This window comes from Mauremys mutica, chromosome 1 (assembly GCF_020497125.1).
Source record: "Mauremys mutica isolate MM-2020 ecotype Southern chromosome 1, ASM2049712v1, whole genome shotgun sequence".
NCBI lineage: Eukaryota > Metazoa > Chordata > Testudines > Geoemydidae > Mauremys > Mauremys mutica.
The window spans coordinates 66,594,846-67,702,430 of record NC_059072.1 but is presented as its reverse complement, the minus strand read 5'-3'; the positions used below and the strand labels follow the sequence as shown (position 1 = coordinate 67,702,430).

General features: G+C 41.9%; 9 protein-coding genes, 2 long non-coding RNA genes and 2 other non-coding genes across 35 annotated transcripts; 5 read left to right on the top strand and 8 right to left on the bottom strand.

Moving 5' to 3' along the window:
• The first annotated feature begins 124,603 nt into the window (after positions 1-124,603).
• Positions 124,604-152,599, top strand: TSPAN8 (tetraspanin 8). 2 transcript variants are annotated; one of them, XM_045014811.1, is made up of 8 exons: positions 124,604-124,623; positions 134,414-134,476; positions 137,487-137,615; positions 138,942-139,016; positions 139,109-139,216; positions 145,837-145,986; positions 148,062-148,145; positions 152,305-152,599. In XM_045014811.1, the coding sequence occupies exons 2-8, from the start codon at positions 134,414-134,416 to the stop codon at positions 152,356-152,358; spliced, it is 663 nt and encodes a 220-aa protein (XP_044870746.1). In that variant the 5' UTR covers positions 124,604-124,623; the 3' UTR covers positions 152,359-152,599. The 2 variants fall into 2 exon arrangements, with proteins under 2 accessions (XP_044870746.1, XP_044870736.1); XM_045014801.1 differs by lacking the exon at positions 124,604-124,623 and adding an exon at positions 127,757-127,929.
• Positions 152,600-166,064: 13,465 nt separating this feature from the next.
• Positions 166,065-171,214, bottom strand: LOC123378517 (IgA FC receptor-like). The gene is made up of 2 exons (XM_045032463.1): positions 170,777-171,214; positions 166,065-166,153 (listed from the first exon to the last, which is right to left on the bottom strand). Exons 1-2 carry the CDS (start codon positions 171,212-171,214, stop codon positions 166,121-166,123), a joined length of 471 nt encoding a protein of 156 aa, XP_044888398.1. The 3' UTR covers positions 166,065-166,120.
• An 87,368-nt stretch (positions 171,215-258,582) lies between these two features.
• Positions 258,583-469,163, top strand: PTPRR (protein tyrosine phosphatase receptor type R). 4 transcript variants are annotated; one of them, XM_045010941.1, is made up of 14 exons: positions 258,583-258,718; positions 274,760-275,064; positions 359,401-359,514; positions 369,610-369,765; positions 376,493-376,603; positions 384,327-384,589; positions 432,377-432,563; positions 436,256-436,340; positions 444,268-444,347; positions 446,748-446,885; positions 452,583-452,693; positions 454,294-454,451; positions 458,633-458,746; positions 467,933-469,163. In XM_045010941.1, exons 1-14 carry the CDS (start codon positions 258,583-258,585, stop codon positions 468,024-468,026), a joined length of 2,052 nt encoding a protein of 683 aa, XP_044866876.1. In that variant the 3' UTR covers positions 468,027-469,163. The 4 variants fall into 4 exon arrangements, with proteins under 4 accessions (XP_044866876.1, XP_044868247.1, XP_044867605.1 ...); XM_045012312.1 differs by lacking the exons at positions 258,583-258,718; positions 274,760-275,064 and adding an exon at positions 303,385-303,532; XM_045011670.1 differs by lacking the exons at positions 258,583-258,718; positions 274,760-275,064 and adding an exon at positions 311,828-311,864.
• LOC123369425 lies at positions 340,670-350,141 on the bottom strand. 4 transcript variants are annotated; one of them, XR_006579145.1, is made up of 3 exons: positions 350,094-350,141; positions 347,888-348,016; positions 340,670-340,749 (listed from the first exon to the last, which is right to left on the bottom strand). It is a non-coding gene; the product is annotated as an uncharacterized LOC123369425 (long non-coding RNA). The 4 variants fall into 4 exon arrangements; XR_006579108.1 differs by lacking the exon at positions 350,094-350,141 and adding an exon at positions 348,883-348,916; XR_006579248.1 differs by lacking the exons at positions 340,670-340,749; positions 350,094-350,141 and adding exons at positions 345,925-346,047; positions 348,883-348,916.
• Positions 469,164-469,563: 400 nt separating the features above from the next.
• PTPRB (protein tyrosine phosphatase receptor type B) lies at positions 469,564-555,646 on the top strand. Its single transcript, XM_044978698.1, has 34 exons — positions 469,564-470,059; positions 471,337-471,729; positions 488,980-489,221; positions 495,748-496,024; positions 505,039-505,317; positions 505,696-505,953; positions 506,890-507,153; positions 509,351-509,620; positions 513,029-513,289; positions 516,954-517,220; positions 518,679-518,942; positions 520,327-520,590; positions 521,232-521,495; positions 522,108-522,371; positions 524,784-525,053; positions 525,728-525,991; positions 526,705-526,968; positions 527,305-527,586; positions 530,955-531,233; positions 533,871-534,020; positions 536,162-536,405; positions 538,536-538,642; positions 539,900-539,999; positions 540,932-541,015; positions 541,132-541,149; positions 541,272-541,353; positions 541,816-541,906; positions 544,440-544,516; positions 545,326-545,460; positions 547,126-547,248; positions 547,454-547,617; positions 548,679-548,814; positions 554,262-554,382; positions 555,444-555,646. Exons 1-34 carry the CDS (start codon positions 470,005-470,007, stop codon positions 555,464-555,466), a joined length of 6,636 nt encoding a protein of 2,211 aa, XP_044834633.1. The 5' UTR covers positions 469,564-470,004; the 3' UTR covers positions 555,467-555,646.
• TRNAI-AAU lies at positions 499,921-499,994 on the top strand. Its single transcript has one exon. It is a non-coding gene; the product is annotated as a tRNA-Ile (tRNA).
• On the bottom strand, positions 527,366-612,694 carry KCNMB4 (potassium calcium-activated channel subfamily M regulatory beta subunit 4). Of its 2 annotated transcripts, XR_006572280.1 has the most exons (4): positions 611,637-612,694; positions 595,570-595,697; positions 577,672-580,242; positions 527,366-527,542 (listed from the first exon to the last, which is right to left on the bottom strand). XR_006572280.1 is itself a non-coding variant. In XM_044978711.1 (3 exons), exons 1-3 carry the CDS (start codon positions 611,970-611,972, stop codon positions 580,074-580,076), a joined length of 633 nt encoding a protein of 210 aa, XP_044834646.1. In that variant the 5' UTR covers positions 611,973-612,694; the 3' UTR covers positions 577,517-580,073. The 2 variants fall into 2 exon arrangements, 1 of the variants encoding a protein (XP_044834646.1); XM_044978711.1 differs by lacking the exon at positions 527,366-527,542 and having other exon boundaries at positions 577,517-580,242.
• A 16,759-nt stretch (positions 612,695-629,453) lies between these two features.
• On the bottom strand, positions 629,454-780,983 carry CNOT2 (CCR4-NOT transcription complex subunit 2). 11 transcript variants are annotated; one of them, XM_044980664.1, is made up of 18 exons: positions 780,858-780,923; positions 736,278-736,350; positions 690,458-690,580; positions 680,825-680,881; positions 668,993-669,059; positions 665,623-665,770; positions 664,468-664,650; positions 661,099-661,178; positions 659,434-659,559; positions 657,447-657,571; positions 648,811-648,931; positions 648,546-648,702; positions 640,279-640,340; positions 640,131-640,180; positions 638,708-638,808; positions 637,459-637,603; positions 631,612-631,743; positions 629,454-629,840 (listed from the first exon to the last, which is right to left on the bottom strand). In XM_044980664.1, the coding sequence occupies exons 3-18, from the start codon at positions 690,566-690,568 to the stop codon at positions 629,754-629,756; spliced, it is 1,752 nt and encodes a 583-aa protein (XP_044836599.1). In that variant the 5' UTR covers positions 690,569-690,580; positions 736,278-736,350; positions 780,858-780,923; the 3' UTR covers positions 629,454-629,753. The 11 variants fall into 11 exon arrangements, with proteins under 11 accessions (XP_044836599.1, XP_044836608.1, XP_044836658.1 ...); XM_044980673.1 differs by lacking the exon at positions 780,858-780,923 and adding an exon at positions 754,665-754,692; XM_044980723.1 differs by lacking the exon at positions 736,278-736,350 and having other exon boundaries at positions 780,858-780,983.
• Positions 758,455-758,595, bottom strand: LOC123362322. Its single transcript, XR_006576422.1, has one exon. It is a non-coding gene; the product is annotated as a U4 spliceosomal RNA (small nuclear RNA).
• A 162,896-nt stretch (positions 780,984-943,879) lies between the features above and the next one.
• On the bottom strand, positions 943,880-1,010,444 carry MYRFL (myelin regulatory factor like). Its single transcript, XM_044996683.1, has 25 exons — positions 1,010,399-1,010,444; positions 1,003,438-1,003,528; positions 999,271-999,338; positions 998,922-999,180; positions 997,710-997,792; positions 995,624-995,774; positions 987,037-987,232; positions 985,634-985,710; positions 984,431-984,541; positions 983,484-983,574; positions 978,818-979,018; positions 978,352-978,460; positions 974,946-975,055; positions 964,755-964,918; positions 964,047-964,110; positions 962,279-962,364; positions 961,548-961,619; positions 961,413-961,459; positions 961,146-961,307; positions 955,667-955,756; positions 951,956-952,043; positions 951,608-951,682; positions 949,301-949,409; positions 944,233-944,307; positions 943,880-944,137 (listed from the first exon to the last, which is right to left on the bottom strand). Exons 1-25 carry the CDS (start codon positions 1,010,442-1,010,444, stop codon positions 944,051-944,053), a joined length of 2,712 nt encoding a protein of 903 aa, XP_044852618.1. The 3' UTR covers positions 943,880-944,050.
• Positions 1,010,445-1,014,371: 3,927 nt separating this feature from the next.
• Positions 1,014,372-1,064,567, bottom strand: LOC123345002 (RAB3A interacting protein). 5 transcript variants are annotated; one of them, XM_044981507.1, is made up of 13 exons: positions 1,064,426-1,064,567; positions 1,052,507-1,052,644; positions 1,047,983-1,048,258; positions 1,047,492-1,047,753; positions 1,040,358-1,040,453; positions 1,036,105-1,036,182; positions 1,035,493-1,035,696; positions 1,031,675-1,031,803; positions 1,027,609-1,027,721; positions 1,025,260-1,025,359; positions 1,025,089-1,025,158; positions 1,024,250-1,024,331; positions 1,014,372-1,014,723 (listed from the first exon to the last, which is right to left on the bottom strand). In XM_044981507.1, the coding sequence occupies exons 1-13, from the start codon at positions 1,064,542-1,064,544 to the stop codon at positions 1,014,615-1,014,617; spliced, it is 1,776 nt and encodes a 591-aa protein (XP_044837442.1). In that variant the 5' UTR covers positions 1,064,545-1,064,567; the 3' UTR covers positions 1,014,372-1,014,614. The 5 variants fall into 5 exon arrangements, 4 of the variants coding, with proteins under 4 accessions (XP_044837442.1, XP_044837450.1, XP_044837461.1 ...); XR_006572691.1 differs by lacking the exon at positions 1,024,250-1,024,331 and adding an exon at positions 1,015,549-1,015,615; XM_044981515.1 differs by lacking the exon at positions 1,024,250-1,024,331.
• An 8,746-nt stretch (positions 1,064,568-1,073,313) lies between these two features.
• On the bottom strand, positions 1,073,314-1,088,908 carry LOC123348210. The gene is made up of 4 exons (XR_006573187.1): positions 1,088,736-1,088,908; positions 1,082,202-1,082,315; positions 1,075,722-1,075,841; positions 1,073,314-1,073,776 (listed from the first exon to the last, which is right to left on the bottom strand). It is a non-coding gene; the product is annotated as an uncharacterized LOC123348210 (long non-coding RNA).
• Positions 1,077,028-1,105,033, top strand: BEST3 (bestrophin 3). Its single transcript, XM_044985674.1, has 9 exons — positions 1,077,028-1,077,191; positions 1,079,716-1,079,810; positions 1,080,377-1,080,610; positions 1,089,916-1,090,070; positions 1,090,798-1,090,875; positions 1,091,328-1,091,480; positions 1,099,679-1,099,759; positions 1,101,152-1,101,303; positions 1,104,112-1,105,033. The coding sequence occupies exons 1-9, from the start codon at positions 1,077,040-1,077,042 to the stop codon at positions 1,105,031-1,105,033; spliced, it is 2,022 nt and encodes a 673-aa protein (XP_044841609.1). The 5' UTR covers positions 1,077,028-1,077,039.
• The last annotated feature ends 2,552 nt before the right edge of the window (positions 1,105,034-1,107,585 follow it).

The window sequence follows — 1,107,585 nt, the reverse complement described above, 5'->3', positions numbered from 1 at the left end:
TCGTGTTATATTAGGTCGCGTTATATTGGGGTAGAGATGTATACATAAATACAGAAACATTAAGTGATCCATGTCCAAATCTTCAAAGTTATTTAGGCACCTAACTCCCATTGAAACTGTATGCTGTTTAAATAGCTATCCACTTTTCTCATATATTGTTTTTTATATTAACCCCTTTAGTCCTGGTTTACCATCTGTTATAGGGTATTCTGTCCCTTTAAGGGAAGTGGAATCAGGCCATGCATCTAGCATGGCCCTTTAAGATTCTGGGAGGTCTGGTGTATGCAAGGACCTAGGAAATAGGAGATATTGGAAGAGAGGAAGCCATCCCAGGGAATAAGTAGGGTTTTTTGGGGGTGGGGGGAACTGTTACTATTTCTTTAAGGGCATGGGACTAGGAGCCTGGCAGAGTGGGCAGGGCAAGGCTCCCTTCTCTTCCAGCCAATTGGGTTTGGGAAATGGACCAGCATAAATACTGCCTCCTCCCTCATAGCAAGGGGTTTGCTTGCTGAGCCTTCCAAGCTAAAGGCGGATGGAAGTGAGGGGGGAAGGTCTAGCTGGAGGACAAGCTGGCTGAGGGTCTGCAGCTGGCCTGAATTACAACCAACTCCAGGAGGAGGACTTGGGACTCCTGTCTTAAAGAGAGCAGTAATGATGGAAAATGCATCTCAACTCCACAAGGAGAACTGGGGGCTCCTTCCTTAAGGAGAGAGAAAGTGATTCTCTGAAGTATAACTCAGCACTAGGAGGAGGTCTGGGGACTGCTAAATGTAGGGAAAAGAAAATCGAGCTGGATTCTCATATGGACCCAGAGTGGGTGTGAACTAGAGAGACTAGAAATAGTTTGTACTCAGTAAAAAGAATTAATAAAGCAGACCTCATGAAGAGAGTATTTCTCTGACATAATCTGGTCTAGGTGATTGATTGAAAGAACCTGAGTGGGTACTGAGGGCAATGCACCTGCAGGGCCACAAGGAACGTGCTTGAGAGCAGCGTGGGGTCACATCACCACTTAGCTGCGGTCTTCCCTGATGGTTCTCTTATAATCAGTGTGAAAGGACACAGCTGGAGCATTTGACAAGTGAGTTTTCCTGCATTTACCTGGAATGATCAGCTGCCATCAAGTGGTTTATATATGTAAGCAAGATCAAATGAAGGAAAAGTATCCTTGTTTTAAATCAATGCAAAAAAACCTATTTATTTTCCGTTATCATTTCTCCTGCAGAAAATTATGTCCTAACACTGATGTTGACTCCAATGTAAAAAACACATAGTAGAAGTGGATGAGAGATTTGGTGGAAAAAGTCAGGTTTACACATGCCTGTTCTAATAGTAATGGGGGGGGGGGGTGAGGGGGAGGAAAATTGAAAATATATAAAATACGGTTTTACTGCATATTATTTATTTGTGAGAGAAGGTAGGTTCTGTGAGAGAATGAATGTGGAGAAGCTAATCTCCACAAGAGTTGGTCTGTTTCAAATAAACACCCTGTATTAGAGTGAATACAGTCTATTTAAGCATGAAGATGTAGAAACAAGCAATTCAGGAAGAACTCCCTAATACAGTAAAAGCTTTATCTGGCATGTTGGATGATTCAGAAGGCACTTCAGAATCTTGCAGTGCCTCAGGGTCATCATTATTAACATCAATTATCATTGTAGATGTAGAAGGTGTAGGAGATTGGGCTGAATCTGAAATGACCCTATGACATACCATGGAAGCTGCTTTTCTGAATAAATCCCTGATATCAACTTGCTTACTTGTCTTCTGCCTCTTTTGCATAAAAGTAGAGTGCAGAATATGCAATTGCATAACCTCCTGGGCAGTATACTAGTCCTGGTTAATAGATTGAAGGTTTGTATTGGGAGATATCAGAAATGCTGGTTAATAGAGCTTTCCAGCTGATAAAGTGCCAGATAACACAGCTTTTACTGTAGTAAATTGTAGTGAAAGTGACATCATTTAGGATATTTAAAACTAGACTAGACAAAGCTCTAGTAAAGGTACAATATGCCTTGGACTGACATAGAGATGAACTATATGTTTTTAATTAGTCTTTTCTATCTTTTGCTCTTACTATTCTCTGATCCATCTTAGATCTATACACCCCTCATCATGTGCTCTAATGCACAAAGGACCAGGGGCAAGAACAAGAATATGGATAGGGAAGCAGTGTGCAAAGGTGTACAAAGGACAATGAGGTAGATCAAAATGCTTTGATATCACACTATCTGAATGTCTTTGTCTAGGTATTTATGTTATGCTTTTCATTGTATTTTGTCAACACAGAATGACGGTGACAAAATTAGGGCTGGGTGAGCTAATTTTGCCAGTTCTGAAATATACATAAACATCCTGGGTTCATAGATTCCAAGGCCAGAAAGAATCATCATGATCACCTAGTGTGATCTTCTGTGTAATGCAGGCCTTCATTAGCTCTTTTGGCCATAGCATTGACTGGGAGCTCATGTGCAGACGATTATCCACCATGAGCCCCAAATCTTTGGTTTGATAGTTTTCTTGAACTCAATTGTTACTTGGTTCAAATTCTCCTTAAAGTTAACTGAAAAATGGGCCCAAGAAGGGTCTGAATTTTGGAGGTCTGTACAGAAGTGAAGCACTTGGGCTATTTCAGGACTTGCCGTATGGAACTGGGGCACAGGTGGTCTGGCCTAATGGTCACAGCTGGGCTGAGGTTGCTCACCAGGGACAATAGTTGCTGTGTAGGAGTTGGAGGAATTGCAAGAGCCAGGTTCTGTAAGCAAGAGTCAAGGTCAGAGTCAGGCTGGAGTCAGAGATCAAGTAAAGTCTGGCATTGCTGCAGGCCAAAGTTTGTTGTGATTACCCAGACACCTTCCTCTGGCAAACTCTAGGGTTAAATAGGGTGCTTGGCCAACCAGAGGGCTGCAGGGTATCATCACTCTGGATTTCTTGGTCGACAGGTCCTCTGGCACCTTCTCTTCACAGTGCATGTTAGCTGTCCCCCTGCATGGCCTCCCAGTGGCCCCGTGGGAATACCAGCAGTCTCAGGCTCAGCAGACCTAGCTCATTACCTCTGTACAGTCTGTGTATTGTCCTTCCTTACAGGTATTAATGGGCAATAGTTCTGTGTAGCTGCAGATGAATTATCTTTGCTCTTAAAACTGCATGTTGAAGCCTTCATGATGCTGAGCTCTGTGGTGTATAGGGGGCATGACCCCAGGGAGGCTCTCAAAACGTTGTTCACCTCATGCTGCAGAAGTGCTAACAGGTCCGCTAAAAGCAGAACCCTCCACTTCTGCGATGGAGCCCCCAGAAGTCTCATATATTGCATAGCCCCTTTTAAGCCTTCTATTGATGTCTTGAGAAGAATAGAGGGGGGGCTTCGTGTGGGCCCTTTGTGCTATGATGAATTTCACCCTTTCTGAGATGGGGAGAGGAATTGGCACATAGGGCAGATATGAATAAAAGGACTACTACTTTAGCAGCCTATTAGGAATTATATCTTTTTACTTCCTTCCTTCTCATAATTTTTCCCTGTGACAAACTCATTGGGGTTACTGTAGTTTGTGATGTGTTTGCATGGCCTTTTATAATTGCTTGAAGCATGTGATGTAATACTGAGGTGGTTCTGAGGGGGCTTAGTAATGGCTCTTTTTTTAGTGCAGATGTAATAGGAGAAGATCTTGTTTTAGCAATTTTGGAATCAGTTAGTGTATGAGAGGACGAGGTGTATGATAAGCTAGCAGAAGAAAAGAAAATAATTGTGACAGGCATCATAGTTTAAATAATGTAACATCAGTTTTCCTTTAAACCCCATTATATATAATAAAACTTCTGTTGTGCTAGCACCAAAAAATTGATTTCTGTTGTCTTACAAAGTATGGAAGTCAAGAGCATTTCTTGGTTGAATTGGGCCCTAAAAAGTTGCTAACATCTCTAACATAGTGGGGATATTATTCTTCTATTATGAGTCCTTTTGCTCTTCTTGACCAGGATGTTAGAACAATCAAAGAAGAGAATGCCTCATGGTGACAGAGTAGGTTTTACACTGAACCTAGTGTGTATGGGACTTTGGAAGTTTATTTGTGGATTTTGGGATACCCATACTGGGTAAGTGTGATCAATTTAGCTCATAGTTAGCTACCTAACTATTGTCTCTCAGAAGTTGGTGCAGTGTCTTCTGTCTCTTTGGCTCATCTATTAGGATTGGTAACGCATACTTTGTCCTCAGCCTGTGCTGTTGCACTGTGCTTTCAGTTGGCACCCTTTACTGTTGCTGCCTCTCATCTGAATGCCTGTAGAATCAAATCCACGTGTACTTCTGCAAGACACACCAAGTGGATGGGGAGGAAAAGGCATGGCCATGGACTTCAACACACACATGCATACTGGTCATTGGAGCGACCTGGAGCACTGTAGGAATGCACAGAACCCTCTGAATGGATGCAGAAGCACCAGGGCCAACTCCAGGGTTTTTGCTGCCCTAAGCAGCACAAAGAAAAAAAAAAGTGAAAAAAAAAGCTGCGATCGTGATCTGCAGCTCTGCAGCTTCAGTCTTTGGTGGCAATTCAGCGGCAGGTCCTTCACTCCCAGAGGGACTGAGGGACCCGCCTCCAAATTGCCGCTGAAGACCCGGACGTGCCGCCCCTCACCGTTGGCCGCCCCAAGCAGCTGCTTGCTGGGCTGGTGCCTGGAGCTGGCCCTGAGAAGCACACACATTTCTCTTGCATGCTGGAGAATTCCAGGAGAAAATTGTCTTCTGATGCTTCCTTGGAACAGTGGAGATCCACATTACCCTTAGTGTGGGACTGTGCTTTAATGACAACATAGAGCTGTACTGAATTTGCATTCTTTCAAAGGGCATGATACCCTCCTCCCCCTCTTCTGTATCCTTTTCATGTGGTGTTTACTATTGTGCACTTTTTTGTGCAACTGGGGATAATGAGGCCCTTTGGCTTTAACTTTCTCCCCTAGAGCCACATGCTTATGAGAACTTTCAGTTCACCTACAAGCATATTTTCAAAATCCAGCGACATCTTGCACTGTGCAGTATTAACAATATTCTGCTCAGACAATTTGTTATGTAAGATAACTGAATTTGTAATTAACAGAATCAAGTACACCATGGGTGAAATCTTGGCCCTATTGAAATCAATGAGAATTTTCCAATTGACTTCACTGGGGCTTGTATTTCACTCCATGGCTTTAAAACTGCCATCTGATATTGTACATGCTCCACCATGCACAAATACTGCACCCTTTGGGCTTGATACTGATATGCAATAAACTGATATGTAAGAATCAACATTTTATGAAATGCTTTTGAAAGATATAAAACAGCACACACCTTCAGATCTGATATATGAAGCAGGCTCTTAAAATAGTGCCTAAGATTAATTAGGTTATGCTAATCCATGAAACATTTAAGTGGCATCACATATCTCATTCCCCTCCAGCGTTGGAGAGCTGGCAACAGAACTATTCTAGGGAGTATCTGCCTTAAATGCCAGCAATTCATTTAAAAGTTTTGTAGTTACAAACCGCAGTAGGGTGCTTTGAACATATAATAATATTTTTATAATTCATAATGTTTGCTTGCTTGAGAGAAGACCAGTCATTAGCACTAAAGTATTTCCAAAGATGTAGCTGCCATAGAACCTGTTTTTAAAAACAAAATCAAAGAGATATGAAGATTTATAGTTTATAGACCAGATTCTAATCTCAGTTAAACAGCTGTAAATCCAGAGTAGGTTAATATGTATTTACATTTAACAGATGAGAAGGCCTGATTCTCAATTGGTGTACATCAGAATAGTTCCATGGAAGCCAATGCAGCTACATTAATTTATACCACTTACGAATTTGGTCCTCTGAGAATTTGGCTACATTTCTTTAATACGTAATATGTATCTACTATAGCTACATGAATTACCTCACCACATAAAATAACTATTGGATATCAAATATAATATTTTGCACTACGGTTTCAATAAAGCTACTCTTAGAAAGCTACAGCGTATAGCAGCGGTGAAGAAAGTTTGGCAAACAAGGACTAATCTGAAAACCATAGGTTTATTTTTCTGTTTACATATTAGGTCTGCATGTGGCTCATCTTGCTTAAAGATGAGTTTATATGAGCTCTTGAGATAGATGAAAAAGAGGGTCGCCAGGAAATCATCACTGGTTTAGTGCCACTTGGGATCTGTCAGAAGAAGCAGCAGTGATATTGGAATAAGCACTTGAATTTTTCTATGAAATATTTATGTGAATTAGGCTAATAACAGCTGGGTGTTAGAATATGTTGAAAAGAGAAAGATGGCAAAAGAAGAAAGTGATGTTTTTATTTATTAGGAAAATAGCTAAAGTCATGGTAATTTCAGATAGTTGGTGGGGCACTAAGCAGAGAACTTGCCCTGGAATGAACAGCAGGAACTTCCTGTTTATTTTCATCTTACTAAAGATTGTAAACTCTTCTTTGCAAGGAATCCATCTGTATCTGTATAGTAAAATGCCATGTGTATTTAAGGTACTATAATAAATACTAAGAGTATACATTTTCATAATTCATATTATGGAAAGAAATGAGAAGTTTTGGGCTTCTCAGATCATAAGAATATTGGAATATTAATAATAAAAGTGTCTCATATTTGGATTGGTAATTCAGCAAAGCTAAGATTAATTTTACCTATAGAAGAGTATTTTTTGGCTGTTGTCACTGAACATGTGGCTTGCAATATGGAATTCAGATAGTCAAGGGGGTTAATGTTTTGTCTCCTCATTGAGCTCCACTTCAACTCACTTTTGTGACTCAGAGGGTAATCTGCCCCTCTCTGGGTAATGTTGTTTTAGTATGAGAAATTTATACTGGATATTAAGGTGATGAACTATACTCACCCTTTCACTTAATGAGAATCCCACCCAGAGCTGAATTTAATTCAATATATTAAAGCAAAGTTTCCTCTGTATTAAAGTTCATTTTACACAGAAAGCCTCAAAATTAGACATTTACACTCATTTACAGTCAAATTTTCAAAATGGCCATTGATCCTGGACACCTTAGGTTTTGAGATCTCAATTTGAGACACATTAAGATATTTCAAGATGCGCACCTAAAATAAGTAACCACGTTTGAAAACGTTGGCCATAATACTGTATTATCATGGTGATTGGATGCTTCATAAATAGGAGGAAGATATACCTAATCTAATCTTTAATGCTTAGGTTTTACTTCAGTTTTACAGCTGCCCAGCAGTATATTGCAGAGAGCAGAGGTTCACTTTTTTCCAATGAGTTTCTTCAGAAAGGCCTCCTATTGAAGTAGGAATTCTCAATGGTTATTTCTTGAATATGCATCTAGTAGGCAGAATCAAGTGTGTTCAGTTTTCACTACATTCTTTTTAGATCCAGAAGTTTAGGATGATTTTTATCTTAAAGAGCTACTCAACCTGATGGGTCTTTCCAAGTTCTTCTAGCTTTAATACCGGTATTGCTGTCTGACAACTTACAGCAGAGGATTTGTAACTCAAGGCGTAGGGACTTTTGCAGTGGTTTCATTACATCTGATATGTTAGACCATTAATGAATATTTGTTTCTGGTATCTGGCAGGACTAGTAACTATCAAGTTTGGAATTGTAAACATCCAGAGAAAATTCTGTAAATACCATATCTATAACACTTTTAAAATATCAAACACTTAGTACACTTTACTATTTGTGTCCAATTAAGAGTTACAGGCTTTAATTATTTCAGAACCATTAAAAATCATTTGCAATATATATTAGAAAGATACAAATTATACGGTCAATACTTCTGGCTCTTCCAATTTTACGGTCAATACCTCTGGCTTTTCCAATGAATGGTACAATCTATATATTTCTATATATTTTTTATATATTTCTCTTTATATTTGTGACAAAGTGGGGATTTTCCTTTATCATGTTGTATGTGAGCCTATGTGAGTCTTACTGTTTTTCATGAATGCTGTGTGTGCCTCAGTTTTCCTGTGTATTGCATCAATGTCTAGGTGGTGGGAATAAGCGTGTGTGACTTTTGTGGGGGCTGATCCAGCTGCCTGCATGGATGCCATGGCCGCCCCTTAATAACCTGAAACCCAGGAGGGGAATGGGACCAGGTGACGCTTGGCCTGGGAAATGAGACAAAAGCCGGAGGAGGAGCAACAGGCAGGGCAGGGGTCAGGCAGCTGGAAGCGAGTTCGTCTTGTCTGGCTTGGGGAGCAGGGGGAGGACCAGAGCCCTGACTCTGGGCTTCCATCCCCTCAAGATGGACTTGGCTGAAAGTCACTGATTTCTGTGCTAACAAGTTCTGTTCTAGGCAGGGCCGGCACTAGGCACCAGCAAACCACGCATGTGCTTGGGGTGGCACATTTTCAAGGGTGGCATTCTGGCCAACTTTTTTTTCTTTTTTTGCTTCCGGTGGCAAAAGCCTAGAGCCAGCCCTGGCAGCAGCAGCGCGTCATGCATGGGGGCTCCCTGGGGCCACTGCGGTTTGCGCCATGGGAGAGCAGCACCACACCTTGTGGCTGGGCCGGGCAGGTCCGATCAGGGGACACTCGGGCTGGGGGCTGCCCTGTGGGGTGCACGGAGCTGCTGGCACGTGCTGCAGGGCGGCCGCCCCACAGCGCCGCAGCCGGGGCTGAGCGAAGTTGCCCGAGCCGCCCAGGGACTGCGGCAGGGCAGCCAGAAGCAGCAGCAGCAGTGGGGCCATAGAGGGCGGGGCGCTGCTGTGCGGGGCCTGTGTCCCACTCTCTGGGGCTCTGCTCCCTCTGGGGCAGTCCCCTGGCTCTGCCCTCCCGGGTCCTGGCCGGTCCTGGAGGCGGGAGCCCTGGCTGGAGGGACCCTGGGTTGGTGCACGGCCTGGGAGCCCCACTGCTTACCCTGACCCTGCCAGAGCTGGACCAGCTGGAGGTGGGGGGGAGCGGGCGGAGTTAGCACTGGTGGGGGGGAGCCCAGGGCTGGGGTGGCAGCAGGTGTGGGTTGGGGGGAAGAGAGAGCCCAGCGCTGGGGCGGCAGGGGATGCGGGTAAGGTGGAGAGCCCAGCGCTGGGGCGGCAGGGGATGCGGGTAGGGTGGAGAGCCCAGCGCTGGAGCGGCAGGGGATGCGGGTGGGGTGGAGAGCCCAGGGCTGGGGCGGCAGCAGGTGTGGGTGGGGGGGAAGAGAGAGCCCAGCGCTGGGGCAGCAGGGGATGCGGGTAGGGTGGAGAGCCCAGCGCTGGAGCGGCAGGGGATGCGGGTGGGGTGGAGAGCCCAGGGCTGGGGCGGCAGCAGGTGTGGGTGGGGGGGAAGAGAGAGCCCAGCGCTGGGGCAGCAGGGGATGTGGGTGGGGTGGAGAGCCCAGCGCTGGGGCGGCAGGGGATGCGGGTGGGGTGGAGAGCCCAGGGCTGGGGCGGCAGCAGGTGTGGGTGGGGGGGAAGAGAGAGCCCAGCACTGGGGCAGCAGGGGATGTGGGTGGGGTGGAGAGCCCAGCGCTGGAGCGGCAGGGGATGCGGGTGGGGTGGAGAGCCCAGGGCTGGGGCGGCAGCAGGTGTGGGTGGGGGGGAAGAGAGAGCCCAGCGCTGGGGCAGCAGGGGATGTGGGTGGGGTGGAGAGCCCAGCGCTGGGGCAGCAGGGGATGCGGGTGGGGTGGAGAGCCCAGGGCTGGGGTGGCAGGAGGTGAGAGCCCAAGGCTGGGGTGGCAGGAGGTGCGGGGGGAAGGAAGAGAGAGCCCAGGGCTGGGGTGGCAGGAGGGGAGGGGGGGAGGAAGAGAGAGCCCAGGGCTGGGGTGGCAGGAGGTGCGGGGGGAAGGAAGAGAGAGCCCAGGGTTGGGGTGGCAGGAGGGGAGGGGGGGAGGAAGAGAGAGCCCAGGGCTGGGGTTGCAGGGGGTGAGAGCCCAGGGCTGCGGTGGGGGCAGCCAAATTTTTTTTTGCCTAGGACGGCAAAAAAAACTAGAGCTGGCCCTGGTTTTACCCTGTGTTCCTGTCAACGAATAAACCTTCTGTTTTACCGGCTGGCTGAGAGTCATGTCTGACTGGGGAGTTGCCCGGGCGAACTCACTGAGGGAAGCGCACAGCATGGAAAGGGATGCTGAATGCTCTGAGGTCAGACCCAGGAAGGTGAAAGCTGTGTAAGCTTCTTGCCCTGGAGACAGTATGCTCAGAGAGAGGAGGCATACTCCCCCAGAGTCCTGACCGGTTTCGTATGGAGTAGTTCCAGAGCAACGCCCCAGTGATCCTGTGACAATATTATCCAACTAATATTGAGACTGCTCCCTTGAGCAAAGTCAAGCACATGTGTAAGTGTAGGACTAGAACCTAAAGTTATATGTATCACCTCGAAGCATTATTTTGACTTCTTCAGTGGTTACAGACAAAAAGAAATATGAGGCAATAGGGTAATTTAAAGAGTTCTGGTTGTATCTAAAAGGTGGTCTCAAGCAGAGAAGTTAGACTAATTCCCAAATCATTTTCTCTGATTATCAGTGGTGGGTATGCATTTTGCTTATTGTATTGCCAAAAGCTCCTGAGAGAGATGTGAAGTGTTAAATATATGTTGGAAATTTTTACTTGCATACATAAATACAGAAGCCGATGGGATTTTTTTTAGCACTAATTTTTTACCTTGCCTTTTCCATCTTCATCTTACTGATTTGAATAAGGAAGAAAAGGAGGTAAAGCTAAAAGCATGGGCTCCCTCTGCTGGCTACTAGTGTCCCTCTGTCAAGTGAATTAGCAGGGACTCCAAACAATATTAAGATTGAGAAGACAGGACTGCAGCCTGCTTTTAATGGTAATATCATGGGACAAAATATAATGTGGGTGTTGAAAATAGGTTTAATCTTACTTTTGAAATATTTTTGCTATGTATTGATTTGCTCTTGAAATAGCGGAGATGATGATGTAGTACCATCTTACATGAGTGTTGTTACAGCAGAACAATCATACATGGAAGGAAGATACTAGGCAGGACCAAGTTTTCCCCAACGTTCATCAATCTCTGCAATTTAAGGAAAGTGATACCATCACTTGATCCTAATGCATGATGCATGAGGACAGGATTAAAATTCAAAATGATCTGGACAAACCAGAGAAATGGTCTGAAGTAAATAGGATGAAATTCAATAAGGACAAAATGCAAAGTACTCCATTTAGGAAAACAATCAGTCACACACATACAAAATGGGAAATGACTGCCTAGGAAGGAGTACTGTGGAAAGGGATCTGGGGATCATAGTGGACCACAAGCTAAATATGAGTCAGCAGAGTAACGCTGTTGCAAAAAAAGCAAACATCCTTCTGGGATATATTAGCAGGAGTGTTGTAAGTAAGACATGAGAAGTAATTCTTCCACTCTACTCCGCACTGATTAGGCCTCAACTGGAGTATTGTGTCCAGTTCTGGGTGCTACATTTCAGGAAGGATGTGGACAAATTGGAGAGAGTCCAGAAAAGAGTGACAAAAATGATTAAAGGTCTAGAAAACATGACCTATGACAGAAGATTGAAAAAATGAAAAGTGAGTTCCCCACTCTGGCCACCTCCAAGATCTCTGGGGAAAATGCTATAGGAAAAATTTCCTTCAAGACCCCAATGTGGTAGTTAGTTTCAACTTGTGCATACAAATAAGAATTCGCTCTAATTCAGCATCTTGTCCCATTTATACCCTGAGATACTGTCGATGTCCAATCATACAACGGTGGGTGCATGGATCCATTTCTTCCTTCTCCACACCCAGCAAACCTTTGCAAGGAGAAAAGTATAGGACAGACTAAAGTGTGAGGCTAGCTAGCTCCGTGGCCCCAGTGGAAACAGCCAGAGGCCTAGTCTACTGCACCTGCTAATGTCTGGCAGCAGATGCTTGAGGAAACCGGGCTGGTTTGTTTACCTGCCGTGTCTGCAGGTTTGGCTGATCATGGCTCTCACTGGCCACAGTTTGCTGTTCCAGGCCAATGGGGGCTGCGAGAAACTGCGGCCAGCACATCCCTCGGCCTGCGCTGCTTCCCGCAGCCTCCATTGGCCTGCAACGGTAAACCGTGGCCAGTGGGAGCTGCGGTCGGTCGAACCTGCGGATGCAGCAGGTAAACAAACCGTCCTGGCCCACCAGGGGCCTTACCCTGGCGAGGCACGTGCTGAAGGTTGCTGATCCCTGAATAAAGAGTGCTATGTCCTCCTCAGCACTCAGTGATCAACTGGCAATGCCTTACATGCCTACAGAATGAAGAAAAGGGTGTGTGTGTGTGTAAAGCACTATCCTTGTTCCCACATTACGGGTCACGTTTTCCAGAGGCCACTGCTCTCCCTCCCATGCAGGTGAGAAGGGAATGGTTGGACAGAGGCAGGGAGTGAGTGGAGACATGACTCCATTCCCAGGCTCCCACAGACATTTTCGAGCACATCTAAATAGGCATGAGAGGAGAAGTAAGCTGTACCAGGCTAAAGGTTGATATGGCTTTTTTTCTCACCCTCATCCCCTCCCTACCCAAGAAGGGAGAACTGGGACTCTCTGTTCCTGAACAGATTCTGGATGACACAAACTCAATTCACATTTGAAGAGTTTCAGTGATTAGTGAAAAGAAATGGTATCAAACACATCAGCTTCTCAGTACAACATCCTGGGTCTTGAACCCAGGCCTAGGAGTCCCTAGAAAACTGCTGTATTCTGGTCACCATACAATATCTACTGAAATGTAGTAGGCTGAGAATCTACTAGGACTATAGCCTCAGACAAGGCACAACCCACAGCAGCCTTGATTGGCAGTTCACCTGGCTCCACTGATTAGTCCAGCTATGCTATTTAAACCAGAAGGAGGCACAAGAAGTTTTTCTGAGCAACAAAGTGATTTTCTGTTGTGGCTGTATTGAATTGTGCTTGTGCCTGCCACCTGCATGTAATACTGTTCCTGATTCCTGCTCTACTCCTCCACCCAACACTATTCCTAATTCCTGCCTCAGCTCCTGTTCCCCCTGTGCTCCTCCTCCAGGCTTAATCCTTGCTTCTTCTCCAGTTGCTGCCCTTATGCCTCGCCCCTGATCCTCAGTTACCAGTCCTGGCTCTGACCCCAGCCTCCAATTTATGACTCTGGCTTGACCCTTGTCTCTGGCATTTGGTATCTGACCTTGGCTCTGACTTTCAGCTTCAGTTCCTGGCTCTGGTCTCACCCTTGGCTCTGGTAACTGGTAGTTGACTCTGGTGCTGACCCTTGGCTTTGTTCCCTAACCTGGATGCCTGCTCCACCACTAGACCAGACTCCTGCTCTGACTGCTAGACAAGACCACCTGCATCCTGGTCCATAACACTCATCATCTTGCCACAAATGGATTAATGGAAAGGTTTATCCAGACATCCAAGCAAGCGATTTGCGCTATGGTAGTTCACAGCACAAGGTAGCAATTTTTCTTTTGGCTGTACATGTTACTACATATCAGACATAAGTGATGTTGTTTATGGGATGTAATTTAATGTCAAATCTGGCCTTGTTAAAGCCCAATCTGCAGAGGGATTTTCTTAAGAAACAGTGCAATCAAATGACCACAAATAGTAATTCTTGACTGCACAGTTTTCAAGGGGGGAAAAGTCTTAGTAAGAGATTAGTGGCCCACACTGTCTTCTGTATTTCAAAAGCCACTAGAACCCTGCCAGAGCAGCTGTGTTCATATGTAGCTAGATGTTTCATGTGATACATGTTTAGTAAACATTGTTATTTGGCCCCTATTGTGTCCAGGGGGTTCCTTCATATTACACATGTTGTGTAAAAAGCAAAAGACACAACCCCTGTTATAAAGTGAATTATCATGTACCTCTGCTCAACTCACCTGTACTCTGCTCTCTAAAGCAATAGTGCCCAAACTTTTCCTGTTGCACCCCTTCTTACTAGTAATGGATTCTGTCCATGTCCCCCTCCATTACTGCACAGCCTAGGTTTCCTCAGCAGAGGAGCTTGGGCTGAAGGTAGAGCAAGGGATGTGGGGAGGAGCTGGGGCTAGAGGTAGAGCTGGCCTGGGAGCAGAGAGGGAATGAGGGCAGAGCCAGGCTGGGGCTGGAACTGGAGCCAGAGCTGGGCTTGGGGCAGAGTAGGGCTAGGTGGTGCTCCCCCGCAATGGGAACTGGCCCGGGTCCCACTCTGCACTGTCCCCTTCCTCACCCCGGAATGTTCCTCCGTGCCCCACAGTTAGGGGACTACTGCTCTAAAGGCATTGACACCTGGATGGCTTTTAACTCTCTCTAAACTTCTGAGCAGCTTCAAATCTAAAGTGCAAAAAAACAGAGCAAAACAGCTCACCAGATAAATGTTTGTCTCCTGTGCTCAGATTTGGAATTTTCTTCACCCTCAGTCCTTTACACAGCTTTGAGGAGCAGGATGGATAATATAATTTAAGGTGTAATGTTTCATGATCCTACAGGGCTAGAAACAGGGAGCCAATTTCTCTGCTGCTAAAACTCCACTAACTTGAATTGGGTTCAGATGGATTTCCATGAGCGCACAGGATCTGCCCAGGTGGAACTCACTGTAGGATGAGGCACGTTTTACTGTGTATAACAGAAGGACTTAACACCACTACTATGAGGCCCGATCTTCTAATTCTTACTCTGACCTTATTCATTCAAAATTTGAAATCAATGGGAGTTTTGATTGACTAAGGATTGAAGCCCCAATTTGGCAAAGCACTTAAGCATGTATTTAAATGCTTTGCTGAATATAGATGGTTTGCTGGATCAGGACCTGAGTAAGGAAGAGAGGACTGGGTTCTACATCTGTACATGTTTTATTTCTTTGTACAGCTACAGTCTGTGGCAGAGCAGATTATTCTGCTAATCTGAGTGTCTGAATTTTTAAAAAGTGAGTTAAAAAAATATGCAGAGGATTTCCAGTGCTGTGTGAGTGTTAGCCCATTCGATCCTATCATACAGTAAATAAAATTAAAGTGTTTTCCTTTTTAATCTTCTACATACTTCCTGCAAAAATCTCGTGGGAGCCATATATTTATTAAACATCTCTGTGTATTTTATGAAAGTTAAAAATTGTAATTATTTTTCTTTTCAATGTCTCTCTGTTTTATACAAATTCTAATATTTTTGAAAACAAGTTTGTCATACTAAATATTGTGGGAAAGCGTCTGTGTAAAGATATGGCATCTGAGGTCCGTGACTTGTGCCTTTACATTCATTGTGTAGATCAGTGATACTCAGACTGAGGCTCGAGAGCCACAAGTGGCTCTTTAATGTGTCTCCTGCGGCTCTTTGCAGCCCATGATATTCAAACATGGTGTGATTTTAATTATTAACCACTCTAAGTTATTAACCAATCAGGATACTTTAACTATGTTATTAACCAATTGTAGCTGATAAAATAATAATACTTGGTCAGTCATTTTGCTGTGAGAATAATTATATAGTATATGAAACAATTAATTCACATTACTGTGACTCTTTTGGATAATGTTGATTGCTAATTTGGCTCCTGAACCAGTGAAGTCTGAGTATTCTGATGAAGATTTTCCAAATTGTCAATCTGGAATCTAGCAGGTGGACCAGCATCTTTGGCTTTCTTAGGTTACTTCTGAGAGATCTTTTGAAGAAAAGACTGAAGGATCGGTTTTGGAGCTTGCAAGGGTACATTTTACACGTTGGCCAAGACCAAGGGACAGGCAACCAATATCTGAGACCTCTTGGTCAAATTATTTAAATAGGAAGACAAAGAAAATCTTCTTACACTGTAGCAGTGTGGATAAAGTTACTTATTGGTAAAGGGATTGTATCATTCTTTCCATATGTAAGTTATGAAACACAGAAATGGCAGTTAGCATTTGGGGCCATTAACGAGGAGAATAACTCAAGATTTATTGAGGCTCATAGTACTCACTCAGATGAGAAAGAAAGATTGGGACAGGACAGATAGGGGTTGAGTCAGAGTCTATAATAGATGGGTATAGTGCCAAGACATGCAGCATGAGTAGGATGGTTGACGAAAGTGCCACCTGAAAGTAATAGCATTTGGACTTGGACAGTATGATTAAAAAAGGATCTTTCCTGGGGAAAAAAACAACTATGCCAAATGGGCAGTTATTTTATGCATTTAATAAAATATGGTTGTAATCTGGGTCCCATTAAAGTAAACAGCAAGCTCCCATTGACTTCAGCTGGAGCAGATTCAGGCCATGTAGTCCCAATTAGAGATAAGGATGAAATTACCAAAATAACTTCACTTTCGATCTACATCTGCCTTACAATGAGGTCTCTTGATGCACTGAATGAGGTACGCCACATGTTCCGATAGGCATGTGTGAAAGATGGATCTTGAAAGATCTATTGTGGGGGGGTACTTATCATTGTAGAAGTGGTGATATGTCTACAGATTTTGAAGGTCTTGTTTGAATTGCAGGCTCTGGTCTGTGAGGATCTTGCTTCTGATGATGAATTTGTTGAGATTGGGAGGTTGTTTGAAAGCCAGAAAAGGGGCGGGGGGGGGGTCAGGAAAGATTTGTTTCAGGACATGGTTCCCATCAAGTATGGGTTGTAATTGTTTGATACCCCATAGAGGTGCCAGCAGGTGGTAGGTACAGTCAGTTGGTGTGTGTTTTGTTTTTTCTTTTTCATACTGAAGCAGGTTCTCGGTCCATTCCATGATGCAAACTACTTCCCTGGTGGAGTGTCCTTGTTTGGTGAAGATGGTTTTAAGTGTGTTAAAGTGTGTGTCCCAGACTTTCTCCTCAGAGCATATTCTGAGGTATTTGAGTGCTTGGCTGTGGATAACAGGTTTCTTGGGCCTATGGGGTGGTTACTGGATTTGTGGAGGCAAATGTGCTGATCCTAGGGTTTCTTGTATATAGGTGTCTATAGAGTTTCATTGCTGAAGCTGATTGGTGTGTCCATTGTTGATGCTGGTGTGGGAGTGTTCTAGAGAGAGTTTGATGGAAGAGTGGTGGTTGTTGAAGCTGTGGTTGAAATCTGAGGGAACTTAGGTCACTTGTCTAGAGTCATCAATGTATATTGGTTTCATAGTGAATTTTTCCAGAATCTTTTCCTTGAGGTGGCCCCTGAAGAGGTTAGCATATGGGGGAGCCATCCTAATACCTATGGCTGTTAAATGTAAAGCTATGTGTGAGGATGAAATGGATGAGTCTGATATGTTTGGGATGGATATCTGAGGTGTTGTCCATTGTTTAGATATCTGAGGCACACAATGATGCTATCATGAATGGTGAGGTGAGGCATGTTGGTTTACAGAGAGATGACATCTGTAGTGACAGAAATGGTGTTCTGATGGAGGTTGTTAATGTTGTGGAGTTTTTGGAAGAAGTTAGCTGTGTCCTGAGAGAAATTGTCCCTTTGTCCAGTGAGTGGTTTGAGGATGGTTTTGATGAGTCCTGATATTACATCAGTAAGAGTTCCATGGCTTGGGTCTGCCTGGGTTCCCTTGTTTGTGTATCTTGGGAAGCATGTAGAATAGTGGTTCTCAAACTTTTATACTGGTGACCCCTTTCAAATAGCAAGCCTGAGTATGATCGCCCCCACCCTTATAAATTAAAAACACTTTTATATATTTAACACCATTATAAATGCTGGATGCAAAGTGGGGTTTGGGGTGGAGGCTGACATCTTGTGACCCCTCCCATGTAATAACCTCATGACCCCCTGAGGGGTCCCGACCCCCAGTTTGAGAAACCCTGATGTAGAAGGTCCCTGGGGTGGGTTCATGGGGAATGCAGTTAGTTTCTCTTGGACTTGTTTGGGGAAGAATTTGATATCCTTAAATTCCTGTGTGAATTTGTGGTGTGAGGTCTCTTTTGAGTTCTTTATAGTAGGTGGTGTGATAAAAGACAATGCCCTATCACCCATGGGTGATCATTTTTCCCAAGCTGATCACTCCATATTTGACCTCTTAGTTCTCATCCTCAAAAAAACCCTGCATGACACCTTAAAAAGACAAACCTGGGAAATTAAATTCATAATTCAGTTAGATGCTAAAAAATCACTCAGCAGAGATACTGGTTTTAAGGCTCATAACAACTGGTAACTCTTCTTTGTTCTATAGCTACAGAGGTGTTAATTGCCCACCTCATTTTAAGTGGTTTCCTGCAATATATGTCAACCCCTTAGCAATCTGTCCCACCCTATATTTAGCTGTGACACTGATTCTGTTTTTCTAGACTTGAAGAAGAGCTCTGTGAAGCTTGAAAGCTTGTTTCTTCCACCAACAGAAGTTGGTCCAATAAAAGATATTAACACACCCACCTTTTCTCTCACAATTTTATGGAGTTGTCTTTTGAATATAACTGCCCTATAAGGTACGTCCTACTCCATGTATTCCCTCAGGACACCATCTGCTTGTATCTTGCTAAGCCTCTTTCTCACTAGGGAACATTTCAGGACTGATTCTTCTGTCAAGCTGCACTTAAATCTCCCATTAAGTTCAAAGGAGTGCCACATGTGGAACTGATGAACTAAATGATAAGACCCTCATTAAATGATCTCTACTAAAGTTATCCAGCTCTTAAACTTTGTCCCTTGTTTTTGCACATAAATTTCTATGAAGGCAGATTTTTGTCTGTAAATGGATGCAGTCAAATGGGTAGGTGATGCATATAGTTTACTTAACCAAAGTAAAAGTTTCACAAGCAGAATTTATTTTGGCTTATCTTTATCCTGACAGTATTACTGTCTTAAAAATATTTAAGCAAAAAGCACAATCTGCAGATCACACGAAGACATCAGGAACTTTACCAATACATCACACAAATGGGGAATAAACCAATTAATTCATATTATTTCAACAGCTATAACAGCTACATTAACACAGCTACCCCCGATACTTGTTTTATTAGTCTGTATCCACAAAAACAACTGCATCTGAAAAAGTGAGGTTTTTTACCCACGAAAGCTTATGCCCAAATAAATCTGTTAGTCTTTAAGGTGCCACCAGACTCCTCGTTATTTTTATTAATAAAACAAGCCACTTTACAGACTCTTTATTATATCCTAAATATGGGACCAGATTTTCATAAAATGAGGTCAAAGATCCAGACACACTTGTCTTTGTACCGTTGCAAGTTTGTTTTCTGCAACTGCATACAGAAATTGTTCATAATTTTTATGGAAATAGAAATTTATAAAGTCAATTGAAGCCAATAGAAAGGCTCCCATTGACATCAGCAGTAAGGTATTTATATGATGATGAGCTATCTTCTGTGTTGTATGTGTTTTAAGAAATACCTAATTTGATGGTGTATTTCCTGGTGTAAAAATTAGGCATGTAAAATGTGTGTGGATATCAGTGTTCACCTTTTGTAAATCTGGCAAACAATTCAGAGAAAGAAAAGCAATGAAAGGCATTTTTTAATCTTTGTGATTGAAAGATGACTACACACAATTCATTACTGCATCATGCACTTTTGAGCATACAGTCCTACAAAAGTCATGATTAAAAAGTGCATTGCTGTACTCATAATTCTTTGCATCCATCTTGAAAATGAATCCCAACAGACACTCTGGTCAACCTATAACATAAATATGTAGACTTCGGCTCTCCACTGAACACCTTCAGATGTCAAGTCTAATGATCATAACACTTCTATAAACTGAATTAAATCTTTATGTATGAACAGTTTTTTTTTTTGCTCACATAAACATTGCTTGAGCCAGATTCTTGGCTGGTATAAATAAGTGTAGCTTCATTGAAGTCAAAACTCCTCTGAACTCAGTGGGAAAGCTCCCCACTGCAGTGAGCTCTGGATTTCACCTATTAGCTTTATGCCAATTAATATTAGCTGCAGAACTGACCCTGAGTCTTTATTTTTCCACATGAAATAATTTTTTTTGGCTGACAGAAGTAGACTAACATTGATTGCATATAATTTGATGAATCTTTCATAAAGTATTCAGAAATGAAGTTCTGCCTTAAAGCAGAGATGCTTGGTAAAGGAAATAAGATGACTAGTCCAAACATACTGAATATTTTAAAATATCCAGATAAATCAAATGCTACTCAGATCTCAAGGAATGAGTTTGTTACAAGGACACTGTCTGTCTTTTTATGTAGACAAGGCTCCCTTCCGGAAAGTCAATTTGTTTAAATTGAATTCATAGCTAGAGCTGGGCAGGAAACAGTTTTTCCATACCAGAATTTTTTTTTGAGATTTCAGAAATTTTCCCCATTCCAAATCAGGATGAAAAGTGAAAATCTCAATTTTGTGAACCAACAATCTGGAAAAAAAAATTGGGTCAATCAGAATATTTTGTTTCAGTAACTTTGGAACATTTAGTTTTGATTTTGACCTTTTAAATTTTATAAAAAATGAGGACAGTAATTTTTTTTTAAATTGTTCTGAGCCAAAGCACTAGAATTTTTTGGCTTGAAAATGTTGAATGTTATCAAATAATTTCTTAAGTTATTCAAATATATTTTTGTATAATAGCTGCAGTATCACTGTCACATTGGTTTGAACACTTGGGCCTGAGTCTCCTCTTACTTCCGTTAGTGTAATTAATTCTGATTATTTGAATAGAGTTAACCAGTGTATACCCAGTGTAAATGAGATCAGAAGTGGGTTTCTTCTTATTTACTTCAGAGGAAATTGGCTATAATGCACATAAAGCAGGCTCCAAAGTCTAGAAGAATTTTAGGAGGTAGGGACTTACATGTGATTAATAGGCAATGTGAGCTGCACAAAGAAGAAAAAGTGTATATATCAAAATGGAATATCTTTTATTTTACATTTTCTGAATGAATTCCCTAGAAAACAAAATGCATAACTGAATCAGAAATTATTTATTGCTCATAACCATCTATCTTTCTCAAAATGTTGAACATTGTACTACTTGGAGAAATACTACTCCTCACATTTTCCACACAAAGTTCCATTAAGTAAAACTTTTCTGAAGCTGGGGAAGTTTGTCTTCATTCCTGAACACAGAATAATGGAACTGTGGTATTATATCATTTTGCTATGCTTGGTCCACATCCATCAGATTTTTTTTCTAATATTTTGGGAACATGCAGACATGCAAACCAATGTCTGCCTGGCCCAGCAGGAGATAGTAAAATACTTTTCAAACACCAGATGGGATTTTACAATATTTGTAAAATATAAAATGCTTGACGTGTTCTCTGCAAACCTCAAACCGAACATGTTTAATTTCCTTATATGCCTTTTTAATTCTCTTGGTGAACTTTTATAAATTAAAGGATTGTCAAAAGCCAGAGGTCAGATGCATTTAAAATGTTCCTAAAATTAAACTCTGTAGACTATCTATCTATATATTGATATGATATGTATGATATTAGTATAATCATATATAATTATATTCCTATAAAAACTAGATATCAGGAAATACTAGAATTCTACAGCTTATTTCCAATCTCATTTTAAATAACTAAAACTTTTTTTTTCCACATTTCAACATCCTACAACTTTTTATCACTGCATTACAAGTTATACTCAAACAAAGCAGAACATTTATCCAATATCAGTTTGAAAGTAATGACAATTAATCCCTCAAGGGGCTGTGAATAGAGCTGATGTGCAATTTTTTGAATTATGTAGTTTACTGGAAAACGCTGATTTGTAGAAACCAATACTTCACGGGAAAGGTTCTTGGTTTTAACAAAATTCACATTTTAAATAAGTTTTGAAATTGTGTTTGTAGTAAGCACCTTGGAAAGCCTTTCCTAAGTTCACTGATAATTCAAAGAAAATGTGGGTACATTGCCAAATCAGATACAATAGCGGACAAACATATACGTGTAAATCTTTACTGATCATTTTCCAAGGTGCAATGGTCCTACCATTTTTGTACTAGATGGACTTGTGCTCTCCTTTTCCATAGACACTTGTGTCTATAAGCTAGTAAATGAATGGGAGGCCTCAAGTATTAAATTATAGAACCTCATGCTTCATGCTTTTGGCTATGTTTGTGCTTTTATTTTATCAGAGGACAGATTTCTAGTGGAAGAAGAAATCTTGTTGCTTTCTCTCTTCCTGTATGTTTTGAATCCTCCATTCTAGCATGATTTGAACATTAAGGGACAAATTTCCACCAGTTGAAAGCTCAGAAGTAGGTAGGTGCATGCATTTACATTGTTCCACACATTCTCCTGGTTTCCATAGACAAATTGGTTAATAGGAGCTTGTGAATACATGTTCCCACTTACATGCAAAATTAGCTTTTGTGAAGCACATCCTCCAATTTTTGAAAATTTTTACCCTTGTCACTCCAAACTAGGCTCTAGATGGCTTTTATTGTTGTCATATATTTGTTTACAACTCTAAAGAAGAAAGGGTCATCTAATTTATGCCAATGACATTTGTCTAATAAAGAAAGAGAGTAAAAAAAACAGCATAATGTCCATCTTTTCACTACTTAAAATAATATTTTAACTTGTATTTTCAGGTAAACCCCAATTATTTGAATGCTACAAAGTCACCTGAAACACTGTGATAATCAGAGTTTTGGATAAATGAAATTTGTTTCTGTATATATTTCAATTTGGGGTACAACTTAAAAATTCAGATCACTTGAATGTGATAACTGGAGTTTACATGTAGCAGCAAATGCAGGGGAAACCTATTGGTCTCCCCTACACTCTGGGTTTTTTTCTCTTCTCCTCTAAGCAGCTCTCATAGAAGGATTTATTTGCCTTTTAGTTTCACTTACAAATAATAAAATATGAGTGTTTAATAGGTTTCAATTTCACTTTTCTAAAAGAAGCTACAAGTTAAAAACAACTATACTGGCAGGAAAGTCAATTATAGGCACAGGTATGTGCTGGCCAGGGAGGGAACAACACTGTGGGAGAAACATGTCATCTGGAAATGTGACCAGTGAACCCATTCATTGGTTTTTGCCTTTGATTCTGCTTCAGGTTTGTGCTCAGCAGCACTTTTAGTGACTCTAATAATGATGTTTGTATTGGAAAATCTATAGGGAGAGCCATCAGCTGGCAATCAGGTCCTCTACAGTGATTATCCTTAGTAGTAGGCAGTTGTAGAAATAGAGCTATTCTTATTTTTAAAACTCTCTGCCTAGTAATTAACTCTTCTAGAGGAAGAATTTTAGTCTAAACTTTGACCTCCCTTGTGACTCCTATTGCTTCAAAACTATTTTGTTGAATGATGTATTTCTGGGGGGGAGGGGTATTCATTATCCATTCCATTCCTGTTACCTTCCTCCACAAACAACATATGGTAATACTTACCCTACATCATGTATTTCCATTAGCTCTTTTAGATGTTGTATTTATTTTCATGTTAATTGCTGAAGCCAAATTATATTGTTCAATTTGATTTGGGTTCCAAGGTAGACTAAAGCTATTTCAAGATGGAAGAACACTTGAACTAATGGAGACTGAATGACTGGCCTCAGTGAGATGTATTTATTATTTAATATGTTTGGCTTGCCGTTTGCTTGGAAATTGATTTGACTGTCTCCAAACCTATCATAAGGGCTGTGTGAGCCAGAATGCTGTTTCATGTAGAGCTCAATCCCCGTAGCCATTTCTCTGAATACGATTCTTTTGCACAGTTACTTGTACAATCTATCTAGGAACTTATATGCCCCCTATCACTGAAATATCTGAGAGCTTCCCAAGTAGCTTCAAACCAGAAATAGCAATAACAATATATCTTTCTTTCTTTCTTCCCAGAAGGTAGAAGAAGTAGCTTAATTTATTTTGTGTGTGTTGTGTGTCTGTGAAAAGAGCATAAGAGGGAAAGCTAGGTCAAAAGAAATGAATTTGGGATTTAGTTCTGAAAGTGGTGACGCTTGTGATCATTCTTATCTCTTGCAGGAGTGAGCCCCTTGATTTAGGTCCAGCTATTTAAGGTTAATTCGTTCATGTTGGATTACTTGGATAGAAGGCACTACATAAGTACAACATTATTTTGTAATAGTGTGGGAGAAACACGTCACCTGGAATGTGACCAATGAGCCCATTCATTGGTTTTGCCTTTGATTCTGCTTCAGGTTTGTGCTCAGCAGCACTTTTAGTGACTTTAATAATGATATTTGTATTGGAAAATCTATAGGGAGAGCAATCAGCTGGCAATCAGTACCAATGTTACTAATAATGATTCTTCTTTTACTCTAATTGGCAAAGGACTGGGTTTATAGACCTGATGGACATGGGTACCATACCTGCTTTACTACCAGGCAGCTGTTTGTGGGGAGTAGCTAGTGACTGAAGTCTGTGTGGCCACAGATTATCTGCAGCTTGAGGTCTTCAAACCACAATTTGAGGACTTCAGTAACTCAGACATAGGTTAGGGGTTTGTTATTGAAGTGGATGGGTGAGATTCTGTGGCCTGCATTGTGCAGGAGGTCAGACTAGATGATCGTAATGGTCCCTTCTGACCCTAAAGTCTATGAGTCTATTACATCTTCCTACTGTTGTGTTTCCCAAACTTTTGAAATCTGAGTCCCCTTCAGGAAAATGAAACCAATAAATACCACCCCTTTTTCCCACCTTTCAGCCCTGGTATGTGTGTACATTTTATATTTATACATCTTCTCCATCTTCCTTCAGCTAGTCTGTCACACTTCCCCCTCACCCTCCACTTCAGGAAATGCTGGTATAAATCTTATTGCTCCTTTCTTACATGTTTTGAGCAGTGAAGTAGTTTAAGCTTGCACCTCAGAGCTATAGTTTCTGGCTTTTTGTAAACTCAGACATCTCTCCCTCAGTTGGGCTTAGTCTACAGTACAAAGTTTTGCCAGCTATGTTGGCTAGGAGTGTGAAAAATCAACCCCTCTAGCAAATGTAGGTATACAGGCAAAAGCTCCAATGTAGACACAACTATGGCAACAGCACAGTGTTTGTTAGCAGACCTAATGTTCAGGTAGGTGGTAAAGCTATGCCAGCAAAATAACTCCTATTGGTTTACACTGCTGGGGGACTCTGCAGGCATCACAATACCAGCAAAGGCTCTGTAGTGTAGACAAGGCCTTATGCTCATTTCATGCTCTGAAGGCTTTTTTCAGAGCCATAACATCTAGAGACTTTCTTAGCTTTCATTATTACCAAAAAAAAAAAAAGTTTGTATTGAGAGGTCCATCCTTCATGCCTTCCCGCCCCACAGGGGATGTCCCACACATTTGGAAATATGATCTTACTGTAACAGTGACACGGGAAACAGTGGAAAGCTCTTTTCCTACAAAGGCTATCCATTTTGATGCCGGTCCTTTTTATGTTGATATAAATACTTCAGATTGTGAAGCTGGAGTGCAGATCGGTGCTGAAATTAGCCAATAGTAGGTGCCTAATAATTCAAGCTAGAGTCCCAGACCTCAGTAAACCTAAAGATCCTTTCCGTGTAAAGGCCTTTGTGAATGGAATAATTCTACAGTAGCACAAGGTGTCCTGTATACATTAATGATTCTACAAACATGAACATTTTTTCACTAAATGCTTTAGATATGCTGTATTTTTAATCTATTTTTCATTATGCTTTTAAGTTATGACAAAGTGGGATGTTGATATCTCATTACAGGGGCATGAATTACTGGTCCCTTCTGGTTATATTTCCATGATTCGTGGGAGAAAAGATTATATGCACGTGGCAATCAGTGCACCAGAAGACTTATGTTTCCACAGTAAAATAAGGCTGGCAATAGTAGGATGAGTGGAAGTCCTCCTGTTTGATAGATTTCATTTAATTAGACTTGTAGCTCCAAAGACAGTGTGGTTTTTTTGTTTTTGTTTTTTTGTTATGGGAAGATTAACTAACTAAACAGATGTCCTTAATGACTTTGGTTTGCAAACAGGTTCCAGTTTTATAATTTTGAATGTATTTATAAATATTTCTGTACTATGGCAATTGAATTTGAGTGCCTTGCCTACATTTATGAACACAACACCTTCGTCGGGTAGGTATGTATTGCTATCCCCATTTTACAGATGGGGAAACTGTGGCACAGAGACTCGTCTGTGACTTGCTCAGGGTCACACAGTGATTCTTCTATGGTAGAGCTTGGAAAGACTGTGTCCTGGACATCTTCCTTGCTGATGAGAATTTTATCCTGACTGAATGCAAATTATGGCAACATAGTATGCAGTATCTTTCCACTGCTTTACATCCTTTTACCGAATTCCACTTGTCTGGTCAGCTAATTATGGGGTAAATCTTGAATCCTGCATGCATCTTGAGTAAATGAGCTGTGTTTAGGAACATAAGAACATAAGAACATAAGAAAGGCCATACCGGGTCAGACCAAAGGTCCATCTAGCCCAGTATCTGTCTACCGACAGTGGCCAATGCCAGGTGCCCCAGAGAGAGTGAACCTAACAGGCAACGATCAAGTGATCTCTCTCCTGCCATCCATCTCCATCCTCTGACGAACAGAGGCTAGGGACACCATTCCTTACCCATCCTGGCTAATAGCCATTTATGGACTTAGCCACCATGAATTTATCCAGTCCCCTTTTAAACATTGTTATAGTCCTAGCCTTCACAACCTCCTCAGGTAAGGAGTTCCACAAGTTGACTGTGCGCTGCGTGAAGAAGAACTTCCTTTTATTTGTTTTAAACCTGCTGCCTATTAATTTCATTTGGTGACCCCTAGTTCTTATATTATGTGAATAAGTAAATAACTTTTCCTTATCCACTTTCTCAACATCACTCATGATTTTATATACCTCTATCATGTCCCCCCTTAGTCTTCTCTTTTCCAAACTGAAGAGTCCTAGCCTCTTTAATCTTTCCTCATATGGGACCTTCTCTAAACCCCTAATCATTTTAGTTGCTCTTTTCTGAACCTTTTCTAGTGCTAGAATATCTTTTTTGAGGTGAGGAGACCACATCTGTACACAGTATTCGAGATGTGGGCGTACCATGGATTTATATAAGGGCAATAATATATTCTCAGTCTTATTCTCTATCCCCTTTTTAATGATTCCTAACATCCTGTTTGCTTTTTTGACCGCCTCTGCACACTGCGTGGACATCTTCAGAGAACTATCCACGATAACTCCAAGATCTTTTTCCTGACTCGTTGTAGCTAAATTAGCCCCCATCATGTTGTATGTATAGTTGGGGTTATTTTTTCCAATGTGCATTACTTTACATTTATCCACATTAAATTTCATTTGCCATTTTGTTGCCCAATCACTTAGTTTTGTGAGATCTTTTTGAAGTTCTTCACAATCTGCTTTGGTCTTAACTATCTTGAGCAGTTTAGTATCATCTGCAAACTTTGCCACCTCACTGATTACCCCTTTCTCCAGATCATTTATGAATAAATTGAATAGGATTGGTCCTAGGACTGACCCTTGGGGAACACCACTAGTTACCCCTCTCCATTCTGAGAATTTACCATTAATTCCTACCCTTTGTTCCCTGTCCTTTAACCAGTTCTCAATCCATGAAAGGACCTTTCCTTTTATCCCATGACAGCTTAATTTACGTAAGAGCCTTTGGTGAGGGACCTTGTCAAAGGCTTTCTGGAAATCTAAGTACACTATGTCCACCGGATCCCCCTTGTCCACATGTTTGTTGACCCCTTCAAAGAACTCTAATAGATTAGTAAGACACGATTTCCCTTTACAGAAACCATGTTGACTATTGCTCAAGAGTTTATGTTTTTCTATGTGTCTGACAATTTTATTCTTTACTATTGTTTCAACTAATTTGCCCGGTACCGACGTTAGACTTACCGGTCTGTAATTGCCGGGATCACCCCTAGAGCCCTTTTTAAATATTGGCGTTACATTAGCTAACTTCCAGTCATTGGGTACCGAAGCCGATTTAAAGGACAGGTTACAAACCTTAGTTAATAGTTCCGCAACTTCACATTTGAGTTCTTTCAGAACTCTTGGGTGAATGCCATCTGGTCCCGGTGACTTGTTAATGTTGAGTTTATCAATTAATTCCAAAACCTCCTCTACTGATACTTCAATCTGTGACAGTTCCTCAGATTTGTCACCTACAAACGCCAGCTCAGGTTTGGGAATCTCCCTAACATCCTCAGCCGTGAAGACTGAAGCAAAGAATCCATTTAGTTTCTCCGCAATGACTTTATCATCTTTAAGCGCTCCTTTTGTATTTTCATCATCAAGGGGCCCCACTGGTTGTTTAGCAGGCTTCCTGCTTCTGATGTACTTAAAAAACATTTTGTTATTACCTTTGGAGTTTTTGGCTAGCCGTTCTTCAAACTCCTCTTTGGCTTTTCTTATTACACTCTTGCACTTAAGTTGGCAGCGTTTGTGCTCCTTTCTATTTGCCTCACTAGGATTTGACTTCCACTTTTTAAAGGAAGTCTTTTTATCTTTCACTGCTTCTTTTACATGGTGGTTAAGCCACGGTGGCTCTTTTTTAGTTCTTTTACAGTTTTTCTTAATTTGGGGTATACATTGAAGTTGGGCCTCTATTATGGTGTCTTTAAAAAGGGCCCACGCAACTTGCAGGGATTTCACTTTAGTCAATGTACCTTTTAACTTTTGTCTAACTAACCCCCTCATTTTTGTATAGTTCCCCCTTTTGAAATTAAAGGCCACAGTGGTAGGCAGTTGGGATGTTCTTCCCACCACAGGGATGTTGAATGCTATTGTATTATGGTCACTATTTCCAAGCGGTCCTGCTATAGTTACCTCTTGGACCAGCTCCTGCGCTCCACTCAGGATTAAATCTAGAGTCGCCTCGCCCCTTGTGGGTTCCCGTACCAGCTGCTCCATGAAGCAGTCATTTAAAGTATCGAGAAATTTTATCTCTGCATTTCGTCCTGAAGTGAAATGTTCCCAGTCAATATGGGGATAATTGAAATCCCCCACTATTATTGGGTTCTTAATTTTGATAGCCTCTCTAATTTCCCTTAGCATTTCATCATCACTATTACTGTCCTGGTCAGGTGGTCGATAATAGATCCCTAATGTTATATTTTTACTAGAGCATGAAATTTCTATCCATAGAGACTCTATGGAACCTGTGGATTCGCTTAAGATTTTTACTTCATTTGAATCTACACTTTCTTTAACATATAGTGCCACTCCTCCCCCTGCACGGCCTGTTCTGTCCTTCCGATATATTTTGTACCCCGGAATGATTGTGTCCCATTGATTGCTCTCAGTCCACCAGGTTTCTGTGATGCCTATTATATCAATATCCTCCTTTATCACAAGGCACTCTAGTTCACCCATCTTATTATTTAGACTTCTGGCATTTGTGTACAAGCACTTTAAAAACTTGTCCCTGTTTATTAGCCTGCCTTTTTCTGATGTGCCAGATTCTTTTTTATGTGACTGTTCATCATCTGATCCGGCCCTTACATTATATTTCTCATTCCTCTGCTCCTGACTATAACCTGGAGATTCTCTATCATCAGACTCTCCCCTAAGAGAAGTCTGTGTCCGATCCACACGCTTCTCTGCAGCAGTCGGCTTTCCCCCATCACCTAGTTTAAAAACTGCTCTACAACCTTTTTAATGTTTAGCGCCAGCAGTCTGGTTCCACTTTGGTTTAGGTGGAGCCCATCTCTCCTGTATAGGCTCCTCCCATCCCAGAAGTTTCCCCAGTTCCTAATGAACGTGAACCCCTCCTCTCTACACCATCGTCTCATCCACGCATTGAGACTCTGAAGCTCTGCCTGCCTACCTGGCCCTGCGCGTGGAACTGGGAGCATTTCTGAAAATGCCACCATAGAGGTCCTGGATTTCAGTCTCTTCCCTAGCAGCCTAAATTTGGCTTCCAGGACATCTCTCCTACCCTTCCCTATGTCATTGGTACCTACATGTACCACGACCACCGGCTCCTCCCCAGCACTACACATAAGTCTATCTAGATGCCTCGAGAGATCCGCAACCTTCGCACCAGGCAGGCAAGTCACCATACGGTTCTCCCGGTCATCACAGACCCAGCTATCTACATTTCTAATAATCGAATCTCCCATTACTAACACCTGCCTTTTCCTAGAAACTGGAGTTCCCTCCCCCGGAGAGGCAACCTCAGTGCGAGAGGCAACCCCAGCACCATCTGGAAGGAGGGTCCCAACTACGGGAAGGTTTCCCTCTGCTCCCATTGCCTGCTCTACTTCCCTGGGCCCTTCTTCCTCCTCAACAGCACAGGTGCTGTCTAAGCGGAGGTGGGACAATTCTACAGTGTCCCGGAAAGCCTCATCAACATACCTCTCTGCCTCTCTCAGCTCCTCCAGTTCTGCCACCCTGGCCTCCAAAGTCTGTACATGGTCTCTGAGGGCCAGGAGCTCCTTGCACCGACTGCACACATACGCAACCCGCCCACAGGGCAGGTAATCATACATGCTACACTCAGTGCAATAAACTGGATAGCCCCCACTCTGCTGCTGGGCTTCTGCCTGCATTGTCTCCTAGTTAGTGAAAGGCTGGTTTACAGAAAGTAGTTTTGGAATGTAGTTTGGTTTATAGGTTTTAGGATTTTAGGGGGGGCTACAGGGAAGGGGTTATGGCCGGCGAGGGACTCCCTTGCGAAACTCCCTTGCGAAACTCCCTGTTAGCAGCCCCTGTTAGCAAAGCTCCCTGGTCGCTTGTGCGCGGCTTTATAAAGCCCTGGCCTGGCCTGAGTGAATGCCCCGCCCACTGATTAAGGCTCAGCCAATTACCAGAGGCTTCGAGCTTTCAAACCTGCCTCCAACTGCCAGCCAGAGCACACGGTCCCTCAAACAACCAAACAAACAAACAGACTGACAAACACAAGCTCAGCACACAGCAAGTAACCCCCAAACACAAACAAACACACACTACAGACAGTCACTTACCCCACAGATGCTGGATTAGCTCCTCCTTCATCTGGAGAACTCCCTTGCGAAACTCCCTGTTAGCAGCCCCTGTTCGCAAAGCTCCCTGGTCTAAATACATAAGGGACCAGCTGGGGCCCCTCCCAGCCCTGCGGTTTCCCGCGTGTTATGCTGGAGTTAACGGAAGGACTCTTCCTCTCCCGGACCCCTCTCAATGGCCTTTACTTCCTCTCAGCTGGGTAGTTTCCTCCCCGATGAGTGCAGATCAGTTCATGGGTGGGCTGGTTGGTTGACTTGTGCCCAGAGGGGCTTGGATCTATGCCATACCACAGCCCCATCCTCCAAACGTTCTTATGGCAAAATGAGCCAGCATGCTGAGGATGTATATTCTCTGTGGTACCTCTGGAGGCTCCTATGTCTGCAGAGAGAAGGCAGAATTTCCCCCCATCAGTAACTACAGTACAGATCAGATTTAATTTAACCAATACTTCATTTTCAAGCAGTTGGCTCAATGATATGTTAGACAATGTGAGTGGTGAACATTTTTAAATTGCTTTCACAGAAGTGGTTAACAAGTTGTACCACTAATTATGTGATTACAGGGGAGCTATTTTTCAATTTTCTTTTATTGGGACTATTTATTTTGGATTTACGCTATGAGCTGTGCTGAAACCGAGCCCCTCACAGAAGGAAACTGTTAGTAGTGGCTTGTTTATAGAGTTTTTGTGCCCAACAAAAATACCTCAGAATCATTGAAGGCCAAACAAGAGGTTTTATAAAAGGTCTCCTAACTCCACACACAACGTAAATTAACATTCCCCCCCCCCACCCGGCCAGAGATTCATGAGATTTTTCATCCTTAAATATTTGTCTTTCTTAAATTTGGACTTCATCTCATTAATGCTCTGATAGGTGATGGCATGAACAAGAAGTGTGGGGAGCCATTATGCTCTCGTTCCAAATATTTCTGTCAATGCATCTCACTCCTAACATGCAACAACCCTGCTGTTTGCTTTCTGGATTGTTACTAAGCAAAGATTATCAATTTTGCTGAAATACTCCAGAATGTGCTGGTTTTTGTGATATAGACAGATGTTCACTGGGATAGAGCAATACACCGAATCAGCAGTATTTCATAGCTCTAAAGCAGAGGTCCCCAAACTGTGGAGAGTGCCCCACTGGGGGGTATGGAGGAACAGTCGGGGAGGGGGTGCAGTGGGCCAGGGCCAGCCCTCATGGGGGAGGGAGCCCCCAGCTCTGTTCCTGCCCCACTCACAGCCATGGCCCCAGCTCCTGGCCCTGAGCCTGGCCCAATCCCCAGCCTTGGCATGGCTCGGAATTTGGCCAGGGGTTCAGCTACTGGCCCCCACCATGGCCTGGCTGCAGCTCCACTCCTGGCTCCCAGCCTTGGCCCCTAGCCACGGCTCTGTTCCCGGTCTAGGGCCGAGGCTGGGGGAAGGGATGGGGCTGGGAGTGGAGCCGCACCTGGCCGCTGGGCCCAGCTTTTGGCCCCAGCTGCTGGCCCCCACTGCAGCCCAACTGCAGCTCCACCGCTGCCCCCAGCCTTGGCCCCTGGCCGCAGCTCCTGGTCCCACCCCTACCCCCAGCTGTGGCCCCCTTACTCCATCTGTGTCCCTGCCCCAGGCTGCATCCCTGCTCCCAGCCCTGGTTCTGTGTGTGTGTGAACAGGGGTAAGGGCTAAGGGTGTGACCTTCAAAAGTTTGGGGACCACTGATCTAAAGCATGGTTCTACATAAGGACTTTATACGGCTCTAGATGTGCTGGTAGAACATTATTGGTGCAATAGGGAATTCTGCATAATAGATGAAATATAATTATCTCTACCCCAAGCCTGAGTTGTCAATGGGAAGGGGCTGTTCCCGAGGGTAAGCACTGCTTGGGTGCATAAGAATTTAGAGCACCGTGTGGGAGTATGCAACAAACGTTCCCTCCCTCATTGTGCACCACATGCACAGGCCCATCACAATCCCGCTCTTTGCATCTGGGACAATTATGGGACAGCTCCTTCTGTGCACTCCTGGGAGCACATCTCTTCCCAAAGAAGGCAGAGAGGAGGTAGGACTGTAGCTGCCCCCAGAATCGCACTGGTTTGGGAAGAGTGTTGAGTGCATCAAGAGGGAGCAGGCTGCTAAAAGATGGTACTGTACAGCTTTCAACTGTTCTAAACACTAGGGGTGGGACTGTGCCTCTTGAGTTCCTTCTGGGGAGTGCAAATCCATCTCACTCCAAAGGCAGGGCTGTGCACAAAGTGATGTGTGGTTATTACTGCCCTGATTTTTTTGGGGGGTGATACGCACCTGTAAAAATGAAGCCATGTGTCTGGAAAGAAGTGGGGGTTCTGAGGCTTGAAGAAGGGCACTTGACACACAGGGAATGGAAGGCTGTTCATGAAAAAGGATGAGCAAAAGAACGTACTTGCAGTGCATTACGTTTAGTTTCCTTAAATGCATAATCCAACCTCACCATTTTTAACAAGGCAGCAATCCATTGTAATGTACATTTATGTAAATGTTATATTATCATATTTTTCCTTCATTATTTACTGCTAGTCCGATAGCGCTGAGTTCATATTAGGCAAAAGATTTGGTTTCCATTTATACAGCACATATAAGAGTGTAAATAACTTTTCATAGATCCCTTTTCTTTTAAGGGTATATATTTTATTATAAACACATGCATGCCTAGGAATACCAAAAAAAAAAAAGTGGTGATACTGTGGATGAGGCCAGGGGCTGGCTGCCAGGCACTCCAGGGCTGGGGCCACTCGGGCTGGGGCCGCTCCGCTCAGCACTGTGGGGTTGGGGGCACTTGGCTGATGCTCCGGGACTGGGGAGTGGATCAGCGCTCCAGTGCTTCAGGACTGGGGGCGCTCAGGTGGCCCGGGGCTGGCGGAGGGAAAAGGGGACTCAGGGCTCTGGCAGTGGAGGGGGGGCGGAAAAGGCAAGGGAGAGGTGTGTGTGTGGGGGGGCCTAGCCTCCCTGAATGGACTATTCACACACCGCCCATGCTCTTCTGCCTTCTCCAAAGTTAGTTCTTGGAGAGCCCATACAGAACTAAATAAGGTTAGTTTTAGAGGTGTGTTTTTAAGTGTTGTCCTTATAATCCTTGTAAGCCAAAACTAGTAAATCGATTTTAATATGCATTACTTTAGGTTTCTGCAACCTAATTACCTATTATAATCTAAAATCAGTATATCCAAACCCCTGACTTGTTTTGGCATATATATGTGGGCACTAAGTGCACTGAAAAGAAAGAGTCATGCTAGGGAACTTTTAGTGTGCAGTCGTAGGGTCAATGTGGCCTGTTAGTGTGCATCAGGTTAGTGAGCTGTAGATTTACACCGCGGCTTGCTGCACACTAAGTCTCTGTATAGACAAGCCCTTAGAGGCTGATTCCTTTAGAAGTGTTCTTTTCCTACCCTGTAGAAGTGCACTGCAGCCCAGTGCTGTGTGGTGTGAGTGTGACACTCTGTGGTAAGAAGGGAGAATTTCAACATATTAATCCTATAATTTCATTGTTTTCCCCCCTTCTCCCTGATCATTCTGGAATGTTAGAAAAGAGAACTTAAAGGCAGTGAATCAGTTCAGGACTTGCTTCTCCCCAGCCATTCCAGACCCTATAACAGGGGTTCTCAAACTTCAGTGCACCGTGACCCCCTTCTGAAAACAAAACTTGCTACACATCCCCAGGAAGTGGGACTGAAGCCTAAGCCCACCCGAGCCCTACCGTTCCGGGTGGGGGGCTAAATCCAAAGCCTGAGTCCCGCTGCCCCGGGTGGATGCGGGGGCCTTCAGCCCCAGGCATGGGGCCTGTAACCTGAGCCCCACTGTCCAGGGCCAAAACCAGCGCCTGGCTCCAGCAAATCTAAGCCAGCCCTGGCAACCCCATTAAAACAAGGTCAGGAGCTACTTTGGTGTCCCGACCCACAGTTTGAGAACCTGCTGCCCTATAATCATCCTTACTTCCTGATTTTCTAGTCAATACTATTAATTAGAGTGTTAACAGACTAAAAAAATTAATTGCAATTAATCGCACTGTTAATAATAAACTAGCATTTATTTAAATATTTTTGGATATTTCCTACATTTTCATATATATTGATTTCAATTAAAACACAGAATACAAAGTGTACAGTGCTCACTTTATATTTTTTATTACGAATATTTGCACTGTAAAATAACAAAAATCATATTTTTTCAATTCACCCAATACAAGTACTGTAAATGCAATCTCTTTATCATGAAAATTGAACTTACAAATGTAGAATTATGTACAAAAAACTGCATTCAAAAATAAAACGATGTAAAACTTTAGAGCCTACAAGTCCTCTCAGTCCTATTTTTTGTTCAGCCAATCGCTCAGACAAACAAGTTTGTTTACATTTTCAGGAGATAATACTGCCTGCTTCTTGTTCACAATGTCACCTGAAAGTGAGAATGGTTGTTCTCATGGCACTGTTGTAGCCAGCGTTGCAAGATTTTTTTTTTAACTATGTGATTAAAACTGCAATTAATCGACAGCCCTACTATTAATGGTAACAGAAAATTGTGGTTTTAGGTAAATGCCTGCTCACCAACTAAGTCTTACTAAACTTCACTGACACTAATCTAATTCCTTTGTGGGGATCAGCTATTGCTGCTGTTTCAGTCCATAGAGACAATCTGGAACAGTAGTTTCAGAGCATCTGTGTTGCATCTGTGCTGTTCGAGAGTAAATTCTGTCTTCCACTATGGCATCTTTACTGTGACTTTGAGGAAATTGCTATAATGTAATTCACTTTGGCTTTCTATACCTTTCTACATGAAAATAACCATCCCTAAGTTTTTCTAAACTTTTAATTATTCCCCATTGTCTTATTTATGGACAATTTTAGTTTCTCTCAAATACTGCAAAAATATGTCTCTCTTGATATAAACTGAATGATGTATCAATTTAAAAATCAAAAGATATTCTATTGTTTAGTAGTAATTAGAATAGTAGTAAACTGGTTAAATAACAGGTATCATAGTAATATTTCATTTTAATCTTGCTAGAACTGCAGTTTTAACTGAGTTAGTAAGTTCCTCAACCGTTTTTACCAGGAAAAACTAATGATGCAACTGGGTTTTCATAGAGTAGAAAACTAAATGAATATTCAGAACTGTTTGGGTTCTTAGACTCTAAAGCCACAATTATATGACTATTGTAAATCAAACTTTGATTTTGAAGCAAACCCAAGACAATTTGCAGTATTTTTGAATCTTCTCTTTTTGTTCCGCTTCTATGTAAATAATCAGACTGGGAAAATATACTTGCAAAAATCCAAGAACCAAGAGGTGCAGAAGATGTGTCTGATGTGTATCTGGGATGGGGCTGGGCTGCAAAGCTGGAACTGAACCTTCTCAAAATTTGGGAGTGTTTGGATCTGGGTATTTGGTTTGAGTCAGTCTCTAGTTCTTTGAGACCCTTACATGAAAGATATGGTATAAATGTAAAGGGACAAATCCTACTTTTAGTTACACCAGGTCAGTCACTGATACCAATGTGGTTGCATGCTGTAACTGAGCGGAAAATTTGGCCTAGAGTGTTTGTTATAAGTAGCATTTAAAAAGGGAAAACCTGCTGAAGTGGAGAAATGCAAAATTGTAAATGGTCAGGCAGCTGCCCACCTACCAGCTTTACTTGCCAGACTAATGATTTACTCCTGCATTAACATCTTCTATAGTTAAGCCAAATTCACTATAAAAATATTTTATTGCCACAACCCTACTTCCCCACCCCTTCACTTTTTCCAGGAGATTGTAGGGAACACACAAACTGTTAAATGAACTGAAATAATTTCACTATCTTTGTTCAATATCCCACTGCTTTTCTTTTACTGCACAAAGAACAAAGAAAAACAGCCAAATGTTTTAAGAGGATGGAGAAGTTTTATTCGTGAGTTATCAAGGATTTTTTTTTGGTAGATTTATGGAACCATGCTTCACATTTCTAATAGCAAATAATATAAGTGAAAAAGGAAGGGTTTGATGCATTAATTAGGGGCTGTGGTGCTTGTACTTTGTCTGGTATGGTATGTAAATCAGGCATACCATACCAGCCAAAGTACAAAAAGGTGGAAAGTCAAATAGTCATGTCAAATTAAACCCCTTTTTGTTTAGGTTTTCAAAGTGATTAATTTAGCTGGTTGGCATCGATTCAACTGATAGCTAACAATAGGTCATTTATTTAATGTAGCTTTTATTAGCCCGTAGCCACTCTACTGTATCGGTGCTTATCTTCTGTTCTTCTCTTTGAGCTGTGACGATAGGGCAGGAAACAATAGTAGGTCAGGTGTAAAAGAGGCTGCAGCACGTACAGTGTGAGTGCTTATGTTTTATAAACAATGGAGTTGGGAAGAGTTTACCCTTTTCAAGAACATTTAGAGTGTAGCTAATCTGAAAAATGACTACAAATGGCAAAATGAGGTTTCACATTTGCTGTGTCTCAGCAATTCCAGAACAAAAAGCACAATTTAGAAGAGGGGAAAAAAGGTGTCCTGAGTGCCAGCCCAGTAAAACTCTCTGAGGACAAACAATGGAACTGAGTTCTTTCCTTATATTTTATCACAGTTATAAAGAAACTGCAGTTAGGCCTTTAGTGTATTTTCTTCAATGGGTTTGCAAAGATTAGCAGAGTAAAGCTTAGTAAACAATTCTATCGATCACGCACAAGAAGGAATAGAATCCAGCTCACAAGCACTTAGCAGTATTGGTGCTATTGCCTCTAACAGAAGTAAGATGCAGTAAAAACTTATTTTTGTCAATAAAACCGGCAGATATGTTTCTGAATATACAGAGGAAAATGTTTACTATGCATGTGTGCGGTGATATTCAAGCTATAGTGTTTCATTAGAACATTGTGTGAGTGTTTCATGCTGTTTGGTTAAGGAGGTATGGTACAGGACAGTCACGCAGTGAAAACAAGTATGGTTTATATTTCTCTGGTGTTCTGTAATCAGAAATCATACAGTAAAACTATACATAAAAACATTACAGTTAGGAAAAGACCTGAGCTGCCCAGTCATGGAAATTATAGACTTAAATACACTAGCATATTTTTTAATGGCTGGATAATTATTTGTAGTTAGAATATTAAAATTGTGTTTTTAAAACTTGCTCCTTTCAATATCCCATCCATTTGATTTTACTGCATAGCATCTTACATTAATTCAAATACAATAAAAGCACAAGTAAGCTCCTTTTAAAATGAATCTAGATTAAACCAAATAAGGGGGCCAGTACAAAAAATTGACAGAGACAGGAGAACAGGTTTCATATGCTAGTGCTCTCTACAGCGAAAGCATGGTCACTCTGACAGCTGAGAAGCAAGGGTGGGATCTCTAGAAAGACCACTGGTACCAAAGCAGAGATAACCAGGAGGTATCAAATATAATGATGGCCCACACTAGATTGAGGGCTTTAAAAACCAGCACGGAAAATTTAAAATCAGTCCAGAATTTTAGAGAGAGGTAATGTAAAGAACACAGGGCAGGCATAATATTAGTGTTTTTTCTTAATGTGTTTGTATTGCATCAGCAATGTTGTCCATGCTTTACAGATAGGAATTTTGTTTATATACCTCTGCCAGAAGTTTACAATATAAATACATATGTGGAGAAAAAGAAAAACCACACAGGAAGGGAGGTAACATGATTGTTCGAGCCAGTGCAAAAATGACCTGTTGCATGCTGTGCTGGTAGTGCTGGCATGGGGCTCCCAGGACATAGTATACTGTTGAAATGTATGCTTTGAAAATATAATCCATAGTATACTGTTGAAATGTATGCTTTGAAAATATAATCCATGGAGTAAAATCTAGCAGTGAAATCCTGTCCCCATTGAAGTCAGGGACAGGATTTGTCATTTAATTCAAAGGGACCAGGATTTCACCCAGGCAGATAATTCGGAGAAACTACCAAGAATATATGTCTGGGTAGACTTTCGATTAAGACCCAAAAGACAAGTAATAAAATGTTCACTATGAATTTTCTTGATAATCTGTTTAGCTGGAGATGGGAAGTATTTATAATTTTGGAAGAGGCAGGATCTATTGATTGGATTTCATTTAAGAACAGTTGCCTTACTGTCTGCTGACAGAAGGAGGCAGAGAAAGTGTTGTCAGCTGTGAGACTGAAAGAACTTGTGGGTTTTTTTTTTTAAATGAGGTGTGTGACTGAGGGGTGGAGGAGAGGTCATCATTGCAAGCCAGAGTGTTGGTCCAAAGAATGAGATCACTTCTGAGTAAGAGCTTTAATGGGTCAAGCCCTTATTGGTTTTTTTCCCTCTGTACAAATTGGTGCCTTCAGAGAGGGCCCCCCTGCTTTTTTTGTTTGCTGGGATTAGGGCCTCCTCTACCCTTGGTCTTTCCTCACCTGTGGGCTCCCTCCTGAAGTTTATGCCCAAAACCCTGGGTTTCAAACCCTGCCAAGTCCTTCCCCCTGAGTGAGGTCATTCCAGCTGCCTCAAAGAGTCCCACATTCTGTTGAAGTGCAGGGTCTGCTCTGGCTTCAAGAGCAGATTCAGGAAACTGAGGGAGGACAGGCTGAAGCTGTACCTTATGGAGAGTTCCCTGAGACCTGCAGGGTCAGACTCTCTTCCCCGCATTCATCGGCCTCAGCCTCTCAGAACTCTTCAACTCCTTCAGCTTCAGTTCCATTAAGTAAACACTGAATGCATTGAGGCCTCAACCCATTAAAGATGAAAACGTTAATCCCCTGGCCAAGAGTCTAAACATAAGGAAAAGTTGTTCTAAAGCCCAGGGGACTAAGGGGACATCACATCCCACTGCTGAGGCTCCTCCTGTACCACCAAAAGAGACTTCCAAGCAACCCTGTTCTGGACCATTGTTGGTACCTTCTCAGCCCTAGGTACTTCTCAAAGAAATCACCACTGGTCCCAACTCTGACACCCTCAGAGGGCCACAGATATAAGGAGCATGTGGACTGTTGTATTAATTTAGATGAAACAAATGGGCTAAAGGTATTAACGTAGCTCAGTGACTGTTGAATATTAAACAGTGTTAAAGTCTGGGGCTTGGTATACAGAAAGCTCAGCCTGCTTAGCATTATGGCAAAGATGTCATTAAACATCTTTTTACCCTTTTATTAAAGATGCAGGAAAGAAGGAAAAACAGTTAAAACATTTGAAATGTAAAGCATTAAATAAGGCTGTCATTTTAATCACATCCCTTGTTCCTTTTCTCTTTAGCCGTAGACAATTTTTAGAAGGAAAACCTCGCTGCTGTTTGACAATATCTTAGACGGTACTAAGATGGTAATAACTATGATCCCAGGTGGCATCTGGGATTCAGCTGGAGCTAGTGTGGGTGGCCATGTCATCTGAATTCCTCTCTCTAGCTCATTCTAGTCAGTATCAGAATGATTAAGGCCCAGGGTCCCAGGAAATGGGGGCAGAGGAGAGAGTGTGTGGCAGCCATGACCGTGAAGCTTGCTCCACTAACCTCTGTCTATTCTTTCTGTCTGTTCTTTTTGTTCTTTACTCATCAACATTTGTTGTTATAGGTTGTTGTAAAGTCTTATGAACTTTTATGTACTTTTTACAGTTGAGCTCACAATTTGGGTACATCTGTAGGCCCAATTGTCGCAGTAAGACCACACATCCTGATACTGCATGAGTCACCTCAACTTGAGTACTGCTCTGGATCACCAGAACAGACCACATTCCTCTCTCATGAGGCTCTCTGAGTGATAGTGGCTGCATCCCCATATTGAGACATACAGAGAGTGTTCCTGCTGGTACCAACATACCCACCTGCACCAACTTACCAACCATTGCCACTGCACCCTCCCACAAAAACCTGGTTGCCTGTTTTGATGTGGATGTCAGTGTTCACTTAACTGCTGGTACCAACTCAGCTGCTGGTACTGACACCCTAGCCTTCAACTCAGGAGATGATACATACTTGGAATCAGAGATCTCCATCCAAGATTCAACCACCTTCTCATTAGTTTCCCTCCTCTTATACTAGTTAACACATAACCCACCAACCCTGGCAGGATGCCCTTGGGATCCATTTTCTTTTCTGTACACCCCACCACACTGGGATTTCTAGAACCCTTGGGCCTTCATGAAAGAGGACCCATCAAGAGGAGCAGACACCAGTATGCAAGGATCCTCTTCCCTGGGAAGCCCCTTTTCCCCAGGGAGATCTTCTACCTCCTTCCAATAAATCCTCTTCCTTCCCAGATGAGGAAGTTACAGGGCCTTTGTCATCCTACGTGGATTATTTCAAGGTTTTCCAAGAATTAATGGTAAGGATGGTCAAGACATTACAAATTCCCCTAGAGGAGATACAGGAACCACAGTGCTCCTTGGTTGATATTCTGCATGCTATATCTCAAGGCAAGATAGCCTTGCCTATTAATGATGCCCTCTTGACACCTGCTTTTACCATATGGCAGACATGTGCTACCATCTCACCTATGTGCAATAGGGCTGACAAAAGTATTAGATGCAGGCCCAGGGTTTAGAATACCTTTATCATCCGACCCCTAACTTCCTGGTGGTCAACACAGTTAATGAAAGAAACAGACAACACTGAGATCTACTCCTCATGATAAAGAACTTAAGTGGTTGGGCCTTCTTGGCCACAAGAGCTACTCTTTGCTTGTACTACTATTCAGGGTCACCATCTATCTAGGTGTGTAAAGAATCCTTGCCTTCTATCTTGACAGGATTAAACCCTTCAGAGCCTCCCCTACACTCTTGGTCTCTATTGCAGAGAGAAGGAAGGGAGCTCCTCTTTCTACTCAAAGGTAATCTGAATGGGTTTCAGGAGGCATCTTAGCATGTTGTGAAGCTTCTGAGGTGCACCCTTCACCTAGGGCAGTGGCCCATCCACCAGGGCTCAATCCACCTCTATAGTCTTACTTAAGAACATACCAACTGCAGACATTTCCAAAGCTGCAACCTGATCATCTATGCATCCAATTTTCCAGGCACTGTGCTATACTTCACGCTTCCAGACCTGACACAGCCTTTGGCAAGGCTCTTCTTCAAACTGTTCTGAACCGCTCTGCTCCTCAGCACCCTCCTCCATACTACTCAAGAGTCACCTGAAGTGGAGCACCCATATGCATGATAACTTGGAAAGGTTACTTTTCTGTACAGTAATTGGAGTTTTTCGAGATGTTTTGTCCCTATGGGTCCTCCGCTGCCTACCTTCCTTTCCGCTCTGTTTTGGAGTCCTTGTCTTTCAACATCATGGTTGAGATGGAACTGAAGTGGCAATGGGTCTACCCTCTCTCCATATATCCTCAGTCCAGAGCACAAGGCGGGGTGATGTGCAGGCGCCCACTGACACTGCTGACAAAAAGTTTCCAATCAAAGGTGTATGGGCTCACACAGCTAAAGTGGAGCCCCCGGAGGGACAAAACATCTCGAAGAATTACAGCTACTGCATAGGTAAGTAACCTCTCATTTTTGTATAGCGATAATTAAAAAAAAGATTTTTAACTTTTTATGCATTAGTCACCTGTATAAAAATAAATTATGTATAAGAGTTTGCTGGATCAGGGCCATAGCCACTGAACATTGAAGACCTTCATTCTCAGACTTTACACTGACTTTATACCACTGCCAGTGTAAACAGGTCTTAAAGGAGCATTACTATATATCAGAATCAAGTCCTGTTTATTAGTACCTTCCCAGTACTGTGTTTGTTAAATCTCAAAAAATAGTTTGATATTCAATAGGAACTTAATACAAATAATTACAGCAACTAGAAAGACTTAAAAAGGACCAATTATATGTGAATTGAGCACCAGCAGTATCATGTGTATTGGAGGCTTAATAGCTATGTACCACTTTACTAGTATACTCTTTCTCATTGCCATCAAATAAAGCATGTTCCTTGCCAAATGAGAAGGTTAGACAAGTGTGGTAATATTGGGCAGGACAATGTGGAGATACAATACATAAAGAGATCTAGGCACTTCACTTTTAGCAATGTAATGAACTTTCTCTTTTTTCCTCCAAGAAACCAGTTCCAGAAAAATAGTTTCCTCCTTAGTTTAAATGAAAAACAGACACAATAAAGACTTAACTTCAGAATAATAGGTTCACTGGCATCAGGTACTATAGGAATTATACATTAGGCAGACAACTAAAAAATTGGCTGTGTTAATCAGGTGGTGTCCAAAAATACTCTAGTAGTTTTTTATTTAACATGGACTATAATTTCCAAACAATTTTACTGTTAAGTCATTTAGCATAGACATCCTTCATTTAAATGAAATTCTCTTCAGGGACATATCTGTGGCAAAAATACATGTGAGCTATTCATTTTTGATCATCTCAGTAAAATCAGTGCTACAGGAACACACATGGAACTTTCCGTTGACCTTTGCTTTCCCACCACCTCACTGATCTTTATATGTTGTTATGGCTAATGGTTCTTAGGTAGAGAAACTGGATATAACATTATGGCTGTAATTAGATTATATTGATCACTGGAAATTCTCTTGCTTTTTCTTGCATTGCTTTATTCATCTTCCATTGTCTGAGTTTGCCCTTGGTTTCTGACAGTCTCTATTTCCCATCCTTCCATATACTTTGAAGTTCAGGTTAGGGGTGGAGATTATTTACTATGTGTTTGACAAAATGATCATCGATAATTAATCCTTGCTTTTCATTCAAAAATGTCCTCTTTAACAAAACAGAAGCAACCTGAGATTATTTATAGTGGGCCATATTCTGCCAGCCTAATTCATGAGTAATGCAAGTAATGGTCACCGAATCTGAGCTACTGTAAACTTCTTGGGCCAGGGACTATGTCTTCCTTGATTTCATATGAACTATACTATAATAATGAGTAGCTAGTAATGGTTAATAAAAAGTATTTTTGGTGGATTGCAGCTGTTACCTAACCTTTCCTAAATTAAACTACTTTGTGATTTAAAAGAATTTCACTCTGGCCTCCAAACTTGTGCCTGCAGTTTTGCACATGCAGTTCTTATGTACCAAGCCTTGAGATCCTTACTTGATTTTTCCTTCTGTTTTCAGGCAATCTGATTGAGGATTTCATAGTGTAGCTCTGTTTTTAAACTTCCTGCATATACATATGCATAAATTATACTCTGTATACAATGGAGCAGTTAGACATAACACCATAAACTTCTCATGCACAAATGAAGGTCAGAATGAGATCCATTTGAAAATGTACCTGTAAGCATATTTTATATGACCAATTTTTTCAAAATAGGAACCTATACTTACTCAGTGTCTGAGTGGGCATAAACACAAATGACCAGATTCTTGAGTATGGCAGACGAATACTAAGGGCTTCTGAGGAAAGGGGACTGTGCAAAGCCACTGTCCTTAAACCCCTTTGTGCCTAGTCTTTGGGCCACTCTGGACTGAGAGAGTCTCTCGGCCCAAGTAGTCTCCTCTGCCATTGTTTAACTTTATGAACTATCAAATAAACAAAAAATTTAACACAACTAATTTAGTGAGACAGAGTAAATTACATAGATTTAGTCTATAGATCATATCTGTTAGGAGGAAGCTAATGAGGACCTATTTTATAACATAATTCAAATGCTAAGATAATTCAACTATGGATGTCTACATATTTTTTATTCCTTCTTCATATGGGGCATCTCGAGCACTGGAGGTTCGCAACCATGATAGCCCATTCTATACAATCCTCTGCTAATCTTTTGGTGTATAAATAGTTCTTTTGATCCACCCAGAATACCACATCATCCATCCATGATCATCATCTTTTTTTGCCTTGTGTTCTTCTGCTATCAACTTTTTCTTCCAGTGCCTGTGAACATGCATCACTTGCTGAATCCCTTAAATGGGCCCTGAAAATCACATCTTTCTTTTCATAAGATCTCTGACTAACAGTTGCTGAATTCCAATTATCTCCAATACTTTTTAATGGGTGCACGATATATTTGTGATATTTTCAGAATTCTATAACACCATAACTAGAGTTTCTTTATGGTTTGAATGTCTGTGTTTCACAGCTGTAATTTAACACTTACCAAATGTAAGTATTTAAGAGTTGGAATTTAGCCTTCAGATTTATATCTGCTCTCATCAGATGTTTATTTTTTTACTATCTTTTTAGATAACATCTTCCAATTTATTAACTATATCAAGAAATATTTTGTTCTGGAACTAGCAAGAAGTGTAAAACAATTTCTGTAAATATTTCATTTGCAGCTCTAAGCCAGTTGAATGTAGCCGTATTTGCTTTCTGCAAACATTTATGCAAGTGAGTTTAATCTACATTAATGTTCACAATGCAAATTTTAAAATCAGTGAAGGATAGCAAGTTTTATAGCTTTTTTTCCTGTCAGTATTTATACTAGAAACCTTATGAGTTACTCATGAAATCAGGGAACAAAGATAATACCATGGGACTAACGTATCCAATCACAACTAAGCAACAGAGCAGAATTTCAGTTTTTGAATTTCAGATAACAGACCACAGACTGAATGAAACTTGAAGCAAAATGGCCAACTAATGAAAACATTAGCAAAAACTGATCTATCTAGACAGTCTGTGAACAGAAAGAAGCAAAAATCATCCAATAAATGATATGCTGAATTATTTGCTCAATTCTGATTACTTCCATAGTTTTTTAGTGTTAATTTATGTTTCTCTTATTCCTTACTAACAACATTATAATGGGAAAACCAGGGAATAAAAACCATAGTCCCTCGTGGTCGTCTACTATAATTCTACTTGTAGGCACTCTTCAATTGCTAATAATATCCCCAGCAATCCTAAACAATATATCAAGTTTTCTTTCTGCAGAAATAGAGCTTAGAATATGCACATCCTTCCCTGAGGCAAATTCAACCCTAACCACATGTGCTAAACCATTTATCCTCAACTCTCAACAGCCTCTTCAGCTGAAACAACTGAACTAACCTTTTATTTGCCCAGAACTAACCGCTGGAGCCCCAATTCACTAAAGCACTTAAGTACACACTGAATTTTAAGTACATGAATAATCCTGTCCATGTTTAACAAAGCAGATAAGCCTCATTTCAACACAACACTGAAGCACATGCTTAAGTACTGTGATAAATAGAGATAATTTTGACAGATGGTTAAAATTAAGCACATACTTAAGTATTTGCTATATTAGGACCTTAATCATGTGTTTAAATCCCATTTAAGTCAATGGGACTTAAGTATCTGCTAAAGTGCTCTGATGAACCAGAGCTTTAGGGCTTGACTACACTTGCAGTTGTAGAGTGCTTTGGGTTAAACCAGCCTTCAGAGAGTGCACCAGGGAAAGCACTCCAGTCTGTCCACACTGACAGCTGCAAGCACACTGGTGTGGCCACATTTGCGGCACTTGAAGCGGCATTTGGAGTGCATTATGGGCAGCAGAGCTATCCCACAGAGCACCTCTTCCCATTCTGGCGCTGTGGCTTGTGGGAAGGGGCCATAGGGTGCGGGGCATTCTGGATCCTGTCCCAATGCCCCGTGATGCATCGCTTCACATCCAAGCAATCCCTGTGTTTCCATCCACATTTGGTGCCATCTTTCAATGGTTTCTGTGCAGAGTGCGCTTTGTCTTCCCTTTCGGTCTGTGGGAATGGAGCCCGAACTGCTGCGGAACATGCTGACAAGTCTCGCCAGCACATCTTGTTTGGCAGTCGAGTTACTGCTTAAGATCCAAAGTGACAGTGAGGAGTCCGATGATGATATTGAGTTGCATAACGCATACGGCACGAAATTGCTTGTCTCATTCACGGACATGCTCTCCACCATGGAACACCGCTTTTGGGCTCAGGAAACAAGCACTGAGTAGTGGGATCACATCGTCCTGCAAGTCTGGGATGACGATCAGTGGCTGCAGAACTTTCGGATGAGAAAACCCACTTTCATGGGACTGTGTATTGAGCTTTCCCCCACCCTGTAGCGCAAGGACACGAGATTGAGAGCTGCTTAGCCGGTGGAGAAGTGGGTGGCTATTGCAGTCTGGAAGCTGGGAACTCCAGACAGCTACTGATCGGTTGCTAACCAGTCTGGAGTGGGAAAGTCGACTGTTGGAATTGTGTTGATGCAAGTTTGCAGGGCCATTAATCACATCCTGCTTAGAAGAACTGTGACTCTGGGTAACGAGCATGACATTGTGGCTGGCTTTGAACAAATGGGTTTCCCTAACTGCGGAGGAGCGATAGATGGGATACACATTCCTATTCTGGCACCAGCCCACCTAGCCTCCGAATACGTTAACCGAAAGGAGTATTTCTCCATGGTTCTCCAGGCACTTGTGGATCACTGTGGGCATTTCATTGACATTAACGTAGGCTGGCCCAGAAGGGTGCATGATGCATGCATCTTTCAGAACACTGGCCTGTTAAAGAAGCTGCAAGCTGGGACTTTTTTCCCAGACCAGAGGATCACCGTAGGGAAAGTCAAAATGCCCATTGTGATCCTTAGAGACCCTGCTTATCCTTTAATGCCGTGGCTCATGAAACCCTATACAGGGAGCCTGGACAGCAGCCAGGAACGGTTCAACTACAGGCTGAGTCAGCGCAGAGTGACTGTGGAGTGTGCTTTTGGCCATTTTGAAGGGCTGCTGGCGCTCTCTGTATGGGAAGCTGGACTTGGCCGAAGACAGCATCCCTGCGGTTATATCCGCGTGCTGTACCCTCCATAATATTTGTGAAGGGAAGGGTGAAAGCTTCACTCAGGCATGGGCCTCGGAGGTTCAACACCTAGAGGCTCAATTTGCACAGCCAGAGAGCAGGGCTATTAGAGGGGCCCAGCATGGGGCTGCAAGCATTAGGGATGCCTTGAGGGAGCAATTTGAGGCTGAAAGCCACCGATAATATCTGGTGCTCTGCATGGAAGTTAAGTGCAGTGACTGTGTTTGGTACACTGACTTGCAGTGATTGTTGCTTTCCTGGGCTAAGGTATATTTTGCTTTATGCACTAATAAAGTATGTTTTCAAAGTAAAAAAACTCCATTTATTGAAAAGAAAATTCATTTATTGGAAAAAAACCCCCAAAGTAACCCAGAAATACCAAAAGGGTAAGGGGGTGGGGTGGGGACCAGTTCACTCATAGGCTTGAGTATGTCCTGATTTCATACTCTTGAATCCCGTCTGGAGTGCTGTGCACTGAGTGCTGCACTTCAGGATGGATATAAAGCATGTTGAGGGCGGTTGAGTGCAGTGGATAAGGGTTGTAGTTTTCATAGGTGGGTGGGTGGGTGGTGAAGCTACGGGTGTAGGAGGCAGCTGGGAGCGGTAAGAACCCAGATGTTGGGGAAAGTGGGTTGGAGAGAACATGGGGGCACAAGGGGAAGAGTTTTGGGACAAGGGCTGCAGGCTGTGTGTGAGTGTGGTAGAGTTCTGCCTGCATGGCGACGAGCGCCTGGATAGAGTCTGCTTGGCGCTCCATTATGCTAATCAGCCGTTCTGTGCTTTGCCGCCGGTGCATCACGTTTTCCTGGCGGATCCTTCTTTCATTCTCCCTCCACTTCTGTGCCTTTTGATTCTCGTTTACAGACTGCTGCATGACTTCATGCAGCATGTCTTCTTTACTTTTATGTGGCCTCTTCCAGAGTCTTCTCAGTCTGTCGGCCCGTAATAAGAATGACGGCTGAGATCTCAAGGTTGCACCTAGACAGGCAAAATGCAACTCTTAACAGAGGCAGCATTGTATACACTAGACAGAGCAATGATTCCGCCCCCCACTTAAGGACGGCATTCACAAAAACCATACTTTGCCTGTCCCAAACAAGTGCACATAACCCACGGGAGCCCCAGAAATGGTGAGTAAGCACAGGGTCCATGGGAACTGATTGTTTCATGGCTGTACTGTCCTCTGGGTTTCTGTGCCTTGGGGAGAGCCAACAGCTGCAGGGGGCACCTACCCTGAACACTGTCCCAACATTCTCCACAGGAGTTCATCCTGGAAGATATCTCGCTGCTGAGGGTGACCTGGGAAGCAGGCGAGGGTCTTCTCCTACAATGCGGCTTCCGCCCTGGCCCATAGATGTGCAGGTGAATGAGCCCCTGATGGCATGGCTGATGTGATTCGGTCCTATGATGGTGTCACTTGAATAGATATGTGGACAGAGTTGGTATCGGGCTTTGTTGCAAGGATAGGTTCCTGGGTTAGTGTTTATGTCGTATGGTGTGCGATTGCTGGTGAGTATTTGCTTCAGGTTGGGAGGCTGTCTGTAAGCGAGGACTGGTCTGTCTCCCAAGATCTGTGAGAGTGAGGGGATCATCTTTCAGGATAGGTTGTAGATCTTTGATGATGCGCTGCAGAGGTTTTACTTGGGGGTTGAAGGTGACGGCTAGTGGCGTTCTGTTATTTTCTTTGTTAGGCCTGTCCTGTAGTAGGTGACTTCTGGGTACTCTTCTGGCTTTGTCAATATACAGCAAATCAATCTGTGTGAACATAAATGTAGGCAGAAAATTATATACAGAGGGAAGTGGTGAATGTCCTACCACAGGGCACTATCTCAAATATTGTTCATATATAGTCAGTGTGATGGGTTCTCTGTGGGTTGCCACCTGGAGCTAGGGTACCACTGAGCCCTCTGACCCATCATCCTGAGCTCCCTTTCACACTGTGCTGCTGTGACAAGCTATGGACCTGCTCCCGGTCCTACACTTCCTCCAGCATTCACACAGGTAGGGACACACCCAGCTGCAGTTACATGCAGGCTCTCTGACCAGCCACTGCATGAAACAACAATAGAGAGGCTACATCCAAAATAACCACCAGCTTCCCAGCCTAGGACTCCCCAGTGCTGGAGTATAAACCCAGAATTATACCATCTTGCACTGCACAGGGATTTGTACAGTGTAAGCTCATAGAGTTTGCCCCCTCCCCAATGTGGAGAGGAATATGCAACGGCCTTTGCCCCTTGAGCTATGATTTCCCATGCATGTCACTCAAACTCACTGGTTTAGATAAAACAAAAACAAGTTTATTAGCTATAGAAGATGGAGTTTAAGTGATCATAGGTGATAGCAAACAGATCAAATCAGATTACCTAGTAAATAAACAAAAATGCAAACTAAGTCTATAATACTAGGAAGATAGAATATGAATTAACAAATTTTCACCCTGGCTGATGATACAAGCAGGCTACAGATTCTTAAGACACAGGCTACACTTGCTTTGCAGCTTGGAGTCCCCAGGAAGAATTTAAAAGACTCCTATTAATCACGCAATGTTACATTCATATTAGGAGATGGTTCACTGGTTCAATCTCTTAAGGGGGGAGGACTAGCTCAGTGGTTTGAGCATTGGCCTGCTAAACCCAGGGTTGTGAGTTCAATCCTTGAGAGGGCCACTTAGGGATCTGGGGCAAAATCAGTACTTGGTCCTGCTAGTGAAGGCAGGGGGCTGGACTCAATGACCTTTCAGGGTACCTTCTAGTTCTATGAGATAGGTATATCTCAAATTATTTATAAATTAAATTTATTAAACCTAGATATCAGAATAAACTGAGCACTGGGTCTGACTACATCCTGACAAAGTGGTCACAGTTGTTATTTAAGGTTAATGTGATCAGCACTGTGCAGTGCATAAAAACCAAGTACTATCCCAAAAGGCTTACAATTTAAAATAAAAACACAGGGAAGGTGGGTATTACTGGTAGGGATAGGGCTGAGAACTTGTGTGTTTTCCCTCCTTTCTCCTCTTTATACAAATAACTTCTTAACGGTATAGAGTTTTAAAGGGAATTTGAGTGGCAAGAAGATAGAGGTATGGTAAATTGGGATGGGCAGGAAATTGGAATGGAGGTTAATTAGGAATTAAACTTAAAGACACATCTTTGTTCAAATGCATCTGGCTCAGTTGGTGTAGCTAACTTTATTTGCATATCTATATATATATTATAATTTTAAATTATTGACGACTCAGGGCCAAATCCTGATCATCTTATTCTCCCACTGACTTCAGCAGATGATTTACATTGTTGGTAGAAGAACTCAGATTTGTTCAAATAAATAATACCAATATAGTTTTGAAATTTGCACACTCTGGCCCAAATTCTGCTTGTTTTTCTCATGCTAGTAAAGTCAGTTCATTTACACTGTGGTTGACTTTGGTCCATTCTGTTTTTACAAGAATGCCAAGAGGGTGCAAGATAGCCATATGCAATGCAAACGCCAGTCACATTTTGAAAGGGCTTATTGTGTTCCTTATTCATTCATAACACAATACGTCTCATTCCACAATGGGGCTTGGAATTCACCCACTGCATATACTGACCCCAATTATGCCCTGATTGACACTCCATTCAATCCCAGGGCAGTCAGTGGAGTGGAGAGGGCAGGTAGATTAGAACAGAATTTGGCCCATATTTTAAAAGTTTGCTAAACTTAGTGATTCATGAGCCATTTATCACTGCTGGGTAGATGGTCAGTTCAAAATTGTTCAGCTCTGAGAGGTGCTCAGCACCTGAAGCTCCCTTCAGATGCACTGTGAAATGTGAGCGCTCAGCATCTTTAAGGGTAAGGTTCTTCAAATAGGCTTGTTATATATAGCTCTTTTCTCATGTTCAGAGATCTCAGGGGCTGAACATATCTCCCTACGTGCCTACATTGCTTCAATGACATCTGCATTCAGAATCTAGTCCTATCCGATTGCAAAGCCCTCCGGGGTTTCTAGAAAAGTCCTGTTTGACATGGGCATTAAAGATTACAGTCCTTGTTCTCCATTCTGTCACACCGGTTTTATTCTGGTGTAACTCCATTAGAGTCAGGCATAAAGTGACATAATGGAGTAGAGAATCAGGCCCATATTTAAAAGGTGAACAATAGTGGCCCTGTGGATAGTTACTCCAGCCAAATTTCACTTTTTTAAAATTAGTATTTTCTCTGTTTCTTAAAAATGGAAACAAATCCATTAATAAAGCGCGTGGATGCGAGTCCATGGAAGGTATAGGTCATTTCCATTATGTTTCTCACTCAAAGACCTGATATTGCAATAGCTGTGGCATTGGGAGTTTTACTGAGTTCACAACAGTTGCAGGACTGACCCCATGTCTGTCTGTCTCACTGTTGTAGCAGGAGAGTGGAAAAAAGAAATGCTAGATTGAGTTGTTGTTGCCATCTTGGTAATGAATCCATCATGTACATTCCTTCAAATGTAGCCTCAGTTATACTGCACAACTGTTTCTTCTTACTTGCAGATTGTCACAATTTAGAGCAGCAAGTGTCCAGGAAAATATACTCACTGGAAAGAAGCCATCACAGCCTGTACCTTTCACCATCAGCTGTAGCTTATTTCACTCATCCCAGAAAACTAGCAGTTGAAAATGGAAACTACATGGGTGGCTTACTCGTTACCAGGGGCGGCTCTAGACATTTCGCGGCCCCAAGCAGGGCGGCATGCCACGGGGGGCACTCTGCCGGTCGCCGGGAGGGCGGCAGGCGGCTCCGGTGGACCTCCCACAGGGACGCCTGCGGGAGGTCGACCGGAGCCGCAGGACCAGCGGACCCTCCGCAGGCACGCCTGTGGGAGGTCCACCCGAGCCGCCTGCCGCCCTCCCGGCGACCAGCAGAGCGCCCCCCGTGGCATTCCGCCCCAAGCATGCGCTTGGCGTGCTGGGGCCTGGAGCCGCCCCTGCTCGTTACTCAGCATTAGGCTCAAAGTGCATCATAAGAACCCTCACTGATCCAACCATGCTAGCAAAAGATACTAATAATTTCCCTTCTCCATAGTGTCCTAAATTAGATTCCCCACTGCCTTGCACTTCATTTGCCCCTTTGCAAAGTAAGAGCAAAGTTTGTATAAAATGCTAACACATCAGAATGGTAGTACCTGATTCTTATGTTCACTAAGTCTTCATTATACCATTCTGCCCATTTAAAGAGCCCGTCAAATGGGATAAAATTATATTGAATCTGATTTAAGGTCCCTTTACATGACCAGAGTGGTGTACAGTGGCCTTAGGGTAAATAAGAATCAAATTCATAGTGTTTTACACCTACTTTGCATTCACTGTGCAGAGATATAAATAATGAGACAAGCTGCATTTCAGTTTTCCAAGCGAAATCCTATTTTTTGTTTTTCCATGAAAGGTACCAGCTTGACAGAATTGGAGAATAAAGTACTCTGTCAACCCAACAACCACAAACAGTATTAGCTTCCCCACACTGTCTTGCCAATGCAGCTCAGTATGCTTCAACTCTTACTAGCAGGGATCCTCTTCCAGGAGTGAGAGGATAGTTCAGTCTTTAGACCTATTCAGACCTTGATCACTGTGAAAACTGACATCAAGAGTTTATGGAAACTGCTTAGTCATTGGGAACAAAACCCAGACCATCAAAATCATTTTCACATTGGCCACTAAACAGATGTTAGAAGCTTTTAGCTACTACTGACGTGGGCTGAATTCAAACAGGTGAAGTACCGGTGAAAGCTGTGACAGATCTACTTGAGCACCCCCTGTCGGACACTCACCAGACTTCTGTGAGGAGCTTTATCTACTGAATCTGCATGTATTGTAAGCACACAGAGTCTGAACAGAGTGCACCTGGTTTGGGGACTCTAGGCAGGCATCGGGGCACAGAGCCTCTGTCTAGTACCCCCTTCTGAGAGCTGAGATTTCATGGTCCAGCTACCTGTGTGTCTAGAAATTTTCTCCCTACATCCCTTTTTGAGGTGACATTTACCCAATAAATAAGAAGATAGGTGAAATCCCCCATTATTGTTGCATTTACTGCCTTTGCAGTCTCCTAAATCTCCCTGAACATTGCACAATCACTGTCACCATCCTGATCAGGTGGTCGATACTATATTCTAAATATTCAAGCATGGAATTTCTATCCATAGAGATTCTATGGTACAGTTTGAGTCATTTAAGATATTTACTAAACTCGATTCTATGCTTTCTTTCAAATATAGTGCCACTCCTTCATCAGTGCAACCTACTCTCATTCCTATATATTTAGTACCCTGGTATTGCCATGTCCAAGAACATAAGAACGACCATATTGGGTCAGACCAAAGGTCCATCTAGCCCAGTATCCTGTCTTCCGACAGTGGCCAATGCCAGGTGCCCCAGAGGGAATGAACAGAACAGGTAATCATCAAGTGATCCATCCCCTGTCTCCCATTATCAGCTTTTGGGAAACAGAAGCAAGGGACACCATCCCTGCCCTTCCTGTCCAATTGATTATGCTCATTCCACCAAGTTTCCATGTTGCCCATTATATCAATATCCTCATTTAATGTCAGCATTCTAGTTCACCTGTCTAGCATTTGTATATAAGCACTTGTACATTTTGTCAATATTCAGCTGCTTGCCTTCATGTGTTATATTTAAATAGAACTGTTTGATTATTCCTCACTAGTTCCTACGTGTACTTTGCCGACTTCTTTCCTATCCTCTTTACAAAGATATACAGTTCCCCCTCTAATAAATTCATCCCTAAGGGGTATCTCTGCCTGAACCTTGTGGTCCTCTGCACCTGTCAGCTTTCCCCCAGTCCTTAATTTAAAATATCCTCTACAACCTTTTTAATTTTACATAATAGGAGTCTGGCTCCATTTTGGTTTAGGTGGAGCCCATCCTTCCTGCATAGGTGTCTCCTTTCCCAAAAGGTTCCCTAGTTCCCAATAAACCTAAAACTCTCCTCCCTACACCACCATCTGATCCATGCAGTGAGACCCTGTTGTTCTGCCAGTCTTTCTGCCCTGCATGTAGAACTGGAAGCATTTCAGAAAATGCTACCATGGAGGTTGGGGACTTTAATCTTTTACCTAGCAGCCTATATCTGGCTTCCAGGCTTCTCTCCTACCTTTCCCTTTATCATTGGTACCTCCATGTACCATGGCCATTGGCTTCTCCCCAGTACTGCACATAAATCTGTCTAAATGTCTCATGAGATCTGCAACCTTCACATCTGGCAGGCAATTCACCCTGCTGTTCTCCTGGTCATCTCAAACTCCACTATCTAGATTTCTAATGATCAAATCTCCCATTACTTTTACCTGGCTCTTCTTAGTAACTAGGGTTCCCTCCGCAGAAGAGGTGTCGTCAATGTGAGAGGATACCATGACATCATCTGGAAAGAGGGTCCCAACTATGGAATTGTTTCCCAGTGCTCCAGCGTGATATTTTCCTTCCCCAAGACTTCATCTTCCTTAACAGCACAGAGGCTGTCAGCCTGGGGGTGGGAACTCTCAACTGTGTACCTGAAAGTCTTGTCTGCGTACCTCTATTTCTCCCTTAGCTCTTCCAGTTCAGCCTCAAGACCATACTGTCCCTGTGAGGGCCTTGAGCTGCTTGCACCATATGTGCACATATGCCACCCTGTCCATGAGGCAGATGTTCACACATGCTACATTCAGTTCAATAAGCTAGATAGACCCCACTCTGCTGCTGGACTTCTGCATGCATTAATTTATTCTTGCAGGGTTTTTTTTTTATTATTATCCTAAGTTTACAGTATGTTTGTTAGGTGTATCTGACTCTCTCATTACCTCAAAAAAATTCCTGGTTGCTTGGAGATGGCTTTTTAAACTCCTGTTCTCCCTGAGTTACTTTAGCCCTGTCCCCTTGTCAAGGGATCCTAACCAGGTTAGGGATTAAAAGTATAGCCGGCTAGAACTTGTTAGTAAACTCTCAGGCTATGTTGGGAAGAAACAACAAAAGATAGATTCTTCAAATTGTCATGAAAGAAATTATATCTTACTAGTAGCAGAAAGCCTCTTGAGCTAAGTAATTCACCATCTGTACGGTCTTCCTTATACAACCAATGAATTCGTTAAATGAAAATTAGCTGGAAACTAACGGCAATGATGGTTTGTTACATCTGATATCACAATAGTCGAAAACTCTTGATTGAACCTGGTGAAATTCTAAACAAAAAGCTATGCTTGTAGCTGTTTCTTTTGCTTTACACTGACTCAACAGACATTCCAGGCTTCAGAGCGACACACAGAACAGAGGTGGGCAAACTACAGCCTGAGGGCCACATCCAGCCTGCGGGACATCCTGCCCAGTCCTTGAGCTCCCGGCCAGGGAGGCTAGCCCCTGGCCCGTCCCCAGCAGCCTCAGCTCGCCATGCCACCAGTGCTCAGAATGGCGGGGCTGCGAGGTCCTGCCAGGCAGCATGGCTGCAAGAGCCGCTGGGTGTAGCTTATTAAATTTCTCCCCATAGGAATGTGCTACTTGCGAAGCACCAGAACTGGCAGCCATAAGTAGTACACTGTGAGTAGCACATTCCTACCGGGAGAAATTTAATACACTACACCTGGGTAGGGAAGGCTGTGCCTCCCCAAACAGCCTGGCCCCTGCCCCCATCTGCTCCCTCCCTCTCCCAACCTATCCTACCCCCCCACTCCTTGTCCCCTGACTGCCCCCTCCTGGGACTCCCACTCCAGAGTGCCCCCCAAGAACCTCTGCCCATCTAACTGCCCCTGTTCCCTGTCCTCTGACTGCCCCCCGGGACCTCCTGCCCCTTATCCAACTCCCCTGCTCCCTTACCATGCTGCTCAGGGCACCAGGACTGGCAACTGTAAATAGTACACCATAAGTAGCATGTTCCTATGGGGAGCAATTTAATACAGTTTCGGAACCCCGACGTGGCCCTCAGGCCAAAAAGTTTGCCCACCCCTTGCACAGAGTGACAATCCTGGAATCTTCTTATATAGATAATAATTACAGATTCCTGAGCATTGAGTCCCCTACAGTTATCATTTCTTAATGTTCTGCCTTGTTAATCTGACCTTTTATCTATCATTCTACAAACAAGAGAAGGAGAACCAAAAAAGAAAAAAAAAAGGAAAGCAAGGTTGAAAATCCCTACATGTTAAAAATAAAGGTTGGGAAAACAATGTATCTGATTTTTAGTGAATTTAACTTATTCTAGTAGAATATCTACTTCAGAATGCAGCTACATTGAGTTATACCAGCTGAAGATGAAGTCCCTAAGGTCTAATACAGTTTAAAACTAAACTGTTACATCTGACTGAGTAGAAAAGTTGAATTTTTAAAAACCAATCAGAATATTTTTCTCTTTAAAAAGATTATTTGCCTTATTGTCGCTATGTCTACATATATACCGCACATCACTGGCAGCGGTGAGTAGGGTATGTGTAGCTACATGCCTGAGTGAAAAGAAAGCTGCATCCACACTGTGGTGTGCAGCTACGTGCATCAGTGGAGGGCTCTGGCAGGGAAAAAGCAGCAGGGAAAGTCTCCCATAGCAGGGGTGCCAGATCCTTTCCCTGCTGCCAAAGTCTTTCACTGCACTGAGGCATGACACCAGTATCAGGGAGGTGTGGGAGGCAGTGCTTGGGCATGTAGAGAGCCATGTAGGGTACATACCCACAGGGTTCAGGCATGTGCCTCACCATCCACTGCTATTTATACCCATGCTAGGGAGTAGAGTGCCAGAAGGAGTGTGCCGTAAGTAGTGTACAGTACTATGTAGATGTACCCTAAGTCAAAGGGGCCAGTAAATACAAGAGAAGGAACTATTTAAAAAAATCTGCATAATAAAAACATAGGCAAATAGAGCCCTGACTAGTACCCTGTAGAATCCCTTTGACTTCATTGGAATTATGCAGGTTGTCCTGTAACTCAAATGGCCCACTAACTACTTAGTCCAAAACAAACATTTTAGATGTAGTTGTGTTTTATATTTTTGAATATATCAATGGAAGGAAACTTGTAACTTAAATTAACTGAATGTAGGCTGTCATAGTAAAATAGCCATACTTTTCAGGTGCTGGACATGAGAGGCAGATGTTTACTGAAGTCAATAAAGCTATGACAGTTTACACCAGATGAGCCTGCGCCCCTCAGTTTTCTGTCTTATATCAAACTCACACCACACCTGATTGCTCAGCTCCAGCACTTTGCTTCTATAAATTATTTAAGGCAGGATTGTCACTTGCTGTATGGGCCTGCATAGGGGAGTAAGGGGGTGTAAGGTTCTTTCTTACTCCCCCTGCAAGAAGGCTGTGGTAAGCAGGCTCTCAGGTGTATTTCCTCCCCCACTCTGATGTGTGGGTGGGCATGGGCAAGGAATGGATGGATCTTTGGTTTCACATCCACACTGCTAATATGCTGGTCAGAGGAGATGATATAGGCCAATAGCAGATGACATCACCCCCAGGACAAGGGGAAACAAGGACGGAATTATCATTATCCGAGTCACACATCCTTTCTGGACTTCTCCTGGGGCAGCGCAACTGCTTGTCCTCTGCTATGGTCTAGGAGCAATGTCTCCTTCACATAGTTTTGTTCAGGTGTAGATTTTTTTTTTTAGTTGATAATATGTTTTCACGAGTTTATTTTGCACAGATTTGCAAGCTATCCAATATGATAGGTAGGATAAAAATGTTGTATGCCTTGGGCATGATGCCAACAATAACTTGTAATTCACAGTTGCTATTTCACACCAAATAATTATAACTTTTACTTCCCCAGGGAAAAAATCTTTTACTTATGAAATTAAGAGTGTTTCTTTCAATAACATTTACCTATCCATTACCAAATGGTTATTAAGTTTCCTTGGGGAAGGGAAGGAGCCTAACTGTGCCTTTCTTGTACATTGCAAGCTTCCACTGACCTACTTGAGAATTTTGTCTATGCAAGAAATATAGTATTAGGACCAAGGGCGCTGGAACAGGGAGTTACCAGGGGGCTACGGCCCCCCATTTTTTAAAGTGGGAAAGCTATTCCTGCCTACTTTTTATTGGCTTTAAGGGCAAGCGATGAGGGGAGGGGCAGAGAGAAGTGAGCTGGGGGCGGGGTCTTGGGGGCAAGAGACGATGTAGGAACTAGGCCTTGGGAGAAGGGTCGGTGCAGGGGCAAGGGGTCGTGCAGGGGGTCAGGGCCCCAGGTTGGGCACTGGTGGCCTCCCCACTTTTAGGGACCTTCCTCTGCTCCTGATTAGAACCTAGGTTAGCAAAGTTCACTGCAAAAATCCTGCACCCGTTTCTGATAATACATACAAACACCTGGTGCATTGTGTCTGAATTGTATAGTTTATTTAGATCATAAGAAGGGATAAGATTATGTTACAGAAGTCACAGAACTCATGAATTCCGTGACTTGTGGAAACGTCCATGACATTTTCTACCTCAGCCCCGGGGCAGCAGGACAGAGCTGTCAGACAGCAGGGGCCACGGAGCTCTCAGCCGCTAGACCTGGAGCTCTGAACTGCCGCATTGGTGTGGGGCCTGTAGAGCTATGAACTGGCTTGGGCAGTGGGGACCCTGGACCTGTCAGTCGCCACGGGTAGTGGGGACCCCAGAGCCATCAGCCACCATGGGCAGCAGAGACCCCACAGCTTTGAGTTGCTGGGGCTGCGGTAGGTGTCCTGGAGCCGCCATGGCAACAGGTGCCGGACCCACCCTCTTCCCACAGCGGGGCTCAGGCTTTCTCCCCGCCGCTGCAGGGCTCAGGCTTCAATCATCCCACGTCAACCCCTCCTCCATTATTTTTAGTAAAAGTCACAGACAGAGCATGGGCTTCTATGAATTTCTGTTTATTGCTCATGACCTGTCCATGACTTTTACTAAAAATAACGGAGACAAAATCTTAACCTTAATCATAAGGTCTCTTGAGCATAGCTGTCTCTCTGCTTTGGACTTTCAGGATGCAAACTCTCAAATGACAATTTTACCTAGCCACAGAAAGTTCCTTCGGTTCTTCGAGGGGGAACACCACTTTCAATACACAGCGCTTCTATTCGGCCTCTCTTCCGCCCCCCAAGTTTTTACCAAATGCATGGGCTTTATGGAATATCTCAGGAAGCAGGGAATACACATTTTCCTATACCTCCATGAATGGTTACTGAGGGGCAGAGAGAGAGAGAAAGTTCTTGCTTACATCAGTACCATACTGCACTTGCTTGCCCATCTGGGTCTCATTCTAAACAGCAGAAAGTCAACCTTGGCTCCTACTCAAAAAATTGAGTTCACTGGGGCCCTGTTAGATTCCATGATGTTGAGAGCATTCCTGCAACACCAAGCAACTGAAGTGCTGATCAAAGGGGAGAGCCTCACTGAAGAGCAACCAGCCAGCCTGTGGTGAGACGCATCAAAGTTTGTTAGGGCATTGAAAGTGTTAAGATCAGCTTAAATGCGTTTTGCTTTTCTTTCATTTGACCAATTCTGACTTCTTGTGCTTTGACTTATAATCACTTAAAATCTATCTTTATAGTTAATAAATCTGTTTGTTTATTCTACCTGAAGCAGTGCATTTAGTTTGAAGTGTGTCAGAGACCCCCCCACACCCCTTGGGATAACACGGCTGGTACATATCAATTTCTTTGTTAAATTGATGAATTCATATAAGCTTGCAGCGTCCAGCGGGCATAATTGGACACTGCAAGATGGAGGTTGTGTCTGGGGCCAGAGATATTGGCTAGTGTCATTCAGTTGCAAGTAGCTGGGAGCAGCTTACATGCCAGAGGCTGTGCGTGAACAGCCCAGGAGTGGGGGTTCTCACAGCAGAGCAGGATAAGGCTGACTCCCAGAGTCAAGGATTGGAGTGACCTAGCAGATCACTGGTCTGGAAAACACCAGAGGGGAATGTCACACTCTCCTCTATGCCTTTCCTCCTGTCCCAATCATCCCACAGGTCATCCTCAAGCTCAAGGTGGATCGGGGCAAACTCATTCTCATTTGCCCTGGATTGTCCTGGTATTATCAAGACATCACCAACCTTCTCCTGCTGTCAAATCAGTCTGCCATATTGCTTCCTCTCAATTCCAACCTGCTCCCTCAGAATCACAGCCGCATCTTGCATCTCATGGTGTGGCTGCTGCATGGCTGAATGAAAAGGAAGAGCAGTGTTTGGTGGGTGTCCAACAAGTCCTGCTCAACAGTAGGAAGTCCTCTACCAGAATGGCCTACATGGCGAAATGGAAGAGGTTTTCAGTGTGTTCATTGGCCCCTGCTACACTTTCAGATGTTGAGGCTTGTGCTTAGTTCATTGAGAGGGCATCTGGCAGCAATATTGGCATTTCATCCCCCTGTTCAGGGAAAATCATCTTCTCTAATGCCATGGTGATGAGATTCCCAAAAGGGCTTCTCTGACTACAGCCTCCGGTTCCCGTGTGGGACCTAAACATGCTCCTGGTGGGGGTCCTCCATTTGAGCCCCTAGCATCTTGTCTATTGCCCCTCTTGTGTCAGAAAACCGCTTTCCTGGTAGCTATGATGTCCACAATGATGGTGTGTGAGTTACAGGCTATTCCTGAGGGAATTCTGCACCAAAATATTAAAAATCCTGGGCACAATATTTTAAAATTCTGCAAAATTCTGCATATATTGTTTGTCAAAATAACACAATATAATCAAGTCAGTTTCAATTATTTTGGTAATTTATTTCAAAATACCCATCAACAAGTATGTCTGTAACAATACAGACAACAAAAACATTTAGGAAATGTTTTTTGACAAATAGATTCCTTACTAGGGATATTAATACAGAACTTTGAGTAATGATTCATTTAAACTACAATACAGAAAAGTATTTCCTGCACCCCTCAGAAGAAGTGCAAAGGCTTGGGGGAATCTGGGGGAATGGAGAAGCTAAGGGAGAAGGAAGTAATTGCTGGGAAGGAGCCCGGGTGTAAACTTACGGTTGTTGGGTGTGGGTGGGAGAAGTATGGAATAGGTTATTTTGGGGGGGATTGGTAGGGAGGTGGGGAGCCTTCCCCTTGCAAACCCTGGCTGAGCCCTAGCCTTAGCCTTTCCCATTGTCAGGGACATCTGCCCCGTCCCCATATGTCCCTGACCCCCCATTCAGCTACCCCTCCTCCCAGGTGTCCCTGCACCCCCACTCAGCAAGCCCCCACCCCCAGGCACCCCCTGTCCCCATGTAGCCCTGGACCCCCACTCCCATTCAGTCCCTGCTCCAGTCTTCTCCCCTACTAGCTCTTCTGAACCCAAGTCTATGTGACCCGCCAGCAGACCTGTGTGCCCCACTCTGTCTTTCCCTCCCCATATCCTGTGTCTCCTGATCTGACCCTGTGGCCAGGGTACTGTGAGGAATGCAGCCTTCCTTCCTTCATCCGTAGCTCACTGCTATGGCCAGTGAGCCAGCTACCCTCTGTTCTGGTGACACAGAAGCCACTGGTGGGCAAAAGGCATAACTGCAGTGCAATCTTCAGGGGACATTAAGTCTGTGCATGCGCAGTGGTGCAGAATTCCCTACGGAGTAGGTGGCTGAGCCTCCTTATATGAAATTATCCAAAGACCAGATAACTTTACCACTGCTAAAATATTTGTCTAAAGCAATCTCTCAATTTCATTTGAACCAGGAGGTATATTTACCTGTGGTTTCCCCCCCAAGCTTCATTCATCTCCGGAGAAGTAGCGTGTCCAGGTGCTGTCTAACCTTCTATCTGGAGAGGACTAAATCATTTTGTGCTTGGCCTTGCCTGTTTGTGTCATATTCAGACTACGTGAAAGGTCAAGCGGTCTCTTTGCAGACCATCTCTAAATGGATAACATCCTATATGAAGGCTGCATGTGAGATAGCTTTGGCTACACCCCCTCAGTGGGTATGGGCTCATTCGACAAGAGTGCAATGTCAATAGCATTTCTCAGAGACATTTCCATATTGGATATTTGCAAGGCTGCTAAATGATCATCCCTATGTACATTTACGAACCAGTATGTCATTTCTGCATCTTCCAGAGCAGAAGCAAACTTCGGAAGGGCGGTCCTGAGATTCTTTATTTAGATAGATTCTGAGTCCCACCTCCTTGAAGGGTACTGCTTGTGAGACACCTAGGTGGAATACACAGCTGCAGCTATTCAAAGAAGAAGAAATGGTTACTTACTGTAACTGTGGTTCTTCAAGATGTGATCCAGACATGTATTCCATGATCCATCCTCTCTGCACTGGAGCCTTCTCTCATGGGTGTTTGGTGTGAGGGAACAGAGAGGATTAGGGGTCAGGGTAGGGCTGCCTCATATAGCCAGGGGAGGGACCACAGCTATGAGGCTTGAACACTGCCTCTCTCTGGATACTACTAGGCAATTTCTCTGGCTCCGGTGCACTGGGTGAACACAAAGCTAAGTGGAATACATGTCTGCATCACATCTCAAAGAACCACAGTTACTGTAGGTAATCATTTCTTTAGGCACCAGCCTGTCTTCTCCAAAGTGCTGAGCACCCAGCAGCTCCCAGTGGAGCTACAGGATACTCACTCAGCATTTTGGAAAGTCAGGCGAGTGCCTAAACATAGACTAAGGGTATGTCCACACTGCCGTTTTAAAACTTGTGGCAGTATGTCTGAAAGCCCAGAGCTTGCACTACCGTGCTAAAAACAGCTGTGTAGATGCTTGTGCTTGGGCTGGAGCTCAGGCTCTGAAACCTGGAATTAGAGGGTCGATTTCTGTGCCTGTGCTCCAGCCCAAGCAGCTATGTCTACACTGCTGTTTTTAGCACTGTAGCATGAGCCATGCAAAGCTGCCTCTGCAGCCCCAGACTCTGAGACTAGCTGCCATGGGCTTTAAAATGCAGTGTAGTAGTACCCTTAGAAACCTATCTTTAGATTCTTTTTGAAAATCTTGATCTCTTATTTATTTAACAGTTTATTTACTTTGATTTTATACATCTGTTGGAGAACATCTTGTATGTTCACTGTGCTATATAAATGGGTGTGTGTGGGGAAATACTCCTCCTGCTCCTACTTGCAGTCCTTATCTCTGAGGTAAGGACTGCTAGTCAATGAGTGAGAACACTGGAACTCAGGTCCCAATGTTGTAATATTTTTATCTAATAATTAATACAAATACGTAGCTTTTTTCATCAGGAGGTCAGTATCCTTTATTCCCTTATCATTTATCATTTTACAGATGGGGTAATGAGGCACAGGGTAGTGAAGTAACTTGCCCAAAAGTCACCCAACAGGCAAATGGCCGAGCCAGGAGCACAGCCTAGATCTGCTGGGTCCCAGTCTAGTGTTCTTGTTTGACTTCTGCTGAGGGGCAATATTTAAAAAAATCAGGACTTCCCATGGTACACTGCTTGGGCTAGACCCTCAGCTGTAAATGTCAAAAATCCACTGAATTCAGTGGAGCTACACCAGTTCACACCAGGTGAGAATCTGCCCCTTTGACAGAACTTGCAGTATTCCTGTACTTAAAATGGCTAGTAATGTGGTCCTCTTAAATACCAGTAAAAACTGGTTTAAACTTAAATCCTGATCAATGGTGTGGTTTTTTTTTAAATGATACCCGCTCTAGTACAAAGAATATAGTGGTATCACGTTTTAGAGTCTACATTGTAAATCTCTGTGTAATGAAGATACTTCAACAAAAGTGGATTTATGACCATACAATACTTGAACTTTATATTATGTGATACAGCATGGCCAGAGGGCAGCAGGAGAGGGTTAGAAGGGAGCCTTATTCTCTGTAGAGGGAAGAAAGTTTGCTATAGATCAGGGGTCGGGAACCTTTCAGCAGTGGTGTGCCGAGTCTTCATGTATACACTCTAATTTAAGGCTTCGCGTGCCGGTAATACATTTGAACGTTTTTTAGAAGGTCTCTCTGTAAGTCTATAATATGTAACCAAACTACTGTTACAAGTAAAGTAAACAAGGTTTTCAAAATGTTTCAGAAGCTTTATTTAAAATTAAATTAAAATTCAGATCTTATTAGTTTAGTTTGATCCTTGCCCTTGCTTTTCCTTGCTGAGTTTTCCAATGTCTGGTGGCACCTATTTAGATACTTTAAGCTGCACACAGGCTTCGGAGTTATAAGTTGATAACTGGCTGGCAGGAGGTCAGCGGCTGGAACCCCTGATCCGCAGCTGAGGTGAGTGGAGCTGGCGGCTGGTAGGGCAGAGCAGGGCCGGAAGCCTGGACCCTGTCTGGCAGGGGGCCTGCGCTGGAACTCCAACTGGAAGCAAGGTGAGTGGGGCAGCAGTGGGGACTCCGGCTGGTAAGGGGTTCCTTCCCCGAGGCCAGCAGCGGGTTCCATCCCCCAGGCCAGCAGCTGGGCTGAGTGGGACTGGTGGCAGGACCGCGGCTGGCAGGAGCCAGTGGTGGAAACCCCAGAGCAGCAGCGGGCTGAGCAGCTTAGCCCGCCGCCACTCTGGGGTTTTGGCTACTGGCTTCTGCTAGCTGGTGTCTCAGCCTGCCGCCAGCCTGGGATTCCTTCCCCCAGGCCAGCAGCGGGTGCTGAGTGGGACCGGCGGCAGGACCCCGGCTGGCAAGGAGCCAGCAGCGGGAACCCCAGAGCAGCGGTGGGCTGAGCGGCTCAGCCTGCCCCGTGTGCCATCAAAAATCGGCTCGCATGCCACCTTTAGCACGTATGCCATAGGTTGCCGACCCCTGCTATAGATTAATTAGAGCACCTGAAGCCAACTAGAGCACCTGAAGTCAGTCACCTGATAAAACCCCCCTGCTTCAATCAGACAAGTGGAGGTGTTGGAGCAGAGAGCAGTTTGGAGGAGTTGGAGCAGAGTGGATTGGTGTTGGAGCAGAGAACAGTTTGGAGAGAAGCAGAGGAAAGTTTGGAGAAGTGCTGCGGTGGGCTAAGAAGACCCAGACCCTAGGTAAAGGGACACGTGGCTTGTGCAGAGGGAGAGCAGGAAGCCCCCACAAGCTGAAAGGCAGGAGAGGGAAGTAGCCCAGGGGAAGGAACCACTAGTTCAAGTGGTTTACCGCTATCCCTAGGGCCCCTGGGCTGGGACCCGAAGTAAAGGGTGGGCCCAGGTCCCTCCCTCTCCACTCCCCTCCTCTAGTACACTAGTGGGGCAGTTAATATCCCAGTTCAGAGGCAAGAAATGGTGCCCTGAACCCCTCCTCCCCCCAGAAGAGAAAGCGTAAGACCCATCATAGTAGTGCTGGCAATTTGTTACAATTATTACACAGGGCAGATTCTCTGCTGATTGAAATCACTCTAGCTCTTTGGAAGTCAGTGGAGTTATGCTGATTAACTCCTGCTGAAAATCTGGCTCTGAATCTTCAGATAATTTGTAATTGGGCATTTTTCATCTTTGTTTTCAAACTAACCCTGCAGCGCTAACTCAGGCAAAGCTCCTAGTGAAGTTAACAAGAATTATGTCTGAGTAAAGAGTACAATATTTGGCCCACAGAGCATATTGACTAAGTTTTGTTATTAAATAAGAGCTGTTTTTGAAGAACTGGACCACATATGAGCACAAACACGCGTCTCACACTGGCAAGCCTCCATTTTTTATTCTATTATTTTATCACATCCAAATGGATTTTTATGGCAGTTAGTAAAAACAGAATATACTTCTAAACTACAACCATAGAAGCCAGTTTTTAGACATGAGTGAATTTTTCTGGCTGAGTTTTAAATCTCTGAAAAACAAAAATTTATAACTGAAGCCATTGACAAAGCCTTTAACTATAGAATCATGATAGATGTTAGGAGAGAGGTAATAGCACTTGCATCAGAAAACTTAATAAAGTTGTTGCTACAATCCATGAAAAAGATCTTAAAGAAGAAACAGCCACAGAAAAAATTCCACTCATCACACCAATATGTGTCCTGTGAATGCAGACTTTCAAGCATGAAAACGCTGGATACAGCTAAGGGGCCAAATTTGCAGGCATAGGCATATGCGCTTGTACACAAACAATTGGACATGCCTAAGGTATGCACACAGATACCTTGGGCTAGATTTTTCGGTCTGCTAAGTCCATTTTGCACTGCTCAAGCAGCACCAAGTGGACTTAGACCATTGAGAGATGATCAGCAGAGGGTTTCCCTTGTGTAGGGGAGCTCTCTGGTGGCAGAAAGATGACAGAGGCAGTAGAGCTAGCTCTTGGACCATCAATCTCTCCGTCCTTGATGTAACTGAGGGGGCATACTAGGAGTGGGCTGGGGTGGGGAGGGGTTTGGGGAAGCAGACCTACAGCTGATCCTACACAGTGGTCAGGTCACTGGGGCTCCTTATGCCAGTGCTGCTCCTCAGGCTGGGGCTAATTGCCATGGGGTTATGGAGCTGCAATCAGCTCTGTGCATCCCCCTCTCCATTGCATTCAACTGAATCTCAGGTGGGATGGAAAGTCCAGCCCCTATTATAAACATATTCAGTGCACAAATTGGTAGTTGCACTTATAATGGTAGGCTAAGCATCTCACATGCTGCCTTGGGCCATTTAGGTGCACATGGTCAGTTGAATATCTATTTGTGTGCAGGAATTTGTGCAGGGTCATACACCTAGTTTTAAAATCTTGATCATTTCATATAAATACACACAGACATCCACACTACACCTATACTTTACCTACAACAACACTGAAACCAGGAATGAACCAATTGCAGCTAAAAAAAAGAAGCCTGAAACTCTATAAATTCATCAGGATTCTAAACAAAAATGCCACAAACTGCAAATTAACAAATGGAAATTGTATATTAGATAATCTCAAAATGTATCTGTATTAACTACAAGAAGATTTAGCAAAGTATAGAAAAATCCCTTTTCAATCTTTAGCTTTGTCCCTTTTAAAAATTATTTCTCTAATAATTGTTCGTTATGAATATATCTGACTACATGTACCTTCTTTCCCACTGTGCTAATGGCAAAAAACCATACATTCAGATGGCTGAACAGTTTTGTTGTTATATCATAATTAAAATTACTACCTGAACAATCTTGCCCTTTGCTTGGCACCCACACAGGGTTCTTTCTTAACCAAACAAACAAAGCCAGGATAATAACACGCGGCTGCAAGATGAAAATAAAAATAAACTAAAGATTTGTTTGTTAATCTGTGGTTGTGTTTTCCATCAATGTTTGCTCCATCATTGATATGACACAACTACATTAGAGCAGTTTTAGGGACAAATCCTACAGTCATTTTCTTCTTTCATCTTGCCGCTTTCGTTCTTATAAAATCTACTGCCTCTTTAATCCACTTCACCTGAACTCTTCCCTTCCCCCACCCTAGATTGTAACAAACGTGCCTACAGCATTTATAGAATAAAAAATCAGTGGCACAAAGGAGCAAGATCATACCAGAGAATCTGGTCCTCGACTTTCTATATGAATTTCTATATTGATCTTTGGGAAAAATCAACAAAATAATTATAATTTTTTAAATTGTAGTTCCAGTATCTACATGCGGTAAAGGTAACAATGATCAGAGTCAACACCTCTGTGACACAACTGGAGTAAAATGGCAAGGCAGAATGAGAGCAGGAAGGGTAAATGTCTGCAGAATAAGTGGCCTGATTCTGCAGCAGCAAGAAAGCCGTACAAAGGGGGAGGTTGGTGAGGAGATAAGGTGAGGGCATGGAAAAGTTTGTGAGGATCAGAATAGATATTAAGATCCAACGGGTCCAGTAGCAAACCCTTTCTTTTGTTGAAACAGTTACTGTCTGGAGGTTCTGATCTCTCCCCAAGTCCAAAATATTTAGGCTGTACCAAATCTTCCTGAAAATACTGCAAGCACTTCAGAGATGTCCTCAGGGCTTAGCCACACCTTTTCTGCCTTTGCCCTAAAATCTCTCTTTCCAGTGGTGCAGTCAGTCCAGTGGTTCATCACTCCCTCTTTATCTATTGCGGCATCAGTAAGCAAAAACTTTCCCTTCTCTCTCCCTCCGCTCCCTTAGGGACTGAAATTTCTGGATATCTTTGGATCAGGGGTTTCCGATACTCCATAGTACCTTGTATTTAAACAGCATTTTGATGATAGTATTTAGGGGTGCTTTCATTAAAAAAAATACTTTGAAGCATTAGGGGCTACCCACACCTTGTTGACCAAGTTAGCCAAAAGTAGCTGGGGATGCCAACGCTCATTTTAGTCAGTTCCAGTTGGGTCTCCCACATAAAACAAAAGGGTGGAGAATTCTAGATTTACTGTGATTCAGGATAGCCAAGAGCTCTCCAAGTTTCCATGGAAAATATTTGTTTTTCATCTTTATAAGTCATTCCACAAGAAATAGCCCATCCCCTTTGCCATAAACTCAGGAGAGAGAGAGAGCGAGATGGCCCAACAGCTAGTGGGGAAATTCTGTGCTGGCATCACACTTGATGGGGACCGTATCCTGACATCAATGTTTAAGCAGAAATCTATGCTGATTTCAGTAGGGAGTTCTGCTTAAAATGAATGGCATGATGTGATGCAGAGTGTTTTGTCTGGTTACACTCCTAGCTGTGTGTTAAAATGTAGTAGTAGTATGCAGATTTGCAAGCCTGTTGGACTCTTTTACTGGAGCAGAGTTGAAAAATGAACCTGAACGTAGGTGGCAGGTCTACAGAACACAGTAAATGCCATCTCTTTGCTGAAATTGTGACCTAGTCTGACCTCTATAATGACAGTGAAACATCAAATTAAAGTGCCTCCTTGCTCATTTGTTGACATATGTATGCACAAGAAAGAGCTGCTCACAGATATTGTGTAAAAAGGCAATCACTGTGAGTCACCTTCCTGTCCTGCCTGCACAACAGGCTTTGAGAGTCAAGCACATACCTGAACCTCAGCTCATGGTTGTGTGTATTTGGCAGATATGATCTAAGGCAATTTATGCACCTGCGTTCATACCCTGCCACAACTGGCTTTCCTTATTCGCCTGCAAAAACTCCCTGAGTAAGCCCCAGGACCACTTCATCTTACCAGAGATGTCTTTGTGGGGCATAGCTTAGAACTTCCGGGTTTTTCTGGGAGCATAGAACAAGACTCTATTGGAGGAATCATTGTGAATAGTTCTCTGAAAACATCCACTCAGTGTGCAGCGGCAGTCAAAAAAGTGAACAGAATGTTAGGAATCATTAGGAAAGGGATAGATAATATGACAGAAAATATCATATTGCCTCTATATAAATCCATGGTACGCCCACATCTTGAATACTGTGTGCAGATATGTTGCCCCATCTCAAAAAAGATATATGGTGTCAGGGTTCCCTCCCCACTCTGAACTCTGGGATACAGATGTGGGGACCAGCATGAAACCCCCCCAAGCTTATTTTTACCAGCTTACGGTTAAAACTTCCTCAAGACACAAATTCCTTCCTTGCCCTTGGTATCGCTACAAGCACCAAGTGATTTAAACAAACATTCAGGGAGGGCCACTTGCAGCCCTACCTCCCCCAAAATATCCCCCCAAGTCCCTACACCCCCTTTCCTGGGAAGGCTTGAGAATAATGTCCTAACCAATTGGTTACAAAGTGAGCACAGATCAACCCCCCTGGGTCTTTAGGACACTGAAAAACAATCAGGTTCTTAAAAGAAGTTTATTTAAAAAAAATAAAAGAATCACCTCTGTAAAATCAGGATGGAAGATAACTTTACAGGGTAACAAAAAGATTCAAAACACAGAGGATTTCCCCTCTAGCACAGCGAAAATTCACAAGCTAAAACAAAAGATAATCTAATGCATTTCCTTGCTATTACTTACTATTTCTGTAATATTAGATGCTTAGGTCAGATATGGCTTAGGGAGATGTATTTTCCCTGCCCTGTTTCCTCGCTGATCCAGGGAGAACAAGGGAACACAAAAACAAAAACTTTCCACCACCGATTTGAAAGTATCTTCCCCCCTTATTGGTCCCTTTGGTCAGGTGCCAACCAGGTTATCTGAGCTTCTTAACCCTTTACAGGTAAAGGAGGGATTTTATGCTACCCTTAGCTGTATGTTTATTACATATGGGAATTGTAAAAGGTTCAGATAAGGGCAACAAAAATGGTTAGGGGTGTGGCCATATGAGGAGAGATTGATAAGGCTGGGACTTTTCAGCTTGGAAAAGAGACGACTAAGGGGGGGATATGACAGAGATCTATAAAATCATGACTGGTGTGGTGAAAGTAAATAAAGAAGTGTTATTTACTCCTTCCCATAACACACAAACTAGGGGTCACCAAATGAAATTAATAGGAAGCAGGTTTAAAACAAACAATAGGAAGTGGTTTTTCACACAACTCACAGTCAACCTGTGGAAGTCTTTGCCAGAGGATGTTGTGAAGGCCAAGATTATTTCAGGGTTCATAAAAGAATTAGATAAATTCATGGCGGATAGGTCCATCAATAGCTATTAAGCAGGATGGGCAGGGATGGTGTCCTTAGTGTCTGTTTGCCAGAAGCTGAGAATGGATGACAGTGAGTGGATCACTCAGTGATTACATGTTCTGTTCATTTCCTTTGGGGCACCTGGCATTGGCCACTGTCGGTAGACAGGATACTGGGCTAGATGGACCTTTGGTATGACCCAGTATGGCTGTTCTTATGAGGTAGCAGACTGGGCCGCTTAGGGGTTTGAGTTAATCAGACTCGAACTTCCATGTGGTCCTCTACCTCATTTCTGAACACTGGTAACTATATTGCAGGGTACAGTTTGTGCATACCTTCATGAACTGATCCCTGCAGTGATTGTATAGCCCTGTTGCTGGTCTACTGTGTTCCTAACCAGTTTTGTTAGGACAACAGTTGAGAAAAGATTAGGCAAAAGGAAACCTCTATTTTTATTTTCCATAAATCACTTAGCTTATTAGAGATCAGCTACAGCTGTACATTGGAAAGTGAAACATCCATTTCAGAATTCACTTTAACTTTTAATTGAGAATTATGGTGGGATTATTAATTTAAGGAGGTCAATGGAAGATCATTTTATTACCATAAATAAGAGAATTGAGATCTAGGGTGGGAATCTTTAGCCTGCAAAGAGGGAAAGGGAAAGAAAGATCTTTAATTTTATCTTACAAAACATTACTTTAAGTGGGTTGTGATTCTGTCGCTTGGAAAGAAAGAAATGCAAAGGGAGAACACTATTTTTTAGGTCTGTTGCTTTAAATTCTGCCCCTTCCAATTCAGTGTTGTAACACACCATGCACAGTATAAATATGGATTCTTTCAGCAGTGTGATGACATTTTGTTGGAATACACAGACATGCTTTTTGCAGATTTGTGATCTGCAAGAATTCCATCTGTGCCAGTGCATTGGAGATTGTGCCATGGATCACGGTTCAAACTTGCCAGTACACTCTATTTATTTACCTGGTTTAGTAGAAACAAAAGAATCTGAAACAGCAATTAAACTGAAGTTGGAAAAGGATTTATGAAGCCTTGTCAATTGTGTTATTCAATACAATGCCATTTGTGGAGAAATCAGATTGTTCACTTAGAATATGTTGAAACCATAAATGAAATCACCTTAAAAATATTTTCCTCCTTGAACGGATAACATCTGACAGACGAGAAAACAATATCTTACCAGCTATTAACCATTACCAGGCAAACTGTACAGTTAATTAACATGGCATTACCCATAATACTTGGAAAACTATTACTTTCTGGCTGTCACCCAAAGTTAGTTTAGTGTAAGATCATTACTCCACAAAGCTTGCTCAGTCTTTTTCCCAAAAGAGGAGATAGAATGTGAAAGAACCCCAGTGAGAGTGAAACACGTATTGCCGCTCTAGCCTTGGGAGACCAATTATGATCCCTTTAGCTGGCAGCTGTTGTCATGTCTAGTTAACTGTCCTGGTGTTCTGCATCAGTTTTCAAAACATAACTTTATATGTTAAAAACAACAAAAATCACTATTACTTTTTTGGCAGCCACCTAAACTTAATTAAGAACTAACCCAGACCTGTGCATTTTTTGAGAACACATCACTGGATTGTAATAATCTTGCCAGAGTTATGGAATTGTATAAGGTTGACTGAGGGTTTTATCTCTTTCCTTCTGGGAGTGTGCATTTGAATCTGCATGAATGTATCTGCTTATTTGTAAGCTGATGGACAGTCTTATAATTATTTTTTATTATATATCCATATCTATAGCTTCTTGCAATAAGGCCCTAATCCCTGACTGCAGGTACCATCACAGTAGAAATGGGATAACAATAATTGTATAGAATTGCTCTCCTTTAGGCTATTTTTTAGTGTGTAGCTTTTTTCTATCTTATGCTGTCTTCTAAGTCCTCATTTTTACCCATTCCTTGCCACCCCTACTCCTGTTTCCTTTTCTCCTGACACATGGCTTTTTATCTTGTTATGAATTCTCTAAAAGGATGGTCCAGTAGTAGTGCTCTGCCTAGTTAGGCAGGAGATCTTGGTTTGAACTCTGGACCCTAACCAAATATGCTTCTTGAGATGAAAGAAGCTGGAATTTCTTTGGTAGCAGCACACTCTGCTCCTCAAAAGAGGATGTGCCTTAATCAACAGTGACTTAACGTGATAATGAAGAAGGTGAGTTGGGGCCTTCAGGCATCATTGCTCCCCTGTGAGTAGCCAGTGAGTACATTGCAAAGCACTGAGGTGAGCTCTGGGGTAGGCATATCTCAAGTAAGAACATAAGAAAGGCCGTACCGGGTCAGACCAAAGGTCCATCTAGCCCAGTATCTGTCTGCCGACAGTGGCCAATGCCAGGTGCCCCTGAGGGAGTCAACCTAACAGGCAATGATCAAGTGATCTCTCTCCTGCCATCCATCTCCATCCTCTGACAAACAGAGGCTATGGACACCATTCTTACCCATCCTGGCTAATAGCCATTTATGGACTTAGCCACCATGAATTTATCCAGTCCCCTTTTAAACATTGTTATAGTCCTAGCCTTCACAACCTCCTCAGGTAAGGAGTTCCACAAGTTGACTGTGCGCTGCGTGAAGAAGAACTTCCTTTTATTTGTTTTAAACCTGCTGCCTATTAATTTCATTTGGTGACCCCTAGTTCTTGTATTATGGGAATAAGTAAATAACTTTTCCTTATCCACTTTCTCAACATCACTCATGATTTTATATACCTCTATCATGTCCCCCCTTAGTCTTCTCTTTTCCAAACTGAAGAGTCCTAGCCTCTTTAATCTTTCCTCATATGGGACCCTCTCTAAACCCCTAATCATTTTAGTTGCTCTTTTCTGAACCTTTTCTAGTGCTAGAATATCTTTTTTGAGGTGAGGAGACCACATCTGTACACAGTATTCGAGATGTGGGCGTACCATGGATTTATATAAGGGCAATAATATATTCTCAGTCTTATTCTCTATCCCCTTTTTAATGATTCCTAACATCCTGTTTGCTTTTTTGACAGCCTCTGCACACTGCGTGGACATCTTCAGAGAACTATCCACAATAACTCCAAGATCTTTTTCCTGACTCGTTGTAGCTAAATTAGCCCCCATCATGTTGTATGTATAGTTGGGGTTATTTTTTCCAATGTGCATTACTTTACATTTATCCACATTAAATTTCATTTGCCATTTTGTTGCCCAATCACTTAGTTTTGTGAGATCTTTTTGAAGTTCTTCACAATCTGCTTTGGTCTTAACTATCTTGAGTAGTTTAGTATCATCTGCAAACTTTGCCACCTCACTGTTTACCCCTTTCTCCAGATCATTTATGAATAAATTGAATAGGATTGGTCCTAGGACTGACCCTTGGGGAACACCACTAGTTACCCCTCTCCATTCTGAGAATTTACCATTAATTCCTACCCTTTGTTCCCTGTCCTTTAACCAGTTCTCAATCCATGAAAGGACCTTTCCTTTTATCCCATGACAGCTTAATTTATGTAAGAGCCTTTGGTGAGGGACCTTGTCAAAGGCTTTCTGGAAATCTAAGTACACTATGTCCACCGGATCCCCCTTGTCCACATGTTTGTTGACCCCTTCAAAGAACTCTAATAGATTAGTAAGACACGATTTCCCTTTACAGAAACCATGTTGACTATTGCTCAAGAGTTTATGTTTTTCTATGTGTCTGACAATTTTATTCTTTACTATTGTTTCAACTAATTTGCCCGGTACCGATGTTAGACTTACCGGTCTGTAATTGCTGGGATCACCCCTAGAGCCCTTTTTAAATATTGGCGTTACATTAGCTAACTTCCAGTCATTGGGTACCGAAGCCGATTTAAAGGACAGGTTACAAACCTTAGTTAATAGTTCCGCAACTTCACATTTGAGTTCTTTCAGAACTCTTGTGTGAATGCCATCTGGTCCCGGTGACTTGTTAATGTTGAGTTTATCAATTAATTCCAAAACCTCCTCTAGTGACACTTCAATCTGTGACAGTTCCTCAGATTTGTCACCTACAAAAGCCAGCTCAGGTTTGGGAATCTCCCTAACATCCTCAGCCGTGAAGACTGAAGCAAAGAATCCATTTAGTTTCTCCGCAATGACTTTATCATCTTTAAGCGCTCCTTTTGAATTTTGATCATCAAGGGGCCCCACTGGTTGTTTAGCAGGCTTCCTGCTTCTGATGTACTTAAAAAACATTTTGTTATTACCTTTGGAGTTTTTGGCTAGCCGTTCTTCAAACTCCTCTTTGGCTTTTCTTATTACACTCTTGCACTTAAGTTGGCAGTGTTTGTGCTCCTTTCTATTTGCCTCACTAGGATTTGACTTCCACTTTTTAAAGGAAGTCTTTTTATCTCTCACTGCTTCTTTTACATGGTTGTTAAGCCACGGTGGCTCTTTTTTAGTTCTTTTACTGTTTTTCTTAATTTGGGGTATACATTGAAGTTGGGCCTCTATTATGGTGTCTTTAAAAAGGGCCCACGCAACTTGCAGGGATTTCACTTTAGTCACTGTACCTTTTAACTTTTGTCTAACTAACCCCCTCATTTTTGTATAGTTCCCCCTTTTGAAATTAAAGGCCACAGTGTTGGGCAGTTGAGATGTTCTTCCCACCACAGGGATGTTGAATGCTATTGTATTATGATCACTATTTCCAAGCGGTCCTGCTATAGTTACCTCTTGGACCAGCTCCTGCGCTCCACTCAGGATTAAATCTAGAGTCGCCTCTCCCCTTGTGGGTTCCCGTACCAGCTGCTCCATGAAGCAGTCATTTAAAGTATCGAGAAATTTTATCTCTGCATTTCGTCCTGAAGTGAAATGTTCCCAGTCAATATGGGGATAATTGAAATCCCCCACTATTATTGGGTTCTTAATTTTGATAGCCTCTCTAATTTCCCTTAGCATTTCATCATCACTATTACTGTCCTGGTCAGGTGGTCGATAATAGATCCCTACTGTTATATTTTTACTAGAGCATGAAATTTCTATCCATAGAGACTCTATGGAACCTGTGGATTCGCTTAAGATTTTTACTTCATTTGAATCTACACTTTCTTTAACGTATAGTGCCACTCCTCCCCCTGCACGGCCTGTTCTGTCCTTCCGATATATTTTGTACCCCGGAATGATTGTGTCCCATTGATTGCTCTCAGTCCACCAGGTTTCTGTGATGCCTATTATATCTATATCCTCCTTTATCACAAGGCACTCTAGTTCACCCATCTTATTATTTAGACTTCTGGCATTTGTGTACAAGCACTTTAAAAACTTGTCCCTGTTTATTAGCCTGCCTTTTTCTGATGTGCCAGATTCTTTTTTATGTGACTGTTTATCATCTGATCCGGCCCTTACATTATACTTCTCATTCCTCTGCTCCTGACTATAACCTGGAGATTCTCTATCATCAGATTCTCCCCTAAGAGAAGTCTGTGTCCGATCCACACGCTCCTCTGCAGCAGTCGGCTTTCCCCCATCTCCTAGTTTAAAAACTGCTCTACAACCTTTTTAATGTTTAGTGCCAGCAGTCTGGTTCCACTTTGGTTTAGGTGGAGCCCATCTCTCCTGTATAGGCTCCTCCCATCCCAGAAGTTTCCCCAGTTCCTAATGAACGTGAACCCCTCCTCTCTACACCATCGTCTCATCCACGCATTGAGACTCTGAAGCTCTGCCTGCCTACCTGGCCCTGCGCGTGGAACTGGGAGCATTTCTGAAAATGCCACCATAGAGGTCCTGGATTTCAGTCTCTTCCCTAGCAGCCTAAATTTGGCTTCCAAGACATCTCTCCTACCCTTCTCTATGTCATTGGTACCTACATGTACCACGACCACCGGCTCCTCCCCAGCACTACACATAAGTCTATCTAGATGCCTCGAGAGATCCGCAACCTTCGCACCAGGCAGGCAAGTCACCATACGGTTCTCCCGGTCATCACAGACCCAGCTATCTATATTTCTAATAATCGAATTTCCCATTACTAACACCTGCCTTTTCCTAGAAACTGGAGTTCCCTCCCCCGGAGAGGCAACCTCAGTGCGAGAGGCAACCCCAGCACCATCTGGAAGGAGGGTCCCAACTACGGGAAGGTTTCCCTCTGCTCCCATTGACTGCTCTACTTCCCTGGGCCCTTCTTCCTCCTCAACAGCACAGGAGCTGTCTAAGCGGAGGTGGGACAATTCTACAGTGTCCCGGAAAGCCTCATCAACATACCTCTCTGCCTCTCTCAGCTCCTCCAGTTCCGCCACCCTGGCCTCCAAAGTCCGTACATGGTCTCTGAGGGCCAGGAGCTCCTTGCACCGACTGCACACATACGCCACCCGCCCACAGGGCAGGTAATCATACATGCGACAGTCAGCGCAATAAACTGGATAGCCCCCACTCTGCTGCTGGGCTTCTGCCTGCATTGTCTCCTAGTTAGTGAAAGGGTGGTTTACGGAAAGTAGTTTTGGACTGTGATTCGGTTTATAGGTTTTAGGGGGGGGCCACGGGTAAGGGGTTAGGGCTGGCGAGGGGTTCCCACTCCCCTTCTAAACTCCCTTGCGAAACTCCCTGTTAGCAGCCCCTGTTCGCTTGTGCGCGGCTTTATAAAACCCTGGCCTGAGTGAATGCCCCGCCCACTGAAGTACAGTGGACATTCTCAGATCCTTTAATTCACACAATTTGAGAATAGCCCAATATGTGTAGCAGCACCAGAGCAGTCTAAACTGTAAAGGAAAAGGAGAAAAAGGATCTAAGGGGTTCTCTTCTTTTTAGCCATGTAGTTGGATCATTTTTGATTGATACCAGGCACTTCCTTGTGTTAATCATTGATTTTTTTTTTTTTTTAGTGACAACGCAGGAAAAAAACCAGCAATGCAGGAGGGAGACTGGCTAAGACAGTTAAAAACTGGACAGGTAGCAACCCTAAGCCCAAACTGGGCTGCAGGGCTGGATTTAGGGGCAGGCGACTGCTTGGGATACCAGGCTTGGGAGGGCACTGGGTTTGGGGTGCTGTTTTTGTTGTTAGCGACAAAAGGGAAAATAGAATGTTTGAAGTTACATGTTTCAGGTATTCCATATATGGATTCATTTTTCACTAATCTCCTAGAATGTTCTGGACCTTTGTAGAATCTCATGGAACCTTCCAGACTTTCTGAAAACTACATTTTCCTCAACCTCCCTGTATGTTGTCAGACATGCCCTCGCAGGTATATAAGGGGCCGGGTGTCGCCAGTCAGTCAGTGAGATATAAGAACAAACTGAAGTGAAGTGAGAGCCCAGCTGTGATATGGTGAACCTTGTTTTATTGTGTTATTGTGAAAGTGTACTTGTGTTTTAATACTTGAAAAGTGTAAGTAGCAAATAATAAAGGACATATTTAATGAGATGCCAGAAATATCTATCGAACCCCTATCTACGCTTCTATATAAAAGAAATACTGTTAATTCTTTTGCCATGCTTAACATGTAATGTTTGATGACTTTCTAAGATCACGGAACATAGATTTTTGCTCTCCCTAATACTGTCTGTTTTCCCCCAGAGAAAATAAAAGATGCCCCCGAAGAAGCCTTCCGGAGTTCAGTATAGGAAGCAAAAAGCTCAATTGCAATCTAGTTTGCAGCAAGGGGCAAATTTGATGGGAAAATATCAGAAACAAAAAAACATAGACTGGGCCTTAGGCAGTAGCAATCATCCCAAAACAGAAGAAATTGAGGAGCAAAACATAAATGATGGAAGTCCTATTACTAAATAATTAGCTGATTTACCTGAAGATAAGGAGTGGAAATGTGAGGAAAGAGATGGAGAATTGTCTAGTTTTTCTGATGGCGTAAAGGAGAGTGATGATAAAGAAGAATGTGGCTCACATGAAAAGGGAGAGTAATGACAAAGAAAAATCTGGTTTACATGAAAAGGAGAGAAATGATAAAGAAGAATCAGCCTCACATGATGACAGAAACATCACTGAGAAAAATTGCACCCCACAAATCGATACATCAGATCCTGCATTATGGCCAGCTATCCTAAACTCTGCCATTATTGATCGTACAATTTTGAATAGCCCACACAAAATTGAGGCTCTGACGTTTCCAGTAAATGAGCAGAAGTGACATCTGTCAAAGTCACACTACAAAAGAGGGCTCAAGAATGGCAAGAAACTGAATCAGTGTTGACTGGTTTACTCAAAATCAACTGACAAAATGTTCTGGTTTTGTTGCAGAATACTTGAAAAGAATGCCAAATAGTTGCCTGTGCTTTCTGGGTGCAATTACTGGTATAACTTAGCTGATGCTCTGAAGCAACATGAAAAGTCACCTGGCCATTTTATGGCCTACTCCAAATGGATGTAAGACAAGTCCAGGCTCAAGCTGAATAAATGCATAGACACACAAAATCAGTGCATTATTAATGTGGAAACTGATCACTGGAGGAACATGCTTGAGTGTCTGATCTCAATTACCCTCTTCCTTGCAAAGAATAATTTGACTTTCCGGGGCTCACTGGATAAGTTTTTCACTGAAAATAATGGTAATTTCCTCGGTTTGGTAGAGCTCCTTGGGAAATACAACAATGTCATGCGTGAGTACCTATGTCGAGTAGTTCATACAGAAGCTATGGACCATTACTACAGCAAAACAATTTAAAAAAATGATTGACCTTATGTCAAGGAAGGTGCTTGATAACATATTGAGGCAGCTTGGCAAAGCAAAGTACAAACCCATAATAATGGACTGCACTCCTGACATTAGTCACAGGGAAATGATGTCATTGACAGTAAGATTTGTTGACTACAAGGATGGCTGTATCCAAGGAAAGGAACACTTTATCTGTTTCTGGTCTGTGGACTCTCCTGGAAAAGGCCTAACAGAACTATTTATGAAAATTTTGAATGAGAATAAAATAAAGCTTCAGGGCTGCCACAGCCAAAGCTATGACAATGGCGCTAACATGAAGGGAAGAAACAGTGGTGCCCAGGCAAAGATCCTTGCTCTGAATCCAAGAGCTTTCTTCATACCTTGTGGCTGCCATTTCCTCAACCTAGTTGTGTCACATGTAGTGTCATCTTCAGTGTTCAGAGTACTGCAAAGGATATACGTCCTGTTTTCAACATCAACTATCAGGTGGAAGATCCTCACAGACAACATTACAAATCTGACCATAAAGCTGCTAAGTGACACTAACTGGGAGAGCCGCATTGGCAGTGTGATGCCAGTGAGGTATCAAGTGACTGAGGTTTACAGTGCCTTGATGGAATTGGCACAGTTGAGTAAAGCCCAGGCTGAATCCAGCATGAGGCTCAAAGCCTGGCAAACCAGATCACTGACTTCAGATTTCTGGTCTCAACTGCAGTTTGGCACGATATCTTGTTCCAAGTAAACATTGTAAGAAAGGCATTACAAACTCAGTCGATGGACAGTGCAATCGCTATTTCTTTGATGAGAAGCTGCCTTGATTTCGTTGTGGCCTACAGAGACAACAGATTTGAAGATGCCATCACTGCTGCCAAAGAAATGGCAGAAACTTTAGGAGTTGAGCCTATCTTCCAGGAAACTCATGTTCATCAGAAGAAGAGACAGTTTGGTTATGTGGTGATTGGAAGCTTGGAAGAAAAATTCAAGAGGGAGGTTTTTTTGCTTGCTCATTGACACCACTTGAACATCCATAGAAGAAAGGTTTGAACAAATGAAGCACCATAAAAAGACCAGGGGGGTTTTGTATGACCTTAGTAAGCTGCTGGCAGACAGAAAAACACTCTTGAACAATTGTACAGACCTTCACCGGATGCTGACACATGGGGAATGTTCTGATGTCGATGATAAAGTCCTCTGTGTTGAGTTGGACAACATCCTTTACATTTTGCAAGAGGGGAAGCACTCTCCACTCCAAGTTCTCCAATTCATTCATGATGCTGGCCTGAAGGACACTTTTCCTAATGTGTGGATAGCTTTCAGGATTCTGCTCACGCTGCCGGTCACAAGTGCAAATGGTGAGCGCAGCTTTTTGAAGCTCAGTCTCATTAAAACATCTCTTCGATTGATGATGGCCAACGAGAGACTGACATCACTTGCTATTTTATCATTTGAAAATGCCATTGGTCAGTGTTTGCATAGCTGACGCTGTGCTTAGGTTCACCAGGGCAAAGGCGAGAAAAGTGACCTTTTGAACTAAATCATCAGGGTTAACATTCTAAGGCTGTCACCTACTGTAACACTATTTAATACTGGTCCATCCAGTGTTGGTGCATAGTTCAATTTCTTGATGTTAGTACATTTCAGTTATTCTTAAATTTAAAAAGTGTCTATAAGCTTAGAGGAAACTATTTTCTTTATTTGCTTATATATGGCATGAATAAATATAGATTTACGGATCCTAGTTGCAAATTTATTGTCATACATGACAGGGATAAATTATGCATGCAAATCAGGCATCAAAGTCATGAAATGGGCTACAATTGCAATAAAAATAAGGTATTCAAAAGTTTAACAAATGAAGGGTGGGGAGGTACCAAAGATGCTCCTCATCTGGGACACCATTTAGTCTAGGGCTGGCCCTGCCTGACTGGGTTCCTCTCTGAGATCAGGAGTTGTGTGCAAGGGCACGGAGTGTACATTGGTTAATCTGGGTCTGAAGATTAGGTCCTAAATTCAAACACCTGGGAGAAGAAAGAAGACCATCCCATCCCTATAGTCAAACATCTATCTATCTATCTATACACACACAACCAGTCTGCCCATTGCTCTCAGTTAGTGAGAACTAGAGAAGAGTTGTCTTAATGTTGCTGTTGGGTTAGTCATAAGCTAATTAAAGGGCTAAAACTGCTATTTGTTCAAGGGATTTTATTTTGTTAGTAAATGTAGTTTTCTTATTAATTTTGTTTTACTGAATATGAACAAAATCTGAGATTTGTATAGAGTGCTAGGTCTCTGGTGTGCGAAACGGGTGTTCTGGAACCATTGTTCTCATCATGCAGGTGGCGATGTCATGAACCTGTGGTGTTGGCTCTGGCCAACTTTTTCTTGTAAGTGTTTCCTATTTTCATGAGGCTGTAGTCTTAAGATTCTGAGCTGTGTGCCAGATTCTCTCTCACATTTTTCCTTCCTGTCCTTTATAGGACTAGCCTCAGGCAGCACAGACCTCAGAATATCTGTTAGGAAACGTAACAGTTAAAAGTGGTGCTTCACATCTTTTTTAGACTCAAGTTAATTTCTCCTATTCCCTAACTAGTGAGAACAGAGAACAGAACAAATCAACTTTCAAGGAAAATAAATGAAAATAGTGTTTCCTGGGTGCTTCTCTGGCAGGAGTGGGGGTGAGTGGAGGGGGAATGTAATTTCCCAGTGGCTTCAAAATTAGTATATTTTATGTTAAGTCATGACTTCCGGCATATTTCTCTTCTCCTTGTTCTTTATTCTTTAGTCTCCCAGACATGCCCTATTAGGAATACAATAATTTACAGTGATGGTTAAAATTTTCAGCTCCTTTACATCACACACATTGATCATGGTTCTTTATTGCCCTGGATCCTGCAAATTGAATATAAAATGCTCCAGATCAGAATGGTAGTTTTTTACAGCCTCTTTTGCACTCACTTTCCACAGGTATAAATGACTATGGCCCTGATCCAAAAAGAAGTACTTAGGCACATACTTAACTTTAAGCATCCAGAGGTTTAAATCAAAAGAGGAGGTTCATTGTATTGTGTGGTGTATAAATATAAAATAAAACGCTGCTGTGACGGTGGCAGCCAACTAAAGCCACAGGGCTATTTACTTGTGGTGAATGTCAAAGAAATGTTAAAAGGCCATTGTGTGTTCAAGCCAATTCGCTGTTTAGTATAGATCAAAGGGAAATGTTGATGATACCGTCTTCATTTATCTGTAACTTGTTAATTTACATTATGTGTATCCCGATAGTTAGTTAGCCCTAGATCAAAAGATCAAAAGGGTGTTAGTATTAGGATGAGAATTCACTTAATGTGTAAAATTGCATGAAAACTAATGAAAGGTTGTCTGGATGGCTGTAACTAAATGCATTATGTGTGTCTCTGTAATTACATTTCCTATCAAACAGGATTGAAGCCTTAGAATTGTAAATGAAGAAGCATGCTACCTTCATAGCATGAGTCATTGTGTTCAACAATGGGAAATCTACAGACCTGCGTTGTGATGGGAATACTGGCTATACTGCTTTCTGGGGGAAACAGCTATAAGAATTAACCCTGGGAGCGATGCTGTGTCTCTGGACTGATGGATTCTGACCGGGGAAGGGGGGAGGGAGATTCTGAGCAAGTGGACAGAGATCCCCAAAGTTATTTTGGGTAACCCTGAAAGACTTATGGAAATCTAGGAGATCACTACATCTCTGCTATCATTTTGAACTTACAAACTTTGACTCACCTGTTCATGTATTTTGCCTACTTTAACCTCTCAACAATTCTAATTTATTTTTATTTTTCTTAGCTAATAAACCTTTCATTAGTTTATTAGAGAAATTGGCTCCCAGCATTGTCTTTGGTGTGAGATCCAGGATATCCATTGACCTGGGGTAAGTGACCAGCCCTGTGGGGTTTGGAGTAATCTAATGTGAAGTGATTTTTTTGGTTTTAATAACCTTCCATCAGGGGCGCTGGAAGAATTTGTACAGTGGGGGTGCTGAGAGCCATTGAACCAAACTGCAAACCCTGTATATAATGGAAACTACTTCAAGCCAGGGGGTGCGCCAGCACCCCTAGTTCCAGCACATATGCCCTTCATCACAAAGTCCAGTTTGTCTGGGTGGTAAAGAAGTGCTGCAGAGCCTAAGGGGACTGTCTGTGGCTCCATGGTAAGACTAATATAGTAATCCAAGAGCGCACATGTGTTACTGGCATGGTGAAATCTAATTATAGAATATACCACCAGCATGGGGTGTCTGCCCTCTTTTCTGGCAGTCTGACCTGAGATTGGCACTCTCAGTTGTAAGCCATATCAGACAGCACCTGCACCTAATCTCTTAAAATAAAAATAAATGTAATATAGAGGATCTCATGAAATGTTACGTGAAATTAATGCAAATTATCTGGGATAGGAACACTCACATATTTAAAACTAGCTAAAAGACTATAAATAGCAAGTATATAGTGATGTATTGTGTCGGGGTAAGTGTCTAGTGAGGATTGATGTAAGGTTTGATTTTATTTAACATCTTCATTAATGCTCTGGTAGAGTGAGTAAATAGTATCCTGGCAGAGCCTTTGAAACACTATAGTTAAGATTGAAGCCTAATTTGCACTTAAAGTGGAAATTTGATCTTTTGCTTTCAGTATGAAAAACAGCGTCTCTGTTCCAAATTCTGGGCACATCATCTCAGAGTAAAGCCTGAATTGTCTAGGGAGTTTCAAGAAGTTCTAATCAGTTAAAAATTGTCCCCTCCCCCCCAAAAAAGTTCACATTCTGAGTCTTGCGATTTTTTTTTGAGGGGGAGGGGTTGGCCCCCGTTAGCTTAAAAAACTATAGACTGGATAAAGGCCTCATGAATGAATCTGATTTTCCAGAATGGGGAGAAGTCTGGGAGAAGTCTAATATGTTTGTGGTGATGGGGAGCTTGAGTGGGCACGATACTGGAAGGCTGGCATCCCTACAGGGCAAAGTTAAGATTGTGAAGTGGAGTCTATGATGTATGCTGGTGGTCTCTGGATGGAGGAAATTTGCAAATTATAGTTAATTGGGATCTGTTGTGAACATCAACTAGGAAAATAAAGGCAATCTACTTGGCTTTGATAAAGGAACTCATGAAACTTTACATAGAGTTAATTGAAATTGGCTGGGATAGGAACACTCATATTTAAAGACAAAAAGAAACAACAAAAGGGACTGAAAAATTATGAATACACAGGAAATAACAAAAAAGGTTCAGTTCATAAAAATTCAAGTTAATATATTTAATATGTGGGAGTGGGTGTGTATAAATAACCCCAAACCATGACATACTCAATGGGAGAAAGAAGCCCGGGGAGCAGATATACTGAACATGAACCATGATAGGAACCTTAGGCTATGTCTACAGCAACTAGATACCCACAGCTGGCCCATGCCAGCCGACTTGGGCTCGTGGAGCTTTGGCTGTGGGGCTATTTCATTGCTGTGTAGACTTCCAGGCATAGGCTAGAGCCCGAGCTCTGGGACCTACTCACCTTACAGGGTCCTAGAGACAAGGCTGGGGAGCCTGAGCCTGGAAGTCTACACAGCAATGAAACATCCCCACAGCCCAAGCCCTGCCAACCCAAGTCAGCTGGCATGGGCCAGCTGCAGGTGTCTAGTTGCTGTGTAGACATACTGTTAGAGCACAAGAAACTAGACATACATTTGCAATGCAGTATGACAATAATAAAAGCCAATGAAATTTTGGGCTGCATACACAAAGAGCGTTACATCACAGACTAGTGAGGTAACAATTCCCTATCAGGTTCTAATGGGAATACCCCTGGAATATTTGTTCAGTTTGGGGTACTACATTACATCATAGGTATTGACAACCTGGAGGGAATTCAGAGAAGAGTAACCAATTCCACAACTGGAGGAATCAATTTGTGAGGAAATATTAAAAGAGCTACATATGCGTAGCTTGGCTATAAGGTGACAAAGCATGGACAGGTCCACAGTTTGCAAATATTTGAAAGATGTAACTGTCAGGGTTGGAGAGGAAAGTGTTAGGTGCTATACAGATATGGCACAAAAAAGTAATCCTTGCCCCAAAATGCTCACTGACTAGGTTATGACAAGATGCAGTAGGTGGATGGGACAACCAGCGGGCGACGGGGGAGAGGAGATGGGTAGAGGACGAAGTAACTGTAAAGGGCCCAATTCAATCCCATTAGTCAATAGAAAAATGCCCATTGACTGCAACAGGAGCTGTATCAAGCCCAACATGCACAAGCTATCGTGGTACGCAAAAGTCTCAGCTGATCACTTGCCTAGCCATTGTATTTAGCATAACATATGGGGGTAAAACTAAAAGCAATGGGACTAAGAAAGGAAAAAATGGGTTGAATAGTAGGAAACGTTTCCTGACAATGGGATTCATTAGGCTGTAGAACAGTCTTCCAAGGGAAGAGTAGAAGCTCTGCGACTTAAGATTTTAAAAATAAGATGAGACAAAAGACTACAAAATATACTGTAGGACAGTGGTGCTCAACCTTATTTCACAGGAAGGCCATATAAATCTAAGAACAAGCTTGTGTGGCCAAACAGATTTACATATTTTAATAAGATATAAAGTCACTTATATTGATTTATATTTTAAGTTCAGTTTGTTAGATTTAGATAGGTTGTTTCTATGTACAGTATTGTCTATTTAAAAACAAATAAAGAAATCAGTGCCTAAAACATGTGTCAGAATTATAGCAAACAAGAAAAGTCGGCTGTTAGTATATGGTGTTGAAGTAGGCCATGGGCTTTATGAAATGCTCTGGTTGGCCGTATATGCCCCACGGGCTGTAGGTTGGGTACCCGTGCTGGAGGGAATAATGCTGTCCTGAAAGAGGGATGAAGTGAAGAACTAATAGTGTAGGTCTTTTCCATTGCTAACTTCTGTCATGCTATATTGCTTTGATTAACCTGTTGTGAATTTCCTTACTTTGACTGTAAGAACCCCAGTGCCCTTTTACTATAGTTTTTTTTTCTGAGACCAGTGACACGGTTGTAAACTTGCCAATATTTTCAGAATGTGTAAAGTACATTTTAAATTCACCTTCCCGGACCAGAGACATTATTCTTATCTTGGCTCCCTTCGTGAGTTCAGATGGGGAAATATAACTGAGTTTTGGAGACCCTTTTCATGAGATCCAGCTGTGTTCTGTACACAAAGCCCCCTTCAAAGATAGCATTTGGGGCCAAGTGCTTCATTTTGTAGTCAGGCACAACTCCCATTGACGTCAATGGGAGTTTTGCTTTCGTAAAGATTGGGACTCAGGATTTGGCCCAGAGGTCTTCTTATGTCGGGTCCTCCTAAAACAGTGCCAATATTCTGAAGATCAGTGAGTGAGCAGCAGAACTCTGGAGTTGCAAAGTGATCAACATGTCCTCGTCATGGTGCAAAAGGAAAAGGTGGGAGAACTAACTCACTAGTTCTTTTCAGTACTAAACCGGCACACACTCCAGGGGTAGGTATCTCCACAAAGTTGATTCATGTGGGTAGCAGATATTGTGAGTCTCATTTTCTAGAAATGGACTGTAAATCAGACATCTGGTAACAGCTTGTAAACAATAGAAATGTTCATAAAAGCATAATATTCAAGTGTATCCACAATGTGAAAACCTTACTCCAACTCAAGCCTAGAGAAAGTAAATGTTATCCATTTTCACATACATTTTTTTTGCCAAAATCTTTTAAGCATTTAACTTTACAACTTTCATTTAAAAAGGGCATTTAAAAAGATGAAAAATGTGTTTTGCAATGCATCTGCCACTGATATGAGTGTTCAATTAAATGGACCGTGCAAGAAAGGAGGAAAGATTTGCTACTGGGATGTTGCCAATGATATCCTTTGACACTTCTATAGTCTCATGTGTTCTTGATCAAGCAGCAGAGAGCTCTGGAAAATCCCAAAACAATAAGTCTGAAACCAGAGCAGTCTGCACACACTTGATACGCAGTCAGAAGAGGTTGATTTGACTGGCACTATATTATGGCGTTATATTAAAGCACCCTAAAATAAACCACTTCTGCCCTTTTGCTGAAATAGAACTTCACTAGCTGTATTTATACATTGGCCAGTCAAGTGTTTTTGCTATAGATAATGGAATCAAACTGGATATTCTTAGGGGCAGGCCACAGAACCTCACCCACTTCTGAAATAGACCCCTAACCTCTGTCTGAGGGTATGTCCATACTTACCGCGCAGTTCGACGCAGTGAGTTCGACTTCTCGGAGTTTGAACTATCGCGTCTAATCAAGACGCGATAGTTCGAACTCCCCACGCGCTCCGGTCGACTCTGGAACACCACCGCAAATGGCGGTGGTGGAGTCGACCTTGGAGCCGCGGAGTTTGACCCCGCCACGTCTGGACGGGTAAGTCAGTCGAACTAAGGTAGTTCAACTTCAGCTACGCTATTCGCGTAGCTGAAGTCGCGTACCTTAGTTCGACCCCCCCCCGTAGTGTAGATCAGACCTGAGTTACTTAAGTCCTCAAATCATGGTGTAAAGATTTCAACTGATCTTCAGGCCAGTTGAGTGTTTTTGCTATAGATAATGGAATCAGACTGGACATTCGTAGACCCCTAACCTCTGGCTGAGTTACTGAAGTCCTCAAATCATGGTTTAAAGATTTCAAGTGACAGCGAATCCACCATTTACACTAGTTTAAACCTGCAAGTGAGCCATGCCCCATGCTGCAGAGGACGGCAATTCCTCCCCACCCTGGGGTCTCTGCCAATGTGATCTGGGGGGAAATTCCTTTCCTACATGCTTAGTTAGACCCTGAGCATGTGGGCAAGACCCACCAGGCAGATACCTGGGAAAGAATTCTCTGTAGTAACTCAGAGCCTTCCCCATCTAGTGTCCTGTCTCCAGCAATTGGGGATTTTTGCTACTGGTAGTCATCAATGGGCCACATGCCATCGTAGACAGTCCCATCATACCACCCCCTCCATAAACTTATCAAGCTCAGTCTTGAAGCTAGTTAGGTTTTATTGCCCTCCACTGCTCCCCTTGGAAAGCTGTTCCAGAATTTCACTCCTCTGGTTAGAAATCTTCGCCTAAGTTCAAGCCTAAACTCATTGATTGCCAGTTTATAGCCATTTGTTCCTGTGTCCATATTGACACTTAACTTAAATAATTCCTCTTCTACCCTGGTATTTATTCCTCTGCTGTATTTATAGAGCGCAATCCTATCTCCCCTCAGCCTTCTTTTGTTTAGACTCTCCTTTCATAAGGTAGGTTTTCCATTCCTCACATCATCCTAGTAGCCCATCTCTGCACTTGTTCCAGTTTGAATTCACATGGTAGTCCATTTCATTTTTCTAAAGCTTCTCTTTTGGGCACATTCAATATTCAGACTTCTGTGAAATCTAAATACAAAATGTGATAATTTACCATTGACCTAAAGTCTCCTGAGAAATATGTTGCTGGTTGTCCAGTTCTAATTGCCATGAATTTTGTTCATATCACAAAAGCTTCTTTACTCTTGACACAACTTAGCATTGTTGTTTTCAGTTTAAGGGCCGAATTCACTGGGTGATGCAGAGCAGTTGTAGAGACAAGAGTACCAGCTTTGTCGTTTGGGCCCCTTTGCCTGATGCCTTTCCTTCTATTGGAGAGGAGCTATGTGGCGGCGCTGGGGGCCAGAGGGTGTGTGGTGGAGCCTGGAAGGATATCCACACTTCACTGCTCTGCTCTGCCAACAAAGTTGTGGAGTGTTCAGCAGATAAATGAACACTGACACTCTCAGCATTAACTCAGAGTTTGTCTACAGGGTGCAGGAATGCAACCAGTGGGTTGTGAAGTCTAATGCACACCAATGTGCTGTGCACTAACTGGCCCAAGGCCACTCTGCTGGGTGTGCACTAAAATTTCCTTAGTGCTCTTAATTGTTTGAAATAGTCTTATGTTAACGCACACTGTGGAAATTTTAGTACACAGCAGTAGAGCCTACACAACCTAGTCAGGGTGTAACACATTGGTGTGCATTAGAATTCAAACCCCACTGGTGAGCATTACTGCACCATGTAGACAAACCCTTAGTCACTTTCCTCCTCCATGCTGTGGAACCCCATGAGAAGGGTTCAGGGAGTGGTCCAGGGACGTCCTCTCACAACACAGTGCCTGCAGCAGCTAAGGAGCCCTAAGAAGAGGAGGGAGCTAGTGTGGAGTCGACCTTTCTGCAGACAGCTCATGCTACCCCTGAAAACCTGAGACTGAGAGATCCATTGGGTTGGGAAAATCAACCCTCGTTGATACTTCTCACTGGGACAAATCACACCCTTTCCTGACTCCATGAATAGGAACTTATGAAGTGTTCACCCCCTATTCATGGGATGAGCCCATGTAAGGTAAAACAGAACTTTCTGCAAAGAGGCAGAGAAAGAAAAGGCGCATAGAGAAAAGGACATTGTTTGTCTTAGAGGTAGTCCCTTTGGGTAAGTTTTGAAATACAGCATGAGGATATTTGCACTGCTGCCCCCCAGGCTGTACCTTCTATAAAAAAAGATGGCCTCGCTGGCCTGTATTGTAAATCTGGCAACCTCAAGAAGCATTACATTCACTTTTAAAAAAGGAAAAACAAATAAATGTAGTTCACTGTGTCCAGGGAATACATGAGCTACTAGAAGAAGGATTTGTGCCAAGTCAATACAAAGTAACACAGAGAACATGCCAATCTTCAGGACAAAGAAATCAAGGAAAAATTAGCTCTATACTATCTATCTGATCCATCTGCATTTCTGATGCACCGAGTGTACTACTCTGTAGGCACCAACTACACAATTAAGAATCATACTTATTTTTTGTGTGCAAAGGGTCCTACTCTCCACCACTTCAAGATTCATTTGCTGTCACTTCATGGAGTGATTATTAGTTTTCTTTTCCGTGAGGCAGGAAGTGTCATTTTTAAAATGAAGGACGGTTTGTACAAAGAGATTGGGTGGCACTGCATCCGCAATGAACATGGCTGTCTCAATGGGTGGTGGATGGAGAGGTAGACTTTAAAATAGCCCTAACCCAAATAGGTGTTAAAGACTAGGACTGGCACTGAGTTGGTCTGGAATTGGATGTGAGTGAGTGAAACTCACATATTTCAGTGTGAAATGCTCTCATTGGTCTTTCTGTCTTAAATGGTCATCTTCTGAGTATTGTTCCATGCTTGAAATGAGGAAAGTGACATATCAGTATCCCTATATATAGGTTAACTGAGGATAGAGAAAGATCTGCCAAGCACAGTTTAGTACACCATTTAGCAAATAAACCTGGTTCCTTACAAATGTGAAGAAATATATCTCTAATCTCCCTACTTTCCTTCCATAACTCTGATCCCTTATCTAACTATGAACAATTTACGGCAGCTTCCACAAAATGACCTTAATTGAAATGGAACTGGGACTAATTCCAGTGGAATACTTGCCTTCTGCTAGCCAATGACTTCAATACTATGAGTCATCTTAATTGCATCAGAAGTATCCATAAAATCTTCTCTTTTATTGATCTGTTGGAAAAGCAAGGGGATTCTATGGGTTAAATTCTCTTTGTTTCCTTTCTTGTTAGAATATGTGTTTTTCAGTATGGAATTGTCAAAATCCCTGGGTAGGACAATGCATTGAACATTGATATTCAGAACAAAACATGGAGACTGACAATCACATAGACAGTTCCAAAATAGTGCATCACGATACACAGAATTTACATTAAGATCAGAAAAGAAAACTTTGTATTTTGCATGTCATTATATAAAACACTCATAGAACCTAGAACTTACACATCCCTGTTCAGGTTGAGTGATGTTAATAAAAAAAGAAAGAAAAGAAAGCGAGAAATTAAAAAGAGGGTCTATTAAACAACTATCCATATATGAGACTATTATTTTTTTAATTATTGCTTATTTCTCATCTATTGTCTCACAAATTTCATTAGAGAAACAAATACATAATAATGTAATATAATTTATGTAATTTCATGGTTCTAGTTCCCCCTATTGTGAAATGTATGAAAAATTATTTGGGATCGTGGTTGCAGTGCTTTTTTGGCAAATATTTAATTGTAGAATAGTTTCTTCAACAATTGACTTACCAGCACAGTGAAAACATGGAGAAGCAGGAGGAAGAATTCTCCACTTTTCTTATGATGGAGCATTAACATAAATCATGAAAACGGAATTGTATATTCAGCCGTCCTGTTCAATAGTCAAAACTCAATAGTCTAATCAAAAAGTAGCATTTGCATTTTAATAAGTATATTTTTACATCTGCTGTGGTTTGTTTTTATGTGGATTTGTCTTGACATTTTCCAATTTTGTTAAAGAATGTTGTTGGATAAATAATTTAAAACTGTTACTAGCCTTTGCAAGTACTGGGTTTTAAGATCTCTAGGAGAACCCCAAGGAGGGACTCTACCCAGAGCAGGGCCAAAGTGTAACCTGAAATCATGCTCAGAGAAGAATAGTCTTTTTAGGGAATCACTTTGATGGTTTTGGTTTTGGGGACAAATAATTGAGGTGAAATTCACCCATGTGCAGTAAGCTTGCACAATGCCTGCCTATCACTTAAGTCCCACTTTTGCCCTATTTGACTTAATTGATGCACAGGGGTCAGTTTCCTCTTAAAATGGAGCTACTGTACAGCATTTTGTTTACTTTTCAGTAGAGTTATTGAGAAAACTGCCGCTGAGTAACCAGAATTGGAGGAGGGTGGAAATCCCCATATCCTATAACCACACTCGGAGACTCAAAGACTCTGGGCTAGATCTAAAGCCCATTGAAGTTAATTGGAACCTTTCAGTGAACTTCAGTGGACTTTGGATCCGACTCAGAGAGCAGTGAGGTGCAATGCAGATACATTCTTGTGCTTTTTAAACTGGTTTGAATTCAGTAAGAACAGACCTGAACTCTCACCCAGAACCTGAACTGAACCAAACCTTTTTCTGAGGGCTGGAAAAGTTTGATTAATTGTATAATTTTCACATTCCCCATCATTTCCATTTCCAGCCAGGAGCAAAAGTGTACAAGAAACAATTTTTGTGGTATTTTTACTGGCCTCACTGTAACCAAGAGGTATGAGAGGTAATCTCTTCAAGGAAGTTTGATCTTGCAAGGTTTCCAACTGATTTCCAGAGCCAAGAGATGCAGATATGTTCAGAAAAACTTTGGATAAACATCCCAAAAACAACAGAGTTACTGGACTGCAATGATAATTCATTACTAAAAGTAAGTAGCTGCAAAAATAACCTCAAAATACAACAGAAAGTACATTATGAAAATAGTTCAGCTACACACAAGCTTCAGCCTCATTGGGAAGTACGAATGAGATGGCACAGAAAATAATTAACCTGTCAGAACAGCGATGTTTCAAAAAAGCACAATGGGAGCACAAGATGTTGCCCCGTACACTCAAATAAATCAGAAAGCTGTGAATTGTTTAAAAGATTTATTGATTTAATTACCACACCTAACACAATGTGTTTGTGCTCAGATAATCCTGTAAAAAGGCTAAGCACAATGTATTTATGTGGCTCCTGGACAGAAAAACAGGTTCTTTGAAACTGGTTACTTATACACTCATCCATCTGCTAGGCAAAGCTTCTAGAAAGTTTCTAGAAAGAGTGGCAGCATTGACAGAGAATGTAGACAGTGATTCTACAGGAATATTATAGAAATCCCAATAAAGTTATTTTTGATCTCAGATGAGATGGCTGTTTCCCTCTGTTTTTACTATTTCTCTCTCTATAAAAATGCTGTTATTGAAATCTGCTTAAGCTGCAAAATAGCATGCTGACCAGGAAAATGATTTGAGATTTATTGTGGAAAAATCTTTGAAACTTTCAGGCTTATTCATGGCATCATTTAAAAAACAACAACCCTTCAAACCCTGTATAAATAGAGAGAGTGAGAAAGAGGGAAAGAATACAAAGAAATATAGTCTCATCAGATATTCAAGTATTTGCTTGTGTTTGGATAGAATAAATCAGTTAAGCACATGTTTAATCACTTGCTAGATCGCAGCCTGTGTCTACGCAGCATCTAGCAAACTGTGGGTAATACTGGAACATAAATAAATACTATTACTAATATAATATTGGATAATGAGCAAAAGAACAAATAGACACAAAGAAGTGGAAAAGAAAGAATGAATTTATTGTTATGCCACTTGTCCTTCCCTCAGTGTCGGTGCAATGGTGGTGGTCACATACTTTTGATGGCCCAACATTTGATTGAACTCAGTGAATGTGGTGAAGCATCTGGCACATGGAAAGTAAGTATCATTACCTCCATTTTACAGACAGGGAAGCTCAGAGGTGAAGTGACCTGTCCAAGGTCACCTTATGACAAAATCAAGAGAGAATCCAGGTCTTGAGTCCTAGTCCTGTGCCCTATCTATTGGACCATGATGTGCATCAGCCAAGAAATTAAACACAAACAACTTTTTTGTGCTGAATCAGTTATTCCACACTGTTCACTGGCAAATTAACCTCAAAACAGGCCTTGAATTTAGTCCTGCCTGATTTTTATTGGGCCTGTAGGAATAACAGCTAAAAACATCTAAAATGGTTTAATCTACATCTCCCTCAGAGAAGGAATAAACAGAAATTTTAACAATCTATGAAATTTTATGAGTGACTGAGCTTCAGTCAGCAGTGTTTGATCGGGATTCTTAAAAACATCAAAAGAACACGAATAAAAACATAACACCATTTCACTTCAGTGGCTTGGAGTTAATAAAGTTAAAAACTTCTTCCATACTCCCCTCCAGTTATAATGGGACTCCTGCCAAGAATACACACCAGTGACAGATACAAAGTCATGTATGAACAATAGCTGAAAAGATGTAATTTCATGGAGCCAAATAGCTCAGATAGTCGCTGTTAAAAATGGAAGGTCATTGTAGCCCATGACTATAACAGGCCTCCCCATATTCTGCAAATATATAACAATGAGAGTGGCAATTAATAATCATTAGCTGTCTCACTGCAACCAATACCAAGACATACCAGGCCAACTCTGGTTCCTAAGACCTATTAACTTGGCATCTGGGAGGAATACCTTTACTCAGAAAAACCAGTCAGTCCGGTGCTCGGATCTCTGACCAGACCATTAGCTCAAAGACGGAACATGAGCATGACTAGTGAACCATGGTAGTGGCAAAGTTCATACCCAAAAGGGGCATGAATTGATCCCTTTTCATACATTGTTATTGGACCAAGTGACCTAGAGTCTAGCAAATGACAAGCCATTTGGATCCATGGCATCTGCCAACCCACTTGCTTGTGTGCTCAATGAATTATACCATGGCCATAGACACTGCTATTGTTTGGAGACAACAGGAAGGCATTCTGTGTTCTGCAGAAGAAAATGAAAGGAGAAAACAGAGGTAGAGAACCTAAGGTAGAGAACACTGGAAAAGAGCGGAGAAAGCGCAAGCTAATCTGTCCAGAATTTGGAGAGAACAGCAACTCTGATTCAGGATGTTCCCTGAGATTCAATCTCATTTGGCTGTAGCTATGTATGATTGATGCCTAAAAATAGATACCTAAGTCCATATTGAGGCACTTATTAAAAAATGACTTGATTTGCATGAGTGCAGCCCCCATTGAAACCAATAACAGTTAGTGCTCAGCAGCTCTGAAAATCAGATGGTGATAATGATTATGATTAGTAGTAGCCCCTAGGCACCTCAGTCAAAGATCAGCATCCCAATGTGCTAGGCACTGTGCATTGTACAGGCAAATAAGCGGCCTTGGCTACACTTGCAAATTAGCAGCGCTGTGAAAACACACCCTCTCCAGCGCTGCAAATTGCAGCGCTGCAAAGCGCCAGTGTGGTCAAAGCCCCAGCGCTGGGAGCACGGCTCCCAGCGCTGTACGTTATTCCCCACAGGGAAGTGGAGTACGGACAGCGCTGGGAGAGCTCTCTCCCAGCGCTGGCGCTTTGACTACACTTAGCGCTTCAAAGCACTGCCACGGCAGCGCTGCCGCGGCAGCGCTTTGAAGTGCAAGTGTAGCCATAGAAGACAAATCCTGCCCTGGGATGTAGTGGAAACTTGTTAAAATGACAAGCTATCCCTGTAAGGGTGAGAAGTTTCCTGGTGCTACATGCAGGCAGAGAGTCTCTGTAGGGAAGCATGCAATCTGGGTCTTTTGCAGTCAGTCTGCAGAGTACAAGCCTAAAGTAAGTTGGGGTAATTGTGCCTCTCTGCCTTAGGAAGCAGCCTGCTTTCTCTGTACATTTTGGTCCTTTGCGTTAAGGTTCTGGATTTTAAGAAATTAAAGTTGCAACCGTTCAGAAGAAATATTCTAGTTTTTCTCTAACTTCTCTGTTTTCATGTGACGAACATAACATGCCCAAAGGGCTCACAATCTACTTGTCAGTAGGGACATAATGGATGGATGAAATGAACAAATGGGGTGGAAGGTAAGTTGGGAGGAAAAGGCAAGAATAAAGCAAACATAACAGACAAGCGGAAGTCCCAGTGCAAAATGGGAGTCGATAGATAAGGCAGGGTTAAATGGTGAAGGCCCTAAAGGCAAAAACAGGCTGCTTGTGTTTGATGGTGTCAGTCCGTGGAAGGATTCAAAGAGCAAGGTGATGTGGTCATAGTGATGAGCCAGGAAGATGCTCCTAGCAGCAGTGTTTTGATTGGACTTGAAGGGAGCATTGTGGCTGGCATCAAGGCTAAATAGCAGGTTATAATAAACAAGGTACAAGTTGACGAGGGCCTGAATAAGAGCCTTGACAGGCTGGAGAGACAGAAGAGGCTGAATCTGTGAAATATTATGGAGGACAAAGCCTGGAGGTGAGGGTTTAGTCGAAGATGACTCCCCAGACTGTGGGCTTGATTTAGTGGGAGGATGGTGGTGTTGTCCGCAGTGATGGAAAAATTGTGGATAGGAGAGAAGATCAAAACCTCAGTTTTAGCCATCTTGAGTTTAAGTTGCCAGTTGTACATCCACAAAGAGGTATCACAGAGACAGACTGAGATACCGAGATTGGATAGAGGGAGGCAGGTCTTTAGTGGAAAGATAGGTTAGTAAGTCATTGCATGTAGATGGTGTTTGAACGGGTGCTTTAAGATAAACAGACCTGGAGATAAGTGGTAGAGAGAGAAGAGCAGGGGGCCAAGGCTGAGTCTTGGGGCATGCCCACTGAAAGAGGATGTGAGGAAGAGGAGGAGCTACCAAAGGAGCAATCAGAGTGATACCCAGGAGAGGAGGGTGTGATGCTGGCAGACCAGGGGCCAGGTCATGCCAAAGCCCAGGGCCCCACTGAACACTGACAAATGCATAGCCAGAAACCAGCCTGGCTTTCTTGTGAGGTAGTGTAATTAAAATAGATTATAAGAATGTGTTTAGTGTTTAGACTGTATGGAATGCTTGTAGGATGCTGCATGCATTAGTCCTACTTATAATATCTGTATCCCAGGGGATAAAGTTACATTGAGTGTTTACATTGTAAACCTCTATAATTGTGTAACTCACCAAACAGGAAAAGAAGCATTAATTAAAGTAAAATGCTCATCCTGCCTGCAAGACAGCCCATTGAAGGCAAATGAGGCATTGTGCAGCATCGAAGGACAGAGACCTTGTTGACTGCATTCCTCATTCCCTCCAGGAAGGGCCAGCCTGTGCATGAGCTCATCCCACCAGCTTGGATTCTGGGTTGAAGGGGATAAAAATATCTGACAAGGAGAAACTGGGATCTTTATACTGTCTGGAGTCTGAGGGGCAAAGTTTCCTAAATATAAGCAAGAGATTGCCATGCTGCTTGGCATGGGATAACCCTAAAGGACCTATTTATTATAGATGCTTATATTACCTTTTTATATCTAAGACTGTCACTCGTGTGTGTGTTTCCTGTTTTAACCTATTAAATAACTCTCGTTTCTTTTCTTAGTTAAAAAATCTTTAGTTAGTTTATTACAGGATTGGCTACTGGCATCGTCTTTGATTTGAGATCCGAGTACAATTGACCTGGGGTAAGTGACTGGTCCTTTGGGACTGGGAGTAACCTGAATATTGTTGTGATTTTGTTGTAAAGTGACCATCTATCACATAGTCCATCTTGCCTGGATGGCAAGATAGACTGCAATACCCAAGCGGACTGTCTGTGACTCCATGATAATACTGTTACAATGCTTTGGGAGTTCACACTTGTTATTGGGTTGGTGAAATCTAATTGTAGAACATAGCACCAGTTTGGGGTTTCTGCTCTGCTTTTTGAGAGTCTGCCCTGAGCTAGGCACTCAGAGTCATGAGCCACTCCAGACAACATGACAGAGGGCACCTCAAAAGCCAGTGGAGGACAGGATTTCAAGAAACAGTGAGTGGGTGAGGGCATCAAAAGGCACTGAAAGGTCAAAAAGGATCAGGAGAGTTGATAGGCTCTGGGATTTGGTGAGAGCAGTTTCAGTGAAGGGTAGAGGGAATAAAATAGATTGAAGATAGAACTGGAGGAAAAGAACTCAAGGCAGTGATTGTAGATGGCCCTTTCAGTAAGTCTGGAGGTGAACAGGAGAAGGGAGATGGGACAGTAGTTGGAGAGGCAATTGGGTTAAGGATGGGACATTTCATGATGAGAGAGTTTAAAGCATGTTTGTATTGCCTGGAGAAGGAGCATCAACAGAGAGAGAACCTGAGAAGAAGAAGGGAGGAGAGGTTCATGAGGGAGGAAGGGAGGTTATATCAGATTTTGTCAATTTTCTTTTTGAAAAAGAAAGCAAGATCCTAAGTGGAGGGAATTAGGGGAAATGGGGAGGGCTACAGGGGGGAATCAAAGGTGGCAAATACATGCTGGGGTGGTGACATTGGCATTCAATCATTCTTGTTTAGGTGCATAAATATGGAGTTAGGGGCCTAACTTTAGGCATCCATCTTTGAACATTTTGGCCAGGATATTTAATATACTGTTATAATGAGTTACAGTGATTGTTTTGTTTAAATGCATACTGTACTTAAACCTGCTGGTAATAGGCACCTTAGAAGTACCTAAGACAGACAGGTAAAACTGCAACATTAGTAAATAGGGCTGGCTGGAAAACATCACAAAAAGCTTTGCTTTTCACAAATCAGCATAAAAATTTGAATCTGTCAAAAAAATTCCAGACCAAGGAGGCAGAGCTGGCAGACACTAAGTCCACGCCCTTCCTATCTAAGCCATCTGCTCACCAGCTGAATTGGAATCCGTCGATACAGGACCCTAGGCAAACCATGTCACAGAGACATCCTATAGGCCCACTCCTGCATCCTACCCCTATGCCATGGTTCTGCCCTTGTGGGAGTGATGGTGGCAGGGGCTTCCAGAGAAGCAAGGACAGCAGCATCATGCGGCCCTCTTCTGCTCCCAAGCAGTGGCAACAGGTTCTCCCCACTTCCCTTAGGAGAGCAGAAGCAAGGGGCTTATGCCTTCTATAAAGGCAGGAGTGGTAGCAGGGGGAGTCTGCACAGTACTTACCCCAGTCAGTATCTACCTGGATGGTTCAGCTGGGCGTGCTGCACTCTTCTCCTCCTGCCATACACACAGTTCTCTGGTGGTGCGGGTGGAGAGGTGCTCACTACAACACAAGTCTTGGCGTTAACACCTCATTGGGATGTATGGGCAGTTCTCCTCTCTCTGAGCCCTTGTTTCATGCTGTCTGCAGACTCAGGCAGACATCTCTGCATTGGTTACATTTGGTCACGTTCTGGAGATTTTCTTTGCAACCAGAAGGGAAATTATTGGGATTTTAAAATTAGATTCTGATGTGACCACATAACTCAGGGAGCTGAGACCCCTAGACACAGGCCTATAGTGCCTGTGCCTTAATCCTGTCCTGCTCCCCAGAAGTCAAGGCAGTGCTCAGTCTCAGGGTTCTATCATTGCTTGTGAACACCCAGATAAGAAGAGTTGCTGAAATCCTTTGCCTGGCAAGCAGAGTTGGTGATTGATTTTTGTCATTTTACATACAAGGGTTTCAGGGCAAGAGGCAAGTGACTGTGCTTTATTCTTTCATTCCCTTCACAATAGACTACTGCAGTATTTTTCTACCTGAGACTACATGAGACTAAGGTAGCACAGGAATTGCTGCTGGCCCAGCATGCGATGGCTAGCCTACTGCATGGAACAGACTTCAAAAAGCACAGCATGCTGGTGCTCTGCAGTCTGCAATAGCTTCCTGCTTCACTGCAGATCCCGTTCAGCCTTTCTAAAGTTTTCAAGGAAACTTATCCAGAGTACATTTCCCATCTTGACCTGCCACAGCAGCTGCTAGAGACAGGGTATTTTAATTAGCAGGGGGAAACTCGCACAAGTGGGGCCAGAGCATTCTTGGTAGAAAGTCATAGGCTGTGTCATTCACTGCCACTGGAGGTCAGGGTGAGCCCACATTTTGCTAGGTTCAGAACATGCTGCAAGACCTATGCCCTTACATAGATTTTACTTCAGTAAAGGAGTGGCAGTAATGTCCCAGCAACATTCTCCTGACTAACAGAAGCCAACAAACAAGGAAAGGGCGATGATTTGGACAGATATGTGTGATTCTGTCTTCTTACTAATCCTTGTAACTGGTGCCTAGATAGAACAACAAGGGGTGCATTAGAAGTGCTGATGGTAGGTAATAAATGGAATGTCTTACAGCTCGTTTTAGTATAAGAGAAAAAGAAAAGCAGCAAGTATTTGTATTCTTGAAATTATTAACAGTGTTCATTACAAAGAGACCAAACTTGTTCAGCTTGTTTTACGGTAAACATTTCTGGGGGTCGGGCGGGAGATGGGGAAATCACACACATCCTTTTTGCAATCTGGTTGGAGAGCTGGCTAGAGCATGTGGGAATGAATCAAAACCACACATGTGCACATAAAAGGACATCATCAAGGCGTTTCAGAGCTTTATTGTTCTTTAATCTGCATTATTTTAATCCCCTCTTTAGAAGCTTAAAACCACTATTTATTTTCCTCATTCTCTTTCTACTTGTCAAATGTTTTTGTTTTGCTTTGTTTTGAATGCAGATGAAATTAACATGGCAGTTCTTATTTAAAAACACAAACAACTTCAATTTGTACAGCATGTTCGCAAGCCAGATCTAGGGAGGGGCAGAGATGGATGGGAAATAAAGTGGTCAAATGTTCTTTTCCAGATTTGTAAATTTAGGACAGTAGTGGCATCTGTGAGGCTGGTTTCTGGCATTTCACCATTGCATTTCACTGTTCCCTTTTATGGCCACCTATGCATGAATGGGAAGACAGACACGCATGTAGAGGGTCAGCCACCGTGAAAAATCTGTATACTCATTTGTTGCCTATTCCTGGGTGATGCATGAGAGAAATGATGATTTAAAAAACAACAATGGACCTTATTCTCATTTACACTCAGTCCCCTTTATACCACTCTGACAGAGTAAGGAGCCTGAGTATAAGTGAGAATCAGGCCCAATATTTTTATTCCTTCTTGCTGTGCTGCCCGATGGATATTAACCTGACGTCCTGACACAGCTTATTACAAAAATTCCTCTGTGCCACATGCAGTGCTGTCTTTTCAGTTGGTGAGAGGATGTGGTACATATGTGGTGCAAGGAGCAGGCTCAGCACTGCATTCCAGGTGGATGGACAGTGGGAGAAATTAAAAACTTCTTAAAACAATAGAAGTCTTGCCCTTCTTTAATTTTCTAGACTATACCTGGGGAAGGAGAGGTGTAGAGCAGGATCAGCCAGGAGGAAAGAAGGAGCCAACATTGGGGTTAAGGATCAGCTGGCTCAGTTCTGAAGTTTCTGACTAGAGTATGAGAAGGAGCAGAGTGTATCTGGGGGTGATTATGAGAAGTGGGAGAGCAGAAATTCAGGAGTTTGTTTATTTGTATTACAGTTTTGTTCAGGAGGCTACAGATACTGTTAGGAGATATACCTAGATACCCCTTTCATTTTTGCAATTGTCCTCGAGGAGATTGTCCTATTCCAGCACAATTCAGTTCTGAGGTTCAAGGATCAGATCAGGTGGCTTAGTTCATCCTCGCATGCTTGTCCCCATGCAGAAATTCCTCTTTCCGGTTCCATGTGTGATTTCACCCACATTTTCAGGAAAACAAAGCATTGTTGACTTTGATAACTTTAGTTAACATACCACTAAAACGAAATGGTTCACACCTTTCTTGGTGTTTTCATTCTTTCTTTTGGCAAACTCCACCATGCACCCAGGAAGTGTCCCCAGCATGCAGACTGACTCTTGTAAAAACAGAAAGGAAGAGAAACTCTTTTAATGAAAAACAGATTTGGAGGACTATGGAATAATCTGCTCAGACGTCCTAAATTTGGGGTTTCACTCACGTTTCTGAGAATGTAGAAGATCGATGTCCCTTGGGATGATGAATATTAAAAGGTTAACAAAAGTGTAGCATCCAAAACTAACAATACCCCATGACTATGAAAAAACTGTAAAATAAGGTGAAAGGACACATTCACAGCCAGCCTGGTAGTAGATAAAGTTTAATGTTCTAGGGCTGATTCAGTGTAAACTCCAGAAATATTGGTATCCCAGACACACAATGAAAACAGTTTAAAACAACTAGATGAAAAGATAAAATCACATATAGGTCAGAATTAGCTGCTTCTTCCTTTCAGCCCAGTGCATCTCAGCAATAGCTGAACACCTGTTCTGTTTTGTAATATTATTTCAGCGTTTTCTTCTGCCATCTGTTGCATCGTTGCAGTACTGCGGGTCAATTTAACAGATGAACTATTCTATTGTACACCCGTTTCTTTGCCTCTCAGTAGTGTCTGGGCTCCCACCCAAAGGCAGAAGATTTCATTATAGTCACCCCCTGGGACGTACCTGAAAATCCAACATGTGTCTAATAGTAATTGATATATATTTAAATTACACTCTAAAATGCTCTATAAATAGCCTACAGTTTGCAATCTAACTGAACACATCAAGATAAAGGAGTGGTGACAAAAGCAATACACCACTATTTTCCATGGTCATTTTCACTGTCCGATGTTTTCTTCTTAGTATTTATGTAACACCTCCCCACATCCGAGGCTCTCAATGTGTGTTGTCAAGAAAAGCAATTGTAGCCTCTCAACAGCCCTACAAGGAGGTACACTGAGGAAGGTTACCTCCTCTGAGACACCCAAAATGGTAGACAAACAAGGAAGTGGAATCCTAATGCAGCAACACATACTCCCCAGTGATTGGATTAGGGGGCTCCCTCCCACTTGGGTTGCATTTTGTTCTTCTCCTCCCTGAAGAAGCTGGTGGCATGTAGACCCCTCTCCGACATCAAGGCTGCCTCTGTCTGGTAGGACTATCCTTCTGACAGGGCTGGCCTTCTGGTAGCTCTGACTGCCCACATACTGAAAGCGTCTCCTTCCTATTCACTGATTTTAGGCAGGGCATGTCTTCCATGGCTACTGTAGAAGAGGACAAGTAAATGAATTAATTGCTAGGGTTGTGTGGGTGTCCAGTGGAGTTTAAAAAGAGATACAAAGCACCCTCTCTTTTTGCACCTGAGCAAAGGGTAACTTCAGTCTGTGCCCTAGCACTCTCAGACTGCAAGATGACTGGACTCTAGTGAAAGACACCTCCCCAAAGAGCTGGGGTGATGCCATAGTCAACAGGGTTAGCACTGCGGGAGTGCCCACTGCCCTCTCCCCCCTACAAAGGCTGTCAAAATGTGTTGAAGTGCCTATTCCAGCATACGCTCCCTCTGTGCTCCTGAGGGCTTCTGTCTGAGTCAACCAGAAGGTCCTTTGGTGTTTGTCCCTGGCTCAGAGCACCCCTGCAACCCTGTCACGGCTGGCTCTGGTATAAATATTTGGAAAGACTTTGACTATGCAAAATGCTACAGCTTTTGCATTCATGTAGCAAACTGTCAGCTGTTCTGCACTGAACCATACTTTGCACTGGCATTCTGGTCATTTTTATTTTCTTGTTGGCTAAGAGATCACTTTTTCAGTTCTTCTGAATGGCTCAGCTACAAATTGTATATATGGGAGAGGGCACTCGTTGGCACTTGAAGAAACAATAACAGGCAGGCTACCAATTTTTGTTCCTATTCTTTGGCTTAAGCCAGTGGTTCTCAACCAGGAGTCCGGGGCCCCCTTGAGGGCTGTGAACAGGTTTCAGGGGGTCCAAGTGGGGCCAGTGTTATATTCACTGAGGCCTGGGGCAGAAAGCCGAAGCCCCACCGTGTGGGGCTGAAGCCCAGGTCCCTGAGCCCTGCCATCCGGGGCTGAAGCCAAAGCCTGAGCAATGTAGCTTTGTGGGGGGGCCTGTGGCACAGGGCCCCAGGCAGTTGCCCTGCTTGCTACCCCTTCACGCTGGCGCTGGCTTTTATATGCAGAAAACCAGTTATTGTGGCACAGGTGGGCCGTGGCGTTTTTATAGCATGTTGGGGGGGGAGGGGCTCAGAAAGAGAGAGGTTGAGAACTCCTGGTTTAAGCTATTGTTCTACATGAGGAGGTAGAAGGAGCTCTAGTATTATATGCATTTCATAATAAGTTGGTGTATAGGTTCCCAAACAGCTTTCTTCATCTCCTTTTGGCCCTTTGCGTCGCCTTCCTCTATTTATAAATATTGCATTAGAAACGTGAAAACAAGAGTGGACACCTTGATCACTTCTTGACCTGCTGTGTCTTGTCCCATATAATTCTGTTGTGCTTTCATGGGGATTGCTGCTAGTCATTCTCCTCCACCCCCTTTTGTACATGTTTGTTTCTGCTGCATCACACAGGGAGTAGTAACTCATGTTTTCTGGGCTCCTATTTTCTCTTACCTGCCACTTGTCCTTATTTCTTTTCTTTTTGGGGGGGGGGGGGGGGGGGAGGCAGGAGGAATGAATCCCTTTCTGTTAGGCCTCTCCAGTTAGGCTGCCTTTTACATTTTCAAAACGATAATGACTTTCACTGAGTGCTGCATATTTGTGTCTGATTTTGCAGTGCAAAAGTTCTCCATAAAATTCCTTGAGATTTTACTCTCACCACAAAAATTTAGTTAAGCACAAAACGGACATTTTTTCTAGCGTGGCTAAGGATTATTTTTATGTGTTGTTGTGCATATCTAATCAACATTTTTATTTTGGCAGAACTATTTTTGCAATAAAAGTGGAGACAATAAAAGCTGAATAATCTTTGTCTAGTATCTCAAAATACAGAGGATGTCTTACTAAGAGGTTGTTTATTTTGAATGGAAAAGGATTTTCCCCACTAATACTTTTCAGACATTCTGAACCAGTGAGGTTTGTTTCCTTGCTCAAGAGCACAAAATTTCTCCACACCAATTGTTAGCTGCTATTTCCGTGGCCTAGATTGTCTCTTTAGGCACAGCCCTGAGCCAGGGGTAATATATAAGATGTACCACCCCAGAAGCAGCCGAAGGTAGCAGTGGGCCTCCAAGAAACTCCTCTGGACCACTATTCCTTCCCTGCTTCTGCCTTGTTCTGGTGGGAGGAGGCAGGGGTATTAATTCTGACCTCTTTAGGGCCAGGATTTCACCCCTGATTCTGAACATTAGATAGCCACAGGTGCTGCAAGGCTGTTTGTGCCTCTTTAAGCCTTGTTTTCCCCCCTCACACTTTATCTGTCTAGTCTGTTTACACTGTAGGCTTTTTGGGGGCAAGAATTGTCTCTTACTGTGTTTGTATAACCCCAAGCACAATGGGTCTCTGATGTCAGCTGTGGCCTCTAAGGCCTGATCTACACTGCGGGGGATCTAAGATACACAACTTTAGCTATGAGAATAGTGTAGCTGAAGTCGACATATCTTAGATAGACTTACCTCTCATCCTCACGGCATGGGATCGACGGCCGCGGCTCCCGTATCAACTCTGCTTCTGCCTCTCGCCCTGGTGGAGTTCCGGAGTAGACGGCAGAGCGTTCGGGGATCAATTTATCACATCTAGATGAGATGCAATAAATCGATCCCCGATAGATCGATCACTACCCGCCGATCCGGCGGGTAGTGTGGATATTCCTAAGTGCTACTATAATATAAATACATAAATTAATATTAGTGCTGTTTGGAAAATAGCTGTTTTTTCCTTAGAAAATGTTGACAAAAATAAAAGAAGAGTTTTTCAGCAAAAACTCTTCTCTTTTCAATAAAAAATCAAAACCCACAATAGTTTGGCCACAACCTGAAATATTTCCACTCAGAAATGCTGCCACAATCTCTCATGGAATCATAGTTAAGGAAATTTGGGTGACTCTTGCTCCCATTTTCCTCTAAAAGTCAGGATGCTTGGTCAGAATCTCCCATGATGCAGCAGGGTCTCCTCTCTTAGGGCTAGTCTACACTTACCATCCGGGTCGACGCGGTGAGTTCAACTTCTCGGAGTTCGAACTATCGCGTCTGATCTAGACGCGATAGTTCAAACTCCGGAAGCGCCACAGTCGACTCCGGTACTCCACCACTGCAAAAGGCGGTGGCGGAGTCGACCTTGGAGCCGCGGAGTTCGACCCCGCCGCGTCTGGACGGGTGAGTAGTTCGAATTTGGGTACTTCGAATTCAGCTACGCTATTCACGTAGCTGAATTTGCGTACCCTAATTCGAACCCCCTTTTTAGTGTAGACCAGGCCTTAGTGGCTGACATCATTGCATCATGGGATACCTATAGCTGTAGTGCACCATTGGCGATGAAGTCTGGCTGGGAAGCCCAGCCCATAAAAGAGAATGGGGAGGTGAGAAAACCATGCTATGAGACACTATGATGGCAATTCCAAATTGAAATATTTTGCTTTTAGCTTCAAACTGAAAAGGTTTACATTTTTATGCATTCGTTTTTTAAAAGAAAAATCAAAATTTTCCATGGAAAACAAACTTTACAACTTTTTTTGTTTAATTAAAAACCCAATTTCTGCTGAAAAACAGTTTAGAGGGAAGATTTTTGCCTATACGTAAATAAGGCTGTATCATATATAACATAATGTTATGTAAGTTGTACCTTTGGCTGACTTACATGCTATAGAAATGTTTATGGAGGAATATTGTATCTGCCAGGGTGTTCTTTTTTTCCTCCTTGTTCCTTCATCAAATATAACCAGATTTTTCCTTATCAATAACGAACCAATTACTGAAGGGGACACAGTCACCATACCCACACATGCTTATCAGCTCTCAAGGTGTGTTTGTAGATACAGCTCTCCATCAGAACAAGAATCATACATAGCAATGAATTGTTATCTGAGCAAATTATTTGTTAACAGAGCAAGGTGTGGGGAAGACTGAACATAGTTTCAAACTAGGACTTCCGTTTTTGAACCTTCAGAATGCATTGCCCACACACTAAGAGAGATGTGCATGAGGCCAGGCCTTAGCACATACCTGTTTTAATTAATTGTTCTATTACTAAGTCTGATTTGAGCATTTTCAGCACAGGATACTGTATATTTCTGTTTAGGCTGATGTATAAGAGTACATAACAGAAGGTGATGGGTATGTGGAGACTTGTGTGGGGCAGTATAAAATATGTTTTACATGTTCTGTTGTTGGGGATAGTATGCCAGCCTAGGGGACTCTGGGATATGCTGCTGGATTAGCATACGCTGAGTAGAGAACAGAGTGGGAGTACAGAGGCTTCTGGGAGCTTCAGGATAGAAACCTGAAAGGCCTGGGAGTGACCCAATGAGGAGGCAAATGAATGAACTTGAGACCTTGATTTTGAACATTTTGTTAATTTAATAAACCGGAACCTGAGAAGAGCTGTGACTGGACAAAAGAATTTATGAATGATTGAAGAAGCCCCTTGACTGGTGAAACAAAGGCAAGGACTGCTTGAAGAGTGCCCTGAGGCCATGATGGCATGCGTGGGAGGCAGATACACATTGATGGCATGGAAATATGAATATGTTATTCAGGAATTTTGTTGTTAAATAAATAATAAAAATAAAAATAATTGGAGATATACCAATCTCCTAGAACTGGAAGGGACCTTGAAAGGTCATCGAGTCCAGCCCCCTGCTTTCACTAGCAGGACCAATTTTTGCCCCAGATCCTTAAGTGGCCCCCTCAAGGATTGAACTCACAACTCTGGGTGTAGCAGGCCAATGCTCAAACCACTGAGCTATCCCTCCCCCATGTTAGACATATGTGACTTTTTTGTTAACTTCCATAAACATGTGTCTTTAAGATATAATGGGTGAGAGTCTCAATTCCAGACAAACTCTGCTCAGTGCAGGTCCTGAGGGGACAAAGTTGGTTGTATGTCCCCAGTGACCTTGGGGCTCGACATTCAGTATAGAGCAAGTCAAAGCTGCTCTAATTTGTGCCTCATTGTACAATTCCAGTTGGGGATTGCTGTAGCCCAGCAGCATTCCAGCCACGGTCCCTTTCCATTTCCATTGGCCATGCTATGAGACACTTCCTGTGCCAGAAACTATGATGAAGGTGATGTAGAGGTGGCTATGCCAACTCTACATAACTGGAGGATTTCTCTGTGCAAAGGAGATCTTCAGCTGGCCACTTAAACAAACTTTAAGTTTTCTCAATTGAGCTAGAATGGCACAAAAGATATTTAGCGTGGTCAAGTAACTGGTCCAATGATCTCACATCTCCACAACATCAGAAGACTCATAAGCACATTGTTAACCTATGTGCTATGTTGTCATAATTTGGGAGGTGCATCACTTCATATTTGCACATGAATGGCTAGTTTGATGGTGAAAGAGCTCAACCAGATTTGTGCACCAGTAATCCAAATAATATTGTTGCAACAGCAATTAGTGGAAGGTTGTCTTCATGTAGCTGTTGAGTTTTCAGTTGGAGGCATGTCTGGGAAATGTGCATGGGCACACAGATGCCTGTATTAAATGGCACTTTTCCAAGGCATGGGTCTTGTTGCGATGGAGGATGCTATTTAGATACATTTTTATTTCCCAAAAGGCACTTATCTCTGATGTGTATTTGACATTTTGCAAATGGATGTGAAATGTTACTTATGAAAAATGGGCCAATTATCAGTAACACAGCTTTTGTTTCTTGTACAAATGTACAAGATTGGGGTTTGAGTGAAGGCTTGTGACCTTGATAATCCTCCTCTGTTGCCTTTGTTGACATGCTTTTTGAGGAAATAGTTCACATAGATTCTCTAGGGAGGTTTTAGAGTAAACATCCTACATATATCCATATCTGATGTTTTTCCCCGTGAGTTGTTTTAGGATTGGCTAACGGATCATGGTGTTTTTATACTGCAATATTTAGTCTTTGGGCCAGATGCACCTGTAGTGTAAATCATCATAGCTACACTGAAGTCAATGAAGCTGTGCAAATTTACACCCAATGAGAATTTGGCCCTTTATTGTCTATGATTGGCATTCCCAGACATAGCAAGATGGGCAAATATTTAGCATAGAATACAAAAGGTAGGAAAGCAAGCATTGGACCTACAACTTGGGAAAGTCAAGGGACTCTAATTTTCTTAGTGAATAATGTATATAACACATCAGTTTATTCCTATCAATAAATGCTCTGGAGCACAGATTTTCTCTTACTACTCTTGCTATACACATGAAGTATCAGGTACAATGCCCCCCGCATCTTGACTGGGACATCTGTGTGTCATCATAATATAAATATTAAATAATAATACACTATGGATCATAAATTTTATTTGGGTCCTGTACATTGATGATAGCAGGGATGGATCTAAACAACAACGTTCAAAGCTTATTAGAGATCTGAACTTCCCCAAAAGTCTGGGTTGTGGTCAGATCCGGGATTTTAGTTTGCCTCATTTTAGAGCCAGGGACCAGCCATAAAGGTCACATATTTGTATCTGATTTTCAATATAGATGGAGGGTGTTTGGATCCATAGCTTTTGTTCAGGCTCATCTCTGGATATAGCATATATATGGAAACCCTGACCACAGATATAGATGATCTTGGCACAGTTTTGGGAAGCTGGAATAGTGTGCTTGGGTGGATGTTCCACACTATAGGACACAGTTTCAGGACAAACATTGTTCTTTATTGTTTGTTTCTTTGTCATGAGGAGGTAGTGCCAAAAAAATCATTCACTTTGATGGGACAGTAACAAATGATTTATCATAGAGAGGCACAAAGGTCAACTGCATGCTGATGTGGAGCCTACAGTCTCTTTTTGAAATATTCTCTGTCAAAAAGAATTATTTCTGTTTAGATTTAAGCTATAAATTGATCATCTACATGCTTTACAGTTCCTTCTCCCCGTATGTATTCACTGCGCACACCAGAAGCAGTTTAGATGATTCCTGAAATGTTGACTTTGGTGTGGACAAATGCTTTAGCATGGGGACAGATTTCTAATAGCAGTTCTGGTGACAAAAATATTAACATATCCTTATTTTGGCCTGGCTTATCTCCACTGTCCACAGTAAAGGGCAGAATACTACCTCATGGGACCCTTCCTGCTCCCTGTTTGGGCCAACAGGAACCCCTCTGGAACTCTGGATATTTGCAGGAGCTGGGGGCAGGGAGAAAAGTGTAGACAGCTGGAGGGACAGGTGCACTACACATATTGTCCCATATCAGTTCTTTAGGGAAGGCTTTAAAAAGTGAATATAGCCTCAAGTTGTGTTAACTTTTCAGCAGAGCAGTGAACTGCACACTTTAGTGAAGGTTTCATGTATGGTGGCATCAGGGAGTCCCTATTAGTTGATTGCGAATTGAATTGCACTGCCCAGTCCAGATTGGACCAGGGTGCCCCAGAGCAGTGGAAGAAGCCCATGGTCTCTGAATGGATGACTTGGTCTCCAGGCTGATCTGTGGATTCTGAACCTCCTGTTTCTTCGAGAGAGGTAATCTCCTTCTACCATTTCAACAGAACAATCTACTGGAAACTCTTGCAGGTGAAACGAAGAGAACCACCAGGGTTTTTCTTCCCCTTATCTGTCAGTCTAAGGCACCTATCACTGTGCTACCTAGTCCCCTGTCTACCCATAAGTTTGTCTGTGCAGGTGGGAATGATCCCAAAATATTTGTGGTAAGCTGAAACAGTGATGTTATTTTTATAGTGGAAGTCAAAATACTGGGGCCAATCCTGCCTGGTGCTGAGATCCTTCTGAAAGTTGTTGATCATCCTCTACTCCCATTTAAGTCAGTGGAGGCTGAGGGGGCTTAGCAGCAAGCATGAGCTACTCAGCATCTCACAGGCTCAGACTCTTTATAGAGTCTTTCTTCTATGACTTCAATAGGAAACAAGCTCTCAATACTGATGTGAATTACACATGTGCAATTTAGGCCTGCTCTACACTACAAACTTAGTTTGACGAAAGCCATCTTACGTCAGCCTAATAACGTATGAGTCTACACTACCAGGTCCCTTCTGCTGACCTAACTCATCTGTTACATTGACTTAATTACTCCACCTCTATGAGAGACATAGGGCTTAATTCGATGTTGATGCATCAACAGACAGACAGCATAGACACAGCATTGTGTAAGTCAACTGAACTGGCCTTCAAGAGATGTGACCACTCTGGTGATTGTTTTCAACTTTAACTCCACTGCACAGCCTCCAGGTACACAGGAAACAGCCCCTCCCCTCTTAAAGCCCCGGGAACTTTTGAATTCCCATTTCCTGTTTGATCAGCATGGAGAGCTTGCCAGCCCAACTGATCATGGTGACTCAACGACCCAAACAGACTCCAGCCTGGAGTACACAGGAGGTCATGGGTTGGTCTGTGAGGAGAAGAGTCTGTGCAGACACAGCTTCGATCCAGACCAAGGGCTTGTCTACACTACAGGACTATTTCGAATCTACTTAAGTCGAATTTGTGGATTCGACCTTAATAAGTCGAATTTGTGTATCCATACTAAATACACAAATTCGAACTTCTTAGTCCACATTCACGGGGCCAGCTTCGACTTTGGAAGCGGTGCACTGTGGGAACCTATCCCACAGTTCCCGCACTCCCCGCTGCCCATTTGAATTGTGGGATTTCCCCCCAATGCATGCTGGGGGGAAAAATGTGTCGTCATTGAACCGTCAATCCCGCCCTCCCTGTCTTCCTTGAAAGCGCCGGCGGGAAATCTGTTCGCGCCCTTCTCTGGTCGGTTACAGCGTGGACGCCACAGCACTGCGAGCATGGAGCCCGCTGCGATCATCGCTGCACTTATGGCCGTTGTCAACTCCTCGCACATTATCGTCCACCTCTTCCACAGTCAGATGCTGAGAAACCGGGCGAGGAGGCTCCGGCAGCACGGTGAGGAGAGTGGCGCAGACCTCTCACAAAGCAGGGTACGCCGGGCAGTGGAGATCATGGTGGCAATGGGTCAAGTTCATGGTGTGGAACGGCGATTCTGGGCCCGGGAAACAAGCACAGACTGGTGGGACCGCATAGTGCTGCAGGTCTGGGATGACACAGAGTGGCTGCGAAACTTCAGGATGCGTAAGGGCACTTTCCTTGAACTGTGTGACTTGCTGTCCCCTGCCCTGAAGCGCCAGGACACAAGGATGCGAGCAGCCCTGACTGTGCAGAAGCGAGTGGCCATAGCCCTCTGGAAACTTGCCACGCCAGACAGCTACCGGTCAGTAGCGAACCACTTTGGCGTGGGCAAATCTACCGTGGGGATTGCTGTCATTCAAGTAGCCCACGCAATCGTTGAGCAACTGCTCTCAAAGGTAGTGACTGTCGGAAATGTCCAGGCCATCATAGATGGCTTCGCCGCGATGGGATTCCCAAACTGCGGTGGGGCTATAGATGGGACTCACATCCCTATCCTGGCACCAGCCCACCAGGCCAGCGAGTACATTAACCGAAAGGGCTACTTTTCAATGGTGCTGCAAGCTGTGGTGGACCATAGGGGACGTTTTACCAACATCAACGTCGGGTGGGCGGGCAAGGTTCATGATGCGCGTGTGTTCAGGAACTCTGGTCTGTTTATACGCCTCCAGGCAGGCACTTTCTTCCCGGACCACAAAATAACGGTTGGGGATGTGCAGATGCCTACAGTGATCCTCGGGGACCCGGCCTACCCGCTAATGCCCTGGCTCATGAAGCCCTATACAGGCGCCTTGGACACTGAAAAGGAACTCTTCAACTACCGGCTGAGCAAGTGCAGAATGGTGGTGGAGTGTGCTTTCGGACGTCTCAAGGGGAGATGGCGGACCTTACTGACTCGCTCGGACATCAGCGAAAAGAATATCCCCGTAGTTATTGCTGCTTGCTGTGTGCTCCACAATCTCTGTGAGAGCAAGGGCGAGACCTTTTTGGCCGCTTGGGAGGTTGAGGCAAATCGCCTGGCTGCTGTTTACGATCAGCCAGACACCCGTGCTGAGAGAATATCCCAGCGGGAAGCGATATGCATCAGGGAGGCTTTGAAAGCGAGTTTCCTCGCAGAGCAGGGTAACCTGTGACTGTCCACTTGATTTTAAGAGAGCCTGATCATAAACCAAGTTTTCCCCACTTCCCAAGGACGTTTTAAAACTAAGGACATGTTTTAGTAATTAATAATAAATCTTTCGTTGACTTTGCATTTCTGTTTATTCGTTGAAACATGGAAGCATTCTGTGCTGGTTAAGGTGTGCACTGATGGGTGGGTTTGCAGGAAGGGGCGAGGGGTGCTGTCCTTGGATAGGGGTTACCATGACGGCTGTGGGTTTGGGCGTTGGAAGGGGGGAGGGGTGTGGGGGAAGGGTGAGTATCTGCCCCTGGATGAGGTCTCTTTTTGGGGCTCGTGGCACCGGGGAGGATCGTGACTACGGTCCAAATGCATGTGAAGGGAAGCCTGCCTTTACATTCGGGGATGTCAGGCACCAGGACCCTGCACAAGCATACACATCAAGGAAAGACCCGGGGCAGCATACACCACACAGACTGTCCCTGGTGCCTAGTGACTGCAGTCTGTGTGTGCCCTGCAGTTGACCCTGCAGCCAAGTCTGTAGCATGGCACTGTGGGCTATGCAGTGACATTACAATTCCCCCCCCCCCCACAGAACAACAGAAAGTCTTCTGACACCAGAAACGTGACGGAAACAGTCAGTAACACCAAACCGCTTTTAATAATGTAATACACAGTGGGGGGTTTGAACTTGGAGTTGGGACTGGTTGATGCTGTAAAGAAAGAGCTTGTACAAATTTACAGCGCGACAGTTGTCTCTAACATTATCGGTGTGCTGCGGTGCAGGGACAGTTCTCACGGCCCCTACCGCCCCTCCGTCTTGTCACTTTGGGTGAGGGGGGGACAGGACTTCTTGGCGTTGGAGGGCGGTTGCAGATGCACTGCAGGGGGGCTCTCTCCTCCTGACTGCGGTCTTGCAGAACATCTACAAGGCGCCGGAGCGTCTCCGTTTGCTCCCTCATTAGACCAAGCAGCGTTTGAGTCGCCTGCTGGTCTTCCTGCCGCCACCTATCCTCCCGTTCCAGGTGTGTGCGATGCTGCTGACACAGGCTCTCCCTCGACTGTCTCTGCTCTGCCGCCTCCGCTCTGGAGCTGGCCATCAGTTCCTGGAACATGTCGTCCCTTGTCTTTTTCTTTCGGCGTCTAATCCGAGCCAGCCTCTGCGAGGGGATGGCGGGGCAGTCCGGGAAGGAGCCGAAGCTGTGTGATGTGAAAAAGTAGGTGATTTCCTTGAACACATACATGTTTGCCAACAGTAAACACAGTCTAGTCAGTTTCAGTTAACAAGACCAAAGAGGGAACCAAGTCTCAGGAGATCTCAGAACTAGTCCGAGATTTCGGAATACGCTCTCATTGGCGGCGCCATTGCACTGGAGAGCGCACAAGCGAGGAAAGATAGCTGCATCCCTCTTGCACAAAGTCCTGGTAAGCCTTACAGTACATACTGCTTATCAGTTACTGGTTAGCTGTGCTCTCCTGCTAAAGGCAATGTGCAAAGCAGAAAGGATAAGCCTTTAGCAGCCCCTCCCGCCAGCGCACGGGAACGATCAATGCATGCTTGTTCTCTGTGGACTCTCGCACGTGGCTGTTAGGCGAGGGTCATTGTTATGCAACCTAATTGTAAACCATTAACAATAGTAACACTACACTAATTGCCCTACTTAGATGCAGTATTTGCAGACCGAGATCACCCTGAGGCGGGTCACTCGTGCCCAGAAAGACCGCATGTTACGGGACGCACTGCACAGACCAGGACCATATGCAGCAATGCTAGTAGAGGCGATGGTTCCACTCTATATTCGGATGTCCTGGCGTGGAAGAGTCTGCTTCCACGGAGCGCCCAACAAGCGACCTCTTCCGACGAACCTCATGCGGAGGCTTTGCGAGGAACTGAATGACACCTTCGTAGAAATGTCGCTAGAGGACTATTTTTCTATCCCCATTTGTGTGGACCTTCTCTTTATATAGTTTAATATATATTATAGTTTAATATTTAGAATGTTTTAATTTGTAAATATTTAGAATTTCTTAAAGTCCATTTGTGTGGACCTTCTCTTCATATAATTTAATATATATTATAGTTTAATATTTAGAATTTTGTAAATACTGTTTCTATTTTTTCTATAACAATGTTATAAAAAATAAATGTTTATACGTGTGTTGCACTTACCGCCTGATCCTTCCCCTGATTCCGAGTCCTGGTTAACGGGCGGGGAGGGTTGGTAGGGGATCTCTGTGAGGGTGATGAAGAGATCCTGGCTGTCAGGGAAAGCGGGAGTGGGTTCCATGTCGCCTGCGCCGTCCTCTAAAGACCCTTCCTCATCTTCCCCATCGGCGAACAGGGAGGGGGAACTGTCCCGGTACACTATTCCGTCCTCGGAGTCCACCGTCACTGGTGGGGCACTGGTGGCAGACCCACCTAGAATGGCATGCAGTGCCTCGTAGAAGCGGCATGTCTGGGGCTGGGCTCCGGAGCGTCCGTTTGCCGCTCTGACTTTTTGATACCCTTGTCTTAGGTCCTTCACTTTCACGCGGCACTGCATCGCATCCCGGCTGTATCCTTTGTCTTTCATGGCTTTAGAGACCTTCTCGAAGGTCTTCGCGTTCCGCTTGTTGGAGCGCAGCTCCGAGAGCACAGACTCCTCGCCCCACACAGCGATCAGATCCTGGACTTCCCGGTCAGTCCATGCTGGGGACCTCTTTCTAGTCTGGGATTGCCCGGACTCCTCTGCTGGAGAGCTCTGCATCGTTGCAGGTGCTGCGGAGCTCGCCCCGATGTGCAACCAGAACGTCAGATTCAAACCGCCCAGACAGGAAAATGAATTCAAATTTTCGCGGGTCATTTCCTGTGTGGCTGGCCAGAGAATCCAAGCTCGGACTGCTGTCCAGAGCGTCAACAGAGTGGTGCACTGTGGGATAGCTCCCGGAGCTGCTAAGTTCGATTAGCATCCACACCAAGCCTAATTCGAGCTAGCAAGTGCGAATTTAGCGTTACTCCACCTGCCGGGGTGGAGTACCAAATTCGAACTAAAGAGCCCTCTAGTTCGAATTAAATGGCTTCCTGGTGTGGACGGTTGAGCGGTTAGTTCGAATTAACGCTGATAAATTCGAATTAAAGTCCTAGTGTAGACCAGGCCCAAGAAACATAGACATATATTAAAAGATCATGCAGGGCCTGGGGAAGAAGGACTGCACCAGGTGTGATGCCAGGGAAGGAACCTCTGGTGAGTAAGCAATTCCAATCAAACTGTAGAGGTTACATGCTCTAATACTTTGTTTATTATGAAGAAAAAGTGAGGTGTGGTAGGTATCTGCTTCCCAGTGGCAGCTCCAGATACCCAGAGGGTGCCTCCCTCTTCCCCAGAAAAGACTGTTCATATGCACAGGTATGGCCTGGGAATCCTCCATGAAGATCTCCAGGAAACTTTCACAGAGGTACTCTGCAATTCTTTGCAGAAGGTTTCTGTGGAAGGCTGCCTAATTTCTTCCATCACGGTAGGACACTTTCCTATGCCACTCCAGTATTAACTCTGTTGGCATTATTGCAGCACACAGCATTGCAGCATAAGGACCAGGTCTGTATGCAGACTCTTGCAGCATCTGCTCCCTTGCCGTCTCTGTTACCCTCAGGAGACTGATATCACTTAGGGTCACCTAGAGGAGATAGTGGAAGTTTTCATTACAAGTGCTCGTACTACAGACAATAGACCATGTGATCCTCCACCCATGGTGATTTATGGGTCCCTCAGTCATGGTTTCCCTAACATGCCAGTGGTTTGGGTGGCAGGGATCAGCAATGACCTCAGAATCTGCAAGCCCAGGGTGACGTCTACCAGCAGCATTAAGGGAAGGGGGTGGGTGGCTTTCCTGTGTTATCTCATGGACACAAAACCCCCCTCCCCTGGAGCAATCTCGGACAAAGACTGGACTTGGGGAGGCTTATTGCTGGTCCACAGTCTCCAAGCACCATCCATGTTGCTCACAAGTTGCTACAAGGCCCATCACCCATGCCCCTGGGCCATACTCACCATGGCTAGAACAGCAAACTGGTTCATTGAATAGCTAGGGATACTGATTATGTTCTGGTTTGCACCTGAGTGGAAAAAGGAGAGTGATTTTTAAATAACTTTTGTACTAGACCCAGGGTATGCACTGACAATGGTTGCCTTGTGCTTTGCATGCATTGCAATGGAAAGCTTGGCCTTCAGCGCAGCCTCAACACCTGTGGAGAGGCTCTAGCAGATTAGAAGACGGAAAGAGAGTACTCATGATGACATGTTCAGTGAGATAACAAATGCTTCTTGGACAGCAGACATGGAGCTCAGAGCCTGGAGGATTTCATTGTCTGAAAAACTGGACATGGACATGGAGAGCAGGAGAGCAGCCCACGAGCATGAGCATGCCACGCAGGATGAGCTGCTGCAGATTGTGAGGGACCAATCCGACAGGTTGAGGCATCTGGTTGAGCTTCAAAAAAACAGCTTGAGACTAGACTCCCACAGCAGCCCCTGAAGAACAGCCTGCAAACATCACTGTATTCCCAATCCCCTTCCCCCAAATGTTCCAGGAGGTTGGGGAGAGGGGGAGGAGGAGAAGGTGCAGTATCTCTTCCTCTCAACACCTGGGGTGGGTACAAAGAACAAAACACGGCCATTCCAAGGCCTTTGATGGGCAAGACTTCTGTGCTTACAGACAAGCTGACTTGGTTTCTCCCCTCCCAATTTTATCCCCCAGTTTGCGCAAGGTTAAGTTATTTCTCTGGTCTTTCAGCTTCTTTATGTTTGTGTAATGGTTACTTACAGTCTGTGATCAAATCACCCCTTAACATTCTCCTTGTTATGATGAATAGATGGAGCTCACTGAATCTTTTGGTATAAGGAATGTTTTCCAATCCTTTACTAATTCTCATGGCTTTTCTCTGAACCCTCTCCAGTTTTCCAACATCCTTCTTTATTTGTGGAGGCCAGAATTGGACACCATATTCCAGAAGTGGTTACCTCAGTGCCAAATACAGAAGTAATATTACTTCTCTAGTCCAATTCTACATTATCCTGTTTATATGTCCCAGGATGGCGTTAGCTCTTTTGGCTACAGTGTTGCATTAGGAACTCACATGACCCTCAAGTCTTTTTCAGAGACATTACTTCCCAGGATAGAGTCCCCCACCCTGTAAGTTCGGCCTATATTCTGTGTTCCTGGACTTTACCTTCAGCCACATTGAAATACAGTGTTTGATTGTGCCCAGCGTATGAACTGATCCAGATTGCTCTGTATCAGTGACTTGTCTTAATTATTTACCGCACCCAAATCTTTGTGTCATCTGCAAACTTGATCAGTAACGATTTAATGTTTTCTTCCAGGTCATTTGATAAAAAAAAGTGAAGTAGCATAGGGCTAAGAACTAATACCCGTGGGATCCCATTAGAAACACACCTGCTCAATGAGGTTAGCCAGTTTTTAATCTATTTAATGTGTGCCATGTTAATTTTCTATTGTTCTAGTTTCTTAGAATATTGTGTAGTACCAAGTCAAATGCCTTATGCAGGCCTGCACAACTCGTAAAGCGGTGTGGGCCATATTACTCCAAAGAAAACAGCTGAGGGCCAAAACCCCCCGGCCCTACCGAATCCCTTTCCCAGTGCCGCCCAGCCCCTCTGAAATACTCCCTCCCCCAGAACCGCCCACCCCACAGAAACAAACCCTCCTTCCCCAGTGCTGCCCCACCGAAACAGCAGTATTGAACCTTGGTATTATGTTATAGCGGGCCCCTAAGGTAGTATAATTAAGGTAAAAGAAAAATGTCTTTTTGCTAGAAGTAGAATAAGATCTTCCCCCCACTTTGTAATCAATTGCCCTGTTGAATGAATGAGGTGTGACTGAGGAAGGCATGGAAGGCAGCACCTCCAGACAGCTGCAACCCTTGGAGAGGGGATGGGAGCCAGACCAGATCAGTAGACCAGGTCAGCCACCGACTCCTTGCTCGCCTCCTCAGCTCCCCCACCCCCATGGCTCGCCTCCTCACCCACTGCCACTGCCCACCCACCGCTTGCCTACTCACCCCCCGCGGGCGGCACAGTGAGCCCACGCGGGCCGCATGCCGCCCCTGGGCCGCATGTTGTGCATGCCTGCCTTACAGAGTCAAAAAATATTGCATCAACACTATTACTGTTATCATCCAAACTTATAATCGCATAAAAAAATAGATCTATTTTCCATAAACCCACACTGATTGGCATTATAATACCCTCATTTATTTTTTTATTACAAAAGTCTCATATCAGCCATTCCATTATTTTGCCTGGGGCCCGTTTCAGGCTGACAAGCTTATAATTACCCAGGTCATCCCTTTTACTCTTTCTAAGTATTGCGCAACATTAACTTTCTTCCAGTCTTCTGGAATTTTTCCAGTGATCCAAGAGCTATTGAAAATCAACATTGACCATCCAGGGAGCTCCTCCATTAATTCTTTAAAAATTCTTGGATGCAAGTTATCTGGACCTGCTGATTCAAAAATGTCCAACTTCAGCAGCTGCATTCAACATCCTCCTGAGTTACTGTTTGAATGGAAAGTATTTCATCAGCATCATCTGATATGAATTCACCAGGCTTTTTCCCAAATCCAGACTAGAAATATTTATTGAACATTTCTGCCTTATTGAAAATTCAACCATTCCCATTTCTGTCTAGTAATGGGCTGATACTATTGTTAGGATTCCTGTTCATAATATACTTAAAAACACCTCTTCTTATTCTTATTAACTCTGCTAGCTATAGATAGCTCCTTGTCTTCATTTGTGTCCTTTAACATTGTCTACAATTGCTAGCTCTTAGCTGATAGTCATTCATTTATATAACTACCCCTTTTTCTATTGGTTATATATTTTTTTATTTTTATAGATGATTTTACTTAGCTTCTAAATGAGGTTGTTTTTTAACCAGTATAGCCTTGTTTCTTGATTGTGTGATGGTGGTTTTGGGGAATCTGAGAAAATATTCTTAAATAGTTTCCAATTTTCATTCACATTTTTTCTGTTTAAATTCTTTCTCCCAATTGACTTGGCTCATAGCTGTTTCCAAGTTTGTGAAACTGGTGCTTTTAAACTTCCAAGTATAATATTACAGGTTTGGATTTTATTCTGTTTGCACACAACACGTGATCAATTCATGATCACTTGCAGCAAAGCAACTACTAATTTTTAGTGGTGTGATCAGTTCCTCTTTTTTTGTCAAGGTAAGGTCTGATATAGAATTCTGCCATGTTGGATGCAATGCATTCTCATCTATACTATTTAGAAATTCTGAGGCTTTTGCGGCCTCCAGCATATGTCACTCAGATTGAAGTCCCTGATAATAATGCAGCTTTTCCCCCTACACATTATAGATAGGTGCTTATGGTGCTGGTATCCTGTTTCACAGTGAGATTTGGTGGTCTGTAGCAGACAACAACTAGTACCCCATTTTGGGCTTTATCTGTTATTACATTGTTCCAAAAGCATTAAAGATCATTTTCTTCTGAGTTGTCAGTGACTTTAAAATATGTAGTGCCACTCCTGTTTTGCCTGTTTGGTTCTTCCTAAATAGATTGTAACCATTACTTTAACATTCCAATCATGCAAATCTTCCCACCAGGTTTGAGTAACGCCAACTAGGTCAAATTTATGTTCATAAATGAGCAATTCCAATTTCTCTTGAAAGAGATAGAAAATATCATAATGCTACTATCTAAATCCACAGTGAGCTCACACCTTGAATACCGTGTCCAGTTCTGGTCACCTCATCTCAAAAAGAATATAGTAGAATTGGAAAAGGTTCAGAGAAGAGCAACAAAGATGATCAAGGTTATGGAACAGCTTCTATATGAGGAGAGACTAAAAAGATTACAGGTGTTCATCTTAGAAAAGAGATGACTAAGGGGAGATATGATAAAGGTTTATCAAATTATGAATGGTGTGGAAAGGAAATAAAGAAGTGTTCTTTACCCGATGAAATTAATAGGCAGCAGGTTTAATACAAACCAGAGGAAACACTCTTGCACACAATGCACAACTAACCCATGGAACTCAAGGCCATGGGGTGTTGTGATGGCCAAAAAGTATAACTGGGTTCAAAAAAGACCTAGCTAAATTCACAGAGAATAGGTCCATCAATGTCTATTAGCCAAGATGGTCAGGGATGCAACCCCATGCTTGGGACGATCATAAACCTCTGACTGCCAGAAGCTGGGAGGGGAAGACAAGGATGGATCAGTCCAAAATTGCCTTATTCTGTTCATGGCCGGCTCCAGACCCCAGCGCGCCAAGCGCGCGCTTGGGGCGGCATTTTGCTGGCAGGGCGGCAGCCGGCTCCGGCGGACCTTCCGCAATCATGCCTGCGGGAGGTCCACCGGAGCCACTGGACCAGCGAACCTCCCGCAGGCATGACTGCGGAGGGTCCGCTCATCCCGCGGCTCCAGTCGACCTCTCGCATGCATGACTGCGGATGCTCCACCGGAGCCGCGGACCAGCGAACCCTCCGCAGCTGCGGGAGGTCCACTGGAGCTGCGGGACCAGCGATCCGTCCGCAGTCATGCCTGCGGGAGGTCCGCTGGTCCCGCGCTCCGGTGCACCTCCTGCAGGCATGACTGCTTGGGACGGCCAAATTCCTAGAGCCGCCCCTGATTCTGTTCAATCCCCCTGAAGCTATGGTTCTGGCCACTGCCTGAGACAGGATACTCATCTAGATGGACTATTGTTCTGACCCATTATGGCAATTCTTATGTTCTTATAAACCCAGAATCCTAGCATTGGTGTATAAGAAATTAAAGAATTAGATACATGACTCCACATACTGTTAATCAAAGTTTGGAGTGAGACCAAGTGGGAGAGCTGCCAGGTTGTCTCTTTTTCTTTCTTATCAAGTCCCTTCTCTTTAGTTTCCAACCATTAGGAAGATCAAATAAAAGAAAGAGTGCCTATCAAAGTAGAGTAGCATACTAAGATATGAGTAATATCCACTTTCTCCTTTAACTGTACTCTTTTCAAGTCTCCTCAGTATGACTCCATCTTCCTTTCATTAACTCTTGTCCAAGCCAGACACTGATAACCAAAATAATTCATTATGCATGTGCAGAGAGTAGGAATGTTGAGGGAAGAGTTCTGCTGCTCCTTATTTGTGGAGCCTCAGAGCCATAGACTGAGTTGGAACATCTCCTTATGGGCTTCTCTACACCAGATAACTACGCAGTGTTAATTAACTAACATAGTATGAAACACTCAGGCCTAGATTCTCATTTACGTTATAGCCCCTTTTAAACCATTTTTGCAGTGTAAAGGGACCTAAAGTGGGACATAATGAGATTTACACTCATGAAGACCCTTTACATTGCCAGAATCATATAAAGGATAATCTGACCTTCAGTATAGACAGGGCTTTTGTATTAACATTAAATCAGCTAGTCAGTCTTAGGGTGGATTCTACAGTTTACAACCAGCTAACACTGTATTACACATGGCAGTCCTTATCTACACAAAGAGTTTAACACCATATTAGCAGTATTGCCAACACTAAGCCCTCAAGACTCATGAGTCAGATCAGAAAAAATGACAAGTTTTTTTAAAATGCCAATACATTTTTGTTCTTTTTATTTATCTCCTGGTTTTTGAGCCTTTAAGGAGCATTCATGTCATGTTTTCTAGCTTCCTGCTGCAATCTCGAGGGGTAGAAACATAGTTTATTTTAAAATGAAAGCTGAGATTCTCACATAATCACTCAATTCTAGTAGTTGAGGATAAACTTGTGAGATTTGGCAACACCGTATGTGTTCTAACACAATGTATTTTTCCAGTGAATAAAGACTAAAAAGGGACTGTGGTGGTGTCTCAAATTACAGAGAACTATTCTTCTGGCCATTTTTCTAGTGGCTTCTCCCCTCCCCCAACCATGCTACATTGTGGTGAACAGAAACAACCACCTTGTTCCTCCCCACCACATATCTGAGGCCACATAGTCTAGCGATGCACATTGTCTAGCATGCATCTTTTGCATAGCTGTGCTTTCAAAGGAATGAATGAGTCACAACAGACAGGAAATACCAATACAGTTCTCAGATTTTGAACATGTACATTCAGTAATCAAATAGACGGGAATATATCTGCAATACCAAGCCTATTCTATTATGTAGCTTTAATCATATTGGGCAAAAAGTTCATACTGTATTTCATCCTTTTCACCTTGCCATTGACTTAAAACTGTAGTCCAGTGAGCCTGCATTTGAAATAGCACCTTAACTGGTTCTTGGCTAAAATGACAGTGACTGATTTCCAGTTTAAGTATTATTATTATTACTACTAATAATAATCTAATAATATCTCACATTTGTTTTAGATGGACCCAATCCAAAATCCCAGATCCAACATCCATGAAATATTGTAGGTGATTGAAATCTGAACACAGATCTAAATGTTGCAAATTACTCCATCTTTATAACCAAAATTGTGGATCCAAATTCCCACACACTTTGGGGAGTTTGCAATTCAGATATGGATTTGAAACCCATTTTAATCTATCTTTTATCTTTCTTGATGGACCTCAAAGTGCATTCAGCACTGACTATATACAGGTATCATTTCACCCATACTCAGGGGCGGCTCTAGCCATTTCGCCGCCCCAAGCAGGGCGGCATGCCGTGGGGGGCGCTCTGCCAGTCGCCGGTCCCACCGCTCCAGTGGACCTCCCGTAGGCGTGCCTGCGGATGCTCCACTGAAGCCGCGGGATCAGCGGACCCTCTGCAGCCATGCCTGCAGGAGGTCCACTGGAGCCGTCTGCTGTGCTCCCGGCGACCGGCACAGTGCCCCCTGCGGCATGCCGCCCCAAGCACGCACTTGGCGTGCTGGGGCCTGGAGCCGCCCCTGCCCATACTGATGTGCAGCACACCCTTGGCAACTCTTTAGTTGTGTACAGTAACATTACACAATACTAGGGACAGGAAATGAAGAAGATTGTATCCAACTGAAACCCCAGAACAGGGTAAATACAATTTAATTAACCAAAGCAGAAATAGATGAGAAGGGGTGACTCACACCTTCTGTTGCAAAACAGTTCCCTGGGATCTTTAATCAGGTCTGGTCATCACAATCTCAGGTTTATCGTTCAGTCGAGAGACTCAGCTGCAAGAGTCAGAATAATATCAGAATTTCACCTTTACTTGTATTTAGCTTTTGCCCTACATTAGCATGCTAGCCTCACCCATTTACTGCACCCAAATGAGTGACTGATAACTGCATAAGCTAACCTATTAGGTTTTTCCTTATTTGCAATTTGTATTTTCAACTCCTTTAACTGGAAAAGGATTCCAGGTGATTTGTGGGAAAGCATTTATTTTTGTACACATATATAAGGGCCTAAATGTTGAATAAGCGTCTCCAGGATTGTGGGAGCAATTTGGCATGCACAATTAAATATGGGCACAAAACTGCAGGCAGAATTACCTGTGCCGACAGTTGCATCCATTTAGAACTGCTACCGGCAATTCTGGTTGCACTCGCGAATCAGGTCATTACAGATCTAAATGCAATTGCAACTGCAAATAAATATACAATGATCAAGGATACTCCAAATCTGCAACTGCAAAGAAGAAAGGTGAATATACAACAGAGTTACCATCTTCTGTAGACAACTGTTACTAAAAACTTCTCAATAATGGAAGGCACTCACATACTTTTAATCATACACTGCACATATTTACCTTAGGTACCTTGGCACATAGATATGAAACATTACTGTTATGACAATTCATGTAATACAGGAAGATTACATTATAATTATAATATAATCCACATTATAATATAATCCACATTAATTTTGCCAAATTCCCCTTTTATCAGTCTCAAACAAGGTATAGCAATCAAGTTATATGAAAGTTCACGTTTGTTTTTTCAGAGAGACCAGAAGAAAAAAAATCCTGGTGGTTTTTACTCCTGGATAAATGGTGAACAAAAGAGATACCACTGGTCTTAGGGAAAACTGGAATCCTCCTGGGACTTGCTTGTAATAACTGGTAAGTAGTTCTTTTCTGACAAGAGAATTAAAACCCGAGAGGTTCTGATAAATTACTTCAGCAACTGCAGCCTCCAATTGTACCTGCAATACTGAAAAAATAGGCTGAGACGTGCCTAAAATCTAGATCTTAAACTTTTTAAGTCTTCTAACCGCACTGCAACTGTATACACAATAGCGCCAGATCTGTAACTATACTGGTCTTGTGCCCTGCACAACTGAAAACATAACAGAGGGGGAAACTGGTTCTATTTCTGACACACCTTGGCACAGCCTCTGGCTTGATCATCATCAGAGCGGGGTGAATAACTGTTTTTTTTAATTTAATTTTTTTTTTGGTTAGCTGGCAGTTCAAAAATATTGTTTGGAATCGAACAAAACTTTGTGTTCAACCTGAAACAAATAGATTCATTTCATTTCTGGGCAATTTTAACCTTTAAGTAAAAGCAAAGGGCTAGATTCACAGAATCGCTGGAGGAGGAAGTGGTGCCACCATTTCTCTTAACCTAATAGCCCAGTGTTTGAGGAACTCACCTGGGATATGGGAAATTCAGGCTTAAGTTCCTGCTCTAGGGCAGAGATTATGAACCTGGCTCTCTTCCTTCTCAGAAGCATGTTCTAACCACTGTGATATTGGCCATTCTAGTCTAGGTCTTTCTCAAGTTCTCCTGTTGATGCTGTTCCACTTTGTAACAAAAACAAAGACAGAAAGAAAGACAGACTTCATAGTCGGGTGGTTAGAGCACTCTTTTGGGAATGGAAGATCTGGATTCAAGTCCTTATGCCAATGAATAAAGTAATTGTCCAAAAAAATTTGCCCAGCTTTAGCTCTAAGTTCTTCCCAACTTCAACAGCCTCTAAAGGGGCTATTCCAGTAGCTGGGGATCTTTGGAGTTAGGTAGCCAGTACACCAGCTTTGTGCCTTCTTTGTGCTCCAGAGTGGTGGAAAGAAGATAGGAAGGTGGGGTGGGACCTATAGACTCCCTTTATAACATGCAAAATGTTTGCATACTAACCTCCTAGAGAGGGGCCATTATGTACATGTTTATCCTTGGTTTCTATATCAAAATGCTTCTCAGTTTATCACATTTCCCCCCCAGTGATTTCTTTTCTTTTTGAATGTCTGGTCCAAACATTTCCGATAAAACTATTTAAAAACTTATCAATTGTTAATGGGTATCTACTATACAAGACAGTTCATGACTATGTAATCTCTGGTACAATATAACACTTTTCTTCAGAGCTACTCTGATAATAAACCTGCTCTAAATGCAATTCCATGCTTTAACTTTAAACTTATCTCTTCAAAGCAGATGTCAGCTGTAATTCTTTCATTGCCCTTTAAAGAATCTGTCATATAATTTTATATGGCACTTGAACTATTCTCATGATTCATTTGGAGCTATGTAATTTTTCCATGAAGACATATAAATTTATTTACTTGTTTATTTATCTGGGTCTTTAGATCTAAAACATACTGCTCTGTTGTTTCTCCAAGTTTCTGAGAAATATGCATTTCATAAGCACAATTATTTTTAGGAACATTCTCTGATTCATTTTGGACGTTGTGAAATAAATTAGTCACAAAGCCCTCAGGATTAGTAAAATTGTTACTTCCAAAAAATATGCCATACCTCTGAAATTTGAATATCAATTAGGTTAATTAAACACCAGTCATCAGAATTCAGAGCAGGTGAGTCTTCTTAAATTTAGTTTAATAAAAATTATGGGCTATATTTAGTCAGTGTAACCTAGAGCACATCCCCTTTATAAAGAACAACAAGAAGAACCCATGTTCAGTGCCCAACAAATTTTATTGATCCAACAAAACCCAGGACAAGGTTACATATCCATGTGTGCCATCTTCAGACACCTTGCCTATTAACCATTTACATATGTATGTAATGCTGCCCCACACAAGGGCATGCTGTCAGCAGCGGGCATCAAATCTTGGACCTCTTGAGCTAAATGCATGAGCCAAAAGATGCATCTCTCTTAGCCAAGACTGTAGCAATCTCTAGCTGGCTGAGCCACCACTAGAGGGGGACAGATTGCCACTCCGAGGGGGCAGGGGTTACATTTGCAAATATAGAACACTCCCCAAACCACCTTGCTGTGCACTCAGAATGGAGATCTGGAGGATAACAGTAAACACCTCTGACTAAAGAGGGGGGTTGATCAATGTGACTGGGGCTCAAACTGATTCAGTGTAGCCCATCCCCAGCCTCTACCAGCAAAAGTTCTGTGGGCCCATCTGCAAATTAGAGCTTTCTTTCCATGGAGAACCCAATGTAACGCCTGCCTGACTTTCATCCCCCGGGACTGTTTTGTTGAGTTTCCTCTAGAAAACATAGCGATAGAGAAGGCCAAACAATCTGATATCTATATTCATTTAATAATATCTTTTTGAGGGCAACCAAAGAAAGAAAAGTAAAGTCATTACAATTGTCATTGTCATTTACTCTGGGACAAAATCCTGGCCCCTGCTCTCAGGGCGTAAGGAGTCTCAGAGTGGAACCATTTGACCACTGTGCTAGGGCAGAAAAAAATCTGGGAATCTGCCCAGCGGCTGTATGCTCTGCACTACAGATCCCAGCTCCATGGGATGCTGTCATGGAGGGAAAGCCAGGAGCAATCTGGAGAGGGCATTGAGATTGAAATAATGGTGGCAGATTCCTCTCTCCCACTCCTGTGCAGAGAGAGCCAGCATCCATCCCATTATTTAGGCTGGATGTTTGGAGCAGGATTGAGGGGAGGGCTATGAATTCTGGCAATGTGTAAATAAAGTGATGAAACAGAGCAAATCTTGTAATTGTTAGAAGCATTAGAAGTGCAAGTGTTTAGCATTTAATGTTAGATTTTCTTAAAAGTGACCCTATAAACGTTTTACATTTTTATTTCCTCTCCTCCACTTTTGATATTACGCCTTATCCTATAGTATCTGTTTACTTTTGGGGTATGGAAAATAAGAATGCAAACATAAAAGCTTCCAATCCTGTGGACAGAGCAAGAGAACATGCCTATGCACATATTCAGAGATAACACTTGGTGATGCTTTTGAGTGCTTGGTTAATATTTACCCAGGGCATATGTAATAATTGAACAATTGTAACTGCTTTCCTCCAAGACTTTTGGTATCAGAGCACAGAACACAGCCTCAGAGCTTTTCGAAGAGTTAAAAAAAAAAGAGAGAGAAGAGCTCCTGTAAAAGCTTTCTCTGAAATTTTGGTTTCACTAGCTTTTGAAAATGGCAGGGGTGAGCAGCTGCATGAAATATTCCATGTTCATCTTCAACTTTTTGTTCTGGGTAAGTTGATGTTTAAGTTACTAATAGTGGCATGGGAACCAGAGTCCACTGTATTCAGGGAATATAGCAGCAGCAGTTATAAAGGAAATTAGATATAAATAAAAAACTAGAGTATGATTGGAAATAGGTAGAGCAGAGGGGAGAGAGAATCCATTGAACTTCAGCTTATCAGCAACATTAGCTTAGTCTCTGGTTTTCTTTCGTTTTCAGTGCTAAGTAAATGCCTGTATTTTTTGTACATTCAAAATTAGAGATCTAGTTCTTGTGACGACATATTGCAAGTGCCCTCATTTTGAGGGACATCACTCATTAGAGTCCAAAAGTTGCCTATGTTACATATGAACTATCTCGGTTTTACTGTTGTAAATTATTTACATCGGGGGGTTAGAATCATTTTATAGAAGCATTTTTAAATCTTTTGCAGGAATAATGTTTGTATGTGTCTTATTTTGGCTCTGTCTTGCACTGAGTCTCTTACTTTGGCTCTGGCACGCTGACAGGTTGCAATAGTGCGTATTAGGGGTAGTATGTGAGAGAGTAGAATCCAGGCCTGATGTAAAAGAAGAGCAGTGTGAAGCCTTCTGAGTTTGGTTTGAAACAGATCTCCATACTTGTTGTGTCTTTACTTGTTTGCAGACCTGGAAGTTTTTGAAAGGTTTGAGTTCAAATAAAACCAGTCTTCTCATGGCTGAATCTTGTCAACCCTTAGACAAGAGCTGTGACAGGTTGACAAAGGGAACACTGAAACCAGAAGTGGATTTAGTAGCTACACCAAGGGACTTGCCTCAAGGGATCTTTCCCAGTGAACAGAAGACAAAACTCAAAAGAAACCACAAACAGTAGCTTCTGAAAGTTTGTGGCTAGCCAGATAGAGTTTTCCAGAGCCTTTGATGCCTTGGGGACACAATAAATAAACGTCTAATGAGCCAGTGCTGGTTTGTGAACTCAGACCTAGCCCAGGCTAATTTTGAGTGTGTTTAAAGTTTAAGCTGAACATAGATGTGACCTCAACAGCCATGTAGTCTGGTCCGCTGCACTCAAGGCAGGACTATGTAATAACTAGACCATTCCTGACAGGTGTGTCTAATCTGTTTACATTCATTTGTTTACCTATTTACATTAATTTACCTTTTTACAATTTGTCTAATCTGTTCATCTATTTACATTCATTCTTATGGGGAAATTGGATTCACTTAACATCGTTTCACTTAAAGTAGCATTTTTCAGGAACATAACTACAACTTTAAGCCAGGAGTTACTGTATGCAGTTGATTGTTCTTTCCTAAGTGGAGTACTTTGCATTTGTCCTCATTGAATTTCAGCCTATTTACTTCAGAACATTTCTGCAGCTTGTCCAGATCATTTTGAATTTTAATCCTATCCTCCAAAGCACTTGCAACCTCCGCCAGCTTGGTATTGTCTGCAAACTTTATAAGTGTACTCTCTATGCCATTATCTAAATCATTTATGAAGATGTTGAACAGAACCGGACCCAAGACCTGTCCCTTCAGGACCCCATATACCCTTCCAGCTTTACTTTGAACAACTGATTACTCTGGAAATAGTTTTCCAGCCAGTTATGCACCCACCTTATAGTAGCTCCATCTAGGCTATATTTTCCTTGTTTGTTTATGAAAGGTCATGCTAGATAGTATCAAAAGCCTTACTGAAGTCAAGATATACCACATCTACTGCTTCCCTCCATCTGCAAGGCTTGTTACCCTGTCAAAGAGAGCTATTAGGTTGGTTTGACATGATTTGTTCTTGACAAATCTATGTTAACTGTTACTTATCTTATTATCTTCTAGGTGTTTGCAAACTGATTACTTGATTATTTGCTCCATTATCTTTCTGAGTACTGAAGTTAAGATGACTAGTCTGTAATTCCCCAGGTTGTCCTTTTTCCCATTTTTATAGATTGGCACTATATTTGCCATTTTCCAGTCCTCTGGAATCACTCCCGTCTTCCATGAGTTTTCCAAGATAATTGCTAATGTCTCAGATTTCTCCTCAGTCAGCTCCTTGAGTATTCTAGAATATATTTCATCATGTCCTGCTAACTTGAAGACACCTAACTTGTCAAAGTAATTTTTAACTTGTGCTTTCCCTATTTCAACCTCAGATCCTACCTCATTTTCACTGGCGTTTACTATGTTAGACATCCAATTGCTACTAATCTTTTTGGTGAAAACAGAAACAAAAAAGTCATTTTGCATTTCTCATATGTCCACATTCTGTGAAAGCACTCAGAATTCAGCAGAGAGAACAGTGGGTATTACTATAGCTTTTAGCCAGTGTTCCCCAAGCACACTCATCCTGGCACTGTCCAGAAGTGGGCGGAGCACTGGGTCTATTGGCATTGCCAAAAGTGCCAGCAGTCCAACCAACTTGCACCAGGGGCGGCTGTAGACATTTCGCCTCCCCAAGCAGGGCAGCATGCCACGGGAGGTGCTCTGCCGGTCGCTGGTCCTGCGGCTCCGGTGGACCTCCCGCAGGCACGTCTGCGGGAGGTCCATCAGAGCTGCGGGACCAGCGGACCCTCCGCAGGGATGCCTGCGGAAGGTCCACCAGCTCCCGCTTGCCGCCCTCCCGGCGACCGGCAGAGCGCCCCCCGCTCATGCCGCCCCAAGCATGCGCTTGGCGTGCTGGGGTCTGGAGCTGCCCCTGACTTGCACTGCCCCCTGCTGTGGGGTTGAAAAATCAAGCTTATAATAGGAAGCTAAGGTAGCATCAGCCTCAGAACAGCTATTGCCACTTGAGTACTTTTAGTATATTGAATTTCAACAAAATCAAGGCAGAGCTTTATTCAGGGCTCCTGTAAGGACATAGGACTGGAAGGGATCTCCTGGGTCATCGAGTCCAATCCCTTGCTATCACAGGCAATCCTGTCATACAATCCCATTCATAAATTTATCAAGCTTCATCCTAAAACTAGTTAGGTTGTTTGCCTCTGCAACTCCTATTGGCTGTTCCAGAACCTCCTCTATGGGTTAGAAACTGTCTGATTTCCAGCCTATGCATCCATGCAAAGGAATAAGGGTATGTAAGTCTCCTTCTTGCTTCTTTACCCAGGCTGCCTACAATACATGAAGCAGTGCAGTGAGGAGTGCAATCTCCATGTGATTGCAACTCCCTCACCTACCCATGTGGGTAGGGAGTGGGTGGAGCCCTAGTATTCTAGTCAGACATCACAGTCAGTACATCTGCATCAAGTGTAGGGCTGGCACAGAATTCTGCACTTGCCTTTGAAGGAAGGGGGTGGGGAACCAGGCACCAGACTGTGACTCTGTGAGACACAGTCTGGGCCCTGGTCTGCTCCTGAGGCAGTTCAGCTACATGGGTGGCCCTTGGTCAGGGCTTGTGGCAAAGCCACAATATAGCCTCAGTTATTTGCTTTTACCCATAGAACTGGTTGGAAATTTTCTGATGGCACATTTTTCCATTAAAAATGCTGATTTGTCAAAAATGAAACATTTTGTCGACATGTATTGATTTTGACAAAATTTCATTTGGAAAAAAAACCAAAAAACCAGAATGGAGCATTCCGATAAGGTTGAGACATTGTGTTTTGACCCACTCAGAATGTAATGCTTCATGTTTTTCATTTTGAAACTACTTTTTGTTTCAGATTTTTTAAAAATTGGGTTTTATAGAAGAAAATCTAAATTGGAATGAAATATGTAGACTTTATCAAAGCAAAACATTTTGATTGATCTGAAACTATTTCTGTGTGTGGTGGGGGTGAATTTCAAAATTTTGCAGGAAACTGCAACAATTTTTTGTTCTCTTTTATTTTGGAAAGGAAACATTTTGAAATTGGAGTTTCCCACCAAGTGGAAAATCTAGTTCTGGGCCATATTCATTTTATTATTACTGATATATTTCTCTGGCAGTAATAAAGTCATTAATAATATTGTGGGTCAAATTTTGTTCATGAGTTTAGGCCAGGGGTCGGCAACCTCTGGCACGCGGCTCGCCAGGATAAGCACCCTGGCAGGCTGGGCCAGCTTGTTTACATGCCGTGTTGGCCGGTTTGGCGGACCGTGGCTCTCACTGGCCGCAGTTCACCGTCCCAGGCTAATGGGGGAGGCAGGAAGCGGCGTGGGTCAGGGATGTGCTGGCTGCAGCTTCCTGCTGCCCCCATTGGCCTGGGATGGCGAACCACAGCCAGTGGGAGCCGCGGTCCGCCGAACCTGCCAATGCAGCATGTAAACAAACTGGCCCGGCCCGCCAGAGTGCTTACCCAGGGCCGCGTGCCAGAGGTTGCCGACCCCTGGTTTAGGCCAAATGTACTTTCTCACATGAGAAGTGCCACTGAAGTGAACGTGACTAAAGCCCATAATGTCTGGTACATAACCAAATATTTTACTCAGTGAAATAGACCAATGCCTGAACATGGGGTCATATAATACCATCAGTTTTTAAGCCAAAGTCCCCATTGATTTCAATGGAAGTTCTAGTTAAAATTTGATAACATGAGATAGCTGTAGCAAATAATATTCTCTCTTTTTATTGTTTCCTCTTGTTCATATATAAAAGCCTATAAACAGACTAAATACTAATGTACGTACAGGACTTTTACTTAGAAGCAGAAAAAAATATAGTGTTCAGGTTTGAGTATTGGCCATGTTCCACATTAAATAATCTGCTAAAGTCATTATGGGATCTGAGATTGAGTATTATACCAGCCCTTTTAGTGGGTGATGGTTTTTATTAAGGAAAATTGTCTAAAAACCATAAAAATAACACTTTTACTTCAGAATGCCCAGAAATGGTCACAATCTTACTGAGATGCCTATATCATCATCTCTCTCAAAAATTTAAAGGTCATCTTCTACCACCGTTACTTAAAGTGACCTCTAACGGGATACAGCAAGGTAGCACTGAACTTGTGTAAGCGTGGCAGTCTGTCCTTAAATGATTCTTCTTTCGCCTCTCCCCACATCCCCTCCATTCTTTCAAGCCAGTACATTCTTTGGATCTGGTTCTCCTCTTTCACTAGTATAACTATCTTTATTTCAGTGGTTCTAATCTGAGTTTCATCAGAGTTAATGAGAGGAGAGTCAGGCCCTTTGCCTGCCTACTAAGCCTTCATCCAGTCATTAAGGTCTTCTCTAGGGTGACCAGATGTCCCGATTTTATAGGGACAGTCCTGAATTTTGGGTCTTTTTCCTATTACCCTCCACCCCGGTCCCGATTTTTCACATTTGCTGTCTGCTCACCCTAGTCTTCTCTGGTCTGAGGAGGATATCTGAAAGGCCACAGGATGTATGCTTTCAACTAGCTGGGCATGTCTCCAGTTGGGTCCAGTATACCCCTGCTTGATATGCAATGCTGATATTATTCTTGGAAACCAGGATCTGCACATGGTTGTTTGTGGTCAACCACTGCATCTAATAAAAAACACGGGGTGGGTGGGTCACTCAGGGCCAAATCCTAAAATCCTTCTCAGATTTTACTCAGTCACCAGTCAGACTCCCAGGGACATAATTAAAAAAGAAAACCATGAAATCAGTTCAAGTTTACCTGAATAAAAAGTGAGGGAGGACTTCAATATTTGATACTTGATCATTAATATTAGGCCATATTGGGCCCACGGGAATGTACCTGTCCTGCACCCAGAACTATTTCTCACTTCCTACCAGTCTGTGGAGAGCTGTCTGCAGGGTTGGAACCCATTGGATTGGATCAAGTATTGGCTAAGCTAAGTGGAAAGAGTGGGTGTGCTAAGGGGGGTGGAGGAATGCACACCATCCCTTCTCTGGTCCTGCAGTACTTATCTGGAAAAGGCAATGCAGCTTGGGAAGGCTTTTGGCAGAGGGAGTCCCTGGTAGTGCAGTTTCATTAGAGAAACAGTGCCAGGGAACAAAAGGCTGCTGCGGGTAAGGGGTCTCCATGTGGATGGCCCTGATATGAGAAATTATCTTTTTTTACAACTCTGGTATACACTGTGTTCTCTAACTATTATAACATTGTATATTTATATACACCCTCATCCCATGGGATCACAAAGTGTCTCCCAAACCACATACATAAATCATCACTGAACTGTAGGAACTTCTGGAATTGGAACATCAGGCAGCTGGTGCACAGCACACTGCACCACTCGGGTGAGTGAGGGAAATTCAGCTGCCATTTATGAAGTTTTCTGGCTGTGAAGCTGTATCCTGAGCTGTAGGCTGTTGATCTTTCTTTCGCTTTGCTGTATAGATAATTTCAGTATTTCTGCAGGTATCTGGTGCAGTTGGGGATGTTGAGTGTATGTACAGGGAGGCAGTGTGACCTAATGGGTAGAAACTCAGCTCTGCTACTGAACTGCTGGGCAAACATGGCCAAAGAACTTCCCCACTGTCTGCCTCAGTTTCCCCAACTGTAAAATGGGGATAATGATACTGATCTCCTTTGTAAAGCACTTTGAGTGCTAGTGATGGAAAGTGCTATAGATGAGAGCTAGATATTAATTACTGATGTTTTCTCCCTGCAGATGTGTGGCTGCATTATTCTGGGCGTCTCTATCTGGATGCGTGTAAGCAAAGCTGCTCAGGAGGTAAATGTATTCTGTCCTACAAAAAAACACTTTTTTTCAGCCTAAAATGATAAAGCACTGGGTCAACTAATAAACACACATTCATTTTCTACAGTAATTTCCATGAGCTTGCTAGCCTTTCTGTGAGGTGACTGGTGTGTGTGTGTGTGTGTGTGTGTGTGTGTGTGTGTGTGTGTAGTAACCAAATTATGATCTCTAACATTAAATAAGAGGGATCAGTCAGGTGGTCAGATGTAATGAATGGTACAATTGCAGAGGTATGTGTGCAGTGAGCTTTTCTTTATGGTACTACTACTATATATGTTTACAGTGTTGGTGGCAAAGCTGCTTAGATTTCTATTGTGTGACATGATCCTGATCTTGCTCCCGTTGAAGTCAAAGGGAATTAGGCCATTGATTTCGATGTGGGAGAAAGATCAGTACCCACGTAACAAACAGTTTCCTCAAAAGTCAGTCCAAATTTTTTTAGAAAAAGAAATAAGTATACTCAGGAACCTTTTTGAATTTTCCAGTGAATTTTCTGCTTTCTAACCCTTCCTCAAAAGTGGGATGTCTAATCCCTGAGCAATTTTAGCCTTTCCATGTAGGCAAATATTTTCCCTATGTTTCCAGTTGAACTGTTAAAATATGAGGCCTGATCCTGTAACCCTTTTTACTGCACGAGTAAGGATTTGCAGTACAGGGCCCTAAGGTAGCAAAATCAAGAAGTCCTTATGAAGTCCTTTCCTGCAGAAATCCTGCTGAAGACGAGAGGAGAGGGAAAACTGCCCAAGGTCCCCTTCATGGAGTTTATCTGGATAAGTCCATTGGATTTTCACCTATCACCATCCCTCCTTACAAAATAATCAGGAAGTTCACCTACCATGGTCTAAGGTTCTTGAGGAATCTACCCCAGAGGCCAAGGCCTTCTGTGTGGAGGCCCTTTGCTTCTTCAGTGGTTCTGGGCCCCCCTGCAACCTGCTGTCAATCGTCCCTGACAGCAAAGTTCCATTGGAGTCACACTCTAACAGCAACTCTTCCATCTGCCACTGCTCAGGAATCTCCCTTAGTGGGAGGCTGGTTCGATAGCACAGAGGGGCTTAGCGGACTAGTATGCACTCTGAGCTTTTAAGATTTACTATATTGATGGGGATGGGGTGGGTGAAACATCCAGCTCCAAACTCTTGAGAAACATAACTCTTTTCTTCAGTGCATGAATCTGGGTCAGAGGGAGATAAATGGGTTTGAGACTTTGTGAGTAATTTTTTTCTTAAAATGCTTCTTGACTGATTCCAGAAGTGAAAAAAAAATGGCTATCCATGTTGGAAACAATTTTTTTGACTTCAGGTTGATTTTATAGGGCTGATTAAAGTGCCAAGACATCTGATTGCCAGTCTGTTGCCACACCATGAGCCAGGGCACTTTTCCCATCAATCAAGAACAATATGTCTTTGATCAACATTTTCACATTTACAATTTAAAAAAAAAAAAAGATGTTGGCGTCCTACCTCTGGTGGCTGGCTGTGTTGCAGCCAGTCAATCTCAGAGTGAACTCCCACCTTTGCCAGAGTGTGGACATGAAAGAACACACTGTATATTTGTTATAGAGTCCCCTGGTACAATGAAGTATGGCCATATTTTATATAAAGTCATTGGTGGTGGAGAAGTGGAGAGCTTTGAGCTTCTTTATTACATAAGAGGATAGAAGACAAGTTCCAGTCTCGAATCTTCCAATCTTCTACAGAGGCTCAAGTTGCCACACCTGTCTTATTGACTTTATACAGCACACTTCCCCAAATGGCCTTATATACCTGGGACACCTTAATCACAACAGTGCTCTGCAAGGCCACGAGTCAGGAAAGCATTTCTATTCAGGACAGTATTTAGGTGTGTACCTAAGTGCTTTCCTGAATTGGATCCCTAGTTCTAAATAGATGAACTGCTTCAACTGCTGCCTGCAGAATTAAGAGTTAGAGACCAAATCCTGAAGTCCTTACACATCATTTCCAGTCTTCACTCAGGCAAAGTTTCCATTCAAAGTCAATGTGCATTTTGTCTGACTATTTTACTGAGTAACAATTTCAGGATTTGGCTGTAGATGAATACAGCTCTCTAACAGTAAATAGGTATTTACTGCAGTATTTTCAGCTTGGAAAAGTAAAGCACACTGCATTTTTCATATTATACTAGTCTATATGCACCTTTGCTATTTCCGTCAGAAGATATATGTGACAATTTCCAGACATTGTTACTAATCTTGGCAACAGTGAGGAAAATATTCTTTGAAAGTTTCTCTCAATTTTGGCCTACAGCCCTTCTCATGCCCAATCGGAACTGAATAAATTGATATTTAATTATATTGAATTATAGGAATTGTTTGCTTAAATATCACACACATCAAAATACAGACACCATCCCTTAGAGTAATACTGAGGAAACCGTTTAAAACAAATAGAAGCCTTGGAAAAATGTATCTGACCTTGCCCTCTTGTGTATCCAGTACTATTCTGAATAGTGCTCTCACAGGAAGTGCAACAGAGTAAAAGTGAGTGCATTTCTGGTATTGTCATGAAGAACTTTTTTTCCCACAACACTAGATTAATAACAGAACTTTTCCAGGTAATCATTCTTTTCCACATGTAGTAAAAACAAATATTTATTGGCTGAAAATAGAACAAATCATATTTAAGACAAAGGACCTTTGTTTATTCACTAAAGGTGAAATTCACTCCTGTGCAGAGGGCCAGCACAAAGACAATGGACTGCTAATTGCTACTTAAACTCTCAAAATAGGGCTGAAATGGGTCCATAGGTCTTAGGGGTGTCCTCTACTCATGAGAGAATGTCACGCTGATTGATTAATCCATACATAACAGTTCTCTATCCTCAACTACAAAGTCACCCTCTTTTTGGGGGCGGGGAAGGGGGAGGTGTGGAATGGGGAGGGAGAGGTAGATCAGGTTATCTAACAAATTTCCCTTCTTCTAGAAAGGATTTTCTTACAGCTGAGTTTTTGTTTCTCTCTCTACAGGATCTCAATTTAGATAGTAGCCTGTTTTCAGCTGTTGACCTGATGATAGCAGTGGGCTCCATCATTATGGTCCTTGGTTTCCTGGGGTGCTGTGGTGCAATGAAGGAAAGTCAGTGCATGCTGATCTTGGTAGGGTCACAGAAAGAAAAACCTTTGCCTAAACTTTTCAAACTAAAGTTAGGGCTGGTGGAAAAGTTCCTTGCAAATGAGACTGGTTGTAATCTGGGGCAGTTCTGCTTGATCAAATGATTATTTGTATTAACTGTTTGGAACCATTCCACCCAGTGCATGGTGGGATGCCTCTCACTGTCTGACAAAAGCAACTTCCATAAGCAGGCTCTGGAGGGTTTCCAAAAATATTGGGCCATATTGTGGCTGCTTAGCGGCCTCCCATGATAGCAGTCCTTTCACTCTTGGAACTGCTAACTCCATCAAATCCCAGAAGAAGTTATCCCAAAGGATAGTTTACACAGAGCAGGGCTGGTGTATGGGTATAGCTGCCAAGTATCATGCATCTGGTGTGACACTCAAATCATTTCAGCCCTATTGAGGTGTCATTGGTTCTGACAGCTGTGGGAATGGGCCTGAAGCTGGTCCTGTCTGCCAGGGCACTGTGGGCACTATGCCTCCCCTCGCCCTTCTCCCTCTTCTGGATCCCAGAGGGGAAGGAGCAATTAGTGGCAACCACGTGGGAACAGAAGGTGAGGGGGACCCAGTACTGGGTCCAGAAAGCCCTTAGCCAGCTCCCAGCTTTCTCCCCAACCAACTCCCACTCAGCTTCCCCCTGCCAATCTTCTCCCAGATTCCCACCACTGTCACTCCCCCACCCAGTCACCTCAGATAGCCCCCAGGTCACACCTGATTTCCCCCCACCCGCAGCTTGCCTTACCCAGCACCAAGCCATCTACCCAGCATCCTTAACCACAGCTGCTAAGTACTATGAAGCTATGAAGCTGGGAGGGGAGAGAAGCACCAGTGCAAGTATATTCACCACAATTTGAAGATTATGGGATTGGTTTGTCCAAATATGCAAATTAATGCATTACATCATTTGCATAAAATGTCACACATGGAGCTGCACAAAACATTTGTACTGGGGAAGGCAGCAATCTGTACCATGCCAATGGAGAGAGCACAATATGCAGTCCCCATGTGAACTTAGCAGTCTTCGGATAGATTGTGCCTGCATGAGACATAACAGCTCCCAATGCTCCTCCTGGAACAGTGAAACACTACATCACCCCTTATACTGGTCCAGGGCATTTGTGTACAGAAAAAGGGCAATTTTTGTCTCAAACTGAGTTAGGATGAATACGTTGATCAGCTCTAACCAGGATGTAAATTTACTCTACCAAAGTTTCCATTCATGTAAATAATAATTTGACACCAATCTGGAAGAAATGATCTTTTGCTGGTCAAAAGTATTAACTTTTGCCTTCTTTGTTTTCTTGCTAGTTTTTTATTGGACTGCTTTTGATCCTGATTCTTCAGGTCGTAGCAGGTATTTTGGGAGCAGTGTATAAGTCTCAGGTACTGTATGGTTCAATCACATTTGCTGAATTCTTTGCAATATTTTACATATAGTATGAACTATTGTAATATAATATCGCTTGGATTTCCAGATAGAAACAACACTTAACAAGACTCTTTTCGAGGAGGCAAAGAAGTTGCAAGCTGTCACTCAGGATTCTCAAGTATTTCAAGAGAAGTTTCAGAAGTTTGAGAAAATGGTAATTGAAGGCAGGTTTTATCTGTCTCGTCTGTTGCATCTGATGCAGAGTTAATCCTTGTTTTATCACTATACTGCCACAGAGTTGAGTATCACCCTTCTGAAAAAGCATAAACTGCCCTAAATGCAGCTGAAAAACTGTACAAGGGGATTCTATTCTCTTTGTGTGGCTTGGAGTTCTTTCCTGTGATGATTTCCCTGCAGCAGTGTTTGTGTAAGAATTGAGAGTAGGGGTTTAGCACAGACAACCTGTATCTGCCGATAGTGGGGTGGGGGGGAGCAGAGTGAGGGCAGATGCTTCAGCAGATGCTACTGAGCATGTAAAGTCCATGTGAGCATGCTCAGTACAAGCCAAGCAGCAAATCTGGGGATACACATGACCCCACTTGCCCTGCCCCACATGTTGTCTCTGGTTTAGAATATTTACTGGATCCACCACTATGCAGTTCCTCATGCCCAGTCCCCCATTCCCCCTCTCCCCCCCGCCACTGACTGAGCCACTGACTAGGGGCTTACATATGAGTCATCCTTTAACTTTCTGAAAGTCTCTTTCTAGAGGAACATTTTGAGGAAGTTTGGTATCTCTGTCTTTATCCCATTGACTTTATTGTATTATCTAAGTACCTGCATGTTGTCAGAGCACTAAGCATTTTTGATACATGAGCATTTGAAGAAAAGAGAATGCTTGGTAGTTATCTCACTTCTTTTTTTTAGGAATATCATATCTGCTTGTGTAGAAATTCCAACTTTGTTATATTCATTTGTTTTCTCTCAGAACTACTGAGCTATATTTTAGAAAGTTTTATGGTTGACTCATTTACTACAACTATTTGAACTTCAAAGTTCCATGTAAAGTTTGTAAATCACTTAAGGACCATGTGAGTTTATAAAGTCTGGATATTATGTATCTAAGATCCATAAATTAAATTATCTGGTTCAAAGAACCTAAGTTTGAGCTATATAAACCAAATAACTTTGATTCAAAGATTACAAACTCTGCCCTGTGCCTACAGATACTGTAAATTTCTTCATCCAAACACCCTTACTCAAGAAAATTTGAAGCACCCAGCAGTTCTTGTAAGTAACATAGAAAGCCATGAATAAAAAGCTTTCAAGGTCTTCACATGCTGCCAAGAGAATTTATAAGGTCTGCAGATTCACTTGTTCCTTGAAAGGTCTCCAGCCCCTTCCTGAGGCCCATGTAAGCTCTGCACTCATTATACCACTATGAAGCTTACAAGATCACAGATATTATCTATTGAGTTTAGAAGTTCCAGAGGTATTGTCTCTCTTTTGCAGAGTTTGCATACTCATTCTGTTGATTTTGTAAGCTTTGTTCTTACTGCTATGGAGAGTACAGGGTCTGCAGCCTATAACCAAATACAGACCATTATAGATACCTGAACCAAGCCTCTGAATTTGAGCATATCCAGCCTTTGATTCATAGATTCCAAAGCCAGAAGGGACCATTGTGATTATCAAGTCTCCTGTGTAATACAGGCCATAGAACTTCCCCAAAATAATCCCTAAAGCAATCTTGATTTAAAATTGTCAGTGATGAAGAATCTACCATGACCCTTGGTAAATTGTTCCGATGGTTCACCTTCACTGTCAAAAATGTATATATATTTCCAGTCTTAATTTGTCTAGCTTCAGCTTCCAGCCACTGGATCGTGTTATACCTTTCTCTTCTAGATTGAGGAGCCCATTAGTAAATATTTGTTTCCCATATAGCTTCTTACAAAAGTTATTGTAATCTGGGGATGCATAAACTAGGAATCTCAAATAGAAAGACAGAGGTTATTTTACCTCTGTATTTGGAACTGGTGTGACTACTGCTAGAATACTGTGCTCAGTTCTTGTGCCCACAATTCAAGAAGAGTGTTGATAAAGTGGAGATAGTTCAGAGAGGAGCCACAAGAATGAATAATAGTTTAGAAAACACGCCTTATAGTGACAGACTCAGAGAGCTCAATCTATTTAATTTAACAAAGAGAAGGTTAAGAGGTGACTTGATAACAGTCTAATAGTACCTTGGATTTGGATCCAGGTCTAAAAGTTGTCACTCTGAATAAAGTAATAGACTAAATTCCTAGATTCAAACACTGCTCAAAGGGCTTGGCTACACTTGAGAGTTGCAGCGCTGGTGGAGGCTTTCCAGCGCTGCAATTTAGTAACTGTCCACACCTGCAAGACACATCCAGCGCTGCAACTCCCTGGCTGCAGCGCTGGCTGAACACCTGGTCTGGTTGGGGTGTAACGAGTGCAGCGCTGGTGATGCAGCGCTGCTCGTCAGGTGTGGCCACACACCAGCACTGTTATTGGCCTCCAGGGTATTAGGAGATATCCCAGAATGCTTTTAACTAAATTACTCTCTTTGTTTTGTTATGCTGCCTCTCTTTGTTTTGTTGTGAACTCGGGGCTCTGGGATCCGGGAGCTGCTTATCTAAAAAACAAACACAGCTCCTGTTTGCTGTGATCAATCTGTAACTGACTGTGAACAATCAAATGAGATAACCCCTGTGAATGAGGCAGGCAGGGGGATGAGTGTTTGCTTGACGAGAGAAACAGCTGCTTATCTGGTCTGCAGGCTGTTTGCAGTTAAGAGTAAGGGGTCGGGAAAATGTTCTGATTTTGCAAGGCAGGGAGCTGATACACAGTGTCGGCTCCAAAAATCCACACTCTCTCTCTCCCCCGCTCCCTGTCACACTACACCCCACCCCCCTCTTTTGAAAAGCACGTTGCTGCCACTTGAACGCTGGGATAGCTGCCCATAATGCATCACTCCCAACAGCGCTGCAAATGCGGCCGCACTGTAGCGCTGGTAGCTGTGAGTGTGGCCACACACCAGCGCTTTCCCTACACAGCTCTACGACCAGCGCTGTAACTCCCAGCGCTGCAACTCTCAAGTGTAGCCAAGCCCAAAGTCAGGAAAAGTCAGACAAAGAACCAAACTTTGCATCTTGGAGCTGTCTCTACTGAGCATTCTGAATACCTCATATAATGCTAGGTTTGTTGACTGCTGTGCCGGTGGTCCTTATCGTCTCTGGAGAAAACAGACCTGATTCACAGCTATGGGGACATGAGAGATGCAATTTGAACTCTCTGTGCTCAAATGCAGATTCATCCCTAGGCTAGATTGCGATTCTGTCACCACCCTCTATCTTTAAACTCTACCTTAGAACTTTTATTGGAATTTACCTGCATAAGGACACAGTAACTAATAAAAGACCTTAGAATTTGGCCAGTGCTGGGCATAAAATATAAATAACATTTTCATTTTCTTCTTAAAAATACTAAAGAAATTCTCAGTATAAAAAGTGCCTCACCTGCTCAAAGGCTTTGGTTACTCTCTATAGGTGAAGCACTTATCTGTAGCATCTGCGTTAGTTTAGACTGGCAATGATTGTTCAGTTTCTCACCTAAGTGATGCCTGAAATGTCTCAGTATTTTTCTCTACCTTCAGAAAAACTTCCTTTCCAACACAAACATGATACAGAAGGATGGAATTTAAAGTACTCTGTTTTAGCTAAAATGTTTTTATTTCTTCTAAATACTCAATGAAAGAAGGAACTTGTAAAGGGGTCCTTGGTGAGCCAAGGAGCCTAGTGGTTAGCACTTGCTTGGTCATGCGGCAGTGGTAGGAGAGTCCAGGTCCAACCACTACATTGGGCTCTGACCCAGGGCCCTAGGAGCAGGGATGCTGGAACTAGGGGAGGGGCAAGGGGACCATGGCCTCCCAATTTTTAACATGGGTATAGTTTGGGGGTTGCATTGCACCGCCCCCTAAACTGCAAGCCTTGGGCAGGCACGGAGCGGTGGCAGCAGGGGCTGCGCTTCCTGGTGTGGGGAGCTGATAAGGTGATCATCTCCCCTGCCATCAAGCACAGCCCCTGCCGGAGGGGATGGGGTTGAGGTGGGCCCTAGCACCCCCTTGCCAAGAGGCCCCACCCACTGCTCCTCCTCTCCCCCCTGAGGCCCTGCCCCCTGGCCAGGCCGGAACAGAGCCGGGCCATGATAAGAGCTGCCCAGGGAACCTAAGCTGCTGTGGGGAGCCCCAAACCTTTCAGCTGCCATGGGTGGAGCGCCCGAGAGGGCAGGGACACGGGCTCGGGGCTGCTTTCAGGCACCCTGACCCCATCCCGCAGCAGGTGGAGGGTCTGGGGCTTCTCACAGCAGCCCGGGCTCCCTGGGCAGCTCTTACCACAGCCTGGCTCCAGCTTCTGGCCTGGCCATGGAATCGTGCCTCAGAGGGAAAGAGGAGGAGCAGGGTTGGGCCACACGGGAAGAGGAGGAAAGGGGGGAGGAGCTTGTGGCCTTCTCACTTATACTGAGGTTCTGGCCCTGTTGCCTAGAAGGGTCACTAGCATTGGGCCTCTGGGAGGGGCCCTTCCCTGGGTCTCTTCCTAACACAGTTTCCTTCCCTCAGCTTCTGATCCCAGATAAGGGGAAAAGAAAAAGGAAACCAAAAATGGCCAGCGCTGGCTGGGCTGTGCATACAGCACTGTGCCTTCAGGGAGGCCTCTCCAGCCCCTTTTTTGCAGGAGCCTTCAGGGCAGGTCTGCATTCTTCCTCAGCCTCCCCTTTCTGAGCTGGGTTGCTCCCTTTTCAACCCTGTCTCCCGCTGGAGCATGCTCTGCAGGATTGGTAGGGCAGGGCTACCTGGACCCAATCTAGTCCTTTAACCTCTTCTGTCCCAGTGTGGGGTTTGTATACCCCATCACAGAGCTACATATCACACACCATTTTACCAGTGTTAATTGAAATTTGATATCTTATTTAAAATAAATGATGATGGATCCAAGCGATGCTGGAATGACAACATAATGGGTTTATGGGAGAAAGCAAACGTTGTATAAAGACTTTATTAAGGAGGATTCAAAACAAAGAACAATAACATTATAACAAGCTCTGCTAATTCTAACCCTCCCTTCCTTCCCCAGTCTGAGGTCTTCACTTTACAGGTCTCTAATGAGGCAATAACTCAGAGCTGGCAGACTCCTGCGTCAAGGGAGAGACCACGCCCAGCATTAAAAGGCTTTCTATCTAAGGGAAGTTCTTTCTCTATCTGGCTGCACTCCCCATTCAAACCAGCTATGGCAGCGACCTAGATATGCAATCTGTATAATCTTTTCAGCACTCAAAGAATGACAGACACTATTTTGCCATGACAAATGTCACCCAGTGACAGCACTACCAGTGAGATAAGATGCTTTAAAAGAGGGTGGAGGGCCATTGGTTCCAAGCTGAAGATATTTTGAAGGAAAGTTGTTACTCCAACCGTTACTATTTTAAAATCAGCCACCAGTCTGTAGTGGCAAATTTACTCCTGGGATAAGGGAGCCGGTCAGGGACTATATAAGTCATAAAGAAAAATTAGCATATCTTATGGAACATTCACCATGTGTTGCTTATTTGAAATATTTTCTCCCTTATTAGAAAGTCATGTAATGCTATATTTTATTGTAAAAGAGAAAGAGATAAAACAGGATAAAAAGAGAGGTTCTTTCTGTGGGTTTATGTCCAGGCTCATATCCATGCATGCCTAACACCAAAAGGTGGAATATTCAAGATGCATCTGATTCTGAAAGATGCCTCCTGAGAAGTGCAGAATATTCACAACTCCCATTTGCATCAAGGGACAGGCCATTCACCACAGAGCAGCTAGTGCTCAGAACCATTCATTCTTATTATGCCTGGGTGTGCATTGCCTGGTCCATATGAGCACATGACTTTAGGGGATGAGCTTAAAGACTCTTCTTCTGAACACTGCCAGGGATGCTAGGGGAATGGCAGCCAGACATTTAGACAGCTTGTGCTGCCTGCTCCTATTGCTCACCCAACCCATTGCTTATGATATCATAGACAGCCCCCAGGAGGGGTGAGGAGTCTCTCTGGAAAAAGTAGAGGTAGAGCCATAGTGGCTCTGTTTTTTAGTAAATCATGATTGTTTTATGATGTCCCATGATGTTTGCATGTCTACAAGATGAGTGGTTCCAACTGCCCTTTAAAACAGAGAAGAGCTAAAACCAGAACTTTGTGATGCCCTACCTCCACCCCTGCACTTTGATGGTTTGGATAAAATAGAACCTGAACCAAAACCACACCTTGTTTAGGTTTTTAAACCCAAAACAAATCCCTAGCCTCTCTGGCCCATGGCTAGGTTCATGGGATACCCATCCATTAAGATAGTTATTTTTCTAGCTATCACATTTTTATATGTCTGTATTGTCTTTTTTTTCCAGGTTGGCTTTTTTCACATGTGAAATACTTTGGCTATGTCTAACATACAAATATAAAATACAGGGAAAAAACATAATTCTGAAAACATCCAACATTGTTACATGCTATGTTGTGGCACATGCAGTCATTAATCCAAAGCCATGTTACCGATTCTTTCTTATTGTATATTGGAAATCTGTTCCTTCTTCATCCTCTTTATTTATTGACTACAATTCACCTGCCATTCTGATTATTGATAGAAGACACTGATACATGTACACAAAGGGCCTCTTAGATGTGCAATGTCTTGGTAAGGTTTGCAATCGTGAAACAGATTTATGTGACTTGTTTTCAGTCACCATTCTTCCCTTTCACCCCTCCATTTCTCCTCTTTTACAGAATCAGTGCTGTGGTTTGGTGAAGGGATATGAAGACTGGGGGAGCAATTTTAATTCTCCTTATGGTAATTTTAAGATCTGTGAGTGTGCGCAGAAAGACCAAAATACAGATCTCTGCATCTTTTATTCTAACAGATATATTTATAAAAAGGTAAGTACAATTTTTACATATTGCACTTTCCAAAAAGAGGTTTAGAGTGAGGTTCTGTCTGCTTTGCATGGTCATTAAAGAACCTCTGATACTTTTGAAAAGGAAAAGGGTTTGTCCTGTTTTCTTTAGTTAAATTTTCCTCTCCTCCAGCAGTTGTGAAGTGCAGAATGCTTGTTGGCTGCTGCCTACTCCCCCTGCCATGCCTGCCTTTCTACAGTGCCCTAAGGACCTCTGCAGCCTGTCTGGGTTCCCAGCTTGTGGTCACCAGTGAAGATTCTGAGTGACAGGAGGCCTTAGTGACAGCTCCATATTGCTATGGGGATTACTCACCTCCTCTCTCACCTCAGGCTCCGGATTCCACACAAAAAGATAACTATATTGTCAGACATGTTTGCCCAGGATTTGACCCATAGCTTTTAAAGTACTTAAGAATTTTTCAGGATAAAAGGCTTCAATGTAAGAGATTGTTAATCTCTTTTTAAAAGGTTCACGCTCAGTTATAGAATCCGCTGGAAGGAAATGCTGCATGTTTTCTGACAGCACACTTGAGGGGCCATTTCCCCCAGCTGTACCCCTTGGAAAAGCTTTCGGCATTTAATTATAACAGTAAGACAGGGTGCATGATGACAGGCTGCAAAGAGAGATTCAGACAAAAATTGGAGGGTGGGAGAAGGGAACTCAATTCATCCATTTCAAGATTTATCTGTCTCATTACATGGAAATTAGAACTCTGCAAATCCTGAGAAAAATAGTGAAAACAGCCATAAAATGTCTGCATTTTTAGAAAGTTAGTGGTACAACATGTCTGGTTTTGCCATTATCTACATCTACTATATAGCTGATTTCTATAAATATCAAATTTGGGGGCTAGATTTTTATAAATATTGAAGTTCATTGCCAGATTCTGTCACCCTTATTTATGCTGAGTACTAATTCATTCTTCGAGTAGTGTCACTGAAGGAAAGCTGCTTGTGAATAAGGGTATATTCAGCAGGTGTGTAGGATGGCAGAGTCAAGTCCTAACATTCAGAAATAAGAAATGGTATGTTCCTCTTTGGCCAAAGTTCAGCCAGGGTCTAAATGGACCCAGAGAATACAAGCATGAAAATATAGATGAATTATTGTGGGTGCAAGACAAATTCCCTGTGCAAACCCACCAAATTTTATGGGCAAGAGTGGATATTGGCAGGATTCTTGTGAAACAAACCCACCATTTTGAGACCTGCTGCAATAGTGAGTCAGAACTAAATTTAAAGCCTTTTTGAACGAAAGATAAACATGTTTATCACTGGGGAGAAAATAGGGTGAAAGAAAGTCCATCCACATGTCGGGCAGGAGACAGTGGTGGTGGCGGAGGGTCCCTGTAGTTTTCATGGCTCTGGGCCTCACTTGGTCTTCACCACAGTTTGCAAGAGCAGTTAGTCACCAACTTGAGCAAATGTAGTCATGATAAGAACAGGCATATGTACATTTATAAAAAAATACAGAGAGGCTCCAACTGGAACTCCAGATCTGAATTTCTCACTCCATCCCACTTCCAGCCTGAGCCCCTCGAACATCTGCAGAAGTTTGGATTTAAATGTGTCTCCATGTCCAATCATCCTGCTCTGAGCCTGTAATAAACCTGACCTGGAATAACAAATGCAAATATCAGTGTAATGGGAAATTGACTCACTTCCAGACCCAAACTTCACAGCTTTGGCCCCTCTCTAATAAAAAGGGATTAGACAGAGAAAATAAGAGTAAATTATATTTTTACTTCATTTTGCATGTGGCAGTATCACAAACCCTAGACACAGAAGCAGTGTCTTTTATTCTGAAACTTTACCGTACATGTATATTTGGATACTAGATTCATATTTGGGAAGACAAAGAGCAGATATTCCTCCCAGAGCACAGGATGGTTGCAGGTGGACTCTTTGTCTTTGTAACAAACCAGAGCAAATTGGAACAGCTTCTCTTGCACATGGTGGATTACCTTTTTGGCCAGTGCTATCCCATGCAGCCAACGATTTTAGAGGCTGTACTCCTAATGATCTTCTATTACTCATAATTAATCTTTTCTTTTCTTTCAGCCTTGTAGTGTTGTGGTAATTGATTTCTTCAAACACCATATGGTCATACTCATGGGGATCGCATTTGGACTGGCATTTATTGAGGTATAAATCATTAAAATATTTACTAGATGACAAGCAAAGTGTTGCATTTGAAAGTATGCTGGGACTGGGATTAAAATACCTGGATTGCTCTACTATTAGGCAAGAGTGAATTGGTTTTAACCTCATCCTGAATTGTACTATCATTTAGTATTTAGGTATATTGCAGTAAGGGTCAAGACCTCAGGATCAGGACCCTACGGTGGTGGGTGCTGTACAAACAGGTTGCACATCCCACTTCCTGCAAAGAATTTACAGCCTAAGGGCTAAATTGTAACTTTACAATTGGCCTTGAGCAAGAGCTGGTATGTAGCTGCATAACCCCAGCAGCATATCAGGGAGAGTCACAGTCCTCTCCCTATTCCCCCCACTTGCTGGGAGGAGAATAGTTTACTTAGTGTGCGTCTGGCCAGTTGCTGGTTTCTAACCACGACAGGAGTGAGGTTCTGGAACAGCCTCCCACTAGGGGTATGGGGGCAAACAAGATAGCTTTAAAATGGAGTCTGAATGGGATTATATGACAGGGTTGCCTGCAATAGCAAATAAGTGGACTTGATGAACCAGGAGGTTCCTTCTAGTCCTATGTATGCTGTCTGGCAATGAAGTGGCAGAACGAGAGATTCTCCTGCCACCCCTTCCTTTCCTACCTGCTTGCTCACGGTGGGTGGATCTACAGAGTAGCCCCATCATAGAGTTTTTGGGGGTTTTTTTTATATTTTTCTTTTCTCACTTTCATGTGTGTTTTTATTTTCTGGTTCTTGTCAGCAGCAGAAACAGAGGGGCCAAAAATACCAAAAGAGATGCTATTCTTGTCCTATTTCTGGCCCAACTAGATAGAGGAAATGGTAGAAATTTCACAAGAGAACCCATCCTTATGGGATTTCTAGCTGAGCTGGAAGTTGGTCTGAACTTTGGGGTGCTCATCTGAACCAGGCTGTCACCCTGAGCCTTCTCAATTGCAGCTATTACTACTTGCTGGAACCTGAAATTCAACCTTTTTTAAAAAAAATTGCTTTAATGGGCCCTGATTTGAAGTCTACTGAAGTCAACAGACCTTCCAATGGGCTTTGGATCAGGTCCAAAAAAAGTTATCGACCTTGTCTTTCTAAATACATTGATTTAAGAAAGCTTTGTATTGTCAAGAGTTCAGGCCAGCTACATTAATCTCAATTGTAACTAAATTGCAGCCCTCACATAATAGAGAGATTATGATGTGGAATTATTGTTCTGAGGACACAGTTCCCCCATAGAGGAAATTTAAACAGGTAAAGAGCAGAATATACAATTGGAATGTTTGGGCTACTTATTTCAATTGTTTCTTCATTTACTGAACAATGACACAATACATTTACTCTAAAGGAATGAGGGGGGAAAAGTGATGTTATCTAGTTAACCACCTGACTAATGTTAGGTTCTGTCTATGCCTAAGAAACAGGGGACTTAATTGCTTTGCCTCATTCCATTATTTCACATTTTTTGTATTACTTCTTTGTAGTTTTCCCCCCTGAAATTAGACGCTTGAGGATAAAAAGAGCATTTTGCATGTACTGAATCCATAATTCAGACTGAAAAGGTTTTTAAATTATAGCATTGCTTTGGCAGAGAATTATTCTCTCTGGCCTAATAGTGGGCAGGAGCCCCAACCTAAAAAATCCATGTCCAGGAAAGTAATAGTAAGCAGGAAACATTCAGTACAGCTGAAGTGCTTGATATGACTTGCAACTAACCTCTTACTTTACATTTCACATAAGGCTGTGTACTCACCACGCATAGCACACCTTTGTGTCAGGGTGCGATGCTGCACGGGGTCCTCGTTTCCAGCACTGCCTACTGACCGTCTGCCTCGCACTGGCTCTTCCGTGCCTCAGTCCTCCAGCCAAGTCACATAAAGTTCAAATCCCCTCCAGGGTAACCAAAAGGTCCAAATGAAAATCCAAATATCTGAATAATTCTTCTGCCCTCTTGGGCAACTGAAGTCTTCTGCAGCATGTAGAAACCCTACCTCAGAGCTACTCAACCACAGGACCTACTCTGTGGGTTTGTCTCCATAGGAGAGTCTTCTCTCCTGTATGTATCAGTGGGGTAGCCGTGTTAGTTTGGATCTGTAAAAGCAGCAAAGAGTTCTGTGGCACCTTATAGACTAACATGTTTTGGAGCATGAGCGTTCGTGAGTGAATACCCACTTCGGTACCCATGAAAGCTCATGCTCCAAAACGTCTGTTAGTCTATAAGGTGCCATAGGACTCTTTGCTGCTTCTCTCCTGTATGGTCTCTCCCTGGATCTTGTCCCCTTTCCAGGGCCTGCCCCCCACAGGGATCAATTCTATCACTGTGGCTTTCCTCAGTCTACTTGCCCAAACCCCTTCCCATAGAGAGTGGGAACTCCATACCTCCTCTCTTCTGGACCTTCTCCACTCAGCTCTGTTTAATTAATCCTCTGCAGGATTAACGGGGGTCAGTCACTTTCACTCCATTACATCCAGTTGGTATCACGAATTGCCCCTCCATGGCTAGATCAGGGGCAAGGCTGAGAGTAACTGCTAGGTCAGAAGCCAGCCAACAGTCTGCCACCGTTCTCCATTTGGGCATTGTTCGTTGCTGCTGTCTCTCTTGATCATGAGAGGACTAAAAAACAAACAAACAAAAATCCAAGGGAAAGATCCTCAGCTGGTGCAAATTGTCATCGCTCCATTGACGTCACCGAATCTATGACATTTTATATCCGCTGAAGTTCTGCCATCAAGATGTTAATGTGTTATGACATCTCAAATGATAGCCATTAAAAGGGCACTTGCTTAACCAACCCCCAACCAAACTCAACAAGTGCTCTTCCAAAGCTTCTCCTTGTCTCTTCTTTTTGCTATCGGCATACCGAAACATTTACTCACTGTGATATTTGTATAAATTAGACCATAATCTCCTTGAATTGGGGATGTTGGACCAAAATCAACACAGACACAAGTGAATATGCCTATGTGGCTTATACTAGCCACTAATGAATTTGTCTCCTTGTCTGGCTTTAGATCTGTATATTCTCTATGTTCTCCATTGTAAATTTCTTGAAAAAGTTAAACACTGTTGTTTAGTTGCTTCATAAATGACTATTTGGATCTTTCCTGTTTTTATTCAACACTTCATATAGTGATAAATTAAGGGCATAAGGGATCATCTAATTGGTTCTCAACTTATTTACACAACCTTTGTGTTATGTGGGCTGCATCAAATAGTACCTCTATGGCCCTGAGGATGTCACATCGGCCGCAGCTCTGTGCTGACTGGGCCGCAAGTGGCCTGCAGGATGCAGGTTGAGAACCACTGAATAATCTGCAAAAATAACAGGAGTACTTGTGGCACCTTAGAGACTAACAAATTTATTTTAGCATGACCTTTCATGAGCTACAGCTCACTTCTTCAGATGCATAGAATGGAACACACAGACAGGAGATATTTATACATACAGAGAACATGAAAAGGTGGAAGTATGCATACCAACATAATCTGACCTCCTGCATAACCCCAGCCACAGAATTTCACCCAGTAATTCCTGCAACAAAACTGCACCTTAGTCAGATTTTATTTCAGTCAGCTAGTTCTTTAATAGATGCAACATTTCTGGCTTGATCAGACTATTGGTAAATTTAAAATATTTGTAATGTGACTATTTAGCACCCAAAATGATAGGGGTGTCTGAGTACATATGTATATAATGTGTGTGTATAGATATAATATAAAAGCTAATGAAACACACAAAAGGTAAAAATAGAAAAGATAGAAGATGTCAAAGAAACTAAAATCTTGGTATATTACAGAGTCTGAGAAGTTATTCCAGAAATTTAGAAAATAAAAATGAATCGCTGTATTTAAAAATCCCACATCTAAAGAAGGGTCCCCCATCAACATGGGCCATCATCTTTTTTAAACAAAGTTTAAGTCTTCCATCTTCTCTGCAATCTTACCTGTGGTACATACTGATTTCATTAAAATCCCAATACTCTAGAGTCATGCTTCTAGTGAGAGTCATTGGAAAAAATCTACTCCACCACAGATTTAGTCTGCATGTAAATCCAAGACATTTGCAAACAAAATATTCTCATTGTGTATCAATTCTATGTAGGGATTTCCAGGACTGCTAAGTAATACCATAAATGTCTTTGTTTTCCAGATTGTTGGTTTGGGGTTTTCGATGAGCCTGTACTGTCAGATCCAGAGAAAATGAAACAATGAAAGTGTCAGAACTATGTCCTCAGCCAAATCAAAACTTGTATAGTTAGATAGGTATTTGGCTTGCCACATTTAAATAAATACACACATGTCACAAGCAGCTGTTTTGATAAAAGCAGCAGCCCTGATGAATACAGATTCTTCCTGTAAAACAATCTCCTTAAAATTAATGAGATTAATGATGTGAATGTGGATTTTTATTTGCAATAAATGTCTTTACAACTTTGATGAGCTCATTTTGTGAGTAGATTTCTTTGAGTGATGTTGAAATTTTTAATTTATCAGACAATGTGTCTGCACAGTGTTGCACTAATCACAGCAGAGTCCTCAGAAAAATCTGCAAATGACATGGTAATGGTTTGCTGATGCTGAGAATCACATGATTCCAGGAAGTATTGCTTGTGGGGCAGTGTTTCTTTTATAACTAGTATCACAGGTCAATTTGATGCCATGTAAGGTATTATGGAGAAAGTTTTGTCATTTTGGGGATTCTCAATTTTTTTCTCAAATAGGAAATATATATATCTCCTTAGGGATGTTTAAATTAGCACCTTGGCATGTAACATGGACACTGAGAGGTCTCAGGGATGCTTTCCCAAATGAGAAGTTGGATTTAGGGACAAGTATTTTCCAAGTCTGCATAAAGGGTGATATCCTGGTGCCTATTGAAATCAATGGCAAAACTTGTATTGACTTCAGGTGGCCAGGATTTCATCTACAGTGTCTAAGCAAGGCAGCTAGTTCTGCAGAAGCAGGTTGGCAAGAGAAAAATGGGAAAAGATAAATTCATTCAGACTGAACACATTACGTGAATATACTTGGCATTAAGTGCCAGTTTTATAAGGTTATTTAGGTACTTAGAGATGCTGATAGGCACCTGGTGGGATTTTAAAAAGCACCTTGAAATTAATGGGAGTGCTAGAGATTGGGCCATAGGCAGTCTGGCCTGCTGGTTAAAGAGAGAGTTTTGCCTACCGGTTAGAGCTGGATCCAGGGTGAGCAGAGTCCAGGAACAAGCCCAGGGTCAGGGCTGGAGGGACAGAAGCCAAATGCCAGAGCTGGAGGGCAATCAGAGTCGTGGGTCATCGGCTCTGGAGAGACAGGAACTGAAGGGGAACCAGAGCTGATGCAGGTTAGGAGCAGGGATTGGAAGTCTGCTACAGGGACTGGAATGGCACAATAGACACTGAGCAGGAAGGAAGCTGCTGCTGTGCTTAAAGCCAGCCAGCTGCCCTTCCTACCAGTCAGGTGATGCAATCAGCCAGGTAATGTACTGCAGACCAGCTATGCTTGTTGGATTGCCAGAAGACTGACTCTGCTGCAGCCCTAATCCCGACAGCATCCCACCACTAGAGGCCTTGGGGCCTGGTTTCTTTGGGTAGATGCAGTGAAAAGTGAGCAGGAGGTCAGAGTTATGGATGTGTTCTGTGGGTTCCCACGAGCATTCATCAGGGCCATATCCATTTCAGTCAATTAAGGATTGGCACCTTCCCTGTAGTCAGCGAGCATCCAGAATTTGCTGAACCACATATTCTTCCTGACCCTGAATGGTTATTGGTAGAGGCAGGGGAGTGGTGCCATGTGGGAAGATATTTTTGGTATGTGACTTTAACAGGGAGATCTGGAATATGGGATGGACCTTAAGAGATTCTGGTAACTGTAGTCTGAAGGTTACTATATTAATCTGTTCTGTAATCTGAAAAGCCCCTATGTACTGGTGGACCAGCTTTGCAGATGGGTGAGTAAATCTAAGGTTCTGGGTGGGCAGCCAGACCGTATCCCCTACTGAGAAGCTAGGGGCTGGCCGATGATGCTGATCAGCATATCATTTGTATGTTGCCTTAGCTTCTTCTAACCAGAGTTTAAATTCTTGGGGTATCTGATGGATGCAAGTGATTAGGTCAGCAACGGTGGTCATTGGAGATGTGGTGGGGAACTTGGGGTGAAAGCAAAGATGGAATCCATAAGTAGCAAAAAAGAGGTGGATGGAGATGTATGTGGCATTATTGTAGGCAAATTCTGTGGGAGGTAAGCAACAGCCAATCATCCTGATGGTAATTAAGAAAGCTGCATAGGTCCTGCTCCAGAACCTGACTGACTTGTTTTCTCTGACTATTGGTTTTTGGGTGGTAAGTAGTCGAGGAACAGGTGTTGATTCCCAGAGGGCACAGGAAATTACCACCAGAAATGGGACATGAACTGGCAGGGCTGGCTCTAGACCCCAGCGCGCCAAGCACGCGCTTGGGGCGGCATGCCGCCGGGAGGGCGGCAGGCGGCTCCGGTGGACCTCCCGCAGGCATGCCTGCAGAGGGTCCGCTGGTCCCATGGCTCGGGCGGACCTCCCGCAGGCGTGCCTACGGATGCTCCACCAGAGCCGCGGGACCAGCGGACCCTCCGCAGGCACGTCTGCAGGAGGTCCACTGGAGCCGCGGGACCGGCGACCGCCAGAGCGCCCCCCGCGGCATGCTGCCCTGCTTGGGGTGGCGAAATTCCTAGAGCCGCCCCTGTGAACTGGGATCCCCAGTCAGATTCTATGCTCGTTGGTAACCCCTGGAGGCAATAGATGTTTTCTTCAAAAGGGCAGGCTTGTCTCTTGGGTGATGGGGAGGCCTCAACATGGTATAAATGCACCATTTTAGTAAGAAGGTCCACGACGACTAGAATCATGGTGTGTCCTTGGGAGAATGGCAGTTCCATGATAAAGTCCATGGCTGGGATGGGGTGGGCAAGGGCTGGAGGGGACTCAGTGGTATCATATGGGTCAGGGGGGTCTTCGTCCAGGAATAGAGATTGCGGGATCTCACATAAGCTGCTATGGAAGCGCACAGGGCTGGCCACCAGAAGTGCCTAGACATCAGGTCCTGGGTCTTGAATCATGCAAAGTAGCCTGCCAGAGGAGGGTCATGGCAGATAGTCATAGGATATGGAGCCTGGTAGTGCCCTCAGGCATGTAGATGCTCCCCTTGCAGTAGAGGATTCCATCATGGAGTGTGAACACCAGGTTAGAATGAACATTGATATCTTCTAGGGCCCAATGGATTTTAATCATGAATGGATTTTTGGGCAGCAGAGACTAGATGGATGGTTATGGACTGTGGTACCAGCAATAAAATTCAAAGGTTTCAGGGTCATGCACAGGATTTCCATACCAGGCTCACAATACTTGTCCTTTTGGGATAATGTATTCACCTTCCCATTCCTTATTCTCGAGTGGCAGTGATCACAAAATTGAAGTGTGTAAAGGAGTCCAATGGGCCTGCCACTGGTTCAAATGATGGGCTGTCTTCAGGAGTTCCAGGTTTTTGTGATTGGTAAGAACTTGGACTGGGAATTTAGCACCTTCCAGGAGATGCTGCCACTCCTCAAAAGTCACTCTAATGGCCAATAACTCTTTGTCTAAAATGTCATAATTCTGTTCTAGTGGGATAAGTTTGCAAAAATGGAAGGCAAATGGGTGAAGGTGACCATTGGAGTCAGCCAAATGGGAGAAGATTGCTCCCAGCAAAATGTTTGAAGCATCTTCCCCCACTGCAAATGGTCTGGCTGGGTCTGAGTGGATCAATATGGTGGATGACATGAATGTGATAAAATGCATTCTGTGCTTCTGGAGACCAGACAAACAAGGCTGTCTTCTGTAGGACGTCAGTGTTTGGGGCAACCATACTGGAGAGCCCCTTGATAAATCACCCATAGAAGATGGCAAAGCCCAGAAAGCATTGTATTCAATGGATGTCTTTTGGCGCTGCCCAATCTATGATGGCTGCCACTTCACTTGGGTCCATAGCCAGTCCCTTAGGGGAAATGACTGTGACGGTACCTCCCATAAGGCTTTATGGAAATATACTTAGAATGTGTTTTATGCTACATATGCCATGTAACATATCTACATAAAGGTTATGATCTACTGAATGTATTAATCCTATTTGTATGCATGTATCATTTTTGTATTGAAGTTATGAATGTTGGCTGTGTACTGGCTTGATTTCTAAATAAACTTATTAGAGCATTTGGTCAGTTCCTGGAGAAAGGAATGTTGAAATCAAGTACCTAATCAAGAAACACTTAAAGGACAATGGATCTTGGAATGCTCCAATCCACTTGAGGACATTCAAGGTAGCATGTAAACAATGGATGCTACCTGTAAAAACTGTGAGTCATGCATGGACATGTGACTTGCCCACGTGACTCTTAAACTCCATCTTGGAGCTGGACTTTGCATAGGAGTGAGGAGGGGGTCTCCACCCACAATAGAAAGTCTATTTAAACCCCTGTGAGACACCTCCATTTTGGCTTCAGCTGGCTAAAGAGACAGCCTCTCCACCCCCCGCCTTGCCCCCCCCCAGGATACCTGAAAGAAACTGGAACAAAGGACAGTGTGCAAGGGGGTGAGTGTTTGCTGGACCCAGGCTAAAAGGAGATTAGTCTATAAAAGGGAGCATTCTGGAACTGGTGAGGATCTTATCTGTATTCAGTTTGATTAGACATAGATTTGCACATTTTATTATTTTGCTTGGTGACTTACTTTGTTCTGTCTGTTACTACTTGGAATCACTTAAATCCTAGTTTCTATATTTAATAAAATCACTTTTTACTTATTAATTAACTCAGAGTATGTATTAATACCCGGGGGAGCAAACAACTGTGCATATCTCTCTATCAGTGTTATAGGGGGCGAACAATTTATGAATTTACCCTGTATAAGCTTTACAGGGTAAAATGGATTTATTTGGGTTTAAATCCATTGGGAGTTGGGCACCTGAGTGTTAAAGACAGGAACACTTCTGTTAGCTGCTTTCAGGTAAACCCGGAGCTTTGGGGCAAGTAATTCAGACCTGGGTCTTTGCTGGAGCAGACAGGAGTGTCTGGCTCAGCAAGACAGGATGCTGGGGCCCGGAGCTGGCAGGGAAGGCAGGGGTAGAAGTAGTCTTGGCACATCAGGTGGCAGCTCCCAAGGGGGGTTCTGTGAGCCAACCCGTCACAATGACATAGCCAAGAAAATCCACTGTGTCCTAGGCTGAACTGGCATTTCTCTGGCTTGGCATACAAGTAGTTCATGCGAAGTCTTTCCAAGATGCTATATGGGATCTATAACCTGGTACATGTGTGAGAGGGAGACCCTTCCGCACTCAGTTTGGCCATTTCAAATACATCTTTATGTCAGTCAGCCTGTGCAATGCCCCATTGACCTTCCAGCATTTTATTAATGGCATCTTCCAGGACATGCTGGATCAGTTCATCATTATTTGTTTTTGGAGAAGCAGGTACATTATGACCAGACAGCAAATGTGAAAAATCGGGACAGGGGGTGGAGGGTAATAGGAGTCTATATAAGAAAAAGACCCAAAAATTGGGACTGTTCCTATAAGATCAGGACATCTGGTCACCTTATGCTTCATACATGCTGGTCTATGAGTCTTGAGGAAGTGGCAATTGGAGGTGTGTTGGATGCTGGTTTGTGATTGCTGCTGTCCTGACACTGCATGAGGGAGCCAAGAATTTATAAAGGAGGGAGCAGACTGGTCCAGCACAGGTTCCTTTATCAAGGCTGTGGCCTGAGGGCTTCCTTACCCAAACACCAGCCCAGCCTTTTCCGGACATAATGCTGTGAAGTGTCCAGGTCCCCAACAATATAAGCACAGCGCTGATGCTTAGCTTCTGTAGTTTTCTGCTTCTGGTAGATGCCAGCTGACCTGGTCATATTGCCTGGGTTCCAGGTCCTCAAGTGAACTGCGGAGGTGAAGAGTCACAGTCCAGGGTGTTGGCAGGTTTCAGAGTGCTGAGCCATGCTCATGGCACTGCTCAGTCAGGGGGTATCAATTTGAATGAACAAATCAATTAGGTCATCCAGATTGGATGGAGGTTCAGCTTGTGCCAACTCCTCTTTAGTGTCTTCATTGAATTCTAGCGGGATAAGGTGACACTGTGCCGCCTTGTTCCATTCAGTGTCCACAGACAGAAGGCGGAATTTGGCTGTGTATTGGGCCAGAGTTCGACATCCCTGTCATAGCGCCTGAAGTGTGGTCTTGACAGTTCAGGCGCAGTGAGGGTCAGCAAAGATCACAGACATTGCTCAAATAGACTCCTCCAACTGGCCTAGGAGGGGGCTGGACTGTTCCAAGAGGGGAGATGCCCAAGCCAAGGCTTCCCCAGTCAATAAATTAACAATAAGCCCAACCCGAGCCTGGTCAGTAGGGAACTAGTTGGGACATAACAAGAACAGGAGCTAGCACTGGTTCAGGAAACCTCTGACTGTTTTATTTTGGTCTGGGAAATTAGTGCTCCAGCCCACAACACCATTAGAGATAATTCATTCTTTTATAGTCCTTGCCACATGTTGTAGCCTATACAGATAAAATGTAGTTTGCTGATATAAGAAAATAACTACAAGCCACATACAAAATAACATAGGTATCAATCTCAGCAAGAGGACAGTCTTATGGATACATTCTTAAGTCTTTGAAATGATTAGTTGCTGCATGTCAGTAGTTAAAGATAAATCATATACACCTGACAGATTTTGTATAGTAACTTGGTGGCCAGCTCAAGCTGAGGCCCTAGGCATAAGTGAAGTTAGGGCCAAGTACATGTTCACTTTTTCCATACTAGCCTGCTCTTGATCATACTTATCAGCTGTATCATAGCACTGTCTTCTGCAGTTTGAAAAACAAACTTTCAAGCGCATAGACATTTTGATATTCCCAGGGAACCATTCTTGCATCAGAATAAGAATACACCCTTTACACTCTTTGGATGAAATTCTTGCCCAATTGAAGTCAATTGTTGACTTAATGGGGCCAGGATTTCACCCTTGGAGACAAGAGTAATGGTAACACTGTGTTCAGGGCTAAGGTGAACATCTTCTATTGATTCATGGGAGCTGGCCAAAATTCCTTTCAGGCTATGATGAATATTTACTCATATAATTCATCTGTTGTGATTATATGTTGCTATGATTCTTAATTGGTATGAATCCCCAGATAGCTTTCAATGGATTGTCCATCTGTAGACAAAATGTTAGTGTGATCATCTTTAAAGGCTTGCCAGTTGCCTTTGACCTAAATACTACTACTTCAGTATTTGTAATGCTCCTTATAGCATATATGGGGACGGCTGCAGATACTACTAGGCAGTATCATCTATTTATCAAAGGTGAAACTAGCCAGACATTAAGTGTGACCACTGTAGCATGTGAGAAACAAACAGATCATCCCTACCAGGGTTGGAAGGGACGTCAGGAGGTCATCTAGTCCAAACCCCTGCTCAAAACAGGACCAATCCCCAACTAAATCATCCCAGCCAGGGCTTTGTCAAGCCTGACCTTAAAAACCTCTAAGGAAGGAGATTCCACCACCTTCCTAGGTAACCCATTCCAGTGCTTCACCCCCCTCCTAGTGAAAAAGTTTTTCCTAATATTCAACCTAAACCTCTCCCGCTGCAACTTGAGACCATTACTCCTTGTTCTGTCATCTGCTACCACTGAGAACAGTCTAGATCCATCCTCTTTGGAACCTCCTTTCTGGTAGTTGAAAGCAGCTATCAAATCTCCCTTCATTATTCTCTTCTGTAGACTAAATAATCCCAGTTCCCTCAGCCTCTCCTCGTGAGTCATGTGCTCCAGCCCCCTAATCATTTTTGTTGCCCTCCACTGGACTCTTTCAGTATATGACTGAAGGCACTGAAGTCAATAATAATAGAAAGGTAAGTGAGTAGCTGGACAAGACCATTTCTCAGAGAGACAAGGTGGGTGAGGTAATGTCTTTTATATTATGTCACCCACAATGTCTCTCTCATATCCTGGGACCAACATGGCTACAACACTACAAAAGACCCTGTATATAATACCCTACATGGGGACTCATTAATCCCAGAGTTTGAGGCAAATGTCCCTTTTGCCCAATATTAATTCAGCCCATTAATATAGATGCGCCTCTGACTAGACAGACTGCTTTGATTACATTGTCCATTCTGCAACGTCCCTGGCAGAGCCACTATGTTGTACCAGAGATTTCAGCATCAGCAAAGCAACTAATTTAAATTTCTGCATTAGCAATTAACTCAGTTTTTAAAGCAACCAGAGACCAATTGCTGAGACCACATCCGCTGCTTAATCTTAATGTCTGGAATATCTGAAAATGGAATTTGACAGTAAACCCTCAATGGAACAATAAATCGATGTGATCTTTTGAACAGCAATTACCGGTATATTCAAGGTCATGGTGAACTCTTATGTTGCCCAATACAGTCAAATAGACAGAGGAAAGGTATGAGGCCAAGAACTGAGCCCTTTGGAATAGCAGAAAACATACCTGCAAATCATAATTTTTCAGTTTATAAGGAAAGGAATGGTAAGAGGAAAGACAACAAATCCCTGCCTTTGCCAGAGGAAATAAGTCACAACTAATAGCCATGTCTGTTTAATATAAACTGGTCATTTATCATATCAAAGCCAAAAGAAATATCTAATTGCCACAAACATGATTTTGAGTATGGGTCAGACTATGTCCAAAGCATAATTTGTTATACTAGTTAAAGGGATTCTAGCAGAATATACTGTTCTCATAAGGGATTAACATTTTTTGGGGGGGGAAATACCAAACAAGAAAAAGAAAAGGTTTATAGTTCATGGTAAAATCTGACACAGAAAAGCCTTGTCAGGAATGTTATAAACAAGCAAAGGATAATTAATATGTCCATGACTGGAAAGCCAATCAACTGGCAAGAAAGAATGTAACAACAACGCGACATAAATGCTGACTGTGGAAAAGAAAGGAAAGAAAAATCGGGTAACCAAAAAAGGTCAAGTCCATTAAAAAAAAAAAGTCAAGATATGGGGACCACATCCTCAGCCTTGCCAGCGCTCATCTCAATGTGCGGAAAAGTGGGCTTTAAGCTGCCTTTCTGTTTCTGTGGTCCCTAGAGATGTTTGGCGCCAGTTCAACCCGCAGCCTGAAGGCTGCCCCAGATTCCACTGGCAGCTGGGGATCACAGCAGCACTCCAGTCTTACCCCAACATCACCCTTACACCAGGAGTTGAGAGGGAGGGGGTTATAGAGTCAGCTGTGCCAACTCTACACCATGCTCAGAGATACATGGGGAATCCCCAGGTAGCTGGAACCACTGAGTTTCCGCTGGAAGGGGGACTGAGGATCTGGAACCACTATTGAAAAATGGGATTGAATGAGGAAGCAGACTTTATTTTTAAATTAATATGGAGGATTAGCAGTTTCTGAAATAGGATTGAAACCACAAAATTAAAAGCCAGATCCTTGGCTCTACTTAGGTCCCTTCATGCCACTAAACCTATCCTAAATGTGCAGCCAAGGATTTTCTGGCATGGAGGAAAACTCAGCTGATATAAAGCTAGTGTAGGCTGGATTTCAAACATTCCCAAAGGCTTGGGGGCTGTTTAAATTTGAGTTTTTGGTTCAACCAGTTCTAGAGAAAGTTCCTAATCCAGTTGGGGATTCAGATTTGAAACCTTCCCCTGCAAAAGTTCAGATTCAGAAATCCACCTTGGATCAATTTCTACCTTTGATTTCTTTGGGACTTGGAGGCACTCAGAGATTTGCAGGATTGAACCTTCTATTTGCTCTTGGAAATTGTATACGGAGGGGAAAATCATGCTCTCAGATCCCGGTGCAGACCTCTTCCTCTGGCACAGAGTGGAGACTCAGCGTCCTCCACAAAAGTAGCCTCTGCTCACTTTCCCTGGAGTCTGTGAAGGCCTCTTGACTTGTTCAAAATCTATGCAAGGAGGAGCAGGGAGTGAGCAGGGTGGAATAGGAGGGAAGAGGTGACACTTGGGTGTGGGGAAGGGATGTATATTTTCCCAACCATAACTGCCTGGAGGTCACCTGGAGAAGGTAATAACCTGTAAAGCATATTTCACCTCAGGTGCTCCAGGTTCTTCACCCATGCTAATAAATGAAACCTTCCCACACCTACGTGAGGTAGGGAAGGATTGTTAGATCCTTTTTTCAGATGTGGAAACTGAAGTTAAAAGAGGTAATTAACCTACTAGCCCAAGGTTTTGCAGGAAATCAACAGCAAAGCTAGGAACAGAACCCAGGAGGCCAAATCCTGGACCCAGTGACTTCAATGGAGCCAGGATTTCAACCAACAGTTCTGCTGCTCAGGACCCTGTTTAATTAATTAAGTAACTTAATAAACTAACTCTTTCTCTCTCTCCTCCCCTATCTGCCCCTTTTAATATATTTCCACACTTCCTTTCCAGGAAGTAAATCTCAAACTTAAATCCCATGATTTCATGATGTATAATAAGGGTAATTATCGAAGTGATTTTCAAAGAATGCCATTAAAGGATTGCATCTAAATCATCATTGATTGTTGTTAATATATATAATAGTTTAACAGGTTTTCTATTTAATAAGTGTAATAGTTTCCATTATCCATAGGCTTGTTCACTCTGTGGTTGTCTGGGGCCTGGTACCTGAATGGTTTGTCAGCTAAGAGAGATCCAGGCTGAATCTGTAAATATTGACTTTGTTGTTTCAATGTGTTTTCTTGGCAAAGGTTTTCCATGCATCATACTCCTTTACTGTAAGATAGGTGTTCCTAACGGTCCCTGTTTCATTATAATCATGAATTGCAGCATGGGCTAAATGCTGAAACATCAAAGCCATCAACATTCAACTTATTGGTATGAATTTCTCCATTCCTAAAGCTAAGATAAGTCCAGGAAAAAAAAATCTTCTGTAGATTTAATTCTACAGTTGAATAAACAATGTACTGAATGTATTGAATGAACATCACTTTTTGGCCTATTTGCGAATTGTCTGCAAGCTGTTTGCTGTTTGTTATTTTAAAATATTTGTCAAATAGTTTCTTTAGCTAATTCTTGGTCTGAAGATTGTTTGCTAGTGATTTGTTATGTGTAGTGAAGATCTGAAATTCGCGCTGTTTTGACTGTTCACCTGCATCACATTGTTTATTTCTGCTGCCAGACTGGATTAGGTTTCCCCATGCGCATGCCTCTGTTTACAAGTTCAATATTCATTTTCTGTCAATATTCTGTAGTATCTGCTTAAGTTTCACTGTTTCTATAAATGTATCTGCCAGGAGACTTGTTCACTAGAATAGTCACAGAAAGTGATTATAAAAGCAGAGCACATATCAGTGAAGCACAACTTACACTCTCCTATCAAATAGGAAATGAATTGCAACCACTTTCCCCGCCACTGAAATGAGGAGCTGTTTAGACACCATGTTGATATGTGTCTTTGATATACCATAGACAGACAGAGATTGATGGATTAGACCAAACAACACCACTTCAGAATAGGGAGTGAATATGAATGTCATATCCAATTGCAATTACAAGGGCAAGAATGTAAGTTACTTGAGCTGGAATGTGTCCAGGCAGCAAGATGGAGGATTCAAGACCCAATCTGATGGGAAGTGCTATGGGCCTTGCATGTTGGACAAGGATTTGAATGTTTGTCAGCTGAAACGAGAGATTGCATATGGTTTCACATTGACAATTACAGTACAACAGTGTGCACCGTCTAGGAAATGAGAGCTGTACTATGGTGGTTACATTTTAATCGTTTTGAAATATATCCCTCAGTCAAGGGGTATTTCCCATGTTAAAGACAGGAAATTTTCTCTTGGCTATAGACCTTTTTAAGTGTGACCCCCATACAGAGGGTTCAGATATATTTCTGACACGTTTAGTACGATGGCACAAATTATCACAGTGCATCACCTGCTCCTCATGCCTTACTGCAGTGTTCACCTCTCGTTCCACACATGGAACTCCTGCTGATGCCTATGGGAGGTTAGCCACTGCTGTCCTTGTTTGCATTCAGTGCAATGTCTCAGCCAGTGAGACAAATGAGACCTACAAATAGACATACAGAGGCTTACATTTGTTAAATTGCTGCAACATAAGTTGTTAAATGTATATTTGAAATACAACATATCAGAAAAACCTTTACTCATAACTTTAATATAGTGCATATGCTATACAGATATGCAGAGGAGTTACAAAATTGTGGACAAAAGATTTCACAAGCACTTTCTCAGAGTCAAAATTGGCTCTTTTTCAACTGTTCTTGAAAGGCCAGTTTTTGGATGGAAGTTGATTTTAATAATGATTGCTCTAACTGTAATAACCACAACAATGTTATGGGAAGGAAACGCTTGCCATGGATTTCATGCTGGTATGGAGAACTTTGTGATCAGGTGGAATGTATTTTATATTTTCCAGGAGGGATGTTTGACTTGTTTTTGGTCATATGGCAGCCATTCATGGGTTTTAAAACAATAGGTGATATAAGCTTTCTATGATTATAAATCTGCTGTTTTCATTTATTTTTTAGTCAGTGATGGATATTGCTGTAACTTGCACTGGAAAATAATTGTACTCAAGAGCCAATGGCCATGTAGGCAGAAACCAAAAGTATTTATAGAGCTTTTTAACCAAAATAGAATTTTAAACACTTTCTCAAGATGTTCAAACTACCACGGTGAAAGTTTGTTAGATCTTTCACTAGGGAAAATGGTTCATGTTCTACACTATGTGATTATTGATTTCACAAATGTGTTAGTGCATCAAATATTATAGTACATTTTGCTGTATATTGTTAAATAGCTTCGTTGTTCCATTCTGGACTTCAGTCAAGCCACACACATTTATACTAGATGAGAATCTGGCCTCTGATATCCAGAAGGGAATTTTTCTCCTTCTGTCTATTAACTCTTCTTCTTCTTCTTCTAGCCTTTAACCCTTTATATGGGTCATCTCATTGAGTCCTTCTTCTCCATTCTAGTCTGTCTTGAAGCAGTCCCTTGGAAACGCCACAACTAATCAGATCCTTTTGTATGACCTACAAACCATCCACCTGGTTATGACTCTTACAACCCTTCTCTTACCCTTGACTTATAAGTTTACCTCCCTCTTTCCTATATATCCTTCCAATCTTCTTTTCACATGAACAAACCATCTAAGACTGCCTCAACCTTTTTCTAATTGGTACCATCTTCATTTAATGTGTTCTGAACATGGCCCAAACTTGTAACTCCAGTCATCCATCTTAACATTTTCATTTCACTGTATTCAAGATCTGCTCCTATTGCTTCCTCAGTGCCCTAAATTTGAGCCATACCAAAGCACAAGACTGATTACAGTCTTATAAATCCTTACAATTTGATAGGCATTCTCCTATCACAAATCACACCATTCACTTCTCTCCATTTAGTTCACACCTTCCTGTTCTGGTTATAAATTCATCATTGAGTTCACCTAGGTGCTTGAACGTCTGAACCGACCTTCTGTTTATGAAGTACCTGGATTTTTCAATCAGCTAGTCAGTCTATTTGTTCTTGTTATAAAGGGATCATTGTGCAGAAAAGTTAGAGGAAATCTGAAAAGTTAACTTGTCCTGGCAACAAAACTACTGTGCCAAATTCTGCTTAGTTACACCAAAGTAAATCCAGAGCATGTCCCCTTCCATAAGAGATACTCTATTTTCTTATTAACAGTATACTATGAATCCAATTTGTTCCCCAAGGTGCATGGTTTAAAAATTGGCATTCATAGCAAATAAGGGTATTTATCTTAAATAGTTCCATAAAATGGAACAAACAGAGTTTTAAAAAAATCATATGTAATTTACATGGATTTTAGTATTGATTCTTTCCCTTTATTTGGGATGACTGCAGAGATTTACAGTTGTTGCATGTCGGTAGAGCTGCATTTCTTTGCTTGGAAGCTCTGTGTGAGGGAAAAGCTTCTTTTATGACTTCTTAATTAAGATGAAGGGGTGGATCTGCAAAAGATAAAGGGCTGTGACAGTTAACTCTGTGAACAGGGGACAGGAAGCCGCAACCATGAGAGTTCCTAAAGAACTTTTGAGAGCCAGAAGCACCCAGAACTTGATAAATTCCAAGAAGTGAAGAAAGATACTGTACTTACGGCCCTGTCAGGGAGCCAGCTGCAGAAGGGGCAATCTCTTAGCAACACACTGGACACAGCTGATCCTAATAGGGGCTGCCTGATTGACGGCACTTTCTGATTTGTGGAGGGGCAGAGCTAGCTAGTCTTTGATCCAGCAACAGCCAGCATTTGCTGGCTGCTCAATGCATTCTCTGCCCTCAACTGCCCCCCCCACCCGTCTTGTGCCTACTTCAGCCCCTCCCCTTCTCCATCCTTGACACCCCGGGCTCTGACCCCTAGCTCTACTTCCTGACCAAATCTCTGGCTCATCCACTGACTTTGGCATTTGGCTTCTTATCCCTGGTTCTGAGCATCAGCTCTGCTCTCAGTGACGCCCCCAGTTGTCCCATGGCTCTGATCCTTGATTACAGCTCAGCTCTGCTTTAACCTACAGGCCTGGCTACCCCCATGGCTCTGGCCATTAGGCCTGACTGCCCACATCTTAGTTGTGTCCTTAACAGGCCCTGATTCAACAGTGTACTTAATCATGTGCCTAGTTTTAGCCACATAAGAAGCCCCATAGACTTCATTGGGATTGCTCATATACACAAAGTGAAGCATATTCTTAAGAATTTGTAAAATCGGGGCATATGTTGAGCAGCAACTACTAACATGTAGCTTTTTTGTGGCAAGTAGTATTATAGTATATGTGGAGCAAATTTGAAGTAGATCCCGTGCATGGAAACAGGATTTTGTAATCTCTTACTAATTTGTTATTTTGATTATTCCATATATTTTTACAATCGTTAGGGAACAAAGTTAAAATTTGATATTGAAAGCCAGGTGGGGTGATAGTGGGTGATGTAAGATTACAGAAGAGCAAGGAACTAGTTACATCTCAACTCTTCAGTTCCAGACTTTTTAACTAGGCGTTTTTTAAAAAGGTGTTGAGTTTTTGTAAAGAACGTCATTTCGAGGGGTGTTAGCTGGACTCTATAGAAACACTTTTAACATTTATGCTTTTTTAACAAAGTTTTGTTTGGAAATGTATCTGCTTTTCTAATGAGTGCTTAAAAGTTTAAATTGGTTGGCATATAAGGTACATAGTGATGGCAGTGGGGTCGAGGTGCAGGCATAGTCTGATGGAGCTTATGACTATGTACATCCCTATAGAAGTAACTAGACACAGTTCTTTAGCTGGTTCTGTGTCATGGTACTGTACAATGGTATAATTTCTTTTGCATCTGATTTAGACTAGGATGTTACTGGCCATGAATATTATAAATGAGAAATAAATATATTTAAGAACAGCGGTCTGTAATGAGTCATCTCTGAGCCTGATGAGTACTCTTTGAGCCTGCTTACCTGAGGCCTTGACCTCAATCAACCAAGGCTCAGCTAATCCACAGGTGAAGGTCTAACCAGGTGACTGCAAGGCCAGGGGTATAGGCTTCCAATGAGAGTAGCCATGCCAGTTTCTGACATGGCCCCGCTAAAGATCTCTGAGGCAAGTCCCTATTAACTTCATGCCATTCTATGGAACAGGCATTCACTGGCACTCTATCAAGTAAAAACCTCTCTTCAACCCACAGTAAGATATTGGGCCAGACCCTCAGCTGGTTTAAATCCACATAGCTCCACTGAGATCAATGGAGCTATTGCCCGATCACACCAGCTGAGAAGCTGGCTCATTGGCTTTTATCTCTTAGTTACTGATTTGCCTGACAAGTCGGTTAGGAAGGAAACAGTCTGCAATTTAATTTGTTTCCAAAATTTCATGCAGATTTTTTTTTCCACGTAGTTTTGCACATCCTTAATTTTGCTTTCATGAAAGATGGCCTTTTTTCACAAAATGCATGTAAAGCTGTGATTGTTCATAATTTTAAGGCACAGTCCCAGTTTTTTCAATAACAGACCCATTTCTTTAAAAAAAATACACAAGTCGATTTTCTGTTGCAGAACCCTTCTCTCTTTGTTTAGTTCATCATGTAATGGGGAGAAACTTGAAGTCCAAGTAGTTTTGCACTTTATTAAAAACATTTCACATACTTCTGCTTTAAACACCTTACCTAAATATTTTTGAAAATCCAAGAGAATCATGTCATCTAGGCACTTTCGTTCCTCTTTGAAAGAATTTTTCTAACGGGTTAGAAAGGCATGTTCCTTTTTCTTTTCAGAAGTTACATTAATAAGTGGCCTGGCTTAAATTTACAAAATTCAAAGTTTATCCCTGTTGACTAACAGTTTACAATATTATGTTACATTGTTTTAGAACCTCAGAACAGCAGCTGATCTTACATATCATGTAAACTATGATGCTCCTACATGACAATGCAATTATAAGGATCATCACTTTTCATTATGTACAGCATCAACTCCACTCTACCTCCATTGTTTTGGGAGCTGAGATTTAGAAATTAGTATATTTCTGTCTGGCATGGTTGAGTTTCTTGCCTATCTTGTTTACTGCATACCTCTGCCATTCTCAGTATTCCATTTTTATTAAATGACATGCTAAATAGTTGATTGTATGCTGCTGGTCAGAAGAATATTCTGATTATATTTAACACATTAGGCCTGCACAAGCATGTTGTCACAGGGTGGGATGGCCCCTCTAAGTGAACTGAGCAAAGTCTCACCTATGATTAGCTAGCTGCTTCCTAGGGGAGTGAAGTACAAGCCCAACAAGCAACTCAGTTGATGGGAGACTTGCAGGAGACCCTGGGTTGGGAAAAGGACCTAAAGGTTGAAGGCATTGGCTAGGATTTGGGCTGTGTAGGCAGCAACAGAGAGGCTCTGAGGCAGAGGTTTTAAGAGGAGCCAGAGGACATGGTTGACCTTTTATGATTGATATTGAACTGTGTTAGTATTTGTGATAAATGAAGGGGTGGGTGTAGATACCTTTTATGGACAGCCAGCCAGCCAGCTAGCTATAAAATCCCTGTTCGTAGCTGTTCTCTACTTGCTTTACCTGTAAAGGGTTAAAAAGTCTGACTGCATGCATAGGTAAAGGGAAGTGAGTGGGAACCTGGCCAAAAGAGCCAATGGGAAGGCTAGAACTTTTAAAAATTGAAACAAGACTCCCCTTTTGTCTGTCTGTGGTTGTTCTCCTGGAGAGGAGACATAGAGCAGCTATGCTGTAAGAAGCTTTGAGCCAGGTATGAAAAATCATCAAATCATACCTAGAAACTACTCATTTAAAACCTCAGATGTGTAAGTAGATCAGGAAATGTCTAGGAAGACGCAATTAGGTTTATCTCTTATTTCTTTATGCCTTGTGGACCCCTCTGTGTTAACCCCAGGTACTTTTGTTTTGCTTGTAACCTTTAAGCTGGACCTCAAGAAAGTTATTTTGATGCTTAATCCTTATAAGTGGTTCTTTTTAAAATCTAGCAATAGTCTGAGTTTTTAAATGTATTTTCTTTCTTTTTGTTTTTAATAAAATTTACCTTTTTTAAGAACAATATTGGATTTTTGTGTCCTAAGAGGTTTGTGCATATGTTTTAATTAGCTGGTGGCAACAGCTGATTTTCTTTGTTTTCTTTCTCAGCTCTTCCCCGTAGGGGGGTGAAGGGGCTTGAGGGTACCCCACAGGAAGGAATTCCCAAGTGCTCCTTCCTGGGTTCTCAAAGGAGGGTTTTTTTGCACTTGGGTGGTGGCAGTATCTACCCATCCAAGGTAAGAGAAAAGCTGTTACCTTGGGAGTTTAATACCAGCCTGGAATGGCCGGTATTAATTTTTAGAATCCTTGTGGGCCCCACTTCTGCACTCAAAGTGCCAGAGTGGGGAATCAGCCTTGACAGTGTTTGAACAATAAATGCATCCCAGGGAAAAGGGAAAAAAATACTGAGGCTGGTGTGGGAGTTGGCCTGCTGGCTTCCATGAGAGTGGGGAACCTGAGGCAGAGGCAGGGTCCGATGTCAAGATTGGGGTGATCGTGTTACACATCCCCATTCAAAGCCACTGTACAAGAGTTTGCTGGGGCTCGACCCTCTCCGGGGCGGTGGGGAGCCACACCAGCTCGCTACACCCTGTTGGTTCTGGGGAATTGGCCCGGCCAGGGTGGTCTCTCCTCAGTAGCCCTTGCTGTAGGCAGCTGAACTGCAGTTAGCCTGGCCCAGGCTCAGGGCGGGGCAACACCACGAAGTCTGGGTTCGGGCCCTCAGGCAGGACTGAGCAGTAACAATAGTTAAGCCCGGCCCTAGGTCAGGGCGGGGCAACAAATGCTGAGTCAGGGAGCTCAGGCCCTCTGGCAGGGCTGAGCAGTAACAACAGGCTCCGGCCTCCTCAGGCCAGGGAGGGGGGAGTCTGCCACCCAGGAGTTGGGTGGCAGGGGGGGATGCAGGCCGTCCCACTCCACTGCGTCCCAGCCTGGGGACCTAGCAGTGGCTGAAGATCCGCTACTTAGTCAGTGGAAATCCTGGTCACAACACACCGACATAGGCTGTGGTAGTGCTGCAGCCAGACTGGGGTCGGCTGCCCCCGGGCTACTTCCACACTCCCCCTCGGGCCCTACCTGGGTCCTGGTGTTGGCCTCTGGGGGATCCAAGAGCATGGGTTCTTTGGGGCAGGGGTTGATCGGTAGGCCCAGCAACTCCTCTGGATAACGGGCACAGGGGAGGTCCGGCAACTCCTCCGGATAGCTGGCGCGGGGCAGATCTGGCAACTCCTTCGGATAGCTGGCGCGGGGGAGGCTCGGCCAGTCTGGGCGGCTGCCTCGGGCCACAGGAGCTTCCCAGTCGCGGGCTCCACTGGGGACGTCTGCTCTCTCCAGCGGCTGGGCTCCTACTGGGCTCTGAGGGCCTGCCTTTATAGTTCCGGGTTGCTGCCTGACCCTCTGAGGTGCGGGCTCAGAGCTCCCTAGCTCCACCCACTCCGGCCGCCGGATGGGCTCTTCCTTCTCCGGGGCGGTGGGGAGCCACACTGCCTCACTACAGCCATCAATATGTCCCATTGAGCACACATCACTATGATCCCAGTTCCTCACTAACAATAAACTGTGGTCACTGCAAGACACTTCAGTTGGTTCTTGGGTCCTGGTTGGAGAACTACTTAATTAGGCCACAGGTATGCCTTGCTTGGCTCACTTTGCCACTAATTTTGATTGGCATCATACGTATGAGCAAAGGAGAGGTACATAGCGAGAGTATAATGAATCTCAGGACTTGCCTATGCTGGAAAGGGTTTGTCTCCAGTGGAACTACAGCTTATACCTGCAAAAGAGTTTATACTGGGATAGCTTATACTTGTTCCCTGAGCAAAACAAACTATCCCAGCAAAATTATTTTTTTGACCAGCTTAACTGCATCTACACTAGGACTTTTGTCAGCACAGCTGTGTGAACTATGCTAGCAAAAATGTTAAGTGCAGACTAGGCCTCAGAAATGCACACAATACCTCAACAAAGTGTGTGCCTTTTATTTTCTGAGCAAGTCCTACCAAAATACTGCATGCTTTTTGTATGGGCTCAAGACATAGTCATGTACCCTGAAAAATCGCCCAAAGGAAGGACTTTAAAAACAGCAGGAGGACAGGTTGTGTTGGTGTGCAGTGAAAGTGGCAAGAAAAAAAATCAACCAAATGTTTCAGCATTCCAGTACAGTTTGCTCTGAGTTCTTCACTGTTTCCAAAGGTTTGTGTACTTGTGACAGAACTCTGGTCTGGTTTAATATACAGAAAGAAAGAAAACTGAGTATTAATGTTGATGATAGTGAAGTCGTTGCTCATGCCAGTACTGACAGTCACTGTCTCATTTACAATCTCTAAAAGTATATTGTTTGCTATAAAAACATTACAAGATCCTATTAGAGTTTGCATAGGCTGCTGAGGAGTAGTAAATCTTTTAGAAATTTGATCTATGGGTTCCATTAACTTAATATAAAATCAAAGAAAATTTTAGATATGTAACAGGCATGAGTAGTTTCATACGTTTCAGGCAGTACAGTACAGTTTCACTGATTAAAAATACCTGGGTCTCTTCCAAACTTGTCGTCATATTGGCTATATGGCTGTTACAAGCAGCCTCCCACAAACAGACGGATCTGAGAGTTCAAAGCTTATTTAGGTTGAGTGCACTTATAAAGGGGAAAAAAATGCCATTTGTGTTTGGAATAGTGGCTTGTAACTTTTCCAGCACTATTTTTCATTAATATCACCTGATTCTGATATGTATGCTGTATAGCAGACTTTAAATAGGAAATCTGGTACCTTTTGGCCTATTATTCCCATAGCATCTGGCAAACAGGTACCATACAGTTTTTGTAGTGTGACACACCAAATGAAAAAGTCTGATCTTTTTAAAACCACAATAAATTTCCCAAATGGGTTTGTGTGAAATGTTTAAAAGCAGAAGATAGAGGTTTTGGGTTACATTGCCTTTAATTTGAAAGGGGGAATAAATGGAGCCAGGTGGGCTACTTATAATATGTGTCTGTGTCAGCTTTTTGAATCTGTGAACGTCACACTTGGATACAGCTGGAAATTGGAATCAATAAATGGTTATTATAGAGACTTGATCATCCCATAACACACAGAAGATGGACCATTTGCAAGGACTCTTTGAAAGTAGGATACTTAAATCTACATTGGGGCAGATGTACTGGAGTGGCAACATGCTAGATGTCATATGAAAGGAATGAAACTTCTTAATTTCACTGTGATATACTAGAGCATACTTTCTCAGGCCTTGAACCCAGGCCCAGGAGTGCCCGACAAGTGACTGCATCATGGCCTCTACCCACTAAAAGCTGCTGGGCTGAGAAGCTAGTAGGACTACAGCCTTAGCTAAGGCACTTATCACAGGAGCCTGGATTGGAGGATTGCCCAGCTCCACTGATTGGTCCAACCATGCTATTTAAGGCAGAAGGAGGCATATGAAGTTGGGATTTCCTCCTGTGGCTGTACTAGATCCTGCTCCTGATTGGCGCCTGCCCCACGCTTAATCCTTGCATCCCGTTTCTGCCCTTACGCCTTCCTTCTAAATGTTAGTTCCTTGTTCTGGTTCTGACCCTCAGCTTTGATTCTTGGCTGACTCGGGCTTGATCCCTGGCTCAGGTTGGCAGTTGAGTCTGGGGGTAACCCTTGGCTTTGTTCCCCAACCTGGATGCCTGTTCCACCCACTAGACATGACTACCGGACAAGACTGCCTACATCTCAGTTCATAACAAAAGTATTTTTTTAAAAAGTGTTTGTTTTTTCCTAATACTGTCAGCCTCAGCATTTCTCCCTTTGGTGGAATGAGCCAGTCCTACTGTGGAGGCTTCTAATTCTTCATCCTGGTTTATTTTTACACTATTTGCAAGGTGGGCCTCAGGGTAGGCTCAAGTAGTTCTTTCAAGCAAACAACAAACTCACAACACAAAAAAATCCAGTTCCTTTCCCCCCTTGGAGTGTTGTCTTATGCTGGCTTATGGCTGCCAGCCCTTCCTCAGACTGAAGTAATCTTGATTGTTTCCCCTATAGGAAGGAGAACAGCCTTCCATGTAGGAGAAGCCTTTTCTCCCTGCTGCTGCTCGTTTCTCATTTCTCTCTCTTACCAGAGGAGAAGTTTTAAAAGGACACTTGATGTCCTTAATTGGATTCAGGTGTTTCTAATTAACCTGAGGTAACCTCTTTTTAGCCCCTAGGAACAAGGGCATTCACCATTCTTGGACAGATATGCCTGTCTTTCTCCATTCTCCTATGGCTGTCAGGTCTGACTCTGTGACACTGCCCATTTCCAGCAGTCAGCTGGCCATCAGTCAGAGGTGGGTGTCATGAAAGACAGACCCAAAACAAAGAGGTTGGCGAAGTCCTTCTTCAGATTTCAAATACAAGAGACAGTTCAGGAGACGAAATATCATAGTAACTTCTCACAATTAATCCCCCAGACTCATACACACAGTCTTAGTCATTAAAAAAAAGAAGCAATCTTTTAGGATCTTCTGTGTAACCCAAGTAAGAGAACATATAAACAATTGATGCCTATTCTTTGGGAAAAATTCAGCAAGGTCAGTACAAGGTATTATGCATCATGTAAGTCCCATTTAAGCCCTTGAGGTTTATCTTGAGGTTTTATGGGGTGCATAGGCCTTTGTGCTCTCCCTTAGATCCTAAGTGAATTTCACCCTTGATGAGATGTATTTACTATTCTTTGATTTAGTCCACATTATTTGTGCTGCAGTCTTCTCCTGCCAAACATTTTGCCATTATGATAGCCAAATCAGTTCAGATCATTATGAAACTTCAGACTTTTAAAGGTATTTAGGCACTGAAATCAGTGTTTTAGGTTCTCAAATGTGGGCCTAAGTGACAGTATTTCAATGCTGTGATTCATTGAAAGGACTAAAAAGCAAGTTTGGGGATGGAACAATAAGTCCCCATCCATCCTCTAGTCATATTTTTTTAAAGGTTGGGGGTTGATCAAAACCAGGAGCCGGAGAAGCAGGGCTGCCTTAAAAAACGACCTCAGTCTGCCTCAGAAAAAAACAACAACCCCAAAACAAAATCCCCAAACACCTTCAAAATGTGTGAGAGAGAGCTGCAAATTACCCACTGTAGATTAGGTAAGATCAGATTCTGACACTGTTACAGGGAATAGCAACTTACTCTTCAAGATGTGATATTGACCTCAGTGAATTGTCCTGTGGAATGAGGTGCTATTCTACTCAACGTGAGTAAGGGTTTCAGAAGAAAAAATTAATAATTTTTTTTAAAAACCCACAAGATGTGGATTTGATCTTCTGATTATGAGCTGTAAAATAATATTTTGGCTATTTTATTCATACTGAATTGGTGAAAATGCTGCAATAAGGACAATTTTAGACCTCACTTAGAAAATCCCAGTTTCATAACAGCTGTACAGGTTTGTTCCATTTGGGGCATTAATGCTTTTTACCGGCTTAAATATCAGTCCTAGTTATAAACTAGTAGACAAATGTCTAACAGATGTACAAGTACACATTAGAATGAATACAAAATTCACAGAGGAAAAATTCTCCTACCCTCGGAACTGATCTGCAAAGTGAATATGAGACATAGTATATTTGTGCTTCGTTAATAGTTAACTCCTTTGTACTGTGGAGGACTCCTTGATTCCAGTCTGCTCTTTTTCTCTTTTGTGTTTTATGTAGTTATTTTGTTCTTTGTTCTTTGTCTCACTAGAATTTTTTTAGCTCCTGGTTTTGTAGATAACTTCCTTGAGGAGCTCTCATAATTTCTTGAGTTTCCTCTTCATACAGTACCATTCTATACTGATTACTTTAATGAAATTAAACTCTAATCAAGACAGAGAGGAAGAATGGTCTTGTAATTAACCAGGTTCTCAGGAGATCTAGGTTCAATACCTGCTTCTGCTATACTCTTCCTTTGTGTCCTGGAGCTAGTCTCTGTGAGTATGCCTGCACTGTAATTGAAAGGAGCAATTGCAACCCATGTAGGCATGATCTCTAAAAATGCCATAAAGGGGGTGGCAGCATGACCTAGCTGTGTGAGTATATGCCTGACTGGGACACTGAGTATGTATTTGGGTGGCTAGTCTATGCTGCTGCCATAGATTCACTGCTATTTTTTTACCACTCTAGCTCAGGTATGCCTATGCAGGCTGCAGTCACACCACCAATGGCAGCGCAGACACCCCCTGCCACTCACTGCCCTATCTGCTACATGGGGATAATAATACTTCTTTTCTCACACTCTTTGTCTGCTTTGTAAGCTCTTCAGAGCAGGGATTCTCTCACTATAAGTATACACAGTGCCAGGCACAATGGGGGCCCAATCTCAGCTGGAGATAGTAATATTTACAAATAGTAAATAATAGGAATAATTAAGTAGTGAAAAGAAGAGTAGTGAAATCTGTATTTACAAGGTGAATCAGCTCATTTAGTAAACAAAGATGTTTTTATAATTGCATAAGGTTGGGGAAATATTTCATTCAATTGCCCCAACTGTCACGCTAGGTTGTCATGTTAGTATTATTAATATATAATATTAAAAAACAGGAATACTATCTTCATGCCTTTTTACAGAGATTTCTCATTTATTTCTTTGTGTCCTTATTTTGCCAGGTATTTCTCTGATGCTGTAGTTGTATTTAGCACATATAAACTACTTATGATTGAAGCAGTGAGGTCTCCAACTGGTGCCCAGATCGCAACCAACAGTTCTCTGGAACCACCACAAAAGGGGCTAGCAGCTCTGTGGTCTACCAGAGGCTTCACCCATGAAGCTCCTGCCTGGAGCAGACATCCAGCCCCACCAACTGGCCCAGATGCATTACTTAAGCCAGAAGGAGGCACAAGAAGTTGTCTGAGTGGATTCCTTGTTCACTGCTGTACTGGACCCTGACTCTGGCTTGACCCTTGGCACTGGTCCCTGGTTTCTGACTGACTCCACTCCTGACTGTCACTATGACTCTTGACTCCTGACACTGATTTCAGCTCAATCTTTGGCATGGCTCCTGATCCTAACTCTAGCCCTTACACTCTGATCCTGGCTCTGGCTCTAACTTTCGTTCCTGGCTTCTGACCCTACCTCAGACCATTAGGCCTGACTGCCCACATCCTGGTCCCTAGAGAGGCTTAGTTCCATTTGGATAAATGCTGAAACAGACAGACCTGATCCTTACCTGAATTCTCTACCACTCTGACAAGCCCCATCCCCAGCCCCCAATATCCTACACAGGTCCTTTCACCAATCCCTTCCCTACAGACCTTTCCCTCCCTCTCACCTGAATCCCTGTGGGTTTTTTTCCTCACTACTGTTGCAGGGCACAGCTACAGCAAAAATCACCAGTGGCCGGAGACAGGACACTAGACGGGGAGGGCTTTGAGTTACTACAGAGAATTGTTTCCCAGCTATCTGCCTGGTGGATCTTGCCCACATACTCAGGGTCTAACTGATCACCATATTTGGGGTCAGGAAGGAATTTTCCCCTGGGTCAGATTGGCAGAGACCCTGGTGGGGGGGGGCGTCTTCCTCTGCAGTATGGGGTATGGGTCACCTGCAGGTTTAAACTAGTGTAAATGGTGGATTCTCTGTAACTTGAAGTCTTTTAATCATGATTTGAGGACTTTAGTAACTCAGCCGGAGGTTAGGGGTCTATTTCAGGATTGGTTGGTGAGATTCTGTGGCTTGTGATGCCCAAGAGGTCAGACTAGATGATCACAATGGTCCCTTCTGGCCTTAAAGACTGAGTCTATGAGCTTCTCCACTGTGGCAATAGTATGACTGGAAATCTCCTGATGTCTATCAACACTTTTTTAAACCACTGCAAACATTTAGGTTTTAGTTTGACTTAGGGATGGACAATAGGTAATTGATGGTTTGTTTACCCACCAGGTTCACCCTCCCTTAATTATAACAAAGTTTAAAAGGTGTTCTTATGTACCGTATGTTAGTGAAATAATTCTTGTAGCAATCAGCAATGATGGGATTGGGGGGCGGGAGGAAGAAAATGGCTCTAGAACATGAATATTAGGCCATGTTTGCAGTAGGTTAATTGAGAAATAAATTTGCACCCATTCAGTTACCATAAGTGGGAGCCCGTGACTGGGTGCACAAACCCTGCACCCAGCAGGAAGGGGTTAAAGAACGGTTTGGGGCTCAGGCATCTCACCTCATTGCACCTGTGAGGCCTCTCAGGCTTGGAGGAAGAGCTTTAAAAGGGAGGGAGCCGGCTTTGGGAGATGGGCAGACTTCTCTTTGTTGATGTCCAGAAAGGAGTATGGAGGACAAAGCTGCCTGAGTCTTCCTGTGAACACTGCACTATAGTTTTGAGGCCTCTGAGCTGGGCTGCAGCTCACTAGGTATCTCCTGAAAGGAGGGAGGCCAGAAACATGTCTGGACTATTTTTGTATTTTGTCTTTCCTTTGTTACCTTTCCTCTGAGGCGGGCTGAGGAAGAAAGCCTACATGGGGGGCTGTAGTAGAAAGAAGTTCAGGAAAGAAGCTGGAGGGCTGAAGTTTTAGACCTTTAACACCTGCTACAGGGGCCCTGGGCTGCAACCCAGGGTTGAGGGAAGGACTGGGTTCCCCTATAGGTCATCAGAAAAAAGACTGGTGAAGACTGTGGAGATGAGTTGTAAGGACTAGTTGCGCTACAGACCTGGTAAGACATTGCCAGACTGTTGTTGGACTGGACACTTGTCCTGAAGAGATGGAACCAAGCATGATCTGTCTGGACGGAGCTGAGTTGCCAGACAGAGGGGACACCACCACCAGACCTAAGTGAGTGGCTGGCAAGGTGACAAAAAGAGCAAACTCCAGTGCTGTGTCTGGCCACAAGGGGACATGCTGGCTGGAGAGTCACTTTGGGTATGTCTGCACAGCAGCTGGGAGGTGTAATTCCCCGAATGGGTAGACATACATGTGCTAGCTTTGCTCGAGCAGCATGGCCATGGTGGCACAGGCAGATGCTCAGGGTAGCCACCTAAATACAATCCTGCCTGACCCTCTGGATATATACTTGCTCAGATCCTGAACTGCTGAGGCCATGCTGCTGTTTGGAGCTAGCTCCAGCAGAACTAGCATGTGTTTGTCTACCCATGCTGGGAATTACACCTCCCAGCTGCTGTGTAGGCACATCCTTTGTCACAAAGCCCTACTGCTCAGCTGGCTTCTGACATTTTTATCAATTAGTTTTAATTGACATACTGGTTAAACCACTGGAAGATGACAGAATCTTAGCTACATCATGGCTCTCACTGGGTTAGTGGCACCAGTGGTAGCTCCAATGGGAATTCCCCCCCACCCCCACCCACTCGAGTTCCCTGTTATGGACACAGCCTATGGCTTTAGACTACATTTTCTCCTTTTCAAAAGAAACAGTTAACGTGATGGTAAATCTGCCTGCTACATTCTCGAAGTGTAAAGTTGTATCACATCTGTACTATTTTTTTAAATCATCTATTGGATTTGTTTGTTCAAGTTAATGAAAATGGTGTGCTATTGTTATGCAGTGATGCCAAAACATTTCACCAGAGACTTCATCAATATGTTTGGTGCCTTGCCCAGTTTCATGTGGTTTTACTTTTCTCCCCTCTCATGGAAGAAGGCTACATGGAACACAGTGATCTTCCAGCAGCTCTCATTGGCCTGCAGCAGCGAACCGCGACCAGGAGGAGCTGCGATCGGCCGAACTTGCAGACAGAGCAGGTACACAAACCGGCCCGGCCCACCAGGGGCTTTCCCTGTACAAGGGGTGGAACAAGTTTGGGAACCACTGCCTTAACCAACTGAAAAAGAGATAATAAAGACTGCTGAGGACTACTGGGGTTGGGCTCTTGTCTGTATGGCTAATAGTGAACTCTCATTTTCAAAAGGCCCTGGCTCATGTTGGTGGGTATTTACTCTCCAACTGAAATCAAAGAGACCACTTGTATGGGGAAAAGTGCTCCCCACCATGAGGAAGGCAATCACAATTGAGCCCTTTCAGTTTCTCATCTCCAGAGCATTGTAATTTGATTGTGGTGGCACCCAGAATATGCTAAGTAGCTTCCTCCATTCAAGAGGAGTGGATGGTCTCTTCTCCAAAGGGGTTCACAATTTAAGGACCAAAACAGACAAGTAACTGCAAGGGAAATAAATAAGGAAGTTTTATATAATTCTGCTACAGTCTCTGCACGCAGTGGGATTGCAAAGGAGAAGGGATTAGGTTGGTTAAGAATCTGTCCCACAAAAGATAAATATATTTACCCATTTAAAATTATGGGTTGAATTCTGGTCTATTAACCTTGTGTCCTGCCTTTGTGACTTGGCTGTGTAAGTGCCGGTTGAGTGAAGGGATATGTAATGTGTTTGGTGAGAGGGAGGATTGGCCTAGTGGTTGAGAGGCCTAGGATATAGGATACCTGGGTTTCAAGTCCCTGCTCCACCACAGACATCCTGTGTGACCTTGGGAAAGTCAGCTAGCCTCTGTTCCTCAGTTCCCCAACTGCAAAATGGGCTGAGTCTTGAACAGTCTGTCAGTCTGGATTCCAAAGCCAAGAACTCAGCAAAAGTTGGCTCTATCCCACCTTAGTGTTGGAAACAGCAGATGATGATGATGATAAACTTATGTGGTATTTTGAGCTTCAGAGTAGTAAACTATGTCCTTAGTTACCGCCTGAGTCACCTTCCCCCATCATTGACATTAGTGGCAAAACTCACTGCAGTGCAGGATCAAGCCATTAAGCACTATTTAAGGCCTGAACCTACTCCCATGGCATTAAATGGCAGCAGCTAGCCATAGCCACTCACTAATGAGGTTGTGTTTGAAGTATTTTAGGAAAAGCAATTTAGGAACAATTACCAGCTAGAGTGTCAAGTATCAGAGGGGTAGCTGTGTTAGTCTGGATCTATAAAAGCAGCAAAGAGTCTTGTGGCACCTTATAGACTAACAGACATATTGGAGCATGAGCTTTCATGGGTGAATGCATCCGACGAAGAGGGTATTCACCCATGAAAGCTTATGCTTCTATACGTCTGTTAGTCTATAAGGTGCCACAAGACTCTTTGCTGCTTTTACCAGCTAGAGTTACCCTATAGATAGCAATATGAAGTGCGTAACAGACTAGAAAGGGTGGAAGCACAAGTGGTGTTTAAGATAATTTTATTGAATAAGAACTGTCAATATGAATGAAAAATTGAACGGCTTCCAAAGCAGATCTAATTCAAATAATTGACATTGCAATCCATAATGGCCTTTTCCCAGCGTACCATCTCCTAGCTAAGCCTGAGAGATGTACAGTGGAGTCACATATCTTTTCTTGTCCTCTGCCTCAGCCAAGCTTCTACATATGCAAATTAAGTTAGAATCTAGATTGTTTTCATAGCCAAAGACCTGAATACCTCAACTCTAGAGAGAGAGAGTAATGTGATTCTCCTTGGTAGCTGGACACTAAATTGATCCCTTCTACTCACCTGTTTATTCTCCAATGTCTAGAGCAGGAACCTGCTCACCAAAGTGGTAATAACTATAATAAAGCTCAGTGTATTTAGAAATGGATGAAATTTGTAGAGTTCAGTGTTTTGTGAACCCCTCTAACTGTGTTAGGGGGGAGTTGAAAAACTAGTTCAATATTGCTAACTTTTCCCCCTCTACAATTGACATGCTTGTTTTTTCCCCGCTTCCTTCCCCCCAAGTTTAACAATGAAATCAGAAAAAATGAGCTTGTTTGTTTCCTTTGGAAATCTGTATTACATATTACTTGGTTTAGAAAAGACCCCTGCCCACCTATTGAAATCGAGACGTATGTGCCCTATCAGACCTATTTTAAAATCAGAAGTCCCCACTGATCTCAATAGAGAGTTCTCTTTAAAAAGCAATGGTAGGATATAGAGTTGGCTGAAAAATTTCCAATGGCACAGTTTGCCACTAGAGAATGCCGTTCTGTGGGAAGGTGTAAATTCTGTCAAAAATTCTGATAAAAACCAGGCAGGCGGGTGGGCTGCTCAGGATCCCTGGGTAGCCTTGCTCCAGGCCCAAATTATATGGAAAAATTCTGTTTCCGTTCTTCTGAAATGGAATTCTTCCAAAACGTGTGTTCAGTGGAAAATTTTGCATTTCCAACTCTTTGTTCCAGTTTAGAATGGGTGGGGGGGAGGGAAATGGGAAATGCAAAATTTCTCATGGAATAGAAATACAGTTCCTACACAGCTCTTGCAGGATATGACATGCTGTATTTATTTCGTTTTCCCTTAGGGTTTTTCTTTCTGCCTCTCTGCTCCTTTTATGCAGCCTCTTGCTTTTGCTTTCACTTCCTCTTTTTCTCCATTAATTGTTTTCTTCCTCCCTGCTTTGCAATCTTTTTTAAAAAATTGTCTTTTTTAAGTTAAACATGAGCCCGATAACATCTAAGTTTAATTTACAACCCCACATTGTTTGAGTGGATTTGAAATTTGGCTAGACAGGTTTGACCATACCAAAAACTAAGCTCTCTGCTGAGGCTAATGTTAAAACTTCCTCTTTCTCTATGCTATATATTCTCACTTTTTTATTATCTTAACTTAGTGTTATATGCAAAAACTTTGACTCATGTAACAACAATGTCGTGGATTGCCTGGCCTTCTTCATCCTCTGTAATGAGAGAAGGTTATTTGACACACAAGCCCACAAACTGTGAAATGCCTTGTATATTTGATACTACTACATTACATTACAAGAGTTCCCTTCATACACACTTTTCCCCTTCAGCACAGCAAAAGTCTTAACTACTGTTATTAGTTTCTCTAACAGTCACACAGGTTGTTTTAATATTGCTGCTTGTAACCTACTGTGGACTTACCTGTGTGAAAAGCCCTGTTGTTAGTGGAACACAATAAAAAGAAACAGGCATCTCAGAAGGAAAGGGAGTAAAAGGAAAAAAAACCAAGATTTTTTTACACTAACATTAAAGTTTTATAACACAGCCGTTAAATAGTCCTTAAAAGTGTGTTTAAAACGTCTTTGAGACAAATTCTGAAGTATTTATTCTACATTTATTCAGACCTTACTATGGCACTGAAGCAAATGGAGTTTGCTTGATTGAGAACTAAGGGTAAAATTGTCAAAAGTGTCTAAGTGATTTAGGAGCTGTGGAAGCCAGTAAATAATTAACAAGGATTTGAAGAGATCGTAATGAATGTTAGTTAGCAAGAGTCAGGCCATACTGTAACCTTAATGACGTAAGACTTGTAGGAGCAAAGATAGTGCGAGGTGACAGGACAGGAACTGTGTACAAAGTTATTACGACCTTACAATCACTAACCAAAATGCAGGCTTGCTTTTTCTAGGATTGAGACAAATAAGATAAGCCTTTTTGCTATGTATAAACAAAATGTAGTTGTTGCTTTTTACTGTCTGTATTATTGTTAGAAATTGTCTGTAAAAGGTATAAAGGCTTGCTGTGATTGTTTACCAGTTGAGAGACCTGTCCAGGGCTGGGGTGACCCTGTGTCCTATGGCACTCTCTCCCTCCATGGTAATTACTGGAGAAATTAAAGAATTTGATTTTGCTGCACCCAAACAATAAAAGCGAGAACTTAGTCTTCGACAGAGCCTACATACAATTTTCAAAGGTGACTTAGGCCCAGATATTCAAAGGTATTTCTGGGCCCAAGCCACCTTTAAAACTGAGATTTGGGGTATTTTTTTCAAAAGTGCCTGTAAAAACTGTGGGCTAGATTCTTTCCCCTGGTCCAAGGCATGGGGAGTCCTCAGCTGGCATAGAGCTGATGTAGCCAACTCCCCTGTCATCCTTCCCCCCTTCCAAAAAGTGCCCAGTCAGGGTATATCAGGTAATCTAAAGTATGCAAGAGCCAGCACAGGGCTGGCTGCAGTGTCCGGGTGCCACACTGACTGACACACCTTGCTGTCTCTAACTGATCCTGAGTGCAACAAAAGACTGTGATCCTCTGCCTCTGAATCTGTTCTAATTTAGACTGGCGAGGGCAGAATGAGACCCTGAGTACAGAGCCTCAGTGGCTGCTTTGTGCCTTGAGATCCAAACTCTGAGGAACAAAGGGACTTTCCCTGGACAAGGAAAAAAGCCAATATACAACAATAGTGTGTGGATGCAATAGACCCTCAGCTGGTGTAACTTGGAATATGTAGCTCTATCGACTTCAGGAGAGCTGCCCCAACTTATATCAGCTGAGAATCTGGCTCACTGTATTTATTATTGCTGTGTCAGCAGTTCCATCACTATAATTTTAATCACATTGCATCTAACAAGACTACTGCAGCTGTACCACGGAGATTATTTCCTAAAAGCAGCTTCTCTTCTTGGCCAGAGAGCATCATAACCTTCTGGTATCATTGGGCAGTCTCCAGAAGTTGCAAGTCACTGGAAACAGAGGCCTTGCATGCATCACTTGCAGCGCAAACCATCTATGATGTGTAGATGAAGACATGAGAGGCAGCAACAGGCAGAAACTTTGGGTGAATGATTCTGAAGGGGACCTTCTGTTAATATAAATAATCCAAATCTGTTCCCAGTGAGGCAGCTACTAGCCGCTATACCTCGGTTCTTCACCAGTATCTGTTTAGAATTTCATAAAAGACATGAAAGAAGCAGACATCTTCCATGCCTTTTATGATCCTCCTGACTCTTCTCCCCTCAGAAAGCAGTCATATGCCTTGTCTCATGTAGTCATTCTGTTTGTCTGCCTCCTCCATTTGCAGGAGTCTCAATCTGAGCAGTTGAACAGGAATCTGAGAAATTTCAGAAACATTGTTTGGTAGCTGGGCCTGTGTATTTTGTGGTACCATGGCTGAGATATTTGCAGTGGAATCCACCTCTTACTGCAGACAGGGCTGGCTCCAGGCACCAGCGAACCAAGCAGGTTCTTGGGGCGGCCAATGAAAAGGGGCAGCAGGTCCGGGTCTCAGAGGGAAGGACCCGCCGCTGAATTGACGCCAAAGAATGGAGCTGCCCCCGAAGTGCCGCCTATCGTAGCTGTATCTTTTTTTTTTCTTTTTTTTTCCCACTTCACCACTTGGGGTGGTAAAAAAGCTGGAGCCAGCCCTGGCTGCAAAACTGTGTTCCTGACTCTAAGCTTCCATTTGTTTTTGTTTGTTTTTTTCTAGCTCTCATGGGTATGAAGAAAATCTTGAGAACATGAACAGGTCAGTGTAACTGATTCAGTGTTATCTTCCTAGGTCTACAACAGCCTGAAACAATATCTCAGGGATGTGAACTGCCCCTCCATCTCACTAGGTTATTGACTCTGGATTCTAACGAAGCCAATTTAAATGTTAATGTTTAACTATTTCAGTGTTGAACACTTTAACAGAATGGTCCATCTGATGTGCTAATCCCACAGTTTTAAACTATTTTCCATTCTTCTCTAAATGTGACAAGATCCAACTGTCCCCTATTCAAAAGCAGAAACAGACAGCTTCCCCCAACAACTTCTTTGATGCAGTTGTATGAAGTAATACAAACATACACAGCATATTGAAAACTAAAAGTGAGGATGCAGCATAACAAATTAAACACAAGCCCTACTACACTGATTGTATTGCTGATGTTCCTATTTAATTCATTTAAAACCTCAGTTTTTAAAATTGAACTAATGCTGCTGCTGTATTGCCCATCTGTCATATTCAAGTATAACAGAATCCAGGGAATTTTACACAGAATCTTGTCACCGAATACACGGAGCCTTGGGGATTAGCAGTGGAGGAGTATCTTTAATTTGCTGGTGCTATTTCTGCTAGTAGACCAAGACTGCAAAACTCCCCTTGACTCTGATAGTTGAAGCAGTGGGGCCCTGGTTAGGAAGCAACTAGTTAAAGTTCAGCCAAGAAAAAGGTAGAGGTGTAAGATTATGCTCTGGCATGCTATGAAAACCTACTTGCTTTAGAGCCATCAGCTAAGCATGCCCTGTCTCCTTAGTCTCTCTTGCTATCATTTAGCTGGCACTGCTTGGGCTGTTGGGGAAGCACTGCTCCTTGGCCGCATTGACTGATTGCCATATGTGGTATTCAGGGTGGGTGGAGTCCCAGATTATGCCTCTAAGAGAAGGATAGGGTTCCATAGCTGTGTGGGCGCCTCCCAGCCCACCTCAGAGAGAGGTTTCAGAGTGATAGCCGTGTTAGTCTGTATCAGCAAAAAGAACGAGTACTTGTGGCACCTTAGAGACTAACACATTTATTTGGGCATAAGTTTCATGGGCTAAAACCCACTTCATCGGATGCATGCAGTGGAAAATATAGTAGGAAGATATATATACCCAGAGAACGTGAAAAAAATGGGTGTTGCCATGCCAACTCTAACAAGACTAATCAATTAAGGTGGGCTATTATCAGCAGGAGAAAAAACACGTTTGTAGTGATAATCAGGATGGCCCATTTCAAACAGTTGACAAGAAGGTGTGAGTAACAGTAGGGGAAAAATTAGCAGGGGAAATAGTTTTTACTTTGTGTAATGACCCATCCACTCCCAGTCTTTATTCAAGCCTAATTTAATGGTGTCCCATTTTCAAATTAATTCCAGTTCTGCAGTTTCTCATTGGAGTCTGTTTCTGAAGTTTTTTTATTGGAGAATTGCGACTTTTAGGTCTGTAATTGAGTGACCAGGGAGGTTGAAGTGTTCTCCGCCTGGTTTTTGAATGTTATAATTCTTGACGTCTCATTTGTGTCCATTTATTCTTATGCATAGAGACTGTCCAGTTTGGCCAATGTACATGGCAGAGGGGCATTGCTGGCACATGATGGCGTATATCACATTGATACATGTGCAGGTGAACGAGCCTCTGATGGTGTGGCTGATGTAATTAAGTCCTATGATGATGTCCCTTGAATAGACAGAGTGGAGAGAGTTGGCAATGGGCTTTGTTGCAAGGATAGGTTCCTGGGTTAGTGTTTTTGTTGTGTGGTGTGTGGTTGCTGGTGAGTATTTGCTTCAGGTTGAGAGGCTGTCTGTAAGCAAGGACTGACCTGTCTCCCAAGATCTCTGAGAGTGAAGGATCGTCCTTCAGGATAGGTTGTAGATCCTTGATGATGCGCTGGAGAGGTTTTAGTTGGGGCCTGACGGTGACGGCTATTGGCGTTCTGTTACTTTCTTTGGTGGGCCTGTCCTGGAGTAGGTGACTTCTGGGTATTCTTCTGGCTTTGTCAATCTGTATCTTCACTTCAGCAGGTGGGTATCGTAGTTTTAAGAACACTTGATAGAGATCTTGTAGGTGTTTGTCTGTGTCTGAGGGATTAGAGAAAATGCAGTTGTATCTTAGAGCTTGGCTGTATACAATGCATCATGTGATGTGGTCTGGACGATTTTTTCCCTGCTGTTACTCACACCTTCTTGTCAACTGTTTGAAATGGGCCATCCTGATTATCACTACAAACATGTTTTTTTCTCCTGCTGATAATAGCCCACCTGAATTGACTAGTCTAGTTAGAGTTGGTATGGCAACACCCATTTTTTCATGTTCTGTGTGTATATGTATCTTCCTACTGTATTTCCCACTGCATGCATCCGATGAAGTGGGTTTTAGTCCACGAAAGCTTATGCCCAAATAAATTTGTTAGTCTCTAAGGTGCCACAAGCACTCCTCAGAGAGAGGTAGACGCTCTTTTAGATTCACTCACCCCAATGGCTTTAGGGTACAGACAGGCTGTGGAAATCTTGTAGCTTTGGCTCTTTTGTTACAGAAATAGTTGTGATGGAAGACTTTAAGTAACTATTGTTATATGTCTTGGGAAATCCTTTCCTTTCTGCTATAGTTTGTTTGATTTTGTAGCTCAGCTCAGTTAATCTTTTATTTTTCAAAAAAATCATTTGTGAGCAATTTAAAATAAAAATGGAAAAGTATTTTAAAAGCTATAAACAACCTTTTGGGTTTTGTGGGGGTCTTTTAGTTGGCACCAGTTAAAAGAAAAACTCCTACAGTGCAAGCAGTCAATTTGTTTTGGTTTTATTCTTTGGTTTATTTTATAGTTGCAGATGCTGGGTGGGTGGGGAGCAACTTCATTTTTTCCCTGTTACATCTGTCATTTCACGAGTTTGTTTTTCTTTCAGAAATGGTTGGTGTTGATTTCAGCACTGCTGTCAGTTATTATTCCATGCTGTCCAATCCCTCACCTCAAAAAAACACTAACGTAAATTACGCTTTGAATAAGAGGACTGGACTTTACACTTAAAATATCCACAGTCTATGTGTGCACCAATAGATACCAACATCTTCTGAATAGCAGCATCCCTCTTTCTCTTCCTGCCTGATCCATTCTGATAACCATGAGGGAGATTTTCTTTTACTAATGGGCTCCAAGTTCTTCCTTTTTTCCCCAGCATGAGCCAGCCTGCAAAAATGTCCAATGTCCAGCTGAAACGATGGGCCCACTTCTCTGCCGCATTGAAGTCAACGGAAGAAATCTAGCCTCACTGATTTAATTGGGGCTAGGATTGCATCTAGTAGATCTGTGCCAGTTTACACAACTGGAGAATTTCACTCTATATTTCTCCATCTGCTTGGAGAGGTCACAATTTTACAAAAATGGAGGCTGGAAGCTAGTCCCTTCCCCGTAATTCAGAAGGATGGCTGCCAAGACGTCCAAGTCTAGACTATATCTTCTCTTCCTCTGAGTAATTTTGACCACTGCCTCCCTTCTCTGACCCATCCACCCCCAGAGGATTGGGGCTCCAAGACCACACAGAAGTAAACATGGAGAGGGGGGGAAATAAAGATACTTTGCATTTCCTACAGCCAAGCAACTAGACCAGGGAAGCATGCAGATGGGGACTGTGACAGGAAAAAGAAGGCCTAGCCCATCCTAAGGATGGAACTCTGGTCATAGGCCCTTAAAACAGAGCTAGGGAAAATCCTACTGGCAATGCAGAGACTATCAGTTTCCTCTGACACTGCTACTTTCCCAATGTGTGGGGTCCCTGTTACAAGCGGACATCAACACTATACTTTAATTCAGATAGAGAGTAAAGAATACCACATGCAATGGGAACCTGTGTGTGCTGAACGGGCAAATTCAGACCTAGTATAGCCAGGTGCAGCTCCCGCGGACAACTCTAAGCCAAATGTAATGGTGATTTAAACAGTAGTGTAAGTTCCATGTGGGTGTAAGTGGGTCAGAAAAAGGGTGTAAGAAGGTGGAGTGGAAAAGCAGCATCACGCTGGCATTCAGTGATTATGCAGAAAATTATAAAATGAGGTGGGCAGAAGACTAATAGGTTGGGGAAAGAAAGTGGTAAAGGGGCATGAGCTGAGCCTGTGTATCCCGAGCTGCAAAGTCATTCTAGCATATACTCTCTCACATGCGTATCACACCTGAATGTGACATTTGGAAACATGGCATTAGCCTTACTGGTAGGTGAAGATGTCAGTACAGTCAATGATTCAGTGTGTGCCCCATTTGTGACATCTTGGGATTATGCCCACCTCTTTGCTACAAGATGAATTATCCACGTACATTGGCCAAGACTGCAGGTCGAACAAAAGCTACAGATGTAAACGTAGAAAAGTCACCTTTCAAATAGCAGTTTGTTTTGTATTTGACTAGAGGGAATAAGACCTTGGAGCTTTTATTTTATATTTAAATGGTACTTCATTAAAGTGTATTTAAAAGACTTGATAAAGTATTTTCTCACATTGAGATTAAAATATGGCCCATTAATGTGGTGCTGATTTATGTGTCCACTTTGATGGTGAGGAAGTTTAATTAACAATAGTTGTATTTCTAGAAAAGAATTTTAACAAGGTGTTCCGCATATGAAAAATACAGAAGTCCCTTTGTTCTAAACAACCTCTACAGGGGTATACAAGGAGTTTTATTGCTCACTGTACTTGTTTTGATAAATCAGTAGGTTACTTTGAGCAAGCAACCAGAGCAAGATCATAATGTTACAGAATGTCAGACCTTGACCAACTAAGAGAACAATTTCATCATTATTAAAGGGTTGTCAGATTTTTTCTTACATAGATGTGATACCTTAAACTGACATTTATTTTGGGAGACACTCATTTACTTGTTGGTGGAAATAGCACCTGGAAGCACAGATTTCAGCAGATGTGTCTTTCTTCTGTCTTTGAAACACTAGAAAGCTTCATCCATCTGTATTGGATGTGGACTTTGCCACAGTGGTCCAGCTTTGCTGCTATTCTAGGTTACTCTAATAATCATTCTGTGGGCTCCATGATAACTCAAGGGTCCCTTCCCAGGAGATTTAGTGATCAAGAGCAGGATGAATATTTTGGGAACATTTTCATTAAAATCTGTTCCCTTTTTGATTAATTTCAATTTTTTTTAACTAGTTCTAATTAGTTCTAGTTGGTTACCTGTTCTGTGAGCAGTTACTACTCTAGCTAAAATAAAGGAGACAAACAGTTATCCCAGGCGCTCCTAACCCACACAGCTAGTACTGTACTCTGAACAGACATGTTACAGCAACTTATGAAATATTAATATGCCTTACAGCCTTCTGGGTAACTGCCAAAGTAACTCATGCCAGTACATATTCCCACTCTATGAAATAGGTACTTGTCTTAGAAGAACTAGTAGCATTCCATAATAAATCAGTTGTTAATGAGTATTAAAGTCCTATTGATACCAAAGGATCAAAATAAATTTCTAATATAAAACCACCATATAAAAGCAGGCACAGGAGTCAACAGATACTGACCATGTGACAAGGGTATATAGCCTTTTGGTAATCCTGACCCATGCCATATGACTGATGCCACGGAATAAAGACCAGTCTCTTCCCAGCAAGCCATGTGTCTTCTTTAGTATGCATCCTAATACACTTATCACAATATGAATACAATAAAGCAGTTAGAGAGTTCACATGTTCACAGTCCTTTATCACTTGTCCATAGGCAGTAGTTGCTCTACATGTACTAGTGACACAGTGGGGATACATTACAGCCCAGTCCATCTAGGAGCATGGAATTTCTATTCCTGATATACAACGACTATATAATTCCCATTTCTAAGAATCTAAACTACCCCCTTGGCAGCTTAACCATGATATTTCCTAATCAGATATTTAGGCTTGACAGAATTAGAATTTTATTTTTTTAATAATTTTGACAGATAACATCAATGTTTATCTTTAAGCATTTTAAAAATGTTTTATTGATTTAAACATTCACATTTCACAAAATTATGGGTTTTATTTAAACTAAGTGTTTTTTCAATTTTTATCAGTTTAAATGTTCCCAGTTGTAGGAAATTATGGACGGTCAGACAATAATTATTTAATAACCGTAGATGTTGCGATTCAAAAGTCAAACCATTAAAATACAAATTGTCAACATCACATGTCAAAATATACAAAGTAAATATCCTTAAATCAAACTTTTCAAGCAGCATTTTTCTTACTTTGCACAGCTGTATATTTCATTTATCGATGGCATTTTTTGTTCTTGGTTTGTGCATGTGTAGTGAAATTGACAGTTACCAATAAAATTCTAATCCTTCCAAGGCTACAGCTAATGTATAGGGTGAAGGGCCTTTCTGTTCCACAATCTGAAGCAAATCACTACATTTAGTTTGTCTTTTTACTTGTCTTTTTTTAAACAAATCTATTTTTAAAATATACTTTTAACAAAGGACAAGACTGCAATTCTGGATACTTCAGCATGCCATTGTATGCCAAAGTTATTTTAGTGTTGCCAGCCCTTGCAATTTTATCATAAATCTCATTATATTGCTGTTTTTCTTAAAACCCCAGCTTATGTGATTCTGTGAGAATTTCTGCTTTCACTTTTTGAAATAAGTTTGATTGTGGAAAAAAGCTTGAAAATGCAAACCTTAAAGGTTCAAAAACCAAAAAGTCAAATAAAAAGACCCAAAATGTATATAGTAGTTTTGCCATTGACTTCAACAGGGCCAGGATCTCCCTGTTGTATTCTGTTTTCAGTTCCGCCACTGACCTGCTGTGTGATATTGGGCAAGTCATTTAATCTCTCTGGCCCTCTTTTTCCCCTTCCCCTTGTTTTATCTGTTTTGATTGTAAAATCTTTCGGGCAAAGACTGCCTCTTGCTATGTATTTGTACAGTGCCTGGCACAATAGAACCCTGAACTTGTTTGAGTCTCTGGGCACTACCGTAATACAAATGAAAACAGAGAATGAATGTATTCCTGAATTTACTGGCAAAGATTCTACTGTACACAGTGTGACCCGTGACAGTGGAGACAGAGCTTAAACACGAGTTAATTCTCTTTATGTGTTGAAATCAGTAAAAGGGTTGATTCCAAGAAGAGGGCTACCATTTTTCACAACATGGAACTCAACAGCTATGCAAGTGTAATGCATCACAAAAGCATGAAGAGTGCTTTCTTCATATAAGTCACCAGATGTAGTTCATGGCATGCAAAACTGAACACTGAAAAAAAATGCAGGTAATTAGATTCAATTAGAGCTTGCTGGTTCTGAATCTCTGTGTCTTACCCTGAGTGCAATGAATCAGCTGTGGAATGAAAAAAAAATTAATTCTTTAGGTGGGTTTGGGGAAGAGGCTGGATTTTCCCTTTTAATCTTTAAAGCTAGTCAGAATCAGACAGCAGAATTTGTAAACCCAAAGTTATAATGTTCAGGGACCATCTGAATGAGCAAGAGGGAAGCTGGGTTTCAATACGCACCCCCCCCCTTTTTGTGTGGACTTTCTGTTGAAATGTTTCAGAGTAGCAGCCATGTTAGTCTGTATCAGCCAAAATTTCTCGTCTCTATGGTGCCACAAGGACTCCTCATTCTTTTTGTTGAAATGGCACTGATGTCCTATATGATCATGGTTTTTATTATGTGAACAATTATCCAACCTTCCAATGAGATATAATGGACCAGATTCCCTGGCATACTGCAGGCGCTTTGCACAGAGCCAGCTCCTCCATCATCACTTTTCTTGCCAGAGGTGTGTGGACAAAGCATTATTATACTCAAACTATTTTCAGCCAGCAGATGGCCCTGTGTATTGGGGGAAAAAAACATGAATTCTTCAGTTCTCCTAAGGGTGAAAGTATAATTAAAAATGAGGATCAATTAGTTTTCATTTGTATTGGAAAGAAAAATTGCCAGACAAATGTTAAACTATGCAGGTAAGATCAATTTGGGAGGTAACAAAACCAAATTATTTAGTGTTCTGAGTTAACAGATTAATACTATATTTATGCTAGAATTATGCAGCACATTATGCACTGCCATGTGCAGAAGCCCCATTTCTTCTGGTTTCACAGAAGAACAGTGTTTTGCAGTTTCATGTATTGTTCTTTTAAAGCTACCATAATCTGAAGCATCCTGAATTACTGGGCCAGTTCCAAATCATGGTTACCCTACAGCAGTTTGACTTCTGCCTTTAGACTAAGCAATATGCTTTATTTTTACAACTGAGGACTTCTCTTTATCCACCAAACTGATACAACTTCCCTATCAACTGCATCTATATTGACCCAGCTAAGTCCTGGAGCAGTCATGTGTAACTCTGAGAGAGTAGTTCTGGAGCTTACGTGATTACCCCAGGGCTGGATTTACCCTAGTAAGTCCATTTAAACCTTTGCCCATTTGGATGGTCTTTTCTGTTTTGTGAGTCCTCATTCCCTGGTGACACTGGGTACTACCAATTCACAGCTTATATGAAAATATAAATTACTGTCAAATTGCAACTTTTTGCCTATAGATGAAGGCTCCATTTCCATTGTCCATGTCCTGAGCGATCCAACTTCCTCCAGAAGGACTTTTATTATGATTTTTAGAGAAAGGGTGTTGTCTATAGAAAGACTAAAAATACAGTAATGAGAAGCACATTGTTAACCATTTTTCTTCAGTTCTTGTTAGTTTTCAGCTGAACTTTTTCAGTTTTTGGCTGAAAATGTTAAGTTTTTGGCTGCTGAAAACCAAAATTTTTTCAGTTTTTCAATGAAAAGTCACAAATTTCACAGGAATTTTTTTTCTAACCAGCTTTATTTCATAAGCAGATAAATCTATTAAAATGAGAAAGGCTCATGGAACGCTTATCAGTTTTTTATTTCTGTTGAGATTATTGCTATTCTAATTGATACACACATCTTCCATATTAGGGGCTAGATTGTACAATCCATACACACAATGATGAACAGTTGATAGGGCTGCTGGTGTGAGTCAGTGCGCTCTAATCTACCTCCCAATGAACACTATCAAGTTTGAGACACCAAATCTGCTCAACTGGTTCTAAACCTGTTGCGGGGAGCCCCGGGCCCTTTAAATCACCACTGGAGCCCTACCGCCCGCTCCATCAGCAATTTAAAGGGCCTGGGGCTCACCACAGAGGCTGGAGCCGGATGTCTTTAAATCACCGCCAGAGCTCTGCCACCCCTACCCCAATATAACAGGGTTTCAGCTATAACGCGGTAGGGATTTTTGGCTCCCCACGACCACATTATAGCAGGGTGGAGGTGTATATTCCGGCTTTTGCTAACAATGGAAATAAATTGCATTGGTAGGCACATTTTATAGAAAGATCAAATTTGCATGAGAGGAAATTAATAACTATCTATTTCAATCTGGGATAAACAGTTGAACTAGCAATGCAGTCTGGACTATTGCACTAAACTATTTGCATGCCTGTAATTATTCTAATTCTCCACTGGATGTCAATAGTGCTTAACACAAATATTGGCTCTGAATTCATTGCTAAAGCAGGAAGAAGCCTGTGCTTTTAAAGAATGTGCTTTACTCTGACTGTTTTAACACTATAAGTTACGTAGCGGCAATTGCCACTCTAGGTGAAATTCTGGTCCTCTTGCATTTAATGGGAGTGTTACCATTGACTTCAATAAGGCCAAGATGTTATGCCTGCCACTCCCTACCCAACCACAGTTAAGGTTGCAACTAAAGGTTTGTCTTCACTACAGAGGTAAGTCAACCTATAGTATGCTACTCCAGCTACGTGAATCTACGTGTCGTCACTGCGCTGCATCGAAGGGAGATGCTCTCTGGTCGATTTCCCTTACTCTTCTTGGAGAACTGGAGTACCGGGGTCGACTGGAGAGCTCTCTGCTGTCGATTTAGCAGGCCTTCATTAGACCCACCAAATCAATCCCTGTTGCATCGGTTGCAGCAGCATCAATCTCCCCATAGTCAAGACTAGCCCTAAGTTTCCATTATAACCCTGATTTTTGCCCCTCTCTCTCCAGAATCCACAAACAGAGGAATACCAGCCTCAAAACTAGCAGGTTACATCAGAGATGAAGGTATAATTTTTATGCCAAATTGAAATGAATTAGACAAAGGGCTTTGGAATTATGGCATTCTAAAAACAGAAGTTCCCCAGTGTTCAAAATATCTTCTAATGCTTTTCTCTCTCTTTGTACAGAAAGGCACAGCTCATACTTCATTTACAGGACTCATCTGGCTGTGATACAGTGCACAGGACCAAAGATGAATTGATTAAACTCACATTTCAAGCCGTTAAGATTGTATGGTAAATAGTAACGTTAGAATGGTTCATTGGCTCAGACAAGTTTACTTTAGAGAGTCACATGACTATTAGAAACCTAAACTTTCTTTAAAAAAAAACCCCCAAACACATCTCTGACCCTTTTTCCTGGTTAAGACACACTGCAAATTACTTCCTTGCATCATCCGCTTCTACTACAGATCTCTAACCCTCAGCGGGGAAGTGAGTGTTGCATAGGCACTGATGGAGGAGCCAATGGTAACATTCCTGAAGCAGAAGTGATTCCAGAGGGAAATTAAGACCCTGTAACACAATGGAGGTGGTCAAAGCTCCCATTCCCTGCAAATCTATGAGATTTGAAAGATGTAGCTTGTGGTTCCTCTGAAACCCCTAATGTCTCTTTCACGAAGAGAGCATTGCATCAGTAACTCCATGAGGTGAACATGAGCTCTCTATTGCCTTCCTGTTTGTTTTACCACAGATGGGAACTTTATGAAGAAAGTAGAATATATTAACTTAGGTGATCATGTATGAGTTAACAGAAGATGAGAAAGACAAAGTGGGTGAGGCAATATCTTTTATTGGACCAACTACTGTTGGTGAAAGAGACAAGCTTTCAAGATTGTTGTCTTAGACCAAGAGAAGATATTCCAATAAAATATATTACCTCACTTGATTTGCGTCGCTCATATCCTGGGCTCAACGTGGATACTGCAATGTTGCAATTAACAAATATATTGTTTAAGGGAAGAGAAAAATCCAGTACTTTTGTTGGCAAGTGACTATGAAAGACAACCAGTTAAATATGGAACATTTAACAGTCTAAGGGTTTTTTTAAACTAACATGTATAGGAGATCAGCAGAAAAAAAAATTGTAGCAAACAATATGAACAAAAATGATGTTTCAGTGATTGAACCTCCAAAGCTGAGTTGGTGCCAGTGGCACCCCATGTTTCTCTTATTCTGCCTAACGATGCCTGTGGTATTTAACTTTTATAAGAATTTAATGTTTGACACAGTGACAAGATTTTTTTCAAGCATGCATGAAGTGTTTTTTTTATAAACTTTTTGGCATATTTATTCAAAATGAACTTTATTTAAAGTTGTTGTAATCACATACATACATTGGCTACTAGCCACAGGGTTCTAGCTATTAATCATATGCCAGAATCCATGGCAGATGTAAAAATTAAGTTTTATTTATCAAACTTGCTCATTTGAAATAGCAGACCAAGAAATTTAGTTTGCATCTCAGGGGTTTGATTTTTCTTACATATTGTTGGCAATGGATTCAGGGAATTAGAAAGGTGTAAATCATATTTCTGCTTGTTCCAGACATTGTTGGCACAAAGCTAAAATTATTTTTCCATAAATGCAAAACCCATTGTTTTGATGGCCTCTGTTTTCCCTGCCAAATTATACAACTAATGTTATTTCTTCATTCTAACACTCTTTTCTATTATAATACCATCTTTCAAGTCACAATTGAAATGTATTTCCAGTTACAGTCATCAGACCAAAGGCATGCCAACGCTGGCAGATAATTCAGATCCATAATCTCTTGTGGAATGGACAGGGGATTGTGGTTACTATGCTCCAGAAAGAAACAGACAAAAGGGCATTTACCTGACTTGAGAAAAATAGATTTATAAGGCAGATAATTTTAAAACATTTATTTCTAGTAGGTCTTTGGTTCCCTCTGGTGTTTTATCAAATGGGAAATTATGTATCTGCCCTTTTAATTAAGTGAAATAACTTCCCTTGTGTAACACACCCAAGTCCTAATCTTGAAAAGATTTGTTCATATGTTTAACTTTATGCACTGAGCACAGTGGCACTAAAGTCAATTTAGGCAGATGAGAGATGCCATAGTGAAAGTATTTGCAGGGACCTTGATTTTCATTACTTTGTGTTTTGTTATTCACTAATATATGAAAAACTCCTGCAGTGTGGACTTCCTTGAGTTTTATATTAGAAAAAATTACCCACAATAGAAGAGGGGGAAACAACATTAACAAAAGTAACATGTCAGGGTACAGAAACACTCTCACCATTTGAGGGTTGCAGATTTTTTCTCCTACTTATTTTATTTTTAAGTTGGTTTTGCTTTTTAAAGTAGTATCTCTATATATACACATTATATATGAGTATAAGGACACAACTGATTCCAAATTGTCTTCTGTTTGGAGTGTGTATGTGCAAACCTTACAAAGTTTGGGCTTTATCAGATGTGTATTCAGATTCTAAATGATTTCATCATACTTCTTATTGCTTTTTAGAATTATGAGAGTACTGTCGATCTATAGTTCTATATAGACTCGTATGGCGTAAAAATGAGAGTTCCTTTCTTGAACAGCTTATAAACCTTTCAGCTCAGATACAGAGGATATCAGACACCGGTTCAGATGCAGGAAGATGTGCAAACCCCTTTGGAGAGGAGATTAGCATAAGAGGGCTTCATGAAGGAAGCTGCTGATGAACAGAATAGAAGGCTGTCCCAAACATATAGGGCATCAAGAAAGATTAAGCTTTAAATTAAAATATTAAATGTTCTATCCTGAGAAACAGAAGCAACATATGGGTTAAGGTTAATATCATCAGTATCCCTGGGAGTTGCAGCCTCTCTTATTTATTCCAAATATATAACATGGCAGTGTAGCATAGCTCACTGTGCACAACAGGGTCCTCCTGTGGAACGAATAGCTGTTAATAGACATTCACATTAAAAATTGAAATATGGTTTAAAGGAACAATCTGCCTCCCAGCTGCTAAACAGTTCACCAGGAAAAGGAGAGGTTAAACCCCAAGATTCTCATTTTGTCATGAGGCATAAATCCAGAGAAGCTCCACAGAAGACAATGGAGTTATTCTGGGCTTACAACAGTCAACCTCAGATCGGGAGCTGATCAGTGCACCCCTGCTGTTATCATGTGTTCAGAAATCCTCAGGAGAAGGGTTGAAATCATGCACATTATGCACCAGTATCTTTCAAGGTCTCAAACAGCTGGGATGTATATCACAAGTCAGCTGAGGTACTCAGCTGCACTACTGTATCTATTTGTTGGTGAATGCTTATCACAGGCCTTCTGTCTTAAGTTTCTCAACATTCCTCATGGTTCAGTGTTCTTTTGTTTGCCAACATCCTATTTGTACTTGAAATGGGTAAGCTTTGTTTTCAGAAATGTCAGCATTTCCAGGGGTCCATCTTCTTCCTTTTTCCATCGTAAAAGTACCAGCAGAAGGTTGAGTGGCTTTTTCTGGTTCATGTTTCAAACAACCCCCTCCCCCCAAAAAATAATAATAATGTAACAGAAGCAAAAGCTTTTGCCTGAAAGGTCTTGAAAAGCAGAAATTCAGAGACAAATGAACTCAGAATAGTTCTTATCCATGCCCCTTCTTCATCACCAACTTAATTCTCTTTCACTATCTGGTCACAAGTTTGTAGTGCAGTAACTGACCTTGCAGCATCTTGTACTATTTTCTACTGGAGTTTGTTCTAAACTAAATACCATCCATCTGCTTTTGTCTCAGCTCAGATGAATGTGAGGGCAGGTATATAATAACCAGTGCAAGGACTTCCAGGGTAAAGATTCACATACTTGCCCTGAGCAGAGCCAAAAACCACAGCTGCATGTTGTAAGGTTAGCCTAGAGACTGGGGGATGGGTGGGTAGGCAGAAGAGCTGGATCAGCTGTGAGGAATTAAGCACTTCCCCCACTAGGAGAGGAGTGTAATTCAGAACACTTTTTGTTTGGTTGATAATAAAATGGATATCTGAGATCATCTGAGGCATTCCTAAGACTTAACTTCTAAGGTAGCTTTTTTCTTTGAGAGGGCCCTTGATTCTGGTACTTGACCCTTCTGTTGATTGGCCAGAGCATGAATGTCAGGATTAGTGCACTTCATAAAGTGTATGAAGAGTCTGTAACCGAGGGGAAATGTCAGTTTGTTCACTGCTCTTCTGGTAAATCTCTATCCCCTACTCCAATCTGATTTTATATCCCAAAGGGAAACATGAGAGGCCTGCCCTCCTTTTATCCTAAAGTATTTATACATAGTCCTTCAACTTTCACTGCACTAGCCCTTTAATGGCCTCTGTGACTGAGGTTCTCTCAAATTCCCTGGATTAATGGTAAGGTTTCCCATATGCCCAATGTACCATAGTGCCCTCTTGGCTCCAGAGAATGTTAAAACACCAGTGTAGCGCAAATAACATTCCCAATCAGGAAGATGGATGTTGCAGATGTTTCCACTACAAAGAGGTGGGAGGATAACTAGAAGGCAAGCACAGATCACAAAGATGTGAGAGATTAAAGGAATAAAAACTGGTAGCCTGGTAGGCTTCAGAAGACTGCTGTAGGTAGGTGAGGGAGAAAGCCTGAAATAGCGGGACAGGGTTTCATAGCAGAGGTAGGAGGTGGGGTTCTGCAGGAAGACAAATCCAAGAGCTACTCTAATGGGAAAGGTGCTGTAGTGCTGAGATGTGGGTGGGTAATTTTTGTTCCTGTAGAGATGTGAGACAGGCTGGCACTGAGGTTTCTCAATTCACTGTGCTTCCCTGGATGTTAGGGATCAGGAGGAAAAAATCAGAGCAGGAGGTATGCTAAGGGGTACTGAAGAAGGGAGCTTGTCTTCACTCCTTTTCAGCAGTAGCAGGAGTTATTACTTAATTAAAAGAGATAAAAAATTGCTCTAACAGTCCCAATCCTGCATGTGCTTAACTTCACTATGGTAAATAGCCCCACTGAACTAGTCACTATAAAGTTAAGTATGTGTGTAAGTATTTGCAGGGTTGGGCCCTAAGACTTCAAAAGGCAGAGCTGTTTCATTCTGTCCTGGGACTTCTTGTGTGTGTGGCTGGATGGTGCCTGCACAGATCCCCATTTAATGGTTTTTTGTGAGTGCAATAGTCTAGTCCACCCGAACTTTAGTAACTGCATTTCCTGACTCTTATGGATTTACATTTGCAATTTCAATATTAAAAGAACAAAGGTCAAATTCATTCAACAGTTTCAGATCTGTAGATCCTTGGGGCAGCTGCCTCTCAGTAAGATTTAAAAACAAAAGTCCTGCTGGTATCTGCTACTGACAGGAGGGAAAAAAAATTAGCTCTGGCTTTCTTTCTTTTGAGGGGTGGGGGAAGGGGAGCAGAAGAGGTTATATAAGGAAAATCTTTTCAAAATGATTAGATCAAAGACTTCCATGTGCTGTGCTATAACTATATGAACTATATTTGTGTGATTAATAACCAAATTATTTCAAGAAAGATGGGCCAAGTAGGATTGATTGGAAAAAAATGTATATAGTTATAAAAATTATACATACTGTAAACCTATTTTTATATATATACATATACTGCCACAGCTCTGCTGTATTCCTTTATCTTGTATTTCTGGAATATTATTGTAGGGTTTTTTTACATAAATTGAGAATACAGCCTTTTTTTCCGTTATCTGTTTTTTCTTTTAATGAAAAGTTGATAACTAAAGCCCCAATCCTGCTAATGTGGGACTCTGCAAAGCCCTATTAATTTCATTGAACAGGTTTCAGACCTGGGGCTTTATTTGAATGAATACTTAGACAACCTATAATAGGGACTGATCTAATCACATGAGTAGCTCTATTGATTCCAGCATGTGTGAGTAGGAGGCCCCCCCTGGCTCTTGCACATAGGGGCAGCCAGGGGGCTCCGCACACTGCCCCCACCCCAAGTGCCAGCTTTGCAGCTCCCATTGGCCAGGAACCATGGCCAATGAGAGCTGTGGGGGTGGCGCCTGTGGATGGGGCAATTCGCAGAGCCACCTGGCCATGCCTCTGCATAGGAGCTGAAGGGGACACATGTTGCTGCTGCTTCTGGGAGCTACTTGAGGTAAGCGCTGTCCTGAGCCTCTGCACCCCTGATCCCCTCCCACACCCCAACCCCTGGACCAGCCCTGATTCCCCTTCCACCTTCTGAACCCCTCAATCCCAGCCCAGAGCACCCTCCTGTACCCTAGCCCCACCCCAGAACCTGCACCCCCAGCTGAAGCCATCACCCTCTCACACACCACAACCCCCTGAGCCAGCCCAGTGAAAATGAGCAAGTGAGTGAAGGTGAGGAGAGTGAGTGACCGAGGGAGGGGGATGGAGTGAGCAGGGGCGGGGCCTTGGAGAAGGGGTGGCTCAGGGGTGGGGCCTCAGAGGAGGGGCAGGGCAGGGGGTGAGGCAAGGGTGTTAGGATTTGTGCAAGTAGAAAGTTGGCAACCCTAGAGTGAGCTCATAGTTTGGAAGTACAACTGCATGCATATATATATAACCGTGCAGGTGTTTCTGCTTTTCTGTTCAGATATTCCAAGATTCTCTGTTAGGTGTTGTGAAGCAACATTAGGCATGGTCAGCAGCATGGGAGATTTACAAGGAAACCTGACAAGGGTGCGGGAAGTGTTTTTGATGATTCAATAGGTGTCAGACTTCTAAGTCTGACTGAACCCATACTCTAGCATGTTATAGGAATGCTGTGCTGATGTAGACCGGAAGCACCAAACACTGGTATTCATTCTAGAACCTACAGTAACTTTTTTCTATCACATATCAGAGTATTAGCCCCCATGTCTTGGTCAAATTCTAACCAGGGTTATTGTTTCCTGAATCTAAATTACCTTTCCAACTTCAGTTAGTATGCTTCCTCTCTGAACTGTTGTGAATTGTTATGTACTGTTTAGACAGCTGCTCTGCACCACTCCTGGGAGAGCTGCAATTCTGTTCTGGGTCAAATTGTATATATACACAAGCAGAATTTTGTAAACCTCTTTGGGATCCATCTGGATAAAGGGTGCTATATAAACAAAAGATCATCATAGCCGTATACAGAGACTGATATGAATAATCCCCATTAGCACTGTGAACTCAACAAATGATTGAAAGACTGCATAAATGGAAAACTACTTGAAACTGTGACAAAACATACATACTGTATGTAAGCACGTGGGCATCTTCTCCTGCAAACACTTATACATGTGTTTAACTTCACTATCGTAAATAGTACCATTGATTTCAGTCCATAAGTGTTTGTAGGGCTGGGGCCAATGTGTGCAGTGTAGGTATAGTCTAAAACTTACCCCTTGGTGTTCAACTTTATTTAATTAAATAAACAAATTTCAACCCAGCTTTCTCCTGAGCTGACTCAGAAAGATGCTCCAACTCCTATGGTATCTTGGCCTAGAGATAATATAACTCACCTGCAAACATAACTCAGCAAAAACAATTCTGCATTTTTAAAAAATTGTTTGTATTGCAATAAAGTGTAGAGGTCCAAATCAGCAATCAGGTCCCCATTGTGCCAGGTACTCTACCTGCTTACAATGGGGGGAAAAAAGTGATGCCTCCTGCAAGGACCACAGGCTTCTAGAAATGACATTAGTGTGACACAGCAGAAGAGCTCGGTATTCTTAGAGCCTGTTATGCTGTGCTATAATCAAATCTAGGTGTTCTTTGAAGACTGTTCTATGAACTCTGGGAAGGTGTGTCTGTCATAGACAACTTGTACATTGGAAGTCACTAGAAATTATTCTTTAGAATGTCTAGGGTGACCTAGAAGAAGAGATGTTTCAAATTTGCATCATGGAGTGTTTTGCATCTCTTTAGAGGCTCTGGGGTAAATAGACTGAAAAGTATGGTTTGGCCTAGTGCTATTGTTACTATTATTCCCCTTTTTAACCAGGCATTCTAAAGTCAACCAGGGCAGCCTGTTCCAGCATTGTTGTAGTGCATATATAACTTTAATATGTAAACTATTAAGGCACCAGAACTGTTTAGTAATGGAAAATAACATTCCATACATTATCAAATAAAAATAGATATATTGGGTCTTTATTCAATGCAAAATTTCTGCTGTCTTCTACCCTGGGAAAACTATGGGAAATCAATATTTGGCTTTCATACCTTGCCTTATAATTGACTGAAGTATTGGACTTGGCCACAGAACCTTCTTGCTGCACTTACTTAGAATCCTAGATACTGTTGATGGGAAAAGATCTTCTGGGATTAAGTCCATCTCTCTGTCAATGTAGGATTAATCATTGGTCGTTTATTAGTGCTTTTTCCAGTCCAATATCTCAAATTTCAGGCTTCCCTTAGGAGAATGTTCCTAATGTGGGAACCCTGGCAGGTAGTACTGTCAAATTACAGATGTCACCTGCTTAGTGCAAGATTGCTGACAGGTTGTCTCTTTACACAAGTGGCTCTAAGCATGCTCCATTAATCAGTTGCAGGCCATTTTTCTCATAAGACAGGCCTTCTACATCCTGTAGTCGTGGAATCTGTGCTTTTTGGTAACTCGCTAACAAAAAAAATTGTTTTCTACAGTCTAAACTTTTTTTTTCTGGTCTTCATGATTATGAACATGGTTCATATTTTCTAGTTAAATGTAAACTAATGCCCTGTTGTCTTCGTGAAGCTGCAGATAACTTGAAACAATGGCTCTGATAGCAGACCTGCCTTGTCTATCTGTGAATTGTCTCTGAAATCTATGGAAAACTATTAAAATAACTATTCCACTTAGCTTGTTAGCTCAACCATCTAGCTAATGTACTTATCTCACAAGTCCAAACTACCTCTCTGGCTGCTAAAACACGTGACTGTCCCCTATCCAGCTTCCAAAACCTCCAGATTGCCCCTTACAATTTCTGCAATGCAGTTATGCTTTATTGTTTAAAATATCTACAGCATATTATAAACTGGCAGTATTGGGACTGCCAGAAACACTGTATGTCCAATTTTGTATAACATGGAGCTATTCATTTTAATATGTCACTTAAAAAAAACCCTCCATAGATTTATTTAAATGAAGCTGCTCCAGTACTTCTAGGTTGCTACAGTGGTATTCTACAGAATTTGGGGCTTTGCTGAAGAATTTAGTTTTAGTTGCCCATGGATCCCATAAGGAATTGAGTACAGGAAAGTGTTTTCTAGGAACCCTAGTAAGAGAAACACTACTGGATATATTGTACATTCAGGATTAGCCTTTAGCAGTAGCTGGAGCAAGTGAGCCCTGCAGAGGCTGTACATTTGCCAAATAAAATTCTTTTAAGCAATCATAGAATCATAGAATATCAGGTGTGGAAGGGACCTCAGGAGGTCATTTAGTCCAACCCCCTGCTCAAAGCAGGACCAATCCCCAAGCAATGGGCACTGTTGGCAAAGTGAGACTGAATTAAAAGACAAGATATACGCTGTGTTTTTCTCCAAGTATAAGGATAGCCTTCTAGGGGAAACACTGACCTTTCCCAGGGTGAAAAAAGCAGGACTAAGACCACTTTAGTAATGTAAATGCAAAATAAACTAGCAATTTGATGCTTCCTTGTTTTGTGAGCCATAGGTGGAAATGGTCAAGGATGACAGAGAAATTACCTATTTCCTAAAATAATCTCAAGTGGTTTTTTGCCACTGAAGGCCCTTAGTCTCTGTTACTTCTCCCTGTCAACCCTTCTAAAATCTTTATATCAAAAGCCTGTAAAGAATCTTTATATCAGAATAAATGTTTATTATTATTTGCATTACAATAGTGCCTTAAGGTTCCAACCAGGATCAAGGTGTTATATGAACACGTAGTAAGAAATGATGCCTGACCCAAGGAACTTTGTCTAAAGAGACTGGGAGGGAAGCAGAGACACACATAGGAGCAGTCACTTGCCAAAGATTTGTGGTAGAGCCACAAATAAAACCTTCATCTTATGAAACTGAGCCCTGTGCCTTACCCACTAGTCCATGTTGCTATGATTGAGGAAAGAAGGCTTTGCCAGCTGTTGGGAAATTATTGGTTCTAGTACTAATATCTGGTTACAAGCACATGTGAGTGTTCAGAGAGAGGAGTAAAGATATGAATCTGGGACTAACATCAAATCATGCTACAAACTTATGCCTAATTCATAAGGCTGATGAATGATGAATTGTACACTTAATATAAAACTGGGTGAGGGTTGTAATTCTTCTTGTGCATGGACTCAGGAAAGTCACTCTTGGGAGGACTGTTTGCATTTTTAGACTTATCTCTATTTTTAAACCATCAATAAATTAATAGCAAAAAAGCATCCAAAGAATTGCTAAAAAGCTGGTAAAGACGAGAGCACATGGCTAAAGGAGGCAGTTTGTTAGAATTTAACATAGACCGCTGAGAAAGTAATTAAAGGAAGGGGTGTAAATGTTTTAATGTGAAGGATGCTGTGATACCACCAGAGAGGAGGAGGAATTACTTAAGTTGTGTGTGGAATAATAAGGTGGAAGGGCTGCAAGCTAGAAAAGAGGGAATTTAAAGCAGCGTTCAATAAATATTATTGAATATATTAGACAATGGTACAACTTGCCAAAGGAAGCTCATGGAGGTACCATTACTAGAGGCAGTCAACAATAGAATAGATGCAATCCACACAGTCCATCCCACTCCTATTGAAGTCAATGAAAAAATTGTCACTGATCTCAGAAGCAGGGTTGTGCAGTTATGCATTTAAGGACAAATCTTGCCCCTGCGCTGTAGATGTGCTGAGTCTCCTGACAATAGAACCAGCATGGTTCTACTGTGCAAGGGGGGACAGGATTTGAAGGAGTGGAATTCACAGGGCCTATGCAGTTCTGCGTGGCCTGAGACTCAGATCTATGGCAAATCTCTGTAGGCCAGAGCACAACAAGCAGGAGCTGGGGAAATATGGTGTCGGAGGATCCTCACTGCCCCACAGTAGAGGGGACTGCTTTAGGGCTTAGCATTAGCCGCCTGCTGGGATAATGCCTACTTCTGTCCCTCTGCCTTCATCACCACATGTTTTCATGGAGATACTCTGAGCACAGCCTGAATACATGGTATATTATACATAGGACAATTCTGCCTTACTATAGAGGGAGAGAGAGACGAGATGACCTAGAAAATGCTTTCCAACCCTCTCATTTGAATTATGAGGCTGAACAAGAATATTTTGGTAGGAATCCATGTATATTCATATCTCATAATCTGTCTGGAATCCGATTTACACACTTTTAGTAGCTAATAATCAGCTAATCAGGAACTGAACTGTGGTTCTATTATTCTTGTGCCTTCATTCGTAAATTAGTCTGGCAGAAAAATAGGAAGGTCATAGCTTAGTGCTGCACACAACTGATGCCAAACTCACAATGTTAGTCATAAATCATTCTCAACATGATGAGGCCTATAACTTTAATGTTACCATCTATAGATGAATGTAGAAGTCTGCAAATGCGGACAAGAAGCAGGGGGCATCTATGCTAATTGGCTGGCTGCCTGCACACATTTCTAGGTTTTTGTAGTAAGTAGATTGCCCCTTCCAGCCCTACATTTTCATGCTATAGAATTTAAAATCTTCTAGTCCCCAGGAATCTTCTGCTGGTGTAGGGCTCAGATGTCTGAGCAGGTCTTGAAGAATAAGGATTCCAGGACAGCTTTCTTTCGTCTGTCCTTTCCCTAAATTACCAACATAAACTAAATCAACACAAGCCAGCTGGAAACCAATTTGAGTGCCCACATGAGGAGTTTCCATTGGTTTAAATAGATTTTTTTTTAAATTAGTTAGTTAAGCCAGTGCAACCCTGAGATCTAGACAAGGGTTCGGAATATCTTTTAGTATCTGTTTTGTTTTAATAATGGGTTGGTGCATGTTAAGAGAGTTCTGTAATGGTTTGTAGGAATGGTGACCCATCATGGGCTTCATGAGCATGAATGGAAAGACCTTATGAGGCTTGAACAATACTCGATCAAGAGAAATTCTAAAATACTGCTGGTGTCTCATGTCTATTTAGAGATGCTGTACCTCAGAGAAAGCTAGAAGACTGGTGGACAATTCATAATTCCAGTGTCAATCACAGAGGCTGGAATTCATTGCTTCAAAGATTAGAGGAAACACAAGCAATGGAACACACTGATTGGTGGGATCTCTGATCCCCGGAACAAAACCTTTATTGGAAAGGATGAAGTGTGTGCATGTTGCTAATCTGAGTGATGGCTTTTGCTGACGTTTGATATTTAAAGTAACCCTGATGAGTGTGCAAGTGACTAAAGGCCTTGCATTCGTGGTATAACTGATCAACTAACACTCAAGGACAAGAAGTGTGTCAAGTGGGCTGGCCATAATACTTAGCCTATATATAGTCAGTATATTTGCATAGTTTGTTCAGCAATATCTCATTTGTTCATTAAAATAAACAATACTGGATTCACTGACAATTCCTAACATATTTAATAAATTTAGGGGTATTTTTAGGGAGTGCTGATTTCTCTAAATCACGAGATGATTAATATAGAGCTTTTGAGCTAAAGGTGAGAGAGACACTATATGTTACAAGTTACTATGAGCTTTCCTGGGAACTAATGCCAGGATTATCCCATCAAGGATTGCTCTTGCTCAGCATATTCAAAGAATGTGTAATGGGATCTCACATAAGTGAAAAATGATCATGACACTCTAAAAGGGATATAATTGCATTTTATTACTCATTTGGGCAGCATGAAGCAAAACCTCAGATGTTTTGACCTCCTGGTCTTGGTAAGAGATACCCTTTAGTTTAATAAAATGTAATTATATTCTATTCAAGTTATATTAAAAAGTCATTACTAGAATGGTGTGGAGAAAGGTAATCCCGTTTTGTGGAGGATTTTGATATTTAAAAATTTGTTTTCATTCTGATTTGGAACAAAAACAAACAAAAAATCCTTTGAAATTCTCTGCAAAAGAAAATAGAGTCGTGGTCCCAGGGCAGTCCACCTACTGGACCCTGGAAGGTCTGGGATTTCAGACTCTGAGGCAGTGAGCCAGGTGGGTCTGCCAAGAAGCCAGGTGGAAGAGCTGGCAGGAAACCAAGCAGTGTTCTATTGAACCCCAACCTCACTTTTGGAGGAACTTTATTGAAATCAAAGAGTCTCTGCAGAACTTTTTTTTTTAAATCAAAATCTAAAGTCAGGATTTTCTCACCCAGCTGTAGTCAATACCCATTGAAGTTTGCTGCTCATTACCTTTGCCTGCACTCCAGAGAAGCCCTCATTCTGCAGTCCACCTCTATTTAGCAAAGCACAGTGCTTAACGTTAGGTATGTTTTTAAGTACCATTGACTTCACTGGAATTAAACACATGCTTGAAGTTGAATAGGGATGGATTGAAGCCTGTGCTTGAAGATTTCTTAACCTGGATTCTTGGTGTCTGAAAACCAACCAATCTCTTCTGAGGCTGAATCCCATAAGTATACATGAGAACAAGCTGGGCTGAGCTAATTAGAATTGACCCCTGCTTGAAATAGGCAAATTTCACAACATTCAGTTGGTGCAAACTGACTAGTCCTTGGGCGCTCGTAGGATCAGCACTGGTACAACTACAGTAGAACCTCAGAATTATGAACACAAGAATATTCACCAAATACTGAATGGGGGCTACTCCAAAGTGCAGATAAGGCCCCATACATATACAATTTTGGATAGTGGAGTTGGTGTGGGTGTATGTGGGAGGGACCTAAGGTTCTGCCATGTAGCATCTCCCACTTTCCTTTTTTGAAACCTATATATTTTACCAACTGTGGATGAGTTACTACAGAGAATTCTTTCCTGGGTGCTGGCTGGTGAGTCTTGCCCACATGCTCAGGGTTTAACTGATCGCCATATTTGGGGTCAGGAAGTTTTTTGCCTTCCTCTGCAGCATGGGGCATGGGTCACTTGAAGGATTCTCTGCAGCTTGAGGTCTTCAAACCACCATTTGAGGACTTCAGTAACTCAGACGTAGGTTAGGGGTTTGTTACAGGAGTGGGTAGGTGAGATTCTGTGGCCTGCACTGTGCAGGAGGTCAGACTAGATGATCATAATGGTCCCTTCTGACCTTAAAGTCTATGAGTCTATGAGGTTCTTAAAAAAAAAAAAAAAAAAAGAGAGAGAGAGAAACTCTCAGTATGACCATCTCCCACCAACATTAAACACGCTATCCTTTAATCTGCTTCACCTGCATTGGCTGCATACCAGACAACCTAACCCTTAGCTGGCAGTACACCAGCCACTATTGCACTACCATGTTGGCTCAGTCAAAAGCATTTTTATTAGTAACTAATTTACTGTAAAACATAAGCAGAAGAATGAGCTTTCAAAAACAATATAAATCTTCAAAGATTTATAATCTACAAGAGGCCGCAAAATATGCTTTTGTACATAAACTCTGAATACAAAGAGATTGGGTTTGCCTCAAGATCTACGAATAATCCAGGTGGTCCTGTAGGGTCAGGTTTTTTTCAGCTCTTGATTTTCTAAGTGAACAATGGCACTTAAAGGCAGTTGACTTTTATCTTATTAAAACAAAAAACATATGTGTTGCTTCTCGCAGGTCTTTTATTCTGGTAGAGTAAGGAAGTGTTATTGGCAGGAATTTGCTATGGGGTCATATCAAGTTTTCAAACATTGCTTTTGAATATTTTGGGCACATGAAAGATAAGTAACTCTTACAGATAAGAGGATAAAACATAACACAGAAATGGTGCGATCTTAAGCAAAGAAAAATTTAGGACAAAGAGAGAACTTCCTAAAAGTGAACCAACTGCTTCCAGTCTCTGCATGAGTGTATAAAGCAGAGAGGGAACAAAGAGTCTTCTGTGATGGGCCTGGTAAAAACTGCAGTCCTTACTCTCCTAAGCAGGGCTAGTAAAAAAATATTAATCATTTATCTTTTGAAGTGTCTCCTTTCCAGGATTCTAACCCTCTTTTCCATTTCTCCTCCCCACCCTGATGAGCATATCCACCAGCACAGCTAGTCAATAGTATGGAGGGGAGTGTATATTGTAGCCCCTCAAGGGGTGTAGCATTGGGCATACTTCCTTCCATATGCTTTGTTGCTCCAGGAGGCATTGTTGTACCTGCCTGGGTTGCAGTAGCTCCTGTATCTCACATTGTGAGCCGCTGCACCACCTACACATTGGGCCAATGCCTCAAAAAACAACTGAGTCAATTTTTGTACATTAGATAGCTGAGCAGCTCTGTTGCTTGGCCATTAGAAAGTAGACTTGACAAAGATGTTGAGAATGCAAAGACCATTGCTCTGTTCCCAGGGGGATGAACCAGAAGTCTAAGTTTCAAAAGCTGTATAAGCAGTGTAGCTTAATTTCTCAGCAGCTAGACTAGATTCAGCCAGGGCTAGATATCTTCAGTCCCAACAAAGTAGTGTTTGTTTCGGGGTGGGGAGGGAAGGGGAGGAGTGAGAGAGAGAAATAAATCCTACCCCTGTAACTGTGGAATGCCACTATTCTGGACTCTTATCACATCTAGGAATATATCCTCAAGTAGACAATGATTATTAATATAATAATTAAAAACATTTGTATTACTGTAGTGTCTAGGAGCCCTAGTCATGGAGCAGGACCACACTGTGCTAGGTGCTGTACAAACACAGAATAAAAAGATGGTCCCTGCCCCCAAGGCATTTACAATCTAAATATGGAATTCCAGGAGCCTCAGTAGTTCAGCATTTTCAGATAGGAGCTTTTATTAATGTATTTTCCTAATGACCACCACAGTAGTATATGAATGCTGCAGGAGGAGAATATGGGCTTATCTGAACTTGTCTGTTTTAGGTTACATGTAAAATCAATATACTTTCAGTAAAATAAAACTTCATTTGTATGCTCTGCATACCTTCTCTTCCTTTCTCTTCCTGCACCCCCAGTCTCCAGCTCCACACACAATAATAATAATTAATCATTAATAATACAACAGACTCTACACCCTTGTCTCTGCCTAAGGTGAATCTGTTACTTAGATTTTCAGGATTCATAGGTCTCCTCAGTGAAGTAATTTAATTCCCATATCCCAATAATTTATTTAGCTTTTGAAAGTCTTGAGTTGATGTCCCATTTTACTGGAAATTGTTGGAAGGAAAAAGAGAGATGTGAAAGTAATAATATGACTAAATATGAACTTATATAGCTAGGAACAAAGAACATATGCTGGACTTTCAGGATGGAGTACTCTATCCTGGGAAACAGTGACTTTGAAAAAGGTTTGGGGGTTGTGGAGGATAATCAACTGGACATGAACTCCCAGTGCAATTCTATAGCCAAAAGACCTAATAAGAACATAAGAATGGCCATACTGGGTCAGACCAATGGTCCATCTAGTCCAGTATCCTGTCTTCTGACATTAGCTGGTGCCAGATGCTTCAGACGGAATGAATGATACAGGGCAATTTATTGAGTGATCCATCCATCCCCTGTTGTCCAGTCCCAGCTTCTGGCAGTCAGAGGTTTAGGGAGACCCAGAGCATGGGGTTGTGTACCTAAGCATTTGGCTAATAGCCATTGATAACTTCATGGAGCATAGGTTTATCTATTTTTTTAACTATGTTATGCTTTTGGCTTTGATAGCATCCCCTGGCAATGAGTTCCACAGGCTGACTGTGCATTGTGTGAAGAAGTACTTTCTTATGTGTGTTTTAAACCTGCCGCCTATTAATTTCATTGGGTGACCCCTAGTTCTAGTGTTATGTGATGAGGTAAATAAATATCTCCCCGTTCATTTTCTCCGCCATTCATGATTTTATAGACCTCTATCATATCCCCCCCTTAGTTGTCTCTTTTCTAAACTGAACAGTCCCAGTCTTTGTAATCTCTCCTCATATGGAAGCTGTTTCATACCCCTGATCATTTTTGTTGCCCTTCTCTGTACCTTTTCCAATTCTAATCTTTTTTTGAGGTGGGGCAATCAGAACTGAATGGAATACTCAAGGTCTGGGCATACCATGAATGTATATACTAGTATTATATTTTCTGTCTTATTATCTATCTCTTTCCTAATGGTTCCTAAAATTCTGTTAGCTTTTTGACTGCAGCTGCACATTGGGCAGATGTTTTCAGAGAACTATCCACAATGATTTTGTGACAGAGTACACCCTTCATGCCATTGTAATAATCTTTGTACCTTGTAAGATATAATTTGAAAACTCATAATTTGTTGGTCAGTATTGTCCTGCTAAAATATAAGTAGCAACATTGTTTGTGAAGCTATAAGATTCCCTTGTATGATGTTATTAACACATGATCCAAGCAGGGCCGCCCGGGGGGGGGGGGCAAGAGGGGCAATTTGCCCCAGGCCCCGAGCCCCACGGGGGCCCCCACCAGAGTTTTCAGGGCCCCTGGAGCGGGGTCCCTCACTCGCTCCGGGGTGCCCGGCAAACTCTTGTGCGGCCGGGCGCAGGAGCTTCTGCCGCTCCCGGTCTTCGCTGGCGGCGGGTCCTTCCGCTCTGGGGCGGAAGGACTCCCTGCTGGCGAATTACCACCAAAGACGGAGCGGGACCCACCGCCGAAGTTCAGCCCGGTCTTCGGCGGTAATTCGGCGGCGGGGGGCCCTTCCGTTCCGGGACCCGCCGCCGAAGTGCCCCGAAGACCCGCGGTGGGGCCCCCCTCTGCCGAATTACCGCCGAAGACCGGGCTGCGCTTCGGCGGCGGGTCCCGCTTCGGCGGTAATTCGGCGGCGGGGGGCCCCCCGCCGCGGGTCTTCGGGGCACTTCGGCGGCGGGTCCCGGAACGGAAGGGCCCCCCGCCGCCGAAGACCCCGGGCCCCCGGAATCCTCTGGGCGGCCCTGGTTCCAAGTCCTACCACCCTGCCCAAGCAGAAGTGGAATGTGCCTTAATTTGCATTTAACCCGTAAACAGAGTTGTCAAGCAGGAAGGAAAAATAAAGGAATTTCAAACAGGTGAACAAAACCCGTAGGGAACATCCTTCTACATAGATTCTTTGTCTCCTGGTTCTCAGCTGGAAATGTTTTTTGAAGGGGGCACTGAAACTATTAAAAGGAGGGACAAACACCCCAAGGGACCCTTTTTCTCTTTCCCTGCCCATTGCATTCTCTGCACCTGAGAAGACGAAAGGAAACAGCCATTAGATTCTGCAGGAGGGGTTCTGACCTGAACAGTTAGTAATCTGCTGGAGCATGTGGTGAGAAAGTTTGCTTTGCAACTAAGGTAGTTTCTTAAGTACATATCTGCAAGTGTTTTATCTTTATTTTTCTTGTAACCACTTCTGACTTTTACGCCGCATTATTTATATTCAATTAAAATCTCTCTTTGTAGTTAACAAACTTGTTTTACTGTTTTATCTAATCCAGTGTGTTTAAATTGAAGTGTCTCAGTAACTGTTTAAGGTAATGACATGGCATATTATTCCCTTAATGGAATAACAGACTTAATATATGTGCACTGTACAAGAGAGGGTGGGACAGTACAGGAAATACATTTCTGGGAGAAGATCTAGGACTGGGAGTATGCTGTGGTCACCCTTGGTATAACCAAGGCTGGTGAAAGCCAGGGTATAGTTGGCAGGCTGCAGTTATACAGAGATACTCAGGATGTGGCTGCATGCTGGAAGTCTGCTTTGTAACTCCTAGGTGTTAACTAAGGCCTGGCTTGACAAAGCCCTGGCTGGGATGATTTAGTTGGGGTTGGTCCTGCTTTGAGCAGGGGATTGGACTAGATGACCTCCTGATGTCTATTCCAACCCTAATCTTCTATGATTCTATGATACTACAGCAAGGCATTGTAAGGCACTCAAGGTTGCAGGGCAGGGGTGACACAGCCTTCCACTAGTCTGGATTGTGTCACAGTATGTCACATACTCCAATATTTTTCTTAAGTGTTAACAGTTAACTTAGAGCCCGTCATTTTATATGCATGCAATCCTGGGATGCATAAAGAGGAAAAATTCAATCAGGAGTACAGAGGCCATTTTACCTCTGTATTGGCACTGGCGTGGATGCTGCTGGAATACTGTGTCCAGTTCTGGTATTCACAATTAAAAAAGGATATTGATAAATTGGCGAAGGTTCAGAGAAGAGCCGAGAGAATGATTAAAGGATTAAAAAACATGTCTTATAGTGTTAGATGCTTTTAGCTCAACAAAGAGAAGGTTAGGTCTGTAAGTACCTACATAGAGAACATATATTTGATTATGGTCTTTTCAATCTAGAAGAGAAAGTTATAACATGATCCAGTGACTGCAAGTTGATACTAGAAAAATTCATACTGGAAATAAGACATACATTTTTAACAATGAGAGTTGTTAGCCATGGGAACGATTTACCAGGCATTGGAGTGGATTCTCCATCACTGACAACTTTTTAATTCAAGATTGGATGCTTTTCTAAAAGATCTGCTCTAGGAATTATTTTGGGAATGTTTGATGACCTGTGCTGTACAGGAGGTCAGAGTAGATGGTAAACAGTGATCACTTCTGGCCTTGGAATCTATGACTCTATGAAAATATCAGCCATGCCATTCTTAGAATAATCAATTATTTGAAATTCTGGGAAGCCCTATGTGGCTGAGCTGTGTAGGGAATTAAGCACCAGAGATCTGAATACATTTTGGTGTTGAGCCATCAGGTGTGATCATTGGTCTGACATTTTTTACTGACTGCTGCCCAGCTGCTCCTCTCAACCACAAACTAGCAATGCTTACAATAAATCTGGATTAAGAAAAGGCTGTCATTACAGGCTACTTAGGCCTGTAAAGCCCCAAATATCCTATTCTGTTGTGCAGACCCTGAAATGCTGACGCTGTGCCTGTTTTGGAATTGGTAACCTTGGATGACTGCATTCTGGCACAGACCAATGTGGTGAATACAGGGCTAATAATCTGAGACCCAGACTATTCTACCCATTGAAACAACCTCTGCTACTTGGATAACAGTGCTGTGTGTTCAGTTGCTTAAGGAGACCCTTGGGAGACTTGGCATCTGACTACACAGTAGGTCTGCATATACCACAAGTCTTTCTGCAGTCTGTGTGGTCGCTGGTTGTGTTTGTCACACACCATATAGGAAGCTATACCCCACAAGCAAACAATCAACCAAAATTTTATTTCCAGTCAAAATGACTGTGTGGAATAATGTTTTACTCTGCTGCTTATCCAATCAACTAACAGATCTTCATGGTTTGTGATGTGGATACCACTTTACTTCCTCCTTCTATCAACAAACATTAAAAATTTGGTAGGGCATCAAAGCCACAACCCACCTGCCAAAATCGGGGTCATGGGCATGCTATTCAGCCTGAAACAATAGTGTGCTATTGTCAGAAAAAACATTACCAAAGAATGTTAAACATATTTTATGGTGATTGACCTAGTACTCATTGATTTATGTGAATGAATGCCAAGCATACGGGAGAGGGAAAGCAAACAGGAAATCATTAATAATAAAAACATCTTATTGTAGTCCTCATCCTCCTAGCCTCCCGTACAGTATCTCTAGTCAAGATTGGACATGCCACAGCCATGTTGCTCTTATACACAGTGTGCCAGCAGCTATTTTCCTCAGCACTTTCTGGATCCCCCACCATTGTTATACAGATTAAGTGTTAATCTTTTTTTGGCCTTGTCTTCTGAAGCCTCTGGAAAGGGACAGCGTATGCCAGTAGCCATTCCAGCTTCACTCTGATTAAAAGGAGATGTTTTGCTTTGCCTGTACTAAAGAAGACAGAAGCCATCAGCAGCATTAAATATTCATTCACAGTTAAGCATGTGGTTAACTTAGGTAGAAAATAATGTAACTTGGTCCTACTAACCATAGCTAGCTTTTTGCTTGGTGACCACTTTCAATGGTGTTCTCTAATTGGACTAGGTACACTTCAATTACCGACAATCTCCAGTACTGAAGTTGTTCTAAAGGAGCTGTCCTATTTTTAGCTGATTGTATAAAGTTATATGGGCAAAGGAAATTGTGTTCCCATTGGAGATATAACTATGCATTTCCAAACAGATTGTATATGGTTGACTACATAGTGTTCACTTCATGGTATAATGTTAACACACTGAAATTTAACTCCATAATGGAACTGCTGTGTCCCTTACTGCCATTGGTAGCCACAGAGCTTGTGCTTATGTCTGTGGGTTGTATCTTCTGCAAATGGAAGAGGTGAAGAATGTAGATGACTTAACAGAAATGAGATGCATCAGGATAATATCTCTCACTGATCTGTTTGGAGATAGGGGGTTTTCCACCAACTATGGACCAAGCAATATTTCTACATACATAATTTTCCTTGCAGAGACAGAACTGATTTTTGGAGTTCATATGTAGTGTTGATGTAGCTTTGTCAGCCCCAGGATATTAGAGAGTCAGGCTGGGTGCGGTAATATCTTTATTGGGCCAACATGTATTGGAGTCAGAGACAAGCTTTTGAGCTACACAAAACTGTTCTTCAGGTCTGGGAAAGGTACTCAGGGTATCACAACTAAGTACAAGGTCGAAGAGATAGTGTAGCAGAAGATTGTTGTAATAAGTCGTAAGTCCAGTGTCTTTATTAACACCATGATTTTTGGCGTCTAGCAAAGTTATGAATTTAAGCTCCCAGGCTCATCTTTGAAAGTGTTGTGCAGGTTTTCTTTGAGGATGAGGACTGATAGGTCAGCTATAAAGTGATTGCTCTGCGAAAAGTGCTCACCCACAGGTGAGAGGATGTTTTTGTCTATTATCATTTGAGAGCTTAGTGATTGTCTGCTTTCACCCACATAGTTGTTGTTGGGGCATTTAGTGCTCTGGTTGAGGTACAGCATATGTGATAGGCATGTGTAGGACTCATGGATCTTGAATGATGTGGTGTGTGGGGGGGTATTGATTATTGGGGCAGCGGAGCTATGTCTGCAGGTTTTGCATCTGTTGTCCTGACAGCATCTGGTGTTGCTTCGAGCTGGTGTGTCCTGGTCTGTGGGGACCTTGCTTCTGATGATGAGCTTGGAGAGACTAGGGGGTTGTTTGAAGTCCAAAAGAAGTAGTTCAGGAAAAAATTCTTTCAGGATGGGGTTCCCATCGAATATGTGTTGTAGTTGTTTGATGATACCATATGTCCTACACATGTCTATCACAACATGTGGTGTTCCTCATTCAGTGCACTGAATTTCCCAATAATAACTATGTGAATGAAACCAATCACTATGCTCTCAAATGAACTCACACAGGAAAAAGATAAAAGACAAAAATACATATCACCTGTGAGTGAGCATAGTTTGGCTATAGAGTGATCGCTTTGTGAACAATCAGTCCTCATCCTCAAAGGAAACCTGCACAACACTTTCAAAAGATGAGCTGGGAGCTTAAATTCATAACTTTACTACACACTAAAAATTATGGTCTCAATATAAAGACATTACCTCACCTACCTTGTCTTTAGAGCTCGTGATAGCTAACATCTTTGCTTTGCTCCTTATGGACATGCTACACAACCATGGTAAAATGCAATGAACCTGCAGGCTTCCATTCCTTGTGGGTTTTTGTTTTTAAATCACCAGGAAAACAGAGACTGTGCCATAGGTAGAGTTAGTTGAATTTTTTTTACAAAAAATAGCTCTTTGACTGAGCCCCTGAGGATGGAGAAATAAGTGACTCTACTACAAGAGTAACCCAGGAGGGGTCTGCAGTGGGAACCCACGAAAGGCTAGTTTTGCCGTGCCCATTAGATTTGGCACCTGTGGCACCACAAGTTTATTGTCCCACCTGTTCAGTGACACCCTGAGGGAGTCTTGGTGACAACTGTAAGCCTCAAAAACAGACCCCTTAAGTTCTCATAGAGTTAGCCAAGCAGCCTTTCCACATTGCTAGAAGAAGCCAATGCAGAGGGACAAGTCTGACAAATTCAGTTAAATAATAGGAATTATACACCACTAAATTAATCACCTCTTGTGCCCAAATTACTGCTGCAAGGTCTTGTCAGCTCGGTCCCCATCAGTGGCATATACTGGAGATCTGTGCTGGAAGATGGTTCCACACTTGTAGGGTGTATTCTCATCTTGTTGCATGTTTCACTAGGCTTTCTTGTTGTTGTTAGTCTTACCGCTTTGCCTCTCCATCCTTCAGTTGAAGTTCAATCTCCATTTCTCCAGTGTTGTAGAGCAGCTCCTCCTTTTCTTTCTCCTGCCTTCTTAAAAAAACTCAACAGAACACAATAAACTTTACTTTATCACAATAAAACAATCTGTCCTAAAAGTCCAGTCTTTGACCAGTAGAATAGATGAAGTTCTTCTTGTAAAATTCAGTGATGGGGTTTCACACTTTCTGAGTCTCCATGTGAAACTGGTCCAATGAATAACGTTGAAAGCAACAGAATGTTATGATAAAAAATGTACATAATGTAAAGATCAAAAAGTATACTGTCAGGACAGGTTTAAGTCTTATAAAGAAGTTTAGCTTTATGAACTATAAATAAATTGTATGATAGAAACCATCTAGGCTATTTATTCAGCTGCCAGTATTCCTCAAGGAGAAAAATAAATGGGTCAACAGGCTTTCATGCTTGAATGCCAATCACAAAAAAATCACAGATGTGCAACCAAAGAGCTGAGGCACAACTGTGGTCCCATGAATAATAATATTGTACTTCTGTCTAAATTGCAGCCTGAAATATTTTTGAAATGTAACATGACTTTCTAAAAGCCAAAAGATCTTTCCTTGCCTATCTAAAATGAAGGAATTAAAGTCCTAGACACACAATATATTGTTTCCATAATACTGGAGGTGGAAATTGACAGAATAGATCTGAACACTTCCCTACAAATCTGAGGTGATCAAGAAAATCCCAAACTCTGTTCCTGCTTTAATCAAGGGATCCTTCCTAGTTAGGACATAGAATGGGGCATTCAAGGCTTTGCATAAACTTGTGATTAGATAATTAGTTTGAGAAGCTTGTATAATGAATAGTGTAGACAAAAGTGGAATCCAGTCTCTCATAGGCTATGATTTCAGAAAATGGGAATCTTGCAAATGGAGGAGGAGGGATGGAGGAAAACTGGAGGTTCCCAAAACTAGTGCCTAAAATTGTAAGCAATTTGGGGCAGAGTCTGTCTTTGTTCTGTGTTGGTCAAGTGCCTAGTACAATGAGATCCTGCATTTCTGGGGCTCCTAGCTGCTACAAAATAAAAATAATAATAAACAAGCAAAGGGCATTAAACAAGAACTGTCCACTAAGAAAACAATGAAATGCCCAAAATAAAATAAAAAATGAATAAGCCATGGTGAAAAGTCTTTAGTAGTTAATAGAAAAAGTGTGTAATGGGCAATTTAAAATGATTTTACCGAGGAGGCAGCAAACAATGGGTTGCAACAAATACCTAGTTGGAAGGAGTTATGTTTAAAGTGATGGTAGGAGGGAAGATATAGGGAGACCGCTAGTCAGTTTTTTCTCGATGGAAATATATTTATATTTCTTAAAATAAATAATGTAGCCAATCAACTGCATGAAGAATTTGGGAAAGGGTCTAAAGTCTGGAAAAATGGCTCCCAGAAGGTCAGTAGGCAGTGTCAGTCTCCTTGAAACAACAGGTGAAAACTTTCCTGCACAAAATAAATCTTATGAGCACACAAGCTAAGCTCTTGGATGTCTTTAAATAATATACATGGAAGCTGCAATTTAGCTGGTGAGGAAATAATACCCTTAGTCAAACGTATACCACCAAAATGAGACAGTGGGAGCAGCCACCACTGTTCGAAGATGTTCATGTAATTTAGTAGTGGGTTGAATGCTTAGGGTTTGATCCTATTTCCACAGAGATTTGTGGAAAACTGTATTTATCCCCAGGGTGCAGGATCATCAGTAGAGCACTTAAATGTTGTGTCTTGAGACCTTTTTATACTTCCAATTAGTATAGAGGGGTTGGGTTCCTTACTTCATATTTTAATCTTCTGAATCTCAGTTGGATCTCTAATTAAAATGTTCAGTATGATTAGTTTTCTTAGCAGATGTTTCTGCTCAGGCATCAAGACTATTTGAAACCAATATGTTCTCTACACTAGCTATATTTCTCCTCAAAGACAATTCTGATCGAATTAGGGTGGGTATTAAAGGGATTTCCCATCCTAAGTACACTAATTTCCTCAACTGGTGTGTCTATGGCTAATACATCTCTAAATGTAGAGTATCTTCAGTTACCAATGCCCCAGAGCTTAAATTCTTGTGGCCTTAAAAATCAGGGATCTAAGATACTTTATACAAGTTTTTAAATCTCATTTGAAACATCTGATTTTTGAAGGGACTTGAGGGCACTCAGCACCTCCTATGAAATGCTCAGCATCTTTCAGGATCAGGCCCTGGAAGCATTGTTGCAAGAAAAATATGTAAAAATCGGCATTCTTGATTATTTGGTCACTTAAACTGTCACAGAATTGTCTTAATCTGAGAATTCCTGTGCAATATAACATCTGGAAGCTGTCATATTTCATAGCAGTGGTACCTACCAGACTTAGCGAGGGAAGCTCAGTACACCATATCTTATTTTTTGATGGTAGCCCCACTGGAAAGCAGTGGATATTCATGTAGCCAATCTTTTTTTAAAATGTGGCTTTAGAAGCGGTTTCTATGATGGACCTGGGCATCCCATAAAAAAGTCAAATTGGATTTAGCAAACTAGATAGAGGCTAAAAGAACCAAGAACTGCAGTAAAATTGGGGATTTAACAAGAGGTACTAAGTGGAATATGAAATATTACCTCCACATGTTGGAGAAAACCACATGTCAAACAAAGGGAATGGTAGGATATCAAAGTGGTAACTTAAAATTTGTTGGGTTTGGCAAAGTAACTCAAAATCAGTACAATAAACAGAAATATCATCACTGCTATCGATATTTGTCAGTCCTTTTGACCTAAAAAAAAATTGTTAAAGGATGTTGGTACCTGGCATTAGATAATTCATTTTTATAGAAATTAAACTGCAGTACTGGATTTTTGAAGTTATAACTATTATATGAGAAAGGGTGTATGTGGGCACTAAGTAAAAACAAATACATTATTAAATAAAGCAATGAGCTGCTAATGAAATGAAAGTATGTGTGTATTACCTGGCAATATTACTCTGTATAAAAAATCTTACATTATTTATGAAATAACATGATTCGTTGCAAAACTAGTAGCTGTTTAGTTTTATTCATCTCTTTCAAGTGCTCTTTGTCTTCCACAATGTTTTTTTTCTTCGAATTTTGAACTGCCACAACAACAAACACGTTATCTGGAGTCATGGGTATAATTATTTGCTATTCCATTGTTTTATAGTATATTGAAACAAACATAATTCACTTTTATTGGAGACTTTACAACTGGCAGAACTTAAAGAAAATGCCACCACTATATCTCAGCATTTACCTGAACAGCAAATGACTTCCTCTAATAATTACCATTTGGGTTTAGAGTGAAATCCTACATCTGAGCCAGATAACATCCAGTGGTGCTGGAATAATTTTTGTAGTGGGGGTGCTGAAGGCAGAAACCATGTTTTTGGGTGGTTAATACTTCAAGCCAGGGGGTCTGGCAGCACCCCCCTCACCCCTAGTTCTAGCATCTATGATGACATCTGGCCAACAAGTTGCAATTACTGTGCTCATATGTAGCTAAAATCAACAGCTAGTTGGAAGATCGCATTCTGAGAGAGAACCTGTATTCTGGTTTATGAGGAATGGTGGTCAACAATAGCGCATCTTTAAATATAAATAATGAACTCCCAGCAATCAGTTCTGTATAGATTATTCTGTAGCAAATAGCAGCTACAGTAGAAAATGGGGAAGATGCTGCTTCAGTAGTAAAAGTTTCTGCTGTCTTCTAGTATTGTGTCAGAATTTTTTTGGGGGGGGGGGTGGAAGGGTAGGTGAGGAGGTTAATTTTAGATCTATCTCTGCAGATCAAGACCTATAACAGATTGTTCTTTGAGCGGTGAGAGTTGGAAAGCATCAGGAAGCTGATCCTGTTCCAGTGGAAGAGCATGGCAATTCTGCCATTTACTTCTACTAGAGCAGGACTTGATCCCACACTACTGGTCATGAATGGCTCAGTTACAAAAGGCCAGATCATGTAGCCCTTATTCATGTTGGTGAGCATTTATTCACAGGAGTGCAACTACTCCTGTTTAGTACTCACTGCTGCAACTGAGGGATCCAGCTCATTGTAACTGAGTAAGTGCTGACAAGAGCATAAAATGCCTTCCTAAGACCCAAGCAAATAGCAGCCAGAACAAAATACTGGATCTGCTTGTTAAATAATGAAGTATGGAAACACACCAAATGGTAATTTGAAAATATGGAGCAGTTGCATCCCAAAATGTATACAGAACCATTGTCCTGCAACAGAGGCAGAGCATTTGTGTGTGTGTGTGTTTATATCAGAGATCAAGATATTAGAAGAGAAACCCCCTTTTTGTTAGAGAAAAGAAGGAGGCTATGAAAGAGGTCCAGTGAAATGGTGGGTTAGCTCAGTAGCATTTTATCTGAAAACATGGGTTCATGCATTTGGAAGTCTCTTCTCCACCTTCTCTGGGTCACCAAATCCCCACATATTTTTTTTCAGGCCTATCAGTATTCCTCTGAAGATGTTGTCCGTCTATATTCAGAAGCATGGACAGGGATGTGACTAGAAGCTTGGACTAGCACCTTCCTGTGCAGTAACAGGTTCTAGCACAGTGGTCCCCAACCTTTTCCTCTGGCGGGCGCCAGAGGAAGGCCCACTGCGGCAGTGGAGCACCTGCCAAAATGCCGCCGAATTTCGGCGGCATTTCGGCGGCGACGCCTCTCGATGACACCGCTTGCCGTCGACAAGTGACGTCATCGAGAGGTGTCGCCGCTGAAATTCGGGAGCGACGCCTCTCGATGACGCCGCTTGCCGTCGACAGATGACGTCTTCGAGAGGCTTCGGGGGCGACGCCTCTCGATGACATCACTTGTTGGTGACAACGTCGTCATCGAGAGGCGTCCCCGCCGAAATGCCGCTGAAATTCGGCGGCATGTCGGCGGGTGCTCTCCTGGGGGCCAGAATGCGGGCGCATTAAGATGCCCCCATGGGTGCCACGTTGGGGACCCCTGTTCTAGCAACTGTTTCCAACTCCTTACTTTCACATGCATAAAAATTTGCTACATTTCCCATACTTTGTGGCCAAAGATTTTAGGCAACTTTTACATGAAGTAGACGAATTGCTACTTTCAAAAAACCCAGTTGTTTTTCTGACTCCCTTCTCCATCTAGATCTGGACAGAAGCCAGTGAAAAATGTAGTATTCTCTGCTCTGACTTCCTCTGCACTGACATCCCCCATGGATGGGTCAGCAGACTCTCAGGGAGGAAAAAAATTATCTGAGCTATGTTCCACCCACTGGAATAAGGGGATCTCTTTTGTCATTCATCAGGAGAAAGCAGAGAAAGTGGGAGAGGTCTCATTTAAGAGGTTGGGAGTCATAAGAAGTTTATACTTAATCTCTCATCTTAGAGAGTTTTAAATTGGATGGATGAAAATGTTTGAAAATTAAAACTGACAAGCCCTTAATGAAGACTAATTGCACTGAATATTTTGTGTATTAAAGAATCCGATTTTACCTACAAATATGGGCCAAGATTTTTTTAAAAATCAATTGATTTTCGGTGCCCAATCAAGATACATTTTTAAAGAAGACTGATTTCCTGAGGGTGGATGATCAGTGCAGGTCAGGGTTAAAGAACTTCCCACCACCACCATCACCTCTTCTGTTCTTTCTGCTTTCTATATCAATTAATGGTCTTGTCCTGCTTCAGACACTATAACTCTGTGACTCAGAGGCCCATTGGGAGTTCATTATTCTGTCAGAAACTCCTGCCAGTGCCTGACAAACTACACCTAACACATTGCTGTCATGGTATTTGTCTGTAAAGAAGGTGATATAAGTTATCAAATGAAAGCCTATAGCATACTGGTCATCATAAGCATTGAGTAATGTATGCGTGAGCGTTATTCAAAAAGTTGTATGTATTTACTAAAATATGTTTACGTAGTTTAATCAGGCAGGGTTGATGGACAAGTTTTTCCCAGACAAAGGAATGTTTATTTACCTGTCTACCTAGATCTCTGATGTAAATTAAGCAGGAAACAAGTCAACAGAAGGATGAGAAAGCAGCATAATGTAAGCATACTGGAACACTGGATGTAGCAGGGAAGGAGGATCTTATGAGGAGATACACTTCAAAAGGATACATTTCAAAAGTTTGCTGGAGTATAAGAAGAAGGAAAAAGAACCCCTTCATTATCCCACTGAGGGAGCAAAAGGGACAGTGCTTTTTGCATCCATGAAAGTTGGATCCTGGCCTGGATCTGGCAATGACGAGAGGTTGCTTTAGGTGAGAAACTTATCTTAGATACAGGTCTTAGCCTGTTAAAAGTTGTGATTAGTGTCTTACATAAGAACGGCCGTACCGGGTGAGACCAAAGGTCCATCTAGCCCAGTATCTGCCTCAGAGGGAGTGAACCTAACAGGCAATGATCAAGTGATCTCTCTCCTGCCATCCATCTCCATCCTCTGACAAACAGAGGCTAGGGACACCATTCCTTACCCATCCTGGCTAATAGCCATTTATGGACTTAACCACCATGAATTTATCCAGTTCCCTTTTAAACATTGTTATAGTCCTAGCCTTCACAACCTCCTCAAGTAAGGAGTTCCACAAGTTGACTGTGCATTGCGTGAAGAAGAACTTCCTTTTATTTGTTTTAAACCTGCTGCCTATTAATTTCATTTGGTGACCCCTAGTTCTTGTATTATGGGAATAAGTAAATAACTTTTCCTTATCCACTTTCTCCACATCACTCATGATTTTATATGCCTCTATCATATCCCCCCTTAGTCTCCTCTTTTCCAAGCTGAAGAGTCCTAGTCTCTTTAATCTCTCCTCATATGGGACCCTCTCCAAACCCCTAATCATTTTAGTTGCCCTTTTCTGAATCTTTTCTAGTGCCAGTATATCTTTTTTGAGATGAGGAGACCACATCTGTACACAGTATTCGAGATGTGGGCGTACCATGGATTTATATAAGGGCAATAATATATTCTCAGTCTTATTCTCTATCCCCTTTTTAATGATTCCTAACATCCTGTTTGCTTTTTTGACCACCTCTGCACACTGCGTGGACATCTTCAGAGAACTATCCACGATGACTCCAAGATCTTTTTCCTGACTCGTTGTAGCTACATTAGCCCCCCATCATATTGTATGTATAGTTGTGATTATTTTTTCCAATGTTCATTACTTTACATTTATCCACATTAAATTTCATTTGCCATTTTGTTGCCCAAACACTTAGTTTTGTGAGATCTTTTTGAAGTTCTTCACAGTCTGCTTTGGTCTTAACTATCTTGAGCAGTTTAGTATCATCTGCAAACTTTGCCACCTCACTGTTTACCCCGTTCTCCAGATCATTTATAAATAAATTGAATAGGATTGGTCCTAGGACTGACCCTTGGGGAACACTACTAGTTACTCCTCTCCATTCTGAGAATTTACCATTAATTCCTACCCTTTGTTCCCTGTCTTTTAACCAGTTCTCAGTCCATGAGAGCACCTTCCCTTTTATCTCATGACAGCTTAATTTACGTAAGAGCCTTTGGTGAGGGACCTTGTATTAGAAACATGTTGTACATTTGTAACTTATTGTTTCCATTATTCTTACTCAATACTCATTTGAATCTGTGAGTCACCGTTCACTGTTAATAAATGTAGTCTCCTTTTACTATAATGTCATCTCAGTGCTGTGATATTAAGGAAAGGGTGCCTTCTCCGTTGAGTCAAGTAAGCTAGTCTGTACACTGTCTCTTTGGAGGCAGCAGACTTGGTAATTACAGTGGGTGTCCAGTGACAGGGGTTGAATACTTCAGTATTCCTGAGGGAATTTGGTGCAAAAAAAATTTAATTCTGTACACAATATTTTAAAATTCTGCACAATTCTGCATATTTTATTTGTCAAAATAACACAATATAATCATACCAGTTTAAATTATTTTCAGTAATTTATTTCAAAATACCTGTCAGCAAGTATGTCTGTAACAATACAGACAACAAAAAAGATTCAGGAAATGTTTTTTTTTGACAAATAAATGCCTTACTAGGCATATTAGCACATCTATATGGCTCCACAGTGAGCAAAATGGATTGAGTCTCACATGCATGCTCAGCTCTGTCTCCCACCTGATCCAGGTGTGGGGCAAGCAGGCTTACCCCAGCCACATCCAAAAGTGGAGGTGCTTGGTGTGGGGTGAGAGGATTCTGTGTGGTGCAATCTGGGTGCGGGTGGCTTGGTAGGGGGTCTGGGTGTGGGGAGGATCTGGATGCATAGGCTTGTTGGGGTGTTCTGAGTGCAGAGGGAATGGAATGAGGTGGGGGTCAAGGTGAAGATGGTTGGGGTTCAGCAGGGAGGTCTGGGTGCAGGGGCTTGGTAGGGTTGGGGTCCGGATGCAGCTAGTTGGGGCCAGTGGGGTGGGGGTGCAGGTGCAAGGGGGTTGGCGGGGTGCTCCAGATGCAGGGGATGGTGCGGTTGGGCTTGGTGGGGTGAGGGTTCAAGTTCAAGGGGCTCAGCAGGGGGTGGTCTGGGTGTGGGAGTAGGGATCCAGATGCAGTGGGGTAAGACTCAGAGGGGGGATCTGTGTGGGGCTGGTCTGGATGCATGGAGGTTGGGCAGACGGGTGGGCAGCTCTCTATACAGTGACCTCTCCCCTGCGGCTGGGGAGCAATGGAGGCAGGAAGCAGGGAGGGGGGAGATGTGGAGCTTCCTGCATCTGGTGGAGGTTCCCAGGAGTGGATCTGACCTGGCCCCAGACCTGGGAGTCACTTGTGCAGAGGAAGATGAAGTCCCATCCCTGGCCCCCCCCAGCCCAACTGGGACTATCTGCTGGAGCCCAGCGCATGGTAGGAGCCACTGGTCAGGGCATCCCCAGTCACACCCTTCCCTACTCCAGGTGCACCACAATAATGAGTGAGGACAAAGAGAGCCCATCCCTGCCCCTAAGGCAGTGATTTATGTCTTTCCTGGCAGCTCCCAATTCCCAAAACAGACAGGCAGACACACACCCCAACCACTGCCCTGGAAGAGTGTGTTAATCCATTTTTCTGTGGGAAAAAGAGTAAAATAAGGTAATAATTGGAGATATACCAATCTCCTAGAACTGGAAGGGACCTTGAAAGGTTATTGAGTCCAGCCCCCTACCTTCACTAGCAGGACCAATTTTTGCCCCAGATCCCTAAGTGGCCTCCTCAAGGATGGAACTCACAACCCTGGGTTTAGTAGGCCAATGCTCAAACCACTGAGCTATCCCTCCCCCAATCTGCACAGGACATTAATTCTGCTCTTGTGTTGTGGTGCAGAACCCCCAGAAGAACTCCAGGGAGGTACTCTTGGAAAGTTCAGGAACTGGGGTACACCTGAAAAGCAAAGTAAGGGCTGGCATGGTCCTTAGACATTTGTCTGGGGTGGCTAACAGACAGGGGGCAGGAAGCTCCCACACACTTTGGCACCAACAAATCTTTCTTGCTGAGGTAGGGTGGTAACATGGTGACCACAGTTCTGGATGCCCTATGAAAGTATCACAATCTGGCAGTAGTTTTGCCTGTGGTGGATAATATTGGAGGCCTTTTCTGCTTATTGCATTTATCAGGAAGTTTATGACTGTAGATCTAATTTAAAGGGTATTGGACTTTTCTAATCCCTAAAATGTAATTAGGCCCCAAGGGCCAGATCCTCTGTCTGTACAGGCAGCTTGAAGCCACTCTTCTACTCATTGCTTCTTAGCCTCATTGAGGGCCAAACCAACCCACAGCATTACCTGGAGCAGCCTAAAGGCTACTCTAATTCATGCTTGCTAGAGAGTTCCCCAGAGACCACTCTGCTGGCCATGGATCTCTCCTGCCCCCCCTCCATGTCCAATAGTGAATCCTATGCCTGGGGGCCAGGGATCAGGTAGTATAGAGTTATGCCACCTGGAGTTTTCTCCTACTGGTATGTCAGGGGAATCCCCAGCTATCGTATTAGGACAACTTTCTGCTTCTTTATGTTACTGGAGTGGTGCAAAGAGAATTGACCCTGACCCTGAAAGGTTTGGTTCATTTCAGCTGCACAAGGACCCTGTGATGTTTTGGGGATCACCCAGACCATAAGGGGTCCTGTCACTGCCTGCCTTATAAGTTTGGGTGCCTTACTTCTACACTGCTAAGACTCAGAGCCTTGACACCAGTAGCCATCCTACAAACATTAAAGTCTGACCCTGGCTTCCACCAGCCTAGTTATTCCCTTCTGGTCCCGAGTTTCCCCAAATCCATCTCCCCTGAGTTCTTAGTTACCAGACACTCTCACTTTCCCCCTCTCTTCCATCACCCTCAGAGCAGTGAAACCTGCCACCAGTTATCAGTTCACTTTGGCTCATGTTTCCACACAGATTGCACACCAGAGACCTGTGTGGGGTAAAATAAACAAAAAAGGTTTATTTAATAGAAAAATCACAGACTCAAAGATGAAATAGCAAGGGAAGGAAACCTATACAAGTTACACAGAAAATAAATGCAAAGACACAATTTCATGACAACATTAGATAAATGCCTCTTTCTAATTACCTATTGCCTTTCAACAATTTGCCAGTATGCCCCATGTCATACAAAGAATCCAGCATTTCATGGACAGCACCCTGCCTAGATGTTGAGCCTCAGTTTCTGCATAAAAATCCTCAGCTATAAGCCTGCTTTTAGAAGTTTTTCATCCTTTTCTCTTTCCCCTGGCATAATGACTCATGGCTATTCAAAGTGATGGAAGTTTTCCAGGATTGGGGTTTTCTGTTCAGTTTCACTGTCTTTCCATTAACTTTAATGGTCCACCATGAGCCACTTCTTGTGTAAACATATGGGTTGGGAGGAGTCTTTCCAAATTGTAGAACAGATCACGAGCATAGTATTCTATATAAATAAATAAATAGACTCCTAGCCACAGTCTGTATACATAGCTAATAATGACCATCCAGTCTGGAACATTACAAGCTTCTATAAAACCTTACTTGACATATATTTATAACACCTTAACATTGTATATAGTCAGTTAATCCAGTTGCCTATTTTGGGGGTTCAAACCCCCTCTCCCCATTCTCTACCTGGAGTGTCTGGACACTGTTTGTCCTAGACCCACAAAGCTGGATGCTCATCTGGACTTCTGAGCCAAAGTATGAAACCAAAGGATAAATGAGCATTTAACTTAGAGCTGATGACAAATCGGGTATAGCCTTCAAAGGGGAGCTCTTCCTTACTTTATCTACTGCAGGGTCATAGACTTTGTGTAAGGTTTAAAATGCTGGCTGCTGCTGGCTTTTAGCCAATGCTACTGCTGGCGCCTCAGAGACTCATCATTTTATCAGGTTGCATCTGTTACATGAATGTTTAATTATGTGTGGGATATTTTTAGAAGGCTGAAATGAAAGCACTTTGTGGCATTCCAAATTAATTCATTTGATTTATTTGTTCTCTCTAATAGTACAAAAAGGTTTAGGCTTAATATCTATTTTGAAGGACCTAGTATATGGAGAAATGTTCAGATATCAATTTTTTTTGTTTCATTTAGCTTATCTGGCTGTAGTGGACATAACCAATACACAACTCCAGTCAGACACAGCTGTAAAGCCAGTATAACTGTATTCTTTACAGTGTTCAATAAGATCTGCTTGGGGAATAACATGTTTCTGGGGAAACACTGCTCCTGTTCTATTTTCAGTATTTATAGTTTCCAGAGTGGATGCATTATTCTTATGTCTATAAGAGTAATGCCTAGAGTAATACACCAGCTGAGATCAGGGTTCCATTCTTCTATGTGATGTATGTAGACCTAGTAAGAGACAGTCCATGCTCTGATGATCTTACAATCTGAACAGACAAGACAGAGGATGGGAGAAAAAGAAGCATTATCTCCATTTTATAGGGGGAACTGAGGAACAGAGAGAGAAAGTGAATTGTCCAGGTTACACACAAACAAGTGTCTGGCAACAGCACAAATTTCCTGCCAATCTCCTGATGCCCAGGGCAGTGCTTTAATTACATGACTATTTTTCTTCTCAACATAATAGTCTAATGTAGAGCTCGAGAAATACCGGTAGTTCAAAAACAGGGTATAGTTTTGTCAATTCTTGAGATTTTACTGCAACTCTTGCAATTTGGGAGGAGGGAGGGGTGTTTGATTTGTTTGTTTGAAAGTCCTGTCTCCTAGAATCATGTGATTATGTGGGAATCACAGCTTTCTTTCTTTCTTTCTTTCTTTCTTTCTCAAGTTTCTAACTTTCATGGATATGAATAGAATTGGCTGCATTTTTTTTGACAGAACAGTTTGCAGTCAGAAAATGCTGTTTAATCACAATTGAAATGTATTATAGGAATGTGTCAATTATGACAAAAGTTCTGCCAGAAAAATGTTGAAATAAATTGTTTTAGCTTTCTCATCTAGATAATGTTGAAATGTTTCATTTGGACTTTTATAGTTAACGTTAATATCTAAAATTTATATTTAGTACTATTTTGATGTTATTGAAACAAACCATGTAGATGTTTCCAAATCCAAATGTTTCAGATTTTCTATTCCATGAATAACTCAAATTTTGACTTTTTTTTCTGATTTGGAGCAAAACCAAAATTTGAAATGTTGAAATTTCCTGTGGAAAGTAAATTCCATTTTCTGACCAGCTCTAGTTGTGGAGAAAAGCTGGAGAACATCAAGTTTATAGGCTCAAGAATTATAAGGCAAATAAAAAGAGACTCACATTTATTATTTGTTAATCTTATTATTTTAAAAAAAAGCCAATCTTTTGGTTGTCTGGCTCACAATTTTTTAAACACCAGGGGTTCAAAATGCTGCATTCATTCAAATTTTCTTCATTCAGTACCTTTAGAAAGGTTTATCCATCTTATTAATAGAGAGAGGTCCATGTGTGTTAGTCCAAAATGAACATGTACTACTCACTCTCTCATACTTTAAAGATTGGTGAAGATGAATTTCTTCCTGAAGTTGACAGGTTTCAGAGTGGTAGCCGTGTTAGTCTGTATCAGCAAAAACAACAAGGAGTCCTTGTGGCACCTTAACGACTAACAAATGTATTTGGGCATAAGCTTTTGTGGGCTAAAACCCACTTCATCCGATGCATGGAGTGGAAAATACAGAGGCAGTTATAAGTATACAGCACTTGAAAAGATGGGAGTTGTCTTACCAAGTGTGTGGTGGGGGTCAGTGCTAATGAGCCAATTCAATTAAGGTGGAAGTGGGCGATTCTCAAAAGTTGACAAGAAGGGGTGAATACCAAGGGAGGAAAAATCACTTTTGTAGAGCTAATGAGGCCAATGTAATCAAGGTGGCCCATTTCAAACAGTTGACAAGAAGGTGTGAGTATCAGCAGGGGTTACTACAAAAACTAATTTCCCCCTGCTGATACTCACACCTTTTTGTCAACTGTTTGAAATGGGCCAATGCCCAAATAAATTTTTTAATCTCTAAGGTGCCACAAGGATGAATCCTTGTTTTTCCTGAAGTTGTGATTTCAAAAACACAATGTAAATGGGAATGGAAGGTGTGGGTGTCAGTACAGTATGTATATATCAGATGTAGGAGAACATGTTTTCATTGGTCTATGGCTATTGGACACTCTGATTATGATAAAATCTCCCGAATTTCATCCCATGTTTCTGTTGGGTCTCTGTTCTAGTTGATTTTGGAGTTTGAGTGATACCAGATTTTCCTCTCAATCAAAAAAATCAAAGAAACACTTGCAAAATTATTAGGATAGAGAGAGATTGCCATTAAAATTGTCAGTAGTTGCCAAGAGTAACAACACAGCATTAGCTGTGATTAGAGAACAAACGGTAGTATTTTTAGAGCAGGACATATCTGAAGTTCTGTAGTTCTTAATGGCTTCTTCTGCTTACCCTTTAACTCTTTGATACTAAAAGCCAAATTTTCCAGAGGCAAGCCCATATTTTGTTAGTAGATGTGCTAGTACGAAAATGATTGCACCAATATTTTAGAATTCAAATTAGTTTTATTATATGGTGCAAAACCGTAAGTTGTTGAGCATGTGTCAGCATAAAGCATTGCTAAAATAAAACTAAGCTTCACTCATCTCAAATCGAACAATTTTGGCTAGTGCTCCTTCAGCTCAGAGCTGCTATAATAGCGACTCCTTGCGGTTTTGATGAGACAACAGTTGGAAGTTATTTAAGAAGGGATTCTGCATGCTGTCACTTCTACATTAGGCCTAATCTTGTCAGGTTGTTGGCAAGGTATTTGGCTGGAATTGAGCTGAGATTTAAAATTCACATTTATGATATGGCTGTCTAATGGCTTCCCTGTTCTTCGGATTTAGTTGAGAAGAACAGGTAGGCCCCACTGAAATCTGGACAGTGTTCATTCCACTCTTCAGGGAGACAGCTAGGGCCAGGATCTGACTTCAAATGGTAGGTTTCAACTGGGATCTGGTTAGGGTTTGGAATTTACAAAGGCAACTGCCAACTATCAATTAATTGCAAATCTGAGAGCTTACAAACTGTCATTTTGAAAACAGTCCTCCCACTCCCCTGGACAGTACTCTGCAGTATTCACACCTGCCAGAAAATGTCAGAATGTTTGTTCCAAGAACAAAAATGTGGGCAGTATATTTATTCTAAGAACAAAAATATGGGCACGTCTGCCTCACAAAATAAAAAGTACAGTAGATACATGCTGTACCTTCTCCAGCTCTCTCAGGCTGGAATTAGTCATTCTTTCTGTGAGAAGGCGGCATCAGCTGTTGCCAGAAGGAACATTGGCGAATGAGCTGCTACTGGGAGCAGTGTTTGGGCCAGCAGTTGGTTTAGTTAGACCAATAGGCATGGATGCCTATACAGGAAGATAAAGCCTGAAGTGACCATCAACTGTGAAAGCTGTGGTGTTGTGAAAGCACTGTTTCAAAGGCATCTGGGATTGGGGGAAGAAATTCACAGTATGGAGAAATTGCTGATTTGCCAAACAAATCATCTCTCCGTCAATACCTTCCTTCCATCTCCCCCACCCTCACGCCCTGAGACTCTATGATGAATATTTTCATAATCAAAACAGGGTTTCATTAAATGATCATCTCCTCTAATGGATCATGTCCAGAAATTATGCAATGTGTGTACTGAAAAAGGGAAACCTTTGGTCCATTGTGCAATGGTACCACAATTCTTTCAAAGACAGCAAACACCCCAAAAATACCAGAAGTGATAGTCTCTTCTAGCAACGCCGGCTAACTTAGTCTGTCAAAAGTCTGAAGAGAGAGCTCTGTGTAGCTTGAAAGCTTGTCTCTTTCACCAACTGAAGTTGGTCCAATAAAAGATATTACCTCACCCACCTTGTCTGTCAAATCCGGGCATTTCAAATTACATTAGTCCAAATAAACTGAGCAGCTTTCAGTACCTTCTGTTTAAGTAATATGAGATTAAAACAGAACAAGTCATAAAAACTTTACAGAGGAATATATATTTTTATGGTTAAAGTGCTGTACTGGGACTCAGAAGATCTGGAATAAATTCTGGCCCTGACGTAGACTACTTATGTAACCTTAGGTGAGTCATTTACTCTTTCTGTGCCTCAGTTTCCTATTTGTAAAATGGGGATTATAATACTTGTCTATTTTATAAACTCTTTGGGGAAGACATTGTGTGTCTGCACAGTGCCTGGCATGTTGGGGCCCCTAAGTGTTACTGTAATACAAAAAAACTTGTTAAATAAAATCAGCATAATAGAAATACTGGATGACAAGACTGAAGAGCCATATTGGATTAAAAAATCCTAGTGGGCACAGTGACTATCGAACTGTCATGTATACGGCTATAATAGTAATATATAGGAGAGTTGGCCCAAAACTGTTCCATCAGAATTGGGTTTTGACAGAAATTTGGGAGAGGGGCTTGCTGAGAATATTTTTTGTGGTATGTTTCTGCTTTTCCTTGAAAATTTTGATTTTTTTAAAAATCAAATAAAGAAAATGCCTGAAAACAGAAAAGTGTTTGGTTTTGGCCAAAAGATAAAATATGTCAATTCTCAGATGCTGTTGTAGTTTGGTTACTTCATGTCCCCATTCTCCTCTATGGGCCAGGCTTCCCAGCTAGACTTCACATCCCAGAATGCACTTCAGCCATAGGACTCCTGTAATGCATTGCCTCTTTTGACCCAAAGAAGAGAACATGGTGCATCAAGGCAATTATAGAATGACCAGGGAGCTTGGCCTCCAGAGGAAAATGGAAGCATGAGGCTCCCAAATTACAACTTCCATGAAGCACTGCAGGACCATTTCCAAATAAAAATATTCCAGTTTTCAATTTTTTCTTAAAAAATCAATTTCTTCCACTGGAAAGAACTCATTTTCTGACCAGTGCTAATAAATATTTTTGAAAGTATTTCTTAAGTATACATTTGCTTTCTCCCTTCTCCTTCACCCCTGTTTCTATGGAAGCACCCCCTGCCAGAACTGGAGATATTCATAAAGTTTTAGAACCCAATCCTGCAACTCTTACTCACACAACTATTTTCATTAAGAACAATGGACTGACTATTCACTCAAGTAAGGATTACTCACATGAACAAGGATTGCAAGACTGGACCCTTAATGAAGTCATGTTTACTAAAAGTTACTATAGTTCATAAACATTCTAGTGAGTAATAACTAAAATAATTTCAGGAACTCATAGAAAATGTATGAACACAATGACATTTTTGGTAGACAAGATGGATAAGTCTCAACAGATCAACTATGCTGATGGCCTTAAACTCTTTCAGTGGCCTCTCAAGGGACTGAAATCAAAAGTGTGGAAACAACAATTTTCCCCATAATCCTGCTGAAGTGGTTCCTGTGTCTACAGATCTCATGAAGTAAGGAGTTAGTGGTTTTGGCACACTATAAAACTTTCAAGAGTTGTCCTGTGTGATCTTTTGATAAAAGCAGCATCAGTAACAATCTCTGAACTTCCTGAACTGCACAAGATATGACAAGCTGGAAAAAAAAGTGACAGTCTTTTGCTGCTGAGCTGTAGCTGCTGAACAGCCAAGTCATGCATGCTGCATTAAATCTGCTCATCTTCTGAAAAGAATGTTTTTGTGAGTGTGTATTCAACAAGGCAGAGAATGGTCTGAAAGATGGTGGGGATGCAGGCACTTATAGGGTGCCATGGTATGGCACACAAGGAATTTAGTTGCAGTACTTACATTCTTTTTGTATATTTATTTCTTGCTTTAATGTTACCTTTACCTTATATTTCTATTGTATTCTTTTTGCAATGATATTTTGAATTATTATTAACCATTTTAGCTATCAAAAAGCTCCATATTGTCCCCATATGAACACATTGTTAATACTTAGAAATAAGATCATTCCTGAGAAGTTGAAACAGTGAAACTTTACCCCTGAGTTTAGTAGTCTCTTTTTTTTTGTTCAATAATCCTTTCACAATGGTAGCAAAAGACATAAATCTGATTTCTTATGGGACAGTGAGCTTGATTCTATATCAACTCAGAAGTGAGAAACCAAATCAAGATAAATATTAGTGACTGAATTCCTCTCTGGAGCTGCAGTTGCATATTCAGACTTCAAAGAACAGGAAGGATCCATATTGGGCAGTAAATGGTTATGGTGATATGAAGCAACATCTGACCAAGAGAGGGGGGAACAAACATGAAAGCTTGTAACTTCATGTTTGAATATGTCTGACATGAAAGGCTTCTTGAAATAGTTTTGACAGACTGCACTTGACAGGGCTCAAGAAGAAGCTGCTGCTCAGCACAGCTCATAGGATGATGAAAAACATGAATACCTAGAAGGTATAGTAAATTATTTGGCCTCCTCAACCAGTGAGGTCATCGCGGCATGGCTCTTTTTAAAATACATATAAAGGGAGAGCCTGGAAAATTACAGAAACCAAATAAAAGATTTTCAGTCAGAAAGAGCAAAATTATTTGTCTAAGTCCTTACACAGACCCCATCACTTGCTTCTGAAGGTTTCTTGACCTACTGGGGTAAGTTGACCTAAATTATGCTTCCAGCTATGTGAATAACGTAGCTGGAGTCGACATAGCCTAGGTCAAATTACCGTGGTGTCTTCACTATGCTGCATAGATGGGAGACACTCTCCAATCAACTTCCCTTACTCTTTTTGGGGAGCTGGAGTATGGGGGTCGACTGGAGAGTGCTCTGCTGTTGATTTAGCAGGTCTTCACTAGACCCACTAAATCCACACCCGTGGCATCAATTGCAGCAGCATCAATCTCCCTGGTAGTGAAGACAAGCCCTGATTATTTTGTAGAAGTGTATAACTTGTAGCAAAAAAATGTTATATGTTTCTCCAAATGGATCTCAAATATCCACATGTTTCTGCTGAAGAGACAAGGATGGTGGGTGAAATGAGGTAGATTTGCACAGAGTGAGAGAAAGTAATTTTTAAGTTTTCCAGTTTTGTCCCTACTAATTTTCTGGGATTGGTATTTATATTCACTATAAAAAAAAATCAATGTACAAATCTTCAGAAACATTGTGCCATTGGCACTGAACAAGACTGGATGTCATTCTAAAAGAGATACTCTAGTTCAAGTAGAAGCTACTGGTTTGATGCAAGAATTACTGGGTGAAATTCTATGGTCTGTGTTACACATGAGGTCAGACTAGATCAAAACAGTCCCCTCTGTCCTTAAAATCTATGAAAGCAGGATTTTTGTAACTTGTTTGTAAATTTAGTATTGCATATAGAGCATGTTCTAAATCAGGGATTTTCAATTTCTTCACAATGTGGACCAAACTTTGGGATAATGTCTCATGGATCTCCACTCCTCCCATCCACAGATATGTGGACTGCCTTTCCCCTCTCTGGTAATGGAACAATATCTGAATGGTGAATACAGCAATTTCCTACATGGAAAAAGTAGCGGTAATGCAATTTTGTAGGTGGGAACAAACAGCTGAACCAGCATCATGTGACTAGCCAGCTCTCCACAGACCATTGGTAAGTGCTCCATGGACAACAGCTTGAGAATCGTTGTTCTGAATAAACTTGTACATATCCTAACATCTAATTCAACCAAACCTTTTCCAATGGGACAATTTAAAATAATATAGAAGTGTGGGCTGAATATAATGTCCAGCATATCAAAAATATAGATTCATTTGCTAGCATTACTAATTTGTGTATATGTGTTCCTGAATCCAAAAAAATAGATATCTTGCAAAATCAAACCAAGGGACAGTCGACCTTGGCTTGTCAGTCTAGGCAGATATTTAAAGATAGAAATGTTAGCTTCATCCTCAATAACTTCAATGACATCTTTGAATCTTTAGAAGAAATTCTATATGACAGGAATTTCAGTTCACATAAGATTCCGGATGCCACAGGCTTGATAAAAGACTTAATTTTTCTCTTTCTCCTAGTTGCTTTCAGCAGTGTGATGAATGAATCTGCCATACTATTTGGCACTTTATACTGCAAAAGGCCATCCATGAAACAATCTGATGTGTTAGGAGCAACATACAGTTTCTGGACAAAATGAGAGTAGACAACTATCCGAGTTAAATGGTAATGACTCTGATTATAGCTAAAGCAGATGGTAATCTCCCACCAAAATAAAGCCATTAGTTAAATTTGTTAACATAAATTTGGTATTTAAACATGAAATTGATGTTTTTAATTTCACTTGTATAACTGGAAAACAGATTGATCTTTTAAAATTAAATTTGGCAAGCTGTTAATGAAGATTAATTGCTTTGCCTGATTTAAAAATTGTAGGGCCAGATCCTTGGGGATGTCTAAACTTTGCTTAGATGGGATGAAGGGTGAAAAGGTAGCAGCTCTAAACCACCTTCCTATTCCCATAATCCCTAGCCTGACTGTGAGCCAAACTGCCCCAGGCGTAATTTAGAGCAACCTAAAAGCATAATTTAGAGCAGAGCATTGCACTCCAGGTTCTGTCCTTTCCTGCACCTCAACCATGCTCTCAGACCACCCAGAAACACCCCCGGTACCTGGGGCAGGGCATGTAAATGAGTGACATGGAGACAGCTAAGTCTGCTTTACACTACCCTAGGATTCTCCTTTGCACTGGGTGAATCCCAATCTGCCCTGTTAGGGCAGATCTCCTTCCAGTTTGCACCATCAGAGTTGGTGGCCATGATCTGGCATGCATTTTTTACATGTAGGAGGCTTTTATTATTCAAAAATAATACTGCACATGCAGGGTTTGATAATGTTATACCATTTATTGATTTGATAGACACAAAGAATATGGTGATAAATATGGCAGGTAAGTCTATGTTGTAGCTGTTTATACGCAGTGTTCTTGTAGCCATGTCAGTCTCTGGACAGATGACTTAAACTCCACCACAACTTCAACAGCCACCATGCCTCCATTAAACTCTCTCTGGAACACTCCCACACTAGCATCAACTTCCTGGATACCATGATCAGCTTCAACAATGGAACCTTACAGGTAACTACATACACGAAAACTACAGATCACCACATCTACCTTCATAGATCCAGTAGCCACCTCAAACACACCAAGAAGTCTGTTATCTACAGCCAGGCACTCAGATTCCATGGAATATACTCTGAGGAGAAACTCAAGGATGCACACCTTAATACACTCCAAACCGCCTTCCACCAAACAAGGACACCCTCCAAAGAAGTAGATCACATCCTGGAACTGGCCACCCAAATACCACGGGAGAACCTGCTTCAGTATAGAAATAACCCCCCAGTGACCTCATATCCCTAGTTGTCACCTACCACCCCACACTGGAACCCAAACAGGGTATCATCAAACAACTACAACCCATTCTTGATGGGGCCTCATTCTGAATCTTTCCCACTTCTCACCTTCAAGCAACCCCTCAACCTCTCCAAGCTCATCACAGCACAAGCAAGCTCCCCACAGACCAGGGAACACCCAACTCAAAGTGGCACCAGCCCCTGCCAGAACAACAGATGCAAAATCTGCAGATATATCTCCACTGCTACAACCATAGGCAGTGTGTAACTCTTGCACTTGGGGAGACTGGGGGTGCAAGTGCCAGAAGCTCCCTAGAAGCAGGGAGCACCATTGGTGCCCGGACTGTGGCCCTGCCCCCAGCTCTGCCACACTCAGCTCCTCCCCACAAGATCCTGCACGTGCTCCATCCCTGCTCCACCCCAAAGCCCTGCCCCTGCTTGGCCTCCTCAAAGGCCCCCCCACACACCACCCCGAGCCCCTGCTCCCACTCACCTCTTCCCACCCTTGCTCCACCTCTTCACCTAAGGTTCCCCCACTTCTACTAGCTCCTCTCACCACCCCCTCCCATGAGGCCTCACATGCCCATCGCTCGTGTCTTTCCACCACCTCCCCTGCACTCCCCACCTGCAGCTCATGCCTCTCTGCCCTCTCCCTGAGACCCCCCCTGCCCACCGCTGGTGCCTCTCTTCCCCCTCCCCTGAGGCCCCCCTGCCCATCACTCTCTCCTCTCTGCCCCCTATCACCATCGCTAACCCTTAAGGGGGGGGCTCTGGGAAGGGGGTGAAGAGGAGCAAGCAGAAGGTGGGGGAGGCCTTCTGGGGGGGGGGGAAGCTGAGTGGGAGCCAGTGGCTCCCTCCACTTCTCAGCTGGCATTTCTTACCCCATTTGGGGAGACTTAGCCTCCTCAAGCCTCTGATACCCGCCGCCCATGGCTACAATGATTAACACTCCCCCACCCCACACCTTTTCAAGATCCATGGGTCCTACTTATGCCTATCACAACGTGTGGTATACCTCATCCAAAGCACTAACTGCCCAGTAACAACATTGTGGGTAAAAACAGACAATCGCTGTAATCTTGAATGAACTCACACAAGAAAATAACAGACAAAAACACTATCATCACCTGTGGGTGAACACTTTTCAGAGTGATCACTCTATATCTGACCTATCAGTCCTCATCCTCAAAGGAAATCTGCAAAACACTTTCAAAAGATGAGCCTCAGAGCTTAAATTCATAACTTTGCTAGACACTAAAAATCATGGTCTCATTAAAGACACTGGACTTATCATAGAAGTTAGGACTGGAAGGGACCTCAATAGGTCATCAAGTCCATTCCCCTGCACTCAAGGCAATATTACAAAATAACTAGACCATTCCTGACAGGTGTTTGGCTAACCTGTGCTTAAATGAGTGGCATGTTCTTAAAAACCTCCAGTTGCACAACCTCCCTACACAATTTGTTCCAGTGTTTAACCACCCTGACAGGAAGATTTTACTGATGTTAACCTAAAACCTCCCTTGCTGCAAGTCTTATCCTCAGAGGTCAAGGAGAACAATTTTTCACTCTTCTCCTTGTAACAACCTTTTATGTACTTGAAAACTGTTATCATGTCTCCTTTCGGTCTTCTTTTATCCAGACTAAACAAAACCAATTTTTTCTCATAAGTCATGTTTTCTAGACCTTTAATGATTTTTGTTTCTCTCCTCTGGACTCTGTTCAATTTGTCCACATCTTTCCTGAAATGTGGTGCCCAGAACTGGACACAATACTCCAGTTGAGGCCTTATCAGTGTGGAGTAGAGCGGAAGAATTACTTCTTGTGTCTTGCTTACAACACTCCTGGTAATACATCCTAGAATGGTATTTGCTTTTTTTTTTCCCCAACAGTGCTAAATTGTTGACTCATATTTAGCTTGTGATCCACTAAACCCCCCAGATCCCTTTCTGCAGTACTCCTTCCTAGGCAATCATTTCCCATTTTGTATGTGTGCAATTCCTAATTGGAGTACTTTGCATTTGTCTTCATTGAATTTCATCCTATTTATTTTAGACCATTTCTCCAGTTTGTCCAGATTTTGAATCTTAATCCTATCCTCCAAAGCACTCGCAACCTCTCCAAGCTTGGTATTGTCCAAAATTGTATAAGTGTACTCTCTATGCCATTGTCTAAATCATTGATGAAGATATTGAACAGAATTGGACCCAGGATGGATCCTTGTGGGACCCTATGTGATATGCCGTTCCAGCTTGACTGTGAATCACTGATAACTACTCTCTAGGAATGGTCCCTTAGAGTATGCTAAAGAATATGTTTTATCTTGTATATAACTGTGACACTTTTAGTGTATGTCTATACTGGAATGAAAAACCTGTGGCTGGCCCATGCCAGCTGACTTGGGCTTGCTGGGCTCGAGTTTACGGGGTTGTTTAATTGCAGTACAGACATTGGGGTGCAAGCTAGAAGGTGGGAGAGTCTGAGAGCTTGTGCTGCAGCCCAAGCCCAAACATCGACACTGCAATTAAACAGCCCCATGAGCCCAAGTCAGCTGGCACAGGCCAGCCGCTGGTGTCTAACTGCAGTGTAGAAATACTCTTAGCACCTTCCCAAGACCTGAAGAATTCTGTGTAGTTTGAAAGCTTGTCTCTCTCACCAACAGAAGTTGGTCCCATAAACAATATTATCTGTAGCTTTTTTATAAACATTTAAAATTATGTATGTATTTTTAAACACAGCCTAGTTAAGCATAGATAAAACTTAAATGAAGTATTTCAAGAAGTAGAGATGAAATACTTGAAACTGACAACAGAGATTAGATAAGTGTCTCCAGGGCAAACCCCACATTTCACTTGTTTACAACTAGCATAGCTTCCAAGTTAAAACTGGACACAAAAGGTAGCATCAGCCTGCATTTTTTTTGTATGAAAAATGGGGGAGGAGGGAAAGTATTGCCAGATATTACAGTGTACTGCATTGCTCATTTTCATGTAACCCAATAATTAAAGACCGTCTCATAATGTATGCATATAAGGAGAAAGAGTAAAGACTGTGTTTTTGATTTTGAATATATGGCTCGATTAATCCCTCACCATACACTAGCATCACTCTGCTGCCTTCAGTGTTAAGTAAGAGGAGAATCAAGCAATCAGACTTAATGTTATATTAAAGTAAAGTAAATTATTTGGAGTGAATCACATCTTACGATGAACTATGTGAAACTTCAGACAAGTTCAACCCCTGAAAATGTGAGTTTCTGAACTGCTGTTTTAAAGCTCACCATATTTACAGCCAGAAAAAAGTGAGCACACTTTTATTTCTGTAGAACAGTGACATCTAGTGATCATTCAGGCTAGTAATGAGTATTCCCTAAGGATTTCCTTAAGCTTCACTACCTAGTTCTGAAGTCAGAATTCACTTGTGTCTGAACTGTTCATGCTAATGATTTCTGACAGTGATTGATTTCTGACACCTACTGATATAGGTGGAAAAGTAGATATGATACAGAGTTAAAATACCTGTGGTTGTGGGGAGCTGTGTGAATTGGGGAGAGACATTTTAAATGTGTTTAAATAAGATGTAGAAACAAAGTAATATGCAGACAGATTCACTGCAGCATCTACTTCAGTTTTGATTTTTACAGACCGAGGCAGAGGACCTGTCAGGTCCAGGGTGGAATTTCTGGTTAGAGAGAGACCCGCCCCAGAATAGCAAATAGCCCAGTGGTTAGAGCACTCATCTGAGATGTGAGAGAGTAGCAGAGCAGGGACTTGACACTGGATCTCCAACATCTCAGCTGAGTGGCCTGAGCACTGGCCTATTGGATCACTGACATTTTGATGAGAAATCTCATCCTGGACCTAAGAAACCTTTCCTGATTAAATTCTTTTGTTGTAACTGGTATGTTCCCATGTGAAGTTTTGACAAATTGGCATTTCCCAGTGAAATAAAATTGCAACCAGCTCTTGTGATACTAGAATGTCATGCCATGCCATAGATGAAAAAAGGAGAACTGATGTGGTGCTCAAAAGAAACAACTCTTTAGCACATGATGTCAATGTAAATGATGGGCATGGGGTTCAGAAAAGCTTCTTAGGAATCAAAGACCAGATTTCAATCTGGAAATCTTCTGTACCCCAACAACATACTACAGATGGGCACCTGGTTAGCAGTTACTTTTTTTAAAATGGAGAATTGTGTGTAACCTCATCAGCCCAGCCTTTTCAACCTCATCAGCCCAGGATTTAACAATATATTTGTTATACAAACTATATATATTTTATTAATGTGGTTACAGATACAGGTCCAAAATTCTGTTATTGGATAAAGTGATATAAGTTTGGAGTCAATGGCTGTGCATTTTATTTACAGCAGCGTAACAGACCAGAATGCTTTTGCATGTAAACTACCACAAAAAAAAGAGGGGTTAGAAGACAGAAAAACAGCATTTTCTTCTATCAGATTCAGACAACCTTCAGCTCCTTCACTAATAGCAATGTGAGCTAATGGATTGTAGGGTAAAATTCAAGATAGATACATTAAATGTGGGCACTAGCACCACTTAAGTCCTAAAAACAGGACTTCAGCAGAACTTGTGGTACACAGTGCCCCTTGTGCTAGCCCTCTGAATGGGAGAATGTAACCGTCAGGTAGGTTTTCCCTTGAGGTTTTCCCCAAGGCCAGGGGCTCACTGAAGGACTATCACTGAGAAGCGATCAACTTTGTTTGTCTCTCAGCTGCTGGTCCACCTCACGGAACCATGTTTTTTCTAGACCTGGGCCTGCAGGTGGGGCAAGCATGACTGGGGGAGGGGACTGGAGTGTGTCAGTAAAGCACATGGTACAGAAGATAAAGATTCTACGTGAGCGGGTGCTACTCTATGCAAGGGTTCGACCATCACCACCTGGAAGAAGGACTTGCAAGAGGGACTCCACCCAGCCTGAAATAGTGACAAACCTCAGACTCACAGGAGTGAGTTCAGCCTAGAGGAAGCATGTCTCAGGACTTTTGTTGTTTTCAAATCTGTATCTTTCAAGTGCTTTAAGAATAAATTGTCTGTAGTTAAGAAATTCCTTTGCTAAGCCTGTGTTCCTTGCTTTCCTGCCACATTGTCTCTGAAGAGGTTAAATTAGAGGCCCAGAGAGACCACAGGCTAGGTGGAGCTCTGAGGTAGGGTGACCAGATGTCCCCATTTTATAAGGACAGTCCTGATATTCAGGGCTTTTTCTTATATAGGCGCCTATTACGCCCCACCCCCTGTCCTGATTTTTCACACTTGCTGTCTGGTCACCCTACTCTGAGGAAGTGTCGGTAAGTGACTGGGGATGGGTTGTGGGGTCTCAGACAGTGAGGGGTTGGGAGCAGCATCCCATGTTCCAAGGAAGGGAGTCAGGAAAGAAGCCAGTGCCCAGGACTGTGTCCACAGGCACCAGACCTAGAAACAGTGACTGGACTCAACACAGAACCAGCTGGACTCTGGTGCCTCTACACTGGGACATTGGGCCAGGTTGTAACAAACATAGTTTTTTAAATGTAACTTCCTACATTTCATAAAAAGTAAACTCACATTGGACTCTCCTTGATGCTCATTGGAAGGGTTGGAATCTTTTGATCTACAGAACAGACTTCTACCAGTCAAGTTAACAAGGTAACTGGTAGCAATAGCAGGCTATTTATCCTCTCTATAGATTAGCCACTAGAGTGGAATTAAATGCGTACTTTGTCAATGGATTTAATGGCTGTTTTCTAATAGCAGAGGAACGTTGGGAGTTGGGAATCCTGGTTCTTTTCCAGATTATGTAGGGGAGTGTGCTGTAATGGTTACAGATCCTTCTGTCCCTCTATCTGTTTCCAATTAAGTCAATGACAAAATTCCTCAATGGTCCTGATTAAATTCACTATAGTTAATAGAATATGTGGCTTCTTTAAAGATTTGGGGCCAGATTGTGAAGCCCTTCCTCTCATTGGTGAACAGTTACTCATACTAGTAATTCCATTATATTTAGGTTCTTATACCACCTGTGAGAGAGTGGACTAGGGCCACAGGCCCCCTGTTCTGTCCTACCACACGCTATCCCAGAAAGGAACAGAAGAGAAGTCCTCCAAGCTGCCTAGAGTGGCTGTGGGGGAAGCAGCTAGTTATAGAGAGGCTGCAAGGAGCAGCCAATCAGGGCTCAGCAGCCTCATATAAAAGGAGCTGCAGAAATAGAGACAGTTGCTGCCTAGAGCTGGAGGAGTGTGTTCCTAGTTGGCTGAAGGAGCAGCAAGACCACAAACAGATCAGTTGCTAGCAGGGACCATGGGAGCAAGAGGGAGCTTCTCACTGGCAGCTGGAACTGAGCCCAAGACAATTGCTGGAAGGGATTGGGGGAACAAGAGGGAGTTCCTGGCTGGCTCCTGGGACTGAAGATAGAAGAACATCTGGGACCAGAAAGGGTGAAGAGTCTCCAGAAAGGAAACACTGTTGGGTTGAGGGGCTATTTGAAGGCTAGCCAAGAAGGGCTGCAGGCCTGATTAAGGACTGAGCCCAAGAAGGGCAGTGTCTCCAGGGAGGAAACTCTGGAGGTATGGCCCCATACCAGGCCAGGACTATTTAAATTACTCATGAAAGGGGATTGTATGCTTGTTCCATAATGTCCAAAGTCTTGTAACACTTTTAAGTGTTAAAGAGTTTCTCAGACTAAATGGCCTGCTTCTGCTCACAAACACTCAGTGAAAGTCTCTGAAATATGGAAAATTGTATGCATAGTTGGTGAAATCAGCTCCTGTATACCTCACCTAGTAATCAGTCTCTATTATGGAGCATCAGGGAATGGCAGTATGTGTGGTGATGTGGGGGATGTACTTCTGGCTATGGGTGAAGTTGCATAATTTCTGCTGAACACATAGTATCTGAGCACTCACAAACATTAGTGAATTTATCCTTGTACTACCCCTGAGAGATAGGGAAGTGTTATTATCTAAAGCTGGGCAAATTTTTTGAACAAAACTTTTTTTCAATAAAGGCTGCAGATTCAGCAACACTGAAATGTTACACAAATTTGTGTTGATTTTGTGGAGTTCTTTCTGTCAAAAAGACAAAACAAAACACCCAACGCCCTTTAAAAAAATCAAATGTTTCATTTTGGGTGAGATATCATTCTGACCTTTTCAAAACAAACAATGCTGATTTTTTTTTAATTCAAAATGACTTTTCATTTTAATTTTTTTTAAATGTTAAAATGCTCAAAAGATGTCTTGTTTCTGGTGAAAGTAAGTTTTCTGTTTGACCCAAAATGATTATGTAACTTTTTTAATTTGCCAAAAATATTTTTTATGCAGCCCCAAACAATATTTAGCCAAAAAATTCATTATTTGCCCAGATCTATTATCCCCCATTTAATGATGGGGAAACTGAGGCACATGTTATGGAGAAAGTCATGTGCCCTGGGCTCTGTAGCAGAACCAGAAGTTGAACCCAGCTCTCCTGAGTACCACTCCAAGGCTTTTGGCCACAAGACTATCCTTCCTCCTTGATTGGGTAGCATGCGGGTGACCACTTAATCTGTGAATACTCACTTTGTCAGATGCAAGTATTCACTCACGTCAGATGAGTATTCACCCACGAAAGCTTATGCTCCAATATGTCTATAAGGTGCCACAGGACTCTTTGTTGATTTTTACAGATCCAGATTAACATGGTTAACCCTCTGATACTTGACACTTAATCTGTGTAACCTTGGCTTCTTTGACACCCTTCCCAACTTGTCTCTATCCCATCCCCAGCTTCTGTATTGTTCTGTGTGTGGAGACCCCTTCCACTATGTACAGTGGGTGTGAAGGCACACCTGGCCACTCTGTGCATGGCCCTGCTCACTCCTATGCTATGGCCACTGCCCTCCTTGGCAGGGCGAATTTTGGGTACCAGCCCTCTCTACATTAAACTGTTGATTCACCTGATCTGGATCTGGATGTCAATCACCTTTGTGATGGCAGGGAGCATCTCCTCTCCCCTTCCCTCTGCCTCCAAAAAGGGGTATCCTTTGAGTAGGTACAGAAGTAGATTTAGCATCAAAGAACCTTTTTCTATGTTATACTCTTAAAACTGCTCTGGGGCAATTTTTCCCCTTGACGTATAAATAATTTTTTTTGATTATGAGCCAATTTATTGGCACTTGATAGAATGAACAGTTATCTCAAACATGTCAACAGGGTGTTGTCTAGATATGGAAATATGTGTTTGTCCACACACACACAGAGCTAAACATGAAATGAAAAGCAACAGTACATGGACTTGTAACGCTCCCTGGAGTAGTTGGGTTTCAGAAATCAATTAATGGCTTTCATTGCCCATATATGCATTTTTTGTCATCTGTGGCAGGTGTAAAATGGATCACATTCTTTGTGTTAATAGTTAATCCAAATATAATGTATTGACAAACACATGAATTTCACTGAGATTACATTTTATCCATGAAAGTTCATGCTTTTTCATAACTATTACAGATCATAGGTTTCCAGTCTGTATTAAGGATCTTTACTACCATGCAAAGCAGGGATGGCATACACCTGAGGTGAAACTCTGCATCCATTTAAGGCAAAACTCCCATTTGATTTCAATAGAACAGGATCTCACCTCATGCTACGATCTGAGTCCAGCTCACTTGATGTACATATGTGGCCTCCATGTGGCCTTCAGTTTCTGCAGAATATAAGATTACATTTTTAAAGAATAAGGAGTAAGACTCTATCCCTAACAGTTTTGAAGGAAACCATCCAAATATGAATGGAATGGAATGGTTGCAATGTTGTCTTCCTGAATCTGCAGCCAGCCTGAAATAGTTACCCAAAAAAGTGTGGACTCCCCCATCCCACATTAATTTCACTGATGTATCATAGATTCATAGATTCTAGGACTGGAAGGGACCTCGAGAGGTCATTGACTCCAGTCCCCTGCCCTCATGGCAGGACCAAATACTATCTCGACCATCCCTGATAGACATTTATCTAACCTACTCTTAAATATCTCCAGAGATGGAGATTCCACAACCTCCCTAGGCAATTTATTCCAGTGTTTAACCAACCTGACAGTTAGGAACTTTTTCCTAATGTCCAACCTAAATCTCCCTTGCTGCAGTTTAAGCCCATTGCTTCTTGTTCTATCATTAGAGGCTAAGGTGAACAAGTTTTCTCCCTCCTCTTGATGACACCCTTTTAGATACCTGAAAACTGCTATCATGTCCCCTCTCAGTCTTCTCTTTTCCAGACCAAACAAACCCAGTTCTTTCAGCCTTCCTTCATAGGTCGTGTTCTCAAAACCTTTAATCATTCTTGTTGCTCTTCTCTGGACCCTCTCCAATTTCTCCACATCTTTCTTGAAATGCGGTGCCCAGGACTGGACACAATACTCCAGTTGAGGCCTAACCAGCGCAGAGTAGAGCGGAAGAATGACTTCTCGTGTCTTGCTCACAACGCACCTGTTAATGCATCCTAGAATCACGTTTGCTTTTTTTGCAACAGCATCACACTGTTGATTCATATTTAGTTTGTGGTCCACTATAACCCCTAGATCCCTTTCTGCCATACTCCTTCCTAGACAGTTTCTTCCCATTATGTATGTGTGAAACTGATTGTTCCTTCCTAAGTGGAGCACTTTTATCTCTAAGGCCTATTGATAACACTTGACTCTGAGCACTATTTAATTGCTAATTTTTTTATGGCTGGAATGGGGTGAGAGATTAGGAACTGGGAGTTGCAGCAAGGAAGGAAATACAGAAGAAAGAACAGAGGAGTCACACAAAGACAAGGAAGAGAGAGAACCAGAGAGAGGAAGATGGGGATGGAAAAAAACAAGGGACAGGAATAGCAGTGTCCAAAAAGGGACTATATTTACTCACTGAGTTTGTTACTATATTATAGGATAAGTATAAAATTAAAGAAATATATATATTGTAAAGAAGGCCCCAATCAGCAAGTAAGAGGACTGTCAGAATAATTAGTATTATTTGTAGTGTGGGAAGGATATATGGTTTCAAAAGTAACTAATAAAATAAAGAGCTGCAGTAACAAGACACAAAACAAACATGACACAAAGAAACAAGCCCAAATCTTCCCACTGTTCTGCTAGTAAGCAAAGAGTGGAGGGGAGAAGATAAGAAAGAAAAGGCTTTTGGAAGAAAGAAGGTTGTAAATCCTACATGGATTAATATTGGAAATAAGGGTGAATTGTTTCCAATTGTTTTTAGCTGAGTCAGTAATTGGCAATGACATTGCTTGTTTGTTAAAGGATATAAAAAGTAAACTCTTAAAGGGTTCATTGCTAATACCTTCTTGACCATGTTGGAGCTGACTGATATTGGTCTAAGAACCCCCTAGATTTAGCCTGTTTGTAAATATCTTGATCAAATAGTTGCAACTGTTTTGTTATTGTTTGGATGTAGTAAATTGCTATTATTTAAGCTTTTTAGGGATATTTAGAGCAATTGTATAAATACCATTTGGACTTTGGATATAATAAAGGAATTTAATATTAAATTAATGTTTGGTGGTTTCCAATGTCAATATTAATAATTAATAATTCAAACATATATAAAGACCAGATTCTACCCTGGATCTTTGTACAAACCTCCCATTGACATCACTGCTGTGGACTGAGGGGAATATGGAATCCTAAAGTTATAAATTAGCCCATGGACCATAAATAAAATGGAATTTGGGTCTCTCCACAGGGTGAGTTACTCCTTATGTGGAAGTGTTAAATACTGACACTTCTTGGATGAGCTATTCTGTTTATTCCAATGAAGTGGAATTGTTCCATAAAGTTGTAATCACATTTGTATGACTCTGATGTGCTTACAGGCTTTGGATGCTCACTGTAAAATAGCAAAAAGAGGGAAATGGACCCAGGGTGTATACAAGATACTAATACATATGCTGTTGTTTGTTTCCATATAGAATGTGCCTGAAGAGGATGTTAAGAGTAATACCTTATTCTCTATCTGGAAAGACATTATCTGTGGCATCTTTCTTCTAACTTTGTTCTTTATTTTCAAATAATTTTAGGTGGGAGTTTATTGGATGGGATGTCTGTGTGGATATCCTTGAGACCAGCTTGGATAATGCCATGGAAACTAGTGAGTCCCCAGCTCCAGCCTCCACACCAAAATCCAGCCCTTGAATGCATGCATAGAAAGATTTCCTGTAGGTAAGGTGATGTCACATAGGATGTTATGCCTGATCTAAACTCCCTCTTTTTTTGTAAATTGATGTGAGGATTTAGATGATTGTTAATTTGATCGTTGTCTTTACCATAATTTCACCCTCATGCACCCTTCCCAATTATAATCTACTGCCAGAACTCCAATCTGCAGCCTTTTGCCCTTTGGTATAAAGTTTATAGTTAGTGAATGTTAATCTAGTTGTAACTTTAGCCAGTGAAGAAGTCTATTCTGGGAGCAAGGGAGAATACAGGCCCAACAATTGTCTATCTAGGGCAATTATTTTAAGATAAATGTGAAGGTCTCTACAGTCTATAATGTTTCATATGATTAATCCAATACTAGTCAAATGAAGAAGGAATAATAAAAGAAAGAATAATATTGTTGCTCCCTGAGCCTCTGAATAGTGTCAGGATGAATTTTTAATACACAGTTTTATTTCCTCCTCATATGCTAGAAGCTTCTGCTGCCTGATTTTGGCAATCTAGGAGTTCCTGTCCTTGTTTGCCTTTCATGCAAACCAGTATACTGCAATTTTTGAATGGGAACTTAATGTCTCTGGAACTGTGATTGTCTGTCTCAAATGTATGTTAACTCAATTATTCAAAAGACAAATAGAACATCTCTTTAGAGTGATTTATTTCAGTCAAATCAAGCAAGTTCTCATTATACAGTAAAAAAATTAATGAATGTTAAAAAAATCTCAGAGAGGTGGTCTTTTTAAAATGTCATTTGCTCTTATCTGTTGGATAAAAAAAGAAAAACATCTGCTTTAGAATACATTATATCCCCTATTAGTAAGATCCTGGCCATTTTGATTCATATTTATATTTATTTATAATTTTGTGCTAGACATTCTGGAATATATTTTTAAGTGGTTCGTGGGAGGCTGACACACAAATTAGACATCAGCCTGAGTCACAAAGTTTGTATCTGTAATCTGATCTGAATCCAAACTTCTCTAAATGCTAGCTCTGGATTAGTGGAGGCATTGCTTGGATTTGGTTTGACTCATTGTGAACAGAAGCCCACATCATGAATTTTGGATCCAAAAGTAAAATTCCCCCATCTATGGGAGGTTAGGATCCAGAGTTATGAATGTATTGTGCCTATTTATTTTGAATCTTAACTTTAGCTGTTTAATTTAGAGAAATGCTGCATGGTAGCCATAAGTTAAAATGTAATCTTTAAAAGCACATTTAATATTTTTTTTCTTATGAAAATCCTATAAAATGACCTACCACATTAAATTATCCTGATATAATATAAATGGATGAACAAACATGTATAATTTGAAATATTTGTTCTTCGCTGTACTATTCACTTAAGGTCTTTTAAGAACATTCAGAATCTTCTTATATTTTTCCTAGCTATATTATAACTGCAACAAGCTAATCTGACTTTATAAATTTTACTGCCTCCAGTGGAACATTGCAGAGGAGGAGTTTTTCACTGGCTGCTGGTGTGAACAGCTTAAAGTAGAGAAGAGATTGATCTCAAAGAGAATGCAACAAAGAATAGACTTAATCTAAATCAGTGGTTCTCAATTACTTTTTTCACAGACCACTTGAAAATTGCTGAGGGTCTCGGCAGACCACTTAATGATCTTTCTAAATGTTGTTTGTACTGTAAAGCACTTTGGATAAAACCACTATATAAAACAAAACTTCATAATAATTAACTTTTTTTGTTCTACAAATAAAAGCACACAACTCATATTTTAATATCAGTAGTCTTACCTTTCTAATGTGATGGATGTGCCCTCTCTACACCGACGTGGCAGCCCCTGAGCTGGTGCTGGGAAGGGTGGGGGTCTCTTCCCTCTCTCCTCTGCTGCGGCAGCCCCCAAGCTGGGGCTGCGAAGGAGGGACATCTCTCCCCGGCAGCTGCAGTCCTGGAGCTAGGGAAAATCGCAACTTTCTCTGGCCGCTGCAGCCCTGCACGTCTCAAATTCTTCTCACCCCACTGCCCACTCCCACCTACCCCTTATTCCCCACAAGGCCACCACCTCACCTTACATGTGCGTCTTCTCCAGGGTCCAGGCACCTAATTAGTAGAGCTATGCCTGTGTGGCTCCACTAATTAGGTGAGTAGCCCTTCATTCTCTCATGTGCGGCTGCCCAGGTGCGCACCTTAGAGGGAACTATCTGCGGACAACCTGAATGGAACTCGTGAACCACTGGTGGTCCGCAGACCACAGTTTGAGAACCTCTGATCTAGATGATGAAATGGTAGATAGACTGAAGAAAATCTAAGCCGCTACCTGTGAGTCTGACCCATGCCCATCTTGGCTGGTGTGGTGAAAGATAAAAATACTTGGCCCTCTATTAACATGGATTTGTCAGTGCTTCCCTCCAACAGGGCTGTTTATTAGCCACCTTAAAATGCACAGTTCTGATCTAATATTCAAGAACTACTCTCAATACTCCCAATTGTGCCTCAGGTTCAAAGGCTCCATTTCTCCTCCCTTCTCTTCAACACTTATGACAAGCTCCTGGGAAGATTGTAAGATGCCATAGATTTAAGTTAAGCAAATGATATTCAGTTATATGCCTTCACATCAAATGCTAAGCTATCCCAATGCATGAATGAAACCAGCTCCTGAAAGAAGAGCAATTGAATAAAGTTAAACCCATTTATTTGTTCTCCATCCCCTCACCCTTTGTAGTTACCTGGCTTTCTCCCTGCACCATTCTGAACTCAGTTGTCATCTTGGCAACACCTCTGAGGGATGGACAGTTCTTTGCCTTATGCCTGTGACAGAGTGCTCTGAGTCAGGTACCATGTAATCCATTTCATTCTCCTTTCCTTTCTTTGTCAGATTGGAGTGAATTACTTCCAAACGGTGTTTAGCCAAGTTCATTAGAAAAAATAAAGAAAATCACATCAAATGTTATAGCATAAAATCACATCTTGTGTACATTTGGGTAACAGCCTAGTAATATCAACACATACGTATAGACATGGGTGAGAAAGTCAGAGAATAAAAGAATGTTACATTCTGTCTCTCTCCCATTCTATTGGAGTCTTTGCATGTCTCTTAACATTGCAGCATTTCAGAGGCTCTCGGGCACAGCAGAGGTCACTGAGTAAGTGTTGTTTCCACCAACTCCTATATTAAGGGGTTCTGTTAAATATACATTGGAGAATCTTAGTAGTAACTTAGAAATGTTGTGACTCTTTACTGCCTTACTCAGTTGTATGAGACATTTTCAGTTATTATTCAGCCCCCAGCTATGGAGTCATACTACTGCAGTAGCTGTTCTGTTCTGAGAGGGCAATATATTTGCCTAGGTGCAATCTCTGGGACACAAATTAATCCCTGTCCCTTTCCCTAGAATGGTTGCTTTTCTATGCCATGTTTATTTAAAAAATAACCAAAACCAATCCCAACCTAGAGATATAGTTATTTCTTCAATTCTCATTCGACTCTCCTAGCAACTCAAATGATCCCTTGCCTCCGTGTGTACATTCACCTACTTACTTTCCTCTATAGAAGCTTTCTCTCATTATTCCCACACACTGTTTCTATAACCTACTGAATCTAATCCAAGAAACCATGTAAATATTCCTTGTCCTAGCCAGAAGTGTGATGCTCTCATCTCTGGTTAATATTCTTTTCCATTCATCATCTTGGCCTGGACTGTCTTTCTAGGTCAAGGATCCTTGTTGTCAATAGAAGTCTTGTTTATATACAAAATGATTCCTAGCCAAGAAAGACAATCTTGCTGGGGTGGCAAGTTATAAAAGTAAGATCTTTTCCACATTAGGAGCATACTACCTTTATTCTAATCAATATCAAATATGACTTCTCAGCAGAATGTAACCAATCAGACACATCAGACTACTATGAGGTGATGCTAGTGGGTAGGAGAAATCATTGTGAAGAATTAACCAATACCATAATCTCTACCTCTGTAGCGAGCATTTGTCAAAATAGTACTGTGACACTCTGTACCTCGGGGGAACACCCAGCACCCCCATGTTCATCCTTGTAAAATGATTATGTGGTATCCAATGCAAAGTTTGTCATGTTGGGTGTCTTCGGAAGGCTCATGATGCACTGATCATTGTTGTTATAGTAATCATTGTTATAGTAATGTTATAGGTTGTAATTTCATGTGTATAGTTATGAGGCTGAGAATGTGTCCTGATGGCTTAAAGCAAGCCCAGGCAAAACCTCTCCAAGAGCAGAGGGGCAGTTCACACCTCATCAGTGCATGTATGGGACAAACCCAGCCCAGCCTCACAGGAACAAAGGACACTGGCCTAGGCTACAATAAAGGATCTGTTGGACTCTCGAGTGAGTCACCTCCCTTCCTTTGGTCAGTTTGGAACTGTAATGGGGTAATGCTCACCTGACTCTGAAAGGTGGGGGGGGGCAAAGCCAAGAGGGAAGAAAGAACATGATAAAAGGGAGCAACGTTTGCCAGGCTCTTCCTCTCTCTTCCACCTAAAGATATCCCCACCAAGCGATTGAAGTGCTAGTCAAAGGGGAAAGCCTGGCTGAAGGGCAACTGGCCAGCCTGTGGTAAGAAGCATCTAAGGACTTGGCTACACTTGAGAGTTGCAGCGCTGGTGGAGGCTTTCCAGCACTGCAACTTAGTAACTGTCCACACCTGCAAGGCACATCCAGTGCTGCAACTCCCTGGCTGCAGCGCTGGCTGAACACCTGGTCTGCTTGGCGTGTAGTGAGTGCAGCGCTGGTGATCCAGCACTGCTCATCAAGTGTGGACACACACCAGCGCGGTTATTGGCCTCCAGGGTATTAGCAGATATCCCAAAATGCTTTTACCTAAATTACTCTTTGTTTTGTTATGCAGCCTCTCTTTGTTTTGTTGTGAACTCGGAGCTCCGGAGCTCAGAGCTCCGGTGCTCTGGGAGCTGCTTATCTAAAAAATAAACACAGCTCCTGTTTGCTGTGATCAATCTGTACCTGACTGTGAACAATCAAATGAGATAACCCCTGTGAATGAGGCAGGCAGGGAGTGAGTGTTTGCTTGACAGACAGCGGGGGCAGAGGGGAGAAAGGGAGTCCGTTGGATGCAGGCTGTTTGCAGTTAAGAATTAAGAGTAAGGGGTTGGGAACATTTTCTGATTTTGCAAGGCAGGAAGCTAACACACAGTGTTGGCTCCAAAAATCCACTCTCTCTCTCTCCCCCGCTCCCTGTCACACTACACCCCACCCCACCCCCCTCTTTTGAAAAGCACGTTGCTGCCACTTGAACGCTGGGATAGCTGCCCAAAATGCATCACTCCCAACAGCGCTGCAAATGTGGCCACACACCAGCGCTGGTAGCTGAGAGTGTGGCCACACACCAGCGCTGTTCCTACACAGCTGGATGACCAGCGCTGTAAACTCCCAGCACTGCAACTCTCAAGTGTAGCCAAGCCCTAAGTTTGTAAAGGCATTGAAAGTGTTAAGATCAGCTTAGAATGCATTTTGCTTTTATTTCATTTGACCAAATCCGACTTGTTATGCTTTACATAAGAACATAAGAGAGGCCGTACCGGGTCAGACCAAAGGTCCATCTAGCCCAGTATCTGTCTACCGACAGTGACCAATGCCATGTGCCCCAGAGGGAGTGAATCTAACAGGCAATGATCAAGTGATCTCTCTCCTGCCATCCATCTCCATCCTCTGACAAACAGAGGCTAGGGACACCATTCTTACCCATTCTGGCTAATAGCCATTTATGGACTTAGCCACCATGAATTTATCCAGTCCCCTTTTAAACATTGTTATAGTCCTAGCCTTCACAACCTCCTCAGGTAAGGAGTTCCACAAGTTGACTGTGCGCTGCGTGAAGAAGAACTTCCTTTTATTTGTTTTAAACCTGCTGCCTATTAATTTCATTTGGTGACCCCTAGTTCTTGTATTATGGGAATAAGTAAATAACTTTTCCTTATCCACTTTCTCAACATCACTCATGATTTTATATACCTCTATCATGTCCCCCCTTAGTCTTCTCTTTTCCAAGCTGAAGAGTCCTAGCCTCTTTAATCTTTCCTCGTATGGGACCCTCTCTAAACCCCTAATCATTTTAGTTGCCCTTTTCTGAACCTTTTCTAGTGCTTTTCTTTGACTTATTCTCACTTAAAATCTAGCTTTGCAGTTAATAAAATTGTTTGTTTATTCTACCTGAAGCAGTGCATTTGGCTTGAAGTGTGTCAGAGACTCTTCTTGGGATAACAAGCCTGGTACATATCAATTTCTTTGTTAAATTGATGAACTCATATAAGCTTGCAGTGTCAGTGGGCATAACTGGACACTGCAAGATGGAGGTTCCTAGGGTTGTATCTGGGACTGAAGATATTGGCTAGTGTCATTCAGTTGCAAATAGCTGGGAGCAGCTTACATGCCAGAGGCTGTGCGTGAACAGCCCAGGAGTGGGGGTTCTCACAGGGTAAGGCTGACTCCCAGAGTCAAGGATTGGAGTGACCTAGCAGATCACTGGTCCAGATAACACCAGAGGGGAACGTTACAAGTACTCAGTGAAAGAGTTGTCCTGGAATCCTCAATGATCCTGGATACCCAAATAGTAGAAGCAGAATAACATGCATACTCTCATCTTCAGCTGGGCAAGAGGCTATATACTGTAAGAGACTCTCACACACTTTTCCAGAGCTGATTAGTGTCTGTAGTTTTGCTTCCAAATATAGCATCTGACAGTAACGAACTCAAGCTGATGCTTGATATAGTAGCTCATCTTCTGGCCAGCATAGACCACCAAGAGTCCATCCCTCGAGTCATTCAGCTTCCTATTGAACCTCAGATCAAGTTTGATATCCTGGTATTAAGATGGGCCCATTTCATAAGTGCTTTGAAAATGATTGTGGAGATTTTCTTTCTTTGCTTGACCCATACAATCTGCAACAGCTGCAATCCTTATGAACAATGAAACAGGCAATGCTATGGCCAATACTACTGGGAGATACAGAGAAACCCTTCTTGACCATTGCCCAGTGGCTGTGAAACTGCCTTCCATTCAAGCTAATAATGACCACAATCCTAGTTGTCCATAGAATTTTTTTAGAAATACAAAATATATAAAAATGGGGAACAAAATGAGTAAACAAAATGCATCTCTGGCCTTCTTTATTAGTTAAAGGGAAGCAAAAAAGGAGGTGCAAAATCATTTAGTCCTTCTTTGCCAATCACCTTTAACATTTGAGACTTTTTCTACCATATAAGATGATATAAAGAAAATGAAGGAACTGCCTGATACATGTGTGAACAGCAGTATCGGGGTTACCAAGGAAGCTAAATTAGGATTGGTACATCCACAAAAACAATGGCATCTACAGGAATTCTTCAGTTCTTCTCACTGTTATGTGAGGAAAATCTTTACCAAAAAATGTTGATGCTCAGTTTAAACCAACCAAGGAAAAGTAACACTGGGAATCCTCTTTCACCCATCCCACTTTTCTCAAAGTTGTCCACTGTAGAAACCCTGCAATGTATGGCTTTAATTACAGAACGGATCACAGAAACATACTTTCCCCTATATCAAACGATGGTCAGTGGACAGACCATTTGCAGGGGTGAAGCATCTGCCATTTCTTGTGGGGTTTAGCCTGGTTTAGGAGTCTCACAGTCTCTAAATGCCTTTTTTTTAAATCATTTAAACTGAACTTTTAAATGGGACCTTGCTGTGGGGCTGTTTTATCTTGGGTGTCCTATCATCCTATAGAAGCAGCAAAGAATCCTGTGGCACCTTATAGACTAACAGACGTTTTGCAGCTTGCATCCGAAGAAGTGGGTATTCACCCACGAAAGCTCATCCTGCAAAACGTCTGTTAGTCTATAAGGTGCCACAGGATTCTTTGCTGCTTCTACAGAACCAGACTAACACGGCTACCCCTCTGATACTATCATCCTATGAAAATTAAACTTTTTTTTTCATGTAATAAAATTCTATGGCTTCTTCTGGGAAGGTTTGACATCAATATTGGCAGGTTGGGATGGCCACGAGAAGAGATTTATCTTAATAGGCTCTATTGACAATGTGAACATGTTTGAACTAGTACACAGAGCTGACTGGATTCCAGACAAACGTTGTTTTATTTCCCGTCAGTCATGACCTCTCTCACACACTTGCAACTGTTTATTTTTGGCGGGGTTTTACATAATTTGCAAGGGGGCGTTCGATGTAACTATTCATAAAAATACACATAGTTCGAAGAGCCTGCGGACATGCTAAGTCATGTGAAGCAGCAAACATGTCTATCTGAGGTGAGCGTGTTCGTAGTACTGGGTAGATTTGAACATCTCCGCAGATTTAGACGCAAACGCTGTAGCTTAGCTGCGGGCGGGGGAATCCTCAATGCTGTTAGATTTTGAACTGAAGAAAAAAATCCCCCCCACTTTCTCCTCTCGCTCTTTCCTGTAACAGTGCTACATGGGCGGGATCTTAAGGGCTCTCTCCTTCTTCCTTTATCTCTTCACTTTTGCACCCTCCCCTTATGGACAATTGCTTCTCCCACTCCCACCCAGGGAGAGGAAACCTCCCCGGAGCCCATCCATTTCCCCCCTTCACTCCCTGCTTGTGCTCCCCTTCACTTCCCCCTCCCCCTTTTTTTGCTCCCCATCCTCCTCCCGCTGCCCGGGTTTTGCTCCTCTGCTCCCCTCCCCAGCGTTGCTCCTCCCCCTGCGTTCGCGCCCCTCGCGCTGTTTCTAAGCCCCCGCCACTGTCGCGCCTCGGGAGCCGATTCCAGGGGCAGGTGAGGGCAGCCGCGTGCGCATGCTCCGCTCGGCTCCCAGGCATGCTCAAAACCCGGTGGGGCGGAGACTCTGACCCGGCCGCCGGCTCGCGGCTGCCCCAGCTCCCGGCCAGCACCATGCGGCGGACAGCCGCCTGCGTCCCCGCCGTGTGCCTGCTGCTCCATCTCCAGGCGGCAGGTAAGCGGCCAGGCTGGGCGGTGTCACCCGGGCGGGCAGGCGCGGCAAACGCTGCCGAGCCACCCAGGGGACGGGGCTCTGGGGAGCCTCCCCGAAATCTGTGCGAGGGGAGACCTGCGTGTTCCAAACGAGCACCCGCTAATGGAGCGGATAAAGCACCTGTTGTTGCCGGACAGTGGCAAAGGTCGGGGCTAAATGCGCCCGCCCCACATGTATTGGCTCGCCCGTGTCAGATCCTTGCTGCGGGTAACAGCGATGCTTGCGTTAGTCTAAACGGGGAGTTTCTCCTCCGCGTCCCCTCCTCCCCCCATGCATTAACATGGATGCAGCTTTGCACACACTAAAGCACGTGTGTGGGGGGGAGGGGGAGCAATGGTTAATCTAACGCCTGCCATCATTAGCTACGGCTTCTTCCCTCTTTGGGGCTGGGGGGGCGGGTTTCAAGTGGAAGCTCCACCGATGCCTTTGAGCGGGATGCAAAGGGCCGAACTAATGGCTCTGATCAGGTAGCTTGAGAGATTCCGCTGCCTCTTTGGCCATTTCTCTCCTCCATGAAGTGCCCTCCGCCAATCGAGCAGCGCAGGTTTGGGAGCGAGGGAGGGGGCGGGAGTGTTTCAGCACCGTGTGTGTCTTTCAGCACCATGGTCAGCAACCACCGGCATAAACACAACTGCGAAGCTGGAGCGTTGTTGAGAGGCCAAATGTCACTTTTAGGTGGATTCGGTCGCAGTAGTAGTAGGTATCCTCAACAGTGTTGCTAATAATTAAAAATAAAAGCACAGTTAAATAGCACCGCGTGCAAGCCCTCAGCTGTTGCCACTTCGGGTACTCTAACGCGTACAGATACTACCTATTATTCTCGGTCACTATTGCTCTGGGATTTGGAGCACTAGCCACATAGGTTTCTAAATATTTTGGACTGATGGAAGTTTTTTAAAAAAAACATTTAGCCTCTTTTAAATTTGACCCCTGAATTCAAACGTGGAAACAGGATTTTAGACTGCAAAATTTCAGCTGCGACAGCAGTCATTTGTGCAGTAGTCCTGTAGCTACGTTAGTAAATCCTCTCCCTGCTTAGCTAGCAAAATGTGGGCATCATTCATAAATGTGATTAACGAAAAACTATATTACCCAGAGCTTTTCAGTTCAAGCATCAGTTTCACTTTGATAATCACTTGCTGTATTTGTTCAATAAAAGAAGGATATGGCTTAATCGTGTAAAAAGTGCCCTTTCTCCTGAGTCCTTTTCCTCACTTCCAATTATGTTAACCTAAATTCTCACTCTTTTAGAAAGAAAGTAAATTGGTGCTGAAGGTATAATTAAATGTAGTTTGTAATTAATATAACTGAAGTGTTTCTGTGTTTGCAAAATACTGCTGTATCTCTACTTCTGACACATAAAATGGCTGTTGCACCCTGCTTATAACTTAACATAAGTCCATTATGACCTCCCTTTGTATATATAGCGAAAGGTATAACAAAATACAATGGCTGAAAGTTGAAGCTAGACAAATTCTGTCTGCAAATAAGGCATACATTTTTAACAGTGAGAGTAATTAACCATTGGGACAATTTACCAAGGGTTGTAGTGGTTTTGCCATCATTGACAATTTTTAAATCAATTGGATGTTTTTTCTAAAAGATCTGTTCTAGGAATTATTTTGGGGAAGTTCTATGGCCTGTGTCAGACAGAAGGTCAGACTAGATGATCACAATGGTCCCTTCTGGCCTGGCAATCTATGAATGACTCTATGAATATGTGAGTACATATACAGTCTTTTGCTGCCACAAACCATCTTTTTGGAGAGCATTTCAGTATTCCATTAACTTGAACTGTTTTATTATGGGATGAAAGGTTTTAGAAGCATATCAGGGTTAAGTAATACTACTAGAAATGTAACATGGTAATAAATAATTCATGGGTATCAGGTTATGATAATAGTTGTATACATTATTTAATACACTAGATAAATGGGCATGGCATCATCTTGTTTAATCTAGTCACAAGAAATTGTTACCTTCAGTTATTAGTACTTTACCCTTATGGTACATCAGACTATCTTTGACAAGATTTCAACCATGTCTTATTTCTTTGTATTTATTATTGCTTAGGAGAGTAATGTATTGCTATTTTACACAATGTATGTGACCGAGATTACAGACTAAAGGATAAGGAGCATTTTGAAATCCATTTTATGAAAATCCTTAAGCTGCTTTTAGGTTGTCCTTTTACAAAAACATATATTAAAATGATCATCTGTATAAAATTAGGGTGCAACCTTTATTTGGCATAACATGCCTTCTAAATCTTCATTTATCCACTATTAATTCTAAATTGCACAGACTGCCTTGCTTAGTCTTTTCATCATACTAATGGAAACTGGTTTAACAAACATGTACAATTGCCTTGGTAAGTTTAACTTGTTTTATTAAGTTAATTGGAAAGTTTGTATATGAAAGTTAGCCTTTAATCTGAAAATCTCCAATAATCACAAAAATGGAGAAAACAACACCGACCCCATATTTTACTATCTTGTTTCCCATGCAATTCTGGTGAATAATCACTTTAGAAAAATTAGCATTAAAATCTTAAAAAAGACATATTCAGTCTTATAATGTGCACAGCTCCCATCAAAGATGAGAGTTGTGCCTGCTCCAGCCAGGACTGCATGGAGTTTTCTGTTAGTATTCTTGTGTCATTCAAGACACTACACTCTTGAGCTTCCTGACTTTTACTATCATAGTAAACTTAACCTTAAGCAATTAAGAGCTCTCTCACTTTCACTTGAAGTGAAAGATGAATTAGTCATTTGGCTCATTCTGGAGCTTTCTATGGAGCACAGTCTACAGTTGTGAATTATGAATGGTGATTTTGTGATAAGGGTTCATCTGGTAATATAAAATGTATTTCACTTACCATTACTGATTGGTCATAAGTTATATGTTGTTCTCATTTTGTTTTGCTCTGTGGTGGAAACTACTTGGCTTTTCATATATGGCTTTGTTCCAAAGTTCAAAATACATGAAGCTGACTTCTATGTAGGAGGATGCTAAGATATCCATTGGCAGATACACTAACAATATCTTCCTTAATATCGGTTGATGTTAATAGGTTTTAGAAAAAAATACAATTTTGTATTTGAGATATTACTAAAACAAGATGGTATTGATTCTGTAATGTATTTAATGCAATTCTTTGTAACTGAAAGGTATTATACTGCATATTGGAGAAATGGGTTTGCCATGGAAAGGCTGTTCCATTACCATTGTGCTCCACTATCAGGATATGTTTTTGCAAAGAAGCTGAAATTTTTTTCACCATAAAAGAATCTCAGATTTCTACATTTTTTTTATAAAGATCAATTGAATTCAGTTTAGATGCTGTTGTCAATAAAACATTACAGCTGTGTAGAAAGCAAATTAAATCTAGTTATGCTTTCAGATACACCTCTGCAATTTCCACTGAAGTCAATGTAGAACTAGGCCCTTTATTGCCCCAGTGCTGCATTGGGCACTGTGCAAGAGCAGAAATCTGCTTGCACAGAGCCGTCAGAGCTGGAGTAAGGCCTACATTTGTACTAACTGATTACAAATCACTATGAACCTTTAGTTGCTATTATGCTTTGAAGAAAACTGCAAGATAAAGTAATGGCATACGTCATTTACTAGTAGGTATGATATAGTGCACGTTTTTGCAACAAAAAGTTAGTATCTCTCAAGACTACCAGAAACCATTGTTATTTTGGTGAAAGAATGGTAGGTGGCAGTGAGAACACATAGTGATGCACCAAAATAAGCTTATAATTAGAACTAGTGAACAGTGGTTCTGGACCAATTTTTATAGTGGTGGTGCTGAATGCCATTGAATGAAACTGTAAACCCTAAATATGATGGAAACCACTTCAAGCCAGGGGGTGAGATAGCACCCCCAGCAGCCCTAGTTCCAGCATCTATGCTAGTGAACCATTACTGTTACCTAGGTTACTGAACTAATTAACTATTTAGCGTCATTGTCTTTTCATGAATTCCATGAACAGGCTTAAAATATAAAAACAAAGAATAAAATATACAGTCACTGTAAATGGCCCAAGCAAAACCATCTAGACCTATCCAAATAATAACCTCCATATTAACCATCCATGTCTTTTATCAAAATCTTGAGCGAGAAAGTGATTTTTGCAGAAAGTCCTAAAGGTTAACAAATTCTGGTGCTGGAGACCCAAGGAGTCAAACAATTGTACTCAAGAGTTGGTAGGATTGTCATCATTAAGACCTGGTTTCTTGAGCAAAGGCCTTACAGCATCTTTCTTCAGGGCCACTGTTATTATTCCCTCCCGTGACGGAACACATCTCAAACATGGGACCAATACTTCAACAACCAGGAAAGACAAAGGTCCTACTCTCGGTCTTTTGCCAAAAGAGATCCCAGTGCCTCCAAAAGCTCATCTGAAACTCTAGTAGAGAAGACTGGCATGTATCCTCTTGAGATACTGCTCAGTCCTGATTCAAACAGTTGTAACTGCAAAGTAACATGAAAATCTCTCACAGTAGAATTTTGCAGGTGTGGAGAAACTTAAAGGAAGTGTGCTAGATTGTGTGCAATGCATATGAAAATAGACTTGGAGTGAGCATCTACTCCTCCCTGCTAGTTTGTAATGGAAAGTGTCTTTCAAAATGGAAGTTTGTGTGCAGCATATAAAGTCAAAAATATTGAGGTGTATTCTCCTTTGGAATGCCTTTATAATGCCATGTGTCATATTGAGAACACATAATGTTTAATGTTAAATTTGGAAAACCAGTTCCTGCTAACTGTAACCAACTGTCCATACTTCAGTACTAACCATGTCTCCTGCAAAGGAATGTGTGTATCACATTGAGGTGGTGGGACTGCAAATACACCAGAGACAACATGGGGCACCTTCCATCGGTGCAAATCACTGTAGTTCCAGTGGGAGTTCTAGCCAATAGATTTTTTTTGAAATTCACGTTAGAACTCTCAAATTAAAATCTCTGATAAATTAGAATGTTCTTTTCAAGATGAAATGAGTAAATGTTATAACTCACTCTCTCAAGACTGGGAACATGATTTGAGGAAGGAAATTGGAATGTAAAAATGGTAATTATAGGCTTACTCTAGATATAAGATCAGAGCCAGCCAATTTAAGAATTCACTGAAAACCAGATTGTGAGCAGATTTGTGTGGGTGTGCTGGGATAGAAGGACATGCAAGAAGCCCTCCCCCATCCCTCCACATCATGCTTTCTCTTGCTAGGCTTTAAAAGCCCTTTCTACAGTAACAGTCCCATGCTTAGGGGAAAATAGAGACGCTGCACTCAGGGAGCACGATTTTAAAACCAGGGATGGGGAAGAGGTAGTGACATGGAGTAAGTCTGGTGCATAGAAGTGGGGAGCAATCTGTGCCAGCCTAATGGTTGCGGAAAGGGGCTTAGCCCTGATGTGCACAGAGAAGCCCCCAGAAATATTGTGCCTCAGACATGCCCAGTCTCCCATTGTTGCTTCTGGGCAGGGTTGCCCACGTTGACTTCCTGTCAGGGTCGTGGCATAAATGCCACAACCTAGCGCTGAGTATACTTGTCACTCACAAAGCTGATGGTTGCTGGAAGTATTGTGGCATCAAAGACAATCATGCTTAAATGCTGTGGCAATGGGCCAAAGTCCATCTTTGAAAGGAAGTTTATACTGTGGACCAATGTAGCTGTCCTGACAGGTTTCCAGTACAGCTCTGAATCAAATACTTGGTAAGGCCAGCCAGTTGTGTATCCTAAGAACTCGTGAAAAGCACTCATTTCTCAGAGCCACATTAGCTGCACCAGTACTCCATAGGCTCAAATTCTGCTTTCCATTACAGCAAATACTGATTTCACTGGAGTTACTATGGATTTATCTCTTTGTAATACAGAACAGAATTTGACTCAGTCTTCACTGGGAAAACTGCAATAATGCCAAATAACAAATTAATGTGGCACCTTCTGAAAAACAGGCAAATATGAGACAATATCAATATGTCAATACTATGTGTCTGAATATGTCAGAATACTAAGTGCCTTAGGGACCAGTGCTTCAGCTCTTAACTCACAGGAGTAGACCTACTGAAATCAATGGGCCATAGTAACAGGTTCCATTTTCAATATATCAGGCAACACACCCATAATGTAGAAGATGATGAGATGCAAAGCCTCACTTTCAAAATACTACTGGTGCACTTAATCATATGTTGGGTGCATTCTGACTACTTTGTGTTTTGCTTTGTTGTGCATTTGTTTGATGTTTAATTACAACCCCTATATCTTTGAAAATGTTATGTATAGTGAAATATTTTTCAGATGAAGTTGTTTTTTGCCAGTCCTGGAGTTTCTTACACACTGCCTCATCCACAGACTAGTAAAGCAGCATCCAGATCTTTTTTCTCTTAAATTCAGTCTAATTAACTTAAGAAAATATCTTTTGCAAAGCATGTTCTATTCATTTGATTAACCACAAATCTGTACATTTGTGTCATTATTTTAAAAATCTATCTGGATATATTGGTAATAATTCTTGATTTTAGCTGCTAGAGATAAACATTAGTGTGTGTACAGCTAGAGCTAGGTAACCTACATTAATGAGATTTAGTCTGACTTGACTGACATGCTGTTTTGCTGCCATTTAAGGCATACTGTTAAGTAGACATTACAAATGCGAGGCATTTTGTCTCCAGACAGCTTTTGTTTTCATCTGGTCTTTCGTGATTATATAAAGCATTTTTTCTACCACAAATGTTGAGTACTCTTGATATGTTAAAATGTTTTTGTGTAGAACAAATGAAACGTGGAGAGATGAATCTGGTATTTGTATTTAGAACTCACATTCCTTGTAGTTGTTGTTTTTCTTAAGCTTTAAAATATCAGTGATTTGCTTGGTTTTCTGAGAGGAAAGAGTAATCCAGAGCCAAAATGCTTCTTGAGTAATTGATTAATATATGGGGCTATGCCTTGTGAGGCATGGCCGCACATGGAGAAAGAAGGCCAGGATAAGAGACGAATGGAAGTCATGTTGTGATTGGCGCAATCTATAGGAGGGCTGAAGGACTGATCCATCAAGGTGACCAAGGTGATATGTGGCTACTACCTAGATCTGAAAATGCAAATTGTTTTGATTGTTGAAGTACCAGTGGTAGTGCAAGTTTCCTCAATATGCCTCAACCTTGACCCGAAAGGACCCCCTCTCTGGGTGAGAGTGTAGTGCAATCTCCTTCACCTATTAAGCTCTTGGCCTTTCTCTAGCAATTACCAGCAAAGCTGCCAATGACAAATGTAGCATTAGATATTTGTAATTTGGACTCCTGGGAACTGGACCAAGACTAATAAACTCATATCACAATATAAATATTTTAAAAGAGACTTGAAGGTAATATTCCCCCCACTATAGGCCAGACTCTCCACCTTATGGAGGTATACAGGGGTGCAAGGTATAAGGACTGGTCAGAATTGCATTCCCCATTCTCAGTGGAATGCAGGAATTGTTTTGTCCAAAGGGAACAGGGAGGAAGCAGGCTATGGCCTCAGCCCATTTATGCTTACAGGAACAGAACAATGATCATATGGGAGCAGACCAAAGTCCATCTAGTTCTGTAACCCAGTGGTTCCCAAACTTTTTACTAAAGTGAACCACCAACTGCATTTAGTCTGTTGCGTTTTTTTTGCGACCGACTCTTACATCTGTGCACCCTCACCACAACCCTAATCTGAGCCTTGTGTGGAGGGGAGGCTCCCTGGATTATAGGGTGTTTGGAGAGCGAGCCCACCCCACAATCGCCATGCAGGGGCAGCTCCTGTCCTTCAGGGTTGGGCCTGGCTCTTAGCTCTGGACATTGACACTTGGCATATCTGATTGCAATGCCAGTCAGGTTTGGCCAGGCCACCCCTCCATCATGACGAAGGGTCAGGCCAAATTTGAGTGAGTGGCATTGCGACCCAGGCATCAGATCACAACATCCTGAATGGGGAGCGAGGACCAGCCCTGCAGGAAAGGAGCCACCTGTGTGGGATGACTGCAGGGTGGGCTTGCTCTCCGGAGCCTCAACTGTGCACCAGATTAGAAGAAGTGTATTTTGTCTAACGCCTCGCGACCCATCTAAAATCTTCCTTCAATGCACTCCTGGGTTGAGATACATCATTTGGGAAATACTGCAGTAACCTGGTACTGACAGTGACAAGTACCCACTGCTTCAGAGAAAGGTGCAAGAAGCCTTGCAATAGGCAGTTAAAGAATAATCTGCCCTTGGAGGGTGAAGGTGGGACCAGTGCAGTGGGAAGAATAGGCCTATATGCACTAAAAGGTTGTAATAGCAGGCATGCTCTCTGGGTGTGCTGGAGGAGTTCAGCTTGGCATTCTACCTCCTGGATGCTTTGCAATGCTCCTCAAGGGGCAGTGCAGCTCCATGTTCCCCTTTACTTTGGGCTGCACCTAAGTAGCATGATCAAATCTGTCATACTTTCTTCCCTTAAGTATTGCTAAAAGCAGAGAGAGATCACTAAGAGATCATTTTTAATTTCTCTGGTTTTGTAATTATTAATAATAATATTTATAATGCCATAGCACCTAGGAGCCTTAGTCATGGACATGAACCCCATTGTGCTAGGTGCCATACAAACATTGAACAAAAAAGATTATTTGTGCCCCAAAGAGCTCATGATCTAAGTAAAAAGGCAATTTTCATATTTCCCAAACACATTTTTCATGGAATTTCACTATACCTAACTTCTGACTACATCACACGAAGTATGGGCTCAATACTGCACTCTGGTACGAGTAAGAACTGCTCAATGGGAAGAAAAGGGTGCTGAATTGGTCCCTAACCATATTTGTTGTCACTGTAGGCAATCAAAGAAGCAGAAAGAAGCATTGTTAGGGAGTCTAGTTGGCAGAGAAGATGGGAGGGCTGAAAGGAAAGGGGAACAGTTTGTTTGGTCTTGGTCATACTCTTCCAGGAAGGATTCTCATGCTAGAAGATACAGACTGCTTCTGAAAAATATACCTCTCCTTGTGTAGCATTAGCACAGGAGAAAAACTTTGCCCTGGCTGAGCACACCTGAATCTGAAGAAATTAGTTTTTCAGCATTCTGAACAGAAGCAATAGAGAAGTGACCAATGAACATAAGAATATAAGAACTGCCATACTCGGTCAAATCATGGTCCATCTTGCCCAGTATCCTGTCTCTGATGGTGACACATACCAGAGCTTCAGGGAGAGTGTACAGAACAGGGTTTTTAATCGAGTGATTCATCCCTGATTTCCACTCCTTATATTTCTGGAAGTCAGAGGTTTAGGGTTACCCCAAGCATGTGGTTGCATCCCTGACCATTTTGGCTGATAGTACTTCCTCTTGTTTGTATTAAACCAGCTGCCTGTTAATATAATCGAGTGGCCCCCTGGTTTTTGTATTGTGGGAAAGGGTAAATAACACTTCTCTATTAACTTTTTACACACCGTTCATGATTTTATAAACCTCTATCATTTCCCCATTTAGTCATCTCTTTTCTAAGCTGACCAGCCTTAATCTTTTTTACCTTTTTCTTTCTACACATTGCTGTTTCCTGCTGTCTCTACAACTGTGTTTTCTGCTCCTTCAGTAGCTATAATGAGACACAATAAGCCACTAATGATGTTACCAAAATGTGTACTTTCTGTGGGACATTGAGGTCAGTGGAAGTTAAGGGCCACATTCTGCCATTTGTATTCAAGTTGAGTAGTACCTTACTCCATAAATAAGCCCATTAATGGGCCCTGAAACGACAACTTCAGAAATCACTATTCTGGGGTACAAATTGGCCAGGATTCCTAAAGAAAATGGGATGATTTCATCTTTGGAGAGAAGGCAATGGGGAAAAATTGACTTGGACCAGATACTCCAGTCCACTGTTCTAGCTTCTGTCACGGTTGGTTAGCCAAAGGTCAGTGAGCTGCAATTGGTTCCCTGTGGATGTAGTTCAGATGTAGTGAAAAATCAGGGCCTTTATTCAAGCCCTTCAGAAAATGGGCTTTTTTATCCCTGTGGATAATTTTGATGTTTCATCAAAAAATCCAAAAACCAAAATATTATCTCTGAAAACTGAACTTTTTGATTCACAAATGCTACCATGGTGCATCATGGGAGTTGTAGTTTGGGAAGTTCATTGTCCTCTGTAGGCTGGGATCCCTAGTTGGACCACATCTCTCATGATGCTCTGCAGTCTCCCCATATGGCATTGGGAGGTAGTTGCATCCTGGGAGTCTCTGGCCATTGTGCATGATGGGAGAAGTAATCCTGCTGAGAAGCCTGGCCTATAGAGGAGAGTATGAACATGAAGACACTGAACTATAACTCCCATGAGACACCCAGCTGATATCCAAATCTAAATATTTCTGCTTTGGGGCACTTGGTTTCTGGTAAAAAATTGAAATTTTCTGCAGAAAGCAGACACTTTTCTGAAACATTTCATTTAGTTAAAAATCCTGTTTTCTGTCATAACAGTTTCAATGGAAAAATTGTGACCAGCTCTATCTTTTTCTCCTCTCTCTCTCAAAGCTGTTACTCTTGGGAGAATTCTGTGCCATTGCACAATGCAGAATTTTGCAGAAATTAATGTTGGGCATGCAGAATTTCTGTCCCCTCCCCCAGAACCTAGTGATAGTGGAGAGGGCTCCAGTCCAAAGCCCATTGACGTCAATGAGAGAACTCCTGTTGACTTCATTGGACTTTAAATCAGGATCCAGGTGAGTGTCTAGTGCTGCAGACTGGAAGGCAGATAGTGTGGGGAAATGCTCAGGTTTGAGAGTACTGAGTTTGAGATTGGGAAGAGATGTGAAGATCAGAGAGACACTATTTCTTAAGTAATAAGGTTCAGTTAATCTGTTTTCTGAAAATCACACACATTACTAGGAATAAAATTAAGAAATGAAAGTTAAATTGCAACACATGTAATTTACCTGCAAAAATGCTTTAAATGTCCTTTGAATATATAGAATATATATAAATCACCAGTCAAATTTCTCTGGTTTTTTTCCTTGTGAAATTAACTTCTTCCTGTCCTCATTTCTCCCACTTCTGGCATGTTGGTCAGAAAGTGGAAGACTCTGAAATAAACTAAGACACCCACAGCCATGGAAAAGCTGAGACTTCAAAAAGTGTACCTCAATTAAAAGGTGTAATTTTTAACATGTCTGTGTGTGTATTTTACATAATGTTGGGGTATGGTATAAAGGTTTTATCAGTATGAATTTTGGATGACTGCATTGTTCACAAGTGGTATGATATAGACATATGAGTGCCTTATATGTTCCAGAAAAAACAACTTAGGAATGTTTGAAAGAGCTACTTTACCATGATTCTAACTTCTCTTGGCTCAGAAAGAGAAACAGTTAAAGCTAATTTTAAAATACTTCTGAAAATGACTGGGAATAGCTTTTCTAGACTCACAGATGTAAAACCTTTCAGAATCCATTATCTTGGGTCCTTTCAGCGCTAGAAGTGAGTGTGAGGTCCCATTGGGAATCTTCCTTTTCCAGTGGTAATAAGCTCTGTTTTCCAGGCCTGGGGGATATAAGATAACAGACTTTAAAGTTTGACATTTTAAGTCTTAAAGCTGTTACTGATTCTGAACTGAATCTTGCCTTTCCTGAAAGCTGGGCAAGGTAAAATTTTTGGGGAGAGAAGGATAAAACATTGTTTTAAATAAAATGGCTGCTATTTGAAGCTGCTCAGGGATTTGGAATGGTAAAATACATCCTGGGGAGAAGGATTAGTAAACGGGGCTGCTGACAGTCAAAAGTTCATTTATCACATGGATTTACAATTTATCATATGGTATCTCTGCTACATATGTAGTGATTGTGTGTCAATATGTGTATGTTATATGGACAGATCCATGTGCCAGCTCTGATTTGTGTGATGTGTGAACCTGTCTATTCAGGATTAGTCTTTCATGATGAGGATTTGGGTGGTCTGACTTAATGGTCAGAGCAGGAGTCAGGGGCTAGAGGTCAGGCTGGGTCAGGATGCCAGAACCTGGAAAAAGCCAAAGGGCAGACTGAGAGTCAGGTGCCAGGCCAGAGCAAGAGGTCAGAGTCAGGGAGCAAGTGCAGGGGATGCATCCTAAACCAGGGGAAACCCAGTTGCACAGACAACTTTCTGTTCCTCTGCTTGGTTTAAAGAGAGGCAGAGAATCAATCCAGCCTCCTGGAGTTCAGCCTGTCAGATCACAGGACTGGAGTCTTCTGCCACAGTTAAGCTTGGGTTCTGGCAACTGTTAACAGGGACTGAGTAGTGGATTAGCACATACTGTATCCTAAGCACCTTCTGGACTGAGGTTCAAGACCCATGCTGTGGACATAGACTGAGCTTGTACACATATAAAAGCCATGAGATGGCAGTGAGTTTAGTCACTGTAGCAGGGTGCTGGTGCAAAAGCACCTAATTACCCCTGCTCAGCCAGCTCCAATCAAGGGAAATAGATTGGGGCTGGTGAAATAGACCTGATGCTTGGCCTGGGGATTGGCTCCACCTGTGGGCCTGACAAGCCAGCAGTTATAAGGGCTGGGAGCCAGAAGAAAAGCCAGTCAGGGAAAGGTCAGACTCCTAGCTTTGGGCTGACTGCAGGAAAAGAAGGAACTACCCCTGTAAGCCTTGTATATAGCTCAACATTGGTGGTGGGAGAACTGTGTATGTGTAAATAAAGCCACAGGTGCTGCATAACTGAAAGCCTCTCTGCACTTTATTGAGACAGCCAGTGGGCTCTGGAAGAATGGTGTGACAGAGAACCTGTCACAGTCACTCTTGCTTTGAATTGGATTATTAAAAAGAATTCAGAGGTGACAGGAACTATTTTCTGTTGTGCATTTTCACATAATCTTGTTCCCCTGTCTTTCCCTCTATTTACCAGAGGGGAAAATTCAATGTTGGGGTGGGAAAACACAAATTTCATGTGAATTACACAGCAGAACTGACTTGCATGATTTTCCTGTGCCTTTCAAGCCATGAAATGCTAGTTTACATGGGGAGTAAGTCATTACTCAATTATGCTGTTTACATTAAGCCGGATTGTGGCTGGCCCATGTGCAGGTGTGCAAGGGAATGGACATTGTAAGGCATTTCCATTCCCTGCCCGCATCTGTGTAGCTCCCTGTTTATGTGCCCAGGATGCTAGGCACTACAAATGGGGAGGTGAGGTGTAGGGCCATAGTCTTGCACCCTGCACTGAACAGCAGAGGAGAGGGCATGCTGCAGTCTCCTAAGAAGCGTATCAGTGTGCGTATACTGACTCTGTGCCAGAGAGCTGTGACATTGCCTCCTGGAACACATACCGTAGTCAGTGGCTGATCAACACAACTGAACATTTTTTATTTGCTTGTGAGAAAGGCTAAACTTTTCTCATGTTGCTGGCCAGCCCACCAGTTCTCTTGGCTGAGCAGGAGATATGGGTGGCTTTTTGCTGGTAGGGGTAGCAGTCTGGGTGCCACCAGTAGAATCAAACCCAAAATAGCTTAATGGGACTCATGGAAGTTTAACAGAACCCAACATTCATCTGTCTGGTGGTGCACCCTGATTCTTACTTTTCTTCCTGTGCTCCAAATCCATCTGCCCACAAAAACAAGGCTACTGCACCATACAATCCTAGCTTCTCTACTGAATGACAGGCTCTCAAGGAGAAAGCCAAGCATTCAAGGTGCTAGGTTCCGTGGTGGGTTGGGGAATGATTTTTTGTGTATCTGTCTACTCAAAAGAATAATTTACATTTTATGTAGCATGTTTTATACATCAGGGCCCAAAGTGCTTTACAATTCTGTATTCCTAATTCAGGCACATTTCCCATTGGTTTCAGTCCATATATACTCCTGGGGGAATTCTGCGCCACTGCACAATGCAGAATTTTGCAGAAATTAATGTTGGGCGCACAGAATTTCCTTTTTCCCCCAGAGAAATGAGCTGCACAGATGTCAGCCACCACTACAGGCTACGGACCCGGAAGAGCTCAGCTCACAAATAGAAGACAAAGCCAAGAGTGGGAGGGAACTGGATGGTTCCCAGCAGCTTCACTTTCCCCCACACCCTGAAGTAAGGAGGCGGTGGTGTGCAGGAAACTCCATGCAAGCCCAGGACCCAGCATCAGGCTGTTTCTCCCTCTGGATCCCTGAGCTCTGGGAGGGTAGGGTCTGTGAGTGTCTGGGTTGAGGGGGGCTGCAGCTGGAGGGTAGGGATAGGGGGTGTAAGTGTCTGAGCCGGGGGGGGTGCATGGCTGGGCTGTGGGGAGTAGGTGGTGTGAGTGTCTGGACCAGGGGAGGGAGCTCACAGTTGGCCTCTGGGGGAGCGGGGCTGTGGCTGGCCTCTGGGGAGGAGGGGGTGTGAGTGTCTGGCCCCCTGGCTGGGCTCTCGGGGGGAGGGAGCACAGAAGCAGGAACTGGGTTGTCATAGGGGTTTCTTTAACTCTCTACTCCTAAGGGAATTTTTGTGTGTGTCTGTATTGTTACAGACATACTTGCTGACATGTATTTTGAAATAAGTTATCAAAATAATTGAAATGGGCATGATTATGTAGGGTTATTTTGATAATTAAAATGTGCAGAATTTAAAAACGTGTGCAGAATTCTTATTTTTTTGGTGCAGAATTTTTAATATTTTGGTTCAGAATACCCCCTGGAGTACATATAATATTTCTGCATATACATGAATCTCTTAACCCGCCATTGAACTTCACCCAGTTCCGGGTAGCAGTAACAGTAGACAACAGATAGGATACTGTTCTTGATTTGCAGTCTGGGCTCATTGAAATTTCATGAGGAAATTAGGTCAACAGAATGTAATTACCTAAACTGGAATCTCTGAAGGGCACTGGGATTGACATCTTAACTCTTCTGAAAAGTGCCATGGGATCTTTAGTGACCTCCATCTTCTCACAAACACGATACGGACAGGAAGAGCAGTGATGGTATGATTTCACATGATTCAAAACAAAACACCTGCCAGCTTTGACATTTCATATATCATTCATTGGTCTGAAGTATATCTCTCTTTTTCTATATCCTTACCATTGTTATATGTTGCTTTGAGAATCCCAGATTGTTGTTTTTAAATTGTCCACCAGCATCTGTGTTTATTACACACAAGAAAAAAGTTACCATGAGACAAGATGACCGAGCTGTTCTGATTAAGAACAAAAGTGTTATCTTTACATATAGGTGACATACAAGGAACAAACTGTGTGATCATTTTCAAAGTGGGGAGGGGACAGTGGGATTTTGTCTTCAATGCAGCCACAACTAATATATTGTGAAGAGGAGATTAGAATTATAAATGTAAGCAAGATAGGCTGATAGAAATACAACATATCACAATTTCTTATTTGTAGAGGCCCCAATCAGGGTTCAGTTCTCCATTGTGCTAGGTACGCATTCTAGTGTAGTAATGTGGTTACACCTGTGCAACCTACTTTCTTCCAGCAGAGGAAGGATGATCCAGTAGTTAAGGCATTATCTTGGGATTTGGGATAAGGGTTCAGTTCTCTGCTCTGCCACAAACTTCCTGTGTGACCCTGGGCAAAAAGTCACTTAGTCTCTGCTATTCTTATCCCATTTTCCAGATAAGGAGTTAATATACTTCTCCACCTCCTTGGTGAATTGTCAGAGTAAATAAATTAAAGACTGTAGTGTGCTCAAATAGTGTGGTAATGGGGGCCATATAAGTACCTAAGATAGACAGAATTTGCTTCAGTGTGTGCTTCCTCTGTGTAGTCTTCAAAATGTAAGCATGACCTTTTGCCAGCATGTAAAAGAAAATTTGTCATGAGCACCATGTCAACAATGGAATCTATGTCAATGCAATAGTGTTGATCATCTACAATTGTTGAAATGTGCCCAGCAGGCTTTAAAAGCATCATTCCGTATTCCATAAATAATTCCTCCTAGGATCTATGCAGCTCAGTTCAGCAGATGGCTCTGTAAATCTGAATCGCTGAATGAGACTGTATTTTCATTTAAGTCACTGATGTTCTCTCTTCTTTCAACAGGGTGCTTTTCAGGAGACAACGATCACTTCTTGGCAATTCATCAGCGAAAAAGTGGGAAACCTGTATTTATATATCGCCATGTCCAAAGTGTTGAGAAAAGTTTGGATACAAACAGCCAGAAGATTTATAAACACCATTTCCATTCCTCTTCCCATGCAAAAATAAGCAATCTGCACCCTGCGATAATTGTTAAATCAACATTCCCTAGACCTGCTTATGACCCATCCCTCAATCTATTAGCTATGACTGGTCAAGAGCCGGAAGTGGAAAATCTCCCGATTCCAGCAACCAATGTGATTGTTGTGGTAAGTGTCTTTCTCTCGGTCTTGCTATTGCTTCATGTGCATTTTTATCTGAGGTATTGTAATATGGCAGGCACTCACCGCCACAGCGCTGCCTGCTGGTCAGTCTGGGAATTAGCTCATTCCAGCCTCAGAGCACCTCCTGCTGGCCAGTGTTTCTCCCCGGTTACCGGCCCTCTTGTTTGCACCACCTCTGGCCCCATGTCCCTCCCAGACCCCAGTGCCCTTTACCTTGGGGTACTGCCCCACACACTCTGGGTCTCCCCTCCTCAGGGGAACCCCAACCCCCTCTTTACCCACCTTGCCTCAGTGGCTACTGCTAGTCTTCATCTAGCCCCTTTACTCAGGGGCAAATTGCAGCCTGCAATGACCAATCATCATTGGCTAAGGGGTTAGATCTGCTGCCTTTCCCTGCAGCCCCAGTACCTCCTTAAGCCTTCCTGCCAGGCCTCAGCCTGGAAGGTAGCCAGGCCTGAACTCCCCAGCTCAGCCTGCCCTTTCCCCAGCACTGCTCTGTCAAAGGTACCCTCTCTCTCCCAGGCAGCTAGGTCCTTCTACTCACAGCCCTCTTATCAGGGCCAGCTCTAGCCAGCTACTCAGCCAGCCTCCCTCAGCTGCTCTCACTCCTTTCATCCCAGGAGTGGGGTAACCACTCCATTACAGGTATCCAAAGTTCATATTTCTACTGCATGAGCTATGCCACTTGCAGCCCTCACTTTGGCCTCCTCATTCAAGTAAAACTCCCTGTGACAGAGTAGTAGCAGCAGCACCCTGATCAATGACCTTGCTGCAGCATCAATTAAGCACTTTCTGTTGGGGCATTATAAGCTCCAGAGTGGTAATTACTGGGCTAATGATGTAATTGGGAAGATATAAGTACCGATAGTTACAACAGGAAGCTAGGAGGAGCTCACACCGTTAGCTGTATTGAAGAGGGAGGCTGTGTGGAATGCTCCCACTCTGAGGTGCCTGTGTTACGTTCTGTGAGTAAAAGTGGAGGAACAAAAAATACACCTGGGGAAAGGAGAACATCCTTGGCATAGTAATGACTGTGAGGTGATAGAAACAGGCTAGGCAGCACAACATACCGGGTAGCTGAGAGAGCACTCTGTGACACTCCCATTCAGTAAGTCCTGCCATGATGTGTGTGATTGGCAGATAACCAGACAGGCAGAATTTGGCCCTAGGTAGTTAGGGAACGTGTCTTTGCTTCAGGTGTCTTGAATACCTTTCTCTGTGCTTCTCTCTTTGAATTTGCACTGCCACGCAAAGTAGTAGAACCCCCATTACTGGGTGGGTTTTAAAATTAATGTGAAAAAAGCACTAAAAATGTACTCTAGGGAATAATCCTTCATAGTCAGGGAGATGGATTGATGATCTAACAGGTCTTTTCCATCACTTCTATGATGTGTTGCATAATTCCATAATTGTGGTAAAGCAGCTATTTTAGAACTCTCATGTCTCCTATGTGGCAGTCAGGAACTCCTGAGTAGCATTTAACTGGGATAGTCCTCTGTCCTGTAGATGAAGCAGCATGTACTGCTTAATTGGAGACCCAAGCATGCAACCTATGACAGGCAGCAGCTTTACCAGAAGAGCTAAAAAGAAACTCCTTCCCCTGGCAAGGTAGTAGGAGCTGTGGAAAACTTTTCTCAGTGGCAAATTAGCAATCTTTTTCTCTGGATTACCAAGCCATGTGCTGGGGATTTCCATGGGAGCTAGGCTGGGGAGAAAAAAGCCAGGAACTATTCTTATGCCTGGTCTACACTAGTCTGTTTTGGAATTAGCCAAGTTAATTCGGAAAAAAAAAATAATTCCGTCCACCCGACCAAACCGTTTGTTCGGTTTAAAGGGCTCTTTAATCCGATTTCTGTACTCCACCTCAGCAAGTGGAGTAGCGCTTAAATCGAGATCGCAATCCTGGGTTAAAGGTATTGTGGATGCAATTCAGTGTTATTGGCCTCTGGGAGCTATCCCAGAATGCTCCTTTGTGATCACTCTGGACAACACTCTCAACTCCAATGCACTAGCCAGGTGGGCAGGAAAAGCCCCGGGAACTTTTGAATTTCATTTCCTGTTTGGTCACCATCAGCACAGGTGACCATCAGCACAGTCCACCATCACAGGAGATCACACAGTCCCGGATTTGCAGACGAGCTCCAGCATGGTCCAAACGGGAGGTACTGGTTCTCATCGCATGTTGGGGAGATGTGTCTGTTATGGCAGAACTACATTCCAAAAAAAGGAACGCAAATACATACGCTAAAGTCTCCAGTGCCATGACGGAAGGAGGCTACTCCAGGGACACAGAGCAGTGTCGTACAAAAATCAAGCTCAGGCAAGCGTACCAAAAAGCCAGGGAGGCGAATGAGCGCTGTGGGTCACAGCCCCATACATTCCGCTTCTACCATGAGCTACATGCAATTATGGGGGATGACGCCACCACTACCCCACCGCTGTCCGTGGACACCTGCAAGGGGGGAGTTGCACAGAGCAAGGAGGAAGAGTCATTGGAGGACAAAGAGGAAGAGGAGGAGGAGGACAGAGCACAGGCGGCAAGTGGGGAATCCGTTTTACCCCCTAGCCAGGAACTATTCTTAATGCTAGAGCCAATAGCCTCCCCCAACTCCCAGTGCAGACTCCCGGACCATGACCCCGGAGAAGGTACTTCTGGTGAGTGAGAGCCTGATCGGAGCCACGCGGTGTGGGGCGGTGGGGGGAAACCCAGCCACACTGGGCTGTTCGCGTTTAGTTTAAAGGGCCCATCCTTGCTCAGAGCCTCATGGGAGCCAAGCAGTGGGTGTGGGGGGATGTTGTGTGAAGCGATCATCCCAGAGAGCCCACAGGCCCTCCTTTTATATGGCAAACCCACCAGGCATTGCTTGCTGTGGGAAAGGGGGCCCAGCAGTTTGAAAGCATTGAAATGAATGTAGAAGAAGCAGAACCCCGCATGCCCCTAGGCTGTCTGCAAGCTGAATTCTGTTGCCCGGACGTGTGTGGTGGCTTACTCACACCAAAGTGTCCCCTTTGTTCTCTGAAATTGTATTTTTCTCCTCCCGCAGGTGCAAATGTTTCAACGCGGCCCCTATCTACTCCGTCCCAGAGTCTGGTCCAGATTAGAAGGCGGAAAACATGGACTTGGGACAACATGTTCGCCGAGCTCATGTAGTCCTCCCGCACTGATAGGGCCCAGCTGAATGCGTGGAGGCAAACAATTGCAGAGTCCCGTAAAGCATTACAGGAACACGAAGAGAGGAGGGACGCGTGCAGTGAGAGCAGGCAGGATGCTATGGCAAGCTCATGGGGGAGCAAACAGACATGCTCCACTATATGGTGGATCTAATGCGGGAAAGGCAGCAAGACCACAGACTGCTGCTGCAGCCCCTGTATAACCACCCTGCCTCCTCACCCAGACACCCAAGAACACGAGGAAGGAGGCTACAGGGACCCACACACTCAACCCCAGAGCATCACCCAAGCAGCAGAAAGCTGGCATATGCAAACTTTTGATTTGGTTTCTGGACTTGTTCTTCCCTCCTCCTCCACCTCCCTAACCCAATGCCCCCCTCTCCTCGGGTCTGTCTTCAGATTTTTCCCAATGTGTTGTGCAAGAAATAACAAAGAACAGTTTTTAAACAATTTTGACTTTATTTCCTTTCATATATATTGGCGCAGGTAACTTCAAGAAAAACAAACACAACTGTCACACTGTACCCTGGCCAGTCATGAAAATAGCTTTCAAAGCTTCTCTGATGTGCAGCGCACCCTGCTGCGCTCTTCTAATTGTCCTGTTGTCTGGCTGTGCAAAATTGGCTGCCAGGTGAGTTGCCTCAACCTCCCACCCCGCCATAAACGTCTCCCCCTTACTCTCACATGTATTGTGGAGCACACAACATGCAGCAATTACAATTGGAATATTGGTTGTGCTGAGATCTAATCGAATCAGTAAACTGCGCCAGCGTGCTTTCAAATGTCCAAAAGCACATTCTACCACCATTCTGCACTTGCTCAGCCTATAGTTGAGCTGCTCCTTACTACTGTCCAGGGTGCCTGTGTATGGCTTCATGAGCCATGGCATTAAGGGGTAGGCTGGGTCCCCGAGGATAACTATAGGCATTTCAACATCCCCAACAGTAATTTTCTGGTCTGGGAAGTAAATCCCTTCCTGCAGCTGTTCAGAGTTTCTGAAGATTCGAGCATCATGTACCTTTCCCAGCCATCTCACGCTGATGTCAATGAAACGTCCCTTGTGATCCACCGGTGATTGCAGGACCATGAAAAAGTACCGCTTGCAGTTTATGTACTGGCCGCCCCGGTGTGCCGGGGCCAAGATAGGGATGGGCATTCCATCTATCACCCCGCCTCAGTTAGGGAACCCCAGCGCATTAAAGCCATCCACAATGATCTGCACATTTCCCAAAGTCACTACCCTTTATAGCAGCTGGTCAATGATTGTGTTGGCTACTTGCAGCACAGCAGCTCTTACAGTAGATTTGCCCACTCCAAACTGATTCCCGACTGACTGGTAGCTGTTGGGCGTTGCAAGCTTCCACAGTGCTCTGGCCACTCACTTCTCAACTGTGAGGGCTGCTCTCATTCTGGTGTCTTTGCGCTTCAGGGCAGGGGACAGCAAGTCACAAAGTTCCATGAAAGTGGCCCTACGCATACGAAAGTTTCGCAGCCACTGGGAATCATCCCAGACCTGCAACACTATGCGGTCCCACCAGTCTGTGCTTATTTCCCAGGCCCAGAATCAGCGTTCCACGGCATGAACCTGGCCCAATGCCACTATGATCTTCCAATTGCCACATGCCGTGCTTCTAGGAACATCTGTGTCCATGTCCTCATCAGTATAGTAATTGCACTGTCGTCGCTTCCTCGCCCGGCTTTGCAGGTACTGCACATACTGCTGGATAATGCGCGAGGTATTTAAAATGGTCAAAACTGCAGCGGAGATATGAGCGGGCTCCATGATTGCTGCGCTATGGTGTCTGCACGAGTAATCTTGAAAAAAGGGCATGAAATGTAGGAGGCCTGTTTGGTTCAAGATGGCCGATAAAAGGCGGTAAATGGTTTGTCTTCTGTAGCTTTCATGGAGTTGAGAAGCTCGCTAGAGCTGCAAGAGCGGGAGAGCAGAGTTTGTGGCAGAAGCTGTGAAGCTCAGTTCACGATGGCCGAAAAATGGGGGGAATTGTTGCCATCTGTAGCTTCCGTGGGAGCCCAGGACAAACAACATGGAAAAATTAGCTAGCAATGCAAGAGCGGGAAAGCAGAGTTTGTGGCGGAAGCTGTGCTGCTCGGTTCACGGTAGCCGAAAAAAGGCAGGAAATGGTTAGATAAAAGAGTAGATAGAAAGACAAGAGGACATGCAAGGTGGATTCAGAGTACCAGGAGACAGGCGGTGCACCGTACTGCACCGTCTGCTGTAGCTTTCACGGCGGGAGGAGCGAGTGACGGCACACACCCAGAAACAACCGTGAGAATGTTTGTTTTTGCCCCATCATGCACTGGGAGCTTAACCCACAATTCCAGTGGGTGGCAAGGACTGCGGGAACTATGGGATAACTTCCCACAGTGCACCGCTCCGACATTCAATGCTAACCTCAGTACTGTGGACGCACTCCACCGAATTCACGAGCTTTAGTGGGGACACACAACACCGAATGTATAAAATCGCTTCCAAAAATTCAAATAGAATAAGTTCAAATTAATTTTGTATGGTAGACATACCCTTTGATAGCAAAGTGCCAATGAAACAACTCAGTGACTATCACAGGATGGAATAGTCCCTAAGCTGCTGCTCCTTGCCATACAACCAGTGGAACCATGTAGTCACTGATCCACCAGGTTCACCCCAGTCCTCCCCTCCTGCTCCATATTAGGTGTGGAAATACTCTTTCTGGAGCTGTTCTCCATGGCATACATAGGGGCTGCACACATTGCAGGAGCTACCAGCAGGCAGCAGGAGTTACCACCATTCTGCCCCTCACCCCCTCATACAGTAGAACCGAATGAGACCTAGGACATAGATCCCCCTGTCTGACCAAGGAGGAAGCGACTAGATTTTCTCTTTATTTTCTAATTTACAAAATTCAGCAATTCACAGTGGGTCTCCTGGTCATTAGTGTGAACTAATAAGGTTCAGCTATAACTGTATGACTAATAGTAACAACCAGTATATGACTAATTCTGTAAATTGTTTTGCAATACTCTTTTATGAAAGATTCTAGATTAAAAAACACAAGCATTTTTATAAGTCACCCTGTTGTACAGTATGTTGGCATCTTAGCACAGAGAATGTTTCAAAATGAAGATTCCTGGCTAGGCCTTGGCTATTGGACTCCTGCTAGACATTCCAGGTGCATATGGATTGTTTTGCTGATGCATGTACCAAGTATTTGCACATATTTGGTTGAGGTAAATGGAATGCAGGTAGCTGCTGGAATCACAGAAGATGAAGAAGAGAACCAGAATAGGCTAATCTGGATTTATGAAGAGTTTTAGATTTTTAAACTATCAATTGCTATTAATATATTTCCAGAGAATTAGCATTTAAGGGCCGGATTCTGTGCTGATTTGCATCCTATGCAACTCCAGTTTGGTGCTAGGTGTGTAACATACGCAGTGGACAAGAGTCAGCCTGGGGTTATGCCAGTTGCACATAGAAGTGGGCTTGAGCGGCTCCAAGTGCTGACAACTTCACTTCACTGGAGGAATGTCAGCTGTTAGTGCAGTTCCAATAGGGAGTGGTGCTGGTCAGGTAGGACGAGTAGCCAGGCCTGCTGATGGATACATTGCTTCAGTGTGTCCTCAGCCAGCAGGTTTCCCTTTAAAAAGTCTAGCTGCGAATTAAGGCTTCTCTCCCCCTTCCCCCCAAAGTAGCAGATGCCTGGCAGCACTGCTTGTCATCCTCTGAAGGTGAATCCCCCACATGGATACAGCTGCCCATGCAGGTGTAAGCAAATTAAGCCCCGTATGCATGGTATGTATAGTACCATTCATCTTAAAAGGTGATAGAACCTTATGGGGAGCTTGTATGAATTCTGGGAGACGCACAAGTCTCACATCAGGATGGAGAGACCACACAGAATGATCGGAGGGAACCCTATGCTTTCAAATGGATGGCCTCCTAGTCACTTCAAAACCTGAATAACACAGGTTTTCAGTTGGCAGTTCTTATATAACTGTCCTATTAAATGCACATTAAGAGACCTTAGTCCAGAGCCTTGCTGCTGAATTTGTGCTATGAAGAATCTACCACTGTTCAGAGACCTTCTGTTCTGACCAAGAACCATTTATGCTCTAGGCACAACAAGTGTGATTTGAGCAGCCTTTGCTAAGACAGCCTTCACTAAGCTTTCTGTGGGAGTGTCTGAGACTGTTATTTTAATATTGTCTTTTAGCATGAGGTAGTCAGAACAGTATATCTCTTTCTGTAGAAGTGCTGAGAGATTCAACATCCAAATAAGCTTAATCATACTGTAAGAATTTTCCTGACGGATGCCTTCCACCATTGGGCAGCGCTTCCATTGCAAAGTGCCTGTTGGAATTCAATCAGACATCTGCTATTTGCGGGGTTTTTCACATCTGAGTTTTCTCCTGTGATTTTAATGCTAAATGAATTTCTGCGTTAATGACATTTGAAAAGGATTTGGTTTGTTTTGAATGCATTTATGGCATTCCCTTTCTGTCTATAACCAGCATTTTCTGCTTGTTTTGTCTTTCGGGTTTTGATCATTTAGGGCAAACAGAAACATTTGGTGTATTGCACTTGCTGACCTTTTTTGTTCCAGCCTTTAGCTATGTTGTTGGTTCCTCAACTTGAAAGGGCAATTGCTAGTGTTAATGCTTCCTGTAATCCAGTTACTTGCCTAATGCATGTTGTGATTTAGTAGGAAAGCTTGGAAAGGGGGGTTATTTTTTAACTAAATCCGTACGGTCACAGCTTATTGCAGAGGAGAGAGAACAAAATTCAGTCAAATTTCAGCAGTTTAAATTCCATTTTCTGCATAGTAGGGGCAGAGAAGAAGACTAACTGTACCAGGAATGCAGAATTATTAGAAGGTGAAATTCTATGTTAGAAAAAGACCCTCTAACAAACAACGTTTCACCCACATACAGCTGATTCCTTGAAGCCAAGAATTCTGTGTGCAAAAGAGTTGTTTTGGGACTCCTTCAATAAAGGAGTTGCATTCATGAGTTATCTTTGTAATGAACCTGGGGAAATTGCTGTGCATGTTTATCTGGGGAAGGAAGAGGAGGCATCTATTTTCCAGGGGTAAATGTTATATAACTTGAGGCTTTCTATCACAGGAAAATGCTTGCCTTATCTTATGCTTCTAGTGTTTTTGTTTGTTTTTAAGGAACAATAGGAGCAAAACAAATGCTTTTACAGGGGCTGTGGCTGTTGTATAACTATGCCTCACAGACTCAGTCTATTAGGCCGTATGTTCCTTTAAGCAATACCAGAAAACACATGAGAACAGCTGATTGATGGTTTTATGTAAGGGATTACTTGTTTCTCATAGGACTATATTTTAAGTGCCCTATTCACTAGGGTTTATTTTATAACTGGAAAAGCTATTGATTTATCAAACAAAATGCATATTTTGTGTGAGAGTTTGTTCATTTCACCGTTGCGTCTCCAAATTGAGATGCAATTATTCAGAGTTTTGCATGTGTAAAGTATATGCTCAAGGTGAGTGCCACCAGGGTCAATGCAGTACACAGAAGGCAGAAATAGTACATGGATAAACACTTATTTATTATTAAAGATGCGGCTGTCTGGCACACTTCTGTGTAATTTAAACCCTGTTTTGGGGGAACTTGGAAGAAAAAGTGAAGGACTAATAGCATTGATTAGTCAGGTTAGCGGGGGGCCTACAGGTGTCTTCTAAGAGCTGTGCCAAAGCTTGTTAACTCTAACATTCCCTTTCTGTCTATAACCAGCATTTGCTGCTTGTTGTCTTTTGGGTTTTGATAATTTAGGGCAAACAGGAACATTTGGTGTATTGCACTTGTTGACCTTTTTTGTTCCAGTCTTTAACTATGTTGTTGGTTCCTCAACTTGAAAGAGTAATTGCTTAGTCAGTCCTAAGTCTCTTCAGACTGACTAACAAATGCATTGTGGTGTTTGACTGGTTTTGTGATGCCAATAAATAGTCTCAGCTCAATCTCTAGTGGATATCAGATGTATTTTCACTTGTTTCCTACAAAGATTTTTGCCTTCAGATTTCGGGAGGTGAAAAGCTAATGCATGTGGTCATTGCATTCACTCTTTTCTTTCCTTCTTCATCTCTTGCACACCTTACTCACAAATGCCAAAATCTGTCTGACCCTTAATTTGTACCATGCTCATCATTGTAAAGTCATGTACCTTACAAAATAATAGCTTCAGTGAGCATGAATCTCCTCTTAACTGCATTCATTTTACATCAGTGTAACTAACCTCCACTGACTTTATTGGAGTTATTCCCAATTAACACCAGTGTTAGATAAAAATCAGCCTTCATATCAGTGACTACCTGTAGACTTTAGTTTCCCTTTCTTTTTGTCTTTGCTGGTGTAACGCCGACAGACCCTGGTTGTCGGTGGGCGGGATTGAACCAGGGCCTTTGGAACTTAGTGCCCGAGCCTCTATTGCATGAGCTAAAAGCCAACTGCCTATTAGCTAAGGCTGTAGAGCAGACTCATTTAATTCTCTCTAAGTAGTCTGGGTGCCACTAGCTGGGACAGAATATCACACCCAGAAGGTGTGTGGGTTACATACTTCACCTAGCTGAGGAAGCGCGTCTTGAGCTTGAGAGACTTCCCACTTGAAACGCTGACGGACTCTGGTTGTCGGCAGGCAGGATTGAACCAGGGACTTCTGGAGCATAGAGCATGAGCCTCTACTGCATGAGCTAAAAGCCACCTGGCTGTTAACTAAAGCTGTAGAGCAGACTCATTTAATTCTCTCTAAGGGGGTCTTGGTGCCACTAGATGGGACACAACACCACACCCAGAAGGTGTGTGGGTTACACAGGCGCAGGTAAAATTGCTGGGAATTTCCTTATCTCCTGTTCTCATGCTTCTCTCCCCACTTCCAAGAAAAAGACAGAGCAGTGTGTTTGTGTGTGTATATGTGTCACTTGCATTTTGTAGACTGACAGGCAGCAGCTCAGAGTTCCAATTATGTGTCCAATAGTTCCTTTTGTGTGACTGGACTTAAGTCAGTACAGGAGACTGGAGCACTGTTTGCTTTGTCCTCATCTCTCTGGCTTTAAATTCCATTGCAGGTATGCTTAATCCTCACTGAGGAAAGTCTGCTAACTCTCTGTGGAGTGTGCTGGATACTGGAATAAAATTGAAGGCCATTTGGGTTTGCCAGCTGCTTATAGTCTGGAATAGTTCTACAGCAATATGGCAACCCCTATGACTGGTGAGAGAGGATCTCTGCCCCAAGCCATAGTTTTTGGTGCTGGGCTGAAAGAATTAAACTCCTTGTGCTGTAGCTTTTCCAAGTCATCAAGTGTGTTTTGTCATCAGCAGTTGAGTCTCCTACCTCTTAGGGCATTTGAGAACCAGGAAGAGCTGTGGTCTAGCCAAACTTTTTAGGTGGGTGTGGAAATCTGGACATTCTCTCTCCACAGTGCACAGCTCCTGTAGGTGGGAGGTTTGAGATGGAATCCTTCCATGAAGCTGTGGAGCTGCGCTGTCACCATTACTCCAGCCTCCTCTCACAATTACTGTCACTGCCTCCCCTCTGGTCACCCCAATACCCATGTTGCCCCCGTGTCAATGCATACAAAATTCAGTTGTTGAACTCTACTTTCCTTGCTTGTTGATCTGTCCATACCTCATAAGCACATGCACCCTCTGAATGCTTCTGTTGGTTCCCCATTTCCCACTGCATCAAGCTCAAGCTTCTTGCCCTCACCATCAAGGCCCTTTATAGCTCTGCTGCTCCCTTCTTATATGCTCTTGTGTCTTATTGCATTTCCCCACCACATCCGCTCTGCTAATGTTGCCTGCTTTTCTAATTCTTCATCCCTTCTTCCAAGTCATGCCTTCTACATGGAATGCTCCCTCTGAACTAGTCTATAAGGCTACTACACTCCTTCAAATACCTCATTGAGTCCCACTTTTGCTGGTATACCCGCAGGAAATCAGCCTACCAAACGGGTTAGTCCGGGGGAGCCCAGCAACAATACTTGTCAATGATTTGGACCTGTAATTGTCCCCACCCAGTGGAGATGCAGGAGTGCTGTGGTAACAAGCCTTTGTTCTGATTTACTATGTGTAGAGCTGGCTAAAAACATTTTGTAAAAGCTTTTTATATTTTTTTAAAGGCCTTTTCCCCCCACCCCCTCCGAAACATTTTTTGTGGAAAAAAATTCATTTAGAGTGAACTTTTCCCATTAAAAAAACTCAGATAATTTCTCTGAAATTAAAAAAAGGCTTGTTTTAGTTTGAAATGTTACCAGAAAACACTTACCATTTTCCCCCAAGCAGCTCCAAGTTTGTGGTATTGTGGCAGGTGTACTGTTATCCAAGGGCTAGAATTGCACGTTTCAGCATCTAGTCCCTAACACCTTGATGAGTCCCAGTAAAGTACTCCAATAATGGCTTCTGCCAACAGGCTGCTCCAGCATCTTCTGGCTGTCCTAGACTCTTCCTTCTCCTGTTTGCAGGCTGTTCCCCAGTATTCTCCTGCTACTGTTGGGTCCCTGGCCTCCAGCCTGCAACTGCTTATGAGAAGCAGCATCTGGCTGTCTCTCCCCATCCTAACTCCCTTTGCTACTTCCTTTTGCTGCTCTCTAGGCATTGTAGAGTTCTCTCCTGGCAAGACATTGAACTGGTTAACACAGAGCTGGCCAATCACTTTCCCTCCAGCTGGTTCAGGGATGAGGGAAGGTACCAAATAATGAGCCAGCATGTTTATTACAGAATGTGTGAAAATATGGAGATGGTTACTGACACCCTTCTTCCCCTCTTCCCGCTCCTTGTTTGTCCCATTCCTTTGTCACAGCTCATCCTAAATTAGACTGTAAGCTCTTTAAGGCATTAATAGTGTCTGTGTGTGTGTACAGCACCTAGCACAATGAGATCCTGATTCCAGCTGGGCATTTTGAGTGCAACTGCAATATGCACAGTGTTGCCAACCTGAAGAGATCAAAAATCATGAGTCAGACCCTCAGAAGTTGAGGTCCCCCCCCATCATGATTTTGTAAAAATCAAATTGTTTTTAGTTTCTTTTTACTTTAACTCACCTCTGATCCCCATGCCAATGTGTGTGTGTGCTAATTCCAGGTTGAAAGGTCAACTTTTAATGCACCACCTTCCTCAGACTGCTCAAGTGGAGACTCCATTTATTATCCCCTCACCCCTAGGATAGGGAAAATGCCATCCATTTCCTATTACTGTCTTGAGTCAGCAGCAACATTTCTCTGCCTCCTGCTGCTCTAGGCCTCTCTGCTTGGAACCCAGCAGCACCAATTCCCTTACTCCCTGCCTTCAGCTCCTCCAGGGCCCACTCTCTGCTGTAGGGCCATATGTGAAGGCAGGGCAGGTCTGTGTCCTTAGCCCTGAGGCTCTCACACAGAGCTTTGCCCAACCTTGAAAATCACAGGATCAGAGGAACTTTTTGCATCATTATGACAGCTCCTCTGGCAGGTAGCAAAATCCTTTGGCTCACAATCAAATAATGAGATTTGGCAACAGTACCCCACCCCTCCCCCCAGGCTGGGGAGTTCCCCATATCCTGCACCCCTGTTCAGCAAAGTGCACCAAGTCCACTGGCTCTAAAAACCCTGTAAAGAAGGGGCAGAACTTTCCTCAGAGAGTTAAAACCTATTAATATGTAGAATGAAAAAGAAGGTAAAATGCAATGGTGCCCAGAAGAACTAGTCATCCATAAACTGGCAGCTTGGCCAACTGTGGGGCAAGAAGCTAAGCTTTAGCCTGCGAAGCACGACAGAAAGTCCGATGTCACTTAATATCTGAGTCCTGATATTGCAAGCTTAAGAAAAGTGGCACCATGGAGCGTGAAGGGGTAATAAAATATTGCATCTCAACAATGACTTCTTGAAGAGGCCTTTTGAGGGCTCAAATTTGTGAATGCTGAAAGAAATTAGATGGGTCCGTCTGAGGAAAATGGATCTTTCATTTTTTAGATCATGTTCTTGTTCTTTGTTTGTTTAATGTGTAAGACAAGTATTGCACTGATCCATAGTGAAGTTCTGAGATGGCTTCATTATTACAGTGCTGTATTGCTAATGAACAGTACATGTTAGTCATACAGTAAGAAAGAGGACAATTTTATCAATCACGACCATTCATGTGATTGTAACCACTTTCCTGGTGTGTCTACTTACATCTTTCTGCCTTGGGCCTGAATACTTTCTCTCTCATCAAACCTTCAAAACATTTTGCCCTCAAACTCTAAGTCCACACTCTAATAAAAGATTAATGTTCCCCATTACTTATCCTTTTATTGAGTAATTGTACTAGGCATAACATATCTGCAGCATGCTTTACAAGTAGCCCTTAATAGCCTCCAGCTCCTTTCCAGCTCTGTCTTTCTGGGTTTTATTTGCACAAAGAAGTTTGGAGAGTCTGCATTTGTTGTCCTCATTTGCTTTCTGCTTTCTTCTGTGTGCTTCAGCAGATATAATTGCATGCTGAACCATTATCATGGCATTGTGTTTCCTGTCAGTCTTTGTGGAAGATGTCAGAAATGATTCTGAGGCAGTAATGTGAACTAAAACCTCCGCCAGGCACATTTATTTTTATTTTGTCATGTTTCTTGGAAAATGTTAATAAGAGGCTAGTGGTGGGATAGTCCAGAACACAAAATTCTTCAATTGATTAGCTTAGTGCTGGGAGTCTGAAAAGGGTCACCCATAATAATCTGAGTATAGTTTCTGTTTGTTCTGTGCAAAACTCAATTTGAAACAAAAATGGTAATCTTTCTTTCTAAATGCTCAGCTCGGCATCTTGTGTGAAATTGCCAAGTTCTTCCTCACTTTTCCTTCATTTCTTACTAAGGGAAACTCCCATTGAAGTTACTTGGAGATTTTCATGAATATGAATTAAATGGAAACTGAGTAAGGACTTCAAGATTGGTCCTCTGGTTGTCTTTTGAATTTTGCCTTTTAATTTTTTCTTAAAGGTGAACTGTAAAAAACCACAAACAGATGTTTAGATTGTAATTACTAGCTCTATGTGTATAAATAGTGGGGGCAGGGTGGTCTCAGTCCATAAAGGAAGTGGGCATCATGGACCCACACTGCACTGGGGCTCCCCGTGTGCAACTTTGTATGGGCCAGACAAGGCCAAGGGAAGGGACAGAGGATCTGCTGTTTAGCACTTCAGGGTCTTCTTCCTTAGCACTCATGGCCAGGGCATATAAGTGGTATAGAGAGCCATTTTAGCCATTGGGCTTCAGTAGTCTTTGGGAAGGTAGAGGGGAGTAGATTGCCTTTCATCCTGCACCTGTGCATCTACCTAGTGCCTACCCTAGCTATTTGGGTTGAGGATGAAGATTTGGCTGTAAGAGTAAATACAAGAGGTAGGTCTTCTTGTCCCCTCCCTTGGCATTGTCCGTTCTCTTACAAAGCTATACCTAAGGAGCCCGAGTCTAGTGTGGTCCATGCTTCCGGCCTCCCAAATCCCTTGTGGATTGAAACCACACTGCTTCCCTGTAAAAGAGAATCTTGCATGGCAGTGGAGGCAGATTTTTACCCTTGGTGAATAAATCAAGTGCATATTCCAAATGGTTTTATATCTGCCACGATCTGAGTTCAGTGTTTCTCCTGCAAGAACTGATGACCCCACCACCTCCTAAAACAGAGTAAGGAAGGCAGCATTCTGCTGTCTGAGGTTCCATATTGCTATATCTACACTACAGGTGCTGAACAATCCTAACTCACAAGTGAATGAGATCCCCAAAGGCACTCAGTATAATGAGCACTCCCCCCAAAAAATACCATCGGTCTTGAATAAAAATATACGGCACACTGGTCTACTTGAGGAATGAAGAGTGAGGAAGCACAGATAGAGATTTTTATTCACATCTGTTAGAGCTCTTAGAGAATTGTCTTTGTGAAAACCCAAATTCCCTTACAACACCACTTAAAAGGCAGAGAAAGGGCACTCAGATGACGAGACAACACGTGTTTTCCTATCAGCAAACATTTTCTTGGATCTGGCAGTTGAGCTCTTGCACTATTCCCTTGGTTTCTTCCCTTTAGATAGTTTTCTCTAGGGCCCTCAACAGATGACCGTATGATTGATATATACACACACAGACAAATTAGTCATCTTTTAAAGGTTAATAATGTAACAGTTTTAGCATGGCTTTTTAAAAAAGAAAATACCCCATGTACTCACTTTATTATGAAGCTGTCAACTTACAATATTTTATTTTAAAATAGGATGCTATTTTGAATTGTAGAAGCCAAAGATTAGGAGGTAGAAGAGGATCTTGAGGATGAACCTTTGACTCCTTAAAGATCAAATATTTGTGCAGTTTGGCATAATGGAGAGTGACCAAACTGTATGTGACCAAAGTGTGTTTAAATGACAATACTGGATTCTGAAATTGAGCACAGTTGAGAGGGACAGCTTGAATGAGTTTAAAAGCTATCACGTTGAAACCTTTTTTGAAAGCCCTGCAGGAGTGTAATGGTTGAAGGAATGGTGAGTACCCAAGGGAGGTATGTATAGAGGTACTGAACCTTTTGTCTTTATTTTGTTCCTATAAGTGCTTAAGCACCGTTATTTTACCCTTCTGCTACCCTTCCTTTGAAGGTCATTCATGACTGACAGTCTGTAATGGAGCTAATTCTCATTTGGCTGTGCTCCATAATAAGCTGGCGGAAAATACTTTGGGAGGCTGGGACCAAGTTGATAAAATTCTTCTAGTCCTGTATGTGGTAAAAGCATCATGGAAAATATTGCGGCTACACATGAAGCATTTATAATAATATAAAAGCATTAGAAAGTGTAGGGGCTGGCTGTTATTGTATATTATAGCTGTGTTTGTTTAAATACAAATTGAAACAGACTTTACATTTTCAGCCTTTATCAGCTGTTGAAGAAGAATATTGGAATACCTGCTTTATGCAGCTTTAGCTGAACATGTGCATTTTCTTTGGTAATGGTCATGTAATCACTGCAGGACTGATCATGGACAATATAAAGATTTTAACATTTAAAATCTGCTAAATTCTTTTGTTTGATTTACACAATGTCATTTACTGGATTTCTTTTCACTGATTGCCCATTATCCTGTTTCTGTTAGTATGTGTTGGTGGCTGAAAATAAGGGGTTATCCCTTTGTTGGGGCTAATTACATTAATAATGTTCTTCATTTTAAAACCTGCTTTCACAGAAATAATGAACATTTTTATTATGGTCAGTAGTGCTGTGGTGTTCATACAGTTATGCATTGTTTGGCCAATTTGCTAATAATGTGCCTTATTTTATGCTGTATCTAACATAGTGGCTAAATGAGAACATAGTTCTGAATGCTAATAATTACATGGTAATGATGCTTCAAATTTAGATATTACACAATTTATGTTTATCTGGTGCTCTTAGTTGACAGGCCATCAAAAATATGGGTATTTAGGGCCAGCAGCAGAATCGCCTAAACTACTCCCTCATTTTTTAGGGACCTTTGATTCATCTAGCAAAGTAAGCCTGGAAACAGTATAGAATGGAAAGTCTTTGTCTCAAGGTGAAGGTGATGTGCAAACAGAACACAAAGCATACAGTGTTCTCTCGTACCCTCTCACAGGCTGACTCGGGAATGGTGCTATAAGTAGATGTGAATCTACCTATTTAGTCTCAGTGATGGTCAGTACAGGTGTGGGAAAGAGAAGCAATCGTATTAAATGGCAAATTAATAAATTATTTGACATTTTTTCTTTTTTCCCCCACCTTCTGTGTCCATCTTGCCTATTTAGGTGGTAAGCTATTTGGCTAAGAGCTGTCTCTTACTATATCTTTGTACCATACCTATCACAATAGGGCTGCAATTTTGGTTGGGGTTGCTAGCAATTGCTGTAATATAAATAGTTAGCAAAGGGATGAGCAACATTAGGAACACCTCTTGCCCCTACTATCCCTACATCTGTTTAGGACAAAGAAACATTCACTTGAAAATACAATACACCACTAAGTTTACTTATCTGGTTTTGTTCTTTATTATTTTTTTTTAGATTTATCTTACTACAAAGCACAGACTTTTAATATTACGATACATGATATATTAGAAATCCATATGCTAAATTTAAGTAGTCATTGAATGTTTAGCTTTCAAATGTAATTGCTGAGAAACTCTGAAAATCGATATAACCTTTTATGAAATAACTGCAACGTGAGTCTTTCAATAATGAATGAATTAGAAAACATATGGATGCATAAAGTGGAATAACAAATGTACCCTACATAAAAGTAGGATGTCCATAAATCATTTATGACATCCCTGCTCATCAGTCGATGATTCTTAATTGAAAGCCAGGGTGAATATTAGAAAAAGTGAGTCTGGTAGTCTGATATCAGGCAACTTTCATTTAAGCACTAATTAATTTTAGACGGCTGCGGGTGCAATATACTAAAAATACATGCAAAGCGTTGCTAGTTTAGTTGTGGACTTTCATTTTTATTATTGTCGTTATCTGGTCAATGAAAATTATTCACATTTTACTTATAACAGATATTATAGTATGATATCTGTTTTAGTGAGCAAAATGCTGTGTAACAAAAAAGCTTCCAAATATTTCATGTAGGGTAGTAATTGTTCTTTTTATTATTATTATGATCAGTTTTTCTTTTTAAAATAGATCTGTGGAAGGGTGAAGATAAACACCTGTGTTTATGCAGGAGATCAGGCCCAATCATCAAAATGGTTTCCTGGCCTTAGAATCTATGAAGTACAAATGGATGAATGGTGTGTGTGTGTGTGTGTGTGTGCGCACGCACAAAAGGAAGAAAAGCAAATCTTGTTTTTAGCTTTTAAACGAACTCACTACTTAACTGTTTACTTTCTTTGAATCTCAGTCGATTGGGAGGAATAACCAAAACAGTGAATTTTATGCAAATATTGTAGAATATTCACAAAGCAAACAATGATGAATTTGTAATCACAAATATTTTCCATGGGAAGTCTGATTCTAGACATTTCACTCTACCAATCAGGGATTAGAAACATTATCAGTAGGTTCCTACCAAATTCGCAGCCCTGAAAAATGTGTCCTGGACTGTGAAATCTGGTCTTTTATGTGCTTTTACCCTATACTATACATGTTTCATGGGGGATACCAGTGTTTCTCAAATTGGGGGTCCTGACCCAAAAGACAGTTGCAGTGGGAGTCACAAGGTTATTTGGGGGTGGGGCAGGGCCGTCTCCAGGCACCAGCATTCCAAGCTGGTGCTTGGGGCGGCAATCTGCAAGGGGCGGCAGTCCCTGTTGTTTTGCTCCCAAGCAGCGCGCCGAATTGGCGCCGCGGACAGCGGGGGCAGTCCATGTACCCTTAGGGCAGCAGGCGCGTTTCCGCAGTGGCGGCAATTCAGTGGCAGCTTCTATGTTTAGCTGTCCGCGGCAGCTTCAGCTAAACATAGACGCTGCCGCCGAATTGCCGCCGCCGCAGAAACACGCCTGCTGCCCTAAGGGCACACGGACTGCCCCTGCCGCCCACGGCAGCAATTCGGTGTGCTGCTTGGGGCGGCAAAAACTGTAGAGCCGTCCCTGGGATGGGGTCATGGTATTGCCACCCTTATTTCTGTGCTGCCTTCAGAGCTGCGCGGCTGGAGAGCGATGGCTGTTGGCCGGGCACACAGCTCTGAAGGCAGCGCCTCGCCAGCAGCAGCACAGAAATAAGGGTGGCAATTCCATACCATGCCATCCTTACTTCTGTGCTGCTGCTAGCAGTGGCTCTGCCTTCAGAGCTGGACTCCCGGCCAGCAGCCACCGCTCTCCAGCACCCACTGCTCTCCAGCTGCCCAGCCCTGAAGGCAGCGCAGAAATAAGGGTGGCAATACCATGACCCCCCCCCAATAACCTTGTTATCCCCACCCCAATTCCTTTTGGGTCAGGACCCCTACAATTGCAACACTGTGGAATTTCAGATTTAAATAGCTGAAATAATGAAGTTTATGATTTTTTAAATCCTATGACCATGAAATTGACCAGAATGGACCATGAATTTGGTAGGGCCCTAATTGTTAGACCAGTGGAAACAACTCAAATTTGGAATATTCAAAGCAGTAGCCAAACTAAGTAGTTTATTGAGGTGTTGCCATAAAATATTCAGACAATTTTTGAACAAACAAATTAATTGGTGGATATTGTTATCTGTTTGCAGATAACTTTTAAAAAGATAAAAGGCTAAATTTGCCAAATATATGATTCCATGTGAATAGTATACCCCGCTATAGTTAGGGCTTATTCCAGTAAGACCTTTTATATGTGTAGAAAGCAATGAAATGTTTTTGTTAAATGTAAAATAATGAAAGAGAGGAATCCACAGTACCTCTGGTACTCTGAGTACACAGCTCTTTGATCTTTGGAAAAACTAAATGTTGGAAAAATAGGTATCTGCTACTAATCTTAAAAAGAATATCTAACTCAGGGGTCAGCAACCTTTCGGAAGTGGTGTGCCAAGTCTTCATTTATTCACTCTGATTTAAGGTTTCATGTGCCAGTAATATATTACAGAAAAAGACCTTCTAAAAACGTTATAAGTCTATAATATATAACTAAACTATTTGTTGTATGTAAAGTAAATAAGGTTTTTTAAAATGTTTAAGAAGCTTCATTTAAAATTAAATTAAAATGCAGAGCCTCCCCACAAGACCTGTGGCCAGGACCCGGGCAGTCTGAGTGCCACTGAAAATCAGCTCGTGTGCCACAGGTTGCCTACCTCGATCTAACCTGTCCTGGCCTCAGTAATTTAGTCTGCGTCACCAACCCTAATTACCTTTGGCCAGATATGATTGTCCGAGTTTGGCAAAGATATATTTTTCTCTTTGTCTTTATTTACTTTGTCTTTCATTGCTCTTCTGTTGTAGGGGACTCCATCTTTGACTTCTCATTGTCAGTTTGGCCATATTATTACCACTGCAGTTTCTTCAGTTTTGAAGATGCCCTTAACTCACGGGTGGGCAAACTATGGCCTGTGGGCTGTGTCTGGCCCATCAGACCTTTTAATCTAGGCCTTGAGCTCCCACCAGGGAGTGGGGTCAGGCGCTTGCCCCGTTCTGGCGCTCCAGCTGGAGAGTGGGGTCAGGGGCTTGCCCCGCTCCACACGGCTCCTGGAAGCAGCGGCATGTCCCCCATCCAGCTCCTACACATAGGGGCAGCCAGGGGGCTCTGCACACTGCCCCTGCCCCAACTGCTGGCTCTGCAGCTCTGCAGCCAGGAACGGTGGCCAATGGGAGCTGCACGGGCGTCACCTGTGGACGTAGAAGCCGGAGAGGGGACATGGTGCTTCTTCTGGGAGCTGTGGGGACAGTGCCTGCGGATGGGGCAGCCCGCAGAGCTGCCTGACCGTACCTTCACGTAGGAGCTGGAGGGGGGACATGTTGCTGCTTCCGGGAGCTGCTTGAGGTAAGCGCTGCCCGGAGCCTGCACCCCTGATCTCCTCCTGTGCCCTAAACCCCAGCCCTGATCCCCTTCCTGCCCTCCGAACCCCTCTGTCCCAGCCTGGAGCACCCTCCTGCACCCCAAATCCCTCACCCCAGCCCCCAGCCAGAGCCCTCCCCCCTGTGCACCCCAATCCCCTGCCCCAGACTGGAGCCCCCTCCTGCCCCCGAACTCATTTCTGGCCCTGCATCCCAACCCCCAATTTTGTGAGCATTCATGGCCCGCCATGCAATTTCCATACCAAGATGCGGCCCTCAGGCCAAAGAGTTTGCCCATCTCTGCCTTAACTGAAGGGAGGTTTTAGGGTTTGTCTACACAGGGAGGTAATTTGCTCTGTAGGGGTGTGATTTCTAAAGTACGCCAACATGTTGTGCATTAATTGGTCTGGGGAGACCCTACTGGTGTGCACTATATATTCCCTAGTGCACTCAAACATAGTACAGTTTGAAACAGCACTACATTAAAGTGCACTGGCAGAGTATACACCTGACCATGAGCAATATGTTAGTGCCCTTTAAAAATCACACCCACATACAGCACATTACATCACCATGTAGAGAAGCCCTTGGCTGGTTCTTCTGGCCAGCAGCTTGTTCTCTTGGCTTCTCTTCTTTGCATATATAATCAACATCCAGGACCTCTTAAGACTTTCACCAGGAATAAAATTTACTTCCCTTCTGCTCTGCCCTTGGCTCCTTCTTTCCTCTCCATCTTTATTATCTCTAGAAGATCTCATTGCTAAATTCTCCCTAAAATCATTTTTTGGCAGACTACATGCAACTCTACATTTTCTTTGGTGTTCTCTCATTTCTCTGTTTACCACCTCTCCACGTAGTTTGATTGTCAGTTTCTGAGGGGACCATCATGGGAGTCAGGACTAGAGGGTAGGGCTGGCTAGAAAACAAGAACTGTATTTTATGAAAAGTTTCAAGGCTTCAAAACCTGGTTTTTTTTTGTTTCACGTCAGAGTGAAACCAAGACCTTTTGAAATTTTTCATGAAAAAATGAGAGACAGATACTCACACCAGAATAGTCAATAGTCTTGTGGTTAGGGCACTCACTGGGAATGTGGGAGATCTTGGTTCAGGTCTCTGGTGTGAGTCCCTGCTTGTGCATGTGCTCTGTCTCTGATTTGGACCATAAATGCTGGACCTGAGAAACCTGGCCAGCCTAAGGTAAGGGTCCAGCTACACTCCATGGCATTGTGCTTCCCTAACCCATAGAACTTTATTGGTTAAAATAATACTTTATCTCTCTGTGGTGTGGAAGTCCTCTCCGACCCAGAAGGAATTCTTGTCCTGTACATAGGATTAGCCAACATATAAAATGTATTGTATTGTGCTATATCTAATGAGGCTGGGAAGGGAGAAAGTTACCTACTCAGTAGCTAATACCAGAGTCAGTACATAGGCTGACAGGCAGTGAGTGAAACTGAAGCATGGTGTATCTAGCCCACTCTCATGTTCTCTGTTTGGATAGCTCATTTATTCATCCAAGGAAAATCTTTTTAAAATCCTCCACGTATAATGGGTAGTCATTTTAGTCAAGCATTAATGTCAACCAGACAATAGTTTCAGCCAGACTTGCACTAAATTGCTTCTGCATTGTTAATTCTTTCTTGAATTATACTTTCTACTGGGACTTATGCTATTATACTACTGATGTGAAGTCATGTGAAATTTGAGAATTAAAGTCCTATTTGACATGTCTTATTTTGCCCACTGTAAAAACTGCATTTCTCTATATTTAAGCAGGAGTGTAATACATTCAGAGGAACCTTGACATAACTTTGAAATGCCATTGATTTCCATTCTTTTTCCCCATTGCCACTCACTCGAAGCATTTACCCTAACTCCTGCCACCCTTTCCTCTTTCCCCTCTGCCTCCTCCCACATCCCTGGTAGCTTTGCTAGAATTCCTCACCTCCAGAACTCCCACCCCCAAATCCCTAGTGGTGGATATGTTCCTTTCCCCATTCTTTCCCCCATGAGCGTAGTGACTCTGAATGTTAACTTACCTCCCCACTCCCACCCACACTCCAAGCCTTTGGTGTCCCTGCCCCTTTCCTCACCTGCCTATTGGTTTCTCTGTCCACTTAGTTTGGTGGTTCCAGCATTGCCAACTCTGAGTTCCAACACTTAGTAAGATCCAAAATATAAGAGATTGAAATTTTGAAAAATATTTGTCTTTTTTCCCTCTAACAGGGGAAGTTCCCACCCCCTATTGATGTGTAATATCATTTCAGGTTGAATGGCCTTCCCTACCTGGCTGCTTGGAGTGGGATTCTACTCACTTCTTCCTAACGGCCACATGGTCCCTCTCCCCATCTCTCCTCTAACCACTCAGCTACTCTTCTCACCGTATACTGACCACACTCTTCTCTGTCTCCTCAGAATCCTCCCCACCCCAATCAATTACCCTGGTCTGCCTAGTATCCTTGCTCCCACTCATTCTCCTGCCCCTTCCATTCTCCTTAGTCGCCTGCTCCTCTGCTTGCAGTCTTTCTACCTCCCAGTGTTTCATGTGTCTCAACCTTCTCCTTTCCTGTCCCCCAAATTCCCTTGGTCCTACATGGTCCCTCCCTGATCCCCATCAAAGGTTCCTTCTCTGCCAGCCGCAGTCCCCTGACTCCCACATTTACCCCACCCCTTATCTCATTCTCTTCCTTTCACTATCTCCTCTGTGAGCTACACAGAGTGTATAGAGACAGTCATCCTCACTGAAGGCAGGCTGACTCCAATCCCTCTGAGAACAATGCGACAAGGTAGTCATTTTCTTCTGATTGCATGAGCAGCTTAAACCTACCCCAAATCACAAGACTCACAATAATGTGGTGAGAGATGGCAACTCTGTTATTGGTAAGAAGCTGTTGTCTGCTACTTCTTCCCTGGGCAAGTGGCTGCCCTCCTCCATCCCTGCTGCCTCTCTCTCATTCTGGCACCCCTTCCTCCCCCAGTCCCTCTCAACAAGGCCAGTAAGAGATATGGAAGAGTGCAGGCTCTTCTCTTGTGGCAATAATGGCTGGCTGCTGCAGGCTTCCCTGGATTTGTGGACTTCAAGCAATGCGGGCACTGTTGGTTTCGGATAGACACCCATGGTTTAAAAAAAAAATCTGACATAAAATATGGGCAATGGCTTCTGAAAATACTGTAAAATCAAAACCAAAATGTATCTTAATTTTCAGGATACAAGCTGACATATTTCAATAATGAGTTAAATGAACATATTTTTGCTCAGAAAAACATAGTTTGAGTTACCACTTAATTACTAAGTAAAAGAAACTAGAGGAATGCAAAGAAAAAACTCCTCTCTGCTGAAGCAGGTATTGACATAGGATTAATTTATCAGTTGCTTGTATCTGAGGTCAATTTTGTAATGCTAAAAATTCCCTCTGTAAAGTCTTTTTTAAATTTGAGCTGCTGTGTAGGTTAGAATTTTACACTGGAATTAATTTCAAGAAAGAAACTTTTTTAAAATATATAGGGGGGAAAAAAGTTTAATAATGTCAGTTTCATCCACCAGATGTCCCTGTACTCACAAACGGTATGGTAGTTTTTATGCAATCGCCTCATTGTTTTTTAAAAGGAAATTTACACACCAGCTGTATACTTACAGTACCTGTATTAATCACTACATTCCCAGACCAAACCCTTTGTTAAATATAAGTAAGGCTGTGAATAGATAGGTGAAGGAACAAAATCGACCCTGTGTAGAATCAAGCACATGGGTTTATTATGCACAGCGCTGACAGACTGTCACTTTGTTTATTAGGCTCAGAGACACTGCCAAACAATTGATTATATGGATTTTTCATAGGCAGAGGGAAGTGACGGGGTGGGTGGTCCTGAGCCCCTGGATAAGTCGAGCAGCAAGACAAGAGAAGCACAGTAGCCAGTAGTCAAAAGATTACATAATGTCTCCACCCATGGTTTAAGGTTAACAAGTAACATATCATTAGTACACAGGAAACACTGCTCTAATGGAATACGCACCTCGACCCTGTAGGTGTGGAATACCACCTAGGTGAGGACCGGTAGTGGCAGTCCTATCATTACCAATCCTGGCTCTGGAACAGGGCTTTATTCAGGGCATGACGCACAGTCAGGTGGTTCTACCCTGTCTCTGATAACTCGGTTAATTGTTACCAGTCGTGGACATTCTAATTTGGGCCACTGCTTAACAAAGGTTTGCCATGCCTTGGGGTTACCTCCGTCCATGCTTTAAGTGGTAGGCCCCACCCTGAGTTGGCAGGCCCAACCTCCACAGGTACCATGTCAGTAAAATTGGCATAGGATCTTTTATGAGTGTTTGGTTTCTTTCCCACAAAGTCCCACACAAATTCCAGTATCTAGGTTTATGTGTTTCCTCCCAAGCCATCGTGGCAGTATGCCATGTAATTGTGTTCAAATGGGGGATATCCCAAGATTTTGTAGTCCCCTTCACTAGTAGTATGCAGCTGTCCCCCTTTAAAGGTAATTCGGACACTGGTTGCATTATGTATAGACACTGTCCCTCTGAGAGGGCCACAACATTGTCTAAGCGTGTCACCCTGCTCGAAGGGGTAGCTCATGCACTTCCATGATTCCTTCCAGATGCCTCCATAAAATTCCATAATCTCTGGCACCTGACACCAGCGAATAACAGGGCAGTCAGCTGTTATCAAAATTGTGATGTTAGTAGTCTCCCTGTTATTATGAGCATCAGTGTATGATTTTATTTGGATCTTCTTGTGTTCTACTACGTGCTCATGTCCTAACCATAGTGCCACCTTTACCTCTGGCCAGACCTGTTTATTGGCCACTGAACGTATTCTGCAAAAGCTATGTGTTTCTTTAGTGCGGCAGTTAAAGCGAAGCAAATCCGGAGGAGGGAGGTTAGTGACCCAGTCCCAATCCTCCTTTTCACATGGCACACTACTTGTGTCCTTCCTCATGCACCACAGGAGCCACAGCAAGAACCGCCTCATGGTCACTCTGGTTGTCCTGGTCACCCTTCAATAGGAGCTTCAAATAATATTGTTTTAATGTAAGTTGTAGTTATACGAATACGTTTGGAACTGTGAATTCCCTAAATCAACCTGAACTTTGACCTTGTATCAAATATGTCTCTATCTATTCATTAATCACCTCCTTAAATCAAACTTATTCTAGTATTTTATCCCAGTGGCTCTCAACCTTTCCAGACTACTGTACCCCTTTCAGGAGTTTGATTTGCCTTGTGTACCCTCAAGTTTCACCTCACTTTAAAACTACTTGCTTACAAAATCAGACATAAAATACAAAAGTGTCAGAGCACACTATTACTGAACAATTGCTTCCTTTCTCATTTTTACCATATAATTATAAAATAAATCAATTGGAATATAAATATTGTCCTTACATTTCAGTGTATAGTATATAGAGCAGTATAAGCAAGTCATTATATGTATGAAATTTTAGTTTGTACTGACTTTGCTAGTGCTTTTTATGTAGCCTGTTGTAAAAGTAGGCAAATATCTAGATGAGTTGTACCCCCTGGAAGATCTGTGAGTACCCCCAGGAGTATACGTACCCTTGGTTGAGAACCACTGCTTTATCCAATAGAAACAACACAATTCAACTAGTGCAACTAAAGTAAAATACATAGAGATAGAGAGAGCCAGAGCTACTAGAATTATCACTATTACTGAGTTATGTAATTCTTCATCCTTTCATGATCAACACAAGCCAGAATTACCGTAAACTCTGATTCAAAGCCCACTGAAATCAGTGGAAAGAGGTTCCATTGACTAGGAGGGCATTAGATCAAGCCCATACTCTTGGTACAAAACCACAACCTACATCCTCATTCCCATTTATCACGACCATTTCAGCTGCCTATTAATAGCAAGTACCACCAATATCTCACCTGTTGCTCTCCATACACACTCCTGAAGCAACATTCCACTACAATTTATAGTACCAAATTGATCTCATTCACCCTCTAAAATATATACCAGTTGGAATCCCCCATATGGATCTATAATTGCAAGCACTTGTTCATGTGAGTAGTCCCAAGAGACTCAGTGGAACTATTCATGTATATAAATGTTGTGAGACTCAGGGTAAGTCTACACAACAGTTGAGAGGGTGTTTCCCAGTGCAAGTAGGTAGACAGGTGCTAGCTCATCTTGTAATAAAAATAGGCTATAGTGGCATGGGCAGTGGCTCGGGCTAGCCACCCAAGTACAGTCTCATCCGACCCCTGGGTACATATGCTGAGCTGCCATCAGTGCTGCTGTGGCCACAGTGCTATTTTTAATGCACTAGCTCAAGCAGAGCTAGTGCATATCTGTCTACCCAGGCTAGGGAAGCTCTCTCCCAGCACAGGTGTAGACATATCTTGTATGTCTACATTTGCAACTGTACACAGTTACGTGTGTTGTGCCATAACCCCCCTATTGTCCACATCTGAAGTCCTGTAGCATGTGTATGAAGGGGAGCACATTGCACAAAAGCTAGCACACATGAAGATGGGGGGAGGGATAGTTCAGTGGTTTGAGCACTGGCCTGCTAAACTCAGGGTTGTGAGTTCAATCCTTGAGGGGGCCACTCAGGGATCTGGGGCAAAATCAGTATTTGGTCCTGCTAGTGAAGGCAGGAGGCTGGACTGCAATGGCCTTTCAGGGTCTCTTCCAGCTCTATGAGAATGGCATATATTATTATAAGAGTTGTGTATGTACATGCCTCTGCTCTGGCATGGCCCTGTATCAGTGCTAGTGTGGTGTGGATGGGAGCAAGGGGCATGTACCAGGCCACAAGTATTCATAGTCCTCCAGGGCCATTCCCACAATTCATTGATACATTTACTGCTTAACTTTTACCCAAAGGTATAAAGGTGCCTGATCCCTCATTGCCAGTGGCAATAGCAACCTGCACTGAGTGCTTCAGGTCACTTTTCTCCCATGAACTATACTGATGAGTACAGGCAATCCTGGATCATGTTCCAAAAGCTGCCACCTGGTCTCTGGAGCACACCTGGGTGCTGATCAGGGTGTGGTCAGACTGCACCATCCTCCACGACTTTACTGGGATCGGAAGGAACATACCTGTACCAGAGGGTGGCAAGGAGCTGCAGCCTAATCCTGCCACTCCAGCCCCAATCAGGGCAAATGGGTTGGGGCTGGGCAACTAGCTAGAACTTGCCTGGAAACTGGCCACACCTGCCAGTCTCATTAACAGGGCTTGTGAGGAAGTGAGTCAGGAGGGGAGAGTAGGCTCAGAAGGAGCCTGCCACCCTGTTGCTACTGAGGCCTGTGCTAGGCCAAACCTGTAAATAGTTGGAGCTTGGTAGGGGGGACTGGACACAGGAATAAAAAACATAGGTGTTGCACCAGCTTGAAGTGGTCCTGACTCACTGGGGAATGGGGCCAGGAGGTGGAACCCAGCAGGGTGTGGTGAGCACTCCATTACACAAGACATTTCATGAAGGCTGGGGGAGGCTGTGTTCACTGGACTCCAACCCAGTGCTGGGAGCACATAAAGCACCTCAGCCTCCTGTATCAAAGGCTGAAGGACTCTGGCAATTGCTCCAGGGGGGCACTTAGCACAAGTCCATGATACAGTGAGCTGGACCAGGTGCTTTCAAGGGCTGTGAGTACAGAGCCTGAAGTGACTCTCAATCCCTTCCTCAACCCTGCTAGCCTCCTCATATGATGGGCTGCTGATGGGAAGGGGCAGGGCAAGGAGGCAGCAGCAGGGGTCCCAGAGGAAGAGGAGCCTGTGATTCTGCACCTATGCCAGGTGGGCCCAATTGAGGAAGCCCCCTTTGAGGAGCCTATGGAGGTCCCTGAAATGCTACAGGAACCAGGACATGAGGGTGGTAAGTTACAAAACACCCCCATGCGCCTCAGAAATATCCCCTCTTGCTCCAGTAACACATGCCTGAAGTTGCCCCCACCCCTGGTTCCACCCTGACCGGGTGCCTAAACAATATACCGCTCTAAATCAATTATTGTATTGAAATCCTGTGAACCGCTGTAAAGTGTTCAGTGGAAGCTGTAACAGAATATTAATGAGCAGTTACTGTCTGCATTTCTGAGCCAGAGCTCTGTGAGCAACAGTCCCTGGGCCGCATGGACAGAGAGGAAAGGGCGGGGACAGGTTCTAAAAGGGGGCGGGGGGAGAACAGTTTTATGACACTTGTGCAAAGACCCGACACCACCCGTCTCTGTTTTTCCTTCCCTTTACTAATGGTAGCTACAGGGGTGGAGGTCATTGTGGCTTGTGTGCAGTCAGATCAGATGTTGATCATGAAGGCATGATAAATTACTGCAGGATCTGATTGTTGGCAAACCAGGTGCCAGCTTATTCCTAGGCCTCACTAAACACTGATGAATACATAGTCGAATCCACTCTGGCTCACCTGTATGTTAGTATTGTTAGAGTAGCTATTAGATTTATAAAAATATGTTCAGTGTTTAAACTGTATGAAATGTTTGCAAATTGCCACATGCATTAATTTCACTTATAACATCGGTATCCCATGTTATAAGGTAATATTTAAGTGTTTGCTCCGTAACTATAAACAAGCAGCCAGGAGAGAAAATACTAGTTTGCCGCAGGAGGCATTCTCTCGTGCCCGGTGAAAGAAGGCCCATAAACACCAGACAAACCATTGTGGAACACAGGAGGACAAAAGACTTTCGTGATTGCTCCCCCCACCTATGAATAGGAGACGTGCATGTGAACTCATCCCATCAGCTTGAACTCTGGGGGGAAGGGAATAAAAATCCCTAAGAAGAAGAAAATGTATCTCTATACTGCTTGGACTTTGGGAGGTCAAGATTTCTAAGCATAAGCAATGGATCTCCAGCTGCTTAGTCTGGATTAGCGCTATAGGACATGCATATTGCAGCAGCTTCTATCACCTTTTGGAAAGTAAGAACGTAACACATTTGTGGGTGTGTATGTTAACCAGCTTTAATCTTGTAAATAATTCTGATTTCCTTTTCCTAGCTAATAAATCTTTAGATCCTTTATTATAGGATTGGCTACAAACATCTTTGTGAGATCTCAAGTGCAACTGACCTCAGGTAAGTGACTGGTTCTTTGGGAAAGGGAGTAACCTGAATCTTGCTGTGATCTTTGGAGTAAGGATCCATCTATCACAAAAGTAGGCTTACCTGGATGGCAAAATGTGTTGGAGTATCCAAGGGCACTGCCAGTGAATCCCTGTTAACACTGTTATAGTGGTTGAGGAGTTAATACTTGATGATTGGTTGGTGAAATCTAAGTATAGAACTCACAACAAATTTGGGGTTTGTGCCCTGCTTCTTAGCAGTCTGCCCTGAGGTTGGGTTTTGTGCTTTGGAGCCATTGCAGGACAGCTTGACACCTGCCTAGGTCTAGGACAGGAAAGAGCCATTTGTCTGCCCAAGGAACATCATAGCAGTCCATTCTCCCTTGACCATTTCAAATGTTTATTACTGTTCCCAGTCCCTGGTGTTCAGTCTTTCCCCACAGTGAGCCTCTCTGCAGAAGCCGGGAGAAGAGTGGGCAAGTGAAGCATCAGCTCCAGTGGTTGTACAAACATAATACTGTGTCCCTTAGCAGTGGAAGGGTGACAGGATTGTGGTGTTAATTCAGAATTTCAAGGAAGAAAATAAACTTGCAGTGTGACTTTTTCCCTGTCCTTTCCCATGCTGTTCTTGGACATGGGCTAGACTTTCTGAGGCAAGAGAGACTAGTGGGTGGGTGGACATTCTTTGTGGTTCTCTGTTCCTCTTCCATGGGAACTGGCTGCTAGCTTAGAATTGCCTCCCTGTGCTGGATGCCTCATTCAGCAAACGTTTGACATAGCAGAAACTCAAGCTGGTTCTTCAAATTTAATGGCAGGGCAATGTGCTTTGTAGCTCACCAAGAACCTTCCACTCAGCAATGTGTAGACCGTTAGCAGAAATAGGACTGGAAAGACACCTCTCTTTTGCATTCTGGTACCTTGCTCTCAGCTATGTTCTCCAAACGATGGCCAGCCTTTAAAGAAGAAATAGGTAACTAGAAATGTAATTCCTGAAAGGAACTGAACCCCACCCCAAACAGCCCCTTGATGCACTGTAAAATGTGGAACATTTTAAGAACACTGTTGCAAGTGTCTTACCATTTTTACCTCATGGGCTGCAAAAGTAGCCTGAAGGAAAGAGGCTACAACACCAGCATTCCTGGGATGCTAAAATGTAACAGTATTGTGACCTTTGACAGCTCAATTGCTTTATCTGGGGTGATTTTAGGTTCTTTCCAAGAATAAATTAAATATACGGGGACTATAATAGCACAGCTACACCCCGATAGCTATGTCAACATAATGCTTTGACTTGCCAGAAACTTCCAATGCCAATAGGGAACCCATTCCACCAGGAGGGCAGGAGCAGCACCTCAGAGGCCGATGAAAGACCTGCTTGTCAGCACAGACAAGAGTAAAGAGCAGTTCAAGTTACTTAGGGAAAGGGAGGATCGTGATCTTAGGCAGGAGACACCAATGAACTGGTTCATGAAACGGGACTATGCCCAGAGGGAATGGGACCATGCAGTCATTAGTACAATGGCTGGCTGAACACTTTTGGGGCCCACCCACTACTTCTCTCTGGGAACCAGCAGCACCTCTTGTTCGTCATCCAACTGCTGCTCCTCCTCCAGCTGATACCCAAGCTGCTGTTGAGGCAGTGAATTTCACTCTCACACACACACACCAGGGAGAAGTGTGTTGGATGCCCAGCACAACCTCCCTTCATTGGCACTCCAACTCCTCACAGAGGAAACCCCCACCACCGCCCAGAGTATGCCGAAGGGGAACGATGAGCCGGATCCAGCCCCTGTAGCCGAGCCTGTATTTGACTACAAACCCCTCATGTCCTCATTTGGTCCTCCCCCAATATTCTTCAGCCAATACCCCCTTGTCAGGGCCAGGGGAAGGAGAAAGGCAGGGAAACGTGGCCACAGACAGTACTGTTTGCCCACTTCTCAGGGAATTTGACTGGTTTTTTTGTTCATTTGTTCCTGTTACAATAAACAACAGTTAAAACAGTTTGTATGTCTGGATGTAAAAGCTACTGTTCATGGCACTTGTGTGTGCATCTTGCTTTCCAAGTCAGATCAGCAGGATGTTTCCCACATGTTTGGGATGGGTCAGCAGCATGCACAGTACAACTGTGATTTCTGTAAATGTGGTGCCAAAGAAATGCAATGAGTTTTGTCCCTCCTCCCACCCATGAATTTCCTACTGTTGAGGGGCAAAATAACGGGGTTCATGATAATGATTGAAGCTCTGAAATAATTATTGCTGTCCAAAGCACCAGCATGAGAAACCAAGGAGAAGTTTTGTTAATATTTAAGTGACAATACAGACAAAAGAAATAAAACTAACTTACCAAAGAAGATATCTGACACTGAACAGTGCTTTCTTGACCCTCACCCCCACCAAACAGTCACCACTTGCAACCATAGGAGTACTCATGTACAGTATCCAACAAGTTTTTGTGGACAACAGTGTCAGAAAACACTGTGAAGAAGGAATGTTTGACGTCTGTACCAAAACCTTAAAGAGCTGTTTTTAAATTACCTTTAACTATGCTTAAGTGCTCCCTTAAAAGAACCCTGAAACAGGGCTGCTAACTTGCAACAACAACGTTGCTTAATGATGACATGAAAGTGCATATACACTCTGCTCAGCACAAACCCAAAAGTGTTCACTTTGAGGACCCTTTCAGTTAGTACATTGTCAACTGCAGGTGATCAAAACTCACCATGGCATGTCACAACACAAGTCTTTGACAATGCTCCATTGAGCTTTTCCAGAAGCACAATAGTGTCACAACAGTGTTCCTTTGCACAGTACCAAGTTATCTTCTGGCTCCACACTGATCTGCAATATTGCATCATGAATTTCCTTTGCCTACCAGGAGCAGTATGCACATGGGTGGGATCTGGCTGCCTGTACAAGCTTTGAAAACAAGATCTGTCCTGTGCCTACTCACTCTGGAAGTATTCCTCTTTATCCTCGCATATGTTTTGAAAGGCAAGCATGCCACGATAATGCAAACTCTGTTGGCTATGCTGGCATCCTGACAGGTCCACAGGCATCACCAACGAGCTTTTAGATGCCCAAAGGTACTCTCCATCACCATTCTGCAGCTACCCAGTCGATAGTTGAATTCCCTTTTCCTGGGGAATGCAATGTCAGGGGTACAGCTTTGAGCCATGTGAGGAGTGGGTAGGCGAGGTCCCCTAAAATAACTGTGAGGGACCAAACCATGTCATTTCTTGGGAATAAATACCTCCTCCCCCCTCCCCCCACAATACAATCCTGATCTCCTGAGTGCCCTGGACCTTTCCTGTATGTCCAATGTTGGAGTTCATGAACTGACCACTCTGGTCCACTAAGCTTTGGAGAATGAGCAAATAGTAACCTCTCTGTTTCATGTATTCACTGACCCCTTTCAGTGGGCAAAGTGTTGGGATATGTGTTCTGTTGATGGCCCCTGCATTGTTCAGCAACCCCATCCTCTGAAATCCCACTATAATTTCAAGGACTTGGATTATGGCAACCACTCATGGATAGATTGCAGTACTAATAGCATGGCAAACCTGTACGACCACCACCCCGACTGTTGACTTCCCAACCTGGAACTGGTTTGCATCTGACTGGTAGATGTCAGGTTTAGCCACTTCCAAAGGATAATAACCACCTGCTTCTGTACTGGTAAGAGGTTTTGGAAAACAATTGGTCTGGCACTGAAGGGGTGCTGCAAGCTGCTTCCACAACTCCATAAAGGTCTGCTGCTTCATTTGGAAGTTCTGCAGGCACTGGTCGTCATCCCAGGTTTCCAAGACAATGCGGTCCCACCACACCGTGCAGGTTCTGTGGGACCAGAAGCAATGGTCCACCAATGGGCATAATATTCCCATTTAGCACTCAACATGGGATCCCAGTGGATTTTCATTCACCCTTTCAGTCACCAGTCTTTAGTATGTCACATTTTTCTGGCCCCATTCTGTCCAGTATGCAATGCACTGGTCCCATGAGCAGGAACACAATCCCATCATCATGGACTTGCTCCATGTTTTCAATGCATATTGATAGAAGGGTGAGATGACTGGGAGCTGTCATCACCATATGTGTGAAGGTGTCCTACAGTACCAGCAACACATAACAAAGTGATTCCAAAAGCATCTCCTGAGATGCAAAGGACTCTGGGATGCCATCCCTGAAACAGTAGCACTACTCTTGCATACCGAAAAGGGGCAGCATGGACATAGATATATCTCTGTGCATGGCGTGTACCTATGCCCAGCACAGTATATGTGGACACTCAGTGCGACTATGGGATACACATGCTGACAGTATGTGGACGCGTACTCAGGCAAGCTACAAGCGTATACATAGTCTACATGTAAGTGTGTACAGGAACAGGGCCTACATTTGAATCCTGACAGCCTAATATTAAATTTGTGGACAGAGAGGAGAGATATAGGGTCAAGATTTGGGGATTGTAGAACCCAATTATGAATCAACTGACTTTGAAATGTATGTGTGACATTGCAGTCTGTATGATTTTATGAAAGCATGCTGATGAGTGTGAATATAATGTAACTAAAATATGCTTCATGCAAAAAGTCTCTTGTAAAGTATCATTACAAAGCTTATAATCTACTGAGTGTGGTCATCCATATTTGTGACTGAAACTAGAAATATAAAATATAACTTTGAGGGCCTATTGTAATTATGCAAAGTGTGGGCCATTAATGGTGGTTTGGAATCTTGATGGCTCCCATCAACCAGGACAATTGACTGTGGATGGCTCTGTTTGCAGGCAGGCCTTCCTATGAGTCAAGCTGGGAGGAATGAAGGGTTGGAGTCTTACAGTGACATGTGATCATGTCACCTGAACTGGAATCCATCTTTAACCTGGTGTTTTTCCATTTAGAAGGAGGGGGGAACCCAAAGAGGGACAAAGGATTCCTGCCTTATGCAAAAGGTATATATAAATGGGTGGAACAGAACAAAAGAGGCAGCCATCATGAGAAATCCCCTAGCTACCACCTGAACTGGAACAAGGGCTGTACCGGAGGAAGGATTGTGCCCAGACTAGGAAGGCATCCAGTCTGTGAAAGAAACTTATTGAAACATCTCTCAGGGTGAGATTTTATCTGTATTCAGTTTTATTACTGTATTAGACTTAGATTTGCGTATTTTATTTTACTTGGCAATTCATTTTGTTCTGTCTGTTACTACTTTGGAACCACTTAAATCCTACTTTCTTTGTTTAATAAAATCACTTTTTACTTATTAATTAACCCAGAGTGTGTATTAATACCTGGGGGAGGGGGAAAGGGAACCGCTGTGCATATCTCTCTATCAGTGTTATAGAGGAAGAACAATTTGAGTTTACCTTATTATAAGCTTTATACAGGGTAAAACAGATTTATTTGGGGTTTGGACCTCATTGGGAGTTGGGCATCTGAGTGTTAAAGACAGGAACACTTCTGTAAGTTTCTTTCAGTTTAGTCTGCAGCTTTGGGGCACGTGGTTCAGACCCTGGGTGTGTGTTGGAGCAGACTGGCGTGTCTGGCTCAACAAGACAGGGTGCTGGAGTCTCAAGCTGGCAGGGAAAGCAGGGGCAGAAGTAGTCTTGGCACATCAGTTGGCAGTTCCCAAGGGGGTTTCTGTGATCCAACCCGTCACAGTATGGAGGGGTGGTTACCCTAAATATAAATTTCTAGGCTTTCAAACATTTGGATGTTTTAGTTACAATCTTTAATGTTTTTTGTTTATTGAACTGATGTCTCTTTACGACTGTAGACAAATTGTATTTGTACAACTTAACAAATGTATTGTTAATGAAGATTTTTACTGAGGTATTTCAATTTGTAGAAAACATTTTTATGTAGCATGAGGAAACTTCCTCATGAGACAAATACAATAAACACAAGGTCCAATCTCGCAAGTACTTAACACCTACTAGTAGTGCTTTTGACAAACTTCTGTTGAAAAATCAGACTTTATGATGATGATAATGTGATAATTATCATTGTTTAACATTTATATTGTTAGTGTGTGTCTATGAACCTGATCCTGCAAATGTATGTGAGTAAATTTACTCATCTGAATACATTTTCAGGGTTGGTCCCAAAGATATATATGAATTGATCCTTCAGAAGGTGTTTTTCTGAATAAGATTACAGGATTGTGCTGTATAAGTATTACAGGCTTGATCCAATAAGGTGAAATTAGTGGGGGTTGAGGATGTTGAGTATATTATGAGACTGAGCTCTTGGCAATATTTTTTTTTAATTTTGAACTAATTGTTCTCTTCCAACAAATAAACATCTCTCCTAATTTGCAGAAATTAAAGCACTCTGGAAAACCAGACATATGTATCTTCCTTGGAATATGTGAGCATGCTTACAGTTTATCTGTCGTAGCTTTAGATCTGAACTAAAAAAAAGGATTTTCAATAGCAATCACTGCCTATCTGTCCACTGAGTATGTGTGTTTGTGTGGGGGTGAAATAGTTGCTAAATGTTATGTTGCATGTAAACTTTGATTTTTAACATTTTAGTTGTAAAGTTGTCTTCCTGTATAGGAGACTGCTGGGCAAGAGAGACAGCACTGGGTCATAAAGTGGTGAAAGGAAATGTTAACTGCAAAGGCACAATAGAGGAAGCTGTGAATAATTTTTCAAGGTTTAAATAGTGCATTAGGTGGTGGCCTCCGAGTTCTAGTTCATATAATAATACAAAAGTCATGTAATATTTAAACAAGGTTTTTTGGCACTAAATTTTTTTAAAATGCTAAGGTGGTTTGAATTCATGATATGCGTTAGTATTGATACAAAGGAGCTTTTAAGGAAAGGTAGGGTTTAATGGAGATAAAAGCTTTCACATTGGTTTGTTTTAGCATAATAGTATGAACTAAATTTAATTTCAATCCAGTGAGCTAATTATATATTTTAATCCTGTTATTTTATTTGCAGCTTCCTGGATTATCTCTAGCTCTGTAATCTCATAAAGTGCCATGTTTCTTAAACTGCATGCATGCATCAGGGAAAGCCATTGGCAGGAAAAGAGAGACTGCAAAAATTCATTCACAACTTTCGTAATTTGAAAGTAGTAGTACGCACCAGCTACATATACATCCTGTAATGAAGTGTGATTATGTAAGTACTTGTAATTTTGAATAAGCTTTTTTGTTTAAATATAAAAAGGCATTCTAAGAGCCAAGGAGTTGCTTAGCATTATGTTCAGTTGTATAGAACTAATTCTGCAGTGGGCAGGTTTGGACTGGAATTTGCGGTGTATATAGCATTTTGCACTGAATGCCAAATAGGCAAATATCTCAAAAGGATGCATGGTTAACTGTTCTGTTCTGCAGGTACCTGCAAATACCCATTGTAGCTTGTACTGTTCATGGAGACCCATTAGATTTAGAGAGCAACTAATTACTCCAATAAAAAAATGTGGTCAGTTATGTTGAACTGAAATGTTAAAGTAACTGTTCTCATCTTACACAGTGTATACCATGTAAACACAAATCACCCTCAGTAGATTCAGCAATGGACTTCTTGACAACTTTCTTATATAAATAATCTTTTACAACAGTTAAAAAGTCCAGTGCAGTGACTTACTGATCAGAATTACTTCCAGTGACATTGAGGTTGACACCTGTTTGTTTTTTAATCAAGCAAAGGTTTATGATGAGCACTAACAGTGAGTTCACAGTAAAAGAAAAGAGGAACTAGTTTAAATAATTTACATGCCCATTTATTCAATTATAGTCAGGAAAAATGGATGAATAATTTAATGTCTGAATGTTGGGCTATGCATAGGTTCTATAAGGGGAGGAAATATTCACAAATAATATTTTCAAAGAAAAGGCCAACATTTCTTGGATAAATTATTCACAATGAATAATTTGACCATCTTCACTAATTAATGCTATATGTGCATGCCTATAAATGCTCATGTTAAACAAATAGGAATTAGAGCCTGTGGTATATGAAAAACATTGCCACAAGTCATAGGTCCAATGCTAGGGCATAACATAGTGCAGTTACAAAATCTAGCCAATATCTAGTTTATCTCCATGGGAATCCATTCAGGCACTGGGGGATCATCTGCATGCCTCTGATTGAAAGATTGGGGCCAAAGGGTCGAATCATGCAAACACTCACTCTCAGTGAGTTGTCCTTATGTAAATAGTTCCACAGAAGCGCCCCCCCCAAAAACCAAAACAAAGAAAAAAACATTTTTTTAGCATGATTATAGAAAGAAAGAGAAACTGAAGTCAAAGGTGATTCCAACATGCATCTCGTTGCAGGACTGGGGCCTTAACGTGTATAAAAATGAAAGTTGCAAGCTAGCAAGGCTACAAGTGAATCAGTAATGTAAGATGAAGCCTATCAATAGTTTTTAAATCAGTGTTTCTTGTTTTACTATGACTGTGGTAGCCCACTTCCAATTCTCATCCATGAACACACTACCTTTAAATTTACAGATTTTTGTAAATGAGATTGAGGAAGTTATGTATTTCTAGACAACGGATAGGGCTGTATTTGAAGCACATCATAGGTCGACCTACCTTTCTGCTGGCTAAATGTGGAGCTAACTTCCACAGCCCCCAGATCACTACAGCTGGATAGAACTTGATATTAATAACACCCCTTCATTTGACATATAGCACTATCTTTCTTCCTGTAAGGGTTAACAGCACTGAAGAGATCGTTTTCTGAGGGCAGACCTAACATCTATTGCTTCATGCACACAGAAATGTTAATTTGTTTACATTTGGTATTGCTTCATCAATGACAACCTAGATTAAATCTATTAAATAGCATGGTGGTATTTCAGACCATTTAAGCATTCATTTTACGAATCAGTGGTTGGAAGAAGTTGCTTACAAAATGGGAAAGACTGAGATTATAATTTGGCACATTAGTAGCCTTTTTTGGTAACTTAACATTTGGACAGCAGTCTAGGAGAAAGAGAGGTACTATATGTTTGCAGTAAGCAGAGAACCAGAAGAATCTTTCTTCTATCAATATAGTTGAAATGAACTAATGATATTTTCCTGGTTCTCCCATTATTTTTCTGTTTTGTCTTTTTACATTCTGTGAGTTGTCATGCCATATAGAAAACTCTAAAGAAACCAAATGAAGTGTCTGTGCTTAACCCCTGGAACCCCTTTCTTAGGTTAAACTCCCATATAGTCTGATTGCTCAACAAGTGGGCCCTCTAAGCTACATGCTCCCTACTTCTGCATGTAGTGGAGAAGAGCAAAATGTGGCAGAAGCGTCCACTGAGAACTGTAAAGAGGGGAGCTGTGACTCAGTTGCAGACTTTGCCAATCCCCGGCAGCAAAGGGGCCCCATCTGATTCAGCTCTGTGTAGCTGGAAGGAGTTGGGGAAAGAGTTGTGTTTGGAAGAAGGCAGACCAGAAGAGCAGCTGCTCTCCGGAGCCTGCACCAGATGAACTTTTAAGTACAAATCTCTTCGGAAGTTACAGCTTACAATAAATTACAATCTGTGCAAGTGTGCCTAGAGGGATCACCCTGCTGATGACCATCTGAGCTATGTTGACAGGAAAGGTAGGCTGAATAGACTAGAATGGAGAGGCAGAGATGGGATGAGTGCCTTGAGAATCCAATCCCTTCAAACATCACACCTCCGTACCCTTAGAGGCTGGCCCAAACTCTAGATCCTGAAGAGACAATGTCAATGTCACTAACTTGTGGAATATTGGAGCATACAGCCCACAGGAGGCGGGACTTGTAACCCTATAGCCTGTTCCCTGCAAGCTGTTCTGCATGGTGTGCTGAACCCCATTGGCTTCAGCGAAGTTCCTTGTAGGTGCAGACATAAGAAACAGCTTGCTGTATCAGGGCCAAGGTTTGTAAAGGGCTTTGAAGATGTAACATGATGTCTAAATGCTAAACAGCATTATGTTGTTAAAAATAATGATTATAAAGAGGCAGGTGCATTTTAATTCTCTAAAATTTATTAAACATTAAAAGACAGAACAAAATTCTGTTCACCTAAGTCAGCATAAATGGAAATAAGATGCACAGTGGAAGACGTTTGCATTTGTATGGTTACTGTTTTATAGAGGAGGATTTATTAATTATTAGTTGTGACACTAACATCTGATACAGGCATATATATCATTTATAAAGCATAATCAACAAAAATCTCATGACATCTTGCAAACATATATATACTCAAATGGGTCAGTACACCCTTCCACACACACCCTTGCCGCTGGCAACTATGTTGTTTCATTATCATCATCGTCATTTATAGTTAAAAAGCAGGCTAATAGGTTTAGTGCCTAGACAGGTAAACTTCCTTTTTTTGCAAGGTTGGAATAAACACACAAACATAATGAAGGTAAGAAAGATGGTGCATGAAATCACACATAATCACATATGGTGTGGCAAAGGTCATCTTAAGTAATACTGAGATCAGTATTACACTCTAGACTGGGACTCTGGTGATCTGGGATTGATTATCAGCTCTGGCACAGACTTCCTGTGTTGTCTTAGTCTCTCTGTGTCTCAGCTTCCCATCTATAAGATTGGGATATTGACCCTCCCTCAGAGATGGGGGGCTGATAAGATAAATGTGTTAATGTTAGTGAGATACTCTGATACAATGGTGATGACTGTAGAAAAGCCTGCAAATAAACAAATAACTTATTTTAAAAGGTGCTTGCAAAGTGGTCTTTCTCACATCAGCAGCAAGGGGAATCCATACTCCCAGGATTGTTGCAGACACAAATATATTGATTAACCTATCTGTCTATCTTTCTGTCAGTGCTGTAACAAGGGCGAGGCAAGTGGGGCACTTGCCTCGGGCATGCAAAGTGGAGGGGCGCAGCTCTACCGCGATCGGCGGTGCTTTTGGCAGCAGCTCTACTGCTGCCGCTTCTTCAGCTGTGGGTCCCTGAGCCCCTCTCAGAGGGAAGGACCTGCCGCCGAATTGCCACCGCCGCTGCATTCATTCTTCGGCGGCAATATGGCGGTGGGTCCTTCTCTATGACAGGGACTCAGGGACCCGCTGCCGAACTGCTGCTGAAGAGCCTGGAGCTGGCTCTTGCCTCGGGTGCAAAAATTCCTTGTTACGGCTCTGCTTTCTGGGTTCATACACCACACCCACCATCATGGTGTCTGAGAACTTGATTGCAGATACAGGGCACAATCCATCTTCCATTTAAGTTAAAGGGAGTTTTGGCATTGACTTTCACCTGAGCAAGAGTAAGATCAGATGGCATTTGTCCTCCAAATCCCAAGTTCTAACAGTCCCATTCACTTGAGTGTTAGATGAATCAGTGATACATAAGTGAATCCAGAAGCTTAAAATGGTCTGTTACAGAGTGTGTCCGAAAAGTTTTAACAGTTAAAATAAAAATCACAAATAGGACAGATTGCCATGTACACAGCGTATTAATGTAGTTGGGGTGTGTTGACACAATCCTTTCCTCTTACCCCCAAGACAATAAGCATCTCATCTAGGGCTCACTGATGTCAGTGATCAAAACTCCCAGTTACTTCCCTGGCATTCGATCAGGCGTAACAGTGCTGCTGCACTCTGCCCTATCTGCAGATGATGAATGAGTCTTTTTAGTGCCCCATAACAAGGAACATTATGGTAGTCTAACCTCAAGGAATCTTTCATGGTAAGAGATGCTTTAAGGAACAAATCTACATTTCCCCCCCGCCCCCGACAAATATAAGGAAAACATTTTAAGGAAACTGTTAGTAAAAATCGTGGTAACGAGCCAGTTAATGTAAATATGATTTTTTTAGTCAAAGACTTTATTTGTAATGGAAGTATTGAATTTGGCTACTGCAGGTGAGTGAAAAGCAGGGCATGAAATTACAGCCTGCCACCTGTCTTTAGCTAGCTTATTCTTCAGTACTGTCAGTCAAAATCAAAATTCATCATTTGTGTGGGATGCTCTATTTTGAAGCTTTTGGAATGACAGACAGAATATTCAACTGTACAAGACAAGTCTGACTTGGGAGGGTCAAAGCTTTGCTGTCATAGTCTGCAGGAGGCAAGTGAATTGCTTTGTCAATCTTTCCAGTCTCACTTACAGAAACGTGCTAATATTTCATCTGCAGCATGTGTTCTTGGTAGAAAGAAAGGGAAAAGAGATAACCATCAAGAAAGAGATCAGCAATAGGGCCACAATTACATTATTGTGTGTCTTTGAATATTTTTAGAAGATTGGTGGTTAATTTTGAAGATAATGACTCTGAATATTTGAACTTAGAGAAGCAGTGCAAGGGAGTGGTAGTGTTTATAAACTCCACCTGGTACCTCACAAAGGGTATTGATTATAGATTTGGTTGGAGAGCTGATCAAAAACATTGGGGTTTCTTTCCTCACATAAAATTTCACATGAAATTTTTTAATTTAAATTTTTTTGTTCACATTTTTAAAACTTTTTTGCAGGAATTTTTTTTAATATGTTTCATTTCAGTTTTCAGAAACCAAAAGATTTTCAAAATCTCTGATTTTTTTTTTACTTTTATTTTCCCCCTTTTTCTTTTCTTGTCACTTAATCCAGTAGAATGATTGACATCTAATGTTTCACTTTTCTTTTTTCCTTTTTGCTGTTAAACTTTTCAAAAGTTGGAAAAGTTTTGAAAAGTTAGTGTGTGCGTGGGGAAGGGGAAACCAAAGCCAACTGAACAAAAACAAAAGATGGGAAGCCAAACCAAAAAAAAAAAACCCCACCCCCAAGCCGCAGACATCATTCCATTCAATTCAAAGGCAAAGATGGTGTGGAAAAAGAAGGAAGAATTAAAACCAAAAATTTTGATTTCAGACATGTTTTTTGGTCTTCAAAAACCAAAGCAAAAACTTCAATTTAGAAATAAAAGCAAATTTCTTATGCTGTTTCAAAATTTCCCATCAACTATTTTTAAAAATCAAAAATGAAATTTTCCTGCAAAAAGACTTAATTTTTCTAACATGCCATTGTTTGATAGGAAAAGTTTTCAGTTGAAAAAATCCAGCTCTACTTAGATGACTACCTTTCTGCTTTTCTGGGTTTATAATTATGGTCTGGCACAACTTAGAAACTGCCTGGTGGACAGTGATCCCAGAAGCATTTGTAAAGTGCTTTGGTTACAAACTCCACATAGTACAGCCTAGAGTTCAGGAACTCAACCAGCTAATCAACCTGGGTACAAGGAATATGCAAACTTCATTGACCAAACCACTTGGATTCAAGCTGGTTACAATCTCCAGCAGAACTGACTGCTTCTCTTCCTATAAACTTTTCATCTAGATCTTGAAGGAGATGATCCATTTTTACAAACTCTGCTGGTAACATATTTCATATAAATACTGCTGTACATTGATTTAAGTTTAACTGAATGGCGTATTTTCACAACACGCATAATTACAGAAAAATATAATCTCTCTATTGGAAAAACTGTAACAACCTTTCTGGAAAAACTAAGGAAGTTTCCAGACAAAACACTTTAAAATACAATTCAGGTTGCAGAGAACTCTTAAATTAAAACAGGTCTGAGAAGCAAAATCCTGTAGTTCCTAGAAATCTCTCTTTTTCCCTAGAAATATTATCCTTCTCTCCTGACTGTTCTGCTATGTGATCAATTCCACCTCCAATGGGGGCAATGCATAGGAGAGGAAGTCAGTGTAACATTGCCCTGTCTTGCATATAAAACCCCAATGTGCAGTTTCTACATATGAAGGAGAGCATATGTCCCTATCAGAGCAATGTGCTGGCTGGCAAATCCATGCACGTGGGAATCATTTTGCGAACAGCTTCAAAATGCAATTTCAAATGAATGATACACATGGGTTTATCTCTTGAGTAAAAATCTTTAATGGAAATATGTGTTTGATTCTGGTGAAAAATGTCTGCTACTCAGGCTTTTTAGATTAACAGGTATGGTTATTTTATTTTTGAAGGAGCTTTTATTTTTGGTCTCTTGATCCTCTTGCAGCTTTACTACTGCTATGTTAAAAATTTTAAGCTGGATTCAATTAAAAATGTTTGCGTCTTCCACAGAGAAAAATTCCCTGAAAAATTGAAGTCAATTTATCTTGTCGTGGTAACTGGATAATTTTTATTGGATCAAAGCTCTACTTTTTTATTGATGGGTTCCACAGCCTACCGTGTGTCCAAAATGCATATTTTTTTAATTGCATTGCCTTTAAATTCTATTTTTTTCACTTTGCATTAGAAAATGTTTGCATCATTACTAGATTGGTCCTGCTTTGAGCAGGGGGTTGGACTAGCTGACCTCCTGAGGTCCCTTCCAGCCCTGATATTCTGTGATTCTATGATTCTAGATAGATTACCATCCTTAAAATGTGTCACTCAATTGAAAAAAAAAAAAGTACATTTCTAATGGTGGAGTTACATATGTAAAATTCCCAATGTTTGTGTTCACTTTAATTTCAGTCTCTGATTCTCCTTCTCTCATAATATGCTACTGCTGTGTGTACCCTCCATGATCCCAGCAAATAAAGATAATAAAAGCCCTGGCTGGAATAATTTAGTTGGTGTTGGTCCTGCTTTGAGCAGGGGGTTGGACTAGATGACCTCCTGAGGTCTCTTCCAACCCTAATCTTCTATGATTCTATGAGTGTTTATTTCAGTTGTTTGAGGTTATAATAGCAGTTGTGAACACTGAAATTGAACAGAAAGATAATTACACTCAGAAATTTATTCAGCATTAAACTAATTCTGTATTTTGCATGTGCTTTTTTTTTAACCAGTACAGAATTTATTGCATAGTTAACTATGGAAATTTGTGTATTTCTATATTCTAAGGAATTTCAAGTCATTGTCACCAGTCAACTGCGTGTGTCACCATTCAAATCTCAGTCTAGCATCTGAGAGTTGTTGTGATGATTGTATTCATAATCACAAGTGCTAGATGGTTTGTGATTTTTTTTTTTAATGAAGATCATGATTTAGGTAAATACAGCAAAATCTGCAAGACAGCCCTAAATGTGCAGAATCGATTAATGCTTCTATGCTGTGGTTTTTGACTGACATGTAAAACTAAGCAGTGTTCTTTGTTTATCATATTAAGAACTATGATGTTTTCTTCCCTGGATGCACACATGTAAGTCCCATTAGCATTAGAGTAAGTTACACATAAGCACTGAGGAGATAGAATAGTTCCCCAAGGCCCTTATGTTCTCTTCCGTGCATTAAATCATGTGGAGAGGAACAGAATAATCTGAAAATATGATGGCTTTGAAGTAGGGCTGTTGAACCACAATATTCCCACCACACACATTGCCCAGAGCTGGCAAGAATATAGATAGTAAGGACTGAACATCAGAAAGGAGTGCATAGGTCTTTTGCTGGACCTCCTGGGGTGAATTTCATCCTTTGTGCAGCGAATATTCTGCCCTTGCAGACAGAGCTGTATGAGATAATACATATAATTCCCGGCAGCCCAGAAATCTCTTAAATTTATATAACTATAAAGAAGAAGCTCTGTAGGACTTGACAGAAAGATATTTTGCCATTCTTGCATTTATGGATCTCAAAGCTCTATATAAACATACATAAAGTAGGGCTCTCAACAGACCACCAAGGGAAGGCAAACTCATTAACAAACTTTTCATCTCTAGAGCAGGATGAAACAGAATTTCCATCCCATGGGAAAGTCTGATGCAATAAAATTTGGTTTCATCCTGAATCATGATGAAAAGTTGAAATCTCGAAATTTTTCATAAAACAAAGTGTTCAGAACATATTTTGTTTCAACCTTATCAAAACATTTTGTTTCAGTGAGGTCAGAATGTGTTTAATTTTTACTTGTTTAACTTTTATATTACATGGAAATTTAGAATATAAAAGTTGAAGCATTTTGACTATTATATCATAATATTCAAAATGATCACATAGAAACAAAGTTTTGACCTTATGAGAATTAAATATTTTGATAATTTCCTACAAAAAATTTGGCAGTCAATACATTCCTTTGAATTGTTTCTATTTCATTGAATTAGCATTTTCCAACAGAAAAATGTTCTGGTCAAAAAATTTCTGATGGATCTATTTATCCTCTTCAGGTCACTATTGCTGGTATCCTTAGTGATCAAAGATAAAACAAAATCAAGTGATGTATGGCCAGTTTTGGTGCTGAATAGGTTTGCCAGCTGTGGATCTAATATTTTAGAAATAGTGTCCAGCAGTGAACTTGACCCTGAACAATTTGTAATCAATATTATTCTTTTAAAAGTATGTGTTTCTGATATAAATTAAAAAATATTGCTGGTTAAACAAAGCCAAATGCTTTTTGTGGGAAATTCTAGAAAAATCATTTTTAAAATCTCAGGATAATATTTGGTTTTGCGATTTTTTCCCCCTTTTTCCCATGGAAAAGAAAAAAAGATAGATTTTTTTGTTTGTTTTTTGTTGGAAAAACTTGTCAATTATTTTATCATGAAAATTATTGTTTAGGGGAACAAAAGGTTATTTTCTTTTGAAAAAATCTTTTTGATGCTAATATTTTGATCACAGATACTTAAAATGCACTTAGGATATGTCAGGCAATACCTCTGAATCAAATTTACCACCCATTCAGTAATTTAGTTTTATTAATATATAATCTGTAATATTGTGCCTTCACCTGTTTAAAGGTCACTAGTTTTCCTGGTAGTGATCATTTGTTCTTGTACAGCAATTGCTGCTTGTAAATATTTGTGCACATCAAGCTGGTTGTTACCTTCCTTACCTGCAATAAAATCTTAGATAAACAGCTACAGGCAACATTTGATTGTTTGGCAGGATATGAAATGATGAATCAAAGATATGACTTTTTAAAAAGCTATTTTGAAGAGAGTTGAGCCATCGACCTAGTCTTTCATAATACATTAGGAGGATATTGCTCAGGAGAGTCAAGCTGATCCAAATTAGCAGCAAATGAGTGATGGCTGTAATGTAAAGAGACAGGCAGCAAGAGGTCACACTGAAAATCCATTACTATAAATCTGCCAAAAATGTAGTTTTCCCATTACATGTGTCAGACTACTCTCCAAGAGCCATGTAAGCAAATCTAATTCTTATGAGGCTTAAGCTGAATTCACTGAAGTCAATGGCAAAGCTGGTATTGACTTTAATCATGCAGGATCAGGGCTAACGTCTCTTTGGTATAAACTGTATCTGTAACCCACATGCTCTACACTGCAGCATTTTATGTATTTATTTATTTGGCCCAAGGAAAGGGAGAGAAGCAATGGGGAGGAGACATAAAAGGGCCCAGAAAGATCATAAATAGGGTGTGGCAGTGACTAGACATGCTTAGTAGATGTTTCTGAAGCTATATAGGAAGTTTTAATTGTGTGCAAGCTACTTGGCAGGTCGCACCTGATCACTCTCTGAGATCTGACCCAGTCGGAGAATGTGGGGGGAGGGATCAGGGAAAGGTTATCAGTGTAGAAGCTAAAGCTGGACTCAGCTGTTGATCCATATAGGACCAAGACGTGTCTTCTGTGGGGGCTGGGTCCCACTACCTGTACCACTTTGGATACAGGTGAATGCTATTCCAACTTCACTTACTAGGAAAGACCTGCTTTAGGCTTAATGTTTGTTGAACGACAGCATTGTTTTATGGCCCTAGAAAGAGAGCTGGGAGAAGAGCATTTGTCACCGTTAAAGGCTACGGTGTTAACTGTTTGCATTTAACTGTTAACTAACTGCTTTAACTGGGATGCTGTCTCCATTAAAGAGAGAACAGGGGCAGAGCTGAGTGAGATGATGGTCTGTATATTCTTACCTGAGTTAACTGGGTTTATAAACAGAAGGTAATGCCCTGAAGATGAGCCTTATACAGATCTAAGGAGTGGATGTTTTATACGCTGATCCCAATACCTGTTCCACTTTGGATATAGGCTACAGATTTCTGTTTCACTGGCAATTGAGGACTAGTCAACTATTAGCCCGAGGGCTGGGATGGTGGAGATCCCCAGATTTGCTGACAGGTTTCTGATATGTTTGAAAGGACTAAGGTGCTCTCTTTCTGCTCAAGCTCTGAAGAGTCCAGGTGGCACACATCACATATTTATAGTCACTCTATAAAGACTGAGAAATCATCTCTGAAAGAACGTCAGAGGGGAATGTGTTTGTGTGTGCTAAAGTGTAGAAGAGCAGATTTTATGTTGAAACATTGCATTACATTTAAATATGTAACAGTGATACAAGGCAGAGGTCTGTATAAGGAACACCAGTAGATTTACTGTCTAACAACTTTTGTTTAAAAGTTTTTCCTAGTACTGCAAATTTACAATGTTTTATATATGCATTGAATGGCTGTTTTACTAAGAAACTATGGTATGCTCTCTTCAAAGCTGACTGGGAACTATTAACACCTACCTATCGAGATTTTAAATATAAGATCACATTAGCCTCCTCCCTAATTCATCTGCCAGAAAGGCCTTTATCTTTAAATCCTTTTTTGCCTAACATATGTCTCGACTGTTCTTTTCAAGTTCTTTTACATTATCCAAGACCATGGACGGTATCTGAGTACCTTTCACTAATGGACTAAGCAATGTGACAAGCATCAGTCATGGGAAATTCTTTCCTTCTTTCTCTTCCTTTCATTAGACAGGAGTACGTTGTAATGTTTACATGAATGTAGACCGTCAAGAAGTCATGCATGGGGCATCAAATATGCTTGTTAGAAACAGTCTTTTTTGTCAAGTTCTCTGACTCAGTTCCCCAAGGAGCTACAAAAATGATGCTGCAAAATGGCTTAATTTCTTTTAAACAGCTGAAATGTTAGGGAGTTATTACATGCGGGAGAAAGGAACGAGGGATTGGGCACATAGCATTTGTTGAATAGAATCCTGTATGCTTTAACAGAACAAAATCCATTAACGGCAATTTAAAAAGCTGTCCAGGTTTGGTAGAAGTAAGACCAAATCTTTGTATTTCTTGTAATAGGAGTACTGTCCCTATATTGTTGTTACAGTGTTTCCTGAAAAGGAAAAAAAAACCACACTACTCACAAGAATACCCACTTTCTCAAGTTTAGAAATCTACATTTGGGTATAAAATTCTTGATTTCACAGTACTTTTTGATATATACATGAACTGAGCTGCTCTCTCTCCTGCTGCCTTTAACATGGTATTTTAGACAGAGAGAGGAAAGCACCTTGCTTCTTTGCTCTCATTAATAGTTAATTGTTATTGCATTGTTTCTTACACTGGAGACATATACTGGGCAAACCATTCTTCTTTCCCTACAAGTACTCTGATACTATTATCCAGAATAATAATGCTGTAAATAAATGTGGTCCTTAGAGGAATAAAACCTACTGAGTTTTCTTCCTCTCACAAAACACTTAAGTTAGCCAACAAGCTGTAATGGAGTACATCTGGGAAGAGAAATCAATGGTAATGCTTCATAAGAGAGTTCTCATGTTCTTTAAAAGGCTAGTATTGGCTCTGTCAATGACATTCAGTCTGTGCTGTGGATGATATAGCTACCCATGCTAATGCTTTCTGCATTAGTGAATTAATTCTCTTTTCACTTATTGCAGGACTGAGTCTCTGGGGAGAAACTGAATTCACGATGAGTTTTATATCAGTGTGTCCCAGTGAGACTGGGATGACTCTCTCACCTGCCCTGACAAGAAGTGGATAGTAATAAGAGGAGTGCAGGTGTTGGGGGAGATAAAACTGAAATTTATATTTTCCCCACATCTCAGAAGACAGAGATAGGCCTGCTTCAAGATAAATTCAATGAGCCTTGCATATAGAAAAATTTCAGTAACTAAAGTATTGCAGAGTTTATATATGGATAATGAGAATTTCCACAGTTACATTGGGTAGGATGAAAAAAAGGAAGATGTCTGGAAGGGGCATGAACTCTCATAATTCGGTGCATAATCCACACTGCAACTAAGGGAGTTAGGGAGAAACTCCTTTAGTAGTCAAGTTGTGACACATTCAGACACCTCAGTGTTTGCTGCACCTTCCCTTTGGAGCATCTAGTACTGACCATTATTCCCACTAGACCAGGATAGCCGATTAGATGGAATACTGGTCTGATCCATTATGATCCATTATCCTAGGTTAGAGGCATGGTTAGGGGTTTGGAGAGGGTCCCAGATGAGGAAAGATTAAAGAGGCTAGGACTCTTCAGCTTGGAAAAGAGGAGACTAAGGGGGGATATGATAGAGGTATATAAAGTCATGAGTGATGTGGAGAAAGTGGATAAGGAAAAGTTATTTACTTATTCCCATAATAGAAGAACTAGGGGTCACCAATGAAATTAATGGGCAGCAGGTTTAAAACAAAGAAAAGGAAGTTCTTTTTCACGTAGCGCATAGTCAACTTGTGGAACTCCTTACCTGAGGAGGTTGTGAAGGCTAGGACTGTAACAGTGTTTAAAAGAGAACTGGATAAATTCATGGTGGTTAAGTCCATAAATGGCTATTAGCCAGGATGGGTAAAGAATGGTCCCTAGCCTCTGTTTGTCAGAGGATGGAGATGGATGGCAGGAGAGAGATCACTTGATCATTGCCTGTTAGGTTCACTCCCTCTCGGGCACCTGGCATTGGTCACTGTCGGTAGACAGATACTGGGCTGGATGGACCTTTGGTCTGACCCGGTACAGCCGTTCTTATGTTCTTATGTTCATCAGTAAAGGAGAATGGGGGAATGGAAGACATTTGAGAGGAAAGAACAGGTGGTATGAAGGAAGTACATGATGATCTTGGTTGTATCATGCTGAGTTTGAGATGACTGACATAAAAGATATGTCAATGAGAAATGCTGTTATGATGTGATTGTGGCTTATAGTATCTTCCAGATCTTAGAGAAGCAGTCTGAATGACCACTCCTTGAACAGATGATTGTCATTCTAAGGGTAAATGCTAAATCTGATTTCCATTGAGAACTTGATGAAGGATATACATCTTTTCAGGATCTCAGGAACTTGAATAAGGCAAGAGCTGTGAGAACACACTTTTTAAGCCAATCAGTTTGAACACTGAATCCTTTCTTACATTCACAGGACTATTCATATTTTTAACTTATTTCCCAGTACACTAGACAAACATGAAACACATAACCCACTGATTTTCAGTGACAGCATAGCATTTAAATCATTTTAGAGGACGATATTGTAATGTAACATAACAGTAGTTATCTATCTTTAGTTATTCACATCTGCCGTCCAGAAATACAACTAATCCACTGAGTTTAAAACTGTTAAGATGTTTGTTGGTTTGTTTTTCTCTTAAGAACTAGGGTGACATTTTCTGTACAAATAAATGCACTGCTCTGTTTTACCATTTCTAATAAAGAACAGACACTTCACCAATTTCGAGAGAACTAAGGTGAGGTTCTGTGTACTGGTGTATTTATCACAGCACTTCACCAATGTCACCGCTGTACTTTAAAGATGAGTCTCTGCCTCTTCAATAATGTGCACTGCCCTTTGGAAAAGTAATCACTTAAATCAGATCCTCTTCTAAGTTGACATGACTTGCAGCAATGGAACTGTCACAGTGCATTTCAATTAGGTTTGATTTCCCTACCTAAAAAGGTCTTAAAAGCTAATTGGCTCAGAGTGCTTTTGTCCTCCTAATGTAAGCAAAGACATAATTATGCAGGAGGCTGGGGAGAGGAAGTACACAGGGCAAAGACATTTCTGCTGTCATTAAAATGTTAGTCACATCTGGAGGAGTGGGGATCATAGCAGTTAGAGAAAGGCAAAGGGGAGTGGTTAGATTGCAGACTCTCCCTGTGTAAGGGCAGGATACAGTGTCCCATCAGGCCAGATTAGATATTAATTGATTCTACACAATCTTAGCCAAAAGGCCAAGAAGAAGATATTCTCTGGTATTTTATATCTGAAGAACTTTGTTAAGTCCAGGGTCACAAACAAAATGGGTTTATTGTAAACCTCAGTTTGGTTTCTCCTCGATAATAAACCATTTGAAAGACTACACAGGAAGCACAAAGAAGTAAATTAATTATTGGGCATGAATTATTCCTTTCAAAAATGTTATTTTAATAAAATAAAGTAAACAATGGCTTTTTTTTAACAAATGCCTCCATTTATGTCAGTGGAAGGTAACTACTTAGATGAATCTCTGCTAACTTTTCTGTATATTTATATTCAGGTCTATGGAGAGACATTCCTTTCATGCATTGCCCCTATCATCTAGGGTTGTGGAAAGTGCTAAATAGAATGTGTACTGTATGGCATACTGTGCTAATGTCTCTAGCTATTTCAATACTGCTTCAGCAAAAGAAAACACTTAATCAGCTACCACATTTGTTTATTGTTCCTGAAGATATTTTCTGATTGGAAAAAAAAATCACTGAAAATAGCTGTGGAGTAGATCTTTTGGTTTACAAATATGCCAGATGCTCACCGACTACATGATATGTTGCATGTTCCTAAAATGGAGCCATATTCAATCACACATAATGCGTGAAATTCAAGGCTGGTGTAATGTCATTGACTTCAGTGAAGTTACGCCAGGGATGAGTCTCGGCCAGATGACGTATTTGAAAGGTACAGCTGTATTCACATTGCTGCTGCTAGTGTTTGCCTTTTCATGGCCTCTTTATTGAGCATATTCGATTCCTTTCTGCCCAGAGAAAGCCTCTAATTGAAAAGGCACTATCCTGTTTTTGCTCCCATTCTCTCAAGAGATTCAGCCTGGATGATAGATATCCCATTTACAACAGAGGCACATGTGGAGTTTTAGGGGGAAGCCTGTGATCCAGCAACTATTCTGAGAGTTTCTCATTTATATAGAAACTAGTGCTTTTGTTCCTGTCTGGAAAGACTGTTTTCAATTAGATTGTTCACTAGGGAATTAAAAAGGGGAATCTAGAAATACCCTCCTTGCCATTCCCTCCCAGAAGTTTGTTTATATATCTATTGTGTATCAAACCATCGCATAAATTCCACTGCTATTGGTTTAAATACAGATGCATGACATAAAATTGCTCACCAAAAGGGCCTCACTCATTCAATTACTCCATAGCTCATGAATTTGACAGGTTCATGCAACAGTAACTAAATCCTAACATTATAACAGTCAATAAGCCAAAGTTTCCTCAGGAGTGACCCATAGAGGTGACAAGTTGCAGCGGGGCCTGCATGGCAAAGGAGCAGCCATATGTAGAGCTATTAAGTGAATAGCAAAGGGGAAAGACCCAGTGGGAAGGAAACGACTCCTTACAAGTCACATTTTTGGTGCTATCTTCAAAAAGCAGGGGCAAAGCAATGTTAGTTTTTCAAATCCCATACTACTTCCCATGCTTTCAAATCCCATACAGATAGTCATTACTAGGGCCTTACCAAATTCACGGCCATGAAAAACATGTCACGGACCATGAAATCTGGTGCTCCCGCCTGCCCCCGGTGAAGTCTGGTCTTTTGTGTGCTTTTACTCTGTACTATACAGATTTCACAAGGGAGACCAAATCGGGGGTCCTGACCCAAAAGGGAGTTGCAGGGGTCACAAGGTTATTTTAGGGGGGGCATGGTATTGCCAGTTGCCATCCAGATCCTCAAAGATATATTTAGGCACACATTGATGCTAATGGGAGTTAGGTGCTTAGGCCCCTTTGCAGATCTGGGCCTATGAACCTGGTTCAAAAACCACTGAAGTCAAAGGCAAGGCTCTAATTGACTGTGGTAGGCTTTGGATCAGGCTCTTAAATTGGTGTTTACAGTACCAAGTTTGCCTTGTGTCTCTTTCATTTATCACTCTCAGAAGTGAACCCCTGTATCTCCTGCACTTGCCATCCACCACTGACCTTCAGAATTCTCTTCTGTGTTGTACATTTGACCTTAGCAAACTCAAGTAAAAGATTCTTATTTTGTGTCTTGTGGAGCAGAAAGATTGTAATGGAAATCAATTCTTGGAGCTTATGTGCTTGAACTTGTCATACCCGTCAAATCTTCCCCTCGTTTTTATATCTCCACTTCTCCCCCTTTGCTTCTACTTTTTGCTGAGCCCATATTAATGGATTTGATTATGAAGATGTCTGAAACAAAAATAAAAGAAACCTCCTTCAGTCATTTGACCACCATCCTCCTAAAGCTAGTCAATGGATACAGGAGTGAAAGAGAGAAGCAGAACAATGTTGTCTCTTCTCTAGCTATTGAAATGTTCAGTGTTCCTGCCAATTTTCTCTAAAGATGGCAAAGAGAAGATAGAGGCCAGCTCAAAGCCGGTGTAAATCTGCATAGCTTCTCTTTCAGTTCAGTGAACCTGTATTGATGTATGCCAGCTAAGGATCTGACACAAAGCTATTAGTGTTAAATATTCATATCAGAAGAAACAATTCCAAAAGGAACTAATTTACCCTTTCTTTCTCCTTCAAACTCAATATAGCCAAAGCTCTGTGTACCATGTGCCAAACTTCACTTAACTTACACAGCAAGAGCACAGAATTTTGCAGAACTCCAGCAGAACACATTGAAGATTCTGCAGCAGCTTCTGATACTTTTTTAAAAAGCTTTTTCCTTGAATTAATATAAAAATGAATGATAACTACAGTAACTTCTGTGTTGTTTGGTATTCAGTTCCTTTTTATAAAAAGTCATTGTTCTCTGGATTTATGCAGTGGAAAATGCATGACTTTTATAGAAGTTTGGATGTGGAGGTTTTGCAGTCAACTAGGGGACATATGAGGATTCTGGTACATAATAAAGTGAGTGTGGAAGCTTGGGATTATGGGATAAATACATTAGCAAGACATTAAAATGATCAGTAGTGGTTAAAAATATTGACAAGGAAACGTGCATAATTCATAGTGAATAGCCCATTGAGATAAATATACTAGTTCACACCTCAGAGCTATAGTTTCAGACTGTCTGCAGACTTGGGCAGACAATACAACACTATTTGTAGTCAGTTTATGCTTGAAAAGATTTCTTGTCAATTATAAAAGTTTAGAAATGTACTTTTCTTTAAAACAAAACAAAATACTGTGTCACTGCAAAGGGAGATATTAGTGAATGTAGTTTGAAAATATCCAGAGAGCCAGAACCCAACAATAAAGGATAGCTAATGCCTCTGAGAAGCAAAGATAGAATATTTGCAGGAAGTATTTTAATGCAGGAACATCTGAAGAAACCTTCATAACTCTTACCACTTTTACTGTTTATGAGCCTATCTGCCAAGTTTCCCAGTATTCCTCTGCCTAGTAATGAATATGAGCTAGCCAGTTAAAGGTAGAAGATAAGAGCAGCATACACATAAAAAAGAATGTTTCTTGCTGTGATATTAGCAGAACAGTTAAGTCTGAAGCCCAAATAATAGTGCAGAGCTCAAAATAATTCATGTTCACATTTTAATCACAGGCATCTCATGCTTCTCAGGTTTAACCTTCTGGAAATATGCTAGTTAGTAATAGTTTCTCCAATCTGAGTTGGAAACTCATAGCAAAAGAGCCTGTTTTGAAATGCAAACCTTTCATTTTTAGGGCAAGTTCAGTTGATATTAATTCAAAATATCCTTGCTACAGGATAGAGTATTTAAATAAATGATTGTTACTCCAGCTTAGTAAAGGAAACATGTTTCTCTACCAGTGGATTCCAGAAGGGTTATATTAAAAAGAGCGAGTAATGGATTTGCAAAGTAAAACAAACAGAGAGAAATTTTGTTCCACAAAATGTATCAGACTTTGTATTACTCTCTTTCTTCTGAGTTCTTTAAATATCAGTTGGACAAATGACAACAAATTGGGCAGATAATTAGCTGGTGTAAAAAACTGAGGATCAGGTCCAATGTTTGTGAAGAAATAATCTTTTTTTGGATGGATTTTTTATTAATGTAATGACTTTAAGAACAGATTGGCAGCCGCGTTTGAATCAGGGATGTCTAGCTCCAAACTACAGACCTGTCCCACTTATGCTAAAAGAGTAACATGGTTAGGTGGCATGTGTTATCCTTCACACTTCAGAAAAGAAGGCAGCCACACAATTACTGAGCTCCATCCTATAGAAATCACACAATCTTGTTTTCCGACAGGACACTATTCACTAGAAACACATTTACAGAAACACACATCATTTGTGAAGAAGAGCTCTGTGTAAGCTCAAAATCTTGTCTCTCTCTCACCAACAGAAGTTGGCCCAAAGGTATTACCTAACTCACTGTGTCTAGTATCCTGGGACCAACATAGCTACAACAACACTATGTGCTGTAAACACTGGCATTCTTTACTTCCTGACCTAAATTGGAGTGCGATTTTGCTGTTAGAGTTATCATCTTTCACTGCAGTGGCAGCTGCATCTCAGTGATAGATAGCAATAGTCTATATAATATAATTAATACTGCATATATTCTGTAAATCAGTTTGTATTGTGCTTTGCTATCCTTCTTAAGGAATGGAGCTCATCATTAATTGCGTGAATCAAAAACTCTGCTGTTGTCAGAAGACATAGGAAGAGCTAAAACTGTATGCCACAAATCACTTTCATCCTAGGCCTTGGTGTTTTACAAAACAGAGGCTTCTGTGGAAATCGTATGTTATTTTTTCATATCAGTAAACCAAATCTTTAATGCCTCCTTTTTTTAATAAATTCTCTCTCTTTTTTTCTCATCCTGCATCAATTATATTGACTTAAATAATGGAAGAACTCTACAATTGCTCAATTGCTAAAAAAAAAATTAAAATCATAAACCCTCTCCAATTCATATTTTGTGCCTCAATCAAGAGTCCAAATTAATTAATTGCTAGAATAAATTAATATCAGCTGTGGACACTGGCTATGGATCTTTTTCAAACTTAATTAGTAGCTCAGACATTCATTAGAAACGGGGATTTTTTTTTCCAACAGAAAATAGTTTCTTTGATAGATGTTCTAGCACTCATATACCAAAACCAAAAATGAACCTTTTAAATATATGTTGGGAAATCCGGCTAGGTAGAGATCAGTAGAAACAATTTATTTTATTTGGATACATTTGGATAATCACCTCTTGTGATTTGTGATTCTCCTACATATGCATGTTCTGTATCATACTGCAGGTGGACATATATCAAGTTACATTGTGTTCCCTGAGTTACAGCCTCGTGCAATAAAATATCTTGTTTTCTCTCTCAAGTCAAACAAGGGCAAAATTCTCCTGTTAGACTTTGATGTGTAAGTACTTATCTCTGAAAAGTGAGGAGGTCTGTTCTGGGATGATATATTTGTTTTAGTACAGTGAAACACTATTTCTGGTGGTTGAAAATCCCTCAACTGCAGTCCATTTCAGAACCGCAAGTGTTTTGCACCTTAGGTGAAATGATTCTCCCTCCATGCCCTTCTCTGCTCCGAGTTGGCTGACCACATTTGTTTGAAGGAAATTTATGTTTCAGTGCAAAAGTACAACCAAGATCATCATGTACGTCCTTAATGGATTTTGTTCCATTACAAGAACCTGTGCCCCATATATTCTAACTTCTGTATGTGTTAACCATTTAAAGAGGCACTACCTGTATGATACAGACCAGCACTCAGAAATCTACAATAGCAAACACTCATCATGGATTTACATTTAATTCAAATCTAAAGAAAAATATGTCATCTTCTTGGAAGCAATCAGAGATCGGACACTAGAAATGGACAGGCTTTTCCCAAACACATTATGAATATTAATCTATGAAGAGGATGAAACTGAACAGAAAATACTCACAGGAAGTGTCACAGCAGGCTACAGCATGAAATGGCATATAGGATGACTACTGTTAAAATGGGGAGAATGGCTCACACCTATTTGTGGAATACCAGGAAATGATAGTATTCTGACAATTAGTGGTGGTATAGTCACTGATGTACCGTAGCTGAAAATCAGGCATGCTGCAGTGAAATGCATGCCATGTGACACAACCATGCAGTCCTGGCTACTTTCTTTCTGATTCCTTGGTGAGAGTAAATATGTTTGAATGGAGGAATTAGGACAGAGTTACTAATCACTGCCATGCTTATCACATATGGTATTCTTAGAATCTGTTTTCCAGAACTGTGGCATAATCTTTCAGATTATTTGTTGGGTCCTTGGTCTTTCAGTGAAAATATAAAGGTACTTCAGCAAATGCAGGCTAGAAAGATGTTTGTAGTTTTAGGACTGAAATGAGTAGGAGAGCTCATTTTGTATTTGGATGCTAGAATGAAAGCCTTTGATTAAACAGTCGCTGACCAGAAGTTTCCGAAGTGTGACTCTGTGAATTCTTCATATCCTTGCACAGTGATATTAGCAGATGGAAAAACTCATTTGTGGTTAAAATGAATTTGTTGATAGCTGTTCTGTCTACACCAAGACAGTTGAACAGTAGGAGTTAATGGTCTCAATTTTGTCACAGAGATTTGTGCTAACTATATGCCCTCCTATAGAGGATTGTACACTATACAACCACAACTGAGAAATTCTTCTCCACCTTCTTCATTTGTGTTGAAGAAGCAAAACTAATTTTATCTGATTTTCCTGCCATTATGAAGCCTGTTGATATTGTTCTGAATAATTTGGATTCAATTTTAGAGACTTTGTATTACATTTTGCAAAGGAAATTTAATTTTCAGTATGTTTCTATTGCATTTAAGTAACCCTGGCGCCTTCCTCCAGTGATCAAAATATCACTAATAAATTCCTGTTAACCAAATACGGTGTATTCTAATGGAAAAAGCTTTCATCTTAGGTTTCAGTATTAGTGAATGGAAGTCATTGAATGGTTGGTTTGTTTTTGTTTTTTTAATTATTCATGTATTTTTTCTCTATGTGAAATGGATCACAACATTTTTAGTACTAAGGCTTTGATCCTACATGTAGTTAATGCATGTGCTTAGCTTTACTACTCAGATTCATAAAGTTAAGCACATGCATTAAATCATTGCAGTATTGGGGACTTAATTATTTTTACCATTCAAAAATGTTCTACAGTTAATGAAATAGGTGAGCAGCTCGTTTGCAAGAAGCAAAACAGAGTGGAGCCTATTAGACCTGTTTTTAATTAAATGTTGCATAAAGATATTGAGCTTTGAATCTTCTTACCAATTCTATTCCATTCTTATACTGTGCTCATTGCTACATATCCCAGTATATGCATTCAAGGTGACTTGCAAATGATCTTAAATAAATGGGATTGTGCTTTTTTTAAAATCTACTTGTTTTACCTTAAAAAATACTAAGAATGTCAAGTCCAGTCTGCATTGATTTAGCTGGAGGACCTGCTAGTTCTCTCACAGCATGTTCACTATAGGGTTGTCTACAAGAACGTTTAGTTTGCAACAAGCTGGGATATAAATCTACCCTGCACTCACCTCCCACTCATTGTGTCCATGTGGACCTACTGATATATTCTAATAATTCCTTAGTGCACCTTGATCTACCCCTTTGAAACGGAACTATATTACATCACACCAAGCAAGAGTTTCACACTCCTGAGCAACATAAATTTTACCAACATAAGTGGTAGTGTAGACATGGCCCGAGTTAGTGCACATTGGTAAGGTCCACATGAACTGTTAGTGCATGGCAGGTTAATGGTGGTCCTTCACATTCCAGCTTGCCATGAACAAAATGTTTGTGTAGAAAAGCCCTATGACTTTCATGCCTTAAATGAAAGGGTGGGAGGTTGAATCTCTCTCAAAAGCTTCCTTTGTCTAAAATGTTAATCACGGAAGTTAAACAGGTGTTAACAAAACCCAAAAGTGTGACTAAAATTCCTTTCCCCTCTCATTTGTTTAGTTCCCATTCACTGCACTCTTGAGGGCATCATCACTTCACTAGTTATCCAGTCATCTTAGAGTCTTCCAAGACACACAACCCTGAGGGTATGTGTATACTATGGAGACTTTACAGGCATAGCTATGCCAACATACCCCATAGTGTAGGTGCAGCCTACACCAACAGAAGGATTTTTTCCATCTGTGTAGGAACACCACTTCTCCGAATAACAATAGCTAAATCATGGAAGCATTCTTCTGTCAACGTAGCTAGCTGCATCTACACTCAGGGTTATGTATGACATAATTTCGCTGGTCAGAGGTGTATTTTTTCACACCTCTGACCAATGTAGCTATATTGATATAACTTTCAAGTGTAGACTCAGGCCATGTCTACACTACCACTTATATTGGCAAAATTTATGTTGCTCAGGGGTGTGAAACTCACCCGCAAGCAACATAAGTTTTGCTGGCATAAGTGATAGTGTGAACAGTGCTATGTCGGCAGGAGGGCCGACGGGGTGCGGGGAGAGGAGGGGAAGGGGACCTGCCCCGGGGCCTGGTGACTTAAAAGGGCCTGGGGCTCCTGGCCACTGCTGCGGCAGTAGCCAGAGCCCCGGGTCCTTTAAATCACCGCCGGAGCCCCAGGTGGCGCAGGCTGGGCAGCATGGAAGGTCTGGCTGGGGGAGACTGATCCCCAGCCCCACCCCTTCCGCCCAAGGCCCTACCCTTTCCAGGGGCCTGGAGTTGGGCCCCCGTACCGGTAAGTCTTTTATATTACTTTCACCCCCGGAGCTACCCAACATAGCTACCGTTGCTCATGGAGGTGGTTTTATTATGTTGGCAGAGAGCGGCTACATGAGCGATCTCAGAGCAATGCAGCTACATCAGTACAGCTGTGCTGCTGTAAGTTCACTAGTGTAGACATGACCTCAGTCCAAGTTTCTAGTGTAAAAAACAGGCAGACCCCACCACTCTTTCAAAGAAACAAACCAACAAAATAAACAATTTTCAGGCCTTCTAGATTCATCATAAAGAAATAATGAACAGGAACAAACTCTGTTTTTTCCCCTTTGCTTGTCATCTTTAGGACTTTGTCTGAACTCTGTAGCAAAATATTCTTGGTCTTTGCATTCATGAACCAGAATAGCCTCTTATGGCAAGTTTTCAGCCCTCCCATTGACTTCTATTGCAGATGCAGATGGTCCCCCTTTATTTATGCATACAAATACAGATTTAGGCACTTTAGGAAATCTTAACTTGAAAATGTTTGCCTCATTCTCCTGGCCCTATGTCCTCCACCTTTGATCATGTTGCTTTGAAAGTAGTAAGTATCTTGAAACAGACATTATTAAATTAAAAGAAATGCCCATTGACATACTCAGGGGAAACAAAACAGGTTAAGAGAGAGTCCCCTCCCCAGAGGTTTCCTAGTTGTGAGTTTGCCAACCTAAAGTGGTTGTCCATCTAATCCTAATAGCGTGTGGTTTAACTTGATCAGTTGAATGACTACAGTGGGTGCTTTTCTGGATAGCACATCATCATTTTATGGTTGAATAGTTCTATTTTTAACTCAGATTGTTTTATACATATGAAATGGTTTGGATGCATTTTACATACAGAAGGATTACAACAGATGGTGAGGGGCCACAGAAGAGCAAGCTACAGCTACCAAAATTCCTTTCTGAAAGAAATGCTAGAATGTTGCATCTCCACAGGAAATAATAGATCTCTTTCATGGTACTGTATGTTTTTATTATGTTTAGACATAAACATGAAGGATAAAGGAAAATGTATCAAATGAATCTGTAAATTATTTCAGTGCTGGTCAATTGTTGTGATACTTTAATATAAACCATGCAAAGAAAAATGTGCATGAAATACATTCTACTATGTACCGCATCTAACCCAGAGCATATATTGTAAATAGCATAAATATTGCGTTTTCATGTAATATCTTAATTTTATTTAATGGCAGGTATTTTTAGATTTCATGCTAACTGAAATACAACAAATATTTGGAAAATAATGGGTCCTATAAGTAATATGATGATATGACGTTCATGAAACCATCACATGATAAGAATGAAAAACAATGGAGCAGTGAATACTGATAAATGCAGTCATTATAGATCAAGTATATTTTCTTTTATCTCACTAAGTAAGATGTATAAAGCTTCAAGGGCCCAAATCCAGCAAGGCAGCTATAAGTACATGCATAACCAAATGTGTGTGAGGCGTCCTGTGGAAGTTAATAGGACTACTCGTGCCAAATTGGGACCAGAACTGTCTCTGTTCTGGAAAATGACTGTAAAATGCCACTTACTAGCTTGACAGGTCTGTCCTTATGTACATTCAGAGTCACAGCTGGTAATTTTAGTGGTAAAAGCAAGTCTTAATGTTATTACTGAACAAAACATCACAACTCTGGGAAAGTGACTTCAATTCTTTTCTTTTCTGTGGCGTCATCCACAGAATTGTTAACCAAGTTCCAGAAAGCTCCTTCCTGCAGGTTTTCCCATTGAAGAGGGACAAGGGAAACTCAGTGAGGTTTCCCTTCATGGAATTACTTCCTTCCTTTAGGAGGGAAAGTGGCGGGTTCTGTGTTCCCAAAGCCCTCAGGTCTCAAGGTGTCTTCTGTGGCACAGGGCCACTGTCTCTGGCCAATTATTAATTTCCATGTCATAGCTTGATTTATTTTAAATGTATAATATTTATCCAGACACATGTAAGTGTAATCAGGCATTCATTTTAAGTGTTGTGATTAATCTTTTATAAAATCGATTTTAATGTGTGTGATGTTACAGTAGCAGCGTCCCTCAGTACCCTTGAGGTATTGAGTCAGTGCTCTGAAATCATAATGGACAGATAATAAACAAATGCATGATGTACCTATGTCTCACGGAGTGGTAGGAACATAAAATTAGCTGATGCGTGCATGTAATCTGTGTGCCAATGTGCTGGATGGATGGCTTTGGGCATTACAGCTATAGGGCCAACAGGATGGGTTTCTCTTTTGAGAGTTTATCATTTTCTCTGTGTGATTTTTACAGATTTTGCATCGGTTTTATTTAACTCTGAGCACTAATAAAAGGCAGCAAGCAGTTAGTTCACTTCCAAAATGCTGTGGAGGGCTCTAGTTACAAAAGCTCCATGCAGCATGGTGCAGAGGAGAGCAAAAGTAGGGATGGCAGCTGGAAATAGGGCTCTTCATGGAAGAGAGAAATGTCTGAATAATCAGTCTTCATGTGGCTGAAGTGCAGGGGTGGAGAAAGGGAACTCCATCCCTACACAGTACAGCCCCACCATAGTAACTGCTTCGTCTCCCTCCACACCACTTGCATGCTATGGTAGGGCCATGCAACCTCTGTAAACGTAAATCCTGCCTCTCTTGCCATTCTGCATCCAACCTATGCAGAGTCAATGCAGCGACTCCCTCTTGCACAAGTGATGTAGAATCCTCCCTGAAGTGCCCCTTTCTGCATGCACACACTGCTTGACCAGCCGCAATGGGAGACTAAAGCAATGCAGAAGTCTTCACACTGGCCCTTCTCACCCTTGATTCACTCAGGAAAATGAGTAGGGTTTTGTTAGGTTGGTTGGCTTTTGTTTTTGTTTTTGTTTGGCACCCTAATATTGTTTAGGCAAAATCTTTCTGGGAAACTTTGCTGAGGGGCACGCTTTTTATTAACATCTTATTTCTGTCCACTGCCCCAAAATAGTAGCAGAAAATATCTGTTCATGTGTGGAATTGTTGAGTTTATCTCAGTGACACACAGCATGAAAAATGTTTCCCTTCAATTATTTTTAACAGTGTGAAGCAAATCATAGTTTTTCTCCAAATGTCATTGAGAAAAGAAGGCTGGCTACCTGTTCGGAATTGCCTGTGTTTTCAGTGGGCAGTGTATATGGCATTCAAAACTGATGTTGCTAATTAAATAATACATGCAGGAACCAAGAGTAAACTGTAGTCTGTTCAAATCACCCCTCAGGTGCTGTGTGTCACCTGGTAAGATTCAGCTCATTAGCCGTAATAAAGTCATTATGTGCTTACAAAGTTAGAAGCAGCTGGACTGTAAAAAAAAAAATCACCATATACTGCTGAATCTATGTGTGTGTGTGATTTTAATGAAATAACATTGAATTAAAGCTGTTTTTTGTGTGTGTAATTTGAAATTCAACAGATCAGTTAAATTAACTGTTGGCAATCTCTGAGAACAGCATGCAGATAAAACGTATGGGATATTCACGGATGCATAAAACCAGAAGGGACCATTATGATAATCTAGTCTGACTTCCTATATAGCATAGGCCATAAAACCTCACCTAATTATTTCTGCATCAAGCCCATAACTTCTGTATGAAACATATATTTTTAGAAAGATATGCAGTTTTTATTTAAAGACTTTTAATATACGATCGACCACATCCCTAGTTAAGTTGTTCCAATTGTTAAGTATCCTCACTATACAAAAAAATGTATTCATTATTTCCAGTTTGAATGTGTCTAGCTTCAGCTTCCAAGTATTGGATCGTGTTATGCCTCTTTTGGCTAGAGTAAGGAACCCTATGCTATCAGAAATCTTCTCCTTAGACCATGATCAAGTCACCTCTTAAACTTCTTTTGGATAAACTAAATAGATTGAGTTCTTTAGTCTTTCACTATAAAGCATGATTTCCAAAGCTCAAATCATTCTTGTAGCTCATTTCTGAAGCCTTTCCAATTTGTCAACATCATTTTTGAAGTGGGGACACCAGAACTGGACAGAGTGTTCCACTAATGGTCTTGGTCTTACTGATGCTTTTATGCACCTCTTTTGATAAATTATTTAGATTTCCAGAAAGCTAATTATAATATTTGGAGAATTATGTGCATTATGGAATACTAGCTAAAATAATTAGAATAATCAAGATATGATAATGCAGAATGTGCAGTCAGATATGGTGACAACATCAGCCAGTCATTTGCAGTGAGAATGGAGTAAAGTAAGGATGTATTATGTCCCCACTATTGTTTGCACTAGTCATTGACTATCTCATGAGGAAATTAACCGCAGAAGGCAACTGAGGAATTTTGTGGATGAATGATAAAGCACAATTGGATAATCTCATTTTTGCTAATGAGATTGTCCTGTTTAATGAAAAAGAAGACCCAGCTTTGGCCAGATACAACAAAACAAGTTGGTTTGTTCATCAACAATCAGAAGACAAAATATTTGGCTATAAATGTCCCAAAAGTAACCTTTAGAGTCAGAGAAGAAATGCTAGAAATAGTAAGTCATTTTACCTGTCTAGAGAGTGAAATGTACAATAATGGGGATATTATGCTAGATGTCAAGCAACAAATATCAAAAGCAGCAAACTACTTTCATAAACTTGAAAAGATTTGGAAAAGTAGCATGAGTGGCACTGACACAAAAAACATTTCTTTTAACATTGGCGTCATGTCTGTCCTCCTTTATGGAGCAGAGTCATGGAAATCTAAAACAGAAATTGATAAGAAGATCAACTCCTTCCTAAGTAAAGGCCTGCGAAATATCTTCAGAGTCCTTTGGAAAGAGTTTTTTCCAATATCAGAAATTCTAAGTAGAGAAAACAAATCTAAAATCATCAAGTATGGTAAGAAGATGATCATGGACATGTATAAGACATGGTTTAAGGATGCCACCAACATGCCTTCCATGGCAAGTGATAATTCTGTAAAGAGACAAAAGGACGACCTAGAGAAGTATTAGGCAGAATGACAAAGAAGCCAAATCCATCGCCATAACAGTCAGAATTCTAAACAGACCAGCACAAGAATGAAATAAATGGTGGAAATCGGTGGATACTTTATGTACCTGAGGATGTGGGAGGATAAAGAACAAAGAATAATGCTGTATATAGCGGTGGTTAACACCTCACTCCTACTACTTGATATTCTCCTGTAACCCTTGTACATCTAAGGATTACATTAGCTCTTAGACACTGCATTGCACTGGGAAATCATGCTCAAGTAGTTCTCTACCATGATCCCTATGTTCCATTCAGAGTCATTGCTTTCCAAAACACAGTCCGTCATCCTGTAAGGGTGACCTACAGTCTTTGTTCCTAGATGTATCTGACCTTGTATTTGGCCGCATTACAATATGTTGTTCAAGTGAGCCTAGCTTATTCAGATCACTGTGTAGAACTGATCTGTCCTTATGATTATTTACCACTCCAGCAATTTTGTGTTATATGCAAACTTTATTAGTAATGATTTTATATTTTCTTCAAGATCATTGATCAGAATATTGAATAGAATTGGGCCAAGACCAGATTCCAGAAAGAGACCTTCAGCCAATTCTTGGGTGCAAGTTGTCCGGTCCTGCAGATTTAAAACATTTAACTTTAGTAGCTGCTGTTTAACATCCTGCCTAGTTACTGTTGGGATGGAAAGTATTTCATTATTGCTGTAAAAGATGAATACATCAGCCAGCTTCTTTCCAAATACACAACCGAAATATTTATTGAACCCTTCTACCTTTTCTGCACCATTAGTAGCAATTTTATAATCTCCATCTAGTAACAGAACTATACCATTACTAGTGTTCATTTTCTATGTGATTTTAAAAAAATCTTATTGTCCTTAACCATACTGGCCATAGAGCTTCCTCTTCCCTGATAATATGAAGTCACTAGTTAGATATGTGAAATCCAGGGATAATAATTCTCTGTTGTTATAGAAATGTAGATGGAGTCACAGAATTACAGTCTTTTCAGAGGATCTGCAGTTTTCTTCAGAAGCAAACCCCTTTTTATTAAAAGGAAAACTTTAAATTTTCTAGCCTCTTTGGGAATATTTACACAGCCCATGGAAGCAAGCCTCCTAGCTCAGGTGAACAGACATGGGCTAGTGGGGCTCATACCAGTGCTGTAAAATAGCTGAATAGACAGCACCTTGAAGTTGTGGCGTGGGCTGGAGCTTGGGCTCTGACACCCACCTCCGTCACTAGTCTTGAGAGCTCAAGCTCCAGCCTGAGCTGCAGCTCCAAGGCACTGTCTGCACAGCTATTTTCACAGTGCTAGCCCTGCCACCCTGAGTCTGTCGACCCAGGCTGGGAGGCTGTCTTCCACAGGCTATGTAGACACCCTTTTGATGTAAAGACACTATAGCTTCGACAATATAAATTTCTTTTTGAGGCGGCAGTGAGAAAGAATGAAATAATAGCATCCAAATAGGTGTGAACAACAGCGCCTAAAGTGCAAAATTACCCCATTCATCAACCTGAGTTAGCACATTTTGAATTTAGCAAAAACATGAATGTAAAATTCCCATCAGTGGAAGCAAATTGGATTTATAAATTTAATCCAATTGCCAGTTCTCTGCTTCTGCTCTTCTAATTCTCTAAGCCAGTTCCTGGTTGCTCCTGTATACCATTCCTCTGTTTCTGTCTTCCCAGCCCTTCAGACATAACCCAATCCTGGCACTGTTGCTTCTCTTCTAAAATTCCCAATATGATCCTCCAGCTTCTGCTCTTCCCACCGTCCTACAGTGTGCATCTATATGTTTTGTTCATGGTTAAAACGCTACAAATATTTCTTTGTATATGTATGTGTATATTATGTATAAGAATGTTCTATTAGAGCCAGGCAACACTTTTTTGCACGAACTGGTTTAAAAAAAAACAAACTTGTTTTCAACAGCAATTTTTTTGTGGAAAATTGTCAACTTCATCAACTTTTAAAATATTTTTTACCAAAATTGTTTTCAAAATTCAGGTTTTGGTAAATAACAAATATAAAATGGGATTTTGATAAAAATTTGGTTCAAAACTTTTAACAATCAATTTCATGAAAATGGGAAATGGGTCAATTTTGAACTCTGTAAAATATAAACAAGAAATTTTTGTAATTTTTTGCAAAATTGTTGTCCTGTTTTTGAACAACTCTATGATCTGTTCTCTGTATGTGTATTTTTAGCGTACAAGAAAAGATCGGGTTAATAAAAAGAAGAAGAGAAAAAACAGAATAACACCAATGAAATCTTGGGAACTTAACTTCATTTCAGGATGACAATTTGGAATCTCTAATAACACATTGTACTTTAAAAGACTTATGAGTCATAATGTGTATTCAAACCACATTAAGCAAAAGAATGAAAGTACATGACTTGTCAAGGCCAATTTCTAATCTTTTTCCAGGTCATCAAAACAAATAACATTCTTTAATATTTCATAAGGAAAAATATGTATCTTAGTTAAATCCCATAGACAGTCAATGGGATTTAGACTCCTAAATGTATAAAACACTTCTGAAAATGAGATTTAGGTTCCTTAATCATTAGGTGTTGCAACACCTAAATACTTTTTAAAATCTGGGCCTTGGATATTATGGTGATGGAGGATCATATAAATGCCTAAAAAATAGATCTTAATGTAATCTAACAGGACCTTATGGCTTATGCTAGAGTATGCAAACATAAAAAAGGAACATATGTAGTGAAATAGTTTTAAAAAAAATCCAGTTCCAAAGGTTCTGTCTATCTTCTACACCATCACAAATAAAATATACATGTAATACCTTCTTTCTGTACTTTAGAATGTGTTTACCAGAGGAGTTTTAAATGTAATTATGGCTCAGTATTAATCAAATTTTATACTAAAATATTTTACATACAGTGTAATATGACAAACCAAAAATGTGGAAAGGGAAATATTATGGTTTAGTGGATAGGATGCTGGACTGGATATCTGGAGACCTGGGTTTTATTCACAGCTTTGTCACTGACTTGTTGCATGACTGTAAGCAAGTCACTTCACACTTCTGCTACTTTTTCTCCATTGTAAAATGTTTTGAGACCCATAAATGAAGAGTTCTATATGTGACCTTAGAATTATTATTTATTATTGAAAGGAGCTTCATAGTTTGCAATATTTTGTGACCTATTGAGATACACAGTGAATCAACACTCAGTTTATGATTAAACTTCTTTATTTTGATTACAAAAGCAGTTCTGAAGTTAACAGCCATGGGACCAAATTCTGTTGTCTATTATATTGGTGCTGTAATAGGGAGCAAAATTTGCTCCAGGAAGAAAAATCTATGCAAAGAGGGAGTAAAGGTCACTAGATAGTGTCAATCCAATCAATAATAACACAGGCTGTTGGAAACCTGATGTTGTTTATCATTTGAGATTAATATTTCAATTGGCTAAAATCCCTCTCTGTGTTCAGAGTCAGGTTGCTCCCAGGTAGCTGCACGGTGGAACCTGTAGAAAGAAGCTATTTGTATACAGTAGTTCTATAGGGCTACTCATTCTGGATATGGGATCTTCTTGTTGATACCTGGTGGATGACTAACTTACGTAACGCACCTTCTAGACCTCTCTGTGCAGATTTGCTAATTACTATGAGAAGCATCCTCTCTGTACATTCCAGTTCTGGTAAACTGCAGGAACAGCAAGTAGCTGTGGTGTCCCCCCAGGGAGCACACCTCAGCAGTTCTGGGACCAGTTAGGTCTCTAGCAATAATACCAGGCAGTCACTTTCTAGAGGCTGAATGGGATTAGCTTTTCTTTCTCTGTTGACTTAGAAACCTGCATGATTAGAGCTGATTATTGATGTGAAAATGAGATGCACAGAATTTTGCACATGGATGTGGACACAGCAGCAGCACCTGAACGGCTTTTGGAAAAGTAAGAGACTCTATCAGGTTATTCAGTGTGATATAGGTCTGTTTAATATAGTAAATTGATATAGTGAGTGGATAACACTTATTGTGTGCAGGAAATGTTGGATTGTATGCACTGTAGTATTTTTGGTCTTGTATTTCCTGTATGGTGAACAGAAAACTCTAGCGGAGTCATCCATTTTTCATAGTAACCCAAAAACTGATCTTTGTATTGTTGTCATGGGGCTGTATCTTTAACACAAGGGAGACCTGGGAAATAAACTGCCAACTATGGGCTCATTTGTAGCCATGCAGCTCCATTGAATTTTTCTTAATTATTGCTGCAACAATTTGTGGAAGGTATTATATTTCCAAAGCCTTTTTGTCACAGGGACAGAACACTGCATATTAGCAAAATTTAGAATTCTGATTAACTTAAAAAAATATTTTGCTTGTTCTTGCTGCTTGTTCTGCTCAACAAATGCAAAGATTTTTTTAAAATCTGCATTTTTAATTTAAACTTTTTTTTCCTCATTTTCCCTTTTTCCCCTAAGAGAGGTAATTATTTAAGAATGCAATATCTGTCTGAAGGTTTTCTGCTTGTCAGAAGAGGTCATAAAATCTTAGAAAAAAGACAGGGAAAAGAGCCATTTAGTTCATCAACCCTTTCTCCATACCCACTATAGGGCTGTTCTATTATATTTTTTGACTGCTTTGGTCCCAGTTAAGTCAGCTTCCCCCCATCACTTTAGAAGATTTGCATACAATCTAATGTTTATCATTGTCAGGAAAGTTAGTTCCAGTCTAGGAGACAGGCAGGGAGCAATTAACCCATACATTATTTGGTATAAAGATCAGAGATGTCTACATTTAGCTCACATGTCACCAGTTTTGCCATAGAAGCAGCTTTTATTCATGCAGGTAAACCTGTTGATTTCAATGGGATCATTTGTGTGGATTGGAATGATTCGTGAGTAAGTGTTTGCAGGATTGGACCCTTAACTAAATTGATTTCTGCCTTATCATAGTTACATGCTATTAGGCTCATAAATAATAGGAGCTAATTTGTCAGAATAATTTTAAAATCAATGGCTTCTACTTAGTGTTATGGATTAAAATAAAACAACTACAATATCATATGAAATTCCTTTCTCTGCGTGGTACTGTCATATATAGTATATACATACAATATAATATATAATTTAAAGCACCTTCTCCTGAATTTTTTAAAAACTGTAGTAAATTAAACATGTAGGACCAAACATGTTTGGCAGGGACTGCTATTCTTATCCCATGTAGGACATGTATATGCAGGTGCAGCTCCACTGATGAATTTGGCCCCTGATTTTCAGTTAGATTCCAGTCAAGCACTTAAAAGATAAGAACCTTTTGCTAATGGAAATAACTTCTAACACAGTCTTTCCTTACATGATTGCTGATTTTCCTAGTAATAAGGCGGATGTCATGTGTTTTTCAGAAGTCAATGGGGCTCCATCTAAACACAGCAGCACACCCACATGCAGTCCCCTATGGGATTGGGCCTTAGGTATGGTGAATGTGCCATTTGGGCTTTTCACCCTCCTTTGAGTCATGAATACACCCAGAAGCTATGGACTCTCACAGTGTGGATTTAGAGAGGCAGGGACTGCTATTCTTATCCCTAAAATGGAGCAGTAGCCACAGAACTGTTATGTTGGCTCCTACAAATGCCCAGGTATGTGAACTTCACCCGTAAAGCAAATGAATACATATCTTTTCCAATAGTTTTTGACAACTGAACAGTCACTTTTTCATTGTATAGATTATTATTATTTCTTTGTATTATTCTATGCTTAGGAGTCTTCTCCTTGACATTGTGTGGTATAAGGGAAAGGGAAATGTAAGTGACCACAGGTATGTTTGTCTTGCTGCATCCCTCATCTGAAATTGAATTGCACAGATGCAATTGGCACTGCTCAAGTTTCTTCTTGCTTGTGTTGTTCTGTGGTGGTGTGGAGGGGGAGATGCTGAAGAACTGGAGGTGAGGAGAAACAGAGAAGGAAAAATTCCACAAAAACAAATTGAAAGAGTAACAAACGGAAAAACAAGGGAGGGTACAAAGACTTGATGCCCAATAAAGTTCCTTTCTGACTGTAAATGTGAAAAAAGAGCGGGTATGTTTACACTTTGAGCTGGGGGTTTGATTCCCAGCTTGAGGAGACGTACTTGTGCTAGCTCTCATTGAGCAAGCGAGCTAAACACAGAGCGTAGCTGCAGCAGTGCGAGCTGTGGGACTGGCTGACTACCCGCAGCACATACCCGTCTGAAAACCTAGGCATGTATCTGAGATGGCTTGGGCATCCCGCCACTTGTGACAGCACAGCTACACTCTGTGTTTCACTCCCTAGCTGGATGAGAGCTAGCGCCAGTATTTCTCCATAATCCCATCTTAGAGTGTAGACATATTCAGCAAGACTTGAAGGCCAGACCCAGGGAAATACTGAGGTCATCCACATAAGTATCTTCAGGGAGTGTCATCTCACTTTCCTACCCTGAATCCAATGCAGCAAATGCAATGCAAGCAAAAGGGCAAAGTGTAAGATGAGCAAAGTACAAGTATAAAGCAAGCAGTTAATCAGTTAATATTTGCTCAGTACTTTCAAGACTTAAGCCTTGAACAAGTCCTGACTAGTGTTATATGCTTATTAAGCAGGAAGGGCAAAGAGGATTCACAATGGTAAGTGGTGACAGTGCTGCTGTGATAGTTGAATTTGCAATGCCTGTAATAAAAATAAAACATAAAGAAGTGATAGTGGTAATAAAGTCTATGCATTCCAAATTGCTAAGTATTCCACTTGTTGAGTAAATTCCTTTTGGGAAAGTACAATATTAAAAACACTTACAAATAAAATGTATCCTAAAAATGAAGAGATGTTTAAGGATGGGAAGATGATATAGGAGGACTGTGGGGTTTTTCTTTGCATGATTTATGAGTGTAAACTTTCTTGAATGGCTTGTTTTAACACCTAGAGCCTGGGACAGGCATAGCAAACAAATCTGAATACATAAAGAATAAACTACCCTTTATGTTGCTGTCAATCTCTTTCTAAAATTTATTAGGAAAACTGGGTTATCTGTTTACAAAATGTTAGCTGGGAGGGATGCCCTGACTATTGGAATGGTAGAGACAATGTTATTTCCCCCCCAACCCCTGACCAACACATACACACTGAAGGGCCCTGGCTTCCAATCATTAAAGAGTTGGCGGTAATGTTAAAAAAAAAAAAAAAAGACAATTTCTTGCTCTGACTGTTTGACTTCCCAAATGAAAACCTCATTAAAGAAATATAAATTGGACTGTGGCCTCTTAAAGATTTTTCCACAGTGTTTAGTCAACACATGAAAAGCTTGTCCCCATTTGCAGCATCTGGTGTCCAACATAATTCTCAAGAGTCCAACATGGGCAGTATTAGCGGCCTAGACTGGAGAGGGAGACCTAAAATAGCAAACTGACATTTATGTCTGTGAGAGTCATGCAGTTAAAACCCTGTATGAGTCATAGAATATTAAGTGTTAGTATTTCCGCTTAAATGTAAACTATACTTTTGGTCTTCAGTAGTACATCAGTATCTATCCATTCAGCTGCTCAAGAGAAGAGAAATATGCACCTCAGAGTCTGTATGGATATGATGCATTTGGTATTGCCAGCTCCAAGAGTTCAAAAATCATGAGATTGTCTTTAGTTCATGAGTTTGGTTTTTTAAACAATAATAATACAGCTAGTATTTGATTTTGGAGCCTATAGGTTTCACGTTTTGAAGCAACCATGAGGCTAGAAACGTATTTTTTTATCAAATGAATTCTGAGGTTCTCACCTATTCATGATAAAATCATGAAAGTTGGCAGCACTGGAGAGTTCTATGAAGTATCCGTGGTCCTCAAACTATGGAGATTATTTTTTTCTGCATCAGGCCCAGAATGCAGTTCAGGTGATGCTTCTTAAACTATAGGAGATTAAATGCAATGACAAACATATTTAATATTGGCTGGTTTCGGTTTGTATGGCATTGAAATAGATAGGAAAGTCAATGCTATCAATTTTGTTCCCATATCTTGGTGATTAGAGTTGTATTGGACAAAGCTCAAAAGGTTGACAGGTTCAGTGTAGATCAGCACCTAACAACCAAGGGTCACCTTGAGACATCTTTAAAAGGCCTGGTTTTCAGAAAGTACTGAGCACTCTGGAACACTTGAGGGCAATTGCACCTGTATTTCCCCTTAGTGGGCCAGCAAGGACATTCAGTCTCAGGCCTCCAGATTCCCAGCTGTTGCCTTTCTTGGATGGAGACCCATGTCTCACTCACTTCTGACCAGGTGTGATGGGGTGCAGGTGGCTCTGCAGGGGTTAACTGTGCATTGCAGGCTGAGGAAGCCATGCCCCTTCGCTTCTGCTGGGCATGCTAAGCCTGGAGGCAAGGTATAAAAGGAAACAGCCCAGCTCAGAATGGGCAGGCTGCTGAAGAGAGAGGAAACCAGGTGCAGGTTCTCTCCAGAGAGCTGCTACAGGACCCAACTTCAGAATCAAGGCACACTGAGCCCCAGTTGGATTCCAGGCTGCCTGACAACCCCAAGAGGAGGCCCTGCCATCAGGAGCTACACCACCTGGGGACCCCAGAGACCCATGGGAACCTCACTGGTGAAGACAGAGTAGGAAGCAGCACGGGGACTTAGACTTTGCTCTGGTGGGTGAACTGGGGAACCATCAGCATGTTTTGGGAGGATCCCTGCTGACTCCGTGGCAAGTAGCCCCACCATTGCCAGGGCCCTGGGCTGTGGCTCGGAAGAACAGGGAGGGCCCAAGTTCCCTTACCTGGGGTGTCACACCCTCCTGAGTGGCACCCCACGTCCCCAGTGGGCCAATAGGCCACACAATCTCACACAGGGGTATGACTTTATTGACTCTGTCCATTAGGTCACACTGACCTGACTGTGAGGGTGGCTTTATCAACTCCATCCATTAAGCAATGCTACCCTGACTGTAAGGGGCTTCTGTATTGACTCTGGCCATTAGGCCTTCCATTGCCTGAGTGGAAGGGCTGCTTTATTGACTCAGGCCACTTGGCCGTATTACCAGGTTCCATAGTAAGTGTCATTCACAGAGGACCTAACCAGCTCCAGTACAGCCTCTTCCCTTTCTGGTGACCACATGTGACCAGGCACCCCCATGACCTACCCCCCAACAAATGGGTGGAAAATTAGGGCACTTGCTGAGAAGCCCAGAAGAGAGGGGAATCAGGCAACGAGACCCCTGCACCACCCTGACATGGATACCAAAAAGCTCCTTAAGTGGATCTACACTGCACACTTCTGTCAGCAGTGTGTAAAGCACATACTTGCATAGCCCCCATAGCCTGGGTATAAAGAGCAGTGTAGCTGGTGAGGCACTACTTAGGCAACTGGAGTAAGGACATACCTGAAGGGTGCGGGTATGTACTCAAGTGCATACCCTGCATGCTTTCTACTTGCCCAACCCATACTTCGCCATCCACACTGTTATTTTTAGCAAGGTAGTGGCCTGCTGTCACGCCGCTGTTGGAGTCTTTCCCCTCCACATTGTTGGAGCCCTTCTTTACCACAGGTTAAAACTCCAGCAGCAGGGAAAGGCTCTGCCAGCTCCCCATTGCTGGAGCCCTTCCACATCTCAGAAAAAGACTCCAAGACTGGAAAAGCCTCTGAAATTTCCCTGTTGTTGGACCCTTTCCCCACAGTGAAAGGCTCTGACAGCAGGGAGCTGCTGAAGCCTTTCCCCACTACATCCCCTCTGCCAGAGCCTTTCGCTGGCACATATAGCTACACACCACAGTAGATGCAGCCTGCTTTTTGCTGTGACATGTAGCTACATGTACACTACATGCTGCCACCAGTCGTGTGTAGTGTTGACATAGCCAGCTTAATTGTCAACATTTATAAGTAGCACATCATTCTTTCTATGCAAGCCTACTGTATTCTTAGGGTAAAAACACTACAGAGAAAATATACTTAAAACAATAAAATAACCTGCATGCATGCTAATAACCTTACCAGACACTATCCCCACTTTAACATTGGCTCTGGTAGGAGCAGTCCTTCAACTGCCCACCCCCAGGGTTTCCTTTGTGATCACAAGTTCATCACAGCTTCAGCTCAGAACAAGTGCATGGTCTTAAGGGGCCACAGTACCAGCCTTTCCAACCTTTCTCAAAGGATTGGGGCCCTCTGTGGACCAAGGATCCTGTCCCTTTGCTAGATCAGGAAGAAGGCCCTGAGTCCAGGATATTTATAAAAAAAAATACTTTTTGTATGTTGGTCCCTGGAAAATCCAATTTGAACCAGTATATGTGAACCTCTCCAGGGGGCGGCTTTAAAGGTCTGATAACAGAGGAAGTCCATTAGCATCCCCTCCGTATTGGAGAAAGTGCCACAAAAAGACATACAAAATTACATTTTAATGCACTGTACCCCAGAGGTACTAACCCTAATTCAATAAGGTTTAACTTAATTAAATAGAGTTTATCTTAATTTCACAAGGTTTGTTCAGGACATTACAGGATACTGTCAGTCTGTCACTTACCCCCTTTCTGAAAATCAGGCTCTGTCTGAGAATCTCAGGCTGGTCATCCAAAAATTGAAGCAGCAAAATTACCTGTCACTTCTGAAAATCTTGGCCATGATGTTTGTCTAAACATTCCAGATCTTTTTGTATTGAAGGGAAGTTTGGAAAACCCAAAAAAGAGGCTTTCTCATGAATATCCTGCTTCCAGCTGGCCCAGAAATAGTGCAAGAATACCATTTTTGGTAGTATTTCAGCTCTTCTCCTTCATGTCCCAAGTACAGCTGGGTGAAATTTTTTGAATAATTTATTGACAAAAATGCGATCTTGAGTGACCCAAAACTGTGCATGAATTTGAGACAAATAGTTTTGGCCATTCAAAAAATGGCTGGAGGAAGAGGTGCTGCTGCTGCTGCTGTTTCTGCTTTCCCCCCTTTTTAGAGCACTCACCAAAGACATGGGAGATCTTGCTTCAAATCCCCTAGAACAGACCCAAAACAGACTTTTTTTTTTTGATTCACCAAAATTTCTGAAAACATTCAGATTCAGTTCAACCCAAACTGATTATTTTCAGAACTGCCACAAAACTGAAAAATCAATTATTCCCCCAGCTCTAGTCCTGTGGAGGGACAGGAGGGCATGAAAATAAAAAAGTGTTCTGTGTCTCCCCAAAAAGGTTCCATTTGCGCAAAGGTTCAGGAAAATTTCTAATTTAACCAGAATGTTTTACTCATCTTTAACTATTTGCAAAATTGGCTGTGAAAATAAACATGCAAGTAATATAGCAAGTCAATAGTGTTGGATTCTTACCTTTAAACTTTCTAAACTATGTGACGGGCTTTGGTAGTGTGACTCCTATAAAAGTCAATGAGTGTCTTGTGGTTAAAAGTAAGTTATAGTTTGGTCTTGACCAGTACATCAAAGAAAAAATGATCATCTATTTTCTGTCATGTACTAGTTTATAATTCTATATAAAAATGTCATTGCTCCTCCTGACAGCTTCCTGGAAATGATTTCTATATTCTTTAAGCCATTTCACAAAACTACAAAAGGAATTTAAATTTCAGTAACTGAGGGTAGTTTGAAAAAACTTATAATACATCTTTCACCAAAGAAGCAGGGAAAGACGGTACATGTTCTGTCATGCTTCAAACTTTACACAGACAGTACCTAGAGACCCCATAATCAGAGAGAAAAAAGAATGTATTACAAAGTGCTGTACTGAACATGCTCAAAAGAGCCCATTACTCTGAGTATTATAGGTAAGCTTTGGGAGGTTGAAATGTGATATGATTGCTTCAATCATGCTGGGCATAAAAATTGTACTGTAGATAATAACACCCTTTCATTCTCTTATAATAGAGGGAAGTATTTGGTTTCTGTACATTTAATAAGGACAGTTTGGACAATGTTATGCACTAATCATCACATTTCTTAAAGAATAAGAGGGTTAAAATGGTTCAGCTGAACTCTCTCTCTCTCTCTCCCCATGTTTTCATCTGTCTGTGTATTGTCTTTTGCTCTTGCAGCAGATCATTCCTGTCAACTCTCCGGCATATAACTCAGGAGTAACGAGAGACAAAAGAGTCAGAAAGGGCTGAGAAATCTATCGTTCCAGTGGCTTTGAAATACACCCATACTGATCCTTTTAACAAGCCTGACATCATTTCATTCTCATTTAAAACCCAGGCCTTGGGGAAATGCAGAACCAAATTAAGGAAGGGCAAAAACTAACTTTTCAAGGCAAAGTCAAGGATGGCTCTCAAATGAGTTGTAAACATCTATCTTAGATATGTATATGACCCCCACTACCACAGTATCTGAGCACCTCAGAATCTTTAGTGTATTTAACCTCACAATGTCCCTGTGAGGTCAGGAAGTGCTACTATTACCACTTTACAGATGGCAAAGTGAGGCAGAGACAAGGTCACACTAGAAGTCTATGGTGGAGCAGGAAATTGAACCCAAATCTTCCAAGTCACTCACAGGCTAGCATATTACCCACTTTTCCAGCCTTCCTTTTGTTATTTCCAGGCTATACTTTCTGATAGTACTGAATCAATGGAAAAAATAGGTTTCAACTTAAAATAGATGCAATATCACATTTAAAGGGAGTTATAGATTTCCATGCATGTTTTTTATTCAATGGGTTTCTTCTTTATCACTTATTAAAGTGCCATTGTGTGGTGCAGGAGAAATCTCCCTTCTCCTTATGGAACCCAGAAGATCCTACAATCCTTATGGATTGGCACAGGCCTATTGCATTCCTGCTGCCTCCAGAACCTTTCCTTACACTCCCCCAAGTGGTTTTCATAATACAGAGGGTAACAAAGACTCAGATAATGCTTTCACAATCAGCATTAACTTAATTCCAAGAGTCCTGAAGATCTGTGGAGTACAGTGCCCTGGAGAGTGTACATCCCTCACCCTTCTCCCTGTCCTACCCCTTTAAAACTGTGGAGCCTGAATCCCACTGAGCTCTTATGGTGCAATCCAAAGCCTATTGACTTCAAAAGAGAAACTCCCATTGACTGTAGAGGGCTTTGGATCAGGGCCCTTACAGAGACTCTTATGTGGGGTTATGAGATAGACATAGAATACGGTGAATAGACTAATGAATCTCCATGCTCCCTCCTCCCTCCCCCCCCCAATGACATGTGATAATCAAGGAGAGGTGAATCCAGGCCCAGGTTTGATGGAAAGGAGATGTAGAGCTGAGTTTCATCATCATATTGAAGACAATGCAGCCCAAAATATCTCGCTATATCACCTAGTATCTTCAAATAAGTGCTGAACAGGAGTGACACAAATGTGAGAGCCCTGAGAGAGGAACAAAAAAATGCCTTCTGAGACTTCTCAGAGAAGAAGCAGCAAATCCTCTGAAATATTATTCCGTCCCTTCCCATAAGATCATACTAGTGGTTATCATGTGGTATCTTCATAGACATTTTACTCTTTATCATTGGTAGAAGATCACCAGCAACAGATATTAATGCACAACCTAGACTGATAGGAATCAAAGTATTCTGTGAAAACAAAGTGCAACTAGAGCTGGTCCATCACTATTTTTTCAATAATCTTCCCTGAAAAAGGAAAGTTTGAGATCAGACAATAATTGGTGAGATGGTTAATATTCAGTGTTGGTTTGCCGAGTAACAGTTTAAACGTAGTCAGAGTACGGTTGGAAACTTGGCAAAATCTCAGATGTCCCTGAATGCCCTCTTGAAGAGAGACATTAACAGTTCTCATCGATAATGAGCCAAACATATGTCTACATGTTTTAATAACCATGAAGGGTCCTTTCTATAGATGCCTGACTATAATGCTCCAAGCATAACTAAAACCTCAATGAGTGAATCTAGGTGAAAGCTAGGCACTACAGACAGAGCATTTCTTATTCCTGCTTTGACACTTCCTACAGAAGTGGTCAGCTTTCCCCCAAAAACAGATGATCTTCTTTGCAAACTAAGTTAATATTTTAGTGAAACATACTCTAATTTGTCAAGGGACTGAGGCAGTTGAGGTTAGCCATGCTGAGTACATTCAGAACAACTTTACTGGTCTGAATTTCAAATACCATGGTTGAGGAAAAACTTTCTTTACTTGAATACCTGTTATGGCATAGAATCATCAATAACTCTATGTTGCAATAGTCTCTGAGAAAGCATTTTGCTAGCTACATAGATATATAGGAATTGGTGAATTGGATTAGACTCAAGGTCCCTCAGGTCTGATATCCTGTTTCTGACTGGCCAGTACCAGATGCTTCAGAGGAAATTGTAAGAACCCTTCAGTAGGCAGATAAGAGCTCTGAACCCCACATTAGGTCTCATCCTGGTCTCTCATAGTGAGGAGTTTGCCTTAAGCCCTGAAGCATGATGTTTAATATCACTTCCACAAAATTTGTGTTATCATTAATTATAACAACTCTGGATATTCTTCCTATCCATATAAATGTCTAGTCCCCAGGGGCGGTTCTATGTATTTTGCCGCCCGAAGCACGGCAGTCAGGTGGTTTTCGGTGGCATGCCTGCGGGAGGTCTGCCAATAATGCGGATTCGGCAGCATGCCTGCGGGAGGTCTGCTGGTCCTGCACCTTCGGCGTACCCACCGCCGAAGCTGCGGGACTGGTGGACCTCCTGCAGGCATGACGCCAAAGGTAGCCTGACTGCCGCCCTCATGGCGACCGGCAGGCCGGTCCCTGCGCTTGCCATCCCAGGTACACGCTTGCTGCGCTGGTGCCTGGAGCCGCCCCTGCTTGTCCCTTTTAGCATCTTAAGTTCTTGGTCTGAACAGTGAGTTCTACAGTTTAATTACATACTGCAAAAAAGTATTTCCTTTTATTCATTTTGTATTTCCCACATTTCAATTTCACTCAGTGTCCCCTAGGGGAAAACATGGAGAATGCAGTGTCCACTGTGTCAATTGTCATGCTAACTAATTAGATTATCCCTACACTTCCCACTAGTATTACTTCTAGTCTTGATTTCCTTCTGAGAGCTCATAGTATGTGTGTGTATACATTATTTTTCATTGCACTATATGAATATATCAAGTGCCAGAAATATGTTCTTTATTATCTTACAAATTCATAAAATTAAGAAGCATTAAATTTTTGCCTAAAATTTAGATTTTGCCCCACAGCAAAAATTTCTGTGAATTTGTGCAGTGTGTCCATCTGAATATGTAAAATTTGGTTTTAATGAACGGGGCTGCAGCAATCTAAATGGCAATCCCTACCACTTAACCAATCTGCAATCTGTATGTTGAGTTAATTTCTTGATCACAAAAATATTCTTTGGACAAGTTACCCAAAATGTTCACAGGCTCCAAGTAAATATGAACTATTTGATCTCAGTGCCTACATGTTCGTTCAGCAGTCTCCTCATAGGAAAATTGCATGACTGGAATAGAGGTGTATTCCAGGTCACAATTGAATTATATGGCCAGAGAAGTGTGTTCAGCATTTGCCTATACTTTGTCCAGTTCTAATTACTTCAAACAACATATGTCATCATTTTCTCTGCAATTGCAGGTGATTTTTTTCTATAATTTTTAAGCCTAGGCCCAAGACTCCCCCCCCCCCCAACATTTTCAGTTATTACCTGATGGCTTTGAAAGTGTATAAAGTTTCCAGGAAGTGCTTCTGTTTTGATTTTCACATTGTGTTCCTAGTAGAAAAGTATGTGTGGCAGTTTGCATAAGTAGCTCTGGGTAATTGCTAATACCCAAAGCCATGACATCCCTGATTTGGAGCATTCATTAATCATCAAAAGAGTTGCTTGATATTCAGAAAAATTAATACAAATTGCAGGTAAAATAGAATTGTGGCTCTGCAATTTTGTTATCATAAGCCACAATTAGAATTCAGCATGGACTTTATATTATATTATAAAAATATTGGACTGGTCAAAAACCCAAAATGTTTCCTGTTTTCCCTGTTGGGAAAAATAGAGAAGTTTAAAAAGGGGGGGATCCCCAAAATCTCCAATTCAAAATTTTACTGTTTCCAAATACAACGTTTAAAGTTATAACAAAAAATTGTTTTGAAATGTACATTCAGGAAAAAAAGTTTACAATTTTCCCATTGGAAAATTGTATCAAAATCAATAGGAAAATATTGATTTCAAATAAGCCATATTTTGTGATGGGAAAAGTTAGCTGCCAAAAAATTTCAATCTCTCTCTCTCTCTGCGTGTGAGTTCATTTCTAAACATGGGATACAGTATTATCAGAACGCTGTTGATACACAATTATACACAGAAAATCTCATGAACTGATTCAGGTTTGGACAAGAGCCAGAAAGGCTGACCAATGTATCTGAAGTATTCCAAATAGACACAAAGGCAAGCCTGAGAATGTGGCTGGCTGTGTGGAAAAACCCTCTGGATAAAACCCAAAGAATCCATAATTTCCAGAAACATCTGCGTTGACATCTGCATGCACATGGGAGTCATCAAAGATAATAATACATAAAGACTCCAAATGTTGCACCAATGCTATTTTCGAGAGTTTAGACCTGACATTTTCCATTCAACCTGATGGTATATAAGCCAACAAAATCATAAATCTACATCATGCCTCAGGTGTACAGGAAATGACAGGAGCCAAATAAACTAGTCTTTGTCTCTGGCTACCTCAAGCCTTGCAAGCAGAATGAAAACAATACACTATTCACCCGTCCTCCTTGTTCTGCGAAAAGTTAGAGCATGACTGAGTGCAGAGTTGTGCAGATAAACTCAGTGTACCGACCCAGATCTCTCTGCTTTATGACAGATCCAGATAACACTCAAAAGTGGAATCATGAATGGCATATGTTTATTCATAACAGATCTGTCGCTACCCAACTGAAACTGTAGTCACAATGAATCTTAGTAAGCCATATTGAAATCCTAATAGATACTGCTAACTTTGCTGCCCAAGTCATCCATCCCTTAATCTTCCCATGCGGATCCGTCTTCCATTCACGCAAATAACAAAGACAAAATAGTCACTAGAACACTTGAGAGGGCATTTTCACTCCTCAGTCTTGAATCAAACAAGTGCCACAAAAAATTGTGCCTGTTAAGGGTGTTGTAACTTTTTATTCTTCATTGTGTATGTCATACAGCAACTTTCTGGCATTCACTATAGATCAATTAATATTTGTTAGTCACCTGATAGATATAAGTGGATAGCAATGCAAATAAAGCAATCCATTTATGAGTTTTCTTTTTGCACCTGTTTTATGGTTTTCAATTTTCTGGTCCCTATTTTTTTAGACAAAACAAAAATAAATTGAAAAAGATACTTTTGAAGACTCACATCTTAATCCTTTTTATCCCTGATATATATATTCTGACTACCCAGTGGTAGGTGGTGGGAGAAAAATTGGTAGCAGAAGGTAGGGGCAGGTGGGTGTAGTTACTGAAGTTCCGAAAGGAGGAACCAGAATAATGAAGAGCAGTGGTATGTTTGAGAGGCAGAAGGCAGAGAAATCAGAGCAGCAAAAGGATGATGTTGGGAAGGAGAATAAAGGGGAAAAGAGAGAGGCTTTATTTGACTTTAGCCTAAGTAACAAATCTTGCACTTGACTCAATAAATTGTTATAATAGAGAAAAGATATTACTCCATATTTGAATTAAATCCCATTGTGCACAATTTCATTCCCCCAGGATGAAAATCCATGTACTGAGACGCCTATGGAATCCCAGTTTTAAATGTTTCTTCTTTGGTTTTCTGTTCTGAATTTTCATTTTGGAAATATCTCTTTCCAGGCATTTTATTTATTGCAGGCAAGAACTCTTTCCCCTCAAATCACCTGTTTTGCCTGGAGCATATAAACCTAGAAACTGTCGCTACACTTGCAATAGCCAGATTAATAATTGCTCTGGGAAATGAGGATGGGTAGCAGATTCAAAACTGTATACTCCTTAGAGAGCAGGTGCAATACATGATAAACACTGCTGATCAGCAAAGAGTAAATGATTAATTAGAGTTGTCTAACAGTGGATGTTTCAGTCTTTCCTTTTCCAAAGCAAAAGGAGCAGCAGCAGTAACTGAGTAAGAAATAATTTTAAAATGTATGCTAACATTTTGTTATATTGATCTGCCATATGCTAATACCCACAATGTATATGCTCCATAACGGTACAGTTAGCTTAATAATTTTGTGATTTCCAGCAGATCAGAAAGGTTTGGACTCCAGATATGTTTCTCTTTTATCCCAGTTTATCTAGTCTAGGCAGATTAGACCTATTTAATTCTTCTAATCTAATATGTCTATCCTAATATATGTACTCTAACATATTTACAGGCTACCAGTCACCATAGTATCTAGGCGCCAAGATACAGTAATATCAGAGTGGCATAACGATATTAAAAAGGAGCTCTACTCCCACAAACATTTATTTAGAGATTTGTTTTTGCTCTTTTCCCTTTCCTCTACCTCTCCTATTTTACATATTTCTCTTGGAGCTTTAAATTTTCCTAGTTTATACATAATCAAAAACGATTGCAGGCAAATTTTGTGACTGAAAATCCTGTGTCACCGAGAGGGAGATTTCTTTAAGAAAATAGTTCTTTCTTTATGAAGCACAGTTGCAGTTTGATGTCTTGCCCACTGCTAGTTAATCTTGCTCACATAGGTCTATCTGGGAAGGGGGAAGCCATCCTAGGATACTTAGAGCTGAATGAAAGCTTCTCCCAGATTGACCCTCACACGTACTGGGATCTTGAGCAAGTCACTCAGCCACACTGATTGCTTTAAATAGAAAGGTGAAATTCTTACATGAAAAATCATTTTCATTCAGTTAAATCAACTTGTTCAATTTGGTTTGGGTAGACCTCTTTAAAGGTCTTAGTTCCAGGTTAGCCTCTCCTGTAGAATGCCAGTTAGTGCCACTCAGCGTGACATTTCCTTTCCTCCTTCCTGCCTTCACCTGCACATAGTAGCCACAAAGGCACAAGGGAGGGGTGAAGTGTTATGTGTGCAGCTCTCCCTCACCACCTTCCATCTGTGAAGGGAGAGATCTACATGCACAGGGCCCGTTATATGTGGATTCCTGGGGGATGATCTTTACTTCAATTCTTACTCAGGTAAAATTCCATTGACTTCAAAGGAAGTTTTTCATGGGTAAAGACTTTTTTCAACTGAGAACATTTAACACACTTCCCTTGTACTTTTTCCTTATAAAAAATGCAAATCAATTTCACAGATTATCATCTTGAGGAAAAACAATTAGTAAGATTCATAGAGGTCAATCATTAGTCGAGAACTGTATGTGCTGAGCACAGAACTCATTTGTTTTTGTTTTTCAGGCACTGCAAATGGATGTAAACAAGCTGAATATCACGTTGCTTCGGATATTCCGCCAAGGAGTGGCTGCAGCTTTAGGACTGTTACCACAGCAAATTCATATCAACCGACTCATTGTAAGTACCAAGAATTTTGTATAAGAAAATTACCAGGTAATTTCAGTTAAATTAGCTTTCCTGCCTTTATGGAAAAGTCCAATAGACTCTGATTGAAAAATATCCCCCTTCTATAGTTTTTTAAACCATTCTATAGAGCATAATAGAAAATTGTGTCCCTGTTATCAAATGGTTCAAAAAATGTATGGAAAGGAATTATCTATTAAATTCTAACATCATTCCAGAATTACTTATAGAGTAAATACTATAGAACTCTCTTGGTTTCATCCAAGGGTTTTAAAAGAACTGGCCGAGGAGCTCTCTTGACTGGAAAAGTTGATTTTTTTTTTCAATAAATCTTGTAACACCGGTGACGTCATAGAGGTCTGGAGGAAAGCTAATGTTGCACCAATATTTTAAAAGAGTAAACTGGATGATCCAGATTATAGTTCTGTCAGCCTGACACTGATCCCTGGTAAAATAATGGAATGGCTGATCTGGGACTTGACTAATAAACACTGTAAGGAGAATAATATATTTCATGCCAGTCAGCACGGGTTTATGGAAAATAGATCCATAGTCAAATTAACTTAATATTTCTGATGAGAGTACAAATTGGACTGATAAAGGTTATAGTTTTGATGTAATAGACTTCTGTAAGGCATTAGACTTGGTACTCCACAAAATCTTAATCAATAAACTAGAACAATACAAAATGATCATGGTGCGCATTAAATGAAATGAGAACTGGTTAAATGAGAGATCTCAAAATGTATTATAAATGGGGAGTCATCCTTAAGATGCTGTGTTTCTAGGGGGGTCCCACAGGGATAGGTTCTTTCTTGGCCCTATGCTATTTAACATTTTAATCAATGACTTGGGGTGGGGGTAAGAGAGACATAAAATTATCACTGATAAAGTTTGCAGATGCCACAAAGATTGAGGGAGTGGTAAATAATGAAGAGGACAGTTCACTGATGCAGAGACATCTGGACAGGTTAGTAAACTGGGCACAGGCAAACAATATGCATTTCAATGTAAGGTCATACACCTAGGAGCAAAGGATGAAACCCATAGTTACAGGACAGGGGACTCTATGTTAGGAATCAGTGACTCTCTGGAAAAAACTTGAGGACCATGATGGATAATCAGCTTCATATGAGCTCACAATGTCTCGCTGTGGCTAGCAGGCCTAATGCGATCCATGGTAGAGCCCCGCGCGGATACAAAATTCATATCCGCGAATGCAGATATCTGTGAATATAAATTGGTATCCGTGGAGCTGCAGGGCTCTACCGGGAATCGCAGTGGTGAAAGCAGCAGCATATTGGGCTGCCACTCCCAGGAGCCAGCTCCCTGCACCGGTGGCTCCTCCGGCGTTGCTGTGCCGCCCCCAGCCCCACCCACTGGGGTGGCACCAGGCTCACTGGCAGCTGTCCAGGGTCGTGCCAGTATGTGCAAATGGCTCACATGCTTCTGGACAGGAGTCCCTTCCATGCAGCAGTCTGCATCTCCTGTCTGGGAGTGTGTGAGACGCTTGCACACACTAGCAAGACCAGGGGCAGAGCTGGGGGTGGTATATCCATGTCGGAGGAGCTGCCAATTTATCTGCGGATATCTGTATCTGCCGATATAAATTTTGCATCTGCACAGGGCTCTATCCATGGATGTATAAACACAGGAATATTGAATAGTAGGGAAGTTACATTACCTCTGTATCTGGTACTGGTGTAACCACTACTGGAATATTGTAGTGTCAAGTTCTGTTGTCCACAATCCAAGAAGGATGTTGAAAAATTGGAGAGGGTTAAGAGAAAAACCACAGGTATGATTAAAGGATTGGAAAATCTGCCTTATAGCAGTGGTACCCAAATTTTGAGGGCTGTGCCCACCTTACCCCATCAGCTCCCCTTGCCCACACCTCCCCACCCAAGCCGGGAATGGGGTGCAGCTGGGCGGGGACATAGACAGGAGTAAGGGGGCTGAGGTTGGGGCCACAGGGATGGGACTGGGGACGGGGACCAAGCCGCAGTTGGGGGCGGGGACAGGAGCAAAGTTGCAACCGGGCCCCGGTGGGGGCCAGCAGCCAGGCCCAGCCTGGTGTGGCTCCATTCCTGGCCCCACCCCCAGCCTCGGCCCCAGGTGGGAGCAGAGCCATAGCCAGGCCCCCAGCCAGGTGCGGAGCTGCACCAAGGCTGGGGACGGGGCCAGGCAGAGGGTTGGGAGCCGGGGCCATGGCTGGATGCGGGGCTGTAGCAGAGCTCAGGGCAGGGAGGGGCTGGGTGGCGTTCCCTCCCCACCCTCCATGGGGGCTGGCCTGGACCCGCCACGCCCCCCTATAGGTCTCACAAGCCCCCCTAGGGGGGTGCTCACCACACTTTGGGGACCTCTGCCTTATAATGAGAGACTCCAGGAGCTCCATCTATTCAGCCTGATAAAGATAAAGTTAAGGTGTGACTTGATCACAGTCTTACCTACATGGGGAACAGAAATGTGATAGTAAAGGGCTCTTCAGTCTAGCAGACAAAGTTAAAACAAGATCTAATGGCTGGAAGTTGAAGCTAGAAAAACACAGATTAGAAATAATGTGCACATTTTTAATAGTGAGGGTAATTAACCACTGGAATAATTTACCATGGGTTGTGGTGCATTCTGCATCACTGATAATTTTAAAATTAAGATTGGATGTCTGTCTAAAAGATTTACTTTAGTTCAAGTAGCTATAGGACTTGATGCAGGAATTAATACAGGGAGGTCCTATAGTGTGTGTTATGTGTGAGGTCAGACTAGACCAGGGGTTCTCAAACTGAGGGTTGGGACCCTTCGGGTGGCGAGGTTATTACATGGGGAGTCGTGAGCTGTCAACCTCCACCCCAACCCTGCTTTGCCTTCAGCATTTATAATGGTGTTAAATATATAAAAAAGTATTTTTAATTTATAAGGGGGGGCCACAATCAGAGGCTTGCTGTGTGGAAGGGGTCACCAGTATAAAAGTTTGAGAACCACTGGACTAGATGTTCACAATGGTTCCTTCTGGCCTTAAAATCTATAAATCTGTTAATTTTTAGTCAATTCTATGGTACATTTCCAGAAGGAAGTTTATTCTCATTTTCTTTATACCCCATCCCTTCATTCAAATATACATGTGTTTCTTGCTCAGACTAAAGGTTGGTCTGTCTCTGTTTGTTTATTTCTGATACATTTCTAAGTCATCATCACCATAATATCTGAGTTTTTCAGATAGTAATTTAAATGTCTTGTTATGACATTAATATTCCTGCTTTGATAGTGGGCTTCAGCAGCGTGTGTTCAGGAATGGTCTTGTAGATCCTAAGGTACCATGTTCACAAAAGCTGGTGACATTTTGTTTCTAAGGAGGGAGAATAAGTCATTTAAAAAATAATTTTCAAAATCTGTGATTTTCCATTTAAAACTAGCTAAGATTGTTAATATCTGATGAATGTATAGTATGTAAAGAACTATACTGTACTTGTGATGGGATCCTCAGGGTGCAACCTGGGACTGTGGGAGCACTGTGTCCCCTTAACTCACTAATATAGGTTGTCTCTCACAATGCCTTAGGCCTGGTCTACACTGGGGGTGGAGAGATTGATCTAAGATATGCAACTTCAGCTACGAGAATAGCGTGGCTGAAGTCGACGTATCTTATATTGACTTAGAATCACTTACTTCGCGTCCTCGCAGCACGGGATCGACGGCCGCCAGTCCCCCGTCGACTTTGCTTCCGCTTCTCGCCAAACTGGAGTTCAGCAGTTGACGGGAGAGCTATCGGGGATCGATTTATCGTGTCTACACTACATGGAATAAATCGATCCCTGATAGATCGATCGCTACCCGCCAATCCGGCGGGTAGTGTAGATGTACTCTTACTGATGACAAGCAGCAAACCCTTCCAGGAGCTGTTGCCACTCAGTACAACTGCATGTGGAGCCCAACACCCACCCAGACTGCATCAATGATCCCAGAGTTGCTCACTGATCACACAGAGAAAGGCATCAGTTAATCCCCCCAGCTCCCAGCATTGTACTACCAGAATATATTGTCTTGCACTGCTCAAGACGCTTTCTTGGGCAATGCAAGTTTATGAATTAGTTCACCACTTCATCAATGGGAAGTGAACGTACACCAGCCTTTGTAACCTGAGCAGATTTACCAAGCACTTCAGTCAAAATCACTGGTAAGGATAAACTTTAGAATAAGTGTATTGATTACAAAAGATAGATTTTAAGTGATTATAAGTAAGGCTATGTTTTTAATCACAGGTATTTTTAGTAAAAGTCATGGACAGGTTACGGGCCATAAACAAAAATTAATGACCCATGACCTGACCATGACTTATACTATATACCCGACTAAATCTTGGGTGGGGGGACAGCCCGGGAGTCCTGGGGGTGCTTGTGGGGGGGCAGCCCAGGGGGCACTGTGTTGCTCATGGTGAAATGGCCCGGGGGCACTGTGCATGCTTGGGGGCAGCAGCCCGGGACCCCTGCTAGTGCAGGGGGGCAGGCACCGGTACACAGCCCGGGACCTCTGCTGGTACTGGTGGGAGCTGGGGTTGGCGGGGCTGGCAGACTCCCTACCTGGCTCCCCAGAAGCAGTGACATGTCCCTCCCTCAGCTCCTAGCCCCCTGCGCGTTGCCCCCGCTCCAAATGCCAGCTCCATGGCTCCCATTGGCTGGGAACTGCAGCCAGTGGGTACTGCGGGGGTGGTGTCTGCAGGCAGAGGCAGTGCGCAGAGCTAGGAGCTGAGGGGGGGGACATGTCGCTGCTTCTGGGGATCCCCCCAAGGTAAGCACTGCCCAGAGCCCTCACCCCCTCGTGCCTCAACCCCAAGCCCTAAGGCCCCTCCCACATGCACCCAAACTTCTGCTGCTGCTGCTGGGATGGGGAGAGGGTGGTGGCTCGAGACTGCCTCAGCAGCAGCCGGTGTGGCTGGCCCAGGGGCTGCCCTAGCTCCTCAGGAGGTCCCCGGGCCAGCCGCACCAGCCGCTGCAGAAATCACGGAGGTCCCGGAAAGTCACAGAATCCATGACTTACGTGACCTCCGTGACAAACTCTCAGCCTTAATTATAAGTGATGGGCAAAAGCCAGAGTAGTTACCAAAGGAAAATAAAAGGTCAGCACGCAGTCTAAATTCTTAGTCTTATTAGACTAGGCAATATCTGAACTAAGCAGTTTTTCTCACCCTACTGGATACTACAGGTTGGTTAGTCTTTCATACGCGAGCTCTCCCTGTGAGCCTGGGAACCAGTCTCCTCAGCTCCAGTGTTCTTGTTGCCTTCATAGGCATAGGTGGTGGAAGAGACAGGACAAACCATGTGGCCTCTGTCCTCTGTTTTATATCCTCAGTCATTGTGCTTGGAAGAACAGAAGTCCAGGCATGTCTGATGGGCATTGCTGAGTCCCCAGACTAGGTTGAGCACTTTCCCTGGTGTGGCTTTGTGCAAGTGAGCCATTGAATTGTAACTCCCTTGCTGGACAATAGCAGTTGATGGTTGTTTGACAGCCACTCATGCATTGGTTACCTCCCTTGTTGTTGTCTCTGTGGAGCTAATACCTGGGCAATATCCAAACTCACAGCATATTTTAGTGACAACCATACAACACAATCTCATAATTTCATATGCATTAATGATATACATCTTTAGATAGAATGATGGGTTTCAGCAGATCACAACCTTTCCCGTGATACCTTACATGGCACGATTTATATGCAATATCACAGTTTTACACAAATGATGAATATAGGGGTTACAGGGCACTCCCCCAAGGTATAAAGTGTCACAATACTATAGTATGTAAAGTACTTAAAGGTTAATTTTAATGGCTCACAGTAGGACTCTATAACTGTTGTTTTCCACAGGGCATTTCTGCCATTAAACAGAAAAGCCGTACAATCTGTGTGTTGCTAGCATTCCATTATTGTTCCAAGTGAGGGTGGCTTTTTTCAGGCGAGGTGTGGGCTGAATACCAGTGAAGAGGATTGACAGGTTCGATATAAATGTATTTCCTAGTATGATAGGATTTTATATGCCAAAAGGGATCAAAAATACCTTTCAAATAATGTCTTTGTGAGAGGATCACACAAGCTGTACAAAAGGAAAGATCAATAGCAATGCAATGACATTCTTTTCATTTTCTTTAGGAACGTCATTCATGGCAGGGAGTGCTCAATCTTCTTGTCCCCCACATTAACCAAAATGTTAAAGTTATAAGGCATACACAGTGAAAAGTGCAATTAAAAGAGGAACTTTCCTTATGGGTCCTAAAATACTCTAGCATAACATGTCATGTAGCAGCTCTCCTAATGTGCTCTGAGCAGCCTGGGTAATTGGGAGCATGCTGCATATTGTGTTTTCCCATTGATTCTGTGGTTGTTTATTTTCTCTTTTAATTTGTGGTTTGAGGGTAGACATGTTAACATTTTGCCCTTACACCTAGTCCAAAACACATTAGAAATGTTAATTAATATTAGTCTGCTCAGCTCCCACTGTGTTGGGCGTTTTCTATATGGATAAAATGGGGCACAAAGAGGCTATATGATTTGGCCAAGATCACACAGCAAGTCAGTAGACACAAGCATTAATAGTGTAAGGGTACGTCTACACTACGGGATTATTCCGAATTTACATAAACCGGTTTAACAAAACAGATTGTATAAAATCGAGTGTGCGCGGCCACACTAAACACATTAAATCGGTGGTGTGCGTCCACGGTCCAAGGCTAGCGTCGATTTCTGGAGCATTGCACTGTGGGTAGCTATTCCGTAGCTATCCCATAGTTCCCGCAGCCTCCCCCGCCCCTTTGAATTTCCGGGTTGAGATCCCAGTGCCTGATGCGGCAAAAATCATTGTCGCGGGTGGTTCTGGGTAAATGTCGTCAGTCACTCCTTCCGCTGGGAAAGCAACGGCAGACAAGCATTTCATGCCTTTTTTCCCTGGATTGCCCTGGAAGATGCCATAGCATGGCAATCATGGAGCCTGTTTCGCCTTTTGTGACTGTCACCGTATGTGTACTAGATGCCGCTCACAGAGGCGATTCAGCAGCGCTACACAGCAGCATGCTTTTGCTTTTGCATGATAGCAGAGATGGTTATCAGCCATATTGTACCATCTACCATACCATAAATTGGTAATAAGATGATCGTGGCTACCAGTCCTTTTGCACTGTGCCATTTGCTGCTGTCATAAGTGCCCCTGGCTGCTCTTAGCCAGGGGCGCAAAAGCCAAAATTGGGAATGACTCCCTGAGTCAATCCCTCCTTTTTGGTATCTAAAAATAGAATCAGTCCTGCCTAGAATATGGGCAAGTGTACTAGAGAACCACTGTATCAGAGAACCAGAGAGCACAGCTGCTCTGTGTCAGATCCTGCAGAAATTATGAGCTGTATTCTATTCACAGGGGGTGCTCCTGCAACAACCCCACCTGTTGATTCCGTTCTTCCCTCAGCCTTCCTGGGCTACCATAGCATTGTCCCCCCACTTGTGTGATGAAGTAATAAAGAATGCAGGAATAAGACACAGTGACTTGTTAGTGAGATATGAGTGGAAGGCAGCCTCCAGCTGCTATGATAGTCCAGACAGGACAGTAAGGAGTGTGTAGGAGAGGAGCCCAGCATCCCTCTGCTAGTTCAGGGGCAATTGAATCTTTTCTTTACACATGAAGGGTGGGGGCTGATGGAGCTCAGCCCCCTGTTGCTATGATGACGATGGTTATCAGCCATATTGTACCATCTACCAGGAAAAATTAGGGCCAGGCGCCCTTGATCAACCTAACAGATGCTAGTCAGCATGGTTACCAGTCCTTTTGCACTGCCCCATGTGCCAATAGGCTGATGATGAGGACGGATACCAGTCGTTTTGTACCATCAGCCATCCATAGCGTGGGGGGAGCAAGGATGTTGGTGTTGAGTGCTGCACCATCGCGTCTATCTGCAGCATTCAGTAAAGATAGGGTGACATGTAAAAGAGTGAAGAGATTATTGTTTTCCCTTTCACTTCTGGGGGTGGGTGGGGGTGTGCGTAAATTGCCTAGCTATGCCCTGACCCACCGCGCACACTGTTTTTGACCCTAGAAGCATTTGGAGCTCAGCCAAGAATGCAAATGCTTTTCAGAGACTGCAGGAACTGTGGGATAGCTTGAGTCCTCCAGTCCATGAGCGTCCATTTGATTCTTTGGCTTTCCGTTACGCTTGTCACGCAGCAGTGCGCTGAGTCCCTGCTATGGCATCTGTCTGGAGATATTTAAAAAATGATTTTGAGCGCTGATAGAACAGATTTGCCTGCCCTTACAGCGATCACGTCCGCATCGTCCATGCGGGAGCTCTTTCTTTATTTTGATTTTTAACTGCATCACCACCCGTGCTGATCGGAGCTCCACGCTGGGCAAACAGGAAATATTCAAAAGTTCGCAGGGCTTTTCCTGTCTACCTGGCCACTGCATCCGAGTTCAGATTGCTGTCCAGAGCGGTCAGTGGTGCACTGTGGGATACCGCCCGGAGGCCAATACCGTCGATCTGCGGCCACACTAACCCCAATCCGATATGGTAATACCGATATTAGCACTACTCCTCTCATTAGGGAGGAGTACAGAAACCGGTTTAAAGAGCCCTTTATACCGATATAAAGGGCCTCTTAGTGTGGACGGGTGTGGCGTTAAATCGGTTTTACGCTCCTAAAACCGGTTTAAACGCGTAGTGTAGACCAGGCTTAACTGAAACATCCTTATTCCCATTCTTCTTGCTCTTACAACTAGACAGCAGTTCCCTTGATATGAAGCTGCTTGTGAGCAAAGCCCTATGTTAACAGAAGGTATAAAGTCCTTTCTGTAAGCAAAGGAGAGCCTACCTCAGGGAGGCACTAAAAGGTGGGAAAAGCACCTCCTCAGCAAGCTACCCCTTTCCACAAACCCCATAGAAACCCCTCCATCAGGGCTATAGGGTTCTGACTCTGTGAATGGGACAGGGAAAAGAGGGTGGGAGATCTCCACTGGAATCTCTTGCCCCCCAAAACCACAGAGAGTAATAATCTCTGGTAAATTACACTGGTTCCCCTTCTGCAATCTGGAAACAGCCCTGCTCCAGGAGCATCTGTGGTGGTGGAGCTGCTGGCAACCTGGCTCCTGCAAGAACTGTAGGGTCTGGGGCCTAGTAGAAGATGGGAAAAAATGCATGGCAATATGGAGGCAGGGAATCTCCCTGAATGTGCTCTTTCATCTGGCTAATCCACAAAATCTATGGGTTTGTGGGGACTGAAGTCCTGTCACTTGTGTTCTGGGAGAATGGCGAATTCTGCTTCCAATGAAGAAATCAATGGAAACTATAAAAGTTTATTCTAAGTAGGAGCACAACCCTGTAGACGAAAATGGTAACCTCTGTGTATGTTATGGTATCTATGGAGGTCAAATTTAAACTAATCATCCTTAAAGTATCCCATTAAATCTGATGTCTGTGAAGTTACACTTCTGAATGTAATGGCTCAATACTTTAAATATAGCAAGGCCATATTTGTTTCTTCATAACAATGAAGGTAGTGAAGTCGGATGTGTATACTTCCTGAAAAAAAACCAAGATTATTCCAGTTTTAATTAATTTATCCCCACCCTGTAATAATAAATTGCAAGATGCCAGAAACACAAGCAGGCTTTTCTATGGAGTCAGCACAACTTCCAGGCAGACTTTTAGGGTCCTGTCACATTGCTGTGGCATCTAATAGCATGACATTGCAATGAGAATATTGTGCCTCATCACAAAAAGTTGCAATGTGTTGACATTGGATTGCAAAGTAACAACAAAACAGCAACATGTCATGATGCAAAGCAGTTTTGCTGAAGGACAAACATCTAAAGATGGTGACTTTATGGTGAGGATAATCTAATAAGGAGTGAGAGAGAAAAAACACAGCATATACTATATTTTTTATCATCCATCCTGTGAAGTTTAAATTGCTCAAAATGGAGTGTGAGTAGAGAAAGAGAGCAAGCGAGCAGTTGCAATCCTCCTTATACTATATTTTTCATTTTTAAAAATATGATTAAAATTTGTAGCTGGCAGGAGTGATTCAGAATCAAATATTTTTATATGATTTGTGTTATCTAGGGGAAGAAGAACTGTGTTGAGCTGTTCGTGTCTCCAACAAATCGAAAACCAGGAATTTCTGACGCGCTTCCATCTGAAGAGGTGTTGCGTTCACTTAATATCAATGTTCTGCATCAAAGTTTATCCCAGTTTGGAATTACAGAGGTTTCCCCAGAGGTAGGTTATCATGTGTATAACATATTAGAGTTTACTGTAAATTAGTCAACTCTAAATATAATTATTAAGGGCTGTGTTAGTTCTTGGGCTAAGGTACTGATATTGAGGAGAATGTATGGCTAATAAAAGTTGTTTTTATTATTATTGCAAGGCAATAATAAAAAATATTCCTGTTAAATTATTTAAAGAAAGCTTGAATGGATCATATAATCACTCAGGCTATGACTACACTACAGCTTATGTCGGCATAATTTAAGTTGCTCAGGGGTGTGAAAAAACCACACACCCCGAGCAACATAAGTTACACCAACATAAGCACTCGTGTGCTCAGCACTATGTTGGTGGGAGAGCTTCTCCTACTGACATAGCTTCTGCCACTTGCAGAGATGGTTTTATTATGCTGATAGGAGAGCTCTCTCCTGTCAGCATAGAACATCTTCACCAGATGTGCTGGAGCGGCACAGCTGTATTGGTACAGCTGTGTCACTGCACCGCTGTATGTATAGATATGGCCTAAGAAACTTTGGTCTTTTATATGTGAGTTGTCTGGTCTGAAGACTTCTGTGATGACACAAATAGAATTCAGATTTCATGATAATTCTCCACTTCAAGGTTGTCCAACCTCCTGCTTGGTCCATACAGGGTTAAACTGTGCCTTGAATGGCTTTGGGAGCATTGTATTTGTTTATTTTATCTATTGCTGACTTTGTTTTCTGGTAGAGTGAGAGATTTGAAAGTTTGCCCACTTTATTTTTTTTTACCTGGCCCAAAAAGGAGAGAGCCCTTAAAACGTCTTGTTATTTTTTATTACAACTTTTATTTTTAAAGATAATCTCTTTTGAAACAGGACCAGTGCTGGCTGCCACATCAGTAGTGCTCTGCAGACGTTGCATTTGGACATATGTTTGACTTTGGGTTTACCTCGTGACACCAAAGGAAATAATAATTAAAGAAAAAAGGAAAGGAAGCCATTGAGTTCTCACAAACACATCAGGCTATAATCAAATCACTTTGGATCTTGTCTGGTGCTTGGAAGCCCATAATTACACATAAAGCCCCTTGAACTCTGTGTGAGGTCAATTTCATGAAAAATCTCGAAACAGTTAATCAAAAACAGATTTTCCTGTGCAAATTTCCATTTTGATGAGAGAGCAGTTTTTGGTCAAAAAAACATTCTGAACAGAAAACTTTGACCAGCTCCAGTCCCCCATCCCCAGTCCTGTTGATTCCTATGCCAAGCAAAGGATCAAGGCCTTTATGTCCAGGCCTGTGTGTGAGTCATTGCTGAGTGCATAATGGGTGCTACACTAGCCTACATAGTTGCTGCATGGACATTTTTCTACCTCATTTTAAAGTTCTAATTCAGTGTAAAGTGCTGCAATATATTTTCAGTATGAAAAGTGCAATATAAAAACAAGTTATAATGAGCAAAGTCGCATGTGTTTCCTACAGCAGGTAAACTATGGAAATGAAAGGGTTTTCACGGTGCAGATACTGAGGTTATAGGACATTGAGTTATAGGATCACAAAGTGAAGCTAAGCAGTCCTGTCCTAATGTCAGATCTGTTCATTACACCTCTAATCAGCCACCTGGGCTGCAGCCCTAAAATACTTTCTTTAAATGAAAATTTACTTTAGTGCTGAAGTGTATGAATTTGAGAGATATGATTATCTGTTCCAAATACTTCAATTACAAATAACAATTCAAATAGACATGGGAAGAAAGCATATGTGAATAACTTCTTATGGATGGAGAAATGATTTCAAGCTAGGATAGACTGTCTGAAAAAACAAAGTGCTGACTTTGAAATCTCACTTATGTTACATACAGTAGCAAATTGTCATTCCTCAGTTTCAGTAGTCTAAAACTACTAGGTATTTGAATTCTCTCTCTGTCAATCAGATAAATGTAGCCAATACAAAGTTAAAGGTTTCTTGAAGTTTTCTCTAGAATTCTTCATACAAAATAGCTCATAAAGTCAGGTGGGTTTAATGCTATTGGGAAGACAAGAGCATTATTTGAATGTCTTTATTCCATTTTTAACAGATTACATAAATAAGGCCCTGATCCTGCAATGACTTATGCACACGCTTATCTTTACATGTGTAACTAGTCCCATTGACTTCAGTGGAACGACTCATGTGTCAGTCTTTGTAGAAATCGAGGTCTAAAAGACAGTACATTTAATCTTCACCTCCCAGCCATGTTAACTGACCAATTTTTCATGTATCCCTAAATCCACCCAAAGAACAAATGTTTGCAGGGCAGAGGCAATAAGGGGCTATAACCCAGAGTCACACCAATTTCTGTGGTCTCCAAGCTCTACTCATGCTCCTTACTGACTACAGCCAGTGTGTTGGAAGCAACTTTCTGCCCATGCCTTGCACAGAGTGCTACTGGTCAGGTGCTTCTCCTCTCCCACCTCTCTCCATTACCAGAGGTCAGGCGTTCGTTTCCTTTGTCCCTGAGAATAGTTCACAGGAGGTGCCTTAATAACAGCTTAGGTCCAAAGTTATCGTAGAGAAAAAAAAATTATAAAAAACCAAGGGCTTGTCTGCACACTAGCTTACACCAATTTAGATAAACCAGAACAGACCCCTACATAGACATTCTTAAATCCATTTAGAAATAGTTTATATCAATTTAGCTTAAATTGATTCCATACTAACTTAAGCTATATTGATACAAACTGTTTCTAAACAGACTTGAGTGTCCACAGAGGGTATTGCACCAGTTAAACTAAATTGGTGCAAGTTTGTGTGTAGACAAGCCCTGTGAGAAAATCAAAGCATTACATTATACCTATCTGAGGCTTGGAGAACTGCCACTTAGCTAGTGACATATGTTATAGTTCCAGTTCATTTAATCAGCACACCCTTGCATCTTTAAGTTTCAGTGTCTGTCTCTGCTGACAGGCCTTTTTTTTCTTACCATCTCTGACTTTCTGCTCTCAATAAGGAGGACTCTACCAGCAAAGCTTTTGTCTCTAGGAGCGTAACAACTAAGCTGTTTTAGATTAACTTAATTGTTTATAGCTCCGTCTTATCAGTTTTTCTGGACTTCGGAACAAATAGTCCTGAACAATTGACACCATCTCACAAATTATTTTCTTATCATAGACACGAAGTGACTCAGCTACAATAGTCCAGAACCCCTGCTATCATAATTACAAAAGAGTTTAAGTGAGAGTTCTGCTGTCCTTCCTATTCTTTATTAGAATCAAGGGTACCGACTTCTTTTGTTAGGCTAATATAATATTTCGATGTTCCAAAATGGCATGTCAGTCTGTGTTAGAGCTGTGGTGTGTAATTTTTGCCTTTATATAGACAATTACCTAACGTTTCAAAATGGTTTAGATCTGACTTTGAGAAAAACAAAATCAGGAGAAAATGTGCACTGCATTTGTAATGGAGAAGAATTATAGTAGATTCAACTACTTATAAGTTCTACCATTTAAAAAAAAAACTCTACTGTTCCACTAATGTACTAAAAATAAAGTAACTAAAGTCCCTCAGCCAGTAGTTCAAAAATTATGTCAGCTAGTCAACTCTCTAGTTTATTTGATCTTTAGATGGGGAGGTACAGGGCAGCATTTATTTATGAAAGGGCAGCTCAGCTGATGCTCAATGAGCTCCTGCTTTTAATCCAGTTTTCCACGTGGGATGTCTGAAACACAGGAAGGTTGTCAGGTAACCTCCCCAAGGTCAAACAGTTATTTTATAGCTTATGGGCCAATGCTGCAGCTGCTCTGAACACAGAAGTCCTATGGCTGTCAATGGGAGTTCAAACTGCAGGGCAGCTGCAATGTTGGGCCTTAAGCCAGCATGAAGACTCAGGCCTATCCTGTAAACATTAGATAAAATAACCTCCTTACTGCGTTGAGGTAACTGAATTGCATGAAACACTACAAAACAAATAGTGAAAGCAGTGAACTTGTTGTTTAAATATGGTAAGGAACAATTTCAGCAGAAATAATTGGCCAGTATGCCAAAAACGCTTCCATTTTTTGAGTGGTTCACTGCAAGAAGTGATTTAGAATTCGTTTTCAGCCTGTGGACACGTACAGAGCCATTAGAGCCAGGTTGTGAAACCAAGTGCTCACATTGCTGAGCAGTTTCCCACCCAAGTACTCTCATTGATTTTATCGGGTGTACTGTGTGAGTATCATTTTGCCATCTGGCCTCCAGTGCTGTGACAGACTGGCATCTCAACAAAAGAATATTCTTGTTAAGGAGATTTTCTAATTATAAGTCAATACGTAGTAATTTTTTTAAAAAAATAAGCACCCCTAAATTAACCATCCAATCAAATACTTATCTGTGTGTGCTGTATTCTATAAAGCTACATTCTGTGAATTACACAGACTAGGCACTGAATGGTTCTGCCTCTCTACAACCAGAGGGAAGCAAATCTATGTTGACTCAAAACAGCTGTGGCTGCTCTCAGTTATGTCTCCCTCTATCCCTGCAGTCCATGTTGCTGTCAATGCACACAAACTCCTCTGCTTGAATTCTACCTGAGTAGGGCTTTCCCTGTTTGGGAGGGCTCTAGGTCAAAGGAGTTTGTGCAGGTGTCTAACATTGCTCAGTATTGCAAGGTCCCAGGAGACCTGGCAGATTTCAGAGCATGAATTACCCATGCTTCTGCTAGCATACCCAATGTCAACACAGCTCCAAACCATGCCCAGGGATCAGCATGGAGCAGAAGGACCTCTTGAGTTTGCAGAACACACACCCACCCCCTCTATGAGACTCCTGAACTTTTCCCTCTGTGGTGATCAGGTGACTCCAAGTCTATAAAGTCAACCTCATGGAACATTTGCTTTAGGGATTCCTGTGTCTTCATTAGGGGCACATCTATACTTGCGGCCGTGTGTGGAGTACACACACTGCATGCCCAGCTGGTATGGATATAAATAGCTTTGTAGACGGAGAGGCACTGCTTAGGCAAGTAGAGAAGAAACACACCTGAACCCCTAGAGTATGTACCCTACACAGTTCTCTGTGGGTATGCCTAAACTGCAGTTAAACACCTGTGGCTGGCCCATGTCAGCTGACTCAGGCTCCCAGGGCTCAGGCTAAAGGGTTGTTTAACTCCAGTGCAGACATTTGGGCTTGGACTGGAGCCTGGGTTCTGGGGTTGCAGGATCCCAGAGCCCTAAACATCTGCACCACAGTTAAACAGCCCCTTAGCTCCTGGAGCTTGAGTCAGCTGACACAGGCCAGCCGCACAGCGCTTCCCATCTCTACACTGCTATTTTTAGCAGTGTACTATCCCCCTCCCTCCTAGCAAGGCTGATGCCTTTCCCTGCCTCTGTGAAAGCCTCCAGCAGCAGGGAAAGGCTCTGACAAGAGGGAGGTGGCAGGGAAATGCTCCAGAAGCTTTCTGCTGCCAGAGTCTTTCCCCGCTATCTTCCCCCTGCTGGAGCTTTTCACAGCCACATGTAGCTACACACCACAGTGAGTGTGGATGGAGCTTCCCCTTCACTGCGGTGTGTGGCTACACGTATCCTACATGGTGCACAAGTGTAGACAAGGCCTAGGAAAGAAAGTTTGTTCTTAACTCAAGTTGATTAAATTGAGGAAAATCATAGTGAAGATGAGGCAATTTTTAGTTTTCACATGAATTAGTTCGTTAAGTTACAGCCTAGGCTCCATACAGGGCTTTTCTATGAAAGGGGAGCAGCGAGACTTCGGAAATGCGTATTGAAGACCTGATTTAAATACCTTCTTTTCTCTCAACTTGACAATTTTATTCAAGAAATACAATAAAGAAATAGACTGAGATTAGGAGTGTGACTTTCTGTAGTTATATGTACAACTTAATTTCTTTCAAGTCTATTTATATGTAATCTTTTTCCCTTTGAAACACACAAGTGAAGATTGCATCTGCTGCAAGTATATACATCATATTCTGAATAATGTATTACAATTGGACTGAGGATTCTATTAGAACCAAGTTTCAATTAAGCTTTTTTCCATTTGAAAATGTAGCCAAAATCTTATTATTTGATATTCCAACCAGGCTGTCACTGCAATAAAGACAGAATAAACATTATTTGTTTTTTATTTTATATTCCCCAACAGCTCTGCATTTTTCAGTGTACAGAGCTGCTTTAGAAATGTAATATCATTGGGAGTCCCTAAAGTTAGGAGATTGCTTGAAGTACAATCAGAATTTAATATGTGGGGGAGAGGTTGTTTTGGGTTTTTCTTTAGGTTAGAATGTCAGGGCTTTTCAGCTTATTAATACATCACGGAGATTCTGTTTGCACCTGTTTTCACTTCTGTGTAAGGTGTAGATAGTACGTAGGCTAGTGTGTAGGTGTTGTGGGAGGAGACGCAGCAAAATGAGACAGCAAGAGCAATTTCCTCAGCACACATATGAGTACTACCCTCTTACCTGATGGGCCAGGTAGTTTCCAAGAAAGAATGAGTCTTGTTTACTTAGCTTCAGACCAGTCCATTGCATCTGTGGGAAGATTACTTCAATAGTCACTAAGATCTTAAATCATCTCTGGGTGTGTTAGGATTATTGTGGCAAACACGTATAGTTCAGCCTGTTTGCTTGTTTTAGGTAGATATAGAACTGGCAGCGGTCAGAGCCATATACTACAGAATGTGTACTATAACAAATCTGAAATAATGCATGGTGCCTGATAAGATCTCTTCAATCTGCACATGCTTTTGTAGAATTTCAACCTTTTTTTTTTTTTTTGTAATAAAGAAAAATGTTTTGCAAGGCCAGCATGAAGCGGACAAAATCTGGAGCAAAGAAGGATTTTATGCAGTTGTCATATTTCTCAGCATCTTTGTCATTGTAGCAACATGTTTAATGGTAAGTCTGTTGCTTTACCTTCTTTCTGTTTTCATTTATGTATTGCTTACATCAGTCTGAAAGACAGAATCCTGCCTCCTTTATTTCAAGAGGGTTTTCATAAAATAGTCAGAAGCTCAGCCTTTAAGTAACAGTAAGTAACTCTGATAGTGGTGGGAGGCCAAAGCCTGATGAGTAATAGAAATACTTATTATGTTTAGAATGTTTTATATCTGATATAAAATATCACTAATGGTAAGCTTCAGAACTAATGGACATTTAACCATGCACAATAACCATGCAGTAATTAAATTGAGGGCTTCTAGTAACATGATAAACCATGAGAGTGAAGCCTAAGTGAGTGGTTTAGAGAAGTCACAGGAGCCCTCAATGTCACTACAGATTTCTAGTGTATTTTATTTTTTATATTATGTGGTAATAAAAACCACAACATTGAGATAATACACTTTATACATGATAATATGGTAATATGGTATTAGCACTGTGTAACAATATAATTACAATAAAATATGAATTTGACATTGAAAATATTCATATGACCACTATTCAAAAATGTAGTTAGGAGTAAGTGTGTTATTTATCTGCTCTTTTAACATGACGTCTAACATGTGATGCAGTATATGTCTGGTGGTCAGGTGTCTAGCCACAGAGTGTCCAGTGAACATCCTTGCCAATGAATGAACACTCCAATGAATGAAACTCAACAAAATTTAAAGGACCCTGAGTGCATTTTGACACTGGAGGTATTAAAGGGACACTCTGAAATCTTTTTCAATTTGATTTTTTAATAAAAAAGGAAACTGTCAGTTATAGCTTCAGAATCTGAATCATTCCCACACTGTTAGGGCACGAGGAAGGCTTCACCGTCCCTGCGTCTCCAGGGCCATTCTTTGCATACCCTCAGTGATGTTAAGTTCCATAAGTTTTCTCTCTCTGAGTAGTGTTCAGTGGAGGGATTCTTTTGGTTTGCCCCACTTTCATGTTCCTCCAGCTGCTCAAGAATGTGTTCATTCTTAACACATGTCCCAAATATTTCCATCTTCTTTTCTGGATAACTTTACAGATAAGGAATTGTTGAACTCTGATGAATCTTGGCACTATTCATTCCATTAAATACCTAGTACTTTTCAAACACACTTGCTTTCAAGGGCATTTAGATGTCTGCCTGTATACCTTTGGATTTGCAGATTTTACATCCATATGTTAAAATGGAAATAACATTTCAGATGAAGATTTGTTGTTCAGTCTGTAAATTATAGATCTTTGATGACAAAATCTTACTTAATCTGGTAAAGCCTCTCTGAAGTTGGGGATGGGGGAGTTCTTGTTTTTTTCCCACCTGACAAACATTAATCCTCCCTCTTCCCCTCCTCACCCCTCATTTTTTATGGAGAATAAAACACATCACCTCATCAAAGATGTAACTCTGGAAAAGGATGTGATAACTGTTTCTGTCTCTGCTGCCTAGCTGTTCACTTTGTGGAAGCAGAGTACAACACCTTGGACACCTATTCTGCCTTCCTCCTTTTATCTACATAATATCTGAGTGCATAAGCATAAATTTAACACACATAAAATCACAAATTCTGCAGGCTACAAAATGTTGGGCCTTTACGGGGGTACCCAAAATGGCTATATTGGAATTATACTGCAGCTGTATATTTATCCCTAAATGCTTATTCCTGGAAGTGTCAAAGGTGCTGTTGGCCAAATCTGGATCTAGATTACTTAGTGTCTCTTAAAATGTGAAGTGGAAACTAATTAGATGGGTGCACAATAGTGGTTAGTGCAAGCTAGTTGAATTGTCTATGTTAATCCTTTGTTCTATAGAATTATTATGGAAATTATAAAACTGTACAGCCTTTTCTCTTAATTGGATTTTACAAATCATGATATTTAACTGCACAGTTTTTACACTGACAGAAGATTGTGCGTTAAAAGTCTTTACATATTTTATTTTTAATTTCTCTGGAATTTATTAATGAACTGCAATAAGAAAACTATCAAACCTATATTTGATTATGCAGTGTATTGCTATATACAGTAATACAGTACTACATGAGCTAAATTCAGACCAGTAAATTGTTCCTTCCAGGCCACCCATTTATTTCTGTGACCCCCTCATCACCAGAATAACTATGTTCTTTGTGTCTCAGAAGGGATTCACCACCAGAAGTCCTCTTCTGCAGTCCAGACTATGGACTAATTTCTTCTGGGAGCTCCATACATCATTTATAACCTATTAAGCAACAGACTAATTAACTATTTAACAATGCTATTCTAAGGAGAACAGTTCTGTCTGTGATTTTTATTTTTAATAGATAATGGTTTGTTATTACACTAACCATTTTCATAAATAATACTATATTTGATAGAGCAGGTTGAACTATTCATTTTGAATATTTCTTATGAATTCAGCCCTTTTTTCTTTTGAAATATTTAAAAAATGATCCATATTTCTTAATGTGCTCTTTATTAATAAATAGGTAATTATTAGACTATAGGTTACTTGTAGAGCTGGTTAACAAATGGGATAATTTTTTATTTTTAAAAAAGTGTCCCTTTTTCTTGTCAAAAGTTTTCAAATTCTGAAATTTGAAAAACAGGATGACTTTTTCAAACACAAAAAAGAAAAGACAAAAAAAAGTCACCCTTTTTTGTGTCAGTTGTGAGATTCAACATTTTTTGACTGGCCCTAGTTGTTTATAAAAATGTAAGTTGTCATTCATTATTTTGGCAGGGTGGTTCTTATCAAAATCATGTGGGGTGAGGGGGTTTCTGCCACTTGATTGAATTTTAGAAACACTTTAATCAGGAGAATATTAAATAACAGGAAATTCACTTGTCCTGTAAAAATTTTCACAACTGATCATTTGTTCTGAAGTTTGTGCAGCTTTTAGACTTCACAAAATTTTCAGGATATTCAAAAGCGCTATGATCATAGGAATATGCACAAACAATGTATGACCCCATACATCAAAGAAAACCAAACTTGGCCTTTTTATTCTTGAAAACATGAGATTAATTTTAAAAATACTGCATCATGTTAACATCTTATGTTCAGTGCTTAGTAGAATTGCTGAGGGAATAGTAGGAGATTAACCAAGGATTTCTAGCTAGTCCAAGGGTTAGTTTCTCTTTCTAGGAGGCCTCGTTCAAGTTTTCTTAAGTAAGCTTTATTGAGTGACTTAAGCAAAATCAAAACAATATACTTTTATTCTGAAGTGAGAGTGTCCACACACATTCATGCACTGAAATAACAAAAGATATGAGTTAAAAATCAATTTGCCTATGAAAATTAAGATCTCTTTTGAGGTATTCTGGGCAGAAACAAAAGGTGTGAACTTCAGTGTATGTAGATTAGGCCTACTCATGACTCCATGTGGACCCAAGCAAGGAGGTGACAGGAAGAGGAGTTGCATTCTCATTGAGTTGTGAGTCTACACCAGGGCCCCCATATATGCAAAATTTAAAGATGTCCCACTGTGTCCTAGAAAGCAACTCTTTAAAGATTAGGGATTTTTCTTCATATTTTTCAGTCATCCTGTATCTCTGTGTTAGTGTGTGCCATTTATCCTAGTGTTCTGAGGTGGCTGTAGAGAACTGCCTTTCCTTAGCTCATGTGCTATAACAGGGTCAGACACTTTATGCCATGAAGGCCTTGTCTACACTCAGCCTTGACCTGAGTCTAAGCTTTCTTTAAACATGGCTGTAACTAAATTGGTTACTTGCATAGTTTTGTTGGCTATTGTTGTTAGAGCCAAACTGTTTTTAAAAACCTTTTTTAAAAATCCAGAATGCCTTTTTAAACACGGTTTTGATATGATTTTTCCCCATCCACACTGTTTGGGCAAACCTTGTTAGCAGAAACCATGTCTAAATGAAGACCAAACATGGTTCCTTAACTCATTTCACAGCTTGTTATTGGTGAGATCTAAATTTACTGGGTTTTTTTTTCTATACTCAAATAGCAGAGTATTGGAGAGAGGTAGGAAATTATGCTAGTCTAGATGGACCCCAAAGACCTAACTGACTGTGCCTCCAAATGAGACATCACATTGAAAGAAAGCAATGTAAATATGTGATTTAAAATGTTGTGCCATGAATGGCAGAGTGATATTCCCATAATCAAGTATCTAGGAATTATCAGAAAGCAGAGAAGCCCAAAATGATTTGTAGGAGGAAAGTGGTTAGAATATCTCAAACATCTGTATTTATGTATCCAATATACCTGTTGGGTTTTGTAATACAATTAGGGCTATTTTCCTCCAAATCTTGCTCACTTTACTTATGTGATTTATTCTCTAACTCGATTAAATAAATATAGTGTTTACATATGTTACTGAGGCCTGCCTAATGGGTGAATTGCTTGTAAATGGGACAATTCCAAGCTCACACTGAAATATTAATCTTTGAATATTACCATGAAAATGGATGTACAAGCTATATCCAGTCACACACATAGGGCTAGGCAGTGACAGGCCCTGACAAAGGGGCTTGAGTGAGAGTACTCACGGAGCCTCACTGAGTGGAAGCACCATAAAAGTTCCTGGATTTGTGGCAAAGGGAAGTAGAAGCAACACATTATGTTCCTCAGTTACTCAGGAGCTTGTGGAATCCCCTGTAGACAGGCTGGCTCCAGGCACCAGCTGAGCAAGCAGGTGCTTGGGGCGGCCAAGGGGAAGGGGCAGCATGTCGGGCTCTTCAGCGGCAATTCGGCGGAGGGTCCCTCAGTCCCTCTCGGAGGGAAGGACCTGCCACCAAACTACCGCCAAAGAATAAAGCCACGCGGTGAAGCTGCCGCCGATCGCAATGGCGGCTTGTTGTTTTTTTCCTCGACGCTTGGGGCGGCAAAAACTCTGGAGCCGGCCCTGCCTGTAGATACTGCAGGCCAGAGGGATTTCCTAAGGTCTGGGAGGATGAAAAAGACACTGAGCTGGAGATTGCAAAACTATACTTATTTTGTCTGCTGATACTGGGACTCGCTTTAAATTATTTATACCACCTACATTTTCAAATATATTTATTTAAATTACAACACAGAATACAAAGTGTACAGTGCTCACATATTATTTTTTACAAATATTTGCACTGTAAAAATGATAAATAAGAAATAGTATTTTTCAATTCATCTCATCCAAGTACTGTAAAATGCAATCTCTTTATCATGAAAGTGCAACTTATAAATGTAGATTTTTTTTGTTACATAACTGCATTCAAAAACAAAACAATGCAAAACTTTAGACCCTACAAGTCCACTCAGTCCTATTTCTTGTTCAGTCAATTGTTAAGACAAACAAGTTTGTTTACATTTACGGGAGATAATGCTGCCCATGTCTTATTTACAGTGTCAGCAGAAAGTAAGAACAGGCATTTGCATGGCACTTTTGTAGCTGGCATTGCAAGGTATATACATGCCAGATATGCTAAACATTCGAATGCCCCTTCATGCTTTGGCCACCATTCCAGAGGACGTGCTTCCATTCCATGCTGATGATGCTCGTTAAAAATAACATGTTAATTAAATTTGTGACTCCTTGGGGGAGAATTATATGCCTCTGGCTCTGTTTTACCTGCATTCTGCCATATATTTCATGTTATAGCAGTCTCGGATGATGATCCGGCACATGTGGTTCATTTTAAGAACACATTCACTGCAGATTTGACAAAATGCAAAAAAGGTACCAATATGAGATTTCTAAAGATAGCTACAGCCCTCAACCCAAAGTTTAAGAATCTGAAGTGCCTTCCAAAATCTGAGAGGGGCGGGGTGTGGCGGATGCTTTCACAAGTCTGAAAAGAGCAACACTCCGATGCGGAAACTACAGAACCCAAACCACCAAAAAAGAAAATCAACCTTCTGCTGGTGTCATCTGACTAAGATTATAAAAATGAATATGCATTGGGCTGTGCTGCTTTGGATTGTTATCGAGCACACTTGTCATCAGCATGGACACATGTCCTCTGGAATGGTGGTTGAAGAATGAAGGGACATATGAATCTTTTGCACATCTGGCACGTAAATATCTTGTGACACCAGCTACAACAGTGCCATGCAAATACTTGTCCTCACTTTCAGGTGACATTGTACACAAGAAGCAGGCAGCATTATCTCCTGCTAAGGTAAACAAACTTGTTTGTCTTAGTGATTGGCTGAACAAGAAGTAGGACTGAGTGGACTTGTAGGCTCTAAAGTTTTACATTGTTTTGTTTTTAATGTAGTTATTTTTGTACATAATTCTATATTTGTAAGTTCAACTTTCACGATAAAGAGATTGCACTACAGTACTTGTATTAGGTGAATTGAAAAATATAATTTATTTTGTTTTTTACAATGCAAATATTTGTAATCAAAAATATAAACTGGGCACTGTACATTTTGTATTCTGTGTTGTAATGGAAGTCAAAATATTTGAAAATGTAGAAAACATCCAAAAATATTTCAATAAATGGTATTCTGTTATTGTTTAACAGCATGATTAGGTTTTTTTAAATGCCTTACAGCCCTAGTTGTTACAGAGACATGATAGTGCTTACCTTATTGTAAGTTTCATAGATTTTCTTCTTATTTAAAAAACACTAGAAGAGATCATCTAAAGTGACACAACCGCAGCTCAGAAGAGCTTGTTTCTTCTTCCAAAAGCAGTAACTCCATAGCTGCTAAAGAGACATAGTGTCGGGGTCCTATGCAATGGCAAAAATGTGGCCCTTGTTACCTTCACAGTCACTGCTAAGCCAGTGTATCTTTGACATGGAACTCCACTGAGGTCAGCAGAGCAGAATCCAGAATTAATATGACATTATGAAAAGTAGTTACTACAGATAGCTGATACCCAAGGGGCAATGAGTGGATAGTGGAATCCAGATTAGATGGAATTCTTGGATGTTAACATTTTGGCTATTGTAAAAACACAAGTTTTAAATTTTGAAATGGCACCAGTCCACAATCAGCTGAACCTATTCTGCATATGTTGGGTTTTATTAAGGATCATTCTGTACTTCTTGGTAGAGGAGATTTTAAAAATGTCTCAAGCTACAAGAAATCTACTGTCTACCTTCCCCAAGGAAACAAACAAAAACATGTGACATTTCTGAAACATTTAGAGTCAAAATGAATCCTGGAGTGATTTTTTGAAGTATTATAAACCTGAAGTGCTGAAATAATAGCACAATAGTGTTGCAAAGGTGACCTTGTAAAATTATTCTATTCTGGTAACAGCTCTTTGTACAATGAGTAAACAAGTATTTTGAAACTCTAAAACAAATTTAGGACATTAGTTAGAGAAAGATGAGTCTGGATGTTTCATAAGCATCAGATGATATATTGCACTATTGTATTTTTGGTGTTAATATTTTGTGAAATTTTTCTATAATTACTTTGTTTACCAGTATTTCTTTCTATACAATGATTTTTGTGACAACTATCTCCCATTATGTTTTATTTATCTCTTTAATAATACAACTGCAGTAACTGTATTAAAATAATTATTAGTTTGCAATGAGAACTTCTAAAACCTCCTACTACCTGTGTGCCAGTCATGGTTTATATAATAGAAATATTTACCCTTTTTTTTTGGAAATACTTCAGCCCACAAGTTGTGGAATCCTTCTAGAAATCATTCATATTATATAGATCAATCCTAAGCATTTGTAATTCTTCCTTTACTTTATTTACATAGTAGTTGGGATAAAAATTAATACTCTTTCCTTTCTGTTTCTATAGGTTCTGTACAGATTAAAGGAAAAAATTCAGTTCTCACTGCGACAAGATAAGGAGAAAAACCAGGAGATCCACCTTTCACCCATTCCCCTGCAGACAACTCGGTCCGAGTACAAGACAGCAAACAGAATGGTCCAACCTGAACAGGCTCCTAAAGTTGTTAATGTCATAGTGGACCCCCAAGGCCAATGTGTTCCTGAGATCAAACCTCCACTCTCTGCCAGTCCATCACCTTTCAAAATGAAACCTGTGGGCCTTCAAGAAAGGTAGGATTATGCCCCAGCACACTCAATATTTACTGTCTCATTTTCAGAGCTCATAGCATAGTTTGATGTGCACCTCCTCCTTCAGAGAAGCACTAAAAGGTGCCCATCGAACACACTGAGTGCCTTTGACATACATTTTAAAACACACGAACGTTGGACAATACGAAGTAATAATCGACCAAAGCAGCAACACTTCTTTTCCCTCGCACCCTGTCACACATTTGATCATCAGTCACATGAACTGTTTATCCGTCCCCGATCATACTTCCCACCAGACAGAAATCCCACCCTGAGTTGCCTCAGGATATGTCTACACTGCAATCAAATACCTGCAGCTGGCCTGTGTCAGCTGACTCAGGCTTGGGCTAGCGGGCTGTTTAATTACGATGTTCAGGATTGGGGTGGAGCCTGGGTTCTAGGACCCTCCCCCATCACGGGGTTCCAGAGCCTGATTCCAGCCCAAGCCCAAACCATTTACATTCCAATGAAACAGCCTCGTAGCTAGGTTTGACAACTTTCCAATTGCAGAAAACCAAACACCCTCGGTCACTTTCACCAGGCTGGGCAAGGGATTGGGGTCTAGGAGGGAGTGAGGGCTCTGGGCTGGGGGTGCAGGCTCTGGGGTGAGGCCAGAAATGAGAGGTTCAGGGTGATGGTGGCTCCAGGCTGGGGGGTTCAGAGTGCGAGAGGGGATGTGGGTTCAGGGAGGGTGTTTGGGTGTGGGAAAGAGCTCAGGGCTGTGGCAGGAGGTTGGAGTGCAGGGAGGAGGGGAGAAGGCTCCAGCTGGGGGTGCGGGCTCTAGTGTGGGGCCAGGAATGAGGGGTTTGGGGTCTAGGAGGGAACTCTAGGCTGGGGGGGTTCAGAATGAGGGAGAGGATGCAGACTCTGGGTGGGAGTTTGGGTGCAGAAAGGGGCTCAGGGCTGGGGCAGGGGGGTTGGGGTGTGGGAGGGGTTTCAGGGTGCAAGCGCCAGACAGCACTTACCTTAAGCAGCTCCAAGAAGCAGCTGGCATTTCCCTCCAGCTCCTAGGCAGAGGCTCAGCCAGGCGGCTCTGTGCACCACCCCCATCCTCAGGCACCACCCCTGTAGCTCCCATTGGCTGCGGTTCCTGCCCAATGGGAGCTGCAGAGTTGGTGCTCGAGACAGGGGCAGCACATGGAGCCTCCATAGCCACGCCTTTCCTAGGACCCAGAGGGAAATGCCGGCTGCTTCTGGGAGCTTCACAGAGCCAAGGCAGGCAGAGAGCCTGCCTTAGCCTTGCTGCACCGCCAACCAGAGTTTTAATGGCCAGTTGGCAGTGCAGCACTAGCAGTGCTGACCGGAACCACCAGAATTAGTTTTCGACCAGGTGCTCCAGTCAAAAACTGTACACCTGACAACCCTATCCGTAGACATAGTCTCAGGTCACAATTCCAACCTTTCCTTTGCATCCTGCAAAGTCTTAGTGGGCATTGGCATCTGAGGGCAACTAATACCTTTGGGTCTGCAAACAGGCTAAATCAAAAGCTCAGAGAACTGCCCTGTCGACTCTGAAACCTTTCTACCCCAAACAGACCACAACATGGGGGCAGTGCCATGGCATGGGGGTTGCAACATGGAGGCACCATGTAGGGTGTGCCTAATGCCTTGGCTTTCTTTAGTTTTGCGTTGCACTGCTCTCTGCCATTACCTTGTTCTTCCTCTTTTTGTCTGTTGATTCACTGGCTGCGTATTATTCAAATCCCAGTTTGTGAACTCTCTAGGGTGGGGACTGTCTTCATGGTGTACGAGGAGGCCTTAATCCTTGTCTGTCTGGGTTCCTTAGGCATGACTGCAGTATAACTAATCAACATCATCCAGCCAGGAAGGCTTATTCTGCCCCCATAAGCAGGAATGTCAGGGGTACAATGCCCTCTCCCTTGATGTCACTCATCAAATGGGTGACCCCACTGCCATATTTGGCAGCAAGGGGGGAATCTGTGACTCCACCTCTTGAGGAGGGGATAGAGGTTGGGCAATAGCAGAGGAGCACTATGACTTCTGCCTGCAGGGCTCCCCACTCACCCAGACGTACCACTCTACGGAAAGCTGCTGGGGAATTTTTTGACAAATTGTTTTTGCCCCAAAAATGCCAATTCATCAAAACTAAAACGCCTCATGAAACAGGGTTGGTTTTGGCAGATCTCCCAATTCAGAAGGAGGGGGAGGGAGCTTTGAAATTGGTAACATGGGACATTGTGACATTTTCAAACTAGAAATATGCAGTTTTTTGAGTCAAAGTGACTTTTCGTTTCAAACTTTTAGTAAATTTAGACCAAAAAGGTGAAAAAAAAACCCACTGAAATCAAATGAAACATTTTTGAAATTGAAAAGTTTCCATTGATTAGAACCTTTTATTTATTTACTTGGTTGGTTGGTTGGATTTTTGGTTTGGGAAAATTTTCAAGATTTTGACTTTTTGTCAAGATCTGAGACAGGCAAAACTTTAGAAATCTCAAAAATTCTCACTGAATAGGAAAACCTTTTCCTACCCAGTCTTGACTGGGTGTCCCAGCTGGACTGCAGAGCTGTGCCAGGTCAGGGTTTGGCTATCTAAATCTCTCCTTTTTTAACAAGAATGGAGACATTTGGTACAGAAGTAAACGCTGTTCACAGTTACCACTATTGATGTATCACTGAAACAATTCTGTGGTTTGTCCAGCTTCTTAAAATATATTTTGTTTATGAATGATTCAGTAGATTCTTTGCACATCTTTTGCTGCCTCTTTCTCTAGCAAGAATCTTGCTTATCATTTTATATAATAAAGGGTTTTCTCAATAGGCTACACAGCTAACATTTGCATTTATCAGATGTATTTAATGTCTCTAATAAAATATATGCAACACATACTCTGGGACTGTAATACCATGATTAAGGCAGTTGAGAAAAAGTCTGATTGCCTTCCTGGTACCATTATGATCCCAAATTATTGGTCCATCTGTAGCAGTAGTGGTAAAATAGGGAAGAGAGATGAAATACTTGCATGACTTTAATTTTACGGGAGAGAATAAGGCTTTATTTCCTGCTAACGGAATTTATCAAAATCACACCAAACCTCAGCCTTCATTACCAACTATATATCCTGAAACTACCATTGTTTATTAGGAATCCTTTGTAACAGAGTGTTGTATCAACTAGCAATTTCAACAGGACTTTATTTTTACAGTGGAAACCTCTGTACCAAGCTGCTGCTGCACCCTCTGTAACTCTCACTCAGCCTCCTCAACTCCTCCCCCCTCCTTCCTGTTTCCTGTCCTTTCAGACTCCCAACAGCCAGTGCTCCCAATTCTAATAATTACAAGCACATCTAAACACCACATTCCCTCCTCTCTTAAGAAACTCTCCCAATTAAAATAAACATTGTTGTTCTAACCACAGGAACAAATAGGAAACAAGACACTATACTATTGGCAGAAATATTACATGGGAAAAACTGTAGATACTACATAACATAGTCTCTAGTCCAGACAGGTGGTCATCTGGGTCTGACAGGCCATCTCTCAAGCCCCAGTTCCAATGCAATGTCTTGTTGTGTTGGTTCTATGGTGAAGTCATCCAATGCAGACTGGGTGTTGGCATAATCTCCTCTTGGTGCATAGGCAGGTGCAAGATAAGAAGAATTCCATACCTGCCCATCAGAAAGTCAATAGGTGTAAGTTCCCGTCTTCTCAATGATTTTAAGAGGAGCTGTGAATTTATGGTCCCCTTTGTGTAAAATTCCAGGTTTTTGTATTCTAACGAAGGAACCACACTCAAACTTTGGTTCCTTAGCACCCCGCCACTTGTCTGTGAAAGCCTTATACTTTGCTTGGTTCTGTTCAACTGTTTTTCTCACCTCATCCTCGTTTGGGGCATCAGGTCGTGCCTTTAACAATCCAGTAATATTCAGTTTAGTATTCATCTGTTTCCCATGCAGTAACTCTGCGGTTGATCTTTGCATTGTGGCATGTCGTGTAGCCCGGTATGCTTGCAAGAAATCAGTAGTGAAGGGTATCCACAATTGCCCTTCCAGTTTAGCTGTTGGCAAACTCTCTTTCAAACTTCTGTTAAACTGTTCGATTTCCCCATTGGCTTGAGGGTAATATAGGGATGACCTTCTGTGTAAAATGTTCCTCTCTGCTAGAAAGATTTCAAACTCCAGAGAAGTAAATTGACTACCATTATCGGAAACCAGTTCTTTGGGGTTACCTTCCCTGCTAAAAACTGAAGAGAGGAACTTAATTACTGTAACAGAAGAGATTTGCGATGTAAACACTACCTCAGGCCATTTACTGAAATAGTCTATTAAAGAGATGGCATAATGACAGTCAATTGGAGCAGTACTACAATGTCAATCACCACTTTTTCCCATGCAGATTCAGGAAGAGGAACAGGCTATAATGGAAGGGTACATGTCACTGCTCTCTTATCATGCATTTGGCAAGTGACACAGGATTTTATCAGTGCTTCAGTTTGAGAGTCTATCCCTGGCCACCAATACAGATCCCATAGTCATTGTTTGGTTCTGACAATTCCTTGACGAGTATCGTGTGTCACGTGTATGAGTTTTGACTGTAATTCTTCTGGAACAAGTAGTCGATGTGTTCCTCGTAGCACACAGCCATCGAGCAAAGAAAGTTCATCCCAAACTCTAAAATAAGGCAGCAAAACTGGGTCAAGGTTTTTAGGGTTACTGGGCCATCTCTTTGTCAGAAATTCCCGTAGTTTTTGTTGAATTGGACATGCTGAACAAGCAGCTTGAAATTGTTCTCTTGTAACTGCAGTAAGAGTGCTTGTAATAAGCACAACTTCTACATCATCCTCCTGTGGACCATCTGGTGAAGGCAAAGGCAGGCGAGAAAGGCAATCAGCTACCACATTTTTGTTTCCAGGCTTGTATTCCAGGTCATAATTGAAAGAGAGTAGTCTTGCAGACCATCTAGCAATACGATATCCTGCTCTTCCCAGTCCTTTCGTGGTGAGCTATGTCGTCAAAGGGCTGTGGTCTGTGCACAACTTGAACATGCGGCCCCACAGATAAGTTCTCCATTTTTCAGTAGCCCAGACACAAGCAAGCGCTTCTTTTTCGACTGTAGAATATTTTCTCTCAGCATTACTCAGTGTCCTTGAAGCAAATGCAACAGTCCTCTTTGTGTTGTCCTCATGAAGAGAACGGCCCCAAGTCCATAATCAGAAGCATCAGTAGTTATAATTGTGGACAATGCGGGACTGAATAGTGCAAGTACTGGACTATGTACAATCAAGTCTTTCACCGTTTCGAAACTAGCTTGTGCATCCGTTGTCCACGCTAAGGTTGAACTTCTCTGTAGTAATTCTCGTAATGGTTCAATGACAGAAGCATAATTGGGAACGAATTTTGCATATCAGGAGGTAAGACACAAGAAGGAACGTAAGGTTTGCAAATCTGTTGGAGGAGGAGCATTTGAAATTGCTAGGATATGATCTGGATCAGGTTTTAGTCCAGCCTGTGAAATTGTATGCCCCAGAAAGGAGAGTTCAGTTTGTCTAAATTTACATTTGGACCTATTGAGCTTGAGGTCTGCTTTGCTGATGCAGTTTAGTACAGACTGCAGGTTATAATCATGCTCCTCAGTGGTAGTTCCAAGCATGATAATATCATCCAAATAGCACTGAACTCCATGTTGATGCTTCAGAATCAATGACATCATTTTTTGGAAGGCACTTGGGGCTGATGCGAGACTGTATGGAACACGTTTAAAACGAAATACTCCCTCATGCGTAATAAATGCTGTGAGGTCTCTGCTGTCTTCGTGCAACATAGCCTGGTGGTATGCGCTCTGCAAATCAAGAGTAGAAAACATCTTTACTCCATGGAATTCTGCAAATACTTCTTCTATGTGAGGAAGAGGATGGCTGTCAATCACAATAGCTTTATTTGGCTCCCTTAAGTCCACACAAAGGCAAATGCCTCCACCCTTCTTCTGCGTCACCACTATAGGTGAAACCCATTCCGAGGAGTTAATTTCTTCAATAATGTCATTTTGAACAAATTTTCTAAGTTCCTCTGAAAGAGCTTCCCTCACTGAAAATGGTAAGCACCGTAATTTCTGTCGTACAGGCATCACATTATTCTGCATTTTAACTTTATTTAGAAACCCATAAGCACAGTCAAGTTTCTCCTCAACCCGGTGTTGGTTCCCAGCTGAAACTGGTGTATGTACCGCAAGAGTGCTTTGCTAAGGAAGATCAATTCGTCCATTAACTACCCTGAGATTTAAAGCAGCCGATAAATCTCTGCGAAGGATAGGAGTGCCTTTGTGGACAATGTAGAACTCTGCAGTTACACAGCAATCACCAAAAGTAACTATTGCTGGTAGGCAGCCATGTACTGGAATATGGTTTTTCAAATAGCACACAAGAGAAGTTTGGGTTCAGTAAGAGGCACATCTTTAAAGTAATGCAAATAGATGGAATTAGGTAGTATAGATACTGCTGAGCCAGTGTCCAACGTTAGCTGAATAGAGTGTGATTTGCCTGAGGGTATGGCGGAAACGTTTACAGTGCACTTTATCTGTTCTGGAATATGTGCAGTAGTGATTTTGTCCACACTCAGCACAGTAACATCTGGTATTGTAATTGCATGCACTTGTTGATTGAACTGGCTACTGCGACATACTTTAGCAAAATGCCCAATCTTTTTGCAATGATTGCACTGAGCTACTTTAGCTGGACATCCTGTGTCGCTTGCAAGATGTTGTGGGGATCCACAGCAAAAGCATGCTTTTACTGTATTTTGCATTTGCTGGTCCAGTGGCTTTTTATTAGTTTTCCTCTTGCAATTGTTTGTCTGCAGCGATAGTGAACTTTTCTGCAATGGAGTCACAGCCTGGACTGTGCTTTCTGTATCTCTGCTCATTATTTTGGTTTCAGCTGTAGCTGACTCAGTCTGAGTAGCAATGGTTTTGCTTTTTCTAGTGTAAGTTGTGGTTCTCTTACACGAAGCCTGGTTGTTTTCTCAATGAGCTGGTCTCTGATCATCTCATCTGCCATATTCCCAAAGTCACAAGTTAAAATCAGACTCCTCAGGGAAGCAATATACTGCATTATAGTCTCCCCTGGTTTCTGCTCACACTGGCGAAATCTGTAGCAATTAGCTACTATATTCATTTTGGCAGCAAAAAAATCTTTAACGCAGTGAGCGCAGTCTCATATTTATCATCTGCAAGGGGAAAAGTGTAAAATATACGCTGCTCTTCTGCTCCAAGGCAGTGGATGAGCAGAGCACGCTTTCTTACTTCAGAAATCTCTGTAGCACTGATTGCAAGCAGATAAGTCTCAAACATATGGATCCAGACGGTAAAAGCAATTAGAGGCTCACCTGCACTTTGCAGAAAGGGTGCAGGTGGTTTCAGAGGCAGAAGATCCATCCTCATTGCCAAAATGTTGTATCAACCAAGCAAGGTACTAACAACTTCAACAGGACTTTATTTTTACAGTGGAAACCTCTGAACCAAGCTGCTGCTGCACCCTTAGTAACTCTCACTCAGCCTCCTCAACTCCTCCCACTCTTTCCTGTCCTTTCAGACTCCCAACAGCCAGTGCTCCCAGTTCTAATAATTACAAGCAACATCTAAACACCACACAGAGCTTACTTTGAAGAACGATCAAAACTTGTGTGATATGAGTCTATAAGGTGCCACAGGACTCTTTGCTGCTTTTACAGATCCAGACTAACACGGCTACCCCTCTGATACTTGTGATATGAGAGTTACTTACATCTGAACGACGGGCTTTGTCGCAGTCAAATTGTTGACGATGGGAGAGTGACATCTAGAGGAGGAAGAAAAGATTGCAATGTATCTTGGGTTTCATTCCTGAATAGGAAAAAGAAAAGACTGGGCACATTTCTTTCTGCAGCCCTTTCAGTTGCCCGGCTTTGGATTCCTGTCCTGGATCACTTTTAGCTGAAGGTTTTCAAGTGTCCCTTTGAGCAGCTCCCTATTTCACTAAAGTGGATCTTGAAATACTCATTCAGCAGAATATTAGCTAAAGTGTTCCATTTCAACGTTTGTTCTGGTTTTGAGGAAAGGCAGCATGGCAAGGCTATCATGACCAAAACAGGCACTATAACTCAATAGATGAATTCTTTTCTCTAGTATTAATAAAAAAGATGTCTTTCCATATTTGGCATATAGTAAATGTTTGCCCCATGGAAGAGATGGTGGTTAAAGATATACGTGAATGGCATAGAGATGATAGATGGGCTCCATCTAAGCTATGTTTCTTGATCCCTTTTTTCATTCTGGTTATTTAGTGATTCTTGGCTAGGAAAGATGAAGGGCCTTCTTTAAGGCCTTTTAGAATCTTGTAAATTATTCAGCAGAGGGTGCTTGAAAATTGCTGTTTGCTGGCATTCCCCTGTTTCCCTAAGTGACAAAGACCGGTTATACTGGCAGAATGCCTGGTCCCATTACTGACTCAACAAGCAGGAGAACTAATATTCTCCAATATATGTCTCCTGTGAGGCACTGCAATAGTTCCTTGGGGCTTACACTTTCTCTTCTGTCATATTGCATGCTGCATGGTCATTTATTTTTCTATTTAAACTCTTATGAATTGGCCTGCAAACCAATATTTTTCCAACAAAAGGGTCAAGCCTAATTTTGATCTCAGCTAGTCCATAGTTAATCTGATTTACACATTGTAACCAAAATCAGAATCTGATGGATAGTGATTTGGTATTTTAAATTGTAGTCTGACTAGTAAAGCACTTCTTCTTTTCATGTCCCAGTCACAAACTAGATGTTTTTCCAGAACTGTGCACAAGTGATGGCTCATTCCATTGGTGCAGCAAGATCCTCCTTTGTACAGATCTCCCCAGGAGTTGGCAAACAAGCAGGTGCTTCACTGTGTACACTTCACCGCACTCGCATGCATTTACTTTGCATTTATCAACATTGAATTTCATCTGCCATTTTCTGGTCCAGTGACCCAAGTTTTGTGAGATCTCTTTGTAACTCTCCACAGTCTTCTTTGGACTTAATTATCTTGATTAATTTTGTATTATCTGCAAATTTTGCCACATCGCTGTTTACTCCTTTTTTGAGATAATTTATGAATATGTTGAACAGCACTGGTCTCAGTACAGATCCCTGGGGAACACTATTTACCTCTCTTCATTGTGGAAACTGACAATTTATTCCTACCCTCTTTTCTCTGTCTTTTAACCAGTTACTGATCCACGAGTGGACCTTCCCTATTATCCCATGACTGCTTACTTTGCTTAAGAGCCTTTGGTGAGGAACCTTGTCAAGGGCTTTCTGAAAGTCCACGTACACTATATCCTCTAGATCACCTTTGCCCACAAGTTTGTGGACCCCCCTCAAAGAATTCTAGTGGATTGGTGAGGCATGATTTCCCTTTACAAAAGCTGTGTTGACGCTTTCCCAACAAATCATGTTCATCTATGTGTCTGATAATTCTGTTTTTACTATAGTTCCAATCAGTTGCCGGTACTGAAGTTGGAAATGCCAGGATCACCTCTTGACCCTTTTTAAAAAAATTGACATCACATTAGCTATCCCCCCGTCATCTGATAAAGAAGTTGATTTAGTGATAGGTTACATACCACAGTTAGTAGTTCTGCAATTTCATATTAAAGTTCCTTCAGAACTCTTGGGCGAATACCGTCTGGTCCTACTGATTTATTACTGGTTTTTTTTATGGTACCAATTTGTTCCAAAACCTCATGTATAAACACCTCAATCTGGGACTGTTCCTCAGATTTATCACTTTAAAAGAATGGTTCAGGTGTGGGAAACTCCAATTATTATTACAATTATCATTCTAAGTTTTTGTAATATGGCATCTAAGCTAAATAATACAGGGGTATTATAGGGATAACCTGGATTTGTTCAAACAAATTCAGTTAAATATTTCACACACCCAAAGCTGGGAAAGATAGAAATAATGATCTTGATGTATTGTAAGAAGTGACAACTAAGGAGTGTTGTAGAATCTGCAATTATTATTTCTAAAGTCTCTTCATGCACTTATATTCCAGCACCAAAATAGCTATAAAGATTTTCCACCTACTAATGCTGTGACCATTCTAAACAATGACATCCACATGCAATCTCCATTGTGATTATTGCTTTGGAAACAATACAGGCTAGATCCTCCACTGCTCTGCAGTTTGTGCAGTCATTCATGTGCAAAGCGGTTGTAAAGAACCATCATTCTGAGCTGGTGGTATTTTAGATCCACTTTGCACTTACTTTTCTCAAGTGAAAATGAATACAACAAGATGTAGTGCAAAGGAGAATACAGCCCAGCAAATTGAGGGGACATATGACAGGTATGTGAAATGAAGACTAAAAATGAGAATTTAGAATTTGCTGGGGGGTGGGGTAGGGGGTCCCTTGACCCCCAACCCCATGGCCCTACTGTCGATCATTTATACTCTCTTTCCCCTTAGTTCGCAACACATGAGGGAGTTCTCTGAATCAAACAGGCAAAAGAAAGTTCCTCTCTCCTCTTTTTCCCATATGAGAGAGGAGAATCTGGTTGAAAAGAAATAAAGGCAAAGGTGACCTGTCTCTCAGGCAGTTTTTTAGGATTGAGCTCTATGAGTTTGGTCTATCAGAGTCTGTTACCCCTTAGTGAGGCCTACCTTCTGTCCCTCCTTTTGGGGCATACTGCTTTGCTACCAGTCAGCACAGCTTTGTGAGCAGTGTGGCCTGTGACTGTCTCCTTCTGCCTGCCCAGTCTCTGTTGCCTCAGCAGCCTCTGAAGTGGAGTATTCCTGTTCACCACTCCTTCCTGTGGCAGGTTTCCCTTTTTATGCTCGTCCCCTCCAGGCAAAACAAGCCATGCCAGTGTGCCTTGTTAGTGCTGAACAGGCCCAGAAGAGCTTGTTAGTCTCCTCCGCACCAGAGGAAGGGCATGTCCCTTCACATGCTGTAACTAGAGGTAGGCAAAAAAAAAATCAATGAATAGTTTATTTGCTGAAAAATGCAGTTTTGGTCGACCCAAATAGTTTCCACCGGAAAATAAATTTTGGGCTAGATTCACAAAATGGCTGTACAGTAACTCCTCGCTTAACATTGTAGTTATGTTCCTGAAAAATGCAACTTTAAGCAAAACGATGTTAAGCAAATCCAATTTCCCCATAAGAATTAATGTAAATAGAGGGGGTTAGGTTTCAGGGAAATTTTTTTCACCAGACAAAAAACTATATATTATATAGATAAACACACAGTATACATTTTAAACAAACAATTTAATACTGTTCACAGCTATGATGATTGTGAAGCTTGGTTGAGGGGGTGAAGTCAGAGGGTGGAAGGGGGTGGGATATTTCCCAGGGAATGCCTTGCTGCTAAATGATGAACTAGCACTCAGCTGAGCCCTCAAGAGTTAACACGTTGTTAATGTAGCCTCTCACACAAGGCAGCACAAACATGAGGGAGTGGAGACAGCATAGCAGACAGAGACAGACACACACCTTGTGTGTGGGGGAGAGAGAGAGATGCACACTGCCTCTTTAAGTAAGCTGACCCACTCTTAAGTGCATTGTCTTTTTAAGTGGATCAGGAAGTTGAGACAGCAGCTGCTGCCCCAAGCTCTCTCTGTCTCTCTCCATCCGTGTCCCCTCCCTGCTCTATATGGAGAAGGGATAAGCGGGGTGCAGGAGCAGGGTGGAGAGGGACACTCTGACATTAGGCCCCCTGCTTCCCCTGCACAGCAAGCAGGAGTCTCTGGGAGCAGCTCCAAGGCAGAGGGCAGGAGCAGCACATGTCAGTTGCGGGAGGGACAGCCGTTGATAGCCTGCAATTGATAGCCTGCTGGGCTGCTGCACCACAGGGAACTTAGGGGAATGGGGAGCTGATAGGGGGTCTGCCGGTCCACCCTGGTTACAAGCCCCCACCAACTAGCTGCAAGGGGCTGCTCTTCCTGCAAGCAGTGGACAAAGCAGGCAGCTGCCAAACAATGTTAGAAAGGAGCATTGCACAACTTTAAACGAGCTTGTTCCCAATTGATCAGCAGCATAACAATGAAACAACGTTAACCGGGATGACTTTAAGTGAGGAGTTACTGTATAAGGAGGAGGATCTGACTTGTAACTTTTAGCCAAGCGGTTAGGGCACTCACCTGGGATGTGGGAGACCCTGGTTTGAATCCCTGCTCTGCTGCAGGGATTTAAACCCAGGTCTCCTCCTTCCCAGGAGAGCTCCCTAAGCACTGTGTTATAGGGTATACTGAGTGGGTCTCACTCCATCTCCCCTAATTAAGCTGTTCAACTTTGTATAAAATACTTGAATAGCCATTGGGCCAGAGAGTGTGAGAATGACTCTATGGCCTGGTAATAGGACATTCACCTGGGAGGGGGAGACCCAAATTCAAGTCTCTGCTTCAATGAATATTTAATTATTTATATAAAGTGGAACATCTTCAACAGGAGAGATTGGGAGAGACCCACCCCAGAATAGCCTAACGCCTGGGACGGGGGACACCTGGGTTCAGATGCCTGCATCAGAGTGCGGATTCAAACCTCGCTGTCCTCCATCCCAATTAAGTGTCCTAGCCACTAGGCTAAAAGTTATGAGATGGGTGGCACTGCCATCTCCTTCCTCTGGCCATTTTGTGAATCTAGTCCTTTAAAAGTTCCCAGAAACAAAACCTTTCAGGTCAAATTACATGTTTTGTTCAACCTGGCATGCCCTTTTTTGATTTGCTGAAATGGCGGTGGGGAGGGAGGAATTTTTGGGTTCAGTTCAACACAAACCAGTTTTTCTTTCCAATTTTTTGAAACTGCCAGTGAATCAAAACATCAATAATTACCTCTAGCTGTAACTGTGAGGAATCATTGCTAGGGTTCAAACGTATGCTAAATTAAGACAAGCCAGTTAGAACCCACTGCAAAGGGGGGAGGACTTCCAATGGACTTTATATGCTGAACCCTGTACTGTGAAAACCTCTGTTAAAATAGCCACTGGGCACTAAAAAGGCCATGTCACATCTCTGTCTGTCATCTCCAGTGAAAATCACAGCAAGCACCAGAATGTCGAGTATTATAAGAAAAAGTAAACTGCAAGATCTAAGAGGAGGAAAGATGACATCTAAAACTGCATCATATAGAACCCCACATAACATAATGTGTGGGAATGGTGAATTTGAGCAGAATGCTGGACTGAACTCTGATTGTGGAGGAAAAACCTTGTGTGATGTTAAGCTTGTGCCAAGAATCAGAGCAATAAGATAAAACATCATGCCATGAATGACAGGCGTTGAACCATTCAGAAATTCTCATGGCTGTCATTATCATTATGACAGTCCCTGTAACTTAATAGGTGTACTCTCTTCTCCAGTTTGAACAAACACATATATTTCTATATTTGGCATATGGTCAGTGGAGGAGATGGTGGTTACCTATTTAAATGGTGATTAAAATAATGAGTTGGATGAAGAACAGGGTGGGCACTTCTGTTCACCTTTTCTCATAATACAAAAATAAGGGGATATTGTGATGGAATTGAAAGGCAGCATATTTTAAAGGAAACTGCTTTTTCATACCATTTATAATTAACCTGTGTTAGTGCCACAAGATAAAATTCAGGGCAAGGGAACAGGAAGCTACAAAAGAGGACTTGACATATGTGAATAATGAGAACAACCACACTTATATTAGAAAGGATTATATTGTTGGGGATAAAGATATAATATGAAGGATACACGCCCTTGTGATGATTTGGGGAGTCTGTGTACAATTTATGAATTCTGATTGATCTTATGAAATGTCTCTATCATTCACCATCTCAATGTATGTGGAGTGGGCCATGTGCTGTCAGGGCTGTGTTACATATCCCCCACACCAGGGACAATGAGGGTCATATAACCTTGATGGCTCCCATTCAAGTGGGAACACCTTGGTACAGTGGGATGGCTGAAGCCTGGGGAAGCCAGTCCAAGTTCCTCTGCAGGGTTTGGAGCGTGGAAAATCCCCAAATGGAGAACAAAGAAATCAGCTGTTAATTCTGGGCCTTAAAGGCCATGGAGCCTGAGGATATGTCTGCACTACAGAGTTAACCCAGATAATTGGCCCAGGTTAGCCTTACTCAGGTGTGAGGATCCCCATAGCAACATCCCACACACATTACTGTGTCCTCACTGTTTCTGCATGCACCTGTGTGTGCCTGGTGGGATAGTCCATGGTTCCTTGTGCTGAGATGTCCAAGGATTCTTACCCAGTCAGTTGTGTCCGTTATGGGAGAACTTGCCCATCCTTTGGGGGCGGTTTGTGGGAAGTCATTGGAGGACGATCAGCACTCAAGTGATTTATCACTGCAGAACGGGTAGGTTCTAGTCCAAGTTCAAAGAGTAGCTCAAGTTCTAACCCACATCTCCAGGACCATAGGTCAAAAGTTTTTCTGTGTGGCTGGTAAGGGGGTTTGGGCTGAAACCCGGGTAAGAGCCCACTTTAACTGAGCAGTGGAGACATACCGTGAGAGGGAACTCAGAGGGACTCATTGACACACAGGAAGCCTAGGCAGGAGAGAGGCAGCTTTTGTAGAAGGGAGGATTGTTAACCTTTTAACTATTTGACCAGCTGAGGAAGAAGGAAACTGGCTGCACAGGAGAGAGAGAGACTAGTGATTTGGAAGAGAAGCCAGAGAAAGAGATTCTGGACCTCTCAGAGGAATCTGACCTAAGCCCAAATAAAGTTCAAGAATGGTGAGGAAACTGAAGCAAGGAAATAGGTATAGGTGTTTTTTATTGTTTTATCTGGATCTGTATATTTTTGTGCTAGCTAAAGTAAAGAGTGATTGTTGACAAAACTTTATACGGCCTCTGTGTTCATTTGCTTCACTAGTTTGTGTCCCTGAAGAGAGAACTGTAAACCTAGAGTTCCCACAAGATTGGAGCTCTGATAAAGAGTGTGCTCAAGCCACTGGGAAGTCTGGGAGGATCAGCACTGGTCCTAGGGACCTCAGGCCACAGGGCCACATTCCCATGAAGAGGTAACAGACAGTGTTCCTGGGCACAGGAAATGTGCCAAGAGGCTCAGGGGAGAGACAGGCCTGCAGCCTACTCAGACTAAGTGCTCACGGGCCCAGTGTGTGAGTCCTAGAGAGAGCACTCTGGTGAGTGTCCAGCCAAGGAGAGCTCCAGTAGGGCTGGGTGTTACAGCCTTCATGATTTAGACCATAAACTGATGGGCTTAGTAAAAAAAAAAATTCCCTGGGGGCAAGTTATTCCATAACTGCCCACTGCAGGGGGGGTTTTGCACCTTTGTCTGAAATATCTGGTACTCATTGCTGTCAGAGAGAGGCTACTGGACTAGATGGACCACTTGTCTGATCTGCTATGGCAATTCCTGTGTTAATTTTGACAGATCTGCTCCTTTGCAGTTATTTTACGTAGGTACAAAAATTAAATTACAGTATTTGACCGTCCTTATTCATTATCTCCCCCTTGGCAGCCATCTTGTGGGTGATAAGCATTAGCTGTATAAGTTGGTACTTGTTTTACATATAGTCCTGGCAGGTATTCTGGAACTTGAAGAGCAATCTCCTTTCAAAGGAGTCAATACATTAGTGATACAGTATAGCAAATTGACCTTGTATATTAACTGGTAACTATTGTGACCCAGTAGTTAGAAACACTTAAGGGAGGGTAAAAAAAATGATGCTCTTGTTTGCTACATTAATATAATAAAAGTCAAATAAGAAAGTATCATTGTTTGAGAAAATCTCCGTTTAATAAGACAAGAAATGTTATCCACCAATACTCTCTGGTCCTGTTCTGATTTTTGAATTAGAACTCAGTTGGTGCTGTAGATATAATTATTCTATTACATAATCTCATTATGACTGAAGCTGTTGCTGAGATTTTCTGCCATTAAATGAAATATTCTATTGTGAGTAATCATTTAAAGCAATACTTTGTGGGTAGCATTTTGTAGTTGGAATATTGTAAACATGCCAATGTTTGTAGTTTCTGACATATGTATGAGAACTTAATATATTTACAGGAAGGGGCTTTGAATTTCCTGAACAAAATATACTTGCTTTGCATAGTTTTGGAGGATAAATTTACTCTATTGTGTTGAGTTGAATATGCTTCTGGCATTCTTAATTTAACTCTCAGGGATTGTTTCCAGGAAAATGTCGATGTAAAAGCAGAACTATGTGGCAACCCAAAAGAATTAGCTGGAGAACATGTTAGAAGAGATACAGAAATGACACCTTGCCCTGTCAAAAGGAATTAGAGAAGCAGCAAGGACTAATAAACTGAGTTTGAGATAGGAGCCAGAAAATCCTGATTTCCAGTCCCATCTCTACACAAGGCTCACTGTGTAGCCTTGGATAAGCCACATAAACTCTCTATTTCCATGTTCCTATCTGTAGGCATACCTACCTCACAGGAATATAGCAAGGATTAAAGTAAGAATGTTTGTAAAGTATCATACAGGTGCTAAGCATTAGTATTGTGTACGTGTATAACTTAAGGAGTGTGCAAGATATTCCAAAAAACGCTTAAATTCATTTTCCTGTTTAGGACAATAGCTCATGATTCGATAGTGCCTCCAAAATGTGTTATGTGCTGTATTCCCCTAGTAGTGACCTGTGTAGATCTACTGCATGGCACCTTTCAAACAAGGGGCATTTAGCATTTTAAGCCCCAATCCAACAATGGGGGGGTTTCAGGTTTCCCCACACAGAGCCTCATTGACTCTAATAGAGCTCCCAAGCAGACACAGGGGTCTGCTTACATGGATCTCCTTGCAGCAGCTGGGCCTTAGTTTGTTTGCCAGTTGTTGGTCTGACACCCCATAGATTTTAAATAATGTATCAGTAGCAATCTAGGTTTAAATTGTGGGCAGGCATGAATGCATCTGTCTGCTCAAGAAGCACTGGGGCCTTAATCTAAAGACCTTTGGAAAGACTCCCATGGCTTTCAGTGGGCTTTGGATCATACTCTAGCTGAGTACAGGACCTTCAGTCTGGCCAAGGAATAGCTGTGCAGATCCCCTAACCTTTGGCTTCAGGCTGAAGAGAAAATTCTGTCCACTCCAAATCCTTTTGCAAAGCCTGTTTACTTGGACTTTATGAAGAGGGCAAGAATTTCAATGAGTCTGAACTACCCCATTTATCTCAATGGGACATCAACTCAGATGCCAACCTAAGAATGACCATTTAAATATCAATTTTTATTTCTCTGCTGATTATTTCAGTAGAGGCATCCAGCATATGTAGGGTGTTTTCACTGTGGTTGAAGCGATCTGAAACAGTATTGAGAGATGTAAATAACTGGAAGCTCTGTTGGATAGTTGATTTAGGTTAGTTCTTTGTATAAAAGCAGCAAAGAGTCCTGTGGCACCTTATAGACTAACAGACATTTTGGAGCATGAGCTTTCGTGGGTGAATACCCACTTCGTCGGATGCATGTAGTGGAAATTTCCAGGGGCAGGTATATATATATATGTAAGCAAGAAGCAGGCTAGAGATAACGAGGTTAGTTCAATCAGGGAGGATGAGACCCTCTTCTAACAGTTGAGGTGTGAAAAACAAGGGAGGAGAAACTGCTTTTGTAGTTGGCAAGCCATTCACAGTCTTTGTTTAATCCTGAGCTGATGGTGTCAAATTTGCAGATGAACTGAAGCTCAGCAGTTTCTCTTTGAAGTCTGGTCCTGAAGTTTTTTTGCTGCAGGATGGCCACCTTTAGATCTGCTATTGTGTGTCCAGGGAGATTGAAGTGTTCTCCTACAGGTTTTTGTATATTGCCATTCCTAATATCTGATTTGTGTCCATTTATCCTTTTCCGTACATGTAAATCGGCCAAACTGGACAGTCCCTACGGCTACCCCTCTGATTCTTTGTATAAGAGTCTGAAATGGAAGAGAGAAGATCTAGGTGACTGCAAAATCCTTGGGAGGAAATCCTGAGTGAAGAACAAAAGATTTCATGGAAGTGGGGAAGGATTTTTTTTGTTTTGAAAGACAAGAGTAATCTATTTGTCTAGATATTTATATTCCCCTGCCCCTTTTCATAGTATTTAAATTATATAGATTTTTAGAATAGTTATTATAGAACCCTGATGGCTTCATCTATATTCCATTCTAGAAGACTGTTCCATGAGGGGTGGATCCATTGTTTGCGATGACATCTACCTATCATAATCTAGGTCTTTAGACCGCATCCAACACCTGAGTACCTCATGGACTTTCTCCCATTGTCTTGAATGCTTCTTGCCAGATAGGTCCAAACTCAGCTAGAATAGATGGTGCACTTCCCCTCCCTAACTCTGCTGTTCCTTAGGCAGCTGGTACTATCCCAGATTTCCTCCATCTTTCCTGCAAATTTTCATAGCTGGTGACATTTGTTTCTGGGACCAGACAATCCAGGCAAATTAGCCCACCTTATATTCGAAGAGTTTCACTAATTGCAACTTCAGATTCTCTTGAAAGAAGAGAAGTAAGTGTTCAGTCTAGCTGCAAGACACCAATGCCTGTGCTAGAATCTGTATTTGCCTTTTTAGGCTTTCTTAGCCAGGAATTTTTAACATATTTTTACTGTAGTGCCAGATCTCTTATCTTGCGTTTATTCTTGTTACTCTAGTTGCTACTGGTTTTAGCTTGTACACAGGAAACTGCAGTGCCAATCAATTTAGTTCCCAAGGTGACAGGAAACCCTATTTGGTCGGATGTTGATTGTGCTTGTCTTTACTGCTCCACCCATCACATTTTCTTCCTTTTTGGCTGAAGTTAAGACAAATTAATCATTGGCCACCATCTGGCAGACAGTTTTGGTGGTTTGTCAGTTAATTGTCCAGCTGACCTGTTAAAAAAGTAATAAGTAGTATTTATAACAAACTGAGGGGAAGTATCAGTGGTAGGACTAAAACCTTTCTAGAGGCCTAGAATCATGCACTGATTTCTGACAGTATGAGTGATATCGGTAATTATGAGTAATCTATAGTCTTGTCTACAGGAGAAAAATTTGGCATTATAATCACTGTTTGGTTCCAGTAGCATGCCTGCAACATATCTCACACTCACAGAGGAAAGTGATTTTGGTGGGACACAGGTGTTCCTTTGGAAAAGACTTGCTTCCAGAAAGGCTAACCACTATGTGATCCTCCGACATGCAATTCTCCACTGGTGCAGCACCAATGCTAATGGGATCGCTGACATAACAGCTCCAAATATGCCTATAGTGCTCCCATTACAATTCCACAGAGTGTACTGGTCACTATTTAGATATTCTATTAGCTCTACTTATACACCACTACACTGCATGCGGGTCAAGCTGGCAAAGCCACTTATCTGTACAAATGCACACACCACAGAGCTCAGCTGCATGCTATCCAGCAATCAGTTTTTTCAGAAATGACTTCAAGTTTGTCTTGCTTATATGGCTAGCATGTCTCAGGCTGAGCTTCTTATGGGTGTGCTGCCAGCTGGCCTGAGGTCATTGTGTGGGCACTGCTGGCCATCTGGGAAGATGAGAAGATCCAGGACCAGCTGAACTTGGTCATTCAAAACACTTTTTGTCTACAAATGTGTGTCCAAGTGCCTATTCAGAATAGGCATCACTTGAAGCAGCAAGCAATATCTTGGAAAGCAAAGACCATAAATTCTAGTATAACAAATCCTGGAGCAATAATAGTAAATCCAGCTCAGGACAGAATGTCACTGTCTGAGAAATTGGACCAAATCCACTGACCTTGCTTTTCCATGCATCCTGATATGCAACTGGGTAACATGGAGCCTCCCTGAAGTGGACTGGTGAGGGACAAAGAGAATGAAAAGAACTCTGTTTTCATCAACTGGGCAGGCCACAAGATTGAAGAGTAGGATTAGGGTAATCCCAAAATGCTTCCAGGATCTCTTTACTGGGTCCCAAGTATCAGAACCAGCAACTGAGCAGGTTCAGGAGGAGGAAGAATCTCTGTTTGAGGGGGCTTCCATATTCGGTACATAGCTTTTTGTTGTAGTGTTTACTAATGGGGTCAGAGTTTTGCAGGCTTGTGGAAGGCTTTTCCACATTCTTATGAATGCTGCCATTAGTGCATGTAGAAAGGCAGATATAGCCTTGTGATAGAACAGATGTGTCCATCATTCCTCCTGCACTGGTGTTCCACCCCACACTGCCTCCACCATTCTTCCTTCCCAAACACTTCAGGAGCCCAAGCTGCCTCTGCCCAGTTCCTCCTCAATCTGTCCAGTTCAGTTTCTTTTAATTCCCTGTTCTCATCATCCCACTTAGACCCCACCTTTGGCTGAAAGGGCCACAACTCCTGGTAAAGGTGGAAGAGCTCAGCCCAGCAAGCAGAACTGCTGGCTGAGCCAGGCCTCGTGGCCAAACACAAAATGGCAGGCAAGCAAAGAAAATAAAAAATCAAAGTACCACAGAAACTGCTATGTAAAATGTCTACAAATCAGATCATTTTATTGCAAGAAAAACATATTGAACAATACAGACAAAGTATTTTACATTACATTACATTGTACCTGCCAGCCAAGATGCTAGCCTAAGGCACCTAATCTGTGTGCTCCTCCATTTAACTGAAATCACAATTAATTCTGTCATTGTAGTGTGTAAAAACAGTCATGGTCATAAAATGCTAGTGAAGAGGCAAAGACCACGAGAGTACAGTGAATAATTACATTGCCTGTCATCAAACAACACAAAGTGGGTGAGTGTGACATTACCCAGGGTACAATCTGACTGTTGAACAGCCATGTCCCCTCAGTTCTCCAACCTGAGGTGCTTTCTACACTGCTTCGCTGTAAATTACACCACTCTTGGTCTCCTCACACATAGCCTCCAGCATGTAAGTTACACCCAATTATATTGTATGAGTGCTATAGCTAGCCACTCATGAATTACACTGCAGAGTAACACCAGCATATACCCTGTCCCAGACTTGCCCCCAGAAATGTACATCTTGTACAACCCAGCTCTCTCCTGGAAAATACAAGCTCATATAAAGCCCATCATTTTATTAATCATTAATCATTTTATTAATTGAAAATGATATGCACAAATCCTGTTATCCCAAACACACAGATAAAACAATAACATAAATTTATTAACTACAAAACTATTTTAAGTGACTTCAAATAATGATGCATAAAAGTCAGAATTGGTTACAAGAAAATAAAAGTAAAACAATTAATACTTAATTTAACAAGCTAAGTGAATTCAAAGCAAAGGTCTCTCTCACAACATGTTTCAGCAGCCTTACTGGCTGAATTCCTTTCAGTCAAGACCTTTCCCCCAGTCCAAACCTGTTCCCTTTGTTCTTCAGGTGTTGTGGATGCTGTGCGTAGAGGGAAAGGGAGGACTATTTGGGGGCAGATCTCCTTTCTCCTCTTTATAGCTCTTTCTCTTCTTTGAGAATAATCTCCAGCTGAGGTTCAAGAGACAGAAAGTCTGTTTAGATGAGAACCCCCAGCTGTTTCTTTGTCAAGATGTATATTTTCACCCACATCCTCTTTCCTCTCGAAGAATGGCCACTTAACCAGATGATAGTCCATTTGATTTTGCTGACACCTGGCTGAGGCGTTTGTTAGCCTTTTGTTTCTGAGGAACTGGTTTGTGGCTGCTTCCCCGCAGACTTGGAACATGTCTAGCAATACCATACAGAGGAATCCTATAACTTTACATGCAACATTGCCACACATATTTTACCAGGACAATAATGATCAGAAAATTATGAGTTTTCAAATGATACCTCACAAGGGCATACTTTGTACAAAATGTATCATAGTCCTGTAAAAGGAGTGAATATAAGGGTAAAGACTGTTACAGTGAGGTAATATCTTTTATTGAACCAACTTCTGTTGGGGAGAAAGATATGATATCAAGCCACACAGAGGTCTTCTTCAGGTCTCAAGAAGAGCTTTGTGAGGCTTGAAAGCTTGTCTCTCTCACCAACAGAAGTTGGTTCAATAAAAGGTGTTACCTAAGCCACCTTGTCTCTCTAATATCCTGGGACTGACACAGCTACAACTACATTGCCTACATCAGACAAAACCTACATTTTTAGAAATCCAGTGGAAATACTAATTCATAGACCTCGTTAAATAATGCAAGAACAATTTCATGAAAAAAAAATCATGGAGTAATGCATACTTCCCACCTCCCACAGAAGCACACAGTGCTTCTATATTTAAGGAGTTGGTCCTCTAACAATAGCTATAAAAATTACTCTAGTTGAAACTCATCATCTTTTCTCCTTATTCTGAAAAATTACCTGTTCGGGGTTTTGTTTGTTTGTTTGTTTTTCTGGAACCCTTTACAAAGGGATGTTTCCAAGGCTTCTGGCTACCTACTGTAAATAACTTTTGTTATTAGCCCAGTTGCACTAACCACCAACACCCTCTATGTACCTCTCCGTTAACTGATCCCAGTCTTATAATAATCAGCAACCCCACAGATCCTTATTATGAGAAGTTATGTGTTAATTCCAGTTGTGTGTCTTTGACATCTCTAGCCCAGGAGAAAACACTTTGCAAAAAACATTGGAGTTCAAATCTGAAGTGAAATTGTTACTTTTATTGCATTCCTTGGCATGCCAAGGGTTGAAGATTTCTATGGTTAACTTTTTCCATGTAGTGCCTACTGTAGCACTGTGCATGTTCCTGAGCAGACATGGGGCAAGTGGTTGTGATTCCCAGAGGTAGACTGGCTAACAAACTTATACTCTGGGGAAGAAAAGCAGGAAAATGCACAGGACATGTGCAGAACATGAATAACTACTCAAATAAACCTTACTGGTTCAGGGAGCAGAAAATGAGGCCTGCTTCTGGAAGACAGGACAAGTTCAGGAAGAAGGAAAGAGATGAATGCAGGTCAATTTCTGGATTGAGAAGGAAATGAGAACAGAGGACAGACAGCACCAATGTGAAATCAATGAGCACATACTGGCACCAGGGGCGTTTCCAGGCACGAGTGCACCAAGCGCGTGCCTGGGATGGCAAGCCGCAGGGGGGCGGCCTGCCAGTTGCTGTGAGGGTAGCAGGCAGGCGGCTTTCGGCGGCGTGCCTGCGGGAGGTCTGCCAGTCCCGCAACTTCAGCGGCAATTTGACGGCGGGTACGCCGAAGGCGCAGGATCAGTGGACCTCCCGCAGGCATGCCGCCGAATCCGCATTACCAGCGGACCTCCCACAGGCACACCGCCGAAAGCCACCTGACTGCTGTGCTTGGGACGGCAAAATACAAAGAGCCGCCCCTGACTGGCACAAGAAAAGATGACTACACAGCCGACCCAACAACTAGCTCTCACACTAGAAACCCCATGCAACACCATAAATCAGGACTATGCTACTTACTGGACTGCCTCCTAACTCCTTTATCTCCCTCTCAGATCAAGGGAGCTGTCCCAGGAACTGTGGGATAAGTACTCAGAAAGCAGTATTACTGCAACTACCTAGTACAGCCTATGTGTGACCACAAGGCAAACTGTACCCACAAAATTATGGTTAGAATGGACACATTGCTGCATTGGTACTTACACCTTAGCTATCCTGTTGGTCCAGTTACCAGTTGTTAAAGTGTCTTGTGTACACAGCCAGTGTGTGTGGAAAGCTTCCACCTGTTTAACATTCCTGTCAAGTAGATCTGCCTGTTTTCTAATCTTAAATAATACTAATGAGTATTTATATAGACCCTTGTGTCTGAAGATCCCAGAGTGTTTCAAAACACAGTGAGGTAGGTATAGTAAGTGAATTTGGTCACTAAGGACTTCAAGTTTGATCCTCTGCAGAATATAAGGATTTAAAATCTCTGATCTGAATCAGTTTTCTTATTGGTTAGATTCAAAATCAGAAAGAGCCAATGCAAGCTGTTGGGCCAACTCCCTGAGCTACACATCAAATAAATCTCCCAACAGCAGCAGAATTTCAGTCCCTTTCTCCCAGGATGGGTTTTATTTCTCAAAACCAAAACAGTCCATCACAAATCAAAACAAATTAGCCAGCTCCTGCTTCCTGGCCCCTCCTAAAACCTCTTCCTCATAAGGCTTCTGTCTTTGCCCATACATCTCCAGTCAGTCTTGTGCGTAACCTGGAGCAACCCTATGCAGATCCTTCCCTCACCCTGGGTCCCCTGCAGGAGTTTTCCTGCACCCTATAGGTGACTTCTCCTACTTATGTCGCCTTCTGACCTTTTTTCTGAGGACCAAGTGGCCTGAAGGCTGTCACCTGATCCTTGACCTCAGTCCCATCACCTGACAGGCAATTAGTGGCAATTAGTCACAAGTAGAACTAAGCCTAGATCCCTTAAAGGGCCAGCTCTCCATTTGATAACACAATACAGGGTAGCATTGGCAGCAACTGTGCAGATTCTGTTATTTATTGTGGTTGTCTTTGCAGTTCAGAATATTTTGGGTTTTAGCCTTATATTTTCAGTTAATCTGTAAACATCTGTTCCTTTCTCTCCTGTCCAGTTGTAGTGAATTTTGTATCTGTTGTCAGTGCCTTTGTGATGTAATGGTTGTGCAAGTATCAATAAGACATCAAACCTATCACTTGGAAGGCAGCTAATTAATCAAAGATAGAGCTAAACCCACTTCCCTTAAAAGGTAATCCCACCCTGTGGCAATCTGTTTCCCAGCTCTAGTTGTGATGGGGTCAAAATCTTGTGAGAATGGCTTGTCTCATGAAATTCCATTCTGATATGGCAGCTGATTTGTCATAATTTCACCATGTGGGGCCAAATTCAACAAGGAGAGTTTGTATGATTTTTGGTGCCATCAAAGCCAAAGCTGAACTCTAGCCCTGATCTGACTTTGAACCTGAACCAAACTTGAACACCACTTCGTTAGCCAATTTGTAATTATTTCCATTTTATATCCGGAGAATCCATGAAGTGGTTAAGTGACTAGCCCAAGATGACACAGAAGTCATTGTCAAGGCTGGATACAGAACCTAGGTCTCTGGGTTCTGTGCTTTACCACTAGACCTGGCTATGTCTAAGAACAATAAAGCGAGGTGAACGTTAAATGTCTCTCTGCGGTTAGAGTACACTGACTGGGATCATCTCTGAGAAGCTGTACATTTTGTTAATATTATATAGTTACAGTTTCTCCCCAGGACACAGCATGTCTTTATTTGTCTTAAGCAATACATTGTTGGGGCTTAATAAATAGTAAGTATTAATAATTAATTAGTGGTAGTTTTAATGTTATCATATTAACCCTCAGGATAACACCACAACTTGACATCAGGGGCAAAACAGGAGAAAAATCTTAAACAACTTAAAATGGGCCCTACACATGTGGCTAGCCATCAGAAGGGCAAATATTGTATATAATTGCCACACCCCAAAATGTCATGAACTTTCAAATTTCTCAGGCAAACTTCCTCACAGGAATGCTGTCTGGCCAATGACAGCTCCTGAGAGAGCTGCGCAGCGAGTGGGAGATTATGGTGCTGTGTGGCATTGGCTGAGGGGCCGCACCTCCACGGGGTTGGAGCTCTCTGTTCCCATAGCTCCCCTAACATCAGTGGGTGTGGAGGCTGCATCTCCTACCTCCACTAAGACCCCACAAACCCCTCGTGCATTTGTAGCAAACAGATAATTTCCTGTGCTTTATGTTCATCTCCCCTGGACTTGGCAGTGGGACACAACAATGTAACTATAGGGACGTAGGAAAAAAGAACACAAGCAGAGCTACACTACTTCACACAAGGGCTAATAAACATCTGATGTTATCACAGTCTCCTCTCACTGTAGACTTATGCATCCCTACTGACTTCAAATGATTTGTACAGGTAATTGAGAGCAGAATTTGGCCCACTGGACACGTTTTGCTGAACAGAACTGAAGTAACCCATGGCTGGATAAACAGAGGATTTAATGATCCTGTGAAAAAACAAAAAGCTGGGTTTGAAATTATCCCCCAAATGACTCTCCAGTCTACATGCATTTCATTTGAGTTGTGCCGTTAGGTTGGAACTGCATAGCATTTTCTGTTACATTAGCAGCATTGTGTTGTCGTCACCTCTTTCTGCAATACTTATTGAAGTTAGCTTGCAGCGCTAGCTGCAGCAGGGAGCCTTACAATTTGATGGGACTTTATGTGAGGGTGAGGGACTGCTTTTTATTTTGTTTGCCTTTGGGAATTAGCTTTTTCTCCCCCCACATAATATGTTTGTTTGTTTACTGGAAATTTAGAATAACACACCTTTGGAAAGACCCCCGTTCCTGCCATTTCTCTTATCTGTACCTTCCTGTAATTGAGTAATTTATTTAAGCTTCTTAATGTTGATCGTATTGTTACTAAAGTAAGTAAAATGAACATTCTTTTTTGTTGTGATTATTCCAGTCTAAGATATCCATAAAACATGAAAAGAAGTTTGTACCAAGTAGTTAAGAGAGAGTGCCAGGGACAGGCAGGGCACAATAAAGCTTCAGCCTATCCCATGCTCCCAGCTCAGGGGCCAACCAGAAGTGCAGTCCCTCAGTGAGACTTTGGAGCATAAGTGTCCAAGTCACTTTTGAAAAGGGGACTTAGACAGCTCAGTCTTAGTAACTTGCAACACTGAATGGAGTAACGCCTCAATACCTTTACAAATCAGAGATGACTATAGATGGTCTATAGTCTGGTCTATAGATGATACAGCTTTTTTAAACAATGGTCTGGGTTTGAAGGCTCAATATTTTTCAGGAACCACTATCATTCAGTAATTTGTTCAAAGGGCGCTAACAATTAATTTGTCTGTGTTTAGAAACCCTCTATGTGACACTTGCAGTTGTTTAAAGATATGAAGACCAAGTCAAATAAACAAGGAAGGAATGTGCTTTTTTATTATCTTAAGGTTGACAGGGTGTTGTAAGCACCTCCTTTCAAGATCTTCCTTCCTGTCTTTTCCTAATGGTAATCCTACCAGGAAAGAACTCATTATACTGATTATTCTTCAGGCAACAATAAAATATAATTTTCTCTTACTAATACTGTATGCATAGTATTAGCGGCCCAATTAAATAGACAATGCTTCTGACAGTGCTTTTTTCAAGTCTACTGGATTTGGTTGAACTGCTACGGGATATCAGTGCATGACTAGGTAATATTTCTTTGCTTGGATTGGAAGGATATAGATTCTACACTACAGCTGAGCAATATGGGCATGTCCAATTATAAATTCCTAGTGCCGTTTGAAAGTAGAGATTGTGCTTTAAGGTGCTATCCTTTAGCTAAGACAGTAACGTTAAATAATGGAAACCAAATTTGTGTCTGGTGTAACTTCAATGACATAAAGACTCATTTCTGCTGGGATGCCTGCAAGAAACCAGCTGTTTTGTACAGAAGCTATAAGATAGCTTATAACATTTATTTGTTTACTATGAAAAATTGGGTTTTCATTTAAATAACATTTTTCATTAAAAGTGTGCGCTTTCCATGGAAAATTTGGACTTTTCATTGAACTGTAAAATTTTCAAAAACTGTAAAATTTCAATTCAGAAATGCTGCTGTGGGAGTTGTAGGTCAGGCTGTTCATGGCTCAGTTCATGGCCCCATTGTCTCCTATGGCTTCCATTCCCTCAGCTGGACTACATCTGCTTTTATGCACTGCACCCAGGAACTACCATGATGTCCCATAATGTTCAGCAAGAAAGGAGTGGATGGTGCATCATGGGAAATGTAGTCTGCCTTGAGAGACAAGTCTACAGAAAAGGACAGGGCATGGAGCACCTGAACTACAACTCCTATGAGGCACTACAGTGGCATTTCCTAATCAAAAGCTTTTGGGGTTTGATTTTTCACAAAATAAAATCTATGAAAAATTTAGATGAAACTAAAATTTTCCATTTTCAGCTAAAATTTTCCACAGGGAGGAGGGCGGGCAGAAATATTTTTGCAAACAGCTATTGTTCATTAAAAATATGATTTGCTTATTATAGCTTATCTATATAGACCACATGATCTTATTGCTATCCTCCCCTTCCCTCCCCTTTTCCTACCTTCACCCTCCTCTTTATTATATTCATTGCATCTTGTTTCAAATTAGATTTGTAAGCTCTTTGGAGCAAGGACTCTGTCTTTTTGTGTGTTTATGCAATGGGTCTTCTAATCTTCAGGTGAATGCTACTGCAATACACTTGACTGTTTGCACTTAGCATCTCATTGTCTGAAGCAAATTAACCATAAATTAATAGACACTGACGCAGAACTTTGAAAAGCCACCAAATAAATAAGTGCAAAGAATTATGATCTTGGTTTTAACTCTGAATATTGCAACAAGCTTTCATCCATACGGAAACACCATATAGAGGCATAAATAGCAATTAGATCTTTGGGGTACTATTAAAATTTCATCTCCAAGTGAGGTTTGCATGATAAAATGCAATTTGATTGTAGAAATAATCTGCAGGAAAAGATGGGAGCCTGTCTAAGCTTTGCATTTTGAAAAGTCAGTTCCCGTAGCTGTACAGTGCAGCCTTATCGAGAGCAGAACAGGAATGAATTGGCAGTACATTAGAAAGCATGATTAAAAGAGGGAAAGCTGAAACTACTCTCATGTCAGCTGTTTTCCTCCACAGGATATTGAGTGATTCCTGTCCTAACCTGATACTGATTCCTTAAAACTTGGTCCAGAAATACTTGTCAAAACTGTTTCCTTAGTTCGTTTTGACATGCGGAGGTTGGAGTACATTTTAAACTGGTTTGGAGTGTGGACTTTAGTGCTGGAGTTATTGGCCTGCTGTCACTCACACCACTGGAAGCAAGAACAGGCCCTGTGATTGGTACATAGGATGTATTTACTGAAGACTCATTTGACACTTACACCTTGAGGTACTGGTTAGTTTCTACAGACTAAATAGGAGCTGCTGGGAGCTGGGGGGAGGGCTGCCGCAGGAGGCCTGAGGGTTTCTAGTCACTAGGAAGTTGAGGTGCGTTGGAAGTCTTGCCTAGAATGAGGCACACCTCTCCTCTTCTGGGATCCCCCTTCTCCTTTTGGTATGGGAACAGCCTCCTTTTGTTGCTACTTCCTGACCCCTTCCTCAAGCTGGGAGGCAGGAAGCATAAACTATTCCGGCAAAAGATGAAAAAGAACCCGGAATGGAACACTAGGAGGTGGATGGAGCTTCATCTGATAGAGGAAGCAGGAATAGGAACAGCAGAATTACTGTGAGAAGGAACAAAAGTGGAATATACTCATCTCCAGTGCCTCAGAACACATATAGCCCTTCAGGACACATACTCCTCCCAAGGATTCCCAGGGTTATAGATTAGCTCCAACACCCCCACCCTGCACTGCAAATAGGGCCCCGTGATTAATGAGATTATGCTATCACAAAAATGGCTACTACATAATTCATCTCCACTGGTGTTGACTCTGGAGTATAACTACACTATAAACATCAACATCATTAATTACTTCACTCCTCCTCAAGTCAGAAACATCAAGCTGATAACTGTTTGTCTTTCTTAGAAGATCCACAGGAGAGGTGTGAACCTGTGCCTGGAAGGGGGCTTTGGGGAATGAGATTGCAGGGACAAAAAGGTAAAGACAGTCCCACTGTTTTTCACGTTAGGAGCTCAATATGTAAAACTTCGTGTTTAAAGCAGCTTTGGTGTGCAAAGAGATGGGAAGGTCAGGCAGGCAGATGGATCTCTGACCATATACAGCCTATTCCCCACACCACAGTGCTGAAAAGAGGCCTCTTTAGTCTCTCCATGGTCCCCTGGTCTTTATGGACTTAAATGGGAATGAAGCAGGGACAGACCAATGGACCAGTACAGGCACTGAGTAGAATAGGTCATTGGGGTACAGTGCCATATAACTCTGAAGTCTTTTCTTATTAGGTCTGATGTGCAACATAGCACATAGGATCTTGATTAAAAGGTAAATAATTCATTTAACAGCCATATATATTTCTATACCTTCAAACCTACTCTTATGCAACTGTTTATTACTACCAATTACTGACATAAAAATGCTGAATCTTGAAATTAGCATTTTTCTTTTTAGACCCATGAGTCAGTCAGGACTACTTACAATGACTGACCTAAAACTGACGGAAACCAGCTTGCTCACAAATCAGGACACCTGAGTTCTGTTCCTGTTTCTGTTATGGACTCACTGTGTGGTTTTTAGGCACACTGCATGTGGCCTCTGATTTTTGGGCGCTTCAGTGTCAGAATGGCCAACTCCAAACAATTTAGGCCTTTTTTCAAAAAATGCTGAGCACCCACAGTTCTAAGTGCAAGTCACAGCAGCGGAAACAACAATGAAAATGAAGCCCAAAATGTCTTAAGTTGGGGACCCAGAATTTAGGCAACCAAACTCAGAGGTCTTTTTGAAAGTGTGGGCTTTCATCTCTGTGTGCCTCAGCTGTAAAAATTAAGGTCAATGATGCGTTGTAAAGTGTTTTGAGATCCAAGGATGAAAAACACTGTATAAAATGAATGCTAAACATTTTATTTTTATTATTATCACAGGGGTTTTATTCGTGATTTCCTCAGATTTATTCTGGTGATCTTGAATAAGAGGAGGCTTATATTAATGTGTGTTGCATATTATCAGGGTGCGTTTTTTCTGACCTATAGACTATTGTCTAATAGCATATCTGAAAAATAAAAATCAATAACTATGTTCTTAAATCAGAAAATGTGGACCGGGGAAAGAAGTGAATCCACATCATTTCAGACTTGTGGTTGTCCTTCTTTCTGAGGCTTTTGTCACACATTTTAAGAACCAGTTGAAGTTCAGCCTGGAAGTCAATAGGAGTTTTTCCACTGACTTCAGTGGAAGCAGGAGAGAGCTCTTTATCCTGAAGAAGGGAAACTTTGTTAAAATGCAGGGCTTGCTATGGAATGATGTGTGTTAACATTCAGAGAAATATTTGTTGGGCTTGAAATCACATCTGAGTTGAAGTGCGGTTTTGACACAGTAGACAATGAGCACCACCCATAGTGAGTCACACAACTTTAATCATTTGTAGATAAGGAGGCAAGATAGTCCCAGAGGCATGTAGGCTAGATGCCTATGAATGTTTCAGGCTGTATCATAGAGAAGAGGCACAATACTGAGGCATCTGTGACCTTTAAACATATCAAGAGTTACTCTTATGTCGACTAGAAGTGATTACTGATGTAATGATGATTTTAAATAATATTTCCCAAAGCCACCAATCTTTCAAAAGAAAGTCTTCTTTAGGCCCCGCTGATGATAATGTACATTATGAATCTGATTGTGAAAGGAATCATATCTAAATAACATATTAGAAGGCATTATTTTACCACTTGTCCATGGCTGAAAGAAAATGGTGGCACATTAGACTCTTTCCAGAGATCCTCTACACCTCATCAATTGTCTACTTTGCCACTCTGAAAAAACCCACCATGGACTGATTTTTTAGATTTGCTGAGTTCCCACAACTCCAGATGAAGTCAATAGGAGCAGAAAATGAGACCCTATTTTTATTTTATTTTTGCACCAAAATATGGAACTTAATTGTGACCACTCTAACTCTCTCCTGGTTTATCCTTCCCTCCCCTTTAACTATCGTGTTTTGTCAGCCACTTAAACATATTTCTTTTTAGCAATTTTTTAATATTTGGGAAAGCAAAATATTCTATATTTTCTCAGTTGTCCTCTTTACAAAGCTGTGATGTATACTACTGAAAGGGGAAAATAATTAAAGAGTAGGTTTAATCTGACACTGGAAATCAAATTCTAGGCTCACCAATAATATTTTAAACATAAGAATCCATGGACTTGATTCTGCTCTCTAATTTATGCAGGTTTTACAATGGTATAACTCAATTTAATTTAATGCAGTTCCTGCTGATTTATGCCAATCTGACAAGAGACGCAGGCCCCATATCTAATACTAGTTGTCATGCAGTCTGGAGTGGCTCATGACCATGAGTGCCAACCTCAAGGCAGACTGTCAAAAAACAGGACAGACACCCCAAATTGGTGGTATTTTCTACAATTAGATTTCACCAACTCTGTATCAAATGTGAATTCCTAAAGCACTATAACAGTCCTACCATGGAGTCACAGATAGTCCCCATGCAAGCAAACTGGACTTAGTGATAATGATCACTTATGCCAAAGATCACAAAATATTAGGTTTCAGAGTGGTAGCTGTGTTAGTCTGTATCAGCAAAAAGAATGAGGAATACTTTAGTCTCTAAGGTGCCACAAGTACTCCTCATTCTTTTTACAAAATATTAGGTCGCTCGCAGTCCCAAAAGACCAGTCACTTACCCCAGGTCAATTTGTACCTCAAATCTCACCCCAAAGACTACACTTGTAAACTCTATTCTCGTTTACTCTAGTAAACTATCTAAGGATTTATTAACTAGGAAAAAGAAATGAGAGAGTTATTTATAGGTTAAAGGAGGCAACATATATACACAAATGAGTTACAGTCTATGATTCCGAAAGGTGATAGAGTTGTAATAATCTGTCAGCACTGAATGTCTCTTTGGGCTAACACAGGCTGACCCTGGGGATCTCTGCTTTTGTTTCCTTGCTCCAGCCCTGTGAGAGTGCAAGCAGCAAAGAGATGAAAAATTTTCATGTCAGCTATATTTGTTTCCCTTTTCCAGAATTCAGACTGATGGGATGAGCTTTCTTGCACGTAGCACCTTCATGGGTGTGAGAGGACCATTAACCCAGTCTTTGTATCCTGATGTTCCACAATGGCCCATTTAGTTTTGAAAATCCTGCTTGATGTGCAGAGAAACCACTCCTTCTGCCTAGGTTCACAAGTTCAGAGCAGGCATCTTTACAGTTACAAAGCAAAACCATGGGTGCAGTGATTTCCCTACACCCCCCCTAAGGGGGTTGTACACCCCCCTGAATTTCCCCAACATCCCCTACCCCCCAGTTTTGTGAACTAGTTACATGCCAAACCTGGTGGCTGAACTTTGCGCCTTTGTCCTCACCCATAACTATTTCACATTTGTGGACAATATATACCTTCAAGTCAGTGGCACTGCTATGGGTACCCGCATGGCCCCACAGTATGCCAACATTTTTATGGCTGATTTAGAACAAAGCTTCCTTAGCTCTCATCCCCTAGCACCCCTACTCTACTTGTGCTACATTGATGACATCTTCATCATCTGGACCCATGGAAAAGAAGCCCTTGAGGAATTCCACCATGATTTCAACAATTTCCATCCCACCATCAACCTCAGCCTAGACCAATCTACACAAGTGGTCCATTTCCTAGACACTACTGTGCTAATAAGCGATGGTCATATAAACACCACCCTATACTGGAAACCTACTGACCGCTATACTTACCTACATGCCTCCAGCTTCCATCCAGGACACACCACACGATCCATTGTCTACAACCAAGCTCTAAGATACAACCGCATTTGCTCCAATCCCTCAGACAGAGACAAACACCTACAAGATCTCTATCAAGCATTCTTAAAACTACAATACCCACCTGCTGAAGTGAAAAAACAGATTGACAGAGCCAGAAGAGTACCCAGAAGTCACCTACTACAAGACAGGCCCAACATAGAAAATAACAGAATGCCACTAGCCGTTACCTTCATCCTCCAACTAAAACCTCTCCAGCACATCCTCAAAGATCTACAACCTATCCTGAAAGATGATCCCTCACTCTCCCAGATCTTGGGAGACAGGCCTGTCCTTGCTTACAGACAGTCCCCGAACCTGAAGCAAATACTCACCAGCAACCACACACCATAGAACAAAAACACTAACCCAGGAACCTATCCTTGCAACAAAGCCCGATGCCAACTCTGTCCACATATCTATTCAAGTGACACCATCATAGGACCTAATCACATCAGCCACACCATCAGGGGCTCATTCACCTGCACATCTACCAATGATATATGCCATCATGTGCCAGCAATATCCCTCTGCCATGTACATTGGCCAAACCAGACAGTCTCTACGCAAAAGAATAAATGGACACAAACCTGACATCAGGAATCATAACATTAAAAAACCAGTAGGAGAACACTTCAACCTCTCTGGCCATTCAGTAACAGATTTAAAGGTGGCAATTTTGCAACAGAAAAGCTTCAAAAACATACTCCAACTAGAAACTGCTGAACTTGAATTAATATGCAAACTAGATACAATCAACTTATGCTTAAATAGAGACTGGGAATGGCTGAGCCATTACACACATTGAATCTATTTTCCCATGTTAAGTATCCACACACCTTCTTGTCAAACTGTCTTAAATGGGCTATCTTGATTATCACTACAAACGTTTTTTTTTCTCCAGCTGACAATAGTGCATCTTAATTAATTAGCCTCTTAGAATTGGTTGGGCAACTGCCACCTTTTCATGTTCTCTGTATGTATATATAGCTCCTCACTATAAGTTCCATTCTATGCATCCAATGAAGTGGGCCCACTAAAGCTTATGCTCAAATACATTTGTTAGTGTCTAAGGTGCCACAAGTACTCCTGTTCTTTTTGCGGATACAGACTAACAGGGCTGCTACTCCGAAACATGCCAATTTAGTGACTGTTTGGAAATTTGAATTGAAATTGAAACATTAATAATACATACTTTAAAAGCATATACAGTGTATGATAAAATACGTGTATCTGAAAGTATAATAGATTTGAAAAGTATGAACATAGACTAGCCTGCTTATACAGCTGTTGTGTTTTATGACAATGTCAGTGCATTCATTTCGGTGATGTTGGCCAACCTAATAATTTCAAATGATGATTTGTAAGCAAAGTCTAAACGAGCTCTCCCTGACAGCTAGTGATGAGCTGGGGGCTGGAGGGAAAGGCTTCAGGACCAGATTGTATTTACATTCACACCTAATCTACCTAGGTATCCAGCAAACAGAGCTGTGTTGCCCAAGTGATAGATTTTGGCTGGGGTTGGGTTTCAGATCACTTGAATGTGGGGGGTGGGGGTGGCAGAATGAAACGTTGTTGTTCTTATTGTATGAGTAAAGGGCAGTAGAACTGTACTTAGCCTGTGCTGACTGAGGGCATCAAGAGAGAGGGTGGGGACCTGTCCCTCTCCACTGTTTAAAGACAGAGCTGATTAGGCTCTATAGATAGTCTTTTGTTCTGTTAAGTGACCACTGCAGCTGAAATCACTGATAATCAGGTCTAAGTGCTTAGTCCTGCTGTGGGGATAGTGTTCCTGTGGGTACAGTGTTTTTGTGTAAAAGACAGCCCAGACTGCACTAGCAGTGAGGTTCCCCACTGAGAGCTCAGCTGAAATCACTGAGAGCTGGGTGGAACCTCAAGAGACCAACTTGCAGAGGTCACAGTGGCAGGTGGCAGTAGAAGGTGACTGTGCAGGGCCATTGGCAACAGAATGGTGGAGTGAACCGTGGCACAACGAACAGCCGTGGCCAGAGCGAAGAGTGAGCAGCTGGAGGAACAAGTAAGGTGCCTTCTTGCCCCCAACCTGGGAGGTGTACTCACGTGAAAGCACCTCTGATGGCTTAAATAAGGGGCATGTTAAATAAATATTTGTTTGTTGGACTATATTTTAGTGACTATGCTCCAGAATGTTAGATTTGTGACTGGAAATGGAAACTTATATAAATATGTTTCCTAGTAGGCCACGATTTTTAAAAGCATTATTTGCCAAGGTTGTTATCTCACATTGTTGCTATCTTGAGAGGTCATTATGTTGGGGAGTTTCTGTACTAAACATTTTTATTATTATAATTAATTTTACATAAGAATGGTCATACTGGGTCAGACCAATGGTCCATATAGCCCGGTATCCTGTCTTCCGACAGTGGTCAAGGCCAGGTGCTTCAGAGTGAATGAACAGAACAGGTAACCATCGAGTGATCCATCCCCTGTTGCCCATTCCCAGCTTCTGGCAAACAGGCTAGGGACACTCAGAGCATGGTGTTGCATCCCTCCCCATCCTGGCTAATAGCTACTGATGGACCTGTTCTCCAGGAATTTATCTAGTTCTTTTTTTAATCCTGTTATAGTTTTGGTCTTCACAGCATCCCCTGGCAAAGAGTTCCACGAGTTGACTTTATGTTGTGTGAAGAAGTACTTCCTTTTGTTTTTTTAAAACCTGCTGCCTATTAATTTCATTGGGTGACTGCTAGTTCTTGTGTTATGTGAAGGATTAAATAACATTTCCTTATTCACTTTCTTCACACCAGTCAAGATTTTATAGACCTCTATCATATCCCCCCTTAGTCGTCTCTTTTCTAAACTGAAAATTCCCAATCATTTTAATTTCTCCTCCTGTTTCATACCCCTAATCATTTTAGTTGCCCATCTCTGTACCTTTTCTATTTCCAATATATCTTTTTTGGGATGGGATGACCAGATCTGCACACAGTATTCAAGGTGTACACATACCATGGATTTATATAGAGGCAATATGCTATTTTCTGTCTTATTATCTATCCCTTTCTTAAAAAAGCAAAGGTTTCAGAGTAGCAGCCGTGTTAGTCTGTATCCGCAAAAAGAACAGGAGTACTTGTAGCACCTTAGAGACTAACAAATTTATTTGAGCATAAGCTTTTGTGGGCTACATCCGATGAAGTGGACTGGAGCCCACAAAAGCTTATGCTCAAATAAATTTGTTAGTCTCTAAGGTGCCACAAGTACTCCTGTTCTTTTTAAAAAAGCAAACAGAATGTTGGGAATCATTGACCGCCGCTGCACAATGTGTGGATGTTTTCAGAGAATTATCCATAATGACTCCAAGATCTCTTTCTTGAGTGTTAACAGCTAATTCAGACTTCTTCATTTTATATGTATAGTTGAGATTGTTTTCCAATGTGCATTACTTTGCATTTATCAACATTGAATTTCATCTGCCATTTTTGTTGCCCAGTCACCCAATTTTGTGAGATCTCTTTGTAACATTTCGCAGTCTGCCTGGGACTTAACTATCTTGAATAGTTTTGTACCATCTGCAAATTTTGCCACCTCATTGTTTACCCATTTTTCCAGATCATTTATGAATATGTTGAACAGTAATGGTCCCAGTACTGACCCCTCAGGGATACCACTATTTATCTCTCTCCATTCTGAAAACTGATAATTTATTCCTACCCTGTGTTTCCCATCTTTTAACCAGTTACTGATCCATGAGAGGACTTCCCTCTTATCCCATGATGGCTTACTTTTCAAAAGTCAATTTAAATTAAATACTTTTTTTTTTTAAAATTAAATGTTTTTAGAAATCTAGACCTGTTATATGTTTTGGTGTAACTTGCATTATCCTTATGTTAAATTTGCATTATCCTAACAAAACATTTACCTTATTCATATCTCTGTTATATATCTCATCGGTCCTGACACACACACCCCTGTAAATTTGAACACCCCCACCCTAATTTCAATTCCTGGGGAAACCACTGCATGGGCGGCAGGCCACGGGTGAACCCCACCTTTGGGAAGGCTAACCTGCCGGCCCCACCCCTTTTGCCCAAGGCCTTGCCCCTCCACCCCCCGGATCCCCAAGTCCCCCAGTACCCGCTGGCCTGGGCCACTGGGCCAACCCGGGGCCAGCCCAAGCACCACCTGGGGCTGCCCCTGCCCACCAGCAAGTCTGAGCTCCAGGCCGCTGACTGGAGCTGAGCCCCCGCTGGCTTCAGGATAGAGGGGGAGGGAGAGCAGGGCCTCCTGGCAGAACATGGGGGTGGCCATGGCTTGGCCCTGGCCTTTGATACCCGCCGCCCATGAGCAAAGCTTACATATGACCTTAAAGAATGGGATACAGACATTACAAATAAGATTAACGCATGCAATAACTTACAAGCATTTGATAGAGTCTGAACACTATACACATCCTTACAAGTCTAAGACTTTTCTTGAACAATATTAGCATACAGGTTAGCTGGTCTGGTTTCCAGCTATGAATTTGTCAGTGCTCAACTGATGCCTACAGCCTTGGCAAGAGCTGGCCCCTGGTCTACCAGCATCACACGAGTAATAGTAATAGTATGAATTAACAGAAATAAAAATTCAATGTAGGAAGACTATTGCAAGTTCTTTTTTCTCCTGTCTCTGCAGTAAGATCCGCAGACAATAGCACTGTTGAGTTTGCACTGCTATGTATGTTCTCTTAGAACTCAAACCAAGCTCCCACCTCTGCAGTCACAGATATCAGTGCTCTTCCAGCTAATTAATGTCTTCCTTCCACCTGCACAGTTCAACAGCTACCCCTCAGCAACAGAGAAAGTCAGCAAAGGGATGGGGCACTGAGATCACAAAGGAAGCCACTCCCTTGTCTGAAATTCCGAGGTCACAGGGCAATGACTTTTGGAGGGCAGCAACCAGCCGTAGTTGATTCCCAAACCATTAAAGAGAATGAAAAGCTGAGGACTGAGACTCTGGGCGTTGCATTTTTAGAGAGTGCTGAATAAACATTGGAGCGTGTATTTAAAGAAATTACCAAGTTTAAATAAACAATCGGGAGAACTTGTTGGGTAACTGGATTTTCATAATCACAAACGGTGGATTAATTTTAGGGTACAGGTAGACCTGGAAATGACCTACCTAATGATTTATAACATTTGCTAACCTGAGGGGCCATTGAGATGGACAGGTGGAGCTTCCTTTAGGGGCTTTTCAAGCAAACATTGCATTAATCATTTTTTCCACCATAGTTACTGCTAAAATTTGTTCTATAAATGTAACCTTTAAAAGATACTAACATGGATTGACTCAATGGCTCTACAATCACTACACCATCTAAAGATATGGCCTTGGCTATGTCCTATACCCCCATAGTAGGCACCAGACAGTACCCATACGTGGGTAACTTCCTGGTGCAACTTACTTCACATACTCGCTACCAACCAAAGAGTTAGACCCAAGCTTTTGCAATGAATGTGCTAATGTACCAAATGTTTAAAATTCCACCAGTTCCTCACCTAATAATAATTCACATCAAGAGTAAATCTCAGGGGAATTGCAAGAGGAGTGATTTTGGCCACAGAGGACCAATCCTGCTCACCTTTCTCAGGCAAAGGACTCATTTATCTCCACATTTGGCTCAGCTTATCTATATACTGGATAAATGGAATGTTAACCTTATTCACTAGGACTGAAAGGTTCATAGTTGTTCAGAAGTGGTAGAAATGAGATTTACAGAACTGTTTCATTCTAGCCAGGATTAATGTGTATTTATACACATTATAGACTGTGTGACTCCTGAAATGGTGGGAGTGTGGTATCCCAAGAGCCGGGACTCCAGGATGAATTGTGTCTCAGAGAGCCCCTATGCCTCCCAGTATTCTCTGACATGCTAAGGGATTTTATCCAGTCAAAGACAGGGCACTGGACTAAGCCACTGGGTTTACCTATTATGGCAGTTCCTAGGGTCTTGAGCCAAAATCTATTGAAGTCAATGGAAAGACTCCCAGCAGTTTCAGTGTGCTTTGGATCAGGCTCTATATAGACATTCTTATGCTAGCCTTTCTGCTTGATATCCTCACACTGCTACCCTCATGTAATTCCTGCATTCAGGTGAGCTCAGTGACTGGTCTTCTGCTCTACCTATGTGAGGGTCCAAGATGAGGAACCCTCCTTGAGCCCTATGCCTTTGCAGACCCACTCAGAGAAAGAGCACAGTCTAGCCTGATGTATACAGCAGCAAGTAAGCCCATGTGCTGGATATTTGTGTTGACAAGTTAATCAATGTCTCTAAGATTAGTGTAATGTTTACCTCATTTATTAAATCTCCTCCCTCATTTCTTCAAAGTATAGTTTCAGATTACTGTTTTAATGGAATTATTGTCCTTTAAGGCGATCATGTGCCTCATTGTGCATCTTCTACTGTGCTCTTTTAAAATTAGCAACTGACCACTTCTGTCTTTGCTCTACTACAGAATGTTAAGTTAGGACTAAAGAAAATAATTCTACACTTCATAGTAAGTAATTTGGTTCTCAACACCAATTTTCTTGAAAGAGCCCATGAAATGGAAAAAGCTATAAATTCTAAGTTATAATTAGATCAGGTGTATTTCTTTTTGTTAGAAAGGAAGTAGCCCTTTCGCCAAGACTGCCAGATATAACAATGTAAAAGCCAAGGAAAATATTAACATTTTAGCTGCACTTTGTTACAAAGCAATATGAATATTTTCTTTCTTTCTTTCTTTTTTTTTTACCAGCAGAAATCAGTAGGGCCTTTCAAAGGGTTATGCTTGGGCCCAATTTGGTACATATTTTCTCAGCCAAGAACAGTGCAGATAAGGTTAAGTAGGCTCATTGCACACCTCTCCTTGTACAATTGATTTCCAGATTGATTTAAGAGGTTGGTTTTGGTCTATAAAGGCTGAAATAGCCTGGAACCCACACATCTAAGAGACTCTCTCTCTCCTTATGCTATCCATCACTGTTGCAGTCAGGAAGGTGCCTTGCTGAAGCCCCTTTGTTATAAGCAGGGAGGAGCCTGCTAGGGTGTTCTGAACTCACTTCCTCCACAGGTCTATAGCAGCCTGGGTTTGTCAACTTACAGGGCATGCTGCAAGGCCCACCTTTTCTCCCTGGCTGGTGAGGAAATGGGTGTTGAGTAGGCCTTAGTATGGAACAGGGGAGTACGTGTGGGGTCGGCTAATTTCAGTCTTTTCTGATGTTGCTGGGTCTTTGAGTTGATCTGGGGATACCGACAGATCTGTTTAGTTTATTGTATCTTTTTAATATTATCAATGGCACCCATTGCGTTGGATGGGCGTTCTTTTATTACCCTCTATATTAATCTAAATAAATAAAATAGCTTGACTGAGTGGAGTCAAAGTCACTGCACATTCACAGACTAGTTATTCAGCCCTCTCTATGCCCTCTACTTGCAAGAAAAAGTGGCGCTGGAAGGCATTTCCCCTCTCTCACCCTTCCACCTCAGTTTTTACACAGCAGTCGCTGTGCCTCCAAGCTGGAGGAGTAACATGAAAATGCTTATTCACAGGCCCTAGCAAAAAGTGTCCCTGGTACAAAATGAATAAAAGATGTTTCACACTTAGCCTCACAGCAAACTGCACCTCTGAGGGCTTGCGGGCAGTGAACGCTGACGGCATCGTATCTGATTGTAGCGGCACAATTTCCTGTTTAGAGCCACCCATCACAAGGTATATTGGAGCACTGCAAATTGCAGTCCTGTGCAAATGGCTGAATGCATGTGATCTCATTTACTGATGGTCCAGACTGTGGCAGTTTTGGGAATAGTCACAGATGGGAGGTTAGTGTCAGATGATCTATGCCAGTGGTTCTCAACCTTTCCGGACTACTGTGCCCCTTTCAGGAGTCTGAAGCCCGAGCCCTGCCTCCCAGGGCTCAAACTCAAGCCCCACCGCCCAGGACTGAAGCATGTTAGGCCATGGCTACACTTGCAAATTTGCAGCGCTGCAGCAAGGTGTGAAAAAACACCCTCTCCAGCGCTGCAAATTGCGGCGCTACAAAGCACCAGTGTAGTCAAAGCCCCAGCGCTGGGAGCGCGGCTCCCAGCGCTGTACGTTATTCCTCACAGGGAGGTGGAGTACGGACAGCGCTGGGAGAGCTTTCTCCCAGTGCTGGCGCTTTGACTACACTTAGCGCTTCATAGTGCTGCTGCGGGAGCGCTGCCGCGGCAGCGCTTTGAAGTGCTAATGTAGCCAGAGCCTAAGTTAGCTTCACAGGGCCCCCTGTGGTGTGGGGCCCCAGGCAGCTGACCTGCTTGCCACTCCCTAACACCAGCCCTGCACTTGTGACCCCCCCCGAGTCTCTCTCAGGGGTGTCGTGACCCCAGATTGAGAAACAATGATGAGTTGATGAACCCCCTTCAAGAGCTCTGCGAACCCGCAGGGGTGTGAGTGTCTGTGGTTGAGATCTGTGCCTAGCAGTACACTATTTCCCTTTAGATTGTCAACTGTGTGCTCAGTTATATAGTTTTAATTACATCAAATGCTGTGCGGTTTTAGCTAGTAATTTATCTGTATTCCACCTACTCCCTCTGTCTGTTCTGAGGAGCGGGGGCAGCCACTGCCTCAGAGATGGTTGATTTTTGTGTCTCACTGTTGAATGACAGCTGCCGAGTGAAGTGCCTACCTGTCATTGCACTTCTACGCTGCATTTCTGTTGCTCTATATCTGAGCTGTAGTGCTCTGTTGATGAGGACTCTAGTTTATCTAGGGAGCATTGGGCAAGCTGCAGGAAACTGCTACAAATACCTGTAACTGCCCACACGCAGGAGTTGTTAGCCACTCCTATCTCCTACGAGCTTCTCCCACTCACTTTTTAGTCCACAGCTGTCTACTTTCCAACAACATTAGGTTCTGCAAAAGTTTGGCAACGGATTTCTTGGCAATGGCTGGTACAAGCACACGTTGTGTAACATCCATTCAACTTCACTGCCCTAGCAAGCTCCATCCTTTTCTTCTAAGCCCTGGAAATGTCAATTCCCAGATAGACTCTTATCTTCCTCCCACTGCTGAGGGCCTTATCCTCCCGAGTGAAGCAGCCTAGCCCAGTAGTTCTCAACCAGGGGCCTGGGGCCCCCTAGAGGGCCCCGAGCAGGGTCAGCATTAGATTTGCTGGGGCCCAGGGTAGAAAGCCGAAGCTCCACCGCATAGGGCTGAAGCCCAGATCCCTGAGCCCCGCCACCTGGGGCTGAAGCTGAAGCCTGAGCAATGTAGCTCTATGGGGGACGCTGTGGGGCCCCAGGCAATTTCCCTGCTTGGTATCCACTAACACTGGCCCTGACGTTTATATGCAGAAAACCAGTTACTGTGGCACAGGTGGACCGTGGAGTTTTTATAGCATGTTGGGGGGGCCTCAGAAGGAAAAAAGTTGAGAACTCCTGGCCTTGCCCATCCCAAAAGGCAGCCAGATTGCTACAATCAGCTGAGCTCTGTTTTGCCTCTGCCACCGGCTACTGTCTCTGACTCACTGCATCATCTGTGGGGCCTGGATAGCAAATTCTTGCTATAAGCCACCCATCAGTGTAATTGAAATAAACTTGTGTTCAGTAAGACTTATCTTGAGCATCACTGATTCCAGCAAAGGTTTTCTTTCTTTGATAAATGAGAAATTTTTTCAAATGACAGCCAGGTCATTTCTATTCACGTAAAACAACACTGGATAAATAGTATGTTAAAATAAATAAATAAATAAATGATTAGCATTATTGAAAGGATCCATTGGCAGGAATATAAGAGCAGGGGAGATAGTGCATCAAAGCAAAGTTTTGCCTGAGTGGAGAAAAGAAAAAAAAAACCAAAGTTTGTTTAGTGGATTTGGACAGATTGGTTAGCTCCAAAAAAGAAAATGATCAGCACTGATAGACCTTATTCCAGGGAGATGAGTCCAGGAAACAGGACAGCAACATCTTTTACCAAGAAAAGTGCTGCCATTTGTGAGAATTAGGGTTAACCTAACAATAATAGATAGATGGTAAAAGAAAAAAAAGATAAACATTAATAAAATCAACTAAAAATCTTCTAGTTAAAGAAGAATCCACTGACCCCAAATTTGTAGCAACTGCCATCATGCCTACTGCTTACTTATGTATTTGCACTGTAGTATGTGGCTTATGGACATAAATCTGTCATAATACATTGCTTATTAAGAGGCCTTATTGATACAGTCCCATACTGTGAGAAATGTGTAGTCACCATCCCAGTGGAAGTTCCAGCAGACAAGGGAAACATGCCATTAAGAACTGATAAGAAATGTATAAAACTATTTATAATCCTAGAGGGAAAGGGGAATGGGTGGAGCTATTGGTGAATGGAGAGAGGCGTGAGGCCAGTGGGTGGAAAGAACTGCCACTAGATATTATAGAAAGGGAAGTGAGTGGAGTTGTTCACTGATATGGCGAGTGGCTTTACAAGAGTTTCCCGATATGGGATGTAATAGTACACTTATATATAGGGCAATGTCTAGGAACTTAAAGAACTCTACGTTCAGGAAGTGCGTGATGAGAGAGGGCAGTATATGTGGAGGAAGGAATAAGCCTGAATATTATATTGTCTCTCTCTATTTTTTTATAACTGAATACTGAACAGTGCTTTGTGGAATTTAGAAATATGTAAAAGTCAGGCAGGGCACCCGATAACACAATTCTCTAGATAGTTGGCCAGCTCATCTTATTTTTTAGTCTTCACTGTGTTGAATTCACTGGTGATTGTTTCTCATTCTAACTGTAGCAGATGTGAAAGCTGTTAGTTACTCCTACAAATGCGTATTTAGTCATTACAAAACATCAGTGTATGAATTTATGTGACTCAACATTCCTAAAGTAGAAGAAAGTGGTAGTAGCAAGTGATAGAATGGTGTGAAGTTAGGAAAATGACATTTCTTAAGTTAGATGTTGTTTAGATAGTATGATAGAAAGGATTAGTCTTGGCTCAAAAACCTGTTTGTGACAGATACTGAAATTTCCTGCAATACTCTGGACAAACCTCATTGCATGAAGTTTAGTATCATTGAGGGCCAGGGACTCTATGTAATTCTATGGGGAAAAGAGACCACAGGAGAAGTGACGTGTGAGGGTGGGGGCATGCAGGGTCACATGTCTCCCGATTTACAGCTTGGCTTGTACTGAGAATGCTCATGTAACACCTACAGACCCTGGTTGTCAGTGGGTGGGATTGAACCTGGGATCTCTGGAGCTTAGTGCATGAGCCTCTACCACATAAGCTAAAAGCCAACTGGCTGTTAGCTAAGGCTGTAGAGCAGACTCATTCTATATCTCTCTCTAAGTCGTCTCGGTGCTACTAGATGGGACAGAACACCACACCCTGGAGGTGTGTGGGTTACACTCACACAGACTGAGCATGCTCAGTAACACTGCTGAAGCACTGCCCTCACTCTTTCCCCTCCCCTACCCCCATTGGCAGTCACTGCTTGTCTCTGCACCACAACCCTCCAAGAACTAAGAACAGAGGGGTGTGGTTAGGCAGATTCACTCAGGTTGTAACACCCCCAAAGAACAACCACCACCACCTGTATAGAGGCTCACATATACTGGTTCAAATTGGATTCTTCCCAGACCGGCAGACAAAGCAAGGACTTTTGGTTAAATAGCCTGATTTAAAGCTGACTAAGGGCCTTCTTTCTGATCCAGAGAAGGGTTGGAAGGACTTGAACCGGTCTGTATTCTTGTTCTGAGTAAAAGGGGGGGATGAACTGGTAACCCCAGGAAAAGCCCTGGGTGTGGTTTAAAGGACAGCTGCAGCCAGAGCCCTCATTGGAGTCAGAGGGTGACTTCTGGTAAGCTTATTAGCATGAATGTAGATTCTTTTGTTGTTTTATATGTTTTCTCTCTAATACTTTTGCCTTACAAATAAATGTGCTTGCTTAGAATGAGCTGGTGGTAACTCTTAACTGTGGCAATTATACTGTTTATCATCTCTGAGGAGAAAAGAAAAGCAGGCGTGCTTAGGCAGTCTGTCTTAGTTGGGGAATTCACAGCGTAGGCAGGAAGCTGTTTAGCCTAGAAATAGCTTAGCTATTTGAGTGTCTCCACCCAAGAAAGGTAATGGCTGAGCAGCTGGGAGCCTAGAGTGGGTGCCCTTGCTGGACCATAGAGGGGGAATACAGGGGCAGTTGCCCTGAAGTGTGATACTGCTTTCTTCATATTTTTCAAGATCAAATCTGTTATGGAATTAAGCTTTCCTTTGAAGCAGAAAACAGAACATTGATGAGTTTGATGTTCTTCAAGTGACACATTTTTGGTATCTCTGCACAATCCTCTCTAAGTCTGCTGATCATTTCGTTGCCTCTGTTTTACCTCATTTATTATGTATGGTTTGTGCCTCTCTGATTTGGAACTGCATTCCTATTATCTGCACATCTACTACGCTTACATTGTCTTTTTGTCTGCTGTTAATATTATAATCTCCCACTTCCTCTGTGCTATACATTAAAGACATCTTTCACATCGGAGGAGATTGTTAAAGTTACAGGCAGTCTACTCTTTATTTGATTTCCAAGAACTGTAAGTGGGGTTACTTTTACATCATTTAGGTAACTATTACTTTTTGCCTTATCTGGAACATCCACTCTTACTGATATCACTGACTGGTTGCTTTTAGCATTTTAGAATCATGAGGATTTAATGGATCATATGGAGTAGTTTATATTCTAGAATATGATTTAGAATAATTTAGGTGGTTTCATAGTTTTCCCCACACACACTTTTCTTTCAGAGGTCCCTGCTTTTTTAGAGCTTGCCATCAAACTTGCTTAATGTCATACTAATTTGTTAAAAACATGAAAGGCTACATGACAGCATTCAAAGAATCCCTAAATACCTTATTCGGTGAAAAAGTATAGGTCATCAGCTCAGATGTTGCTAGTTAACCTTTGATGTCGGAGGCCAGTCTAAAGTGAGTTGATGGTTTCAGACCAGTTCTAAGTGGGCAAGTTTCTACATTATACCAAAACACCATCACAGTTGGCACTAACTGGCATCCTTGTTGTTAATTTTAGAAGAGAAGCCATCAGTTGAATGGGAATCAAGATTAAACATCCCCTTCATATCAGAGTTGAGGCACATTGTCAATAGGCAAAGTGAGGTTTTGTAGTTTTCACCACCACTGCCCACACTATACCTGATTTATTTTATTCTCTAGAGATATCACTTCACACATTTCACAAGCACTAAATTCACATTTTTGAGATATTGAATAAGTGGCCACATGGGGAATTTTCTTGGTGCTTTTTGCTTTGAATGATGTCTCTACTTTGTGGGGAGTTTCTGCGTAATTTACATTATTAACATTGCATTTTAATTTGAGACCTTTTATAGATAATATCTTTGTTAAACAGAGTATTCTGTTTAACACCACTTTTTATTATAGGCCTGATCCAAAGCCCATTGAAAGCAGTGGAAAGATTTCCATTGACTTCAATGGACTTTGAACAGGCCTTAAGTGCACAGTTTATCTTTACTGCATAAAATCTTGCACATTCAGCTGACTATGCAAGTCAAGTCAGCATATTGCAATATTAATATGTCAAAAGAGAATATGCCAGAGGAATTTTACATTGATATCAACAGCAGATAAGTCCCCAATATTCAATTTCTTATACAGTAATCTTCTTCTCTTCAGATATAGAATGTAACATTGAATACAGTTAGTTTCTTCAGAATAGGTTAAAAATTATCTGGTTTTGCTAAATTGTCACTTATTTTCCCTTATTTTCACAAATTGTGATTAGAGTTGGGCCTAAGCCACAAAGTTCAGAACTTTGGAATTCAGAAAGTTCTCAAATTTCATATGTCCTCAAACCCAAGGTTTTGTTTTGGGCTTAGTCATGACTGGACATAAAAGTGTCATATTATTTTTCAAAATCTGTGAACTTTAGTAAATAAGATTTAGCTTCTGGCTCCCCCCGCCCCCATCCCTTATAAGGAATATTCTAACATTTCTCTTTCCCCTCAAACCTACTTCTCTTCCTCAGTGCCTAAATGATTCATTTACTATTAAGAATCTGGCTTTTGGAGTTTGGTGTGCCCACCATGTAGAAATGGTTACTTAATGCTGTTCTCTTTTTATATCCTTCCAGTCAAATGTACCACAAACAGAGGCCCTGATCCTGTAAATACTTACGCGTATGATTTACAAAATGTGAGTAGTTCCATTCAGTGGGATCACTCACAGGTATGAGTGATTGAAAGATCAGGGCCAGAATTATCTGCCATGCTATGGCTTCTTGGCCCACCCAAAACTCCCACTGAAACCGATTTTGCATTCTGTGCATACCTAAAACTCCCAATGGTTACAATGGAAGTTTAAAGTGTGTAAGTAATTCAGGTTCAGGAGCACAGAGTTATTATACAATTTTATAACTATTAGATAGGGAGCTAATATAAATGTATTGTTATTTTTCACTGTAGGCGAGGATCCAATGTCTCCCTGACTTTGGACATGAGCAGTTTGGGAAATGTCGAACCTTTTGTCGCTGTGCCTACCCCACGAGAAAAAGTAGCAATGGAATATCTACAGTCAGCTAGTCGGGTCCTGACAAGACAGCAGCTGCGAGATACGGTCGCATGCTCTCATTTGCTTCAAACAGAGTTCATGGTGAGCCCATTCTTCATTGGGAAAAAAGCAAAACTAAACAAACCTTGCAAGGCAATTTTAATAGTGCTAGTCTAATAAATGTGTACACTACCAGGGCAAATGGGAATGAGAAAATGTATACAACTCTCTTGAGTATGTTTGAGGTATAACAAACGAATATGAACAATCTCAGTTTTATTAAACATGCTAGGGCATGTGGTTTCTTGGGCTTTTCTCTCTTTTGAATTCTGCATACATAACTCAATAAAACAGATGATGTTATCTTGGACCCAAAATAGTTTTCATTATAAATTATCTCAGATCAGTAAAATCTTTATATTTCATCTTTAAAGAGACACTGTTTATGAGGCAAGTCATCTGCTTCAAAAAAATCCCTTGTTTGTTTTACCAACAGTGTGCCAGATTGTTTAAATGGGAAGAATTTTAAATATCTGCCGTGGTTGATAGGGGAACCCAGGCCAACCCTCTACTTTGGGTTCCAGTCCAGGGCCCTGAAGTGAACAGTCAAGGTCTGCATTTACACCAACCTTAATGTTCTCACCTCTGGACTCCTTCCTACCATGTTTCTTCTCCTGTCCCTCAGAGAAAGGGACTGCAGGCTTTCTCCCTGCATTATTGCCAGCCTCCTGGCTTTATAGAAGCCCTTCCTGTTCCCTCACAGGTGAGCTTCCTCCTAATTAACTCACATCACACAGCCTAAATCTCCCCTGTTTGCAGCTTAATTTGGCTGGTTGGGCCTACTTGGCTTAATTCAGCTATTGCAGGGCCATCACACAGGGCCAAGGACAATTACCCCCACGCCAAATGGAGAGAGTTTTGTTGTAGTGAAGAAGCCTCAAATATGGGCACAGATTCAGCCCAGGAAAATGCTGTATAAGGCAGGTCCTAGGTTTGAGCTACCTTTACCTAGGTGGGTGGAGGAATTCCTGTTCTGCACCTGCTTTCACTGCTGTTGTGCCTGGGGGAGGAAATGAATTAATGTAGAGTGAATAAATTGTATGTGTAAAGTATGCTTTTGGTAGGGGATGGTGTGGGTGCAAAGTATAGATGCATGTGGATGAGGTCAGAGTAGAAGCATGTGATTGAACGTGTGGATGAGCACAGGTGGAGTGCAGGTGACATTGTATGAAGTGTGCAGACTTAGTGAATTTGAATATGAGCGAGAGCAGAGTGAATGTGAATGAGTGAAATGGGCCAGAGAGAATTCAATACAAACGAGCAGCTAAAGAATTTTTCATTGATTTATTTTCTGGTAGCAAATGCAAGAAACGCAACAGTATGTAAATATATGCACATTTGTGCAAATTAATGCTCATTTGAAATCTGTTGCATTTTGGGCTGCACAGGTTAGCAGGTATGTGATCCCCACATAATCTCTTACTTACACTCTTAATCCTTTATCTTCTCTTGCCTTTTATAGCTAAGCATAAAGATGAAGTGCCATGTCTATGTCTGTAGAGCACTGTGTAAATGTAGAGAGCTGTTTATGGTCTTGGCCCTCCATACAAACACTTACCCCTGGGAGTAGCCCACTGAGTAAACCCCACAACCAGTAGTAAGTGTTTATAGGTCTCAAGTGATTAACTGGACCAGAAAAGCAAGGCTCTATGTTCAACTTGATGGCATTTTTGTGTCTGTCTAAAATGCGATAACTTCTGAATGCTGCTTCTGACCAATTCCAAAATTTCAGAGGATGTTCTAGGCCTCAATGGGCAGAATCCTGTTGGTTTTGTTGAAAACTGGAAAACCTTGATTTGATTTCCACTACTCAGGTCCACAGAGCCTATTTGGGGCTGTAGGCTGAGGATTCTCTCTGGCGCCCTCTCCTGCCTACACATATCACAGGCAGCACCTAAATACACTGCTCTCTCTCATTGACTGTACAAGTTGACCTGCATACGCAATAAAGTGTTTTTTTCAGTTTCAAAGTGCCAGAGATGTTTGTACCAACAGTGCAGAACTGCACCAGGGAAGCTATAGATGACATAAAAGAAAACAGTCACTGTCCCAAGGAGCTCACAATCCAGTCCAGACCCTGCTGGAACAGTTCAGGTCCAGAGTACACCAGGGACTGAGCATGGGGGAGCAAAAGGAGAAGAAGGCGAGAGTGAAGCTGGGTAGGATTTGCAAGTGAAGAGAAGTCTGCCCTTGATGCAGGAGGCGCAGGGAGGGTGGTGCAGAGATTTGAAGTGAGTGACATGAGCAGAACGGCAGGGGAGGGATGTGATTTTAGCGGTTGCACTTTGTCTGGACTGACGGGCAACAAGGGGAGAGGCAGCAATATCAGAGAGGAGGAGGCTGCAGGAGCCAAGGAGAGAGATGACCAAGGCAGGGAGCAAGGTTTAGTGGTGGAGGTGGGGAAGAGGCAAGGATGGAGATCAGAAAGGATTCAGTGGCAGTCTGTGTGTGGGGCAGTAAAAGTTAACATGAAGGTTGCACGCGTGGCTGGTGGGGAGGTCAGGAACAGAGTAGGGAGCAGGGGGGAATCACGGAAGCAGGAACTGACTGTAATTAATCTTATTTTCCTTTGCTCCTGTTGGCCCATCGGGGAGGGAGAGTGAATTCTCTCAGGTATGGGAAGCACTTTGAGAGCCTCAAAGTGCTCTAGGAGTTCTCTAGGAGGGGCAGGGCACTTGGGTTCAGGGACAGAGACTATGTTCCTACCCCTCCCACTACCCTGCTTGCAACAGACAATTCTGCCACCTTCTTAGCAATCACATAAGCTTTGGCCTGAAGGGTTGTGGCGTGGGGCACCGTCTGAGTCCAGAATTTCAGAGGCTGTTCTGGGCATCAGTGGGCTGAGCCCTACTGATGGTGCTGAAAATCAGAAAAGCCTGATTTGCAGCACTGGAAGCGTGAGGAAAATCAGTCCTATGAAGTGCCCCATTTGGCACAGCAGGCTGAGGAATCTCTCTGCTGTCCTCTGCTGCTGCCTATACACCTCACAAGCAGCAGTTTAATATTCTGCTCTCTTTCACTGGTTGTACAGCTCGGCCTAGATAAGCAAGAAAGTGTGAGACCCTCTAGGAATGCTAATGGTTTCACATTGAAATAATTTGAATTTTCTGAAGGTCAAATTCCAGCCTCCAGAAGGAGGTTTTAAAGGAGGCTGCATGGTTCACTGGTTAGGGCACTAGATTTGGAGGCAGGAGATTTGGGTTCAGTTTTTGACAGTGTCCCTGATTCACTGCATGTCATTGGGTAAGTCACTTAATTCTATGCCTTAGCTTCCATGTCTGTAAAATGGGGATAAGGTGCTTACCCCACCCTTGTTAAGGGATTTGCAATCTACACATCAAAAGTTTTATGTGAATGTTAAGCATTACTATTTAGGAATCTTTCTCACACAATGTAGTTTTTAGCTACAGTTTGTAAATCCTTGCTCTTTTCCACTGTAGCACATTTTCAACCCCCTTCTTCTTAAACTGTTATGTACTTTAACCTATTTTATAACCTCATAAAAACCTTTGCTTTTAATAATTCATCAGAACTGTTCCTCGGAAGTCAACCCTTCAATGTGCAGCTCTTGTGTTTATTAAAGGAAGGGTGTTGACAGGCTGGAGGTGGGAACCAGTTTTTTTGTTAATACTTTGATGTCAGCAGATAGTTGTGAAGCAGCAGATGTCCTTCTAGTGATAATTTCCTGCATGACTTCTTTAGAAACACCAATCTGATCTAATTTATTTCTATAGGAAATACCAATGAATTTTGTGGATCCCAAAGAAATTGCCATCCCAAGTCATGGAACTAAAAACCGTTATAAAACAATTTTGCCAAGTAAGTGTATTTAAACAATGCTTTTTAGTATGAAATTTAGTCCCATTTTATTAATATAACACTGTTTGTAGATTTGTAAGAAGCCTGCTGCTCTTTTTTTTTTTTTTATGGTGGACATTTTGTACATATTTAAATTAGGGCTGTTGATTCATCGCAGTTAACTCATGTGATTAACTCAAAAAAATTAATCACAATTTTAAAAAAATCACAATTAATCACAGCATAGAATACAAAGTGTACAGTGCTCACTTTATATTACTATTTTTATTACAAATGTTTGCAGTGTAAAAACAATAAAAGAAATAGTATTTTTCAATTCACCTCATACAAATACTGTAATGCATTCACTTTATCGTGAAAGTGCATCTTACAAATGTAGATTTTTTTTGTTACCTAACTGCACTCAAAAACAAAACAATGTAAAACTTTAGAGCCTACAAGTCCACTCAATCCTACTTCTTGGTCAGCCAGTCATTAAGACAAAAAAGTTTGTTTACATTTACAGGAGATAATGCTGCCCGCTTCTTTACAATGTCACCTGAAAGTGAAAACAGGTGTTCTCATGGCACTTTTGTAGCTGGCATTGCAAAGTATTTACGTGCCAGATATGCTAAACATTCATATGCCCCTTCATGCTTTAGCCACCATTCCAGAAGATGTGCTTCCATGTTGATGATGCTTGTTAAAAAAATAATGTGTCAATTAAATTTGTGACTGAATTCCTTGGCAGAGAATTGTATGTCTCCTGCTCTGTTTTACCTGCTGCCATATATTTCATGTTATAGCAGTCTTGGATGATGACCCAACACATGTTGTTCATTTTAAGAACATTTTCACTGCAGATTTGACAAAACGCAAAGAAGATACCAATGTGAAATTTCTAAATATAGATATAGCACTCAACCCAAGGTTTAAGAATCTGAAGTGCCTTTCAAAAATATGAGAGGGACAAGGTGTGGAGCATGTTTTCAGAAGTCTTAAAGGTGCAACACTCTGATGCAGAAACTACAGAACCCGAACCACCAAAAAAGAAAATCAGCGGTCTGCTGGTGGCATCTAACTCAGATGATGAAAATGAACATGCATCGATCTGCACTGCTTTGTATCATTATCGAGCAGGACCGGTCATCAGCGTAGATGCATGTCTTCTGGAATGGTGGTTGAAGCATGAAGGGACATACGTATCTTTAGCGCATCTGGCATGTAAATATCTTGCGACGCCGGCTACAAAAGTAAATTGTGACCAAACTTGTTTGTCTGAGTGATGGCTAAACAAGAAGTAGGACTGAGTGGACTTGAAGGCTTTACATTGTTTTGTTTTTGAATGCAGTTATTTTTGTACATAATTCTATATTTGCAAGTTCAACTTTCATGATAAAGAGATTGAACTTACAGTACTTGTAATGGGGGAATTGAAAATACTATTTCTTTTTTTTAACAGTGCAAATATTTGTAATGAAAAACAAATATAAAGTAAGCACTGTACCTTTTGTATTCTGTGTTTTAATTGAAATCAATATATTTGAAAATGTAGAAAACATCCAAAAATATTTAAATAATCTATTCTTGTTTAACAGCATGATTAATCGTGATTAATTTTTTTAATCACTTGACAGCCCTAATTTAAATAACTTATCTGTAATTCTATCTACAGTGAGGGACCAATCCTGCAAGCTTTACACATGCAGAACTGTGGCCTTGAGGGGACCTCGGGCACTGTTGCACCTTGGTCCCACCTATTCTCTGCCTATGACACATAATAATCTAGTCTCCTGTGGGCTGTAATACTTTGGTCTCATTTCAGTTGTTGGGTAAGTGTGTGAGTGCTGGGTGGTGTTGGTCGCTTGTGATATACAGGAGACCAAACTAAATGATCTAATGGTCACTTCTGGCCTTAAACTCTATGACTCTAGAACTCCCACTAAGTTCTGTCTAGTCAAGTTCTGCGACTGCAAGACTGCACCCTGAATGAGTAAGGGAACCTTATTGCAAATCCTTTACTGTCTAACACTGAGTGATTCAGACTAAATGAACCAATGTGCCCTCAAATCTTCTCTAGTAGTCATTCATTTATACTGGTTCTCTTTGTCTTGCTCCTTTTCTTCTCCTACTGGTTTGTGGCATTGTTAGAATCCATCTCTTTTAGCCAGATAACTACCCTTATACTACTATCTCAGAGTTGCTGTTTACATTATTGTTGTTAATTTCTTGTATTGCTTCTGTGTTTTCAAGTGCTGCATTTCTCATAATAGTAAGAATTACTTCATTATAAATTGAGCTAGTCAACATTTTCTGATGGAACAGTTTTCCATCAAAAATACAATTCTGTTGACATAGAAGAATTTTGTGGGAACATATAATTTTCAATGAAATTTTTGCTGGAAGAAAGTAAAAATGATGTGTTTTGAATTTCTCATTTCATTTCTGTGATGTTGGAATGTTTTACTTGTATTTGATTTCATTTCATTTTGACTTTTTTATTATACTACATTAATTTTATTATACTTTTAAATTATATATAATAGTCTGAAATGAAATGTTTCTATGGTTCTGAATCAGAATCCACCAGAATTTCTATTCCATGGGAAATTTCTAAATTCTAGCTTTTTGTTACAATTCAAAATGAAAACAAAATAAAAAATGTTGACATTTCCCATGAAACTGAAATTCTGTTTTCCAACCAGCTCTAGCAATAATGTCCTTGCAGTCATGCGTGGTCATACACTTTACTCAGTGTAGTAATCCTGAGCAAAGTATATTCTATGCATTTCACACATTCTAAATTATAAGAATGTTCTCTGTGCACCTAACTGAATTATAGTTTGATCACACTGTAAAAAGGATTTGCAGGCAAATTAATGAAAGATGTTGGCCATCAAAAGTATTATTTTGTCAGGGATCTGATATATTTTTGGAAACGAAAAACATTGGGTGAAAGTCTGAGCCCCCTGAAGTCAATGGCAAAACCCTCATTCACAAGAGGACCAGCATTTCACCCATTATGGTCAGTGGGCCATATACAGAGGTACTGTATACAAGGTTGTAAGTTACACATTGGTAAATGAGTCTAAGTTGGTATAACTTACATACTGAAAGTCCAGAAAACTACCCCCTGAATTTAGCCCAATATAAAGAGGATATACACTAAACTCCCATTGACTTAAATTGGGACAGAATTTCCTCCAGTGCCTCCAATCTGTTGATATGCCAACCTCTTAACAAAATAATGCATTCTCTCTTCATATAATTCTGAGTGTTAAATCTTCTGCTGCTACATTGTGTATACACCCTCAGAATGTACCCTGTAGATACAGTGCATTAAATTACACTCTAGTTTGTTTGTATTTGAATTGGGTAGCTACAGTGTAGCAGTAGTCAAGGACTCTTAAGAATCGGAATGCTTTTGTATTTTCACTTGCATTGTAATTGGAAAAGGTATCATTAACTTCTGGATGCACTTTTAGTTGACGTGCACTGCACAACAGCAAGAGTCTCAGACAGATATTTTGTAATTGCCTTTTACAGAAATCAAGAGAAAATGAGGATAACAGATCAGTCATGTATTAATTCAAAAGAAATGCATTGTGCTCTTCTACAGAAGATATTTTGGGGATCCAGGCACATTCTGATAAATACACAAATGATCCACTCCCAGACCCCAAGGGTTTGGAAATTATTTTGAATGGTTTAATAGAACAGACTTCCCAGTTTCCTGCTCAGATGATATCAACCTACTACTTAATACTCTTGTGTCAGCTTTTCCATTCCAAGCACTGGGTGCGTCTCTTGAACTAGGGCACCTGCAGTGACAAGTGATGTTTGAAATGATTAATTTTCTCCTGAAAATGTCCATGTTCTGGTGCTCCACCCTTTGTGCTGCTGAGAAGTTTCTCATTTTCTAAGAAATAATTCCGTCAAGCTGTTAAGTGACAGACTGCATTGGGACAGGTTGGCATGAATAAACACTATTTTGTCCTATTCTTTAATATGAAGTGTAATGAATACCTAATGACATTTATTTCTTAATAGAAAATTGTAATTATAGCTGATCCAAAATACTTTTAAGGAAAGATTTTTCAATTGCAGAATAAAATACTCAGTGCTGCTAGACAAACACTAGAATTTCACTGTAAGAGGCCTAGAAAATGCTAGACACGGGTGGCCAACCTGCAGCTCTTCAGAAGTTAATATGCAGCTCCTTGTATAGGCACCGACTCTGGGGCTGGAGCTACAGGCGCCAACTTTCCAGTGCGCCAGGGGATGCTCACTGCTCAACCCCTGGCTCTGCCACAGGCCCTGCCCCTTCCCACCCTCTCCCCTGAGCCTGCCATGCCCTCACTCCTCCCCCGCCCCCCAGAGCCTCCTGCGTGCCATGAAACAGGTGATTGGGAGGTGCGGGGAGGGAGGGGGAGGTGCTGATCAGCGGGGCTGTCGGTGGGTGGGAGACGCTGGGAGATGGGGGGGGGAAGCTGATGGGGGGGGGGCTTCTGACATATTACTGTGGCTCTTTGGCAATGTACATTGGTAAATTCTGGCTCCTTCTCATGCTCAAGTTGGCCACCCCCGTGCTAGGAGTTTTACAATGATATTTTAAAGTATCCCCAAGTTCAAAGACAGTAATTTTTTTAAACTTAAATTTAAATCAAGTGAACAAAGTGCTTCCTTGTGCCAGTGTATAAACAGATGCCATCAGAGGTGATGCCTGGGGGAAGGCAACTGGAGTCATGTGACCCCCCGATTTGCTGCTTGGCTTGTACTGAGCATGCTAACATGGACTGAGCATGCTTAGTAACACAGCTGAAGCTGGCTTCCTTCACTCTACCCCCCTTTCCCCCATCGTCAGGCACGGGTTGTCTCTGGATGCCATGAAACAATTTCTTTTGAAGCTGAAAATCCTCAGTCTCCCTTAAGCTTTTACTGCAGTTCTGACATTGATTGTGTTCTATCGTTATTTCTCCGATCCTGCTCCCTTTTAAAGTCAATAGGACTGTGAGCAGGCTCTAAAAGAGTCAGAATTTTTTTAGTGGGAGGAAAAAAACATTTCAGCACAGATGCATCAAAGCAGTTTTTTATGTTCACCTGAATCAATAAATCAATCTGGGTACAGTCAACTATACCCTGATATGTAAGCAGTGTTCAGTATAGGGTTGCCAACCCTCCAGGATTGTCCTGGAGTCCCCAGGAATGAAAAATAAATCTTTAATTAAAGATTATGTCATGTGAGGAAACCTCCAGGAATACATCCAACCAATATTGACAAATCTGAAGTTGTATCAATATAAAACCTAAATGCATATGAGGTTAGCATTATTGTTGAGCATGTAGGAATGATCACTTTTACATGTGGAATATAATTAAATCTTTACTTTATAGCACTGGAATAGGCTATAAACCATGCATATATTTACATACCTTGAATCAATGAGATATTTTTCCAGTGGGCAATGTGTTGGTACTTTGGAAAGTGATTCAGATGTGATAAAAGATTGTGCATGGTTTACAGGTGTTTTATACAACTGGAATTTTGAACCAATTATAAAATTTGCTGCATGAATAAAGATCCACAATGCATACAATATTTTCCAATTCCACCTTACAATATTAGCCAAATAATGTCAGCTACCCCCAAAACGTATTAATTCCATGAGCAAACAAAGGCAAAATAATTAGGGATAGATGATTCTTAAAAGGTGAGATGTCCCTCCAAAGCTTTGTGAGACTTCTGAGTCTGCAGAATTAAGCAAATAGGTGAACAAATTTCTCTTTTTTGGCTCCTAAAGATCAGTACCATGAAAAGAGCCTTTTGCACATTTCAGAACATCTGTTGAGTAAGGGAGTCAGGACTAGGGACGATATTAAAGAATGTAGTAATCATGTGAAGTATATTGTAAATGATAATATAGCCTGATACCCAGAGGGCTTACAGGCTAAAGGTATACAAAAAAGAGAATGGAGAAAAAAGAGCATACAAGCCAGGACATATATAGAGTGGGAAGCTTGCATGCTTCATGACAAAAATGGGATACTAGTAATTTCTTAAAGATGGAGAAAGTAGGAGCTTCCCATATGTTGCTGGGGAACATGATAGAAGGCAATGGTAATTTTACCTCCGTAAAGAGTACAAGATGGGGTCCTTTGTTTAAATGCCATTTCCACCTGCAGGCGTTCATAATTATAATACTCAGCGCTTTCATAGCATCTTCTGTATCTCAAAGTGTTTTACAAACTTTAATGAATTTAGCATCACCACCACCCCATAAAATATGTCCGCTGTCAAGACACCAGATCTTGAGTCTTTGCCATTCTTGTCTAAAAGATCACTAACATGGGTAATTTAACTACTCCCACTTGTGAATAACAGAGTAATGCCCACTGCTCCTTAAACAAAGTTGCATAGATACCATATATCCATTTTCTAAACAGTCAATATCTCTGAGTGATTGTTAATGTATGTAACATTATGATTTTCAAATAGTGGTCACTTAGTTGATTGGAATAATAAAAGGGATCTTAATAAAATAGTTAGTGATCCATTAATATCTGGGGAAATTCAGCATGAAAAATATTTAAACAGCCTGGAGGCTGAGTCTTCTTCTAAGAGCATTTTTAGGGTAAAGGTCAGGCTGCATCAGGATCATAGGCATTGTGAAAGCTAAAGGAAGTGGGTGTTTTTCCAAAGCCATGTAGCCTAAGGCGTTTGTGGAAATGGCTAATAATCACTCTGTACTGAAAAGGAATGGGAGGTTTCCTGTCCTCATGTGGTTAAGGGAAAGAAAAAAAAATCTCTACGTGAAGAGGTTTGGGAAGGCAAACAGAGACATTTCTAACACAGGCTAACTAGGGTTCATTTTACTCTCTGAACACACGAAATGAGAAAGCCTTCCTGCTTGTACTGTAGCCTGAACTGAAGGACATAAATGCAGTTTCATATTCTGAGAAGTATATTTTATAAAACATGGTCCTAAACCCTGCTGTGGCTCCAAGCAACGGATTCCCATTGATTTCAGTGGGAGTTAAGCATATAGCATGTACAGGATCAGGCCCACTGTCCCTTTTGTTTTATATGAAGATATAGAGTAGAACCCCAAATGCAATGCTGTGAGAATACTAGCTTTTACCAACAGATGAAATAACATATATATGCTGGTTCCACAATTCAACATGCATATACCTTTTTACTCCACCCACTAATCATCTCTCCAGGAACTATTTGATTAGATATCTACTGTTAGATTAGCTGCTAGGCAGTTACAGTGTGGGCTCCTATGCACCTTCCTTCCTGTGTCTTTTTGTGAGAGGACTGTTGAGTGGATCTATGTAACTGAGAAAATTCTGGCCCCAGTTCAAACTCCCCTAGGGTGAAGAGATTCCCCATGAGCACATCTCCATGGTGCACAAGAGATTTAAAATTCCCTGTTTGGGGACTTAGCATCCCATCAGCCCTGTGCTCAACAGAATTGCTTCTGTCCCAGGCCAGCTAGAACCCTCAAAGGCCATGGAGGAAGCTGGGAATAGGAGTTGCCCCAAAATATTAGGCAATTGAAGGAAAATGTTCTTATAGTTTGGCTGTACATGTCTCCAGATACAAGACACCTATTCAAACGAAATGTTTGTATGTTGAGTTACAGTGAACATTCCTTCTATACAAAAAGACAATTCACCCTGTGCAGAAGGATCAACACAATGCCTTTGCCTGATTTAAGGCTCACTTAAAAGCCCTCAGAACACAGGTGTTAATTGGACTTACATGATGTTTAGGCATTTTGTACACCATCTGTCTAGGAGTGAATTTCACCAAAAAGTGCAAAATGCCAAGATAATGGTAGATTATTTTACTCCAACTAGTCTTTGATTTACTTCTGCAATTCTCAGTAGAAATCTCCTCTTTGTGATTTTCTTTTCAATTTCCATCTTTCTGGCCTCTTAGATCCGCTAAGCAGAGTGTGTTTGAAACCAAAGAATCCAGCTGACTCCCTGAGCACCTACATAAATGCTAACTACATTAGGGTAAGTAAACACACATTCTTTGTGTGCTCCTGAGACAGTATTCTGTTTTCCAGCTGAATAGTTGATTCTGTTAGCGCTCCACTCTCCTTTTATTTCTGTCGACTTCACCTCGTATGATATAAGGATAAAGTCTACCCTACCTCTCTGTCACTATTGGTGGTCCCAATGGGGTGTTTATAATAAAGCACCCAAGACTTATGTACATATTTAACCTATAGTCACATAGGACATAGCTCTAGAAGGGACCTCCTGTCATTAAGTCCAGTCCAATCCTGTTACAACCAGCCCCATTATATAATCCCATTAATAAATTTAGCATCAAGCTCCATCTTAAAACTAGTTAGGTTGTTTGCCCCCACTTCTCCTAATGGGAAGTTGTTCCAGAACCTCACTCCACTCCACTCCATAAAGGAAGTAATTCTGCTTTTTTTAAATAGCAATACATAACTATATACACATATATATACACACACACACACCTTCCTCACTTTACATCAGTACTGTCAAGGCTTTGCATCACAGACATCATTATAGTTAAGGAGAATGATTCCATTTAAAGAGCATCAATACAGCTTTTAAATCAACAAGAGAAATTAGGACATGTATTGAGTCATGTGAGGTATTTCTTCCCTCCAGGGGATAAAGTAGCATGGTGCTTCATATTACTGACACTGGTAACACTGTCAATAATTTCAAAAAAATGTAACAGTGAGTAAATTAAATTTCACATGAACTTACAGTATATTGTAAAGCACCTTAGACACTTCAGTATTCTCAACTGTCTGAACATTCTGACACACCTGTCATTGACAAGAGATGTTGGGGCAGGGCTGCCCAGAGGATTCAGGGAGCCTGGCAGAAGGACCTCCCACCACGGGTCTTCGGGGCACTTCGGCGGTGGGTCCCAGGGCAGAAGGACCCCCTGCCGCTGAATTGCTGCCAAAGACCCGGAGCAGAAGAAGCTCTGGGTGCCCGGGCCCCACGAAAGTTTTCCAGGGCCCCCGGAGTGAGAGAAGGACCCCGCTGCAGGGCCCCCGAAAAACTCTCACGGGGGCCCCGAAAAACTCACGGGGGCCCCTGCGGGGCCCAGGGCCTGGGGCAAATTGCCCCACTTGCCCCCTTCCTGGGCGGCCTTGTATCGGGGCATATCACTCAATACAGCTATGATAATTTATACCAGCTGAGGATCTGCCGCATTGTTCTGTCTAATGGGTAAGTCAATGGATTGCTCCATTCATTGTCCCTGCAGTTGTGGAAATGGTTTCACTGAAGAGAGAAAGAAAGTTACAATCTCTGGCTCTGCCAATCATTTTATTCTTTAATAATTCATTCCTTTTTGAGGTTGCCGCAGCCTTCTCTGGCCAACAAGGTCAAAAGAACTCCTTTTTGGGGCTGGACCCAAGTTCAGTGTACAAGTTCACAAGTTTTTCTTTTCACATGATAAAGATGAATACAGGCATGACTCATTCATTTCCCCACTCACTCCTTCTTTCCTTTGCTTGCTTATAATTTTCAGTCTCTCTCAAGGTTCGCGCTATTCTGACAGAATGTCCCACATATAAGGTCTCAGAAGCATTTTCTACTTAGCAAGTATAAATTGGAGCTTCTGAGTGTGTAAAGATTTATGTATTCAAAATCTCTTTTCCCTTCATAAATCTTCATGGTACTACTTAGTTTCGTATTTCTATTCTGTTCTCTCTCATTTGTTTTTTTTTTATGGCCTGTTGCTAACAAAATCATCCTTTGAATATGGCAGAAATACTAACAGGTAGAGCTGGCCAGAAAAGGGAATTTCCATTGTGTGGGAAATTCTGCAGTGTCAGTGTTTCATTCTGCATCAGCACAAAATATTTACATTGAGGAATTTCATGTGAAATCTGTTTTGGGACTGGGCAACAGGGAAGCTCGCCATTTGCCCAGCAAGGTGACCAAGCAGTCTGGGAGTTGGGCAGCCAAGGAGTCAAGCAACCAGGGAGCCAGCCACCTAGGGAGCCAAGCAGAGAGAGGCAGCCCAGCTACCAGGAAGGGAGCCAACAAGTTGAGCAGATGGAGAGACATCTACCAGGGAGCCAAACAAGGAACTTGACAAGTTGGGCAGCCAAGCAGGCAAGTCAGGAAACCAGGGAGCTGGGCAGGCTGGCAGGAAACCAGACAGGCAGGGAAGTTTCAACAAAATCAGCACATTGCAGTGGAATATTTTGGTTACATCAGATTAAAATTTTCCAGCAGAAAACTCTTCCACTGGACAATTTTTGACCAGCTGTACCGGGCCATGCAGGCTTTCAGTTTTAATTTATCTTGTGGTCTAGAGTCCCATGTCTTTCTTCAGAACTTTCACCTAAGGTCTCTGTGCATGGGATGACTTTAAATCAAATACTTCTGTGTCTGTTTCTAAACCAGGGTTACGGTGGCAAGGAGAAGTCCTTCATTGCAACTCAGGGTCCCATGATTAATACCGTGAATGATTTCTGGCAGATGGTTTGGCAGGAAGACAGCCCTGTCATTGTTATGATCACAAAGCTGAAAGAAAAAAATGAGGTATGATCTCAACTGGCTAACTCAAGAAATTACTCCAGTGGTTGTATTGTAAATGAAACTGGCTATACATCTCACAGTATATAAGGTCATTTGTGGAAAGAACCTCATAGTAGATATGATACCTGCAGATAACCAGCTCTTAAATGTTATGGTGATGGTCACTATGGAAAAACCTAAGATAGCTAATTAGATATAGCATTATATAGCAATCTCAAGAGATGCACAGAGCATATCCCAGCATATACATGGAGGCTGAGAGGCGGCGATTATGAGAAACACTCCATATATTGTTAGGTAGCATTTATACATTTGGGATCATTACCTGTTACATTTTTATTGTATATAGAATATTTTCTTCTTTTGGATGCTGTAATGTCCAGGGAAGATTCCACCTCTATGTTCCAGACCTGCACTTTGGAACAAACAAAACAACTCCTAAAGAATCCATCCCAGGTTTTACAAAACAACCTAGTTCATGCTGACAAATACATTTTGGGAGCATTTAGTCAATAGTAGCGTCACATCTAGCCAGTATGAAAATATATAGTTCCTTACATTAACACTGAAAATATGTGACCATTACTCATTATTTGCTAAAGCCAGATAAGGCCTGTTATAATTTCATTGACTTTTGGATGGACTCCCACCTACCTATTTTATTAGCTTTATTTAATGCTTGTACAAACTGATGCCAGGTTCTCCATCAAGGTACAAGAACACAAATCAACTGCTTAAGGCACTGAGGGTGAAAATCACCTTTGTGCAGAGGACCAGCACAAAGTATGTGCATCACTTAAGTTCTATTTAATCCTATTTTAAAAGCTTAAATGAGACATAAGTGGTGCACAGGCCTTCTATATGGAGTGAATTTCACCCTGAGAGTGTGGGGCCTTTAACTGTGGCTGGTCTCTGGTTGAGGGGATATAGGTGGGAAGAAGGCTGATGATACCTTCCCTTCTACATGTACCCCCCCAATCTGGCCCTTTTTCTCTCTGAGTTTGGAGTTGAGCATACAGTGTTTATAACATATCAAACAGGGAAGTTATATAACGTAGGTCTGTGCTGTAAATATCCCACGTTTCCACACCAGGCCCCATTTTGATACTATAGACCAGCCAAACCAATGTCTGGGTAACTTTCATTATCGGAATATTTTTGAAAACTAGCCCCAATAACAGAATAGCAAATATTTGACTAAGGAAATACTGGATTTTTAAACACTTACTTCTAACACTGTGTGAGAAGAATGACTTGAAAGGAATGTCTAATGGTTTCCAACATATCAGGAAACCCTGTGTTTACCTGAATTGCTCAGGCCCGCCACACTAGTGTTTATCAGCATTGTTGTGGACTGACAGTGGTAATTTCCTCCTAATAAAAGAGGGTGAGACATCTTTAGTGTTCCCAGGCTACTTGGAGAAGGTCTGTGTTTACATGAACTGTTCTGACATTCTAATGAACAACTCTGGGAAGAAATGTTAAGAACTGCCTGATGATTGTAAGCTGAATTGTTCGGGATTTTACTTACTACACAGAAGAAAACAATATATTAACTTTTTTTAGTAAAATATTTACTGCCTGCAAAGAAGACAAAATAGCTGCTATCCAACAAAATAGCATTGTAATTTTTTGCCCCTTTGTTCTCTGCAGCGTACCCATCATTTTCAGGGAGGTTTGTTTATAAAACACACAGATGTTCAAAAGCAGCATCCCCCATCTCTTTCAGCCTTCCAATATGCAAATCTTGTATGTAGGCCCCATTCCTCCTGTGCTGAATAACATTACGCTGAACGTGAGCATTTCTGCTGTGAAAAGTCAGGGCTCAGAAGCTTTCAGGAGTCTTCATTACTGCTTGTGGTGGGTGATCCAGGCTATGCATATTACAGTACAAATGTAGGGTTTTATTAAGAACTGTTTGTTCTGTCAGTGAAGTTTTTTTCCCCCACTACGTACCATGTACAGTCAACCCAGGCTTCCTTAGGGCCAGTTTCTGTCAGCCTTATTCATGTGACATCACTCCCTGGGACATCTTGTAGCATAAGGTGCTACTTTACATAAGTAACAGAGGCAGAATCAGGCCCTCACTTAACAATATAGGGACAAAGTTTCTGCTGTCAGCATGCCTCCATTGACTTCAGTGCAGTTATTCCAGTAGATAATTTGGCCCATTTTACTCTATATGTATTTGTTGCACCTTTTGTGTTTATCACAATTTAAGTTGGTTTTAAGAAGCTGCTGCTATCAGAAATACGTATAAAGGTTGTGAGTGAGGGGGTGGGAAAAGGAGGAAAGGTATAGAGCTAGTTGTAAAGCTCAGAGTCTCCCACCATGTATAAGTACTGCAGAAGTGGATTGAAAATAGAGGGAGATTTTTAGAAGTGCCTAAGAGAATTAGGAGCACCAGTTCCATGGAAAGGAATGGCACTTGTGTTTCTAGTAATCTTAGACACTTTTGAAAATCTCACTTGTAATTATTAATGTGATGACTGCAAAACCCACTCATTCCCAGACACATGTTTAGAAAGCATTTAAATAGGTGGGCGCCTATAAAGGAAAATTAAAAAGAGGCCAATATGAATGGCAAGGAGCAGATACAATATCTCTAGGAAAAGTGATGGGTTCCGTAGGGTTTTATAACTCAATGGAGGACCAGATAACTCCTCTCTCTCCCCATACACAAACACAGTAGCCGTATCCAATACACAAACAGTTTTCTCAGCCCGGAAATAAGATTATGAAGTTGTTTGAATGACCCAGAGGGTGGTTTTCAAACAGCTTTCAAGAATACTTGTCCTAATCAAGATGAGTACTTTGAAAACTTGTGGTCCAGTTTTCTTGCCATGTGCAATTGTAGGCATCGGGCAATTTCCCTTCTTTCATGTTTGCATACCTGTGGAGTTTCTGCAAGAAGACAATCTCTGTCCCCACTTGTTTTCTATATCATCCATTTGTTGCAATACATTCCAAAATATGATCATTTCTCTGGTATCTGACTTTTTGGAAGTGCCTGAACCATTTGATCCTAGCTCTGTTTTCAGGTCTTTTTGTTACCGCCATGACAAGGAGTATTTTCAGAACTGACATGGAGACTATTAAAATTAAGCTATTATATTTTACTAAATGTAGATGAGATATTAACTGAGGATTGTTTTAATTACCAATCCAATTGCATTGTCCACAGAGTGCAAGCTGCCAATTACTGTGCTGGTAAAGAGTCAAGATAAACACTTATAAGGAGTTCCCGAAGTCTTTGGAGAGCAGCACACAGTATTCTCATTTATCAAGAAGGTTCAGAAGCTGACTGCACCATTGTTGATAGCCAGGGTGCAACTGCATATTTAGACTTTTTGTTTCCCATATTAACAATGAAAACTAAACTCCCAGGGAGGAGCATGCCTTTCAGATCGCATAGTTGATAGTGGCCATGTGTCACATGGTGTGGCTGCTGAATTTTTTAACGTTTTTTTCTTATAAATTTTTCTTATAAATTAGGGTGTTTTCTTGCCTTTCTTGGTATCTTCAGAGAGACAGAGCATTTAAGAGGTATGGTAGCTCTGCAAGTCTTACAGTGCAACTGATGATTCTTCTTTGAATGAAACCAGTCAAATTACTCAGTGCAATTTCAGTTACACAAAGTGTGCCTTCCACACATCTCACATTCTTAAGGTAATGAGCATTTCTTTTTAGAAGAACATTTATGCTCCAGAGTGTTTCCATTCAGCTCAATGAGCTATTGAGTTATAAGGTACACCAGAAATTTAAAGTTTCTTACCTGATGGTCAAGTCTTGCATTTCACTGTAATGTTTAAATTGAACTATACTATTTTTTTCCAGTTTTAGCAGACTATACTACAGATTGTATTTCATGGTAATGAGTGACATTAAAGCAATGATTTTGTTTTGCTGTGCAATGAGGGCGGTTAAGTAGCAGCTATCTGAATATACATTGTTCTTTGAATCAGGAGTTGCTGGTGACAGTAGAAAAAGTTCCTCGTGTGGGTTTCTATGGATCTAGGATAGTTTGTTCTATGGCTCAGGGTTTTTTTCTGTGTATTGGATACTAAAATGTTTTTTGTAAATTTAATGTGATCTGTATTTGAAATGAATTGTAGCTATGCTGCAGGTAAACATGGTATTCCACCAGAGAGTTTGATTTGTTAGTACTATCTGTTTCTGCATCTGCCTTTGAACAGATGCTTGGCAAGTACATTTCTGGAAGAGAATATCACTTTACTAGTTCAATAAGAATGCTCTATATTTATAGGTTTATTCAAGCATTTTAGGTACGAGAATAACCTTTTTATTTTCATTGCAGCTCAGAAATTGAATAGACACTTCTTTCTTAGGCTTCAGTTTATCAAAGTGCTTAAACATGGATTTAAGCCTGTGTTTAGGTGCTTTGGTGCATCAGGACCCTAGATAGTAAATAAGGATACAATTCTTATGTGGGAATGGGAGAAATTCTGAGTCCTTTACTCAGTTTCAGTCCTCACACAGGCAAAAGTTCCATTTAGGACTTTTGCCTGAAGAGAAACTAAGTAATGGCTTCAGGATTTTACTCTGTACATTTATACAAATGTACCTGCAGAAATCCACCTTGGATTTTGAATTTATCTTTTGTGTAAAATAGTTTTCTTCAGTCAAACTTAGTTGAATTTTTAAGCATAAAATACTATTCAAAGTGTTCAGTATAATGGATTAAGATTTTAAAGGCTAGTTTTCAAAAGTAGCCTCTGATTTTGGATACTTCTGTTTTTGGATGCTCAACTTGAGACAGGTTGGGCCTGATTTACACAGATGCTTCAACTGGATTTGTGGCCGCTCAGCATATTCTAAAACTTAGACCCTAAAACATTCATCAGGATGCCTGCAACCTGTTACTCATGAATGTTTCTGACATTCACAATATGTGAATATCACCTTGATTGCTTCAATATGTGCTTTTCAGACAGATACTGTTCTGATAAGAATCTGATATCAGTATCATCAAGTCATAGGTGGCATATAATGGAGGACAAAGGATGCTAAGCCTCCCCAAACCTCATGCTGCTGCAGGGGGGAGGCATGGCCAATTTGGTGGCCCCTGAAAAATCTCCCCCGCCATGCCCCCCAGGCTGGAGGAGCTCTCACTCACCACCACAGCTCTGGAGCTGCAGCAGGGGCACAGAGCTTTCCTGGTCTCAGGGCGGCAGAGGAGGAGGAGCGAGTGGGGGGCAGGCAGAGCTTCAGGGGGAAAGATGTGGAGTGGGGGTGGAACGGGGCCGGGGCCATGTGTGGAATAGGGAGGGGCCATAGGGGAAGGGGTGGAATGGGGTGGGGCCATGGGCAAGGCTGGGGGCAGAAGGGGTGGAATGGGGGAGGGGATCAGTTTCCAGCCAGGGCCTAGAGCTCTGCCGCTGTCCCAGCCAAGGCTGAGAGCTCGACCCTGGCTGGGGCCAAGCTCTCAGCTCCGCCACCCCCCCGGCCCCAATCGAGCTCTCAGGCCTCCCCACACCCCGGGGCCATGGCAGGGAGAGGGGCCAAGCTCTGAGCCCCATGCCCTGGTCAGAGCCATGTGGCGGGGGGCTGAGAGCAGCGTGGGTGCAGGCGCCTCGGCCGGAAGAGGCGGGCAGGGGGTTGGCCTTCCCAAGGGGAAGCTTCACCTGTCCCTGCATCAAGTAATTAGTTTCCGGATTCACCCTGATATTTCCTTTTCAGAAATGTGTGCTCTATTGGCCAGAAAAGAGAGGAATCTATGGGAAAGTTGAAGTCCTCGTTAACGATGTGCAAGAGTGTGAGAACTATACGGTCCGCAACCTTACATTAAAGGTAATGATCTGTGGCTGTTATGGGGAAACGTTCCAATAGCCATAATACTTCACTGTTGAATGTTCAATGAAATTGAAAGCCAATACATTTAAAACTGAAAAAGGCACCGTTTTCCACTATTCAGAACTAACCGATGGGACTCACTCCCACAAGGTATAATTGAGACCTAGGATCTGATGCAGTTGTACTAAGGCCATTTTACATCACTCTGGCAGTGTAAAGGGGCCTTAAAGTTACACCCACTTAAGTTACACTCACTTTAAGGCACTTTTACACTGTCAGAGCAATCAGGGTTGTCACCTTTCTAACTGCAGGTATCCAGACCCTTGAGGACTCACCCTTTCTCCGCCTCTTCCCTTGAGGCCCTTCCCCTTCCCTGCCACTTCACTCGAGGCCCCACCCCTGCCCCACCTCTTCCCCAAGGCCCCGCCCCCAATATTCACTCCTCTCCCCCCCTCCTCCTCCTGTCGCTAGCTGGATCGTCTTCACCTCCCTTCTCCCACCCCCAACGGGGCTCCCTCTGCTTGGGGCTGGGACAGGAGCTATTGCAGCCTGACAGGGAGCCTGCCTGCAGGCAGAAGGTGGCCCTGGCTGAGGAGGGGCTGGTGCAGTTTAATGACCCAGCACCCCTGCCCGGCAGTAACTGGGCTTTTGGTGTCTGACTGGACACTGCCAGGTCCCCTTTTTGACCAGACTTTCCAGTTGAAAACTGGGCACCTGGCAACGCTAAGAGCAATGTAAAGGGAATTTAGTTTAAGTGAGAGTCGGGGCCCCAGGATTTAACAGGATTCAGAGAAGGATTAGATATTTATATGGATGATGAGAACACCCACAGTGCATTAGATAAGATAAAAATATAAGCAATATAAACTTGATGCCTCAGGGCATAAGCCAAAGAGTATCTGTCTGGAGTTAGGAAGAAACTCCTCCTATGAGCAAGTTATTCCATAATTCTCCACAATAAGGTTCCTTCATCTGCTTCTGAAGCATGTGGTAGTAGCCACTGTTAGAAACAGAATGCTGGACAAGATGGGCTACTAGTCTAATCCAGTAAAGTGGTTCCTGTGTTCATATATCTAAGGTGTTGTAATTCTAATGTAAGACCTGCATCAAAACTTATGATAAGGTCTTTTAGCAGATAGTGAACAAATTAAACAATGTCAAGAATATGAATACAATTTAAAGGCCAAATTCTCTGGCCTTACTCCATTCCTATTGCTGCACTCCTCCTTCTATGCCAGCCCCTCTGTTCACATCCCACTGTGCAGAGGGCAGAGAGAAGGTCTGGCCAGAGTGCATTACACTCTGGCAATCCCCAGCTGATAATAAGGACCCATGGTGATCCTAACCACCTGGTGTAAATAGGAGCAGAAAAGAATCTGGGCCTGAGTATCTTGTTTCACCATATCAAGATATGTGATTTATCAGCAGTTGGATTCCCCAAATAATCACTGGTATTCAGTTTGATAATGTATGTAAATGGGCCAAATTCTGCCTTCATACATGCATGTGTCTAAAGTTTATCATATTGAGAGAAATAAAATTAATTGCAAAATTGTTCTTCACAAGTGTATAAGTGATATCTTTACATTATTTCCAGCAAGGGAGTCAGTCCCAAAATGTGAAACACTATTGGTACACATCCTGGCCGGATCACAAAACCCCAGGTAGTGCTCAGCCTCTTTTGCAGCTTATGCTGGATGTGGAAGAGGACAGGATGGCATCAGCTGGCAGAGGGCCTGTAATTGTGCACTGCAGGTAATCTACTACAGTTTTCTTAAAAGAATTACTGCAAAACTCAATGGCTTGGAATTCTTATAGTAGGGCTACAGACATAGGTGCTGGAACTAGGGGAGCATTGGCTTGAAGTAGTAATAATAACCCAAATACATGGTTTCCACCTTCAGCACCCCCACTATAAAAATTGCTCCAGCACTGCTGGCTACAGAAAAGGCCCTCAGATCACAAGGCCCTTTCCTATTCAAATAAGGTCATTCTGGAAGTGGTTAAGAGAAAGTTCCACAATGCTTTTACTAAATTCTGGTTGAACTGTTCGTTTGCATTGATATTTTTTTTAGAAATTTAGCCATATTTTGGTAGTGGATAGTTCCTGAACCAATCCTGATTTCTGCTAATGAATTAGGTAAGGGTTTGAAAGACAGTTGTGAGGAATAGTTTTCAGTCTGTGTTCCATATTGTTCACTGTTCACTTTAGCTATTTGTTGTCCATTGTTCATGTTGTATGATTAGTCACATGTTCTGCCCATAATTGGATGCCTGAAACTTTTTAAACCGGAGAATAATGAATCACAAACTTGAGGTAAAATTTTTCAGATGATTACACATTAGTACTAAAATTCATGATCATTCTGGGGTTTGTGAACATTTTCACAGCTGCTTGGCAGTTGGCTAAATAATCACAACCCATTAATAGTGTTACCCCACAAATCATAGTGAACCAAATGCTGCCCATTTTGTTCATCAGAATTCAGTCAGTTCTGTTAATCATCTATCATTTTACTCTGTGTGCTGTAGTGAACTAAATTGTACATTATGAAATAGTAGTAGGTGATTTCAAATTTGTTATATTATTTGAAAAAGGTGTTAGGAAATGATTATTTCCTTGCTTGTTTTTTCTTATAATCATGGTGATATAAAGTATTTTTTGCTAGACATTGGTCAAACCAGAACTTTTATTCTAAAACTACGTCTATTAGCTCCACATTTCTGGGATTTGGATAAATGGGATTCAGAGATTTGAACAACCCCTCGTTATGCCAAACCAAATCCAAGGAGATGTTCCAAAACCACAACCACCCCAATTTTGCCCATCTCTCTTTACTATTTTGTTGTGTTTTGTTTTCTTAAGCAATCCACAAATCGTTGTATGAACTTCTAGGTTCCCATTTATGCAGTAATGCTTTTTCATGAGGAGGGGCACAATGGAACTTGGTGTCATTCGGAAGTAAATAACATGATAGGGGGGTCTGAAATCCCGGCGTCCCTAATAAAATGAACATGATGCTGTAGTGACAGTGTCATACTCCCTCTTCTAGCAACATACTTTCCCACATATTAATCTTCTGATTTGTGGGCTAGAGGTATCCAGATCTCACAAAACTATCAAATTTGGGGCTGTTTGCCTGGGATACGTATGTGCAGCTCTCATGTATTTCAGTGGCAGCATTGCATGCTCACCTGAGGACAAAACATGACCCTCAACCTGGCGCAGAAAGGCTATAAAAATCTTTTTATGTTTTTTAATTATTATCAAAATTGCACCAAAAAAATACATTTGAAAAGTAAAATGGAAAAAAAATCACCTACAAATGCTGGCTGCTGTCCCATTTGCTTCAATAGCATGTCCATTCAGGGCATTATGTGTAAGAAAGAATATAATCCATCTCACCTTCCAGCAGCAGAGTTATTTCTGTAGTGCTAAGAGGAGAAAAAGGAATACACATTTATTTTTTGTCGTTTAAATCATCAGATGTGACTCTGACTACACAGAGAGAGAGCAGATCCACTAAGTATGAAAGTTTGTTTTATACAGCCAGTTTTCGAGTAGTATTGCACTTTAAAGGTACAGAAGCTTCCTCTGTCATTTGAAGTGCCCATCCAAATCTTATACTAGTCTATGACTCACACACCATCTTTTGTATGTGTAGCCTAGTACATCCAAATAAGCTAGTGTGTTTTGGCCTCTAGGTGGTCTTGGACCAAATGTATATTTGAATAAACAGACTTCAAATACAAAGTAAGAGATGTATTTTATTGACCAAATAAAGAAAAATAGAGGCATAGGGTTAGATTCTTAGCTGGCATAAATTGATTTAGCTCCATTTAAGTCAATGATGATTTTGATTGCTGAGAATCTGGCCTGTAATGTGCAATACACAAATTACACAAAAGATATCCTCTGCCCTCAGAAGAAGCAACAAATTAATATATAAGGTGCAGGAACTGCCTGGGTAACAAAACTACCTCTACCCATGCTGATGAACCTGACGCTGACATTTTGGGTGCCAAAAAATGCTGTATTCACTCCCTTTGCAGCCAATGCTGAAGCCCATAGCCCCGGCATCTCCCACTCTGTGGGTCTGGAGTCCCTGAGACTCCCGCCCTGCAGCTGAAGCCTAGAGCCCTAAATGTGGGGAGTATGGGGGGCTCTGGGAAATAGTCACTGAGAATTTAAGCCTTGAAATAATTATTCCCAAAAAGCAATAAACACTACTCTCTGGTATTAGAGCCAAAACAAACAAATAATACAGCAATACAGAACATCATAATATACTGCCACAGGCATGCAGCGATAGGTGTCTTAAAAATACCTTTATAAGTAGATCACAAAATTGCCCTGATATATTGTGAGAGGGATATAGGGCAAGTAACAGATTCTCTGTAACTTGAAGTGTTTAAGTCAAGATTTGAGAAAGTCAGTGACTCAGCCAGAGGTTACAGGGTCTGTTACAGGAATGGGTGGGTCAGGTTCTGTGACCTGACATATGCAGGAGGTCAGACTACGTGATTCTGATGGTCCCTTCTGGCCTTAAAGTCTATGAGTGTCAGATTTAGCTTGCATAGTCTGCAGTAAAGTCAGGTAAAAAGATAGGACCTACATTTGCCTGATGCTGGGGAGATGGGAACTTGCCTTTGTCAAATACACTGGAGAATTTATCCAAGAACAGTTAATCCGTGGGAAAATATAAATCCTGTAATGCTACCAGGATGTTAGAGGTAGGGGGATCTGCTGTGAAAGTGCTGACCTATTGGTAGTTTTAATTTATGCACCTCATTTTTAAAGGATTTTGCAATATTTGAAGAGGAGAATGTGTGTGCAGTAACTTGCTTATTTAAGCTAGTTCCTATGCCTTCCCTTGTGTATAAAATATCTCTATCCCATTTTGGACACATTTGTCCAGATGGTATCGGCATTCAAGGATATAGGTTGTCAGCTATGGATCTCAGACTCACCCCAGGAAATCATCTTTTCTGACTACCAGTTTTGCTTCTCACTATCCCCTCACTTTTTGGCTTAGCATCCTTATATGTTTGATATTGCTGACTCCTGGGGTTCCTGAGTCTCAAATACACTCCCATCTTTAATTCTATAGCCAGGAGTCTGAGACTGGGTTCCTCTGCACTGCATAAATATAATCCTAACAACACTCATACTGCAGCCTTTCATCCAAAACACTCAGAACACTACAGACACTAATGGAATTAAGCCTCACAGCACTCCTCTGAGGTACATAGCTGGTATTATGCCCATTAAACAGATGGATAAAATAAGGTAGACAATCATTTAACTACTTAGTGCTTCACTTTATCCATCCCTCCTCCACACTCCCCCCAGACGGAAAACAAGGAGAGAAACATGGCAAGTTGCAGCACTCACTCCCTCTCCCTGCTGCAGGATTGCAGAGCACTTCAGGAGGCTGATAGAGTGGCAGCATGGTTACTGGGCTTGCATACAGCCATGGCTAGTGTGGAGAGAACTGTGGCAGAATCTCTCCAACTGAGCAAGATCCATGGAAATGGGGCTTGGAATACAGATACCCAGCCTCGGCTGCCTGTTGGGGGCAGATTCCTCTGGTCACTCCACATCTCCCCTTGAACTGGAGCAGAGAATATTCAGACTCCTCAGGTCCATTGGAGCTGTATAGGTTTTGCATTACATTGCCCCTCCAAGCACTTTTGTGCAGAGTGAAAACATATGGGCCTCACAAACTAACCTCAACTATTTATCTGCTGCAGCTCTGTGAGCGTTCATTTTCTAGCAGAAAAGGTGAGTTAGTCATGCACCTAACCACTGATGAGTCTCTCTTCTGCATGTTGAGTATTTTCAGGTGCATATAGCCAACATCAGAAAAACTTCTTTGAAGGATGCAGGTTGGTATCTGTCAGCTCTGTTCACCTTTGTTTTAATTTAATTTCAGTGCTGGTATAGGAAGAACTGGATGTTTTATTGCTACTGCCATTGGTTGTCACCAATTGAAGGAAGAAGGCGTTGTAGATGCATTAAGCATTGTCTGCCAGCTACGAGTTGATAGGTGAGTTGCGGTGAAACTGTAAGTCAGACAATGAACACAATGTGGCATTTTCAATCCTGGTTTGCCACATTCCGATCTGATATATGTGTCTGTTAACCTCATAGAACAGAAATATTCTGCCTCCTTGTAGGATATGTCCTACATCCTACACGCTGTCTGAAAAACGGTCACAGTTGGGTAAGAAATATACAGATGTCAGGACTTTTCAAGGATTCACCATTCTTAAAGGTGAATTGAAGTGTTTAAATTAGTAAATTATTAACATAACACATGGGGTGTATGGGGGGCCCAGGGCGGGGTAGTACCTCTGATGGGGGGACTTGTCGTACCCCTTCGGGGGTGGTCCGTCCACTTTGGTCCCCACCTGTCACCCAGCTCTCACTTGTGGCTCCAAGTAGCTGCAGCATGCGCAGTGGCCACACCCCAGGCAACGGCTTCGGCAGGCCGGCTAAACCAGGTGAGTGTAACTGATGGGACTCAAACCCTCAGTGAATTAGGGATATGCCGACCTTGCATGCAACGTCAGCTCTGGCGGACTGGGTGAAAAAGATCACTAAGATCCAACAGCCAAGAAGGCGGTTCTGCAACGCTTTGTGGACAGCGAAGGGCTTGACGAGGCACGAAAGACGTCTAGGCCATCCACTGCAACCAAAGAAGTTACCAGTCGTGACGATTTTTCGTACCATTGGTGTCTGGCTTCTAAGGTCGAGAGAGTGGGATTGCTCCCATGCAACGGCTCTGCCACTTAAAAAGCTTTCACGCACAGGTCCTCTGCAAATCATCAAACATCATCATCATACCACCCAAGTCCTGCAGCGATGGGGGAGGGGCAAAGCGACAGGTGGAGGTTACCACTAGGAGTCGTAGTCCCAATCCTGCACGCAGGCGGCCAGTGGATAGGTGGTCGTCCAGCTCTGTACCTGGGGCAGCAGAGTTGCCCGGCAGCATCCCAGGCGTCTGAGCAGCCCTCTTCAGGACAGCACTGCTCACCCTAATAAGGGAGGGGCCTAGAAAAGGTGGCCTAAAAATTGCCTGCCCTACAACAACTGGCCAGCAAGCCGCGGCTGGCAGTTTAACCTAACCGGCGGCCGAAACCAAAAGAAAAAATTGAGGAAACTTACCATTGGTGTATGGAATGTTTGTACCCTCATGGATCGAGAAGCTGTTGCAAGACCTGAGAGAAGGACAGCTCTCATTGCTCGAGAACTAGCCCGCTACAACATCGATATAGCGGCATTAAGTGAAACAAGATTGCCTGGGGAAGGTTCCTTGAGCGAACCAGGAAGTGGTTACACCTTCTTCTGGAAGGGTAAGACTGAGACAGAGGATAGAATACATGGAATTGGTCTGGCAATAAAAACCTCATTGATGCATCAACTCCCAGACCTTCCAGTGGGTATCAATGAAAGATTGCTGAAACTACGCTTCCCACTAAATGCCAAACGTCATGCCACCATCATCAGTGCATATGCACCCACTCTAACATGCTCTGACAACTCAAAAGAACAATACTATGAAGATCTCGACAGACTGATCAAGGCCACATCTGTAACAGACAAACTACTCCTACTTGGAGATTTCAGTGCCCGAATCGGGGCTGACAGCAAGAACTGGAAAGGAGTAATGGGCCACATGGTGTAGGCAAAATGAACAGCAATGGACTACTCTTTTTGAGCTGAAAATGACCTGACCATTACCAACACTCTGTTCCGGCAAGTGGACAAATACAAAACGACGTGGATGCACCCTAGGTCCAAACAGTGGCATCTGATAGATTATGCCATTGTCAGAAGGCGAGACATCTGAGACATACTGATCACCAGAGTAATGCGAGGCGCAGAGTGCTGAACAGATCACAGATTAGTCAGGATGTCTCTTCAACTTCACATCTCTCCCTCTCGGCACAAACGCCCTAAGCATGTGCGACCTGCTTTCAACATAGCCAAACTGAAGGATGCTCAGTGTTTCAACAATTTCCAGAGGAGTCTTGATGACAAACTGACATCCCACGGACAATTGATCGGTACTGTAACCGAAAAGTGGGACCAGTTCAAGCAGATAGTGACTGACACAGCAATAACATCTCTTGGACCAAAGAAAAGAATACATCAGGATTGGTTTGATGAGAACCTAGAAAAAATATGCTCAGCACTGGAAGTAAAGAGAAAAGCCTTTATCAAATGGCAGAATGACCCCTCCTCAGTCTCTAAACGGGACCATTTCAAGTACCTTCAGAGCAAAACACAGAAAGACCTCCATCAGATACAAGACAACTGGTGGGAGAGCAAAGCCAAAGAAATTGAGCACTATGCTGAGACTCACAACTCAAAGATGTTCTTCAGTGCTATTAAGACTGTCTATGGACCTTCTAAACCAAGGACCCACCCCATTGCTCTCATCAGACAACACAACGCTGATTAAAAATAAAGAAGGCATCAACGAAAGATGGTGAGAACAGTTTAGCAACCTTCTCAATAGACGATCAACCGTGAATAATAATGTCCTCAATGAAATTCCACAACAACCTGCTCTGACAGATCTTGTCTTTCCGCCCACTATAGATGAGATTAAGAAAGCTGTTAGCCAGATGAGTTCAGGAAAAGCTCCTGGAAAAGATGGGATACCAGCAGAGATATACAAAGCAGCAGGTCCAGCAGCACTAGCAGCGTTCTACAGCATGATCATCAGCATCTGGGAGGATGAAAACATACCACAGGACCTCCGCGACGCTACTATTGTCTCTCTTTTCAAGAACAAAGGCAGCAAAGCAGAATGTGAAAAATACAGAGGCATATCCCTCCTCTCCGTTGGTGGGAAGATCATCGCCCGCATCATCTTGTACCGCCTAATAGCCAGTATTCCCAAGGCAAATCTACCTGAAAGTCAATGTGGTTTCTGACCTGGCCGGAGCACAGTCGACATGGTGTTTGCTGTCAGACAAATACAAGAGAAGTGCACTGAACAGAATATGCACCTGTATGCTGTCTTCATAGATCTGACAAGGGCGTTTGATACCGTCAACAGGGAAGCCTTTTGGACCAGTCTAACACGACTTGGCTGCCCAAGAAAATTTGTCCAGATTATACGCCTTTTCCATGACAGCATGACAGGCGAAGTATTGTCTGATGGAGCCACATCAGCTCCCTTCAACAACACCAATGGCATGAAACGAGGATGTGTTCTCGCTCCTGACCTATTTAACCTGTTCTTTGCATGCATCCTTAACCATGCAATGAAAGATCTGGACCGAGGTATATACTTGAAATACTGGCACGATGGTTCACTTTTTGACCTCCGTCGCCTGAATGCAAAGACTAAGACAGTGCAGAAACTCCTTCTTGAGGCACTCTTTGCCGACGACATGGCTCACACTGAAAATGATCTTCAGCACATAGTAAACAAGTTTGCTGAGGCCTTGCAACTCTTCGGACTAAATGTCAGCCTCTAAAAGACAGAAGTTCTTCATCAACCTGCATCTGGATAAAATGCTTCTGTCCTGAGTATCTCCATTGACGGCACTCATCTTAAAGTAGTGGAGAACTTTAAATACCTGGGTAGTGTCATATCCAGTGACAAATATCCAAAGCAAGCCAGGCACTTGGCTGTCTGCGTGTCAAAGTTTTAAACCACCACAACATCCGGATGTCAACAAAACTGCTTGTGTACAGAGCTGTTGTTCTCTCATCTCTTTTGTATGGGTACGAAACATGGACACTATATAGGTGTCACATCAAGCAGCTTGAAGCATTTCACATGCACTGCCTCCACAACATCATGAAGATCTGCTGGCAAGACAAAGTGCCCAATCTCGAGGTCCTCAAGAGAGCCCAGATGACAAGCATCAAAATGATGATCATGAAGTCACAGCTAAATTGGACCGGTCCTGTCAGCCGCATGAATGCCAACAGAATCCCCCACCAGCTTCTGTATGGTGAGCTCTCTCAGGGCATCCGGCATATAGGTCGTCCACGGAAACGTTACAAGGACACCATCAAAGCCAATCTGCAGTACAGCAGTATCAAACCTAGGGACCTTGAGGATGCCGCCAGCAACAGAACACAGTGGCATGCAACAGTTAGAAATACCTGCATCGCCTTTGAAGAAGACCGCTGCCGGCGTCTACAAGAGGCACACGAACGACATCACAGAGCACCAGCAGCGCACAACCCACTGACCGCGAACTTCCTATGCACCATCTGCAGCAAAATGTGCACCTCTAGAATTGGCTTGTATAGCCATCAGAGGGCACACCATGAGACCAACAATAGATGATCTGCACAGATTTGTCATCATCGGATCGATGGACTACCACGACATGGGATAATTTAAAAATTATGGAAAACTATGTTTGAGATTTTCAGAAGCACTCAGAGTTGCCTAATTCTCTTCCTACTGATGCCAAAGTGAGTTTTCCTATGGACTTCAATGGGAGCACAGTCAGATCAACACAGAATGCTTCTGAAAATCCCACCCTACATTTTTAACCAGAATATTTTGAAAAGTTCTTTCCTTTTTTACTTTTCTGTCAGGACCTGAATTTGAAGTTCTGTGTTTCTCTTGCAAGAGTTTCCTACATCACTAACATCAAAAGCTGAGAGTTAAACTATGTTAGGTGCTAATCTGTGTTAGGTGCTAATAATAAAGACCACAGCTGCTTTAGGTGTTAGTACTGTAATCAATTCTGGGTACTATCCAAAAAAACCAATGAGGAGTCCTTGTGGCGTCTTAGAGACTAACAAATTTATTTGGGCATAAGCTTTTGTGGGCTAAAACCCCAAGAAAGCTTATGCCCAAATAAATTTGTTAGTCTCTAAGGTGCCACAAGGACTCCTCAGACAGACTAACAGGACTATCATTCAGAAACCTTTCTTGGTACTATGTGTCTTCTCCCTTAATTCAGGTCCTGGCAGAAAAGTAAAAAACAAAATAGCTTTTCAAATATTTTTGTTAAAAATTTGTTTGTAATTTGATGGCAACATTTGTATTGTGTTGATAATTTCAGAATTTTAAGAAGTTTTATGGGCAGATTCTCTCATGTTCTGTGGCTATTTCATGTTGCAAAGTTGGTCTAAAGGGGCCCTTAAACTGGCATAGTGCTACCCAAAAGATTCCCCCAGTGTAGGAGGATCCTCTGGTGGTGGAGAGCCAGGGGCAGCGCTGAGACTATAGGCACCCCGTAGCAGTCACCTTTCTCCAGCCACCCAGCTCTGAAGGTGGCAGTGCCACTGCCAGCAGCAGCGCAGGAGTAAGCCCAGATGGGGAGCTGAGGGGCCCAAGGACCCGCTGGGTCACACTGCCCAGGGAAGGTTGGAGGGTCTGGGACTCCCCACAGCTGCCTGGACTGACCCGCTCCAGCATGGGCTTCTGCTCCCAACCCCACAGTCACTGCTCCCCAAGGTCTCTGCTGACCCCGGAGCCAGGTCTCTCCACCCTGATGGCTGTTACCAGCTGCGAGCAGTCCAAGGGCAGTGAGAGCTGAGGAGCATCTGCAGCCCTGGCTGGGTGGGGGAGAGGAGGCAGGGCCAGAACTTAGGAGGCACTGGGGGCAGGGTCTTGTGGCAAGTGGGGGACACAGCCCTGTGTGTACAGCCCTGGGAGAGTACAGCAAAATATTCTTTCCCATGATATTCCATTTGCATTTTTAAACAAACAGACTCATTTCAACAGTATTTGTGCCCCCATTCGGTAACTATTCCAGTGGAACAAGCTTTTTTTTCAAGAATATTGGCAAATATATATATATATATAATGTTAAGCTTATATATTCTCTGAAAACAAATGTTACTGCAGAACACACCAATACTACTGCAGATTTGGAATTTAAAACAACAAATTGTGATTTATTTTTTGTATACCCAAATATGCAATTTGAAAGATACTCAGCTCTTGGGTTAGTTACATAAATCATCCAATCAGAGAACTTGGAATAATGCCACATAATACGCATAGCTCCCACACAGAGAGACAAAGCAGGAATGGCAAATATTCCCAATGAACTGTTTATAAATGATCTGCATACCAGGAGTTATTTGCTGAAGAAATCTATGGATAGTTTTTTCAATAATCAGTAAAGCTGGGAATTTCTCTAATTGGGTGCAAATAATTCACAAACAGAAAAATGAGTCTTTCGAGCTAGATAATTATACAGTAGTATCTCAGTGGCTCCCAAGTCAAAAAGAAACAATAGCAATCTCTCTTTCTTCTACTCCAGCTTGTCGGAGAAGTAGATTGATTAGTAGGGCTGTGTTTGTGTCTGGCATATGGTCATTCTTAGCTCTTGTGGGAGTGAGTTCCATAGTTTAGGGCCAGCTCTTGCGAAAATTCTGTCTGCCACTTACAAGCCTCTCCCTCCTGGAAAGCAGCATCATGAGTCCAGTGGAACGTAGCTGTTGTGGGAGTTCATGGTCACTAAGGAAGAAATGATCACATAAGTAGCTAGGATCAATGGAGGGCTTAGAATATCAGCCAAGAGACCTTGAAATGTGCTTTATATTCAGTGGGGAGCCAGTGCAGAGACAGAAGCCCTCGGGTGGTGTACTTATAGCCGTCTCTGTTGCTAAGCAGGTGGGCTGCTGCATTTTGTACCAGCTAGAGCTTTTCAGGCTACGTGACTTCATTACTAGGAATAATGGATAGCAATAATCAAGCTTGGAGGTCACAAATGTGTGGCTCACAGTGACCAAGCCTGAGCTGAGTCTCCTTGCCAGTTGCAGGTGGCTATTTGGCCATCCAATAGCAATGAGGAAACCAAAAGAACCTCAAAGTTGTAAACCAACAAAGAGATCTAAATAAGAGAAGGTATTTGCTGAATAAATTGTTTTAAAATTTCTTTGCCCATCTCTGCCTATCAGCTGTCTTTTTTTTTGTTTGTTTTTGTGTAGAAAAATCATAGTTTATTTTAAAATGTGTTAACCTGATAGTTTCTGTGGCCTAGCAGAAGAGAGAGGCCGGATCCTGCACTCCATGTGATGCAAACCTCTCACTGAAATCAACTAATTCAACAAAGGGTTGGCAAAAGCAGTTTAAAGTGTATGTCACAATGCATATTCCTTTCCTCCCAGGCCATATCCTCCCTCCCAGACAGACACACATATCAACTCCAAGTAGCGGCTTGGTGCAAGCGTGGGAAGGGAGGTGAGGGTGTGTCTGTAATGGCCAAGCTGCAGTTGCTTTTAACACCCTGAAGTTGCAATCGCCCCTACTGCTTCTGGGTCCCAACTCTGTGAGGGGCACTGGCCGATGGACCTCAGTGGTGACAGAAAGAGCCTTAGTTTCATTTTCTATCTGAAAGACAATACTGGTAATGCAGTACAGCCTCAGCTAGTACTCCACTAGTACAGCACCCCCTTACCACTGTACTCACATTCAACACTGATATGAGCTTAGGTTCTACTGTGGGATTTCATCCCAATATCTGGCCTGAAACCAGTGCTACCATCTGAGTTATCACACAGCTGTATTAGGTGTAGGTAACTGATCCAAATGGACTGCACTGAACACTTTTTTATGTTCAAGTTTAACTAAGTTTCATTGTTGGCGCTGAAATGAGTCACTGCTGTAAAATTTCTTCTGTGTCTGCTGTTTAGACAGGATGCATTGTAGGCGTTAGAAAGAGGAGAGGAAGAGCTGCTCTCTGTACATGTGATCTAAGGGTCACTATAGGTTACATTTTTAGGATATGAAGAAGAATGAAATCTGTGTACACTATGGTCCAGGTTCTCTTGCCCTTACTCATGCAGAGTAGTACCTCACTCCTCCAACAGCCCCAATAAAATCAATAGGATTACTCTGGGAGAACGGAACTCAACATGTATAAAGGGTATCAGAATCTGCCCCAAGTGACTGAGTTTTTTATGACATATCTAATCTTAGTTGTGCTTAAAATACAGCATATAAAGTGCTTCATAGTAATTCCCCATAACTGTGTGGGGTTTCAAATTTGGATTTTAACAGCTTAGCTCCTGGCTATATGGTTCCCTATAGTTCTTATACTTGTTGTATCAGAATTGGATATTCATGATGTAATAACAAGTAGGGCTGTCAAGTGATTAAAAAAAATTAATCATCATTAATTGAATTATTTTTTTAAATCATGATTAATTTCATGATTAATCACGCTGTTAAATAATAGAATACCATTTACTGAAATATTTTGGATGTTTTCTACATTTTCAAATATATTGATTTTAATTAAGACACAATACAAAGTGTACAGTGCACATTTTATATTTATTTTTTATTACAAATATTTACACTGTAAAAAACAAAAGAAATCATATTTTTCAATTCACCTAATACAAGTACTGTAGTGCAATCTCTTTATCATGAAAGTTTAACTTACAAATATAGAATTATGTACAAAAATAACTGCATTCAAAAAGAAAACAATGTAAAACTTTAGAGCCTACAAGTCCACTCAGTCCTACTTCTTGTTCAGCCAATCACTAAGACAAACAAATTTGTTTACCTTAGCAGGAGATAATGCTGCCCGCTTCTTGTTTACAATGTCACCTGAAAGTAAGAACAGGTGTTTGCATGACACTGTTGTAGCCGGCATCACAAGATATTTATATGCCAGATGTGCTAAAGATTCATATGTCCCTTCATTCTTCAACCACCATGCCAGAGAACATGCTGATGACAAGTTGTGCTTGATAACAATCCAAAGCAGTGCAGCCCAATGCATGTTCATTTTTATCATCTTAGTCAGATGCCACCAGCAGAAGGTTGATTTTCTTTTTTGGTGGTTTGGGTTCTGTAGTTTCCACATCAGAGTGTTGCTCTTTTCAGACTTGTGAAAGCATCCGCCACACCCCGTCCCTCTCAGATTTTGGAAGGCACTTCAGATTCTTAAACTTTGGGTTGAGGGCTGTAGCTATCTTTATAAATCTGACATTGGTAACTTCTTTGCGTTTTGTCAAATCTGTAGTGAAAGTGTTCTTAAAATGAACAATATGTTCTGGGTCATCATCCAAGACTTCTATAACATGAAATATATGGCAGAATGCAGGTAAAACAGAGAAGGAGACAATTCTCCCTCAAGGAGTTCAATCACAAATTATTTAATGCATTATTTTTTTTAACAAGTGTTATCATCATGGAAGCACATCCTCTGGTTCTTAGCAGCAGAGCAAATTGTTTGATTTTTAAGAAATAAGGTTTCATTCTATTGTACTTTCTTTTCAGAGGTGGAATGGTTCAGACCAGTGAACAATATGAATTTGTGCACCATGCACTGAGTTTGTATGAAAGCAGACTTTCTGCAGAAGCTGTCCAGTGAAACCATGAAGGGTGATCAGAATGTCAATCTCTTGAGGTAATTTGTTTCATTACCTACCAGCAACTTCTTCAAGGAGTTTACTGCAGTGGATGCTTTGAAGCCAACTTGTGAAAGGATAGTGGATGGTTTGGCAAAAATATAAAGATTGCCAGACCCTTACTGTATATGAATGTATTGTAAGCTTCCCAAAAATGATTTTTAAAGAAGGTACTGTACTGATGCTACATGTGGATTTCACATATATAGAGCTAAAAGGTGGATTTATTTCTGTAATAACAATATCTGCTATACAGAATGTATGTATGGTATGTACTACTGCTGCAGTCAGATGGAAACTGGAACTTCTACAGGAGAAATGTTTTTCTAAGTGTATAAATGCTTTAACATTTGCCAACTCTGTCTTGTGAATGGACTGTCAGCTGTTAAACTGTACCTGTTAAGTGCTATTACCTATTATGTGGTGAGCTTATTTCTTGGCCACATAAGACTCTTGCTGCTAATGTTGCAAGTGATCAATTATGGATTTAAGAGGAAGAAAGTCCTTTTGTTTTTGAAACTGTTCAAAAGCAGTTATATCTTTTATATGGAAATATCTGTTCTTCATACTATTAGCTATTTAATGTGTATTTACAGTAGGTCCTATAAAGCAGTTACAGAGCACAACCTCTGTTATTCAGTGTATATGTATGTATTTACTCTATACTGTTGATTGTACTTTATGCTGTTAGAAGCTGCTTCTGCTCCTGACCTGAATCCAGTGTATTTGTAAATTGTATAAGTCATTTTACTTTTAAATGAAACTTTGTAGCATATATTAAATAGTAAGGATTTTAAATATGTGTCTGTCTTTTACTAAGAGGGGAATTTTTGAATATGTTGTCTACATGTTGTATCTCTTCTGTTAAGAAATGGATGCCTTTGGAAATATGAGCTCTTCTGTAACAGGAACAAAAAATAGTTGTACAAAAAATTCTGCTATGAATGTTTTCTTATATTTCTGCACGGATTTGCTCTTTAAAAGAAATGTGAATCTAGCATAACTACTTACAACACTAGGAGGTCCAGAATAAAATCAGTTTTTAATTCAATGATGTTGACTTTGCTTCATACTGACAATAAACTACACTTGATACAAAATAGTTAGTGAATCTGGAGTTTTTTTGCGTACAGTAATTAACCATTACTATTATTATAATACCACAATAAGGCAAATGTAGCCCAATCTGCTCCAGTTAATTTCATGCTGTCTTCTGACCATTTGGAGGGTCAAATCATTGAGGCCTTTATTCAGCTTTTAGTTAAGGCAAATTCTCACTGTATGTAGGCAAAATGGATCAGATGATGTTGAAGCAAAGTCAACATCACTTGATCCCATAATGGGAATGTACATGAGTAAGGACTTAGTAAAGAACTCAGAGATTTGCACTCCCACCATGTATGGTTTTCAGAACTCATAAAGAGGAGTTGGAAGTAGTATTTAATAACAACATTTTATTACAGAAACTGTGTATGGTGTTTACTGGATAGCATGGTATGTGTTTATTCAGCACAATCCAAATCACCTACAGATGTGTAATGTTTCATGAACAGTCAATTACATGAAAGTACAATCCCTTTTCCTTATATTTTTAGTCTAATACGTTGTTCAGATGTTGAAACATCTTTTTGTTTGTTTGGTAGTTTCAAAATCTACCCCTCTTTTGCTTGTATTTTTCCAAAATAAATCAGAGTCAGTAAACTCTGAAGAATCATATGAAAGGACAAAGTGGTATAAAATTCCCCAAAACTATTGAATAGAAGGAAGTGCTCGTCACTGACTTTTCCCCCTGTGAAGGCACATTTCCTTCCTAGCCTTCGCTTCACTTATCTGAGGTGGTGATTTTGTGTGTGTGTGTGTGTGGTTTTTTGTTTTTTGTTTTTTGTGGGTTTTTTTGGTTGTTTTTTTTAAAGAGAAGCATGGGGAGTTGTTAGATGGAAAATGGATCCTTTATTTCATGTCCTGATTTTCACCTGCCTGGCCTTCAAGATCTCAGGTAAGTGCATCTCCCGGGTTCCCCCCTCCATTCCCGTTCTCATTCTGTCACTATTCAGGGCTCCCAAGGGTTGCTTGAAACTTATTCAATGCTGTGAAAATAGAACCACTTCTCAGCCTGAGTTTATACAAGATGGATCGGGGGGAAGGGCAGGGCCAACAAAGCCAGTACTGTTTAGATTTCTCTCCAAAGGAAAATAAACTCTCTCTCCTTGAATGTTGTATATACATCACTTTTTAAAAAAGATCTCTGACTAGACAATCCAATGGCTGAGCCCTGAGCCAGGTTCCTTTGAGGAGAGATTCAGATTACTTATTAAGGCTTTGTGAAACTTACAAAAGCAGAAGCTTCTTGGGGCACTTAGTTAGAACATGATCTTATGTCCTGCACCATAAGAAAGGGGGAATGAAAAAACAAGGAAATCATATGAATTGTTTTTAAATGGTTTTGTTTATCTAGTGGAGCCTGAAGCTTTGACTAAATAAATGACTTTTTAAAAAAAATTTAAGTGATACTGAGATTGATTTTGAACCATCCAATTCTGTTCTCTGTAACAAGGGGGAATTTGGGGTTGGGGGAGTTTGATTTCAGTTAATGATTTTTCTTCTGTTCATTTCAATGTTGGATGTATACATTTAAGCTGGGATGATAAAAGAATCGATCTGATCTGTAGTGGGATGGTTACAAAATAACAACAAGAGGAGTCTATATATTTAGGAGTGTAAGCTACACAGAGTTCGTATCAGTCAAAAGCCCCCATCCTTTGTAAAAGATAAATGAAACATAGCCCTGGAGAGGCAAATAGATTTTGGAAAGTCCCCTTTTCTATCCCTCCTTCCTCCTCTAAATACTATGATTTCCTTTAAAAAAAAATAAATGTGCAGTCAAAAACAGTGGATTTAACTTGTGGTGACAGTAAGGAAGGCTAATGGATCTCTGTGTATTTGAAGAGGAGGGAGAGGGTTTTTCAGAAATGAGCTGAAAGTCAATAGCCCCCTTGATATCCTTTCAATTCAAGTTTGATTTCTTTTGTTTTTACGTAGACGGTCAAGGTGAACTTTAGCAAAAAGGGTTTGTTGCATTCTTGCCCTTTGCAGTTCCCAGACCAAACAATTGTGATTTTTGTGGCTTTTAAAATCAGTTCTGCTGGGTCAGGTCAGAAAAACTGAGATAAAGCCAAAGAGAGAGAAAAAAAGGTTTATTTTTAAGTCATCGGGATTTATTTTTTAAGGGCCACATATGATTTGTTGTATTTTTATGGGTTTTTCATCTTCCAGAAGGGTTTCTGATTATCCATGTCCAGAAACAGCAATGTCTTGTTGGAGGCAAAACAGCGTGTGTGGGCAAATGCAATCTGACTGATCCAAACCAGCAGTGGAGGTGGACAGAGGATGAGAAGCTGCTCCATGTTAGATCTGGCCAGTGTTTGGGCATCTCCAAGTCCTCTGCTGCATCATCTCGCAGCATCTTCATAGACTGCCCTCAGGCACCCAGCTGGATCTTCCACAACACGGAAGGGCTCCTCCAGGTGGCAAACAGCTCTCTCTTTCTCACAAAACAAGGCCCGAGGGTAATGATCAAGAAGGGTAGAAAATACCCCCATAGCTGGAAGCAAATAGATGTCGACGACAAGGGGAAAACTGCCTATGAAAATCTGTGCCCACACAAAGGTGAGCTTATCCTTTCAGGCAGTGTCCTGGGAGCTATGGTAACAATCCTGTCTCTGTTGCACACACTCACATTTTAAGGACTATGACATTGCTCGTGGGAGGTTAATTTAAAGGATTGTTCAGAATCCAAAATCAGAATACCTTAAAAAGACTAGTTTTAAGACAGCCATGATAGCTGCCTTTCTAACATTCTATCAGTGTTTTTGATAGCTTGGGTGATATTTTCAGACTGGGTGTTCCCTTTTCTGTTTCATTTTTGGGCCCAAATCTTTATGTATAAGGCTTAATCCACCAGATTCTCGTGCTATTTACTTCCCAAAAAAAGAAGAATATAATTTTTGGTGCTGCTTTCATGTAGTTTATACCAATGTGAAATTATTTAGATCCTCCTCCTCATCCACTTTATCATAGATATGCACATTTCAAAAATCTACCAAAAGGGGCAAAGAGTCATCTGAAAAATGGGATAGATACAGTACAACCTCACTGATAACCTGAATGCTTGTTCCCAATGAACAAAGAGCCTACACATTCTGCTGTTTATGCAGCAGTATCACTATACCAATATGGGGAATATTCCCTGTAACCAACACAAAATCCTCAGTATAATGAACTGAACCCAAACCTATGGAAATACAGGTGATAAGGTTTTAAGATGTATATGTCTGTGTGTACCTCTGTATGCGGTATGTGTTTATATACAGCTGTAATATAACATGTGGCTAGAAAGGGTCTGAATGTTGATTAGTAATCTAAATTAACAGCTCTTTCTTTGTTGTTTATTAGAGGTCACAGTAGCACTTTTCAGGATTGTCCTGTGCTATGATTTAGCAGTGCACTAAAGTAAATCATAATGACCTAGCTAGCTAGCTCTTTATTACAAAGACAATAAACTGCATCACATGTGATTTATTCCATCCTTTAAAAAAATTGCTTTAAAATTTATACACGAATGTGTCATGTGACCATCTGACGTTTTTTAGGAAGTTTAAAACAAAATGAGTGAGTTGTTATAAGACTTTTTTGTCAGTTATCGTTATTTTTGAAATCTATTTTACATTACATGTTTTGGGCCTGATTCACATCTGATTTACCATTTGTAATAAGATTAGGCCTAATCCTACAACAATTTACATACATTTACTCAAAGCAGTGGGACTGCTCACCTGAGTATGTCATGAAGATGAATGTTTATGGAATCAGGGCTACAGTAAGGATGTAAAATAGATCGAGAGGACACGTAGTATGTTGTTGTGAGTGTCTATGGAATGCACATGGGAGCTAAGATAGAAGAAGGAAAAGGGGTTGGCTGGTGGGTAATTTGATATTGTCACTTGAGTCCACATTCCAGCTTTGAAACTGTATTTCATGAGCATTCTCTTTAAAAAAATACAAGCATATTTGAAGTACAATATATGACACTGAAAAGCATTTTGGGGGCTCTGTTGTGCCTTCCATTTTTAAGCAGATGTCCTCATTGACTTCTTTGTGGAGCTCTGCTGAAAAATCAGTAGTACAATAGGTCTCAGTTATCATTTTCATCAGATGACTAAAAATTTCCAAGCATTCAACAGGCACTGACACCATGTGTTTATAATGTCATAACAAGGACTGTAAAGGAGTAGACTTAAGCACAGACTGCTGCAACTTTCTTCATAAAAGTATAAAACACTGAATACTATAGAAAAAAATCATAATGCTAATTGTCCCAGTCATAAAGTCTATCTCTGGCCAAAATTTTTCAACTTGGATGCCTAAACTTAGGTTCCATATTTAGGCACCTAAACAAATGGGCTGATTGTCAGAGGTGCTGAACACCTGTATCTGACATTGACAACAATGGGAGCTGTGCATGATCAGCAGCTTTCATTTGTTTACGTGTCTAAATATAGATATAGAATGATAGCTTTAGGGACTCAAGTTGGAAAATGTTGGCTTTAGTCTTTATTCAGGTAAAATTACACAGTAAGGACTGCATAATGTCTTCAGAATTGGAATGGATGCAAATTATTCTACTCTGGTAATGCTCTATTTTAATATAATTACTCTTTGCTTTTATGGTAGTTACCATTCACTGAAGAATAGTGAGGTTTTGGCAAAGGAATGATTCAGTCTTGCAAAAAAAGAAAACCAGGCTGAATCTCTGCCCAAACAGCTAACCAAATTTGAGATGGGACACTCTCCAAACCCAAGAAGTGCAACTATCTCTGTAATAGGCCTAATCCAAACATCAAATATGAACATCCTGAACTTTGGGAAAGTTTGAATTCAGATTTCAGTTTCAAATCTGACTTCTTACAAGTGTTGGGATACAGAATTTTGGTTCTAGAGCACATATGACTTTTTGTGAAGGTCAGGATCAGTTTGGATAAGTATCCCATCCCTAACCAGTCAGAAGTGACTTCTTAATCCAACACAGGCCTTTCCTTCCTTCGCCATCTCACAAAATCCATGACTGAGTTTCAATGAGTCTGGCAGTTGGTTGGACCAAATTCCATCATCAAGGGGCCAATCTTGCAAGGTGCTATGCATCCCCATGAGATGCTGAGTATCCTAAAGTCCCACTCAAGTCAGTAAGAGTTGAGGGCACTCAGCCTCTTGTACGATGAACCTCAAATCTCTAAGGTCTTCTTTTCAAGGTCAAAAACACAATTCTGGGGCACATTGATCCATGGAAGGCTCACATGATTGTGAAATTTCAAGACAGCTTCCAGTGTTGTTAGATCATCTGAGTTTACACCATGTACAATAAGCAAAGTGGGTACAGGAAACTAGCAGCCTGTTGGATTCAGAACAGCACTAGAACTAGGAGCTAGGAGGAGTAGGGGAGTGTGTGAAAAGGCCCAAAACAGAGAGAATGATCAGGAAAGGGATTGCACTTGAAGGAACAGAGGCTATGAAGCATGATCAGGGAGCAAATTGGGAGATTTGGGAGGAAGGGAAAGATGGCGTTAGGAGTAGGATCTTTGTGTGTGAAACAAAAACTGCTCTTGGAAATGTATCAGTTAGAAGGGTTTCTCAAGTCCAAGATGGAAACTCTTGGGAGTGGGGTGGAGAGAACCCACAGAATAGCCAATAGGCTAGTGGTTAGGGCACTCAGCTGGGCTGTAGGGTGTGCTGGTTCAAGTCCAAACTCTACTTGATTTAGAGCAGGGACTTGAACCTTAGTCTTCCACATCCCAGTATTGGCCATTCTGGGGTGAGTCTCTCACAATCTTTGCTGTTGGACCTCTTTCATTTTGCATAAATAAGTAAATATTAATCTGCCCAGAGAGAAAGAAACACTTCCCAGGATACTTGGGATGTGGGAGTCAGAGGTTCAAGTTCCTGCTCTGCTAACTCTCGCATTCCAGGAGTGCTCTAACCCCTGGGCTGTTGGCTATTCTGGCATGGGTATCTTCTTCTCTCTGGTTTTTAGGGAAAAGTTTCAAAGGGCCTTGGTTTCATTCGCACATGGAATGAAACCAAATTTCAAAACCATTTTTTTCCAGAAATTGAGTTCTTTTCCAGCTAGCCTTAGTATGGAGAGTAAATATAGCATATGCAGAAGTGGGGGACAGCAAGAGAGGAGCTCAAATATTTGGTTTAATTGTATACATTTCAGGGGATCTATTTTGAAATAGAACAAGAACAAGACTACAATGTTGCTGGGTTTCCTGAGTCTTGCATGACTTACAAATGGAAATATGGGAGACTGAGGGATTCACAAAAGCTCACACTCTGGCTCCACAACAGCTGTGTACATGATTTTCAAGTGGCACTATTATAGAATTGCACCAAAACTTTATGTCCTGTAGATTATTTGGTAGTTACAAGATTTGGTAGCTGCTAGGTAAGAAAGGTGAAAGGTCATTACTACCACAGAGGAAATAGCCAAAATAATTGTCCACAGATAATTTTAGGGCCAGTACCATTGTGATCTGTGGACGGTTGGCAAATGAGAAAAGAATGGTAAACTGGTCAAATGCTTTGTGATTATTCACTCAGCTCTAGTAATCACCATGTAGCCTATATTCTGGTTTAGAAGACAGTACTATTGCATTACCCGCCTCTATGGTATTAATATAGACCTATCCTGCTGTTCTTACTGCAGCAAACACTCCCATGTTTTTCCTAGGAGTAAAAACTTCAGGCCTGAGCCCGATCTAAATACAGCACTTACACCGTAAAGATAAAATGGATTTATCATGTGTTGAGTACCTTAGTGCAGCATTTCTCAAATGCAGCCACCAGGGGCTTTTCTTGCGGCCACAGCCTCCTGGGTGGTGATGGGGAGGAGGGGGTGAGAGTGCAAAGCAGCAGCCCCTCCCCAGGGGCCACCAGGAGTAGTAGGGCCCTGCCTGACTCTGGAGAGAGACAAGCAGCCAGTGAGTTCCCCACCTTCCCGGAGTCAGTGGGGTTGGGCTTCAGCCCTCGGGTGGCAGGCTACAGCCACGGCGCTTCGGGCTCTGTCCCCAAGCCCTGTCCCCTGGGCATGCACTTTGGGCTCCATTCCCTGGCTGCGTGGTGATGGACTCTGGCCCCAAACTCACCCCCCATCATCTCTGCCCCCCTGCTGCCTCCCTCAGTGCCCCATTGCCCTTGGCCCCTGCTGCCTCTGTACCCACCTTCCCATCAAGGGCTTAATTTGTTCTCGGGCTTTCTGGAGTGAGTCTTCTGTGAAAATTTGTGTGTTTGTTAGTATCACTTTTCACAGCACACTTAGTAGCTAGCAAGTCTAAAAATAAAAAGCAACCAAAAAAAGCAAAAGAAACAATAAGAAAAAGACAAGAATGTTCAAAGCACCTTATTTGTGTTTCTATTCTGTTTAGATCCCCTAAAGAATAGAGACAACTGTACACTATTTTTATTATTGAGTCTGCAAAAAAACCCTACATAGATAGATTATAATGATTTGGACATGTTATCTGTGCATATTTATTTGTTTTTTCTAATATTAATTAAATATTTTGGGGAAACGGTCACAGCGGCCACCAGCAAGAGTTGGTGGCCACAATCTGAGGTCACCAAAAAATTTGTTGAGAGAACTCCTGCCTTAGTGTGCTCAGCTCCTCAAAGACACAGAACAAGAGGCGGGGAAATGTGCACCAAATACAACATCATTATATCCTCAGTCTGTTTAGTCTGCAACTTCAGCTAGACAAAACAGAGGATATAACAAATGAGAAAAATGACTCATTGTCAGCTGCTCTTGGTGCAGTCTGTCTAAGGGACTCAGTTTTTCCTAATTGGTCCCCTTCAATTCAACCAATCCATAAATTCTTAGCTTCAACTCCAGAGCTTGCCATCTCCTTTTGGGTTTCTTAGATGCAGCCTGAATTGGAGCTAGCTGACCCTCAGCTATCCCAGGCTTTTCTATCTCCCTTTCCTTCTCTGTTCACCCTCATTTATAGATGGGCTTGTTTTCCTTATTGGTCACAGCTGTGGGTCCATGTCTTTGTGATGGGAAGTTCTGGCAGCTGTGCAGGGGGAGTGATCAACCTGATTCCTTGTAAGTAGGGGGCACTCTCCTCTCCCTTCTGCCTTTGCTCAGTGTGGGATTTGCTAAACCCCATTACACTGTACACTTTGACATTCAGCCTGTTAGTGCCAACATTTCTTGTTTCCATTTTCCCCACTCTCTTCCACTTGATCTGCTCCTTTTCACCATCTGTCCCTCATCCAGACCCTCCCCTCTAAAACAGTACCCTTCTGCACACCTCTTGTGTGCCTGTCCTCTTTTTCTATCTCAAACATTGGACTGAGTCTTGGAGGGTTACATGATGAGGAGATTAAAACCAAAAAGGCTTGATCCTGCACCCTTTAAAGTCAATGGTAAACCTCGTATTGACTTCAAAGGAGTAGGATCAGGCATAAAGTAGCCAGCTAGCCAGAAGAAGCACTCAATAATGCCCAACATCTAATGTGTAGGGTTCATTGTGAGCAGGGCCCTCTTAGATTCTCCTGCCTCCTTCTTGGAGTCTCTATAGTTCCAGCTATTTCTCTTCCAAATAGAAGTAAGTCTCATCCCAAGGGTTTTTTGTTGGTTTAAAATGTAGGTTAAACTGAAAATAGAAGTGATAGAAAGCATTTTTCCATGTGCTAGCCACCTTCTTGCCAAGGCTGTTAGAACAATGCCTTTCTGGTCCATCAAAATTCCAGTGGCTCAGACTTTCACCACTGTCTACAAGGTACTTAGCATCCACCATCCAAAGCAGTTGGAGCGCCTGGTCAGCACAAGTGAATAGCTAAAGGTTCCCCCTCCAGCCTAACTGTAGCATACAGATTTTTTGGTTTACAAATTAGTGTATGTTAGAGCTGGTCAAAAAATGATGAAACATTTTTACACACACACAAAAATTCAAAAGTTTTCACATAATATTTTTGTCAAAATTTCAAAGAATTTCAACCAGCTTCAGTGTATGCCTTTAACAAAGCAATATGATGCAACATGCACTGAACATGAAACAAATGGTGTCTGACAAATGGTTTGAATTAGAAAAGTTTTTTTAAGATATTTAGAAAAATATATAATCTTTAGTATAAAATTATCCGTTTTTTACATAAAAGCTTAAAAAATACCCTGCACGTTTTCATTCTAAAAACTATGATTTCCAACTAAAGAACATTGCATTTCATCTTTGTGCATGTTAAGACTATCCAAGATACCCTATAATCACCTAAAAATATTCTGCTTCTCATGTCTCATTGCTTAAGTAAAGAGTACTGGTACTTACATTATATATGTGCACTTTTAATGAAACTATTGCCCATCTTTATGATGATCTTAAAACCTCTAGGTCTCTCCTGAACTCTCACCAACAAATACTATATATATAATGACTTCATCTTTGAAAACTCATGGTCCTGGATGACTGGAAAAGGGCTAATGTAGTGCCCATCTTTAAAAAAGGGAAGAAGGAGGATCTGGGAAACAGGCCAGTCAGCCTCACCTCAGTCCCTGGAAAATCATGGAACAGGTCCTCAGGAATCAATTTTGAAGCACTTAGAGGAGAGGAAAGTGATCAGGAACAGTCAGCATGGATTCACCAAGGGCAAGTCATGCCTGACTAACCTAATTGCCTTTTATGATGAGATAACTGGCTCTGTGGATGAGGGGAAAGCAGTGGATGTGTTATTCCTTGACTTTAGCAAAGCTTTAGATACGGTCTCCCACAGTATTCTTGCCAGCAAGTTAACGAAGTATGGGCTGGATGAATGGACTATAAGGTGGATAGAAAGCTGGCTAGATTGTCGGGCTCAACGGGTAGTGATCAATGGCTCCATGTCTAGTTGGCAGCCGGGATCAAGCAGAGTGCCCCAAGGGTCAGTCCTGGGGCCGGGTTTGTTCAATATCTTCATTAATGATCTGGAGGACGGCATGGACTGCACCCTCAGCAAGTTTGCAGATGACACTAAACTGGGAGGAGTGGTAGATACCCTGGAGGGTAGGGATAGGATACAGAGGGACCTAGACAAATTAGAGGATTGGGCCAAAAGAAACCTGACGAGGTTCAACAAGGACAAGTGCAGAGTCCTGCACTTAGGATGGAAGAACCCCATGCACTGCTACAGACTAGGGACCGAATGGCTAGGCAACAGTGATGAAGAAAAGGACCTAGGAGTTACAGTGGACGAGAAGCTGGATATGAGTCAACAGTGTGCCCTTGTTGCCAAGAAGGCTAATGGCATTTTGGGCTCTATAAGTAGGAGCATTGCCAGCAGATCGAGGGCCGTGATAATTCCCCTCTATTCAGCATTGGTGAGACCTCATCTGGAGTACTGTATCCAGTTTTGGGCTCCACACTACAAGAAGGATGTGGAAAAATTGGAAAGAGTCCAGTGGAGGGCAACAAAAATGATTAGGGGGCTGGAGCACATGACTTATGAGAAGAGACTGAGGGAACTGGGATTATTTAGTCTGCAGAAGAGAAGAATGAGGGGGGATTTGATAGCTGCTTTCAACTACCTGAAAGCGGGTTCCAAAGAGGATGGATCTAGTGGTAGCAGATGACAGAACAAGGAGTAATGGTCTCAAGTTGTAGTGGGGGAGGTTTAGGTTGGATATTAGGATAAACTTTTTCACTAGAAGGGTGGTGAAGCACCAGAATGGGTTACTTGCGCATATACTGACAAACTAGTGTCTGAGTCCATATTGACAAACAGAAGCACATCTGTTATTTCATGGGGGAGACCTTTAAAGGCATAGTTGGGAGTTAGGTCTCCAACTCCCATTGACTTTCAATGGGAGCTGGGCTTAGATATCCCTTTGTGTCTTTGAAATATCTCCCACTTAATGTCTTTCAATTCTACATTACATACAAGTTCTAACTAGAAAATCTATAAACACACTGTCTCTCCTGATCAAATGCAGTTCCCTGTGGAACCAGCAGTCGATATCCAAACTAAGTCCATTCTAATAGTTTAGACCAGGGGTAGGCAACCTATGGCACGGGTGCCAAAGGCGGCACGCAAGCTGATTTTCAGTGGCACTCGCACTGCCTGGGTCCTGGCCACTAGTCTGGGGGACTCTGCATTTTAATTTAATTTTAAATGAAGCTTCTTAAACATTTTAAAAATCTTATTTACTTTACATACAACAATAGTTTAGTTATATATTATAGACTTATAGAAAGAGACCTTCTAAAAACATTAAAATGTATTACTGGCATGCGAAACCTTAAATTAGAGTCAATAAATGAAGACTCGGCACACCACTTCTGAAAGGTTGCCGACCTCTGGTTTAGACACTGTCTAAATGTTAACTTATTGCTAATAGATAGCAGAATAGAACCAAAGGATATTACTTTGGATTCTATTTTCCTGTACACTGTGTTCATGGAATGAAAAGATACCAGAGGAGGACTTCATAAAATGCCTCTTCTTCCTGAAAAGTTGGCAGAATGAGGATTCTGACTGATAAGTCACAGAAAGAGGATTGAACTAAGTACTCGGATTGAAAAGATAAGTAAAAGTGACCTAAACAGGGTGATTACCCAGGGACTGGACTGGGTGCACTCATTTAATGCAATCACCTTTGGTCTCAGAACCAGGTTTCAAACTAATAATGAGCAAACAGCAGAAGGGACTGAAATTGGAAAGTTTGGGAAAAACCTCCCTCCAAGGCTTGGGCTGCTCTCCAGACTTTTTGATTTGTGCCCTTCTCTGTATGGACGTACTTTCCACACCCACATATGGAACCCTCCGCAACCAAGTTCCGCCTCATTCCCACCCGTTCAACAGCCAGGCTTCTACCCTCAGTCACTTTCACCCAAGTCAAGGCCTACTGGCTTGTCTCTCCTCTAGTTATTGTTGTCGTCTTCTTCTCACAGCTTTCCTTTTTATTCCTTTTTTCCCTTCTCCCAAACCATTCTCCCCTCATTTACGTCAAAATAGTTTTTCTGGAAAAAAATCAATAGATATTCCATAATCAAGTTGTGTTTTTCTAGGTCAATGCAATGAATTTAATGTTACTGCCATATAAAAAGCCGTGTGTGAAATCACCCCTTAACCCATAGAACAGGCAGTGAGCATGCAAGTTGCCCTCCTCAAACTATCTGGTCAATATGTCACAACCATGTCTCTTAGAACTAAGATTTAGTTCATTTGTTAGTTGATCTCCCTGCTGAGACTGCAGACAAAGGTGCCAATTGCTGACAAATATACTAGTAATTTTTGTGATGTGGATATTTGCCCAGTAGGAACTGAAGTGGGACCACCAATTCATTTCACATAAGTCTCTGAAGAGCTTCTGTGTGGTCAGGGGCGGCTCCAGGCCCCAGCACGCGAAGCGTGTGGTTGGGGCAGCAAGCTGCGGGGCACGCTCTGCCGGCGCCGCGAGGGCAGCAGGCAGGCTGCCTTCGGCGGCTTGCCTGTGGGAGGTCCGCCGAAGCCGCGGGACCAACAGACCCTCCACAGGCAAGCCGACAAAGGCAGCCTGCCTGCCGTGCTTGGGGCAGCAAAATGCCTCGAGCCGCCCCTGTGTGTGGTACTGCCTTTTTGTTACTACTGACTGGTGTAATTGTAATGAATCTCTTAAAAGTGAAAAACTCACACAGCCTACTCCCATCCCATCCTAGAAGGTTTAATTTATAATAAATGATGAGTTAAAATATAAATTCTCAATTGTAAATCTAGCAATAAACAATATCATCTCTATTGATTGGCCTAGTAATCTAGCACTGACATAAAGAACAGGAGTACTTGTGGCACCTTAGAGACTAACAAATTTACCTTGTCCATCCGAAGAAGTGAGCTGTAGCCCACGAAAGCTTATGCTGAAATAAATGTGTTAGTCTCTAAGGTGCCACAAGTACTCCTGTTCTTTTTGCGGATACAGACTAACACGGCTGCTACTCTGAAACCTAGCACTGACATGGCTCTTGAGTGCAAGTGGAACTTTATCCTTCTCTGCACAGCTGTTAAATGGTGGGAGCACCATGGAGGCTGCACTATCAGCCCTAGCAGAAAGGATCACTTTGTGTTGTTCCACTAAAAACCCTCTGACCTATTCACAGAGCAAAGGGGAGATTAAGGCCCAAATTCATCACTGCACTAGTGTTGAGCCCATCTCAGAGAGGCAAGAGAGAGACAAAGTGCCTCCCCTACCCTGGTGCTGATATCTGTGACTGTCAGAGAATAACAATGGAAAGTCCTTGACACATTTGTTGAGAGACCAGGGACGTAAACACATCCAACACCATCCAAAGGAAAGAGCCCAGTAAGGTTCAGGAACAGGAAAGAGAGGACTGCAGGGACACTTAGAGCCTGAAGAACTTCCTGGTGGAATAACGATATAGAGAAATTTCTTAAAGATTTTAACAGGGTCGCCAGAGCAGCAGCCAGTGCGACTCCCCGGCCACTCCAGCAGCAGCTAGTGCAGCTGGCTGCAGACCCGCCCGAGCGGCTGGCTGTGGAGCCACTCCAGCAGTGGCCAGTGTGGCTGTCCCCAGCACCACCTAAGCAGCTGGCCCTGGGGTCAGCTGCTCGGGCAGTGCTGGGGTCAGCCACATTGACTACTGCAGAAGTCACAGAGGTCGCAGGAAGTCACAGAATCCGGAAAAAGGGGTAAACAGTGAGGTGGCAAAATGTGGGGAGGGATAGCTCAGCGGTTTGAGCATTGGCCTGCTAAACCCAGAGTTGTGAGTTCAATCCTTGAGGGGGGCTACTTAAGGATCTGGGGCAAAATCAGTACTTGGTCCTGCTAGTGAAGGCAGGGGGCTGGACTTGATGACCTTTCAAGGTCCCTTCCAGTTCTAGAAGATAGGTATATCTCCATTAATTAAAAAAATATTATTAATTAATTAAAGTAGTTAAGTCCCAGGCAGACTGCAAAGAGCTACAAAGGGATCTCTCAGAACTGGGTGACTGGGCAACAAAATGGCAGATGAAATTCAGTGTTGATAAATGCAAAGTAATGCACATTGGAAAACATAATCCCAACTATACATCTAAAATGATGGGGTCTAAATTAGCTGTTACCATTCAAGAAAGAGATCTTGGAGTCACTGTGGATAGTTCTCTGAAAACACCCACTCAATGTGCAGCAACAGTCAAAAAAGCAAACAGAGTGTTGGGAATCATCAGGAAAGGGATAGATAATACAGAAAATACTATATTGACTCTATATAAGTCCATGATATGCCCACACTTTGAACACTGGGTGTAGATGGGGTCGCCCGATCTCAAAAAAGATATATTGGAATTGGAAAAGGTTCAGAAAAGGGAAACAAAAATTATTAGGGTTACGGAACAGCTTCTGTATGAGCAGAGATTAATAAGACTGGGACTTTTCAGTTTGGAAATGAGACAACTGGGAGTATATCATAGAGTCCTATAAAATCATGACTAGTGTGGAGAAAGTAAATAAGGAAGTGTTATTTACTCCTTCTCATAACAAAAGAAGTAAGGGTCACCCAATGAAATTAATGGCCAGCAGGTTTAAAACAAACAAAATAAAGTATTTCTTCACACAATGCACAGTCAACCTGTGGAACTCTTTGCCAGAGGATGTTGTAAAGGCCAAGACTATAACAGGGCTAAAAAAGAACTAGATAAATTCATGGAGGATAGGTCCATCAATGACTATTTGCCAGAATGGGCAGGGAAGATGTCCTTAGCCTCTGTTTGCCAGAAGCTAGGAAAGGGCGACAGGGGATAGATCACTTGATGATTACCTGTTCTTTTCATTCCCTCTGGGGCACCTGGCATTGGCCACTGTCGGTAGACAGGATACTGGGCTAGATGGACCTTTGGTCTGACCCAGTATGGCCGTTCTTATGTTCTTAATCTCTTGGGTCTGTGGAAATAGGCTGGAAGCAGGTGTCACATTAGATATCTGGAATGTCCTGCTTCCATTGGCATTGGATCCACCACAAGAACTGGCTCTCTTGGGGCTACTGCAGAATTTCCAAAACTAGTAAGTGTAAGGAAACGTGGGTTTAGGGTGAAGTTTGGGGGCATTCTTGTTTTTATCTGAACCAGTTCAATTTCCCCCTATATATGCGTGGGATACAAAAATTTGCTCAAGGATAAACCCTGTAATGCAAAGTCTCAGATGAGGAAGACATTTTTCTAAGGTAAAATCCATTTTTTTTAACTTTTAAGGAACTACACAGAGAAGCCTTTAAAAACATACCATTTGTCAATTTCTGCTACTCTTCTATATTCTTACCTACAACAAAAGATGGAGCCTGATTTTTAAAAACAGCATCTATTTTTTCAGGCTACCTACAAGTCAAGTAGTTAGATATCTAAATCCAACATTCATTTTTCCTGAAAAACATACAGACCCTTTTAAAACATTGCCCTTCTATTTTAAATAATTGCTTAGGACCGATTTTATATAATAGCTTCTCTTAAATTCCATAACAGGTGTCTGATTCATGCACATTTCAGTTATAATTCAACATCAGTTATTTTAAACTGTTTCTGCTTACCCCTGGTAGCCAATGTTACAAGATCTGAGAAGTTCCAAAAAGCTGTGCCAGACCAGCTTGTCTGGGTATTTAGGAGTCATGATAGGATACTAGTACCTGGCAACTAAATCAGCAATATATTTTTCCATTGCACACTACCATCGTAGTCCCAAAACTGATGGATTTCACATTCTTGTAAATGGCCTTATTTTGCTTAGGTGGCAAAAGAGGAATGTGTATATGCAGTTTGCAAGATAGCTTTTTCATGACGTTCTCTCATGCTTTATTCACTGATGGTTGTAGTATGTTTACATGTAGTATGTCATTCAGCCACTAGATGTCACCTTTAAAAAATTACTCCCTGTTGGCCCAATTGTTCCCATTAAAGTCAGTGAGAGTTTTTCCATCGATTTCAATGGGAGCAATAAGAACAATGCTGAACACTTTTGAAAAGCCTACCCATAGAGCTCTCTGTGTGCTGTATAGATTTCTAAGCAGGTGGGTGCTCCCTGGCCAAAAAGAGATACAATGCTGGAACTCAAGCTGTGTGGATATCTGTTTGTGTCTACGATGGGTAGTTTTCTTTAATAAATACCTTCCATTTAAGATGGACCAGGAATCCTTATATCAGGACAGTGGTGCTGCTCCCTTGGAAAAATAATATTAGGTCTGATTCTGCTTTTATTGAAGTTAATGCAAAGCTACCATCAATTTCAATGTGAGGCGAAGCAGGTCTATATTGAGCAGCACTCCTGAAAATAGAGCAAGACACTTATTTATATAGTGAAAGGTAACTGACTGGCTCCTGAGGTCAATCTTATGTTGACTAGAAGGATCCTTTGGCTAGAAACCCACAGTAGTACTGACCTTGACATCCACATGTACAGCATGACTATCCTATGTGTGATTCTGTGTTCAATTTAACTTCTTGCTGAGGTGAGGGAGTGTTTCTGCGAAACACCTGCTCTACAGACCGTTCTGACTTACTGTCTATCAATTTATGTCTCGTCTGCATGGTAGCAGCTACTAGCCCCCTGACTGCTGAATGCTGTATGTGTGGTTCTAGTGTCAGGATCTGCCCTTTTATGGAGTTGAAGCTTCCCTAAAACCCAGCTGGCAATGTAATGCAAACCATTTCCTGCTGCAATCATTGCTATCTAGCTGTACGTAACTTGGCTGAGGCCAAGGTTTTCAAAAAGGGGTGCTTAAAGTTCGGCTTCTAAATCCATATTTAGGCACCAAATCAAATGGCCTGATTTTCAAAAGTGCTGCTGAGCACGTGGTAGCTCCCATTGTCTTTAAGCAGCCTTTCTGCCCGCTAGTCTAGTCTTTGATGTAACAGGGACGTTTCAGAGACATGCTACATTTCTATGGCCCCAAGGGGCCCTCCTTGCAACTGAGGACAGTGGGAGCACAGTGATGCTCTAGCCACACCCTCTCTCTCCCCTCTGGTTAAAGCTGTGTCGTGTAGAGCAACTACATGTGCTCCACACACGCACCAGGGGATTCCCCAGATACCCTATTAAAACAGCATCCGAGCTGTTCTGCACCACTGGAGCAGACTTTAGCTTAAATGCTGCTCTCCCGGTTACATCAGCAATTTCAGTGGAGTTAATCCAGCCTTATACCCATGTAAGAGAGAGCAGAATTAGACCTGCAGTACTGGCCTTAGCACCTAGATTTTGTAAAATATTTTATCAACATTTTTGTGATTTAATAGAGACCCAGAAATTTTTGTTCATAGAAGAGCAAAATTAGATCAAAATTGGCTCCATGCACAGTATGGTTATATATTCATCTGAGAAATACTTCTGAAAGGGCTCAGAAGATACATGCTGGGCTAACATACTGTGTTGTTCGGACAAGGAAACACGTTCATTAAAGTGTAACTTGCAAAAACATATGTCTTGTATATTTGGATTATATTCCTGGATGTAAATAAGAGCAGGCAAAATTTCAGTTTATCAGTAGCATTAAATAGGCAAGTTGACATATGAGAAAAGTTATATTCATTTTAGGATGAAAGTTCACCAACTCATCCTTTTGGTAGAGGAGTAATCATAGGTTGGCATGCTAAGACTTCATAATTACATGCTAAGTAATCATACTGGAAGTTTTCTGCTACATCTAACCCAGTCATTAAATCTTTTTAGAAGGCCTGTGAGCTAAAATTGTTCTAAGTGGCAACCAACGCAGTGGTGCAGCACCAAAACAAAGTTCTGGCACATGCAAGACCCTGCTTCAAAGACAGGCAAAGTATCATGGGCTTTAGGCTAGTAAAGGCTAGACATGGTGGTTCAGTTCTCTGGGAGAAGACAGTGAGCAGTTCCAAGTGCCCAGCCTAAATGTGGTGCTCCCAGATGGAGAGTCCACCACAGATTGAACCCTGCCCTACTGGCCACAGAGAAAGGAGATTAAATACATATCAGTGGGGAGGAAGAGACATGAAAATGTGGAGGAAAAATATGCAGTAAAATCTTTCCTGCACTCTAATTGCAACTTTGGCATTCTCTTAAAGGATACGTGACTAAAAACACAAACCAGTGGTACAAATTTGCAGATGATTCAGCTAACTCATATAATTGTTATCAGAACCGTGAAAAGACAGCAACCAGGGGTAGTTTGCTCTCTGGACAGAACTGGTATAATAGTACACATGGAAATGTTTTAAATGATCATCGAATCTTGGAAATGTGGAGCTGGAAAGGACCTTGAGAGGTCATCAAGTCCAGCCCCCTGCACTGAAGCAGAATCAAGAAAACCTAGACCATCCCTGACAGCTGTTTGTCCAACCTGTTCTTAAAAACCTCCAGTGATGGGAATTCTACAACATCCCTTTAAAGCCTATCCCAAATCTTAACTAACGTTGGAGTTAGAAATTTTTTCCTAATATCAAACCTAAATCTCCCTTGATACAGACCAATTGATCACCGTCCTCTTTGTAACAGTCCTTAACATATATGTAGAATGTTATCAGGTCCCCCCTCAGTCTTCTTTTCTGAAAACTAAACAAGCCCAGTTTTTTTAACCTTTCCTCAGAGGTCAGGTTTTCTAACCTTTTTGTAATTTTTGTTGCTCTGCTCTGGCATGTCTCCAATTTGTCCACATCTTTCCTAAATTGTACTGCCCAGAACTGGACACAGTACTCCAGCCAGAGCTGTCCTGTCCATAGGATGGACCGGGGCAACTGCCCCGAGCCCTGCACTTTGTGGGGGCCCTGAGCTTCAGGGGGACATGGGGTCCAGGGCAGTCTGGGGAGATAGCGGGGGGTCTGTTGCCAGCAGCAACAAGCGACCTGGGCCCAGTCTGCCCTGCCCTGCCGGCTCTCAGCATCGCTCGGGGGAGGGGGCAGAAGCCGAAAATAGGCGGGGCGGGAGCTTGGGGGAAGGGATGGAATGGGGGTGGGGTGGAGGCTTGGGTGAAGGGGTGGAGTGGGAGCAGGGCCTGGGGCGGATGGGGGGGATAGTCCCAGGCCCCGCACCCACCTATGGACGGCCCTGACTCCAGCTGAAGCCTCTCCAGTTCTGAGTAGAGCAGGACAATTACTTCCCATATCTTACAGAATGACCTCAGCCTTTTTTGCAACTGCATCACATTGTTGGCTCATGTTCAATTTTTGATCCACCATCACCCCCAGATCCTTTTCAGTAGTACTACCACCTAGTCAGTTATTCCCCATTTTGTAGTTGTGCATTTGATTTTTCCTTAGTAAGGGAAGTATTTTGCACTTATCTTTAGTTATTTTCAACTTGTCTAAATCAGAACAGTTCTCCAATTTGTCAAGATTGTTTTGAATTCTTTGATCTACTATTTCCAAGCAAGAATTAAAAGTTAAATGCAAGCATCACACGTGTGACACAGAGGGCCAGATTTAGACAGCATTTACACTAAAGTAACTCCATTAGCTTGAATGATGTCCTGCTGCATTTACACCCTGTAAATGAGATTGGACTCTAGCCAGGAATGTTATGCAAATAATTATTTTCCCCTAGGAAACTGGAGTCTTTTCATATCCAATAGATTAAAATAAGTGCAAAATTCTGTGAGCCATACCATGCCATCAATATTAAAGCACTATCCCCCTCTTCAAAGTCAATGGGGAATTTTGCTTAAAATTGATGATTTAAATGATCCAGTAATTTTATTTTACTATGGTTTTCACAAATATTCTGATCGTGTAAGAGAAAGGTCTAGAAAACATCTGTTTCCACTGAAAATAAAAGGCTATAGAACTGACAGGTACACTTAAACTAAACTACTTACAGTATAACAGGTCCCAGGTCTTTATCATTGAAAGAAAGGATGATGAGCAAATATGAAGCTAATTTTAGTTATTGTCCTTTATTCATCTTAGATCCGCATTGGATTTTCTGCATCTTGGAGAACAGTAGAAGTACCTCCTCACCCTTTAATGCTATTACATCTACTCCTGGGAATTTCCTTAGGAGTAGCACAGAGATCTTCATCACAAATATTACAGAAAACTACAGTAAAAACATTAATGAAAAACTCCATCTGAACCTGAAGTTGTCTGAAGTAAACGAGAAATCCTGGATTCCAACAACTACCCATCATTACTTCAGTACCACAGAAGAGGTAAGGCAGACAAGTTAATTGGAATATATTGGACCTGGTTTTCAGTCATTCTGTATCTGTGTCAAATGCATTGAGAAGAACCTTGAAAATGCAAGAGGACATATTCAGAGTAAGTGCATCCCAACTGAGCGGGCAAAGGACAGGGTGCTATTTCTGATTTTCCAACTGGCATGCTGTGTGAACTGTGGTTCCATCTCTATTGAAAAGAGAAGTGCTATTCCAACCTTATGAGCCTGATTTTCAGCTGTTTTGCAGGTGCGAGTAATTCCTATGTGCAATTTAGGTAGTTTGGTTAAATACATGGTTTGCAAGTATAAGCGGGTGATGTCTGAATGACTTAAATAATTGTGAACTGGATTCAGCCTGGCTCTTATATTGGGGATATGCAGTGTGGAGACGGTGTAAAGAGCTTTTTCACTGCCACCTTGCATAAGGGTCAAGCAAAACTACAAGCCCTGCACTCAGGGAACCACAGAGGTTGCTCTCTCCTTGTTTCACTTAGGGTGCACTCACCCACAGAGGGAGGGCAGAGATGGGAAGGAGGCAGACTTTGCCCGCCATTATGCATAGGCCAGAAAAAACAGCAAAGAGTACTAAGTTGCATCCTGGAAAATGATGTAGCGGTGTACATGCAGACTCTATAGGATGCCTTCCAGCATTCCCTCTGTGTGCATCTCTTCAAGGTACAGTCAAGCACTGTGGGAGAAAAACTGCACCCTCAGTTTTTTGCACGTGCCATGTGTGGATGCAAAAACACAGATCATCTGTAAAAATCTGGCTATGTGCAGGCAGTAAGGTTTAAAAAATGTGATATGTAATTTGTTGTATCACCGCTACAGATATACTGATGTTTCAAATCCCCTCAATTCCATGTTGCTTCTATTGCCATGGGGTATTTTCTGTGCTAAAAATTTGGAATAAGCAAATAAAAGTGTCTAGTTGTTACTTTAGGTGACAGCATTACTTTGGATGAGACTGGGAAATGTGCTTTGTATCTGCCCAGTTTTGTGTGTATTCCAGTAGAACTAACTAGCATGCAGCTGTTTGGAGTGCTCTATAACAGTTTTCTGTTTATTCAATGGTCTTCACTGTAATGGTGAAATTCACCCTGGCTCAGTGGGCCTGCCCAAGGACATCAGCACCACCTAGGCTTTGCTCGGGGGGAGGGCCGAATGGATAGATTGTGGATGGAGAGGCCTCGAAGCAAGGCCTCCACATAGGATGACCAGACTGCAAGTGTGAAAAATCGGGACGGGGGTGGGGGGTAATAGGAGCCTATATAAGAAAAAGACCCAAAAATCAGGACTGTCCCTATAAAATCAGGACATCTGGTCACCCTACCTCCACATCCCTGGTTTGCACCCATTCTGCATGAGCTAATGTGGAGAGCAGCACTGGAGGTAGACAGGGGGAGCAATGTGACCCAGGATCCAGATCCAGAATCCGAACACCCTGCACAAAAGGTACAGAGAGGCTGTAGCTGCTATCCCAGCACATAGGCTGAAGCAACTGCAGCAAGAGGTAAAGTTGCTGTACTGCAACCCCGCAGTCTGGTGCTGAGCTGAGGGTGGATTTTGCATTGCATACAAGTATGATTTGATTTTTCAGGCTTCATGCAAGTGATTTAGATGTTACCCTATATGATTTGCATTCAAAGTACATCAGGCTAGCTCTCTCACACAACACCATTAAGGTACATGCATCCCTACTAGAATGCTAAGGGCCTACTGGTAACTTCCCTCTGAATGGAAATTTTACACAATATCTTCTGTTGTTAATAGCAAACTTACACTCTGCCTCCCCACACTGTCACAAAGTACCCCCATCAAAGTTTTGGAAAAATCAGGCCACATCATGATCTAGTGAACTTGGAATTCCTAAATTATAGTCCTGGTTTTGCCACTGATTCACATCAGTGGACATCAGCAAATCACATAAGTCAAATTTTTCAAGCCTAGATGCCTAAAATGAAGCACTTAAATCCATATTAAGCATTTACATAAAAGTGATCTAATTTTTGGAGGTATTGAGCACCTGCAGATCTCAGCAACATCAAGCCATTTTAATTTAGGTGCTTCACTTTAGTCATACAAGTTTAACATTTTTGGCCTTAAATTACTAGTCTTTCAGTTTCCCTGTCTGTAAAATGGGGTTAAAACATGTATTTGTCCACTTGCCATGGGTGTTTAAAGGATTGTATGTTTGTACAATGCTTTGAAAATAGAAAGAGCTATGTAAGTACGTAGTATCATTGTTAGGAACACAATGCTGTCTGTGAACAGTACCAACACAGGCCAGTCTCCATGGCTTACTGAATAAAAGCCTTGACGTTGTTTGACTGTGAACAAATCCATTTTGGGGGGGACAATGGTGGCACTTGAATAAAACAAAATGTTTAGTTTAGAACAGCTTTGGGTTGCAAGTAAATCTGCAGCTTGCACTTTCAAAGCTGCGACAAAAGCTATGCAAAGCCCATTTCCTTCTGATTAAAAAAAAAGAGAGAGAGCACAGTTGGTGTTAAAAAAAAAAAAAAAAGCCAGGAAACCTTGGGAAAGTGTCTGAAAAAGACTGGAGCCTGCTATTAGACACACATCCGGGCACTCCCAAAACTCACTTCCAGCTTTAAAAAAAAAAAAAATCTTGGCTGAGCAGACTGATTCAGTAACTGCTAAAGGCTGTGCTTACTGATTTAATAAGAGTGTGTCTGTTCAGTACCAACTTAGAATTAATTATTTGGTACTATGCTGTTTATTCTGTTAAAATCTAGTACCATCCATGACCTATCCTATCCCTTATTCCTGTGTTGGAATAGACATCTCTGGAAATCCTTACCCTTGAGCGTCACTGTCCTCTGCAATATATAGAAGGATTCCTGGAAGTCCACAAACCTATACTTATTTTCCAGTGGAAACACAGGAAGGGTGAAGCTTTTAAAGCCTTTTCGATTGCAGGAGTAAAAATCAATCAGTCACTCAATAAAAAAAGAACTGCTTCTCAGTTTAAGGACAACACAGAAAAAGCAGTAGCATCCTCTTACCTGTGAATCTCCCAGGATGAAATTTTGAAATTTGGCTCTCTTTTGCCATATAGCACAATACAATTGAATTATTCTGGTTGGAAACAACCTCTTTAGGAGAATTCAATCCTTTTAGGTGAAATACAACATTTGGTTGAAGCTATGAAGCTGCCCCTGATTTCATTCAGACCAAATGGTAAAGGAAAGGGCAATTGGGCTAATTGTCTAGAAACGTACCTGCAAATTTGAACAAAAAAAGTTTGCCATGTTCCTCAGACACAGATTTTTCTTCTTTCATGCCAAATGTATATTTAGTTTATGTATTTTTAAAGTACATCTTTGCTATAATTTAAGATTCTGAACATGTTGCATTATCAGAAGTACTTATGTATGATCTACACAAGTTCAAAAAAAGACAGGTGCTTTTAAACATGCACATGTTGAAATAGGGAGCTATATTTTTTTTCTTTTCAGATATGCTATGCTTATAGGTCTCTGAAGATTGCTGTTCCCTGGTATGGTGACAATATTGATAATATTTTGTCCTTCTTGAAAGCACTATCTCCTCACTGTTTCTAAAAATGATCTTATAATATCAGGAGTACTTGTGGCACCTTAGAGACTAACACATTTATTTGAGCATAAGCTTTTGTGGGCTACAGCCCACTTCATCAGATGAAGTTTATACTCAAATAAATGTGTTAGTCGCTAAGGTGCCACAAGTACTCCTGTTCTTTTTGTGGATACAGACTAACACGGCCGCCACTCTGAAACTTATAATATCAGAAAGTCTGAGTGACTAGTGCAGAAACAGACATCACTCAACTTGAATTGATTTTAACAAGGTACTTCGATCATTTCAGATCTACATTTATTTTGTTCTAACACACATGCTACGTGTTACCTATCAAACTACTGTTTATCACTTTAGAATAGCTCTTTGGGGCACAGACCATCATTTTGTACCGTGTTTGTTCAGTGCCTATCACCATAGGGTCCTGGTCAGTGACTGGGGTTCCTAGCACTACCATAATACAAATAGTAAATAAAAATAATACTAATATTATCACTGTAGCTTATGAATCACATAATTGTGGTTACAGAACAATTTTAGACATGTCACTGAAATTGATCCAGCATGATCTCATGTTTGGGTTGCTGCTCAATTTTTTGTTGATGTCCCTCATTTTGAGCCAGATTCTGCCACATTTGTTGCAATGGGACTATGTGCAGAATAATGTGTTGATCGTAATAGCATCAGTGGACTCCTGCACACAGTCCCACTGAAATCAATGGAGCTTTGCACAGGTGTGGGAATCCACACTCAGAAAGCTCAGTGTGGGCTCAGAGACCAAGATACTATTCAGCACGAGTGAAACTGGTAGAAGTTTGGCCTTTTCACACTGTTGGATCTTGCTTATCAGACCAATCACTTATTTCTAACAATAGACAGAAATATCCAGCACTCTCCCCCACCCCCACCCCTTCCTCCAAGATGGTTAACAAACATAGCCATTTTTAACTCAAGGCATTTTTTCATGTCAGTGCCCACAGAAGAAAATGTAACAATGCTGGTGACAAACTTACTTAATTGTTGATCATGAAAGTTAAAACCCTTGTACATGATATAGTACTGAAAATGCAGAAATATAATATATCCTGTTTAAAGGGAGGGGGGATCCTATCTTTCTTCTCTATTCAACTCCAAATTTACCCAATCTGCTTCTAGCTTGTTATCTATCCTGAAGGTGTGAAACAATTCTAGGTACATTCCCCCACTCCCACCCCTTGTTTGCTATGGCTTGAAATGTAAATGAAAGGAAATGGGAGTAAATAGGAGAAGTGGTGGGTTCTGCTGTTGCTTCTGCTTCTTTAGTGTATGAAATTCATTTTCTTTGTTCCCTGAGAATCTGGAGACTTTCTTGCTTTCTGTGGTGTGTATTTTTAGTTTCAGAGCTATTCAGGGACTGGGAAGGAGATTGTTTCAAGGACAAAAGTTGAGGGTGGGGGGAAGTGGAGATAACTTGGCCCTCTTTGATGGACTGGTTACTCCTCCATCCATGGAGTTGTGGAGAAATGAAATACCAGGGCATACAAAGCCTTCCATTATGTTTTGTGTTCTTACAGGTAGAGATTAGACTGGTGTGAATATGATAGAAAAATAACGACTGAGTATGTTGACGGCTGGGTATCTAATCTTGGGCACTGCTGAAATGACCCTGGGGGGCAGAGAGAGAATGAAGGAGGGGCTGAAACACTTAGCCAGAACATAGCACTAGCCAGATGATGACTTTGCAGAGGCACCACCAGTCGCTAGACAGATGGGAAAGGAGGTTTGGAACCAATCTGTGGAAAGCCCAGGTCGGCAAAGGCTGGGGGGAGGAGGGGGGCTGGGAAAGTGAACTGGATGGGACCCGGGGTGAGGCAAGCCTGAAAGGAGACGGTTTACACAAGCGATTCCGCTGGGTATGGGGGGGGGGAGAAGCCCAGGGCAATCGGCAGCTGGCCGCTGCGGGGTCAGAAATAGCCCTGGGATGGGAGCGGAGCCCGGGAGGAAGATCGGAAGGAAGCGGGCCGGGGGGAGGAGAGGAAAGTGAAGGGGGAGAGCGAGAGGCGCTGAGCCTAGGACCAGGAGGAAGGAGCGGAGGAAAGTGAAAGTCTCGGAGCAGGCTGAGGGGGGCACAAGGGGCAGCCCGGCCTGGGCGCCCTGCCGGCCGCAGACATTGGCTCCTGCCCCCCTCCCTCCCCGCATTGTGCCTCTGGAGAGGGACGCGAGGAAATTGCCTTTTGATTGCGGAAGTCGGCGGCCAGGGCTGAGGCAGAGTCAGCCGGGGTCAGCATGGCAGCGTGGGAAGTGCTGCGCCGAGCTGCCGCCTCCTCCTCCTCCTCCTCCTCTCGGAGCCTGCAGCCGGCCGCGGGCAGCCCCTGCGCACCCCCTGCCCGAAGGAAACCTCAGGGAGCGCGGGGCCCCCCCTGAGCGCGGGCAGCAAGTGCCCTGCGCCCGCCGGCCGGCCGGGGGGAGGGGGCTCGACCCAGGACCCATTTGGGGCAACTTCGCTTCTTTATCCTCCCCACCCCCCACTACGGGGACTATTGCCAGTCAGACACTGGGGGCAATGCTGCGCGCGGCAGCTGGGGTCTCCCTGTGCCTGGCGCTGGCCCTCATCAAGGTGAGCTGCCGGGGGGGGGACCCCCATTTCATCTTCATTGAGTCCATCCCAGAGCAACTCGCCTGCAGCCCCCTTTCCTGCTGCTCAGAGACTCCCCTCTGCCCCCTGCCACTCGCCCACCTCTCCCCAGGTGAATTTCCACCGCCGCCTTCATCATTAGCACCCACCCCCCCGCAAACCAGGGGCAGGGGGGCAATGTCTCCTTTCCTTGACTCACTTTGCAAGTCTCCCCACCTGGTGAGCGACCCCAATGGCCCCTAGACCGACGCAGGGAATCAGGTGAGTGCTGCAGAAGTCAAGGCACGTTGTGGCTAACCACGGGCTGTGTTGTCCTCTCCAGAAGGGGCATGGGGAGCCTGTGAAATGCGCCATCAACCTGACGGAGTGGAGGGTTTCCAGCCAGTCTGTCGATCTCAAATGGAGCAGTTTGGGGAATCTCTGCAACTTCACCCTGACGTGCAGCTCTGACAACGTCTCGCACACAGAGTGTCATCCCGTCCAGAAGACTAACGAGTCCTACGAATGCAGCTACATCGGCTTAGAAGCAGGGACTTTGTATCATCTCAGGATTTTCTCTCTCTCTGACACAGAAACGAGCAACATCTCCTTGCAAACAGGTAAGGGCGACAGGTGCAGAAGTGCTGCAAACTTTTTTTTTGGCAGCGTAGGAAAGGGGGTTTGGGATGTTTTGTTCCCCCCCACCTCCTTATTTCGAAGCTGATTTTCCTGACCTTGCTTTGATGATGGAAAATAGAAGGCAGATGATGTCCCAAAGGATTATTGACGCTATTTCCAAAGGCACTTTAAATCTATATCGTTTGCAGCAGGCTGGCTGTAGAATTCCCATGCTTTAACTCCTTCCCAGTTGCTCTCAGTAAGTGCTGCTGAAAAGTAGCACTCTAGGATTGAAGGGAGATTTTACTATGAATAGTCTAAATTTGTTTAAAGGGTTTATTTTGTTAAAAAATAGATTTCAAACTATTATACAAAACAGAAGATCTATTTTGAAATAGCAGCATAAAACATGCTTTATGCTCTTCAAAGACTTTACAGATTCTCTGTTCATAGCATATTTGCTTGCATTTAAAACACAACTATTCCATTATAAACCAACTGAACCTATCAAGAGTGGATAACTGACTGTCTTACTCTGCATAACTTTATTGGAAATAAGTTTGACCAATTTCAGCCCATGAAACTGATAGGTAGTTGTTCAAAGCTAATATCTTTTCCTAAAATAAAACTGCTTGTGATTATAGTTAAAATTAAAATGTATGTACATTTCCTGCAAATACAAATCATGGGAATACATGTGGTATTACATAAGGACCAGTTGTTCTCAATAGGTTTATTGTATTGGAAACAATTGTCTATAAATATACGCAAATATTTTCTATCTATATTCTGCAAATGCAATGTCATGGGTTTCCTAAGTACAAACAATTTATAGCTTTAAAACAAAGAACTGCACCGAACTATTGACTTCAGTGGGAGAAAGATTGGACCCTTTCTTACATATACTGATGTTTTAATTTCATATATTTCTTTATTTTAAAGCTGCTGAAATATAATATTTCACAGCCTTCTGCTAGTTGCTAATACAGGACTCAAACCAGAGTTGTTAAAAACATGTAAACGGGTCTATGATCTGATGCCTTCCTTTATCCTTTGCCGAAATTTTAGCTGTAGAGAGGCACTGCAATTTTTAAATGTAGTCTTTGTTTATGTCTGAAGGTGATAGTAGATGAATACTTAGAAGTGACCCTCTCTAATCCTCATTGCCTTATATCACAATTACCGTGCCTCTTCTCCAAATAATGTTAACTAACCTCAGTTAACTGGCAATCAGTTAACTCAAGGTAAAACAATCTGGTGTAGTCAAATCCAGTGTGATAGGCATATATTCAACACTAGAAATATTTTTAGAATGGTTTGGTAGAACTAATAGTTTCCACAGTAACAGAAATTTAAATCTATATCATGCATTGCTCCAACTGTTTTTAATATTGATGAGTATTGCTTTGAAAGTAAAAATAACAAATTAACTTATCTAAGTAGCAGGTATCTATCACAAGCTTTGTTGAATGGTAAAGGTTTCTTATATAACCCTTGAATAAACGATGAGCAATAGGTAGCAACATAGACAGCAATTATACATTATACAAGTGAAATGTGTTTTGATTATGTAATAATAATTAATTTAGACAAGGGTTTATATATATCGTTTTTGACAGATTTCCATCTTGGTGAACAGCCTTTCACAGAATATAAGAAAATGATAGAATGATTGAAACAGATCTGTGTAGAATATTTTATTATCACATATCTTATGGATACAAAGTAATAAGATTGACAAAAGTTTACAGCTGAAATCCTCCAGATTAGTTTACCTTGATCTAGGTGAGGGTTGGGTTTGGATAGCAGAGAAGTTAGCAAGAAGGAGAGAGGGGTTTTTTTATACATATCTCTCAAGGAAATTGAAAATTGCCTATGGAAGCAGCTACTCAGGTTGCTTTATTTGCAATATTTACTTTGCAATATTACCCAGCACCTGAATGTAGTCAAGTCATTTACATAATTTGGATTATGTATAGAAATACACAATTATCTGCCAAATGTAACTATTTACAATGTTTTAATTAATGTCTTTGATTTGTTTTTAAAGAAGCTATTCCTTCATTTTCACTAGGGGCAACATTTTACTCTAGTTTTCTGGAAGATTTCCCCACTTTTTTCTCACTGACTTCTAGTGTCAGTACTTCTGTGAACTAAGTTATGGAAACTGAATCTATAAAGGCATTCATTCTTGGAAACTAACCTATGAGTGTGTTTGTGTGAGGGGGCCTTTTGGGGCAGATTATACTGAAAGACAAAATTCCCATTGACTTTAATAGGAGCAGAATCAGTCCCATTGTGTATATAGATGTGTATAAAATCATCTATGTTACACAGACCACATACATAACTTCTCGTGAACATTCAGTATTGCTTACGCTTTTATAGGCTGGTTCTCATGCCGAGTTTACACTTTGCCCATGACGTTTTGCTTAATGCTGTACCTTAATGTCAAATGTTCACACTTACAATATGAAGTGGTAGGGTAGTTAAAATAATGTTGAAGTTTAACTTAAGCCCCTAAAATTAAAAAAAAATCATTCTATCTTTTATTTTGCTCCATTCTGCTTTGGTATTTAAAGTGAGATCAATGCATAGTAAATACCACACATGCTGCAATTCCTAAGCAAAAGGTTTAAATTGAGGAAAACCTTTAATTTGATTTGGTTTTGTGAGTATAATTCATACTTTTAAATTACTTTAAGATACTGTAATTTAATACGTTAATGTATTAAAAGAAGAACTTTATATGTTAGTAGACAGGGCTTTTTCTAAACAAGAAAAAAAGAGTTTACCTAAATTACCATTTAATTTGACAACTGAAGACTATTAATTTGTAGAACATTGATCCAATACACCACGCAGGTTCATTCAGGTGAAGTCTGTCATGGCAATGTTTACTGAAGAATCTTTAGTCTACAGATTATTAATTAGAAAAGACAATATCTGTACCTCTACAACTGGTCTTCACTCCCCTAAAATGTGGCATAAATATTATATATCTTGCTGTTTCATTTTGATAGTAGTGCTATTTTTGGAGAGCAGAAAATGAGAGGGAAATGCTGATAATTTATCAGAACTGAGCTCTACAGATAAATTCTGCACTGTAAACCTAAGATAACAGATGTGATTAGGCATCAAGTTTGTGCCTTTGGCATATTTTAGTATTGATATTGGCAGTTCTGTAGTATTTGAAATATATAAACTAGTGTACAAGGTATACATTTACATATATCTATTCTGGACAATATTACTGATATTTTAAAATCTGTGATGACAACTTATGTGTCTAGGGGGCTGTCTTGTAACCCTTATTCAAATGTGAATAGGGACCATTGTATGAATAAAGGTGGGAGGATTGGATTTTATATGTTTTCAGATAAAAATACTTGGGCCCTGATTCCGAAAACACTTATGCACATGTCTAACTTTTTACATCTGAGTAGTCCCTCTGAGTGACTTCAAGGCATTAAATAGAACATTAGGGCCAGATTCACAAGATAACTGCATTGGGCTCCATAGGCAAGTTAGATGGAGAAACGCCCATCTTCCCCTGCTTTGTGCATTGCACTGGGGCTTAGGCATCTGAACACCTAAAGGGGAGCAGCAGAAACTCTTCTGCACACTGGCAAAAACATGGGCACCTATGGAACTTTTACTGCAAAAACGTAGGTGTTGAGTGAGTTTAGGCCTACAGGGTTCAGTTGTAGCTGAGCAGGGGGCTTGTGAATCCCATTGGGGCCTGATTCTGGGATTTAGGCACCAACAGTAGCACTTAGGTGCCTAAGTCCTTTTTTGAATCCAGCCCTTATTTAAAAAAACATGTTTACATTAGGAAGTTCTAAATTAAGGTTAAATTTGTGGGAAAATACATATTTTAAAATCCAAATGTAATTAAGGCTGGCTAGCTCAGCTGGTTAGAGCCTGGTGCTAATAACACCCAGGTCATGGGTTCAAGCCCCATGCTGGCCACTCCATGTGCCAGAGGGGGAGGGATAGCTCAGTGGTTTGAGCATTGGCCTGCTAAACCCAGGGAAGTGAGTTCAGTCCTTGAGGAGGCCATTTAGGGAACTGGGGTAAAAATCTGTCTGGGGATTGGTCCCACTTTGAGTAGGGGGTTGGACTAGATGACCTCCTCAGGTCCCTTCTAACCCTCATATTCTATGAATTGGTCTTTAGAACCTTGAAGATAGCTTAATCATGTTTTTATTTGGGTATTTCCTTGGTTTTTTAATACATTATTTAAAACTTGCTGTTGACTCTTATATTTTCATTCATAGAGACACTAAGTTTAGCCATAATTAGATGGGGTTTTAATACATTGTACGACATGGTATTAGGCCTCAGCTGGAGTATTGTGTTCAGTTCTGGGCACCACATTTCAGGAAAGATGTGGACAAACTGGAGAAAGTCCAGAGAAGAGCAACACAAATGATTAAAGGTCTAGAAAACGTGACCTATGAGGGAAGATTGAAAAAATTGGGTTTGTTTAGTCTGGAAAAGAGAAGACTGAGAGGGGACATAACAGTTTTCAAGTACGTAAAAGGTTGTTACAAGGAGGAGGGAGAAAAGTTGTTCTTCTGAACCTCTGAGGGTAGGACAAAAAGCAATGGGCTTGAATTGCAGCAAGGGCGGTTTAGGTTGGACAATAGGAAAAACTTCCTAACACTCAGGGTGGTTAAGTGTAATGCCAATAGACTCCAGTCATCAGCAGGGAGGATCAAACCAGGGATCTCTGGAGCTTAGTGCATGAGCCTCTACAGCATGAGCTAAAAGCCAACTGCCTGTTAGCTAAGGTTGTAGAGCAAACTCATTTCATCTATCTCTTTAAGTAGTCTCAGTGCCACTAGATGGGACAGAACCACACACCCAGGAGGTGTGTAGGTTACATAAGCACTGGAATAAATTGCCTAGGGAGGTTGTGGAATCTCCATCATTGGGGATTTTTAAGAGCAGGTTGGACAAACACCTGTCAGGGAAGGTTTACATAATACTTAGTCCTGCCTTGAGTGCAGGGGTCCCTTCCAGTTCTATGATTCTATGATATTCTCCTAAAGTACTACACTGGTAGATACTGTTACTGCCTTGATTCAGATTGGTTCCACTGACATATACAGGCACCTGTGCTAGCAACCACTTTGAGGTTAAGTATTTGAACTGAATAAAAATTCTATCACCCTAGTAATATACCAACAGAGTTCATAAACTCTGTCAGACTCCAAGCCAATTTGGAGATAAGACTAAACCCCCTTATTTTTTTCTGTGGCTTTATAAACTCCACAGATGTTGATGGACCATCCTTGTAATCCTATAAACTGTGAGATCTTTGGGACAAATCTCATTTACTGTATCTTGTACAGCAGTGAGCATAATGGGACCCTGACATAGTCAGCCTGTAAGCATTACAAATTTTAAATAATAATAATCCTCTCCAGAGACATATTCTCTATTCATAATCTATAATGGTGTAGTGTGATATAAAGGTTTTATCATCATGAATTTGGGCTTCATTCCTCACAAGAAGCAAAACATTAAGCAGCTCATCCCAAAGAAATTGATTGTTTAAGGACTGTAGGATCAGGCCCATTAACTAATCTTCACAAAATTCATGTGTGGTAGGTAAGTATTATCTCTGATTTATAGAAACGGAAACAGAGAGAGAGAGAGAGGTTAAGTGGTTTGCTGAAGGCCACAAAGAGTTGAGATTGGAATTTGAGAGTTCCCAGCTCTCAGTCCTGTGCTCACATCCTAGATTATATCTTTCTCATGGATAATATATTATGTTTCCATAATTACAATCCATCGTGTCTTTGGGAATCTGCAGCTGTAATCATAGCTAGTCTGTTAATCAAATGTACATAGAAGGGCTATGGATGTCCAGTAAGTCCTCTTACTGAAAAAATTCACAGCAACTAAGATATTAGTGCATTAGAATTAAAAAAAAATTAAACCCCCAGATTTATTTATTTTATATATTCAAAGGCATTCATTCATTATAGAATAGTATAAAAATATCTTCATGAAAATGTTTTATTTCTGTGATATATCAGTGTGGGACAGTTGCCAGCAGAGAATTTTATAACAATGTAAATGGTTTTTTAAGTGTTTGTTTCCAGCCAGAGGTCTTTGAGCCCAGGCATTTCCCAATCTCATTGTTCCTTTGTTCTAACGGATGTACAAAGGACTGAGTGTTTTGTTTGCTGGGCCAGATAGATTAGATAAAGTTTGAATTTCTGAACTTCACCTTCTAGGCACGCAACTTTTTTTTTAAAATACACCTTGGAAATTAAATTCCACACCCAGCACAGTGCACATTATGAAGAAACTGTAGCACATAAAATAATAATGTGCTATTATCTTTGATATGATTTGGTAAGAGACGTGATTACAGTGTTGATTACTTTTGCAGTCAGTCAGCCTAATCCTAATTCTGTTGTTTCAGTGAAAATGAAAGATCGTTCCATTTATCACCTATGGTTCTCCACTTAAGAATTTCCAGCGTCTCTTACCTTACACAATGGTAGTATTTGTTTGACTCCTAAAGGGTGACTTTTTCTAATTCGACCAATCACCTTCAAATAATAATTTTACATTCTTTCTATTTGCCGGATAATAGTCTTTAATGGATTATTATATATTATAGGTGGACCTGGTAGCAAAGTCTTATAATTAAGGTTGCCTGACACTTTCCATTACAACCTTCTGTTTCAATTGCTGCAGCTCTTTCAAGCTTTTCACTGTTTGGCCTGAGACTTTCTATGTTTGCACTTTGCCTCAGGTGGATTATTTTTTTTTTTTTAATTTCAGCTGAATCAGTTCATTGTTTCCAAAAGGTTAAGAGAAAAATAGGTAGTTTTGTCCATTTCAGTTTTCTTCCATCTGTTATTTGAAGCGCTCTAGTGCCTCTGTGGTTTGAAGCAGGAACTTGAAATTCAGTAGAGTCCTCGGTTCAGAGATTTGCCTTGTTTTCCTCTGAAATTCCTATCATATCAGACTGACACCTGGAAAATCACCATTTGCACATGTTCAGCAGAGCTTTTTAAAGGCGACTGGTTAAAATTTCTCAACAGTCCATCTGCACTGAGCATGCTCCAGCCCCAAAGAGCTTCCTCACAGGCAAATGCCCCTGAGCACGCTCCCAGGTGCAGAGTTCCAAGGGGAGGGGGCAGGAAAACAGCAGCAGCGGTAGCAGCTGCCACCATCACTTTGGCCTAGCAAGAACTGTTGTGCTGGGCACCAAAATGGAGACCATGAGTTCTCGACTCAGCTCTTTGCAGCCCTTATTACTGAGCAAGGCCTCACGCCCCCACCTTAGAAGGCAAGCAAGTCACATTTCCTCCCATTTTACAGATAGGGTAACTGAGAGGTTGCACAAAGTCACTTCAGAAGAAGTTGAAAATCAAATCCAGGGCCACATTCTGTGCTGCACTAAAATGTATGGCCCAGCGGAGAGGGCGAAGGTGACTGTAAACCACGTTTGTGCCTCCCAGATTCTAACCTGCTCTAGCAGCCTGTGTGTCCTCCCCCTCACCACCACCCCCGCCCCAGTAAGAGAAGCCCTGGGAGGATGCTCTAACTCACAGCAGCCTTACGAGGCTGCCTCCAGGCTTCTCCACAGCCCAGACTTTCCTGTGTGCAGAACAAGCCTGTGTGCAGAACAAGCCCTATGGAAGAGTCAGTGTGGTTTGGATGGAATCTATGGGGGGGTAGTTTGTTTTTTTTTAAACCTAGACGTTTACGTACAAGAAATTATATTAAAAGAATATTACGTTTGCCAAGTCAGGCACTCAAAAGTTAGGAAATGTCTGAATCAAAGTTGCCCATTTGTTTTATGGGGCCCCTGCCTTACTCAGGGTGCACAGTTAATGAAGCAGTGGGTTGAAAGAAGGAAAAGGATGGGTTTTGAGGGGTTAAGATGCAGTGCTGGTATCCTGCACAGCTGGGATCTCTGCCTGGCTCTGCCACACTCTTTGTGTGCTATGTTGGGCAAGGCATATGCACAAGGAGACTGTATTAAGGCAGCATGGGCACTAAATTCAGTCACTTCCTAATTTCTAAGTGCTTAAGTCTGCAACTTTAGTACTTTTTTGTACATTAACATAATTATGTTACCAAATACAAATGAGAGCTTTAGTGCATCAGTGTCTAATGACTTCTTTTAGTTACAGGAAACTATAAAATAATCAAAAGTCTGTGCATTTTGGAGTATACTTGCTATCAGTTTTGGAGCTTAAGCTTTCTCTCAAGCAGTTTTGCCCAAGATGACTACTTAATCAATTTGATATGTTCTCAAAGAATAGTCCTTTAAAGTATACATTCTAAAAGCTTATATACAGGTGGGGGTTGTTTTGTTGTTGTTGTTTTAGACATGGTGTGCAGGACAATACTTCTGGTATTGGAGACCCTTCCAGTAGAAGAGTGGATATGTATTGTCAGAAGGTGCTTATGCAGACTGAAGACAATAGCAAAAAGCAAAACACTATCATCATTAAAATTATACTTTCATCTTGAAGAACTTTAAATTTACACACTTTTGTGCACAACTTAACTGCTGGGAAATGCTGAAATATGTTGTGCATTTATTTGTGGCGTTGTATTGTGCATCCAACTAAAAACACCCTCATAATCTGGCATAAGTGCCTGAAAGTTAGTCACTGATGCTCTAATATTTATAGGCTACATTATCCTGAGTCATTATGACTGCAGGGCTGTTTATGATATAGAGATGCCATAGTTTTGTTGTCAACAGATTTTGAAACTCTTTATTTACACACAATGAAGCATGCGCTTTTCTATAATACACATATAGCTGAGTTCTCCAGGGCCAATTTATAGGAAGATTAGTTGTGTTTTCAGTGAGTACAGTGTTTTGGAATGGAATAAAGAAAGAATTTTCAATAAAGATTTGCAGTGGAATGTTGAAAAACTGGGAAATTGTTGGAGTTGATTGAGCTTACCTGTAAAACTCTTCTAAAACCCAACTAAATTAATATTTTTGCTATTATTTTTAATACAGATCCGTTACCACCAGCTAGGTTTGAAATTAATAAGGAAAAAACTACTTCCACAAGCTTACAGGTCTCGTGGAGTCCATCCTCAGGAAAGGTGGACTGGTATCAGCTACAATTATCTGATCATAATAATAAAAAGATACAGAATGTCTCAATACAAGGAGGTATTTCAAGAAGAGAAGAGACCTTTTCCAATCTCACCCCTGGGAGCAAATACAATGTTATCATCACTGCAGTTGCTGGAAATAAAAGCACCCCAGCAATTCACATCAGCGGATCTACTGGTGAGACCTGTTTTACTGTAGTGCATCTAAATAAGGCTACTGAGCATTTTTACACACATTTAGAGGTTATGCATTTCAAAAAGGGTATAGATATACATTTCTCCTAGATAGCAAATTACGCATGTAATCAGTCTTCATTAACCTAGCAAATGGTTCGCGTTGGTTATAAATAGAAGTAAACAAAGAATTTCTAACTAATTTTAAGAGACATCTTCTAAGTATGAAGAAATGTTGACAGGTCCAATTTGGTCATCAACTTTGGTTTTGCTTTTGGCAAACCCTAAACACTCAAAATCTTTGCAAAGTTGAACAGTTCAATCTTGCTCAGATAGTAAATAAAACCATCACCTGTAAAACATATGTTTTTTATTTCATCAGTGCCATCCCCAGTGCAAAACATTCAGATCAGTGTCAAGACAGACACTATCCATGTTTCATGGTTACCTGGCTCTGGTTATGTGGATCGATACAGGCTGGTGTTACTGGATAAAGAAGGACCAGTTCGTGAGATCACCCATGAGGAGCGCTTACTTTCCTACACTTTTCTTGGACTTACAGCAGGACATCTGTATAATCTCACTATCATAGCTGAAGCTGCAGGACTAGAGAGCTACAACTTTAAACTGGTTAGGACAGGTATGATATCATAAATAACTCATAGTAAAACTGAGGTTGCAATACAGTGCATTTCAAAATAATAAGTGGGATTGTTTGGTCTGGCCTAAACTGAACACTAAGGTTCATAATTCTGCCCTCTGAGTGGCAGAGCTCCAGCTGATCCCATTTGAGTATTGCATGCCTGAATCTGGGCAGCATACAGCCCCATTCTTTCATATTGTATGAGGTTTAACTTCATGAGCCTCAGTGACTTTCATGATGTGAGTTTCAGAGCTTAGTGGTTTTCAGAAAAATTGGAGGTAAATATTTCAGTAGTTCCTTTTTGGGGGGGTTAGAAATCCTGACTTTGAGACTCATTGAAAACTCCTGTTGACTTCACTGGGAATTATGCATATGGCATGACTGTAGATTGTGACCCACTATTTAAATCTGCATGGAATAGCATGGGCGAAAGTGGTCACTTTAGAAAAACAAGAGAGGAAGAAAAGAACCTTCATAACTTTTGATACGTTTAAGAATAACCCTAGCAGAAAACAAGGTAAAAGTTGTTGGTTTGCTTTTCTTCTGGTGAAATGTCAAAATACAGAGAGTCATATTTTGATCCCACTTACACCGGTGTCAATCAGGAATAATTCCAGTCAAACTACAGCTTTTATTGTGCCAACACCTCTCCGGCTATCAATAACCTTGAGCAGCATGTGCCATTATCAGCCTTTACATTCAACATGCACAATCAATGAAAATAAGGGGGTGACTTGTGTATTTGATCATCCAGCGATGTTACAGTAAGCAATGTTAGTAGAGCCACTTTGGGTATAAATTATCTTAAATATAGCTTTAAAAAAATCAAACTACATGCCATGCTACTGTAGTAGGAGGGGTTGTGTGTAATAAGGGGGGATGTGTACTCTGTGGGTGAAATATTTTGTTTCCTTTCTTGTTCTGTTTTTTTAGCCCCAGCCGAAGTCTCAGATTTGATGGTGACGAGTGATGGCAGCTTTGATATATTAAAAGTTACATGGAAAAGACCTCTAGGAAACTTAGATTTCTACAATATCACTCTGTCTCATCTTGGATCCATTAAAGAAATCAAAACTTTACAGCCCCGGGTCACAGAGGTTCAGTTTGACAAGTTGATTCCAGGAAGTCTTTATCAGGTCACTGTCAGCACAATCAGTGGTGAATTGTTCACTGATAAGATGGCCACTGGCAGGACAGGTAAGTCTTGTGCATCACTAAGAACATTTGTAATCAAAGCCACTTTGATCTATCCCATTGAATACATTGCCATGTAGAAGATCATGTTGGAAGATAAGAGGGTTTGGTTGCTAGGCAATATGAAGTTGCTGAGGTTTGACTGTTGAGTGTAGTGTGTGGTGTTGGTGGCCTGTGATGTACAGAAGGTCAGAGTAGATGGTCCCTTCTGGCCTTAAACTCTATGATTCCGTGAGGTAAAAGTTGTTGGGTTGATCTTACAGTACTCCTTACTGGCCAGTCTGCTTACAGCAACCTTGCAGCTAGTAGTCAAAGCTACAGTGCTGACCTGTCAGAAGGAAGCAGTGGTATATGCTGTATAGAATTCAGTAGCTGGTTGAGCCTGCAGCAAAACTATTCAGCACCCGTACATTCAATAGCTTTTGCCCAATTTAATTATTTTGAACATAATCCAGAGAGAGAGATAAAATGGGGCTACGGTATATGGAAGTGTGCATGTAAGATACTGTAAAATTATTTAAAACTATCAACAAAGTATAACAACATTGCCCCGCTATGGTCATATATATATATAAACACTCACAAAATAGACATGTTCAAGTCTTCGGTCTCAATCACAACAGTTCTAGAGTCTGTTTATATATATTGGAACTGACTCATCAATGTTAAGATCCCAAGCATTTGATATGCTATCAAGTGTGGTCGTAAGCAAGATCCTGGCTCTAGGCATAGCTCATTAAGTCTAAGGGCTTGGCTACACTTGCACTTTATAGCACAATAAAGCCTCCCAGAGAGACCTTACTCCCCATCCACAGTGGCAAGGCACAGAGAGCGCTTTGACTCTGACACGGAGAGCGGTCTTGGTACTCCACCTTCCTGAGAGGATTAACAGCTGTTGCGTATTGGGTGAATTGCTGCAGCTCCAGTGTAAATGAGGAGTAATGTTATTACGCACTGATTGACCTTCGGAAGAGTCCCATAATCCTTTTAACTGAAGTGGTCTCTCTTGTCTTTCGTGAACTCGGGAGGCGGAAGTGCCCTTTCAAAGCTCCAGTTCCCAGACGGGCTGCTTATCTGGTCCAAGAAAAACAAACAAACAGCTACTGTTTGCTTTGAGAGAGTGAGAGAGAGGTGGAGGAGGGAGGGGGGGTCTGAACTTACAGGGCAGTGTGCTGACACACTCTCAGCACCCCAAAAACCCAATCTCTCTCTCCCTACACTCCCTGTCACACTCCACCCCCCTTTTGAAAAGCACATTGCAGCCTCTTGAACGCTGGGATAGCTGCCTATAATGCACCGTTCCCAATGCAGCTGTAAGTGCTACAAATGTGGCCACATCAGTGCGCTTTCAGCTCTCAGTGTGGACAGACTGCAGCACTTTCCCTAGTGCGCTCTACGAAGGCTGGTTTAACTTAAAGCACTCTACAGCTGCAAGTGTAGCCATACCCTAAGCCATTTTGACTGCCCACAGCACTGACTAAGGCACATGGCAGTCTTTGTGGTGTTGGGTTATTTATTTATTTTAGTTGTATAGTTATTTTTCATCTTAACTGATTGATCAGACTGAAAGGTCTGCCAAAGTTCTCCCCACCCACCCACTACTATTAACCATGAGTCCATGTTACTTCCATCCTACACCTCTTGGAAATTGGTAGAATTTAGATTGGAAAAGTTTTCAAGTGGGTGAAAAGTACATGCAGGACATCCAAAAATTGTTAATAGAGTCCACCTGTGTTAAACTACTACAGAAAACAGCAGGAAAAATAACTTAAAATGCTGCATGTTTCATTCTGAAGATGCATAAGGTTTTCGCTAACCTCTGATTTAGGGTTCAAAATTTCTGATGTCAGTAACTTACAAACAGTGAGTTCTTTGTGTGGGAGAGGGTAAATTTCTGTCTCAGATGAGTACTACACCTTGTCAAAATGCATTTTGGCCCAGATTTTTAAAGGTATTTAGGCATTGCTGCATTCAATGTTGCAATGCCTAACTGACTTAGGACCATAAATCTCATTTTCAAAAGTGATTTAAACTCTTAAGAATCTAATTCCCATTGACAGATGAAAAATCTGGGCCTTGATGTTACTATAACTGATCAAAGCACTTCAGCAATGTCTGAGCTGTGAGCCAGGTTTCATTGCTGTCCAGTTATGTTTCCCCAGAAAAAACACAAAATTACTCACCTGTGTCTGTATTTCAGTTCCTCAGAAAGTTTCAGAGCTGAAAGCTAGCAGTGGTGGTTGGCTGAGGTCTCTGACAGTGAGCTGGCTGCCCCCTGCTGGAGACTGGGACAGATACCACATTGTGTTGTTCAACCTCTCCACTGTGCTTCTGAACACTACATTAAAGAAAGACAGAAGAGAATATGTCATCCAGGATATAGGACTCATCCCAGGAAGACAATATGAGGTGGCAGTCATAGTGGAGAGTGGAGGCTTACAGAACACGGCTCGCTGCAAAGGCAGAACAGGTCAGCAATCTCATTATACTGATAGTATGAACCTTCAAACTTTCAAGTTGGCTATTTTTGGTAGCTAGAAAAAAATTAAAATAAGTGATGTGTATTATACTGATTCACTAGGAAAACGATTTCACATGAACATAGATAACTATTTTAACTCGAAACATTTGTGGTTATCTTCATAATAACTGTAAATGAAAGAGCAAATTCCTAGATTCTTCTTGTTTGTTTGTTTGCTTAATTTATTATTGGGCCAAATCCTGAATTCCTCATTCAGATTTTGCTCAGGAGTTCTATCCTTTTGATTAGCCACAATTTAATATTTAAAATAGTGACTCTTCTCTTTAAAAGAGATGGGACCAAATTCAGTGGTGGTGTGAAGAGTGTTATAAATTGCACATCAAATTTCAGGTGGTCAAAAAAAAAAGAGGTATGTGGTAAAACAGAGTGATTTGGACTGGTTTTGCATTCATTCAGGCATGAGACACCTGATCTGGATCTCACACCACTTTTACACTGGGATAACTCCATTGACTTCCGGGAAGTAAGTCCAGTTTTACCTTGCATGTGAAAGCAGAATCAGACCCATGAGATATAATTGAGTGATGTACACATTAAGCCATCCTCTGGTGTGTAAATGGCCATATGTGAGAGTATGTGCCAGACTTTGTTCACCATAAATCTAACTCTACTGACATCAGTGGAGATAATCTGCATTTGCACTAGTATAACTGAGATCACCATAGTTTAAGGGCATATCAGGCTGAAGAAGAGAGGAGTACCTCATTTTCAAAACACACGTATACTCATCCTATAGTGATGTAAATGATGAAAGGGTGCCTAAGGATGTCTCATGGGTTTAATTTAGAGTAGGCTCTTCTCTGCCCTAAGATCCACCTGCATCACAGAAGCTGTCCTTTTTCAGATAAGTGTGCTAGGTACAGGAACAAAGGGGCAGGTGGCTCACTATAAGGAAGCAGCTAAGGGCAATGAACAACACTGCAGAAGCAAGTGTCCACCAGCTCAGCAGGCTGCATGAGAATGTGATGAAAACAAAAAGCAGGTGGGTGTGAACACAGAAATAGCAAAGAAAACACCAGCCTCTGCACACCACAGATGGTAGTAGCAAATACATAGATTAGTTAGTGGCCCTCTGAGGAATCAAATGTGTGCAGCTTGCATCAGAAACAGATGTGGAATTACCCATCTATCAGAACCAAGGCCTGATATAAGGTTTCTAAGAGTTCAGTGCTGCTTTCTTTTGACTGATGCTCCTGGAGACACATCCGATATTCCTATAATGAGTGTGATACTGCCGTTCCTGCAGTGGATGTTTGTGTATGTGCTGTGTGGGCTGCCTTCCCTGTCAGCCTTACTAGCTAGCTAGTATTATTGGTTTGAACTAGGGCTGGTTCAAGAGTAAGGATTGCACCTCCAGTTTATGTGCTCCAGCAAGCATATACAATGGGTCAATTCTACTCTGTTACACCAATGCAAATCCAGAGTAAGTGCGGTGAATTTTGTGGTGTTACTCTGGAGTCACACACTGGAATAAGTCAAATCAGAATTTGGTTTCTGTGTCTTAATTGAAACGTGTTTCATGTGTAATAGGTAGGATTTTACTCTGTACCTGAAAATAAGTGTAATTGACAGACCGAGAGGGGCACGAGGGAGGGTGTAACAGGAAAAACAATCCACATGAGGGTGTAAGATAAGGCAGGGTGTGCCTGATTGAGTGCTTTTCCTGCTACACCCTCATCTTTCACTTCCTGGGTGAATAAACTGCACTCATTTTGCACAGCCACGGTATGCCAGATCAGTGCACATTATATTAATTTAGCATTCACCACAGTTTTCTGACCCATTTAACTCAGCAAGCCAGATTCTGATCTCACACCAGTGTAAATCCATAGTAATTAAAGTCAAAGTCTGATTCTGATTTCTCTTTCTCTGGTGCAAACCTGCAGTAATTCCTTTGAAGTCAATGGATTAACACTCAGGAGTGGTGCCAGAGTTTCTGGCGCCCTAGGCAGAATTCGGGGGGCGGCATTTTGTGCGCTCCCCACGGGGCGCGCGGGAGCTTCCAGTTCCACTCCCGTCACGCCGCCAAAGAAGGACCCTCCGCCAAAATGCCGCAGGCGACAGCGGCAGTCATTGAGCTGCTCAATTGCCTGCTGCTGTTTTCCGTGGCACGTCGGCAGAAGGTCCTTCTTCAGCGGCGCTACGGGAGTGGAACCCGAAGCTCCCGTGCGCCCCGTGGGGAGCACATAAAATACCGCCCCCCGAATCCTGGCACCCTAGGCGACCGACAAGGGTCGCCTAATGGAAGCGCCAGCCCTGTTAACACTGGTATAAATTCAGAGTAACAGAGACCAGAATCTGGCCCAGAAGCTCAAATTCGGTTATGAATGCCCAGCACCTAGGGCCACACAGAGGTTTTAGGGCACCTGAGGCAAAATCTGAAGCTGAGGCCCCCTCCCCCATCCTTCCAAAATAAATTACCACTAAGGAGAAAGCCCCCAAGGAGGAGTGGGGGCTTGGAGAGTGAGCTTGGAGAGCGAGCCTGAATTCCACTTACCCCACAGAGGTGGCTCAGCTCCTGTCACACAGGACTGGGCCCAATTGCCTGCTCCAGGCATGGCAACCTCACGCGTGAGGTCACAGGTCACTCAGGTTTGGCCCGGCAGCTCCTCCATTCTGACAGCGGGGCTGCAAGGCCATATTTCAGTGAGTAGTGCTGCAACCCTGCATGCCGGATTGTAATGCCACTCAGTTTGGGAGCCTTCTCAAATGGGGGACCCATAGCAAATGGCCCCTTTTGGTGCCCCACTGGGGGTCGCCCTGCCAGCACCCTCCTCCCCACACACATCAATTTACCAATACACACTCAGGGCCAAATTCTGCTCTTATATACCACTATACATTCAGCGTCACTCCATTAACTTCAGTAGAATTACTCCAGAAGTACAGCAGAGTAAACAGAATGTGGCCCCAGACATGTAACTGACATGACTTTGTCACAGCTACATTTGCCCTATATCTGTTTTCCAGTATAATTGTTTTATGTCCCTGTTTATAGCCTCTGATTCAGCTGCTTAGCATTAAGCATGTAAGTAGTCTCTTGACTTAAGTGGGGCTAGTCAGATGCTTAAAATTACACCCATGCTGAATCATAATGTCTTGCTAAAGTCTGTTCCCTTAACCCTCTAGTCAGAGATCTGCTGCTACCAGACCATCACAGAGATATTTTGTGAGATTTGTTCCCCAGCCTCAGGCAAAGCCATTTCCCGTTGGTAGTAAAATTTCTGTTACTCTCTTATTGCTAGCCTAGCTCCTGACCACAGCGTGGTCAAGATGTGGCATGTGTGTCCATTGCAAAGTCCTTTGCTCATTGCTATACTCATGTTCTTCCCTTAGCTCCACAGCCTGTTCTTCAGCTCCGGGTAAAGCATGCTAATGAATCTTCGCTTAGTGTCATGTGGATGACCCCTGTTGCAGAATGGGACAGTTACGTGGTTTCACTGGGAGACAGGGATCTTACCATCATAAACAAGGCTCTTGTGAAAGAAGCTAAAGAATACACTTTCAGTGATCTGGTACCTGGACGGAAATACACAGCTACAGTCACTAGCATTAGTGGGGATTTAAGCAACTGGACTTCAGTAGAGGGAAGAACAGGTAACATCCTATCAATCCACTTCTAATCCCAACTTCTGGTAATCAGTGGTAATGACTTGTCACTTTCTTTGTACTGAATTATATTAAAGTAGTGTACAGATATCAACACCCTTGAACTTGTGTACATTTTCTTAATAGAGATGCTACATTTCTAAATCTCTTTTGTGTCTTGCAATATGTCTCAGAACATCCAGTCTCTTTTTCTGCCATTTTCCTTGGCTTTCTAGGATGGATATGTAGTTCCTGATGGAAACTGGTATCAGAAATGTTTCTGTAACAGTTGGTCAATGTACATAGGATGAGGATAATAAGTCCAGTTTTCACTTAATATCTTAGGGTACATCCATACTACCCGCCAGGTCGGCGGGTAGCGATCGACTTCTCGGAGTTCGCTATATCGCGTCTCATCTAGACGTGATATATCGAACTCCGAACGCGCTCCCGTCGACTCCGGAACTCCACCACCGTGAACGGCGGTGGCGGAGTCGACGGGGGAGCCGCGGACTTCGATCCCACGCCGTGAGGATGAGTAAGTAGTTCGAACTAAGGTAGTTCGACTTCAGCTACGCTATTCACGTAGCTGAAGTTGCGTACCTTAGTTCGACCCCCCCACCAGTGTAGACCAGGCCTTAGAGAATGTCAGCTTCCTGATTTGTACCTCAACAGATGCACCTTTGGGTGGGGAGGGACAATGGGAAAGAATTGTTTGAAGGGGGACATTTCAGAAGTGGCAGACACAAAATGGACATGACCTTCAAAACATATTTTGAATCCTGCTGCCTTTTTGATGTAAAAAACTCCATCTTTTCCTCAGGATGAGGGCTGCAAACACAAGCAAAATTGAAGTGACTGTTGGGTGGTGCTTTTGTAAAAACCACAAGGCCGCAACTTTTTCTGCCTGTGTCTAAGTTTAAATCCGACCTATTTCTTTGTATGCCTGCCTGATGCATTCTTGTGAGCAGGCAAGGCCTTAAAAATGGGAATTCCTTTAGGCATAGCACAGGATAAAAACATACTGTGAGTGCACTTAGTCTAATTGTAGGCCCATAAGACTGAGCGTGTCCTTTTATAAAGCTTAATAAAGTTTTATCCTTCCTTTCAAGGTGTAGAAGTCTTGACTTCAGCCTCCATTACTCCATTTTGTGATTTAAATGGCTAGGATTTAATTTCCTTCTGCATCAGGCCCCTTTTCCTAGGAAAGGGTGTAGAGTCACACTGCAATAATTGTGAATTCATGTGTGAGGGCAAATCAGGCAGGAGTAATACACATTAGACATTAAATTATAACTTGTAATAAGCAAACCTCAAAAAGGTTGGAAACTAGGTTTGGATGAGCGTCCCAGACCTCAGATTATCTGAACCTTATCTCAACTACCAGAACCTATTCGGTTTGCTGACTGTAGCTGGGAGTCTCACAGATACAGGCTTTTCACAAGTCATCCAGTATTTCCTACTTCCAGTCAGTCCAAAAATATCATTCATCATCATCATGGCAAATCCCAAAGAGATGTGACCCCCTGGCAAATTGAGCACCACCCAGATCGAGCTCTGGCAAGCTGCTTAAGGTGGTCTGGTTGTGTATTCTCTTTATGTCCATCACTGGCAGTCTTGTCATGCCATCAAAGCTTTTGATGTCCATGTGCTCATCAGCCATGTTGCAGCAATCCTTGGTACACACACTTCAGAATTCTTTGGTCTTCCTTTCTAATAATAGCTCCATATCAAGAAAGCCGCTGAAATGGCACCTGTGCTGATGGAAGCGGTTGCTGGGCATATCCGCATTTCTGACGTTGTCCTGCTACTTAATATGAAGCAGCTGGCAAAGATGCTGAGAACTGAAATGACAATCTAGTGTTTCTCAGCCTTCCTCAGTACCCACATTTCACTTCCATACAATAGAGTTTGGTTCTGTAGATCGTCACAAGCCTGATGGACTCACAACATCCCTACAGAAGGCACTGAAGAGCTTGAAACATGGAACAGCTGCTGCTATATGAATATCCACATCTTTTTACCTCCCCCAGCACTGTCTGTGATGGCTACCCAAATATTTGACAGTTGCCACCTGCTCGATGTCCCATCTGGACAGGTTAACACTGAGCTGGTTGTAGTCTGGAGTTGGAGGCCACTTGATGGTCATGGCCAGAGATTTAGTTTTATCTGGATTAATAACCAGACCCATGTGTGCTGCTTCTTGTGTGAGCAGACCGCCCACCAGCTGCAATGATTCACCAAACTGAGCCAACACAACAATGTTGTTGGTGTATTCAGGATCTCGAAGGAGATTATTGTGTACAGCTCAATGCCACCAACAGCTGCCTCTTCAAGCTTATCCATCAGCCAATCAGTGCAGATATGGAACAATGATGGTGACAGAACTCAGTCTTGCCAGAACTCCCCTGGCAATAGGAAACCATGCCATGTGTCTGTCACCGATGCAAACATAGTTTTGCATGCCACTATAGAACTCTCCTGTCAATAGCACTGTCTTCCCAGGGAGGCTGAGGTGCCTCATCAAAACCCCCAAATGTGCCCAAGGCCCTGAATCAAAGGCCTCAAGGAAGTCTATGAATAGTGCTGCACCCAGTTTATTAAATTCAGCCATTTTCTCAAAATCTGAAATATCACTAAAAGAGCCTTTCGCACTAAAATCAGGCAGAGCCATTGCAGAGCACAGATGGGCCTGAGAGGCGAAGTTCAGATTCAGATCCAGACTTTCCCATAGTCCAAGCCTGTCTGGACCCAAGATTTTGGTTCAGACCACTGTATAATCTGACCTAATCTGATCTGTTTTATCAATATGCCTAATCATATTTATGATGACCAATACCATAGGCTCTGAGCTAAATATAAAGCAAAATGTGTAGTTTGGATGCGAATTTTCCAAAGCTAAAGGGTTTTTAGATTGTGGAAGATTGAGTCTGACTGAACACTAACGTGAAAGCATTCAAAAAGGTGTAACTTTATTTCCATGCTTTAATCAAAATTGGTCAAACTTAAAAAGGGGTTCATTGGGTTTTTGTTAACATTTGGGCTAAATGTTCAGCTCCCTTTTTCTATTGTCTAAACAAGTTCACCCACCCCAATTTATTTTAAAGGTAACATTTTGCTACCCCTCAATCCATCATTAGATGTTAGAAAAGTCAGTGCTCTGAAATTCTTCTGAAGGAAAAGAAATTCAAGAGAGACTAGAAAGATTATATGTCCCAGTAACTCAGAAAAATAAAGTGGTGAAAGGTGTTGCCTTAGTTAGTTCTTGTGCGTCCATGTAATTGGTTTGCCACTGGCTAGGAATGGGATGAACTCTGTGCAAATTCAGTAGTCATCACAAACACAAATGACTTCTAAGTTAGTTATTTTTATCTGAATGACATTTATAAAATGAGATCCCTTCCAGCCCTCCTCTCTTGATTCATTTTCGGCTGACCGAGGAAAGCAAAGCCTGAGACCTTTCTGTATAGCTCTAAAACCAGGAAGCCTTTATGGTTTCCCACAAACCACAGCCCATCAGACAGGAAGCGGGTCTGGGAGTCCACCGTTTAGTTTATTTTTAGTCCTGTTGCGTCTGCTTTTTTGATGCACTTCCTCAGTGTGACTAAACTCCGTTTGTTTGGGAGATTTGTTTGTTTCTGTTTACTTATACCGTGACATTCTCGTATTATAGTGCCAGCTCAGGTGACTAGCCTGCATGTGACAAACCAGGGGGCAACCAACAGTTTGTTCACCAACTGGACGAGGGCGCTGGGAGATGTAGAGTCGTACCAAGTGCTGCTGATTCACGAAAATGTTGTCATTAAAAATGAGAGTGTTTCCAGTGAGACCAGTAGATACCATTTCCACTCCCTGAAAGCTGGAGGACTCTACTCCGTGGTCGTTACCACAGTTAGTGGAGGGATATGGTCCAGACAGACGATTGCAGAAGGGAGGACAGGTAAGGAAGTGTTCCACCATATCTGTATAAACTCCCACAAGCTGAACTCATTTGGAAGGATGGTCTCATGGTTAAGTCGGGGGACTAAGATTTGGAAGATCTGGGTTCTGTGCCACACTCCCATGCATGGCCTTGCACAGGTCATGCCTCTGTTCCCTAACCTTACAGGGTTGTTGTGAGGAAAAAATGTTTGTTGGTCATGTGATACTCCAGTGATGGGAGCCATAGAATTCTGAATCTTTCATGAGCAATAAAGAACAGCAGCAGTTTCTTGGATATTGAGCTGTGTGGGGAAAAATTGTACCATGTTTTTGTGAATTTGGCAAAACCCAAACATTCTATGATTTGACCCAAATGTTTTTCATGAAAATAACTAGTGATATTTTCAGATAAAATCATGAAAAAACTAACAAGTGAGAAAACAGCAGTGAAAAGTTGGGAAGCTGAAAAAGTTTCTTAATGTTTCCTAATTAATAGTGACCATGGCAGAAAATGGGTCAGATCCTCCCCTGGTGTAAATCAGCTTAACTGCAGTGGACTTCAGTGGAGTTATGCCAATTTGTGCCAGTAAGGAGCTGTCATAATAAAGTTATTTAACTCCAGAATACTCCTGATCATTACCTAAAATGTCACCAGTTCTGGCAGGGTCAAACCCACCGGCACATCTTGCATCACTGAAAAGAACCAGATCGATTTTGTACCTATTTTTGGCCACTAGGGGGTAGAAAACTCTTGATAATTAGAAATAAATCTTTGCATTGGTCTCAAAATGATAAAGGGCTTTGTGGTTATTTTTATTGGTGAGGAATAGCAGTTTGGGAGGATAGCTAATACTCTAGGATATTAGACGTGCCATCAGACCCTTGACCTCACCACCATATAGACAATAACTTCACTGTCTTTGCTCAAGTATCAGAGGGGTAGCCGTGTTAGTCTGGTTCTGCAGAAGCAGCAAAGAATCCTGTGGCACCTTATAGACTAACAGACGTTTTGCAGCATGAGCTTTCGTGGGTGAATACCCACTTCTTTGGATGAAGTGGGTATTCACCCACGAAAGCTCATGCTGCAAAACGTCTGTTAGTCTATAAGGTGCCACAGGATTCTTTGCTGTCTTTGCTCAGAAACTCAGATGCTTGCTACTCACTTGGAGCGCAAGGCTTCAAGACTCCTCACCTTTTTTGGTTTGCTTGGTCACATTCCATGCATTCCTGCTGCCTTTAACAATCGGGATTGTTAATTTAACAATTAAATCAGGATTTGGGGACTTCAACAGCTGAGTCAAGGGAGAGAATTATTTCAGGAGTGGGTGGGTCAGCTTTTGTGGCCTGCATCTTGCGGGAGGTCAGACTAGATGATCATAATGGTCCCTTCTGATCTTAAGTTCTATGATTCTATGATTCTATGAATCGGAATAAGCTATTTAAAACTTCTCTGCTGCTTTTTCCTTTTGTTGCACAGTTCCTTCCAGTGTGAGTGGAGTAACAGTGAATAATTCGGGACGGAGCGACTACCTCAGTGTTTCCTGGCTGCCAGCTACCGGAGATGTGGATAGTTATTTGGTAACACTCTCTCATGACAGCCAGACGATTCAGACTCTAACCATTTCCAAAGCCCTCAGTGAATGTTCTTTCAGCAGCCTGGTTGCCGGCAGGCTCTACAATGTAATGATAACCACAAAGAGTGGGAAGTATGAAAATCATTCCTTCAGCCAGGAACGAACAGGTAAAGGGGACAAAAAGAAAAGAGGCTCTGTGTGGATTCAGTCACACACATCTCCCATGTTCAGTCCTTTGCGATGATCTGTGCTAGCAGTAATGGCTAACCAAAACAGGAGCTGGATTGGAAGGTCAAGTTCTAAAACTACAGTGCTTAAGATTTAGGGCCTGCTTTTCATTTATGACTGTAGGGCTACTTTACACCACACTGACAATGTAAAGTGGCCTTAGCATAAATGAGAATCAGACCCCCTGATCTTCCTCACATTGCAGTCAGTGACAAAACCTCAATTAACTTCAATGCGAAGAGGGTCTGGCCCAAAGCCTCACTGTATCATAACCAAAGGAGGATTGGGAGTAAAAAATGTGAGTGGATAGGAAGGCCATCCTTAGCTAGAATAATTTGTGCTCTTCACCAGGGCAGTAAGTGAGGGGATAAGGAGCTTTTTCTTCTGTGAAAGGGCAAAATCTAGTAGAAATTTGGCAGCCCTTGTGGTGAGCTGAGATCAAATGACAGTTTTGACTCAAGCACTTTGTTCCCCAGACTCTGTAAGCTGGCCCTTCGTGTACTATCCTGTACGGTAGTGGTCCAAAAAGGCTAATAAAATGTTCAGATACAAATAGAATAAAATGAAAAGTGATACTGGAAATAATATAATGCCATAATATAACTGAACTCCCGCCTTTATTTCTGGACATGCTATCCCCAAAAGGATATAACAGCAATAGAGGGGAGCCAGAGACGGGTGACAAAAATGATCTGAGGTATGGAAAAACTTCCCTCTGAAGAGAAATTTAAAATATGAGGACTGTTTACCTGAGAGAGCAGAGGAATAAGGGGGGACAAGATAGAGATATGCAAAATAGCCCCCTTTCTCTTAATAGAACAACAAGGGCACAGTCAGTGAAATAGCAAGGTAGAAAATGTAGCACCAATAAAAGGAACTACTCTTTCATACACTGCAGAGTTAGCCTATCAAGCCCATTGCTATGTGATAGCATTAAAGCAAAGAGTGTAGCAGGATTCCAAAAAGGATTGAACTTGTATGTGGATAACAAGAACAGCCAGAGTTACAATAGCAAGAATTCAAACAAACAAACAAAACCCACTATTAAGGGATCAGCCCTCATGTTTCACAGCATAAGCCAAGCCCTAATTAATGGGAGTTAGGAAGAAATGTTCTCTGTGGGCAGGCTATTCAATAACTGCCGGCTGCAAGGGTTTTTGCACTTCTCTCTGAAGTATCTGATACTTGACCACTGAGCTAATCTGGTATGGCAGTGCCTGTGCTCTGTTACTTTTCTCGGGATATTCTGTGTGATGCATTTATTGTTTCAGAATCCCTAATTCTTTGCCTGTGTTCTTTCCCCCCCCCCTCACCCCCCCTCAGTACCTTCAAGCGTGCAGGGACTTACTGTCAGCAATTCAGCAAGAAGTGACTATTTAAAGGTGTCCTGGTTGCATGCCACTGGAGATTTTGATAATTATAAAGTGATCATCAAGAACAACAATGACTTCAACCAAACAAAAAGTGTCCCCAAGGATGAAAATGAATGTGTGTTCACTAAACTGGTCCCGGGGAGGCAATACAGTGTCACTGTTAACACACAGAGTGGAAAATATGAGACTAGTAAAAGGATCAATGGCAGAACAAGTGAGTAAATACCCTGGAGAACATCCTGAGAGAGTTCTGATTGGAGTGAGGGCATTTTTATTTACAGTACACAGGCAAAAAGGTAATTTTGTTTTACCATCTGATGCTGATAGCTTGGCTCTTCAAACGTGTGTCGCTTTAAAGACCAAAGGAGGCAACTAGGTTACAATGGATATCTAAGTAAAGATATGCAGAAAGTTTTAAAAAAAACCATGTTTGTTTAGGGTTGTAAACGCTGAGATAAAATGTAGCATATTTAAAATCAAAGTTGTAAGGTTTTGCCACGTCAATCCATTATTTATGTTTAAAAAGCAATGACAACACATATAGACTCTCTCTCTTTCAAAAGGGCTTTCCATGCGATAGACTGGAGGTGCAGAAAGAGAGTTATCCATGCTTTTATTCATTTATTTGTTATTTTATTTTTTGTATTGTGGTAGCTCCTAGAAGCCCTAGTCATGGACCATTGTGCTAGGCTCTGTACAAACACAAAACAAAAAGATGATTCCATTAGTTTCAATAATATTTTGCATGCTAAGGTTTACATTACAAGAGGTATTTCAAGTCATGTTCCTTGGCAATGGCCAGAATAATGACGACCTCAAGAGTTTATCTGCTATTCTTTTCTATTGTGTTTTCAGTGCCGGAGTCAGTGAAGGAATTAACTCTTAGTAACAGAAGCACTGAAGACCTGCAAGTTACCTGGTCAAAGGCTGAGGGGGATGTCGATAAGTATGAGATTCAGCTACTTTTCAATGATATGAAGGTCTTTCCACCCATTTTCCTTGGAAACACCATTGAGGAGTATTGGTTCACAGCTTTAACCCCAGGGCGCCTGTACAAAATTCTTGTCCTGACAATCAGTGGAGACACACAACGTGCCACTTTCATAGAAGGACTGACAGGTAAGAGAAAACAGCTTTTAAAACATGGTTCTGCCATTGGTTTGCTTTGTGACTTTGGTGAAATCGCTTAACATCTCAGTCAGCTCCCCAGTTTACCCATCTATAAAATAAGTATATTATTACATAACTACAAGCAGGTTTTGTGATCTTTAGTGCATTAACATCTGAAAAGAATTTTGACATTCTCAGAAGAAAGATCCTTGTATAATATTATCTGCAGAATATAAAGGTATCTAGACAAAGCAACTACCACAGTATTCTTTTATTTTCTTTATTGTCTCTCTGGAAAGATATATCATTCTTCTTATGACTAAAGAGAAGAGAGAGGTACGGTATTGTACATTGCTAGGGCACAATCCTGCAAATACTTACACACATCTGCAGCTTCACTCATACAAGTAGTGGGACTACTCACAGGAGTAAAGTTACACATACATGTAAGTATTTGTAAAATTAGGCCCCTCATAAGTACAATAGTCTCTTTTCTTTTTGTACTCATTCCTTAGTACAGAATTCCATTTGCTGCAGCTACAGACATACCAGTATTTGAAATATTTGAATGAATTGGAAATTTCTAAGCTAGGGTTTCTGTCTTTCTGGTTTTTTCCCCAGCTCCAAGTGCTGTCAAAAACATTCACGTTTCAGCCAATGGGATGACAAACAGCCTGAAAGTGAACTGGACTCCTGGAGGAGGAGATGTTGATTCCTACACAGTGACACTATTCCATCAAAACTATCAGCTTGATTCCCAGACTGTCTCCAAGCCTGTGTACGAGCATACCTTCAGCAAGTTAGAAGCAGGGGAGCAGTACCGGGTTGTGGTACAGTCTAACAGCGGCACCCTGCACAACAGTTTAACAGCTCTCGGACGTACAAGTACGTTTCTTCACGGAAAAAGGGCAAAAAGTGTCATACGTTCCCATCAGATTAGTACTATTTTATAACACTATTTTATTATTTGTCCATATGGTGTCCCAAAGTGTCTGGGGAGACTCAGATGTGTTAGGAGATGGGTCTCTGTCACAAAGAGTTTGAAGGCTTGATCCTGCAAACCTACATGGTAGTAATTTCGCTAGTGTAAATAGTCACATTGGTGTCAATGGGACTTATCATGTGCGCAACTTGACTTGGGTAAATGTTTGTGAGACTGGGGCCTCCAGTCCAAACTCTGCCATGGGATCTGCTGATGCAGCCTCTTATGCCTACCTGGAATCCCAGAAGCGCCAGTGGGACTCCACACAGACATAAGGTGTGTGCTAGCAGAGCCCACTGCATGACCAGGGCCTCCCAGACAGTATATAGGCCTGTATAGGGTAGGGAAGAGATGCAACTCAATATCATGATTTAAATCCTCTTCCTCTTTTTGTATGTTCATGTGTTTTGCTTAGGGATTGGGCTTTTAGGGGGAGTAGCCCTTGGCTGAAATCTTGCCTATTAGTTTGACAGTTTTGTTGTTTCTTTGCATTTTAATACTTGTTTACATTCCTTTGAAACCTGTGATGATTTTTCAGCTATTCACACACACACACACACACACACACACACACACACACACACACACACACACACACACACACCTCTTTGTAGTATAAAAGCTAAATAAATTCTCTCTCTTCCTGGTCATTCGATTTTTTTTTAAATAACTCTCCCCTGACCATCCCTTTCTCTGCTGTCCCAAGTGCCATGACTCTCTGGAAACCACCCCCCTACACCTCCCCTTTCCATCGCTTCCCCAACCCCACCTTGGCCTTGGTGTGCTTTAGCTACTTTACACACTGGAAGAAAAAGGAATGTAACCTGAGGCCAAGGGATGAGTTCTAAGTGTCTCAGCCATGACAGCTATAACAAGAGGGTGAGAATACAGTACTGGAGAGTAGGCAGCCTAGTCACCACTTTGGTCCCAGCTTTCATATTATCTTATATTATGTCTTAGATATGACTATATAAACAAGTATGCAACTTCTGTTAGAACAACATTGAATAGCCATGGGCTGGAGTCTGCTTTGTGAATTTATGCTCCGTGAAGCAGAGAACGGGGGAGGGGAGGAGTCTCCAGGGTGTTGATTACAGTTCTCTAATTCATTCCCAAGAGGCTGCCTGCCAGCTGCCGGTAGCCAGAGCACAGCACACCCTCTACATCTCCCTTCTACCCTCCAGCCACCAGAGTTGTGGGGAGTTTGTCCTAGAGCTGGCTCTTTGCCTGCGGGGGTCTCTCCCATGCTGAGGAAATTCAAAGTTGAGGAGATGCAGATGACTTCCATTCTCTTTGCACTGCTGGAGAGAAAAGAGTGGGGCAGAGAAACTTCCCTCTTGTGTTCAAACTTTAAATCAGTCTCTCTTGGTTTCAAGAGGAGCTTGTGGAGAGAAGGCAACATTGTATTTCATAAAACTATAAAACTGTATCATTTAATGGGTTAGCCAGCCTTCCATCATTGCATTCCATGCACTATACTCTCCCCAAATGTATTTATTTTAATTTTTTTAATTAATGTATGTAATTTTATATAGAGCAGACACAATGAACAGAGATGTGCATAGCAGGCAACTTTTCTAATGATGCTGGAGTGTTGTACACAAACGATGAAAGTGAGATGTGCAGCCAAAATATTCAGAAATCAGGACCACAATGGCTCACGTTCCATCTAGTCTCCCATGTGCCGTCCTTCCAGTTTAACTTCCAGTGTTTCCAGAATTTCAAAAAAGGCCTATACCTTCTTGAGTACAAGTGTCCCCAATCAGGTTGCCAGTTGTTTTTTCAGCTCAGTTTAGCCCATTTTATGAAGTAGAGTTTAATAGAAGTGATTTCAATTCACCACTATTGGTAGAACAAAAAAACGGTGTCTTTCAAAATCCATTTAATCTAATCTACAAGTTCTAAAGTGCCTTAACCATAATCATATAATTATTGCACAGTACTTGGTGCAGAGTTAAGGTTGTTTGGGTGCCCTACTGATGCATTTCCATAGATAAACATTCATACTTTTTTTTTTAAGTTTAACTTTCACTCTGAATTTCCAGAATGTATAATGTTTGGTTTGGAGATAATTACAAGATCCCCATAATACATTTTACCCTAAATTACTGATGGATTTTCTTAATCTTAACTCCATCTGTTTTTGTGTAGGAATTGTGTGTGTGTGCATGCATATACACACATATACATACATACACCACATGGATCTGTATGTGCCGACATACATAAATATTTGTCATCGTTAATTAAGATAATCCACAAACACATATTAAGTGATACAAAATTAACCTCACAATCTCTTTAATTGTTCCCAGTTCCTGCCTCTGTCCAGGGATTATTTGCAGATCATGCCTACAGCAGTCATTCCTTGTTAGTGACCTGGCACAGTGCTCCTGGAGTGGCTGAGAGATATGACATCCTGCTCTTGACTGAGCAAGGTATCCTTCTGAGCAATAAATCAGAGCCAGCAACTGCTAAACAGCACAAATTTGAAGATTTAATACCAGGCAAGAAGTATAAAGTGCAAATGTTGACAGTCAGCGGTGGGCTCTTCAGCAGACGAGCAGAAACCGAAGGCCGAACAGGTAGTTAGAACATTTTTTACAGCCTTATTTACAGTATCTGCAGTAAGATATGGTATGAATATAATGATTCATCCAAATATCTAGTTATCCAGAAAGCTCCAATAGGAACCAGTCTCCTGGTATCAATGCATCGTTTTTCTGACATATGTTTAATGTAAAAAATTGAAAATTGCTTACAAAGTGGCGTGGGTTTTCCAGGTTGTAGTGCATTGTTTACTGAAGCAGAGAGTTGAGGAGTGTTGCTATAATTAAGGATCTCTCAGCATATCCATTATATGGCCAGGTTAACTCTTTCTGTTGTCTATCCTTACATTTACTTGGCTTATATAGGATACTAGTGCCAAATTGAATACAAATATACTGCAGGTGTCGCCAACCTTTTCTCAGGCAAAACTTCACATTGATGTTAAAGGGAAGTTTTGTGTGAGTCTAGACTGGAGGATTGAGCCTGTTGGGTATCACACATATTACATATGTGTTGCTAAATGGCATCTATAACTTACAAAAGTTTTCATCTTGTTTCTGGACGTCATTGATTTTGTGTGTTTACGTTATGTGAATGTAGTTCTCAGTGACTTAACAGAAACTTCTTCTAGTCAGACGTGTCATTTTACTGAGATTTAGCTTGGTTACTAGAAACTCTGACATTCTCCTATATTTATTCCTGTTTCCAGTCCCAGCCGCTGTCACAAATCTGAAGGTCACAGAAAACACCAATGGACGCCTATCATTCAGCTGGACTACCTCCCAGGGAGAACTGGACTCCTATAATATATTTCTGTACAATCCAGACAAATCCCTCCAGGGCAGAATTTCAGGGGACCAGAACCTCCAGCAGTGTTCTTTCCAGAACTTGCGGCAAGGCAGGATGTATAAAATGGTGATTGTTACCCACAGTGGAGAGCTCACAAATGAGTCATCTGTATTTGGAAGAACAGGTAGGAGCATCTAGCAGGATAATCCATCCCCAATGAAATCTTCCTTAAGGACATCGGTGAGCTACTCTAATAGTCCAAAGCTGGTACTAGAGTCTAGTAAAGCTGCTAGAAGTATCCAAACTGTCTTGATACATCAAAAGCATTACCTAAAAGGAAGCTAAATTCTAAATCATGTGACAACTGTTTTCAGATAATAAATATATAAATATTGTCCTAATTTATTATCTGTGGCCCAGCGGTTCCTGGGTGTCCTAATCAAGGGCAGGAGCCCCATTGTGCTAGGTGCTGTACAGGTATAAATAAAAAGACAGCCCTCTGCCCCAAAGAGCTTACAACACTGGTTTATGATAAGATGCAACAAGTGGGCAAAACAAATGGAGAAGAGGGAAGACAAGGTAGCTAACAGTGAAATGACAAAGTTATTCATGGTCAGCACTAGTTTCAGCTTTACCATTTGTCTCCTCACTGCCAGATGGCAGGGTGTTGTAGGCATTTGTAAGAGCTATGTTGCTCCCGCAAAACCTCCTCTAATCTCCCACTACTCCCTCTACCCCCTGACACACACACACTGAAATTCCCGAAATTTGTTTCCTGTTTTTTGGCCACCTGTGCTATGTATCTAGATCTTTATATGGCCACTATCACAGCACTACCATAGCACTATTCTTCCCCAAAACGTTCAGCGTGTGGTAACTGTGTAACCTCTCTTTCAGTTCCAGCCCGAGTTATTAATCTCAGCGGCTCCAACAGAAACATGACAAACAGTCTGTGGTTCACCTGGGGACCGGCATCAGGAGATGTAGATTATTACGAACTGAATCTTTATAACCCAAATGGCACACAGAAGGAAACAAGGCATGGGAAAGACCTGAGAGAGTGGCATTTCCTGGGCCTAGTTCCTGGCAGAAAGTACACCCTGGTTGTAGTGACCCACAGCGGTGACCTGACCAATACAGCAAAGACTGAGGGAAGAACAGGTAAAGAACTGCAGTGGCTTTTTGCCCCCAACTGTCAGAATTTACAGCAGTTCATTGGTATGTGATGGATTTATTCTGAGATAAGATTTTTATTGTATCAATTATTAAAGGCATAGAAAAGTACAAGTAAGACAATCATAAATGGTATTACATTAATGGCAGGAAATAAATCAGAGTCTGACTGGTTTGTTCGAAGTCCTGTTTCTTATCAATGTTACTGTGCAGAGGCTGAAGAGAAATGAAGAAGTCTAAGATAATGGCTGTTTTTTCTCACACACCCATCCTGTGTGCAAATGTCATGAGACTTTTTTTTTTCATTTTGCCCCTTCTGTCTAGCACCCAGTCCTCCTAGTGCTGTATCATTTGCTGATGTTGCAAACACCTCCCTGTCAATCACCTGGCTGGGTCCCCCGGACTGGACAGATTATGATGACTTTGAGTTGCAATGGTTCCCGAGAGATCCCCTTACAGTCTTCAACCCGTACAGCAACAGCAGATCAAAGGGACGCATCATGTATGGCCTTCGACCGGGGCGGCTCTATAATTTCAGTGTCAGAAGCGTCAGCGGCAACACCTGGAAGACATACAGTCAATCACTGTCTGGAACTGTGAGAACAAGTAGGAATCCATTTTTTATTTAACCCTTTGTGCTCATCTGGAGATGATGCTGAAACAGTGCAGCCAATGAGTTAAATTTTACCCATCCCAGCTAAGCATTTATTAATTTCTACTAGTTGACTCAAGAACATCTGGATATGGATTCAAGTGGAAATCAAAATGTTCCTTTGTCCTGCCCTACAGCAAGTATTTAAAGATTAGAAATGAACACAAGCTGCAAAATTCAGATCCAGATCAAAACATTCCTGAAATTCTGGACTATTTGGTTCCAGGTTTTGATTTATCATAGAATCAGAGAAATGTAGGGCTGAAAGGGACCTCAAGAAGATATCGAGTCCAGCCCCCCGCATTGAGGTAGGACCAAGTAAACCTAGACCATCTCTGACAGGTGTTTGTCTAACCTGTTCTTAAAAACCTCTCAGGATGAGGATTCTACACCCTCCTCTGGAAGCCTATTCCAAAGTTTATCTAATGTTATGGTTAGAAAGTTTTTCCTAATATCTAACCTAAATCTCCCTTGATGCAGATTAAGCCCATTACCTCTTGTTCTATCTCCAGTGGCCATGGAGAACAATTGATCACTGTCCCCTTCATAACAGCCCTTACCATAGCTGAAGACTGTTATCAGGACCCACTCAGTCTTCTTTTCTGAAGACTAAACATGGGCAGTTGTTTTTTTTAACTTCCTCAAAGGTCAGGTTTTCTAAGCCTTTTGTCAATTTTTGCTGCTCTGCTCTAGCCTGTCTCTGATTCAGACCCAAACTTCTTTGAAGTTCAGGATTATTTAGATTCTGAAATTTGGAGTGGGTCCATCAAGATATTTTGAGCAATCAGATAGGAAGTGTGTTCCTGGGGCACAAGAAGGACTTGGGTATAATAGATTTGAAAAAGTAAAATCAAAGAGTTCCTTTCCTGTCAATAGCTGTTTGTCAATGTTTGTGGCTTCCACCCATACTTATCTGAGTCCAGCTGATCTCATTAACAGTCTGGTGAGAAGTCAGCCCTGAAATGGGCAGAATAGCTAAACCATGGGGAACTATTTGGAACGTACAGTAATTTGTACTTTGGGTCATATATTGTACCTCATATGGTGTAACTAAAACACATATTTTGCCCAGTGAAATACATATTTCATAGACATGCCCTTTTGAGATGGGCATTTCATATGTTAAACAGCAAACCAGAGTCACACATAGGTCATGTGACTTTTGTCCTCTTACCCTTGAGAGGACTGTTTTGTGGTTTCCATTTCTGATTATTCAACTGAATTACTAGTCTTGTGATTAACTGCAGATATTAACTGCTAAATGTAGACTAGCTGGCCTAAACTTTCATTTCATACCCTTTTGTTTCTTTGCATGTTACACCTTGCAAATATTTTAAGTGGCAAAATAGCAAATTTTTGCCACTTGAATGCAAAGTGCCAATTGGAGAGGTAACAGGACAGAATGAAGATGTCAGCTGCTATGCTTCTTCCCCTAATCACATCAGGAGGCAGTGTAACTACAGCAAAAAGTCTTATTAGTGATAGTGCCATGTAGAGGGGAAAGGGGAATGGTAAGGACTTTCATATGCACACACCATTTAGCCCCCTTAGTTTTCTTCTACAAAAGATCTGCAAAACTGGGCTATGTTTGAAAAGGAGTTGGGCCGAGAGGGTGGATGAGAGGAGTCATGAAAAAGGTGACAGATATTTGACAGATATTTGATGAAGATTTGGTCTATACTTTGGGAGAATGCAGGAGGGTGAGTGTGTATGTGCATATAGATATACACACAGAGTATAGGTTAAAATCTTAACCAAAAAAATTTACTGTGTACTCTGTGATTTCTCTCAGTGGAAATTCATACCTGATATAAGTGGGTGGAAATCACAGGGTCACATTCTAGAAGGAAAATACTGTTCACTTTTGTCCTTTTGTTCCTGCAGAGGTCTGTGATCAGTTTGTTCCTTGCATTGATTTTATGCTGGAGGGAAATGTAAAGGCCTTAACATTATGGGCATGTTTATTAGGTAGGGTCACTGTACTCCTTAGTTGATACTTTGTAATTGTAAAATGATTTGTTTCAAAAAGAGTGCTTAGGCCAAGATTTTCAGAAGTGACTGATGGTTTGGGATGCCCCAATCTCGAAACTTTTTAAGGGGGCCTAATTTTCAGACAGTGCTAAGCACCTACCCTCTGAAAATCTGGCCACTTTAAGGTGTCAGAAGTTAGTACCTATAATTATTCATCACTTCTGAAAAAGTGGCCTTTTTATATTTAGCATCTCAACGGACAACAGTGGTTAGACCAGGGGTCGGCAACCTTCAGCATGTGGCCCGTTGGTGTAATCCGCTGGTGGGCTGTGAGACATTTTGTTTACATTGACCTTCCGCAGGCACGGCTCCCACAGCTCCCATTGGCCGCGGTTTGCCATTCCCAGCCAATGGGAGCTGCGGGGGGCCATGTCTGCGGACGGTCAACATAAACAAAATGAATCGCGGCCCGCCAGCGGATTACCCTGATGGGCCGCGTGCCGAAGGCTGCCGACCCCTGGGTTAGACCTTTTTCCAAGTATTATCTGAATGTTTTTAGTTGATTGTTTTTTTGGTTTTGGGGTTGTTTTTTTGACATGCATCTCTAGTTTTTCACCTTGAAAGTTAGAGTTTGACAATGGTGCCTTGATTTAATTTCATTTTTTGTGCTGTGTCAAAATGTATTCCTTTAATTAGAACACTTTAAATGATCTTATATTATTTAGTAACCTTGTATTTTTGCTACAAGGAGCTGAGGGGTAATTTACTAGCTCCCTCTTTTGCATTGTACAGTACTTGGTTCTTCAGCTATAATTTATTTCTTTAGACAATTGTGGAAAATAAGGCTGAAAGGAAAAAGAGAAGTTTATAAATAGCACGTTAAACATTTGTGCCTTTCACTGTAAAGTATGTGCTATATGATATGGACATTTCATTGTAAGAAGTACGCATTTCAATTACACTATATGATGAGGGTTTTTTTAACTAGGTTTAAGCTCCAGTTGTACCATAGTTCTAATAATATGTTGGATTCCTATTGTAGCTTTCATCAGAAGATCTGAAAAGTTTTTTTACAATTAATTACTGACGAGTCACAGTTCTTTAGAGGTCGATGGCATTAATTCAGTTTACACATAGATAAAATGAGGTCAAGTGACTTGCCTAAAATCTTTCAGCAAGTGTGCGGTAGAGCTAGTAATCCTGACTCTTAGTTCCTTTGCTATAATTAAATGATTAATTTAGACTCAAGTGCTAAGAATGATGGCCTGAGCCATAGAATGAGCACAAAATGTATAATGCATGTCCTCTGTTACATTACACTTCAACTTTTCAACCTCTCCTCCATCTTCAGGACCAGACAGAATACAAAACCTTCACTGCCGACCACAAAACTCTACTGCCATTGCATGTTCCTGGACCCCGCCTGACTCTGACTTTGATGGATATAGCATTGAATGCAAAAAAATGGACACTGGAGAAGTTGAGTTTTCCAAAAGGATAGAGAAAGAAAGATCTTTGCAAAATATCATGATGCTAGTACCCCACAAGAGATACTTGGTGTCCATCAAAGTGCAGTCTGCAGACATGACTAGTGAGGTAGTTGAAGACAGCACCATCACTATGATAGACCGTAAGTCCTTGATGTACCAAATACATAGGTACAGTGGCATGGAGGGAGAAGGTGAACAGGGATAATCTATCATCTGGTCTTGTTGATTAGTCAGCAGACTTTTCGACCTCCAGACCTGCCTGTTGTGTCACACCAGCCACTGAAATGTGTGACCAGTGATCAAAATGGGGAACATCTGTGTTTAGTTTCATGCTGTGCCAGATTATAAGGCACTTAAACTATAAAACTTGCTTTAAAGGATGTTTTATCACTGTGTGAATCATATTGTAAAACTGGTTTACCTGACTCATGCAGTGAGAACAAACTTAAAAACAATTGTTATAATCTGTCAGTCGTGGCACAACATGCAGCCTACAACTGTTCTCCCCCGGGCTTGTCTCTTTGCTGCCCCCTGGCCCTTTCCTCTCACCCAATGCCAGCACCAAGTCAAAATAGTGGGAACCTACCTAGAGCCTTCAGGAAGTTGGGCGTAGTGGCTCTTCTTCAGGCTTTACTCCCTCTTCTCTCAGATGATGAGCTTGCCTCAGGCAGTGGAGATGAAGGAGGAGCACTGCTCTGCAGAGTCCTCTCTTGGGCTGCAGATGGGTGGCAAATGGCAGCTTGCAGCTTGTCAACAACATACACAAGGAGGGAGGTACTGCCAGCCAGTTGTGGCAATCCATGGCTCACCTCCATTCTGGGTGGTACAGCATGACAGAGAGCCTTAATTACCCCCAAGGCCAAATGTTCCATGAAGCATAGTGTGATTGAGAGGTCTGGTCACCGTCCCCCCTTGGATATGTAAAGCCAAGGAGAACTACAGAGTCCAGTCACTAAAAAAAACCCTCTGTGATGGGGCATACAAATCCTACACCGGGCAACAAGGAGTTAATGAGCTAATGGGGACTCAGCTGAGAGATGTCAGGATTGGCGGGAGGAACTTAAAAGGGAGAAACCCAGCTCAGTTGATGACAGATCAGGGAGGAGAGCAGATCTTGGAAAAAGGGATGGCTGAGTGTAGGAGCCTCATTGGGCAGCCACTGCCCAATGGGCCCTCCCTGAAGGAAGGGAGGACCTGATGCTGACTCACCGTGAAAGGAGACTATTCCTCTCTGTGTGTTGGGGAACTTGGATTAGGGCCCCAGCCTGATGAGTACCCTCGGAAGGAAGAGAGCCTTAACCCAGCTTTGGGACCATTCATTTGGATCAATTCCCCTTTCTTCTGTTCATTGACAACCCTGGGAGGGGCAGGCTATCTGGGGCCTAGCCAATGGGCTGGGCCTCTTGGGACTGGAACTGGGAGTGGGAAAACCACCCAGACATTCCAGAGCTGTGACCCCAATGAGTGCTGGGGCCCTGCCCAGAGCCTGGGAAAAAAGAACGTGGTAACAGCCACCCTTCACATGAATTGCAACCAAGCCCTGTCTCTTCTCTACTACAAGAGATGCTATGAGTTCCGATAAAATCAGAGCTAACCTGAGCAGCACCAGAAACAGCAACAGAAATTCTTTGAAGGATTAACTGTTCTCCATTATTTTCATGTTTAGACATCTCTGCACTATCAGGTTCTGGTTGACCCTGGAAGCAGGACTGTCTAAATACCACAAGGGAGCCAGCTCTCCCAAGAATTCCAGCCTGGACTTACAGATCGAAGCTATCTGGCTAGGCTTCAAATAAGCATGTGAACTATTGGTTCCTTATCCACACTGAAACCCTTTAAATTTTGGCCACAACTATTAAACAGTAGATACTGACGCAGTATATGTAGCTGTGTAGGTTATTGAAAATGTTTAGATGCGATCTCTGTGACAGGGCTGTAGTAATAATAATAGGAGATAAACCAATCTCCTAGAGCTGGAAGGGACCCTGAAAGGTCATTGAGTCTAGCCCTCTGCCTTCACTAGCAGGACCAAGTACTGATTTTGCCCCAGATTCCTAAGTGGCCCCCTCAAGGATTGATCTCACAACCCTGGGTTTAGCAGGCCAATGCTCAAACCACTGAGCTATCCCTCCCCCTTCTGTTGGGAAGCTTACATCAGATGTGCTTTATTTCCCCCTCCCTCTTTTTCCTTTTCCATTTAGTTCCTGATGTATCACTGTTCAACATATAGCTTGTTTAGACATGTGGCTGATACAGATGCCAGTTCCCTGTGGAAGCCATACTGTAAATCTGATATCAGATCGTCCATGTGTAAATTATTTGCGTAATTGATTCAGTGTCATGTATTATTTATTCCATTTGGTGTGAGAGGGGGAAATCTAGGTGTTAAAAAGCAAATTTCTATCTGCAGCCTCAGTGGTCTCAAAGTACCTGGATTGAACCCACCTCTGAAAATGCTATTTTAGCAGCTATAATTTAAGACTGCGTGGATTTAATGAGACTTTAATGCAATCCTGGGCAGCTTCTGCAAGAAATCCTACTGTAAGGAGCTGCCTCTGTTATTATGTTTAAAACACTGCAGGTCTGTTACATCTTCTGGCAGCTTCTCTGCTGAAGAGGGATACACTTTGTGACTGCAAAGAGCATAAAATGAGAGACATTGGGTCTAAATGGCTGAGTTTTGTTGAGATTTGCGCCTCACTTGCTGTTATTATGTAATTACAAATATATAGATGGTGATGCACTTTATTTCCCCCTCCCACTCTCTTCTTTCCCAGGCCCCCCTCCTCCACCTCTCCACATCCGAGTGAACAAAAAGGAAGCACTCATTACCAAATCTTCCATCAACTTTACTTTCAACTGCAGCTGGTTCAGTGACACCAATGGAGCTGTGAAATACTTTACTGTGGTTGTGAGAGAGGCCGATGGTAAGTTTTCATGAATTAATAGGTTTCTTTCTGTAACCCATATTAACACAAGGAGGGTATTTGTCCTCATCTACTGGCCAGATTTCAGAAGAGGCGTATGGATCTGCATCTGTATCCAAGCCAATGAACCTGGTCCTTTAACTCAGCGGGGAGAAGCTTTTAGATCCAGAGGTCCAGTCTACACTGGCACCATAGTTAAGGACAGAGTTATATACTTCATTCTCTGGGATGTTACCATCCACATTTTTGGAGAGTTTCCTTACTTAGATGATGAGAGAACTCAAAGCAAATGTCCCAGAGGGTAGAAATGGGACAGATTGTCTTGCTATGCACTGATTCAATAATGCAGCTTAGACACTAACTTGAAGTCGGTAGGAGTGCGTCTCAGCTTCAGTTTCTGTTGCCTTCAGTGTTGCCTGATAAGTCATTATTAGAAAACAAAGGTAGCTTACAGTCTGAATAAAATGATTCATGTTGTTTATTTCATGAGGCAAATTGCTCTCACATACACCAGTGTAAATCAAAGCAGAAAATGTCCCTATATAGTGCATATGGATTTCCTTCCTTGTGCTGTCCTGTAGAGAAGAAGAGTAGTTTTGCAGTTAAAGCCCTAAACTAGGACTCAGGAGATCTGAGTTTAATTCTTGACATTGCCACAAGCTCCCTTTGTGACCTTGTGTAAGTCACTTAATCATTTTGTACCTCTGTTCCCATGTAAAAATAATCCTTTTTTTTCTCCCACCCTGTGTCGTTCTTGTCTAGTCAGAGTGTAAGCTCTTTGGGGGCAGGGACTGTTTCTCACTATATATTGGTACAGTGCCTAGCACAGCTGACCCTCTTAGGCACTATCATAAATAATAAAAAATCAGGATTCATTTCTGGGGACTATAATCGTTTCCTATTGCAACTATTCTCTGTACCCACTGGCTACTTTTTTTTAACCCCCTGTGGAAGGAGGCAGATGGCGGGGATGGAGGGGCCAGAATTATGCAGCAGAAGTGATTCACACAACCTTCTCAAGGCATCTGAACCCCTCTGTGCACACTCTTCTAGAATGGGATCCAGAAGAGAGAGCAAAGTGCCCTGAGTTATCTAGCCAGGCAAGCCAGCGTTGATCCAAAAATGTCCGCATAGACCAACATGCAGTGTGGGTTCAAATAGAAGAGAGTGTGCCTGGAACACACTGAGCTAGGCTCAGTCCAAAAATACTAAGGGTATGTCTACATTGGAGCTGGAGGTGTAATTCCCAGCTCAGGTAGACATACACATGCTAGCTCTGATTGAGATGGAGCAAGTGGAGCAAATGGTGGTTCCCATCTGACACCCTATCGTGCAGCTGCAGCTTCGCTGTTATTTTCAGCACACTAGATTGATCTGAGCATGTCTATCCCAGCTGGGAATGACACTTCCAGCTGCTGTGTAGACATACCCTAAGACTTAATTTAAGGAATTGTGCCACAAGTCAGTAGTGTGTGAAGCATCACTCACTTAAGAAAAGCGCGGATTATTTCTTTAGGACATTCAGTAATTTGAGTCTGTAGAGGTCTCTGTAAAGAAGGTGGCTTTCATGTGGCTTAACAATTTTGAAGACTGTATAGCACAGTCTTTATCAGACTGTAAGAAGCTTTTTAAACCACAGCGCCAGGTTGCTTTGAAACACATAATTTCCTATCTGTAGGAATTTGCTGTTTGCTGTAGTAATCTGCTGTATTCTGCTTCTTCTCCTGGGGATCAGATTACCACACCAGACCAGCTGTTGTTTGTAAAGATAACATAGCTATAATGACTCCTGCAGTTAAGGTTAATAACAACAATTCGTATATAGTGTGTTTCTTCCATAGACCTTTAAGTACATTATAAAAGAAGGTAATTTGGCAGATGGGAAAATGGAGGCTCAGAAGGAAGTGACTTGCCTATGGTCATACAACAGTTTAGGGTCAGGCTGGAAATAGATCCCAGGTAGCTAACTCCCAGTCCCATGCTCTATTCACTAGACCATGTTACCTCCCAAACAAAGTACAGAAGTTTGTCAAGTGTTGAATATGTCTATTGATGCCCAGGGCCTTAGATTTTTACTGCACGAATAGCACGAGAGCTGTGGCATATGATGTGCAATTTTTTTTTTACCATTTTTTTCCTAGGCAGTGAAGAGCTGAAGCCAGATCAGCAGCACCCATTACCTTCCTACATGGAATACAAACATAACAATTCCATACGTGTCTACCAGACAAACTATTTCGCAAGCAAATGTGCTGAAAACCTTGACAGTAACTATAAGAGTTTTGACATTAAGCTTGGAGCTGAGATGGAAAGTCTGGGAGGAAAATGTGATCCCAATCAGCAGAAATTCTGTGACGGGCCACTGAAGCCAAGGACTGCCTACAGGTTAGATTTATTGTGGTAATTGTGCTGTGTGAGATGTGCTGTATTATTAGGTACTATGCTATCTCGATGCCTGATGTACTTGAGCTGCCGTAGATTAATAACCTGTGTTACATAGTGTTCTCTGTGTTGTATTGTGCAATTTATAAAAGCTTTGTCCGTGCCCCATCTCATAGGTAATATATAAACAATTCCTTCACCAGCCTGGGAATGCTACAATTCATTATGTGCAAAACTCCGTGCAGTGAAAAGGCTTCTTTTATCTCTTACTTTGATGGAGAACTTTGCTACAGTTGCTAATTTCTCTGTGGAGAGACTTAAGGGCTGGATCAGCAGCTGAGTCAGGGGAGCATTCAGGACAGCTACAAGGGGAGAGCAGGAGATGCAAAGGTAGTTTTGTGTTCCTCTAATTCTGTGGACAGACTGCACCAGGCCAATCTGCTGGTGCAGAAGAGCAGCCTAAAGGCTATTCTACACTGTGCCAGCTTCCTGCAGACTCAGGAAGCCTGTACAGCAGCTGAGGCTCACCAGCACAAAGGGAAGATTTAGCCACAATCGGGCATGGTGTGGGAGCTGCTAGAGCACCTGTACACCTCCTGTTGAGTCCTCTACACTGGCATGAACCTCCAAGGGCTGAATCCAATGACCTTAAGGCCACTTTGCACCTAGGGAACAGCAGAAAGCAGCTGGCCTTAGATTTTAGCCAAAAAACTAGAGTATTTGAAGTAATATCCCCAAACAATTAGGATTTGTATTTCAGACAAACTGGATACCATGTATGTTTATTTAGAAGCGGCAGCTTCACATTAGATGTCATTACTTTCTCCTGCAGCATTAAATCAAGCTTAGCTACTAAATGTGGACTATTAAAAACTTGATGGGGCAGTTGTGCAACTGAAGTGAAAGCAGCTTTCAAGTGGGCTCTAGCTGGGTTCAGTGGAAATTATGCCCACTTATCCCTACTTAGAATGAGACTTACTGTGAGTCAGGATTTCTACCTCTTAACTTCTTTGATTCTAAATTCTATCAGCTGGCTGGCAGGAACCTCCACCATGGGTTACCAAAGCCACAATGAGAGCCGAGTGTCTAGATCAACAAACCATTCACAGACACTCATTTCAGCTTTTTAATGAATTTGCTTGGACTTCATTTGAGCTCCTTTTGCTTTCTGTGAATGCTCTTAGAAATGAGTTTGCTGAGAGGAAAAGTCATGGAGTTAAACAGCAAATTTCAATTGAATGTTGCAGAATTTTTTATTTTGTTCATTGTGCATGTCTGTATCAGAAACCTACTTAAGAACTACGTTCATCCAGTCAAAGAACGGAAGCTTACCATGTGTCCAATGAAATCAATGTGTTCATGTGAATGGATTTGTTGATTGATTTTCAGTGACAAATTTTTGGCAATCAGGAGCTTGTGAAAATAGCAAAGACCTAAATCCAACAAAGACACTGCTCACTGTGATTAGTTTGTCCAGCTCATGGGACTACTTTCATGATCCCCAGTAGCCTAAGGTATCAAAGCCACAATCCTGAAAACATTTAAGCACATAAGTAGTCCATTTACAGGACTAATATTAGGAGAGATGGAAGTAGGTCTAGAATACGACTATTCACATGCAAAGGTGTGTGCAGGAACAGGAGAATAGAATGTAATCCAAATCCAAGTCCCTATACGATAGTATTGAGGGCAGTTAACATATCCATAGATCAGCTAGTCAGCAGTTTTTTTGGCTCACCGCAGCCCTATGCAAAGAACACCCTGCGATATATAAGCCTTCCTGCTGATCACAGTTAGGCAGACTTTTTTTCCCTCAAGTTTAGTATGTTGTAAATGTCATCTAGTATCTAGTCCTTCTTTCATTTTCGCCAAATATTGTTGAGCAAAAGATACTAAAAAATGGAATGAACTGCTGAGGTGCTAAAAATATTGGCTTTGAAACTCTCACTAAAGCAGAAGCTGAACAACAAAAGGTATAACAATAACGGTAGTTAAAAGACACAGAAAATGTACTTAGTAAATGTTGTCTGGAAGCCCTGTTTTGTGATTTTGCTATTTCTGTGTTAACCTTTAGTTTTCTCCTATTTGATACCAACTCCCAAACAAATCTAATAAACTCTTCTGCTTTTTCAGGATCAGTATCCGAGCTTTCACCCAGCTCTTTAGTGAAGACCTGAGGGAATTCACTGAGCCACTCTTCTCAGATACATTTTTCTCTTTACCAATCACTACTGAGTCAGGTGAGTTTCTCCTTTAACTCTACTAACCAGTTACATGGGTATCACACCCATTGGTGTTAGAGTGGGTAGGAAAGTGCAGCAAGGACCTTGTTGCTGAACTGAGTTACTCTGAGATTCAGCTCTCCGCCAGTTAATGTTTGATATTCAGCACTGTCGGTTAAAACAATAGCTGTGATGCTTCCCCTTCCATCCATGATTTCCTTCAGAAATATAAAGCTTCCTACAGATTATAGGCGTTCACTTTAAAAGGGAGCAAGAGAGAGAGAGAGAGTGAGGACTGTGCAGCATCCTTCAGGATAGAAATAATACGTAGGGCTAGATTCTCCCTTCTGCTTTCTGCCACTCAAGCTGCTCAAAGTGGACAGAAATGGCTAGTGGAAATTTCCCTTGGTGCAGGGGGAGCTCTCTTGTGGTGTAAAACTGGCAGAGATGGTAGAACCACCTCCTGCACCAGCTGTCCCATGTGTCCAGGGTGTAGGGGAGATGTCAGAGGTGGGAGGGAGGTGTGGTGCAACTATTCTGATCCTTCACAGTGTATGCTCACCTAGGGACTTTGTGCCAGTGGCAGGAGTTAGACCTGCTCCTCAGCAACTCCTAACTTATGCCTGGCCAAGCAGCACAGGATCAGGGAGCCACAACCAGCCCACTATGTTCCCCCGTCTCAGCTATGGTGGAGCAATAAGCCCATAGGTTATAAATTATTTGAGAAGGAATAGCGCTGGGGTCCCTGACTGGGGGGTCTCTAGTCACTGCTACAATACAAACAATAAATAATAACACAGCCCCTTGATACAAGGCTCTCAATACATTTTCCAAACACTGATTAAGCCTAAAAAACCCTTGAATCCAGGCAACAGTTACTTTCTGGATGTGAGAATGAAATGTTTTCATCATCCAGTATAAATGGTCTCAAAATGAGGCTGAACCAGTGAATTGTCCTAGACTCAGTTTGAAAAATCCAGTGAACTACTGTAGCCTGGGGAGGAGACCCAAACTCCTGGAAAATCTTGCTGTTTCTTTCACTCCCTAATTCTATGGAAAGAGAGAACTTTTTTCTCTTCTACCTACACCGTACATCTTGCCCACCTGATGTACGGTGTAAATTCTTGGAAAAACTAAGGAAGTAATATCAAAGCCCAGTCCTCCAAATATATGTGCAGTTGACGTTCCCTTGTATTTATTTCAGTGTCTTTAACTGATAACATTGTATGTATCTAATTCCTTTGCTCTGTGTGTGTGTGTGTGTATCTATCTTAGAGCCCATGTTTGGAGTTATAGAAGGCGTGAGTGCTGGTTTGTTTCTCATTTTGATGGTGGTGGCTGTGACTGCTTTATTTGTCTACAGACAAAAAATTAAGTAAGTAGAAACTCCCTGTTTAAAATTTTCATTGTACAAGATCTGATGAAATTTGATTTTCCATCTGAGACACTGAGGAAGGAGTAAAATTGGATGAAAACTTTAAATTGTATTTAGGAAGGCAAAAACTTCATTCCATTTCCCTCACCATTTGTACAAATTAAATATTGACCTAAGACCCATATTATCCTTGATTAAGAAACAGGATTTCCACTGATTAATAGGAGTTGCATGTTCAAGGTTGCAATGTGACCTTTGGCTCTTAGTAGAGCTGATCAACACATTTTCACTGGAGCAGTTTTCTGTCAGAAAATGTGACTTCATTGAAACCTTTCATGAGAACTTGTTGATTTCAATGACATTTTTGATGGGAAAACTTTGAAATGATTCATTTTGATCCTCTCTTTTTGGAAATATTGAAATATTTTCTTTCAATAATGTCAAAAAGTTTCATTTTGACTTTATTGTTCCATTTCATTTTGCACTGACTTTTATTCTATAATATGAAGTACCCACCCAGTCTATTGGTTATGCTGGGGTGGGTGCTTCTCTCTCTCACTGGAAATTCCCTCCTGGACCTGAGAAATGTTCCTGAAAAAAGGTTTTCCATGAAAAGTTTCCTTTTTGACAAATCAGCATTTCGGTCAAAAAATTCCTGACTAGCTCTAATACCCACTTTAATGGTAGTTTGGGGTGTCTCTCTTATGGTAAAAGCAGGTCGTTACTGTTTTACACCATTTTTTCTATGTATGATATAAAATTATTATCCTATTGCAGCAAATTAAGGTACAGAGAAACTGTGCAGCTGCAAAGATCCATTTCAGAGCAGCAAATGAATCAGCCATCTCTTTTTATTCCTTTTCTTTATTTCCTGCCACAAGATACAACAAAGCACTAAAACCAAAGTAAGAATAGCTTCCTTTGTATTGCAGTAATGGCCATGAACGACCTACAGCAAGGCTGAGCATTCGCAGGGACAGGCCGTTGTCCGTCCATCTGAACTTGGGGCAGAGAGGGTAATCTCAAAGTTTGTTTCTAAGAGAAAACTGTTTTAACATGGCATCATAGATGAAACAGTCTCTCCAGTCACTCACTGACAAGTTGTTTCTTTTTCTTTTGAAATTATTTCTAGGAGCCGGAGAATTTCCAGGTAAAAGCAAATATTTTGTCATTTAAAACATCTTCCTTTGTAATGAATTAGATGAATAATGTCCTTGTTCTATCTTGGGGTAACTTTGTTTTTTGTCTTTTTTCTTCTGTCGAATGTTTTAGTCCAATAAAAGTAAATCAGTTTGAAGCGCACTTCACCAAACTCCAAGCAGATTCCAACTACCTCCTGTCCAAGGAGTATGAGGTACGAATCCAATCCACTCAAACCATTTCTTTACTGAACTGACTGGTTGGGTGCTAACTGTGGCTCACTAACCCTTCAGCCCCAGAGACATGCATTCCTGGGTTTTTTTCACACAAGTGAAAATGAGTTTGACAGTCTCAGCTTAGACCCTGTTTGTCCTGCCGCCAAAACCACAACTTAATTAGGCTCAGCTTGATCCAGCTGGCAGCCTCCATTCATCAGAGGCCCAGCACAGGACCACCAGGATGTGCTGAGGGTCAGGACTGGGTTGTGTGAGCAGAGCTGTGTGACAAATCATGAACAGTGCCTACCAGCAGTGTGCCTGGCTCAAGCCAATGCCACCAGTTCTCTAATTTCTGTCTAATAAAAATCATTTCCTTTCCTTGGCCTTGCATGCTGTACGTTGCGTGTTGTAGCATCCTTTGATTATTTTCACCTTGCATTCATTTTGGCCTTTTACAGGACTTAAAAGATGTGGGTCGTAACCAATCGTGTGACATAGCGCTTTTGCCGGAGAACAGAGGGAAAAATCGATACAATAATATATTGCCCTGTAAGTTTTATGTTTGGGTATATAATATTACATCACACCAGCTATTTTTCACTTCTTTTCAGGATGGGATGGGGCATGTAGCGTATCCCTTTCCTTGTTTCGCCTTGTCGGAGATGAAATAGCAGTGCCAAGCCAAGTCTTGGTGCTTCGATGCTGACGGTGTATGGCCATGAGCAGCTTTAAAACAGCAGCTCCCATTAAACTTCACTTCCCACCAGAGGTGTAATGACTAGTGCTCGTTCTGTTTATAAAAGGCTTCAGCTGTTCTAGCCTGTCAGCGGTTCTGTCAGGGTGGATAGTAGGAATAAATGAAACCTTGTCATGTGTGTTTTGTGTGATCAGCAGCAGAGCTACTTGCTCCCTGGTCATTCAGATATAGTCAGTTCAAACCTGTCTAGTGGCCACAAATCACTTATTTGACATCAATAGGTGACAGTCGCTTCCTTCAGAGTGAATAATGAGCCTGCAGTAGCACAGTGCCTCCAGCATGGCACAAGGCGATAATCCTGAAGGAGTCCTCTTTCATACAAGGCAAAGGTCCTGACCATACATGGCACATGAGAATGGGGACAGCCCTGGGGAATGCCTATTGGAGGTAATTAGCCCACCTTAAATAGCCCTCTGGAATTTCAGTGGCTATAATAGCACTCAGCTTAATTTCCAGTCCAAACTTGCCATGTAGTATTGCCATGTGCCGTGGTTAGTTGCCATGTTTTATCCAGAGGTGGCTGTATTTCAGTAGTGGTGATGGGATCCCGCTGTGGGTATGTCTAACTGCAGCTTGGAGGGTGCTTCCCAGCTCAGATAGACAGACATATGCTAGTTTCTGAGCTTAAAATAGCAGTGTCGCTGGGGGTAGCATGAATGGTGGCTCAGGCTACCCACCCATGTACATACCCAGTAGGTCTGGGAGGGTTTGTATTTGTAGCACGCTAGCTCAAGCAGAGTTGCACTTGTCTGTCTACCTGTGCTGGGAAGTACCCACCCGACTGCCGTGTAGAAGTACCCAAAGTGTGTATGGCGCTCTGGTACCTTTATGTCTCAGTCTGCCCTGGACGGGCAACTCTGCAGCCAGAGACTCAGGAGACATGCTGTCTTGCTCAGTCACCCAGCATTTTCCCAGGGGACTGCACAGTGAAGTTCTGTCAAGTGTGCTGTCCTCCATGCATAGCTGGCCCTGCCATCAGCGGCAAAGAGGGATGCAGCCACAGTCCCACCATTACCTTAACTCCCTACCTCTTTCAAGTAGCTGACATCCACCAGAGCACAGCCAGGGAAGAGGCTTGTGCTCTGCAATGGGATTGCGCTCACCTGTGGAAAAATGGGGTGACGTCTCCCTGGGCTAAATCCACAAAGGTACTTAGGCATTGCAGTGCCTAACCACTAGGTGCCCTGCCCAGCCCTCCATTCTGAGTGAGACATCTAGGCTCCCCATCAATGCATGAGGGGAGGTAGGCACTCAACCAGGGAGCCTGTGAAACCATCAGTGTCATGCAAAAGGAAGGAGACAGGACTTAGAGCCCAGATTCACAAAGGTACTTAGGCATCTGCTCCCATTGGTCTGGGCCTCTACTTACCTGACAGGCCAGAGGGAGGCACCTCCCTCCGCTCAGAATTCTCCACCATGAATCCTCTCCTGACATTAGGCACCTCAGCTGGGTAAGCCCATGCCCTAGCAGATGAAGCCCAGACCATTCTCCTGAAAGACAAGAGAAACCCATCCCACTGTAGCCAATAGCCCTGTGTTTATAGCACTCACTTGGAATGTGGGAAACCTGTTTTCAAATCTCCACTCAGATTTGAAACCAGGACTTGAACCCACAAATCCCACATCCAAGGAGAGTCCCTAGCCCACAGGGCATTGTGTATTGTGGGTGGATCTCTCTCTATCTCTTCTGTTGGAGCTTTCCACTTAGTATAAATAATTGGAGGAGGGACTTAAACCTTGATCTCCTGCATCCCAAGTGAATACTCTGGCCACTGCTCTCGGGGATAGACGCTCACACTCTCGTTTGTGTGATGGCTGATCCTGAAGGTGTGCCCCAACATCTCTGGGGTCGGGCCCCACACGCGAGATCGGAGGGGAAACCACTAGTTGGAGAATCCTGTTTTGGAGCTTCAGCTTGAGCAACAGTTCTGAGCAGTTTGTTAGCTGTGGGATGGTATCAGCTGTTAGGCAGCTTTGCACATGCCCACCATAGGAAACGTAGACACTTACCGGGGTAGGCAGGAGCTTAGCAGTAGTTTTGAGCATGCCAGTGGCACCTACATTGTGGACTTAGGTGCCGAACGAGGCAGTTACGCGCCTATGGACCTTTGCGGTTCTAGTTCCTTGCATACAATCTCGCTCATTGGCCGCAATGTGCTTTGGACCCGCCCTGGTGAAAGGTGGTGTACAAATGTGGGTGGCTGTCATTTGCAAACAAGCCTTCCAACTGTGACCATGAAAGTGCAGTTGGTATTTTTACATGGGCACATTTCCATTTATGTGAAAGACCTGGGCATAAACCTCTTGTAATACATTTCTTCCCAGATGATACGTCGAGAGTGAAGCTTTCCAACGTAGATGATGATCCTTGCTCAGATTATATTAATGCAAGCTACATACCAGTAAGTGGCTCAGTGGTGTTTTTTATAGTCCTTGTCTCTCCAATGGTAATTTCACCTTCCTATGAAATTTAACATGTAGCTAGATTCTTAGCGCTCCCTCCTTTCATATGTTCACTGGTTTTAACTAAAAGTCTGAGAACTGTTTTTGTGTGTGTGCTGAAAGGCCATGTCTGATTGCCATACAGATAACTGAGACTGATTCAGTCAGCTCTTAAAATCGCTTCCCTGGATTGCTATAGTCATATAAGATTGTTGTTATAATTGCCCAAGGACAACTTCTGAAAGGTCACTGTTTTTATATAATTTCTGCAATAAGCACAGCTATCTCTGAGATCATACTTCCAGACTTGTATTTCACCCTGAAAGTGTTTGCACCTTGTATTATGGTGAAATTGGCTGAGATTACAATTGTGCCCTTTGCCAGGGAATTATGATTGATAATAGCAGAGCCCTAATGATCCAGATTTCAATTCAGAGCTCAGTTAATTAACAGCAAACAGCAAAACAAAACAAACAAAAAACAGTGGTTCAAAATGCCTAGGGCAGTGCTGAACACAATAGAAAGATGAAAAATCTCTGACTAATTCTAATAAATACCTTCCAGCAATACTTAAATACACTGGCACTTTCTCTGCCTCCTCCCTGCTCCCACCAACCTTCTGCTTCCAGAGTTTAGGGCGTCCTTTAGTTTTCAAGCTGTAGCTGCAGTGAAGATGTTGATGCCACAACAGTGGTGGTTTGTTTGCAGTTGCTATAAGGTCTGTTCCTCTGGCATTATAGAAACTAATTGGAATTTCCTGAATTTGTAGGGCAATAATTTTCGCAGGGAATACATTGCGACTCAAGGCCCTTTGCCTGGCACCAAAGATGATTTCTGGAAGATGGCATGGGAACAGAACGTTCACAATATTGTCATGGTAACCCAGTGTGTCGAGAAGGGCCGAGTGAGTAGTGAAGTTTCTTGCTTATTCATTACTATTTTTAAATTTTGTATTTATTATTTGTATGCCACTAACACCCACAGACATCAGCTGAGATCAAAGTCCCATTATGTTAGGCAGTGACACGTAGTAAGAGACAATGCCTGCCCCTACGAGCTTAGAACCAGGTTTTTTAAGCTATTTAGGCACCTAAATCTCTTTGATTTCAGTAGGAGTTAGGTGCCTGCATGCCCTTGTGGTCTAAATAGACAAGACAGAAAAAGGATATGTGGGGAAATAGAGGCACAAAGAGGTGAAGTGACTAATCCAAGGTCACACACTGGGTCAGTGAGAGAGCTAAGAATAGAACCCACAGCACAAACACAGTATCCGAAGCACCCATGGCACTTATGGGGTAAATATAACAGAGTTGCAATCTCTAGGGGCCTAATTCTGCAACTATAATCACAGTGAGTGACTTCAGTGCGACTATTTACATAAGGGCTTTTCAATACCAGTGGGGAGACATAATGTTGCAAGGGATGACAATGTACAAAGGGTTGTGATATGGGAGTACAAAGGTGGAAATCAATAAAGATCATGACATAAGTGCCATGCATTACATGTACTTCATGGTCTATTTATTTAAGGTTAGTATATTACAATTATGAAACTCCTCTGGGCCTTACACGTACTTATTTCACTGTCCATGACATAAAACTTATGGTGCCACCATAAAAACATCTTCTATGTATGGTACAGAGGCAAGTGACTAAACTGGGAAAACCGTAAATATTCTTTCCTTCCCTGATGCCCCCATATAGACACACAAAGGTAATGGTTACATCCAAGTCCATTGCATTTTATTTTTTTCAAATAAAAGCCAGAGCAGCCTCCCTGCATTCCCAATCACTCTTTAAACCAGAGATTGAATAGGGGGAAGTGTGGGAAGTAGTGGTCCAACTCCATCTTCTTGAGTTGTCAAAACAATAGTCTACTCACAGCTGATCTTAATATGATCATCCCTCCTGTTTTCATGTGCTTTGATCAACAGTAAAATAGTTAACAGTGTTGACATTTAAATTGCAAACATTAGGCTTTATAATTAAGATACCCTTGTCATGAATAAGACAATGCATGCTTCTTTCAGAGCTGTTGTTTCAGGCTGTCTTCAGACTCAGGTAGATATCACTGAATTGGTTCATACTCTGATCATGTAAGGTGTAAGGTTGTCTTTAGCAACTAAAAAGAGTTAATTTTTTTTTTTTAAATAAAATGGTAGATTCTAGCACACTCCAGGAAAAAGTACTGGTTCACTGAATCAGCCCAGATCAACCTCTGCTTTAAACATAGTCTAAAGAGTAAAAGCAATCATAAGTGTATGTAGAAATGCTTTTTTCTGTTTAGGCCCTGACATAGCAAAGTACTTAAGCAATACCGAACTCAATGGGACCCCTTGCATACTTAGTTAAGCATGTGTTTTGGTCCTTTGTTGACTACATGTGCATATGGATTATTTTAGCTGCCTTAATTGTCCATCTACTGATGCGTGACTGCTTCTTGCCTCCCTAGAAGCGGGAACAGTTAGGAACCATGTGCAAAAATTGAGCAGATAGGAAGTTGTTTAAATATGACAGCTTGGCTCCAGCTTTTGTTATTATTGAAACACTCATTCCTTTGTCCATACAGGTGAAGTGCGATCATTACTGGCCCCTGGACCAGGATTCCTTGTATTATGGAGACCTGATAGTTGAGATGCTGTCTGAGTCAGTGCTTCCGGAATGGACAATAAGGGAGTTTAAAATTTGTAGTGTATGTTTATTTTATTTTATTTTATTTTAAAAAAATCTGTTAGGAAAACTTAGAATGGTTAAACCTCACACATCCTGATTGCTCTCCAGTGACCTACTCCCTAGTGGCAGCTGTAACAGAACATGATGTTCATTACAAAGACGTGGTGTGTTAGAACATCTGCCTCTTAACTGTTCTGATTATCCACATTTCTGTGATCTGACAGGAAGAGCAGCTTGACTCAAAGAGGCTCATTCGTCACTTTCATTACACAGTATGGCCAGACCATGGAGTTCCAGAAACCACCCAGTCCCTGATCCAGTTTGTAAGAACTGTAAGGGATTATATCAACAGGACTCCAGACACCGGACCAACCATTCTGCACTGCAGGTATAAATGAAAGCAGGATGTCATTGGTTCAGGAAGTTTATAAAATATATTTAAAAGATCTCTATTGTTGGTGTCTGTCAGGGGGTAACTTTTGCTTAAATTTCTATAGGATAGCCACAGGCTTTAATCGACAGACTATGCGCTAGGTGGTCCAGAATAGTGTTTGACACATATGCCCTCATCCTGGGAGATGCTGGGTGCCCAACTAGTGGCAGTGAATAACAGTTCTTAGGAGGTCATGCCTCCAGATAGGACCACTAGAGCACTGTCCCTGACACACCTGCTATTCCAGGGGGACCCTCAGCTGCTGCCTTCTGGCAGATTTTTAAGTCTCTTTTGCACTGCTGGTTCTGGCCCAAAGTCTCATTACCTCTCTTTAATTAAGAAAACATGTAACTAGGGGTAAATCTGAGCTGCAAATATGTGTCCAGATCTTCATAGATGTTTAAGGCCAGAAGGGACCATTGTTACCATGGAGGGAGGGAGAGCTCAGTGGTTTGAGCATTGGCCTGCTAAACCCAGGGTTGTGAGTCCAATCCTTGAGGGGGCGATTTGGGGATTGGTCCTGCTTTGAGCAGCGGATTGGACTAGATGATCTCCTGAGGTCCCTTCCAACCCTAATAATCTATGATTCTAGTCTGACCTCCTGCATAACACAGGCCAAAGAACCTCACCCCAAAATGTAAAGCTTTGTAGGTTAACTGCAACATTTGGGTCCATATTCAAGGTCATAGTCTGAATCTGCTGGTTCATCTCTAGAAAGAAAAGAGCTTTAAAGGCTCCTTACAAACAGATTTGGATATATTGAACTGTCAGCCTAACTTGATCCATAGTGACGAACAGGAGATATCACAACTAGCTCTTCTGTGACTCCAAACGAAAAATCTAGCTCCACTGTAAACTATTACCATCTGAAATCCTAGAGCTGCCACTTGTATAGTGCAGTTAACCCAAAGACCATGATGGATCTATAGCAATGCAAATCTGTTCCTTGCCTGAGTGAAATGTAAAGATGGTGAGAGCTTTGACCTAGTGGGTTTGTATTTTCCATCTCTTTGCAGTGCTGGTGTTGGTAGGACAGGCACATTCATTGCATTGGATCGAATCCTTCAGCAACTAGACTCTAAGGACTCAGTGGATATTTATGGAGCAGTGCATGATCTAAGACTTCACAGGGTTCACATGGTTCAGACAGAGGTAAGCTTTGGATGTGGCACAGAACGGCACATCTTCATCATTCATATACTAATAATAGTTTGAACACAGAGAGTGTTTCATCTGAGGATCTCAAAGCACTTCACAACTGTTCATAAATTAGGCCATGTGGCACCACTGTAAGATAGTTAACAGGTACTGTAGCACTTAGAACCTGATCTAATTCCTGCTGAAGCTAGTGGGATTTTTTTCCATTGTCTTCCATGGAGTTACATCAGGCCCTTACATATCAAGCTCTATACAAATCTTAGAAATAGGGATCACTTCACCCACCACTGAACTGCAGTGATCCCCATGAATGTAATGCAGCAGACCTTTAACAGCACATTGCACTGGAGTTACTGAGTTAGATAAATATATTGGGGGAAGGAACATAAGCATTTAAGTACATTGGAGATGGGCACTAAGATGGATAGCTAGGCGGACATAAAGGGAGAAAACAATGGAGGATGGAGATAATTACTCAAGTGTTTATTATTTTAAAACTGTAGCACTCTGACCTTGCAGCTGTGTGGTGTCCTTGTACTTACTGGGCTGACATGTCCATCTTTCATTATGCTATTGGGAAGAAAGATCAATCTTTTCCTAACACATTATGCAGAAGGGACTGAATCTATTCTGTTAGCACAGGATAAGCAGGTCTTTTATGCTTTTAAAAGTGCAGGAAAATGACTTTCAGAGAATGGTGGCTAAACACTTAGGGACTAATTTAATAACAGAGAGTAATGGAGGCAGCTTGTACATTGTCTCTGTGGAACGTGTTAATAGAGAAATCGGAGTGAGTTTACTGGGCTGTGCAGCCTGAGACGAGTGTAGCTCTTTGTGGCAATTCAGAGGTTATGTTATGGGTGGCTAAGTTTGCCGATGTCTGCAAAAGCCGCACATGGGCATGAGACACTGAATTTTATTTCAGTGCTATCTTAATCACTGAAGAGTTCTAGTTAGTACAAAGTCAGAGTTTCCCAGAAGTTTCCTGGTTGTGGATCCTCGGTGTTGGCCTGGCATAAAGTCCCAATCAAATGCCATACCCAGGTAAAATGTCTGACAGGAGTGTGGAGAACTCATATAGCTGTGGAAACAACTCACCACAGCTACCACCACCTCTTCCATCTTATCCCGAACCCTTGCAGTGATGGCTCAAGTCCCACCCGAGCTCCTGAAGTAGCAGCCTCAATACAGCAAACAGTGAGAATCCTCAGAACAATCCTGGGGTAAAATTGTAGCAAAACTGAACTGAGCCCAGAGTAATATTCTGATCCCTTCCCTTCCCAGTCTACGGAGCGCATCCAGCACAAAAAGAAGTTCTAACAAACCTTTTATAAATGATTTTCTCCTTCTCTTGGTGCTTCTCCCTGTATTGAAGGTATCCCCTAATTCTGGGGTGAAGGTAACTATTACAAGGGTTGTGTTTAGTAAACTATTTTGGGAAGTGCTGGAGTTCCAGGCTCCACTGAACCTGAGGTATCTGGAATGAACCAGATTCATGACTCATGGCTTCATTAGAAGAACTTCCAAAATCCACTTCTGTATTTGTCTCAAAAGGTTTTATTTTCACCTATTAATTTGGGAGAGCCCAGGATGAGGAGGGTGGGCAGATGGAAGTGGTCACTCTATTATTTATATTGAAGTAGCACCTTGTCAGGGGCAGCAAGTTTGTATAATTCTTGGTGGTACCCAGAACGGGTCCAAGTCCTGCCCACCCCCAACACCTGCCTTGTAAGCTGATATATATATTTTAAAATAATGTAAAAATGGACTGGAAACAGTAAGCGTTTAAGAGTTTCCTTATATTGCACAATGTGGGGGGTGGATGACGGGTTTGGGATGTGGGAGGGGCTCAGGGCTAGGGCAGAGGGTTGGGGTGCGAGGGGGTGAGGGCTCTGGCTGGGGGTGCAGGCTCTGGGGTGGAGGTGAGGCTGGGGATGAGGAGTTTGGGGTGCAGTCAGGCTGCCCCGGGACTGGGGCCAGAGAGGAGGACTCCACAGTCCCCGCAGCCCACTCCCCACCGGCAGCAGTGAGCTCCAGGGGAGGGGGCCCTCTCTCTTCTCCCCAGCAGCACTTTCACCCAGCACCATCACTGCACCTGTTCCTAGGGACTGGGCCCCTCTCAGGTCCAGGAAGCCCCCTTGTCTCCCCTGTGGTGGCTGCCGGAGGGGGGGGGGGAGAGGGGAAAGGGAGGGCTGCCATCATGTGTGTGCCTCTTCCCCTCCTCCTCAGCCGCTGCCGCTGGTGCTGCTCCCTTTTGTGGCCAGCAGCGGCCGGCGAGGGAGCGCAGCACAGAGCGGCAGGGCAGCCGCCCGCTGCCCAGGGTGCAGGCAGGGACACTCCGGGGGAGGCACACATAGGGCCAGGGGAGAGACCCAGCCCCAAACATTGGTAGAGCTGAGCCCCCATGCCCTAGATTTGCTCGAGCACGGGCACCACGGGCCCATATAACTTGCTGCCCCTGCACCTCAGAGCTCCAGTCATGGAGCAGGGTCCCACTGTGCTTCACAATGTACGGACCCAGAATGAAAAGACAGCCCCTGCCTGAGATATAGAGTGTAAACCCCAGACAAGAGACAACAGGAGAGCACAAGGAAACAATGAAATAATATTGGCTAGCACGATAGGGAGCGGTCTGCACAGCTGCCTAACTGGCAGGGAATCACTGCCCCATTTCACTCACGGCATGAGCCCTTAGCAGTATCTGCTAACTGAAGATGCTGTGCCCTGGCCAGATTTCCACTGAATAGGTGGGTGGGGTGCAGAATTCTGTTCCCTGGAGACAGCATCCGTATGTGCATGACAGCAGGTTTCGTAATTTTCCCAGAGAGAGGACAGTAGAGAAAAAAGTACAGAGCAACTATTAAACTTGTTATGCAAATGAAGAGGAATTGTTGAAAAAAAAATTGTGTTCCCTGGGGAAATGATACCTCTAAGGCAAAATAAAATTAGAAGCAAGAGCCTTAGTATGAGGAGGTGTTCGCTAATGTCTATGGGTACTATAATACATTTGTCATGTAATGCTAGTGTTCCAGTGGTCATTGCTCTGAGAGAATGGCCAGGTGTGGGGCGTTAGCATTTTATGCATAAGCAAAGGTAACCTGGGTGAATAGCAGATCATATCAGTTAGGCCCTGTCCACACTGGTCAAAACAACATCTTAGCTCCTTTCTAGTAAACTATTCAAACACTATCCTTAGAAACAGCAAAGAATCCTGTGGCACCTTATAGACTAACAGATGTTTTGCAGCATGAGCTTTCGTGGGTGAATACCCACTTCTTCGTCTTGCATCCGAAGAAGTGGGTATTCACCCACGAAAGCTCATGCTGCAAAACGTCTGTTAGTCTATAAGGTGCCACAGGATTCTTTGCTGCTTCTACAGAACCAGACTAACACGGCTACCCCTCTGATACTGTCCTTAGAAAGGAGACAACCCAGTTCACTTGGCCTACATAGACAAGGGCTAACCTTGCTGGAAAACCATGGATGTCACAGTCAATATCATAGTCTAATAAACCAGTTTATACAGGGCCGGTGCAACCATTTAGGCGACCTAGGCGGTCGCCTAGGGCACTGGCATTTGGGGGGCGCCATTTTCTTTGGTGGTGACCACGGTGGCTGGATCTTCGGGCCGCCCCGGTCACCGCCGGCATTTAGGTGGAGGGAGCTGGGGCAGGGGAGTGTGGGGACGGCTGCCTGTGGCAAGTAAGGGGGAGAGGCGGCACGCAGGGGAACTCCCCGCCCCAGCTCACCGCTGCCCCGCCTCCTCCCCGAGCACGCCATGGCCGCTTCACTTCTCCCACCTCCCAGCGCCTAAGCCTGGTGCCGCAAGCCTGGGAGGCGGGAGAAGTGAAGCGGCCACGGCATGCTCGGGGAAGAGGCGGGGCAGGGGTGAGCTGCTTCACTTCTCCCGCCTCCCAGGCTTGCGGCGCCAATCAGCTTAGGCACCGCAAGCCTGGGAGGCAGGAGAAGTGAAGCAGCCATGGCGTGCTTGGGGTGCTCGTGCGTGGAGCAGGGGTGAGCTGGGGTGGGGGGCCGCCTCAGGGCAGAGGGAGGGAGCTGCCGTGGGGGGGGGGGCGCCTCAGGGTGGGGGCGTGGGGGGGTGCAAGGTGGAAGTTTTGCCTAGGGCGCGAAACGTCCTTGCACCAGCCCTGAGTTTATAGCATATTTAAGTCCTGTCAGCACTGGCAAGGGAAAGAACATTGACTCTTTCTGGTAAAAAAAATCCATATTTAAATATAATTTGTTAGAAAAGGATCCCACAGGCTTTCCTTGTCCAGTATAAACAGGCCCTAACTGCACTTCCCTGCTGTGAAGGAGCAGGGGCTGTCTGTGTGCTTGGTAGGCAGAGACAGGTTTGCAGCTGTAACATGAGCCTGGCCTGGGGGAGGGGAGGTCTCACCTCTGGCTGGAGGTAGACAAAAGGGAACGGGGGAGTGGAGGCATTCCTCGGTTTTGGGAGCTGGGAGGTGGGTTTCAGGGGATCCTAGGCTGGGATCCAAGCACCCTGAACCCCCAGAAAGGCCAGATCGAGGGGTCCTGGCTCTGCACACAAGCTGGGCTGTATCCTGTGTTCCGGTTGTTCAATAAACCTTCTGTTTTACTGGCTGGCTGAGAGTCACTGTGAGTCCAGGAAGAGGGGTGCAGGGCCGGACTCCCCCACACTCCGTGACACCTGCCAAGCATGGAAGTAGCCCTGAGCACATCCTACTCTTGTTATCAGAAACGTAGAAAAACATACTTGACTAGGGCTTGCTTCATTATGTCACATGAGGCTTAATGGTTTGCACTGATAGCAACAGTAAACTGGAAAGCTGCTATAAAGATCAGTTGTGCAGATCCCAGAATTTCCATGTCACAGGAATTTCTGCTATTTCAAAATGTGTTTAGTTCTGAATCAGAATGAAATTAAATAATTCTGAAATTTCCCATGAATCAAAAATTTTGAAAAAATTTCAAGTTTTAAGTCAATGGAAACATTTCATTTTGATTTCAATATTTTAATTTTTTCATTATTTTAACAGTATGAAATAAAAGCTATTTCAAAACTAAAAGTCCATTTTGATTTGGAAAAATTGAAACATTCCATTCCAAATTTGTCTAAACAGAACATTTTGACATTTTTAGAAAGTTTTTCAAAAAGAATTTTTAAAAAAAGAAGTGTTGTTGATATCGACATGGTCCTATGGGAATTTTCAGTTTCAACAAAATGCTGTTTTCCAGTGGAAAAAATTTTCATTGGAGAATTTTCCAAACCCGCTCAAATAAAAATCTTATGAAAAAGATCACATTCCCATAACAACTGACATGGCTTTTTATCTCCCATGGAACAAAGGTGTTGCAAAACACTCCATGTTTTACCATTCAATGGCATCTGAGTGTAAGCCTCTCTTACTCCTTTGCAGATTTCACTCATTTCTGACACTTCCCTCCCTCTTTTCTAGTGTCAGTATGTCTATTTACATCAGTGTGTGAGAGACGTGTTAAGAGCAAGAAAGCTACGCAGTGAACAAGAAAATCCCTTGTTTCCAATATATGAAAATGTGAATCCAGAGTATCACAGAGGTAGGTAGGACAAAGTTATGAATTATAAAGCGTTTCAGATTCACAATTTAAAAACCAGGGACATATTGCATTATCTCTTGCCTGGGTTATTTTAACCTCCTGTCAGACTTGCTCTCTTCTCTAGGGTGACCAGACAGCAGATGTGAAAAATCGGGACCGGGTGGGGGGTAATAGGAGCCTATATAAGAAAAAGACCCAAAAATCGGGACTGTCCCTATAAAATCGGGACCTCTGGTCACCCTACTCTTCTCACCTCTTCTCCCTTCCCCTCTATCCAAAATGCTGGTGCTACAGTTGTCTTCCTCTCTTGTCACTCTGGCCATCTCATTTGCCTCTCCATTGGCTTCCCCATTAAATCCAAGCTTCACTTCCACACCTATGTCTCTGATCTCATTTCCTCCTACACCACCCCCTCACTTCTTTTACACCTCCCAGTGCCGTCACTTACTACGCCCTTTAGCTTTCTTTCACGCTCTTGCTATCTCACACACTATTAAGCTGTCCCCTATGATAGGAACAGCCTCCAAGCCTCTCTCCTCCTCATTAAAATTCACTCCACCCAGAAATATTTGTTTCCTCCTTCACTTCACCAGCTGTCCCTGGTTTCCCTTGCACATGCTTACCTCACATCTCACATTTGTCTGGTCCATTTTACTTAGAAGCTTGTTGGGAGAGAGAAAATGTTTTATGTTCATGAAACACCATGTGTATTTCCAGTGCAACACAAGTGATTTTTAACAGTAATACGTGCCATTTGCTTTCCATTGTTGATGACCTATCTTCAAAGCCTGGCTCCTTTCCCAAATGGAAAAGAATTTGGTGATCTAACTCCCACCTCTACGTGTGAGAGGCCAAAGACTGAAATAACAGGAGTTGTACAACTCATGACTGAAGTGTAATGGCGGAGCTGTGAGTGGGAACTTGCTCAGTGCCTCACTCTTGTCATACCAATTGCTAGACAGTGCTGGTGCTCCGCCACTTCCTCACACACCATATTCATCTGCTAAAGATGAAAATAAAACAGACTGGTGATTTTTCTAATCCGTTTTCCTTGCTTTCAGATGCTGTTTATTCGAGACACTAAGAATGTAGCAGACACCTGCTTTTGTGCTCAGATCTGTTAAGTGTGTGTGTGTCTGTGTGCATGTGTGTGTGTGTGTGTTTCATGCACTAGAGAGGCGCCAGACATTTCTATTGAAGCTGTGTATAATTTATTGGTCTGGTGATTTTTAAAAAAAAAATATAATTTAAGTGTAATAGATATTATTGTATATAATTGTATTTTGGTGTTATGTAAATATGTATTTTTCTATAATGTTTATATTAATATTAAGCATCAGATAATACTATTTTTCCATACTAAAGTTTTTAGGAACTTTTCTACATAAACTATTTTAAACTGTGTGTCAAAAAGAACTGCTGAGTTTGGAGTAGGTTATGTATTGGCACTTAATACACAAGAAAAATCCATTAAGGATAGCCAGCCTTTTTAGCTGACTCAGTGGTCACCAGATGAAATAAGATACACATTAGGTAAAGGATAGTAGTCCTACATGGGAATTCTAAACTTTAAATTGATTGCTGATTGCTTGTGATTTGATCAGAATAGATGAAATCCACAATGCCAGGGCACTGCAATGTACCATGTACCAAAAGCTCATTAACATCCAAATAAAAAAACATCCACTTCACTATGAGCAACTGTTTCACTGTAATCTGAATGTTAGTGGAAAAATATTAACATATGTTGCCTTGAAGTTTAATAGAACTCTTCTTTTACTCTGATGGGAGGTCAGATTTAGATTTGACCTGTATGACTACATAAATGCATGCATACCGCAGCCAAAGACAATAAATAAATTACACATGCATTCACCCGGACTGACATGCAGAGACTTACTTCCGTGAGGCTGCAAAACCTGGCAATTTTTATCACTCTTTAAAACAAAAGTCATTATCTAGAGCGTTTAAAGAGTAGATTGGGTTAGATAACATCAGTATAGACCTCTCAGGAATATACAGATTTACAGATGCCAAAGATGGAAACAGCTTTCACAGTAATAGTGGCATTTAAGCTGCCATTGCTCTTTATTGGAGATCACTTTTCCCTTGAAGATACTGTAATCTGACCACTCCCATCAATAGCATTTGTTTCTTTCTGTTTAAAAAAAACTCACTTTGAATTAACAGGAAAGGGACTGTTCACTATTAAAATATAATGAAAACTTTGTTTAAAGAACAATCCTTTTCCAAGGAGAAAGGAAAGGCTTGGTAGTTCGGCCTGCCTTCCGATCTCCTCCCACACAGGTTATCTGGCGAAAGCTTGGCCTGCCACAAGACAAAAACTTAAGACTATTTTTGTTGAAAGGAAGGGGCAGAGCTGTTTGGAGGAGAACTTGTTCAAATGAGGGTCTGATGCTGTAAATTCCCTGTTCTTTGGCATGTCAGTACCCCCCATAGAGTTTAATACTATCCCAGCCAGCACTTCAAGAGAGCCCCATCTGTGAGGAGAAAACAGCTCCTGTTCCACAAAATTAAAATAAAATCATGTATCAGGGTTAAGAAGAAGGACCCATGCCCCAGGTTTCAGGAAGAGAGAAGGATATAGGCCTTTTTTGCACCTCTGCATGCTGGGGCTAGTCCCTCCCTGCTGCAGAAACACCCATGAAAATGACAATGGAAGAGCAGAGGAAAACGCCAGGGCTGCCCTTGCAGAATTTTCCTCTAATTTTCCACTTGGACGGGGTGCATTTGGCCAACACAGAACAAGCAGGGATTTCTACTCACAAACACTGCAGGTCACCCAAATTACTCTAGATAGACAGGACCATTCGTACAGTGCTTGTGCCTTTCCACTCACTCTGGCATCCCCCTACTCCTTACCAGACACCCTTCCTGCAGCTGCTCCAGAGACCTCCCTTGATACAAGATTTCACAGCTGCTCAAAAGCTTTAGGCTGCTTTAACTGTTTGCACAATTTTGTGTGACAATGACCTTGATTCCCTGGCCTGTGGCCCCCTTGCTTCAAAGGTGAACCCCCCCCACCCACACGTTCTGTCTGCTAGCTAATAAGCTGACATATACATGTGGAGCCAGTATAATTATACTGAGAACAAATAAATGGCAGAAGCGCTGTAATATTTTTGGTGCAAGCCACCAGTTAGTATAATTAATTATATTTATTGTGCCTTGAAGTAGAATGCCAGAACTGGTAGGGAACTGTTAAAGCAAAAAGGCTGGACTATAAGGAACTGCAGTACTGAAGAAAGATAGCTGTTAAGGAAAATAATCCTCAACTGAAGATTTTTATATCTTGTATGGCTAAGAATCCCCTTCTCAATGGGTTCCAACGGTAAGGTTAAAAAGCAACATTTGATGTTGTTAACCCTTGAGCTAGTATTTGCACAGTTGGGGCCCAAGCTTGTAAACCCCCCTCTCCTCCCATGTGAATAGTTCAATTAATGGCAATGGAACTATTTACATGAGCAATGACACTTACGTACATCATCATTTGCAGGACTGGGCCCTTTGTTAACTATTTTTTGATTGACAGGTATTTAATAAAAATTGTGATTAATTGTTTTAGTCTGTGCAATACCAATGCAAGATCTACTACCTATGTTAGCAAAACCTTTCATAAAACATAGCTAGAGATTTAGAGAAGAGGTTTTTTTTTTAAATTACAACTAGGTCATTGAAATAAATGATTGCAATAGACACACTGTGAAGATGTCACGAAAGTGCAACTTTATAAATTATATCTGCTGCTATAGTTATTTATATGGCTTAAATGTGCTTGATAAATGTCTGCCAAAAAAGTACTCCTTAGGCCACTACATAAAGAATTTCCCTTCAGCTGTAGTGCCCATAAAGATCTAAGAGCGGCCTTGTGGTCAGCTTACACAGTATGCCATGGAGTTGATGCTGTGCCTTGGAAAGCAAAGCGCAGAAACAATAGACAGCAAAGTGAGACCAAGTACAATTCAAAGTTACTATTCCTAAACTGAGTGGTAATGGCCTGAGAGTTATCAAATGGGAAGGGCGGGGGGGTAAGCTGTGATGACTTGTCCAAGAGCCATAGACTGTAGCTACGCAAGTGTAATACTGAGGTCTGGTTTACAGCAACTGCATATCTTTGTACACAATGCACTACCCATAACTAGTATGGCTCGCAATTGCATACAGTTAGTTGCCTGTCTGGCACTGCTTCAAGGACATTCAATTGTGTGAATTGGCTGAAGCATAAAATGACAATTATTTTGTTGATGACCCTGTGCTCAGCCTCAACCTTCTGAGCATTGCATTCTGGGCCCCGTTGTCCCCGGAGGAATTAAGATGACTTTGCACTAGCAGGCTCCCTGTGGCCTGTTGTCCTGGGCCCATCCGCTTTCTAGCGGGTGTAGTGACATTCCTGTGCCAGCACGATGCCCAAAGTAAAAGCAGCTTATTACTCATGACCTAGCAGATCAGTGAACTAGATAAGATTGGTCTTGTTGAATGACTGTAGCAGAAAATACATATGACTATGGACTAGTGTGGAACTGTGGTATATAGAATCAGTAATGCTGGATGAGTAATTTGCAGGTTGGTTTTTTTGTTTGTTTAATTTGAAAGCTAAAACCATATAGTAAGTCAAGGCAAGTAGCTGACTGTAGAGTGTTCTCAAATGGCACACTAGTTTACATTGCTAACCAATTCTTTTTAAATTGCAAATTCTGTGCCTGGGTAACGTTTCAGAAAAATGGCTGCAGAAAATATTTCATTTTCATATGCTATTTAATTATTCATATTTGTGTTTCTAACAAACACTAGGTGAGCACAGAACTGCGCTACTATGGTTTATTTATGTATTTGTTATGTATACTTTTATATTTTTAACTCCAGTCTACAAAGGAACTATATTTGAGTGTATTTTACACATCGTTCATGAATAAAACAGTTCATTTAAACTCATGTCCTCGTCTTCTATTTGACTGCTTTTGCATTATGGATTTGTGTTGTCCTGCTGTTTAGGGAAAAGGTCATAAGTGAGTTTGATTTTTAAATGAGACAGTCTTCAGAGAACATTAAATTAATCAACGACTGTTGCCTTAAATTTTTTCTGCTCAACTGTGTGCGAGCAAGAGACGTGCATACACCATATGCTATTGAGTGGTGCTTGCTTTTCCTCCCAAATACCTTTCTCTGGGCTGTTAGTAACCAGTGTGCAATCTCTTAGCCAAAGGTCATTTTTTCAGCTGTAGTGTAGCTCAGGCGCTTGAGCGTCTGCTCTTTTATAGACATGTCACAAGGCACCGGTACCAATTAGGACAGATCCTCAGCTAACGTAAATGGGCCTCACTTCATTGACTGCAGTGGAGCAACATAAGTTTACGCCAAGATTTGAACCATGCTAGTTAACAACTAGCTTTTTTGCCTTTAACGACATTATTTTGCTTGCAGGCCTAATATTACTAAGTAAGTCAAACAAGTATTTTAACTGTGTTGGCCTGTAGTTGCAATTTGCTGTTAAGAACAGGCTGTTCTGTTTATTTGAAGGGAATAGTGACATTTGGCTACCATTTGGTATTCACCAGTGCCTCTAAAGCTACTGCTACATGCGAAGCAGGGGGTGTGATTTCCTGCTTTCATAGGCAGACTTGGACTCGCTCTCATTGAGCTAGTTCACTAAAAATAGCAGCGTGGCCACACTAGCACTGGCAGCGGCTTCATGAACTAGCAGCCCCCATGTACAAACCCACCTGGATTCCCCCCCATGGGCATGCAGTCATGGAGGCTAGCCCATGCCGCCGCTACCTGGGCTACTGCAGCTAAACATCTATTTTAACAGTGAGCGCTAGCATGAGCATGTCTGCGTGAGCTGGGAGTTGCACCCCTGCTCCCCAGCGCCAAGGGTAGCAGTAGCCGTAGGTGATGTGTGGTGAGGCCTAAAAGTCAACTAGAACTTTTATGTATGATATACAGAATGTACCGCTCAATCACTCTCTCTGCTGAGCCACACACATCTACAAACCAATAGCACTATGTTCCAGAGCTTGGCAAAAGTCACTTATGTAGCAGAACGGAATAAAGATTAACCTTGCTCTAGATCAGTGGGTCTCAACCTATTAATCACTGTGGGCTGCAGGTTGAGAACCACTGCCTCCCCCACTTCCCTCCCCTCCCCCAACAATCCTCCTCCTACATACACTGCTATGCCCCACACTCCTAGCCCAGAGACCTCGCCACAAAGTGGGGCCAGAAGTGACGCTTTGGTGGTGAGGCCGGCAGGCAGGGACCCCAGACCCTGTTGTGTAGGGGCCGGATGGCAGCCCTGACCGAACCCCACCGCCAACCTCAACCCCCACCGTGTGGGGCCTGCCAGCCCCAATCCTGAACCTTGCCACTAACCCCGACTCCTGCCATGTGTTTCTTGCTCTTCTTCATGGCAAAGGCAGTATGTCAGCAACCAGCAGAGCGAAGAGAGTCAGATGTTACTAATGAAGCCTTTATAATGCCCTCATTTAAAGTACGGCTACATACTTTAACTCATGGAAAAAAAACCTTCAGTTCCAGTGAACGCTGCTGCCCCCGCTCCGTAGCCCTGTGATTAGCGTGCCCATCAATGATATGCAAGCCCACCATTCAAATCCTAAGGCTGGCTGATGTGGAGCAGGGACTTGCATGAAGGGCTTCCAGCTGAGTGCACTAACCATTGGGCTAGCTGGTGAGCTTTCGCATTTTGCCTGTTGACGATATTTCACTTTCTATAAAATACTCAAAGGGGTATTGGGCCAAGGCAGATGAACTGAATATCCCAGCATAGGTGATGGTACTAGGGGTGCACGCACCCACCCACCCACCCTCGGGCTTGATGTGGTTTCCATCAGACAGAGGGTTTATAGTTTGGTTCAATGGCTCGCAGCACCCCCGCTGTACTAATTGTTCCAGCACCCCAACATGGCTTAAAGCCCCTTGCTCAGCTCACGCAGCGAAGGGACGTGAACCCAGCGATGCCTCATGAGGAGGGCTTTTTGCTTGGCCTGCCATATGGGAGGGGAAGGGAAGGGCCCCCCCCCCCACCCCGGCACACTTGCCCCGTCCCTGGTAGCTGGGCCCAGGCTGGAAGGTCACTCCTCACACCTGTGCAGCACAGCTGCCTGAGAGAGCCAGGCTGGAGAGGCAGCAGCAGGCCTGCCCCACCTGGGCCAGGCTGCCGGGCACAGGGTGCGCGAATCAGTCTGCCCCCCCAGCATGTTTCTGGCTCATTTGGCCCCTGTCCCTGGCAGCTGGGCCGGCGTGAGCCACTTCGCCAGCAGAGCTCTCTCTCAGGCAGCTGCTGTTCAGCACAGAGTAGTGACATGGAGGGGCCAGCTTCGGTCCTGCTCCCCACCCGGGCCCAGCTGCCAGGGAGAATGGCCCAATGGGCTGGGGGAGGCACAGCAAGAGAAAGACAGAGCCCCTTTCACCCCCCCCCGCAGGTAACATAGGGCAGGAAGAGCATGGCAGCCCCAGGCTGGGTGCGGGGGGGGGGGAGAGGGTTGCAGGACAGAGGATACATGGGGTGGTAATACATCTTCCCGTTCGATTGTGCCTGTCTTCCCCCCCACACAGTATTGGGAAGCACAAGTTGTCTATGTTTGAACCTATCACCCCCATATTCTGGGGCAGTGTTCTAACCATGGGCTGTTGGAGAGGGCTCTTCCTGTATAGGGCATGATCTAGTGGAGATGCTCTGAGCAGGCCTACCTCATTGGGCCCTTCGGGGGTTTACCTAGCTGTAGGCGCCTGCTGGATCCTGTGTAAGCTAGGCAGGTGTCAAGATTCAGGCAGCAGGGTGCACATGCTCACTCAGAAATTTAACTTCCTGGGGTATTTGACTGGCACAGACGTAGGCACCTACCGAGTTAGGCACCAGCTTAGCAGGGGTTTTGAGGCTCTACATTTTGGATTTAGATGCCTAAATCCCAGCGTAGATAGAGCTCATAGCCCTTATGTGTAGGGTTAGTGAGGCCACTGTGCCCCACACCCAAACAATTACCCACTGCAGAATCCCTCCATCTTCTCCCAGATGTGATGGCTCTGTGCTCTGCAGCCTGCCCCTCCCTGCACAGTAGAACTACAGTAGCTAAACACCAAACTGTTTAAGGGATTTACTCAACTTCAGCTGAATCTGTGGCTGACCTCAGGTAGCCAGACAGCACGTGTGAAAAATGGGGATGGGGATAGGAGGTAATAGAGGCCTATATATGACAAAGCCCGGCTATCAGGACTGTCCCTACAAAGTCAGGACAGCTGGTCAGCTGCTGACAAGAATTGAACCTGGTTTCCCTGCAGCCTAGTCTACATTAGTTTAGCTACTTGGCCATCAGGGCCGGTGCAAGGATAGTTTGTGCCCTAGGCGAAACTTCCACATTGCGCCCCCTTCCCCCCTCCCCCCGGCCATCACTTATTATAAACTTTCAAAATACTTTTAAAAATACACCCTTTTTAGTCACGTATATTCCTTCCTTCATTCTTTCATAACAAAATCTACTACATTTTATTCTACCTTTAGAATGTCCAATTATTGTTATTAATAAAATTTATAAAATTAGAATGGTGGATACTCCGTTATACAACAACTGACAATATCACTATGACAAATTTCAACAACCTACACACGCATATTCGCACAACAGTGAGTTTGGCTCCCGTGCCACTCCCGGGAGTCAGCGGTGGATCCCTGGGGAGACTAGTGGATCCAATCGGAGAGAAACCCCCATGTGTCTCTGGGGTGGGAAGGTGGCTTGAACTAGGTCCTTTGTCCGATGTCCTTTGACCCTTTTTGCTTGGTGCCAGGGAGTCCCACTTTTTTGACTGCTTCTTGGGCACTGGCGAGGGGTAGCTGTGCCAGACTGAGCCCGGTGCCAGGAGTGCACTACAAACGGAGGGCGAGGTGCTGGGCCTAGAGTCCTGCCGAGACTGCAGTCCTGCGCTGGGCGGAGCGCAGCCTCCATGAGGAGAGCCCTCAAATGAATCTCACGCTCCTGCTGCATTCTCAGACGAAAGTTTTTACAAATCCAACACTTGTGTGATTCCCCCAAGCACTTCAGGCAGCTGCTATGGGGGTCACTCACAGACTTAGGCCCGCTGCAGGCATAACAGGGCTTAAAACCCAGATATTGGCAGGGATGCCTAAGGCTCTGGGAGGCAGTTTGGGTGCAGGGGGGCCTGGGACAAGGGGTGGGGGTGCAGGCTCTGGTAGGCAGTTTGGGGGCAGAGAGGGGGTGTGGGAAGTGGGCAGGGTGGAGGGGCGAGGACTGTGGAGGGGGGCTGGGGATGAGGGGTTTGGGGTGTGGGAGGAGGCTCAGGGCTGGGCAGAGGGTTGGGGTGCAGGGGGGGTGAGGGCTCTGGCTGGGGGTGTTGACTCTCGGATGGGGTAGGGCTGAGGATGAGTTTGGGGTGCAGGCAGGCTGCCCCGGGGATGGGGCCAGAGAGGAGGACTCCGCCCAGCCCTCTCTCTGCCGGCAGCAGTGAGTTATGAGGGAGGGGCCCCCCACGTCCCCCCCCCACCCTGGTAGCACACTCACCCCGCACCACTGTCACTGCACCGGCTCCTAGGGCTCCTCTTAGGTCCAGGAAACCCCCTCACCTCCCCGGTGGTAGGTGCCGGGGGGGGGGGGGGCTGCCATCACATGTGCACTTCCTCCCCTGCTGCTGCCCCTCACTGGGGGTGACCCTTGCACAGTGTGGGGGCAGAAGTGGTGACTGTGGGTGGGGCCCTGGGCTGGTGGAGGGTCCCGCTGGAAAAGGGAAGGGTCTGAGGGGGAAGGGCAGGGGAAGGGCAGCCTGCCCTGCAACTAGTGATGGAGGGGCATTAGGACCCTGCGGCAGCAGCTGATGTCAGGAGCAGAGCCCAGGCAGCATGGAGCTGTGGGAGAGAGGCAGGGACGCTTCTGGGACCGGGAGACACTCAGCGCGGGGGGAGGGGGCTGTGGAGGCTGAAATGCTGTAAAAAAAATTGGAGGGCTCTGCTTTTTGGCACCCCCAAATCTAGTTTGCCTAGTGGTTGCACCGGCCCTGTTGGCCATCCTTCCTACCCACTTGCAGCTGGTAAGCATCAAAGATTTTCAACAGATGTGGGAGCAGTGCAAGACTATGAAGACTCAAAAAAGTGAGCTAGTTGTTAGGAAGACCCTGCCTGCAGGAGGAGAGCAATGAAAGGAAACAAAAATGGATGGCTTTAAGAGTGAGCCAGTATGAGAGACTATCCAAAAAGGAGCGAGTGGAGGAGGCATATGGCTGATATTTCAGTTGCATTTGCTTGCATTTTCACAGAGTTGGGGGCTGTGGTGTAGGGCTACAATAGCAGAATTCACTTTGAAATTTTTAATAGGTTAAAAATATGAAGATCTTCTGAAGAGCTTTTATAAACAGAAGCCGGGGGAGCAGCATTGGGCCCTGTGGCAAAACATCCATTGACTTTAATGGGAACAGGATTGTGGCCAGAAAAAGCAATTTGGTTTTAGAGAAATATGAAAAGAGCAAGGTTAGTAGCAATACAGAGGGGAAAGCCAACACCTTCCTGAAGAAAAACACATATCATATACTGTGTAGTAATGATACCAGAATACGCCTCAGTGTAAGCTGAGCTATACTGTAGAAGTAATTACTAACAAATAATTAAATGCAGAAAAATAAAATAAAGTTTCTCAAATGCCACACACTGCTCGGGAAGGAAAATGTAATGCAAATAAGAGAGAGAGAGACAAACAAGTTCACATGTTAATTGAGGGCATTTTAATTGCCTGTCACAGTGATTTCACTATTGTTATTTTAGACTAAGTAAAAATGAAGAAACACAGAGATAACAAAGAATGTAATTCAATGTAGAAAGCATCAAACAACATGAGAGAACATGGGCTCAAGATGTGATAAATGCAACCAGCCAGCTAGCTTACCACTGTATCTGAAAGACGCCCAAGGTCAAAAGAGAGAAAAAGATTTTTTGAGTATCAGATGTTTAGTGAACGAGCTAACAGAAATTGAATCCATGCAAGGAAGGTTGGGGAGAACTAAAAATATCGAAGCAGATGTTGAGTTCTCTCAACTCCCCCTGACTTTTAAATGAGAATTGAGGATATGCAGCATTTCTCAACATCTGGCCTAACTTGGCGGGAACAATATTCACTCTTTTTACAGTGTTGGAAACAGCAATAGGAAGAGTAGAAAACCCACCACAGTCTTGTTTTAACAAGTTCTTAAACATGTGAGTATTTCCATTTGCCTCAGTGGGATGAGGCTTAAATCCCTTGTTGAATCAGGGACCACGTGAGGAAAAGTGCAACAATCAGGAAATTTTGGGCCTAATTCTGCCACTTTATTCATAGTTCGCAACACCTCATTTGGAGCTCAGTGAGACTAAAGACAGCCTGTGAACTACAGGGATGGGAGAGGTTAGGCAAGCAAAGGACAACGGGTAAAGCCCCAAAGCACCTCCACGAACAATATTTAAATTGACATTTTGATTGCACTTTCTTCACCAGTCAATACAACATAACAAAACAGTTAAGCTAAGAGCATGAACAATTACAAATAATATGTGACATACAACCCAAGGCCAAGGAGAATGCGTTCTTACTGAAATCTCAGTACTGGCTGTGATTTTGGCATTACCAACAAAACCCCAATGACTATATGCAATTGAGCTCTGACTCTCTTCCCATTGAAGTGAATGGCAAAACTGCCATTGACTTTAGTGGGTGCAGGATCAAGCCCTTAATTGGTAACCAGAAAGTGGGACTATTGTATAAAAGTCCCCTATTGTATAGAACTACTGTGCACGTACATATTATTATTTGTAGCATGGTAGGCGCCAAAAAAAGATTGGGGCCCCACTGTGCTAGCCAATGTACAAACAGATAGTGAGAGAGGGTCCCTGCCCCGCAGAGCTTACAATTTAAATAGGCAAGACGGACACAAAGTGGGGAAACGTATCAGAGGGGCAGCCGTGTTAGTCTGGATCTGTAAAAAGCGACAAAGAGTCCTGTGGCACCTTATAGACTAACAGACATATTGGAACATGAGCTTTCGTGGGTGAATACGAGCGTCTGATGAAGTGGGTATTCACCCACGAAAGCGCATGCTCCAATACGTCTGTTAGTCTATAAGGTGCCACAGGACTCTTTGTCGCTTTTTAAAGTGGGGAAAGAGATGGAACATACCAGGGTATAATAAATACATGATGGCAAATGGACGCAGAGGAGGGGAGGAAAACTGTCCCCTTCTGCAAAGAGTGAAAATAGCAGATTTTAAAAATACAAGTTGAATAAAAGAGCAATGATCTCACATTAATTTGCATGTATTTGCTAATTAGAATGGTGACTGTGAAGCAGGAAGGAATTGCAAGGTATTGCATACAAGTGACAATTGGTTATGGAAAGAATACGCAGATGTCTTGTGAACTACAAGCCAGACCACCACACATGAGAGGCTAAGAAAATTGGGGAAGGACTGGGGAGGCCAAAGGGTGTTGTGAAGCCATGTATGCCCCTCAACCCCAAGCCACACTCTGACACATCTGGGAATCTGATCCAAGATATTTTAAACTGCGGATTAGAAACTATATTTTTGGAGGACTGGATCGCTCAGTGCAGTGGTCCCCAAACTTTTCATCTGGCAGGCACCAGACGAAGGACCGTGGCAGTGGTTGAGCATCCGCTGAAATGCCGCTGAATTTCGGTGGCGACACCTCTCGATGACGTCGCTTGTTGGCGGCAAGCGGCGTCATCGAGAGGCATTGTCGCCGAAATGCCGCCGAATGCTCGACTGCCAGCCCGGACGCGGGTGCATTTAGATGCCCCCGTGGGTGCGATGGTGCCTGCGGGCACCGCATTGGGGACCCCTGGCTCAGAGGATTATAAATGGGCTATGGCCTATTTTGCTGCTAGATCACCAGTTCAAATCCATTTGCATGCACATCCAAGGGAAGAACTTGACTCACAATGGTATATACATACATACATACACACACACAGCAGACAAACATTCCCTTACCTACACCTCCTCATTTTCGTTCCTTCTCTATTACTTAACTGTGTTATTAAATTATGCAACTCAGGAAAGTGTTTTGGAAACCAGATGGTATGCAAGATGCTATACAAAGTAATGTTGTATTTTGAAGTTTCATTGCAGGCCACACTCTCCAATCTGGTTGGCATATGGCCACAGAATGAATTGCTTATTAAAGGCTGTTTGTGTGATGGTTGTCTACTAGAGAAAATAGCCCTTTAGCCTCCAACTTGATATTCAGAACTGAATAATCAATGACACATTTAACAGAGTACTGTTGCAAATCTTGTTCTGACCGCACAGAACAAGGGTCCAAGCTTGAAGTCGATGCTGACATCCAAGGCATGGCAGATGTCATGACAAAGAGGGAAATTGGTTCTTAAAGCAAGAGATCACTGAGCCAAAGGACAAACCACGTGCAAGTCTGGAAAGCCAGGGAAAGGCCCAGCAAGTGAGGATAAATAATATGAAGTGGGAGAAGCTACAGTACAGATCTCAAGGTGAGACAGTAAATTCGTGAGCCCTTCCTTGGGTCCTCCATGGCCTTTTAATTTATAAAGATGAAATTCATTAGGAATAAATTTATATATATATATTGTAACTACTCTTTTATCATTTGTTTTCTTCTCTGCAGAGAAGGCCTATAGACCTTTAAATACTGGTACCATATTGCATACAAAAGAGTTCCTCTTCCCCCACCACTCTAAGCTCTTCTTGACATTAGACTGATTTTCTTTACATGTATAAGCACTGGAATAGTTCCACTGGGGAGCACAACAGCAGGTGAGCCAGCGTAAACCAGTTGCCCGTATCTGTCAGCATTAAAACACCTTGTCAGCTAGACCTAAGCACGAAGATTAAAATGCTGGTGAGCCAGCCAGGCTTCCACCACTGATGGAGCTGCACCAGTGGCAGCACTGGTGGGAAATGAAAGAAAAAAGTCTATCAGATTCACAGCCTAGGAAACGGACCCATTGCTGACATGAATTGTCAACATCAGGTCCTCCAGAATCAGGGTTGAGAATATAGATGGGCCAAAGCTCTTGTCAGGACCAATACAGTCCACCAATTTGAGCAAGTCTCAGTCACGCTGTCTGAAATGGTGCTGTAAACTGTCCTCTGCCCTCTCTACACCAGTAGTTAAAACAATGTCCGTGAGTTAGGTGGGACCCACTATTGACAACCATTATCACCAGCAGGTCAATTTCCTAGCATAGGAGCTAAGCTGACTTCAGTCTCAGAGAGGCTCATGTGCAGAGAGAGTTTAAACAGCTAAGCTAAATAACAGCAGATGTTTAGAAAAGGGATACCAGACAAATGTGAGTCACACAGTGCTTGTAACAAACATCATTAGACGAAAAAGGAAAGGCAGCATTAGACAGAATGGTAAGAAGGGAATAAACAAAAGCAAAGGAAGCGTGCTGTCTTCATTCCCTACGAGACTGTGAGTGTCCCACTGGCTAGTGTGATGAACACTGCTGTTTCAAAGTCAAAGCCACATACGTATCTAAAATGCTGTGTTAGACGGAGCTGTGATCTAAGGTGAAACTGGTAAGCTGGGGTGTTCTGCTCCTTTGGGCATAGTCCATCTGTGAATAGTGCAGGTGTCCAGTGGAACAGGCTGGGCACCCCACAGCGACACTTGGAGGGCTCAGTGGTTGGGGCGCATCAGTTGCTAACCTGTAGAGGGACAGCTCAGCCTGCATGTGCTTGTGTTGCCTGTGGCTGCTGGAGTTGGGAGGCTGACACATACACAAAGCTTCCTCACGCTAAAGGCAGGTTGTAGCAAGATGCCTTGCAAAGCTGGGTACTGCTGGGAAGTGTCACACGGTAGTAACAGGGCTTCTTTAAATCAAGATTAGGTGTTTTTTTAAAGGGAGCCAAATACTCAGAATTTCTTTGTGATACAGTAATTAATATTACCAATGCCATCGTTTGACTCAGTTTGAGAACACTGCAAGCCAGTGAAGCATAACGCTTGCATAGAATTTTAAATTGATCTGTTAAAATAGATTTTTTTTTGCAAATTTTAAAAAAGAATCACTAATTTGATGTTTGTTTGTTTTTTCTGAGACATCACTAAAATCTCAGCCATCTTGATAACCAACCTAGAAAACATAACCTAAGGGAAGAGGATTATTAGACAGACATGGCTGATAGAGAAACAATACAATGAGGAGGAACGCAACTTGGTACAGAATGTCTTAGTGCTTGTCTTCACTATGGGGGTAAGTCGACCTAAATTACACTACTCCAGCTACATTATTCAAGTCGACGTAATATAGGTCGATTTACCCTGATGTCTTCACTGTGCTATATTGACGGGAGCCGCTCTCCAGTCGACTTCCCTTACTCTGCTCCAAGAGCTGGCGTTCCGGGGTTGACCGGAGAGCATTCTGCCATTGATTTAGTGGGTCTTCTCTAGACCTGCTACATCTATCCCTGCTGCATTGATTGCAGCAGCGACAATCTCCCCATAGTGAAGACGAGCCCTTAGATCAGAGGTGGGCAAACTATGGCCTGCGGGACCCTCCTGCCCGGCCCCTGAGCTCCTGCCCCGGGAGGCTACCCCCCATCCCATGCTGTTTCCCCTCCCCCGCAGCCTCAGCTCACCCCACCGCCAGTGCAATGCTCTGGGTGGCGGGGCTGTGAGCTCCTGGGGCAGTGCAGCTGCAGAGCCGGGGCCTGACCCAGTGCTCTGTGCTGCGCGGTGGCGTGGCTGGCTCCAGCCGGGCAGCACGGCTGCCTGTCCTGGTGCTCTGGGCGGCGCCGCTGTAGCGTCGCCAGCCACCGGTGCTCCAGACAGCGCAGTAAGGGGGCAGGGAGCAGGGTGGGTTGGATAAAGGGCAGGGGAGTTTGGGGTGGTGGGGTCAGGAGGCGGAGATGTGGATGCAAGTGCAGTATCAATGCCAGTTAAAGACACAAGCCAATCAGCTGCAAATGCAAACCAACATCTATCTATCATATCCTGATAACCATGCACACCTTTCCTGCCCAAACTCCAGATGCAGAACTATTCTAAAACTAACCTGTCAATTGATAGCTCTGGTAACTGCCTTCTCCCATTTAACAGTATCACTTTAAAGAAAAAATATGCCAAAATTGACACACAACCACACCCAGAGTTAAGGTGTTAATAAAATATGCAAATATACTGGAAAGGCGACTTGGTTTCCCAAGAAGTGGGTGATTTCAGTCCCAGACACCAATTCTTCTACTTCAGAACCATATATAATTAGCTTTGTGCCATAACCACTCTGCTCTTTACTATCAGTCATGGCTCTTCTTTTAGCATCTCTGCCTTCCAAGTAGCTTCCTCCCACTGCGTCTGTATTTGCTGTATCCCTCCTCCACCACTTCTAATTTATTAGCTCGTGTTTTTCAAGATATAAAAGGCATTTTATCTCCTGCTCCTATTTCTAACCTGTTGTGGTCTCCTTTGTACTGTCTATCGCTTGATGTTCATAACTCCTCCAGATTCTGTATACTTTAAAAATGCAAATCATTGGCTCTTTCTGTTGCCTTATATAATAAAGAAAAGCTGCTGAGGCACTTCACCACACACCTTAATGCAGCTGATGTACTGCCATTTACTATTGCTTTGTGTTGACAGTTCTTCAGCCAGAACTCCGTCTTTCATTGCTCGTAGCCAACTCGATTTGAATTAATTTTTCAAATGAGATTTTGAGCCACAGTATAAAATGCTAGTTGTTTTACTTCATGTATAGTCCCATTATTCTCTAGGTTGGCTGTAAAAAATGTGATCGGATTTATTTGACAATATTTGTTCTTAATAAATCCGTGCCATTTGCTGGTTGTGATTCTGTTATCCTCGAGGTATTTTCAGATTAATTGTATATGGCCCATCATTTTAATAAGGATTGAAGCTAGATTTCCTAGGTCTGGATGGATTGATTTAATGTTGGTACGGCATTTTCATTTTTCCTTTCTTATGATACCAATTTTTCATTACTTTTCAAAACCGACTTTTAAGTGTTCAGTATATTTATTAGGAAATCTTCACAATCTGGGATGCATATCATCTGACTTACTGACTGGTGTATATTCAGGGCTTGGCTACACTTGAAAGTTGCAGCGCTGGTGGAGGCTTTCCAGTGCTTCAATTAGTAACCGTCCACACCTGCAAGGCACATCCAGCGCTGCAACTCCCTGGCTGCAGCACTGGCTGTACACCTGGTCTGCTTGGGGTGTAACGATTGCAGCGCTGGTGATCCAGCGCTGCTCGTCAAGTGTGGCCCCACACCAGCGCTGTTATTGGCCTCCAGGGTATTAGCAGATATCCCAGAATGCTTTTATAAATTACTCTCTTTGTTTTGTTATGCAGCCTCTCTTTGTTTTGTTGTGAACTCGGAGCTCCGTAGCTCCGTTGATCCCGGAGCTGCTTATAACACAGCTCCTGTTTGCTGTGATCAATCTGTACCTGGCTGTGAACAATCAAATGAGATAATGAGGCAGGCAGGGAGTAAGCGTTTGCTTGACAGCGGGGAGTCCGTTTGGCTGCAGGCTGTTTGCAATTAAGAGTTAAGACTAAGGGGTCGCGAACATTTTCTGATTTTTCAAGGCAGGAAGCTAAACACACAGTGTTGGCTCCAAAAATCCACTCTCTCTCTCTCCCCCCGCTCCCTGTCACACTACACCACCCCACCCCCCTCTTTTGAAAAGCACATTGCTGCCACTTGAACGCTGGGATAGCTGCCCATAATGCATCACTCCCAACAGCGCTGCAAATGTGGCCACACACCAGCGCTGGTAGCTGTGAGTGTGGCCACACACCAGCGCTGTCCCTACACAGCTGCACGACCAGCGCTGTAACTCCCAGCGCTGCAACTTTTAAGTGTAGCCAAGCCCTCAGTTGTCTTCTCTGCTGCTTATAAACAGCATTAATTCTGACTGTCCAGGCCTGTGTTCTTAAACAGACTGATTTAAAGGATCAGTTCAATAGCTCAGCCATTTTAATGTCATTCAGGATTTTATCACCTTCATTTATTAATGAGCCCACATCCTTTCTAGCATTTCTTTTCTCTCCGATCTAAAAGTCCTCTATATGTTCCTTAGACCTTTGGGCTAGCAGTGTGTCTACTTTTTTGCTGTCCCGATGCCCCCCAAGTCTTAATTGCATTCTCATTTAGCTCCAGCCTTCTCCTCCATTTCTAGTTTGGGGTTCTCTTTTACCCTAAGACCTCGGATTGCTCTCTCATGAGGACACATTCCTATCAACAGAAGCCTAGTTTTTTAAAACAAAATTCAGCAAGGTTCTAGCCTACATCAGATAGTCTTGGCCTGGCTTTGGTTAACTGCTTTTAGGCTGTATCATTCTAGGGTTATAGGGTTCACAGGGGGCTACATCAATTACAGTCTCACCAGAAAATGAGCAGTGTCAGTTTGTTCCACTGTCATGACAACACTTCAGTTCATTAATGTATCTTTTTTAGCCTTACTCACTCTTTGCTTCACAGTATCAGTCTCCTTTGTTATTATTCAACTGGAAGTAATTGTCAGATATTTTTGAGTTAAGAGAAGGCTCGCACTCTAGTCCCTTCCGGGATCAATTAACAAGCATGGTCAATTTTGACCTTGAGGTGGCTCTCCAATTTTAAGTCTCCTCTCATCAAAGCAGACATTCCAGTGCTCAGTGATTCCAGAATCTTCCTCTCTCTACTTTTGATACAGTCTTTGTTTGGTCTCAACTATCAGTTTTTCCTTTTTCACTCACAGTTGGCACTGGAACGATCTCTGAGATCATCTACTCCAATCCCACCTTCCACTCTTATCCCAGGACTCTATAATCCGCCACTGTTCCATCAAATCTCTCTTTGGTATGTAATGTTAACTGTACTGCTCCTACAGCGTGCAGTTACAAAAATTAACTTGCGAATTTCACAATGGCACCAATAAGCTAGGCTGAGCTGGCAAATACTATCCTGCAAAATCAAAGAAAGTCATAGCCATGTGTTAAAACGGCTACTCTTCAAAACTCAGCGTGCAGCCCCACAAACTGCCTGCAGAGAGGCCCAGACTTTGCATATTAGCCTCTTGTCAAGAGCCAGAGGGTTGTGTATGAATTTATATATAAAAATTTTTAAAAAACCACACAATCTATAATATTTGCTTATTCCCTAAAAAAGGACTAGAAAATGCTTCTTATTTCAGCCCACCAGCAAGAACACCCAGGTTGGATTTGTCCTCAGGCTGCAGTTACAAAGACAGGGAAACTTCACTGGTCTCTGAACAACACTGCTTTGGCATTCCTGGATTTTGAGAACAAAATGAAAGTACTAATTTTCTTTGAGAACTGTTCTTTCTGAGACTCTCTTCCAACCATAAGAATTCTGTCCATTTCATAGAATCATAGACTTTAAGGTCAGAAGGGACCATTATGATCATCTAGTCTGACCTCCTGCACAATGCAGGCCACAGAATCTCACCCACCCACTCCTGTATCAAACCCCTAAGCTGTGTCTGAGCCACTGAAGTCCTCAAATCATGGTTTAAAGACTTCAAGGTGCAGAGAACCTTCCAGCAAGTGACCCGTGCCCCATGCTGCAGAGGAAGGCGAAAACCCCCCAGGGCCTCTGCCAATCTGCCCTGGAGGAAAATTCCTTCCCGACCCCAAATATGGCAATCAGCTAAACCTTGAGCATGTGGGCAAGACTCACCAGCCAGCACCCAGGAAAGAATTCTCTGTAGTAACTCAGATCCCACCCCATCTAACATCCCATCACAGGCCATTGGGCATATTTACCGCTAGTAGTCAAAGATGAATTAATTGTCAAAATTAGGCTATCCCATCATACCATCCCCTCCATAAACTTATCAAGCTTGGTCTTGACGCCAGATATGTCTTTTGCCCCCACTACTCCCCTTGGAAGGCTGCTCCAGAACTTCACTCCTCTGATGGTTAGAAACCTTCGTCTAATTTCAAGTCTAAACTTCCTGATAGCTAGTTTATATCCATTTGTTCTTGTGTCCACATTGGTACTGAGTTTAAATAATTCCTCTCCCTCCCTGGTATTTATTCCTCTGATATATCTGCTTTGCCTAGGAAACATGTCAATTGGTGAAAGCTAGTATGCGACATCGAATCAGCTTGTGAGAATTGACTTTCCTATACTATTTCTAGAGAGCAACAAATGAAACTCAAACCCGGAATGAATCAAAAAGCTATGAAAGAGCTTGGCATATATTTTATACTGCTGTATATTATTAAAATAAAGACTCTTCCTCAGCAGATCATCCTTTATATAAACAGGACCAGAGAAGCTTATAGTAGTCTTAGCCTTCTTGGGAAATTTATTTTCAGGATGATTAATCTATGCATTACAGAGTCTTTGGAAATGGGTTGTGCATTTTTTAAATGTTTATTTCACATAGAATTCATCATACTGTATAACTGTATTTACCTTTCTCATTAGCTTTTTGAATCTACAGGATGTATGTATAATGAACAGAAAATGGTTTTCTGGACTATGAGATTGCAAACCTCCATTAGAATGATAAAACTGAATTAAACACTGCACATGGAGGCAATCGCTTTAGTATCAGAACATCGGTTCAAATGGTACACCTCCTACCCTCTCCCAGTTAGGTGTAAACATCCAGTCTGAGCCATTCAGCAAGGCTGTGATCTTCCAAGACAGTTTGATTGATTGCACAATCATTCTTTCCCAGGTTTTCTTGTTCATGTTTTTTATGCTTTCCATTGGTACAGATGATAGTTAATCTGACATTTCATCTTAACAACTTCTTTAGATGACAAAATTAGGGAAGGCTTTTAAGTTCAATAGAGGCTTGGCAGCTGCTCCATGCTGATTTTCATGGAAATTAAATATGGAAGCAAACCTACTCCATGTTTTAGATGACTTCAGCTATGAAGTTTCTGTCCCTTCTCTTGGGAAACTATTCCACAGTCTAATAGGTTACATATCATAAATCCCTCCCTGATGCTTTTTGCACTATTCTAGATAATTCCTTTTGTTTCACCTAAGTCCCTCAAATATTTGTAGACAGTTTAAAGTTTGCAAAAATGGATATTTGTTATTCAAAAACATGGATTTACAATACTGACAAAAGATCCTTTAGCAATCCACTTCTTTTATAAACATGCAGTCCACACTATCCCAGCATCTATATTATTTCCTCACTGGTATACATTTAAACATTTTAAATACATCTATTACTCTTTGTGTCATGGATAGAAATTACATCTCTTGCTGCCAGGGACTTGCACTTCTTGAAGTTTATTTAATCGCTATAAAGAATGGTCCATTTGCTAGGGATTTAAAGACATTTAACCTATTTTTCCCTTTGGCATCTCCCTTATTAAACCAAGGTCTTTCATTTTGCTTTGTCATCTGGACGCTGGAGGATAAGCAAGCTATATAGACTCTTTGTTGTACCAAAAGCAGAGATTTGTTTGATATGCCTCAAAGTTGTAGGTATACATATATGGCACTGGAAGGATAACTTTTGTATGTCTGGAGCTGAGGCAAAGGACTACAAGAGGATAGAGGTGAGAGCAGCTTTAAAAATTCCATTATACTTCCACAGCATTAGAAACTGGGAAAATCCAGTCACATCATCTTCATAGTGTCTAATTCTCACCAAAGGAATTAACCAGCTCTGTGAAGGTAGGAGTATCCAAATAACTGTTTTGTTGTAATGCTTGGCTATCACATTTCGGTTGATTAGGGCCCAGCTCGCAGTCCATTGGAACGGGCTATTGCTCAGGACTTTGGTGTATGCCACTTTATTTTCTGCTGGTGAGCTTTAGTGAAGTCCTCCCTCACCAGAGATTACACTCAAGAGACCAGAATGTTGTCTAAACTGGAACTCTTTATTGGTAACCCTGTAACAACCCAAGGCAACACAGCTCACACAGACCACTGCTTAAGTAGCTCAAATTCCTGCTGCAACCTCCCGCTGGCTCACCAGGACTGATTTTTGAGCAGAGGCCCAGCCTTAAAGAGACAGACTGTGGAACTATAGCTCTCAAATTCCAACCAATTTTGCACAGAACACACACTTTACTCCAAACGGGCTATATTTACACCACAGAGTGTGCGTGTTTACTTTTGAATGCTACACAGACAGAATCAGAAGTTCCTCTCCTGCTCATGTAAACTGAGTTAAGTTTCTTAACATAGCAGTTAATTTTCTAATCCACCTCTGAATGTTTATTAACTTGTTACGACTTCGAAATCATGCAAAACACAATGGCAGAGAAGATGGGCTCAAACAAACAATGTTCAAATCATTTCATATGAGATTTATAAAAAATAAGCATAAGAAGCTAATGGATTTGAATATTATATAAACAAATTGGTGCACATGAAAGAGAATGCACATGTTTGAATAAAGCTGTACACTGGAGAGCATGAGGAAGTGGAGTCCTTCAAAGTAGTGGCAATATAAATATTGAATGAAATGGAGAACCGAACCAGTCTGATCTGCTTAAAATTAGATGCTTTCTTAGCAGGAGATATCTGGAGAATATGCAACAAATATTGGAAAATATACTACACCAATAGGGAATCAATAAAACAATTTTAACGTAGGAAATCCCAAGAGGCAGTCATCAAGAGAAGGGATTAGCTGGAAATTTCTATATTACCAACGCAAAGGCTGTGATAGAAGAATTAATTCTTTCCTTGACTATTCCACAGCCTGTAAAGCAGGGTTTCTCAAACAGGGGTCGCTGCTTGAATAGGGAAAGCCCCTGGCGGGCCGGGCCGGTTTGTTTACCTGCCCCGTCCGCAGGTCCAGCCGATCGCAGCTCCCACTGGCCGTGGTTCGCCAGTGCAGGCCAATGGGAGTTGCTGGAAGTGGTGGCCAGCAAGTCCCTCAGCCCGCGCTGCTTCCAGCAGCTCCCATTGGCCTGCAGCGGCAAACCACGGCCAGTGGAAGCCGCGATTGGCTGGACCTGCAGACAGGGCAGGTAAACAAACCGGCCCAGCCCAGCCTGCTAGGGGCTTTCCCTACACAAGCAGCGACCCCTGTTTGAGAAACACTGCTGTAGAGCATGCTGGAAAAAGACTTACTGCCTTTCTTTGCTTTCCAATTGAATTCTCTATGTTTACTCAGGCTGCAACTGCTCTGCAAGACAAAAGGTGATTTAGTATCATCCTGATAACTGTGATTTACTCCCAGTGGTGTCCACAAGTCACAATTCTAGCAGGTTTACAGCTGTGATGTCTGAACAAACTCAGTTTGACTACAGGGATTCAATTCACGCCTTACCTTTGCTCAGGGAATCAGCCACACAATTCAGTCACAAGAGCTTTTACAGCAAAGATAGAGAGGATTTAGTTAATCTGGATTTATGAGAACCAAGCTGCTGCCTCCAACTCTGGATGAATCTCACCACATTTTTCTATCTCCTTTGAAAAAATAAAAGATATTTTAATGTGCATCGAATAAAGATTATACAGACTGCCTGTAGCGAGTCGTGCCCAGTGGGTGTCAATGGAAACATATATAAAGTGGGCTTGCCACTATTTCCCTCAAATGGCAAAATTGCCCAAAGCCAGCAATCTTCTCTGATTTGCAGAGTGACAATAAAACCCATGGAATGGCTCAGTTTGTTGCTAAGGTAGTGTGTTGCTAAGGCAACAGGATTGCAGCACATGAAACAGAGGTCGTGGAATCTAGACACTGTCACTGAATAAAAGGACATATCCTTTGCTAACTAGCAGGCTTGTATTTTCAAAAGGGGCCAAACTTCCATAGGCAGTTTGAAAAAAATCACAACCTCTATTCATCCTGGCAATTTTTTCCCCCTCAGACTCAGAGCGTATCTAAAGGAGGAGGATGATACAAGGTACACTTCCCGGAGAATGAGCCTTTCAGCAGAGAATTATGTATACACCATTTATATAGCACTTTTCAGTCCTAGCTTTCAAAGCACTTTATTGAGAAGTGTAACATTATCCCTATTTGACAGATGGGGAAATTGAGACACAGAAAGATTAAGTGACATCCTCAACGTCAAACACCAGGGGAGTGGCAGAACTAGGAATAGACTGCAGGCCTCCTAATTCACAGCCCTGGGTCCTACCCCATGCTGTCCCAATTGTATGCTAATTTCCAAAATAAAAAGCTATTAAAGCATTTGAATATTTGATTGTTATCCATACAATAACCACTGAAAGGATAATAGACAATGGAAATCACCTTATGACAACAGAATGTTTCCTAGGGTTTAAAGTCGTTTGCTTTTTCTTGTGGAAACATTTCTATGGATAATTGTCAAATGAGCCCAGAAGCAATCAATTAGATCTCTATATTTAAATCAACACTAAGAATGGCAGAGATTAAAAAAATAGAAAGCAGGTTTAGACTTGTTAATAAAGGTTAAAAATCTACTATATCATCATATGATGTACATCAGAAACATACTGAAAAGTGGAATCTCATTAATAAGACTTGTGACAAAAGTAGAGACAGCTTTGCATTGAACTAAAATGTGCCTCCTACGTTTATTCTCTAACCCGACTAGGATAAATATCCCTCAGGTTTCCGATGCTGAAAGTTGGAAATGACAGGGTAAGATACGGAATGTAGATATTGAGTTATTCAGTTACTAGTACATCTTATTTTTGATGTTGAAAAACATCCTTTTGCTGAGACTGTTAGCGCTGTACACAGCAATGTAGTGACTGTGACAATGGTAGTTTAGTTACATGCAGTAAGGGACTGTAAAAAGTTGAGATCTTATTCTTTTAACCATCACTTGAACAAAGTGATGTAAAGTGACTCAGAACTTTCTAATTTAAGGATGTGATTAGAAGTGTCACACAGCATCTTAGTGGGATCTCTACTACAAAACTATGTGTGTTTGGTTTATATCACCACTTTGTGAAGCCGATAACGCTAATAGGATAACTCACAGAATACTATAGAACTGCTAAGGACTGAATGTTATTGAGTCAACAGGATTATTCCCAGCATTGTTTTCCTCTTTCAAATAAAAATCAGTATTTGTTTTCCAGTTACAAGATTAAAAATCCTCAGGGATCTTAATATTTTGCAAGATAAACAACCGAGGATGAATGAGGAATTTTGTCTAGGCCCAAATTAAAATGTCAATTTCAAAATGAAACTCTCCAGTACAGTGAAGACAAATAAAATCAGTGGAATATGTTATTTTAGAACTTTAAATTAAAAAAACCTGAATTGAACAAGGGTAAAAACCAAAACCACCATCCTTTATTATTTCAGAAATACGGTCTATGATAAAGTAAATAAGATTTTAAATATTTAATACCAAATACTAACAACAAAGATTGTTTTGCAAAGATGAAATTCACCACCTTTCGGGTTTTCTGGTATCGTCCCTCAGTACATCTAAGACCTGGATAAATTAGCCATTGTTCAAGTTTAGTCTAATACAGTACAGCATATTTGGTGCAGTTTAGAATCTTTTGGTGGAATATTCTTGTTTACTGTCATAGCAGAAGAAGCAATTAGTTGACATTTCATAAAGCTGTCCCCCAAGAATAATCCTCAGGCATCAGCAACACCAAAGCCTGACAAGACCTTGGCAACGGGCATGTCTGGGTGCACTGGAGGCGCAGGTATGTCGAATTTGTCACTTTCGACTTTCTTACAACTTTTTCCTTTTCCTTCAGTGACTTTTCCATTTATGAGTGTTTCCTCTTTTTTATTGCCTCTGCTTTGACGGCCAAGCTCTTTGCACAGATTGTCAGGACCACAATTAGGACTCCTACCAGGAAAGTAACCAGAGGCCAGAGAAAGCAATGCAAGAGGACCGTCTCATCGTGGGTACGCCTAAGCAGCACATCATCTGGTCTGTAAAGGAGGGAAGAAAGAGAGGAGGAATAAATTATATACATCAAACAGGTATCAATTCATCCTTCAATGGAAGGCATTTGACCAGGAAACAATAATGGCATTTTATTTGTAACAGTGGTAGAAAATGATAAAGTGGATCATTCCATTTCATCCACCACTTTAATTTGCAAATACATTCATGACATTCTGCCAGGGTGTTTTATCTGAAGTATTTTGCAGAGAAAAACCCATTCAGATAAAAATGGTCTGGGATTTTAGGTTATCATATAAAAGCAGTGAAAGATAGCGCAATGTAACAACGTCGGAGCGTGATTTATGAAAAGCAGTAAAATGATCATTTAATACAATATATCAGTACTCTAATATGTAGGTGTCAAATTGCATCAAAATGGAGTAATTACTTTAAAATGTAATTTAAACATTTGAACTCATTAACTTTTAGCTTTGACCACACTGGGCATGGGAGTGTGGAGAGAATTATAATGCTTGAAACAAAGTATTGGTAACAGTCAAATATAACATAGGCCAGTTATATTTGTGCCAGTACCACCCTTTTCCCTGCAGTTCTGCCACTTGTCTGCATTAGGGGTTTGCTACAGCCTAACTACCTCTGTGGATTGCCATCAATTGCTAGAATTGAGGCAAATTCCTAATAGACACGGCCTTCTTCTCATCCCTAAACTGCTACAATCGCCTAGCACAAGGGCTTCATGGCAGCAGACTCTATCAATCATACTGAGTAGTGTCAATCTGTGGTTTGCTCGTGAAAACAAAACAACTGCCAATGGAAACAATGAGTAAACTTTTCAAATATGCCTAAATCCCCTTGAAAGTCACGGGAACTTAGGCACTATTGAAAATTTTATTCTAGGTGGAGGCCAATTCCATTTCCATAGTGACCAATTCATTTTAATAGTCAGGTCTGTAGTAGGTTTGTTAATTTTCAATAGGGGAATCTCAAAAGGTTTAGAAACTCAGTTTGGATAAAGCACCTGAAATATCAACTGTTTATCTGCACCTCCCAAGTCTGAAAACTTTGTCTGGAAATCTTATGGACAAGTTCTCTCATTTCTACCTCTTTCTGCTCCCACTGTAATGCTGGTAATAATGTTAAATCAGTCTCATGATACATGGGCAGTTCTGCGATTTTTGCAATCAGAGCCACAAAGTGCAGAGAAACACATACCAATAACTATCAGAGGAGAACAGAACTTTTTCAAACCTCAGAAAAGGATCTGCACTGATGTTGGTTCTGACTTTATCCGGACATCTCAAACATTACTCTTCTGCACCAGTGCCACCTGATGCTTGTCTTCCCATAAACTGCTCTGCTTAAAATATTAACCAATAACTTGCATGTTGGTGTTATTAAGCCCAGTGAGTTGAATATAGCTGGCATGGTTCTCCTCTCAGTGGTTTCAATCAGAAGCACCCTCAGTGGAATTATACTGATAGAAAACTGGTGGAAATGAGAGGAGATCTTGGCCCAGTGATTACAACCCCACTCATCGGCTGCTGATCCTCTTATTTCCAGCTATACTGTCACTTTCTGATTATTGTAAGACAAACAAACCTCACACTTCAGGGTCAGGAGAGTCGGGATGAAACTCTTTTGCCTCTTCCCCCACATACCTCGCTGTGGAATTCATTAAATATATGGCTTTTTTTTCTTCCCTGAAACATCCCAGCCACCAGAAAAGACAGAATTCCAGACTAAATGATGGATAGTCTGTGTTCATATGGTAACCCCTGGAGTCCATGGACATCCCATTGAAATCAGTGGGAGATGGTTAGTTCACTGAATATTAGCCCTATCATAAATTTTAGGTTTATGATAGTAGGGTCAGTGACACTATACCTTCACACAGTGCCTACCACAATGGGGCCCTGATTCTGCCTCTGGGCGCTAGTGCAATATAAAAAACTAAACAGCAGCAAAAGAACTTGGCATATTCAGGAGAACAGCAAATGAAGTGCACTCTACTACTGGGTGTCCCTGGAGCATACTCAGACAGTAAATTGGTTACTATAACTATAATACCCCCCTCAATATTTGATATGTGAATGAAAGCACACATATCTAAACTATTTTCCCAGAAAATACTATGCTGATTTTGTCACACTTTGTACCTAATGTTTGACTAACAGAGTGGAATTTGACAATGAATGGTTAACAAAGAGCATCCCCATTCTCGGTTCTCAACTTGCAAGGGAAGTTAAGACTGAGTATTTTTTTTAAAGTAGGTACGAATCAAAGAATAAGATAAATAGAACAGCGAGCAAGCAAACTTGAAAACTGGATTCAATTAGGGCAATGAAGGTGTAATTAGAGAGAGCCAGACTTCCTTTCAGTTGTGTCCTATCAGAGAATTTGGAACCCATCTGTACAAATTACAGGTGTGATGAATGGTAACTTTCATTATAAATAGATATTTAAGTCTTATACTTGATCTTTTAAAAGTTTTCCATACAGGAAATGAGCCAAAGGCATGCTAAGCATTTTCTTCAATCCCAAATACCCGCACAACGTATCCGATATTGGAGTACTCAGTAAAGGTCCTACTTTTTAAATCTGTATTATTTTTACTGTATAATTTTCTGTGTACATGACATGACACATTAACATGTTTACTATATGTAAACTGATATGCCAGGCCTAAGTACATGCTACTGCTGCTCTGACTGATTTTTGGAAGGTTCTAAAATACAGAATATAGAGAGCACCATTAAAGGGCTCACAAATTATTTAAAGGGATATTATCGTATTCTTATACATGAATCTATTTTATATTTGATAAAGAGGAAAATGAACACTGAGAGAATTATAAGAATTATATGAGCCCTCTCTTTAAATTCAGATGCAAAGCAATGAGCTGCACTTAGGTTAGCAACTCCACCCGGGTCAATTAACGTGTAAAAACATAGTCATGAAGCTAGAAAGAAGGGCACAGGCCCCGTGAGTGTGGGGTGTTCCGCTGAAAATGAGATGTGAGGTTGGCTGGGAAACAATTGTTGTGGGTGTGGCCACAAGAGGGAAGATTTAAAAAACTGTCTGCCTGGATATTCTGCATTGCAGAGTGAAGATGTGACTGTAGCACAGGTAGGCATAGCTTTTATCTAGCTAGCATGGGTAACAGTAGCAGAGTAGATGCAGTGACGCGGTCTTCAGCATGGGCTACCAATCTGAGTACAAGCCCTCTGGGGACCCTGGGTATGTATTTGGATTGCTAGTTTGTGCCACCACATCTACACTGCTTTGGTACCCATGCTAGCAAAATGAAAACTAACACAGGTATGCCTACACATGCTGCAATCACGCCTGCTTTTGCAGTGTAGACATAGCCTTTGAAATGCTGCCTGCAAAAGGGTCCCAGGGGAGGTAGAACACCTTCCAGAAAGGTAAGACCTTGCTTATTTTCCTATAACACATGTAAGAAAAGTTTTTGTGATGTACCACCAGATCTGTTCTGTATGCCATTTCTTTGGTTTTAATTTGACTTCCCCTTCTCAGAAAGCTCTGGTTTTACTACCACCTTGGTTTGAGGCTGCTTGGAGATTTCACTCAGACTGCCTCAAAGAGCTGAGGCCACCTTCAGCCTTCATGAAGGGGCAGTGAAGGAAGAATGCCTGATGCCTAAGCTGCTTGGGATCCTTGGTCAAAAGGAGTCCAGACTATGGTGTCTTCTACCAGAAGGTGTGGCCCTGTCAGGCTGCAGTCCTAAGGCCTGGGAAATGGTGGGCACACGTGACAGTGTTGGCTCAGAGATACAGCTGTGCTGACACTCATATGTTCTGACACTGTGGGGGTGGAGAGCGCAGAATAAAAGCGAAACCCCCTTTTTCTTTCTTTCTTTCCAGGGTAAGATTAAGAGGAGGGCAGAAGACGACTTTAAAAAGGAGCAACAGCTCATAGATCTAAGCAGAGCAAGAAATCTCAATCACAGCATAAAAACCTAAACAAAGAGCAGCTGACGGACACACTCCGTCAATGGGACTGTGAGCTGCAAATGAGAGACATGTTGTATGACATGCCAGGGTGCAATCCAGACCAGTGAGGGGCAGTGTCACCCCTGCCCTGCAACCTGGGGTACCTCACAATGCTTTGCTGGTGTCGCTCCCAAGCAAGCCACTCATAAACAGTGAAACAGCCTGCAGGTCACGTCCTGAGTGTCTGTGTATAGCTGCAGTCCTGGTTCAGCAATGCTGACCCCAGCAGCCTGTCAGTAACACACCAGCCACACTCTGGCTTCCACCAGACTGAGTTACTACTTGCAGGGTGACCCCAACACACCCCCAGTCCTGAATTTTCCCCCAAACTGTGTGTTCTGCACTGTCCAGCCTTCTCCTGGGCAGTCCAGGTATATTAGGTCAGTCGGCCTTCTAAGGGGATCAATATGCAACAGTGTGTTACCCTAAATGGAGTTACTCACACAGTTCACAACACTGGATTAGTTTTGATTAAAGAATAAAACAAGATTATTTAACTACAAGGAAACATCTTTTAAGTGAGCACAAGTATAAGGCATTAAAGTCAGAAATGGTTACAAGAGAAATAAAAATAAAATGCTTCCTACCACTAAAACTAAACAAAGTAGACTTGGCTCCTTACCATGTGTTTCCAGTAACATTGCTGACCAAACTCTAAGGCCAGGATCTGATGCCAAAGTTCAACTGCTGTTTCTTGTGCCTTCTTGGGTGGAAGGTGGGCGGAGGGGAAGATATCTCGGAGTGGTTTTGCCCCTTACTTTTATAGTTCAGTCACCCTTTGAAATGTATTTTCCTGAGGGTTACCCTAGATAAAGTTCACTCCTGCTGTGAGGTTGGTGTCAAGGAGTCTGGTGGTGAAAGAGGTTCCATGCTGCTGTTTGCTAAGATGCAGATCTTTGTTCCTGCCCTCCTTCCTTGCCAAAGAATGGCCACTTGACAGGTGACTGCCCATCAGCTTTGAAGACACCTGGCTAGAGGAGTCAGCTTGTCCTTAGTCTCTGAGAAATTGGTTTACCCACTCCCCAGACTTGTCTGGTAAACACACTTCAGTCATGATTTCAGCTTATGGTCATAACTTTATCTATAATGTTGCTATGCACATTTCACCATATTACTGACCAGCAAGTTATTAGTTTTCAAATGATACCTTATGGGGCATATTTTATACAAAGATTATTACAATGATTTGGAGGGTGTGAATACAGGAGTGCATTCCATCACATCTTGAAAGTCATCAACCAGGTACAGCTGGGGCCACTAAATACTCCAAAATCGGGGATTAAGGAGAGGAATGGATTTATTGACCAGAAAACCAAGTGGATCCAAACAACTGAGCAGGAAGCTGATGAGCAACAGGAAGACCCTGACGAAAGAAACAGGCAATGAATAGAGTATTCGCAACCACTAAAGACGCAGACGGGGACCACCCAGGAATGCTGGAACCTGGTGTGGTATATGCCTCAGATGGAGGAAAGAGAACGTGACTGCAGAGAGAGAAATTTGCCAAGTGTCAGAAGGAGCGTACAGAATATGAGAATTAGCTTCTGTATAAGGAGAAATGGTGCAGGCACAAGCTGGGAAATCAAAAAAGACTGTGTTGCCAGCATCTCGATAAGTGGAGATGGGAAACGAAACATCAATTCTCTATACAAGAGGGATTATAAATTGGTCCCCAAATATAGGAAAGAAGATATAGATGTTTTCCCAAAGGCCTTTGGAGGGGGCGTACCTTAATCTCAGGAAAATTACAGGTGTGATGAATGGTAACTTTCATTATAAATAGATATTTAAGTCTTATACTTGATCTTGAATTTGCAAGTCAGCTGGGAAGAGCATCTCGAAAAGTGGCTGTAAAGGAATGGAGTTTACACTAAAGAGGAAATGTTGCAACTAATGGGAACAGAACAATTTTACGAACTGCACCTTAGACTTGAAAACTTGGATTAGTGATCCCTACCCTGAAAACACTGAGCCAAGTGACCAAGCTAACTGATCACTAAGGGCCAAACTTGGATAGCTCTCCTCACACCGAGCAATACCTTGCCCCACTAAAATCAAATTGGGCTATTCCTGGAGCAAGGTTCTTCTCAGTGTGAGTAAGGCTATCACAACTTGGCCCTATGGAACCAGCTGGCTAAGATTTAACTTGAAGCTGGAGTCATGCTTTTAGAAGCTCAACTCCAAAAGTGACTTTTGTTAACAAATTGCATTTTTAAGTAAAACATAATGACTGAAGCCTAAAAATATGATGTAAAAAAAAGGGGAAAACAAGGGAAAAAGCAACAACCGTTCAGAAAGAAAATCTGAATCAATCAGAATTAATTAGACAAATTAATCCAATATCAAAATGTCATTAGTGATTTGTTCTGAGGTTTGTCCATGAAGGTAGAATTTCAACTCTTCTCCGCTTTTGGTCATCCTTGGGCCACAGAATCAGCCTGGGATGAGACTAATCTTGAAGAAAAGCTATTTAATTATCACACAGAGATGTTCCAGTTATCACTCACTGAATAAATCTGCTGTGTGTACAAAGGCCTTGGGGGGTTGTTTTAATAAATGTGTAATACATATGCAGATTGAGGAAAGTAAAATGTTTACAATCCCTGGGGCCTCTTATAGGAGATTCTGTAATAAATGTAAGTAATAAACTCTACTTGGGGAAAACATTCGTAATGCCACTCCTGACTTTACAATCCTGTCTGGCTTGGGGGATTGAGCCAATTTGCTACAGTGCTTTATTACAGTGGGGTCTACTGGCAGCACTCATGGTTGCACCAATTATTAGAATTAAACACTCCCACTACTGCACTAACTCACTGTAGGGTTCAGCAAGAGTCGACGTACTTCTTTTATGTTGGCATAAAACCCTAAATTTTGGCTCTAAGGCATGTGCAGTGGGAAAGTGGAGCTATGCTGATGGGAGAGCATTGACAGGACAGTGATGTGCCTGTATGTGTACATGTAAACACACCCACCCATGTGCTTCCCTAGCTACACAAATACAGACAAGAGATGTCATAGGGAAGGGGGAAAAATGTTCAAAGTGCCCCTCCACTGACACTGATGATTTGATCCTTTAAACTATTCATTTTCTTATGCAATTTTGTCTGTGCTCTAATACCGTAATAGGGGAGGAAGGATGGCCTGGAGGTTAGGGCATTAGCCTGGGACATGAGAGACCTAGGCTTGATTCATTGCTCAGCCAAGGACTTCATGTGTGACCCCGGGAAAGCCACTTAGGCACTCTGTGTCCCAGCTCCCAATCTGTAAAATTGGGGCAGTAATGCCTCTCTGCCTCACTGGGGTCCCAGAGAGGAGACAGGCACCGCTAGGAAAAAAGCAACTACCCACTAAAACATCATGAAAAAAAGTTACACACTTATGGAGTTGGTCCTGGGATACGTAGACATAGGTATCATATGGTAGGTTAGATACAGACAAATATAAAGCCTTGTTCGCTAATGGAAGCACATTCCCATATATGTCTGTGTACAACTGTGTGGTAGTTGCGATAAACAAGGCTCAAAAGCTCAGAGGTCTGTTGTGATAATTGGCTCCCCAACAGAATGTGCATTTTAGTGACTAAAACCATGCATGAAGCACTTGCATGTACATGTTAGAAAAATAAAGCAGCTATGGAGAAACCTTTCCTATGGTAAAGAGGAAGCAGGGGTGTCAAAAGCTGTCATTAAATCCACTCCTTGAAATCCCCTTCAAGTTCAATAATTTTCCCTAAGAGAGCAGAAATATGAGCTTAAGAAGGTGTAAAGGAGCCACACAACTAGGGGAAGGAAACAGAGAAAAGTAAAAGAACAGCTGGTAGAGTGGGGCAGAGAATACACCACTTTTTGAAAAAGACTCCAGAGGAGATCCTGGCAATTACAGGCTGGTAAGCCTAACTTCAGTACCAGGCTAATTGGTTGAAACGATAGTAAAGAACAGAATTATCAGACACATAGATGAACACAATATGTTGGGGAAGAATCAACATGACTTTGGTAAAGGGAAGTCATGCCTCACTGATCTATTAGAATTCTTTGAGAGTGTCAACAAGCATGTGGACACGGGTGAGCCAGTGAATATAGTGTACTTGAACTTTAAGAAAGCCTTTGATAATGACCCACATCAAAGGCTCTTAAGCAAAGTAAGCAGTCATGGGATAAGAGGGAAGGTCCTCTCATGGATCAGTAGATGGTTAAAAGATAGGAAACAAAAAGTAGGTGGTCAGTTTTCATGGAGGAAAGAGGTAAATAGCAGATTTCCCAAGGATCTGTACTTGGACCAATACTGTTCAACATATTCATAAACAATCTGGAAAAAGGGTGTTAATAATGAGGTGGCAAAGTTTGAAGACAGTACTAAATTACTCAAGATATTAAGTCCAAAGCAGACTGCAAAGAGCTATAAAAGGTTCTCACAAAACTGGATTACTGGGCAAGAAAATGTCAGATGAAATTCAACGGTGATAAATGTAAAGTAATGCACTTTGGAAACCATAATCCCAAGTATATATACAAAATGATGGGGTCTAAATTAGTTATTACCACTCATGAAGGAGATCTTGGAATCATCATGAATAGTTCTCTGAAAACATCTGCTCAATGTGCAGCGGCCATCAAAAAAGCTAACAAAATGTTAGGAACGATTAGGAAAGGGACAGATAATAAGATAAGAAAATATCATGATGCCACTATATAAATTCAAGGCACACCCACACTTGGAATACTGTGTGAAGTACTGGCCATCCCCCAATCAAAAAGATATATTAGAATTGGAAAAAGTACAGAGAAGGGCAACAAAAATTATTAGGGGTGTGGAACAACTTCTATATGAGCAATTAAAAATACTGGTACTATTCAGCTTAGAAAAGAGATAAATAAGGGGCAGGGGATATGACAGAGGTCTATAAAATGATGAATGGTGTGGGGAAAGTGAATAAGGACGTGTTTTTTACTCCTTCACATAATGTAAGAACTAGGGGTCACCCAATGAAATTAATATGTAGTAGGTTTAAAACAAACGTAAGGAAGTACTTCTTCACACAATGCACAGTCTACCTGTGGAACTTGTTGCCAAGGGATCTTGTGAAGGCCAAAAGTAGAACTGGGTTGAAAAAAGAATTAGCTAAGTTCATGGAGAACAGGTCCACCAATGGCAATTAGCCAAGATGGTCAGGGATGCAACCCCATGCTCTAGGTGTCCCTAAACCTTTATTGCCAGAAGCTAGGACTGCTTAACAGGGGATGGATCACTCCATAATTGCCCTGTTCTATTAATTCCCTCTGAAGCATCTGGCACCAGTCACTGTCGGAAGACAGTGCTAGATGGACCAATTGGTCTGACCCAGTATGTCCATTCTAGTGTGTCTTTTCTTCTTAAACAGGAAGGGGTAGCAGTGGGGGCAGAAAGACATACATAAGGTGTGAATGACAATAATGGGAAGAGAAGGAGGAGTGCTATGCTTACATGGTAGTGGGAGGTCGAGGGAGCACAGACAAAGACCAAACAGGACAGAGGAAATTAGCTTCTTGTTAGTCTTGATTGTGTCATGCTATTTAGTTTGTGGCCCACATACACAACTCCTTCTCTTGATTGCTGGGTGATCTCTTCCTTCACTCACAGTGGTGTTCCTCCTCAGCAAGAGAATGATAAATAACTGCCCCTCCTAATTCCAGATCTTTAAATATCTAGGTGAGATAGTAAAATCACCAACATAGTAGATATCTCAGTTGCCCACATAACCCCAGACACTATTCTATTATTTCCTTGTGGGGGACAACTGTTCTTCTGGCTACCCTCGCTGGTTTAAATCCTGATCAGTTTGCTACTTTCACCAGTTCTCCACCTTGGGACAGTAGGTACCGAATTCTGACAAGTGATACCGACAGGACCAGGCACAAGGACTGGTCATTGCAATACATTTTGACAGGTGACAGACACCCTTCAGGACTTGCTAGTAGCAGTAAAAAAAAAATTGGTTTATTTATTGTAGTTGGCTTTTTTTATTTGTTTGAAATGGTTAATTAAGTACAACATGGTTAATGAGCATCATATGTTGTTAATGAAGCAAATTGTGAGACAGGAGCATCTTATGAATTCCTAAGCACGAATTCTCACACTTATAAACAATCTTCTTCCTTCGTCTGTCGCTATTATTTTGATATGATCACCCTACACCCAGCATTGCCACTAGTCTTCCAATGTGCAAGACAATGCTTATTTTTGCGCAGCAGTCCCACAGCTTGCAAAATTGGCTTGCAGGACAATAAAAAACAAGTCTCAGAATTTATTTTCAGGTGTTGCAATGTAATGTTACTGTGTGCTGCTGCTGCAGCTTCTACAGTACCTGCTGATGTTGCATTATGTCATGCAGCTCTGCATCCATGTGAACACACGCTAGCAATATTTTAAAGGAGATCTACATAGGATTTTAAAAGAAAAATCTACAATATGGGCATGTGTCCTTTTTGCTTCTTTAGGATGTATAAAGAAGACCAGATTTTTTTAAAGGGGTGTACCAGGCATTGTGCTTGTTTTTAAAATTAGAAAAATTAAGATGTCAAGTCTTATCTTATCAGATTCCCACGGGAAGGCCTCTTGGAGGGTCTGCAAGTTCTCACACCTTAGTTGAAAGTGTAGGGGTATAGAATCTCACAATCAAATGTATAGTATTTTCTACAACACCTACAACCACAATATCTATGTACTTACACATATTATGTACAAACAACATATAACAGCTCTTCCACACATGGCGGGGGAGGGGGAACTAACGAAAATTGCACACATTCCCCTTTTAAAATCAAGAACTAAGTTTTTATTTTTGTTCTTCATGTGTTTTTCTGCTTCCCAACCTGTTTAATTAGATAAATAAAACCTAAAAATAATATACGCAGCCAAGCATTTCCCTTTCTGCGTATTTGACCTTTCAAAACTCATTCCTGTCTCTAAACGAAAAGATATGCGATCAGATCAATGTTGTATTAGTGAGTTTATTTGCACTTTGAACATCTCTAATCTACTTTGTTGTGAACCTCTCTGTGACACCCTGGCACCCCTTATTCTCACTGTCATGTAATTAGGATATGTTTTGCACAAAGTACGCCTTGTGAAGTATCATTCTAAAAGTCTTGATCTGCTAGACATTAATATATTGTTGGATTGTACGTGCTATCACTATGAAGTTTGGCTAGGTATATGTTACTGAAACATGCTGTGAGGTTGAAAACACCCACCAGCAGCCTTTCAGGTACAACAGTGAAAAGGCCAAACAATGTTAATGGCTTATTGAGGAAATGCACACAAGCACAGGGATTACCCCAGGAACTGTGGGAAACGGGAAGAAGATACAAAAGAGGGAAATGACATGATGGTACCTCACTCTCCCTACAACACCACACCTGGAAACACCTGAGGAACAAAGACTGAACTGGGAGAAGTGATGGTCCCAGGCTAAAGGGATTTCTAACCTGTGTATGAAAACCTGGGAAACTCAAACTGCAAAGCAAAGTCAGCTTGTGCCTTAAGAATCTGCCAGCCTGTTTATCATTCAGGATGAGAATCTGCTAATTCATACCCTACCTATCTAGTATGTTAAGCTCAGTTTGTGGGTTTTTTTATTTACTAGTTAATCTGCTTTGATCTGTTTGCTATCACTTATAATCACTTAAAATCTATCCTTTTGTAGTTAATAAACTTATTTTATGTTTTAATCCAAACCAGTGTGCGTTTGACTAAGGTGTCTGGGGAAAATCTCAGCTTGGTTACCACAAGTCTGCATGGCCCTCTTCAAATTGAGGGAGAGGGAGACCAAGTATTAAACCCATATACTGGCCAGATTTGACCAGGCAGGACGGTACTGCTCTGGCATCCTAGGCTGGTGGTTAGAGAGCCTGCATATAACTGCAGCTGGGTGTGTCCCTACCTGTGTGAATGCTGGTGAAAGTGCAAGCTTGGAGGACTTTGTAACTTGGCACAGCAGCACAGTGTGAGAGGGAGCCCAGGCTGGTGGGTCAGAGGGCTCAGTGGTACCCAGTTCCAGGTGGCACCATGGGTGGAACCCATCACACTCTCCTTCTGCTGTATGATCAATAAGAAGAGCAATGTCAAAGGCAAAAACCTAAAATGCATCCCTGGTACTTGCCAATAAAATTTAACCTAATATAAAATGCAGTTATCTTAAGAAACAGCACCCTAGTGCTGAACAATCTTGAAAGTAATGAAAGTCAGTGCTGTGAGAGAGCACAGAACGATGGTGTTTGTGCGCAAGCACTCTGGCTTCAGTGCACACTCCAGTCTGAGGTCAGCCTTCAGCTCAGAGAATCAGCTGGAAGGCCTTTGACACTTTTCTGAGACCAAGATCTCCATTTTGAGCCCATGAACTGAATCCACAGATCCTGCTTTAATCCATCCATCCTTCTTCTTGCTGTTTACACCCTTCAAATATTTATGAAATTGGGTCCCCTTCTCCCCTTAGGCCCTGGTCCTACAAACACTTATGCACATGCTTAACTTGACTCCCGTGAATAATCCCATTGATGCCAATGGTACTAAAGATAAGCACAGGGGTTAAGCACTTCCAGGATCAGGGCCTTACCCACATTATTCATATCAGGATAGATAAAAATCAATGATTTTTTTTTAAATAAAAAAAAATCTGATTTTTTAAAATTTAAAATCAATTTTTGATAAAATGCTTTTTGAGGAAAAAACCTATCTAAAAATAGTTTTAATTAAGATACATTATAGCTCAAAGATATCTCATCATGGAATAGGGATTATAAATTCTAATTCTATAATATGAGACAACATATTCATGTAATGTTTAAGAAAAGTTTTGTAAATGAGTTCCAATAGTTCATGGATTAGGGACCCAATTTTATGGGGTTCTGGGGGCTTCTGTATAGATTATTTAGGTTAATCTTTCTATCTACCCAATGGGACTCAGTGCTCAGTCTAAAAGATACCATCAGAGATGCTTAGTTTTGCAGTTCTCAAACTGTGAATTTGTGTCTCTAGAGATAACATGCTTGTTAACAGCAAAAATGTTTTAAAATAAATAAAGAAAATATATAGAGGTGAGAAATAACAGACCTCAACCCTATTGTCCCTCTGCAAATTTGTGTACACAGAGTCAATCCCTTATCTCTCTCTAAAAGTGCAAAGTTTCAAAAAGTTCAATGAATAGAAGATTGTTTGGGGGCGGAATAGATCTGGACAAGGAGAAGAAGTCTGGAGATAAATGTGAGAAGGGAGGGACAGGCATTCGCTCACTAGAAGGGAAAACCTATAATGGCAGCAGACTATAAAAGAGACCCAGTTTGGGAATATTTTAATGAAGTTCCTCTACCTGTGGGTAAGACAGGCATGCATGCAAAGTGCAAACAGTGCAACAAAGAAATGCAAGGCCTAGTTGCCCAAATGAAACATCTTGAGAAGTGTTCCTTCTTAGGAGGAAGCTGTGTCGAAGATGATGAAAGGAACATGTCTGAACATGCAGGATCTTTAGGTTGGTAAACTTTTTTATTTCATACTTCTTTCTCAAGGACTGCCTGTCTTCCTTCTGGACTATTCTTGAATTCTCATGTTTGAGCAAAAAATATAGTTGTTACTCTATGGTACTATCATTTTAGATGCAGTTGTGATAAAAAATAAATAGCTGAAATCTCATTTTTAACATCAGTAGCTTCTTCTGCCGATGTAGAAATATTTTCTTCCTTTGGACTAATTCATTCCAAACTGAGAAATGGTTTGGGACCAAAAAAGCAGGAAAGCTTGTTTTTCTTTTCCAGATTATAAACAAACAGGAAAATGAAGGTGAAGATGACTGAGTTAGCAGCAGAATCCAATATTTTAAGTTTTTCATGTTGACCTGGCTGACATAGTCGATTTAATTTTGGGGTGGCTTTTTTTAAATATTTCATTTAACTATTTTAGTTAAAAACAATTTTAACAAAAACAAACCTGATTTTAAAAGACTTGAATGTTTAACTAAATTCAAAAATTCATATGCTTGTTTTGTTAAAATATTATATGTCTGCTGTTGAAGAAAAAATCCTGAATACATAACATTGTTGTTTTAGTTAAATAAAACAATTTAAATGTCTGTCTGGTGATGTTCTCCTCCTAATACAGCATGGCAAGAAAATCCTCCAAATATTAATGATTAACCTGTTGAATTGGAGATAGTTCACCTCCCAGTGACTTAAGTATCTGCTTCAGTTACCTTTGGTAAATGAAATAACCAATCATTCATTTTCTGATATAGCTGTAAAACTAATCTGAAAAGTTTTCAAAATAAATCACTTTAAAAAATGTATAGTGTGTACCTTCTAAAAATGAAACCTACATCTATCGCTGAGTTGTGAAGAATATGTATTAAGATTATAACAACCAACAAGAATGCACTTTTATGTAGAAATCCATGATTAAATCGAGTTTTCCTGACTAGTGATTTAAATCATGATTTAAATCAAATCCACCCTGGTTCATATTTAGGCTTGGGAGGTTGGTTGTTTGTTTTTTAAATCTTTTCTTATGCCCATCCCAGCAGATATATAGTCATTTTTCATTGGAGGGAATTCAGGGAAAAGCAATCTGGCTGTACATTTCTGGTACTGACATGGTACAGTTTTACAGATGCAGTCTCACCAAGGATGCATAATACTTACTCCTGGACACAACGTGACCAGAAAGATACAGACAAACAGGAAGAGAGAAGAACAACAATAATCAATGCATGTATCTGAGAAGGGAAAATATATGCGGAGGTAAGTTGACTGCTTTAAGCTAAGAGAGCTATCTATCCCTTGATACATGTGTAAGACCCATTACTGCTAATGGGAAATACAAAGACACCCAGAAAAAAGAATAATTCCCTAGGCAGAGTTGCCTAAAGCCACAACTCTCCACTTTGTAAGTATGAAAGAATGAAAAGTGATAGTTGTATGAACATACATTCATCAAATCTAAGGCTCATTTCCTCCATGATCACAACTCATCACAGTGAAAATGGTAGAATTCCTCCCTCTTTTGGGAAGAAACATAAATTTGTTAAAACTAAGGATTTTGCCAGTTTTGGTAGCGAAACAAAGTCAGGTTTTGCAATGTAGGGAAACTTTTTCTGGGGCAACTGCCTTTCGGTGTCACCAAAAAAAAAATTCAACAGCAAAAAACTAAAAATACTTTGTTCACCAGCAATGAGAATTCTCTCACACATTTTTTACCGTCAAAATAAAACATTTTCAAATAGTTTGCTTCAAATAAGGCCAATGGAGAGCAGAGGATGGAAAGATTTTGTAAATATTTCTAGCTATGCAAATGTAGGCAGTGACTTACCTTAGATGCTCATTAAAATAACATGTAAATGGCTGTGAACCCACTTCCACTTTCCAGTATTCCTGCCAGTGTGTGACAATTTCAGAATTCTTCTGATTTTCTCTTTCACAGGGAGGGATGTATGAACACTGTCAAGACAGGTTCCAAAATGGAATTATTTCTGTACTCAACAATACAAGGCAACATTCTTTCTGGATTTTCCTCACCAAATTCACACATAGTGATAAAGACTGAACCTATGGATGAAAGTTTTCAAACAGAAGGGAACAAAAAGTTAGATGAACATCTCTTGATCATTAATTGCTCGATATTTATGTTTTAATGATCAGTTACAAAAGAATGATTTACTATGTGCTTTACTAACTTTACTACTACCTGCTCTCTCTCCCACTCCTCCATCCTTCCAGGAAACATGCTAATGTTTCACATGTTGAAATTAAAAAAGACGAAAAGGAGAGGATTAATTTTCAAGGGGGTTCTCGCTAGCTGTACTCATGGGTAATATTTTGAAAACTAGAAATCAATACAAACATTTACGACATGTACAATCACATGTTCCGTTTAACGATGTAAGAATAAATAAAGAATGTCATTATTACACCAAATTTTCACCAACAGATCTCAAAATGCTGTACAAAAGATAGGTATTACCCCACATTAATAAATATAAGATTTGTAGGAAACAAGCACAGGATGTTGAAATCCCAGTTCAGCATAACACTTTAGCACATGCTTAAATCACATTGAAGTCAACAGGATTTAAGCATGTGTTTAAAGTGCTTTGCTGAACTGGGGCCCAGATGCCTGATTCAAAAGTCTTCTGAAGTCTATGGGAGTCTGCCCATTGACTTTAGTGGGCTTTGAATCAGGCCTTAAGTGACCTGTTGCAGGTCACAGAGGAACAGAACCAAGTGTCCTGCTTCCCAGCCCCATATTTAACCACAATGCCTCCCTTCTACCGCTTATACCTTAAACACATATTACTAGAATTAGTACCACAGTTTGTTCTTTGGAGAAATATTTCTACCTCAGTGCACAAGCATAATTCCTTCAGTCATTAATAGGCATCCCATCCACCCAGGAGAGAGAGAATTCACCCTTCCACTTTTGAAACTCAATAGGCAAAGGTAGCACTACAAACACTTACGTTGCTTTGTTAACATAAGCAATAATGGAAACACTTTTATTTACCGTCCCTCCTGTGAGAGGGTACTGAGTGTGGACTCACATGTGCATGGCACAGTGTGAATGGTATGACCTGTGTCCCTTTTAAAATTGGGAGCTGTAGTCAAAGGACATATGACTAGGAAGAACTATATGACCAACAGGAAGCCAGATATAAGATTTCCACACTCTTCAGTAGGGGTAGCAGACAGGAACCCCAGGCTCAGTGAAGTCCTAGTGCAGGTCTCTCCACAGTAACCTGAAAGGACAACTCACAGGGAAGGGTCTGTCCTCCCTCAGAACTCTTATTTGAAATCAAAGACAGCTGTGAGGAAAGAGTCTTGATTAGATGGCTGGTGGGCACTTTTCTACCATCCCATCGGTGAGCTTATGCTTCCACTCTACCACTGAACTACTTCACGCTGTACAGAGCTGGAAGCCTATCTCCATTACATCACTGTGAATTTTTTGCAGGTAAAAACAAATTCTTAGGTATTCATCAGTCTGATCAAGTAAAACTTGGTTATTCCTGTCAGCATCGACACCTATTTTTGATAAACTCCTATATACTAACCTGGAACAAAGTGCAAATTCTCACTCGTTTGTTTCAAGTTAAAACATGCCTTTTTCATAACAAAGCACCCCCATTTTCACAGCAACACATTTGGTGTTGCTGTCATGTAGAGCTCTTCGCATCCTCGTGCTGAGAAGAGAATCCTACCCTAAGATTCTTTTTCAGGTTTGTATTTTTAGAAATAATTAGCACCACAATGACTATTGTTCTGCAGGTGCTGAAATAGAAAACAGAATACAAGTATTTTGTTGCTTTTTGTTATTTCAAACTTAAAATCAATTTCCTTGTCCCACAACATTTCTTGGTTCAATAATGCAGTTTGGGAGTTTGTTTGTCAGTGGCCTTTAGGACTACCACATCCACCAGGTCTTTTAGGGCCTGCTGGTTGGTGGAAGGGTTAAGACTTGTTAGCTTGATAGCAAGGCGTGTTCCATTTATTAGGGTTATTGGGCGTGAGGCTTCTGCGCCTTTCTGCCAGGCTGCGTTGACTCTGGTTAAAACTAGATTTTCTTTGGGCCATGAACTAGCATAGGCCCCTGCCATGGGAGTGAGGAGAAAGGAGGAGAGTGCTTGTGCTGCCTGCTGGGATATGTTCATTCTGTTGCAGTAATGTCTTTTGGCTGGTGTAGTGTTTGAGCTCTGTTGGAGATGTTTGGAGGTCACTCCTTTTACCGTTCTGTCATCTTCTGGCTCTGCTGCATTCTCTGCTGGATGAAATTTACAGGCATATCCCAGTGGTTGACAGGAAAAGTGAGCCACCATGATTTCTTGGGGAGAAAGTCCACACCTCCCCCGCCCCCCATGCATGAAATTCCTCATTTCTCAATCTGGCTGAGTTGACATGGCTCACCTGTACAAATCCCACCACTATAATTCCAGTTTGAAGATGGTAATTGCCAAATGATGTAATAATGGCTACTATTTTTTATAAATATCAAATGCACCCCAGTTCACCTGGTTAGTATTATCCTGAGTGAGGTCAAGGCATTATATCAAAGGAGGATGGCAGAAGGGAAACAAACAGGTAACAACAAAACAATGGCAAAGATAAAGTATGTCCAGAGAATACCAGGGGTCCTTGAGGAAACAATGGGGAATACATCAATCAGCCAGGACCCAACCAGGCTGGTAAGGTTTACTCTTCCCATTCCTGAGGCCAGGAGCAAAGGGGATACTAAACCATTAAAGCATCCAGGGCCTAAAAGAGTAAAGAGGATTGACTGAGTTGCTGGGCCCTGTCAAGGAGCATCAGTGAGCACTGATGGGAATGCAACGAGACACAGAGACCATGCTGCAGCAGGGCAGTCTCTGTCTTCCAACCCACAGATGAAGATAACTGGGCTGAAGGGGGCTTACCAAATATGAAGATATAGGTAAGGGGAAATAGGTGTATAGCCTTTTTGTTTTATCCCTTTGTTCAGTGTGCGTCGTGTCTTTGGGTGAATGACTAAATAGTGCTTTGTTCTGAAACAATTGTTTTTGAGTCACTCTCATCAGCTGTTACAGGCTCCCAGACGAAAAGGGCTAGAAGGTGCCTGTGATGGGTTGGATCACAGAAACCCCCTTGGTGCTGCCAACTGATGTGCCAAGACTACTTCTGTCCCTCCTTTCCCTGCCAGCTTGGGACTCCAGCACCCTGTCTTGTGGAGCCAGACACACCAGTCTGCTCCAACACAGACCCAGTGTTTGAACCACGTTCCCCAAAGCTGCAGACTTAACTGAAAGCAACTTAACAAGTGTTCCTGTCTTTAACACTCAGATGCCTAACTCCCAATGGTATTCAAACCCCAAATAAATCCATTTACCCTGTATAAAGTTTATACAGGGTATACTCAAATTGTTTGCTGTCTATAACACTGATAGATATGCACATACTCTGGGTTAATTAATAAGTAAAAAGTGATTTTATTAAATACAGAAAGTAGGATTTAAGTGGTTCCAAGTAGTAACAGAGAGAAAAAAGTGAATTACTAAGGGCTTGGCTACACTTGTGAGTTGCAGAGCTAGTGGAGGCTTTCCAGCGCTGCAATTAGTAACTGTCCACACCTGCAAGGCACATCCAGCGCTGCAACTCCCTGGCTGCAGCGCTGGCTGAACACCTGGTCTGCTTGGGGTATAACGAGTGCAGCGCTGGTAATCCAGCGCTGCTCGTCAAGTGTGGACACACACCAGCGCTGTTATTGGCCTCCAGGGTATTAGGAGATATCCCAGAATGCTTTTAAGTAAATTGCTCTCTTTTGTTTTGTTATGCAGCCTCTCTTTGTTTTGTTGTGAACTCGGAGTTCCGGAGCTCCCGGAGCTGCTTATCTAAACAAACACAGCTCCTGTTTGCTGTGATCAATCTGTAAGTGACTGTGAACAATCAAATGAGATAACCCCCTGCCTACCTCATTCACAGGGGTTGAGTGTTTGTTTGATGAGAGAAACGGGGGGGGGGGGGGAGAAAGGGAGTCCGTGCTGCTTATCTGGTCTGCAGGCTGTTTGCAATTAAGAGTAAGGGGTTGGAAAATTTTCTGATTTTCAAGGCAGTGTCGGCTCCAAAAATCCACTCTCTCTCTCTCCCCCGCTCCCTGTCACACTACACCCCACCCCCCTCTTTTGAAAAGCACGTTGCTGCCACTTGAACGCTGGGATAGCTGCCCATAATGCATCACTCCCAACAGCGCTGCAAATGCTGCAAATGTGGCCACACTGCAGCGCTGGTAGCTGTGAGTCTGGCCACACACCAGCACTGTTCCTACACAGCTGCACGACCAGCGCTGTAACTCCCAGCGCTGCAACTCTCAAGTGTAGCCAAGCCCTAAGTAAAATAAAATAAAACACACAAGTCTGAGTCTAATATAGTAAGAAGACTGAATACAGACAAAATCTCACCCTCAGTGGTGTTCCCGTAAGCTTCCTTTTACAGACTAGTCTTCTTCTAGTCTGGGTCCAGCAATCACTCACACCCCCTGTAGTTACTGTCCTTTGTTCCGGTTTCTTTCAGGTATCCTTGGGGGTGGGGAGGCTCTCTCTTAAGCCAGCTGAAGACAAAATGGAGGGGCCTCCCAGGGGTTTAAGTAGACTTTCTCTTGTGGGTGGAGACCCCCTCCTCTCTCCTATGCAAAGTCCAGCTCCAAGATGGAGTTTTGGAGTCACCTGGGCAAGTTATATGTCCATGCATGACTCCGTTTTTACAGACAGCAGCCATTGTTTACATGCTACCCTGAACATCCTCAGGTAGACTTCTTATGAGGATTGGCGCTTTCCAAGATTCATTGTCCTTTAAGTGTTTCTTGATTGGCCACTTAATTTGCACATTCCTTTCTCAAGAAGCTGACCAAATGCTTTACTAGGCTACTTGGAAATCAAGCAAGTATACAGCCAATATTCATAACTTTGAATACAATGACACATGCATACAAATAGGATGAATAGATTCAGTAGATCATAACCTTTACAGAGATATGTTACATGGCATATGTAGCATAAAACATATTCCAGTGATGTCATATAAATACATTCATAAGCATATCTGCATGAAACCTTATGGGGTGCACCGTCACAGTGCCAAACCGGGTTTAGGTTGCAGCCTCCGAGCTTATCACCTGTGTTAACCCGACAGCCCCGAGATCCAGTCTAGGAGTGGTAGGACCATAGGGCTCCACCCAGAGAGGTATGAAGGTAAAGAAATCTGCCTCCAAAGGGGTGCACTTAAGAGGAACTGAAAGGGGTCTAAAGTGTGATTTGCCCCATAACCTTGACAGTCAGTAAAATACTTGTACCCCTGCTGCCAGATCTTTAGAGAAACTGCTGCCATCTTTGTACTACATAATTCAAGAAGTGGGGGAAATCAGTTGAGAGGCTACCCTCTTAGTGCCTGCTATTGTTTAAAATAGCTTTAGTGAGAAAAGTTTGTCCTACCTAGCTCCTCCTGGAGCATTATTAATTATTTGCAAGGCCTACAGGTCCCAACCAAGTTCAGGCCATCATTGTGTTAGGCAAGGTCCAAATGCATTGTAAGAGACAGTCCTTGCCCAAAAGAGATCACTTAGACAAGCCAAATAAGGGCAAGAAGGAAATTAGAGAAGTAAGTAAAGTGACTTGCCCAGGGTCAGTCCAATCCACTAGACCACACTGCCTCTCAGCTTCCAGTGGAAGCTGAATGTTCGGGACCTCCTTCACAACAGCCCAGAAAAATGGGCCTGTTGCTTCCATTGAAGACAATGGCAACTCTCTCCAGCTTCAAAGGGAGCAGGATGGGGACCATCATTTATGTAGAACAGTTTTTTTATTTGAAGTAAATGTCACACAAAAGATGCCCAATAAGAGAAAGAAGGCTCCTGCACTGCTGCTATATCACTTCCTCTAAGCTGTGACAGTATGTCTTCATGCACCAGTTATTTAATCACAGTACTGCTACTCTTTTCAGAAGAAAGTGTTGTGTTTTAAATAGCTGGGGTCATGCTGATAATTGTGTTCAGTGAAGACTAGCCAGAGAAAACTTAAACTCACAACATGATTATCTGCTAGTTTTTTGGGGGGTTTTTGGCCCACCCCTGAATATTTCCTTCTCTTTTTAATGACCTTGCTAGGACATTCCATTTTATAATAGCATTGGAATATTGCAGACAGCGACTTGTGGCCATCACAGCACGTCTCCTGGGACAAAGGGCTCACCTTCACTGAGTACCTTATAACATGCGCTGTAATGGTTCCATAGTTTTATGCAGTTTGGTAAGCACTTTTGTACCTGTATTTTATTTGTTTGTATCTTCCCAGCAGTATTGCCCATGAGCAAGGAAGGGAATGCTGCATAAGTGGCTATAATGATGCAGTACGGCTTTCCCAAATAGAGTATTTTTCAGTGCTGTCACTTGTAATCAGATAAAGGAGATTCAGTGTAAATTCTTTAGTTTCTACTAAAATTAGACAAAGCTTATGCTCCAATATGTCTGTTAGTCTATAAGGTGCCACAGAACTCTTTGTCGCTTTTTACAGATCCAGACTAACACGGCTACCCCTCTGATACTTGACACTAAAATTGGAGAGTATTTTACCTGAAATCAAGGACCCTGATTATCCCATCCATTGCTCATGGAAAACAATGGAAGTTGTGTGTGCCACCAAAGGAATGATCAGGCCTTTGTATTTTGAGTCAGAAAACTAGCATTAGGCTTTGATCATCATGCATCCCCCAAACAAATGGGTGGCATTCAGATAAAGGTCAGTCCTGATCCTGAAGCCTTTACTGACATGAGTACTCTGAGTGGGTTGATTAATTTGGAACGACCCACATGCTTTGCTGTTAGAGAATTGCTTATAGAGCTAAATGCAAAATTCCCTCCCTCACCCTCCAAATACTAAATGCAAAATTCCCTCCCTCACCCTCCTTATAGGGGTGTGCCAATGTCCATACAGTGCTTTGAACATATAAAGTGCTGTTAAGTCTACTGAAACATCAAGCCCTAGATGTATCAAGCTAGGCATGCAACCACTAAAACACTTAAAATTAATGGACTTAATCTCACTGTGTCTCAGTTCCCCATCTGTAAAACCCCTACCTAGCTCACAAGAGTCTGGAGAAGACAAACTCATTAATGGCCGTTAGGTTCAGCTACTGTGGTGAAATGACCGTGAGGAAATTAATAATTCTGTATCCAGTGCAGGGTTTGGATGTGTGCACTAAGTATGGCCTGGGCCCACAAACTGAATAATGAATATAAAGAAATACAAAAACAAAACAGCTGCTTCATTCTCTGCACACAGTCCATCCTGTGCACTGAATGAGGCAGGGGCCCTGTGTAAAACAAACAGCATGTGATCATACAATTACAGACTGTACCATAATGTATATACAGAAGGGGGCCAAGATAAGGTTGCACAGGCGACCTTAATTCTAGCATTTCCTAATTTTGGAGTGCTTGACCTTTGCAACCTTAATGTTTTCAGTGCAGTTTTTTGGTGATGTAATATACACTATGGCTAGATGAGTTGTCTGAGTTGGTATAGCCCAACTATGGCCACATCCAGCCCGCGGGACTGTCCTGCCTGGCCCCTCCCCCGCCACCCCCTCCCCCACAGTCACACCGCCGCGCGGGCAGCGCTCTGGGCAGCATGGTTGCACGTTCCTGCCAAGCAGAGCGCAGCGTGTCTGGCTCCGACCAGGCGGCGCGCTGCCAGACATGCTGCTCTGAGCGGCGTGGTAAGGGGGCTGGGGCTGGGGGCTTGGATAAGGGGCGGAGGCTCCCAGGGAGCAGTCAGGGGGCGGTTGGATGGGGCAGAGGTTCTGGGGGGCAGTCAGGGGATGGGAGGGGGGTTGGATAAGCGTGGGAGTCTGGGGGGGTCCTGTCAGGGGATGGGGGTGTTGATAGGGGTCAGAGCAGTCAGGGGACTGGGAGCAGGCGGTTGGATAGGGGATGGGGTCCTGGAGGCGGTTAGGGCCGGGGGGGTCCTGGGAGGGGGTGGTTAGGGGACAAGAAGCAGGGGGGGTTGGATGGGTTGGGGGCTCTGAGAGGGGCAGTCAGGGGGTGGGGAATGGGAGGGGTCTGATAGGGGGCAGGAGCCAGGCTGTTTGGGGAGGCACAGCCCTCCCTACCCAGCCCTCCATACAGTTTTGCAACCCCAATGTGGCCCTTGGGCCAAAAAGTTTGCCCACCTCTGGTATAGCCCAATATTAGGGTGGTGCAGCATACTCCATCCTCTTCCCCCCACAGTATACGAGTCATGGCTAAGGCTAATCCTTCACCTGATCCCCTTCTGGAACATTGTACACGTGGGGGAATAACTAGTGAGCTATCCTTGAGCAGTTCTATCCAGCCATTATATGGGCAAGGCATGTTATTCACTTCTTTCCTTCTTCCCAGCCACTTACTGCACCCCCACCCTCATGGCCAGGAAGAATCTAGACAATTACACACACACACACAGACATACACACACACACTATATTTTATACATAGCTAAAGATACACACGTATTCATTCAAATAGGTCTTTTCTAAAACAAGTATAAATCAGACAAGTTATTTTTTGCATCATGCTCAGTTGCAGACATAAAGAGAAAAAATGATTCTAAACAAACAAGTAAGGAGGCAGATGTCAATTTATTTTTTAGCTGTGAGCTGACATATTCCACTGTAAATTTACACAACTAAAAGTATTTTTTGGCACTCTGCACTATATGTATTAGCAATCAATTCAGAGTTTGAGATTAGCATCAACATAATTGGTACTGGATCCTGGCTCCATAGTTAATCTATTCTGCTTGATTAATGGTACAGAAGGCATAAGTCTTGATATTTTTTGTACTTGCATTTTATATGGAAGGTCTCCAATGGCCCAAGCTGTTAAACTTTGGCATGAAAATGGTTATTGCTATTGGAGCAACTAAAGAAAGTTTACAATAAGTATTATAATTAATTTAATCTGAAAAATCCATCATCCACAAATCAGGCACACTGAAAACAAACATTTAAATTGCTGTAATCCTATACAGTATTTTACATTCATATTTTTGGATTTACTCTGACCCAGCTGCCTAATCTTTTAAGAATCAAAATGAATCTGGGATTGTGCAATTGTATGATTATTCCCTGTAATACAACTTTTACTTTATTACAGATCAGTTGGAGAAAATTTGAGGAGATCTCTGTTCAAAACATACAATACTTGCTAGCATGGCAATATAGATACCTGAAGTTATGAATCCAAGCTGAAATGCTAAACTATAGAATTTAGAAAATAGTTTTACAACCCAAAAGCACTGTTTTTGGAAGGGCTACATTGCCACTAATTCAGTTTTGTTGAGTAGAAAGTTTGTAATGAGACCAAAGCACACATTTTTCATACTACTGATTCACACAGACGGTACAGATACCCTAGTGAATAATTAAACCAGGGTAAGGAAAATAAAGGGTTTTTTAATAAACTTTAAGACCATTAAAAACAAGTTGTTCAGGATTTTTGCTATAGTTAATAAAAGTATACCCAGTCGATTAACATACTGGGTGTCTCCTGCTGCAACCCATAACTTCGATAAAAACATTTGGGGGTTAACACAGCTGTCCGATTGTTCATTCATAAAATATTCTTGACTAAAATTATTAAACTAAACCACATTTATAATCTGTTAATAAGGCTATGCTACATTAGCATAACATTCGGAAAGCTTTTAAAAGCCTATGATATTTGATGACAAAACTAAAAAGAAGCTATTGCCCAAGACAAAGACATTAAACTAAAAAAAAAAAATCTGCTATGGACACAAACCATGTATGTCACTACTCTTAAGGTAAACTATTATGCCAAACCAAAATTCAGGTTTTTGTTTGTTTGGGATTTTTACATGAGTTTCTAAAAGTAGGCAAAATAATTGAAGAGCATTTCCTTCTATGCCTTAAATTTAGTTTAATTAAATTACTAGAGAATTTACTTATGAGAAATATATACATTCTACTCTTACAGTCTCATCTAGTAAATTAGTGTCAGCCAGCCTATATGCCACAATAAGAGACCAAGGAAGCTTAAGATGCAATACAATTGTTAAGGAAAACTAATGACAATATTAGTTAAAAACTTGTAACAGCAATATGCAGATGTATATTTGTTTGTTTCTTCAAGTTTCTAAACTACACTTATAGGTGCTCATACAATGTTCTGCCTGCCTAGCCCCATAAACTAAAAATCACCAATCAAATAATGGGTTGCCCATCAACATACCACCTCAGGCAACACTCTCCTCAACAGCCTTGGAGAGCAGAGGAAAAAGAGGGTTTTATCAAAGGTTAACAAATCAGTGCACTGATAGACTAAGGAAGGGGTCGGCAACCTACAGCACGCATGGCATCTTTGGCACGCAAGCCGATTTTGCCTGGCACACAGCTGCCAGTTAGGGTCCCAGCCGCCGGCCCACTCATCTGAGTAAAGCGGGGCCAGCGGCCGGGACCCCAGACTGGCAGCAGGCGCGCCCTCTGACTCCCCCCTCACCGCGCTCAGGTTCTGCGGCTCCCGGGAGTGTGAGCCGCCGGGGCATGGGGCCCTGAGCCTGCTGTGGGAGGGGCGGTGGCAGCAGCTCACACTCCTGGGAGCTGCAGAGCCCGAGCGCGGCGAGAGGGGAGCCAGGGGAGGCGTGCATGAGGCCTGCCGCCCGCATGCATCCACTGCAGGAGCCACCCCCGGGGGGCACCGGGCCACAGCCCAGGTAGGCATGCCCCCCGGCTCCCCCCTCACGGCGCTTGGGTTCTGCGGCTCCCGGAAGTGTGAACCACCGCTGCCCCTCTCACAGCTCCCCCCCCCCCCCACAGCTGCCTCAGCACTCCACATGGAGTTTTAGCTCCACGTGGAGCCAGAGTCTCACCAGCATGGGCCTGGTAAGGGGAGTCCCGGGGAGCAGTCAGGGAGCGGGGGGGGGGGGGTTGGAAGTTCTGGGGGTCCTGTCAGGGGGTGGGGAGTGGTTGGATGGGACGTGGGAGTCCCCGGAGGTCTGTCTGGGGATGGGGGTGTTCATAAGGGTTGGGGAAGTCAGGGGAGAGGTAGGGGCTGAGCAGCCAGAGAGTGGTGACTGTTGACTGAGAGCCCAGCTCCACAGGCAGCAGCATAGAAGTAGGAGAAGCAGTACCGCAACCCCCCCTACAAGAACCTTGTGACACCCCCTCAGCTCCTTTTTGGGTCAGGATCCCTACAATTACAACACCATGAAATTTCAGATTTAAGTAGCCAAAATCATGAAATTTTTAAAGTCCTATGACTGTGAAATTGACCAAAATGGACTGTGAATTTGGTAGGGCCCTAAATATCATTCAGGGGCTTTTCCTAGGTCCTTCTTTTGCCCATCATGTTACTGACGGCTAGAGCTGGGTGAAATTTTTCAACCTAAACTTTGGGGGGGGGCATGAAAAAAGCAGATTTAGTGATATTCACACATTTCACAAATCCATGTTGATTTCGCAGCATTGCTTTGGTAAATAAATAAAATAAATTTGAACCTCCCCCCCAATCAAAATTTCATTTCAATCATTTCAAAATGAAATGTTTTAGTATTATTCAAAATTATTTTATCTATAAATTGTTTAATTAAAAACATTAAAGATTAAAAACATTAAATATTGCTCAAAATCTAAACAGAACATTTTGTTCAACCCAAACTAATTTTCTTTCAAGTATATGATTCACCACAAATTTTGAAAAAAAAATTGTTTTCAGTTCTTCTGGAAACTGAACTTTTTATTTTTCAGAAATGACAGTGAACCAGAAAAATCCAATATTCACACAGCTCTACTGATCACCAACGTCCCTACTGAAAAGGGTGCTGCAGTAAAGCAGGGTGGTTGGAACAGTTTGAGGTACATGTGGTACATCTTTGTTCCTTGCCAAATGACTCTCACCAATGTCTACTGTAAACAAAACGTGTGTCGGTCTCTAAACCAGCCTGGCGGGGCTGCAAGAAACTTATGGATTAATGTCTCACTCCATGATATAGGGTGTCATCCTGCCCCACTGAAGTCAATGGGAGCTTTAGCAGTGACTTCGGTGGTACAGGATCAAGCCCATACCAAAGAGCTACACACAGTACTTACCTTTCCCATGCCTTCCTCCAATTCCTATTAGATTTTAGTGCCCTGCTTTCCCTGGTACTGACTTCTGCCCCCTCCCCACCTCTTTCTCCTTGCTTATAAGTTTGGCCTCGGGGGAAAAAATAAAAAGACCTTAGTACATGTTTCTTCTTTCAGGGCATAAACAAAATCTGGCACTAAACATGCGTGTTCTAATGCCTTCCTCCAAATTACTTCCCTCCATCATTGTCCTAGTATGATTAAATACTTTGGTCCTTTCTCTTGCAAGCGCTGAATGAACATTAACTAATCTTCACAACACTCCTGTGAGCTAATTTATGTTCCTATTTATTAAATAGAGAAAGACCAAGAAGATAGAATTTCCTAGGCTACCCAACAAGTCAATCTCTGTCAAGTTCTTCATCCACTGAAATAGTTCACCCTTGTACTATGCCTACTGTGATCCTAGTTTACTCTTTTGTGCTAAGCCATATCACAAGTGTTACTGAAGCCCTTATAAGTTTTCTGCACTTTAACTTCTCATTCTCTCTAGTAAACCAATTCCGTCAGATTTTCAGGAACTTTCTCTCTTTTGTAAATATACATTATACTGAACAAAATTTCCTCCAGCCAACCAGAATGCCAGAAAATGTACTTACGCATTAAAAAGTGCTTAAAAAAAAAAAGCTAAAAAAAAATTGAAGGGTCGATGCCAAATCACATTTCAAACAAATTTCCTTTCCCGTTTTACCTAAACAGTACCTCAACATCTTAGTTTACTAAATTTAACATCAATTCTGTTTTTATTCAGTAAGTTTCACTTTCGAGTTCTCTGCTGCAATATTTAGAATGCAAACAGTGCTGACCAATGCTTGCTTAAAAACAACATTATCTGCTGTCTTAAATAAAATCATAAGCTCTTTGAGGCAAGATGCTAATGATCCTGTTCCAGAAAGTACCTTGCACTTTTGGGCATTGTAAAAATAAATACATAAGAGCAATAATAATTGTGATGTTAGGCATAGCAGAAGCTCATTTTTATAATTTTGTTCAAATCTGACATAAAAGATCAAGTTATTTATGAACATACAAGCAAAAATTGCCTAAAAGCCAATTGCCACTAAAAAAGTAATCGATATACAGGAAAACTGTGTTTTAGTTAATTTCCTATTTTCCGATTAGCTGCACCGATCCAGCAGTGCTGAGATCTACCATGGTGCCATCCTAGAATCCATCCATCCTAGAATCCATCTGGAAGATAAAAGAATCCAAATAGGTGTTTTAGAAATTTTAAAATCTTCCTCTCTCTCACACACACTTGGATCCATAGCAATGTCAGGAAAACATACACTTTTGCCAAGTAATGGTGCGTAACCACTTCTAACATGAATATAATGGCTTCAGTCAGTTTTCCTAGCTGATGCAGAGACCATTATTGAAGAACAAACTTGAATTCTATTAATGTTAACTTAACTCAAATTGTAACTTTGGATCCCTAAATTGAACTCCCAGAATATGCCCATTCAGTACAGGTATAATAAATCTTTAATCTCCTGAATCTTCTCTGCATAATTTCTTGTATCCTTCATTCAGGTTAGTTCCTCAAAGCTTCTGTCTGCAACTAATTTAGTACTGAGAAAATGGGGGTACTTACCTCACTTATGGCAGTGCTATATTATATTACCGTTAGTTCATCAATGGTGTTTCCAGAAATTTCAAATCTGTTGCAGCTCTCCTTGTCTGAAGAATTCTTGAGCACACTGTCCTTTGTGGAGTGCGTCAGACATTCTAATCTCTTGGCCATTGCTTAAGAAGAGTAGTCAAGCATGACTTCTTGTGTTTGCTCCAAGAGATACAGGAGACAAACAGGTTGATTGCCAAAAATATCCCAAGCGTGCACATATTGCAAAGCTCTGGATTAAGCCACATTATGAAGAGAAACATTAAAAGAATATCGACAGAGATCACTAATTTCATGCTCATGGATGTGACATTTTCCAGATTTTCTTCAAGATTCTTTACGTTTCCCTTGATGTATAGTTGAATCCAGTATCCTAAATGCTTTTGTTACCACTGAAGTAAAACATTGGGTGTTTTGTAACTGACACAGTGTAGACTTTCAGGGAGTAGAGTAGGCACACTTCATTCACTCTCTCCTTGATGTACTTAACTCTTCATGCGCCACCTTCCTTTCTCGTCTCCTAAGTGTTCTACATTTTTTATTTAAACTTCCAGGTTTCCGCGCTCAGTATTGTGTACCCATTCATATATGCCTGTAACTATATCCCCCTTGAATATTTGGCACTCCCTTGTTCATCCACAATGGTATGCTTATGCACAACAATGCGTTGGAGACTTGCAGCTTTGGGACATAGCTATGAATCACACTATACTATAGCCTGCCAGCTAATCTAAATCAGGAACTTTCAAGTAGGAGCCAAATGCAAGAGAAAAAAAACTTTAAAGCAAAAACATGAAAATAAGCATTTGCTTTTGTAGCACATGAAATATAAAAAGGGGATAGTAATTCTCATAGCATAAATACACACTCAATGCTTACCTCGCTGCAACAGCTGTGGGTTTTTTACCCTTCCTTCCACTTGCTTATATTAACTGTGTGCCAATTTAGAAAAGTGTTTAACTCCTTTGCCAGCTACTACACTTGGGGTAAACTGAAAGGGCAGGGATCATATTTTACAAACACAGCCACAGAAACACACCTCATAGCCCAGGAGAAATTTTTTTTGTTTCGTTGGTTTAAAGAAGAGGGTTGCAAAGGTGGAATCTTCCCGGCATGTGCTCAAAGCAAAGAATACACTGGCCTTCCGTTCCACATCATTTTTCTCGTTTAATTGCTAGTTGCTGAAGTTGTGCGTTTAACTTCTTTTCCGGCTGGCTCTCCCACAGTGGGAGTCTTTTCAATCGTTTCCCTGGAATGGGGATTTCCTTAAAGGGATCAATACGGAGCAGCCCGGTTGGAAGGAAGAACCTCGGATCTAAACATCTGCAATAACCGCGAAGGAATCGCAAACGCAGCTGACTGTGTGCGATTCTTTTGCCGTCCCCAGCGCGCCTCCTCTCAGGACCCCTGCCCCTCTCTCTCCGAGCAGCCGGGGGATAGATTGCACCGAGGGGAGGTCGCAATCCGTTGTCAATGGTGTTTCTCTCTGGCCGTGTGTGGAGGTCCCGGTAGATCGGGGCTCAGACACAAACCTGGCGTTGTTATCCTCGCAGCCCCGATGGATTCCGCGGCTTCAAGCTCCCATCAATTATTGGCTCTTTTACTGGACACGATTAACATTAGGGGGGTGGGGGGGAACTCCAGGCTCTTCTTCCCATTAGACCTGTGATCGCCTTCAGAGGACCTGTGAGCAGGTCCGTCCATGCCGGGGCTGGGAAGAGGAGCAGCGTGAGCCCGGGTGACGCGCTTATCCACGAAAGAAGTTAACTCTGGAGGTAAAACTTTGCTGGCCTACGGGCGGCGGGCGCGAAGCAGGCGGGGAGGAGGGAGGGCTCCAAAGGCTGCAGCGCCTCAGTTAGATACTGACAGGAGCGCGGGGCTCTAGCAACAGGCGGCGGCACAGCCGGAGCAAAGAGGGGGCAGTAGGAAGCGAGGGGCTGATCTGCTTTTGCTATTCAGGCCATTAGATCCAGTGTCCGTGGGTTCCCTCCCTCCCCCCATCCCCGGGATTCAGAGACAAACCCCAGAGCAAGGGCTGGCTTCCCTGTTCCCGCAGCTGGGGAGTTACAAGCGCCCCGGGGCCTCCCCCTGCCCTTCTCTCCCTGGCACAAGTTTACCTTAGGGTTGGTGATGAGCTGGTGCTCGTCCTGGTGCAGCAGCGCCCTGGAGTTGGACTCCGAGTTGTTGACGTAGATCTGGAGGCAGGGGTACAGCGAGGTGCCCTTGCAGTCCGTGCCACACGTGAACGTGCATTCAAACATCTCCCCGATCTGTTGCACCGAGAGCACCGTGCAGTTGGCAGCTTTGCCTTGCAAATCTTGCAAAGCGGGGCTGAGCCAGCAGAAACCCAGGATGAAGAGCGACACGATGCCAGAGACGATCAGGAACAAGCCGAGCCGGATGCTTTTGTCTTCGGCTTCTGTGTACTCGTAAGACACCCTGATTTTCGCCATCTCCCCCTACCACAGGCAAGCGCTGCCCCAGCCTGGCAGCAAGAGCAGCAGAGGGTGCGAGAGGAGGAGGAGGAAGGGGGCGATCGGAGACAAACTCCCTCCACTCCAGCTGCCGAGCTCCCCTCCGCCGGGGGCCGGAGCTCCCCTGCTGAGGCGAGACGCCGCCGTGCAACTCTTCACTCCCCCCGCATGGTGCAAGGCGGAGGGTGCCAGGCACCAGTGCAAGCCCCCTCCTCTTCCCCCCGAGCCAGAGGTGTTTCCCGGCCCTCTCGGCCTCTCCCTCCGCCAATGATCGGGGCTGGCTGGGAGCTTGGCAACATCTGCCGGGGGCTAAGCCGCTTAGCGGGAGCGAGCTCGCTGCTCCCCCAGCAGCCCCTCATGGCTGGGAGACTCGCCTGCTCAGCCCTGACCCCGCTGATCCGCGGCAGCCGGCTGATCCAGCCCCCGGGCGAGGCAATCTCCTCTCGGGACAGCTTGGCCCGGGATTATCTGCCCCCGGAGACGTGTTGCAGGAAGCGCCCGATTACTGCTCCGGATTAATGCCACCGAAAGGCGCTCCTGGGCGGGGGCGAACGCCGGCCCCACCCGGGGCAGGGCAGCGGAGACGGCGGGATCAGCGCCGCACGCGTGCGGGTAACTCGCTCGCACCCAGCCCCCCGCGAGGAGGGGCCGCTGGGGAGCCGCCTCCGCCGAGACACTTTTCATTCAGCGCTTCGATCCGCGACGCCGCCGGGCTGGCTCGGAGCCAGGCCCCGCCCAGCCGCACGGGGCCCTGCTGCCAATCCAGCCCGCGCCGCGGGGCCCGACCCAGGCCCCCGAGCAGCAAGCGGCGCGTTCAGAGCCCGGGCCCGGAAACCAGCACCCTCGAGCTCAATGGGGGGCCCCAGTCCCTGTCAGGCGAGCGGGACTGCTGAGCCCTCGCTTGGCCGGAGCCGGGAGCAGCCCGCCCGCCCTGGGCCAGGTAATCAGCCTGGCTGCAAGAATGTCTCCCCCGGGCGCCGGGAAGACACTAAACCTGGCGCCTCATCTCAGGGCAGCGCTAAAGCGGCCAGCTACAGAAACCGGCCCCCGGCGGTGGCTGAGGGCGCTGAGCTCGTTGCTCCGAAGCACGTTGGGCGCCCTGCGGCCTTTGCACACGGTGCTTGGGAAGGAGGCCGCGGGCTGGCAGCGCAGCCAGAAGACAGGAGGAGGGGTTGGTACATAGGGATAGCCTAGGAGAACCCCCCCCCCCCTGCGCCCCTGCAAGAGCCTCTGGGGGGTGGCCAGGGTTGCCAGCTTTGACTGGGTATATTCCTGGAGGGTTCATCACATGACAATCTTTAATGAAAGATTAATCTTTAATTCTTGAGGGGTGGCAAGTGTTGGTGCCATTAGGCATATTCCTAGATAATTCAGGAGGGTAGAAAACCACAGTATTAATGAAGTCTTTCTGTACTAGGCCTGAATTGAACCAAAGTTATTTTATGCTGGTCTAAGAGTCCCTTTATGTTAAACTCTAGTTGAATTCCCAAGTTAGAAGTGAGAATGGAATGTGTAACTGTTTCTTATCAGTACAACACGGACAGCAGGAGATAGTAAAAAGAGGCCCCTTTTATTACTTGTGTTTAGTTTATAAAGAGGGGAGACAAGATAATAAATTCCGAAGTGAACCAGGCTAACAGCCTTGAAAAGTTACTAGCAGATAGATTGTTTGCTGTCAAGAATGATTTAACCTGTTAATGTAAACGCTAGCTATACAATGTGTCTACTATATGGGAGGAGGAAGGGGGGGGGTAGTAAGGGGAGGAGTGTGGGGGGTAATAGAGATGTGTAACTGAAATCATGTATAAGAAGAGACACACAGCTTCTATCTGTGTGCAGGATCTGAGATTGTAATATCTCCCTGGCACCTTACTTGAGCTCAAATAAACTTTTTCTGCATTCTCCACCCTGGTGTGATAATTAGTGCGACGCACACCGGGCAACGAACCACTGTTTGCTGCCTCAGGCCTTTTTGGGCCGGCAACACAAGCGTTGTGGGTGCTCTCCTTGCTGGGCAGAGGGCTCATTCGACAGACCCTCTCCTACCCCTCAGCGGTGTGCCTATGCCGATTCAGCAGCAAAAGGACCTACCTTCTGTGGGGGGGGAGAGAAATACACAGTTGTGGACATGCCCACTGGCCTTCACAGGGGCGGCTCTATGGTTTTTGCCGCCCCAAGCACGGCAGTCAGGCGGCCTTTGGCGGCACACCTGCAGGCGGTCTGCTGGTCACATGGATTTGGCGGTGTTTCTGTGGGTGATCTACCGGTCCCGCGCCTTCAGCGTACCCACCGCCAAATTGCTGCCAAAGCCGTGGGACCAGTGGACCTCCCGCTGGCATGCTGCCAAAGGCTGCCTGACTGCTGCCCCCCGCAGCTTGCCACCCCAGGCACATGCTTGCTGTGTTGGTGCCTGGAGCCGCCCCTGGCCCTTCACCTTACCTACACTCAACATGGAGATGGGGGGAGATCAGAGCTGCTAAGCTTTCCTCCTCCCCCCACAGAAAATCAAACCAATGCCCATGTGGCTAACAGCCCAAACTCAGCTTCAAAAAGTAAAATCTTTTACAGGGCTGTGCTCAGAACATAACTGCAGGAATGATAGAACGACGATTTAGACAATTTTTGAATGTCTAAGGTCACCTTCTGTCACCCACAGCAACTCCATTCCAGAGCAGATTGCCTGATGTAACTGGTAGAAGTAGCAGTTACTGTTTTCCAGTAACCAGGCTTCAGCTTTACTCCAATTTGTGAGATTAATTATGTCCTTTGCATTAGAAAGGGGTCGTAAAAGCAAAGTCTTACTCAATTAAGTTTAAAAAAAAAAAGTGATCCTGCTGAGTCAATGTGAAATCAGCAGGAAAAACGTTTCTATTTGCAAATCTGTTCTAGTCCAGCATGTACTCTACAGGAAAACCTAGCAACCAGAGTTAAACATAGGTTGTACCCTGCCAAAAAAACGTGGCAGTCCAGAAGCCTGGTAAGTCAAGGACAAATGAATTCACTGGCAGCAAGGCCCACAAACAAAGACTGGGAAAAACCAAGTGCTGCTAAAGAAAGTACTGCTACAGAAAAGTTTAGCAACCACATGCATTAAGCTATAAGCAAAAGTTGAATTAAAACAATTCATTTTTGTATAATACTGCAGCAAAACAGCAAACATTTATCTTCTAGACACCATTTTCTGTGTCAAGTTGTCTGATGTTGCAAACAACCGTGAGTGACAACCTCAGGGCAAACTGCCAAGAAGCAGGGCAGAGACCACAAACTGGTGGTGTGTTCTATATTTAGATTTCTCTAACCTAACCAAGTATCAAGTGTGAACTCCTCAAGCACTACAACCGCTTTACCCTTGCCCCCAAGACAAGCCTGCCTTTGTGCTAGACAATCCCTCCTTACTCCAAACATCACAACAATATTCAGTTTACTCCCAGTCACAAAGGACCAATCACTTACCCCAGGCCAAGTGCACCCTGATCTCACCAGACAAAGTTTGTAGTCAATCCTATAATTAACTAAAGGTTTATTAACTAACTAGGAAAAAATGGGAGTTATTTACAAGATTAAAGCAAATAACCATACACATCAATGAGTTACAGACTTAAGTTTCAAAATGTAATAGAAGCAGCTGTAATGTTCTAGCTCTATATGACCTTTAGGGCTAATCATTCTAAACAGCTGGGGATCCCTTGCTTATGCTTAGAAGTCTTGCCCTCTTCCTGAAGTCCAAGCAGCACTGGGATAATTTCTTCTTGACAGAGATTTTTATTCCCTTTCTCCAGGTCAAACTGATAGGACCAGGGTTTGTGTACATCCTCTCTTCATGGGTGTGCGGGGAGCAATAAGCAAAGTCCTTTGTCCACTGATTTTACACACTGGTTCATCTAGTGTCTATAGGGCTTCTTTTGTTGAGCAGGAAATGACCCCTCTTGTGATAAACTAGTATTTCACACTTGGTATTACTTCTCTCCTGACTGTGGGGGATAGCAAACACTTTTATAGTTACAGAGCAAAACATTTAAATATTACCTTATAACATGCTATACAGATATTATAAGTGAGATTAATGCAGCAACTCAAACATTTCATAAAGTCCAAATACACATATATAAATCTAATAGCTACTTTATCAATGCTAACACACAGTTGAGCCAGATGGTTTCCAGCTATGGCTTTATCAGCATAGCTCAAGCGGGGGAGGGGTAGCAGTAGCTCAGTGGCCTACTAAACCCAGGGATGTGAGTTCAATCCTTGAGGGGGCCATTTGGGGATTGGTCCTGCTTTGAGCAGGGGGTTGGACTAGATGATCTCCTGAGGTCCTTCCAACCCTAATAATCTATGATTCTATGATACAAACCTTGGCATGAGCTGGCACCTGGTCTGCCAGTGTCAAACTCTGCTCCTTCCTTGTGCAGTATCTTAAGTGACTCATTGGTAAAAAGTTTTCTGGGTGGTTGTGTGTGCATGCAGACCAGCAAAAAGAGTAGTTATGGGGTACATACACAAATTTAATTAAAAGTGCAGTCAGATCTAGTGTTTCTGATTAGTGTAGCTTTATGGTCACAGAGAAAAGTAGCCTGTCCCAGATGGGTCCAACCCCACTGAAGATCCAGTTGTTGAATACAGCCTGTGAATAGAGTCAGTGAGGCATCCAGGATAGCAAGTTCATTACCCTGTCTCACTGGCCACTGCTTGTTCATAGTAATCGCTTTCAACCCCGTACAGTTTAGTTCAGTAGTTGATCCTGGAAGTGACAATTATGTGGACTACTGTGGCCAGGTCCATAGCAGAAAAAGGGCAGTCTCATGCCTGGCTGCAGCTATTGAAAGGCGCTTCTAGTTACTGATGCCAGTAAGGAGTCCTTCGGGACCCCCAAGACTCCATCCACACTGGTGCTCAGAGGACAGACACCTTTGAAGAAGGGTAATGTTATGATTAGGGCCAGTACTTGAAAACACTTTCCTCTTTCCACTCTCACCTCCTATGTCTTCCCTGGGTTTAACTAATATGGGTTTTACTGTTACTCAGGCACTGGCAGTATTGAGTAATGGGACCATGCCTGATGTGAAGTTACATCATCAGTACCAGCAATATGCAGAAGTACATACAAGCTGCTTCTACGAGATTAAATATAGATGTTGAATAGGAAGAACAGGGGTGATTACTGCAGGACACTAGGAGTGGTATGATCAGTGGGGCCACTAGATGATCGAGGTGCTAAAGAAGCACACAAGGAAGATAAGCCCATTGCAAAGAAGCTAAATTAATTCTTTGCATTGGTCTTCACTGCAGAGAATGTGAGGGAGATTCCCACACCTGAGACACTCTTTTTAGGTGACAAATCTGAAGAAATGTCCCAGATTGAGATGGCAGTAGAGGTAGTTTTGGAACAAACTGATAAATTAAACAGTAATAAGTCCCCAGGACCAGATGGTAGTCACCATTGAGAGTTCTAAAGGAACTCAAAGATGAAATTGCAGAACTACAAACTGGCACGTAACTTATCACTTAAATCAGCCTCTGTAGCAGATGACTAGAGGGTAGCTAAATTAGTGCCAATTTTAAAAAGGGGTGATCCTGGCAATTACAAGTCAGTAAGCCTAACTTCAGTACCAGGTAAATTGGTTGAAACTATAGTAAAAATAGATCAGACAAATAGATGAACATGATATGTTGGGGAAGAGTCAACACAGCTTTTATAAAGGAAAATCATGCCTCACCAGTCTAGTAGAATTCTTTGAGGGTGTCAACAAGCACGTGGACAAGGGTGATCCAGTGGATACAGTATACCTGAACTTTCAGAAAGCCTTTGACAAGTCCCACACCAAAGGCTCTTAAGCAAAGTAAGCAGTCTTGAGATAAGAGAGAAGGTCCTCTCATGGATCAATAACTGGTTAAAAGATAGAGAAAAAAGGGTACGAATAAATGGTCAGTTTTCATAGAGAGATGTTAATAGTAGGGTCCCCCAAGGATCTGTACTGGGACCAGTGCTGTTCGACATACTCATAAATGATCAGGAAAGGGGGGTTAACAGTGAGGTGGCAATGTTGGAAGATAATACTAAATTACTCAAGATAGTTAAGTTCAAAGCTGACTACAAAGAGTTACAAAGGGTTCCTAGAAAACTGGTTGACTGGGCAACAAAATGGCAGATGAAATTCCAGCTTGATAGGTGCAAAGTAATGCAGATTGGAAAAAAATATTCCTAACTGTGCATACAAAATAATAGGTTGTAATTTAGCTGTTACTACTCAAGAAAGAGATCTTGGAGTCATTGTGGATAGTTCCCTGAAAACAGCTGCACAATGTGCAGCAGCAGTCAAAAAAAGCTAACAATGTTAGGAACCATTAGGAAAGGGATCGATAAAATAGAAATCATCATCATGCCACTGTATGAATTCATGGTACACCCACACCTAGAATACTACATGCAGTTCTTCTTGCCCCATCTCAAAAAAGATATATTAGAATTGGAAAAGGTACAGAGAAGGGCAAAAAAAAATAATTAGGGTTATAAAACAAATGCCATATGAGGAGATTAAAAAGACTGGGATTGTTCATCTTATAAAAGAGACAACTAAGGGGGTGGGGAATACAATAAAAGTCTATAAAATCATGAATGGTGTGGAGAAAGTGAATAGGGAAGTGTTATTTACCCCTTCATGTAACCCAAGAACCAGGGCTCACCTGATGAAATTAAATAGCAAGTTTAAAACTAACCAAAGGAAGCACTTTTTCACACAACATACAGGCTACCTGTGGAATTTGTTACCAGAAGATGTGATGGCCAAAAGTAGAACTGGGTTAAAAAAAGAATTAGATACTCATAGAGGATAGGTCCATTTTCTACCAAAGATGGTCAGGGATGCAACCCCATCATCTGGGTGTCCTTAAACTTCTGACAGAAGCTGGGGCTGGATGCCAAGAGAGGATTACTCTATAACTGCCCTGTTCTGTTCATTCCCTCTGAAGCATCTGGCACCAGCCAGTGTCAGAAGACAGGACACTGGGCTAGATGGACTATTGGTCTGATCCAGTATAGCCATTCTTACATTACAAAAACATGGCTAAGACAGCCTAGCCTAGGTAAAGGTGATAAACAGGTCTACCCTAGACAAAGGAATGTGGCTTTACCTCAATTTACATATAGCAGTAAACAAAACCATTGAGCTGAACTGGCAGGGGCTCTCATGATCCTGGACTTGAGAGAGAGAATTAACATGGCTTCTGTACCCCAAAGAGACATGCAAGACTGAATCCAGGAGGCCTTCCTGACTTGTAAAACAAAGACATTCCTTTGGGGATATAAGGAACCAAGAGAGACTCCATCTTTATCTTTCACCTCAGGAGACAAAGAAACCAAGCAATTTGATCTCTGTGATGCATCATGGCCAGTGGAAAGCAGGAAAGGAGACTAGGGGGTGAGAAAAACCTGCTTGAATAGACTGCATCTTGCTAGGTTAAGTTGTAGTCTTTTAGATGTGTGTTTTCACTTTTATTTGGTTGTAACTCTCTCTACCTTTATCTCTTTTGCATGGTATCATTTAATCCATCTTTTAAAATTAATAAACTTGTTTTACTTTTGCTATTAACCCAGCTCAGTACTGTGTTTAAAGGGTCATGTGTATTTATCTCAGTTAAATTAATAAACTGATCTATTGACTCATCAGAGTAGCAAACTTAATATCTTGTGAATGCACAGTGGTAGTCTGTGTATTGCAGAGAAAAATCTGAGCATGGGGCTGGAGTTCACTGGTTGTTACTTGCTAGGCAAGGTTTGTGCTGAGAGAGCCTTGAGGAGTTTGCTGGGGAGGTGAACAGACTGGGGGACAAGGAGCTGACACACTCTAGTCTTCGACAAATCTCTCACTTGCTGTGGCACAGAGGCACTACAGTGGCTCACAACTCTGGGCATCCCCTTGAGCGGGTTACAACATGAGACTAACAATCAGGGCCAGCGCAGTGTGATTCTTTCTACCCTCCCAAATCACCCAGTCAACCAGGAGGTTTACAGTCATGATCAGCACCATCTCAGTGCTGTATCTGGTCTGAAATCCAATTCGAGGGTCTATGTTGTTGACAGATCAGCTGTTTGAAATGTGTTCTTCAGGAGCATTTCAATCAGTTATGCAGAATATGGAAGAGTCGGTGATAAATGACAATTATTTGCATACAAACTCCAGATTTTTTTGAGGAGGGGATTGCACATTTAAAGGTGGCCCCATAGACTGCCTACCCCAGCATAAGTATAGATCTCCTTGCAAAAGGCATTGGGTGTTTTCAGAGACCTACTGAATGGCTCACTAACACATTTACACTGACCAAGCAAGCATTGCCTAAAGATACAGCTGTGAAAGCATGCTCAATTGTATCCTCTCTCACCTGTTCTGATTCCATAGCCTTTAGTGTGGGCAATTCTATACAAACAGAGCAGTAGTAATTCCAGACAGAAGCTGAGCTTGCAGTTCTTCAGGTGACGTACATTGGACAACATACAGAAGTAATCAGAGAATAAATATGGAATAGCAGTGTCGCTTTTCACTGTCACCTCTCTCATAGGGCAATGCTCAATGTCAAACCCTTACAAATAAGTAAGTTCTTCAAATGTTATATTCAGCAATATTTGGTACAAAGTCTATCAAGAATCTACTTTTGTGATATGAATATAAATGCTATTGAATATTATCCACAGTTGCACCACTACATTCTTTATCCGGAGGTTAGCTCCTGTATATCACATATATGTTTATAATCAAATATTTTTCAGGAAAATTACTCCAATCTTAGGTGTGTGGCTTGCTGTCTTTAGTTCTTCATACTATCTGCTGCCATCTATTTTTTATATTTCTAACACACTCCTCATTTTGGCTAGTTTTTTATCATCATCTGTCCCCTACAATCATTCTGAACTGCTAGCATTTTTGGAGATGGTGCTCTCTTGTAAACCACAATGCTGCTCTTTGTGCGCACGCGTATGTAAGTAAAATACTAAAACTTCTTACAACGATTCTAAACCCTATGTGATCTACATCCAGCCCTCTAGTTCCTAACAACTCATTTTTACCACATAGGTTTCTTACTTGTCATGTCTACCTTCCTAAAGGACAGCTCCCATGCTGACAAATTCTTTGTTCCTCTGCCTCCTGATTACCTCATTACATTGTGTTCTTATATGAAAGCATGACTAACCCTCCCACTATTAGTCTTCCCCTTTCAAACAATTAGCAATAGGAGTCTTCTCACATTTGGTATTCAATTTTGTACCCTCCCCTACTCCCTTCCAGTATCAATACCCATCCATGTGTTCTGTACTCCGTCGTTATAAGACACGGGGTCTTTGCATGTAAGGGGGACATTAAGTTTCTGAGATTCACCATCCTTTTCATTGTACCAAAACTGCATACATTCCTTGGTTCATCCACCTGCTAAACAAACAAAACTAACTTACACACATTTAATCAATTCTTCACCCTGAAGCCTTTTTTCTTACATATATCACCATTAAATTGGTTAACCTGCTGGGAAAAGAACACTATTTCTTGTCTTGTAAGTACTACAAAACCACTTATAGATAACTTTAGCTCACTGAACAAATGTGCCTTCACAAGGTGGTGAAATGAGAATGGAATATAATGCTGAACACTTACCAGGTCCTTTACCTTTACAAAGGGCTCTACAAATATTTACATTCCATACATTTTATTTGGGTCAGAAGAAGTTACATATGCAATCATTAATGCCCCAATCATAGGATTTGTGATTGGCCAGAGCTCTGCACCTTCAATGGGGCTCTGCATGGGCAGGCCCCAGCACCTGTGCAGTCCCTCTGAAGGTGCACCTGTACAGAGTGATTGCAGGACAGTTGCCTGAGTGGTAGCACTATTAATCTTTTCCAATTGGTCCAAATCAAATCAGTGTTGAAGGTTAACATTTATACAGCACTTTGAAAATAGATGGGTAAGTATTAATAAAGTTCCACTAGTCATAAGTAGATTAAAATGTTCAACAAAGAAAGGTAAACATTAACTATGAAATCTATATCTAATTTGCGCAGGTTTTTAATCCTTTCAGATGTCTAACTATATTATATTTTTTTACTTTTGGTACTGGAGAGCTGGAAATGCCCAGGAAATGTGTTAATTCAAATATGCTTCAAGCTGTTTGCATTTATTAAGAGTGTTAAGGAGAGGCCCATAGACATGTTTTCAAAAATTGGAGGAACTGAATATTTCCAATTGATAATCTACCAATATGGCCACGTATGTTGACAACTGGAAAATCTCACATAGCATTAACTACTCACCAGTTTCAGATACATTTTGTCTTGTTAATTTGTGGACAGACTGCATTCTACAGACAAATCTTCCTATGAAAAGCAGAGTGCACTTTTCTGGCATCTGAAGGCTGTTTGACACAATCTACAACTATGGGCAACTGGGTAAAATGAGCTCTGTTAAGCAACCTGTATTTCTTTGTGTGATTTCCTGTAATTCTCTGTAGTAGCAGCGGCGACGGTTCCTGTAATATTTGTCAAAGTGTATGTGTTTAGTGTAGCCCTCTGACTTCAGTTGTATTTCTATACAAACGGCCAGTACAATCTTTTGTATAAGCCAAACTGAAATGGGCATCTTGCTTACGTAGACAGTTATTGATTGGTTCAAAGAAACTGAACTTTGGCTACAGGGGAGGCAAATCACAGATAGATGGGTATGAAGGTAAATGGCAAAGAAAAGGTCTTGCTCTTCATCCAAAGCAGTGCTACAGAAAAAACTGGTCCTCTATGTATACTCTTTTTTACCATATATCCTAAAGCATGAGAGGGGACAATTTCATTAACAAGTGTCTTGGTGTTTAAGTCAAAGCTTGAATATGAAAATAGTAAATATTGTTTAATCTTTTATATAGGCTTTTATAGACAGTGCCTGGACTAGTAATGTATAAAAGTATTTCTGCAATACTAGATTGACTGAACTCTTGTCATATTTCTTGAAATCTTTAAATACAATTTTTAGGAGCATGTAGATAAGCTTAGTGAAGCAAGGCTATTGAGAATGCAATGCTTATGATACCATAAGCAGTTCATTTATTTGTAAACATGAGATGTATAGATTTCATCCCATACTTTCAAATTAAAAAGTGACCATCAGGGCTCAGGAACAAAAGGAGGCATCACTTTTCCCTTCTTCTCGCAAACATGTCAACACAAGTGCCAAGTGCCCAACTTTTCATTAGCTATTGATCAGCAACAATGCACAGGCATATGAAAGAAGCAGCGTATAATATGACAGTTGCTAGTTTGCTTGTACAGTGGACAGTGCAGACTTTTTAACAGCTGCATACAATAAAAATTGTTAAAATGCTCTGACATCTTCACAGTTAAAACATTGTATGTTTATGTAAAATAAAATAGGAAACTTGGGCATATAAAAATCTAACAAGTTCAAGTGGAAATGTTTTATTTATCCAACTCGTAGTACTATATTTCCAAGTCAGTTTACTTCATAACATTCAAGAAAAATGTGTCAGCTAAATCTAACTTTACTTTTAAAAGCTGAAAAGTAACTCCAATTGTAGACTGTTTTTAAAGGGCAAATTAAATCTACTGAGGTTATTCAAACCACAATTTAAAAATTAATCTGTAAAATGTAACTTCATTATTATTCAAATGCCTAGATGTAAACTCTTTTGATGCCCCCAAAATGCTGAAGGAGGGAAACAAATAGGGTGAGAATTTTGGGGATTGGCTATGTGAAGAGTCTCAAGTGAGAATCCAGGAGAAAAAAGTTACAGTACAGTAGCCTGTACCCAACCCAAACTCCTATTACCATAATTCTGAGTATCCTCTTTAAGAAAAATGTGTGGGGGAAGCATGGTATCCAAAGAATAAGCTTATTCTGAAATGTTTAACTATTTTAACCTATGCAACCTATATTTAGTTATTTAGAATACAAAACTATGCAGCTCATTCATTAATTAGCATCACAATTCCCCTTCTTGAATAAGGTAGACTGCCAATGAAGTTTGCATTCAATTTCAGTCAGTGTAAATACACATTCCTGTGGAAGCAGTTTTAATTAAAGTTACTGGGAGATTACTAAAAAGTAAATTTTAAATGTGTCCAGTATAGTTTAATATATTTATAACAATTTTATTTAGAAACTGACTAACCTGTTTGAATCATTGAGTCATTACCAACTAGATATCAATGCCAGGATCTAGTTGTCTACTAAACAGACTTAGAGACAAAAGTATTGAAGATTTCCAGTTACTTTCAGCATTGCCTCTGGGTCATTACAAAAAAAATATATAATTCAAAGTTAGTGTCTCTTGTTACTGAAATGCAGCACATTTTAGAACTTCAGTTAAATACTAACTACAGTATAGGACTCTTAGCTTATTTTAAGCAAAATCTTCTGAAAATTGAGAGTCTATACTTTCTTTGAAATATTATCTACTGTAATAAAGTATAAAATTCAAATCAATTGCACTGATCTAAAGATACAACATTGCACATAATGTATGGCAAAATAGCAGCAGGACTATAAGTTCCTGTGCTGGATAACACTTACTGTGTCAATCAGCAATCTGTCAGTCACTAATACTAAAATACATAGCGCAGACAGCTTTGGTATCTAAGCCAAAATATTGTACACGAATAACCATACACGTGAGTAGCCTCACATGTTCAGTGGGATTATATGTGTGTTCAGTAAGACTCAAGTGCATGAAGTTACTCACATGTGTAAATATTTGCAGCATCAGGACCCATGCTAAGATTGCTTGTTTTTAATTCAGTTTTGGAAAAGGCCCAGTGGTTTGAGATAAGGCAGGAATAGTTGTCTAACTGAATAGTCTCTTCAATACTATTTCTAGACAAGTGTGTAATATCCATTTAATTTTTTCCAACAGACAAGCGATTATCCAAATAAACTGGAATAATTCTGCATCTGTTTCAATGTGTCAATGAAGAGGGCTTTATAACAAGCATTAACAAAACCACAACTCTAGAAATGACAGAACAAGGAGTAATGGTCTCAAGTTGCAACGGGGGAGGTTTAGGTTGGATATTAGGAAAAACTTTTTCACTAGGAGGGTTGTGAAGCACTGGAATCGGTGACCTAGGGAGGTGGTGGAATCTCCTTCCTTAGAGGTTTTTAAGGTCAGGCTTGACAAAGCCCTGGCTGGGATGATTTAGTTGGGGATTGGTCCTGCTTTGAGCAGGGGGTTGGACTAGATGACTTCCTAAGGTCCCTTCCAACCCTGATATTCTATAATTCTATTAAATGTCTTTGAAACACTTCAAAGATCTAAATATTTCCAACTGTTTTGAGAAAACCAGTCTTATATTGCTACTCAAAACTTATTTTGTGTACGGTCCACAGAGGACTACATGTAATTACAGAAAAAAGACAAATGAAAGTAGTTGAATAGTAATCTTTTTACTCCAAGAATAATGTTACAGTGAATATAAAATCCCCTCCAAAGTACATTAGCTGCCACTGGATATACAACAAACCAGAGTGTTGTAGCATAGGGTATGCCTATCCTGCAACCTAAGGCCCGGGTTAGAACTCAAGTTAGCAGACCCTGGGTTTGAGCATCTACACTCATTTGTAACCTCAGGTTAGGAATTCATAAACCATCAGTCCCAACCTGGGGCTTCAGCATCTACACCACACTATGCTGGGCCCTCCCAAAATGTGGCTGCTCTAGCCTTTGTTCACAGTGCAGTGTGGGAAAACTTGACTGCCAGAGAACAAAGAAAATTGGCCAGTGGGATACTTTTGGCGGACTCCCAGAGCATGAGTCCAGTTGGGCTGCATCTATACTGCAAAGCAGTTGGGGCTTGAATCCTGGGACCCGGCTTGACTTGGGCTTGGATCCTCCACCCACCCTGGGAGCCTGGGTTAGTTTGATGTGTGTGTTGACAGAAGAGGGGTTAGGTTGAGCCTGAGTTCAAACCCTGGGCTTACACTGGAGTGTAGACATACCCACAGGATAGGTCTACAGCGTTGTTAAAAAAATCCTCAGTACCAAGTCTCAGAGCCTGGGTCAGCTGACTCAGGCTGTGTGGCTAAAAATAGTAGGATAGATGTTCAGGCTCAGGCTGGAGCCTGGGCTTTGGGAACCACCCCTCTCGTGGGGTCTCAGAGCGTGGGCACCAGCCCAGGCACAAATGGCTACACTGCAATTTTATAGCCCCGTAGCCTGAACCCCGTGTCAGCTGACCCAGGCCAGCCCTGGCTGTGTCACAGGTCTTTTATTGAAATATAGATATAACCATCGTATCCTAAGTTAATTCAGGTCACCAAAATATGGTGATTTAAAATGTTTTCAGGAAGTTTTTTTTGGAAGTGTTCTGCTTTTTATTAAGGAGACCTGTAATTGTTCCTGGAGTACTTCAAATATCAGGGAGGGAGAGGAATTATTTAAGCTTAGTACCAATGTGGACACAAGAACAAATGGATATAAACTGGCTATCAAGAAGTTTAGACTTGAAATTAGACTAAGGTTTCTAACCATCAGAGGAGTGACGTTCTGGAGCAGCCTTCCAAGGGGAGTAGTGGGGGCAAAAGACATATCTGGCATCAAGACTAAGCTTGATAAGTTTATGGAGTGGATGGTATGATGGGATAGCCTAATTTTGGCAATTAATTGATCTTTGATTATTAGCAGGTAAATATGCCCAGTGGTCTGTGATGGGATGTTAGATGGGTTGGGATCTGAGTTACTACAGAGAATTCTTTCCTGGGTACTGGCTGGTGAGTCTTGCCCACATGCTCAGAGTTTAACTGATCGCCATATTTGGGGTCGGGAAGGAATTTTCCTCCAGGGCAGATTGACAGAGGCCCTGGAGATTTTTCGCCTTCCTCTGCAGCGTGGGGCACGGGTCACTTGCTGGAGGATTCCCTGCACCCTGAAGTCTTTAAACCACGATTTGAGGACTTCAATAACTCAGACACAGGTTAGGGGTTTGTTACAGGAGAGGGTGGGTGAGATTCTGTGGCCTGCGTTGTGCAGGAGGTCAGACTAGATGATCATAATGGTCCCTTCTGACCTTAAAGTCTATGAGTCTATAAGTTTTATATCTTTTGTTTTGTATTCAAAGCTCCTTCTCGTACTTTGGCACAACCTGATACAAAACTAAAATAACCAAGGAGTTACAAATCTCTGTCTCTCTTCTTTAATCACCCAGAAGCAGGATAAATGAGCCAAATCATTTATTCCCTTGGAAAGGATAAGTCATCAGCTCCTGCACTGGTATTTGTGCATTGTATTTGATATTAATTTTAAGTACATCAAGCTTCTGAATTAGTGTAACGGAATGCAAAGTCTTTACAAAAGTCACCGTTTGGAAGATGCGGTTACATTCCCAATTCCAGATTAATGATTGATTTTAAAATGTCATCACATACTTTGCAGCATGTAAGATTTTGTTTTGTCTTGTTAATTTCACTAACTGTCTTGCTCCTTACTCTACCTCATTTCACCAAGACTGATATTGTGCAGGAAAAAATATATTCGACCACAAATAATCACATCTAAATTAAAGTTATATGTATTCTTAAGATACTTTTAAAAACCTAAATCTTGCAGTCCAAGCAGGCCTTTTAAAATTAGAAATATTTACCATGAGTGAGCATTAACCTTTGTGATTTTTTTCAATACATCATTCCTCCGTTTATAGTTTTTGTTTCTTAATAGTTAAATGTTTGATTCTTTTCTGAGCTAGGGAAAAATCATAGGCAACTTTAATCATCAGTGTTTATAACCATTTAAATATGACCATCACTTTCCATTTTTTCAGATTGAGAAAGTTGTTTGCTTTAAATAATAAAAAGATGATATATAAGTAGTTTTATATTTTTATGTCTCTCTTATCCCAAAATACATATAAAAATGTAGAATTTAAAGTTGCTATACACCTGATACAGAAACACAGCAAATGTCATTATTGGTCAATTTCCAAACATTATATGATAAATGCCAACAAACTGTTTTGTACTACATAGAAAAATAGGTTAAAAACTAAAATTAAAAAAAAAATCAAGATTCACTGACATTGTTTTGCTGTCTTTTCTTGCTTTGGTAACCGCAGGTTTTTTTTAAAACATAGTTTGCATCATCAGATGTAATATAGTTCACAAGTTGTTGAATGTAAAATAGCTGTCACATTAAAATAAGGGACACACACTACCCAGGTTGTTTTTTTTTTTTCCTTTAGTTTAGAGAACAGTTACAGTACTTTCCAGAAATGGTGTATTCAGGTTTTGTTTATTGAGGTCTGAGCCTCAGGAAGTCATATGCATAAAATGAAACATACTTCTCTGTTTGAAGTGGTAAAATATCAGCTTGGAAGTAAAGCTGTGACGAGTTAGGATATTTTAATTCTAAACCAACAAACCCATCACAAAAAGAAAAGTATTTTAATACAAGCTTTTCTATCATTTCAAATGTTACCCAACCCCATTTGTAAAAAATAATTTTCTATTTTGTATTAGTTTGTTTAATGTGAAAACAAGATTGACCATAATTTTTGGCCTACTGAGGGAAGGTATATAATCTCTTAAATTATTTATCAGCAGCTAAAAGACTCTTCAATGTAAGTGTCTTAACCACTGTACAGCTTGATATTTTTAATACTTCAACAGTTATTTTCATTTTTCATTGTTGAAGAAATGATTTCACAATCTCAAATCAAAGTCAACACTGCAGTGAGGAGAGCTTTTCTACTTTATTACAAAGAGAAGAAGCCTTTATGTGGTCAGAAAATACAAGATTGATTTTTTTTTTCTCTTCCTATGAAACGCTGCTGTTCAAACAGCCAGAGTGAATTGTCTCAGTTCACTTCTTTAAGTCCCATCACATTCACTTGGGTATGGATGTCCTTGGCTGCTGAAAATCTGGCCCTTTAGTGCACAGGGCGACAAAGCAGTCCCCTGACCAGCAGTTCCAGAATGTCCCGTTTTCATATATTGCATCCATGCACACCTCCTAAAAATGAGGTACAGCAGGGCAAACATTTTCCAAAATAGATGTCATATATATAATATATACACATTCGTACATACATACCTTTATTCATGTGATGTCCAAAAATTTAAAAAAAATGTACACATTTATTACAAAATTGTAACAAAGACTGGACAGTGTTTTGCTCATTCTGGAAAGATGAAGCTCAGTAATACACAACCCTGGAAACTAACCAGAGGTTGTGGCAATATCTTTCTTCTAAACAGTCAGATATTCTTGCATTAAGCTTGGCGAAAACTGCCTTTCAAAAACATAAGGGGAAGTAAAATGAAGGAAGCAGACCTTGCTCATCTTTCCAAATGAAATACGAGAAGGATCTTCACATAAAAATGCACAAACATTTTTTATTACCAATAGTGCTACAATGAACAATGCAAATTGTCTAATTTTGTCTTTTTGCCTTTTTTTTTTTTACATTTTGGAAACTAAGTGGTAAACTTTTGACAGTGTATTCGCTTGTCTTTAGACCCAAGCTTGTCTGCTGGCAAAAAATAAAATAAAATAAACAAAAACAAATTCAGACCCTGCTCAAACTAAAGAAAAACAAATTACAAATTTAGTTGTTGGGCAGCACATAATTAGTAAGGCAGGACCTCAAATGGTGACCCTTTGCATGAGCCAATTGCCAGATCCTCAAGGAATTAAAACCAGGATGCCTGAGCCACATCAGTTCTGCAGTTATGTTGAGTATTGTGCTGAGACAGCCATACCCCAAGAAAAGGGAAGTCTTTAGAAGGCTTGCTGAGCAGGGTTGTAGTTGAAGGTTGATGGCAGATGAGGCCTTTCTTCTAATTTGTCATATTCCAGATGGAACTCCTACAATTAAACAAAAAGGATTATTTAATTGTTGATATTTCCCTTGCATATGCAAATGTCTGTATCCATGACGAGCAACTTCTTCTCTTTAAATAAAATGATGCTTTTAGAAATAGTTTGATTTAACTCCTATTATATAAATGAGGCAAAAATCAATATAATATAGTGCAATAGCACTGTTTTACCCATTTTTTAAATGGTAAGTTAGCTTCAGAAACCTAGTTGTGAGCACTTAAACTATTAAACATACAGACAAGACACAAATGTGCAGGTAAGTCAACTAAACTTTTAGTAACGCTATTTTTCAGCAGTTCAAAAGATCTTTCCTAAGATTTACTTTAGATGCCACAACACTGAGGTATTTTGTGGCATATAACCATGCCAACTGTTGGTGGAAGGCAAATTAGTCAGAAATACCATTAAGCCAGGTTTCTTCATGATATGAAATATAAGAAGAATAAACAACCATGTAAAGAGATTTAAATCGACTTAAGAATCACAGCTGTAACAAAGCATTCCACTACCGTTTATACCTGGGTGAAGTGTTAAACTTCAGGTGTATCCATATTTCCTTTAGGTTTGCTGAGGCATAGATAGAAGCCCTTTACTACCACTCTACACTTCAGTAGTGGCTTTCTTCTAAAGACCTCAAAGCACTTTATAAACCATTATACTGAATATGCGCAGCCAGTGTATGAGGCTCTTACAGCTACTAGTTCATAAATGCAGAGTTTCTCTCTCATTTATTACAATTCCTTGCATTATGTGTGGGCATTTGATTTGCTTAGTAATTATACAAATATTCCAGCCATTCAAGTACACCTCTACCCCGATATAACGTGACCTGATATAACATGAATTAGGATATAACGCGGTAAAGCAGCGCTCTGGGGTGGGGGAAGGGGCTGAGCACTCCGGCGGATCAAAGCAAGTTTGATATAACGTGGTTAGATTTTTTGGCTCCCAAGGACAGCGTTATATCGGGGTAGAGGTTATGTAAATACATTCTAAATGGCTAGCAACCATTATAAATCAGATTGCTGGGATACCTACCATTTAAATACCTCTTGACAACTCGGCTATGAATATGCAGTGCTCTGCTTTTATTACAATTCCACTGCATGATCTTGAATTGTGATCACCAATTTGTGTACTCACATTGGCATCTTCAGCATAAAACTTGGGTATACACAAAAATATATATAAAACTGGGCCTCAAAAAAAAATCATTTTTTAACCTTTTAGTAGTTTGACAGCTCCCCAAGCCCCTTTCATTGCATTTGCATTCAAAAAGTGAATGTTTAATTGAAAATTTAGTACAGTACTTTAAGGATACTTTCTGTTAACTCAGTAATAATCATCCCGGGCTAAATAAACACTTCTGCCTTCAGCTTTGTAATTTATTGAACTTTATTATCTCAAACAACAAACCTCCTACAGATTCTAAACTTATCTGGGTAGGTATTATGTCAACTCTTACTGAGGAACACACTCAAAGCATTGAAAAAATTAATAATAAAGCCTCAACACCTTTGGGAGGTAGTTAAATACAGTATATTTCTATTACAGATGGGTAAAATGAATTAGAATACAAATCAATGCAAGAGTTGGGACTAGAGTTCAGGAGTTCTGAGTCCCAGGCCTCCGATCTTTAAGGGGAAACAAAGTTATCTGGCATAGAGAAAAAATTCACCATGGTAATGAGGGAATTTAGGGAATCATGCTGAGAATTAATTGAATCTATATCCCCCAAATAAAGCTCTCCACAAACCTCGAGAATCCCAGCAGCATCTACAAGGCCATGGCCATGTGCATGAAAGCCTTTTCTCCCTACTGTGGCTCTGGCCTGCACATTCATCCCATCTTCCACCCCAGTTTCCTGGCTGTGTCCGCTCCTGGGGACCTGAGGTGGAAAATAGTTAATATAGCGTGCCACTGTATTAGTGTTGCACATCCATGGATAGGGTGGGGTAATGCACAGGCACATGAGTTTTGTTTTTTTTTTGAGGGGGGGGGAAGGGGAGGAGACAAGGGATACCAGTGTGGGGAAAACGCTTCCACACATGGTTCTTGGGGGTATAATTTAAGATAGAGTCTTTAACTCTAATTCTCCTGTCTTTCACTTTGAAATAAGAAAAATGCTCCTCAAATTACCTTCTCTCCAACCTTCCAGTTCATGATTCTCAGTGTTATGTTCTGCAGATGACCAGAAAAGGCTCTGCAGATCATTACCAGTCTATGGACTACAACTGGGTAATCGCTATTTTAACAAAACTTATTAAGCAAGGAAACAGGTGAATGCTAAACCCTCACATATTCTGGAGTGCATTCAAGACTACATGTAGAGAGCGGCCACTTGAATTAATGAGTGGAGTCTAAAGGAAGGAATCTTACTGGCTCATGAGGGTTCCTTTAGAACCATATGGATTGAGATTTGTTACTGATGGATTTTTTTAGTAAATATTAACACCTATAGGATGCAAGTTTTGTAAGCATTAAAAAACAAACAGTGTTTGTCAGTCATTTTATTGCTGCTTCAGGTATGCTGAAGTATTAAAAGATCCCACATTCAGAGTGTGTAATTACACTTAACAGTTATTATATTTAACAATATAGGGGAAAATAATTCACTGACCAAATATTTTTGAAAACCAAAAAGTAGTGTATTTATTGCACATAGAAAAATACTTTCATACATGTTATTTTACGTTTCACTTTAGTTAGTAGTGGCCGTCATAGATTTGGATATGAACAATTGCATTGATCATTTTTGTATTTATTAGATACAAAGAAATGGAAAACTCCAGCTTGTCTATTAAGCAAACATTGGTTAAAATTAATTGCTTTTATTTTTCATTTGGAAACAATGATTTTTTAAAATACCTTGAATTAACCAAGAATAGGGATTCCATACTTTGGGGGGGGAAATCCCACAAAGCATATCCAACGCTAAAGAAATTTTCTGTGAAGTGAATCTTATTTTTCATGTGTCATTCTGATTACAGTCACAGAGTGAGTTATGTCACAGCAATCAATGTATTTATACAAAATATTTAGTAGGTGTGAACACCAAATATGGAAGAGAATTGTTTAAAGAGGATTAATGGAATAAAAGAGAGCAATGGCAAATGTAGGCTAAACCGGCTAAATGTAGGAAAAATGATGAAGTCTATTGGACTGTGAATCAGTCTACCAAGGGAAACGCTGGAAGCCCCATTACTAAACATAGTTTTCAATTAGCCTAGAAACAATACTTGCATTAGCTACAAAATGGACACAAAAGACCCAAACAGAAATTAGGAACTAGAACCTACTACTCTATAACATGTCTGTCATTAAGTTAAATGTTGTTCTATTAATAATTTAAAAAATATTTAAATATTGACCGTAAATATTTGAACGGATATTTAGTATAGGCAGCATCCCTTGCTAAGAAACGAATATGTTTTCTGAAGTCTACATTTCGCTACCATAAAGAATTCAAGCTTCTAGGAAGGAAAAATAAAACAAGGGTTTTAATTGTTTTTTTTTAACGGGGATCACCTTTCCTCATTTTTGAGCAGAGAAATTATAAAATTTTAGTTAACAGAATTTTCTTTTAGTAATGTGTAATCATTGGCGGCATTGCTTGGTCTCATTGTCTCCACTTTCCTTTCTCCTGTTGCTGAGCCTTTCAGCATCGCCTCAGCAGCTTCAGCAGAAGAAGCTATACAGTGAGTATTCTCTTGCTTTACCTGCTCAGTATAAACTCAACATTTCTCTAACCATATTGTACTTTCTACATGGAATAGGATGAAAAGCCATAAAAGCAGATCATAGTTGTGATCAACATGTCCTTAATACTTCTGTTCACATTGAATATGATGTAAACTTCTTCATTATTCAAGTTCTTGGACTATTTAACTAAATGTCTATGGAGAAATCATTTAATTTGAATTTCAAAACAATCTAGGAAGCTGTCTCAATGCTTATTCAATTTTCACTCATTTCCTTTTTCAGTCTGTTACCGAAGGTGAATGTACAGTAAAACTCATTCTTTATTAAATTAATGTTATTTGCTATTTTACTGAGTAGGATTATGTATAATTTATTTTATTAGATTGTTAAAACCAGTCTAGGATGTTGTCACAGAGTTTTATTAAATTGCAAGTATAGTCTATATTTAAAAAATAAACAAACAAAAAAACCCAGTCTGGCGCTTTTAGTAATATTATCCAAAGAATGCACATATACATTAAAACAAGAGGAAAGTTTATAAAGCACCTAGAAAAATAATTTATTTAAGTACAGATGTAAACGATGGTAATTTATTGCAGATAATTCTAACCTGACTGCAGTAAAGCAACATCCATGGATCAATTAATTATCAGTTATTAATATGCTCTTCTGGCAAACTGATATTCTCAATATTAGGTAATAATGTATCTGTTACAGTAAAACAAAGTACAAGGAAAATATCTTTTAAAAATGACTCCATGTGGTTGCAATTGATCAGAATACGTTCTCCACGGTATTTGATATTTGTACTGTCCTGGAATTTAATTTTTCTAATGGGATTTAGAAGTATAGTCACTTGGACAACTAACCCTTAATATTAAAAACAGCATTTAAATTTAATCATGTCCTTATTATCCTAAATCTCTTAGGAAATTTTGACTCCAAAGATTAATATTAGAGATAGCATTTTTACTACACAGACTTTACTACACGGACATATTCTTGCCCTCCATCTGTGCCTAAAATTCCCACTTGTCTTAGATGAGTTTTACACATAGATAGTAAGAGCTAGCCTAATCGTTATTTTTCCATTGCTCAAAAAAGCAAATTTTCCTCATAGTCCTCCATAGCTCCCCTTCCACCAATATTCAGCTTGCCTGGTATATTTTGCTCCAAACTAACAAGAAATCAATAAGTTAAGACTCTATTGCTTGCATGTTCCTTGGATCCAGAATTCTAGAAAAGGTATAAAAAGCTCTACCTCTTTCCCTAACTAGACCTCAGTTCCTCCCTAATATTGGACAATTATCATCAATTTGTGAAGCTGAAGGAGGTAGGAGAAGCTGTATGGATCTGCAGAGACAATATATTTGGGAGAGCAACAGCTATTGGTAAAAGTAATCTTTCTTTATTGACACTGCTGTAGACTACCTATCCCCTGGAAGAGGGACGAGGAGCACACTAGTCAAAAATACTGAAGTTCTGCTCTCCTGAATACAGCATCTAATCTACATTCTGCAAAGAGAATACTGCTTTCTAAAAGTAGGAATAATCAAGCTCCATGCAGCAACTTTACAATTTCTACTACAGGCATATAGTGAATAGCAGCTATGCATGCTGCTACCTCTGTGGCAGAGTGGGCACTTATTTTTTCTGGTACAGCAATTCAAATAAGCTCAGAGAATGTCTGAATACATTATATGATCCATTTATACAGACTCAGAACTGAAAGGGTTTGGCCTTCACTCTTCGTCAAAAGCGAGAAACAACCTTGTAGATTTCCAATAGGGCCTTTTCCCGCTATTAAGGTAATAGGTAATACCTCTCTGAACGTCTCAGGCATGTAGGATAGCATTACTGACAGCATACCTAAGACTAAGAAAAAAAATTGATAAAGAAATCAACCAATTCAATTAAAAATCCAAGTTCATCTAGGCCAATTTTGTTTGTCTGAGGCCTTAAAATTATTTTGCCTGTATGAAAAATTGTATAAGGCAGCTTTGCCATTAAAACCTGAAGTGTGGAAATGTTCTTGTTGTTGTTTTTTGACTGGCTAACACACACAAAAAATCAAAACAAAACCTAACTACAGATGCAAAAGATAACATATCACGATGTCAAAAAAAAAGGATTCCATAAACTTTGTGAGAACTAGATGTTCTCACAGTCACCAGACTAGTAAGAAGCCATTTTATTGAGGGATTTTAAAATACTGAATACTCTTGCACATTAATATGGTAGTCAGAGACGACCTATTATATATACTATCTGTAGATGAAGACAAACTTGAGTCCACTGTGGTAACAGAAAAATCAAGGTAACTGCTACAGGGGAGAAAATGGAACTACCCCCTTTAGACTCTGCTTAAACCTGAAAATACTTTCACCTTCAGGCATATAACTGCTTAGAAGAATATTTTCATCATTCCAAACAGCAGAGATGTGATTTACACAGAGAAGTGCAATGACTCACCAACAAACAATCCTGCAATTAGGCTTTCAGGTTAAGGAAATCTCAAGTTGGATGAAATACTTGCCCTCTTTCTTGAGATAAAGGATCTGAGAATAGGTTACAGGGAAGAGTAATGGGTACATTCTTGAAAAGAGCTAATATTCAAGAGCCACGTCTGTTGAGCTGAAGATATCAAGGTCAACTTTGAAACAACAGAGGAAATGGGAGAAAGGCATATATATATATATATATGCCTATTCCCCTTTCCTTGATGAATAAGAAATGTGGAACTTCAAAACAAACAAATATTCTGTAGCAGATCAGACATTTAAATTTGAACATTGCAAACCCATGCTATATCTAGATGACCCTATAATGACAAAATAAAACTTCTCAGTGAATTCTTGAGGGACCATTGATCCAATAAATTGCACTGCATTTAGTGTAAGGTTCTTGGGTGGGTTTTTGTTGTTTTTTTTTTTTGGGTGTTAAACTCATGCCAGAGATAGCGCTGAAGAGATCACCTTGTTCTGAATGCATCATACCATAAAAGCACTCAGCATCTCATAAAAATACAATGGAAGTCAGTTCCTCCCTCGGTGTTCAAGTAAATATAATTCCAGAGTATTGCAAGTGAGAATCTTCGCTGCTTCCTCTGGAACTGGACAGTTGATAATCAAATTCTAGTGAGGAAAAAAACTCCTATAAAAAGATCTTAAAATTATGCTAAGGAAACTACTACACACCGATAACTAAATTTTTGGAGAAAAATAAAATTCTATAAAATCTTGACATTGATCCTATACACAATAAGGCTGGATTTTGTCTGCCAGAGAAGAACAAAGCAAGATGAATAGAAGTGGGGATATTGTTTGTGTTGAACACCACCCTATGGCCAAGAACACTAGTTCTGAGGAGCTTTGGCATATGCCCCAAAATATTTCCTAATATGAAAGGATTCTGTAATTCAAGTGACAAAGCATGAATCTCCTACAATGTGCATCTGTGGAGGGAATACCATGAAGGAGAAATGGTTTAATTTGCAAATAAAAAGTTTGTGCTCTGTTTTTAATGTTCTAAAACAAAGTACAGTATTTGCATGCTCAATTTCTAAATGGCCAGAAGTGATTATTCCATAGTTCAGTAATCAGAACAAAGTATTTGGATTTTAACTAGAACTATTGAAAAATGATATTCTACATTTTTCTACCTCTTGAAGAGATCAAGAGGACAGTTCCTCCCCCCCACCCCGCCAAGTAATGAACCAGTGTTTTTAGGAAATTCTTATTCCCGCCTACATCTGAATTCAAGTCAGAAAGCCAGTGTGTGGGATACAGAATGAATATTTACACACACACATACATACAGTGAAAAAGAGGATTTTTAAAAAAGATTTTTAAAAATACATGGTTGATAGATTTAAAAATCTGCACAGTGGAAGAAAAAATACCTTAGCTACTTTCCTCCAGTTAAGACAGTCAAAGAAGTAATATGTTCCCCTCTCATATGTATTGGTTTTCATTGTTGGCTCCATGCCTGGTGCCCTGGTGATCCATACTCGTTCTTCTTTGTGGTATCTCCAATCACGGTTAAATCTTTCATTTTTAATTGGGAGGAAAAAGAATTTTTGATGTTAGTTGCTTTGATTTCAGAATACAAAACACACCCCCTTTCAAGCAGACATTGGTTTACACTATTAAAAAAAAAACCCCACAAAAAAAACAAAACATAAAAAACCTCTTAAGACATAAAACAATGTCCATAAAACACCTACTTATCTGCTCAATATAACCATTTATTAAATACAGTCCTAATGGTAGGACCAAAATCTAGGCCATGCTCGGTAAGAAGTTAGCCTATTCCAGCAGCAAAACATTTTCTGAATTTTTATTGTCCTCCATTTTGTTGTTTTGTTTTTAGATGGTTACATAAGAATGGCCATACTGGGTCAGACCAATGGGTCTATCTTGCCCAGTATCCTGTTTTCTGACAGTGGTCAATGCCAGATGCTTCAGAGGGAGTGAACAGAACAGGGCAATTCTCGAGAGATCCCTTCCCTGTCATCTAGTCCCAGCATCAGAGACTACGGACACCCAGAATACGGGGTTGTACCTGTGACCATCTTAGCTGTTGGTCATTGATGGACCTATCCTCCATGAACTTATCTAAATCTTTTTTTAACCCAGTTCTACTTTTGGCCTTCACAACATCCCCTGGCAACTAGTTCCACAGACTGATTATGCACTGTGTGAAGAAGTACTTCCTTTTGTTTGTTTTAAACCTGCTGCCCATTAATTTCATTGGGTGACCCCTGGTTCTTCTGTTATGTGAAGGGGTAAATAACACTTTCATATTCATTTTCTCCATACCATTAATTTTAACAACTGTTGACATTTATGTAGCACTTTTGGTATCCAGGGTGCTTTAAAAGCAACACAAAACCCATACGAGGCAGGTGCATTTTATTACAAATGGAGAGACTATAGAAAGGAACCAGTACCAGAGTAAGTATTAGAATTCAGGAGCTCCAGGGTTACAGCCCTGTGCACAGACCATGCCTCTATTTTTAGGGGTTAAAAATAGCTTTTCTAGCTTTTAGAAGTAAATAGGAAAGCAGAATTTTAGATTTACTACGTGATTACTACAGTAAACTGTCATTCTATCATATTACCAAATTGGCCAAAATATTTTGCACATACAGCTCTACTGCTGCTAATAGCTGTAATACATCTCCTCCATTCATGTAATAGAGATAAAACAGTAGATCTTCTCCATATCGGCCAAGTTTTATTGCAGCCAGCTGCAAAAGATAAAAAAATTAAGATTAAAAACCAGAAAAAGTAAATAAAATAATTGACAGCTAATACCATTTAAACGTGACAAGAAAATATAGTCAAACTGTTTCCATTATATTAAGTATGTTGCAAAACTTATACTAGATCGGGGTAGGCAACCTGCAGCACGCAAGCTGATTTTCACTGGCACTCATACTGCCTGGGTCCTGACCACCAGTCCAGGGGGATCTGCATTTTAATTTAATTTTAAATGAGGCTTCTTAAACATTTTTAAAACCTTATTTACTTTACATACAAAATAGTTTAGTTATATATTATAGACTTATAGAAAGAGACCTTCTAAAAAACATTCAAATGTATTACTGGCACGCAAAACCTTAAATTAGAGTCAATAAACGTAGACTCAGCACACCATTTCTGAAAGGCTGCCCACCCCTGTACTAGATATATAGCAGTGTAATATACAAATCTAAAGCTCAATTTTTCTCCAGTTTAAATTAAGCTTTCCAATTTTCCTATTATATAAACAGCAGGACAGTTAATGTACTGAAAGGGGGAGGGGGGAATATTTTTTCTTTGTGTATTTTCTGATCTACTTGCTTTGCTTTTAAATTTATTAGTTTGTTTACAAATTTCATTATATAGCTATTAGTACAGCAATCCCTTACATCTCAATTTTTAAAACATTATTGAATGATCTCATCAACACACAATATTTAGGATTTCTTTTTAAATATATCAAGCTTAAAATTCCTATTTCTATTATTTAGGGAAGAAAGGAGTAAGAGCTACCAGTTTTTAAGCTACAGGCTATAAGCTGATCAGATGGAATCAAGAAATCTCTCTGTAGTGTATAGTGTTGATATACTATGGTATGTGAATTATAGGGTTTGATGCTTTGGCCTGAAAGATCTGACACTTTCAGAGATAGGATATTGGTCTAGACTGACTACTGCTTTCATTACATGTGACTATGGCTCTAATGATTTCTGTTGGTCCTTTTCCAAACCCATTCTCACAATCCCCAAAAGCTAATGCAAACCATTTTTAGCATCCAAGAAATTAAAAGAAAACAAAACTGGGAACAGATGCAGGGTTTTGTTTTTAAATTTTTTTTTGGTCTTGTAATGTTAGAAAGGTATGTAACATTCCTAGAACATTCCATGCACCTCTGTTCTTAAGAATTTAAGACTTTCTAAAAACAATGGATTTGATGAGAGATATCCATCTGCGAAAAATTCCATCAGGTTATCTTGAAAAGAATTCTATAAACCAAGCAGCCTCTTATCTACATATTTTATTATAGGGGACAAGAAAGCACACTCACCTTATCCCTAATGTGAATGTTCGTTAAGTATTCAGATGGAACATGGAAGTCTAGATAAAGGAATCAGAATTGACTAATTGTTAAACCATGTAATTGATTCTCATTTATAAATATCAACACAGCATTAAACACAACTTATTTTCCCTACCTATGTCTTGAGGTCGACAAGGCGAAGATGCCCAAGGTGATGCAAATTTGGGGTAGAGATTTCTGAACAAGAAAAAACACACTCAAATTAAAAAGCAATGATTTTGAAGAAGACATCCAGCCCCCCATCCCGCCCGTCCTCCAAAACCATTATATTTAGTTACTTCATTAACTTTTAGGGTGAAATTCTGGCACCACTGACTTCAATGGCAACCCTCCCACCCCACTGAATTCAAAAGGGCACAATTCTCAATTGTGCTTGTAACCCAAGTGCCTTTGGCTCCAACCCCTTTGAGAAGGCCAAACACACTCGGCAGAATGGAGGTATTGTGTAACACCTCTTAAGAGCCTGATGGGCTAATAAATCTGAGCCCATAATTAAGAGGAAAAAGGCTTATAGCTGGCAGGCCTAGCACCGATAATGACTGTACCCTTCCTTTAAATTCTCCTCTGTGCTGACAAAGAACCAATTTCACCACTTCAGTGGAACATGAAAAAACATATGAAAAATATAAAATGTTCTGATTTCATTTAATTCAGGGGTTCTCAAATTGGGGATCGTGACCCTTTAGGGGGTTGTGAGGTTATTACATGGGGGGGTCGCGAGCTGTCAGCCTCCACTCCCAAATCCCATTTTGCCTTCAGCATTTATAATAGTATTCAATATAAAAAAAAGGTGTTTTTAATTTATAAGGAGGGTCGCACTCAGAGGCTTGGTGTATGAAAGGGGTCACCAGTACAAAAGCTTGAGAACCACTGATTTAATTCTTGATAATAAATCAAGACGAAAAAAATGGAGCCTTTAGATTACTAATTAAACACTGTAGAACTTTGCTAATTTGAACCAATGACTTAGTGATCCACTAAGAAGTACTGAAGTTTGGTAATTAGCAGGTAGAGGAACAAAAAAGGACAGTGAATCACAAGATGTACTTTTTTGGCAGCTGCACTTTTGTTTTGTTTGTGATAATATAGTATTGTGACGTATTTTGCAAATGAGACTTCAGTCTACTAACCTATTAAATCTTTGCACCTTCTAGCAGGAAGGCATAAGAGTGCTATAATATCTTTGAAGCCTGGGAAGTTACCAGGAGAAGACCAATTCCCAACCAAGTTCTAAAGAAAAATGTTTCCAGACCAAGGGGGGCCAATCCTATACCATAGGCCACCTTTAACCCAAGGTTGACAACAGCTTATATCCTCATATATCCTGACTGCAGGCATCACAGGGGGCAGCATCTGTGGAAGACGACCAAGGCCTTTCTTCTGCTGGGAGAAATCTTTCCAACTGTGTAGTACTTCCCAAGAATTGGAATATAAAGGCTCACTCACCCATCTAAACACTGCCTTAAAGATCACAGAACGCTATTTCTTTAATCAGCATAATGTGAATATCTTCGCAAAAATATCAATGGGTAAAGACCCTTCTTCCTAATGTTATCTGCCTATCATAGGTAAAGTTTTGAAAGAGATGATCCCCTGTATGCTATATGTGAAGCCTGACTTATTTACTATATTCCATAAGGAAGGTGGATCAATTTTGTTGTGACGTCTGCTAAGTTTTGGAAGAGTTTAAAAAGATTTGACTGTAGCCTTAAAAATTTGGTATAGTGTGCTAAAAACATAAGTAACAGATAACTGTCAAAAGCAGTATCTTTGGCTCATGGAATATAGCAATTGCTCTATATTTTGAATTTCTAGCTTTTGGAATAAGCAAGATCCAGGGATAAAAAGAATTCATACGGGCAGAGAAAAGCATAAAGCACTGTATTAAGCAGATAACACTCTTATTAATGGATACAGTAGAACCTCAGAGTTACAAACTGACCGGTCAACCACACACCTCATTTGGAACCAGAAGTATGCAATCAAGCAGCAGAGACCCCACCCCTCCCCCCCCAAAAAGGGTGTGTGTGGGGGCAAATACTGCATAGTACAGTACTATATTAAACAAACTACTAAAAAAATAAAGGGAAAGTAAAAAAAATTGACAAGGTAAGAAAACCGTTTCTGTGCTTCTGGGTTTCATTTAAATTAAAATGGTTAAAAGCAGCATTTATTTTCTGCATAGTAAAGTTTCAAAGTTATATTAAGTCAATGTTCAGTTGTAAACTTTTGAAAGAACAACCACAATGTTTTGTTCAGAGATATGAACAACCTCTAGTCTGAATGTGTTTGTAACTCTGAGGTTCTACTGTACTTCTGGGCAGTTTACAAATTATTTGATGAATATTTCAGGAGACACACACTACAAAAGAACATAAGAACGGACATACTGGGTCACACCAATGGTCCATCTAGCCCACTATTCTGTCTTCCGACAGTGGCCAATGCGAGATGCTTCAGAGGGCATGAACAGAGTAGGGCAATTATTGAGTGATCCATCCCCCGTCGTCCAGTCCCAGATTCTGGCAGTCAGAGATTATGGACACCCAGAGCACGTGGTTGTGTCCCTGACCATCTCGGTTGATAGCCACTGATGGACCTGTCCTCTATAAACTTCTCTATTTTTTTTAAACCCAGTTATGCTTTTGGCCTTCACAACATCCCATGGTAATGAGTTCCACAGGCTGACTGAACACTGTGTGGAGAAGTAGTTCCTTATGTTTATTTTAAACCTGCTAATTCATTGGGCGACCCCTGGTTCTTATTTATCCCTTCACATAACACTTCCCTATTCACTTTCTCCACACCAGTTATGACTTTATATTGCTTCCCACCCCTAGTCTCTTTTCTAAGATGAACACTCCCCAGACTTTTTAATCTCTCCTCATATGGAAACTTTCATTCCCCTAATAATTTTTTGGTTGCCCTTTTCTGTACTTTTTTCAATCCTAATATATCTTTTTTTGAGATAGGGCTCCCAGAACGGTGTGGGCGTACTATGGATTTATATAGTGGTATTATGATTTTTTTTGTCTTATTATCAATCACTTTCCTAATGGTTCCTAACATTACCTTTTTTGACTGCCACTGCACATTGAGCAGATGTTTTCAGACAACTGTCTACAACAACTCCACTCTTCTTTGAGTGGTAACAGCTAACATAGACCCCATCATTTTGTATATATAGTTGGGATTATGTGCATTACTTGCATTTATCAACACTGAATTTCATCTGCCATTTTGCTGTCTAGTCACCCAGTTTTGTGAGATCTCTTTGTAACTCCCTGCAGTCAGCTTTGGACTTAACTATCTTTAGTAATTTTGTATCATCTGCAAACTTTGCCACCTCGCTTTGTTTACCTCTTTTTCCAGATTGTTAATTAATATGTTGAAGAGCTTGCTGAACAACCAAGTACACTATATCAATTGAATCAACCATGTCCACATGCGTGCTGACATACTAGATTGGTGAGGCATGATTTCCCTTTACAAGAGCTGTATTGACTCTTCCCCAACAAATAGTGTTCATCTATGTATCTGATAATTCTGTTTTGTTACAATATTTTCAACCAGTTTGCCAGGTACTGAAGTTAGGCTTACTGGCCTATGATTGCTGCTGGAGATTTTTTTTTTAAAAATCAGCATTACATTAGTTATCCTCCAGTCATCTGATACAGAGGCTGAGTTAAACAATAGGTTACATACTACAATTAGTAGTTCTGCAAGAGATCTGAGCTCCTTCAGATCTCTTGGGTGAATACCATCTGGTACTAGCAATTTATTACAGTTAAATTTATCGATTTGTTCCAAAACTGCCTCTACTGACACCTCAATCTAGGGCTGTTTCTCAGATGTTTCACCCAAACAGAATGATGCAGGTGTGGGAATCTCCCTCACATCCTCCGCAAAGAAGGCCAATGGAAAGAATTAATTTAGCTTCCTCACAACGGCCTTGTCTTTCTGTGGTGCTTATTAGTACCACTGATTGTTTGGCAGGCTTCCTGCTTCTGATACAGTTTAAAAAAAATTCTGTTAGTTTTAGTGTCTTTTGCTAGTTGCTCTTCAAATTATTTTTTGGCCTGCCTAATTACACTTTTACATTTGACTTGCCAGAGTTTATGTTCCTTTCTATTTCCCTCAGTAGGATCAGACTTCCAATTTTTAAAGGATGCTTTTTTGCCTCTATCTGCCTTTTACTCTGTTTAGCCGTGGTGGCATATTTGTGGTCCTCTTTTTTTTTTGTTTTGTTTTGAATTTGGGGTATATATTTAATTTGAGTATCAGAAGAGTAGCCATGTTAGTCTAGATCTGTAAAAAGCGACAAAGAGTCCTGTGGCACCTTACAGACTAACAGACGTATTGGAGCATAAGGTTTCAAGCTTTCGTGGGTGAATATTCACCCACGAAAGCTTATGCTCCAATACGTCTGTTAATCTATAAGGTGCCACAGAACTGTCATTTAATTTGAGTGTCTATTACAGTGTTTTTAAAAAGTTTCCATGCAGCTTGCAGGCATTTCTCTCTTTTGTGACTATTCCTTTTAATTTCCATTTAACTAGCCTCCTCATTTCTGAGTAGTTCCCCTTTTTGAAGTTAAATGCTTCTGTGGTCAGCTTCTTTGATATTTCCTCTTCCCCCCCAGGAAGTTAAATTTAATTACACTATAGTTGCTATTACTGAGTGGTTCAGCTATATTTACCTCTTGAACCAGATTCTGTGCTCTGCTTAGGACTAAATCAAGAATTGCCTCTCCTCTTGGGGGTTCCAGAACTAGCTGCTCCAAGCAGCAGTCATTTATGGTGTCTAGAAATTTTGTCTCTGCATCCTGTCCTTGACATGTATCTAGTCAATATGCGGTTAGTTAAATCTCCATTATTATTGAGTTCTCAATTTTTGTGGTCTCTCTAATCTCCCTGAGCATTTCATAGTCACTGTGATCACCCTGGTCTGGTTGTCAGTAGTATATTGCTACTAGTATACTCTTATTAATGAAGCATAGAATGTCTATACACAGAGATTCTCTGGTACAGTTTGATTCATTTAAGATATTTACTTTATTTGATTCTATTCTTTCTTTCACATATGATGCCACTCCTCCACCAGCACAACCCACTTTGCCATTCCTATATATTTTATACCCTGGTATTATCATGTTCTATTGATTATCATCGTCAAGCAAGTTTCTGTGACGTCTATTATACCAATACCCTCATTTAATACAAGGCACTCAAGTTCATCCATTTTAGTATTTAGACTTCTAGCATTTGTATAAAAGCACTTCTAAAATGTGTCAATATTTAGCTGACTGCCTTCATGTGATGTAACTGAACAGGACACTTTCGTTTGACTGTTTCTTGTCAGTTCCTATCAGTACTTTATCAACTTCTATTCTCTCTCTAACTCAAAGATGTGGGGGGGGTCAGCTCAAAGAGTTTAAAAACAGCTCAGAGTACAGCGAGTGGGGTACCTGAGGGCTGTGTGCAGGCAGGGGATAGCTAGGGATTGTGTGCAGGCAGGAGGGTAGCTCAAGGTGCAGAGAGAGGAGTAGCTAGGGAGGAAAGGAGGAGGTGTGTGTGTGGGGTGGAGCTGCCCTAGGATTGCCCTGCTCTGGCAGTGTAGTTTTGCGGGGAGGGAGGCAACACCCCCAACTCTGCCCATGGGCTCAGGGCTTCTGCCCTGTGGGGAGGACCAGGGATCAGGGCTCTAGGATTCAGCCCCGCTGCTACAGGCTTCAGCTGTGTGGGGGGTGCCAGACATCGGGGCTTCAACTGCGTGGGTCCTGGCTTCAGCCCCACGGGAGCTGCTGGGGCTCGGGCTCTGGGTTTTAGCCACGGGGCCCTCCCTGAAAGGGTTCGCAGACCCCCTCTTGAAAACCGCTGATTTAAAGCACAGTGATGACTGACTGTCACACTAGGCAAAAACGTATCACTAACTTTGAGGGCAGTAAAATAAAATAGCTAATCTTTTATCTGTATCATCAACTGCAAAAGCTCCAAAACCAGACTAAAAGCAGGTAGATAGATAGATAGATAGATAGATAGATAGATAGATAGATAGAGATCAAATGTTTTCACTTTAATAATATGCATCCAAGGAAGATAGTAAATATTCTGTATGAAACAATTTCCTATTAAAAACTAAAAGAAATCCAGTTAACTAATTACCAACAAGCATGGCAACAAATTGGTAATATCCTGCATAGATATGTATATTAACAAGTTGGACTTTTATCAAATAGAGGAGATACATAGCATACCAATAAACCACAATAAAGTACCTTTAATTTCGTATATCGACACCATGAAAAATGTCATTCTAAACCATTACTATTTAGTACTTCAATAGTACCAAATAAAAACTAGCTTTATATTGCAATCTTACATTGACTATAACCGAAGCTAAAAATAAATAACCTGAGATTTAGATGAAAGGATTTTAAATGCTAGTTTTACTAGCAAAGAGTGGGACAAAATTGTACCAAAAACTCAAATATTCAGTTACATGTGCTAAATTACACTTAAATCTACTTTAAAATACTGAATTCAGATGTACTTTGCTCTAAACAGATGGTTCAAACATAGCCTTTCTGAAGACAATCTGTATTGGAAATATCAAACAACTCTGATATTGCGCACAGCCTCGAGATGCACCTTCTCAAACAATCAAAATTAAATCAATGCTAAAAATTATGGAGCTAGTAGTGAGAAGAGTTATTTCTTAGTATAGCTATTTAAAACTTTCATGTTCTCAGTGAAGTAGAAAAATCCATCACACTCAAACAAGAAGTCATCTGTAAGAGCAGCACTAATTCTTTTCATTCTGCAGAATCTAAATCCAGTTAAGGCGCACAAGTGTAATTCTGAGAATACCAATGGAACTCTGCGTAAGCTTGAAAGTTTGTCTCTCTCACCAACAGAAGTTGGTCCAATAAAAGATATTACCTCACCCACCTTGTCTCTCTAATGGAACAATGTTCTGAAAAAATGTTGAGAAATGCATTATGGAGTAATTCCTGAAAATAATCAATTTACATGAGGGATATATATAAATTAGTGCTAATTACTGTATAAGGAGTACAGATTCCAGAATGACACTTTTTTCTTCTTACTCTTTCTTGTTTCATCTTGTTTTACACTCTCTCTCTCTCTCTCTCTCCCTCCAATCCTTCTTGAACTCACATACATACCTATTTCATGTGTATATAATCTGAGAAATGTGAAGTGCAAAAATTCCTTTCATCTATATGTACCATTCCAATCTGGTTTTGCTGGTTGGTTTATTGTGTGCATTCATAAAATTTCAATAAACATAGTACACAAATATTTGGTGAAAAAAAGACCCTTTTTTTTTTTTTGAGAGAGAGAGAATAAACTATGAAGTTCAGCAAGGTTCTTCTGTAGGTGGGTCATGCATCAAGTATCTTTTAGATGAATTATGTTTTTAGTACTCTGTTTCAGGTTATGCAGAGTAAACAAAATCTTTAGAGCTTCATGTCCCAAGTTTGCCCATGTAGCTCACAAAACAAGAGGCAGGATTGTAATTCTGCAATCCAGCCGGAGTAAGAGATAATATGCCACTGAACTGCCCCAGAAGCAAGGTAAGAAAGATATGTGACTCTTGTTTCCTGCTTTTCCCTTGATCCTTATGACTTCCCACTCTACAGCAGCTCAAGTATGTGGGCAGATGTGTTGGGGGGGCAGAGCCAATACTCCACTTACTTCCCAAATGTATGGAAGGAGAAGTAGCAGCATGCCAGCAGCTGCTCCTCTCCTGCCTCCCAACACAGGCTCTGGTGAGGTGGGTAGTCCACATGGAGATGTAAGAGATTCTTTAAAATTCCTTACTGCCCTGTGATATCATGGTGGAGGGCTCACAATTATTCACATGGAGAATATAAAATAGCTAGTGGACTAGAAGTTAACTTCAAAGGTATACTGCTCTTGAAGATAACAATACAACTATACAATGCAACTATGAAGGTGTACTGTTTGTTATTACATCAGTGTAAGTTTAATTTACAATAAAAATGCTGCCTGATCGTTAAATGTAAATATCCTCAAGGAAAATTTTTATTTAAAAAATAATTTATGCATGAAATTTATTAACACCACACTAAAGCTTTCCTGAAAAAATCCTTAACAAGTTAAGGGAGTAAGGAGAACCTCCCAGCTTACTGAAAGCTTGAAAAACAAGATCTCAATATGCCTAGAAGCACAGTTCTCTTATTAATGAAAGCTTTACTTTACTGTCATTGCATTTTCAAATTTAATTTGTCAAAGTATCTGCAGTTTTTTTATATTCATGTGAACTAAATGAACCCAATATTATGAACAGCACCATAATTACAACAAAACTGATGACAGTATTGAAAACAGAACTTACTCAGGAGAGTTGAGATTGAGACCTAGTGTTGTTAAGTCACTTCCTAATGCAAGATGTACCATTCCCGGGTCCGTCTCTGCTGCCCTGATGAATGTTAACAAGCCAATCATTCCAAACTGGTCCGTCACCATCCCTTGAGGAATGTTGGTAACCCGACCTGGGCAAGAACAACAAAATTAATTTTCTCTTTTCAAAAAGCAGAGGAATCAACAAGATCATCTGAAAATATTTTCAAGTGATTTATCAAAAAAAGGCTCAAGTATACCATCAGGTAGCACCTGGATCCCTTTTTTCTGCTGGTTGTTGTTTTGCGTTGTTGAACTTTTATCTCCAGGGAATTTGGGTCCGTCTGCACTAGAAGATGTTTTGCCTGATGTACTCAAATTCTATTAAGAAACAAGTAATTTGTGCAAGTTAGCATGATAGAAAACAAACCAACATGGAAAACTTGGTTAAGCAGCCCTTCTGAATCAAGCGCTCTTCAAAAGCCATCGACAGGACCATACATGTACTGTGAGGCTGAAGTCTGTTCAATTATTCATATCCCAAAAGAAATTAAGTGCCCTGCCACATTACAAGGTAATTCAGTTTTAAGTTTTGAAAAACAAACAAACCCCACACCTGGTATTTGTAAAAAAAAGGAGTTAAAAACAAAGATGTAGTTTTCCACACTTTTCAGGGTTTACTTATGAGCAAAATGTAAACCACAGCTCTGTCAGTTGAAGTCCTTGTGTTCTGTTACCAATCTGTAGGTATGATTAATGCCTTCGTTATTTTTACAATCCCTAAAATAAGAACTACTCCCAAATCTATAATCTCAAATTTAAAAGGTCAGGATATTTAAATATTTTGTGCACACTTGGAGCAGAACATTAACGGGAAGAGTAAACTGTTGTATTTCTAAAAGAGCGCATGGCACAGGAGGTGCTCGTGAGCCCTTCACTTCACAGGCCAGCCAACAGTCTCGTCTCCACATAGAGAGCCCCTCTGAGCTGCAGTGGCTAACACTGGATATAATAACGGGACCAATTAGAGAAGCAAGCAAACTACAGTTCACACCCACCAGTTAGGAAAGAGGTATAACACTATGTCTGACAAGAAAACTATAAAATGTTTGCTCTCTACTGCAAATTGTTTTTCTGTCGTCATTTCTATTTACTATTTCTACAATACCATAGAATGCACGGTGCCACACTGACAGGTTACTACTCTGAAGAGTTCAATGTCTACAGAAGATATCACAGGAAGGGACAATAAAAGAAATTAAAGACGCGTCTAAAAGGCCGTTTGGTGCGCAGCAAGTTCAGGCGTAAATCTACAGTACTTCAGCATGCTGCATCCTAACTGCCCACATGGATCTTGCTGCTGCACACTAAAAGTTTTCTAGTGTGCCCTGACATACTGCTGCTTCAAATGGCAGAACATCAGTGTATCAGGACATACTGCCTGCATAGTACTGTAACTCTTTGACAAGACAACTTTTTATAGAATCACATAGTATCAGTTTAATTTTTATCCAATCCCTCTCGGAGCTTCTACCTCCTGTTTTTCAGTACTGGCAAACCTTAACAGCTTTCTCCAGGGAATGAAAAATGAAGAATTTGACCTCCACAGATAGCAGGACTGCATGCAACGAAGTGGCTTCACTCCCATATCTTTCAACAGCTGCTTGGATGCTGCAAAAGCTTTATACTACTTCAAAAAACCAAGTGTGTAACGTGGATAAATGCTAATTTTGGCAATCTGAATGGTTGAATCTCCCATGGTTACAGCGATTCATGATACTTCACTGAAAAATTCCAAATGGTATATAGTGCTAGTACAGATCTAGGATATTTCCCTTTTTGGCAGCTTCTTTGCAGAGATTAATGTGTGGGAAAAAACGGTTACTTATCTTTGTAACTGTTGTTCTTCGAGATGTGTTGCTCATATCCATTCCATGTAGGTGTGTGCGCGCCGCGTGCACATTCGTCGGAAGACTTTTACCCTAGCAACTCAGTGGGTCGGCTGGGCGCCCCCTGGAGTGGCGCCACCATGGCGCCGGATATATACACCAGCCGACCCACCCACTCCTCAGTTCCTTCTTGCCGGCTACTCCGACAGTGGGGAAGGAGGGTGGGTTTGGAATGGATATGAGCAACACATCTCGAAGAACAACAGTTACAAAGGTAAGTAACCGTTTTTTCTTCTTCGAGTGATTGCTCATATCCATTCCATGTAGGTGATTCCCAAGCCTTACGTAGGCGGTGGGGTCGGAGTGAGATATTGCAGAATGCAACTGCTGAGCCAAAGGCTGCATCATCTCTGGACAGTTAGACCAAGAGGCAAAGGTCCGGATAGAGGACCAGGTAGTAGCATGACATAGCCCCTGGAAGGGTATGTGAGTCGGAAAGGCAGCAGAAGAAGCCTGAGCCCTGGTGAAACGAGCAGTAAGGTGGCTCGACGGAACATGGGCCAGTCACAGGAGGTGCAAAGGCATGACGTCACCCAAGATGGAAAGCTCTGGGAGGAGACAGGTAGGCCCTTCATCCGGTCTGCCAATACAACGAAGAGTTGGGGGCATACAAAAAGGCTTATCCGCTTGACATAAAAATCGAGCGCCCTACGGACGTCTAGGGAGGGCAAATGTGCTCCCGTCGCAATGAATGGGACTTCGGAAAGAAGACCGGAAGGAAGATATGCCGGATGATATGGAAGGTCAACAGCACCTTAGGGAGGAAGCCGGACGTGGCCACAACCGCCCCTTGTCCTTACGCAACATAGTGTACCGTGGGTCCACTGTGAGAGCCCGAAGCTCAGAGACTTGTCCAGCCGATGCAAAGGCTACAAGGAAAAAGCTGTTCCTCAGGACAGGTATCTCAGCAAGCATGTTGTCAGTGGCTCGAATGGAGCAGGCATAAGTCTGCTTATAACCAGGTTGAAGACCCAGGAGTTGGTGGGGCGGCGAACCTGGGGGCATAAATGCCCCAAGCCCTTGAGGAACCTAGAAACCACAGAGTGTGAGAATATGAAGAGGCCACTCTCCCTTGGGAGGGAGGTAGAGACGGCTGCCAAGGGCACCCTTAATGATGAACTGCGCCAGGCACTGCTGTTAGAAGATCATAGGCAATCCAAGAGGAAATGGATCGGAACCTCTGTGGGGGAAACCTTGTGTTTCGTAGCAGCAAGAGAAAGACTGCCAGTTGGGCAGATACGTTAACCGAGTGGAAGGCTTCCTACCACCCAGGAGAATCCTGTAAAACCGAGGCAGAACAATGTAACTCGGATCGGTTTAGGCCCGCAGCAGGCATGCGGAGATGTGCAGGGATTGCAGGTCTAGGTGGTAAAGTTTGCCGTGATCCAGCATTATGAGGTCTGGGCAAAGAGGCAGGGGAATCGGTTGGCTACCGACAGGTCTAGCAACATGGTGTACCAGTGCTGCCTGGACCACGCTGGAGCGATCATGATCAGATGCGCTCTGTCCCTGCGGAGTGTTAGCTGGACCTTGCGAACCAGCGGGAGCGGTGGGAAAGCGGACGGCAGATGGCTCGTCCACGGCATCAGAAAAGCAGCCAAGAGCGAGTCCTGGGAGAGGCCTTGGCATGAGCAGAACTTCTCTCTCGTTCCGTTTCCGCGAGAGCGAAGTTCCAGAAACATAGGGATAACATCCGGAGGAATCAACCACTTGAGAGACCGGAAGGAGCTGCTGAGGTGATCCGCCAGAGTGTTCCGGACCCCGAGGAGAAAGGACGCTACCAGGTCCGTCAATGGAGCTGTGCAGGAGTCCCGGCTGGATAGCTCCCTGCAAAGAGAGGAGGACCGTGCTCCTCCGTGCTTGTTTATGCAATGGGTGTCCGTTGTGTTATCTGTGAACACTGAGACACAGAGCCTTGTAGGTGCAGCTGAAGCGCGTGGTACACAAGGCAGACTGCTCTCAACTCCCGGACACTGATGTGCAAGGGCAGCTGTTGAGCCAACCAAAGGTCTGGAGTGGGAAACTGACCCAAGTGAGCACCCCAGTCAAGAGATGGGGAGTCCATCATGAGGGACACCGAGGATGAGGTGGATGGAACAGCAGCCCTGCACACATCAGGGAGGACGTCGACCCCCAGTCGAGGGAGCCTAGGACGCTTGGGGGGGATCGAGGCGACCATGACCATGCTGTCTCTGGCCGGGTGGTACACTGAGGTGAGTCATGATTAAAGTGTACGGAGGCGAAGCCTGGCGTGTTCGGTTACGCACGTGCAGGCAGCCATGTGGCCCAGAAAACCTAGGCAAGTGCAAGCCAAAGTCGCCGGGAAGGTCCGTAGACCTTGTACAATGGTTACCAACACGTGAAAGCAAGGCGTAGGTAAGCAGGCTGTGCGATACTGAAGGTCAGGGTGGCCTCAGTTAAGTCTATTACCTGAGCGGGAATCCGGGTGGATTTCGCTATATGGATCCTCAGGCCTAAACGCAGGAATAGGACCTCGTCGAATGCCCACACGAGTGGTAACTTGGGCCCCGGTGGCCCCTGGAATGAGCCAATCGTCCAGATATGGAAAACGTGTATCCGACAGTGGCGGAGAGGGCGGCGACTACAGCCAGACACTGTGAATACACAGGGGGCTGGATAGAGGTCAGCCGGGAGGACCGTAAACTGGAAATGACGGTTGGCCACAAACCGGAGGTACCTGCTGTGCGGAGGATAAATGGCGACGTGAAAATATGCGCCCTGCATATCGAGGGCGGCATACCAGTCTCCGGGATCCAAGGATGGGATGACGGTCCCCATGGATACCATGCGGAACTCCAGGTATTTCATAACTTGTTGAGCTCCCGCAGGTCTAGGATAGGTCTGAGACCTCCCTTCACCTTGGGGATTAGGAACTAGTGGGGCTAGAACCTTTTGTCCCTTTCGACCGTGGAACCTCCTCTATAGCTCCGATGGTGAGAAGCGCCTGCACCTCTTGCAAGAGGAATTGCTCGTGGGAGGGGTCCCTAAGAGGGACGAGGAGGGATAGGCTTTTGCCTGATTGGTGGTTAGGAGGACCCTGATTTTGGCCCCTTAGGGGTCTCGACCAACACCTACGACTGCCTCAGCGTCGCCTGCTGGCAAAGCCCTGTCTTTGTCTAGGCGCAGGGTAAGGGTGGCGAGGCTGGGCAGAAAGGTCGGCGGTGAGACGTCGGCATGTACATGCCGAGAGGGAGTGCATAGTGACCTCGCTGACCTTTGGGCCTTGCAGCCTAGGGCCAGTTTTGAGAACAGGGCTTTGTCATTGAAGGACAAGTCCTGTATAGTGTGTAGCACCTGCGAGGGAAGGCTTGATAACTGGAGCCATGAAATGCACCTCGTGGCAACACCCGAGGCCAGAGGCGTGGCTGTGGAGTCCGCTACCTCCAACAAGGTGTGGAGGGGAGCTCTCGCCACTTTGAGCCCTTTTTCCCAGGAGGGCATCAAACTCTTGACGGGAGATCTGAGAACCCGACTCCGTAATGTCTCCCACTAGATGACAAGGGAGCAGGGGGAAAGACGTACATATAGGTGCCCGTCGCCCCTGGAGGATACCATGCACATGCATTCGACTCCCGTGCCTACGGGCGGGATAGTGGCCACTTGGAGATTCATAGTGAATGCCACCCATCTCGGGAGGTCCTGATGGGCCCCCAGGCCAATTAGGAGAGGGTCCAAGGAGCACGCTTCTGCCACCGCCTCATCTGGGGAGGAGGGAGACGAAAAGCCGGGGCAAGTGGGTCTTGTGTGGGCTCATGCTCCTGGACGACCTGCTGATCTGGTGGGATGCGGGAATGCGGTGGCAGAACCGGACTCCCTCCGTAGCGGTCGGAGGGGGACGACTAACTGTCACCCCTGGTACCCAGTGCTCTGATGGAACAGAGCGCGATGGGAGCACAGGTAGCGCGCCCAAGATGTACAGGGCAGCCACTGATGGACGTCAGGGTCCTGTCCTGGAGCACCCGGAAGACTCTGGTGTCCGCATCCGAATGGATGGCCATGGAGAAGTTAAAGCCCTTAGCGGAGTTTCCCTCTCCAGCTCATGGCGCTCGACGCGGCACCGGGAATCGGTACCGTGAGGCCTACCGGTACCGGGAGCGAGAATGGGACCTGCGACCAGAGCAATGCCGGGAGGCTGGCCGAGATCTTGAGGCTCGACGCTGGGAGTGGCTACGTGAGTCCAGTGCCTGGAGCGGTGTCGGGAGCTGGATCTGCACCGAGTGTACCAGGCCGGGGAACGGGCCGCTGATCGGTGCCCCGGGTACGACCAGTACCGATATGGGGAACGGTGCCAGGACCGTGAACGGTGCCGGCACCGGGCTTGACGAGAGGACCGAGAACATCTGCGGGACTGCGATCGTGAACGGTGCCGCTCTGTGGTGCCAACGCCGGGTGGCGTGAGCAAGACAGGCTCGCGATAGACAATATAACCTGCACCGGCGGTTAAAGCAGCGCAGGTTCTGCCCTTGTTATTAACACCCTCGCTGTGGAAATGTTTCCCGCGTGGAGGGAATAGTGAGCACAAGCACAGCTCGCATCGGGGAGCGTTCAGGTGCTGGACTCGACGGCTCCTGCGTGGCCGGAGTCTACGGTGCTGAAACTGTTGGTGCTGCAGCAGGTACCGGCGCCGAGCAGTGCGACGTAGTAGAGTGCTCGGGCTGCAGAGCAGGCGGCTCGGACGCAGCTTAATAGCGAGCTCGACCACGGTTCGGACCGGGGAGCTTTCCAGCACCGGACTCGACGGCTCTTGCCTGGCCGGAGTTAATGGTGCGGATATTGTCGGTGCCGCGGCAGACATCGGTGCCGGGCGATCCGACTGAGCATAGCGCTCGGCTGCGGAGCAGGCGGCTCGGACGCAGCAAGGATATTGTGCCTATTCATCCTCCAGGCCGAGTAGACGTCGGAGCCAGCGATGGTCGGCGCCGAGAGGCCTTGACGGTACCAGCGATCCGGTGCTGAGGGAGCGCTCCTGAAGATTAACCAGCGCTCGGTGCCAAGAGCGGAGGAGCAAGAGCTGCCTCCCTCAGGAGCTGTTTGAGACGAAAGCCCCGCTCCCCTTTGATCTCGGATTAAAGGCCTCACAAATGTGGCACTTATCTATGAAGTGAGATTCCTCGAGGCACTTAGGAGAGGATCTCATGTCGGCATCGGCTTGTGGCCGGCCGAGCATTATAAAACCCTGTGGACCGGGCATCGGACCCGGCACCGGGTGAGGGGAAGGGGATAAACCCCGAACCCCTGTGAAATAAATACTATACTACAAACAAATAAAGTTAATTACAACTATAAACATCTGAACTATATACTTAACGAGAGAAACTACGAGTAGCTAGGGAAGTGGAGGTCAGCTAAGACGCGCTCCACTGTTCCAACGACCGACACGGGCGGTAAGAAGGAACTGAGGAGTGGGTGGGTTGGCTGGTGTATATATCCGGCGCCATGGTGGCGCCACTCCAGGGGGCGCCCAGCCGACCCACTGAGTTGCTAGGGTAAAAGTCTTCCGACGAATGTGGCGGCGCGCACACACCTACATGGAATGGATATGAGCAATCACTCGAAGAAGAAATTCTATGAATCATCCAAGCTCAAAAAAGTTAATCATTAACCCAAAACTGGTTGAACATAGTTGAGATCAACTACTCTGAAATGCCCATTAAAGTACAGAATCTAGGATTTTTTTAAAATTAGCCATTTTGCTAGTCTAATTTGTATTATCAAATCAGCTCCATGATCTCACATGCACCAGGACTGTGGTTTTAACTGGTGAGATATTTACTCTGTTTTACTTGTAAATCCCCTGAATTTAATTTTTATCGTTTCCATGGAACACTACATACTACCTATAGTTTATTAATGAAATTTATGATCAAAGAACTTGCGTTGGATTAAACAGTTCCTACACTCATGGCTTGCTGCCACATTAACCGAAGAGGAAAAAAATCTTTTTACAAGTTTATTCTTATTTAAATTCCAGTAAATACCATATATGTAAAAATATGAGTGACAAGCTAGAATCACAAAAACCCACCAATATTTGCCAAAACTTGCTATAATCCAACTACACTGAATATGGATATTTTAGGACAAACAACCCCAAACCATGCAATTACACTATTAATATTCACATTGCTGATAGATACCAATATTACCAAATTTTCAGAGTCAATAAAATTATACATGTAAATATGTAATAACTAAAAGGATGCAGAATAGTCTTGTGGTTAAGACAAGGTATTAGGAGTTAGAAATCCTAATTCCTGACTATGACACAGATTTCCTGTGTGATATTTGGTTAAGATCACTTTATCCCTGTGCCATTATTTACCTATCTGTAAAAAAATGGGGAACAACAATATTTACCTACCTCTCAGGGACATTGCGAGACTTAACTCATTAATTTTTTAAAGAATTTTGAGAACCTCAGTGGAAGGTGCTGTACTTTGGAAAGTATTATTGGAGAAAGTAACATGTGAATCTAGCTAAGAAGAGGGATCTGAACTGGAAGTATTTTCCCTATGTTAAAACTCAGCACTGGGAATTTTAGAACAATTATATCTTGATTCTAGAAGCAAACTTTGTGAGGTATACCTGAAAGAAACAATTAGAAAAACTGAGTTTATCTCCAAAAGTGTACATAAAAGTACTCAGGACTTTTTTGAAACTGAGAAAGTAATTTGATTCTCCCCCACCCAAATAATCTGTTATCAAGGTCATTTTCATGGTCAGAAGACAACTGATTCCCCAGGAGAGCCAATCTGCATAGTACATATAGTGATATTTCAATTACTGAGTAGTTTATAGAAGACCTCTTAAAATCTGTCACCTTGAAGTGCAAGTATATTCACACTGCTTTACTGCCAATTTTAAACTAAGTTGTTGAAAAACAAACATCACTGGAGGGAAAAAATAAAGTTTTAACATTTACTTACAGATTTGCTGTCATCATTACTTGATGTTGGATCTTTGTAACTGGAGCCTGGTAATGCTGGAAAATCTTCATTGTGTATTGAGAAGTCCTGGGATTGCTCACTTGCTGGTTTTGTTACCATTCCGACTACGATCCAAATGAGAGCAAGTACAATATTAATAACTATTATGAAAACATTTTTCTGCTGCTGCTTTTATGAGTGATTGGTACAGTGCAACAGACTTTAAAAGAACAGGAAATATGAAAAAAATGAAAGTGTGTTGGTTTACTGGAACCATACGTCACTGACTCAGTTCTCTTATTTAAATTAGATGTAGTAGAAAACTTTGGCAACAAATTCATAACTAGCACAATTGAACTGTTTTTATGGTAGTTACACTAAGAATTAATTATGCCCAATAGTATTACTATTATTAACACTGAACATCTTATACAAAATCTGAATAAGCAGAAGAACCCTGAGGAGTTTTTAAAATGATATTAAAGCAATTTGATAAAAATACAGATTTTTTTTTAATTGAAATCGGTTTTCCTTTAAATTCTGAAAATGTTTTCTGAAATTTGGTTAAGCTTATCTATTTTAAGTAGACATGCAGGTAATTTGCAACAGAACATCACCACTATATTATACTTGCCAGTGACAAACAGTAGGAAAAATGCAAGTCTATAGGTATCAGCTGGCCTCAATGCTCTGACCCTAATTTCAGAAAAGTAGGTCATTCATACTGGAAAAATCAGATCCAGGGACTGAAGAGAAGCATTATTTATTGTACCAATTTAAAAAAAAAAAAAAAAAAAAGACTCCAGGGGTCAACCTCTTGCTCAGATTATAGTAATCTGGCTGCAAATTACTCCTCAAACCTCTGATGCAGGGTAAGTGCAGATAGAAGGAAACCTAGAGCTCATTTTCCAGAGGTTCTGGATAGGTGTAGATGAGCTAAAGCGTATCAACTGTTGAGATTAGACATTTTCCAATGTTCTGAGGTCAAGAAGATATCAAAGCTCCCTTTTTTTCCAATTTAGGAAATCGGTTTACTGAATCCTGTTTCTTCTTTCTTCTGAATAAATGGATTCTGGCATTTATAGATGCAAATAAGATCTTTTAGCAAAATGCTGACTGATATTCTAAAGGTAACAGAGCTTTTTCTGTCAGAAATTTGGAGAATGAGCTAAAAAAAATTAATACCTTCTTTCTTGTAGAGCCCAAGTGATATGCAGAAGTGATATGCAGTACAAACATATATTAAGGAACAAGAAAAAGTTGTACTTTGAGGCTAAGCTACCCTGGTGACTTATACTAGAAATCACATGAGCAAAGATAATTTTTTAACTATTCTACAAGTAGTTCTATTGCATAAGATATCTGTCTATTTAGTACTTTAAAAAAATAATCAATACGCATGAAGTACTGTGATCACTATCAAAAAGTCAATAGGTAGCACAGTATAGGAGAAAACTGTAGCATCTCTGATATGATGTCACATCTCTTAGCAAATGCTGACTTTTTAATGTTAAATAACTGTACCAGTCACATTTTATTTCTAAAATAAACTATTTACAAGGTACGCTGAGACAATTTGACCAACAGGCATCTAAAAGATAAGCAATCAATTTGACAGGAAACAAAAAACTGAAGCTATTTAAAAATATGCATATCCAGACTGTAAAAAAAAAATTGCCAGTTTTTAATCAAAGGTGAATTTAAACAGCTGAGTTATAATGACTTGCAACATGTTTGAAGTCAACTTCCAACTGCTGAGATGTTGGGTAATGTTTTCAAAAGCATCAAGATGACCAGACTGTAAGTGTCTCAGTCACTTTTGAAAACATGACTTAGGAGCCTAAGTCTTATTGATGGTCCATGGGATCTAGGCACTTTTGAAAATGTTACCCACTGTCTCATAATAACGTATTACAAACAGCCATAGGCGAATCAGGCAAGTAAACATTTATTTTATTCAACGAAGTTTTCAGAAGTACATTCTTACCATAGGGAGCCCTTCCAGCTAATGGGTTTATTAATGGAGTTGGATTGCCACTTCCTTCCCTTCTATTTCTGTCTGCTAGTGCTGGAAAATCTGAAAGGTCCAGTCCTGTCACATTTTCACTTCCATCTAAAATAAAAAGCACTCTGTTTTTTAACCACCTTGAATTTTTTACACAGGTACTGCAATACATGAACTCAAGTTTTTCTTCATAAAACAATAAAAGGATCAGAAATATTTTCTTTTCACGAACATGTACATTCAAATAAACTGATTTGGTTAAAATGTTCAACAAACACCACCTCCTGTCACCAAGATCTGATTTCCATGGTTTACAGTGCTAGCAACAGATGATATGCTGAAGAAATAAAATCCCACCACTAAAAGGCAGGAGAACACTTCATTTTCTCTTCACATTTCTATCAGTATTCTGTATAAATAAAAAAAAAAAAAGGGAAAAAAAAGAAGCCTAGATGACAAGGCTAGGCTATAGAGCATTTTTTGTTTTTAAAATAATAACTCAATAATATATGCCAAGAGTCATGAATGTGACACCGTACCTGTAAATTACAGGACTGAAGTTATCAGTGGTTCCATAGTGGGAAAGAAAGGCGGCACTAACAGGGAACTAGCAAGAGAAGGACTTGGGGAGGGGAAGTAGTAGTAGTATCAGTGGCAGCGCGGTTAATCGCTACTAACTCAGGACAAGGCATGAATTATGATTTGGACCTGGTATCAGAGTATATACAAATTTTGAATTACAGGTTTATAATGCTATCACAGGGTTCTAGTGACTACACAAACCACTTGGGCATTACCCTTTTACTTTATGACATCATCAGTATTTTAAAGATGTAATTATAATCTTGTAGTTATATACAGAAAGTTTAGTATAGCCATACATATCTAAAGTAAAACATTTATCTGGATGATTTTATATATAGTTTTCTTAATACAAATGAATAGTCTGAAATTCCTAGAAAAACTGTCACAACCCGGACTACTGATTTAAAAGGATCATTTTTTATAACTGTGTAAGAGGAGTTGGAAATAAGGGAACATCTAAATATAGTTTTTAAATAAGTTTTTCACCATAATATTTTTATACTAAATGGATACTTCCCCCCCACCTACAGATTAATGAACATTTAACAGGATCATCTCTTTGTTGTTCCTGTATCTTTAAATCATTTTTGACATTGAAACTGGCTGTTATGAATGTGTGTGTGTGTGTGTGTGTGTGTGTGTGTGTGTGTGTGTGTGTGTGTGTGTGTGTGTGTGTGTGTGTGTATTGTTTTGCAATAGTTTGCAAAACAAACTATCTTTAGTGTAATTTAAGTTTTTCTACTGTCTTTAAAAGTAATATAAATATTAATTTCGAGTATAATTTCAGAAGTGTTATTTTTATGCCATTTGCTACTACCTAAATGTATTTTGTATTTTCCATATGATCTTAAAAACTGAATTACACATTTGTCATATATTAATGTCAGTGTTCCAATTTATGTGCATATTCTTAAGTAATGGGAACAATTCTGTACAAAGTCATTAAGCATAATTACAAAAATTCACAATTATAGATACAAATATCTTTAACAATTTGGGGGCTTAACCAGCTAACATATATACCTCCTATTGTACTTCATACTCTATTTAAAGAAAACTCACCTGTTCCATTAAAAATGTTACTTGATAAGGAGTTATTCATTCCAAATGCCTGATTCCTGTTCATTCCAAATCCAGACATACTGTGCACAAAAACAAAAAATAAACACTTTCTAACTTCAGCTGAGTGAGAGAAGGCAGGACAAGAAAGGAAAATGAAGAGACTTCATTAATAGCTCACCTGAGTTACTACAGGCTAAGAAACCTGCGTTCATCTTTCAAATTCAGTTTTCACTGTTTTATATTTTGCACTTGTCAAATTTGTATAAACAATAGGGCAATTAATCAAGACAATTTTATTAGAAATTTCTAATAGAACATTAAGAAAAATGCTAAGACTTAAGGATAACAGAGCCATAGGCATTAAAATAACGAGTTCATAAGTGAATCATGACAAAGTTTATATATCTATAGATAAACAGAATACAGTAGATACCATCTTGACTTTGCTAAGGTATATGATACAATAAAGTCAAGATGGTATTTTGACAAGATAATCTTGGCTTGATCTGTCCAGGCTAACTCCTAGTTTCTCTCATGCTTTATTAAGAAAGGCAATTAGGCCAAGGTCTAAAAAAAGAAAAAGTAAAAAAGGCTATCCCCCTTAACCTTTTGCGTTTACGGTTTCCCATATGTGGGTACACATCAATCAGAGAACTAGACAACTTGCTTTGCCTACTAGCAGCAATAATCACCCTAGGAGGGGCAAGAGAAACTACTTTCAGTTCCCCTAACACGGTTCAAGTAGGGGATTGAGTAGGGGAACAATAAGTGCAGAATGACCCTGCTCAGCTTGGCTTCAGCAAGGTGGTGTATTTGGAATACATCAAACCCCAGCTATCAGCCACTTGAAGAAACAGATTTCTGGCATCTTCTGGAATTCTAAATCAGGCGAGAGCACTGACAAGACAGTCAATCTTGATATTAGTTAGTAAGGGCATGCAATATAGCCTGCTGATATATAGTACTTTTCACACAACACATCTCAACAAATAAAATCCAGCAATTAAAAGAATCCTCAGACTAGGGATTTCAGAGAGATACAAGAGGTCAGACAGCAGGAGAAAAAATTGCCCCACAGTTATTTTTTACCTGTGTGTTATCCAACTTTCTATCAATACACAGTGCTGCCTCTTTAGGAAAACGGAGGTAGGTGATGAGGAGAAAGTTAAATATTCTATAAATTTTGAAATAGCCAACACATTGTTCAAATTGGGGAAAATGTTTAGAGAATATTTTATGGAAGTGATTATCAAATTATGTGACCATCAAGAAAATTCATCAAATCTTCATTAAGTTTTTAAGTTTATTCACAATAGTACTGATGTCTGTAAATTTAGTGTTAACAGTGGCATTTGTAGTATAATTTAACATGTGTATTTATAAACTTGTGTGTATATATTTGCCTTTAAAGTCAAGTGAATAACCCCACATCGGAAATATTTTCAATAAAAAATAGCAACTAGTGATCATCCCTTCCTAAATGGGAGAGGGACGCAAGAAGAAAGCATATGATGTATGTACATAAAAGATGAAGACAAGAATTCAAAAGCTACTGCAGACTGGGATTTCATCATCTCTGAATTACTGCTGAAACTAAGAAAAGGGGCATCTCAAATAATGTTAATGAGGTTTGTTTTGTTTTGTTTTTTAAAAACACTAATTTATTTGCCCCTTTACTTGCCCCTTTTCTATTCATTACAGCAAACATGCTGAGGTAACCTATGGAGCAGGGGTGGGCAAAGTTTTTGGCCTGAGGGCCACATCGGAGTTGTGCAACTGTATGGAGGGCTGGGTAGGGAAGGCTGTGCCTCCCCAAACAGCCTGCTCCCCCAATCTGCCCCCTCCCACTTCCCGCCCCCTGACTGCCCCCCTCAGAACTCCTAACCCATCCAACCCCCTCTGCTCCTTGTCCCCTGACCGCCCCCTCCCAGGACCCCACCCCCCACTCCCTGTCCCCTGACTGCCCCAACCCCTATCCACACCCCCGCCCCCTGACTGGCCCCCTGGGACTCCCACACCTATCCAACCCCACCCCCGTTCCCCATCCCCTGACTGCCCCCTCAACCTCCGCCCCATCCAACCGCTCCCTGGTTCCCCATCCCCTGACTACCGCCCCCCCACAGAACCTCTGCCCCATCCTCCCTGTCCCCTGACTGCCCCCATGACTCCCTGCCCCTTATCCAACCCCACTGCTCCCTGCCCCCTTACCATGTTGCTCAGAGCAGCAGGAGCTCGCAGCCATGCCGCCTGGCCGGAGCAGGCCATGCTGCCCGCACTGCTCGGGAGGAGCAGTGGGCCAGAGCACTGGCGGCGCGCCGCGCTGAGGCTGAGGAGCCGGGGGCTAGCTTCCCTGGCTGGGAGCTCAGGGGCCGGGCAGGACGGTCCCGAGGACCGGATATGGCCTGCAGGCCGTAGTTTGACCACCTCTGCTATAGAGAGGACCAAAAGACCCCTCTCATGCCACAAGGCAGGGATTTGAACTACTGCTGCCAAATCCCTAGTGTGGCTGGCTGAGGAGATCATCAAGATCTTTTCTTGAAGTGGATAGGAATTGCACAAACTAAGAGATTAAAAACATTATCTTAAAATTTCTCTCCCTCATTCTTTTTTTTACATAATGTTGGGTTGGAGAAGGCATATGACTGACATGAGTTAATTTGCAAACAGTACAGAGAGATTTAAATGAAGAAAGGGTGGGGACTGGGAACACTGACATTGGGTGGACATACTACCATAAGTGTGGAAAAGCAGTAATAACCAAATTACAGTTACGATTCTTTTTAATTGTCTATATAAACAGATAACTTCAAAATCAATATAAACCAAACATAACAGTAACACAGCATAAGATAAAAGATAAGTTATTTATGATTCTGAGACCTATGCCTACAGTGGAAGGAAAGGAACAGAGGCTGTTTGCAACAAATGCTCAGCTCTACAGGAGGGCACGTCACTGCTTTCCAAATGGTTGCGTGGCTTGCAGCACAGAGGCGCAAGACTCCTAAAGAATGTGACTTACAGAGGCAATTCTCAAAGAACTATTATATTTTTAATTCTTGCCTTACATTAAATGCACTTTGAAAAAAGTAACTTATAACCAGCACTAAAGTTAAAATGTGCAAAAAAATGCCCACTTGCATTTTAAAAACAACTGTTTAAATATGTATTCCAGTCACCAGCCAAAATTTAGTTTGAAGGCTTCAATCAAGAGAGTCTTATGTACATTTCAAAGCAGATACACGGTCTCTTGGCAATAAGAATACACCACTTCAAACTTTAAAATAATGGCTAAAACTAGATTTTTATTTCAGGAATGCTGCTGAACATCCCCATTCCTGCATGTATATAGCTTGACCAAATCAGTCTTACCTGTTCACAGTAAAAGGTTGTCGAGAGGGTTGCTGCTTTGGCATACATATTATGCTAGGCGAGCTTCTGTTGGGACTGCCTAACCCTGAACTGCTCATGCTGTTTGTCCTGCTGGGAATTCCAATGCCCTGACCAACCTGGGAGTGGTTCATCATATTCCTAGGATTCATAGGCAATATACCCCTGAAAGAGATAAAACCATCCAAAAAGTTGAACCTATACTATACTGTTCAATTTCAGTATAGAAATGAAACAAATCAATTTTTTAGGCTGTCAAGCTAGATTTATGAATAATTTCAATATGGCACATCATCTAGGCGGTTCTCAAACTAGGGCCGTCACTGGTTCAGGGAAAGCCCCTGGCAGGAAGGGCCAGTTTGTTTACCTGTCGCTTCCGCAGGTTCGGCCGATTGCGGCTCCCACTGGCCTTAGTTCACCGCTCCAGGCCAATGGGGGCTGCAGGAAGGGTGGCCAGCACGCCCCTCGGCCTGGGCCACTTCCTGCAGTCCCCACTGGCCCGGATTGGCGAACCGCAGCCAGTGGGAGCCGCGATCGTCCGAACCTGCGGACACGGCAGGTAAACAAACCAGCCCGGCCCGCCAGGGGCTTTCCCTGAACCAGCGGTAGCCCTAGTTTGAGAACCACTGGATCTAAGCAATTACTTCTCAGTAAATGGTAGAGTTTTAGGTTTCTTTAGAAAAGTCATATGCTCCTTTATACAATGAGACTAGACAAATCCTTGTTCAGGTCTAGTGTAGAATACTTATAAAAAATATTTGAAGTGAAATAAAAGTCTTATGAGTGTGAAAACACCATACAGCTAAATCAATTGATATATACAATCTTAATATTAGTGCTTCTGTGCTACCCCCTTGATATTCTGAATGCTGTATAACATGCATAAAATTTTAACCACACATTTACCAAAGCTGTCAAATGATGTCTTGTGTTCACGCAACAGAATTTGCAAGTGAACACTATCTTTACACATACAAACAGTGTATTACAAATATTTTCCTCAACACAGGCAGCGATCCATAATAGGAAATATTTTTCTTTTTTATTAACTATAATGTAAAGTAGTTTAGGTAAAATATGCTTAAAACTGCTCTGCAGAAGAAAGCAATTGCAGAAATATCAGCTACCAATAAATACCTGCTTGGAGATGGAGGCGTATGAAGTGACATTGTTGGTACCCCTGTTGTTGGCGTTACGTGGCTCGGTAACTGAGTGCCTTGTGATAAGCTGCGATTTAACTGAGGGGTATTGTTGCTCATTCCCCTCATTGGAAGGCCTAGTGCACCTATTGAAAAAAAATTCAGAGGGGTGGAAATATGTAGCAATCAGGAACAAAGTGTTATCCATCTGGTGTAGAAGGGAACTTTATCTAATTTGACAATCTAAAAAAAAATAGTGTAATGCTGCAAGAAAATGCAGTGAAAAAATTAAGTCCTTATTTACATGATCTAAACATGTTGTCTTTTTGTAATTTTCAGAAAAAAAGCTTTTTATTTGAAAGCTTTTTGTATTTGACAAGCACTACCAAAATTGCATTTCCATTGATATTTTCTTTCTACAGCAAGTGTTATAGGTTTAATTTTATATCAGTAATTTGCAGGTTTTATGTTCCGACTGGTTTGTTAGACTCAGTACTGAAATATAGCTTTAAAACTGAAGGAATAGTATAAAAGAATATCTTGACTCATTTTGTATTTTGAAAACTTTAATTATATAAGCAATAAGCAAGACTTAATGTTCTTCTTTAAAGTGTCTCTCAATCTTGTTTTTAAGAATTTTCTTTTTTTGTCATCTGTTGGCATATTTATCTTCTAAAAAGCTAAGTCAAACAGCATTTTATGTAAGTATTAAAAACAATACATATTTGGCTGAGTCCACACAAACTTCATAAGAGCATTTTTAAAATGAAAGGAGGACAAATCAGACTAATTTTAAAAAACATTTAATATTTAAATAGAAAAATATGTATTTGGCAAAGAGTAATAGTTGTAATTGGACCACCCCCTCCACAAAAGATAAATGCTATTTCTAGAATAGGCTAATTACACAATTTAGAATTATTTTATACTAAATACAGTACATTTAAATTCATGTAAAATTTCAATTAGAAGATACATTTTCAGAAAGTATAAGCGGATACACACTTGGCCTGTGTTGAAAACACTATTTCATCTCATGCAAAACAATACAAACTTCTTTAATACAAATATTAATAATTTAGTTTTCAATAGTATGCTTTTTAGAATTGTTGTCTGTCAAGTATAAAGTGCTTCTTTTTGACCATAGAAATTCAGTATCTGTAATTAACTTAAGTCTAATGTTCTAAAATAAGAGAAAAGTGAGATTTTAACTGTCCACTAATATAATAAAAATCATTGTGAAGGCCATACTACGTGTTCAATATTATTGTGTTCAATACAAATGCTTCACCATAAATGTGTGGGTGTATACAGCAAATAAAGAAAGCATTTCAGCATGAAAGACAAATAAAATGGAAATGCACATTATTTAAAACAATCGGGACCAAAAAAAAATACTCTGTGGAGAAATGCTTTCTTTTGTTTTCTGAGGACATTTTCAAATGTTGTGTATGACTTTCTTCTGATTCACAAATCAGTTTTTCCCTATCTAAATTTGAATTTTTGTTCAGAATTATGTCCAAATACAATAAAAAGGAAATTTCATGTAATATACATCAGGAAACAAAATTAGCATATATATAACAGTGCAGCTAAAAAAATATTCCTCATAACTGGTCCATTGGTTTGGCAGCAGGGTGGTAAGCTAGATCTCTAAGGAACTGATTTAGAAATAAACCTCACAGTGCAAAACAGGAAGCATTCTCTGGGGAAAGTGAAAAAGAGGAAAGTAGATTTCAGCTGGCCCGCACAGTGAATATTCAAACTCTCCGCAATTTCCAGCTATACAATATTTTTTATATCTGAATATATGTAAACAGATGGAGTTTGATCCTTCAAGTCTCATTGTAAGTTTGTGGATGGATAGCTGAAATCTATTTTTCTCTCTCTTTTACTTTCCCTTGTTAATACTTCTAATAGGCAATGACTTTGGTTGATCATTGGAGAAGAAAATAAAAAGCTAATTTTGTGCCTGGAAATTGGGTTTCTTTAACTCAGATTTACAATGATCTGGATCTGGTCATCCCATTCCAGAATGAGGCACATACATAGATGGATAATGAAGCAGATACCACTACTCCAATTCTAGGTATGTTGGCATTATCAATTTTATTCTTCCAAACAACATTTTCATGGCTAAACATCATCCAGTCCCAAGCATGGCATTCCAGACTTCAGGAAGAAATAGAAGCCTGTTCTAGTATTGCCTTCTAGTTTCTACTTTAAGCATGATTCCACGAAAGCTAGATTGCACTTTAGGGATCACAGTCAGAACTGATTGAAATATTAGGTTGTTAAGAAAAATGTATTAGATCATCTGGGTGACTTAATGGGCATAAGGAATACAACTGCAGTGGATAAAAAGGTACAAAAATAGCTACAGCCCCAAGCTATAAAGATAGTGGAGGCTAAAAGAGGTTCAACAATGCCAGATTAAGGCCTCAAAAATGAGCATAAAGCTTCCCTCTCAGATTTCCTAGAAATGGATTTAAAGAAAATTCATCATTGGAATGAATGTACCAGTAGGTCTAACACTGTTACTCATCAACAATCTATGGGGCAACCACTCTCACTATTAAGAGCCTAACTGTTATTCAAAGGAAAATTAAACACAGTATCAGGAAGACTGCATCTTCTAGGAGACAATACTCTTGCCCTGTCCAGCTAAAATAGTCACTTGCTAAAATACCCTAGAAGATACTTTACATACAGTGTCTGCCGCCAATGGTAACTGTCTAGAAAATTCCAATTGAGTCTAATCAGGAGGTGGTAAAATACTTAAAATCCTTCTGTAGAGCACACAACTAGTCTTTCTGCAACTGCTAATTTAAACTTTTAACAGATGCAGGATAAAAAGGAAGAAATGGAGGGTGGGAAAATAACTATTAACCTCGAATATTTTCCCCAGCTTTACTACCTCACATTTTACAGACAGAATTAAGAAAGACCAACTTTTAGAAGAGAATCAATTTGCCTTTTGTGGGTACACAATACCACATTACAAATCAAGCTGTTTACTTGATTCTGTATCTATTCTTCAGAAAACTAGGTTTATTTAGGCCTATTATTTTAGTTTTCTTTTTAAAAGTCATGGCTAAAGCACAGATATTCTGTATACCGTGTTTAACTGTAGAATATTTTAGGTGAAATTTATTTAGCAACTGTAGAGCATCGAACCATGGCAAATGCATAAAAAACTACTAAGCCAGATCTAAAATGTATCTTGCACAGGTCACACACATAAAAAGACATGCAACCTTTCCTATGTAATTAACAGAAAAAACAATATGCATATTTTCCCTCAAGATGTAAAAATGAACATGCATACATCACAAAAGAAGCATATCCGTAATAAACAGAATACTTACTTTGTTGCCCGTATAAACTTGCCCCAAACTGAGACAGCTGACCTGATGTTGATGGTGATGCCAGCATCTATATTAAAACAACCAAAGAAAACAAACAAGAGTTCTTACCAAAAGGACAAAGAAAGATAGATACTTCATTGCTCTAAAAAATGATACCTAAAGTTTGTAATATCACATACTGATGTTAATACACCTCTACCTCGATATAACGCTGTCCTTGGGAGCCAAAAAATCTTACTGCGTTATAGGTGAAACCGTGTTATACTGAACTTGCTTTGATCCACCAGAGTGCGCAGCCCACCCCGGGGCACTGCTTTACCATATTATATCCAAATTTGTGTTATATCGGGTGGCATTATATCGAGGTAGCGATGTATCAAACTTTACTTTCAATGGTCTCAAACATCCCACTCAGTTGCTTATGGAACAATAAATGCAACCACACACATCACGAGAGAGATTTTTTTCAAGGTATACAGAGGACAATTTAATGACTCAAAGTAAAAAGACTCTAGCCAGAGGAAAAGCCACTCTGCACCTACACTTTACTAACAACAAAGAACTGATTTAGAATAGGAAAATGTTAAGGAAGCTTGGAACCAGTGACCATAAGCTACCTGAATTCAGTATAGAAAGGGATGGGTTCAGTGCAGTTGTTTTAAGAAAGCAAATCTGGGGGGAAATCAGATATCTATTAAAATCCACCATTGTAGAAAAATTGTAAGATCCAAGAATGTGACATAAGTGAGGCATGACAAATCACAATTCTTAAGAAAAAGAAAAATACAAGGAACAAAAACCAGCTATTATGAATTTATGAGACAAAGACGTGAAATTAAAAGAAAAACCTGTAGTGGAATTTGTTTATGAGTGAGACATCCAAACAAAAAGTCACAGTAATGTCTAGAAGAGGCAACAGAAAAATAGTATGAATTAGAGCTAGCCCAAAAGATTAAGTGGACTCAGGACAGCATTTACAAATATTCATGGGGAAGAGGAGTCGAACAATTAAGCTGAAAGGGAGATTCCAGAAAATCTGTTGGTTAGGAGTAGGTGACTGAAAATTAAGAAAATATAAATATTAATAGCTAGTACCTGAAATACATAATAACAATTAAGTAATTAGCTATCAAACTACCTGTAGCACTTACAAGTATGTTTTGAAAAATCAGAGAACTTGAGAGGTACTGGACCCTTGTATAGCCAGTAAAATATTGGATCAAAGGTTAAGAGAAAAAATATATAGTAGAGGATAATGGAACCATAACTAACAGCAGGGCTTAATAAAGAACAAATCTTGGAAGATAATGTTTTTGTTTTGAGGAATTACAAAAATATTCATATTTATTGTGTCAAGAACTGTTATTTGAAAAGATAATTCAAATTGTCTTGGCCTGAGAACTAGGTGGAAAGACTATAAAAATGGCCATTGATCCAAAAGCAATGTACTCAGTTGGGGAAGTCTAGCTGAATGAATTATGAGTAGATATGACATTCTTACTGAGAACATCTGAGATACCAAGCTCTCCCAGAAGATATCTGACTAAATTTATCTTCCAACACTTACCTCTCCGTCCCCCAAAAGGGGGGGGGGGGAATAATTCAAATAGTTTCCATAAGCCTGTTTCAGACTGAATAGAGGTGGTATTTCTTGGATAATGTCACAAGAAGGTAGTGCATACTACAGTTTTGGTATTTTTTATCATGCTACTGTACACTTATGTAGATAGAAATGCTTATAGGCTATGAAGGTGCTTCTTGTTTAGTCTCTGGTTTACTCTGTAATGCTGGTATAATTGATTCCCATGCCATTAGGAACTTCTTACAATGACAGATGTTTCTATCTGACATTCCCATTGTCTTATTTTTTGTCATCTTTTCATCTTTCAGATCAACACTGAAACATTCAGCTCAATCCTGGCACTTAACACACACTGGCTTCTTAGAATGACTCGTTTATTCATAATTATGCTTCTGATTTGCTTCATACTTCACTTGAACTTGGTTTAGCAAAGAAGTTACAGAAGATTTAATAAGAAAATAATGTATAATATTTAAAAGGATTTCTTCCTGAATTCTAGAAATAAAGGTCAATTTAACCTAAAGGCATTAAGCTGGAGATCAGGGCCCTGATTCAGCAAGGTACATAAGCACACACTTAAGTTTAAACATGTGAACATTCCCCATTATGTCAATTAATTTCTGACACATGCTGAATGAAGTATGCTGCTGAACTTGGGCTCTATTTTATAAAAAACTGCTAACTTAATAAGAGTAGGGAAAATCCTCATGGAACTCTGGTTATTGAAAATGGATGGGTTGATAAGACTAAATGTTGTGGTTCTCAAAACATCAGTAAGGAGAGAGCCCCAAAGTATCCCTAAGATGTGTCTATCTGAATGACAAGGTTATCTCAACACACTTTTTTCTTGAGGTGAAAAAATTAGTGGGAGCACATTACATACATTGAAGTAGGATATTTGATATTTATGGCCTAAAAGGCAAATAAGGAGTCTGTATTTCTTCCCACAATGGCAAATTTAATCAAACATGTCTACAGGAAGCAGAGAAAAGTTGTTCATAGGTCCTTATGGTCTGCACGCTCTCAATTTAATGAACACATCCTCAGGTCATAGCTAAATGGATGAATGCCTCAAGGAATGAAAAGCAGGAAAAAAGGGTTACCTACCTCATAGAATATCAGGGTTGGAAGGGACCTCAGGAGGTTACCTACCTCTCGCAACTGTTGTTCTTCGAGATGTGTTGCTCATGTGCATTCCAATAGGTGTGCGCGCGCTGTGTGCACAATCATTGGAAGGTTTTTCCCCTAGCAGTACCCATCAGGTTGGCTGTGGAGACCCCTGGAGTGGCACCTTTACGGTGGGGTATATTGGTCCCTGCCGATGCACTGCCTGCTCAGTTCCTTCTTGCCAGAATACTCCGGCAGAGAGGGGGTGGGTGGGATTTGGAATGGACATGAGCAACACATCTCAAAGAACAGTTACAAGAGGTAGATAACCGTTTTTTCTTCTTAAAGTGATTGCTCATGTGCATTCCAATAGGTGACTTCCAAGCAGTTTCCCTGGGGGAGGTGTCGGAGTTCACCTGGTTGCTGAGTGCAGGACTGCCTTGCCAAAGGCTGCATTGTCCCTTGCCTGTTGGGTAACGGCGCAGTGTGACGTCAAGGTGTGGATGGAAGACCATGTTGCTGCCTTGCATGTGTCCTGGATAGGGACCTGCGCCAGGAATGCTGCAGATGACACCTACGCTTTCGTGGAGTGAGCCATAAGCAGAGGGGCTGGAATTTTAGCCAGGTCGTAGCATGTTCTGATACAGGGCCTGATGCATGATGAAATGCACTGGGATGAGATCGGGAGCCCCTTCATCCTTTCTGCGATTGCAATAAAGAGCTGCGATGACTTATAAAATGGCTTTGTACGCTCAATGCAGAATGCTAGGGCATGCCTTATGTCCAGGAAATGGAACATGCTCTCTCTGTTACTAGCATGAGGCTTAGGGAAAATAGGTCTTAGCCTGGAGGAGGACTGTGGCAGGCACTGCTTATTATTTCTGCCCTGTCTCCTGGACGAGTCTCACCTGGGAGGCCCAGAGTAGAAACAGGGCAGGAACTGAGGCTTAGAAAGCTGTCCTTGGGGTGCAGGGGTGTGGATCCCCAAAGACTTCAAAGTTGCCTGTGAGTCCTTAAGGCTGTGCAGGTGAGAGTCCGTATTTTGGGCAAACAGGCCTGCACAGTCAAAGGGGAGGTCCTGAATTGTGTTCTGGACCTCAGGTGGTATCCCCGACACCTGCAGCCATGCACTGCGCCTCACTGTAATGGTGGTGGACATAGTCCGAGCTGCCGCATCTAATGCGGTCAGGAGGGAGGTTCTCGAAACCACCGTGCCCTCCTCAAGGAGCACGCAAAACTCCTTGCGTAAGTCAGCTGGGAGCAACTCCTGGAAGATTGCCAATGAGCTCCAAGAATTGAAAGCATAGCGGCTGAGTACTGCTTGCGGGTTGGCCACTTGAAGCTGGAGCCCCCCGGCCGAAAAGGTCCAGCTTCTTAGCATCCCATGACTTAGGCACGGGGCCTGGCTGCTCTTGCCACTCCTTATGGTTCACTGCATCGATCACCAGAGTCCCCGGTTGGGGGTGGGTGAAAAGGTGTTCATACCCTTTCTGTGGCACAAAATAGCATCTTTTCATCCCTTTAGCGATGGGTGGTATCGAGACCAAAGTCAGCCAGAGTACCTTAATGGTGTTCTGGATCGTTCTTACAGGGGCAAGCCACTCTAGATGAACCCTCTGGGGCAAGGATGTCAACCATTGGATTCAACTAATTCGTGACCTCCTCTGCCTGGAGACTGAGGTTTAGGGTACCTCTCCTAAGGTGGTCCTGGTGTCCACCACTGGAAGGGTGGTGGTGGTGCCCGCCACCACCTCATCTGGCGAGGAGGAGGAAGAGACCTGTGGGACAGGATCTTCCTGCCCTTCTGGCTCTCTGGAGGCTGTGTCAGGTACCTCACAGCCTCCCGTGACTGGAGGCGGCTCCAGTGTCACTGATGGTGCTGGTTCAGGCACTGTGCCCGAGCGTGACAGCCCAGAGTCCCTGTCTTGTGCAGTGCCCTCAGGAGCCCAGGGTCCTCAGGAGCCAGTGATGTTGCAGGGTGGAGTGGGGGAAGGAAACAGGATGTGGATGCCACTGATGCCGGCCTGGAGCCCTGACCCTGATGATAGATCCAAGGAGTACAAAAGGGATGTTGTATTGGGCCCTGCCACTGGGGTGGCCAGGCGACTGCCGGTGCCAAAGAGTCCACTGGTCTGCGGTGCTGGGAGTGGTACTGGCTGTGACGAGAGACAGAAGACTCAGCATCTGACTTGGATGAGTAGTCTGTGCCTGATCACAGGGGGTGGAGCCTGACAGTGCCGGCGAGTGATACCAGGGTGATGGTGAGCAGCGCTGTAACATCGTGGGCTTGCTGCAATGATGAACAAGGGGCGGTGCTGCCATCAGTGCCACAAAGGGTGCCGTTGCCATATGCGGCGCCAGGATAGACGCTACAGCTGGTGCCACTGTCAGTGCTGCTGACAGTGCCTGGGCTTGTGGTGCCGGAGCTTGCACCTGCGGGGCCAGGGACTGAGCCATCATGGCAATGAAGTCCTGTGCTGCCTCGCAGGTATCTGGTGTGGAGGGGAGGTCAAGCTCTTCCTCCAGATCCTCCCGAGTCGGGTAGCCCACCAGCACTGGACTCGACGGGCCTCCTGTTGGGGCCAGAGTCAACGGTGCCGGGTCTTGAGATCCAGACCGTGGGTGTCCCGTGGAGGATGCACCCTGCTGGAATCCCCTTACGGCTTCTTGACGGAGGAATGACCCCACCCGCCTTCTTTTTCTTATGCAGCACCTGGGGACTGTGAGCAATGCCACAGGGTAGCAGCGCCGATGCTCCTTGGAGGAGTCCTTTCTCAGTGCCAGGACATTCCGCATCCATTTCCGGTGCCGGCTGGGTGCAGAGGGATGACTCCAGTTGGAGGAGCTTCAAACGACAGTCCTGCTCTCTGTCCTGGGTCTAAAGCTCCTGCGAATTGGGTACTTATCTGTCTGATGGTCCTCTCCTAGGCACTTGAGACAAGCAGCGTGCAAATCGCCTGTGGGCATAGGTTTCACACACCTCTCAACCTTAAACCCCTGCGACTGAGGCATGCCCCAGTGCCTGGGGAAACCAGGGTGGGGGGAAAGCCCCCCCAAAGTAAGCCCAACTAACTACAAACTATTATATAACTAACTAATAACTATTTACAACTAAGAAAAGGGAACCACTAAGTAGGCACTTGCGAATGCAAGAGACTGAGCTGCTCCAACGACCGTCACTAGCGGTATGAAGGAACTGAGAAGGCGGCGGGTCAGCAGGGACCTATATACACCGCCATAAAGGCGCTACTCCAGGGACCTCCGCAGCCGACCTGACGGGTACCGCTAGGGGAAAAACCTTCCGACAACTGTGCATGCAGCATGCACAGACCTATTGGATTGCACATGAGCAATCGCTCGAAGAAGTTTAAGTTCTTGAAATGAAGGATTGCTTAGCCCCAAGCCTTCATTACCCAAAACAATGGAATGTAAGACTATTACTACTAAATACTTTGTTGTAAACTACTCATCTCTGTAAAGGTACATGCAACAAACAAGCCCCAATGACCCCATCCAAGATAAATTAGCTGTTTTTTGTCATATGCATTTTCTTCTTTGGAAAGTGAGTAAATTGGATGGAGAGTATACACTACTCTAGCTTTTATTATTTCCTTCTCTTTGTGTTCTCCTTGTGGTAACCGAGAACTCATCTGCTTCTAGCTGATCTCGGAGTCAGGGACTATTTGATCTGGATTCAATATGGAGGGCAAATCATTTATTACTTAAACTATTCATAATTCACTGAGAGAAAACAAGTAGGAGAATTTTCTGGTAATAAGGATGCCTTGGAAACAACAATTCAGAGTTGCTAATACAGAAAAAAAAAAGGTGTCTCAATCTACTATTACTGTGATTTCAACAATGTTTAATGTCCAACATAGCATACAAACAATACACATACTCTTTGTGGTTTTGAAAGGGTATATATGGAGAAAAACAACAAGGAGTCTGGTGGCACCTTGAAGACTGACAGCTTTATTTGGGCATAAGCTTTTGTGGGTAAAAAAAAACCCCTAGTGCCCCTCCTCTACTTGCGCTACATTGATGACATCATTATATGGACCCACGGAAAGGATTCCACCTGGATTTCAACAATTTCCACCCCACCATCAACCTCAGCCTGGATCAGTCCACACAAGAGATCCATTTCCTGGACACTACAGTGTAAATAAGTGATGGTCACATAAACACCACCCTATACTGGAAACCTACTGACCGCTATACTTACCTACATGCCCCCAGCTTCCATCCAGGACACATCACATGATCCATTGTCTACAGCCAAGCCATTTGCTCCAATCCCTCAGAGACAAACACCTACAAGATCTTTATCAAGCATTCTTAAAATTGCTATACCCACCTGGGGAGCTGAGGAAACAGACTGACAGAGTGAGACGGATACGCAGAAGTCACCTACTACAGGACAGACCTGAAAACAACAGAACACCACTGGCGATCATGTACAGTCCCCAGCTAAAACCTCTTCAGCACATCATCAACAATTTACAACCTATCCTGGAAAACGATCCCTCACTCTCACAGACCTTGGGAGGCAGGCCAGTTCTCGCTTACATACAACCCCGCAACCTGAAGCAAATACTCACCAGCAACTACACACCACACCACAGAAACACTACCCAGGAATGAATCCCTGTAACAAACTCCGTTGCCTACTCTGTCCCCGTATCTTCTCTAGCAATATCAGAGGACCCAACCACATTAGCCACACTATCAGGGGCTCATTCACCTGCACATCTACTAATGTGATATATACCATCATGTGCCAGCAATGCCCCTCTGCCATGTACATTGGCCAAACCGGAGAGTCTCTACGTAAAAGAATAAATGGACACAAATCAGACATCAGGAATGGTAACATACAAAAACCAGTAGGAGAACACTTCAATCTCACTGGACATTCAGTAACAGATTTAAATGTAGCCATCCTTCAACAAATAAAACTTCAAAAACAGATTTCAAAGAGAAACTGCAGAGCAACAATTCATTTATAAACTTAACACCATTAATTTGGGCTTGAATAGGGACTGGAAGTTGGTGGCTCACTAGAAAAGCAATTTTCCCTCTCTTGGTATTGACACCTACTCATCAAATTATTGGAAGTGGACCACATCCACCCTGACTGAATTGGCCTTGTCACCACTGGTTCTCCACTTGTAAGGTAACTCCCTTCTCTTCATGTGCCAGTATATATTTATGCCTGTATCTGTAATTTTCACACTATGCATCTGAAGAAGTGGGTTTTTTGCCCACGAAAGCTTATGCCCAAATAAATCTGTTAGTCTTTAAGGTGTCACCGGACTCCTCATTGTTTTTGTGGATACAGACTAACATGGCTACCCCTCTTATATATGGAGAAAGTCTCAAAAAGATATCAGATGTCTTGCTGGAGTGACTACGATATTACTTAAGTTCATTGCAAGTAGCACTGGATTAACTCAAATGATCCTACTAGAATTGAAACTCTGGCCTCCTAGGCATAGCGAATCTCCTGCCTAGGCCCCATACGTAAGTTTAAACAGTCCTAACTACTTGTGGCCATGAAGGACTGGTTCCAGTAGCTAAGAGCAGCTAGAACACAGAGATGGTCTGACCACACCACACCACCTTTCAATCATCCCTATTTCTTATGCTAGGGGATGTGGTAATGACTGGCATAAAGCTCTACACCACTCAGGTATTTATATACAGTACTGGAGAAACATACTGGTGATCAGAGCCAATTCATTTAAAGCCCCTTTGCACAACTGAACAGGCATAATGGTGACATAGCACAATAAAGAATCAAGCACTGTATTTCTAATGTAGACGCCAAGTCTCAGTCCTAGCTAATACAATTCTTTACTTGTCTACGGTGATTTAATTTTGAACTGTTTATGTACCTACATTAATTACCATTTTTTTCTTTTGTTGTTGTGCGGCCACTGTTTTTGGATGTTGGCTTTTTAATGGTAATGTGTGGTTTAATTATAAGGAAAATTGGTTGGTAACCACTTGCAAATGTCAAAATTTAATGACAGCCACTATATATGATGGTCCGGCAATTATAGCAATTTTTTAAAACCAGTAGGATTCAATTAAAGATTGTTTAATATGGCATCGTAAGTATGTACTATTAGGAAATACAAGAGGCTTAATACTCTGTATTTTAACCTACATTTCAGGTAGGCACATGAGATGTCATTTATTAGTTTATCATGAAGGGTACATTGGCTATCTAATGTATTTGATTTTGTTGTTAAACTCATTTGCATTTTACAGCAATATTTAACCTTAAACTGAAGGATTATCATCTGTATTACAGTAACAGCTTCAGCCCTCAATTAGGAAGCTATTGTTCCAGGAGCTATGTTTAATAATAATTTAAATAAATAAATAAATAAATAAATAAGCAGCAAAGAACAGGCAACAGTACAGCCAACCAGATTATGGTCATGGATTGCTTTGTAGAATGCCTTGGAATAATTCAGAGAAAATAAAAGATTACAGATAAACCTAATTTTCCTCTCATATACATAGACATTCACTGGTCTGCATACTGTGGGTGACTGGAAAAGTGGGTGATTGACCTGATGGAACAGCCAATTCCTAGGAAAAATATCAAATACAAGGCAACTTTTCTCTTACAGCAATTGACAAAAATAGAGACAGTTGACCTAATTCACATACTTTAATTTTATCGTGTGCAAAATTTAAAATAAAAGGCAACAGGATCAAAGACTGCAACAACTGAGGTGAGAAAGTCAACCTCGTATTGCTTGGGTAAGGAATTGCAAATCTAAAGTGGCCATAATGCAAGTCTTATCACCCAGAACTCTTATCACTCCAAAACAGCTGTGAGGTCCAACCACACTCCTCACTGATTCTAGACTTAGATATAAGAAGAAACTGCAATAAACACATTCTAACAAGAAACAACTGACTAGGTGACTGAACTGGTTTCTATTATAAATGCCTTCATTACCTCCAGATTGGTTTATTGCAATGCAATTTATCTAGGCTTAATAACATCAGCCCTGAAAAAGTTGCATGCACATTCATTTGAAGTTCCTCAGAAGTTTGTGAAATAAGTGTGCTCTAAAGCTCCCTGAGCAAAGCTGAAACTGTTTTACTAGATGGAAGGAATGGGCAGATCTACACTGCCGGTTAAGTTGATCTAACTTGCATTGCTAGGGGTGTGGATTTCGCACCCCCAAGCGACAAAAGTTTTGTGTAGTCGACACTGGCACTATGTTGGCAGGAGACGCAGAGCGCATCTTCACCAGATGTAGCAGTGTAATGTAGACTTGCCCAGTGTAAGCTGTGGTCAATGAAGTGCTGCATCAGTCCAGTACAGTGAACCTAAACTCAAAGGAAGAAGTAGGAAAAATCTGGTAGAAAGACCAAATTTAAATCCATAAATAATATCCAGACCAGTGGATAGCTAAACATATGAGAAAGGTTGATAATTATCTTCTTAGTCACCAACACAGGACAATCATGCTGTATCTGTTGTTACTTTGTTTCTGTTACTTATACAGCACAACAGGTACCATTTGAATGACATAAGTAAATGAATCACAGTTTTAAAGGGAGACAGCACTAGGTTAACCATTTAACAAAATTAGAAGTTAAGCAAATAAATAATTAACACAAATAAACTAGATCTATCATATTCTTCTGGTTTAGCTTTCATTTTCTTAATAATTCTCCTTTTATCTTAAATGCAATTTAAAACAGACCACTGCAAAATTTCCCCCAAAATTAGATTTTCTAACAAGCATTTACAAAATGTAAGACCAATAAAACCATTTTTCTAAGTTATTAAAATTCAAATGAAGAGTTTAAAATAAACATTTACAGTGAAATATTTACAATATTCAAAATATAAGCACTGAAATTTTGAAGTGAAAATTACTATCGACTTTATTGTTTAACTTGAGGAAATGTAAGAAATAAACTGCCTAAATAGTGAAAAACAAACTGATTTTTATAATTTTCAGTTTTAATTTAAGGTGTAAATGATATCATTAACAAGTTTGTTTGCTTTTTAAAAGTTTAGCATCTCTTTAAAACTCATATATACAATACTAAGGTATACAATATGAGTTATTAATCAGACAAGATATTACTGGGAAAGTTGTAATTTGGTATTATGGAAGATGCCATGAGTGATTAAGACTAAATTGATAAAACAGACATTTTAATCAGATTAAGAGACTGGCTGCACTTCATTAATAGATGAATAATGAAGGTGAAAGAATGAACACTAACTAATAAATACATTACTAACACAATGCAATACATTCACTATACACTCAATGAGCCAATTTCTAATACAGGAGCACGGAAGAGGAGCATGATTGCATGCATGCAATGGAGTTTGGTCCGAAGAACCACTTGAAACTAAGACTTATTTGCATTCACCAGTTCTCTTATACTGTTGGTTTAAGAATAGGTGTGTTAGACATAGCTTTGTAGTAAACAATAGAAACAATTTTGTGATATATTGAAAGACTTGCATACTGACTTGCATACTGAGTTAAGTCAGAGTTACTGACTTAACTCTCTTGTAACTAGGCTTGGCAGAATTCAATTTTTATCTTTATGATTTCAACAGATATACTGATGTTTCTATTAACCTTTTTTACATTTTTATTGAGTAGATGTTCACAGTTGTGCAGAATTATGGGTTAAGCTTTTTTCTTCTATTTTTATCCATTTAAATTTTCACAATTGTGGGAAATTATGGGATGGGGGAGTTAGACAATTATATAATGACATTTGAAATTTAAAAAGTTAAAGTTTTAAAAACATTGAAACACAAATTGTCAACACCACGTATCAAAATATACAAAGTAAATATCCTTAAATCAAACTCTGAAGTTCTCAGGCAGCATTTTTCTTAATTTGCCTATCTGTATATTTCTATTCTAACGGATGGAAAGATTTTTTCATTGGTTTATGTGTTTACAGTGAAAGACCTTTACTGATAAAAATCTAATCCTTCCAAGCCTACTTATAGCCCATGTTAAACAAAAATTCGTAATCAGTAGTTTGCTGATAGTTAAAATTCTACCACGAGAAATTGATTTTTCTCTATTTCTTTTAAAACATAAATTCCAGTTTGGAGAAAAAAAAATTACCTGTAATTTCTTAAAATGTGACTCAGAGATGCATTTTACTTCCTCCCTCTCTGCAAACTGAAGGACAATATAAAGTACAAAACATGAATACCTGTTTTCCTCTCTAGCCAAGTAATACTGGTTTATGTTTACATGCCCAAATTAGATAAGTCAAAAGCAGATATCTTATAAGTAATAAATATAGGTAAAACCGTATACATTCCAAACACTTGCCTCTCCCATCATGCAGTTTAAATTTATTATGAAAACCATTTTTTAAGTGGTAGCAACTGTTTGTAACAATGTATAGTATGTTTATCAATGTTACAACATGTTTTTTAACATTATACAATGGATGCTTATATTTGGTCAAGATAGTTACGTCCAAAGCAGACTGCGGAGCGTTACAAAGGAATCTCACAAAACTGGGTGATTGGGCAACAATACAGCAGATCAAATTCACTGTTGATAAATGCAAAGTAATGCACATTGGAAAACATAATTCCAACTATACATACAAAAATAATGGGGTCTAAAGTAGCTATCACTGAGAGATTTTGGAGTCATTGTGGATAGTTCTCTGATAACATCCACTCAATGTTCAGCGGTAGTCAAAAAGGTAACAATGTTAGGAACCATTAGAAAAGGGATAGATAAGATGACAGAAAAATATCATAATGCCTCTATAGAAACTCACGGTATGCCCATATCTTCAATATTACATGCAGATCTGGTCGTCCAATCTCAAAAAATATATATTGGGATTGGAAAAGGTACAGAGGACAACAAAAATGATTATGGGTATGGAACAGCTTTCATATGAGGAGAGATTAAAATGACTGGGACTTTTCAGAGATGATTAAGGGGGGGCATGGGGTCTGATAGAGGTCTATAAAATCTTGACTGGTGTAGAGAAAGTGAATAAGGAAATGTTATTCACTCCTTCACATAACACAAGAAACTAGGGGCTGCCCAATGAAATTAACAGGCAGCAAGTTTAAAAACAAACAAAAGGAAGTACTTCTTCACACAACACACAGTCAACCTGTGGAACTCCTTACCAGGGGATGCTGTAAAGGCCAAAACTAGAACAGGATTTAAAAAAGAACCAGGTAAGTTCCTGGCAGATAGGTCCATCAATGGCTCTTAATCAGGATGGACAGGGATGCAATATCATGCTCTGAGTGTCCCTAGCCTCTGTTTGCCAGACGCTGGGAATGCACAACAGGAGATGATCACTTGATTGCCTGTTCTATTAATTCCCTCGGAAGCATCCGGCATTGGCAACTGTCGGAAGACAGGATACTGGGCAAGGTCAGTGGTTCTCGAACTTTTGTAGTTGTGACCCCTTTCACACAGCAAACCTCTGAGTGTGATCCCTCCCCCCCACTTATACATTAAAATACTTAATATATTAAACACCATTATAAATGCTGGAGGCAAAGTGGGTTTTGGGATGGAGGCTGACACCTCATGATCCCCCAAGTAATAACCTCACAACCCACGGAGAGGTCACAATCCCCAATTTGAGACCCTCTGAGCTAGATGTACCACTAGTCTGACCCAGTATGGCTGTTCTTATGTCCAGCAAGAAATTTCCTCAGACTGTTGTCAAATGATAGCAATGCACCTTTTATTCATCTCTTAAAATGTCAATAAAAGCTTTTTCACCTATAATGAGGTGAATGAAAAGAGTCTCTCTGATCTCTCAGACAGGACAGCAGGCTCCCATCCCCACTGCTTTCTGCATTAGCAATATCATCAGCTATTGCAGGGAAATGGCACTTAAGCTCCGAGTTTGGTAAGGTAAGCAGGGGAAATGAGTATAACAATTATATTTTAAAATATATGTGTAAGTTTTATGAAAATACATATCTCCTCTTAACATTAAACCTATCATGCTAACCTGATTTTTGCCAGAGATGAACTTTCCACTTTATTCAAATGGATAAAAGCTAGTCCTCCATTACGAAATAATTATTTTTTTATCATCTAAATTAATGCTACTAAAATACCCAGTCCTAACCTCACTGTACCTAGTTCCTTGTAATGTCAGAGGATCCCATGGGCATGCTTTTGACACACAACTCTAAATGTAACCTCTCAAGTTAAATCGTGAATCTGTCAAATTTTTAGCTAAAAGCCTCTCAAATATTAACTAAAGGTATTTAAGCAAAATTTTCTCAGGGAAACAAAATACTGTCGTTTTATTCATTATCCCAGCAAGTGGCAGTAGCAGCAGAAGGCAGGGATGTCAAACTCTAAGGCTAGACACTATATTCAGCAGCCTGAAAAAAAACCTGTCTTCCGAAAATATACTACACAAAAGCCAGTAGGACTTTATCTGCAACCAACTGAGACTTAATATTTGTAACGGATAAAACTCGAAAATGTCAAAACAACATGTTAGAGTACTGCACATAGCCACAAAATAAAAACATTAAAAAATGGAAGATAAGGAACTAAAAATTACTAAGATGATAAATATTTATAATAGAGCTTTGAAAGCATAAACATCGATAAGTGATAGTCATTATTACAAATATGGAGCCCCAAACCTGAATGGGTTCTGCAAGTGCCCCTGCAATACCAACAAATAGTAAAAAAAAGCAACCCCCAAACCATCCTGTTCCCAGCCAAACACTGTCTTTTAATCAGGGCTTTGGAGCTGTGCTCCAGCTCCGCTCCAGCTCCAGGCAAAAACCTGCAGCTTCACTGCTCCGGAGCTGCTCTGCGCTCGGCTCCAAAGCCCTGCTTTTAATCTCAAAGCAGAATGGCAAAACTCAAAAATAAAAGCAAATGCATATGAAGGCTATTAAAACTCAGTAAAAGAAGAAAAAGCAGACTTCTGTTGCATACTTCTTTCAACATCCAAAATACAGCAATCCAAAATGGATGGGTTGAACTCATATCTTTAAAAGACAGCAACTCTACATGAGCACGTGGTGTGATGACAACCTCAAACCCCATTTGGCCTCTCAAGATATTACAAGCAAAAGCTTCCAATCAAAGGTATTTACACTTCAAAATTGCTTTAAGCCAGCTTTTAACAACTTAAAAGTGTATGGTAGGGAACATTTTCAAAGCTTTGAGACTCATACTATCACATCACCAAGAAATTTTTCCTTATCAGATGATGTATGCCAGATGTGCCTTCCCCCCCCCTTCTGTAATGCAGCTCCTATCCCCATGCAAGAAAAGCTTCTGTTAAAATAAGAGTAACTTTCTCATGAGTCACCTTTTGAAAAAAATTAATTTGACGGTCAGAACAAAACATCAAGCCTTGAGAAGATGAAGCCTGGAAACTATAGAAGAATGCAGATTTTCCAGGCAAGACAAGTGAACTAATCCAAAGATTATGCTGATGTCACTGATCATCTTTGTTCTGTAGCCTTTTTTGTCAGTCAAAGGACTGGGAGAGAAAATGAACACCAAATCAGGGAGAAAGCATTTACTGCAAAAACTATTTTACAAAACATGAAGGTCTTTCTTTTGTCATTACAGATGCAAACTGACAGAAATAGATTTGTCTGTGAGAAGTGAAATTATTTGCGGTTGAATGGTTATGTTATGGGATGCAACACAGACCAGTGAAAAGTTGTGTCACTGTTTACCCTGTAACCCCAAGTGCATCAGAATGCCTTGATTTTGTGGGTGTCGCAGGCAGAGAGCTACAGTAGCAAAGCACTGAGGGTAAGAGGTGACAACTTGATCCACTCTCTTCTGTGAGCGAACATCAGCCAGTGTATTTTTTCTCCTCAGAAGAGAATAGGGCTCAGAAGAATAAGATACTTTTCTAACCAAAGCTCACACAATAATTGATTCAGAATTATCACCCATTTGGATGCAGTAGTCACACTGTCAATTCAAATTAGAATCACTTTTGTTTCAAGTGGAATTCTGAGTTTTCAAAAGAAGGTCAAGATGCTTGAAGCTCTATAAAATGCATATTCAATTCCTTTGCCAAAGACAACCTTCTACCTTGAGTCACATGTTGACTCTTGTCCAGTGCAATCCATAGCAATAGCATTTATGGGTGTTTTACCCATAGCCCGTGACAGGTGAAATGAGTGAAGATCTACTGACTCCAAGCAATGAGCACCCAATATGGAAGAAGAAAAGGATTAGACGACTGGAGTGGAGTCTGATCTAAGAAACCCCTGCATTATACATGAAGTCAGCAGACCCAGTGAATTAAGACTGTCCAGGTTCTGGGTGGGCAGGTGAGTCACTGAACTACATATGGAATTCTTCCACAACAGAAGATTTCAACTCTGGTTATCTAGAACTGAATTTCCTAGTGAGAATCTAGGTAGACTCTGATCTATCCTTTTTTTTTTCCCCTCAACTAAGGCCTTGTCTACACTACAGAGCTTTGTCAACAAAAGGAGGTGTACACACTGCAATGCTTCTTCCACCAACAAACTCTCCTGCTTTGCTGACAAAATAAAACCATCTTGACAAAAAGGCATAGACCTTTTTGCAGCAAAGTTATATCGATAAAGTGTGAGTGTAGACACTGCGCTTGGTTATGTTCTAATAAATGGCTCCAGGTGTCCCACAATGCCTGATTGCTCTGGTCAGCAGTTCGAACACTGCTGCCCTGAACCAAGGTACACAGACATCCACCCTTCCCCTTTAATAGCCTGGGAATTTTTGAAATTCCACTTCCTGTTTCCTCGAAGTGGACAGCTCACATCACATCTTCCCAGCTGACCAGGGCAGCTCCACACAGCAAACGCTCTCCCGGTTGGAGCACACCTGAGTTGCTGGATCTGCTGGCACAGTGGGGAGAAGGGGCTGTGCAGTTCCAGCTCCACTCCTGCCATGGGAACTTCGATACCTATGGTCAGATTTCTCGTGGCATGTTGGATAAAGGCTACGAACGGGACATGCAGCAGTGCCGTGCACAGATAGAATAGCTGAGATAGGTGTACAAGAAAGCAAGGGAGTCAAACTGTCGACCTGATGCTGCACTAAAGACCTGCCACTTCAATAAAGAGATGGATGCCATCCTCGGTGGAGACCCCACTGCCACAGCCAAGAGCCCTGTGGATATTTCGGCAGGGCTGGAGTCAGTGGACTCAACCGCAAGGATGAAGTCATGGACAAGGAGATCGAGTTGGAGGACAATGCGGAGTACATGGCAGGATCGTCCAGTGGCGCGGCAAGTCAGGATCTCTTTTTTCACTCTGGAGCGATCTCGCCAGTCCCAGCAGTCCATCTCTGGCACGCATGATGCAGGAGAGGAGAGCTTGGATAAGTTGAGTTGATGCTGCTCAGTTATAGGAGGTAGAGCTGTCCTTTGCATTGCATATTCTTGAAGGGATAGAAATGTACATGACTAGCTGTGTTTGCGTGTGCTTCACAGTCTCCCCAGTGCAGCTAAGCAGTGCGGCGAACCAATGTGTTAATGCACACCGAGATTTCACAGGATTCCTGCAGAGATCTCTAGGAAAGACTTTTCTGCAGGTACTCCCCAATCCTCTGCCGAAGGTTCCTTGGCAGAGGTGCTTTGTTCCTTCCCCTGTTGTAGGAAACTTTCCCGTGCCAATCGGCAATCACTTGTGCAGGGACCAAAGCAGCACACAGGCAAGCAGCTTAGGGACACGGTCTGAGGCCACACGCATGGCGGAGATGCACTCTTGCATCCTTGCTTACCATCAGGAGTGAAATATCAGCTTCAATGGCCCCCGCCTGTAGAAAATGGTGGCAGAATTTACAATATTGTTCCTAGTTGCCTGCAGTGATCCCCTTAAAAAAACCCACCTAGACCCTTTGCCCCATCTTGAGCACCCCTTTTCCTCCCCCCAGGCCGAACTCACCACGTTTAGGGCGTTCGCCGAGCTGTGTGCTTGCTAAGGGACAATGAGAAACTGATTCATCTAAACATTTAAAAAGATGTACATTTTACTACAATGATTCGATGCTGGGCGTGCACTAACAATCATGCTTCCGTTTATTGTTTCTAATGCTTCTGCAAATGTGGCCTTCAGGGGAACCCCCCCTACACACCGGCAGATAAGGAAGTGACCAAGGAAGGACAAGGAGGACATGCTTTGAGAGGTGCTCCAACCCTCAGAGGCCAAAAAACAAGAACACAGGGTGTGGACAGAGACTTTAAAAGAAAATTACAAATCAGACAGGCAGGACAGAAAGGAGAGCCAGGAGTGAATTTTAATGGGGCAGGAGCAGATGATAAAAGTGATGGAGGAGCAAACTGAGATGTTGAAGTCCCTAATCACGCTGCAGGCAGAATACATGCATGCCCCCCCCCATCCACCCCAAGCCAATACAGAACTGCTTTTCAAGCCCTCCCCAAACACCTCCCACACATTCCTTGCAACTTCCTAGAATGTCTCGGTACCCTGTTCATGCCACCCCTTTGGACAGCTTCCAAAATGATAGCTGTTACAAACAGCTATAAGAGCCTCCACTGCCTTTCATTGTTATCGCCTTTCCCACCAAGCCTTTTGTATGTGGTGTTAATTGGTATTTAATAAAAACATACTCTCTGAAAGATAACCAATCTTTATTTGTCTCCTACACATGGGTGGTGCTGCTGGAATTAATACAATGGCAATTTGATCATTTGCTGACTACAGGAATCATCAGGTCAGGAATCATCAAAATTTTCATGCAAGGTGGCAAGTTACCAAAGCATGGAAGAGTGCTGTACAGAAAGACATATTACTGTTTCTCATTGTAAAATGGTGCCTCAAAGCCTCCATGATTTGAATAACGTTCCCTTGTACCCCTCTAACAGCCCTGGTATCTAGCTGCTCAAAATCAGCTGCAAGGCTATCAACCTCCACACTCCACTCCAGAGGAAACTTTTCACCCTTAGCCTCACAAATACTAGGCACACACAGTAGGTTGTTATGGACATGGGAATATTTTCCTCATTTAAGTCTAATCTGTCATAAAGGCAGGGCCAGCATGTTTTTTAATCTTCCAAAGGCATATTCTACTGTCATTCTGCATCTGCTCAGCCTATTGTTGAAGTGCTCCTTGCTGCTGTCCAGGTATCCCATGTAAGGCTTCATGAGCCATGGGAATAAGGGGTACGCTGGGTCTCTCAGGATCACTATGGGCATTTCAACATCCCCCGTTGGAATCTTCTGGTCTGGGAAAAAAAAAGTCCCTGCTTGCAGTTTTCTGTATACCCCAGTGTTCCTGAAGATGCGTGCGTCAAGCACCGTCCTGGACCACCCCGTGTTGATGTCAGTGAAACGCCCACAGTAATCCACAAACAACTGCAATACCATAGAGAAATACCCCTTTCTATTAATATCTTCTGTCGCAAGATGGTCCAGGGCCAAAATTGGGATATGCCTGCCATTTATAGCCCCACTGCAGTTATGGAATCTCATTGCCACAAAGCCATCCACTATTTCACACACATTGTCAAGAGTCACAGTCATTTCATAGCAGGATGCGATTAATGGCCCTGCACACTTTTTGTTAATACGGTCCCAACGGTGGACTTCCAACTCCAAAGTGATTCACGACTGACCGGCAGCTGTCTGAAGTTGACAGCTTCCACACAGCAATCACCACACGCTTCTCCACTGAGAGGGCAAGCTCTGCACACAGTTTCAGGAAGGTGGCTTTCCGCATCTGAAAGTTCTGCAGCCACTGCTCGTCATCCCAGACTTGCATAACGATGCAATCCCACCAGTCAGTGCTTATTTCCTGAACCTAAAAGCAACGGTGCACCATGTGCAGCTGCTCGGTGAATGCCAAAAGTAATCTGGTGTTGCTTCTTTCCATGGTACGCAACAGGTCAGGCACCTCTGACTCCTGTTCAGATTGGATGCTAATGACATACTGCATGACCAGCCGTGATCTGTTCCTAACAGTGACCACAAGAGTAGAGAGCAGTACAAGATCCATCCTTTCAGACAGAGATGGAGGGCACACAGTCAACAGGGGCCATTGAAAAATGCCCCAAAACGCAGTCAGAAACTCATGGAATGATGAGACGGAAAAAACTTCATAATTCGATGCTGAGCCAACATCCATGATGCACTGCGATCCACTCCACCTTCCCACAACTCCTAGCAGCAGAAGGTGGCGAGTAGCACAGTGGGATAGCTAACCACACTGCACTGCTCTCACTATCAATGCTAGAGCACCAATTGTGGATGCTCTCTGCCAACAGAAGGAGCGTTGTGTGAACCTGCACAAGCAACATAATTATATCAGTTTTTGATCATTGGTATAACTTCCGTTGACAAAACTCTGTAGTGTAGACAAGGCCTAAACCAAGGCTCTCGAATACTCTTACAATCTCTTGAACTACTTGTGGTGCTGTTTGTTGCCCAGCCACTTGCATTAAGTCATCCAATTACAAGAAAAGACTTCAGGTACCCTCCCCTTAGTTTTGCTGCTTTCACCTTGGTAAAGTCTTAGTGTTGAAGCTATCTTAAATGGCAAGCCAGAAGAACACCATAATGACAGGTACTATATAAATAGTTAGCTAGAGGCAGAAAATATAGTTTTGCATCTAGAGTATGCATTTTAAAGAGGGTCTAGAACCCTTCCGTAACTAAAATGTAATGAAGAAAAAGCTCTCCGTTTGCCACTTGAAAAAAATTCTAAAGGGCCTGGTTGTTGAAAGGAAATATATAGTGATAGTGCTGAAAAAGTGTCAAGTCAAATAATTTCTTAAAGGAGTAAAAGGGCTAGAGTATTCCAACTCCTAATGTTACCTTCTCAAAAGGATATGCCTTGCTGGAACAGGAGGCAATCATGGGAAAGATGTTCTAACAAACTACTATAGACCCTTATGCTGTGCATAATCATACTAAGGTCATGTCTACACTTACCTGCGGAGTGATCGATCCAACAGGGGTTGATTTATCTCATCTAGTGAAGACGTGATAAATCGACCACCGAGCCCTCTCTCGTCAACTCCGGTACTCCACCGGAGCGATAATAAGCGTACGCAGAGTCAATGGGGGAGCATCGGCAGTCGACCTACCGCAGTGAAGACACCGCGGTAAGTAGCTCTAAGTCAGTCAACTTCAGCTACACTATTTACTTAGGTCTCGTCTACACTGGGGGGGTGAGGGGATGTGAGCTAAGTCCTCAATTTTGAGTTTTCTAGAAGAACTTTGTCCTTCTACATGCGTCTGAACTATAAGAATCTCCTTGCCTCAGGGTGGGGGGAGGAGGAATAATATAGTTCATTTTTTTCCAGTAGATTTGAAGAACGTTTTTCAAATCATAATCCCCTGTGAAAGAAGAAGGAGTAGCTTTTATTTAGAGAATAAGCAATGCTTCAACAATGGGCCAGAAACACAACCTCGGGGACAAAAAAAAGAAAGGCATGTTCTTGTGCAATGGCCAGGGTTGGACATGCTCCTAATCTTTCTCAAATAGCTGAATTTGAAAAGTAGATCCAGGCCATCTATCTAGGACTTCTCTGGGAACTAAACTACCTTTATCTCTAGCTGAGAAACTATGAGTAGGGCAATGAAGCAGTTCATTTGAACTACCTGTGTGGTCCACACACCAACTAACTTACATAGGCTACAGCTTAAAGAAATTCCCTGGCGTACAGGACATTCTGTCCTTATTTAGACTTCATACACCTTGTTATGAGATTACTCCATTATTAAAGGGCAAAATATTGTTTGCTCAGCTTACATCTTTTTCCGACCGATGTGGGAACATTGAAGACTGGCTGTAGTACATGTTTTCATCGTGGTAGTCACTGTCGACCCCCTCTACAAACTTCTTTCTTGAAGCACCAAACATGCTGTTTGTCACCTAAATAATAAGAAAAATAATTACTCTCTAACACAGTAGCTTTCTAAAGAAGCAAGAGGGATAAGGCAATTTGTATATTAATGGTCACTTTTAAAAACGTACAGTTTGTGTTGCTACATATTTTTATACTGTTATGCTAGAGAAATACTTCTGTGCTACAGAATGGCCTAAACATTTCATGTGCATATTCTATAACTAAAAATAAGTTTTGATAAACAGCTAAATAAATAAGGAAATACTGTCATCCCTCTTACTGGATTACTATGATATTTCAAGGTCCCTTGAAACCCGAAAGCAAAAGCATGACATTAATTTTATATTAACAGAGGTGCAAAAGCATACATTATGTTGTGGAATACGAGGAGACTTCTTTTAGATCAGTGTACTTCTGCATATAAAGTTTTTTTTTGCTTTCAGCAAAGTTTCAGAATACCAGTTAAGCATTTCAGTGCAATAATAATAAAAAAATTTATACCTGCTAATGTGGACATTTCTATACAATGAAAAAAGTCTGGTTAGAAATGTGAACTTAAGTGCCTCATTCTCAGATATTTCTGATATTCTGTAAAGGTCATTTTGATTTCTGGTTCAAGGAACTCCAAAATAGTTATGACAAAATAAAAGATTACAAAGCCACACTTATTGGGGGAGCTGGTGGGAACCCTTATATTTAGGTTGTTTAACACTTTCCATTCTAAAGGATTTTTGCACTCTTCTTTGAGAAGCATTAACACATACATGCTTGCAATCAGTCTTCGATATTCACCTGGGGGAAACCTCTCAGGTTGCAGAAATGCCATTTTTCTTTGTCCCATAAAATTCCATTCAGATTTAGCAAAATTATCAAAAAAAATTTAGTTGCTATTTCCTCTCCCTTGCTTTCCTTCAACCTCTGGAAAATTTTGGTAGCATCTCAAAACCGCTGAACATTCTAAAAAGTCCAGCTCAAGCAACTGCCCGAACAGCAGCACCATCACCACACTTTGCTGGTAATACCTGGGAGCTGCCAGAGTCAGTGAGGCAAGGGGCAGGATAGAGTTGATTTGAGAGAGCTGGGTTTGGCTTCCTATGCCAATCCCTCCCACTGCCCCAAGTGTACTCGGGGGTGGCATGGGGGGGACAAACTAGGACAGACACACCCAGACCCAGAGCATGGCTTCAGTGTCTCATTCCCCCACACTCTGTGATAAAAATCCTCCTTCTGCCAGCTACTGTAGTTACACTTATAGCTCAAGTAGTGGAAGTCTCTGCCAAAGGCTCAGGCTTCAAATTCTGCTGAGGATGCTGTGACGAAGTGGCACTGTTCTTAATGTTTCCTCTAAATACCGTGTGGGTGCCTCAGTTTCCCCTATGCATTTCTTAAGTCTCCAGTGTGCATAAGTGGCTGACACTGTCTCCTGGCAACAAATGGCCTGGGCCCTTCCCACCCTGCAAGGGGATAGCTAATGGTGAACAAAGATCAGGTGACCTCCTGGCCTGGGAAAGAGACAAAGGCCAGAAAGGAGGGGCTGGAGGGGGTTTTCAGTTGGGAGCTGGCTGGGAACGGGAAGTGAGGGCAGACGGGGTTGTCTGGCTTGCTGGGCCCCAGGATGGACCCGGCTGAGGGGTCCTGTTCTCTGTACCTACTAGCTCTGTTTTAGACCATGTTCCTATCATCTACTAAACCTCTGTTTTACTGGCTGGCTAAAAGTCACGTCTGACTGCGAAGTGGGGGTGTGTGCAGGACCCTCTGGCTTCCCCAGGACCCCACCTGGTGGACTCGCTGTGGGAAGCGCATGGAGGGACAAAGGATGCTGAATGCTCCAAGGTCAGACCCAGGAAAGTGAAGCCATGTGAACTTCTTGTCCTAAAGACAGTCTGCTCCAAGGGAGAGGAGGCTCCCCAAAGTCCTGATTGGCTTTGTGAGGAACAGTTCCAAAGCATTGCCCAGGGACTCCGTGACAGATGCACAATGGGGAGACTGTCAGAGTTACACACAAACACAGACCTACTTTTACTTTTGTCCTTTAAAAAAAAAACCTAGGAAATTAACACTCTTAATTTTTTTGTATGTATTTGGGTTTCAAACTAAAGCATTCGTTAGGAAATGCCAGATTTACAGTTGCCCTTTTAATCTTAATTTGGCCTCATATGCATTATTATACATAAGGCGCTACCAAATTCACAGCCATGAAAAACAAGTCATGGACCGTGAAATCTGGTCTCCCCCGTGAAATGTGATCTTTTGTGTACTTTTACCCGATACTATACAGATTTCACAGGAGAGACCAGGGTTTCTCAAACTGGGGGTCCTGCCACAAAAGAGGGTTGTAAGGTTATTGTAGGGAGATTGCGGCATTGCAACCCTTACTTCTGAGCTGCCTTCAGAACTAGGTGGCTGGAGAGTGAGAGCTGCTGGCTAGGCACCCAGCTCTGAAGGCAGGGCCCCGCCAGCAGCAGCATGGAAGAAAAGGTGGTAATACCATACCATGCCACCCTTCTGTGCTCCTGCCTTCAGAGTTGGGTCAGGACCCCTACAGTTATAACACCATGAAATTTCAGATTTAAACATCTGAAATCATGAAATTTATGATTTTTTAAATCCTAGGATCGTGAAATTGACCAAAATGGACCGTATATTTGGTAGGGCTCTAATTATACAGTCTTAATTGCAGGATCACACACTATTTTCCCCAGGAACCCTACCTCAGTCAATGCACAGGGTAGATTCATAAGGGGGCAAACTAAGGTTGCACAGGCAACCAACCAACTGTAAATTCCTAATTTTTGAGTGCTTTACTCCCCAATCTAAACAGTATTCTTTTAATGTAGTTTTTGTATTAACAACATTAAGAAAAGGAGGTAACTGAACATCCAACAATGAAGCCCCCTTGGGCTTTTATCAACATCAAAATGTTCTGCTATTAAATCAGATACATTAAAACATTAATTATACACTTAACTAAAACAGGAACTGAAGCAAAGCTTTGTAAAATCTGTATTTTATATGGTATCTCAGTATTCTCTGAGCCAAACAATATATACAGCTATACAGTGCTTGTGTACACCTCAGCTAGCTAACAGACTTCCCTCCACCCAGCCAGGGTTCACAATCAACTAATGTGTGAAAATGCACCTTCTTCCACCTATTGTGGATAAGCCTACTGTGCAAAAAGATTGGCTCGGTCAAATTTGTCCTAGAATTTAAAAGGATGGGATGTTAGTCACAATCTCAACCTGTTGTCTCTCTGCATGTAATATGCATGTTTAAAACAACTCTAACTCCTTGAAATATCAAAAAAAGAATCTGAAAAAAAGTCTAGAAAATAAATGACACTACTAACTATGGAGCATGACTCCTGATATCAACTTGTGAATTTTCAATCACGGCTTTAATTTGCATCATTCTACATCTTTGGCATAAAATGTGAAGTGGTAAGAAGTTGCATCATCAAAAATGCTGTGAACTTCCCCTAAGCAGCAATGCGGTTAGTGTACCACAGGTATGGGAGTTATTTGAATAATGGAATGGTGAGCCTTGGCTGGATGGGAGCAATTCTTTAGTCAGGTCCCATGCCTTCTGCACTAGTGATCCTTCAGAGTAAAGCAGAAAATATGCCATTTGGCCAGGTGTACAATGAAATAAGGGAGTGGAGGGGTTGTTCACCGATTCCATTAGGCAGTCAACTTACCAAATTCCCTGAATCATGCATAGCCAATCTCTTAAATAATAAAATAATTGAAATATTTTAACTCGGCTAAAGTATATGTATACATGCTCCTAACCCACACTTGCAGTTCAGCTAATCAAAAGTATATATTGCTGCTGATCCCAAAACCAACTTATTTGCACAAATTCCCACAACTCTTATTGAAACCATGATTTTTATACTCAGAGTGCAGGCAATATGTAGTTCAGTAAATTTCAGCTTTATTGGCTGGAACTCCATAGAAACTGAATAACTCTGTACTAATGTTGTTGTACTAGCAGTAACTCATCCCCCATTATAATTAACATCATTTTGCTGCTTCCAGTATATGAAAGGAGAGTGGTTCTCTTTGTTAAATGCTATATGTGGATTTCATATTATCAAACACTTGTATAGTCTTGTAACTTTACATGGTATTTTCAAGCACATACGAGAGTCCAGACTCTGAAAAACTCAACGGCAGCTACTGAAATTTAGCTGTATTTAGATAGAAAAATATTTCTCATTTACTGTACTGATCAACAACATTTAAAATACTATGCATGGAAGACTTTAAAGTGGAATTCAGTTATAGTGAAATTCTGATTACAATGAAATGGAGTATTACTATTCTTTAGATTGTAAACTCCTTCGGGCAAGAGCCTATAATCTACTGTATTTTTCTCTTGAAGTAATTAGCACAATTCTAGACAATATAAAATAATACACAAAGAAGTGTTCCAAATTACATCAACGCAGTCAACTGTCAGATATATAGTGAAATTTCACTAAAAGCATTAAGCATATGTGCCCAATCGTCTCAGAATGCAATTGTCACCTACCAGATGAAACGGAGCATTTAACAGCCTAAGGGAATTATCCTCTCCTTTGCTCTGTTTGACAGGATGAGAGAAAAGAAGTTGCTTTACACCCTGTGTGGATAAGATACAGGAATCCTTGGCTGAAGCTACACCTAAGCAAGGGACAAAGAGGAACTAGGCCTGTCAACCAACTACTTCTCTTGTGAGGGAGTAAATATATAGCCTCTGAGGGTATGTCTACACTGCAATTAAAAACCAGCAGATGGCCCATGCCAGCTGATTTGGGCTCACAGGTCTTGGGCTAATGGGCTGTTTCACTGCGGTATAGACGTTTGGGCTTCGCCTGCAGTCTGAGCTCTGGGACCCTCCCACCTCGCAGGCTGAGTTCCAGCCCAAGCCCGAATGTCTATACCACTTAGCCCAAGCCAACGGGCATGGGCCAGCAACTATGGGTTTTAATTGCAGTGTAGACTACCCGGAGAGGCCCATCTAGAGTTCCCATTTTGCAGTACCCCTTGCACCTGCATGAGAGAGTAAAGAGGAAAACCTTTAGATAGGTAGGCCCTTCTCCTATTATGGTGAAATTCTGCAAGTAATTACAATAAAAATATCTTCTGAGAACACTGGTGTCATCAAAGCACACACTAATAGATATTTTCTATCTCAGAAAGTGTAATCACTGTAGATTTAAAAAACCTTACAGTAAAAATACATCAGGTATGACAGAAACCAAGCACCACAGAAATGCACAATGAAAAAGGTGAAACATGCCCAACTAAAATTAGAACTACAGTATAGGATTCCACATTAATTATTTGTTCTTTGCTGCCCCAGCTGTCAGAGCTTCCCAGAGCTTTGAAGGGAGGGGCGCATGCCTGTGTATGCAGGGCAGCAGAGTTAAAACCAGTGCAGCAGAGTTAAAACCAGTGAGCAGAATGGCCATAGTGGGCATTGGGGATACCGAGGGAGGCCAGTTATGGCAACATAATGAACGGCAGCGTCTACATTGACAATTTGTCACTTTAGCTTTGCCACAAAAAGCTTTATGCCTCTCATTGAGGTGGTTTTATTGTGTCAGCAAAACAGGACAGTTTTGCTGACAAAAGTAGCTTTGTAGTGTGTACATCCCCTCTTTCGTCAGCAAAAGCTGTCTTTTGCCAACAAAACTGTGTAGTATAGACAAGGCCTAAGCAATGGCATTTTATAGGGACACTGGACTGTGTGAATACAATTACTAGCTCCGATTGTCTTGCAAGGATTCAGCAACATCCATGCTTTTTTGACAGTGATATTGGTGCATCCGCAAAAAGGATGATTAAGCTACAGTTAACTAAGGCCAGTTTACTTCTGAATGAGAGTGCTGGTAAGGAATTAATGCATTTCAACTGCACACCTTTAATTAGTCTTAACTTTGAGTGTACCTGGTTGACAGGCACTTACATGGCTTTATCAGTGATTGTGGAGCCAGGTCTACACTACATACACATAGTTTTGATCACATAACTATACTGATCTGGGTTGGGAAAAGACCAAAAATCTAGCTGACACAGCTATGCAGGAAGTATCCCCCAAGCAGGCATAGCTATGTGGCACAGCTATTGTCATGTGGGGAGGTGTTGTTATTGTGCTAACAGGAAAACGGTCTCTGGGCATACATTCCATCTAACACTATGGGGTTCTGCTAGTATAGCTATATGGGGAAACACTGATAGCGTAGGCAAAGTCTATGACTTGCACTGTTGCTAAGAGTAGGAGCTTTTATATAAGTTTTTGAACTGTCTGCTCCCCCTATACAAGGAAGCACTGTGGAAGCTGAAGTGCATTCTGGGAGTTGTAGGCATATAATGGAATCAGAGTATTAAGAGTACTGCCAGCCATTCTCAGTGTGAACCACAGCATGGATCACCCCATGGAATAACACTGATGACGTTTTACATTAATACCCAATTTTATATGAAAATCAATAGCATGACAGAATCAGATGGTTGCTGAGGATCATTAACTACAGTGGGAGGAATTGGGGGGATTAGAAGATACTGAAATTGCAAATTGCAGTATTCAGCTCAAGAACTGTCCCCAGAACAAGCAGCTAGCTGATCAAGCAGCCTACCATTAATATCCACTTCACACACTTACTAACCACAAACCTGGCCTAAAAGGCAGGCTGGTTTTAAACCATGTTCCAGCCTATAGGAGGCAAATTTCTGAATGAGAAAGAAAATGTCCTACAGTCTCTCTGCAGATTGTTGCTGCAGTATTACAATGAGAGCCCAACAAGATGAAAAATAGCTTGCGTGAACAAGAGAATAACTATCGCTTGTGGAGGCTGGCTACAAATGTAGAACAATGGTCACTGGCACATATTTTGTCTAATCAAAGTCGTCATAACACAGGTGTGTATAACTAAAAGCACCACAAAAGTGAGCAACTATTAGAAATATCCTTGCAAAAGAAAGAAGGTCTGATAGCAAGTGGACTTTACCAACCATGGTGGAGCTAAAGATAAAACTCACTTGCTCGTTCTTGAGCCACAAGAACCATCAGAAAAAGTTAACCAGAAAGGTTACTTCCCCATTGTGAGGCAGTCCCTGGTAGATCACAGAGCCCAGTCAGCTACAAGTGCATGATGGACATAAACTCAAGAACTCTGACTCCTATGAGAAGAGGCAGAAAGAAACATACTTCCCATCAGATACCAAATAAATTAACAGGGAAAGCAGGGTACTTCATCCTTCATCCTGTCTACTTTGTTTTCTCTTGGCTAATGAACTCATCTCGGAATCACAGCAACAGAATCAAGGGTCACTTTGGTTAAGTGTGAATCTGAACGGCTGAAGGTGAGGCAGAGATGACTTCTAATGTGTAATGGCAGTACTATGTCCACCTTGTTATTTCAGTGGGCTATACTTTGCACAATAGTTTCTGAAAGGCACGAATGAAGAGGCAGAATGTGCCATTAGATTTGTCTAAAGGAAAACTCAAGGGATTCCAGAGTCCAGCATTGTGTAGGCTGAAAAGTTAACATAATGAATGCCAATATTTTGTGACTGCGGCAGCAAAGGGTAAGAAAACACTGACATACACATAGCAGCTCTAGGAAAAACTAAAGAGTATATTAACTGCATTTTGTCACCAGCTTCCAGATTATGTATATTGATTATTTTTTCATACTTCCATTGTGCGGGGAGGGCGGGAGAAATGGAGCATGAAAATGATTCTATGATAGGATCTCCGACAACCATTACAGCACAGCCAGCCTTTGGGCCCATCATTTGGGAGGGAACTAGAAATGCGGAGAGAATAATCATTTTTAAAATACAATTGAAAGCTGTGTTTCTAGCCCTTTCCCCAGCAAATGTAGTCTTGAAAATGAAACCAATGTAAGATGACCACTAGGGTTAAAAGGTACAAGCAGCTCGAACAGTGTAAATCAATTACCGCCACCGTGGCCGCATGCAGCCCCCAGCAGATTTTTTTTGCAGGCACAACAGCATGGGCAGAGATCTGGGGGGGCAAAGCAGCAGCCCCACCTTGCAGCACCCAGCTGTTACTCCTAAATAGCTGTTACTAAGGGCAGCGAGATGCACCAGCTTGGTGTTTGTGCTGATGCCGCCAGCAGGGATCAGCACCCTGCAGCACGAGGTCTTTGGGCAGCACTTCTGGAGACACATGGGGCTGGCGTGTGTAGCGCTGGAGGTGGCTTTTCAGGGGAGGCAGAGGTGGCAGGAAACAGAGAGAAGTTGGTGCTTCCCCCGCCTGGGGCCGCACTTGCTGTTTACAGTTGCTGTAGCTACCGCAGCAGCCCAATGGCTATGAGCTGCTCCAGGGTTTGGCAGCTCCCCAGCAGGGTGAGGGGCTCTTGCTTCATGACACAGAGCACAAGAATATGAGCAAAGGCCAGATAGAATTATTGTACAGGCATCCACCTTCTATCCAAAAAGCAAAGAAAACTGTTTCAGTCCAGTAAAGAATTGAGACAACTGTGCATTATTTTTTATTATTGAGTCTGCCAACAAAAAAAACCAAACTAACCCTACATAAATAAATTACGATATGGGCATGTATCTGTTCATGTTTATTTGCTTTTCCTAAAATTAAGTATTTTAGGAAAAATTGTCAGAGCAGCCACCAGCAAGAGTTTGGTGGCCACACCCCGAGGCCACCAAAAAATTTGTTTTGAGAACCCCTGTGCTAGGTTCTCCTTATACATCCGAGGTTGCCAGCTATCTAGAACATCCCATCCCTCAATGTATACTTTGTATCTAATTTGTATCAGCTAAGTTTGCCATGTATTTTAAGGAACTTCTTGTTTACCCTCCCCAAAATCCTTAGGGAGCTCTGTAGTGCAATTACGGAGGATGAAAGCCAATTATGGGTATGTGTGTTTTGGGTTTTGCTTTTTTTGTTGGCGTTTGTTTTGTTTTTTGAGAGGGTGAATTGTGGTGGTCAAAAAAATTGATAAATTATTATACTAGACATTATTGTACCATATTCACCCCCTCAATATTGCCATAGCATCACTTAGTGTTGCATTCAATACTCTATTCAGTAAGCCTAATGTAGACCTGCTGGCTGTAAGCTTAGGTGGTGAGCTCCATTCAGATCACCTGATCACTCTAGATCCTGACCAGGTTCAATGACACAGGCCCATGTACAGCTCCAAAAGGTTTTCACTAGAATAGACATTCAACAAAGAAAGAAAAAAAAATGTGGCTAGCTAACACTAGAGTACCACCAGCTTATAAAAGTACATTTGCTTCAGCTCTTTGCAGTTTAATTGTAGTAAAGTGCACTCATCAACTCCTTCCATTCTCACTCCTGCATCTTTCTTTAATTCATCCTCTATAACTGGGCTACCCTCCCTACCTCATGTAACAAATATCCATCCTTTCGTCTTAAATACTGCCTCAAAACACAATTCACTTGAATAGTGCGGCCATACTCCTCCACAAGTGGTGCTATTATATGTGCATATAAAAAATATCTGCACTACTATTTATAATGCAGTAGCAGCTAAAAACTCCAGACATGGATCAGGAGCCCACTGATAGGCACTGTGCAAAATACACCCCCCCACACACCCACACCCAAAAAATGGTCTCTGCCCCCAAAGTGTGTGATATTTTGATCATTGTCTGTTGTCTTAAAGTAAAATCCTTATCTTATCTTCTGTACACTGCTGAGCATACTGTCAGCGCTGAGTGAATAATGCTCAGCATTGTATACCATGCAAGATAGTGGCCCTTATTAAATGAAGAACTGCCACATAGGATATCTGAGGTACCAGCAGCATAGGTGGTGGGGGCTGGGGGGTGTCACAAAAGGAAGACCGTAAAACTTGAAACACCACATTGTGGGAGGAAGTTAGAAGGACTAGTTAAACTAGTGAAGTGCTTGAGACTTCCTGTCCACGCTGAATAGCAGAACCATCATCAGTTCAACCTGACCACAGCTAATGGCTGTGTCCCAGATGCTCCATCCAGACAATAAAACAAATGCTAGAAAATCTAGAGATTATAAGCACTCTAAGTCAGTGTTTGCACAGAGCAAAGTAAAATGGGATCTCCAGACGTGACTAGGGTCTTTGGGCATGACTGTAATATGTTCAATAAAATGAACTATAATGGGTGGACATATAAAGCATTGTACAGATATTACAAGCTTGAGGTATTCCAATCAACAGTCATTTGCACTCTCTTCACTCAACTCATCTGAAGGATAGCCAGAGCAACACAACCAAAAAAACAAGGGGTGATTGAGTGGGGTTGTGAGAGTGTGTGGAAAAGAGGGGAATATTTCAGAGCAAAACAATAATCCCTTTCGTTCAGAGAGAAAACAAATATATGTTATCAGTGAGTGTTTTGTGCAACAAAGTATGCTGCTGAATGTGAACAATTGGGTCAATAACCAGCAAATGCCTTGCTATCACAGAGTTTGATTTTTGAGATAAACATTTCTATAAACATCTCTATAAACTTCTGTCTTCACAAATTTCAAAAAGATCTCTTTCCTAATCACCAGTGATTTAAGATTTCTCATATGGATGTAGATTAATTAAATTATATTAGAGTTTAGCAGCCTGAAGCAAATAAGTAACGGGTTTAGAATACTAAAACTAATTCTTTTTATTAAATGTTTGTTTTTCAATATTATTGTAGGTATCACCAAGGGAGATTTGGTTTATCATTTTATTGGACTCAACAGTACACTAAGACATTAAGAACTTTTCTTGTAGAATTGATGATTTAAAAATCTCTCTGTAAAGCAGCAAATTTCTACCTTATTTATGTTAAAATTGATAAAATTCTTCTCTACCCCATAATGAATCCAAAAACTTGTATTCAATGGTACAAATGTTTTTCTTTCTATGTCTGGACTAAGTGTTTAAAGAAAGAACTTAGTGATATCCCATCTTGTCCCTCACAAAGACAACAGCATTTGCCAAAAGGTGCTGTCTGAAGTAGTGGCAATAAGTCAAGATAATTACCTCTCTCTGGAATTGCCTAATTTTCATCAAAAACTTCCTACTAGTCAAAACCAGTAAGTCTTGCATTGTCCAGTAGAAATTATCTAGCAAGTTAAAATTTATTCTACTTTTCCTTTCTGCTGGAAACATTAACTTGTCTTTGTAAAACAAAACAAAAAAATTCTTATAGAAGTGTTTGCCTAGTGAATTACAATGAAATAATACAAATATGTATGAGCCCAATTTAGGAAGTTAAAAAGCCACTGAATCAGGCTGCAAGTCAAGTCAGAACATAGCATTTGCAAATAGATTGGAAGCCACTTTTACCAGGCCATATAAATAATTTCTATGTTAAGTAAATAAAATTGTGGTTGATCATCTCATTTCTCAGTGCCAAAGATAAATCTAATTTGATGCAAGTCAACTGCAAAGTACCGTACAATATAAATTAAACTGAACATATAAATAACCTCTTTTCACATTCTGAGCTTTCTAGCACAGATTATAATAAACAACACACATGCATGTATTAAAGTCTATGAAAAGAGACAAAGTATGACTAGAATAAAATACATAAACTATAATTGGAGATATACCAATCTCCTAGAACTGGAAGGGACCTTGAAAGGTCATTGAGTCCAGCCCCCTGCCTTCACTAGCAGGACCAATTTTTGCCCCAGATCCCTAAGTGGCAGCCTCAAGGATTGAACTCACAATCCTGGGTTTAGCAGGCCAATGCTCAAACCACTGAGCTATCCCCCCCCCCACATCTATACCCCGATATAACGCTGTCCTCGGGAGCCAAAAAATCTTACCGCGTTATAGGTGAAACCGCATTATATTGAACTTGCTTTGATCCGCCAGAGAGCGCACCCCCCCCGCCCACCCTGAGCGCTGCTTTGCCGCGTTGTATCCGAATTTGTGTTATATTGGGTCACGTTATACTAGGGTAGAGGTGTATAAGTTATGTAAAAGTTAATACATGCATTTACTTTGTAGGTAGAAGTGTTAGCTGAACCTACAAAATCAGTGTAATTGCAGTTCTGGGGGTATTTGCTTATTGATTTTATTAGAATAAAAGACCAGTTATTTTCATTTAATAATAAGTTCCAGAAGAAAAATTAAGGTTATTTAATACAGTAATTTTTATTAGGCATCAAAGGTGAAGTTTTTAACTAATCCATAAATTACCACTTTTTCATTTTCTATACTAGTCTAAACGTTAGGTTTAACTAACTATTTGCTGTAGAATCAAACAAAAATTTTCAAGAATACCCTATAACTGCTCTTCATCGTGCAGTTAGTAAAAATTAATTGCATATTAGGAAAGGAAAAATAGTTTGTAGCCAGAGAATTACTTAGGAGTAGTTTTGTCAGTTTCTCTAAACCCATTCTTTACAACAGTTTTTCAGAGCAGTATGGATTACTGGCCTGTAGTAAGTACTCATATAAACCCATACTATGACTAACTTCCAATATCAGTGACTACATTAATCCAGGACAAGGAACACAGGTGAAATCCTTGGTCCACAAATTTTGCCATTAACTTCAATAGGGTCAAATTTCACCCCTGGTCCCTATAGCACTTTGTGGTCCATGGCTTTCTAGTGAATGTACCAGTAATTTAGGAATGCACAATAATTCCACTGAAACATGCCTCCACCAAAGCCCAACTGTCTAGTTTTCAGTCATATATACATCCTAAAACTGAGGCTTCCGATTTTTCCACAAGATGACAACTACCTTTAAAAAGCACTCAAGAATAAAACATTTTCACATCATGCACCATTTGCCAAATTCCACATGAAAATGCAGAAGCAACTCTAAATCAAATACATTACAAAAACAGTCTTTAAAACAATTTATGGGAGAACACTGATCTTCCCTTTAGAGTGTCTGATTAGGGCAGGGGTCGGCAACCGGTGGCTCGCGGCTCGCCAGGGTAAGCACCCTGGCGGGCCGGCCCGGTTTGTTTATCTGCCGCGTCGGCAAGTTTGGCCGATCGCGGCTCCCACTGGCCGCGGTTCGCGGTCCCAGGCCAATGCGGGAGGCAGGAAGCCGCAGCCAGAACATCCCTCGGCTCGCGCCACTTCCTGCCTCCCGCATTGGCCTGGGACCGCGAACCGCGGCCAGTGGGAGCCGCGATCGGCCGAACTTGCCGACGCGGCAGATAAACAAACCGGGCCGGCCCGCCAGGGTGCTTACCCTGGCGAGCCGCGAGCCACCGGTTGCCGACTCCTGGATTAGGGGTTTTGGGGAGAAAAGCTGAGAACAGAAGAATTTTCGTACTGAAGGAAAATTAAAAAAAGAATAAACTTTAATATTAAAAAAGAATTGCTTGACTTGACTGCATTTTTCTCTTTCCTCCACTATTACTCAACAACTTTGTTTTTAAATAAAACCTCTCAGTCCAGCATCTCTTTTTTATTAGTCCAGCAATGATGTCATAGCTCTGTAATTATGTATTCACTTGGTTGTTGTGAAATGTATTGTGATGCAATTCTTAGGATTTCACCATAATATCAAAAAGGAGGAGTGCTTTGTAGAAGCAGTACACACCATTCTAAACAAAATAGTTTTGACAATGTATTAAAACAAACTGAGAATAGCAATATATTTTAGAATAATCTATCTGAACATTTTGCCTAGTATGAAAGTCCTTCTTCGAATAAGAAGGGAGGGGTTTTTTTAATATAAAAAACTTTCATGGACTATCATACTGTTTTCTCTGTGGATATAATCCCAGAAATCAACAGGATCTGACCTACTTCCCCAGAGTCACGTTTTCTTCAAAGCTTCTCCTTCAACGTCCAGACTGCTACAGGTGGCCAATTGCTCAAGAAATGGGAGACAGAATTGGTTCTTGATTAAGTGTAGTCTGGAATGAAACTTTGGGGATGGGTCTAGGACAGTTTTATTTATGCAAAATAATTTAGGGTACAGAGTGAGATGGAAATGCTTGAATATTTGTGTTGTATTCACCTATTAAACATCTTTTTTACAAAAATGATTAAGAACCAATTCTTTTCTAGAAAAAAAACTGATTCACTCCTTTAAATAGCCTCAGAGACAAGGCAAGAATGTTACACAAATTACAGCAATTATTTTAACCCAGCTGAGTCAAGTTTAGTGAAAGAACTCCAACAAATAATTCTCAGACACGAACATAAGAATGGCCATACCGGGTCAGACCAGTAGTTCATCCGGCCTCGTACCATGTCCTCTGACAGTGGCCAATGCCAGATGCGTCAGAGGGAATGAACAAAACAAGACAATTATTGAGTGATCCATCCCCGCTCATCCAGTCCCAGCATATGACAATCAAAGGCTTAGGGATACCCAGAAAATGGGGTTGCATCCCTGACCATCGTGGCTAATAGCCATTGACAGACCTATCCTTCACTAATTTATGTGGCTTTTTTAATCCAGTTATGCTTTTGGCCTTCACAACATCCCTTGGCAATGAGTTCCACAGGTTGATTGTGCATTGTGTGAAGTACTTCCTTTCGTTTGTTTTAAACCTGCCGCCTATTAATTTTATTGAGTGCCCCTGGTTCTTGGGTTATGTGAAGGATTAAGTAACATTCACTTTCTCCACACCATTCATGATATTGTAGACTTCTACCATATCTCCCCCCAAGTCATTTCTTTTCCAAGATGAACAGCCCCAGTCTTTTTAATCTCTCCTCCTTATGGAAACTGCTCCATACCCCTAATCATTTTTGTTGCCCATCTCTCTGTACCTTTTTCCAATTCTAATTTTTTTTTTTTTATTATTGTTTTAGATTGAGCGACCAAAACTGCACACAGTATTCAATGTGTGGCCATAAGGCCATTGAGGAGAAACTAAATGAATTCTCTGCATCTGTCTTCATAGCTGAGGATGTGCGGGAGATTTCCAAACCTAAGCCATTCTTTTTAGGTGATAAATCTGAGTAACTGTCCCAGATTGAGATGTCATTAGAGGTGGTTTTGGAACAAATTGATAAACTAAACAGTAATAAGTCACCAGGACCAGATGGTATTCACTCAAGAGTTCTGAAGGAACTCAAATGTGAAATTGCAGAACCACTAACTGTAGCTTGTAACCTATCACTTAAATCAGCTTCTATACCAAAATGACTGGAGGATAGCTAATGTGACACCGATTTTTAAAAAGGGCTCCAGAGGTGATCCCGGCAATTACAGGTTGGTATGCCTGACTTTAGTACCAGGCAAACCAGTTGAAACTATAGTAAAGAACAAAATTGTTGGACACAAAGATGAACATAATTTGTTGGGGAAAAGTCAACAAGTTTTTTGTAAAGGGAAATCTTGCCTCACCAATCTACTAGAATTCTTTGAGAGGGTCAACAAGCATGTGGACTAGTGGGACACAGTAGATACAGTGTACTTAGATTTTCAGAAAGCCTTTCACAGAGTCCCTCACAAAAGGCTCTTAAGCAAAGTAAGCTGTCACGAAATAAGAGGGAAAGTCCTCTCATGAATTTGTAATTGGTTAAAAGATAGGAAACAAAGGGTAGGAATAAATGGTCAGTTTACAGAATGGAGAGAGGTAAATATTGGTGTCCCCCAGGGGTCTGGTACTGGGTCCAATCCTATTCAATATATTCATAAATGATCTGGAAAAAGGGGTAAACAGTGAGGTGGCAAAATGTGCAGATGATACAAAACTACTCAAGATAGCTAAGGCCCAAACAGACGGCGAAGTGCTACAAAAGGATTTCTCAAAACTGGGTGACTGGACAACAAAATGGCAGATGAAATTCAATGTTGATAAATGCAAAGTAATGCACATTGGAAAACGTAATTCCAACTATATATATAAAATGATGGGGCCTAAATTAGCCGTTACCACTCAAGAGATCTTGGAGTCATTGTGGATAGTTCTCTGAAAACATCCACTCAATGTGCAGGGGCAATCAAAAAAGCAAACAGAATGTTGGGAATCATTAAGAACGGGATAGATAATAGGACAGAAAATATCATGTTGTCTCTATATAAATCATGGTACGCTCACATCTTGAATACTACGTGCAGATGTGGTTGCCCCATCCCAAAAAAGATATATTGGAATTGGAAAAGGTTCAGAAAAGGGCAACAAAAATTATTAGGGGTATGGATCGACTTCCATACAAGGAGAGATTAATAAGACTGGGACTTTTCAGCTTGGAAAAGAGATGACTAAGGGAGGATATGATAGAGGTCTATAAAATCATGACTGGTGTGGAGAAAGTAAATAAGGAAATGTTATTTTCTCCTTCTCATAACACAAGAACTAGAGGTCACCAAATGAAATTAATAGGCAGCAGATTTAAAACAAACAAAAGAATTCCCACCACCACCACACACAAACCACCTGTGGAATTTCTTGCCAGAGGATGTTGTGAAGGCCAAGTGTATAGCAGGATTCAATAAAGAACTAGGTAAGTTCATTGAGGATGGGCTATTAACCAGGATGGGCAGGGATGGTGTCCCTAGCCTCTGTTTGCCAGAATCTGGGAATGGGCGACAGGGGATAGATCACTTGATGATTACCTGTTCTGTTCATTCCCCCTAGGGTACCTGGCATTGGCCACTGTTTGAAGACAGGATACTGGGCTAGATGGACCTTTGGTCTGACCCAGTATGGCTGTTTAAAGACATGGTATAAGTATAGGGCATTATGGTATTATAATATTTACTGTCTTATTATCTATCCCTTTCCTAATGGTTCCTAACATGGTTAGATTTTTTTGACTGCAGCTGAACACTGAGTGGATGTTTTCAGAGAATTATCCACAATGACACCAAGATCTTTGTCTTGAGTGATAACAGCTAATTTAGATCCCATTGTTATGTATGTACATTTGAAATCTGTTTTCCAATGTGCATTACTTTGCATATATCAACATGTTCTATATATTTTAGATTGCATGTAATAGATGGCTAAAGCAATGATAAATCTTACAATTTAAAAAACCTTTTAAGTCAGTGATAGGTCATCAGTTTTTAGAAAGAACAGTCCACTTTTCCAGGTGACGAGCATATTTGAAAGTAGACAGTTTCTACAATTAACATTCCCTTGGTAAATATTCTGACTGAGTAATTTTATAATAGTATTAAAATTATATGCTTATACAATAACATTCTTCTAAGGCACTTTTACCCATATAACGTACATTAGAATATTCAATCTACATGTGGCTGACTGATGAGAATCCATGAAATGAACCTAAGTATTAAAGAAAAAAGATGAACATTGGCCCTGAACACAGAAGCATAATTTGAGGGAATTTAGTTTAGTAATGTAATGTAATCATAAATTGGTGACAATTGATAATATTCATTTCAAATCATTTCTAATATAAATTATGTTATGTGGAATTAAGAATAAAATTATTTCCCCATTATTATTTAATTGCAGTGTGCTCACTCTGTCTTGCGTAGACTAAGACATGGTCCCTACTGTGAAATATCCCAGAATGCATTTATGTTTCAATATTTTAACCAGATAATTATCTCCCCCAATGGTAGTTTAGCACTGAAACAGATTAGTATTCTTGCCATTAATACAATAATGAATTGTGGGGTTTGTCAATGTCTTCACCATTTGTTTTACTTTCTTTAAACCAGAAAAGGCCTGTGTAAATTAAAAATTCAAAACTACAAAGACTGAACAGGAGAGTGACAATATATCTATCAGCAGCAAATCTGTCAAGAAATTTGGAAGGTGGGTCACCTTTAGAATAATCTTACAGTATTAGCGTTATATGCTTTTATAAAAGGATTATTTTTCAAATTCACAAAACCCTTTTAAAATAACTAGACAATCAGAAACAAGCTATTCAGTTCACAGATTAAACAAAACTTGATACAAGTTCAAAGTACTTTGAGTCTCAAGATATAACCTGTCTCCTAAAACACCACATTGTGTTTCCTTTACAGAAATAAGTATGACAGCTTAAGTACCTTGAAACTTCTACATAATATCACTCCAGACTGAAATTTGAATTACAATACTCATTACTCAGGAGATATTTAAAAATTAAGAAAACATCTAGTTGTTTATCTCAGAGAAGTGATTAGTAATTTCAGACCACATATTCCTTTCATGCTCTTAAAAATGGGTATTTGTAAGTCATTACTCCAAAGTGCATTATATGGTGTCTACAAGACTTTGTAAAAGTAACATAGAAAAGCAAGTTTTCTGTATGTGCAATAACTGCTTTCAGTGTCATAATCATACATAGCAGCCACACGGATCCAGTACAAGAGCTACATAAGTCCCTGTAGCAAAGCTCTACAGACAGAGAAGTATATAACTGAACATGCTATCAAAGACTGAATTAAAACTTTTATTGAAAAAAAATGGTTGAAACTTTTCCAAAATTATATAGAAAGAAAGCTCAAGAAAATCAATCATCTTGCATTACAATGCAAACAAATATAGATTCAAAATTGGGGTGGACATGTCATTTTACTGAACTTAGGAAATGCATATTTGCAAGAGGAGTATATTTAGTTACCATAGAATCTAAGGTATGAAACCACGTAAAACAAGCGTCATTTCAAACTAAGATCTTCTACGAGGGGCGTATTTCATGAACATTAACTACATCTTCTAAAAATCTGATTTTGTTGTCCTTCGCAACTGTGCAACAAGATAATGCAAATAAGCTATATTTTTTGTGTAGTTAAAATCAACTATGTGTGGATTTAGTATCTTCTAGTCTCCTGTTGTTCTCTGAGGAAACTTCAAAGTCAACCTTGATTAAAGCAAAAAGAGAACTGAGTAGAGCTAATGTGCATGCACGGAAACACATACACTTCATTGATTCTCCAATGCCTGGCACTTTATGTAGTCCTGCAATACTTTTACATTCATTCTTGTACAACACTTCCATTCTGATCTGGTATCATTTTACATCCACTATGCACATATATAAAATGACTACACACAAAGCGAAAGGCAGGGAAGAAAAAGTGCTTCTCCCAATCCAAAAAAATCTACATTAGTGCGACTTAGAACACTTAAGACAAAATGCAACCAGTAAGTGAAACAACAAAAAATAATGAAGAGCATCTGATGTCCTACAAACATTAAAGGCACTAAAACACTACTGTACACACAGCTATGGAAAGATAAAAATACTACTCCCTCCAAATTCTAAAATATAAAAAAAACTTTCAAAAAGTAATTGCTCAGTGTAATAAATTACCACAAGAAGCAATGTTATGGATTCTGCTAAAATGGTTAATATTAAGAATAGATCAGATACAGTTTAGAAAGCAATGTTAGATTTATTGTGTCTCAAGAAAAAAGTCAATTTTATCTTGTTAATTAATAGCTTTGATTTACTCTACATATGCAAAGTAAAGCAGCACATAAATTGATTAGTAGCAGAAAAGGAAAAATGACAAAGCGAATTAAGAAATATAGTGCTGACAAACTCTTTTGTGGTGTTTCACAAGACTCATTAGGGTTAGAGTGAATATCACTGCTTAATTAAGTTGCTTTAAGAGCTTTATGGTTCAGGTCAATATTCTGCCATGGTATCAAAATTTAAACTAATAGAAGCACCAGAGTATTTGGTGAATACTTGGTAATGTAAATTACCAGGTGAGGAGGGAGGAGGTCTATAAATGCCCTTTCATCAACTAGAAACAAAACTAACTTTGCACCATCTGTTAAATACACAGCTATTTCTGACCTAACAAAGTAACCAAGCATGGGATCCACAAAGGTACTTAGGTACCTAAGTCCCTGTTTTAGCTCCATCACAATCCACAAAACTCCTGCTGAACCCTGTAGGCACCTAAATTCACTCAGCCCCTAAGTTATTCAGAGCAAAAGCTCCCTAGGCAACTATGTTCCTGTTGCTGGGCATGTGCACTACTGCCTCCCAACAGGCATCCAGACACCTAAGCCACAGAACAATTCACAAATCAGGGGAAGACACGTGTTTGGCTGCCTAAATTGTGTGCAGGGCCCAATCCAGCAGGGGTGATCTGAGGCTGCCTACCAGATCAGGTCCCATGCAAAATGATGGTGGTGGTGGCAGAGGTGAGACGGCAGTGGCAGCCACCTTAAAACTTTTGGTTCAGTGGTTAGGGTGAGGAGCTCGGCTATTCGGGAAGGCCTTGGAGTAGAGCCACTTCTCCTCCGGATCGAGAGGAGCAAGTTGAGATGGTTCTAGCACCTGATAAGGATGCCCACTGGGAGGCTTCCGTCGGAACTCTACCATGCATGTCCCACTGGGTGGCAGCCTCGAGGCCAACCCAGGATATGCTGGAGGGATTACATCTCCTTGGTGGCCTAGGAGGAGGTGGAACCTGTTGCGAAAGAAAAGGAGGTCTGGTCCTCCCTACTCTCCATGCTCCCACTGCAACCCTCACCAGGAAGAGCGGCATAAAGGAAAAAAAGTCAGAGAACTTGCCTGGGATGTGAGAGACCCCAATATTATGCCGAACTATTTCCTCATTAACATATCAGGCCAGAAACTAGCCCCAAATTTGTCTTCATCCTCCTGCTAGAAAGGAGGATAGTTTTGTGGTCAAGGTACCAGACAAATGTAACAGATCTTGGTTATATTCCTAGAATTACTACAGACTTCCTCGGTGACCCTGGGGCAAATCAGCTAATCTCTTTTCTCCAGATCCCCAAGTATAAAGTAGTGATCATAGTTCCTGATATCATAAAGATATTGTGATTACTACACTGAAGCTTTCTGAGGTGCTCATATATCATGCTATCGAGTCCCTTAGAGGAGCTTATAAATAATCCATTGCAGTATAAATTCTAAATATAAAAAAATAGAGTGAAACAATATTTGTTCTCTTTTTAAACAGTGCTCACTGTAACCGGTATGTCATTAACTAGTGGATAGTATTGATATTAAACAGTTAATAGCGATCTTCCGAGTTAAAAGTCCTACTAACATTAATTAAAGGGGAGGAAATAATTTATATATTTGGGAGATGAATGCAGATTAAAGAAGTCATTTGCAACTGAAGGGTCTATTTTAAATCCTAGAGAACAGCAAACTATACATACAAATGTATGTATAAATCCACAAATCATTAGTTTAAAGTTTGAGTATGGATTGACTAGTGACTAGTCAGAACCCTGGGTAGCCAACTGTGTTAAGATGCATAAAAGAGCACACTTGAGTATAGTATAAATGTCATAATTCAAATTTCAGTTAAAATTTGCCTAAAAAAACCAACCCAAATGTGGGATACACTATACAAAGTGGTCAAAATGATGACTGGTACACATCTCATTTGTTTCATGTGATTTTTTATTATATATGTATCAACCGTGTCCAACTATCCCAACACCTACCCATTATTAGTTGTGTAGGTTCCTGTAGGTGTGTCAGTAGAAATTTGAATTAAGGAGGGGTCTGAATAAGGAAATGGGCAGTGTCTTCAAGAACAGCTCATGCACAGGGCCAACATGGAAGAAAGCCAGAAGATGGCAATTTTGGCAGAGCAGGGGACAATACTAAGAGATGAGTCAATGAGCAGGAAAAGACAAAATCTAGGAGCCTTATTGGCAGGGGCAGAAATGTTATTAAATTCACATGTGGTAGAGGAGAGGGATTCAATGGAGGGAATTAAAACAGGAGGGAGGTGACATGGTCACTTCAATGAGCAAGCTGCATTTGTTATGTACTGAAGGAAGGCACTCCTCAATTTTTTTGTCTTATCGTTCCCTGTCTTCGCCCCGTCTACCATACTGTCCCCATGGCTTGAACAATTTCTCTGTTTTCATCAATGCCAAGCACCTTCTGGCTCCCTTTTTCTGACGTCCCTACTTTAAATCATACTTCAAGCAATTTTTCCTACCTTATAAACAATTCCTTTATTCTCTGTTATCTCAACTGTTGACAAAAATCTATGTCTTGACTCATCTTGAAAACTTTAGAACTGGGGATATGTATTTCTGTAATATGCCAAGCCTTATACAGTGCTGTATAATGGATGTTTTGTTAACCCCTTCATTAAGGAGAGTATGCCAGTTCTGTCCCTATTAGGCTACAGACATTGTCCTTCACTATCATTGCATATGCTGTTTACAACCTTGTATACTATAAATCAGAGATGATGCTAGTGAACTAGCAGAAAGGTACCTGAGAATACTGCAGGACTGGTTTCTGCTCCCGCTATTTACAATTGCCCACAATGAGAAGAACAGTCTGCTGCTTGAGAAATTTAAATTAGAAGTTCTTTTCATTCCCAATTTGTTCTTAATCACTGGCATTGGAGTCCCAAGGCACAATTTTTCATTTACATCTGGATAAGGGAATAACAACCATTTCTCCCTGACCAGGATCTTGCCAAACTAATTCATGCCTTTGTACTTTCTAAGTTGGCTCTAAAGGGGGCTACCTCTTCAAGGCCACTTTGAGGTTACAGCTAGTACAAAACACAACTGGCTGTTTATTTGACAGCATTAGTCATAGGAAGCATAAGAATGGCCAAACTGGGTCAGACCAAAGGTCCATCTAGCCCAGTATCCTGTTTTCTGACAGTGGACAATGCCAGGTGCCCCAGAGGGAATTAACAGAACAGGTAATCATCAAGTGACCCATTCCATATCTCCCAGTCCCAGCTTCTGGCAAACAGAGGCTAGGGACACCAGCCTTGCCCTAGTGCGGATTGCACAAGTTCTTAGACAACAACTGCAATGGCTTCGTATTACTTTCTTCATTCTGGATACAATTTAAGAGGTTTGACTGATCTATAAAAGTCCTATGTGGCTTGGGTCCCGACTTACTGGGAGACTACCTGTCTTCCAGGCATTACTAAGGTAGATAAGATCAGACAGGGCACAATTAGTGGAGGATCAATCCTGGAATTTGCTGCATTCACTGCTTTGACAGACAGAGTTTGACAACTTTTTAGGGAACAGTGCCAGGCCTGTTTCCATTCTTTGGCTTTTCTCAGTTGAGTGTGGGGTGTGCGTTTTAGTTTTGTGATGTTTTGGGGGCTGAAGAGAGAGACAAAGAGAGGGAAGGAGAAGACATAAAATGCCATGACTTTTCATATAATGTTAAATATTATATATGCACAGAGATTATTGGGTGGACTTTAAAATAAGACATCAATCCATTAGAAATATTTAAAGATAGAAAAAAAATATTGGTTAATTGCCTACCTGTTATTTTTGCATTGTATTTAAGTTGTTTAACAGTTCCTCAGAAACGCAGTGCCAATTTTTAATATTTAAAATTATTCTAGTAATTAATTATTCTCGCATGTCTGGCTCAGAGTAATCTGACTGAAAGTTTCACTTTGTACATGTAGTGTGTTACAAACATGGTCTTCTCCGAAAAATGCACACAGAGAATGCTAAATATAATGAACAGGACTTAAAAAAATATTTTCAAGAGACTCTGGTTTTATTTTTCATTGTCTCTTTCATTGTTTCTGTTGAGATGCAAGTTTTTGCTTTTTGACTAAAAACCAAAGTGCAAAGAGAAATCATATAGTTAGGGTTGGAAAGATCAATATTTTATTGGTAAATGTTGATTTCACCATACATACACAAACTGATGACAAATATTTTCATCTATCATAATCAAAGTTTACATATGGGCAAAAAGAAAAATTCTGCTTGAGAACTTAATTTTATTTAAGGATATCTATTTTGTGCATTTTGACGTGATGTTGACAACATGGGTTTTAACTATTATAAAGCTTGAAATTTTTGAATTAAATAATTGTCTGACCCTTCCATAATTTCCTACAGTTGTGAAAATTGAAATTGATTAAAACAGAAAAAATGTTTAAAAATAAGCTACCATCCAGCAAAATGATAAAAAAAAATGAATTCTGTCAAGTCTATAGAATTAGATAGAGAACTAAGAAAAAATATAAATAAAAAAAGAACTCTGATGGGAAAATGAAACATTATCTGTTGACCATGAAATAGTGTCAAAGATAATAAAAAAAAAAAAGCAATTTGTTTGCACACAAAGTAGAAAAGGTGCAATTCTCAAAGTTGAACTAAGAGAGAAGTCTATGAATTTTTGTCTGAAACAGTGTAATTGTCCACATATTTTTTAACAAAGCATCAAGATGAGGAATTAGTAAATTTTTTTTAAATATAGTCTGTTATATATAGTGAAATACAGCTATATTTTATTATGTTCAGATACAAGATTGTCTTTTCTTGTAAAAAACTGTATAGGGCAATAAATTCTTCATAAAACAGGAGTAATCTATTGCTTTAAATAGTCTGTTTCCAGCCACATGAACACTGACAAGTCTTGGAACAAGAAAGCTACTTACATAAGATTTTCATTTCAGAAAGAAAAAAAAAAAAAAGAGGCAAATCTGGATTGTATTGCCATTTAAGTGTTTGTCTCATTAACATTTCTGGCAGCACTACACTGATCTAAACAAGATTTTACCTTCACCTACAGAATGAACAACTCTGAGCCAAACTGCGAAGTGTTAGCCAGAGTCTTGCATTCCAGAGTTTAAACTCACTACTACCATCACTGAAAAACAAATCTACCACCAGTGAATTTTCTGTAACCTCATTACAGCAGTGCAATAGGAGAAGCAATTCTTCATCAGTCACTAATGCAGACCGAAGCTAATCGCAGCTCAAAACTTCATGCATCACTTTCTCCTACTCACAATAGCCTCCAGTAGTGCCCTTTCCACATCTGAAAAAATCTGTTAGCCTACAGCTGTTAATCCTACAAATTCAACAGCACTCTGCACCCTCCAATACATACCTGGGAGAGCATTTGTACTGATGTAACCAAAGCCCAGAGAATACTTAACACATAGGAAATATGTTATTCTGTAACTGAGTAGCAAGCAATACAGACTGGGTTTCTGACTAGTTGTTGCTCTCTCTATACGTGGTATGGAGTGGGGGGAAAAAAAAGAGGATACAGAGACGGCTGCTAAGATAGGAAAGGGAAAAATGTGCTGAATGATGAACAGGGTATGAACTCAACAACCTATTTTCCTTATAAAGATATGCACTGGTTTAATGAATCATCATAATGTACTCTTGCCAATGTCCCCAGGCCAATGTTGCAATGCCCAGTGGCTGGAAAGTGTTAACAGATCACCAAGTGAACAATTTGTGATACTGCTCTGAGGTTTCTCATATCTCAGTCCAAAATGAGCCCACAAACTTCATAGTGAGCCATTTTCTATCCATTATATAGAATTTCTGTAACTTTATATACCACCTTAATATAAAAAGGTGTATGCACATTACTAGTGCAAATCAAAATGCCTCAGGATTTGGCTGATTCCTTCAAACCATAGTAATAAAAATACAAACTCAAAAGTTGCATGTTTATCTGTTCTGTGCAGACAGAGATCAATGCGTACTTAGAGACCGTGACAAGCTCCCTTTCAACTTTAAGGTGTCACAGAAATTTGGAAAGTCTCATTTCTCAGTGTAGATAAAGTGTGGGGGGATGGACATAAAGGCAGCACAGACAACTCTTAGTGGAAAAGTAAATATGCATCAAATGTGAAAACCCCTGCAGTTCAGTCACTTGTCTGGGAAAAGCAACAGCTATTAGGAAAGTTCCTTGTGGAACAGAATTCAAAACAAAAAATTAAAAGGCAAGAATTCACAAAGCTCCCTAAGAACCAGGATGAGACTAAAGTAGCAACTGAGGATTTAACTTGGTCTAATTTAGGAGACTGCTTTCAAGAATGCAGAAACACGTACCCATCTAGTAGAATAGCCCTGAGTGAATCACATCTTGTACACTTGAAGGAGCTAGGAACCAGAGCATCATAATTCTATAAAGAATTCCTGAGTAACTAGAATGGTGGCTTTCCCAGCTGAGCAACCTTGGGCTCTACACAACACTGTGAGGATATCTCAAATCCTGCAAGATATTAGGGTAGTGCCTCTTTTCTTAAGGACAAGGATGCTTATATAGTATTTCATCCAAAATGCGCTTTCGAAAAGCCCAGGGTGGATAAAAATCAATGATTTTAAAAAAATGTTTTTTTATTTAAATCGGATGTTTCTGAGGGAAAAACCTAACAGCTTTAATTAAGATATCTTTGATCTATACTGTATCTCAAAATGGAATAGCGATTATAAATTCTAATTCTATAGCATGAGACAATATATTCATGTAATGTTTAAGAAAGGTTTTGTACATTAATTTTAATAGTTCATGGATTAGGGACCCAATCTTAAGAGGTTTCAGGGGCTTCTGTATAGATTATTTAGGTTATTTTTTCTATCTACCCAATGGGACTCAGTGCTCAGTCTAGAAGATACCATCAGAGATGCTTAGTTTTGCAGTTCTCAAACTGTGGATTTGTGTCTCCAGAGATAACATGCTTGTTAACAGCAAAAATGCTTATAAATAAATAAGTATATATAGAGAGAGAGGTGAGAGAAAACAGACCTCAACCCTACTGTCCCTCCGCAAATTTGTGTACACAGAGTCAATCCCTTACCTCTCTCTAAAAGTACAAAATTTCAAAAAGTTCAATGAATAGAAGATGGCTTCAGGGGAAATAGATCTGAACAAGGAGAAGAAGTCTAGAGATAAATGTGAGAAGGGAAGGACTGCCAGTAGAAACAAAAGTGAAACTGTTTAAGCAGCATATTCCAGAAGTCTTGAGGTCTTTCTGAGTGTAGCCTTCATTGATTTGAGATCTACCATAACAGCCTCTCACTAGAAGGGAAAACCTATAATGGCAGTAGGCCATAAAAGAGACCCAGTTTGGGAATATTTTAATGAAGATCTTCTACCTGTGGGTAAGACAAGCATGCGTGCAAAGTGCAAACAATACAACAAAGAAATGCAAGGCCTGGTTGCCGAAATGAAACATCATGAGAAGTGTTCCTTCTCAGGAGGAAGCAGCACTGAAGATGATGAAAGGAACATGTCTGAACATGCAGCATCTTCAGGCTGGTAAACTTTTTTATTTCATACTTCTTTCTTAAGGACTGCCTGTCTTCCTTCTGGACTATTCTTGAATTCTCATGTTTGAGCAAAAAATATAGTTGTTACTCTATGGTACTATCATTTTAGATGCAGTTGTGATAAAAAAAATAGCTGAAATAGGCAGATCTTATAGCTGAAATGGCAGGAGAGAGATCCCTTATGTTCCTTTTACAATTTCACCTTTAAAGTGGTACTGAGGGTACGTCTACACTACCCGCCAGAGCTCCAGCAGTGCGAGAGGCAGAAGCAAAGTCGACTGGGGAGCCGCGGACGTCGAGCCAACGCTGCGAGGACGCGAAGTAAGTAATTTTAATTCGGTCTCAGATACGTCGACTTCAGCTACGCTATTCTTGTAGCTGAAGAAGTTGTGCATCTTAGATCAATTTCCTCCCACCCACCCAGTGCAGACCAGGCCTGAGTGTCAGTTAATGCAATGAGTAATACTAAATGAGCAGTATGGTAATAATAATAATTAAATAACTGCATTGACTTATTTTGTTTAGGAGAATTCATCCTCAACATACAGGATTCTGAAGACTATCCACCTTCAGGATCACCATCATTTTCTATCATTTCAGAGTTATCTGCCAATGATAATGTCTCAGTCACATCATGTATGTTACATAGCCACAGTATTATCACCTGTAGCACAAAAAAAACACCCCTCCATCATCCAGAAACAACCATAGATAAGTTTGTGATAAGAACCAGCAGATTACAAAAAGAGGTAATTGATGAAAAATTTGCCCAGTTTCTTTATGCAACAAACTCTCCTTTCCGTATGATTGAGAACCCACACTTCATTAACAGGGTTCAGTCATTAAGACCAGGATACAGTCCACCCAACAGAGCAGATGTCACGGGCAAATTGCTGGATAAAGTGTATGAAAGAGAAATTGAGCAGTGTGCAAAAGGTCTAAAGGGTAAAATTGTTAACCTGAGTCTTGATGGTTGGAGCAATCTCTACAATGATCCTGTTGTATGTACTGATACAACAACCAAAGAAGGGAATGTCTTCCTTACAGAAACAATTGATACATCAGGAAATGCACACACAGCAGAATACTTACAAGAAGTAGCAGTAAAAGCTATAACAAACTGTGAAAAAAAGAATTCAAATGTCTAGTACGCAGCTTGGTCACAGACAATGCTGCAAATGTATCCAAGATGAGAAGAAATTATTTAGAAGAGAGCGAAGAGAGTCCCAAGCTAGTAACAAACAGTTACAGTGCTCATTTGATCCACCTCCTAGCCAAAGCCTTCAGTGTTCCAGAAATAAAGGCCATTGTTGTTGAAATTGCAAAATACTTCTGTAACAACCACTTTGCAGCAGCTGCTCTGAAAAAAGTGGGAGGAACCAAGATAACTCTCCCACAAGACCTGCAATGGAAGTCAGTAGTGGACTGTTTTGAGCACTATATCAAGAACTAGCCTAACCTGATGACAGTTTGCGAACAAAATCGTGGAAAAAATAGATGGCACTGTCAAAGCCAAAGTTCTCAACATTGGGCTTAAGAGAAATGTTGAACACATGCTGAGTACCCAGAAGCCTATTTCTGTCGCCTTGAACAAAATGCAGGGAAATAGCTGTTTTATTTCTGACACTCTTAAAATTTGGAAGGAACTGAATGAGATCTTAAAAAGAGAAATATGCAACGACAGAGTTAAATTACAAGCATTAAAAAAACCGAATGAAACAAGCACTATTTTCAGCTCATTTTCTTACAAACAAACAGTCTCAATACGCGGTGCCAGGGTCAAATCTTAACGGCTGAAGAAGAGTTGGCGGCTATGACATGGACCTCCAGCAACTATCCCTCCATAATGCCAACTATAATAAACTTCAGAGCTAAGGGTGACCATTCAAGAAATATATGTTTGCTGATGATGTTTTAAAGAAAGTCACACCAGTGAACTGGTGGAAGTCACTTAAGCAGTTGGATTCAGAGACTGTTGAAGTGATAATCTCACTTTTAACTGCAGTAGCTTCTTCTGCCGGCGTAGAAAGAATATTCTCTCTCTTTGGACTAATTCATTCCAAATTGAGAAATCGTTTGGGACCCAAAAAAAGCAGGAAAGCTTGTTTTTCTTTTCCAGATTATGAACAAACAGGAAAATGAAGGTGAAGACGACTGAGTTAGTGGCAGAAGCCAATATTTTAAGTTTCTCATGTTGACCTGGCTGATGTAGTCGATTTAATTTTTTTTTGGGCAGGGGTTAATATTTAATTTAACTATTTTAGTTAAATACAATTTTAACAAAAACAAAACTGATTTTAAAAAACTTGAATGTTTAACTAAATTCAAATGCTTGTTTTGTTAAAAAAATATGTCTGCTGTTGAAGAAAAAAATCCAGAATACATAACGTTATTGTTTTAATTAAATAAAACAATTTAAACGTCTGTCTGGTGATGTTCTCCTCCTAATACAGCATGGCAAGAAAATCCTCCAAATATTAATGATTAACCTTTTGAATTGGAGATAGCTCACCTCCCAATGACTTCATAAATATCTGCTTCCGTTACCTTTGATAAATGAAATAACCAATCATTCATTTTCTGATATAGCTGTCCCAAACTAACCTGAAAAGTCTTCAAAATAAATCACTTTAAAAATGTATAATGTGTACCTTTTAAAAATGAAACCTACATCTATCGCTGAGTTGTGAAGAATATGTATTAAGGTTATAACAACCAACAAGAATGCACTTTTATGTAGAAATCCATGATTAAATCGAGTCTTCCTGACTAGTGATTTAAATCAATTTAAATCAAATCCACCCTGCAAAAGCATGACAGACTGATTGTCTGTTCCTGAATACAAGATTACCTCTTGATAATATCATCCAATAAGTACCAGAGGGTGGATTTGATTTAAATCACTAGTCAGGAAGACTTTTTTTTTTTTTTAAATAAAATCAATGATTTTTATCCACTCTAATCTACCACATAAACAAAGTGACGCTATAAAGGAAATGCATAAGTTCCTATTTTCACAATGCGTCCTGTTACTGAATTCTGTAGAGAGATTATCTCTTGGAGTTGTCATATTGGACTACTCTATATGACACCCTGCAAGCGCACTCTTAAATAGGATGTACATTGATAAGATAAAGACCCACGACATCATGTTGCTGTTGTAACTGAGATAAAACCTTTATCCAAATGTTTATATTGCCTCAGCACAACAATTAGCAAAATTATTCTCTAGGCTATTGTACAATGTCATTATTTACAGTTAAGCAAGGGTCATCTAGTCTAACCCCCTGCCAAGATGCAGGATTTGTTGGGTCTAAAACAGGGGTCGGCAATGTTTCCGAAGTGGTGTGCCAAGTCTTCATTTCTTCACTCTAATTTAAGGTTTTGCGTGCCGATAATACATTTTAACATTTTTGAAGGTCTCTTTCTATAAGTCTATACGTACAACAATAGTTTAGCAATATATTAAAGTAAATAAGATATTTAAAATGTTTAGGCTTCATTTAAAATTAAATTAAAATGCAGAGCCTCCTGGACTGGTGGCCATGAACCAGGCAGTGTGAGTGCCACTGAAAATCAGCTCGTGTGACGCCTTTAGCACGCGTGCCATAGGTTGCCTACGCTGGTCTAAAACATTCAAGACAGATTCTTCTATGGGTGAAATCCAAAATATTAGATACTTCTTTCCCAGTCAGGATAAGTGTGATGTTCAGGATAATTAGTGGGAAAATATACTAGTTCATAAAAAACCTTAACTTTTAAAGTTTTAAAAAAAATCAAAGATCATTTAAAGATGAAAAAGTGTGTTTTTACCAGTCCAAAATATATTATTTGAAACTTCTGGTTCCCAAACTGATTGGCTCAGGGTATTGACAAGTCAAAGAATCCAGTGTGGCTTATGTTTATACCACTTATAAAAACAGAAACTAATCTCAGGTCAAGTAAAAGGATCCAAAATTGGACTTGTAAAGATGTTCCCATTAAAAAAAAATAAAAAATTCCTTCCTTAATAGCAGTTGTCTGTTTGAGTTTTCTTTTGCACTTGCTTAGATTTCATTACTAAAATAGCAATATTATTTCTGGAACTATGTTACTGCTTCTCCAAAGAGTTGCAAGAAGTTGCTGGAGCAGTGGTCCCCATATTTTTCACGTCGTGCTCCCCCTTACTCCTGTTGGGAGCCGGGGCTGGGAGCAGGGCCGTGGCTCCGGGGGGAGCACACGGACGGGATAAGGGGCAGAGACTGGGGCTGATGACAGGCCAGGAGCAGAGCCGCAGCCAGCAGCCAAGGCGGGGACCCTGGTCGGGGCTGGCAGAAGCAGAGACTGGGGTGGGACTGGGGACCAGAGCTGCAGCTGGGGGACAGGGCTGGAGCAGAGCTGAGGACAAAGCGGGGCTGGGTGGCGCTTCCTCCCCGGCCTCACTGGCCCAGGCCCTACCACACCCAAATGTTCCTCTATGCCCCCATAGTGGGCCATGCCCCACAGTTTGGGGACCACCGAGCTAGGGGTTTGCAGAAAAGCAAAATGGTGATAATTTTAAGCGAAATCAGTTAATTATTTAAGACAGCTTAAAATAAATGATCAGCATATAAGTCTGAGTTCAAGGTTTTTCTTTACACTTCATATTCCTGATCAAACCAGTTGGGGTACTGATCCTGTAGCTGACTCAATCAGCAGACCCCTGTGCCCACAACCATTTTAGTTCAGGATCAGGCCCTTAGTGATTTACAAAAAGATCTCAGTATGACATACATAAATGGCTTGTAGGAAGAATTGAGCTTCCTGCATTTGTTGTACATTCTCTCGTACATTTGAAAAAAATTAAACTAGTTCATTGCTACTGTGTAATACCTTCAAACAGTAATCACTGCTTTCCTATGCTACTATCATTAAGAGTCCACATCCTAAAATTTTACTTGCATTAATTTACCTCAAAACTAATTATTTACTTTCAAAGGATCTGTGATCCCATCAGCTTTGGCTAGACCTTAATATTGCACATCTAGCTTTATTATTACAGCCCTGCAGTAATTACATGTAGCCAACATGAATACTAACATGCTTATGCATTTTATAGTATTTTGGAAACTGCTTCAGAAAATGTGCAACTTTTTTTCCCACTTACATACAAGTTGTATTTGGTTTACATTTACATGGAATTTTGGCAATGCTATATTGCTGATCAATACTTATATAAAAATGGTTCATATATATACATACACCCACACACCCACCCCTCTACCCTGATATGATGCTGTCCTTGGGAGCCAAATCATCTTACCGCGTTATAGGTGAAACCACATTATATCAAACTTTCTTTGATCCGCCGGAGTGCGCAACCCTGCCCCCCTGGAGCACTGCTTTACCACGTTATATTCAAATTTGTGTTATATCGGGTCGTGTTATATTGGGGTAGAGGGGTGTGTGTGTGTGTGTGTATATATATATATAATTAATTAATTACACACAAACCCGCTCACCCACCCTAAAAACTGTTACACATTTTACAGGAGAAAGATTTTAGGGTGCTTTAGAATTTTATAAACATATTCTTGGGATTATTTATTGTAACCTTCTGCCTGCAAAGCTAGGCTGCCTTAGCTCAGATTTCAACTGTACAGGGTTCAACGGGAGCCATAAAACAAAGATGCGATAAAATAGCTTTTCTACATCTAAACAGGTCACATCTAAAGCAGTGTAGATAAAAATGTTCTTAAAAATAAACTGGAATTTAAATTTAGGCAATGTTAGTTTAATATAGTCTTAAATTCCTCAGGAGAGTGTTTTGTATTAGTTTGCTAATTATTAATTGAATTAAGACTTTTACATTTCATTTTCTACCAAGAAGTTTCACACTAAAATTCTCCTCTATAATGAATAAAGCCATGTCAAGGCATCACTAACACCTTTAATGTGAGAACACCACAATTCAAACACAGCATTGATAGGCAAATAGCCTGTGCTACATTATCAACCAAACACTCTTGTCCAATATACTAAATATCCATAAATCAAGGAAGATTATATGAATGCTTCAACCAAGCTATACTCCATCAGGGTTTGCAGTTTCAAGTGAATAAGATGTCTGCTCCTAAATCACTTAGGTGCTTTGAAAATTCCTCAGTTAAGCTCCTAGACCTATATTTGAAAATGTTGGCCTCTGAATGATAAAAGTTCAAAATAACTCTGTTAATATACTAAAAGTCTAAATAACTTTTCATTGTTCACTCTGAAGCAATTTTGTTTTGAACAAAGAATGATTTTAAACCACTAAGAAAACATTTTTTAATCAAAAATAAAATGTTACCCCTGATGCTGTAAATATTTATGCATGTGCTTTAAAGAACATGAATAGTCCCATTAAAGTCAAGGAATTATTCATGTGAATAAACTGCTTAAGAGTTTGCAGGCTCAAGGCCTTTAATAATAGTTTGCCTACAGCTGTTTTATAAAATTAAAATACACCACCTTACCAATAGTGGCACTTTAGATGAAAATGTGTAAGAAATTAAATTATAAATGCATTTTTAAAGTTGCAATAGCACAGGTGTTCAAATTAATTTTACAAACTGTCAACCTGATTTATATCAGTGATTTGAATTTAAAAAAATAAATAAAGTAAAGTAAATTAAAGTCACTCCACCCTTAAAGTCAGATTCTCTCAGAGCCCTGTATCCGATCCACAAATATGGTCCGTGGATTTATCAGCAGATTTGCAGGGCTCTTTTTCAGGTCTTTCCTGGGCTAGAAATGAGTGCTGAAAAAACTCTCCTTCCTAATGATACAGTGCACCTGTTTCTCACCCTGCAAGACCATGAGATATTCTTCAAAGTTGTGACATTCTGGGATAAAGAAAAGCAGTAGCTGCCTAAGAAAGTGTAGTTTTGGATAGAGGAGGAAAAATTTCTCTAGCACATTTCAGAATGCTAAAGTAAAACTCAGGGGAGCTGTATTAGGACTTGTCTACACATGGTGTTATCCCAGAATAGCTATTCTAAAATAATGATTTCTCAGTATCTTCAAGTGTGGACACACTTATTCTGGAAGAAGAGCTTCCAGATATGCAGTTATTCAGGAATAACTATTACACTTTAAATTCGCTCCCTCCCTTAATGTAAATTCACTTTCACGTGTAGACAAGCCCTTAGTGAGCAGAGGGACAGATGAGCTGGTGAAAGATGCATAGTAAAAAGTATTTATCACAGGGCTCTGTAATTTATCAAAGCTCTATCACCTTCACCTGGTGTATGCATACAATATAAAAAACTGTCAATTTCAGAATATCTATATGATGCAATTCAGTTTCTCAAACTATGTACAATACATAGCTTTCCAATGAGAAATTAAATTGGCAAAAACATTTACAAATGCTGAAGACACAGTATATATACACATACATACACAGTGTTTGGAGTCTTTGCTTAACTATAATAAGGTTTTTAAATAGTTTTAACCTATCTATAGTGCAATAAGTTTCTGACTGAACTGCCATTAAAGGAGTGTCGTGTTTGCCATTAACCCTTTCTTGCCAACAACAAAAACCTATTTAATAGAAAATTTATTGATAAATGGCAAAATATAGTGCTTTGTCATATAATGCACAAGCAAACATTCTATGCAGGAATACTTCACAGTACACCGCTACCCCAATATAACACGACCTAATACAACACGAATTCAGATATAATGCAGTAAAGCAGCACTCTGGGGGGTGGGGGGAGGGCCTGCACACTCCAGCGGATCAAAGGAAGTTTAATATAATGTGGATTCACTTATAACACGGTAAGATTTTTTGGCTCCCGAGGACAGTGTTATATCGAGGTAGAGGTGTATTTAGAAGTTAACTGCAAAACCTAAACATATTCAAAACCGTATCTTGATGTTTCTAGTGTTTTGTTAATCACTGCATGAAATGCATGCAAAAATGAAGAAATATTTTAAAAGTAAAAAAAACTGTCAAGCTATTATGTTTATATATTATAAATCTTTCTTACTTGCACACATCCAAAGAAAAACAAGATACCCAAATCCATGTGTGGAAATTCACCCAAATTGCTGGATTTGAAGCATCAAAATTAAGTTTTATGATATGAAAAATTCAGAATTGCCAAATAACAGAACTGTTTGGGGACAGAAGATACCCCAAAATGCTGAGATTGTGAGAGTTCTGCCACAGAGATAGAAAAGTCTATCACAGGATGTAGACCCCTCCCCCACTGATTAAATGAAGAAAGGGTAATGAGTATTGTCTCTAAGAGTATTCATTTGGATTGAGGGAAAGGAGGCCTACAGATTAATCAATTATGGACAACATTTTTAAGGATGCAAGGAGGATGGCCTGGCCCCACAATACAAAAATTATCAGAGATTTAGGATTTTATCAAGCACAGCAAGTCAACCTACTTAGTTTATTTTATTTACATATTGTTGACCTATTTAAAATTGAGTTCATGTTCTAAACTGGGCAGGGTCTAGGGCTGCTTGTGGACCACCTTATCTAGATAACTAAAGAAAAGTCAAACAGATTTAAGAATCCTCATTAAATGTAACCTCTCTCAAAATGAAAATGTGATAGATTCTGAAATGAGAAAACAGAAATACAATGGATGGTTGGTAGAAAGCAGCTTTAATGATGGGTTGAAATGTCGTATTTGAATGCCTTCAGTCCCCAATTTACATAATAAGTGACAGTGAACCACAACTACAAAAGTACTAAAATACTGGTATATAATTGAAGACTGCAGCAGGAGTCATGTAATATTAGAGACTAGAACGTAATTAAATTACTCTCAGAGCTTGTGGATAAAAACTCTATGGAGAAGTCTAGAAAAACATTTTTGAGGACTTGCTGCAAAAGGAATAATGTTTAAAATAACCACATGACTCAATAAGCTTAAGAGGAATGCTTACTAAGGTTTCGGATAGGAAACTTCAGGTACAACCGAGATCAGGATAAAGCAAGGAACTCTGCTGCATTATATTCACTGTATCTGGAAGGATCCACTATTTGCCTCTTTATATCCACATTTAATTATGAACAGTAAAGCTGTTGTCAACAGTCAATAAATGAATAATATGACAGAATTGTGACTGGTATTTATACTCACAATGAGCAGCCTCTAACAACTGTTGGCACTCAATTTTCATGCTATCATGTTCAGATATCTAACATGTGGATTATAGGGCTGCATGCTGATTGGTTTTGGTCTTAGAAACAGAAAGGATCAAGAAGCTCTGTGAGGTCTACAGAGTGATTCTCAACCTTTGGGTTAAAGTCCACGACATGGGTCCCAAGGTTATTTTCTGGGGTCACGATACTTATTATAGACTGTTTTCATTTTAAAAGCGTTCCTAGAATTGCAGTGATCAGCGCATTATAAATGCATCGACAAAGCCTCAGTGAGAAAATAATGTCACAACTGTAAACAGCTTTAGCAATTTGACTGTATAGGACTGGGGAAATCATAGTTCAATAACTTTTTTAAAAGTATACTTTTCACATTTAAAAAAAATATCATTACATTCTATGGCCTTTATGGAAGTTCTATGGCCTGTGATGAAGCTCAGACTAGATGGTTACAATGGTCCCTTCTGGTCTTCAAATCTAGAATTCAAACTATCAATGTCTCTACCGGCCATATATAGCATGTGAACTTTAACTGTGCAGCATTTTGCAATTTGGGGCTGAAACAGCGTAAGGCATTCTAGGACTAGCCATGAGAGGGGGAAAAAAAATGAGCAGGTTTCAAACAACTTGAGAATCCTTGATTTAGAAGACCTGAAACACCACCTCTGTAGCCAACAAGAGGAAACAAGTATCTCAGATATTGCTCTTTTCCTCCTTACTTTCTAACTTCTTCTCCTTAGGGAAAAGATAGGAAGTGATGAGAATCTAACCCAGGGATCGGCAACCTTTGGCACGTGGCCCTCCAGGGTAAGCACCCTGGAGAGCCGGGCCAGTTTGTTTACCTGCCACATCCACAGGTTTGGCCCATCGCAGCTCCCACTGGCCATGGGTCGCCACTCCAGGCGAATGGGGGCTGCAGGAAGCGGCGCAGGCCGAGGGATGTGCTGGCTGCTGCTTCCCGACACCCTCATTGGCCTGGAGTGGCGAACCGCAGCCAGTGGAAGCCGCGATCGGCCAAACCTGCGGATGCAGCAGGTAAACAAACTGGCCCGGCCCACCAGGGTGCTTACCCTGGCGGGCCACGTGCCAAAGGTTGCCGATCTCTGATCTAAGCTTTGGTTCTAACAACGTGATCATCATTATCCACATTCTTTTCAATCAGGTCCCAAATTATCTTTAAAATATCAACATTAATTGTTTCACTCCTGGTCATTTTTGCAGAAACATTCAGCTTTTTTTATCCAATAATATCCCCCCAATAACCAGAAAGCCCCCTGAGGTCCCGTACCCAGACACCAAAACCTCCAGCTTCCTCCCAACAACTGTTTGACTGCAAAGCTATTGTAGTTGTGTTGGTCCCAGCATATGAGAGAGACAAGTTAGAGGAGGAAAAATATTTTTATTGAACCAACTTGTCCCTTTCATCAACAGCAGTTGTTCTAATAAGATATTTCCTCACTTACCTTGTCTAACTTCTTGCTGCACTTAGATATTTATGATTACAAAAATCTTGAACGTAAAATCTGAACTTATGGGCCAAAAGTATATTAAACTGAATTTAATATCAAAACAAAATAGCTAAAATTAATCATTTTTATTTTTAACCCTCTAAAACCTCAGGTTTTAAAAGAAAATTAGATGTAGCTGCCACAGAATTTCCAGTCTGCTGCACCAGATTGTTGCATTAGGTGGCCATGTAGCAGAATTCAGGAATTCTGCTGTAAAATTTAAGTCCAGCCTGTTGTAGTGCAAGTGAGCCTCAGTAGAAGATGGGCAGTTTGATTTTATTCTGTAATTTTCATCTCCTGTGAATAGGGTCTGTTGTGGATACATAAGGCTCTGACTGCTTGCAAATAGAGTCTTCCTTCTGCCAAGTATATACATTCTTTGTTCCGGCTACCGGAAGCACATATTGATAGAAGTATTTTTGCCCAATTTAAAACAGAACCATCTTGGAGAAGGCTGCCAGCTCTGTTACTACCTTGCCAATTTACAAACACCGATGACAGCCAGCATTTCCATCCTTTAAGCTTGCCAAGTTTTTGAGCGTTAGATTTCCCTCATTTATCAGTACGTGCTCAAGTAGTCCATTATCTTTGAGAAATCTGGAACACAGAGCCCACTTTGCAGCCACATAGAATATATATATTGGGTAACCAAATTATTAGGGGGCTGGGGCACATAACTTATGAGGAGAGGCTGAGGAAATTGGGCTTATTTAGTCTGCAGAAGAGAAGAGTGAGGGGGGATTTGATAACAGCCTTCAACTACCTGAAGGGGGGTTCTGAAGAGGATGAAGCTGGGCTGTTCTTAGTGGTGGCAGACGACAGAACAAGGCGCAGTGGTCTCAAGTTGCAGTGTGGGAGGTCTAGGCTGGATATCAGGAAAAACTATTTCACTAGGAGGGTGGTGAAGCACTGGAATGGGTTACCTAGGGAGGGGGTAGAATCTCCATCCTTAGAGGTTTTTAAGGCCCGGCCAGACAAAGCCCTGGCTGGGATGATTTAGTTGGGGTTGGTCCTGCTTTGAGCAGGGGGTTGGACTAGATGAACTCCTGAGGTCTCTTCCAACCTTAATTTTCTATGACCAGTGTACTCTATGCTTCTTAGATACAATATCCCTAGCCACATCTATGTTTCACTGTCCACCTATTTAGGGATGATAGCATCATGTCACGTAGCTCTATTACCTTCTTGCCTAGACCCAGAATCAGGGGCACCTTCATAAAAAGTAGAAACATCTGGAGAGGCACCATATGAAAATTTGTGCTGGTGGAATGTCTACATGACAAGACCATTTCAGTGAGCCTGGACATATCCTTACTGGGATCTGACTGCTATACAGTACAAGAGAGTGGTTGATAAGCTGGAGGGTAGGGATAGGATACAGAGGGACCTAGACAAATTAGAGGATTGGGCCAAAAGAAATATGATGAGGTTCAACAAGGACAAGTGCAGAGTCCTGCACTTAGGACGGAAGAATCCCATGCACTGCTACAGACTAGGGACCGAATGGCTGGGCAGCAGTTCTGCAGAAAAGGACCTAGGGGTTACGGTGGACGAAAAGCTGAATATGAGTCAACAGTGTGCCCTTGTTGCCAAGAAGGCTAATGGCATTTTGGGTTGTATAAGTAGGGGCATTTCCAGCAGATCGAGGGATGTGATCATTCCCCTCTACTCAGCACTGGTGAGGCCTCATTTGGAGTAGTGTGTCCAGTTTTGGGCCCCACACTACAAGAAGGATGTGGACAAATTGGAGAGAGTCCAGCGGAGGGCAACAAAAATGATTAGGGGGCTGGAGCACATGACTTATGAGGAGAGGCTGAGGGAACTGGGATTGTTTAGTCTGCAGAAGAGAAGAATGAGGGGGGATTTGATAGCTGCTTTCAACTACCTGAAAGGGGGTTCCAAAGAGGATGGATCTAGACTGTTCTCAGTGGTAGAAGATGACAGAACAAGGAGTAATGGTCTCAAGTTGCAGAGGGGGAGGTTTAGGTTGGACATTAGGAAAAACTTTTTCACTAGTAGGGTGGTGAAGAACTGGAATGGGTTACCTAGGGAGGTAGTGGAATTTCCTTCCTTAGAGGTTTTTAAGGTCAGGCTTGACAAAGCCCTGGCTGGGATGATTTAGTTGTGTTTGGTCCTACTTTGAGCAGGGGGTTGGACTAGATGACCTCCTGAGGTCCCTTCCAACTCTGAGATTCTATGATTCTATGATTCATGGTTACTTACTCTTGGATTGTCTCTTGAAGATAGACATCTAAATAGGAGAGTTTATTGGTACCCTTAAGCTCTGTATTAAATAGCTCTCTTCCTCTCTGGATATGAATTAATTCAAGAGATACTAGTATTGGCACCACCTTTTCATTTCTTAGTTCACTCTGATTAAGATAGTTCACAAATGGGTAGATACATATGCTATTTTCCTCAGTGGGATGATTATCACAGAGGAATTTCATTAGAGCCTTTGGTGACACCACTAGATCAAAGGTGAGGGACTACATTCAATATTTCTGGTTATATGCGAATCTCACAAAAAATTTCTGTGGCACTTTTACTGGGAGATATATATATATATATATATATATATATATATACACACACACATATACATACACACACACACACACATTCTGAATTTGAAACAGAAGTTTGATGTGTAAGAGTACTCAGGTCCACCTAGTCACCTTGGTACTGCACAAATGCTCAAATACAGAATTAAATACAAAAAATTCATCTCTCTGTGGAACCTCACTTAACTGACTCATGAGTCTGACATTTTGGTTTCTGTATAATCTGTAGTTTCCAGGCATTCCACACAACATGAAAGTTTAAACATTTTCATGGCTTTCTGGACTTTAACAAATAATCCATAACAAATTATTTGTGATAGCTACGTGTAAGAATTCAGAAGTCATCCTTGAACACAGTTCTTAGAAGCAATTCACAATTTTCCTTCCAAATGAATGGGATCTTTGGACAAGTAAAGTTGGTTGCTATGCATTATTTTTCAAGTTTGACAATTGTGGTTATTGAAGTCTGCTCAGGACCTTCCTCCTCTAATATTCTTTTTTATTTACACCTAGAATATCCTGATTTCCTTCTAGGTTCTCAATCTGCTGTCATTAAAAAAAAAAAAGAATTGCTTTTATATAGGTCTATCAAGCCTTTAAAAAAAAATCATCGCGATTAATCACGCTGTTAAACAGTAATAGAATACCATTTATTTAAATCTTTTGGATGTTTTCTACATTTTCAAATATATTGATTTCAATTACAATACAAAGTGTACAGTGCTCACTTTATATTTATTTTTTATTACAAATATTTGCACTGTAGCAAAGAAATAGTTTTCAATTCACTTAAAACAAGTACTGTAGTGCAATCTCTTTATCATGAAAATTTAACTTACAAATGTAAAATTGTGTAAAAAAAATAACTGCATTCAAAAATAAAACAATGTAAAACCTTAGAGCTTAAAAGTCCACTCAGACCTATTTCTTGTTCAGCCAATCACGCAGACAAACCAGTTTGTTTACATTTGTAGGAGATAATGCTGCCCACTTCTTGTTCACAATGTCACCTGAAAGTGAGAACAGGTGTTCATGTGGCACTGTTGTAGCTGGTGTCACAAGATATTTACATGCCAGATGCACTAAAGATTCATATGTCCCTTCATGCTTCAACCACCATTTCAGGGGACATGCGTCCATGCTGACGACGAGTCCTGCTTGATAACAGTCCAAAGCAGTGCGGACTGACGCATGTTCATTTTCATTATCTAAGTCAGATAATGAAAAGCAGATGGTTGATTTTCTTTTTTGGTGGTTTGGGTTCTGTAGTTTCTGCCTCGGAGTGTTGCTCTTCTGAAAGCATACTCCACACCTCGTCCCTCTCAGATTTTGGAAGGCACTTCAGATTCTTAAACCTTGGGTCGAGTGCTGTAGCTATCGTTAGAAATCTCACATTGGTACCTTTTTTGCGCTGTGTCAAAAATGCAGCGAAAGTGTTCTTAAAATGAACATGTGCTGAGTTATCATCCGAGACTACTATAACATGAAATATATGGCATAATTCAGGTAAAACAGAGCTGGAGACATACTATTCTCCCACAAGGAGTCACAAATTTAATTAACACTTTTTTTTGTTTTTTAATAAGCATCATCAGCATGGAAGCATGTGCTCTGGAATGCTGGCCGAAGCATAAAGATGCACATGAATGTTTAGCATATCTGGCATGTAAATACCTTGCAATGCTGGCTACAAAAGTCCCATGCAAATGCCTATTCTCACTTGCTGATGATACTGTAAATAAGAAGTAGGCAGCATTATCACCCATAAATAAAACAAACTTGTTTGTCTTAGCAACTGGCTGAACAAGTAGGACTGATTGGACTTGTAACTCTAAAGTTTTGCACGGTTTTGTTTTTGAGTGAAGTTATGTAACAAAAAAAAAAACCTCTACATTTGTAAGTTGCACTTTCACAATAAAGAGATTGCACTACAGTACTTGTATGAAGTTAACTGAAAAATACTATTTTATCATTTTGCAGTGCAAATATTTATAATTAAAAAATAATAAAGTGAACAGTGTACACTTTGTAACTGAAATAAAAATATTTGAAAATGTAGAACATCCAAAAATATTTAATAAATTTCAATTGGTATTCTATTGTTTAACAGTGTGATTAAAACTGCGATTATTTTTTTTAATTGTGATTAATTTTGAGTTAATCACATGAATTAACTGCGATTAAATCGACAGCCCTAGTTTTATACCAAGGTAAGAATCATATGGCTTTTTTTTCTGTCTACATAACAAAGCTGGGGGGAAGGGTACATTTCTGCTACAGGCATTTAGAAGTTCCTGTAAGTTTCCCTCTGAAGTAATAGGACAGTGTCAGCTACTCTGTTCATGGTCTGTTTTTCAATTCTCAGCCAGGTGTGCCACTTGGAAATCATGTTAACGGTCATTATCTGCTAGATAACAGGACACAAGAGAAGAAACTAGATGACTTCTTTAAGATAGATTTGAACTTGGCCCAGGCAAGCAAGGCTCTAGTAAAACAGATTGGGGGGGGGGGGGAGGCGGGGAATATGAGGAACTGCACTTGTCAACAGTCCTGAAACCAATGGTTATTTCTGTTTCTAGGTTCTTCTGGAATAAAATCATTAAAGGTATAACTATAACTAATGACATCACAGCAGCATCAGCCATGGGGAGTGAGACACTCCACTGTATATGTTGGAAAAGTTTAGAACAAATATATCTGACAGCGGAGTTTTCTTGACATGTTGGGATGTTCCCACTCTGAACAGATGTCTTCAAGAGAACACTAAAGAGAAATGGCAGAATTATTCTTTAATTTATGGGAAAATATGTTCCTGAATTGTCATCTTCTCTATTTTTCTCTCTGACTATGCACTAGTGTACTAACTTATTCTTCTTGTCATACTTTTGAAGAATTACAGAGAGAACACACACTAAATCTCAGTTCCTAATAAAGTGGACTATCTGAATCTCTCTTTGGTGAAAGATGAACTGAAATTAAGTTCTTGTTCCCTCATGTTTCCTGAACAATTTTTTAGATTCAAGTCCCTTTGAGAGCCGGATGATCTGTAGGATTTCCTGGATTTATTTCTTATTAATAGAGCTTTTGCTTGGTCTTAGTACTTATTCCTAATGAAGGAAGAAACGTATATTGAGAATCGATCTTTATGAGGACTCTCCCATTTCTTTGTAGAATATCTATTCACTCTTCGGTAATGGCCTCTCATTTTATATAGAGGTTAGTGTCTGCGGCTTGTCTTCCTCCATATTTGCTCAGATTTCTCTTTAGCGCAGACAGGCCCTCCTGAGAAACAGGAGGGAGGAGGAAGAGAAAGAGCAGTCTGGAAATCAGCCTGCATAATCCCTGCATGTCTACCTTGTGGAGCAAAGCCATTTTAACACTTCAAGCGGAAGAGAAGTAAAGACTATTGCCAATGTAGAGGGATAATTTCACCTACTATTCAGCTGTGCTGGCCAGCCTTTAATGTCATGCCACCTCACAAATTCTGACCTTATTGTTTTAAAGGGCCTTTCTTCCCAAAAAGGGTGTAGAGCTTCTGACTCACATAGCTGCTCCTATTGCCTGGTTCACATTAAATCAGTACATCAGCAAAAATAGCAATCTGACTCTCGTCACAGTCCTTAACTCAGTATGGGTCTTGTCTTCAGACCATGGATACTGGACTGTGCCACAGCTTACAGGGATTGCAGTTGGCCACTGCTGAATTTACTGGCAGCAGCACATATTCATTCACTGTTGTGTTTTGAATGATGGCTAACTGAGATCAGAAGAGACAAATGGAAATGGAAATGCCATGCTGGCCTTCAACTTCTTTTATGCACTGTGTTGGGGACTGAAGGTAAGCCTACAATGCCTCAGGAACAGACAGTTCATTAAAATACAGAAAGCAAAGTGTTCATGAGAATTAGTCTCTCGGTGGGAAATAAGGTGTATTGTTCAGTTTTGCTTTGAGGAAAAACGATCAGTTTAGACACTACTTTTAGAGGCAGAATTTTTTTAGTAAGCTACATGGAGGGAGACCACACATCATGACAGGTCTGGCATTCTCCCACCAGGGTATTAGAAATCCCCATAACAAGGACTGGAAAAAGAAGTATACAAGAGAAAGATTCACCTTCATATTTTAGTAGCTACAACTTAAGCACAATAGGCTACATCACAGTATTGATAGCAAGTCAAAGAAAAATAATTTTTAGCACTTTCTGAAACTGTTCAACAATTAAAACTAAGCAAGTATTTGATCAAAAAGTGTGAAGTAAGACAAAAAACAGGCAAGTTATTCCTGATATTTGGCAACTCTTACATATAGCTGTCTTGTTTAAGATTCTTATTTAGTTAAGACATGTTCTGACTTGTTCTTATCACCATCTCTGTTATTTCCATGTTCAATTTAACAGCTTTTGATGAACATGATCATTTTCTCCTATCATTTGGCATTTTACTTTTCTGTAGGCTCCTACATGAAATCCTGTTTTCATTGTGTGGGGTTATCTATTGAGGTTCCTACATTCTAATATTATAATAGTAATTATATTATTTAAAAAAAATAGTTTTAAATTTCTATTTGCAAGCGCCAGCTCATTTTTTATTTAATAGAGTCCCTCCCTTTAGGTCATGCTATGAACTGATTAATGCTTAATTGTATTACATTGGATACATGGTATAAAAACCGTGCTATTAAACTCTGCAATGTTTTGAAAACACTGTATAAAGTAAACATACATTTCACAAAACAAAACTTTCCACTTTTAATGGTAGAGCCCAAAGGCATTTTATTTGAATTAAATGTAATACCATTTAAGAAATACCCTACATAATTATAAAGAAATATGTTTTCAGTCTTTGTCTTTTTTCTTTCTTTCTTAATGAGCATTAAATGAAAACTCTTTTCAGGGACTATTATTAACCTGTAAGATTTGTTTGATCTGAAGAAATGCAAAGGAATCCAATAAATATTTGCAAACTAGACAATATTAATTTGAAAAAAAACTTTAGTTCATGTTTTGGGTTGGTTTTGGAAGAGGATACAGAAAACTTCTGTAAAAAGGAATGTAAGACTCATCTATCTTCTGTGCATACCGCTGTTCATAACTACATTGGTGGTCTCTTAACAGTAATTTTTATTAGCAATAAAGAGTATTACAGAGATAATTATGACAAACTGGAAAATAAACCTTTTATTATTTAAGTGAAGCTCACTACATTCAGCTACGCTAAATGTAGAAAAATATCTGATAAGTCAAGGAAGTCTATTCCTGTCATAACTTATTAGGAAATTCACGTTCTAGATTTCAAATGCTAGAAAGTCAAAAAGAACACAGTCTCTTTTGTGTACAAGTATTAAATAAAAATATTTGCCAAGTTAAAAGGTACACAAGGAAATAAACTAATCACACACGACATTCTGAAGAACTTTCTGTAGTCTCATTTAACAAACATAAATCTGAAGAGTAGCTAACTGACGACATTAATAACACTTCAGACAAACCTTCCTCATCATTTCATTATGGAATCCATCATACAATACTTTTAAAGCACAATATCTTTCATTCTGAAGCCTATTCCATTACAATGGAAGTCCTTCCTAGAAGAATCTTGAGCACACCATGAAAATATCTACCTACCTAAACACTGTACTTTTGCCCATTAAATTTTTGTCTCTGCTGAGGTAAGCAAACTTTGACTGAAGAACACTTCCTGTAAATGAAGTAGATTAAATAAAGTTATTAGTAAGGATACATTGAGAACCTGAGCAAGACAGTTAATTGTTCTGTAAGTTAAAATAATAATAATAATAATAATAATCACACTTTCCATTCACATTTTTACATGCCTGTTCAGTTTCTTGGGTGGGAAAAAAGGGTGCATTAGTAGTTTTTAAAAGCATTAACTACTATTAAATTCTTGCTAAGAATTTCTTAAATGGACAAATTTTAACATTTTATAGAGTCAGAGACAAAGCCTGTCAAAACTTATCAAAACATGCCTTTTACACAATACTAGTGAATATTCTTGAACCTAAAGAAAAACTAAGCAAGCCTTTTTCTGAAAAAAATACATACTGGAAATAAAGTCTAGTACTAAACCATAAGAAAACAATATATTTGATATATATCATGCATTGTATTATTTTTTGCTTCTACTGTCTTATTCTGGGAGGCTTCTACTCTCTCCTACCCCCTCTATTACTGCACCTTACAGGCCAGGCCAGGCCCCCTCTGCCCCGTCTACTACTGCACCTTAGAGGAAATTTGGCATCCTCAGCTGATGAAACAAAGGGATTCCAAAGAGCCCTGAGAGGAGAATGCAAGTAAATGCTATGCTTATGTATAAATAATAATAGTGTTTAGAGATAATACACAAGGAAAAAAAGTCAGTGAAGGCAGCAGGAGAAGTCAAACTGTGTTTCCAGATCCCAGGGGACAGCGGAAAGAGGAGCAGGCCTCCAAATCAGCTTGCTTTGACTGAATGAGCTCGAGGGAGGAAAACCAAAGCCAATAGAGAAATAAAGAATTTTTTTAAATTACAGCATTAAAAATTAGGAGGAAAAGGGACCCTTCTTGGATTGTAATCTCTTTGGATTTTGGAAACTTTGGCAATACTTGAATTGGACACATCCATAGAAAACCCAGGTGGTGCAGGATGTGGTACTGACATAGTAGGATCTACCCTAATCTGTGATTCAGTATGGTATTCTAGGGCATTGTGCTGGTGAAGGACTATCTTCTGGATGAGATGTAAAAGTCACAGGTTTTGCATGGAAGAGTATATGGCACTTTTCATATAATTAAGGTGTTACCAAGCTGGGAGGTAGCCATAGTAGCAAAGGGTAACTGTGCTATATAACAAAATTCTTAAAGTTATTCTTCACTTTCCCTCCTACAAATACCTATGTAAGGCTGTTCTCAGAAGGGCTATATAATTTCCACCACAGAGAGGTGCAATAAAAACATATTACTATTATACCATGAAGTGTTGAGAAGAATGCAAGATACAAATACCTAGTGTGTGTCTCATGAAGATAGTTAAAGCAAGTAGCGAGAGGGGTTGGGTTGGCCTTTGCCCCGTGGGACCCAGGATAGCTGGAGCGTTGTTGGACCTATGCCCGATTGCAATATCATTTAGCAATTGAGTTAGAAACCATGTTAAAAAATGTACTCTCTGTGTAAAGTATTGCTGCAAAGCTGCAATTTAAAAAAATAATATGTATTGAACTTTCACTTTTCACATAATTACCTGCATCCTAAGAACACAAACATCTAAAACCACATATGTAATTTTTTTAATCTTGAACAAGAAGTTTCAGATACTTGGGGTCATATTTCAATACAGGTAGAAAAAAAGTAAACATCTAGAGATTCCACTGGAGCTGTGACCCAGATTTTGAGAATACACCACCCCAAACCTACTGGAATTAAAACTATAAATTGTAGGATTACTTGAGGAAATTCAGAACACATCTTTCCACTGTTTGTAACTCAGATGCACATTACAGATTTGTTCTTTAATGTTGCTAATGTTGAGGCTGTATCAAAGATTTAATTATAAATTGCATTTTAAAATTCCAATCTATCTCTGGGTTTAAATGACTGTTGCCTCTATAGCTGGTTTTTTTGTAGGCGTGTTCACCGCACTTTTTAACAGGTGTAGGTAATTAACCAAATCAGCAAAAAACATTTTTTTTTAAACTAAGTTTTTCCATGATGGGCAATAACTATCATATTCACTAAAACACAGTGTGCCTCTTCCAAAATAATCTATAATCCTGTGAATATATGTTAATCTCTGAGAATGTTCAATTTGGTTGTTCAGGAATCATCTTCATTGTTGTTAAAAGTCCACAGGATTCCTTTACCATTCCCACTTACTTTTACAGATTCAGACCACAATGCTACAGATTATAGCCATCATTATCTGGGAGAGAATTAGAAGAAACTTTCCTTTACAGCCTGTTGATGCTGCTATTTAAAACACTCAGAAGAGGTTACTGTAGAGACAAACAAGATGTACTCTCTCTTCCTAAGGGCTGAGTGTGCACTCTCTGCATTACTCCTGTCCTGACCAGTCCAAAGAACAAAAGAAAGAGTATATATTTTAGCAAAGAGAACTAAAAAGTATATTCATTCAGCTAATGTAGTACTCTAATTCCATTTTACATCACTTGATTACCATTTTCTCCTGCACGTAAAAAGACAATTCCTTGAGTCAGTTGAGTTGCTTACAGGAGCAATGTTCTGCAATGCCATGCAAATGACCCAGTTCCTCTAATCCAGGGGTGGCCAAACTTACCGAATCTCCGAGCAACGTATGACAATCTTCAGAAGTTTGAGAGCCGGGACGCACCTGCCAGGGCTTGGGGCTTCACGCCCACAGAAGGCACCTGCCGGGGCTTGAGGTTTCAGCCCCGCTCCTGCTGAAGCCCCAAACCCTGGCAGGTGCGCCAAGGCTAAAGCCTCAAGACCCCCCTCCTACCCCTACCCTCACTACCCTGCTGCAAGGCAGAGGTCCTGAGCTTCCTCACCCCCACAGTCTGGTTGGTGGAGAATGGGGTGCGGAGACATGTGGGGGGGCTCTGCGAGCCTCACTTTAATGGTAAAAGAGCCACAGTTTGGCCATCTCTGCTCTAATCTCTTATTTCCTAAAAGTATAAATTGACTGCACTGAAGAGGCATCGCTTTCAGTTCTGGTCGTGGAAAAATGCCTTGTGCCACTATATTATGACCCTCTTTCATCGATTAAAAAACAGCACTGATGACCTTCTAAGGCACTCTGATCTACTCATGGTTGGATGGAGCAGGAATGAGACCTCAATGTAGTAGCAAGACCAAGCTCTTCTGACAGGTATAAAGACAAAGCCCCTTCTCACCCCACCCCCCCAATTAAAAAAAAGTAAAAACCTCTAGTAAAGCACATCCCAGTTCCTCTTATCAAAACCAAAACAAATACACTATTCTGTTGAAACATTTCAATAAAAGAGAGCTTCTATTTTGCCAATGGAACCAAATTTTACTTTAATTTTAAAACATGGTTTCATTAAGGTATCAGCAAATTAAGTTATATGAATTAATGAAAATAGCAGCATCTCTCAATACTAATCCATTTTACAAGAAAAAATTAAAACATTCTATGCTGTAACACTACTTCAGCTGTCTCTAAAAATAATCTGAACTTTTTTCCAATAGTTTTATTACAAATTTCTTACCTTCAGCTTAATTTCAGGAGCATTTTGAGGCCAAATTTGGTCTATCGTGTAAATTTTGTAAAGCTAATTTTACTACATATTTCAATTTTATTTATGCAGTTTCAACAATAATTTGGTTTCTGCAATCAAACAATACTGTGTTATAATGTAAGAAAATGAAAAAGTTTGGCTATGGAATATAAGCAAAAGTGAAATTTGCTAATCTATTTGCATTGTTTAATATGCGAGAAATGTAAACGAAGAGACAGTACAGTGTGGAAACAAGGTTAAAGGATTTAAATATAGGCCTCTCAGTTGTAAGAAACAGAGCAACTGTCATGCTAAGTCTTAGCCTGTAGTTTAAAACTGAAATTTAAAAAAAAATTATTCACACTTTTTTTTAAAAGTGAATTTAACCTGGCTATTCCTCTTTGAAACCTTTTTTAAATGCATTTTTCAATTTTCCAAAAATTTGTTACAAAAATATATGAAGATTTTACTTACAATGTTAGCAATTGCATCTTTTTTTTTTATAATAATTTCTCTGACAGAATCACTTCAGAAATATTACACAGTTGCCCAAAAGAGATCCTTGAATTACACTGAATTGCAATGCTGAGGAGATATGATTGGCCTAGCAGCTGTTCCTATCCTTATCCTAGTTTAACATGTGCTAACAGAAGAGAATATTGTTCAATAGCACAGAGGAAATTTGGAGACGTAGGCCATGTCTACGCTAGCACTTTTGTTAGCAACTCTTTTGTTGCTCAGGGGTGTGTGGGGGGGGGGGGGGAGAAGAACACACCTCTGTCTGACAAAAGTTTCGCCAACAAAAAGCTCTGGTGTAGACAGTGCTATGTTGGCAGAAGTCTCCCACAGACATAGTTAGCACCGCTAGTTGTGGGTGGTTTAATTATACCAGCAGGAGAGCTCTCTCCTACCAGCACAGAGCAGTTATACAGGAGACCTTACAGCATTGCAGCTGCAGTGGTACAGCTGTGCAGCTGTAAGGTCTGTACTGCAGATATAGCCTTAGAAAATAAGTCATCCTGGTCCTCAGAAAAGCAACTTGAAGAGCAGTAAGTGGTTGCAATAGCTTCTATTAGATTCAAATATAGAGTAAGCCAAAATACAAAAGATGAATCAGATGCTGAATCCTAAGGTTCCATATAGGATAAAGAGAACTGGAGAGTATTTTAGCATCTACAGAATAAAGTCATTGTCAATATAAAGGCGGGGGGGGGGGGGGAAGGACTACATTATGTCACCATCTTACATTAAAAAGATTTCTGAAAGATTTTTCAATATTTGTGCCAACTTTCCTTTTTGCTCTTGAGATTTGATAATGAAAGTCAGTTTCACTTTTACTTATGCCTCAATGCAATGTTGACATCTGCATTTTTAACACAGAATAAGAACATTTAAATATCCCCACCAAAAGTATTTCTTTCAAAGGCCTTTTTTCTGCATCCTCATCCATCAATCCAGATTGATGGATTGTTTCTTCTCTTCTGAGAGCAAGCAGCAGTGAATCACAGAACCTTCATTTCTGGCATCCTCCTTCCCATTCAGTCATGCTCATGTACTGCTCAGCCCTAACAGAGATTCCGCAGTTTCCAACATAAAAATTTGTCAGTGATTAACAGATGGCCTCAACAAATAACTATTGTTATAGCACATAGTTCAAGGATGAACTGTTTACACACAAAATGCAGATCAGAATAGGTAGCTGGAATATAAGAAAGTAAAGAAGCATCTGTGCAAGTAATAAGTTCTTTTACTCTCTGTTCACCAAAATATATACGATTGATAGCAAGCTCTGAGAGAAAGGGGCAGAATCTAGAAAGGAACAGATGTCATCATGAGGAACATCAATCTACACTGTTTGTGCAAGAAAGTAGGATGACCACAACGCTATCCTAAATATACTACACCACTTGAAACATTTCCACCCAGCATAGTAATATTTACAGAACAGGCTCAGCAATGAAGGGGGAAAGGGTACCTCTTTGATTCTAAGACTCAGAGATATATAATAAAGTCTATCTGTTGCTGAGCATTCTTTAGAGACCCTTGACCTCAGAGAATAGAACAAAGATGTTCAGAGGATCTAAATTTTGGCCTAGACAAAAAGAAATGTAGGGCCTAGATTCAGAGAGAATACCAGAGTTTCTACTTGTCACAGGGTAGTTTAATAATACAATAAATCAGCTTTAATGACACTCATCTTAGGTCAATCTCAGATTATGAAAAAGGCAGATATCTCCAATGATGGTACTCACATTTATTCAATACTCTCAGACACATTCTGTTTCCCCTGCATTATACAATAGTCTAGAAGGGCTCTAAGTGATCATCAGTGGTCAGGATGCAACATTTGGCCCTTAAAGCAGGACACAGCTGATCAGATTTTGGAACAACTAAAATGATTTAGAAAACCACTTGTATTTCTGGAATCTAGGAATGATCCAAAATAACTAGCCTTGAAATAGCATATTTATGGCTAGCTTGTTATTAAAGGTTGCTGCAACTTCTGCTATAATCACGAAGAACCTTCAGAAAAGGAGACAATAGCCCAAACTGGAACATCTAGTACTACAGATTTTGGTTCACTAGCATTCATACTAGATGGCAGGGGTACACTGGGATATCAAAATTGGCATCCTGAGGGTCCAAATTATACACAAAAGGAAGATCAAGAAAGGAAAACAATCTGAACTCTGAACTTACTTGCTAATGGATGTCTCTCTTTTTAGTCATTTTAAGATTTAAAATTAACTTTTTTATATTTAATCTACATTTCAGGAGTGTGAATGCAATAAGAAACTTGTTCTCCATTCTGAAATATTCAACATCTACAAAGAAAAAGCAAGGAACTATTTTCACTTTATTTACAAGTTAATAAAAAATGGATCATTTTATTTTTAATCAGTTTGAACACCTCCCTAAAGTCAGCATCAACAATTCTCTGATTTTCTTCTTTTCTGTTTGATAAAAATATTTTGGTATTTATTTTGAATACAGCTGATGTGTACATAGAGCCTTACGACAAAATCTCTGTATTCATGCATGCATCCATCATCAGCGGATGACTACATAGTCCAAGAAAAGGGAAATTTGTCTTACCTGATTTCCCCCCCCCCCCCCAAGTGACCAAGTTCACCAATGTCCTCACTACTGATTTTTGTCCAGCTCAGCTGAAATGGTCATAAGACCATACAACCACGGGCTGAGCCTCAAGTAAGACACACCATTTCAACTCATTGCCAGAAGCCTAATTCCATAGTTAAACTTGCATACTGAGGCTTTGCCCTAAAATATAACAGAATGCTATTTTTTAAAAACTTAACTATAATCATGAAAATTTCCTTCTTTCCCTTATCAGTTAAAGCAGGGTCAGACTGGTTGCAGCGATCTTTGAGAAGACATTACTAGAGGAAGTTCTAATCTCTCTTTCAAAAGCATATCCTCACAACAGGAAAATCAGTAAGTAAAAAAACTGGAAGAAATGGGAATCATATTGATCTAAAATACAAAAAAAAAAAAAATCTTTCTAGCACAGCATGCAGAACACTCCCTCCAAAATGCATAATTCAAGGTAAGGCCTTGGCTACACTGGCGCTTTACAGCGCTGCAACTTTCTCGCTCAGGGGTGTGAAAAACACCCCCGAGTGCAGCAAGTTACAGTGCTGCAAAGCGCCAGTGTAAACACTGCCCCAGCGCTGGGAGCGCGGCTCCCAGCGCTGTAAGCTAATCCCCTCGGGGAGGTGGAGTACCTGCAGCGCTGGGAGAGCTCTCTCCCAGCGCTGGCGCCACGACCACACTCGCACTTCAAAGCGCTGCCGCAGGAGCGCTCCCGCGGCAGCGCTTTGGAGTTTCGAGTGTAGCCAAGCCCTAAGCAATCTAATTGTAAGTGCTTATGTCTCAGTAAATCACTTGCATAAAGCTAAAAGCTGTAAGGTAATTTTTAAAGGTAGGATTTTATAAGGTCAACCATAAAGGCTGAGGAGGTAGAATTTAACAGCAGTAATGAGGTAGCTTCATGTTTCTGAGATTAGTTTGCAGATAACTGTCCAAATGTTGGCAGTCACATGAGAGAGGCAAAAGATGTTTAATACTGAGATGTGAATGGATGCATATCTAGCATTTACACGGTCCACAATGCTCATCCACTTATCTGATTGTAAGACTTTGCTGAACCAATGTTCTGAATTAGATATTTGTTGGATAAAGAGGAAGTGTGCCCAATACCCTAGATTTTGACAAATTGTTTCCAAGCTTCATCCCTCAGAGAAATTCCCATTTCATATTTTTCCTCCCTTGGATAAATGGGTAACAGACAGCATTTAACTACTGTTAATAAACATTAGCCTGGGCATCTACTTGCTCTGGAGAAGGGAACCAAACTGAGCATGGCTTTAACAGCACATTCAGTTTTCAAGTTCAGAGAGAACTGAATCAGGGAAATAAAAATAAATTCTGAGAGAACACTGAAATGAATCCTTTCTTGATTAACTCTGAAATTATCTAACGGTTTAAGAAATATGAGAAGTCTCCACATCCTCCTTCAATCTCAGAATGAAAAGAGAATTTAGTATCTACCCTCACAATAAGACAGAGAAAATAGTCTCACACTCCAGGAACAGCAACCTTGAATTGTGGTCTTAATGCTGGATGGGGTTGCAAAACGTTTTCATACCATACAGGCCCCCATTATGATCACACTTCATTCATAGGCTAATGGGTTTTCACATGGTATCCATTCTCAGGGCTTTTTTACACTGGCAATTTACAGCACTGCAACTTTCTTGCTCAGACACCCCCCTGAGCACAGCAAGTTTCAGCACTGTAAAATTCCAGTGTACCAGCTCCCAGCGCTGGTAGCTATACCCTTTGTGGAGGTGGGTTTTTTTTAGAGTGCTGGGAAAGCTCTCTCCCAGTGCTCTGCCAGGACTACACAAGCCACGTTAAAGCATTGCTGTTTAACATTGCCAGTGAAGACGTGCCCATAATTTCTCTGCTTTTTCCTGTTTTCACTGATGTGTTAAATCAGCTGTTAACTGAGTCATGGATACATACCAAAATGATAGTTTGTTTCCCCCCACATGATGGCAAAACACTTTGTCCAAACTGGTGTTAAAATGTTTCTCTTAAATGTTCTATGTATTCTCCTTTGCCCATAAGGAATGATGTGTGTATGTACTGCCTTGACCTGATCCACTCTGTAAATCTGCATATTGTTGACTATTTTGTGTGTTGGAGCAGTTGGATCGTGTTGTTGTTTTACCATCTCTCCTTCATAGATGCACATTTTAATTCCACCAAGCTCTCTTCTCCCAAGATCTAATAATGTATGGTGGAATAAGAACTTTTGTTTTATAAAATTCAGATGCAACCAGCCTTTCAACTGACTAATAAAAAAAAAAAAATAGGAAAAAGCTGTAGACTAAATTACAGTAACTCTGCACTTAAAGTCGTCCCGCTTAATGCTGTTTCGTTGTTACGTTGCTGATCAATTAGGGAACATGCTCATTCAAAGTTGTGCAATGCTCCGCTCTTACGTTGTTTGGCTGCCTGCTTTCTCCACAGCTGGCAACCCCCCTCCCCTCCCCGCCCAGCATCTCCCACCCACTGGCAGACCCCGCGGATCAGCGCCTTCCCCCTCCTCCTGCCCACAGCAATCAGATGGCTTGTGCGTTTTGGAGGCACGAGGGAGGGGGGCGGAGCGAGGACTCGGCACGCAGTCTCCCCCTCCCTCCCCTGCCTCCTGAACGCTGCAAGCCAGCTGATTGCCATGGGCAGGAGGTGGGGGCGGAGGGAGGGGAAGCCTGCGCCAAGTCCTCGCTCCTCCCCCCTCCCTCCTAAATGCTGCAAGCCAGCTGATTGCCATGGGCAGGAGGGAGGGGGGAGGAGCTAGGACTCGGTGCGCCTCCCCCCTCCCTTCCCTGCCTCCCGAATGCGGCAAGCCAGCTGGCTTGCGGTGTTTAGAAGGGAGGAGAGGGAGGGGGGAGGAGTCAGGATGCAGCGTGCAAAGTAAAGGGGGAGGAGGTGGGGCGGGAAGAGGCAGGTCAAGGGTGGGGGCTTGGGGGAAGGAGTGGAGTGGGCGGGCTGAGGGTTGAGCCCCCCACCCCTGGTGCTTGCAGAGTAGGGGAAGCTGCCCTGGAACCTAACCTCCCCCACACACATTTATATTAATTCTTATGGGGAAACTGGATTCGCTTAACATCGTTTCACTTAACATCGCATTTTTCAAGAACATAACTACAATGTTAAGTGAGGAGTTACTGTATCTAGTTGAAAACTGATGCAAAATATTAATTTAGTTTTTGGGCCATACCTAAATTATCTTTAAATTTCCTCCCCCATCTACAGTGCATAGTGGCCCAATCTCATCCTTCCTCATTTCCCTTATAACTAAAACCAAAAGAACAAAAAACCCTCATTATTTAATTTCCTTGGAAAGCATTAAATTCAGCTTGATTTTTAGCAATTCTCATGTTATTCATACATTTAACCTCCAAGATGCAGCATTTTTTGCTATCACTCCTTTTTTCCTTTCTATTCCCTATAGGATCTCTACTTACTGCTAATAACTTTATCTACTTGGGTGTACAGCCTTTCCCAGTACACTTATCTCTTTTAGTAATGGTTATTCAAAAACAAACCATCAAATTTAGAGTTGCTAGATTGTAGCTTTACTACTAGTCCCCTAGACAGGCCAGGATATTCATTCAGATTTTTAATAAAATATCTACAAAAGAAGCTATTGCATTCAATATTAACTTCATAAAAATGTTAGTACAGAATCTACAGTGACAAGGCCTGAGTTCATTTGTTCAGTACAATAAAGGAAACTTTAGGGTTTGATTTATTTTTAATAAATGAAACAGTCAACAATATGGGAATCTAAGAAGCAGCATATTCTAATTCTATCACTTCCCATGCTAGAATTGTTGGGTCACAGTCCACTGATTAGTAAAACTCTTCCTCAAATCTTTTACTATGTTAATAGATTGCAGTCTAGGATTATGATAAATATTTCCAATTTTCAATTCATTCAACTTCTTGTTTCGTAGATTTTTCTGATAGGCCAATATGCCTTTGGCTTTTAGGAAAGCCTTAAAAGCATTCAGGCCATATCATGCAATCAATTAAATTGAACTCACCATGGAAACTAACAAAAAGTTATGTTTAAAACAACACCGCAATTTCGCCCATTGCTTTTATTGAATTGTGAATTTGCCTCTGCTCACTTAACTATCACAGTGAATATTCTAACTCTTGGCACCTCTCTGTTATATCAGGAAGGAAACTAAAGACAGAGTATCTGACATAAGTGTTATCTTTTTGAGGAAGTTATATCAACTGCTTTAATTGTAAAAAGAAAAAGGAGAAAAGATTTGATTTGCCTTCCACCAGAAGGAAGGAATTCCCCTCTAAGACTTTTGGATATGGAGGGTCCAAAGAATATTGCTTTTGTATTAGGTCTCCTGCCACTTACGTCAATTGTCATTTTATAACAAGTTTTATGGTTTGAGTGTCTCTTCATAAATGAAGGTTACTTCTAACCGAGATTCTTCAAGATAGCTCTGCATATTCACTTATGGGTACTGCCCCACTGTAGCGGGGTGGATCTCTGCTCTTGCCCTGCAGGGGTTGAGGGCAGCCCTGGGAGGGGGCTGTGGCTGGAGAAAGCAGCCCTTAGGCTGGGCTGATTGGGGAGGTGGCTGCGGCTGCGGCCATGCCTGAAACTGAGCCACAGGGCCTTATAAGAAGGTCAGGGAAGCCAGAAGACTAGACAGTCTCTCTCTGTATCCAGAGGGAGATGGGCCTGGCTGCAGGGAGCTAGACTGGGTACCTGAGTGGAGCAGGGCTGGGGAAAGGCAGAGGAGCTGGGGAGCTCCAGCCTGGAAAGCCCCAGGCTGCCGCCTAGCAGAGGGCTAACAGGTACTGGGGGTTGCAGAGGCAGCCCAGGGGTAGGCCAAAGCAGCAGGTCCAAACCCTCCTTGCCAGTGATGAATAGGCTGATACTGCAGTCTGCCCCAGGACATGGGGCTAGACAATGACTGGCAGTAGCCATACACTGAGGCAAGGTGGGGATAGTGGGTGGGGGTTCCCTGAGAGGGGAGACCCTGAGAGAAAGGGGGTTACTGCCAGGGGGCAGCACCCCATGTAAAAGGGCACCAGGGTCCAGGGAGGGACTCGGGGCCAGAGAACAGGCGGATCACTGGCCTGCAGAGGGCGCTCCATGCTGGAAACCAAGCTAATTCCCCGGAGTCACCAGCAGGAGGCGCCGCAGGGGTGAGTCGGCCCGTTACACCCACCTTATGGTGTCTTGCATAGAACCTTCTTCTAGCAGTTTAAATTGGAGCACTCTCACCCTCTCCTTCCCCTCAGTATCATTGATGTACTGAAGGTGAGGCTATATAGGAGGAGCAGCACCCTCCCCACCTCAGTTCCTTCCAGAGACACAGAATAAACAAGGGCTCAGAGAGTGGGGAAGACAGGTAGGAAGAGCAAATATGAAGAACTACCTCGAAGAATCTCAGTTACAAGTTCATTTCTTCTTTGAGAGGCTCTGCATATTCTCACTTATGGGACAGACTGATGACTAGTGCAGAAAAGTGACCCAGAGGCAGAAACAGAGCCCTAATTGAATAGACACTGCAGCACCACTTTACCAAATCCAGTGTTTGCTCTAGAGGCCAGATCCAAATAATATCACTTAGGCCTGGTCCACACTAAAAAGGGGGTTCGAATTAGGGTACGCAAATTCAGCTACGTGAATAGCGTAGCTGAATTCGAAGTACCCTAATTCGAACTACTCACCCGTCCAGACGCGGCGGGGTCGAACTCCGCAGCTCCAAGGTCGACTCCGCCACCGCCGTTTGCAGTGGTGGAGTACCGGAGTCGACCGCGGCGCTTCCGGAGTTCGAACTATCGCGTCTAGATCAGACGCGATAGTTCGAACTCCGAGAAGTCGAACTCACCGCGTCGACCCGGACGGTAAGTGTGGACTAGCCCTTAGTGAAAGTGTGCACCTAAATTCAGGTTGCAGCCCTGCAAATTTCAACAATTGGTATCTGCCTAAAACAAGCAAAGTAAATAGTCACCACTCTTGTGGAATGTGGTCAAATCAAAGCAGGCACAGAACCTTTTTCTGGCACGTTATAGAATCATAGACTTTAAGGTCAGAAGGGTCATCTAGTCTGACCTCCTGCACTACGCAGGCCACAGAATCTCACCCACCCACTCCTGTATCAAACCTATGTCTGAGCCATTGAAGTCCTCAAATCATGGTTTAAAGACTTCAAGGTGCAGAGAATCTTCCAGCAATACATTGTTTAATCCATAAAGATATAATCTGGCAGGAAACCATGTAACCATTCAATTGTTAGTGTAAAACAAATAAAAACAAACTCACTCTACAATCTACAAAAACCACTTAGTTCCATCTCAATAATTAGCAAGGGCCCTTCTTGCATCCACAGAATGTAGAATAGACTCCCTCTTATTAGAATGAGGTTTCGCGAAAATAAATTTGCAAATTAATAGTCTGATTAATGTGAAAATCAGACACCATTTTAGGTAAGAGTCTGGGATCAAGTCTGAGAACTAATTTGTCTTTATGAAAAGAAGTGAAAGCTGGATCAGCTATAAAGGCATTTGATTCACTCACTTTGCTGACTGACATGTCACTATTGAAGGCTGTCTTGATAAGTGATAGAGAGTACACTCGGCCAAGAGTTCAAAGGACCATTTTACCAGCATGGTTAACACCAAATTGAGATCCCTAACAGAGGGACATACATTTGATAAACCTTTTAATCGAACAATGAAAAAACAGTGATCTCCCATTAATTAAAAGTATAATATACTGAACTATCTGCCAAATGAACTTTTAACAATGAGTTACATAACCCTGGGATTAAGTATATGAAGTATTCCAGAACACAAGAAATGGAAATAGATTAAGGGGAAATCAGGTTTTTGCCCTCATCCCTCTCTGAAATCTGGTCCACTTGAAATGGTTACCATTTCTAGTGGACTGTTTTCTAGAGTTTTATTATGTCCTGCACAAATAAAGAACATGACTGTTCACAAGCAGACAGTGTCAAGGTTCAATCGCCCACACTCGTCAGGTGAAGAGACTGTGGGTCCGGATGAAAGACTTTGCTCTCCTGCTGAGACAGTAGGTCCGGTGTCAGAGGAAGACACACAAAGACTCCGCTGGACAACTGAAAGAGATGAATAAACCACCATTACCACAGCCAAACTGGGGCAATGAGAATCATTCAAGACCTGTCCTGGTGTATCTTTCTCGCTACCTTCTGGATCAATAGAAAGGCATACATGAAACCTTTCCTCCAGTGCAGTAGCACAGCATCAGGCAGGAACAGACTGTCCCTACCAGCTCTGGAACAGAAGAGGGGACACTTTTTGTTGGGCCTCATTGTGAACAGGTCCACCTCTGGTCCATCCCAGCTGGAGAATATGGTCTGAACCAACTGATCCTTTAGGGGCTATTAATGCACTGAGAGCTGTCTCTGCTGAACCAATCTGCAACTACATTGTTTCCCCCTACCAGATGCAGGGCCACAGGGATAGACACCATAAAGGATACAAAAATCTTATAGATTTACAGCCCCTGCACACAGGGGAGCAGAATGAGTACTCCCCTACTTGTTGATATAATACATTGCCAATGTATTGTCTGCCTCCACCTGCTTAACCCTCCCTTGTAGGTGACAAAGAAATGACTTAAGGGTCAAATGAACCGCTCTGTTACAATACATTTATTTGCAGGGCTGTCTCTTGATAAGACCAATGTCCTTGAACTGTCATCTGATTCAAATAAGCCCCCGCTAACTCTTGTTTGATGCATCCAACATTACCATCAGAGACAGATCTTGGGGTTAAATTGTAAATCTCTGGGCAAATTTGTTCTTACTGACCACCATTTCAGGTAGGCTATGATGTTCTGAGGTATGGTGATAAACATATGGATGTTGTCCTGACATGTTCTGTTGACCTGAGATATCTAGCACTTCCTAGATCTCATTCTCTGACAAGCAAATGGCATCACGTAAGTAACGGCTGCCATCAGACCCTAGAAGTATTTCACTCTCTGAGTGGAACCCTACTGAATCTTTAATAGATTCTGGCTCATCTTGAGAAACCTATCATCTGATAGAAAAGCCCTGCCTTCCACAAAGTCCCTATAAAGGGAATCCATTGAGTAGGACAGATAACTGACTGAAAAGAAATTAGTTGTAAAAAACAAAATGGCTTAACAGGTCCTCACGTACAGTGGCCTTCAATAGCCAAGGGTAAACAAAAATACCCTGATTTCTCAAATGAGCTGTCACAACAGAGAGGCATTTTGTAAACATTCTGGGTGCTGTGGAGGAGCCAAACATAAGCAGGTTATATTGGAAATGGCATCCAGCCACCAAAATATGGAAGTATTGGTGATAAGCATTACAAATTGAAATATGAAAATACACATCCTTTAAATCAAGTCACAAATCAAGCCATAATCAATAGCAAAGGGATTATGGAGGCCAAAGTCAATATATGGAACCAGGACTTCCAAATTTGTGTGTTTAAGTCCCTTAAGTCTAGTATTGGATAAACATATACTGTCTTCCTTCTGTAACAGGAATAAAAACCATGACACCACAGGGATTCAGGGACTTCTTTGACTGCTTCTATCAGGAGCAATTTTTCTGCTTCTGCAAGAGAATAATCTCATGAGAGGGATTCTTGAAGAGGGAAATGGGGGGAGGGGCAGGGATGAGCTGGAGCGGGTTCGCACCGGTTCGCGCGAACCCGTTGTTAAATTTAGAAGCGGTTTTAGAACCGCTTGTTAACTAGCTTCCCTGCGAGGGAAGCTTTGATGGGCTCTGCCTGGGAAGCCTGTAATTCTTCCTCCCGGCCGCCGGGGGGCGCTGCGCTGTGCTGCGAGAGCCATGTGAGCTGTCTCCTGGCCCGGTTGCTGCTGCTGCTCTTTGGATCTCTGGCTCTGGGGCTCCTGCTGCTGCCTGGTGAGTCCCCGGCTGCGTCCTGCTGCTCCCAGCCCCCCCCCCCGTGTGAGTATCTGCGCCCCTCCCCCGCCTTCCCTGCTCCCAGCCCCCCCTGCCCCCAGCCACCCCCAGCCAGCCCCTGCCCCCAGCCAGCTAGCCCTGCCCCATGCCCCTATCTGCAGCCAGCCCCACATCCACTGGTGCCCTGCAGTTCCCAGGGCAGTAACCCTGCACACCTGCTTTAATGAGGGGGGGCAGGGAGCAGCTGGGACCCACACATGTGCACAGCCTAGAGTGACCAGACAGCAAGTGTGAAAAATCAAAAGAACTTTAGGTAGGGTTAAAATACATCTGTATTTTCCTGGACATGTCAGGCTTTTCGGTTCTTAATCACCTCCTGGGAAAATATGGACGTATGGTAACCCTATTGGTACAAAAAATACATGCTGTCGCACATCCCTTAAATCAGAACTTTTTATAGGGAACCCGTTGTTAAATCAGAACTTTTTATACGGAACCCGTTGTTAAATCAGAACTTTTTATAGGGAACCCGTTGTTAAGATTTTGGCAGCTCATCACTGGGGAGGGGAATCTTTCAAATTGTACATAGCCCCTTTCTATGGTCTCTAACTCATTGGTTTGACATAATTAGTCTCCATGCATGATAAAATGAGCTAGTGTCTCTCCAAAGAAGGGGGCAGACTGACTGATTCTCAACTCTCGATAGTCTTGCCAAAATTGAGGCTTGCTGTTCCTTGACAAAGAAGCAGGTTATTTAGCCTTAGACCTCAGTTTTAAGGGCCTCTTACTATGTTGACTCTGGAAGGCTGCTGATACCGTTGACTTATCTGATGATGAAAAATAAGATGAAGACTGGGAGCAGGGGCTCTGGTACTGGAAAAAACAAACAAAGTAGGTCATCTCCTCCTAGCAGAGGAAGTCAGAATTTAGAGAGAAGGCTGCAACCTTATTTCCTTTAATTTTTCCAATAATCTGTCTTTTCACTGAAAAGGCCCTTCCCTTCAAAGGGGAGATCCTCCAACTTAATCTGTGTGTCTAGAGACAGGGAGGAAAAACAAAACCACGTATGCCTTCTGATGGTCACAGGAGATGCCAATGCTCTGGCAACAGAGTCGCAAGTGTCAAGAGAGGCCCTGAGGGAATGCTGGGCTATATTTTGGCCCTCCACCAATATGGCATTTGGCAACCTTCGCTTGTCAGCTAACTCCTGTAAGGACAAATGTCATCTTTTCCTGTAAATGGAACGGGTAGAGGGACATGACCGCCAGATAATTCACCACCCTAATACCAAGGAACAATGAAGAGAACACTTGTTTCGCCAGTGAATCAATTATTTTCCTTTATCAGCTAGGGTGGAGTGCGACTGTCCAGATCTTGCCCTGTTACTGACAGCAGCCACTACCAATGAATTTGGGCCCAGGTGAGTATGAAAGTAGGAAACCCCCTTAGAAGGTATCTAATACAACTTATTAGCTTTCTTATAAACAGGTTGACAAGAAGCAGGCATGGCTCACACAGAGATAGCTGGCTATAGCAAATTATCCAAAAATGGGTAGTGATATTCTATTCCCTGAGGTAGGACCAAGGATATCCAACACTGAGTGAGAAGTCTCTTCCACAGGTACTGCAGGAAGATTTAAAGTGGACACCATATTATCCACCAAATTGTGAAACTGTGTAGCATCTTCAGAAGGAAAGATGGCAGAGGTTACCCCATGTGTTCATCCAATGCTAAATCAGGTTCATAGTCCATTTCCAAATACTCCTGCTCAAAGAGGGGAGCAACAACCTTGGCTGCTTCTTCAGACAACATTTCAGGCATCACAGTCTGTAATGATTACAGATCCAGAGGAGACAGATCTGAGGAGCTCTGGATGGCCAGATTCTCATGTGGAGGGTAGTTGAAAAAATTCCTGAGCTGGCCCCCAGTAAAGCCATAGACTCTCTTCCCCTACAATTCTCCACACAACAAAACCTGAGGTTCAAGGCTTCTCCAGGTGGGAAGAGCCAATTTGACAGGTCCCCTGAGGAAAGGTCCCATGACTCCATCCTCTAGAAGTAGATATCCTAGTGGCCACTACTAAAGCTAAGAGCTTCCCTTAATTTGGTAACCAGCCTCCAGCCAAAAAGGTACCCTGTAGTGATGAACCACTACCACCTTGGAGTGGAATCCCATATGAGCTGGGTTCTCTGAAAACAAAGACATGGAGAGATTTTGCCACAAGAGCAGTAAGGGAAGGGTGCAGAGCTAGGGGAGTGGACCCCTTACCGCATTCTCCTTGACAGGCAGAGCGCCCCCCCCCACCCCAAAAAAGTTATTTGCTTGTTCTTTATTACATATCTGTCAAACAACATTTGAATGGGTGTCTTCAAACAGGTTATTTTTTTAGGCAAATCCAATAGCTTACCATGGAGTTCTCTCTTCTGTGTTCCCTAAACCATTACAAAAGGGAGTTCTAAGACCAACTACTCTTCACCTACCCTCACAGACAACAAGGTTTCAAGCTTCTGCCTTCCATGGCTACCCCACAAGCAGCACCTTTTGACTTTCTGGGGAAGCCTTACATTTGACAGTAATCAAGGGATGACTATGTTCTACATGCATATTCTCAAGCTGTCATTTGTAAAGGTCTTCATAGCTCAAGATATTTGCTTGGCAAAATATAAACATTTTAAACCAAATAACAAGTTACAAATAATGGTAGAATGCACATGGAACTGGGGTTTCAAAATAATGTCTAAATTAACAGAGTCCTTTCGATTTCAGTATCACCTTTACTTACCTACCAGACCTTCAGATCAAGAACCTATGGGTCCTCTGCAACAGCTGATGACATCACAGCCATGTCTTTGCATTGTTCTAGATTGTTGTGAAGTGAATTTTAGCAGAAGAAACAAAACCTTAAACTAAGGACTTAGGTAAATTAAGGTGACACTACTTTGCAAACGTTTTATATTAAAATGTAAAAAAAAGTATTTGTAATTGTCTACTCTATGCCTATACTGATTGGGAATCCTAAATTGGACTTTTCCCACAGTAAAATATATAAGCACATATTTACTTTAGAGTTATGTGCTGGGTGCCCAAAAAAATTGCCCACAAATGTAGTAAAATTATGGCTGTGCTAAAATGCTTTAACTTACATTTGAAAGTCCTTGAGAGCAAATCCTCCTCAAAGTGATTGCCAGCTTCCCTGTGATATGCCTCAGCATGTGCTCCACTGATGATATCACACCCATCATTAATCAGGGTTGGAGAGTGGAAATTGCTTCAATCATATTTGCAAATCAAGTACAGACACACAAACTTCCCCAGAGCACATTAAAGAGGCATGTGAAAAACCTTTAGAATGTAATAAGGAAGAACATCATTCCCAAAGTCAAGCACTATTCGTTCCAATATAGATGGATGACTAGTGGGTGTTATTACCAGAATTAAGGCTAGTGGGGGGCTTGGCCTTCTAGCAGAGGGAAATTTGGTTCTTTGAAAAGGACTGCTCTTCAAGGACCTGCAAAATGAGAGGAAACAAGTTAAAATGTTAAGTGTGATGAAAGGTTGTGTTATCCTATTTATCGGGGAGATTCAGCATCTAACGTTGTTCAGCATAGCTCCACTTTTCAATTAGACATCTGCCTTCTTTCACAGGTAGACTTTTCTCTTAGCGCAAATTACGACAAGACATTCTGATATTATGACCAAACATTACAGGATACAACAAGAGTGAAAAATAGTGCGACAGTAGTATGCAACAATCAAAGTAATTAATCTATGTATTCCATTTGATTGACACTACTAAAATTCATTTGTGCTGTTTTAATGAAGGCTGTGTAAGCACCTCTTCAGCTATTTATTTTCAGGGATTTAGAGCTCCATCATTAAGATTCCCATTGAACTGGAACTTAACTCACCACAGCTAAAACATTAAATGACACTTTAAACTCAAATTTCAGCAACAGCACTTTACATTTAGATGCAAGTGAAAGTACACGGCACCTTTCTACATTCATAAACTCCAACTGATTTTTAAAACCGAAGTTTGACACGCAGTGAAAGAATCTTGGTTTTCTTTTAAACACTAAACAAAACTATAAAAATCAATTCATTCACCACTAAAATCAGCCATTTCTGAAATGGAATGTAGTAGCTGTTTATTGTGTAGTACTGCTGTGCAGTTAGTTTTGGATGGGAAGTTGAGACAACTGTAATCAATTAAAATTTCAAAGAAAATTTAGAGAGAAAATATTATTGCTTAATTTAGTTAGGAAATGAGGGTTAACGCCAGGGATCTTGCTAAAGACATCCTAGGATCTTTAAAAAACAAGGTCAGAACCTTAATTTTACACCTCCCTACATTATGTTAGTTTGCTGGCATAGTATGGACCCCAAAAAAGCAAGCGCACCACCTATTAAATCATGAACATCACTTACTGTACAATGATGTTTTCACTGGAGTTTTGCATTCGAAATACTTATTATGCCTACTCCAGTTTATAGCTTTCAGATCTCAGCCAAAGTTAAGGCTGCAGATTTTGTATATAAATACATTAAGTTGGATTTTTCGTATTTTTTTTAATTATTTTTAATGTTTGCAGAACAAACTAAAACGAATATGAAACTCCACACTAACCAATATTTCATGTATATTGCACCCTTTAACCTAGAAAATCCAAAACACACTTCACAGAAGGTATGCCCAGATTGGAGCATGTAAAGGGACGGACCAAAGCGTTCAGAGGCAGTGTGTCTGAAGCATACACAAACAGCAAACAAAATGACCAGTTGCTCAATACCAACAGGTCAAAACCAGTCTTTACTTCAATGATATTGGCCACAATGCATGCCTAACATGGAAGGATGAACATAGGAAGTCAGAGACAGATCTGAACACAGGTTAAAATATAGTTACTATCCATTACAAAACAGTAATCCCAATAAGGGTATTAGTACCACTAACTCAAGAGTGGTGCCCAAGGAACACATCACCAGAACTCTAATAGGATTATTATACAATACATTGTTTCATATTTGTTGATTTGTTTTAGATTTGAAATGTCTGAAACATTTGTTTACATTCTATATTCTAATCACCAGTGATATTAAACGTTTCTATAGCAATACAAATCAAAGCATTACTATCCCCATTTAGTCTAAAGAAATATTCAAAACCAAAACATAAAATAGTAATATTAATTTGCTTAATAAGATTCCATCTGATAAAGTAAAAGAGCTCTGCTCTGGTGGTTTTGCACTGTCACAATAACCCAATACAAGTCCATCCTATTCATTCTATGTTGTTTATCGATTATTTGTATCAAATTACACACCATCCCACAATATAAGTTCATTGAATAAATTATTAAAATGGTAAATATGGAGTAAGTTATAACAGAGTAGAATAATAAAATTGCCATAGCTTCATAATACAGGAATGAGGAAATGGTGCACCACAGTCTATCATGTGGTATCACTCATAGTACACAGTACCACAGACCATGTAACTTATTCTGTTCATTTAAGTTAATCCATTTAGAGCAAACAAAGCTTTAAGTCTGGTATTAGCACGTTTTCAGATGTGTGCATGTTAAAGTTGAAAGGGACCCCGCTTAATCTATATTTTTATATACTGACAGAGAGAGAGAGAGAGAGAGAGAGAGAGCGCACGAGCGCACACACACACACACACACCTTTTAAAAAAGTTAAGGGCTTTTTCTGTTCTTTGCCTTATTTGTAAAGGCAGGCAAGAAAGCAACACTACCATACAGTGATTCATTCCCTCTAACTTTTCTCCCTGACTTTTCAGCATGAGCAGCGAACACCACCACCTCCTTGCTGAGCCTGAAGAAGGGTATGCACATCACTCTTACACACTGATCTGGGGACAAATAATGCAACTGTGTCAGCAACACAGTTAAATTGGATGTACAGAGTGCCGTCAAATGCACAAAGTAAATAGGAAAACAAAATTATTTTCACTGATCATTGTTTTATTTTCTAGATTACTTTGTAATAGCAGATACAGAGTTTTCAGGGAAGCTTTTCTACCTCCTGATTAAATTTTAGTACTTCATACGTAACTATTCTTTTTCTTGTGGTATTATTGTTTGCTTGCTTGTGGGGTGCGTTTTTTGGGTCTTTTTAATGTTAATATTTTAAATATTTTGGAATATTCATACAGTTCTAATTTTGGATGTCTATCTAGTCTCATAACTTCTAAAATCCTTCCTCCACCCCCATAGCCTTGTCATGGTATTTTAAAATGCACATAACCTTTAAATCAATTAACTATAAAGTTCCATCTTGTATGGTTGGCACAAGAAGAGTACATTTGCAACACACACAGTATGTTCAGCAATTTCATACACAAGTTCTTTTTTATGTGTAATTTGGGTGTAATTTAAATAAGAAGAACGTGGTTTTGTTTTAAATTTCTTTGTATTTTTTAAAATATCTTCCAACTGTGTGTCCATAGTCCTGACCTGTCCCACTCCCAAAGTCCATGAGAGTTAGACTGGATACTGTAATTGGAAAACTTGGTTGGTTTGAGAAATACCTACAGTTTTTTCCCCCGCCCCCTCACATGAGACTGTCAAAAATTGCCAGTGTCAACTATATTTCAAATCAACACGGCGGGGTCTTGGGAAAAGTTTTCAACTAGCAATAATCACACCTCAGATTAACCACATTGGCTATGATACTGCCACTGCGCAAAGTTAGTACTTCAAGAAGTGTATGGGTATTTTCTGACACCTTTAAAGAATTTGCAGTATGTAAGAAGTATATTCTCTTGATAATTTTCATAAACAGAAAAAGACATGTAGAGAGAAGATTTGAATTTCTCATGAATCATGGGATATCACATTGCCATCTCTACACTCTGTGTGTCCCACAAAACATAAATACTTAATAATCTTATGCAAGAGAATCACAACTGGGAAGAAAAACACTGGATCTGTTGTTCTCCTGTTACTGCACAAAGCACTTGCAAAGGATGCCAGTGCAATTAGCATCAGTCAAACTGACAGCCTTGGTTTCAGTCTGCTATTCCTGCTAGTCCACAAGAAGAGCTACTGTGGGAGGAAGGAACAGGTGACACATTTTAGCCTTCTATCCCTCCAGGCTCCAGAACACACAAAAATGAGATTAACTGCCCCATGTATCTATTTTATTTATATTTCACACACGGTAGTTTGTTTTTAGAGAGAGAGAGAGAAAAAAAGAGAGAGAGAACGAACTTAAAACGGATGGATAGCAAGATTACGTAATTGCATAATAAAGGAGATCCACAACAGGGGGTCAGTCAAGGACAAAGCAAAAAGTTTGTTTTAACAGAGTCATAGTACCAATCATTTTATGGTATCACTTTTTTAAGGGATTTAGGCAAAACAATGATACCTAAGAGACCAACTAATTCCAAATCTCTCAACAGCTGGCTTTGTAGGAGAAGCTCTTTAATGCTAGCTGCAAAGCAGCAGTGAACCATCCACACTGGTTGGACCTTTAAAATACCAGACCTTTAAAAACCTAGGTTCATCCCCGCCTCCCCAACCAGCAGGCAACATCAAAGTTTATTATATTTCCTTTCACATGTAATTATATAAGATGAAATAGTATACTGGGGATACTCTTACAATTATTAGATCTGTCCTGATTAAAAACATTGTGGTAGAAGAATTAGTCTGTAAAAAAAGTTCAGTCTTCCTTGGGGTGCCTCTGTACATTTCTCCAGCTTCACTATAAAGATGAGGCAGTATTTCCAAGTACCAGAATGGTCACAGATTCAAAAGTTTTCTTGAGAAAAAGTTAGTATTATCCTTGCTAGCCACAGAGTGTATGATAGTTACTTTGGAAAGTCCTGCTGCAAAACAATCAGGCAAAGACTTTATTGAAAATTATGAAGTCAGATAATGCATTTAAAAACAGGAATTGTAAAGTAGACATAAGATAAGTACTAAATACAATTAAAATGTAAATTTATTAAGACATTTTTGTAGCATTGTGCATACTATGCTGAAGGGAAAAAGGAGTTAGGACGTCAGCAACATTAGGAAGCTAGATACCATGTGAAAAATCCAGCAAGTAGTTTTATATACAGTGAAGGAATGGTCCTTCATTTGAGAGTAAGGAGACATGGGGGCTGAGCGAATTTGTTGGTGCAAGGCTAAAAGAGTAATTGGTATTAATTTCCAAGATAAATGGAAAAGCAGAATCCAACTTCAGGTTGTATTCTGTAGGGTTGGTGCCTTCTTACATGTTAGTTAAAAGGGGGTGATCCATACTGATAGAGGAGTTCTTCTTGAACTAATGGTGGCTGCAATGTTCACTGCTAAAGGTAGAGGTAACTGATTGGCCCAGAGCCTATTAAAGGAAATTCTAAAGTGCTATAAAGACTGTCCCAGTCTTGAAAGATTCAATTAGAAACCTGTTGTAGCCTGGATGCTGCAATTGCCTAGGGAAAGGATTGTTTTAACTCTGAGGCAGGAAAAGTGTGGCAAATAAAAATATGGTATAGATTTGATTTTAACTACTGAATTATATATAATCAGAGTAGCACTTAACCATGCAAAACTAAGTTAATAATCGGAAAAGCTAAGATACATCAAAACTTATGCAGGTAGGGACTCAAGTCAAGAAATGCTAGAGTTAAAATACAATGCGCATCCTCAATTTTTTGCACACATACATTACACTAGTTATGATTGCAAGCTATTTCTGAAATATAAACGTGACTCTAGAGTCTAACTACATGATCACAGATTACTGTAATGCATATCTCACAAGGAAGCAGAGTTGTTTCAATTTACACTTAGGTAATTCATTACTTAAAAATGCGGAACTACGTAACCTCAACATTGCATTAGTATAGTTTTTCCAATTAATTTTTTTGGTCTTTTCAAGGGGAAAAAAAATCCTAGCTAGGAACATCTCTCTAAATACATTAATATAAATATTACAAAGTTCACTATTGCATGTTTAATACATAGGTTTTGAACTATCACTTTTCTTCCAGCCAAGTAAAAGTGCTAGTTTTAAACGTAAAGCATTTTTTGTGTAACCTTGTCAACGGAAGTGGAGTTCATTTTAAACATCAGGAAAAGTTTTAAAATTCACTCTGACATGCAACTGCCAATTTACTAGTAATATAAGTAAAAGATTTAGCATATAAACAGTAAGGGTACAAACTGTAGCAAGAAAAATCTAGGATATTTGCAACTAAGCGACACCTTCAAGAGAGTATGCAATGTTGTTGTAGCTATGTCAGTCCCAGGATATTAGAGAGACAAGATGGGTGAGGTCATCTTTTATTGGACCAACAACTTCTGTTAGACAAACAAGCTTTTGAGCTACACAGTGCTGTTCCAAGGTACCACAGAGTGCCAAAGCTAAATACAAGGTAGAACAGATATTCTAGGGGACCATTCACCTTGAACTATGTCATTATTACATTGAACAGTAAGTCAAGTCTTTAGATACTATAGCAAAAGTTCATTGCTACATTATCAACGACTGACAAAGAAACTTGAACAGGGAACTGCTATCCACATAAATAAGAAAATTATAGATCCTGATAGTCTGCATACTATTTCATGCATAAAAGTATAGGACCAGCTAAATGCACCTCAAGTTGAAGAACTATCTTATAAAGAACTGTACTTTAAATAATAAGTGAATATGGTTGGTGAGAAAGATGAAACATCTCACTGAATATTAAATTAACTGCTACTATTGCTAATCCTAATGGAAAACTTCCACTTAAAAATGGATAATAGTAAACTTGCAACAGACAATGACATCAAAGTTGTATTCTTTACTTTTAAGTCTTGTACACTCTAGTTGAGAACCTAAAGCTATGAACAAAGCAAGACACAGCTACCTGAACTTTGCCTTAGAAACCACTCACACCATATGAGTAAACAGAATGATGGAAATCTATAGTTTCATGAAGCCAGCATGTATGTAGTTTATATAGCAATATTCAGCGTGATTTCTTTCCTTCTGGCTGAAGCTGCTATATATGCCTATGGAAATATTACAATATAAAACTACCATGCAGTTAAATGCAGCTGGAAGTGAGCTATCCCAAGGAAGCCTTTGAATTTCACAGGATTGTTCTGCCAAACAAAAGTGAGTTACATATTGGGTAACTACAAGCAGAGTTCTGAAAGGTGATCAACATCTCTCATAGTACGGAACTGCTGCTACTAAGCCCACAGTTGTTTATGCAACACACTGAAAAAAAACCACTAACAAAATAGTTTCCAAGAAAATTTTAAAAAGTTAAAAATTATGAAATCCAAGATGCCTGCTAATATGATAAAATGTTTTCCCTGTATAAAGTGTGGCATAAAGCTTTTCATAATCATTTTAGTTCAAGTGGTCCATTATGACCTTTCTAAATATGAACATGGTATAACCCAGTGCAGTTAACTTCCCTCCTGACCTCCAAAATGATTATTTGTATTATAGTACCACCTACAGAACACCAAGATGGGAGAGCCTCTGTGCTTGGTACCATACAAAATGTAGAAGAAGAAACAGTCTATTCCTACACACACAACAACAAAATACATCTAGGAGAGAGGGAACATTCGTCATTTTTATAGTTCTTTTCATCCCAAAAATGTAAAGAGAGAGGACCAAAACAACTTTCAGGCACATTCCAGAAAGAATCGTTCTCAACCCTGTCTGTCTTCAACACCAGTTCAGCTGTACTTTTAGCTAGAAGGTGGATTAACTTGTTAGTGCAGGCAAAGCTCCAATGGAAAGACAACTTTAAAACACTGACCCTTTACAACAGCAGACACTGTCATCAATGCATCTAGGCTTGGTTGTCTATACCCAGTTCTTTCTGGAAATGTCACAATGTTGCTGTAGCGCCACACTAGTGCACTGCAGCTTCACTAAAACAATAGAAGGAACATTAGTGTAGACTACTAGCTGCTGGCATTTTTACCACTGTGTTGTCTAGAGCTGCTCTAAGCATTATATAACAGTTTATCCACTAATACAGTCACCATCAGCACCAGTGAGATATTTTTTTCTTTAAGGGTAGACAAAACCCTGCAGTTCCTTTCTTCAATCCACTCCCAAAGTTTTACTTGCTCATGTTCTGAGAAAAAAAATGTTGGCTATATGTGCACAACTTAATATTGCAAATTTGCTAGATCATTTTGCAATTAGCGAAGCTTACTCTATACATTTCCTACCTTTTCTACTCTGTTACTTTCTTACTATCCAAGTTCCAGCCAATAAATCTTTTGATATCAATTTCACAGCCCTTCCCCACCCATATCGCTCCAATTTTTTTAAACTTTGGATAGGTATGTACTACTTGAACTTACATAATTTATTCTCGATTTACATCTTCCATTGCAATTCCAATTATCACTTTCAGCTCACCTAATTCCTCAGTCTCACCTACTCTACTAACCTACACTTTCCCTTTTATCTGCATCAATCTCTTCTGTTTTGCTTCCTTTTATGCCTCATAACCCTCTGTAAACTGGCAGCTAAAATGTTTTCTCTGTTATTTACCCAGATAAATTATCTCTACAAAACATGCTCAATATGGAGCAGTGGAAGTCTCCACAAGTAGAGTGGTGGTGCAACCTTGTAATTTTAAATCCAATTTTCAATTCCCCCAAATGACACTTATCTTTCTAAAATTTTGCATGCCAAAACTGACACCAGGATACAACTTTTTCTGCAGAGTCTGATGAAAGTTAGACAAAAAAGGTAAAATTTTCACAAGGGCCTTCAGACTGGTCTACACTAGAAAATTAGGTCAGCATAAAAATCCACACTCCTGAGCAGCTCTGTAAAGCTGACCTAAAGGCTTGTGTTCATGCACAGCAGTATAGCTGTGCCACTGTAGCACTTTAGTGAAGATGCTCCTAAGCAGACGGGAAAGCGTCTTCCGTCAGTGTAATTAATTCACCTCCCCAAGAGGTGGTAGCTATGTCACCAGCTCTCCAGCCAACATAGTGCTGTCTACGGGGGGGATAGCTCAGTGGTTTGAGCATTAGCCTGCTAAACCTAGGGTTGCGAGTTCAATCCTTGAGAGGGCCATTTAGGGATCTGGGGCAAAAATCTGTCAGGGACACTACTTGGTCCTGCTGTGAAGGCAGGGGACTGGACTCGATGATCTTTCAAGGTCCCTTCCAGTTCTACACCTCTATGATACAACTACATCACTCGGGGGTCAGGATTTTTCACACCCCTGAGCAACGTAGTTATACTGACATAGGTCTGTAATGTAGATCTGGCCTAAGTCCCTGTGCAGGCAGAAGAATTCTTTTGTTGCCCTAGCTACCACTTCACAAGGAGGTAGATTATCTAAACCAATGGGAGAACCCTTCCCATTAGTGCAGGTGATATCTACACTGAAGCGCTACAGCGATGTAGCTGTAATATTTTAAGTGTAGCCAAGTCCTAAGTGACTTAGAAGCTTATGGGTATGTGTACACTAATGAGACTATACCGGCACAGCTATGTCAATGTAGCTATGCTGACATAACCCCTTAGACACAGTCTAAGCCAAAGGAAAGGATTTTTCTGTTGGTGTAGGATCACCATTTCCCGAAACAAAGTTAGCTACATCAACGGAAGCATTCTTCCATAGACGAATCTACAATGGGGGTTACGTGAGCATAGCTGTGACAGTCAGGTGTGTGGCTTTTTCACACCCCGACCAAAGTAGCAATGTGAACCTAACTTTTACGTGTAGACCAATTCTAAATTCCATTTTCAAAGTGCAACCCAGGTCATGTAATCTTATAGGATTTGTTTACGCTATAGAAGCACACCTACAGGATGACACCTGTGCCTTTGTAGCACCATAGTGTAGACACTTCCTACAGTGAAAGAAGATTTTCCAAGCACTGTAGTTAATCCACCCCATAGAGGCAGGTTGCTAGGTTAATAGAAGAATGCTTCTGTTGATCTAGTGGTGTTTATAATGTGGCTTATGTCGACTTAACTATGTGTATCGGAGGTGTGAATTTTTCACATCTCTGAGTGATGTAGCTAGGTCAACTTAAGTTTTAGGAGTCATTTCTGAAAAAGGGACTGATGCACTTCTGAAAATGTAACCTAAAATGTTTTAAAGTTATGATGCTCTGAAAATGATACTGTAGTCTACTTAAAGTTTATTCTAACACTTCTGGTCTTATCTCTATAAAAGTGGAATAGCCTAGAAATGAAGATTTTTTGAAGGTCTTGTCAATAAGCGCTTTTAAGTTTTTTAAATAAGTTACTTTCAGGGAGGTTATGAAAATTTATAGAATTGGTTTTAAGTATTTGAAGAGCAACTTTTATTATAGATAGTAACACCTAAAAATGGGTCAATCGTTTCCAACAGCTATTAGGGAAAAACAGCTTTTGATAATGTTAAAAAAATATTCTTACAACTGTTTCATTGAGAAACTTTAGCACATCCATGCTTTGGAGCAGGGACCTGAAATCTGGCAGGTTGTCTCCTTGACAGGAGTATGGCTTTTGTCATCCTTGTGAAAACTCACCCATATTGGGCCAAGTGATAAGCTTCTGAAGATTCACTCTTATCAGATGCTGTGGAGAGAATTTGACAGCTAAATTCTACAAAACCATCTGTACCCAAGCATACTCCATCCCCAAACAGGTCCTGCTTGTGGATGGACTGCACATGAGGCATTCCTACAGAACAAGTGAACATGTTCCATCCTAGGGCAGCTGCAGCTGAGGATGAGTCCTGAAATTGTTCCTCCTATCAGCCAATTCCCACTGTAGTGCTGGGCACCAGAACTGAGAGCATGGAACCTAATTCTCTTGTGCTTCCCCTTGCTGGCACCCAGGCAGTATGGAGGAAGCATCTTGATTTGAATGCACAGGAGTGAGGAACCACCGTCAGGAGCAGAGTGGGACAGGAGCTGTGGAAGGGGAAAAATAGAAGCAAAAGGGTGGAAAGGTGAACAGGGGCAAGGATCTGGGGGGAATAGCAGTAAAAGGGGACAGGGACAAAAGAATCTAACCACTAGAGACAACTCCCTTCCTGAACCTATTCTTGGATCTCAACATTCCTTTGCTGTCTAGCAAGCAGCTGTGAAACCTGGAAAAGTGTGTCTCCATCCCCCTCTAGTGGGCAGGTCCACAAAATAGCCTTCTAATACTAACAGTGACTCCATCCACTCCAGTGGTAGAGGACTGTATTGTAGATCTAAAGGTGCCAACCCTGCTGATGATCCATTCAGGGGAGAGGGGAGTGCGAATATAGTTGCACATGACAGAATTTCTGTATTTTCAAAGTTAAAGGTTTTTTAAAATGTAGGAAATTACACCCCAAAAACTAAGTTAAAAGCATGTTAATGTTGCAAAGTCAAACACTGAAAAATGCTGAACATTCAACTTCAACTGTGGGCAAGGGGAGCTCTGCTCTGAATATAAAGTGTTGTAAAACACTAAGTAAGGCTTCTCAAATACAGGACACAAAGTTTAGTTGACACTTCGGGCTTTAATCTCTACTCTTCACTTTCCCATCTGTAAAATGGGGACGATACCTTACAGAGGTGTTATGAAAATACATCTTTACAAGATTAATGAATTTACGATATTACTGAGAACATCCTAGAAAACCTCATGAGGAAATTATTAATTTTGCAATCAATGCAAGCTTTGGATGTTGTGCAGTAAATAATGCATGGGGCTATACATCAAACCATGAAGATAAAAAGAAATATTGAATAACTACCCATTCAATGAACAGGACCCATCCCATGCACTGAATGAAACAAGGTAGTATGAAAAAAATAGCATACAATCATGTAATTAGACACCATATCATAGAGCATATACAAAAGAGGGCTGGATTTAAGGTTTCATGGGGAATCTTAATTCTGGCATTTCCTAACTTTTAGTGCTTTGTCTTTGTAACATTAATGTTCTTTTAACAATTTTTTTAATTAACAGAATATAAACATTTAAATGTTTATAAACTGGCTTTTCCACTGGGGGTTTAAAGACCAGAGGGAAGTGTGGGAAGGGGTATGGAATGGGAGCACAGAGAGAGAGCGAGAGAGAATGAGTAGAGGAACAAGAGAGACATGGAAAGATAGCAGAAAGCCCTCTGAGTAAAGACACCAGACACTGGCATGGAGCAGGAGAGACGGACAAACAAGTAAAAAAGGTACAAGAGAAGCCAGAAGATTATAGAAGGGGCACAGAACAGGGGTACAGGGAGCCTGAGGAAAATGCACACTGGATAAGAAGTTTTGCATCTGGATAAAGACCACCTTGTCTTCTCTACCATTCACACTACGCGCAATATCCAATACAGTTGAACTCCCAGCATCATATGCATTCACCACCTATGCACTTACTAATATCTGGAATGGAGTCCTGCTCTGGTAAGCCTCATAAGATCCGTTGGAGCACAGCGCCCCTCCTGAAGATCTTATACACCAACACAATTTAAAATCTTTGGCAAATCTTTTAAAATTAAAAATATTTCTTAACAAAAACTTTAGGAATTAAGATTGCAAGTATGCTTCAGAGTCCAACACAACCAAAATAGTTACACTTTTTTAAATGTAAATTGTTATTAAAAAAAATTAGGAAGGATTGAAATGAATTGTTAATGGATAGTGAATGCTGAAGACAGGGCCGCCCAGAGGGGGGGGCAAGAGGGGCAATTTGCCCCAGGCCCCGAGCCCCACGGGGGCCCCCACCAGAGTTTTTCGGGGCCCCTGGAGCGGGGTCCCTCACTCGCTCCGGGGGGCCCGGCAAACTCTTGGGCGGGGCTGGGTGCAGGAGCTTCTGCCGCTCCCAGTCTTCGCCAGCGGGGGGTCCTTCCGCTCCGGGGCGCAAGGACCCCCCCGCTGGCGAATTACCGCCGAAGACGGAGCGGGACCCGCCGCCGAAGCGCAGCCCGGTCTTCGGCGGTAATTTGGCGGCGGGGGGGCCTTCCGTTCCGGGACCCGCCGCCGAAGTGCCCCAAAGACCCGCGGCGGGGCCCCCCCTCCGCCGAATTACCGCCGAAGACCGGGCTGCGCTTCGGCGGTAATTCGGTGGCGGGGGGAGGAGGGGCCCGCCGCGGGTCTTCGGGGCACTTCGGCGGCGGGTCCCGGAACGGAAGGGCCCCCCGCTGCCGAAGACCCCGGGCCCCCGGAATCCTCTGGGCGGCCCTGGCTGAAGACCCATGTAGCATTATCAGTGGCCACTCAAATTTAATATTACCTCCTCTTAAAATTTGTATACTTATGTAAAAGTCAAAAGAAGTTACTAGGAGATCATAAAGTCCCATTTCCTATTCAAGGGACCCATTTCCAATAATATCCTAGTAATTTGTTATTTTCATCTTTGCAAATTTTATGGAGACAATGTTAAATTTGAGTGGGCAATGCAGGTCAGATTGTTAGTGAGAGGTAGAAGTATATGGCAGTGAGGAACTAGCTGGATCTCCACACTGAAAGCATTCTCCTACGAAATCCATCCTAACGGCAGCAAATGGAAGACATTAGGTGCACTCTGAAATGTGATTCATTATCTCACTCAGATATAAGGGTAGTGAGAAGGCTCTCCAGAGCAAGAGGACCGAAAGACCAGTCTGAAAGTAGTAATAGCCTGGGGAAAAGACTTCAAACGAACATTGTTATTGTTAATAAGTCAAACTACATGAAGGTAGTAATTTTTTACTCTATACAGCATATGAACTGTGTTTTAGAATTGTGTGTGTGTGCGTGTGTGTGTTATGTCTGTCCATACTTAACAATACTAAAGCAGAAAGTTTTAAAATGGTATTTTTTAAAATATTCATAATGGGTCTATTTGTTTGCAAGACAAAAGCTAAGCTCGTTTCAATTTTATTTGTAATCCTTTTGTCTCTTGTGTACTGTGTAAAATGTGATTGTTTTCCTCCCTCCCCAATTTAAAAATATTTATGTCCCAGTAATTACTCGAGATAATACATTCCCAACCAAAAGAACTATGACAAAATATAATCATGTGACTACATTATGACTGAAAACAAATGGACATTTAACAATATAATTCATAAAACACATAAAACACACTCATAACACAAAACCTGAACGATGATTTAATAATTCTATTAAATGTAGTTAGTGGAAATAAAAATAACTGCTTTCCATAAAAGTGAAAGAAAAAAAATTAAGATCTTGGTAATGGCTACCATCAGTAGTCGTATTTTTCTTTAATTGTATGTAAAAAGTAAAGATTAAAAATTATGCTGATTACATTTAGTTATCTTTGTATTAATCAATATATTTCAACTAAAAAAAAATGTGTACACTGAATAGGTGAAGTAATACAATAGACGTGACTACATCCCTTAGCTGTTCATTTCTAGGACTTTGCACTTGCAATTTTTTTGACGCAAAATTATTCAACATAATAATACATTTTCTGGGTATTAACTTGACTCCAGTTACACATGCGTTCAAACTTTCCTCGGTAATATTTTGTTTACTAATCAATTAATAGGTTGTGTTTCACAAGACTCTCTCAATAGCCCAATTTTGCTACCACCAATGCTAGAGATAAAGAGTGTGCATTAGTTGCCAACACTTCAATCACTGTTACCCAGTCCTGCTCAAAGCAGGTCAAGATAACATAATGATTAAAATGCCAGCAGCCACCAGTGCCTTCTCTACACTAGAATTTACTCCAGCAGATAGAGCTGCACCAACGGTAGCCACAGCGGCAAAAGTTTAAGAAAAGATCTAATGAAGGTAAGACATAAAAGGCATATTGTTGTAATTCAATATAATTGCTTCATTGTATTTTTACACCCAAAAAATACCTTGATCTATTCAAACTATTAATGTTATATCTGTGCTGAGTTGCTTATATTATATACTCCTTAAAAAGGTGAAGTAACAACAAAATCTGGCAAAGATACAGATACACTTTTATTGTCAAAGCATCTTCAACATTTCATTTTTCCTATAAAAATGAAACATTAACGGACACTCTAGGGACTGCTAGAAAGATCCCGACTATTTCAATTGCCTGGCTAGTACAATCACCAATAAAACATCTAAGAAATCCCTTATATAGCTGAAGATAACAGTACAAAGAAGTTTCACTGAGTGTTTTTATAAATCTTTCTTCATGACTACAGGTTTGCTTGCTAATTCATTTTGCTTTAAGATGCATTGGTCTGCAAACTTCTTCAGGACAATGGCATTAATATATATATAAAAAAATAATTCAGTGTTCGAGAAAAAGCAGGAAAGAAGTCAAAATATACAAAAATGATTTTAAAATTCATCTTGAAAACATACATATAATGAAGAATTTATGCCCTATTAAACATTAGCTCACACTTGTTTTTATAAGGATAGTGGAAGAAATAGAGATGATAGAGAGGCTAAAATAGAGGAGACACTCTTCCTAGTATTTAAGAGTACTCCAGATCTTTGAGACCAGCTGCAACTGCACAGCAGGGAAGCAAAGTCTGTCTCTACACTGTACAGTTAAATTAGGTGATTGGCATCTGAATCTGGGCACCTGGATTAGCCTAGCCCAGTGTCTGTACCATTAGTGTGTATCAACTGCAAATCCCGATCCTTGTTACTGCTCCTCACTGTTTCTGCATTCACCTTGTGAGCATGTCTGGGGCATGTCCATGGTTCTTTCTGCTGAGACACTAGGATTCTAGAGACCGTCACTGTAAAGAGGGCAAATTGCAGCCCAAATTAACGTGGAGAATGGTTCTAATCGACACCCTGAACCAGGTAATCTAGCCTGGTTTTAAAACAGGCCAGGGGGTTGTCTGTATATGGTGGAGGTAGGGAAGAGGTTGGGGAGGAAGAGGGGATGTTAAGGCTAAAATCCATGTAAGGAGCCCAGGTTGACTGGCAGTGTAGATACTCCCTATGGGTATGTCTACACTGGAATTAAACATCCACAGTTGGCCCATGTCAGCTGATTTGGGTTTGCGAGTTTCAGGCTGAGGGGCTATAAAACTGCAGCGTAGACGTCCGAGCTCTGGGACCCTTCCCCCACATGGCTCCAGCTCAAGCCTGGACATCTACACAGCAGTTTAATAGCCCTGCAGCCCAAGACCCAAAAGCCCACGTCAGCTGACAGGGGCCAGCTGTGGATGTTTAATAGTGGTGCAGACATGAGTACTGTATATTCTAAACACTACTCTTTTCATACTGCAAAGTCAAAGTTACACTGCTCCAACCCTCAAGTTCTTTTTTCTTTGTTTTATTTTGACTCTGTGATCCCATAAATGAGATATATGATGCACTCCATCACTTAATACAGCGATAAACTGCTAAACCCTTAGGTTAATTCAGTGGCACGCGCCGGGGCATTTATGTGCATCTGCCTAGTGCCCAGGAGGGGAGAGAAGCCGCAGCCCCATGCCTGCTGGAGACAGAGTACTCCGGGGCTGCAGGCGCCAACGTTCTCTGTCCCCAGCAGGCGCGGGGCCGCAGCTTCTCCGGGGCTGCAGGCGCCGGTGTTCTCGGTCCCTGGCAGGTGCGGGGCCGTGGCTTAAGCCAGAGAGAAGCTGTGGCCCCGCACCTGCCGGGGACAGAGAACTCCGGGGATGCAGGCTTCATTCTATGTTAAAGTAAGAATAATAAATATATTTGGACCAGCAGTTCAACAATGTTTTACTTTTTTAAACTAAATAAGATGAAAACTGTTTATGATATTTATTTTGTAAAAACTCCTTAATTTTTCTTACAGGTAGATAAAAAAAGAGCAAATTCACATGGTAAGGTGAAAGAGTAATTGCTGAATAATTTAATTAATACCTTTTACATGTACAATTACCCTTTTTATCTTATGGATTCATATATTATGTAATATTAAATATGATGTTTTTCATATTATTTAATGTACAAATACAAAATAAACCTTGAAAAATTGTTGGTGCCTGCCACACACTTCTGAAAACATGAATGTGCCACAAAAAGGTTGAGGACCACTGGGTTAATTCATAACTTATAACTGAGCAGTAGCACACAAAGCAAGTAATTGGGAATATCATGTCAAAGATATTCTCAGAGTGCCAGTAAGAGCACTGCTATAAGCACAGAAAAGCCAAAACTCTTAAGTATAATTTGGCCATGAATTTTCCCTGAAGCTGGGTTTAAAATATACAAAACTTTTATATTAAACAATTCTGGTTTGCTAAGCCATAACAGGAAAGTTACACTTATCAAATTACTCTCCTTCTCCCCTCATCTACAACATATACCCTACACCTATAAAACTATTATATAGAAATGTCAAGGAATTTATTTTTATTGTACAGCTCATCTTCTCTATGGAAAATTATGTCTACCATACCTGTAGTGCACATACCTGTAAACAGAAATACACTGTATTTTTTAAACTGCAGGAGCAGGTCCGAATGTGCAACACAATACTTTCAAACTACTGGTCTTCTTAGACTTTCCCAGAATGTTACTGCAGAATTTTGAATATGGAAACAGCAACTCATCTAATAGTATAGATAAAGCATTCGGTATTTATAAAATGCAGTTTATATTTGTTAATAGAGGAAATGAGGAAATAATTACAAACACATCCTACACTATATTTTTAATTGTAGTATGCTTCCTAGCACAGGGAGCAATACAAAAAGAAAATCAGCAATAATAAATTACAGAACACAGACTATGATCAACTATTACTTTAGAAGAACATTCTAGAAAATTCAGTGTTGCACTGGATATGTTGCAAAGCCAAGGACAGTTACACTGATGTATGCAAAGCACAGTTGCCCAAGATTATTAATGGAGATCTTCACCTTCCTCTTCAACATCTGGAAGAGGATACTGACAAAAATAGCATACTAGATTAAGGTTAGAGTTGTGTTTCTACCCAGGTCCCTGATACTAGAATTTTTGAGAGATTTCAGCATTGGAATATCCTATTCTGACAGACAAGATTCTGAAGTTTCCAGAAGCCATTAAGAACAGTTTCCTCCTGATACATGTAATTAAGAAAGTTGTTTTGGTTTCACAAAGAGAGTTAGTTTGAGTCCTTTTTTTAAAAAATGATTGCTCCGTCTTCTAGCTCAGCTTTACACTGTTCACACTGCAGTGTGAACCTACCATGCAATTCCAGGAAAAGGTTGAATTCTGCACTCCCTTGCCATCTAATATTTTCTCTATTCTTTGAATTTTTACCCAATTTAAAACCACCCCAGCTAATTTCAAGCTTGTGTGTCATGGTAGGAAAAAATGGCAAAACTCTCATATGAATCCATCAACATTACTCCTATGTTTATTACAGATGGGTTAGACACACAACACTCAATACCTTCACAGCAAGTTAAATAGTCCATGAAACAGATTCTGCTTTTAGCAGAGATTCTAGCATCTGTATGCTTCAGAACTTGCAGCTTGGGTAATTCACCGCAAACTCTTTGCCAAGGATGGCTACTGTGTGACCTGTGGAATAAGCTCAACCACAGAGCTCTTACTATACTTAAAAAAACCCAAAACATCCCCCTCCCACACATTCAGCGGCTACAGAGCCCAGCAAACACTGTTCCACTTTAAGCCCAGCAGGTACTGAGTTGGCTCAAAATAGAGCACTGCATGCTGGGAAATATACGCACTGACTATGTCTCAATAATTAAGATGGAAATGTCCTCAGTGAGTCATTTCATGCAAGAGTGCCAGATGGGTCAAAATTTGGGCATCCCTGCTCTCAAGACACATGCCGTTATAAAAATTACTTAAGGCTCACCAAAAAACGGGTTCCTAAAGATGGGCTTTTAGGTTTTGATTTGAATGGGAGCTGCTAGAATCAGTGAAAGTCAAGTTAGGCTCCTAAATAAGTGACCTTAGGCACTTTTTTTTTTTTTTTTAAATCTTGACCAATAAAAATAACTTGTGAATATACAAGCTGTTATAGTTAAATAATAGATATGAATGGTAGGTAATATTTTTATATTTTTCTATTAAAATTTTATTACTGGATGTAAAGACATCAGATCTTGCATGTGACTAGGCCAAAAAATAAATATGGTGATGCATCTGGAATTCTTCATAAACTTTGAAAAGCTTCACTATCATTAAAAGTATATGAATTTTAAGAAAACAATATAAAGATGAAGAAACAACACGACACTGCTACATAGTTAACTGATGTCTTAAGTGTTACAAATTACAGATGAACTGAAAAAAACAAAATGGTATTAAGCACAGGTATGCATGCTCAATCCCCACACTAACTAGGATGTGGATGCACTCAGAAGAGCATTACATTTTAACTAACCTTTTAAAAAACTATTTTGCCCATTCAAGAAATTCTTGCAGTATTTTCTGGTTCACTTAAGGAAGACCAGAATTTATCAGACATTTGAAATAGCCTTTCAACCCATGAAACGCGTTTAGTACATGCCAGAATAGTGTATTCTGGGATACCTTAAGTGAAGTGCCAGGATAATTTCCTAGAGGGAACAAAAAGAACATTTAAAAAAATTAAAACGCAAGTTCTCCACCAACAGCCTCCACATCATAACAGAGGATTAGCATAAAAACTGCTTACTTCAGTTTTCATTTTTACCTTTGACCAATAAAATATGAGATGAGAGTTTAATTTGATGCATGGTGGTTAAAACTTAATCAGCCACGTTTGGGAAAGTATACTTCTCAGAAGCCCGAGTGTACAAAGTGAACTTACTTTATAAAGTAAACATATTACAATTCCAATATAAGTAATCATTTTACTCTATGACCATAACTAAAATTACCTGGTGCTTATTCAAATATGTCCATTATTCAGGTAAGTAAAAGGAACAAGGTGGTATTGTAAGATATGTTTAGAACAGTGGTTTTAAATCTTTTTTCATTTGTGGACCCCTAAAAAATTTTCAAATGGAGGTGCAGACCCCTTTGAAAATCTTAGACACAGTCTGCGAACCCACAGGGGTCCATGGACCAGAGACTGAAAACCACTGGTTTAGAAGCATTAATAATGAACTTTTCATTTCAGTATATGAATGAAACAGAATGGCCATGTATATAAAATAATTGGTTTCAAGATATGGATGGTTAAACTCTGAATTTGTAGGAAGTTTCTTTAGTAAACATTTTCCTAATATTGTTCAATTTGCACACATTGCCATTTCTTTATCTGTCAGATTTCTATCTTAGGGGTTTTATACTGCTGCCCATCCCCATCGCACCTGACTGCCTTCCACATAAAATCAATAGCAAAGTCCCTAGTGAGCTTTCAGCATCTATTTGTCATATAAAACTGTTTATACTGTTCTCTTCTGACTCTAATGAAACAGTGTTTTCCTATTTTCAGTCTATACAATTTATATGAAGTGGAAGTACACTCTTTGTAACTATTTCTGGATGTGCATCTTTTACATTGTACTTGTAAAAAGTGTTCTCTCACATATTAAGAGCTACCACACAATTAAAACAATGAAAAGGAAAGTGCACCAACCTTGTTCCTATTACTTTACTGACTATGGATCTTATTTGAATATGCACTTGGTAACTAGCCATTCTGTGGAATTACTTGTAATTTGTGAGAAAACATTTTTTTACAACTACAACGTAAACAGCTACAAAGGAAGAAATTAGTTACAAGGAAATATTTCCCATTTCATATAATATATTAATTGTATTGACTGAAAAGGGGGAACACTAATTAATTAGAAGAACATTTTGAATAGCTGCAAGTGACAAGTAGATGCAGAAACTTGACAAAGAAATGACATTATGCACAATTTGGACAGCATTAGGAAAACTTCTTTACCAAGGAATGACCTACAAATTCAGACTAACAGTCCATATCTTGAAATAAACTCAGTTGCTGTACATAATTACCGGTAGTTATTCTATTTCAACCAGATACTTAAGTGAAAAACTCCTTGTTAATGGTTCCAAACAAATATGCATATTTATATTGCAATAGAAAGTGTTTTAGCAACACTACTACAAAACAACCAGGTGCAAACAGAACTGTTACCTACTGACAGTGTACAAGACAGTTTTTTAAGTGCTAGTTTTCAACTGTTACCAATAATTGTAAATCGTAAACTAATGAAATAATAGTACTATGCATGTCTATAGAACTTTCCATCTGTAAAGCTACGAAGATGGGTAAGTATTACCCCACTATTACACATGGGAAACTGAGGTACAAATTAGTTAAGTGACTTACACAAGGTCACACAACAAGTCAGCAGATGGGTCAGTAATAGAGCTCAGGTTTTCTTACTCCTGTTCCCACGTTCTGGACTACTGCTCCGGCAACCATATTAACATGCAAAGTAATGTTTTCCATTTCACTGATGCAACTTCAGCAAATATAAACCACCAGAAATTTGGGGTGCATTAAAAGAGCAAAGAAAAAAAAACCAAACAACCTCAAAACAAAAACAAACGGAAATGAGAACCTGAAATGAATTTCAAATTAGTTATTCTTGGACTGTTAGAGCAAATAAATCAGCAAAGGGAAGTGACTGAAAAGATCACAACGCTTAATTATTTTAAAAGTATTCTCAAATAGCTTAGCCCCAAATTTTAACTTATAAATATAATCTGGTGGGCAAGGCCCTATGGATTTTTCCATTTTTAAGTCTCCCAATCCGTGATTGTGAAATTAAACAACACACCTAACCAGATGGCAGAAGAGGTGAAGTTTAAGTAAAAATCTTATTTTCAAAGAACCACTGATAAGTAATGAAAAAAACAACCAGGGAGCTAATTATACTCCACAGAAATAAGGGGGCAGGGGGAAAGAACAGAAGGGAAACATTTACAAAATGGAAAACAAAAAATGATAGGCTCTTTGGGCCAGAGATCATCTTTTTGTTCTTTTTGTACAGTGCCAAGTAGTGGGGTCCTGGTCCATGACTTGAGCACATAGGTACTACCATAATACCAGTAACCATCACCACCACATTATTTTCAAGTTTGTAGATGGTATTACAAACAACGAAGAGGTAAAAAACTATGAAAGAAAATGGTGTCCCTCTACTTATGCAGTTGTACATTTTTTTATTTTAAGAGCTGCAGGGTAGGATGTGTACACTCAGTAATGACGTGTAATTTGCACATTGTTACAAGCAGCATAACAGTCTTCAAGCTATCGCCTGATATTCTGTCATCTGTTCTCTCTCTCTACTAAAGCTTGAGACAAGTGCCCATTAAAATTTTTCATGAGAAGCATAGCAGACAGGTCTTCATTAGAAACTTTTGCTGGTAACTTTTGTCAGTTGGGGGCGTGATTTTTTAAGGCATTTCTGTACCAGCAAAAGCTTTATTTTTCACGCAGTTATACCAGCAGAAGGTGCCTTTTCCAGTGTAGGTTACTTCTTTCAGGGAACCTGTCCCAGCAAAAACAATCTTTTGCTAGCTTAAGCTGCATCTACACGAGGAGGATACAGCTATACCGACAAACTTTTCTAGTGTAAATTAGGCATCGTAAGCACTTTTGTCATTGAAATTTTATTTTCAGAGGATACCACCTAGCCTAAGCCTAAAACCTGGCAACCTGTACATCCCTATAATGCATTTTGGGACCCTTCTTTACAAAAAGATTATTAATTTTCTCTTAAATTCAAAAGATATTTTAAGTTGGATTTTACTTCAAAGGCATACAAACAAAATAGTACTTTTATTTCAGCAATACTTAATCTCAAAAATAGTTTACATACAAAATAGTTTACATACAAAATAACTATTAATTCAACATAGACATGGCTTTTTGGATGTCAACTCTCCCTTTTATATTCCCCACAGTAAAGGGTTATAAGCATTTTAAAATAGTCTGTGCAGTAATTTCACTTTTTAAAAAACGCAGATCTTTTAATGTTATAATAAAGCTCATTGATACTAACTCTGATCTATCTAGACAAGATTTTTTTTTAAGTTTTCAGAAAGTCATCAATACATATTTAGATCCCAATTCTGCAAACGCTTATGCAAATTCATAGACTTAAATAAGTCAGAGAGGCTACTTGCACACTTAAAGTTAAGCACACACATAAGCGTTTGCAGGATGAGAGCCATCACTAACAGCCCAATATAGTGCCCTTGATTTTAGTCGTAGTCTTATTTATGGTATAACCTCTACCCAGGAAACTGGAACCAAAACAAGCTAGTCTGAGTCTCTGGATATAGTATATTTGAAACATTAGAAGAGTTTTCAACTACAAATGCATCTGTAAAATTTCATTGACCATTTTATCAAATTCCTGACACTATTTTAAATATATTACGATTCTGACATAAGCTAATAAAGGCCAGAGGATTCAAGCTCAACTTAACTTCAAATTTCTTGGTTTTTGTCAATATGTATCAAACTGTGTTTTCTGCATTAATTATAAAAACGATTGACTAATCTTGTATTTCTGATGATAAACTGCTTTTGTTTGTTTGTTTGTTTCCCTCTTCTCCCCAACAAAATTCAGTTTTGGTTAGACTAGTACATACCACATCACTTGTATATGGGCTTAGGTTGCAGCACTTAACATTTCTCGCTCTGTCTAGACTAATATTTGTTTTGTATATTTCTAAATGTGACAAGTGGTTTACCAACAATTAAAGAAAAAGTAGGAGCTATCATATATTCTTTAATTACCACACAGATCTTCACAAACAAGTAACAGGTTGGATAACAGATTTATTTAAACAGCACTTTAAAACAACAGGGATTCTGCAGTGCTTAAGGCCAGATTCTGTCCTTGAATACTTGTGCACAATTCCTATAGACTTCAGTGAGACTTGCACGTGCATTTTTGACAGAAAAATCTAACTACAATTAGTGTTAGGCTTAATATTTTAGATCAAGTTGGAATGTCTGACGCAGGTTGCTTTCATTTTACCTTTAACAATACATTGTCGATTTAGTGACTGATAGCTACTACTTCAACCCTGAAGGCAGGTAAGTTGAAAAAGTTACAGAATTTTTTAACAGATTAACGTTGAGTGATGTGAAAAGTATATTTTTCAAATACAAAAATGCCTATAAAGATTAAGACTATGATGATACAATGAACTGACGTACAGAATATCCTGCACCATACAAACTGTGTAAAACTGAAGCCTACAAATTCAAGTTTCTGATTTCAGACCTAGTTTCTGATTTCAGATCTAACATCAAGTACCTGCTTAAATGGCACACCTAATTCTTAACATGAGCTAGAGACAAAGGCCAAGATTTTCAAAAGTCAAGAGTGATTTCTGAGACCTCATTTTTTGTCTGCCCAATTGGAGACATCTTAATAGGCCATGTGTCCACCGGAATTCTCCACACAAACAGTTATGATGTTATAAAATAGTGCAGTCCTCAAGAATTGGATCAGGCATGCTTTGATCAAAAATAGACCACACTGAAAAATACTATCATAGAAAAAAAATCAAAGGACATTAGTGCTATGTAAATCCACCCTCAGGTCCAAATAAAGGAATCTTTGCAATGAAAACCTAAATAATTATATTTGATTATTCTGCTCTGCATATGTCTTAATAGTTTGAACTGCATCCATGTTTCCAGAAACCTAATGTCTACTGACTGACATGACAGTAAGTTTGATAAACTTTAAGCTCCCCTATTGCTGAGTTAAGCCCAGCAGCCAATCTCTTCCACCAGATGTTACCGCTATACAGGCCACTATGAATGTTTCGTTCCTTCATGGACTTAAGTCACTCTCCACCCAGGAATCAAATGGGAGAGGCTCTACATTTTATATATGAAATAAAAAGCCAATATAACACCACAGTTTTGGCAGTAAGTTTCTCTAACAACATGGATTTTTTTAAAAAGTAAACGCTGCTGATCCACAATGACATAATTATGTTGTGGGTTTTGGACAGAGTAGTACAAAATATCTGAACTAATGTTATGTGTAACTTGAATTATAATAAAAGTCTAAGTAACAGATGCATCATTTTTTGGTTTGCAAATTTAAGGAATATGTGCACACAGCTACAATTGTAAACACAAGAATTAACTCTCCCTTACTGTATCTGCATGTTCCCATTAGCACAGTGAAAGCTGCTTCAAAGCAGAAACACCAGCAGACACAGGAAGACAAGATATCATCTGACACAGAGACAGCACTCAGAGGAAGTGGTTCAGTTTGCTTCAAGTTTGTTTAACAAACATTTCTGAGGGAGGATCAGAACCTGTTCCGACATCATCTCAGTCTCCCTCAGAAAGGCTGTGGAGAATACACCAAAAAATAATTAACCCTATTTCACCCCCTCTCTTCATCTAGGGGACTCATGTAACAGGCCGCAAGGCCACACTGGTGAACAGCAAAACCCCAGCATCGCCTATGAGGAAAAGCCAGTAGCACCAGAGTCGATGGGTGGCAGATTTTGCTCCATCGGTTTCTTAACCCGGAGCCAAAAGGCACAGGGGAGGGGGGGAAACATTAACACCAACTTATATCCTCACACACCTAAGCCAGCCGAACGTACGATGGGGCTGCAGGGTATCAGGAACCACAACTAGGCCAACGACTTGAGGGAAGAGACACTAGGGCACAGACGGGAGCGGGGAGCGGACATCGCGGGTGGAAGGGGAGGCAGCGGCCACGGCAAGGGGCAGCGAGCGGCGCAGCAGCAGGACGGGAAGCCGGGGCTGTGTGAAGTGCCACAGGCGGCCGCAGAGGATGAAGAGGCCCCAGGGTGCGGGCCCCAGGCTCTGCCGCCTCCCGCAGTGCCGGCCTTTCCCTCCCCGCAGAGCGGGGCTCGGGCGCCGCCGCCGCGGCCAGAAATGGCGGAAGAGGCCGGAGCCGCTGCTTGGGCTGGGCCTAAGGGCTCCGCTCCCGACTCAGACGTTGCGCGTCCCCCCCTCTCTCTCCCTCGGAGACAAAAGCAAACGGAAACCCGGCTGGCTGCGGCCGGGCCCAGGGAGCCCGGAGCCGAGCCCGGGCCGCCGGGGGCCCCACCGCCAGCGCCTGCAGGCCCGGTTGGGAGGCAGCGGGCAGAGCGCGCCGCGGGGAGGGGGCCAGAAAATAATGGGGGCCGAACTCACCGCATGAATTTTCTTGTCCCGCGGATCCAAGATGGCTGAGTATCCAGCACGGAGGATGCTGGGGGAGCGACCTTTACCCTCTGACCCGCCCGCCGCCGCTGCCGCGACCCCGCCGCCGCCCGGCCTGGCAACCGGAACCAGGGCGAGACGGCGAGAGTGGCGCGTCCGGGCCCGGCCCCGCGGCGGAGAGAGCGGCTCGCTCGGCTCCCTCCGCCTCCCGGGGGAGGCTCGGCCCGCGATAGGAGCCGCCGCCGCCGCCTGGCTCCTTCCTCCCCCTCGGGCCAGCCCGGCTCCTGGGCCTCCCTCTCTCCGCGCTTAACCCCGGCGGGAGGCCAGGGCGCTGCTGGGGCAGGGAGCCGGGCCTGGGGCAGGCAGCGGCCTCCCCCGGGGGAGAGAGCGGAGGGGAGCGGGAGCCCTGCCACACGCTCCCCACTGGAGACAGCGGGGCCCTAGTTAGTGCTGTGATCCCCTAACCTGAGGGGGCAGCAGCTCGGTCACACACACTGCACAGGAGGGGGGCGGGTGCTGGGTCTGATACTCTTGTGGGGCGGGGAGCAGCTCCGTTAAACACCCACTTCCTGGCAGAGCAGGTGGGGAATTAGGATTCATAGATTGTAGGCCTGGAAGGGACCTCGAGAGGTCATCGAGTCCAGTCACCTGCCCTCATGGCAGGACCAAATACTGTCTAGACTCTAGACCATCCCCGGTAGCCATTTATCTAACCTACTCTTAAATATCTCCAGAGCAGGAGATTCCACAACCTCCCTAGGCAATTTATTCCAGTGTTTAACCACCCTGACAGTTAGGAACTTGTTCGTAATGTCCAACCTAAACCTCCCTTGCTGCAGGATTGTTACCCTTCCACATACGTCCCCTCCTTGGGGAGATGGGGACACAGCAGCTCTCTTACAGACACGTACACATAGGGGACAATGGGTGGGGGCAGCAATTGTGAGGGCTCCTGCTCTACCCTAGAAAATTAGGTGGACCCAGCTACATCACTGGGGGGTGTGAAAAATCCACATCCTTGAGTGACAGCTAAGATGGTCTAAGTCCTTGTGTAGACAGCACTAGGGAGATAGAAGAATTTTTCTTTCCTCCTGGCTACGGCCTCTCAGGGAAGTGGATGATCTATGCGGATAGGAGAACCCCTTTTATCGGCATAGGAATGTCTACACTGAGGGCGTGTCTACGCTACAAAATTAGGTCGACCTAACTTAGGGTGGCATACAGTGGTGACTAATTACATCACTTGTGCACATCTAAACTTTGCTCCTTGTGGTGGCAGTGTGCGTCATCACCAGGAGCACTTGTACAGATTGTACTGTCACTCTGGGGCATTGTGGGTCAGCTTCTGAAAAACTGTAACGGTCAGTGTAAGCAACGCAGTGTGTACACTGACACTGCTTTGATATAACTACATCAGTATTGACTCTACACCTCACATGGAAGTAAGTTGCCATAGCAGGGCAGTTATGTCGGTGGGAGCGAGATTTTAGTGTAAACACAGTAAGGTTGACATAAACTGCCTTGCTAACTTTGGAGTGTGGACCAGGCCTCTTAACACAACAACAGTGCAGCTGCACTGCTGTATAGACAAGTCCTGAAACACCCACACCATATGAGACAATAAGTGGTGGTGGGAGGGCAGAAGTTCTTAGGGTACATCTACCTAGGGATAAAAGACCCATGGCCGGCCCAGGTCAGCTGACTTGAGCTTGCCTGGCTCAGGTTGAGGGGCTAAAAAAAAATGGCTATGTAGAGGTTCAGGCTTGGGCTCCAGCCAGAACTCTGGACCCTGTGAGATGGAGGGTCCCAGAACTTGGGCTCCAGCCTGAGATTTACACACCTATTTTTTAGCCCCAGAGCCTGAGCCCTGTGAGCCTGAGTCAACTGAACCAGCCACAGGTTTTTTTATCCCAGTGTAGACAGCTTTAGACACCCACATACCCTATAGGAGTTGGTGGGGGTAGGAGGGCAGCTGCTCTGTTAAATACACTTCATAGGGAAGAATGAGGGTGGATGGGGCAGCAAGTTTGACACACAATTAGGAGACTTGGTCAGATTGCAGGATTGGGGCGTTAGTGAAAAAATTGAGATTAGTGAAACATTAAGGTTACATATTTGAACAAAGTCAAGGAATGCAAAAAGTACGGTTCTCTCAGAAACATGAACTCTGTTTTGCACATAGTGTGTATTCAGTAGCCTAACCAGTAATCACAAATCTGTATGCACAATGTGGGCAAGTTAATGTTAATTCAAGAACCTTAATTGCTGTATTCCCTTGCTTTGTGTGTTTAATTGTAGAATATTAACACTGCAAGTACATAGCTTTTGTGTATTTGACTTCCTTGTTTGTTTTGTTAAAAGGAAAGTTTTTAGCATTTTAATGGTTTGTAATAAACTCTGAAGTTGATAAATAGTCCACAGTTTACTGTGATGAATGGGGTGAATTCACACCTTTGCTGCTGTACTTGGCTCCTGTTATTGGCTGAGTAATTTTTCTGCAAGGATGGGGCCTGTTCTGCACACAAAACTGTACCAGTTTAATAAAAGGATATTTAAAACAAACTAAGTTATATTGCTGCAAAACCCTATGTGGACTTTCTTACTTCAATTTAAACCTGGCGTATATCAGTTCAGCTTGCAGCTGTAAGGCTTTGTCAACATACAAACATGCACTGATTTGGCTAAAAGTGTGTTTGTAAACCTATTTTAGCTAGACTGATACAAGTTTGTATGTAAACAGTCTTCTTTTGGTTTCAGAGTGGCTTATTTCACAATCTAAACTGATGTAAGCCAATTTTAAAATAAATAAGTGTGTCTATATGACAGAGGCTGGTCTACACCAGTGGTTCTCAAAGCCAGTCTGCCACTTGTTCAGGGAAAGCCCCTGGCGGGCCGGGCCGGTTTGCTTACCTGCCGCATCCGCAGGTTTGGCCGATCGTGGCTCCCACTGTCTGCGGTTCGCTGCCCCAGGCCAATAGGGGCTGTGGGAAGCGGCAGGGGCCGAGGGATGTGCTGGCCGCCCTTACCACAGCCCCCATTGGCCTGGAACGGCGAACCGCAGCCAGTGGGAGCTGCGATCGGCCGAACCTGCCGACGCAAGCAGGTAAGCAAACCGGCCCAGCCTGCCAGGGGCTTTCCCTGAACAAACGGCGGACCAGCTTTGAGAACCACTGGTCTACACTACCAATTTATGTCAGTATAACTACGTCACTCAGGGATGTGGAAAGCAATGTAGGTATACTCACCTAACCCCCAGCGTAAACAGAACTATGTCAACAAAAGGCCTTCTCTCACCGACACAGCTACCACCTCACAGAGAGGTGAAGTACCTATATCAACAGGAGAAGCTCTCCCATTGGCATAGGTAGCATCTTCACTAAGCACTATAATGGTGCAGCGCTGTAAGTATAGACAAGCCCTGAGATTATACAAGCATAGCTGTGCCAGCATAGCCCTGTAATATAGATGCAGCCTTCACCAATGGAAGGGGGTTTTCTGTTGGTGTAGGAACATCACCTATCCAAACAAAGTTAGCTATGTTAATAGAAGCTCTCTTTTGTCAACATAGCTGTGTCTAGACTGAGGGCTGGTATACACTAGGGGGGGGAAATCGATCTAAGATATGCAACTTCAGCTACGCTATTCGCATAGCTGAAGTCCAAGTATCTTAGTTTGACTTACCTGGCAGTCCTTACGGCGGCAAGTCGACTGCCACGGCTCCCCCATCGACTCCGCTTACTCCTGCCAAGGTGGAGTACAAGTGTCAATTCGGGGATCAATTTATCGCGTCTAGATGAGACGCGATAAATCGATCCCTGATAGATCGATTACTACCTGCTGATCCGGTACAAAGTAGATGAGGTGATATTTTTTTATTGGATTAACTTCTGTTGGTGGAAGGTACAAGCTTTCAAGCTCTTCAGGTCTGGGGAAGGAGCAGTGTCATTATTGGCTGCCAGACTTAAAAAACATTTGTTAACCAAAGCCAACAAACTCAGGGCATGTCTACACTACAAAATTATGTCAACCTAAGTTATGTCGGCATACAGCCACTGCATTAATTAAATCGCTTTTGTGTGTCCACATTATGCTCATGTCAGCAGTGCGTGTCCTCCCCAGGAGCACTTGTACCAACTGTACTGTCGCTGTGGGGCATTGTGGGATACAGGCCTTTGGAGCCAGGGGCGACTCTAGGTATTTTGCTGCCCCAAGCACTGCAGGCAGGCTGCCCTCAGCGGCTTGCCTGCGGGAGGTCCCTGGTCCCGCGGATTCGGTGGCACGCCTGCGGGATGTCCACTGAAGCCACGGAACCAGCGGACCCTCCGCAGGCATGCCGCTGAAGGCAACCTGTCTGCTGCCCTGGCGGCGACCAGCAGAGCGCCCCCCGCCGCTTGCCGCCACAAGCACGCGCTTGGCATGCTGGTGCCTGGAGCCGCCCCTGTTTGGAGCTGTGCTCTGGCTCCGCTCCAGCTCTAGGCAAAAACCTGCAGCTCCACTGCTCTGGAGCTGCTCTGCACTCCAGCTCCAGGGTACGCTCCAAAGCCCTTGTGGGATAGCTTCTGAAAGCCAGTAACAGTTGATGTAAGTAACGAAGTGTTTGCACTGACACTGTGTCGACCTAACTATGTCGACGTTGCCTCTCATGGAAGTTGAGTTATTAAGTCGGCCTAGCAAGGCAGTTATGTTGGAGGGAGCAAAATATTAGTTGACAGACACTTAGGTCTGGTCTACATTACAAACCCATATTGGTATAACTACATTGCTTGGGGGTGTGAAAAATCCACACCCCTGAGTAACATAGTTATACTGACCTAACCCCCTGTGTAGGCAGCACTACGTCGGCAGGAGAACTCCCATCGACATAACTGCTGCCTCTCAGGGAGGTGGATTAACTACACCTATGGGAGAGCTAGCTCTCTCCTGTCAGTTTAGAGCATCTTCATTAAAGTGTTACAATGGTACAGCTGCATGAGCGCATCTGTGCCAATGCAGTATTTTAAGTGTAGACTTGCCCTCACATAGTTAGGTCGACGTAAGCTGCCTTGCGGTGACATAACTCTGTAGTGTAGATCAGGCTTCAGTTAACAGATGTAGTATAGAGGGGGCCTTTTCACTTTCCTGCCTGCAGATTATCCCAGCAGCTGTCAGGAAAAGACAAATAGTTCATTTGCTTATAATGTGTTAAACTTTATTCACACCTAGAAGAAAACATTTAGCAAAATAATTTTCTCATTATAAATATTGTCTACTAAATTTTACACTCTCTCCAAAACACAAGTTTTTGGAGCATGTCAGAAGTGTGTGTTAGTGACCGTTTTTCTCGAGATCCTCTCTGTCACTGAAGTTGAACTAAAATATAGATAAGGCCCCCACCCAGATGCCCATGGTTTTCAGTGGATCTGTATTTTCGACAAGGGAATTGGTAAAGATGTTTTTTTCCCTCTCCCCAGATGTCATCCTAGAAGAGGGTGTGATCCCACAACCTTATTAGTATTAAAAAAAATGCCAGTATATACATATTTGTCTATCACTTCTCTTCAGTGTCTGACAGTGTAAAATAAGTCAAATCATCAGGACAAATGTCAAGTTAATGGAACTCTGTCCATTGTGAAAAGTAATAGGACCTACAATAAAAAATAAAATGAAAGATTTTACAAGAAATAATATGCTTCAGACACACTGTATAAAGAAAAAGAGGTCAGCAAAACAAGGCCTGTAAAATAATATCACATAGAAAATTAGGACTGTAGACAGATTATATTATTTCTCAAGGGAAAATGGAAGGCTGAGGATGCAAATTTATTTTCCAAAGGAGAGAGAGTATTAGAAATGTTCAAGCTCATACAAAAAAAAGGTGATAATGGCATTTCAAACAATGGTTGGTTAGACACAGACTAGATGGGATCCATCCCAGAATTGTGAAAGTGGGGGTAAAGAAGGTACGGGAACCTTAGGAAGAATCGTATGTCTGTGATTATTGTCTTGCTCATGGTCTTTGGAGAGCTGCTTGGTCATACATTCACTAGTCAAAACGTTCTGGACATCCTAAAGGAATCCCGACCTAAGACTTGTGAATCCGACCCATGGCCTTCCTGGTTTGTGAGAGTCATGAACAACTGGTGTGACTGTGACTTCTAACAGAAATAGCCAATGCCTTGTTCGAGAGGAATCTTCCCTTTCACCTTTAAACACACAACAGTTCAATCAACACTGAACAAACTTACCCTGGATACTTCAGTCCTAGCCAACTGTCACTATTATGTGGCTTACTTCATATACTAAAGGCATTAATTTTTGCTCAGAGGTATTCAGGAGCCAACTATCAATTTAAAAAAACTTCTTTATAAAGCAAAGGGTTCAAGACCAGACCTAATATTTCAGGAAAGACCAGAGCAAGTAGTTAGTCTACACTGGCAACAGCAAAAAAAAAAAAAAAAAAAAAGAGAAGACTGGGATTAATAATGTATTTATATTTTCTGTTACATTTCTCACCCTATTTTTATAATTTTGATATCAATAAATATTTGTGCTGGTTATGGGCAATCATCTCCCAAGGTTGTGGACTCTGGCTTCCCTTCTGCTGAAAGTCAAAATAAATGCTGAGAAATTCTAAGGTGGTAGAAACTTCATAGACTTTTGTGCCCATGAATTGCATATAATCATGCAAACATCTGTAAACATATTCAGTTGCTAGTCCATCCCAAAATCAACATTGAAGCATGCAGCATTCACATCTTCTGAATGCGAGATGCAGTTTAGTAGCCTTTTAAGACAGCATTCTAATCTTGCTGTGACTAACTTCAGAGGCCAGCAAATCGACAGACAAGACTGGCAGCATTCAACCCAAAGAAAGCTGCTTTGTGTGATCTCTCAGAATTTTAGTCACAAGCCTAAATTCTGACTTGGGGGCATGTGATTACCCAGTAATACTCTTGAATCCTTGGTGGTGATGTGCTCTCACATCACAACAGCCACAAGTAATGCTTTCTACCATCTCGTCCTGTTGGCTAGGAGATCCCCTGCGTCGGATATCTACCTAATAGTTCATCTAAAGGTGGCTTGTGAAATCTCTACCTAGAGCCAGTTGCCCTCTGGTCATCATAATCTTTGCAAAATGTATGGATACTATTTAAGGAATTGTGTACTGAAAATTATGCTCTTAAAGTGTTGGAGTTAAGGCATGTCACCAGGAGGTGACATACCTCAGAAATGTTCTCCTCAGGCAGGAGGTAACTGATACCTATTTCCCTAATTGGCCATTTGTGAACTGTATGCCTCACATTTTGTGTCTATTTGCATACTGAGCCAGGTGCCAATTGAGACGTTATGAAATCTACAAGAGAGGAAATCTACAAGGTGAAACAAATAGCAAGGGGGTGTCTTCTTTATGAATAAAGACAAAGGATTGGTCTGGTGTAAAGAGATTGTCTGAACCCTCGCTACAGGGACCGGGGCAAGGCTGGGGCCTGGATGTGTGGGGACATTGCTGCTTCGGGCTTTGACCCTCTAGACTGAACTAGGACAGTCTGTATTAGTGTCAAGCCATACAATCAGGTTGGAGTCAAGTCAAGCCAAGCCACACCAGGTCAGAGCCAGGTGAGTCAGCATAGATAGGGTTAGTGAAACAGAGGCAGGGTGAGAATGCAGGAGCAGAGGACTAGGAACCAGAAGCCAGACTAGGTACTAGGAGCAGGATTGGGGCCAGAAACCAGGAGCAATACAATATGTCAGGAGTGCATTGGATCTGTTTGCAGCAGCAAGCTGGCGGATTTGCCAGTTTGCACAGACAGGCTCTAGCTGTTTCTCTTAGGCTTTAAATAGCATGCTTCAGCCAGTTAGTGAATGCAGTAGGTTCTGCCAGTCAGGATCTCTGTAGTTCAGTGGTGCTTGGTCCCACAGGACTCACCCTCTGTCCGTTGCTGCTCTGTCAAAGTTGTTGGGTGGTGGTGTGGATACAGCAGATGCTCAGGGACTATCTGACCTAGGTCCTAGCTCTGTGGATCGTTACAGAGACCCCCCCCCCCCAAATCTTTCACCTAGGAGGCTAGTTGATTGTGTATGTCTCATTGAAGAAGGATCAGAAGCTGTCTGGCTATAAAGAGTTGCAGGGAGTTTAGGTGAGCAATACTTTGAGACATGAGAGAATCTTGTTTTTGAAATCCAGGCTGTAGCTTCTGAGTTGAAATTTTATTTTATACATAACCATTTGTTTCCACTGTATTTTTCTACCATGCTCAGGCAATAATGTTCTCTGTTTCTCTCTTTTCAAGGGCCTTCCACCTCCACAGGATAATACATGGCACCTGAAGCCTGGGTGCCCGAACTACCTTACTGTGGGGAAAGAAGCTAGGATGAGCTAATGGGAGACCTGCTTGATTAAACAAATTCCAGGTTCCAACTCAACTACCAAAGGATAAGGATATTTGCAGGGAAGAAAGAGACACCGCATGAGGAGAGACTGGCAGATAAATTAATGGAGAGAGGTCAGCTGGTCTGAATTACTGGTTGTTGCAGCTTGTAAATACCTATGTGAAATAAAATGTTGGATTTGCACAGAAGGCAATAGTAACAAATTTTCTTATAGGTAGTGGTAAAAGTGGCACAGACTTTAGTGTCAAGTATCAGAGGGGTAGCTGTGTTAGTCTGGATCTGTAAAAGCAGCAAAGAATCCTGTGGCACCTTATAGACTAACAGACGTTTTGGAGCATGAGCTTTCGTGGGTGAATACCCACTTTGTCGGATGCAACCCACATGCATCCGACGAAGTGGGTATTCACCCACGAAAGCTCATGCTCCAAAACGTCTGTTAGTCTATAAGATGCCACAGGATTCTTTGCTGCTTTTACAGACTAAGGAATGTCAAATACCTAATCTCAAAGTTTCATAATAAACATATACAAACTGCCATCACAGTAATCCATAACCTGTAAATGGCAGCACATTGCCAGTATGGATAACATACGTTATTAAAGGATTTACAGAACTCATGATATACAATACCTACACATTTACAAGAAGGATCTCTCTCACACACACACCTCAAATACCATTTCATTCCCCCTCATGGATGGGACCAGGCATACCCATTATATTATGGGCACACAAGATCTCAGACTTCCATTGCATGAGTAACAAGAGGGGCACTGTCTGGTTGTGTATACTGTTCAGATGTCAGCAGTGTCCTGAGTCCAGTCCTGATGAAAAGGTTCCCCCTTCTTTTTGCAAACATTGTGTAGGGCACAGCAATCCTCAATAATGTTGACTTCATTAATGACACTGGCTTCCAAATGGTTTTGAAGGCTGTGCCAGCAGGCTTTCAATCTGCCAAATGCACATTCCACCACCTTCGTACAGCTACTGGGTAGCCGAACCTTTTGTTGACGGGTCCTCTGAAATCAGGATATGGTCTCATAACCCATGTCAACAGGGGTTTTCAGAATGATAATAGGGACAGTTACTCCATTTGTAAAACATTGTAATTTTGTGCACATAATCTCACAGCTTCTCCATGAAGGTAAACAAGCTCAAAAGAAAAAGGAAAGAGACAGCTGAAAAGGAAAGTCCATCAGCATCAACGGCTGATGGATAGATGAAACCCAGTAAATATATTTTTCTTATTGTTTGATTATTTTATGAGGTTTTGTATTTTAAGCAAATACATAGGTGTGGGTGAGAGATAAACATTTTACAAAAAGTTTACTATTTGATGCTAAATTGGAACATCTGTTTTTCTTAATAAGGCACAGGGGCAGCTCTCCTGACAATGCTATAGTCAGAGCTACAGGGATACCTCCACCAGAACCGCCAAAGAACCAGAAATCTGCTCCGAGACCTTTAACAACAATGACGGATGGATGAAGCACTGTACACTTTGTATTCTGTTATAATTGAAATCAATATATTTGAAAATGTAGAAAACATCAAAAATATTTAAATAAATGGTATTCTATTATTGTTTAACAGTGTGATTAATCAATTAATTTTTTTAATTGCTTGACAGCCCTACTGATTATTAAATACAAAAGATATTATGTATAGTCACATACCACCAATCTTATCAACTTAAGAATAAACACATTTTTATGTAATATTTTAAATTATTAAATGCCTTTACATACAATAGATTAAATGAGAACTGAATATTTCCCAATGTAAAGTTCAAATAATTTTGCTAAGGCCTTGGCTACACTTGCAAATTTGCAGCACTGCAACAGGGTGTGAAAACACACCCTCTCCAGCGCTGCAAATTGCGGCGCTGCAAAGCGCCAGTGTGGTCAAAGCCCCAGCTAGGGTGACCAGATCACAGCCCCAGCGCTGGGAGCGCGGCTCCCAGCGCTGTACGTTATTCCCCACAGGGAAGTGGAGTACAGACAGCGCTAGCTCTCCCAGCGCTGGCGCTTTGACTACACTTAGCGCTTCAAAGCGCTGCCGCAGCAGCGCTTTGAAGTGCAAGTGTAGCCAAAGCCTGAGTGTCGATTCTGGAATATAATTAAGCACTAACTTCACACTTTTTAAGATCAGGGTGTCAGATTCACTATTGCAGTCTCAAGCATTCAAAAATCATAAGTCACGTTCTTCAAAAGCACAAGTTGGTTTTTTTTTTGTTTTTTTTTAAAAAGGATATTTTATTTCCCTTTAGATTTTGTTCCTTTCAGATGAACTTGGGTCACAAGCTCAATCTTTTCTCCACAACCGTGAAGCCTGGAAACTTCCCTTAAAAAAAAAAAAAAAAAAGTTGAGTTTCTCATGTGTTCACAGTATGCAAGGAGCTGGACTTTAAGAAAAACACCCAACATCATGAGACTTATGATAAAAATCCAGAGAGTTAGCAACAGCAAACTCATTCAGAGGAAAGGGCCAGGTCCCATACTTAATTAGGGTCTGTGAGCTGGAATGTAAATTCAGACTTCATCCTCCACTCAGTCCACTGTGGGAGTTGCTGAGAGGTTTACACAGAGATCAAGAGAATACAATTTTTGTAACTATACTTTGATACTGCAATGGGTTCTCTGTGGTCTGACCTCTGTGCCTATCGTAGAGCCTCATCTGCCATTGCAGAGTTCATTGCAGGATCAGTACCTTAGCTGCTATGCTAAACCTGTTTCTCCTCATTCCAATGTCACATTGTACAAAACTTATGTTGCTTTAACATCCAAAACATTTCCATATTTAAACATACAGTATTAACTGCAGTTAAAGGATTAGATGCCCAGTCCTGCATTTTCTAAGCCGGAATCCCCAAGTGAGTTTTGCCTGAATTATAATTAGGCCTATAGAATTTAACTTTTTCATGTTTAAATCTACTTTTAATTCTTTAAAGTATATTCATTGTAAGAGTATACAGGATGCTCATTTCCTCTTGTAACTAAACCAAAGAAACATTTAGTGTAACAGTGAATTACATTTCCAATTTTAACTATATAGAAACAGTATCATGTAGTCAAGACCCCAAATATTTCATAAGCAAATACATTTTGGTTTTTTTATATGATGTTTTTGTTTTTTTAAGTTATGTAAGCTTGGATACTAAATTATAGGTTTTATTTACCCAAGTGGGAGTCTTGAATAGTTTGTGACCTGCACTTATTGAATGTGCTTTTTAAAAACATAACAGACTGTTCACCTTCCAAATTTAGACTAGAGTATAGCATATTTTCAAGCCTTGGGTCCCAGTCCTGCAAACATGCACATGCATAATGGGACTGTTTGTATGAGTAAAGTTATGCATATGCATACGTGTTTCCAAGATCAGGGCCTTATTTTAGAAAAGTACGCTACAGCATATCAGCTTTCGAGTTAAGGCAGAGAAATGGCTTTATCTATTCCACAGCAGATCATTTTGTGGACTAGCAACCAAGCTGTATATTAAATATCATTGTGGCATAAGAGAAGGGGAGGAATTCATACCATAAAGGAGACTTTCAATACGATGACACTAGAGAGTACTGCATATAGTCCTTATATGCATCTGAAATTGTGAGCTCTTTGAGGCAGGGACCATGAGTTGTATGGTGTTGGTTAACAAATAAATAATAATGTAGCCAGAATAGAAGGAAGCACACATACAGCTATAAAAGGAGACATTCAGATGTTTTAGGTTAGAAAATAAAAACAGTTTCTTACCAAAAATATCTTATTGTAATATTTCTAATATGTTTTTCGACTGCTTATGTCGTTTGTTAGCCAGATGGTATTTTATGCTTATCTCCAGTTCATCAATATAGAGATGATTTTTGTATTACAATAGTAACTAAGGGTTCTAAATGAGATCAGGGCCCCCCGTGCAAGGCATTGTACAGACATAAGAACAGCCATACTGGGTCTGACCAAAGGTCCATCTAGCCCAGTATCCTGTCTTCTGACAGCGGCCAATGCGAGGTGCCCCAGAGGGAATGAAAAGAACAGGTAATCATCTAGTGATCTATCCTGTGCCCATTCCCAAGAGACAGTCCCTGCCATGAGAATATTCCATGTAAATAGGCAAGACAGACAACTAGCAGGAGTGGCAGTAGAAGACCAGAGAGGTGAGGTGATTTGCTTAAAGTCGCACAGCAAGTTAGTGGCAGGGCTGGAAATAGCACCCAAGTGCCCTGAGTCTCAGGCCAATGTCATATCCACTAGACCACAGTACCTTTATCTCTGCTTAACTTGGACCTTACTGTTCAAATAAATTTCTCACTAAGGAGAAAGTGAATACAATATATTAGTATTTAAGATCAAATATGGAATATTTTGAATAAAAATTTATTGCCTATATAGTTAAGATTTTAAAGTTATTTGATGTTACCATAATAGCATACATATGCTAATGTCCAAATGTAATACTAATTGGAGTCTTGTGGCTATGATTTTTTTTTTTTTAATGACAGATGTGTGTCAGTCTAGTGATCATATAAAAGAAGGATTAAAACTCCTGTGATGAAACCCTGACCCTACTGACCTCAATGGTCAAACTCCTATTGACTGTACTGGGGTCAGGAGTTCATCCTTGGTTTTCATCAGTCAAAGCAGACCCTGATATTGTGCAAACTTTTTCACCCAGCTCTGTCAATGTACCTCAATCCTGACGTGGAACATGTTTGGGCTACTTCCTACTGTGCCAAACAGGCAGTTTTTATGGTGTCCATAGATGGGGAATTACCATCCTTCTTAAGAGGATTTGAATTCAAGTCTCTGAGGGTGAAAGGCAAGTGCACTAGTCTGTTGTGATTTTAAAAATATGAAGTTTAGCTTTTATTAGTCTTCACCATCTTCTTGGGGGAGGGGGGTAAACACTATTATTAACAAATCATTTATTGTAATGGGATTGACAAGCCTGTGGTGTATGTGTTCTTATATAGAGGGTTTTTTATTCTCCCTTCAATTGATGTCGGAGTGCATTAAAGGAAGTACAGGTTTCTCTTACAATAACTGAAAGTAACCTGAAAAGTTATGTAACAATGACTATTAGAGTAATAGCAGAAAACACAATGCAGGACAAATCTTGTCAAAATTCATAGTTCTGAGCAGCAAATGAAACAGTTGTGTATTCTGGATTTTTAGAAATTAATTACTGCAGATTTAATTCTTGAGGGCCAAACTCTGGTGCACATGGGTGGTTCCCATTCCAGTCACTGGATGCTCCCATTTCAGGGGTAAGTGTCTTCTTACTCTTCGTATTACATATATTGTGGTGGGACATTAGGTTCCAACCAAGGTCTGGGCCCTGTTGCGTTAAACACTGTAGAAACAGAAAAAAGGATAGGCCCTGCCCTGTAGAGCTTACAGTCTAAATATCCATCCACTGAACAAGCTGGGCCTCAGTTTTAAATGCAATCTGAAACAGCTTTACTTATAATTTCTCCTATGGGAATCGGATATCCAGGAGCAAGACTCAACCTTGTGCTCCACAAGCCATTGTTGTACTAATAAAAAGTGTACAATGTCACCAAAACCTTGACTCCCTGTTAAAGGAACAAAAGTTTTCATTTCTGTCTATTGCAAAACTATGCCTATGTCTTAGTTAAGTACTGGTTTCAATAGAAGATGCTGATGATGAAAGTTATTCTGGAAGGAAGGATGCAACCCCATTATTAAACCATATTGTTAAATGCAACTATACTGTTAAAATGTCTTTTGTTGGTAAGTTCACTGATGACTAACACTGCCTCATTTTTATACAGCTTAATCACACCTAACAAGTTAGAGGATTTGTAACTTGTAGTTAAAAGTCACATGTAAAGCTCACCTACAATATGGCTGGTGAAATGTACAGATTAGCTTGAAAAACTGCAAGCAATAAGTTTTGCTTCAAACCATCACTCAGCATTTTACATTTTATGACAGTTTGGAAAAAACCTATTAGATTAGGCCAGAATAATTCCTCCTTTGTATTCTCTAGACTAGGCAACCAATCTTACACTTCTCCTTTCTAATACACATTGGTGCCAAACCCACCCACAGCAAATATATTAACCAAAATTGTTTTTAAAGGTTGTTATATGTATGTGTGAATACTGTACTGTTATGCTTTCTGTGGTGAGGCATAGATCTGTTTTGGTTCCTATTTTCTAAATCACTCACGAGATGAAAAATCCAGTGGTCATCTGTGTGTCTCAATATATCATATGTAGTCTTTGTTTGTTTGCTTGCTTTATGAGGAGAAGAGGTTGCTAACAATGCCTCGTGCATACATTTCCCTCCAAAAACATTTTTAAATTAAGAGGGATAGTAATTTAAAAACAAAATTTTGTCAAATGAATGCACTCTAGGGTCTCGTTTGTTCAAGTGTATCCAAAAGCTTAAAAAGCACTCAGACAGTAACAGAATTACTCCTCCAGCCCAAATGTAAGGCCTTGTTTACACTAAAGGGAAAAGTCGATCTAAGCTATGCAATCTGAGTTACGTGACTAGCGTAACTCAAGTTGATGTAGCTTAGATCTCCTTACCACGGTGACCACACTACGCAATGTAGACGGGAGACAATCTACTGTCAACTCCCCCTACTCTTCTTGATCTGGTGGAGTAGAGAGGAGAGCGATCTGCAGCAGTGGCATAGCCAGGTTCTAACATCAGGGGGAGCGAACACAAAAAAAAAGTGCCACCCGACATATCAAATTACACCTCTACCTCAATATAACAAACCCGATATAACACGAATTCGGCTATAACGGGACAAAGCAGTGCTCTTGGGGGCTGCACACACACCTGGTGGGACAGCCCCTCATCTCTCCTGATGGGGCTGCTCTGCAATCTGTGGCCCCTGGAAGCAGGCAGCACACAGGAGCAGGGGAGGGAGGGGCACAGTCCCCCACATAAGAGACAATCGGACAGAAGTGGGCAGGGTCTGTTGGGGGTTCGCATAGGGGAAGAGTGGGTGGGGGGCTGCACTGGGAGACTCTCCAATGCAGCACCTAGCCATGCTAGCTCTGTGCATCATGAAGCACTCGGGAAAAGGAGGCAGAAAGAGAGAGAGAGAGGCCGAGGAGGCCTCTCTCTCAGCTGGGTCTGTAAGTCCCTGATCTCAGAGTCTCAGCGCTGCAGGCACCCAGCCCCCAGGTACTGGGCTGCAGTGCAAGCTAGAGGGGCTGATACAGAGAGGTCAGGACCAGTCAGAGCACTTCCCATGTCATCATGAAAACTCACTCCTGGAAAGCTGGGTGAGGTAATATGGTTGGGGGGGTGGTAATATATATCAAGGTGGGTGAGAATATATTTTATTGGACCAGCTTCTGTTGGTGAGAGACAAGTTTTAGAGCTTTCACAGAACTTTTCTTCAGGAAGAAAGAACTCCATGAAAGCTCCAAAGCTTCTCTCTCACCAACAAAAGTTGCTCCAATAAAAGATATTACCACACCCACCTTGTGGCTCTAATTTCCTGGGAACAACAGGGCTACACCAACCCAGCATACAAAAGTGCAAGATTCACACGAACAGCAGAGTGACCATCATCACACCAGGACACTATTTTCATGATTCATCTTAGCATAATGTCATCACCACACCAAGGAAGTAGCGCTATCAGCTCAATGAGATAAATATAGCCACATGTGCATGCCAAAAATTCACAGTACAAGCACACTGGGATCCACACAGCAGGATAGTAGTGTTAGTTTAGCTCTCAGTCTGAGTCCATCCCCACTAAACTAAGTCCAAAGTTTCCATAGGTGGCAGGTTTGTATAGTTTTTGGTGGGGCCCAAAATGGTGGTGCCTCCCTGCTCCCGCCCTGTAAGCCGATATAAAATGAAGCTACAACGCGTCAGTGCCACAAGATTACAAGGGTCAATTAAAAGTGGAAAGTCAGAAGCAGCACTTGCCTACTTCAATATACAGTATTATATTTTGTTGCACCTGTTGTGATGAAGTGGGAATGTTCTTAATATTTTCTCTGAATACTGTGTGGGTGCCTCAGTTTCCCCTGCAAGATGCCAACTGAAGGTGTTGGGGACAAAGATCAGGTGGCCTCCTTGTCCGGAAGAGACACAGAGGCCAGAGGAGGGAGTGTCAGTTTGGAGCTGGCTGGGAAAATGGGGAGAGACCCAGAACTTTGTTCTGGGCTCCCCACTCCCAAAGATGGACCTGACAGAGGGGTTCTGTTTTCTGTACCAACAAGCTCTGTTTAAACTGTGTTCCCGTCATCTAATAAACCTTCTGTTTTACTGTCTGGCTGAGAGTCACATCTGACTGCGGAGTTGGGGTGCAGGGACCTCTGGTTGCCCCAGGACCAGCCTGGGCAGACTCGCTGTGGAAAGTGCATGATGTGGAAGGGGATGCTGAATGCTCCGAGGTCAGACCCAGGAAGGTGTAAGCTTCTTGCCCTGGAGACAGTCTGCTCAGAGAGAGGAGGCTCCCCCAGAGTCCTGACTGGCTTTGTATGGAGTTGTTCCAAAGCATCACAGCATCCCCTTCCACACCGTGCACTTCCCAGAAGTCCGCACAGGCACTGACACTCCCTCCTCTGGCCTTTGTCTCTTTTCCAGGCATTAGGAGGCCACCCGATCTCTCTGTTCTCCAACACCTTCAGTTGGCACCTTGCAGGGGAAACTGATTTGGGAGAAATGAAGTAAAAGCTGCCCAAACTGAGCTTAAGCACTCCTGAATTTTGAGGTGTTCAAATCTGGAAGGCAGGTGCTGGGGGTGGGAGAGGGCTGTGGGCTCCATGGGGGAGCATGGCAGCAACTATCTGGAGCTGCATGGAGCCAGACACACTGGTCTGAGTGGCATAGTAAGCGGTTTGGGGGTTGGAGAAGGGGTAGGGGGTTCCGGGGGGGCAGTCAAGGGACAAGGAGCAGGGGGGGTTGGATGGGGCAGAGGTTCGGAGGGGCAGTCAGGGGATAGGCAGCAATTGGATAGGCATGGGAGTCCAGGAGGTTTATCAGGGGACAGGTGGGGGTGGGGTCCTGGGGGGAAGTTGGGTGGGGTCTCAGGAGGGGAGTGTTGGGGACAAGGAAAAGGGAGGCTTAGATAGGGGCTGGGGTCCCAAGGGGCAGTTAGGGGCAGGGGTCTCGGGAGGGGGTAATTGGGGGACAAGGACCAGTGGTGCTTAGATAGGGGGTGGGGGTCCTGGGGGGCAGTTGGGCAGATAGGGGTCTGGGGAGGGGGCAATCAGCGGCCAGGGGCTGGGATTCAAAGGGCTCTGGGCTCCCCGCGGCTGCCAGCAGCCCAGAGCCCTCTGACTCCCCTGCGCTCCAAGCAGGGGAGAAACCTAGCTCCAAATATTGGTGGAGCAGAGCCCCTGATTGTGAATATTCGTGGGGCTAAAGCCCCACAAGCCCATATAAGCTGGCGCCCATGAAAGTTTCAGCTAAACACAAGGGCACCTGCAAATAGCTGTACTAACAGCAGGATCTACAGTGGCACAATAGGAGGAGTTGCATGTCAGGGCACTAATTCCCAATCCCAGTGCAAGGCAATATGGGAGCCAGGCACCAGGTCCTTAGAACCAGAATTTGTACTCACAGGAGAGTGGGATGAAATTAGAGAAGTTACAGAAGGCAACTTCCAAGAAACAAGGTATTGATCAAATGGCTGGGTGGATGTTAAACAACCATCACCAGCCATTGTGTGCAGCAAGTGAATGACAATTAGTAACTTAATGACCACCATCACCAGAGAATTACTCAACCCCTCCTCCCAACATGATCACAAACCCTTCCCTTAGGAGACAATTCAAGTTTCCCCTGATAAGAGAGGGAAAATCAGGCTACCTCTCCCTGCCCCTCAACATGGTGCCTGGACTTGTGTTTGCCAGAGCACATGGACTAAACTAAAACACATACTACAACAGCAGATAGTTCATTCCAGCCTTCTCTTGGGAGACAATTCCATCCACACCCCCAAGGCAGAGATTGTACTGCTATGAAGATTTCCCCTGATAGTCTCAGTTTTCCTCTCCTACCCCCCCCCGCACCCCTATCCCTTCCCCACTGCCTCTTCCCTTCCACCCCTCACCCCCTAAGAGGCAGTCACCTAGATGCCAGGGAGGGGGAACCAAGCACACTACATGGCCACTGTGAGAGGCAGGCATCTCTGCCTGGGCAGGGAGGGCAAGCAGGGACACCCCACCCCACAGGAGAAGCGCCTCCCCCCCACCAATGCCTGTCCTGGTCCAGCTGCCCGGCTGCAGGGGATGTTTCTGGAGATGCCTCTGGCTGAGCCTCCTGCCCCCCACCATGCAGATGGCCATCCCACCAGCAGCCAGGTGCTGGCTCTCACAGCCACCTGGAGGGTTTCCAGTCCTCCCCCAAGCCATCCTCACCACAAGAAAGACCCTCTTTGAAATACACTTACCAGCTGCTGCTACTGGCTGCCTTTAGTTGGGTGACAGGTTAGGAGCTGCTGCTGCAGAGCCAGAGAAAGCACATCTGCCACAGTGCCACAAGAAGCAGGTAGGAGAAGGAGGTGGGGTCTCAGCTCCTTGCTCCAGGAGCAGTTCCCCTCACTGATTGGCTGGTGGCCAAAAACCAGCTAAATAGTTAGCACTCGCACTCCCCTAGCTAGCCCCTGCCCCCGCCGAACAGCTGATGGCTCATGGGCCCCCATAAACAGTTGACTGGGGGTGGGTGCCCCTACCCCCTATAGGGGCATGCCCCGATGACGCCCTTCTTCCCCAAGGCCACAGCCTCTCCTCCTCCCCAGGAGCCCAGCTTGCTGGAGCTCAGTTCTTTCTCCCTCCCCTCACTGATTAGCTGTCTGTCTCCCTCCTGCTGGGAGACAGCTAATGGGCGAGGCAGGGAGGGGGCAGGGTTTATGCTGGCTTCCCCTAGTGTGCTGCAAAGCCTGCCTGCAGGAGTCCAGCTTGCTGGAGCTCAGTTCTTCCCCTCCCTGCCATGGGATCAGCTGTCTCCCTCCTACTGGGAGACACAGCTGATCGGCAGAGGTGGGGTATGCAGCAAGCTGGGGGAAGCCGGGCAGGCCAAGCTTCAGAGCAGAGGGTGGGCCCTGCCCCTGGTGCCATGGTAACCCCGCCTAAGGGGCGGCTTTTTTGAAAATGTGCTGAGGGGAAGCAGCTGCTTTCCCTGCACCCCACTAGCTACACTACTGATCAGCAGTCAATTTAGCAGGTCTAGTGCAGACCTGCCAAACTGGCTACAGATGCATTGATCACTGCTCGTCGATCCCCCAGTTAGTGTAGACAAGCCCTCCGTTTCTTTTTACGGTTTTGAGAGTTTACCAGAGAGGACACATCCCAGTAACTGTATATTAAAAAGCTATGAGAAAAATACCCCAGCTGAGCCAAATCATAAGAGTAAAATACAATTCCTTACCTTTGAGAATTTGTAAAGTGGGTGCAGCTCTCTCCCATCCGTCAGGGCAGGAAACCAAACTCCCTTCGCTATGACACTTCTGGTGTGCTCCGTTGAAGGGAAAAATCAGCTCACAGTTAGTGTCCCAAGCCTGCAGGTAGGCTGAGCAGCAATAAGTTTATAGGCCTGGAACCCTCAATCAGGTTGGGGCGACACACAGTTAATGGCTCTGGGAGAGCCGGAATGAGTCTATCTGCCTGGGCCATTGTAACAATGTGGCCTCTAGTGGGACAACTGAGATTATCAATTCAGGACAAATTGCTATGAGCAGGGCAGTTACAGCCCAAAGCTGAGTGTCCTTTATTACTAAGGCACACCAAACCAGCCAAACAGAGGACTTCGGTTTTACCTCACTGGCTAACCAGAAGTCATACAAGCAATTCCCTCAGACACTACAATTTCCCAGTATCTCCACCAGCACCATTCGTTAGAGGGATGAATAGTCATGAAAACCAATACCCCAGTAAAAGAAAAGAGTTTTCCTGATTCCAAAGGACCAAGCCCCAGACCGAGGTCTATATACCAGTTAGATCTTACCCACAAATCATGCTGTTCCCAATCCTTTAGAATTTAAAATCTAAAGGTTTATTCATAAAAAGAAAAATATAGATGAGCTGGAATTGGTTAAATTGAATCAATTAGATACAGTAATGGCAAAGTTCTTGGTTCAGGCTTGTATCAGTGATGGAATAAACTGCAGGTTCAAATCAAGTCTCTGGAGTACATCCACAGTTTGGATGGGTCATTCAGTCCTTTGTTCATAGCTTCAGTGTAGCAAAGTTCCTCCAGAGATAAGAAGCAGGACTGAAGACAAAATGGAGGGGTTTCCAGGGCCTTATGTCCTCTGCCATGTTGAAAGAAACCCCTTTGTTCTTACTGTGGAAAAATCACAGCAGCAAGATGGAGTTTGGAGTCACATGGGCAAGTCACATGTCCATGCATGACTCAGTTTGCAGGTGGCAGCCATTGCTCACATGCTACCTTGAACGTCCCAGGAAGGCTCCTCAGATGCGAATTGGCATCTCCCAAGGTCCATTGTCAGTTAAGTGCTTCTTGATGGGGCACTTACTCAGAATAGTCCTTTCTCAAGAAGCTAACCAATGCTTCACTGATGCTACTTAGAATCAAACACACTGAGGTACAAGTACATAGCTAATATTCATAACTTCAGATACAAAAATGATACACACATCAGGGCATGGTAGCAATCAGTGCATGTATGGGGCTCTGGCCTGCTGTAAGGCAGAACAACAGTGCAGTCTAGGGGAGATTAGCTCTCTGGTAGGAGAGTCAGCAAACCATCTGGTGCCTTAGTTCAGGCAGTGGCCAGACTAATGCAGGCCTTCTGACCACAAAGTGGGGTGCCAAGGGGACACAGGCCCTCCCGCTCCACTGTGTCCCAGCCCAGGGTCCTAACAGTGGTGGAGTGGTCTGTCGCTAGGTCAACAGGGAAATCCAACTGCAACATGCTGGCTGGCTTGCAATCAGTCACACAGCCAAACCCTATTCAGCTTCCCTGGTCTCCTTCCTACACTCCCAGTCCGGGGGTACCTGGGTTCCGGGGTTGTTGTCGGTCTCACTCAGGTGAGTGGCAGCCCCAACAGCTCCTCAGTGTCCCTGGTATCTGGCAGCTCCGGCAGTCCTTCCAGGTCTCTGGCACAGGAGCAGCCTCCATCAGGTCCATGCTCCAGCAGAGGGGGAGAGACATCCTGCAGCTCTGCCCCAAGTGAGCTAGAGGGCCGGCCTTTTATAGTTCCTGTTCCTGCCCCGCCCCTCTGCTTCCAGCAGGGTGGCCACGGGTATCACAGTTCTGCCTGCCAGGGGGCAGTCATGGCTCTCTCCCTGTCCATCAGGGCAGGAGACCACGCCCCCTCGCTACAGGAATAAATAAAAATGTCATAACATTGAGGAGCACAAATGTTCATATCCCCCATTTATTCTTTTCTTTTTTAGATAGAGATATAATGCTGTTTTAGTAGTTGGATTAGGTACATCAGGGATATTTTTCTGTTTCTCCATTCACATGCATCACATGCAGTAATTTTATCTTCAAAGCATGTAAGGGGACACTCTTGATTAGCCAATATGTTTCAGACCACATACACAATGCTTTCTTTTTATTTTAATCCTGACTTCTTGGATGAAATTCTGGAGCTGCGTGAAAAGCCCGAGTAAGGAAATATTGCCTGTGGGAATTCCACAGAGGTTGGAGTTGGATAGTTTCCTCCCCTTCCCGCCCCCGCCTCCGGAAGGATAGTATAGGTCCCCTTGACAGTCAAGAAGTGGCCACAGTCACATTTTTCATGAAATCTCCCCATCATTCCATTACCATTGGTAGGAACAATGGTTGAAGCACTGGTGTGAATGGTTTATCACCAAGTTATCTAGCCCTGCTCTGAGAGTCTGAGCTCCAAGGAGGGTTAGATGGAACAGTAATAAAAATGCCTCTGATCTTTTACAGTAGTGATCTTACCATTGTTGTCAACAATAAAGTTGATTTCCTGAAGAATGCTAGCATGGGCAAAGATCTAGACTAGCTCATGGTTCATAGTAGCAGCTACAACCTGCTATGCCCCTTTAATGCACACAAAACACATGGCTTGGGACCAATGCATCGATGTAATTTAGAGACCCAGTGGCCATCTCAAACTATTCCCCAGCTTATCTACAACACGTCTCATCCCTACATATATGGTGCAGACAGAGAGGGAGAGAAGAGAGGAGAAACAAAGAAATGGGGTCCATGGTGGACAGGGGGTTGTAAAGCTTCTCTGCACAGCCACTTTACTGCTTAACCCCTCCTCCATGCAACGGAACCATGGCAGGAGGCTTTAGTCTAAGTAATTACAGTCTTGCTTAAGATATCATTTTTCCTGGAAATATGTCAGAAGCATCTCAACTTTAATCTATTATGACCCTCCTAGATGCTTAGAGAAGGGCTCTTAGTTTTCAAAAGGTAGCTAAAGGTGTTGCTTTACTGAAATATGTTTCTATTTATGAATCAGTTATGTAACTTATTTACTCGGAAGAACAAGTACTTAGAGTAGCTCTGGTTAGAAAACACCAAAAACTCCGAGATCCACTGCTGAAGGTCTGACAGATTGGTCCTTCTCCAGAGTGAGGAATCCACCCAAAAAAGCTAGTTTGAGGATCTGAGGAGCAAAAAGGAATTTTGCAAGCAATTGTTCCCCCTTCACTTATGTTAAAAATGTAACCCATTATATCTGATCCAAATTTTTGCCTTAGGCATCCACAGAAACCATTTTTTATTTTAAACATAATCCATTTCTGGCCTGAAGTGGCAATAGCATAGTCTTACAGCCATGTGGCAATAGCAGTAGCATAGTCTAGGAGTCCTGCTGTTCTAAATTTTTGTTGAGCATATTGGAGCTACCTGCTAATTGGTGCAATTCCACTGCTTTCAGTGGGTTTACTCCTGAAGTGAATTTGGCCCATCAATTCTCTGGCATGACTACATTCATTTTCATCTGTCAGAATGGCACTACACCCATTGACAAGGTTGTGTGCTAGTTTTAACAAATCATATGTGTCAAACCAAAAAGGATTTAGATGTATATGGCTCTTACCGGGTAATACTCTGTGTTGTATTCTGGCCATTATGTGATTAAAATGAACATACAGAAAACAGCTAGATCCCTGCTACTATTCAACAAATAAACCTGTACAAATTTAAAAAAATCTTAGTTCAGTCACTTAGGTGGCATCACAACATAACTGTACATAATTACACAGCTCTTTCTTTTATAAATGACAAACAGAGCTCAGATATAGTCTTGCTTAGGATACCCGGATGCACTGTAGGAATAATAATTAAGGTAGACAGAAATTTTAAAAGGGACAATGTCAAGAAGTTAAGGCCTAACACAAAACCTAATGTTATTAAAAATTTCACTCTTTATTTTATTTTAGTAAAACAGTTTGATGGATTTAAATAGCCTGTGGCAGCATTAGCAACCCAGACTTTGCAGCCTGGTGATAATGTATAAGAAGCTGAAAATGAAATCAAAGCCCCAATCCTGCAACTTGCACCTTGCAATTATAGGAGTCCACCTATGCAGGATCAATGCAAAAACTAAACTGTCCACATAATGGGTGAAAGATACATTTTTGAAATTATTTCAGTTTTAATAAACTTTTAATAATCTATTTATCAGAAAATAAAATAAAATTTTAGGCTGACTATCTTGTTAACAAAACACACAAAGTCATGAGATAGATTAAAGCGTTGGACATAGCATAAAATTAGTATATTTGATTTCCCCCTCATGAAAAAGCACAGTAAAACCCCTCAAAATCCACATGCCACCCCAAGAGTAGAGCATTTTCAATTTTAAATTCTACAATAAAATTATTAAAGTACATCTATTCCACTTCTAACTTTTAAAGAAAAATACATAGAATTCATATTTTGAAAGCCAAATGTCTATTGACAGAATCAATAGAATAACTCTTACCTGTAACCCAGAAGAATCAGGCTCACACAAACATCCAAAGTTTTAGTAAATAACTGTTGTGGGGTAAGTACACCCATCACAGAGTGTTGGGTCAGCATTAAGGTGGCTACCCTCCTGTGCACAGCAGCATGGCCTACTGGCCAGAGTCAATAGAATGGCCCTTTGGTGCAGGGCCACATGGCCAGACTCAATAGCGCTGCCCTTCGGGGCAGAGCCATGTGGCCGAGCAGCCAGAGTCAGTAGGGCTACGCTTCAGGGCAAGGCAGTGTGGCCTAGTGGCCAGAGTCAATAGGGTTGGGCAGGCAGCCCTCACCATCTAGGATTCCACAGCCTTTGGGCCTTGCAGCCAAAGGGGAGCAGGTTGCCACCCAGTGGTGAGGCTGGTGGCCAGGGATATGGGGACCCGGGCCCTCCCTACTCCTACGGGTCCCAGTCCAGTGCCCTATCAATGGTGAGTGGTCCTGCCACTGGGTCAGTGGGGGTCCCACTGAAACGTGCTGATTCCATTCCCAGTACTACAGCCAGACCAACATTTAGTTCTCCTGGACTTCTTCTTACCCTATGTCCTTTTCCTTGAGGTACTTGGTGGGTGAGCGAGGTTTCTGGCAACTCCTACACACTGTGGGCCTCAATGGACAGCCAGGTACTCACTAGGGTCTTGGCATGGCTGGTCTCTGCGACCTGCGGCTCTGATTGCTTCTGGGTAGGTGCCTTCAACACAGGTCCGCTCTCCAACTTGGTCATCCCACACTGAGCTGGACTACCGTTGTGACGGTACCTCCCATAAGGCTTTATGGAAATATGCTTAGAATGTGTTTTATGCTACTTATGCCATGTAACATCTCTCAAAGGTTATGATCTACTGAATGTATTAATCCTATTTATATGCATGTATCATTTTTGTATTCAAAGTTATGAATGTTATGAATATTGGCTGTGTACTGGCTTGATTTCTAAATAACCTTATTAGAGCATTTGGTCAGTTCCTGGAAAAAGGAATGTTGAAATTAAGTACCTAATCAAGAAACACTTAAAGGACAATGGATCTTGGAATGTTTCAATCCACATAAGAAATCTACTTGAGGACGTTTGAGGTAGTGGGTAAACAATGGATGCTACCTGTAAGAACTGTGAGTCATGCATGGACACGTGACCTGCTGAGGTGACTCCTAAACTCCATCTTGGAGCTGGACTTTGCATAGGAAGGAGGAGGGGGTCTCCACCCACAAGAGAAAGTCTATTTAAACCCCTGGGAAACCCCTCCACTTTTGTCTTCAGCTGGCTAAAGAGAAAGCCTCTGCACCCCGAAAGATACTTGAAAGAAACTGGAACAAAGGGCAGTAACTACAGGGGGTGTGAGTGATTGCTGGACCCAGGCTAAAAGGAGATTAGTCTGTAAAAGGGAGCATTCTGGAACTGGTGAGGATCTTATCTGTATTCAGTTTGATTAGACATAGATTTGTGCATTTTATTTTATTTTGCTTGTTGACTTACTTTGTTCTGTCTGCTACTACTTGGAACCACTTAGAACCTACTTTCTGTATTTAATAAAATCACTTTATACTTATTAATTAACTCAGATTATGTATTAATACCTGGGAGCAAACAACTGTGCATATCTCTCTATCAGTGTTACAGAGGGCAAACAATTTATGAGTTTACTCTGTATAAGCTTTATACAGGGTAAAACGGATATATTTGGGTTTAGACCCCATTGGAAGTTGGGCATCTGAGTGTTAAAGACAAGAACACTTCTGTTAGCTGCTTTCAGGTAAACCTGCAGCTCTGGGGCAAGTAATTCAGACCGTGGGTCTTTGTTGGAGCAGACAGGAGTGTCTGGCTCAGCAAGACAGGGTGCTCGAGTCCTGAGCTGCAGGTAAAGCAGGGGTAAAAGTAGTCTTGGCACATCAGGTGGCAGCTCCCAGGGGGTTTCTGTGATCCAACCCATCACAACCGTCTTTTATAGTCTGCCTCCAGTCAGGAGTGACGGAAGCACCCTAAAAGTGGAGGGGCCACCAGTGCCCAAATCGTGGCCCTGCCCCCACACCACCCCTTCCCACCGAGGCCCGTCCCCCTCTTTCTCCTCTCCATCTCCTCCTCTCCCCCATCACTTGCCCTTATGGCAGATAAAAAATGGGAGGGCATAGCCTTCCCACTTTTAAAAGTGATGGGGTCATGCCCCATTGCCCCCGCCCTCACCCCCCCCCCCGTTCTGATGTCCCTGCCTCCAGTTGAAGCATGCCCAGCAAAGGTGAGGGGGTGTGGCTCCCTTGGCCCACAGCATATGGTTAACCCCTGCAGGGCCAGTGTGGGGGTAAATACACCCCGTCACACACTCCCCTCCCTTGAAACAGGATCCAGTGGTAGCTCCACACCTCAATCTTCCCCAACTATTCAGGAGAAGAAATCTGCATTCATGTGGGTCCTGCCTGGCCAACATGATACGCAGAAGTCATAAGGCTGGAGGGAGAGGTACTGCCTCATAATCCATGCGTTGCTATCCTTCATGCTATTGAGCCGCTGGAGGTGTGCATGGTCGGTAACCAGCTGAAAGGGGTTCCTCAGTAAGTAGTACCTCAGGTCATTGATTGCCCACTTCACAGCCAGGTACTCTTTCTCTGTGGACAAATATCAAGTCTCTCTGGGAAACAGCTTATGACTCAGGTAGAAGACTGGGTGTTCCTCTCTATTGACCTCCTGGGACAGTACCACCCCAAGCCCCACTTCTGATTAATCTGTCTGGAAGGACTTTGTAAAGTCGAGGTGAAACAGAACCAGCTGCTTGGTCAGCCATTCTTTCAAATCCCGAAAGGCTCTTTCGCATTCCTCTGACCATTGGATATTCCAGGGTTGGAAGGTTTTTTGTTAAGTCTGATGGGGGTGGCCAGCATTGCAATTGGCACAAATTGGTGGTAATGCCCCACCAACCCGAGGAACTGTCTTACTTGCTTTTTTGTCATAGGTATTGGGCAGTCCCACTGGCTTGCACTTGTCTACCAATGGGCATAGTGTCCCCTTTCCTACTGTGTATCCCAGGTAGTCACCTCTCTCTGCCTGAGATGACACTTGGCCAGGTTAGTGATGAGTCTGGCTTCTCCAAGGGCTCGCAATATGTTAGTGAGGTGCTGAAGGTGTTCTTCCCAGATGTAACTGTAGACTATGATATCAATGTAAGTAGCACCATACTGGCTAGTGTGGTTCACTAGCTGCTGGAAAGTGGCCACGGCCCTGTGCAGTCTGAATGGCATGGTGACAATTTGGTACAGGCCAAACAGACTAGGGAAGGCCCTCTTCTCCTAGGATGCCAGTGTCAAGGGTATCTGCCAGTAGCCCTTGGTCAGATCCAGGGCACTTCCCAGCCACTCGAGTAACTCATCTATCCAGGGTATGGGGGTAGGCATTGAACCGGGAGATCTTAATCACCTTCCTGAAATTGATACAAAATCTTATGGCCCCGTCTGGCTTCGGGACCAGCTCTATCAGGCTCTGCCACTCACTCCAAGATTCTTCCACTACTCCTAGGGCCAGCATCATTTTGAGCTCCTTTTGGATGGCATCCCACATCTTCTAAGGAAAAGTGTGGTGGTTGTCCCGGATCTTCTGGCCTGGGATGGTCGCTATGTGGTGGCTTATTGCATTAGTTCTGGGAGGGTAGGGAATGAACAATAAGCCCTCCTGGGCCTTCCAAGCCTTTAGGAGGTTCATGTGGTATGTTTGGACCTCTCTCTGCCTCCCTGGTAACCAGACCTTGTAATCCACGTGCCCTACCCATCACACCACCTCAAAGGGGCCTTGCCTCTTGGTCAGGAGCTTGGATTCAGAGAAGGGCAGTAGGAGTAGGATGCTGTCCCCGGGCTCAAAGGTCTGCAGTTTCATCCCTCAGTTGTATTGGTGTTCTTGTGCTTGCTGTGTCTGCAGTAGATTCTACTGGGTGAATGTTCTCAGCCTCTGGAGACATTCCTGTAGCTGTATTATATAGGTGACCAACCCTGTGGCCCAAGATTTCTGCTCCTCCCAGGTTTCCTTAAGGAGGTTTAGGATTCCCTGGGGTTGCCTCCCATAGAGTAGCTCAAATGGGAGAAACCTGTGGAGGCTTGAGGGACCTAGCAAACTGTGAATAGCAGTGCAGGTAATAACTTGTCCCAATGTCATGGGTTGTCATCCCTGAATTTCTTAAGCACTGATTTCAAAGTCCTGTTGAATCTCTCCACTAGACCATCCATATGGGGGTGATACACTGAGGTTTTAAGGGCTCCAATTTTCAATAACTGGCACAACTACACCATTAACTTCAATGAGACATTGGTCCCTCAGTCAGTTAGTATCTCCCAGGGTATTCCTACCCATGCAAAGATTTTTAGAAGCACAGTGGCTATTGTGGGGGCCGTGGTCATCTGTAATGGCATGGCCTCAAGTCGCATAATCTACCACTATGAGGATTTACTGGCACGCTGACCCGCTCTTTTCTAAGGGCTCTACCAGGTCCATGCCAATCTGCTCAAAGGGCATCCCAACTATGGGGAGCAGTATTATGACGCCATGGGCCAGGGGTGGCTCTAGGAATTTTGCTGCCCCAAGCATGGCAGGCAGGCTGCCTTCCGCGGCTTGCCTGCGGACGGTCCGCTGCTCCCACGCCTGCAGGAGGTCCTCCGAAGCCACGGGACCAGCGGACCCTCCACAGGCACTCCTGCGGGAGGTCCACCAAAGCCGCGGGACCAGCAGACCCTCTGCAGGCAATCCGCTGAGGGCAGCCTGCCTGTCACCCTCACGGCGCCGGCAGAGCGCCCCCCGCGGCTTGCCGCCCCAAGCACGCGCTTGGCGTGCTGGGGCCTGGAGCCCTTGGCACTTCCTTTGGGCCAGCGTGTTGGCACTCAGGGCAGGAGGCATAGAAGTCCCAAACTTCGGGGTGGATACCTGGCCAGAAAATCCTCAGTGCCACCTGTTGCAGGGTCTTCTCCCTCTCCAAGTGCCCTGGCCAGGGCACTGAGGGCACTAGACATAGTAAGCCACAGTCGAACCTCCATGGGACCAGCAATTGATAGAATTCTTCCTGGGTTTGAGGGTTTTTAGTCAGCTGGTAGAAATGGTAATCGTACCTCACATTGGAATCCTAGGGGGTGGTCATTGGCCAGCACCTCCCTCCTGCTCGGGGTCCACTATCTGTTCCCAAGCCTGGCTCAGGGTTGGGTCCTCCCTCTACTCCCTTAGGAAGTCTCCACTGATGTTCAGCCAGTCCTGGCTGGCCTCTTCCAGTACCTCAGCCTCGGGTGGGGGCTGTACCGGGGTCTCTGGTCTATCAAAGGGGCCTTCACCCGAGCCATCCGGGCCTTCATGGCCCAATAGCTCCCTCTTTGCTGGCCTTGCTTTGTCTTTCCCAGGTGGGAAATTGCTCCACTCTTGCAAGATTTCATGGAACCAGCACCAGTCGCACCCCAAGATCACTGGGTAGGCCAGTGTTGGTGTCCTAGGGTCTCACCCCCACTTTGAGCTTGTGGGTTCAAAGATGGGGACCCGACTTGGTTTCCCTCTAAACTAAAATTCTAGTTTAGATCTAGTAAGCTGCCACCACTCAATCAGGAAATGTGGATTGAGACACAGTCCTTCCCCAAAATCCTAGGGGATTCCAAGAGCCCCAAATCCATGGAGTTCTTACACCCAGGAGAAACAAACCATTCCCCCTGCTTCCTCCCCCCTCCCTTTTCCTAGGAGAGATACCGGGATCTAACTACAGAGGGATACCTCCCCCTTCTCTTTCCCTGAGAATCCACCCAAGGAAAGACCAAACAAGTCCTTAATAGAAAAGAATTTATTAAAGAATAAAAAGAAAGTAACTTGTCTCTGTAATTCAAGATAGAACAATACAGGGTCTAAGCGTATCAATCTCTGGAGAGAATTCCCCCTCCCCCTTTCTCAGTAAAAGCAATATCAGCAAACAGGAATAAAGCATTTCCTTTAGCAACACACAATTGCAAATATAGAAATCAAATCATAAGACTAATTCGCCTTTCTAATTAATACTCACTATTAATTAGTAGAAACTACTCCAGGAGAACTTGGAGACATGACTGGTCTCTTTTAGATCCAAAAAGAGAACCTGAGACAAACAAAGAAAACACAGACAAAAGCTTCCCTCCACAGAGATTTGAAATTATCTCGTCTCTGATTGGTCCTCTGGTCAGGTGGTCACCAAGTACTACATGTTAACCCTTTCCAGGGAAAAGAGACCTTAACCCTGATCTGTTTATTTATGACAGTTGGGGTCAGGCTGACTCGGCACACCTCCTCATGGCAGCTGGCTGCCAGCCTCACCCAAGAGGTCAGGTATGGTCTTATATCCCTATGGATGCATTGTAAGTGTATGGGGGCTCCCATTGGATCAGGAGACTGTACCAAGATGGCATAGATAAGCATTTGGCCACACCCTGAGTCGACCAGAGCTGTCTCTGGGGTGCAATTTACCTGCAGGGGTACCAGAAGCTTGGCTGGCCCCATCCTCCTGGAGGCTGACCACCCTCACTTGGCTATACTTACAATCTATGAACGGGTAGTCACGGCGGAAGTGCCCCTCCTGGCCTCACACGTAACACTGACTCCGGGGCCCCCAGCTGGTGGTTCCAATCTCGAGACTGCATGTCTCCCTGGTGGGTCCTCTTCTTCCCCCTCAGGAGCAGGTGGGTCAATGGAGCACCTCCTTGCTGGTGTTACTACTATTGTGGATACTCTGGGTTGGTGCCGAGGGCTCTCTATCATGGGCCTGCATGCCCCCTGATCCTCCGGCCGACTCCAGCTCCTGGGGCTCTTGCGGTTTTCAGACCTGCGGCTCAGATCCTTCAGTGGTCAGCTAATCTTCCATTATGGAAATGGGCTCCATGAGGGTGGCTAGGCGATGTTACCAGACCCACTTCTCCCCCACACTGGGGAGGACCTGTGTTTACTACTCCAGTGCCACCATCTCCAGCACGTGGGCCCCGATCATCTGCTCTGGTTCCAGCCAGCACTAACAGTAGTCCCAGAGCCTCTGGGCTACTGCTTTAGGCTTGGCCCCCAGGTGCTGCTTGCAGTGGAATCGCTGGCAGTAAGCCTTGGGATTGATGCTAGTCTGGTCAAGAATTGTTGTCTTTACCTTGCTCTACTCCAGTGCCTTTTGGGGGGCTAAATTTCAGTAGGCAGTCTGGTCCGGGCTGATCAAATATGGCACCAACAGGGTAGCCCAGTGCTCTGCCAGCCACTGGGCAGCAGTGGCAAATTATTCAAATGTCATCAGGAAGGCCTCTGGGTCGTCACTGGGCCCCATATGGGTGAGCCGTACAGGGAGCCCCACCAGTCTGCTTGCTACCCTGTTCCTCCTGGTTGGGAGCAGGTGGGGTGGTTGGTCACAGCAGCATTGCCATCTGATGTACCAGGCATTCCTGCTTCACCTGGTGCTGGGTAACCATCTCCTGTACCAGCTGCTGCCACTGCTGCTGATGCTGAGCCAATTGGAGCTTCTGCTGGGTGGCCATTTGTTGCAGCAGCTGTGCATTGTTGTTGCTGTGCCGCTCATTGTTGCTGGCTTTCCAGCAGCCATTTCAAAACCTTTTCCATCTCCAACTTTGTAAAACCAAAATGGGGGGGCAGGAGGGTTTCGTCGCTGGCCCTCACTGCTGAGGACCTCTCATCATGTAGCTGTCATTGTCCACATTCTCCACCAGTTGTCGCAGAGTAAGTACACCCTGTCATGAGGTGTCGGATCAGCTTCAAGGTGGCTACCCTCCTAGGCAGGGCAATGTGGCCTAGTGGCTGGAGTCAATAGGGCTGCCCTTTGGGGCAGAACCATGTAGCCTACTGGCTGGAGGCAATGGGGCTGCCCTTTGGGGCAGAACCATGTAGCCTACTGGCTGGCGGCAATGGGGCTGCCCTTCAGGGAAGGGCCATGTGGCTTAGTGGCTGGAGTCAATGGGGCCTCACCATCTAGGGTCCCACAACCTCTGGCTGGGGCAAGTCAGCAACAAGCTCAGGCCTTCTGGCCAAAGGGGAGCAGGCTGTCATCCAGTGCTGGGGCTGGTGGCCAGGGGTAGGGGGACTTGGGCCCTTCCTACTCCACCGGGTCCCAGCTCAGGTCCCTATCAGCGGCAGTTGTTCCCACCACTGGGTCAGCAGGGATCCCATCCAAAACACACTAACTCCATTCCCAGTACTGCAACTGGACCAACATTTGGCTCCCCATGGCTACTTCCTACCTGGTCTTCCCGCTCCGTAGTCTGCAGGTCCTCCTTCTCCTTGGGGTACTTGGTGAGCGAGGCTTCTGGCAGGGCCAGTGCAGGGTGAGTACACCTTGTCCCGATAACCAAGAATCAAACTGAGGCAATTAGACTTTAGTGAACATCACGGTTTCCTACAGCATTGTTCTATTGGAACCACCCTGCCAGGGCTTCCCGAGCAATTGGTTGTTTCTACAATCCTTCAGCTGGAAGGCAGGTTCCCCAGGATGGAAGGAGCCACTCTGTTAAGTTAATGCAGCCTCAAGTTAAAAGTGATGCCAACATCTATAGTGGCTCAATGAATTATCAATGTGAACAGTTTGCTTACTTATAAAATCATATTAATTAGGGCCAGTTTGTGATTGTTTCAGCAGCAGGAAAAAGAGGGCTAATTTTTCGGACAATTTATTTGCAATGAATAATTCAAAGAGTTAATTTCCATCAGTTAAAGCTTTAATCCTGTATATCTTTTACTAATCAACCTTTACAAATCAGTTCTAACAATTCAAGATATGGGGAATCAAGATACAGTAACCCTTTTAATTAGAGAATCAAAAGCCTTTACATAGTTAATTTTTTGTTGATGGTCTCTCTCATGAAAGCTTGGGCCATAAAACTGCTGAGGTTTCACTATTTCACATCCTTCCATAATGTGAGTCTTTCATTATAAGGGTATATTTTAAACTGCAGATAAGCTATGTGAAGTTACATGACAACAGAAAAAACTGATCCCCTGATAATGCCCTTGGTCTCTAAATTTCTCTGAGAGATCTCTTGGCAGAAGCTCTTTGACATGGGCAGCAGGTGAACCCCCCCCCTTTGGGGAGGCTAACATGCTGGCCCTGCCCCTTTTCCCCACAGTGTCCCTCCCCATGGCTGGAGCCCCGAGCATCCCTTGCCACCAGAGGAGCCCCGGTCTGCCCGCCCCATCTGCCCTGAGCCACTGGCTGGTCTGCCCCAGCCATGCCAGCCAGCCAGCCTGCCCAAGCCCAGTGGCCAAGCCACTGGCCCCAGCACCAGGCCGGTGCTGCTGGCCAGACCCATGGACTGGCCCAAGCACTGCCCTGTGCCAGCCTGAGCACTGCCCCAGGCTGCAGCCTAAGCCACCCCAGGTGGCTCTAGCCCCTGTCTGCTGGCTGGAACTGAGCCCCTGCCAGCTTCAGGGGAGAGAGGGAGGGAGGTGGGGCCTTGGAGCAGATCATGGGTGGGGCCACAACCTGGGTTAGGGGAGGCTTAGTCTGCCCTGGCCTTTGATACCTGTCACCCATGCTCTGTGGGTAACAAGAGGACGTTCATATGGCATCTTACTGTCTAGCCAACTACTCTGATCCTTCAGATTCTTTTAATTAGTATCTTTTCAGAAGACAATGGGATTTTAACAAATTGACAGGCATGAGGTCCAGCTTGGAAAAAGGGAGCAAAGAATTACAACGGATTCTAAGATACCTGTCAAAAGTACCAGCTGTGTGTCACTTGGAGAAGGTACACGGTTTCCTCCCTAAATTTGAATAATTAGAACACAGCAGAAAGAAAGAGGCAAAACCATGAGCCAAGGGAGGACACAGAAGGGATGTGTCTCTGAGGTGCAGAGAGAAGGAGAGGCAGAGTGTCAGCAGATATACTCCAGGGAAAAGCCAAGCCATCAGATTTAAAGATGAGCTCTTTAAGGACTTTCTTGAATCAGAAGAGAATTTGGAGCAGCATTAGGAATGTCAAGCAGGCGATCTACCCCCATGCATGGGGTTTAGGGACAAATGAAGAGGGTGAGCTTGAGAGAAAACATACCAGGACCCATGTCAGCTGTCCAATGACAGATTCCAGACAGCAGAGTGTCCCTTCTGCCTCAGCTGTTCATTGCCTAGGTGGAAATGATGTCCATTGGGAAAGCACAAGAGGTTACCAAAAGGCAGAGGCCACTGAGAAATTCCTCTTGATATTCCAGAGGATGGCTCAGGCAAGAGAGTGTCCAAGGAACAGAGTTTACCTAGAAGTTCTCATTCTCATTGGAGAAGCACTTGTAAGAGTAAAGGTTCTGCCTCTCTTTCCCCACTTCTAGTCTTCTTTTCCCATTCCAAACTGAGAAAGTTGAGGTTGGACAAAGGCTATATTACCGTGACACATCTCTCCCTCCCGTCACCTCCCAGCAATTCTTCTTTCCCTTGTTCCCTATTTCAAATTAGTAAGGAAAAAAATTCTAGTTTAGAATAATCTATTTGCTGCTGCTTTTTTTTATCCTTCCTTACTTAGAAAGCAGAGTCAGAGAATCTGACCCTCACTAAAACTAGAACTGTTTATCTACACCAGGAACACTTATTTAGGGAAGGATACAAAATGGAGGACAGGGTTTTGATAGAATAAAGTCCTCTCACAGGCAAGGTGAAGCTAGCTAGGGCCTTGTCTACACTACAAGACTATTTCGAATCAACTTAGTTCGAATTTGTGGATTCGACCTTATGAAGTCGAATTTGTGTATCCATACTAAATACACTAATTCGAATTTCTGAGTCCACATTCACGGGGCCAGCGTCGACTTTGGAAGCGGTGCACTGTGGGAAGCTATCCCACACTTCCCACACTCCCCGCTGCCCATTGGAATGCTGGGTAGAGCCCCCAATGCCTGCTGGGGGAAAAAATGTGTCGAGGGTGGTTCTGGGTAACTGTCATTATTGAACCGTCACTCCCGCCCTCTCTCCTTGAAAGCGCCTGCGGGAAATCTGTTCGCGCCCTTCTCTGGTCGGTTACAGCTCGGACGCCACAGCACTGCGAGCATGGAGCCCGCTGCGATCATCGCTGCACTTATGGCCGTTGTCAATTCCTCGCACCTTATCGTCCACCTCTTCCACAGTCAGCTGCTGAGAAATCGGGCGAGGAGGCTCCAGCAGCGCGGTGAGGACAGGAATTCACAGAGTGGCGCAGACCTCTCACAAAGCAGGTTACGCCGCGCCGTGGAGATCATGGTGGCAATGGGTCAAGTTCATGGTGTGGAACGGCGATTCTGGGCCCGGGAAACAAGCACGGACTGGTGGGACCGCATAGTGCTGCAGGTCTGGGATGAATCACAGTGACTGCGAAACTTCAGGATGCGTAAGGGCACTTTCCTTGAACTCTGTGACTTGCTGGCCCCTGCCCTGAAGCGCCAGGACACCCGGATGCGAGCAGCCCTGAGTGTGCAGAAGCGAGTGGCCATAGCCCTCTGGAAACTTGCAACGCCAGACAGCTACCGGTCAGTAGCAAACCACTTTGGCGTGGGCAAATCTACCGTGGGGGTTGCTGTGATTCAAGTAGCCCACGCAATCGTTGAGCAACTGCTCTCAAAGGTAGTGACTCTGGGAAACGTCCAGGTCGTCATAGATGGCTTCGCCGCGATGGGATTCCCAAACTGTGGTGGGGCTATAGATGGGACTCACATCCCTATCCTGGCACTGGCCCACCAGGCCAGCGAGTACATTAACCGAAAGGGCTACTTTTCAATGGTGCTGCAAGCACTGGTGGACCATAGGGGACGTTTTACCAACATCTTCGTCGGGTGGGCGGGCAAGATTCATGACGCGCGTGTGTTCAGGAACTCTGGTCTGTTTAGACGCCTCCAGGCAGGAACTTTCTTCCCGGACCACAAAATAATGGTTGGGGATGTGCAGATGCCTACAGTGATCCTCGGGGACCCAGCCTACCCGCTAATGCCCTGGCTCATGAAGCCCTATACAGGCGCCTTGGACAGTGAGAAGGAACTCTTTAACTACCGGCTGAGCAAGTGCAGAATGGTGGTGGAGTGTGCTTTCGGACGTCTTAAGGGGAGGTGGCGGAGCTTACTGACTCGCTCGGACATCAGCGAAAAGAATATCCCCGTAGTTATTGCTGCTTGCTGTGTGCGCCACAATCTCTGTGAGAGCAAGGGCGAGACCTTTTTGGCCGGATGGGAGGTTGAGGCAAATCGCCTGGCTGCTGTTTACGCTCAGCCAGACACCCGTGCTGAGAGAATATCCCAGCGGGAAGCGCTGTGTATCCGGGAGGCTTTGAAAGCAAGTTTCCTTGGAGAGCAGGGTTAGCTATGACTCTCCACTTGATTTTAAGAGAAGCTGATCCTGGGCCTGTGTCTCTATGTGTTGAGTGAGATCTGCGGTTACATACCCCGTTCTCCAAGTTTCCCCCACTTCCAAAGCACATTTTAAAGCAAATTAATTGTAACAGTCATTATTAATAAATCTTTTTTTTACTTTGCATTTCTGTTCAGGTGTTGAAACATGGATGCATACTGTGCTGGGCACGGTGTGCACTGATGTACAGACCGCTTGTTCCATAGAGGAATGACATCCTCCTACTCCTACATAGGTCTCTGGGGTGGGGGACGGTTGCAAGTGGTTGTGCATGAAGGGGAGGGTTTGCAGGAAGGGGTGGGCTGCAGGAAGGGGCGAGTGGTGCCGTCTTTGGATAGGGATTTGGATGCAGGCTCTGGGCTGCGGGTTTGGGCGTAGGAAGGGGTGAGGGGTGTGGGGGAAGGGTGAGTATCTGTCCGTGGATGAGGGCTCTTGTTGGGGCTCAGGGCAGCGGAGAGGATCGCGCCTACGGTGGAAGTGCATGGTAAGGGCAGCATGCCTTAACATTAGGGGGTGTCAGGCGCTAGGACCGTGGACAAGCGTACACATCACAGAATGACCCGGGGCAGCATACACCACACAGAGTGACCCTGGTGACTACTGACTGCAGTCTGTGTGTGCCCTGCAGTTGATCCTGCCCCCGATAGTCTGTACCCTGCTAATGTAGGCTATCCCGTGCAATTATAAATCCCCTGCCCCCCTCCCTACTTACACAGTCTTCTGACACGAAAGACGTGACAGAAAGAGTGAACAACAGCAAACAGCTTTTATTAATCTACTACATAGTGGGGTGATGAAACTTGGATTTGGGACTGGGTGATCCTGTAAGGGAAGCGCTTCTCCACAGTTATAGCGTCAGAGGTGTGTGGTACATTAGCGCTCAGCTGTGGTGCAGTGACAGTTCTCACGGCCCCTACTGCCCCTCCGTCTTGTAATTTTCGGTGAGGGGGGGACAGGACTTCTTGGCGTTGGAGGGTGGTTGCAGATACAGTGCAGGGGGGCTCTCTCCTCCTGCCTGCGGTCCTGCAGAACATCAACAAGGTGCCGGAGCATATCCGTTTGCTCCCTCATTAGCCCAAGCAGCGTTTGAGTCGCCTGCTGGTCTTCCTGCCGCCACCTGTCCTCCCGTTCGCTCTGTGAGCGCTGCTGCTGAGAGAGGGTCTCCCTCCACTGGCTCTGCTGGGCCGCCTCGGCTCTGGAGCATGCCATCAGTTCCGCGAACATCTCGTCCCGAGTCTTTTTCTTTCGCCGCCTAATCTGAGCCAGCCTCTGCGAGGGAGATGCCGGGGCAGTCCGGGAAAGAGCAGAAGCTGTGTGATGGGAAACAGTAAGTGATTTCCTTGAACAGATACATGTTTGCGAAAAGTGAAAACAGTCTAGTCAGTTTCTCTGAACAAGACCATACAGGGCACCAAGTCTCACGAGATCTCAGGACAAGTTAGAGATTTCGGAATACGCTCTCATTGGCGGCGCCATTGCACAGGAGAGCGGACAAGCGGGGAGAGACAGCTGAATCCGTCTTGCAGACAGTCCTGGTAAGCCTTAAAGTAGATCATGCTTATCAGTTAGTGGATAGCTGTGCTCTCCTGCTAAAGGCAATCTGGAAAGCAGAAAGGCTGAGCCTTTTCTAGCCCCTCCCGCCAGTGCACGGGAAAGATCAATGTATGCTTGTTCTCTGTGGCCTCCAGCACGTGGCTGTTAAGCGAGGGTCGTTGTTATGCAACCTAATTTTAAACCATTAACAATAGTAACAATACACTAATTGCCCTACTTAGATGCAGCCTGTCCAGAACGACATCACCCTGAGGCGGGTCACTCGGAGTCAGAGAGAGCGGATGCTAATGGAAGCCCTGCACAGACCAGGACCATATGCAGCAATGCTGGTGGAGGCGATGATTCCTCTCTACATTAGGATGTCCTGGCGCGGAAGAGTGTGCTTCCATGGAGCACCGAATAAGGCACCTCTCCCCAGGAACCTCCTGCGGAGGCTTTTCGAGCAGCTCTCTGAGAGCTTTGTTGAACTGTCACAAGAGGATTATTGTTCAATCCCTATATGTGTGGACCTACTATTTATATAGTTTGACATTTAAAATTTTGTATATAGTATTTCTATTTTTTCTATACCTGTTTTTAAAAAAATAAAAGTTTCCATGTTTATAGCACTTACTGCCTGATCCTTCCCCTGATTCTGAGTCCGGGTTAACGGGTGGGGACGGTTGGTAGGGGATCTCTGTGAGGGTGATGAAGAGATCCTGGCTGTCAGGGCAAGCGGTATTGTGTTCGCTGTCGCCTGCGCCGTCCTCCACAAACCCTTCCTCATCTTCCCCATCGGCGAACATCGCCGAGGAACTGTCCAGGTACACTATGCCATCTTCAGAGTCCACGGTCACTGGTGGGGCAGTGGTGGCAGACCCACCGAGAATGGCATGCAGTGCCTCGTAGAAGCGGCATGTCTGGGGCTGTGCTCCAGAGCGTCCGTTTGCCGCTCTGACTTTTTGGTAACCTTGTCTCAGGTCCTTGACTTTCACGCGGCACTGCATCACATCCCGGCTGTATCCTTTGTCTATCATGGCTTTGGAGACCTTCTCGAAGGTCTTTGCATTCCGCTTGTTGGAGCGCAGCTCCGAGAGCACAGACTCCTCGCCCCACACAGCGATCAGATCCATGACTTCCCGGTCAGTCCATGCTGGGGACCTCTTTCTATTCTTGGATTGCCCGGACTCCTCTGCTGGAGAGCTCTGCATCGTTGCAGGTGCTGCGGAGCTCGCCCCGATGTCCAACCAGGACTTCAGATTCAAAGTGCCCAGACAGGAAAAGGAATTCAAATTTTCCCGGGTCGTTTCCTGTGTGGCTGGTCAGAGCATCCAAGCTCCGATTGCTGTCCAGAGCGTCAACAGAGTGGTGCACTGTGGGATAGCTCCCGGAGCTACTAAGTTCGATTAGCATCCACACCTAGCCTAATTCGAGCTAGCCATGTCGAATTTAGCGTTACTCCACCTGTCGGGGTGGAGTACCAAATTCGAACTAAAGAGCCCTCTAGTTCGAATTAAATGGCTTCCTGGTGTGGACGGTTGAGCGGTTAGTTCGAATTAACGCTGCTAAATTCGACTTAAAGTCCTAGTGTAGACCAGGCCTAGAAGAAGCTCCCTAAAGGCAGTTCCTGTTTCCTCCCCTTCTCTTAGTAGTTGCCCTTAGAGGTGGCAGCTGTGTTAGCTCTTCCTCATTTCCAGCTGTTTTAATAGGTGCCTTTGTTTTTCTTGGCAAAGTTCGGATGCCTGTAGAAGCAACTGGAAGCAAGGAGGAACATAAGAATGAACATACTGGGTCAGACCAAAGGTCCATCCAACCCAGTATCCTGTCTTCCGACAGTGGCCAATGCCAGGTGCCCCAGAGGGAATGAACAGAACAGGTAATCATCAAGTGATTCATCCCCTGTCACCCATTCCCAGCTTCTGGCAAACAGAGGCTAGGGACACCATCCCTGCCCATCCTGGCTAATAGCCATCAATGAACCTATCCTCTATGAATTTATCTAGTTCTTTTTTGAACCCTGTTATAGTCTTGGCCTTCACAACATCCTCTGGCAAGGAGTTCCACAGGTTGACTGTGCATTGTGTGAAAAAATACTTCCTTTTGTTTGCTTTAAACCTGCTGCCTATTAATGTCATTTGGCGGCCCCTAGTTCTTGTGTTATGAGAAGGAGTAAATAATACTTCTGTCCAGAGAAAATCTAACATGATACTAAAAAGCAGTGGCGACTAAGAAATTCCTCTTCATATTCCAGAAGAAGAAACAGTACCATGAGACCTTCCAGTTTTCTAAGAATTATGGACCACAGTTTTTTACCCTCAGGTCTAACTAATACAGTTTTTGTAAATCTACCAAGGTTGTAACTCCTTTCCTAGTTATTATCATGATAAACATTCTGATGCAATATAAATAGGTGTTTTATCAGAATAGCCTTTCAAGCCTCACAAACTCACACCAGCACTTAAAAATTGCTTTTAGTTATCAAAACCAAAAATGTAGCGTACAAAGTGCTTTTGAAGTCAAAACTTCAAAGAAGCTGAAAAGTCTCTGCCTATATTTCTAGCTGATAGCCACACCACCTTTTCCTGTGATCTCATCAGTGCTCACAAGTTCTGCAAGGTGGGGCAGATGGGACACCCCAGTTATAAAACACATGTGGTGACTCATGAGAAGATACTCTTCCTTCTGAGTCATTGATGAATCAGTGCAAGGAGGCACTTCACTGTTAGAGTGTGGTTCTGGCTCTTGAAACGGAAAATAATATTTAACCATTTGTAGACAATAATATCCTATTGCACTTATTTGTAAGAGTGATGGGAGGGAGAACCTAAGGGTTAGAGCAGATTGAAAAAATTCAAAATTCTTCATTAATAGGGACAAATTTGTTTTTCTACAGCTCTACTCGGCATCCTACCTTACTGAGATCCCTCCATGTGGTTTTCAGTTGAATATAAAATGCTTCAGTTCTGATTTTAAATTATTAGGTTGTTAAATACTACTGAACAGGTGATACCTTCTGCATGGCTTAATTCCAATGAGGTGTGAAATAAATTCTCTGTACCTATAATTTGTGGTTCTTTACCTTGGAAGCTTTGTCAGTAATATATGGTAAGCTTGATTTGCAATTTTCTGGCAAACTTCAGCAGGAAAGGAGCTGACAATGGGGAATACAGTGTAGTTATCTGTGATACTGATGATCTCATCTGATGTTGAAGAAATTGAGCGCCAAAGTGCAACAATTGCTATTAAGCAGTAACTATGGTAACTAAAGGTGAAAGTAGAGTAGAAGGATCATCTTAAGTGATATGGGCCCAGATCCACAAAGGTACTTAGGTACTAAGTCTCAAGTTTAGGCACCTAAATCCCAGTTTTGGCTTCACTGTGATCCACAAAACTCCTGCCGAACCTGGCAGGTGTCTAAACTCACTTGGCAGCTAAGTTTTCAGAGTAAAAGTTCCCTAGATACCTATCTTCCCTTCCTGCCTCTGGGCATGTGCATTGCTGCCTTCCTGTAGACATCTGGCCACCTAACTTCTGCCTAAGCCTCAGAATCATTCAGGAACCAGAGGAAGATAAGCGTGCGGCCTCCTAAGTAGCATGGAGGGACTAATCTCATAGGCCACCTACTGAATCAGGTCCCATTTGAAATCTAGGGTGTGTGTCTGCCACCCACCATATAACTTTCAGCCCAGTGGTTAGAGAAGTCACCTGCGATATGGGAGGCCCAGATACAATTCTCCCCTCTCTCCCTGAGAGGGGAAAGAATTTAAACAGGGGCCTCTCACCTTTCAGAGCAGCACTTTAACCACTGAGCCCTGGGATATTCTGATGTAGGGAGCCTTCACTCTCTCTTGTTGCACAGGCGCTGACTTTCCCCCTCCCCTGCAGTGGGTGTCCTGCTCTGCCTCTTCCCCTGAGGTCCCGCCCTCACTCTGCCTCTTCCTGCTCCCGCTTCATCCTCTCCCCCCAAGGCACCCCTGTGTGCCCGCTGTGTGCCCCTCTCAGCCTCCCCCAGGCGCCTCCCACCAGCCCCCTCTGCTCTGCTGGCTGCCCCGGGGTGCCGAACAGCTGATAATTTGTATACCCCAAATTAAGAAACACAGTAAAAGAACTAAAAAAGAGCCACCGTGGCTTAACAACCATGTAAAAGAAGCAGTGAGAGATAAAAAGACTTCCTTTAAAAAGTGGAAGTCAAATCCTAGTGAGGCAAATAGAAAGGAGCATAAACACTGCCAAATTAAGTGCAAGAGTGTAATAAGAAAAGCCAAAGAGGATTTTGAAGAACAGCTAGCCAAAAACTCCAAAGGTAATGACAAAATGTTTTTTAAGTACATCAGAAGCAGGAAGACTGCTAAACGACCAGTGGGGCCCCTTGATGATCGAGATACAAAAGGAGCGCTTAAAGACGATAAAGTCATTGCGGAGAAACTAAATAGATTCTTTGCTTCAGTCTTCACGGCTGAGGATGTTAGGGAGATTCCCAAACCTAAGCTGGCTTTTGTAGGTGACAAATCTGAGGAACTGTCACAGATTGAAGTGTCACTAGAGGAGGTTTTGGAATTAATTGATAAACTTAACGTTAACAAGTCACCGGGACCAGATGGCATTCACTCAAGAGTTCTGAAAGAACTCAAATGTGAAGTTTGTAACCTGTCCTTTAAATCGGCTTCTGTACCCAATGACTGGAAGTTAGCTAATGTAACGCCAATATTTAAAAAGGGCTCTAGAGGTGATCCCGGCAATTACAGACCAGTAAGTCTAACGTCGGGCAAATTAGTCAAAACAATAGTTAAGAATAAAATTGTCAGACATATAGAAAAACAAACTGTTGAGCAATAGTCAACATGGTTTCTGTAAAGGGAAATCATGTCTTACTAATCTATTAGAGTTCTTTGAAGGGGTCAACAAACATGTGGACAAGGGGGATTCAGTGGACATAGTGTACTTAGATTTCCAGAAAGCCTTTGACAAGGTCCCTCACCAAAGGCTCTTACGTAAATTAAGCTGTCATGGGATAAAAGGGAAGGTCCTTTCATGGATTGAGAACTGGTTAAAAGACAGGGAACAAAGGGTAGGAATTAATGGTAAATTCTCAGAATGGAGAGGGGTAACTAGTGGTGTTCCCCAAGGGTCAGTCCTCGGACCAATCCTATTCAACTTATTCATAAATGATCTGGAGAAAGGGGTAAACAGTGAGGTGGCAAAGTTTGCAGATGATACTAAACTGCTCAAGATAGTTAAGACCAAAGCAGACTGTGAAGAACTTCAAAAAGATCTCACAAAACTAAGTGATTGGGCAACAAAATGGCAAATGAAATTTAATGTGGATAAATATAAAGTAATGCACATTGGAAAAAATAACCCCAATTATACATACAATATGATAGGGGCTAATTTAGCTACAACGAGTCAGGAAAAAGATCTTGGAGTCATTGTGGATAGTTCTCTGAAGATGTCCACGCAGTGTGCAGAGGCGGTCAAAAAAGCAAACAGGATGTTAGGAATCATTAAAAAGGAGATAGAGAATAAGACTGAGAATATATTATTGCCCTTATATAAATCGATGGTACGTCCACATCTTGAATACTGCGTACAGATGTGGTCTCCTCATCTCAAAAAAGATATATTGGCACTAGAAAAGGTTCAGAAAAGGGCAACTAAAATGATTAGGGGTTTGGAGAGGATTTTATATATGTCTATCATATCCCCCCTTAGTCTCCTCTTTTTCAAGCTGAAGATTCCTAGCCTCTTTAATCTTTCCTCGTATGGGACCCTCTCCAAAGTTGACTTTAGCGCTACTCCCCTCGTCGGGGAGGAGTACAGAAGTTGATTTTAAGAGCCCTTTAGGTCGACGGAATGGGGTTGGTTGTGTGGACGAATTAATTTTTAAGTCGCCCTAACACGGCTAAATTCGACTAGCCCTGTAGTGTAGACCAGGCCTTTTTACTAGTGTAAAGACTTTTAAATATGTGTGTCTGTGTTTGGAGAACACTTGTTAGTTATTCATTCTTACTTATTCTTTAACCACAGTAAATAATGGCTTTCTGCACTAGAATTGGCTCAATGAAATGATTCATCAGGCTTGATACTTAAGATCCTAAAGATAAAATGCAGCAAATCATGCCATCTGAGTGATAAAGTCAAAAATTACATCGTGGATAGTTCATATATTGGCAAACAGTTCATCCTGTTTGCCAATATATCTTTTTTGAGATGAGGAGACCACATCTGTACGCAGTATTCAAGATGTGGACGTACCATCGATTTATATAAGGGCAATAATATATTCTCAGTCTTATTCTCTATCCCCTTTTTAATGATTCCTAACATCCTGTACAGCCATATAATTTCAAGTTGTAGTCTTATCAGAGCTCACAAAGCAAGCAGGTTATGCCATAGGAAACCTAGAAAAAAAACCAAGATGCTGTAAGAAGTAGTGCTGCTTATTCAGTAGGGAGTGCTCATCTCTGAGTTACTGGACCAAAAATCCAGTATGGTGTTAGAGGACATTACATTGATAGAATTTATCTGAGACAAACCTCATTCTTTTGAAAAAGTGCCATAGGATTTTTCAATGACTACAGGTGGTCAGGAACTTAGTTTTATGCAAACAATAGTAGCTCCAAGTCCAACAGCATTATGCCCCCCTAAGTCTATGCAGACGTGGTGACAAAAGAGCCAGCAATTAATCAAGCACAACTATGGCACCTAAGGCTTTAATGTTTAGTGTTAGTGGTGAGCTAGTTAGTGCTGCGTGTTTATAGTGTAAATATTGCATGACATAAACGTTGGTTAGAAACTAGAATTTTTGTTATGAGGGAAATGCTGACATTTTGAAAAATTGTAACAAAACTTGAATTGTAACAAAATGGTGAAATTTCCAGTGGAACAAACATTCAAAAGAAAACTGGATTCAGAACCATTAAAATAATTTTTGACTTTATAGTTCATTAAAATATTAAATATGTTTCATAATATAATAAGACAAAAATAATATTGAAATATAATATAAAAGCAACAAAATGCTAGTCAAAATGAAATGTTTTGATCTAATCAAAATGTTTCAATATTATCAAAACAAAACATTGAAAAATTTTCCTGTAGAGAATTTGAATGAATCAACATGTTCCTGGGAAACATTTCAATTTCAACAAAGCAGCATTTTCTGAGAGAAAACTGTTCCCTTGAACATTTTTTGACCAACTCTGTACAACAACTATTAAAAGTATTACAGGACGGTGTGTGTTGTTTTTTAGTTGTACAATAATTCTTCCTGAAAAGATCACTGGATAAAATCATTTCAGCTTGTATAGCAGTTTGCCTTTTTATTCCATACGCTGGAATTGCAGATATGCAGTTATATGAATTTCATTTGCAGTATAGGATTAACTCATTAAATATTTCCCAACATGTTCAGCATTTTAGGTATATACTGTATTGTCAGGCTTCTCCCACCCCCCACCCCCACTAGCAGTGTGGATTTCATCAAGTACGTGGGGTGGGGATGGGGCTGGCTGAAAATTCCAGAGCTGAAATAATTAGTGGGTGGCACTCTGGAATTCAGACAGTTCTCTATTATTATTTGCTTTGAACTTTTCTTCGACTGTAGGGTCTTACGTTTGTAAGTATGTTTGGATATCTGACGTGTGCTATCAAATACATTAATTGATTAATCAAACTTTTCCATAGTAATTCAGGCTATTGTTAAGGCTGAGTTCCATATTGGGGTATATAAGAATTGGGTAGTATCCCTTTTAATAGTTTGTAAGCCCTCCTGGGGTCCTCACTCTATTCCAGTAGCCAACAGAACCCTGCCACAGTGGCAGCATATATGTAGTTAGGCTTTTCCTTGTAGATATAGATGGTATCTGTACCCCACTGAGCCTGTGTGGTTCCTTCATATTACACACCTTGTGTAAAGAGCAAAACACAGAACACATAGCACATCCCAACTCATGTTTTTAACATTGCTCACCTCTATCCATAACTGCATAGAGTTACCACGCATCCTGCATGGTACTCAGGTCTGCAGCCCCCTGGCACGCCTGCTCGTATCTCAGGGGGATTCCCAGGTATCTAACCGAGCTGCAGGCATTTTCTCCTCCAGGCTGCCAAGGACTGCGGTGGCATCTGCTGAGTGGGCATCTAGGCCACCTCTCTGCTTTCCTTCGTGCTGCATCCCAAACAGAGGGAGGCAATGGCAGTGGGGGGTGATGAATACAAGGGAAAGGGGCCTGACACTGGTTTTAGGCACCTTCATTCCTCTCAGAATCTAAGAGCACAAGATAGCAGCCTCCAGAAAAAGTTCTGAACTAGCTCAAATTGACCTGTTTGAGGCTGAACAACTGACAAGAGTCAGAATAATTGTTTGGTTTTCTATTATATTTCTATTGTATAAGTCTCCACACCAGAGCCAGTGCTTTTGCATGTGCATCCAAATCAGTTTTTTGCTGCTCCCCACTCTGCCAGCTATAAATAGCTCCTGTCCACCACGGTTACACCATTATGTGCATGGAAGTGTTTGTGATAATTTCAGACATACATCTGAATCCTGACTCTTTAGAGCTCTGGCCCTTCCTACTTCTCCTCTCTGGTCCCTCGTGCATATAGCTGCCACCATGAGATAGGTGCTTCCCATTTAAAGTCCTCAACTGTTCATATTATGGTGTGGGAAAGCTGAATCTATACACTGCTAGAGTGAACATCGCTAGATAAACATTGTTTAATCCATCAAGCTCACATATAGTTTATAGACAGCAAAGCATGGCAACAAAACTACCTCTTGTTGCTAGCAAGAGACCTATGATTATTCAGCATTCAAGAGATCAATGAAGGTTCAACAAAGATGAAGTACAGCATATAAGTATGAAAATTGAAAATGTCACCTGTCATGTCTGATTTAAGGGTCCAACTGCCATGTTAGGACATATAGTACTGGTTAACTGAGACATGAATTGCCACTGTGATAGAAGTAGAAAATCTTCACTATTGAGTTCTTCACCTTTAGCCCATCAGACTGCAGGTAAATTACAACGAGCATGACATACCATTAAAAATCAAGTTTCTGAATGTCTGGTGAGAGTGGAAAACCTGGGCTATATCACCCTCCATTTCCCTCTGCTTCTATAAGTAGAGGGGACTGAGATGCAGCCGATCTCTTCAGACATGGAAAGAGGGAGAGTCTGCACTCTACAACATTAGCTCTCCCTCCCCCCAGCAATCCCTAGTCCCTGTGTGTTATTTTTGGGGCAGTGTAAAGGGTTGGAAGGGATGATGCCAGGGACCAGGTGCTGTTTGCTGTATTGCTGTTTCCTGTGGAAGCCTCACCGTTAACTCCTGCTGGACTTCTTTGTGGCTTCTACTGCATGGCCATGAGGAATTCATCCTGAAGAAGCCATAGCACAGCAGACACCTCTGCGTTTGTGCCATTGAGGCTTCCTTTCAACATGGATCCCATGATGGCAGGGTGGGGAGACCATGCCTTTTCTATCACCCCTCCTGCCTGAAGGAATGCTTGTCTGGAAACTCTACAAAGTGGACCCTCATGGAATGTCCTGTCGGTTTCTCCTTGGGAGGGGATGGCAGAGGAGGGGACTATCTCGACCTATAGCTTTATCTCTTCATAAAAATATGACATGAAGCTATGATTTTAGTATAGTTCCAATTAAAAGGATCTTCAAGTGTCATATCAGGAATAATGTATCATCAGTTTTACTAACAAGGTAGTAATTTCAATCAAGGTGTTTTGGTGACAGAATAAACTTATCAGACTCCGATCTGGAATTATAGCCTTTACTTACACTGTGGTATATTTTAAATATAAAACACCCACTGTGCTAAAATCTACTCCTTCACTTTGTAGTCTAAGGGCCAGATATATAAAGGTATTTAGGTGCTTAAAAATCTGGCCCTAAATCCTCACTTTATAGCAAACACTTTGATCAATGGCAGTGGTGTCATGTGACTGCACATGTATCTAAACCAAGAATATAACAGCAGGACAGTGTCTCTCATTACAGGCCTACACAAGCTCTGTGAGGTCCTTTTTACTGCTCCTTTCACCAGGAACAGTGTACTTCCTAAATCTGCTGCCTGCTAGATCTTGCTGCGGATAGCCACAAGTATTGCTGCTGGATTTTGGACACCCCACATATCTTTTCCTCTTTGGATGTCATGTATCCTTCTTCACGTTAGCTGAGCATATTGCCAGGGCACACATGTGTCAATGTAGGATGTTCTGTAATCCATCCACATTACACAGGTTCCAAGTTAGTTGATAGTTTTCTTATGTTGTTTTCAATTTTGAATAGTTACACCTCCAAGACCAGGATTTATCCCTAAGTTTTCTGACCTCCTTTCAGCCTTCTTGTGCTTTTCCATTCTGTCCTTTTAGTCCCAGATGTTTGGCCCCTATCTGGCTAATATCATATTTCAGACTATTTACATTTTTAAAAAGTACACAATAATATTTGAATTATATTTGTAATAGTATGTACCTTTCTGGCATCATTTTTTTTCTAAGAGCAATGCTGAATAATATGACTATAAATATGTGTCTTTATAAGGAGTGATGTATTCCCCCACCCCCGCCGCCCAGCTGAACAAAACAAAGCTCTCTTTCCAAAAAGAGATTCTGACCACATATCACAAGAGATAAGCATGAGTGGTTTGTTCATGTCACCAGTAATAGCCTGCTGATGATTGTTTGAGAAGTACATTCTTTAATGTTTCTATGTATATATATTTCAACATCCCCCTTTCTGTTTCCCGAGCTCTTCTCCGAGCCCTAAGCCAGTTTCACCTTCTTGGGTCTTTTCTTATCTTCCTACACAAATTCCCCCTCCACGTTACTACGCAAAACCTCTCAGGGATGCCATGAATTTTAATACTATTTATATTCCTAAAGACATATTATTTACATTCCTAAAGATACCACAGAGGTAGGCTCTGTGTAGAACTATTAGACAGATAAACATTTTCTACTTTGTTGATGTCTCTTTAATATGATATGTTGAACAAGATGGGTATTTTTTTAAATAAGCTTGTTGGTTTATTTCTCTCTCAGCTGTCTTTGTGCCTTTTCCCACATGCCCTGTCTATTCCTGTCTGCCAAGCCATTACCTTCTCTTCATTCAAATCCACCCTAAAGACTCTTCCCATAACAAATTAGTCCATAACATTTATAATGGGCAATATTGTGCCCAATATACCTGTGCTATGGGGGGTCAAGAGGATCTTCCATGAAGCCATGGGGCTCAGCCCTCTCCACAGAACTATTTCCCCTATACACACTGAGTTCTCTATACGCTGTCCAGGTGTGTGTGGTGAGTGGGTAGAGACCTGATGCGAGGACATTGTATTTTGCATCTTGTACAGCACAAAGCAAAGTATCTGCACTTAATATTACACATCTCCAAGTTAACAATTCTATTCATTAATATATATATATATATATAACAGAAAACCAAACACTTTATCTGCCATTAATTTCACGCTTGAACTAATGTTTACAAGTCCATAAAACCCCTAACTGAGATGTGTATAGACTTTTATGTAATTGTAAGAGTTATAAATAATTCTATATAGAGAACATACATAAAGAACAATTACAAACTGTAGTATTGTGCCTGTACCTTTACAGTTATACACACCTTTAACACATATTTCAAGCAAACAATTCAAGAGAACATTTTTTTGCACTTAAGCTGGTTGAAATGTTGGTTTTTCTTTCTGTAAAAAAATTCAAAAGAAACATCATTTCATGTGAATTTTTTCACTTTTTAACAAAAAATTTCAGAACAAAGATTTTTCAGAACAAAATTTTAATTTTGCTTAAAATTTCATTTGAATTTTATTTTCCCCCTTCTCTCACTTATTTATTCCCCCCTTTTTTTCCTTCATGTAAAATAAAGCGCCAAGTAAATAGTGAAAGAAAGTTTGCGTGTGTGTGTGTGTGTGACTTTTAAAAATGTTTCTAGCAGAAAGTAATTAAAAAGTGAGTTTTTTCTCCATTACTATCACTCACTTTATTTTATTCTAACTTTTTTTTTCAGGGGAAAAAAATAATGCGAGAAGATGTTTTTTCCTCACTTTGTCTTTTTTTAGACTTCCCTCCCTTTTTTCCAGTGAAAAATTTCATCAAAAAAGTTTCAACCAGCCCAGTTTTTAAGCTTGTATAAAAATCTCTGTCCCAAATGTTTAGTGAGCCTTGTAACGTAGATTAGTTTAAATAAAGTAGTTCATTCCACAGCTATAGCATGTTAAAGCTATAAAAGCACTGAACTCAGTAATTTCTCCACAGATGAAGAATACATTACTATACAAATCAGCATGGGACTTGTAGTTATAATGATTTCCTAACAAATGAAAACTTAATTGAAATGCTAGAAAAATATCTTAAAATATTGGTAAGGCTTTTCTCACACACACACACACACACACACACACACACACACGTTCCATTGTCTGTTTAGAAAGAAACACTAAGCTAAAAATGCAAGTCTCTGAACCATTACACATTTTCAACCATGTTATTCTCAGTGCTTTGCAAAGCACAGTGAATTGCATGACTAAATCATTCATGACTCTTGGTGCATTTAAAATCTAGAGATTCAGACTAAGGGTTTGAGTTGGTGATCATCGGCTTAACCACAAAATGTTTTTCTACTTCATTGAGCTTTGTGAAAGTAGAAGCTTTATGGTATGAATCTGCATTTCCATTATGAATACAGTATTGAACCCTGTGATTATATAAAATATGACATTAATATTCTGAAACTGTTTCCTTTTCCATTATTAACATACACATTTCAAGATAAAGTTAATTCACAATCTATCTAATAAAACTCCTGTTTCAGCAGAATTGGCTTTTTTGTGTTGCGGGGGCAATTCATACGAGGAGCACAATTTGTGTGATGGTATCAAATTTAACATGAATCTGCTGCTGCTTGCTGGGTTTTCTGGGGGGCAGGAGGGAATGGAACTTTGAGGAATGGAGAGATTCAATATGGAATCACCCATGATAACCTTTGAAATCTGAAAGCGAGCTCTGTGATTCAGATAACTAGCTTTCTACTCTACGTACATCTGGGCAGACAGTCCTCATTTGTTCCATTTACTCTGACCTGCTGAATATATAATGTAGGGAATTACCTGTCAAAAATTATGCTTTTTAGACTTTTAAAAAATATAAAATTTAGCTGGATCTTAGCAACCTGCTAAATTCTCCAGAAAGTTTTATTAATATATTATCAGTATTTTTTAAAAATCTATAAATGCAGATTTTATACCCTCAGTTTTAAGCATGTCTGGTTGTGTTAGCAAATTTGATTTAATAAGACGTAGAAAGGAATGGCAGCAAATAACCCACATAGCACATAAAAATTTTCTCTAAATTATGCATTCATTTCACATTACACTACATAGTGGTTTTACTTGGATGTTTAATGAACATTTCGATACGTGACAGAGAGCGCTGAAGAATAAAACACCAACATTTGCACACACTACTCTTTAACATTATAAATATATGTATGCTACATGTATAGAGGAACAGTTCTAACAATACAGCTGGATATCCAGAATGACTACTGCACAAACAGCCTTCTCCAGCCCATTATATAATTATTCTATACAGTGCTCAAAGTATAGCCCTGGGGGATGTTGATTTGGTGGAGTACATTAACATAGATGAGTTGACTTGAAGCACAATGGTACCAGAATGGTTTTTCAGGTTAGTAATGGGTGGAAATATAGTTAATTATGTAGCTCTGTCCCATTAGTGAGCAGCTCCTGATAGCTTTGTGACAGTATAAAACAATCTGAGCATACAATCAGTATATTAGACTTTTGTGACCCTAAGAGTTCTTCAAAGCTAAAGGGCTCACTATACTGTAACTCATATCAGACCTGACGTGGTCACTACACTCAATACAATGTTTCATCATATGTATCTAAGAGGTGTTATGTAAAGTATCTGGTCCCAAAAATCACTGCATGGTGTATGTAAGGGTTGTGTATAACAAATTATGGATGTGAGCTGGAAATGTGTTTTCAGGCTGTGAAAAAATCAAGTCTACCCTAGACAAAGGAATGTGGATTTACCTGTCAGACCAGCTTGCTTACAGGCAGAGGACAATGGAAGGACATTTACATATAAGGTAAACAAAACAATTAAGCTAATAAGTGGCAGAGGAATCAAATTACAGAGCACAGGAGGGTTCTGACTCTGCATCCTCTGATCCACCCAGGAAGTCTTCCTGGCTCTTGAGATGAAGACAATGGACTTTGGAAAAATCTAAGGGGTAGCAAAAAGACATTCTACTTATCCATCACTTAGGGAATAAAGGGGACAGGACCCTCTGATTCTGTGACGGTTGGATCCCCTGAGCTAGAGGGCTAGAGATGCTGGTAACTTGATGTAAGTGAGCAAACAGCATCAGCGAAGATTGTAACTTGCTAAAATTAATTTTTAGTCTCTAGGAAGCATGTTTTGTTTTGTTTATTTGTAACCATACCCGTGTCTTTTTCTTTTGCTCAGTATCACTTAAATCTCTGTTCTTTGTTAATAAGCTCATACTTTATTTTACTATAAACCATATCAGTGCTGTTATACTGAAGTATAGAGTGTGTCCTCAGCTAACCTAGTGGGCTGGTGTATACACAGCTTTTTGTGTGTGTGTGAGTGTCCAGTGAGAGGGACTGTACACTGCAGAGAGACGTCTCTGAGGAACTTGGGAACTGGGGTTCACTGATTGTTACCTGCAAGGCCAGGTAACAACTGGCAGAGTCTCAAGGAGTTTGCTGGGGAGGTGGACAGACTAGTATGGCAGGGAGCTGACACACACTATTCTCCCACAACACTCAGTCTTACAGAGGTACAGTAGCTCACAGCTCTGGGTGCCAGAGGGTTGCAGCTTTGGGACCTCAGTTATGCCAAAATTATGTAAATTAAGCTAACTTCTATATTTAAAGCTAATTACCCAGTACTTAGGATTGTATGTGCTGAGACACCCTAACCAGAAATTGGGCTGCTCAGGGAACGAATGATGAACGTCTATGCTTAGGAAAGTTTAGAGCCTTGGAGTAGCAGATACAAACAGTTTAACAAATTGTATCCTATACCTAGCACATAGGTACAACCCTGTTCCATTACAGTGCTGAGCCTTTGGGCATTGATTTAAATAGGAACAGTACCAGTTCCTTAATCCACTCATCCCCAGCCCACCCTGGTCATACCCTGCCCTGTTTAACACTATACACTTTGCAGGCTGTGTTAGCTTACTGTCAGTCTATCTGTCTGCCCTGACACTGGTAAATAGTCACATTCTGATTAAAACTGTTGTTAAAGTCTTACAATCATGTGATATCAATACTTCCTTGACCACAGATTATGGGTCCTGTCCAGCCCGAATTCACCACAAGAGCCGCTGCTGATCTGAGCCGTACACATAATTGTTATTTTTAAAGAGTATTTTTCTCTCAGAAGCAGCCATGTAATGGCCCTTTCAGCCTTTTGCAACCAAATCCCATATTCCTCTCAGCCCAACTCAGGCTCTGGTTCAAGACTCTGCTATCAACCTGAGCCGTTCAGCATGTTCTTACTATTGAGCAGATGTGTGGTCTTGCACAGCCAGCTCATCATTCCTCTAAATAGTTGAAGCTGCTGTGCAGCAAGCAGACATGGGCTTCTAGAATTGGCAGACTCCATAGTCTTCTCCTTTCTGAACAAGCCTCATGGTATTTAAAACTCATCACTCCAGTATTTTTTTTCTTTAATCTGGTTTAAAGTCATTTCTACTTTTGTCTCAAACAGAACTGTGTAAAACCTCAAGTACTTTTCTTCCTCTGTTTTTAATATATCTAGCCAATCAACTTTCTTCCCCGGAATACATTTTGACATGAGGTATGACATAAGCAATTCAGTAGCTCTATGAAAACGTTCATTTTGATACTGTGAACTCCTTTGTCATTCCTCAAATGCTTCCATGTAATTATACTTTAATAATCCTTTCTTGTTTCATTGATTTCATAATACCTGGCTTTTCAGATTTTTCCACCAAACAGCTGCCCAGAAATGTAAACAAATTATCTTCCCAAGATTATAATAATAGTATAATAGATTATTACGTTAAGAGATTAAACATGTCTAAACCTATCTAGTTTCTGAAAGAGGTTAATAAACCTGATTCTATCTATGTTATCTAATAAAACAACTGAACATTTGATAGGTTAGGATGACATGCATTATGTCATTTCATTGCTCTATTTCCTTTACAATATTGGGCAATATTTTATTCTTGGCCTTTTTCTTTCCCAGGTACCTGTTGAAAACCATCATTGTTATTGACACCATGTCATGCTGTTATCTTACCAGCTTGCAGTACTCCTTGCTGACCACTGGTCTGAAAAGCACCATATCGCTGTGCTGCTGAGCCTTCTCCACAGCTACTGCTTTGAGTAGCATCACAGAGCGGCTACTATACTCTTGACTTCTTCTTGGTTCATCGGCATTTGTTCTGCCCCTTGCATGAAAGAGACACTGCTGGTGGGGAATTCTGATCCAAGCCGCTTGTGACTACAGATGAGTCACAAAAGACCCAGTTCAAACTCCCTTGAATTTTGGGGAAGTTCAGACTGGGAGTAAGACCCGAACTTCATGGTTTGGAATCATATCTGTGTAGGATCCACCTTCCCCTTCCACTGCTGACACCATTTGTTGTGATACTGGCTGGGTCCTCTGACTCTTTTTTGGAAGCCATTAACCTCTTGCAGCACCATGTGGTTACCTCCAGCCTGCAGTACTGAGGATTCTGCTCCTGAGGAGGGCAGAATGTCCTAAACCCCTAGAAGCCTCTTGCTATTGCCCCCAAGAACTGTGGGGACCACTGTTAACCTGTGACCCTGAGGCCCAGCCTCAGGAAATGCTTCAGCTGGCTGAATCACTTGTCAAAGAGGCTCTGTTGCCATCGTCCCCTACTGCCAGAGGCAGATTCAAATGGCTGCTTCCATTTTTGGGAAGCTGAAGTGATACAATATAAGCAGCAACATTATTACCAGAATGAAAAAGTAACTGTCCTCTAGAATATAGTCTGTGTTCATAGCTTCTGTCCAAGTCTGCTAACATTTTATCATGTACTCCTAAAGCCCAGTGTTGGTTTTTTCCCTCTCTGTAAAATGATGGTAAGATCTTCCAGGCAAGGCATGTCCACTTTGTTTGTATATCACCTGTCAACATTTGTATATCAACTGAAGAGTTTCTTTACCCCAATAATTATGTGGTCCTTATATTAAGGTACTTTATAATCCAAATAAGTGAATACATACATCAGACTCAGCATTCATCATTTAATATACACATGTCCTGAGTGTGCTGCGACACAAGGGCCAGATTTATCCTGCATGTAATAACAGTGAAGTCATTGGATAACAATCAGGGAAGAATTTGGCCCAATGTATAGCAGAGTGGAAACCAGTGATTCGGAATGACCTACATTTAAAAAACAAAAAACAAAAAAAAACCCTAGATCTTCTCATCTTTTTAATTATATAGTGTCTACCAACATTTTAAACAAATAAAAGGTTTTCTTTCATGCTCATCATTACTCTGACCATGCTGTGGAGCCTCATAAATTTCAAAGGCTTTCAGAGTCTTTTCACTGCTTGCAGAGACTTGAATGGCCACAGCAATGGTCCTTTGAAGACAAAATGCCAGCAGTAGAAAAGCTAGGCAGCTCCGGGCCTGGCTCATACAATCTTAACAGTGTTAAAAAGCAGCAGAGGACCCCAAAAGGGGAAGATGCAGGCCACCCACAAGCAGCTAATATGGGATGAAGTTCCAACAGCCCCCAAAGTCCTGGGTTTGGAGTAGAGGATAGCTAAAAAGGGGAAAGAGCTTGGCTGAGGGAATTCAAATTATTAAAAATACTTCTAAATAATTCATTGACAAGACTTCTCTCCTCTTTTCTCACCCTGCTTGAGTAAGATGGAAAAATGTCAAATACAAGAAAGTGCTGAACAAGGAAGAAAATTGAAAATACTGGGCTGGCATAATGAGCTGACTGGGGAGGGATATCATTATTCAGAGAGCTAGACACTTATAATATCTAAAGCTTGCTTCTTATAACCCACTTTTATAGTGCCTTTCCTCTGTACATCTCAAAGTGCTTTAGAAATGAGTGTAAACATCATTATCCTAATTTTATAGATGGGAAAATTGAGGCACAGAGAAATTAGAGGTGACTTTTTCAAAAGTGGCCACTAATTTTGTTTGCCAAACCGGAGATTCTTATAGCTTGATTTTAAGAGGGGTTGGGCATCTGCAGCTTCCATTTAACATTTGTTGCAAATATGGGACTCAATGGCTCACCCAGTTTCACACAATGAGTCAGTAGTAGAGTGAGGAACAAAAGCCAGGTCTCCTGACGCTTAGTCTGGGGTCCTATCCACTAGACCACACTGACCTGAGTGCAATCCATGGGGTGGACACCAATCAGATGTTAGCTTTTGTTCAAGCCATTTTATTAAAATAAAAATTAACATATGCTATATGAAAAACTGAAGGTATGTCTACAAGTGCTTTGAAAACCCATGTGTGTGGGACCTGGGCTTCTGGACTTGGTGTTTCCAAGCTGACCATTGAGCATCCACACTCCACTGTAAACCTGGTCTTAGAGTTTCTGGACCCAAGTCTCACAGCTCTGGCGATTTGTCCTACTGCACTACACAACCCTTCTGACTCAGGTCTGTGGCTTGAGCTGCATCCCCACTCCAGAATGACAGGGGGATTCAGGCTCTACCCTCTGACTCACCCCCTTAGCGGGGTTTAGGACCTAAGTGCTTTCTGACACAGGTCAGACTAATTTGCATGTGGACAGAAGGGAGGCTTGTGCTCACACTAGAGTCAGGGCCAGGTTTAGGGCAGTGCCGACATACGCTTACATGCTGAATACATTTGATGTGTCTAAGCCCATGCCCTAAGCTTGTCTGCCTCAGAATAACCCCCAAATAATTCAAAGCAACAATACTATCAATGAGCAAAAACTGCCGCTGGGAATATTGCTTAGACCCAAAGCATGACATTGCTGAGTTACAGCTTCATTCCATTTTTAGAAGATTATGGATTTCAGACATTGACAAGGTTACCACTTTGGCAGCTGCAATTTGGGCTAGAGCTGTGTAATCCATGTTGGCAGATCTCATTGTGGGACTCTATGGGACTGCTTGTGTAAGTGGTACTACAGTATAAGTGTCACAATCCAGCCCTCAGTGGGTTTGGTTCAACTCTGTAGGTGGTTGATTTGATCAAGGAAATTATGAAAGGTGCCAAGTTAACATTCTAGAAGCTGAAGTACTCTCCCCTCATAATAAGTAAAGCATCAGCAGTGCAAACGTTCCTGCCCTGACAATGGGTTTTCTTAACTCTGTTCTGTGGCCACCTCCTCTAGAGAGGAGATGGTATGATAGGTCTGTCTGCATATTGTACATGATCAGCCTGGAACTGAAGGCTCACCCAAAAAAGTGGCTTGTTAACTCATCTGGATAAGAGGGAGGCAAGAGTGGTACTTTTGGGGTACAGGAGTTAGATGGGGGCTGGTGAGCCCTGAGGTCAGAACCTTAGGAGCAGCCAAATCTGAGAAGTCTTAGTTGCAATTTTCATTGTCTTCTTGGAATTTTTTTTTTACCATTAAGTTCAAACCCCAGGGAGGGGGCTGTTGTTTGACTCTACACAGCATGTGAATTTGGTTTAGAGCTAGTTGGGAAAACACCAGTTCACACAGTCCTTCACCTGTTTGCTGAAACTGCAAACTGAAGTGCCAGTTAGTTCAAACTGTGCTGGTAGGTTTGTATTGCTGTGACTAACTATCTGTCTAACTAAGACTACCAACTCATTTAATCTATGGCAGGCTATCTAATAGCAGTCAGATTTTCAGCACCACTGACCTGGACTGCATTCAGATAGCTGACTTGGGGATGGAAGTTTCTATATCTCATTACCTATCCTCTGAAGCAGATAGTCTAGTGATAATATGTCAACTGAAAATCAAGCACAGTTTACTCTTGCAGAAATATTGCAAAAGAAAAGCAAACAAGCTCTGATTCTCCTTAGAGTATTAGCTACAAGTTGATATTGTGTTCAGTGGGCATGTGATTTTTACCATTAGAGGTAACTTACTCAGCTCCTGTGCATTTGACTTGACGAAAGTCACCATTAGAAATGTGACACTTGTTTATATAACTCCTCACTCCATGGTAACTTTCAAAAAGTTAAGTGCTTCTGTGACCCTACCAGTATGTGTCAATTTGTCCTCTTGGGATTTTACCTGGATGTAAAGATTTTCATGGGCCAAAATCTGGCCAGTGCAAGGGATATGGTGTTACCATCTCCAAATAGGCTGGTACGTTCCGGTCAGCAGCACATGATGAATAGGACTTTCTCCTTACAGATAAACTACAAAGGCCATTACCAAATCATGGAGTTCCTGCTCAAACATGTGGAGACCTTACCCAGATCCATAAATCTGTGCCAATATGGCCCTTGCATTTCCTGGCATGTTGTCTGTGGGAAGGGTGTACAGGGGGAAAGGGGTGTCTGCAATCAACTTCCCCATAGCTTTCTGGGGCAGCCAGTACTGGGATTGACAGTTTCTGCAGTGTAGGAACAGTATGCACATGTGCTCCCATTAACATTAATGAGCATTTCAGATATGAGAGTATTCTTGAATCTCCAAGTATCAGATCATTGTTACTGTTATTCTAAAAGTCTGAGGAAAAAAGCGCAGTGGACTGTTGGTGGCAGATTTATTTTCCTTGAAAGATATTAAATCCCAGCACATCATGAATATGATAAAAGGGAAAGAATTTTTTTTTATTTAAAAACACACAACAGTTGCCCAGTAGAAAAATAAATATTTTAAAAGACAATTTTTATTTCTTCCCATCATTGCCATTTTCTTATATTTTTCTGTTTTTCACTCTTTGACTGGCTTGCACTATTGGCTGGCAGTAGATGTACATGGGGATATTTTTAAAATAACTGGACACCCAAGGCCTGTGAGGGGGGAAAAACACAGTTAAAAAGATTCATTTATCTTTTGATCTGAAGACAAAGGAGGCCTTCTTGTGGTGTCTATCTGTAAAACACTTCATCAAATTAATAAGGGATCAAGATAATAATAAAGTTGTATGTAATTGACTTTTTTTGAAATTCAAAATGTTGATGAAAGTTTATATCAAAATTTCAACTGAAAATAGGAAAAAATATTGCAAAATGTTTTCAACTGTTTCTGATTTATTGACTGCAGCTACTATGGAAATGAGTGCAGAATGGATAGCAATATGGATAGCGAGATAGTTTTAAGAGGCTTTTCAAAAACCAGAAAGATTTTAATGAATGTACTGTACACCTATAAAAATTGTCTTTTTGCATCAGTGTATGTTTTTATAAATTATACAAATGTGTTATATTTATTTAGTTTTTAAAACCTATATTTTTAACCTCAATTTTTAGAATATCAAACACTTTACAGGATCTATTTTATTCATGATATTTTCATTATTTTACTTAATTGTAGCAATCTCTCTCTTTCACTGGCCTAGAGGTATTTATTTGAAAAGGCACAACCTTGAGAAACATCTGACCTGCTGAGATGGTGCTGCAAGGTTGTAAAAGCTTAGCATATTTTCTAAGTGTGAGATGAATGAAAAAGGATTGATGATATTCATGCAGGAGCTTCAGAGAACTATATCACATAGTACTCAAAAAGTACTATAACTAATTAATAGAGTAATTCCCTAGAATACATTGATCCACTATGCTTACATCCTGGATTTTTTCGAGATCTTGCAATTACAGAGTTTTTCACTTCTAGGTCACCAGTTTAAATCCAGCCTAGATTGGTAATGATGGAATACCTCAGCTATTTGGCAGTCTATGCAAAATGAAATGGTGCTTTCGTTCCAGTTCCTAGAGAAGAGCTGTCTATGTTACAAGAGTAGCAACCTCACATATCACTAACTGGCACCTTGATTGTCTCAGCACAGAGGCCAAGGAATGGGAGGGATATCAATACTGAATCTGAGACAGATGTCACCGAACAAGAATGAGACATATTGGCAGGCAGATGTGGGGAAGCTTGCCTTGTCACTATTGTGCTGTTTCGAGGGTGAGTATATAGATCACTTCTTTTTCCAAGCACTGCCAATTGCATACCTTTAATACGGACTAGTAAGAAAGCTGTTCTTTGGAGTCAAGGAATGTACACATTACAGCAAGCCACTTACTGTAAAGCTCATGTTTAGGCAGGACTTAGATGCAGCAGGAGTGCCATAGTACAGTAGCCTAATTAGAGGTACAGTAATTTCTAAGCTGAGGGTAAATACAGCACTTTTTTTACATTAATATATTTTTAAATGGTCATTTACAGAACAGTTCATTTTTCATTTTGCTTGTTTACAGAATGTCTGCTTTACATGGAAGTTTCTGCCTCGTGATCTGTTCTTTCTACTTCTACTTATTTGTTTTGATCATTCCTGGCCATCAGGTTTAAGTTCCAAAATATTGCCTTTGAGTGTGTTATTAAATAATCTTTTGATATCTCCAGTCTTCCAAGAATACTATTAAGGCCTACACACTGCCATCTTGTTTTCAGTATGCTTTCTAACACCAAGCAGTACCCTAAATCCCTGCAAGATTGTACTAGAAAAGCAGAATCTGTAACTGTCTGTGGCCTTTCATCCAGTTACATTAAGAGCAAGTAACCTTGAGTCAGATGGTCTATACCAGGGATGGGCAAACTATGGCCCGTGGGCCGGATCCGGCCCTTCAGGGCTTTGGATCCGGCCCGCGGGATTACCCCTGGTGGTGCTGCGGGCCCGGTGCTGCTCTCAGAAGCAGCCCCCAGGCCGGGAGGCAAAGGGCTCCATGTGCGCACGCAGAGCCCTCTGCCCCCACCCAGGGGCCGCAGCACTTCCTGGAGTGGCGTGGGGACAGGGCAGGCATGCAGGGAGCCTGCCCTGGCCCTGGCGTGCGCCACTGCCACCCCGGAGCCACTTTAGGTAAGCGGCACCGGGCTGGAGCTCAAACCCCTCCTGCCCCTGCCCCCCAACTTCCTGCCCTAAGCCCTCTGCCTGTACCTCGCACCCCTCCTGCACCCAACTCCCTGCCCTGAGCCCCTTTCTGCACTCCTGTGCATTCCAACCACCTGCCCTGAGCTCCCTGCTGCACCCTGCACCCCGTGCACCCCAACTCCCTGCCCTGAGCCCCATCCTGCACTCCGTACCCCTCCTGTACCCCAACCCCCTTCCCTGAGCCCCCTCTTACACTCTGCACCCCTTCTCTGCCCCAATCCCTTGTCCTGAGCCCCTTCCTCCACATCCCGCACTCCACCCGCCCTGCCCCGGCCCTGCATACAATTTCCTCACCCAGATGTGGCCCTCGCCCCAAAAAGTTTGCCCACCCCTGGTCTATACCCAATCATGATTACAATCTGTCAGGTGGGGGCAATATAGGAAGAAGTTAAACACAGATTTGCATCCTTTGCTTATTTGCTGGATAAGCAACTGTAGATAAATTAAAATAATGAGAAATATAGTCATTCCAAATATTCTGCAAGTTGTGTAGGTTCAGATTAAAATCAAAGCAAACAGCTTTGCCAGTGGCATACTGAAGAGTATTAGATTAGGTGCAACAATGGTTTAATCTTCCTACCAATGATCTTTCCTGATCTTGTTTAAAATAAAAAATAATTTTGTGCCAGTGGCTAAATTCATGGGGGAAAAGCTGTAGATCATTGATTTCTTCACAAGTACATGACAAACCATTCAAGAAATTCTCCCTTTCTTTTCATCTTTAGCTTTGAAGCTCTACTGGGGTGACCCTCTGTAACTTTGGCAAAGAATCCTAGAAATTTAGGGCTGGCAGGGACCTTGAGAGATCATCAAGTCCAGCCCCCTGCACTGAGGCAGGACTAAGTAAACCCAAACCAAACCTGACAGTTGTTTGTCCAACCTGTTCTTAAAAATCTTCAATGATGGTGTCATAAATATAAAGGAAAGGATGACAACATTTATGAATGCAGTAACATAAAATGCCTCCTGCCCAGCGGTACAGAATCACTTTATCTGTAAGGGGTTAAGAAGCTCAAACAACCTTGTTGGCATCTGACCAAAATGACCAATAAGGAAAGAAGATCTGGGGAGGGGGAGGGGGAGGAGGAGGGAAGAGTGTGTGTGTGTGTGTGTGTGTGTGTGCGCGCGCTCTTTGTTTGTTTCCCTCTTGGGACGGAGAGAGAGATCAGGGCAGGAAAAAAAACATCTTCTAAAAACATACCTAAAATGAGCATCTACGATTACAAATACTGTAAGTAAGGCAAGGAAATGCGCGAGATTATCTGTTGTTTTAGCTTGTGAATTTGCCCTATCCTGTTTTTGTAACTCTGAAGCTGAGCCTAGAGGGGAATCCTCTGTGTTTTAAATCTTTTTATTACCCGGTAAAGTTACCTTCCATCCTGATTTTGCCGAGGTGATTCTTTTACTTTTTTCTTTATAATAAAGTTCTTCTTTTAAGAGCCTGGTTGATTTTCAGTGTCCTAAAAACCAAGGGGTTTTTTTTGTGCTCACATTGTTACCAATTGCTTAGTATATTATTCTCAAGCCTCCCCAGATAAGGGGGTGAAGGGGCTTGGGGAGATATTTTGGGGAAACAGGGACTCCAAGTGATCCACTTCCTGAATTTTTGTCTAAATCACTTGGTGGTGGCAGCAATACTGTCCAAGGACAAGGAAAGGATTTGTGCCTTGGGGAAGTTTTTAACCTAAACTGGTAGAAATAAGCTTAGGGGGTCTTTCATGCGGGTCCCCATACCTGTACCCCAGAGTTCAGATTGGGGAGAGGACCCTGACAGATGGGGATGCCACATCCTCCCTTGGAAGCTTATTTCAGAGCTTAACTACCCTTATAGTTAGACAGTTTTTCCTAATATCTAACCTAAATCTCTCTTGATGCAGGATTAAGCCCCTTATTTCTAGTCCTACCTTCAGTAGACACAGAGAACAACTGATCTTCATTCTCTTTGTTACAGCTCACAGGGAAAAATTAGTGGGTGCTCTGCACCGACTGGCAGCCAAGCTCCCCTCACCCCCCCACCTCCCCTGAGTGCACCGTGTCCCCACTTCTCTGCCTATCTCCCAGCGCTTCCCACCCTGCTGCCGCCAAACAGCTGTTTGGCAGTGTTAGCACGCTCTGGGAGGGGGGGCAGGAGTGGGAATGTGGTGCGCTCAGGGGAGGAGGTGGGGAAGAGACAGGGCTGGGACGGGGATTTGGGGAAGGAGTTGGAATAGGGGCAGGGAGGGGGCGAAGTTGGGGTGGGGACTTGGGTTGGAATGGGGGCAGGGTGGGGCCTCATGGAAGAGGTGGAGTGGGGGTAGAGGAGGGGTCGAGCACCCACGGAAAGAGGGGAAGTCTGCATCCATGTTATCAGGTCTCCCCTTAGTCTTCTTTTCTCAAGACTAAACATGCTCAATTTTTAAAAACTTTTCTCATAGGTCAGGTTTTCTAAACCTATCATTTTTTATTGCTCTCCTCTGGACTCTCAGATCTTTTTCAGCAGTATGACTGCCTAGCCAGTTATACCCAATTTTGTAGTTGTGCATTTAATTTTTATTTCCTAAGTTTAGTATTTTGTACATGTCTTTATTTAATTTCATCTGGTTGATTTCAGACCAATTCTCCAATTTAAGGTCATTTTGAATTCTAATTCTGTCCTTCAAGGTCCTTGCAACCCTTCCCAGCTTAGTGTCATTTGCAGATTTTATAAGCATATTCTCCACTCTATTATCCAAGTCATTAATGAAAATATTGAATAGTATCAGACCCAGAACTGACCTCTGCAGTACCCCACTAGATACACCCTCCCAGTTTGACAGAGAACCATTGATAATTACTCTTTGAGTACGGTCTTTCAACCAGTTGTGCACCCACCTAGAGTAATTTCATCTAGGCCATATTTCCTTAGTTTGTTTATGAGAATGTGGTGTGTTGGACTGTATCAAAAGCCTTACTAAAATAAGGATATAAAATTAAATAATTTACTAAATATTAAAGATGGGCTGAGGAGGTGGTGTTTGCATCAGAGTTATGTCTAAGCGCTTTTGCTTCCTCCTGCAGCATACATGCAACTGAGGGAGTATGGAGTCCTTGGGCCAGATCCCCTTGGTCATGCTGAACAATACCTTATGCCCCCGAGTCACCTTACTGAACTCAACTGGACCACTCGTGGAGCAAGATGCTATTCAGCACAGGTAAGGGTAGAAGAACCTGACCCGCAGTGATTATGCAGGATATGCAGATCAAGTCAATTATTTTTGTATAATTACTCTGACTTATGTAGACTCATTTTAATAGAACTAAGTGTTAGTTTTTGTAATGTGATTGTTACTTCAGGTATTTAACATATGATATTCAGTGCAGGTTCATATTTTAATAGATGTCATGTGTAGTAGGTTAGCAATTCTTTATACATGTTAGGGGCCTAGAAACAAGGAATCATTTTCTCAGTAAGAACATTCAAAGTAGTATACAGCAAGTAGGAGAATTTGGCCCTAGAAAGTTGTAGATTCCAAGGCCAGAAGGGACCATTGTGATAATCTAGTCTGACTTCCTGTATAACACAGGCCACAGAACTTCTCCAAAAAAATTCCAAGAGCAGATCTTTTAGAAAACACTCAATCTTGATTTTAAAATTTTCAGTCATGGAGGATCCACCATGACCCTTGGTAAATTGTTCCAGTGGTTTATTATTATTGTTAAAAATGTACGCCTTATTTCCAGTCTGAATTTGTCTAGCTTCAACTTCCCACCATTGGATCATGTTATATCTGACTTTGCAAGATTGAAGAGGCCATTATTAAATATTTGTTCTCCATGTAGACACTTATAGCCTGTAATCAAGTCACACCTTAACCTTCTCTTTCTTAAGATAAATAGATTGAGCTCCTTGAGTCAATCACTATAAAAGACAGGTTTTCTAATCCTCTAGTCATTCTTGTGGCTTTTCACAGAACCCTCTCTAATTTATCAAAGTCCCTAACCACTTTGCTTTCCCCCTTTTGATATTTACATTTTTAATGCAACACAGTCCAGCACGTCCCTGTGGCCTACTGCTTCCCGCAGCTCCCACTGGCTGGGAACAGCAAACCGTGGCCACTGGGAACTGCGGGGGGCTGTGCCTGCAGACGGTCAGCATCAGCAAAATGTCTTGCGGCCTGCAATCAGATTACCCTGACGGGCCGCATGCAGCCTGCAGGTTGGCCACCACTACTCTGGAGAAGTGCCTCTTTTTTTCTCAGAAGAAGTTTCTGGACCTGGAAGAATAATTTAAGTACTGAAATAGTAGATGCTGCAGTTTACAAGAACTTTAGGGTCCTATCTCACAATAATCATTTTATTGAAGACATCTAGGGTCTGATTGTCCCCTTATTTACCTATTGTAGCTCCACTGAAGATAATGGAGTTATACAGGTGTAGAATTGGTGAATGTAAGAGATGACTCAAGGTTCTGTAGAACAATTGTTTCTGATTATATGTATGATTGCTGTAAGTCTAAGTATGGTCTCCTTGATTCAGAGCATCATTCAAGGCGTACACTCAGGCAGACTATAATGCCTAAGTGGGAGCAGACAAAATCTCAGCCTTTCTAAATATAATCTTTATTTTTAGGTTCAGTCCTCATATGGAGGTTCTCTCTAAGTTGATCTTCATTAGTAAGTCTCTTTAAAAAAAAAAAAAAAAGGGATCCTAAATCCTAAAAACTTCCTGCTAAGGAGAAGAGAGAACCTTGTCAGGTGGTAGAGTATCTGGGACAGCCTGAGCTAGAAGCAGAGACAGGTGATATTTTAATATTAGTTGCTTTGAAAGCCAATCTGATGGGAAAATTAAGGGTTAATCCCTCATTTTTCACACAACGCTAAAGAGGTTTGGTCAGCAGAGCTCAAACTGAATAGCAGCAGCTAGAAGTGCAGTCTGTAGCCATCATACAGGACACATTATGGAAACAGGCCATTTTTACTCCGAATAAACTGCTGTTTGTCATTGTGTATATGTACTGAGCAATTAATATCCTTACTTGCTGAAGCGCTGGTTCTGTGTGATGTAACACAGACTCCTCCATCTGTCTCTGTTTTCTTCCTTTTGCAGCTTTGCTTGTTCTTTCTGCTGATCCTGTTGTTTCCTTGTCCTTTCTTGGATTTCTGATTCAAAGCGAATAAGCTGTGCCAGAGATGCACTCATTATTCAAGAGGTAAGTGTCTCTTGGACAATTAAATTAATAATTCCTCAATTACAAGCTTTGGTAAACATGCGTGAGCAGGCCATTTGCTTTTTTCTGTGACCCACAGCACATCAGTATATTAAACAAATAAATCAAGTAGGAAGGTATTATTTACATGTATGTAAAAATAATAGGAGGGCACAAATAATACCTTCATCACCTGAAGCAAGAAAAAAAAAGCATGTGACTATCTGTACACTTTGCAATGGATAGATGAACACAACTTATTTATGTTCATGCAGATGCAATTCCAACCCCCTCCCCCCAAATATTTTACATTTAGATTGATATTGTTTCTGTGCTTTGAATTCCTGGTAAGCCATTTCCCCAGATGTGAGAACCACAGAGGGTTTTTAGCATGTTACAATTTTTAAAAATTCCTAATTCCTACTTTTCTTACTATTCCATTAAAAATAATGTAGGTTTTGGATTCTCTTGCTGTGAAGTTAGTTTTACTTGTTGTAAACCACCAGGAAAGACATTCTTTTTAATATTTATCAATATAGGTGGGAAAATCAAAATATTTTAAAGATAAATAGCTCAGTGTTCATTTGAGCTAACGTCTTGAGCTATTTCTTCTCTCTATTTGTCTAATGAATTTAAGGCAACCGAAATAATTTGAAATTCTGTTAAATAGAATCAAATGTGAGGGCAGGTCTACACTACTGTTTAGGTCAATATAACTTATGTCACTCAGGGGTGTGAAAAAGCCACCCCATAAGTGACGCAAGTTACACCAACCTAAGCCCTTGTATGGACAGCGCGATGTCAGTGGGAGAGCCTCTCATGGAGGTGGAGTAATTATGCCAACGGGAGAGCTCTTTTCACCAGACGCGCTACAGCGGTGCAGCTGCTAGTGTAGACTAGCCATTAGAGTTAGCGCTAGGTGGCAGCTCTTATTTATTGTTTGACCAGACTTCTTTTTTTTATGACAGAACAAGACAACTACTCGTATGTGAGACAGAGAGAGAGAAAAGAACAGCAAAAGATAAGAAAAATCAGCTTCTGATGCTTGCAGATCACATGGTATATGACCGTTAAGTCACTCCTGGATCTCAGCTTTACTCCCCTGACATTAGAAAAGTTTTGGCTGTATTATTCTTATTTTCTTCTGCTCAGAGTGTGGGTAGAAAAGATTTTATTGCAAGATTAGATAAGCTCCAGCTGGTTAAGATGGACTTTTATTAGACTAAAGACAAAAAAGACAGAAAGGAGGCAGGAGGAATAAGGGGAAAGTGTTGCTCAAGACCCAGCCATGGAGGTGGCGAGGGCGTCTAAATCCCTTTCTTCATCTGGTTTGGTGAGAACGTTTGATAGGATTAGGAAAAATAAAGCCCACTGGTGTAAGTGTAAATCTGTCCATCTTTGGTGGTGATAGTGGCAACCAGAGTGTCAATGCTGGTTAATGCGATGAAGATGCTGCTGCCCAAAATTTCCTGCCACTCTTCCACCCATCAATAGATTAGTGCTCCCCAGAAAGAAAATGTCCAAAAGGGGTGGCAACCTTGTGACGTCAATAGTGCCCCAAGCAAACGTCTAATAATGCATACACAGTCACGTCTTCTTATTTTAAGATTCTGGTCTAAACATACATTACCCATCATTTCTTTAACCATCACCTCTCCTCAATTCTACCGAATCTGTTTATGAATTAAAATTCCCTTAATTCTACCTTTCCCCCCATTTTGGACAATTTAAGACTTCGACACAATGCAGAGTTGCATAGGGTCAGATTCTGGTTTCCCTGCTTTTGTGAACTGGTGCAAGGGCAGTAAGAATTCTGGATGTTTGGGTTGTGGGAGGAAAGAGGTAAACCTTCATAGAATTATAGAAGATTAGGGCTGGAAGAGACCTCAGAAGGTCATCTAGTTCAACCCCCTGCTCAAAGCAGGACCAACCCCAACTAAATCATTCCACCCAGGGCTTTGTCAAGCCGGGCCTTAAAAGCCTTCAAGGATGGAGAGTCTACCACCTCCCTAGGTAACCCATTCCAGTGCTTCACCATCCTCCTAGTGAAATAGTTTTTCCTAATATCCAACCTAGACCTCCCTCACTTCAACTTGAGACCATTGCTCCTTGTTCAGTCATCTGCTACCACTGAGAACAGCTTAGCTCCATCCTCTGTGGAACCCTCCTTCAGGTAGTTGAAGGCTGCTATCAAATCCCCCCTCACTTTTCTCTTCTGCAGACTAAATAAACCCAGTTCCCTCAGCCTCTCCTCATAAATCATGTGCCACAACTCCCTAATGATTTTCGTTGCCCTCTGTTGGACTCTCTCCAATTTGTCCACATCGTTTCTGTAGTGGGGGACCCAAAACTGGATGCAATACTCCAGATGTGGCCTCACCAGTGCTGAATAGAGGGGAATAATCACTTCCCTCTATCTGCTGGCAATGCTCCTACTAAAGTAGCCCAATATGCCGTTAACTTTCTTGGCAACAAGGGCACACTGTTGACTCATATCCAGCTTCTCATCCACTGTAATCCCCAGGTCCTTTTCTGCAGAACTGCCACTTAGCCAGTCGGTCCCCAACCTGTAGCAATGCATGGGATTCTTCTGTCCTAAGTGCAGGACTCTGCATTTGTCCTTGTTGAACCTCATCAGATTTCTTTTGGCCCAATCTTCCAATTTGTCTAGGTCACTCTGGACCCTATCCCTACCGTCTAGCCTATCTACCTCTCCCACCAACTTGGTGCCATCCACAAATTTGCTGAGGGTGCAATCTATCCCATCATCCAGAACATTAATGAAGATATTGAACAAAACTGGCTTCAGGGCCGACCCTTGGGGCACTAAGCTTGATACCAGTTGCCAACTAGACATTGAGCCATTGATCACTACTTGTTGAGCCCGACAATCTAGCCAGCTTTCTATTCACTTTATAGTCCATTCATCCAATCCATACTTCTTTAACTTGCTTGCAAGAATACTGTGGGAGACCATATCAAAAGCTTTGCTAAATGAAGGTATATCACACCCACCACTTTCCCTATATCCACAGGGCCAGTTATCTCATCATAGAAGGCAATCAGGTTGCCCTTGGTGAATCCATGTTGACTGTTCCTGATCACCTTCCTCTCTTCCAAGTGCTTCAGTCAGTCAATCAACATGGATTCATCTTAGTAGCACCTTCAGTGGAACTAACAGGTCTAGGTTTGTGCTGATGAGTAGAGCCTGTACATCCAGCTAATATATATATATATTATTTATAATATATAAATTGTGGCATAGATGGTGAGGTATTGCTTAGGTGAGTGGAGTAAAGTGCCCTGCACACCTAAACCCTAGGGTATATACCCTCCATAGCTCTCTACATGCCCAAGCAATGCCTCCCTCTTCTACACTGCTATTTTTAGCTGAGTAGTGTCCCACTGCTGGAGCCTTTCCTGGCCACAGTAAAAGACTCTGGCTGTGGGGAAAAAACTCTGGCAGTTCCACCCTGCCAGATCCTTTCCCCGCTGCCTCCCTTCTGCCAGAGCCTTTCACTGCTATGCATAGCCACACGCCACGACGAGTATGCCACATGTAGCTACATGTACCCTATATGCTGCTGCAAGTGGAGACAAGTGTAGATAAGGCCACTGGTTCAGGGTTCACTTGAAAAGATTGTTGCCACTCCCCTGTGTGCTCCCCCAGTGTTCTTGGCAACTTTTGCAGAATGCCTCTGGGAACAGCTGCAGATACAGTTTCCCCTTCCCTGCCAATCCCTTGCTAATGTGTCTGTGGCTTTTAAAGATCATATTTTACCATTAAAATGGCTGATTGTTGAGCTCAAATCCACTTGTTGCTAACACTTTATTTTGTGCATACAGCTAGATTACTATAGTTTTACTGCTTGTAGAGGTACGGACTCACCCCTGCGGCGCCTCCTGCTGGTGTCTTCCAGGAATTAGCTCGATTCAGCTCCAGAGCGCCCTCTGCAGGCTGGTGATCCGCCTGTCCTCTGGCCCCTGTGTCCCTCCCTGGACCCAGTGCCCTTTTACCTGGGGTGCTGACCCCTGGCAGTAACCCCTTTCTCTTTGGGTCTCCCCTCCCCAGGGGAACCCCCACCATCTATCCCCATCTCACCTCAGTATTGGCTACTGCCAGTCATCATCTAGCCCCACTCCCTGGGGCAGACTGCAGTATCAGCCTACTCATCACTGGCAAGGGGTGTTTGGACCCGCTGCCTTGGCCTACCCCTGGGCTGCCCTCTGCAACCCCCAGTACCTTTTAGCCTTGTGCTAGGCCGCAGCCTGGGGCTTTCCAGGCTGGAGCTCCGCAGCTCCTCAGCCTTTCCCCAGCCCTGCTTCACTCAGGTACCCTGTGTCCAGCTCCCTGCAGCCAGGCCCATCTCCCTCTACAGCCAGAGGGAGACTGTTTTGGGCTTCTGGCTCCCAGCCTCTTTATACAGGCCAGCTGTGGCCTGATTGGGGGTGTGGCCCAGCTGCAGCCACTTCCCAATCAGCCCAGCTTAGTAGCTACCAGCCACAACCTTCCCCCAGGACTGTTTTAAGCCCTTCAGGGCAGGAGCAGGGTAAGCAGGAGCAGGAGCTGTCATATCTGTTAATTTTGGCCATACCATTTTGCCACATATTCTGGCTGAAGAGGATTCAAATACACTCGTGCACTGCACTGGAAGCTGCACCAAGATGCACAGTCTCATATCCAGAAATAGCAGCCTCCTTTTAGGGCGAAGGAGAAAATGTCTAATAGTACAAGAGATTATCTCATTTCTGTTACCTCCTTTGGACTGTCAAGCACTCTTTCCTCTGGGTCGTGATATTTCCATTCCACTTCACCACCTTCCATCCCCCACAGCAGCCAGACATGGACGTAGGGTCACAAAGTTTATTTCTGTGCAGTACTTTTGTGCTCTTTCCTGTCGCCTGAATTAAACTGACTCTGCTCTGTGAGGCAGCGTCAAATCTTCCTTGGACAATGACTTCTTTTGAATAATAGATTATCCAAGTGAGATGTATTCGTGATCTATTATTCAAATGACAGCATTAGTCAGAGAAGAAAAAGACCATGATCAGATTCAATATAATCACAGGATAGCAATCAACCTCCAGACACATACTTGTAGCTGCTTTCATCACAACACAGGGCTCCAGGTCTGGTGGCAGCATGTCAGATTTGCAAGCCTTAATTAGTACTTAATAAAATGAAAAGGTGTAATTTACATTTCTCTTATACCTCCATTAACAAACTGTATTCTTCTTGCTGCCTTTGCTCCTCTAAGGGTCGCAAGCCTTCCTGTTTTTCTTCTGTTCCGAACAGGGGTTGGGAGAAAAGAAAATACAGCAATAGCTTTAGCTGAGCGAGACGGGTCTATTTGTTGTGTGCGGTCACACTTTTGCTGCACCAAGCTAACAAAACCAAGTTGCGTGTTTTTTGTATGCACAGTACTAAGATACATTAACTGGAGAACAACATTTCAATTCAATCTACAAGCTAAGGGCTAGATCTTCAGCTGGCGGTAATTGGTGCATCTCCATTGAAGTCAGTGGATCTGTGCTGATTTATACCAGCTGAGAAGCTGGGCCTAGGGATCTACAAATTAATACGATTCTATTGCCGTATCTATCCAGAGAATTATGGTCCATGCAATAGAGGAGACACAGCATTCAGAAAGTTAGAATAGAAGGTGAGGAGTCAGGCTCCTGAGATTTATATCTGGGCTGTGCCAATGACCATCTGCAAGACCCTGAACAGGTCACTTAACATATCTATGGCTCAGTCTCGGTCTATTTAAAATGGAGATGATCATACTCCCTACAGTACCTCACAAGGATGTTATGAGGCTTAAATAGTTACTGTTTGTCATTATTTGTTATATTACTATAGTGCCTAAGAGTCCCCGCCACTGACCAGGACCCCAGGGTACTAAGCACTGTACAAGCACAGAACAGGTCCCTGCCCCAAAGAACATTAATGCTTTAAAGCACTTTGGAGATCTTTAGGTGCTACAAAAGAGCAAAAAGTCTTATTGGCATTTGCTCCTCAACTTATAATAAATGGAAGAAGAGTCAATGGATGCTTAAAAAATTAAGAGAAAATTAGTGTTGCAGATAAACTCATCTGCCAAACAATGTATGAAAGCAGTATCAAGAGACGAGAGCATGTAGTCCTGGCCCCATCGAAGTAAATGGCAAAACTCCTATTGGTGTCAATGGGGCCAGGAGTTTACTCCCATGGTTCTTCTGCCATATTGTCTTTTACAGATAGTCTTTCTATCAAATGTCCTTTTGGACTACGACTCCACTACTTGGAGAGCTAAGAGATTTAGACAGTGCATGTACACCAAAGCTGTACATTTCTAAATATTTTTAGCTTAACATGGATATGCAAGATTCCTGGATCAGAGACATTTGTTAAGAGGCCCATGGTTTTCACTGACAGAATAGCTCAGAAAAAAACTAGTGGAATGTATCAGATTCAATAAGGATAGTGCTAAATAGTCTCTTACTTTACCAGGGACAGGGAAGAAGAGTCTGTCATTGGCCTCCTGAGTACTTCTGAACGAACAAGAGTCAAAATTGTGAATTAAATTCATATATTATAAAAGGAATAAGTCTCCAGAATTTCCTACCTCATTTACCTTATTCTCTTTAAAACTTCTCCATTTTTCATTCCTTGTCACCTGCCCTGATACTTGTAAATGGCTTTTTAAATGACCAACATTGTTTTCATCCAGGTTTCCCCTTTTGGAACAACCCACACCAGTGGAAAAGGAGAGAAAGCGTCATTAAATGCTGGGAATTCCTCAATACTGGATACTTATTTGAGGGTTGTTCCTTTTATTTTTTTTTAACTTGTCTTATATGCATATTCTTCGAATATGGATGTGGTCTAGTAGTGTGTATTATTTGTGCTGTTATTAGGAACATAACATTCTATTTACAATTAAATTCACTTTGTTCTAATTTTTGCATGAATATTGTGCATTTCTGAAGCTAAAAAATAATTAGATACTGTGAGTGGAGTCATGTGGATAGTGAAAGAATTGGCAATGTTCTTTTATGTCTAGATCATTGGTTCTATATCACCCCAGGTGAGTAATTAGTGAAAACTGTTATAATCTAACACTTATTCAGTGGGGCCTATGTGAAAGGCCTTATGGTCTCAGTCTAGTTTATCATGAATAAGTGTCTATATTGCAAATGGCACTGATTAGCATCTTTTATGGCAGCTCCAGCAGACACCAAGAACTGAGTACTTTGTCTCCAGCTGCAGCATCCCTATGGAGTACAGAAGCCTTTTGAGTCATGGACAATGAGGTGGATCATTATGCTACCATTATTATTTATATTGATTCTCCATGTCTCCTAGTGAAACAACCAGACCTAAAGACTAAGGGCTTGTCTACATAGTGAGGTAATGCACACTACAAGCACTTTGATTTCTAAAGTGCACTAATGTGTTGCGCATTAATTGGTCCATGCAGACCCTACTGGTGTGCATTAATATCCTCTAGTGCGCTTTAACATGAAGTTAAAACACACTAGAGACCATTTAATATGCACCAGCAAAGTCTACAAAGACCAATTAATGTGTAAACACATTAGTGTGCTTTAGATGTCACAATCCCTAAGGGTAGGATTTTCAAAAGTACTAGTGTGATTTAGGAGCACAAATCCCAATGAAAGTCATGCTTTAAAGTTCCATGAAAACATTCAAGCTTTTGAAAATCCCACCCAAGATAAATATAAGGAAGACAAAAGAGATGTTTTTCTTTGAATCAAAACACAAACTTTTCTTCAATAGGGACAGTGTTATTATTATTATTTGCTCAAAATCACTTTAGTGAGACACACACTTCTCTACATTTCAAACCTTTGCACAGAGCTTTTACATCACAATTTACACTGAAATCATCAGGAGTCAGTGTACCTGAAAGCTATACAACTGTGATAATTTAATATATTTATTATGTCCAAGTTGATTCCTACCTGCTTCGATAAGCTGTTGTTGGTCTTTCTTCAAGTTCTCCTGGCTTTGTTCGAACCTTCATTAGGGAGAACTGGCTGATTCTCATGGAAGTTTAGCCGTTCTGCCTAATCCTATGGAATATGAACAAAACTATTCAGTGCTTAAACAAAACCTCATTTTTAGACTCTCTATCCAGGTGTTTCTAGAGCATTGATAGTATCTAAATGCTAACCTACTGGACAGAACAGTGTGAGCTTTAGGTAAGGGCCTAAATCCTGGTGAGAAAATTTAGCTTTCAACTCCCTAGGTAAGTAGTGAGAGTGTTACCATTGGAACTATGAGTGAACAAAGTGAAGGAATATATGGTATTAGGGGGTATAACTGCTGAATTAAGAGGGAAAATGTAAATCCAGTTCAAATCACAGTTAATTCTTATCATTTCCATAATGTGGTTGCAACTTTCAGAAGACTTAATCCTGTACAGTTCATTGGAATTTTGCCCTTGACTTCAGTGAGAGCAGGTCTGGGTCTCTAGTGAGCAAACGGGCACCTGCTGGGGTCTCCAGAGCTTCTGAATATTGAACTTTAAGGGGGGTGCTGGGGAGAGGGGTTATCATTCAATGGACAACAAAATGAATCATTTATAAAATTAATCTGGTGTGTCAAGTTAAGTTGTATCAGCAGCATCTCAGTTTACTTCTGTGACCATTGTCTACAGTAATGAAATCTAGCCTCATTTTCTGATTGCTCTCATATCCTGCAATATGATCCCTGCATTCTCTCAGTAGGCTTGAAGTTCTTTACACTAGTATCTTCTGTCAGGTACGTCATGTCTTGGTCCTAAGTAACATAAAAAAGGAAACAATTACTAAACATGCACATATTTGCAATTACCATTCCATTTAGAATACAGGCAGGGGCGGCTCTAGCCATTTCGCCGCCCCAAGCATGGCGGCATGCTGCTGGGGGCGCTCTGCCGGTCGCCGGTCCCACGGCTCCGGTGGACCGGCGTGCCTGCGAATGCTCCACCGAAGCCGTGGGACCAGCGGACCCTCCTCAGGCACGCCTGCAGGAGGTCCACCGGAGCCACCTGTTGCCCTCCCAGCAATCGGCAGAGCGCACCCTGCGGCATGCCGTCCCAAGCACGCCCTTGGCGTGCTGCGACCTGGAGCCGCCCCTGAATACAGGCATGTAAATGACAGTAGCTGAGTTTTTATTCATGTCATTTCCATTTGATGGCTTCATAGTACTTTAAACAACTTGGCATTTTGTGGGATGAAAATGTGCATGTGTAAAAAGAAAGTTAATTTTGACATGTTCCATTTCTTTCTTTGCTATTGTTTAATTGCTATTTATTCAAATTGAAGAATCATTTTTTCTCAGGACTCATTTAGCACATGTTGTATCCTTTATATGCTGTAATGCTCAGAATTGCTTTTTAAGCACTGAATGAAGCCTAACACTTTTTTATTGTTTTCATCTCAGTCTATTAAACTCCTAAAAAGTCTAAGGCTGTGATATGAATCATAGAATCATAGAATATCAGGGTTGGAAGGGACCTCAGGAGGTCATCTAGTCCAACCCATGTTAAATCAAAATAAATTAAATAAATATGAAATAAATATCTCTGAGCTGTTGGGTTCAATGAATGCCAAGGTATTAATTCTAAAATGATGAGCTCAGTTAGACATTTGTAATGTTTACAAAAGAATACCACCTACATCAAGAAATCAGTTACCATTTTGTAATTGAAAAATAGCAGTCACACTCAGAAAATAATGTTAATCTTGCCATTTCTTGATAAAGAAATGTTTTAAATTGAATGATATTTCTACTTTTCAATTGGTTTCCAATTGTTTAAAATTACCACATCATTTTTGAAGGGTGATCTCTTGAGCTTCCTCAGAGACTACATAAATTGGCTATTCTTTAAAGTTGGTTGAAAATTTTCCATTGAAATGTTGATACTAAAATCGTCTGTTAATTTGTGTGTGAAAACAACAAAACATTTTTTTTACCCAAAATGAATTATTTCATTTGTTGGCAAAATTAATTTTTTAAATAAAAATTGTTTAATTTCAGTGGGGGAACACTTAATTTTTTTTCAGTTAAAAAAAGTTAAAACTTTCGTTTCAATATTGTCATGGCAAAAAAAAACATTTCACAGAAAATCTTTAACTCAAAATTCCATTTCATTCAAGAAAAAATTCCATGAAATAAACATACCTTTGATCATTTCTATTGCTCATCCAGCCATGATGCATCTATTATAAAATACTCCTTTATCTTAAAAAAAGTGGGGAGAGGCAGAAATTCAATTTATGTTAATACTTTTTTTTATTCTGCTACAAAGTGGATACATTTCAGGATAAATTAAAAAGGGACTTAGGAAGAGAAGTAGAGGAAGTGTGCTTGGAAACCCATGGATGCTCCTCTGCTTGATCTTCTTGAGTCCAGTGACTTTGAGGGCAGTGAAGGAGGAAAAATGTGGAGCAACAGATCAGCTGAATTTCCACGTGAAAAGGAATAAATGGGAGTTAATACTGCTGCACCACCAAAGTGTGCCCTCTGGAGACATGTTGTGAGAGGGAAGATAGTCAGTATCTGAGTGTAACTGGGAATTCCCTTTCTATCAATCTAGGTACAGTAAGTACTTTTATGGCCCAATTGCCATAGTATCTGAGTACCTCACAATGTTTAATGTATTTATCCTCACAGCATAGAATCATAGACCCATAGGACTGGAAGGGACCTCAAGAGATCATCTAGTCCAGTCCCCTGCATTCATGGCAGGACTAAGTAACACCCCAGGAGGGAGAGCAGTGTTACGGGGAACTGAGGCACAGAGACTCAGGACTTGTCGACATGGGGACACTCAAGAAAGTGAATCCATTTAACTAAATGTGTAAATTTAAAGCATATTAATTATACTGAATGAAATCCTCATGTAGAAGCTAATTCAGAGCTAAAATAGTTTTAATTTGTTTTATCTTCATTCACATTAGGCCACTTTAGTTCTGAGATTGTCTGCACTGGGGTTTAATGCAGTTTTTAAACTAACATGCTTTAAATTCATACCTTTACTTGCTTCAGATTACATGGGGACACACAGGAAAGTTAGACAAGCCCTCAATGACGGCCCAAGGTCACACAGGAAATTAAAACCAGGTCTCCAGAGTCCCAGGCTAATGCGCTAACCACTAAACCATCCTTCCTCTCTTTCCAACAGCTCTCACGATCCATAGACGTAGGAGACTGTACACCTGGGGTGATATCCTGGCTCCATCAAAGTCAATGGGAGTTTTGACATTGACTTCAGAGGGCCAACATTTTACTCCTTGCCTATTTTATGCTCCCCAAAACACATCATAATTGAGGAAATAATAATCTAGAATATATGAAAGACCAAATTTTTAATGCTCTGGTTCATCCTGTGGGTTTCTCCAGGGCAGGGGGACAATCTAGCCCATTGTGATCTATAATGAATTTCTTTGAAATTAATTATTTGTAACTGCGTGAATACCACATGAATTCATCATATTGAGTGTTATCACAGTGATTCCCAATGGAAGTGATAATGATTTCCAACTTATTCTAAAGGGCTGCTATTTCTGCTGACAAAAAATTATCTAAAATATCTGATAGTATCTTCATTCCTTTAGTGTGTATAATGATATGTTTGGAAGAAACACCAATTTTCCTCTCTGCTGTTTTTGACACAACAATAATTCATCATAAACAATGAAAAAATTATCTGCATTTGTGAAGAAGTGCTGAGAAATACACAAATGTTACTGTGGTCATAGCTGAAGCAAAACTAATTGGTTACATTACCTTGACTAAAAATTTTTAAGAACAGGGATCATAACACACACACTGTGAAAATTAAACCTCCTGAAAGCGAAGATGCGATGGATTTTATGTAAAATGTAAAGTTTTTTCAGAAGAAATAAGTACATTTACAGTATCCAAATGTTAGATAACGTAGTATAAAAACCAGTGGTCAGAAAACCAGATAGTCCTACACCAATATTTAGCTTTTTACTGAGATGGAAAACAATTTCAACATTTTATTACCTTTTCTTTGTTACCAAATCAATTTGATTATTATATCTGCAGTACAGAAAAATTATTTTTAAAAATGTGACAGTTGAATAATCATTAATCAGTTTTTAATAGTATACCAGTTTGATTATTTCTTTCATTTACTCATCTATTTGTTATACCCAAAAACGCCATGCTGACAAACTTCTCAGGACACCAGCATCTCACCACCAGCATAATATGACCATCATTTTTATTATTCCAGAATTAAAAGCAAACTATGCTATCAGGATTTTACCTTATCAGTTTTCCTTTTTCCTTCTTTACGCTTCCTAAAGTCCTTTTCTTCCTGTCCTGTAATGATGTGTTTGTCGCTTTCATCTACTCTCTCTGCATACAGTATCTACACTTGCTTTCTGATGTAGCTGTGCCTTATGCGCAACCAAGTTACTAAATAATGCATTGCAATGAATCTACAGTTTCTCAGCCAATCCTTAACTGGAGTACAAATTCTGTTTCTTCTGTAGTAACTATCATATCATCAGATAAGTCGAAGTCACTGGCATAAGTTACCCTTCAGTAGTTGTCTTCTCACAGAGACTAGCTCATTTTAAGTAAATTGGAAACTGGAAGACATATGATACAGTGGAAACCCAAACACAAACTATGGAACTGAGACATTTTCTTGTATGTTCAAAATATAAAAATACAAGGATGATACTTCACAGACTACCAGGAATAGTAAGACTAAAAAAGGAGGGAGAGAAATTGTATAACTCCGGAAGAAAAGGAAGTGCATGGCAGAAATGGCCCCATAGAGTATGTTACAATATCTGAGTGCCTGATCTTGCTTCCACTTAAGTCAATGAGACTCTTGCTACTAAATTTCAATGAGAGCAAAATCTGGCTGTAATGCACCATGAGGCTATTTCTGCCATGCATTGTATTTTTATATTTTGAATATAGAAGCAAATGTCTCATTTCCATAGTTTGCTTTTGAAATTCTACTGTATCTTCTCTCCCAGTTTCTCACTTCAAACACACCCAGTTCTTATTTTTAAAAAGTGTGCCAGAATAATCTCCAGTACTTGTCCAAATCCTACTGCTTCTAGCAGTGACCCTGCAGTGTTTTGGGTTATCAATGGAGCATACGATATCACATATTGGTATACATAAGGAGAAGCCTTTTTTAAATGTAGCTCGCCTTTTTTTAGGTGGTTTCCCTTATTCAGCTCTCTCAGTGATTTAGTTCAACAATGACGTCCTGAGGCAGGACGTGCTTTGAAAGACTTGGTCCATACTCTCTCCTAAAATGCCTCTTGTGAAAGCTTCCCCATAGCAAGGTTGTCTGTGCCTCTAGTTTTCTTCTTTAGGGAAGCTCTCAGCCTTGTATATCGGATGAGTGCGGGGCTAATGAAACACCTGGACTTGGCTGCTGTCCAGATGAATCCATTAATAGAGTAACTCTGTCCCTCAACACAGAAGCTAGGATAGTGTGTTGCAGGCTCAAAAAACCTCTTCTTCCTGAACACCTTGTGAAAGCACACTGTAAATAAATCTGGAATTGACAGAAAAACTAACAGGGAAGAACTCTTCACATTCATACCCTGAGTTAAATGTCAAAGTACTGTTATGAGCTGGGTTAAACCTTGAAAAGCTTTGAGTTAAAACCTCATTGAAATGGGTGTGTGAGCACACCCTTCACTTAAGTTGTAAGAGACAGTTAAGGGGCCATATCTCAAACAAGGCATAATAGAGTCTGCTCAGATTGGAAACTAGCATGGGGGAAAAATCTAGTTGTGGGGCCAGAGAAGAAAGCGGGTAAGACTCCAAGGAGATCTAGGAAGCCAAGCTACAGCCTATAAGGACAGTGTGACCCTGAAAAATCTACAGAGAGTTTTTTGTGTGCTGGCTAAAGGAGCGTGGCACTTTAAGCAAAGAAGCTATCCCTGGTATCTGGTTCTTCCTGCATTGAGAGAAGCAGAACTTTGTACATTCCTTGTAAAGGAAACAACATTGCATCAAAGAGAATACCAGTCTTCATTGTTAATTTCTACTCCCAGCTGGAACATCTCCAGGGCTCCAGATTTTGACTAGCTGCTTGGGTCAAAAAAGGGGCAACAGTACTTTGCAAACGAGCCTCATGATTCATTACTGGCTTGTCAGGAAAAACACACAACATAAATAACTCTAAAAGGCCTTTGTGAGCTTGGCAAGAGAGAGATGAAACCTCAATAAAAAAATAAAAATAAAAATCAGCTTTCCTGTGGCTGATGATCTAAGTGTATAATCTTACTAGCACATTCACACGTAACATTTATAGGGGCATCCTCCCTCCAATTGAATTCTGAAGGCATGACAATTGAATTAAAATACACTAGTACCAACTATCTATATTTAATTGTTTTCCCTCTTGGCATTATCCCTTTGGAATATGCTATATTTCAAAAATTATATTTTATGATAGTATTACCAACTGTGTTAAATTTATTTTAATCAATTAATTTCCTCTTTTTATTAAATAATAATACCTAGCTCTTCTTGTCAAGAACGAATCATGTCAAATCAACCCAATATCTTTCTTTGACAGGGTAACAAGCTTTGTGAATGGGGGGCAGGGGAAGCAGACGATGTGTTCTATCTCGACTTTAGAAGGTTTTTCATACTGTCTCACATAACTTCCTAAACAAATAGGGAAATATAGGCTAGACAAAACTACTATAAGGTGAGTGCACAAATGGTTAGAAAACTGTACTCAGAGAGTAGTTATCAATAGTTCACAGCCAGGCCGGAAGGGCATATCAAGTGGAGTCCCGCAGGGATGTGTCCTGGCTCTGGTTCTATTCAGTATCTTCATAAATGATTTGGATAATGGCACAGACAGTACACCGATACAGTTTGCAGATGATACCAAGCTGGGAGGGGTTGCAAGTGCTTTGGAGGACAGGATTAGCATTCAAAATGATCTAGAAGGAAGGAATAATCAATTGCACAAATACAAAATGGGAAATGACTGCCTAGGAAGAAGGAATTGCAGAAAAGGATCTGGGGGTTATAGTGGATCACTAACTAATTATGAGTCAAAAATGTAATACTATTGCAAAAAACATTATTCTGCGAGATATTAGCAAGAGTGTTGTAAGCAAGACTCCAGAAGTAATTCTTCCATTCTACTCAGCACTGATAAGGCCTCTGCTGGATTACTATGTCCAGTTCTGGGCATCAGACTTTGGGAAAGATGTGGACAAACTAGAGAAAGTCCAGAGGAGAGCAACAACGATTAAAGGTCTAGAAAACATGACCTATGAGGAAAGATTGAAAAAACTGGGTTTGTTTAGGTTGGAGAAGAGAAGACTGAGGGGGACATGATGACAGTCTTCAGGTTTGTAAAAGGTTGTTCTAAAGAGGACAGTGAAATTGTTCTCCTGAGCCACTGAGGACAGGATAAGAAGTAATGGGCTAAAATTGCAGCAAGGAAGATTTAGCATATACATTAGGAAAAACTTCCTAAGTGTCAGGGTAGTGAAGCACTGGAACAAATTATCAAGAGAGGTTGTGGAATCTCTGTCATTGGAGGTTTTTAAGAACAGGTTATAGAATCACCTGACAGGGATTTTCTAGATAATACTTAGTATTGCCTCAGTGCAGGGAACTGGAGTAGATGACCTGTCAAGGTCCCTTTGAGTCCTATTTCTATGATTCTATAGTGCTTTTCATCAGTACATCTCATAGTGCTTTACAAACGAATCTAGAATTCAGATTGCAGGAAAACATGACATACAGCGCTTACCTAGCAGAGAACGTAGAACGGGGAATTAGCACATAGCCACCCAGATCAAGCTTGGTACATCTTGTGCTACATGCTGTACATGCATAGGAAGAAATGGTACCATGTTACAACTGCTAACTTCAGGTCTGCTCCAGATAGTACCAACAATGTAGGAAAGCTTTAGTGCTTTTACGTATATTAACCAAGTTCAGTTTATGGTGTCAGGAAGGAATTTAGTAACAGCACGAGATTTTCAAACTTGCATCCCCGAAGTAAGGCCAAATTTTCATAGATACCGAGCACCGGAACCTCCCCCAACTTCAGTCCAAGTTTTCATGTCATGAAAATCATGTCAATTAAGATGCCTATATATGGTTATAGGTGCCTGACTTTAGGCACCCCGGTTTGAATATTTTAGCCATACTGCCTAATTTGATACAACTAGCATCTTACAAGACAACATTGTAACAATTTATTAGAGATTTGGGGCAGAAAGATCAGAGGCTGTAGAAAAACAGGGGTTTATGCCACCTTTGCTGACCCTGGATCCTGGTGCCAATCTGTGTTGGCTGGACCCCAGATATGAGTTGAGAAAACCTTGTGTTTGCTCTAAATTATGCTAGCTGCTGACATCTCCCCAGGGGATATTCCAGCAATGGTGAACCCCTGAATCATAGCATTGTATGCCTAGCCACACCCTCTGCACCACGGCTAAAACAGGGGTGATGTAGGAACTACTATGGCTGCTCAGTATCACCCAGGGACTCCCTAATTCCAGGGAATTCTGGAAGGGGCTGGTTAAAGGCATTTTTAATGGCTGCTTTGCGCTGCCAGAGTGGCTGGAAGCAGCCAAAGCAGGCTAAAGGGTCCATAGACAGGTTCTCTTGATAAGATTTTTTCTGTTTTGTTTGAAACGCATGAAAAAATTGCCCACACGGCCGGGAGCCTGCAGACAGTGCAAAGGACACGGGAATATCTACTACCCACCGGGCACCATGCTGTTATCAGGACAGTGTGCTGCTGTGTGCATAGCAACATGGGGGCAAGTGACACAATGTGAAAGCAATCTACCAAAAGAGTTGTTTCAATTGCACTGCATTGGTATATCAGTGTAACTTCTATTCGTGGACAAACCCTGAGGCTCTGAATAACAGAGCTGATGCCTAGAAAGAGAACTATTACACTTAAAGAACAGAAATTACTTTGTTCTGGCAGCTGTTAAAATCTGCTTCCAATCATTAAGATCCATTAACACTGTTAATCCTTTTTTGATTTTTCTCTTGTCTCACTGTATCTGCTTTTGGTTTCTCTGTTGTGCTTCTCCACTTATTCCGTATTTTAAAACCCACATTAAATATTTGGGATAAAATGAGAGGAAATCAGCTCCACTATTGCTGGGAAAATCTGATGCAGCCAGGACTCACTCAACAAATGGACATTCTGGATCCCTGCCCAGTTCTTCACCCCTTCCAATCTTCTTTCCGTTTGTTTACATTTCCCAAGCAGGCAGTTAGTACTCAGCTCTACCCCTGTCCATCTTTGTTCCACATTTTGGCTTCAATTCTTTCCTGACATTGCTGCCAGGGACAGTTCCAGGCCCCAGCACACCAAGCGCGTGCTTGGGGCGGCATGCCGTGGGGGGCGCTCTGCCGGTCGCTGGGAGGGTGGCAGGCGGCTCCGGTGGACCTCCCGCAGGCGTGCCTGCGGGCTTTGGTGGAGCATCCGCAGGCACGCCTGCGGGAGGTCCACCGGAGCCGCGGGACCAGCAACCGGCAGAGCGACCCCCGCGGCATGCCACCGTGCTTGGGGCGGCGAAATGGCTAGAGCCGCCCCTGATTGCTGCACAGTGCTGCTTTGCATCTCTGTGTTGGGAAGACTTCCTGATGATTGCTGACCCTTTTTTTTGGTACCAAAGCAAATGTGAAGCTGCAACCTAATGCCTTTAAGATGTAACCTGCCCTCCTGCTCCTTGGTGAAGCTGTCTTTCTTGGGCCATTTAGTGAAGTCATCTGGGGTGAGCTATGAAGTATCTGCTGTATCATATGAGAAGGCTTCACTCACAGTTTAAAGAAATCACTGTTATTTCTCTTACGGTTTGGCATTCTGAATATCAGATCACAGATTTATGGTTACGAGAGAAGAGGCTAATTTGAAAAAGGAAGAAGAGAATAAAATAAAATAATAATAAAAAGCAAGAGATGGTAGAATCCTGCCCATTTCCCAGCTTGTTAGGCTCTGTCCCCTCAAGCTGTTTCTTTGCTAGGCGTGTGCATTTCAGACTTACGATACAACACATTACCTAGAAGGAAAGCAGTTTCCTCATATAACTCACCTGAAATAGGAATTTCACTTTTGGGAGAGAGAAGTGCACTTACTGCAAAAGGAAACAACTGCAATTATGTGAATAATAATGCAGAAGAAAGTGTGAAATGCACATGAGAGAGGGCACTGGCTTAAGTGACCACTTTATAACTATTCACTCTTTAAAAATAAAAACAATGAAAAGAAGAAAAGAGAGGGAGGGAAGGAACAATCCAGCAATCAAGTTGGAGATGCCACGGGTCTTCAGAGTATGGCTTGCATACAGAACAGTGAACCAACTGACTACTCTCTGAGCATGAGACTATGGAGTAGGCCATCCAACCAACATCCTCCATCTTCCTCTCCTCAAGAGAGCACCACAACTCTGGTAGAAGAAAACTGGGCCCATTAGAGGAGCCAGCAATAGCATATCCAACTGAAGCAGGAGCAGCAGAGAGAATTTTAGCTGATCAGTCATAGATGGCAGTAGGATAACTATTTAGGGCCAAATTCATTTCTTTTTTAACTCTATTGACTTCAGATGAGTTACAGCAGGGATGAATTTGGTCTCTACAGTCTCTCTTGTGGGGCAAGGCCAGTATTCAGAGGCATATTCTGCCCTTACTGTGGCAAAGGAATTTACTAGGAAGAAAGAGGACTGATTTTTCTTGAGAATGTCTATTTGCATCTTGCTTTGAAAATAACTTACCTTGTGATCACAAATGCAATCAATAGCAAGATGCACCCTGACTGAAGCCGTCCCTCCATATTATTCAGTGCACACATCCTACACTTCAAAAGAAGTTGTTGATTTAGCGTGGCACAGATGACCTTAATTCTATCATTTGCTAACTTTAGAATGCTTGATTATGCAACTTTAATAATGTTCTTTTAACACAGTTTTTATACATGTGATATACTGCAGTCTTTATGATTCTGGGGAACAAAATGATTTTAAATGGCTGACATGTTTAACTAATGTGCATCCACAATCAGCTTACGTCCATCCATTCCCTCACGCTCTCATCTGACACACCCTACTATGCACAATATCTGGAGCCAACAAACTACATCTCAAGCAGACAGCCCTTAAGTACTGGGCAATGATGGGATGGAGCAGCACCACATTTTGGGACTCTGACTATGTTAAGAAACCTGTGTTGTCAGCCAAACTCAGAAGTGAAGTACCCAAGTAACTAAAAACTGACGTACACAAGGATTTGGATTGGTACTCAGGGGTAGAAATGACTTTAGGGTGAACATGCAAGGAGAGAAAGTCAGCGGGCAAATGTTAGTTTTTCAATAAAAAGACCATTACAAAACATAATCGAGTTAAAAACAAAACATGTAAAATGATTAGGGGTTTAGAGAGGGTCCCATACGAGGAAAGATTAAAGAGGCTAGGACTCTTCAGCTTGGAAAAGAGAAGACTTAAGGGGGGACATGATAGAGGTATATAAAATCATGAGTGATGTGGAGAAAGTGGATAAGGAAAAGTTATTTACTTATTCCCATAATACAAGAACTAGGGGTCACCAAATGAAATTAATAGGCAGCAGGTTTAAAACAAATAAAAGGAAGTTCTTCTTCACACAGCGCACAGTCAACTTGTGGAACTCCTTACCTGAGGAGGTTGTGAAGGCTAGGACTATAACAATGTTTAAAAGGGGACTGGATAAATTCATGGTGGCTAAGTCCATAAATGGCTATTAGCCAGAATGGGTAAGAATGGTGTCCCTAGCCTCTGTTCGTCAGAGGATGGAGATGGATGGCAGGAGAGAGATCACTTGATCATTGCCTGTTAGATTCACTCCCTCTGGGGCACCTGGCATTGGCCGCTGTCGGTAGACAGATACTGGGCTAGATGGACCTTTGGTCTGACCCGGTACGGCCTCTCTTATGTTCTTATGTTCTTAATATCAGTCATCCATATAAATAGGCAATGACTTTAAAAGATCAAAATAACATACAAAATGAGAAAGTAGACAAGTGCTAATGTTCATTTGAAGACAAAAGTCATAAGAAATACACTTTTAAAAGAGAAAACTAAGTAAACATAACAGACACAAAGCTATAACATAGGAGATTACTTTGATTAATAAACTTAAAATACAGCACATCTACAGCATTGGGGCCATTCATTGCCCTGATCGCTTTGGCCTCAAACCTGAAATCAGATCCACACAGGCAAACTCAATTGCAGGACTGAGGCCTTTGCATTTATGTTCAATCCTTTTCACTAATCCTCTCCCCCTATTTTTTGAAGCAGGGATTGTCTTCCTATTTGTTTTTACAGCCCCTAGCATAATGTGGCCCTGATCCTAAGAAGGACCTTTCAGTGCTACTACAATATATCTAGAGAAATAAATAAATACAATTAAACCCTACTACCAAGACTTGAATATGCAAAATTCTAATGGTATAATTTAATAGTCATAGAATCATAGAATAGTAGGACTGGAAGGGACCTCAAGAGGTTATCTAGTCCAGTCCCTTGCACTCGAGGCAGGGCTAAGTATTATCTAGACCAACCTGCTCTTAAAAATTTCCAGTGATGGAGATTCCGCAACCTCCCTAGGCAATTTATTCCAGTGCTTAACTATCTTGACAGTAAGGAAGTGTTTCCTAATGTCCAACCTAAACAACCCTTGCTGCAATTTAAGTCGATTGCTTCTTGTCCTATCCTCAGAGGTTAAAAAGAACAATTTTTCTCCCCTTTGTAACAACCTTTTATGTACTTGAAAACTGTTATGTCCCCCCCTCAGTCTTCTCTTCTCCAGACTACGCAAAACCCATGTTTCCCCATGTTTTTATCTTCTAGGTGTTTGCAAATTGATTGCTTAATTATTTGCTTTATTCTTTTTCCTGGTACTGAAATTAAGGTGACTGGTCTGTAATTTCATGGGTTATCCTTGTTCTTCTTTTTATAGATTGGCACTATATTTGCCCTTTTCCAGTCCTCTGAAATTTCTCCCGTCTTCCTTGACTTTTAGAAGATAATCGCTAATTGTTCAGATATCTCCTCAGTCAGCTCCTTGAGTATTCTAGGGTGCATTTCATCAGGACCAGGTGACCTGAAGCTATCTAACTTGTCTAAGTAATTTTTAACTTGTTCTTTCCCTATGTTAGCCTCTGATCCTACTTCATTTTCACTGGTATTCATTAAGTTAGAGGTCCAATTGTTACTAAAGTTTTTGGTGAAAACTGAAACAAAAATGTCTTTTAGCACTTCTGCCATTTCCACATTTTCTGTTAATGTTTTTATTGCTAATCTTTCTAGTCTGACTGATTATGCCATTAAAATACCATTACTATGCTTGATAAAAAAAACCAAGCCAAAACAAAAAAACAACTAAGTCCTAGGAAAAAAACCCATTACTGTGTCATTGCAATGGCAGAAAGATTCTAGCATACATGTAATGGGATCTTGAATATGCATAAAAAGACCTTCTGATGATGCCATTATAATGCAAGATTACAATGGCTAAACAAATTCAGTTGAAATTTGTGAAGACTAGGTTTTGTCACTGAAATTAAACAAGACTGCTGAACAGAATTTCTGCTACTGTTAACCTATTTTCTCTTCATTTTGCTATCAGATTGTTCACTGAGGTAACTTCATAAAATACACTTCTCATTTTTGTGAGGGTCCCAAGTGAGCCAGCAATCACATTTCCTACACTTAAATACAGCATTAACAATCAATACAGAACAGTGAGCATAAGCAACAGAAAAGGACCTGAACTGACTGGTCAATTTCAGTTCAGAAAGATTCAAATAGAAGGTTCAACATTTTCTTAAGGACAAAAATATCAGCTGAATATCAGAGGAATTTGCAGCACTCACAATGCAACATAATACTGGGAAGGTTATTTACCCAATATAAATTTAATATGGAAATAAATATTTGGTTCATGTGCATCACCCACGCCAGGTATTTCAGGTGTGTAGGTCAATGAGAACCTGTTACATTGTTTTGGGGAAGAATTCCAGTGAAAATGTACAGCAGGTGGCTTAGTCCTTCCCTCCTCCCCAAAGACACACCTGTCTGTATCAGAAAGAGGTTAATTGTTGATGATAATTTCTTTAGGAACCTGATTGGCCAATAGGCCACCCAGGGTATGTCTACAAGGCAGTTGGGAGTGAGTCCTCCAGCCTGGATAGACAAACTCATACTAACTTCTCTGGAGCTAGCATGCTAAAAATAACATTATAGTCATTGTGGCTCCAGCAGACATTTGGGTTAGGCACTTGAACTCAGGCCCAGGGAGCTGGATGGGCTTAAGACCGCAAGCTGCCACCCACACAGCAATGTCCACACTGCTTTTTTTTAGCACACTAGCTCAAGAGGAACTAGCATGTGTCTATTTTCCCTGGGCTGGGAGGCTCACTTCCAGCTGCAGTGTAGGCATGACTAAAGCTTCTTTAGGTTCCTTCATTCATGCTCTATCGCCGTTTCAAACTGGCAGTGTCCCATTGTCATAGAGTATGATACAATGCAAGATGCCACATGCCATGCCATGTATAATAATCTGGTAAGAAACATCACATCATAGCTGTATTTAATAATCTTGCACCATTTCAATATAAAGGCCCAATCCTCCCGGGTGCAGAGCACTCACAATCATGACTCACTGAAGACAGTGAAGAAGGCATTCAGCTCTGCACAGGAGGATTGAGCTTGAAGTTACTGATTCTTGTAGCTACTTGTGAGGTTCCAGACTGTGACCCACTTCTAATTTTGAAGACAAAATACTGGCAACAACTTTTATTTAAATAAAATAAAAGTTGTTTGTTGAAGGAATGAACATGTCTTAACTCAAAAATACTATATGGGACTGGGACACTGATGCCAGCTCTGATCAAATCTGTAGATTTAGCTGAAAACTGATAAAACTTCACAGGCCAATTCACTTGTGTACTAGCAGAAGATCAAAAGAGATGGAGTGAATGTGTTTGGTGTTTAAAGTTCATATAATGAATGAGATTTTTTTTTCACTTATCTGTATCTTGTTAATATAGTGCATTGTATACGACCCCAATATCTAAGTAACCCTCCAAACATGAAAGAAGCCTTGTGTAATGCAAATGAAGGACTCCTATCAGAAAGGTAATGTATCTTGGACACTTCAAAGTGAGTGGTCACTGTGTAGGGCATTCAGAGTTTAAAGTCTCTAAAAGCATCCCTCTCTCTTGGCCATCAAAGAAGAAACCACTGGATAGCTGTCCTATCAGATTGTTCCAAGAGAATGAATATAAATATGAATACCAAAGAAAACCTTTCATCTCCAGACTGTCTGGCTTCTAACAGGGCAGAATAACTGAATGAGAAGATGGAGATCACCAGAGTTATTCTGCGTAGCCCTGAAAGACGTTTTGGAAACAGGCAGATTACTACATCTCTGCTATCATTTGGAACTATACGCCATGCCTCACCTGTACAGATATTTTGCCTGCTTTAACTTCTCAATAACTTACATTTCTTTTTCTTAGCTATTAAACCATTAGTTAGTTTACTACAGAACTGGCTACTAGTGTTGTCTTTGGTGTGAGATCTAGGATGCAGTTCGACCTGCGTGTGTGACTGGTCTCTTGAGACTGAGTGCAACCTGGAATATTTGTGATTTTTGGTGTGACTATTTACCACATAGGCCAGCCTGCCTGGGTGGCAAGATAGACAGGAGTGTCTAAGGGGACTGTCTGTGAATCCATTATAAGACTATTGCAGTACTTTGGGAGTTCACATTTGATACCAGGTTGGTGAAATCTAATTATAGAACATACCACCAGTTTGGGGTGTCTGCCCTGCTTTTGACAGTCTGCTCAGAGGTAGGCACTCATGGTCATGAGTCACTCCAGAGAGCGTGACAGGAACATTAATTAAAAACTGCCACCATATAATAGGCTTCTTTCTCTCACTATGGATGTGCAGGTCCTTTCAGCTACAGATGCATCAACCTTTGTGCAGTAAACATGGCTTAGATTCTCAAAGGTAGGCACCTATCTCCCGTTCAAATGAATGACAGTGAGGCACCTTGATATCATGGAGGATCTGGACCCAAAGCATAGAATTACATGTACACTTGTCAGTTTTGTTGGATAGCATCTGATTCCCATTAGTCAGTAGCTGAGAGTTTACATCCATTTTACAGATACCCACTAAGCTTGCCATTGTGGTATCCAGAAATATTAGCAGCTAAAGGACATTCAGATTCTTTACAAATAAATGGGAGCTTCTTTTGTGTTTTATTTTTATCCAGCTGCAGCCCTTTCCATAGGAAAAAAACATCAAAGATCCCTTACTAGTTTGCTGTTATGTTCAGAATAATTCCCAGAACTCTGAGTGATATTTTTGTATCTGCATCCAAACCCCTTTGAATTATTTGCAGGAGATATTCCTTTAAACTATCTGATCACTAATCTTGGTTCCAACTACTATAATTCCTATTAATGATAACCGATGATCTGTCTGTGATTGTACATATGCCCAGTTTACCTCTTCCACACTTACATGGGAGTAGTTCTCACTGGGATCTAAAGGAGTTACACACAACTGAGGGCAGAACTGAGGCCTCTAGATGCAACATAAACATGATAAGTGGCACTAAATCAACCCTAGTCTTCCAATATGTATACAGATTAAAGTTCTGAGGTGCAATCCTTGCTCTACTGAATTCAAAGGCAAAACTCCCATTGATATCAGTGGGGACACGATTTCATCTTTAATTGGTTCATACAGAAGCAAAATACTGATGCTGAAAGAACCTCTTTGTTTGTTTACATCTGCAGTCATTTGTCTAAGGATTCCTTCACTAATAATAGTACATTCTTTCTAGAGTTGGCATTGTTTAGTATATACATACTGTATACATTCCATCATCAATAGCAGTTTAAATGAGGTTTTCTAAGACACCCAACAGACTATGCTAAGATTAAATATAAAACAATCCTTAATTCTGGAAATAGTTTACCTAAAGTGAATACTGTGTTGATACTATCACCTAGATACCATTATTAGTTTTTCATTTGTCTGAATGGGTTGGAACATCCAAAAGGTATCAAAATTCAGACTACAAATGAAGTTACTTTGGATGATATGCTAGCAGAGCTAAGCCTGATTTTGACATCTGCTTTCACAATTACTTAATATTTTTTCCTCTTGCCATTGTACTGATCTAACTTTCTAAACAGAAACTTTCTCCCGAGTGCATCCTAGACATGACATCTGGTATGAGTCATACACACATTTAAAAGTGACAATTACAGAAAAACACTACAGAAATGAAGAGAAGCACTTCTGAGCATATTTTTTGGGAAGGAACATGTCAGAATGCTGCTCTGTAACCATAATAATCCAGCAGTGTAGTTCTTTGCAGGTTAGTAATCAGTAATTCAGAGTGAAAGAATTAAAATAAAATCTCTTGGAGATCACAGATTTAAGATTTCAGAAGACATTATGTTTAGTTAACTTATTCCAAGCTCTGGAACGGACATGGAAACACATTTCCACTGCAGCAGATTCTGTGTATACCTTGTAGACAAGAAACTACATCCACCCATTTTTGGCTCAGCTGAAGTTGTCCATTTGCCAGACAATTATCTCAAACCAAGATTAAATAAAAGAAGCAGGAGCCAGCATTTAGGGCGACATATTAACTATCATCTGATTGATTAGCCAGGACAACTGGCATTAAGCTTCCCTTCTTCTGAGCTCTGGGAAATTGAAAATGTTCATAGTTTGTACTATTTGTTCATATAATTAGATATTCATATTTTAGAAATAAACACAGTGGGTTTGAAATATATTCCTAGAACATTAATAAGGGTATATAAAGTGGAGAGTTCTGAATATAATTTATAATTATAGCTTAATGTGAAATACCTACTCAGGAGATGCTCTGTACCAATAGCAGATAAGTATCATTGAACCAAACAAAAACCTATGTTAAATATCAGTGGTTTTAACATTTCCCCCACTGTTCACTAGAGAATAAGGGGACTAAATGGGTGCTAACTTCACTCCAAGATGTACTGAGGCATGGTGCGGACTTGCCCTACAATCTAAAAGGAATTCCTCTCCGAAATGTGCTAGTTTTTTTGTACTGTTCTTGTGGAATTTTAGACAACGTGCGCTGCTTAGCTGGCTCTAAGCGTTAAAAAATGTCTCTGGTAAAAAAATAAAAAAACAAATAAAAAAAATCAGATTCCAAGGCCAGAAGGGACCATTGTGATCATGTAGTCTAACCTCCTGTATAAAACAGGCCAGAGAACTTCCCCAAATAATTCCTAGAGCAATCTTTTAGAAAAATATCCATTGTTGATTTTAAAATTGTCAGTAATGAAAAATCCACCACAATCCTTGGTTAATTACTAGGGCTGTCAAGTGATTAAAACAATTAATTGTGATTAATCACACCATTAAATAATAATAGAATGCCACTTATTTAAATATTTTTGACTGTTTTCTACATTTTCAAATATATTGATTTCACTTACAACACAGAATACAAAGTGCACAGTGCTCACATTATATTTATTTTTTATTACAAATCTTTGCACTTTAAAATACAAAAGAAATAGTATTTTTCAATTCACCTAATACAAGTACTGTAGTGCAATCTCTTTATCATGAAAGTTGAACTTACAACTATAGAATTATATACAAAAATCTGCATTCAAAAATAAAACAAAGTCCACTCAGTCCTACTTGTTCAGCCAATTGCTCATACAAACAAGTCTGTTTGCAGGAGATAATGCTGCCTGGTTCTTGTTTAAAATGTCACCTGAAAGTGAGAACAGGTTTTTGCATGGTACTGTTGTAGCCAGCGTCTCAAGATATTTACATGCCAGATGCGCTAAAGATTTACATGTCTTTTCATGCTTCAACCACCATTCCAGAGGACATGCGTCCAGGCTGATGATGGATTCTGCTCAATAACAATCCAAAGCAGTGCCGACCGACACACGTCCATTTTCTTCATCTGAGTCAGATGCGACCAGCCGAAGGTTGATTTTCTTTTTTGGTTGTTCGGGTTCTGCAATTTCCGCATCGGAGTGTTGCTTTTTAAGACTTCTGAAAGAAAGCTCCACACCTCATCCCTCTCAGATTTTGGAAGGCACTTCAGACCCTTAAACCATGGATTGAGTGCTGTAGCTATCTTTAGAAATCTCACATTGATACCTTCTTTGTGTTTTATCAAATCTGCAGTGAAAGTGTTCTTAAAATAAACAACTTGCTGGGTCTTTGTCTGAGACTGCTATAACATGAAATATATGGCAGAATGTGGGTAAAATGGAACAAGAGACATACAATTCTCCCCCAAGAAATTCAGTCACAAATTTAATTACCACTTTTTTTTTTAGCATAATCATCATAGAAACAGTCCTACTTCTTGTTCAGCTAATCGGTCAGACAGATGTTTGTTTACTTTTGCAGGAGATAATGCTGCTTGCTTCTTGTTTACAGTGTCACCTGAAAGTGAGAACAGGTTTTTGCATGGCACTATTATAGCCCGCGTCGGAATGGTGGCCGAAGCATGAAGGGGCATACAAATGTTTAGCATATCTGGAACATAAATACCTTGCAATGCCGCTGCAAAAGTGCAATGCGAATGCCTATTTGCACTTTCTGGTGACATTGTAAATAAGAAGTGAGCAGCATTATCTCCTGTAAATGTAAATAATCTTGTTTGTCTTAGTGATTGGCTGAACAAGAAGTAGGACTGAGTGGACTTGTAGGTTCTAAAGTTTTACAATGTTTGATTTTTGAATGCAGTCATATAACAAAAAATATTCTCCCTTTGTAAGTCACACTTTCACAATAAAGAGATTGCACTACAGTACTTGTATGAGGTGAATTGAAAAATACTATTTCTTTTATCATTTTACAGTGCAAACAATAAAGTGAGCACTGTACACTTTGTATTCTATGTTGTAATTGAAATCAATATATTTGAAAATGTAGAAAACATCTAAAATATTTAATAAATTTCAATTGTCTATTGTTTAACAGTGCGATTAAAACTGTGATTAATCACAATTTTTTAATCAGGATTAATTTTTTGAGTTAATCATGTAGTTAACCCTGAATAATTGAGAGCCCTATTAATTACCCTCACTGTTAAAAATATACACCTTATTTCCATTCTGAATGAGTTTTAAAAAAATGGAGGTTCTTTTTCTTTGCATTCTGGTTTCTGAGCCTTTATTATAGAGTAATATTTTCAAAATTTTCTCCACAACCAAGAGGGCTAGAAACTTACTTAAGAAAAAAAGAAAAGAAACAAAGCTGAGATTCTCACATAATCAATTAACTTCTGGAACTGGAGCTATTATATCAAATGTCACAAGACTCATAGTAAGATCAAGAGAGCTGACAATGCTCTATGAGTAATGGGCGAGTTGTAACCTCTGTCTGTGAGGCATGTTGATCAGGACGCTGATGCTGACTGTACTGAGCAGCTCCTACAGCAGTTTCGAAGGGTATGTCTGTACTGCACACCTTACAATGGTTTTTTTCACACCCCTGAGCCACCAAAGTTATAACGATGAAAGCACAGTGTAGACAAAGCCTCCGTGATATGGGGAGAGAAAAGCATCTGGGAACAGACAAGGAAGAAGGCTGGGCTAGCTTCCCAGATGCCCTCCTCTTGTCCCCACTGCTCTCTCTCTCTCTGCAAAGTAAAGTGAGGGCTATAAGTGGTCCTAAGGATTCCTTCCCACTTCAGAGCAGAGCAAAGGAAACACAGCCAGGCTATAAACAGATGAGGAATTGGAGTTCCTGCTTGTTTCCAGAACAAAGCAAAGCTTGTGAGCAAGCTGCTAGCAAAGACAGTCTTTGGAGTTCCTTTTCTCCCCTCCTAGAAAGGCTTGGAAGCAGGCTGCTTCAAAAACAGTCTCCGGTGTTTTCGCTGCTCTTCAGATTAAAGCCTTTCCAGACAAGCTATACATCAAACATTATTACTCGTTATAGTTAGTAGTGTTTTCCTCTTAAGGAACACATTTTTCCCAGTCCAGCCATGCAGGACTGCTTTCCTACTCTCAGTAGCCGCCAACGACTAGCTTCCCTTCCCAGGCCACTGTTAACCCTTGCCTTCCCACTCTGAACCCCCCTGGCACTCTCTCACCCATCCACGATCTAGACAGTCCCTGTCCCCTGTCAGGTGGTACACCCTATCATGAAGACCATATCAGTGTGCATGAGAGTGGGAATGTTTGATAAACTGAATACAAATCTTGGTTCTAAATATAACTCAAAAGGAAACCACTGACTACTTTTAGGTTTACTAATACGGTATCCTGAAAACATTCAACACATCACCAGATGAGTGACCCTTTCATGGCCCTATGCACCATGCCGAATATGCATGTTCCCCTGGAGTTTCAGTGTTGCAGTAAACCAGTTAGGTCCAGAGGCCTCACCAACTGGAGAAATCAAAGGGTTAAATCCTTTGCCTTCATCTTCCACCCTCACCTCTAAAAATATAAATACCCCCCCCTTTTTTAATTTGGATATCTTTGCTGCTCCATCAATCAGACAACAGAAAGTGTTAGTAAAATGGTTTGAACATCATTTTTTCTCTCAGATTCCAACCTACCTTTATAGTTTCCCCAGTAAAACCTCACAAAGAACAAATGAAGAGACCCCTGCAAGAACAAAAGTAATGAAGGCAGAGGCCTAGCACCAGAGTGGGGGTTATCCACTTTATTGCTCTGAATGCAGCATGTATGATTACATGGCTTGTGGTACGTGTGTGCATTTGGTGCAATCTTCCAGCATTCCACTGCAGGGCCAGTTAGACAGGCATAACTGCAGAGCCCCAATGTGTGGATGTGTAAGGCCCCACAGGTCTAGAACCCAGGCCGGCAGCACTGGCAGGCAGTTGGCATCTCTATTCTGCCACCCTGTGGCAGCCGTAACCAGTGTGGCTCTCCTGTAGCTACCACGACCATTTCTGCTCCTTGCTGCTGAACTCCTGGCTTCGAACTTGGCTTGATTTGGACTTCGCCTCCTGACTTAGATCCTGAAACTTGACTCAGACATGTCGTATTAACCCTGGCCTGGAACCTGACTACGCATTCCTCTGCTACTCCCCACCTCAGGTTTGCTCCTGCTGTGACCTTTGATCCCAAATGCCTTTGTTGGGATCCTGACAGATTGAAATGGTGTTCAGAAGAGGGATTTAGGTTTATTAGGAACTGGGATCCTTTTGGGGAAAGGAGTGGCCCATACAGGAAGGATGGGCTCCTGCTAAACCAAAATGGAACTAGACTACTGGCATGTAAAATGAAAGTGTTTTTAAACTAAGGACTGGGGGAAAGCTGACAGGTGCAGAGGAGCACATAGTCCAGACAGACACGTCCCTTAAGGGAATATTGATTAAAGGGGATACTCTATATCCAGATAAAAAGGAAAGTTGATAAAGTACAGGCAGAAACTGAAGAGAAACAGTCAAGTGAAAAAGAACCCCATTCAATCACATGACGGCAGACAATGAAATACTGACAAATTTTAGAAGTGTTTGTATACCAATGCAAGAAGTCTAAATAATTAGCGGGGTGAACTTGAGTATCTAGTATTAAACAAGGATATTGATACAATAGTCATCACAGAAACTTGGTGGAATGGGACATGATAATACAGGGTACAAAATATATGGGAATGACAGTAGGTGGTGCTGATGGGGGAGTGGTACCATATGTGAAAGAATGCATGGAGTCAAATATAGTGAAAATCTTAAATGAACCAAACACCACCTAGACTCTCTATGGATAGAAATTCCATGCTTGATTAATAAGTATATGGAAGTAGGAATATACTACCGACTACCTGACCAGCATGGTGATGGTGATGGTGAAATGCTCAGGGAGATTAGAGAGGCTATAAAAACAGAAAAGCCAATTATAATGGGGGATTTCACCTATCCTGAGATTGACTGGGAACCTGTCACCCCAGGACAGGATGCAGAGATAAAATTTCTAGCCACTGTTAATGACTGCTTCTTGGACCAGCTAGTCCTGGAGCCTACAAGAGGAGAGGCAATTCTTGATTTAGTCCTCAGTGGAGCACAGGATCTGGTCCAAGATGTGAATTTAGCTGAACCACTCAGTAATAGCAACCATAATGTAATTAAATTTAACATCCTTGTAGGAGGGAAAAATACCAAATGATTCCACCACAGTAGCATTTAACTTCAAAAAGGTGAACTACTCAAAAATGAGGAGGCTAGTTAAACAGAAATTAAAAGGATGTCTAATGAAATGCCTGGAAGCTGCATGGAAACTATAAAAACATCATAATAGAGGCTCAAACGATAGGTGTAGCCCATATAAAGATAAAATAAAACAAAAAAGGTAAAAGCACCAAAAATGCCACCATGGTTACACAGAGTAAAAGAGGCAGAAAAAGACATCTTTTAAAAATTGGAAGTCAAATCCTAGTGAGGAAAATAGAAAGGAACATAAACACTGGCAACTTAAGTGTAAAAGTGTAATCAGGCAGGCCTAAAAAGAATTTGAAGCAACTAGCAAAAGACACAAACTAACAGAATTTCTTTTTTAAGTACATCAGAAGCAGAAAGCCAGCCCAACAAACCATCAGTTGGGCTGCTGGGTGATCAAAGTGCTAAAGAAGCACTCGAGAAAGACAAAGCCATTGTGGAGAAGCTAAATGAATTCTTTGCATTAGTCTTCACTGCAGAGGATGTGAGAGAGTTTCCTACATCTGAGCCATTCTGTTTAGGTGACAAATCTGAGGAAATGTCCCAGATTCAGTGTCAATAGAGGCGGCTTTGGAACAAACTGATAAATTAAACAATAGTAAATCACCAGGACCAGATGATATTCACCCAGGAGTTCTGAAGGAACTCAAATGTGGCTCTTAAGTAAACTAAGCAGTCATGGAATAAGAGAGAAGGTCCTCTCATGGATCAGTAACTGGTTAAGAGACAGGAATAAATGTTCACTTTTCAGAATGGAAAGAAGTAAATTGTGGCATCCCCCAGGGATCTGTACTGGGATCAGTGCTATAAAACAGATTCATATCCCTCTGGAAAAAGGGATAAACAGTGAGGTGGCAAAATTTGAAGATGATTAAGACTCTGCTTGAATTATGGGATGATTGTCAAATAATTGCAGCTGAATTGCAGACAAGACATGGAAAAATCACAGAAAAGTGATAATGGACCTTTATTAATTGCGGTAATTTAGAAAAGCCAGAGAAGACCTATTTGTTTGAGAAAATTTTGCTCAAGTATTATGTTACACTTACTAATTTTTTTTGATAACCAGACATTTTGCTGCAACTTAATTATAGTCATTAATGTGCAGGGCTAACAGCAGGAGCCCTGCTATACATGGGGCTGACAGCCCAAGTCCCAGCTCGGATAAAAGGGATTTTACTGTACTAATGGGGGGAAAATGTCTGTTGCAAACCTCAAAATGTATGCAAAATTGTGGACTGTGCAAAGTAAGCTAATTAAAATCAAAATTGCAGTGGAAGCTTAATATTGCAGATCTGAAATTTCAGCAATGTTGCAAATTAAGTAGGGCCTTACAGATGATACAAAATAACTCAAGATAGTTAAATCCAAAGCAAACGTCAGAGTGTTACAAAGAGCAACAAAAATGATTAAGAGTATGGAACAGCTTTCGTATGAGAAGAGATTAAAAAGATGGACTGATCAGCTTGGAAAAGAGATGAGTAAGGGGATATGATAGAGATCTATACAATTATGAGAAAAAGAGTTATTTACCCCTTTACATAACACACAAAACAGGGATCACCCAATGAAATTAATAGACAGCAGGTTTAAAACAAAAGGAAGGAAATACTTCTTCATACAATGCACAGTCAACTTGTGGTACTCATTGCCAGAAGATGTTGTGAAAGCCAAAAGTATAACCAAATTCAAAAAAGAATTAGATATGTTCATGGAGGACAGATCCGTCAATGGCAATTAGCCAAGATGGTCAGGGATGCAACTGCATGCTTGGGGTGTCTCTAAACCTCTGATTGCCAGATGCTGGGACTGGACAACAGGGGATGGATCACTTGATATTTTCCCTGGTCTGTTCATTCCCTTTAAAGCCTCTGGCATTGTTAACAGTCTCAAGACAGGATACTGGGCTAGATGGACCATTGATCTGACCCAGTGTGGCCATTCTTATGTGGAACTCAGACAAGGAAACTCGAATTCCATGGTCACTTCCCAAGTCTGGTTCTCCTACAATAGTTATTATGTAGTGATTCCCCTAAAGCCATTAACCTAGTTAACATTAATATGAAACCCTTATAAGATATGATTAGCTACGTATTCTAAATGTTTGCACTGGAATGAGTGTCTATAGCAGTGGTCCCCAAACTTTTCAGGGTTGTGCCCCCCCATTACCCCTGTCCCTGCCCCCCTTGATGGGGAGCCAGGCTGGGAGCAGGGTCACGGCTCCCGGGGTGGACAGAGGTAAGGGGGCTGACACTGCATCTGGGGGTGGATCTGGGGCCCAGGCTGGGAATGGAGCTGTGGCCAGAGGCCGAGGCTGGGGGAGGGGACGGTGCCATGGCTGGGGGCAAGAGCAGAGCTGGGTGGTGCTTCCTCCCCGCTCCCTATGGGGCCTGGCCTGGGCCCCACTGCACCTCCCCGAACATTCCTCCGTGCCCCCCTAGAGGGGCGTGCCCCACAGTTTGGGGACCTCTGGTCTATAGATAAGTCTAGACTGCTGTTGCAATGAGTTAACCTCGCTGGTGTGAGAGAGTTATAAAAGTTCTCTCTGTAGTGGGAAAAAGCCCAAAGATTCATTAATGATGGCTCATTATTTTTACAAAATGTTCTGTAGAACATTTACTTATACAGCATAAGATCTCATTAATTAAAACTAAACTACACTCCTCAGAATAAATGAACAAAGTACATTTTGTGAAGCAATGTAATTATGTTTTTAATAGGATTTGTTTGCTTAATTTGCAGAGCTCAGTTATCCTCAGCAGGACTCCCAGTCATTAATTAACAAGGTTCCACCGAATTCCCTCTCTCTCTGCACCTCTTTATTGACATCATTCTTCCCTTACTCATATTTTCATCTACTTTCCCTCTCATTCTCTTCCTTAAATTCTTGCACTTGCTCCCTGTCATGAATGCATAGGAATGGACATTACCATGGAACATAGGTGCCTTAGCAGTAGCTTCATAAGATACTGGATCATAGTGTCACCTCTGGATCCTTAAGCTCTTTCTCATCCATGGGCAATAGGTGTTTCCTATACATCATTAAGATGGCAGCTCTTAAAATTACACACCTTGTGGGCGTGAACTCCTTGATCCACACCAATCTGAATTCATTTCTCAAGTAGTATTTTTTATCAATTAGGAACACAAAAGCAGGAATTCTTTTTAGTATTTTTACCGCTCCTTTGTACACAGACTTTCTGTTTGCAACCTGCAAGTTACCTTAACTAACTTTATGTTGATGGCAATGCAATACATCGCCCTCCCTTCATATCAGGCACTGATCCCATTGTGTGTGCCCAAACAGTGCTGGCCAGTTAATTGATTACTGTTGTCAGTAAATATAAAAGTTCAGAAAATCATTGCTAATTACAAATTTTTGCTGGTTTTGCACCTACACTGAAAATTAAAATCCAATCTCTCAACTGTCACTGCATCTATTATCATAATTAGCAGGCTTAATACCTGGAGGTTTTCAAACAAACTGGGATAATGATAGGATTTGAGATTAACAAAATGGTAGTTTATTTGCTAACACTTGGTTTTTACAGGGTACAAATGGCTGAGGTTAGTCCAACATTTGTATGTAGTTACTTGAGTCTTTATTTGTTGCTAATCACTTGATTACACTGAGCCATTGTATTGTACTATATTTTATTTTTTCCAATATGTATAATAATTTTTTACATGTGTATAGTGCCATTCATCCAAAAACCTTTTACACAATTAGGGTCTGATTTTTCACTGCCTTGCACATTACATAAATTATTGTCACCTAGCCAAAGTGGGTTTAAAATGCTACCAAATCAGAATTCAGCCTTCAATTAAATTGATGGTAACAGCTCACACCCAAGGTAAAAAGCACTGAAGAATCAGACCTTTCAACTGATATAAAAACTACATATAGGTATAAATTCACCAAGTACTGAAATGCAGCACTGTCTCTAGTGAAATATAGCAGATGCATAACAGTGCACAACACCACACAATGTTTAGAACAGGAAACGAAGCATACACTACCTAAACAAAACTACAAAAGATGTTTAGGACTGATAGCCAGTAATGGTTTGAATTAGCTACAAGCAGTTGATAGCAGAAATATAGCTATATATCTAATAGTTAGGAAATAACTAAGCTAATGAGAGGATGTAATGCTAGCATAGGAGCAATTGTTATGCTTGAAGGTGTTAATGGTTGTCATCAAGTAAGTCTTTGATCTACAGATAATCACAGACCAGGTTAAAGCTTATGGGTATGCTAAACACCCTTCTGTCAGACTAAATGGAAGGAGTAATTAAGTCCATTTTGGAGTGAGATAGCTGGAAACTGCAGAAGTCACCATCCAAGGCAATGGGCTGCATGACAAGGCCTGATCAGCTGCCGCATCCTGTGGGTTGAGGGTTTCCCTGGGTGAAAATGCAAGGACTTGGGGCTGGTTTGGCAAGCTGTGTGTGTATTAGAGGCAGAGAAGCTGGAAGACCATGAAAGAAACGGTTGTTAGCATGGCCAGAGATGGAGCAGCTCCTTGGGCACAGAACTGACTGGAAAGGCAGACTTGGAAATTGTGAGCAAGGAAATTGTCTGCTGTTGTTTATTCTTACTGTGTTCAGGAGAACAGGACTCTATGTACATTCTTTATCAATAAACCAGATTGCACCAAAGAATACCGGGCTCATATCATTCATTTCTCCCCTCATGGAAGCAACCTGGTAAGGCCCCAGATATGCGCTAAGCACTCAGGTCAAAGGGGCAACACTGTGCTAACAGATGTGTTAATGTTCTGAGCATGGACCATGTGAATTGGTTGTTTCTAGTAGACTCAATCCAAAGTGAGTGCTAATGCAGTTGATAAAGTACTGCACCTTCTTTCCAGAAAAGCCAGACTCTTGAGTCCTTATTAAACACCGCACACGGGTATTCATTTAGGGCTGAGTTGCACCTTGTAGACAAAGCCTTGCACTGGGGGTGGGGCGGAGAGTTTGGCTGCCAGTGGGTGCAGAGCATGCACTAAATTTTCCCTATGGGTGCTCCAGCCCCAGAGCACTCACGGAGTTGGTGCCTATGATAGCGGCCCCTCTTCCTGGTCCCTTTGCGGCAAGGTATACCCTAGAGGCACAAGGATTAGGGAGCCACTGGACCTTCCCAAATGGAGAGACTGCAACACAACAAGCCCTTGAGTGACAGAGAACAAAGGAGAGGGGAGGTTCCTTGTACATCCTCCCAGGAGTCCCACCACCCACTCCTGAGAATAGGCCAGTTCTAGAGCCAGGCAAAAAAAATGAATTTAGAAATTGATGAAAAAAGGGGACTTTTTGGTCAAAAAAATTGTGAAAAAAGATGTCCCCTTTTCGCCAGCCAGCTCGAGTCATTCCCTTCCTTAGATAAGCATTAGAGGGGGTGCTCTGAGAGAGGCAGCAATTCAGTTAAGTTGTTGCATGCCTTTTACTGGAATGGCTGTGAATTTCATACTTACATTTAATATACGCTTACAAACATGCAAAATTTAAAACATTATTTAAAATTTAAAACAGTAGCAATGATCCTTTAATGTAAAAGGTTCTATGCACCCCTTAAAAGTAGCATTAGTGTTTATTTTAGTTTAAATGATTTATTCTGAGTGTACAGTTTTTGACAACAGAGCCTTCATTATAACCTACCATAGAGATTTGCCTTGGATTTATTGTTTAGAGAATGGTTTTGAAACCAGAGCTTTAAAACAAAACAAAAACGACAGAGCAAACAGACATCAGGTCTTATTTACAATCTGTGCCGGATACTTCTGCTGTACCTGCTGTGTTTCATTTCAGAAGTCTGTGAAATCACATATAAAAGGCTTGTTCGCATCATTGTTTGTTAAAAAGAAAATCTTTGGTCCCTGCTGTAAATTGTTTCTGCACATCCTTATCTGATAACCATGCAAAGTCTTCAGATCGAATTCTGATCCTATTTAGACAGGTGTATATTTGGAGTAACTCCAGGGAGTCAGTGGAGTTACTACAGATTCACAACAGTGTAAATGTAATCCAAAGCTGTCCCTTTGAGCTGTCTCTTTTTTCCAGTCCTGTTTGAAACTAGGGTGAAGGTGACAGAAGAAAAAGGTACCACTTCTGAGGCAGAAGTTGTTATCCCCATCTCCAGTCCATTTTGTAATCCTGTTGGCAGACCTGTGGGTACCGAGGCCATGTTCACTCTCTTGGGGATTTGTCTTAATACCAACCAATAGTATAGCTGCAAATCCCCAGTGAAAATTTTGGCTTTGTACCAGTGGATTTTGTCCCTGTTTGAAACCTGTGCGAATTGCATGGGTGCAAGTCAGAGCTTAGAGCAGTTTACCCTCCCTATATTAGGTATTTGCACTGGTATCTGGCCATTAATGGCTGGCAAATCCCCCCACTAGGACAAAGCCTGAGAGGACACTGATATTCCGAGTAGTCTGACTGGGTGAAATTTGCTCCTTTGTAATGGACTAGCACAAGGGTAGGCATGACTTAAGTCTCACTGAGAGCATAAAACATGGTGTAAGTGGTGCATTGACCTTTTGTTGCCTGTTTGCACAGGGGTGAATTTCACTCAGTATCTAACCACGAGTAAGTAAGGCTACGGTTTAGTCATGGATATTTTTAGTACAAGTCATGGATGGGTCATAGGCAATAAACAAAAATTCATGGGCCCATGACCTATCCATGACTTGTATTATAAATACCTCTGACTAAATCTTAACTGAAGGGGCTGCTGCTCAGAGGAAACCCTGGTGGGGGGGACCCTGGGGCCAGTGGCACCAGCTTCTGGGGGCTGCCAAGCAGCAGCTGCTCCGGCCACCCCCAGGACTGCCCACCTGCTGCTGCTCCCACTGCCCCAGGGCTCGCTGCTCAGGCGGTCCCCAGGGCCCACTGCACCGTGCACTGACCAGATGGTCCCTGGGGCCAGCTGCACCAGCTGCTGCTTGGGTTGTCCCCTGGGCCAGCTGCCCAAGGCTGCCCAAGAAGCGACCAATGCAGCTGGCCCTAGGGCCGCTCCAGCAGCAGCCAGTGCGGCTGGCTGCGGGGCCACCCGAGTGGCTGGCTGCAGAGCTGCTCCAGCAGTGGCTGCTCCAGTGTGGCTGTCCCCAGGACCGCCTGAGCAGCTGTCCCCAGGGCCTCCTGAGCCCTTGGGTCAGCCACAGTGGCCACTGCAGAAGTCACGGAGGTCACAGAAAGTCATGGAATCTGTGACTTCCGTGACCTCTGTGACAGACACGGAGCCCTAACCATGAGTCAAAAATAGCAAACTACATAAGACACTGGATCACTGCACCTAGTTAAATCTCTCTCTCTCTGCCATCAAAATATCCCAGTATTTCTGACTCATACATATCCGCAATGGAAGAAAGTTTTGCTGCCAAGTTATAGTTCAAAATGTTACTGTAAAATAATATTCAATTTTTTTAAATGTCTCACTAGTTCACTATTTTCCATTTTCAGTGTGGTCCCACTGGAGTTTATATCAGTCTACAATGAAGCTGTATGTTGTCACAATGTGAAAGGCATAAAAATAACGCTGAATGTTTCAATTTCAGAGGCAACCATCTATACTTTTCTAAAGTAGACAGTAGTTTTCTTATTTATTTAAATGGGACCCAAAGTCTGCAGAAGAACTACAAAAACAATGTTTCTCTTGTGTCTAAAAATGAGGCTTCCCCAGTCATTGGTTCTAAACCAGATCTTATTAGTCAGTCAAGCAGTAATTATATATGGTTAAAGAGAGGATAGATTGACCAGGTTTTTTTGGAAATAATAATTGCAAAAATAAGTAGCAAGCAGCCAGACCTAATGATTTGCGCATCGGTTTTGCACTATTGCAAAGCTTTTTGCTGGGTCTTATTAACAAATTAACTTAAAACACACATGGTGAATAATGGATAAGCTTAAGAATAAATAGGTAAAAACTATAAAAATATGTAATGAATTCTATGCACTTAACTGAACGTTCAAAAATGGGAAGGTGAAGAAGTAGCTTGAAAGAATTAAGACAGTGTGTGTATTTGTCTGGAACGGCATAAGAGGCAAAGATAGGATCAGGGTTTAATCTTCTGGATGTTTCATTGCGTAGATGAGAGGCCAATTTAATAATACGTCTCTCAGTACTTAATCCTATTCTAATAAAGTTAATAGCAAAACTCCCATTGATTACACTGAAAATAGGCTCAGATCTTTAAAGGAGCATATTGCAAACTGAAGTTACATTTCCAGGGCCCTGATTAACCTCCCCCACACTAAGAAATGGGCAGAAAAACTTTAAGGAATTCCCTATTGCATTTCTTTTAAATTACTCCATAGAGAGCAAGGCTGCCCATGCTAGACTGAGTCACATTTCTACCCGCTACAGCCCAACGGATCACTAGACAACCTGCCTGAGCCAACCTGAATTCCAACCCCTTATGCACAGTGCTTAATTTGTGCCAGGGCTTGCCAGGACTGAGCCCTGGCACCTCTAGGCTTGGCAGTTCATAGCCCTGACACTTCTGGGCTTGCTGCACCAGTTATGACTGTAAAACAATTACTTGATCCCCAGCATCTCTTTCATTACAAATTAAGCACTGCTTATGCATTATAGGACACAGTGTCGTATTATATAAGCACATACTAGTTTTTCCAGAGGACCCCTGCCTCATTCATTGCAGAGGATGGCTGGGGTTCAGTGAATGATGCAGCTGCACATATTCTGGCCATCCAGCCCTAATACTCCATTCCCTGGCAAAGTGGCACCAATGGAGCTGCCCTACCAGGGTCTCTCCTAGGCTTAGTTTCCTGGGGACAGCCCAGGAATGAAGGTCTCTACACAAAGGATACTTCTGCCAGGAGCTGTATTATTTCTTCCCCTTCAAGTATGGTCAGTACAGATCCCACCTTATAGGGATGTGCTTGCTCATGTCACACAAAGCCCAAAAACCTCAAGGGTCTGACCCTTGGGGGCCACCTGGACTCTGCCTCAAGCCATGGAACAATCCATGCAAGGTTATGTAAAGAGACATGGCCTCTACACACCCTCAGTTCCTTCTAGCCACTGATCCGCATGTCAGAATTCCCTCCATTTCGTGTAGCTTTTTGGCCATTGCCATCCTGATCTTTAGTGAAGAGCAGTTATTGTAATATAGTTATATTACTGAGTTTTAAATTGAAAAAAAAATTAGTTCAGTTAGGGGAATTTTCTATTTTGAGGGGGAACTTGGTACCTGGGCCTACCCAACCACTACGTATGATAGAAACCACAAAAAACGATGGGGTTTATAGACTGTCCTCCTTGAAACTCCACATTTCTGACCTTCATAGCTGATGCCTGACATGCTTGAGTCTATCAGTCTGAATTTTACTATTAAGGTTTTCAAAGACTATGGTCTGGTCTACACTTAACAGTTAGATCTAACTAGCTATGTTGCTCAGGGCTGTGAAAAATGTCATGCCTTCTGCAGTGTAATTAGGTTGACCTAACTTTGTGTTTAGATGCAGTTAGATCAACGGAACAATTATTCTGGTTACCACGTCTCGGAGATGTGGATTAACTAGATTGACAGAAAAACCCCTTCTGTCAATGGAGGAAGTGCCAGCACTAGGGGCTACAGAAGAATAGCTACAGTGCCGTAGCTATGCCACTGTAGTGTAGACATTTAATTGATCCCCAGCCTCTGGGGATGATCTAGAGACAGAGCCCTTTTTTGCATGTACTTTAACTGAGGGGAAGTGGCTGCAAACTTTAGCTGTGCATTTTCAGGCTAACGTTTAGGGGGTTTTGTTGTTGTTTATTAACAAAGTTCATTATTTAGAGATATATGTGATTGGGAGCCTGAAAAAGTATCTTAAGACACTGTAAGCAGGGAATTGATTGGGAGCAGGCTGAGCTGGACAGGAACGGCTCAGCCCAAGAGAAGGCAACACAAAAGGGCTACAGGGAAGTAGGCACGTTAGGAGCTAAAGGCTAGTCCACAGTTATTCCCTGAGAGGAGGGAATTGGGAGGCTGGTGGGCCCAGAGAGGGGGGAAACCAGGAAGGTAGGAGAAGGCTTAGAGAACTTGTTAGGCCTAGATAACATGGTAGGGTCGCCACACAAAGGTTTAAAGTGTTTCCGGTGCCTGGTTTCATCCTCATTCCCTCTACAAAAGTGATCATGTTTCCTCTTCAACTACCTGTCTTTATGTGACACCTGCAGAGTGGATAGTATTACTAATTAGAGGAGTTTGCCTGAGTATATGAAACTGAAGAGCATTTGGGGACTTTCAGATGAGCATTCCCTTTACCTAAAGTTTGACATATGTTGTGCCTGAATATCTTTGAAAGTTATTGCCTATGAAATGTGATAGTTATAAATACCAAAAATGTCCACATTCTGGACAACCTATATTCTCCAAAGCCTTTCCCATGAGAAGACGACAGCCCTGCATATCTTTTTATGGTAATTATGGGTAAGAGGTTCATTAAAGAAATCACTGATTCAGGAAAAGTGATGAATCCATTAACAAGATAAAACAAGGAACCTAATTTGTTGCTATTGTTATTTTAGAACAGTGGCTTATATCCTTGTCCTATTATTAGAAAGCTTTCTATAGCTCTGTGTATAACAAGCATCTAAATGAGACAAAACACCCAGATAATTTGAGTGGAAGATAATGGTTTGTTTATTTTACTTCTACACTTGTTAGTGATGGTAATTATGTCTTACTGCTCTGTGGCTTTATTTAGTTCCAGTATTCAATGTGCTTTAGTATCATTTCTTATTCAAATGAGACATTCTTCCAGAAGAGAAAAAAATCACCCCAAAAACTTGTATTTTGTCTGCTCAGGTTAAGCTTGGTTTTAGGGAGAAAGAAAATGTAAGAGAACATATTAATGTATGAAAAGGAGTAAAAGATATAGCATGAGCCATCTGGTCAGACACATTTTACAACAGTGTAATGCCACTGTCTTCAATGGATTTACTCCACATCTATACCTGTATGAGAGCAGAGTTGGGTCTATTAAAAATAAAATAAAAAGTTTTCCCAGTATTCATTTTGGAAAGTTAAAGCTATACAGTACTCCTCTTACAAACCATATATTGCATTACTACAAAATACCTCCCCCACCAGTTATAATATGTTTGATGAACGTGTTGGTTATTCCATAATTCAGTCCTTGTTTCATTCCACATGGGAGAGAGGGGAAGGGAGGGAGGGAGACAGACCCCCTCCCCGAATACCCAATCACTCAGTGGTTGGAGCATTTACTTGGGAAGGAGGGAGGGAGACACTGACTAATATCATTCCAAAATAGCCAATTGCCTTGTCATTAGGGCACTCACCTGGGATGGGGGAGACTGCTCTCTGCTCTTCCTGATTTGGAGCAGGGACTTGACCCTGGGTTTGCTTCATCCCAGCTGAATGCCCCAACGACCAGGATATTGGCTAATGGGGGTTATCCCTCACTCTCTCTGCTTGTGACCAGAAATTCCATCCTGCACCTGAGAAATGCATTTTTTGAAAAAAAATTCATCAAATATTTCCCAACCAGCAAAAAGTGTCACAAATCTATTCTTTATAAGGCACTTTTCTTTTTGCCTCTGGCACCAAAACCAAAACCAGTTGAAGTGGAGTCCTTTAGATTTTCAATCTATACTTCAAATCCTTTTCTCATTATAGACTAGTGTAGCCTGAGTTACAAGTTCTAAGGGAGCTAAACTCTCTTTGAATTGAGAGCCAATATTGCTCCAATGTGTGTGAACAGCCAGCAGAATTCCTTTATAAAAACTGAATTCATCACTTATTCCAACAGTGATACCCATGGGAAAGAGATTTAAATGTGAAGGAAAGGAGCATTCATATTTGCGTATGGAGGATCCAAAGTCATCATGCAGTTTTGGATATTTAGTTCTAGACAGAGTTCCTACAATTGTTTTAATTGGTAACATATACCATAGAAAACACTTACCATAGACAGCATCACCACTATTACCTCCTTTAGAATCCAATGTAGTAGAGACATTTATTGCAAAGCACTAATGTGGGAAGGAGGAAGCTGTAATGAGCTTTTTTAAAAATTGCCATTGAAAATTATCCATTACTTATGTCAACTCATGACATTTGTCTGTCCAAAGCCTGGCTAAGTGTTATATTATTAGTGACTGATGCTGGCATCCCTGCTAAGCTATTCGAGTTCAGAAAGGGTTATAACAAAAACCAACAAACATTTCATCTTAAAGCATATTCTTTTACAATATATGAGCACAGCTCTAAATATTTTGTCTCATGCTGTTGACATCACACATACCTTTGCTTGTAGTAAGGATGCCATTACACTCATTGAAAGCAAGTTGCTTTTAGCCATGTGATTAAGTAATTTCCATTCATTGCTAAGCTCAGTTACTGTCTGAAATAATTTGTTGAAAAAAAACCAACAACTAATTTCTACAGTGCACAGATTAATTTTCTCATTGGCACAAAGCCTGAAATTAATGTAACAATTATCCAGTTAGTATACAAAAATAAGGCATTTTAAAAATGTCATTTAATATTATTTTAAACATATGGCATTTTTGTTCAGCGTTTTGAAATTTTCATAGAGTAATTGTAGTTTCAGTATAAATACTGAAGCAGGAATATTTTGAGAATTCTAAGTGTAATGTATGATGGACAGGATATTTAAACATTTTATTGTTCATAACCAACTTCCTAGCTAGTGAAGACTGGCTCTTGGTAAAATAAAGCCAAATTTAGATAACTTTGACAAGCATAACTGTAATAATTAATAGTTAAATATTTGACGTATTTTAGGAAAGATTTTGAGTGGAAAACTGAAGTGCACATAGCACTTCAAAGATTTATTATTCCAGGCTCACCGCTGTATTTATAATGGTACATCAATAAATAAATACATATTGTGACACTGCTCCAGAAAGGGTTAAGCAACCAACAGGCTAAAGTGACCCAGGTCAACTTTTAAGAACATATTAGGGAAGTACTGAAATGGTAAACAGGGCCATCTCTTGTAAACCGCTAACAAAGTCATGTAAATGTAAGTCTGTATGGTCAGAGAATTAGAAGTAAATACTAATTACATTTGTGTTTACCTATATCTGTTAGAAGCTTCACAGTGTGATCTCATTAGCTGGTAAGATGATAAATTTCTTTTCCTGTCTGTTACTATGGTCTATTGATTCAGACATCAAAAGGGAATATTAGCAATCAGATGAAATATGTGGTGTAATAATATCATTGTTTTTATTTCTCTTTGAAGTTTGTAGTAAACTACCTGTGAACTTTTAAATGGTAAAATGCCTTATGCTAATAAATGCAACCAATTACCTGTGTATACATAGGAAATAAGAATTGACTTCAAAGCACCAATGTATATTACCTATTCTTCACTCAAGGAACGCCCACTGTATTATCTGTGTCAAGAGGCTATCGTAGCCTGGCAGACAGCTATAAAAGAACACTAGGGCCTGATCCTGTCATTTCAGATCTGCTTAAGCTTGGTCAGGGGAAGTTTAAATTGCAAGACTGAGGACTCTAGCGCCATTTTGGATTACCGTGAAATTTCTCATGGAAGAATTTAAACAGATTCTGAACATGGAATGCCTATTGAACTATAACATATGGAATTGATTCTGGAAGAACATTTTGCAACTCAGCAGCTCACCATCTCTGCTATGAAAGTGACCTAAGAATGTTATTCACATCTGTATGTACAGTCGAACCCATTTATCTCGACCTCGGTTAACTTGCCAATCGTATTAAGTCGACGTTTTAGAAGTGGAACCGCCAAATTCTCTTTGTCTTAGCATTTTCTCATAGGTTATGTCGGTTCTTTTATGTTGTCGTACCCTAATATCTCGAGCACAAAAGAGGGCCAAATTTGCCACTTAACGTCCGTTATCTCGATCCCCATGACCAATCGTGCGTCTTATATATTAGTATATAAATAAAAATGATCGTACTTGGTTCACTGCGCATGTGCTGAGTTCACGTAGCACGTGATCATGGTCCGTATGGTCGTTCACTCCCATGCCAGTTCACTCACTCTTGTTGATCTTGTCTGAAGGACATGCTGTAGCTATTCTGTTTATTTTTTCCCTTCTAAAAATGTCTGGAGGTGTTAAGAGAAAACTGGACAATCAGTCAATAGAGAAAAAGTATGAAATCATACTGCAGCTAGAAAAAGGAACAAAACCGGCAGACCTTAGTCGTCAGCATGGCATTCCAGCAAACACCATTTCAGGATGGAAAAAGAAGGCCGACGTGATAAAGCAAATGTACGAGAAGTCTGTCTTTGATCCAGCAAGAAAAAAACTTAGAGTGGCTGAGCACAAAGATGTTGACGATGCACTGTTTCAATGGTTCACAAATATGCGAGCAACAAACCTTCCCGTCAATGGTCCCTTGCTGATGGAGAAGGCGGACATCCTTGCTGCAAAGCTAGAACACCCTGACTTTAAAGCAAGTCAGGGGTGGCTGGATCATTTCAAAAAGAGGCACAACATTGTCTTCAAAGCAATTTGTGGAGAGAGCGCTGCGGTTCAACAGGAACAAGTGGATTCATGGCTGAAGACTCAAATGCGCACAATTTTGGATACCTATGAGACTCGGAACATTTTTAATGCTGATGAAACTGGGGTGTTTTGGAAATGCCTTCCAGACAAGACTATGGCGTTTCGTGGGGAGGCTTGTCACGGTGGAAAAAAGTCGAAGGACCGACTTACAGTGCTAGTTGCTGCTAACATGGATGGAAGCCAAAAACTCCCGCTCTACGTTATAGGAAAGTCCAAGAATCCCAGATGCTTTAAGCAGACCAAAGTTCTCCAATGTGATTACGATGGCCAGCCAAGCGCCTGGATCACAGGAGATCTATTCAGTGCATGGGTGAAAAAGTGGGACAGGAAGTTCCAAGCAGAGAAAAGGAAGGTGGCACTGATCGTGGACAACTGTAGAGCTCATCCGGATGTTCCTGGTCTCAAGGCCATTAAGATCTTTTACCTCCCACCTAACACAACGAGTAAGCTCCAACCAATGGACCAGGGGATAATCCAAGTGCTTAAGGTGTACTACAGGAAAATGTTGATGCGCCAATACCTGCTCCATGATGAAAAGAAGGCACAGTACACCCCTTTCCTTCTAGATGCAATGAACTTCCTGAGATCAGCCTGGAATGACGTGAAGAAGGAAACAATCTCAAACTGCTGGATGCACTGCGTCATTCAGGATATTTCCGATGATGAGTTTCAGGCACAGTGCCGTGCAGCCGCAGAAGAACTCGCGGAAGTGGTGGGAAAATCAAGCCTTACAGATGCTATCTTGGAAGAGGAGGCACAGGAGTTAGCCATCACTGTCCAGGAATTCTGAGATTACATAGAAATCGACAAAGACGTCGTTACTGATGGCGTGATCACTGATGAAGACATTGTATCAAGTGTGCAGTCAGCACAGGCAAGCACATCTGCATGCGGCAATGACAAAGAAGATGAAGAAGATGCGGACGAAGATTTGGAACCAATTCCCTCAGCTGGTGAGGTGGTAGAAATGCTACAGAAAATTCGACGGTATGGTTCTTTTGTAGGAGATGAAACTGTTTTAGACAGCATAAATAATATTGAAGCATTTGTTTTCAAGCAGACTGTTAAAGGCAAAAAGCAACAAAGCATTTTAGACTTTGTAAAGAAACCATAGTAACCGCGTGTACGATACTTTTCAGAGCTGTGTCAGAGTGAAATGACTCGCGAATTTAATTTTGACACTGGTTAGCTTTTTGTAAAAATGAACTACACCCCGCACGTTTTTTGTGATTTTGTGGTTTTGTGAGCGATCTTTGTGTTTGCAGTGTTGGAGAATATAATAAAGGTTTGTATCGAGAATCGACGGTGGTTTGTATTGTATACTGGTAAATCTCTGCTGTTAGTTGGTGCACATATGCCTTTTGTTGTTAGCAAACATGTATGTACATTTTTATAGCATGCCGATCGCTTCATCTTATTTATTAACACACATCATGTACATAAAGAAATTTCAAGCACGTTAATATATTGCCACCATATTGGTTTTCGTTTATCTCGATCATCGGTTATCTCGACGCTTTTTGGCAAACCCCTAGGCCGGCAACATAACCGGGTTCAACTGTATAACGATCTTTTAACCATAGTACTCACTTTTTTTTAATAAATGTTAGATTAGTTAAATAAGAATTAGCTGTAAGCACATATTTCAGTAATATTTGAAATATTCATTGACCTGATGGGTAATGTGTCCAATCTCTTGTGATTGGTAGAACTTTACATATGGTGAATGAGATTTTAAGTAATCCTCACCATATCTGACTTGGCTGTCTGGGTGGGAGCCCAGGGATGGATTGCTTTAAGAGAGCTGTATTTTTAGCTTCTGGATAACAAGTAAGGTATTGTAGAAGCCGTTTTGTAGCTGACTAGGTTAATCTAATTATTAGAATAAACCACCAGAATTGAGGATTGTCTTCCCCATTCTTTGCAGTTTGCCCTGATTTGAGCAATCTCAGCGTGGTCCCTCCAGTAACTATGGTCACACATACATACATTAAAAAAAAATCAAGGGGAGGAAAAAATTCTAAGGTCAGTAGTATAAACCAAATTGCAGTTTCACGGAGCCACATTCAAGTGGAGTTCTACACTGAAAAGTGACTGTAAAAACGCATCATGGTATTCAAAAGATATGCTCCCTGTGTATATTCAGAGTGATAACTGCTTGCTTTAGTGACCAAAAACAAAAAAAACCACATTTTCAGTTGGCCAATGAGGTAAATTAGATAAAACCCTAAACAAGTGTAAGGCCTTTTCTACATGTTACTCTGGTATAGTTATTCCTGTTTAATTCAGAATAAGGTAGGGGGTAAATTTAAAGCTGATTAACTATTCCTGATTAACTCCATATCTTAATTCAGAATAAGGTACTTCATTCAGAATAACAGCATCCACATATGGAGTTAATCAGGAATAGTTAATTGGCTTTAAATTCACACTTTACCTGATTCTGGATTAATTTTCAAGTGTAGCCAAGCTCTAACATAGAAGACATTAGAAGAGAACTCACGAGAGACAAGAACAGTAATGAGGGAGCTGATAAATACAGAGTGATTGGCAAAAAGATCAAGAAAGGAATGATGGTGGCCAAGGAGATATGGATCAAAAAACAATGCTCTAAAACTGAAGAGCGTATCAATAATAAAAATAGTAAATGAGCCTTCCAGATTGTTAAAGATCTGATAAAGGAAAGATGGACCAAAGCTAATGAAAATCAAGACAAAGAAGGGAACAGTCTTACAGAAGAAAAGGACATCATCAATAGGTGGACAAATTACTGCTTTGATCTATACAATCACCCAACAAATGGAGATCCTAGTGTTCTAGATAGCCCAGATTCAACAGAGGAGGATGACTTTCCAATACTGTGTGAAGAAGTGGAGAGAGCTGTGAAATCACTCAAGAACGGAAAGGCTACAGGTATTGACAACATCCCAGCTGAACTGATGATAAATAGTAATAGATGTACTCACCAAGATCCGCAATAAGATCTGGCAGACTGGTGAGTGGCCCTCCATGTGGACACAGTCACTAATCATCACTCTGCCAAAGAAAGACAACCTGAAATTGTGTCAAAATTACTGGACCATAAGCTTAATTAGCCATCTCAGAAAAGTGATATTGAAAGTCATATTGAAGAGATTGAAGCCACAAGTGGAGAATATCATCGCTGAAGAATAGGCTGGCTTTCATGCTGGAAGAAGTACCACAGAACAGATTTTCAATCTTCGTGTTCTATGTGGAAAGTATTTACAACATCAGCTGGACATCTACCATGGTTTTGTTGACTTCAAGAAAGCATTTGACAGTATGGCATGAAGCTCTCTGGGCAGCCATGAAGAAGTACAATGTTGGTCATAAGCTTATTTTTACCATTAAACTACTGTATGCCAAGGCCAGCAGTGCAGTTCTCGTCAGTGGGACAATAGGAGAGTGGTTTTGCACCACTGTTGGAGTCCAGCAAGGCTACCTTCTTTTGCCCACACTGTTCAACATCTACTTGGAGCACATAATGGACTGATGCCCTAGAAGATCACACATGCAGAGTCAGCATTGGGGGTGAACAATTTCAAATCTTTGGTTTGCTGATGACATTGATGGCCTGTTAGGGTAGTGAAGATGAACTTGCCAATCTTGTGAAACATTTGGATGAAACCTCCGCAAAATATGGCATGGAAATCAGTGCAGAGAAAACCAAGCTAATGACAAACAAATGTGATTTGTTCACATATCAGCTCACATACCATGGTCAGTGGACAAGAGCTGGAGACAGTGAAAGAGCTAGAGTATTTGGGGGCAATCATCACGGACGAAAGATCAAAGGCAGAAATTCTGGCAAGAACTGTGCAAAAAGCAGCAGTGGCAAAGCTAAAGCCAATGTGGAGGAACAAGAACATCTCCCTGGAATCCAAACAAACTGTTGCATGCACTTGTCTCATGTATCTCCATTTTTCTGTAAGCATGTGAGACATGGGCCCTTACGGCAGAACTTGAATGGAAAATACAGGTAGTAGAGATGAGATACTTCCATAAAATCCTGAGCATCTCCTACTTCGACCACTTCACTAATGAAGAGGTCTGCAACATCATCACCCAATGCGCTGGGTCACATGAAGACCTCCTGATGACCGTGAAGAAGCGCAAGCTGAAGTGATATGGCCATGTAACAAGATCAGCTGGCCTATCCAAGATCATCCTCCAAGGGACAGTACATGGGAAGAGAAGAAGAGGTAGACAGAAGAAGAGATGGACTGACAACATAAAAGAGTGGACAGGAATGGACTTTGTGGATACTCAAGCACTGACACACAATCATCAGGGGTGGAGACAACTGGTTGATTTCTCATAAATGATGGTGTCCCAATGACCAATGCAGTTATAGGAGTGATGATGATGGTATAAATGAAGATGATGCTATCAAAAACTACACTTTAAGAACTATGCAAAGTGGATCTCCGAGCAGATTTTGATCTTAATCTATTTTAAGTAATCAATTGTAATATAATTAGAATCCAAACATTACAATAAATGCTTTTGTTTAGTTACAATACAACTATTGTAGGTTAATAAAGTCACTTGATTAAAAAAAATGAAGGGTTAAGAATTGTCACAATTATGTATTTCATAATTCCTATTGCTCAATATAAGTTTGTGATAATGAATTGGTATTTAATTAACTTTACACTGTTGTCCCACAAAATCAAAAACTAAATGTATTTAGAACATTTAATTTAATGTCTTAAAACTCATGATAAACCTCCAAGTCTATATTCACTAACAGGGCTTCCTGGAAGCACATTGTATTCCTGAACTGAACACATACCATGTTATGAAACTGTTCCAATATTGACCATGTTAAAGTTACTGTTAATCTGAATTTGTTTTCATCTTGGCAGAATCTCTCTGGCACAGGAGGAGAATTTTCATTACCGTTCTTCACTGTTGCAGAGATCCAATTCACTTGTAATGAACCATCTCATTCTCTCTACTCTGTCTACTGAAAAGTAAAAACATGCAAATTAAGCAGTTGGATTTCACCTTATGAATAAATAGTGTCACAGTACAACATTAAACAACAACTCATAACACTGATAAATCAATGTCAGGTAAGATATCTGCATATACTTTCATATGGGCCAATTAGGAACATCTCTGCAGCACAAAATATAGCAGTGAAATACAAAGCCAGTTTCAAATAAGGTAGGAGTCAGTGTTTTGGCAATAATCCTAATACGCAACACCAGGCATCAGTGTGATCCAGTATTGTCAGCTAAAGCATTTCAGCAGGAATTTGAGAAGGGTACTGCAATGCATGAGATATTAGAATGAAGTGTGTCACATGAGGGGTGCACTGTGTGACTCATTTCATGTATTTTCCTTAACTCACCACACTCACTATATTCCACATAAAAATTTGATCATACATGTATCTGGCAGTTCCTAATGCATTGCCCCATCTCAAGATCCTTAAGAAGATCCCTAGGAAAGGGCTTGTGAGTACAGTGCCCAACAGGAGCAATCTTATGTGGCCTTTTCCTTAAAGATGTACAAAAATGTAAGTCTTTGCATATTACACATTCAAAAGAGGTGACTAGGTGAATATCCCCCAGGTCTATTCTATATGAGGTGACCTCCATGTGCTTGAGATGGTACCCTACTAAATTAAAATCTTCTGACTACATGTATGAATCTCATATGACTCACACATTCATTCACATTGTATAAAAATGTATTATATTTCAATGCACTATTTGTTATATGCAAAGGTAACAGCCATCCTCTCTCAATCTATTTTTTCTCTCATTTAATAGGAACAATTCAAACTGCAAAAATAAAACTGGAAATGTAAATTCACCGTGGCCAGGTAACGTAGCTACTATCCAGGGGCTGATCTGAGGACCTACACTCAATCTGCAGCTAGCATGAAAGTCAGAGGATGGAGGAACCCTTATAAAACACAGCCAGCAAGTAAAAAACCGCTTTACAAAAATTTTCTTTGAGGAATTAAAAAACAAAACAAAAAACAAAAAAACAGGACATACTGTTTAGAGGCTTTGAAATCAGACAATTGTGTTTTTTAATTAGTGAATTTCAAAAAGTTCAATGGACTGCGTCTCTACGTATGAGTGAGATGAAAAAAATCTCAGTGACAGTATGTAGGATTGGGTCTCCTTTTGACAATTTTTCCTATGGATAATCCTCTCACACATTTTCGATATGTTTCACTGTATTCTGTAGCTTTTTATTTTATTTAAAATGAATTTAGTGATGTATTACACCACCATGGGTTTGGCTCTGGCTGCTATAGTTTCAAACTCAACAGAATAAAATTGCCTCTGGGGCTTTTCTCAGATTTGGAGGGTCTAGGAACACATGAAGCCCAAGGATAATGACCACAGACACAATCACAAGGACAAAGTCTTATCTGTACTACAAGTTTTATTAAAGCAATAAGTAAAGTTACAATTACCCATGCATATAGATATCCTACATAAACCTACGCATTAATAATAACTGTAGTCATACTCACATCCTCACTGATATTCTAGGGTCCGATGAACTTCTTGCCAACTGATCATCAATAGAGGGATAGTTCCTGCTGGGGTTTTTCCCATGACTATTCTCACTTTTACCCAACCAGGGAACCCTTTATATATTGTAATTCTAACTACACCTAACACCTTATGTGTATACATGAAGGTGTCAACCCTTTTTTCCTTATCTGTACATCCACACCATGAATATAGGGGTGCCCATTCTTCATAGGTTGTTTATAGTTCCTCTTATACTCATTTGCATCTACACACAGCATATACCATGTGGTCAACACAGACATTCAAAGATGTTACAATCAGATGTCTTGTGGTCTTGGACAATACCTTACAGTTGATTGCAATTGCCTATTGGCGCATCTTTACAGTAATCATGAGACCTTTGAGGCATTGGGTTATTCCTAGGTAACCCACTCGTGTCAAGCATTTGTAAGCCTACGGCCTAATATGGTTAAGCTAAAATCTTACAGGTCTCAGCTTCTAGGCCATGCATATCAGCCACGCTTTACTTATATAACTAATACACACTCATCACTCCTAAATACTTATCAGTTCTAAACTTCGATAATCCTACAACTTAAATTGATTTAGCATACATTGATTATATATGAAATAGCATACAATTTGACCATAACATCACATAATACAATGATCAGTGGATGATAAAATGAACTAATTGGCTACAATTCTGTTTAATGGGGGGGAAAAGGATAAAGAGGCAAAGAAGCTGAAGAACATTCCTTTCTTCCAGTGAGCGTGATCTCGCATGTTAGTTGTGTTAGCACCAAAAGTTATCATTTACACTTTGCAAAATGAACTGTAAACTGTAAAAATGTAAACTTGTAGGGTTTTACACACACTTTTCATAGGTGTAATAAGGTGCAAGGCAGAGAGAGAATTGGGCCCAATGTAATTTTTCCTATTGCTTGGAGCTACACTTAGGCTCTGATTTTGTCAATCCCCACAAGCTAAGCAGGGTGAGATGGCATCAATACATGATGGACACCATGGATAGCAAGTGCACAGATGTGAAGTAAAATAGGAGAGATGTGTGGCCCAAATATCTAGAAAATGCTAAAGCACTGAAATGCTTTACTACGTACTTAATGTCAGCCAGAATCAGTCACGGCTGTAACTGTAACTGAAACCTGTGTATAAACACTTTATAGTGTTACAGCTCAGAGAAAACCTAAGAGCATTATAAAGCCACCAGGAAACTCTCTCTTGAAATAAAATCTGCAAGTATTTTCTCCAAAAGGTTGTTTTGCACCTAATAAACTAGAGTTTATTGTGAAAAAAAATTACAAGGGCTATTGATCCTCATGCATCAGCCCATAAGGCAGTGTGAGTTGGAGGAAATGCGAGTGCAGTGCACTAATAAGTGATTTGTGGGTGTTTTATTCAGTCTTTTGAAGCAGTAACATTGCATACTGACCTAGATGTGGACCATCAGTCTATTCTGGAATGCAGTTTCTGAGTTAATAAAACAATGACATCCCTATACATAGCATCCCTCACAGATGTCTGTTAATCATTTTGTGTCATATGAAGCTACTAGAGAATTAAAAAGCAAAGGAAAACACTTCCCAGAGCACTGATTTATGGTGTGCTATATAACTCACCAATATATATGTATACACACACACACACACACACACACACACACACAGAGCCGTAGAATTATAGACAAAAACTTAGCACTGATAAAAATCAGAACATTTAGGCAACAACACCACTTATCGATTGAGATGCGCCCAAACCAGGGGCATAGCCAATATTCCCTCACTTTTAGAGTTGTTTGGATTTGGTGCCATGTAAATGTGTATGGCCATATGTAGTGCATCCAGCACCTGCTAGTGGACAGTGGGAAGAAGCTTCAGGAAGAAATGCCTGTGTAACTCCTTGGAGTAGCCACAGAGCTGTTAGTGTCACCCCTCTTAACCATCAGGGTGTGGTAACAGCAGCTTCTTCATCTTCCCTTCAAACTCACCTCCTTGACAGCCTTTGAGCCATGGAAGAAGGGACTTCTCATTGCACACAAGAATGATTCTTTCCTGTATGTGTACCAAGAGCCTTGGGGCCTAATTTCTTGCCTTGCCCAGACCTCATGGTGTTGGTCTTCAGGCCAGTGATGGCCCATTTGAGAGTGGGGTGGGCCAAGGAGATCAGCTGGGAAGGGTTACAGATCCAGTTGAAATCACATGATATTTAAACTACAAGGTCGTTCAGCCTACACACAATGAGGATGCCCTCCCTACTCTGGTCCAGCATGACACCACACACTCTTCATTTTAAATCAATCACTCCCAAAAACTCATCTCTTCCAGGATGCCCAGAATAAGTGAATCATTAACATTCACTGTCTTATCTGAATGTTCTATACTGAGAAAGGTAACATTTTTTCCTAAAAAACAAACCCTTAACTGAAGCACTATGCTGTGCATATGCCCAAATTAGGTAACCATGTTATGGCACTGCTATTTCAACTCAGCCCTCTTCACCCTATCCCTCCACTACTGTTTGTAACTCACGTCTCCTATCTAAAACGCAGGCCTCAATCTTGCACAGACTTATGCATGGGTTTAACTTTATTCAGATGAATAACCCATTGAGGTCAATAGGGCTACTCATGTGCACCATTACCACTCTTGAGTGTTCAAACCTCATGAGTCAGGCTTACTCAAAATCATGAAATTAGCTTAATTTTTTTAAAAGCAATATTTTTGGTTCTTTTTATTTGCCTTATGACTCTTGAGCCTTTCAGGTGTATTTTGGTCATATTTCAACCTTTAACCACAACCACTCGGAATTTATCTTTTTAAAATGAAATCTGAGATTCCCATGAAATCACATTATTCCAGCATCTGGGGCTTTAAGAAAACCACCAAATATCAAAAGAGTTGCGTAAGAAATATCATAAGAGTTGTACACATTTTTATAGGATTGTAAACTCTTTCTGGCAAGGATTGTGTCTCTAGTCTTCTAAGGAGTGCCCAGCATACCCTTGAGCACAAAAAAAAAAAAATTAATAGTAAAATAAAGAACTGATAAGCAAAATTGGTGCAGCCTTCATTTTAATTCTACTGCTACTTCCTGGCATTCATATTCTAGCTTGATGCCTTGATACTATTTTTCTGAAAAAAATAGCCTTAGCATAACTTTAAATATAAAGGAAAACCCTGATCGTTGTCCAAACAAAACCAAGCAACCGGTCAAATACAATTCAAACCCAGGACAAAACAAACAATATGTGAGCTTGAAACGCAAAAGAAATACCAGCAGAAAGATTTAATAAAGGCAAATACAGCATACCTTGAACAAGAGCCAGCTGTTATGTGTATACATTTTTTGTGTTTTTACCTCTGGTTATAACAAAATATACTGGTGGTACACGCAGCTGACCTGGATCATCAGTAAATACTTTGGGGACAGAAAGCTTGCTCAGATATTGTACATCAGGATAGAATGGATTCACATTTTGTACCTAACTTGATTAGTTTACCTTAATTATTGAGGCCCAGATCTTAGTCTTTTCAAGTATGGTATGACATGGATTTTCTCATCTGCAGGTTTCCGTTGTTCAGTTGACAGAGCAGAGGACAGTTGAATTCTATTCCCAGCTCTGTCACTGATACTGTGTAGATTAGAAAGATAAATTGAGGTTAAGTTTGGGTTAGCTAACCCCAACCTTTTCTCCAACACAGTTCAGATTACGTTCACATATTAAGGAAAGGTCATGGTTAGGCTAAGGTTAGCTAATACATATCAGCTAAGCAGGATGCCCTGCTTTCCTAACCTAGACTAACCATAAGTGACACTGGGAAAATCAACCTCTCTGAGCCACAGTTTCTTCATTTATAAAATGGGTGTTGTAATACTTGGCTTCCTCTCAGGAGCATTGCGAGTCTTAACATTTTGAAAGTTTTTTTAGATCCCCTGGGTACAACCTGGAACTGGGGTATCGCTGTGCACTCTTAGCTCTCCGGCCTGGCCTCTCTCTTACAATGCTTTGCCAGTAAAAAACAACAAACCCCTCCGGGCGCTGCTATCACTCAGTACAATGGCAAGTGGAGCCCCACACCCAGCCAAATTGCATGAATGCTCCCTAAGCCACTCACGAATCACACAGAGAAAGGCACCAGCCAATCCCCATCCGTCCTCCCCCGCAGCTCCCCAGAACTGCAACTATCTTGCCCTGGTCAGAAGCCTCATTTTCAAAAGTGACTTAGCCACTTAGAAACCTAACTCTTATTGAAAGTCACTGGGACTTTGACTTTCAAGTCCCTTTTGAAAATGCCATTTTAAAAATAAAATTAAAAACTACCCCAGTGTCTCCATGATTCTTAAATTATTTAAATCCCTTATTGATTTCACTGGATTTTATTCAGTCTGGGCAAGTATTTGGTGGTCTGCCCTGTCCCGATTATGTTTATCGTGAGTTGTTTATTTTATTTACGATATGATTCAAGTAGGTACTTCTATTAAATATCAAATTGACAGACAAATCAAGAAAATTTAAAAAAGTGAGATATGTTACAAGACTAAGTCAATGTCAAAGGACCTTAGGAAGACAAACCTTTGGGCCGGAGATATGATAATGGCTTGGACTAGCTCTACCAGAACTAGGGAATTACACTGGATTTCTCTGGGTATTTGGCCTGTTATTCTGATAATATTTTTAACAGAGTTAATAGTAAGAGCCTTTTATAGTGGTATTTGTTATTTATTTCAATGGAGATATGCCTGGATTAATTTGACATATTGGCAGAAATTCAGCCAAATCTAAAAAAAACAAGAAATGAAAAAATCCAATCTCCTAGACTAGTTTTATTCCAACATTCCACTTGTAAAGGCATTTCCCCAAACAGAACAGCGCGAAGAGGCTGAAAAGCTTTCACTGGAACACCTCATTGCCTTCTTCTGTGGACCACCAGCCCCAATACAGGAATAACTGGGTGAAATTCTATGGGCTGTGCTACGCAGCAAGTCAGACTAGATAGTCTAGTGGTCCCTTCTGGCATTAAAATCTATTCATTTTACAAATAATTTCTCATGTTGTCAGGGAAACTAATTTTTATCTCTCTCTTATCTCGGTGATCCTTGCCGCCAATTAGGCAATCATGGGTTAATACATTCCGGTCTTGGGGCTGGATGTTTCCTCTTCTTCACCAGTCCTCCTGAGCAGCAGTAACTACAGTTACTGGTGAATAGCCCCTCTTTACAGTGCACTAGGCACCTGAGAAACCTGCTAAGAACATATGGGCTGTGAAAGTGACAATATGTGCTTCAAGTACTACTTGTATTTACTGTAAGAAGGCAAGTCAATTGCAGACTGACAGTGTTAGTATGTTGATGGATGGAGGGGGAAAAAAGCTGTACATTTACCCTGAGAACCAGGCAAAGAGCCAAAGGCTCATAACCCCACAGCTTGTCAGCAATGTTCTTTTACTGGAGAAATCCACTCAGAATATATAATCAAACTTGAGAACCATACCTTTTACCTATGCGGTGGTTTTCTGAAATATTGATAAAGGTTAGGGCAGGAAGATAAAGCAACCGGCTTTTAGATTCAACCAGATAATGGAGCAGAAGTAGGAAGACAACCTTCTGTTACCCTCATAACCAGAATATATACTACCAGAACCATGACAGGCATTTACAGAAGGTCGTGTGTTTCCTGCTTAGAGCAGCTGGCTGCAGGGTTGTTATCAGTCTGCCTCTACATATCCTTTCTCCTCATTGTTTGTTCACGTAGCCCTCATATTTTCTGAAACACTTCCCATGTTTACCCATACGGGCTTCATCTTTCACAAGAGTTCAAGGCTGTCCGCAAAGTCAAGAGCCTAATACAAATATAATTTTTATCACTGCATTTCAGTTCCAGGCTTTTAGTGGCAGCTGAACCAAAGAATCCCACAGAACTTCTACAGCTAGATCCTTGGAAGTGCAGTTTTTGATAAAATGTTCAGGATTACCAGTTTAGGTATGTACCAGTTTCATTTCATGTCTGGTGTAAACAATAGTACTTACCTAAGCACCAATGTGACAGAAATATCCAGCCTGCTAGAGCACTAGCCATAACAAAGGGACAGACTCTCAGAAATGTCACCCCACATGACTTTATTCCTTGATGTCCCTGGAATATGCAAAAGAGAGAACATGCTCTGATGCTTGATTTTAATTTTTTTTTCTTACTTCATTTTAGGTTTATTGCTGTCTTATAAATAAGGCTACTGACACTTTCGGCAGATTTTTTTATTTAAAATATTTCTATTTAGTATTTATTCTGAGTATTTTAATTTATAAAATTATGAGACAGAGTTTCTTGTAAATGCTATAAAATAGGATCCAGCAAGCCATATATATTTAACAATCGTTCCAACAAATGTATCTTGATTGAAATCTGACTACATTTGGGGGATTATGTATTATTAGTGAAACACTAACAGTATGCTTCCTGCTGTACAAAGTGCAAACAAAACATGGGCCCCAGTCCTAAAAAGCCTTATGCATAAATTTAAATTTGAGCCTGAGTAAGTGTATGCAGGATCAGTGGTTTACAATCCAAACACCCAGTCCTTCAATTAACAGTCCATCTATAAACAGTCAATTGCAGGATTGGTCCCAGAAATGTATTTCCAAAAATCAGACAAGACTAGAGAACTCAGAAAACAATTATAACATTTATTTAATATTTCATACATATACACACACACACACTCTACATTAGTTTTGATGACATCACAGTGATATATGCTAGTTTTTATGGGCTTCATAGCTGAATAGATTTTCAGGAAGGATTAATAGAGCGGGAGACTGGTGCATTTTTATATGCAATTTGTTCCGGGCATGAGTCAGCATGAAAGAAGACCAAAATGACCTGATCCTGCACTATGAATGGGACCTTTGACACTGACTTCCCCAAATGGAAGATCAGCCCCATAAATTGGAAAAGGATAAAGAAACAAAGAGACGGATGAGGTGATATCACTGGAGAGTGAAGGCATTATCTTTATTTTCAGCAGACTAACCCTAGCACGTGGATTAAAGGAAAAATGTCAGGTTAGTCAGTAGCTAGTTTGTGCCCATAGGATAAAATAAATTACTTCTAATGAAATTCTAAACACACACTGGATAAATCTCACCTGGCAGTATTACGTTAGCACAACCAGGCTGAAATTCAAATATAATTCCCACATCAAAGCTAAATGTAAAGCCAGTTAGCACTGACTGTGAAGCATACACAGATCTTTCACAATGGTTGTAGAGACTTGTCCATGCAATTATCCTTTGTACTTTCTCCAATAATTTTGGGACTGAGTCTTGTTATATTAATTTAGATGGAATATATGGGTCAAAGGTACTAACATATCCCAATCATTGTCCAACCTTAAACAGTTTTAAACAAGTATACGGAGGTTTGGTGTATAGAGACCTTAGCCTTCTTAGTATCATAGACATACCATTAAACATGCTTTTAGTCTATTAAAAACATACAGAAAAGGACAAACATTTAAAGCATTTGAAATGTAAAGTAAGGTTTTTATTTTAACATCTCTTGACCCAACCTCTTTAGATGGAGAGTTTTTAGAAGGAAAAAACCCTTGTTCAACAGTCTTTTAGATGGCATCAAAGATGGTAACTGCTTTTGGGGGAAAAGAGAAGTTAGCTGAGCTTGGCTGGAGACATCATTGTTGCTGTTGTTAAAGTCCAGTTTCACTTCCTAGACTACAACACTGAGAAACACAAAAAGGGGAGAGAAAAGATAGAAAATGCAGCTTCTGTCTCTGGTGAGGATTCTTACGTGCAATCTTGCTGCTGGGGAAACACAGGCAGAGCACATGTTCTCCTCAGCCACTCGGAGACCTGGAAAACTTATACCAGCATTGGGTTCTTGGAGGCATTGCTTTGAGTTCCTTCTTCCTGGTCATAGGCTTACATCAGAGTTGCACAATATGCAGTCTTGGTCAGCTAAACCAGACTCCTACTAGACAGAAGGAAAGCGGAGAGGGATAGGAAAGAGAAGGACTAAGGTGGTGAACATGTCAGGGCTGGGAGAGAGAGAAAGACTGGGAGTCAACCAGAGCCAGTAGACATGGTAATGTCATCTAGGTCCAGGGCCGCCCAGAGGATTCAGGGGACCTAAGGTCTTTGGTTGCGGGGGTCCCCCACTTCAGCGGTAATTCGGCAGTGGGGGGGTCCTTCTGCTCCGGGACCCGCCGCCAAAGTGCCCTGAAGACCCGCGGCGGGGGCCCCACGCTGCTGAATTGCCGCCAAAGACCCAGCACTTCAGCGGCGGGTCCCAGGGCGGAAGGACCCCCTGCCATGGGTCTTTGGGGCACTTTGGCGGCGGGTCCTGGGGCAGAAGGACCCCCCGCCGAAGGTCTTTGGGGCACTTCAGCAGAGGGTCCCGGAGTGGAAGGACCCCCTGCTGCCGAATTGCTACCAAAGACCTGGAGTGGAAGAAGAAGCGGAAAAACTCTTGTGGGGGGCCCTGTGGGGCCTGGGGAAAATTGTCCCACTTGCCCCCCTCTCTGGGGAGCCCTGTCTAGGTCTCACTCTCTCTGGCCTGGTCTGATCATGACATCTCTCAGTTTTAGGATGACGAAGGTCCAGTGTCCCAGGAGAGTGTGGGTAGCAGCCAGGATGTTCACTCCCGTAGCCAATTTCCCCCCACCCCCAAAGTCTCTCTCTCTTTTTTTTTTAAGGACCCCAAAAGGGAGTAATGGGCAGAATAACCCATCCCCTCATTATTTTGTCCACCAATTAGGCTTGTTTCTCACACACCAGTTTTGATTCACTTACTTCTGGTTCCATACTTCTCTTGTCTATCAGACATGATCTTAACACAGTCCTTGAATTACATCAGTAGGCTTTTTTGTTTGAACTAATTAAGTCTGTCTCCCTTTTGCAACTTTTCTCAATAACATTTGTTGTTATCAGTTACTATGGCACCTTATGATTTATCCACACTCCTTACAGTTGGGCTCAGAAGAAGGGTACATTTTTAGGCCCAAGTAGCTCAACAGTCATCACCCTCAAACAAATACTCTGTCATATTTTACAGAGTTTGGCTCAGAAGAAAATTACTGCTTCTATTCCCTCACATTGAACAGTGTTTTGAGTGGCACCAGAAACCACCATTTTGACCTGGTTCCACAAGCTCAGGACTAGTGCCACGAGAATTTTGTGGGTCCTTTTTTAAATTCTAGGAGAAGAGTGGGGGGAGCTTTTTGTAAGTTATTCTGGCATTTGCAACTCTCAGAACTCTGGTAACCAGGAACTCCTGCCAGCAAATTCTATACATTCAACTAAGAACAATAAGTGAGTAAGAGTCATATTGGCAATACATTTTTGTTTTACCTCCTAGCATAACACCATTAATCTTTTATGCCTGAAATATAGAATAAAAAAGGAAAAAATGTAGTTCCAATAGGGATCAGTATATCAAATTTTCCCAGCAGAATAAGCCCTTCAGTCATGCATAGGACAAATCTACAATAACGTTACCAGATTATTACCACATCTTCAATCCTAGCTGGCCAACCCTATTCATTTCATCCCTACCAGTTTGTATAGACATTTTAGCAGGGACATAAAATTAATTCCTCCCACGACAATTAGGAATGGTTGCTGTCTGAAAATGATAGAGGATTATACATTTCAGATAAGAACCCGGTTGTCAGAGAAAAACTCAGTTCTCACTTTTTGGTTGGGTGCAACAAAGTCAGATACTTTATTTCTCTAGCAATTGTGTGGAGGGAGAGACCTGCCTAGGAGGGGGAAACCCTGTGTCCTAGTGCACTGTCTCCCTCCATGCAATTGCTAGAGAAATAAAGTACCTGACTTTGCTGCACTCAACCAAAAAGTGAGAACTGAGTTTTTCTCCGACACAGTAGTATAACATATGATTTCAGAAATGGGGGAAAAAAGAATTCTGTTAAACTTCAGATGGGACAAACTCTGGGGCTAAATTCTCAGTAAGAAAAAGATATATGATTAGTGGTAAAAATTAATCACTGAGGCAATATTATAGAATGGCTACAGCAAATGACAGGAAGGGCTACTGGGGTTTATTCCCAGCTCTACCACGGACCGGTTACCTTGGGCAAATCACGCTCAGTTAAGCCATCTGTAAATTTAAGTACACCATCCCACAAAAAGGTTTGCTAAAGCTCATTGAATTTTTAAAGCAATCGTTAAAGCAGATTACTTTAAAAAAGGCATATGTTTAATAATAAATAATAATAATAATAAAGAATAGTATTTTAAGTGTTGAATTTCAGAGTAGAAAAATAAGTTACAGCAATCTGAAAAGGAGAAAAGACAAATAATATGGAATCCAAATGACTGAAGGGCAGACATGCAAGTGGGGGTTGATTTTCTAATAGAATATTAGTACAGTATATGATTTTGAGCAACAAAGTATTGATCTCTTGTCAAGATAAATCTAATGTAAGTTTCTCTGGTAGGATACATAAGGAATTGACTATACAGCAGGGCAAATATCCATGAATCATTTTGTTAGTTAAATACTTAACACACACACAATTAATCCAGCAGGCTCTACTACCTGACTTGCTGTTTTCTAGCAGGGCTGACTTGAGGCACAAGGAAGTCAAACATTTACTTAAGGTCACTCAGTGTACAAATATCTCAGTGTAGATTAGTACCCAGAGTCCTTTGGGGCCCCTGACCCCTTTGAGCTAGACCACATGGCCTCCTCTTGACAGCACAAACATACAGAATGGCTTGGATCTTAGCCAGATATACTTACCATATGTGATTCCTGGCAAGACATGCATGTAATTCATAAGAAGGAAAATCTTGTTTTGAATTCCAAGTGAACTACACTAAATTATTCCTGGCAGGATTTAGAGAATGGACGGTCATATACAGCAAATCTATGTGACTCTTTACAGAGTCATTGAGTAGCAGGACAAATGTAATGGAGAAAAACTGATATTTAATAAAGACAGGGGCAGATACAGATAAGATACAGCTTCAGGGGACCAAACACATGATTTTTGGCAGGAACATGATGAGTGTTGAATTACCAGGTTGGAAAAAATTTAAATTCCCAAAAGAAAAATCCTTCATGGCAATAGTATCAGGTTTAGTTTTTGTCAGCACATATATAACCCAGTTCCAGACAGAACTAACACTGGGCTGAAAAGTCCTTGTAGAGCAAATCCTTATCATTCCTGGCAGGGAATGAATACCCATGAATACCCTAATTGTGGTAACATGAAGCAATAGGATTTGTGGTAAAGCAAAGATATGGAGTAGCCCTGTAATGGTCTCACATGATTCCATTCAGAAACTAGATCCTGCAGTTGATTTGCAAAGGTTGACAGTGAACCTTATCCTACAACTTCACTTTGAGGTTCAAGTTTAGGCAACAAGTGAGAACTCACAACCACCAGCTCTTATCCCCATAGCCTCAATGTCTCTTTATACAGCATGTCGCCGTATTACATGCGTTCAAGGGATGAAACAAAGGAGGCCATCAGTGATGAGGGAGGTTTGCCAGCTTTACATCTATATGAAAAAATGTTGTGCATGTTCCCTGAACTTTCATGAGCATGGAATGAGATTCTTGAACTCAAACCTAGGATGATTTTGTGCCCAAACTTTCTTGCAGTTGTAGTATGCAGTTGAATTACTAGAGGGATAAACTGGTATAATATTTCTTGTTGATTTGCTGGGAACATGTAGCTGATCCCTGGGAAATCAATCACAGGGAATTAAATTTCAGGCAAACAACCCATCTTCTTCCAAATCAATTTTACCTCAACTTTTATTCCTTTACTGCATAGCCAGAAATTGTCAGTTTACTGAGCAGGTTTTTGAGAAATGTTGATATTTTTGCATAAACTTCACAAATACAAAAATTTGGGGGTAAGTCTGGGGGAAATTTGTACTGCAAAAGAGTTAAAATATTAGTCTTGGTAGCGGCCAGACTGATCTCAACACAACACACTGCCACAATGGTGGAATCAGAGTTTAATGTCCAAATCTTTCTCTCTTATTGGCAGAAGCTGAGAGTTGCATGAGACCAAAGGGTTAAGTGTGCTGTCCCATACATGCCCCTTTTGCCAATGCATGGATGGCCCCGGCATGATTCTAGGAGGATTAACAGTCACCCTTTTTTTGTGTAATTGATGGTGATGGCACTGAGTTTTGGGCTCGATCTAACACAACTTCTCAGCCTAAAACTTTTTAGGTTACATCCAGGAAAAAGGTAAAATTTTTACGCAAAATCTGAAGTGAAAGAGACAAACAGATTCCTGAATTATTACATCCAAGATTAGTAATTAGTAAGATTGCAATTTTGGAATTATGTGGTAATCATTTGTAAAATGTTTTTACTTTCTAAATAAAAGGTTATATTAAAATAGATATATTTACACAACTCCCAAATACTCACTTTTTTTTTTTTTTTTGCCACTGGCCGGGGCCAGCCCTGGACCAAATGGCAACCCAAGCAAGAAACATCTTTGGCGTGCCCCTCCGTCTATTTGTTAAACTTTTTAATATCGCACAATATATATATAACTTTGCAATATTGCAGCAGCTGGGCTCTCACGTCACTTGAGTTCATTCTTATATCTCAATGACTGGCTATACCCTGCCCCTCATATACCCACAAGGGATGGCTGACAACATTCTAGAAGATTCGAGGAAAATGGAGGAAAATATAGTGCTCAAAGTCTGGAAGGTTCCACGAGATTCTACAAAGGTCCAGAACATTCTAGGAAGCTCATGAAAAGTGAATCCACATATGGAATACCTGGAACATTTTACTTTAAACATTCTATTTTCCCTTTTCTCGCTAACAACAAAAACAGCACCCCTAATCCTGGCACCCAAGCGGTCACCTGCCCCTAAAGCCGGCCCTGCTCCTGACTCCTCAGCTTTCTGGACAGTGTTGCCATCTCCACCCTCCATTTCCTGCTGCCCTCTTTTATAAGTGTCAGATAATTAAGTTCCAGTTGTTTTCTCAGATGCAGCAGGTGGGGCTAATCAGCCAGCTGCAGGCCTCTGACCCCAGAGGAATGGTGTCCCTTTCTATATACCTTCACACTACCCAAACCCTCTCTCCTCAACCAGTCCTTTCTCAGTCTGCATGAGGTCTGTAGGAAGCTGTGACCCTCCTGCTGCAGATCTCAGTGAATCTGAGATAGGGCAATAAAGAAAGCTGTAAACATCTGTAACTCTGCCTTTGTGGGTCACAACTGAGAATACCAAATTGAGGACAAACTGCTGAGAAATACAGCAGATTCAGCCGAAAACTGGCAGTTATTCTCCCTTACGATATACCAATCCAACAATAAAAGTAAACTTCTGTTTCATCCCACTGGCTAACAAGAAGTCAGAACAGCAGTTTCCATAGGCATTTCAGTCCTTGAATCACCACCAAAAACACTAGAATTTAAGATGAGTGGTTTTTTTTTTTTTAATAGAATATCAGGGTTGGAAGGACCTCAGGAGATCATCTAGTCCAACCCCCTGCTCAAAGCAGGACAAATCCCCAGACAGTCCAACCAATTTAATCAAATGAAAGGTTCTTCTGGGGTGAAAGTAACTTTAAGGACTTATTGGTATGCCGGAGTCCTGAGCGGGGTATGTGGCCTCAATCGGAAGAGGCACAGCCTCAATAGGAAGAGGCGGGGCCTTCTGTGATTTAAAGGCCCTGAGGCTCCAGCTGTGAGCCCCAGGTCCTTTAAATCACCCCAGAACTACTAGCTGCAGAGGCAGCTGGGAATCCCAGGGCTCAGGGGCGAATTAGAGGGCCCGGGGCTCCGGCCACCATGGATCTCCAGGTCCTGAGGTAGTGGCGGCAGGGCTCCAGCAGTGATTTAAAGGGCCCGGGGCTCCTGCAGCTGCGAGGAGCCTCGGGCCCTTTAAATCCCCACCAGAGGCGGGCTTCTGGAGCCCCAGGACTCCAGCAGCCAGGTTTGGGTCGGGATTTAAAGGGCCCGGTGCGCCTGCCACTGTGGGGTAGCAGCGGCAGGGCTCCGGCGGTGATTTAAAGGACCTGGGGTTCTGGCCGCTGTGGGGAACCCCAGGCCCTTTAAATCACCATGGGAGCCCAGCTGCTGGGGCCCCGGGGCTCTGGCAGCTGGGCTCAGGTGGGAATTTAAAGGGCCCAGAGCTCCGTCCCCTGTGGGGAGCCCTGGGCCCTTTAAAGCACCGCCTGAGCCCTGCTGCCGGGGATTTAAAGGGCCCAGGCTCCCCGCAACAGCCAGCAGCTGGGCTCGGGCGGGGATTTAAAGGGCCCAGTGCTCCTCCCACTGCAGGGAGCCCTGGGCCCTTTAAATCCCCACCGGAGCCTGGTTGCCAGGGCCGGAGCTCCGGGCCCTTTAAATCCCTGCCCGAGCCCAGCTGCCAGAACTCCTTAACCTTAACATTCCATTAAGATAATGTTCTCCATGGAATTACCAACCCAAATGTATTTTTCATGCCTGTATAATTCCCTTCAGTGTTCAACTGAACATACATTTGAGTGTATATGCCTTTAAGAGTAGCATGCATAGCAGTAGTTCCCACCTCTGTTAATTGTAACCATTTTCAGCTATGCTTGTCAGTCACATTCACAGATTGCAAGAGGGAGCAGCTCTTGTACCGCCTAGGGTTTAGACGAGACTAGAGCCAAAAGCCAGTGCAAGTCGGTGTCACTACATTGCAGTCTAGTTTTCAGATAGATTTGCTGAAGGGAAATGTTTTTCTTTCAGTTTCTTTCAGGCTGAACTGTACAGGATGTTATGGAGAGTGTATAAGATGGAGCATAGTGTCTCAGACAACTAGAGATGCAATCTTCACATGTGCAACAGCAAACCAGTAAGACTGATAAAGTAGGATCTCCAGAAAACAGCTGTACATAAATATAGGGCTCTGTGCCAGTTAAACCATTAACCTGAGGCACATTTAAATACTTTGTATGTACAGAGCTTTCCACAAGGCTATTTTTTAAACCCTTTATGTATATTTAATAATACTTACCTCCAGGGCTATCAAACTATTACAAAAATTAATCACAATTAATCGCAGTTTTAATTGAACTGTTTAATAATAGAATATCATTTATTATAAATACTTTTGGATGTTTTTCTACATTTTCAAATATATTGATTTCAATTACACAGAATACAAAGTGTACAGTGCTCACTTTATATTATTTTTTATTACAAATATTTGCACATTTTCAATTCACCTCATACAAATACCGTAGAGCGATCTCTACCATGAAAGTGCAACTTACAAATGTAAAAGTATTTGAGGTGGAGCAACTATGTTGACGGTAGAGCACTCTCCTGTCGACATAGTGTGTCTTCCCCAGACACACTGCATCATGTAGCACTGTAGTGAAGATAAGCCCTGATTCACAGCCCAGGGCCCTCTCCGCTGGTGGACTACATTTCACTATAGGGAGCCAAAGGGAAAATTTCAGTACCTGCTTTATGCTGATAACAAGATTTGCCTGAGTTCAGACAAAGGCCCTGAACTTGCACACTTAAGTGCATGCATGATTTTACTGAAGTTAGTGGTCTCATTCCCTCAATGGTATAGGCAGCGAGTTACATGGGCCCATGGTGCCCGTGCTCCACCAATATTCAGCAATGTGGGCCTGGCTCCACCAATGTTTGGGCTTATATTTTCAGAGCCATCCTGCCCATAGGACGTACTGGGGAAACCACCCTGAGCCCAGTGCTTCAGGGGGACGTGTGGTCCAGGGTGGCCTGGGGAGTTAGCGAGGGCCTGGTGCCGGCAACAGCGAGTGACCTGGCCCCAGCCCACCCTGCTCCGCTCCCATTCCACCCCTTCCCCCAAACCTCTACCCTTGCTCCTTTCCGGCTTCCGCCCCCTCCCCAGAGCGACGCCAGGAGCCAGTGGGGCAGAGCAGGCTGGGGCCAGGTCACTTGCTCTTGCTGGCACCAGGCCCCCTGCTAACCCCCCAGGTCCCACTGGACCCTGCGACCCTCTGAAGCACAGGACCCCCCAAAGCGCGTGGCCCAGGGTGGTTGCCCTGGTCCATCCTATGGACAGGACAGCTCTGTTTGGACCCATTCTGGGCACCACCAAAAATTATACAAACCTGGTGCTCATGAGATTCATGATCAACGGGACTGTTCACAGGGGTAAAGTTACATTCTAAACACAGGGTTAGTTCTTTCCTAAGGATGGGAGAATCAGATGGTATTTTGAGTTCTGTGAAAACTTTTTAAACAAATTCAGGGATTTTCTAAACTCTGGAGTTTTACAAAATGCTTTTTCCCTTTAATCACTGGTTATTTCAAGGGATATTAAATAAGTAAAACCATACTTTAAATATATTGAAGCCTGGAGCATGCAAAGAAAGATTCTTGTTTGACAATAATTGTCGTGCGATGCAGCCCCCCAGAATTGGTCTAAAAAAAGTTTAACTGTTTGAATCTAGCACCTCTAAAAGGGCACATCCCAAAATGGAGGAAAAAAACCACCAAAAGATATGTGGCTGTCTTGTTTTATTAGTTTGGACTTAAAATGTTTGTTGAGAGAATTTACAACCAAAGATTAACATTTTATTAGGACTACATAGTGCGGAAGTACTGGGCTAAAAATGTAACCAACTATTCTCAGGGGAAGTTTTTCAAAATCTAAAAGATTTTGAAGTAGAAGTCCCATAGCCTTTAAATGCATCCGACGAAGTGGATATTCACCCACGAAAGCTCATGCTCCAAAACGTCTGTCAGTCTATAAGGTGCCACAGGACTCTTTGCTGCTTGTACTCTTCAGTCACTTAAAATCACCTCCTTTAAACCTACACAGAATCTGAGTAAACAGAACACCCCTTTATTTGTTGGCTAAAGGAGATGCTGCCCTTGCCTAAGAAGTCCAGATTCCCATCCCTCCTCTCCCTACCTTCTTATCCTTCAGACTTCTGCAATGGCTACTAACTAGTCCCAGCCATTACCACTATGTAACCTTGTTTTCCTATGCTATACTAGGGCAGTTAGAGACCGAAGAAACAACTTTGAAAAATGTTTGTATTTTATTATCAATGAAAAAATGAATGCACCTTATTGAGAATCATATTGGAGCAGGAGCATCTCTGTAAATCTGCTATAAATGAGAGTCTCAACATATTTATTTACTGAAAAATTTACCTGACAGGGTCTTTTAACAGGATTAGGGAACCAGGATCTCTGTTATTCAATCAGGTCAAAAGTTGTATACAAAAAACTAAAAAACAAATCCTAACTCCACAGTCTCCTTTATTCCAGGTCCTTCTGACCATCAAGATGGTAATTTCAAACAGCCATTAGTTGAACAACATCGTATTAGTAAGCTTTAGCACCATCTAGCTTGCATCTGATGTAACGAAAGCCCTTATTTTTTCTTCCAACATCTAGATCCCTGATTCTGTACTAATGGATTTTTATTTATTAATTATTATTGGGGATGGGAGATTAAAACTTTTTTATTAAGGCAAAGTTGCAATAAAATGTAACCTAATTTGTTTTTTGTTGGGTGACCAAATTTCTAAATACCTATCTTCTCTTTTTGGCGCTTCTCTTGTGTACATACTTGGTATGAAAGATTTTACTTTACAAGGACAGTCCATATTTGACTATACCACAATTCCATAGGTGGAAAAGACAGATTTTTCTAATAATGCACGATAAAACAAATAGCTTATTGTTCTGTTTAAAAACTTGATCCTTTACTGGAGCATTAAGTGAGCAGTTTAGGAGATCTGTGGGAAGCTGGCATTTTATTATAAGGTGAATCTCTAATAATTTCCTCCCAAAATTGTCTAATTCCGGGACATAACCACCATACGTGAAAATATGTTCTCCTTTCCCTGCAACCCTTCCAATGGAGTGCCTCCCTAGTAGCAAAAATATGATGGAACTTAACTGGAGTCAAATGCCATCTATACAATAACTTATAACAATTGTTTTTATGAGCTATGCAGACTGAAGATGAATATTCCCTTTCTCATATAGAAACCCACTCATTCAGATCAACTTCTTTGTTCAAATCCCTCTCCCCTCTTTTCATCTGGGTTGTTTTCTTATCGACGTCTTTTTTCAATAAGAATCCTATATATCTTAGAACTTAAACCTTTTGTTCCAGAGTCAACTCCTCCAGTGTGGTTAAAGGTCTGGATAGAGTCATCTTGTATCCAGATTTCACAAAAAAATGTTTCACTTGTAAATTTGGAAAATACAATAATGTAAATAATATAAAACTCCTGTATCTCTCTTGGTCTTTTTAGCCAAACAATTACTATAAATAGCTATAGTTGGACTCCAGTCTTGTTCAAGTTTTACCCAGTGTTTGGATGGTTGATTTGAAACCCAGCTAGTCACATCTCTTAATTGTGATACATCACAACAATTCAAATTAGGGAAAGCTACTCTACCCCACTTTGTAGGCTTATACAGAACTTTAGAACTCACCCTTTGTCTTTTATGTTTTCATATGAATGTTAATAGCACATCCTGCCATGATTTTAATGTCACGTCAGGGATACCAATAGGGATTCACTGATGTATTTTTAAAGTGTAAATCGTTATGCTGGTCATTTTGGATACCTGGAAACTATAATCCAAATTACAATAAAAATAGATCAGATAGATGTAGGTGAAATAGTAGAATAATGTAATAATTCATTCTGCCACACTCAAATCCATCTTTAAAGCCCAATCCTACCACTACACCTTTGAAAAATAACAGCTAATAACAGCTGTATAAAGGAGCAACAGAGGACATTCTAATAACACACATTTAAATGTTAGAGCGCAAACAAGACATGGGCCAAAATTATTATCTAATTCACTGTGCTGGTATGTCGCATCCCTTTTCCCACCCTGTGTCTGTCTTTTTAGACCTTGATCCTGCAAAAGTGTGTGCGTGACTTTGCACACTCTACATAGTCAAAAAGATTTTCAAACACTTTATTTTTAAACAAAGGCCTTGTCTACACTACAAGACTATTTCGAATCAACTTAGTTCGAATTTGTGGATTCGACCTTATGAAGTCGAATTTGTGTATCCATACTAAATACACTAATTCGAATTTCTGAGTCCACATTCACGGGGCCAGCGTCGACTTTGGAAGCGGTGCACTGTGGGAAGCTATCCCACAGTTCCCGCAGTCCCCGCTGCCCATTGGAATGCTGGGTAGAGCCCCCAATGCCTGCTGGGGGGAGAAATGTGTCGAGGGTGGTTTTGGGTAAGTGTCGTCATTGAACCGTCAATCACAACCTCCCTTCCTCCCTCCTTGAAAGCTCCTGCGGGCAATCTGTTTGTGCACTTTTCTGGTCAGTGACAGCGCGGACGCCACAGCACTGCAAGCATGGAGCCCGCTGCGATCATCGCCGTTTTCTCCTCCTCGCACTTTATCGTCCACGTCTTCCACAGTCAGCTGCTGAGAAATTGGGCTACTTTTCAATGGTGCTGCAAGCACTGGGGGACCATAGGGGACGTTTTAGAAACATCAACGTCGGGTGGCCGGGCAAGGTTCATGATGCGTGTGTTTTCAGGAACTGTGGGCTGCTCAGACGCCTGCAGGAAGGTAGTTTCTTCCCGGACCACGAAATAACTGTTGTGGATGTGCAGATGCCTATAGTCATCCTCGGGGACCCAGCCTGCCCGCTAATGCACTTGCTCATGAAGCCCTATACAGGCGCCTGGGACAGCGACAAGGAACTCTTCAAATACCAGCGAGCAGCGTGACCTGTGACTGTTCAGTTTCTTTACAGAGAAGCTGAACCTGCCCCTGTTTCTTTACCCAGTTACTGTTGACTCTCCTCTTCGGTTACATATCCCGTTCACCCCGTTACACCCACATCCAGCACACGTGTAAAAATAAAATAAATGTCCCATTATTACTTAACAAAGGTTTCTTTATTCATGACTTTTTGTGAAAGGGTTGAAACTGGGACGCAGACTGTGCTGGGTAGGGTGTGCGGTGATGTAAAGACCGCCTCTAAACTCAAGGAATGACAGGCTCCTGCTCCTAGAGCGGTCCGCAGTGCCGGAATGCTTCTTTCAACGGAGCCTGCCATCCCTCTTTATGGAATTCTGTGTGCGGGCGGATATGTGACCTTGTGGTGGAGGAGGACGGATACAGATTCCTCAGCTGCATGACTCAGCGGTCCAGGACAAGGACCGCTGTATAAGATCTGTAACCGCCCTCCCCCGCTGCAAAGTCACATCTCCCCCGCCCACACAGATCCTGGAAAACACCTCCCATACCGACCAGGGTGCCTACTGACTGCACCGTGTGTGTGACCCGCTGCTGATCCTGCCCCCGTGTCTGTACCCTGGGAAAGGTGACTGTCCTATGCAATTAACCACCCCCTTCCCCACGCCCCCATTCAAACACAGTCTTCTTTGAAAAAACATAACGGAAACAGTAATTAACAGCAAAGCATTTTTATTAATTAAGTAGACAGTTAGGGGATGGGACTGGGATTGGGACTACTGTGAGTCTGGAAGTGAAGGACTTCGGCAAATGTACGGTATGAGAGCTTTTGGGTACTTGAGCACTGTGCTGTGGTGCAGTGACAGTATTCACGTCCCCGGCCGCCCCTCCTCCTGATTATTTTCGGGGAGGGGGGTATGGGACTTTGTGGCGGGGGAGTGCGGTTGCAGATACACTGCAGGGTGTCTCTGTCCTCCTGCGGTCCTGCAGAACATCCACAAGGCGCCTGAGCGTGTCCGTTTGCTCCCTCACTAGTCCAAGCAGTGTTTCAGTCGCCTGCTTCTCTTCCTCACGCCACCTCTCCTCCCGTTCGCTGTGTGAGCGCTGCCACAGAGAGACGGTCTCCCTCCACTGGCTCTGCTGGTCCGCCTCTGCTAGGTAGCAGCCCATACGTTCCTCGAACATCTTGTCCCTTGTCTTTTTCTTTCGCCGCCTAATCTTTGCCAGCCTCTGCGAGGGGGATGCTGTGTCAGGTCTGGAGACAGTGGAAGCTGTGAGATGGGAAACAGGGAGTGAATTCCTTGCAAAGATACATTTTTGCGAACAATTAACTGAGTCTAGCCTGTGTCTGTGAATTCTGGGTTGAGACCCCTGTGCCTGCTGGGGCACAAATCATTTTCGCGGTGGATTCTGGGTAAATGTCGCCAGTCATTACTTCCTCCGGGAAAGCAACGGCAGACAATCATTTCAAGCCCGTTTTCCCAGAATTGCCCTGGCATACGCCATAGCGTGGCAACCATGGACACTGTTTTGCCTTTTGTGTATGTCACCGTATGTGTACTAGATGCCGCTGACAGAGGCGGGCCAGCAGCGCTACACAGCAGCATGCTTTTGCTTTTGCATGACAGCTGAGATGGTTACCAGCCATATTGTACCATCTACCATACCATAAATTGGTAATAAGATGGTAATAAGATGGGCATGGTTACCTGTCCTTTTGCACTGCCCCATTTGGTGCTGTCATAAGTGCCCCTGGCCGAGCAGCCAGGGGCGCAAAAGCAAAAATTGGGAATGACTCCCTGAGTCAATCCCTCCTTTTTGGTATCTAAAAATAGAATCAGTCCTGCCTAGATTATGGGCAAGTGTACTAGAGAACCACTGTATCATAGAACCAGAGAGCACAGCTGCTCTGTGTCCGATCCTGCATAAATTTGGAGCTGTATGCTATTCACAAGGGGGTGCTCCTGCAACAACACCACCTGTTCATTCCGGCCTTCCCACAGCCTTCCTGGGCTACCATACCATTGTCCCACCACTTGTGTGATGAAGTAATAAAGAATGCAGGAATAAGACACAGTGACTTGTTTGTGAGAAATGAGTGGAAGGAAGCCTCCAGCTGCAATGATAGTCCAGGCAGGACATTAAGGAGTGTGGATGAAGGAGCCCATCATCCCTCTGCTAGTCCAGGGGCAATTGAATCTTTTATTTACAATGAAGGGTGGGGGCTGATGGAGCTCAGCCCCCTGTTGCAATGATGAGGACAGTTACCAGCCATATTGCACCATCTGCCATGAAAAATTAGGGACAGGCGCCCTTGATCGACCTTACTGATGCTAGTCAGCATGGTTACCAGCCCTTTTGCACTGCCCCATGTGCCAATAGGCTGATGATGACGACAGATACCCATCTTTTTGTACCATCAGCCATCCATAGCGTGGGGGGAGCAAGGATGTTGGTGTTGAGTGCTGCACCATCGCGTCTATCTGCAGCATTCAGTAAAGATAGGGTGACATGTAAAAGAGTCAACAGAGGATTGTTTTCACTTCTGGTGGTGGGTGGGGTGTGTGCGCAAATTGCCGAACTATGCCCTGACCCACCGCGGACACTGTGTTTGACCCTAGAAGCATTTGGAGCTCATCCAAGAATGCAAATGATTTTCGGAGACAGCAGGAACTGTGGGATACCTTGCGTCCTCATTCCCCCCTCCCTCCATGAGCGTCCATTTGATTCTTTGGCTTTCCGTTACGCTCGTCACGCAGCTGCGTGCTGAGTCTGTGCTATGCCGTCTGTCCGTGGATTTATTAAAAATACTTTGGACCAGGCGCACCATAACAGTAATTCCACTACTTAGATGCATGAGTCTCCTAGCGAGATCACCGTGAGGACGGGCACTGAAGGAGATAGAGAGCGCATGCTGCGTGAAATCTATCACGAACCACGGATCTATGCAGCCGTGCTCGGGGAGGCAATGCTCCCTGAATACCACATGAAAGCCTCGCGTGGAAAACTGTGTTACCACGGAGCACCCAATAAGGCAGCTCTCCCCAGGAACCTCCTGCTGATGCTTTTCGATTAACGCAAGGAGAGCTTCATGGACATCTCCCAGGAGGATTTCTGTTCTATCACCATATATAGAGAGACCTCCTTCTCACACACTTCAGATTCCTGTTATATTAAGAATAAAAGTTAACATGGTTACAGCACTTACCGACTGCTCCTTCCCCTGATTCAGGGTCCGGGTTAATGGCCGGGGAGGGTTGTTGGGGGATCTCCGTGACGGTGATGAATAGATCCTGGCTGTCGGGGAAACCAGCGTTGTAAGCGCTCTCGCCTGCCTCGTCCTCCACAAACCCTTCCTCATCTTCCCCGTCCGCGAACATCACCGAGGAACTGGCCGTTGACACTGTCCCATCGTCAGAGTCCACGGTCACTGGTGGGGCAGTGGTGGCAGGCTCCGTAGCGTCCGTTTGCCGCTTTGATTTTTTGGTAGCCTTGTCTGGGGTCCTTGATTTTCACGCGGCGCTGCGTTGCATCCCTCCTGTATCCTCTGTCTCTCATGGCTTTGAAGACCTTCTCGTAGGTCTTCGCATTCCCTGTTTTGGAGCGCAGCTCCGAAAGCACAGACTCCTCGCCCCACACACCGATCAGATCGAAGAGTTCCCAGTCAGTCTGTGCTGGGTCCCTCTTTCTATTCACAGATAACATGAACTCCTCTGCTGGAGAGCTCTGCATCGTTGCAGGTGCTGCGGAGCTTGCCCCGATGTCCAGCCAGGACGTCAGATTCAAAGTGCCCAGACAGGAAAATGAATTCAAATTTTCCCGGGTCGTTTCCTGTGTGGCTGCTCAGAGCATCGAAGCTCGGACTGCTGCCCAGAGCGTCAACAGAGTGGTGCACTGTGGGATAGCTCCCGGAGCTACTAAGTTCAATTTGCATCCACACCTAGCCTAATTCGAGCTAGCCATGTCGAATTTAGCGTTACTCCACCTGTCGGGGTGGAGTACCGAATTCGAACTAAAGAGCCCTCTAGTTCGAATTAAATGGCTTCCTGGTGTGGACGGTTGAGCAGTTAGTTCGAATTAACGCTGCTAAATTCGAATTAAAGTCCTAGTGTAGACCAGGCCAAAGTTCTTTATAGGAGGTTATTGAGGAAAATCAATAGCTGCAGGTTAAGCACAAACTCTTGTTCTAGATTAAAAGCAGATCAAGTGATAAGTTTATTGGTGACAAACAACAGGGCTTCTCTACACAAGGAGTTACTTTTTCAGCAAGCCAGGGTAACTATTAATCTATGGAGTACCAGTTTGCCATGCAGTAATACCCCATGTGGACATTGCTCTCCAGGACGTTCGGTGCACTGTAGCAGCCTATCACACTGTGCAAGTAGTAGTAACCCCAGTCACACTCTGGGACTTCCACTGTGCTGTTGCAGGGTGCACATAGGACATTACTGCATAGCAAGCTGGGGCGCTGTAGATTCATGCCTTGGCTTCCCATGCAGTAACTTGCCATGTAGACAAGCCCTGAGTTGTTTGTTAGTAAAAGCTATAGAAGACTATGAGAAACTACAATTGGATTTAAACAGATTGGTCAGCACAAAAGCTGGTGATATATTATTTGGATAAATGTATAATTAAATCATACCAAGAGAGTCAGCCTGTTGGATTCACTTCTCAGATTATATTAATATGGTGTAAGGATTTTTAAAAGATCTAGCAAATTTCATGATAAATTGCATAACTACAGCTATTTTCAGTGAAGAAAAGAAGGGCAACTATATACTGTATATTTCAAAGAATAAGCAGATCATTTGAGATGTTGTGTCAGATCCACAGGATCGGTGCTATGCCCCCAGTGGGGTGGCTATTTTTGAACCAAATATATATTTTTTACAAAAATTGTTTGCGAAGAGACTCAAAATAAACCCCTTAAAGTCTGAGGGGCTTGCACCCCAACAGTACGAAGGGGCACTAGTGAACCCCTTCCCATGGAATCATTCCAGCTCCCCTCCATGCTTACAATTAAAATTGAGAGTTCACGGATTATCACCTGCTAGGCAAGGTGAAGACTGGTAGAGTGCTGAGGAGTTTGCTGGTGAGGATGACAGACTGGTGTGGCAGGGAGCTGACAGTCTAATCACCAGCAAAGCTCACCCTTGCTGAAGCAGAGAGGCATCACAGTGGCTCACAGCTCTGGATTTCCCCAGCAGCATGTTTCAGTTGGCTTATTTCGATCTCCTGAAAACTGAACTGCACAGTACAGATCATAAACCAGTCCCTGCAAGGCTCACACAATCCTAATAGAGATATGTCCATATGGGAGGAAAGATGATCCAGTGATTTAGGTGCCAGGCTTACCTGGGACTCAGAAGTCCTGGTTTCCCTCCACTACCAGACTTCCTGTGTGAGCTTGGCCAAGTTTGTCTTTCTGTGTCTCAGTTTCTCATCTGTACAATGAGAATAATAGTTCTTCCTGCCTACTCACAGGGTTGAGAGCATGAATTCTATTACTGGTTGTGAGACACTCAGATACAACAGTAACTGGGGCTACATATGTACCAAGAACAGCCTCAATAAGCATCGTTGGCTACACACACAGTCAGACTTTCTTTGTAATTCCAGTTCCTAGAAGTCAGTGTGTTCTATGATTTCAATAATTTTGTTACAGCTTTTGCAGCTTCTGCGACACAGCCTCCCTCTTGGAGTCAAGTCCCTGCTTCTGTTGTGGAAAGGCCACATCCATTCAGAGTCTGATTTTGTGCATAAATGCAGCTAGGTAGTCCATTTGTTTCCGATATGATGCTATTCAGTTCAGTGGAGACAAGAGGCTGAATATGTAGGCTCACTCTTATTGGCATGGAAAAATGCTTTCTATAAAACTTTACCAATTTAAAAGAGTAAAAAGGTTCATTCTGGACTGATTTGCTGACTTTTACAGTACACAATTATACAAGCATTGAAGCATTTTGTGCCCTTAAAAGAAAATCAAGCCCAGAGAATGATGTGCCCAATTAACCTATCAAATATAACCACAGCCCTGTAAATTGCATACTCTGCAGGATAGTGAAGTTAAGTAAGGTCAGGCAGAGTTGAAACAGCTGGGCTTATTTATCAGTTCAGCAGAGTGTGCCTGTCTTCTAGGGGTAGCAAACTCAAGGAATTTTATTATTTGCTGATGTATATAGTCCTTTTTGCAAGCCTCAGAACGCTCTGTAGAATGATACCTGTAACCCTTCACCCACCATCAAAACAGACAGCTCAAGATTGGACTGGAGGCAACCATTACAACAGCATTGGCAACACTACACAAGAGTTGAGAGACAGGAAGGGAAGGAAGTCTCTTATCCATGTAAAGCAGCAGAGGAACTTGTCTGCACTCCATAGGGGCATTAGGAACAGCACCCCTTACATACTGATACTAGCAGGTTTGCAGGCTCTTCAACATAACTGTGTGAAATAGCAGGACGTCTTTTGGCCTAGGGAGTCACATAGTGCTTTAACAATACTCATTTCTCTCTCATCTCATCAGCCAATAGGCAGGCTTTAGGTCACAGTGCTAGCAACTCTGCCTGGAGGTGCTGAGCAATACCTTAGGTCGGCAGCCATAGCTCATTCAGTGTGGCAAACAAGTATAACAAAGTGGCAATTGAAGCAGTAATTGCGCCCAGGCTTGCTGCTAATAGGCTGTGTAGTGCTGTGTGGAGAGGGCCTGTATTGGTTTGTTTCACATTGCAGCCTCCCCACAGTACATTACAAAGGGATGCTGCAAAAGTTATAGCAATCCAGACAGACACTACAGAACAGGTGTATCTAGAGATCCAGGCAAGACCATTCACCTTTCTTACATTTTAGCCAACTAAACAGCAATGTAGCTCTCCTTCATTAAGGTAAAACTCCCAAGACTGTCAGCTAGTGACCTCAAAGATTTTGTACTAATGGGTAAACCATCAAGGTTTGATTCCTGAATCAAATGTGGCAAAGTCATGGTACCATTCAACTTGAGGGAAATCACCTTTAGCAACAATTTAAAGACCCTAATGTTTCTGCACAAACCAATTTAAAAATGCATTTGAAGGCTGCAGGATGTGAGAGATTCAAAGCCCGTGCCCGAACATCTACACAGCTGTTTCTAAGGCCTGGTCTACACTATGGGGTTAGGTTGAATTTAGCTACATTAGGGTCAATTTAAAAATGAATGCATCCACACAACCAACTCCGTTCCATCGACCTAAAGGGCTCTTAAAATTGACTTCGGTACTTCTCCCCCGCGAGGGGAGTAGAGCTAAAATCGACTTTGCTGGGTCGAATTTGGGGTAGTGCACATGCAAATCGACAGTATCGGCCTCCAGGAGTTATCCCAGAGTGCTCCATTGTGACCGGTCTGGACAGCACTTTGAACTCTGATGCACTAGCCAGGTACACAGGAAAAGCCCCAGGAACTTTGAATTTCATTTCCTGTTTGGTCAGCGTGGCAAACTCAGCAGCACAGGTGACCATGCAGTCCCCCCAGAATTGTAGAGCATAGAATGTTTCTACGCTCCCCCTATCATCTCCATCACTGCGGTTATCGCGGATTAGAAGGTGAAAAAAATGCACTCTCGATGACATGATTTCCGAGCTCATGCAGTCCTCCCGCACTGATAGGGCACAGCTTAATGGATGGAGGCATTCAGTGGCAGAGGCCAGGAAAGAATTAAGTGAGCGTGAAGAGCAGAGTCAGGATGTTATGCTGAGGCTAATGGGGGAACAAACGGACATGATGAAGCATCTGTTGGAGCTGCAGGAAAGCCAATAAGAGCACAGACCCCTGCTGCATCCATTATATCAGGGGTCCCCAACCCCCAGTCCGCGGCCCGGTACCGGTCCGTGGCCTCTTACAAACCGGGCCGCGAACCGACCCAGTGGACCTCCCGCAGGCGTGCCTGCAGGAGGTCTACCCGAGCCGCGGGACGAGCGCTCCCTCCGCAGTCATGCCTGCGGGAGGTCCGCTGCTCCCGGGGCTCCGGTGGACCTCCCGCAGGCATGACTGCGGACGGTTCGCTGGTCGCGCGGCTCAGCTGGACCGCCCGCAGGCACGCCTGTGGGAGGTCCACCGGCTCCGGTTGAGCTGCCGCAGGCATGCCAGCAGGCGGTCCAGCATATCCCCGCGACCAGCGAACCGTCCGCAGTCATGCCTGCGGCAGCTCAACCGGAGCCGGTGGACCTGCGGGAGGTCTACCCGAGCCGCGGGACGAGCGCTCCCTCCGCAGGCATGACCGGTCCCTGGTCCTGAAAAGGTTGGGGACCCCTGCATTATATAATCGCCTCCCCTCCTCCCCATCTTCTATAGCCTCCTCCCCCAGACGCTCAAGAACGCAGGGGAAAGGGGAGGCTCTGGGCACCCAGCCACTCCACTCCAGAGGATGGCCCAAGCAACAGAAGGCTGTCATTCAAACAGTTTTATTTTTAGTGTGGCTACAATAAGCAATGTGGCCTTGTCCTTCCCTCCTCCCCCATCCCACCTGGGCTAGCTTGTCCGTTATCTCATTTTTTTTTAATTAATAAAGAAAGAATGCATGGTTTCAAAACAATAGTTACTTTATTTCGAAGGGGGGAGGGTGGTTGGCTTACAGGGAATTAAAATCAACAAAGGGGGCTGGTTTGCATTAAGGAGAAACACACACAACTGTCACACTGAAGCCAGGCCAGTCATTAAACTGTTTTTCAAAGCCTCTCTGATGCGCAGAGCACCTTGCTGTGCTCTTCTAATCGCCCTGGTGTCTGGCTGTTCAAAATCGGACGCCAGGCGATTTGCCTTAACCTACCACCCCACCATAAACATCTCCCACTTACTCTATTATGGAGCACATAGCAAGCAGCAATAACAGTGGGAATGTTGGTTGCGCTGAGGTCTGACCAACAGCGCCAGCGAGCTTTTAAACGTCCAAAGGCACATTCTACCACCATTCTGCACTTGCTCAGCCTATAGTTGAACTGCTCCTTACTACTGTCCAGGCTTCATGAACGGATCCCCTGAGCTCTTCGCTGGGGAGCAGGAGAGCAGAGTTGCAGGGGAAGTGATGGAGCCGTACACCATGCCCTGGAGGTTGCTAGGAGCCAGGCATGGAAGACCTTTCCTGAACCCCTGGCCAAGCTACATGTCCAACAAGGACGGTCACCAGTCCTACTGCACCGTCTGCTGCCAGCAACACCCAGGAGGACCAGTACAGATCTCCCGAGCTTGTCGCTGGGGAGCAGGAGAGCAGAGTTGCAGTGGAAGTGGTGGATGATGATGGTTAGCAGTCCTACTGCACTGTCTGCTGTGAAAGCAAGGAGCTTGCTGCTGTGTAGCAATGCCGCTGCTGCAGGTGCTTCTGTGTTGAATGCTTGGAGGTCTGGGTAGGGCAAGGTACCTTGGCCAAGGCAAAAGAGCAAGAGCCCTGGAGCTCTTACACATGTCAACCACAGAAGTGTTATGGAGTGTTACAGCGCCAACTGGACTGGAATGTACGGCTGCAAGACTTCTTCACCAGCAACAAAGGACAGGAATATGATGCACCTAGAATCTAAAAAGGCCTGCACATTTCCCAGAGTCACTACCCTTGATAACAGAATGTCAATGATTGCATTGGCTACTGGGATCACAGCAGTCCCCACAGTAGACTTGCCCACAACAGCAGTGGTGATGGTGAGCTGGGCAGGCTCCATGCTTGCCATGCTATGGCGTCTGCATGGGTAACCCAGGAAAAAAGGTGCAAAATGATTGCCTGCCATTGCTTTCATGGAGGGAGGGGCGACTGATGACATGTACCCAAAACCACCTGCGACAATGTTTTTGCCCCATCAGGCACTGGGAGCTTAACCCAGAATTCCAATGGGTGGCGGAGACTGAGAACTGTGGGATAGGTACCCACAGTGAACCGCTCTGTAAGTCAGTAGCCATGGTAGTGAGGACACACTCCGCTGACTTAATGCACTTGGTGTGGACATACGCAATCGACTGTATAAAATCAATTTATAAAAATTGACTTCTATAAAATCGACCTAATTTCATAGTGTAGACATACCCTAAGTGTCTTAGCGCCAGGAGCGGCTCCAGGCCCCAGCACGCCAAGCGCATGCTTGGAGCAGCATGTCGCAGGGGGGGGCGTTCTGCCGGTCGCCGGGAGGGTGGCAGGCGGCTCCGGTGGACCTCCCGCAGGCGTGCCCGCGGAGGGTCCGCTGGTCCCATGGCTTCAGTGGAGCCGCAGGACCAGTGGACCCTCCGCAGGCACACCTGCGGGAGGTCTACAGGAGCCGTGGGACCAGTGGACCCTCCGCAGGCACACCTGCGGGAGGTCCACAGGAGCCGTGGGACCGGCGACCGGCAGAGTGCCCCCCGCGGCATGCCGCCGTGCTTGGGCCGGCGAAATGTTTAGAGCCGCCCCTGCTTAGCGCAAGCTCCACAAGCCTGAGTTGGAACACCTGGGCTCTGTGGCCTGGTCTACACTACGATTTTAGGTCGAATTTAGCAGCGTTACCCCGATTTAAGCCTGGATACATTCACATGACGAAGCCCTTTTTTCGACTTCAAGGGCTCTTTCAATCGATTTCTTTACTCCACCTCCGACAAGGAGATTAGCACTGAAATCGACCTTGCCGGGTCGAATTTGGGGTAGTGTGGACGCAATTTGACAGTATTGGCCTCCGGGAGCTATCCCAGAGTGCTCCATTGTGACCGCTCTGGACAGCACTCTCAACTCAGATGCACTGGCCAGGTAGACAGGAAAAGGCCCGCGACCTTTTGAATTTCATTTCCTGTTTGGCCAACGTGGTGAGCTGATCAGCACAGGTGACCATGCAGAGCTCATCAGCATGATGTGCACATTGCCCGGCCCGTACTTTGTGGGAAGTCTATGTCCATGTCCTCATCACTCTTGTCACCGCGCTGCCATCACCTCGCCTGGTTTTGCTTTTGCAGCTTCTGGTTCTGCGCTGAAAAGAGGCGCAAAACAATTGTCTGCCATTGCTTTCATGGAGGGAGGGAGGGAGAGAGAGGGGGGCCTGACGACATGTACCCAGAACCACCCGCAACACTGTTTTTGCCCCATCAAGCATTGGGATCTCAACCCAGAATTCCAATGGGCAGCGGAGACTCAGGAACTGTGGGATAGCTACCCACAGTGCAACGCTCTGGAAGTCGATGCTAGCCTCGGTACTGTGGACGCAGTCTGCCGACTTAATGCACTTGGAGCATTTTGTGTGGGGACATGCACAATCGACTGTATAAAAGTGATTTCTAAAAAACCAACTTCTATAAATACGACCTAATTTCGTAGTGTAGACATACCCTTAGACTCGCTGCCTTTAAAACACAATGTAGATGTACCTACATTGGCTAAAAGCTCATGACTGGCTCTTCTTTAAAGCCTATCCTCCCTAATTTATTGTCAATACATAATATTCATGCCTGTGTATTTCTACCTCTCTCTTCTTAGTGAGAATTCACATCCCCCTAAGCACATTTCTGAACATTTCCATCTTAAACAAACACACCGCTCACATTCATTGTTAATAGGGCTCATGGTGGGATCACGTGCAGGATGAAGACAGCTCATGTCCTGAGGGCTTTGGCAAAGCTGCGTTATTTCACAGAGGACACTCCATCTGTCACTATATTCAGGAACAGAAACTGACCTCAGTAGCACTAAGGAAGCCCGAGCAGATTAACATTTAATGATGCTTTCAGCTTCAGCCCTCATAATTTTTCATCTTCCAGATGACAGACACGGAGGAGGAAGGAAGCAGTGTACTATGTACAGTATGTGGGTCTGAGCCATCTAGCTTGATGCAATTGACTTTCAAATGCTTTTTGCTAAACCTGTGGGCTGAAATAATTCTATATATGCATTTAACCTGGACTGACAATCAATCATTCTTTGCACACATGCAGCTTCTGTTCTGACCTGTAGAACAAGCTGATCGAAACCAATTCAAATAATTAAAACCAAAGGGAAATGACTCTTGAAACCTACACAGACAGAAGCAGCACAGTACTGAAGTGCTTAAAGTGATCCTGGCTTGAAGTGCTTTCCATCATATCCAGGGTTTACAGTTTGGTTCAATGGCTCTTGGCACCCCCACTGTACAAATTGTTCCAGCGCCCCTGACTGACATTATGCAATAAATTGGCAAAAGCCTCTGCCCAAAAATTCTGAGTTAGATCTGGTCCTTTGCCTTAAGCTGCCCCAGTGCATGTATATTATTTACTGAGTGTTACAGGTGTTGTTGGTGCTGTGTAATACATACACATGGACACACCTAGCTCAGAGGAATTTTGGCCCAGATCCTCAAAGATATTTAAGCACATTAACTCCCATGAAATTGAAATCAGTGGGAGTTGGGCACCTAAGGGTATGTCTACACTACAAAATTAGGTCGAATTTATAGAAGTTGATCTTTCAGAAATAAATTTTATACAGTCAATTGTGTGTGTCCCCACTTAAGACCATTAACTCGGCGGAGTGCGTCCACAGTACTGAGGCTAGCGTCGACTTCTGGAGCGTTACACTGTGGTAGCTATCCCACAGTTCCTGCAGTCTCTGCCGCCCATTGGAATTCTGGGTTGAGCTCCTAATGCCTGATGGGGCAAAAACATTGTCGCAGGTGATTCTGGGTAAATGTCGTCAGCCTCCCCCTTTCCCCACCATGAAAGCAACAGCAATAAATCGTTTCTCCCCTTTTTTCCAGGGTTACCCGTGCAGACGCCATACCACAGCAAGCATGGAGCCTGCTCAGCTCACTGTCACCATATGTCTCCTGGGTGCTGCCCGACGTGATACTGCATTGCTACACAGCAGCAGCTCATTGCCTTTTGGCAGCAGACAGTGCATTATGACTGGTAGTCATTGTCGTTGTCTCCTGGGTGCTCTTTTAGCTAACCTCGGTGAGGTCAGTTGGGGGTGCCTGGGCAGATGTGTGCTCCTGGCTGGACTTGGTGAGGTCGGCCAGGGATGCCTGAACATAAATGGGAGACGAAGATGGCCAGCAGTTGTACTGCACTGTCTTCTGGCGAGCAGCGAAGAGACTACACTGGCCAGCAGTCGCACTACACCGTCTGCTGACAGCCTAAGATGTATAAGAGAGATGGAGTGGATCAAAACAATAAAGAGACCAAATTTGGTTCAGGGTTAGAAACAGTTCCTGGCTTTTGGGGAAAATGGTTTCACCGCTTCCTTGCTGTGAGCTATCTCCCTCGTTCCCAAAACCTGCATCTCTGTTGTGTGCTACTCCATTGACGGAGTCAAAGCACAGGGGTGGGCTATTGGTGGCTGCACAACCTAGAATGGCATGCAGCTCATCATAGAAGTGGCATGTCTGGGGCTCTGACCTGGAGTGGCTGTTTGCCTCTCTTTTTTTGGTAGGCTTGCCTCAGCTCCTTAAGTTTCACGTGGCACTGCTGCAGGTCCCTGTTATAGCCTCTGTCCTTCATGCCCTTTGAGATTTTTTCAAATGTTTGGGCATTTCGTCTTTTGGAATGGAGTTTTGATAGCATGGATTCATCTCCCCATACAGCGATCAGATCCTGTACCTCCTGTTCGGTCCATGCTGGAGCTCTTTTGCAATTCTAGGACTCCATCATGGTCACCTCTGCTGATGATATCTGCACTCACCTGCAGATCGCCACGCTGGCCAAACAGGAAATGAGATTCAAAAGTTTGTGGGCCTTTTCCTGTCTACCTGGCCAGTGCAGCGGAGTTGAGAGCGCTGTCCAGAGCGGTCACAATGGAGCACTCTGGGATATCTCCTGGAGGCCAATACCATCAAATTGCGATCACGCTACCCCCAAATTCGACCCAGCAAGGTCGATTTCAGCGCTAATCTCCTTGTCGGGGGAGGAATACTGAAATCAATTTTAGTAGCCCTTTAAGCCGAAAATAACGGCTTTGTCGTGTGGACAGGCGCAGGGTTAAATTGATCTAACGCTGCTAAATTCGACCTAAACTCGTAGTGTAGACCAGGTCTAAGATTCTGCAACTGCATCTTAAGGGAGGACCCTATTGTCACAATGGAGCCTCAGAGGAGTCAACAGGCCTCCACACAGGCACTGGAGCCAATTCACACAGGTGCAGTTGTAGGATTAGGCTCTAAGACAAAAAAAATCAGGTGCAAACCCACTTGGAGACCCAGGGCAAGCCCTCTGTTAGCTTAGCATTTAATGACTTAATATTGATGTGGGTTAGTGTGTGGGGGCCTCAGGGAAGTAGTGGGTTTTAAAAGGAATTTACACGCAGAGTGGAGTAAGCTGGCCCCCTGGGAAAGTGGTGGCCTGAAAGAAGGCACAGATAAAAGTGAGCTAAGGGGTTAAAAGGAGCTACCAATGAAGGTGATGAAGGATGTGATGAGACAAGAGCAGAAACACAGGCAGGTGCCCAGCTGTACAGTCTTGAAGAGGACAAAATTCCTGAACTTGGTTTGGGAGGAGACAAAGAGCTAAAGAAGTGATTCAAATGGGTGTGAACACACGTCAAATGGATTCCGCAGGAACTAGAACACAGAACATGGTTTGAATTGCCATGTTCTTGATGGACTACAGGGAAACAAGCTGGGAATTAGGAGGGCCACGGGGGTTTCTGCATTGCATGTAGTTCTGAGTAATTTTATAAACCATGGGCCAGATTATGATCCCGAATACAGTGAATATGCTGATGCACACCCAAATCATCGGAGATGTGACATGACCATTTAAAGTAATGGATGCATAGCTCTAGAGCTCACTACTACTGACAATCTGAGTGAAAACAGTGCGGCACAAATTAAAACTTGATATCTAGTAACATTTTTTTAAATGAAAGGGGTACTCATGATTCTGTGGGATCCATACAGTCAACACTCACCAGTCAGTGAGATGGTTACCATGGCAACCCAGCTAATGCAGGCTTCTGTGCCTAAAGAAATTAAATCTTTCAAAAAAGGATTATGGATACTGCTACAGCTGAAACAACAAAACTGGGAAAAGGAAGCCAGAAGTGACTTCTCTGGGCCCAAGACTTCCTGAAATGGGAGAAAGAATGAGGATTTTGGAAGATAACATGGGTGGAATAACTAAGATGCAGCAGATCCCAGATCATTCTAGAAAATGAAACACGTGTCCTAGAGCGGTGTTTCTCAATGACCAGTCTGTAGACCAGCACAAATCCCTGAAATCTCCCTGACAATTTAGGAAGGCAGCAGGCTGGTCCCTGGTATCAAAAAGTTTGAGAAGCACTGGCCTACAGAACACTCTGCAGCAGCCTAGGCTGCTGGCTGTGGAAGGAGGTAGCCACAAAGTAATTCCGTCTCCAGACGATTGTATTTCCAAATGGCCAGAGCAGGCATTTGACAAGAATTTCAGTTCTAACCAGGATATCCTCTGGCTTGAAGTAGTTTCCATTCTATACAGGGTTTGCAGTTTGGTTCAATGGCTCTGAGCACCCCCACTATAAAAAAATTTCCAGCACCCTTGACTGGAATAGCAGAAGCCAAATAAAGATGCCTGATCTGAGGAACTAACCTTCTTGAAGAGCCAAGTGAGGATGCAACCTCACTTCTGCTCCTCTCCAGAACTGTGGCTGTGGTCAGCTGTTAGGAAAAACAGGCTCTCTGAATTCAGGCCAAATAGTAATATAAGGCTTCTGTTCCACTACCACATTGACTGACCCTGAGTAGATTCCCCAGCCTGCCCCAGGACTATAGCAAGGGAAGCTGGTCAGGATTTCCATTATAAAACCTATTATTTTAAATCAGCAGCTTGTACTTTGACTGAAAATACCAATTCTTATGAAATTTGGGCAAAGAAATCTAAGGCCAGTAAAACAAGCTGTTTGGGAACCTGGCAGGAGAGGGAGAGATTACATTTGTAAAAGGTAGTTTGACTATTTTAAGCTATGTGAGAGCATTAAAAATGGTTGTGTCTACATTGAAACCATACCAAATATACGTATTTCATACCATACTGCCTTGTTGGCATTTTTAAACTCACTGCCAATCTGGTCACACATTTACTCAGTGACCTGCTGACATCTTCTGGCATCTATTAAAGACTCATCTTTTGGTCAGCCAGTGGTACAATTTGTGTCTGTATGTTTAGAGTGTAAACTCATCAAGGCTGGGATCATGACTCCCTGAATGTCTTGTCAAGCAGACTGCTAGTGATTTGAGTGCTATTAATGACAGGCTTTTTGGAATGTTTGCTATCACTGACTTTGCTGGCAGCCCCACGACTCATTCTCTGACACTCTTACCACTTAAGATAAAAGTTTGCAGCTTTTTTAATTTAAACCAGCCATCCTGGCTGCACACCTGCATAGCACAGACTAAACCTGCCCCAAATATCCTGTCTGAGAAGGGCCTGGGTCTTTTGTAAAAGCTGGGATAGATCAATCAGGGCTACCTTTACTTTGGTTGCTCCAAAATCCTGGTTTCAAGCAGAATGTGTCTATTCCTGGTGATTTGAACAATAAGAGGAGACAGGGCTGAGCAAACCGTTTGCTGGGTATGCCTAAGACAGTTTTTGAAAATACATTTTTCCACAATAGACTGGAAGCAACTTTACAGGAGACCTTAAAAAGCACAACAAACTGCATTAGTGCTGCCAATCAGCAGGTGGGAGAAAACTACATGACAGGGCAAGCTGCAGGGTTTTCCTGCATCTTCCCAGGCTGCAATCCCCATTTTGGATTCTGTTCTCTAGGAAGCAAACCTCCCTTGACCCTGTTGGAAGCTAGAAGAGTTTGGCTTTAGTTACATGTTTCCAGTGTAGCTAACTGCGTATGTGCCATTCAGTGGAGCTAGTCCAAGATGAAGATCATAATCAGTGTAAGAGACTTTCCAGTTTCTATAATGTGAGTTTTTGTGGTATATCTGTACTGCTGCTTCATGAGCACAGAACACTATCTTTAACAAGAATGAGGTCTTCACATAAGGAAACAAATACCCTGAAATTCAGCCTCAAAAATCTTGCATCCCGTATGAAACTCAGTTCTGATCTCTCATATGATTTTGCTGTGTACCTTGAAGCAGAAGCTACTGTACAGAGTAGCTGATGTGTTTTAAGTTACACAGATAAATAGATAGTTCTATATTATGTTTATTTTGTCGTGTGCTTATTGATTAGGTATTCAGATCACAATTGTGCTACCGTTTTTCAGATAAATTTACTGTATTCCAATGATAATAGCACAGCTCACATAAAAAAGCAATGCACACTGTGTGCCTAGGGAAGTCCATAGAGCCAAATAAATGACGTGTTAGAGAAACACGAGAAGTATGTAAGAAACAACGTTTACAGCAAATAGCTATAAAACACCTCACAGCAGAAGAACAGGGTAGCAATTCTTGTAAATTGCCATGGCTTCCACAACCAGAGTGAGAAACCAGAGGCCTGAGGTACAAATGTGGGAGGGACTGTTACTCACCTCTGGGCACTAGACAGAGCTACTCTCCTATCCAATCCTATCTGCTCTCTCATGTGAATAACTCTTGCTTTGGTTTACTCTTTCTGCCCCATGCACTCTCCACACTTGAGTAGAGGGGGCCAGAACTGAGTACAAGTCAGCCAGCTGCTTGGCTTCCTCACTGGACTCATGCACATCATCTTCCCTTACATATGAGGGCAAAAAATTCAGATGCATGAGCGAAACAGAGAATTATTATGCCATGTGAACATTCCTCTGCCACTTCTGTGCTCACAGACTAATGCGCACCATCTCTTTCTTCTATGCCATGCAAGGCGATTATGCACTGATAGATACAGTGTTCCAGTTCCACCTATATGATGGAAAAATAAGGTGACAAATATTTGTAAGCTAGGAAGTGATTGATCCCCAGTGGACTGTTTTCTCACATTTTTAAGGGTTGAATTCAAAGTTTAATCTGGCAATGACGTTCAATGGGAATCTTGTCTGAATCAGGAGGGAAAACCCGATAAGATGTAATTAAGCATTGATTTATGACAATCTTGTCTATGTTATGCAGATGATGCTCAGTAGTTCTCAATTTCAGGGGAACATGTGTGACTGTTCGGACCTACAATCTGCTTTCAGTTCTGTGCAGGGCAGTTTGCCAAAACCCACTTTTGAATCAGTAACAGAGTGGTCTTGCTGTCTGGATCAATGTGTTTAAAGCTGAGAAATTCCAACAGCGTTTTTGAAGATGTCTCTTTTGAAGGAGTCAAGAGAGATGGCTAGGTGGTTTATTTGAAAGTCAAGTAAAAAATGTTAGCACCCAAGTATTATTATGGGATGTCATTGTAGTTTGAAATCCAGATCTGATCATACTAAATGGGACTAGTTTAGCCCTGTACTAAAGTGCCTACTGTAGCATTTGAATGCTCACTGTAAGTACATCTTATCACCATGCCTCAGTGTGTCACAGCTGAGAATGCCAAATTCAGGACAGACTGCTGAGAAACGGGGAAGATTCACCTCAAACGGATGGTTATTCTCTCATTAGATTATACCAAGCCAGGAACAAAAGTGAATTTCTGTCTCACCACCCTGGTTAACAACAAGTCAGAGATGCAGTCTCCTTAGGCTTTCCAGGCCTTGGCTCACCACCCACCTACTGGACTGTACGATGAGTGGTTACTGAAAACCAATTTCATCAGCTATAAAGTCTTTCTAATCCCAAGGGATCAGCCACTTAACCAGGTTGATATAAAACTCAACTCTTACCCAATAATCATGGTGATGCCAACCCTTTAGTAAGTAAAAACTAAAGGTTTAATAATATAAAAAAGAAAGAAAGGACGAGAGTTATTGAATGGTTAAGGAATCATATACATACAATTGGTTGCAAAGTCCTTATATCAGGTTTCTAGCAGTGATGGAATAAACTGCTATCTTGCAAAAGTCTCTCTGGAATCACCCAAACAGATTGGGGGTCATCAGTCCTTGTTTAGAGCTTCCTTGTTAGAAATCCATTCCAGGGAAATGAAGCAGGAAATGAAGACGCCTCACATGCCTTTTTATATCCTCTGCACTGTGCATAGAAGTTTGCTGTCCCAAACAAAGCCCACAGCCCCTGTTTCTGGAAAGTTACTGGCCCAAGATGGAGTCCAGGGTCACATGACCATATCATGTTCTTACGTGGCTTGTGACTCACAGGGAGTGGCCATTGACCATTGGCTCCTCCCTGTCTGAGGCATCCTCAGGAAGAGCCATCTGGATTCTTCAATGGCCCATTGTGAGAGTTGAGTGTCCTTGATGGGCGAGGTGATCAACACATAGCTGTCTAGCCTTGTTGTAACTTCTATCTTGGGGATGTCACCCAGGAATACAATACATGTGTAAGATACAAGTACATAGCTAATATTCATAATTTCAGATACAAAGATGCATATAAACAGGATAATCGTACTTAGCAAATCATAACTTTTCCATTGACACCTTACATGATACACTTTGTAGAAGATTTGTGGAAATGGTGCAACAGTGGTAACAATAGTGATATAAATGGTCACTTTTGTTATACGCAAATAATTAAACCTACTTCTGTGTGCCCCCGGTTTACCATTCTCCTTTCCATTTCTACCATGTTTAGCACACACTTGGTGCCACTGCAGAGGAGTGAAGAACTGCAGGGGGAATGTTTTCCCTAACTACCATTCAGTCGTGGTTGCATGGGCCACCCAACCCTGGTATTGTCCAATGCATTCCTGGTCTGGAGGACGTGGTACCAGGGAGGGGACTCAGGACGTGGTGCACTTGGAGCAGGAGCCTGAACTCTTGTGGCCCTTAGTGCAAGCAGCCTCTCAAACAGGTCTTGCTGCTGTGCTGTGCTCTATCTTCCTCCCTCAAGCAACATTCCTGTGCCAGAAACTGCATGGCAAGTCTGTCCTCATGCACTGCCGTGTTCTCCTCATGCACCAAAGCCTGCCTGGGCATTTCCAATTGTCATGAATCCTTTTCCCTTTGGTATTAGACTAGCTTATTGGCCCTGTCCGGGATGTCAACCCTAAGGTAATTGAGGAAACGCTTCCTCTTGGACCGCTCTTCCAGTTTGAAAAACCAGGCTCCTGCTGGACTGAGACTGAACTGCAAAGGTGGAAGGGCCGGAAAGTAGACATATCACAATGCATTATTGCCTCAATACGTCAAAAAAGGTTCAGAAAATCGTCAGAGAGAAGTGTCTTTGGAATGTCAAGGCTCAAAAATACTGTGTACTCAGAAAAGGAAGGCAATATAAAATTCTCACTCTAAACACCCCCAGCACATCTTTGTAAGAATGTGTGCATATCTGGTAAAAATTTAACATGAAATGCTTAACTGTTTTTTCACTTCCCGGTCTCCATTTTGAATTCCACATTGTGGTGTGGCGGATGATGCCATGGGGCTGGCATGCAGTCTTCTCTATTACCAAATACACACTGCTACCCATGGCTTATAATAAAAATTGCATTGGATCAAACTGGAAATCAGTCCCATTTATACATTAACAACAACGGAGCCAGAAGATTACCAGGCTCCGGGGCTACTTCTGCCTCTTCTGTTTCTGCTGCCTGTTCTGTGACCAGCTGCTCCTCCTGGGGGTCATCAAACAGTTCTTCCAGGACATGCTGCAGCTGCTCCATTGGAAAAACCTCCTTGGGGACTGGTATGAGCATCCGAGTCACCTTGCTAGCCTGATCCACTGTTTGCTGGCTCCCCTCCAGTGCTACATTAGATTTGGGAGTCAGAAGCTCACCATCCTGCCTTACCAGGCTATCAAACTGCTGTGGGATCCGTGTTTGGCAATATCGAGCACTTGGTCACAGTCCTCATAAAAGACGCAGGATGATGGTGAGCTTTCAGAGGTGCTGTTCTCATCCCTGACTTTCCAGCACACTCTCTTAAGTTGCTTAACTTGCTCTCTGCACTGGTCATAGGTCCAGTCAATCTCCAATACTGTCAACATGTTCACTACTTCTTGGTACACATGGTCATTTCTGGGACTCTGACTGAAGTTGAATGTCATGCTCATCTCACACTAGAGATTTACCAGTATCTGACTGTGGTTCAGTGGCCAAGTAGCAGCACACTTGTCAAAGGACTTCCTGTCAGTGGCCATAGCTAATTCAGGAGACAGTTATCTCTGTCTGCAGCTCAGTGGTCAGAATCAAATGGAAGGGTTAAATGCTGAGCAGCTGTACTTGAACCATAGAGGTTGCTTCCATTTCCTGGGAGTCAATAGGCTACTTTTGGGATGGAAAGGTTAGGAACACTGGCCCGTGGGATTATGGGATAGTGTTGGTGGTCTCTAAGGACATGAATCTTGAGGACCCAGGTCCACATTCCATCCAAACTGCAAACTGATAACATTTGGACCCAAATCCCAGAGGAATTTAGGCTTGGACTTATCCTCCAACAGATCCTGGGGCCCAGTCCTAAGAGCTTACATAGACGGAAGAGGTGGGGAGGGGGTTGGGCTTCAAACTGAACCTGTTTCTCTACATTTCAATGCAAGTTCAATGTCCAAGAAGGCATCAGTGACAGCCTCATCCCATTTACAAGTAACCAACCATAAGACATGGTTATTTAACTATAAACATTTTCTCCACTTTCTAGAATCTCAGCTTGTCACACCCAGAAGCTGTGAAGACCCGTTATCATAATTCTTTTAGCAAACTATCCAATTTGTGCTAGTCAGTTTCCAACTTTTCCTTACTTTATAAATAATTAACAAGAGTTGGACTTTTGTTACATTGGACAACTTAGAACACAGGCCTCTGCACAACAGACATTCCTTTGAACCTGCATCAAGTCCTAAAATGAGAGTTGCTAGATAAATGTGCCATTGGTGGAGCTGGTTGAAACTTACAGAATTTTCAACTAAATTTGTCAAAATTTCAATTTGTACAAAATACACCATGAAAATGTTTCACAAAAATGTTGGGTGGTTTCCACTAGCATTAGCCAGAGGTTTTGTTTTGATGAAGTTAAATTGTGGAAAACCCATGATCTCCTACTGCAGTGCTACAGGTCAGTTAGAACAATACATCTACTAAGAGCAATATCCAATGAAAAGCAGGTAGGTCTACTTATCTACAGTTTTGTTAAAAATGCATGTGTGTTATCATGTGTTTGATGGTGAGCATGTGTAATTTTTAAGACAACCATCAATGTAGAACATTCTCCTCTGAAGCCTAAAAGCAGAAATTGGCTTTGTCCAGATTCTGCATCCTTTTGGATCCAGACTTCCATATCAAGCCCATTTCCAGACTATTATAGACTATGTCATCTATACTACATATTCCCAGGCAAAAAACTAGATTAAGATGGAGTCAAGGTTGAGAGTTTCTACTAGTCACTTGGGGGTAAAAAAAATTACAGAGAGGTTTCAATTATCCCTAAATCTCTATAAACCCAGGAAGTTCAGAGTTAAGGATTACATTAAAGAAATACAAATTTAAGGTATTCAGACAACCTTAACTCTGCCCCATAGGGGTGTCAGGCAGTAGCCATACAATTATGATTAAGACATTTTAGTGTTTGTGGTCAAAAATTAAAGTAAACTAATTTTTAGAGGAAAGATTTTCTTCATAGCTTTTCCCCTCATGGCTAAATATCTGAATATATATTAGCACTGTTATGTGTATTTAGAAACCAGAGAAATTTCCCAAAAAACAAACAGATTTAATTTAGGATTAAGATTGCTCACGTGTACATCTCATCAATCTCCCAAAATCTAGAGTATCACCATTATATTCCTTTTTCTCCTCCCTCCACAATACAAATAATTTTCCTTACACCCGCTCACTGACAGCATCCACTACTCTTCATAATCCATGTACTTCCTCTATCTCAACAGCAAACATACAACTTAAGTGACAGTCACCCTAAAATTATCTTTAAAAAACAATTTTCCTAAACATAGAAGAATGTAGATACCACCAAGTACACATGTCCAACTTACAAAGCTATGCACAGCATCCCATTATAATTTTCCTGTTCTCTCACTCTTCTAGCACACAGACACATGTCCTTACACGTTGTAACAAAGTGTGAATTTCCCAAAACTTCTTAATGAATGATATGCATGAAAGTGACTGGCTTGACTTGGGATTGTTACCCATTTGGTACAGAAGGGTTAAATGTGTGGTATGAAGAGGTCATCAATGACTAGCTGAACCTGATCCATATCAGTGGAAGAAAGAGAATGGTAACTCCAGGGACTAAACAAGTAATGGGAAACTCTGTCAGGCAGAACATGTGAACTCAGCAGGGGACCAGCAGCTGGCCTTGGAGATGCACAGCAGGTCTAACCTGGGACTGACAAAGGGACAGAGAGAAAAAGAAATCCAAGATAGTTCCTAGAGCAGCATGGCTCAAGGAAGTCCAGGCTTTAGCCAGTATGGACTATGTCTTAACCTTTGCTTCTCTAGGCTAACCTAAAGACTTCCCAATGCTGCATTCCAGTTGACTAATAAACCCTACTCTGTTTTGAACAGGCTGCCTGGTATCACTTCAAATACTTGCTGATGTGCATTGATCTCTGATGAGGGCAAAAAGTCTCTGAATGCCGAGTCTTTCTCAGTTGGATTCGCTGGCCAGAGCTCATGATGTGAGCCTAGCGGCTCGGTCTCAGAAGCATTGTGGCTGCGTGGCCTGCCACAGTAAAAGAGGGGAAACTCTTGGGGGGAGGTTTCTCCAAGATACTGTTTAAAAGCTGGGGCATAGCACAGATCTTGTGGAGCCATGACACACTCCAAAAAATATCCAAGGATATATTCTTCTGCACAGATCAAAACAAAAGATCATATCTGAAACATACACTTCATTCTAGCATTAACATCGCTGGTGTTAAAGTTGCACATTTGTTGTTGAGCGTGATGTTAGCAGAGGTGTGTTGGCCCACATGATGCAGAGAAATAATTACCGGTACATTCACTGTGGAATGAGGTTTCCTAAACTTGTTGCTATTATGTCAATAAGATTTTGTACTTGTACAACCTCCACTATAACAAAGCTTTTGTTTGGTAGAAATCATATATACTATAAAGAAGGAGGCAGACAATAATGAAAGGTAGACACTTGTAGGACAAAAACAAGTCTCAGCTGCAATTCATATTTTTATTATGTTAAAGTCTGAACAGTCTGAAGCATATTAGAATGCCACTATTTTTTCCCCATCTACTGTATTTTATGGCATTGCTAAGAGCAGTGGAACCCTTTAATATCTACACATCAACCTCTCCATTGATTTTCAGAAATCAGGTCCTTTTACAAGTATCAGAGGGGTAGCTGTGTTAGTCTGGTTCTGTAGAAGCAGCAAAGAATCCTGTGGCACCTTATAGACTAACAGACGTTTTGCAGCATGAGCTTTCGTGGGTGAATACCCACTTCTTCGGATGCTTGCACTGTATCATAGAGCCAGAGAGCTCTTGAACCACTGTATCATAGAGCCAGAGAGCTCTTGCTTGCATCCAAAGAAGTGGGTATTCACCCACGAAAGCTCATGCTGCAAAACGTCTGTTAGTCTATAAGGTGCCACAGGATTCTTTGGTCCTTTTACAAGTAATGACTCGACATGCAGAGCCTGGACTACAGTCAAATAATTTATTTTTACCCACTTTTCTCTAAAAGTTAATGGTTAAACAAAAACTAGGAAACATTCTGCACATCTCATTTGCACACTTTTACTAAGACAATAGTCTTTTCAGTACCATGAATATTATCTTCTTTCCTGCCAATAAACAGAATGATCAGCAATATTTTAGTTACACTGTCGATAGAAGTAGAAGTAGTAATCAGTAAAAAATATCCCAGCATAATTTGGATCTGTTGAACAGTCTGCAAGATCCTGTAGGAGAAAAATAAAGGAGATTAATGTAGAAACTAATCACAGCTAAAATGTCATTTTTCATTTGGTCTATTTCTCATTTCAAAAAGGCTTACCGGTGCAGCTACGCGGAAATGGTATGCGCTGTCATACCACCAAGTTACAGGGAGAATCCAAATATGCTGACATCCCTAGATAATGAATTATAAAGAGAGATGAATTTGATAACTTCATTTTACATTCAATTGGAGAGAAGGATAGGCTGTGAAAGCATTTCACTGCCAAATGCAGTACGAGTCATTGTGATAACAAGACTTGATAGCTACAGTGAGAGAAATCAGCACACTTAGGGTAGGTCTACACTACGGGACTATTCCGAATTTGCATAAACCGGTTTTGTAAAACAGATTTTATAAAATCGAGTGTGCGCGGCCACACTAAACACATTAAATCGGTGGTGTGCGTCCACGGTTCGAGGCTAGTGTCGATTTCTGGAGCGTTGCACTGTGGGTAGCTATTCCGTAGCTATCCCATAGTTCCTGCAGCCTCCCCCGCCCCTTGGAACTTCCGGGTTGAGATCCCAGTGCCTGATGGGGCAAAAATCATTGTCGTGGGTGGTTCTGGGTAAATGTCGTCAGTCACTCCTTCCTCTGGGAAAGCAACGGCAGACAAGCATTTCGCGGCTTTTTTCCCTGGATTGCCCTGGCAGATGCCATAGCATGGCAATCATGGAGCCTGTCACCGTATGTGTACTAGATGCCGCTCACAGAGGCGATTCAGCAGCGCTACACAGAAGCATGCTTTTGCTTTTGCATGATAGCAGAGATGGTTACTAGCCATACTGCACCATCTACCATACCATAAATTGGTAATAAGATGGTCATGGTTACCAGTCCTTTTGCACTGTGCCATTTGCTGCTGTCATAAGTGCCCCTGGCCGATCAGCCAGGGGCACAAAAGCCAAAATTGGGAATGACTCCCTGAGTCAATCCCTCCTTTTTGGTATCTAAAAATAGAATCAGTCCTGCCTAGAATATGGGCAAGTGTACTAGAGAACCACTGTATCATAGAGCCAGAGAGCACAGCTGCTCTGTGTCAGATCCCACAGAAATTATGAGCTGTATGCTATTCACAGGGGGTGCTCCTGCAACAACCCCACCTGTTGATTCCGTTCTTCCCCCAGCCTTCCTGGGCTACCATAGCATTGCACCCCCACTTGTGTGATGAATTAATAAAGAATGCAGGAATAAGACACAGTGACTTGTTAGTGAGAAATGAGTGGAAGGCAGCTTCCAGCTGCTATGATAGTCCAGACAGGACAGTAAGGAGTGTGGAGAAGAGGAGCCCAGCATCCCTCTGCTAGTCCAGGGGCAATTGAATCTTTTCTTTACACATGAAGGGTGGGGGCTGATGGAGCTCAGCCCCCTGTTGCTATTATGAGGATGGTTACCAGCCATACTGCACCATCTACAAGGAAAAATTAGGGCCAGGCGCCCTTGATTGACCTCACTGATGCTAGTCGGCATGGTTACCAGCCCTTTTGCACTGCCCCATGTGCCAATAGACTGATGATGAGGACGGGTATCAGTCGTATTGTACCATCAGCCACCCATGGCGGGGGGGGAGCGAGGATGTTAGTGTTGACGGCTGCAGCATCGCGTCTATCTGCAGCATTCAGTAAAGATAGGGTGACATGTAAAAGAGTCAAGAGAGGATTGTTTTCCCTTTCACTTCTAGGGGTGGGTGGGGGTGTGCGTAAATTGCCTAGCTATGCCCTGACCCACCCACTGTTTTTGACCCTAGAAGCATTTGGAGCTCAGCCAAGAATGCAAATGCTTTTCAGAGACTGCAGGAACTGTGGGATAGCTTGAGTCCTCCAGTCCATGAGCGTCCATTTGATTCTTTGGCTTTCCGTTACGCTTGTCACGCAGCAGTGCGCTGAGCCCCTGCTATGGCATCTGTCTGGAGATTTTAAAAAAATGATTTTGAATTTCGTCTTCTGTAACGGAGCGCTGATAGAACAGATTTGCCTGCCCTTACAGCGATCATGTCCGCATGGTCCATGTGGGAGCTCTTTCTTTATTTTGATTTTTAACTGCATCGCCACACGTGCTGATCGGAGCTCCATGCTGGGCAAACAGGAAATATTCAAAAGTTCGCGGGGCTTTTCCTGTCTACCTGGCCACTGCATCCGAGTTCAGATTGCTGTCCAGAGCGGTCAGTGGTGCACTGTGGGATACCGCCCGGAGGCCAATACCGTCGATCAGCGGCCACACTAACCCTAATCCGATATGGTAATACCGATACTAGCGCTACTCCTCTTGTTAGGGAGGAGTACAGAAACCGGTTTAAAGAGCCATTAAAATCGATATAAGGTGCCTCCTAGTGTGGACGGTTGTGGCGTTAAATCGGTTTTACGCTCCTAAAACCGATTTAAACGCCTAGTGTAGACCAGGCTTTAAAGACTTTAAATGTTCTGAATGGGGTTTGTTCCGACCAGCTCAGGAATTGAGAGACATCTGGCTCCCAGCATTCTAGGCTGGCTGTGAATAATGGAGCACCCTCTAGACTCCTTTAGGAACCTAGAATTGTTCCAGATGTGCCAAAGTGCTCTTTACAGTTTAAAGTGCAATAGTGGTAAACATTGTAATTCAGCTGATTAACAAGCCGCAGCAGGACTAATACCCTGGGTGTGCACAGGCTTCTGTGTGTTCCAAGGCATAATGCAGCGTCTTCACTCCAGGACTGTTGCAAGAAGATGTATGCACGCAAGATTTGGTTTTGTGTGTGATGTAACACTCCACCACATACAAATGCAAGTAATATATTTTGGCTCTGACACTTTTCTCTGAAATCGTATAGGGATCATTCAACCCCACTGATTCTAGAAAGAACAATGTTATGATGGTTTGACTTGGCACTCACATTTCATTCAAGTACCTCACAGACATCACAAATATCAGTAAAGTCCCAGCTACCCCTCTCGCCCTGGTGCAATATGTATTATGCACATTATACATTTTAGGCAGAAACTGGTCAGAGGCCAGCTGACTGCTGGGCTACTAATCTCTGTACTCTCAGGAAAATAAGCTTGAAATCAAATACTTTCAATAGCAGTATTTTTATTCTGGCTCATGCCAACCTTGAATGACTCACTGTTACAGCTGCTGTAAGCAGTTTCTTACCTGTGGGTCAAACTAGATAGCTTTAGTCCTTTGATGTGAATTTCAAGTTGACACATGAAGCCTGACTAGCTTTGCTGGCAGTCAGTCTCAATGACATGCCTACGTGGGCTCTGGATTTGACTCAGAGCCTCAGGGGTTGCTGGAATTACAGCTGGAGGTCAGAGCTCCCAGGATTTTCATTCGCTTGTACCTGATGATTTTGCTGTAGTCACAGCAACCTACACCTTTTTCAATGACATTTGAAAGTCATCTTGGGCAGGAGGAGGACGACAGGGCTCCAGCTGATCAGCACAGCAGCAAGTAAGCAATTTAACAACACTTAAGAATTCAGGGTGTGAGGAGCATGTATGTTCCACAGGCTAAAATCAGGTGTGTAGTGGGCCAAACACAACTCCCAAGTGTTCATGACATGTAGGTTTGCCCTAGAATTTTGTTTTCAAATTTTCTACCACCTTTATTCCCCACCCCCACCCTTTTTTAAAACAAAACTAGCAGACACTTCCAGGCAGGTAGAATGAAGACTAAAATCCCATTCCTGTGAGGTATTGAGCTGCCTCAATTCTTATTGAAGTTAATGGGAGTTTAGGGCTCTCATCTCTTTGCTGGAGGTGAGTGCCCAGCACCTGGCAGGATCAGACCTCCAACTGGCTAGGATGGTGGGAAAAGCTCAGGTATGTTTGTGACAACTTCTGTTCCCCCCCCCAAGACATCCCAGAGAATACATGAAAATAATTCTCACGCACACACAGTAAGCTTCTCTCTATATTGCTTTATAGGTTAAATCCTGGCCCCACTGAACTAAATGGCAATTTTACCTTTGTTTTCAATGGAGCCAGGATTTCACCTTAATGTCATAATTCACTAACAGTGGAAGCAGTAGCATGGACAGGGGCTTGGGGGTGGGGGACTTGATCACCATGTGGTCACAGTGGCAAACACTCCAGCTTCCTATCATGTTACATCTTCCGCCATAGGTTTCTACCACCAGTGGAGCTGCACCAGTGGTGAGTTTCAGCTCGGAAGCTTCTGACAGTCCATGCTCCCCAAGTGGTAATGTAATGTGCATTTTATATTCGAGTGAGTCTACAGAGGCTACCCACGAAAGCTCATGCTCCAAAACGTCTGTTAGTCTATAAGGTGCCACAGGACTCTTTGCTGCTTTTACAGAGGCCAGAGGAGAAATGAAGAGAGGAGAAAGCCACCCTCCCAATGGGAGCCTTAAAGCATCATTAATTCAGTTTTTGCAATATGCAGCAGCAAACTGATTTGCACTAACAGGTTAAGTTCTACTCTCATTTACACCAGTGGAAATGCAGACTAACTCTATTAGATTTGGATTTTAGTTTGGATTTCCACCATTAAACTGTGAGCAGAATTTGGCCTAATGTGTTTGCCAAAATAATTTGAGGGTGTTAATCTTGAATCGGTTTTTCTCTGATATTTTTCAAGCATCCACAAGTGCGGAGTTGACTGAGCCTAGAGATTTGTTGGCTTGCATTTGCTGCCCTTGCATTTGCTTGGAGTTCTTGAGTGTAGGCTCTTCTGTCCCCTGCTCCCAACACATCTCCGTGCTTTGATCACCCCGGGATGGCCCTCTGCTGGGGAAGGGAGTTAAGCACCCACAGCTTCACAGAATTACAACCCAAATGTCTCCACCTCCTATCCGGGGGAGGGACGTTCAGCAGATACATGAGTTATGACTAACCTTTTCAAAATTTTATCGCATCATCTATAACATATACTGGCACTTCCTAAAGACATCTCAAAATGTATCACTGAGACCCACAGTCCCATGTGATTCAGGTATTAGGGTTGTTTTAGAAAGATGCATGCAGGGATGTCTTTAAGAAGTGCCAAATGATTTGACAGAGGGCGAGACTAGTTACAAATGATTTCTTTGCTTAATACCTCTCAGGGCCAAGTTCATGGGGACATTGAACATGTATTCCTGGGTTTGCCTCGATTTTTATTTTAGCTTTGCAATTCAGAAAAGTGTTACCTGGGTGGTTTCCTGGAAAGCCTCCCTTCTGTTTCGGTTTCGTGGCTGATGAGAACATATATTTCCAAAAGTGACTTTGCATTGAAAGACTATTAATGGCTCCGTAGTGCTTCAAGAAAAAGAAAAAGTATCTAAGGTTCTACTTTGCTGCTTTTAAAGGTAACCTCCCACCCCCAAAATATAAACAATGGAACTGAAAGATGCACTGGAAAAAACCTAAAACACATTCTTAAGGGTCGTGTCTTCATTGCAGCTGGGGGTGTGAATGGCAGCTCGTGTAGACATGCCCACACTAGCTGTCCTTTAGCTAGAGTGCTACAAATAGAAGCAAGGACATGGCGCAGCAGAGGCTGCACAAGACCATCTAACTCCCCCGAGTATACACTCACTTGTGCAACCCATGCCATGGCAACCTCACTTGTATTATTAATGAGCTAGCCAGAGTACAGCTAGTGTGGGCATGTCCGCACGAGCTGCCATTCACACCCCCAGCTGCAATGTAGACATGCCCCTAGTGGCCAAAATAAAGGAAATTAGCATTTCTGAGGCTCAGAAACTCTAATCATGACCTGGACTCTTTCCTGGGGGAATTTGAATCTGAAGTTTTGGTTCAGCCCATCTAACTGCAAAGCCAAATCCATGTCTGCATACAAACTTCTCCAACACATAAAGGATGTTCCTACCGAAGGCTTTAGTATATTCCGATGTCTCCAAAATAACGATAACTACATGCATTAGTTTATCATTCCACAGGGCCAGAAAACTTTTGTGCACCATACCAAGACGGGAAACAAAACTTTACAGAAGACAAGCCCAGAACACACATTAGAATAGGAACCTTCACAAACAATCACAATCCCACTGTGCACAAACATGCACACAATTAAAAAGAAAACAAGCACATCCTGCGCTTTGCCCTGATTGAGGTCACAGGTCAACCAGGAAGAGAATTCCAGTCAGAAACCTTCAACAGAAAAGTCTCTGCCCCCCTCCTCTTCCAATAGTATCTAAAGATGGTCATGCCGTTCCAATCCTGCCAGCCTGGATGGCTGTGACAGGACTTGAGGGTCAGAAAAAAACAGACTCAGAAGAAGCTGGATGGGGCAACAGGTGGCAGAAAAATGGAAGCAGCAAGGTGGCCTGAAAATTTAGGTTGTTTTTTTTTTCTGGAGGAGGAAAAGAGCTTGCCTGGCAAGCATGATTGTACAGTTTTAATTAGACATTTGTACAACCCAGCAATTGTACAAGTGTATAATACACATGCCACATACTGTGCCCTAGATAGGTTGCAATGGTGTATGTTGGCTTCACTTGATTTTATTTAGTGGAAATAAGAGCATAGTATTTGGATATAACAATAAACACAATTAAATGCGGATTGTATTTGGATTTCTGGGAATGTTTTTTAAGTGAAAGTTCATTGAAATACATTTATAGCAAAAGAACCTGAGAACACAGTTGTAGCACCTAAAATAAATTCAGTATCCTATTTTCTGAAACTATGAGCATGACACATTCATAGCCATGTACGAGGGCTTCAACATTTGTTTATAAAGGCACATGCTTAAACTAACGGTTTCTTTCTACTGCTTCAGATGATGCACAGCCACTTCAGTAGAAGTCCTGTTATGTTCACACTAATCTTAAAAGCAAGAATGTTAATATGTGAGGTCAGTAGATTGCCTTTAAAACATGTTATGTTAGCTTCATAAAACTCGGCCTTGGAGTAATGAAATGTCATGAGGAAGAACTAAACATCCCCAATATTTTGAGTGGTATCAGCCTCCACTGGAGGAGAAACGGAGCAGAAGAACCAGTTACTTCTGAGAGAACAGAACGAAACTAGACCTATGTTCAAGACGAGAAGCCTTTGCTGACTAAGAGGTTTGCTGTTGGTTAGCTCTGCCCCATGGCATAGGTAAGGACAGGAACTATTTTCTAGTCTCTTAATTAAAATTGTCTATATTAAGAAAAATCACAATAAACGAAGGCCCCAATCCTTCAAATGCTTACATGCAGTGAGTAAAGTTACATGTGGGCTTAAGTATCTATAGGATTTGGGCCTAAGACTATCACATTTTAACATCTATCTCAGTGCATCCTGGTGCGGAGTGCTGGCACTAGCCTGATTTATTACATCCCACTGCAGAGCTATTTCAAAAACTTAAGTTATGCCTAGACATAGTCCTGGCCCTCTGCACAGAAATGAGTTTTATTTGTGGTCCAGAAAAATCAGGCAGAAGCAATTTTATTATAAAGCCCAGAGCACATTTTTTCTATAGATGCAATTGCATTGATTGTACTTACTTGATTTCCAATGAGAGTATTACATTGATGGGTGTGTGTTTGTTAACAGGAATAACATAGCTGTAATTTCCAGACCTAAATGTTGGCAACAATAAAGGGACAACATTAACACCGAAGAGTTCATGAAGTTTATCTGCATGAGTATGAAAATTATATCTGGATTAAGAAAAAACATTTAATAGATTATGCTGTAAAAAGTCTCATTTAAACTATAATATTTGCAATTAACTTTGAAAAATTCAATTGATATTTATCAAAACACATGAAAGGACAGGCAAGCACCAACGCCACCTTCATGGCATTCTTACCTCATCACAGTAATAAAATGTAACAAAATATTTCACCCACCTGCATTGTAGACCTTTACTACAATAGCGACGGTCAATTTTTTGCTGCGTTTCCAAAATCTGCATGGAACTGATTGTTGTATCAATCCCTAAAAAATTAGGAACAATTTTTTTCTGGATTACTTCAGGAGTTTGCAGGGCCACCCGGGGGGGGGACAGGAGGGGCAATTTGCCCCAGGCCCCGCAGGGGCCCCCACAAGAGTTTTTCAGGGCCTCTGGAGCGGGGTCCTTCACTCGCTCTGGGGGCACCAGAAAACTCTCGTGGGGCCTGGGTCCCTGGAGCTTCTTCCGCTCCGGGTTGTCATCATCAATTCGGTGGTGGGAGGTCCTTCCACTCCGGGACTCGCCGCCGAAGTGCCCCGAAGACCCGCGGCGGGGGGTCCTTCCGGCACTTCGGCGGCAGGTCCTGGGGCGGGTCTTCAGCAGCGGGGGGTCCTTCCGCCCCGGGACCTGCCACCAAAGTGTCGGGTCTTCAGCGGCAGTTTGGCCGCCGCTGAAGACCCCAGGCCCCCTGAATCTTCTGGGCAACCCTGGGAGTTTGGGGTAAGACAGTAATAACATTACAGTTAACGCTGTAGTTCCAAGCCCATTATCATCTATGGTAGAAGTTGCTGCAGGTCCAACGTCACCAGCAATAGAAAACTTCAGCTGATGAGCTTTACCCTCATTCCAGAGTTAAAGGGGAGATCGAAACTAAAAGTCACATGTCAGAATCCCATGGGCAACATATTGGGCACCTCATATTAAAATATTTTCCTAGAACAGAGCATCTAAGGTAGAGTTGCTGAGTGTATCTGCATGTTTATTATCCTTAACAGGAGCTGCTCAGGCACAGATACACCTGAGAGACACCAGCCCTTAATTTGAAAATCATTGCCTTTTCCTAGAGAAACAATTCAGAATGGAATGGAATTACTTTTCTAAGAATCTCTGCAGAAAATGTTCAATTCTGTAAAAGTATTTGATTCTATATGTAACCTATTTGTTATAACATGGGTACATATACACTTACATACCAATTAAATTGTGGTTCTAGAAATAGATCAGCTAAAATCTAGAATTAGGACAAACCAGAACATTAGATCACCCCTCTGTCTACCTCTAGCTCCTGAGATTTTGGGAAATTCAAATCTCAGCTTTGTGACTCTTCCTTCTGTTTAGAATGTGTTGAACTCAAATACCAGGTCAAACCCACTTCTCCAGACTTTGTGGATGTTTGAACTTGGTTTAGGTTCTGTATCTGAATTTCATATTTTAGGAGTGACAGGACTAACGTAAGCATTGGGAAGTGTTACATGCTTCCAAGAACTCTTTTAAAACAATGGACAACTCAAGTCCGAAGTTTTAGTTGAGTTAGGTTCCTAGAAAATACTTGGGAACAGGAAGCGTACAAATTACTCACTTTCAGAGCCATCCTTTTGAAGCTGCACCTTGAAGAAAAACCTATTGTCTAGCTGATTACCTATTCATGATCTCTTCAAAAGCCCCAGCTGGATAAAGGAGGCACTTACCAACTCACAGGGGAGCTAAGCCCTGAGTGAAAGCTCTTACGAACTGGTGAGCACAGGAAAAATGACTAATGACTAATCCCCTCCCAGAGCCCTTGGTGGAGTAGCCCAGGGGTTCTCCAACTAGGGGTCGGGACCCCTCAGGGGGTCACGAGCCGTCAGCCCCCATCCCAGACCCTGCTTTGCCTCCAGTATTTATAATGGTGTTAAATATATATAAAAGTGTTTTTAATTTATAAGGGAGGGGGTTGCACTCAGAGGGTTGCTGTGTGCAAGGGGTCACCAGTGCAAAAGTTTGAGAACTACTGGAGCAGAGGGTGATCTCTGGTAAGCTTATCAGCATGTGTGTAGGTTCTTTTATTGTTTTTAATATCTTTTCTCAGTAATGTTTCTACCGTAGGAGTAAAGCACTTGCTTAGAGAGCTGTGGGTAACATAACTGTGGCGATTACACTGTTTACTGTCTCTCAGGAGAAAAGGAAAGCAGGCTGGCTTAGGCAGCCTGACTACATTGGGGACATTACAGTATAGGAGGGAACTGTGCAGCCTGGAAATACCCTGATTAGGAGGGAGACACACGCAGGTCTCCACTCAAGAGAGGTAAAGTCTGAGGATCCTGGAGCCTACAGTGGGTGCCCTTGAAGGGCCATGGAGGGGGGAACACAGGTGCAGTTGCTCTGAACTGTGACAGTGATGACTACCAGAAAGGATAAGGAAGGAAGCTGTTACCAGACTGGAAGGAAGGTCAGTGGCTAGGCCACTAGCCTTGGACTTGGGAGACGTGGGCTCAATTACCTGCTCCACCATAGGGTTCCTGTATGACATTGGGCTAGTCATTTAGCGTCATCGTGCCTCAGCTCCCCACCTGTGAGATGGGGATAATAGTACTTCCCTACCTCACAGGGGTGTCATGAGGATTAAGATGGTGAGGTGCTCAGATACTATGGCAATAGATGGTATAAGTAACTTAGATAGATTGACCGTGTTTGTCCCTTAAAGAACAAGTACATTAGCAACCTTCCCTTCATGACAACATCACTTTATTATGATTTGTATTACAGCAGTGCTGGAGGCCCCAACCAAGATCAGGGCCTCATTGTGTCAGGCACTGTACATGAACATAAGAGACTGTCTGTACTCCAAAGAACTTGCTACTAAACAGCCAAGCCATAGGATGGGAGGGTAACAGCCTCAGAGAGCTGAGGGATTTGCCAAAGTCGCACAGCTAGTCAAGGGCAGACCAGGAAATAGAACTGAGGTCTCCTGACTGGAATGCCAGTGCTCTCTCCAGTGGATCATACTGACTTCTATTAAACAAGCTGCTGCTAGAAACAAAACACCATCTAACTTAAACACAAGCACTGATGCTCTTCATGCTTCAGCAATGCCAGAGAGCACTCTCATATTATCTGCAATCATGAGCTGCAAGCACAATTATTCGTTCATCCAGAATGGATCTGGTAGTGTTGTGCAACCTATAAAGAGGGAAGCCTTCAGTTAAATTAAAAGCCCAGAGCCTTGTCTGCACCAGGAAGTTTTGCAAAAATTCCCACTATTTCTAACACAAGTTAGTCTCCACCAGTGTAGGAATCCCTAGAACTGATGGGCCATCAAACAGCTGACAATTCAGCTCACCTACATTTCAGCATGCGTTTAACTGTAAGCACGAGTGGTCCCTTTGCTGTTATTGAGCCTGTTCAGTGGCTTAAGCTCTTTGCTGGACTGGGCCCAGAGTGCTCAGCATCATGCAGGATATAGCCTCTGTTGAGAGCGGTCATTTACCTTGGCTGGGGGGAGGGGTAAACAACTGTATATAACACAACTTCCATTAATTTGACTTGAAGTCAAGTCCTTTGGCTCAATAAGTAGACTGAGAAAATAAGAGAAGAGAAGTTCAGCTGAGAAGAGTTCAACATATGCGGTCCTACCTTTATGCAGATTATCCCCAGGGCTAAGACAAAGAAATCATTAGAGGGGGTTGCAGGCAGATCGGTAAAAGTCTAAAGAACACTTCTATGCAATTTAATTCTACAAGAAAATTATAGTGGACCACAGGTGTTCAACAGATTCCAGAACTCCAATTTCCTATAACCACCAGTTATAAAGGCAATTTCCCCAAACCAGGCCACCAGGAAGTCAAACAATAGTAGTCAAAAGTTTTATAAATTATGTATTTAAAGTATTTCTTTTAAATGGAGGACTTACAGTCAATTCCAAGATCAGGTTTTTCCATCAATCGCTCTTGTACCGCTTTATTTTTGTTTCCTGTGGGAGGGGACAACATTATTGATCTCCCTGTACAAACTATTCTAATGTTAAAAATGGACAGAAAAATATCAACACAAGACAGATAGCAAAATGTTCTATCGCAAATGACAGACCACCACAGAGGCACATGTACCACGAGTGACCGACTCATTTAAAATGCAAACAAGCTTCATTCAGACCAAGGTGCATACAAAGGAAAGGGAACTGTGGACAACAGAATCAAATGAGCTTTTGAAATGCTGTGGTATATACGAAAAAAATTAAACAACCAAATAGAAAGGATTTTCCCCAGTAAGCATGGAATATATTTGGCTGTTGAACATGGGAAAGAAATAGATATTAATTCACTTCCCAACATAGTACACCTGCATACATCTAACTGTAAATATATCATTAGCAAGGATGCCCTCCTGGCTAGTATGGCAATGACTAAATGGATACCTGGCTACATAAAAATGAGCAAGGGGAATATCTAAGGCCTCTGAACATAAGGAATAGGACAAGGACTGACCTGAGATGTAGTATGTTAGGGACAGAAGGATGAGGGCAAGTCTACACTGCAAAATTAAGTCGAGCTAACTTATGTCAATGTACAGCCAACACAGTAATTGCATCGGCTTTACACGTCCACACCACGCTCCTTATGTCGGTGGTGCGTGCCATCATCTGGAGCACTAGGACTGATTTAACGGCCAATGTGGGCCATTGTGGGATGGTTTCTGAAAGGCAGTAACAGTGGATGGAAGCAACACTGTGTCTACACTGACCCTGCATTGACCTAACTACATTGACTTACGTGCTACATCTCTTGTGGAAGTGGAGTTATTAAATCGGTGTAGTGGGCAAGTTACATCAATGGGAGCTACATTTTAGTGTAGACACTTACAGAGTTAGGTCGATGTGCACTGACCTAACTCTGTAGTGTGGATCAGGCCTGAGACTTCAGGCTAAAGAAACTGACAGAGAAATTTAGACATGGGATCATCATCTTTACTGATCATTGTTCTGTAAGTTCAAGGGTTTGACTCTATCAGCACCAGACTAAGGAAGTCTAGGTATGTTTTGCGAACTGTTTGTCTCTCTGTTTTCTAATAAGGACACTTTTGAAATGTACAAGGGTTACAGTATAATCACTACATTGTCCATCCTGAAGACAGGCAAAGGATCCCTCAGCCTCTGTGGAAAAGATACAAAACCACTGCCATTCTTTTAGTCTAAGGCACAGACAATCTGTCCACTGAGGTGCAGTTGACATGCTGGCTGTGGCAAACCCACAGCACAGGACAAGTCTAAAGGGCTAAGTTTAAGGACCCAAGATGACAGAAATGAAATGCAAGGAAAAAAACCTTAAATTTCGAGAGGTGTTTTGTTCTGAATAATTCACGTAGCCAGTTTTGCCTCCCACCACAATTACCTTATTCCTATTTGCTCATTAATTCTTTTAAATTTACAAACTCTCTGTAGTGTTTCCCATCCCACCCCTCCTTCCTGTTCTTTCCTCTTTAATGTTCTTTGCAGTAGAAAATCTAGATCATTGCAAACTTCCCTGGCAGCCTGTGTGCACATTAAGACTACTTCTGAAAGTGGTTCTCAGTCCTCTGCTGGAGCTGACAGACTGCTCACTGAAAAAGCAAACATTCTCCCTGTAGTCTTGCTACTTCTACTTTAGAGCACTCTGCTGGAAAATTCAGTACACAGGCTGGAACACTGGAGCAGTTCCACCATGGATTCTTTAGATGGAAGATGATAGAAGCATTAGGCTTTTCAGTTAACAAGCATAGAAGTAGGACGAAGGTAAATTTATTTAACTTAGATTTCACTATTTTGAGGGGGGTGGTACATGGGGTTGAGTATCCATGTCTTCTAGTTTTCCTCTGATTCACCCTAGTTATATACAGACCTGAGAAATGGCTCCCTGGAACTCAAAAACTTGTGTCTGTCACCAACAGAAGTTGGTCCCATAAAAAAATATTACCTCATCCATCCAAATTACTGCTTTATCCTTTTTGTTTGGAGGCACAGAACATCATTCCAGAGGATCAGAAATTACCAAGAAGTGCAGTGGTATTCATTGAAATGTCCAAAGCATTCAACACACTTCTATGAAGAAAGGCACTGAATGTGATCATAACCTCATGTTATGTTGCTCTAATGAGTGCACATTGTTATGAATCCGTAAATGACAACATTTGAAGGAAACTAATAGGTGCACGTGCAGTTAAAAATTGTAATGCACCTTTATCCCTCATTGAGCTCTATGAGGAGCAGTGATTTGGGGGGGGAAGCACATGGAGGAAATGGCAACATTTAGTTAAAAAATGACAGTCCCTCCTCCCCAGGGACAGTTAGCATGAATAGATAAGCCATAGTGGCTGCTAGGCTGGAAACAAAGAACTATAGCCCTATTTGAGGAAATAATGTGTGGGAAAATGGACCATGTTCAACTAGAGTGAGGCAAATGTTATAAAATGTAATCTGTGAAAATCTGCTGACATTTTTTAGGAATTGCTTTGGTCTGGCTTGGACATGCTTTTGTTTCTGCTGTCCTTGAACATTCAAGCCAGGGGTAGGCAACCTATGGCACGCGTGCTGAAGGCGGCACACGAGCTGATTTTCAGTGGCACTCACACTGCCTGGGTCCTGGCCACTAGGCCGGGAGGCTCTGCATTTTAATTTAATTTTAAATGAAGCTTCTTAAACATTTTAAAAACCTTATTTACTTTACATACAACAATAGTTTAGTTATATATTATAGACTTATAGAAAGAGACCTTCTAAAAATGTTAAAATGTATTACTGGCAGGCAAAACCTTAAATTAGAGTGAATAAATGAAGACTCGGCACACCACTTCTGAAAGGTTGCTGACCCCTGATTCAAGCAATTGAGTCTCACTAGCACAACTGTTCATTTTAAGCAAATCTGAGATGTACATAGATAAGATCTGCACTGAAAGCACTTGTGCACCCAGGAGTGTATGCACTGCTGTTGGTACCCACAAAGTGTGGGTGTGCCTTGGCATCAGGGAAAGGCCCCACTGAAATGCACTCTGGGTTTTGCATTCAGTTCCACTGTACTTGCAAACAGCTGTAACCTTCAATGACTATTTTCTTAGACTGATGAACTGATTCCTTAAAATACACCTTTGTCCTGATTATTTCCCTGGGTTTAGTTTTCAGCTTTTTGGTCTGTTAAACCTTGTCCTTCTTATTTGTTTTGGATACAACTACATTAAGCTGCTTGTTGATTTTCTCTGCAATTGGGTTGATTACTGACATTATTACCATCCGCTTGGGAGATCTATTCAGCTTCATTAAGCTTGCTGTAGATTTGAGATATTTCAGTAGCTTGTGTGCTGAGCAGATTTTCACTCTTGGATCCACACTTCATGCTATTTAGAGCATGAGATTCCAACCGTAGGTATTGCTTTGTGTATCTTTTTTTCCTGCTATAAGAATGTGCTCTCATCATCTAATACGAAAGATACCCAGATGGGGATGACAGCTTTTTCTTTTTCCTTGAGTTCTCTCATTTTTTAATTAGATTAGTGTATTTTTAATTAAGAAAGTCTTGATACTCATTCAAGCTTCAGAGTAATACAAATTTATTTTGTTTCAAATATGCAAATATTTGTAATAAAAATAATATAAAGTGAGCACTGTACACTTTGTATTCTGTGTTGTAATTTAAGTCAATATATTTGAAAATGTAGAAAACATCCAAAATATTTATAATAAATTTAAATTGGTATTCTATTATTGTTTAACAGTATGATTAAAACTGCAATTAATTGAGATTAATTATTTTAATTGAGTTAATTTGTTTTGAGTTAATCACGTGAGTTAACTGTGATTAATTGACAGCCCTAGAAAATAATAAAGGACAGCACTTTATTATACAAAGACTGGTCAAGGAGTCATCACCACTGAAATTGTATATTGAGTTGCAAGATTTTCATAGCCATCCATAAAAGTTGAACCAGGATCATGGTGCATATAGACAACTTAAATGTACCTTTACCAGGTCTCTCTGCCAGGTGCCAAGAAGAGTCAAGGCCTGCTGCCTACCCAGGACCTTTGCAGATCTGGGTCCTGGACTTCAGTACTGGCTGCTCCTTTTAAATCATTACAAATACAAGACTCTCCTTACTTCAAGGCCCAGAATCTTTTCTCCTGACTGAATTCCCTTGTGAAGTACTATAAAGATCTTGTATGGGTCTCTCAGGGCCAGTGTGAGATGCAGCACGAGCCCCGCCTTGACATTGTGAAAGTCATGCCGTTTGACTCAAGCCATAGGGACTACACCACTGTGGTCATTGCAAGCATTCATGCCCTGGCAGCCTGACTGGTTAGCACCCAGTCCTCAGGTCAACAAAAGGGGAGGAAAGGAGAATGAATGTTGGGATTAAAAGTACCAACATTCAGTTTTAAGTGTAAACCTTAACCCTAAGTGTAAAGAGAAAATCAAGTCTTGAGCATTTGCCAAGTTGGGCCTCATTTAATGTTACAACGCCATCAGCTACCAATTGCCACTTTCTGCTACTACCTATGGTCCCATATATATAGTAGAGAGAATATGAAGAAACATATTTTAGTAACAAGTATTATTTTATTGTACAATGCACTGTCTCTGAATGCCATCTCTTAAGATCAGAGTGCTTAGAAAACCCTACCTGGTGAGAAAGCTCTTCTTTTTTATTACTTTACATTTCACTTTTGTGGCAGTGAAATTACTATGCATGCCCTGAGAAAATATCACATCGGAACTGTACCACGTTGATCAGTTTTTAAACACGAATTGCTTCATCCTCCACCACATCCAGTCAATTCATTGTCAAAAGTATCTGATGGCTTATTAAAGGACTTAGCTGCTCCTAGCTTCACCTTGGGTCATTAACTAAGTATAACTGGCTAGTAAGAAGTGCTCCCAGCTTGATATTATAGACCAATGCCTAAAGATGCAGATAGGCACCTAGTGGAATTTTCAAATATGACTAGGTCATTTGAAAATCCCAGTGGTTACCTATCTGCATCTTTAGGTGCCAAAATACCTTTAGAAATTTGATCCTAAGTGCTTATTCTCAATACAATTTTTACCCACCACAGAATAGCCTGGTGGATAGGGCATTCACCTGAGATATGGGGTATCTAGGTTAAAGCCCCTGTTCTATTTGATTCAGAGCAGGGACTTGAACCTGCTTCTCCTGCATCCCAGCTGAATGCAACTAGGCTATTGGCTATTCTGAGGTGTGTGTGTGTCTCTCTCTCAGTTTTTTTAATGAAAACTTTCAAAAAGGTCTCAGTTTTGTCCTGAGGCACAACAGGAAACTGATTTTGAAATCTCAAAAAAAATTCCAGGAAGGAAAAAATCATTTCCAGCCCAGCTCTAACAGTAATAGCAATTCATGTTTCAACTTACTCTCCTCCTTTGTCGTCATTGTCTGGTACCTTGGAGTTTTTCTGTGGGTTTGATGAATTGAACAGCAATAGGTCTTGTCACAAGGCAAGATGTCACAGAAATTCACTTCGGGGATTGTAATGCTGGGTGCCATGGTTGAAGAAGCTGTGCTGTCACTGAGTGCTACAAAGAACAACAAACTCTTCAATAGTGCTCTTTGTCTCTTGACTTTTTGCAGCAGCACAGAAATTGAAGTCGTATCATACGGAAGAGTAACAGATACAGTACCTGCCACGGTGGTATATGGAGGCTGCGTAAAGGAACTTGTAGCATTGCTGGTGAAGGAGAAGAAAAACAATTAGTTACAAAAGGTCTACAGAAGTTGTTTATTGAAACAGAAGTCATAATAGTTTTACTACTTGCCTGTGAATGAGATTTTGACTAATGTCTTGCTCTTCTATGCTAAGTATGTAGAGGGTGGATATTGTCAAGACACTGTAAAAAGATAATTAGTCAGTAGATTCATACCCATCATCTGATGCACACATAGTATTAATAGGATCTCAACAGCAAACACGACCTTCTTCCAAAGCCCATTAACATTAATAGAAAGATTCTCATTGACTCAATTTAGATCAGGCCTTTAGTTGGTATAAGGACTCAGCAGTTTTTGATGTGTTCCTTTCCGAGTACGGGTTGAAGTATTGTATTGTGGGAAAAGAGCTCCTCTGAGGTAACAGCAACAATACATTTGTAAATACAGTAGAAAATATGCTCAACTTCCCCTTATCAAAAGTACTATAGCATTAGCTGAGGACACCGCAGTAATAATATTCTTGTCCCTTTTCTAGGGGTGTATGACCAGAATATTTCTAGACTAAAAAAGCAGAACAGGCAACCCTTATAATATTCTGACTTTGCCACATTTAGAGGCACATGTATTATCAAGTTATTAAATTGAGCATATTCCATATTAGTAGTGAAGAGAAAACACTATGCTCATTTTTTGCAACTGTTACTGCAAGTAGCTCCAAATTCTAATTTAAAATGTTTTTTTCGAGACAATGTTTATGGACAACCACAATCTGATTTCTGAAGGGATAAGAGGTGGGGGCAACAGAAGAAACAAAATGTGTGGACAATGTATTTCTTACCATAGTGCCATAACAGCAATCAAAGCTATTACAGTGATCTGGAAAATCCTGTTGGACCATGACTGTTTTTGCTCAGAAAAACAAACCTAGAAAAAAAAGCATTCAGCTGACATGAAATACCCAGTAATATGTAGCCGACAAATTGTCAGTTGATAAATAACTAATAAAATTAATTTTCTCTAAAATGGGGTCCCACATCTCCTGATGGACTGGTGGCAGGAATATCACAGAAGTCACTAGTTCAGGGAAATGGAAAGATGGGGAAAAGGGAAAGAATGTTGTCCCCAAAATGGATTAGCATTGGTAATAATCACAGAAATACTGCTTTCTTTGGCTGCTATATTCACCCCTGGAGGAAACGCCTATAAAATCCCTTTGTTTAAACCAAAGAAATTAATTGATGACAACCACATCTAAGAGAGGAGGGACCTCCAGGATGTGCCCAGGACGAGGCTTAACTGAATCTGATATAAATACAGAAAGAAAGCACATTTGGAGCAAGAGGAAAAATGATCTCAGAATATGGAGAGATTGAGGATCATCGTTACTGGATACAGAGTGCTTTGTCCCATCACCTGTGAGCGCACACAGTGATAGCAACGGGTGATATGAAATGGCAGGTATCAGACTGAGAAGAATATGCCAAAGTAGTTCAGCACACGCCCTTTAACCCTTTCAGTGAGCGTGCAATGGAAGTTTATTTTTTCTATCAGAATACAGTGAACACTGCTGTTACAGAGGGAGTCCCCCTGGCCATATCTGAGACTTCCTGTTGCACACTTTGCATGTTCTAACTTTTCCACCACAATAGCTTTGGAACCTGAAGTAGGAAACACAGTACAATACAGGAGGTTCAACCACTGAGCCATAGAGAAATGGTAAGTAGGCATCACATAAACAGCGACAGACTAAGACTCAAATATATTGGCAGGATGTATTACAAGGCTTCATACACACTTCCTTCTTATTAGAGCCACAAATTTCAGATCCCAGGAAGAACTTCCCTCATGGCTTTCTTGCATTGGTGAACTATTCCTGATTTTTAAGGGGTACAGTTTTCCCCCCAAAATTAACTGTTTTGTTACATTCATACATACATTCGCTTAGATTTGTTCTCTTGCTCTTCTGTGGCACTTTGTTCTAGTTATAAGCAATTCATATTGCATTAAACAAACAGGGTAGTGGAATTCCGATTTCATGTAATTCTATTTTAGAGGCATGAATACCATTTTTCATGCAATCTGAAAAAATGCATTTCAATGGGGTTTAACATATGTTAAAAAAAACATTTCCACCAATATCCATTTCCACTTACGTCTAAGGGCAAGGCTATACTACAAAATTAAGTCTACCTAGGTTACATTGATGTACAACCACTGCAGTATTTGAACTGCTTTTACACGTCCACACTACACTCCTCCTGTTGGCAGCGTGCATCCTCACCAGGAGCGCTTGCACCAATTTAACTGCCAGTGTTGGGCATTATGGGATGGTTTCTGAAAGGCAGCAACAGTTGATATAAGCAACAAAGTGTCTACACTGAAACTGCATCACAACCTCACTACATCGACTTCAGTGCTACATCTCTTGTGGAGATAATGGGTGAGTTACATTGGTCTGAGTCACATTTTAGTGTATCTGCTTACAGAGTCAGGTCAACATATGCTGCCTTACATCAGCCTAACTCTGTAGTTTAGACCAGGCCTAAGCCTTATAAAGAACTCTCTGACACACACACACACACACACATATATTACATTTCACTCACCTTTCTGTGTTGTATAGGGACTGGTTTTCTTGGTGGTAAAAGACTAGGAGCTCGACTATATTTGCTGTAAAATACAAAAAAACCTCATTCAAATGTTCAAATGTTTCAGCAGTAATAAATGGAAAAGGGATGTTTTCTGAGTAGGATTTTAATGTTATATTCCTTTGTGATAGCAACATTTTAAAAGTCAGAGGGGCCATAGCTTTGTTTTCAGGAACAAAGGGCACTAGTCAACTTGCTCAGGTACATGCTATTAAATTTCAAAGAAAAATTGAAAAAGATTTGGAAATACAAAATGCTCATCAATTTCACACAAATTGTAAGGAAGATTTTCTTCATCAAAAGAGGTTTTTGTGGATTTCCCTTAACTTGGAAATTGCTATTACAGGCTTATAACCAGAGTCATTCAGGCCTTATTTTATTAGACTGCAGAGCTTCCAGAAGTGATTGCTAATGAGCTGCTGCTTTTCAAACATGGAGATACTCAATTTTGAAAAAAGAAGTGACTTAAGAAATAGGAAAGCTTTGTACTGAGTGCACATGATTTGAATTAAAAAATAATTACAAAATTCATAAGTAAGAGAGTACCTGGAAATGAACGGAAACCCCCACCAGACTAAATTACTTCTAACTTTTGTCACCCAGGCTGTTTTATCATCTCTGGTATCAGAATCATCAGACAATTCTCCTGAATTGATCCTGGGATACCTGAATGTGCTCTTTTCACTGACTGTTGACTTCAAACTGCTTATCCGTTTCAGCTTGGCTAGTTTTCTATTCCACACTTCCAATTCTTCTATCCTGATTTCAAGGTTGTTAGTTAGTTTACAAAGCTGCTTAACTGCACCAACATTCTCCATAAAAATTTGATCCTGGGGAATGAAAGAAAAAAAAAAGGAGAGAGAGAGGTACTGTATAAATCAATGAGATGTAACAACCAAGGATGTGTATAGAATTCACCCATCCAAAGATGGTTTGAGCATTTAAGATACAAACACAAATTATTTCAAAATAAATGTGAGGCCGCTTGGGACTATAAAATCCTTTTGCTGGATTGCTAGCTATGTTGAGAAAGTGCTTGTGTTCGATTTGTGGTAAATTGGATATGAGCACTTGTATAAGAAAGATAGTGAATGAGCTGAAGAACTGTGCCGACCTGAGTCTAAAATTTGTCTTGAATTCACACTTTGCTGAAATTTAGCCACTGGAAGTGTCATGGCAAGCATCTACATTTTGATTTATGCCATTGCAGTTTAACGCTGTCTCCAGGATTTATGTCCTCATTGACTTGTTTAGCTATGGGATGGGCTAACTAGCTCAGATGCCTATCCTGTGAACCAAACATGAACTTCCAAGAGAGTCAGAGAGCGAGCGAGGGAAAGAGTCCCTGGTGCTACTTCTAGGGAAGGGCTAGAAAAGTATTTAGCTATAACGGGATAAATGCTACTACATAGACTCTGCCAGAAGGCCTCCCATGACCTTCTTTTAAACTCCCAGACCTTTCAGCCGGCTCATTGCCCAACCCAGCAGTTCTAACACCCTGTTTATTTTATCCCAGCACTAGGAATTCATCATCGTCGGTACCAAAGTTCTGTTAGGAAGGTTAGCGCCACCTTCATCTGGGTAGCACGTATTTATTTCACTACCTGCACATCTCCATTTCTAAGCTGAAATTTTCATTGATCTGTGCTAAGAGCGGGGATGACAGTATGCTTTTTGTTGCTGTGTTTGAAAAAAAATGCCTTCCCATGCTAATGTATAATCTGAATGCTCCCATTAAGACTTGGATGAAGCAATTATTCTACCAAAGGTTGGTGAGTTGCTGCAGTATGTTCAAGCCATGCAGAAATGAGACACATGCATAGATGCATCTTTTTCATTGAAAATACCATGTACCAGAGCTAGGGGAGAGATGGTAAGTCACACACTGAACTATTACTATAGTATGTTTATTGACAAGTGACTTCAAAACAGCGTCATGTGCTTGGAACCATGAAATCAATTATGTGATCACTTGTCCATAGATCAGAGATATGAAGCAGCTGCTTTTTCTGGTCTCTTCAAATCATGCATGACTCTATCCTAGGTAGCTTCAAGAAACTGAGAAAAATGACTCACCTGGCAAAATAAAGGAATGTTTTCTTTGGAAGAAAGGGCAGATGAGAGTTTTAGTGCCTCACTGAAGATGAGGTACTGAGTCTCAAGGTCCCACAAAAACACCCCAAATCTTGTATTTCCATATACCATCAAATGTTACATTGCATTCTTAGACCCCCATCTCCTATTAAAGTCACTGAAAGCTGCACAAATACATTTTCACATATTAATGTTTGCAGAAAGAGAATAATAGAAGTCATGGATACCATTAGAGTAAAAGTTATTTGTTTTTGAACAAATGTTGCAACCACTTCTGAAGCATTCTCTCAGCTCCAGTCTTGACTTAGGCAGAAGGGGAGACAGAAAAGGAGGCAGCAGAAAGTGTGCTAGGCTGGAAATATAGGAGGGGGAAATCTTATGAGTAGGGAGCAGAGAACAGATTGGGGGTTATGGAGGAGTAGAATGGGGTGGGTAAGGAGACCAGATGAGATGAAGAAAATATTGGACACATTGCGGGGGGGTCCACCAGCGGAGCAAAAAATAAAAATAAAAAAAAGCCGAGTGCTGCTGGTAGAGCAAAGTATCAGGACAACCACCCAAATATCAGGACGGTCCTGATTTTATCGGGATGTCTGGTCACCCACCTAGGGGTGGGTGAGGGATAGCTCAGTGGTTTGAGCATTGGCCTGCTAAACCCAGGGTTGTGAGTTCAATCCTTGAGGGGGTCCTTTAGGGAACTGGGGTAAAAATCTGTCTGGGGATTGGTCCTGCTTTGAGCAGAGGGGTGGACTAGATGACCTCCTGAGGTCCCTTCCAACCCTGAAATTCTATGATTCTAATAACCATTGATGGACCTATCCTCCATCAACTTATCTAGTTCTGTAAGAAGAGAAACCCTGAGAAAAACAGGGGAAAGGAAGAGTTTTAGGAGTGCCCCTCGGATAGAAGAAGAACTCAAAGGGAGACTCAAGGGAAGTAAAGTGTGTAGTGAGGGACATAAGTAGGATGGTGGAAAGGATGAAGGCCGGAGAGGAAAAACCCAGAGAGAAAAATAGAGCAGAAGGAAAACTGTTTGGAGCTCAAGAGATTTGCAGAGAGGGCAGAACAATGGGGAAGACACAGGGGAAGGACAGTGATAGTGCAGGGACCAGAGGGAAAGCGAGGGAGCTAGAGACAGAGGGTATGTCTACACTATGGGATTATTCCAATTTTGGGCAACTGATTGTATAAAGTCGAGTGCATGCGGCCACATTAATTCGGCGGTGTGCATCCATGTACCGAGGCTAGTGTCGACTTCCGGAGCGTTGCACTGTGGGTAGCTATCCCATAGTTCCCACAGTCTCCCCCACCCATTGGAATTCTGGGTTGAGATCCCAATGCCTGATGGGGCAAAAAACATTGTCGCTGGTGGTTCTGGGTACAGCCTCAACCCTCCCTCCATGAAAGCAATGGCAGACAACTGTTTCACGCCTTTTTTCCTGGGTGAACTGTGCAGACGCCATACCATGGCGAGCATGGAGCCTGCTCAGCTCAAGACAGCAGTCATGAACATTGTAAACACCTGGCGCATTATCGTGCAGACTATGCTGAACCAGGACCTGAAAAATCAGGCGAGGAGGAGGCGGCGATGAGAGTGATGAGGACATGGACACAGAATTCTCTCAAACCGCGGGCCCCGGTGCTTTGGAGATCATGCTGGTAATGGGGCAGGTTCTAGCCGTGGAACGCCGATTCTGGGCCCGGGAAACAAGCACAGACTGGTGGGACCACATAGTGTTGCAGGTGTGGGACGATTCCCAGTGGCTGTGAAACTTTCACATGCGTAAGGGCACTTTCATGGAACTTTGCGACTTGCTTTCCTCTGCCCCGAAGTGCCAGAATACCAAGATGAGAGCAGCCCTCACAGTTGAGAAGCGAGTGGCGATAGCCCTGTGGAAGCTTGCAAAGCGAGACAGCTACCGGTCAGTCGGGAATCAATTTGGAGTGGGCAAATCTACTGTGGGGGCTGCTGTGATGCAAGTAGCCAAAGCAATCGCTGAGCTGCTGCTACCAAAGGTAATGACTCTGGGAAATGTGCAGGTCATAGTGGATGACTTTGCTGCAGTGGGATTCCCTAACTGTGGTGGGGCGATAGATGGAACCCATATCCCTATCTTGGCACCGGAGCACTAGGGCACCCAAGTACATAAACCGCAAGGGGTACTTTTCAATGGTCCTGCAAGCACTGGTGGATCACAGGGGACGTTTCACCAACAACAACGTGGGATGGCCGGGAAGGGTTCATGATGCTCGCGTCTTCAGGAACACTAATCTGTTTAAATGGCTGCAGCAAGGGATTTACTTCCCAGACCAGAAAATAACAGTTGGGGATGTTGAAATGCCTGTAGTTATCCTGGGGGACCCAGCCTACCCCTTAAAGCCAGGGTTCATGAAGCCATACACAGGCAGCCTGGACAGTAGTCAGGAGCTGTTCAACTACAGGCTGACCAAGTGCAGAATGGTGGTAGAATGTGCATTTGGACGTTTAAAGGGATGCTGGCACACATTACTGACTCGCTCAGACCTCAGCCAAACCAATATCACCATTGTTATTGCTGCTTGCTGTGTGCTCCACAATCTCTGTGAGAGTAAAGGGGAGACCTTTATGGCGGGGTGGGAGGCTGAGGCAAATCACCTGGCCACTGATTACGCGCAGCCAGACACCAGGACGATTAGAAGAGCACACCAGGAAGTGGTGCACATCAGAGAAGCTTTGAAAACCAGTTTAATCACTGGCCAGGATACGGTGTGACTGTTGTGTTTGTTTCTGCCTGATGAAAACCCGCCTCCTTGATTGACTCATTCCCTGTAAGCAACCCACCCTCCCCCTTCGATCACAGCTTGCTTTCTAAGGAAATAAAGTCACTATCGTTTAAAAATCATGTATTCTTTATTAATTGATTATAAAAAGAGGGAGAGAACTGACAAAGTGGCCCGGGTGGGGTTTGGGAGGAGGATAGGAGGGAAGGAAAAGGCCACTTCAGAAGTTCAAAATAATGACAGCCTTTTGCTTGGGCTATCCACTGGGGTGGAGTGGGTGGGTGCACAGAGCCTCCCTCCCGCGTGCTTACACATCTGGGTGAGGAGGCTATGGAACTTGAGGAGGTGGGAGCGCAGTTATACAGGGGCTGCAGCGGCACTCTGTGATCCTGCTGCTGTTCCTGAAGCTTCACCAGATGCCGGAGCATGTCTGTTTGATCATGCAGCAGCCCCAGCGTTGCATCATGTCTCCTCTGATCTTCCTGCTGCCACCTCTCATCTCAAGCATCTCTCCTGTCCTCATGTTGGTCCCTCATGTCCTCACGTTGGTCCCTCATGTCCTCACGTTCACTGGCATCTTTCCTGTACTTTGATACCGCGTCCTTCCACTCATTCAGATGAGCTCTTTCATTGCGGGTCGATTCCATAATTTAAGTGAACATTTCGTCTCGCGCCCTTTTTTTCCACCACCTTATCTGAGATAGCCTTCAGGACGGAGGAGAGAGGCTTGAAAAATTTGCAGCTGCGGAAGGCAGGAAAAAAAGGGAGAGAAGTATTTAAAAAGATACATTTTACAGAACAATGCTTATACTCTTTCATGGTGAGCAACACTATTCACATTACATAGCACATGTGATTTCAGTACAAGGTCACATTTTGCATCTTAATAATGAGTGCCTGCGGCTTTGGTGTTAGAGATCACAGATGCAGGTCCGGGCAGCAGAATTCGGCTTGCATGTGGCCATGGTAAGCCATTGTCTTTCGGCTTCTGCAGCCTTCATAAAAGCAGCGCCCTCCTTTCCCACATACCAAGCAAAGCCCATTGAGTGCTGCGGTTTTCCTGTTAACGTGCAGCAGCAGAAACCAAACTAACCTCCCCCATCCAATTCTCTGGGGTGATCGCTTTATCCCTCCCCACACTGCGTGGCTGGTATCAGAGAAGATCCCTGCTAGCCAAATGCAAAAAGCTCAGCACCAATTCCGCTCCCCGCCCCTTGGCTAACTGCAGGGAAGGATTTCTTTTCAGCCCCAGGCAAACAGCCCAGTAGGAATGGCCACCTCTGTCCCCTTAATTAAATTCCCGTATTTCAACCAGGTTACCATGAACAATATCACTCTCCTGAGGATAACACAGTGAGATAAAGAACGGATGTTGCTTGAATGCCGACAAACACGGAGACCAGATTACTTGCTACTAGCATGGTGTGGTCAAGTGTCCTACCATGCACTGCCCAGGAACCTTCTGGAAAGGCTTTTGGAGTACCTCCAGGACAGCTTCATGGAGATGTCCCTGGAGGATTTCTGTTCCATCCCCAGACACGTTAACAGACTTTTCCAGTAGCTGTACTGGCTGTGAATGCATCCCAAGTCCTCAGGGCAAATTAATCATTAAAAACACTTGCTTTTAAACCATGTTTTATATTTACAAAAGTACACTCACCAGAGGTCCCTTCCATGGCTTCATGGCCTGGGATAATGCCTTCGGAGGGTACTTCAGTCAGGCTGAGAAAAAGATCTTGGCTGTTGGGGAGAACAGAGTCCTGTGTGCTCTCCACAAGTTCGTCGTTATCGTCGTCCTCCTCTTCCTCCTCATCTTCCCCGTCCCTAGAATCCTCAGCCATGGCTGAGATTACCATCTCCTAGGAATCCACGGTCAGGGGTTGGGTAGTGGCGGCATGCCCCCCTAGAATTGCATGCAGCTCAGCGTAGAAGTGGCATGTCTGCGGCTCTGCCCCGGACCATCCGTTTGCTTCTTTGGTTTTCTGGGAGGCTTGCCTGAGCTCCTTAACTTTCACGCAGCACTGTAGTGAGTCCCTATTGTGGCCTCTCTCCATCATGCCCTTGGAGATTTTTTCAAATGTTTTGGCATTTCATCTTTTGGAACGTAGTTCTGCTAGCATGGAATCCTCTCCCCATATAGCGATCAGATCCAGTACCTCCCGTACAGTCCATGCTGGAGCTCTTTTTTGATTCTCGGACTGCATGGTTACCTGTGCTGATGAGCTCTGTGTGGTCACCTATGCTCTCCACGCTGGGCAAACAGGAAATGAAATTCAAAAGTTCGCGGGGCTTTTCCTGTCTATCTGGCCAGTGCATCCGAGTTCAGATTGCTGTCCAGAGCGGTCACAATGGTGCACTGTGGGATAACTCCTGGAGGCCAATACCATCGAATTGTGGCCACACTAACCCTAATTCGAAATGGCAATGTCGATTTCGGCGCTACTCCCCTCGTCTGGGAGGAGTACATAAATCGATTTTTAGAGCCCTTTATGTCGAAGTAAATGGCTTCGTTGTGTGGACGGGTGCAGGGTTAATTCGATTTAACGCTGCTAAATTCAAACTAAACTCATAGTGTAGACCGGGCCAGAGAGATGGGAAGAAACTAAAGATGGGAAGACTGCAGAGATTCAGGCAGGGCCAAGGGATTTCTGCATGTTAACTGCTTCACAACTACTTCACTTCTCCAAAGAGGGTTAAACTATAAACCAGAAGCTTCACACCCCTGGTATGGATATCTGGGAGAGGGTGTGTTCAAGCACAGCTGAGTTTGAAGGGTTGGCCCTGCACCCAGAATGGCTAGGCAGCTTGCCAGAGCATTCCAGCTCTCAGGAGGGAGCGTTAGACTACAGGTCTGTACTTGGAGATGTGCCTAGGGACCCAAAGATTAGGGCGGCGGCTGGACTCTGTTCAGGTCAGACAGACCACCTGGGGATTCAGGGACACAGAAGTGTGGATTCCCCTTACAGGAGTCCAGCTGGTGGCTGGAAAGGAGCCTCCAGCCAGGTCTGTGACACAGCTGTAAAGCAGATGGCGAGGAATCCAGGAAGTTAGAAAATCCGGGTGAAGATGCAGCTGCCTTGCCATGAACATTGCTAAAATAGGAACATTTAATATAGGCAGTAGTTAGACTGGTGCCGTCACTAACGTTAAACAATGGCTTTTGACCAAGGGTCAACCAATCACTCACAAGTTGTTGGCATCTTGAACTAATAGAGCAAATGTATTAACAATTAATTTCAATAGTAAAGCTAGAACTTCCCCTCCCAGTTTTCACCGGGTATGAGGTCGTAGCCCACAGCTTCACCTGAACACCAAACTAGTTGAAACTCCACCAGTGAAGGTGGTGTGTCCATCTTCTCCTTGTTGCTTCCACAGAAGCAGGCAAACTAGTTCAGATCCAATCTTATTCTGCAAAATAAATTGAATACTTTTCAAGTGGCAAATGGAATGGAACAGTGGAACATGCTCTAGCCTGTTACGGAGGGGAGAGTATTGAGTGGTCTGAATTTGCCAGCCTGGCCTGAACTTCACAAACACAGTGAAGGACAGGAATGAAACTTCTTACAGCTTCCATCACCACTGTGAGGAAGGAACATAAGAACTCTAAGCCACAATTAATAGGAATCAGAGAGTTTTCTGCCTCTTGTCTCCTCTTTGCATGGTCCTTTTGAAAACTGAAGTCGCTCATGACACAAGTTTGCTAAATGTTTCAGTGTCACTGAATCCACATTTTTCACTGAAAAACTGTTTTAGACAAACAATTTTGCCCAGCACTATTCATGAATATAGGTAAAGAGCATACAGGTACCACTATCACAAGAGTTTGACACATGCTTCATTTATATGTACCACAGCATAGGCAAGAAGAGCTTGTTTTCAAGTTTGTCTTTGTAAACTCATTTCTTAATATGATATATAAATAGGCGAAACAAAATAAAACTATTTCCCCATGCTTATTTCCCCCCCCTCCCCCAATTCCTCACATCTTCTTGTCAATTGCTGGAAATGGGCCATTTTCATTACCACTACAAATGGTTCTTTTTCTCTCCTGCTGATAATAGCTCACCTTAACTGATCACTCTCCTTATAGTAGCAGCTGTGTTAGTCTGTATCCGCAAAAAGAACAGGAGTACTTGTGGCACCTTAGAGACTAACCAATTATGCTCAAATTTGTTAGTCTCTAAGGTGCCACAAGTACTCCTGTTCTTTTTGCGGATACAGACTAACACGGCTGCTACTCTAAAACCTGATATAGGTGAAGTGTAATACTGAATATTTCATAATCCTGATGGATCTTTCATATGAGCTGGGTGGGTTTGATTAATGGTAGGTAGGATTCCATACACACAATCTGAGGTTTCGGTAAAATATAGAACAAAAAATTGAAATGACATACTTAACAATGAATATGGGATAATAGCCATGCTGTCGTTCAGACCAAATATTACTACAACCAATATGTATAAGTGTTCTCTTCCCCCTACTAATTTTCATTTCACTTTGGCAGAATTTTTCCTGTTAAATCAAATTTTGCTCAAATCCCAGGTTTATGCGAACAAATCTGTAATCTTTATCTATGATAACATAAGCACCTTCTACAGTAAGATCTGCTTTTTGATATTGTCACTCTAGAGGCTGTGAGAGATTACACTGATTTCTAAGGGTGACTGTTCTGTGACTATTCAACATTCAGCTTATGACTACACATTTATGAAACACAACAAATCAGAATATAGCAGGACACTATCTAGTACAAACCTAACAGCATTATCTTCATCATTAAAGCATGTTAATTTCTCTGTGTACCACACACATTTCATATTGTAGGATTTTGAAGTTATGATCATAGTCTAAGAGAGAAATTTCACACACCACACACAGAATTAGCTTTTACATTTTGTGTAAAGCAACAGAATTAGAATAAGAAAGTTACCAGTTTGTGAAGTAAAATACCACAAGTGCTTAATTCTTCTTAGGTACCATTAAATGAATCCAAACTTTCTGATGCAAAAGACTTTTGTTGTGATACTAGTAGAGCTAGACCAGCCAATCTTAAGACATCTCTATCCAAATATTACATGGCAACACTTCATTTTAAGTATCTCTCAATTAACATACTATTATATTGAGATTTCAATTAATTAGAAAAAACTTAGTCAAATACCTATGGGGGGAGATCAATTCAAATTTGAAAGACTGACATTTGCATCTTGACAAAAAACAAAATATGTGGCCCAGCTGAAGTTTCTTACTTATTTTTGAGCCTTAATAAGTAGTGATCAAGTTAGTGTGATGAGATTTCACTCTCTTAGCTGACTAAGATTTCCCTGACAGGCAGGAGCATATTAGGTTCTGGCCTGAATATTAGCTCCATGTGGGCAGACTCCTGCACCTATGTTGAACCCCACTGACTTCAATGGGGCTCCACATGGGGGCAGGGGTCCGCAAGCGTGCAACATCATGCAGGATCAGGCCCTTACTGTCCACATAGACTTCTTCACATGACTCCTTAATGAGAACTGAAGGCAGCAATTTTGAATCAGACACCGGAGACCACCAGTGACTAACACAGACAGGTATTTAAAGAATCCAGATGATTTACTTGCAACTTGCTTTAATTGTAATTTTCTTTTTAATGCATTTTGCCTCAAGACCCTTAAAAATGTTTCTGCAGCACATTATCAAATTATTAAGTAAAAGGAAATTGATTTTTGCTGATCAGCCAAAAATTAAACTGAACCTGATTTACTAGACAGCCAGGATCTTCACCAAGTCCTACAGCTGGACTAATAAAATAAAATATGGTTCAAGAGCAGAGCTTCCTTTCCCCAAAGGAAAAAAAAGCAAAGTAGTTGAATGCCAAAATTTATGTGGCTGATTCTGGGCAAAAAAGCACTTTGCATTTTTGAAAAAATTCATTAGCAAATGCTTGTCTTAAAGTCTTTGTTTCATGTCCAGTACCATAGCACTGTATAAATGAATGGCAGTAAACCAATAATGTACCTTATCAACCATGAGGAAATTCTCTACTTTTTCTCCATTTTCACAGGTAATATCTCCAACTTCTTTTACAGCTGTCGGTAAAAGCTCTTTCACCTCCTGGGCTATTATTCCTGTTTGCAAAATAATGAAAACTAGTGTTAAAAAAAACATAATTTACTCTCAGATTGCACGAAAGCTTATGCTCCACTACATCTGTTAGTCTATAAAGTGCCACAGGACTCTTTGTTACTGTCAGATTGTAATTTGTATTCTCCGTAATGTGTCTATCCTAAAACCTACAAGTTGAACTGTGCAGAAACCAGATTTTCCTTTTTGTAGGAGATTCTGCTATTTTAATTTTTTTTCCATTCCAAAATGGAACAAAACAAATTTCCTGAGAACCAAAATTCAAAATATGTTAATTATTATTGTTCTTATTATAGGTCAATCAAAACATTTGATAAAATCTAAATGTTCTATTCCAGTTTTGACTCTGTATTTTATATTACCTAAATATAAAATTAAAAATTGAAAGAAAAATAATCTTGATAAGAATACTTCATTCTGGTTTGCTTGTTTTTCCCATATCTAAGCATGTTTCTACAAAATGTTTCAATTTTGACAATATAGCGTTTTCTGATGGAGAAACATTCCCTCAGAAAATTTTCAAACAGCTCTAGTTACAGGTTTTTATTATTTTAGTCTTCACCATTCTAAACCACACACTCTCTTATCTAGAACTACTATCTGCTTCTACCAATATATATTATTTACTGGATGGCTCAATTAGAAATATAGAATTTGCTCTATAGGACAGACCAGCTGGGTCCCTAGCCCAATTTCCTGTGTTTCTGACATTGGCCATAATCAGATGCTTAAGGGGAAGAAACCCCAGAACTGACAATTTTGGAATAACCTTTCTTCTAACCTCCCCTTTAGTTAGAGACTGTCTTATTCCCTGAAACAAGAGAGCTTTTATCCTTAATTTTTAATCTCATCCAATGTAATGTTCTAGTTGTCCATATAAATGTCTAATTGTTTATAAAATTCCCAAATTCTTGGCCTTTACAGTAGCCTATGGAACTCATTGCCCCCAGATGATCATGTAGATTTGCTGCCCTTCCAATTCATTGACTATCTTCTTGTTCTTGTATTATGAGAAGGAGTAATAGGTAACACCCTTCTGGCTATGAGGAAGCTCCTTCTCCTTCAACTTGTTTCTTTCTTGTTATTTAGATTTGCAAGCCATTTGGAGCAGGAGGCTGTAATTTACTATATGTTTTGGACAGTCCCTAGGCACAATGGGTCCTGATTCTGTCTGAGGTCTGCATGTGCTCCTGCAATACAAATAATAATTACAAGTTATCTGCTCTTTGCAATTTGTTATTTGCTACACCTAAGTTGAAGAGCATGTAAAGGGCAGGGAGAAGACAGTGATGTGAAACATTTCTCTTCCCATTTGGTTCCATATAGTGTGGGAAGTGGAGAGAAGCAGATGGACATAGTGGATGGGAAAGAAGGAACAGCAAACACAGAGGTTACAGAGGTAAAAATATAAGCTATGGATTCAAAGTGAACATTGAGGAAGAAGGGAGAAGAAAACATGGAAAAGAAGAGGAAAGGAATAGCAAAACAATTACAAATACTAAAGAAAAAATAACCAAGAAGTAGTCAGATCATAGAACCATAGGACTGGAAGGGACCTCGAGAGGTCATCTAGTCCAGTTCCCTGCATTCATGGCAGGACAAAGTATTATCTAGACCATCCCTGACAAGTGTTTGTCTAACCTGCTCTTAAAAATCTCCACTGACAGAGATTCCACAATCTCTCTAGACAATTTATTCCAATGTTTAACCATCCTGACAGGAAGTTTTTCCTTGCCCAACCTAAACCGCCATTGCTGCAATTTAAGCCCATTGCTTGTCCTATCCTCAGAGGTTAAGGAGAAAACATTTTCTTCCTCCTCCTTGTAACAACCTTTTATGTACCTGAAAATTGTTGTCATGTCCCCCCTTAGTCTTCCCTTCTCCAGACTAAATAAACCCAGTTTTTCCAATCTTCCCTCATAGGTCATGTCTTCTAGACCTTTAATCATTTTTGTCGCTCTTCTCTGGACTGTCTCCAATTTGTCCACATCTTTCCTGAAATGTGGTGCTCAGAACTGGACACAATACTCCAGTTAAGCCCTAATCAGTGCAGAGTAGAGCAGAATTACTTCTTATGTCTTGCTTACAATACCCCTGCTGATACTTCCCAGAATTATGTTTCCTCTTTTTTTTTTTTTTGCACAACAGTGTTACATTGTTGATTCATATTTAGCTTGTGATCCACTCCTTCCTAGGCAGTCATTTCCCATTTTGTATGTGTGCAACTGATTCCTCCTTCCTATGTGGAGTACTTTGCATTTGTCCTTACTGAATTTCACCCTATTTTGAATTTTAATCATATCCTCCCAAACCACTTGCAACCCCTCCTAGGTTGGTAACATCTGCAAACTTTGCCAGAAGCTGGGAGTGGGTGAAGGGGATGGATCATTTGATGATTTCCTCTTCTGTTCATTCCCTCTGGGGCACCTGGCATTGGCCACTGTAGGAAGACAGGATACTGGGCTAGATGGACCTTTGGTCTGACCCAGAATGGCCGTTTTTATGTTCTTATGTAATGGTTTTCCAACCAGTTATGCACCTACCTTACAGTAGCTCCGTCTAGGTTGTATTTCGCTAGTTTGTTTATAAGAAGGTCATGCAGGTCAATATCAAAAGCCTTACTAAAGTCAAGATATACTACATCTACCACTTCCCCCTCCCCGCCCATCACTCCATCCACAGGTTGATTTGACATGATTTGTTCTTCACAAATCCATGCTGACTGTTACTTATCACTTATAGACAAAGGAAAAGAGACATGAAGGTATTCAACCTGTCTTGGACCTTAGATCTCCACAAGATTTACAAAAGAAGCCAAATCTCAATAGACTCAATAGACATTTTTGTTTTGTTTTAAGCGCAAATTTTCAGCCCACATGTGTATGGCAGCATGTAGCACAACGAGATCCTGGTCTATGATGAGGGCTCCTTGGTACCATGGTAATACAGGTAAATAATCATATGGATTTATGTTTTAAATGCTCAAATATACAAAAAATGGTGGAAACAATTTGGCTAAAACTTTTAAAAAGATGCATCCTTTTTGGACTGAGACCAAGCATGGACAATGTCAGCTGACTGCACCTACTAAAATGGAGACATATACACACATAATCAGATACCCACATACTCTCATACGCATCAGTTTTAAAAGAAAAACACTGCAAGAGGCCTTAGGATCCTAAAAATGAGGTTGAAATACCAGGGAATTAATCATTATGATACAACATACAAATATAAAATGACAGACACTAGAACAGAAGGAAAATTGATTGAATACCTGTTTCGTGGGTACTGTTTATTCCCATTACAGATGCAAATTCAGGCTTGTAGTCATACTCAACCAACCTCATTTGAGCTATTCTTCTCAGCTGCTCAGTTGGGTCAACCTAATTGCACAAAGACCAGGTTTCACATGTTCCAATATTAAGGATCAGAGTCACCTCAAAGGTATAACTAGCATGACACAGCTGCCATCTGACATCTCCCAATTCATCATTAACCAGCTGTTATTTTTACTTGTATTCCCAGTTACATTTCAATCAAACCACTTCATTTACAGACACACATCCTCATCCAAGTTCAAAGAGGATGGCTCCACAACGCACAGCAATGCATTCATTTTCCTAAGGCCAACATTCCGACGTGTCTAAGATAACAGAATCTACTTCATGTGTGTCAGAATGATAATTCATACATGCACTGTGGTGTAAACGTAAATGCCTTAAAAGCTCCACAGCACTCACCTCCTGGATATTCTGTTTTGCTCGCCTGTCAGATGGATGCATGACTGTCCCCATCACTTTCACATTTCCACAGACAACCAGTGCTTCATCTGGTGCATCTGTGTTAATTCCTACTCGACCATGACAGACTATGGTCTCTGGAACATGTCCTCGCTGCCACAACACATCACTGTCATTCTCAAACTGCCCAGGGTTAGATGCCTGAAAAAATGCGTTACAGTCAAAGACACAGTAGCACGGATTTACTATTGCTTTATCCAATTTACCAAAGGAATATGAAATGCCATACAAATCTTCCACATTTAAACTACATTTTTGAACTTCTTTGACACATCAGAATGGATAACCTCTAAAGAAATGTTTCCCACCTAGAACATTTTCAGTGCCCGCAAAGCCTTTTCTTGTATTATATTTTACTATAATGTTAAGGAAGATGGTCAACTTCAAAGCATTTCAAGTAACTAGGTTTGTGATCAGACCTCAGAATCATTTCTGATTTGCCAACAAACTGTCTTCTGGCCTACTAGCTCACAAAGGACTGGACACTGGACAAGAGAAAGAAAGGCAGATTTTAACACGTCTGACTCGAAAGATTCCCCATTCCCTAAAGAAACCCATTGAACATACAGATTTATCTTCTTTTTTTTACCCATTTTCAGAAACTCTCCTTTTTTGTCCAAGGTCCATGCTGAACAGATAAGAGGTGGGTTTGGGCTTGAATTCATGCATACTGCATTCCCAACATGCACACACTCTGGACTGTAAATCAGACCGAAGGTACATTGTTGCCCACATTGTGTACCTAGGAATAACTTTTATATTTACAAAACTATCCCACAACTATATTATTTGAAGTGGCCGATTACTACTTCTTTATTGTGAGCTGGTTGGGGTCAAGGACTATCTTTTTGTTCTGTATTTGTCCAGCATCCAGCACAATGGGGTCCAGGTCCAGGACTAGGGCTCTGAAGTGCTACTTTAACAACAACATTGTACCAATTTCCTCTTCCCTTTGCCCGCTTGTGTCTTTTAGAATATAAGCTCTTTGTGACCGAGACTCGGTCTTCTTTTATGTCTGAAAAGCACTTAGCATCTTGTGGGTGTTTCCAGAAACAAACAAACAAACAAAATTAAGCAATGTATTGAATCCAAGACCCCTATGTGCTTTAAACAACCTATGCCTTATTAAGATGCCTCAGGAAAATAATAGAACAATGAGATTTTCTAACGGCTTAACTTTTTTTTATGGGTAATAACATTGCTGACTAAAGTGGACATAGATAAATTGACTTTGTAACAGCAATTGCAACAAATCAAAGCTACTAGATGAATTCCACTTTCATTTATCAACTGATACATGGAAATTTCCATCATATTCAAACATATTTGCATAGGTCCGGAGACATGCAAGGTTTAAAAACAGCAGTTCCTGGAGAAGTCACCATCTGTAATACATATAACTTTTGCACTCATAAGTTAAGTCAGCTGGCATTTTCAATGAGGGACTCCTAAATAAGCATCAAAGAATCCTGTGGCACCTTATAGACTAACAGACGTTTTGCAGCATGAGCTTTCGTGGGTGAATACCCACTTCTTCGGATGCAAGTGGTGGAAATTTCCTGGGGCAGGTATATATAAGCAAGCAAGAAGCAAGCTAGAGATAACGAGGTTAGATCAATCAGGGTGGATGAGGCCCTGTTCTAGCAGTTGAGGTGTGAAATGGCTTGCCAATTACAGAACCAGTTTCTCCTCCCTTGGTTTTCACACCTCAACTCCTAGAACAGGGCCTCATCCACCCTGATTGATCTAACCTCGTTATCTCTAGCTTGCTTCTTGCTTGCTTATATATACCTGCCCCAGGAAATTTCCACCACTTGCATCCGAAGAAGTGGGTATTCACCCACGAAAGCTCATGCTGCAAAACGTCTGTTAGTCTATAAGGTGCCACAGGATTCTTTGTGCCAAAATACCAATGTGCCAAAAACTCAGCACTCATTTATAAGGCCTTGTGTTTTCGCAAGGCTACACCATCTGTGATACAGAGAATTGTGCACTTCTAACTGTCACAATTAGAGCATGATTTGATGTGCCTGTTAACCACTACTCAGTTTGTAGTTCTTTAATCTTTAATTCTGCAGTATGGAGGACCAGAGTGTATGCTTTTCCCACCACACTGCAGTAAGCGATGTCTTTATATACATGACCCTGCCTTCCATTCCAAACATATCAGACCAGAACACTGATATAGTCCCTTTTACTGATATTGCCACTGTTTAGATTCTCAGTCCTCTACTTTTGTCCATTCAGTCATTTATTTATTTGACTGGCACCATAGGCACAAAGGCTAAAAAAAAAAAAAAAAAATCTACTCTCACTCACTAGTGCCATCTGATATGCTTCCCCTGGTGGGTGTGGGAGCCCAAACCATGAACTTCTGCAGAACATAAGCTTTCATTTAAAGCAAAAATTAAGATACTAGCCCTTATGGTTTGTAAGATAATGATCCAAATGTGAATTGGATGCAAAAAAGAAGTTGTCTTCCTGAATCTGTGAACAGACAGCTCCAACAGCTCTGCTTTACCAAGCAGCAGCAAAGCGAAATTATAGAACGGGTCAGTTTTACTGCTGCTATTCAAAATAATCTGTGCAGCAGAAAAACTGCCAAGACTCAGATGAGTTTCATGCTGCTACTGCTTGGAAAAACTATGAGCAGTAACAGAGGCAGGCACTGGAGTTATTCATGGGAGCAGGGAACTGAAAACTGAGGCTGCAGGAGAGATACAGTAGTATAGAACTCATTAGTTGATTTATAGAAATGTATACTACAACCACCTACAAACAAGCACCCAGCCCAAGCTCACAACACCTGGGCAATTAAAAAAAATATTTATAACAAAAATGAACAGACTCCAGCAATTATGCCCCCCCCACCCCCACACACACCCCTAAAGGGGGAACGGGAGGACCTAGGCCTAGTTATTACAAACTATTAAATTGTTATGAAGTACATGTATCACACAGCAAAAATACTACAAAACTATAATAGCTGTGTATATGATCTCATTTCTACAGCTCTGAGATCTACTGATGAAAAGCACTATATAAGAAGTAGGTATGTAATTAAAAAGAAAAAGTATGAAATGTTTCTCATAATAGGTCAGTGGCACATGTAATTAGACCTGGGTGTAATCTTTCAGTGAAAACTTTTTTTCAGTGAAAAATGCAGATTCAGTGAAACAAACATTTAGTGAATTCACATTGATTTTGCTAAGTTGTCCATTTTGGAAAAAAAATGGAGGAAAAATCAAATGTTTCACTTTGACTTTTTTTTTTTTATAAATGAAATGATTCCATTTTTCTGTCTGAAATTACCTTTAATTTTATTTTAAAATTTGTAAAAATGTTTACAAATGCTCCAAATCAAAACAAAATGTTTTGTTCAACCAGAATTTTTTTTAATTCATCAAAACTTAAAAAATAAATCATTTCCAGTTCAACCAAAACCAATTTTTGTTTTGTTGGCATTGACAGTGAACTGCAAAATCTATTATTTTTTCAGCTCTACGTCAGTTCTCTTTCATCTTATTTAATTCTCAATATTTCTACAAAAGAGAACATGAACTTTTCCTTTTAAAGTGCAGTCCAATGGTAATTATAAAAAAATAGCTTCTATTTAGCATATCTATTCCTTTCGTGTATTCAGAGTCAAATGTATTTTAATACAATGAGAAAATAAAAGTTCACTGTTTTTCCCTCCTTTTAACCCTGCAGAATCAACACAATTACGCATGTTCTGTGGGTTCTATCCTAACTTGCACCTCATCAACGCACTTGTTTACTAAGTTCCAGTATTAAGCCCGCTGAAAGCAATGGGACTGCACAGGTGTCATGAAGGGCATAAATTAGCCTGCAGAATATCTGACATGGGGGATGAGGCATGGACTGGGAAGTTTTTGACTCTCAACCTCAGAAAGTTTGCAGGCCTGGAAGCTAGAACTTATTATTTGTAAACTGAGCACAACTGATACAAAAATAATCAGGAGATAGTAAATATGGAATTTCAGGATGCCATTTTGAGTTACTTTTCAGAAAATAGAACTGCACTCTAAAAATCATGGGGACACTACCCCTCGTGGGCCCAATCCTGTAGACATTTCTCGCATGGGTAGTCCTATTTAGAAGGATTCCTTGCATGTTTAAAAATGAGCAAAACTGGGTCCAGTTGGATCTGCCCTAAAAGTTGTATTCAAAGGACAGAGCAAAAGACATCCCTTACTCTAAATTCCTTTTCATAAATGTGATACACACACACACACGCTTTTTCAAAAGTTAATTGTTCAAAAGTATCAGGTGCCTATTGTAGATTACAAGCTGCGCATAATTTAAAAACAATCCAAGAGCTTTCGAAAATTCCCCATATTTTTGTGTCTTCTCACTCCCTTCTCAACATGTGTGCCTCTTAAAACGTGTCCATCTTTCACACATGCACACACACAGACATACAGAACTATTTATAGCCTCACAATAAGCCCTCAAAAATATTAAGATCCCTAAATCACCATGTGTACTACAAACAATTATAAAATGCACACTGCCCAACAATAACCCAGACATTCTCCCTTGTGAAAAGAAAATAAGAATATGGCTCAAATAAATGTGTACCTACCCTCACAATGATCCTTTCAGAGACATGTGCAGACAATAAATAGGACTGGTCCTGACTGACAGCATATAGTCCAACCACCAGCATGAAGTATCTAATATTAAATTAATTTCAACGATTTAACAAGAAAGCTGAAATAATTTCACAGGCATAACATATCTGTGACATTAGTGGACCACCCTGACCAGCAAGGGCTTCTGTCACTGCCTGCCTTATAATTGTGGGTGTCTTAATAGTATGCTGCCATAGCTCAGAGCCCTGATAACAGTAGTCAGTCTACCAACATAAAGGTCTCACCCAGGCTTCCATCAGCCTGGTTACTCCTACAACCCTTCCAGTCCCGTGGTTCCCCTCCCCTTGGGGTCCAGACACTGACTGTCACACTATTTTCTGGCCAAATTATTCAGTATTTTAAATCTTGTATTTTAAACATAACTTTTTTTGCAGTATGGGAGGAAAATTAACACTTCTTACTCTCCGTTTAGTTCATTCTCTGATAAATACTCTTTGGACCCAATGCTCATTGAAGTCAACAGAAAGACTTCGTTATGTCCAACTCCAACCATTCAAGAAATCATGAATCAGGCCCCCCAAAACTCATGAGATTGGCTACAAATAAATAAGCTTTTAAACTCTATATCCAGGTTTCTTTTTATTTGCATTCTGGTTTCTGAGGCGTTAAGGTATAACTTGGGTGATATTTTCCAGCTTTGTGCTGCAACCATGAGGACTAGAAACTTTTTCTTTTTTTTTTGTAATAAAATGAAAACAGACTCTCACATAATTTTATTCAGGAGTTGGGTCTTTAAGAAAGACTCCAAAGACCATAAAACTCAGGATGAAATCATGAGCTGGCAACACAAACTTTCACTGACTTCAGTATATCTGCCTCATTATAAGCCAGGTCACTCCCCCTTTACACCCCCGCTCCCAGGGGACCATCACGCTACCTTTGGTCAGGATTAGGTTTCCCCTTTTTTCTCATGTTATTTGCTGTTGTTTCACTGAAATGTAACCTTCCCAGTGTCACTTTGGTTACCTGGTCTGCTGGTAGATCAAGTCTAAAACAGAAAAAGGAAACAAGTTAAGGGGCAAACCACCACCCTCACCTGGACCACTTCTAATTGTCCTGCAGATTTGCTCAAGCTGATTAATATGCTTCATTTTTCTGATTTAATATACTGAGCTGACAGCAGAGGCACCTCAGTAGATGTGGAATGCTCCCCAACTTATAAAAATGTCACATTTTCTTCTTTTATGACACCTTTCAACTTAGGGACCAAAGCACGTCAGCCTCACATTAACCAATAGATCACAACATCCTGTCAGATAGTTCAGTAAGGGGGTGAATGTAGTCAATCATGTACAGTATCCAACCAAGAGTATTAGTAACATTCATATACTAAGTGAAGGGATAGCTCAGTGGTATGAGCATTGGCCTGCTAAATGGGTTGTGAGCTCAATCCTTGAGGGGGCGATTTGGGGCAAAAATCTATTTGGGGATTGGTCCTGCTTTGAGCAGGGGGTTGGACTAGATGACCTCCTGAGGTCCCTTCCAACCCTGATATTCTATGATTTCTGCACCAAGAGCCACACATAGTAGGCCCATTAACATACATGGGTATTTGTTGCTAATTTAGGGCACTACCATACATCATTCAACCTACAGTAACACATTAACTAAACCATAATTTCTCTCCGGTTTGTTTTTACCTATATCTAATTTGCATTTTCATGTCCACTTTTCATCTGGTGTAAATAAATGTTACTCCTTCGGTGTCAGTGACGCTACATCAAGTTACACCAGTTGAGAATCTATCCCTTGGTAGCTAGAAAAAGAACCATGGCAGAAAAGGCTACGGGCTAATCTGTCCCCCACTTCCCAATTCAGAGCTTACCGCTGTGGATTTTTGAATAGGAGATGTAACCTTTTCTGAAACTTAATGTGGCAATTTTTCTCTATGTCATATCTATATGACATGCTGTGTTTTTGGAGCCATGTCGGTCCGAAGATATTAGAGAGAAAAAGTGATTAAGGTAGTGTCTTTTACTGGACCAACTTCTGTTGGTAAGAGAAGCCTAGAATTACCATCTATTTGCCATGAAACAACAATACCTGGTGAGGGGAATGGGGAGGGGGAAAAAATTCTTACTTTACAGGATTGAAAGATTTTTTGCTTCGGTCCGACTGAGACTGTTCAATGGTGATTATCTGATTTGGGGCGTCCACCTATAGTTAAAAGGAAATAACCTTTTCAAGTACAAATTTTAAAGTGTGACCAGTTACACTTTTAAAAGGTTAATTTTCTCACAAATAAATATAAAGAGTTGTAGTGAGAATAGACCAAAAGTCAATATGCACATTAATTAGAAAACCAAACTCTCTCCATTATTGTGGAACCACATATATAGTGACAGGAATTGCCACTTGTTCAGAGCAATGCTTCACTAGTCCAGACTCATGGATCCCACTGTAGCTAGTAATAACAGACATTTCAAAGGAAGGCGTAAAGCCTCCATTATGGAAAATTATGCAATAATATGTCAAGGGGAAAGTTTCTTCCTGATCCCAAGTTGTTAATGGTTGGTTTATGTCCTGAAGCATGAGTGTGGATATCTTTTATGAATATTTATACTAACCAGAAAATTCCAGAAATTCTTTTTAGACATGCCTAAACTTTTTCCCAGTCCTGTCAAGCTCTTTTTCCAATAATACCATGGGACAGTGAGTTCCACCAGTTAACTATGCATTAGCGTTCTAAGAAGCATGAAGCAAAGCAAAGTTATTAACTATGCTGTAAAAATACCTTTACAAATATTTCAAACTACTACCCTCTTCTGGTAAATAAAAGCTAGGGCAAATCTTCCAAAGAGAGGAGAACTTGAATACAAGAGCATTGCTATACACAAAAGGCATCTGAGGATGAGAGATGAAATTTTGGGTCCCATTTGAGTGACTGGAGAGAGCTTGGTTAAATTTTGTTTTGTTTTGCAGAAATTCTCCTCTAAACTGTCATTCCACACCCAAACCATGTACCCTCCTCCCACCCCTGCACTGTTTATGTATACAGTAAACTTGATCAATCAAGATGGCTGAATTGTTCATAATGACCAAATTAGCCCTTTTTCTGTTTGTAGATTGTCTGGGAATAGAATTCGATTTGTACCATTTTTGTGAACTACTTTTTTCAATTAGTCCTAATTCATTGTCTGTGACTGACCACCTAAGTCACATGGTACCATCTGCATTCCCTGATTGGATGACAAACTAACAGGAGGGAAATGAGTGTTGTCATGATAGCTGTACAAACATTACACCCTTCAGCACACATCTGCCCAAGTATGCACAAGAATCTCACGATCTGAACATATCCTGATGAACAAAATGTTGCTCATTCCATCAGTCACCAAAAAACTAACAAAAAGGGTCAACAGTAATTAAATTCATTCTGTTTTTTATTCAAATGATTGCAAATGCTTTTTGCACTATTCCTTCTGCTCTATTGATAATCACATACTTATAATGAAGAGAAATTAAAAGCACAGGGAGACTTACCTTAATTCCAAAAGTTTTCAAGTAAAACTTTTCAATAGGTTTCAACCCCAGCTGGGTTTTGACATATTTTGGATTCCCAACAACACTAATGTGGACTGTGATCTGGAAATGGTTCTTCTTCTGGCATACAAAAGCATCATCTGTTGTTGAAAAATTAAATCCTTTGTCTGTGACAATGTGGTATCCTACATCAGGGCTACAAAAACAGGAACAGCTGCAGTAAGCAAATGTACATTTCAGTGACAAACCCTCCTTATGTTCCTTTGGGTGGAGTTAAATACATAATAAAATCATAGGACTGGAAGGGACCTCAAGAGGTCATCTAGCCCAGTCCCCTGCACTCATGGTAGGACGAAGTATTATCTAGACCATTCTTCACAGATGTTTGTCTAACCTACTCTTAAAAATCTCCAATGATGGAGATTCCACAACCTCCCTAGGCAATTTATTCCAGTGCTTAACCACCCTGACAATTAGAAAGTTTTTCCTAATGTCCGACACCTAAACATCCCTTGCTGAAATTTAAGCCCGTTGCTTCTTGTCCTATCCTCAGAAGACAAGACCAATTTTTCTCCCTCCTCCCTGTAACAACATTTTATGTACTTGAAAACTGTTGTCTCCTCTCAGTCTTCTCTTTCCAGACTAAACAAATCCAATTTTTTTCAATCTTCCCTCACATGTTTTCTAGACCTTTAATCATTTTTGTTGCTCTTCTCTGGATTTTCTCCAATTTGTCTACATCTCTCCTGAAATGTGGTGCCCAGAACTGGACACCATATGCCAGCTGAGGCCTAATCAACGCGGAGTAGAGTGGAAGAATTACTTCTCGTGTTTTGCTTACAACACTCCTGCTAATACATCCCAGAACGATGTTCACTTTTTTTGCAACAGTGATTCCTAATGATGAAATTAAAGTAAGATATGTAATCTCGAGCAACAGATCTACATGTGTTTTTCTTTTATCTTCATACAGGTAGGAATAGGAATTCTTTTTAAATTGACTCATAATTCTACTCTGGCACCTTACATATATGAAGGTTAAGAGTGGGGGAAGTTTACATAATTCTCGCTTACAAATTTATTCCCAGAGCTCAAGAAGCACCACTATAAGTAACTGAGCTGAAAATGTATTATGTTTATTGACATGCAGATGAGCCAAGTAGACATCTTGCTTTGTTCTGGAATTCCTACAGCCAAACACTTTCACAGTAGCTTTTGAAATGGAGTAGGGTTTTACTCAGGCCAAACATACAACTGTTGACACATGCACCCTGGAAAGATCTCTATAAAACACTGTTTTATAGCACGGTTCCTCATCCACAAAGTAACGGAACCCTATTCTACTTAGTGGAAGGGATAATTTATCAGCTAGAGAGAGACAAGTTCTCTGTCCTTATATTCCCTGATTCAGAGCACATCAGGCAAAGGGGTCAAAAGATCTTCCAGAAAGAGCCAGCGAATTAGCCATCCCAGACAATGGTTGCAGTTTGCTGACGTAAGTGATTGATAATCTTGAAGTAACAGGACTACATGGCAAATCTTCCTGATATGAAGAAAGACTTTCCTCATTAATGAGAGATTTGATGATGATGATCAAATTCCACTATGGAACCCCTCATTAGCACAGCCACTAATGACAGCTTTTCAAGACTAATCCATTCATTTGCTCATTATAGGTTGGAAGGATTTAATATAAAGATTTTACAAAAGATTTATAAAGACTTTATCTTTTGAACAAACTTTAATCATAGATTTTCTGGCATAGACAGCAAAGCTATAAAGGCTTCCTAAACTACCATATTGCTTCTGAATTCACTTATTTTTTAACGTAAGTCATAACGAGTATATCAGGTCTTAAAAGCATCATCGCTGAAGAAACTCTTTAAGCCTCTATATAAATTTTGAAATTTCTTCTATGTTAGGGCAATGCCAATTTATAAGCTGACGATTTAAAGCAATTTCTGAACATTTGCAGACACAGGTCAAGAAATAGAAGGACAGCTCTCCCTTCCCTAAGAGGAATGATTTGGGTTGAAGGTTATTCTGAAGAATACTGTCATGTTTGGATTCTTACCTACTGTACCCAGGTACATCTTCATAAAGCAGTTAAGAAACACATGGAGTATCTAGGTCTGATTTTGCAAGGAATTTTATTGGGATTTGAGGGTGATCAGCTTTTTCCTTTGCCTAACTAGGGCTCCTTTATGTTTCTTATGAGTCTGAGCCATGGTGCAGTTGGGGAGGAGCCAGACTGCTGGAGTGCTGGTGTGAGAAGACAGCATGCTTCACTTGTCTATGTCTCTGTAATGTTGACAGTGCTCCTCCAGTGCAACTCTCCTGGAATACAGGAGAGGAGGGGAGGGGTCTGGGCCATGGCTCTGCTCACCCACTTGACACAGCACCCCTCTACCTGGGTTGCTAGCAAACCCAACAGTATTTCTTTCACAGCACTGGGAGGGCCTTGCACTGGCCCAAGGTGTATGGGTGGGGAAGAGAAATGCTTTCTCATACCTTTCTTCCCACTCGTCTAGGGGGAGGTGTAATCTGATCCACAGAGTAAAATCACAGACTGAGAACCCCAATCCTTCAAGCCCTCCACACTCCTCGACTTCAAGCTGCCACTGAAGTCGATATCAGTTCCATGGTCAGAGGGGTTGCGGGATCAGAACCTTCAGGCCCAGGCCATGCAAACGTTTATGCACAAGTGTCCAACTGATGTCAGTAAAGTTATTCACGTGAAAAAAGATAATCATGCGCATAAAACATTGGAGGACCATGCCCTGTACGTGTCTTATGAAGGCAGCCAGCCGTGACATGAGGCCATTTGTAGTGCACTGATTAACAATGCCTTACACATCTCTTTAAAATGTAGCTGTAAATAAATCCTTTAGCTGCAGCAGCAGCAACAAATTAAACAGATAAACAGCAAGTGGGGGATAGTTTGCTAACTAATGGATTTAAATATTTAAAGGGAATTGTAAACATTTTTGCACTAGAAAATAAACAGATTAGGGTTTTTGTTTTTATAAATACATAATTCTGTTTCCCCTAAATCAGGGGATCTCAAACTTCATTGCATCACAACCTCCTTCTGACAACAAAAATTACTATATAACCCCATGAAAGGGGACCAAAGCCTGAGCCCACTCAAGCCCTGCCCACCCAGGCGAGATGGGTGTGAACTCAAAGCTTGAGCTCCACCACCCCGAGTTGCAGGGGGGAAAAGTTGAAGCCCAAGGGCTTCAAGCCCCAGGCAGGATCCTGTAACCCGAGTCCCGCCACCCAGGGCTGAAGCTGAAGCTTGACCCTGCCACCCAGGCATGAAGCCTTCGGGCTTCAGCCCTGGGCGGTGGGACTCATGCTTTGGCCTTTGGCCTCACCAGCCCTGGTGACCCCATTAAAACAAGGTTGCGACCCACTTTGGGGTCGCAACCCATAGTTTGAGAATGGCTGCCCTACATAAATACTGAATTACTTTTTCCTCCTTCTAATTTTTGTACTTGTAGCTAGGAATTAAAAATAAACAGCTTAATTCTCATTTTCTTGATTTGAAGTCTCCAGGCAGTTTATTCATTTCACAGATCATGTGAGCTTAAGATTATATGAACTGGGTTCCTGCAGTTAAGACTATTGATTTCTCATAAATATATACTGGCCGGAATCCTGGAAAAACGTATACATGTGCTTAACTTTACACACATGAATAGCTCCATTGAACTTAATGTGACTACTAATGTGTATAACATTAAGCACATTCTTAAGTGTTTGCAGAATCACCGCCTGATTTTATTTTAATTAGCATTTATATTCTGACTGCTGAAGGCTGAAAAACTAACTCTCAATAGCCAAAATTTTCAGAAATAATTATTAAATTTTGGGTGTCCAAATTGAGAGACCATAAAAAGGCCATCTTTTCTGAAAGTGCTAAGTATCCACCCATTGAAAACTCAGGCCGCTTTAAGGGGTTTTAGATGAGATATCCCAAAACCGAGACCCACAAAAATCAGCAGTTAAGATTTTCAAAAGTAACCCATGACTTAAGAGTTAGCTGAAATTTGAGAATTTTTTTTTGATAGAAACAAGCCACAAAGCCACACAGCTCAGATTTAAACTTTCCCAGAACAAGGGAATTTTCAGATCTAGAATTTTAGATCCAACTCATCTTCGCTTTTGTAACAAGAACAAATTGGCACTTGAGACGACATGTTTCAGAATGGAATCCCATCTGCTGTGAAGGTAAAAAGAAAATGGTAATTTTTTCTTAGAAACAAAATTCTAAAAAAAAGAGGAAACAGTAAGTTTTTTTAGGATCAATAACAATCTATCTAGAATCAGAGGGGTAGCCGTGTTAGTCTGGATCTGTAAAAGCAGCAAAGAGTCCTGTGGCACCTTATAGACTAACAGACGTTTTGGAGCATGAGCTTTCGTGGGTGAATACCCACTTCGTCGGATGCATGTAGTGGAAATTTCCAGGGGCAGATATATATATATATACACACACACACAAGCCAGAAGCAGGCTAGAGATAACGAGGTTAGTTCAGTCAGGGAGGATGAGGCCCTCTTCTAGCAGCGAGGTGTGAAAACCAAGGGAGGAGAAACTGGTTCTGTAGTTGGCAAGCCATTCACAGTCTTTGTTTAATCCTGAGCTGATGGTGTCAAATTTGCAGATGAACTGAAGCTCAGCAGTTTCTCTTTGAAGTCTGGTCCTGAAGTTTTTTTGCTCGAGGATGGCCACCTTAAGATCTGCTATTGTGTGGCCAGGGAGGTTGAAGTGTTCTCCTACAGGTTTTTGTATATTGCCATTCCTAATATCTGATTTGTGTCCATTTATCCTTTTCCGTAGAGACTGTCCAGTTTGGCCGATGTACATAGCAGAGGGGCATTCCTGGCATATGATGGCGTATATTACATTGGTGGACGTGCAGGTGAATGAACCGGTGATGGTGTGGCTGATCTGGTTTGGTCCTTGATGGTGTCGCTGGTGTAGATATGTGGGCAGAGTTGGCATCGAGGTTTGTTGCATGGGTTGGTTCCTGAGCTAGAGTTACTATGGTGCAATGTGCAGTTACTGGTGAGAATATGCTTCAGGTTGGCAGGTTGTCTGTGGGCGAGGACTGGCCTGCCACCCAAAGCCTGTGAAAGTGTGGGATCATTGTCCAGGATGGGTTGTAGATCCCTGATGAGGCTTTGGAGGGGTTTTAGCTGGGGACTGTATGTAATGGCCAGTGGAGTCCTGTTGGTTTCTTTCTTGGGTTTGTCTTGCAGTAGGAGGCTTCTGGGTACACGTCTGGCTCTGTTGATCTGTTTCCTTATTTCCTCGTGTCGGTATTGTAGTTTTGAGAATGCTTGGTGGAGATTTTGTAGGTGTTGGTCTCTGTCTGAGGGGTTAGAGCAGATGCGGTTGTACCTCAGTGCTTGGCTGTAGACAATGTGGTGTGCCCGGGATGGAAGCTGGAGGCATGAAGGTAGGCATAACGGTCGGTAGGTTTTCAGTATAGGGTGGTGTTAATGTGACCATCACTTATTTGCACCGTGGTGTCTAGGAAGTGGACCTCCTGTGTAGATTGGTCCAGGCTGAGGTTGATGGTGGGGTGGAAGCTGTTGAAATCGTGGTGGAATTTTTCCAGAGTCTCCTTCCCATGAGTCCAGATGATGAAGATGTCATCAATGTAGCGTAGGTAGAGAAGGGGCGTGAGTGGACGAGAGCTGAGGAAGCGTTGTTCCAGGTCAGCCATAAAAATGTTGGCATATTGTGGGGCCATGCGGGTGCCCATAGCGGTGCCACTGATCTGGAGGTATATATTGTCATCAAATTTGAAATAGTTATGTGTGAGGATAAAGGCACAAAGCTCAGCAACCAGTTGTGCTGTGGCATCATCAGGGATACTGTTCCTGACAGCTTGTATTCCATCTGTGTGTGGGATGTTTGTGTAGAGAGAGCCTCTACATCCATGGTGGCTAGGATGGTGTTTTCCAGAAGGTCACCAATGCATTGTAGTTTCCTCAGGAAATCAGTGGTGTCACAGAGATAGCTGGGAGTGTTGGTGGCATAGCGTCTGAGTAGAGAGTCCACATATCCAGACAGTCCTTCAGTGAGAGTGCCAATGCCCGAGATGATGTGGCGTCCAGGATTTCCAGGTTTGTGGATCTTGGGTTGTAGATAGAATAACCCTGGTCGGGGCTCTAAGGGTATGTTGATTTGTTCCGGTGTTAGTGTAGGGAGTGTCCTGAGTAGATGGTGCAGTTTCTTAGTATATTCCTCAGTGGGATCTGAGGGAAGTGGCCTGTAGAATTGTCTGGCGGCCTCCTTTTGGTAGTCAGACCTGTTCATGACGACAACAGCACCTCCTTTATCAGCCTCTTGGATTATAATGTCAGGATGGTTTCTGAGGCTGTGGATGGCATTGCGTTCTGCACGACTTAGGTTATGAGGCGAGCGATGTTGTTTTTCCACAATTTCTGCCTGTGCACGTCAGCGGAAGCATTTTATGTATAGGTCCAGACTGTCATTTCGACCCTCAGGAGGGGTCCATGTGGAGTTTTTCTTCTTGTGCTGTTGGTGGGAGGGTAACTGTGTATCAGTGGGCTGTTCAGTGTTATCCTGAAAGTATTCTTTGAGTCAGAGACGGCGAAAGTAGGCTTCCAGATCGCCGCAGAACTGTATCATGTTAGTGGGGGTGGCAGGGCAGAAAGAGAGTCCCTGAGATAGCCCAGAAGAATAGTCTGTCCTGAGTGTGTGGTTAGATAGATTGACAATATTGTTGGGTGGGTTAGGGGTACCACGGTTGTGGCCCCATGTGGCAGGTAGGAGTTTAGACAGCTTACAGTCCTTTTTCCTTTGTAGAGAGGTGAAGTGAGTAATGTAGATCTCCTGTCTTATTTTGGTGAAGTCCGTTTGTATGGAAGTTTGGTTATTTATGAGAGTCTCCAGGTTGGAGAGCTCTTTTTTGATGTTTTCCTGTTTGCTGTATAGGATGCTCATCAGGTGATTCCTCAGTTTCTTTGATAGAGTATGGCATAATCTCTCACTGTGGTCTGTGTAGTATGTAGATAGCAGTGGATTTTTTACCTTTAGTCCATCTAGACTAATCTATTTAGACTTAGCAGTGATAATACTAATGTTATTTTGACTCAAACAGGATATAATATCAGGAAACAGAGAAATTCTGTATGCAGATGATAACTACAATGCATCTTGGGAGAAAGACTACTAACACGGACCTATACTAAAAAGAAAAAAAAAAGATGATAATCCCCCTAAGTGATACTATAATCCATTTTCCAAATAATGGTAATAATTTATCTATTTAGGTATTTTTATGGTAATCATCATAGTATCTGTTCCCTGATATAATGCACCAAAAAAGTGCTTCTAGAACATCAGTTTTAAGTTTTGAACATATCAGGGATTAAATAGCTGATAAAACTGCATTCAGAGCCTATCACTTCTAATCCACAAATGAAATGTAGCCATTGACCAAAAGTTGATATGCAATATATTGGATGTGGCAGGTCACTTCCACATGGAGAGGTATCCAGGCCACAATCACCTCTCCAAGCCGACTGGGAGGCTTGTAGGCTTTCCCAGCAAAGGCACCAAGGTTTGAAAGGCAGAGACATTGAACTATTGGCTCACCCTTAAGATAGTCCCTTCAGAGTGGGGTGGTGTTAAAAAAAATAATAATAAAACCAAACAAACCCACACCTCATACTGCTACTACAGTGTGGTGTGTGTATAAATGGGAGACACTAGTGTTCAGGGCTGAACAGGATACACCCGAATTAACCTTTTTTGGAAAGTGTTCTTTTTGCCAAGTGTTTTTTAATTTTTGGAGGGAGAGAGGAGGGTGGAGCTGGAGGAAAATACAAGCTAACACTAGCACTTAAAAGGCTTCTCTACTGTGCACAGTGACTAATTGTTTACTTCAACCCTGGGGGGATAAACAAGCTAACGTGGAAGAACCTCTGCTGAAAAAAAGTTCTCTGAATACTAGAACACAGAAAATCGGGGGATAAAGGGGGGATTGAACTTGGAGTGACCTTTCCCAAGGTGGTGTGCTGATGTTGGGGAGGTTTTTTACCCCCTTTTGTCACTGCTGCAAAATTCTGTGTCTGTACAGGCAAACTCTAAAACAGGTGCACAATATTAAAACCTTGTAGCGTAGGTTATAAGCGCCCATGCACCAATAACAAAGTAACGAAGGTAACTACATTAAGAGGGCCTTAAGCCATGGGAAGGCAATGTGCAGTATGTACAATAGTTACTTGTTCCAATCTGTTTTGCTAAAAGGAGAAAAAAAATCAAATCTATTTAAGTTAACTTGGAAGTGTTCTCATGCCTGAATCTACCTGATTTAGGGTCCATCTGCTGTGTTGAAAAAAAATATATCAGATTGCTTGGCATGAACATTCAGTGATTCCTTAAAATCTGGTTATCAGATCTCTCTGCAATTTCATCCTCACTTCTGACTGTCACATGCCCCCTCTCCCCTGCCTCCAGTTTCATTCTGAAAACTACATGTACTATTCATTTCAGCAGCTCAATGCAAACAAAAATAAATCCAAGTGTAAACATCCGTGCTTACAGTTTTTCGTAACTATAGTTAAATAAGCCGCTCCAGTGAGAAGTTTGATACGGCTGCCACGTTAGAGCCTGATAACATTTGTCCACAGCCGCTACATTCTGTCCATCGCTGTCATACTCTTGCACTTCAGTGCCACAGTCCTTTACTGTCACTGTGAAGAGACAAAAGCGATAGTTTATTTGCTACATGCCAGGGCTAGCCAGTAACACTGCAGAAGACTAGTAAATAAAATTGTTTTCCTTTGTAGCTATTCCAAAAATATTTGCCTGCCTTATTTTATTGTCACAGAGCATGTGTTATTTTTTTACCTTTCCCATGCTCTGTAAGCTATCACTCCGGTAGCATTGCTTTTCATTCTTCTACCAAAAAAAACGTTACGTGGCAAAAAAAATAATTTGTTCGCTAAGCATTTTAACTTTTGAAATAATCATTTTGTGACATGATCTAGCAAAGAAAGAAGGAATACCAGAATTATCAATTACCCCACTTGCAATAAGCTTAAAATAATCCACCAGTCCAAACGAACAAATATTTAGTTCCATAGCAAAAAAAAAAAAAGCAACATTCAGCCATTCATTGGCTGGCCAATCACTGCTTAATGCTTTATAATGAGAAACATCCCAGACTGCCAATTACATCAGCTTGAAGCAGCCAGGGTCAATGCTGATGCTTGAGATACTCCACATGTCATGAAGGCTGAGGAGCACTTCATGTGGGAGACAAATAAATGGAGTGCAGCCCAGAATATAGAGTACACTGCAGTGAGCAAGCAATCCAAGAACCCGTATGTGGCCTGAGGCACCATGGTGTGACAGAAAAAGCACAGCACTGTTGAAATAATTGCAACCCAGAGCCCCTAGCTGCAATAACTGTGTTTTTGACAGACAACTGGGTGAATACTACAAACAATGTTCTCTGGTTACTCATTTCGATTTTTAAACTAATTTCCTTCTGCCATGTTTGAGCCCCTTGCGTGCTCACAGTACACTAAAATTGAGCCACTGAGTTTTACTGACATAGATGTTTGCACAGAGCAAATTTCAGAGCTGTATCGCCATTATTAAAACCCAACATTTTAAATTCACATATGCAAGCATCCACAACTGTTTGTTTATCCATTCCATCAGGAACAGTAGCAATACTGTGCAACTCATCTGACCAATCACAATTTACCAACACAGCTCAAACAACAGATACTTAAAGAAAGGTTTCTGGTCAATCCATATACTAGTGGATAGAAGAAACCACCACAAAAATTGATCGAATAATTTCAAATGACTTATAAGTCTGAAAGAGTGACAGGCTTTTGACTATGCAGTGTTGTTGTAGCTGTGTCCGGCCCAGGATATTAGAGAGACAAGGTGGGTGAGGTAATATCTTTTATTGGTCTAACTTCTGCTGGTGAGAGAGACAAGCTTTCAAGCTACGCAACAGAGTCACAGCTAAATACAAGCTTCTCATTGAAAGGCTTCAATTCATCAGATAAATTGTTCATTGTGAACTATTTGGTCACATACAACCTCATATGCCAATGTTGATTCATTCCTGTAGAAGCCCAATGAGTCTTTTGGTACATATGGACTTTTATAGATTCAGCATTTTCATCATGATAAAACCCTGAATTATATTAATGTTGGGGAGAAAACAATAAAGCGCTTTTGTCAGACTCCTATATGGATACATTTTACAGAAGAATGGGAGCTGTCAAATCAGATGGCAAGTGAAGCTGAAATGCATTCTCTTCCTTCCTTCTGCCCCCCTCATTAATCACCTGTTAAGCTAACCCAAGATGGTTTCCATGTCCTAGATGACTTTGTGTCAACTAGGTCAACAGAGTACAGAATCTCCTATGTTCCACAGGCTCATGCATATAAGGACAGAACCCTTTGACTGATGAGTGCATTCAGTGAGTGAACATTTAAAGCTTCATCTGTAATCTGCAAAAACAGATTGTTCCTCACTTTTGAAAAAACAGCAAAGAGAATTGTTTGAAGGAGCCTTCCAGGTTTAATACTGTTATCTTTTCTGAGCCAGCACTAGCGTGACTGTCAAAATGTCCTAGTGGTCAACAATATGAAACACTTACCCTGCTGAGTGTTGTTAGTCCATGGTGGAGAATCAGTGGCATCATCTAACAATCTTCTCTTTTTAGCTGATACCAGGGAAATACTTAAAAAAAAATGCATTGTACATTATTACTCCACAGAATAATGAAAGTTATAAGATAACACCCAAGTACCTGATTTCTAACAGAATTTTCACTTGAGTTCTGATTCTGCTTTATTTTTACTGAATTAAGTGACTTATGCTTTTCGGTCTTAAATACCAGCGTCCTTTTTATTCCATGTGACCATGGAATTCACCCTTTTTAAAGCAAGTTTTACACACACAGCACACCACAGAGATTGCATTTGTTTTGAACCAGTTGTACTAAAATCCCAGCCTTATTCTTGAATGGGTTTAGTCAAGCAGGGGCAAACTCTGTTTCCCTCCTCCATGGATAAGGAAAAAGGCCATTTACAGTGGTTCTGCTATATAAGGAGGAGGGGATATGATAAAGAGCCCAGGAGGGTGTTTGCACCTCTTGTGCAGCATGGAGTCTAGTTCTACATGTGGGAAGAGACAGGGCTGGAGGATCTGCCACTATACGGATCCTTGAGACTTTTTATTTGCCATCCAGACAGGTGTAGGGTCAAGGGCTATAAGCCAAAATAGGTTCCAATCCACAAGCTGGGAGATGGTTACTCTTTCCCTTTTCCTGCCAAGATCTTTTGATTAGGCACTGAGGGAAAAGGGATTTTGCCTTAATTTTTATTTGTTTTATTATTAAGCACCCAACACATTTTGGTGGCTGAAAACTATATCAAGTATATAATGAGTATTCAGTTTTATCACACAAATAAAATAAGCTGGTTTTTCTCATGCCGCATGTAAGAATGTTAACTCGTGAAAATAAAACCCCTTAAATGGGTGTTGTAAAATACCACAGATATTTCTGCCATCCCAGCTACTCATTAGCTTACAATCTCTCTCTAACCTTGTAACTTTTTCTTGAATTTAATTGCTTTTGGTTTTAATCTGATTTTTAATCTTTAAAATATGGTGCTTAAAGAACAATAGCTGATAAGGATCCCATAAATGTATAAACAGAGCCACCATGTGGAGAAACTTGTACCCATCAGTATTTTTCTACATGTGGTTCTTTCCAGTCTGAAACCATATAGCTCTAAAAAGCAGCTGTGCCACCTTCCCTTTTCTGTATCTGCCTTCCTTCCTACATAATAAAATTATACCTTACCCAGCACTATGAGAGGCCCTTGGCTGAACGTAGGAATAATTTAAACCTAGACAGCTGGAGGATATAGAAGTATTCCAGGGAGACACGGCATTATCTGTCTTGAGACAGCAGTCTTGGGGAACACCGCCGGGATGTCCATTGGTGCTCAGGTCAGAGAGACTGTCAGGGTATCTACAAGGAAATGTATCGGGTGCCCCCGCAGAAGGGAAGGAAAGTGACGGCCGCAGTTCAGTGGGTCCTAAAGCATCATAATGTAAAGCTGCAAGGAATAACAAATGAAACATTTAAATCGTAAAGAGAATAGAAAGAATGCTAATAGTACAGTAAGATTAGAACTCACACAACCCACCCTTCAGTTGTGGTGGAGAATATGGCTCTGATCCTGAATCTGGCGGGGAGTCTGGTAACTGGCTTTGCCTGGAGATGAAAAGGATATTTTTATTTCACTATGAAAAGAAATGCATAATAACCATAAGCCAATCTTTAACTACCTCAAACCACACGAGTAATTCATAACATATGAACCTGGTAGCCTTAAAGGCTTGGCCTGCCTATAAAAATTTAAAATTCCCTTTCTCTCTAGGCTCTGGATGGGCGATGCCCAGTAGCTTCATCAGCAGAAGGTATCAGCTTTAGACAATTTGTTCTGGCTTATGCTTTAGCCTCCAGAACTTCAGCACTGTGGAAATTAAGAGACACAAAGTAGGAAGAGTGGGGAGGAGAGGGCATGGGACACAATGGAAGGGGATTGAATTTGTATTTGTATTTGTCTGATTAAAATAGAAACAAGAGCTAGGCCCTTGCAAGCTCACTGGGAAAGAAAGAGGGAGTTCAGGGTAGGGTTTCCAGGCAAGATGTGGGCTTTGCTCAGAGCCCCCAGGCAGTCTATTTGGACTCATTTTTCATCCAAACAATTTTTCAGCTCAGTTTGGAAGACATTAACAGGGGGCCAATATTTGTATTTTCATAGCTAACCCCCCAAATGCTCAGGAATACAGAGGATTGGTTTTTTATTGTTTTTTTTTTAAATGCACACAGCCCTGCTGAGGCAAAACCACAAAAGCCAGTGTAACCTCATAATTTAAGACCAGCTATTCATACCATGTATTAAACCCCATTCCCACTTTGTTCGACATAGGGGTAGCCGCCCAGAGCAGTCTTGGTGCCTATGGTTGCATTTTAGAAATCTGAATGAATTAAAATACATTATAAATGATATTTTTGTTAGGCTCATAACCATGCAAGCCAGTCTCTGACATCACACTACATTAAAATGGCCTGTAAAGAGAGGGTGACCAGATGTCCTGATTCTATAGAGTGTGGGAGAAAAATGAGTCCTCCCTGAGTTTGGAGCAACAAGCCAGAAGCTAGGAATAGAGCAAGATCAGGCTAACAAAGTCAGGCTGACACTGACTCTAATAACGCGAGACTAAGATCTCTATGTTCAAATTCCTTTATCCCTTTCTCTACTTCCATAAGGGACAGTCCCGATATTTGGGGCTTTTTCTTACATAGGCACCTATTACCCCCCAACCCTGTCCCAATTTTTCACACTTGCTATCTGGCCAGCCTCTGTAAAGATAAGAGCTGCATGTGTATGTAACCCACTAGCCAGTGTATTGTGTCCCCCCGGTGTGTCCAGTCAACATGGGGTCTGTTACAGCTCTCAGCTTAAAAGGTTGTCTCTTCGTTTCAAGCTGCAGAAGCCTCCTCCCCCCCATTCAATTCCTGATGTTGGCCGAAAGGCAGCTCTCACACACACACTCTGGCTGGGACTTTCAAAGGAGCCCAAGACAGGGAATTGCTTATGCAATAACATTATCATTTGCCCAGAACTGGAAGAGACCCTCATTTAAAGGTAGGAATTGTTTAAATCCAAACAGAAATGGAAATTCAATCAGAGTTGGGTGCTTAACTCCCATAGGCTCTTTTGTAAATTTCAGCCTCAATCTCTACTTTGAAACACTGCCTGAGAAATTGATGCTTAAGATTTATAAATAGACAGGTTAATAAAAGAAAGCTAATTGCAAAGGAATTTTTTTAGTGGGTGTGGGGGAGGAGCACTATCTGTTTGTACAACACCTGCTGCCCTTCTTGGAGGTTAAATAGAAAGCAATTATTTAAAGGGATGCTGTTAAGTTAAAAATATTAACTCAAAAATGCCCTTACCTCTATTGCAAACACTTTTATGATTAAAATAGAGTTTCAGTGATCTAGTTTACATTCTACTATTTATACTGTTTAATTTTTATGTCTTAGTTTGCACACTCTGAAAGACAAGTCAGTTTCACTTTTGTTTGCCGTCCATTTCATTTACATGTTCTAGTGCATTTCCACATTCTGTTGCTCTTGGTTTTAATAAAATGTCACATTTATAAAACCTACATTTTAGGCCAGATTTGACTTGGTGAATGTCCTTTAAGAAATGAGTGTATGAATAACATTTAAAGTTTTCTTCAGAGTAAGGAGATATTTCTAGAGCGTTTAAAAACTGTTTAATGTTTTAAACATTGTTTTCTAACTTTAACAAACTAGAGTTAAGAAACTAATTTGCCTCATAAAATTTGAACTGTAAATCTATAAAAGTCTTCAACTTCCCTTCTATATACTGTATGCATGTTTCCTGGTTTCAAACACTGCCTCAGGTACCCACCTAATTTCTGTTTTCAGTTAAAATATTTCAAACGAAAGTCCAACAACATATTTTAAACACTACTAGAGGAAGGAAAGTAAACAGTCATTGAAAGAGGAAGGAAATTACTGTAGATTCAAGTTGGGGAAAATACCATTGTTTTGTGTTTTAAGAAAAAATATGTTTGAAATGAACTTGAATCACAAACTTGGTACAGCCATTAAGTATCCATTTGGGAAACAAAAATTCAATGTTTTACTTTTCATTTGCCCCTCACCTTTTGCTTTTACTATGGAAAAAAGTGGGGGAAACCACACATTGCTTCAGCTTCACTGTGCAAAAGGAGAGAAATGCAGATGATGTATTCCATGGCACTCACAATTTTAAAAAAGCATATAACAGCAACTCAGTGAGATTCTACCCTGTTTGTGCTTGCAACATAGTATGCATTGTTCCTAAAGATCATTTCAAAATGTAAGTCCAAAAACTTATTTGGAACAGTTTTTATATTCACTGCACCTGCATGATGTCTTTTGTATTAATATTGTATCCTTGCGCCTTCTTAATAATATTAATATCTTTTTTAAAAAAACAGAAAACATTTTATTAATATACTTTTATTTTTCATGGAATTGCATATAATTTTCTTTTATCTGTATTTTAAATATGCCAAGGCTCTTTATGTGGCTTTATATGGATTTCTCTGAAAGATTTTATTTTTTGTTTTTATGCTTCAATTCAGATAATTGCAATGTTACAGAAATTTGACAAGAATAGTTATTGAACTGTTAATCTAATAATTAATAAAATGTTACTACACTTCATTATAGTGCAAAATCAGTTAAGCCCCCAAAATACATTTTATTTTGATACATTTGATATTTTGCACATTATATAACTAAGAGTTACATGATTATACAGCAGTTATCTACAGGTATATAATATTATATCTAATGTAGTAGATATGTAGTAGTAGTAGATTTTTCCTATTTAACCTGTTAACTGGCAATACAATATAGTCATGAGAAGTGAAGTCTCGTTTTAAAAGAGGTTTAATAATTTGTAATCTGGTTCTTTCTATATGCTTAGTGATACTAAAAACTAAGACGAGAAGTGTGCAAGTAAAGCATTCCTTATATTCTTATTTTTTCTCAGCCTGCAAACTGATAAAGTTTATTCCTAATTGATTAATGAAAATGGGTCAGTAATAGCCTACTTAGCCCACTGTAAATCTGTGCAGTGCATGTGTATGTCCAGAATGAGAAATGGCATGAGGTTTTACCCTCCTGCCCCCACAAACTTTCTTTGACCAGGTGTTGGCAGGTTTCAGGCTTTGAATAATAATCTTTTGTATTAAATGAAAGTCAGCTGGCAGCTTGGATGAATTATCTATGTTTTAATGTCTGACGGATTTGTGGTCCATAGTAAGTTGTCCTCAGTTATGCTCTATTGGATGATGTATTGTTGTAATTTACAAATTATTTTTTAAAGAGATCAATGAGTCTTTTCTTAATTATGAAAGGGACATTAGGATGGAAGCAACAGTTCTTATCCACAAAAAAAGTAATATGTTTGACACCTTTAAATTTACCACAATAACTAATGTGAAAGTTATCAGTGAGCCTATCCTTCAGTATCATCCACCCTTTTAAGCCTACTGTACCTTATAAGAAAATCATGTTTCAATTGCCATCCCTTTCTCTATTTTCAAGACATATAGCTTCAAGAAAGAATCAGGGCTCCTATTTGATCAAGTTACTTTCTGCAGAACACAGATTTGAATGGCATTTGAGGTGTGATTGCTGTGTTCAGATGGTAGCAATGTTGTGATAACAGAACCCAAGAAATGTGCTAACAAGTTCAGTTCTCATTGCTAATACATACAAGGCTCCAAATTCCAAGTCACTGCCAAGGAATTCTTCCAACATACTTGTATCCACCATAGCATTCTCCAGGGCTCCATGCACATCTTGCCCTTCAAGTAAAAACAAAGAAAGATTGACATTCAGCACATGGTTCCGCCAGATCCGAATACTCCAAACTCCAGCAAATGCAGAATGCTGTAGCCCACTTTCTCACGTGTACAAAAGACAACCACATCGCCCCTGCCTTCAGACAAAACCCTCCTACACATGATAGAAGGGCCACGCTTGTTAGCACGAGTATGAAAGGAGGGATGGGAAATGTGGAAAGCAGTTGGCAGCATGGAAGAGGTAGTGGGAGATGACAGAGCAGCTCTAGACATGAGAAGTTTTCTTCACATCACACTTTGAGAACCATTGTTTGCATATGTCATTCAATGAAATGTAAGTGTAAGGTAGGTAGATGTAGGTCCATATTTTGCACCTTAAAATGCAGGTATTGAAGACTATTTCATTTCATAGTCATCTGCTCGCTGGGATCAGTACAAAGCAACTAGTTTAGAAATCAGGGGTTCTAATATTTTACTCCATTTACTAGACTTGGGCTGTCAAACTGTTTTTGAAACACTTTGAAAAACATAAAATACACTTTCCTTTGAATTGGTTTAACTTTAGAAGAACAGAACAAAATATCAGAAATCTGATGCTAGGTGTAGTCTTCCTGATATTTTCCTTACAAAACCAAAGCACTAACATATAGAATTTAGCAATGAGTGGAAAGGTTCAGTACTTTGTCCTTCGTTGCTTAGTAACTGGAGGCTATAAATGGATTTTATGATTATAAGGTCTATAGCATTAACAAGGACTTTTTCAAAAGTCAGCTGGAACTCCCTAGAACAATAAACAATCTTACTTTTAAAAATACTTTGTGGCCTTTCTGGGTTCATAATAAATATAGTGTAAGTAAGGCTGCATGGACAACACCGTTAGGCATCTGCATGTGTAAATGGTTATACTCTTAAGTTCCATTCTGCTCTACTTTTTTCTCTTCTCAACCTGAAATGACTTCTGCTAGTAACTTTGGACATCATTTAACTGCCAACACCCAAATCTGCATCTGTCAGTTTACACAACTCCCTTCTATGTACCTGCCAGCGCCGAGCTGTAGCATTACTTCCAACTACTACTATGTTCTGTGATCACAAAGCAATTTATGAAATGTGTATTTAGGAATCACTCGCTCATTACCAAAATAGTTACACTTCTGTTTGCTACAGAATCCCAGCTTTACTGTCCTCAGCACAACAGGTAATAGGGAAGAGTTTGAATAGTTTGAAGAGGTGTGATCGACATTCCCTCTTTCATCACAGTCAAATTTTAAAAAGCAAAACCTAGTGGGAATCATTAACATTTCAAGTATGGTAAACACACAGAAAAAACAGTTACCTACCTTTCATAACTGTTGTTCTTCAAGATGTGTTGCTCACATCCATTCTATTCTAGGTGTGTACACACCCATGTGCACAGTCATCGGAGACTTTTGCCTTAGCGGTATCTGTAGGGTTGGCTGTGGTGCCCCCTTGAATGCCGTGCTCATGTGTCAGTATATTAGGCACCGCTGACCCTACGTCCTCTCAGTTCCTTTTTGCCAGCAACGCTGACAGAAGGGGAGGAGGGCAGGTAATGGAATGGACATGAGCAACACGTCTTGAAGAACAACAGTCATGAAAGATAGGTTTTTCTTTTTTTCCCTCTTCTTTGAGTGCTTGCTCATGTCAATTCCATTCTAGGTGACTCAAGCAGTATCTACAGATGTGGGATCAGAATGTGCAGTTTTGCGGCTTGCAGTACTGCCCTACTGAAGCTAGCATTGTCCCAGGCCTGCTGGGTAAGTATGTAGTGGGACATACATATATATGGACAGACAACCAGGTGGCCACTCTACAGATGTCCTGGATAGGCACCTGGGCCAGAAAAGCCACTGAAGAGGCCTGTGCTCTGGTCAAGTGGGTGGTACAATTGCCAGGGTGGCACCTTCACTTGATTGTAGCAGCAGCAGATGCAGCTGGTGATCCAAGAAGAAATTCTTTGGGTGGATACAGGGTGACCTTTCATCCTGTCAGCCACTGTGATTGCATAGACTTACAGAATGGCTTGGTTCCATCAATGTAGAATGCTAGTGACCTCCTAATGTCCAAGGCATGCAGTCTACACTCCTCCTCTGACTTATACGGCTTTGGAAAGAAGACTGGTAAGTAAATGTCCTGGCTTGAATGAAACTGAGACCCCACCTTGGGCAGGAAAGCCGGGTGCTGTCTCAACTGGACCTTGTCCTTGTTGAAGACCTTATAGGGTGGTTCCAAGCTGTGCGAGGATGAAAGTTTTTACAAATATGACACTTGTCCTCCTATGGGCTTCCCCCAAAACACTTCAGGCAGCTGTCGTAGGGGGTCACTGATTGCCATCGGCCTGCTGCATGACACACATGACTTGAAGCCAGGCGAGTAGGGCATGATCTGCTTGGGGAAGAAGTGCCAGCCGGGACTCTAAGTACTCTAAATTAACACTACAAAGACTAACTATGTTCAGATTAGGTAGAACAAAGATCTGTGAAGAACTGCTAACGCTCTTGCAAACGGCAAGATGAGGCACTCCAACCAACCGTCACGAGCGGTAAGAAGGAACTGAGAGGGCACAGGGTTGGCACCTAATATACCAATGCATGAGCGTGGCACTCCAGGGGGTGCCACAACTGGCCCTATGGATACCGCTAAGGCAAAAGTCTCCAACAACTGTGCACATGGGCGCGCACACACCTAAAATGGAATCAACTTGAGCAAACACTCAAAGAACAAAAAAAATACTTTTACGACCTCTTCATTGTACAGGTTAAACATGAACATTTAAAAAAGACAGACAAGGTCTTTAAGGTACCTGCTCCCAGACTTACTGTGCCCTCAATGTATTTTCTCAGAGGGTGAACTTGATATCTCCTTTTTCTAATATGTCCCAAATAAGACTTTCCTGTTTAGAGGAAAGATTTGCCTCAGTCATCCTTTCGTTTTTTCATTTTCCAATCTCTCATCCAAGTAGAAATTGCTCTTTATTTCCACCTGTGAACACTGAAATATTTTCTCTTTAAACTTGTGCCTAGCAAAAATTGTGTTAAAATGTCTGCCACTCCACCCTTGTAGCAATCGTGAAACAGCACTGATCCGAAGAGACCTAAAAATGGTGCACGCACACACACACATCCCATAGGTGTTTGGAATAATGTCTGCTTACATTAGTGACAAAAAAGTTTGTATTTGATGGAATACATGTGTTCACACCCAACATGCCATTGTAATAATCTTTGTATAAATTATGCCTTTAAAGTATCATTGGAAACCTCAATTTGCTGGTCAGTATTGTCCTAATAAAATGTGTGTGGCAACATTGTATGTGAAATTATAAGAGCCCCGGATGATGTTAACGCATGTTCCAAACCCCACAGCCCTGCCTAGGCAGAGGTCAGACCCATTCTGGCAGATGAAGACCAGGCTTCCGTTATGAGTGCCTTCTGCACTTCTCGGCTGGACGACAGCAATGTGAAATGCTTGGCCATGAAACCTTCAGTGCTTAGGAAACTCCAACTAGTCAAAATGCTGCAGCACTCTCTTGAGCAACACAGGCTGCTGTGAACACATCAGACCTGTCCTCTGCTCTCTCTACTGGCTTCCTATAGAATTTCAAATCCAGTTTACGGTCTCGGTCCTTATCTTCAAAGTGCTCCAGGGTCTGGACTTGAAAACATCACCTAAAGCTCCTGGACAAAGATAGTGGTCAATTCAGCAGTTCCTCTGGCACAATGGAACTCTCAACTGTAAGAGTAAAGCTGTCTGAGGACCTTCTCTGGAGGTGGTCTGAGCCTGTGCAATGAACTGCCCTAGGAACTAAGGACCATCACAAACTTCACCATTTTCCTTGCCAAGTGAAAAGTGTATTTCTTTGACCTTGCCTTCTCTAACACACACATAACAGATACGTTTAACAATTTAAAAAAAAACAAACAACCACCAAAACAAGACACTCCACTCCATACATTTCGCTCTTTGAGGACAGCAAAAGAGGACAAACACCAAGTGATAGATGTGTAGTCTCTTTACACTACTAAAATTATCTCAAATACGATGGTAATGGGTGCAGTATAGATACCTACAAAAAAATAGAATAGTAGTTGACATCATATGCAGTGAGTGTGACAACTACTCTAAATTGAAGCAAAATCCAGCTAACATACTTGCTCCTTTTTGTGCTTTATCTGTGGCTTTAAAAGTAGCTACTGGCCTCTGAACACCAACTCTTGTCATATGACAAGGTTATTAAGCTGTTTGTAACCTTGACTCATACTATGTGGCCAGAAAATGATTTTCAGCCTTTTACCAGCACTGTATGACACCTGTATTACAATGGTATGCTATTAACTCACTCTACTTAGAAGAACAAATATTGTATAGGAAACATCTTTCCAAACTGTGTCTTGTTACTTGACATTAATTGTAAGATAAAGCTTTCATCTAGTTCCCAGAACACATGCTATACATCCAGTATACTTAAAGGGTTAAAACCCTTAGTGATTATAGTTAGAGAAGTGGCGCCCGCTAAAAATGCTGCTGGAATTCTCCCAGGGCGAGATTCCATTGCTGCATTATCATTTCCACAAAAGTCACCAGTGTATGCTTCATAGTTCTCCTAAATCCTTGCTTTGGAAGTGATCTTTACGGGGTGCTCTGCAGGTACTTCCAGCATGCTTAGACATAATTTTGAACAGACCTCCCAGATTAAATGCCTGATGTTCATAAAATATCTAACAGTTACTTAGGGCTAGTCTACACTTACCGTCCGGGTCGACGCGGTGAGTTCGACTTCTCGGAGTTCGAACTATCGCGTCTGATCTAGACGCGATAGTTCAAACTCCGGAAGCGCCGCGGTCGACTCCGGTACTCCACCACTGCAAACGGTGGTGGTGGAGTCGACGGGGGAGCCGCGTCTGGACGGGTGAGTAGTTCGAATTAGGGTACTTCGAATTCAGCTACGCTATTCACGTAGCTGAATTTGCGTACCCTAATTCGAACCCCCTTTTTAGTGTAGACCAGGCCTTAGTACAATGCAAGGTTTGTTAGAAACCCACCAGTCTGTTTAATGCAAAATTAAATCTTTCTGAAAGCAAAGAGAAGAAACAGTTTAACTTTCATTTGCAGTATATTTTTTCTCAGATTCACATTAATAGTATGAACTCCTTAGTTTATAAAAGGAACAGAGGGTAACGGGAGATCTATAGTTATTAATTAAATAAGTTAATGTATTGGATGAGGCTTTTTTATATTACACTAAGGTCCAGTTTCACATCAAGAGTATTTACATCTGAGTTATGGCAGTGAGAACAAATATCCCAGCCAATTCAAATTAAATTTTTTTAACAAAGTGAAAAATCAGGGAAGAAAAAAAATAAGGAAGTAGCATGTTTTTTGTCTATCATCTAAATTTGACCAACCATTTTGAACAGGTTGCATTCAGTGTTAGGAGACTTGAGAAATTAGGTTTATTGGATTACAGAAATCAAAGAATGGAAATATTCATAGATTCCAAAGCCAGAAGGGGTAACAGTTATGTCATCTGACCTCCTGCATAACACAGGCCATAAAACTTCCCCCAAATAATTCCTAGAGTGTATCTTGATTTAGAAATTGCGAGTGATGGAGTCTTTACCATTACCCTTGGTAAATTATTCAAATGGTTAATTACCCTGACTGTTAAAAATTGACCTTATTTCCAGTCTGAAATTTGTCTAGCTTCAACTTCCAGCCATTGGATCATGTTAAATCTTTCTCTGTTAGACTGAAGAGTCCATTACCAAATATTTGTTCCCCATGTAAGTACTCTTTGTTAAGCTATATAGATGGAGCTCTTTGAGCCCAATCACTATAAGACATGTTTTCTAATCCTTTAATCATTCTCGCTCTTTTCTGACCTCTCCCCACTTCACATCCTTTTTGAATTATGGGCACCAGAACTGGACACAGTATACAGCAACAGTCACATCACTGCCCAACACAGAGGCAAAATGAGCTCTCTACTCCCACTAGAAATTGCCATTTAGGCATCCGAGGATCACATTAGCCCTTTTGGCCACAGCACTGCACTGGGAGCACACGTTCAGCTGATTAACTACCATGACCCCCCAAATCTTTTTCAGGGTCACCACATCCCAAGATAGAGCCCCCCATCCTGTAAGTATTGCCTGCATTCTTTGTTCCTAGAGGTATACATTTACATTTGGCCATATTAAAATGCATATTAACTGTGATGAAGAGGAAAGGTAGAGACTATAGTGAGGTTTGACTGATGACATTTTTACTGAAGAAGTTTTTACTGAAAGAAAATTAGACAAAGTTGAAGGTCAGATTACAGCCTCCCAAAAAAGTCCAAGGGAGAGGACTAAAGACACCAAGTCCATGATGTTCAGTCAGCTTCAATAGAATAACGTCATGCTGAGCAGGGTTTGGCTCCCACTCTGTGGTGGGGAGAAATGGTTCTCAAGCTCCATGGACATTGCCATATCCTGAGGATTTTCTTTAAAGAGCTCTGGACATTTACTAGGAGATCCAGCCATTCTCTGGTACTTTCCTCCCTGTCATTCATCACTGGGAACTCCTGGGGATCATGGTTTCCTTTATTTCTATCTCTGCTGTATAAAGGAGAGCATAAAGGAATCCTTCCAGTGCTCTTATGTCATTAGTCCTCATTTACTCTTGCATCCTGTTACATGGAACTTCTGTGTAAATATCGGAATATTTAGTGTTTCCACATATTTTCTTCCCCAAACTAAAAATTCAAATTAAAAAAATTAATACTAAGTATGTCTTATTAAGATGCATATGCCATCTGAAATAATTTCTCTTTCAGAAATTGTTGAGCTACTTTAGAAAATGTACTCTTACCTTCAAAGAACTGCTGTAGGGCCTCATTTTCTCCCACCACATCCATGACAAGAAGGTAGAAGCTATTTTTTCCTTCACAAGTTTAGGGACATCAGACTGTGAAACAGTTGCACTGTCCTCTCTTTTCCAGCTGATGTATTTTTGAACATGTTCATAATCATGTCATTCTGCTGCTAAACAACATGTCCTGAGTGGATTGTCTTTGCCCCAGGGAAGTTGATTCTTTCAAAACTAATGCTAGGCAATGGACTCAAAGCTTCTACCGCATGCAGGGAAGAACCTGACAAGACTTTAGGAGGAAAGTTGTAGAAGGCATATTTTCCTTACTTCATGTGGAAAACTATGTAAAAGTAGTCTAATTTCTTCCTTGTTTCAAGGACCTTTGCCCCCAGTAATGCCCTTAGCTACACATGCGCAAGCAAGGCAGCAATAAAAATTACTTATCTTGTATTCGTCCTTCCACACTGTATAACTTTCATTTGTGTGTAAATGAGTAAGTACTATAGATGAAAATTGATATGATCAAATGTAACAGGAAAACACCACTGATTACCGTAATTGTGCATTATCTGGATTTTTATTATGGCTCCCTGCATTATATTTGAGTTTCATAAATATGAATTTACCTCACAATATGCTGTGGGAAGTAGTATCCCCATTTTACAATCATGAAACTAAAGCACAGAAATTAAGCAACATGCCCAAGGTCACATGAAGTCTGCATCAGAGCTGGGAATTGACCCAATATTTCCTGAATACAGGGCACTGACACCAGTCCACCTTTCCTCATTTATTTGATGTGCATAGAAAAACACTGTATGCATTCCAAGAAGTTTGCTCCATCTCACCCCAAAGACTAAATTGGAAAATCGACCATATCTATGTATGGTGGGTAACTCCAAGAGGCACATGGCTTGGAATATCAAGGTTTGAATGCAAACTCAAGACAAGAGAATAGCAGATCAGTGTTAAAGGGTGGTAATTTATTGAGACCAGACTAATAGCCAGGGTCACTGCCTCATGGAAGCCAGAACCCATTGGGTATACCTTTGTAGTCCTTGGCTACAAAAAAAAAAAGTGTGCGCATGATAAACTTTCAGAGATAAAAATTCCTTTTGTGCCTACACAGTACCAGATACCAAAACAGCTTTTCTGCTGGGATGAGCATTATTTTTAATCAGTTTGTAAATTAGATTTTTAGGTATCAGGTATAATTCAGTTACAGAATAAAGAAATTCTGAAAATGGTTTGATTTCAACAGAAGTTTCATCTTTCAAATACTCAAAATAAGAAATAATGATAAGTTAAGATCTTTAGCAAGCATTTCTGTGTATAGCACAGAAGGATAACCATGAACTGATAAATACTGAAAAATAGCAACAATTAAACAGAACTTTAGGCTATTATTGCCTTAACAGAATATTAATAACCTTTTGACATTGAATGTTAACATTCATCCAGCTTTCTACAGTGGAAACCACGGAACCAGTGGTAGGATATAAAAATCCTTTCACCAATGGTTTCAAAGAATATGTTGCTGGCAATGGAGAATGATTGGGAAAAAATGGTATTTTACTATTGGAATGACTACATCAACCCCCCACCCCCCACCACACACACATCTTCCTGAAATACTGTGTTATGCACATTTATTCCATTAAATCTTGCAACTCATTCGATTTACTTTTGTGCAAAAATCAGGTATCTTTTGCAAGTATATATTTAGTGATTAAATCACTTGGAAACTATGTATATTCGGAATCTTTCATAATAATAAATGAAACAGCTGTTTACTACTTCAGTGCTCTTATTATAATTAGAGCAACAATATAAGCTTTTTTGTCTCTACATTTTAATTTGATAATCAATTTACCCACCAATAAACTTATATTTGTAAATGAAGAGCTGCTGTCAGGATCAAAAACAAGCTACATTTTTTCCCAAAAGTGCTTATGTGTGGTAAGTCTGCCACACAGCGCTGGCCATGTTCCATGCATCCTGATCAGCTGTCTGCTGCTGGCAAAAGCAGGTGAAGTGGCACTTAAGCAAAGAAGCATTTTTCTTAAGAAGCCATGATCATCTTTTTTCAGTTTTCCTTTGCAAACAGTTCTACATGTGAGGAGATTAACAAAGAAATTTGCTAATCTTAATTTTCCATCTAAGAAGGAGTGCAGAAATGATTTACATGTGCAATGCCAGTTGACAGAAACTGATATGTAAAGAATTACTGATTGGATGGTCTTAATATAGGGAAAAAAAGAAGGGAAAAAAACAAATAAATGCAGAGAGAATGAAGGACAGGGTGGGAAGAAAGGCTGCATAACCAGAAGGTGGCTATGAGGACAAAAATTAGAAATCTAACACTGATAACCCATAGCACTGTCTCTTTGAGCAGAATTGGTACACTAAAGTTTAGAGGTGAGCTACTTGAACATATTCCCCATTAGAATACTACACAGTACAATTTTTTTTCCATCTCACCTAGTCTTAAGGACACACATGAGCTCCCAGTGCAGTGCTGTGGCAAAAAGGGGTAACGTGATCCTTGGGGTACCCGGATTGGCGGGTAGCGATAGATCTATCGGGGATCGATTTATTGTGTGTAGTGTAGACGCGATAAATCTATCTCCGATCACTCTCCCGTCGACTGCTGAACTCCAGCAGTGCGAGAGACGGAAGCAAAGTCAACAGGGGAGCCGCAGCTGTCAATCCAGCGCCACGAGGATGCAAAGTAAGTAATTTTAATTTGATCTAAGATACATCAACTTCAGCTACACTACTCTCATAGGTGAAGTTGCGTATCTTAAATGGATCCCTCCCCCCAGTGTAGACCAGGCCTTGGATGTATAAAAAGGGAAATAGTGAGTAGAAGGGAGTTGATTTTACCTTTGTCTATAGCAGGGGTCAGCAACCTTTCAGGAGTGGTGTGCTGAGTCTACATTTATTCACTCTAATTTAAGGTATCACATGCCAGTAATACATTTTAACGTTTTTAGAAGGTCTCTTTCTACAAAAGTCTATAATATATATATGTAAAGTAAATAAGGTTTTAAAAATGCTTAAGAAGCTTCATTTAAAATTAAATTAAAATCCAGAGCCCCCCAGACAGGACCCAGGCAGTGTGAGTGCCACTGAAAATCAGCTTGTGTGCTGCCTTGGCACGCGTGCCATAGGTTGCCTACCCTTGGTCTATAGCATTGGGGAGACAGATCATAGAATACTGCATACAGTTCTGGTGTCCATATTTTAAAAGGAGGTTAAAAAAATGAGGAGGATGCAGAAGAGAACCACAAAAATGATCTGAGGACTGGAATAAATGCCTTCTGTGGGAGACTTAAAGACATTAATCTGTTTAGTTTATCAAAAAGTATATTGAGAGGTGACTTGATTACAGTGGCTAAGTACCTTCTCAAGGAATATATACTGGGTAGTAAAGGTCTCTTTAGTGTAGGAGAGAAAGCATCATCTCTCTTATGTCTTCATATCAAGACTGGATGCCTTTCTGGAAGATTTGCTTTAGCAAAAATACAAGTTAGGATTTAATCAACAAGTTACTTGGCTCAATAAAAGGGGTAACTGGGTGAAATCTAAGGGCCTGTTATACACAGGTCAGACCAGATGATCTAATGGTCCTTTCTGGACTTAAACTCTACAAATCTATAAATGAGAAATGTAGGGAGAGGGCAACATTTAAAAAAATATTTCGGAGAACCCCAAATCCTCTTAGATATTTCCTTTTATACTGATGATCAAGTGCCTAGATACTGCAGTGATGGGAAAGTGAGAAGTGTTTAAGAGAGACATTTACTCCCACCTATTCAAAAAATTCTGAGATTACTTCAACCAACTCTTTTCTAAGGGTCAGTACCATACAAATTACAGAGTTTAGAGTGACTACGGTGATGGTGGGGGGTGATGGTTCACATGGCATTCTGCATTATAAACTATACAGAACAGAAAATAAAAACACATCTTCAATCTAACATTTATTTAATCAGAGGTTTTGTTTTCAATTGTAAATTACAATAACTAGTACTTGCCACATTTTGTTCAACTGAAGTATCATATCTAAGCATACACACATAGGAGAGTTTAAAACAATCACAGTACTTAGTGCAATTTGCAAAAAGGAGAAAAGATCTTGGACCCACTTGTTGGAAATAAATATCAAGTGACAAAAAATTTCAGCCATTTTAGAGTTTATCCATATCAAAGTTCACGCATGCGCCAGACTGTAAAGAATTAGAGCTCTTCCTTGTAATATCCAAGTTTTGCCAATGACATCTCTTTTCTCAGCTGCATAACTTCCCAAAACATCTGATCCGCTGTACAAAATAGAAAAAGTGTAGAAAAACTGAAACAAAATCTCCATCCTCATTTATTCATGGTTTTTAACTAAGATATGTAGGCTACCTCATTCAAACAATAGTCACCTTTAGAAACATTTTACAAAGTGGTATGATTTCAAAGCTAATTTCACCAATTTCAAAATCCCATCCTTCTATTTTGCGCAAAGGAACATGCAATGTTTTTCATGATTTTTTTTTAAAACATCCTTTCAATCGACAGAAGTCATCCCAGTCAGGAGTGGGCTTTCTATTCACTTTGTAACTGCAGATCTGAGAGACCTGGCAGCCTGAAAAAAAGGCATTTTAGAGCTCTTTTAAGTGACCTTTGGAATTCTGAGATGTAAAAAATGCAAGAATTTAAAATATTTAGTCCAGAGGCCTTGCCATTATGTGCAATACTAATGCATTAAGGAAACCTTGAATCCCCACATAAAGGGCTTAAAACTATTAACCCCTCTGGCATCCTTGATTGCTGGTGTGCCTATTGCCAGAAATGGTTTTCCTTCTGGGGAATCCTTATGAACAGTTTTAAAACAAAGTCTTATAGCAAGCTTGCTGACATCGCTGTACCCAACCAGACCATAAAAACATGGATGTTTGGCAGTCATACATGTATTTGTTGGTCACTTTACTGGATATTGTTTGCTGTGTTGGTCCCAGGATATGAGAGACACATGGGTGGAAGAGAGACACAAGCTTTCCAGCTACACAGAGCTGAAGAAGAGTTCTGTGTAGCTCAAAAGCTTGTCTCCCTCTTCCACCAACAGAAGTTGGTCCAATAGAAGATATCATCCTACCCACCTTATCTCTCTCACTTTACTGGATGTTGAAGTTTTCCATATGAAAATATCTTCACACTAAAAATGGCCTTTAAAATCAGAAATTTCCATTAAAATTGTGGGGATCCCCCCCCTTTTAAAAAACAAATTGTGGAACAAAAACTGCTTTTTTCAGTTTAATCAATTTCCATCTCTCCTATTTCTTCTGAAAGAGGGGATCTTTTTTTAGTGGCAAAATGGAAAAAAGGAAGGTGGAGAAACAGACGGGAAGAAGGAAAACCAACGTTTTTGGATAATTAAAAAGTGTTCCTTTTCAAAATGTGGGAATGAAAACTAAACTGTAACTTCCTCTCCCCTCCCAGACACACTTTTCCAATCAGTTCTAGTAACATCAAAAATGTACGATTTTACGTATGAAAAATGTTAGCAAATGAGAGTCTTTGTTCTGTGTTTGTATAGCCCCTAGCACAAGATGGTACAGTAAATGACTAGGGCTCCTACACACTACTGTAATACAATCATAATCATAATTAATTATATGGTTAAACAAAAGACAACAGACATACCACTGTTACATCATTTTCCTTAGGATCATAGTCCTGACTGTAAGTAAATATAAAGGTATTGCTCAAATTAAGACTAAAAACTAAGTAAAATGTTTTCCCCGTCGTCTTTCAGAAATTCTTGAAGAAATTTAAGATATAGCTCTGTCTAAAATAAAAGAAGATAGCACCAGTTCAAAGAAGCATATAGTACAGTATGTGGATGACCACCATAAAAGCCTATATTCCCCTTACTCATACTATAAATTATCTGAGAAAATATTTGCATAAAGCAACAGTTCCAATTTATATAAAAAAAAATTTTTCCTAAAAGTGTAATGTAGCTGAAACATCAAGCCAAAATACTGAGTTCAGAGAATTGTTGTTAAACATTAACAATTCAGGTAAACAGGAACATGTTTCCAATGTTATCTATTATAATCTTTCTCCTTCAAATAGTTTTCAGTCTTTTAATCTTCACAGTATTGTGGCAAGCATTATATCACAAACTGGGATAAATATAAGCTTTTTTGGGCAGAACAATATCCTCCTCTTAAATTCAATTGCTTTAAAATTAAGGCCAATTATTTTCCAAGTATACTTCCTGCAATTTCCTTAAATTATTATTACCAGAAACCTGTGACATATGCATTACATATATTTGCATTGAACCTGTTCAATACTTAGGCTATGTCTACACTACCACTTATGTCGGTATAACATATGTCATGAGGGGTGTGAATAAGTCACCCCATGTGACATAAGTTACACTGTGCTAAGCACCGGTGTAGAAAGTACTATGTAGATCTTCTACTGCCAGCATAACTACTGCCACTGATTGAGGGCGGATTAATTAAGTCAACGGGTGAGCTCTCTCCCATTGGCTTAGAATGGCTACACTAGAGAGCTTACAGCAACGCATTTGGCGGCCATATCGGCCTTCCACCCGCCGGTACAGGGCCACTCTTACAGCAACGCTGCTATAAGCTCTCTAGTGTAGCCATAGCCTCAGATTCATGTAAATTTACTAGGGCTGTTGATCAATCACCATTAACTCATGCGATTAACGCAAAAAAATGTATCACGATTTTAAAAATTAATCATGATTTATTGCAGTTTTAATCGCACTGTTAAACAATAGAATGCCAATTGAAATTTATTACTTTTTTGGATGTTTTTCTATATTTTCATATATATTATAGTCTGTGTTGTCATTGAAATCAAAGTGCATTTTTTTTATTACAAATATTTGCACTGTTAAAATTATAAACAAAAGAAATCGTATTTTTCAATTCACCTCATACAAGTACTGTAGTGCAATCACTTTGTCGTGAAAAAGACAGTTTCCTGTTCCGTAACTGGGGTTCTTTGAGATGTGTTGCTCAGATATATTCCACAGTAGGTGTGCGTGCTCACCACATGCACCGGTGCCGGAAGTTTTTCCCTTAGCAGTACCCGTAGGGGGGGAAAAAACTGCTGCGACCCCTGGAGTGGCACCTCTATATCGCGCTATAAGGGGAGCTGCGCACGCACTCCCCCCCCCCCCCCCGTTCCTTCTTGCCAGACAACTCCGACACAGGGGAAGGAGGGCGGAATGTGGAATACACCTGAGCAACACATCTCAAAGAACGCCAGTTATGGAACAGGTAACTGTCCTTTCTTCTTCGAGTGATTGCTCATATGTATTCCACAGTAGGTGACTCCAAGCTATATCTGATGGAGGTGGGTAGGAGTTTCCGGGACGCAGTACCGCCCTACCAAACCTGGTGTCATCCCGAGCCTGAGAGATGATCGCATAATACGAAGAAAAAGTGTGGACAGAGGACCACGTGGCAGCTCTGCATATGTCCTGGATAGGGATGTGAGCTACATAGATGGCCGACGAGGCCTGAGCTCTCATAGAATGACCCTTAACGATAGGTGGCAGGGGAACCCCTGCCAGGTCATAACACATGCGTATGCGCGAGGTGATCAAGCGGGAAAGGCATTGGGTGGAAATCGGTTGTCCCCTCATCCGTTCGGCCGACGCAACAAACAGTTGCGAGGATTTCCGGAATGGTCTGGTTCGGTCCAAGTAAAAAGCCAGCACCCTATGCACATCTAGCGTGTGTAGGCGGCGTTCCTCATTGGAGGAATGGGGCTTAGGACAGAGTACCGGTAGGAAAATGTCCTGATCCATATGGAAGGCAGAGACCACCTTCAGGAGAAAAGCGGGGTGTGGGCGAAGCTGGACCGTATCCTTGTGGAAGACTGTATACGGGGTTTCCGAGGTCAAGGCCCTAAGCTCTGAGGCACGTCAGGCTGATGTGACAGCAACAAGGAATGCTACCTTCCATGACAGGTGAGACCAGGAACACGTGGCCAAGGGTTCAAAGGGAGGACCCATGAGGCAGGATAACACTAAGTTTAGATCCCATTGCGGCACGGGGGGCCTAGCATACATGAATGAATGATCCAGGCCCTTAAGAAAGTGGGAGGTCATACTGTGGGAAAAAAACCAGAGTGGCCCTGTACCGGCGGGTGGAAGGCCGATATGGCCGCCAAATGCACCCTGACGGAGGCGGGAGCTAGCCCTTGGGTCCTAAGGGACAGGAGGTAATCGAGAATGAGTTGGAGCAATGCGGACGATGGGGAAGTTCCCCACTCCCCCGCCCACCTAGAGAACCTAGACCATTTGGCCAGGTACGTCCGTCATGTGGACGGCTTTCTGCTTTCCAACAGAACTCGTTTGACATTCTCTGAACACCTCCCCTCCTCCTCATCTAACCACGGAGCAAGCTCTCAGATGAAGCGCGGCCAGGCTGGGATGGAGGAGCCATCCCCCTTCCTGGGAGAGGAGATCCGGGCGAAGCAGCAGCCTCTTCGGGGGAGCCGCTAGGAGTTGCAGGAGGGTCCCGTAGCAGTGTTGACGGGACCAATCTGGGGCTATGAGGATGACCCGCGTCCTGTCTGCTTTTACTTTTTGCAGGACTTTGCCTATTAGGGGGAAAGGTGAGAAGGCATAGAAAAGTTGTCCCAACCACTGAAGGAGGAAAGCGTCCGAGATTGCCCCCCTTCCCACCCCTCCCCTGGAAGAGAACTGGGGGTAGCGTCGGTTCTGGTCGGTTGCAAAGAGGTCGACCCAGAGAACTCCCCACTCCCGGAAGAGCTGTAGAACGACCTCCCAGTGGAGTGACCACTCGTACTGGTGGGAAAAAACCCTGATGAGGTGATTGGCTCACACATTGCGGATGCCGGGTGGAAGGCTCACAGGGAGATATAGTGGGCTATACAGAACTCCCACAAGCTCAGGGCTTCCAGGCATAGGGCCGAGGAGCGTGTTCCTCCCTGCCTGTTGATGTAATACATCGCAGTTTTATTGTCCGTGACCACCTTCCCGCGAAGGTGCCCACTGAAAACTACGCACACCAACTGTATTGCCCTGAGCTCCCTTGGAAGGGCTTGGTGATTGGCCACCCTGAGCTGGAAACTCACCAAGGAATAAACCTTCCTGCCAAGCATGTCCAGTCTCCTGGCATCTTTGTCCTTAGGGGTGGGCGTGGCCTGACCATGATGTTCCCAGTGGTTTACTGACTCTACCACCAGGGAGTTAGGTGCCGGGTGGGAGTACAGGTATTCGTGACCCTTAGCTGGCACGAAGTATTTCCTCTCCGCTTTCTTGGAGATGGGAGCCAAGGAAGCTGGGGTTTGCCACAGGGTAGTTGAAATATTGGCTACCCCTTGGTGGAGAGGTAGGGCCACATGGCCTGGTGCCGAGAATGACAGTACATTAAAAAGAGAGTTAGATGGCTGCTCCATCTCCTCAGCCTGGAGCTGGAAACTGGACACCACCCGCTTGAGGAGCTCTTGGTAAGCCTTGAAGTCCTCTTGTGGGACAGGCGGCAGTGCCACTATGGCATCCTCCGGCACCAGTGAAGGGACCGGCACAGAGCCTAGGGTGTCGGACGGTACCGGTGGGTCGATCCCCAGGTCAGAGTCCGGGCACAGTGCCGTCAGTTTGGGACCTGTTTTCTCCCTCTGTCGTGGAGGGGAGGCCGAAGGAGCCTGAGACGCTCGGGCCACCGAGTGGGGTCTCACCTGGATGGGGATCTGCAGCCACAGTGACCATTGACACCACTGCTCTTGCTACGGTGTCCCGTGCCACTGACCAACTTGGGTGCCGGGTGGTGCAGTTTGCTCTCGCTGAGCCGCACGACATGGAGACAGGCGGATGGGTGCCGATGCGGAGGTTGCCGACAACCTCACGATACCGTAGGAGCGACGGTGTCCGCAACGGTGCCGTCCATGTGACCTGGACCTTGAGGACGAAGATCGGAACCCGTCCGAGGTGCTGCTCCTGTACTCGCCCCGGTGGCCAGAGCTATGATGCTTCGGTGCCAGTGAATCACAAGAGGAGTCCCGTGTGTGATGTCTGGTAGAGTGGGAACTCGAGTCGGAGCATCTATGTAGGTGGCATCAGGATTGGCTTCAGTAGCTTTGACAAGAGGAGAAGCGTTGGCGCCGCTTATCCCAGTGCCTGTGTCCCCTGTTGCGGGGCATAGAGGAGCCCCGAGGCTCCCCCATGGGCAGCGAGCCAGTCAGCCTAAGTGGGGTAGAGGGCTGGCGTGAGGTGCGGGAAGACTGCATCAAGCGAGGCGGCGAACAGTCCTCAGAGCGGGGACTGTGCCGCGTCGGGGAGAGTTGTTGCACTTCCAGTGGCGGCTTCCCTTGAGACCAGGGTCCTGTCTCAGGCAGTGCCCCGGGTACCAGGAGGGTTAAAATGTCACGCGCGGCCTCTGGTGTCGACGGCATCCTCTCCGCAGGGAAGGCACGCGCAGACAGGACCGCGCTGCTCCGCTCAATGCGAGTCGGGGGCTTGAGTCTGGCCTCACCCCTATCTTTCTCTCAGCGCCACCGAGTCTTCTCTTGTTTCTTAGAAGGGCGGCAGAGCCGGCTAGTGGAGGGGACTTTGCTCCATACCGAAGATGCAGTGCCGGGTGCCGAATCCGTTCGGCGTGCCGGTGCCAGCGCTGATTCAATTAGGAGAGCGTGAAGTCTAATGTCCCTCTCCTTCTTAGTCCGTGGTTTGAAAGATCTACAGATCCTACAGCGCTCACTTACGTGGGTCTTGCCCAAGCAGCAGAGACACTGCGTGTGCAGATCACTTCTTGGCATAGAACTGCGACAGGAGTCGCATGACTGAAGCCCGGGGCATGCCCTGAGCCCAGATGACTAACAGGAGAAACTATTTAACTATTGAAGAACTGTACTACTAAGGCTAACTAGAGAAGCTGCAGCAACGCTGGAGCACGAAGTTCTGACTATCTTCACTGGCAGCAAGAAAGAACTGAGGATGGGGGGAGTGCGCAGCTCCCCTTATAGCACGATATAGAGGCGCCACTCCAGGGGTCACAGCGGTGCTCCCCCCCTACGGGTACTGCTAAGGAAAAAACTTCCGGCACTGGTGCACATGGCGAGCACGCACACCTACTGTGGAATACACATGAGCAATCACTTGAAGAAGTGGTGCAACTTACAAATGTAGATTTTTTTTTTGTTACATAACTGCACTCAAAAACAAAACAATGTAAAACTTCAGAGCCTACAAGTCCACTCAGTCTTACTTTTTGTTCAGCCAATTGCTAAGACAAATAAGTTTGTTTACATTTGCAGGAGATAATGCTGCCCTCTTCTTATTTACAATGTTACCAGAAAGTGAGAAGAGACATTTGCATGGCACTTTTGTAGCTGGCATTGCAAGGTATTTACATGCCAGATATGCTAAACATTTGTATGTCCCTTCATGCTTCGTCCACCACTCCAGAGGACATGCCTCCATGCTGATGACACTCGTTAAAAAAATGCATTAAATTTGTGACTGAACTCCTTGAGGGAGAATTGTACGTCTCCTGCTCTGTTTTACCCGCATTCTGCCATATATTTCATGTTATAGCAGTCTCGTATGATGACCCAGCACATGTTGTTCATTTTAAGAACACTTTCACTGCAGAGTTCACAAAACGCAAAGAAGGTAACAATGTGATATTTCTAAAGATAGCTACAGTACTCAACCCAAGGTTTAAGAAAATAAAATCCCTTCCAAAATCTGAGGGATGAGGTGTGGAGCATGCTTTCATAAGTCTTAAAAGAGCAACAGTCTGATGCGGAAACTACAGAACCTGAACCACCAAAAAAGAAAATCAACCTTCTGCTGGTGGCATCTGACTAAGATAATGAAAATGACCATGTGTCTGTCCACGCTGCTTTGGATTGTTATTGAGCAGAACCCGTCATCAGCATGGACACATGCCCCCAAGAATGGTGGTTGAATCTTTAGCGTATCTGGCACGTAAATATCTTGCAACGCCGGCTACAACAGTGCCACAAGAACACCTGTTCTCACTTTCAGGTCACATTGTAAACAAGAAGTGACAACTTACACATCCAACACATTGCTGCCAATATACTGAAGTGGCAATCAACATTACTGACGTTCTAGAGATAAGAATGGAAACAAGCAATTATGGGAATTTCTTGAAAAGCATCTATATTATTAGCTATGAACATTTAGCAGCTGAAGCACAAGGCAAAGTTTACTCTGATAAAGAAAATTAATTTATTGTGAAGGTTGTGGGAGTTGCCTGTAATATTTTAAGATTATTATACATTCCATATATGGATTTGATTGTTATTGTGTTTGCTATATGATTACTAAGGATTAATTTAGGTATGGGTTAGTTTGTACCTAGACAGGAAAGCAGACAAACATTTCTGATATTTTAAAAAGACAAAGCAGGTGTCAATTCCTCTCAAGTTTTACCTCCACCATGCTGGGATCAGCAGTCTGGCTGGTGGGGAAGGTTTCAGCTTGAAACCTCTGGGAGACTCCAAGTGAGAAAGAGAAACAAAGAACTTGGGAGTGATTACAAATCTTGAGGCCCTGAAGTTCAGGAGAAAGGGAGACAAGAGACTGCAGGGGTGCAGAGCAGTGATGCGGGTGTCTGAAGCTAGGCCTACTTAGGTTTTAGATAACACAGATGCATGCAGACTGGTCCTGAAAACCCTTTTTCTTGTTATGCCTCATTCCTGCTGTTAAGATTAAACAGTACTTTGTTTTGAACAGGCTGTTTTGTGTATTTTCACACTAGTCATTGCTAGTGTGAAAAGGAAGATCACTAGGGCTCAAATCCACTCAGGCTGCTGAGGAACCACAACTGATACTGTGCCCCAGGAATAAGTCTGAAGGTAGGAGAATTGCAGGATTCCACCCTGAGAGTGGGGAAGGCAAGAGACCTATCTCGTGAAGGGGTCCACTCAGAGACGGGGGGGAGGGGGTAAGAGGTGCAGACAGTCCTGAACCATGACAATATTATTTTACTTTATTTAAAAAAAGTCATTTGCATCAAACATTTTAGCAAAACTTAACAGCGAGGGCAAATTTTTAAGTGAGGATAATCAATCATTGGAACTTACTAAGGGATATAGTACACTCTTCATCACCAGATGTGTTTAAATAAAGTCTGTGTGTCTTTCTAAGGCTGTGGTCCCCATACTTTTTTTGTCTGCGCCCCTCCCAACTTGGTCTCCGCACTCCCGGGAGCCATGGTCGGGCACCAGGGCCGGGAACAGGGCCAGCAATGCTGCCGGGGCCTTCGCCGGGAGTGGGGCCACGGTTGGAGCCGGCGGCCGAGAACAGGCCCACAGGCAGGGCTGGGAGCTGGTTGCCATGGCTGGGGCTGGAAGCAGAGTGGGGTTGGTTGTAGCTCCCCTCCCCACCCCGTTGAGGCTGGCCCAGGCCCCACAACACACCCCTAAACGTTCCTCCACATCCCCATAGAGGGGCGTGCCACACAGTTCGGGGGCCACTGTTGTAAGGGATATGCTCTAATTCAAATTATTGGTCTGGAGGCAAGCATCACTGGATGATATTTTGTGACACCTATGCTATGCAAGTCAGATTAGATAATCATAACTGTCCCTCCTGACTTAAAAAAAAAAAAAAGAAACCATGAAACTTTGCAAGATTAGTGCACTTAAAAAATGAAGCTCAAAGCCTATTCCAAACAAGCAGTAAGTTTGCAAAATGTGTCTCTAAAATTTTACAAATCTAAACTGTGGGCTGCAGTGTCTTCATAGCCAGTTCAATGTATCCATTTTACTTGAACTGAATAATTCAGATGAGCAGCTTTCCTAATTACTAACCTAGATAGGAGATTGGATGGAGAGCTAGCTGTCCAAAACTCAGTCCAGACAAGAATGAAGTTGGCAGTTCGGGGAAAACAGCCTGAGGAAATGGCAGCAATATCATCGGTTCCCTTTACTGGAGAATTCACCCATTGTTTATCATTCACATTGTAAACTGGGGGTCTAAGCAGACTGCTTCATGATGTTCTGATAGCAGTGGCTAAAAGCATATTTTCTATCTGCATTTGACTAAGAGATTGCAATCTTCTTCTCTTGCATATTTTTACACCCTAAGCTCAGAACAACCATTGTTCATGTAAATACTGTATGAGAACACCTAAATGTAATGACTAGTATACAGGTACCAGCACAGGACCTTTCTGTAATATGTCACCATTGCTGTTAATAAGTGAGTATTTGGTATGTTTTAGACACAGATGCATCGTGGGGGAATAGCTTGGTGGTTTGAGCACTGGCCTGCTAAACCCAGGGTTGTGAGTTCAATCCTTGAGGGGGCCACTTAAGGATCTGGGGCAAAAATCAGTACTTGGTCCTGCTAGTGAAGGCAGGGGGCTGGACTCGACTCAATGACCTTTCAAGGTCCCTTCCAGTTCTAGGAGACTGGTATATCTCCAATTTTAGCTCCAGAGGGATAGCTCAGTGGTTTGAGCATTGGCCTGCTAAACCCAGGGTTATGAGCTCAATCCTTGAGGGGGCCATTTAGGGATTTGGGGATTGGTCCTGCTTTGAGCAGGGGGTTGGACTAGATGATCTCTTGAGGTCCCTTCCAACCCTAATAATAATCTATGATTTAATTGGATATTTACATCTGTACCAAACTACAGTTCTTCACTTACCATCCTGCTGCTTTACAAGTCCCTGTTGGATATACCGAATGTATGTAAAAAAGTTACACACAGAAGTGATCTAAACAAATGGAAAATAAAAGGTTATTCTCATGTATTACATATTTGTATGGAAACACAACGTGAGCTCAAAATGAAATCAAGATAAAGGTAGATACTTACTCTGTATCGGCAAAAAGGAGAAATATAGTAATAGCTGCTTGAGTCCCCTAACTTGATTCTATGCTTGCATGATTTACTTTGTCCACTGAGTGCACATTTCCTGTAAAATATAAAATTTGCTTATTTTGCTTTAACTGGCATTTTGGAAACTCGACTGCTTGCAAGTTTTAGGACATAAGATGCTATTTTAGTTGTTTTAAACAAAAATATGCAGTAACAGCTGCATAAGTTCCCCTTCTAGCCTCTTGATTTGTAGTTTGCAATTACTATTCTAGGTTGTCAACTATTATGGTTTACAATGACTATTCTGTTTTTACATTCACGCCCCATTAAATTTTACTAATTTTAACTTCAAGACCCTTAAGGCAGAAGCTGAGCAAACTTGATCATTCTTAGCCATATATTCCCTCATTCACTACATTTCAAGTTGGCCGACTATAACTTGAAACAATGAGTTAAGGATTTGTCCAATAGAGTGCTTCATCTGTGGAATATGCTATCATATTTTGAATTGTCACTTATTTAAAAATCAGTTAAAGAATTGTGCTTATTACATTTATTTGTCCTAAAGCACTGATCTTTTATGTTGTTACACTGCTCAAACCTGAAACATTTGTGTAAGATGTATTTTTTTGCTTTTATGCTGAAGTTTATATTGCACTTTGTATTCAAGGTACTATAAAAATCCTGAATAGAGGGACTGAAGTGAAAGCCTGACAATAATGTTTTGGGCTGCCCTATAGAGAACTAGGATTAAATGACCAGGTCCATTCCCCCTCCCCCGCCCACTGTTTGTGTGTATCTGAATATAAGCATGCTGACAGATAACACACATTGAGTCCCAGGGGAAGGGTCATGTTAGCCAATGGTGATCCAGCTAAACAATTAAGGGAAGGCACTAAGTTTAAAGGGAGTTTCACCTACATTCCTTAGCAGCAGAAAAGGGGGTATTTACAATTTGGAATAATTCATCTTCAGCTTTATCTGATGGAAAAAACTGTTATTACAATAAAAGCTTGATTTTTTATATTATTTATATATAAACTAGAAAAAAGGTTTTAGGTTTTTCTGTAGCATCTACCAGCATAGTAACTGCACATCTCACAGGTAAGTTAGGTTCCTATGGCAAGGTGAGTAGTGGACTTGAGAAGTTTTTTGCTCTTCTCCTTTCCATTCTACATTATCCAAAATCAGGAAGTAGAAGAACCACACTCTTTTAAAAAATGAAACAAAACCAACTAAAAGCATAATAGCTAAAATATTCTGTTGTGTTTATCTAAAAAGTATACATTCAGTGTTCAACAGACTAGCTGATCTCAATTTTGGCAAAGCTTTTGGGGAGAGGAGGAAAGATTTCAAAAGCTAGAAAATTTCTCTTGTTATGTTCTTATGGTTATACAAGTCCTTTTAATATGCTAAAAATAATTTAGAATCTCAAACCAATGCTTTAGAACAAAGATAAACCACTGTGACATATATTCCATTGATGGAAATAGGAGATAGCCTGTGATGGTGATAAAACACATCAAGTCACATAACAGAGAAGAGTATTCACTACAATTCATTTAAAACTAATAAACAGAGCCCTAACAAATTAACGGTTATGAAAAATGCATCAGACTGTGAAATCTGGTCTTTTCTCTGCTTTTACCCTATACTACACAGATTTCATGGGGGAGACCAGTGTTTCTGAAATTGGGGTTCCTAACCCAAAAGGGAGTTGCAGGGGGGAGTCATGGTGTTCACGTTCACAGGCACTTGCAATTTAACTTATTGCATGTAATAATTTACCTATTTGATTTTAGATCAAACACTCTTCAGGAAAGAGATCTTGTGGGGGTTTATTTTTGTTTAAGTGTAGATGGTGCTTTAGAACACAAAAGAGCAGCAGAGAAAACTGAAGCCTTAAGTCAAGCACTGGATCATTTTAATGAATTAAATATTACTCTTCCTTATGTGTCTTACTTAAGTGAAGTACCAAAAGATTCTTAAATTCCTCTTATAGGCTTTTCCTGCAGTGTTATTCTGCTTGTGTTTTACATGTGTGATTATTATTACCATCACCATAGTACCTAGGAAACTTAATAATGGACCAGGACACCGTTACGTTAGGTGTTGTACAAACAGAACAAAGAGATGGTCCCTGTCCTCATTTATTTTCCCCTAACAAAGATCAGCATAGCATTCTAATATTCCAGATGCAGAGGCCATAAACAAAAGGTTAAGATAATCCAATTTACTAGGGCTCATGTAACAGTTACAACAGTTCCATCAAACACAACAACCATTCAAATGCTAGATGAAAAATATTGTGCCTCTCATATGACTAAAGTATTTGGTTTAACATACTTTGGTCCCCCACATTCAACTGCAGAAGCTTTCACAAATCGAACAGGCTGCAGGCCAACTGGTTCAATGCTCAGGGTGTTGTTTTCAACAGCCTCCAGAACAGCTGAAGCCAACTACAAAAGGATAGCAAAGAAACTAATTAGAAGTAGTTTGGCAATATCCAAGTAATATGAGGTTTAGATGTATATAAATATAATTTAATCAAAGCAAAGTCTAAACTTGCAAATTCACCTACGCAGATAGGTAAACTGAATGACAGATGGGTTAAGAATTTGCCCTGTACGTCAATGTAAATAAAACCAAAAGGTCCTAACTCCTAGGCTCCTTTCCAAATAACCCTGAACTCCAAGCTGTGAGGTAACTGCATTTAGAACAAAAACAGAAGGTCTAGTTTGTTTTCTTTTCAAGCATTGACTAATAGTGAAATTCTTCTTCTTCAGCTGAAATCAAACATGCTTTTAAGCAAGGAGTGTTTCAGTCCAAGTAACTGGACATTGACTCTACATTTGTTTAAAGCCAATTATTATTTAAAAGATTACCAGGAAGGAATAAAACTGATTAATGTATAGAATACCTAAAAAAACAATAGATTATCAATGTTGCCAAAGTAAGCTTGGTTATATTTTCCTCTGGAAACATAATAAAGCAGAAATTTAAATACCTCTTTCCCTAACTCATTTTCCTGATTCATTGTTTTAAAGTGCTTTTACATATTGGAGATATGCTAACTAAACTGGATGTGACTCAATCTCAGCCCACGATTGTTTAAATACACTCAACAGTTGTATTTGGCTAATATAGTCCATTAAAGGATTTTTCTTCAAATGGTTTCCACTAAACTCCTAATTGTATTATTAAAACTACTCTGTATCAATGTTCTTTCCTACCGTGTATATAGTGTTATTCTGCTTTGGATATTTTACAAATTAACGCACAGAATACAGTATTAAATTAGTTTAAATAGAATATTCCTTGTTTGCCCCTCCCCCAAGAAAGAAATAAAATAGTTCACGTTCACAGCATATTTATACAGGCAAGAATTTATACAACATGAACTATTCAAGAATATGCAATTTTCAATTAATCAAATAAGCAGACATCACAACTTAATCTAGTTACCATTTAGTTTATACATTAAGTTATTCTGGTTATACTTAAAGGAAAATAAAAGTGGGTCACTCCATGTACAGTATAATTTATGTACAGAACCAGCCTTAAATTTCCCCATGACAGCAAATACACAACTGGCTGCTTACTGGCTACAACAGCTTTCCATCCCTTTTGTCCCACCTGAGGCCTTGATCTCATTTACAATTTACTGTTAAAGATTGTGTTTCTTTCTTTGGGTGGGAGGAGGAGGATAGGAATCAAAATTAATGTCCCTTTTGTGTCTTCACTGTACAACATACAGATTTCCAAAACAGAAATACCTCTGCTACTTGAAACATGATAATTACCTTTTTTTTTTTTTTTATTAAACTCTGGATCTCACCACACTCATTTGGAACTATTTGTAACTCCATCTTGCTATAAAATTGATAGGAAAGGCTTGGGACAGGAGGGATTGCATATTTTATCCTTGTACAGTCTCCTCTGTCCAGTGAATCGACTAACAATATTTGTAATAAAACTGTATTAGGGGCTTCTAGATGGAATAAGTTAAATAGGTAGAAACCGGAAAAAAGGCACTGAGAAAATATAACTGGCCATGATCCGCAAAGCCCAGTTTGACAGAAGGGAGGAGCATGCTATCAGTTCTACACAGATTATCTGGTGGATGAAAAATAAAAATGGTTTGTATGATAAAAAAGATAACTTCTCTACTTATTTAAATTATCATCGTGCCTAGGAGCTCCAGCCATGGACTAGGCCCCCACTGCAGTACAAACAGCACAAAAAAGACAGTCCCTTGCCAAAGAGCTTACAAACTAGGCATAAGACAGGAGATAACAGACGAATACAGACCAACCAACAGGAGAGTACAAGGAAACAAGACAATATTGGTCAGCATGGTAGGCTGTGGCAACACAACAGCAGCCTAGCCATTTTCAAGTATAGGTATCACCACAGTGGAGCGTTTTAAGGAATGATTTGAACAAGAACAGTAAAATGGCTTTACACACGTTTACGGGGAGCACAACCCAAGCATATGGGGCAGGATTGGAGAAAGCACAAAAGTGCTTGTTTGAAAATTTAACAAGTGAGCTATGGAGGCTGGCATCATGGGCCAATCAGAGGTAAGTATCAACAGCTTGGTAGTGAATGATAGGGTGGGGATAGGCCATGAAGGGCCTTGAAAGTACTGACAAGTAGCTTAGGTTTGATATGATACAGAAGAGGATGCCAGTGGAGGGATGACATGATCAAAGCAACAGGCTAGGAAAATATTTACAGCAACAAATGAAAATTCAAAATGCAGAAAAAAAAAAATCAATGAAGGTGAAATTCACACAACTGTTTTAATCCAAAATCAATTATGTTCCCAGTTTCTCTGAGCTTAGCCCTTCTGTCCAAGTTAGACAGAAGGGCTAAGCTAAGAGTTGGGAAAGGAGGTTCCCTCCTCAAAGAAAGTAGAATGCACCACAGCCCTGGTTACCTGCTCCAAAGCCTGACTTTATCTGCGGCTCTGATAGACTGGGAGAGGAGGAGACATGTGTCTGCTAAGTAAAGGGTGCTGTGGCCTTTCTGGCAATCTACATAAAGGCAGAATTAAGAGATAGTAAAAGGTTCCTGGTAAAATAAGAGAAGTACACAATCCCCAACTCCTGAGGACATTAGAGTGTAAAGGAGGAAGAGAAGAACGAGAGTCTCTACTTGAAAGAGTCAAGTCTGGAATAGCAAGAGAACGGCAAGTTAGTATTGGATACAGTGACAGAGGTAGGGAAGGGGGACTCTGAACAACAGTGGTCTCCAACCTTTTTACACACAAGATCACTTTTTGAATTTAAGTGCAACCCAGGATCTACCCTGCCCCTTCCCCGAGGCCCCACCCTGCTCATTCCATCCCTCTCCCTCCGCTTCTCACTTTCCCCCACCCTCACTCACTTTCACTGGGCTGGGGGAGGGGGTTGGGATGTGGGAAGGGGTGCGGGCTCTGGGCTGGGGCTGAAAGGTTCAGAATGTGGGAGGGGGCTCTGAGCTGAGCCTGGGGCAGGGGCACAGGAGGAGGTGAGGGGTGCAAGCTCTGGGAGAGAGTTTGGATGCAGGAGAGGGCTCTAAGTAGGGGGAGAATGTTGGGGTGCAGGAGGGTGTGTGAGCTCTGGAGAGGGAGTTGGGGTGCAGGAGGGGGCCTCTAGGCTGGGGCAGAGTGCTGGGATGCAGGAAGGGGTATGGGGTGCTAGCTCCGAGAGAGGCCTCAGCGCTGGGACAGGGATTCGGGGTGCAGGAGGGGGTCTGGAGTGTTGGCTCCGGGAGGAGGCTCAGGACTGGGGGTTGGGGTGCAGGTTCTGGGAGGGGGCTCAGGGCTGGGGCAGGGGTGTGGGCTCCCGCCAGGCGGTGCTTACCTTGGGTGGCAGTGCAGCAGTGCTAAGACAGGCTCCTGGAAGCGGCCAGCACATCCCTGCAGTGCTTGGGGCAGAGGAATGGCTCTGCACGCTGACCCTCTCAGCAGGCACCACCCTCACAGCTCCCATTGGCCACAGTTCCCCATTCCCAGCTAATGGGAGCTGCAAGGGCGATGCCTGCACACAAGAGCAGTGCGCGGAGATCCCCTGCCGTGCCGCCACAGGGAGCCTGCCTTAGCCCCACTACGCTGTTCAACTTTTAGCGACTGGAGATTGCGACTGACTGTCAGAGGCTCCAGGATCGACCAGTCAATCACGATCTACCGGCTGGTGACCACTGCTGTACAACATCTCACCACTCTAAGTTAGGCTTCAGCCCTTAATTTTGACTAGTGCAATTTTTTTATAATGAGGCAAATAGTTAAATAATATGTAACTATGTGAAGAAATAATTTTTACAGCCTTCAGGTACTGAGTAAAACATGTGGAAACAACTATTCCATAAGTACCTATGTACATTACATAAAGACAGCATCAACATTTAGACAGAATAAATACATTACCTCACTTTTTGAGAAGGTTAAACATGGGAAGATATCTTCCTGATAGATTTTATCTAAGAAAGGGCATGTTCTGTCCATACTCGGCTCATCCTTCCAGGATCTGAATTCATTATACAGAGATAAATCAGCCTAACAAACAAACCCAGAAAGATACTTTTTAAACAAAAAAAAGTTATAATCTAGTGACAGATTTTATGGATTACAGCAAGTGTGCTCAAACTGAACAATTTATAATACCTGCATTTCAATAAAAAAGTATTAGAATCAATACCATTATTACACATTATTCTAAAGCTCCAGCAGCTGCACATTAACCACACTTTTTTTTTAAATCTCTACTTTGCCTAAGTATAAAAAAATAAGCAATTTAAGTTGTATTGTTTCATGTACCTTGAACTTATTGCAGTATTAGGGCACTGAAATATTAAAAAATGAGACAAGAGAGGAAATTGGCAAGTCATTGAAGTCAGGATACCCTTGGCAACACAAGAGCAACTGTTAAACTGGAAGAAGTTACTAATTCTTTTACATCCGTGCATCTGTTACATCCTTTCAGTCTGTCCACTGCTTGTTTTCTGAATTTGAAAAGTTTTGGAAGGTGACCAACCCTAAGTGATGTGTTGTTATATTTAAAAGCAAAGTAAATAAAAAATACCTTTGTATATCTAAAGACTTTAATGTAAGAGAAGAATTCAGCCTATCATTTTAAACTCACTCTTATTCTTCATTTGAGGTCTTTCAAAGTTCAAAAACTCCATTCTCTCACTTTGCTAGGCATATCTCATGCTATGATTTCACAGGTACCAGACAGCATTACTGGAGCATGGAGCCAAACCATATGAGATCATGTTAGTGGCTGATTTTGAGGGGAGAGGAGACAAGGTGCATGGGGACAGCGTGAGGTGGAAATATTTGATCAGATTTTGGGGAAAGGGTGGGAGTTGGTGTAGTTTTTATTATTAATTCACTTCTTGATGGAACTGATGGAGCACATGCTTATGAGAGCTCTGAATGAGAAAGATAGTGTCTTGATGAAGTGGGATTGGAATGGTATTTTTTACACAGGCAGCAGCACTAAAGGAGACAGAAGCAGAAGCGAAACAAATAAATTGGATGTTGAGGATGGATCACCCACTTGTTCTTTTGTCCTACAAACCAGTCTTCCCTAACACACAGAATACCCTCCCTGAACTGATTCACAAGGCTACCACCTTCTCCTCACAAACCCTTCAAGATCCACACATGCCTACAGAAAAATGAAATTAAAATAGATAAACAGAGTTCCAATGAGGACCGATGATGTCTATCTACTTACTTCTATTTGAAAAGAAAAAAAAATTTAGATTTGAAGTTATGAAGATGTCACTAGCTAGCCAAATTAACTTCGTGACCTTATTACCATTACCCTCATCCCCTTTCCCTCCTACTGTTTGTTACACACACTTGTGTCATCATATTAGATTGTAAACTCTTTGGGGCCAGAACCATGTCTTCCTATAGGTTGGTGTAGTGCCTAGCTCCATAGGGCCCTTGCACACTACTGTCATAATATAAACGAAGATTAAGGGAATGGTCTTGGTTTTGTCTGTAAATTAATCCACAGTCAAAGGTCAAATGAGGAGGTACACCTCTACCTCGATATAGCGCTGTCCTTGGGAGCCAAAAAATCTTACTGCGTTATAGGAGAAACTGTGTTATATTGAACTTGCTTTGATCCACCGGAGTGCGCAGCCCTGCCCCCCCGGAACACTGCTTTACCGTGTTATATCCAAATTTGTGTTATATCGGGTGGCGTTATATCCAGGTAGCGTGTATGTGAAGCAGGAGGTAAAGAGCTAGATTGGTAGGTTAACAGCATGAAAGCTGAAGAGGGTCGAGGATTGTGAGGTGACGAATGATGAAAGCCATTTAAATAAATAAGAGATGGGGAAGATGTGGCCATCTAGAGGATGGCAGATGACAGTTACTGGACTGAGAAAAGAAAACAGAACCTCACTGACAAACTTGAAGGGGACTGAAAACAGGAACAGTTGGAAATAGAGAAAAAGAAGAGAAGCCCAATGCTGGACTTTCTGGGCCACCTCACAATTAGGGACTGTGAAAGCAGAGAAGCTGTTGTTTTAGTGAGATGGAGTGAGCAAGAGTTCAGAAACTATGAATACGGTGGGTATTCTAGAGGAAAGTAACGTTCGACAAGCAGACACACCCAATTGAGAATTTAATGATGCTTATTTTATAGTATGCTTGTTAGAAAGCAAATATGATTATTAAACCTCAATTTAAACCTTATTTTAAAATATTCTATGTAAGTGAGGCATTGCAGAGGGAAAATAATTCACACTAGAACAATCCTGATTGACTAAACTCAAAAGATTAGTTTATGTACATTAACCTCTTGTACACTATTCTAGTCTATCCATTTGAGTCTGAGTTTTCCTTGATCTTTAAGCATTTTACCATTTCCTGTAATCCATTTAAAAAAAAAAGCCAACAGAATTTAGGCAGGCCAATTTATTTTCCACTAGACTTTCACTTAGATATAATCAAAGTCCGCTATCTCAATTAAACCAGGTTGTAAATACCCTTGTTGCTAAGCCACCAATTTCATTGTGCAAATGAAACCCAGTAAGTGTATTCTGTTCCCTAAAGAAACATTTCCCATAGCCTCAATCAAAAGAAAAATTCTCAGGCATGAGAAAATGAATGGTTTATCAATACCTTAAAGAGTCACACAGGGAGTGAGGGGGGCTTAAAAAAAAAGCATAATTTGTGTGTGTTTACTCAAAATTTTAAAATCTAACAGTCATTATTTACATTGCATTTATTTTTTGTATTTTGCTCAGTTTCCCTCCTCATCCAATATTTAAAAGAAACCACGTTGACTTGAAAAGCGCTCATTATTGCTCCTGACTTGGCTCTTTTTATTTGGCTTTCTGCTTTGTAATTTTAGTGCCTTATTCATTTCCTTTCTAGGTGCTGAATGTGTCTCTCTCTTCTGTCCCCACTCTTTCCCTCATCAGGTCAGCAGTGAATTATAATGGAACAAAATTTTAAAAGGGATCCAATCAATTTAAATTACACTTCTGTTAGAATATTTTTCCATTTTTACAAACAGCACCTAAGATTACTAATATATGAAAGATTAGAGAATGATATTACAGCCCGTTAAAAAAATATACTGGTGCAATAACAGCATTTTGTATATAATTAGTTTCCTGATTTCCTCTATACAGTCAGTTTCCTTTGTGTTTGTTTCCCTTGCACAGCAACAAGGGAAAGAAAAACATTTTTATAGTAATTGCAAAACAATTAAAATTGGCAAGTAGACTAAGAAGCAGGTATAGGAAACTACTTTCACCTTTTTTTTAGATTTCAGAGTTATAGTTTGACTTTACCATGTGTTAGTCTGACTGTTCCCAGTTCTATGCCCAATAGTGCAGAAAGGCCTGAAATTAACCAAGTTCCATACATTTTCTAATGTATAACAAAAAAGCTGACAGTCTAAAAACTCTTGCAGAAAATACTAGAGGTAACTATCTTTCTAAATATTTGAAATATTTAGAATCCTCTCCCCAAACAAAGCATTTAAAGGTAAACAGGAAGATTCAGAAATTCACCAGCTATTGATATGGAACTCCAAGATGAAACAGAAGTTAACAGAAAAATCTCTGAAAGCAATCAGTGCTACACGAAGATTTTACAAACACAAGCATAACCAAACACAATTTTATAGGGAATGAAAATAAAATTGCTTTTAATTCAGTAAACATTAATGAACATCCCACTAGCCAAAAAGAACACAATCTCTGAACTGTTACCTCTTTGCAGTCTTTCACAATTGGCTGCACTGCAGTGAGGTCTTGATGACTGCCACCCATAGCACTACTTGTACTTTTGTTTCTTGCATGTCCTTTTTTAAATGGAGCTTTTCCACTAGACTGAAGCTCCTTAGTTGGTGATGTTGGTGAAGTGGACAGTACTAATGTTTTCAAAGCTGCTACTTCAGCCTGAAGGACATCAATCTTGAAAATGAGAAAATACAATTAAGTACTTGCAGCCTAGGCACACATTATGGCATGATATAAATGTTAATTGGCAATACTGTTAGATACTTTTCAAATATGGATACTGAAAGCAATTGCCTTGATTTGCATAAATAACAGCAATATGTACACCTTTAGAGCACCATATGCAGTAGCACTGCTGTTTTGCTGTGTCCACTGCCAACTATTCAACATTGTGCTGGAAAAATCTAATGCCAAACCCTACAGCATTTATAGATAGTATATGTAGATGGCACAGAGCAATTCAGTAATTATTATTAGCATAGGTTTACACAAGTGAGGATCCTCTTTACATTTTTCACCCACCGAACAATTCTGGATTTAAACACTATAAAATGCACAGAAAATAAGTTTTTTCAAACTCACCTTTCCCTGTGCTTCTTTTAATTGTTTTTCTGCAGCAGCTTGTTTGACATTAGCTTCTCTCACCATTTTGTGTGCTTCCTATAAAACAAATGTTTTTGTAGTGTACATGTTTCACATAAAATAGCCACCCCACAAAATCCAGGAAAAGACATAATAAATGGGGTATTATGTCATTTAAAAATAAATGACATAATACTCTTTTTATATGTAATCTTCATGAAGAAATGGGGTAAGATTTGTGATGTCTCATGGAATTGAAATAGTTATTAACTCAAAATATCTACAAACCTATTACTTCTGTAATGGCAAAACAAAGGGGATCAGCTGGCCCCTATATTATTGACACCTGATCACAGACACTGGGCAACTGAAATCCCTAGCAGACAACCCCTAAGCACTATACCTGGCAGGACCTCCAAACTCCAATCAAGCTCTGGTGGCTGCCAACTGAAGACCCCCTCCTCTCTTGAGAAGGAGACAACCAGCAACAAGAGAAGCAAAACAGGCACACTTTCATACTCAAAGGAGCCTGCTTCTGCTCTCCTGTTGCCAGCAGAACCAACCTCAATAATCTTAATTTGCACATGAAGAAGGCTCATTGAATGAATATATGAAGTCTAATACTTAACAGTAAAAATAAAACAAACAGGAAAATAGGGAATGCAAAAACCAAACAAAAGTATATTAGGCTAGCGATTAATAAATTACATTTTAAAAATTTAAATACAAACATGTTAAAAACAATCCAGATAAGGAAGCAAGATTCTGCTAATAAAAGGGAAATAGAAGAGAGCTAAGGGTTTAAGATTTACAAAAAAAAAACCCACATCCTTCTCCTCTGTTCCTTCCATCGTTTTGTCTGTATGACACCTCTATTTAAGCCTTGATTCAGCAATTTATTGCACATGGGTAAACTGCTGTGACTGGCTGGTGCCAAGGAAAATCAACACAAAGGATTTACCGTATTTTCCGGCGTATAAGACGACTTTTTATACTAAAAAACAACCCCCAAAAATCGGGGGTCGTCTTATACGCCGGGTATAAACATACTGTAGCTTCGGCTACATACAGAACGTCCCTGTGCTGATACTGTATGTACTGCGCTGAGCCAATCCCGGCAAGCGGTGTATTCTATTAATGCATACAAAGCCTGCTCGGACTGGCAAAGGTTGTAATAGCCCGCCTCTCTGACTCAGCCAATCCGAGCAGGCTTTGTATGCATTAATAGATGACACTGCTTGCCGGGATTGGCTCAGCGCGGTACATACAGTATCAGCACAGGGACGTTCTGTTTTGATTTTGCAGTTCGGTGGAGCTGGCCCTGCATCCCTAGGTATGGGGAGGGAGTGGGATTCAAAGGGCTCTGGGCTGCTGGCAGCCGCGGGGAGCCCTGAGCCCTTTAAATCCCAGCCGTGGCCGGGAATCAGAGGGCTCTGAGCTGCCCGCAGCGGGCAGCCCAGAGCCCTCTGACTCCCCGCCACGGCTGGGATTTAAAAGGCTCTGGGCTCCCCGCCGCAGCGGGCAGCCCAGAGCCCTCTGACTCCCGGTAAGTACCGGTAAGTCAAAACCATTTTAATTAAAATTATTTAAATCAAATCTGATGTTATTAAATGGTGTTGCCTCGGAAGGGGAGGGTAGTCTTATATGGCGAGTATAGGCCAAAACCTATGTTTTAACTGGAAAATTAGGGGGTCGTCTTATACGCCCAGTCGCCTTATTCGCCGGAAAATACGGTAGACTATAAATTATTTGGGACATGGACCTAGCTTATATCTGTAGAGCGCCTAGCACATTTTTGGATGCTATATAAATAAAAGAAAAAAATAATACATCATTAAAGCAAGAATGACTTAGCTCCCCTTGGCTTACAAGAGAGCTCCAGATTATGAGTTTATATAATTACCTTAAATCACAACAGATACATGCAGGAATAAGAACACACACATTTATACAATCTGTACAGGTACGTTTAACATTGACCATGCTGTTTCCAAGCAAGGATGCATCTCACAAACCAAATTTTGTCATATTATTACAATTTAAGTATTTGGGATGTAAAACACACACCCAACTATACAAAATAAATCCTGGATCCTGCACTGGGATACGCTAAGGTAACCCCCATTTATTTTTCTTACATCATGGTGTTCAGCCAAACATACTCATTGCTGTAATTACAGCTGCTGTTTCTACTCGCTCTGAGTTGATATGGAAACATTTCCAGACAAGGTGGCAAGCCAATCAATAGTGAGTTCTGTCAGGGTTACAAAACTGGCAGCCATTTGGAGCATCAGTCAGATACCACCCCCAGCCCTGCAGGGAGAAGATAGAGCTGTCGGGGTAACCCAGACTGAATCTCTGGGTTGAATCTCAGTGCCATTTCCTGTAATTTTACAGAAGTCAATAAGATTTAGACTGGGAAACACCATTAAGAAGGAATTGTAGACTGGAGGCCAAATGTCTTCAGGAAATCATTGAACCAAAGACAGTGTGTGAGCCTAACAGCTGCAGTAATTATCAAGTTTTCTTTTCTTTCTTATTTGAAGTTTATGTGCGCAATAGCGTGGATGCTGAAATAGTTGGTTATATAGGATAACTAAACTTTTTACCTACTTGGTTAATTTTACCTACTTGTCAATATAATACTCAGGGTGAGTCTATCTGAAGGCAGAAGATCTCCGATTGCCAGAATCCCAATTTATTTTGTATGAATTAATATATGTATGTAGCTTCAGGTTTAGGTCCTGTGTTATATTCTTCATTTCAAGGAAAACAACAAAATCTCTAGTTAGTGATATTCATCTAGCTAGGATGCATTTCAACACTGTGCTGTAACCGTTTATCTTTGGAGTGTTATTCATAAAAAGGAATTTAAAAATATGAATTGTGTGCGTGCACATAACTGGCTGATGGTAAAGACTGGTATTGGATTCCCAAGATGAGAAAAGTGAATCTTCTTATAATTTCCGCTTTTAGTATTTAGATGGTTCCTATAGAAAATCCAGCTATAGTCTCTTGCAGTGATAGGAATTCATGGTCTGTATAAATACTTTAAGTCAGAGAAAGGAACGCCTTAGCACAGAATTGGCAAGTAGATTGACTTACCTCTCCTCTACATAGGTTACACTAGTACAAGCCCCTGTGCCCATTCAATGACCCAAGGAAGCCAATGAGATTCTACATAGACACAAAGGTCCAGGCTTGTGGATCCCAATGCAGGATTAGGGCCCAGGGCCCTAGTGAAGTAATCACAGAAGTAAAACTTCAGTGGTATGTTAACATCTGGGAGTGTTGAAAGCTTAAACACGTTACAGAATAGTTACTAAATGCCCTACCTTTCATGTTTTGCACAAATACAGATTAATATACTTTTTCATGATGCTGTGACATGGCATCAATTTAATGCTTCAGAGGTATATTTATTTTTATGTGAAATACTTACCCAATTTATCTTTTTCCCCTCTCCTTTCTCGTTTACCATCACACACACTTCTACCTTACTCTTTCTAGTCTTCTATTCATTCTTTTGCAATTATATGCCTCTGAACTCAATTTTTTAAAAATGATACTAGTCCTCTGGATGCTGCCTTAAGTATAAATATATCTTTAGAATGGTTTCCTGAGACAGCACAAATGCATTCTCTTTATGATGACACCACTGTTCTTATCTTAACTTTAGAGATCGATCCCCTTGGATATCTATGCTTCTGATTGTGCAACCAGATTCTATATTGACTGGCTATACAAATGCACATAAACAAAAACTGTGTATATTTAATAGGTTTATTTCAAAGTTTTGGGGAGAAATGCACCTGGCCACAAATCTAAAAGCTGGAAGCATGAAGAGTTATACTGCACTTCCACCAGGAACATTCATTTTTCTGTCCCCCCATTGTGGTCCCAAATTTACTTCTTTTTTATGCAATCTTCTACACAGATAATCTGGCTTTGACAGAAAATGGTTATACAAAAGAGAAGAATGACACATTTTAAGCTTTCTGGTCTATTTTTTCTTACATCCCTCATTTTGGGTGCAGTAGGCAGACTAACAAGGCTAATGAGGTCTCTCTCATATACATGTAAAGCTATATGATTTCTTGCTCTCAAGTCTCCACTTCAACAGGCCCAAGCCTTGAGACCACAAATTCTTTTGCAAGCTTGATTTTTCTGTATCACAGTACAATGTACTGATGCTACATAACACACCTTGCCCAGTCTCCTTTAATTATATCACAGCAAAGACTCAAACAAACCTCAAACAGACTAGCTGTAAGTTCTTCCAATTCCTGTCCAAGTTGATCTCGCACTTTAGAAAGTCTTTCACATTCTTCATCTTTTAATTTCAGCTCCTATGGAAAATTGAAAATTATTTATTCTAACTTAATGTAGTAGTTTGTGGGCTTTTAAAGCTCTGCCACAAGTAAATCAGTGGAACAGATAACCTTTGCTAAATAAAACCTTTCAAAACATTGAACTTAACACTAGAGGCAATAACATTCATGCTGTATATGTATACCTAGTACTTCCTTCTATATGGCAACCTGTCAGGCTGATCTAAAAATACAACTAAGCTAAATATGCGTTTCCAAAATTCTTCGAAGTACAAAAAGCTTCTTTCCTGAAATAAGACTACGTTCACTGAAACAGAATATAGAAACCAAAAGGAGAATATATAAAAGAATTCTATAAGGTCTGGTAATTTCATAACTTTTGTATTGTGACAATAGGAGTACTGCTTTCACTAGTGCTTGATATAGCCATATAGCCAATATACACCTTTCAAAATTTTAATTTAAAGAAATGTTTTATTTTCTTTACCTTTAAAGAAAAAATTTGTCTGAAGAAGAGTCCCAGTTCTCACAGAATCTTTTAAATATATTTTTAATATAAAGTTTTGTCTCCAGGGAGCTGCCTTACAGTACAGCTCTAGCTAACTCCAAAACAACACTCTAGTTATATCCCTGCTCCTTGTAAAGGCAGCAATATGCAGTCAAATCAAATCAGTTTAATGCTACTTATAACTGTCTACTATATCATTAAAACTTGGCAAGTGGAAGGCTTAATCTTATTTACACTAAGACCCCTATAGGCCCCTTTACACTGCCAGAACATTGTAAAGTGGGCATAAATTACATTTACTCCCACTTTAAGATCTTAACACTGAGCCAAGCAGTGTAAAGAAGTCTTAGTGGAAATGATAATATGGTCCAAAATTTCTTGAATATACTTTTATAAATGGAAGGAAAAGCTCAGAAGAGTCTTCCTATTGCCAGTCCTTCCTGACATTAGAATACTGCATACAGTTAGGAACAGCGGCAGCTGGAGCCCAAAACAAGTGGTAGTGCTGCAGGTGGCAACCTCCCACAGTGCCCAGGTTGATCATGTTTTCAAAGTGAAACACTGGGGTTTGGAGTATTTTGATAGGTATAAGGGAGGTTGGTGAGGAAGTGGGAAGAAAAAAAGGGGGGGGGCACTCTCGTCCTTCCCCCACTGCTTGGCCCTTTCAAAATGAAAACCTGGGACCTTTTACAAGAAAGGGCAGGGTGGGAGAAAACAGTATATATGTCACTTTAATGCCTTTGGTGTTGTCTTTATCACAATCTCTCCTCTTTCAATCTACCATTCCCCAGGTATACCAACTCATTAACCAATTGACTCTCAATTCCCCTTGCACTCATTTGTGCCAACCAAACCCATCCCCCTTGCAGCTCAGCCTGCCAGACTACATCAGCTCACTCCAAACCAACTCTCACCAACTCAGAAGCACCTCCACATACACCCCGACAAAACAATTTATCTCCGTAGTCAAGAAGCCCTCATCTTCCTACTTAACCTGCAATCGCTCAGAACTACCCCCCACCTCAGCTCTAAGCTCTCTCCTATCCAAGACCCCAGGTTCAAAATGCTTTTCCTTTCTACTTGACATCCAACACCAACACAAGGCTCAAAAATCCTTCCACCCCACTTGTTGATGGGTCTGGAAAAGCAGAAGAGGTAGCAAGGAGGGTGTGCATGTAATCTGAAACAGCTCCACTGATACCTGTATTCCCTATGTAATACCGCCTCCCTCTGCTGCCCTCAGTCCATGTTACATAGAGGTAGACTACCTCATTGGCAGCCACTATTACTGAAGCCTCCAGGTGTCCCACTAAGTCTCCAAATGAGAGCATGTGACACTGCACTCCACAGTACATCTCTTTATATACGTGTGATATTTTTGGTGGGGCTTATACTCAATAGGCTCAAATCAGCAGCTTACCCTACTCATGACACTCAATGAAAGCAATAAAATAGCACCACTGAATACACGGTAACGTGGGTTTTTTAGATATTTAAAAATGGGGGTATTCTTGAAGACATCACTGTTTCTGAATTCTCAGGTTACAGCTTTGGGTCTTAGCACCCTACATTCCGCACAGTGGGGCATGAGGCTACAGCCACTCCACTATGATGTAGAACTCAGCCCTTCACAATTTTGTGTCTGCCACAATAGAATACTCTAATATACTCTACTTAAGACTTCCCTTGAAAATCACCCAGAATATTCAGCTGCCCACCCTCGCACGCCCTTGGGGGAGAAAATCACTAAGACGACATAGAACCAATGCCCAAATCTCTGCATTGGCTTCCTATACAGTTCTGGAAGCAACTGAAAGTGTTCCCAATTGTCTTCAAAAGCTTAAACACCCTAGAACGAAGTCATGAGAAACCACATCTCATTTTGTAGCATCAAATTGAGCTCTTGGTCTCAATTCCTAGGGGAACAGTGGCAGCAAAATTATCTAATATCCTGCTTTTGGACAACTAAAGTTCGACAAACTCAGGGCACACTTATAGGCCCACCTAGTTTGGAATTTGTAGATTTTTTAATTTTATTTGGGAGTTGTGTTTATTTTGGGTTTGTTTGTATGAAAGTTTCATTTTTTGCTTTTCCGATCCGCAGCCTTTTAACTTTTTTGAAAGACTGTATTTCGAGAGGTACTATGCATGCAAAGGCACAGCAATTAAGGTGTATCTCCCAACTTAATATCTATTGTTCCACACACAAGAAGCTAGCTTTCCCAAAGAGACTGCTGTAGAAAAATGAAAGAGGCTAGGGAGGGAGACGGATGCGTAGCTTGTGGTGGGAGAACAGAAAGAAAGAGGAAAAAGAAGAGGAAGACTATGGAAATAAAAGGAGAGAAACAAAGTACAATAAAGGAATTAAACAGAAAAATAAACCCCAGGGAAGACAACACTCAAGGTCAGCAAGTTTATATTTACTCATGTTCCTTTTTGTTTAACTGTATTTCTCGAGGAAAAAGTAGGGGAGTTGAAGAAGGGAAAAGGCAGGTTTTGATCCAGGAGTGGTGAATATTCAGGCCTCGTATGTTTCTACAATGGAGAGGGAACATACCAGCACTTAGTTTTCAACTTCACTGTTTGTAAAGGAAACATTACATGCATCAGTAAGCCTCAAAAGGAAGTTAAAATAACATTAGGTCAAGCATTATCTTAAAGTTACATTGAAAGGTAAAACTAGTTTTGCCCACTTTTAAACCTTTAAAGTGACAGAATTAACATAAAATATTGTGGTTTAGGTACATGGATTTTTTTTTAAACTGTTCAGCTTGTGGTGATTGGAAAGACTGCCTTTTTAAGATTCAGTGTAGGCTGTCAAAGTAATAAGACTAGTGGTGTAAACTTATTTAAACAATAAAATTGTCCAAGCATGAGTTCAGTTTTGGCTACGTTACTGAAACATAACAAAAAAGCAGAGGACACCATACATAGCCTATTGCTCTTAGAAGTTTGGCTAGACATGTCAAATCTTAAATCCTGTTGGGCAAGTTTCCAGGCTGTTATTTAGGAGGAACATAATACACTATATATTACATTGTCAAACAAGCTAAATATTTTGCATTATGTGGTTTAAAAGCAAAGATATCGAGACAGATGCTAAAGGCTCTCTCTTATGTCTGAAGCTGTTACTGAAGACTTAGCTATACTCAGCAATGAGTAATGAGAAATAAAAAGCACAAGCTGAGACAGCTGGTTTAGTGGCAGTCCCTACCTGGCTACTTAAAAAAAAAAAAGTTAAGCTACTCAGAGAAAATCAACTAATTTTAAAACTGAAAACTCACAACATTACTATGGAATTATTTCACCCAAACTTTTAACCTGCATGCAAAAACAAAAGTCAAGAATAGTCTCCCTATGCAGATAGATAGCAACGGTAGTGTTTTTATTACCTGACTAGATCCTCATGAACAAAGTGTTAATATAGTAGCACAGATATACTACTGATAAAGTATGTCAGCACAGTCCGCCAGGATCTGCACTTCACCTTTAATTGCTTAAGGACCAAGAGGCTGCTCTCAGCACTCATTTGTTTATGGGAAGTCTGGTTTTCCTTGAAATGCCACAGCATAATCAGATATTCTAGATAAGCTCCCAACAAAAGACAATTCTGAGATGTGAATCACTTAAGATGGTGAACAAACAAAAGGAACTCCCTTGAAGCCATTCTCTGGCGCTCTCCAACAGGTTGTGGAATGCTGTACATCAAGACATGGTCACTATTCATCTGGATGACATCTAAATGTGGTTGGCTTATTTTTCTTAACCACTTTTGACAAACACCTCTATCTGAGGTTGGCAGATATAATAATATACGTGTATAAAGACATGACTGGAAAAGGTCTTAGGTACAAGTTTACTGAGTCAGTGAGTCTTGAAATGACCATGCTCGGCTAACCATCATCTGAGGTTCTTGATATTTGCTTTAATGAAGGAATACAGCTGATGAGTTGCAAACTTGGACAGCCCACACAAACGACCCCATTGTGGGTTGAAGTGAAAGCATACTTGAACTGACTGACCCCATGTCCCTGTTATCTTCAGTATGAAGTTGATGAGACTGAGTCAACTCAAGTTCTCAATACAAGATTGCTTTTTTGCATTGGTTCACTTGAGCCTGTCTTTGCTGACCTTCTGAATATGCTGCAAAATGGTTATTTTATTTTAAGAAGGCTTTTGGGAAACGGTGGGTTTGAGGGTTTGTGTTTTATATAGTTCTAATTATACTTGCTGGTGACTGTTTATCTGTCATGGAGGGATGGGCAGTCCTTTATATTGCTATGTTATATGTATTTTTTTATTTATGGAATGCACACTCGCAGCACTAAATTGGTGCCAGAGACATTTAAATCTAAAGAAAGATACAGTCTAGTTCCAATAAATAACTAGAGAGCTTTAATTAACCTTCCTACCAACTCCACCAGTCTTATCAGGAGACAGCCACTAGGAATAAAATTAAGGATTAGAAAGAGAAAGTGGAAACAGCAGGAATAAGTTCAAAAGGAGGTTCACAAAGAGTTCAGACAAAATTAAGTTTGCAAGAGGAAAAATCTGTGGACAGGAGAATGCTTTAGGATATCTGAATTCAAGAAATACCTAGAATAAAGTTGAATGCAACCCTGGCTCTTATGTCAGACCCAAACTTCCCCCCCATCTTATAAGCAGCTTTGGATGTGGTGGCTCATCTAGACGGAAGCAGAGTAAGCATAACTGTCACTGAGACCCCCAGAAATTCTAGGATATTTCCTTTTTGCAACCTTGCTGATGGTGCCAGGCATCTTGAGAAGTGACTCATGTCTGGCCTCTATGAGGGAAGAAATGGGTTTTCCACCACCATCCAAATCATTAGCATAACAGATTTTCTATGTCCAGAAACACTATCAGTGTTGTACATGCCCTGTTCCCTGTGATAACTTCACCCAGTAGTGTCTCAAAAAGATGAGAGAGAAGGCATATTCAAATACATACATGAATCCCCATTAGGTAGTTAGGTTGATGTTAGTTTCCCCAATTTCAAAGCTTCCCAGATAAGGCTATCTCAGATTTTCTGGTTGTTCTCACGGTGAGCATGGTGACCAGGGCTCTGTTGAAGTTGTTTAGGTAACCCTAGCTATGCATCTGTGTACTTTCAAGTGTTTGAGGTGTTTCTGTAAAGTGGAACTTTAAACTTAGAAAACTACAATGAATTGAGAACTGGTTGGTGACAGTGATTGACTTTCCCCAAAAACTTAACCACAGTTGTTTTTTGGTTTGGTTTTGTTTGCCAAATTCCAACAAAATAAAACACCATAGCAAAGAATGGAAAGTTGGCTAAGAGTGATTATTTAGTGGAAAAATATCAATATCAGGAACAATATGAGAACCCATATTTAAAATTTATATTAACAATCATAATGAAGGGGTAAATTCAGCCATGACAGAATTAATGACAACATCCAACATTGAGGGGGGAAAAGGATTCAGGAAGACTGATCCAAACATGTGGCAAGATGGGGTTAAATACAAATAAATGTGGAGAGGGAAAAGACAGCACATCTACAAACTGGGTAACATCCACCAGGAAACTAGCAATGCTAAGAAAGACAAAGTGGTGTTAATACAATAAATAATAATGCTTTGCATTTATATAGCACACCGTCCATCCAAGGAAGGCAAAGTGCTTTACAAATACTAATGAATTACATCTCTGTACATTGCATGGTAAAAAAGTATTACTTCCATTTTATAGATAAGGAACAGAAGCAGAGTTTAAAGGACTTGCTCTGGGTTACATGTCAGTGTGCAGCAAGAACAAGAAAATGAAACCAGATGTTCTGGTTCCCAGTTACACACACTAACAACAAGGCTATTCTACCTGACAGAAGACAGCATTCCATTCAAAGTATGGCATAATGGTACTGTGAAGAGTGCCACTGATGTTCTTATTTCTTCTTTCATATACATGCATTCCTATGATACATCATCGTAGTATCTGAAAACCTGTATTCTAAAATATTTCTATTTTCTACGGCATCTACTACATTTATGTATCAGAGGGGCAGCCGTGTTAGACTGGATCTGTAAAAGCAGCAAAGAGTCCTGTGGCACCTTATAGGCTAACAGACATATTGGAGCATGAGCTTTCGTGGGTGAATACCCACTTCTCTCTCCCACACTACATTTATGGGAGAGAGAAGCCTCAAGAGGTACATTATCAGTGTCTATAAATATCTACAAGGTAACACTAGAACAGAAGGGAATTATTCTTATTCTCAGAAGGGAGGAATGGCCTAAGTTTAAGGAAAGAAAATGTTTTAATTTAGACATTACAGAAAAAGATTTTCATAAGAAGAAGAAGAATCAATACTGGAGCACTCTACCAGAGGAGGTTTGAGTCATTATCACTGCAGATATTCAGGATCTGATTACATAAAATAATGTAGTGATAATCCTGCAAAACATGGGGGACCCAGACTGTTTGACTTCTGACCCATAAGTTCATGACAGTACAAATCTCTCTCTATTCTGCATGCAGAAATCATTAGAGAATACAATAAAACAAATCTTACCCTCTGAGCTTTTGCAAGTTCTTCTTTCAATCTCTCATAGCCTTTCTCTCTTACTTCCAGTACAGATGGGCTCCGTAAGTGAGATAGACTGTCTGTACTCAGCCCAAAAATATCTTCATTCCCTTCGGAAACATCCGTTAGTGTAGCACCCTGCAAAAACTCTCTCTCTGCATTATTGCTCTCCTTTCTGGAATTACTGTGTTTGGATGACCCACTCTGGGGTCCAGAGGTAGAACAAGGAACCGTGTCTGTAACATTGATGCTGGAAAGAAATGACATTTCTTTCTTTAAATAAGAACACACATTAAGAGGAATAAGTCTTTTAGAAATGTCAGTTTTGCTGTTAAATGTGCCACTATAAGCATAATTTAACATAAATATTAAAGATATTCATAATATTTTTACTGAAGACATGCTATGTAAACCATTTAAATAAATTAACATTATTTGCATTTAAATAAATCAGATGTTAGTCATCATCAATAACCTACTTGATGCCTGATGTTTCCCCACAATTTAGGTGCCTTGGAGATGAATAAACAGGTTGTGTGGGAAGGTCAGAAACATTTAATGCATTGGGCTGGATAGGTGTAGAGCACACAGCAGAAGGATGTGGGCGGTAGATTACGCTGGGTGAGGTAGTTGGTTCCTGAGACCCTGGCTCATACACTCCAAGAAGATCCGGTGTAGTGGGAGAAGCTAGGTTCACTTCATGAAAGCCTTCCAATGGGTCACTGGCCATAATAAAAGCCTCATCATATGAAACCCTGAATTAAATAAGCAATTGATTAGTAAAGAATAAGTTTATATATTACATTATTAACTTCAAATGCAAGCAACCCATTCTTACTCAAACACTGGACAGAATGTCTGAAAAAGCAAGTGGCTTAGAAGCAAGCTTTAGGTGCCTGCTTACCAGAGTGATGGGAACTTGAATGTGTGTTCTGTTTTATACAATGAAGTCAGCTTGCACTAGATTGCAAGTGTCTTGTAAAGCTACACAAATGTGCTGAACACATGGGTTGTGTGTAGTGGAGTAGGGAACAGAAGTTACAGGAGAAAAATGGAAGCTTTAGGTAAAACCTCTCTTTTCTATCCTAGATCAGTACTCTATTTCTGATCACAATAAAATAGAAAGGAACATAAGAAAGCTCATATCCCAGTGTCCAAAGTATTTCCAATCAGTGTATCGTTAAATAAGTCTCCCAGAGTTCCATGGTTTGTTAAACTACAGGCCTGTTCCTGAAATAGCTCACTCAAGTGGCAAAAACAGCCAATGGGACTACTCAGCCAAATGAACCTTTAAATTTATATCTTTAGCATATTATATCAACCCAAAGATAAACAAAATAGTAATACTATGAAGTAGCAAAATACTAATAAAACTGCCATGCACAAATCTCTGCATTTTCCCCACATTCATCATAAGGTGAAAATTCACTATTTTGAATTGAAAAGGTTCTAAACACAATTTGTTTTCAGCATAAAATCAGGGAGACTATGTGCCCTTTACAACCAGGTAACTCCAATTTTACAGAAATTTCACAGGGCATCCAAACCCTTTGTAAAAAAGTCAGGGTCCTACATTTCAGGGTTCAATTTGGAAACGTGAGGGGAAAACTAAGTACCAAGTACTTACATGACCACCTCTGAAAGTGGTGAAAATGCAAACAGATTTTTCTATGGTTTATCAGCATAAATAAATGCAATATAAAGTACATCTCTTCATGTAGCTGCATAGTACTATGGGAAAGAATTATAGCATTTAAACAACAGACATGTATGGCATTTTATAGACAAAAATCTGCCCTGTTTAAATCTTACAATTTAAAAAGACAGCACCACAAATGATGATAAAGGATGGTGTAAGAGAGGAGGTATGCAGAGATGAGGTTTATAACAGTCAAAGATCATGTGATATATTTACTATTACATTTGCAGCCAGTTTGTGAATTTTTTAAAATACTTATAATGTGAGGACAGTGTCCAGGGTGGAGATCAGCAATTTGCATTTGCAGTAATTTAGTTACTGCATCAGTTTTTGATCCATTTAATAAAAATAGAGTTAAAAGGGAGGGAACTTCACATGCTACAGAAAAACTTAAAACTTCATTCAAAACAAACTGTTTTCTACCTCCAGTATTGTATTTGTGCTGGATACCTGTACATCAATAATTATTTCCTAATGTGACTAGCTATTTAAATACATTGCCAGGTAAGTTTTCAAAAAAAACCAACCCTAAAACGTTCCTGCACCTGAACACAGTGGCTTCACTGTGCTGTTTCTGTGTTAAGTATGCCCTCGCTACTTCACAGAAAGGTCTTGCAGGAAATCCCAGACACAATGCACACTAAGGACCATGTATGGCTTAAATGGGACCTCTTTGTATTCCTGTTTTCTGCAGAAATGTGTTATTTAGAACTACCTACAATAGTAGTATCCCCTCCACTTGCACAGCGTTCCTTTTGTAAGCAGAGTAAACGATAAATCTACAACTTCTCTACTGTACCAGAAACATGAGCAGCTTATTTTTAAGTTCCCATGTAAGCAATTTCTTTGGCAAAAAAAAAAAATCATCTTTTTTCTACACCTGTGCTGAACTATCATAAAATATTCCAATAATGTACTTTGAGGATAAAGCCTGTTTGATTAATGAATGAAAAGATGGGCAGGAGCAAGCTGACAAAAGTACAGACCATTTTCTTCAAGGTTAAACTTCAACAATATGTTTTCAGCTTCCCGCTATTGAAATCATTAGAGTGAAAGTGGATTTTTGATAACGTTTTAAAAGCTCAAACATAGGGACTAAAAAACTGCCCCTACACCTATACAAAGGAACTTAGACCAGTTGAAAAATGTCCACGACATACCCAAAGCCACTGCCTCCCACCCTGATAAGTCAATTCAATTTCTCCTACCCACCACTTCACAGTTCAGTTCCCCCTTTCCTCAATAAGCCAATCTAAACTTTCCACGATCACATTTGCACACTCTGCCTCCCCACTTCTCCTTTGCATCCCAATTATTTAAATAAGCAGAAAAAGGAGGGAGGCAAGTCCTCTGCATGACTGAAAGGGAGAATGATTGCCTGAATGACATGCCCAACTGGCAGACAAGTGGAGAATATGGCCTAGGAAGCAAAATGGGAGCAACAATCCTGCCAGTTCCTCTGTATGTCAATCCCCTTGCCCCGTGACTCCCATTTCATCAAGTATGAAAAACTTTAATGTGAAGGAACTACTATCACACAAACCAGCAGATAGCTAAAAACTGCCAGCTCTCCAAGATTTTCTGGACAGATGATCAGTGCAGGGAGCATATTAAGAGGCTGAAGAGCAAGTGCCGGAAGACCAGGGACAAGAACTGCACCTCAGGCAACTCGCCAAGGTGCCCATTTTATGACGACTTTGACCAGATCCTGGGCACTGCACCCAGCAGGGAGCCAACCATGCTTCATGACGACCTGGTCAGCCGGGATGGTGCCCCGTTGGCCCTTAAATCCAGCCTGGGGACTGAAGGGAGCCAGCAGCAGGCTCCCAGTCAGGAGCATGAAGTGACTCTTTTAATGAAACCAGTCCCAGAGCAGACAGTGGATCAGGACCAACAACAAATTCTCGGTCCCTACTCAAAAGAGCTGTTTGACACTGCCCCGCCCCACCCCACCCCATGAGGAACAACCGGCTGCCGAGCCTGCAGAGAATCCGATGGAAACAGAAGCCACTCCAGAGCTTGGTAAGCGTATGACTCAAAAGTTTATTATTACAGTAATGGGAGGGAAGCAAAAATGGTAAGCCCTGGCTACCAACATTTGGCCACTAGTGGCACATTGTATCACAATGCCAAGGCATTCCCTCTCCCTCTTCTCTTTCCTCCCACCATGTGGAGTTTAAAATAGTGACTTGGAATTTCAAACATTCATAAACAGCTGTAAAGGTTATTTTAACTGTTAAGTAACCAAGGTTTGCTAGGGTCATTCTTGTTTTCCTTTCATTATTTAGAAATTTGCCACTCTGCAATCATGTCTCCAGGGTCTATGCAGCCACCAGTAATTAGTAAACTGCATGTGTGTGTTTGGGAAACAGTATTCTATTTCCAAACCTAGTCCATTTCAGTTAGAGGTGATCCATGCAATTTCTGCAGGTCACAAAATCATTTCTCCAAAGTACAGGTGTGGTGGCAGTTTTTTCCCAGAACTGTGCTCAGTGTGGGATGTAGTAAAGTTGCAGATTTCAGTGCGTTTTTATGCAGCAATAACAGGATAATTCATGTTAATTCCCTCATGGATTCGGACCCAATCCTGGCTGCTGATAGCTGCAAACTTTTCTTGAAGCAGGAACTCCAGATAGTTAGTCACATTGCAGGGACGGGTGTATTTTTCAGGCCCCCCATATAGCTGACTAGCCCACTCCACTCAAATGTGCTGTTCAGTTACTATTCATTTGAATACTTCAGCTGCACACACTGCAAGTTCCCCTCCAGCAGCTTGGAATAACATCTCCCACTGCCAATAGGGCACCACAAGAATAGTTATGTCTTCCAAAATATGAAAAGCCTGAAAAGAGAGGAAAAGCCTTTGGCAGCAAGGGTGCTATACACACGCACACCCACTCCAAATGGTAATTAGTTATGAAATATTTATGAAACAGAATAAAGGTTATAATTCTAAAATTATCATTGTCTCTGCCCTTCTATAACTGCAATTAACAAGGCTGTGTGCAGAGACAGTGTGAGGACTGAAGCATCCCCTTCACAATATGTGTTGGTTCACTTTAGAACTGTTACATTTTATGTCCTGGAAATTTCACAATAATTCTGTCCTGCTCCATTGAGCTACTTTAGACAATGACCCTCTGTTTCTTGTCCTGTTTCAGGACCTTCAATCTATACTGCCTGCTGTTCTTCAGGAACTCAAAATCTTGCCTCATATACCTTCACGGACTGTTCCAAGAGAAAGCATTTCCGTGATGAAGTTATGGTCAATGTTCTTGAGAGGGCAGACCAGCAGGTCCAGTACCTGAAGAAGACGAAGAGACAAGAACAATGGCATGCTGACAGGCAGATGGAGAGGCTCAGGGTTGTCACCCAGGTGGAGGACAGTGTTTCAGCAATGGAGCTGGCACTTGCAAAGCAGTTTCTGGAACAGGAACAATGGCTAAGGGAGGAAGATAAGAGTTCAACACAGAGAACTGCTTCGCCAACTCCTGTCAATAATGGCTGCAAGAGCACTAGCTCCTGCTACTTCCCACATACCTCAGCATGATCACCCTGCAACATACCCTCACTCCAGCAGTAGCTTGGACAACTCCATGTCAGGGCAGCCCATGCATCCAGGACTCATGAGCAGCTGGGGCAGGGCAACTAAACACCATGCAGTCTTCCTTCTTCCACCTCAGTCTGATGAAAACCTCCACCTCTCTCCCCAACCACCAAGTGAGGGGAAAACATGTAAAGAAGGGAAAGGAGAATGTGGGGCATGGGGACATGTAGCAATAAGGGGACTGTGTCTGGTATTCACTATTTCCTGCCCTTTAGTGTGTGTGTGTGTGCGTGAGCATGTGGGGTGGGGGGGGGGAGGGGGTTGTGATGATAAAACCAAAAACATGTTCAGGAGCAATTAAGCATTAGTAAGCAAATGGTATTCCTCTATTTAGGGTTTACTGCAATTCACATTTCAATAAATTCCACCTGTACAGCCATTGTGCCCCCTCCAACCAAATTCATTGTTCATCATGTCATTTAGACTTACACTGCATAGCAATCAAGCCCAACCCTCCCTTCCAAATACCACCCCTCCAAAATAAATGAGCCAGTTTTCCCCTACTAACACATTCATACAGGTACTATTCCCCCTCTTCCATTGGGCCATGCAAGTCCACACTGTGAGAATGCAAAGCATTCCCCACTTCTGCTGCCCAGATACAACCAGCTCCCACAGTGGTGGCTGCACTTTCTGGCTGAGGGTACTGATCCAGCATCCCCTCACTGCAATATATCCATTCAGGGGGAAATGGCTCTCTTGACACTTGACAAAGGTTGTGAAGAGCACAGCAAGCCATAGTAATGCGGACAGCATTGATGACACTGGCATCCAAATGGGTTTGTAAACACGTTCAATGTGATGTCAATCTGCTGAAAGCACATTCAACAACCATTCTACACCTGCTGAGAGTGTAATTAAACCTTTTTTTGGGGGGGGCCAAGGCCTCTGAAATCAGGGTATGGTTTCATAAGCCAAGGCAAATGAGGGTACAATGGGTCCCCCAGAATACAGAACAACATTGGGGACAGCAACATTGTTTATGTCAATGTAATTTAGTGTGAATACCATCCCAGCCTGTCCATGAATGTAGATTCCCAAGTGGTGAAGAACTCTGGCATCGTAAACTTTTCCAGTAAAACCCCAATTGACATTCATAAATCTGCATCTGTGGTCCACTAGTGCCTGGGTAACAATGGAGCAGTATCCTTTGAGGCTTACATGCTCCTTGAGGAGGGCAAACTATGGGCACATGAGTCCCATCAATAGCCCCAGCACAGTTAGGAAGCCACATTCTCTCAAAGCCAGCAATTACTTCCTGATTATGTTGTGTCAGCCACCTTGGGGTAAACCACATGCCTGATGGCCTCAGTTACCTCTGCCACCACTTTACCCACAGTCAACTTTCCAATCCCATACTGGTTGGCAATGGACCTGTAGCAGTCTGGGGCTGCCAGCTTCCAGACAATTACAGCAACCTGCTTCTGTACCAGCCAGAGTGACCTCAGACGTGTCTCTTTACACTGGAGGAAGCCCTACAGCCACAACTCTCACTCTTCATTCCATGTATTTAAAAAATTCCAGCTGCAACACTCAGGAGCACCTACAGAACAGCAAAAACCATACACTGTGTTACCACCTATTTAACTGAAAGAAATATAGGAAAGAAGAAAAAATACCACTTCAATATGCTTTTGGTGAGGGAAAGTCAACTCTAATTAGCATTTTCAAAAACAAACAGGTGTGTATGTTTAAAAGCACTGCACAATTATCGCCACACGGTTCTTCTTTTGCATAAGTAATAATGTCTTGGAGAGATAATTTGTTAGAACTTGTTTCTGCCAGAGGGTTTTTTATTCTGCACTAAAACTAGTTTTCAATATGCCTGAAAATAGCCCTATATGAGACAGGCATGCTCTTTTCGGTAAGCTAAACAAGTAAGGTTTCAAACACTATTTAGCATAATTAGTAATATTAATATGTGTTTTATGCTCTATCACAAAGAATTGAAGGGGGAATGACTGTCTTCAGTATTCTAATGGGCTAATCAAGAATTTGTCTTTTTCTGAGGACTGTGAATGGTCATGAAGGTGGCCTAATTAAGTGCACATACTGTACAATTAAGGTCTTCAAGATTTTGTGATCACTGGTTAATTGTCCAGAACACATAGGTTAATATAATGTCTCAGACCTTATCTACACAGGAAAGTTGCGTAAATTTAATTTATATAGTTTTTTTAATTAGTTTAAAACTTATATAGGTTTTAGTTAAACTAGTACAAACCCCCATGTGGACATTCTCATTTCAGTTTAAACCAAGCATTCTCTTTTTTAGTTTAATTGAAGTAATAGTGTCCACATAGGGATTTGCAACTGTTTAATTAAAGCCTTGTCTACACTGGCAAGCTTCTGCACAGTAAAGCAGCTTTTTGCATCCGACGAAGTGGGTATTCACCCACGAAAGCTCATGCTCCAATACGTCTGTTAGTCTATAAGGTGCCACAGGACTCTCTGCCGTTTCTGCAGTGTAACTCCTGAGGTGTACACATTGCCAAGCCACTTAGTGTGCAGAAACTGCGCAGTTGCAGTGCTGTAAAACAACACTCCGATGAGAGGCATACAGCTTTCTGCACTGGGGCTACAGAGCCAGTGTAGACACCCTGGCCGATTATAGTGCTGCAATTAGCCTCCAAGAGGTGTCCCACAATGTCTGTTCTCGCCACTCTAGTCATCAGTTTGAACTCTACTGCCCTGCCCTCAGGTGACCAACCATGAGCCTCACTCCTTAAATTCCTTGGGAATTTTGGAAGTCACCTTCCTGTTCGCTCAGCGCCACGTGCAGTGGTCTCAGTGCATCTTTCCAGGTGACCATGGCTGCTCCACACACCAGGCGATCCCCCGCTTGGAGCAATGCCGAGCTGTTGGACCTCATCTGCATTTGGAGAGAGGAGGCTGTCCAGTCCCAGCTGCGCTCTAGCTGTAGGAATTATGATACCTACGGACATATTTCACAATGCAAAACAGAAAGGGGCCATGACCAGGACACATTGCAGTGAATGGTCAAAATGAAGAAGCTGCGGAATGCCTACCACCAGGCACGGGAGGCAAACCACCACTCCGGTGCTGCACCCACAAGCTGCTGGTTCTACAAAGAGCTGGACGCGATACTCAGTGGTGACCCCACCTCTACTGCAAAGAACATCCTGGACACTTTGGTGGCTCACGTGCCAGTGGAAAGTGGACCGAGCCAGGAAGAGGAAATCTTGGACGAGGATGTGGAGGGGGATCCAGAGGCAGAGGACAACTCGGAGGTCAGAGATGCATGCAGTCAGGAGCTCTTCTCTATCCCGAAGGAAGCTAGCCAGTCACAGCTGTCAGAGCTTGGCAAAGCGCAAACAGGAGAGAAGGCCTCTGGTAAGTGGCTTTGATTTTTGGAACTGCTGAAGCGAACTGTTGGGGGCAGGAGGGTTGCAGAAAGCAGGCTTGTGTCTGTATGATGCATGTACCACCACATGCCTAGTCTGAGCAGCAGAAAAGGGTGCTGATTGACTCCCTCACTTCATGGGAATCTGCCTCAGATCTCCACAAAACTCTCATGGAGATACGAGGCAATCCACTGCTGCAAGGTCTTTGCCACAGCTGCTTTATTATTGTCCCATTAAGAGTAACTTCCCCGCGCCACTCTGCTGTCACATGAGGGTGGGGGGGAAGAGACCATTGCTGCACACAGGCGAGCCACATAAGGGCCAGGGCGGAAGCCACAATCTTGGACAAGACCCTCCCTTGATTCCCTGCTCACCCTCAGCAGCGAGTATCTTCCATAATGAACACAGCCTATGGAAAATGTGGGGACCGTAATGATTATAAGGCCGCCCCCTACAGTGCTGACTCTCCCCAAGAGCCACGTGCCCAGTGTACAGTATGGTCCTGGAACACTGCTTTCCCCAGCCCCTGCAGTTACTCCCATTTTGGGGGTCTTGTGGCTCATGTGTACTTGCCTGGGGTCAGCCAGTTAGTGACAGGTATGTGAATAGGGGCTGTGTCTTAAAACACTAAATCAGTGGTCTGTGTGTTGCAAACAATACTGCTTCTGTAAAATGTTGCATTTTGGCTTCACAGGTATGACCTTGGGAGCCCAGCCTCTCTCTTTGTTATTGCCAGATGAATGGCTGCGCAGAATTAGAAAGCGGCCACGAAGCACTAAAGAGGACTTTCTCTGTGATGTCATGATGCACTCCACGGTCGAAAAACAAGAATTGAAGGAATGGTGGGACAGTGAGAAGAGGGACCAAAAGGAGAATGCAATGCGCCAGAATGAAGCCATGGAGCAGCTCTTAAAAGTTATGGGGCGCCAAGCGCACACGTGCCACGCAATACTAGCACTACAACCCGAGCAGCTTCGCGCCCGCCCTCCCTTACAAACGCTGTTGCAAAACTCTTTCCCATGCACTCCCAGACACTGCCAACACACTCTTATAAACCTCCTGGCTTGTCTGTACCCGCTGCATTCCACTCCTGCCCCATCACAGACCAGCCCTGCGAACTCCCAGTACCCACTGCACTCAACACCCATCCCTCTGCAGTTTAGCCCTGCTAAAGTACAGTACCCGCTGCACTGAACTCTAAAGGGCAAGGTTGCATATGATACTTGAACAGACGCAAATCTTTAACCATCCTGGGACCCTCCCTTCCCTCATCACCCACAATGCTGATGTGTTTTTGTATTTGTCTCTCTCCTCAGGTTGTTGTTTTTTAATAAAATAATTGCTTTCAAACCAAAACAATCTTTATTCCATTAACTGAAGGCAAACAGAGCCCTGCAAAGCAACAGAATTTTCTTAAACCTTCATAGTGCATCGTCTTCACGAATCACAATCACCTCCTAGCATTACAAGCACTGCATTTCCAAGCATAGCAACAAATATTAGTTGATTTCAGCTTCAAATTGCTGCCTCAAGGAATCCCTGATCCTTATGGCCCTGCGCTGCACCCCTCTAATAGCCCCATCTCTGGCTGTTCAAATTCAACTTCCAGGTGCTGAGCCTCAGCGGTCCAGCCCTGAGTGAAGCTTTCACCCTTCCCTTCACAAATATTATGGAGTGTACAGCACACGGCTATAAGCATAGTAATATTGTCATTAGCCAGGTCCAGTCTCCCCTATAGGCAGCGCCAGTAGACCTTTAAACAGCCAAACGCACACTCAGTCATTCTGTACTTGCTCATCCTGTTGTTGAACCGCTCCTTGAACTGCTGTCAAGGTGCCCCATGTATGGCTTCATAAGCCACAACACTAAGGAGTAGGCAGGGTCTCCCAGGATCAAAATGGGCATTTCTACTTCTTCTATGGTGATCTTCTTGTCCGGGAAGAAAGTCTCTGCTTGCAGCTTCCTGAACAGGCCAGTGTTCCGAAAGATGAGCGCGTCATGCACCTTTCCGTACCAGCCTGTGTTAAAGTCCATGAAACGCAAATCCACAGGCACCTGGAGAACCATAGAGAAATACCCCTTCCGATTAATGTACTCGGTGGCTAGGTGGTCTGGTGCCAGAATTGCAATATGCGTGCCATCTCTTGCCCTCCACAGTTAGGAAAGCCCATTTGTGCAAAGCCATCCACAATCTCACGCACGTTGCCCAGAGTCATGGTCTTTTGGAGCAGGATGCAATTAATGGCCCTGCACACTTCCATCAATATGAGTCCAATGGTCGACTTTCCCACTCCAAACTGGTTACCAATCAATTGGTAGCAGTCTGGAGTAGCCAGGTTCCACACTGCAATCACCACTCGCTTCTCCAAGGACAGGGCAGCTCTCATTCTCAGGTTCTTGCACTCCATGGCTGGGGTGAGCTCATCACACAGTCCCATGAATATGGCTTTCCTCATCCACAAGTTCTGCAGCCACTGCTCATCATCCCAGACATGTGTGACGATGTGATCCCACCACTCAATGCTTGTTTCCCAACCCCAAAAGTGGCATTCCACTGTGGTCAGCACCTCCATGAATGCCACAAGCAATCTCGTATCATAGCTACTACGTGTGGCGGGATCAATGTCAAACTCCTCTTGCCTTTGTAGTTTAAGGAATAACCCCACTGCCACTCACGTGTTAGTGAGAGTGAGCAGCATATTGGTCAACAGAGCGGGATCCATTCCTGCAGACCAAAGAGGCAGAGCGCACAGTACACGAAACCATTGAAAGATGGCGCCAAATGTGGACGAAAGCACAGGGATTGCTGGGATGCGATGCAATATATCATAGGGCATTGGGACAGGACCCAGAATGCCCCACAATCCCCTCCACCTTCCCACAACTCCTAGTGGTAGAAGAGGAAGAGATGCCCTTTGGGATAGCTGCCCAGAGTGCACCATTCTGAATACCTCTGCAAGTGCCACAAGTGCAAACACGCTATTGCACAGGCAGCTGACAATGTGAATACACAACAGCGGTTTTCCTTCTGTGCTCTCTGAGCAGTGCTGTATCTGCCAGCGATGTAACTCTGCCAGTGTAGACATACCCTAAGTCTGTTTAAAAGTGGATATAAGTTACATTTATCCAGTGCTCATCCAGACACGGCCTCAGTTTATTTTATTTTATTTCTTTAATTCTCAACGTGTCACTATGGGGCAGAGATAAGATTGTAAAGGTGACCTTAACTGTATTTTAAAATGCTTGGGTTCTAAGTTTAAACGTAGCTCTGAATTTCCTGGCTTTCTAATTATTTCTTTTTTATTACCTACAACGAAACTCATACTTGCTCTCTCTACAAATCCAGTTTAAGATTTTGCATGGGAATTTCTTTAGATTTTTTTAAATGGTTAAGAATTTTTCAGTAGCAGAAGTCCCAGCAAAGTTTGGGTCACTACTTCCTTATCTCCCTACAATCCATCCGACTCCACCCCAAATTACAGTTCCTGGCTGCCATTACCTCAGTCTCCCTATGCAATTTGTTAGCTACTGCCACTCCATAATATAACAATGAGATTATATATATATATTCCTGCTGCTGGAATTAAAAAGGCTTGCAGCTATATTTTAAGTCCTTACTTAAATACCACATGATACAACAAATTAGGAAAAAGTCAGACTTTCAAAATCGCTTACCGAGACATTTTATTTCCCAATTGTTTGCAATATAAAAACATCCTGGCTACTACATATTCTAGCGACAATAAAATTTTGAAGAGGCTACCGTTACACTCAGTTCTATCACATCACCTTTTCTAAAAGTAGCAGCAAAATATTTTCCAGAAATGATTTTGGGAGGGTAGGGTGTGAGGAAAGGGGGGGAGGGGAACTGTTTTCCAAATTCTTCATTTTTACTTTGAGAATAATGATTGTATAACAGTGCCCAATGAATGAGTGACTCAGAAGCTTTTAGAAAAAAACTACACTATTCTGAGGACCAGTGGAAAAAAACGTACTTTCAATTTTGGGGCAGCAATGATATTTCTTTTGCTACCTGCATCACATAGTACATGTATAATCATATTCATTTAATGTATTTTTCTATGTAATGTGTCTGAACACTTAATATTTCACATTCTTTAGAAGAAACAGACGGTGTTTTTTACCCTTCAAAACAAGATTTTGTTTAAAATAGTAGATTTTACAAAGCTTATTAATGGAATTGTTTTAATAAAAACAAGATGTGAAAAGAACACAACCTGAAAAATCCAATTTGATTCTGGAAAAGTTGAAATACTATAGTTACAGGTAACATTCAAGATTCTAGGACTGTCAGACACCTATATGCTTATGAAGCTTTTCTGAAACCTAAAATATATATTTTGTCGCAAAGTAAAGTTTGGTGGTTATTGTATCTTGTTAGAGTGGAAGCCAGTACTTTGCTGGATATAATCAACTGAAATGTTATTACAAATTGATTTTTTTTGTTTTTCAGTTAACATATAGCTGCTAAAGATTTAAGAAACCCTTCTCTAAACTGACTCAATTTTTACTGTGAATACTCATCTATTTTAAGTAATGTGACCGATCCCCAATATATTTCTCCTCTCAACTTTACACGACTTTCTAGATTTTAGACCTGATGCCACTGCTATTGAAGTCAGTGGAATTTTTGTCACTTACTTCAACAGGCTCGTTTGGGGTGGGATTTTTTTTGTTTGTTTTTTGTTTTTTATCGCCAGGAGCGCTATCCCCTAGCCATAAAGTGTGTGTCTACACTGTCCACATCACAGCGCTGCCGCAACCGCGCTGTAACCTGGGCAGTGTAGACATACCCTTTAATATATTGTAACAAGATTTTAAGAATGCTGGGTATTATGGTGTCAGCTGCAAGGTGTGTGCACATTATTTATTAAAAGCATAATGACAATGGTAAATTATTTAGTCTACTTTGCTCACAAGGTAACATTAACCTAGTGCAGTGGAAGCATAACCTTGCTAAATGAGACAAAAACATGAAAGGCATGATGTGGCTATACTCAAAATACCTACACTTCAGTATGTGTCATGTAATAAAATGCAACATAGTATTAACCGGATATTAATGCTTAACCAGGCTTCAGTTTTTTCCCCATAGTCCCAGTCTCCCACTTTGTCAAGGAATATAGATACAATTGAGCAGATGACATCTGCCAATACAAACTTCTAAATAAAAAACAACAAAGTTTACTTCTGCTTCTAAAAAGAGGCTGATTATTAATTTCATAATTACTGCAAATTCTAGAGCTGGTTTAGCCATTTAGACCACTATCCTTAAGACTGTGTAAAGAGACACATTCATGTGACTAGAGTAAACAAATCAAACAATACAAAGCAAAGGTAAGTGAACAAAAATGTGCCAACTGTGAACTAAACAAAACGACAACACTTTGAAACTGAGAAAAATATTATTGTGGTTGTGTATTTTCCATCTACAGAACGGTTCAGGATTTTGCCCCTTGGAGGGTGCTTGTTTGCCAAGGAATATCTGTCATAATTCTTATGAAAATAGTACAGTATCAGAAAGTGTTTTGAAAGGTTTACTGTAATATTTGATTGCAAGTGGTGAGCTACACAGAAGTTTAACCAAAATCTGTGCCTTGTTCTTCTTGCGCCAACTTAATTGCATTATGAAATTGAGGTTAACTGAAATCCTCACTATTTAATAGTGCTGGGATTTTATAGTGACATGGTATTAACCTCTATATCACATGCAGCTATTCTCTTCTGCAAACAAAAACACTTTGTAAACAACTCAACAATCTTTATCACAACACACAATGAAAATATCAAGAAAGCAGATATGCACTTTTTTAAATACCTCAAGATTGCCACTTCAAGCCAGGAGCTGCTTCAGACCAGAATTTCAAGGACAAAGTTTCAGTATCAAATTGAACAATAACAAGCCTGATTTTCACTTTTTTTAACAGCATCTCTCTTTGTATATTGGCTTTAATGCCAGATATAGTTGAGGAAATTAATGCTTGAAAACAATTTCAGCAGAACTACTACTATATGTGTATCTCATCTACAGTTAAAACAACAAAAATTAAGCCTCTAATTTCACTCATTTTCCTCAATGTCCTGATTTTGTTGTTCTGCTGGAATGTTAAACAATATGCAAGAATTTAAAGGAACCCCATCGACTTAAAAAAAACTGGCTGGCTGGCTTCATGCTAAATGTAGCAGGATTACTTTAATATTAGAGAAAAACATTCTTTTTTTCAGGTTATTTACTTTGTGCATTTGACAGTTCTTCCTGTAGTCAGATTGAGTTTTCCCTGTTTGTTTGATCTTTTATACAACAGGTGTGTAACAGAGTTTCAGGGCTTGCACCTGAAACTATTTTTAATTTTTTTTTAAACTGGATTTCCAGTTGACAAGATAGCTTTACTCATCAACTAACTTGTCAGCAAAGACCCAGAGGACACCAAATAGGGATGCAAAGAGGCAAATAATATGTTTCTTTAGAGAATAGTTATCCCCCCCCACCCCAAACACACACACACACAAAACAATTTCATTGCAAGACCTGAGCTATGGGCTATAGCATGCAATCAGTATTAAAGCAGCCTTCCTTACAGATTTCCAGTAGGAAATTCTGCTGAATAACTGATGGCACAATAGAGGCATAAATGAAACATTCTAACTGAGGGGGGACAAAAGGTATTTGTATGAACTGCAGTTTTCTGCACAGAAGCAGTCAGTGTTCATGGGCAGAAAGAGACCTCTGTTGCTGCTGGTATCATGTGAGTGCTGAGTCTGCAAAGGGTTGCTTAGGAAGAAGAAAAGGAAAGGGTCTGTTTGGGTCATACGGAGAGAATAAGGTATAGGAGCCTAAGCGGGATCTCAGAAAGGAGGCTTGGGTTAGACACACACATGCTGCTGGGGAAGAAGTCATGGGTACTGATGGGAGGAAGACAGGGCACTCAGTACAACTCCTTAGTTCTCTCTGCATACAGGGACTCTGTGTAGATGCCAAGTCTGAGTTGCTTGGGGGTGGAGGGGGGATCTATACAGGTACAGGGCTTTGATGGGAGTGCTGTTGCTGGGCCCAGGGTGCGGGTGGGGGGCTGAGTGCGATGGCCAAGCTAATAGGGGCTGCAGGAAGCTATGGTTGCTGGGTGCCTGGGATGGGCGCAGTGGGACTCTGTGCAAGAAGCTCTGTGGAAGTCAAAAATGGGGGCGGGTGTCTGAGGGATACAGGGGGCTAGGGAAAATGGGTGCTGGGTGTCTGGGAGAGGTGGGCAATGCTGGGGGTTCAGAGGACTGGGTGTCTAGGGGATGCCAGTGGCTGAATAGATAGTGGGTGCTGGGTGTCTAGGGGGATGGTGAGTGATGAGTATCTAGAGGATGCAGGGGGGGTCAGAGCGCCTGCAGGGGGGACAGTGCGGGCAAGGGTGGGTGTCTGGGGATGCAGGAGGTGGGTGCTGGGGGGAATGGGACTGTGCAGATGAGGGTGGGTGCTGGGGATGCAGGAGGTGGGTGCTGGGGGGAACGGGACTGTGCAGGCAAGGTGGGTGATGGGGGGAACGGGACTGTGCAGGCGAGGGTGGGTGCTGGGGATGCAGGAGGTGGGGGATGGGGCGGGAGGCTGTGCGGACGAGGTGGGTGCTGGGGCAGCGGGCTGTGCGGGTGAGGTGGGTGTTGGGGGGCTGTGCAGGCTAGGTGGGTGCTGGGGATGGAGGAGGTGGGTGCTGGGGATGGAGGCTGTGCGGGCGAGGTGGGTGCTGGGGCAGGGGGCTGTGCAGGTGAGGTGGGTGCTGGGGGGCTGTGCAGGCTAGGTGGGTGCTGGGGATGGAGAAGGTGGGTGCTGGGGATGGAGGAGGTGGAGGCTGGGGCGGGGGGCTGTGCGGGCGAGGTGGGGGCTGGGGATGCAGGAGGTGGGTGTTGGGGCGGGGGGCTGTGCGGGCGAGGTGGGTGCTGGGGATGCAGGAGGTGGGGGCTGGGGCGGGGGGCTGTGCGGGCGAGGTGGGGGCTGGGGATGCAGGAGGTGGGTGTTGGGGCGGGGGGCTGTGCGGGCGAGGTGGGGGCTGGGGATGCAGGAGGTGGGGGCGGGGGGCTGTGCGGGAGGCAGGGGGTGGATGGCGGACGCTGGGTGCCCGAGGGGGGGGGTCTGTGCGGGGCAAGGGGGGGTGGGGCTGTGGGTGCCTGCGGGAGGCGGTGGGGAAGGGAGACGGTTCCCCCTGAGCCCGCGCACAGAGACCGGGGACCAGCCACCCCCGCCTCTTACCTGTCGAACCCCGCCAGGCCGTTCGCGGGAGCCGCGGGAGGCTCCTCAGCGCCGCAGCTTCTCCACAGCGACCGGCTGGCGCGGGGCGGAGCTCCGCCGAGTCCGCGCGGAGGGCGCATGCGCGCAGAGTCCCCGTTTCCACCTGCTCCTCCCCCTCCCACACGCGCGCGCACACACATCGCCCCCCCCCGCCCCCCGTGGGGCTGGCCAGGGAGGGAGGGGCCAGGTGCGCGGGGCAGGGAGCAGTCCGCAGCACCGTCGTACTGCAGCCCCTCCCCCGCTCGCTCGCTCGCTCTGACGTTGTGGTGCCCGAGGCTCTGTCTGTCCCGCCAGGCAGGGCCCGGGCTAGCGGGGTGGAGCCGCTACACTGAGTGACGGTTCACCCTACATGGAGCGTTTTCTATCGGGGGCCTCGGCAGACCCGTGCACACGCTGCGGGATATTTAACTATTAATTCCTCCGCCACTTGGACCTTGCCCGGCCACACACACGTCTACAAAGGGTCTGGCACCCAAAGGGCCATTGCCGACCGTCCGTCCCCGCCTTGTAAACCTGGTTCAGAGGGGGACGTGACTTGGCCCAGTTGGCCGGTACCCGGGTCCCATTCTGCACTGAGCCACATGCTGGCAGCTGGGTCCTCACGTGCCACCTACCAAACCTGCAGCGGAGGCTCCTCTTGGTGCCTTCGGACCTGCCGGGTCTGGGAAGCGGGAAGGACCCGTCATCTGAGGGCTTGGGGCTGGTCAGCAGGGGAGCTCCAGGAGGATGGGGCTAGTGGGAGGGAGCAGGGGCTCTGGGAGGTTGGGGCTGGTGGCAGTGGCAGGGGATCTGGCAGGGTAGGACTGCAGATGGTGGCTGGGGCTCCAGGAGAGTTGGGCCATTTGGGGGGGGACTTGGTCCCCCCACTCTTGCAGTCCTTCCAGCATCGGAAGTTGGGAAGTCAACTGTGGGAAAAGTGGTGGCAGAACTTTCTGAGGCAATCAGGAGTGTGGTTTTATCCCAAGTGGCTGGCATAAAATTTATTCCTGAAGTAAATGTTGGCTTTGAAAGAATGGGGTTTTCAAACTGTGCTGGGGCCATTGATGGGACTCATGTACCCATAGTTGCCCTCCTCAAGGAGTACATAAACCGCAAAGGGTACTACTCCATTGTTATGAAGGCCTTCATGGACCACAGAGGTTGATTCCTGAACATCAACATGGGCTGCACTAGGAAAGATCATGATGCCAGGGTTTTTTTCTGATCAGGAGTCTACATTCATGAATTGACTGGGACACTATTCCCACCAAATGACGTTGCCATAAATGGAGTTACTGTCCCTACTGTTATTCTGGGGGCTCCCACATACCAACTTTTGCCTTGCTTAAGAAACTGTACCCTCATCTAAGAGGCCCTGGTAAAAGACAGTTTAATTACACTCTCAGCAATTGATAAATGGTTGTTGGATTTGCTTTTGGCAGCTTGAAATTCCACTGGAGATGTTTACAGACCCGTTTGGACGCCGGTGTCATCAATGCTGTCTGCATTATTGCGGGTTGGTGTGCTCTTCACAATCTTTGTGAAGTCAGAAGTGAGCCATTTCCCCCTGAATGGACCTAGAGAGTAAGGGGCCACTGAATGGGTACCCTCAGCCAGAAAGTGCACCCACCACAGCTGGAGCTGGATGCACCCAGGGTAAAGAAGTCAGGGATGCTTTGTGCTCTCACATTATGGACTTGCATGGCCTGATGGAAGAGGGGGATGGTACCTTTACAAATGTGCTTGTGTGGGGAAGGGCTCACTGTTTGTGGTTTTGTCAGTGCTTCGGGATGGGGGGGAGTTTAATGCCATGCAATGTACTTATGAATGACATGACCAATTATCAAAGGAGAATGGTGGTTATTCACAATATGGATTCACATAAGGAAGTGATTGAAGTATGAATTGCTATAGATTACTGTATTGAGGGATAATCTTTGCATACTAATTCCTAGTTGTCCCTGATCATGTGTTTAGCTTTATTATTTTGAATACACTGCATGATATGAAGCAGTGATAGCAATACACTTTCTTGATTAAATAAACTATATTTATAACCAAGTACAGCAATCACCCATTCCCAGGCAGGCCAGCTGCCATTAATACCAATACACCAAAACAACCAAAAAACCAATAACAGAACTTTACAGAAAAGAAAAAATAACACCAAAGTTCATGAACAAGTGCAAACAGTGAAACCATGTACAAGACAGAAAGCTCCCACCCCGGCACGTCTCCTGGCCACCATTCTCCTTTCCCTGAATGCCACTCCCTTGGCAGGAGGAGTGGAGGCATCCACAGAGAAGGTAGTCAATATGGTTGCCCTGCCCAGCTTCTCAGGGGGTCACCAGGGCCACCCACCCATGGAGTCTTCTAAGCTGCTTCTGGACTGCAGCACAGGGTAGTGTGCAGGGACTTGGGCTGTGGTGTGGGTGAAGCAGCAGGAGCCACTACTCTTGGAGTCATTAGTTATATGAGCTGCTCAGACAGTTCTTTCTGCTGAGCTCTATCCTCGTCCCATAGCCACTGTTCCAGGAACTGTGAAGCAAGAGCTTGCTCCTGTGCTGAAACTGTCCTCAAGCTGTACAAACAGCCCGAGTCTTTCCTCTTGCCTCTCGCTCAAGTCCCTCTGACTTTGGAACTGGACCTGCTTGTTTGCCCTTCCCAGAACTTCAACCATAAGTCCATCAAGGAAGTGCTTCTTCTTGTAATGATCCATGAAGGTACCTTGGCCCAGACTTGTGCTGCAGTGTGGGCAAGCTGTGGAGGTACTGGAGCCAGAAGAGGTCAAGGGACCCAAACAGGACAAGATACAGAGTGTTATTGTCTCAAATAGCTCAGTGCAGGAGCACAGAAAAAATCCCTGTGGAATTTCAAGGACATAAAATTATACTTTTACAAACTGAACTTCAGTATATTGTGAGAGGGATGCTTCAGACCACAGAAGCTCCCTGGATAAAGCCTGGTTAATCACAGGGAAAGAAGCAACAGTAAGTTAAAAATGCAAAGCTGGGTTGTTGTTTTTTTAATTTTAGAAAATTGCAGAATTATTTGGGTTTTGGGACGGGGCAATGGGTGTTGACATGCATCAGGATACAAAAGCTGCTTCTATTATTTCTGGCCTTCCACATTTTGGAGGATATAGCAGTTCTTGTGGTGCCCAATTGGCAAAGAGAGATGTTCTTCCAAGCTGCTGGTGGGAAACATGCTGTTTATGCAACCAAAGTATTCAAACATATAGTGACTGATCAGCACATCTATGAATGGAGAGGGCTGGTCAGTGACCAAGGTGGTAGCCCTGGAAAATATACCCTTTCCTGAAATGTAACTACCTATCTGAAGTTCTTGCTTCTAGAAGCTATTAGCACCCAGGATTGGGTCAGATTTCATGAGAGAATCAAGAGGATGCTGCATTAACTTCCACATGGCTTACCTTGTTATGGCTGCATGCAAACATGCAGACCTCCACAGCCTTCCTCTTGTCCCCTGGCACATTTCTGGACAAGATTCCAAACCCCAGTCATATTTAATACAAATGATTTTGTCACTTATGGTCTGCATGGACTACCTCTATCTGAAGTGAACTAGATTTGTAAATGGAACACATTTCTACTTCCCTGTATGGTTCACTAATTCCAGGCAGCTCACTAGACCGTTTAGTGGTTACAGAGCAACAAACTTACAGGCATGGCAATGCAAGGTTATTATTTTTAAGAAACAGGAATGGCCCTACCTAAACTCTGTGCCTTTTCAGTAAAAATACACTTTCAAAGTGTTCTTTACTGTTTGCATTTCCCAGTCACCATTTTGAACTTCATGTGGGGTGGGGGATGGAGAGGGAGGTGCCAAGGTGCTGGCATACAAACTGCCATTAGTGGATACATGCTGCTAAGCTGGGGTTTCTCATAAATTTTGCATAGGTTCACAGAGCAGAAATTCCTCCTATTAATGAATTAATAAACATTAAAATGGAGCCAGAAACGTACTGGGCTCGGGGCAGCTTTTGTCCCTTCTGTGTCTGCTGCTGGCTCCACAGCAGGCTGTTCCTTAGGGGGAAATGGGTGAGGGGTGGGGGGAATCAAATAGCTCCTCTGAGTTTGGACCCAGAATGTGCTGCTGCTTCTCCTCCTGCTCCAAAGCCTACTCCAGACCTGTTTCAGCAACTGAGTGACTTCATTATCCTCAATCGATGCCTGCTGCTGGCTCCCATCAGTCCCAAAGTAAGGCCCCATCCCGGGTGACCAGGTCGTCCTGCACCACTCTTGGCTTTAGGTAAGGAGTAGTGCCCAGCACCCAGTCAAACTCCTCATAAAATCAGCATAATGTTGGCGAGTTGCCCAGTGTGCAGCTCTGGTCCCTGGTTTTTCTGCACTCACTCTTGAGCTGCTTGATTCACTCAGAGCCGGTGCAAGGAAGTTTTGTGCCCTAGGCAAAACTTCCACCTTGCACCCCCCAGCCCTGCAGCAGCTCCCCACCCCTCCCTCAACCCTGAGGTGCGCCCCCCCCGCCACGGCAGCTCCCCGCCCCCCACGGCAGCTCCCCACCCCCTGGCCCGGGGAGCCCTGCGGTACCTCCCCACCCTAGCTCACCTCTGCTCCGCGTCCTCTCTGAGCACGCTGTCCTGCTCTAATTCTCCTCCCAGGCTTGTGGCGCCAAACAGCTGATTGGCACTGCAAGCCTGGGAGGTGGGAGAAGAGAAGCAGCGACTGTGCGGTGGAACCCCCGGGCTGCCAGCGGCGCACTGACCCAGGGGAAGCCCTGGGCTGCCGGCTGCCGGCGCGCTGACCCAGGGGAACCCCAGGGCTGCTGGCGGTGGCGCGCTGACCCAGGGGAATCCCTGGGCTGCCGGTGGCAGCTCAGACTCCCTCTCCCTCCCAGGGCAGCGGACACTCAAACACTTAAAAAAAATTTGGGGGTGCCGCTTTTTGGCACCCCAAAATCTTGGCACCCTAGGCAACTGCCTAGTCCGCCTAAATGGTAGCACCAGCCCTGGATTCACTCCCTGCACTAGTCACCAGTACAGTAAATTTGCAGCGCTAACAACTCCTTCACTATCTGCTGGTATGCGTGGTCATTGCTGGTATTCTTACTAAAGTCCACAGTTTTGCTGGCCTCACGCCAGACATTTACCAAAATCTGGCTGTGCTCCTGAACATGAAGCAGTGCACTTTGCAAGAAGCGTTTTCTGTTCAGTCTCCATTGCAAACACTGACGGCTCTCGGATGGTGTATTTTCAACTTAGTGGTCAGAAGTCAATGGAAGGGTTCATGCTGACTCACCGAGCTGCTGCTGTATGCCCAGAGCAGGTTGCTTCTGTTTTCACTGGAGTCAACTGGAGATTGTGGGGATACAGAGGACAAAGAAAGTTGGCCCACAGGATTGTGGGATACTTTTGGCAGACTCTCAGAACCCGAGTCGGAGTGGGGCAGGCTGTATCTATGCTGCAAAGCAATAGAGCTTGAACTCTGGATCATGGCTTGACTTGGGCTTGGACCCTTCAGCCCTGCAGGGTCCTAGGACCCTAGGTCTGAGCCCCAGTCTGAAATATTTGTGGGTATAACTAGGAAGTCTGGAATATGGGTGATTGGACTCAGGCCCTCATAATGCAGTGTAGATGCTGGAGCCCCAGGTTGGAACCCAGGGTTCAACAATTCCTAATCCGGGGTTAGAAATTACTGTAGATGCTCAAACCCTAAATTAACAAATGTAGGGTCTGCTAACTTGAGTTCTACTAACCCTGGGCTTTTGCACTGCAGTGGAGACATACCCTGTGTATAGACAGAAGGGGGCTCTGGGTTCAAGCTTGAGTCTGAGCCTGGGTTTAAATTGCAAAACCTTACTGATTAAAGAGTCAAAGCCCCCTGGACTCCCAGGGAGACCCAGTGCCGAAGGTGCGCTGCCAACCCGCACACATTGACTTAAATAAAGGAAAATGGTGGTGGGGTGCCTTTTTATTTGCCCTCTAGTTTCTGAGTCTTTAGGCTCTACTTGGGTCATGTTCTCAAGCTTTTTTAATCTACAGATTATTGAAATCCTGCAAGGCGGGAGACACGTATTTGCTAGGCCGTAGGTTTCAAAGGGGTGTAAGGGTTACAAAAAGGTGGGCCTCAGAGAAAGAGATACTGGATTTTAAGAGTACAAGTACATGGTCCTGATCCTGCAAACCCTTACCAAGTAGTCTCATTCACTGATATTAATTAATTGGAACAGAATCCAATCAATGCTTCTTGAACATAGGTCAGCCAAGATAGAGGGCACATTAGGGGAAAAGTTGATTAAAAAAACATGGTTGTATAACAGATGTTACAAGTGGAAGCAGAATACTTAGTAGAAAGTACAAGCTACCTCTTACTTATACATTCTCATCTATTGACTGTCACTAGAGGTAATCCTATAGTCCTTAATCCTTTCAAATGTCTATAATTGGCACCATACTCTGCAGTCTGAACCAGATTAATTAGCTATAACTGGCTAAGTGATAAGAATACACCTACATTCTTAAAGTATAGGCCTTTGCAGACAGGCCTGAATATCTATATCCTAACAACTTGGTTTAACCTAATAAAATTGTGACCACCCTTGTGGCTTACCATGGAATCTGGTATTCACATATCAGAGATGAAAAAACAAAAGGAAAAACTCATGCAGAAATTTCACCTTCTCTCGCTTGCAAATTTGAGGGCATAGATAAATCACTACACATACTATTCACATTCCACCCATAAACAAACTACTATGTTCTGCATCCTTATGTGGATGCACTTTTTCACTGAATGAGTGGCACCTTCACCCTTATTCAGGCAAAACGGACATTGAAGCCCCAGGCTTTGTCCCTCACCCATTGAAAGCTGAAGGCATTTCCTAACATTGTATTAAAAATGCTTTTGGTCAACTTCTATAACAAGTCCTTGGTGGGAACAGGGTCAGATGGATCGTCATGGTGCTGTGATTGCTTTCACAGCCCTGCTATAGTGTGTGAGCTTTTAGTGAGCACCTGAAATCTGCTGTTAATGACATGAGTATGAATCATTGAGATAAATCTAAAGCAGAAAAGCTGTATCCAAATATGAAGATATTTAAAAATTTAGCATAATGGGGCTAAAATCATGAAGGGACCATGCTTGCTTCTGGTGGTAAGGTCACTAGGCAGGAATTTTGGAGTGGCACAACCTCCCATGAACCAGGAAGGCCTTAGGGGCCCAACCTTGCCTAAAATGTGAGTAGTAGTGTCTGGGAAAGGGTATTGTCAACTTGATCAGAAAATGCACTGAATCATTGTATCCCCTCAGTAGCCTCGGCTAGCAGGGTTCCTGCAGAGCTCCTTTTGCGCCCGTCAGGTGTGGAGGAGCGGGGTTAGGGGAGGGTACCCCTGAGGGAGAGCAATAGTGAAAACACCTGTCTTTGGAATGAATCCTCCCTGGATATAGCAAACCTAAGGGGTACAGGGAGATGAACTTTACATCTCTCCGTGGCAGTTTCAGTGGCTCTGCACTCTGGAAACTTTATTTTATTTCTGCCTCCAAAATTGTAAAGTTCCAAGTCTGTGTCTTCTGAAAAACTGCTCAAAGCTAATGGAGTAGTCTCAGCTGCTCATCTCATTATATGAAAATATTGGAGCGCGCCCTGGAAAACCATCTGACACCACTTGTCCCTTATTAGTTATGTAAGTAGTGTCACTTGTGCTCAGTGCTTAATTTGTAATGAAAGAGGTGCTGGGGCTCAAGCACTTGTTTACATTCATAACTGATGCAGCAAGCCCAGAGGTCCTGGGGCTATGAACTGCCAAGCCTAGAGGTGCCGGGTTTCAGCTAGGATGACCAGACGTCCCGATAAAATTGGGACCGTCCCAATATTTGGGTGGTTGTCCTGTGTCCCGATCGATCTTTGGTCGGGACGCAATTTGTCCCAATATTTCGCTCTGCCAGCAGCACTGGTTTTATTTTTTTATTTTTTGCTCCGCCAGCAGTACTCGGCTTCTTTTTTTTTGTTGCCCCACCGGCTTTTTTTTTTCTCCGCCGGCAGACCCTTCCCCCCCATGTGTTCCAATATTTTCTTCATCTCATCTGGTCACCCTAGTCTCAGCCGTGGCAAGCTTGTGCTCAAAGAATCTACTGCAGGGCCTGTTTCTCAAGCAAACTTAGGCCTAAGTAATTATTATAAACAGCGATCGTATAATATCCTCATTGTTAGGAGCTCTCCTATGAAAAGTGGTCGCTATAATAGGATTGGGCAGTATGTTTTTTCATGCCAGACCATTTATTGTTAAAATGCTTTATTATATTTCACCATAGCCCATTGCCTGCCCAAAAAAAACACATGCCATGCAGTAATGTCTTTTGTGTTTTGACATCAAAGTGTCTTCTGTCTGCTATTGTCGAAGAGGAAAAAGCAGATGATGATCACAAATCATTTCCTTCAGAGACAAGTTGAATTAACAAAACATGCTCCTGAATCACTTTGTACACATTGATTGGGACCGTCCCAATATTTGGGTGGTTGTCCTGTGTCCCGATCGATCTTTGGTCGGGACGCAATTTGTCCCAATATTTCGCTCTGCCAGCAGCACTGGTTTTATTTTTTGCTCCGCCAGCAGTACTCGGCTTCTTTTTTTTTTTGTTGCCCCACCGGCTTTTTTTTTCTCCGCCGGCAGACCCTTCCCCCCCATGTGTTCCAATATTTTCTTCATCTCATCTGGTCACCCTAGTCTCAGCCGTGGCAAGCTTGTGCTCAAAGAATCTACTGCAGGGCCTGTTTCTCAAGCAAACTTAGGCCTAAGTAATTATTATAAACAGCGATCGTATAATATCCTCATTGTTAGGAGCTCTCCTATGAAAAGTGGTCGCTATAATAGGATTGGGCAGTATGTTTTTTCATGCCAGACCATTTATTGTTAAAATGCTTTATTATATTTCACCATAGCCCATTGCCTGCCCAAAAAAAACACATGCCATGCAGTAATGTCTTTTGTGTTTTGACATCAAAGTGTCTTCTGTCTGCTATTGTCGAAGAGGAAAAAGCAGATGATGATCACAAATCATTTCCTTCAGAGACAAGTTGAATTAACAAAACATGCTCCTGAATCACTTTGTACACATTGATGGGACTCAAACAAGAAAAATCTCTCAGAAAATAATCAGAAAATATAGCTTTCCCCGCAGGTCTACACAGCATCTTATTTCTCTCTCCCTCTGCTCTGTTTTATTTCACTGTGCAATCATCTTGCTTCATTCTTTTTGTGAAAGATTCTGTGAAGAATCATGGAGCACTGAATGGTATCCTCCTAGACTCTCATTGTGTGTCACGTTTCACAGCTTCCTGTTAACACCATGATTCCTGAAAGACAGAGTTCATCTGACCTTAGGAGTGGGGAGAGAAGCTCCAACCATGCAAAGATTTAACTTCATTGCCATGAGTTGATGCACTGAAAACAATGGAACGAACGACTCATGGGAGTAATACAAAACATGTTCATAAGACTTTGCAGGATTGAGGCAAGACTGATCCTCTTTTCTGAATCTCAGAGAAAAATGCTTCCCTCTTACTTGTTCCATTTGGGGGGACAGAAGGAAAGAGGTGAAAGGTTTTGGTGCCATCCAAACCATTACAGAGACTCTTCATACAACTCAAAGGGGTCCTTTGGATGGCAAGTGGAGTTATAATTATAGACTAGAAAACAGCAAGATCAGCAGCTGTTGTTGCTTGCGTCTGTTCCCTGCTGTAACTGACAGCAGTGAGGGACTTGGCAAAAACAGACTTCCAGAAGTGGAAAGACATTTTAACCCCTGTGCTTGTCAGTCCACTCCTCCAGGGTCTCAGTAGTAAGCAAACCCCCAATAGCCTATGTTCCTAAGGTGAAGAAGGAGCAAAGACACTATTTCATACTTGAAGGCGTCTTCACTGGGGAAATTTGAGGAAAAGAAAGGGTCTGGGATTTTCCTTCATGGTTGAGCTGCCACATCAGAATAGCAGGTTAGTGTACACAGAACATACTTAATATTGGTTTTTTTTTAATTGGACTTAATCTGTACATTTGAATCCCTCTCTCCACCATAATATATAACAGGAAAATAAATTATAGAAATTTGATAGTTAATTGTGCACATAGGTGTTATTTATTTTTATATGTTGTAATGTATCTACAATGTTATTAATTGCCATCCTTTTCTACGGTGGTTTCTATTTAATTGTAATGCTTCTAATCCTGAAGTCTGTACCTGGACAGAACTCCCATTAACTTTGTGAGTAATGATAATAGAACAACAATATTATTTTATTTTTAGGCACCAATGCCAAAGGACTTCTGGTTGCCTTAGCAAAAGTACAATAAAATATAAGTCATAGTAACAGAGTAAATTCCAGAGAGGTAATCAATACTGAAGGGAAGGAAAAACAGGATTACAGGTATGGGTCAAATTCTCTGTTGATGTAAATTGGTGCAGCTGTAGTGATATGAATGGAACTGTGCCAATTTATACCAGAAGAGAATTTTGCCCTATATCTGCTAAATAATAATAAAATATCTATATAAGGTATTTTATAGCACCAATAACCATAGTATCTAGTGCCTAGTATTTGCAAGAGTAAAGCCATGAACCATGAATATAGATCTTATTTATACCATGTCTTCCCATTGCTATGTATTGTATTTTATATATTAAAAAAGTATAATGGAGACTATGAACATGTTCCCAGAAAAAAACACAAGTAGAGCATCAAATCTGTGCTTCTTGTGTTCTGAAATATTTCCATATGAAGCGAAAGAAAATAGATATACAGTACTGTGATCATTCACTCTCCAATGGTCTAACAGCAATTATACTTAGTTTTACTAATACAAAAATAATGTGATAGTGCTTTTTAGATAATATCCCTGAATTTATTGTGGCACCTACAGTACAAATCCTCCTGGGGGTACTCAGTTTCAGTCCTAGCTAGGGCTACAGGTGTACTAACTTGGCTTTCACAATTCCAATAGCATTTCACTGGAGGTTCCCATCAGAAATATTTGTTGCCCCATTCATACTAGATCTCTTTTCATCATAACCATTTGGTCAAGCCACTTGTTCGGTTGGGAACTAGAATTGAGGCTTTTGACTTTTAATCTACATGCCTCATGCTGACCCCCCACGCATTCTGGCATGCAAGACGTCACCATTACCCACTGATCAGCCAGGATGTGAGCCCTTAGTTGCACTTATCAGACTTCAATCGAAAAACAGATGTGGGGGAAAAAATCAGCAATAGCACATGTATCATTTAGAAGCCAAGGAGTAATTACCATATATTCCAGGATTTTACAAGCTGCCAGGCCATTCTCCACACAAATCAGACCTCTCAGGAGAGACCATCAGTCAGAAATGGAATTCTTATGGGTGTTCCTTCCCCCTGTTTACTTCCCCTATGAATAAAAGAAGAAATTGGCAATTTTACAGCTAAATTTTCATGGTTTATTTTATGCTCAGCATCAGAGGCCTAGCCAAGTTGTCCACTATCAGGCAGCCCTTGTGGTTTGATAGTTTCTCTTTTAAATTAAAGTAAATAGCCTACAGTGGCATAAAGAAAAACATGCAAGAGTGGCATTTATGCTAGAGCAATGCAAGTGACTTTCTACAATCATTAACTGGAGATTACTGCTACTGTGTCCTATCCACTTCCTACCTAAAATGCTGAGCAAAGTTCTCCTCTCCATATTTGTAGTTAAAGTACACTTCTCACCAATATCCCTAGGTGCATAAACAACAAGAAGAGCTATACAGCACTTTGACAAAGTCAACAGGAAAACATTATTACCACTACCAAATATAAGCTAAATTCCTAGCCCTCCACTCAGGCTGCTAGGGTTGCCAATTTTGGCTGGACATGTTCTTGGAAGTTTTGTCACATGACATAATCTTTAATTAAAGATTAATCTTTAATTCCTGGAGATTCTAGCACAATCCTGGAGAGTTGGGAAACCTGCAATGTGCTCTGTGAAGACCTGAGAAAATAGTTAGTTCTTGGACTGTGACTTAACTTGGGCACTGCACTGTTGGAGCAGAAGAAGGCATGAGGACCCACCAACAAGACTGTCCCACCACCAGCTACTCAAATATCAGGGCTGTTAGAAGAGCCCCCAAGGTGATCTCACTTGCCGCAATGACATAAAATGGGAGAGGCAGTCCCTAGATCACATTGGGGTATATAGATAATACCAGAGATGGATGAAAATGGGACAGGGAAATTCATGATTTTGTTCTTCTGTTTTTTCCGTTGAAATTTTGAACAAAAAATTCAACAAAATTGGAAATTTTTAAAAATGTCATAAAGTCCTAGTCAGTCACTTGAACCGCAGCTTGGAGCAAGTTGGAAGCTAGTAGAATCTTTGAAGAATAGGTGTTGTATGCTCCAGGTAGCTGACACTGCCAAGCAGGCAGACGGGAAGGTACATCTGCCCTAGCTGGAGCTTCTAGATGGTCTTCTATTATTGCACTAATCCAAATCTGCAGGTCACAAAGACACTGCTAACTATAGCTCTATATATATGGGTTAAGATACACTCTAAAACACTATCAATTTCTTGCTTGTTTTTACTTTTCTAGAAAGAACCTGCCAAGACAATGACAGTCACTTACTCCAGTAAAGTAGCAAATGCCACCTTCTTTGGATTTCACAGATTACTCCTCAAGTGGAAAGGCAGCATCTACAAATTGCTGTACAGGGAATTTATTGCCTTTGCTAGTCTTTACACAGCAATAAGTGTGTTGTACAGGTACATCTGTTTCCATGTGACATATTCATGTCTCCTTCTTAAACAGAATCAAATGCTATGTAAAAGGGACAGTCTCACACTTCAAATCCTTTGGCTGATGACTGATTTTGTACTAAATAACATGACCTTTTGCTTAGACCCTTTTTAATGTCATTTATGTCTCACATGATTTTTGGAATGTTAAATTATTGTTTAACCATCATCTTCAAGTGATTCTAACTTCAGCCGCATGCTAGCTGATGATTGTTGTGTATATGTCATCTTCCAAAAATGTTATGCCATATAAACATCTGCAGGACTCCTATGTCAATACATGGTCTTTGCCACTCTAACTCTGCACTGACTAAATGACCTGTTTTGAACTGCGGAGTCTAGACATATTATCATACTTATGCATCTATGTCATCACCAGTTAATAGATGGCAATTTCATAGGAAATGCTGAAAGGTGATTATTATGGTCCAGTTATGTAGCCCTTGCTCAGGAAATGGCAAGTTGAGGTTTGTCTGAGTAAGGACTGCAATAAGAGCCCATAGTTTTTAAAAGCCCAATCTCACATGGTGCCAAGCATCTACTCAGTAGAAATTGGAGGCACTCAAGTTGGGATCCATTAAGAGATGTAGGTATTGCAATGCTGAGAGCCATGGCACCTTACTTTTAGGCACCTAGAAAATCCAGGAGCACCACTCTGATCCACAAAGCCAAGTTAGGCGACCAGGATCCCTATACAATAAATGGAGAGAGATAGGTGCTTAAGAATGTGATCCGCAAAAGCTCACACACTAGGCCAGGAGCTGCCTGAACTAGCCAATGGGAAATGCTGATAAAAGGGATATGTGCTAAGTCCTGCCCATCTGCTGAAGGCAGGAACCTAAGTCTGGGCTGCAGGGAAGTGCCCATCTCTGCTTAGCGGTTCACAAATGGGCATCTTCCCCTGCAGTCAGACAGCTTAGGTGCCTAACTTAAGGCATTTCTTAAGGCACCTGCCTCACTCTACATAAAACAGCTGAAGAAGGAGTTGGTGATGCTGCTGCACCCCTGAGTGACATAGTAATGCCATCCTAACCCCAGGCATAGACAGCTTCTCCTGTTGACATACCTCTCTGGGAGGTGGAGTACCTACACCGACGAGAGACGCTCTCCCATCGGCATAGGTAGCGTCTTCATTAACCACTACAGCAGCTCACTGCACCACTGCAGCGCTGTAAGTGTAGACAAGCCCTAAATCTGGGATTTAGGCACCTAAGTTCTTCTGTGGATCCCCTCACTACCTCACAGGAGAGTCTCAACAGCAGCACCTTGCAGGATCAGTGTGTAAGTCAGGGTGAAATTTATCCCTGTGCAAAAGGCCAGCACAAGACCTATGTGACACTTAAGTCCCAATTAATTCCTCAAGTGTGACTTAAGTGGGGTGTATGGCTCATGCTAGTCCTCTGCCCATGGTGAATTTCACCTTGGTGAAGACAAAATTTCTTAATGGAATGAAGACTATCACTGATAAAATAAGTGGGATGACTTCAAATTACTTTTCAGTCCCTCTTTAGAACTAGAATTGGAGCTCAACATTTTTTTTTTCGTGTAAAACAAGTTTTTTTGGACTTACTTTGTCTATATGGGCAATCACTAATCTTCCAAGGTATACAGGCATACAGCTAGGTATAGTTGGTAGCAAGACTAAATCATTGGCATGTAAAGAAACAACAACAAAAACTTTTCATTTAAAAAAAAATCTATTCTTACTAAAAACTCTCCCTGTCATTCAGTGTACACTGTGGAAAGCATTCTATATGAACAGCAGATTTTATTTTACAAATGTAAAACAACCCCAAATATTTGCCATGTATATCTTTTATATGGGATAAGATAACTGTAAGATTTTATATATAAATAAAATAATTGCTTATGTTTAAGAATGTTGTATTTCATTAGCTATCATTCTACACTGTGCTCCATTCTTTCTTCTGCCATATGCCTTATAGTTGCCTTAGTTTAAATATATTTGATTTTTTTGTGCATTTTAACTTATGGCCAAGACAAATTTCTTAGTAGTAAATGAGATATACCCCCTGATGTAGAAAAAGTAGAGTTTTCGCATAGCAGCAAGTACAGATTAGTGCCCCTTTCCAGTTTCAGAAGATCTGATCAGATCACTTTTATTAAGTAGTCCAGTTGAAAAATGGGAGAAAAATACATTTGCTGAATAGTTTGCACCAAGACCATTGATTTGTATTAGGTGGCATACTATGGGTGAATAGAACAAGTGTTTTTTGTCACTTCAGTAATGAGAAATATTTTATGACTAGCGAATAATATTCCTCCACCTGTCAGCTCCCTTATTACATGCTACAAATATTAACACCCTAAATGTTCATCAATTTAACTCCTTAAAGATTCATCTGTGCACATTAGCCAAGATCACTCCTAGTTTCAGTTATCTGGTTATTTATACTTATTTGTCTTCACTTTATATCCAAGTTTTGCAGTGGTATTACAAAGGGATATATACATTTTATTTTTGCTACAGATTTTTTCTTACAGGAAGCCAAAAACGGTTCTTTGAAAAATTATCACTTTACTGTGACAAATATGCTGAACAAATCCCAGTCACCTTTGTTCTTGGTAAGTACAGCGTACCTGTGGAAAGAATCCACAAAGCTGCCTCCATTAGGATGCCACAAATGGCAATGCATGGAAGTATTTCAGAGCTGAAAGGCATGTTGGAAATCTGTCTCACAATAAAACCACTGCCATCCATTAAGGTTTCCTTAAAGTCAAATCGCTTTTGTCAAGTCAACACCGCAGATGCTTGAATTATTACTTCACTATTGGAAGATTTAAGTTTTTATTCACTAACTGTGTTTGTTTAAATAACTATCTGAGCCTGATCCTGTGAAGTGAGTACCCTTCACACCCATTTCAGTGAATGGGAGTTGCAGGTGCTAACATCTTGCATGAGGCACCTAGAACCTTGCAGGATTCGGATTTGGAATGTAATAGCTACTTAGTAATAGGCTTTAACTGTATCATACTGTGCATATTTTATAACAATTATTCTGGCAAATGAAGTTACCTTGCAGCCTAGATAACATCCTACAGAATGAACTAAAATTCAACATTAGAGGACCTGAGTGTGTGTCAGTTTTGCAGTAAGAACGGTGATGTTGATATACTTTTTTAACACACAGGATTCTACGTTACTTTGGTGGTGAACCGCTGGTGGAACCAGTTTGTGAATCTGCCATGGCCAGACAGACTTATGTTCTTGATCTCTAGCAGCATTCAGGGAAGAGATGAATACGGGCGCTTACTTAGGAGGACTCTAATGCGTTATGTGAATTTAACTTCCCTGATCATCTTCCGCTCAGTGAGCACAGCTGTATACAAAAGATTTCCAACCATGGACCATGTGGTAGAAGCAGGTATTGTCAATTTCCTTTCCCCAGTAAGCTCTGCCCTTTTGACTACAGATGGGGATGTTGGAGATCTGCCTTGTATTTTCTTCTCTTTAACCCCTTATCCCTGTCAGACCACCGCATGTCAAAGTCACCCACTGGCAGAGAAGGATTAGCTAAAATGCTCTTAAGAGTCCACCATTGCTAAATTCTTTATCTAGGTCCATTTTAGAACAAGATGAGGCTCTTATGACTGAGCATGCTACATCTCCTCTGCACTCAGCCTTTCTCAGCCAGAGGAGTGAGAGGATGACAGAGTGAATTTAAAAAAAGTAATATTTTTTTTTTTACAAAAAAAATTTTAAAAGATTTTTTTATTTAAATTAAATATGAGTTTATTTTAAAACAACCCAATTTAAAATTAAATTTGAAATTCTTACAACCTATGTTAAGGCCTAAACTTACTATAATCTAATAAAATCATTTAAATTCAGTTAAATGAATAATGTTAAATATTACATCCTTGCTGCCAAAGTTTCAAAGAAAGTCAAACCACTGAAGTGGTGGAAGTCACTGGCTAAGCACCTGGAACCTGCTAAAGCTTTTGACAGCTTCATTTCAGTTTATTCAACTAATACAGTTGATTAACTAGTTCATTCAACATTAAGGAACCAGTTGGGAGTCAAAATAACAGGAAAACTTGATTTTCTCTTTCAATCTATGACTAAAACTGAGGTGTGAGAGGAAGAGATCTACTAGTTCTAAAATCTTGACGGACATGGTGACCATAAAAAATCAGTTCATGTCACTAAATTAGTTAGTTTTAAATGCAAAATATGTTCTGATAAACTTTTTTTTTCCTTATGTATCCAGCACACTTAAGGCAGTTTTATTTAACTAACCAAAAAAAAATGTAATTCTAATATCCATCCAAATAGAGATTGACACAAATCATGAGTAAACAATCATCATCCAGTAAATAAAAAATGCACCATTCACCATTTTCTAACATAATAAAAAAATAATAAATAAATGTGTACAGATATAGTGTATTCTCCTCTTTAGCAAAAAGAAGTACCACATTTGTTGTAAATGCTATATTTAATTGCAAATCAACACAATTTAATGGTTACCAACCAGTGATAATTAACCCTTCTTTAGGAAAATAACTAAAAATTCCAAACACTAAACAAGATTAAAATCATGGTTTAACCCATGATTTTAGTCTGTTTGATTTAAATCAATTCACCATGGAAGCTGAGTTTGGGAATGGTACCTGGATCTGTTGTCTGGTAGCATACATCATTTATAAGGAAACAGGCCAGCCCAATAGGTATTGTCATTTTTGTATGGTGTGCGGAATAATCAGATGGCATCTTTTATTCCTTCTCTTAGGAAATGCCCTTTTCTAATGTTCTGGTGACTTAGTTCCCATGACCACCACTACACCTCATAAGAAATGGTTTCCCCCCACCACCCCTAAGAACATGTATTATCCCAATGTCTACCTAGGAGCATACACATGCTTCAAGGCAGAAGCTAGTTGCTAGCTAAGCCAAAATAAATTCCCTTTCCAACCTCCCTGCTGCACAGTTAGGTGCATGCTGTGGTCTTATACCTTCTTCTGAAGTATTTGGAATTGGCTGTTGTCAGAGACAGGATACCAGACTAGATGATGATTGGTCTGTTCCGACATGGCAACTCCTGTGTTCTTTCTATGGTGTCTTGTAAACTGTATTATTTTGGGAAACAACAGTAAGTTATTGATGTTATGCTATGTTAAAATATGTTGTATATACACACATGAGAGTTTTAGAATATTTAAGAAAAAACTCCCAGCCTATTGCATCTTTCTTATTGACAGAGCCAGCTCAGGTTGATGTCTTCCTTTTTCCAAAATTATGTTGAATTTTGAAATCCTTTTCCTAGCATTTTTCAACAGCAAGTTGTTTACCTGAGCCTGAGAGGTCAGTGAAGCTTTTGTTATTCCTTCTAGCCAACTACTCTTAATACACACAGCACAGGAAAATTACAGCAATTCCTGCAAGCTAACCCACCTCTGCCTCTCTTTGCTAAAGACAGCCTGTTCTTAAAGATACAGTGTATGAGTACTGTACATACATTGCTGTAGATTGGTGTTTCTTAACAGGTGGAGAAAATATTCTACCATAGTGTCCCTGAACAAGTCATGACAATATAATCAACACTATACATCTGAATATATCTTGTCCCACAAATATTTCACAGCTACAGTACTGAACACTTGAGGTGAGATTCTGCTAATCTTTCTCATGTTGAGTAAAATACAATACTCCATAATTAGTCCCATTCATAGTTAGCTATGGCTTTATGGAACAGATTACTTGTTGATCCTGCATTCAATATAAGCAATGGTGGCAGAATCTGACCCTTAAAGAGCATCAGTAATTATTGAAGCCACTTGTGCCAATTTTTCACCTCACTGTCAAACTGAAAATTGTTAAAGCAAAAATATTGCTACACATTTGCTTTTCCTACAAGCATATTTCATAAATTCATAGATTAGATTTTAAGGCCAAAAGGGACCATTATGATCATCTACTCTGACCTCCTACATAACACAGGCCATAGAATCTCATCCAGTGATTCCTGTCTCAAGCCCATAACTTCTGTTTGAGCGGTAGTGTACCTTTTAGAAAGATCTAAAGACTGCAAGTGATGGAGAATCCTCCATGTTCCTAAGTAAATTGTTCCAATGCTTAGTCACCCTCAACTGATAAAAATTTGCATCTTATTTCTAGTCTGAATTTCTAGTCTGAATTTGTCTAAGTTCAGCTTCCAGACATTGGCTCACATTATATCTTTTTCTGCTCGAGTAAAGAGCCAAAGAAATCCCTTCCCCACTCAGGTGCTTGTAGAGTACAAGTAAGTTATCTCTTAACCTTCTCTTGGATAAACTACATAGACTAAGCTTCTTAAATCTCTCACAGTAAGGTGAATTTTCCAAATCTGAAATCTCTCTTGTAGCTCTTTCTTGAACCCTTTCCAATTTTTCAAGATCCTTTTTGAATTGTGGACACAGTATTCCAGTAATGGTTTCACTAATGCAACAGACATAGGTAATACGCCCACCCTCCTCCTAGTTGATATTCCCCTGCTTATGTATCCAAGGATCGTGTTTTCTCTCTTAGCTACAGCATCACCCTGGGAGCTCATGTTCAGTCAGTTACCATGACCCCTAAGTCCTTTTCCATGTCACTGCATTTCAGAATATTGTATCCCAACTTGTAGGATCTACAGTCTTTGTTCCTAGATGTATGACCTTGCATTTCAGTGTGTTAAAATGCATGTTGTTCAAATGAGGGCACTTCAACAAGTGATCTAGATCACTCTGTATAACTTACCTGTACCCACCATTATTTACCAGCTTTGATTTTTTATTTTCTTCCAGAGCATTGATAAAGCTATTGAATAGCTTTGGACCAAAACCAGACCCAACTATAAACATCCCCATTGAATGATAATTCCCCATTTACAGTACTTTTTGACATATATCAGTTAGCTAGTTTTTAATCCATTTAATATGGGCTACAATGATTTTGTATAGATTTTGCTCTTGGGTGGTGCATCACGGAGGCTGGGGGAGGCTAAGCCTCCCCAAACCTCCACTAATGCTCCCTGCCATGGCCCCGGACTGGGCCGCAGTGGGGTCAGAGCTCCTCTGACCGACCAGGGCTCGGGGTGGCTCAGGTGAACGGACCAGGGGCGGCTCAGGTGGGCGGGCCAGGGCTCAGGGCAGCTCAGATGGGCCTCCTCCAGCCGTGGTGGGGGACTCAGAGCTCCTTTGGCCCCAGTGGACGAGAGCAGGGGGAGGGGAGGGGTGGAGTGGGAGTGGGAGTGGGGCCTTGGGCAGAAGGAGCGGGGCAAGGGGATAGCCTCCCCGAATGGGGGGTTCACGCAACACCCATGATTTTCCTAATTTTTCAACAGAATGTCACACAAGACTAAGTCAAATGCCTTACGGAAGTCTATGATATCAATACAGTTACCTTTATCCACCAAACTTTTCTTCTCCTCAAAAAATTACATTGTTTATTTGAAAAAACCTATTTACCATAATACCATGCTGATTGACATTAATTATGCTATCATCCTTTAATTCTTTACTGATTGCATCACATACACCTTTCCATGCTTTTACCCAGAATTGCTATTGATGCCAACACTGTACTTCAAAAATGCGGGACAGACCTCAGACATCCCAGTCTTGAATTGAGCCTCTGGGGCAAGTCTCTTCTCCTCCCCATCCTTCCGAGGGCCTCTGAGGGTATGTCTACACAGCAACTAGACACCCAGGGCAGGCCCATGCCAGCCGACTCAGGCTCATGGGGCTCGGACTGTGGGGCTGTTTCATTGCTGTGTAGACTTCTGGGCTTGGTCTGGAGCCCGAGCTCTCCAGCTCTGGGTACTGCAGAGAACGCTGGGCACACTAGGCCAGGCAGCCGCTGCAGCTCCTGTTCCTGTTCCATGTGGGTGCCAGGAAATGAGTCAGAAGCTGCAGTTGTTGGCCTCTGCCTGCAGCAGCACTGCACACTGCCGGAGGGTGGGGGAGCACGAATGGTAAGGACTGGAGGAAGGCAGCAGCAGAAGGAGGCTTCACTGCAGCCAGCAGCAGCAGCACTATTTCAGATTTCAATGGGAGGGGCAGTTGTCAGTGGGGGTCGAGAGACAAAGGGGCAACTGGGATAAATTTGAGTGGCGTTGTGACTCCGTGCACCAGGTCAAGTTGCCAACCGGTTGGAGCGCCAACTCCATCCTGGATTTCAGGTGCCAGAGTGACGCTCCAGACCACTCCAGCGGCACTACTTCCCTGGTTGAAATATGGGATAAAAGGTGTCCCATACTGATTTAGTAATAGGGGAAGGCAATTTTTGATTTAAATAAGTGATATGCCTTGTAATACAGAACTACTGGCAACCCTAATATCAGCTAAACTGGCCTATAGTTACCTGGGTCATCCTGTTTACCCTTTAAAATATTGGCACACCATTAGTTTTTTTCCAGTCTTCTGGAACTGTCCCAGTGGTCCAAGATTTGCTAAAAATCAGTATTAATGGTTCATGAGCTCCTCAGCCAATTCTTTTAATAATCTTGGGTGCAAGTTACCTAGTCCTGCCAACTTACAAATGTCTACCTTTAATAGTTGCTGTTTTACACCCTCCCTAGTTGATTGAACAGAAAGTATTTCCTTTATCACTGTAATGACAATAACTAGTTCGGGGCTACTTGGAGGCTTGTTTCACCATAACCTTCATCAATGATTAAACATGCTCATACTGTAGCAATCCAGTGCATTCAGTGATAAGGACAATGCTCCCTGCCATTAATGTCGCTCAGACAAACTGTTTAATCATTAATGGATATAAGCATAAATATCTTAACTTTAAAAATAATGGCTGTGGCACATAATAGTCTAGTCTCCAGTGGTCTGTAACACTTTGGTCTAATTGCGGTTGTTGGGTTTCGTGTGTGGGTGCTGGGTGGTGTAGGTAGCCTGTGATATCCAGGAGGTCAGACTAGATCGGGGTGGGCAAATTTTTTGGCCCGAGGGCCACATCGGCCTTGCGAATCTGTATGGGGGGTTGGGTAGGGAAGGCTGTGCCTCCTCAAACAGCCTCACCCCTGCTCCCTATCTGCCCCCTCCCACTTCCCGCCCCCTGACTGCCCCCATCAGAACCTCCGACCCATCCAACCCCCCCTGCTCCTTGTCCCCTAACTGCCCCCTCCTGGGACTCCTGCCCCAACCACCCCTCAGGACCCCACCCCCTATTCAAGCCCCCCTTCTCCCTGTCCCCTGACTGCCCCCGGGGACCCCCTGCCCCTTTTCCAACCCCCCGCCCCCTTATCATGCTGCTCAGAGCAGCAGAAGCTCGCAGCCCCACCGCAGCCAGCCATACCACCCACGCTGCCCGGCAGGAGCGGCAGGTGTGACGAGGCTGTAGGGGAAGGGGGGATAGCATGGGAGGGGCCGAGAGCTAGCTTTCCCAGCCAGGAGCTCAGGGGCCGGGCAGGATGGTCCCGCGGGCCGTAGATTGTCCACCTCTGGACTAGATGATCCCACTGTTCCCTTCTGGCCCTTATGGGTCTGTATGTTAGTCTCTGTCCCTACTGATTGAAACATCTTTTTCATTATCTTGTAGCGGCAAGTAGGGCCAGCAGAAAATCAAAAGCTCTATAAAATGTTACAGCAGGTTCCATGATTGTGCCATCAGATTTTTTTGGCTACTGCTGCTTTTTTATTATTATGACCACTAAAGCTGGCAGCAGAACTGCACAGACACTGTATTCTGTTGTTAACTGGCAGAACATTTCAAAAGTGCTGCATCTTTCTGTTGAACTCTCACTTTGTTGAGTCACTTGAGGATATCGGATACTTTTCCTTTTTACTCATCAAAATCAGTAGCACATGTTCTAGACACCTTTTCAATACAGAGCTGTAATATTACTGTGCTTTGTGTTTTGTTACAGTAACTGTAAAAGAAATTTAACGTGCAGTTATGCCCAGCAAAACACTACTTTAAAATGTCATGTTCTTATTCAACACAGCTACTCCTATCTTATCATCTTACTTTACATACATAACTAAGTTTTTAGTATCTCATTTATTTTTATTCTGTGTTGACTCATGTACCATTAGGAAAATTGGAACTGAAGGTCTGATTGCAAAATCTGTATTACTTGTGAGTCAAGAAAAAAAATACAGCTTGATTTTCAAATTCCAGATTGAATTTGCAGCATTTAAAGTCTGAAAAACTATCATTTTCATTTCAACTGAGAAGATTTTATATGGAAATTACTAAGAAACAATAAACTTCATGATGGCATATTTAACCAGTCACTCCTTCAGATAGCTCTGCATTTTAAGATTGCCAAACTACCGATTATATTTATAAGTTTACCCAAAATACTGTAACCACATGACTTTTATAGACTAGGGCACAGCTCTTTGCTAGCTCCTGTATTGCCAGGTTACCAAATGCTGCCTGTCCTGTTAGTGATTGTAGAGTCTGGGTCAGCACAACAAAAGAGAGTTTACAAAAGGCTCTCATGTTTGAGCACAAATTACCCTCTCAGCATAGAGCTTTATATCAGGTGTCCTGATTTAACCCAAATTGACACAAACATGGCAAAAGTCTCTGGCAGCATCCCTTCCATACATCTTCATGAGCAGTAAACTCAAACAATACAACCCAAACTGAGCAACTCCAATGTTACCCCAGCCAGCTTGTTTAAAGTGCTCATCCTACATAATCCCATCTTACCTAATTAGCTTCCACATGGAGTACCTCCTTAAATTGACTCTGAAGCCTGGCTGGGAATTAACCCCCCTTCTACCTCAGCCCCAGCCTGCTGTCTGGCCTGATGTGGCCTCCTCCTAGGGACACATTAAAATGTGTTCACCCTGTTACAAAAATATAGTGACACATTAACCCTGGGATACCTTAAATGGCACAGTTATCTTGTACACATGGAGAATGCGCTAATAATTAGTTCAAGCCACTTCACCTCTCTGCCTCTGTTTCCCCCTCTATCCTTGTCTGTCTGGTCTATTAGGCCCCAATCCTGCAAACACTTAAGCACGTGCTTAACTTGACTCCCAGTAGTAAAGTTAAGCATGTGTGTGTAATTGTTTGTAAGACTGGAGTCTATGTGTTTGTATAGTCACTAGCACAATAGAGCTCCAGATAGCAGTTGGGACCTCTAGGTGTTACCATCACACAACTATTTAAAATAACCACCACCTTTTTGGGTTACTTAGTAAGACTATTTTAGCTGCAGCATTTTGAACAGAATGGAAAGGTGAGAGCTAGAAAGCGGGGATATTGCAATAGTCAGGGTGAGAAATAACTCAGGCACGAAGGAACCAATCATTTCCTTCAGGGCTAGTTGTTTTCTGAAACTCTTCAAATGTTTATAGTTTACTTTTGTTTACTGTCAGTTTCTAGTAAATTTCACTTTCTGCTTCTCAGGCCGTAGCACAATGCAGGGATGAGGAGGTTACAAATGCTGCAGGGGGGTGTTTACTGGTATAAAAATGGTTTATAATTGTAAATTAATGGAAACAATTCTATTGTTCTTAGAATTAGTAAAAAATTGTTTTTCCCAAACCTACCTTTGGGACCAACTTTTACCTGATAGTGGCTAGGGCCAGATCACCCCACTGCATGGGGAAAATGCGAGATTCCCAGACCATTAATTGAGTAGGTAGAAGTGAGGAGAGGACAGTGGAACAGGCATGGAGAGGTCACCTCCCTAATCCAGAGTATCCACTTTCTGAGCAATGTCCCCTTGTCTCTGGGCCAGCTCTGGAGCTACCCTGCTCCCACTTCCACTATATATACAATGCTACTCCAGTGAAGCTATGCTGCTAGAGATAACCCTGGCTCCACCTCCTTCTGCCCCTGGAATCCCAATATCCTTCTAATTGGTGGGGGCGGGGATTGTAGGTAAAGTGAACCCAGAGATTTGGGATTTCTGAGCAGAGTTCTCTTTCCCTCTCTTAACCCTACTGAATAAACCAAAAGAAACAAAATCCTGCTGAGAAGCATTTTAAGGGCAGTAAATCCATTCTCCACTGAACTTGGTTTACTAAACACACTTTTATTCATTATTGCCCATTCACTCCTTTGAAATGTTAGTGAAAATTTATCAGAGTCAGAAGCTCCTGTGACCCCACTATAACTTTCAACAAGTTTTAAGACACCACAAGAAGCAATTACTGTTGAATGATAATCTTTCGATATTATTTAGTTTCTTCTTGCCTAAAAATAGACCATTAAATCAGAGTGATGTGTGTAATACTAGCATAGTACAACTGCAGTACTTCAGCAGCATATAAGAAAATATGCTCATGCTCCAATACGTCTGTTAGTCTATAAGGTGCCACAGGACTCTTTGCTGTTTTTACAGATCCAGACTAACATGGCTACCCCTCTGATAAGAAAATAAGTTATTTTTAGACTAATGTATATTATCTGAGAGATCTAGCTTTCTATATAAACCTGGAATTTTATTTAGGTAGATGTTGCAAGGAGGCTGATGCTCTATATTGGGAAGCTGGGTCCACTACAGAGAAGAATAGGAGAAGGAAACTAATGGGGAAAGCTATGAGTAGAGTTCAGTATAGTTTTATATAAATACTACACCCAATGTTCAGAATCATTCTGGTGCATGGAAATTAATGTTCCTTAAAATCTATTTCAGTACTTGAGCGCTCAACAAAGGAACTAATAATTTGCAAACTAACTGCACCTTGGGACACTATGAACCAGCTATTTTTCTTTTGTAAACAGGTTTTATGACAGTAGATGAAAGAAAAAACTTTGATCATCTTAAGTCTCCCCATCTTAAATACTGGATTCCATTTGTCTGGTTTGGAAATCTAGCATCTAAGGCACGAAAAGATGGTAGAATTAGAGACAGTGTAGACCTTCAGACACTGATGAATGTAAGTAGGAAAAATAAATCTACAGAAACAGATACTGAAATCACTATGCATTGTCTGTTCACCTATATAACTTTATTACATACAACTTTCCAATCTTTTCCGCTCCATCTCAGTGGACTTGCTCTAGATTTATACCAAGTGTGTTTGTCTACGCACATACTATGCATAAAACCAACTCCACCACCAAGTGCTTAATGGGACAATATTTATATACATGAGAGATAATTGACTGAAATACCAAATCAGTGAGCAAAATTCTGCTCTCACTTTCACTCCTATAAACTGAGAGTAACTCCACTGTAGTTAAAAAAAACCCAAAAGATGGAGAAGTTGTTTATCTTTAGGGGGCTTATTATTTTAATTTTTTTTTATTTTAACAAAAACAGTCTGCCCAAATATACCATGAAACAATCAATAACCCTTTTCTGTAATGTAAAACATATCCTCCTGCCAATATCCCCGGACAGCATACAAATTTGAAATAATGGAACAAGAGATAATTTGTTAAGAAGCTAAGCATTCCACCAAGCTTCCTAAGTCCATTGTACAACTGAATTATAATGTGTTGATGATCTACCGAATATTATTTATCATATCCATTTCTAATTCATTAAATTTGGTGCAGAGTATACTGTTTTACAGCCTTTCATTTATGTGAAATGAATTGTGACAAACCCATTATTATTTTGGAGCGAATATCACACATTTTGTTTTGTTTCCTATTTAGGAAATGAATAAGTACCGGTCTTGGTGTAGTCTTCTATTTGGTTACGACTGGGTTGGAATTCCACTGGTCTACACACAGGTACTGAGATATTACCATTCCCAAAATTTGGACCAAGATCTTCAAAAAGAAGGGCTTAATGTTAGATTCCTAAGTCCATATTTAGGCACCCACATAAGTGACCTGATTCTCAGAGATGCTGAGCACTCTGCAGCTGCCATCTTGCACATGGTCTCTAGGATGATTGTCTGGCCAGACATTTTAAGTTATGTTTGATGTTAAGGTGCTGGGTGGGTTGGGCGACTGGGAGGTTTGATAAGTTGTGGTCGGGCGGGTTATGAATTCTTGTCTTGTGTTTCTGCTATACCCATTCCCTGGCTACCAATAGATCATGTTGCCATTTTATTTGTAATGTCCATCTATAATATTTAAAATACTATTGTGTTAGGCACCCAGCAGCCTTTGGGAATGTGGTGCCTTATACATAAGGAATGATTATTATATTATTTTAATGTAGCTTTTATTTGTTGCAGGTTGTCACTCTTGCAGTCTATACCTTCTTCTTTGCATGTCTGATAGGACGTCAGTTTTTGGATCCTGAGCAAGGATATGTAGGACATGACTTGGATCTTTACATTCCAATCTTCACACTGTTACAATTCTTCTTCTATGCAGGATGGCTCAAGGTAAGCTATATTTGTTAACTACAACAACAAATAATTTGGTGTTGATTTGGCTACATCTTTGGGGAAAGGTGAAATCCCCCCAAGTCAGCTCAAGTCAAGGGGCCAGATTTAAATTTGTTGTAAATTAATGGACGCTTAATGGTGTTACATCAAAGGATAAATTTAGCACAAGGTGTCCAGTGGCTGATCTTCAGGAATAGCTTAGAAAATCATCCATTACATTTTCAATCGACCCAAGGCGGGTCTTACAATAAGTGGGTTGCAAGAAAAGGTCAGGATCCTGAAAGTACCTCCTGTGAGGAGGTGAGCACTGAAAATTCCCACTGAAGTACGGCCTGGATCCACAAAGAGACAGAGGTATTGTAATGCTCACTTTTCGGCATTTAGAAAATCACAGGCACAACAATGTGATCCTCAAAGTCTAAGTGAGGTGCCTCGGCTCCCTATGTGGGAAGAGATAGGCACCTAAGAATGCTATCCACAAAACCATCATGTTAGGTGAATCCCTACTAAGCTAGCCAATGGGAGATGCTGACAAGAGGGGTGTATCCGTCATTTCTTGTGGGAATACATTAGGCACCTGCCACACTCCAATAAAACAGCCGAGGAGGAGGTGGTGCTGATGCTGACATTATACGTTTTAGCCCAGTGGTTAGAGTACTCACCTGGGATGTCAGCCTGAGGGGGAGAAAGGATTTATAGAGGGGGTCCAAAGAGTGCTTTAACCACTGAGCTATTCTGATGTGGGGTTCTCTCAATCTCACCTGTCAAAGCTGTTCCACTGTGGCTGAATAATAACAGAGTAATTGGGGCTGGGGGACTAGCCACAGAGTCTCCCACCTCCCAGGTTTGTGCCCTATCCACTGGACTGCAGTCATTCTCTCGCTCTCTGTCTCTTTCTGATCCAATGACCATTTAAGTATGAATCCAAATTGGAACAACTTCAACAGGAGAGACTGAGGGAGCCCCAGATCAGAATATTCCATAGCTCGGTGGTTAATGCACACTCCTGAAAGGTAGGAGACCCCAGTTCACTTTCTTCCCCTCTGCCTGAGGGGGGAATTGAAGCTGGGTCTCCCACATCTCCGGTGAGTGCACTAACCACCAGGCCAGGGGTCGGCAACCTTTCAGAAGTGCTGTGCTGAGTCTTCATTTATTCACTCTGGTTTAAGGTTTCGCATGCCAGTAATACATTTTAACGTTTTTAGAAGGTCTCTTTCTATAAGTCTATAATATATAACTAAACTATTGAGTTTGTAAAGTAAATAAGGTTTTTAAATGTTTAAGAAGCTTCATTTAAAATTAAATTAAAATGCAGAGCCCCCCGGACCCATTGCCAGGACCCAGGCAGTGTGAGTGCCACTGAAAATCCGCTTGCGTGCCACCTTCAGCACACATGCCATAGGTTGCCTACCCCTGCACTAGGCTAACAGTTATAAGGGTGGCAGTAGGAGCAGCAGAAGATTTTGAAAGGGCCATGATCCAGTAGATGGCCTCTGAGTAGGGTGACCAGAAAGCAACTGTGAAAAAAATGGGATGGGGGTGGGGGGTAATAGGTGCCTATAAAAGAAAAAGTCCCAAAAAACGGCACTGTCCCTTTAAAAACAGGACTTTTGGCCACCCTACCTCTGAGCACAGTTACAGGGTCAGGCCCCGTGGGCAAGATAGGTGGAGGAATACCTAGCTGCTCTCAGTTCATGGGTCTCTCTGGTGTTTAGATGGGAGATGGGTGTCCAAATACCTGGAAGGAGGCATCAGTGCACATGTCCAGAGGCAGAAACTTCAGCATCAAGGGAACTTTTACACAAAGAATTTAGGCATTGAGTGAATTTAGGCGCCTTCAGAGTTCAGCAGCAGCCAAGCAGTATTTTTCTGGATAACAGGGTGCCTAAAACTAGGACTTAGGGCCCAGATCCACAAAAATATTTAGGGTCCTAGGTGCCACTGAAATCAATGAGAACTTGGTGTCTAAATACTTCTGAGGATCTGGGCCTAGGTGCCTAAATCTGGGCATTAGGTTCCTACGTACCTTTGTGGATATGGGCCTATTATCCTTGCAGAATCAGGACCTGGGAGTTGGACAATAAGATGGCCAAAGAAGAGTTAATATTTAGGCCATGAATTTCCTCCCTCTCCAATTTTGTGTCCATCTGGGAAATGGTGTTGCAGAGGTGCAATGGGGTGCAGGGCTCTAAACCACTTGTTTTGCTTATGGTCAAAGTCAGCCTGCCTTGTAGAAGCCAAATGGAGTTATCCACTTTTGGGTGGCAATGAAATAGTGAGAAGTGGGTATTCACCCACGAAAGCTTATGCTCCAATATGTCTGTTAGTCTATAAGGTTTCACAGGACTCTTTGTTGCTTTTTACAGATCCAGACTAACACAGCCACCCCTCTGATAGCTAATATTGACTACACTACTAGCACCACATGAAGCAGTTCATTAAAGAGTGGAGTTGCAAAAGAAGTTGGATTTTTTTATGGCCATTGTTGTTGTTTTTAACAGATCAGTTAACATCTCCTCATCGGGTGTGTAATTAAACAATTAAGCAATATTCTCCCTATTGATTCTTGCTCCTGCAATTAATAACAAACTAGCTTAATTCAAAGGGAAAAAAACTGAAATGAAAACTCAACCAGGCAGTATTAAGCAAATTCATAAATTAAGCCCAACAGTCATGTAAATCTCACTCTTGCTTTGTTACATCATTATTGTAAGCTTTGAAAAGCTATTTGGCATTAGCACAACGATAAAAATTGTGCAAAACCAGCCTGGTTTACAGCCTAATATGGGAAGCCCTCTGGGGGAGTTTTGTAAATGGAGAGAATGCAGGGTCAGTCCTTTTGTCTGCAAACATTTTCTTTGGTTTTGATTCATGCAGGTAGGCCCATGCCTATGTATCAGGTTCAGAAGGACCCTGAAGCACAGAGTCAAAAGCAGTCAGAATTGTCACATTGTACCTGGTTTCATGTTGAAACCATGTGAGACTGAATCTTTCCATAAATCATACCAGGTTCACTCCAAAGGTTCACAAACCGTGTGTAACCAAACCACGCCAAGTATTTACAGTTTCACTGTCTGTCATGCACATTTTGTGCAATTCTGTGCTAACACATATACCAAGCTGCAAGGTAATAATAAATATCAAAAAAACCCAACATGTTATGACACAACTCAGCAAAACTCTGAAAATTCAGAATTAAGTCTTATATTCATTCTTAGAAGAAATAGCCAAACAGTGAGTGTTGGGGGGGGCGGTATTATTGGTTTATGCCATGAGCTTAATGCTACTTTAAATTTAATGCCTGGGGTGGCATTTAAGCTCCTTATTTCCTTAAAAATATATTTAAAAAAAAAGAATAAAATCATTCATTGTAAGTTATCAAAAGCATGGACTTCATTCTCTTACCTTGGGAAAAATCAATGGCAGTTAGTCTGATCCTGCAGTGGGAGAATCAGGTACCTTTTGTTTTCAAAGGTATAAATAGTTGTGTATGTATGTTATAATACACACTTAGGAGTAGAAACACAGGAGTTTTTTGAAGGTGCAGAAACTCACCCTGTTAAATGCATTTATGGGATTTATTCTGTACTGAGTGTTCTTCAAGATTTTATTGATAGTATATGAAGGTTAGTTAGTATATTGTTAGTATATAAGGTTTCGTAGTATGTTGTATACTACTGTTACTATGCAAAGGTTTTATTGTTAGTATACAAAGCTAGACTGGGCCAGTCTTCCTGAGTCTGCTGCACTGCCTCTAATTGTTACTTACGAACAGTGGAATTGGAACTCTAGATTGTCCATCCAACAATGTAATCGTAGAAGATGAGAGATGGGCCCTTCACTTTTGGAATGCTTTTTCCCTTAATCTATACCAAAGTCCATCTGTAGCACCTTTTCTGGTTGGGCTCAAGACCTCTACTAGCTTGGCCCTGGCAACTTCAGATATAATTTTCATTATAAAAATCACTTTATATCAAAACCCCAAAATGCAGTGACAGTCTTAATTTAATAACAGAATAAACAAAAAGAGGGGCCACTGGACTGCTTTTACAATTTAAACAAAGCTGCCACTGAATTTCCAGTCTGCTGCTCCAGAAGTGCCATAGAATACAGGAGTTTGGCCAAATATAAATCCTGTTTGCCACAAAGTCCACAGGGCCTTCAACAGGATTGCAGATAGTCTCGAACCACTATTTTGCAGTTCAATAACATAAACGTGGCTAAACTGATATCCATTCTTAGGCTGTGCGTCTGATTTGTTACATATACCATATACGGGACAAGGTTTCCCATCACATGAGACGCTTGTCCCAGACTAATTTATAATCCATTCAGTTGTGATGGCCAGCAATCCAAAAATAGATCTTCGCTGTACTGCACTGCATTCATTTTCAGAGGATGATCTCATGGGCTACATGCTGGTGGCAGGTCAGCCAGTCAAAAGACCACAGCTGAGGTTTTCCCGGCCACTGCCCCTGAGTGTGCCTATCAGCTTTTGTTAGGTGCCGGGCGTGCTGTGGGGTCGCTGACTTCAAGCTAGCTGAGGAAGTGGCTCCACTTAGAAGCCATGAGACAGCTTGTTCTCAGGTTTATTTCTATCCAAACAGCAACGTAGTTATACTTGCAATGTTAATGCCATGTACCAAAGGCACCTCTCCCCTCCTCCCTATCGGAGTCTGGGCTTTTAATTCTCATCTTCTCCTAGCTAGTGAATGAGACCCAGCTACAGTTTTCCCGTGGCACGATGTAGAAAAATCTTGAATATATGGCAAATACTGTACACAGGAAGTGATTCTTATTACTATTGTTAGTTATTTGTATTATGGGAGCACCTACTGATTAGAGCCCCACTGAATGGGGGCTGTACAAAGACTTAGGAAGAGACCCTTTCCCCCAAAGAGCTTCCAATCTAAGCCCTAACTCTTGCAATTTACTATGTGCAGTTTGAGTGCTGCACCCACACAGAAACCCATTGATTTCTAAGGGGCTCTGGGTGGGCCCAGCAATTCACCCCCAAGCCGTAAACTGCAGGATTGAGGTCTAATTAGATATGACAGACAAACAGTGGGAGAAAATAAGTATTTGTCTCTCCATTTTACAGATGGGGAATTGAGGCCCAGAAAATTAAGTGACTTGCCCAAAGTCAAATGAAATCTGTGGCAGATTTGGGAATTGACTCCCAATCTCCTGGGTTGAGGGCAGGGCCTTAACCACAAGACCCCCATACACTATTATAGCACAAAATCAGTGAGGAGGTTGAAAGGGGGAGGAGCCTTCTCCACACAGCAAGCAAGATTTGGGAGAATGACAAAGACCATTGGAGAGCCTCCTGGTTCATTTATGACACCTAGACCCCTAAAAGACCCCTAAGACTCCCAGTCACTAACACATCCAGTGCTCCTCCACAGAGAACAGCTGACACACCAGAGTGCCTCTCTATGATAAACATATATTATAGATAAACACACCTGTTCTGTTCGTTCCCTCTGAAGCACCTGGCATTGGCCACAATCAGAAGACAGGATACTGGGCTACATGGACCATTGGTCTGACCCAATATGGCTGTTTTCATGTATACAGCCCTTCTTTGTAAGTGGAGCATTCCAAAGAAAACAAAGGCCACACTGTGGAATTCTTTCCAAAGTTAATACAAAACCTGACCCTGCCCATGGCTTTCTGGGATTGACACAACTTCCCCAGGAATTGTTCACAAAGGCTTTGACAAATTAAAGCCAGATGTTTGAAAAGAAAGAGCAAATGTAAGGGGGAAATGATGTGTCATTTGCCCCTTTCTCTAGGAGAAACCCCTCTGGTTCTCTCCTGGCTCTGAGGGAAGGAAGCATTATATGTGCCTGGTCATCTTCCCAGCAAAGCTGTCCATAGCCCTGTACTGCAATCCTGACTTTCCCGTGGGCTACAGGCTGTTGAGGGAGAGGCTGGCAGGAAACAGCCCCAGCTTTAGGGCAAGTTCCAGCCCATCCTATTCTTGAAACTTCAGTCTCAGGCCCTAAACCCAGAGAACAGTCTGAGTTTCCCACAAATTTCCAACCGTCTCCAGAGATCTCTTCCTCTCCCCGTGATCATGTCCCCCATCCTACAGATACATCTTTTTTCAGAAAAAAAAATGGAGAAGGCTATTGCCAGCTCAGGCAGGTTCCTTTACCAGCCAGTTGCTAAGACCTTGTCCCAGCCCCCAGCCTCACACTGCCCAGTTACCATCACTACAGAATGGGATCCCCCTGCTTCCCTGAAGGCCAAGCCTTCCGGCTCAACTGAAAGGATTTCAAAATAAAATTGAAAATAATTCGGTCTGAATAAAAACAAAATGTAGAGTCTGTTTTCTGTTTGCAATAAGCAGGGTAAGAGGACACCCTGGCTTTCATTGCATTCCGTTTTTAAGGCGGCATGCTTGTCTCCACTAACACCAGGCTAGAGAGAAACTCTCAGTATGACTGGGGTGTGGCTGCGAGCTCAGCAATAGCTACCCCATCCCGGGGCCACGTTAACCAGACCTGAGAATGGATTGGAAAGCTGATGTGACTGATTTCCGGGAGATTCCAGCTGGGTTGTTTTGAGTAGGGTAAAAGGATATCGTAGACAGTTGAGAGGGCTGGTCCCCTGAGCTGCTTTTTAGACAGTGAGGCCATCAATCGGCATTCAGTCGCCCCGCTGATGGCATTGATTGTTCAGGGAGGACTGCATGAAGGTTCCCATCCTCCTCCCCTTGAGCAGGCTAGTAATAGGATGCAAAGCCTTTAGCTGCAAAATCCCCAGTTCAAATCCAGTCCAGGTCACCACTAATCAAATGTTATTGCAATCATGTGGGTGTCGGGGGACTGTGTTGGGGCACTCTGGAGAAAGTTAACAAGTCCCTCTGGGCTCACCTGCTATCAGACAGGCACACCTGCAGGGTCTGTGCCAGCTGGAGGAAGCAAGTTTAAAAGGAGCACAACCGGGGGGAAAGCAACCGGGGGAAAAGCTTCTGTGCCCCAGCAAGCTGATGCTTGTTCCAGAGTCACTGAGAGGGGAAACAGCTAGCAAGCCTCTGCCTCCCCCAAGGACAAACCAGACCTTTATAAGGAAACCAAGAGACTAAACATCCCCTTAAATGGGGCCCAGAAAGGCTAGACTAAAGCTCCCAAGTGGGGAAAGGACGTTTAAAGGGAAAGAGATTCTAACAGCCTGACTGTGATCCTAGAGAGAGGCCCAGCTTATCACAGAGAGCTACATGGAATGGACAGGGGGTCTCAGTATAGTTCCTAAGGCATTGGAACCACCACAGTTGTGACTGACAGTACGGCAAGGAGAGGATAGCTCAATCTCCTCTCTAAACGTGGTCCCCCCAGATCAATTTGAGATACATTTGTTGGGCAGTGTGGGGAAAGCATCCACTAGCATTGCCTAGGAACTGTGTATTTATTCTACAGATATACAGATGACTTCGTTATCCAGCAAGACAAGGTGGGTGAGGTAATAACTTTTATTGAACCAACTTCTGTTGGTGAGAAAGACAAGCTTTTGAGCTTACACAGAGCTCTTCTTCAGGTCCTGAAGTAAGCAAGCTCAAAAGCTTGTCTTTCTCACCAATGTGAGTCGGTCCAATAAAATATTACCTCACCCATCTTGTCTCTCTAATATCCCGGGACTGACACAGCTACTCTTCATGATCCAGGGCAGTCAATCAAACAGCTTTCATGACTGTTAAATTCAAAGCTGGGACCCAGAGGTGAACATTCCCTGTGTTCAGAGGAGTACAGATCTGTTTTGGTTCAGGCCTACCTTCATGAAATACAGACACTGATTCTCTTAAAGGTACCTCCTGAAAATGTAGTGACTTAGGGCTGACTCTGCTGCCTGTTAGGAATAACTGCTAGTTATTTGATGCAGAAGCCTGAGATATGTTAATTTTATCACTGCAATTCCACGTACATTAAGATCTGTATTACCTGTAACCAAACCAAAGGAGGACCAAAATTAATATGTTGACATTACCTAAAATGCCAAAGTACCTATACAACTTAGTCAGTGTAGCTAGACTGGCAAAACGTCACAATGGAATTCATGTTGGGGGAAACAAGGGGCATGGGAGAAAGGGAACATGAAATCTTAACAGTCAGCCTCTTCTAAGCCATTTTAAAGCAACAGCATTAAGCTTTGCATATTGGCATTTATTCAGTCTGTGATTTTAACTGTAGGTTGCTGAGCAGCTTATTAATCCATTTGGGGAAGATGATGATGATTTTGAAGTAAATTGGTGCATTGATAGAAATTTGCAGGTCAGTATTTTTTGTCTCTACTTTCCTCTCTTTTGCTTTACTGCAATATATTCTAAATATATTCCTTATAGATCTGGGACTGAATGTTATACAGCGAGTGGGACTGAGTGTTATACAAAATGATTCTTTACCCAAAGTGGATCATATCTCCAGAATCCTCCATGTTTTGTTTTCAAAGTCAATATATTATTAATACACCATTTCATATGCCTTGTCTGCTGGGGAAAGGATGCAAAGTGAAGACACCTGAGCTGCCCTCTAACCACAAGCTCATTTCATGTAACCCTGCCTGTACTCACCAGTTCAGCCACATAGGAGATCCTGGAAAGACTACTCTGAACCAAATTCTGTTCTCATTGACCCCTTTGCAAACTCACTGAAGTCAATGAGGTTGCACCAGTGTAATGGGTAGCAGATTTCGGCCCTCTATTTGTACGGAGCAGGTAAATAATTTACAGGAGAAGTCAGCACTGCCAACTCTTGGTGTTGAAATTATTCCTACATTTCTTATGGCACAAGTGTGACCCTACCACCCAGGAGAGTAAGGGCACATGAAGAGTTCCATTACTTCCCTGCATGGGCAACTCACATTGCAGGTAGCAGAACAGGAAGATGACCAGTCTCCATGGGTCACCACTCCAGAGCAGGTGTAGCTCTGTGGGGGTGGAGGGAGGAGGCACAAGGAGTAAGGGCAACCTTGGCTCCACCCCTCACAGCGTGCTGGCCAGCTCAGCTAAGCCAGCATCATCAGAGAAGTATCTGCGCCTGATAAAGGGCTCTGAGTCACAGTCTTGGCCATTCCTGGGGGAATGCAGCTAAATACAACTTGTTACGAAGTCACAGCTGAGCCCTTTATTTTTACATACGTAAGTCAATGGTACAAGGCTGTTCACATGGTCTGTTGGGAATATTTTTAAAAATATGGACAACGTTTGCTTAAAGGTTCCTCTCTGTGAACTTCTGCATAAGAAACATCTCTACAAATAGCACAATAATAGTCCTCAGACATTTCCTGAAACATGGCACATCAGAGAATCACATGACCATGTAGCTAAGTAATCCAGTTAATAAGAATGCTTGCTGGAAAAGTTAATTCTTTATCATTTGTGATTAAATGTGATGTAATATGAAGGGAATTGTTTTGCAAACGTATGGGGCTCTATCCCATTCTAATTAAAGTCAATTACATTTGTTGCCATTGTGGGAGCAGACATAATCTATTTTAGCTTTTTATATAGTGCCTATTAACATGGATCAGACCTGTAGCCACTATGTACATTTTACATTATTTCATAAAACGTATTTCCTAAAGAATATTTCCCAAATAGCAGGAAATAGTATATTGTGCACAAAACCATATTTAAAGTAGTGTAATTACAACTATGATCCCAGGTCTCACTTCTGGCTGTGGATGAAATGCACATGAACTTACCAAAGATGGACAAAGATATTTACTGGGATGATTCAGCTGCTCAGCCACCATACACACTGGCAGCTGCCGATTACTGTATTCCATCTTTCCTTGGATCAACTATTGAAATGGGGTAAGTAAAGCTGCCATCTTTTCATGATGTCATTAAGGCTACAAAAATGTGTATCCAATCGTCTTAAAGGCGTATGGATCTTTAAATGTGTATCATGCATAAATGTGACTTCAAAGTTGAAGTTCAACATTTAAAAATAAACAGGTTTAAAAATATGTGATGGTTTCTTTTCATATGCACAGAAGTGTACAAATTCAGCTCTGGGAAAGCTCAGTGGCCATTAGAAAACTAGTGATTTAAATGATCCTTTTAGGAGAGTGACACGAACTTAGCCCTTTGTTTTTTTGTGGTATTGTAGCAGTATAAAACAGCATAAACCAAAGAAGCAGCATGGTTTTTCATAGAAATTTTCAAGGTACTAAATCCTCTGTGTACATGATACAATTAACACAATACCCATTTATTTGCTTGTTTCTGATGCAGACACTCCCTCTCTTCTTGCTGGGTAAGATCATTCCAGACTTTTGGGAGATAAACTATAGAAATGGTTTTATGACTTTTCAAGTAATAATAATCCAGAATTGTTTTCTTGCATGTATACCAACCCTACTGCAAAGACCCAGCCAGAGTACGTGACGTTGCTCGTTGTTCTGGCACTCTGCATCTACACCATGTAGTGTATGTGTAGCTACCTGCCACAGTGAAAAGCAGGCTGTGTTCGCTCTGCGGTCTGTAGCTACACGTGTCAGCGAGGCTCTGGCAGAGAGGAGGCAGCAGGGAAAGGCTGTTTTCCCTCCTGCCAGACCTTTTCCGCACTGGTGGAGTCTTTTCCTGCAATGGAGAAAGGCTCCGGCAGTGGAGCACTACACTGGTATTTTTAGCAATGTAAATGGAAAGGCATGACTTGGGTGAGTAGAAAGCTGTGTAGGGTATGTATTCACATACACGCCCTTCAGGAGTGTTTATACTTTACTCACCTAAGCCGTGTCCATCCATCACTGCTATTTATACCTGTGCTGAGTAGTAGGTACACTACACACTGCCAAAAGAAACATGCAGTATAGATGTACCCTCATAAAATACGGTGACAGGCCAGACAGAGCATGAAAAGCTGAGTCAAAACGCATATGATGTGCTCTAGTGTAAAACAGATTGGTGAACATGAAGAATATCCTGTCCCTTTAAGAAGCAAACAAATACTAGACCTGGTAGAAATTTTTCCTTTGAAACTTTTTAAAAAAATAAAAGTGGCTTTTTCAAAACCTAAAACTCATTTTTTTTCAAAAATTTCCAGTTTTTCACTGAACCCAATAAGGTTGACGTTTTTGGAAGGTTTAGTTTTTTTCTCCTTAATCCTCTTTCTCTCTTCATCTACTTTTTTGCCACAAAATACAACAGAAAGAATGATGTTCAGGATGTTTTTTCCTACTTTTCCTTCTTCAACTTTGGAAAAGTTACAGAGTAGCAAAAGGAAAAATGAAGGGGAAAAAACACACCTTGGCCATCATTTGATGTACTGCATTCGGTGAAGAAAAACGGGGAGGAGAAAAAAGAGGAAAAGGGGGAACCCAAAATTCAAACTTCTGACATTTTTATAAAAAATATTTCATGAAAAAAAATAAAAAAGATATAAATTGTTCCATTTTAAATCCTTTGAAATCATAACAACTTTGAAATTCTGTATTTTTCCCCAAACCATTTCTCCATTTTTTTCCAACCAGCTGTAACAAATATAACAAGGCGTCCATCAGCCAGAGTTCAAAACCAAGGTCTAAAGGTCTAGCTTGTTTCAGGCAAGTCCAAAACAAATATCTAAAGCGTGGCTCACGTCAGCCAAATTCCAGAGAGGAAGAAGATTCACCGCTCTCCGACTTCATTCTAGCTCTCCTCCTAGGGACAAGTCGATCCTCCCTGGTGCTCTCTGCCAAACTAAATCCTCTGCTGTCACAGAGCATCCCATTTATAAGTACTGGAAGGAATTAATCAATCCATCAAAGTTACCATGTCCATACCTGAAATCCCTGCTCTCAGGACAGTCAACTGTGACCCTTCTTCTAGTGTTCCCTCCCATTGTCTTTACACCCCATGGGAAGTACTAAATGTGCTCCACTCCCAAAATGGTGTGGCTGCAGTAACGCTCCATTAACCTCAGAAGCCAGGCAGAAAAGCAGAAGCTAATGGGTGGGATTTTCAAAAGGACCTAAGAGACTTGTAGCACAAGGCCCATTGACTTTCAATGGCACTTCTGCTCCTAAATCAGTTAGGCACTGTTGAAAATCCTACCCCGTGCTCAGCAGTGCCAGAGCTATGAACTACCATGCCTAGAGGTGCCGGGGTTATGAATTGCCAAGCGCAGAAGTGCTAGGGCTCCTGGCACAAATTAAACACTGTCCACGCTTCCAGGAGCACCATTAACTTTTGCCTGAGACTCTTCCTGATAGGATGAGGAATATACTGCGCAAAGCAATTGTTCTCCTCCTGCCCCTGCAAAGCTCTGATCACGTGGAGCTGCCATCAAGGCGCGTTCCACTGTTCTGAGACAGGAGGGAGAACCAATCAGCATTGCCTGTGCTCCTCACCCCTTTCAGTGCATCTGAAAATTTTCAGCCCCACTTCGCTCTTATTTGCTCCTCTTATACTTCATGGAGGCCCTTTATTAGGAACACATTTGTTCCTTAAGTTCTCTGACTCTCGTCACTCACTGTTAACGTAGCTCTGTTCCGCTAATGACAGGCAGACAGAAAATGGATCATTATATAAACCATATTTTCCATTTAACATGAAACCTTACTGCAAACACTACACTTCTTGTGATTCTAGAATAAAAGAAATACAGAGTGACACACGCTGCATTGCTTTATCTTACAGGCTGTCCAATACAGAGTTCCTCCGTGGGGAAAACTGTCCCTGGGATGATGAGAAATACAGGCGACAGCCCTCAGTGCTGAGAAGAGTTAAGCGATTTCTGAGTGTCCATGAAAGCTCTCCTTCCCCATCCAGGAGGCGCTACAGCAGACAGACAAGTGAGAACTCTGTGTTTTTCCCTGCTCATGAAAAGGGTCACATCAGCAGTTTGCAAGAAATGCATTCTAGAGGGAGACATTTTGCCTCAAAGGTTAAGAAGAAACATGAGCTGGCTGATAGGAATCCCCGACTGCACGCTAGCATAGATCTAGCAACTATTAGTGAAACTAGCAGAACCAACATTTTAGAGAGCTACCAATCTAGTGAGAATAACACAACAACCAAGACAGCTTTGCCAGTCCCCGAAGCAGTTGTCGCTGCTACTGAGGACAGAACACTCAACGCATCAGACAGACAGACTTTGCAGACAGACACCTCCACAAACGTGTCGACAGAACAGGCTCCCCCAGGCAGTCCAATTGAGCCACATTCTGATCCTGTGGATGCACCACGACTTCATTCAGAAATGGCTATGTCTTTTACGGATTCTGGGCAGCATAAATCATCCACCGTTGTAACAGAGGAACCAAAACCTGATGTACACAAAAGTATGACAGCAGGTGATAGCAAAGATCAACACGGGAGCTCTGAAAGATGTTCCCCAGACTTCCATATGCTCAGTATTCCATTGCATATAGATGCTGCACCTCTTTTATTGGATTTTGGAACACCCTCTGGACAAAGCACCTTAAGTGGTGAAAGTAACATTGCTGCTACCTCTGCTGCTAGAGATACAGTTGATATGCATCACTTATTGCAACATCTGGATGCTAAAGAAACAGCTATACTAGAATTCATTAATGAGAAGAATGAAGGAAATCTCTGACAAGGTTGTCAGAATCTTCTAGATTCCAATTCTATTCTATTATTTACAGTGGGGGGAAATGTTTAAGAGCCCTTGCAGCTATTCGGGGGTTCTCCAAACACAGAAAACTTTCATTTTGCAAAACAATTGGAACTTTGTCTCTTTTGAAACCTGTTCTTATTCAGATTTTCTGAAAATACAGAAATACAAACACCCTGCTCAGACCACACATACAGTATGTCGTATGGCTGATCTTATTTCCAAGGGAAATTATTCAGATTGCTATGTTAAAGCTTTCCTCTCTCAATAAGGATTCTGGCAAGGCAATATTAAATTTAAATTAAAACAAAAATCTCAGCCAGCCGGGAGCCTCATTCCCTGGATAGATCTCACCAGCCAGTACCCAGCTTTGGCAGTGTTCTTCGTCCTTTCTCTCAGCATGAACTCCACCTTTGAATGTGGCTCGGGAAAGGGAGCTCATGCTGTCTATGGCCATGATGGAAAGGGGTGTTTTCCCTCTCTTTCAGCAGTGAGAAAGGAGATTTCTCTCCATCACATACACACCCAGCCCTTCTCTCTTGGAATCCATCCTTTTGCAAATCAAATTGCTTTTATAACACAGCCAAGTAATTATTTCCCCATCAAGTCTTATTCAAATGACACGAAATAGCAAGGATAAGTGTTAAGGAATCATACCAATGACATGCCAGTACAATTCATTAACAACACATCCCTCCTCCTCCATCCAGGGGTGTGGATGGCTCCAAAGGCAATGGAACTAATGCAGTTACTCTACTCATGGCAGGAGGCGGAGTGCACAGCTCCTGTGTGCCTGAAGCACTGCTCTGTGGCTTTCTCTATGGTAGCATAGGAAGGCCTGAGAAATGTGGGGTGTGACCAGTGGATCCACAACTATGTAGGTTCACTGGCCAAACTCCTCCCAGTCCTGCTTGAGGAGAAGGATGGCCGTAGCTGCAGGAGGGAGTGTATCAGCAGCCACAAAGCAGTTCCACCATTTGGGTAAGAGGATTCCATAGCCATCCCCCAACAGAACACAAGCCTGAGGAAATGGGAGTCTCTCAGGGGAGAGGATTTGAGTCAGGGATTCTGGGCCACTGTTTCTTTTGTCTCCTTTCGCTCTGTCTTTTCTGATCGCAGAGATCTCGCCTAATCTGCCTCCAGGGTCCAATCACCATCTTGCCACCATCCTCATCCTCAGAGAAGAATGAGGGGGGATTTGATAGCTACTTTCAACTACCTGAAAGGGGGTTCCAAAGAGGATGGATCTAGACTGTTCTCAGTGGTACCAGATGACAGCACAAGGAGTAATGGTCTCAAGTTGCTGTGGGGAAGGTTTAGGTTGGATATTAGGAAAAACTTTTTCACTAGGAGGGTGGTGAAGCACTGGAATGGGTTATCTCGGGGGGTGGGGGGGAGGTGGAATCTCCTTCCTTAGAGGTTTTTAAGGTCAGGCTTGACAAGGCCCTGTCTAGGATTATTTAGTTGGGGATTGGTCCTGCTTTGAGCAGGGGGTTGGACTTGATGACCTCCTGAGGTCCCTTCCAACCCTGATATTCTATGATTCAACCTCCTTTCTGTCTGCTTCCAACAGGCTCGTAGTTATATTGGAACAGAATTATCATCTGCTCCATCCCAGACTTCAGTTGGCCCTCCCTCCCCCACAGTACTCAATTGAAACAAAACTGAGCCTATTTTCCCCACTCTTTAACTGGGTTCATCTTTCATTGCCTGCCTCTCTAGTAGGCTCCACACCACATCTTTTACATCAGTGCTTGATCACACAACTTCTGACCAATGGTTTAGATGCTTGGCCTCCTCTTTCTTTCACACCTGTTCCGCTAACCTCAAGACCAGCTACTGCATCCAGCTGGTTGGCTGGACAGAGTTGTCATTCAAAATTCTCTCCTCTCTGATTCGTAGCTGTGTAGAAGGCCTGCTTTATAGCCACGTAGTAGGCTATAGGTGTGTAGTAGGCCCACTTCCGTTAATGTTTCATTCATGCTTCCATTACATGTAGCCATGCACCAAACCTGGACCAGCAATGTAAGAGCTTAGCGTCCTCTCACAGGGCCTCATAACACTGGAAAAGGATACAGACCAGTGGGAAAATGCTCGCAGGTGTTTCACAAATAGCAACTAATTACAGGAATAAATATAAATATTCTGTCCATTACTTGTACAGAATGGGACTTAGTTATGGCCATTTTCAAAATTTCCTCTTGTTAGTTAGTTTGTCTGTGAGCCCACTACTGCATTTGTCTGGGTGCTGAATTAGCTTTTGGACCAAGTTGGTCACCTAAGCGCCTCTTGCTACAATTTTTTTTAACATTAGTTTAGTCAATTGACTAATTATAACACTAGCAGCCCCAACAGTTTATGGTTCACATTTACCAGTATAAACAATGTAAGCAATTCATTACATAAAAAAAGCTTTATTAAAAAAATGAAGTTGCTTTGGCTGTATTAAACTATGTCAAGATATGTCCCAACAAGGACCTGACCAATAGCGTAGGCCACTTTGGAAAACAAGAGCATCAGAGGGCAGGAGCTAC

What these genes read in the sequence shown, in the direction of transcription:
- LOC123378517 (XM_045032463.1), bottom strand. Translation starts at nt 171,214, where the DNA reads ATGGGACATATTGATGGCTGTAGTGAGGCAGTGTGGCTCCCCACCGCC. An exon ending in AGGCCAACACCAGGACCCAG is followed by an intron (nt 166,154 to 170,776) that starts GTAGGGCCCGAG and finishes TATCTTTTGCAG; the next exon opens with ATCCACCCCTTCATCTTAAT.
- CNOT2 (XM_044980723.1), bottom strand. Translation starts at nt 690,568, where the DNA reads ATGTTTGGTGCTTCAAGAAAGAAGTTTGTAGAGGGGGTCGACAGTGAC. An exon ending in CACATCGGTCGGAAAAAGAT is followed by an intron (nt 680,882 to 690,457) that starts GTAAGCTGAGCA and finishes ATTGTCCTTCAG; the next exon opens with TTTGCAGAGAGGGAGGAAGT. An exon ending in CTATTAGCAGCAGTAGAGCT is followed by an intron (nt 637,604 to 638,707) that starts GTATGTGCAAAA and finishes TAAAAATGAAAG; the next exon opens with ATTTAACCGTGATTGGAGAT.
- BEST3 (XM_044985674.1), top strand. Translation starts at nt 1,077,040, where the DNA reads ATGACAGTCACTTACTCCAGTAAAGTAGCAAATGCCACCTTCTTTGGA. An exon ending in TTCCACTGGTCTACACACAG is followed by an intron (nt 1,090,876 to 1,091,327) that starts GTACTGAGATAT and finishes TATTTGTTGCAG; the next exon opens with GTTGTCACTCTTGCAGTCTA. An exon ending in GGATCAACTATTGAAATGGG is followed by an intron (nt 1,101,304 to 1,104,111) that starts GTAAGTAAAGCT and finishes TTTATCTTACAG; the next exon opens with GCTGTCCAATACAGAGTTCC.
- KCNMB4 (XM_044978711.1), bottom strand. Translation starts at nt 611,972, where the DNA reads ATGGCGAAAATCAGGGTGTCTTACGAGTACACAGAAGCCGAAGACAAA. An exon ending in AGCTCATCACCAACCCTAAG is followed by an intron (nt 595,698 to 611,636) that starts GTAAACTTGTGC and finishes CTGTCTTGACAG; the next exon opens with TGTTCATACATCCCTCCCTG. An exon ending in TATTTTAATGAGCATCTAAG is followed by an intron (nt 580,243 to 595,569) that starts GTAAGTCACTGC and finishes CCTCCTTTACAG; the next exon opens with ACCAGATGATGTGCTGCTTA.
- PTPRR (XM_045010941.1), top strand. Translation starts at nt 258,583, where the DNA reads ATGCTCAAAACCCGGTGGGGCGGAGACTCTGACCCGGCCGCCGGCTCG. An exon ending in CAACCAATGTGATTGTTGTG is followed by an intron (nt 275,065 to 359,400) that starts GTAAGTGTCTTT and finishes TTTGTTTTTCAG; the next exon opens with GCACTGCAAATGGATGTAAA. An exon ending in TAAATGCTAACTACATTAGG is followed by an intron (nt 444,348 to 446,747) that starts GTAAGTAAACAC and finishes TTTCTAAACCAG; the next exon opens with GGTTACGGTGGCAAGGAGAA.
- TSPAN8 (XM_045014801.1), top strand. Translation starts at nt 127,870, where the DNA reads ATGGCAGGGGTGAGCAGCTGCATGAAATATTCCATGTTCATCTTCAAC. An exon ending in ACAGATATATTTATAAAAAG is followed by an intron (nt 145,987 to 148,061) that starts GTAAGTACAATT and finishes CTTTTCTTTCAG; the next exon opens with CCTTGTAGTGTTGTGGTAAT. An exon ending in TTGGACTGGCATTTATTGAG is followed by an intron (nt 148,146 to 152,304) that starts GTATAAATCATT and finishes TTTGTTTTCCAG; the next exon opens with ATTGTTGGTTTGGGGTTTTC.
- PTPRB (XM_044978698.1), top strand. Translation starts at nt 470,005, where the DNA reads ATGGATCCTTTATTTCATGTCCTGATTTTCACCTGCCTGGCCTTCAAG. An exon ending in ACCAATCACTACTGAGTCAG is followed by an intron (nt 538,643 to 539,899) that starts GTGAGTTTCTCC and finishes TATCTATCTTAG; the next exon opens with AGCCCATGTTTGGAGTTATA. An exon ending in TTAATGCAAGCTACATACCA is followed by an intron (nt 544,517 to 545,325) that starts GTAAGTGGCTCA and finishes CTGAATTTGTAG; the next exon opens with GGCAATAATTTTCGCAGGGA.
- MYRFL (XM_044996683.1), bottom strand. Translation starts at nt 1,010,444, where the DNA reads ATGGATGTGGTGGGAGAAAATGAGGCCCTACAGCAGTTCTTTGAAG. An exon ending in TGAAAACTTTTGGAATTAAG is followed by an intron (nt 985,711 to 987,036) that starts GTAAGTCTCCCT and finishes TTTTAACTATAG; the next exon opens with GTGGACGCCCCAAATCAGAT. An exon ending in AAACCTAATCCTGACCAAAG is followed by an intron (nt 983,575 to 984,430) that starts GTAGCGTGATGG and finishes ATTTAATATTAG; the next exon opens with ATACTTCATGCTGGTGGTTG.
- LOC123345002 (XM_044981507.1), bottom strand. Translation starts at nt 1,064,544, where the DNA reads ATGCGCCCTCCGCGCGGACTCGGCGGAGCTCCGCCCCGCGCCAGCCGG. An exon ending in GGGGAAACATCAGGCATCAA is followed by an intron (nt 1,047,754 to 1,047,982) that starts GTAGGTTATTGA and finishes ATTTCTTTCCAG; the next exon opens with CATCAATGTTACAGACACGG. An exon ending in AACTTGCAAAAGCTCAGAGG is followed by an intron (nt 1,040,454 to 1,047,491) that starts GTAAGATTTGTT and finishes AATTTTCCATAG; the next exon opens with GAGCTGAAATTAAAAGATGA.